Source organism: Monomorium pharaonis, chromosome 3 (genome assembly GCF_013373865.1).
Source record: "Monomorium pharaonis isolate MP-MQ-018 chromosome 3, ASM1337386v2, whole genome shotgun sequence".
Taxonomy (NCBI): domain Eukaryota; kingdom Metazoa; phylum Arthropoda; class Insecta; order Hymenoptera; family Formicidae; genus Monomorium; species Monomorium pharaonis.
The window spans coordinates 17190546-18050545 of record NC_050469.1 but is presented as its reverse complement, the minus strand read 5'-3'; the positions used below and the strand labels follow the sequence as shown (position 1 = coordinate 18050545).

Sequence of the window (860000 nt, the reverse complement as noted above, 5' to 3'; positions counted from 1 at the left end):
TTTTACATGAATATTTTTTAAACTTCTTTTGTTAATAATTCTTTAACGAACAATGACCGCCGATAAGTTATAAGGAAAAGTTAATCAGGGTCATGTCTTTGACAACATATGTCAAGATCAAGGTCATCGGCGCAGTGTCCCTTAATCTAAATAATTACCAACTTCCTCTATAATATAAATTCGACTTAATGTATCCATATACAGGTTATTTCATTTAAGGACCTACATTTCTTAAAGTTACGCCATTCTTTTATGAAACACCTTTCTGTATATGGAAAAATCCAAACCCATGGCAGCCTTACTCGTTAAATTTGGAATGAGACCATTTGCAAGAGATTTGGACTACAAATGACGATGTTGTTTGCGGTTATACAGACAAACGCTTATCCGTTACTAATCAACATATAGATAATTTTTGAAATACCCTGTATTTTGAAAAACCAAACCCATAGCAGCAATCCTTGTAAAATTTGGATTGAAATAAGATCTTTTTCATTAGAATCGGACTACAAATGACGGAGTAGTTCGCCGGCATACAGTCATTAATCATTCATACGTATATTTTGGCCTATCATTTTTGAAACACCCTGTTTTTGAAAAATTCGGGCCCATAGAAGCTTGAAAAATGACGGAGTGGTTCGCGAGCAAACAGACTTGAGTCATTCATACGTATTTTTAGGGAAATTTATAGCCCATAGTAGCTATCCCCAGATAAATTGCTAAATTTTGTCTTCATTTGCAAAATGGACCACATCGGACCACAAATAACGTAATTATTCGCAGCCATATAGACTTCAATCATTTAAACGTTTATTTAGGCCTATCATTTTAGAAACACTCTATTTTAGAAAAAATCGAGCCCATAGTGGCCTTCCCCGAAAAAATGACGGAGTAGTTTGTGGGCATACAGACTTCAATTATTCATGCGTATATCTTGGCCGTTTATTTTTGAAACACCCTGTTTTTGAAAAATTCGAGTCCATAGTAGCCATTCCCGGAAAAAATGTTAAATTTTGACACCAGTTGCAAAAGGATTGGACCACAAATGACAGAGTAATTCGCGGGAATACAGACTTCAGTCATTAAAACGTATATTTTTGCCCATTATTTTTGAAACATTCTGTTTTTGAAAAATCCGAGTCCATAGTAGCCATCCCCGGAAAAAATGCTAAATTTTGAGACCAGTTACAAGAGCCCGCTTCGCGCAAAATCTCTTACTTCACGCACACACACATATATGTATAAGTACCGTGTCTGTATGTCCGCGGACCCAAAATTCGCACAAAAATACAGGGTGTTTCTGAAATGATGGCAGTAACTTTGTAAAAAAATTTTTTTTTTAAACAACCTGTATTTCGAAATGCCGCTTTATACATCGTCGTTTTTCTTTTCTTCTTGAACATCAATCACTCTCTACCACTCTAATTAAATCCTCTAAATTTTCTTTTAAATCTTAAATTTATTTATAATAATAAGATATTTTTAATCTATTTCAAAATAACATGCAATATATGGAACTATCAACTTATATTTAAACTGATTTATTCATTTATTCATGTATTTATAACTCATTTTATTTTCCAAGTAATTGTCACACAATACGATTGAATAGATTCCCTCCGAAGATTTTTCATAAAAATACAATTTAAAATTAAAATGCCTGTAACTTTAAAACGAAAAAAATATTCTACAAAACGAGTTAAGGATTCACTAAATCCGCCATTCTTTTGATAGTACCACTTATATCATGCACTCCAACTTTCTCATGATTGGCAAATAACAACACCACAAGAATTCTACCAGTGGGCTTCTTGGTCAATTACTTGCCCAAAATAGAAGTTAGATTTTCTTTAAAAGAAAATTACGATTCGATGACAACCGAGTTACTTAATTGTTTGACAGTGCTAAACCGATACCAGAAACACAAAATTCATTGCGTTATAGTACGAATGGAACTATTAACGTTAAAAGATTTTTACAGTCAACTAATATAAAGACTCATAAAGTATAAAAAATAGAAGAACACAAAGAAATAGGAAACTAAAATAATTAGTTAATAAATGATTAAGTATTTATTTAGGTGAACTATGTAAAATAACAACAAAAAGTATTTTCATGTAATAATTTCGAATAAAATACGTTTGATTGCACTAACATTTTTTATTTAAAAAGTTATTTTTTTCTTAATTGGAATTGTCTAAACAACTAACAAACATTATTTTCGAAAAAAAGCAAAAAAGTCTTTAAAAAAATAAAATATTCGCTTTTTTTCCTGATCTTTAAACATTCGAAGTAAATGCCTATTAATTTTGTGTATACTTATTTTTTTAATTGGAATAGTGTAAAATACCAAAAAGTGCGATTTAAAAAAAATGCAAAAAGTGATCTTAAAAATCGAAATTTTTGAATCCCCTCTTCTCTTAAGTCTTAAAAATTTTGTTTTCAAGTCTAAAATATTATAAATTTTTTTAAATCAAAGGTGTTTCATTAAGAGGAAAACAATAATTTTAGTTAAAATTGACTAAAACACTATTAATTCTTTTTTCTTATAATAAAAAAATGGTAAAATATAAAGGGTGATGTGAGTCAATGCGGAAATTGATGCGCAATAAAACTAAAATTTTGGGCCATATGTCAGAATTTTAATTCCATTACACGAAACATTTACAGTTGAAATATAAAGTGACTATAATTGTCTTGCATATGAAAAGATCGACCGTACGCGTTTCGACTTAATATGAAGTCATTATTAACGGGTAGAATAGGATTAATTAAACAGAAACAATTTTAACTTAAATTAATTTGAAATCTTAGATGTGCAGACAGGAACAAAGAGTGAGATACTAAACAGTGTTCCATGAATGCAATTCACAATGTATAAAAGCGTCAATTCCAAATCGTCCATTAAAGTTCGCATATTGAATGGGGTTGCAATTGATGCTGTAACCACAGTTTTTTTTTTATTTAAATATAAATTTAAAGCCATTGAAAGGATTTTAAAAGATTTTTTGCTTTCCTTTTTTTCCTACAAAACTTTTTTCTAAATGTTTGACTTACCCATAGTTGCGTCCCATCTCACACTTTCACAAAACAATGATCAAAGTCACAAACGTAATCCTAAAATTATTCGACAAATAACAATTGTAAAATTCGTAGATTAAAAAATTAAAAGAGTCAAATGTACGTAGTCAAAGTAAAAAGTACGATGTTAACAGGGCGAAAGTCAGATAATAAGTGCGATAAACCGTTACAATTGTTTTGAGATCGACGAATAACAATAAATATTATAACTTTCCTATGCTTGAGGTATATGCATGATCTAATGGCGAATTCGGTTGGGTGCACCAGTGCGCACTAGTGCGCCCTCGTTCAGTGTTTCGTATTCGATTGCCTTGTATTTAGAATGGAAAAAACTAAACTGCACTAAACGAGGGCTCACTCAGTGCGCACTAGTGCGCACTGGTGCAATCCAATCAAATTCGCCATAAGAAATCCGTCGGCAAATTCAAACCTTGTTTTTATAAATTAATAAACAACATCTCAGAAGTCAATCTTTTATAAATATTTGTCTCAGCATCAAGAACTATTACATTGTCCCAATTGAAATCATGTCCATGCTGAATCCTATGATTCGTAATTACTGAACTTGTGGCGGAATTTCTATTTATATGATTACGATGTTCTGAAACGCGTTTTTAATTGACGTACTGTTTAGCCATATACGAAGCCTCACATTCCTTATAAGAAATCATACATATCACGTTTCTCCTGGACATGATTTCAAGAGAATCTTTATGTACTTTGATAAATCTCCGCAATTTATTCATACTATATGATGCTAATTTAGAATTATAATTTTTTACAATACTCATAAATTTATTAGAAACATTACTAACATACGGGATTGTGAAACTAATTTGTTTTTTCCTCTCCCAGAACTAACCTGGTATTATTATTATTTAAAACATAATTATTAGCCTTTTTTTTATTTTTTTCATTTATTGTTTTAAAAATAAAATCAATTGGGTAATTATTCGTTAGTAGTATTTCCACCACCGAAATGAAATTCTTTTCGTGGAATTCCGGATGCGAGAGACGAAAGAAGACTCTATCTACTAAACCCATGACTACTTCCTTCTTTTGAGAGAGAGAGTGTTGAGACAAAAAATTTAAATATCTATCTAAAAAGATTGGTTTTTGATAACAATCAAATATCAACATTCTGTTTTTAATTAAAATAGTAGTTTCTAAAAAATTAAAAATAATATGCTAAACAGGTGAATGTATCGAGCCAAGACAAATTTTCTTAATATATTATAATTAATTAGATAAACATTATATAATTATAAACGCGACTAATAACACTGTGTTAAAGAAACGTTTCGACTATACTTACAAGGAAACCTCGCGAACCCGAAAATTCTGATTTTAACGAAACTTGGCATAAATGTAGAGGGGGTAAATATATGAATTTAGAAATTTTTAGTTGATGCTTATAAACGGTTTAAAGGGTTGAAACCACCATTCAAAAATTGAGAGTTTTTGCCTTTTCTCGATATAGCTCGTAAACTAAACAAAATATTAAAAAATGTTTTATACAAAAGTTTTAGAGTATAAATACTTCTATTTAACTATGCTGTTTATTTTATGAAAAAAATTTTTTTTTTAATTTACCCTTTATATCTTCCCTATGTTGAATATTTATTGCATTAAAATTTCAATTTCAATAAAATTTGGTACAAATGTAGAGGGAAGAAATTATATAATTTACGAACTATATCGTAAACTTAACGAAACATCAAAAAATGTTTTATATAAAAGTTGTACAGTATAAATACCTTCATTTAATTACGCTGTTTTAATAAAAACAATTTTTCTAATTAAAAAAAATTTTTAATAAAATTGACTTTTATGTATCTAGCATTTATAAAGTAATTATAATATCTTATACTACGTATCGGCCTTTTTTCTCACTTCTCCAATATTCCGGTTTTTCTTTTCTTATAGTTACTATTTAAAATTTCGTTTTCTGGTTCATTTATCTCATTGTCCAAATTATTTTCATTGTCAGGTTTATAATTATCATTATCATTTTCTAGAAATTCTTCTTCTTTATTTGTTACAAATTCTATGTCACTTAAATCCACTTCTCAATAATTTTGAAATTCCAAAGCAGTATCGGTTTGTATAACAAATCCCCCCCTACATTATTTGTAATAATATCCTGTATCATTTCACATAATTGTATTTCTTTTCTATTTATAGGCGTTGGGGAAATATGTGTAATTTGAAATAAAACAATTAACATATTAAGAACATTTGCAACATTTATGTGTAACATTATGTTTTGTCTGATTAAAAATTTAAACAATTTAACAGAATAATCAAGTACACGTTAGACGTCACTTGATACTAATGTGAAAATGACGCGTAACGTCATTAATAAGAATACAAAACTATTATTAATAGGTGATTTCTATTTCGTATATGATGCCGTCACATGACGAATGTAAAACATGAATGTGAAATATGTGCCATAAACAGAATGAACACTGTGTGAAAACAACATGACTACTCTAATATTGCGCAACAGTCACATAAAAAATAATGCATACAGGAATGCAGTTAATATAAATATACATATAGTATTACAACATAGATAATATACACATAGATGATATAAATAATACGGAGTATACGATAATATAATTACTTTATAAATGCTAGATACATAAGAGTCAATTTTATTCAATTTTTTTTAATAATAAATTTTTTTTTTTTTTTTCAAGAAATGAACAGCGTAGTTAAACGAAGATATTTATACTGAAATACTTTTGTATAAAACATTTTTTGATGTTTTGTTAAGTTTACGAAATATATCAAAAAAGACAAAAATCTCTTAACCTTTGAAGGGTAGTTTTAACCCTTTAAACCGTTTTTGAGCACAAATTAGAATTTTCTAAATTCGTGTATTGCTCTCCTCTACATTTGTGCGGAATTTCACTGTAATTAAAATTTTGATGCAGTAAATATTCAACATAAGAAAGGTATAAAGAGTAAATTGTTAAAAAAAAATTTTTTTTTTTTTTAAATAAACAGAATAGTTAAACAGAAATATTTATGTTACAAAACTTTTGTACAAAATATTTTTTGATATTTTGTTTAGTTTACGAGATATATCGCGAGAAAAGATAAAAATCCTCACTCTTTGAAGGGTGGTTTCAATCCTTTAAATCGTTTATAAGCACCAACTAAAAATTTCTAAATTTATGTATTTACCCCCTCTACATTTATGCCAAGTTTCATTAAAATCAGAATTTTCGGGTTCGTGAGGTTCTCTTGTTAGTCCTCTACAGTCATAATACAATATGTATGAACTTAAAACATGAATTGAAATGATGGACACGAAAATATAATTAAACAATTAACAAGATGACCATTGAACAACCATAAAACAGCTCATTGCGTATCAAATTATGTCATAATAAATAAAAACGTAAACCAATCAATAATATAATTAAATGAATAATAAAATGAAAAATAATGAAATTTTTTCGTAAGTCGGTTTTCATATTAAAATAAATTTATAAGATTAAAAACAATGAAAACCGTGTTATGAATAATATAAACTGGTATGCGTATTGCAGAAAATTGTAAACTTATATATGTTAATCGCAGATCTAAAAACACAATATTAAAAAGAGCAACAACACACGGAGTATTTGACAAAGCGCTAGAGACAAGTGTAACGTTCGGTAGTCAGAAGCGGAAGCTAAAAAATTAATCTTATTTCCTCCAATTTCCATTGTAAATTTCAATCTCGGGTGAAAGGAATTAAAAATATCCAGAATCACTGATGTAGATGAATTAGAAACTGCTGTTAAAATATCGTCTACGGAAATATAAAGTAACCGGGAAATTAATTGTCTGAAGCACCACCACCAGTTTCTGCATTACAATATCCGCAATGATAGGAGAGAGGAGGAAACCCATTAAGGTTCCAAAATTTTGCTTATAGAATCTATTATTAAATTAAAAAACCGTTAAATTCAAGACGAACCTAACCGCTCAAAAACTCTTGTTGTGGGATCTGACAATGATTAGAAATAAAGTTTCATCTCTTAACAACACTTGCGATTGTTATATCAATGGGAATGTTTGTAAAAAGCGAAATTATATCTAAAGAAATTAAACAATAATTGTCCTCAATCGATGTGTTATTCAATTTCTTAATTAATTCGAATGAATTGTCGACATGACTACTGGCTTTCGAAATACTAGCCACAAACGTCTCATGCAAAAATAATGCAAGTGAATATAAAGGGCTGTCAATTGATGAAACTATGATTCTAAATGGGCAATCCGGCTTGTGTATTTTCGAGAGACCGAAAATACATATGCTCTAGGAATTATACCATCACAATATAATCTTCTATATAAGGTTTCCGAAATATATTCTATAGTCTTCCATCTTGTCAACATTTCTTTCAGTTTACTTGTTACGTTTCGAGTAGAATTCTTCCTAATACAAGAGTAAGTCTTACTTTCTTTAAGTAACTTCTCCACACTATCAATGTACATATCCCTATTAAGAGTTACGGTGATATTGCCTTTGTCGGCTTTAGTCAATAACAAATTAGGCTTCTCTTTCAAAAACTGTTTTGTATCACTGATCATATTATATAATTTTTTTTGGTAGTACAAAACCTATGGAGAATGTGAAAACAGGTTGTTTATAACCGGAATTGAGTGATTTCTAATTGAATCTTGTACTATAACAGAAAACATTTTTATGTTACGTCCACTGTTCTTAATAAATTCAAAAACGATCTTTCTTTTGTTTAATTCCGGAAGTGCAAAGTTTTCACCGTGTTGTATTAAACATTATACATTATAAGGATGGAGATCGATGTCAAATTTAAAAACCATTTGCTTCTTATCGAGCAAAAAGAAGGGACAGGTAAGTTATCTATAAAGGAAATAGGATTGATATTAACTGATTTCATGTTGGACTGTGACGGGGAAAGGGAAAAGGAAAATTGCAATTCTTTGGAATTAGGGCCCAACTCCATATTTTGTCTTGGGGGAAGAGGAATGGTCTCAATCCAATATTGGATATCGGAACGATATCCTGGTTGTTTTTTTCTTTCTGTTTGGACAATAACTAATTCATTTTTCTTTCAATTCTTTTTTTTTCCTTATTAAAAAGGAACCAAAAACTCCTCTCTTGATTATTATAAAGAGAATCACAAATCCCTACCGGTAGAAATCTTGAAATATGTTTCCCAAGATGAATTACGAGAAACACCATTACGAGAATATTGCAATTTTCTATAAGCATCATTAAGCTCTATTCAATAACTTATGAATTAATGTTGATTTGATTTTGTTTAGTTTAAACTTAGATTAGTGATGATGTAATTTTATCTCAAACTTAGAAATCCTGTACAAATGCGGCGGATGAATTTAAGAAACGTGGTACGAAGTCGGGTACGAATAATGACTTTACGAATTTTAATTCCTTCAACAGTGTCAGAGAATATGATCCAAAAATGTTATAAATAAAATTAAAAAAGGAAGAATATAGCTTGGAACGCATTACTTTCAACCTGCGCAATAACAAATTCTCAATGTAGAATAACACATAACTATTTAGGAGTCACTAAAATTATAATAAAAAAATGGATAAGCTTCCAAAAACGACAACCCTCCGATTTTGCTGAAATTTTGTATATAGCTTCTTTTTATTTAGTAAATAAGATTCCTAAATGTTTTTGGGCGACGCGGCCCCCTCGCCCCCCCCAGGTTCTTTTAAAGGTAAAACTGTTTTTGTTAATTATTTCATAAAATATTAATTGTACGGAACAAAAAATAAAGCTCGTAAAAAGTTCTACAAATAAGGTCGTATTTTACGTAATTACAACAGTTTAGTTGTTATTATCATAAAGCTGTTGTCAAATGAGTTGCTAAGTGTTAACACCGTTACCATACACATATCTATATATGCATAAATCATGAAAATGGCAGAAACCATGAAAAAACCATAGTTTTTTCCATTTATAAAGTCCCCATGTGATGCAGAGAATGCTTTGCACACGCACACGCACACGCACACACACACACACAGGGGGTGCAAGGGGGGCCTTCGGCCCCCCTCCCACACCCACCCCGTCCAAGTCGCTAACCCATGTACACATTGCAAGCAAAGTAAAGTTCACATGTGTTTGCTGATTTCCAATACAATGTATATGGGTTAGCGACTTGGACGGGGTGGGTGCGGGAGGGAGGCCAAAGGTCCCCCTTGCACCCCCCCATAGGTGTGTGTGTGTGTGTATTTATATTTGCCTTTCTGCAATGTTTACAATTTTTCTCGTGTTTATTTCTTATGTTCTGTATTTGTGAATTTTTATTTTGAGTTTTTTTTGATTTGTAAAAGTTTTATTATCAAGTTTTTGCACTGTTACACTACGTACAAATTTTAATTCTTACAAATTTCTTTTGTCAATAACGTTTTAATAAACAACGAGCGACGGCTAAAATTTGTTGTGAATTACTCAAGACAGTGACTTTGACAATATGTCAAGGTTAAGATGATTGAAGTTGAGTCTCCTTTTGTCAATATTTACCTTTTCTGAAATAATTAACAAAAACAGTTTTACCTTTGAAGGGGGCTGGCGGAGCGAGGGGGCCGCGTCGCCCAAAATCCATTTGGGAATCTTATTTACTAGATAAAAAGAAGCTATATACAAAATTTCAGCAAAATCGAAGGATTGTTGCTTTCGGAAGTACATCTAAAATTGGTAAAATATAAAGAGTAACGTGAATCAGCGGAAATTGATGCGCAATAAAACTAAAGTTTTTTCATGCCATACCTCAGAATTTTTATTCCATTACACGAAACATTTACAGTTGAAATATAAAATGGCAACTATAATCGTCTTGCATATGAAAAGATCGACCGTACGCGACCGTCTTTTTTTTTCATTTTTTCGATATTTTCTTTGAAAAGTACATTGAAAAACGAACAAAAATGGTTATCTCGTTTTTTACAATATCTTTTTTCGTTTTAAAGTTACAGGCATTTAAAATTTTAAACTGTATTTTTATTTAAAAATCCATAACTTAAGTAAGGGTACAGATAAAAATTTTAAAAAATCATGGAAGCTACTATTATTTAGTATAAAAACACAAAAAAATTTTAAATCAAATCAAAGCTAAATCAAAAATAATCCGAAAAAAGTCGTTGATTTAGTATGGAATGCCCATAATATATATATATATATATATATATATATATATATATATGACAGACGTGATAAACATAACGATGATAATAAATCACACAGTGCAAATGCAAGTGTAAAAAATACCTTATTCAAGTGTGTGTCTTAAAAGGAAATATAACCAAACGTTTGCTTTTAATTTTAGTAAGCTTTGGATATGTGATATGGATAAAAATAAAAGACACATATTTATTTATAAGTACGTTTTGTTAAAAAAATAAAACACTTCTCTGAAGAAGTCACTTATTTTTTTAAAACGAGTATCGTCAAAATTGTAAAAAACAAAAAAAAATTTTAAAGAAGAGTTGAATGGTTTCAAGAGCACTTTTTAATAGTAATTTAAAAAAATTTTAAATGATGGAGATACACAGAATAAAACAATTAAAAAAATTTTGACTATTATACTATTAAAAAGTACTCTTGAAATCATTCAACTTTTATTATTTTCTTTTTAAAAAATTTTTTAATTTTTTTTAGCTTCGACAATATTTATTTTGAAAAAAAAGAGGCGGAGTGTCACTTCCTTGATGTGCGAAAATACACTCATAAAGAAATACATGTCTTTCATTGCTGTCTATATTTTAACATATTCAAAACTTATTAAAATTGGAGGGAGATGCTTGTGTTCTCTTGTTAGTTTTCCATGTAATAATAACAGCAAAACGTATTAAACAATACGTTTAAATATATGAAATCGTCTTTTTATGCTGTGTAGTGAGTTATTTTTACACAGAAAACTAATCCCACACATGATTGAGGCATTTTTAGTAGACTTGGAGTTAAATTTAGATTAACAATTATAAAATTAGGTTATTTTATTTTATTTTTTATGCAAAATAAAGATTATATACACATTATATATAATTTTTATTTAAAAAATTATATTCAAATATGAAAATTGGATAATATAGCGTTGTAGTGCATTAAATTATATTTAGCAAATTAATTTGAAATATTTATGATTAATGAACATATATTTATATTTGTACAAAACAATAAAATGTAATTATGTTTCTTTGTTAGATAATTTGGACTATAGATATTTTTTGATAATTTTATTTTCTGGAATAAGAAAACAAACTTATGACGTAATATGAAAAAGTACATTATAAGTATTTATTTAATAACACAGGCACACAAAAAATAAAAAGTCTGAATAGAATGCTCCACTAGGCTGTCTTTATGTATTTTGACGTGCTGAACACAAATCTGGTGTCAGAATTGCTCCATCACCTACCTTTTTTTTTTAATCAAAAAGGTAGCCTAAAAACCTTAAAAATTGCAATAATTGCTCTGTACTCGAAAAATAGTGAGTGATGAAGCAATTCTGACACTGGATTTGTGTTCAACGGCTCAAAAGACATATAATAAAGATATCATGGTCTGATTCGTGATACAGATCAATTGAAGCATCAATGTTAATGTGAAGCATTATTACACGATTTTATGTATGTGATGTAGATAGTTTCAGTCATTCCGCTGTGGAATAGCAAACAATTACCTTAGCAAAAGGAAATAAATCAATTCGCGAAGAAATGTCACACATCACATCGTTAACGTTTGAGACTTCTGTCTCTAGAATCAGATTACAGTGATGAGACACCTTTAATGGCGTATCACGTGTCACAGAGCTGGTGGTGTACGAAACACACTTTCGCGCAAACATTTTCTCGGTAACAGTTAACTCTCTTTAGGAGCTCCGTCATTGATCTAGATAGATTGAGGACCACGTTCATGTTCCTTATCAAAACAGGAAGAAATGACGATTTCTTTGGGGTATTCAACGCTTCTTTGTGCACGCTCGGGTGATTAAGGATCAAGGGATAATACTGGGAGATACTGCCGTTATATGTGAAACGACGTGGGCGTGCGGATGAACGAAACCGCGAGAGAGAATTGAAGAGAGAAAGATCGAGAGGATGAGAAGAGAAGAGGGCAGAGTGAGTGAGTGAAGTGAGAAAGGGAGGGAGGGGGGAGGGAGGGAGAGAAAGAGGTGGAAGGGTGCGAGGACAAAGTTTGAAGATTGGGTCGCTTGTAGGTTTGAGCGCGCAGCTTATGTGCGAGGAGTGCACCCACCATCACCACTACCACCACCACCTCCAACACCAGCACTACCACTACCATCACCACTACCAGTACCACCGCCACCACCATCAGCACCACCTCCATTTCTGCCTCCTCGATCAGTCGACCCCGTGCAACGCGGCATGCCGGTTGCCGCGTGATATTGTGTCTACATATGTGGTGCGTTTGTCGTGAAAGCCCGCCGGAATCTTAGAGTCAAAATCGTAATTTTTAACGATTATTATCGGGAAGAAAGAGGAAAAAAGGAGTGCACCGCAAGGAGTGACACCAAGTCACTACTGGAAACAATATATTTTAAAGGGAGGAGGTAAAAAGATAGGCGAATAAATGCGGAAGCGATTTTGAGAGGTGAAGCTCTATATCCTGCGCGCGTGCGTGTAAATTGTGCATAAAAGTGTGTATGGAAGGGAAAGTAGGATGAGTTTAGAAAGTAACAAGAGGGAAAGAAGAAGGAAACGGAGAAAGAAGGGACGAAGGATCTTGATGGGGATGATTGAATTAGAGAGTGAAAATTGGTCATTTGAGAGCTCGTGGTGTGATGAGAAATAGCTTATCGCTAGTGACGTGACTTTATGGTGAAAAAGAGCAATGGTAGTTCTTTCGTTTTCTAAAGTAGCTCTAGAATTATTTTAGCTGATCAGGTTAGAGAATGTATCTCGCGCAGAGGAATTGTTCGTCGTTACACTCACAATGTAAAGAAGCTATAAAGTTTGCGTTTTACAAATTAATGGTGATCCATTATTCAGAAGGGAAAACGTGTCTTTATATTTGGAAAAATGTTCCTTGTGATATGAAAAATATGTGTTCTTAATTTTAAAATAGCAAATTCTAATTTTAAGATTCTCTCTCTCTCTCTCTCTCTCTCTCTCTCTCTTCCTTTCTTTTTCACATAACGTATAAATTAACGCGGTATCTTCATGTTTCTCTCACGTAATCTTTCCTATTCTTTTATAATTAATTTTTTTTGTTTAAGAAGAATATAACACATGTGTAAATTTTATTTGAAGAAAACAACAGTTGAATAATAGATTTCAATTTTTTTTCAATTTTTTTTCATAAAAGCAACAGTTACATATTTTACATTTTTGGAGAAATAAAATTAATTAAATAACAAAAGATTAAGTTATGACATAATTAATATAAATTTTATGTTTATATATACTAACAGTGACCGAATTTTAAAGTCATTTAATGTTAATGTGCTAAAATGCTTAAAAATGAAATCTAGTTATAAATTATTTATATTCAGCAAATTGAGACAGATTTCAGGGCCTATAATAAAGTAATTCTTTCGGAAAGGGAAAGTTTTTTTTTTGACGTTTTCGTGCTTTAAATTCTAGCCCTTTTCGAAATTTTTGATCGTAGTTATGAATACTTAATTTAGTGTTTTTAGTATAATATTATCGCGCATAGTGGATGTTTAGCCGCTTAATAGTATGCATACGACGTCGCGGAATTCAATGTTTAGTTCATGATGCTTTAATGATAATTCGTGGACTGCATTATTGCAATCGACACTGTGTGGTATTCCGGTGTTGCGGTTTACGGCGGATACTATAAAGTCGGAAGTAGAAACTGATTCATGAATTGTGAAATTATTATCGTGTTGCAAACGATCATGTAATATAATAATTGGTAGGGTGAAGCAGAATAATGTGTAATTTCTACAATGATTGAAATGCATATTTTTAGAAATTTTAGTTTATTTGTAGATATAATCTAAGCTTTTTGTTTCATTTTAATGTTTTAGTCCTCGTTTTATCTTTGTAAATTGAAAAGAGTAAAATAAAAATTAATTGTTTTGATAAAACTATAGAAATTTTAACGAATAATTATTTGTCGTGATAATAATATAATTATATATGAATATACATAAATAATAATTATTATTTTATATCAGAAAAAGTAACATAATTTATTATCGCATGTAATAACAATTATTATTCATTTGTGTATAATTATATAAATTATGGCGTTTACGTTAGGGAGTGCCTTTGAAATTTGATCGAGGTCGATAATGTAGAGTCATTCGTGTTGAGATTTCATATGTATTTCTTTTACAGATTTAGAAATTCTTTTCCAGAATTAAAGTACACATATTAATATCAATCTGTGAATTGGATTTTATTGAGAACAAAAAATTTTTTTTATACTGCTCTACTTATTGACTTTTTACGCGTATATAACTAAAATTTTCGTTTCTTCATTTTTCAATTAGCGGAATACGAATCTTTTTCTCTAGGCTTCTAATCTTATTTCTAATTACACGATGTTGTTCCTGAAAGTTTTTTTTTATAGTGCGACGGAACCATTTTATACGTATAAACTGTAGATTTTTCATATAAAGCAATTATTGTCACTAGGTGACTAATAAATAACTTTTTTAAATTTATCAGAATAAATCGTACGTTACCCCTTTCATTTCTGTGCGTACTTTAATCATGCAAAATAATTTTGCATTTTGTTATTCCAATTTGAAAATCCCAATTCGCAAAAAAAGTCGGTAACTCTGTCGCTCCAGGATCCCCTTAAGTATTTCAAAAGATTATGTAATTCTTTATCTTAATTTAAGACAGAAATTTCACATAATGGTATATTCAAAACATCTTAATTTTAAAGATACGTTTTCTAAAAAATTTAGGTAGGTTGATGAAACTTATGTTTGAAGAACTTGAAAATAATTCGAGTGATTTTCGAAACTTTTGGAAAGAACAAAATTTTTCTTTTAACTTTGACACTCTATATCTTTATTATATATACATACATATATATATATATATATATATATATATATATATATATATATAATTTTAGGCTGTTTCAGACATATGGTTGTATGAAGTTTGAATCTTGAATCAATATAAAAAATGATTCCATAAAATCTTTGATATTTAACTTTGATATTTTCCTATGTAACGATAACTATTTTCTTTACTATGAAAACATAAATTACATTAAATAATGTAAACAATTATCATTAAATAATATACAGAATAATTTCACATCATACGTGATAATAATTTTTTTTTAGTTATGATATACATATTTTTATTTTAAAAACTGGCTTTTTGTGAAAAGACTACTACAACTATAAATTATTCATTACATTACATTACAAGCTATTTCTCATCAAAAACTTTGAATCTTATATTAGTGAATTGATGTGTTTGACAATGTGTGTGTGTATAAATTTTTTAAGAGTAGGTTTGGGGAATTGAAAAAAGAAATTATTGCACAAATGCCAGTTTTCCACTCGCTGATTTGTTGAGTCTCTGTCTTGTTAGACATGCTCATGGGAAACACTTTATGATAATTCTAATCTTTTATGTGGATATTATTGTTCAATAACTTATAATAGTTTTATAATAAAAAAAATATCTAGTAAAATATATATAATGGCATTGCAGTATAGAATTTTATGTATGACTTGTGTTTCTACAAAGTATTTCGATTTCAACATTGATATTTCAAATAATCGAAAGTAATCTGTAATTCTTTGATAATTTTCAAAAAGGTTAGATATAAATAAGCAAATTAACTCTTGATTAAATTAATATTTTAATGCAAATTTAAATAATTAGTGTCATCGTACAAAAATAATTTTTTTTTAGAAGAATAAAGTGTTTTGAAGGAATAAAGTTTTCTGTGCAAGTTGCGTACTGCAAATTGCGATTGAAAAAATTAGTATATTTCTTTATAATAATAGAGAAAAGTCGCCAATTCGACATAGATCTTTTAAAGTAATTCGATACCAAAATCAAACACAAGAATTTGGAATAAGATTTGGAGAGGTTATTATTTTATATAAAATACATTTTCTGCCGAAATTTCAGTTTATGTTACCGACAAAATTTTGGAAAACAGGCTGTTTGAAAATTGTCTTTTTAGCTCATTGTCTTTATTGCTCTTATGGAAGTGTCTCAATATTTTATCGAAAGTCATATAATAACTTTTAGAAAAAACTGCAGTACAAATTAAAAAATTAATCACTTAAAATAAACTACATAAAATAACCACTAAAAATAAAGCTAAGAAAATTAAATTTAATAAAAAAAGAATTATATCCATCACTAAGATCCGTTGTAGACCGTTAGCCGATTTAAATTCATTGATATGTTTAATATATTACGGTCGAAATAATATACTAATTGTTAACCACTTAAACTTGAAATCACAAACTTTACAATGATATAACTTTGTCGACCAAACATCAAAGATATTGATGTCGCAAAAATGTAGATATTGAGGTTATGCATGCCTTTCTGCACGGCGCTAACGCATGCACAATGCTCGGCGTCCGATGCCGTTGCTCATCAACTGAGTGATAAATTAATTTCCAATTATTATAAAATAAATAATAAAAATCAACTGAAACATCGGGAAAATTAAACTTAAAGTATTAAATAAAAAAAATTATTTCTATGAATTTGAGAAAGTTTTGTGTTGGTTGTGCTATTGACTAGAGAGTCAGTATCAAACCATTTTAAAGTGACACTCTTTTATTTCTCAAAAACACTAAACATTGCACTTTATTAATATTTATAAAAACATAATTTGTTTAAATAATTAAGAAAGTAAAAATCTATAATTCATATACCTATGATTTATTTCTGTATAAAGACAAACACAATTTATTTCTGTATGAGATAAACACAAGTTTTTCAAAAAAATGTGAAAGTAACATTTTTACGATTTTTTTGCAAATTGTGTATCTACAAACAGCAGTGAGTATAATTATCAATAATATTAGATTATTTTACATATTTGTAGTGTTTTAAAATAATTATTTATATTTTGATGTCAAATTTTGGTTATTCCCTGACTATTATTGACGTCACTAATTGACGACTTAATAACGTTAAAATGACGGTGTAATGTCACAGATTATTGACGTTACAATAAAGACGACATTTTAACGTCATTTTTATGACTATTCCAGGCAATAAGCCGCCGTAACTTTGACGTTTTACAAATTATTTCGGGTACATGTCTTATCCAGCACTTGCTGCATCCATATTACAAAAATCTTTCACTATAATGGTGCACTACACATATCGCGATCACGTAAACTATAATTACACTCTATCGCACTGCTTATCTTATGCGATCAGAAAAACGGTCACCCATCCAACTGTGAACTTTGTTATAAATCATTAGATATCAGAAAGATGAAACATGTTAATTAAATAATATTAGTTAATTAAATAATATTTTTATAAATAAATATTACAGTTTTTTCACTGATTTTTACATATGCAAAATAACATGTGAGATAACTTATAAAAATATGTTTTTGCACTGACTTTCTGATAAAGATAAATTATGTAATTCTAAAATATTAATAGTATCAACTTAATGGTATAAATTACTTAATTGTATAATTAAGTAATAGTATAAAATATTACATTAATTATTATCAATAGTGTTGTCTAGTCAATTTTTAAATGTTTTAGTTTATATATGTTATGTTTTAATTACGTTTATATAAATTAAAACATAAAAACTTAAAATAAAAAATATTATATTTGTTAACCAAGAAGCAGGATCAAATTATGATGTCATAGAATGCGAGAAACAGGACCAAAATATCACGTCATAAAGACATCATTGAACATCAGTATACAGCCATATCATTTAACCCAGGTAGCGAACACAAGTCATTTTGACGTCAAATTTTGATCATTCCCTGACTATTATTGACGTCACTAATTGACGTCTTCATGACGTTAAAATGACGGCCTAATGTCACAGACTGTTGACGTCACAATAAAGACGACATTTTAACGTCAATTTTATGACTATCCCAGGTAATAAAAATCGCCGTTACTTTGACGTTTTACAAATTATTTCGGGTACATGTCCTATAAATGCAGCACTTGCATTGTGAAAATATTAAAATAACATAATTATAATGTAAAAAAAAAATAAATTTGAGTTGTTTCTCAACAAGCATCATTATCCCCACCACACCATAGTCACATCTGGCATTGCCTAACTTCTGCGGTTACTCATCCAACTCTAAGCCGCCGTCGACATTGCTTGACTTCGAAGATCGTACGCAACCTAGCTCTTCGCGATGATCCATGAACACTTGATGCTCATGAATACATATTTGTTATAGATTAGTTCAATAGATGTCAAACATGAAACGTATAATTAAATAATATTTATAAATAAATATAAATGTAGTTTTTTTACTGATTTTTATACATATATAAAATAACATGTGGAATAATTTATAAAAATATGTTTTTGTTCTGTTCTTTTGATAAAGCTAAATTATATCCCAGACAACACACAATATTTATAGAATATTTACAAAATATTTATAATATTTATTTGAATATTTTATAAATATTTATTCAAATATTTTATAAATATTTTTTGTGGTTTTACAAGGGAACCTCGCGAACTCGAAAATTCAGATTTTAATGACAACTTGGCATAAATGTAAAAGGGGTGAATACATGAATTTAGAAATTTTTAGTTGGTGCCCAAAAACGGTTTGAAGGGGTGAAACCACCCTTCAAAGTTGAGATGATTTTTGCGGTTTTTCGATATATCTCGTAAATTAAACAAAATATAAAAAAATGTTTCATACAAAAGTTTTACAGTATAAATATCTTTATTTAACTATGCTATTTATTAAAAAAAAATTTTTTTATAAAACAATTTTTTTTTTTTTTTTTTTTTTTTGAAAAATGAATAGCGTAGTTAAATGGAGGTATTTATGCTGTAAAACTTTTGTATAAAACATTTTTTAATTTTGTTTAGTTTATGAGATATATCGAAAAATCGCAAAAATGTCTCAACTTTGAAAGGTGGTTTTACCCCTTCAAACCGTTTTTGGGCACCAACTAAAAATTTCTAAATTCATGTATTCACCCCCCTCTACATTTATGCCAAGTTTCATTAAAATCAGAATTTACGGGTTTGCGAGGTTACCTTGTTAGATTTGACAGATCATAAAGATTTATCATAAATATTATAAAATTATTTACAAAATATTTATAAATATTATAAAATTATTTACGAAATATTTATAAATATTTACAAAATATTACTTGTACAAATATTTATTTTTTATTTACCACAAATATTGTATAAAATATTTAGCCTATATTTTAATAATATGTTGAATAAAATTTTTTTTCTTCATGTACTATATGTAAAATATGTATAAAATATTTATATATTTTTAAAAAATAAATATAAAAAATATTTATAAATATTTATAAATATTTATCATAAATATTGTGTGCTGTCTGGGATAATTCTATAGAGATTGATTAATATATATAGTCTTTGGAATTAATAGTTTTTTTATGTTTGTTTATATGTTTATATGTTTGATTATGTTTACACAAATTAATAAAAAATAAACGCATAAAATTCAATTTATTATATTTGCGAACCGAGAAGCAGGATCGAATTAATACGTCATAATAACGTCACGGAATGACGACGAGAAATAGAACCAAAATATTACGTTATAAAGACGTCATTAAATAACGTCAATATGCCGTCATTTAAATGTCATAGTCACATTTTGGTCATAGGACGTCATTTTTACCAATATGACCAAAATTTGACATCAAAATAACTTGTCTTTGCCATCTGGAAAATGTTATGGTCACATTTGCATCATAAGACGTCATTTGTACCAATATGACCAAAATTTGATGTCAAAATGACTTGTGTTTGTTATCTGGGAAGATTATAAAAGTTATATACCCAGAGAAACTTTTATAATTAAAAATTACTATGTATGACAGTAGTCACGGAGAAAAGAAAAGAATTATATCAAAAAATATTCTATAATTATAAAAAAAAGAATTATATCAAAAATAGTATAAATGTTATTGTTGTTTGATGAAAAGCATATCAAAAATGTTTATAATTCCTTCATTGGTCTGTTTACTGTTTATCATAGAAATTTTTGATATAAAATTTTCTCCATGTAGAATATAATAAAAGGCATATATCTCATGCATGAGATCTATCTATTAAGTTAGTAACCTAGTCTAATTGTTACATATCATTACGTTTACATATTGCATTTTGTAAAAAAACATAAAATATTTATATAATCGATTAAAAAATGTTTTACATTAAAGTAAAGGTTTTTAAGAATCATATGTATTAATTTGTAGTTGTGTAACCATAATTGTATTTAAACTTTATTTTTAGTTATTTTTAGTTGTAATTTAAGAAATGTAATCCAAAAATAAAATAGATTGTCGGTATGGGCGTAATATTTAAAATATATAAGATATATTTGTTTTAATCCTTTGTGGCATGGTGATCGATATATCGACCTCCTATCTTGAAGTCATTTTTTTAATTTTTCGAACATCAAATACTGTATTTTATTATTTTTTCTTGTAATTTTACTTATGTAAGAGTCTTAGTAGTATTTGGTAGGGTGTAATTTTTCTTTATTATTAGTTAATTTTGGTATATAAATAAATAGTGTAAAAAAAGTGTTTTTTCACAAAAAATTCATGTCGGAGTGAAGGAAAAATTATGAAGTCGCAAAAATTAGTATACGGGGGTTTTTCGAATAGCTGATTACGAATCCACCATTAGATTTCGAAAAATTTTTTTTAAAACGGCGGATTTTCAATATGGCGGCTCACGATTTTGAGTATTTTTTATCGGTTTTTAAATTTCGAGTAATACTGAGACAACAGTCGCATTAAAAATTTGACTGAAAAAAGCAACTAATTTCGAGTGCTGCACTAAACTAACACTACGTGTTCAAATTTCGTAAGATTCAATTTCCAGTTGTTTATTATTCGAAAGCATATATTTTCATTAACTTTTACAAAAAATAAATAAATATCTAACATAGCAAGATTGATTACTTTTTACTAAAAAAACGTCAGCAAGCAATACTGTAAATCAATTTCCATGAAATATCGATAAAAAATGCTCAAAATCGTGAGCCGCCATATTTAATCCGCAATTTTAAAAGAGAATCCTTGAAATTTAATTCGTGATCAATGTTCCGAAAAACCTCTGTATACTAATTTTCATAAAAAACCAATAAAAAGTACTCAAAATCGTGAGTCGCCATTTTGAAAAAGAATCATCAAAATCTCATGGCGGATCAGCAATCCAAAAAACTTCTATATACCAATTTTCATAAAAATTTGATTAATAGAAAAATGTGTGCCAAAGGGTTAAGTATTACAAAAAATTATGATGTAGCAGTTATATAAAGAATGAATCATTCAAATATATTTTTATCATATTTTTATTTTTACTGAGTTTGAAATTATTAAAAACTAAACATTAGATGGATGCGTAATTGATAGCAATTACAAGACTGTTTTATTATTTTAGTTCAATGCATAATGCATTAATGACAGTCTCTGGCCATCCAATAAGTACAAATTTATTAAATTGCAATTATTTGTACATGATAGCAGATTGTGAAGGTTATAATTAAGTTTTTTAAAAATCCGATATTAGATTTAAATATAGAGAGCGATAAAAATATGATGAATGCCTTTTTTATGGAGTGGCAAAATTTTCTTTCGCTAAAAAGCAACACGCAAAATGCATTGAGTGCAGCTTGAACAAGATGGACGATTCCTAAGGAAACTTTATCTTTCAAAATCGCTTTACTCTTCATTAAAGAATCATTTTCCTGAAGTATTTCCCGTCCGATATCGCGATCGTTCCGATGTATCGTATACATAAGAGAAAATTCTTTCTTAGACAGTGACGACGAAAACAAAGACAAAAACGAAAACGATAACAAAAAGAGGTATTTTTCTCTCTCTTTCTCTCTCTCTTTCTCGGAAATCGGACAGAACTGACGTGTGTCGAGTGAAAGCTCGACAAGTTAATTACCGCGTAAAGACGCTCGTGGGACTATCGCGTACGAATTCACCAATGGACAAATAGTTCTATTTCCATTATCCAGAAGACAAAGAACTGAGAGTTTTTGAAGGTAAAAAGAAACGAAGACGTCAATTTTGACTCGGAGCAAAATTTTCTTATTCCGAACTTACGCGGCTAGGATATCCGGTCTGATCATGAGTTCATGGATGAACTGTCCATCTTCGTTGCTGTTGTTGTTGCTAGGCTTGAGCCTGCACAGCGCGTGCATCACGCGAGCAAATGGTCAACACGGTGGCCAGGAAGGTGGTAATCATGATTCCTTAGTGGTAGAGACTACTAGCGGGTTGATGCGCGGTTTCTCTCGGACGGTGCTTGATCGTGAAGTTCACGTGTTCTACGGAGTGCCGTTTGCGAAGCCTCCGGTCGGGCCTTTGCGATTTCGCAAGCCGCTGCCGATCGAGCCCTGGCATGGGATTCTGAACGCTACCATCTTGCCCAATAGCTGCTATCAAGAACGCTACGAATACTTTCCTGGCTTCGAGGGTGAGGAGATGTGGAATCCAAACACCAACATCTCCGAGGACTGTCTCTACCTCAACATTTGGGTGCCGCAGAAGTTGCGTCTACGTCATAAAGAGTCGCCGGACAATGTCGGTAACAACGGCATGGCGATACTGGTGTGGGTCTACGGCGGTGGGTTCATGAGCGGTACTGCCACCTTGGACGTCTACGACGCTGACATTATGGCAGCGGCTAGTAACTCGATCATCGCTTCGATACAGTACCGAGTCGGCGCCTTCGGTTTCCTGTATCTCAATCAGCACTTTAGCAATAGCGAGGAGGCGCCGGGCAACATGGGTCTCTGGGACCAAGCCCTGGCTCTTAAGTGGCTCCGCGAGAACGCGCGTGTCTTCGGCGGTGATCCCGACTTGATCACGATATTCGGTGAGTCCGCGGGTGGTAGCTCGGTATCTCTGCATCTCATCTCGCCTGTCACGCAAGGTCTAGTGCGCCGAGGGATCCTTCAGAGTGGCACACTCAATGCACCGTGGAGTTATATGACCGGCGAGAAAGCGAACGAGGTGGCTCAAGTGCTAGTGGATGATTGCGGATGCAATTCGACGATGCTACAAGAGAATCCGGCACGAGTTATGGCCTGCATGAGGTCCGTGGATGCGAAAATTCTCTCCGTGCAGCAGTGGAATAGTTATTGGGGTATCCTCGGCTTCCCGTCGGCGCCTACTATCGACGGGGTCTTCCTGCCTAAGGATCCGTTGGACTTGGTCAGGGAGGCGGATTTTAAAGACACTGAGATCCTGATTGGAAATAACGAGAACGAAGGTAGGAATAAATGCTAAGCGAAGCGCGGGGCAAGAGTGTCGTGTCACAAGCACAAAACGCATTACTGCCTATGGCATTGTTTATGGTTGGCTAGCTGTTTAAGCCAAGTTATAGGCCGGCTGCCGCTTCGTAAATGAGAATATGTGTTGTTTTCTCTATTCTACCTAGAGCCGCGTGGCATTATGAAATGGCCTGGAATGGGATGACTAGTCTTTTTCGATTATTTCACGATGTGGATGAGAGAATTTAATTCAGTACATCTTACTATAACTCAGTCCATACAATGTAAAAATACAGGAATTTACATATGATTGCTTTTGAAGCTTTTAAAGATATATGGCTTTTTTACGCCACTGCCTTTTATGCCACACTCTTTTCACAGTCTATAGCTATATAATAAAAAATATATTACATATTTTCAGCCAAAAATTATCAAGAGACACGGTAGTGAATGCGCCAAGTGAAAGCGCAGCGCGAGACAGACCGTGTATATTTTTATATGTGTTCGCGGAAAATATACTGTCTTATAATTGTTACTAAATTTTACTTTTTAATACATTTGACATATTTGATTTTTTTATTTTAGAATAAAAATGTCTATTGTTTTTTTTATTTTTTAAACGTTAAAATTATTTAAAATTTTCAAGAAAAAGAGATAGCTTTGAAACTTTCTCGTATTAAAGCATTGGTTTCTTATTAAAATTTAATATGGAGCTGTGCATTAAACTGAGTTACGTTGTCTAGCTTTGTATAAATGCTAATTTATAAATATTGATATTTAAATCTACTTAACTTTCTGTGCATCCGTGTTTCTCGTGATAATCTTCGAATCGTAAAATAGAAAGGAAAATAAGAAGCAGAAGGTTTAGTAAAATGCATTTATATTTTTATTTTAATTTTAATAGTAAAATCATTTATGTTTGCTGTTGATTACATCAATAAAATCATTGACAAATTTTTGACACTTATAGATACCATTCCTTTTGTTTAATGAATAATCAAACTGGATTACTTCAAATAAGAGTTACATAATGATAAAGACCTGTTTATGTCGCGAACAACCGACATGGTTTTGGTGTATATTAATTAAATGCCCAATAATAAATTACACGTGAATACAATATTGCGCTTCAGGCTAATTTGGATGTATTTCGTCGATGAGAAGATTATTGAAATATTATCTTTAATACAATGCATGATATTCCACATAATAATGACGATTATGTAGCTTAAAGCTATGAACTTGTCTTATGAGAGTCATATATAGTGTATGCCATATTTTAATTTAAATATATAAGTTATATTTACAATTATAGAAGAAAATTTAATAAAGATGATGCTTATTGATTCAAGTAAACATTGGCGAACAAAATACAAAATTGGATTAAAATATAAAAATTTGTATTTAACCCCTTGGCTGTCGGAAGCAAATTTTACTTTGTAGGCCAAGTGTGCATTGACAAAATAACTCTGATGGTCATAAAACTGAATATCGTATGGTTTTTTGGATCGCTGAATCTGAATATGATATCAGAATTTAAAATGGCGGATCTAATATTGCAGATAATTTAAGAAATCAATATATTTTTATATATCTTGATACAGTAGAGTTTCGATAATTTTCGCGCATTCCGGGATTGTAAATAACACTATTTTTCTTGAAGTATTGACCAGCGTACTCACCAGCTAATGTCATGATATACATGCTAATCCATATTGTCTAAAAAGTTGTATAAATGTACTTAACGAATTATTTGTCAATTCTTTATTTTAAACTTTTAATATGTAGTGCCACTTTATATTTTCAAATTTTAATGTTTAGAGCGTCCTAAAAAAAATTCCGAGTTTTATGAAAATATTTTGTTGATTTTTAAAAATTGATGTCCGCCATAAATCCGCCATTTTCAATTTTGGAATTCTGATTGAATCATATTCGGATTCAACGACCAAAAAAACCATAGGATACTGAGTTTTATGAAAATTGAAATAGATTAAAGTCTATTTTTTCTGCAGTGCACACCTATAGGCGCCATTGATAGTCGTGGTCAACTTTTTTTCGGCGCCATATGACGTTAATGGCAGTCAAGGGATTAATATGCTACTATATTGAAGTAAATTTAAGAGAGTTTGTCTTGTATTTTTCTTAAGAGGTTATACCACTGAAATTTTCAAAAAATTGAAAAAAATTTTTTTGCTCAAATGATGCCGTAATGTCTTAAAAACAAATTTAAATTGGTTTTATAGCTTAAAACATTTTTATTATGTTTTTATGAACGTTCACTCGCAGCGTCGTTCTGAGCGTATCTCAGCACAGCCGCCGCACACTTAAATCTTTGAATTTTATAAGTAACAAGTAATTTACTTTCGAATAATAAACTTCCCTAAGTAATTGTAGATGGCATTAGTAATTGTTTAAAAAAGAAATAAGAGCTTCAATGCTACCGTTTGGAATATAGCACTCAAGAGTTTTTCAAGCGACAAGACAACACTTGACATAGTTACTGATATTGCAGTTTATGTGTTTAATGATGGTTTATGTAGCATTATGAAAATTATGGAGCTGCTAGGTATCATCATTGGACCAAATTGTTACAATTATTGTATAAAATTTAACAAGATGCGCCTATAGCAGACCAAACGCTCGCTCATAAACATCGCAAAAAAGGCGCGCTTGTTCTCTACATTGTCTCGCAAAGAGAAAGAGGAGGAAGATATCGCCGTAGAAGGACAATTATATGGTCTTGGCATCGCGGACTAAAGGTAAAAAAATTGAAACTTAAAAATTTTTACGTGTAAAAGGTAAGAAATCGGTTTTAAAACTTTAAACGCGTTTTTCTCGAAACTGTATTTTTCAAATTGGCTTACAGCATAACTTTAACAATTTTGGTTCAATTTATTTGAAATTTTAACAGTAGCTTTAAAACAACATTCCGCGAGGTACCACGTACGAATTTTTTGATTAGTTGAAAAATTTTTATGTTATTAACCGTTTTTTACATCAATTTTTACCTAAAAATACTATTTTGACTTTAAATGTTTGCCATTTTCTTAAAGAACAATATTTTTTAAATTCCCTTTGTGGTGCACTAGATAATTTAATGTAGATTAAAAAAAAATATTTTTTGTTTATAAGTCAATAATTAAAGTTGCTAGCCTGCAAGCCCCGAAGCTCTTAAAAAAAAAAAAAAAAATGTTTTCTTATACTAATTCCTGCGCCGCCATTTTTAAATAAAATTATTACAAAATTTTTTTTAAAGTTTAATATATTAAAAAGTACATGCACTTGTTTTAAGATAAAAAAATTTTTTGACATGAAAGAAAAATTGAATATGTACCTCATTTTCGTGCTGCTACAGTGGTATAACCCTTTAATAAGGCGGATTTTTATGTCATTTTATGTCATCAATTTTTGAATATCTTATTTTTTTTTAATATGCGTACAAAATGTTATCTTACAAAATGTTATTATACAAAATGTTAAAGTTTTCTATTTTAAAGAATTTTGAAATATGATTTTTATAATTAATTATTATGTATTTTTCATGGTTTATTTAATCAATTGAATAACAGAGAGATTAATAAATGTGGAGTACGTGCTTTTTCCTATTAATCATTTATTATGTCATCGTATAAGCTATATTCTAGCAATCTAATTGGAAGTTTACACTGATACACTGCTATAGTATATGTTTATTCTCGACAAGCCGTTACTATCGATTTAATAACCATATTGTTTCCCATGCAGAATCGTTGTCTTATGTTTGATTATCCTGGCATTCTTTGGTGTTGGTGCATCTATCCAACATGCAAATGTCGTCCCGTGATGATAAATCGGTATTGTCTACAGAGACTGCGTAAACGCACACATGTTACATGCGTGCGGAGTTTAATTTAAAATATAACTAAGCTTCCTCGCTAAATCGGTTAATCAAGCTTTGGTAATGATCGAGAGCTACAGGGCAATTTTGATGTTTTTTTTATTTATAGTCACTCTAGAGGGAAGAAAAGAAAGTTATCGAAATTTTTTGTCGTTTAAATTTATTCCCGTGCATCGAATTTATTATTGAATGGTAGTCATTTTTTATTTATTAAATACAGACAAAAATAAGTAAAATGGATTAAATAGTGTACACGTGGAACAAGGATAAAACGCCGGAGCTATTGCTGAAATTGGATTAAATTTCGCACGTATCATCAGATATTGGCAACAGGTTTCCAGTAATGGCAGACCGAGGATAGAGTACTACGTTGCTTAAAGAGTAATTTTTAGTGAGATCAAATTTTTTGTGTATATAGCTATAAAAAAGTTTAATTAAGAGTGTGTGTGTGTGTGTGTGTGTGTGTGTGTGTGTGTGTGTGTGTGTGTGTGTGTGTGTGTGTGTGTGTGTGTGTGTGTGTGTGTGTGTGTGTGTGTGTGAAAGAGATAGAAAGAGAGAGAAAGGGAGAGAAGGAAACAGAAATCAATAGGTTATTATTATTATTATTATTATTATATTATTATATTAAATAATAATAAAAATTTACTTTTTATGATGTATTACATTGACATAATTATGTTAGAGAAAAGTCGTCAAAACTGATATAAGTCTCTCTTTATTTCGTAGAAATTAAACATTTTATTTTATTAATAGTAATAAGAACATCTGCTTAACTAAAGAAGTAAAAAACCATAATTTATATATCTATGGAGAATTTTGTTCTTATATAAAATCTAATGACCAATTCTTTAAATAAAAAAATTATTTTTACAATCCTTTCTGCGTAAATTATATAATATAAGTATATTATTTATAATATTAGGTCATTTTACATGTTCGTAACTGGAACTATTTGTTTATTTATATTTTTCTACTCTTTATTTTTGTAATAGTTTTAAATATAAAATTTGGATATAACGTAAGGCACACTCGATAAAATAGATTTGTAAGATAGTACATACAGAGAAAGAATTAGCCAACAAAATTAAAATATAGTCATGAAAGTTAAGATGTGTCCTCTAAATAAAAATAACTAATGTTGGAGCCGGAGTTCAATTTATTAAAATGTATCACCTACAGCAAAAAATATTCATTATTAAAACTAATGTATGTGACCATCTCATAAACAATTGCGATTTAAATAAATGATTTTATGCACGTAAAATATTGAGAAATAAATGCAATTTTCTTTGCTATTTGTGTTAAACATGTCTTTAATTTTAACTGATATAGTTGAGTAGCAAATGTATTTCATCTTTTGTAGTGTTTAGAAATGGCAGAAAAAACAAACTAGCTACTAACGTTTAGATATTTTTAGCAATAAGTAATTCCTTTTCATATAAAAACTATGTATAGGATATTGTTGCGTCGCGTCACCAAAGGAACACACACACACACACACACACACACACACACACACACACACACACACACACACACACACACACACACACACTCGAGCCGAAGGAAAACTAAACCGTAATATGTATTTAAGTAACTTTATTGTAAAACAAACCCAAACAGGATGAGCGCTTGACACGTTCTCGGCAGGAATCCGACGCTAAACTGTCAAAGAAGTTTATTTACAAACATTTCCCGGCAACCAGCCGTTCAATTCATTTATTTATTACCGTTAGCTGATTGGCGCTTCAAGGATGTATCGGGCGACGCGCGGCGCGCAACACTGCCCCCCCCCTCTTCTGGATTGTCGTCCCGACAATCCAAAAAGCAGCTTGCGACACCTCTTCTAGAAAAGGATCTTCTCTGGTTCCAGGATGATTTCCTGCCCTGCCCTTGCTGCTGCAACGGGCCTCCGGGCTACGTCCACCAAAGTCCTCTACTTCCAGGGATGTTTTTCTCGGGCTCCCTTCTTCGTAAAGCTGGCCAGGCTCCCACAAAGAATTACCGGGTCCGAATTCCTCCAGTCGTCGAATCTTGCGCGCTTCCAGCCGTTCAATTCATTTATTTATTACAATCCTGATAGCACAGAAAAGTTTCTGCAATGTTGCAGAGACATAACACTGAAATATTGAAACTATTACAGTTACGTTACGTTATGTCTCTGCAATGTTTCTGTAAGGTTGCAGCAATGTTAAAATGTCCGCTTTAGTCCGCAAGAACGTTTCTGAAATATTACGGGAATATGACTATTCCAGATAGTAAAAGTCGCCGTTATTTTGACGTTTTAGAAAATATTTTAGATACATGTCCTATATATGCAGAACTTCCATTGTGAAAAATATTGAAATAACATAATTATAATATAAAAAAAATAGTCACCAGGGTCACATCTGGCATTGCCTAACTTCTGCGGTTACCCATCCAACTCTGAACCGCCGTCGACATTGCTTGACTTCGAAGATCGTACGCAACCTAGCACTTCGCGATGATCCATGAACACTTGATACTCATGAATACATATTTGTTATAGATCAGTTCAATAGATGTCAGAAACATGAAACGTATAGTTAAATAATATTTATAAATAAATATAAATCTATAGTTTTTTTACTGATTTTTACATATGCAAAATAACATGTGGAATAACTTATAAAAATATGTTTTTGTTCTGTTCTTTTGATAAAACTAAATTATATCCCAGACAACACACAATATTTATAAAATATTTACAAAATATTTATAATATTTATTTAAATATTTTATAAATATTTTTATCCAAATATTTTATAAATATTTTTATCCAAATATTTTATAAATATTTTTGTGGTCTTAGATTTGACAGATCATAAAGATTTATCATAAATATTATAAAAACATTTATAAAATATTTATAAATATTTACAAAATATTACTTGTACAAATTTTTATTTTTTATTTATCATAAATAAATTATATATAATTATATATTTATTTACCATAAACACACCTATAACCCATAAGCATATACATGAGGATGCCATGACATGAGACGTAACTTGCATAATGCTCTTTGGCGTTGTACCCGCGTTGCCGAGAATGTGCGCCAAACATATCATATGAAAGGTTTCAGAAATTTTGTATTTGTAATATTACAAAATACTACGTTGCAGGTATAACATTTCAAATGTAAAGTTTCAATCAAGATGATTGCAGAAATGTTGCAAATGTAATGTTTAAAAAAAAGGTAGTCTCAGAATTATTACAAATGTGATGATACACAATTGAAACATTGAAACGTCTCTGCAACATAACTGAAACTCTTTGTGCTATCAGGGAAATTTCTCCCGGCAACCGGCCGATCGATAATATCGATCGGTCCGTCAGCTGACTGGCGCTTCAGGGATGTATCGGGCGACGCACAGCGCGCAACAATATAATAGGTGTAAAGTATCTGTACCCAATATGACCATGTACCTTATTTAGCTCACCCCTAATTTTCAAATAATTACACAACAAATTTCACAGAAAGCGCTAATATATCGCGTAGGAAGTCGATACGATGTACATATTTATGTCAGTTAACTGATCAATATCTGCGTTCTATGGCTTGTAATTGCACTTTATTTAAATTTTGTTCTTTTGAATCTAAAATTTAATAGATAAGTTTTTGTTTTGTACAACTATCATGTAGCAATTATAAATATCCGCAATTCATATTATAGCTCTTTATGCTTTTTAACACTACATTTACTTTACATTTTTATTAAAACATCTTGTTTATAATTATAAAAAGAAAATTTTTTGTATTGTGAAACCCAAGCAACACATATTAGTCTTTTGATGTCAAAAAGACATCAAATTGACTCGAAATTCGTCATTGATTCAAAATGACTTTAACTTGATTCTATTTTGACCTCATGCTTTTTATTTGCTTCCATTATATCTGGTATATGGATGCATTATTTGCATAAATTTGTGTAGGAAAAGTGATATCTGTTAATAAATAAGCGATATTATGACATTAAATTATTTTAATTAGACTTTATCTTTTTATCTCTATACACAAGTCAGACTTCCAAAATATCTGAAAAAGTATAAGTTTTACAAAATAATAAGTTTTACAAAAAATGTTGCCAATAAAATTGTTATATAATGTTAAAAAAGATGTATTTATTAAACTTATCAATTTAACTCATAATATTATTACTGTGACGCATTAAGGTTTTCATAATTTATATATAAATGACAACGTTGTACACTAATATTTAAACAAGTGTAGTATGTAACGAAAATTAACATACTTTTAAATTAATATTTATTAATAAATAATAAATTAATATTTATATTAAGTTACAATAAATATGAACTTTACTTAATTTAATAAAATAATGTAATAAATATTAATTTATTAAATTAATATTAATTATAAATATTAATTAAATGTTAATATTCATTAATTAACAGATAATAAAGTTATACAATAGATTTCCTGGTCAGGTTTGAGTTATATTTACTAAAATCACTTAATTTTTTGTAACAAATTTTAATACAATCATTTTTCATGTATTGGAAATAATGCATTATTGAAAGCATTGTGTCGCGCAGCGGCTACCCTTCCCCTCTCCACCCTGCTGAGAAATAATGATTAAAAAGACGTCGATGTCGATTCGGCATCATTTCTCACGGTATTTATGACATAGTGACTGATTAACCCATTAATGCCCATGACTGGACCAACGGAAGGATTGGAAAAGTAACTATTGGAACCTTTATTTTAGGTCAAAAGAACATTTTAGGCGTAAAAAAATTGTTTTAATTTGTTTATAACAAAATTTGTTTAAACAAATTACGAAAATCGACTTTTTGAAAAAAAAAAGTGATTTAGTAGCCATTCGATTGTACAAGAAAAATTACATGGAAATCATGCATTACATTGCCAAAAATATTTTTTACTTTGCTGTAGTAATATTATAAACAATATTGTGCTGTCTGTACTCTGTACCCGTTACTACCCAATCGCATTTCTATTATAAATTGTGATTGGAATTTTCTTTATAACTATAATTAGCTATGCAAGTTTATGGATAAATTTTTATAAAATGGTCAATGTGATGTCATTTTGATGACCAAATGACATCAAAAATTGATCGATATCGAAGGACTGTTTGCCGTCAAAATGACTTCGTTTTATTTGACTTCAAATTGATATCAGTTTGATGTCATCTTGACTAATATGTGTTGCTTGGCCATTATGGTCACGGATACTACTACTAGAAACACAATATATCTTATTAATATGCAAAAGATGAATAATAAGTTTAATAATAAGTTTAATAATAAGTTAAATAATAAGTTTATTAAAAAAATGCATATAACCTTTCTTATAGGATTTTTTAGGACTTTCATTTTGTATCTAAAACTTTTTTCTAAAATTAATACCTTCAGAGATATACAATAAAAATGTTTGCAACTTTAGGAGTGGTAAAGGGCAAACAACGCTTTATCGGCGAAAATCCTTCTAAAGAATTTATATTTAATTCAAGGACAAGTTTTGGCAAAAATTTCAGCAAAATTGGGGGTTTCACTTTTTCGGAACTACATCTCTATCTTTTTTAAAAATCTTTATTATATCTACTTATATAAATAATTGAAAATGTTTCATATATTTTTTTAGTTTTAGAAATGTTTTTTACTTTAAATCTGACCCTTATTTTTTAATTTTGTATTCATCAAAAAATTAGAAAAATCTCAAAAGCTTAGGTGGAGCAAATTGGGTACAGGTACCATATTACCTCTCTCTATTAATAAGTTAGTAATTATATTAATATAATCCTTGAATATTGTCGCGGTAAATGTTGTGTCTAGCTAAACAGAAATATAAGATACTTGTATAAATTTAGAAAAAGTGTTTTAAATTAAAGTGTAAAAGGCTAATAAAAATTTTTATTTATTAAGGCATTAAACTTAGTTCTCGCCGCTTACAAGTGAACGGCTGTAGTTGTGAAAGTAGTGAACTTCGGTACCCAATGAGATAAAAAACATTTAAAAAACCATTTAAATAATGGGATAAGTCCCCTTTTTCTCATGAAAAAAATGTTTATTTTACATTAAAAAAAATATTCTGTTATTATTTAATAAACATTTATTTAACGTTTAAACAATTTTTTTTTTAATATTTACTGAACATTTGCTTAATGTTTTAAGAGCAAAAAATTGTTTGCATTATTCAATCATTTTGATAAATTCAACGTGACCTCACCAGTCCAGCATCGCTTAATTTCTACGATAATTTAGGGGAGAAGATTAGACATGTTTCAGCCAATTCACAGTCGTACCTGTTAGAACATATTTAATTTATACGCCCGAAAAAACGGTCACCTATCCAACTGTTAGCCACTTTCGATGTTGCTTGACTTCAAAGATCGTACGCAACCTAACACTTTGTGATGATTCATGAGTACTTCGTGTTTATTCATACATATTTGTTATAGATCATTTCAATAGCTTGTTAAAGGGATAAAACATGTATAGTTAACTCATATTTTTATAATTAAACATAAAGTTTTACAGTTTTTTACTAATTTTTACATATGCGAAATAGCTACATGTGGAATAACTTATGAAAAGATCTATTTTTGTCGTGTTCGTTAAAAAATGAAGGATAGATGTCATTTCTTATAATTTTTGAGTATTGTTAATATGCCATATTGTTTCGATAATGTATATTGTCTTAATCTCCACTTTCTTGAAGTTCCGATGTTTCAATTTGTCTCTTCGATGTTTCAATGTGTCTCTTAGAGGTTTCATTTATACGCTTTTAACACTCTTATTATATAGATTCACTGTTCCTTTCCACTTTTGATTTATGCCCCATAGTCGTAATGCTTCCTAACCAGAAGTCAAATATTTTTAAAATTATATTTTAAACTTTTTAAATGTGAAATAATTACTACATAAACATTAAATAAATGTTACGTAAATATTATCTTAAACAATTTATTAAAATGTCAAGTTAATGTTATAAAAACATCAATTAAATATTATATAAATATTTGTCCTAAATCATTATTTTTTTAAATATTATTTTAAACAATTTTTTAAATGTAAAATAAAAATTATATAAATATTAAATAAACATTACTTAAATAATTTTCTTAAATTATTATTTTTAATAAAAAATTAATAATTTATAAATATTAAATAAACGTTTTATAAATATTTTTTTTGATTATTTTCTATTTATTATTTGAAATAAATAATTAATGTAAAACAAATGTTTAATAAATATTATTAAATAAATATTATTTATACAATAAACGTTAATAATGTAAAAATAATAAAAAATAAATGTTTAAAAAACGTTAAAAAAATATTGTGTGTTCCTTGTGGATAGCTAAAATTGATTATCTGTTGAAGATGGGACATCTGTCAATTCAGTACACAAAAATTCATTTTTGTGAAAACAGACATTAGTAGCACAATACAATGATGGTACATTGATTAATATTGGTTAAATATTGATTGTATTGGGAGTGCATGGGTCAATTTTTTCTTAATATAACGCCAATAAAAATATTGGTTCCAAATTAGAATTTTAATTAACATTTAATTTTCAATTAATATTCTATATGAAAAAGTGAATTAGTATTGTTGACTAATTTGGCTTAATATTGACCCAATGTTAAATCAATATTGAACCAATATTGCTGTTTAAACAAATTAGCTGAATAAGCTGAAACGTCCATTTACAATATTGCATTTACATTACTTTATAATATTGTACTACTAGAAAAGTTTTGTGCTACTAGTTTTGTGCTACTAGGAAATATATTTTTTAAATTGATTTAAAATGAATTGTGATAAGTGCTTTTTTCAAGATGTATTTCTTCACTTTGATTTGAAGAAAACTGCAGCTGAAGCGTATTCAATATCAATTAATATATATATCAATTAATTTTTGAAACTTATGGCGAACAAACTTCATCGGAAAAAATATAAGATTAATTTAAACGATTCAAAAGTGGTGATTTCAGTGTAGAAGACAAAGATTGTTCCGAACAGCCAAAAAGTTTAAGGATGCCAAATTGCAAGCATTATTGGATGAAAATTCCTCCCAAATACTTGCAAATTTGTCAAAAATGTTGAATGTTATTCCTATGGCTGTTTCTAAACGTGCAAGGGGAGCCATTGGCCCCACTCCCACACCCACCCCGTCGGTAGGGGTGCCCTAAACAGAAGGGTATAGAAATGTACAGTGTACAACTTTGCGGTGTACAACTTTGCGGTGTACAACTTTATGGTGTACAAAATTTCTGTGTCCAAATAAACCGTGTCCATTTGAACCGTGTACATTAGTTCGTGTCCATTTGCAACGTGTCCATCTGCACTGTGTCCAAGTGAGCCACTCCCGTTCTATCCTATTCTCCATTAATTTATAAGTATATATATATATATATATATATATATATATATATATATATATATATATCCCTTGTACTTAAACGAAAGAATTTTTTTAAAATCATTTTTACAGAATAGCTAGTATTAAACAAAAGACCACGATTTTTTAATATGTATTTTCCGTTTTTTGTTAAAAATTAAGAAAAAATAATTTAAAATATTTTCGAACAAACAAGAATTTGGCTGAAAGCATGTCAAAATTTTAGATAAAAAACCGTCTTAACCTTCTAACGCTCAAATGCACAAGATTTTTTCGTAAACTTTGACGGCATGGACTTTGTATAAAACGGACAAACTTTTTATCAAATAGTACTTTTCTAGGAGGTTTCAAGTGTGCTCTTTTGAATGTCGCCGCGAAAAATTGATAAAAATGTCAACAACATCGAGTTTCTAAGCTTTTTTAAAAAAAGGCACGATTTTTTTCGAGTAAAATTTTTTAAAAAGTGGATTTTCTTTATCGTAACAGGTTTGGATTAGGATCGAAACTGCGTGCACTTTTTAGTTGTACTTGAAAACTATGCAACGCAAAAATTTTTTCTAACATGGCGGATCGAATATGGCCGCTTAAATGTCAGAAATTTCGGAAATTCTCATTTTTTACGATTTTTTCTATTCATACAATCGTAATTCGATTTACTATTGCTCATTAATCACTTAAAAATGTTTGATTATATTAGTTTGTACCATAAAAAGAAATCCAATATGGCGGTTCCAAAATAGCGGCTAGGATTGGCGGAAACACCAAAAAAAGTAGTATAATTTGTAGTTTTTTATATATTTCCATGTACTAATGTGACTGGAGCGTAAGCAACTATGTGCACTGTATGCGAGTGTGTACATACATCCAATTCAACAAATAATTATAAGTGAAAATTAATGACATTACTAACTTCTAAATCGTCCTTTGCCAATAACTTCCATGTCAGAGTTATCAATTTTCATCGTGTAGAGGTGGACAATTATTGAGAATCTTTTTCTTGTTTTTTTTTTATATTTTATTAATTTTTTAATAATTTTCCATATTTTTATTTTTTAGTTACACAAATTTTTTTTCTTTATAATTGAATCTAATGATTCTAGAAACATGTCTTACAAAAATATAAATGGCAATATTTACAAAATTTATTTGTTTTTACTTTATATTTTTTGTTGAACAGTATTTTTGAGAGCTAACTAATTTGGTTTCGTGTTTTTTTATAACTATAATCACATGGTATATAATAAATAAAGTACTATAACCACTATATATATAAGTATATATATAAGTATATATATAAGTATATATAAACACTAAAACGTTAGCTATCCATATTTTACAACCGATATTTAGTAACCACACGCAATGTTTAACTACGACAAGCCAGCGATGCCAATTCAGATGCTCACGCCAACAGGCTGCGCAAACGGTAGGAGATCTACTGCCTTTTTCCGTTTCTACAAGGTAATTTATATTTTTATAAGACATGTTTCGAGAGTAGTTAGATTTAATTACAAAGAAAAAAATTTTTTAATTGACAAATAAAAATATAAAAAATTATAAAAAAATAAATAAAATATAAAAAAATACAAAAAAAATTCTCAATAATCATCCACCTTCACGTCGTGAGAATTGGTAACTCTGACATGGTCATTGGCAAAGATTTAAAAGTCAGTAATATCATCAGTTTTCATTTATAATTATTTCCTGAATGTATGTTCACACACACAGTTGCTTTTGTACTCCACAGTTACATTAGTACATGGAAATATACAAAAAACTACGAATTATACTACTTTTTTCGGTGTTTTTGCTAATCCTAGCCACCATATAGGAAACGCCATATTAAATTTTATTTTTTAAGGTACAAACTAATATGGTCAAACGTTTCTAACAATAAATGATTACTGAGCATTAGTAAATCGAGTTATGATTGTTTGAACAGAAAGAATTGTAAAAAATTAAGATTTCCAAAATTTCGAACATTTCGGCGGCCATATTCGATACACTATATTAAAAAAAAAATTTTGCGCTGCATAGTCTTCAAGTACAATTAAAAAGTGCACGCTTTATGCAGTTCCGATCCTAATCCAAACCTGTTACGATAAAGAAAATGCACTTTTAAAAAAATTTTACTCGAAAAAAATCGTGCCTTTTTTGAAAAAAAGCTCAAAAACTCGATGTTGTTAACATATTTTTAATTTTTCGCGGCGGCATTTGAAAGAGCATACTCGAAACATCCTAAAAAAGTACTAATTGATAAAAAGTTTGTCCGTTTTATACAAAGTCTACGCCGTCAAAATTTACGAAAAAGTTTTGTGCATTTGAGCGTTAAAGGGTTTTAAAAAATTCATTTTTGAGATGCTACTTGTTAAACAACAAAAAATGAGCTTAAATAAGCAAAATGATAAAGAATTTCTATCAGAATCGTATTTACAGATCTTAAACACATTAGCGATAATATGTCTAATAATTGCGGAATTATAGCCTTAACTCTGATTAGATGTCAATTTTTTCATTCTTCAGTGCTTTTTCTTTTATTTTCTTATTTTATTCTCTTCGCTCTCCTTCTTCTTTATCACCTTACTCTTACCTATTTTTCCACCACAACTCTCATCACTCATGTTTTTGACACCAAAGAGCACGTTTGTTTTTCTAAAATCTTTGTTTCTTTTTCCACCTACTGAGTACATATTTTAACTACAGCATTAGCAAGCAAGTATTAATTTTATTTCTTGTTCTTCTATCTGGTTCTACAATGTATTATTTTAAACACATAATACTAAAAAATCGGTTTTTCACATCGCAAAGAATGGAATGTTTCATTTTACTGTCCTCGACACTCCTGATTTTAAACTCTGATATCCGTTATGGGCTTTATTTATAGATTTCCGCTAATTACACAGTTTGTTTTAACCCATTAACGCCCAAGCGGACGTATTTTTAATATAATTTTCAGCAACTTTATTTGTAATGTTAAAGGTCTATCAAAAATTTGAAAAGTATCATTTATTCATTTTTTACGTAAAATTTTATGCTCTTTCAGAATCTATTTGTCAATTTGTGTAAAATAAAGTCCAAAAAAATTATAGCGACTTTTACATAGAAAAATGCTAAAGAATCGCAAAAACTTTTTTTTCAATATTTTTTTTTACATTGAAATAGTATGGAATTCCAACTCTTTTCGCAACCATTGGTGCACAAAATAGATGTACTTTAAGGGTATATATTTCAAATTTGTCAAATCTGTTATTTTCATTGAAAAGTGGCGGCTAAATCGCACAAATTTACGAATTGTTGTATTTTTTTCTATAATAATTCATAAATTTTGGATAACTATCAGTTTATTATTATTGAAATTGACATTTGCATTATTTTCGACAAAGTACACAATTTTTAACATGGCGGATTCAATATGGTGACCAAAAAGTTGCGAAAATCATCGATTTTTCTACATTTTTCCTAAATTTCTCCATGAATCCTTTCTCGAAAATTGTTTTATGTACTATTATTAGTTTATGAATTTATTTATTAGTATATGTATATCGATGGATATAAAGGACCACGCACACACATAAGGGGAAAATTGGCTACCCGTCGAATTGGCTGAAAATGCAATATGTTGTAGTTGAAGACCTCCCGATCAAAAATCCCAATGGTCCAAGATCCAAAATCAACCGTTATCAAGATAGATGGCGTCAAAGGTCATATATAGGACGCTGTTCAATAAAGACCGCTACCCATAGGTATAGATAAGATTCCCAAGCAGTAGTCTTTCAACGGTAGCTACCGACGGCATTAGCGCTACCCAATGTGCACCGCGTGGAGATTGCCAAATCAGATTTTGCACGTCTTTTAGCCTTGATAAGGGCTGTTTTTTATGGTTTTTTCTTACATGTAAATAAGTATGTACATGTATGTCGAAGTTAACTTCTTAAGTCACTTTTTAAAATCTTTTTTTGCCATATTGAGTATGCCATTTTTAATTTTTTAATTCCGATTTCAGATTTGTAATCAGCGATTTTAAAACCTCTTAGATACTCAAATTGACATGCATTACAATATTATTTATTAATTTCGTCCATCATATTGAATCCGTCATCTTCAATTTAAAAAATTTTCCAATTTTCCAAGACTCCAAATTTGTAATCAGCGACCGCCGAAACACATACATACAGAGTTCCATAAAAAACGCATGTTTCAAAGAATTAATAGCCAACAATTTCTACTATTTTAAATTTACTGCTTTATAACTTCATAAATTTATGTCCATTGATATATACTAATAAATAAATTTATAAACTGATAATAAATCATGCATAAGACAGTTTTTGAGAAAAGATTCATAGAGAAATTTAGGAAAAATGTAGAAAAATCGACGATAGGTCCTTGACGATGCACCTTTTTAGTCGCCATATTGAATTCACCATATTAAAAATTGAGTATTTAATAAAAAATTAACTGCAAATATCAATCTCATTATTTCAATGATAATAAGCTGTTAGTTATCCGAAATTTATAAATTATTGTGGAAAAAATATGACAATTTGTAAATTTTTGCGATTTAACCGCCATTTTTAAATGAAAATGACAATTTTGACAAATTTGACAAATATACTCTTAAAGTACAATTATTTTGTGCACCAATGGTTGCGAAAAGAGTTGGAGTTTCATACTATTTTAATGTAAAAAGAAAATAAAAAAAAGCGATTTTTTTCGTCTTTTTTTACTTAAAAATCGCTCTAATTTTTTTGAATTTTATTTTACACAACTTTTAACAATAGATTCTAAAAGAGCGTAAAATTTTACCTAAGAAATGATATTTTTGAAATTTTTTATAGACCTTTAACATTGCAAATAAAATCGCTGAAGATTATGTTAAAAATGTCTCCGTTTGGGCGTTAATGGGTTAATTATTACTAAAAGAATAATGTCACACATTTAATCTGGCTTGACTTTAACTATGTATTATTAATTTGTGGTTTATTTTTGTATTTTGATAATAATCTGATTACTAATCGAAACGTTTATTTGTTTGAGTTGTCAATATGATACATTTAATAAAATAACATTCAGTATTGGCTCATTTGCCCGTTTCTCTATTAGTTGATTCTTATCATTGAGATATCTTACAGAATATATTTAATTAAAAAAAAAGATTGTTTAAGTCCCAATCAGCAAAACAATATTTAAAAAATGTTTTCAATAGTATTTAAAAAACATTTTAAAAAACATTTCTAAAAACGTTAAAAATAATGAGATAAGTTCCCTTTTTTAAATTAAGAAAACGTTTTTTTAAATGTTTGGACAATATTTTTTTAACATTTAATAAATATTTGTTTTAAAATTTAAGAAAATGTTTTTTTGACATTTGGTAAATAATTTTTTAAATATTTACTAAACATAATTACAACAAAAGCAAAAAATTGATTGCATTATTAAATTATTTTGATAAATTCAACGTAACCTCATCAATCTAATAAATTTCTGCAATAATTTTGTAAAGGGGAGAAGTCCATACATGTTTCAGCCAAGCCACAGTACCAGTTAGAACATATTTAATTTCTACGTCTGAAAAAACGGTCACCCATCCAAGTGTCAAACCATTCCTGACGTTGCTTGAAGATCGTACGCATTCTAATGCTTCGTGATGATCCATGAATACCTAATGTTAATGCATACATATTTGTTATACATTATTTCAATGGATGTTATCAGAAGAATGAAACATGTATAGTTAACTTATATTTTTATAAATAAATATAAAGTATTACAATTTTTTACTGATTTTCACATATGCGAAATAGTATGAGAAATATGAAAAGATCTATTTTTGCTCTGTTCGTAAAAAAATAAAAAATAAATGTCATTTCTTATAATTGTTAAGTATTGTTAATATGCCATATTATTTCAATAAGTGCAATGTTGTCTTAATCTCCACTTTTTTTATGTTCCGATGTTTTAATCTGTGCCTTAGAGGTTTTATTTATACGCTTTTGTGACTCTTTCATTACATAGATTCACTTCCTCTTTACACTTGATTTACGTTACATAATTAGTGAAGCTTTCCAACCACAATTTAAATATTTTTTAAAATATTATTCTAAACAACTTTTTAAATGCAAAATAATTATTACATAATTAGTGAAGTTTTCCAACCATAATTTAAATATTTTTTTAAATATTATTCTAAACAACTTTTTAAATGCAAAATAATTATTACATAAACATTAAATAAATGTTACGTAAATATTATTTTAAACAATTTATTAAAATATTAATTAATAATAAATAAACATTAATTAAATATTAGGTAATTATTTACATTAGCGATTCCTCACCGATTTTGATGACCTTTAAATATGTTGTCAAGGTCATCATTCTGAACAACTTTTTCCTATACATGTTATTGCCGCTCGGTCTTCGTTTTTGAGTTATACACAAAAAATTATTAATAAAAATATTTAATTAATGCGATACTTACAGGTAGCTCAGATAACTTTGACCATAACACATCATCAAGGTCACCCTCCTGGGTGACTTTGAAAAGATTTTAGCCGTTGCTCGTGATTTATTTAAAAGTTTACAACAAAAAAAGTTACACCAAAAAGTTACATCATTCCTGCCGGTGCGATAATATGTGCATGTATTTGTGAGGATCTTGTTTTGTGTGAATAGTTGAAAAATAATGTGATACAGCAGAAAACGCGTGGGCGGGGAGGGGCTCTGCCCCTCCCCCTGCACCTCCTCCCCGTAATTTTTTCTAACCTAACCCACACATTTTAAAGTCGATATTTGGTTAATGCAAAAATATTGGAAACGAACAGCGTGGAAAGTCGCAAACCTATGTGGTATTGTACAAGCGTGGATGTCGTTTACTTTACATAAGACACTGATATCATGTATCATGTTTATGAAACGTAAAGTAAACGACATTCACACTTGTACAGTACCACATAGGTTTGCGACTTTCCACGCTGTTCGTTTCCAATATTTTTGCATTAACCAAATATCGACTTTAAAATGTGTGGGTTAGGTTAGAAAAAATTAGGGGGAGAGGGTGCAGGGAGAAAGGCTCCCCGCGGAGCCCCTTCCCCGCCCACGCGTTTGTTTTCACATTGTTCTGTGCCATGAAGATAGGAGATCGGTGCTGTATCTGAAGCACCAATATTATGTATCAGACTTATAAAATTTTTTTTGTTGTAAACTTTTAAATAAATCACGAGCGACGGTTAAAATATTTTCAAGGTCACTCAGGAAGGTGACCTTAACAACATATTATGGTCAAGGTTATCAAAGCTACCTGTAAGTATCGTATTTATTTAATTCTTTTATTAATAATTTTTTGTGTATAACTCAAAAACGAAGACCGAGCGGCGATAACATGTATAGGGAAAAGTTGTTCAGAATGATGACCTTGACAACATATTTAAAGGTCATCAAAATCGATGAGGAATCGCTAATGTAAATAATTACCAAATATTATATAAATATTTGTCCTAAACTATTATAATTATTGTAACTTAAATATTAAATCAATATTAGATAAATAAATATAAAATATTATTTTAAATATTTTTTTAAAGGTAAAGTAAATGTATAACATAAAATAAAACATTAAATAAATGTTATATAAATATTATTTTAAACGATTTATTAAATTGTTAAATCAATATTAAATAAATATAAATTAAACATTATATAAATATTTTTCCTAAATTATTATTTCAAATAATTAATCATTGTAACATAAATATTATATTAATATTTAAAAAATAATTTTAAAGTATTATATATATATATATATATATATAATATATAGAGAGGATAGAAAAATGGCGCGGGTGAGTGAGGAAGTGTGAAAATGTGCTCCGGAAGAAAGAGAGAAAAAGTGAGAAGGGAGGAAGAAGGAGGACGAGGGACGTAGTGATTTGAATGGAGGAGAGGAAGAGGTGATCGAGACATTGAAGGGAAGACGGAAGATCTAAGAAGAAAGAAGTATAGCAAGATGAAAGAATCGGAGTGAAACAAAGGAGAGAAGTGAAAAATGGAGTGACAGGGAGGGTTTAATGAAGAAGAGGAGATGAAGAGCGCGCTGGAGCACGAGGGAAATGCGTAGGGAAAGAAGACAGAGGGAGTTAGTGGCAGGAGTGGAGACGACGCAAGCGCACGAGAAGTAGATGAAGGTGATTGGAGGCCGAGAGAGGGCACAAGAGAGAAGCGGATGCGGATATATCGATATATCGATAAAGGCTAGGAGAGCTGTGATTGGTGGAAGAGGAGAGCTGTGATCGAGACGAGTATCGACAGAGGAATCGAGAGAGACCGCAAGGCTGGTAGATGCAGTAATGGTGGCGAAAAAGGGAATTCATGCCGGGAGCGGATACAAAGAAAGAGGTGCAAGAACGGTGAAAGAAAAAGAGATGGATATGAGTAGGGAGATGAGAGAGGAGTTGGCAGGGATAAAAGAGGAGCTAAGAGGAATCAAGGAAGGGGTAGCAGAGCTTGTCAGGGTATGCAGGAATTGCCGCAAAGAAGAGGAGACGGTCAAGAAAAGAGAGGAACAGAGAAGGGGAGAATGGAGGGAAGAAGAAGTGGTCAGCAGAAAAAAGGGAGATAGAGACAGAGAAAGAGATGGAGAAGAGGACTGGTGGGACGTGGTGATAAGGGATGAAGAAAGAGAGAAAGAGGCTGTCAATGGGAAAGAAAGTGAGAAGGAACAGTGGTCAAAGAAGATTGTGTCAAGGGAGAATTGTAAGGAGAGAGAGAAGAAAAAGAGGGAGAGGCAGGATAAGAGAGAGGAGAAAAGAGAGGAAAGCAGAGAGTCGGGGGAAATCAGCAGTTCCGAAGGAGAGGAGCCGGCAGGTGAGGAGAGAGGAGAGAGAAGGAAGAGGGCCAAGGAGGAAGAGGTGCAATCCGGCAGGAAGAAAGCAGAAGAGGTTATAGTGAGAACGGAGAAAACAAGTAGACAGGAGCATGTGGAGAGGGAGACTAAAAGAGAAGACCGTGGAGTGCAAGAGAGAGAGAGGAGGAGAGTGCAAGAGAGAGAGAGGAGGAGAGAGGAGAGCGGTGAATCAAGGAAGAGCAGAGACAAGGATAGAGGGGAGTCAGTAGATAGAGATCCAGGGAAGAAAACGAGGCAGACAAAGGGAGAGATAAAGCAGACTAACGAAGAGAGAAGGGAGGAAGGTGGTACAGACACCAGGACGGAATTAGAGAAGATAGAGAGGAGGAGCGAGGGAGAGACAAGAAGAGAAGAGGGCGGAGAGATAAGAAAGGGAAGCAGTGTACGAAGAGAAGAAACAGATAGCGGATGGAGAAGACAGGAACCGAAGAGAGCAAGAAAAGAAGAACAGACAGGAGGAAGGAAAATAGGAGAAGAGGAAGCAGAGCGAGAAGACAGAACAAGTAGATGGATCAAGGAAAGAGAGGAGTACAGCAGAAAGAAGAGGGAGAGCAGAATAGTTTGGTGAGGAGTGGAGGGGGAGAGTAGGGAATTTAGAAGGGATTGTTTAAGGGTGATCATAAAATCGGAGTTAGGAAGGGAAGTTGAGATAAGAGGGATAGAAGAGAGGAAGGGGGATAAGGGAGGATGGGTAATCATAATGAAATTGGGAGAGGTAGAAGATAGGGAGGAGATATTAGCGAGGAGAGGGGAAATTTGGGAAAGATGGAACGTAGGAGTAGATGAGGATTTATCGATAGAAAAGAGAAAAATGAGGTGGAGAATCTTGGAAGCAGCAAGAAGGGAAAGGGCAAAAGGAAAAAGGGTAGGGTGTAGTAGTAGAGAGTTGTGGGTGGAAGGAAGGAAGTGGGAATGGGACGAGGTAAAAAAGGATTGGAGAGAATGAGAGATATAGATGGGTGAGATCTAGAGAGGTGGATGGGAGGGCTTGGGGCCGATGGGGGTCGGAGTGGCAGGGGTGGGGGAGAAGGGGGACGGAGAAGTGGGAGAGGGGGGAGGGAAGGGAGGGGGGTTGGAGTGGAGGCGGGGGTGGAATGGCAGGCAGAAGGAAAATAATGAATTAATTGATTTTATTAGGAGGAGAAGCAGGAGAGAAGGAGAGGCGGCGAGAATGCACGAGGAAAGGAGACAAAGAGGAGGAGAGAGAGGAGGAAGACAGGAGAGAAGAGAGAGGAGGAGAGGCCCCTTGACGAGAAGAAGGAAAGTGGAAATCAAGGAGGAGAATTGGAAAAAAATGAGAGCGGAGTTGAAGAGAGATGAATGGAGGGAGGACGACGAGGAGGAGGGGGCAAAGAGGGAGAAAGGGGGAACAGGGTTGGGGAGGGGGGAATAGGGGCGTGCGAGGGGAGGGGGGGTGTTAGAATGTAAGGGTCGCAAATGGCCAGGCGGTTCGGGAGTAGTAAGGGATACAAATGTAAACGGTTCGGGAACGCTCCGTAGAAAAAGCGCCTTGTAACCTCATATTGGGACACAATAAAGTCTATTATTATTATATATAATATATACTTTAAATATTATTTTAAAGATAAAATAAATATTACATAAACATTAAATAAATAATGTTATGTAAATATTATTTTAAACGATTTATTAAAATGTAAAGTCAATATATTAAATAAATATTAATTAAATATTGTATAAATATTTGTCCTAAATCATTATTTTAAATAATTAATGATTGAAATATAAATATTAAATTAATATTAAATAAATATTTTTTTAAGTTTTATTTTAGTAATTTTTTTAAATATAAAATAAATATTAAGTAAACATTAAATAAATATTATCGTAATATCACAAAATTTTCATGTAAGATACGTCGTCCTCGACTTCAGAAAATGTCACTTTCACACTTTTGATACTAGAGACGTTTGTGTGCTATGATTTAATAAACGCGCATTCAGGTTATTTAGGAACCTGTCATACCATCAAAAACCTGTTATATCGACGAAATATAGTGGCATGATGGCATGAGCAGCGGTCACATTCGCATGCTTCTTGGACGCTTCGTTTCACTCATAATAATGTATGTTAATCATGTGCATAATAAAACGGAACGCAGCCATTCACATTGTCACTACGGCGTTTGTATTTTTTTTTTTTTAGCTTTTTCTTCCTTGTGTGTGGAAGAGCGCCTTCAGCTAACTTGAGCTATATAGCGCAGATGTCCTTTTCCTTGCAGTCTTTAAATAATTCTGTTCGTTTTCTTGATAAACTGGTAGATAACTTGCATTTTTTGTCAATCCTCTCTTTGTAAAATTCTTACTATTGGTTCTCTATGTTCTAATCTTTTTTCTCGAAGTAGCGCCAACATATACAGTACCCTCCTCCATAAATTTGGAAACATCCTGTAAAAATGTTCAATATAAAGGAAGTACATAATAAAATTGATCTATTTTTGTTTATAAATGTTTATTTACTACAGAAAACAAAAAGGAATGTATATACATATGTATATGTATACACTATGCAACAAATTCTTAGAATAATGAATAAAAAATTAAATTTTATATTCTTTAAAGAAACCTTCTTTTGCCTTAATTACTGCGTTGCATATTCTTGGCATACGGTGAATCAATTTTCGCAAGGATTTTGTCGGGATATTTTTCCATTCTTGCTGGCGAACCTCCCAAAGATGTACCTCACTTGTAATGCGCTGTTTGCGAACTCTTCTGTCTAATTCATCCCATAATAATTCGATTGGATTACAATCTGAGGACTGGGGAGGCCATTCCATGTTTTGTAGAATTTTCTTTTTTTCTAATGACTGCAAATAGTTTTTACGAAAACGAGACGTATGTTTTGGGTCGTTATCTTGTTGTAATATGAACCCCTTGCCATTCAAACGTAAGTTAGATGTTTTGGTGTGTTGCTGCAGAATACTGTGATAATGTTCTTTTTTCATTGTTCCCGCTACTTTCACTAAATCTTTGATCTTATTATTTCCAAAACATCCCCAGACCATCACAGAGCCTCCTCCATGCTTCACAGTTAAAGCTATGCATTGAGACTTCATACGTTCTCCGGGCAGACGACGTACAAATTGACGACGCTTTCAAATATTTCAAACTTCAATTCGTCTGTAAATAAGACCTTTTCCCAGTCTTCTGTCTAATGTTTGTGTGTCTTAGCCCAATGAAGCCTTTTCTTCTTGTTAATGACTCTTAGTAGCGGTTTTTTGGCAGCTATGTACCTTTTGAGATTTTTAGCTGCCAGGCGGCGTCTCATTGTTGACTCACTCACTGAAGTTTCTCTGGATGTGTTGAGTTCAGCAGTCAAATCACGGACGGTTTTGAATCTGTCGCGTTTATTTGTCACTGTTAAAAACTTATCCTCACGTTTTGACGTTTTTCTGGGTGCTCCAGAGCGAGGGCGATCATTATACGAGCCTGTATCTTGATATCGATGAATACCCAGCAAACACAAAGTTACATGTAACATGCTTAGTAGTTGTAATTTCCCACTCAACAATGTAATTAATATAACACACGTGTTATATTACAATTACATTGTTGAGTAGGAAATTACAACTAACAAGAACGTTACATGTAACTTGGTGTTTGGTGGGTAATCTTTACAACTCCGCTGACGGACAACTTCAATTTTGTTTATATCTGCTGAATACTATAGCCTTCTTCTTTTAAGGTTATAATTTTGACATGAGATTCATACGAAATCTGGCGCGTCGAGGCCATTTTTAATAATTGTAATAAATTTTATTAATTTTATAAAAACTTAAACAAAATTGCACTCAAATGACTTTCTATCGATAGGATGTGTGTTTATAATTCGCGTACACATTACAGGCGTGCCACTACAACACCTAATAGGCCGTACTAGCTCTAGTTATAGCAAAATACGCGCAATAAATTAGCGCGCGAAATTCAACTTCGAGCGCTCCGGTGTTATGAAATAATCACCGATGTATTTTCGGTATGTATAAGCGTTGCAAGTGTCTTAGACGAAAATATTTATTGTTTTATGATATATTTATATCAAAAACCTGCAAAGATTACTGCTATACAACTGTTTATCTATAAAATATAGGGTGTTTCCAAACTTATGGAAGGTACTGTACCCCCTCTCCGTAGCGTATCTTGTACGGTCCTATATCAAATGGCCCACGTTTTCCTTGTACAGTCCGTTTCAGTAATAAATCCTTTTCTCTCAAGCGACTCATTCAAATTATAGTGATTAGCTCTAAGGCGATTTATTAGTGTGCAGAAATATCTGTCTTCGTTCTTTTTGAAGAACCAAGGTTTTTTATTATCTTTGTAAAAATTATTAAAGTAATTCACTTCTTTGTATGTACCTTGTGCTTTTATAGTTTCTTGAGTACTTTTCCATTCCTCCTCTTTAAACTTTTCTGTAAAATCAAAAATTGGGACTTATATGTTATGATTTGCCATTCCGATTGCACCTTGTTTTGCTAATTTATCTGCTATCTCGTTACCAGCAAAGCCTCTGTGTGCGGGTATCCAGGTAAGTATGATTTTTACTTTATGTTTTTTCCAGATTTTTATATATCTTTTTTTGATTTCTAGAATGTATTTATTTTTATATACCGTTAAGTTGTTATTTGCAATAGCAAATAACATTTGCTATTGCAAATGTTAAGAACATTCTGACTATCAGAGAATACAACCATCGAAGTATTGTTTGGGGGATCATTGTTATACCATTTCTCGACTAAGACAAGTGCTGTAAAGATGGCATATGTTTCCGCCAAAAAAAAACTACATACTTTGGACATACTAGCTTTGATTAGATGTTCTTGTATATCGCACAATTCCTATACCTGTTGACATGCTCTCTTGTGATTTTAAGCCATCCGTGTATATTACTATAGGTGTTTCTTCAATTTTATTCTTTTCGCAAACCCTTTCAATGATTTGAAAATCAATTTCCTGATATGTGTAGTCCTCTATTTTTCTGTTGTCGTCATCTTTCTTTTCTCTATGACTGAATTCTAATCCTATTTCTAGATCTATTTTTATTATCTTTGTAAGTGTTTCGTATTCTATATTCCATAGTTCATACTTTTCTTTCTTCTGTCCAATTTTGTTTCCTACCTTGCAGATCCTGTCCCATGCTTTTGTCAATATACTTTGCTTGTACATTGGATTTCTTATTTTCTGATTTTTTTTCTTAGGTTCGTTAACGAGTCCCTGATGTCCTGTGGTCCGAATTTTAGTATTTTGATGCAGAATCTTTTATCTAGTAGCATTGCCTTGTCTTCCATTGTCGTGATTTTTGTCTCCGCGATTATTATATTTGTTGGTGTAGAGTTCCATAGCTGTTTTTAGTCCTAGATATTGTCCCCTTTCTAGCTTAGTTTTGTAGTTCTGTGTGTTTAAGGAATAAATAAAGCATCCATATTCCGCTACCGACCTAACTAGGCTTTTATATAGCATTAGGGCCGTGTTTATTTCTATTCCTTTTGAGACTCTACTAACATATTTGAGCACTGAGTTGGCCTTTTCCATTCTGCTTTTAATATGAATGACGTGTTCGTTAAAATTTAACTGATTGTCAAGCCATATACCAAGAAACTTTACTTTCTTAACATTTTTAATCTCTATTCCCTCTATATTAATGTTCATATTGGGGTCAACGTAACCGCTTTTGTTGAATTCAATTAAATTAGTTTTCTTATGTTCTAAACTTAAACCTAGAATTTTTAAATTGTTTTTTATAGTTATAATTGCTTCTTTAATTTTTTCTCGGTTTCTATTTTTATCATTTCCTTTTACATAAATGGCAATATCATCTGCAAATTGTAATATAATTACTTCTCTGTTAAGGTTATTCGTTATATTTTCAGTATACAAATCGTATAGTATTGGGCTGAGAACCGCTCCTTGAGGGAGATTCTTTTTCACGTCATCTCTTACCTTATTTTCGGCGTTAATTATGAACTCCGAGTCTCTGCTTTGTAACCAGTTCTTAATGTATTCCGTAATTCTCTTGGGACAATCGAGCTCTATCAGTCTCTGCTCCATGGAGTTGACTCTCACGTTGTCATATGCTCCTGTTACATCCAAAAAAGCTGCTAGCACATATTGGTTTTTCAAATTTGTACATTTTACATCCGCAGTTATTTTGCTGAGGTTGTTGATACAGGATTTGCCTCTTCTAAATCTGTTCTGTGTCGGGTGTAGACGGTTTGCGTTTTCAGCCCACCATACCATTCTCTCATTCACCATTCTCTCCATAATTTTGCCTACGCATGAGGTCAGTGTTATTGGTCTTACCTTCTCTTTGCCTGGTTTGTCAATAAAAAAGATTTGGTATTTTCGCCATTCTGAAGAAGATAGAGAGAGATAGATGAGATAGATGAGATGTTATGTGATATATAGAATTGAGTCAGTTAAGTATTGCTGTAAATGTCAATCAATATTCACAACTATTAATTAGGTTGAATAAAACTTTAAATAAACGTTTTGATAATAATAATTTTTATTATTTGGTATACTAATAATATATATAATGCCGGTATTTTGGTGACAAAAGATGGTTCTGATCTTTACAACGTTATCAATATTTAACTAACGTACAACTCTACGTCACACTTCATTTATTTAATCATCAACATCAATGTAAAATTAATTAATCAGAGAGTAACATAACTCAGATTTTACACTGTTGTCTATGAGGTAGAAGAGATGTTGCGTGATATAGAATTGTAGATCAGTTAAATATTGCTGTAATTGTCAATCAATATTTACAATTAATTAGCTTGAGTAATACTTTAAATAAATGTTTTTAAAAATATTAATTTTTATTCTTTACTTTACTAGTAATATAAAAAAAATTACAAAATCCAAGATAATACTTTTGATCATATCAAATTCAACCTAAGTAATATATAATTTATAAATACTACAAAATGCATGATATCCAAACAAAATTACCTTTTTAAAAAAAATAAAAAAAGCGCGCCAAGTGTGTAGTTTTTCTTTAAGAAAAAAATCACAAAATCCATATACTTTTGATAAATTCAACTTAAGTGATATTCCTTTATAACGAAAAAAATCACAAATACAAATTATTCGGTTTAGCAGCGCCAAGTTTCTATAGTAAAATATTTATTGGAATTTGACCATTCAAAGCAAAGTTAAAGAATACTGGTTTTGTTTCTAATTAATTACATTTCAATTCAATCGCAATATCAATCTCTAATCTGATACAAGCTTAATGAAAAATCAAACTATGAATGTCAGCCAAAGAATAAACATCTATTTTTATAGATTGGCGCATATTTCTTCATATCATTATTTTTGTAGAGAAAAAACTTAACACTCATTTTGTAGTGTTCACTCCTAATTGGCGCAAAACATTTAATTGGCGCATATTATTTTTGTAGAAAAATTAATTTGTGTATGTAAATACAATAATTTTTTATTTAAAATAATTGTTACTTTAATAATCAAAGTTATACCATTTTAGGAATGTATATTACTTAGGTTGAATTTAATCAAAAGTTTTCTCTTAGATTTGTGATTTTTTTCGTTATAAAGAAATATCACTTAAGCTGAATTTATCAAAAGTATTCTTGGATTTTGTGATTTTTTCCTTAAAGAAAAACCACGCACTTGGCGCGCTTTTTTATCTTTTTTAAAAAAGTAATTTTGTTTGGTACCTTTTACAGTAATCAGGGACGGCCGGCTTCGCAGTCCTCACGTCTCAGGGAAAACGGTAATTATTAAATGAGATTAAAAGATTTTATAATAAATTATTTATTTCATTAGTGTAAATTATAATTGTTTACATGAATAAAATATTCTTTTTTACAAAATACATAATCTCTTTTTCTGCTTGACACTGTGCAACTTCATTTATCTTTGAAAAAACCTGACATGATACATTTTTACTTACATATATTCGGATTCAGCGCATTAAAACTATTGGAAACTACTCTTCTTTTTCGAACAGCAAAAATTTGGTATTAATGTCTTATTTTTTCTCTTCTTTAACTATGTATATTAGTTTTCGAAGATACATTGTTATATGCTTATTAACAAATATTCTACACATTATTTATATTGATTTATTATTTTGTAATCAGATTTGTAATCAATGTAAATTATTATTCGATATTATTGAGGACCCGGGAAAAAAGTTTATATCTAATTATGTATAATTATATCATATTATACATAATTATATATAATTACATATAATAAGATCAATTTATACATTAATTTATATATAATTATATCAAAATATTTATAACTTTATATAAAATTATGCAACATTATATTTTTGAGTGGATAATTATATATAATTGTATTAAAATATTTATAACTTTATATTGAATTATACAACATTTTATTAAAATTACTTTTTGAGTAAATAAACATATAAAATTATATCAAGATATTTATAAACCTATATTAAATTATACAGCATTATATTAGAATTCTTTTTTGATTAAATAATCATATATGATTATGTCAAAATATTTATAACTTCATATTATATTATTTAAAGTTATATTAGAATTTTTTCAATTTAAATTATATACAAATTTATATATAAATAATTTTATCAATTAGATACAATTATATATACATACTTTTATGTTTGATTAAAATATACATAATAATGTGTTTGTGTTCAATTTAAAGCGAATGTAATAAGCGGTAATAAGAAATATTTCGGCAAGCGATCCACCACGAAGATCAGACACAATGAATTAAACGTTGATTTTAAAATTAACAAGAATTTTATTTCTTTTATATTTAGGGTAATATTTTAATAAAATAATAATAGTAAATTATAATGAAATTAATTTCATGCATTAACATTTTGAGTAATAAACTAATTTCAATTAAATTCAATTATGTTTGTGTATTTAATAATATAATAAAACTTGTTTCGCGATAACTCGCTTCTCAAATCTTACTGATAATCAATTATTAGATATTTACAGTTTAATATTGTAAAGTTATTGCGCACGAACGTCCAGCAAATCTGTTTTAAGCGAGATAACAAATAATTGCTTTAAACGAAAACTTGCCCTGATTTGCGGACGGAAGTTAATTCTAATGTTGATATTTCATACAATAATAGCGGTAGAAGAGCGTATATTGTAAAACAACGAGAGATCAGCAAACCCGTCCTTTTGGCGAGAAAGAGTCAAATAATGCCAAAGGACGAGAGTAAACCTCGGATCCGCTGATTTAAGTGATCGAGTTTGAATTCAGTTCGATTTTCAAGGTTTGAGAATACCGACGTTACTGGTTGATTCGGATCGTAGTTTAAATAGGATGGGCTTCGGAGGATTCAGATGGTAGCTCGGCTGATAGGCGATTCGACGAGCATCGGATGATTATGATGGTAGCTCGGTTTGTGGGCGCTTCTTTCAAAACTTCGATAAAGTGATGCAGGATGAAAGTATCTAAGAAGTCGCTCGGTTGCCAGGTGTTCTTTTAAGAAGTAGCGAAGATCTTGTCCGGAAGAGGGTCAGGTCGGGAAGCCAGGGCAATAAAACAGCAGGAAGAGAGTCGTCGAAACAACGCGTTGCTAAGCTCGTACAGCGAGCGTAATCGCAGCGGTAGTAGAAACAGGCGAGCCGCTAAGGCAGTGACGCTCCAGCGCGCTGAAGTCGCCCTCCGTTACTCGCGTGATTTTAGGATAAAGAGTAGTGACGCTCCTTCTTTTCAAACAGTTTGCATTAAATTTGCATAAAAATACCATTTTTATATTATAGAATAAGTAATTTTATTTTCATATATGTATGCGCGCGTACACAGAGTTTATCGTTCACATAATTGAAGCACAGAGATAGCATAGAGATTCAAAAAGAACTCAATAATATGTCATCAATTATAAATTCTTTTTGAGATACAAAAAGAATTATTTTTATAAATAAGATCTCAAAAAGAATTCATAATTGGTGACATAATTGGCGACATACAATTGAATTCTTTCGAACTCTCTGTGCTATCTGGAAAGATTAATTTCTATTGCATATTATAAATTTTATAATTTATAATATTTTATAATTTCAAACAAATTCTAATTAAAAATTTTTTTTATTAATAATGTTGATTTATTTTATTGCAAAATCTGAGCAATATTTTTTTATATATGTATAAAATATTTTACATAAAATATTTTACATAAAAATGTTTATGTAAATGAATACAAGTATAAATAAATAATCTTCTATTCATAAAAATATATTTTAATTTACCATATTTACCACAAAAATGTGATCCATTAAATGGGACCCATTAAAAATTTGATTTAATTGTATTTGAAAACATATAATTATATCTAATTATGTGTGCATATACACTGAGAGAAAAGTGCCTAGTATTTACAATTATAATTGCATAGTAAAATAATTATAGTTGCAAATATCATTTTTATAGTTATTATTGCTATAATGTTAGTGTAAATAACCATATATATATAGTTGTGCCAAACAGGGTAAAAATTTTACTATAAACATTATAATAATTTAAAATAATAATATAGTAGAACATCGAATAGAAATAGTCAATCGAATTAACCATTATTATATAATAAATGCAATCACAATTATGGTAAATGTAATTAAATTCCTAACATTCTATATTATATAAATTTAAAAAGTATGTAGTTCGCGGATTGCCACTAGGCGACGCACGCGGCACCTTTCTCCTAATGCAATTTACACTCCAAAGGCTACATAAGCAGACCACCCACGGTGACAGAAATCGGATCAACCTATGCTACAGTAGTGAGCTTTCGGGACATGTATTTTTTATTACGTCTTAGCTGTCTTAGCATGGCTAAATTTTAGCTTCGGTAACAAATCCTCTTTTAAGAAAATTTATTAAATCCGAAAAAACTTTCTCTTTGCCTGGGAAAAAATGTATATATCTAATTATATATAATTTTGTATAACTTCGTAGATCTAATTAGATCTAATTAGATCAGGTCAAAATCCATACATAATTATATATAATTGGATACATACATTTTTTCCCGGGAAACCACGGTATTTTTAATATTTTCAACGCGAGAGTTCGTAGGCGTTAAATTGCCATTATGCAATTATGCAGTTTTAATTGTTTATAAAATTCATATTAAAATTTATATCAAATTTCATGTTGTTACCAAATAGATTCACATGTCTAGCGTGTGCCCCTGAGAAAAAATAGATATTAGTATGATCAGATGTAAAAATATATAATTAGATACGAAAATATATAATAATATATGATCATATATAATCTAATCTGAAATTTGGCGCGATATGATCATATGTAATCATTAAAATATATAATTAGATATTAAAAAATCTAATAATATGTTTTTTTATATAATTTTGTATATAATATAATAGGTATTGTATATATGATCATATAAAATACATATATTATTAGATCCTTTCATATCTAATTATGTATTTTTATGATTATATGTATATGATCATATTGCGCCAATTTTCGGATTTGATTATATATGATCATATATTATTAGATCTATTCGTATCTAATTATGTATATTTACATCTGATCATATTAATATCCATTTTTTTCTCGGACCATCACTTGCTAGTCAAATGTAATCTGTAAAGTTAATGTTTATTCCCTACATTAAAATAAGAAAATCTATTAATTTATTATTATCCTATTCTAAACCTAATTATTATATTATTATCCTAATCTAAATCCTATTTAAAGAAATATAGGTAAATCTTAACGAACGGGAACCTAGTCCCAATAAATAACAAATTTATTATCAAAATAAGGCATGCATTTATGCATGCTTTAAAATAAGAAACTCTTAATTTATTATTATCCTAATCTTTTATGTAAAGTCACAAACCTAGTAGCACGTATAAATTAATAAATTTTAATTTTAAAGCACGCAAAAATGCGTGCTTTATAAAAATTAATCCGGGAATGTAGGAAGGGGGCGAAGCCCTTTCCTTGAACCCTGCCCACGCGTTCTCTGCACATTGGTTTGCAACTTTAAATAAAGCAGAGATCTCATGTATCGTATTTATAAAACTTTTTTTGTTAATAACTTTAATAATGTTAATAACTCAGGAGGACAACATATGTTAACATATATCAAGTCACTGGGGCTGAGTCCCTTTTTGTTAAGATTCACCCATATTTTTTTTATTTATACATGGTATCAGAAAATTACGGTAAATTATAAAACTTTTTTTGTTTACAACTTTTTAACGAATCACGAGCGGCGGCTAAAATCTCTTGAACACTATTTAGGAGGGTGATCTTGATAACATATGGGGAACACATCGTAGCCGGTTCCCCTTTTAGAGATTTAAAGATTTACCATAAATTTTTACGTTTGAATAATATATGTTTATAAATACTAAAAAAAATTTATCGAAAATGTTATAAATTTGAATCTTTTCCACTTTCTCGCATGTCAAATTGCATGTCGCGTTATAGATTACAATGTGGGAAATATTATGCGAACTGTACCAAATCATTTTGTTTGACAAGCAATTTAAAGTATTAAATTTAAAAACAAACTAACATTAAAAATACAAATAGAAAGCAGTAAATGTATAGACATAAAAACACTATGTCTATACATTTGTATAGATATGTATGTAAAATGTAAACAAATAATTAATAGAATAAATTACAAATCAATGGGTCAATAAATTTTCTTTTGAAAATTTATCCACTGTTCAGTTTTCAATCATATTTTTCACTTCTCTTTTCTTTCTCTTATTAACACAGTTGATTCAAGTTAAATATAATTACTGAAAAGTGTTAAGTTCTTTTTAATTTCTTTCTTATCCGAAAAGTATTTTGCGATTAATTTAGTGTATCGAAAACTGACTTGAAATTTGAAAATATCAAACAATGGCAATGTTTGATTGTTTTCCTTTGTTGAGAGAATTTTTTGATAAATGAAAAAGAAATTACTAAATTTTTTTTATTATACCTCAATTTCTTTTACACTATAAGAATTTTAAAGAAATATATATATATATATATATATATATATATATATATATATATATGTATATAAGTGAATATTTATGAATACATAAGTTTTACAGAAATACGTATTTTTCTCTCTCGTTTTTGGAGGTTATTATCGTACTTTTCAACTACTTCTCTACTTGACACACAATAGGCATTAAATCTAACCTCTTACGTGCACTAAAAGTTTCAGTAGCCATATTGAACTCCAACATTTCTAGTCATTTCTGATTGGTCAGTATGTTGGGCTCACCTGTAAGTGGTAGCCCAGACAACCCAATGTCCAAAATCAAGACATAAGACGTCTTAAAGATGTCTTTTGGACGTCTCTTAGACGTCTTTTAAAAATGATAAGATGTTCCAATTTTGGACGTTGTGTTGTCTGGGAGAGCTCAAGCCCGCAAGTCGCGATTATTGCGACCAGCGATACACCAGTTTAGATCAATATTCAAATCAAAGTATAGTCTAAATTGTTGAAAATAATGGTTAGAAAGAAATCAGACAGCATGCACGTTCAAAAGAAGTCCATAAGACATTTTAAAAACATCTTTGAAACGATAAGACACCTGCTATCTAAATATGAAATTTTCTTAGATTTGTAAGAAAATGTTTTTACAAATTATTTTGATTAAATCGTTTATTAATTTGTAGTAATATTAAAAATATTAACCCTTTGCCTACACATGGGGTTACGGTAACTCCAGTCGATTTTGAAATGCCCGCTACTTAAAAGTATTTAGCAAAGGGACGCTGGGACTGGGAACGGGGGAGTTTGAACTGTGCTCTACTTATTCCTCTTTGGATGTTGTTAATGTTCTGAAAACAACAGAAATAGGAGTATCGAAAGTGTGTTGGGGTTACAGTTACCACGTGTGTAGGGAACGTAACAAAAAATGGAAAAGTTCCAAATTTGAAGGGTAAGTAAAAGTTATTTTTTTGTTCATTACACACACACGTATCATTTACGCATACAGTACTTATATATATTACCAATGCCGCAATCACTTTGCGAAAATATGCTGCAATTGTAGCATTACAAATTAAAAATCTTTTCTATAACAAATAAAATCTTTTGTAATAAATATTTTTTGTATTAATAATTATGTTTTTGTGTATTAATAATTATGTTTTTTAAATAAATATTACTATTTTCTTTTACTATTGTGTTTAAACTGCATTCATTTTTTACTAAATTCACATTACAAAATAAATATATTTTTTGATGAAGAATAAAAAAACTGACGATAGATTCTTAAAGTACAACTCTTTCCCTTTCCATTGATCACCATTTTAATTACTTTATCTATTTTTTTCTAATAAATACGGGTGTTTGAAAAAAAGGCAAATTTTTACAAAAATTTTTCGTTCCTTTTTCATTCTTTTCAAAAAATCTCTTTTCTTTTAATATCTTCGACTTTTCAGCCAAGACCATCATAATTCTGAGATTTTTTCCTTTCGATTAAAAAAAAAGAAGTAAAAATTGATTAAATACATTTAAAGATATATGTCAACGAAATTGTGGGGTTAGCGTAACCCCTGTGTGTAGGAATCGAGAGAAAAATAAGGTGTGTAGGCAGAGGGTTAACATTAAAGGCAATAGTCCGATTATTTAAGATCCTGTGATCTTAGATAAAATATTATTTAATTTTAATGCAAGTTTGAGTTAATTTGTTAGTAAAACTTATTGGATCATATTCATATATACATACCATATATACTTCAATCTTATATTTATTATATTAACATTGTCTTAAAATTTCTTTCAATTCAATAAGATAATGCTATGCAATTTTTTCATTGGTTTAATTGAATCTAAAGATCTGTGAAATAAAGATTGAACTATACACTAAGAAAAAAATTATAGTAATAGTAACAAAAAAATAAGATTATTCAGAAATAACTGTTTTTTATTAAATTATTTTGTTGCAAAATTTAATATTTTTTTGGTTAGACGAGCAAAATTGGATAAACTTCTTAAATTGACAAAACAAAATTATTTTGTTATTTGCATTTATTAAGTAATAATATAATGTTTGATTGCAGTTACAATGTTCTTTTAGTAAAATGGTTTATTAATTTAAAAAATGCATAGAAAAAAATTATAATAGTAGTAAAAAAAAATAAATATTTATTATTGAAACTAGCTTGTGCTATGCAAACGCAATACAAAATAACTAAAAACGGTCAATACGAGCAATAATTAATGTTGGAAATTATAATAAGTTAATACATTTTATTCTCGGTTTACACAATAAAATTTGAGAACAAATAAACGTACCGTTTCGGACTTACTTGTCCTTCCTCAGTGTAATAAAACAATATCAGAACGGAGGTATCATGAATCTAACCCAAACATAATAACGATTGACATGTCAATTTTTTCAATTTTTTCAATAGTAAGCTTAATACTAATCTTATTCTGGACGGGGATTGGCGATGCAACTCTTTGTTATGTGATTGATGTGCGCCTATGTGGTATTCCATTATAGCGACATAGGAGAATTAGAGCTGCGTTGAACATTCTTGTACATTTAGTAGCGAGTACTTAGTAAGCGAGGACAATAATCTTCCATCACATGCTTTCGTCTTATGTAGATGTTAACAGATTTTTCTTTTTTCACAAATCTTGTAGTTCGATTATGAGTTTAATATATTTCGTCGTTATTTTACCAGAACAATAGGTAGAAAAATTGATTTAAAATCAAGTCAATTCGCGTATTTTAACTTAAAGTGTGTCTATCTCGTGCAGAGGCGAACGTGAGACTGCGAAAAAGAATAAAATTATTCTATAGTAGGTGTTTCTTATTAGACAATTTTGTTAAAATAGCACACGGATGAATCCCAGATGCGCAGAGTAATAAACGGACACAGCAAGCTGAGTGAAACGGACACAGTGCGAAACGGACACAAGCGCAAACCCATGTGGTGCAGAGAATGCTTTGCACGGACGCGTGCACACACACACACACACACACACACACGCGCGCACGCACGCACGCACGCACGCACGCACGCACGCACGCACGCACGCACGCACGCACGCACGCACACACACACACACACACATACACACGCACACACACACACGCACACACACACACGCACACACACACACGCACACACACACGGGAGAGTGCAATGCTTCGGCCCCCCTTCCGCACTCACCCTGTTGGTAGGGGTGCCCTGGAAAGACGCAAACCTATGGTAAGTTGTTACTGTGTCCGTTTCGCACTGTGCCCGTTTCGTACTATGTTCGTTTCGTATTGTGTCTGTTTCGTACTGTGTCCATTTCGTACTGTATCCGTTTTGCACTGTGTCCGTTTCACTCAGCCTGCTGTGTTCGTTTATTACTGTGCGCATCTGGGACGCTTCCTAGCACACATGCATGCAGTATCCGCAACCGCACTGGCCGCGGCAGTCGCGAGTAGTTTGCAAGGTCACTGCTCGGTGAAGGCGCACTGTTTTTCTTCTCGTGAGATTTACATAAAAGGTTCATAAAAGAAGATCACCTACAACGACGAATTTTCTGCTACTGTGTGTAATGAGCTCACTATGCTCACCTAGCAGCAAAATGTAATGTAATTTTGGTCACTCAAAGAGAGTTTCTTGGGTCTCCGCAACTCAGTGAGAGCTTCCGAGAATTGAAAAAATATGAAAATAAATTTTTAATCCTCGATCTTCAGTTTTATGCAGTAGCTGGCAAAATTTCCACACGGGTAGTAATACGAAGTTTGGTTGCAATTATTCTACTTTTCAATATGAAAGATCTCGGTACATTGTACAAAATTATTTTATATTTTTAAATAAACAAAGTCCAACAAATTAATATCGGCGTCAAAACCAACGATTTTATTGGTAACATACCAACAAAGTTTTTTCTACAGTAACCAAATTTTGGTTGCTGATGCAAAACTTTTCTTAGTATATATAGATACCGTCGAATAATTTTCACTAACAAGTTAATTAATTTGCATTAATTTTGAATAATATTTAATCTATACCTGTCTATTTTAAAAAGTTCTTTTAATGTTTAAAACAGGTCCAATTTTGGTCTGTTTTTCCTTAAAGTCTACGTTTTTCGAGTGTCTAAGGCAGTAACACTGGACTTTTTAAAAATGTCTTTAAAATATCCACAGCTTTAATTTGAATATTTTAAATACGTCCGCATACGTCTAGTCAAGTCTAGTGTATACGTTTTTAGTAATTTTAAAAATGTCACTGTGCTGTCTGAGAAATAGCGTTGAGTATAAATATTTCTTGATTAAATGTATTATTTTATTTTTTATAAATATTATTTAAACATATAATTTTTCTTAAATAAAAGTTTTTATTTTGTTCTTCTCATTTTTATCAATCTTTTTTACAGACTGATATAGTTCATCAGTCTTGTACTATATTTCGATAGCGAAATCTTACTTCCTTTTGCGCTCTTGACCCCCTTTTATTCACCTAAAAAGTGCATTTTATTCACAAGAAACACATGCCACGTAGCGGTGGGCAATGAATTACAGAGCCTCGGTGGATGATTGACGTTTTGTGGATCATTAGTAGAGAAGCCTTGATTCCACGAAACGTCCGTCAGTCGTCCATCGAGGTTTTGTGAATCATCTACTAATGATCCATGAAACGTCCATCAGTCGTCATCGAGGCTCCGTAAAGCCTCTACCAATTATCCATAAAACATCCATCAGTCGTCCATTAAAGCTCCGTCAAACCTCTATTAATTATCCGCGTAACATATAATGGATATATCTTTTAAGATGTTGACAGAAATTTATTATAGAGGTAAAATGGATCATCTATCTGATTGCCACCATGGAAGTAAGTATCTTATAAAGCTATGGAAGTTTAGTGAATCTCTAATGGACGTCTATCTAACTTCCATCATGGAAGTAAACATCCAATGGAGCCATGGAAGTTTACTGGATCTCTAATGGGCCATCCATCTAACTTCTACCACGGACATGGACGTTCCAAGGATCTATGGAGGTTTAGTGGACGTCCACTAAACCTCCATAGATCCACGGGACGTCCATGTCAATTTCTATGCGTTATATATTTTATATATATATATATATATACTGGCGCAAAAAAAAACGAGACAAAAATTTTGACCATTTTTAGGCAATCTTCAAAGTAATGCAACTTTGCGAAAAATTATCCAAATTACACGTACTTTTCTTTAAATTAAAGGGCAAAGACTCTACTTTGAGAATCCTTAGGCGAAAGTTTTGTTAAGTGCGAGCCTTTTGTATAGCATGAAAACTAAACATGTTTTTTTTAATTGAAAAAAGTAAAAGTTTGTTATCATTTTTCACAAGTTTCTCGTTAAAATCTGGCTAATATTAAACCAGATTCTTAAAGCTCATTCTTTTCTAAGTAATTTAAAAAAAGAACATGTCGATACGATGTTTTCTGTTGATTGCACACGAATTTGAAATTTGCACTGCATTTTAGGGCATTTTAGCGAATAAATACGGTATTTTTTTAATATCATGAATTTTGAGTATCAATATGATATTGCACATTGATTTTATTCGTGTTTAACTCAATCATACCGCTGTCATCAAAGTGACCCGATGTGCACCACGTGGAGAATGACGGTCGGATTTTGTACATCATGTGTGTGTTTGTGTGTGTGTGTTATTTCTGTGAACTTAATATGTATATTGCTCCATGCGGTTCTATCTTATATTCTTCATTACAATATTTCTCTGAGTTCATCATATCATTATATATTGTCCATGTACCATGTATTCTTCTTATATATGCAATGTAATGTTGATTAGTATATGCTATTACACCAGCTAAAAATTTATATCAATATTAAACTATGAATTAATGTATATATGTAAATTACAAAATTTGCCATAAGTTTAAATAACAGAAGGGTATTTTCTTCTTTATAAAATGTATGTATATCTGTCTATGTTTTTATATATTAAAAATTTTTTATGAAAAAATTATATTACAAATAATGTGTATGGAATATAATTACTCTAAGAAAAAACAAAACTGACAGTTTTATTTAAAAGTGTGCAATTACAAGCATATTATTACATTAAAATGTCAACACTGACATAGTAGACTAAGTAGACAATAATAATCTCATAATAGAGGAGTTAAATATATACACCGTAAATTATGTAACAAAAAAAAATTCCGCAAATTTTATTTTCTTTTAAATAATTCATTTTGTTGAAGTTATAATATTGTTGCGCCCGAGTCGGAAGATCGTTCGGTGCATCAGGATTTCTCCGTGGAACATGAACGTTGTCCCTTGACTACGGATGTTGACGCGTTGTCAAGGGAGAGTTGAGCTTGAGATTTCGAGCCGAGCGGACGTGTACGGTTATAGTGTAACTTTACGAGAGAATAAAGTTGCAAGTTTAAACAAAACAGCCGGCTATTTCTTTTGCGTAACTGCGTCGCAAGTGGGAAAGAGTGCGTGAGCGCAACATTTTTAGGGGGCTCGTCCGGTCTTAACGGACTGGCGACACAAACGAGCTATGGTTATGAGAACCCCGTCTCACTCGGATTTGATTGCTGCTTCTTCCGCGGAGAAAATGCTTTTTACAAGGAAACGAGTACATGCATTGGAGTCAGCGGTAACCAATCCTGCTGCGGCTCAAATAGAAGTTCTTCAGGAACTGCTTGCGGAGATGCGTTCTTTGCGCGAGGAGCGGCTGCGCAGAGAAGAGGAATTCTCCGCACAACAGAGACAACGGGACGAGAAGCTATAGATTCTTCGTTCTCAATTACAGCTAAGTCTTTTTAATAATCGTGAAAGTGGTGACGCAGGTGACGCGGAGTCGTGCGAATTCGGCTCGCGTTTCCGCGGGCGAAAGAGGCGAACGCTTAGAGTCCGGTTTTAAGTTAAAGCCCGATACTTTCGATGGAACAGTTTTGCTACGGGAATTTCTCTTGCAGTTTGATTTAATTGCTCGTGCGAATCTTTGAAATGACTCTTTAAGCGCTCTCGCTTCTTGTCTGCGGGGTAAAGCACGTTCTGTTTTGGAGTCTGTTCAGAATCTCGAAAATTTAGAATTCTCGGAATTGAAATCCAGGTTAGAATTACGCTTTGGGGAGACGCGTTCCTCTCAAAGTTGTTATACGCCGGTTTGCAAACCGTAGACAAAAATTCGGGGAAGATTTTGCTATTCTAGGAGCAGAATTAGAGAGACTTTCTCACTTCGCTTACCTTGAATGTTCTTACGCGGTGCGCGAAAAGATAGCTTGCGCACAATTTATTTCGGCGCTTTCAGATGAAAATATTTAAAAAACTTTGCAATTGGAGGGGATTTCCTCTCTTTATGCTGCGATTGAAAGGGCAAAAACTTTAAAGATTATTTTTGGGGAGAAACGCGAAGGAGCAGATTCTTATTAAAAAGCGAAATTTTAATTTTAAAAAGAAAGCTGCTTCGGAGGAAACAAAAAAGAAAAAGATAGTGGGAAAGAAAAGAAACGTTTCGGGAACAAGGTTTCTAAAGAGTGTTGGATTTGTGGGAAAATCGGACATTTCCGGTTTAAATGCCCAATGAAAGGGGAAAATCGGGTTTAGTTGAACTTCCCGGAGCGAGTTCAATTTCCGCGAAAAATGCTCCGATGATTAGACGTATGAGAAGTTGTTTTTTTAATTTTGTAAGAGAGGAAAAATTTATTTATTATGGAAGATTGGAAGGAAAAACTTGTTCCTTTAAGATTGATACGGGTTCCGATGTTTCTATTGTGAATTGTAAGTTTGTAAAAAAAGAAAGTAAAAAGTTAAAAAAGAAATCTTATGTTCTTAAATATCCCACAGGGGAGACAGTCCCTGTAAATTACAGAGTTTTTGTAAAGATTGAATTGGCGAAATTTTCTTTGGAAGTTCCAACGCTTGTTGCTGATATTAAAAATAATTGTTTGTTGGGAGCGGATTTTCTTGAAATTGTCAATTTACAGAGAATTTTCGATGCTGCTTTTGGTTCAGAAAGTTTGAATAAAAGTGTTTCTTTTTGTTGTTCTCGAATTATTGAATCTGTAGAAAAGAATCCTCTTTTCTTGAAGGAACTTGTTGAGAAAAATTCTCATAATTTGAATGAGATGGAAAAAGCTGAATTTGCCAATTTCATAAATTAATTTCAGAATGTTTTCTCTGATTGTCGCGGGGAACTGTAATATAGGTATGCATGTTATTAATGTAAAAGATTCTCTTCCTATTAAGCAGGTTCCTCGGCGTATTCCCATTCAAATGCGCGGAGGTTAATAAAATTATTGAGGAGATGAGAGCTCAAGGCGTAATTGAGGAGGGATGTCTGCCGCAGTTTTAGTCCGGAAAAAAGATGGAAGTATAAGATTTTGTGTGGACTGTAGAAAATTGAATGGGGTTACTGAGAAGGATTCGTATCCTCTTCCCAGGATTGATGACATACTTGATCAGCTCTCAGGTAACATCTGGTTTTCCATCTTAGATTTAAAATGTGGTTATTGGCAAATAAAAATTTGTCCTGAAGATAGAGAAAAGACAGCTTTTTCCATCGGAAACAGGCTTTGGCAATTTACGGTGATGTCTTTTGGCTTATGTAATGCTCCTGCGACTTTTGAGCGTGTAATGGAGAAAGTTTTACACGGTTTACTCTATAAAATTTGTTTAGTTTATCTCGATGATGTTATCATTTATGGAAAAAGTTTCTCTGAGATGCTTGAAAATTTAAAAAAGGTTTTCTCGCGTTTACGAAAAGTCAATTTGAAAATTAACCCAAAGAAGTGTAATTTTCTAGAAAAAAATGTTAAATATTTAGGTCATATTGTTTCCGAACACGGTATTACAACTGATCCCGAAAAGATAGCTGCTGTAAAAGAATGGCCTGTTTCGCATAATAAAAAGCAATTAAGGAGCTTTCTCGAATTTTGCTCATATTACAGAAAATTTGTTAAAGGGTTTTCTACTTTGGCCAAACCCTTATATACGCGTACGGAAAATCGAATTTCTTTTGTCTGGGAAAAAAGTTGTCTTTCTGTGTTTAAGGAATTGAAACCTAAGTTATCTTCTTCTCCTATACTTGTGTTTCCAAAAGAGAAAGGGAAATTTATTTTAGAAACAGATGCTTCTAATCTTGGGATAGGAGCAGTTCTTTCTCAAAAACAGGAAAGAAAGGAAAAGGTCATTGCTTCATTTCAGTCGAGTTCTCAGCAAAACCGAGCGAAACTATTGTGTTACACGTCACGAATTGTTGGCAATTGTAGAATCTTTAAAGTCTTTCCGGCATTACTTTCTTGGGAGGAAATTTTTAATTCGGACAGATCATGTTTCTTTAAAGTGGTTGTTATCTTTTAAAGATTTGAACAGGCAATTGGCACGTTGGCTGGAGAAACTTCAACAATATGACTTCGAAATTCTGCACCGGAAAGGATTAATTCATAAAAATGCCGACGGATTTTCTAGACGTCTTTGCGAATCGAGCGGTTGTGATTAGTGCTCTAGGGTAGAGGAAAGGAACATTAGGGGAAAGGGAATTACTGTTGCTCAAATTTCTTTTTCAGGAGATCTTTTAGAGGAATAGCGTAAGGAACAGAAGGAAGATACGACCATTTCTATCTTTTACCGTACCAAGGAGGCAGGAGTGCGTTCTGCTCTGTCGGAGCTGGATGACGGAGACATTTCGGCTCAAATTTATTGGAATTATTGGGACGCCCTAAGTTTAAAGAATGGAATTTTATATAGAAGATGGACGGCTCCTGATCTTAAATCCAATGTTCTTCAACTTATAGTCCCTCGTAGGCGAGTAACTCAAATTTTGGAGGAAGCTCATGACTCTCCAACGGGAGGACATTTTGGCGTCAATAAAACTATATGATAGAATCTATCATATAGAAATAGATAGAATCCGGAAGCGATTTTTCTGGGCTACTTGCAAACAAGACGTTAAGGAGTGGTGTCAAATCTGCAAGGTCTGCATTTCCAAGAGAGGTCCTTCGGGAAAAGGGAGATCTCCCTTATAATGTGGGAGCTCCATTTGTTCGAGTTCAAATGGATATTTTGGGCCTTTTGCGTTCTTCTAAAGCCGGAAATAAATATTTGCTTGTTATCATCGATTGCTTCACTAAATGGGTGGAAGCTTTCCCTCTTAAGAACATTAGGGCAAAAACTGTAGCGGAAATTTTTGTCAATCAGGTGATTTCCAGACATGGAGTTCCCTTAGAGGTTAATACAGATCAGGGAAGGAATTTCGATTCAAAACTTTTCTTGGAACTTGTGGTTCTTTTAGGGAGCTGGAAGACGAGAACTACCTCTTATTATTATTATTATTATTATTATTATTATTATTATTATTATTATTATTATTATCATAACTCGTATCATTATTATTATTATCTTCACTTGTATTGTTTGTATTATTTATATTAGAAGTTACAATAGCAGCAGATGCTAATTTCTTAGTTCCGTCAATAGACTGTAAATGCATCTTGATAAACTTGTCTGCACGCATAGGAGTTTGCATATTTTTAAAAATATATTCACGTAAATCTTTAAAATACGTTTCACAATTTGATGTTGCACGTACATGTTTTGATTTAAATATAGGAGCTAAAACTCTAGACTATAATGGAAATTCTAAACATAATCTTGTTATTTGTTTATAAAACTCAGGTAAATAAAAAGCATTTAAACAAGAAGCTTTTTTATTACTATTTATTTCTGCTTGTATTTTTAGCTTCTCAATCCAACGATAAATATTGTCATCATAATTATTCTTTTCATTAATGATGTCAATTGGATTATTATTTTCTTCTCTTTCATTGTTGATTTCTATATGATCAACATCAACATTTGTATGATGAAATTCTGTTGTATGATGAAATTCTGTTGCAATATAATCTTTTTTTTTTTTCTTAGTTTCTTCTGCTAGTGAAGGCAATCCTGTATTATAGCATCCTTCATATTGTTGAATACTAACAGTTAATGTAAGTAATAAAATCAATTCAAATTTTTCGAATAATTGACAACTTACCATAAGTGCAACACAACTTACAAAAAATGATTTTATATCAGAATGTTTTTTATTAAAACAATTCTAACGACAAACGAATTTTATTAAATGGGCCACATCAACTCTTATATATGTATCGGCTGGTCGATTAATTTTGGTATTGTGACTATTAATGACGAAAAAGTATGCTGAAACATATTCTTTAATAGTCATTCGATTAAAAGCAGATGTCACTGCTCCTAAAAGTGCTCTCGAATAATCAGAAATTGCTTCTTCTGGTTTACTTGCACCCATACGTAACTATTCTTTAATCCAATATTCAATTGTATTAGTGGCATGCTTTTTAGAAAACATTTCATTAACTAGTATTATTAATCCTTCAATGTTTATAACTATGACATATAAAAATATGTGACCACTCTGTAAATCATCTGTAATTTTAATTTTTGAAATAAACTTTCCTGTTGCGTCCATAGCAATTCTTCTATATGTATTCTTTCGACAATATTCTTTATATACATGCATTTACGTTGGAGTTCTATAATGCACACAGACTTTATCTAACATAATTTCATGTATACCTTGATGAAAATGTAAAATCGGAGCGTAAGAGCGTAAGTCGAAGCGTTAACACTTCCTTTACATTTCATTGTTTCAATTTACGCTTCGTAGAAGGTTTGTTAACGCTTTTATTACTCTTCCTTTATATTCGACTTACGCTCCAATTTTACATTTTCACCAGGGTACTACCGCAGTACAGAGGTATGTTTCATATTTTTTATAGTATAAATTGGATCTTTGCCATCTTTTGGACCAACATCTAAAGTTTTGTCATGACATTCTTGTTTCACTTTACGAAGAACAGATGATTCATGTAAAAAAGGAGGTTCAATATCATCAATTTTCATTTCTTGCGTGGCTAATCTTCTCCGCCAATTTGAGACTCCTTTAAATAATAAATCTTTACCAACTATCTGTCGTTTATAGAAACGAAGTTGGCGTTTTACTTTTTCATGTGGAATTGTAAAAGTATCTTTTGTAATGATGCATTGCGATGCGCATTATCAAATGTTCTCCTCTCTTCGGTTCTGTGTCAACATAAGCAGTAAAAGGAGATCCACATCCTTCACTTTTGCATTTTCCATTAATTATTATAAAATGTGAACGTTTGTCGGAAAAAAACTTTAGCTCTTTTGAAGACATATGCACATGGTAATCTAAATTGTCGCCAGAATTCATCGGCCATAATTTCTTTTGAAGAATCCAATGCAATAGTTGATTCTTCAGTATCTAATGAGGACATCGCATCATTCGTATCATTGTACTTTTCAAGTCCTTTATCTTCAATTTCTAAGTTTAATTTCATTTATGAAAAAACTTTTCTTCTATCTTTACGGACATTTATATACGGAAATTCCATTTATTATTTAAACAATCACTAATATCTTGCCATACTTTTGAAGTATACTCTGGTAACTCTTTGTCTTTCAAAAAAAACATTACTATACATTTCGAAAGCTGCTACAGCTTCATTCACTGATACAATAGACGTACGTGACATCTGTCAAAGGAATGAAAAAATGGATTCTTAAAATATTGTAAACAAATATTAAGGGGACCGTCTACATTAGAGGGTAAAGAAACTCGATTTTTTTTCTTGCTTAAATCGATAGTATTTCATCCGTAGAACAGGCTCCTGAAGTCCCAAGTATAGATTCAAATTGTATCAGGCCAAAATGAGCACGTGCAGTGTGCATGTCCCGAGCGCTCCGAACGGGACAGCAAGTAAAAATCCCTAACGGTCTTTGAAAAGGTACATTGCCTGCTCGGAAAGAATTACTTGAGAGGTGTTTAGGTGGGTATACACAAAATGAAAGTTTTAATGCGACTGGCAAATGGCATTAATGCGATTTGGCAACTGGCCTCAAAACACTTCCATTGCGGTTGCAAAATCATTGAAATTGCTGCCTACATAGCTGCTGGAATTTTTAATGGAGCCTATTTGTCGGTTCTAAGAATCATGTCATGCGTGGAAATAATTATTGGACCAGTATGCACAGATGTTGCGGATAGAATAAACAAAAATCGCACGATTAGCCAAAATCGTCGTAGCAGATCTGTTGCACAGGAAACGCGTACTTACGACAAACAATGGCTGTTGGAGAAGAATGAATTGTATGAGGACATTTATATGGAGCAGGGATAGTAGATTAATCGAAAAGTACGGATAAACAATCATTAGCAAGCTTTTATCAACCTTTTTCTTTGATTGGAAACTTTAAACGCGATTTTCTCGAAACCACTTTTTTCGAAACTGCGTACACGATTAAAAAAAACTAATCGACGGATCCACTTCTATTTTTTTTTAAATTAAAGGTTTAAATTAAATTATCTTTTGTGTGAACCTAAAATATAAATTAAAAGTCATTAACAAAAACAAGTTATTTAAAAAAAAGTCAAAAATTTTTCACAAAAAATTAATTTTTTTTTTAAATGCCATTTTTATAATTTTTTTGTAATAAATGTATGGCTTTCTTAGGTTCACTTAGAAGCTATACTCATAAACTTTACAAAAAACTTCGGTTTTTTCCTTTCAGTCGATTCTACTGGATGTTATCGTGTACGCAGTGTGAAAGAAATTTTTTAAGGCAGTTGTACATTTTTGCTTACAACTTATAATTAAATAAATAAAATTTTATAATAAAAATTGTTTTGAGTATCTAAAGACATGCACAATAAGTGAAAAAAATCGCAAAAAGATCCATTGCTTAGTTTCATTAGAAAAAAATCATAAATAAGTGCTAAATTTTGGCCTCCTAATGTAGACGGCCCCCTTAATCAAAGTTTGGTACATTTTGTATGACTGTAAAAAATATTTATTCCTGAATATTATTTCTCCAAAAATTTATAAGAGAAAAAAAAACAGAAAAAAAGGAAACAAAAAAGTTAGTAAAGAAAGATTAGATTAAAAGAATCCAAAATTAATGATACAAAATAATAAAATATATAAGACAAATGAAAAAAATGAAATAAAAAAAGTTGATGTTTTCAATATTTTATTATAAAATCGGTTCAAATAATACTTATAAAATATTTTATCATTAGAAGTTATAGTTGTGTTCGCTTATTTAGATACACTTATTTGTACGCATATGAAGATTTTATAACAATATATATTTAAATATAAACATATTTTTAATATTAATAATTTCTTTTATTTGCCAATGTTGTTTAATCAAAAGATATCAATGTTGTTTTTGTTCTTCAAAGTGATATCTGGATGCATCTAAGCGATGTTTCTTTACACCTCAGTTTATTGACTGTGTATTTATATATTTAGTACTCCATACCTAAATATTAAATAAATAAATCCGTAAGTAATTACTAGAATTAAATTTACTTAATAATATTACAAAAATATTACGGGTGTTCATATCTACAAGAATCATATTATCGTCTTCGTCTCGAAATGTATACATATAACGTTGATTATTGAAATTTTCTAGAATTTTTATTTTTTACTCCTATAACTTTCTTATGTTCTTCTTCTCTTTGTTATTTTTCTTTCTTACAAATTTTTGAAAAAATAACAATATTCAAGAATAAATGATATTCCTTTAGAGTTACATAAAATGTTCCAAATTTTGAATAATATATACTTGCTCATGAGATATATCACAGATTGACTTCTCCAATTCTTCTTTTTACAGATGCTACAATGTTTCTATTGTAATGAACGCAGCTGCAGCAGCTCACGAAATGTAATGCTCTCTTAAAAAATGAAAGATTATTAGCATATACTTCAATAATATGACAAAATTAGCCCACATAGAACATAATATGTATTACATATCTAATGGATATTTCCTATATATTCATGGATATCCCTAATATCTGTCAAGGATATTCATTAGATATGTAATACATATTATGTTGTGTGTGGGAGGATGTCATAAAAATCATCAAAAATGGGTGAAGGCCCGTCGAGCATGCTCTGAGAGATTCTGTGTTACCACAGAAACACTCTTGTCGCTGGGGAAGTTTAATTTTAGACTTGTTTCTTGCACTGCGAGTGATCCTTATATAGCGTGGTTGTTGTATCTTACTTCCGAGTTGCACGGTCGCTCTATCGGCGACGCCGCGCACTACTCGGCTGGCAAGTGCGCGGCGGCCAAATATCTAATGGATATCTTTAGTAGTTGTTTGGTGGACGTGGATATGTGGACAACACGTAAATATCTAATGGATATCCTTGGTAGCTATTTGGTGGACGTGGATATGTGAACAATATGTAAATATCTAATAGATGTCCTTGGTAGCTATTTGGGGAACGTGGATATGTGGACAACACGTGGATATCTAATAGATACCCTTGGTAGCTATTTGGTGGACGTGGATATGTGGACAACGCATGGATATCTAATAGATATCCTTGGTAGCTATTTGGTGGACGTGGATATGTGGACAACGCATGAATATCTAACAGATATCCTTGGTAGCTATTTGGTGGACGTGGATATGTGGACAACGCGTGAATATCTAATAAATATCTTTGGTAGCTGTTTGGTGGACGTGGATATGTGGACAACGCATGGATATTTAATGGATAGCTGTTTGGTGGATATGGATATGTAGATAATGTGTGCGTATCCATTAGATATCCCTGCTAGTTATTCAGAAGCTATAGATATTTAAGACATCTAATAGATGTCTTTTTTCGCATTATTTATTGCAATTTTGACTATAATTTTAAATCCTATAAATATGAAAAAAATCGATGACCCATGACCCGTAAGGTCCCCTTGTTAGAAAATTTTCGAATTTGTATCTTCAACTAAAGAAATTTTTTATTCCGCAGCTTACAGCTTCGAGTGCTAATAATCATCGATAGAATTCTTCAGGCGGCTACCAGAACTGCCGATTAAAAATTAATTGTCAATATGAAGTAATTAGGCAATGATACAGATAACATTTAAAATGAAAAGACTAATTTACTATTTTTTTATATTATTTTAATAGACTTACTAAATAATATTTTTCGCATCTGTTCGTGTTTAATCAAGTATGATTGTGTTAATCAAGTGCGTATGTGTGTGCGTGTGTGCGTGCGTGCGTGCGTGCGTGCGTGCGTGCGTGCGTGCGTGCGTGCGTGCGTGCGTGCGTGCGTGCGTGCGTGCGTGTGTGTGTGTGTGTGTGTGTGTGTGTGTGTGTGTGTGTGTGTGTAACGATTATAGTTCTTTTTAATTGATATATAATCTTCATAATGAAAACTCTTACAATATTATAAGAAATATGTAAAAATTATTTTGAATAATGGCAGTCTAGTTTGTAGGTATATTTATTTAAAAAAAAACTTAAATTTAAAGGACAACTTAGTTTTCTTAATTAATTAAATAGAAAATTATGTAATCATCTATTGTTTTTTTGTGTTGGACATCATATTATATCGTATGCAAAGTAGAAGATACATAAATGCAATACGTGGTAATTATGCACAATAAAGGCGATTTCACAGATTTCAATGACCTTGATATATATTGTCAAGGATATTGTTCTGAGTAACGAACAAAAAGTTTTAATCTTCGCTCGTCATTTATTACAAAGTTTTTTACAATAAAAGTTCAATAAACATTCTTAAAGCGTAAAGCCACCCCCGATTTCAATGTCCTTCACCTATTTATCGAAGTCATCATCTTGAGTAATGTTGTGAAGGTTTTAGGCCGCGCTCGACATTTATTAAAAAGTAATTAACACAAATTCGTATGATAATAATAATACTAAACAGTGACAGTTAACATGATCGAGAAGTACACTTAACCGACACTTCTATGCTGTAGTCACACACACACACACACACACACACACACACGCGCGCGTGCGCGCGTACACGAGAAGGTGCAAGGGCCTTCGGCCTGCCTCCCACACCCGCCCCGTCGGTAGGGGTACCCTGGGCAGAAGTGCGCAAAAGTACGGTGCGTACTTTGTTGATGATAAATTACGACTTAAATGACATAGTTATTTCTCAACAAAATATGCACTTTTGTGCATTTCGGCCCAGGGCACCCCTACCGGCCCTCCTTGATTTTGCAAAAATCTGATGCTTTACTCTCTACTTTAAAACATGGTTATAGCATGTATGACGGAAACTTCGCACCCGTTACACGTCATTTTGTCTTGAATAATACTGTGCAAATGTGACACATTGTAAATATCACATTTGTCTTGTATAAAGAATTCAATGCTTACGAACAGTCAATTGTTTATGTATACGTACGCTACTTTTGTGCACTTCTACCTAGGGCACCTTTACCGACGGGGTGGCTACAGGAGGAGGGCAAAGGCCCCCTTTGCACTCCCCGTGTGTATGTGTATATGTGTGTATGTATCCCTGGGAGGACGAATTTCATTCTACATTAATCAGAAAACCATGGAAAAACATTTTTTAATCTTTTTTGTTTATAACTTTTTTTGGACTTCCCCGACTAAAAATTGTTATTTACATTACCTTTTAACCATAAGAAGCCACTACAAAAAATTTCAGCCCATTTGTGGGCTGTGGAGTTGTGGTTCAAAAGAATTACCGAAAAAGATTTCTTTAAAAAATTTATGTACAGAAGCAGTTGTCTTATAGTAGTAATATATAATTTTTTGAAAAGTACTTTGTAATATGTTTTTTTATAATTGATGTCATTCTGTATAAAAGTATTAAAATACAGTCAATATGTGAATTTAATGCTTGTGGGCATATAGGTGCGTAGTGGTGTAGTGTAATAATGTTTAATATGTCTGTATTTAAATAATAAAATACGCTGTAGGTAATGACAAAAGAAATGTTGATATTATCAAATACATAATAATCTGCAAATATTATTAACATCATAACATGATATAGGACGACCTATTTTGTGTATAACGTTAATTGTCTAATAAACATATATTTTTTTCGTTCGCATTATTCATTTTCGACATAACCTAATTATCATATGTTAACAATTATATTGATAATTATGATAGCTGTAATTAAATATAAATATATTTAATTACAGATAACTATTATAAATTAGGAACAGCGAAACTGTTAATAATTTAGTTTAATTGGTGTTTGAAGTTCTTCATTATTTTAACTTACTTATGATATATTTACGTTTTTGATGCAAATGATTCAAGTAATATAAATAAATTTGCTGAAATAATAAAAAATTACAAATTGTAACTTTAGTGGATGGAGATACCTTAGTAGCTAAATAAAAGTAACTATAACTAATGAAACTGCATTTCATATGGTTCTTAAAGTCATATTTCCATTTTTAGTTTGACAAATTATTTGTTTGAAAAGAAATGCGTATGTCTAGAAGAAATGATTACAGCAATATTGATACAGCAATATTGTTGGAAGAAAGTCGACTTGTCATATATTTTTGAAACAATAATTTTGCTATTACATTTATATTTTTATTATTATAAAAAATAAGCAGTGCAAAATTGAAAACTATTTATGAGACTTGAATTTTGCAACTTCATAATTTAAAACTTGTTATATTGAGTAAGAATTATTTTTTGAACTAACTAACAGTGAATCAACATTAATTTTACGTAAATGTCTATATTAATAGTTACTGGTGCGAAAAATTAATTTTTTTTATTACCAATCAACAAAACTACTATAGAAATGGAATGTAGAAATGTTTTTATGGAGGGACAATGGTTTAATAACAGTTATAGACTTCGCCCTCTCCCTACATCTCCGCATTAATTTTTATAAAGCACGCATTTTTGCGTGCTTTAAAATAAGAAAATTTATTAATTTATGCGTGCTTTACAAAAATTAATGCGCGGATGTAGGGGGAGAGCGAAGATCTGCCCTGGCATCTCGCCCACGCGTTCTCTGTACCATATAGGTTTGCAACTTTAAGTAAAGCAGAGATATCATGTAATTTCTTAAGAAAGACTTGCTCCTCCATAAAAACATTTCTACATTACATTTTTATAGTAATTTTGTAGATTGGTAATGAAAAAAATTGATTTTTTCGCACCAGTGCTATTAAGTGTAATAATTACACAATAAAAAATGGAAATGTATAAAATCATGCACTTTTACAAAAAATATTATTTTTACTTTTTTATTGTGTAAATAATCTTTTATATTTTATGGAAGATTACAAAGTTAAAAGTATTTTACAGATTGTATGTAAATATAAAATTTTTCTTGTAATATTACAAAACAATAATATTAGACAGAATATGATAATTTTACAAATTATTATTTTTTTTACGTAAGTATATATTCCTTAGAAAAGTGGAAGGGCTGTAATTAATCAACCAAGATATTAATATTTTTTAATGCATACGATAGTTTTTGTACAATTAGTAATTTGGCACTATACATAAGCTAAGCGTGTTCTCTTGAAACCAGGGAACGTTGACTGCACACATCAATGAGCGCGTTCAGCAAACAAATAGAGCGCTCTTGTAATATGATTAGCTCTTGTTCTAGAAGTAAAAAATTAATAATAATTAAGAAACAATTTCACACCAAATAAACGTGCAGCATAAAAAAGGTTTTTAAGAAAAAATACTCCCGACTGTAGCTAAAAGCTAGTCTAATAAAAAATTAACAAATATTTTAAAAAGTAAAATAAAGGATATATTTTAAAAATGCAGTTAAAAAATTACGATAAAAAATGAAATTAAAGATAATATGTAAAGAACCATAAAATTTAATCACAAAAAAAAAAGTTACAAAAAAGTTAAAAATAAAATAATTTTAACAAGTACAAATATTCTGAAAGAAATTAAAAATAAAATAATATAAAGAAAATGTTTTTAAATAAAAATGTAAATCACCCCGAAAAATAAAAAAGGTACAGAAATAAAAGCTTTAAAAAGTTTAAAATAATTAAAATATAACTAATTTAATTATTATATATCATAACATATAATAAACTATTATATTAACCAAAAATTATTATTAATATAGTAAATAAAATATAATTAATATTAATAAAAGGTATAATCAAAAGTACATAAAATACTTTAAAACTAAATTAAATTTATTTTTATTATGTAACTAGAACATTGAAATAAGTAAATTAGAAGCTTAAATCATAAAAATTATATTAATTAAACATTTTAAAAGGGCAATCGAGAGATGCTATATCGCGAAAGTATATGCTTTTTTATTGTATTCCTATTCTTGTGTATATATCTTCTTTATGCACACATGAAATTTTTAAATAGTTAATTTTTGATTGATAATTAATTTGGCATAGCGTTTTCTGACTGTCTTGTAAAATGTTCAATTAATATAATTTTTATAATTTAAGTTTCTAATTTACTTCTTTCAATGTTCTAATTACAATGTTCTAGTAACATAATAAAAATAAATGTAATTTAGTTTTAAAGTATTTTATGTACTTTTATACCTTTTATTAATATTAATTATATTTTATTTACTATACTTAGATACTACTTCATTAAACTGCGTTCCCTCGGGATTTGCAGTTTTATCATCAGGTATATGTTTTCAATATACAAAATATAGTTTTTTTAACCCTACCGCCCTGGCCATTATGCAATCTCACAAATATCACTACCCTCCCCTTCTCGGCTCTCTACTTCCTCTTTTTTTATCTCTTCCCCACTACCATCATCAACATATCTACAACAATCCACCAATCTTTTCGCCACCTGTTCTTATGCGACCTTACTAATAATATTTCTCTCCCCCTCCACGCCTATCCTTCTTACTTTCCTTCCTTTCCTCTTTCTTCTCCTCCTTCGCGGCCGCTCTAAACTCACCTCGCCTCCCTCCTCACCTTTCCTCCTCCTTTTCCCCCTTTTTCTTTTTTTCCTGTCATCCTTCTCTATTCCCCATTGCCCTCCCTTCATCTCCCCCTTTCTCCATCCTAACTCTATTTCCTTTCCTCTACCCATAACTCCTTATTTGAAACCTCCACCCTTTTACTGTTCGTCCTTTCCTTTGTTGCCGTCTCTAAAATCCTCCACCTCATCCTCCTCTCCTCTATTGTAAGATCCTTCCACCCCACATAATCTTGTCCTCCTCATCCGTCCTCTTCTCCAACTTCTTCCAACTCTTATATCTTGACAACTCCATTCTTGCCTTTGCCTGATTTCCCGATCACTGTTTCTGCCTTTTCCTCTCCCACCTTCTTTTCTTTTTCTCCTCTCCTTTTCTCTCTTCACTACCTCTACCTTCGTCTCCTCTTCTCCCTCTCTCATCTCCGCCTTCTCTCTCTTCTCTCTTCTTTCCACTAACCGGCTTGTTTTCAAAACCTTCACTATCTCCTCTACACACCTCCTTATCCTTGTTACCTCCCTTATCAAATCCTCCATTCTCTCTTCCTCCAGCTATTTATCTTCTCCACCTTTTTCTTTTCAACCTCTCTCACTCCTCCACCACTCACTAGTTTCTCCTTTTCGCCTCTCAGCAGTCAGTCTCAAATGTGTTCTGTCGATATCTCTCCGCCAATCACCTCTCACTGCTACCATTGCATCTGCTTCAAGCCATTTCCAACATAACGCCACCTGCCGGGATCCTTCATCCGTAGTCACCCATCCACTATTCTCTTCCGTCCATTCTTGCTCCCTCTCAACCTATCTCCTACTCCTCCAATTAGTCGACGTTGCTTCTTCAATCTTCTCATCCTCTTTAAAATAAAAAAAAACAAATTATATCCACTCCATAATTTTCCCCCTAAAAATGATAGGATGAAGTGATTGGTTTATTTTTTGTATTAGAAAGTATTCCGAGGAACATCTTGTACGGATACTTTCTAATACAAAAAATAAACCAATCACTTCATCCTATCATTTTTAAGGGAAAAATTATGGAGTGGATAAAATTTATTTTTTTTATTTTAAAGAACACTTTTACAAAAGATTTAAGAAAGAACAAGCCATTTGACGAGATTATCATATTATTATTATCATATCTATTATTTAAATTTTCAAGAGAAGCAGTAAAAAATTTTATTATGAAAAGTTGTTGGCTGTTACACCAAAATTCTCTTTTTTCTAAACCGGTGTATGCTACTGTTGATAAGTTCATGGAGGTTCATCCCAATTTAAATTCAGTGAACCATCATATAGAGAATTGGCAGTACAATTTATATCAAAATGATTATCTAAAGGTGTACTTTTAGTTTCTCAAGTATGCTACTATCTTATGGCAGGCCAAGTAAGAGAATAGTTACAAGGGTTATAATTTTATTTAAAAAAATACTATATTGCAACTGTGGCTCTTAAATTAAGATATTGTAAAACCATTTCTTTTTTAGATTATTAAAATAGATAAAAAGTGAGAAATCTTGTCTGAAACAACAAAATTACAACAAAGTTACAAATTATAAAGTCCGCTGGTCTGCCGATGACATGATCACAGGCTGTAATATCGGAAATAATATGGATGCCAAGAATGACCTCTACGTCTTAGTTTATTTAGTAACAGCTGTAACGTACCGTATTTCCTATGCGGACTTTTAGCTCGCCGGGATCAGGTGTAGAAAAGGTCCCTGAGACAGTAGACTCGATTCGATTGAGTTTAATAAAAACGTTATAATATATTTTATTCTTAAGAACGTATGTACAAGTATTTACAGTTAGATTCTATATACAAAGTGTCGCTTGGTTGGAACAGCTATTCGTCGGTCGCGTGAATATCTTGGTGGGAGTGCGGCGACGAGCCGACGGGCAATGCCCTGAAGCGGGAAGCCGAGTTTCGTGACGCGGTGAGGCGTGCGGTGCGGCGGGCGGTAATTGCCAGAGCCTCGAGATCGGTGGTGCGCGGTATGAGACGTGAAGCGCAGTGTGTTTTGACGTATCACGCGGTGATTTCGGATTTTATCGTAACTCAGGAACGCCGGCGTCAATCTCGAGAATTCTCGAGGGAGGCGGAGAACACTCTACCCCGCTGTATTCGAGCCAATTAGGTGTTAAGGAAGATCCGTAGCCGAGAACTCTCGGCGAAGGCGGAGACGCTCTACCCTCTACTACGGGATCGTAACTAGGAGTTTTAGATGCGAGCGGTACCAAAAGCTCTTGGTTAAGGCAGAGAACACTCTACCCTAATCACCGTGTCGCAGGAAGCTTCTCTTGGTCGTATTCTGGTCGAGAGCGGAGTACCAGTATATGGTCGGATCGAGAAGTCTCGCAGCCTCCACCGGAGCGGCCTTTTATACCCGCCCGGGTGGAGGATCGGAGATCCTCATGGATCTTCGGTTTTCCCCGTGCTCGTTCGCTCCCGTGGAGGCTGGGAGAGCACAGGGAAAAGCGCGGAGCGGAGACGATGATCGTCTCGACGCTCTTTTTATGCAGCGATTAGGACGGGCCGGTGCCCGTTTTGCGGCCCGGCGGGTGTTCGGCCGGGTCGTGCGCAGTGGGTGATGCCGGCGGACGGGAGGTTCATTACACAGCCATGCATTCTGTGCGAGCTGAATAAGGTACAGAAATGTACAGATAAAGCTTTTATTCAAATCAAAATCTAAAACGTAAGTATATAAATACTTTGTTTCCGAAACAATTTATTCTAATTAATACAATTCTTTTCATACATTTACAAAGATCACATTCAAAATTTTTTTATTAATATTTTTGATTTTCTAACTCATTTTTTTTTCATTGAGGCATACATGAGATGAAAGATTACAAAATGACTACGAGTCGACTTCTCAAATATAATACAACACGTCATCCCATATTTTTCTCTTAATTTTCTTTGCATCAATTTAATATAGCATTATATTTATTGCTATTTTACAGTTAAGATTTAATGGTACATTTATAATTATATTGATTGTTTTTATATAGTTATTGATAATAAACATATTGCCCGTGTTTTAATTAATGCTTTTGAAACATATAATCATGTGTCGGCTTGTAATGGGAAATAAAAGCATGGCTTTTATGGAAATATTTCAAGCTTGCCAACTTGGCAGGTGATAGCCTAGGTAACTTAAAGGCCGTAGACCACATTCACAATTTCCATAAGAGCCACGCGTTTATTTCCCATTACAAGCCGGCACATAAATGTATGTTCCAAGAGCATTAAGTGAAACACAGGCAAAATAGGTTTACTATCAATAATGTAATGTAAAAGAACAATAAACATAATAACATTACAATTACAATTTAACTATAAATAAACAATTTTTTAAATGTGATTTTTGTGAATGTATGAAGATAATTGTATTAATTATAATAAATTGTTTCGGAAACAACAAATTATTTAAATAATTACATTTTAGTTCTTTGATTTGACTAAGATTCTTATCGGTATATTTCTGTGTCTTATTCATATATTCGGTTTGCATAGAATACATGACAGTTACTAAATAGACTAACAAGGGGACCTTACGGGTCATGGAACACCGATTTTTTTTATACTTATAGGATTTGAAGATCAGTACCCGGACTTCAATTTCCTAAAGCAGTACGACGCGCTTCTCAAAAATACTCGAGAAAATCGATTTTGAAGATTTCCGATATCTGTAAGTACAGAAAATTTTAACCTATTGTCAGAGCCGCTCGTAGCCGAGCGCACAGAGCTCTAGTTTCGTAAGCGCGGAGTCGCTGGTTCGATTCTCGCTCTGGCCTCAATTTTTTTTTCATAACTTAATAAAGTTTTTTTTTTAATCCTATATCTTAACATTTATCAAATTGAAATGCTAATTAATTATTAAATATTTATTCGTTATTTTTTAAATAAAAATTAAATTGGCTCATGTAATACTGACGAGTAATGTCAAATGTATTTATTATTAATATATTTTATAACATACATGAATTAATAACTCATAAAAATTAAACAACCATTTTTATAAATATTATTTTTGTTTTTTATATTATTTTTGTATTTACTCGTAATCTCTTAAAAAGTATTTCATTTTCTTTAATGTTTTCCATTTTTTGTACCAAATTTTAATTTATTATAAATATTCGCATTTTCAATCAAGTAGTAATTAAAAATAAAAAAATGTTAATTTTTATTTAAAAAATAACAAATAAATATTTAATAATTAATTAGCATTTCAATTTGATAAATGTTAAGATATAGGATTAAAAAAAAAACTTTATTAACTTATGAAAAAAAAATTGAGGCCAGAGCGAGAATCGAACCAGCGACTCCGCGCTTACGAAACTAGAGCTCTGTGCGCTCGGCTACGAGCGGCTCTGACAATAGGTTAAAATTTTCTGTACTTACAGATATCGGAAATCTTCAAAATCGATTTTCTCGAGTATTTTTGAGAAGCGCGTCGTACTGCTTTAGGAAATTGAAGTCCGGGTACTGATCTTCAAATCCTATAAGTATAAAAAAAATCGGTGTTCCATGACCCGTAAGGTCCCCTTGTAAGACAAATAATCCTTAGGCAGCCATATAAACATATTTGCGATATTGCAGCCTGTGATTACGTCATCGGCAGGCCAGCTAGGTGATACAGCTTGTATACTTTGTTGTTATTGTTTCAGACAAGATTTCATTCTTTTTATCTATTTCAATACATTGCAAAAAAATAAACCGTTCACTTCATCGTTTCATTTTTTTGTAAAACTACGTTATATTTAATATAATCAAGACATATTCTATTAAACACACTGTTAATTTCGAGTTAATTATACTATATATATATATATAGTATTTAGAGAAGAGAATTACTTACACAAAAAGAGAGAAAGAGAAAGAGAGAGAGAGAGAGAGAGAGAGAAAGAAAGAAAGAGAGAAATAAAATAAACACACACTCATGCATATATACAGAGTGTCCTGCATAAGTGTGAAAGTCTTCATAGAAAAAGAGACGGAATGAAAATAAAAGTCTACCATAGTTTTTGGATATTTCCAATGACAGCCAAGATATTAATTTTTTAAATTGTATGAATGAGAGCGCGTCGAGGGAAGCGGCGAGCCGCTCGAGGTATAGGATGGCCCACTGTGTCAAGCATTGGCTGTCGGCGCTGGGGAGAGGGAAGAAAGAGAAGCGTGGCGAAGCACGAGCAATGGCGCGCTTCTTCTCCTTTTCCCCCCGCCGCCGGCAGCCAATGCTTGACATAGTGGACCGAGCTATAACTCGAGCGGCTATAACTCGGCACTTCCCTCGGCGCGTTCTCATTAGTACAATTTAAAAAATTATTATCTAAGCTATCATTGGAGATATCAAAAAATTAGACTTTTACATTCACCTTGATCCTGTCTATCTTTCCATGAAGACTTTCATACCTTATGCGGGACATCCTGTATACATATGTACATACAGGCTCATATGTGTATATGCACATACTATACGTATAGACATTACTAGACAATGTTATATCCTCCCTGCGTCTCTCTCTCTCTCTCTCTCTCTCTCTCTCTCTCTCTCTCTCTCTCTCTCTCTCTCCTTACTTGCTGCTTATTTGTCTTTTTCTATCCATCTACTTTAAGTTTAAATAAAGTGTTTCTTCTTCTCTTTCTTTTGATATAATAATTAAAAATAACACCAAAACTAAAACCATAACACAAAGTATTAACTTATCTCAAAATATTTATTTTCATAAAAAAATAAAAATTTTGTGTAATATACTTATTTGATTGTATAGCATAATGTTATACTAATCTTCAAATTAGGCAGAGCCGTTTTTTCTTCCACAATGTAATCCACGATGTAATAGGCATATTATGAAAATGAATTAAAATATAATCAGAAAAGAAAACAAAACTAATATAACTTTGTTTTGTCATTTTAATTCAATCATAGTCTCAATCTTTAATTTTATATGATATGGACTTTAAAATTGTTTTATGAATCTTCATGTATAGTCACTACAAAATGAGTGAAATCACAACAAAATTACATTTTTAAAAAAAGGTATAAAAAAGCGACAAATAATACGTGCGCAAGAAACGTCCTCAAAAATCTATTTTTTACACAATAATTGAATAGTTGAACGAACTTACCTAGTGAAGTTCAACTCTAATTATGCTGTCCCGTCCGGATGAATAACTTGTAGTAGCGCTTCGCTGCGGCAATCCCAACAGATAAATTTTAGAGTCCAAATTTAACGCATTGGCGCTGCTCGCGCGGCGTCTACGGTTACGTGTGCACGCCGCCCGGCCCTCATTGTTGTCAAAGTGCAAATCTGGTATTGAAAGAGGGTGCGAAGGGCGGGAGTATCCATTCGGACGGGACAGCATAATTGGAGTCGAACTTCAGTAGGTAAGTTCGTTCAACTATTCAATTATGCAACGTCTCGTCCGGATGGATAACTTGTAGACATTCAGAGTCCAGATTTGCTAGAACAATATCCGATCATCGAAATGTTTTTATTTCTCACGTGTACAAATAGTACGAGGAAAAATTGTTGTACTTGAAATCCGAGAATGCTTATGACATATTGAGAATAGCATTTTGAAAGTGTGGGTCGTTTATAATATGACAATTGTAGAAACGAGCAAAGACCTCTGAGGTCTTAGACCATCCTGCTGTCCTTCGGATCTCGTCTAGGTTGATGCCCTTGCTGGCTGTGAAGGACGTCGACGCAGTGGCGAGTTGAGTGGGCGGAAAATATTCCCACGTCTATTCCCAATCTATCCAGGACGGATTTAATCCATTTTCCTAAGGTCTGCGAGGAAACGGGATTATGGGGTGAACGTAGGGAAATGAAAAGAGCGTTATTATCTTCCTGTCTAAGATCTCGCGTAAAATCTAAATAAGCTACGGCTAGCGAGTAAATGCAAAGCTCCGGTTTTTCCCGAAATGGTTTAAAGGTAAGTAAGGGTTGGATTCTACCAATACCGGAGGTTTTAAGACTGGCCGGAATTTTAATAACCAATTGATCTGATATAGCAATGTTGGAGACCTGTATAGCTGCCAGAGTCTGCAATCTCTGCGCTGTTGTGAGTGCGAGGAGAGTCACTAACTTCTTGGATAAGTCCTATAAAGAGATCTTGGTGGGGATAAACCCCGGCAAGGTAAGAGATGACCGGAGTGGGGTCCCAAATAAACTCATACCGGGGACGAGGAGATTTTAGCGTCGCGACGCCTCGGAAGAATCTCTTCACTGCAGAATGTGAGCCAACTTCCTCTGACGTAAGCAGGGAGACTGCCGACCGATATGTGTTTATGGTCGAATATGAATTGGTGTTATTGAATGCCTGGGAGAGAAAATCGAGAAATCCTGAGATAGGGGGCGAGAAGCAGTTGATCCTCTCCTGTTGACAATAGTTCCACCATAACCTCAGTGGTTTTGAATACTGGGCCATTGTGGGTCCCGAAATTGATGCCAGAACCACCTCTACTGCTGTTGCCGGTATTCCCCTGGAAATAAACGCTTGCCGGATAGCCTCACGACTGTCAGGGAAATCTTATTCCATAATGGGTGTACATTCCTGAAAGGAGATGATAACATGTTAGGATCGGGATCAAAGAGGATCGGATGACCTACAATAAGATGGTTTAGCAGGGGAAACCATGGTTGGGCTGGCCACCAAGGGACCACCAGAATGCCTTCTGCCCTGTCAGTGATGACTTTCCGCAGGGTTCATAAAATCAAGCTAAACGGAGGGAAGGTATAGAAATAAAAGGTGTTCTAGTGTAAAGAAAAGGCGTCGATTGCGTATGTCAATGGGTCCGGGAGCCAGGAGACAAGACGAGTACATTTGGCATTAATTGCCGTTGCGAATAGATCAACGTCGAATTTCCCGAAATGGGATACGATTATGGAAAAATATCTCTGGGCTAGCGACCATTCCGTATCTTCCGAGATAACCCTAGATTCTGCGTCTGCCTCAAAGTTTTGACTCGACAGAATGTAAGAGGCGTAAATAAATAAATTACGCTCTACGCACCAGTTCCAGATGTCCCTAGTAAAATCTGATAGATGTGGGTATTTGACCGATCCCATCCGACTGATGTAGACAATGGCGGTAGAGTTATCTAATCTTAACAAGATCTCCGAATCTCTTAGGTGAGACGCGAAACATCGTAGCGCGTGAAATGCTGCCAATAATTCCAAATAATTTATATGATTCTTTTTATCCTGGTGAGACCAAAAACCATGCGTTCGCGAGTTCCCGCTTATCGCGCCCCAACTTGTTAGGAAGGCGTCCGAAAATATTTCTAAGCTAAAGTTACCGGATCTGATATAGTTACACAGCAAGGTGTCTGAAAGAATGTTCTTCCACCAGGTTAGATCATCTCGAATAGAAAACGGAAGACGCATTTGAGCGTTAAAGTTGTCTCCTGTCTCTATGAGAGCTAAAAATTTAGTTCTTTCCAATGTTTTCATATGCAAAATGCCGTATTGTACCGCTGGGCAGATGGATATAAGCGAACCAATGTAGCTAGCTAGTAAACGAATTTGACACGATCTCATGCTCAATAAATCGTTGGTGAATTGTAACAGATTAATTCTTTTAACTGCTGGGATCGAGATTGAGAAATCCAAGGAGTCGAAAATGAAACCCAGAAACTGACATTTCTGTGTCGGGATTAGACAGCTCTTGTGTCTATTAATACTAAATCCAAGGTAAGTAAGAAGTTTCGCCGTCGTAGAAACGTTATTGAGGCATTGCGAGTAAGAACGGCCAATAAGTAAAAAATCGTTTAGATATACAACCGAAGTGAGACCTCTCTCTCTTAGGGAATGTAGGACTGGTTTTAGTAACTTTGTAAAAACAAAGGGAGCCGAAGCCAAACCGAAGGGCAGAACATTAAACTGATAAAGCTGGCCTTGGAATCTGAAGCGGAGAAATCTCCTATCCTCTGGGTGTATGGGAATTAAGAGATATGCGTCCTCTAGATCTAGTGATGCTAGGAAATCTCCGGGCAATACCAGGCGGATAACCGTTTTCCAGTTCTCTAGCTTGAAATGCGGGATTAAGATATATTCATTAAGCCGCTTGAAGTTTAAAATAAACCTCCAACCTCCTGAGGATTTTTGGATTAAAAAGAATGAGGATATGAACTGTCCTTGGCAGTCGGAAACCGCCTCGATAGCTCCTCTATTCCGAAGTCTGATGATCTCCTGCAGATAGATATTCTCCTCAGATTTAGGTATGGAGACGGAAGGTTCACTGTACTGAGAAGGCAGGTTATGACGGAAGGGTAGTCTATAACCGGTAATCGACTTCTCCATCGTGCTGGCCTTCTTCATCTCCTCTCCGAAGGAAACACCAAAGAGAAAGTTATCCGTTGAAATCGTTTCAGCGGTGTTCTTAGCAATTTTGCTAAAGGCAGGGGTAATCTGCGCTCGCCTGTTGAGAGACAGACGGAAGAACAAGTCTGTGAGAATTGAGGCCCCCTCGTTAGCATGTACTACTGCGGAGCGGATCTCAAAGGTAAGTGAGGCCTGTGTCGCAGGTGTGAGAAATTCTCAGATATTCCCAGTGCGTATAGAGCGATACCCAGCTGGTCTTGAATCTTGCTGTTATATTCATCCCTCTTAATGATAGAGAGGCTTTTGAGACCGGATCTACATTCCAGATTCATCCTGGGTGCTCTGAGATAAGCCAACGTCTCGGGGGGAACGTGTTTTTTCAAAAGAGCTGAGCGCGTTTCCCTGTCGAGGCCCTGCCTAGTGAGGTTCAGCCACCTCTGAAAAAGGAGTTCATTCCACACAGATTCCTGTGTTATGACTCGATCTGGCCCAAATAGCTCAGTAGCGAGGGTGTCCGCCTCTTCCTCCTCGCAGGGCGCTACCCCAGGACCCGGAGACGCATGAGGTGGTTCACCCCCGATCGTCTGAATGTTAACCGGGCCTGTGAGGAAGAAGAATATCCGAAGAGTCAGGAGAGGAAATTAGTTATGCCTCAGTGCTGACTGTGTCTTACTACAGCCGGAAAGCTACAAGAACATACCTGGCGGCGGACCCCGCGACCCTTCCTGACTAGCAGGCGATGCCGCTAGACTGCCTCCTGAGCTGAGGATTTCTTCAAAAGGTTCACCGGGTGTGTCTTGATTTACTTTATCCTGCGAAGAAAGAGTTGTATCGGTGGGCGGCGATGAGTAATTCGTCCTAACCTCCCTAACCGATAAGACTTCGAGAAGACGAGAAACTTTAGCCTCGAGACTCGCTAAGCGATCTTCTGATGGCGAGGCTCTTCTCTTCCTGGATTTGTGCGAGGATTTGCCCATGACGCGTCCGGGAATACACGTAAATTATTGCATAATGATGAGCTCACTGTTGGGAATTGTACGCAACAGAAAATAAAATGAGGGCCGGGCGGCGCGCATACGTGACCGTAGACGCCGCGCGAGCAGCGCCGATGCGTTAAATTTGGAGTCTAAAATTTATCTGTTGGGATTGCCGCAGCGAAGCGCTACTACAAGCTATCCATCCGGACGGGACGTTGCATAATTTTAATTTAGCACTACAAATGTATGAAATTTTAGTAAAATAATCTTTTCCCCAAAAAGAACAAAAAAATTTTTTTTCTACAAAAGTAATGATATGAAGAGAATGGAGAAGGATTTTTAATTCTGTAAATGCAATTAAAAGATTAGTAAGAAATAAAATTATCGGTAAAGCAGGACAACTTTAGCATTCTCTTAGAATAAATTAGGATAAATCTAGAATAAATCTAGAATAAAATAGAATCGATATATAAAACCAATCATATTTAGTGTTTCAAAGAATATATTTTAATCTTAAATAGAAAATTCTTAAATCTAGAATAAAATAATCTTGATGTTATCCTTTTATAAAGATTTAAGGTACGATAGGAGATTCTTAAATCTAAAATAAAATAACCTTTATTCTATTTCTTTAATTTTCTTAAATAGATTCTAATATAAATTTCTGGCAATCTCATAGTATTCTTGCGGAAATGATGTCCGACGTTATATCCTTTACCAACGCTGTACGCTCAAGAAAAATAGGTTATAATGAGAAAGAAGACGTACCGATTTGCCGGTGTCCAATATCTGTTTCACTCGCACTCGATACTAATGCCGTCTCTCGCTCAAGTGCGAGTGAAACGAACACCGGCGAATCGGTATCACATCTTCTCTTTCATCATAACTACCTTTTTTGAGCCTGTGGCGTTGAAGAATGCAATATCAGACACCATTCCTGCCGATTAAGCGTGCACGACGCATTCTCTTGTTCGCGTCGCATGTTCCAAGCATGCCCCTACATGTTTCTACGCACTTCAATGAAGAGGCATGCTTAGGGCATGCTTAGTGCATGCGACGCAAATAAACTTTCTATTATGTTATTTACGGTAATTGTCCCGAAAAAACGAGTGAATCCCAGATGCGCACAGTAATAAACGGACACAGCAGGCTGAGTGAAACGGACACAGACTAAACGGACACAGTGCGAAACGGATACAGTAACAAATGGACACAGTGCAAAACGGACACAGTGCGAAACGGACACAGACTAAACGCGCACAGACCAAACGGACACAGTAACAAACAGATACAGTGCAAAACGGACACAGTTACAAACTCATGTGGTGCAGAGAATGCTTTGCACACACACACACACACACACACACACACACACACACACACACACACACACACACACACATTGGGGTGCGAGAGGGGCCCCCCCCTCCTCCCGCACCCACCCCGTCGGTAGGGGTGCCCAGAAAAGTCGCAACCCATATGGTAAGTCCGTTTGGTCTGTGTACATTTGATATGTGCGCATTTGGTCTGTGTCCGTTTTGCACTGTATCCGTTTGTTACTATGTCCGTTTTGCACTGTGTCCGTTTGGTCTGTGTCTGTATGTTAGGAAACATCTAAAATAGCCACGTTCGGAATGGCCACGGGAAATATTGCACGTGGTTCAATTTGCCCACGTTCAAAACGACCACATTCGGAATAGCCACAAGAAATATTGCACGGAGTTCAATTTGCCCACGTTCGAAACGGCCCCGTCCAAAACGGCCACGTCCGAAATGGCCACGTTCGGAATGGCCACGTTCGAAATGGCCACATTTAACATTATAAACGCACGCATGAGAGAAAAAGATAGAGAGAGAGAGAGAGAGAGAGAGAGAGAGAGAGAGAGAGAGAGAGAGAAAGAGAGAGAGAGAGAGAGAGAGAGAGAGGGAGAAGGAGAGATTGATTGATTGATTAATCTTTTATTAGCTTTCTCAGCTATTTTCAATACATTCACATACAATATTATGCTACCTAATTTACGAAAAACTCTTTCAATATTCGTTTAAACATTTTTAAACGATCATAATATTTTATTTCGGGTAGTAATATGTTATACATTAACCCTTATAAAATAGACCTTTTTGCGCGCTTTTTATGAAATTCAATAGCAATATCCCCCGTCTGCTTAGTTTCGCGTTCTTCCTCTACTATTCTAAGTTTATTACTAAATTGCTCCGCATCATATTATTTAAAATCTTAAAAATAAATGTGCACATATTGTCGTACAACCTTTGTCTTATGGTCATAAATTGCAACGCTTGGAGCATACATTTAACTTTGGTACGTCTGTCACATTGCAATATGACTCTTATTTTGCGCTTTTTGGAGCCTATTAGGTGTACAACTTTTTTTCAAAATTCGAGGCTTAATTGTGAAAAACTGATTATACATTTACGATTCAAAGTATTATCCGTCGCTGCCCACTACTTTCTCCCATCTTTCTGGCAGCATACGAATTTCGCGTCGAAAAAACTGGTCATTTTTTGAAACGACCCACAAATCGATCCAATTTTTCACTTCTTCATAACAACGGAAGTGCTGGTCAGCCAGGCCATGTGTCGAAATATTGATCGAAACAAGTGATAGTCAGAGGGAGCAATGTCCGGAGAATACGGCGGGTAGGGTAGGACTTCCAATTTCACATGGGGTCGAGCATTGTCATGTTGCAAAATCACTTTATCGTGTCTATCGTTGTATTGCGGCCGTTTGTCTTTCAGTGCTCGGCTCAAACGGATCAATTGCTTTCGATACCAATTGCCTGTGATTGTTTGAGTCGGTTTTAATAGCTCATAATACACTACGCCGAGCTGGTCCCACCAAGTGACCGTGGCAGGGCTTCGATGTCAAAATCACCGTTCTTGAAGTGTTGAAACCACTCTCGGCACTTCTTTCACTAATAACGGCCTCACCATATGTATTTGAGAGCATTCGATGAGCCTCAGTTGTAGATTTCTTCATATTCAAATCAAAAATTAAATCCTCCCACAAATGACGAGAATTTGGCTCGTAAGCTGACATTTTCAATCGAGAATAACTTTATGATGCGGACACAAATCGACTAATGTTTTGATGGCATTATGTTTACAATTGCCTAAGCTTATTGTATGATATCTACGATCTATTTATTTTGACCATCACTTACCGCTACAGCCATCTATTGAAAAACGGCAGAAGCAAAGTTGTACACCTAATACTTAGCTGTATATTTCTCATATCAATTAGTAGCGTCGCACAATACTCAAAGTGAGATGCTACCAAGTATGTAAATATAAAACCGGAATTTTTGTATAGAATATATACGTTTATTGTATGAAAATGATAAAAAATATTTTATTCGAAGTATTGCCCATCGCTAGCTATACATTTTTCCCATCTCTCTGACAATTTGTGGATGCCACGTCAAAAAAATTGTTCCTCTTTTGAAGCAAACCAGTCATCGAGCCATTTTCGTACATTTTTGTAAGATGTGAAACGCTGCTCAGCAAGTGCGTGTCCCATCGATGTAAATAAGTAATAATCGAATGGAACCAAATCTGGTGAGTAAGCCGCATGCAAAAATATTTCCCAATCAAACTCCTCAATCGTTTCCTTGATCGGTTTTGCTATGTATGATGGTGCATTATCATGAAGCAAATTATTTTGTGTTGCCTTTTTTGATATTTTGATCGTTTTTCACGCAAAGCTTGGTTCAAATCGAGCATTTGTGGTAGGTAGCGCTTAGTATGAACGGTTTCGCCAGGTTTAGCAGCTCATAATAGATCACATCTTTCTGATCCCACCAAACACAGAGCATTGTTTTCCGTCCATAGCGATTTGGCCTTGCAGTCGACGTTGATGGTTTGCCTGGAGTTGACCATGATCTTTTACGTTTAGGATTCTCAAAATATATCCACTTTTCATTGCCAGTCACAATTCAATGGAGAAAGGACTTTTTTTGTAGCTGGCGAGCAGCATTTCACAAGTGGTTTTTCGGTTTTCCTGCTGCCTTTCATTCAGTTCATGTGGAACCCATTTTCCCTTGGCTTTCAAATGTATGGAGACGGCTTCTCGTGTCACATTCAAGTGATCCGTTTCTTACGTCAAAGTCGCCACTTTTAAATTTTTTAAACCACTCAAAGCACTGTGATTTACCAAGAGCATGCTCACCGTAAACTTCGACAAGCATTTGATGCGATTCTGCAGCAGTTTTTTTCAAATGGTAACAGAAAATCAATGCTGTCCGCAAATTGTAGTTTCCAGGCACAAAATTCGACATGTTCAACGCTATTAAAAACTATGCTGTTGTATGAAAGTTGTATTGTTGTGAGTTGAAAATCTTTATCAGATGTCAAAACAAGAAAATGGCGCCAATGACGCGGTTTGACAGTAACTACATTGACAGCTAGCGCTATCTATGGGCAAATTCCGGTTTCATATTTACAGATCTGGTAATACCTCTCTGTAGATTTTATTATGACTTTAATACTCTGTATCAAGGATGGGAAAGTTACTTTTTAAAAGTAACTCGTTACCGTTACTCGTTACTAAGTCAAAAAAGTAACTCGTTACCGTTACTAATTCTCAAAAGTAACTCGTTAACATTACCGTTACTTAAGATGTAACGATTCGTTACTTTTTCCGTTACTTTTTTAATGCTAAAACGAGATAAAATAAAAAATTTGTAAAATATTTTTTTTATATCAATATTAATGTAAGCAACATATTTCTTAAATTAGAAAAAAAAGATTTTTAAACAAAGTTTCAAAATGCTTCACATGTAAATAAAAGTTTTACATTTATAAATAAAAGTTAATTACATTTATAAATATAGGTAAATTTATATTTTTACTCTCAATATAATTTTATTAAACTTACAATTATTTTCTTAAAATGTATAAAATTACAAGGCTTATTTGGATTAAGATATAGAATTATCAATTATTTTACAAAATATAAATTCTTTAAATTTTATTGATAATCTTTATTAATTTTTAGTAGAAGTTGGTATTCCATTATGTCATCGGTTAAATTACCTTTACAAGGCGACAAAACAGTATTAGCAATGCTAAACATTCTCTCAACAGCTGCGCTGCTTGGTAAAGTTGTTGTGAGTGTAATGCACAAGAAATGTCACAAGCGATATAAGGTGTCAAATGACAACTCGCGCGCGGACATCGCCCAGCCTACATACCGGGCGTCGCACCGGGCAATGCACCCGGTTGCAATAACAACACCCAAAATCTCTTGATTTTGGGGTGGAATCTGTATAGCTAGCAATTGCTGGCTAAGCAAGAACATTGACTAAAGGCCAGTGACCGGGAAGTACCCTCCCCGGTTATACATCAAAAATCGGTGTATATAAACACCGAGGTACAGACAACGAGCGGGCTTTGCTACACATTATACAGCGACGAACGTATGTCGCTCATTCTTTTATATTTGTCACGGGTATTAACGAATCAAATCAGTGTAACTCAGTGTAATTAAGATATTAAATATATATACATTATTATACGACAATCGGCTACAAATTCTCAAAAAACCTGACCCGAGGAGTATCGACGGACGATCCCAAATACCGGTGGCCCTCTATCTACCAAAGGGCCACAACAAAGTAGTATTGAATTTGATAAATAGTTTTTTAATTTCGGGAAGTCTTGCAATAATTCTATATCAGATCTTTTTGATTTTAAAAATCGCCGTAGTTCTTCTTCCCCAGACTCAGAATTTGATGTCGATTGTCGACAAAAAATGAAAAAATCGTCATCATCACTATTATTTGAGTTTGGAGAATTTTCACTTGAGCGAATATCTAATAAATCTTCTAAGTAGCTTTCAGCTAACTTTTTCTTTTCTTCAGGTAGGCAATTTAATTTAAACTTTGAGTAAAGGCAACTCGCAATGATTAATTCTTTTTTGTCGAATGTTGTACAAAATCTAAAATTTTTAATATTTTAAGATATTAAAATAGTCTTGTTCTTATACGAATACTATATGTATATATTTTTAGTCTTTAACTTCTAAATGAGATTACATAACAAAATCACCTTTGAATTAAACTTTGCTAAATGGCTGTAACTAATGATCGACAATCCGTCAATTTATTCATCATATTTTCGAGTTTTGTATGTAAACTAGTCAAGACAGTGTTCTAAATATCCCGTGTACATTCCTATGTCGCTTTGCAAGATATCTAATGTTTTTGCCAAAGGTTCCATTACCTAATCCAAAATATAAAAAAACATTTGTTAATGTTTATATGTAATTCTTATATTTTTCAATTATATATTTTGCATGTAGTTTACAGTACTCATCTAAAAATTTTATTTCGTCGTTTGTCAATCTTGATAAATTACAAAAATCCAAGCATTGATGTACTTTGTCCGGGCCATCTTTTAAAATCATTACCAGTTGGAATACAGCATCAAACATCGAATTCCATGTATCGTAACATAAATAAATGAGTTTTGATGTTATGAGATATACTTTATGAAGTATTCTCTCTTCCTCCCTCTCTCTCTCTCTCTCTCTCTCTCTTTCTCTCTCCCTGCCTCTCTGTTTTAAATTAAAATTATAAAGTTAAAAAAGACACATTGAAATTTCACGAGTGGCGTCATCACTTTTTCCTCTAACAAAAAATTCAGGAAATATTTTAAGTTGGATTATTTTAAAAATTATCAAGTTTTCCTTGAATCTCTCAAATAAACTTAATAAAAAATATGTTTCAGAAAATTTGAAAACTAGTTTACATATAAAACTAGAAAATTTAGTTTCATAAAAGATATAAAGAAATAATAAAAGATATATATTTCCAAAAAATTGATGTGATCTTGATCTGATTTTGGTGACGCCAACATTGAAATTCATATTGCCATTAAATGTATCTTTTTGAAACTTATAATTCTTTTCTAAAACATTTTTTCCTAAAATATAGTGTTTTCAAATTTTAGGGGTTTTCCATACACACACACACACACACACACACACACACACGCGCGCGCGCGCGCGCGCGCACACACAAAGAGAGAGAGAGAGAGAGACACGCACATACTTTTGATAAACTCTGCATATATTTCTTAAAAGACATTAAGATATTTATTAAAATAAAATAAATATAGATAAATAAAAACAGTAATATAAAAAAACTATTACCGAGTCATAACGAGTGTTTTTAAATAAACTCTACAAGGTTCTTTTATTTGGCAACTTGAGATGACTGATTTTGTTTATTCCATAATTTAACTAATTTAGTAAAGACTATTCTGTATTTTTTGTTATATGAGGCATTATCCAAAGCTTTATCAGAATCTTTAGCTGCTATAAGGTTTAGTGTATGACTAACGCATCTGTAATGGGGCGGAAGGGTAATAACATCTTCGTCTAAATCTCTTATTTCATCAGTGGTTAATAAATCACTTAAATTGTGCAATTCCGCGTCAATATCATCATTTTCTTCTTTTTCAAAATTTCTGAAAAAGTTATAAAATTTTATTTATAAAAAAAATCAATGTATATAAATAATGCAAAAAGATTGTATATAAAATGTTAATTTGCTGAAATGCTTTAATAAATTTTGAAACATTGTCTGTCATTGTACTACACACTTTATTTTATATGATATTTCGAAAATACGTTATCAATTGTTTTGCTAAAACATCAAAGGTATGTTTTCCCTTTATCCTACGGCACGCTAGTGCGACCGATTCTTTTTTTAAAGTGTCTTGATTGGAACAATGAGCTGTTGTTCCTAAATAACTTCTACAAAAAATGCTTTCTTAAATATTTTATTTTATTATAATAAAATATTTAAAAAATATCTTTAAAGAAATAAAATATTAATGTAAAAATTAAATCAAATATCACAATTATCTACCGTTTTGCTTTGCTCCACAAATCAGCAGTGGTTGAAATTATTTCTAGTTTAGCTATTTGGTTTTTAAGATTATTTTTCATGTTAACATATGACTGGATTTGTTTTTCTTTTAACGTTCTTTTATATATTATTCGAATTGATGACGGCAAACCCATCTTAATTAAGTCAAGAAATGTAGGACTTTCTACGATTGAGAGTGGTTGAACATTTTCAATGACAAATTGCAATATAGCAATATTTAATTTTTGCTGAGTAACGCCAATTGTTCTTGAACCCCCATTTGTTTAACATATTGTTTTTTTATAATATTAGTATCAGAGGTGTTTTCATTTTGACGTTTATTGTTATTCGAAAATTTAGATTTTATTTCCTCTAAAAAATCTTCAAATAATGTGGATGTTTCGCTTGTTAATTTAATATTTACAAATAAGAACAATAATAATATTTATGTAATATTATGTAATATTATGTAATATTTATGTGATATTATGTAGTATTATGTGTAAAACGTGAAGAAAAGGATCCCGCACAAAACAAATAGAAAAGGGGGTACAGTCAAATTGGCTGAAATTGACGTATGTTGTAGTTCATAACATCCTGATCAAAAGTTCTCATAGGAGCTTGAAAATATCGATTTCTGCATTTCTGCTAATCAAGCGATTAAGAGTACAAAGCAAAGCGTGATGTTGTTTAAAGTTGTTTTGAATATGTTTACACACACACACGCACACACACATACACACACACACACACACACACACACAGAGAAGCGCACGCACGCATCTACGCATTACTGTCGGCATTAGTGTAAAGGCCCCCGCACACAGTTGCATAACGCATAACATAAATGCATAAGAAATTCGATTGGTCGAACTTCTTATGCACTTTGCTTATGAACCAATCAATTTGCTTATATACATACGTTATGCGTTATGCAAAAGTGTGTGCGGGAGGCCTTTACACTAATGCCAATGGTAATGCGTGGATGCGTGCACGCTTCTCTCTCTCTCTGTGTGTGTGTGTGTGTGTGTGTGTGTGTGTGTGTGTGTGTGTGTGTGTGTGTGTGTGTGTGTGTGTGTGTGTAAACATACTCAAAACAACTTTAAACAACATCACGCTTTGCTTTGTACTCTTAATCGCTTGATTAGTAGAAATGCAGAAATCGATATTTTCAACCCATATAACATCGGATATTCTATGTATATGCATTTTTTTCCATAATGTGAAAAAAATATCTTGTATGTTAAACGTATATACATCTCACATACATGATTCGAATATACATTATAGTATATAAAGTGTATATCCATTAATGTATTTGATATGTATATACAGCGCACAATGTTAAATGTATATACATCTCACATACATGATTCGAATATACATTATAGTATATAAAGTGTATATCCATTAATGTATTTGATATGTATATACAGCGCACAATGTTAAATGTATATACATTTCACATACATGATTCGAATATACATTATAGTATATAAAGTGTATATCCATTAATGTATTTGATATGTATATACAGCGCACAATGTTAAATGTATATACATTTCACATACATGATTCGAATATACATTATAGTATATAAAGTGTATATCCATTAATGTATTTGATATGTATGTACAGCGCACAATGTTAAATGTATATACATCTTACATACATGATTCGAATATACATTATGGTATATAAAATGCATATCCATTAATGTATTTGATATGTATATACAGCGTACAATGTTAAATGTATATACATCTCACATACATGATTCGAATATACATTATAGTATATAAAGCGTATATCCATTAATGTATTTGATATGTATATACAGCGCACAATGTTAAATGTATATACATCTCACATACATGATTCGAATATACATTATGGTATATAAAGCGTATATCCATTAATGTATTTGATATGTATATACGGCGCACAATGTTAAATGTATATACATCTCACATACATGATTCGAATATACATTATGGTATATAAAGTGTATATCCATTAATGTATTTGATATGTATATACAGCGTACAATGTTAAATGTATATACATCTCACATACATGATTCGAATATACATTATGGTATATAAAGTGTATATCTATTAATGTATTTGATATGTATGTACAGCGTACAATGTTAAATGTATATACATCTCACATACATGATTCGAATATACATTATGGTATATAAAGTGTATATCTATTAATGTATTTGATATGTATGTACAGCGTACAATGTTAAATGTATATACATCTCACATACATGATTCGAATATACATTATGGTATATAAAGTGCATATCCATTAATGTATTTAGTATGTATATACAGCGCACAATGTTAAATGTATGTACATTTCATATGCAAGATATTTTTCCTTTATAACATGAACTTGTACGCTCACGTGTAAGGAGTAATTCTCGCAATCACCGCTAGACGGTGCAACTTAGCCCTTTCTCCGGAGTCAAGTGATTCTCTCTTGCATATATAAGGAGGTTACTTGCAACTCCGCAATCAGATCTCGAATCTGATTTTTATTAGCTACCGTGCCTCGAGTACGGTACCGTACCAACACACAATCTCCACAAATTTGTATCATGTATATTCTATGTACATCTTATGTATATATACTATGGACATATGTATAATATTATGCATGTATTATGTACATTCTATGTTCATGTTATGTATATAAAATGAATGATAAATGGACATACATTATGTATATACATGTAATATACGAATCATATACATGTGTATATACTTCCGATCTGCAATGGATATTTTCCTTGTAACATTTCATATGCAATGGATGTACCGTGTAATACAGAACCATAGTATATACAACACACATAAATGTATATACATAATATATACATTGTATATCAAATTGTTTTGTGGGGTATATTTAGATACACATCCGGTTTTATTTGCACATACATTTCACATTCAATGTATATACATTACATTAAGAAAGTATATACCTGGATTATGTAATATACATAAATGTATGTACAATGTATGTACTGAGTATATTTTTATGTATATACATAATATATACATATTACACATAAAAATGTATATACAGAATATACATACATACAATATACATATTATATACATATGTATATACTATGGATCTTTTATGTACATTAACCCGGTTTCATTTGCACATACTTTTCACATCCAATGTATATAAATTACATGAAGAAAGTATATACCTGGAATATGTAATATACATAAATGTATGTACAATGTATGTACTGAGTATATTTTTATGTTTTGTGGGAATCTTTGACCCTTCATAACGCGAAAACTGTCCATTTTCGGATCAGGCCTATGAGGACTTTTGATCAGATGTCATAAACTATAACATACATCAGTTTTAGCCAATTTGACTGTACCTCCTTTTCCATTTGTTTTGTGCGGGGTCCTTTTATAAAAATTATTATAATACGGCAGCAGCCACAGAACCTGTGTGAAGTTAGCCCCCAAGTTTAAAAAATTAAAAAATTTCTTTTTTTATACGTTTGCCCATCGTTTGCCCATGAATGCCCCGTTGGAATTTTCGTTTGCCCCCCTCTAGTTTAAAAGTTATAAACAAATTAATTTTCGGGGGGCTAACTTCACACTGGCCCCTCAAGTTTGAAAAATCAAAAATTTTCTTTTTTTATACGTTTGCCCATCGTTTGCCCATGAATGCCCCGTTGGAATTTTCGTTTGCCCCCCTCTAGTTTAAAAGTTATAAACAAATTAATTTTCGGGGGGCTAACTTCACACTGGCCCCCCCAAGTTTGAAAAATCAAAAATTTTCTTTTTTTATACGTTTGCCTATCGTTTGCTCATGAATGCCTCGTTGGAATTTTCGTTTGCCCCCCTCTAGTTTAAAAGTTATAAACAAATTAATTTTCGGGGGGCTAACTTCACACTAGCCCCCCAAGTTCGAAAAATCAAAAATTTTCTTTTTTTATTCGCTTGCCCATCGGTTGCTCATGAATGCCCCGTTGGAATTTTCGTTTGCCTTCCTCTAGTTTAAAAGTTATAAACAAATTAATTTTCGGGGGGCTAACTTCACACTGGCCCCATGGCCCAACTGGATGGAAGGATGAATGGATAGTTTTTTGTTTATTGTAAACCAAGTCCCCTTCTTGGCACTATGTAAATTGCTGAAGAGTAATAAATTATTATTATTATTAATACCGCCGGCATTAGCTTTACCCAAGGTGTACAACGTGGATGTTGCGCGGTCGGATTTACACCTCTTTTTTATGTGTGTGTGTGGGGGGGGGGGGAAGGTGCGTCCGTGCGTGCGTGCGTGTGTGCGTGCGCGTGTGTGCGTGCGCGTGTGTGCGTGCGTGTGTGCGGGCGTGTCGTGGCAGAGATAAGGACCCCACGGTTCGTCACTCCCGTAGTATTTTCTGACTCCAAACCCTCTCTGCCGTGTATGTGTGTGTATGTGTGTATGTGTTTGCGCGCGCGTGCGTGCGTGTGCGTGCGTGTGCGTGCATGCACGTAAATATCGTCCTATTTCTTACATTTTAATTCGCTTTTACGAATCCTATAATTGCTGGTCGAACAAGCGTGCTTGATAAGGATCCATTTGGAATTATATTGGGTTTAATTTTCAGATCATCATGCTTTCTCCATGATCCAGTTACTGTTTTACAAAAACTAATATAATGGCCAATACCATTTTCGATTACGGGTGGGATAAAATGTACTATGCCGATTAAAACATATTTAACTTTTTTTATCATAATAAAGTGCGGTATTTCAGACAAAGGTATTTCCGACGAAAATCCGAGGTCTACTTGATGCGCACTAATAAATGGATGTTCGGTATCAATTAACAGGTGTGGACCGGGATTTCTAGATTCACACCCGTAATCTTTGCAAGAATTACAATGAACTTTCTTATTCGTCGAAAAATATTTGTTAACACTTTTCTGTAAACCAGTTTGTAACCCTTCAGTCAATATCGACTGTGAATCAATTTGCAGAATTGGTTCAATAACCTTAGAGCTAGTTTGACATTTTTTACAGTTAAACTCGTTAATTGTACTTGGTATACCATGTAATAATTTTAAAATTAAACTTGATATATTATACGTACAGTCAAGTATGCTTAAGAGGGATTTGTCAAGAACTTTAGACAAGCAAAGTGCCCTTTTAATATACCATTTACTTGTAATTTTGTTCGTTGCATACTCAGTAACTAAATGAAAAAATTCGAAATCGGAAAATTCTGCATTTATCCGTCGTTGATATATAATATAATCCGAGTACCTATTGGCTATGAGTTCAATGAGGGAATCGAAAGAACAGGTATTTAGAACTTGTACTTTTGTCTTTTCTATTTTTACAGCAGCAAGTAAATTGCCATTTTGTATTACCATATCCTTTTGTTTGCGTAAGAGACGATTGTGCATTAAGCTAACATTTGGGCAAGCCTGTAAATATTTTCCTCTTTTAGACGGAGTATTTTTTTTATCATGTTCATTTATCTGTATTTTTCTTTTATTTTGTCCGCGCCAATTTTCTTCTTCTTGTAAATGTTGCTCTGAAAATTCTGAGGTATCACTCATATTTTTTGACAATTCGACCGCTTTTATCTCAGAAATAGAATAATCTGAACTTTTGGCGGCTTTAGATATTTCAGATAAAACTTCACGTGGATTTAAAATCGCATTATAAGCAGCACGTTGAATTTTACATGTGGCTATAATCGAACGAACATGTTTTATAATAAATTTATCAATCCTAATAGGTTTACTATCGTCACACAGTATAATGTTTTTGACTTCATTGAAATATGATTCTGATCTTGCTGAAGATGCTATAGTATAATTTGTTTTGCTGTATTCGGACATAACATTTGTCCACAAAACATAATAACGGCACAATCGCATGAAACATTTTGCAAATTCTGGAGCGTAATAGGGATTGGGTCGCATTAATGTACATAATTTTTCAGCTATTAATTTAGCGTTATCGTATATTTTTGTTAATTGTGGACAATCGTCATCAAATTTATCATCAAATTTTTCAATGGATTCTGTAGATGTATTTAAATCGGCATTACTTTCTTTTTCCAATTCTAACGAAAATGTTTGAATTGCATTTAAAAGAAAAGTTTCTTGTTTATCACACTCACTTCCTGTGTCATCACATTCACTTAAACAAACTATAAGAACGGCTGACATCATTTTTTCAAAATCTGATGTATATTTGCAAGTTGCCATAAAACCAATACATCGGACATAGAAATCTTTAATGCGCGGAAGCTTATTATTAAAACATTTCCACTTTGTGATCATTTTTATTGTATGAGCTACGTCCACACGAATGTAGCATTTTATTGCAGTCTGAATGCTTTTGCCAGAAAGATGATGTAGACAATAGTCAATGTATGTTTTCAAACTGCATTCATTAAAGGCTAAGAAAATCCCGTTTAATAAAGCAAACGAAAAATCAGTTACAGTTTCATAGGGCGCGGAAGCACCGGAACGTAGCCATTCTTTTATGAAATAAGATATTGTATTTACATCATGTTTCTCTGAAAGAGTCTGAAAAACAGAAAGTATTCCTTCCACAGTTGGAACAACAGCCTGATACAAGAAAATTGCATTGGATTGACCATTAGGTCTTTTTAATTTGCTGACTATTGATCCAGTGGCGTCGATTGATAAAGGTACTTTGCTTTTTATAATGTCTTTATACAAATCGAGCTGCATCGGCGACCAGTACATACAATAAAATTTGTCTAATGCTATTTCTCGTATTATGCTTGCAAATTCTACATTATATTTCATTTTTTGTAATGACATAAGGGAATCGGGAATCTTATATACCCCTAAATCTTTATCCTTTGCTTCTTGACGGGCTTTTCTAAGAACACTGCTAGTGTATAAATGGCTAGGTTCTGGATCTCCATAGGCCATATCCTTCGTTGCTTTACAACGCCGCCAATTAACAGCTTTTGTAGAAAGCAATTCTTGTTGAACTTCTTGCCTTTCTAATCCTTTAAGCATGCGTTTGCTAACGTGGGGATCCCCTCGAGTATCTATTGTTTTTACAGAAATTTTAATACCGTGACCGGGGATGGGCTCCTTTAAACAATGTCCTTTGAAAGTTGCGCCACATTCTTTGCATTTACCAATTATATTTAAATACACGCTATTTCCATAATCAAAAATCTTCGCTCTCTTAAAAACATATGCGCAAGGTAATTTACTTTTGTCCCAACATGCTTTTTGTATAACATCCGTCCAACCTTGTTTTAACACGGTATAACGACGCTTATTACCGTATTGGCTTTTCTCTTTGTAAACGACAGAAACAGGCGCAATCTTATTCCATGAAGCATTATCTATCTCTAAGTCAAATAGTAAATCCGGACAATTATAATTATCTTTGCAAATTCCACTAACATTACTACTTGCGATACTTTCAATAGATCGATCGACTGAATCATCTGATCTATTTACACTTACTTCATTTGTTGGTATATTCTTTTGCTGCTTGATTTTAAGTAATACATTATTTCTGTTTTTTTGTACATGCAGAAATAGAGTATCACGTTTAATTTTATTTTGCAATAATGCACAAACATCGTCCCAAACTTTGTTCGAGCGTGGCTTAAGTGTCCCTTCTGAATCTTGCAAAATCTCAGCTTGTGTGAGAGCATCAATAATCTCATTTCTGGATACTGCGGCTGCTCGTGGCATTTTTAAATACGAGAAATCAAATGTAATTGTCACTAAATCCAAACGAATAAATATGAATAAACGAAAAGACAAATACTCAAGAACATTTGCTCTTATAGCGTAAAATAAATTGTTTTATTATCGCAAGGTATAGCATAAAACGAAAAATCAAAAATTGACTGTACGATCAGTTCCGTCTTCATAGATCAGTCGACGAGAGCTGCTTAAAGACAACAAGTGACAAGTGATCAGACGATGTCGGATGCCAAACGCTGCGTTGCGACGTATGTGGAGGCGATAACGCGATCGGCGAGTAGCAAATAACAGAAGACAGAGCGAACTGTGTACACGCACGCTCAGGAATGGACCTGTGTGAAGTTAGCCCCCCAAGTTTAAAAAATCTAAAATTTTCTTTTTTTATACGTTTGCCCATCGTTTGCCCATGAATGCCCCGTTGGAATTTTTGTTTGCCCCCCCTCTAGATTAAAAGTTATAAACAAATTAATTTTTGGGGGGCTAACTTCACACTGGCCCCCCAAGTTTGAAAAATCAAAAATTTTCTTTTTTTATACGTTTGCTCATCGTTTGCTCATGAATGCCCCGTTGAAATTTTCGTTTGCCCCTCCTCTAGATTAAAAGTTATAAACAAATTAATTTTCGGGGGGCTAACTTCACACTGGCCCCCCAAGTTTGAAAAATCAAAAATTTTCTTTTTTTATACGTTTGCCCATCGTTTGCTCATGAATGCCCCGTTGGAATTTTCGTTTGCCCCCCTCTAGTTTAAAAGTTATAAACAAATTAATTTTCGGGGGGCTAACTTCACACTGGCCCCCCAAGTTCAAAAAATCAAAAATTTTCTTTTTTTATTCGTTTGCCTATCGTTTGCCCATGAATGCCCCGTTGGAATTTTCGTTTGCTCCCCTATAGTTTAAAAGTTATAAACAAATTAATTTTCGGGAGACTAATTTCACACTGGCTCCCCAAGTTCAAAAAATCAAAATTTTTCTTTTTTTATTCTTTTGCCTATCGTTTGCCTATGAATGCCCCGTTGGAATTTTTGTTTGCTCCCCTATAGTTTAAAAGTTATAAACAAATTAATTTTCGGGGGACTAATTTTACACTGGCTCCCCAAGTTCGAAAAATCAATAATTTCCTTTTTTTATACGTTTGCCCATGAATGCCCCGTTGGAATTTTCGTTTGCCCCCCTCTAGTTTAAAAGTTATAAACAAATTAATTTTTGGGGGGCTAACTTCACACTGGCCCCCCAAGTTTGAAAAATCAAAAATTTTTTTTTTATACGTTTGCTCATCGTTTGTCCATGAATGCTTTGTTGGAATATTTGTTTGCCCCCTCTACTTACCCTCTAAAGTTATAAACAAATTAATTTGAAAGGAGGGCAACTTCACACTTCAAAAATAAAAAAAAATTTTTTTTAATTTTTGATTTTTCAAACTTGGGGGGGCCAGTGTAAAGTCAGCCCCCCGAAAATTAATTTGTTTATAACTTTTAAACTATAGGGGAGCAAACAAAAATTCCAACGGGACATTCATGGGCAAACGATGGGCAAACGAATAAAAAAAGAAAATTTTTGATTTTTCAAACTTGAGGGGCCAGTGTGAAGTTAGCTCCCCGAAAATTATTTGTTTATAACTTTTAAACTAGAGGAGGGCAAATAAAAATTCCAACGGGGCATTCATGGGCAAACAATGGGCAAACGAATAAAAAAAGAAAATTTTTGATTTTTCAAACTTGAGGGGCCAGTGTGAAGTTAGCTCCCCGAAAATTATTTGTTTATAACTTTTAAACTAGAGGAGGGCAAATAAAAATTCCAACGGGGCATTCATGGGCAAACAATGGGCAAACGAATAAAAAAAGAAAATTTTTGATTTTTCAAACTTGGGGAGCCAGTGTGAAGTTAGCCCCCCGAAAATTAATTTGTTTATAACTTTTAAACTAGAGGGGGGTAAACGAAAATTCCAACGGGGCATTCATGAGCCAACGATGGGCAAACGTATAAAAAAAGAAAATTTTTGATTTTTCAAACTTGGGGGGCCAGTGTGAAGTTAGCCCCCCGAAAATTAATTTGTTTATAACTTTTAAACTAGAGGGGGGCAAACAAAAATTCCAACGGGGCATTCATGGGCAAACGATGAACAAACGTATAAAAAAAGAAATTTTTTGATTTTTTAAACTTGGGGGGCTAACTTCACACAGGTAGCCGCAGATCATAAAAAAGTTGTAAAGAAATACTTTCAAGAATTTAAGAAAAGAGTTAAAAAATAAAGATTTATTTGTAGCATGTAAACTACAACTTATGATTAAAAAAATTAAAAGAAAATTTATTGAATAAAAGATTAAGATTACCTGAGTTATTTTTTTAATATCAACCATACAATTTTTTTTATAATGTAAAGGATTAAGACAAATTTATTATCAAGAATGTCATTTTTATAGATGTTTTCTAGATTTTTTATTTGTCTTACACATGAACACATAACATTTATCGTAAGTATTTATAAGTTTTATTTATTTTATTAATATTTAACATAAAATTTGTACAATATTTTGTATAGTAATATAATATAACCTCCGACAGAGTTACATCTCTTTTTAATAATGGATATTTATGACAGATATTATGTATTTACACGTATCAGAGATCAAGAAAGCATCAATAAAAGTAATTCTTGATAGTGAACTGAATTTGTCTATGTACCCTATAATCTACTTTTAAAAAGAAGATGTTACTGATTGTATTGTTGCAATTTTACTCTCGCTTACTTAGTATTACGAGAGTAACTGTCATTGCGATTGAACTTTGACAGCTGTCAAATTTGTATAGATGATTATAGATGTATAGATTATCTATACAATTATCGTTGCAATTTATTTTTGAAGAAGTAAAAATAAAAAATGTATGGTACTATTTTAAAAATCTCAGGTAATCTTGACTTTTTATTAACATTTTATTTTAACTAGAGACTACAGACTATTTAACTTTTTCTTTTTTACTTTAAAAAAAAAAATTACAACAATAATTGTATAGATAATCATTTTACAAATTTGACAACAAAATTCATTCGCAATAATTCAATTGCAATGACAGCTTCTCTCGCAACACGAAGTAAGCGCAGCGAGAGAACCAATCAACGTCGCGGAAAAGTAGCAATACAATTGGTAGCATCTCCTTTTTAAAAGTGATTCTTTTACCGCAAGTTATAACTCATATACTGCAGATAAATAATCGCCTTTCGACTTCTTTCTTAAACTCTCTAAAGTGTCTCAAGAATCGTGACTGATCGTACGTTAAATACTCTAAAATAAAGATCTTCTTAATGATAAATTTTTTAAACGTAGATAAAAATAAAAAATAGAAACATAGACATAGGTAAAAATGAAATAAGTCGAAACTTAAGTAGAAATAAAAAAGCATATTTAAAAGTTATTAGGAAAGGATTTATAACGAGAACGATATAGATATATTAAAACTTGCAAATAGTATATATATTTGTATGTATTAAGAAGAAATTTTGACACAAATAACTTGCTCTTTTAGACAGATAAAAGATAAATAAATGTTTTTTGCGTCAAAAAGAAAATATATTAATTAATTAATTGAAGAATGTTAATCATGTTTTTTTGCATACATGTCCTGCTTTTTTTATACGTACTATTTCTATGCGTTTTATACGTATTATTCTATGCAGATTTGACTTAATGTAAGATGTATGGTAAAATTGTGTAAATTTCTTGTAATCTGAAAAAATATTAAAAAAAATTTTTCTTGCGTTTTTAATATCTTAATAATTAGTATTATATATATTTTAGTTATAATTATTTACTTAAGTACATAATTTAAAATAATAAACAATGTTATTATACGTTATATTTTAGTATGTTAAAATATTATTAAAAACATAAGATTATAAAAAATATAAGTTATGAAATATTTTATTATAACATATTTTAACACAATATAAAAAAAATCTCTAAAGTTTTTTATAAATGTCTTAAGACCTTTATTTCCGATTCATTATTAATTATAATTATTAATACTTTTATCCACAGAATAAGATAAATTGATTGTAAAGAAAAAATAACTTAAACTATTTTTAAACATATTAAAAAATTATATATTTGCATTTAATAATTTTCATCAAAATAAGTCTCCTTTGCACCAATTAATTCTTATTTTTTAATTAGCTTATAAAGTATTTTATATCTTATTTGTCAAAATATGTTACAATAAAATATAAAATTTTATTGTGCATAAAATATTTTTTAAGTAATTCTTTTCGAGATTTTTAAGATTTATTTTTATTATATTACATAAAACAAATACAATTATATTAAAAAATTACCAAATATCTTGAAAATCTAGAAAAAAATTACTTTAAAGAGAATATCCTGCTGCTAGTTATAATAAGACGCTTTAAAATCTTTTAAAAAAGCTAAGTAATTTTCAGACATTACATTTTATTCTCAAAAAAAAATAATAAATAAAAAAATGTAAAATATATTTAAGTATTAACTTATAACGGTTTACCTTTCTCGAACGCCTCGGATAGGCTCGCCGGGTGCCAGGATTCGAGAGAAGGGAGGAAACCAGCTTGCGTACATCGATGTCAAGTTAACAAACCTTTATTAGAGGTTCTTTACATATGAGCCTTATCCTATCTTACACTAAATACATTACTTAGCCTACGGGGAGGTATGTACAGTATATACAGCCTAGTTCTACGTCGGTCGGACGGGAGCGCGCTGATGCTCATCACCTTAGCACGCGGTCGCGGTCGCGGGGTTGCGCGGAAGTCAGAAAGCCGAAAGCCGGCGTGCGCCAGGCGGCAAAACGATCTGATGACCTGCTTCGTCATCGGGAACTAAGAAGTCGAATGCCGTTGCTTACCAGGCGGCAGAGTGTTCTAGTGACCAGCTCTGTCGACGGGGAATGGCGCCTGGTTCAGATCGCGCCCGGCTTTTATACCCGCCGGGGCGATCCCCACGCGCTCTCAGCAGCGTGGTGGGGACGGTTCCCCGACGGGGATATTAAACTCTCGGGAGGGGTGTCCGTAGACGCCGAGTCCCGTGTAGTGGGGCGGATGGTCGACCCCGGGACTAAGTGACTATCGTCACAAACTATTATAATAAATATGTTTGTATAATAAATTATTCTATATAAAGGTTTTAAATGTATGTACAAGAATGTTTAGATTCTGTAACTGTAACATAATGAAACAGATATATTGCTAATCAAAATTATTTTGAAGGCACCGATTTGATAATGAAAACAGAACATATAATAATAATTTAAAAATGATAATGTACACTGAGAAAAAATATGATATTTACGACTATAATTGCATAATAAAATAATTATAATGTGGAATATCATTCTTATAGTAATTATTACTATACTAAAATACAGTATTCAAAATACGGTATTTCAGTTTAAAAGGAAAGAAAAGTTTGTTTTCAAAATATGACTATATGGAATAAATTTTAGAAAACATTTTTAAAATAATATTGATGTATATTAAAAATAAAACTTATATTGATGTGTTTCTTCAAATTAGCAGTTGAACTTTTATTGGCATGAATAATTTTTTTTCACTAAGCATAATTTGCATTGAAATGCATAATTATTTTCATTGCTTAGTTTGGGCTGAAACACCAAAATTTCCGAATATGCTGGCCATGGTGATTTACAATCTTCACTTGTAGATTGAGTTGACTGTTCAGTCATTGTTTCAAAATAGAATAACTATAATCAACCACAAGAATTGATTCTTCTAATTCAGAGGAATATCATCTTATGTGACGTGGTAGTTCCGCTGTCACGACAAGCAGCGTCCCTCCCCCGTCACAGGCTGCGAGTTCGCGCCGGACGGAGAAGCGAGAACGAATCGGGAAATCTCCCGGGGAAATCGCGACGAATATGGAATAAATAGACTAAATATGTTAAATTCTTTTCGGTAATACGGCGAACGCCTCACCGCGCGAGCAATAAGGAGTTCGAAGGAGAAGAAGCGGCGAGTGCGGAAGGAGAGGCGCGCCAGCAGGATTTTGCGGAACTGCCTGGCAACGGCCGACAGCAGGGGGACCGTCGGAGAGGCGAGGCGAGCGGCGGGGCTCGAGCGAGCGCACCGAGCACCGGGAAAGCCCCGGCTGATAACGGAACGCCGAGCCCCCTGCAGACGGCGTGAAGGTCGAGGACGCAAGACTGTTCCCGCGGAATGCGGGACCCTCCCGCAAGAGCAGGAAGGCGGTAGGGATCGCCGAGAGGCGCCGGAGGTTGCCGACGGAAAAATTCTATCTTCGCGGGGGCCTGTAGGGCAACCGGAAGAATGAGAGCGCTCACGGTCCTGCGGGCGCAGAACTGCTCGCCCTGCAGTGATTAGAGCAACGTGATGCGCGAGAACTTAGTGGGGGTTCGCGGCATCGATCGCGGATCAACCACAATCCCCCGTGCTTTTGCGTGCATACGGTCGAGCGAGGTACAGGTGCGATCGGGGCGAGACCAAAGAAAGAGATATCGGCGAGCGTTCGCTTGTTGAATGCGAAGAATTTGATGCTCTGAGGACCGCGGCCAGTGAAGGAGGAGTGACGACGAGCCAGGACAAGTATCGGTGGCCCGTGTATTCGCGATCGCGTTATGTAAAACCACTGGCCGGCGAGCCACCCCATTTTCGTTCTGCATTCTGCACACCCGTTGGTATTAGTGTTGCGTCAGTCGCGGGGTGGCTTCGCGTTTTTGATAAATTGTCGGACTCAAGCGAGAGGGGCGGTATCGCGTCGGGTATCGTGACCGAGGAGAATTACGTGAGCGATTCCCCCGGGAAGTAGCGACCGCGTGCGCCGCAAAGCCCTCGCCCGTGCGAGCTGCGTAGCGCCGCATGGGAACAATAGTTCCCGCGGATATCATTTGCGGGTATCGCGTCGCGCGAGTAATTTTGTGCAGAAATCGGTTTTGAGAACGGGGAGTGTCGCGGGCCGGATATCGTGTTCGCGGTCTATTGTTGCCGGGATTGTCGGCACATCTCACCCGTCCGAAACAGTGTATTGCGCACGAGAAAGGTCGTGCCCGCGCGCTAACGGGTTAGCGAGGCTGATGAGCCAGCGTGCACGTGCGCACGTATCGTTTGGCGCGTGCTATTATCTTTCACGTTGTGGTTTATTAACTTTTATTTTCCGTTTGTACATTCATTTACTTCTCTTTAAATAAACTTCATTTTTGTTAATATTATCCGCTGTGTTAACATTTGCTTTCCTGTCGCGCTCTCGCGTAGCATGTGCCCCTTTCCTAGACCATGTCTCTCTGCCGTTAGGTAAGCTAGCCGTCTCCTCGCGCGTGAATTAAGGTCTTTTTTAGTGTATTTCGCGAGGTGACGTGCCGTCGAGCATGTCTGGCGCCCAATTCGGTTGTTCATGCGTGGCCGAGATTCGCGCGCGAAAAGTTAGGCACGCAGGTCGTTCCGGACGGCGGTATTTTATCGTCGTCTCGGTCTATCGTCGTTGTCGCTTTTTTGCTCGCAGCTTTCCCCCGCGCGGAGGAAAAAGTCGTGACAGTGAATAACGCAGGTATCTATTTGAATAAATAGTTCTTTTTTTGTGTTATTCAATTAATTCTTCTTAGATGAATTTAAAATGTAAAGAAAAAGGAGCAAAGATAAATGCAACCTTGGTAAAAATGTAAAATCGGAGCGTAAGTCGAATGTAAAGAGAGAGTAATAGAAGCGTTAACAAACCTTCTACGAAGCATAAATTGAAACAATAAAATGTAAAAGAAGTTAACGCTTTTTTTTTACATTTCATTGTTTCAATTTACGCTTCGTAGAAGATTTGTTAACGCTTCTATTATTCTACCTTTACATTCGACTTACGCTCCGATTTTACATTTTTACCAGGGAAGTTTAATTAAAAAGTCAAGCCTATCAAATGCTAAGTTAAAACGATATTATTTCAACTTGTGTTATTCAACGAATGTTTTTACAATTTGCATTCTTTATTTGTCAGAAGTTTACCTTATAATGCGGGAATAATAAGGATGTGACGATAGATAAGGGTATCGTCACGACGGTCTCAAGGCCGCTTCTAATTCGCGCCCCCGTTACCGCCGCCACCGTTCGCGCGACGCCCCACCTCTACGGCCCTGTAGTCATCCCCTCCACCGCCGCCATCTGTCCCGGCCCGCGGAGTGGGGATATTTGAGCGGGTATTTACGTCGGTCGTTCACCCGTGACGAAGCCCTTTCCTGTCCAGACTCCGGCTCCTACCTTGCTTCGCCGGGCGTGCTCGGCACTCCGTCCTCTCGGAGATGAGGGTATACTTTCTCTCCGCCGAGCGTCCTCGGTATTTTTACGTCGAGCGTTCTCAACGAAGGCTTTGGTCACCGGGAGACGGGGCGTGCCTCATCTCCGTCGGGAGTACCCGACCTAGGTCCGCTAGTGCGGACAACCGCCGGGATGGACGTACTTATCCCCTGCAGTGTCGCGTCGACCGTGTACGTTCCTGACCGCTCGACCGTGACCGTAGGACATTCACTGGAATGCTTCCTGTACCCTTGCGACCCGTCCTCGACGCGTCGTATTCACTTTATTTCTGTACAGACCAGACCAGATCGCACGCGTATATTCCGTTGCAAACAGACCGCGACGCGTCTTTCTCGAACCGTTGCGATCAGACCGAAACGCGTAAATTGCGTTTACCAGATGTAAATTCCCGCCGTGGAATTCCGATCCGTGCCTGTCCGGAGCCCGACGCGATTTCCGCCTCCGACCCTCACAGATACCGCTAGATTAAAAACCTTCGACTGATTCGTAACCCGTGATTACTGTGTACATTAATATTCCTGGTTCCGTTTTGTTTCAGAAATAATAAAATCGTTCCGCTTCTGCCCGGATCTCGTCCAGATTCTGTTTCCTTTCGGATCCGTCCCTAGTTAAGCGAGCGAGTAACTAATCTAAGGCAAATTGTAAATCTGTTGTCTATTTAATATTCTATTATATTTGTTATTTCGTAATAAAGTTATATCGTATTTTTAAAATCGGTGTTTCACAAACTTTCTCGAACCCAGCAATCCGACGAGCAAATCAGGCATACGCGAAAAAGTCCAATCGTCACAATGCGTACAAAAGATTGATGTTATTACTGCTAATCCGTCGAAGATTTTTATATCCAAATTCAAATAATTTCTTTTCTTGAAGTAGCGAATAGCATAAAATACTTTTAATAAAAAAAATACACATACAATGTAATACCCAATAAAATATGTAATAAAATTCATGCAAAGATTTTCTTTTAGATTTGACTTGAAGGTTATAAATGTCCTCGCCTTCTTGGATTTAGTAAAGCGTTTTAACCAATTTACAAACTTCTTTGTAGAATAATGAAATATGAAATGAAATTCAAAAATGAACAGTACGATAAAAGGGACTGTAAAAGTCGATTGCATCAGCAAAATTCGGTCGTTACGAAACACGTTCATACCCGATCACTGTTTTTTCTAAACTGCGCAATCTATGGTCTAGTTTACACCGTTAAATCGGTTGGTACGCGCATCAAATTAGTGCGGATTAAACATTTGATATGTCCCTGTTTACACTGTTTCATCCCTTTTTATATGACATTTGTACTGTCGATATAAAAACTTCTATTCTAACTTTCTAACTAAAGATTCTAACTTTTAATCTCAATCTAACAACAGCCAGCAGCGGCGGGATACACTTGATCCAATTTGAATCGAATTAAGGGTTTACAGCGCGCTGACATCTTTTGATAAGCTTATCAACTTGGTCTGATACTCGCGATTGAGGAGTATCAGACCAGAGCGCACTAAAGTAATCCGCGAGCGTTTATACCAAGCGAATCAAGCGATTTGATATAGATATAGTACTTGATACGCGTATCAAGTGCTCGGTGTAAACTAGGTCTATAACAAAGTGCAGCGCAGAATACGTTCAGTAACATCTCGGGTGTCACATGTTGAATCTGACAAACCTTTTGTTCAAACAAAGGTAAAATATTTAATCAAAGAAACAATTCTATTAATTACTAGCTCTTACAATATAATGTGAAAAAAGCATTTCATCCATACAAATAATTGTGGCGCAGTGAGTTGTGTGTCTGCTCTCTGCAAGAAACTTGAATTCAAAACCGCGTAATCAGAGAGCAGACACACAAGTCACTGTGCCACAATCACTACCTTTATTTTGGAAAAAAGTAGTGTAACTAAATTACTTTGAAATTATTTTGAAATTTTCTTGGAAATCAATCTGGCATAAAATGTTTGTAGGGTACGAGTTAAAAATACAATTTGCGTCCTTACTTGATCAGATAATTGCTTCCCTTGTGGTACGTCTACGTAGTTGTTAAAATGTTGCATTATTTGCATCACTCCTTGCAATGGTACAATAATATCTCCATATATCCTTTGTGTTAATACTCTGAAACTAGACAAAAGAAATCCGCAGTAAATTTTATAATTTTAAGACAATGTCTAAATAATATAATGTCTAAATATTTTTAATATGCGTACTTTAGATTACATATTCCTTCCACCAGCATATGCAAGTGGTTCAGCGCTGTTACCAAGGAAATAATATTTTTCTTGGCAAAATCCAGCTGCTTGATATTCCTCGTAATTTTCTTTACTATTTCCTTGGACTGCTCCGCTTTATACTTTATGTGTTTTATATAGACAAACAATTGCCTTATCACCTTTTGCGCATCTTCAATACTTTTTTACCATCTTGACCCACATTTGTCTGACCGTATCTCTCTGCCAATAGTATGTCTTATTTTCTATATTATTCACCACCTCATCGATATTTGACAGTGACTGCTTCATGGAAAATAAATTGTTTATATAGTCCATCACATTGAAGAAACTGTAAAACAATAACATGGACGTGATTGACTTGATTGACAATCAATTATACAAATAAATAAGAAAGCTTGATCAAATATCCAGAAAGTAAACAAAGTGGATTAGCATATTCAGAAAAAAACGTACCTGTCGATTAAGGAATTTCCATAAATATCGAAGTGTATGATACCAATAAGCACTGTTTTATTTGTATTATAGTTTCGTTATCGCTCGCATCACATTTTATATATTATATTATAATAATGTGGTAAGTCACATCGGCGATCATTTGGAGGTTATGTTTCCCTTGGTAAAGTGAGTAGTGTCACACAGTGACGCAGACTCCGGAGTAATTTATGAACCAATTGCCAAAAAAACACGTTTAAAAATTTGGTGTAAAATATATGTCTATAAGCACTTGCGCCCAAAAAAGACTTAAAATAATCACGCACTAAGATAGGGCTTGACTACGCCAGACCGGCCAGAACAGGTCAGACTACACCATAGATAGAACTAAGGCCTGTTCTTTTTAGCTGCACTGCTGCACTGGTGCAATAAGTTAGAACGAGAAAAAATATATTTGCCTCACTTTAACTTGTTGCACCAATGCACCAGTGCAGCTCAAAAGAACAGGCCATTAAACTTCCACTACACTTGCTTTCTCCTCAGATCACCAGGCACAAAGTACTCGGTAGATACAAACAAATCTTATCTTTATAAGCACATATGCACGATGGAATATTCTTGTAATTTTTTGAATGATTTTATTGTCAAATATAAATTTAAAATATAATAATATAAAATTATATATATATATATATATATATATATATATATACAGGGTGTTCCAGATTAACCGGAGGAGCCGGCATGTACGTATTCCTCATGAAAAACTGAGTCGAAAATGTCAGTAGCAAAATCTTGAGGGATCATTAGTTTTCAAATGGTAAGCCTTTGAAACCTTCCAACCACAGGCCGTGAAGCTCGCGCTGTCAGGCGCGACGCAACTAAGCGGCCGGCTAGTCGCTTTGACGAGTATCGCTAAACGGTACCGAACGAATATAAATCTGTGAAATCTCTATTAATATTTGTTGCTGTATTCTTAAATCGAGTCCAATTTAATTGACAAAAAATAATATCAATTGTAAATTCGATAAAACGCCATTTATATCAATAAAAATTATGTGTTTCTGAAATACGTTTTATGTATAAATAAATTAATAAATAAAATCAATATTAATTAAATTATTTAATCAAATAATATTAAAAACATCAGTCGACAACATTTCCAAAACTTTTTTTCAAAAAGTTCTGTCACAAACAGTATTAAAAAACATTTACATTTGAAATTCGCATTTGATGTAAATAAATATTTCATATTTAGGAAATGAAATGAACGAAATTCCGAACTATGATATAAGAGGAAAAGGAAGTAATACTGTGAAGGCATCGACGTAAGTAAATAATAAGTATTATTATTACAAATTACATTTTGAATAATATTTTAGAAAAATATTAAACTTTTAAACTTTTTAAACTTTTAATTGATGAGGCGCTTGCAACCATTACGCCTGAAATGATACAACGATCGAGAGAAAATTTGATTAGACGTGCTCAGCTTTGTATTGAAATGGGTGGTGGCCATTTCGAACACCTACTCTAAAAGTTTCTAAAATATTATTCAAAATGTAATTTGTAATAATAATACTTATTATTTACTTACGTCGATGCCTTCACAGTATTACTTCCTTTTCCTCTTATATCATAATTCGGAATTTCGTTCATTTCATTTCCTAAATATGAAATATTTATTTACATCAAATGCGAATTTCAAATGTAAATGTTTTTTAATACTGTTTGTGACAGAACTTTTTGAAAAAAAGTTTTGGAAATGTTGTCGACTGATGTTTTTAATATTATTTGATTAAATAATTTAATTAATATTGATTTTATTTATTAATTTATTTATACATAAAACGTATTTCAGAAACACATAATTTTTATTGATATAAATGGCGTTTTATCGAATTTACAATTGATATTACTTTTTGTCAATTAAATTGGACTCGATTTAAGAATAAAACAACAAATATTAATAGAGATTTCACAGATTTATATTCGTTCGGTACCGTTTAGCGATACTCGTCAAAGCGACTAGCCGGCCGCTTAGTTGCGCCGCGCCTGACAGCGCGAGCTTCACGGCCTGTGGTTGGAAGGTTTCAAAGGCTTACCATTTGAAAACTAATGATCCCTCAAGATTTTGCTACTGACATTTTCGACTCAGTTTTTCATGAGGAATACGTACATGCCGGCTCCTCCGGTTAATCTGGAACACCCTGTATATATATATATAACTATTTTGATTGATCAAAAAATTTTTTTTGGTCTGTGTGCATTTGGTCTGTGTCCGTTTCGTACTGTGTCCGTTTCGCAATGTGTCCGTTTGTTACTGTGTCCATTTATTACTGTGTCATTTGGTTTGTGTCCGTTTGTTACTGTGTCCGTTTCACTCAGCCTACTGTCTCCGTTTATTACTATGCGCATCTAGGACTCTCTTTCTCTGTATGCCTCATCTCTTTTAGTTGCTAACTTTTCTATTTCCTTTGAATACTATTTTTTCTCTTTTCATATTTTTGATATTCTAAAAATTTTCTTAGGTGCCGAGATATCTAGCGCATCTACCATACTATTAATTAATTTTCTTGCTCTTACATTACTCTCTAAATCTTGTCCTATTCTTAGGTCACTCCTAGCTTAACAAATTCATCCGCATTATATCTACTATAATATCTGCCGCTGAATTCTTTATATTTATTTACAATCTTGTTTGTATTTTTCACGACTTTTAGCCACGCATGGTCCGTTATCTTAGATTCAATTTACTTGTGCATTTATTTCCTTATTCGCAAAAACTAGATCTGTAATTGTATAACTATTTTCGGTAACTCTCGTTGGTTTATCAACATATTGCTTCATACCTAGATTTTGCATAGTCATTAGTAGTTTATTTGTATAAAAAGAGTGTCATAGAATCTATATTAAAGTCTTCTAATATTATACACTCTTCTTTTATTAATTCTTCTACTATCTCCTCTAAGAATACTATAAATTCTCCATGTGACGCACTCGATGAATGATATATTACCATTAATACTTCTTTAAACAATTTCTCTTTTACTTCTATTCAAACGCATCAAACGATTCTTTCTAATTTTTTCAATACTACTATCTCATACTTGATATCGTCTCTTACGTACAGAGTATTCCTCCCCCCGTATTTTTATTTTTTGCGTCGCATCTAACCACTGTACCCCGGTACACTTATTCCACTGTCTTCGATTTCAGCAATTAATCTAGACTCCGACAATACTATAACTGCAGGATTTAATTTCTTCATAATCTGGTGCTGTATCTTGTCCTTGTGTGCAATTAAACTTTTCGCATTTGTATACATTATTTGTTCCTCTTCCTTCAGTAGTTACTATTTTTTGGCTTCCCATTCACCTTTCCTCTTCTCCTTTTTGATAGCCCTCTTATATGTCGGACATTTCGGATCCAGAACATCATGTTCGTCCTTATTTTCAAATTATATGTTTTTATTTTAAACATACAATTTACACATTTGTTATGTTTCTCTCTACATTCACTTGCTTTGTGCTTTCCTGCATATTTAAGACGCGTTTCATCTCCCGTACAGTTTTTTGCAATGTGATAGAATCCCCAGTATTTGGAACATCTTTTATGCTGAAGTGATTGAACACAGGACATTTTCTCCAGCCTATATTCAATTTTTCTTTCTTTAACATCAATTCATATGTTACCTCATCTACTTCAATTATTATAGATCTACCTCCTTTCCCTTTACTTTTAGGCTGACTGTCATTCATATTTTTTTTTTCAAGATTTTCTTTATTATACTTATACGACATTCACCCAAACTATTCTGTTTCTTGAATGTATCTATTAGTTTATTATCATCCAATTCCATTCTTCCTCGCTAATATTGACAATTTTTATTTTCAGCTTCTTTTGTAGTGATTCTGTAATATTATAATTGTCACCTAGCTTGGACTGTACTACATCTTTTAATTTATCAATTTCTTCTCCGGTTTCACAGCCTAAAATTACTGTTCCTTCTCTTCCTTTTAGTATTTTTGTTATCCCCATTGGCATATTCTTAATATCAACCTTTTCTTTTATTATTTTTTTTAGTGGTTTCACTTTTCTGCTGAATCTTCGGTTTGATGATATGTTTTCCTTCTTTTTCTTCGTAGCCTAACTGTAACTGCCACGTTAATCAGCATTTTTATTTCTCTTTTGCATGCCATCTTTTTCATCTTTCATCTCTCTCATAATTTTTACTAGCCAACCAATTTTTGTATCCATGCCACGTTGATACCTATCGCTGTGCTTCCGCCGCTTCCTGCCGGTATTCGTGTTTTTTTCACATCAATATCTTTTTCACTGTCAATTGTAAACTTCTCAAATGGGCCAGGACATGACATATATTCTCGATTTCTACCGTACATCTTATGTTTATGTGCACATCCTGGATGAAAAAAAAGTTTATGTTTAACACATGTCTTACATGTCACAACTTGACTTTTTATTGCCTTCTTACATCTATATTCTGCATATTCATCGTTTATATTAGTAGATTTCGGCTGACGCCGATCCTATCAATACGCACGCCAATTCACGCACGTAACTGTAATTAACCCTCAATCCCTATTATTTTCGCCCTGCTTTTCAATACTACTATCTAAAAACTACTATTGTTAATTTCTCATACAACCGTGATGCTAGCGCCATCAAAGTTGTATTAAAAAAAACTTTGGAGGGGAAGGGTTTTTAGTGCAAAAGGCCAGCCCGGTCCGTTTGTTTTACTCCAAAATTACTCCAGCCAGATAAAATTCAAATAGGACGTTTTTGACCCATAGGGAAGGATTACGTAAGTAAAAATGACTTCTTTGAAAAAAAATTTTTTTTGTAAATTGAGTATTTTTGGACACGTACGTGCATTTTAGAACATAATTATGTATATATTTTAAGTTGAACATGTACAGTGCAAGTTAGAAATCCAAAATACTTTAAGCAGACCAATAAAATTTAGTATTCGGCCAATATTGGGAAGATTGGACATTAACTAATAAATTAAAAAAAAGATGTTTTTATTGTTTATATAAAAATAATAAAAAAACCAATCAATGTTGTGCTCGATGCAACAAACCCGTTTGCAATAATTATCGTTTAAATTGTTGTCGCGACTGCTTTTAAACTCTGTTCTCTTTATCAATTTTTATAACATAATTTTGTATTTTTACTGTGTATTAAATAATAATTTGTTAAAACTTTAAGCAGAAAAAATAATTGTAGATTTATTGATGTTTCCCTATTTTACAACACTATTCATCATACTCAAAAAATACCAATCTTTATACGTTGAAATTGGATATCTGCTTTTATTCTACGTTGAGCAGACATTTTTTTCATAAAGAGGAATTTTTTTCCTTCCAGAAACTGATTAAAAAAAATTTTTTTCAGAATTTTTATCGTCGCTATATATATTTTTTTAATCAACTTTTTACCAATTTTTCTCATTGTTTATTAAAAAATATACATTAAATTTAGAAGAGGAAGATAATGTAATGGTAATTTCTTAAAGAAAAACGTTTAAAGGGTATACATGATCTTTTTTTAGATTTTTTAAACCATTATTTTTATAGTTATAAGGGCGAAGACGAAAACGACCTATAGGGAGGGATAGAGGATGCCGAAAAACACGGTAGGGATTGAGGGCTAAGATACACGTCACTATCAATGGGAGAGGTTCAATGGCGCACAATACAATTGGACACGTTGCAACCCACCGTGCTATTAGACACGAAACATTGCGCACCGTTCAATTGCGCACCGTTCAATTGGACACAGTTTGATCGGACATCGTTCGATTGGACACAGTTCGATTGGACACTGTTTGATTAGACACCGTTCGATTGGACACAGTTCGATTGGACACAGTTCGATTGGACACAGTTCGATTGGACACAGTTCTATTGGACACAGTTCGATTGGACACAGTTCGATTGGACACAGTTCGATTGGACACAGTTTGATTTGACACAGTTCGATTGCGCACCGTTTGATTGGACACAGTTCGATTGCGCACCGTTCAATTGCGCATCGTTCAGTGGCACACCGTTCAATTGCACACTGTTCAATTGCACACTGTTCAATTGCGCATAGTTCAATTGCACACCGTCCAATCAAACGCATGGACTTGGACGGTGTAGGTGCGGGAAAGGGGGCCGAAAGCCCCCCTTGCATCCCCCCCGTTGTGTGTGTGTGTGTGTGTGTGTGTGTGTGTGTGTGTGTGTGTGTGTGTGTATGTGTAAAGCATTCACTGCACCACATGGGTTTGCGACTTAAATGGTGTGCAATTGAACGGTGCGCAATTGAACGGTGTGCAATTGGACAGTGTGCAATTGAACGGTGCGCCACTGAACAATGCGCAATTGAACGGTGCGCAATCAAACTGTGTCCAATCGAACTGTGTCCAATCGAACTGTGTCCAATCGAACTGTGTCCAATCGAACTGTGTCCAATCGAACTGTGTCCAATCGAACTGTGTCCAATCGAACTGTGCGCAATTGAGTGGTGCACAATTGAACAGTGTGCAATGTTTCGTGTCTAATAGCACAGTAGGCAATCGCAATGTGTCCAATTGTACTGTGCGCCAATGAAGGCCTTTCACTATCCATGTTTACTTGACGCGATATGTATAACCCGTATGGGAAATATACTGATTTTCCACATAGATCCACACATTCTCGTTAGAGAATTTTGGTCCTTACGTGTATTCTCACAGCCACGACATCCTTTTATAATTTTCTGTCACTCCTTGATCACTTTAAATGCACTGCAAATCGTGGAGCAATCTTCAACATGTCCATCTCCCAGAGAGAGAGAGAGAGAGAGAGAGAGAGAGAGAGAGAGAGAGAGAGAGAAAGAGAGAGAGAGAGAAATTGATTGATAATTTTATTAAGCCCTAGCATTGCTTTGGGGCAGGGGGGGGGGGGGCAAGTAGGATACATGCTTTACGTGAACTAGAAGAAAATTGCATAAACTAAATTATAACCTAATAAGCTCTAGAAAGAAAAATAACTGTATAACTGTAGAGAAAGATGACAGAACTATATGACAGAACTGTATTGAAACTAAATTGTAGGTGAGATATCGCAAGTCTATATAAATCCTCAAAAATAGTATAAAATATAAAATATTTAAATCAAATATGTAAAAATATAATATAATATAATATAATATAATATAATATAATATAATATAATATAATATAATTGCTCAGTAACAATCAAGCGACAAATTACAGCCAGGATGATCACACGGTTTACAATAACGTAACAAGAAAACTAACACTAATGCTCACAAACTCGTGTAATGAAGCAGTAATGGAGAGCGTCATCAGACCAATAATGTAACAGCAAAACTGTAACATGCAGCAAAAGTGATGTAACCAAAAGCAGTAAAGCTACAATATGCAGCAAAAGTAACACAGTACTTATAATTAGTATACTAAAAAAAAAAATTGAAAGCATGCACATTACTTAAGTCTAACTAACATCCCCATCACGTTCTACAAGAAAAAGGTGAAAGAATAACATATCTTTGAAAGTGAGAAGAGAAGACGTCTGAGTTATTGATACTGATAATGAGTGCCAGAAATACATGGTAATTAAAACAAAAGAATTTCTATAAGCTGCAGTAGAGTGTAAAGGAATATGTAAAAAAGGTATTAGGAGTAGGAAGTAGGATTAGGAAATCTCGGAAAACATCTAATTGACTCGTCGAACATCGTAAACAATTCAGAGAGATAAGCAGAACTAGATAAATTCAGGATTAGTAATAGTCAGTAATAGTCAGTAATAGAATCAGTAATAGTTTTGATGTTAACCAAGTGTCTGAAATAAGTGAGTGAAGCCACATTTCAGCAATAGAAATTATATGAGAAAAAAATTCTTGCAGGAACAGATCGACTTGAACAAAATAAGCAAGCAAGGACTAAACATTAAATTGTGCGATTTTTAAATAAGAAAGAGGAGGAGTGGCAGATAGAGTGATTAATTAAGCTGACGATTTGACAGAGGATTCGTAATGTAGTCACGTCAATTTGGCAAGATCCTTCGTAAATTCAATTGATATAGGAGGTTGCCCGTTTCCTCTTCTCACTTTAATAGAACCATGTTTGTGGCGAACATATTTATAAGACTTTTCTGTTGTATGTATTTCTGCTGCATATTGTATATGATCATATACAATACCAATTCTATAATTATATAAAAAAGATATATTATTAGATCTTTTTATATCTTATTATACATTTTTAGGATTATATATAATCATATTGCGCCAAGTTTTGGATTAGATTATATATGATCATATATTATTAGATATTTTCGTATCTAATTATATATTTTTACATCTGATCATACTAATATTCATTTTATCTCAAATCTTTTTTAAAAAATAAAAACCTAATATTAGGCGCTAGAGCGATGTCACCTTTTTTGTAGTTTATCTTACTGACAAGGACAAAAATGTTTTAGCATTAAAACTAAAAAAGTTGGCTAAAAAAGGGCTGAGCCTCTAAAGGTTTTTTTCTCAAAAATATCTTTTATACATATATCTTGAAGACCAGTTCTAGAATTGGTTTAAGATATCTATAACGTCTTTATATATTTATTACTCAACATTAAAAAAAAAATATTTTAAATCATAATTTAGTATTTAAATCATAATTTATTTCATGTGACGATGAAATATCCGCCACAATTCAATGTGCAGCATCCGCAGTCGCGGCAGCTGCGATATAGTTCGCGGAATCACCGTTATAGGCGGGTGGCACTCACCTGGACACAGTTCAAATGGACACGGTGCATTTGGACACAGTGCTTTTGGACATGATATCTTGCGCACGGTTCAAATGACCACGGTGCATTTGCACACGGTGCATTTGCACACTGTGCATTTGGACACAAAAGAAATTTTATTAAAAATGTATGCAGTTATATGCACACGTACAATTTGATCACTGGATATTTGCACACGAAAAAATGCCCACCGTTCACTTGGACACGTAAAAGTTGCACACCATTCATTTGCACACCGCTCACTTGCACACCGTTCATTTGCCCACCACTCATTTACACACTAAGAAATATGCACCGATTATTTACACATGGAAAGATGCACACCGATCATTTGCACACGGAAAGATGCGCACTGATCATTTGCACACGGAAAGATGCACACAGATCATTTACATACGGAAAGATGCGCACTGATCATTTGCATACGGAAAGATGTAAGACCGATCATTTACACACCGTTCATTTGGACACGGTGTTTTTAGACACCGTTTATTTGCACACCGCTCAGTTGCACACACTGTTCAATTGCACATCATTTAAGTTGCAAACCCATGTGGTGCAGTGAATGCTTTACACACACACACACACACACACACACACACACACACGGAGGGGGTGCCTTCGGCCCCCCTCTCGCACCCACCCCTTTCAAGTCGCTAACCCATGTACACATTGCAAACGCAGTCATAATGTATAAATATTTAATATGCGTTTGATTGAACTGTGTGCAATTGAACGGTGTGCAATTGGACGGTGTGCAACTGAACGGTGTGCAACTGAACAGTGTGCATCTTTCCGTGTGCAAATGATCAATGCGCATCTTTCCACGTGCAAATGATCAGTGTGCATTTTTCCGTGTGCAAATGATCGGTGCGTAACTTTCTGTGTGCAAATGATCGGTGTATATCTTTCCATGTGCAAATAATTGGTGCGCATTTTTTGGTGTGCAAATGAGTGGTGGGCAAGTGAACGGTGTGCAAGTGAATGGTGTGCAAGTGAGCGGTGTGCAAATGAATGGTGTGCAACTTTTACGTGTCCAAATGAACGGTGGGCATTTTTTTGTGTGCAAATATCCGGTGGTCAAATTTTACGTGTGCATATAACTGGTGTACATTTTTAATAAAATTTCTTTTGTGTTCAAATGCACAGTGTGCAAATGCACCGTGCGCAAATGCACCGTGGTCATTTGAACCGTGTGCAAATATATCGCTCCCTTATAAGCGACAACGCGATGCTGCCTTTCTCATGATATAATTTACATTCTAAGAGCTATATATGATCATCTATGGTGACGGATTAACTTACAATAACAATTGTAGTGAGCTCTCAACCCTCTCAAGAGATAAACTGGATCAAATTTTAAATACTTTCAATAAATATCATTCGAGTCTTCAATTCATTATAAAATAAAAATTAATAATTCTTTAAATTTCCTAACACATCTGTTTCAACACAATTTTTGTGTTGAAAAATGAAATAATCTGATAAAATATTCTTTAAAATCTTTTTGTTGATCTTTTTAGGAACCGACTTTAAAGTGATGTTTACTCTACGAAATAAAGTAAGAAAAGGGAAAAAAAGATTGCGATTATAGAACCTATAGGGAGATATAAAACAAATATTTTCAAAATCATTTTTATTTCTAAAAGTGAAAAATTAATGCCTTTGGCGGATTTTACATATCAGTATCCAAAAGTATCGATATTTTGTACATAGTATCACACAAAAGAATCGAAAGTATAAACGTAAAAATTTGACTCTTGCGACTTTACGTATTATAGAAATACTATAAAAGTATTATAACAAGCAATATTAGCAAAGTATCGTAAAAATATTGTAAAAAATATTACGAGAGAAGATATTATGAGACTCAGACTTGCGATATTCGCAAGGGTCCATAATCCTGAACGCAAGCAGTATAATTTTACATGTCAAATGCATCCATATATTGCGTAAGCATTAAATTCAATTACGTTATATAAAAGCTATATTAAAGTTCTTCAAATTACATTAATGTTAAAAAGTTAATACTTGGCATATTTCTCAAAATAAGTTAAAAAATAGACACTAATAGAACTTTTGGCTACTTGCAATACTGAAAAGCAGTTTTTATCACAACAAAATAAACACTAATGATCAGTGGCCACGTTATAACGTCTAAACAGTATGTAAAGAAGTAATTCGGACAGTTATCTTTAAAACTTAACACAAAATATACGAGATATTGCAAATTTCGTAACCCCACATTTAGTCCACAACCACTTTCTCTCCTCTAATATTTCATTTGTGTAATTGCATCATTTATATATCAATTATTGTAAAAAGTATTATTTATGCGTAATGTACGTTAATATATAAGTATATAAGTATAAATAAAGTTATTATTCTCAAATCTCATTCAAAGTTCATATTTTAATTGAACTAATTTATTATTTAATATTTTTCATAATTTTATATAAATAACTAAACTATGTATAATAACATAAAAACAAGATATTCAACTTTGTCTTAAAAAACATTCTTATTTATTTCTCAAAGCTTTTCATATTACGAGGGTGAATCAAATATAAACGGGATTTTTGTTCCTGAACATCTACAGTTAGAAGGATCACACTTCTAATATGCTTGGGTGGGGCCATTAGGAGTAGAGAGAGCCGACCGTTTCATACTTCCAACCATTCCGTCAGTAACGCTCACGATGTTGGAGCAATAGGTGCACTCCTCCACTGCGCAACGCATAATTATAAAATTTCTTGCTCGTGAAGGAATTCAAGCGACGGAAATTTTCCAGAGATTGACTGCACAGTTCGGTAATCGAACATCGTCAATGACGCGTGTGTTTGCCTGGCATAAAAAGTTCAAGGAAGGACAAGAACGTCGAAGAAAGCTAGCAAGATGCTTTCAACCGTTTTTTTTCGACCGGCGAAGCATTTTGCTCATTGATTTTTTGCATGAGCGACGCACAATCATGCTGCTTACTACTGCGAGGTGTTGAACGAGGTGAGAGATGCACATCGCCGCAAAAGACGAGATCAACCGATTCGAGAGGTCATCCTCCTCCACGATAATGCCAGGCCCCATATTGCAGCCCTAACGGTTTCCAAACTACAAGAAATGCACTGGACTTAACTTGATCATCCTCCTTACAGCCCGGACCTATCGCCCTGCGATTTCCATTTATTTGAACCGCTTAAAGAAGCTCTAGGAGGGCAACGATTTGAAGATGACGAGGGTGTGGAGGAATTCGTGCGCAATTGGCTCCTGACGCAACCAGCTTCATTCTACAATGCTGCGATAAAAAACCTTCCTTCTCGCTGGAAAAATGTATTTCTAAAGCGGGAAACTATGTGGAAAAATAAATTATAATTGTCTTTTGTTTTTCACTAAATAAATTAAAAAAAAATCCCGTTTATATTTGATTCACCCTCGAATATACATTGTAACATAATTAAAAATTTTAATTTTATAGATATTAAAAATATTTTATACAGTTACAGAATTTTTTATTTTATATATTTACAGAACATCTAACAATTATATTATCTCAATATAGCATTATTATTTCTGCAAAGTTAAACAAAAAATTAAATAACAAAATTATCTACTAATTTTCTGTTTTTTTTTTAACATTGGAATCAAGTTTGCATAAATACTAATACTACCCTTCCGTAAAAGTCGTATATGACAAAATCGTATGTGATCGTATACGATAATGGCATATGTGTTTTTAGGATACGATCGTATACGCCTGATATACGATTCATATATCAGTCATATATTACAAAATCGCATGTGATGCTGATGAGTCATATACGACGTTATAAAGGCGTGAGTATTTTATATAATTATATAAATTTTATTTTTATATTTTCTCAATTTTTTGAAGCTCTGAGTTATGAAGGCCCATGAACTCTCTTCGTGTAATAAAAACAATATACAAAGTCATTCAGAACAACTTTAGGTCCGTAAAATGACGTATTCCTGACGCAATTCTAAGACGATTTTTCCTTTACCAAAATTTTATTTAAAGCGCAGTTTTTGAGTTATAAGCCAAAATAGTTAACGAATTACGCGTCGAGTACAGAAGGCAAGCAAGGGCGGCGCGCCACGAGCGTAACGCGGGAACGGCTGACTATCCGCGTTCGCTGACAGGTGATTACCACCGCGTAAGTCGCTAACTACCCAGGTAGCAAGGTGACGTTAATACGACGTCAATAATTCGTCATTTAAGGTCGCGGACGTCATGTTACCAAATTAAAACGTAATAGTAACGTCATTTTTTGACCTATTAATTACGTCAATCATTTATCCATCTTACGACGTATTTCCGACGTCATATTCTTGACTAATTAATAACGTCAATTAATTGATCATTTTACGATGTATTAATAAGGTTTTATTAGTGACTAATTACTGACGTTAACTATAATTCTTTGTAATAATTGACGATTTGACCTCAAATGACGAATTATTGAGGTCTAGTGGACACCTTGCTACCTATAACTATTAATCATTATTTAAAGATTGCTTAATAAACAACATTATTAAAATTAATATAATATTTTATATAATTAATACTATCAATATTTTAGAATCATCCCAGACAGCACATAATATTTATGATAAATATTTATTAATATTTATTAATATTTATTTTTCAAAATATTATATAAATATTTTACACATATTTTATATATACGAAGAAAAAAATCTTTATTCAACATATTAAAATATAGACTAAATATTTTATATAATATTTATGGTAAATAAAAGATAAAGATTTGTATAAGTAATATTCTGTAAATATTTATAAATATTTCATGAATATTTTTATAATATTTATGATAAATCTTTATGATTTGTCAAATCTAAGACCACAAAAAAATATTTATAAAATATTTGGATATATAAATATTTATAAAATATTTGGATAAATATTTATAAAATATTTAAATAAATATTATAAATATTTTATATTTTATAAATATTGCGTTCTGTCTGGGATATAATTTAGCTTTATCAAAAGAACAGAGCAAAAACATATTTTTATAAGTTATTCCAAATGTTATTTCGCACATGTAAAAATCAGGAAAAAAACTGTAAATTTATATTTATTTATAAAAATATTGGTTAACTACAAGTTTCATGTTTCTCGCATCTATTGAACTGATCTATAACAAATCGTTTATTCATGAGCATTAAGTGTTCATGGATCATCACAAAGTGCTAGGTAGCGTACGATCTTCGAAGTCAAGCAACGTCGACGGCGGTTCAGAGTTGGATGGGTGACCGCGGAAGTTAAGCAATTCCAAATTTAACTATGGTGTGGTGAATCACGATGCTTGTTGAGAAACAACGTAAATTTTTTTTTTACATTATAATTATGTTATTTCGATATTTTCATAACGCAAGTACTGCATATATAGGACATGTACCCGAAATATTTTCAAAAACGTCAAAATAACGGCTTTTACTACCTGGGATAGTCATAAAAATGACGTTAAAATGTCGTCTTTATTAAATGTAATCTAAAAACCTATGTTTTGTCATAAAAATAACAATAAAATACCGTCAAATGTACGATACTAGCTTTTTGAAAATGACGTCAATAATATGAAAATAATGACGTATTTTTGACGTCAATATATGACGTCGTTAAGATCAGACAAATGTACGTCAGTTTTACGACATTTAGACGTCATTTTATCTCGACATTATGACGTCTGGTTCGTCATAAAATGACCAAAAAGTGCCGTCAATTAGACGACACCTTGCTACCTGGGTATTTTATCTTATAAGATAAAATTATGCTTTAAATAAAATTTTGGTAAAGAAAAGATTGTCTTGGAATTATGTTAGAAACACGTGTTCCTTAAAATCACTGTAATAACTAAAAGTTGTTCCGAATCGCCGGCCGTCTGACGCTGCAACCAGCTAATTGCTACACGCGATGTGTGTATGCTGTTTGTGTAAAAGAGAGAAAGAGAGAGAGAGAGAGAGAGAGAGAGAAAACGTATGCGTGCGTGTGTATGAACGTCTTTCCCACCCCACCCTCTCTCTCTCTCTCTCTCTCTCTCTCTCTCTCTCTCTCTCTCTTTCTCTCTTTTACACAAACAGGGCATACACACCCTACCGTAAAAGTCGTATATGACAAAATCGTATGTGATCATATACGATAATGGCATATGTGTTTTTGGGATACGATCATATACGCCTGATATACGATTCATATATCAGTCATATATGACAAAATCGCATGTGATGCTGATGAGTCATATACGATTTATATAGGCGTAAGTATTTTATATAATTGTATAAAATTTTATTTTTATATTTTCTCAATTTTCGGAAGCTCTCTCTGAGTTGGGAAGGCCCACGAACTCTCTTCGTGTAAAAAAAAAATATATACTACACTTTGCTGCTAGTAAAATACTAATTGCTAGGTAAGCCGTAAATGATGGTTTTCTTTTATAAGCCTTTTGGAGTAAATTTCTTACGAGAAGAAGGAGCACCCCCAGATAGTACAAGACGTCCTCAGGATCATCCTGAATATGTCCCGGAATGTCCTGGGATCTTGTCAGAATATAATAGTTGTATTATTGTAAATATTTTATATACATATTTTACATATAAATTTGATTTCTAAAGTAAGTTTAGAATGTTAGATTCTGTAATAGTATTAATATAAATTAAAATTCTACTCGTGTCTTAAACAGGTTATGGAATCAAAAGAGGGGAATACGAAGGTGATTATTGGGGGAAATTTTAATGCGAGAACTGGTAGAGAAGGAGGAGGATGGGGAGAAGATTCGGATAGTGGGGAGGGGGAAAAGCAGGTCAGGAGAAAATCCAAGGATGGTAAGGTAGATAAAGAGGATAGAAAGCTGTTAGAAATGATAGGAGAATGTGGATGGAAAATTTTAAATAGTAGGATGGTGGGAGATGAAGAAGGTCAGTATACGTATATAGGGGGCAGAGGGAGCACGGTAATCGACTATATTTTAGTAGATGAAAAGGCGAAGGAGAGAATAGAGAAAATGAAGGTAATAGATAAGGTAGATTCGGATCATTTTCCAGTAGTGGCAGAGGTGATGAGTGAGGATGGAGAAGTAAATAAAAAGGGGAAAGGTAAGGAGATAAGGGGGGTCTGGGATGAGGAGGGTAGAGAAATGTTAGGGGGGTATTGGAGGGAAGGATTGAACAGAAGGAAGAGTTTGAACAAGAGGTAAATGAGGAGTGGGATAGGATGTTGAGTAAAATCAAGGAGGCAATGGGAAAGACAGACAGGGAGAGAAAGGAAGGTAGGAGCAGAGGAAGGGGCTGGTGGGATAAGAAGTGTATGGAGTTGAAGAGACAGGTGAGGAAGGATCTAAGGAGGTGGAGGAGGGGGTTAGAGGATAGGTGTGAATACATAGAAAGGAAAAGGGAATTTAGGGAGATATGTGAAAGGAAGAAAAGGAGGAGAATAGGAGGTGGGAGAAAAAGGCAGAGGAAGCTAGAAATGAGAGTAAAGTATGGGAGATAGTAAATAAAGATAGGAAGAAGAAAAGGAGGGTGAACAAAGGAATAGGAATGGAGGAATGGAAAGAATATTTTATGTGTTTGTTAGGTGGAGTAGAGGCAAGAGTGGTTAGAGGAGAGGAGAGAATGGATAGAGAAAGTAGTGGGAGAGATGAAGAACAGGTAATTAGCAAGGAGGAAGTGAGAAGGATGGTAAATAATTTAAAAGTAGAAAAAGCAGGTGGATTAGATGGAATTCCGAATGAGGTGTGGAGGTGTGGGGGAGGAAGGCTTGAAGAGTGGATGGAAAAGTTTTTGAATAGAGTATGGAAGGAGAAAGAGTGGCCAGAAAAATGGAAGGAGGGGGTAGTGGTGCCGATAGTGAAGAAAGGGAAGGGGAAGCAGGTGAGTGAGTATAGGGGAATAACATTAATGCCTACGCTGTATAAGGTGTATGCAAAGATTTTAGCAGAAAAGTTGGAAAAGGAGATTGAGGAGAAGAAGATAATTCCAGAAAATCAAACGGGCTTTAGGAGTAAAAGAGAGAGAACATTTACACAACAGATAACATTTACTTATTGAACTACTTAGTAAATAGAAGTGTATGCAAGAAGGGCGGGAAATTAGTAGCGTTATTCGTAGATCTGAAGGCGGCCTTTGATTCGGTGGATAGAGGTATTTTGATAAAGACGATGAGAGAGAGAGGGATTAGAGAACGTTTAATAAAGGAAGTAGAAAGTTTATTAAGGGAAACGAAAAGTAGAGTTAGAGTGGGGTGAAGAGTTTTGGACGGGGAGGGGGTAAGACAGGGGTGTCCACTGAGCCTATTACTTTTTAATATATTAATCTCAGATTTAGAAGAAGTAATGGGGAGGGTCAAGTGGGGAGGAGTGAAGGTAAGAGGTGAGAGGGTGTATACGCTGATATATGCGGATGACTTAAATAGTAATAGCAGAAAATGAAGATCAGATGAGAAGTATGTTGGAAAGGTTAGAAAGGTACTTAGATGAAAAGAATTTAGTGTTAAATGCGGAGAAATCGAAAATAATGAGGTTCAGAAAGGGAGGAGGTAGGGAGAGTAGAAAAAGTTGGTGGTGGAAAGGGAATAGGATAGAGGAAGTGAAGGAGTACTGCTATCTAGGATATGTGTTACAAAAGAATAAGGGACAATAAGCGCAGATAAAGGGTAGAGTGAGAAGGGCGGCGGCAGTGATGGGTCAAATTTGGGGGATTGGGAAGAGAAGGTATGGGGGTGATTGGGGAAGGAGGTTATGATTGTTTGACAGGCTGGTATAAACGGTTATAGGGTACGAGGTGGAGATATGGGGATGGAAGGAGAGAGACAGTATAGAGAGGTTAGAGAGAGGTATCTGAGGTGGGTGATGGGCTTGGATTGGCACACGCCGGGATACATGGTAAGAGAAGAGATACTAAGGGATAAATTAAGAGAGAAAGCGGAAAGAAGGACGTGGAAGTATGAAAAGAGGTTAGAGGAGGGAGGAGGTAGTGAGCTAGCAAGAAAGTGTTTAGAAGAGATAAAGTTAAGGGATAGGTCAGGGAAGGTAGGAAGTGGCTGAAAAGAGGAGAGAAGGAGCTTTTAGGTGGACAGAGAAGGGAATTTGGAAGAGCTAAATGAGGAAAGAGGGGAGGATAGTGCTAAAGCGGTATTTAATAAGGAAAAACAGATGCAGAGAGAGAAAGAGGGGGGAGAATTCTAGGTTTGGAATATAATAAGTAGGATAAATTCGTGAGGGAGGAAGGCATACCAGGATACCTGAGAAAAGGGTGGGGAGAGAGTAGGTGGAAAAAAATTATAAGGTGTAGACTAGATAACGAGATGAGAGGCGATAGATATTGGAAGGATGAAGAAAAGAAGAGATGTAGATTATGTGGAAATAGCATAGAGACGTGGGAGCATGTATGGGAAGAGTGTAGAGATTGGGCTATGAAAAGAGACAGTTGGCAGGAGGTGGTAGGAAGCATTCTGGGGTCAGATGGGGAGGAAGAGAGTTGGATTAGTGTTCATGAGAAAGAGGAAGGGGATAGAGAGGGGCGATGGTGGTATAAATGTTGGAGATAGTGAATGATAGAAGGGCAGAGGAAATGGAAGTCCACAAAAAGGCGGTGTGTGTGTGTGTGTGTGTGTGTGTAGAAAGGCGGGGTGTGGAGGCAGTAGAGGATGCACCTAAGAGTATAGAATAAATTAGAGATAAGGTAGTTTTTAAAATAGTAATAAGTTCTTTTTTGTAGAGATTGTAAACCCTAAGGGGACACAATAAAATTTTCATCAATACTCGTGTCTTGAGGAAATCCTTAGGATATATCTACTCAGGATGTCCTGAGGATATATGTACTTTAGCTAAAAACATTATTCTTAAAATATTGTATAAAGAGTTTCATTAGCTACAAAATGTCTGAAGATAAACTTAAATATGATGACTGTATAAATACCAGACATTTTAGATAGCACAGAATGTTCTGAGAATATGATTTCTTAAAAGTCCTCAGGACGTCCTAAGACAGTCCTCAGGACGTTCTAAAATGACAGTCCTCAGGACGTCCTAAGACGACAGTCCTCAGGACGTCCTAAAACAGTATTCAGGACGTCCTAAAACATTATTCAGGGACATCCTGGATGTATATTAATTTTTGAAAAAGACGGTAAATTAGTATAGCAAGTGAGAAATCTTTGAATATTGTATGTATTTCTAGAATGTATTGCAAAATCAAATGTGTAAAAATGTCGACTTCGAAGTCAGATTAAATGTCTACACTTATTGAAACAATCTAGCATATTAACAATACTAAAAAATTATGAATGATAATATTAAATAATTTTTTTATTTTATTTTATACGAACGGAGCAAAAACAGTTTTTTTAATCAGTTATTCCACATGCTATTTCGCTCGCATATGTAAAAATGATTTTAAAAAACTGTAAAACTTTATATTTATTTATAAAAATATAAGTTAACTATATATGTTTCATCCTTCTGACAATATCTATTGTAATGACCTATAACAAATATGTATGCATAAACAAGAAGTACTCATAGATCATCATGAAGGGTATGGTCTTTGAAGTCAAGCAACGTCGGCGATGGTTGACACTTGGATGGGTGACCGTTTTCTCGGGTCAGAGATTAAACATGCTTTAACAGATACGACTATCGCTTGGCTGAATCATGTATAGTCTTCTTCCTCTTACAAAATTATCGTAGAAATAATTTGAACTTTTAATTTTTGTTAAAGTTTTTTTTTAATTTTCAAAAACTCTTAAAAATATTTAGAAATATTTAAAAATCTTCTAAGTTAATCAGAATTTTTTATTTTTTAAATTTTTTTGAGAAACATTTCAATTCTTATAAAAAATTGATATATTTATCAAAAATCCTAAAAAAAATCTAAAAAATCTGATAAAAAGTGGTCATTGTTTGCTATTCCTGAGGATGTCCTGAGGAAATTCTATGGTATCTTGAGGACGTCCGGTGGACTGTCCTCAGGATGTCCTGAGGACTAAAAAGTGGCGCTCGTTTGCTATTCCTCAGGATGTCCTGAGGATGTCCCAGGATAAAATCAGGACGTCCTTGGGATATCCACGAAGTCCGTCCTGGACGTCCTGAGGACATTCTAAGGATGTCCGTGTGCTATCTGGGCCGTGCCTTCGCCTAGTGGCGATCTTGCGAACTACTCGCGGCTATATGACTATATAAGTTTCTATTTGATTATTATATTTTCAATTAAAATTATAATGCTTGCTAAACGATATTCTTAATATGTTTGTCTATAGGAACAATATATAATATTTATTAAATATATATGTAATATACATATATTTATACATATACGATTTATATATGCATAATATACACAATATATTTTTGTCATATATGACTGCCGTATGAAGAGCATACGAGTAGACATTAATTTTTTGGTCGAAAAGTTTGCCTCGGATCCGATTTTTGTAAAGGATATACATACCGGTCATATATAACAAAATTATGAATTTTGTGTGTACACACGCGTGCGCGCATCGTAGATCGTACATAATAAATGTTCTTCGTAGAATCATATATGATTCTTACACGATAAATACGCAAATCAAACATGCATGACATATGTCATATATGTGATTCTGTTACCAATTTCCGACTGTCAAGTAATTCGTATGCGATCGTATACGATCGTATGTCTAATAATGCTATTGCCATGTGATCGCATACGAGCCGTATAAGAATTGCATGTACCGTGTATGCAATCTTATACGATTTGATTCGTATGTCAAACATGTCACATATGATTCCGACATAAATTTTGGGAGGTGATATGTAATTCGTATGCGGTCGTATACGTTCATGTCTAATATCACAATTGGCATATGATCGCGTACGATTCATATAAGAATCGCATATACTTCGTAGACGATCAGATATGATTCGTATGCCTTTCATATACTATTAATATATGAGTCATATATCGAATTTACGGTAGGGTAAGCTGCAATTGTAAAAAAGATTCTATAAATATGTAACATTTTTTAAATACATGTAAGTAAAATTTTAATAATATAATGCAATATGCTACGATAATATTATTAAAATGTAATATAATACCGGGAAAAAATACTTCTTATTTGTTCATTTTAAAAAATATATGTTTGTATATGTTTATATATCGATATATAAGAAATAAAAGTGCCATTATAAATGATCTCATACGGCCATATATAAGAATATATGATTAAATCATTTTTGTAAATCCTATTTAAGTATGGTCTATATTATATTATATATATATAAATATTATATAACCATATATGGTCTAATGTTCTTGTATATTATCATATGTGATCATGTGGAAGCATTTATATGATCAAATATAATCATATATAAACATATATACTCGGTCTATCCATAACTGGTTGGTGCTTATGAATAGATCTAAGTATATATGATTATACATGATCATTACAATTCTTTAAACTTTAAGGTTTTTAAATAATAAAATTAAAATGTTACAGAAGTAAAAAATTTATTATGTAATATATTTTTACTACGCAACATTAATTGTTTAAAAATCTTTTATATCTTAATAATTATGAACAAATCCGATTGTCAATAATTATGTTTAATTTTTTTTACAACCATATGTATATATATACACGTATATTACATGTATGTATATATATATATATATATATGTATATATATATATATATATATATATACAGGGTGTCCGAACGCACATGGGTCAATGCTCGTAAAAAGGTAGAAGGGATCAAAATGAACATAAAAGTCCCATATTGTCTTGACTTGTGTCGTTACGCACATTCGCAATTACTTGACAAAATTATTTAGCAAAGATAGGACAAATTAAAACCGTAATAAACTTCTGTGACTAAGAAAGTCAAAAGAGAAAAAGCGATAGGAACTTACGGAATCTTTAAATAATCTAATTTCTATAATAATTGTGAAAATAGTAAATTAATGAAAGTTTTCGGTACATTCACGATATATTCTTTTTTTTTCTTAAATATCTTATTTACAGTATCATACAATTCTAATTTTGTTTCTTATCGAATTGTATCGTACTATTAAATCCTTGATGAAAACATTGATAAAAATTCGTAAATTTATTCGTAAAATCATTATCGTAAATTCACGATTGATTCTCAAATTAATAGTTTTTTTTATTCGTTTATTATAATATTTGCCACTTCGAGTTCTCTCATCGTTATCTTTTTTCTCTTACACGATATATTGATAAATATTTCTTCATATTTAATCAAAATGATGCAACAGTGGAACAAACTTTTCTAACAGGAAATGCGAGAACGATAGAAAATGATATCATTTCTTTAAATTTGTTCTTTTTTATTTAGAGAAGTAATGGATTATGAAATAGAAATCAATTAGATTCTCGTGTTTTTATTTTAAACAAATCACTGAAAATCTATCATAATTAATAATGCAATTAAAGATAGAAGAAACTCTAAGTTTTCTATCGTTAAGGGAGGATTCTGATTTATAATGCTTAAGAAAGAGGGAGTTTTACAGATTTTTTAAATAAACAGGAGTGCAATTAATTTTTCCAAACCTTTGCGATACTTTACTACATATTTAAATAATACAAAAAAAAATTTTGAGTAGTAAATTGTTGCAAAATGGCGTCGTCATAGATTCGTAACTACAGTGCCTTTTCAATGTACGCCCAAATTTGCGGGAAATGTGGAGCTCGCAATTTTTATTTGAAACAAAGATACAAAAGGATTTTTAATTTTCATATATTTTTATCGTCGAACCTAAAAAATAAATAAATAATGTAAAATTATAAATTTTGCAGCACTTTAAACAAAAAAGTGACGATTTCGGGTAAAAAGTTTCTCTGTTTTTATGAAGTAACAATTGTTTATATTAATATTTTTACAAATGTTTTAGGTTCATTCAGGATAGTAGATAATACTTTAACTAAAACACTTTGGAAAAACTCGATTTATCAATTAGTTTTTTTGCTATCTTTCCCGCAAATTTGGAAAAAGTATGAAAATGACATTTCGAGGAAAACGGGTTTAAAGTTTGCGGTACAAAAAAATATCGTTTATTAGTAACTGACCGCTATTCTATGCTAATCAGCTATACCAGGGCCATATAGTAAACCTTCAGCTTCCTCGAAAAATTGATTATTCTCCATTTGCTGATGTCTCCGAGCCATTCGAACCTCTTTACTAGTACTGCTTCGGCGCCGCTCCTGCCTCGTAATTTGCTGCGCATCATAATTGTCCGCGAATATTTTGCACTGTTGGCCAATGTTGATTTCTAATAATTGTATCATCAACAAGACAGCAGTATAGCCTTTGTTGAAGATGCCTGCAGCTATGTAGATAGCGATTTGTACGATTTTGAAGCCCGAATTTAAATGTTTCCGAGCGATGCGCCACACCGTTGAATTAAAAGATTCGTTAGAATTTTGTGTGTGCCCGCCTAACCATCTAGTCAAGAGCTCTTTATTTGAAAGATGTTCATATATTGGAAGGTGTTTTTCGAGGTCAGATTTTATAATTGGAGTCGGATGGTTATAATTTAAGCACGACGCAGACTTTTTATTTTATAACTTCTGAAATACTTTGAGTTGGACTTTAAAATTTTACGAGTATATTCTTGAATATTTATACTATCGATTAAGGCAAAAACATTTTTTTTGAAAATTTTGACCTTATAAACCAGAATCCCCCCTTAAAGAAAACACTTCGTTGTATAGTATTAACAATACATGATATTGAACGTTATATAACATATATTCATATATACATATGAACATAATATATATAAGTGGAAAACGGTCGAAGACAAGCGTTAAAACGGTTAATAGGTTTAATTCATTGAGGATTTAATTTCAATTCAACATCGCTTGTTGATGAGAAAAAATGATGAGAATAAAACGTACAGTTTCAGACTTACTTGTCCTTCTTCAGCGTATAATGTATCCGTAAGAATTATTCAAATGTCCGTTAGTATACAAAATAATATCCGAAAGATCGACATATATACAATGTATGACATTATAACAAACATGAGAAAAATATATAAAACGCAACGTATGAGGCTCTTTGCCAATTACACTTAATTACACAGATCTGCGAGGTTTTGTTGTTGGGCAGCTGAGGGTCATTTCCGAAGTAATTTTTCGCGTAGAATCCGAACTTGAACTCAGAATTGGCCCATCAGGTCACGATTTTGAGATATTTGAGGTTATATACACGAAAAATGGCTATTTTGACTGTCTTTGAGGTTAAATACAGTCTACAAAATTTTTTGAATTTTTTCTATTAATTCCATTATTTAGTACTGTCCTTCCCCTTCAAAATGAGCTTTCAAATGGTGCCATACGATGTTTCTTTTAAAAATTATGGCCATTTTAAGATGACACAAATTCAAATTGCAAATATACGCGTCTGCCACATTAGAACAGTCACCTTCAATTTTTGAAATCTGACCTAATATTGTTGATCAGCGACCTCAAAACCCCCCCTATACCAAATTTAGTGCGGATTGATTGATTTTCAAAATCCTCGTACTACGAATTAAGTATGGCGGACGTGTCCAAATATTTTCGTATCGGTTCCTGTTGTTAATCAATGTTTTAATTCTTTCATTAATTTTATCAAATATCATGTCCAACGGAAAACCGTTGTGTATAAGAATGCTGATACATAACTCAATATTTTTCTGGTGGAAGGTCGAATGTGATAGTAAGATAGCTCTATCTACCAAATTGTATATTACTCCTATTTTATGACACATTGGGTGGTTAAAGTTAAAAGACAGCATTTGTCCCAAAAACAATTTCTTCTGATATCAATCAATAAGTATCTTATTATTCTGAACTGTCAGTAATAAATCCAAAAAACTGAGGCGGCAGTCATCCTCCATCTCAACGATAAATTTTAATCGATCATGATATTTGTTAAAACTTTCAAGAATAACAGGAATTCTGTCTCTCGTAGTGACAAGGAGAATATTATTTATATATCTATAATATACCGATAAATTGAATTTAAAAGATCTAAGGACAGTTCCTTCCATATCTTGCATCACAATATCCGCTATAATAGGTGATAATTGGAAAATTAATATCTCGATTATTTGCAGACCTAACCCAAGACAATATTGGACTTTTATGTTCATCTTGATCCCTTCTACCTTTTTACGAGCATTGACTCATGTGCGTTGGGACACCCTGTACATATATAATAAGTCTTTTTGATGACAGAAAAGACTTCTTTAAATTTATTTCTATAAAAGATCTTATTCGCAGTTTTAAAAAACGTCTTAAAAAGGAGTTCTTAAAAATATCTTTCAGAGTTTTGTGCTGTCTGACAAGGGGACCTTACGGGTCATGGGTCATCGATTTTTTTCATATTTATAGGATTTGAAGATCAGTACCCGGACTTCAATTTCGTAAAGCAGTACGATGCGCTTCTCAAAAGTATTCGAGGAAATCGATTTTGAAGATTTCCGATATCTTTAAGTACAGAAAATTTTGACCTATCGTCAGAGCCGCTTGTAACCGAGCGCACAGAGCTCTAGTTTCGTAAGCGCGGAGTTGCTGGTTCGATTCTCGCTCTGGCCTCAATTTTTTTTAAATAAATCAATGGAGTTTTTTATTAATCCTATATCTTAACATTTATCAAATTAAAATGTTAATTGATTATTAAATATTTATTCGTTATTTTTTAAATAAAAGTTAACATCTCTTTATTTTTATTTAACGGTAAAATACGAATAGCACAGCATCTGCTCTCTCGGAACCCTTACTTTTCCCACTTTTTGCAAGGCTGTTCTTTGTTCACGACTAGATGCGAGAGAATGGGGATCGATCAGGATCGACTTACAATAAACTCGACTTGTAAACTCCGACTAACGTGTTAAAGATACAGCGTAAAATGTAAGCGATAAAATAACTGAATATTATTTATTCATATTATTTTTGCATTTAACAATAAGACCTTTTCCATTTTTGTACCAAATTTTAATTTATTATAAATATTCGCATTTTCAAGCAAGTGGTAATTAAAAATAAAAAGATGTTAATTTTTATTTAAAAAATAACGAATAAATATTTAATAATTAATTAGCATTTCAATTTGATAAATGTTAAGATATAGGATTTAAAAAAAACTCCATTAACTTATTAAAAAAAAATTGGGGACAGAGCGAGAATCGAACCAGCGACTCCGCGCTTACGAAATTAGAGCTCTGTGCGCTCGGCTACGAGCGGCTCTGACGATAGGTCAAAATTTTCTGTACTTAAAGATATCTAAAATCTTCAAAATGATTTTCTCGAGTATTTTTGAGAAGCGCATCGTACTGCTTTAGGAAATTGAAGTCCAGTTACTGATCTTCAAATCCTATAAGTATGAAAAGAATCGATGACCCATGACCCGTAAGGTCCCCTTGTGAGATGGGTTCACCTTTATCCTCCATTTTGGTTAATATTGTTATAGATGATCTGGAAACATTGCTTGGAAATGTTGGATTTTAAGATATGTACTTATTGCAGATACGTCGATTGACATGATGACATTTTTAGTGTAATCCGAGCAAAAAACTGACAATGTAATAATTTGTATTTATAGCGATCCAGAGCTGAGTTTAATCAACAAGTCGGTTGTCAATTCTTTGTACTGAAGATGGCTCAAAGTATAGGCAAAAAAATTATGATAAATATTTATGAAAATATTTAAAATAAATACTTACACTATTATTATTAAAAAATATGGAAAATATTTCGAGTTAATTTACCATTAATATTTTTCAATAAATTTTAGAAATATATTCCATATATTGTTAATAATAATTTTTGTATCATTCCTAAGTGGTTTATTAAAAATAATTACATAATCTCTAAAAAGTATTTTTTAAAAGTAAATTTTTTAAATATTTAAAATATTTATGATAATATTTTGTGCTACCTCGGGGATATTATATTATTATATCATTATATTATATATACAAATTATATAATTTTGACGTCAGTGAACCTAGCACCTCCGCCACTAAAAAAAAAATTCGGATTAATCGTATAATTTTTTGCTAATTATCTGCTAATTTTTTGCCCTAGTCCCGAATTTTTTGCTCCTACCCGTTTACAGGAAATTAAAACCAAAAGTGGGGGTGATAGCTTCACGTGATGCTAGCACCACCACTAATAAAAAAAAACATAAACAAAAAATATGTCAAGTATATCAGAATTTTCTGTTTATCTTAGGCTTTAAAAAACTGTAAACAAATATCAAAAATATCAAACAGTTATTCAACTACTGGTACTCAGAAACATTATACCGCAACATTATAGGAGAAAATTGTTAAAAACAACAAGCTACCAGGACCATGCCACATCGGGATAATTTTAAAAGTTTTTCGTTATTCAAATACTCGTATAATATACAATTAAAAATATAATAAAATAATTTTAAAGTTTATTGAATATTTTGATATGAGCATAGTTTTTATTTCACAAACCGATGAGATTTTATATATTTTAATTCTATAATTATAAGTTATATATAATGATTATTTTGGAGAGAAAAATGGCGCGGGTGAGTGAGGAAGTGTGAAAATGTGCTCCGGAAGAAAGAGAGAAAAAGTGAGAAGGGAGGAAGAAGGAGGACGAGGGACGTAGTGATTTAAATGGAGGAGAGGAAGAGGTGATCGAGACATTGAAGGGAAGACGGAAGATCTAAGAAGAAAGAAGTATAGCAAGATGAAAGAATCGGAGTGAAACAAAGGAGAGAAGTGAAAAATGGAGTGACAGGGAGGGTACAATGAAGAAGAGGAGATGAAGAGCGCGTTGGAGCACGAGGGAAATGCGTAGGGAAAGAAGACAGAGGGAGTTAGTGGCAGGAGTGGAGACGACGCAAGCGCACGAGAAGTAGATGAAGGTGATTGGAGGCCGAGAGAGGGCACAAGAGAGAAGCGGATGCGGATATATCGGTATATCGATAAAGGCTAGGAGAGCTGTGATTGGTGGAAGAGGAGAGCTGTGATCGAGACGAGTATCGACAGAGGAATCGAGAGAGACCGCAAGGCTGGTAGATGCAGTAATGGTGGCGAAAAAGGGAATTCATGCCGGGAGCGGATACAAAGAAAGAGGTGCGAGAACGGTGAAAGAAAAAGAGATGGATATGAGTAGGGAGATGAGAGAGGAGTTGGCAGGGATAAAAGAGGAGCTAAGAGGAATCAAGGAAGGGGTAGCAGAGCTTGTCAGGGTATGCAGGAATTGGCGCAAAGAAGAGGAGACGGTCAAGAAAAGAGAGGAACAGAGAAGGGGAGAATGGAGGGAAGAAGAAGTGGTCAGCAGAAAAAAGGGAGATAGAGACAGAGAAAGAGATGGAGAAGAGGACTGGTGGGACGTGGTGATAAGGGATGAAGAAAGAGAGAAAGAGGCTGTCAATGGGAAAGAAAGTGAGAAGGAACAGTGGTCAAAGAAGATTGTGTCAAGGGAGAATTGTAAGGAGAGAGAGAAGAAAAGGAGGGAGAGGCAGGATAAGAGAGAGGAGAAAAGAGAGGAAAGCAGAGAGTCGGGGGAAATCAGCAGTTCCGAAGGAGAGGAGCCGGCAGGTGAGGAGAGAGGAGAGAGAAGGAAGAGGGCCAAGGAGGAAGAGGTGCAATCCGGCAGGAAGAAAGCAGAAGAGGTTATAGTGAGAACGGAGAAAACAAGTAGACAGGAGCATGTGGAGAGGGAGACAAAAAGAGAAGACCGTGGAGTGCAAGAGAGAGAGAGAGGAGGAGAGTGCAAGAGAGAGAGAGAGGAGGAGAGAGGAGAGCGGTGAATCAAGGAAGAGCAGAGACAAGGATAGAGGGGAGTCAGTAGATAGAGATCCAGGGAAGAAAACGAGGCAGACAAAGGGAGAGATAAAGCAGACTAGCGAAGAGAGAAGGGAGGAAGGTGGTACAGACACCAGGACGGAATTAGAGAAGATAGAGAGGAGGGGCGAGGGAGAGACAAGAAGAAAAGAGGGCGGAGAGATAAGAAAGGGAAGCAGTGTACGAAGAGAAGAAACAGATAGCGGATGGAGAAGACAGGAACCGAAGAGAGCAAGAAAAGAAGAACAGACAAGAGGAAGGAAAATAGGAGAAGAGGAAGCAGAGCGAGAAGACAGAACAAGTAGATGGATCAAGGAAAGAGAGGAGTACAGCAGGAAGAAGAGGGAGAGCAGAATAGTTTGGAGAGGAGTGGAGGGGGAGAGTGGGGAATTTAGAAGGGATTGTTTAAGGGTGATCATAAAATCGGAGTTAGGAAGGGAAGTTGAGATAAGAGGGATAGAAGAGAGGAAGGGGGATAAGGGAGGATGGGTAATCTCAATGGAATTGGGAGAGGTGGAAGATAGGGAGGAGATATTAGCGAGGAGAGGGGAAATTTGGGAAAGATGGAACGTAGGAGTAGATGAGGATTTATCGATAGAAGAGAGAAAAATGAGGTGGAGAATCTTGGAAGCAGCAAGAAGGGAAAGGGAAAAAGGAAAAAGGGTGGGGTGTAGTAGTAGAGAGTTGTGGGTGGAAGGAAGGAAGTGGGAATGGGACGAGGTAAAAAAGGATTGGAGAGAATGAGAGATATAGATGGGTGAGATCTAGAGAGGTGGATGGGAGGGCTTGGGGCCGATGGGGGTCGGAGTGGAAGGGGTGGGGGAGAAGGGGGACGGAGAAGTGGGAGAGGGGGGAGGGAAGGGAGGGGGGTTGGAGTGGAGGCGGGGGTGGAATGGCAGGCAAAAGGAAATAATGAATTAATTGATTTTATTAGGAGGAGAAGCAGGAGAGAAGGAGAGGCGGCGAGAATGCACGAGGAAAGGAGACAAAGAGGAGGAGAGAGAGGAGGAAGACAGGAGAGAAGAGAGAGGAGGAGAGGCCCCTTGACGAGGAGAAGGAAAGTGGAAATCAAGGAGGAGAATTGGAAAAAATGAGAGTTGAAGAGAGATGAATGGAGGGAGGACGACGAGGAGGAGGGGGCAAAGAGGGAGAAAGGGGGAACAGGGTTGGGGAGGGGGGGATAGGGGCGTGCGAGGGGAGGGGGGGTGTTAGAATGTAAGGGTCGCAAATGGCCAGGCGGTTCGGGAGTAGTAAGGGACACAAATGTAAACGGTTCGGGAACGCTCCGTAGAAAAAGTGCCTTGTAACCCCATATTGGGACACAATAAAGCCTATTATTATTATTATTATTATGATTATTTTAAAGACAATTTATAAACATAGTGATTATTTTGGGGACAACTAAATATATTATTGCATACATACATATAATTAATATATAGAAAATGGATTAATGTATAGAAATGGTCATTATTATATATATTTATGTACAGTAAGATAATAATTATTATATTAATTATATTAAAGTGTTATAAAATTATATATTAAGCAATATATTATCCTATTTCATGTGGACAATTTGTAAATGAATTTATTGTAAATATAATTATTTTGGGGACAATTAAATATATATATAGCTATGTAAAAGGTAAATTATTTTAGTATTTTCAACGTAATCTTAAACAAATACGTTGTAAATACCAAAAAATTAACCTTTTACTTAATTATATAACTATATATATTTAATTGTCCCCAAAATGCGTAATACGGAATTGGCGAAACGCTCGTGATTAATTCGATTTTTGTTACGTTTATTCTGCTAATTTCATTTCACACTGATTTATTTACATCAATACAGAATTTACTTTATTAACGTCGATTAATTTTATAAAACCAATTTTTCGAAGATACAGATTTTTTTTAATATTATTATAGAAAAACAAATATTGTTTACATTTTAAAAATAACTGCTTTCTCATTAATTAAAATAAATGTTTACATTGTAAACAAAATTATATAATCTCAAAGGATCTTTGATTAATAAAAATTGTTCATTAGAGTCGCGCGAGGACCACTTGGTCATGCGAGAGTTCATAAGCACTTACATATTTTTACTTTATTTCCGATAGAAACTGATTTTATTCTTATTTTGTTCAAAACTGAAACCAAAATAAAGCTACACTATAGTTAAAGTAACTTAAAATATAAAATACCCTGAAGTGATCAATATGTATTTATATATATATAAAGTCCCCGAAATAATCACTTTATATTTATTCGTACGTATATCCATTATTACGCATCATATATTGAGTACATATAAAATACGTTAATCAGCAGTTAATTACGCATCGAAATCAACTGTCACCTTAATCGGAAAAAAAGGTCCCCAAAATAACCGATCTGTGTATATATATATATATATATATATATATATATATATATATATATGTATATGTATGTATACATGCAATTTTAATATTAACAATGCGTATTATACCATATGAGTTACACATTATGAGATACAGAGCAATACCATTGCAGCCATTATGCCATATAGGAGTGATAATTTGCATTAAACAGAAATATTATTTTAAATTAATAGTTTATTACAATAAATAGCTTAGCTACAAGTTATCTACTTATTTAAGAAAATAATAATAATCTTAATTTCACATTTATTAATATTAATTTATTTTACGGGCAGAAACATTCTCTTTAACAGGTTTTAGATACTGTTCAATAGGCAATACAGAAATGTTAACGTCGTCATAAGCAAATGATGTACCAGCAGAAACATTCTCTTTTTAGTATTTTCCAGATACTGTTTAATAGGTAATATAATATTAACATGGTCACAAGCAGATGATGATGTACAGTGGAACCCCGCGTTAGCGGACTGTTCGGGGCTCTGGTCCGCTAACGCGGGGTTATCTCCTATTGCTTGGTTTCACTCCCACTCCGTGAAATTCAGGGACGTAACGGTATTGCCATGTAACCAGTTAATGTTTACGCTTAAGACTAAATGTATTCGATCATAAAATTGCAAGCAGAGCGTCTCAGATTAAGTCAATCGTATCTATAGCCGTCCGAAAAACTCACATCTCGTACCTCTAAATTATATTCCCGAATATTTTATATTCCCTACACTTCTAATTTATTATTATTTTCTAACATATAATTTATAAATAAAATATTATCAAATTAGAAATCCAGCTTTGATTGCAATCGGTGTTCCTTTTTTATGTGATTACATTTAAACAATTTATTTTAAATTAGTGTTGGCTATTTTATTTACATGTGCGTAAAATTTTCAAATAAAAATTTATATAAAAATATATTTTTATTTATATTACACGAATAATATTTTGAAACAATTTTTTGAGACAATTTTTAATGACCATGTAGACAAAATAATAAATTCTTAAATTTAAAAAAATATTAGCCATTTTTTAGTCTTAAATGAATTAATTACACATTAAAATCTTGCACAAATCTTTAAGAATACGTCGTAACTGCTTACATACTACGTGACTGCATTGCTATCCCCACACACGCTACTCATGTGGACCGAGTGCATATGGAGGGGATAGTTTCCGCTAACGCGGAGTACGCTAACGCGGGGTTCCACTGTACTGGCAAACAATGTGTCTATTGCTACTGTTGAATACTGCACCATAGATCCTAATGCATTGTCACAAAATTTTTGAAAATATATTTTTTTAATGTACACAATTATATATATTGCCAGGTTTATAACGGACTTACCGGTAGCATCTAAAGTTTCTTTAACAACATTTAAAATAAAGCTGTCAGACTGCTTTTCCAATATATACTCTATTAGATCGTCAGAGTCTATTTCAGTTTCATCTAAATCTTGAAATTTTATTTTTTTGTCTTTTATTTCTGCCATAAATTTGTACGTACTAGTAAAGAGAAAAATAATTTATTGTAAAATATTTTTCCAGTAAACACAGATACACAACTGCAATGAACATGTACGTACACTCACCGACAGAAACGGAGTCCCTCGGAGTCCAGCGCGGCGATCATCCACACACACGAAGCGCCGTACGTGCTACTAGGCGCGCGGTAAAGTGGAAACGAGGAGAAGCGAAAAAATTGGGGATCGTGTCGGTGTTGCATACTTCACCAACGCCGCACGCTCAAGAAAGATAGAGTTATGATGAGTGAAAAGACGTGATATCGATTCACCGGCGCAATCACCAATTTTTACGCCGAGAGACACCATTTCTGCTGATGCATGTACGTTAAATGCAAACTGATACATATCACGAGAAGATTCTGCTTGCCACGTTTCTGATATATTTGTTGCAACTTAAAACACATCTTTACCTCTGACAATAAATTCTTCGGTACGGCGCTCTGTACGGGCGCCCCCACGGATCCGCCTTGAGGGAGGCCGGTAGTTCTTCCCAGGCCCTGGCTTTCGCCGTCCTGATGGCCGCCCCTAGAGCGGCACGTGCGCGGCGGCATTCCACCTCTCCGAGCACCGCATTGGGTCCGCTGCGACGGCGGACCCTTTGCAGCGCTCTGCATCCGAAGCTGGGCGATCTCCCGGGACCACCAGTAGACCGCGCGGCGCCCGCGGCCAGCGGGAGGCTCCCGCGCGCGGGGCACCGCGTAGTCGCAGCCCCGCTGGAAATCCCCCCACAGTGATCGCGCCTCCTTCTCCACCCATTTGTGGGTGAGAGGACTCGGGGCGTCGTTGTCGTTCTCCAAAGTCCTCGTCCTCGTTGGCCCACTCGGAGGCAGCGATCGTGGCCGCCAAGGCGTCAGCGTCGAGCCGGGAGAGCGCCCATCTCGGAAAGCCCCGGTCTCGCCTTTCCGCTTTCTCGGGAGCGGGGGGGGGGGAGCGGGGCGACGTCGTCGGTCCGCGGAGTCGGGGCCGGCACGGGAGAGGATTGCCGGGAGACTCATCTCTATATACAGATGGTCTGAGAGAGTCTCCACCTTGGCCATCACCTTCCAGCCCCTCATTCTCCGGGCGGCTGCGAAGGACACCTACATTACGATAACTTTTTTTTTTGTTTTATGAGGTGGAAATGTATTTGCGCATACCCTCGCCGCTGATGAATTACGGGCGAAGGTTATGTGAGACTCACGGGTTTGTGAATGGGAGGCTAGTCCTTCCTGCTCATGTGCAATACCCGTATTACCCACTAAACCCACTTTGGTTGACCAGGTCTGCGTGTCTTGGAAGGCCTCCCGGGAATTGCTGTCCAGCATAATTTCCGGAGGACTCTCCCACGCCAGCGCGCCTTTACCTGGCGACGCGCGTCGCTCCGGGGGAGTGGGACGAGCATCTCCCGAGTAGGAAAGCCCCGCTTCTCCGGTCAGTCCGTTTGTATGGACCAGCCTGGCTTCTATGTCGGGGCGGGGGGAAAGACTCGTCACTAGTCTCCCCTGTCGCCGCCGCTCTCTCTCCCCCTCTCCGCGACGTGCGAGGGAGGAGGGAGACGGGGGACATGATGTTCGGTTCCCCGTAATGTCACTCTCGTCGAGGGAGCGGAGGACAAGGACGGATGATGTCCCGAGCAACCACCGCCCCCCCGACGGCCCGCGTTGCGATTGGATGGGGGGTCCTCGAGCCCTGACCACGGGGCCGGGCCCCCAGCGTGCAAGCGTTTCCGTGGTCCGTGGTCGCCTTATGCAAGCGACTCAGATCGTTTCCCCGGACCGACCTGCTCACTGGCGTCTACGCGGGCGCGCTTTTAGTCCACAGACAAAGAAACAAAGCACGTCCGTTCAGGTTGACAGCTCCGGATCAAATCTGACGAGCACGTCCGCGTAAACAGCGTGGTTGCTAAGGAGGATGCCGCACAGCCGAAAGTCGAAATGCATCGTGCGTCCAGCGCGATCGTAACACTGCCCCCCCTTCCCAGATTGTCGTCCCGACAATCGAGGAGGGCAGTTTTCAAGCGGTTAAACGTTTCCCTGTAGACATCAGGACTTTAGCGTGATTTCCTGCCCTTCCCTGAGCTGCTGCTTCAGGTTACCGGGCCACACTTTCATTCTCGTTCTTCTGCATCTACGGGATCTTAATTCCTTTTCCTCGAGTCCCCTTCTCGGAGGCAGCCAACTAGGCTCTCCCCCCAGCTTCGGGAAAACTCAGGAATTCCACTTCCAAGACTGCGTGAACCACCTCGCCGATGCTCTTCGTAACCGCTGCCGACGCCGCTCCTTTTCGAACAAGGGGGAGGTAATTTCCTGTGGACCCCTCTCGCCCTATAAGAGCACCCCCGTCTCGGCATTCGCCCAAAGTCTCACGGGAAACCATGGTTGAAAACCGTGAGCGAGACGGTCTTCTTAATTTTTTTTCTTATGAAAGATTACATTATCGACGTCTTCCAGACAATTTTCAAAGAATCCTCTCAGAAATATCTTCTCCAAGACGAAAGACCTCGCTTCTGAAAAAGGAAAACAAAAATTTCCCGCAATAAATTGTTAAAATTTAAAATTCAAGTTCCCCTTCCCTCCAAAAAAAAAAAGTAATTCTTTCTCAAGACGGGCTTCCGAACTCCGATTTGTCCCAACATTTCTAAAAATTTCTCCTCAAAAACGGAGCTAGCCTATTTGCACAAACCACTTTCTTTTTATGCTTGGAAGTTTTGTGAATACAATAAACAACATTACTTAACTTCTTGACCACCAAAAAGGGGCCTTTCTAGTCGCCTTGCAACTTTGGAGTTTTACCTTTAACCTTACGAGGATTATAGAACCAGACTCTTTCTTCCTCTTGAAAAAGAACTTCCCTAGTTTTTCGATCATAATATGCTTTCATTTGAGAAGATTTTAAATTCATCTTTTCTCTAACACAAGAATGGATTTCTTCCAACGTTGCTTGAAGATTTTCCACAAAATTTCCTTCCGAAGACGATTCCTCTTCTTGAAGTTTTGAAGGACCTCCTCGCAAAAGATCCAAAGGCAATCTAAGATCACGTGCGAAATAAAGTTCTGCAGGAGTCATATTGGTAGATTCATGCTTCGATGATCTATAAGCCAAAAGAAACATGGGAACCCAACGATCCCAATCTTTCTAATTTTCAGAAACAAATTTCGCCAAATAATTTGTTATTGTTTGATGTTGACGTTCGACCTGCCCATCAGATTGAGGTTGAAGTGGAGTAGTTCTTGTTTTTCTAATTCCGAGAAGTCTCATCAATTACGAGAAAAGCTTTGATTCAAAATTTTTTTCTTGATCCGTATGGACTTCCACAGGCACCCCGTGCCTAGAAACAAACTGGTTAACAAAAACATCAGCTACTGTCTTTGCCTTAAAATATTTCAGAGGGAAAGCTTCCACCTATTTGGTGAAGCAATCAACGATGACGAGCAAAAATCTATTCCTAATCTTAGTTACCGGAAGAGGACCAAGAATATCTATTTGAACCCTCTCCAAGAAAACTCCAACATTATAAATCTAAAGAGGAGATTTCCCTTTATCTAAGGGACCCTTCTTAGAAATAGAGATCTTGCAAGTTCTGCACCATTTTTCACAACGTCCTGTTTGCAGATAGCCCAGAAGAAACGCCTACGGATTTTTTCCAAAGTCTTATTTATTCCAAAATGTCCTCCGGAAGGAGAGTCGTGTGCTTCCTGCAAGACTTCCTTAACCCGTTTACGAGGTACAATAAGCTGAAGAAAGTTGGATTTAAGGTTTGGAGCTTTCTATTTCCTATAGAGAATCCCGTTTTTTAAAATTAAGTCACATCCCAGTATGACCAGTAAATCCGAGAAGAAATATCCCTCGAAGTAAACTCTGTGCGAGGTGGGCGAACTCCTTCCTCCTTGCCTCAAAGAAAAACCGAAATGCTTGGATCTTGTGTCTGATCTTTACGCCAGTCCTCTAAATTTTCCCCTTCGAAAACGATGCGAGCGACTGCCTTGCCATTTACTTCAGCATCTCTTCGCTCAACTTTAGCACAATACTCACAACCATGCGTTTCACATAACCGTCTGGACAATCCGTCAGCGTTACCGTGACACCGTTTTTTCCGATGAACAATATCAAACTCGTACTGCTGAAGCCTTTCCAGCCAGCGAGCCAATTGTCCTTCCAAATCTCTGAAAGACAAAAGCCAACGCTACGAAACATGATCCGTACGAATCAAAAATCTCCATCCCAAAAGATAATGACGGAAACTTTAATTGAATCCATTATCGCTAAAAGTTCACGGCGAGTTACACAATGATTACGCTCAGCTTTACTTAAAACACGACTAAAATACGCAATGACCTTCTTCTTCCCCTCCTGATTCTGAGATAAAACCGCGCCAATTTCAATATTGGAGGCATCGGTATCTAAAATAAATTCACTCTCCCCTTTCGGGAAAGAAAGTATCGGGGAAGAAGTTAACATACATTTTAATTTCTCCAAAGCTTCCTGGCACTTCCCTTTCCAAACAAATTTAGTTTGATTCTCCGTTAACGCAAAAAAAGGTTTAGCTATAGAAGAAAAATCTTTCACAAATTTACGAAATAATACAAAGCAAATCCAAGAAAACTACGTAATTGTTTCTTTGTGTGAGGAACGGGCCATTCTCTAACGGCAGCAACTTTTTCAGGATCCATAGAAATTCCCTCCGCGGAAATTACATGCCCCAGATATTTTACATTTTTTGAAAAAAAAAAATACATTTTTTTGGATTCAATTTTAAATTTATTTTTCGTAATCATACAAATATCTTTTTAAGATTTTCTATCATTTCAGCAAAACTTTTTCCATAAATTATTACGTCGTCTAAATAAACCAAACAAATTTGATGAAAAAATGAAATTAAATTTCGCAAAACCTCTTCCATGAAACGCTCAAACGTAGCAGGAGCATTACATAAACCAAAGGGCATTACCGTAAATTGCCAAAGCCCCTTGCCGATAGAGAAAGCCGTTTTTATTTTATTCTCCGAACGAATTTTAAGGGGTAAGACCACTGTAATAAGTTTTCAGAAAATCGATTTTTTTTTATTCGCTTAAAAGATGTTTTAAACCTTCTAGAATAAGGGGAAGAAAGTTTTATGCCAAATTTTTTATTTTTTCACGTCCATAACACATCTTAAAACTTTAAAGGCGTTTTTTTCGAAACACGATTTTTTAAAACGGCACGCAATATAATTCCAACAATTTTCATTCTATTCACTCCAAATTTTGACTATATCTTTAAAATAACATTCCGAAGAGAAGTACGTACGGGATTTTCAATAAGTTGATTTTAACATTATTTATTGACAAATAATTGTCCTTTTTTTTTGTCAAAAATTGAACTTGTTACTTTAAATGCTCGCCAATCACACAAAAATTAATATTTTCAAAATCCCCTACGTATTTCTCTAGTTATATTCGTGTAAATTAAGAGAAAATTTTTTGTTTTTTTCCAAATTCAAATTTGCATCAATTACACTGCGTGTCGCAAATTCAACATGCTTCACGAGAATGACTCCAGCGTGGCCATTTTGTACTATTTTTGAATAACTATTTTTTTTGAATACTTAAAGACATGATTAATGACACCCTTGAATATTATTATTCTCTTACTTTTCCTTCCATTAAAAAAAAATTGCAAAAAAACGCTTTATTTTAGATTTTTACAGTGGTAACACCACTGTAAAAATCTAAATGGTGTTGCCCCTTCAGTTGCCAATAACCACTCTTAAGATCTAAGGTAAAAAACCAAGAATTACCTGAGAGTTGATCCAAAATATCGTCAATTCTGGAGAGGGGATATGAATCTTTAATAGTTACTGCATTGAGCTTCCGAAAATCGACACAAAATCTAATTGAGCCATCCTTCTTTTTTATTAAAACTGCTGGAGAAACCCATAGACTTTGCGATTCCTCTATTACTCCTCGAGATTGCATTTTCTCAATAATTTTATCCACCTCTCCTCTCATTTGAATTGGAATTCGGCGAAGTACCTGTTTAATGGGAGAAGAGTCTTGCACATTTATGACATGTTCGACAACATTACAATTTCCCGCAACATTTTCAGAAAATACATTTTGAAATTCTGTCAGAAAATTAGCAAAGATTTCTTTCTCTAAATAATTCAAATTCTGAGAATTTTCCTCAAAGAGTTCTTTCAAGGAAATTGGGACTTTTTCACAAGAAACTTCAATTCGAGCTACTTCTTTAGTTAACTCAAGAGTATCAAAAACATTTTCAAAAGTTCGTTCCAAATTAACAATTTTTAAGAAATCTACCCCGAGAAGACAATCATCATTTATTTCCGCAACAAATATCGGAACTTGAACAACATATTTCCCTATTTCCACTTTTATTTCGACTTGATATTCAACAGGGACCTTCTCCCCAGTGGGATAGCTAAGATTTAAATGTTCCGACAAAATCTTTTCCTTTCCCTTTGTAACAAATTTACTATTTATAATTGTAACATCAGAGCCCGTATCGACTTTGAAAGAACACTTTTTTCCATCTGCTCTACCTTTAAACAAGAAATAATCAAAATTTCTCTTAATTCTATTAACTTTCATATTAAAAGGTTGCTTAACATTCGGGGAATAATTTCTACTAGCCGAACTCTCCCCGAAAAATTCGACTAAGCGGTGTTTCCCTTTTCGCTAGGACAATCAGAGCGGAAATGCTCAATCTTTCCGCAAGTCCAACATTCCCCGCGGTTGGCGCTAAACCTGCTGCCACGCGAATTCTTTTTTCGAATTTTTTCATCCCTTCCATTTTCTTTTCCTTTCTCCACATTCGTCTCTTCCTCGCGCACACCTCCCTTACCTCCCTTCCAAAAATTCCTATTAAAATTCCTTTTCCTTCGTTGGAAACCTTCCCCTTGAATAATTTTTAAAGTTTTCGCTCTTTCTACAGCCAAATTTAATGATGTTATATTTTTAATTTGGAGAGTCCGTTTAATAAATCCATCGGAAATTGCAGAAATAAATTGCGCACAGGCGATTTTATCAAGAACTGCGTACGGGCATTCGGGATAAGCGAGGCGCGAGAGTCTTTCAAGATCCAAACCAAGCGCGGCCAAATCATCCCCAAATTTCTGTTTTCGGTTCGTAAATTGCGTATAAAAATTCTGAGACAGATGCCCCTGTCCGAAACGTAACTCAAGCTTCGATTTTAATTCCGCGAATTTGAGATTATCTAAATTCTGCACTGTCTCGAGCACGGAACGTGCCTTTCCCCACAGGCAACATGCAAGTGCGATAGTTTTAACTGAGTCGCTCCACCGATTTGCAGACGCGATTAAATTAAATTGCGCAAAGAATTCTCGTAATGGGACCGACCCATCGTACGTATCCGGCTTTAACTTAAAACCGCAATCCGCGCGCACGCTCTCCTCCGTGAGACACGAGCCCGAATCCCCGCACGCTCTAACAACAGATTGACTTATCTGGTTTCTTTGGAGACGTATGAGCTCATCCTTGTGTTACTGTAGCTTTGCCCTGAGCTCCGTCTCCCTCCGAGCTTGCTCGTCGCGCTCCTGGCGTAACTGCCGGATCTCGAGGAGAACAGTTTGTAGCGTAGCGGCTTCCGCCGACACAAGCTCCGAAGCCTGCTTATTCCTAGTGACAGGCATCCTGGCTTCCTCTTCCGCAGGCGTGACACTAGGGCTGGTTCGAGTCGGCGTCCTCGATAACATTCCTTTCGACCAAAGTTTGTTGTCTATTGTTCGCGGCTCGGACGAGCCCCCAAAATGTTCCGTTCGCCCGGCAAAACTGCCTTTCGCTCTCTCACTCACGCACTCCCGCACGAAATAAGAAAAACGTTTTCTCTCTTTCAAAGCTCTTTAATGTAGCTTGAATATACAGAACGTTTTCGGACAAAGAAACAGAGCACGTCCGTTTAGGTTGACAGCTCCGGATCAAATCTGACAAGCACGTCCGCGTAAACAGCGTGGTTGCTAAGGAGGACGCCGCGCAGCCGAGAGTCGAAATGCATCGTGCGTCCAGCGCGATTGTAACAATATATATAAACTACAGGACAAAATTATAGGAACAAAAGTTTGAAGTAGCGCCATGTTCGTAAAAGTTGAGCAAAAAATATGAATTTTTTATATGATATAGCCCAAAGTGTTGACTTGACCCCTGCAAAATCTCCCCGCTGTGGATCCAGTAGTTTCAGAGTTATTCCCCTCGAAGCAACTTTCGGTCAAAAACAAAAGTTGCAAAATTGTAATTTGGAAAGTACAGGACAATTTGATGCGAAAAACGAACCAGAAAAATTCGGAAATGGGCTAAGCCGGTTCTGTAGGTGTCGCTCAGAATGTCCCTGATGCGCCCTGATACCCCTATCCCTTTTCAACCCTGATTTGCAACTCCTTAGGATTGACAATGGTGACAGCGTTTTGCGTCGCGTCCGTCCAACCGAGGACAATTCTCTAGCACCACTTGGCTTTAAAACTGTTAAATGTCAAAGGTCTCACTTTTCTATGACTCTTACCATCCCGCGAGGGTGGGTTGGGCAACCACTCCTAACACACCAATTTATTTGTTTTCCTTTAACAATGTTTGGCTGTCCCACAAACAACATAAAAAACAAAAAATATGAAAAAATGTGAGAGATTACATGGAAAAATAATGCGTTTTTAAGGGAAACGAAAAGAGCAATCAAGAATAAACAGAACGCAGATGAAGAGTCAGTTGGAAGAGGCATGAAAGCAAAGAAAGATGCATATAGGGAAAATCTTGGAAGAGAAGGAAATCTAATACAAAAAGAAAGGATGAAAAGAAAATGGCTGGAGAGAATAAGGATTTTTTAAATCTCGAATGCAAGTCGTGCCCTGAAGCGATTACCTGTAGCCTAGCGCAACCGCGACTCGCTGTCCGACTGATGCAGTAGCAGGTAGAGATTAAAAGGAGTGGATGTTGTGCGTGGTTAAAAAGGAGTGCTAGAGACCTCTACAGGTGCGATTCGGCCCATTTCCGAATTTTCCGGACGCATGGAGGCACCTGCGGGTGCTGATTAGTGTTAGGGGTGGTTGTCCAATTCACCCTCGCGGGGTGGTAAGGGTCATAGAAAGGTGAGATCTTCGACATGTAACAGTTTTAAAGCCGAGTCGTGCTAGAGAGTTGTCCTCGGTTGGACGGACGCGACGCAAAGCGCTGTCACCACTGTCAGTCCTAAGGGGTTGCGAATCAGGGTTGAAAAGGGATGGGGGTATCAGGGCGCACCAGGGACACTCTGAGCGACACCTACAGAACCGGCTTAGCCTATTTCCGAATTTTCCGGACGCATAAAGGCACCTGCGGGTGTTGATTAGTGTCAAGGGTGGTTGTCCAACTCACCCTCGCGGGGTGGTAAGGGTCATAGAAAGGTGAGACCTACGACATGTAATGGTTTTAAAGCCAAGCCGTGCTAGAGAATTGTCCTCGGTTGGACGGACGCGACGCAAAATGCTGTCACCACTGTCAGTCCTAAGGGGTTGCGAATCAGGGTTGAAAAGGGATGGGGGTATTAGGGCGCACCAGAAACACTCTGAGCGACATTTACAGATCCGGCTTAGCCCATTTCCGAATTTTTCTGGTTCGTTTTTCGCATCAGATTATCCTGTACTTTCCAAGTTACAACCTTGCCACTTTAGTTTTTGACCGGAAGTTGCTTCGAGGGGTATAACTCCGAAACTACTGGACCCACAGCGGAGAGATTTTGCAGGGGTCAAGTCAACACTTTGGGCTATATCATATAAAAAATTCAGATTTTTTGCTCAACTTTTACGAACATGGCGCTACTTCAAACTTCTGTTCCTCTAATTTTGTCCTGTAGTTTATATATTTAAGATATATTGAATAATATAAATTATGCTTTGTATTTTTATAAATATATGTGATTATTCTTTACTAGTATTATTTATAAGGCATAATTTATATTTTCTTTATAAATGTATAAATCAATAAAAATCCAATAACTGAATATAACTTTTCATACATAAATATATTTATGTATTTCAGAACTTTTAAAAGTCATATTGCTGTCTGGGATGGGACTGCCATAAATTTGCTCATAATATTGTCCATTAAATAAGGAATTCGTGGAACTCAAGACTATGTCAATTGCATATAGAAATTGTAATAAATTAAGTTTAGTATGTCTATAATAATATGTCATTTTATCTTTTTTCTATGCCTAATAAAACTTGTTTTTTAGGAATATTTGTAAATAAGGCTGACATTTAATAATACTATAATATTTCATTTGTTTTAATTTCGTTGTTTTATTGTGAGCGAGGCACTCACAACCGGTAACATAATATTGTATAATATAGAATATTGAAATTGAATTATAAAAGATTAGAATAGCTCGCCGAGGAAGGCTCATTATCGCGAGGTGTCAAGTGACACATGCCTCGTGCGCTGCCGGCCGGCCATCGCACCGGTCAACGCATCGGGCATCACATGGAATTTAGCGAAGTTCAGCTTAGCAACGATCATGCCATCGGAAATGCATACTTGCGTTTTGGCAATTGTTGCTAAGCTCGTGAATATTTCCCGCGCGCCGGATGCGCGCGGTTATGATCAAATATGGTCATGCGGAGGGCCCATTACCCCACTATTATGTCAAATCCGCGGCACTACTTAAGCCACTGCCGAACAGTGGGCCGCGGGATCAGTCATAGTCAATCAAGCTGATACATACGGCCCGCAAGATTAGCATACGAACTTAGAGTTCGGGACTTAGTCGCAAAGCATCTCGAGAGAGCGAATATACAGCGCGCTACTCAGAGCCGCGCGCCGTATCTTATCATCTCTGAGTAAAACGACACGGCACCTTCGCCGACCGCGAGTGAAAAGAACTGCATTGTAACTTATAGAGAATAAACATCTCTTTTTAATTATCAAAAACAAGTGTGTCAGTGACTCGAGGACCCTGCCAACGAAAGCCTCCTTTCGCGAGTTCCTACTCCTAAGGCGGCAACGAACCCAACAAGATTATTTGTCGCATCGCAAGGTACGGCAAAATTATTTGTTACACCGCAAGGTACAACAGTTTTTTATATAGTACAAAGGACAAACTGTCTTTCACATATGATTTTGGTTTATTTAAAGACGTGTTGAGAATATCGTGCAGAAATTTTGCTACATTAGGGGAGAGTGGGGAAAATACGGACATTTAAGGGAGATTTTAATTTAAAAGAAATCTACACATGGAATTCATTTTTGTTGATGAGAAATAAATCTTTGTATTCTTATATAAGAAAAACATAATATATTGTAAAAATTGTCATTAAACTTTGAAAATTTTAAACAAAAATAAAAATCTTACTTCCGTAATTATCCGAACCTATTAGGGTAATAGCGGACGGGCGTATGGATATTACAAACATTATGAAATTAATACAGGCATAAGGAATGAGTTTACTTATCACAAAAAACAATTGTCATAAACGCAGCCGCTTGAAGAATCATCAATGCAATCCTCTTGGGCCAATTTTCGGCATTTAATACACATTATCCAATGCACATTGTTGGTGCATTGTTAAAACAATACTTCTTATTGCAAATGGTGTAGAGTGTTTCCTTTTTTCACTTTTCTTTGTACTTCTTCGGCTTTCTTCCTCTCTTCTTCAAGTCTTTTCTTTCCATCTTTGGTTTCTTGTTTGATAGTCTTTTCGATAATTCTTGTTTACTTTCCTTATTTTCTATTGGTTTTTGTTTTTTCTTCTTACGTTTCTCCTTTTTTTTCTTTTACGTCCGTAAATGTCCGGCATTACCGCACAGCATATCTAACTTCAAAAAGTATTACAAAATACATATGAACATGCGCACATAAAAAATATATATACAGTATTATTTTTTAATCTAATAATTTTTAATCTAATATAATAGTAGTTTAATTTCTTTATAGTTTAAATTTATTTACAGTTCTTACTTTATAAATACTTTCTAAAAAAAAGTAATATGTCAGTATTTTGAAAATAAATAAAAGTAAATATTTGTGTACTTTTGTATCTCTGAAAGAACATTTTCAAAGGTGATTCAAAATTAGAAAAAAAATATTTACAACACACACAATCTTTTATGATAAAGTATTAACAAAATATAAAATACAGAAATTATTTATTATAATGCATTAATACATATTTCTAAAGAGAGGGATTTAAGATTTTAATATATAATAATTTTTTCCTCAATGCTTTCTTAATTTAATTAATGCAATTATTATAATAAAAAAATATATGATTATGTAAATTTCGCGCGCGCGCACGCGCGCGTGTGTGTGTGTGTGTGCGTGTGCGCGCGCGCTCGCGCGTGTAATACATAATAAGTTTTATAGACAAAAATATTTAAAATTAAAAATTTTACAGTTAAACTATTAACATCTATTGCGTTGATGATGAAATTATAATCATAATAGAAACAGTAAACTAAATGCTACTCTTCTAAAACGTTCTGTTGATGAAACAGAACACACGTGCAACACGTGTCAAACAAGACAATGGATAGTTTATAATGTTCCAGGTGACTTCCGTGACTTTAAAGTCATGAGAACTAGTTTGAGAATTTATTGATTGGTTGATTAAAACATGATAGTTGAGATATGTAGGGTATGCCGTACAACTATCGACCGCTTGACAGTTATTCGTTACTTGAACGTCTGACCAGCACAATGTCCTACGTTATAAAGTAACTGTACAAATAACTGTTCAGAAAAGCGCTAAGTATCCAAATCATCTTTTTTTATAAAAACTATAGTATAAGCAAGTTGCCAATTACCGACAAAATTTATTAAACCTTAAATTATCAACTGGAACTTATTATTTTTAACTTACAATTAATTATTATTCTAAAAGTAAAACAATAGAAATAACTTTGTGTTTTATTTTCTATTTTTATAAATGTATGGTAATTGTTATATTATACTACAATATATATATATATATATATATATATATATATATATATATATATATATATTTCATTTTATGTCCAATACTAACTTAAATGTATATTGCATTTTGTATAAACGTTATTATACATAAATGTTAATCCAAATAGTTTTACAAAAATAAAGAAATATAGTATCTTAAAATCATTAAAGGAGGAGGGTTTAAGAACTGGAAAAATAATGATATCTTTCGAAATTTTTTAAAAGAAAATAATACTGGTAAATAAAATTTGATTTATATAAAAATTGTAATATGTGTGTTAAAAAGAACCCCGATATTTTTTTGTGTTTTCCACAACTAACACAAGGCCTTTAAAAAAAGACCGACATGATTCCAACAAGAAGATTGATTTAATATAAAAAAACCGAAACAATTCTTAAAATATAGATCATTCTCTTCAGTTTCATCATTGAATGTTAAATTATTCGGCCATCTCAAATTATAAAGCTGTGAATGATAATTAAGTATTAACGTTGTTAAACTTTTATTTATATTAAATCAGCGTAATTTCTATATATTTATAGTTAACTTTTTGAAAAAAATTACTTAATAATAATACAAAAGCTACAACATGAAATCTACCATCCTAAATTTAACAATATGGTATTATATATTTTAAAAAAGGTAAAAAAAGGCGCCAAGTGTTTGGTTTTTCCTTTAAGCAAAAAAATTGTTGGATGGTTCAACCTAAGTAATATAAAGAAAAAATCACAAATTCAAGATAAAACTTTTAATCAAATTCAATCTAAGTGGTATATACTTTCGGATGGTTCAACCTAAATATTATATACTAAGTGTGCCAAATTCAACCAAGTAATATATACTAAGTGTAATATATACTAAGTCAAATTTAATTTAAGTAATATATATTCCTGAAATTAAAGTTTATACTCACCATACAAAATAACTTCTCTACAAAAATAGTGCTATCTGAATTTAAATTCAATCTAAGTGATATTTTCTTTTAAGGAAAAGATCAAATTCAAGATAAAACTTTTAATAAAATTCAACCTAAGTGGTATATATTTTTGGATGGTTAACTTAAGTATTATATACTAAGTGTGTCAAAGGTATTTTACGAAGTGTAGATAATGCAAGAAAGGACGTACTCGACACGACTCCCTAAGACACAGGCTCGAGGAAAAGTCAAGTGCCTCAGGGGCGAACGCACTTTTTACGGCTAGAAATGTGGGTCAGTGTGCCGGTAGGCTCGCTGTAACCCTGATCTCCGAGCCGTGCATCCGTTGGTCCTTATTTAGAGTCAACAAATTTAATTGTTTTAATTTGAGATCGGACCCAATGCAGTCTTTAGTCGGGGATGAGGGTAGGTCGATATTATGAACAAAATAAGGATTTAAACAAATATATATATATATATATATTTATTTATTTATTTATTTATTCTATCGTACATCATCTCATTATAGATACAAATGCAAATAAGAAGGCTGAGGTCGTGGTTCTGGAAAGTACCCAAATAGCACAAAAATATACAATGTATATACACTATATATATGTTCATGGATATTGAATGTCCATTGGATATCCACATGTACTTAAATTAGCATTCATAGTATATCCATTGTATCAGCAAATGCACTCCATATAAGATCCATTGTTTATCCATAAAACATATAGCTGCACGTTCCATGTATATCACATATATACACCCAGTGAACAATATGTTGTCAAAAAAATCTCTGAAAGATATCCTGTTTCTGAAAATAATAACATAAAGAGACTTCTAAAAGATAACATAATGATGTCAGAATGTTAAGCAATGCGCCGTTTTTTGAGAACCGAAAGATATCATGAAACCGATATCTAAAAGATTTCTTAAATTGGATATCTTTAAACTACAACTAGAGATAAAAAAATAAAATTTCTTTTTTTTTATAATTATTTTTATCAACAGTATATATTAAATTTAGGAAAAATTTTTATTAATTAATTAAATTTAAATTATTTTATTTTATTCTTACTAGCACTGGTTTTGAACCCGGGACCTTAGGATGACGAACCTTGTACTCTATCTGCTACGCCAATTTGACTCATCGACATGGGTACTTGTTATTGTCTACATATACCTATATGTTATAAACTGACGCAATTATATTATTTTTTATAAAAGTAATTCAATTTTGCAAAACATTACAAATAAATAGCATTAATTTTATTACTTCGCATTTCATTGTTAAATTTATCTTTTTCCATAACCTTAATAAATTGATGGAAATTGCGATCTATTTAGCACTAATACTTTGAAGCGTTTAAATGATTAATTAGTTAACTATATAGTTCATATATGTTCAGACTTCAAATGAGGTTTTTTGCAGCGCTAAGTTTCCAAACCCTTCACTGGCAGAAAAATAAATGACTGATCCACGAAAGTATATTCATCCAATGTACACAGAAAGTACATTTGTATACATTTCGATAAGTATATATATGCAATGTACATTCGAAGTGCATCAGAAAATATCCTAGACGGATCCATGAAAGTATATTCATCCAATGTAGGTAAAAATACATTTATGTTCATTTCGACACATACATACATGTATATACATACAATAGGTGTTTGATATATATATCGGAAAATATCCTAGACAGATCCACGAAAGTATATTTATCCGACGTACATTTATGTTTATTTCAACAGGTACATACACGTATATACATACAATAAACATTCGACATGCATCGAAAAACATCTTAAACTAATGCATGAAAATATGTTTGTCCGATGTACATGAAAGTACATCTATGTATATTTCAATACGTACCTGCATGTATATAAATACAATATACACACAATATACATGAGGATGTATAAGTAATAATTAATCCATCAAAGTATATTTGTATTATGTACATATGACGTACATACATTTATATCCATACATAAATATTCATTTTATATATGTATAATGTCCTGTATATACTTTATACTTTATGGATCAAGAATGGATATCCATAGAATATCGTGTGCTATTTGGGTATTTGTCCATATGTGTATTTGAGCTTTTAATTGAATACATTACTACGCGCTAGTAAAATAATATTACTAATATCTTTAGTAGATCTCGACGTTTAAAGAAATATTGATATCAGTTGTTCAATATATAATCTAAAAGTCTATTATACACCCTGATATCCGCAGAATACATAATGCACGAATTTGTTACACACTTAAATTTCCGTAGTTCAATATATCCTACTACTTCTTACAATGCAAAATTTATCGTACCGCGATTATAGATATATGTATGTATAAAGGTTTGACATTCTTTGGGGGGGGGGGGGCAGTCAGGGGTATTAATTGATATATACATATATATAGTAATTTAGAATACATATATTTAGGTATCGCAGATCGTTATGTATGTATGTGTGTATATAATTATATATTAATATCGGCATTTAGGAAATAAATCGACGGATGGGGAGGAGCTTAGGCTTTTTATTGGATTTCCTGAATGATAACTGAGGAGGGGGGGAAGAAATTGTAGAAGAAGTCGGCGGGGACGGAAAAAGGGTGGTAGTAATGAGGGGCAAAAACTAGGATTAAATCTGTGGGAACGAGCGCGGGTAGGATGTCTAATAATGTTTCCGGATCTATTGCTTCCGGGTTGACTGCAAGGTCGCGATAATGTTGGAATTGGAGGTCTGGTTTCATTGGAAATTGTTCTAGTATCTCTATTAGAGACGTTTGAGTTCCATCATAATGATAAAAGCGCGGTCGGAGTGGAACTCGATCGAATTTGTCTACTATTTTTAATGACGGTGTAGGAGACGGTGGGAATGGAACTTCTTTGGGTTCGGGGGAACTGATTGGGGAATAATGAAGTGAGGGAGTTCGAGGAACACGAAGTTCTTCGGTAATGGAAACTGGAGAATACGGTCGAGGAACACGAAGTTCTTCGGTAGTGGAAGCTGGAGAAGACGGTCGAGAAACACGAAGTTCTTCGGCAGTGGAAGCTGGAGAATACGGTCGAGGAACACGAAGTTCTTCGGTAGTGGAAGCTGGAGAAGACGGTCGAGGAACACGAAGTTCTTCAGCAGTGGAAGCTGGAGAAGACGGTCGAGGAACACGAAGTTCTTCGGTAGTGGAAGTTGGGGAAGACGATCGAGGAACACGAAGTTCTTTGGTAGTGGAAGCTAGGGAAGGCGGTCGAGGAACACGAAGTTCTTCAGTAGTGGAAGCTGGGGAAGACGGTCGAGGAACACGAAGTTCTTCGGTGACTGTAGTCGACGGTGGATGCAGCGACTCAAGATAGTCTTGGAAGGCGCGATTTAAATGTTCTCGAGCTCGCCGATTCAGATTTTGACGCCAACGCCAGGCTGCCCAGCGTCTCCGTTTTGGACGGATCGGTCGGTTATTCACTACGAGGGCGAATAAGATGATAGGTGACACGAAGATAACAAACGACAACAGAAAAAAGGGGGGTGTGTATCTCCTTTTAAGTTAATATTACTGACTTACTACTTGCTGAGGGTGGTTGGCTGAGTTGAGCTAATCCGTCTGAGCCGGGGCTGCTAAGACCAGAGAGGGATGAGGCACGGGAGAACTCCGGGTGCACTCACTTCACTTAGTGTTTAGCAGTTGAAATTAGGCACTGAATGTTCAGCACTGAAAGTCTATGGTCAAGTAGTAGGCACTGAGCGTTCGCGGAACGAACTTGTAACTCAGGGCGCGATATGAGAGTATAGTTTGAACAAGAAGTCGTAATGGACTGGTGCCGTGATCCTATGGATCGCGGTTTTTATAGAGTGTTCCTAAGGGGTAGGATGGGGATGTAGGTGACCAAACTAATTTCTTAGTTCTTGGATTGGTAGGTTTTTCTTCTAATACTTCCAAATTTGGAGGTTGCTCATTGGAAGATTCGTCTCATTATCCGTTTAGGTTTCTAGTCATTGGTTCATTTCTTCTAGTCTCCGCTTGAAAGGATTCTAAGTTGTGGTGGGAAAGAGAGGGGTTGGAATTTTCAGATGTCCTTATCTAGGAAAGGGGGAGGAAATTTATGTCTTCCGTCCCGTGCATTTTCTCAGGGTTGATAGACGCATCTGGTTTTGAAAGTGAAAATTTTATAGCCCTAGGACGCTTTTGAGGTGGTCAGGCCCTTTTTCGATAACACTCCATCCGTAATAAAAAAATGTTATTACCTTTGAAACCAAATGTGCCCTTGCCCCCTTTTTGAGAGATCTAGTTTTCATCTGGCGCTTATCTGCGGTCGTAAAAGAAATTCTAGAAGTGCTCTTAGTTTGTCAAGGGTAAATATTTAAATTTTACATTCGCCGGGCTCACTCCCGCCGAATTTTAATGACTTTTAGTGTCTTGGATTTTTCTGATTATGGAAACCAGACACCCTCACGGCGCGGAGATATTTATTTATTTCTTCCTCCGCAACCATTCGACCGCAGATAAGTTTCGTCTGGCTTACTTAATTCTAAGAGGTTAGCGGATAATAAAAGTGAAGTCCCCCGGATGTAACATTAAATAAAAGTTGTAAATATTTTATTTGGTTCATTTAACAATTACAGCAACATTTAACTGATGCACACATCTTATCTGTCTCATCGACGCCAGTGTAAAATTGAAAATTCATCAAAAACATAGCTCAGTTAAATGTTTCATTAATACGTCTGTGTGATAATAAAATAATAATATAAAAACATTTAGCACAAAAATCTCATATATTTCGTATATTTTCAATAAATTTGTTGTTGTATTATTACCTCATACTGTCACTTAACGCGAGCGTCGCGAGCAACTGGCAACCCACGTGACTCAACACGGTACGCGATGCGCGAGCAAGGCTGTCGTTTCAAGAGTGGGAAGTCAAGTATAAACACACGTTAGAAAAGGACGGACCTGATCTAGACGTTGGAAAGAGAGGGACTGGGTACATTTCCTCGTCTTGCTTCTCGCCCCTTACATGCCGACAAGATTGACGACAACGACGACGACGTATCTTAAACGAAATTTTTGACATTTGGACTTTGTGTCGTGATATCTCCTCCCATAGATTACGTAGAAGAAAAATAAAAACAGTTTTCTTATACAAATCGACCCCAAGCTTTCGATTGAGCCTAGTTAGAACTCGATCGATTTAGCCGTTTCTGAGATCCGATAATTTCTGGTGCTTGCAAGTCGCGTACTCGCGTAAAAAAGCACGGTCGGGCTCGCGCTGCGCTTTCACTTGACGCGAGCTACTACCGTGTCTCTTGATAATGTAGCATAATATATTGAGTCAAAATTTTTGTTCTACATTGTACATGAAAGTTTGGCAAAATTTAGATACTCAATGTAGACTTTCCATATGGCTCTCCCTTAATTCTGCAACTTGCCACTTATTGCCGTTTTCTCCACATGGAAGCTTAAAGAAGTACTAATTTAAAACCTTTAAAAGAGCTCCAAGATTCTGCGCTATAAATATTTTTAAGAAATAAATATATTTGCATTTATTTAATATTTTATTGTCTTATAAACTTTACTTGTATTAAATGTACATCTTGATTTCTATAAATAATATTATTAATTATGTAATTTGTTTACTAACTGTAGATATACTATATGTGCGACAAATATATTTAAAAAATGCAATATTTGCTTATTATACTTTATCCACAGTTGAGTAAATTACACAATTAATTACATATGGCCTATAAAAATTAAGAAGTTTATATTATAATACATGTAAGTAGAGTGAGACAGTAAAATATTAAAGAATTTTAATTTATAGTTAATGTGAGTAAATAAATGAGATAACAATGTATTCAATTATTCCAAATATCAATTGTTTTGTATAATTCTTTTAATAGTTTAATTACATTAATTTTTAGTTACATTAATAAGATAAACCTGTTTTTTAAGTATTATTCATATATTAATTACAATCCTGAAACTACATAAAATTCTCTAACGAAATCGATTTGGATACAAATTATGAAACATGCATTGTACAATATATCTATCAGAATAGTTAATAATGAAAAGTATGAAACTATTTAAATCTTAGTCGGATTTTTGACGTCGCATTTTTAATAAATACATTAACAAATAGTTGAAAAATACTTTAATTTCTAATGTTTAATTTTTAAAACTTTAATTTTTAACGTATTATAATTAAATTTTGTCATCACAAATGTTTTCTATATATCTTCTATTCAAGATTTATCTCGAGATAAAATTGCTTACATGCTTACATCGAATTAAAATAGACAACAGAAAATCAGGAGTGTGATTGGAAAAAACTTGTATGAGAAACTCTCCTAGAAATATACGGTGAGAGCATAGCTAATCATTCTGCGGCACTGATCATATTCTACACAAAATAATTGTACACGATCAGAATATTCTACACAAATATTATATGTCGTAAACAAACAAATTGTACGTGGAAAAACTATACACAAGAATTATTCTTGTCCACTAGACAGTTTTTCTACACACAATATATCCATGTGTAATTTTCAATTCATGGATAATTCTTGTGCACAGTTTTTCTACAATTTTTTTGTCTACAATATATTTGTGTAGAATATTCTGATCTGATCGTGTACAATTATTTTGTGTAAAATATGATCAATGCCTATTCTGCCACAGGAAAAAAAGGCGTTTAATCAGCAATTAGTTCTATACTTTTTAAAATTTTATTCACTACGTAATTTCTGTTATATGCCATTATAATCTTCATAATGAGTAGTAAATAGTATTTTTGTTACAAATTGGGCAACTCAGAAAGTTGGGAGACTGATTACTTAGAAAGCATATATACATTAATAAGTGTGAGTCGAATAGAAGTAAATATAGAAGACAGAAAAAAAAGTGCAAAGGACCGAAAAATATAAAATACAAATAAACATTAATCTTTATACCAAAGTATTCTTTTTAAGTAACATTATGTAACATCTTTTATTGAAAATTAAATTTTAAAATAAAAAAATATGTTGGACGCAGTGGCTGCAGAGTCTTTTTAAAACAGCATGCAAGACGAAAAGATAACGACGAGGAGTCGAGAACAAACAAACTTTATTATAATCACGCAGTACAAGAAGGACGTACAAGCAATGCAAGACCAGAAGGAATAATTAAATTAGATAGATTACACAACTCAGGGGTGCCGTAAGGCGAGCAGTTTTATAGCGCCACCGCGCGGTCACGAATTGCTGTGAACCGAGGTCTGTTTAGACCAAGTGCGTTTCAACACTCCCCCTCGAATCGTGCACCGAGATGGTTCCCGCGGATCAACTGACGCATCCCGGCTCTCCAAAAGCAGTCAGCATGCTTTTTTCTCGGTAGTCCCTTCGTCATGAAGTCCCCGACCATTTCAATGAACGGAACGTCCTTGATTTTAAAAAATCCGACACGAAGAGCATCCCGAACGTAGTGATACTTTACGTCAATGTGCTTGCTACGTTGATGGAATTTCGGCCAACTTGATAGCGCCGAGGTTGTCCCCGTACATACTGATATTACTCGGGTGGCACTCACTTAGACACAGTTCAAATAGACACGATGCTTTTAGACACAATATCTTGCGCACGGTTTAAATGGCCACAGTGCATTTGGACACGGTGCATTTGGACACTGTGCATTTGGACACAAAAGAAATTTTATTAAAAGTGTACACCAGTTATATGCACACATAAAATTTGACCACCGGATATTTGCACACGAAAAATACCCACCGTTCACTTGGACACGTAAAAGTTGCACACCATTCATTTGCACACCGCTCACTTGCACACCATTCTCTTGCACACCGTTCACTTGCCCACCACTCATATGCACACCAAAAAATGCGCATTGATTATTTGCACATGAGAAGATGCACACCGATCATTTGCACACGGAAAGATGCGCACCGTTTATTTGAACATGGTGCTTTTGGACATCGTTTATTTGCACACCGTTTAATTGCACACCGTTCAATTGCACACCATTTAAGTCGCAAACCCATGTGGTGCAGTGAATTGTTTTACACACACATACACACACACACACACGCGCGCGCGCAAGGAGAGTGCAAGGGGGGCCGAAGGCCTTCCTGCACCTACCCCGTCCAAGTCGCTAACCCATGTACAGAAGGCGTCAATAATGCCTTCCTACATAAAATAAGCCGCATTCGGGGCCAGTAACAACTAGGCGCATCTCATTTAGATATTCGTGCATCATGACTGTTAGTCTAAAAAGATATTATTTCCAAATGGTGTGCACGCACATTCTCAACAGTTTTAAATGCACTTTGCAAAATATTGTATCATGTAGTTAAAAGAAAAATAATAATTTATACTAATTTAGTATGTATAATCTAAGCTGTATATATTGTTAAAAAAATAAGTACATTAAAATAATACAAATTATAAAGAGACTCAATAAAAAATTTTTTGTACAAAATATGTGTAAATCTATATAATTATACATAAAATGTCCATATATTTCTATATTAATTTATTTTTTGTAAAATTTTTATTTAGTATAAAATAATAATCATACTGAAATGATGGATTAAAAAGATAATTTTTCTACTGTTCTTTTTACTAAAAGTTAAATATGAAAAATAAGAAAAAATTTCTCACGTATGATCATATGTATTTTCTTAAATCTTAAAATATAAATATAGGCAATTTTTTTCATTATTCCCATATTTAACTTTCTGTGAAAGAAACTGCAAAAATTATATTTTTAATTAATTCTTCGTCTTTTCTGTATGACTATCATATTTTTTTATACCAAACCAATTTTTCAAAAAAAAAAAAATAAATTAGTATAAGCATGTATGGACATATCTTGTGTATATTATAATTATATATACCCTGCATAAAACGTCGGATTGAAAAGAATTTAAAAATATAGACAGTTTAAATACTTTCTGAATTCTGCTTAAAATCCAGATAGCACAGGACGTCCTCAGGATCATCCTGAATATGTCCCGGGATGTCCTGGGATCTTGTCAGGATATAATAGTTGTATTATTGTAAATATTTTATGTATAAATTTGACTTCTAAAGTAAGTTTAGAATGTTAAATTCTGTAATAGTATTAATATAAATTGAAATTTTACTCATGTCTTGAGGACATCCTTGGGATGTCCTGAGGATATATGTATTCTAGCTGAAAACGTTATTCTTAAAATATTGTATAAAGAGTTTCATTAGCTACAAAATGTCTGAAGATAAACTTAAATATAATGACTGTATAAATACCAGACATTTTAGATAGCACAGAATGTTCTAAGAATGATATCCTGAAAGTCCTCAGGACATCCTAAGACAGTCCTCAAGACATTCTAAAACAATCCTCAGGACATCCCAAGACAGTCCTTAGGACGTCCTAAGAGAGTCCTCAGGACATCCTACAAAAGTCCTCAGGACATCCTAAAATAGTATTCAGGACATCCTGGACGTATAGTAATTTTTGAAAAAAACGTAAATTAATATAGCAAGTGAGAAATCTTTGAATATCATACGTATTTCTAGAATGTATTGCAAAATCAAATGTGTAAAAATGTTGACTTTAAAGTCAGATTGAATGTCTACACTTATTGAAACAATATGGCATATTAACAATACAAAAAAATTATAAAAGATGACATTAAATAATTTTTTAATTTTATTTTATACAAACGGCGCAAAAACAGTTTTTTAATAAGTTATTCCACATGCTATTTCGCGCGCATATGTAAAAATGACTTTAAAAAACTGTAAAACTTTATATTTATTTATAAAAATATAAGTTAACTATATATGTTTCATCCTTCTGACAACATCTATTGTAATGATCTATAACAAATATGTAAGCATAAACAAGAAGTACTCATGGATCATCACGAAGCGTTAGGATGCGTATGGTCTTCGAAGTCAAGCATCGTCGGCGATGGTTGATACTTGGATGGGTGACCGTTTTCTCGGGTACAGAGATTAAACATGCTTTAACAGGTACAACTGTCGCTAAAACATGTATAGTCTTCTTCCTCTTACAAAATTATCGTAGAAATAATTAGAACTTTTAATTTTTTGTTAAAGTTTTTTTCAATTCTCAAAAACTGTTAAAAATACTTAGAAATATTTAAAAAATTTTCTAAATTAATCGGAATTTTTTATTTTTTAAATTTTTCTGAGAAACGTTTCAAAAAATTTCTTATAAGTTTCTTATAAAAAATCGATACATTTATCAAAAATCCTAAAAAAAAAATCTAAAAAATCTGATAAAAAGTGGTCATTGTTTGCTATTCCTGAGGATGTCCTGAGGAAATCCTATGGTATCCTCAGGACGTCTGATGGACTGTCCTCAGGATGTCCGATAGACTGTCCTCAGGATGTCCTGAGGACTAAAAAGTGGCGCTCGTTTGCTATTCCTCAGGATGTCCTGAGGACGTCGCGGGATAAAATCAGGACTTCCTCAGGATATCCACGAAGTCCATCCTGGACGTCCTGAGGACGTCCTAAGGACGTCCGTGTGCTATCTGGGAAAGGATTCAATTTATTTCAAATCTTTTTATTTTATCGCATTCAATAACATTTTATCACATGCCAACTCTTGCATTCAAAAGAATTCACTTGAGTCTAAACAATTCTTCGCATTTAAACGCAATAAGAGGCATTGAAATAATTGCGAATCCTTGCATTAAAAAGATTCACTTCTGCTAATTGTTATCGGATTCAGAGGCATACCAGATTTCGTGATTCTATTCTCAATATCGCACTGAAAAGTATTGGCCCATAATCTAATCCAAAATTTTTGCAAAGCAGAATTCATGATAAAATCTCGTGAATGCGAAACATTATTATTGAATAAGACATTTTATGCAGAGTATTTATTATAAAAAATTTTTTTCTGTGAAAAAAAATAATAATAAATTATCAATTCATACAGAATATGCCTTAATCGGTCAAAGCTGGTCAAACTGTTCGCGCTAATATTTACTTGCGTGATTTTATATATCTTTTCAAGTTCATTGATAATAATGAATTATCATATTATTGATAATAATGAATTATTATATTATTGACATAATTTCTCTCTATATATATTACATAAAATATTAAATAAATACAACGGATTTTTATTTTTGTTTTTATTGTTATTTTTTTATAGCTAAAATTATCGGACTTTATGAATCGGGAGTAAACAGAAATAAAATCGCTCAAATGGTAGGATGTAGTGGACGCATAGTGAGTAGATGGATCATACAAAATATCGAACGAAAGACACGGAATCTCTAAAAGATTACCGAAAAAACAATGCAAGACCAACTACAGCACAACAAGATAACAATATTGTTGAATTAGTTAAAAATTCTTCCAATGCTGCTACAACAGTTTACGCAATAATAATTTTTCAATTTTGGAAAGCACGGTGAGACATCGGTTGAAATTGACTCGTTCGCATCCACCATCGGAAAAAGTTGCATTTACAGACAATCATAGAAATCAAAGAATTCAATTCGCACAAGAAACATTTAATTACACCATAGAAATAATGGAACGCAATAATGGTTGGACAAAAAAAAATGTTATCTTGGACTTAAGACGAGAGATCTAAAGTGTATCAATCAGAGAGCGTCTAAGTCCAAAATATGCTACTTCCTATAAACATAATGGAAGAAATATCTTAGGATTTTGAGGAAGCATGACATCCTCAAGATTAATTGATATAACTGATTAATTCTACAATATAAAAGATTGATTCTACAATATAAAAGATATTGTAGAAATATTATCACATATGGATGCTAAAATATATGTTAAGATTTTTGAAAGAATTAAAAAATTTAACGCTAGGTAAATATCCGAATAACAATTAATATCCAGTTATTAAAATCGCTCAAGACAACAGTACTGTACACATTAAAAAAATGGTTCAATTGTAGTTTAATTCTGATTTTTAACTAATACCATGGCCAAAGCACTCGATCTAAATCCAATAAAAAACGTATGGAACGTAATCGTCATGGATATTTAGTCAATTAAGAATTAAAGAACCATTAAGAAATCATGCTTACCAAGTATGGAATTAATTAGCGTTGACATCTAATTATACGCAAAATTTAGTTAATTTGGTGTCAAGACTATTATAATTAGCCCTCCAAATTGATGGTTCCATATTGGTAAGTATAAAATCAATTAAAAAAAAAAAACAAATAATGGTAACTATAAATATTAGCAATTACAATCTTCTTTAAAAATTTTTTTCTATTTTCTTCGGTCGACGAGATATGTAGAATCCGGTTACCAGATGATATTGTTTTAAAGTAAAGGTTAATTTTATTTTCTTCTTTCTGTAAATTTTCTGAAAAAAAGAAGATTGTAATTGTTATTCTACAATATATATAGTTACTATTATTTACTTTTTCAAATTGTTATTAAATTTATACCAATATGGAATCCAGAAACCATCATTTTGGAGTACTAATTCTAATCGTCTCGACATCGAATTAATTAAATTTTGCGTGTAATCGGGTGTCAACGCTAATTGATTCCAAACTTGGTAAACATGATCTCTTAACGCTTCTTTGGTTCTTAATTGACCTGATATTCATGATGATTTCATCTTGCCCCATACGTTTTCAATCGGATTTAGATCGGGTGACTTTGCTGGCCATGGTATTAGTTGAAAATCAGGATTTGCTTCAAACCATAACTGAACCATTCTTGAAGTGTGTACAGCACTGTTATCTTGAACGATTTTAATAACTGGGTATTCTTCAGGATATATTTGTCTAGCGCTAGGTTTTAAAATTACTTTCAAAATCTCCACATATTCTTCAGCATCCATATGTGGTGATATTTCTACAAACTTTAATTGTCTGTAAAAATAAAAAAAATTATTCACAGCGCAAGAGAATTTTTCAATCACGCGAATGGACTAGGCATATCTATCGTAGAACGCTCCTGAGACACAAGGCCACGCGCGTGATCGGCGGCTCGGCCGTCGAGCCTACAGCGGTAGTGGGGGCATAGCAGGCGGTGCCTCAGGAATCGAGGCGAAATGTGCAACTAATTCCGAGCACTGATCTACGGTGTCAAAAAATAGGTTAAAGTGTGTGCGCATGTCGCTATTATCTTGCATTTTGAGTGTGGTTAGTTGTCTCAAGAGGGCTGCTTTTCTCGCCGGTCCCTTCGACTGATACGTATCTTAAAGCTTCAGCCACACTTCACGAGATGCAACACACCCTTTAATCTACTTCAACTCGCTCGAGCTGATCGACAGTACGACCTTCGAATGCGCCTTCTGCTTCAGTGCTTGCGCCGCTGCTTCGGGCTTCACGGTCGTTCCATTGACGTACTGCCATAAATCGCTTTTCACTAGTAACGCTTCCATGAACATCTTCCACGTATCGTAGCCCGTAGAAAAAATTATGCAAAAATTACTACACAAAAAATTGCATATTTTTGTGCATGAATGTCTGCAGTTTTTATAGATTTTTGTACAAAGTTTTTGCCTTCAGAATTTTTCTGCAGAATATTTTGCAGAATTTTATGTAATGTTTTCTGAAGTTTTTGCCTTCATTGAAGGCATTGTACCACATTATAATATGTTATATAATATTATATTGTATAATATATAATACTCAAAAGCATTCGGTTTTTTTAAGGGAAAGAAAGGCAAATACATTTTCTTGCCTTCCCTACACACCACTATAGACCCTTTTGAGTGATCTGATCTTTGATTTGAGTGATCGTGCTTGTGAAAAACCATGATTTTTCAATGCTTATTTCCAGGGTTCTAAATAATGCATTACTTTTTGTAATGCATTACGGTTTCATTAAAAAATATTTTTTCAATAACTAATGCGAAGATCCTTAATTACGCATTACTTTCTTAATCAGTAATGCGATTTTTTTCATTACACATTACTTTTTTAATCAGTAATGCGATTTTTTTCATTACGCATTACTTTTTTAATAATTAATGAGTAAAAAAAAATTATTTATTAAAAAATTAATAAGTAATGCATTATTTTTTAATTTGCATTTTCATTACCCTGTTTATTTCTGCTTCTCTTTGGCTGCGAACATGCGTAATATTAGTAAAATTTTTTAAAATTCATTTTACCTGAAATTATTAATGTTGATGATAGTAGTCTTGTCCGCAGATATAATCCAACTTAACTTTTTAACCTTATTTTCAGTTGCTTAGCAACAAATAAATAAATTTTAGCAGCACAAAACGATTGAATGGCTGTGCAGGAACTGTAGTGCTGCCGCCTGGACTCGGAACCATAAGTTCGGCGAACTAATCGAGACGTGTCGCTCAAAAAACATGAGTTTCTACACCCTGAACCACACCCAGTGATTGGCCGCTCCGTTCGTTTCGCGCGCGCCGCAGCGTTAAGATAGGTTAACTTGTATCTGCGAACCACTATCCGTGATCGCGCGATCGGAGAGGAGCGAGCGTCCTTCTTAAAATATACTTTTCATGCGTGACAACCGCCACCGACGACGACGACGATGGCGATGGCGATGGCGACGAGGACGAGGATCTTTCGACGGCGTAACACGCGCGAACGGCACTGCTTCTCTGCGGAAAAAACTGCGGATTGCGCCTAGTAACACGCGCGCACGGCGCTTCGTGATCGTCGCAAGGAGATTAAAAGAAGACAAAAACAAGGCGTTAGCAGATCTGAAGTAGGACTTGCAGGCGAAGGAGCATTACTGGCGGGTCAAATGGCTCATAGTAGGTTCACAGTAGATTTTAAATTTCGACTCGGGATTATACGTGATGTAGCATAAAATGTCTTCCTTGAAACCCATTTGAGTACATAATAGTGCACATTTTTGGAAGCATTTTTACATAAAATGCCATAGAATATATTAACCAATACAACCGCCATATTAAATCCGCCATCTTAAATTTTGTAATTGCAAATCAATACTTTTCTGCGTTTACAAAAACTAATAAAAATACTAAATTATGCAAAATTTGTTTCTTTACTTCGTTTTTTTAGTAAAATTAATCCTTTTCCATAACAATGGCCACTATTGTGGATCAGTCATTTTGAATTTTATATTTCTACAGAGTTAAATTCAGCACTCTTAAAAATATAAATACGAGATAAAGTGAAATTTTTATCACGGTCAAAATTTTTATCGCTAAATAAAAACAAATTACCCAGTAAGCAAGAAACATTGTGTGTGTTTGTATGTGTGTGTGTGTGTGTGTGTGTGTGTGTGTGTGTGTGTGTGTGTGTGTGCGTGCGTGCGTACGTGCGTGAGTGCATGCATGCGTACGTGCGTGCGTACGTGCGCGAGTGCATGCATGCGTACGTGCGTGCGTGTGTGTGTGTGTGTGTGTGTAGTGTGTGTGATCAACGTTTTTAAAATGTTGATTTTAGATAAATTTTCTAAACATTGTAACTTAATGTTTCACAAATATTTTTAAAATGTTACTTAATAATATTGCTGTTTTAATATTATTGAAATATTTTTAAAACATTTACAAAGTGTTTTTAAAATGCTGTTAAATGTTATGTCATAATGTTTGATAAATATTTTTGAAATATTACATAATAATATTTTTGTCCTAACATTATTGAAATATTTTAAAAACATTTATTAATGTTTTTTAAATGTTGTTAAACGTTATAACGTAACGTCTGATAAATATTTTAAAAATACAGCGGTAAGCAAAGATTCACTGTTCGTGTCCCTGTAGGCAAAATAAAAGTAATCACGATTCAAAGATACCTTGTATCTAAAGGTTTTTTGGATTGTTGTATATGAATCCAAAGATAAATTTTAAATTTAAAATGATGGATTTAATATAACGGACCAAAAACTTTAATTTGATTTATTTGGATAAGAATTATAATACAAGGGTTTTCGGGGTTGCTGATTACGAATCTGATACCAGAATTTAAAAATTCAAAATGGCAGATCTAACATGGCGGACCAAAAAATTTTTAATTTGAATAATATTTTTAATTCAGGCGTGTTTGGGGCGATAACTACAAACCTTACATCACCTTACATTTTTAACTAATTAATTTCTATTATTATAAAAAAGTGTTCTATTATTATAAACAGTGAATTTTCGCTTACCGCTGTATTTTTAAAATATTTGTCAGACGTTATGTTATTATAATGTTTAATAACATTTAAAAAAGAGTCAATTTCTGCCAATCATGTAACCTAAACGAATCTAATTTTTCTATTCTATCAGTCACATGTGTTGTAAAAACAGTTATAAATGTTTTCCCAGAAACATATTCTGAGTATCACATTTTATAAAAATCGAAAAATTTTGATTATTTTTGACAGCCATTTTGTGTTCGCAATTGTGTATTTTGTAATTTTGATCTTTGATTTGTATTCAGTTATGCAAAAACCCCTAGATACCAAGTTTCATAACAATCGGAAAATTTTGATTACTTTTGACCGTCATTTTGGGTCTACAATTTTGAATTTTAGAGTTTTGACGTTGGATTTATATTTAGCGACACAAGAAACTTTTGGATATAAATTTTTATGCAAATCGATGCAACCGATTAAAAAATAAACAATGTGCGCCATATGACGTCAATGCCGCTGAAAAAATATTTCTTGGTTAATAATATAACTGACCTAATATTATAAAAATATTTTAAAAACGTGAGGGACACGTGTTTTAAATGTTATTAAACGTTATAACATAATTTTATAAATATTTTTAAAATATTTAATAACACCTAAATATTTCTAAACAATTTTCTAGACATATAAATTAAAATACTTTTCATGTGTTTATAATACGAATTATGTTATTATATAAATTATCCCACATAGAAATTGGCATCCAGTGGATGTCCAAGCTTGTTTCAGACAAGAGATTGATATTGGGATTGAATTGAAATTAACCAATTAGGAACAAAACCAATATTCTTTAACTTTGCTTTAAATGGTCAAATTCCAATTCAATTTCAATTTCAATATCTAGTCTGGCTTTAAGATTGTTTTAAGTTTGTCTTTAGATACAATTTTGTTAACTACAAAGGTTATTTAATTATAAATTTAAGAAAATCTTAAATACAAGATTAAACTATAAATATCAGCCTTTCATATAAAATTATATTGGCTGCTGTGCGCCGATGTGAGGATGCTACGCGCCTGTAAAAAACAATTGTCAGGCAGCATATTAGCAAAAAATAAAGGACATTGAGCTGACAAATATTAAAGTATTTTAATACAAATAAATTACAAATATTACAAATAAATATTTTAATACAAATAAATATTGTTGCGCCGAGTCACCGTAAGACACTCCCGCACACATACACACGCTCGCGTTGAAGGAAAACCAAATCATTTAATGAATCTCCAAGACTTTATTGCAAAACAAGCTCAAACAGAGAAAGCGCGTGGCACGTCCTCCTCGGCAGGAGTCCGACGCTAGACTGTCTACAAATCTTGTTTATGAATATTTCCCGGCAACTCCAGCCGTTCAATTCAATTATTTTATAACAAATCTTTCCCGGCAACCGGCTGATCAAAAATATCGATCGGTCCGTTAGCTGACTGGCGCTTCAGGGATGTAACGCGGAGCGCAACAATATTTTACTACAAAAACTTGGCGCCGCTAAACCAAATAATTTTCCAGCTCTTTTTCTTTTTTTTGTGCGTGCATCTGAATGTGTGGATATAATACATTTTGTATTTACAGATTATATATCATTTAAGTTGAATTTGATATGATCAAAAGTATTATCTTGGTAATTTTTTTCCTTAAAGAAACACCACACATTTGGCGCGTTTTTTAAATCTTTTTAAAAAAATAATTTTGTTTTTAGTTTTTTATTGGTGTTGATGATTAAATAGATGAGGTGTGATGTATAGAGTTGTGCATTGATTAAATATTGATAATGTTATAAGAATAAGAACCAGCTTTTGTCATCAAAATACTAGCAATTATATATGTCACTAGTAAATCAAAAAATAAAAATTAGTGTTATTAAAAACATTTCAAAAGTTTTATTCAAACTAATTAATAGTTAATAATGATTGACAATTACAGCAACATTTAACTGATCACAATTCTATATCACACAACAGCTTATCTATTTCATTGAAACCAGTGTAAAATCTGAGTTATATTATCCTTTGATTAATTCATTTTACATTCATTTGGTGTTGATAATTAAATAGATGAAGTTCTAGGCGGGGAGGGCGCGGGTGGCAACGGATTGCCCGGGGCTGACTCCGGCGATCGAAACGGATTATCCATCGATCGCCGGTGTCAGTCACCTGGTACTTGCGGCGCACCACGGCGGCGTGGAACGGTACCGGTACCACCCTCCCGTTCGGTAACGCCACGCGCACCGGGGGGGGGGTATACACCGGCCGGGCTGGTTCCGCTCGGGGAGGGCCGGACGGTGTGGTAGCCGTGGTGCGGCGGCGTTGGTGGTGGCGCGGTCGGTGGTTCCGGCCACGGTGCGGTCGGTGGCGCTGGTATGGCTGGTGGCGCTGGTAGCGGCGCGGTCGTCGGTGGCGCGACCGGCGGCGGCGCATGGTGGCGCCGGTGGCGGCGCGGTTGATCGCGCGAGTTGCGGCGCAATGGCCGCGACGGGCCTTGGCGGCGGAGCGTGTGGCGGTGCGGACGCGAAAGGGGGCGCGGGGGAGCCTTGGCGGCGTAGCCCTCGGGGGGCTTCCTCCTGGTCCGACGTCCCCTGGGTAGTAGTGGGGGGAGCTGGGCGAGGAAGCTCGCCTTCCGCTGCTGGTCGGCGTCGGACTTCTGGATTGAAGTCCCCCGATGAGGCACCTTTCGCTTCCTGGGTGGTGGTGGTGGCGTAGGCTCCTTCGGCCGCCTCTTCCACGCTGTCCCCTCGTCCCTCTCGTCCTCGGAGCTGGAGCTCGAGATGAGGCTCCAAAAGAGCTCACGTTCCTGTTGCTTCTGGGCTTCCATCTGGAAAAGAAGCGATGCCGGCGAGGGCGCGTATCGCGCTTATATAGTGGGGCGGCATGAGGTGGAGGTAATGCGGCGTGAGAGTGAGTATTAGGGTGGATTTTCGTGTGCCCCGGGTTTGTTCGGTATTAACAGGGTGGGTCAATACTTAACATTTTTGGGTGGGATGACCCTCCAACTCGTCGGTCGGTGTTTCTTCTTCTTCGGTGTCGGTATCCCCTTCGGCTCCCTCCTCCTCGTCCCTCGGATCCGGCTTTAGGTCCTGCACGTGAATTCGGCGGTGCCATTTCCCCAGGCGGTCTTTTAGGTCCATGATTATGGGCGAGATGATGCGCCGTACCTCCATCGGCCCGTCGTATTTTGGGGCTAGTTTTGCGTTGATGGCATCGCTTTTGCTTGACAATGTTCGATCGCGTTTTCACACTACATCCCCTATTTGAGGATGCCATGCGCGTCGGCGCAGGTTGTATTGTCGCTCCTGCTTCTGAAAGGCCTGTGCCAGGTGGATTCGGGCAAGTTCATAGGCCTCCTCTAATGTTTGCCTGCGTTCTTCCGGGGCCATCCCTTCCGTGGGTCGCCGATCCTCAGGGTGCTTTTAGCTACGCCTAGGTGTCCGGCGGATGGCTCGTCGTGGAGCACCTCCGCTCGTCGATTTCGCGGTAGACATTCCTTCCACTGTTCACTGGCCGGCGTCTCAGTGAATTCCAGATCATGGAGGAGGTGTCGATACAGCTTACCGTGCCGTATTTCATAGTCCGGGAACCTGTCTGGGTGTCTTCGGACGTTGGCCCTGGTGCGCTCGTGCCAGCGGTTGACGGTTGCAGTGACGGCTCTTACCTGTGGCTCTCGGGAGAGGGCGTCCGCCACCTGGTTCTGTTTTCCCCGGCGATATTGGATCTCAAAGTCATACTGCTGTTGGTCAAAGAGCCAGCGGCCCAGTCGCCCCGTAGGTGCTTCCAGCTGTTGTAGCCACTTGAGGACTTGGTGATCGGTCAGGACGGTGAATCGATAACCCTCCAGGTAATTTCGCATGCGTTTGATCCCCCAGACCACGGCCAGGCACTCGAGCTCTGTCGCACTATAGTCGCGCTCGGCTTTGTTGAGCGTCCGGCTGGCGTAAGCAATGATCTTCTCTCCTTGTCCGTGGTCCTGGGTTAACACGGCCCTCAGTCCCTGGGTGCTTGCGTCGGTTTGCAACAGGAAGGGTTGGCTGAAATCCGGGCATGCTAGTACCGGGGCGGAAGTCAGGGTTTCCTTTAGAAGCCTGAACGCCCGTTCCTCCGCTGTCCCCCATGTCCAGCGTGCGTTTTTCTTGGTGAGCGCCGTGAGCGGGGCCGCCAAGGTGAAAAAATCCGGGATGAATCTCGGGTACCAGGATGCCATCCCAAGGAATTGACGCACCTTGCAGAGGGTGGTTGGTGCTGGCCATCCGGTGATGGCGCTCACCTTCTCGGGATCTGTGTGCACTCCCCTTCGGTCTACGATGTGTCCCAGGTACCGTAGGCGGTCGCGGCAGAAGCATTATTAGTCGGGATTCAGCCGCAGCCTGGCCTCCCAAAGCCGGCGGAAGATTTTGGCCAGGTGCTGCAGGTATTCCTCGAAGGTCGCACTGGCGACGATAATGTCGTCGAGATAGACCAGAACGTTAGGTTCCAGCTCCGGCCCTAGCACAGTGTCCAATAGCCGTTGAAAGGTGGCGGGCGCAGAGTGTAGCCCGAACGGCATGATCTTAAACTGGAACAATCCCCTCCCGGGTACTGTGAACGCGGTCGCCGGGTGGCTTGCCGGGGTGAGCGGGATCTGCCAATATCCGCTCTTCAGATCCAGCGTCGAGAGGTATCTGGCTCCGCGCAGCTTATCCAGTGTGGCGGTGATATGAGGGAGGCGTCCTTTTCGGATACGGCATTAAGCCGTCGGAAGTCGATAGAGAACCGGTTCCCGTCCTTCTTTTTGACGAGCACCACGGGCGAGCTCCAAGAGCTGCGTGAGAGCTCGATGACCCCCTCCGCCAGCATCTTGGTTGATCACCTCCTGGTTGATCACGCTTTGCATGGCCGGGTTGCGTGGCCGGTACCGTTGTTTGATTGGGGCTCCGGGCTTGAGCCTGATATGGTGTTCCACTTTAGAGGTTGGTCCGCGTATCGTTTCAAAGCGGGGGAGCTCCGTGGCCAAAAAGTCGCGAAGTTGCGCCATCTCGTCATCAGTCCGCTGGCGGAGAGCTCCAGCGGTCAATCTCCTAGTCGTTTGTCCCGTCCTGGCGCCGGGCGGGGGCGGCGTAAGTGTCAGCCGTAGTTTGCCCCAGAGGTCGACTCCGATCAAGACCGGGTTTTCTAGGTGCGGTAGTATAGCAAACCGGTGCCGATAGGTCCTTCCCTAAACGCGTAGTGGTAGGTGGAAAATTCCGGTGATGGGCACCGTTGTTTCATCGGCCAAGTGTACATGCTCCTCTCCTGGTCCGGGACGAACCCGGTATCGGGAGAGCGGTTTGGCTGTTTCGTCGCTTATGTACATCTCCGAGCCTGAGTCCAGGAGCGTCTGCAAGGTGCGACCGGCGATGCGTACGGTTAGGTGCGGTCGAGGGTTGTATGTTACTGGGTGACGGGCTCGGTGACGGCCGCTACGTCGCCGGCCCTCCGCTCATTTCCCGGTGGGTGACAATTCCTGGTCAAGACTCCGTCTTTCCCGCACCGGGAGCAGAATTTTTTTGGCGGACGTTTACAGTCGAGCCGCGTGTGGCTGCGTTGTTTGCAGCGCCAGCAGCACTCTTCCCGGCTGTTCGCCGTTGTGGTGGCGGCGGTCCCCTGGGCGGGTCTAGACTCGGCGGAGCGGGCTTTACGTCGCTGGTTGATCTCGTATTGGGAGACCCGGGCGGTTAGTTCGGGTAGCGTAGTCTGATCGGTGAGCTGGATGTATAGTTGACACTCTGGGTCTATGTTTTCGTAGAGTTGCTCTAATCGTTCCCGCTCGAAGTATCCTCCGGCCCGGCGCATCAGGGTGATTAATGTGGTGGAGTAGACACGGAAGGTTTCGCCCGGTCGTTGGCGGCTGTCTTGTATCTCCGCTTTTATCCGGCGCTGGTATCCGGGCGGCAGGAAGGCCGTGCGTAGCCTCTCGCAGAATTCGTCCCACGTAGCCCATTGCCCGGTGTTGTTCCTATGCCATAGGAGGGCGTCACCTCGTAATAATTCTGGCAGTCCTAGTAGGAGGTGTTCCGCCTCGAGTCCGTAGCTGAGCCGTAGTTTTTCGGTCCGTTCCAGGAACGTGAGGGGGTCTTTCCCATCAAAGTAATGGCCCCACTTCCGGATTTGATTAATAATCTTGATTCGTTCTACTGGCCCGGGTGTCACCCTTGGGGTTTCCAGGTAGGCAGCTCCTTCCTGCCTCATCGCGTTAGTAACTGGTGTGGTGTCTGGTCGGTTTGGCATATTGTCGTCGGCTAGATCGATAGAGATCTCTGGAATGTCGGCGATCTGGAGGGCACCGGGGTTAGCGGTGTGAAATTGTCGCAGCTTCTTCCGGAGGATGTCTAGCGGAGCGGCGGTGTTTATTCCGTGTTGCTGGGCGAGCTGTAAGGCCTGCTTTTAGGAAAGGTTATTAATCCACGAACTCATTCGGTATGGGCGCAAGCTGGGTTCCCACTAGACTGGTCCCTGTTCGGGCGCCATATGACGGTTCATTTTTCCCGAACGCCTCGGACAGGCTCGCCGGGTACCAGGATTCGAGAGAAGGGGGGAAACCAACTTGCGCACACCGATGTTAAAGTAATAAGTCTTTATTAAAAGCCTTAGCCTAACTTACATATTGCTTATGCTACCTTATGTACTACTTAGTCTACTCGGGTATATACAGCAATGTACAGCTTAGCCTAGTGACGTCAGTCGGACGGGAGCGTGCTAGTGCGCAGCACTTTAGAACGCGGTCGCGACCCGTGGTCGCCGGCGAGAACCGGCGGGCAGGGCGGCCAGGTAACCTGCCCCGTTGGGGATGACAGGGACAGCTGAAGGTCGGCAAGAACCGGGCGGCAGAACGGCCAGGTGGCCTGCTCCGTCGGCGGATACAAGGATAGCCGAATGCCGGCAAGAACCGGGTGGCAGAACGGCCAGGTGGTCTGCTCCGTCGGCGGACACAAGGATGGCCGAATGCCGGTGAGAACCGGACGTCGGAGTGGTCCGGAGACCTACTCAGTCGACAGGACGGGACTGGTGTCAGGTCTAGATCGCGCCCGGCTTATATACCCGCCGGGGCGATCCCCATGCGCTCTCAGCTGCGTGGTGGGAATGATTTCCCGTGGGGGAAGTCTAGACTATCGGGGAGGGCGTCCGTAGACGCCGAGTCCCGTGGTGGGGCGGATGGTCGGCCCGGGACTCAGTGACGTATCGTCACAAAGTGTGACGTAGAGTTGTGCATTTGTTAAATATTAATAACACTGTAAGAATAAGTACTATCGTTTGTCACCAAGGTAGCAGCAATTATATACGTTACTAGTATACCAAAGAATAAAAATTAGTATTATTAAAAACATTGAAAGTTTTTTTAAGCTAATTAATATTTAATTTTACAGCAACATTTAACTGATCCACAATTCTACACACAACATCTCATCTATCTCATTGACACCGGTGCAAAATCTGAGCTTGTTATTTACTGATTAATTAATTTTTCATTGGAGTTGATGATTAAGTAAATGAAGTGTGACGTAGAGTTGTGCATCTGTTAAATATTGATAACGTTATAAGGACACTGACCACTCTCGCTGTCTTTCTCTCTCTACTTCAAACAATTATCGATAAAGAACAATTCGCGAAACTGTCTCCACAGAAAAAAACTTGAGGAGAAGTTTCTCTTTGGTCTTCAATTGTCTCACGTTGCGTATGTCACTTATAGTGAATCAGTATCATGCCTCTCGAAACTTTGACCTCTCTTAAAATGTAACAAATTATTGTTTCAATTAAAAGACACTTCAGTCATTATTATAGACATAAATAATAGGTATAATAACTACTTCACAAAACTCTCATAACAACATAACACTCACACTACACGTCACTTCACGCGAACCCCTGGCGACCCACATAACTCATTATATATGATGCAAACGCCGTAGTGACGCGAATGGCTGCGTTCCGTTTTACGCACCGATATTAGATCTGATATTTTTGGGTGCTCGCAAGTCGCGTACTCGAGTAAGAGAGCACGGTCGGGTCGTGCTGCGCTTTCACTTGGCGTGAGTCACTACCGTGTCTCTTGATTACATGCGTGTAGTAGTGTATTACACATTTTGTTGATTATACGTGTAACCACGTAGTACAAAAATTGCACACAGTTACATCCCACATAGCACGGAATATTACGGTAATATCACAGAAATATTGTTCTCCCATTACAATATTACAATGAAATATAGTATAAATATTGCAAAAATATTACAAAAATATTAGTACAATATTAAAGTGTCCGCCGAATGGATCACTGTAATGTAATGGTGATATATCACGAATGTATTACTGTAATATTTACGTAGTATTTTTGTAATATTGCGAAATTTAGGTCCGTCTGAGCACATATTTATCGCTAAATGTACTTTCAAATCAACCTAATGTAAGATGACATCTTATTGACTGCACATTTAGACGTACATTTAGTGATGAATGTGAGTTCAGAATACGGACCTTAGTGTTCTGAATACTCATTCGATATTTATTTAAAAAATGACCTCAAAGACGAGAAATTTACACTGAAAATTCTACACTATTTTCAAATAAAAACATCTAAATAAAAAAATTTTTTTACTAGATAGTTTTAACACATTTATAAAATATTTTGACAACTGTTTCATTGAATAAATAAACAGCAAAGAAATAAATGTATAGTATTAGAATCTAGTCATATTCGTTTACAACTATTAATTCATTAATTGTCAAGAAAAAAATTTAGTTTTTACAGTATTTTACAAGTGTTGAAACTGTCAAAGTGTTTTTTTACCCAGATATTTTTTATTTAAAAATAGCATGGATAAATTTACAGTACAATTTTTTCGCTTCTGAAGTCACATTTCCAAACTATGTTTAATTTTGTATTTATAGTTAATTTATAATATAACATGTAAACGTACTGATTAATAACATTTTAACATAGGTTGAGTTTAAAAATAGCTAGAGTAAGCTTTAAACTAAGCCGTAAGAAATTAATCAATCACAATCAATTATTTTTCTCATTTTTGTCTGTGATTTATCAATTTCTTACGGCTTAAAGCATACTAACACTTATTATAAACCCTTACTTAATTTAATGTAAATAATATCAATTCTAACTTATTGCTACTATGCTAAAATGTAATATCGTTACAATATAATCTAATATTTTAATATTATTTATAAACGTGTAACATGTCGATAATATTACTGTAATATTTTACTGTAATATGTAATATTGTTGATATATTGCAATTTTGCTGCGATATTACTGTAATATTCCGTGTTATGTGGTGGCAACAAGGTTGCAAAATTGTAGTAATATTGCTACAATGTAATTGCAATTTTTGTGCTATATGGGTAGTATATTACACATGCAGTGGATTACACGTGTCGTCTCACTTTGTGAGCTAGACATGTATTCCGTATTACAGGGATTTCACGCACTGTATATAGTAATAACAGCGTGTAATAACTACAGATTACTGTGATTCTTTCTGTGATAACTACAAAGAGTCCGGTAATAACTACACAACTGTAATATTTATTGGCTGTAGTTTCTTTCCGTAAGGGATTGAATGTTTACTCCCATGATGGAAATCAAATAGACGCCCATTAGAGATCCAGTAAATTTCCATGGCTCCATTAGATGTTTACTTCCACGGTGGAAGTTAGATAGACGTCCATTAGAGATCCACCAAACTTCCACAGCTCTATAGGATATTTACTTCCAGGCTGCAGTCAGATAAATAATCCATTTTACCTCTATAATAGATCTCTGTCAAACATCTTAAAAGGTATCCATCACACGTTACGCGGATAATTAATAGAGGCTTGACTGAACCTCGATGACGGACGGTTTGTGGATCATTAGTAAAGGCTTCACGGAGCCTCAATGGATGACTAACGGACGTTTTATGGAATCGAGGCTCCTTTACTAATAATCCATAAAACATCCGTCAATCTTCCACTGAGGAACCGTGAAACCTTCACTACCCACCACTATGTGGCGTGTGTTTCTTGTGAATAAAATGCACTTTCTAGATCAATAAAAGGGGCTCGTTTAAAGCGTAGAAGTAAGATTTCGCCATCGACATATAGTACAAGACTGATGAACTATATCAGTAAAACTATATCTGTAAAAAAGATTGATAAAAACGAGAAGGACAAAATAAAAACTTTTATTTAAGAAAAATAATATGTCTAAAGAAACATTTATAAGAAATGTAATAATACATTTAATCAAGAAATATTTATACTCAACACTATTTTAAGTATAAAATATTCTTGAATAAAGGCACTTTTGCATTTTGTTAAGAATACATTTTTTTATATGTAATGATCTACGAAACATTCGTCAGACGTCCATTGAGGCTCCATGAAGCTCCCACGATCCACACAACGCCCAATAGACATCCTTGATGACGTCCATTGAAGGTCCAATGGACGTACGCAATGCAGAACTGTGGATTTCCAATGATGGTTCTGTATTGGATCTCTAACGTTCATTGGAAGTTCCAAACTTCCATGACAGACGTCCAGTAGACGTCCATTGGTTTCGTTTCTATGTGGGATTAAATTTTTATATTTTGTTTGTACATATTTGTATTTATATTTATATTTATGTTATATACACATATATTAATCAAAATAGTTAACGTCTTTGCGCGTTTTTGTAAATATAATTTTGGTTCCTTGTCTTCGGTCTAAGAATCTGTTTTGTCTTTTAAATATCGCTTATTAATCATGTGTTTTTGTGTGAAATTATAAAATATTATAAATTATAAAATTTATAATATGCAATAGAAATTAATCTTCCCAGATAGCAGAGTTCAAAAAGAATTCAATTGTATGTCACCAATTATGAATTCTTTTTAAGATCTTTTTTATAAAAATAATTCTGTTTGCATCTTAAAAAGAATTCATAATTGATAATATATTATTGAGTTCTTTTTGTGCTATCTCTGTGCTATCTCTGTGCTATCTCTGTGCTTTAATTATGTGAACGATAAACTTTATGTACGCGCGCATACATACATAAAAATAAAATTACTTATTCTATAATATAAAAATTGTATTTTTATGCAAATTTAATGCAAACACATTATTATATATATTTTAATCAAACATAAAAGTATATATATAATTATATCTAATTTGATACAATTATATATAAATTTGTATATAATTTAAATTTAGAAAATTCTAATATAACTTTGAATAATATGATATGGAGTTATAAATTAATATTTTGATATAATTATATATAATTATTTAATCAAAAAAGAATTCTAATATAATGCTGTATAATTCAATATAAGTTTATAAATATCTTAATATAATTATACATATTTATTTATTCGAAAAGTAATTTTAATAAAATGTTGTATAATTCAATATGGGGTTATAAATATTTTGATACAATTATATATAATTGTTCACTCAAAAATATAATGTTGCATAATTTCATATAAAGTTATAAATATTTTGATATAATTATATATAAATTAATATATAAATTGATCTTATTATATGTAATTATATATAATATGATATAATTATACATAATTAGATATAAACTTTTTTTCCCGGGATGTGTTTTGTGTTGTAACGTTTATATAATTAATAATGTTACACTTTGTTATTAATTTAATGTAATGAATAACGTTCTGGCGGAAGAAATTTTTATGAATATCTAAAAATCTTTACCGAAAGTAAAAATTTGTAGGATTTTTTATTGTTTTATATAAATATTAATTTTTGTACCTCTTTTCAAAGAAAAAAAATAACGACCAATTACAATTTTCTATTAATATTTTATAATTATATAGTTTCAGCTTTATCAAAAGAACAGCAAAAACATAGTTTTATAAGTCATTCCACATGTTATGTAATATGCATATGTAAAAATCAGTCAAAAAAAACTGTGATTATATTTATTCATATTTATTTATAAATATATATATATATTTTTTTAATAAGGGATATAATCATTGAGAACTAGCATATTTGACAAAAAAATTAGTTAACTACGAGTTTCATCTTTCTGACATCTATTAAACTGATCTATAACAAATATGTATTCATGAGCATCAAGTGTTCATGGATCATCACGAAGCGTTAGGTTGTGTAGGATCTTCGAAGTCAAGCAATGTCGACGATAGTTCATAGTTGGATGTGTGACCGTTTTTCTAATTGCAGAAGTTAAGCAACGACAAATGCGACTATGATGGGATAACTGTGCTTGTTGAGAAACCATGCCAATTTAATTTTTTTTTTTACATTATAAATATGTTATTTCAACATTTTCACAATATTATTTTAACATTTTCGCAAAAATGTTAAAATGTTAAAAAAATATAAATGCAATATTATTTACAACAACATTGCAAATGTTATTTCAACATTACCTCCAAATTGAAACCAAAGTTTGTTCATGATGACGTTGTATACAACATTAAAAACTACGTACTTGGAAACGTTATTATGTTGGTGAATAACATCATAATAATGTTGCAGCAATGATTTTTTGCTTACTGGATATTACCTGCGAAAATGATATTATAATACTACCATTTTCAATTTTTGTTTAAATTAACCACATCTGGTTCTACATTTAAAAAGTTAAATTTAAGCCACGGCAAGTTTTAATACTCAAAAAATTTTGGGCAGAGCTGTTTGTATTGTGTGTGTGTGTGTGTGTATGTGTGTGCGTGCGCGCGCGCGCGCGCGTGTGTGTGTGTGTAAAACATTACATTAATTATAGAAGAAATACATCGAATTTGGAACAGTTTTCTAAATTGGAACCCCCTTATTTCTTGGAAACTAAACATTCTCGGAAACTAAACCGTACCAATAGTGATAAAAACATGATTCGCTTTGTTAATTAATGAAATAAAAATGAAATAAAATGTTTTTTACATTTATGCCCTTTTTTGCGTAAAATCTGTTAAAAACAAATTCGTTAGAAGCGAGAGTTTGCATAATGTTCTCTTCCAAATTGCACAGTTTAAACAATAGTAAATGTATTATCAATAACATTACATTATTTCACATATTTGTAGTTTCCCAAAATTCTTTCTTTTTACTTTTCTCTTTTATATTTTGTAGTGCATTTGTAAACATAAAGTTGTCGCATGTGCGTAAATTTTGAAACATTCCGTGAGATCAGAGGTCGAGCACTGATAACTGTTACTATGTCGTGACCGTAGTATAGCTAGGCCGCGATCGTAACTTTAACCCTCTGCCTACACATAGGGTTACGGTAACCCTAGTCGATTTTGAAATGCCCGCTACTTAAAAGTATTTAGCAAGGGGACACTGGGACTGGAGAAGGGGGGAGTTTGAACTGTGCTTAACAAAAATTTTTTTTTAATGTTGGTCCGGCAAACCAGACTACTTTATTCTTATGTATTTTGACCCGCTGAATCCAAATCCAAGGTCAGAATTGCTGAATTGGCTTATTTTTTCCTAACCTCAAAAAAAAATTTTTTTTTAATGTTGGTCCGGCGGACCAGACTAGTCTATCCTTATGTATTTTGACCCGCTGAATCCAAATCCAAGGTCAGAATTGCTGAATTAGCTCATTTTTTCCTAATCTCAAAAAAAATTTTTTTTAGGTTAGGAAATGCGAGCTAACTTTGCAATTCTGACCTTGGATTCGGATTCAGCAGATCAAAATACATAAGAATTGACTAGTCTAGTCCGCCAGACCAACCACTTTTTTTTTGTGTGCCTGTGTAATTATGTTTTTGTGTATTAATAATTATGTTTTTTAAATAAATATTATTATTTTCTTTTACTATTGTGTTTAAACTGCATTCATTTTTTACTAAATTCACATTACGAAATAAATATATTTTTTAAACAGAATCAAAAAACTGACGATAGATTCTTAAAGTACAACCCTTCCCCTTTCCATTGATCACTATTTTAATTACTTTATCTGTTTTTTTTTTCTAATAAATACAGGCGTTTGAAAAAAGGCAAATTTTTATAAAAATTTTTCGTTCTTTTTTCATTTGTAAAAAAAATCTCTTTTCTTTTAATATCTTCGACTTTTCAGCCAAGACCATCATAATTCTGAGATTTTTTCCTTTTGATTAAAAAAAAAAGTTAAAATCGATTAAATATATTTGGAGATATAAGTCAATGAAATTTTGGGGTTAACGTAACCCCTGTGTGTAGGAATCGGGAGAAAAATAAGGTGTGGCAGAGGGTTAATATATAACCTATATGTATAATAACCTAAATGTTTTGAGGCAAGACAATAGGCAAGTCAAAAAAAGCATGTTTGTTAAAAAATATGTTTCTTAGATGAACCTAACGGAATAAGATAGTGTATAGAACTACATTAGCCCTGGTGGAAAAATTTTTCTGAATTTTTTAGATTTTTCTCAGAATTTCTGATAATTTTTCCGATTTTTTGTAAAAATTGGAACGTTTCTTAGAAAAACTTAGATGAAAAATGAAAAATTCTGATTAATTCAGAGAATTTTTGAATATTTCTAAATATTTCTAAAAAAATTCTGAGAATTGATACATTTCGTGTATCATGATGATACATTATAACATAATTATAATTTAAAAAAATATATAAATTTGTGTTGTTTCTCAACAAGCATCGTTATCCCCACTACACCATAGTCACATCTGGCATTGCCTAACTTTTGTGGTCACCCATCTAACTCTGAACCGCCGTCGATATTGCTTGACTTCGAAGATCGTATGCAACCTAGCACTTCGCGATGACCCATGAACACTTGATGCTCATGAATACGTATTTGTTATAGATCAGCCTAACAAATGTCAGAAACATAAAACGTATAGTTAAATAATATTTATATATAAATATAAATCTACAGTTTTTTTACTGATTTTTACATATGCAAATAACATGTGGAATAACTTATAAAAATATGTTTTTGTTATGTTCTTTTGATAAAGCTAAATTATATCTCATACAGCACACAATATTTATAAAATATTCACAAAATATTTATAATATTTATTTGCATATTTTATAAATATTTATCCAAATATTTTATGAATATTTTTGTGATTTTAGATTTATCAGATCATAAAGATTTATCATAAATATTATAAAAATGTTTATGAAATATTTATAAATATTTACAAAATGTACTTGTACAAATCTTTATTTTTTATTTACCATAAATATTGTATAAAATATTTAGTTTATATTTTAATAATATGTTGAATACAGATTTTTTTCTTTATGTACTATATATAAAATATGTATAAAATATTTATATAACATTTTTTTAAAATAAATATTAAAAAATATTTATCATAAATTATTGTGTGCTATCTAGGATAATTCTAAATATTATAGTGTTTGATGATGATTAATATATAGTCTTTAGAATTAACAGTTTTTTTATGTTTGTTTATATGTTTATATGTTGAATTATGTTCATACAAATTAATAAAAAATAAACGCATAAAATTCAAATTAATATATTTGCTAACCGAAAAGCAGGATCGAATTAATACGTTATAATAACGTCACGGAATGACGGCGAGAAATAGGACCAAAATATTACGTCATAAAGACCTCATTAAATAACGTCAATATGCCGTCATTTAAATGTCATGGTCGCATTTTGATCATAAGATCATTCATACGAATATGACCAAGATTTGATGTCAAAATGACTTATCTTTGCTACCTAGGATATTTCTCAAAAATTTTTATATACACAGATTTTGAAATATTCTGAGATTTCTTGTTTGGTTATTTCTGAAAAAATCTTATTATTATTCAGAAATTTTCATTTGTAGAAATACTACAATATTATGAGAATTCTCATCTAATTATTTTTGAAAAAATCGGAAAAATTTTTTTATTTTCTTAGAAATTTTCATATATGCAGAAATTGAAATAATTTGAAAATTCTCATACGATCATTTTTAAAAAAATTTAAAAAATTCTTAGTATTATTCAGAAATTTTTTTCCACGGAATACTGCAATATTTTAAAAATTCTCATTCAATAATTTCTGAAAAAATTTGAAAAATTCTTTATATTTTTCATAAATTGTCACATAAAAAGATGTTGAAATATTCTGTGAATTCCCATTCAGTCATTTCTGAAAAAATTTGAAAAATTTTTAATATTTTTTTAGAATTTTTCAAAATTTTTCAAAAATATAAAAGATGAAAAATTCTGAAAAAATTTCTGAAAAAATATGAGAAATTTTTCCATCAGGGAGGTAAGATGTATAAATCAATAAAATATAACATTAATACTTCGATAGTATATAGGTTCCAAATCAGGCGCCCATTTTGTCAGATGACCTTTTTGACATGTATCACAAAAACAATAATTATTTAAAAAATACAAAAGTATTGTAAAAATTACTATATTATTTGATAGAAGATATATTTGATAGAAGATAATACTTCCCAATTTAAATTAGTATTTTCAAAAGTGTTTCTTTAACTATTATTTAAGAAATATAGTCCAAAAACGAAGTAGTGTTCCAAATTCGGTGCCTTTCCTCTAATATTTTTATAACATAACCAAAAATAAATATCTGAGGAATTGGATTTCAAAACAAACATAACAGGTATATTAACATACGATATTAACATTATGAATACAGTGCAATGTTTAGTTACCGAGAAATAAAGAAATTGTTCTAGGAAATCTATAAAGGCATTGATAACCTTTTTCTATCAAATTTTTTGAACAAATACATAAATATATCTTATAATCTTTTAAAGATGATCTTATAAAGATTTATATATAAGTATAATATATTTAAAAACTATTCTGTTTGAATAAAATAATTTTTATTGAATTTTTTTATAAATATTTCTTATTACAAAGTTTACAAACATTTATTTTTAAATTATATGTAAATGCAACTTACAAAATATTAATAAACGCAGAGACATTATTACTGTTTAAATTATTATTGATAATGTTACCAAATAATATCTTAATACTATCATATGATTGAATTAAGATTATATTCAGTTTCACTGATTTAATTTTGCTGGCCTCTAGGATAGATTAACAGAGGAATAGATAATATTATTTATTATTACTGTTTCTAATAACAATAACTTTTCGATTCCGCGTTATACATCCTCTACTTTTACCTAGTTGTTTTCTCGCTGTTGGACTATCTGCTTAAAAGTTTCATTACACACGTGTAGCGAGTGATCGTAAAGACACTTTGCGCAAAGGGAAATGCGACAGTCGATTTATTATGTACAACGTGAGTCATACTTTGATCGATACTTGCTCTGCTAGTACATTCCAGTTGTTATATTACAGCAACCTTAGTTTTTTCAACTATATAATGCTATTAAGTTATTCCAATTTGATAATATTTTGCTAACTTTTTCGTTGTAAGAACGGTTAAGTATTTTTCTATTCATATATTTTTCTAACATTTTATCTCAATATTTTAAAAATATATTTATATCATATATAAATATATGAGCATAATACTTATATTATCTATAAATATATATATATATATAATTAGATATAAATAGATCTAATAACATATACAATTATATATAATAATATCAAAATTTTGACCCGATATGATCTTATTGGTTTGTAATCATATTTGTTCAGATGTTTCCATATATAATCATATGTAACTGAATATAATGACATACAGATAAAATCATATCATTTTGTCATTTAAATATTACAGGCACACAAAAAAAAGTGGATGGTTCGACAGACCAGACTAGTCAATCCTTATGTATTTTGGGTAAAAATGCCGAATAGGGGACCTAGCCCCAATGACTTTGACCTTGACATATGTTGTCAAGATCATGACCCTGAGTAACGTATAAAAGATTTTAGCCGTCGCTCATTACTTATTAAAAAGTTATAAACACAAGAAGATTTATAAATTACATGTAATTTCCCAAAACTACATGTTTATAAAGATAATATTTTGTATGAAAAATTATATGGTATAGAGAACGCGTGGACGGGGGAGGAGCTCCGCCCGTATTTTTTTCTAACTTCAACCATCAATTTTATGTCATTTGGTTAATGCGAAAACATTGGAAACGAACAGTAGATCTTGTTTGACATGAAAAGTCGCAAATCCATGTGGTACTGTATAAGCGAGGACGTCGTTTATTTTACGTAAAGCACTGATATCATGTATCGTATTTATGAAACATAAAATAAACGACGTCCACGCTTGTACTGTACCACATGAGTTTGCGCCTTTCCGCGCCGGACAAGATCCACTGTTTGTTTCCAATGATTTCGTATTATACAAATAGCTACATAAAATTGGTTGGGTTAAAGTTAGGAAAAATTACGGGCAGGGGATGCAGGCGGAGGCCTTCCCCCGCCCACGCGTTTTCTGAAACTATATTAATTTTCTTTCAATTAAAAGCACAAATAGTCCAAAACATTGTATAGTTGTATTTCGTTTTTACATTTTGGACATGTTATTTTTTCATGAACTACCTTTTTTCACACAAATAATTCCACATAGATTTAAAGTTATGTGTTATATTAATAAACTAGTGCAAACGTTTTATGAAATCTTTCTCTATAATGTTCACTGACTAAAGTATCTCTGTGGACTAAGTACTCAATACGTATTGATGTAGTGTAACCAAATATAAACCTTTGTAGGTACAAACGTAAACATAAACCTGTGAAACGAGTTTGATTCAAGTTTTATAAATACGATACACGATCAGCTTTACGTAAAGTAAACGACATCCACGCTTGTACTATACAACATGGGTTCGCGACTTTCCGCGCCAAACAAGATCCACGCTGTTCGTTTCCAATGATTTCATATTATCCAAATAACGGCATAAAATTGGTTGGGTTAGAGTTAGGAAAAAATATATGTGGAGAGGATGTGCAAGCGGAACCCCTCCCGCGCCCATGCGTTCTCTATACCATATAACTTCACGATTCTTCAGGCAAAACGTCATCTTTATATGTAGTTTTGGAAAATTACATGTAATTCATAAAACTTCTTGTGTTTATAACTTTTTAATAAACAATGAGCGACGGCTAAAACCTTTTATTACATTACTCGGGGTCATAATCTTGACAATATATGTCAAGATCAAGGTCATTGGGGCTGGGTCTCTTATTTGACATTTTTACCGTATTTTGACCTGCTGAATCCAAATCCAAGGTCAGAATTGCTGAATTGGCTCATTTTTTCTTAACCTCAGAGAAAGTTTTTTTAATGTTGGTCCGGCGGACCAGACTAGTCTATCCTTATGTATTTTGACCCGCTAAATCCAAATTCGAGGTCAGAATTGCTGAATTGGCTTATTTTTCCTAACCCCCTAAACTTTTTTTTTTAATGTTGGTCCGGCAAACTAGACTAGTTTATTTATATGTATTTTGATCTGCTAAATGCAAATTCAAGGTCAAAATTGCTGAATTGGCTCATTTCTTCCTAACCTTAAAAAAACACTTTGTAAAGGCAGTTTGGGTCACAAATGTATAATCCAGAGCGTGCACCTTGTAAACATTAGATATACGTGGAATATTCATAAAATATTTCTAAAATCAAAAATTAACATTATAAGAATATTCCAGAACATCCCAGAATATTATAGTGAATGTTCAAATAAGCACAAAATATTCTATCTGTTTTGAATGTTTTAGGAATATTTTTAGGATGTACATAAAAACATTTAGAGAATATTCCATGTATATTCCACTATTTATTTTGAATAATACTGTATTTATATATATAGATTTATACAGTAAAATTATTTCTAAAAAAATGTTAAGTTTTAAAAATAATTTTAGAAATTACTTAAATATTTATTTATAAATATTTATTTCTTTACAGATATGTTATACAATATAGCTATTAAATAAAAAACACGTAAAATATGAAAGGAAAACATTATTACTTAAAATAAAAGCAAATTATATTACCTTCGTAATAATTTGAGATAATATTTTTAAAACAAACCTATGTACAGAATAAGTAGCCAATCCACTTGTAGTTTTTTGATATGGCAAACGGTCGACTGTATAACAGCTAACGGCTCATTGTAGAACTGACTTCAGATTGATCTAAAAACGTTCCATTAATATTTTATGAAATATTTTATACATATACCAAAATGTACACAGAATATTTCTTATTGCACATACAAGTAGTGTTTATAGAATATTTTGAATATTTCACGATTATTTGAAGATTCAATAAACATTCTTTTATTATTCTGAGATATACGGAACTTTTGGAATACAAAGGGAATATTTCAGGAATATCTAGTGTTTACTAAGCAAGCTTGCGTAACCACATTACCCGGTGAAAATTCAATAGGTATGACAAGTCTGAGCTTCTGTGAATAAATAGCGTAGAAAATTCACTCTTTTTTTCTATTGTATATAACTCTTATTCTCGAAGGTTTGGATTAATGAACAAACTGAAACCTAAATGTTACAAGTGTGATGAGTGGAGACTATTCAATTCTTTTTAGAGAAGCTTGAAAGCAGTGTTGCTGCACAATACTAATGTATATGCTTCCATTCTTGTAGCGCACTCGGTAGTGATAAAACAAGAGTACACAAACCTGAAAACAATTCTTAAAAAAATTAAATACACAGAACGTAGATGGCAAATTTGTGGGGATCTAAAATTTCTCCACCATATTATTGAGTTAACAATCAGGTTACCCCAAAAAACCGTGCTTCCTATGTGAATGGGATAATAGAGATCAAACGAACCATTACATAAGAAAAGAATGGCCGACAAGGACGTTTTTGCAACCTGGGTATAAAAACATCATAAATAAACCGTTAGTTAAGCCTTCAAAAGTTCTTCTTCCACCTCTTTATATCAAATTAGGACTCGTGAAACAATGGGTGAAAGCTCTAAATAAAAAAGGTGAATGCTACCAGTATTTACAAGAAAAATTTTCTAACATTTTTGATGAAAAATTGCGGGAAAAAATTTTCAATGAAAAAGGATGGAAGAAATTCGACCTCAAATACGTAAAATATTGAGAGACGACAGTTTTGTCATCAAAATAAATGAAGACGAAAGAGCAGCATGGTTGAGTTTCAAAGGTGTCACAGAAAATTTTCTAGGAACCACAAAAGTCAAGATTACAGAGAAAAGGGTGGCGGAAATGATGGAAAACTATAGAAAACTATGTTGCTTAATGAATCTTAAGTTGCATTTCTTGGATTTTCATATCGACTACTTCTCAGAAAATCTAGGTGATTATAGTGAAAAACAGGGACAAAGATTTCATCAGGACATCAAGGAGATGGAGAATCGATATCAAGGCAAGTAGAATGTAAACATGGCTGATTTCTGCTGGACGCTCAAACGTCTCCGTGAAAAGAAAAAAATCTAAGAGAAAGCCATTGCACAGAACCTTTGAGATTAAAAGAGTTAGATATAATAGAAAAAGGAAGTAAATTTTCCATTCATTCACAGAAGCCCAGACTTGTCATACGTATTTAATTTTTCCGATTATTATTCTCGGGTAATTTGTTTACGCAAGCCTGCACGCTCTGCATTATACATTTGTGACCCAAACTGCTTTTACAAGGTGTTTTTTTTTTTGAGATTAGAAAAAAATCAGCCAATTCAGCAATTCTGACCTTGAATTTCAATTCAGCGGATTAAAATACATAAAATAGACTGGTCTGATCAGCCGGATTAACGTTAAAAAAAATTTTTTTGGGGAGTTAGTAAAAAATGAGCCAATTCAGCAATTCTGACTTTGGATTTTGATTCAGCTGGTCAAAATACATAAGAGTAGAGTAGTCTGGTCCGCCGGACCAACCACTTTTTTGTGTGCCTGTGTAATTAGATACGAAAATATCTAATAATATATAATCATATATATATAAGCGACGCGGTAGCGGCGCGATGCCAAGTACATAAAGAACCCTGCTGCATGACGCAAATGACGCAAACTTCACTGCGCAAATGTCACGCCGCTACTAAGCTTTATCTGGAATTTAGCTGTTAAATTCACTTTCAGTTAAAGTATCTCAGAAACTAAAATCATAATAAAAAATCTAATGGTAATTGTATCGGCTTTTGGCCGTTTCGGGCTTGTGCCCCACACACTGAATTTCCCGGCGTGATTTCTCGGGAAGGTGTGTTCGAAGAAATTTAGAGTCTTCTTATTTTGTACTTTATTGAGGAGGTAGAAATACACAAAATAAACTGATTCCGACTGATCGACGCGTTTTTTGGTTATGTATGAGGTGAGCATGGCGAGAGCCGCTCACGATCTGCTGCAATGGAAGCGCGAGACGCCGAGCGGAAACGAAGACCGCCGAAAACGAACGACCGGTAGCGAAGTCGCATGGTAACACGAGCGTGAACGACCGGTCGCGGACGCGAACGAGCTCCCGATGGAATGATTTCGAGAGAAAAGGCGCAGGCGGAAATATCCTACAATGCCGCTCCCGTTGAAAGGATTCACTTTCAAAACGCATGAACGTAGCTGTTTATGTAGCATCTAAAACAAACGAATTCAATTACGAAGGTAAAAACTTAAAGCACAGAATGCGGAAATACAATAAAATCTGCTTAAAAGGGGTAACAAATGAGAAAATCTTCTGAATGTCGAGGTTACAAGACGGATAACTGACTCAATATAAAAATATACAGTCGACGCTTAAGTAGGCTAAAATACGGTTGGATATTAAATAACATGTCATGAATCTAGTGGCAAAATAGCAATTTTTGACAGGGGTCTAGTATATAAACCCCTTGCTGTACGGATAGTAGCAGTACGGACAACATTGTCGGCGCCCGGATGAATTTCTTCAACTCGGCCTAGTAGCCACTGGAGTGGTGCGAGGCCCTGTACTTGCAATAGTACCATTTGATTGAGCTTTAACTGCTCGCCCTTATTAATTTTCCATTTTGAACGTTCTTGGAGAGTATGTAGGTACTCTCGGCTCCATCTGTGCCAAAAATGTTGCCGCATTTGCTCGATTTGCTGCCAACGCACTAATCTGTTTTCATTAATATCGATTAGATTTTCGTAAGGAAAACTGTTCAGGGCGGTGCCAACCAAGAAATGACCCGGAGTTAAATAGGCTAAGTCGTTAGGATCAGCGCTTAGTGGCGTAATCGGACGCGAATTCAGAATCGCCTCTATTTCACAAAATATTGTCTGTAACTCTTCGAAGGTCAAAGGCGATTTTCCGACTATTCGATGTAAATGTAATTTTGCAGATTTTACTGCTGCCTCCCACAAACCGCCGAAGTGCGGAGAGTTGGGAGGTATAAATTTCCAGGAAGTTCCCTGGTCGCGTAAAAAGAATTGAACACTAGTTTGAGTTTGTTCATTGCTTAGAAAATCAAAAAATTCCTTTAATTGCCTTTGAGCTCCGACGAAGGTGGTTCCGTTGTCGGAATACATACAACTCGGTTTTCCTTTACGCGACACAAATCGTTTGAGTGCGCCAATAAAGGTATCGCTGGTAAGGTCGCTAACGAGTTCTAAGTGCACTCCCTTTGTCGCGAAGCACACGAAAATGGCCAGATAGGCCTTATGACTACGGGCATTGCGTCGTTTCGATTCGCGTAGCAGAAAGGGACCGGCATAGTCCACCCCACAGTGGGAGAACGGTTTTGAAATGGTCACGCGACCTGCGGGTAGTGAACCCATTATGGCCTCCGAATAAATAGGATTTGTTTTGAAACAAGTTACACAATTTTTGATAATTTTTCGCGTAATTGATCGCATCGAGATTGGCCAGAACCGTTGTCTCACTGCCGCCATGGTGGCTTGTGTGCCAGCGTGTGCATTGCGCAGATGCTCCTGCTCTATTATACGTTTGGTTAATATGTGATTGCGCGGTAGTAAAATCGGATGGCGGGTGTCAAAATTCAAATCTGAATTGTCTAGCCTTCCGCCCACTCGAATTAATCCATCTTTACCTATGAATGGAGAGAGGGACAAAATGCTGCTTGAAGAATTAATAACGTTGCCCTTGCATAGCGCCCTATGTTCCTCTGCGAACGCCTGAGCTTGTACTACCTTGCACATGATGCACAGAGCTGATTGAGTTTCTTGGTGAGATATGAAATTGGTCGATGCAAATTTGCGATAAGGCTTAGAGAACCTTAAGCAATATGATAGAATGCGACATGCTTTGTTGAGAGTTGAGTGTCTATTAAGCAATTCATCTACGATGTTATTTTCGAAAACGGTGGTGGCCGCATGGCATTGCCTTTGTTCCGGGTGGTTTTTTGTTGTGCGAACGAATTCACTGTTAGGCCAGAGCTCGTTGCTTTGTTGTAAAAAGGTGGGACCGTGCCACCATATTGATGAACTTGCTAGTTCACGCGGATTGAGTCCACGAGATAAAATGTCGGCAGGATTGTCCGAAGATTTGACGTGACGCCATCGTTCTGGATCCGTAATGCCTTGGATTTCGCCCACTCGATTAGCTACGAAAACGGACCATTGTCGCGACGGTGAGGATATCCAGTTCAGGACGATTGTAGAGTCTGACCATAAAAATGTTTGCAAGTTGGTCAGGTCAAATGACGCGCCGATTTTCTTGATTAGTCGCGCTAGCAACAATGCTGCCGAGAGTTCAAGGCGCGGCAGAGATACAGCCTTGAGCGGTGCAACGCGAGACTTAGAAGTCAACAATTCGGTACGATATTCATTTTTTTTGAATTGCGTACGCACATAGACGCACGCTCCATACGCCCGCTGACTTGCATCACAAAAGCCATGAAGCTGTATGGATAGCGGATCAGTAGTGAATTTAACGCAGCGCGGAATGGAGAGCTGATTGATAGTAGTCAATTGTGATTTGAGTTCCGACCAGCGCGAATGAAGGTGTTGCGGAACCGACTCATCCCAGTGAGAGCCCAATTGCCAGAGTTCTTGTAAGATTAGTTTGGTCAAAACAATTACCGGGCCTAATAGGCCTAGCGGGTCGAACAATCGAGCCACCTCAGATAGAATTGTTCGTTTGGAAACTGTATCATGAGTGTCGCTATTTTTGTAAGAAAAAAGGAGTGTGTCTTTAGTCTGATTCCAATGAACCCCCAAAAGAGATGATTCTGAGTCCTTATCGATTATAATAACATTGTTATTTTGATTGCTAAGGTCCGTCAACAAGTCAGGGCAATTGGATGCCCATTTGCTGAGCTCGAACCCTCCCAAGCGCAATAAATTAATGACCTCATCGCGAATTATTTTGGCTTGATCAATTGTATCGGCTCCCGTGAGCAGATCATCTACATAAAAATCGCGTCCCACGGATGTAGAGCCACTCGGATATTTGCTTGAGTATCGTTCGGCTAGCCATTTGAGACACCGAGTGGCCAAATAAGAAGCGGAAGACGTGCCGTATGTAACCGTAACGAGTTCGTAAACCTTGACGTCGGAATTCGGATCGTCCCGCCAAAGAATGCGTTGGTAGCGCGTTTGCGAGGGGTGCACCTTTATCTGCCGATACATTTTAATGATATCCGCCGCGAGAACATAACGAAAAATGCGGAATCGGAGTAATATAGATACTAGATCCTGTTGAACGGTTGGACCCACCATTAATACTTCATTCAGAGAGGTGCCAGTAGAGCTTTTGCTCGAAGCGTCGAAGACCACTCTAATTTTGTTGGAACCCAGAGTAGGCTTGAAGACGCAATGATGAGGTAAGTAGAAGGATTTCGAATTATCATCGGATTGTTCGTCAATTTGTATCATGTGGCCTAATGCCAAATATTCATTTAAGAATTGAGAGTATTGAATTTTTAATTCGGGATCGCGTCTAAAACGCCTTTCTAAACTATACAGCCTTTTCAGGGCAACGTCCCTTGACTCTCCGAGTTTGTCAAATCCTGGTTCCTTACACGGAAGCTTAACGACAAATCTACCCTGCGGAGTTCGAGATAAGTTTTGCAAAAAGTGTTGCTCACACTGAGCCTCCTCAATCGTATGATTATTTGGATTTTCAGCAACGTCCTCGATTTGCCAGAAAAGCGATAATTGATCGCGTAATTGCGTGTTGGTCACGGTCGCGTGAAATGATTGTATGCGTTGTCCGGAAGTCGGTGAGCCGCTCAGTCGTCCGGCTAAGATCCACCCGAATCGCGTTTTTTGTAACGTCGGATGTGTTGGGGAGGCCCTAATTTGACCGACACAGAGCAAGTTCCAGAAGTGTTCCGCGCCTATTAATATGTCGATTTCTGATGAGATGTGGAACTGCGGATCAGCCAATCTCAAATTTTGCGGTATCTCAAATGTACTTCTTTTCATGGTAAAGGCGGGAAGTTTATTCGTTACTTGATCTGTGATTATACAATCGCTCGAAATGCTAAAGGCATTGGTACGTGACTGTAAACATACTGTTGTGGATTTAGACGATCTCGTGACCGTTTTGTTTACACCCGAGATCGAGATGTCGATTGAATTTGTTGGAAGTCCGAGTGCATCTGAGAACCTTTTTGATATGAAATTGGCTTGAGAACCGCTGTCCAGTAAGACGCGACAAGATTTGCGAGAGCCCTTGCTATCATATGCATAAACGACGGCAGTAGAGAGCATAACGCATTTGCCATCAAGAGAATGTGTGGAGTGCGTGACTACGGCAGCCGAAGAGCTGGTCGAGCTCGTTTCGGCGCCGCTTTCGGTAGCGCGATCGCGTTTTTCCTTTTCCTTTGTTTCGGCAGTTGCAAGATGAAGCAATGTATTGTGTTTCGCCTTGCAAATTCTGCAATTGCTTGATGGGCATTTATTTGAAGAATGATCAATGGATCTTAGACAATTGGTGCACAGTTTGCGCTTACGAATTTCTAAAACTCTTTGGGAGACGGGCAATGCTAAAAAATTTTGACAATAATATATGAGATGCTCTCCATTACAAAAACCGCATTTAGATTTAATCGTCGCAGTACACGAAGACTGACGTTTCGTGTTGGATTGTGACTGCGTATTTTCATTTTTGGGAGAATTGACATCCGGTCTGCTAGCCGTCTCGAGAGTTTGACATCGATGTGTTATAAAGCCGAGAAACTGTTTTAAGGTGGGCAGTTCAGAACCCTTTAGCGACAATCGCCAATCGCGGAGAGTGCGCGCGTCAAGTTTGCGACTTAAAATTATAATTAATATATCATCCCATTCAGATGTAGGACGCTTTAGAGCCTGAAGGGCCTGAATGTGTGTCGTTGCGCCATCTGCGATTTGTCGCAGTTCGATAACATTTTCTCTTTTCATAGTTGCTAAATCTAAGATCGCGCTTATGTGATCCTGAACGATCACACGTTGGTTACAATAACGCTCTTGTAATAAGTTCCACGCCACCTCGTAATTTATGTCGGAAATTTCTAAGGAATTTATTAGCTTGAGCGCGCTGTCAAGAAGAGCGCTCTTTAGATAACGCAATTTTTGAACGTTACTGAGAGATTTGTTCTCATGCACCGTTGATTTGAAGGTATCGTAGAACGAAAACCATTCGTCATATTTTCCGGAAAATTTAGGAATGTCTAACTTCGGCAATTTTATTCTATCGGATTCCTGCGCTTGGTTCGCATCTAACGATGCCGGCGCGACCATGGCCGTACCGCGTGTCGAAATATTGAGCATTTCGCGAATTTTGGCCGACAAGGAATAGAACGCGTCTTCAAAGGTGACGCGGTGATTTGCTTCGGATTCGTCATGCATCTCTAATTTAGTTTGTACGATGTCATATTCGGTCCAATGATTCTCCAATTTAATCTTACGTTCCTCTAATTGAGCCGCTACGGACGGTGTAACGGATCCGGCTCGAAGGACCATATGTATCGGCTTTTGGCCGTTTCGGGCTTGTGCCCCACACACTGAATTTCCCGGCGTGATTTCTCGGGAAGGTGTGTTCGAAGAAATTTAGAGTCTTCTTATTTTGTACTTTATTGAGGAGGTAGAAATACACAAAATAAACTGATTCCGACTGATCGACGCGTTTTTTGGTTATGTATGAGGTGAGCATGGCGAGAGCCGCTCACGATCTGCTGCAATGGAAGCGCGAGACGCCGAGCGGAAACGAAGACCGCCGAAAACGAACGACCGGTAGCGAAGTCGCATGGTAACACGAGCGTGAACGACCGGTCGCGGACGCGAACGAGCTCCCGATGGAATGATTTCGAGAGAAAAGGCGCAGGCGGAAATATCCTACAGTAATTTTGTTATATAATATTGATGTGAGCTTTCGAATGCGACCACTCCGATTAAAATTGGTACACTCTGAAATCTCGTAATCTCTTGCGCAAAAAAGCTCACTTGGATTATTTTCCACAGATTTAGATGTACACACATACGCAAAGCCAGTTTGTCCATAAAGGGGCTTCACAATGTGTCCACATACAATTTTATAAAACTAAAATAAAATTACTTCGTAATGTAAGTGGTGAATATTGTATGCGAATATGGTACGCGAAAAAAATATAATAAACTTGATAATTCTGAAATCTCGAGATCTCTTGCACGAAAAAGTTCACTTGAGTTATTTTCACATAAACATGCACACATACACGCAAAGCCGGTTTGTCCTTCAAGGGGCTTCACGATATGCCTACATACAATTTTACAAAACCAAAATATAAAAAAAATTATTTTGTAATGTAAATGGTAAATATTAATACGTGAAAAAAATCTAATAAGTTAATAACAATAAAATAAATATATAACATAAACAAATACATGATATATATGTAAATGTCAAAAATATTAATAATAAAATATTAAAAATTAATAAAATTACAAGCTTCTAAATATTCAAGCTATAATTACAATTATAGATGTATAATATATGTATAATAGAGAGAATAAAAAGATGGTGAAAGAGAAACGAGAAAAAGAAAGAGGAAAAGAGAGTGCGAGAAAATGAAAGAAAGGAAAAAGGAACAAAGCAAATAATTTTATAATTTCAACTTAACTTTATCTCTCAATGCAAATAAATATAAAATTATTAGTGCAACCTTTCATCACAATGAAAATATAATTGATGTACATTATACAAACATGATATGTACTAAAAGCGCAAAATGGGTGTTAATAAATGATTTAAGTATAAAGAAATGCAATTGGCCTCGAAATGCTAAAAATGCATTCATATTTTTTGCAGAACAAATAAAATAAAATAAATTATTTAAAATATATACACATATACATACATACATATCAAATTAACACATTTAAAAGTATGTATAATGAAACTTAATGTAATTTAAAAAAGAAGTAATTCTTTAATCATTTTTCATGGGATTTCATTTTTTACAAAAAAAAAATGAAATCCCATAAAAAAACCTTAAAAAAATAAAAAAGATACACCAAGTACATAAACGCGTGCTTTCCAAAATAAATTTGAGATTAATATTGTTAGCCAAGTATATTTTAAAAGACTTAAAGAAATTTATTAAATATCTATTTAAAAATTGCTTAAACGGGCTTGATGATTAAATGATTAAAATCAACCAACGGGATTATAGTGAAGCAAAAACTTGACGTGCCCGGCTTAAAACGCCCGACTTAAAATGACTCATCAATGTTACACAATATGAAAATTATTTGTACGAATAAAATAATAAAAAAATAATAACTTATGGAAAACTTCACAAAGTTAAAAAAAAATGTCAAGTATATAAACGCATTCAAAAATGATTCTATTCAAAACTTATTTGAAAAATGGGAATATAAGTAATAACATATAATAAAGCAGAAACTGACAGATAGTAAAGTAATCAAAAAAAATAACTTATGAAAAACTTCACAAAGATAAAAAAGATATTTCAAGTATATAAACGCATTCAAAAATAGTTCTATTAAAAAATTATTTGAAAAATGGGAATGTAAGTAATAACATATAATAAAGCAGAAACTGACAGATAGTAAAGCAATATCCGAATCACATTAATTGCATTCTTATGTATATATTTATCAATATCAATAACATAGAGCCTTGGAAATTCAGTAAAATACGAGCCGGGCACGCCAAGTTTTTGCTTCATTATATTCCCGTTGGTCGATTTTAATCATTTAATCATCAAGCCGTTTAAGCAATTTTTAAACAAATATTTAATAAATTTCTTTAAGTCTTTTAAAATATACTTGGCTAACAGTATTGATCTCAAATTTATTTTGGAAAGCACGCGTTTATGTACTTAGCGTATCTTTTTTACCTTTTTAAGGTTTTTTTATGGGATAATCTAATCCGAAATTTGGTGCAATATAATCATATATAATCATAAAAATATATAATTAGATATGAAAAAATCTAATAATATATGTTTTTTATATGATTATATAATAGTTATTTTATGTGATCATATAAAATATGTACATATATTATTATAATAGATAGTTTCATATTTATTTATGTATTTTTATGATTGTACATGATCATATTGCGTCAATTTTCGGATTTGATTATATATGATCATATATTATTAGATCTTTTCGTATCTAATTATATATACTTACATCTGATCATACCCACACAGCATGGAATATTTCATGAATGTGCTGTGAATATTCTTTGGAATATTCGTGAATATTCTGTGAGTGTTCTATGAATGTGCAAAGAATGTGCGATGTCCTGCTTTGGATGTTCCTAGAAATTTCTATAATTATTCTTGAATAATCCTACAAATATTTTATAAATATTTTTGAATATTCCATATTTTTTATAAATATTTAGAAATATTCGTACAACATTTATAGATATTTCTAAAAACATTTAAAACAGAACAGTATACTCTATGTATATCTATATTTCCAGAATGTTTTAAAAACAATTGCGAATATTCTATAAAATATTTATAGAATATTCGCAATTGTTTTTAAAACATTCTGAAAAAAATATAAATATTTTTATTAATATATTCGGGAATATTCACAGAACATTTATAAATTTATTCGAAAATATTTATAGAACATTCAAAGCGAAACATTAAATGTTTTATGTACATTCTAAAAATAATCACAAATTATTCATGAATATTCTAAAACATATTTATAGGATGTTCTAAGTTGTATTTGTAAGTATTATTAATTTATAAATATCCTATAAATATTTTTTATAAATAATATTAAAGCACTGAAAAGGTACATGAAATTTAATAACTGAAATTTTAAGATACATATCCATAAATTTATTTAAAACTTCATTATATAATTTTCTTAATATTACAGTATATTAAAAAAAATAAAACTTACATACTTTTAATAAAATAACTTAAATATTTTTTTTTTTTAAACATACACATGTATTTCAAAAAACTTTTAATATTTTAACATTTTTTTTGTACTTCAAGGAATTTTTAACATTTTTCGTGTTCGCTATTACATGAACGATTGGCTTCGTTTTGCTGGGTTGGTTTTGTTTTTAATTTAGCTATTACTAACCATGTTTTAATGATGTTTATAATTTCATCATCTGTTATATGTACAACACTTTTCTTTGTAGTAAGTCTTACGGATTCTGAAATAATAAAGAATATTTGATTTTTTAAAAACAGATATTCTAGCAAATTTCTTTGAGAGCTAGTTGTTCCAACTTCTTGAACTTACCTACTAGGTAAGGATGTGTCTATCCTTATGTGTTTTCTTAAATAAATAAAGACAAACATATTATATTTACTTAATAGGTAAGTTTACCAAGAAACTGGAATAACCGATCCTGAAACTTCTTTTATTTTTTATTGCAATTTCAACATTTTTAAATAAATAAATTTGATTAAAATCTTGAATGTAGTTTAAATATTCCAATGTATTAATTAGTTTAAAACAAAAAATAAGGTATAATTTTTCTAAACATATCATAATGTAATTAAGATAAAATTTGTATTACTTACTAAGAACTAATTTTGCTAAAATTAAATCCTTAAAAATCAAGTTTCCCTTGTGCCCCTCCCAGCTGTATTTTTTTCCAATTTCCGGTGTTAAAATTCGGCACATCAATTTCTTTACAATGATTTGTAAATTACTACCGCCCATTTTCGACAATTCTGTAGCCTAAAAAATTATCATTTAAAATATTTTTTTTATTTATATACTATTATTATTATATTCTTATTATATTTATTACATTTATTTATATGTATTATTATATTTATTCATTTGTACACACACTACTATTATTTAGTATATTTATATTTATATTTATATTTTATATATATATATATATAATTATATTATATTTTATAATTTTAGTAATATAATAATCATTTTACCACATCATGGAATATTTATTTATCTTGTAAAGTTCTCTCAATTTTTTGAAGTTCTATTTTTTATTTTACTGGCAAACTTTCTATGCATTCTAATGAGACTTCATTTGTAATATTTTAATTAGCATTTTCTTGATCAGCAATAAAATTAGATTGTTTTAATGATTCTACGTGGTCATCTAATTCTCCTATGCGGCCATTAATGTTATGTAAGTGTCGTAGAACTTGGCGTTGAAATTCTGAAAAATTCCAAATACCATCATATATAATGAATACAAAACAGCCTTAACTTATTTTACGAATTACAAATGAATTAAAAAGTATACATAGCAATATGTGTTAAGACATTTTTTCCATTCATATAATATATTTTATTCACATTACCTTTCATTTCAATTGCGTGTTTTTGCGAAAATTAGTATGGATCTTAACTAAGATATCAGAATTTTGCTTTTTGTTTCCATCGATTTCGTAAATATTATTATTATTCGATTTATTAGTACGGATCTCAGCTTATTTATTATCAGAAATTTGCTTCTTATTGTTTTCACCAAATTTGCAAACATTATTCGATTTATTAATATGTGTTTTATTAACTGAATCTGGAAAGAAAAAAATTCTTAGAGAAACAACATCAAAGTTTTTCATAATTATTTTTACTTAATTGTACCTCTATTTGCCGAATTTGATGGAATTACGGTCTTATCTGCCATATACGTCGGAAAATCAATAGACAAATCTTCGCTACATTCATCGCTTCCCGTATCGGTGTCTGTATCACTGTTTTGTCTTTTACGTTTCGATACACGACATCCTTTTCCATATTCAGCAGATTCAGATAAAGATGAGAGATTATCTCTATCCAATGATGTTTTGCATTTTCTTTCAGCAGTTTTGTAATCGTCTAGAAAAAAATATTGTAATTAAATTATAGTAACTTAACCCTCAATCCCTCCCTATGGGTCGTTTTCGTTCTGCTTAAAACTACTATTGTTAATTTCTTCTACAACCGCGATGTTAGCGCCATCAAAGTTATACTAAAAAAAAACTTTGGGGGGAAAGGTCTTCAGTGCAAAAGGCCAGCCCGGTCCGTTTGTTCTACTCCAAACGCCAGCCAGATAAAATTCAAATAGGACGTTTTCGACCCATAAGGAGGGATTACGTAAGTAAAAATGACTTTTTCGAAAAAAAATTTTTTTTGTAAATTAAGTGTTTTCGGACACGTACATGCATTTAGAACATAATTATGTATATATGTTAAGTTGAACATCTACAATGGAAATTAGGAATCCAGAATACTTTGAGCAGACCAATAAAATTCAGCATTCGGCAAATATTAGGAAGATTGAACATTAACTAATAAATTAAAAAAAAGAAAAAGATGTTTTTATTGTTTATACAAAAATGATAAAAAGATCAATCATGTTGTGCTCGATGCAACAAAACCATTTGCGATGATCATCGTTTAAATTGCTGTCGCGACTGTTTTTAAACTGTTCTTTTTCTATTTTTATAACAAAATTTTGTATTTTTACTATGTTTTAAATAATAATTTGTTAAAATTTTAAGCAGAAAAAATAATTATAGATTTATTGATGTTTCCCTATTTTACGCTATTCATCATCCTAAAAAAATACCAAGTTTTATATGCTGAAATTGGATATCTGCTTTTATTCTACGTTGATCAGATATTTTTTTCGTAAAGAGGAACTTTTTTCCTTCTAGAAACTAATTAAAAAAATTTTTTTTCAAAATTTTTACTATCGCTATATATTTTTTAAAAAATTAACTTTTTTATTGATTTTTCTCATTGTTTATTAAAAAATACATGTTAAATTTGGGAATAATATAATAGTAGTTTCTTCTAAAAGAGAAATGTTTAAAGAGTATACATTTTTTTGAGAAAGATTTTTTCAGATTTTTTAAACCATTATTTATATGGTTATAAAGGCGAGGACGAAAACGACCCATAGGGAGGGATAGAAGGTGCCGAAAAACACGGGAGGGATTGAGGGTTAAATATAAATAAGATTTTTTTAATAAACATTTTTTATTAAAAAAAATCTTATTTATTATTAAAAAAATCTTTTTTTTTAAATCTTATTTATATAAACTTTTGCTACTTAATTAATTGAACAATTTTTAACAAATAAATTAAAAACAAGTTACAAAAAATATAGACAAAACAAATTTATTTATTATCTAATTGTATTATATATTTTAAGAGATCTTCTTCCATAACAAATTATACAAGATCTAAACTGTTGCAATTGTTTCAACTTTATTGTTACATTTATATTTTATGTACTACCATTTAAAGTATAAAAAATTGTATACAAATTTTTAAAAATAAACATAAAAAACTCTAATTCAAATATATATATGTATATTAAAGTATTTAAATATATTAAATATATTAACGTATAATAATATTTACTGTATCGTCCTAAAATTCTAACACTTATTGTTTTCCAATCATCTTTTGGATTTTCTTTTTTTTTAATAAGCTCAAATAATTTTGATGGTTTTGTTATTAATGGCCATACACACTGATTTTCATTAATTATCCAATTATTTGGGACAATTTCTACAGAGTCATCGACTTGAAAATGACAAACGCACCATTCCATATTTCTGAAAAATGCAAATAGCTTATTTAAACATAATATGAAGTTTACTGATCACACTAACAATAAGATAGATATAATTGCAATATTGCATATCAAAAATACAATAATACACACTTAATCAGATCAATGTCGGTATTTCGTTGAAATCAAAAAGATGATACGGCGGGTAGGGAAATTTAAACATGCACGAGTTGCACGAGTTTATTGTCTTTTCATTCTGTTTTCATTAAATCTATTTTATTTTATAAAATTATTTAATATTGAATTGAAAAAAAATATATAAATAAACATATATAAATTATCATTTATTAAAACTGCGACAGCAGAATCAATTGAAACTTAATATTTAAAAATAGATAGATAATAAATTAAAATCTCGTTTTAGATTTGTAATCGAATTAATAATAAAATATTATTTAACACATTAAAATGTTAATATTTTAGCAACATTCTGATAACTACGTAACAGTAACAGCAATCATTAAATCATTATTATCACGCCATTATTTAGCACTAATCAAGAATAAATAGATTTACTTTAATAAAATAACTGATACAAAATTTTAATAATTAATTAAATATTTAAATACAGTAATGTTTTTGCACTTCGAGGGAATTTATTACAAAATAGTATAAAAAATAGTACACGTTTATTTACATGTGTAATAAAGGAAAGATTACTGCATTATTATCTTTATGTGGGAACAACATTGTTTTGCATTTAATTTCTAATAATGAATATATTTTTAAACTACTAAGTTTGTCGAGATTAATAGTATAAATGCCTAGAATTGTAGAATCACAAGGTTTCATAAAAAATGTTTTTTTATGAAACCTTGTGATTCTACAAATCTAGGCAATGGTTTTTTCTTAAGAAATGTTTGCCCAATAATACAAATAATATTATTACAGTAAGTTATGTTGCATATCTGAACAATGTCATTATTCAACATTTGTACGTAACAATCAGCAGTGTTTAATTTAAAAGTACAAGATTTTAATTTTAATTCTTTATATTGATCTAAACAATTTGGTGATAAAGTCTGTTATAATGTTCTTTAGCAACAATTTCATTTTTAAAGTGATTTTCTAATCTTGGAATATTATTATATTCGGAAACACGACGTATTATTTGTTCAAGTGGTTTTTCTTTTTTTCTGATCTTTTTTTTAATTGCATCATATAATTCTCAAACGGAAAAGCTGAAAATTCATTTAAATTACCAAATCGTATGACATCTTCATGTACATGTAATAAATTATGTACGTTATAGGAAACAAAACCTTGACCATAAATGTTAATACTTGTTTCAACAAAGCATTTCATGAGATCTATGGCATAATTTATCATGTCTATTTTTTTTGCAGAATTCGTTACTACACATTATTAGAGTAGCAACATGTAATGTCAAGAAATGATAATAATTATTTTTCGAAAGAAATTGTTTGAAAATTATGGGTCCTGTATATAATGGTATAAGTTTAAATTCCGTTGCTTTGAAACGAGAGCATTCTTCAAGCAATCTACCTTTACGTGGAAATTCAATAGGAATATATTTATTTAAGCTTTTGATTTTATTTGAAATTAATTCTACTTGTCTATGTGAAAGCTTATATGGTGGTTTACCCAACACCTAACCATATTTTTTATGTGTAATCAATCTTTTCATCACCCCTAAACAAATAAGATGCATGTAATCTAATACGTCTTTAATTATATTAAAATGAAGTAAATTCGTCAAAATGGTAATCTCTTTGTGATAATCTTCATCATATTGTTGTTTAAATTCAGCATCTGTCCTTTTTATAAAATTTGTCTGCGGAAAACACAACACATTATTAACCATATAATCTTCCACCTTACATTTAGTGTAGCTGCAATAACCAGTATAGTTTTTTACATTTAGAATATATGATTTAGCAGGCGCGTTACATATTATAACTTTTATTTTAAAATCATATTTTTGATTGTTGATAAAAATTCCATTTGTAATCAAATAAATTGCTTCATTTACAAATTCTTCTAAATATTCATTCGGATTTTTCGGTTTACCATTACCATAATATAAAGCTATCATTGACATATTTTTTCAAAACTTTAATAGACTTTATTTACACTAATATTGGCCATAAACAAGTTGAACTTTTACTAATAGGCAAACCATCTATATTTACGGTTAATTCAATTAGGAAGAAATACATTACATTGATTAATTAATATATTAATAGACTGAGCCACCCCAAAGTAATAAAAAGAACCAGTGCTTATTTTTACAGAAGTAAGATTGCATGGAGTAGATAACATTGTTCTCGGATCTTTTAGCAAATTATGAAATGAAGTCAAGTCATTTTCATTTCGAAAAATTTCTAAAAGCTTTTTTAAACTATTTTGATTAATATTTTCTTCAATGGCCTATGATGCTAACTTTTTGCGTAGTGATGTCTTATCGTCCTTTTTTCTGCGCAAATAGATAAATTATTATTACTATTTATTAGACTTCCGTTTCCGGTGTCGTAGAGAGTGACAGGTGTGTATGTGGCGTATGAAAGATTGAATGCGTAAGGTGGTTAAGAAGCAGAGAATAATTGCGAGAGGAGTGGCAGTAAAAGAAGGTACGTTGGGTGGAGTGGGGAAGGAAGAGTAGGATCGGGGAGAATAGTAATTAGCTAATTTGAGAGCAAAAGAGAACTGAGTAGGTAAGTTAGAGAACATAGAGCAAGTAAGGGATATAGAGAGGTAAGCGAAGAAGAGTAGCGAGTAGGAGGGAGACACGAGCGGCGCGAGTAGACGGGCGGAGAGTTAGAGAGGGCGAGTGAGTTCGTAGAGGGCAGAATAGAAAGAAGTAAGTAAGTTAGGAGAACAATAGGGAGGGTATGGCGGAAATCGAAAATAGAGAGGAGAAGGGTTTAGGAGGAGAGGAACAGGTAAGGGAAGAGGGAGAAAAGGGGGGAGGGTTAAAAAATAAGGGAGAAGTAGCGAAGAAGAAGGGGAGGCCGACAAATTTAGAAAGGCTGACTAGGGAAAAAACAAAAAGCCTGAATAGTATAGAAGAGATGTTGACAAGGGGAAAAAGGAAGGAACGAAAGCAGGATGAGGAGGGGATGGATCTGATGGAGGAGCAAGAGATACTTAAAAGAAGTAGAATAGGAAAGAGGTCACCGGAGATAAATGAGTGTAAAGGGGGCAATATGGGTAAAATATTAGAGGAGTTAGGAAAGTTGGGAAAGAAAATGGACGAAGGAAAGGAGGAGCTGAAAAAACAGATAGTAGATTTAAAAAATAGGTGGGAGGAAGAAAGAAGAGAAATGAGGGATAGGATAGAGTTGATGGAGAAAAGAATATAATATTTAGAAGAGAAATTGGAGAAGAGTGGGGATAAAGGGGGGAATTTTTAAAAGAAGAGAAGAGGAAGGAAGGAAAGAAGGGGGTAAGGGGGATAACGAGAAGAATGAGAGAATTTGAAGTAAGGTTAGACAAAAGGGAGAGGGAAACAAGGAGAAATAACGTAATAGTCAAAGGAATTAAGATAGGAGAGGGAAAAGTGGAGGAGACAATAAAAGCATTATGGGGGAAAATGGGTATAGAAGAGAATCTAAGGGAGGTAAGGAGAGTAGGGGGGTAGATAGAGAGGGGAGAGGGATGATGTTAGTGAAGTTAGGAAGCTTAGAGAGTAAGAAGAGAGTGATGGAGGCAAAGAAGAGATTAAAAGGGAGAAGGGAGAGGATAGATGACGATTTAACGAGAGAAGAGAGGAGAGCTAGATGGAAAATAGAAAGGGAAGCAGATAGAGAGAGGGAAAAGAGGAAGAGAGTTAATGTAGGATATACGAGGATGTGGGTAGATGGGAAAATGAAGATGTGGGATGAGATAGGAGAAATGTGGTTTGGAGATGAGAAAAACGAGTAAGAAGAGATACAAGGAGAGGGGGAAAGGGGGGAAAAAGGAAGGGGGAGGGAGAAGGGAAAGGGAGAGGGAGTAGGAAAGGAAGGAGTATAAAATAGGATTTTGGAATATAGCAGGGGTAGAGAATAAGGACAAGGACTTCTGGGAAGGTTTGAAGGACTGGGATGTAATAGTAATTAGTGAGACATGGATGGATAAAGGAGGATGGGAAAAAGTGAAGGAAAGGTTTCCAAAGAGTGACGAGTGGGAAGCACAGTGGGCGGGTAGAAAAAAATTAAGGGGGAGGGCAAAAGGGGGGATGGTAATAGAAATAAGGAAGGGGATAAAGATAAATAGAAGCGGATAGGGGGGAGGAATGGAGGAGATGTTAGTAAGGAAAGTGTGTTTAGGAGATGAATGGTTGAGGGTGATAGGAGTATATGTAAATAAAGACCTAAAAGCTAAAATGGAGTCGTTGAAAGGGTGGATGGAGGGAAAGGAGGAGGGAGTGAGGTTGATTATAGGAGGAGATTTTAATGTAAGGACGGGTAGAGAGGGGGGAAGATATATAGAAGAAGAGGGGAAGAGAGAATCGAGAGATGTTATGGTGAATGGTGAAGGGAGGAAGTTCTGTAAGTTTATAGGAGAAACGGGATATGCGATTATAAATGGGGATGTGAAAGAGGATGAAAGAGGGGAATGGACGCATATGGGATAGAAAGGAGGATCGGTAATTGACTATGTGATCGGGAACGAGGAAATGAGAGAAAGGTTGATTAAAATGGAGGTAGAGGATAAAATAGATTCTGATCATCAGTCAGTGTCGGTGTGTGGTTAAAAGGAAAGAGGGGGAGGGGAAGGAATAAAGAGGAAGGACGAGGGAGAAAGAAAGTAGTATGGTCGGAAGAAGAGAGGAAAGTTTGCGGAGAAGTTTGGGGATATAAATTTGGGGGACATAGAGGTGGAGGAAGAATGGGGAAGGATGAAAATAAAAATAGAAGAGGCTATGGAGAGCATGGAAAAGAAAGGGGTTGGGGGGGAAGGGATGGTGGGATGAGGAATGTAGAAAAAGTAAGAGGAGAGTGAGAAGGGAACTGAGGAGGTGGAAAAGAAATGGAGGGGATGGGGAGGAGTATAGGAGGGAAAAGAGGAAATACAAGAGACTATGCGAAGGAAAGAAGGAGAGGGAAAGAGAAGAGTGGGAGAAGGAGGTAGGGAGGGCGAGGTCGGAGGGGCAGATATGGAAAATAGTAAATAGGGAGCGGAAAAAAAAAGGAAGGGTGGATGAGTCAATAGAAATAGAGGAATGGGATGGTTATTTTAGAAAGCTGTTGGGAAGAGTGAAAAAGAGGGTAAGGATGGAATGGGTAAGAGAAAGGATGGAGGATGAGGAGGCGGAAATAGGTAGGGAAGAGATAAAGAGGGTAGTGAAAAGTTTGAAGGATGGGAAGGCAACGGGAGAAGATGGGATACCGAATGAAGTGTGGAAATGTGGGGGGGAAGAGTGGAAAATTAGTTTATGAAGGTTATGTAATAGGGTATGGAAAGGAGAGGGATGGCCAAAAGGGTGGAAAGAAGGGATAGTAGTACCAATAGTGAAAAGGGGGGAAGGGGTAAAAGTGGAGGAATACAGAGGAGTAACGTTAACGCAAACGGCATATAAGGTGTACACGGCAGTATTGGCGGAAAGGTTAAGGATAGAGAGAAGAGTATTTTGCCGCCGAGTCAAGCAGGGTTCAGAAGGGGATGGGGTACAGTAAATAATGTGTATGTCTTGAACTATCTGATAAACAGGCAAATAGAAAAGAGGGAGGGAAAACTGATATTATTATTTGTAGACATGAAGGCGGCCTTTGACTCGGTAGATAGAGAGGTTTTAGTAACAGCAATGAGAAAGAGAGAAGTAAGAGAGGGGCTAGTCAAGAGATGTGGAGAGGTTTTAAAAGAGACAGGAAGCAGGGTGAAGGTAGGGAAAACGGAAGGAAAGAAATTTTGGACAGAAAGGGGTTTAAGACAGGGATGCCCGCTGAGCCCGTGCCTTTTTACCTTGCTTTTAGCGGATATAGATGAAGAATTAGAGAAAGGAGGATGGGGGGAATTGAATTGGGAGGAAAGAAAGTATATTCGCTGGCGTATGCAGATGATGTGGTATTAATAGCAAAGGATGAAGAGGGAATGAAAGGGATGATGGGTAAATTGGAGAGTTATCTGGATAGAAAAAAGTTGGAAGTAAACACGGAAAAAACAAAGATTATGAGATGTAAAAGAGGTGGGGGGAGAAAGAAGAAGGTAAATTGGAGATGGAAAGGAAAGAAGATAGAGGAGGTAAATAGGTTTAAATACTTGGGGTACACTTTGTTGGCAAACGGAAAGCAGGATGGACATGTAGAGGAAAGAGTAAAAAAGGGTTCGGCGATTTTAGGACAGATCTGGGGGATAGGGAAAAGGAGGTTTGGAATAGATTGGGGAAGAAGACTATGGTTATTTGATAGGTTGATGTGGTCAGTGGTAAGCTATGGGGTAGAGATTTGGGGATTGAAGATGAGAATAGGGGTAGAAAGACTGCAGGAGAGATACTTGAGATGGATGTTAGGAGTGGAGAAAAGTGTACCAGGATATATGATAAGAGAAGAATTGCAAAGAGATAGATTGGAGGGAATAGCGGGAATGAAAGCATGGGGGTATGAAAAGAAGTTAGAAGAGGGAGGAGGGGGAGAGTTGGCAAGGAGATGTTGGATGGAGATAAAGAAGAAAGCGAAGGAGGACATAGTCAGGGAAGAGGAAAGAATTTTTATAAAGAGAGGGGATGGGAGGTGGAGGAAGTGGAGAGGTTGAGAGAGGAAGGGAGATTAAGAGAAGAGGATTTGGTAAAGAGAGAAAGGGATAAACAAAGGAAGGAAAGATGGAAGGGGATTAGGGAGTCAAAGTACAATAGGTGGTATTGGAGAGTAAAAGGGGAGAGGATTCCGGAATATTTAAGGAAGAATTGGGAGGAGAAAAGATGGCAAAGGGTGACAAGGTATAGGTTAAGGGGAGTAATGAGAGGAGGAAGGTATTGGGAGGAGGAGACGGGGAGGACTTGTAGGTTGTATGGTTGGGGGGAGGAGACGTGGGAGCATGTATGGGAGGAATGTATAGATTGGGGGATACAAAAAGGATGACAGGAGATGGTGGAGGAAATATTGGGGGAGGAGGGGGAAGGAGAGTGATAGATGGAAAGATTGGATAGATTAATGGAGGATAGGAGGATGGAAGAGGAGGGAGAGGGGAAGGGAAGGGAAGAGAAGAAGGAAGAGTGCATGTGGATGGATGAATGTGAAAGAAATGGAATGGAAGAAGTGTACAGCGGAAGCGGAGGTCCACGTGTAAATGGGAATGGAGGTATGAGTGCTCTTTCTCTCTCTCAAGCGAATGCAAGTGTGAGTCAAGCGGCGAATTTTAGATTAAGTACAAAGAAAGCGAAGACTGATGTAAGCGGAGCGGAGGTCCGCTTGTACCCCGCATGGGATAAGCAATAAACATTTTATTCTATTACTATTTATTATGTCCTCATCATTATCAACGCTATGTAAGGATACCGTAGAATTATTTAAAAGAAATGTATTATTTCTAAAATTTTCTTAGATATTGTTGACATAAATATTTGATTCAGCGATATTTTCGCGACTTTCTTTATTTGATGATATATTGATTGACTGAAGATCATGATTTCGTGTATCAATTTGGATATTCATTTTATTTATATCTTTACTTATTATTTTATTACTTGAACAAGTAATTTCGGTCGATTCAATTGTGTTAATATAGCTTTGTAACTCGATTAAAGTTATCGATGCTTTTACATTATTGTTTATTTTTCGATTAAAATGTCTTTTACTAATTTTTGGCATATTTATAGATAAATTTTAATTAAAATTAAAGATTTTTGTCAATTTATAACTGTTACTTAAAAATTAATCAAAAATTTACAAGAAAAATTTATATATTATTTTATAGATATTATATTATATTTGTATATCAACAAATTTTTCATTTATGTGCGTCTTATAATATTATGTAGCTAAAACAAAAATTAAAAACAAACATTATAAACATAAATTTTACATTAATATATATATATATATATACAGGGTGTTTGGTAAAGATTTATGCAATTTTTATAAGCAGGTAGAGCGCATTAATCTGAACAGAAAAGTCCTCATCGTTTTTCCATTTTGGTAATAGTTAACGAGTTATACACTTGTACAATTTTCTGTATTAGCCCGGCCTACCGGCAAATGCAAGCGCGCCGAGCGCCCGGCCACGACGGCCGCCCCTCCCTAGCGCTTGAATCTTGAGATTGCTAGGCGCGCGGGGGGAATTGTTACAACAAGCGGCAATGGCTACACACAAGCGACGCGTAAAGCTGGATTCTCCCTTTGAGTTACGATAGTTCCTTACTTTTTTAATGAAAATAAAATTTTCTAACGACAAAAAGTATGTGTGTACGCGTACATACATGTGTACAAAAAAATATCAGTTCTAATGCTTAAAGAAGCAATTACTAAAGTTATTTCTTTAAATGAATAATGATTATTTTTAATAAAAAATATTTTTTTGGTGATAGTCTTAAACGTTGTAAACTGTCATTATAAATTTTAAAGAAGCTATTATCATGTGCTCAAAAAAAAATTTATACTTCTTTAAACAACATTAGAAAATTTTATCGATTAAAATGGAAATAACAACCAAATAAAATGTTTGTTTCAACTTTATATTCTTAATTAAAAATTAAATAACGAGGATATTTATATTTTTAATAAAATTAATCCTTGTGATAGACTTATAATACACGGAAAAACTTGTGGAAAAAATTACTATGGTAAGTAGTAAACGCGTGCTAAGAAGAAATTATGAAAATTTTTATTATGTTCTTCATCAAATTACGATAATATTTACACTTATATGATATAATTCTCTGAAATTTCTTCTTACAGTTTGTGGTTGCTATCATAAATAATAAATCATACATAATTTTACTATAAAATTTTCTCCGTGTAGATTTACGAATATATAAATTTATTAAATGTTTGAAAACTTATAAACAACATTTATTTAATTCAAGAAAATTTTAGTATGTAATTGTGTGTGACTGTGTGTGTGTATGTGTGTGTACATACACGAAAATGTTAAACATTTTTTTTATGTAAAGTGAGGTGTTTATTATCAACAGAATATTTTTTTCAACCATTAAAAATAAGATAATTATTAAAAAAGAATAAAATTAAAAGTGAATAATTCATTTTCTTAAAACTAGAATCATATTTTTTTACGTGTGCGTGTATTGTATATTATAGTAATCAGCATGAATTATAACAGTGATATAAAATCACGAAATGAAGAATAATCATTTTCCTGTCACAAAGTGATTATTCTTTTCTCGCGTAAGTACACACACACACACACACACACACACACACACACACACACACACACACACATTACATACTAAAATTTTCTTGAATTAAATAAATATTGTTTATAAGCTTTCGAACATTTAATAAATTCATATATTCGTAAATCTACACGGAGAAAATTTTATAGTAAAATTATGTATAATTTATTATTTATGGTGGTAACCACGAACTGTAAGAAGAAATTTCAAAGAATTATATCATATAAGTAATGTAAATATTATCGTAATTTGATGAAGAACATAATAAAAATTTTCATAATTCCTCCTTAGCACACGTTTACTACTTACCATAGTAATTTTTTACACAAAGTTTTTTCCGTGCATTATAAGTCTATCACAAAAATTAATTTTATTAAAAATATAAATATCCTCGTTATTTAATTTTTAATTAAGAATATAAAGTTGAAACAAAAATTTTATTTGGTTGTTATTTCCATTTTAATCGATAAAATTTTCTAATGTTGTTTAAAGAAGTACAAATTTTTTTTTGAACACATGATAATAGCTTCTCTAAAATTTATAATGACAGTTTACGACGTTTAAGACTATCATCAAAAAAATATTTTTTAATAAAAATAATCAATTTATTTAAAAAAATAAATTTAGTAATTGCTTCTTTAAGCATTAGAACTGATATTTTTTTGTACACATGTATGTACACGTACAAACATACTTTTTGTCGTTAGAAAATTTTATTTTCATTAAAAAAAGTAAGGAACTATCATAACTCAAAGAGAGAATCCAGCTTTACGCGTCGCTTGTGTGTAGCCATTGCCGCTTGTTGTAACAATTCCCCCCGCGCGCCTAGCAATCTCAAGGTTCAAGCGCTAGGGAGGGGCGGCCGTCGCGGCCGGGCGCTCGGCGCGCTTGCATTTGCCGGTAGGCCGGGCTAATACAGAAAATTTTACAAGTCTATAACTTGTTAACTATTGCCAAAATGGAAAAACGATGAGGACTTTTCTGTTCAGCTTAATGCGCTCTACCTGCTTGTAAAAATTGCATAAATCTTTACCAAACACCCTGTATACAGGGTGTCTGGTATTTTTTTATGGGATTTTTATGAGCAGGTAGAGCGCATGAAACTGAACAGAAAAGTTCTTACCGTTTTTCCATTTTCGCAATAGTTAACAAGTTAGTGACTTGTAAAATTTTCTGTATTAGCCCGGCCTACCGGCAAATGCAAGCGCGTCGAGCGCCCCGCCGTAGCGGCCGCCCCTCCCCAGCGCTTGAACCTTGAGATTGCTAGGCGCGCGGGAGGAATTGTTACCACAAGCGACAATGGCTACGCACAAGCGTAACGCTAAATTCTCCCTTCGAGTTATGATAGTTCCTTACCTTTTTTAATAAAAATAAAATTTTTTAACGACAAAAAGTATGTGTGTACGTGTACATACATGTGTACAAAAAATATCAGTTTTAATGCTTAAAGAAGTGATTACTAAATTTATTTTTTTAATAAATAACAATTATTTTTAATAAAAAATATTTTTTTGATGATAGTCTTAAACGTCGTAAACGGTCATTATAAATTTTAAAAGAAACTGTTATCATATGCTCGAAACAAAATTTATGCTTCTTCAAAAAACATTAGAAAATTTTATCGATTAAAATGAAAATGACAACCAAATAAAATGTTTGTTTCAACTTTATATTCTTAATTAAAAATTAAATAACTAGGATATTTATATTTTTAATAAAATTAATCCTTGTACATACATACGCGAGCTAAAGGATAATCACTTTGTGACAGGAAAATGATTATGCCTTAGTTCCGCGATTTTATATCATTATTACTATTTACGCTGATTACTATACACGTACACGTAAAAAAATATGATTCTAGTTAAAAAAAAATCAATTATTCACTTTTAATTTTATTTTTTTTAATAATTACTTTATCTTTAATGACTGAAAAGAGTATTCTGTTGATAATAAACACCACACTTTACATAAAACAAATAATGTTTAACATTTTCGCGTATGTACACACACACATACAAATTACACACAAACTACAAACCAATTCTTGAATTAAGGAATAATCATTTTCCTGTCACAAAGTGATTATTCTTTAGCTCGTGTATGTATGTATCCCTCCTTCCACACACACACACACACACACACACACACACACGCGCGCGCACACACACACACACACACACACACACACACACACACACATATTACATACTAAAATTTTCTTAAATTAAATAAATATTGTTTATAAGTTTTGAAACATTTAATAAATTCATATATTCGTAAATTTACACGGAGAAAATTTTATAGTAAAATTATGTATGATTTTATTATTTATGATAGTAACCACGAACTATAAGAAGAAATTTCAGAGAATTATATCATATAAGTAGTGTAAATATTGTCGTAATTTGATGAAAAACATAATAAAAATTTTCATAATTCCTTCTTGGCCCGCATTTACTATTTACCATAGTAATTTTTACCATGAAGTTTTTTCCGTGTATTATAAATCTATCACAAGAATTAATTTTATTAAAAATATAAATATCCTAGTTATTTAATTTTTAATTAAGAATATAAAGTTGAAACAAACATTTTATTTGCTTGTCATTTCCATTTTCATCGATAAAATTGTCTAATGTTTTTTGAAGAAGCATAAATTTTGTTTCGAGCATATGATAACAGCTTCTTTTAAAATTTATAATGACAGTTTACGACGTTTAAGACTATCATGAAAAAAATATTTTTTATTAAAAATAATCGTTATTTATTAAAAAATAAATTTAGTAATTACTTCTTTAAGCATTAGATCTGATATTTTTTGTACACATGTATGTACACGTACACACATACTTTTTGTCGTTAGAAAATTTTATTTTCATTAAAAAAGGTAAGGAACTATCATAATTCAAAGGGAGAATTTAGCGTTACGCGTCGCTTGTGCGTAGTCATTGTTGCTTGTTGTAACAACTCCCCCCGCGCGCCTAGCAATCTCAAGGTTCAAGCGCTAGGGAGGGGCGGCCGCCGCGGCCGGGCGCTCAGCGCGCTTGCATTTGCCGGTAGGCCGGGCTAATACAGAAAATTTTACAAGTCACTAACTTGTTAATTATTGCGAAAATGGAAAAACGGTAAGGACTTTTCTGTTCAGTTTCATGCGCTCTACCTGCTCATAAAAATCCCATAAAAAAATACCAGACACCCTGTATATATATTATAATTAAAATCTGCAATAAATATTCTAAATATTCTATAATTATCATAATATTTATAAAACACTTTATGAATTTTTTAAATATACTACATTTATTAAAATATTTATGAAATATTATATACACATTTCGTGGAATTGATAAAATTCCACAAAATATTCATAAAACTTCTATAGAATATTCTGAATGACGCATGGAATATTAGAATTTTTATACGATGTTTCAACACAATAATTAAACGTACTGCAATTTAAACCTAATGTAACATATTAAATTATTTTTTATAAATCTATATCCATAATATTTTACAATTAATTATAATTTCTATTTCCATACAGGTTATAAAACACATGCACACTTAATTGTATAACCTCTCAAATTATAGATCAAATTTATATCAAGGTATCGATCATGTAATTTTCAGAAGCGTGAAAAATAAATAGTTTCACATGAACTCCCCAGACAGCACAGGATATCCTATGGATATCCGTTTTATGTTCATTTCTTGTCCTGATGTCCATATCTTATGAAGATATCCATAGGATGTACATTTGTGAAGACTGAAGGGATATCCTAAAATGGATCACTTTGTATGTCCATATGCTATCCTTATTTGTACTCGGTCCGCCAACACCATCTGCATGCACAAGTGAACTAAAAAACAATATGGCCGTTTAAAATCAATATGACCGTAGTAGTGGTTAGGTTAGGTTTTCATTGGTTATCGGCATGTTTTACACAGACAGGTAAGAATCCTAAAAATTTTCAGAAATCATAAGTTATGAGAGCAGCAGAGAATCTTATTGTGTGCCATTAGCTTTGCCTCTGCCTGATTGATCAATTCGCCAATATATTCCACCACAAACTCTCCTTTAACGAGAATGATGATGCTCGGCCGACCGTTCTGTTTACATGTACACGGTATCATTGACGAATTCTAGACGTATAATTACAGATGGTAATAGACGACGACGGAGTGTACGGCGGAGTTACGACGATCTTGATAAAGAACAGCAACGGAATTAGAGATTGCAGCAACGGGAACAATCAGAGCCTACGAGCAAGCGAGCGTCGGCCGAGCACCATCATTTTCGTTAAAGGCGAGTTTGTGATGGAATATATTGGCAAATTGATCAACCAGGTAGAGACAAAGCCAATGGCACACAATAAGATTTTATACAGTACGTCTACTCTGTAGCCTATGTATATATGTAAACATAAAATTTAATTTCTGTTATAGTTGGTGAGTCACAATTATTTGTTGCTTAAACGAAATCACTCGCATGCTGCAGTCATTCAGCACGTTTACATTCGTGCGTTTAGTCCGTGACCTATACACTATATTCGACCCAACCCGATAGTTCACAACGGTGTAAATGCTCGCAGACTTGTTTGGGTCAGGTCACTTTTTGACGATCCTTGACCCATCTTAGGCCACACAACATAACGCATGTAAACAGTTTATTAGTAGCCTACTTTAGATCAGAGTATAGGTTAGACTAGGTGTAAACTAGGCCATTGTCTGCAATATAAAGAATATTCGTTCCACGGTAGTCGTTAAACAATGGATACACACTTATATATATTTGTGTGTGATAATTACAAAATACTTTAAGCTGATTGTTTAATTAATATTATACGTATGATACTTATTTAATTAAAATTGTTTAATGTATAATCTATCAAAAAAATAATATAATTTCTTAAATAAATATTTATATTTATATATTTTATTCTGTTTTTACCCTTTCATTTAATGTAAAATTTAATTTTAAATGGCGCTTTTTATTACGTCCATAGGACGTCCATAAAACGTCTATCGGACATATTTTAAGGATAAAGCATGTCCATCAATTTCATAAACCAATGGACGTCCATAAAATGTCCGAAGGATGTAAAACGGATGGCCTGTGGATATCCTCAATATCCGTAAAGGACGGCTTATGGATGTCTTAGGATATCCGTGTGCTGTCTGATCAATGATTGTAACCAATGGAATCGTTGTGTTCACGTGAAATTTTTCACTTTTCACGAAATTTTATTTTCTAAAAATTTTTTACGAACAAAATTATACATAAATATTTTCCTTTCTTCCTTCTTTCTTCGAGATTATTAACATTGGGTTGGCTCAAAGCCTGCTTATATTAGCCAAAACAGTGGTAGACTTCTATACGATCTTAACCTTCTTAAGTGGAAATCAGAACAGAACGGAACATAACACATTCAGACTTACTCACTGAACGATATACGACTCTTGATTCTTGATGCACACGCGACACGATGGCGGGAATGGCGAGACAACCAAGACGTTGCCAACCAAGATGCTAACGCAACAAGATTACGTCGAGCAATGGAAATCTGTTGTCTCTTTTCGTTTTGAGCTGTCTCTAAAGAAAGAAAAAAACAACAGATGCACCCACTTCTGCTTTATAGGTAAGCGAGGCGCAGAGCAGGCGTGCTGCTCGTACTGGCGTTAGCATCCGAGGTGACGGAACGAAATGTGAGATTTGGACATCGTTAGTCTCTATCGGATTGGGTGGCTTTCAAGATGACGGCATCAATAAGGAATTCTGTTCATCGGGCGCGACAAGCATAAAGTTTGAATATGTCTAATAGAAATATTCTCAGTGTGAAGTCCCATAGAGCGGATTACACGGAAGCGGAATGAGCGAATCACGAATCACAGGACCGTTTCGACGGAATCTTTGAAAAAGTTTTATCAGAATGATCCGTGATTGGTAATCCACTCGTTCCGCTTCCGCGTAATCCGCTCCCTAGAACTTCACCCTCACATTCCGAATTTAGAATGGTATGTACGTGATGGTGGTGTTCGTATGTGTATGTAGTGGTGTGTAAGTTCACGTATGTGTAACGCCATTTTGGAGACGTGGCCAGGCTTTCTTTTAGGGTCTCTATGAGACGAGTCCCTCAACAGATAAAAACAGTTGCGCAACAATAAAAACAATTAACTGGTAATATGTAACAGAGTATATGCGTAGAAAGTTTGGCGAGCTAAAAATATATAATATTATCTAAATGTATCAACTAATTAATAGTCATTCAACTTATTTTTAAAAGTTAAAAGTAAGGATAAAAAAATTAATAATTCATAAAATATAAAAACTTTTAAGGAAATCTTTACAAACAACCAGTGGCCTGTATAAATTATATTAGCTCTTGTGTGTATAGATACTTTGTGGAAACAATTATATTTTTTTCTAAAATTTTTTGTAATGTTGATTTCTATATATAGCAAGAAATTTTTTATAAATATACTCTCTATCTATAAACATTTTATAAATATTCTAATATTCTATGAATCTTTCAAAATATTTTATAGAAATCTTATAAATATTTCATGGAATTTTATATATTCGGAATGTGTATATAATATTTCAGAAATCTTCTAATGAATGTCGTATATTTAAAAAATGCATGGGATATTTTATAAACATTTTGATAAGTATAGAATATTTACAATATTCGTAAAACATTTTTTACATATTTTATAAATATTCCTTAGTTGTGCTATGAATATTTTAAAAAATTGCCTAGAACTTGTTATAAATATTTTAATAATATTCTGTAAACATTCCAATAAACACAAATATTCAAAATGTAATAAGATAATTTTTTTATATATTAATAGAATATTCTTAGAACATTCTATACACACTTTAGAAAAATATTGAAAATGTTTTGATTGTTCTATGAATATTTGAAAAATATTCTTAGAACTTTCTATAAATATTGTAGAATATAATAAATATTTATTGTCTTTTAATATATTTATAAAATGTTCCAGGAATTTTCTTCAAATATTCAAAGAACAATTTAAACGATTTCAAAATTTTTTAAAAATGTGTATAGAATGTTCTAGAAATATTCCACTAATATATAAAAAATTTTTTTTATTACATACTAAATATTCATAATTATCGGAATGTTCCTAGAATATTATTGAAATATTCATAACAACCTGGGAATAAAAGTATATATCTAATTATACATAATTTTGTATAACTTTGTAGATCTAATTATGCATGGATTTTGACCTGATCTAATTAGATCTACAAAGTTATACAAAATTATATATAATTAGATATATACATTTTTTTCCGGGCAGAGAGAAAAGTTTTTCGGATTTAATAAATTTTCTTAAAAAAGATTCGTTACCGAAGCTAAAATTTAGCCATGACAGATAAGATGTGTCTTTAAGACGTAATAAAAAATACATATGTCCCGAAAGCTCATTACAATGGCATAAGTTGATCCGGTTTCTGGCACCGTGCGTGGTCTGCTTATGTAGCCTTTGGAGTGTAAATTGTATTAGGAGAAATGTGTCGCCTAGTGGCAATCCGCGAACTACATACTTTTTAAATTTATATAATATAGAATGTTAGGAATTTAATTACATTTACCATAATTGTGATTGCATTTATTATATAAAAATGATTAATTCGATTGACTATTTCTATTTAATATTCTACTTTATTATTATTTTAGATTATTATAATTTTTATAGTAAAATTTTTACCCTGTTTGGCACAACTGTACATATATGGTTATTTACACTAACATTATAGCAATAATAACTATAAAAATGATATTTGCAACTATAATTATTTAACTATGCAATTATAATTGCAAGTACTAGACACTCTTCTTTCAATGTATATGCACACATAATTAGATATAATTATATGTTTTTTAATACAATTAGATCAAATTTTTAATGGGTCCCATTTAATGGATCACATTTTTGTGGTAAATATGGTAAATTAAAATATATTTTTATGAAGATTATTTATTTATACTTGTATTCATTTACATAAACATTCTTATATAAAATATTTTATATATATATAAAAAATTATTGCTTAAATGCAATAAAATAAATCAACATTATTAATAAAAAAAATTTTTTAATTAGGATTTGTCTGAAATTATAAAATATTGTAAATTATAAAATTTATAATATGCAATAGAAAATTATCTTCCTAGATAGCACAGAGAGTTCAAAAAAAATTTAATTGTATGTCACCAATTGTGTCACCAATTATGAATTCTTTTTGAGATCTTATTTATAAAAATAATTCTTTTTGCATCTCAAAAAAAATTCATAATTGATGACATATTATTGAGTTCTTTATCTTTTCAGTACGGCTATTATTTTTTTTATATCAAACAGAAATTTTATAAAGAAAGGAAATATGAACATATATGAACATATTTTATATAAATATATATAAAATATGTCCATACGTTTTCATATGAAACATTTTTTCTCGAGTTATTATATGAGTAATTGTATTTAGATGTTATGAAAATTATTATAAATTGTTTCGGAGTGGATTCACTAGGCGAGATGTTTCTAAAAAAAAAAAAATAGAGAATAGAGGAAAAGAGGGAATAAACGTGATAACTTTAATATTTTTGAATTTAATTGTCTTTATATGTACGGAAATCTTGCGGCTGGTTGTTTATTGCTACACGTGACCACAAATCTTTAGAAAGAACCCTGAACTCGAACTTGAGAAACGACGGAAATCTTGCTGCGATAACGAAAAGAAGTGTAAGGACTAGAGCGCTATGCGCAACCGCGGAAGCGCGCAAAGAATATCGGTTATATTGATACAATTTGGAGAGCCCTTGGAACGAGCGAGAAATAAATAAAGCAGAAGTGACGGCATGGTGCTTGAGACACTCACGGTTTTAAAATAAACACTCTCGTTACTTCAATCTTGCGAACCGACAGTACTGGCATTACGGATGGAAACTCGACGCGAATTCAAGGGAGAGGGGAGAGAATGCATTCTCGATTTTAAATAATCGTTTATACTTGCCAAACAATCGATTTTTCGCGAGTTGCAATCTTCAAATTTTGTCGCCAAGAAGTTTGTGAACGAAAGGAATACAATAAGTGGAATACTGTAGGTATATATTCTCAAGTTTCGATGACAAGATTCATGAATTTTTGTCAAATTTCGTTTCACATGATCTTCGTGTTGAGTATTGTCGGACGCAAAAACTCTAATTTTTTAACTGTAAATCTTAATCCTACTAGAAAAATAACTGAATTTAACACTTATTTCAGAACATAGATTGTAAGTACACACACACACACACACACACACACACACACACACACACACACACACACACACACACACACACACACATGTGTATATATATGTATATATATACATATATAAGTACCTGTACTTAAAATGACCATGTACCCAATTTGGCTAATAAAAAAATCTAGTAAAAAAATTATAAAAGATAGGTATATTAAACGAAGAACAAATATAAATAATTTAATCTAACATCTATTTACTTGAAATCTGCTCAATATTATAAACATTCCTTGTGTTAAATCATTGTGTTAAAATCCAGCCAAAAGAGAAAAACTTATTTGTGATTCTTCAACGTAATGTCAACCATGAACCACGCTAGAAGTTAATGCGATTTCCAAATGGGTAACATTGACTGATTCTTTTAAACTGAAAAATTTCCAGGAAACTTTTGTTTCGATGTAACTTTGTCTATAACATGTGAGAGATATCCGATAAGAATTTCAGTTGCTCGTAATGTGCTTCATTGCACGTGTAAGATTCTTTTTTTTCCGAGAGTAACTTGTGGAACTATATAACAGCAGATAAGAAACGTTACGTAAGATCGATGACACCGCCTGACCCTGGCACCAAGTTTTTATATGCACATGCGTAAGAAGGGATGCTTTAAGAATGAGCATTCTCCATGATACTCCTATACTTACGGATCAGACCAAAACTTAGTGGAAATGTATGCGGAACTAAGTGTAGGACGGTATGGCGATGAAGGAATCTTTAAAGGGGATAGAGTAGTTGCCAAGATGTCAGTGAAGAAGTCGACATTGTAACTTCAAGCTCACTTGTCAATAGAAGTCGATCGATTCAATTTAACTTCGTCGTAACGGTTTAACGGACTATCTATCGTAATTCATCATAACTTTTTCAAGTTCTTTCTTTTTTAATATCTTTTAAATAACCAATATAATAACAAATGGCAACAATCGGAATATTTAAATGTAAAAACAAATACAGTTTTATTATTATTTGCTTTTATTATTATTAATCAGTCATACTTTATATGCATTAATTGTGAATGTAAGAAAATTTTAATAATAAAATTTTCTTTTGCAACTATATAGATTATAAAAAGTGTCATATTCAAAAATTGTACTGTGCAATTGTGTTAATTGTACAATTGGGTTACACCAACCTAGACGGTCGAAAAACAGGCTTAACTTTGATATTTTATTCCTCCTAAACGGGTAGTGGGAATTAAATGAAATTTTGGGTGATTATTGACTTATGTTTTGACAATATAAAAAAAATTTTTTTATTAAACAATGGCGACGGTAAGCAGAAATATGGCCGTCGACACACATTGAGGTTTGGAAAAACGCATTTTGCGGTGACCACTGTCCCGTTTAAACGATCCATCTGAAACAAAAAAACAAAATGGTGTTTTTAAGTTAACAGTAGTGGTTTGTCGGACGATCGCCGATTGTCGATTTTATCGTTTGTTACAAAATGGCAATGAGTTGAAGTTAAAATTTAAAAAATAAAAACGAAAAATTTTTGTCTTTTTCATTTTTTTATTTTTTAATAAAGACCGATTAAAAAAAAATAGATCGTCACCGACAAAAGAATGTTTCTGAGAGTATTATGTAAAAATTTGAAAACGATCCATCTATTAGTTTTTGAGATCTGGTGGTCACCGACTTTGAAAACCATGTTTTGAGAAAAACGCGTTTAAAGTTTAAAGTTTAGTTCTACTATTGTTAATAGCCGAATTTTGCACTTTACCTCTAGTCGACAATTCCGGGGCCATATGAGATTCCTTCCACATCAATAACAGCAGTGCTTTGTGAAGACTTTTGTTGACAGCGAGCAATCTTTTCTTCGCGCGTCGCCTTCTGCGCTCGTACTTCGGCCACATTGATGCACGCTCGGTCTTGATTTTCGCAATATGCAGCACAATTCTTTTATTATCATTAATAAATATGCGGCAGCATCTTCATTAAATGTGTATGCAGCAATATTGGCAGCAATTTGCACAACGTGTGCACCGCTGTGCTGCACTTTTGGCGCTATGCGCCAAATCAGATTGTTCAAACTTTCGTTAACGTTTTGCGTAAATCCACCGACGCATTTCTCCAGTAAATTATTACTAGAAAGTTGTTTTCAAATATTGGACGAATGGCTTTAATCACATCATCGTCCAGTGGCGATTTATGTTGATATTGCTCCAATTCGAGCACTCGAACGCTCGATCCCATTTTACTCAACTCTCTGTAATTCCGGCATTTTTTCAGATATCAACATAAAACTTTCAGGATATATTCTCAAAACTTGAAGCTTCAAGAAAATGTAATAAAAAAAAATCGAATTTTTTCCGCTAGGTTGGTGTAACCCCTTAAGATTATAATAATGTGTTAAATTGAGTAAAATATTCTTAAATCAGCGGTAATAAATCACTTGTGCAAAAAGCTTTAAACAAGTTTGTAATTGTTCATAGTCTAATGAAAGGACGATGTTAAAAAAGGTTGATTTTCCGACTACAAAAGGAACCTAAAATTTGAGTTCCATGGATATCTATAAGCCGTATAAGAAGTGGAAATGACAGTCTTTTTTTTCTGGAGATCTGTGGAATGTGTCGAAAGTCTGTCAAATTGATTGAAAATTGAGTCTATCTGGAGACAAGTCGAGTCTGTGGCATGGAAGAATTTTCAGTCAAACCAGCTTCTGGTTAAATACTTATCCAATAGTTTTTGAGATCGCTAATAATGTTTCAATATCGGGATCCCGAAATTCAAAATGGCAGATTCAATATGGTGTAGCAGAATATCAAATATCGTCACGAATACCACACTCAGCCGAACCCAGAGACACAAAAGAAGACATAGTGATTAGTGTCTCTATTTTTTAAACTTTTTTTGTAAAAAAATTTTTTTTATTTTTTTTTATTTTTTTTGTTTTTATAATAATTACATGTTTTTATAATAATTATAAAAACAAAAAAATAAAAGGACAAAAATTTTTTTAACAAAAAAGTTAAAAAAATGGAGATAACCACTACGTTCCCAGGTAGCAAGGTGACGTTAATACGACGTCAATAATTCGTCATTTAAGGTCGCGGACGTCATGTTACCAAATTAAGACGTAATAGTAACGTCATTTTTTGAACTATTAATTACGTCAGTCATTTACCCATCCTACAACGTATTTTCGACGTATTCTTGACTAATTAATAACGTCAGTTAATTGGTCATTTTACGTATTAATAAGGTTTTATTAGTAACTAATTACTGACGCTAACTATAATTCTTTGTAATAATTGACGATTTGACCTCAAATGACGAATTATTGAGGTCCAGTGAATGATGCCTTGCTACCTATAACTATTAATCATTATTTCAAGATTGGTTAATAAACAACATTATTAATAATTAATATAATATTTTATATAATTAATACTATCAATATTTTAGAATTATCCCAGACAGCACATAATATTTATGATAAATATTTATTAATATTTATTAATATTTATTTTTTCACAATATTATATAAATATTTTACACATATTTTATATACACAAAAAAAAATTTTTATTCAACATATTATTAAGATATAAACTAAATATTTTATATAATATTTATGGTAAATAAAAAATAAAAATTTGTATAAGTAATATTTTGTAAATATTTATAAATATTTCATAAATATTTTTATAATATTTATGATAAATCTTTATGATTTGTCAAATCTAAGATCACAAAAATATTTATAAAATATTTGGACAAATATTTATAAAATATTTAAATAAATATTATAAATATTTTATCAATATTGCGTGCTGTCTGGGGTATAATTTAGCTTTATCAAAAGAACAAAGCAAAAACATATTTTTATAAGTTATTCCACATGTTATTTCGTGTTAAACTTCGATATGTAAAAATCAAGAAAAAAACTGTTAATTTATATTTATTTATAAAAATATTAGTTAACTACAAGTTTCACGTTTCTGACTATTGAACTAATCTATAACAATTATGTATTCATGAGCATCAAGTGTTCATGGATCATCACGAGGTGCCAGGTTGCGTACGATCTTCGAAGTCGTCGACGGCGGTTCAGAGTGGGATGGGTAACCGCGGAAGTTAGGCAATCCCAAATGTGGCTATGGTGTGGTGGGTAACGATGCTTGTTGAGAAACAACGTAAATTTTTTTTTTTTACATTTAATTATTTCAATATTTTCACAATGCAAGTATTGCATATATAGAACATATACCCAAAATATTTTCTAAAACGTCAAAATAACGGCTTTTACTACCTGGGATAGTCATAAAAATGACGTTAAAATGTCGTCTTTATTGTGACGTCAATGGTCTGTGACATTAAACCGTCATTTTAATGTCATTAAGACGTCAATTAGTGACGTCTGCTTCGTCATAAAATGACCAAAAAATGACGTCAATTAGACGACACTTTGCTACTTCGGATGGCGGACGTCGACATAAGAATTTCAAATTTAGGGATAAAAAAATATAGCCATATTCTACACAAAATTTGTAATAAAAAAGGTCTCTTTTGATTATCCGCTAAAATGCATAGTTTTCGAGAAAAAAATTCCTGAAATGATATTTTTTAAATTATTTCATTCGATATTTTGTATCATTTCGTCATTTCGAATTTTACATTTTTTGGGATCATTTTCAATAATCAGCAATCCAAATAACCATTAAGTGCAAATTCTATGCAACTTACTTATAAATTAAGTGAATAAATCATTTTTTATAACAAAAATATGCCAAATATTTGCAATATATTTTGTTAAATAAAAAATAATAACAATATACTTTTTGGAACATAATATAACTTATTGTTAGTGCGTCATCTCTAGAATCTAAAATTATGGTCTGGAAGTTTATTTACATTCAAAGGGTTTCTAGATCCAAATAGCACACGGACGTCCTCAGGACATCTTAAAGACAGTCCACCGGACGTCCTGAGAATACCATGGGATTTCCTGAAAACATCCTCAGGAATAGCAAACAATGACCATTTCTTGTGAGAATTTTTCAGATTTTTTTTTTAGGATCTCTAATAAATAGTCCGATTTCTTATAAGAATTCAAACGTTTTTCAGAAAAATTTAAAAAATAAGAAATTCTTATTAATTTAGAAAATTTTTGAATATTTTTAAGTATTTTTAAGAGTTTTTGAGAATTAAAAAAAATGTTAACAAAAAATAAAAAGTTTTAATTATTTCTACGGTAATTTTGTAAGAGGAAGCTATACGTGTTTCAGCCAAGCTACAGTCGTACCTGTTAACGTATGTTTAACCTCTGTACTCGAAAAAACGGTCACCCATCCAAGTATCAACCATCGTCGACGTTGCTTGACTTCGAAGACTGTATACGTATCGTAACGCTTCGTGATGATCCATGAGTACTTGTTTGCATACATGTTTGTTATAGATCATTACAATAGATGTTGTCAGAAGGATGAAACATATATAGTTAACTTATATTTTTATATAAGTTAACTATATATGTTTATATAAGTTAACTATATAAATAAATATAAAGTTTTACATTTTTTTACTCATTTTTACATATGCGCGCGAATAGCATATGGAATAACTTATTAAAAAACCTATTTTTGTTCCGTTCGTATAAATTAAAAAAAATTATTTTAATGTCATCTTTTATAATTTTTTAGTATTGTTAATATGCCACATTGTTTCAATAAGTGTAGACATTCAATCTGACTTTGAAGTCAACTTTAGACTACTTGTGCCGACTGATAGTCGACTAACAGTCAATTTGGTGCTGTGTGGAATTTTATTGTTATTTTTACACAGAGAAACAACCCACCAAACACCAAGTTACATGTAACACGTGTGTTATATTACAATTATATTATTGAGTGGGAAGTTACAACTAACAAGCATGTTACATGTAACTTTGTGTTTGCTGGGAAGTTATACATACATGAACGAGATACATTTTACACATTTCATTTTACAATGCATTCTAGAAATATGGTATTCAAAGATTGCTCATTTGCTATATTAATTTACCATCTTTTTCAAAAATTAATATACGTCCAGGATGTCCCTGAATACTGTCTTAGGATGTCTTGAGGATTTTCATAGGATGTCCTGAGGATTTTTCGTACGATGTCTTGAAGGATCTATTGTAACTTTTTTTTCTTTAATTAAAATAAAAAATCTCAGAATTATGATGGCCTTTTTTTGAAAACAATGAGAAAGGAATAAAAAATTTTTGTGAAAATCTCTTCTTCAAAAGCTTTTTCTTCAAACACCCGTATTTATTAAAACAGAAAAAGATAAAGTAATTAAAATGGGGGTTAATAAAAAAGTAAAGAGTTGTACTTTAAGAATCCATGATCAGTTTTTCGATTCTGTTAAAAAAATATATTTATTTTGTGATGTAAATTTGGTAAAAAATTAGTGAAGTCCAAATACATGTACTAATAAAGGAAAATAGTAATATTTATTAGAAAAACATAATTATTATGAAATTGTTTATACGAAAAATATTTATTACCAGAAAAAATTTATTAGAAAATAATTTTTTAATTTATTAAATTTAACCCATGCTTAACACAATCTTAATAACATAAAACTAACTACGAGATTTATAATAAGGATGAAAAAAAGTTACCAGTGTTTTTCCTTATTGCAAAATTTAATTGTTTAAATAAATTGTTAAAAAATGTTATATTTAAAATATTGAAACATGGAAACTTTTTAACAATTCGTTTATAACAATTTTTATATACGTTTAAAACATTTATAACGTTTATAACAATTTACGCGTAAATATAGCATCGAGTAAAAAAATTACAAATACAATAGCTTTTTATTTTTAACGTAGAATAGAATAGTACTTTCAATTTTTCAAAAGTAACATTTTTTAAACAATTTGTTTAAATAATTAAATTTTCCAAAAAGAAAAAACACGGATAATTTTTTCCATCCATGTTATGAATCCCGTAGTTAGTTTAGTGTTATCACGACTGTGTTAGGCATGGACTTCAATGGGTTAATTTGTAATGCTGTGATGAAGCATCGGTGAAGCGTCACGTCGCCTACGTGCTCTCTTGTATAGTTGGTTTATATTTTTATATATAAATTGTAATATATGTATATAAGTATTGTATGCGTAAATGATACTTAATGAACAAAAAAATAACTTTTATTTACACTTCAAATTTGGAACTTTTCCACTTCTTGTTACGTTCCCTGGGTTGTTACACACTGGGTAACTTTAACCCACACATACACATTCGATGCTCCTACTTCTGATATTTTCGGAACTGACAACACCCAAAGAGGAGTAAGCACAATTCTAACTTCTAGTTATAGAATATGTAGGATAGGTAGAATAGATAATAATATTGTCTCGGTAAGAATAGGAAATTTAGAACAGAGGAGAAAGTGAACTCACAACACATGCCCTGGATGATGAAAATGACAAGGATAAAGAGGAAGAGGAAAGGGAATGCAGAAAGGACAAGAATAAGAGAGGACAATTCACCTACAGAACGATCACGCTAGGAAAGAGTGGAATAGGCAAATGGATGGAAACTCTGGTTCTAGTAGGTTAACGGCTGTACACTAGAGATGGGGAAAGCAAGGTTCTATGAAGAGGCAAACAAAATGTAGGAGAGATGAATAAATTGAAAAAAGAAAATTAAAGGGTTTTTGGGTCCGAAAGCAAGAAAAGGATGGATCAGAGATGCAGTAGAGAGAAGAGGGTATAACAGGCCTAGGATAATGGCTGTATACATTAGAAAAGAGGAAAGATAAGTGCTATGAAGAGGTGAAAGAAAGGTAGGAGAGGAGTAAAATGAGAAGAGTAATTTAAAGGACTTTCTAGACCGGAAACCAGAAAAGGTTAGATCAGAGATGCAAGAGAGAGAGAGATAAGACAAGAGGAAATATTAAGGTAAAGGATTAAAAGGAAAGGAGCGAAGGATACAGTTTTATTGGTGATCCATATAGTACGGATTGCATGGAAAAAGTAAAGAAAAAAGGGTTGCGGTCTCCTTTGGATTATGGATCGGGACTTGAAAGTAGCTCACAATAGTACAAGAAGAGAAAATTCAGGAGGTACACGAGAAGAATGTAAGATATAGGAAGAAGTGAAGATGGAAAGAAGATTCGAGGACACAAGGGTGACAGGAAGGATGGAAGAATAAGGAGTAACAAGTACAACGAATTTAATATGACGAAGAGAGCAAGAGGCTGTGCAATGGGTTCATTGTCTTTCAGAGAGTAGATAGTAGATAGTGGAACAGGTTAGATGCACGTGGAGTAGAGGGATAGGAATTATAATTAGAGTAGGAGAGGATAGAATTATCAATGTATGTAGGGAAGAGGTATAGTAATTTAATTATCTTATTGTTATGTTATTGATATATTGGAAGTGTGTAGCGAGAAAAATGATTTAAATAAGATTATATTGTATTCTATGTAGGATTCTCTTCTTGGCAATGGATGCTGAAGAGAAAAAAGATTTATTGTATAAAAAGGATTCTTGCAATTATAGGGTAAGATAAGATACATTACATTAGGTTTATAGGTATATAGGTTTATTTGATAGTGAGAAGCCATGCGACTGGAGATTAGGATAGAAGGATAATTAAATGATTGGAGGAATACCTGTAAAAATGTAGAAGGTATAATGTATAAAATATAGTATAAGATATAGAAAAAGGTAAGGTGTCTGGAAAATAGAGGAACTGAATGTAAATAAACAGGTAAATGTCAAGAGAAATAATGATTAAGAAATTAGGAGTTTAGGTTAAACCAGTATAAGATAAGGTGTGGATGAATGCAAGGTTAAGATCTCGAATGTAAACCAAGTCCCTTCTTGGCATTGTATATGCTTGAAGTAATAAAGATTCATTTCACATAATTTTAACTTTCTTCGTGTAATCAATAATATTTTTCCAGAAAATTAATTGTTATTACATTTATTTAATTCATACGATAAATCTCTACGGCAGTAAAAATATATATGAATCAATTAAAATATTTCTTTAATCTTCACTAATTTTAAAGCAATACGCCTATTTTGATTTATTTCATATTATTTTCTTTTATTTTCATAGTAATTTCTTTTTTCTTTGAATTTTTCTATAATATTTAAGAAAAAAATTTCGATACAGTTTAATTAATGTATAACAAGATTAAATAAGTAATTGGTATAAATATTACTTTATTAATAAATTCAATCTTAATTATAAAAATGTTTTCATCGACTGTTGAAGAAACCGTTAAAACCAATTGTGTATAACAATATCGGATACAAATAAATTGTTTAATTTCCAAGTTTTTTTTCAAGATTAAAAATATTTTTTATAAGATAAGAAATATTGATATTGATACATAGTACATACATATTAAAGTTTTAATGAAAACTGATTTGTTCTCTTATAACAAATTTATTATAAATGAACAGAATTAGTTTCTTAATGAAACTTTTACAGCATATTTGTTCAATATATTGACAAAGATGTTATTGTTAAAGGCATTTAAAAGGTGCTTTGTCACCATCACTCCTGAGCGTGCAAAATTCTAGCCGTCATTTGTAAACTCTTCCCATTTAAAAATTATTATAGCCTCAACATTTTCATATTAGAATTTTCTTCTTAAAAAAAATGTCATAAAGAATTTGGTATTAAAAAATCTCGCGTCAGTTCCAAAATATCTTGAACGTATATAGGGTGTTTTGAAACATGTGAGTCAACGCTCGTAAAGAAGTAGAAGGGATCAAGATGGACACAAAAGTTTTTTACCATTTTGCGATATTTGCAAAAATTTGTTATTCATTAAATATTAAACTCATACTAATAAGAGCGCGCAGAGAGTAGTTAGGTAAGAGTAAAAAATTTTTGTAAATTTTGCAAAATGGCAGAAGACTTTTGTTTATCTCGATCCTTTCTACCTTTTTATAAGCGTTGACCCACATGTTTCGGACACCCTGTATATATATGTATAATATGTATATATGTGTATATATGTATATATATACACACACGCACGCACGCACGCATGCACGCACGCATGCACGCACACACACACACATATACATAATGTTACAAAAGCATCGGATTTGCTTAACACCATGCGATAGAGAATGAAAATCTAAGAAGAAATGTCTAATATTATTTTTCGATGCGGTAAATAGTTTCGCCTTAATTCATCATTGTAATAAATCAATAAGCGCGGAGGTACAAAAGACAGTCAGTGACGGAAAATGCGTGAAGTTGACTCCTTGTTATTAAAAATACCTACCGACGGGGTGGGTGCGGGAGGGGGGGCGAAGCGCCCCTTGCACCCCCTTTCCGTGTGTGTGTGTGTGTGTGTGTGTGTGTGTGTGTGTGTGTGTGTGTGTGTGTGTGTGTGTGTGTGTGTGTGTGTGTGTGTGTGTGTGTGTGTGTGTGTGTGTGTGTGTGTGTGTGTGGCGTGTTGAACGAATGAGAAAATATTGCCCGAAAAAAGTACATGTTTATACTTAATAATGTGTATTACCTTCTCTGAATGATTTTTTGAAGATTATTGTGCATATTGATGCAGAATTTAATAAATGCCTCCTGAGGAATTTCGTGCCATAGGCGCTATAGTGCTACTTCCAGTTGCTATTTCCGTGCAATACTTTCTTCCGTCCAACACATTGCACACACAGACACACACACACACACACACACACAATGCGTAAAATCTCACCAGCAACCTTCTCGTAGTGCGCATTGGGTAATGCTGTATATCTGATATATATGAAGAAATGAGATATATATATATATCTTTTAAATATCTTTCACATTTTAAAATTTTTTAGAAAAAGAGAAAAAGGGAAAAAAAGATAAATAGAGAGAGAGAGAGAGAGAGAGAGAGAGAGAGAGAGAGAGAGAAATAGAGAAGAAATAAAAAGGGAAAACTACGATTTTTGCATAAAGAAGGAACGGTAAGAGAGAGAAAAAGAGAGTATAAGAGATAAAAAAAATTAGGAGAAATATTAGATAATAATAAAATAGGAAATAACATTATAGTAAGGGAAGTGCGCCGGTTGTGGGCACAGTTTTGTTTTTAGCTCATAACTTTTGATCAAATGCATATTATGCAGACATACCCAGCTAGCAAAATGACGCAAACTTTGCGCGAAGTTTGCCGCAAACTCGAGCAAACCTTTGCAACAAAATTACGACAAGGTGTGTCCGCATTAAGCTTAGCTTTTGCTGGCAAGACTTGTTGTAAATAGTATGACGCATATTTTATGCAAATAACAGGGTAAAATTTACTAGTAAAGCATAACAACAAATTTGCAGCAAGAACAAGGCAAACCTTGCTGTACATAATATGATAGCAAATTTGTGGCAAGAATAGAGTAAACCTTGCTGTACATAGCATGATAGCAAATTTGTGGCAAAAACAAGGCAAACCTTGCTATGCACAATATGATAGTAAATTTGTGGCAAGAACAGGACAAATATTGTCGAAATTTAGATCAACAAAAATGATTATTAGACTGAAATATTAGACTGATTAGTCCAATATCAAATGTAAATGGTGCAATCGTACTTGGTTCTCTGTTCTCAACGAGCCCCTTTTATTAATCCAGTAGGTAAATCTTTTTCGCGAGAAATGCGCCATCTCGAGATAGATAGTAAAGTCAGAAATAAAGTTTAAAACCCGATAATGCAACCCTGTTATTTGCATAAAATGTGCGTCATACTATTTGCGACAAGCCTTGCCAGCAAAAACTAAGCTGTTTATGGACACACCTTGTCGCAATTTTGTTGCGAAAGCATGCTCGGCAAGTTTTATTTTGTTCTTGCTACTAATTTGCTGTTATTCTGTGCTTAACAAGATTTCCTGTTTCTGCCATAAATTTATTGTCATGTCGTGTAGCAAGGTTTGCTCTGTTATTTGCTTAAATTTTGCATTTTATCGTGTCGGAACAAATCTTGTAATTTCTATACGTAATATTTATGTACAAGTCTTTCTCTGTTATTTGCAGCATCGTGTGATGAAAACTTTTGCCGTAAATTTGCTCAAAACTTTTAGAAAACAAAGCAACAGACAATTACTTGTCATAAAATTGTTGTCAAAATTGAAACAATCCTTGCTGTAAAGCTTTCACGATATGTGATTTTAATAGGCCTGGCTAGCTGGATATGTGTACCAGTAGAAAGCTAGAGGCCTTAGCTAACTGTCAGTGAAGGAATTAAATTGATTTCTTCAACTAGAAAAATTTTATTAAAAATTTAGTGAAGTGACAATTTTTGGACAAAAAAAAATTTGTACCCGGTTGTGGGCACCCTTGAAAAATCCGCTAAAAATAGAAAAATATGAAGCAAAACCCACAAATAAAGGAAAAATAAAAATTTATTTATTTTAGAAGCCTTCACTGGCAAAAAGAGATGACACGTTTTCACATTACTCATCGCCTTCTTCATCTTCGAAATCAGAAGCACAATGCTTGCATGTGAAGTAGCTGGCACGCACATCAACGCACTTTAAATGCACCGGACGACTGCATTCATTACATTTAATGGAATTTGCGGCGGTCAATTTCCGTGGCAGTAGGTCCAGACAGATGAGACAGAAGTCCACATCATCGTCAGATGGTGGAGACTCCTTTGTCTTGATGCGCTTAGCCGATGGTCTAGATAGTGTTGCCTTGGTGCGCTTAGTTGATGGTTTATTGTCCGCTAAGCAACACTTAATGGCTTGCAACAGCGCATTAAAATCCATTTTTTTTATCAAATGATTTTTCCGAGGTTGACGTGGCTAAAAATGCGTAAAATGCATAAAAACAGTGATAAAATACGTGACGTCAACATAAAGAACAATATTACGCAATTTCTCAATCAAACACACGCATTAAATGAAAAAAAACAAGGGTGCCCACAACCGGTTACATGAAGGTGCTCATAACCGGGAATGGCAGCTATTTTTCCAAAAGACTAACAAATTATGTGGTGCAAAAATTTTGGTTGAATACGAAATCACAAAATACAATAACAACACTGCAAACACAATGAAACACTTACCTTTTTGAATGAATTCACACCGATTTATCGCACTTCGAAAAGAGTAGACAATCACTTTTCTATTTATTTATTGCAAATAATTTTTACTATGCTCACAGCTACTACGCAAATGCGTGTATTCGTTTCGGTATCAACACGAAAACTGTGTACCGTCAACATACACGTTTTTCAGTACTCAGATCAGTAGCGTATGCTTGCTGTCCAAATTTACGTAGGAGTGCCCACAACTAGAGCGTGCCCACAACCGGCGCACTTCCCCTATAATTAATAATTTAATTAAAAATTTAATTTAACCCTTTAAAGACTAAATGCTGACACTTTTTCTATATAATTTTCATCGCCATAATTTCTTACGTTAAAGCGAAAAAAAATTGTATGATTGTTCCATACAATTTGTTTCTGCTTTAATATAAGAAATTATAGCGGTGAAAATTGCGCGCAAAAAAATGTCTCTGCATTTGGTCCTTAAAGGGTTAAAATAATATAATATATTAAATATATAATATATTAAATATATTATATAATTCTTTTTTAATATAAAATTATAATTTTATTTTATCAATTTGTTTTTATCATAATTTGTTTTTTATTAAAGTTTAATAATATAGCAAATAATTAAGTAATATGGAGGAGAAGGTGGTAATATGGTCACCCATTTATATTTTATTTAATAACTTCGTTAATAATCAATGTTTTGAGTTGAAATATTATGATTATATTCATCAAAGTGTTGCTCATTAGATTTTCAATTCAAAGTTATAAAATATTTATCATATTATATATTATTCATAAAAATGTAACGATACTGCATAATAAGCTGAAGAGAAATAGGGAGAGTAATATGACCACCACAAAAATAAATGTAAAAAAATTGGTTTTGTTTAAAAATGTCACAGTATTTTGTTAGAAACATATATTTATGTAAAATAAGATGTTATATCGAAACAGATGATTTTTATTCACATTTAATAGAAGTTAAATGAAAATAATCTTAAATCTAAAGAACCTTATTTATATAAAAATTTTAAAAAAATTAACAGCCTTAAATTAAGCCTTTAATCGAGGAATTTTGTCGAAATGGAGATCTCAAAAGTGACTATTACTAGCTCACTTAGATGGCCATATTGACAACATCCTATGTCATCGTTTAATTTTGTATAACTCGAAATATATACAGCCGAATAAAACTATTGTTTGTTTTGTCTGTTCTGGGTCTACTTGGAGCAAACCCAAGCAGACCAACGCACTCTAATAGGTTGGCGTTATCGGAATCAACCTATTAGAGTGCGTTGGTCTGCTTGGGTTTGCTCCGCGTAGACCCAGAACAGACAAAACGAACAAAGCTAAAAAGTTAAATAATAAGAAAGTTTTCAAGTGTACATACATTTGGCTGATAATACGGTTAAGTTTAAAAAGAATAAGGAAGTATGTATAATTAAATGTTAAAATGTACTTTAAAAAATTTTTGAAATCCTTAAAAGTAAAAATGCCTTATGACATAATTTATATTTATAAAATAAAAATTAAAAAGTAAAAAGATAAATGACGCGCGCGAAGCGCGCGCAATGTCGTGTTCTAGTAAAAATAAACAATAAATGCTTAAACAAAAGAATAAATTGGAATAAATTATTTGAATAATAATTTAAATAAATTATCTGAGTGTCTAAAAACAAACTCCAGCAAAACGTCGTTTTACTACTAGAAATTTAAAGCAAACAATGAAACCTCGCTAATTGTTTATTTGACCCAATTCCGGCACTTGATGCCGCTCAGATGTGTTGCTCCGTTTGGAGAACTCATCTTCTGCAAAATCATAATTACTTTGTCCCTGTGCGAAGATATCGGCGGGATGAATTGATTACTTGTCGCCCTCCTGAGATAATATAAGAGAATTTTATTTGATGCAATATAAAAGATATAAACAGTGGTAAAACTGGAGACACAACTATATCAACAAATGTTGATGTGCCTGTGGAATACGATGCACAGGATCGAGAAACACTCAATTGTCTTTGAACAAAACCCGTTTTTAATGAAAAAAAAACGAGGAAAAAAGGAGAACAGAAAGACCCAGTTGACACTCACGTGATTCTAAAGTATTTCTTAGAAAAAAAGAAAAAAAAATATAACGGTAATAACAATTTTAGATAAAAAAGGGGAAAAGCTTTGAAATATATTTAATACAACATTTTTATTAACTTAAGAAAAATTATAAAGTAAAGCGCGTATACATGTGTAAAACAACTCATTAAGCAAATTATAATCATTATCTACTGCCTAAAAATGTGCGTACATACGAATAATCTAATTTAGAAATAAAAATAAAACATATACGTGTAAAGAAAGACGAAAGAACAAGAAGGGATTTTAGAGATTGCTTTTTCCTTCCTCTTTCTTAAAAGGCAAGCATTGATATAGATAAATACCTAAGCGAATAAGGAAAGATAGGATATTAATACGATATGAAATAGATATAATAATCCATGAAAAAGAGAAATCGTTGCTCAGTCTATTAATCTCTGCAAATGTTGTGTTTATACGCCCTCAACATTTGTTTAAGGCGGCGGGTGTTACGTCCGGCAGACTCCACAATTTCTCTTCTTTGGAGAAACAAATAAGATTACAAAAGGAATTCCGTTTCAACGGTCTCCGATAATTTTTTATGCGTCTAGGATTAGTCCATTAGAAACGTGACGACAAACATGGATGGACAAAACGACCGAGTTGATAATTTTAATTCCTTTTGAATATCGAGTCAACAAACAATAAATTTTGAAGGTAGAAATACAAAAAACAAACTCGGGATCAAAGCAAAGTTTCCTCACAAAAAAAGGAGCAATAAAGTATTTAAACATTAGCAAAAAATAAATAACCGTTTCTTCCATCTGCAAATCATACCGCAGCACGTCTAGCACGATAAAGAATTAATTTATCTTTTAAACTCAAAGGGAAGATAACTTACGCGATAGGTCGGATTCTTTCATCTACTCCCTTCCGTTTTAATTCTTTAAGACACGCTCCTATTATTTATAAATAATTCCCTCTAAGACTCTAAGAGTTTAATCGGCGAGCTCGCGCACTATTCGTCGCTGTCTATTCCGAGTACTTGGATTCTTTAAGAATACCGGCATCTCACAACCTTGAGGAACCTTCGTGCGATCCTCGAGATATCCCGACACCATCTCACAAACTTGAAGAACCTTTGTGCGATCCTCGAGATATCCCGACGTCATCTCACCAACTTGAGGAACCCTCGTGTAATTCTCGAGACATCCTCGCTCCTTCTGCTTCTCTTATTTATTTCTCGATCAGTTCCCCAAAACTCGAAGATGTTCCACTCCCACTCTCTCCCGCGCTATTCCTTATCCTCTTACAATTTCAAGCATCTGTTTTCCTCATGTAAGTCATTTAGTAAACACTTCGTCTATTTCTTTGCTCCACGTTTATCGTTATAACTATAGAAAAAAAAATCTTTTTGTTTCCCTTTCTCCGCCTATTACATACTTATATAATATTTGTACAACTATATACATACTCACTATGCGTTTTAAATTCGATTATACCGTTATTATAAAATTTCCAAATCACGACTTCAGTGTCTATTTATATTCTTATAACTTTTTGGGAAATTTAGAATAAATACTTTGTTATTTCTTTTGTTACATAAATTTCATTATTTATTTTAATTAATAACGACCTCCCATCATCCCGAATAAAGACTGCATCTGGTCCGATCCAGAGTTAAAGCAATTCAATTCATTGACTCGAAACTTGGACCGACGGACGTACAACTTGAAACAGATTATAGCGGGCTTATCGACATGTTGACCCATATTTTCGAGTCACAAAAAGTGCGTTTGACCCGAGGTAACTACCCTCTCTTAACTTGTGTGCCTACGGGAATTTCTACATGTTTGTTGCGTCTTCCCTGTTCCCCCTGAAATATACTTCCTACCAAATAAATAGAGTTAAACTCCCATAAGGCTGGACGTAACAATATGTATAAGAAAGAAAAATAGTTATAATAAATATTTTGTACGTATTTTTATGTTTGAGTTCGCCAAGTATAAAAAAATTATGATAAATATTTATGAAAATATTAAAAATAAATATTTATGCTATTATAATTTAAAAATATATAAAATATTTCGGGTTTATATACCATAAATATCTTTTAGTACATTTTAAAAACATATTTTATATATTGTTAACAATAATTTTTGTATTATTTTTAAATGGTTTATGAAAAATAATTATATGACTTTTAAAAAATATTTTTTAAAAATAAATTCGTAAAATATGAAAATTTATATTAAACTTTCTGTGCTATCTAGATTGTTTTTGCATTATTCTGCGATGCGAAATCGTATCGCGTGCAATCGGGTGCGGGCGGTGTACTTGCACACGGTTCAAATGACCACGGTGCATTTGCACACGGTTCATTTGCACACTGTGCATTTGGACACAAAAGAAATTTTATTAAAAATGTACACCAGTTACATGCACACGTAAAATTTGGCCACCAGATATTTGCACACGAAAAAATACCCACCGTTCACTTGGACATGTAAAAGTTGCACACTATTTGCACACCGCTCACTTGCGCATCATTCACTTGCACATCGTTTACTTGCCCACCACTCATTTGCACACTAAGAAATACGCACCGATTATTTACACATGGAAAGATGCACACCGATCATTTGCACACGGAAAGATGCGTATTGATCATTTGCACATTGAAAGATGTGCACCAATCATTTGCACACCGTTCATTTGCACACCGTTTAGTTGCACGCCGTTTATTTGCATATTGTTCAGTTGCACGCCGTTCAGTTGCACACCGTTCAGTTGCACACGTTCAATTGCACACCGTTCAATCAAACTCATGTTAAATACTCATACATTATGGCTGCGTTTGCAATGTGTACATGGATTAACGACTTGGGGTGTGGGAGGGGGCCGAAGATCCCCTTTACACCCCCCCGTGTGTGTGTGTGTGTGTGTGTGTGTGTGTGTGTGTGTGTGTGTGTGTGTGTATGTAAAGTATTCACTGCACCACATGGTTTTGCGACTCAAATGGTGTGCAATTGAACGGTGTGCAATTAAACGGTGTGCAACTGAGCGGTGTGCAAATAAACGGTGTCCAAAAGCACCGTGTCCAAATGATCGGTGTGCATCTTTTCGTGTGCAAATGATCAGTGTGCATCTTTCCGTTTGCCAATAATCAGTGCACATCTTTCCGTGTGCAAATCATCAGTGCGCATCTTTTCGTGTGCAAATAATCGGTGCGCATCTTTCCGTGTGCAAATTATCGGTGTGCATCTTTCCATGTGCAAATGATTGGTGCGCATTTCTTGGTGTGCAAATGAGTGGTGGGCAAGTGAACGGTGTGCAAGTGAATGGTGTGCAAGTGAGCGGTGTGCAAATGTATGGTGTGCAACTTTTACGTGTCCAAGTGAACGGTGGGCATTTTTTTCGTGTGCAAATATCCGGTGATCAAATTTTACGGGTGCATATAACTGGTGTACATTTTTAATAAAATTTCTTTTGTGTCCAAATGCACCGTGTCCAAATGCACCGTGTCCATTTGAACCGTATCCAAGTAAGTGCCACCTTTTTTACCATTTACATATATTATAATATTGAACTTAATCAATAGAATATTTTATTTTTGTCGATATTAATTTCAACAAAATTTGCCTTGTTTCTGTCACAAATTTATATAGTGTATGGCAAGATTTGCTTTGTTTTTGCCACAAATTTGCTATCATATTGTGTACGGCAAGGTTTGCCTTGTTCTTGCTACAAATTTGCTATTGTGCTTTACCAGCAAGTTTTACTCTGTTATTTATATAAAATATGCGTCAATGCATATTATTTACAACAAGCCTTGCCAGCAAAAGCTAAGCTTAATGCAGACATACCTTGTTGTAATTTCACTGCAAAGGCTTGCGCGAGTTTGCGACTAACTTCGCGCAAAGTTTGCATCATTTTGTTAGCTGGGTAAAAATTTTTTTTCTTTTTCGATATAAAGTACAATTCGCAAATTAATATTAATATGTGTACTTTAACTCTAAAAAAAAATTTTCAAACCTATAAAAGGAATACATACGAAATCTCATTAATTATGTGCACGAATAACTCTGCATTATCGACCCCGATCAAGTTTAAGAGGTAGTCCAGCGTCTCCTTAAGAAAGTAGGTTTTTTGTGATTTTACACATTAACATTTATTTTGTAAAAAAAAGAATATAAAATAAAAATTATCACTTTATATAACATAATGGCGTTTTCCATAGAAAAGTACGCGCGCGCGCACATGACGCAGGCACACACACATACACATACACGCACGCACGCACGCACACACACACACACACACACACACACATACACACACACACACACACACACACACACACATACACACTTAATGTCATTTTCATCCTTTTTTATGAACAAATATCATAATAACAATGATGCCGGTTTTTTACTTTTATTTATGTTTTAATACAATATTTTTCTAAATTTTTTTAATTCGTAACGCAGAAATTTTTTGTATGAATTAAAATCCATTAACCACGCAAAATATAAATTTAAAGATTATAACTTATAATCTTTAAATTTATATTTTACTTACCTTTTTTTACCGAATTTTTATCGACTGGAAGAGGTAAATGATTCTGACGCACGCCAATTCGCTACCGCGTGTTCGCCACAGACTTTCAGGATAAAATCAATTTTTTAACTTTTGTCCTTCTTCTTCTTATTGTACGTGCTTGTTCTGCGGCCTCCATTTTCATTTCGTCCAGCTCTCCTTTCGATATCATTTCGATCGGACTATTTCACTTCGATCACCCTTTAATTGATAATGGAAAGCTGTCGTGTCACTTTCGCGCTTGCCTGAACCACCTACCGAGCAAGCAGTTTTATTTATGCAAGGATTTTACTACGAAGATTATTTTGAATGTTTGTGCAGCATATATTTGTTTCATAATATAATTTAACAGAATTCTACCTTTACGGTATTAAATATTTAATTGATAATTTATTTAATTTATTTTAATATAGTTTGTAATTTTTATATTCCGTTCTTATTTAATTTTGCTAATTATAAAAAACAGTAATATAAGATTTTTTAGAGAGAATAAAATATTTTTATGACCTTTTGATCTTATTTATTAATGATTTTATTACAACGGTTGTTTAACATATTGTAACGTAATAAATTTAATGTTTTTGCATAAATAATTATAATAAGTAATAGTGTAATTAGCAAAAGATTAATAAGAGATGAATAAAGTTTTACGTATACACAACCATAGACACTACTTATATACTTATGTAGTAATTAAAAAATTATTTTGTTATTGAACTAAATAAATACAAATTATTACAGATATTTGTGTTTCGGACAAATAATTATAATGTAAAAAATATTTAAAGTTAAGATAAAGATTAAAACTATACGTTATACAATATAACATATACAATATAGCATAATTATATAAATTATCAGGAAAAGCCATATCGAATGGAATGTTTTGATTAATAGAATACAGAAAAGTAATGTAGATAATAAACATGCAATAAATTTGATTTGATTATTTTTCGGCCTTTTTATTGTTCTGAATGTACGGATTAATTTCAAGCTAATTCATTCACGCTATAACAGACATTCAATCTTTCCTACATTTCGAACATTCTATAGAAAGCTTTTGATGGAATTCTTATTTGAATAAGCATGCTATGATCTGGCTTAATCATCATTAGCTACAAGTGGACAATTATGCGCAGTACCTATGTAATTCTTTGGAAGTGATTATTTACTGTGTACCTAAATGTAGTACAAAAAGGAAAACATGGGTCTACGTGTATCGAGCAATTCGGACGGTATAATTAAATCATTATTCATGCTTTCTAATATTATGTGCACAATTTTCATTTATGAGATAATAAAGACATTTTAAATTACTTAAACAGTTGAAACGTAATTTATGATAAAAAATAAATATTTTAAATATAATGAAAACATTTTATACATAAAAGAATTTGGTATTTTGTTATAATTTAATATATATTAGCTATTAAATAAATGGGTCGCATTCATTTGACCGACAATTACTTGACCGACACCACTTGGTCGACAGTACATTTGACCGACAGTATCACTTAATCGACAATTGCATGACCGACAAGTTCACTTAACCTACACGATTATTTGACCGACAGTTCACTTAACCGACACCACTTGGCCAACATTACACTTGCCTTCTACCACCCCTACCGACAGGGTGAGTGCGGGAGAAGACGCGCGCGCGCGCCCGCGCGCGTGTGTGTGTGTGTGTGGCCACAACAAAAAGTGTCTTCGCTTCATACTGTACCATATGAGTTTGTGACTTTCTACGCGTAGCGTGGTCTATCCACACTCTCCCCTCCCGCTTACAGAGCGAAACGACGTCCACGCTTGTACTGTACCACATGAGTTTGCGACTTTAAATTTGAAATTGTGGCCAAATAATGACTTTAAATTATTTGGGTTAGGTTAGGTTAGGTTAGGTTAGGTTAAGTGAGGTTAAAAAATAAGGGGAGGAGTGCAGGGGGAGGGGCTTCGCCTTTCCCCCGCCCACGCGTTTTCAGCTGCAGAAACACAAAAAACACGTGGGCAAAAAAGAGACTTTGCTCCTCTTGATAGTAATTAATAAAATTTTTTTTTCTTTGTAAGTGGTAGAAGGGCAAGTATGTCGGCCAAGTGGTGTCGGTTAAGTGTACTTGTCAGTCATGTAATTGTCGATTAAGTGATACTGTCGGTCAAGGGTATTGTCGGTCAAATGGTGTCGGTCAAGTGTACTGGGCCCAAATAAATTTATATTTTTATCGTAATTTTTTAAAATAAAATAGAAAAACTAAAGAAAATAATAAATGCATAGCAAAAATAAACTTTTTTAGAATTAGATTATTTTCATTTTTTGGTCGTTGCAACTGTTAACATATATAGTAATCGCATTATTTGCTTTTAATTATAATTTATATGCAATTTGATGCTTTTATTATATTTTATCATAATTTTTTATCACTGTAAATTTATGATTTTAGACAGTGTAGTAGACATGTATAATTGATCCTAGCATTTCTTTGAATATTTTTCCATATATTTTATTTTATCTGAATAAAATAATTAAAAGTGGCAGAATTTGTTATCTCTGTTTTATTTCATATTATTTTTAAATACGTACGACACTAAAAATAATTTTTATAATTATAAGTCATTTTGTTCTTCTTCCACCAATGCGTCTTTTCTTGGATAGCGACCACAAAAATAGCCCACAATAGCCCATTTTTTCACCCTTAATTTTAGAGTTCTACTTGATACTAAATGATTGTTTATGATGAGGCATTAATCCCCAGGAAGTTTCAAATAAAGCCGGCTTTTTATTATCAAGATATGGAGAGTCAAATTTGCTAATTTTACCAATTTGCGTATTCGCTGTTTTAAGATATTGGAATGAAACGTTACTAACAATAGGTTAAATAAACGTATTCGTTCGCTGTTATGTGATTCTGTCCTGATAAATACGTGGGTTGTTCAAATCAAACCAGGACTTTTGAGTTTATAAAATAAAAGAACAAATATCAAGGAGCGGAAACTTGCATTTATCTTTCGACACACTCCCCTGCTATACCCACACATCCATCCCAGCGCCCAACCAATGCCTGGAAAGCCCCGACATAGAAAGATCCGCCATCACGTTTGAACTATTTTAGGACAGCCCGCTTCATTTCATCATCAGTGCTGAAATAGTGATCTCCGACGAACTCCTTTAGGGATCCAAACAGGTGGAAATCATTCGAAAAGTAGTTCTACCTTTTCAGCACCGATGACGAAGTGAAGCAGGCTGTCTCAGAACGGCTCAGACGCAATGACAAACCTTCATGTCAAAACCTTTCAGACACCAGCTAAACGTTGGGATAAATGTACAAATGAGTAGGGGAATATGTCGAAACACAAAATAGAAGCTGCATTTGTTCTTGGTCCCGTGTAGCTTAGACCTAATTAAGCTGTACTACAACTTACGTACTTAGGCGGACCAAGCCTCCCTCTCTGCGCGCTTTTATTAATATGAGTTTAACATTTAATGACTCAATAATTTTTGCAAATATTGCAAAATAGTAGAAGACTTTTTTGTTCATCTCGATCTTTTCTACCTCTTTACGAGCGCGCGCGCGTGTGTGTGTGTGTGTGTGTGTGTGTGTGTACAATATAACCATGTATACTTTTTCATATTTATATATAATTGTGTATAGAAATATATATCAACGAACGAATACGTTTATCAAACCTATTACCAAAATAATAATATGCAAGTTGGCAAAATTAGCAACTTTGGCTCACTATATCTCGGGAATAAAAAGCCTGCTCCATTTAAAACTTTCTGAGAATAAATACCTCATCAATGTTATTTATAAACATGTAATATGTCAATAATACTTTTGTAATATTTTACTGTAATATGTAATATTGTTGATATATTGCAATTTTGTTGCGATATTACTGTAATATTCTGTGCTATGTGGGTAGTAATATCAAAACAATAATAGAAAAAATATCAATTTGGTAATAACCAAACATAAGATCAGTCACAATCACGAATTCGGTTAAAATAATTTAGAAATGTTAGATAGCGATTCCTACATTGAGAGAGATTTCTTTACATTTATTATTTTGATTTGTTTGGATTACATTTGTTTCACTGAAACAAAATTTCTTTAACTCAAACATTATTTGGTTGGACACAAATTTTGTACATTTGGTTAAATTAAACCATATTGTTTAACAGAAATAACACAATTGTTTGAAGCAATATGTTTCGATGACACAACAATTTCTTTGATTATACTAAATATTACTCTATGAAATAAAACATATTTTTATCAGTTTATTACAATATACGTTCCTTTTCTCATATATCATAGAACTTTTTTTATACTTTTTACCGGATGGTTTACTTCAGAACTTTGAATCTACGAGTAATTTACCGCCTTTAAGATCAGATGAGACTCTGACTAACTCTAACAAAAGAACCTAACAAATTGTTTTTTGAAAAAAATTTTTTTTTAATAAATAGCATAGTTAAATAGACATATTCAGTGATGTGAAACTTTTATATAAAACATTTCTTTATATTTTGTTTGGTTTATGAGATATATCGAGAAAAGACAAAAATGTCTTTATCTTTGAGAAAGGTTTCACGCCTTCAAATCGTTTTTGAGTTCAAACGGAAAATTTCTAAATTCATGTATTTATTTGCTCGACATTTATGCCATACATTTAAATTTCATTAAAATCAGAATTTGAGGATTCACGAAATTCCTTTGTAAAACATGTTGAAAATGACTCTGAATGAGTCGAAAGTTCATTCTCCTTTATTTATTAAAATAAAAGTATATTTTAGAATTTAATTTGCGTTTTGTAAACCGCTCCGATTTACAAAATACTCCCATTAGCCTTTTTTTATTTTTTAATGTTATTTAATAACTGTGGTTTCTTGGCCGACTTTCTTAGCCATGAGTTATGTATACAGGGTGTTCCAGATTAACCGGAGGAGCCGGCATGTACGTATTTCTCATGAAAAACTGAGTCGAAAATGTCAGTAGCAAAATCTTGAGGGATCATTAGTTTTCAAATGGTAAGCCTTTGAAACCTTCCAACCACAGGCCGTGAAGCTCGCGCTGTCAGGCGCGACGCAACTAAGCGGCCGGCTAATCGTTTTGACGAGTATCGCTAAACGGTACCGAACGAATATAAATCTGTGAAATCTCTATTAATATTTGTTGCTGTATTCTTAAATCGAGTCCAATTTAATTGACAAAAAATATATTCAATTGTAAATTCGATAAAACGCCATTTATATCAATAAAAATTATGTGTTTCTGAAATACGTTTTATGTATAAATAAATTAATAAATAAAATCAATATTAATTAAATTATTTAATCAAATAATATTAAAAACATCAGTCGACAACATTTCCAAAACTTTTTTTCAAAAAGTTCTGTCACAAACAGTATTAAAAAACATTTACATTTGAAATTCGCATTTGATGTAAATAAATATTTCATATTTAGGAAATGAAATGAACGAAATTCCGAACTATGATATAAGAGGAAAAGGAAGTAATACTGTGAAGGCATCGACGTAAGTAAATAATAAGTATTATTATTACAAATTACATTTTGAATAATATTTTAGAAAAATATTAAACTTTTAAACTTTTTAAACTTTTAATTGATGAGGCGCTTGCAACCATTACGCCTGAAATGATACAACGATCGAGAGAAAATTTGATTAGACGTGCTCAGCTTTGTATTGAAATGGGTGGTGGCCATTTCGAACACCTACTCTAAAAGTTTCTAAAATATTATTCAAAATGTAATTTGTAATAATAATACTTATTATTTACTTACGTCGATGCCTTCACAGTATTACTTCCTTTTCCTCTTATATCATAATTCGGAATTTCGTTCATTTCATTTCCTAAATATGAAATATTTATTTACATCAAATGCGAATTTCAAATGTAAATGTTTTTTAATACTGTTTGTGACAGAACTTTTTGAAAAAAAGTTTTGGAAATGTTGTCGACTGATGTTTTTAATATTATTTGATTAAATAATTTAATTAATATTGATTTTATTTATTAATTTATTTATACATAAAACGTATTTCAGAAACACATAATTTTTATTGATATAAATGGCGTTTTATCGAATTTACAATTGAATATATTTTTTGTCAATTAAATTGGACTCGATTTAAGAATACAGCAATAAATATTAATAGAGATTTCACAGATTTATATTCGTTCGGTACCGTTTAGCGATACTCGTCAAAGCGACTAGCCGGCCGCTTAGTTGCGTCGCGCCTGACAGCGCGAGCTTCACGGCCTGTGGTTGGAAGGTTTCAAAGGCTTACCATTTGAAAACTAATGATCCCTCAAGATTTTGCTACTGACATTTTCGACTCAGTTTTTCATGAGGAATACGTACATGCCGGCTCCTCCGGTTAATCTGGAACACCCTGTATATATATATATATATATATATATTTGATGTATTATTTTAAAGTATATAATTTTTAGTTAACTTATAAATTATATTATATTTTTTATATTCCGTATTTTTCTTTCTCTTTCTATCTATCTATATATCTCTTTATCTATCTCTTTCCTGAAAAGTACGCGAAATGTTAAATTAATATTATGTCCTTACTTTATTTCCTAATCTTCTATAACAAACAATCTTTAAATTCCTTTCCTTACACAACAAATAATCTTACCTGATATTTTAGTTTCTTATTTTATCTTCTTCTCCCTCTCTCTTTCTCTTTCTCTCTCTAATCTCTTCTCTTTTTTTCTCTTTTTTAAATAAAATCCATGCTCTGTTAGATACGTAATTATAGAGATAATATGTATATAAATTTGACAGCTGTCAAAATTCAATCGCAATGACAACTACTCTTGGAACACGAAGTAAGCGCAATGAAAGAACCAATCGGCATTGCGGAAAAGAGGCAACAATAAATTTGTTGTTGTGGAGTGGGTTCTGAATCTAGTAAAGCTCGACAGATTACTCGCTGTCCATTGACGTCTCGAACGTAGACTTGTGCTGTGGAAAAAATTATCTGCGAACTGGTAGCCTTGTGTGTACTACTTAATATGCTCGATGCATCTGCACAATGAGTGACAACTGGTGTTGTCGATTCTTTATTTTCCGTTTCATTTTTCTGTTCATCTTGATGTAAGAGAGTGTTCTGTCTGCCTGAACATTTCTTGCACGTAGAAGCCCTACATTCTTTGGCTTGATGTCCGGTATTGAGGCAATTGATACAAAGCCTTTTCTCGAAAATGCGTTTTTTACGCTCTTCTGGAGTCAACTGCAATAATTCATTACATCTGTATATTTGATGCGCTTTGTTACACGTTTTGCATTTGAGTGCAGTTGCTACCAATACGACCTTTTTTTCCTGTTTTTTTTCCTGTGTGTCTTTAGAAGCCAACTGCTTTGGTTTTGCCAAGGTTATTTTATCCTGACTCATTATTCTCAATAGATGAGAGCGTTCTGTCAAAAATGTAATGAAGTCACTTAGCTTTGGCATATCCTGCGGAGTGTGACCTTTTGTGCGAATTTGCCAATGTTGCTTTTCTGTCTAATCTAGTTTTTTTTTAGCTAAGTGCAATATTACTGTATCCCAGTGATCCACAGGCTGATGCAAAAACTTTAACGATGACTTGTGTGTCTGAATGTGCCATATAAGCTTTCTCATTGAATCCCCTTTATTGTCCTTGGTAATAAACGGAAATTTGAATAATTCATCCAAGTGCGTTTCTATGATCATCATTTCGTTGTCGAACGTATCTTTGAAAAGCTGCCATGCATTCTCGTAGTTCTCAATGCTGAAACCTTCAATGACTTTGAGCGCTTCTCCTGTCAGCACTTCTGTGAGGTACTGAAATTTTTTTGGTCCTGACAAATCTTCATCTTTGTGTATTGTAGTTTCAAAGTTATTTTTAAAAAATAACCACTTGGTGTAATCTCCGCTGAATTTTGGGAGTCTGAGATCTTCAACTTCTTTCGCGTTCCTTCTTGTCTAGGCTCGCTGGATGCTGCTTGATTGCGATTAATTTGCTGTGTCGTTATCGACTTTTTTTCGTCGATTATTTTCTGTGCCTTTGCTGCTATGCTATAATATCTCTCTTCAAATCGAGCTTGTTTCCTTTCATTTTCCATTCTTAATACTTCCCTCTGCGCTTCATCACGAAATTCTATTCGGCTAAGCTATTCAATTTTTGCTGGACATCCTCAAATGACTTCCAAAGTTCTTCTAATTTTTTAAACCTAACCTGTGGGTCTGTTATTGAACATTCTGGATTAAAATCGAAAAACGTTTGTATTCGAGTGACTTGACCTTTAATTCGGGATCTTAACTGTTTTAATTCCACTAACTCTGACATCTTTTTAATTATCAAAATGTATTATGAGGGGAAGAAAATGGGGAGCGTCTCAGATGCGCACAGTAATAAACTGACACAGCAGGCTGAGTGAAACGGACACAGTACAAACGGACACAGATCAAACGGACACAGTAACAAACGGACACAATAATAAACGGACACAGTAACAAACGGACACAGTAACAAACGGACACAGTAATAAACGGACACAGTAACAAACGGGCACAGTAACAAAGGACATAGACCAAATGCGCACAGAACAAATGCACACGGACCAAATGCGCACGAACTTACCACATGGGTTGCGACTTCTCAGGGCACCCCTACCGACGGGGTGGATGCGGGAGGGGGGGGGACGAAGCCCCTTTCACCCCCTCTGTGTGTGTGTGTGTGTGTGCGCGCGCGTGCGCGCAAAGCATTCTCTGCACCACATGGGTTTGCGACTGTGTTCGTTTCGCACTGTGCGCATTTGGTCCGTGCGCATTTGGTCTGTGTCCGTTTGTTACTGTGTCCGTTTGTTACTGTGTCCGTTTATTACTGTGTCCGTTTGTTACTGTGTCCGTTTATTACTGTGTCCGTTTGTTACTGTGTCCGTTTATTATTGTGTCTGTTTGTTAGTGTGTCCGTTTATTACTGTGTCCGTTTGTTACTGTGTCCGTTTGTTAATGTGTCCGTTTATTACTGTGTCCGTTTGTTACTGTGTCAGTTTGTTACTGTGTCCGTTTATTACTGTGTTTTATGATATATTGCTATAATATTGTACTAATAATATAATATAATATGATATTGCACTAATTGAGTAAGTTCTCTCGAGTAAGACAAAGCGGCTATTAAAATTAACTGGAGGAAGTTCAAATATGAGGATCTTGCATCGATAACATGTGCGCGACATCTATTGGTTTGGACTTGAAAAAATGTCGAGTGAGACTCGACAAAGGAGCTCCTGAAATAAAAATTGATGTCGAGTCACACTCGACATAGGAGTGCAAAAGATTAATAACCCTTTGTTAAACTTTAAAACCTTTGTAAACTCAATCGAAATTTACGTTTATATCCCTTTGCGTATTTGAAAACTTTAATAATAATCCTTTGCGTATTTTTAAAACATTGTAAACTATTGCGAAATTTATTTAGAATCATTCTGGTAACTTAATCTTTGTAAACTCATAGCTAACAAATTATGTTAAACATCGACTTCAGCGCCCATTTGTATTCTCATAACATTTTGGAAAATTTAGAATAAATTTTATCTCTTGTCTATCTTGTTATTTCTTTTTTTTTATTACATAAGTTTCATCATTTATTTGAATTAATAACGATCTCCCCTCATCCCAAACAAAGACTGCACCTGGTCCGATCCCGAATTAAAGCGATTCAATTCGTTGACTCGAAACTTGGACCGACGGACGCACGACTTGAAACGGGTTATAGCGGGCTTATCGGCACGTTGACCTATATTTTTGAGTCACAAAAAGTGCGTTCGACCCGAGGCACCTACCCTCTCTTAATTTGTGTGCCTAGGGGAATTCTATGTTTTGTTACATCCTTCCCTGCCTTACCTGTTCTGCCTAAAATATCCTTTCCACCAAACAAATAAAGTTAAATCCCATAAAGCTGGACGTAACACCTACTTTTTTTTAGATGAAAAACAAACATATAGACTTGCCGGTATTACAGTTACGAATACATATTATTTTAGCTTCACAGATACAATTTGGATCCACAGATACAATCGAAAGATTAAGGTGATAGTAGATAAAATTCATTTTTACAGCACAAATGTATAAAGAGTATATTATCCCAATATTTGTATCTTATAATAACATTAATTATTTTAAAAAAATAACGATTTAATTTTACAAAAGTGTTTTTCTTCTATTCCAAGAACCAATTGTATTGACAAATTTTACAACAGTTGCAAAACTACTTTTTCTACTGAACGTAGCGATTGACTTACCTTTCGGTAGGTTACACGTTTGTGATCTGCGTTCTGTGTCTTACTGTTATAATAATAAAGTTGAGTTATACGGTTTAAATCTCTTTCTCTTTTATTTCCAAAAGTAGCCTATCTCGGTATTCTTACAATCAGTAAAAAGAGGAGCCAATTCTACCTGGCTTAAAAATTAAAAGAAATTTGATCATCTATGAAAAAACATTCTGTTTTCTGTGATATAGAGATATAGTTTCGTATAATATTTTGTTGTAACTATTCACTACGACTCATTGTGGATACAAGTTTCCTACGATTAACTTAAGACTTCCACTTTGTTAGATACCGATAGGTGTCTAGGGCAGAATCAATGGCACACTTATATAATTAAACGTAATTCAGTTTATTCAAGATGAACATAAACTGCTAGGTATACATAAACGCACGATAATAGAAATATAAGGGACGAACGTACAACAACGAGGCCCGCGCGCGCGTGACTGATAAAGAGAGTCAGCGGAACATAAAAAAGCAAAAGATAGAAAAGTGAGGAAAAGTAGAGAAAAAAATAACTAGCCCTCCACCTGGCGGAATTAGAGTGTATCAATTATAACTAAAAGAGTTAGGCGTTAACACACATAGATCCGCTACTCTAACATCCCCTCTATCGATGTGCTATGCATTCACATGTTTTTCTCTCTTAATCTAGCTGTAACATAGAAGTACATTTAAAGTGCTTATCTCGCAATAAAGATTTAGTTAGAATGTTAGCAATCATTATCTCTGTATTTAGATACCGAATTATTATCTCTTTATTTTTACAAGTTCTCTAGTGAAGTGAAAACTAATATCAATTTGCTTCGCTTGTGAAATACCGCATTTTTAGACAATTCAATTACGCTTTGATTATCACAATAGACGTTAATCGGGTTGGAAGCGTCTACAGTGGGAGCTGCGCACAGTTATAAACGGACACAGCAGACTGAGTGAAACGGACACAGTAACAAACGGACACAGACCAAACGGACACAGTAACAAACACAGTGTGAAACGGACACAGACCAAACAGACAGAATAACAAACGGACTTACCACATGGGTTGCGACTTTTCAGGGCACCCCTACCGACGGGGCGGATGCGGGAGGGGGGCGAGGCTCCCGTTGCACCGCCGTGTGTGTGTGCGCGCGCGCGCGCGCGCGAAGTATTCTTTGCACTATATGGGTTTGCGACTGTGTCCGTTTCGCACTGTGTCCGTTTGGTCTGTGTCCGTTTGTTACTGTGTTCGTTTCATTCAACCTCCTGTGTCCGTTTATTACTGTGCGCATCTGGGACTCTCTCATGGGATCTTTCACGAATTTTTCGAAATCCGTATGCGTTAAAAGTCTTTTTATGTATATTATTTCACGTCATATCTCTGCAAGCGCTGCATATTCTGCTTCCATCGTAGAAAGGACTATTGGAACCTGCTTTTTTTATTTCCAACTGACTGGACCGTTAGCTAACATTATGACGTTTCCTATACATGACGTTCTATCATCAATATCTTCTGCTCAATTCGAATCTGTATAACCTGCCTATAATCTGTATAAATCTGTATTCTGGTTCTTCACGTATTTGATGTTGTAATGTGATGTTCCTTTCACATATCGTAGTGTAGTACCCGCTTTGCTAAAGTTCAATACAGCTCTCCAGGATCGGTGTAGATCGGCTTAAGATGCTAGCAGCAAACGCTATATCTGGACGTGTTGCATTTGATAAATAAATGAGTCCGCCAACCAGTTCCCTATATGGTCGGTTTTGCATTTCTGTTCGTTTATCTTCTTGCTTCGGGCTCATCTGCTTTGTAATCTTCGTGCTTATTTCTATCGGCGTAGATACTACTTTTGCATCTTGCATATTAAATTTTGCCACTAATTTCTCAACATATTTTTTTGTGTAAGACAAATACTTCCAGTTAATCCTTGTCGTTCGACGCCTGTGCCAAGGATGTCGTGTATCGATCTAAGGTCTACCATTTTGAATGCTGATTTCAATTTAGATTTGGTGAACTCCAATTTCTCGATCTTCGATGCCAATATTAAGTCATCAATATAAATTAACATAATGACTCGATCTTCATCAAATACATACAAACATGGATCTGCTATCGTGCGTTTGCCTCCATTATTTATCACATATTTATCAAAGGTTTTATACCATTCATGACCTGACTGTTTTAGTCCATACAATGGTTCGATTAACTTACATACTTTGGATTCTTTATCCTTCTGTATGTATGCTTCGGGCTGCTCCATGTATACCTCATCTGACAGTTTGCTGTGGACATAAGCAGATACAATGTCCATTTAATGGTCATGCATTTCTTCGTACACGACTGGCGTAGCCAGAAGGGTCCTAATGGTTTCGTATCTTGAAACTGGTGCAAACCTTTCTTCGTAATCTATTCCTTTATGCCTTGTATGCCCTCGTACAACTAATCTAGCCCTAAATTTTTAAATTTCATCCTTTTGGTTAAACTTAGTTTTGAAGCCCCAGCGATTTGATAGAATCTTTTTATTCTTTGTTCTAGATAGTAAGATCCAAGTCTTATTTTTTATCAACGATTTATACTCACTGTCCATAGCAGCTAGTCATGCTTCACTGTAGTCACGTTCTAAGACGTCCGGAACAGACTCGGGATCTCGACTTTTCGTGTTGCGTGTCTGATATATTTTCTTTGGTCTGCCTGATTGACCCGGTTTTAACAATTTCGGACGTCCTCGTCCACGATGAACTTCACCTTCTTTGTTAGATGTATCTTGCAAATCAGTTTCGGTTGAATATTCTTCTAGATCTAAGTTCCTGTTCTTTCTCTGTATTCTTGATGTTCCTTATTTTAAGAATCTAGTTGCCCCAATGGAATGTCACTTGAATTTTTGGACGCGCTTGTTTTTGTACTATCTGAAGTAATTAACAGATCCCTCGATGAAGTATCAATTACTTCTTGTCTTGCAAAAACATATCTCGTGCTTTAATTACAGTTCTTGTCCCGGGTTTCCATAGCCTGTATGTCTTAGACTTTTTCGAATATCTGACTAAGATGTATTCATCACCTTTTGGTTGAAACTTTCTACGCCTTCGTGTCTTGTCTAATACAAACGTTTTGGATCCGATGACCTTAAGGAAACCGACGTAAGGTTTGTGTCCAGAGGCATGCTTTATAGGGCGTTTTCTTATTTAATGCTTCCGTTGCATATCTATTTCGAATGCAAATTGCCGCATTGACGGCTTCTGCTCATAGAGATTGAAGGAGGTTACCTTGTAGGTGTACACCTTGTAGGATGTACCATTATACATCTCGCTAGCTCAACAAGTGTGCGGTTCTTGCATTCTGTTATTCCGTTTTATTGCGGCGTGTATTCGACACTTAGCTGATGCAGAATTCCTTCATTCTTCAAAAGTCCTTAAAAATATTTGATAAATATTCTTTTCCATTGTCCGTTCTTAACTTCTTAATTTGTCGTCCTGTTTGTTTTTCTACCTTCAGTTTATAGTTCTTAAATGCTTCAAGAACATCTGATTGATTTCACAAAATTGCAGTTTTAGTGTAACGTGTGCAATCATCTGTGAAAGTTACAAAGTATTCAAAATCGCCTAAAGATTTTATATTTATCAGACCGCAAATATCCGAATAAACTAATCCTAATATTTCTGATTCGCGATGCTTAGAATTTTTTAATAGAAGAATATGTATTTTACACTTGTCACATATCACAATTAAGCTGTTTTAGATTTGTTGTAAAGTTCATGCTATCCACATTTTCTCGGCTTTCATCGTCTTGAGATTATCGATGTTTATGTGTCCATATCTTTTGTGCTATTTCATTAGGTTTTTTTCGCGTTTATTCTCCGCCAACATTGCTCGATTTACTTTCCCATCGACGACGTACAATTGATTCCGTTTTGTTGCTGTTAGGACTGTTGAACCAAAGATACTGACCGCTCTCGCTGTCTCTCTCTCTCTCTCTTTCTCTGCCTTCTACCCTTTCTCGAAGCTCTTCCATCTCACATTCTTATGCTTCTTGGCCACAAGCGCATGCTCTGTCTAGCATAAGCCATGCAAAAAATCCGCGAATTTTAAATATTTATAGTATACGTATTTTTACGAGCATTTCGTTTAGCGTGAAAAGTCGCAAACTCATGTAGTACAGAGAATGCTTTGTACACACACACACACACACACACACACACACACACACACACACACACACACACACACACACACACACACACACACACACACACACACACACACACACACACACACACACACACACACACACACACACACACAAGCGCGCTTGTGCAAGGGGGTCTTGCAATATTTTGCAAAGATGCAATATTTTGCAAAGTGCATTTAAAGTTGTTGAGAATGTGCGTGCACACCATTTGGAAATAATATCTTTTAGACTAGCAGTCATGATGCACAAATAGCTAGATGAGATGCGCCTAGTTGTTACTGACACCGAATGCGGCTTATTTCGTGTAGGAAGGCATTATTGACGCCTTCTGTACATTGTATTGGAAATCTGCAAACACATGTGAACTTTACTTTGTTTGCAATGTGTACATGGGTTATCGACTTGGACGGGATGGGTGCGGGAGGGGGGCCAAAGGCCCTGCTTGCACTCCCCCCCCCCGTGTGTGTGTGTGTGTGTGTGTGTGTGTGTGTGTGTGTGTAAAGCATTCTCTACACCACATAGGTTTGCGATTTTCCACGCTAAACGAAATGCTCGTAAAAATATGTATACTATACATATTTGAAATTTGCGCATTTTTTGCATGGCTTAGCTACTCTTCCGTTAAGTAATTAAACGCATGCGCATATGGTCACGGGACATACTTAACGTCGCTGCATTTTTCGTCGGTATGATAACCTCCCGTCGGTTTCATAATCTGTCAAGTAGTGGACTTTAAAAATTAACTAGTTTCACGGGGCAGAGCGACGCTTTTTTCTGCCAGATTCGTTCATTTCGTGCAAAAACACATCGAATTTGCATAGTTTTACCAATATTTGTACTGGCGTAGCTAAATTGAACAATTACCCTTCCATTAATGATTTCACAAGTACTTTAAACAATTATCAATGAAGAACAATTCGCGAAACAGAGAAAAACCTCGGAGAGGTTTCTCTCTGGTCTCCAACTGTCTCACGTTGCGTATAAACTTACAGCGAATCAGTATCATGCCTCTCGATGTTTCAAATAAAAGACACATCAGTCATTATTATATACATAACAATATAAATAACGATATAATAACTACTTCACAAAACTGTCATAGCAACATAACCTCACACTATATGCACATCACTTCGCGCAAATCCCTGGCAACCCACATAACTTATTATACATGATGCAAACGCCGTAATAACGATGCGAGTGGCTGCGTTCCGTTTTATTACACACATGATTATTAACGTTAAATATTATGCGTGAAACGGAACGTTACCCAAGAAGCATGCGAATGTGACCGCTGCTCATGCCATCTGCCATCATGCCACTGTATTTCACAAGCACCTCTTGTATCAAAAGTGTGAAAAGGATATTTTCTGATCTGAGAGGTCGATGACGATAACAACGTTTCTGACATGAAAATTTTGATATTTGGACTTTGCATCTCCTCTCATAGGGTACGTAGAAAAAAAAATAAAAATAGTTTTCTGATACAAATCGATTCCAAGCTTTCGATTGAGCCTAGTTAGAACTCGATCCGTTTAGTCGTTTCTGAGATCCGATAATCTCGGGTGCTCGCAAGTCGCGTAAAAATAGCACGGTCGGGCTCGCGTTACGCTTTCACTTGGCGCAAGCCACTACCGTGTCTCTTAATACGTAAGATCTACTAAAGAGCATTAATTTTTTATTTTTTAGAAATGAAAATAATTTTGAGAATATTCGTTAGTTACGTTCTATATCCCCCTACAGGTTTCATAATCGCAATATTTTTTCTATTTTCAGTAAATTGTTAATTATATATTTGTTATGTATATCCGAAGAACTTCTGCTTATAACATGATTAGCAGAACTCTATGGGTAACAAACTTATATCAACAAGAATTGTGTCACACAAATTTTTACTGACCCAGGGGAAAACGCGAGATCGGATAAACATCGAGCAGACGTCTATCAGACGCATCTAAGCTAGATCGATAGATGCATCTAGATAGACGTCGAAATAACCTTTTTTTGATGCGTATAATAGACGTCTAATAGACGTTCTGTGAAACCTTATTACAAACGTCTAATAGACGTTCTGCATAACTGTATTATAGATGTATAATAGATCTACCTCTACACGGAGAGAATTTTTTCTTAGAATTTACCTTCAAAATCAGTGATAGTCGTAGGACAACACGGACATCGAAGAATTTTTTACTATACTTTTAGTAAAATGTGATAAAATTTTACTAAAATTTAACCAAAACATTTTACATTGCAGAATAGTTTAATTAAATTTTACTAAAATTTTACTAAATTTCACTAAAGGCATAGAAAATTCTTCAAAGTCCATGTTGTTCCATGATTACCATAATTTTGAAGGTAAATTCTAAGAGAAAATTCTCAGCAAACATAGAACATTGCAAGTTTCCGACCGCAAAAAAAGGTTAGGGGACACAACAAGAGAACACAAATATTTTCACGAGCCTATATATCATACAGATATATTATATCTACAGGCTCGTGAAAATCGCACACCCGCAGAAAGGTTGGGCAGTCACAAGAGAACGCGCAGACGTCCTATTATGTCGTACGCTAGATCGAAATTCGATCAAGAATCAAGATCCCGGCCGCTCGAGCTAGCGGGAACATGTGTCCCGCTGGCTGATTTGTAATGCAAATATTATTATGTTCACGATTGAGCTTGATCACATACACAGATCTCGACGCACAACGATCGCGGAAAAAGACTAATCAGACACAATAAAAGAACGCAAGCAGCAAGCGATTTTCTATAATTTTTTAACTTAAATCATAAACAACTATAATAAAATTAATTATATTTACATAATCTAAGCATAAATTAAATTTAAATAAAAGAAAACTAGATGTCCTTTAAATTGACTAAAATATATTCTCTAATAAAATATTAATAATAATATTTTTACATTAATTATCATAATTTATTAGCTCTTTAAACTTCGAGAAAACTTAGCTATAAAATTATTATTTTAATAATCCCTGATACAAAAAGTACAATAATATAAATTTTCTTATTTAAATTAAAAAATAATCATCTACATTACATCAGTATAATTAAACTAATTAATTAATTTTATAAATTAATCCAACCATTAATTTTTATATAATTTTATTTACTCATAAATTATTTTATATTCAATCTTTACTAATTGATTAATCCTAAAGTCTACTTTACAATAAATATTAATAAATTTATAAAAATTTATTAATATTTATTGTAAAGTAAACACACACACTTTACGATTAATAAATTAGTAGTAGATAGGTTTGGGTGACCACACTTACTCAAGATTATCGTAGAAATTAAGCGATACTAGATTTGTGAATTGAAGTATTTGCACGGAAACAGTACGAATTTTTTCAATTTTTTTAACTGGATTTACTGTTCTGGAATTGAATAAATATTGTTTCTTAATATTGGTCCAATATTATTAAATCAATATTGGTGCAATCGCTTATTGATGCAATATTATTAGACCAATATTGGTCCAATATCATTAAACCAATATTGGCTAAATAAAATGAAGTGTCTACCTTACAATATTGGGAAAACAATTTACATCCGATATATTTCCAATAATTTGCCAATATTGCGCCAACATGCAGCAAATTTTTGGTATTTGTTTATTTATAGCAATTAAATAAATATAAATTTGTGGTCATATATATTTTTAAACGTACCTTAGAGTATCTCGAAGTATCAGAAAGCAAAAAACAGACTTTAAAAAGTTAAAAAATCGTTAATGTAATTAAAAATTAGAGCGGCTTTAGTAGGTCACTCAGTAACGCAAAGGATTAAGATCAATATTGAATGCATCAATTTTATTCAAATTGGTTGCAATTGAAAATATGTATTGACGTATGTAGGAAAAGTGTATTTTAACCTTTAACGGCCGAATTACTTCTGCCAATTCAAATTAGATCATTTTTTGGTATAAGGAGTTTTTGGGGTCGCTGATTACAAATCTGAAATCAAAATTGAAAAATTAAAAATGGCGGATCTAATATGGCCGACTCGAAATGTTAAAAATAAACAAACTGTCTTCAAACGCGATACAGAGGGGTTTTTGAGGTCGCCGATTATAAATCTGAGGTAAAAACTGAAAAACTTAAAATGGCGAATTTAATATGGCGAACATGAATTTCTAAAAGTGAGCTAATATATTAGTATACTCCAAACTCAATACTCAGGTCTTTAGAACCGCTGATAAAAAAGCACCCCGAATTGTGAGAGGCGAGGAGATTCACGATAACAAAAAGCACCGCGATTCGTAATATGCGAGAAGAAGGACGATAATAAAATGTATCCTGATTTATTATTGAAATTTTCTGTGTTTTTTTATTTCGGAGTCTACTTTTAGGCCTATCACCACTGCTAAGGATAGTTTTTGGCATTTTATTATAGTTAGGGGTGGTTTTTTTTAAGGAAATTTTTTGCACATATTTTTGACGCGTTACTCTAAAACATATGTATATATAAAATTGAAGTAAAAAAGTAAATTTGCCTATAATTAATGGTTATTTACCATTTTTCAGCAATTTTCGAGCTTTTTGACAGAGTGTGCAGCTGAAGGGGTGCGATTTGCATACTCGCCGAATTTTTCGTAAATAGATCCGTCCTTCCTCTTTAAAACGAGACTTGAACGATGTCGATAATTTCATTTTTGTAGAAGTTACGATTTTTTAAAGTAGGTGGGACGTATATGTTCCACTGGTTGTTAAAGTGTTAACTAAAAGTTTATTTAATATGAAAATTTCGAAAAAGCTTGATAGCGCCATGACATTTGCGCAATAACGTGTTTATATCAGTTTTTCTTAATGTACTTGATACAATGTCAACGCGTTCGTTTAATATAATCTATAATCTTTTTTTACATATTTATATGTCACGAAATAAAAAACTCACAAGGAAACCTCGCGAACTCGAAAATTCAGATTTTAATAAAACTTGGCATAAATGTAGAGGGAGTGAATACATGAATTTAGAAATTTTTAGTTGATGCTCAAGAACGATTTGAAGGGGTGAAACCACCCTTTAAAGTTGAGACGATTTTTGCGGTTTTTTGATATATCTCGTAAATTGAACAAAATATAAAAAAAGTTTCATACGAAAGTTTTACAGTATAAATACTTTATTTAACTATGCTATTTATTTAAAAAAATTTTTTTTATAAAAATTTACAAAAATTTTTTATAAAAAAAATTTTTTTTTTTTTAGAAAAATGAATAGCGTAGTTAAATAGAGGTATTTATGCTGTAAAACTTTTGTATGAAACATTTTTTTTTATTTTGTTTAATTTACGAGATATATCGAAAAACCGCAAAAATGTCTCAACTTTGAAGGGTGGTTTTACCCCTTCAAACCGTTTTTGGGCATCAACTAAAAATTTCTAAATTCATGTATTCACCCTCTCTACGTTTATGCTAAGTTTCATTAAAATCAAAATTTACGGGTTCGCGAGGTTCCCTTGTTAGTCCATTTTGAGCCATTTGTATCTAATAATAAATTGTACATTGATTGATAAAGAATGACTACTAAATATCTATTACTTATAAAAAGTCTGTCAGAGTAAATAAAAAAAAAGTTACTTATCATATTATTTAAATATACACTCACCGGCCACTTAATTTTTCGCAATTTTTTAAATATTTTTCAATAGCGACAACTTCAAAAATTATCGTATCGAAATGAACTGAAACTCAAATTAAAGCTTGAACTTTTCTCTTGAAAATCATATAAACCGTATTTGAGTTACGACAAACGTTTTACAAAATGATGAACGTTGAGGATGGTGTTTAAAAAATGAGAAAAAATTTCTTCTTTAAATTATTGCGTAGCTCAAAGAAGTCAATTTTCTGGTTAAAAAATGTATGAGCTTTTAAATTAATTCATTTCCTAACAAATCTATCTTTGGAACATTTTTCTACGATTTTTTTTAACCCTTTGCGGCACGGTGGTCGATATATCGACCACCTATCTTGAAGTCATTTCTTTAATTTTTCGAACACCAAATACTGTATTTTATTACTTTTTCTTGTAATTTTACTTTAGTAAGAGTCTTAGTAATATTTGGTAAGGTATAATTTTCCTTTATTATTAGTTAATTTTGTTATATAAATAAATAAAGTGAAAAAAAGTGTGTGTTTTTTACAAAAAATGTATGTCAGAAAGAAGGAAGAATCATGAAGCTGTGAAAATCAGTATACAGAGGTTTTTTGGGTCGCTGATTACGAATCCACTATCAGATTTCGATTTTTTTTCAAAATGGCGATCCAATATGACGATTTACGATTTTGAGTGTTTTTTATCGGTTTTTTATAAAAATTGGTATACGGGGATTTTTCAGAACGCTGATTACGAATCCACCATCAGATTTCGACGATTTTTTTTATGGCAAATCCAATATGGCGATTTTGAGTATTTTTTTATCGGTTTTTTATTGAAATATACAGGGATTTTTCAAAATGCTAATTACGAATATAAAAATTGATTTGCTGTGCTAACTGTAATAAAAAAAGTAAATTGTGGGAAAAAATAAAAAAGAAAAAAAATTGTAAAATACAAAAATACAAAAAAAAGAAAATGGAGACAATGACCGCCACGTCCACGTTCGTGTCTCTGAAGTAAACTAAGTGCGGTTTCTTTTATGAAAAAATTTTATGTTCTATGTATCATTGTCGAAAAAATGAAAAAATATATAATCTCAAAAAAACATTTTTTATCACTCATTATTTGAAATTTTCCATATTTAAATTTCAAAAATCTGATGACCTACTAATGACACATAATCAACCTAAAAAAGCTAGTTTTGTACATCTGTTCTTGTAAAAAAAAAGTAAGAAAGTCCGAAATTTTTCAACATTCCGACCCTAAAAAATTCAATATATCAATTTCCATAAAAAACCTATAAAAATACTCAAAATCGTAAATCGCCATATTAGATTCACCATTTTGAAGAAGAATCGTTGAAATCTGATGGTGAATTCGTAATCAGTATTTTGAAAAATCCCTGTATACCTATTTCCATAAAAAACCGATAAAAAATACTCAAAATCATGACTTGCCATATTGAATCCGCCATTTTGAAAAAGAATCGTTGAAATCTGATGGCAGATTCGTAATCAGCGACCCTAAAAACCTTTCTACACCAATTTTCATAAAAATCCGATTAATAGAAAAATGTGTGCCGCAAAGGGTTAACGGAGCTACATTGTTTTGAAGAAAATGTTACAAAAATGACAACTTTTTCATAATGTGGCTTGCTATAAGTCCGGATATAAATTTACAGCATTTATGGGATATTTTAAAACGAAGAGTTAGAAAACATAATGCTCAAACATTAGTAGCACTCCGCAACGCCTTGCAAAAAGAATGGAACAACTTAAGACAAGAAGAAATAAGAAATTTAATTAACAGTATTCCTCAACAAATATAAAAATTGTTAGATGTAAGGAGGCAATACACATTATTAAACACACACATATACACACACACACACATACATGCGTGCGCGAGATCAGATTCCTGCTACGTCCACGTCGTTGATCCTGGATAAAGAGCAGGATGTATACATGCACACACTCACGATATTTAAATCTGATCGCTTACTTAAAAATAACAAATTTTTTAATTTTGAAGTTTTGTTTCAATTTTCTTTTTAAAAAAATTTTTTTGTGATAATTTGTTTATCAATTGCTGATTTTAAATAAAAAGTCGTTCTTGTAGCATTTTCTTCAAAACGATGTAACTCTGTAAAAAAATCGTAGAAAAATGTTCCATAGATAGATTTGTTAGAAAATGAATAAGCTTAAAAATTTATACATTTTTAAACCAGGAGATTGACTTCCTTGAGCTACGCAACGATTAAAAAAAAATTTTTTTTCTCTATTTTTTAAGTACTATCTTCAATGTCTGCCATTTTGTAAAACGTTTGTCGTAACTCAGTTACGGTTTTCAAGAGGAATATTTAACCTTTAATTTGAGCTTTGGTTCATCTCGACACAATAATTTTTGGCGGAGTTGTCCTTATTGAAATATACTAAAAAATTTGAGAAAAATTAGGTGGTACGTTTTTTGCCAGTGAGTGTATTTTGTATTTTGTCGAAATATTTGCATTTAAGATGCTATGCATTTTGTATGATATTAAAAAATTGTAATTTTTTCCTCTGCCTTTTTATATAAACTACAGGATAAAATTAAAGGAAGAAAAGTTTGAAGTAGCGCCATGTTCGTAAAAGTTGAGCAAAAAATCTGAATTTTTTTATATGATATAGCCCAAAGTGTTGACTTGACCCCTGCAAAATCTCCCCGCTGTGGGTCCAGTAGTTTCAGAATTATGCCCCTCAAAGCAACTTCCGGTCAAAAACAAAAGTTGCAAGGTTGTAATTTGGAAAGTACAGGACAATTTGATGCGAAAAACGAACCAGAAAAATTCGGAAATGGGCTAAGCCGGTTCTGTAGGTGTCGCTTAGAGTGTTCCTGATGCGCCGTAATACCCCCATCTTTTTTCAACCCTGATTCACAACCCCTTAGGACTGACAATGGTGACCGCGTTTTGCATTGCGTCCGTCCAACCGAGGACAACTCTCTAGCACAGCTCGGTTTTAAAACCGTTAAATATCGAAGATCTCACCCTTCTTTGACTATTACCACCTTGCAAGGGTGTGTTGGACAACCACCCCTAACACTAATCAACACTCGCAGGTGCGTCCATGCGTCCGGAAAATTCAAAAATGGGCCGAATGGCACCCGTAGATGGCCCCGCACTCCTCCCTAACCACGCACGAAATTCACCCCTTTTAATATCTATCTGCTACTTCTTCAGTCGGACAGCGAGTCGCGGTTGCGTTAGGCTACAAGTGATTGCTTCAGGGCACGACTTGCATTCGAAATAAAAAAAATCTTTGTTCTCTCCAGCCATTTTCTTTTCATCCTCTCTCTTTGTGTTAGGTTTTTTCTTTTCCTAGATTTTCCCTATATGCATCTTTCTTTGTTTTCATGCTTTTCCAGCTGACTCTTCGTCTGTGTTCCGTTTGTTCCTGATTGCTCTTTTTGTTTCCCTTCAAAAACGCATTACTTTTCCATGTAATCTCTTACATTCCCTCCATATTTTTTGTTTTTTATGTTGCTTGTGAGACAGCAAAACATTGTCAAAGAAAAACAAAGAAATTGTGAACATAAATTTATTGTTTTAATACAGTGCTCGGAGATAGTTCTCCAACTATATCCGAGCACTGTATTAAAACAATAAATTTGTGTTCACAATTTCTTTGTTTTTCTTTGACAATGTTTTGCTGTCCCGCAAGCAACATAAAAAACAAAAAATATGGAGGGAATGTGAGAGATTACATGGAAGAGTAATGCATTTTTGAAGGGAAACAAAAAGAATCAAGAACAAACGGAACACAGACGAGTCAGCTGAAAAAGGCATGAAAGCAAAGAAAGATGCATATAGGAAAAATCTAGGAAGAGAAAAAACCTAACACAAAAAGAGAGGATGAAAAAAAAATGGCTGGAGAGAACAAGGATTTTTTTTAATTTCGAATGCAAGTCGTACCCTGAAGCGATCACCTGTAGCCTAGCGCAACCGCGACTCGCTGTCCGACTGAAGGAGTAGCAGGTAGAAATTAAAAGGGGTGAATTTCGTGCATAGTTAGGGAGAAGTGCGAGGCCATCTACGGGTGCCATTCGGCCCATTTTCGAATTTTCCGGACGCATAGACGCACTTGCGGGTGTTGATTAGTGTTAGGGGTGGTTGTCCAACACACCCTCGCGGGGTGGTAATGGTCATAGAAGGGTGAGACCTTCGATATGTAATAATTTTACAACCGAGCCGTGCTAGAGAGTTGTCCTCGGTTGGACGGACGCGACGCAAAACGCTGTCACCATTGTCAGTTCTAAGGGGTTGCGAATCAGGGTTAAAAAAAGATGGGGGTATTACGGCGCATCAGAGACACTCTGAGCGATACCTATAGAACCGGCTTAGCCCATTTCCGAATTTTTCTGGTTCGTTTTTCGCATCAAATTGTCCTGTACTTTTCAAATTACAACCTTGCAACTTTTGTTTTTGACCAGAAGTTGCTTCGAGGGGCATAATTCTGAAACTACTGGACCCACAGCGGGGAGATTTTGCAGGGGTCAAGTCAACACTTTGGGCTATATCATATAAAAAATTCAGATTTTTTGCTCAACTTTTACAAACATGGTGCTACTTTAAACTTTTGTTCCTTTAATTTTGTCCTGTAGTTTATTATACTTTTAAATATTTCTTTATAATGTAAATTTTGCTATATCTTATTTAATATACATATATTTCTGTTTCAGGAACGTATTTTATCCTATATGACTTTATTGACTTCTTTGAGAAAGATCAAGCCAGTTTTTTGGAGCGAGACAAGTTTCTCAACATCATCAATACTATCTTCAAGAATATGTCGCAAATTGAGCGCGAAGCCATTATTTTCCAAGTAAGTCTCGTTATAGGTATACACAAACATATATATATATATACGTACATACATATATATATATATATATAAATTATATATTATTATTCAATTAATCCCTCGATTTTTATGTTTAACGTAACAACTTTAAACTTACAGTTGTTCCTTATAACCTTATAGATCATATACCAATAAAAGAAACAGAAAATATAAAAATAAAATATTTTTGCACCGTTTCTGAAACCTTACTGCAACATTACTATTGGAAGTTAACAAATCCATGGCAATGTGACGTTTCTGCAACATTGCAATGCAATCTGCAAGACCGCAATGTTGCTACAATGCTGTTGAAATGTTTTGTGCTGTGTGGGAATTAAGTAAGACTTTAAGTATATAATTAGTATCAATTCAATGTGTTTTTGATATAATGTACTCATTGTTCACAAATGTTCCAGTCCAGGAACATCCTCTTTGAACATTATCAGGAAATCCGACAGAATTTCCACGAACCTCCTTCCATTAATAGAACACTGTTCGACGTCAACTTACTTTCAGTTCCAAGGAGAATTCTTTGAACAAACTTCTGGAGCAGCAGTGGGTTCTCCCGTCTCACCCATTATCGCAAATATTTGTATGGAACATTTTGAAAATCAAATTCTAAAAAATGCACTTTTCAAACCATTTATATGGTTCCGATATGTTGATGATACTTTTGTAATTTGGAGCCATGGTAGAGATACCCTTCCTCAATTTCTTGCCTTTCTCAACTCTCAGCATCCTAACATTCAGTTTACAATAGAAGTAGAACAAAACAACCAAATCCCTTTTCTAGATGTGTTGGTTAGAAGGAACGGAGATGGTACTTTAATCCATCAGGTCTATCAAAAACCAACACACACAGATCGATATCTTCACGCCATCTCTCACCATCATCCTTCGCAAAAGAATTCAGTTATTAGTTCACTGATATATAGAACCCTTAAAATTTCTGAACCAACTTTTTTAAATGAGGAATTAGAACATTTTAATCAAGTTCTAACAAAAAATGGATATAGTAGTGGAAACATCAGTCAAACAGTCCGAAGATTGAATAACAAAATTTCCAGTCTCAACAACATCGGGACGTCGAATGAAGAAAAAAAAAGGAAAGAGAACAAGATGGCTTTCCTTCCGTATCTTCAAGGTATAATAGAACGCATCAGCAAAATTTTGCGTAGACACAATATAAAAGTGATCTTCAAACCACAAAGGAAGATTTTCCAGTTACTTCCTAATCCAAAGGATCAGAAACCACGCTTAGAATCACTAAGTGTATACAAAATTCCCTGCTCTTGCGGAAAAATGTGGGAGAAACCGGGAGGAAGATTAGTACACGAATCAAAGAACATCAACGGTGTACCAAATACGGCCACTTTTCTCAATCAGCCACTGGATGGAGATCGGACACTCCGTGCAATACGAGAAAGCTACAATGCTAGCTCCTTCTCAAGGTTACTTTGCCAGAAAACATCATGAAACTCTAGAAATTCTGAAACACCCCGATAACCTTAACCGTGATAAAGGTTATCAGACAAGCCCAATTTGGCACACTGTTCTCCCGGTTTTTTAATTGATCAATTAAAAACATTTCCGAACAGCACATATTAATTGGCAAATAATAAGTCAATATTCTATTATGATTGGCCAACAGTTGACTAATAGTAGGCCCATGAACTGTGCTATTATTGGACGAACAACTCTGCCCCTCCCCTCACCCCCATCCCTACACCAGGACAAGCGGTATATAAGAACCGTTACAATCCAATAGAGCTCAGTATCGGAGCTCCTAGTCCTGATGATGCAAACTGCAACGTTTGCGAAACGTTGGCGCAATGCTGTATCAGAACGCGGCATGAATCCAGAAGCCCCTTCTATTAGAAGCAACGTCAAAGGCCGTGAAAACTTTGTCTATTTTCGACCTCTTCAAAAAAGCGATTTCTTCAGGTAGATACCTTACTTTTTATTTTCACTATCTTTTGTTCTACAAAAAAGGAGTGGACATAGGGATGATTGGCATCACACAGCTCTTATCTTATCCCAAATTTCACCAAAAAAATATAACAACAATAGAAACTTTATTGAAAAATCGATATCTATTGAAATATATTATTAATATCATTAACAATAAAATTAAATTCCATAAACACAATCTAAATCAAGATAATGGCAAAACAAATTTTGAAAAAATACATTATTTCACAATACCATACGTTAAAAATATTTCTGAAAAAGTCCTTTCTATCAAATCTATTAAAGAATGTAAATTAGCATATATTCTTAACAACAAGTTAAACAAATATATTAAAACAAGCCAAGACTCTTTAAATTCATTTGAAAATTGTGATGTAGTCTACAAAATTTCTTTCAATGATTGTGACGTGTCTTATGTGGGACAAACAAAACTTAAATTAATCTAGGGTAAAAGAACACAAAAATAAAATTAATAGAATTTGTAAATCTCTTATCTTAGGGCATAGATCTGAATTTCAACATAATTTCAAGGGGGACTCAGTAAAAATTTTAAAGAAGGAACCCAATTGGGTTCCTTCTTTAAAATTTTTACTGAGTCCCCCTTGAAACTGGGGAACACCAAAAGAGTTATATCGGAAATGCTTCATATAAAAAAACAAAAGAATGATCTTAATCAGGAATTAAAATAATAAGAAATATCTAGATAATATTTATCTTTCCATGCTTGACTCCTTCCCAAATACATAAACAGTTTGTCCTCAGTCTATACCAGACCTTGATAACATATACTTCGATGTTCAAAGTGACAGTGATTGAGAATGTCGTATTTGACTTCTTTTTTAGTGATATTTGCATGTCCACACAATCAGTTAGTTTAATTTTATTTATATTCATGATATCAAATGACTTTATTTTCATTTTTATGATATTAAACCTTTTACGTTTAATTTAATTTTATTTTTTATCTAATTTACATATTTATTTTATCTTAATAACAATAATAATAATTGGTATCGGGGGCGGTCCTCCTACGAAGCCCACTTTAGCACTCAGACCGAGTCCATTGTGCCACCCCGTTATCAGCTGCCCTAGCGGGGCCCCGCTTCTTTCTAGAAGCGGAGCAGATCCCCCACAGGCAGCTGTCTCACCTGGTCTGGTTCCAGAAAACCTGAGTCTAGCAAAACCTGTTCTTAATTCGACCAATGCTGGGTAGTTTCTAAGAATGTGGAGGTTGGTTTCCTCCTCTTCACCACACAACCTGCAGTCGGGCGTATCGCTACGACCTAATTTATGCAGGTGATAATTAAGGTTGCCATGGCCCGTAAGCAGTTGCGTCGCAAGCTTGGCGTCCCTCCTTCCTAGAGATCTTATGCTCCTGGCCAGGTTCCTGCTGGGGCACTCCTCCAGCAAGTCCCCAGCTTGTCTGCATTTGCTCTCTGTTTCTTTTCTCCAGTATTCAAGATGTTAGTCCCGGAGCCAGCTCCTGATCCTCTCCTTGCCCAGACAGAAAGAAATTCCAACAGTCGGCTCAGGTCCTAACAGCCTTGTTTCGGCCGCCTCCTTAGCAAGCAGGTCCGCCATTTCGTTGCCCTTGATCCTCGCGTGCCCGAGGACCCGTACTAGGTCAACATCGTTATTTTTTGCCAACTCATCCAGTACGCACTTGCAATCCCAAACTAGCCGCAAGTTAATCATTGGACCCTCAAACACCTTAAGCGCCGCCTGACTGTCCGAGCAGATCCTGATGTGCCTTCCCACCCTATCAGACTCTAATAGGTTCTGGGCACATCTCATAATGGCTAACACCTCTGCCTGGAAAACCGTAGCATATTCGCTAAGCGGACAATTCTTGCCCGGTCGCGCTGGCAGTAAAAACCAGCTCCAGAGCCCGTACTTGTTCTGGAGCCGTCCGTGAACCAGACGTCCCCGTCTCGAAAAACCGGTCCCTTAGAGCCGTTCCACTACCAGCGCCCGGGGAAGCTTATCCTGTACCTCTTTTCGAAGGTACGAATCACTGATCTCCTATCCTGTCCCATTGCAAAAATGGTGCCCGATAGGATTCCTTCAGGAAATCTCGTGTGGAAGACTCCTGCTTTCCACCTTGATTTCACCTCAAGCGGTAGGCTGCCGCAGCCGCCACTAGAACGCCAAGCAGCACCCCTACTGCCGCCACCGGCGTAGTCCGCATGGCTCCCAGAGTCCCTCTTAAGACTAGAGCTCTGACGTGCTCCAGTGTTGACTTAGAGGTCTTTCTCAGCACCTAGGCCACCATATGACAAACGCGTATAGCAGTCTAGGTTTGAGTATCGCTGTGTAAATCCAGTGGATCATTTTCGGTTTGAGATCCCAAGTCTGCCCGAATGTCCTTCTGCATATCCAGAAGTAAGAGCATACACTCTTATAGCGTTTCTCGAGATGTTCTTTCCATGTCAGCTTCTTATCTAGGATTACTCCCAGATATTAAGTCGACCTAGTTGAAACTAATCTTGTTCCCCCAAGAACCAGCCCTTTTACCGGGCCTACCTTGTACCTGCGAGTGAAGATTACGAGCTCGGTCTTCAGTGGATTCACCAACAAACCGGTCTCGCCGCACCACTCCTCAATCACTTCCAAGGCCCTTTGCGTGAGTTTCAGGAGAGTCTCCAAAAAGGGGCCTCGTATCAGGATAGCCAAGTCATCTGCATATCCCAATGTAAAGAAGTTCCTTTCGTTTAGCGTTCTGAGCTGTCTGTTTGCCACTAGACATCACAAGAGTGGAGAGAGAACTCCCCCCTGCGGGCAGCCTCTCTCCACCCATCCATTAAACTTCACTGTTCCCAATGAGGCCGTTACCTGCCGCCCGAGTATGCCTTTGATCCAATCTACGATCCTTTCCGCACCTCGTGCGGTGGTGTGTGAGGAAGCTACTCGCAGTGGCGTGCTGTTGTGTTATTAAAAGCCTCTTCTATGTCTAAAAAAGTGCCAACTACGTAGTTCTTTCTCTCCTCGATAAACGATACAACGGAGTGAAGCGCCGTTTCTGTAGAATATCCCGTACGATACGCGTGCTGATTCACATGCAGCGGTTGTTGCAGTAAAACCACGTATGTAGACATCCACCAGCCTTTCCAACGTCTTGAGAAGAAAAGACGTCGGGCTGATTAGACGAAAATCCTTGGCGAAGCTGTAGCCCGTTCTTCCCGCTTTGGGGATGAGCACCACTCTCGCCTGCCTCCAAGCCCTAGGTGTATAGCCAAGCAAGCCCTCAGCGTCCGCGTGAGCGGCCCTATGATCTGCTCCAGTAGGGTGTCCCTTATTTTTCAACTTGATTACTTTTAATGCATAGGGCCTAATTTTTTTCGTATTGCTATAAAACACCCGCACAGCAAATTTCAGTTCATTTGGAACACAATAACCCGTGCCGACTTGTATCGGAACATGTTCATACAAGTTACGCTAGACTCGCTAGAGCGGGCGGCACGCACTCACTTTGTCGTCACTCAAATGCAATTAGTCGCGATATCAACACGGTTTATTTAATTTGAATAAAATGTCGGTTAAATTACGAACTAAAGAAACTATATTCTTAGTCGGGGAGGCAAACCACCAAAAAACAGGTGCAAAATTACTGTCAAATCGACAAGTTCTTGCGGTGTTGTTTTTCAACATTCGTGAAAACTTAAGAATAATAAAACATTTTGAACTACCATCATATCTAGAAGAGGTGAATTTCTCTTATTTTGAAAAACTTTGGGGCCTCGTCGGCACGGGTTAAAATCATCGTACAGAGATAAAATTTCGTATCTGAATAGGCCATGGTAGTTATAAAAAAGATAAGGAATATGCGTTTTTAAAATCGAAAAAAAAATCTTTTTGGTCATATAAGGGACTTTGAAAGTGACCCGGTCCATCCCAAGGTGGGGCCTAAAGTCCAGCGCCTTAAGTCTATTGACGCTGGACTGGGAAATACCGAGAATAAGGTTCCTACCCTCCCAGGTAGCCCCCACATTCTCGGCATATACGCGCCAACCCGAAGTGACGATCTCCGGATTCTGCCGCTCCAACAACCCCAGGACCGCAGCCGCGCCCATGGGAGATCCCGGGATCCACACCGCAGCCCTGTACTGTTTTTGCAGCACCTCCAGTCCCATCATCCTGAGCCTGGCGCCCTCCAACGGTACGATGCCGCCGATCCAATTTTCCAGCCATTTCAGCGACTCCGTATCCGCATCTCACCACCGCAGCCCCCGCCGTCAGAGTGGTGCTGTCGAATCTGGGCAAGATATCCTCTCGGATCCCCTGAATCTCCTTAAAGACCGCATCCTTCAGCTGCAATAACTGCTCAGCAGTCATCACCACATCGGGGTACCTCTCCGCGACAATCACCCTCGTCAGGGGGTTTGCAGCGTCAGCGTAAGCATGGGTCTCCTGGACCCTCTGCTTCTTTTTCGCACCTTCCGCCAATTGGGGTTTTTCTAGCGTTTATTGCCGGAGTTCCCCTGAGCCCCCCCGACCGGCGTCCGGGGGATAGTCGAGGACGAAGAAGAAGATGTCCCCGGAACGACCGGTGAAGGTCCAGCCCGAGCCTCCCTTTTCCGCTCCCGAGCTCTTCTCCTTTTTGCGGTTCCGGAGAGTTTCTTCTTGCGAAGATCCTTCGCTGGTTCTTCCGTTGCAGTTTCAGTGCCTCCCGTGCTCCCAGGGGCCCGTTCGGCTCCAGATCCCGCTTCTTCTACCCTTTCGGAGTTCTCGGACGAAGCGTCCATCAGGGTGTCTTTCATGAGTTAAAAAAATTTTAAGTTTACAGTCTCCATCCAGTTCCCACGAGCAGCTAAGGAAATGTACGGCCCACCCACGCAGAGCCCCGCATGCGTGAGTAAGACTACTCTGGAGTTTCGCCTGGTTTCCCAGAGGCATCGTTCAAGACACTGCTCCCCCAGTGCCACGCAGCCCTTGCCACGATAGCTTCCAGCTTGGCTTGGGTTGAGTTGGTCCGCAGTATCAGCTTTCCCCATCCCTGGGCAGGATTTTACGCCCGCCGGACAGGTTATAACCGTTACTACCCGGACGGTCCGTTCCGGCACGCGGGAGTTTAGGCCCGGACCGGGGTTTCCCACCCGGGCGTCCTTCACCCGGAGACGCGCCCGATAGACACTCAACCCTCGGGTTATTTTATGCAAAAATTTAGTTCATTTTTGGTTATTTATTGATTTAATAATTTTTATTTTAATATAAATTTTATTAATTTATATAATAAAAGTTTTACGTCTGATTGTTTTACGATTCTTTCTCTTTCATTTGTTTCGTCTCTTTTTTTTTCTTTTTTCATCTATTGACACAATTTTAATTTTATATTTATATATCCATTTCAATTAGTTAAATCACTACTTACCGTCAATATAGTAAATCGTAAACGTGATATGTGACGGACTAGAGGACTTTATTCTTCCAATTTTAAAGGATGAGTACCATAGTCAAATCACAATGAGATATTACCTATTTTTATTAATTAATTTAATTATGAGTTTCTGACCTTAATGTGATTCCTTTGTCTGGGTTTAGTTTTCTAAAAAATAAAGAAAACTTGGAATCTTTTAACAACTATACTGTAATCTACAACATCATGTCCACTAGGAAATTATCTCTAACGACTATGTAACATACTCAACTTATTTAGATCATACACTGAAGATGGCCAAAAACAATGCGCCGAAACGTTTGTAATTAACATTTATAGATAATTGTATACTTTAAGCAACCAACATCTAGCTTTGGCTCTCGTTACACTTTTTTGTTTTTTATATTATTTTTAATTTCTTAATTAATTTCAACAAATTTTTTTTTTTATTAATTCAAGATGATTGATTTGAATACAATTGAAGATGGTTTAATTGATGAATATATTGTAGTTTATTCCGGATTTTCCTTGGGGTTGCCGGGATGTTTTCAAGGGAATCACCAAACTTTTCACATCTTCCGTTTCTTTCATCCATACTCATGAAATAAATACACATATATATAAATACATATATATATATATATATATCTTGTACGTCATCTTACGATTGGGTGATCTCCTTTTGGACATGTAACGATTGGACACCGCATTATTTGAGGGAGTGTTCCAGATGCGCATGTAATAAATGGATACAGCATGAGTGAAACGGACACAAGCAAAACGGACACAGTAACAAATGGACACAGTGCGAAACGGACACAGACCAAATGCGCGCAGACCAAATGCGCATAGATCAAACGGACACAGTAACAAATGCGCAAAGTGCGAAATGGATACAGTAACAAATGCGCACGGACCAAATGCACACGGATCAAATGCACACGAACCAAATGCGCACGGACCAAACGGACACAGTAACAAATGCGCACAAACTTACCACATAGGTTGCAACTTCTCAGGGCACCCCTAGCGACGGGGTGGATGCGGGAGGGGGGGCGAAGCCCCCGTTGCACTCCCCTGTGTGTGTTTGTGTGTGAAAACATTCTCTGCACCACATGGGTTTGCGAATGTGTCCGTTTCGCACTGTGCGCATTTGGTCTGTGCGCATTTGGTCCGTGTGCATTTGTTACAATGTCCGTTTGGCTGTGCGCATGTGGTCCGCGCGCATTTGGTCTGTGTGCATTTGGTCCGTGCGCATTTGGTCCGTGCGCATTTGTTACTGTGTCCGTTTCGCACCGTACGCCTTTGTTACTGTGTCTGTTTAGTCTGTGTCCGTTTTTTCTGTGCGCATTTGATCTGTGTCCGTTTCGCACTGTGTCCATTTGTTATTGTGTCCGTTCCGCATTGTGTCCGTTCGTTACTGTGTCCGTTTGGTCTGTGCGCATTTGGTCTGTGCGCATTTGGTCTGTGCGCATTTGGTCTGTGTCCGTTTCGTACTGTGTCCGTTTGGTCTGTGTTCGTTTATTACTGTGTCCGTTTCTCTCAGCCTGCTGTGTCCGTTTATTACGGTGCGCATCTGGGACTCACTCTTATTAGACACCGCATTATTGGACACCGCTCGATTAGACACCGTACGATTGAACACCGCATTATTGGATACCGCTCAATCTTCTAGTGAGAAACATTAATATATGACAGGTTATCTAACCTTAAAAATATCTGGCAGAAAAAAGCGTCGCTCTGCCAGAAAAAAAAAGTAAATTTTAAACGTCTATATACGTATTTTTACGAGCATCTCGTTTTGCGTCGGAAAGTCGCAAACCCATGTGGTGCAGAGAATGCTTTGCGCGCGCGCGCGCGCGCACACACACACACACACACACACATACACGGAGTTGCAAAGGAGGCCTTCGATCCTCCTCCAGCATCCACCCCGTTCAAGTCGCTAATCAATGTAAATTGTATTGCAAACACATGTGAATGTGTGTATGTGCTTGTGTGTGTGCCTGTGTGTCCCCAATCGTACAGTGTTCAATAGTGTGGTGTCCAATAATGCAGTGTCCAAACATGCGGTGTCCAATCGTGCTGTGTTTAACAATTACGTGCCCAAATGGGATACTCCCCTCGCGATCTGGCCATCGGGCAACCTTACAGACGGTTACCCTCCCTACTCTTTATGCTCACTTACGATCGCTTTTCATTCTCATACTCCTTTGTCTTCGCCCTTTTCTCCATCTCCCCCTGTCCTCTCCAGCTCTATCACTCCCTTCCCCCTTATTCTATTTATTCTAATTTTTCCTTATTTCCTCTTCCCTCTCCACTCCTCTTATTTCATTACATTTTCCTCTTCCTTACTCTCCCTCCTTCTCCCTCTATCTGTTTCCCTCCCTGTCTCGTCTTCACTTCCTATCTTCTACCCATAATCCTTTATTCGTTACCTCCATCTTTTTCCCCTTCGCTCTCTCCCTTTTTGCCGTCTCTACTATCCTCCACCTCATCCTCTTCTCCATTGAAAAGTCCTCATCTATCCCCACTCCCCAATATCTTCCAATTTCTCCTCCCTTTTCCAATATTTCCTCTTTATTCTCCACCCTTTTTATCTCTGTTATCAATACCCACCTTCTTATGTTCCCTCTCTTTTCCTCTATCCTATCTAATCTCACTATAACATACTCTATATATTATCGCGTGCATATATTTATATTAGATATTATCGTGTTTTAATAAAAAAAATAACAAAATAGAAATATATTGCAACTTGCAAATACTGAATATTTTTTTTTATAAAATATGTATATTCCTATATTTTTATATAATTGCTCTTCATATAATGCATTCTATATATCTTTTTCGCTTTTCCGAGTTGTTTCCCTCCACTCTTCTCCAAATGACATTCCTCTCTCTCTTCTTTCTTCTTCCTCCTCTCCCTCTCTTTCTTTTCTTATACTCTTCTCTCTCTTCAATTTTCTTCCTTATCTTCTCCATTCCCCTCCTTTGACTGTCCTTTTTTATCTGCTTTTTATGCCCCTTGTCCTTCTCTCTGCTCTCTCCTCGACTTCTTTCCTCTAACCATTTCGGCTCTTTTGTACTCCTCTCCACTATTTCATCTGCTTCAACCTCTCCTCCTTGTCTTTTTTCTTTAATTCCTCCTTACTCTCCTCACCACTCTCCTCTTCCTCCGTCACCTCCTTGCGCCCTTCCTGCCCTCTTTCGTCTTCCATTAATTTTTTCTCCCCTCTTCTGTCTTCTTTCCTCCCTTCCACTCTTCTCCCCCTCTTCTTCTACACTTTTCTTGTGCTCTTATTCAGTTCCTCCTCTCTTGCGTCCGAATCTCTCTTTATCTTTTTTCTATTTCCTCTTGCCCCCACTGCATTCTCTTCTTTCATTCTCTCCTCTTTATTCTTTCTCTCTGTTTCCTCCCTCCTTTCTTGCCTCTCTCTCTTCTTGCCCTCCTTATTCACTGTACTCCACCACTCCTTTCCAACTTATCTCTTCATCTATATCCTTAATCTTACCTGTTTATTTTCTTCTTCCTTGACTCCTTCGTGTCTTTTCTCCTTCACTTCTCTTTCCTCTTAACGTTCTCCTCATCCTCCTTCAAGCGCCGTCTTTTCTCTCCGCAATTCTTCTTCTCTGCCCCTTCGTCTCCTACTTCTCCTTCTTATCCTTTTGTAAAACCTTGCGTTTCACTTTCCCCCTTACCTCTTTCCTCTCTTCTTTTTTCCTTTTCTCCTTTCCTTTCTTTCATCTCCTTCTCCTTCCAATCCTGCTCCTCTTTTTACTTTCTAATTTTGACGCCTATCCTCTTCTTTTCTTTCTCTAACATCCTCTTGCTCTTCCGCTCCTCTGCGACTCTTTTCCTTCTCTCTTCTCTCCTTCACTTCCTCCCCAATAAAACAGTTACGTGACATCCACGTGGAATCCAAATGATTTACATGGATTACGTGGATTCAGGTTTTTCCACAAGTTATCCACGTGGATGCAACGTTTTTCTTTTTTCATCATTGCATTGAATTTTTTTATCTTCGAAATATTTATTAGATTTTCTGTGGATATATCTGTTAAGAAATATTTATAGCGAATTTACATGGATATTTCGAGAAACACCGCGCGCTCGTCCGCCAGTTTGTGCACGGCGCCGTCGACAGGCGGCGTAACTGGGAGAGCACTTTTCTCGAGAGTAAGGTGCACTCAACGCGCTATATAAAAACCACCCGCAGCACGATTAAGACAAACAATAATTAGCTTCTTACCCAATGTTTCGATGTGGAAAAGAACCGCCACATAATACTTTTATGATTTATTCATTTTAATTGAGTAAACGATTCGCTACAAGAAAAGTGATCTTCACTTCAGTCAAATGAAGAAATCACTTATCAAGCGAAAAATTCATTCTTATAAAAAGTGAGATGTCACTCCATTTCGAGTGGCTGTATTTCATTATCGCTTAGAGTAAAATTACATTTTTTTGAAATGATGTTTTACTCCAAGAAATTTAAAAAGTACGTGAATACTATGAGAATGTTTCTAAAGTTCGTAAAATTTTTATGTGGTTTCTACGTCAAATCTATCGCATCCACATAGATTCTAGTACCGTTTTTGAGCGGATGTCCACTCGCATATTCACATGGATTTCACGATGCCGATCCACGTAGCATTAACGTGAATATCACGTACTGTTTTATTGGGGTTTTCTCTCCTTTGTGCCTTTGCCTTCCGCTCTCTTTTCCCCAATCTCTCCTCCTTCTCTTCACCTTCTTTCTCTCTCTTTCATCTCCTTCCTTCGCGCAACTTCCTCTATCATCATCATCATCTCCTCCAGGCATTTCCTTATCTCTTTTAACTCTCCTATTACTTCCTCCATTTAATCTCTCTCAATTTACTAGTTCACACCTTTGTAATCCTCACTTTTTCTCACAATCTTCTTCCTCGCTACCATCTGATTACCATAACCTTATTTCCTAACCCCTCCATATGCTCACTCGACCATCGATTCTTCTCTTCTCGACATATCAATCTATTGCGCGTTTTTCATCTCTCACTTTTACCACTTACTGCTACTATCTCTCGGCCTTACCACTTTCCTCCTTGTTCTATTCTCTCCCTCGATTCGTCCATCATCGATGTATCGATACATTGTACATTCAACCAACTTACAGTTACACCGCCCTCTACCGCCATCCTTCTGCCTCGGCTTCTTATACCAGCCTTCTTTTGCCTCGTGCACCATCTCCGTTTTCCCCTTCCACTAATTTCTTCAATCCGTATCCTTATCTTCTCACCTACTGCTTTCACTCCACTTTTCATCTTCATTCTCTGACTTCCCTTTCGACCTACTTCCCTCCATCTCCCGATCACTTTTATCCATAATCTTCCCGTTGTTCCATATCTTCTCCCTCTCAAGTCTTTCTTATACTTACTTCTCATTTCTAAGACCGGAGCCGATCACCCCTCCTGCCATATCACCGTGGCGCCATTGCTTTCACGTCTAATTGATGAATGAATCCAGCAAAATTAATTGAAAATTGTTTAATTAAATAATAATTTGGGAAAATTTAATTAAAGATTGTTTAATTAACAATTGACTCGACCAAACTTAATTAACGATTAACTCGAACGAATGTAATCAAAGATCGTTTAATTAACGATTAATTTATGATTTTTAAGTAAGAAAACTAATTAAGTAATGAACTATAAATAAAAAACTAACAAATTTAATTGAATATTCTTTCAAATTAATGTTCTTTATTATATTAAGTAAAAAAGTTCATTAATATTATTATACTAGTATTTACTAAAAAAATAGAACGTGTGCGCGCGAGTGCGTTACCGACGACGGCGTACGCTCGCGCTGAATGCCGGAACCGCTCAGAGTTGAGCGTGGATCCAGGGCTTGTTGCGCGAATCCGGGGACTCGCTGGAGGAAAGGATGAGCACAAAAAATGTAGACCACTCAGAAGTTGTTTCGTTTAATTCACAGTCACTTTTTTTATTGGTAATAATACACAAAAAAATGTCAATGTACAGTAGTGCTATAATCTGAGTCACGGATCGCGATAACGCTCGGGAGCGACAGATCGTTCCGGATACCCGGAAATCTTCTAGTCAAACGCTCGGTTCCTGTTTATCGTCGTCGGCGGAAATCTTGCCGGGCGCGTGTCGAAACGCCCTGACTGGACGGAAATCTTAAGCGCGAACGAGACGGAAGGATTGATCACGAGGCAGACCCGAGCAGAAATTAAAATTGGGCATTGTTAAGGGCCGGATAGGCATGTCCTGGTACCTGTTCAGGAACTCATCGGGAAATCCCAATAGGCCCTGATCGTAAATGTAACGTCGAGAACGTTGCTTACCTGATCAGGCTATCCTTGTCAGAGCCGAATAAGACGCCCTATTTGTGCCTGATTATTTTTAAAACTAAATAGTTGTAAATTTGGTACTGATAGGGTCCTGAAAAAGTACCAAGAGTTAAAAATATTTTTTTATTTTTATGAGACTGTATACATACATGTACGTATTACATAAAAGTTAATTAATAATGATTAATTAATTAATTAATTTGCTTCGTCTGATGAGGCTTCATTATTAGATTTATTTTGTCTAATCAATCTGTGACCTTCCCAATCTTTGGCGTTGTTAAAGATGGATCCCAATTTTTTGAAAAATATTGGATCCGTAACTGCTAATTCTTTTTTTGAGTATTCAGAACGGATGACTTCTACAAAAAATAAAAATTGTAACTGTAAAATAAACTGACACTGCTATTTAATTTAGAAAAGGGGGGAGCAATTTTCATTAAAAATGTATGAAAATATAGGCTCTATTAATGTAAAAATGCCCAAAATTCGATTATAATATTCCTTCTTTCTAAATTAAATTGTATAATATATTTCATTATATATATATATATATATATATATATATATATATATGTATATGTATATATGTATATATATATATATATATACAGGGTGTTTGGTAAAGATTTATGCAATTTTTATAAGCAGGTAGAGCGCATTAAGCTGAACATAAAATCCTCATCGTTTTTCCATTTTCACAATAGTTAACGAGTTATAGACTTGTAAAATTTTCTGTATTAGCCCGGCCTACCGGCAAATGCAAGCACGCCGAGCGCCCGACCGCGGCGGCCGCCCGGGATTTTGTCTAATCAATCTGTGACCTTCCCAATCTTTGGCGTTGTTAAAGATGGATCCCAATTTTTTGAAAAATATTGGATCCGTAACTGCTAATTCTTTTTTTGAGTATTCAGAACGGATGACTTCTACAAAAAATAAAAATTGTAACTGTAAAATAAACTGACACTGCTATTTAATTTAGAAAAGGGGGGAGCAATTTTCATTAAAAATGTATGAAAATATAGGCTCTATTAATGTAAAAATGCCCAAAATTCGATTATAATATTCCTTCTTTCTAAATTAAATTGTATAATATATTTCATTATATATATATATATATATATATATATATATATATATATATATATGTATATGTATATATGTATATATATATATATATATATATATATATATACATATATACATATATGTATATATGTATATATATATATACAGGGTGTTTGGTAAAGATTTATGCAATTTTTATAAGCAGGTAGAGCGCATTAAGCTGAACATAAAATCCTCATCGTTTTTCCATTTTCACAATAGTTAACGAGTTATAGACTTGTAAAATTTTCTGTATTAGCCCGGCCTACCGGCAAATGCAAGCACGCCGAGCGCCCGACCGCGGCGGCCGCCCCTCCCTAGCGCTTGAACCTTGAGATTGCTAGGCGCGCGGAGGGAGTTGTTACAACAAGCGGCAATGGCTACGCACAATGTGTACGTGTACATACATGTGTACAAAAAAATATCAGTTCTAATGCTTAAAGAAGCAATTACTAAATTTATTTTTTTTTAATAGATAATGATTATTTTTAATAAAAAATTTTTTTTGGTGATAGTCTTAAATGTCGTAAACTGTCATAAATTTTAAAAGAAGCTATTATCATGTGCTCAAAAACAAATTTATCCTTCTTTAAACAACATTAGAAAATTTTATCGATTAAAATGGAAATAACAACCAAATAAAATGTTTGTTTCAATTTTATATTCTTAATTTGTTTCAACTTTATATTCTTAATTAAAAATTAAATAACGAGGATATTTATATTTTTAATAAAATTAATCCTTGTGATAGACTTATAATACACGGAAAAAACTTTATGGTAAAAATTACTCTGGTAAGTAATAAACGCATGACAAGGAGAAATTATGAAAATTTTTATTACGTTTTTCATCAAATTACGATAATATTTACATTACTTATATGATATAATTCTCTGAAATTTCTTCTTACAGTTCGTGGTTACTATCATAAATAATAAATCATACATAATTTTACTATGGGTGTTTACGATAATGGCTATCTGAGTAATTTTCTCTAGGACCGAAATATATGATAAGCACAACCATCTACTATCATCATGATTCGTGACAACTCAATGCTGTCCGGTATAGCCAAATCATCACGAGCAAGTTGCGAGTTGCGAGTTCCGTGAGTTTGTAGCAGGTAACCTAAAAAGTACGACATAAATAATTTGATTATTACAATTAAAAATAATCTGTTTTTAATGTATGGTAAGATTATTAACTTCATTAAAATAGTAATTATATAACACAATCATGTATTTTTAAAGTATTGTCTAAAGTAATATTAAAGAGATTATTTTATTTACAAATATTTTATTTATTAATTTGTCTATCAAGTTTCTATTATAACGTATATCTAACGCATATCTAACGTATATCTGTTTACAGTATCTTAATTTACTATGCACTTGTATTACAAATTTAAAAAATTTATTGTAAACATTATTATTAGTTTCACATTAGTGAAATATTCATGCATAATATTTATACATAAAGATATATGATTTTTTAAAATAATGATAACACCATGCAACTTATCATTAACAGTTGTTACAAGAAAGAAAAATATTTATACTTAAATTTTTATTTTACTTGTAATCTAAAAAATATTATTAATAATGATTTATTTAGTAATTTTACATAATTTATCTCATTTGTTTCAAAGTGTTAACACCATCCGTTTAATAAAAGATGACTTTTCTAATATATATGTTAGTTAATAATAAATAATAACATTTATTGAGAATCAATGTTTAATTAAAATATTATATTAGGTTTTGAAATAATACCGTTATGATAGAAACTTGATAGACAAAATAAATATTTGTAAATAAAATAATCTCTGATATTACTTTAGACAATACTTTAAAAATACATGATTGTGTTATATAATTACTATTTTAATGAAGTTAATAATCTTATCATACATTAAAAACAGATTATTTTTAATTGTAATAATCAAATTATTTATGTCGTACTTTTTAGGTTACCTGCTACAAACTCACGGAACTCGCAACTTGCTTGTGATGATTTGGCTATACCGGACAGCATTGAGTTGTCACGAATCATGATGATAGTAGATGGTTGTGCTTATCATATATTTCGGTCCTAGAGAAAATTACTCGGATACCCATTATCGTAAACACCCTATAAAATTTTCTCCGTGTAGATTTACGAATATATGAATTTATTAAATGTTTGAAAACTTATAAACAATATTTATTTAATTCAAGAAAATTTAGTATGTAATGTGTGTGTATTTGGTGTGCGTGTGCGTGTGCGTGTGTTTGTGTGCGTGTGTGTGTGTGTGTGTGTGTGTGTGTGTGTGTGTGTGTGTGTGTGTGTGTGTGTGTGTGTGTGTGTGTGTGTGTGTGTGTGTGTGTAGTATATGTACGTACATACGCGAGAAAAGAATAATCACTTTGTGACAGGAAAATGAATAATCATTCCTTAGTTCGCGATTTTATATCACTATTATTATTCATGCTGATTACTATACAATACACGCACACGTAGAAAAATATGATTCTAGTTTTAAGAAAATCAATTATTCATTTTTAATTTTATTCTTTTTTAATAATTATCTTATTTTTAATGGTTGAAAAGAATATTATATTGATAATAAACACCTCACTTTACACAAAACAAATAATGTTTAACATTTTCGTGTATGTATCACACACACACACACACACACACCAAATACACACACATTACATACTAAAATTTTCTTGAATGAAATAAATATTGTTTATAAGTTTTCAAACATTTAATAAATTCATATATTTGTAAATCTACACGGAGAAAATTTTATAGTAAAATTATGTATGATTTATTATTTATGATAGTAACCACGAATTGTAAGAAGAAATTTCAGAGAATTATATCATATAAGTAGTGTAAATATTATCGTAATTTGATGAAGAACATAATAAAAATTTTCATAATTCCTCCTTTCGCAATATGCAGCACAATTCTTTTATTATTATTAATAAATATGCGGCAGCATCTTCATTAAATGTGTATGCAGCAATATTGGCAGCAATTTGCACAACGTGTGCACCGCTGTGCTGCACTTTTGGCGCTATGCGCCAAATCAGATTGTTCAAACTTTCGTTAACGTTTTGCGTAAATCCACCGACGCATTTCTCCAGTAAATTATCACTAGAAAGTTGTTTTCAAATATTGGACGAATGGCTTTAATCACATCATCGTCCAGTGAGGATTTATGTTGATATTGCTCCAATTCGAGCACTCGAACGCTCGATCCCGTTTTACTCAACTCTCTGTAATTCCGGCATTTTTCAGATATCAACATAAAACTTTCAGGATATATTCTCGAAACTTGAAGCTTCAAGAAAATGTAATAAAAAAAAAATCGAATTTTTTTTTCCGTTAGGTTGGTGTAACCCCTTAAATAAATATTGTTTATAAGTTTTCAAACATTTAATAAATTCATATATTTGTAAATCTACACGGAGAAAATTTTATAGTAAAATTATGTATGATTTATTATTTATGATAGTAACCACGAACTGTAAGAAGAAATGTCAGAGAATTATATCATATAAGTAGTGTAAATATCGTAATTTGATGAAGAACATAATAAAAATTTTCATAATTCCTCCTTAGCACGCGTTTACTACTTACCATAGTAATTTTTACCACAAAGTTTTTTCCGTGTATTATAAGTCTATCACAAGGATTAATTTTATTAAAAATATAAATATCCTCGTTATTTAATTTTTAATTAAGAATATAAAGTTGAAACAAATTAAGAATATAAAGTTGAAACATTTTATTTGGTTGTTATTTCCATTTTAATCGATAAAATTTTCTAATGTTGTTTAAAGAAGGATAAATTTGTTTTTGAGCACATGATAATAGCTTCTTTTAAAATTTATGACAATTTACGACATTTAAGACTATCACCAAAAAAAATTTTTTATTAAAAATAATCATTTATTAAAAAAAAATAAATTTAGTAATTGCTTCTTTAAGCATTAGAACTGATATTTTTTTGTACACATGTATGTACACGTACACATTGTGCGTAGCCATTGCCGCTTGTTGTAACAACTCCCCCCGCGCGCCTAGCAATCTCAAGGTTCAAGCGCTACCCAGCGAGAAACGGTAATGAATTCGACATCAATTCGACGTCGAATCGACATCGAAATCATCATTTCGATGTCGATTCGATGTCGATTCGATGTACTATTTCTCACTGGGTAGGGAGGGGCGGCCGCCGCGGTGCGTGCTCGGCGTGCTTGCATTTGCCGGTAGGCCGGGCTAATACAGAAAATTTTACAAGTCTATAACTCGTTAACTATTGTGAAAATGGAAAAACGATGAGGATTGTATGTTCAGCTTAATGCGCTCTACCTGCTTATAAAAATTGCATAAATCTTTACCAAACACCCTGTATATATATATATATATACTTTTCGGGCAGAACACTTCACAGGTTAGATACGCATACTCATATATACTTAATGCATTTTAATTATAAAATGTTCATTTTTAACTTAATATAGGATATACATATGTATATCCTTCAGTATACTTACAAAATCTTTTCGACATTCATTACTTGATTTTAGTTCCGTATCAAATGCAAAGAAGTCATCCAATGTTTTAAGTGGAAAAGTAAACCCGTATTTGTCCGAAAAATTATGATCCGAAAGCATATTCTGTCCATCAGGACAATAAACATTTCGTGAATTCATCATGGTTTTGAGTTCAAGAATGTCACTTTTTATTTGGGTTAACTGAGTTACTACACTCCTAAACGCTGATATACTAAAACGTGCTAAATCTGAAAAAAAAAAATACAGCATTCAAGAGCAATTATCAACATTCAATATTACCTCATATTAACATATTACCTTCATTAGTATACTTTTTTCTTTCATCAAAAATGAAAGAATGGAAATTCTCGTTATCTAATCTCTTTATTTTGGATAAAACAGTCGGATGAGCATCGGATACTGACTTTTCCATTAATTCTTTATAAAATAAACAAGTCAATTTTGTATAAAAATTTGTATAAACTGTAAACTTTAAGAAGCCAGAAGTAATTTTCTTGTTTGTTCGATTTTTGGTCATTTTTTTTGTTTATTGTCTGTACTTATTAATTTGATAAAAAAATTAATAAATAACAGATATTTTTTAGTGTTAGCAGCTGATTGTACATAAAATATGTTCAGCAATATTATTTGACACTCTTGACCTGTTGTGTTTATTGCAGATCTCATCAATGAACCAATTTTGATGGTTAAGAATTAATTGTCTCTTCATATAAAGAGCCATTCGTAAAGAGTGGCAAACCACTTTTTTGACAAAATTATTTTAAAAATTATAATTGTTTAAAATTAATGACTAACAAAAATGTCATGAGAACAATATGCGTAAATTGTCTTAAATATTGTTGAAACTATTTTAAGTGTCATCAGCTGCTAACACATTGAAAAATATCTATTTCTTAGAATAAGCTTTATAAGTATGTATATAATTTTAAACAAATAAAATAAGAAAATAATTAAAAAAAATCGAAAGAAACTGATTCTAGCCTCTTATAAATATCTTAATTATTGGTATATTTCATTTTCTTAATTTTACCATAGTATATCTTCTGCACTAAGAATTGTTATCAATATTAATACCATATAACATATATATTAAATTTACCTTTATCTTTAGAGCTTGATTTATTTTTCTTCTTATTCTGTAGATATTGTTCATTATGAAGTGAACCCGTCCGTTCATTGCCTGAAGGCAATAAAAGACACGAAAAGGATTCATTTAAATCTAATCTAATTTTCTACTGTAATTGTTATAATATGTTCAATTTTGTTATTATTTTTTTATATACTTAATATCAACAAAGAGTTACGTAGACGAACAGATTAAGTATACCTTTTTCTTTAGTAAATGGGCGCAATTTATTCGTTTTCGGAAATTGTTTGTTACAAAGTAATGAACTTTTCGCCCGTTCACTGCCTGAATCCACTGAAAAACACGAAGAGAAATAATTTAAATCTAGTCTATTTTTTCTATTTTATAATTGTTATAATATTTATAATTTTATCATAATTTATTTATATTCAATATCAACGAACGAAGTTATGTAGAAGATCAAATATACCAACCTTTTTCTTTAGTAAACCGACATGAATTATTCGTTTTCGGAGATTGTTTTTTACAAAGTACTGTACAAAGAATTTTTCGCCTGTTTATTGCCTGAACTCACTGAAAGATACGAAAAGGAATGATTTAAATTATTATATGAACATAAAATAATAATTTTCTGTATTGTTTTCATTTCCATTATTATTTCTTTATATACTCAATATCAACAAATCTCTTTTTAAAACGAATAAAGAGAGCAGATCAAAATTTTTGCTAAAAAACCGTAATGGCTAGATCAAAATTCTATTCGAGCTTGTATTGATAATAAAAATAGATATCCAATTTTTTAAAGTAAAAATAAAAAAATAAAAAATTCTGACTCAAATTTGATCCTTAAGACAAATATGAAGAATACTTACATTCAGTACTTGTGTCAGAAATTGCTGAAGAAGATGAGATTTCCTTGCTTACATCTAATTGAGGAACATCTAGAAGCTCTTCTTCTAGTTTTTTGTCCTCTTTTACTATTCTTAATTTGTAACTTTTTTTAACAAGTTGTGACCGAGCTTTAGCGGAATATTCACAGTTTGTCGAATATGCATACTCTTTTGTTTCTAGAATTTTTAGTCGTTTTACAGCTGTGTCATAATTTTCTAAAACAATATAATATAATACAATTTATAATATAATACAATATTACACAACACATAAAAAAAAATGAAAAATTTAGTTTTCACATTATATTTGTCAATATTTGCGGGGGGTCAAAATCGTGGGGTCCTATAATTTTCAAATATGATTATTAGAAATTAATTAATTATTACATTAATTAAAGCGTAACTTACTGGCTTCACCCACAATAAAAATATCGTACGACGGCCAAGAGTCGGGCGGCTTTGTTTTATCCTTTACAAGACTGAAGAGAATATCTGCTGTCTCTCGAGTGTACGGTGGAGGCATAAACTTTGCTACCAATTCACCTCTCTGTACATCATAATAAATCTAGTCATGTGGAACGATATCGAAGCTTCTTCCTTTACATTTGTCATTCGTAAAGGAAATTAACTTATAGGCAGTAAAAGAGGTTTCTACATTCTGTGAAAACAAAAATGCTGATTAAATAACCTTCTCGACATAAATATATACTTCGAAGTTTTATAGCGTTTTCTATTGGGAAAACTGGTGCAGCACCAGCGCTGTGGTAGATTTCGATGAAAACTTCACTAGCGCAATAATAGTGCAGGTTTAGTGTGGTTCAGTGGAACACATCCATTAGACAGGTTTAAAAACTAAACAATTTCATTGTTATAAAGTTTACTAAAATAATGTAATAACATATACTTTAATGTAATACCTTAAAGCACGAATACATAACATCTATTTTAATTTGCACTGGCACCTTCCACTGTCTCGAAAGACGGTGGAGAAAAAGTTGCACTCAGTGTAATCTTTTGCACCAATTTTGTCAGTAGAACACTAAACACTGAAAATATGTGAACTGATTTTTACAGTGGAACAATAAAATTGCACTTAGTGTGCACCAGTGTTGCACTAGTTTTCCCAGTAGAAAACGCTATTAGGCTTCAGAAGTTTTAACTTCAAAAATGTAAAACTTTCAATACATTTTTCACGAATTACGATATCATAGTTTTCTTTCACAAAAACGCGGTTTTACATACCTCTTTTCTCGATGACTTGACCGATTTCGAAGACATAACCAATTATGATTTCGTCAAGTATCTCTCATAAAGCACACCACAAGGTGAAAGTGACCACAAGGTGAAAGCAAGCTGATAATAAATAATCTAATGTGTGTTCTCTTGTTTCATTGTTGCTATAAACTCGCTTAGGATGCAATCCATATTTTTGATGTCATCAGCAAGATGGATCAAGCTGTGCATATTTGTTATTAAATTTTTTTTTCCATAATATTGCTTTGTAAGCAACACAAAGCTTTTCAGATATGCTTTGGCTTGGAAATTGTATTGCAATGCCAATTCTTTTAAGCATAGTATTCTACATGCACAATGCAATAGAAGAAAATGTTTATAATACTTCGTTGGCAATATTTGTCGGAAAACAACCGGACCAACGTAAAGCAACAATAGACGGTATTCAGTTGCTTTCCATTTGGCAATTTCTGCCAGTGTCCTTGTCGTGCGTTGGAAATCGTTCGGTATTTGAGACTGTAACTCTACCAAGCATTGAGAAAGCCATTGCTTACGGGCTTGATTAAGTTTGGCAACTGAAAGTCCCTCTAAAAAAATCTTTGTTAACATTTTTTTCATGATGCCTAGACATGCAAGATGCATAAAGTCTAATACAAAACTTTTCACCATGTCAAGTTTTGGTTCTAACTGCAGTAGTGGTGATAAACCTGTGTGATGATCATGATTTTCTTGGTTTCTAAACGATATGTCGGTGCGATCTTCGCAGTTTGCAGACAGATACACCGTTCGCTTCTTATATCGTACTCCGCAAATAATACACCGTTCGCATGCATAATAGCCCCCATGGCCCTTAATGCACTTAATAAAAGAGCGTGCTGGTCTGTCACACACAAAGCACATGATGCGTACCGTAAATATTTGTTCATCAATTATAATTCCATCTTGTGACAATCTGTTCATTTCTTGAACAAATTCACGAAGATATTCTGATAAATTATTAGGTTTCTCGACTCCACAGAAAATTGCCACTAGGAATGGCTCATAAATATCCGGACTAATGTGGACTTTACACAATATAGGCCAAAATTGTTTAGAACTGGACAAAGGCAGACCATCACAATTAAACTGCAATTTAAGTTCGTTCGTTGGATGAAGATTTGTATTGATGCATCTTTGAAGGTCTATCGCAATACCGAAATATACAAATTTTTCAATCATTTTACCATCAGATGTTTGAAAATTCCTAATTTCATACTCCGACGATGATGACCTGAGAAATGTTTTCGAACCGGTAAATTTGGGATTGCTCGTCTTCTCAAGATTTTAAGCAAAGCATCCAAATGACAATGTTGTATGCCGAATTTTATTGCCCATTGTTGAAGATCTGCTATATCTCTTGATTCTCCGTCACTGTCACTGTTTACTTCATCGCTATTAACTGCTTGTTCGCTCTCACTCGTTTCTCCAATACTGTCTTTATCATTTGCTTCTTCGATACTGCTTGCTTCGATACTTGCTACTATTATCTTCATTTTTTTTACTACTTGTTTCATCTTCTGTGGTATTTGCATCTTTGATATTATTTATATCGCCTTCATTTTCTTCACTATTTGTATTATTTTCTGTGATATTTGCATCTCCAGTTTCGTTAATCTCATCGTACTCCATATTCATTACAAATGAATGATGGGATGTCGATGGCATTGCATAATTCGCAGTAGAATCATTTTCTACAAATAATTATCTAATTAAAATAAGTAATATTGCTAAAATTCAACGATATTGTAATATAATATAAAAAATAATAATATAAAAGATTGTTAATAAATTGACTGGTTATATTAATTACAACCAAGGTCAACTACATTAAAATGTAGCAAATCTTGTTAATGAAACCTAATAAGGAATAACAGATTTATTTCTAAACATATTTAAATATACATATCTTATTAATAATTGTAAAAATATAATTTATCCTTTATTAATATGTTATGAGTCATAATAAATTAATAGTTTTCCAGGATATATATAAAAAAGTATAATTATTTTATTACAATTATAATTATTTAATATCTATAGTTAAATATTTTATAATTTTTCTGTTATTATATTATATTTTAAATGAAATGTACCTATTATTCCGTTGTTAATATGTAACATTATTGTATAAAATGACTTAGCTCGTCAATCCTTCCTGTTAATTGTAAAAAATGTAAAAAATATCAGTCTCTACTATTAATTTAGTAAATTATTTATATAACTCTGCTAAGGTCACCGTGAAACTTTAAGTATTTAGTCGATTCTTCTTTTTTCGCATTTTGTACTTTGATTTCAACACATAAATAAAAAAAACCTGATTTTTTGACAAAATAAAAATACATTTTTAAGATTTTAGAGGTTAACTTTTCAGATTTTTTCTAATGCCAGATTATCTTAAAAGGCTTAACGGGACTCAAAGTTCCAGAATGTCTGAGTAGGCCAAAATCATGATATAAAAAAGCAGGATTAATAAACAAATAAAAATACTTACCATTATTTGATGAGTGTGATTCATCGCCGGTTTTTGAATATAGAGACGATAATGATCGTCGATGAATTTCACGAAATCGACGTACACGCATTCGTGTTATCAACAAATTCCTTTTGTTGTCCATAATGTTGTGTTAACTTTTGGTATCTATTTAACACTCAGTTGTTACGTTGCAAAACATCGATATTCAACACTACTTGGATAGTCCCACCGTATTTTGTTTATCGCAGTGTTGCCATCAAGTGTTGCCATTTAATTGTTTTATAAAACAAAATGCGTGATTGTTTTAATTTTAACCACACTTATTTTTTAATGTTATTAATCAATATACTTTTAATCAATATAATTTTTTGGTCTTATTTTTTATACCAAAAAGTAGCAGGAAATTATTCTTTTTTTATTAGAGTATAAATGAATAAAAATTGGATATGCAATATTATGTTAAATAAATACATAGTTTATAATTAACTAATTTATAATTTATACATTTATTATAAAAAAACGCAATTATTGGAGTTACGCTTCTTGAAAATTCAAGCAACTATAATGAAAGAAAGAATAGGAAAAAGGAAATTAGGCCCCTCTGAGGATTGTCTGACAAAAATTAAAAATTATTTTTTCAAGATCAGGCTAGACTCGAAAATTCCAGATTAGAGAAAATCCTACTGTTGCTCGGTCAGGCTAGAATGAGGAATTCCATATTAGGGCAAACCCTACTGTTTCCCGATCAGGCGCTAGTCACGCATCGGGTATGCCTGATGAAATTTCTACTCGGGGACGTTCGAACGCGAGATCAATGTCGACAAATCTAGCATAGCGGATGTGTTAGAGTTTTAGAGAATGCGAAAAGCCAAAAGAAAATTGTGAGTTGCTTGGCGGGCAAGAGCAGGCGCAAGACTGACGATCGGTGATCGCGCCGAAACCTAGTGCGATCCCTAAACGCGGAAAATCACGCGGTACTCAGATGACACGCACGGACTCACAGAATCTCGGTTCATGCCGAGAGCGAGTGATTGCCGTGTTATTGCTCGCCCGTCGCCGAAATCCGTCGACACGGCATGTCGACAATGGTGAGATGAAATAGCAAAATCTTGTGTTTAGAGCTCGAGCTTGGATCTTTCGATAACAGCTCGAACTCTAAATAGAACGGTAGTGATCTAGTGAATCATGACCCTCAACAATTTATTCTTATATACAATAATTTTACCATAATTTAGCACTACTGTATGAAATTTTAATAAAATTATCTTTTCCCCCCCAAAAAATAAAAATGTATTTTCTCTACAAAAGTAATGATATAAAGAAAATGCGCCAACTATAAAAATGGATGCTCATACGAACTAGAACATCTACTTTTACGAATAATTATTTGTACAAATATTACAAATAAATATTTTACCACAAAAACTTAGCGCCGCTAAACCGAATAATTTACCAGTTCTTCCTTTTTCTTTTAGGTGTGCATCTGAATGTGTGTATGTGTGTGTGTGTGCGTGCGTGCGTTTTTTATTCTTTTTGGGTATAATTAATATTTGCAAAAGTGGATATTCTAGTTCGTATAAACATCCATTTTTATAGTCGGCGCATATCCTTTATATCATTACTTTTTGTAAAAAAAATACATTTTTTATTCTTTTTAGGGGAAAAGATTATTTTATTAAAATTTCATACAGTAGTGCCAAATTAAAATTATTTTGTATAAGAATAAATTTTTGAGGGTGTTTCTTGCGCGCGTATACTTGGCGCTTTTTTATACCTTTTTTTAAGAAAGTAATTTTATTGTGATTTCACTTATTTTGTAGTGACAGGTATTTCTTTTTTTTTTTCATAATATACATGAAGGTTCATAAGACAATTTGTGGAAGTCCACATCATATCAAATTAAAGGTCGAAACTGAGATTGAATTAAAATGACGGAACAAAGTTATATTGGTTTTGTTTTTTTCTGATTATATTTTAATTTATTTTCATAATATGCCTATTACACCGTAGAGGAAAAAAACGGCTGTGATTTAATTTGTGTGAACTAATTTGAAGATTAGTATAACATTATGCGTTGTACAATCCAATAAGTATATAACACAAAGTTTTCATTTTTTTTAATGAAAATAAATATTCTGAGATAAGTTAATACTTTGTGTTATAGTTTATTTTTAGTTATTGTATTGAAAGAAAGAGAAGAAAAAACACTTTAATTGAACCTAAAATAGAAAGATAGGAACATAAAAGTGGACAAGTAAGAAAAGAGAAAGAAAGAGGGAGAGAATTAGAAGTAGTTAAGAAATAATAAGAAGAAAAAGTAAGAAAAGTAACATAAAGTAAGTTATTTACACTTGTAAATAAACTATAATTATTGTGCTAGAAAAAGTATTAGTATTAAATTGAGAGAGAAAGCGAGAGAGAGAGAGAGAGAGAGAGAGAGAGAGAGAGAGAGAGAGAGAGAGAGAGAGAGAGAGAGACGGCGCGAGAGAGGGAGAGGAAGAGAGGGGGGGACGGAGGGAGAGGGAGAGAGGGGGGACGGAGGGAGGAGAACAGCATTAGCAGTAATGTCTAAATATCAATCTCTAATCTGAAACAAGCTTAATGAAAAATCAAACTATGAATGCCAGCCAAAGAATAAACATCTATTTTTATAGACTGGCACATATTTCTTCATTATTTTTGTAAAGAAAAATCTTGACACTCATTTTGTAGTGTTCACTCTTAATTGGCGCAAAACATTTACATATTATTATTTTTGTAGAAAAATGCATTTGTGTGTGTAAATACAATAATTTTTTATTTAAAATAATTGTTACTTTAATAATCAAACTTATACCATTTTAGGAATGTATATTACTTAGGTTGAATTTAATCAAAAGTTTTATCTTGGATTTGTGATTTTTTTTGTTATAAAGAAATATCACTTAAGTTGAATTTATCAAAAGTATTCTTGGATTTTGTGATTTTTTTCTTAAAAAAAACCACACACTTGGCGCGCTTTTTTTACCTTTTTTAAAAAGGTAATTTTGTTTGCATATCATGCATTTTGTAGTATTTATAAATTATATATATATCACTTAGGTTGAATTCGATATGATCAAAAGTATTATCTTGGATTTTGTAATTTTTTTTATATATTACTAATAAAGTAAAGAATAAAAATTAGTGTTATTAAAAACATTTATTTAAAGTTTTATTCAAGCTAATTAATAATTGTAAATATTGGTTGACAATTACAGCAATATTTAATTGATCCACAATTCTATATCACGCAACATTTCTTCTATCTCGTGGACAACAGTGTAAAATCTGAGTTATGTACTCAGAGTTACTCTTTGATTAATTAATTTTACATTGATGTTGATGATTAAATAGATGAAGTGACGTAGAGTTATACGTTAGTTAAATATTGATAACGTTGTAAAGATAAGAACCATCATTTGTCACCAAAATACCGGCATTATATATGTTACTAGTAAACCAAAGAACAAAAATTAGTATTATTAAAAACGTTTATTTAAAGTTTTATTCAAGCTAATTAATAATTGTGAATATTGATTAACATTTACAGCAATATTTAACTGATTCTATATATCACACAACATCTCATCTATCTCATCACCAGTGTAAAATCTACCCTGTTTAAAATGACTGATACATATGTATGTGACTCTATGTATACAACTCTATTATATTCTATTTACGTGGGCATGTAACTCAATAATATTCTATTTATGTGCGTATGTAATTGTAATTACGAGTATGCGATTCTAAGGTATTTTTTCTACGTGTATATGCAGTGTTTGAGACTAGAACAGTTTCAATAGAATTTTAACATTTTTTCTTTTTGCTCTGTTTTATCCGCGAGTAGTGAGAGCTGCTGACAACCATCGCGCTCCTTGTAGTTCATTCCTTCGATGCATCCAGTCGCACGGTGCTGTCACTAGCTCATCACGCGCGCGTCTTTCGTTTCCTCGCATCGTGGTAACTATGCAAATAAACATGCCCCAAAAAAGGCACGTCAAAATCAATGCCCAAATAAGTCTCGAGATCCGTTCCCTTACCGCCCCTTTTTTCGCCTCCGCGATCGTAATTGTCTTAAGACAAAAAATTCGTCAGTCTCTCGCAGCCTGGCACCGACATTAGATCGTCCCGCAGATCTCTTGCGTCATCCGCCGATTCTAGCTGCGGGGATTCACTTCTTCCATCCCTAATTCGGCCACTTATGTTAATTCATTCTTAAGTTCGAATATTCGTGTGAATGTGTGAGTGCATCCCCTCAATGCACGGGTGACCGTATCTTTCCCGCGAACGTCCTCTGCCTCGTGCACAAGATCTCCGTCGCGCGCAAGATTTCTGGATTCGCGAGAGCTTCGATCTAGAGGCTCATCAAGATTTTCGCGTCGATTACAGGCAGCGTAATATCGGGACGTGTCAAGATTTCCGTAAGATTGTAAAAGGTACGGTTCGCCCTTCGCTCCGAACGTCCGTTTGTTATATTAATAAATAATTAAAGTGTGAGTGACACCAACGTCTCCTTTTTCTTCCTATCACCCCCCGTAAACCTACCGCATTCCTTATCACTCGCTTCGCGTCCCTATCGAGACGGAGCCCGGCATTCTCTCCGTGCGATCGCGTTTACCCTACGCACGCACAAACATGCAGCTTTATGGTATTTTATCTATGTGTATATGCGACTCTATGATATTCTATCCAAGTGTGTATATAATTCTATGGAAATCTATTTACATGTGTATTTGGTTCATTGGTATCCTATCTACGTGTGTATGGAACTCTATCATATTCTATCTGCATTGGCATATAACTTGTGACGTGGTAGCTCAGCTGCCACAAGTAGCAGCGTTCCTCCCCCGTCACAGGCTGCGAATTCGCGCCGTACGGGGAAAATAGGCGAGAGGCGAGAGGGGATCTCCATGGGGAACCGCGACAGACCTAGCGAGCGTAGTATTAATTTCTTATATTTTTGATTTCTTTGCGCGGCGGCCGTCTTCCGATGGAATGCGGCGAGAGAGCGAGAGGGGAGAAGAGAGAGCGACGACGATGCGGGGAAGGAGGAAGGACGCCACCGGTGCCCGGGAGAGACGAGCACGCGGCCCGCACGGGAATTCGGCGTGGCCCTGAGAGAGCCACGGCCGGAGCCTAAGGCGGCGGTGCCCGCCGACACCACGACGGGACGTCCCGGAGGGCTGTGGAGGAGCCCGGATGGGACCAAACGCGTCGAGGGAGGCGTCAAGTCCTCTCAAGAGGACCGGAGGTCCCCGCGTGCGCTGCCCCGGCTCGGGAAATGGCCCAGCGGGAGAAAGAATATTTTGCGGGGGCCTGCGAGGCCCCCGGAAGGATTACGGCGCGCACGTCCCTGCGTACGCAGGACTGCGTGCTTTGCAGCAATTGGGTCGCGGCGCGGAAACAATGCGCATGACTGGACGGGGGGTCGCGGCGTCGATCCGGGATCGACCGCGATCCACCCCGCTTTTGCGTGCGAGCGGTCTGAGAAGGAAAGTTGCGTGTCGTGTCCCTGGTGAAGTATCGGTGTGGCTGGTGCGAGGCCTCAACCAGGGCAAAAGGACGAGCCTGGAGACGAGGGAGGACGTCGCCAGGACATTATCGGTGAGGTGGCCTGTCAAGATAAGTTACTGTGAGCGGTTGCCGGCCGGCGAGGTGTTCCCGGGCCCGTTCTGCATCCGCTTTTGTGTTGGTGCGTGACTCGCGTGGACCGCAGGGCGGTCATACGTTCGTGTCATTAATTGGGAATATATCGGATGCAAGCGGGCGGGACGCCGAAGCGCCGAGCCACGGGGAGGACGATCGTGGAGACGCGTGGGTTCCGTCGGAGATTCCCCTCGACCGTGCGCGCCGCAAAGCCCTCGCGCGAGCGAGTATCGCGTCGCGAGTAGCGGGTGGACGGGACTTCCGGTTCCGCGACGGTGTGTAGTGCGGTAGCGGCCGGCGATTATTGTGTGACCCCCGCGAGACACGTGGTCGCGTTCTCTAGTTGCCGGGAGTGTCGGCACGTTCGAACGTCCGAAATTCATTGTGCGCGGGAAATTCCATCGTCTGTCCTTGTCGGCCGCGTGCCTACCGCGGGAGCTTCCCGCGTATCGTTCGCGTTTCTGTTCGGTTTGCCTCGCGCCGGGGCGCCGCATTGTCGGAACGCCGCATGCCGCGTCCCGCGATATTATTGTTTCTGTCTGACTATTAATCTCAATAAAGTTCGTTACTTGTTACGTTCGGAGTCTATTTTTCTAGTGTGTCGTCCACCACTTCGTGTCACCGCATTCGCCTGCTCCCTTACGATTCACCCCGCCCCTCTACCGTTAGGCAGAGCTGGTCGAGATTGTCGCGCGAGGATCGAGGACATCTTGGCGTAACGATTTTCGCGGATTGACGCGTCGTCGAGCGCATCTGGCGCCCAACAATTTTCGTGATAACGTGTGGCCGAGATTCGAGCGCGACAAACACGGCATCGGGGGTACCGGTTACCCTATCGGTCTCGCTGCTTTTTGCTCGCGGCTTTCCCGGTCAGGAAAAGTCGTGACAAACTTAATGACTGATATTTCATCTACATGCGTATGTAATTGTATATATAAATGTATACGACTCTATGGTATTCTAGTCCCCCCCATACACACACACACAACACACACACACACACACAGATAAAATACCATAGAATCATATACATTTATATGTAATTACATACACACGTAGATAGAATATCATTGAGTTACATGTCCACGTAGATAAAATACCATTGAGTTACATACCGACGCAGATAAAATATGATAGAGGTGCATACACACATAGAAAGGATATCATTGAGTTACATGTCAACGTAGATAAAATACCATTGAGTTACATGCCAATGCAGATAGAATATGATAGAAATGCATACACATGTAGATAGGATATCACTGAATTACGTACACACGTAGATAGGTTTTTATAGTATTATAATATACATAGATAGAATACTATAGAATCGCATATATACAGGGATAAAATACCATATAGTCGTATATATTTGTATATACAATTCCGTACGCACGTAGATAGAATATCATTGAGTTACATGTCCACTTAGATAAAATACCATTGAGTTACATACCGACGCAGATAAAATATGATAGAGGTGCATACACACATAGAAAGGATATCATTGAGTTACATGTCAACGTAGATAAAATACCATTGAGTTACATGCCAATGCAGATAGAATATGATAGAAATGCATACACACATAGAAAGGATATCACTGAACTGCATACACACGTAGATAGGTTTACATATAGTATTATATACATAAATAGAATACCATAGAATCGCATATACACGCGGATAAAATACCATAGAGTCGCATACATTTGTATATACAATTGCGTATGCATGTAGATAGAATATCATTGAGTCCACCCTGGTGGAAAAATTTTTCAGAATTTTTTTTTCAGAATTTCTGATAATTTTTCCGATTTTTTATAAGAATTGGAACGTTTCTCAGAAAAACTTAGATGAAAAATGAAAAATTCTGATTAATTCAGAGAATTTTTGAATATTTCTAAATATTTCTAAAAAAATTCTGAGAATTGATACATTTCATGTATCATGATGATACATTATAACATAATTATAATAAAAAAAATATATATATAAATTTACGTTGTTTCTCAACAAGCATCGTTATCCCCACTACACCATAGTCACATCTGGCATTGCCTAACTTCTGCAGTCACCCATCCAACTCTGAACCGCCGTCGATATTGCTTGACTTTGAAGATCGTACGCAACCGCGATGCACTTCGCGATGACCCATGAACACTTGATGCTCATGAATACATATTTGTTCTAAATCAGCCTAATAAATGTCGGAAACATGAAACGTATAGTTAAATAATATTTATAAATAAATATAAATCTACAGTTTTTTTACTGATTTTTACATATGCAAAATAACATGTGGAATAACTTATAAAAATATGTTTTTGTTATGTTCTTTTGATAAAGCTAAATTATATCTCAGACAGCACACAATATATATTTATAAAATATTTACTAAATATTTATAATATTCATTTGAATATTTTATGAATATTTATTCAAATATTTTATGAATATTTTTTTTGTGATCTTAGACTTATCAGATCATAAAGATTTGTCATAAATATTATAAAAATGTTTATGAAATATTTATAAATATTTACAAAATATTACTTGTACAAATCTTTATTTTTTATTTACTATAAATATTGTATAAAATATTTAGTCTATATTTTAATATGTTGAATACAGATTTTTTTTCTTTATGTACTATATATAAAATATGTATAAAATATTTATATAACATTTTTTGAAAATAAATATTAAAAAATATTTATCATAAATTATTGTGTGCTGTCTAGGATAATTCTAAATATTATAGAGATTGATGATGATTAATATAATATATAGTCTTTAGAATTAATAGTTTTTTTATGTTTGTTTATATGTTTATATGTTGGATTATGTTCATACAAATTAATAAAAAATAAACGCATAAAATTCAAATTAATATATTTGCTAACCGAGAAGCAGGATCGAATTAATACGTCATAATAACGTCACGGAATGACGGCGAGAAATAGGACCAAAATATTACGTCATAAAGATGTCATTAAATAACGTCAATATGCCATTATTTAAATGTCATGGTCGCATTTTGATCATAGGATCATTCATACCAATCCCATACAGCACACATCTTTCAGAAAGCTTTCTGAAAGATATCGGAAAGATATCTTCTATCAGATATCTTTCAGAATCTTCTGAAAGATGTTGTGTTGTATGGGATATGACCAAAATTTGACGTCAAAATGACTTATCTTTGCTACTTAGGATATTTCTCAAAAATTTTTATATACACAGATTTTGAAATATTCTGAGATTTCTTGTTTGGTTATTTTTGAAAAATTCTTATTATTATTCAGAAATTTTCATTTGTAGTGTTACGTGCAGGACGAGCACGCGGCCAATTATGAAATCGCGGCTACTGCCCTGCACTCTGATGTGATTATGACTCGTGAAACTGGACAAATTTACAAAATTAACAGACCGGATCTTCAGAGATCGCGACGATAGTAGCTTCGGTAAAGTCAGTTGGAAGATCGTTGCTCTGTTCAAGATAACGCAGGAATCCCTCAAATATGCTAATACAGACGCGACACTCGTGTAAGATACTGCGGGTGGCTAATAATACATTACAAACCGAGCAGTATTCTTGGCAGTCACCAAACCCGATATGTATGTAGTGGCGCAGTTTGTATGTGTAAAGCAAGTGGGTCTCGGGGGGAGCTTGGAGGTAGCAGTTATCGCACAAGTAATAAGTTTTATCAATTCGATGTTGATAAAACAATGACGCGGTGCAGTATGCAGTGCTTATCCAATCAAAATAGCCGCGCGTGATAGGCATCGGCTCGACCAATCCGGGAGAAGAATAGTTAATAGAATTAGTAGGGCACATTTTCACGGAACATTGCGAACGCGAATGGGAATTTATTATTATTAGAAAATGTGCGAGTTGTTATCCTACCTTTAGGTGGCTCTCTTGATTGGCTGTCAGCTTGGTCGGCTCAGGAGGCGTCGTGTTGTGGCTTCCTCTCGGTGTAGACCCTTCTGTGATTGGACGGTCGCCGGAAACGGTCTTCACAGTTATGGTGAACTCGCGTGATATACGTTGAACGTGATTTAAGGAATGTTGAAATTGAATAACGAATTCGAGTCACTGAATCTATCAGTTTATTATAAAAGTAAAATTATTGGTTACAAATTACACTTAAGGTTAAATTAGAATACAAAAGATTAAGTAGCTAAACAACTAAATTAATTATTTAAGATTTGGATTAGAATTAGAAGTAGAATTAGATTTGGAATGGAATTGGAAATTGAACTAAAAAAGTGAACCGCTCGCGAGAACTGACTACTTCTAACTGCTCGCCTTATTCTAAGACATGGCGTGGGGACGCCGCTTAAGATATCCCCACTCCCATACGCGGGGTCGCGTTACATTGGCCTATTCGAGGGTGGCGTCTGGCGTCATTGTGCGCGTCATGCCTGGCGCTTTTAAGTGATTTTACTTGTTAATGGGAGGAAAAGAAATGTCCATAAATTTGAACAAATAGTTAGGACGTGACAGTAGAAATACTATGATACTATACTATTATGAGAATTCTCATCTAATTATTTTTGAAAAAATCGGAAAAATTTTTTTAATTTCTCAGAAATTTTCATATATACAGAGATTGAAATAATCTAAAAATTTTCATTCGATCATTTCTAAAAAAATTTAAAAAATTCTTAGTATTATTCAGAAATTTTTGTCCACAAAATACTGCAATATTTTGAGAATTCTCATTCAATAATTTCTGAAAAAATTTGAAAAATTCTTTATATTTCTCAGAAATTGTCATACATAAAAATATTGAAATATTTTAAGAATTCTCATGTAGTTATTTCTGAAAAAATTTGAAAAATTTATTATATTTCTCAGAAATTGTCATATATAAAGATGTTGAAATATTCTGAGAATTCCTATTTAGTCATTTCTAAAAAAATTAAAAAATTTTTAAATATTTTTTTAGAATTTTTTAGAATTTTTCAGAAATATCGAAGATGAAAAATTCTGAAAAAATTTCTGAAAAGATATGAGAAATTTTTCCATTAGGGCACGTAGATAAAACCCAACAAAATTACCTTTTTAAAAAAGGTAAAAAAAGTCGCCAAGTGTTTGGTTTTTTCTTTAAGCAAAAAATTATTGGGTGGTTCAACCTAAGTAATATAAGAAGAAAATAACAAATTTAAGATAAAACTTTCAATCAAATTCAACCTAAGTGGTATATACTTTTGGATGGTTCAACCTAAGTATTACATACTAAGTGTGTCAAATTCAATCTAAGTAACATATATTCCTGAAATTTTTAAAGTTTATACTCACAAATTAACTTCTCTACAAAAACAGTGATAGCATTAATGTCAGATTCCAATGTGAATACGTGTTCTTCTTTTTCTAACCGTGCAAGTTTATCGAATGCTTCTTGATATGTCTCTGTTAGATATATATTTATTTGTAATATGTATTTTTAAAATTATGGAATATACATTTTATAAATAATACATAGATTATAACAAATAAATATACTTACTAGCACGCCCTTTTAAATGTACAGAATAGATAGGCCATTCTTCCAATGGACAAGATTTTGTATTAAATCATATAAATTATTTATATTTTCGGATGTATATGGTGGACTTAAAAATCGTGTGAAGCATTTTTTAGTTTGAGAATTATAATCCAACCAAAAGGAGAAACAATATCTATCTTTTTAATTAAAGGTCTTTTACCTCTTGTTATAAATTCGACTAACGTATACATATATAAATTTTCTGCATTGTCCATATCTAGAAGAGAACTATTATAACTATGTGAAAACAGTATTACTGTCTGCGAGAAATGATAATAAAATTGACAGTAATTCAACATTGATTTGTTGTCGATTTCACTATTATTTATCGCTAAGTAAATGTTATACAGAATGTTCTGAAGCATTGGATTTAATTTGATAATAAATTTATGATTGAGAATATAAATAATAATGGATAATTACTTACTTCTGCCAATGCCCCGCGACAAATAACGGAAACAAGAAACCAGATGTGTTTTCGTACGTGTAATTCGTACTTGATAAATGCTGGTGTTTGACAAAACAAAAGAGCGAAACTCGTAGTTATGTACGTACTTCAGAAATATGATTGAGCACTATATTCAGATCAATGCGATTGACGTAATTGCAATCACGTAAAAATCTTCACTTTTAAATAACTAAATGTAATAGTAGAAAATTTGCTGATAGCTATAAATTGAATTAAATGTTTATAACAACGGCATGACAAATATTTTTGTCACATCTATTTTTAAATTTATATCCATTCTTACTAATTTGTATTTGATTTGATTCACACATATATTAACACTTTGCCTTTCATTGTTCTGTTTAATTTCAAATGTGTATAATTGAGTAGAATCGCAAGGATATTTATATAAGACATTAATTTTATCATATTTTTTCGTATTCCAATGTGTAAAAGTATCATATTATTTTGATGTTAATAAATATTGTTTGTATTTTATTTGCAAAATGTCTTCATCAGAATTTTTACTTAAAATTTCTTGTTCTTTTGGCAGAGTGACAGCATGTTTTTTTTCAGCATGTAAGTTCTTTTCATACTCTCGGCGACAGAATTGTGAAATAGTATGATGAGGTGAACGTAAAATATTCTTAATTTTTCCAAGATGAGATTCAAACTGTATGCACTTATTAAATTTATAGAACAATTCATAATTTCAACATCATCTGTAATATGACATAAATTATGAACATTTATTGTAATAAATTATTTTCTGTATAAGTCTTTAGCAACAACAATAAAAGTTCTTAAATATTCTCTTGCATATGTAATAAATTTATTGCTTATTCTTGTAGATAATAAACAATATGCAACATGTAATAATAGAAAATGATTATATTTAAAATCATCAAGGATACATTTTAAAACAATTGGACCGCAATACAACAAGAAGAATTTGTATTCTGCTGCCTTATATTTCTCAAAATGTTTAGTGCTGCGGAATTTCCTATCAAATTCATATGGAATCCATTTTCTTATCAAATTAGTTCGTCGATCAAGTTCACTTCTTTCCATGACACTTAGTTTTATATTTTTATGGCATATCCAAAAATCTAATAATCTCTTCATAACTCCTTCATCAAACAAATGCATTGGATCTAACACGAAATGATTAATCATATTTATATTTGGTTCCACATAAATAAGTGCAGATACTCCAGTGTGATGATCTACATCAGTAAAATTGCGAAATTCTGTATCTGTACGTTTTTTACAATGAGTATCTAAAAATACAGTTGTGTTTTCATGTTTTTCACCTTTTACATGACATCTTTCACAACCATCAAATGACATATGTCCTTTCACACACTTTAAATACGAACGTGCTGGAGTGTCACAAATAAAGGCTTTTATCTTAATCGAAAAATTTATTTTTTCAATATTTGTGCCCTTGTAAAGTAATTCATTAATTTCGCATATAAATTTATACAAATATTCTTCAAGCTTTTTTGGTTTATGTATTCCTGAATATAAAACAACTGTAGAAGGCTTGTAAATATCAGATTCAGAATATACTTTACATAAAATTGGTCATAATGTTCTGTTACTACTTTTGTATGGTTTCATACCATCTATGTTAAATAGTAATTCTAATTCACGATTTTGATGTAAAAAAGGATTTACACAGTCTTGTAATCCCTGTTCAATACCTAAATATGTAAATTTGCCCATAGAATTATCTGAGTCTTTCATATCTTCTACCTCGTATACTGCAGATGTGGTATTCAAAAATGTTTTTGTACATTTTGGAAGTGTTGGCAATAATTTGTGTCTTAATATTTTTAATAATTTATCACTATGTACATGAGGTATTCTACATGATACTATCCATTTTTGTAACTCGTTTACTTCATTAAAGGGTTGGTTAAAATCAAAACTACTTTCCTCGCAGTTTTTATTTAAATCTGAGTTAATATCTTTATCAAAATCTTCTAAACTTTCTAAATCAAAGCTACTATTACAATTTCTTTCATTGATATTATTAGAATAATCTAAATAATTTTCTAACCAATCCTAACAAATACAATTAGTATTATTAGTATTAGTAGAAACAGAGGTAAAATTAATAAAATATAGTATAGTAATAAAATTTCTTCTTACTCACGTTTCTTTCATTTATGTATGTCACTTGTTCATTCTTTACATTAAATTTTTTACATTTATTGCTCTTAACCTCGCTTGACATTTTTGTGACAGAAATTTGAAGCTGTCTTAATTCTGCAAGTTTTCTTTTTTTTAGCTCTATATTTTTGTACGCGTTCACACATTTTTATTTAATTTTACACAATTTTAACCATTTACATATAATAAAAGTATATTTTGTACGTATTATTTATATAAATAATATTAACATGCACATTTATAAGTATACATAATTTAACTCGTAAAAAACTGGTTAGAAACTTTTTATTAACAAACCAAAAATCTTGTAAAGGTTTTATCCACATACTGTATAGTAAAACTGCTAAATAATTGGTATATAAATATTTAGTCAGTTTCTAGGCAGCATTTTTGTAAATCAGTAATACTAGATAGTAACGGATTAAGTAATCAGTTAAACTGTATGAATTTCTACCAGGGTAATGTAAAATTAAAATCAAAAAGTAAAACAGCTCTCAGATTTTACATTAGTGTCGATGAGATAGATGAGATGTTGTATGATGTAGAAGAATTGATTAAATGTTGCTGTAATTGTCAATCAATATTAATAATTATTAATTATATCTAACAAAATTTCAAATGGTTTTAAGAGGATGCTACAGCCGTCCGTTTTACCGGCATTTTGTTCAATCATTTAGTTTTGAATTGAATTTACAAAATTGATACCAAAAATGCAAAAAATTTTTTAAAGTTTATTTGTTTATAAAAATATTTGCTTCAAAATACGAGTTATGTAGCTTATGCGTACAAATGAATGGTGTTCCCGGGTTCGGAATAGATTGAGGAATAAGACTATAATCGTCAAATTACGATTACAAGCCGTAAAAAAAAGATATTTATATAATAAAAGCGCTTAAATGAATAAAATTTTTGATAACATAATTATGTTTTTTACGGCTTGTAATCGTAATTTGACAAATATAGTCTTATTCCTTCTATTCCAAACTGCGAGACATTTATTTGTAAGTATAAGTTATATAACTTGTATTTTAAAGCAAATTTTTTCATGAACAAAGATAAATAATGACTCTGCATTATCGACCTCAATCAAGTTTAATGGGCAGTTTAGCATCCTCTTAATAATACTATTTTTATTTTTTACTAGTAACATATAATGTTGATATCTTGGTGACAAAAGTAATACCTTGGTGATAGTTTTTATCCTTACAACATTATCATTGACAATTACAGCAATAATACACATTTTACATTACGCAACATCTCATCTACCTCATTGAGACCAATGTAAAATCTGAGCTATGTTATTCTCTAATTAATTAATTTTATATTGACTAATGGTGTCAATGATTAATTAGTTGACAATTACAGCAATAAACCAATACACAATTTTACATCACACAACATCTCATCTATCTTATCGACACAAGTGTAAAATCTTAATGTACTATGTTACTCTCTGATTAATTATTTCTTAATGTACTATGTTACTTTCTGATTAATTATTTCTTAATTTACTATGTTACTCTCTGATTAATTATTAATTTTACATGGGTGTCGATGATTAAATAGATGAGATGCTAAAAAGTAAACATAACCTCACACTACACATGTCACTTCGTGTGTGCTGGTACATGGCGCGAGCGAGCGACTGGCGACCCACGTGACTTATACATTTGCCATATACGGTGCTATAGTGACGATGCGAACGCCATATGGTGGCAGATAAGCGAGATGGAATTTCGTCCCTCATTTTCGGCACCCACACTACCCGCAAAGGTAGTGCGGGTGACGGGGAGACGCGGTAGACGGGGAGAGACCGGGAGAGACGGGGAGAGACGGGAAGAGACGGGAAGAGACCAGGAGAGACGGGGAGAGACCAGGAGAGACCGGGAAAGACCGGGAGAAACGGGCAGAGACGGAGAGAGACCGGGAGAGACGGGGAGAGACCGGAAGAGACGGAGAGAGACGGAGAGAGACGGGGGAGACGGAGAGAGACGGGAAGAGACCGGGAGAGACCGGGATTGATTGATTGATCTTTTATTAGCTTTCTCAGCAATTTTCAATACATATATATACAATTCTATGCTACATCATTAAAAACAAACTCTTTTAGCATTCGTTTAAACATTTCTAAACGATTACAATGTTTAACTTCGGGTAATGCGTTGTACATTAACACACCCTCATAAAATAAACTTTTTTGCGCGCTTCTTGTTTTTCAAAATTTAATAACAATATCCCCTATCTGCCTAGTTTTGCGTTCTCCCTCTAGTATTCTAAGTCTATTACTAAATTGCTCCGGCATCATATTATTTAAGATCTTAAAAATAAATATGCACACATTGTAATACAGCCTTTGTCTTATGGTCATAAATTGCAACGCTTGGTGCATACATTTAACTTTGGTACGTCTGTCACATTGCGATATGACTTTCATAGCTCTATTTTGCGCTATTTGGAGCCTACTTAACTGTGTATCTCCCATATCTATTAGTAGCGTCGCATAATACTCAAAGTAAGGTGCTATAATTGTATATCGTACATCTAGTGTAAGCCGAGATAAAGTTCCCTATTCTATTTAAAAAAACTTATTTTCTTCCCTATTTTCTTTAGCATGTAATCACAGTGACCGCTGAATCTAAGTCTATCATCAATAATTATGCCCAAGTACTTTATTATTTCTACGCGCTCAATCTCATTTCCATCCAAACATCTCACAATAGTATTGCCTCTCAATTCTTTTCTTATACCTCTAACTAACATATATTTTGTTTTCCCCGCATTCATCTTCAGTTTATTAATATTCATCCATTTCTCCACTACTTTAAATGCAATATTCAATTTCCTATCTACCTCCGCACTACTCTCACCTGTTACATATATTAAGGTATCGTCCGCAAACATTTTTATATTACACACATCCGAGCAAACGTTAACAATATCATTCATATATATTATAAACAACAATGGGCCCAATACCAAACCCTGTGGCACTGCGTATTCCGTAGTCAGTATCTTAGACCATCTATTATTAAATTGAACTTGTTGCATTCTATCTTTTAAGTACGACCTAAACCATTCTAGAACTGTTCCTATAATACCATACTGGTATAATTTCTCTAATACTCTTCCTCTATCAATTGTCTCGAAAGCCCGTTTAAGATCTACAAAAATAACTCCTACTATTTGTCTCTCACTAATAATCAATTTCCATTTATCTATAACTGTTTGAATTGCTGTTTCATACGAATAATTTTTTCTAAAGCCCGACTGATGTTCCGTTATAATATTATTACTTTCTAAGTAGACCTCAATTTGCTTTTTAACTGATATCTCTAATACTTTTTCATATATTGGTAATATATTAATAAGCCTATAATCACTTGCCCTCTTAGGTTTCTCTACTTTTGGTATTGGAATTATCGTGGACGTTTTCCACTCTTTCAAAAAACAACCCTCACTCAATGACTTATTTATTATATCACAATATTCCTCTTCTATGACACAAAACACCGTTTTTAATATATCGCTAGTTATTCCTTCTTCTGTACCTTTCTTTTTTGGTAATTTCCTAATGATTTTTCTTACTTGTTTTGTCGTAATTGACTCAAATTTTTCTAGCTCTCCCTTCTTTTCAATACAATAAATAGTTCTCTTATTTGTGCTCGTTGTATAATTCTTATCTATAGATTTTATTATGTCTTTAATACTTTGTGTATAATATAAGTTAAATTTATTAGCTATATCACACTCTATATTGTCTAATATTTCAAAATCTATTTTTCCTACAACTTTCGCGCCTATTGGTCCTCCTCTAATAATTTCTTTTAATGACATAGTTGTGGGATTGTTACTATTATGATTAATCATGTTTTCATAATATTCTTTTTTCTTTGTTCTAATTAAATTAACTACTGCATTTCTTTCTATTTTAAATTGTTGCCAGTTTTGTTCCGTGCTATCGTACAGTGCTTTTTATAAGCCTTTTTTATTTCCTTTGAATATCATTTTTTCCCTTCCCATATTTTCGGTATTCTAAAAATTTTCTTAGGTGCTGAGATGTCTAGCGCATCTACAATACTATTAATTAAATTCTTTGCCCTTATATTAATATCTAATTCATTAATATCTAAATCATATCCTTTTTCTAAGTTACTCTCCATTAGCTTAATAAACTCATCTGCATTATATCTACTACAATCCCTGCCACTGAATTCTTTATATTTATTTACAATCTTGTTCGTATTTATCACGACTTTTATCCACGCATGATCCGTTATCTTAGGTACGTACTTGACTTCTACATTTATATCTTTATTCGCAAAAACTAGATCTATAATTGTTTTACTATTTTCGGGAGAGACGGGGAGAGACCGGGAGAAACGAGCAGAGACGGAGAGAGACCGGAAGAGACCGGGAGAGACGGGGAGAGACCGGGAGAGACGGGGAGAGACCGAGAGAGACGGGAAGAGACCGGGAGAGACGGGGAGAGACGGGAGAGGACGGGAGAGACCGGGAGAGACCGGGACAGACCGGGAGAGATGGGGAGGGACCGAGAGAGACGGAGAGAGACCGGGAGAGACCGGGAGAGACGGAGAGAGAGAAAGAGAGAGAGAGGGGGGGGAAGTGCGTGCATTCGTGCGTCTGTACACTGTGGAGTATTTTACTCAAACGAAAGATTTTCAAAAGTTAGTTTTCTCTATTGATTAATTTTTTATTTAGTTATTTTTTAAATTTATTAATTTCTATATGTGCACGCGTACATGTGCATGCATATGTCACAATATTATTTTATAACTAGCAATAATAGTTAATTAATTAATGTATATAAAGTTCCAAAAAATGTTGATCTTATTTTATATAGAAAGATACATGTAATCCCGGGAAAAAAAGTATATATCTAATTATATATAATTTTGTATAACTTTGTAGATTTAATTATGTATGGATTTTGACCTGATCTAATTAGATCTACAAAGTTATACAAAATTATATATAATTAGATATGTACATTTTTTTCCGGGCAGAAAGAAAAGTTTTTTCAGATTTAATAAATTTTCTTAAAAAAGATTCGTTACCGAAAATTTAGCCATGACAGCTAAGATGTGTCTTTAAGACGTAATAAAAATGTACATGTGTCCCGAAAGCTCACTACGATAGCATAGGCTGATCCGGTTTCTGTCACCGTGGGTAATCTGCTTATGTAGCCTTTAGAGTGTAAATTACATTAGGAGAAAGGTGCCGCGTGCATCGCCTAGTGACAATCCGCGAACTACATACTTTTTAAATTTATATAATATAGAATGTTAGGAATTTAATTACATTTACCATAATTGTGATTGCATTTATTATATAAAAAAGGTTAATTATATAAATTTTTTTTTATATAAAAATGGATTATATATGTAAAAATGGAAATATGATATGGAATTATAAATTAAAAAAAAAATTTTGATATAATTATATATAATTATTTAACCAAAAAAGAATTATAATGCTGTATAATTCAATATGGGTTTATAAATATCTTGATATAATTATATATATTTATTTATTCGAAAAGTAATTTTAATAAAATGTTGTGTAGAAAGGTTTTTAGTATATTGTATTACACTTTTATTTAGAAAATACAGCGAGAGATGTTGCTGCCATGGGCCGCTGTTATCTACTACTTCCCCACCACCACTTCCGCTTCCTCGCCGCCCTCTCTCGGTATCGACCTAGGATCGCGATTCGCGCGCCACCCGCATCCGCGAGTATTCGCTTGCATACGATCGATATACCGACTAGGTTCGGATACCCGCTACCGATCCCACAGTTGTATAATTCAATATAGGGTTATAAATATTTTGATACAATTATATATAATTGTCCACTCAAAAATATAATCCACTCATAATTTGATATAAAGTTATAAATATTTTGCTATAATTATATATAAATTAATATATAAATTGGTCTTATTATATGTAATTATATATAATATGATATAATTATACATAATTAGATATCAATTTTTTTTCCTGGGATGTCAAAGTATTTAATAATTTATTAACAATTGTAACTTTTTTTTTGTACATTATGAAGTATCTTACTCGAACAAAAGATTTTCGAAAGTTAGTTTTCTGTATTGATTTTTGCAAAAGATGTTGATCTCATTTTATAAGGAAAGGTACACGTATAATGTCAAAGTATTTAATAATTTATTAACAATTGTAATTTTGTTTTTCAAACTATGTCGTCAATCTCTAATGCTAATTAAAGAAAAAAAAACAAGAAGAAGAAGAAGAGTCAGAGTTGACAACATTTCGTTACATTTCAGTGTCAATATCATATTACTTTAAAGAAGATTTATGTATGTTGTGTATATTGTATTGCTTTTTTCCTTTTTTTATGTGTATATTTTTAAAGAAGAAAGAAAATTAGATAATAAATTAATGTATGTAAGTATGCTTTCTCTCTCTCTCTCTCTCTCTCTCTCTCTCTCTTTCTCTTTCTCTCTCTCTCTATTTCTTTTTTCTTTCTTTTTGTATATAATTATTTATTTATATAATTATTATTGCAATTGTTATTTTTAAAAAGTAAAAAACTAAATAGCGCGCGCGTAGCGCGCGCCTGTGTTGTTCTAGTCAAATAAAAAAAATCGTTTTGTATTATAAAAACTAGCTAAAGAATAGTAATAATGTTTTAGTTTCTATAAAAATATTTGTTTTTATAATTGGCGCAAAATATTTAGATATCACTATTTTTGTAAAGAAATTAATTTGTGTGTGTAAGTATAAATTTAAAAAATTTCAGGAATATATATTACTTAAGTTGAATTTGACACTTAGTATGTAATACTTAGGTTGAACCATCCAAAAGTATGTACCACTTAGGTTGAATTTGATTAAAAGTTTTATCTTAAATTTGTTATTTTTTTCTTATATTACTTAGGTTGTAGATAGAATACCATAGAATCGCATATACACACGGATAAAATACCATAGAGTCGCATACATTTGTATATACAATACATACGCACGTAAATAGAATACCATTGAGTTACATGCCCACGTAGATAGAATACGATACATGTGCATGCACACGTAAATAGGATATCACTGAACCGCATATACACGTCGATAGGTTTACATAGAATTATATACGTACTTAGATTACAATAGAGTTATACACGCATATACACACAGATAAAATACCATAGTCATATACATACACGCTTTTATTCATATCGATAATAAATGTCATTTATGATAAGAACTTTTGTTTTATAACATATTCTTATTAAGTTTTTATAGAAAAACAACTTTTATTATTATTACATGTTATAAAGTATATAAGATGGGAAAGATTAGTTAAGAAAGATCATGCATAATAGATATGATAACATAAGATACAACTCGGTCTATGTAAAATTTCGCAAGTGTGATACGAAATATGTGATTCAAAATCACCATTGAAAATGATGACTAAAATTTTATATCATAATCTGTCTGTCATTTTAAGCAGGGTAAGCTTCTTACTCACTGATTATTTAATTTTACATTAGTTTTAATGATTAAATAGATGAAGTGTGACGTAGAGTTGTGCATGTGGTTAAATTATTGCGTTCGGTAAAGCAAATCTGAGACGTCGGAGTGCTGTCTTATCTCACTCTATCTTTGTTCGATGCCAACAAATAACAAAGACAGAATGTGTCAACAGACCCTCCAGACGCTTCAGATTTGCTTTGCCAAATGCATCCAATATTAAAAGATTTAAGTATAAGAAGCACCTTTTATGATCAATGTATGGGCAATTATTATCAATTAAAAACCGGGAGTAAACAAAATGGACAAACCTCATTTCATATTTCTTACTTCTTACTCCTATTCCATTACTCCTGCTGACATTGTAGACTTTGCATTAAACATAAACGATATAATATGCATTATTACTTCATGAACTGTCATAACAACATAACCTCACACTGCATGTCACTTCGCGCGAACTCCTGGCGACACACATAATCCATTACACACGATGCAAACGCCGTAGTGACGATGTGAATGGCTGCGTTCCGTTTTATTACGCACATGATTAACGTTAGACATTATTATGCGTGAAACAAAACGTCCAAGAAGCACGTGAATGTGACCGCTGCTCATGCCATCATCATTATGCCACTATATTTCGCCGGTATGACAGGTTTTCGTTGATATGACAGGTTTCTAAATAATCTGAATGCGCGTTCATTAAGTCATAGCACACAAATGCCTCTAGTATCAAAAATGTAAAAGTGACATTTTCTGAAGTCGACGACGACGTACCTTACATGAAAATTTTGACATTTGGACTTTGCGTCATGATATCTCCTCTCATAGGATACGTAGATGTAAAATAAAAATAGTTTTCTTATACAAATCGACTCCAAGCTTTCGATTGAGCCTAGTTAGAACTCGATCCGTTTAGCTGTTTCTGAGATCCGATAATCTCGGGTGCTCGCAAGTCGCATACTCGCGTAAAGAACACGGTCGAGCTTGCGCCACGGTTTCACTTGGCGCGAGCCACTACCGTGTCTCTTGATATATAGACGCGCGCGCGCGTGTATGTGTGTGTGTGTGTATGTGTATTCTCTCTCTCTCTCTCTCTCTCTCTCTCTCTCTCTCTCTCTCTCTCTCTCTCTCTCTCTCTCTCTCTCTCTCTCTCTCTCTCTCTCTCTCTCTCTCTCTCTCTCTCTCTCTCTCTCTCTCTCTCTCTCTCTCTCTCTCTCTCTCTCTCTCTCTCTCTCTCTCTCTCTCTCTCTTTCTCTTTCTCTCTCTCTCTCTCTCTCTCTCTCTTTCTCTCTCTCATTTTTATGCTTTTCGCTGACGACTTGCAGATTTATCTTTCCTGCTCCCCTAAAGATATTCTGTGTGGCCTTGAATTAATATCAAGGGATGCTGAGGCTATATCTGAATATGCTGTAGTAAATGGCCTTAAATTAAATCTTACCAAGTCCAAGTCGATCATCTTTGCTAGCCATGCTTACTCCAATTATATTGATACTTCCCTTCTTCCTCCAATCACTGTCGACTCTACACCTTTAAGTTTTGTTAGTGAAGTGAAGAATCTGGGTGTAATTTTTTCCTCCAACATGTCATGGAGTAAACATGTCAGACGAGTCTCTAGAAATGTTCATTTTGCCTTGAATAAGTTAAAGTTCAACAGGAACTCTCTTTCAACTGAGCTTCGAATTAAACTCGTGAACACCCTGGTACTGCCTCATATCGACTATTGCTGTTTGGTCTATCACGAACTGAGCAACGATTTAAATATCAAGTTGCAAAGACTTGTAAATTGCTGCATTAGATTCATCTTTAGTTTAAGGCGAGATGAACATATCACACCATTTAGACGTCGTCTTGAGTGGCTTTCCGTTCATAACAGGAGGCTGTTTTTCCTTGGCTGTCTAATTTACCGCATTCTCAATCATCAGTCTCCCTCTTATCTAAGCGAACTTTTCATTCCTCTTGATCCTTCATTAAGAAGATCTAATCGCACATTGACATCATCACATATTTTTCACATTCCCAGTCATAGAACTACTTCTTATCGTAATTCCTTTCATTTATCTGCGATTTATTTCTGGCATTCTCTTCCCGACAACATCGTTTCCGCTCCCTCACTGGCATCTTTCAGGACTCTCCTTCGATCATTTTTATTGTCATTGGAGTCAGCATGATCTCTGTTGTACCATTGAGGCACGCTCGTTTGCTGTTATTTTCATTTTTTATTTTTTATATCTTTTTTTTATGTTTATTTTCTATTTTTATTTTTATATTCATATCTACATTTATCTGTACTTTATTTACTTTTTTCCTTATTTTACGCTTACTCTTGAGCATGGTCTTGCTTATGACTTGTTCTTTTTTGCGTTATACTATTTCAGTCTTAGTTGTAAATTTAGTTTTAGTTAGATTAGGTTAGATTAAGTTAATACTTCTGTATTCTTTGTAGCGTTTCATTATTCTGCGATTTACCTACTTTTTGTTCTTGATGTTTATTTTTACTCCTTGTAACTTATACTTTAGCCTATGCTTGGGCATAATAAATATATCTATCTATCTATCTATCTCTCTCTAATAGGAGACTGTATTTCCTTGGCTGTCTTACATATCGCGTTCTCCTTACCCATACTCCTTCTTACTTTATGAACTCTTTTCACCCCTTGACCCTTCGGCCAGGAGATCGGCACGTACTGCTTCGTCTTCGTTAACATTCCATATTCCACTCCATAGAGCTTCTACCTATAGAAATTCATTTCATCTCTCTGCTATCTACTTCTGGCACTCCATCCCTGACAACATCGTTTCAGCTCCAACGTTTGGCACTTTTAAATCTCTTCTCCGTGCGTTTCTTCTGGCTTCTGAGTCTGAGTCTGCTTGAGGCTCCTCTCCCACGCTTAGTCACTCACTTTTTCCCACTTATTGACATTCATTTCCATTTCTTGTATATGTTGATTAGTTACTGATAGCGAGCATCAGTTTTCTGTATAGTTTATATTGTGACTTACTGTCATGCCGTATGTATATGATAAATTTTGTTTTGTTATCTTTTTTAAGTTACTGTACAGTTAGCATTAGTTATTAAGTCAGCTCACCGATTTGTTGCGATCTGCTATTTGCTTCTCTTTCGTTTCTGACGTTGTATCTTTACCTTTGTTATCACACTTTGCCCTTCAGCCTTAGCTTAGGCATATTAAATAAATAAATCAATCAATCAATCTCTCTCTCTCTCTCTCTATGTAATTCTTTCTCTAAATATTATATAATTAAAATCAAAGCTCGGATATAATCATATGCCGGCTTGTAATGGTGAACAATTTACACATATTTGTTATTTACACATATAAATAAATTATAATTATTGCGCCAGAAAGAGTATTATTGTTAAATTGAGAGAGAGAGAGAGAGAGAGAGAGAGAGAGAGAGAGAGAGGGGAGGAAGGGAGAATAATATTGTGTAGTAATATCTATCCCGAAACAATTTATTATAATTAATGCAATTCTCTTCATGCATTCAAAAAAGACCATACTAACAAAATTTTTTATTTGTAGTTAAATTATAATTGTACTTTTAAAATTATGTTTATTGTCCTTTACAATTATTGATAAACCTATTTTGTCTATGTTTCACTTAAAGCGCTTGCAACATATAATCATGTGCCGGCTTGCAATGGTGAACAAACTGTGGCTGTCACAGAAATTTCTCAAGTTTGCCAAGCCGACACATGATTATATGTTCCAAGAGCATTAATTAAACAATAACTAAAATTTTGAATGTGATTTTTGTGAATGTATGATGAAAATTTTTCTTATCATATAGAAATTTTGACTGGAATAAATTATTACTATCCAATACTAGTAGCTTTGTATATAACGTAGAACTAGTAGCTTTGTAAGTAAGGTTGTAGTATTAATGATTTTATACGCTTCTTGCTGCTCTTCCGTCAACTTCAGCTTCTTTGGAATTGGCTTATAAGATTTGTAATTCTTCCTCTTTCTTTTAAACTAAAAAAGAAAACATAACACAAAGTATCAATTTTATCTCAGAATAGTTTATTTATTCTAACAAAAATGAAAACTGTATAACTTATCTGATTATGCAAATTTCCCTCTACAATGTAATCCACGATGTACTCCACGATGTAATATGCATAATTATGCATAACTAATAAAAACTAACTCGCCGCTAACCTCGCACACGTCAACACGTCTCTAACCTCGAACTGTCACTCGATCGACACGCGGCGGCGCGGATTCGATTATCTTCACCAATCACGATACACATGGTGCGTTCCGTTTCATGACGCATGGTGCATCGTTCATCCTTGTTGTCAAATGTGTGAGCACAAAAGATAAAGGAGGATACAACAGTACAAATCCCCACCATTCGTCCTAGGCGCCGGGCGACGACGATAATAATGACGACGACGTTTCTTAAACCAAATTTACTCTTGAGCGAAAAATTCTAATCGCGATATCTCCGCTCGTAAGTCATATAGCAGAAAAATAAAAACACTTTTATTATATAAATCGGATGTAAGCTATCCATTAAGCCTATTTAGATGTAACGTACGCGGGAACATTTAAACTAAATTGTAATAATTACTTTAAAAACTGAATTTAAATAATAGAATACATGAGCATTGATTTCTTATTCGGTTGCTATATTGATTTCTTATTCGGTTGCTGGCATTATCAAGTGCAGGTCGATATCGGAATCAAAATCGATTGAGCATAGGGTTACACCCTGAGACAAAACCTTCCTCCTCCACAAGAAAATAAGTTTGCGTAGGGGAAAAAATGCGGCTTAAGTAGAGGGAAATTAAGTATAAATAAACGAGCTAAATGCTCAGCGTTAATCTTAAGTCTTTAGTAAGTCTGTAAGTCTGATAATTAGCCTTGTAAAAATCTAAGTCAATTGCGATACTACTCGGGTTAGTCCGACAGTTATTCAGTTAGTCTGGGATTGTCGTGATCTTTAACCTGAGCGATTTTAAATCAAAGTCCTTAGCGCACCAATCCTAGAATTCAGGCTCAGTTTGTTGTTTCGAAGTAGATTTTGGAATTAAAGGTAATTAAGTTAAATACTTCTCAAGTTCATTTAGTTTTCCTTTCAATCTCTGTCGCTGCCTTTGAGTGGCAACAGATTCAATTCAAACTCTGTCGCTGCCGAGAGCATCGAGGCAGATCTTTCGGGCCCTGTCGCTGACATTTGTGTGGCAACAGACCTGAATCCTGACTTTTCCTCAGGTGTGGCAACTGAGTGTAATTAATTTAAACCTAACTCTAATATTAAATGCCCAAAAAGGGTGGTAGGCGTGTAAGAATTAAAAAACTAAGATATCAAATTAATCAAGCGATAATCTTTAATCGCGATCCTCTGAAATTTATTTACGAATTAGATAAACTCTTGATTCAACCTTCCCGAAAGCCTAAAGAACTAAACAAATATAAACTTATCAGGATTGATTTTAAAATTAACTTTCCTCATTTTAAAAATATAAAGAAAAAAGATCCTAGATATCAAACTTATAAAATTCGCTATCTTTTCGGTGAAGATTAATATTTCTCACAAACTTGTCCATCCCCGGGTAAATTACTTAAATATATTGACCCAAAACGAACATAAAATCAGAACGTGACAGGAGTAAATTTTTGGTGACAGCGGTGGGATGCAAAACGTTTGTGAGGACCAATGAAATAAACTCAAATCCGTGATGTTTTAAGGGAAATGTACCCGCCTTATCGTGTTGCGCGAAATTCAATAGTGATACATCAAGAATCGTACGTTGAATGGAGAGAAACCGCGCTTTGTGCCGTAGCATTATTTTTCCGAGATCAAAATAATAAAATTATTTGTGACGAGTGCTACGAAGATTACCCGAAATCAAATTCTTTTAGTCGGGTATATCGGCACTATTTACATTTCGGAGATCGCGAACTATTCGAGGAGTGTGAAAATTGTTGCGTAATAATACCAATAACGCGTTCATATCAAGATTGTCAAACGTGTAATATTATCCGCGACGATTTTCTACAATACTTAGAAGACTCAGAGGAAGAGCCATATAATCATTTTGACTCAACAATAGTAGCAATCACTCAAATTGTAACACCGCCAACAGAATAATCATTAGCCGGTTAACGTAAATAATTTTGAGTTAAATAAATCGCGTTAAAGTACGGCGTAAAACTTTAAAATGATACGAACACCCCGGACACCACCTCCAGAACCAGCGGAATCTTCAGAAAGGAGTTTAGAAGAAATGGACCTACAAGAAATTCGAAGGATAGTAACACAACAACAACAAATGATTCAACAACTACAACAAAGTCAACGTTCTACCGTAATATCATCAAACCAAGGATCAGCGGGAATGGTAATAAATGAAGGAACATTAGGTAATTATCTACATTTTTCATTACGGGATGCCTTAGAAGCTGTGCCAAATTTTGATGGGGGAAATATTCCGTTCATATATTTTGTCGAGGGTTGTGAAGAAGCGCTCAGCATGATCACTCCCGTTCAAGAAATAAATTTAGTTCGAGTGGTACGAAATAAATTAAAAGGAGATGCACATAAAACCATTTTAGGAAAAACATTTAATTCAATGCAGGAATTTGTAGAATTTTTGAGAACAAAATACGGGTCAAGGAAAACAGTATATGAAGCTCAAGGACGTCTAGCGTATTTATGTCAAAAGAAAGATGAAAAAGTTGTAGCATATGCGAATCGAGTCCGCGAATTAGGTAAACGAATTTTAGACGCTCAAAAAAGAGAAACCAGACAAATAAGTTTTGAATTTCGAAATTCAATTGATAAACATTTAAAATCGAGTTTCACGCGAGGATTAAATAAACAGATAATAATAAATAAAGAAGGAACTTTTGAAAAGGTAGAAAGTCGTGTAATTGAAGCTGGAAGAGAATTAGAGACCGCTAATATGATAAGACGTGTAGTACTTGCAGAGAATATAACGACCGAAAAACGAGCTCCAGTGCGATATATGAAAGGTGAAACCGTGACATGCCAGTATTGTAATAAGAAGGGACATACGGCAGACAAATGTTGGCAAATTAAATCTCGAGAAAATAATCGGAGTCCAAATCAAAATAAATTTTATCCACAGTCCAAAAGCTTTAATAATATTAGTAATAATAACAATAATAACCCAAGACAGTTAACATTTTCCAGAAATACGCAAAATTCAAGAAATGAAAATTCAGGCGCAATAATAACTTGCAGATATTGTAAAAAGATTGGTCATTCTTTAGAAGAATGTCGAAAAAGAATATATAATAACAGTGTCCGTCAGAATGCACAGAGTCAGGGAAACGAAAAGCTTCCCGAGAGGACAGGGGCGACCCCGGGAAATGTCAAGACTCGCCCCACGCGAATAATTTCGGGGGAACCGGAATTAAATACCAAACAGTAAATATAGCTCAAATAGAGGAGGTCCCATCAGTAAAATTAAATAGCCAAAATTTTATTAATGATTTAAAATTTTTAATAGACAGCGGATCAGGACCAAATATTATAAAAAGAAATTTAATAACACCCGAAACCACAGTGGATAGGAAAGAAACTTTAAGACTGAGTGGAATTACGACGCACTTTGTGGACACCTTAGGGCAGGCACAGGTAGTCTTAGGATGTCCAGTCGTTTTTCATTTGGTTGAAGAAAATTTTCCGATTCCACAAGATGGAATTTTGGGAACAGACTTTTTCAAACAATTTCAAGCAAAAGTTAATTATGAGCGAAATCAATTAGAATGGGATAATATAAATATACCTTTTGAAGAAAAGGAAGAAATATTTGTAATTCCTCCTAGAGCTGTTTCAGTAATGCATATTAAAATCAGAAATCCGGAATTAAAGGTAGGATATGTTCCGCGATTAAATGTAACAGAAGGAATTTATTTAGGAGACGCTTTAGTCTCAGTTAAAGATAATAAGGCATACTTACGAGTTATTAATACAAATGAAGAAGAAGAAAAAGTTTATATTCCTGAAGTTAAAATATATGAGTTTGAAATCGATCAAATTCCTAATTCAAATACAAACTCGAATTACTTAGGTAATTCAAATCCAAAATCGAATTCAAACTCTGATACAAACTCGAATTACTTAGGTAATTCAAATTCAAAATCGAATTCTAATTCAAAACCTTGTTTTAATATTAAATCAGAAAGCAGAAAGGAGAAAATAATTAATGCGCTAAGACTAGAACATTTAAATTCAGAAGAGAGAGAGCATGTTGAAGATTTAATAGAAAAGTACGCAGATGGTTTCCATTTACCCGAAGAAAAACTTAAACATACAAATGTCCTAAAACACAGAATTCCAACAATTAATGACATTCCAATTAATACGCAACAATATAGATATCCAGTTGTTCATAAAGATAAAATTAATAAACAAGTTAATGACTTACTGGAACAAAATATAATTAAGCCATCGAAGTCACCGTATAATACGCCTGTATGGATAGTGCCCAAGAAAGCAGACTCAAAGAGGAATAAGAGATGGAGAATGGTATTAGATTTCCGTGACCTAAATGATAAGACAGTAGGTGACGCGTACCCACTACCAAATATAACGGAGATATTAGATCAGCTGGGAGGCGCGAAATATTTTTCGGTATTTGATCTTGCATCAGGTTTTCATCAGATTAAAATGCATCCGGAAGGTAGTCATAAAACAACAATTACAACCCCCCATGGTCATTACGAATTTGATAGAATGCCTTTTGGACTTAAAAATGCTCCTGCAACTTTTCAAAGATTAATGGATTTAGTTTTAACAGGAATTCAAGGAAATGAAATGTTTGTATATCTAGACGACATAGTATTATATTCAAGTTCTTTAACAGAACATGCAATTAAATTTGAAAAATTAATGTCTCGATTACGTGAAGCAAATTTAAAATTACAACCAGATAAATGAATTTTTGAGAAAGGAAGTAACTTATTTAGGACATGTAATAGGAGAAAATGGAGTCCGACCAGATCATAAAAAGATAGAAGCAGTGCAAAATTTTCCAATTCCTAAAACTCCAAAAAATGTTAAACAATTTCTGGGTTTAGCGGGATACTATCGTAGATTTATTAAAGGATTTTCAAAAATAGCCAAACCTTTAACTAATTTATTAAAAAAGGATTCTGCTTTTATTTGGGGAGAGAAAGAAAAAGAAAGTTTTGATATACTAAGAAATGCACTTTGTCAGGAACCAATATTACAATATCCAAATTTTACAAAACCTTTTCTTTTAACAACCGATGCATCCGGAACTGCAATCGGAGCAATTTTAAGTCAAGGACAGATAGGGAAGGATCAACCGATTAGTTATGCCTCGCGAGTATTAAATGACGCCGAGAAGAATTATTCAACAATAGAAAAGGAACTTTTAGCAATAGTATACGCTGTACAACATTTTAGACCTTATCTTTACGGAAAAAAGTTTCAATTAGTAACAGATCATAAACCGTTAATTTGGATTAATAAAATTAAAGACTCAACCTCACGTTTAGCAAGATGGAGAATAAAATTGGCAGAATACGATTATGAAATAATTTATAAGCCTGGAAAAATTAATGAAAATGCTGACGCTTTATCTAGAAACCCCACGACAAAAATATATCCAATAAATCCTTTTTATGACTTAATAGAAGAATGTCCAGAAGATGATGAAGCAAGACAAAGAAATGCAAATCCTAAACCTTTACCAGCTTCACCAAGAAAGGGAATTATGGTAGAAGAACCGGATCGTTTCAAGAATGCAAACTAGGAAATTTGAAAAATCACAAGGAGAAAGTGTACCTTTTACTCGCAGGGAGTTAGAAGAGCCATCTTCAATTGAACACACAATTCAAGCACAAATACATAATTATCCAACAAATCAAATAAACAACACCTTATCGATCATAGAAACAAATAACACTCATTCAAAAACAAATAATACTCATTCAGAAACAGAAAACATTGAGAACGAAATTCGAGAAACACTAGAAACAGAAACAATACCTTTAAGAAAGTAGCAACAATAATTTTAACACTTCACAAATAATAATACCACCTAATCTTTTACAAATAATAAACAATTTAACAGGAGACGAGGATGAAAAAATTGAGAGCGGGGAAATTAACGAAAGAGAAGAAGAAGGAATAGAAGAAGATAACAACGAGTCAGTGACCGTGACGAAAACAGTGACGACGACCTTAGTGATAAAGATATCGATGAAACATATAATGAAATCAATTTGGACGAGGGGACAAATAATATTGAAAGACAAATAATAACGCGTGGACAGAGACATAGTATAATAAACAGTCGTGATCAAATTTACATGAGAAAAGAAAATTATTTATACTTTTTAACCGCGGATGGAAAACCTTGTGATGAGGGCTCAAAACAACTTCAAAAACAAAATTTAATACCTAAAATAAAAGAAAAGAAAGTAGGTGATTTTGAAATTTTTAAAAAGGGAAATAAAATACATTTAATTTTTATTTGTAAAGAAAATAATAAAGAAAGGATAACAAAAGAAATCTTATTAGAATTTTCAAATAAACTTCGTCAAGTAATTAAAGAAAATTCAACCAAAATAGTAAATATAGCCAAAACAAAAGAGTTAGATAATTTCTTATGGGACGAAATCTTAAGTTTTATACGAGAATCAATTCTCGGAATTCAAATCAAAATAATAATTTGTCATGGCTTAGTAAAAGTACCAGAAATTAATGATAGGACCACTTGTAATAAACGTAAATCATATTATTAATGGATTAAAAGTAAATCAAACAACTTCACGACCAATAACTTTCGCGGGATCCGTAAATTCAAACGGATTATGTTATGGAACACAGTATTCAGATCCTTATGGAACTTGGCAAAATGTAGTCGTACAAGGAATAATAACAATTACTTTAAATTCCTATCAGGCATCAGTAAATATTGAAGCAAATAAAATTCATTTAAAGTCGGGAACAATTTGTCAATATTCGGATGGAAATTGCATAGATATTGAAGGTAGATATACATTTTGGGAAACCATAAAAAATGATCATTGTAAATTTAATCATTATGACGTTTTATTTGAAGGAAAAGCAAATAAAATGGTCAGTCAAGTAGATGAAAAATTAGAAATAATTTATTCCTTGTCAACGCAAGAAATAATATTTGCATTAAAACAAACAGGCGAAGAATTTCTTTGTGGATATACATTTGTTAAAACGGAACACCCAAAACTCTTAATCTTTGAAATTAAAAATGGAGAAATTGTAACAAATAAACGCCAAATTTCAGTAGAAAATTTAGACATCTTTGCATATGTAAATTCAAAATTTGTTTATGTTAAAAGACACATTCGTACACAAATAAATCAATTTATACACAGACATTTTAAAACAAAGTTGTAATTTGGAACGACAAATAATGAAAAATGCATTAAGCTTGGCAATACAATCACCGGATAATTTTGCATATCAAATTATGGAAGGACCAGGATATATGGCAGTAATCTCAGGAGAGGTAGTGCACATAATTAAGTGTACGCCAGTGGAAGTAAAAATTCGAGAAACAAAAGAGTGCTATCAACAATTACCAGTACTAAAAGGAAATGAAACATATTTCTGGGCCCCAAAAACTCATATACTCTTTAAAACTGGAACTCAGATTACTTGCAATAAAGTAATCCCAGCAACATATTATCTAAATGACGGATGGTATCAAATAACTCCAGCAATAGAATTCAGCAAGACACCACAAACTTTAAAACCAATGTCAAAACCAACATGGCAATATAACGATCCAGGAGCTCTAGCAGTAAGCGGCATTTATACTAATAATGAACTTGAAAATTTGAGAGATCACATTATGTTTTCGGCAGAAAAGAACAGTATATTAAATACAATGGCACGCGGCGGTAAAAGGAGAACCAACGTTATCTCAAGGAATATCACTGTCGCACCTTTCGGACGAAAATTCTTTAGAAAAAATAACAGAAAGTACATGGAAGAAAATCTTTTTGTCAGTCAGGGGAACATTTTTGTCAGTTGGAAACGCAAGCGCAGAAGTAATTGGTACATACTTCTTTATCAGAACAGTTAAACTTATCATAGACACTGTCATTCATGGATATGCATTACATACAATCTATGGATGGTCAATTCATTTTATTGGAGCATTATGGGACTCAGTGACAAATTTATTATTACATCTGGCCAAAATAGGAAATGAAGAAAAATCAAGAGGAAACAAGAATGAAGAATCAAAAGAAGAAAATCAAAACTCTGAAGAATTTAAAGAAGATCAAACACCTAAACTTGAAAAAGAAAACGCAAAAATAAACACTTACAACATTCAACATAAACAAATTGCAAGTTATCATATTGAAAATGAAAAAGAAAAGATAATCCACAACGAAGTACCAAAATTATATCCATCGTTATAATTATAAAATTTTGTAAAAGAACAATAAGTGGAAAAACCTTTTTAAAATAACATTTACTAAAAGATAAATTTTCAAATAGATCATTTAATACATTTTTAAATAACCGCTTATTGTACTTATTGAATTAATAAATGGAATTCAGGCCTCCACCTGAAAGAAGACACGCGAATTAAACAGGTAGGAATAAGGTGTCAATAGATAAGAGAATCGGAAAGAAACAATCGCGAAATAATTCAGTGTAAGTTCAACCGCACAATAAGACACGTCATTAAAAATTTAAATAGAGAAAATAATTTAATATAAAAAGGTAAATTCAATTAATAATTTTAAACAACAAAAGATTACGTGAATTTTGAATTTCAAGGATGGCTCCACCCGTTCCTGCGGAAATTGTCACCGATATTCAAGAAATTGACGGAGTAGACCCATTTGATTACCCGGTAAGGTACCATCATTTACTAAGAAGCACCTGCATAACACCTAGGGAAAGGTGCTTCGTCGAAGAGGAATTCCCATGGAGACGTGTATGCCTGAGATGCTACAGACCAACAAGACTAAGAATGCATCTGCGGAGTCAACGCTCTCATGGATTTAAATCAAGACTATCAGAAAATGAAAGCTTTGAAACAATTACGCAATGTTTTCGGTGCCCAAGACAAATAGTGGACACAAAACCAGCCGGCGAATGTAGAAGATGCATAGAAGTTTTCCTTGAAAATGAAATAGAGATAAATGATGCGGTATCAGTGGACATATTAAGTTTTGAAAAATTCGAATAATATGAACCATACTTATTAATTATTATTATACTACTAGTTATTATTACGTAGTTATAAAACCATTATTATCATTACCAGTATATACATATAAACCAAACAAGTATAATCATTTACGATGAAATTTAAAACCTCAGACTGTAATTAGCGAACGAAGAGAGATAGACGAAAACTAAAGTGTTGATAGATAAGAGAACAGAAGCAGAGAACCCTTGTGAACAGTTTCAGTGCAAAATCGTCCATAGAAACGTACAGACGACTCAATAAAGTTTTAATTTAATATTTAAGAAGAAGGAAAAAGGTAAAAAATATATATTTTAAAATCTAACATTAAGACATTAAATCTAACATAAATGAAAATTATAAATCTTAAAGATGAGACCACCAATCAATATAAAAATAGAAATCGATGGAGTGCGCCCCATCGACCATCCAACTGTTTACAAAAACTTGCTGCGGAGTATCTGTATGCGGACAGAAGAAAGATGCTACATAGAAGAAGAATATCCATGGCGACGACTGTGTTTGTGCTGTTACCATCCAGGGAGATTCGGATACAGTTTGAAAAGAAAGGACTGCCACGGCTATAGAACGCAATTAGTAGAAGAGGATGCATGGGAATCTGTGATGGAATGCTTTGAGTGTTCTAAAGAACTAATATATGTAAAACCAGCTAGAGAATGTAAGGAATGTATAGAAGTTTACATAAACAAAAAAGAAGAAATAGATGAGGCAGTAGCGTACGGATATGAACAATTTGATAATTAATTGACAAGTATTATTGTTATTATTATTATTATTATTATTATTATTATTACTAACCATTACTATTAATTATTCATTATCAACATTTATATAATAATAACCAATTTTTATACCATTATAATAATCTTGAATATAAATATATAAACAATTAAACTTATATCAAATGTAACTATTATTAATCCTAATATAAATATAAAACACTTATACGTGGTAATTTAAATACCACGTATGATTAAAAGGGGGAAGGTACATTAATACATTAACCATTTTAAAAACAAGCCTGATGTATTAAGCGGGCAAAGATAAGAAGTAGCATACCGGACAAGGTGTTAGATTGCACCTCGGGAGAATACCTTCTTCCTACGCGAAGAGTCCAATCACCCCTCCATGTCGCACGATGAAATAGCTAGGAAGTGTGTCTCTTTCTTTCTCCTCCTCATTCTCTCTCAGTGTTCGTCTCTCCATACAAAGAGAGATTAAGCGAACGTATACAAAACATCTAACTGGATAATCAATTCATTAATCTTGTTCTAATAATTAAAATAATTCGAATCAACATTAAATAAATAAAAATTAGTAGATAAATTAAAGAAAAAGATAACATGAAGCCGTTTTACAATTAACTTTAAATGATAAAATGTTTCCTAGCAACGAGACACCATGCGATATATCGAAATTCACTAACAAACAAGCGATACATATAAATCTTTCGACCAAAGTTATTATTATTATTATTATTATTTATTATGAATATCATGTTTTAAAGATAAAGCTCATACGTAGTAATAAAGATAAAGCTCATACGTAGTAATAAAGTACTACGTAAGACTTAAGGAGGAAGGTGTAACGTACGCGGGAACATTTAAACTAAATTGTAATAATTACTTTAAAAACTGAATTTAAATAATAGAATACATGAGCATTGATTTCTTATTCGGTTGCTGGCATTATCAAGTGCAGGTCGATATCGGAATCAAAATCGATTGAGCATAGGGTTACACCCTGAGACAAAACCTTCCTCCTCCACAAAAAAATAAGTTTGCGTAGGGGAAAAAATGCGGCTTAAGTAGAGGGAAATTAAGTATAAATAAACGAGCTAAATGCTCAGCGTTAGTCTTAAGTCTTTAGTAAGTCTGTAAGTCTGATAATTAGCCTTGTAAAAGTCTAAGTCAATTGCGATACTACTCGGGTTAGTCCGACAGTTATTCAGTTAGTCTGGGATTGTCGTGATCTTTAACTTGAGCGATTTTAAATCAAAGTCCTTAGCGGACCAATCCTAGAATTCAGGCTCAGTTTGTTGTTTCGAAGTAGATTTTGGAATTAAAGGTAATTAAGTTAAATACTTCTCAAGTTCATTTAGTTTTCCTTTCAATCTCTGTCGCTACCTTTGAGTGGCAACAGATTCAATTCAAACTCTGTCGCTGCCGAGAGCATCGAGGCAGATCTTTCGGGCCCTGTCGCTGACATTTGTGTGGCAACAGACCTGAATCCTGACTCTTCCTCAGGTGTGGCAACTGAGTGTAATTAATTTAAACCTAACTCTAATATTAAATGCCCAAAAAGGGTGGTAGGCGTGTAAGAATTAAAAAACTAAGATATCAAATTAATCAAGCGATAATCTTTAATCGCGGTCCTCTGAAATTTATTTACGAATTAGATAAACTCTTGATTCAACCTTCCCAAAAGCCTAAAGAACTAAACAAATATAAACTTATCAGGATTGATTTTGAAATTAACTTTCCTCATTTTAAAAATATAAAGAAAAAAGATCCTAGATATCAAACTTATAAAATTCGCTATCTTTTCGGTGAAGATTAATATTTCTCACAAACTTGTCCATCCCCGGGTAAATTACTTAAATGTATTGACCCAAAACGGACATAAAATCAGAACGTGACATAGAAATCAATCAATTAAGTCGTTATTGAGATCCGATAACTACGATCTTCTCGCAAACGACGTCTTGCGTAAAAGAAGCACGGTGGTGCCTCGCTGCGCATACACTTGGCGCGAGGCACTACCGTGCCTCTTGATTATGCCAAGTTATGTGTACAAGTAGCGACTGATTCAGCTGATGACGAAGGGTACTTTATTCTTGATACGTACAGGGGGCGAGGGTAGTTTCCAAACAAACGGCGGGGGTGCAAAATCGGAAACTTGATATTTTCGCGGTGCAAATTATGCCAAGTTATGTGTACAAGTAGCGAATGATTCGGCTCATGGGGAAGGGTACTTCATTCTTGTGTTTAAAATAACTGGATTCATTTGTTCAGCTCAGAATAGATTTTATAGAATTTAATATATTCAGTTTTTTTGGTTGGTGCAAATTAGTGCAAATTCAGCTTTTTAAGTTTCTGTATTCGTTTTTCTCCCTTTCTTTTTTTTTCTTATGGTCCTGCTAGTTGAATGTTAAGCTAGCAGCCTCACGACTTACTTCAATACCGCACGGAGTACACAATTTTTATTAGTGGTGCAAATTAGTGCAAAATGAGTCCTAAATAATCCAATAGATCAGATTTGATTTTGCTGATTTGGTCCTGCTAACTTAATAAAGCTGTCAATATCGTTATGTGCTGAGGTAATGTCACTCTTTAAAGAGCTTCAGTCTGCCAGCTGACCACTAATTATTTTCCGATTAGCAGAACGGGATGTCAAAGTTGCTTTGCCCAGAGTTGTTTCATAGTTGCGTTAAACCTCGAGTACATTTCAGTAAGTATCCGCGAACAATGCCAGAACGAGGATGCCTTTCGTTTACAATAATATGTATTGCGCGCGTAAAGGTCGCCAGGAACTTACGTCTTTGACAAATTTGTGCGGTCGCTGATTTTACCCACGCACGAGTGATCGAACAAAATGAATTCGTAAAAGCGCGCGCTTTACTGCCGTTTCGATTGGAAGAAACATGACAATACAAAGTAATTCAACGTAGCCACTATCAAGGCTCTAATAATCTCTTCTAACCTGTGGGCTACATACAAGCGTTACATATACGCTTTTTGATAAAAAAAACTTTCCTTTTAAAACGATTAATATACTACTAAAAAAAAATAGGGAACACTTTTTGTATACCGAAAATTTAAGCTATTTTCAAACTGCTGCAAGTCAGCGAAAAATCATCGTAGATACAAAATCCGAAAAGCGTTTTAAAGCTTGAAACTTCTTCTTTCAAACACTTTTTGACGATTTTAGTTATCTTTTTTTTACCAACGTGACACAATGATGAAGCTTGACCCGTTAAAATGAAAATTCTTAATGCAAATTTGCTGCGCTGCATCTTGCGTAAAAAAAAATCATAGAGTATTTTTGTTAATTGCATCTTAGAGCGGGATTTTTTTCCTTTATTTTGGGTGGTTGTTCATTGCTGTATGATTTTTTTTGACCAAGTTATTGAAATTTTAAGAAAAAATGGTCATTTTGACTTTTATCGCTTGTTACTGAACAAATCAACGTATAGCGCCCAGCAAAAAAGCGTTGAAAAGCTGAAAGTTTGCACTTTTAAATGCTGTTATTAATTTTTTCACAGATTTACTTTTTCTAACAACAAATCGCGTTCAAAGATTACGTAAAAAATCGCATATTTTACGGTTTTTATTTAGTTCAAGGTATTGTTATGAAGAAAGATCCAATCACATCGCTAAAGCAAAGCTTTATAATACGATTACTCCCCAGTAATAAACACTAACGTTCATGGAATAAAACATTTTTATTCCATGTATTTATCATTTTTGAAATTGCTGAAATTGCTTACAATGTTTTTTCAACAATTTTTTTACACCCTTTTGACCAAGTTACAAAGTCAACCTTACATTTCTTTTTAAATGACGCTTACCGCCGGCATTAGCGTTATCCAAAGTGCACCACGTGGAAGATGCCGGTCGGATTGTGCACATCACGCGCGCGCGCGTGTGCGTGTGTGTGTGTGTGTTTCACGACAAAGGTAAGGACCTCGCATTAACATTACATGTAAACATTACAAGTACGCACCTACTCACATACATACCGTAATGTTTACAAGTAATGTTTAATGTTTATGTATAGAAGTTTTAAAGCTTCAAAAGTGCAAACTTTCAGTTTTCCAACGCTTCTTTGCTGAGCGCTGTAGGTTTATTTGTTCATGAGTAACAAGCGATGAAATTCAAAATGATCATTTTTTCTTAAAATCTCAATAACTTGGTCAAAAAAAATTGTACAGCATTAAACAACCATTCAAAAGGGAAAAGGTCCCGCTCTAAGATGCAAGTAACAAAAATACTCTATGATTTTTTTTACGCGAGATGCAGCGTGGCAAATTTACATTAAAAATTTTCATTTTAACGGGTCAAGCTTTATCATTGTGCCACGTTGGTGAAAAAAAATATAACTAAAATCGCCAAAAAGCGTATAAAAGAAGAAGCTTTCAAGCTTTAAAACGCTTTTTGGATTTTGTTTCTACGATGATTTTTCGTTGAGTTGCAGCAGTTTGAAAATAACCTAAATTTTCGGTATACAAAAAGTGTTCCCTATTTTTTTTTTTAGTAGCGTATAAGATATGATAGAAGTAAAAAGACAATATGAATCAAACTCGCACATTACCAGAAGCAAATAATTTATTCTGAATACTTTATCTCTAATATTATTTTTTATTTTTGTTTTAAGAGATATTAAAAACAGATTTATATCATTGAAAAGTTCTTTAATTTTCAATCCTTTTTTCTTACTGACAAATCCTGTGTGTGATGCGCGTTTAAATTGGTAAGATCTCATACTATATGTACAAGTGAAAAAGTTAATATTTTTAAGAACGAATTTACTAACAGTATTGTTAACAAAATTCAATTGGAATAATATAATTAATGATAATTAACAAGTAATGGAAAAAGTTTCAGTAAACTTTTATTTCAAAATAAAAAATTGTGAATGAAAATAATAACGGTTTTTTCTTTGTAAAAGATTTTTGAGAATCTACTTGTCCGAAAATTATTGGAAATGTAATTATTTTTTTTTAGACTTAAAGCTTTCACGGCCAGACGTTGCTTCCAACAGAAAGGGCTTCCGGATACATGCCCCGTTCTGGTACAGTGTTGCGCCGACGTTTCGCAAACGTTGCAGTTTGTATCATCAGGGCTAGGAGCTCCGATACTGAGCTCTATTGGATTGTAACCATCCTTATACCCCTTGTCCTGATGGTAGGGATGGAGGTGAGGGGAAAGGGCAGAGTTGTTTGTCCAATAGTAACACAGTTCATTGGTCTACTATGCTCAACTGTTGGCCAATCTTAATATAATATTGGCCTATTATTTGCCAATTAATATGTGCTGTTCGGCAATGTTTTTAATTGATCAATTAAAAAACCGGGAGTACAGTGTGCCAAATCAGATTTATCTGATAACCTTTATCACGGTTAAGGTTATCAGGGTGTTTCAGAATTTCTAGACTTTCACGATGTTTCCTGGCAAAGTAACCTTGAGAAGGAGCTAGCATTGTAGCTTTCTCGTATTGCACGGAGTGTCCGATCTCCATCCAGTGACTGATTGAGAAAAGTGGCCGTATTTGGTACACCGTTGATGTTCTTTGATTCGTGTACTAATCTTCCTCCCGGTTTCTCCTACATTTTTCCGCAAGAGCAGGGAATTTTGTATACACCTACAATGATTCTAAGCGTGGTCTCTGATCCTTCGGATTAGGAAGTAACTGGAAAATCTTCCTTTGTGGTTTGAAGATCACTTTTATATTGGATCTACGCAAAATTTTGCTGATGCGTTCTATTATACCTTGAAGATACGGAAGGAAAGCCATCTTGTTCTCTTCTCTTTCTTTTTCTTCCTCTTCATTCGACGTCCCGATGTTGTTGAGACTGGAAATTTTGTTATTCAATCTTTGGACTGTTTGACTGATGTTTCCACTATTATATTCATTTTTTGTTAGAACTTGATTAAAATGTTCTAATTTCTCATTCAAAGAAGTTGGTTCAAAAATTTTAATGGCTCTATGTACCAGTGAACTAATGACTGAATTCTTTTGCGAAGGATGATGGTGATAGGTAGCATGAAGATATCGATCTGTGTGTGTTGATTTTCGATAGACTTGATAGGCTCGATAGACTTGATAGACTCGATAGGCTTAAAGTACTATCTCCGTTCCTTCTAAGGACACATCTAGAAAAGGGATATGGTTGTTTTGTTCTACTTCTATTGTAAACTGAATGTTAGGATGCTGACAGTTGAGAAAGGCAAAAAATTGAGGAAGGGTATCTCCGCCATGGCTCTAAATCACAAAACTGTCATCAACATATCGGAACCATAGAGATAATTTGAAAAGTGCGTTTTTAGAATTTGATTTTCAAAATGTTCTATAAAGACATTTGCGATGATGTAAGATGGGTGAAATGGGAGAGCCCATTGCTGATCCAGAAGTTTGTTCAAAGAATTTTTTTTGGAACTAAAAATAAGTTGACGTTAAACAGTATTCTATTAATGGAAGGAGGTTCGTAGAAATTCTGTCGGATTTCTTGATAATGTTCAAAGTGTCCTGGACTGGAACATTTGTGAACAATAAGACTATATCAAAGTTTACAAGGATATCATTAGATTTTGTTTTGATTTTAGTGATTTTGTTCACCAAATCTATTGAACTTTTAATATTACAATCGTTGAGTCCAGTAAATTCTTGGAGAGGTTTGATGACATAGCGGCCAAATTATAGGTGAGTCCCCCTATGTTGTTAACAATGGGGCGTAATGGCACTGATTCTTTATGAATCTTAGGAAGAGTCTAGGAGCCGAAGATTCTCTGGGAATTAAATTTCTAAGAGTTTGAGGAGGAAAATCTGCATTTTTCTAAGAAGAATGGATCGTTTTCTTTTCTATAGAATGTCGGGTTGCGTTTAAGTTTTTTATAAACTTTGTGATCCGAGAGCTGGTCTTGATTTTATTGCAGTAGTCTTCCTTATCCATAACCACCGTTGTGTTCTCTTTGTCTGCTGGAAGAATCAAAATATTGTTGTTTTGTTTCAGATTTCTGAGTGCTAAGTGTCTTTTTTGTTTATATTTTGGCTGGGGTGTTTTGCCTTGTGGAGGATATTGGCCGTCTTCTAATGTCGTTACTTTCTTCAGGAGAGAGGTGAAAAATAGCCGTTTCAATTTGGCTGATGATTTCTTCTTTAGAGATGCTAGTAGGGGTGACTGCAAAATTAAGTCCTTTGGAAAGACAGAAACTTCAGATGAAGATAGAGTTTGACTGTTAAGATTTTTTACTGTATGTGTAGCAACTGGCGTTTGGACCTGAGGACTGATCTTATTGTATTTACTTTTTTGTTTCCGTGTTCTTGTCTCAGCGGAACGGTTGGTTTGTTCGTATGTTATTTGATCCAGTATTTGCCACGATTCCGGGTCCAAAAAGTTGGAGAGAGAAAGATGTAATTCAAATAGCTTCTGAGAAGTTTCAGCTAGATCTTTTTTAGTTGCTGAAATTCTCTTGCTAACTAACTTCAACGATGCTTGTCGAAGAATGCCTTTCACCTGATTCGAAGATGGTACGGGGTTTTTTAATCGAAAGCATTTTGCTACCACTTGATGGTCACGGCACCGTTTTAGAAATGTTAATGAGCACAGTTGTAGGTGCAAGGACTTCCTGAATTTAATAAATTTATTAATCGATCCTAGGATAGCCTCTCCGTGGAGGCTATTTATTTTAGACTTAAAGCTTTCACGACCATTATCGTTGCCTCCAATAAAAAGGGCTTTCGGATACATTCCGCATTCTGGTATTGCGTTGCGCCGACGTTTCGCAAACGTTGCAGTTTGCATCATCAGGGCTAGGAACTCTGATGCTGAGCTCTCTTGTATTGTAACCATTCTTATATATCCCTTGTCCTGGTGGTAGAGATGAGGGAAGGGGGCGGAGTTGTTCGTCCAATAGTAGCACAGTTCATTGGCCTACTATTGGTCAACTGTTGGTCAATCTTAATACAATATTTGGCTTACTGTTTGCAAATTATTATGTGCTGTTCGGAAATATTTTTTAATTGATTAATGTAATTATTTTCTTTAAGAGGGTGCTGAACTGCCCGTCAAATTTGATCGAGGTCGATAATGTAGAGTCATTCGTTTATCCTTGTTTATAAAAATATTTGCTTTAAGATACAAATTTATGTAGCTTATACGTACAAATAAATGGCACACCTCACTTCAGAATAAATTAAAGAATAAGACTGTTCTATATTCGAACAGCCGAAAAAAAGTTTTTTGTATGATCAAATTTCCAAAAATCTGTAGTGAAAGCGTTTAGATAAATAAAATTTGATCACACAAATAACTTTTCCTCTGACTTCTAATCGTAATTTGACGAATATAATCTTATTCCTCAATCTATTCTGAACTGAGGTATGCCATTCATTTGTACGTATAATTTGTATTTTAAACCAAATATCTTTATGAACAAGAATAAACGAACAATTCTACGTTATCGACCTTGATCGAGTTTGATCGAACAGTTTAGCATCCTCTTAAGTGCTCAAGTTATTAAAAAAGTGTCGAATTGGATATATTATAGATGTGTATTTTAAAATTAAATTCTGGAACATTAATTAATATCCTTTAATGGAAATTTGCATGAATTTCTGTTTCAGTATACCGATTGGGATCGAGTAAACGATGGTTATCAAAATCAGAGAGCGATAGCAGACATCGTAGGCGATTATTTCTTTATCTGCCCATCTACACATTTTGCGCAATTATTTGCAGATCGCGGCATGAAAGTCTATTACTACTTTTTCACACAGGTAGGCAATTATTTGTATGTCATCACGTTAAGTGATCAAGTTTTTTGCTTGACGACAAGAATGTAATGTACTCTCTCTAAATTACAATCAGTGTATTATCACCGATTTGCAATAATACATTTAGAGCTATGATAATATAATTAGTGAGTATTCACTGTCTTTTGGTGATTTTTACTTTAGAATTATAATCATTGAAAGATTAGTGTATTTATTTTATTGATTGAAATTATAAGTATACCATTGAAAACCAGTGTTTTTTTACTGATTTTTCACTGATTATAATTTAGAACTGGATCATCCCAAGAAAGTTGTGCAGTTACTCACATCTGTGCAGATACCAATTTTAGTACAAGGAAATGAGACTTTTTCAAGAAAAAATTGTAAGAGGCACTTTTATTGCAGATTCTTATTCAGAAGAATCATATGAACATATTAACCCTTAATCTCTACCGTGTTTTTCGGTACACTCTAACCCTACCTATGAGTCGTTTTCGTCTTCGCTCTTATAACCATATAAATAATGGTTAAAAAATCTGAAAAAATTCATATGTACTCTTTAAACTTTTCTCTTCAAGAAACTACTATTACATTACTCCCCCTTCCAACAAAATTTAATATCTATTTTTTAGTGAACAGTGAGAAAAATCGGTAAAAATGTTAATTAAAAATATATATATAGCAATGGGGGGTAAAAATAAAAAAATTTTTTTTTTTAATTAGTTTCTGGAAAAAAGGTTTTTCTTTACAAAAAAAATGTTTGATCAACGTAGAATGAAAGCAGATATCCTATTTTTCAGCTTATAAAAATTAGTATTTTTCGAGAATAAATGGCATTGTAAAATAGGAAAACATTAATAAATCAACAATTTTTTTAAATTTATTTAGCTTAAAGTTCTTCCTATTCGGAACCTCCAAAGTACTGCACTTCTTCTCGAGGACGGAATGAATAAATGCTTTCTGGACTTCTAACCTCCATTGTAGATTTTCAACTTAAAATATATACATAATTATATTCTAAAATGCATGTACGTGTCCAAAAATAATTAACAAAAAAACCGTTTTTCGAAAAGTCATTTCTATTTACGTAATCTCTACCTATAAGTCAAAAACGTCCTATTCGAATTTTACCTGGCTAGCGTTTAAAGTAAAACTAATGAACCGGGCTGATTGTATGCACTAAAGACCCTTCCCAAAAATTTTTTTAGTACAATTTTGGTGGCGCTGGCATTGCGGTTGTATGAAAAATTAAGGACAGTAGTTTAAGCGGGACGAAAACGACTCATAGGTAGAGTTTAAGGGTTATACAAAAATGCAACTTGGAAAAAGTTAGAAATCATTGTGTAAACAATGAAAGAAAGTGAAAATTTTCATGTTTTGGCAATAAAAAGAAATTCGTTATTGTTAGCGAGAAACAAAAAAACATGAGCTTATAGGTATTAAAAATATCTATTAAATAAGCCGTCGAAGGTTGCAACTGGTTTATTTTTTTAAGGAGAAAAAAATTAAAAACAGCTAAAATTTGCCTTTTCTTCAATTGTTAATCAAGAGGCACAGTAGTGCCTCGTGCCAAGTGTACGCGCAACGCAAGGCACCACCGCTGCTTCTTTTGCGCAAGACGTCGTTTGCGAAAATCCGTAATTATCGTATTTTCACTAACAACTGAACCGATGGATTTCTTAATAAACTTAATGGATAACTTCCATCCGATTTATATAATAAAAGTATTTTTATTTTTCCATTACGTGATTTACGAGCGGAGATATCGCGATTAAAGTTTTTCGCTCAAGAGTAAATCTGATTAAGAAATGTCGTAGTTGTCATTATTATCGTCGTCGTCCGGCCAAGTGGTGGGAATTTGTACTCTTGCTTTTCGCGCCGTCAGATGGCTGTACGAGTTGACACTTGCATCGCTGATTGGCGGTTGAGTCCGCGTCGTCTTAAAGTCTGTTTGCGTCAAATGCCCCGACATGCTTCTATTCACCTCAACGCACTCCAATACGTTGATTTCGATGACGCCAACCTATTAGAGTGCGTTGAAATGAGTAGTAGCATATCGAGGCATGGCGACGCGAACAAACCATTAGTATAAGTTCTGTACCTGTCGAGGTTAAGGGCCGTCACACACAAAATGACACAAGCTGCATATGCATAGCATAAGAACGCTAGACAATGAGCATCTTATGTAAATCAATGGCGATTTTATGCTGGGAGCTGATTAGTTCAACAGTCTTGTGCTATGCATGTGCAGCTTATGTCATTTCGTGTGATGGCCCTTATATGGGGAGCAGTGCACTTGCACACGGTTTAAATGGACACGGTGCATTTGGACACGGTGCTTTTGGACACAATATGTTGCGCACGGTTTAAATGGCCACGGTGCATTTGCACACTGTGCATTTGGACACAAAAAAAAATGTTATTAAAAATGTACACCAGTTATATGCATACGTAAAATTTGACCATTGGATATTTGCACACGAAAAAATGCCCACCGTTCACTTGGACATGTAAAAGTTGCACACCATTCATTTCAACACCGCTCACTTGCACACCGTTCACTTGCCCACCACTCATTTGCACATAGAAAGATGTACACCGATCATTTGCACACGGAAAGATGCGCACTGATCATTAGCACACGGAAAGATGCACACCGATCATTTGGACACGGTGCTTTTGGACACCGTTTATTTGCACACCGCTCAATTGCACCGTTCAATCAAATGCATATTAAATATTCATACATTATGGCTGCGTTTGCAATGTGTACATGGGTTAGCGACTTGGACGGGATGGGTGCGGGAGGGAGGCCGAAGACCCCCTTGCACCCTCCCTAGTGTGTGTGTGTGTGTGTGTGTAAAGCATTCACTGCACCACATGGGTTTGCGACTTAATGGTATGCAATTGAACGGTGTGCAAATAAATAGTGTCCAAAAGCACCGTGTCCAAATGAACGGTGTGCAAATGATCGGTGTGCATCTTTCCGTGTGCAAATAATCAGTGCGCATCTTTCCGTGTGCAAATGATCAATGCGCATCTTTCCGTGTGAAAATGATCGGTGCGCATTTTTTGGTGTACAAATGAGTGGTGTGCAAATGAACGGTGTGCAAGTGAATGGTGTGCAAGTAAATGGTGTGCAACTTTTACGTGTCCAAGTGAACGATAGATATTTTTTCGTGTGCAAATATCCGGTGGCCAAATTTTACATGTGCATATAATTGGTGTACATTTTTAATAAAATTTCTTTTATGTCCAAATGCACAGTGTGCAAATGCACTGTGGCCATTTGAACCGTGCGCAAGATATTGTGTCCAAAAGCACCGTATCCATTTAAACCGTGTCCAAATGAGTGCCACCCCTTATATGTAGTATGGATCTAAGTTATTTTTTCGTAACGGTTATTACAGTTATCGTTACTCACAAATAACAGTCAATTTAAACAGTTATTCGATAACAGTTTATAAAATTTAATAACAGTTTATAAAATTTATAAGATTAATATAAAAAAATAAAACAAATAAAATTTCAACATGTACAACTATAAATTTTAAATTAAAATTTAATATTTAAAAAATTCTAAGACATATATTTAAATAAATTCTAATAAACATAAGTCTTTACAATATATTATTTATTATAATGTAAACATATTTTATTTACTTACATTTTTAATTACAATGACAGTTGAATTACAGAAATCATTTTATCATAGACTAAGTTTCCACCAACAGTTTGAATCGGGCTGAATTAGGCCAAATAGCCAATGGCTATGCTGGTCACAACAGAAATTAGGTTACTTCCGTTGTAACTAGCATAACTATTGACTAATTGGCCTTTTTTTTTTTGTTTACGAGGAAGTGGGAAATCTTCATAAAGGGCCATCCAGGAATACAAACCACTCGCGCGGTAAAGAAACCAGAAGGCCCAAGACACCCGGGTGCCCGTACACCCGCGTAGTGTGGGATTCTATGCGCGTACATCGTAATAGATACTACGCACATAACCTACCCACTCCCTAGACTTAACCTAAAACCCGGCGGTATAGAGGGCATCCCCGGTACAGCTTTTGGCTATTTCATCGATGGCTGCTCCCCCGCCCTCGGAAATCTTTATGAGGCCCCACACCATAAAAAATGGGTCTTACTGTATTCATTAACATTCAATAAACGCCTAAAGATTAGGTTAATACATACGAACCTAACATTAAACATCACAACTTAAATACAATGCAATAACGAAATTGCTTCCATACTACCCAGGTAGCAAGGTGACGTTAATACGACGTCAATAATTCGTCATTTAAGGTCGCAGACGTCATGTTATCAAATTAAGACGTAATAGTAACGTCATTTTTTGACCTATTAATTACGTCAGTCATTTATCCATCCTACAACGTATTTCCGACGTCATATTCTTGACTAATTAATAACGTCAGTTAATTGATCATTTTACGACGTATTAATAAGATTTTATTAGTGACTAATTACTGACGTTAACTATAATTCTTTGTAATAATTGACGATTTAACCTCAAATGACAAATTATTGAGGTCTAGTGGACGACACCTTGCTACCTATAACTATTAATCATTATTTAAAGATTGGTTAATAAACAACATTATTAAAATTAATATAATATTTTATATAATTAATACTATCAATATTTTAGAATCATCCCAGGCAGCACATAATATTTATGATAAATATTTATTAATATTTATTAATATTTATTTTTTCAAAATATTATAAAAATATTTTACACATATTTTATATATACGAAGAAAAAAATCTTTATTCAATATATTAAAATATAGATTAAATATTTTATATAATATTTATGGTAAAAAAAAGATAAAGATTTGTATAAGTAATATTTTGTAAATATATTTATAAATATTTCATAAATATTTTTATAATATTTATGATAAATCTTTATGATTTGTCAAATCTAAGACCACAAAAATATTTATAAAATATTTGGATAAATATGTATAAAATATTTAAATAAATTATATAAATATTTTATCAATATTTTATAAATATTGCGTTTTGTCTGAGGTATAATTTAGCTTTATCAAAAGAACAAAGCAAAAACATATTTCTATAAGTTATTCCACATATTATTTTGCATATGTAAAAATCAGAAAAAAAACTGTAAATTTATATTTATTTATAAAAATATTAGTTAAATACAAGTTTCATGTTTCTCGCATCTATTGAACTGATCTATAACAAATATGTACTCATGATCATCAAGTGTTCATGGATCATCACAAAGGGCTAGGTAGCGTACGATCTTCGAAGTCAAGCAACGTCGACGGCGGTTCAGAGTTGGATGGGTGACCGCGGAAGTTAGGCAATTCCAAATGTGACTATGGTGTAGTGGGTTGTGATGCTTGTTGAGAAATAACGTAGATTTCTTTTTTACATTATAATTATGTTATTTCGATATTTTCATAATGCAAGTACTGCATATATAGGACATGTACCCGAAATATTTTCTAAAACGTCAAAATAATGGCTTTTACTACCTAGGATAGTCATAAAAATGACGTTAAAATGTCGTCTTTATTAAATGTAATCTAAAAACCTATGTTTTGTCATAAAAATAACAATAAAATACCGTCAAATGTACGATACTAGCTTCTTGAAAATGACGTCAATAATATGAAAATAATGACGTATTTTTGACGTCAATATATGACGTCGTTAAGATGAGACAAATGTACGTCAGTTTTACGACATTTAGACGTCATTTTATCTCGACATTATGACGTCTGGTTCGTCATAAAATGACCAAAAAATGCCGTCAATTAGACGTCACCTTGCTACCTGGGATATTTATCTTTGACTCGGGAGCGGAGGTACGCCAAACCCCAGGTACTTATTATACCCCCCCTGCTCATATATAACTGTACAAACTATGTACATTTATTTTCTTAGATCTAAACTTAATACTAGTATAGGACTAGCCTAATATCAACGAAACAAAATAGATCGCCGGATGAAGAGACTATAAAGGCTCGTTCATCCGGTAAACCTTTTATCATACAAATAAAAAAAATAGAATACTTAAATACCTAAACGCACGATAAGCAATAAACAATAATACTAAATATTATATATTTAGTAATCTTATTTCTGCTACTGGCTCAGGTGCGGAGGTGCGCCAGACCCCAAGTACATTTTAATTTAATGTATCCCCTGCGCTTTGACTAAATAGCCTAACTCAACCCGATATAAACTTTCGGTGGAATAGGACTCATAGAAAGGATCTGTATTAAACATTATTATAATTAAGATTAATCTGTATTAAATAAAAAAAGATACATAGCTAGTAACTACGACTTTGTAATTCTTATTAATTAATCAAGTATTATCTTGTACGTGTGCAATGACGATTTATTTATATTTATAGACGTTCTTTGGTACGAGACGTATTTAAGATAACAAAAAAATACTTGCATGCGCATACGAAAAATATGTTTAAAATACAAATATGTTATATTATAAAAAATATATTAAATGCGCTTAAAAGCGAGACTTTAATTTATAACACACAGGATCAATTGTTCCAACTTCTTGGTAAACTTACCTAACAAGTAAATATATGTTTGTCTCTATTTATTTAAAAAAAGAAATGAAGATAAACACATGCTTACCTGGTAGGTAAGTTTACCAAGAAGTTGGAACAACCAGCTCACACACGTTTTCTTAACCATAACATACCTTTGCATAAATTTATATTTTAAACCAGGTATGTCGCCAGTTTGCCCATTTCGGCCGATTTTGTTTACTAGCATCCTCACTCCTTTTCATAGCAACTAGATAGGACTATAATAGGATAATTACCTAGTTGCTATGAAATAACAATTAGTAATCTAGTTACTATTTCATAGCAACTAGATTACTCGCTAAAACGTAAGACGCTCGAGATCAAGAACGATATTAGCTGTAAATTACATGAACGGCTATTGCCATGTGTACTTCTGTTTATAAACCTATATTCTTATATTATTATCCCAGATAGCAAGGTGTCATCTAATTGACATCATTTTTTGGTCATTTTATGACGAAGCAGACGTCATAAGATGATGTCCAAATGTCGTAAAACTGACGTACATTTGTCTCATCTTAACGACGTCATATATTGACATCAAAAATACGTCATTAATTTTATCAAGAGGCACGGTAGTGCCTCGCACCAAGTGTACGCGCAGCGAAACACCACCGTGCTTCTTTTATGCAAGACGTCGTTTGCGAGAAGACCGTAATTATCGGATCTCAGTAATGACTGAACCGATGGATTTCTCAATAAGGTTAATAGATAGCTCGTACCGAATTTATATAATAAAAGTTTTTTTAATTTTCCGCTACGTGATTTACGGGCGGAGATATCGCGATTAAAATTTTTCGCCCAAGAATAAATTTGATTAAGAAACGTCGTAGTCGTTATTATTATTATCGTCGTCGCCCAGCTAAGTGGTGGGGATTTGTATTTTAACTTTTTTTGCCATCTGATGGCTGTATGATCAGATGTTTAAACCTTGTACCATATATATTTCGAGAACGGTTAGAGATATGATCTTAAGATAAGCACTAGGATTATCAGAGGTCTTCGAATTAATTAATTAATTAATTCGATAACGTGTATATCTCGAGAACAGTTGGAGATACAAATTTAGGATAAGCACTAGTATTATCAGATGTTTTTGGATTAATTAATTAATTAATTAAATTTTAAAACATGCAAATCCCGAGAACGGTTAGAGATGCGAACTTGGGATAAGCAGTGATATTATCGGAACACTTTATAGACTATGCTTATTTATAATTAATTAATTAATTAATTAATTAAACCTTGTAGCATGTGTATCTCGTGAACGGTTGGAGATACGAACTTGGAATTAGCACTAGTATTATCAGATGTCTTCGAAGTAACTGATTAATTAATTAATTAATTGAATAATTAATTAATTAAATAATTAATTGAATAATTAATTAATTAAAGCTTGTATCATGTATATCTTGAGAACGGTTAAAGATTCGGCCTTGGAATAAGCACTTATTATCAGACGTTTTCGGATTAATTACTTAATTAAAATTTAATTAATTATTAAGTAATTATAAGCACTTATTATCAGACGTTTTCGGATTAATTACTTAATTAAAATTTAATTAATTATTAAGTAATTAATTAAATTTAAAACATGCAAATCTCGAGAACGGTTGCAGATACGAACTTGGAATTAGCACTAGTATTATTAGATGTCTTCGGATTAATTAATTAAAATTCAATTAATCAATGCCTTGTTTAAATATGTCGTAGTAAGTTAATCATAGTTTCATGGATTTAAGTTGCCTAACACCACAAACTATATAATATCCGCACAGAATTATCTTTCTTTAAAAAAAGGTAAAGAAAAGACGCCAAATGTGCGTGCGTGCGTGCATGTGTGTCTTAAAGGTTTTACTATGCTTATGTTGGGATACATGAGACAGTACAACCAATATGTCTGGGCAATTTTTATGTGACAGAATATTAGACTTCAATTGCATCGCATTATTTGATGTCTAAAAGAAATGTTTATTAGGTTATTTATAAAAAAAGAGTAAGAGAATGTTAGGTCGTACATTCCGCGTGTCGCAACGAAAAAAAAATACGCATACATACAAGTAGACATTTTCAATATGGAAGAGAAAGATAATATACATAATTTTAATACATATACACAAGCGGATAGAAATGATAGACATACTAACTGTACTAATTTGGATACGTATTTTTTTTCAACGTGGAAGCATGTGAAAAAGGAAATATCAATTTGAAATAGTGCAGTTAATATGTCTAGGCATTTCTATTTGCTTAAGTATGTGAGAGAATATTAAACTTTTTGTCGCGTAATTTAGTTTGTTAAGAACCTAATATTATAAGCAATAAAGTAAACTTGAGAAAATGTTAATTTTCGTATTGTCGCAACAAAAAAAACAAAGTTATATACATATATATTGTCACGACTTTTCCTGACCGGGAAAGCCGCGAGCAAAAAGCAGCGAGACCGATAGGGTAACCGGTACCCCCGATGCCGTGCTTGTCGCGCTCGAATCTCGGCCACACGTTATCACGAGAATTGTTGGGCGCCAGACGCGCTCGACGACGCGTCAATTCGCGAAAATCGTTACGCCAAGGTGTCCTCGATCCTTGCGCGACAATCTCGACCAGCTCTGCCTAACGGTAGAGGGGCGGGGTGAATCGTAAGGGAGCAGGCGAATGCGGTAACACGAAGTGGTGGACGACACACTAGAAAAATAGACTCCGAACGTAACAAGTAACGAACTTTATTGAGATTAATAGTCAGACAGAACAATAATATCGCGGGACGCGGCATGCGGCGTTCCGACAAGGCGGCGCCCCGGCGCGAATCAAACCAAACAGAGACGCTAACGATACGCGGGAAGCTCTCGCGGTAGGCACGCGGCCGACAAGGACAGACGATGGGATCTTCCGCGCACATGAATTTCGGACGTTCGAACGTGCCGACACTCCCGGCAACTAGAGAACGCGACCGCGTGTCTCGCGGGGGTCACACAATAATCGCCGGCCGCTACCGCACTACACACCGTCGCGAAACCGGAAGTCCCGTCCACCCGCTACTCGCGACGCGATACTCGCTCGCGCGAGGGCTTTGCGGCGTACGCGGTCGAGGGGAATCTCCGACGGAACCCACGCGTCCTTACAATCGTCCTCCCCGTGGCTCGGCGCTTCGGCGTCCCGCCCGCTTGCATCCGATATATCTCCCAATTACTTACGCGAACGGACGGCCGCCCTGCGGCCCGCGCGACTCACGCACCAACACCAAAACGGATGCAGAACGGGCCAGAGGACCCCTCGCCGGCCGACAACCGCTCACAATCACTTATCTCGGCAGACCACCTCACCGATAAGGTCCAAGGCGTCCTCCCTCGTCTCTCGGCTCGTCCTCGGCTCTCGCGATGGCCTCTCGCTCGCCACACCGATAACTCGCCCTCCGGGGCACGACACGCGACCTTCCTTCTCAGACCGCTCGCACGCAAAAGCGGGGTGGATCGCGGTCGATCCCGGATCGACGCCGCGACCCCCCGTTCAGTCATGCGCATTGTTTCCGCGCCGCGACCCAATTGCTGCAAGGCACGCAGTCCTGCGTACGCAGGGACGTGCGCGCCATAATCCTTCCGGGGGCCTCGCAGGCCCCCGCAAAATTTTCTTTCTCCCGCTGGGCCACTTCCCGAGCCGGGGCAGCGCACGCGGAGACCTCCGTTCCCCGTGAGAGGACTTGACGCTTCCCTCGACGCGCTTGATCCCATCCGGGCTCCTCCACAGCCCTCCGGGACGTTCCGTCGTGGTGTCGGCGGGCACCGCCGCCTTAGGCTCCGGCCGTGGCTCTCCCAGGGCCACGCCGAATTCCCGTGCGGGCCGCGTGCTCGTCTCTCCCGGGCACCGGTGGCGTCCTTCCTCCTTCCCCGCATCGTCGTCGCTCTCTCTCTCCTCCTCTCTCGCTCTCTCACCGTATTCCATCGGAAGACGGCCGCCGCGCAAAGAAATCAAAAATATAAGAAATTAATACTACGCTCGCTAGGTCTGTCGCGGTTCCCCATGGAGATCCCCTCTCGCCTCTCGCCTATTTTCCCCGTACGGCGCGAATTCGCAGCCTGTGACGGGGGAGGAACGCTGCTACTCGTGGCAGCTGAGCTACCACGTCACAATATATACAAACGGATAAAAATATTTAGACATACTGACTATATAAAGGAAGTGCGCCGGTTGTGGGCACCGTTTTGTTTTTAGCTCATAACTTTTGACTAAATGCATATTATGCAGACATATGTGTACCAGTGGAAAGCTAGAGGCCTTAGCTAACTGTTAATGAAGGAACTAAATTGATTTCTTCAACTAGAAAAATTTTATCAAAAATTTAGTAAAGTGACAATTTTTGGACAAAAAAAAATTTGTACCCGGTTGTGGGCATCCTTGAAAAATTCGCTAAAAATGGAAAAATATGAAGGAAAACCATCACAAATAAAGGAAAAATAAAAATTTATTTATTTTAGAAGCCTTCACTGGCAAAAAGAACAAAAAAAGATGACACGTTTTCACATTACTCATCGCCTTCTTCATCTTCAAAATCAAAAGCACAATGCTTGCATGTAAAGTAGCTGGCACGCATATCAGCGCACTTTAAGTGCACCGGACGACTGCATTCATTGCATTTAATGAAGTTTGCGGTCAATTTCCGTGGCAGTAGGTCCAGACGAATTCCAACAAAATACCATCTTCCACGGATGAAATGTCGTCAAATTGGGCTGCCACTTTCTTCAAATAGCGTTGAAGACTGCTCCGAGGAATGCCATATGCTTTAGCAGTCCCTTTGACAGGTTTATTGTCCGCTAAGCAACACTTAATGGCTTGCAACAGCGCATTAAAATCCATTTTTTCAATTAAATGATTTTTCCGAGGTTGACGTGGCTAAAAATGCGTGAAATGCATAAAAACAGTGATAAAATACGTTACGTCAACATAAAGAACGATATTACGCAGTTTCTCAACCAAACACACGCATTAAATGAAAAAAAACAAGGGTGCCCACAACCGGTTACATGAAGGTGCTCATAACCGGGAATGGCAGCTATTTTTCCAAAAGACTAACAAATTATGTGGTGCAAAAATTTTAGTTGAATACGAAATGAAATCACAAAATACAATAACACTGCAAACACAATGAAACACTTACCTTTTTGAAAGAATTCACACCGATTTATCGCACTTCGAAAAGAGTAGAAAATCACTTTTCTATTTATTTATTGCAAATAATTTTTTATATGCTCACAGCTACTACGCAAATGCGTGTATTCGTTTCGGTATCAACACGAAAACTGTGTACCGTCAACATACACGTTTTTCAGTACTCAGATCAGTAGCGTATGCTTGCTGTCCAAATTTACGTAGGGGTGCCCACAACTAGAGCGTGCCCACAACCGGCGCACTTCCCATACTATTGCAGAGTATCTTTTACAATGTAAAAGCATGTGAAAAACAGATACTCCGAATAATATAGTTAGTAAGTTTATGCTCCGTTTATATATGTGTATTAGACCTTATACGCATCGCATTATTTATAAAAATAATTGATAATTAATGAAATAAACATGTGAATATTACAGATAAAGAATATAACCAATATAACTTTGTTTTGTTATTTTAATTAAATCTGAGTCTCAATCTTTAATTAGATATAGACTTTAAAATTGTCTTGAAGACCTTCATATACATATATTATAAAAAGAAATGAGATATCTGGTACTATAAAATGAGTGAAATCCCAACAAAATTACCTTTTTTAAAAAGGGTATAAAAAGCGCCAAGTATACGCGCGCAAGAAACGCCCTCAAAAATCTATTTTTGTACAAAGTAATTTTTATTTAGCATTACAAATGTGCACTACAAAGGAAATTTTAATATCATTGTCTTTTCCCCAAAAAAGAAGAAAAAGTTCATTTTCTCTACAAAAATTATGATATGAAGAAAATGCGCCAACTATGAAAATGGATGTTCATACGAACTAAAACATCCACTTTTACAAATAATTATTTGTTCAAATATTACAAGTAAATATTTTAATACAAATTTTATTACAAAAACTTGGCGCCGCTTAACCGAATAATTTGCTTTAATACAAAAGAGCTTTCTTGTAATCTAACTTGCATAATAAAATAATTACTTAAAATTACAATTTCTTACAATAGAAATCGTAATGGCATTATATACGTGTAACATTATACACGTACGCGCGCACGCGTGAGAGAGAGAGAGAGAGAGAGAGAGATTTGAACGTACGCACGCATAAGAAACTGAGATATTAAAAATTGCTTTCTTACAAACAAAATTATATACTAACACACATACACGCACACGCAAGCACGCACGCAAGCACGCACTCACACATTTAGATGCACGCATAAAAGAAAATGAAAGAGAGCTGGTAAATTATTCGGTTTAGCGGCGCTAAGTTCTTGTATTAAAATTTGTATTAAAATATTTATTTGTAATATTTGAACAAATAATTATTTGTAAAAGTGGATGTTTTAGTTCGTATTAACATCCATTTTCATAGTTGGCGCATTTTCTTCATATCATAATTTTTGTAGAGAAAATGAACTTTTGTTTTTTTTTTGGATAAAGACAATTTTATTAAAATTTCCTTTGTAGTTCACATTTGTAATGCTAAATAAAAATTATTTTGTACAAATATTATTGACTTTATTTTTAAGAAGCTAGTGTCGTACATTTGACAGTATTTTATTGTTATTTTTATGACAAAACATAGGTTTTTAGTTTACATTTAATAAAGACGACATTTTAACGTCATTTTTATGACTATCCCAGGTTGTAAAAGCCGCCGTTATTTTGACGTTTTAGAAAATATTTCGGGTACATGTCCTATATATGCAGTACTTGTATTGTGAAAATATCGAAATAACATAATCATAATGTAAAAAAAAATTTACGTTGTTTCTCAACAATCATCGTTACTCACCACACCATAGTCACATCGGGGATTGCCTAACTTCCGCGGTCACCCATCCAACTCTGAACCGCCGTCGACGTTGCTTGACTTCGAAGATCGTACGCAACCTAGCACTTCGTGATGATCCATGAACACTTGATGCTCATGAATACATTTGTTATAGATCAGTTCAATAGATGTCAGAATCATGAAACTTGTAGTTAACTAATATTTTTATAAATAAATTTAAATTTACAGTTTCTTTCCTGATTTTTATATGTGCGAAATAACATGTGGAATAATTTATAAAAATGTTTTTGCTCTGTTCTTTTGATAAAGCTAAATTATACCCCAGACAGCACGCAATATTTATAAAATATTTATAAAATACTGGCGCAAAAAAAAACGAAACAAAATTTTTGACCGATTTTTAGGCAATATTTAAAGTGATGCAACTTTGCAAAAATTATTCAAATTACATGTACTTTTTTTTTTAATTAAAGGGCAAAGAGTCTACTTTAAGAATACCTACGCGAAAGTTTGATTTTTTACATGTAAATCTTTTGTATTGCATGAAAACCAAACATGTTTTTTTTAATTGAAAAAAGTAAAAGTTTGTTATCATTTTGCACAAGTTTCTCGTTAAAATCGCTAATATTAATTCTCGCATAAGTTTCTCGTTAAAATTGCTAATATTAATTCAGATTCTTAAAGTTTATTCTTTTCTAAGCAATTAAAAAAAAACATGTCGGTACGATGTTTCTTGTTGATGCACGCGAGTTTGAAATTTACACTGCATTTTAAGATATTTTAGTGAATAAATACTGTATTTTTTGAATATCATGAATTTTGAGTATCAATATGATATTGCACATTGATTTTATTAGTGTTTAACTCAATCATACCGCCATTATCAGAGTGACCCAATGTGCACCACGTAGAGGTTGACGGTCGGATATGTTATCCATCATATGGCCCTGAAAAGGCTGATTTTTTAAAATAAAATTTGAACTTTTATTTTTTATGTATGAGTATGTGTAAATTTATGTTTACGTGTAAGTGTGGGTTTATGAGTATAGATGATTGTGATCTTCTGTTGACTTCAGTGAAATTGGTGCGTCAACTATCCGTTATATTCAGAATAGTAAGTACAAATTTCCACCGATGAATTTCAGAGCCACATGATGTGCAAAATCCGATCGTCATTCTCCACGTGGTACACATCGGGTCACTTTGATGACGGCGGTATGATTGAATTAAACACAAATTAACTTAATGTGCAATATCATATCGATACTCAAAATTCATGATATTCAAAAAATACCGTATTTATTCGCTAAAATACCTTAAAATGCAGTGCAAATTTCAAACTTGGGTGCAATCAACAAAAAACATTGTACTTTATCGACATGTTTTTTTATGAAATTGCTTAGAAAAGAATAAACTTTAAGAATCTGAATTAATATTAGCAAGATTTTAACAAGAAACTTGTAAAAAGTGATAACAAACTTTTACTTCTTTCAATAAAAAAAAACATGTTTGGTTATCATACGATACAAAAGATTTACACTAAAAAAATCAAACTTTCGCGTAAGGATTTTCAAAGTAGAGTCTTTGCGCTTTAATTTAAAGAAAAGTACCTATAATTTCGCTGATTTTTCGCAAAGTTGCATCACTTTGAAGATTGCCTAAAAATTGGTCAAAAATTTTGTTTCGTTTTTTTGTATTTATAATATTTATTTAAAATTTATTTATAAATATTTATCTAAATATTTTATAAAAATCTTTTTGTGGTCTTAGATTTGACAAATCATAAAAATTTATCATAAATATTATAAAAATATTTATAAAATATTTACAAAATATTACTTATACAAATCTTTATTTTTTATTTACCATAAATATTATATGAAATGTTGTAAATCTATATTTTAATAATATGTTGAATAAAGATTTTTTTTCATGTATATAAAATATGTGTAAAATATTTATATATTTTGAAAAAATAAATATTAACAAATATTAATAAATATTTATCATAAATATTATGTGCTGTCTGGGATGATTCTAAAATTTTGATAGTATTAATTATATAAGATATTATATTAATTATTAATAATGTTGTTTATTAGCCAATCTTTAATCATGATTAATAGTAGTTATAGGTAGCAAGGTGTCATCCACTAGACCTCAATAATTCGTCATTTGAGGTCAAATCGTCAATTATTACAAAGAATTATAGTTTACGTCAGTAATTAGTCGCTAATAACCTTATTAATACGGCGTAAAATGATTAATTAACTCACGTTATTAATTAGCCAAGAATATGACGTCGGAAATACGTTGTAGAATGGATAAATGACTGACGTAATTAATAGGTCAAAAAATGACGTTACTATTACGTCTTAATTTAGTAACATGACGTCTGCGACCTTAAATGACGATCTATTGACGTTCAGTGGACGTCATCTTGCTACCTGGGATATTATAAAGTTATAAATATATATATGTACGTGTTTATTTTAGTTTTTCTTTTAACTTTATAAACAATATAAAGAAATTATGTAGAATACATTATAACATAAAGTTCCCCTTTTAACTTTATAAACAATGTAAAGAAATTATGTAGAATACATTGCAATTAAATATCAATTAAATATAATAAATTTCGCGTGAATAGGAAAAGTTTAATAACTAGTGGAGACATATATCTTTAATACATTAAAGTTTACTTTTTATGAAAAATAACAATTTCTTTATATTTTTTTGTTTGATAAAAAAGTGTGGCCAAAAAGTTGGCTAAGAGATTGCACCTAATGAGTATCTTAAAAATTTGTGTTATTAAGATTAATGACTATAATACGCATTATACGCCTTCATATTCCACATACCGATTGTTCGTACAGTCATATAAAACATTTCTAATATGCGTTAATAAAGAAAATAAATATCTAGGGCTATACCTCTGTACAACGTTTGATTATACAATAAAGGTTGCTTTCCCACGCTACTTGTCAAAGTCACGTTGTAAAGCCTACATCATATATCTGTGTAATACATGTTTGATGGTATTATTTCTCGTATATATCGCTTAAGTAGCTTATTATTTTCAAAACTTTAATAACATATTGTACTGCGTATACAATTTGAGAAAGCATCGTAACAGGAGGGCTACAAATGGTGTCAGGCACTATTCATTCATATACCTGCGTATTCCATTAATGTTAATTACAATCGTTTATCAAATACAACTCTCGAGAACGATTCTTCAGGATACATCCGGAGATTGTAAAACATACATTGAAACTATCTTGACACATATTCATCTTACTTATTTGGATTAATGGATTAATGGATTATTATTATAATGGATTAATGGATTAACATTAACTTTTCGATATCAGAAATGCGACCTTGTTGGCCAACATTTATGTAAAAAATTCAATTTAAAAGATATTTGGCAAAACAGGGTTGCAATTGTAAGGATACGATGTAGAATTACTTTCTTCTCGAAATAAGTAAGATGAATATGTGTCAAGATAGTTTCAATGTATGTTTTACAATCTCCGGATGTATCCTGAAGAATCGTTCTCGAGATTTGTATTTGATAAACGATTGTAATTAACATTAATGGAATACGCAGGTATATGAATGAATAGTGCCTGACACCATTTGTAGCCCTCCTGTTACGATGCTTTCTCAAATTGTATACGCAGTACAATATGTTATTAAAGTTTTGAAAATAATAAGCTACTTAAGCGATATATATATATATATATACATATATATATACAGGGTGAGTTTTAATGGATGTCCTGGCCTTTTACCATCAGAAATTTACCGACGATAACTTACCGACTGTATCTCTAAAGATTCGGACGGCCCATAGGTGGCAGTTCTGTGGGTCGGCGGTAAGTTAAGAAGTATTTTAATATTTTATATTAGAAAAAACTAATATCTATTCATATTTTTGCCAATAATATAAAACATTAACATGCCCAAGTTGTCGTCCTGTTAAAAAGCAATAAATGGGAGAAAAAAATGTATCTGTACAAGAATATCTAGCTGCAGACTTAATAGATCGAAGTTGTGCTTTGCTTTCTCGTTTCTTCTGCCGCCAGCCTCGCAAAAACCTTATAATGTGGCTTTCTTCTTAGTCATCGCACTTTCCGAAAATTATAATTATGTCGTATAATTTTTTTAAAACGCTGGGGATAAAAATTGAAAATCAACAGGTTCGCAGTCTCTGCAATCAATCAGGAGAACAGTTGGAAAGACTGCAAACTTGACGATTCTCAATTGTTTTTCCTAACGTTTTCTCTGCTCGTGTTATATCGTGTGTTTCGTGTGAGAGAATGTACAACGAAATGACGGAAAATTATACAAATAAAGAATTGTATGATATAATCATAGTTTTCGAAAAATGCGATGAACAATCGCGAAAAGCTGCAAGACTTTATGCTCGCCAATATCCTGATCGGAAAAAGCCATATCATAAGTTTTTTGCGAGATTGGCAGCAAGATTACAAAGCAAAGCACAACTGCGACCTATTAAGCCTGCAGGTAGATATTTATTTATAAGATTTTTTGACAATTAATATAATGTTAATTACACAGGCACACAAAAAAAAAAGTGGTTGGTCCGGCGGACTAGACTAGTCAATCCTTATGTATTTTGACCCGTTGAATTCGAATCCAAGGTCAGAATTGCAAAGTTAGCTCGCATTTCTTAACCTAAAAAAAAAAAAAAATTTTTTTTTAAATGTTGGTCCGGCAAACCAGACTAGTTTATTCTTATGTATTTTGACCCGCTGAATCCAAATCCAAGGTCAGAATTGCTGAATTGGCTCATTTTTTCCTAACCTCAAAAAAAATTATTTTTTAATGTTGGTCCGGCGGACCAGACTAGTCTATCCTTATGTATTTTGACCCGCTGAATCCAAAGCCAAGGTCAGAATTGCTGAATTAGCTCATTTTTTCCTAATCTCAAAAAATTTTTTTTAGGTTAAAAAATGCGAGCTAACTTTGCAATTCTGACCTTGGATTCGGATTCAGCAGGTCAAAATACATAAGGATTGACTAGTCTAGTCCGCCGGACCAACCACTTTTTTTTCGTTTGCCTGTGTAATTAAAAAAGAATTTTTTTTGTGGTTTGAAAATGTGAGCTAACTTTGCAATTCTGACCTTAGATTCGGATTCAGCGGGTCAAAATACATAAGGATTGACTAGTCTAGTCCGCCGGACCAACCACTTTTTTTTCGTTTGCCTGTGTAATTAAAAAATAATTTTTTTTGTGGTTTGAAAATGTGAGCTAACTTTGCAATTCTGACCTTGGCTTTGGATTCAGCGGGTCAAAATACATAAGGATTGACTAGTCTAGTCCGCCGGACCAACCACTTTTTTTTGTGTGCCTGTGTTATTTTCTTTTTTCTCTTTTCTTTCTTTTTTTTGTCTCTCTTTATTTTTCTTTTTTTTAAATTTTTTTTTACAGACTACGGCCCATTGATACCGCGCCTATACAAGAAATGGCTCTTAACGAACCAACTATTGATACACGAACTATAGCGCAGGTACATGGAGTTAGCCAGACAATGGTATGTAAGGCTCTAAAATCGGGTCACTTTCATCCCTGTAAAGCAATCTTGACTCAAGAACTGCATATTATTGATGAGACGCGCAGATTGAGATATTGTCGGTGGTTCCTTAATAAAATAGAGGAAAATTATTATTTTTTCAAATACATTTTATTTCGGATGAATGTATTTTTCATAATAATGGCAACGTCAACCGCCACAATATGCATTACTGGGCCAATGGCAATTTTTACCGAAATTTTCTTAGGAACGAGCTTGTCACTTTGTTAGATGAGGTGCCACTGGTATCACGTGTTAACATGTGGTTCCAGCAGGACGGCCGTCCTGCACACACCGCCAAAGAGACAAGATTATAGTTAAACAAGAAATTCAGTAGGCATTGGATACGTCTTTACGGTCGCCAAGAATGGCCAACGCGTTCACCAGATCTCACACCACTTGACTTTTTTTGTGGGGTCATCTTAAACAACAGGTATATGCAACGCGACCTACTAGCGCTGAAAATCTGAAGAATAAAATTGTACGAGCTTGCCGTGCAATAACTCCACAGATGTTGTGCCGGGTACGTAATGCAATCTTGGATAGGGCTCTACTTTGTGAAAGGATGGAGGGAGGTCACTTTGAACACATATTGAAGTGAAAACATAATAAGTTGTCATAATAAGCACGGTTACACATTGATGAAAATTTTTCATCTGCGTGCATTCTTACTTAATATGACTTCAACATATCTGTTTTGAGACTTACATATTGAATAGGTCGTTAACTTCGACGATATTTTTTTAATTTTCGTAAAAAAATGTGGTAAAATATGGCTACAAGTGAAGGTCCACTTTAAAAAACCTAACGCGCCTTTAGTGGAACCTCAAGGGTGGTGAAAGACCACTATTATTTTAATTTTAAATTTGTTACAATTAGCATTTGTAACATTGACATAATGTATTTTACAATTTTACAATTAAATTTTATAATAGATGTACACAAATTTATTCTTGGGCATGTTAATGTTTTACATTATTGGCAAAAATGTGACTAGATATTAGTTTTTTCTAATATAAAATATTGAAATACTTCTTAACTTACCGCTGACCCACAGAGCTGCCACCTATGGGTGGGTCCGAATCTTTAGAGATACAGTCGGTAAGTTATCGTCGGTAAATTTCTGATGGTAAAAGGCCGGGACATCCATTAAAACTCACCTTGTATATACAGAGTGTCCCAGAATGAATAATTTTTATTTTACAGAGTGAAAGAGAATAAAATTTTAAACTAAAAGTTCTTTTAAAAATTTTAGCTTAGACTATTATTTACTGAATTATTAATAAATAAAGTTGATCAATCAGATGGCGCGCGGCCGGCATATGCAGCAGCGTAGCGTACCGTGTAGCTCCACGGGCTCTCCATGCGCTTATTACACATTCTCTTAATTAAAACTTTATTTTTATTTTTTATATTAATAAATAATTAAATAAATAAATAAATTTAAATTAATAAATAAATAGAAAAATAAATAATTAAGTAAACTAATAAGTAAATAAATAAAAATAAATAAAATTAGAAATTATTTAAATTTCTTATTATTTTTTATTTTTAGTTGTTAATTATTTATTTGTGTACTTGTATTTATTTAATTATTTAAAATATTTATTTGATTCAATTACTTAATTCTTATAGTTGACTTAGCAGCGATAGACAAAATCAACTACGGAGAGTGTGTTATACAAAGATATAAAAAAAATTGTTGATAAAAAGTATTTAATAAATTGTTAATAAACAACACTAACTTACTTATACTTATACTTACTCACTTATACTTATACTTACTTACTTATACTTTTTATCAATAATTTTTTTTAGTTAAGGTAATAGATTTTTCTTGTCACCAAACGGGGCCTATAAAAGCCATCCACCAGTGACAAGGAGGCAGATTTCCACGGTTTAGCGAGATGAGCTGGCCGATTCTCCCGTGCGAGTTGAACCGGGCCTCCTGGAGCACACGTTGAGTGCCGCCATAACCTGAAACCCGACTCCTACATGAGCACAGGCCGAGTGCTTCCTTACGCCGTGAGCTAAACGGCACTACACCGCCCCGAGCACTACCCACTCCCGGCCTGCATGTTGAGCAGCCGCTTCCCGAAGCCGTCGGGGACCCCGAGCTGAAGGGAAACCGGCACCGCGACCATCCTTGTGGGATAATCGTCAACGAGAACAGCTGATCGCCGTGATAGCTGATCACCGCAGCAGCCGATCGGGGCTCCGCGCCGTAGCGCGCAGCCGCGTACCGCTGTGGCCAATCCGAGCGCCGCGACCGACCGACGCGACCAACGCGAACGCCGCGCCGCGACCGACCGACGCGACCAACGCAAACGCCGCGCCGCGCAGCCGCGACTGTATCACCGCGGCCAATACAAGCGCCGCGCGCACTGAGACCGACCGCTACCGCCAATCGGCGTACCAACCGACTGGCGCACGAATCGTGCGCCCAGCCGCGCGCCGCAGCCAACTCAAGTACCGAAATACTAGGTGCGCGCGCGCCGCGACAGACGTCGCCAGCACAGCGTTTTGCATACCTTGCATAGCGAGACGATACCTTTGTACATATTATTAGCATAAGGACTGATATAAATATTAATATAGGATTACTTTATAATAAATTGCCGTACTAGTTATATATACAGGGTGAATTTTAATGGCTGTCCCAGCTTTTTACCATGAGAGATAAGATTACCGACTGCAATCCTAGTACACACATGTACGGCATTTGCACATACATATGTCGTACATGTGTGTACTAAGATTGCAGTCGGTAATCCCATCTCTCATGGTAAAAAATTGGGACAGCCATTAAAATTCACCCTGTATAAACCTTGCCTTGTTACTCACTCAACCAGCCGCCCGAATCCTGAATCCCGCGGCTATCCGCAGCCAATCGAATTGAAAATTCACGGTTACAAAATAATTTAATGAAAAAATGTAGAGATGAAAAAGAAAAAGGTTATATTAAATTATAGTATGCATTTCAATACATACATATTTACATTATTGTTACAGTTTTTTGATAATAATTTTAAACTTATATACACTCACTCGAAAAAAAAGCGGTACACCTAAAATTTGTCAAAAAATCACTAAACTTCCAATGACGATAACTACGCGAGTAATAAAGATAGAAAGGTTTCTAAAAAAAGAAATTAAAGCTTCAAATGTCTACTTTAAGAATTTATTTAGTAAAATTTTGCGTAATAATTTTTTTCAAAATGGCGTATGACAAAGCGAGAGCATGCGAAATTGAAAAATATTGGTCCAAGTTTGCGACGATCCATGGCGTGAGGCAAGTATCGCAACTTAATGGGATAAAAAGCATGCGATAGTACAGAGTTTTCCCTTCAAAATGCTTTTTTACTCGTCTCGATACGATAATTTTTCGCTGAGATATGCGCATTTAAAGTAAAAAACTGCCTTTTTATTTAAATGCGCATATCTCAGCGAAAAATCATCGTATCGAGACGAGTAAAAAAGCATTTTGAAGAGAAAACTCTGTACTATCGCATGCTTTTTATCCCATTAAGTTGTGATACTTGCCTCATGCCATGGATCGTCGCAAAATTGGACCAATATTTTTCAATTTTGAGTGTTTTTGCTTTGTCATACGCCATTTTAAAAAAACGTATCACACATAACTGTGATATAAAATTTTTTTAAGTGGCAATCCGAATCTTGAAAATGCTTCTTGGAAAACTTTGCTAGCTGTATTAGGTGTTGAGATATTCAATTTTGAATTTTTAACAATGCCCAATTTTAACTATTGCAAGAATAAAAATTCCGGGTTTCGCTAACAACTATGGTTAATTTTTATTTTAAAATTCGAAACCATCCTCGGATTGTAAGCGTTCGACGTACATGTGCATGTGTGTTGCGTACCTGACTTCCCACGAATTTTTACTACTCCAGACTCACATTAACACAAGCAAATCTGAGTAGTTACGCGAACGAAGCTTCCCCATTAGGGAATTTTGATATTCGATTTTACCACGTAGAAAAAGTTCATTGGGCTGTATCAGTTTCAGGAACTGCAATATCTAATAAAAATAAACGATTTTTATCTGACTATTTCTTATTAAAAGGTTTTACCGTCGTCATTAGCGTTACCCAATGTGCACCACGGAGAGGTTGCGCGATCGGAATTTGTACATCATGGAGTTCTGAAGAGTGCCGTTTTGTGTGTGTTAAGGGGGGGGGGGGTGTTTACCTCAAGGATAAAGACCCCGTGACTCGTCAGTTCCACGGTATTTTGCGACTCCAAATCTTCCTTGGGTGTGCGCGCGCGCGTGTGTGTGTGTTGTAAGCGCGAAAGTGTGTAAGCGTGAGTCTATGCGTTAGAAAGAGAGAAAGAGAGAGAGAGAGAGAGAGAGAGAGAGAGAGAGAGAGAGAGAGAGCGAGAGATGAATGGATGAACATTATGCAAGCTGAAATTCAAACTCTTATAAGGAGTATGCCTCGTCGCATGGAGGAAGTTATTCGTGCAAGAGGTGGTCATACACACTATTAATGCAATATTATGTCTCGCCCCCTCTCTCTCTCTCTCTCTCTCTCTCTCTCTCTCTCTCTCTCTCTCTTTCTCTCTCTCTCTCTTCGGTGAGTATAGTGTGCGGACGTGCTGTTCTTCGCTCCGTATTTTTTGTGCATTTACTGGTGGTCACTGCCCCTCGGGGCCCCCTTTTTGCAGTTACATGGTCAGAGGCGCACTTTTCTGACACTTTCCCTCTACGGTGAGTGTCCACTTGGCTTTTGTTTGGCTCATTTTGGCAATTCTTTGATTGGATGCGTCGACGGACTCTGGATCGTTCCTTCTATCTTACCATCTTCATTGGCTGTCTCACTCTTGCGCACGCGCTACCTCCGTCAGCCGTCTTCTTCTCCAGTGCTTCGTCTCGTCGCGTGGCCCGAGTCCCATCTTTGCTGCGTGAACTCCGCGTGACTCTTGCGCCTAACGGGTGTTCAGTTGGAACCTCGCTATAAATTGTGAAGTGTTGACTGTATTTTGACAGTGTGCGTACAAAACTTATAATAGTTCCGTCGAACACTGTCTTCTAAGTATGCCACCTTCACGTTGTACTGCGAGTGTTACTGTGGAGTCACTTTATTCGGACATTTTTACTAGTTGTTCTGACTTCTCCACATACTAATGCAGCCAACGTGCGCCAGGTGTAAAAATCAGATTGCTACCGCATCGATTGTGTGTGACTGTCGGAGAGCGTTTCACCCCGGGTGTGTAAAATCATATTCCGTTAATAAGTACGCAGATACCTGCTGTAAGGCGCTTGCAATGTCATTAAGCGCGCCTTCTACTCCAGTTGCAGAGGGGACTGCGCAACCGCCAGACTTGGCTTGCACAACTGATTCTGTGTGCCCCCTTGCTGAGTCACTTGTGCCGTCGCGATCGCAGCCGAAATTAGAATCTAATTCTACCACAGACGCATTGTTACTGCAGCTGGTTGAGCAACTGAGAGAGTGCAATGAGCGGTTCTCTGCATTCGTCGATGAACAACGCAAAACTAACAGCGAAATGCGTGAGAAACTAGACCGGCTGAGTGACATTGCGGGCGTGGTGGAGCGTAACAGTCAGCGCATTGCTTCACTCAAGCAACGCTGCACTGACCTCGTGCGTGATGTGGGTGTTTTGAGGCACGATCGGGGGTCATCAAGTCCTGCTTCTAATTCGCAAACGGATAACATGCTTATTATATCGGGCATACCTGACTCTTTACCTACAACTCCGCCGATATTTGTTCGAAACGTGTTCGAATCGCTCGGTGTCTCCGACCTTGCCTGTCACATCTTAGATATTAGGGCTGCTGGTCGCCGCCAGCCGCCTGTAGTGTCCCATGCATCGCCTTCGCATATTTCTGCGAAGCGTGTGCGACGAGCGCTGATGTTAAGGGAGGTGAGTGACTCCGACTCCGATCGCAACATTTATGTTAATGAACTGCTCCCTAAAGATGTCTATGATCTGCTGAAACTCACCAGGCGTGTGGCTCGTGAGCAGTCGTATCGTTATGTCTAAGTTAGCGGCGGGCATATTTATGTCCGACATTCCGATGGTAAGCCTAGTACTCCCATCGCCTCTCAAGCTGACCTGGAGGCTCTTGTCTGACTAAATCTTCCTTCGAACTCGTCTTCCTCTGTTAAACCATGCACTTCTGACCTTCTATCCTCCTGTTTTAACATCGCACAACTCAACGCGAACTCGTTGCGTGGCCACATAGACCTTATCAGACTTCAGTTCCACAATGCTTTCCACCATGTAATATCCATATCCGAAACATGGCTTCACGAGAGCGTCTCTGATGCTCTGGTTGGCATGGATGAATACTTCCTAATCAAGAATGACCGCTTGAGTCGCGCTGGTGGTGGTGTTGCATGCTATATACACAAGTCACTCAGGGCTACAGTCATTGCTGCGTCCAGTAGTAACGGTAACGATAACGATATCAACAGCCCTGAATTTCTTATCATTGAAATTCGCTTACCTCTTCGCGAAGTTGTACTATTTGCGTCCATCTACAGAAGACCTAAAGGACACCTTTTTCATGACTTCGTAGAAAAGCTTACTGCCGTCTCTCATCGTTATAAGAATATTGTCATTGGCGGCGACTTAAACGGCAACTTGTTAATGAATAACTTTGAAGCCAACTACGTGCGAGAACTTGCATCAAGTTTGTCTCTACACATAGTTCCCTCGGATGCTACGCATCACACCTCCATCTCTGACTCGTGGTTGGACGTTTTAATTGTCGACGATTCTGACAAGATCCTCTCCTTCACCAAGTCCTCCATTCATAGCCGGTCATGATCTCCTTCATCTTTCTCTTTCCTTCCATTCCAAACCAAATATTACGCAATGGTGCGGCGCTGCTTCAGGGACATCAATGAAGACGAGTTTCTCAGTTTTATCCTTGAGAAGGTGACTGAGGTCCAGTCCGAGCTTGAATTTCTGTCCGATAGAGCAGATCCTCGATTGTGTAAACTCCTGTCTAGTACCCTACATGAAGCATTAGATGTTTTTGCACTCGCTCGTGAGACCGTGATCAAGCGCCTCCCCATCAAGTGGCTTTCAGTACAACTTAAAGCCCGTCTAAAATACCGTAATCTATAATTTATAAACAAGCCAAGCGGTCGGGCAGCCTCCTCGGGTTTGCTAGGTACAGACTTTTTAGGATCCAATTCAACGCCGATATCAAGCGGGCAAAGGCTGAATTTCTTTTCACCTCTCTTAACAATATTACTGACCCGGCGAAGCTCTGGAAGGAGCTCGACTTGGTCTCACAAAATCTAATTTCGTGTCTCCTCTTTATTTATTCAAGTCCGATGAACTGAATTCCTACTATGCTTCTGTTTTCGGTGCTTCGCCGGTGTCTTATCACGATTTTTCCTCAGCCATTACACTATTTTCTTACCCTACTAGTCGACCTCAGCTCTCTTTTTCCACTGTTTCGTCTAGCGTAGTGTACAAACTTATTGCCTCTTGACCGCTTCATTCGTATGCTTCCGGTTTCGACGGTATCCCTCTTCCTATTATACGAATGACCTGGTCCGGCATTGCTTCGTTGCTCACTACTTTGTTTAACCACTCACTAAATTCTTCGGTGTTCCCGTCGGATTGGAAGCGAGCCCTTGTTCGCCCGCTCTCGAAGATTCGAGCTCCTATATCTTCATCAGACACCAGATCCATAGCAAATCTACCGGAAATTTCTAAAATCCTGGAAAGGATAGTGATCAAACAAATTACAGACTACATTGAAGAGTACAGTCTTCTAGATCATAGACAATCCGCCTATCGTTTGGGTTACAACACCCAATCTGCCCTTCTACGTGTCTGTGATGACATCAGGTTGGCGATCGATAACAGACTAGCAACCATCCTTGTTTTATTCGACTTTAGCAAGGCATTTGACACCGTCCCTTACCTTCTTTTGCTTACCAAACTCAAAAGTCTTGGTTTCTCCGAGACTGTTCTTACCTGACTCTTCTCATATCTGACTGGCAGAACTCAGGCTGTTGTTGATGATTCTGAGATTCGTTCGGAATGGTGGATCGCTCCCCATCTCTAGGCGTTCCGCAGGGTTCTGTTCTTGGCCCACTACTGTTCTCTCTCTTCGTCAACGACATAAGTAAGGTTTTGTCATTCTCCAATCATATGCTCTTCGCCGATGACCTCCAAATATATCTTTCCTGCTCACCCGCAGAGATAGTTCATGGCCTTGAATGGATCACCAGGGATGCGACTGCTATCTCCGAATACGCGAGAGCAAATGGGCTTAAACTTAATCTAGCCAAATCTAAAGTGATAGTTTTTGCCAGCCAGGGGTACTCTAGAAGCATCGACTTAGACCTATTGCCACCTGTCACTGTCGACCAGACCCTTTGTCAGTGAGGTTCATAATTTAGGTGTCACATTGACCTCAAGCCTCTCTTGGAGGAAACACGTTGTGCACATCTCTCAGGCTGTACATTATGCTTTATACAAACTTAAATTCAATAAAAATGCTCTCTTTACCAAACTCAGGATCAAACTTGTTAATAGCCTTATTCTTCCGCACACTGACTACTGTTGCCTAGTATATCATGGCTTAAGTTCCGAACTTAATACTAAATTGCAACGTTTAGTCAATTGCTGCATAAGATTTATTTTCAATCTCAGACGGGATGAGCATATTACGCCGTACCGACGCGGTTTGGGATGGCTTTCGGTTGAGAGCAGAAGGCTTTACTTTCTTGGCTGTTTGACCTACCGCATTCTACATTTACCCTCCCCTTCGTATCTAAGCGAACTCCCCCCTTCCTGACCCTCTGATCAGGAAATCAGATCGTTCCACGTCTCAGTTTTCCACCTTACACATCCCCTCTCATCGTACTATCATCTATAGAAACTCTTTTTGCCTTTCCGCCATTTATTTTTGGCACTCACTCCCAGACCACATTGTCTCCGCGTCCTCTCTGGATTTCTTTAAGGTTCTCCTTCGCACGTTCTTGAGTGAGTCTGAGCCTGTGATTACCGTCTGATCGTCGTACTATATCGCTTTTTAAGCGAATTCTTGGTATTAGTATTTTAGAATAGGTGCATGCATACAACGTAAAATTATGATTTAGTCTTATATTATCTCTCAGCTATTTCTGTTTGGCTTCAAAGTTTTTCAAAGTTTTTCATCCTATATGTTTTTCACTTCATCAGTCTTTCATCTTCCATGTTTTCATCTCATCATCACCTGTCCTTTTACTTTACATTTCTACTTTGCCTCTACTTCAAATTTTACACTCAGCGCATTTAGTTCTTCTGTTGACTCTGAGCTGATTTTTCATGTCTCTCGCTCTCCATGATGTCATTGTCCCCCTATTCTCACCTCACCTATCTCATTATTTTCCATTTAGGCTTAGGTTCATGTATACCTTAGTGTTTAACTTTTTGCGAATCTTGTATGTAAATCTAGCAACTTAAGCTTCCTTCTACATATGCTCTACTTTTACTTCAATACGGTTACTATTCTTAATAGTTCTGCTTCCCTAGCTTATACTATGCTTGTGCTGATTTACGCTTTAGTTCATTTTCTTGTATTTTTAGCATCCTTATACCTTTGCTGTTCTCAATTATTATAACTCACATCTGTACTTATTATATCTTTTGCCCTTCAGCTTATGCTTGGGCATAATAAAGTGTATCATCGTCGTCATCATCATCTCTCTCTCTCTCTCTCTCTCTCTCTCTCTCAATCTCGTCCTCTCTCTCTCTCTCCTCTCTCTCTCCTCTCTCTCTCGCCTCGCTCTCCTCTCTCTCTCTCTCTCATCTCTCTCTCTCTCTCTCTCTCTCTCCTCTCTCCCAGCCCTTCCCTCCCCCTCCTCCTCTCTCCCTTACCTCCCATCCCCCCCCCCCTTCCTCCCCCCTCCCTTTCTCCTCCCCACCTTCTCCTCCCTCCTCCTCTCCCTCCCTCCCTCCCTCCCTCTCTCCTCTCTCCGCTCTCTCCGTCTCGCATAGACTCACGCTTACACACCCTCGCACACACACACACACACACACACACACACACAAGGAAGGTTTGGAGTCGCAAAATATCGTGGAACTGACGAGCCACGGGGTCCTCATCCTTGAGGTAAACACCCCCCCCCCTACACACACACACAAAACGGCACTTTCAGAGGTCCATGATGTGCAAATTCCGATCGCGCAATCTCCCCATGATGCACATTGGGTAACGCTAATGCCGACGGTAAAACCTGTTAATAAGAAATAGTCAGATGAAAGTCGTCTATTTTTATTAGATATCGCAATTCCTGGAACTAATAGAGCCCAATGAACTTTTTCTACGTGGTAAAATTGAATATCATAATTCCCTAATAAGGAAGCTTCGTTCGCGTAACTACTCAAATTTGCTTGTGTTAATGTGAGTCTAGAGTAATAAAATTCCGTGGGAAGTCAGCTACGCAACACACATGCACATGTACGTCGAACGCTCACAATCCGAGGACGGTTTCGAGCTTTAAAATTATGACTAACCATAATTGTTAGCGAAATCCGAAATTTTTATTCTTGCAATAGTTAAAATTGGGCATTGTTAAAAATTCAAAATTGAATATCTCAGCACCTAATACAGCTAGCAAAGTTTTCCAAGAAGCATTTTCAAGATTGCCACTTAAAAAAATTTTATATCACAATTATGTGTGATACGTTTTTTCAAAATGGCGTATGACAAAGCGAAAACACGCGAAATTGAAAAATATTGGTCCGAGTTTGCGACGATCCATGGCAAGAGGCAAGTGTCGCAACTTAATGGGATAAAGAGCATGCGATAGTATAAAGTCTTCCCTTCAAAATGCTTTTTTACTCGTCTCGATACGATTTTTCGCTGAAATATGCGCATTTGAATAAAAAGGCAGTTTTTTGTTTTAAATGCGCATATCTCAGTGAAAAATCATCGTATCGAGACGAGTAAAAAAGCATTTTGAAGGGAAAACTCTGTACTATCGCATGCTTTTTATCCCATTAAGTTGCGATACTTGCCTCACGCCATGGATCGTCGCAAACTCGGACGAATATTTTTCAATTTCACATGCTCTCGCTTTGTCATACGCCATTTTGAAAAAAATTATTACGCAAAATTTTACTAAATCAATTCTTAAAGTAGACATTTGAAGCTTTAATTTTTCTTTTTTTAGAAACCTTTCTATCTTTATTACTCGCGTAGTTATCGTCATTGAAAGTTTAGTGATTTTTTGACAAATTTTAGATGTACCGTTTTTTTTTGACTGAGTGTATATACATTTCAATTATTATAAAATTAAATAGATATTATTATCTTATTTTGATTGCATAGAGATGAATTAATTGATTTATTTATAGACGGTAAGGCTATTGATAGATGTTTTGATAAAATATGTTTTTTTAAATTGTTTGTCGTACTTTTATACGATAATTTATGTTTGCACATATTGCAAGATGCAATCTCAGTGTCAATAACAGTAAAAAAGGTCTATATTCTACTGGTTTTTCTTTTTATTTTTTTTTTAGGCATCTTGTTGAAAACATAACAAACAGAATAGGTAATATAGTAAAGTATTAAATGTCACATATGTATAAGAAATATAATAAGAAATACATTAACTAAAAAATCCAGAAATGGTCTAATTTTTATTTACATATTACAATTTTGTAAGATGACTTTGAAGTTGATTCGTTTGCACTTGAAATAGTTGAGATACTTGTTCGTAATTGAAACATAGACTTATACTCAGTATTATGAGTGACGACGCTTTCGTTACCCCCCAAAAATGGAAGTGAGAGTGTCTAAACAGCTTCTCGTGACCTTGATGCGGATGTGGCATGTAACGCAACCTCAGTCTCTCGAACATTCGTGGATTACGTCACCAGGACCGTTCGGCCGGGATGAAATCGCGATTGTGATATCGCGTGGTAGATTCCGCGCAAGTCTCCGTTAGTCACATCAAATCTCCAATATCATGATCCCGGCGTTGCCAAGGATTCTACGCGCGGTTTCCTCGCGACGAACACGACGTACACTTTCGGCGAAAGAGGGGCGTCACGACGTCGAGGATCGCGACCGATAGTAGTGGTATTGCATAAAGCACTGGTTCGTGCCTGTGTATACGTAATACGTGCAAACTCGGAAAAATAACACACCGAGGAAAAATGTTTTTCTCTTTCCGTTCACTCCCGTCTCAGTATAAGGGCCTCCCGCCTCTCACACCTTCATTTCTGTACTATCAACAACTATCGGTGTCTTGCGCAGATATTTTATGTTACAAAAAAACCTACGCAACGACACTGACAATCTTCGATAGCCGGTACAGAATAGATTAATAGAGCGCCTGATCCCAAACCAATGAAACCATGGACTTGAAATTACTTGTAGATTTTTGAGCCACACGGATTAACACGATTGAGTTATAATCGACTCGATTATAGCCAATCATAGTCATTCCATCCTTCTGAGAAATAGCTGTGATTGGCTATGGTCTAGTGGTATGATAAATGACGAAATAAATGGGTTGCGGTCGAGATGTCGCTCTGATTCCGACCGTAGCCATAAACAGATAACTTATACAGGAGAAATTGATAACTACGTTACAACAGTTTTCCTTCAATAACAGTTACAAAATACTAACAAGGGAACCCCGCGAACTCGAAAATTCTGATTTTAATGAAACTTGGCATAAATATAAAGGGGGTAAATACATGAATTTAGAAATTTATCGTAGCTGCCCATAAACGGTTTAAAGGGGTGAAACCACCCTTCAAAGAGTGAGACATTTTTTGTTTTCTCTATATATCTCGTAAACTAAACAAAATATTAAAAAATGTTTTATACGAAAGTTTTACAATAAAAGTACTTCTATCTAACTACAGTAATTAAATTTAAAAAATTTTTTTTTTTCAAAAATTAAAAAAATGTTTAAAAAAATTTTTTTTTAAATTTAATTACTGTAGTTAGATAGAAGTACTTTTATTGTAAAACTTTTGTATAAAATATTTTTTAATATTTTGTCTAGTTTACGAGATATATCGAGAAAACGAAAAATGTCTCAATCTTTAAAGGGTGATTTCACCCCTTTAAACCGTTTATGAGCAGCTACGATAAATTTCTAAATTCATGTATTTACCCCCTCTACATTTATGCCAAGTTTCATTAAAATCAGAATTTTCGAGTTTGCGAGGTTTCCTTGTAAGTACGAAAATATCTCCTATCACTACTTATATGACAGTTCGAGGTTAGTGACGTGTGACTTTTGTGAGATTAGCGTCGAGTTAGTTTTCACTTTATGTATAATGTGCATATTATATCGTGAAGGGAAATACTTTGCATATTACATCGTGCAGGAAATTACGGCTGTCTAATTTGAATCATATAAGTTACATAAAATTCTCATTTTGGAATAAGTATTCTGACATAAGAGTGATACTTTGTGTTGTTTTATTTTTTATTAAAGGAAAGAGAGGAAGAAACACTTTATTTAAACCGGAACTAAAATAGGAGAAGAAAAGAGTGGACGAGTAAGGAAAGGAAGATTATAATTATCAAAGCTTGGAATTTACAGTGTGTCAGTGTGCTGCTGTTGATAAGAAGTTCACCGAGGTTCATCCCTCCCCTTTTAAATTGAGTGAACTATAGAGAATTGGCAGGGCAGTTCATAAAATCAAAAGGATATCAAAATAATACCAAAAAGATTATTTGAAAGTGCACTTTCTAGTTTTTCAAGTATGTCGTTATCTTATGGCAAGCCAGATAAGAGAATAGTTACAGGTGTTATATTTTTATTTAAAAAAATATCGTACTGCAACTATGTGGCTTTTAAAGATATCGTACAACCATCTTTTTTAGATTTTGAAATAGGTGAAATATGTGAAATCTTGTCTTAAATTATTACAACAAATTATATAGGATAGTGTCACCCAGCTGGCTTGTCGATGATGTGGCCACAAGCTATAATATTGGAGATGGATGCCAAAGATTATTTCTACGTCTGTCTATTTAGTAATTGTCATGCACTCTATGCGAGCTGGATATACGGATAAGACACAAAAATATACAGATAAGGTTTTTAGTCAAATCGAAAACTAAAAAGTAAGTACTTAAATACTTTGTTCCCGAAACAATTTATTCTAATTAATACAATTCTTTTCATACATTTACAAAGATCACATTACAAATTTTTATTTATATTTTTGATTCTCTAACTTATTTTTTTGTAAATCAAAGTATACATGAGATAAAAGATTTCAAAATAATTGTAAGTTGACTTTTCAAATATGGAGCGACACGTCATCTTCCTATATTTTACTTTTCATTCTCTTTGCATCAATTTAATATAGCATTATATTTATTGCTATTTTACAGTTAAGATTGTAGTTAAATGATAATGCTATATTTATAATTATATTGATTGTTCTTTTAAAGTTATTGATAATAAACCTATTTTGTCCATGTTTTAATTAATGTTCTTGGAACATATAATCATGTGCCGGCTTGTAATAAGAAATAAACGTGTGGCTTTTCCGGGAATTTCTCAAGTTTGTTAACTTTGCATGTGACAGCCTATGTTAGTTAAAGGCCATAGACGACATTCACAATAAGAGCCACGCTTTTGTTTCCCATTACAAGCTGACACATGAATGTATGTTCCAAGAGCTTTAACTCTTGAGGATGCTGGACTGCCTCTCAAACTTGATCGAGGTCGATAATGTAGTCATTCGTGCACATCATAAATGAGATTTCGTATATATATATTTTTATAGATTTAGAAATTCTTTTCCAGAATTAAAATACATATATTAATATTAAGGGGATGCTGGACTGCCTCTCAAACTTGATCAAGGTCGATAATGTAGAGTCATTCGTGCACATTATTAATGAGATTTCGTATATATTTCTTTTATAGATTTAAAAATTCTTTTCCAGAATTAAAATACACGTATTAATATTAATCTGTGAATTAAACTAGTGCTCTGTTTCTATCCTCGGACCGCCTCGTATCGATTCCTTACTCACACATATATACGAAATTTTCTCTGAGGCTTCTAACTCATTTCTGCAAGCATTTTATTAATCTTTGATATAATAAGATTAGTGCGTACTAGTTATTTGTACTTACAAAGTTTTTAAAACTTATGTGTTGCAAATAAAAGATACGAGACGACTGCACAAAAGTATAATTTACTAACTTTTTTTGTTTTTTACATGAAATTATAGGGAGGCACTATTTGTTATTGTCTATACTTTAATTCTAGAGAAGAATTTTTAATTCTATAAAATCAGTAAAAAAATAGGCCTAATTAAAAATAATAACGTTCAATCGGTAAAACAGACGACTCCAGCATCCCCTTAATCTGTGAATTAAACTAGTGCTCTGTTCTATCCTCGGACCACCTCGGACCGATTCCTCACTCACACATATATATGAAATTTTCTTTGAGGCTTTTTTCTTATACCAAAGCTTCTAGCTCATTTCTGCAAGCATTTTATTATTCTTTCATATAATAAGATTAGTGCGTACATAGTTATTCGTACGTACAGAGTCTTTAAAACTTATGTATTACAGATGAAAGACACGAGACGACTGCACAAAAGTATAATATTTTAACTTTTTTTATTTTTTACATGAAATTGTAGCCAGGCACTATTTGTTATTGTCTATACTTTAATTCTAGAGAAGGATTTTTAACTCTACAAAATCAGTAAAAAAAATAGGCCTAATTAAAAATAATAACGTTCAATCGGTAAAACAGACGACTCCAGCATCCCCTTAAGTGAAACACGGACAAAATAGATTTACTATCAATAACTGTAAAAGAACAATAAACATAATTATAAACGTACAATTATAATTTAGCTACAAATAACAAATTTATAAAATGTCATCTTTATGAATGTATGGAGAGAATTGTATTAATTATAATAAATTGTTTCGAAAACAACAAAGTATTTAAATACTTACTTTTTAGTTTTTTAATTTGACTAAAAGCCTTATCAGTATATTCCTATGCCTTATCCATATATCCGGCTTGCATAGAATGCATGAGTTACTAAATAGACTAACAACGTTGTTGTATGACGTACAGATGATCTTTCGGCATCCATATAAACATATTACCGACATTGCAGGCTGTGACCATGTCATTGGCAGGCCAGCTGGGTGGTATAGTCTATATTGTTTCATACAATAAGTTTTCATGCTTTTTACCTATTTCAATACATTGCAAAAGAATACACCATTCACTTTATTCTATCTCTTTTTTTAACTACGTAATATTTGGTACCTTCAAGTAAACATATTCTATTGGCCACACTGTTAATTCCGAGTTTTAATTTTAATTATATTATATAATATTTAGAGAAAGAATTACTTATACAAAGAAAGAGAGAGAGATAAAATACACATGCATATATATGTACATACATGCACATATATATGTATATATGTACATATGTATATGTATAGACATTATTACACAATGTTATTTCTCCCCCCCTCTCTCTCAATTAAACAATAATACTTTTTTTAACAGAATAATTATAATTTATTTACATGTTAAATAACTTACTTTATATTACTTTTCTTACTTTTTCTTATTATTTCTTAACTACTAATTCTCTCTCTCTCTCTTTCTCTCTCTCTCTCTCTCTCTCTTTTTCTCCCTCCTCCCTCTCTCTTTCTCTTTCCTTACTCGTTCACTCATTTTTCTTTTTCTATTCTTCTAATTTAAGTTTAAATAAAGTATTTTTCTTCTCTTTCTTTTAATATAATAACTAAAAATAAACCATAACACAAAGTATTAATTTATCTCTGAATACTTATTTCTTATAAAAAATGAAAATTTTGTGTAACATACTTATCTGATTGTACTACACATAGTGTTATACTAATCGTCAAATTGGACACAGCCGTATTTTTATCTATAATGTAATAGGCATATTATAAAAATGATTTAAAATGTAATCAGAAAAAAAATAAAACCAATATAACATCCCTAAGAGCACAGTTGACAGGAAGTCGACTAAATGTTGACTTCTAAATAGTCGACTTCTAGAAGTTGACAGAAAGTAAACTAAATGTCGACTTCTAGAAGTTGAGGAAAAGTCATGACTAGGACTGCGTTCGGGAAGCGCATATATCCTGTGTGTTATCAGTGCTATTGCTCAATCTGCGTCATTCATTAAACGTAAAAGATTTCGTGCTTGGGCCGACAAAAAAAAGAGGATCGGCGTAGTTACTAATGCATCGGAAAACGAAACGTCTGCCAAATTATTTATTGAGTTATCATAAATCGCAGATGACTTAGGAATAAGAATATCACCACCATAATGATTTGTTTGAAACAGAAGGTTCAGAATCACAATAATAAAGCAGCCCATACAGCACAAAAGCTTGCAGCAACATTGCTGCAACGTTGCAACATTGCATATTGCGATGTAATGTTTCAAAGATATTGCAAAGACATTATTTTACAATATTACTTCAGCAATGATGCAGCAACATTTTAAAATATTATTAAAATAGTGAAAATAGATAAAATTAATATTCAATACAGTTTGAATAAATTAATATATTACAGTAACTTTTCAAAAATAATGTAAAAGCGATCGTTCTATATTATTTAAAATTTTTCATCTATAGAGATACATGCATTCTGGAGTAGTTTTAATTTGTGTGTAAAACTATTATTATGTAGATTTGTGTATAACAGAGTACAAGGTTATTCAAAATTATTTTAAATAACTGTATTTTTTAATTTAACAAATACAGAGTGATTAATCGTTTAGTGACATTAACTAAACGATCATCCAATTAATTCATTCGGTTTTAAATAACTATATTTTGAATTTAACAACAGAGTGATTACGTCAACTAAAAGATAAATTTTGTAAGTTTTGTCTCACATCTTATAATGTACTTATATAAGATAAAAGACAAAACTTGCAAAGTTTATCTTTTGGTTGAAGTTTCACTAATCACTCTGTATTTGTTAAATTCAAAATAGTTATTTAAAATCAGATAAATTATTTTGAATAATCTTTTTCTGAATAATATTGCATACATATTTTACTGCAATATTGCTACAATATTACGTAACAATATTTCTAAAAGCGGACATTTTACCATTGCTGCAATCTTGCAGCAACCTTGCAGCAACATTTCACAACGTTTATGCAATATTTCAATCTTGCGTTGAAATGTTGCCACAATGTTGCTGCAATCTTTCTGTGCTGTATGGGAGCAAATTACGTCTATTTTTTTGATGTTTTGGGAATTATCCTGAAAACTTTTCCTTATATTTGACAGAACGTGTTAAACATCTACTCATAACCTTAAAAATATACTTCCGTCCATAATTTCCGCGTTTTCGATCTGGGGCCCTATCCTGTACCGGCTACTGACAACTATCGGCGTCGTTGTGCAAGCTTTTTGCCATATAAAATATCTGTGCAACGACACCGATAGTTGTCGGTAGGCAGTACAGATCCCCTGCATAGAAAGTGACTGAAATCTGACGTTTAAAGTTGACGGAAAGTCAACTTTTCGTTATGACGGGAAGTCGACTTTTAGTCGACGTTTTTTGGGTCATGCGCCGACTATAAGCCGACTTAAAGTCGACTTTCGTCTTTAAAAAAGTCGACTTCAGGCCAAGTCAAATTTCGATGAAGTCGACTTTAAGTCGACTTAAAGTCGACTTTTTGCTCTTAGGGTTTGTTTTGTTATTTTAATTTAATCTAAACCTTGATCTTTAATTAGACACTCAGTAAACACTAGATATTCCTGAAATATTTCCTTTGTATTCTAAAAATTCCGTATATCTCGGAATAATAAAAGAATCCCAGCAAACACCAATATATAACCATTACATTGCTGCAATAAAACAGAATGTAAGAGGTAATATTACATGAACGTTACATGTAACATTCCTGTTAGTTATAATTTCCCACTTATGTGATGTTGTAGTTATATAACACAAATGTAACATAGAACTAAACTGTTAGATAACCATAACCGAGATGTTTTGTAATGGCAATATAAACTATTATATTGCTGTTATAAAAAATAATTACAGTGTTGTTATATATGTACATGTATATATTTTAGCACATAATTCCCAGGAGTTCAAGTACTTAAATTAATTTCACATAAAACAAAAAATACTCTTTGAATGCAATTTCGTTGTTTTATGTAAAATTAATTTAAGAATTTGAATTTCTGGAAATTATAAGTGCTAAAATTATAAAGAATAAATATAATTATGAAGGAAAAAGATAACATTAAAAATAGTCTTTTTAATAAACTTTTTAATATATTTAACACATATTTATCAACAAAATAAGCTTATATCTAAATAAATATATACATATTATACTTTATGATTATTAGTAAAATATTTAAAAATAATTTTTAAAAACAAAAAACGAGGGAAAATAAGAGAAAAAACATTAAATAAACTTCACGTAATGTTGAACTAAATTATAGCTCTGCTCCACATGTCAATCACAATCTCAACGTCAATCACAACATCTCCTATAGTTTTATAAAATCCGAAATTGTCAGGACATGATAGTGACATGAGTGCAAGCGCTTCCATTTGAGTTCAGTTTTCTGTAAAAAGAAAGTAATAAATAATATTATATAATGCTCACCAATACACTAATACATATATAGAATATTAAATACGTATTTAGAATATTCGAGGATTGGTACGAATGAACTCATGCGCATGTACGCATCTCGCTATTTTGCACGCCAGTGCACGCGTCTGCACGCGCAACGCCGCAACATGATGACGTGCGCGAGGTTAGTAGCGAGTCAGTTTTTAGTTTTATGCATAATTTGCATATTTTATATCGTGAAGGGAAATACGGCTGTGCTTAATTTGAAGTTTAGTCTAACACCATGGGTTGTATAATCAGATAAGTCTCACAAAATTTTTATTTTTTTGTTTGGAGTAAGTATTCTGAGATAAGATGAATACTTTGTGTTATGTTTTATTTTTAGTTATATTAAAAGCAAAAGAGGAAGAAACACTTTATTTGAGCGTAAAGTAGAAGAAAGAATAGACGAGTAAGGAAAGAAAGATATAAAAGAGAGATCAATCTCACAGCTTGAAATTTACAGTGTGCCGAACAGAATATATGGACCTTGAAGGTATCAAATAACATAATTTTACTAAAAAAGTTATAGGATGAAGTGAACAATTTATTTTTTGTGTGAGAAAGTATCTATTACAATCTAACTTGTTCCGATTGCAAATCCTTTGCAAAAGATTTAATAATAAAGAACAAGCAATTTGATGAGATTATCATATCATTATTATCATATTGATTATTCAAATTTTAAAGAGAAACAGTAAGAAATTTTATTAATACATTATTAAAAAATTGTTGGCTGTTACACCAAAATTCTCTTTCTTGTAAGCTGGTGTATGCTATTGATAAAAAATTCACCGAAATTCATCCCTGTTTTAGCTCAACAAACTATTATATGTATAGAGAATTGGCAGAGCAATTCATATCAAAAGGATTATCCAAAGATGTACTTCCTAGTTCTTCAAGTATGTCATTATCTTATGGCAGGCTAGGTAAGAGAATAATGACAAATGTTATAATTTTATTTTAATATTGTATTGCAACTGTGTGGCTCTTAAAGGTATCGTACAACTATCTTTTTTAGATTACTGAAATAAATAAAAAGCGTGAAATCTGATCTGAAACAATTACAACAAAGTATGCAGACTAATGTCACTCAACTAACCTGCCGATGATGTGGTCGCAGGCTGTAATATAGGAAATATGTTTATGAATGTCAAGGATCATCTGTATGTCTTAGTCATTTAATAACTGTCATGTTTTGTGCCAGCCAGATATACGCCTCAGAAATATACTGATAAAGCTCTTGGTTCCGTCAAAAACTAAAAAGTATTTAAATACTCTGTTGTTCCCGAAATAATTTATTCTAATTAATACAATTCTCTTCATACATTCACAATAATCACATTCAGAATTTTTATTTATATTTTTGATTCTCTAACTTAATTGTTTGTAAATTGAGACATATATGAGACGAAAGATTACAAAATAGGCATATATGAAACGAAAGACAAAATAAGATATTTTTATTTATAGAATAATTTAAGAATGACCAGTAAATGTGCGTATGATTATTCTGGAAATGTGCACAAAAGTGGAATTTGAAAGGGAACATTTGATTATTCCTATCTCTAATTTGCTGGGTTTTATTTTAAAAACATATAATGGCTATAATTTATTCTTACCTGTTCTAATCCTTGTGAAAATTTCTTCAGCTTTTATAAACTTATATTATCCTTCAGTTATTCTTTACGTTTTTTTAAATTTTAAGAAGAACAGTTGTCCGAATGATGTAAAAATAATTGGCAGAATCCTGTAATATAAAATTAGTTTTAATATGATACGTCTTTATAAATTATATTTATAAGTTTATAACTGCCTTTATATATTGCGTGATTTACACATATGCTATGTGACTTTTGCAACTAAGAAATGTATGTAGAACTAGCAGCCCAAATAATAAATTATCTTTAAATTTACTTAAGAAATACATTATTTAAGTTATATAATAGATATAAAAATATGCAGTTGTGCGGACCAAAACAGGGAACATATGGCTATGCATTTTGTCAATAATAGGTTTGATAATATATCTGTTAGTTTTAACTTTAACGATAAATTTATTGCTTCGCAAGATAGAGTGGCACTTTTATCTGCTATACTTTTTTGTTCATTTTGTGAAAAAATGCATCGAATAAGCAGCGTATACAATTTTGTCGAAGATGTATGATGGATCTAAATTGTATAATTATCAATGTACCGTCAATTCCACAATACATATATTGTATCAAATTAACATGTAATATCAAAAATAAAAAATATATAAAGGCGGTTATAACTTGTGAATTTATATTGTTGTCGCTGACTAAACATAACCTACAAAACATGTAGGAAATAAGATTATAATACGTTACCTACGATGTATATTATACATAAGAGAAATAATATATGCTAATTAAATGCAGCAATATTTTCTACACCTTTTTTTATATAATGTTTAATAAATGTTAACTTAAAAAACATAAAGGATTACCTGATTAAAGTCAAGTTGCAAGAAAAAACCGTCTCTTTTACGTCATTATAGCATCCACTAGCGAAAAGCGCGCCTAATAGCACGAGATGTACGTTGTGCGATTGAGGTTAGAGTCTTACAAAATTCAAATTTTATAATATCCATATAACATAAATAAAACAATTATTGTGTAACCACGCAACATTGTGGTTACATCACTGTTCGGTTATTGTAACATACAAATAACGGAGTAATATCAATAATAGCTTCATAACTTTGTTACCTTACATATATGAAGTAAAGTTTTGTAACTATAATATAAATAGAGTGTAACATCTGTTATATTACATGTTACTCCCACGTTCTTATATTGCATTTATATTTAGTGTTTGCTGGGATGTTTATAGAATCTTTAAATAATCGTGAAATATTCAGAATATTCTATAAACACTACTTGTATGTGCAATAAGAAATATTCTATGTACATTTTGGTATATGTATAGAATATTCATAAAATATTCCATAAAATATTAATGGAACATTTTTAAATCAATCTGAAGTCAGTTCTACAATGAGCCGTTAGTTGTTATACAGTCGACTGCTAGTCATATCGAAAAACTACAAGTGAATTGGCTACCTATTTCTTTACATATGTTACGTCCAACCTTATGGGATTTAACTCTTTATTCGGTAGGAAGGATATCTCAGGGAGAACAGGTAAGGCAGGGAAGAACGTAACAAAACGTGTAAAATTCCCGTAGGCACACAGTTTAAGAGAGGGTATGTGCCTCGGGTCGAACGCACTTTTTATGACTCAAAAATATAGGTCAACGTGCCGATAGGCCCGCTATAACCCGTTTCGAGTCGTACGTCCGTCGGTCCAAGTTTCGAGTCAACGAATTGAATCGCTTTAACTCGGGATCGGACCAGATGCAGTCTTTGTTCGGGGTAGGCGAGGTCGTTATTAATTAAAATAAAGTGATAAAGTTTCACATAAAATTAACAAAAGTATTTATTCTAATAACAAATAAAAATAAAAATAAAAGAAAATACAAATAAACGCTGAAGTCGTGGTTTGACAATTTTGGAATAACGGTATAATTAAATTTAAGACGCATAGTGAATATGAATATAGTTGTACAAATATTAAATAAGTATATAGTGGGCGGAGAAAGGGAAACAAAGAGATTTTTTGTTTTTTAATTCTACAGTATTAACGGTAAACGCGGAGTAAAGAAATAGACGAAAGGTTTATTAAATGATTGCATGGAGAAAACAGAGATGCTTGAAATTGTAAGAGGATAAAGAATAACGTAGGAGAGAGTGGGGGTGGAACATCTTCGGGTTTTAGAGAACTGATCTAGAAATAAGTAAGAGAAACAGGAGGAGCGGGGATGTTTCGAGGATCACACGGGGGTTCCTCGAGATTGAGGCATGGTGTCGGGATATCTGAGGATCACACAAAGGTTCCTCAGGGTCGTAGTATGGTGACGGGATATCCTGAGATTCGCACACGGGAGCCTCGGGGTTGTGGTATGGTGACGGGATATCTGAGATTCGCACACGGGAGCCTCAGGTTCGTGTGAGTGTGAGGGAATTATTTATAAATAATAGGAGGGTGTCTTAAAGAATTAAAATAGAAGGGAGCTGTTACCATGAGTAACGTAAAAACCAAAGAAATTATGATTGTGGGACTTACTCATTGTTGGTTCTCGAGCAAATTTGTCGGAATCGAATAGATTTCTTGACCGGATGGAACGGCACTAAAGTTTACTTGCGCACTGATTCTACATGATTACTAACTAACTAACTAACTCTAAAACTTTAAACTGAACTCACAACTAACTACTCTCAACTGACTATTACTGACCATTACTACTGACTATTACTGACTACTGCTAAACTCTTATTACTGCTACTCTCATTACTATCTGCTGCTCTTACTACATGACTACTACTGCCTACTATTACTAACTATCTCTTCAAGATTTGATATTATATATACAGAGTCTTACAAGGGGAGGATCCAGATGTAAGTGGTTTAAATATTCTAATTGGTAGGATTCTTTTTCAGGATTGTGTGGTGGGTGAATTCTACGTTTTCTTATTGGAAAAATAGTTTTTTCTTTTTGACCAATCATACGTTGAGTACTCTGTCGAAAGTTTCTCTGTTTCCTCCCACATTCTTTCAATTTTATCAAAGGGATCCAACCTATCGCGTAGGTTATCTTCCCTTTGGGTTTAAGAGATAAATAATTTTTTCTATCGTGCTAGACGTGCTACGGTATGGGTTGCAGATGGAGGAAACGGTTATTTATTTTTTGCTTATGTTTAGATACTTTATTGCTCATTTTTTGTGAGGAAACGTGAAACTTTGCTTAGATCCCATGTTTGTTTTTGAATTTCTATCTTCAGAATTTATTATTTGTTGACTCAATATTCAAAAGGAGTCGGAATTATCTACTTGGTCGTTTCGTCCATCTATGTTTGTCATTACGTTTCTAACAGATTAATTCTAGATGCATAAAAAATTATCGGAGACCGTTGAAACGGAATTTCTTTTGTAAATTATTAGTTTTTCTGACAAAGGGAAATCGTGGAGTCTGCCGGACGTAACACATAGGTTTGTTTAAAAAATATTATCTCAAATTATTATGAAGGTAATATAATTAAATTTGCTTTTATCTTAAGTAATAATGTTTTCCTTTCATATTTTACGCGTTTCTTATTTAATAGCCTTATTGTATAATATATCTGTAAAGAAATAAATATTTATAAATAAATATTTAAGTAATTTCTAAAATTATTTTTAAAACCCAACATTTTTTAGAAATAATTTTACTGTAAAAATCTGAGTGTATATAATTTGCCCACGTTCAAAATGGCCACGCGTAAATTTGACCATGTTCGAAATGGCCACGTTCGAAATGGTCACGTTTGGAATGGCCACGTTCGGAACGGCCACGTTCGAAATGGCCACGTTCAGAATGGCCACAAGAAATATTGCACAGAGTTCAATTTGCCCACGTTTGAAACAACCATGTCCAAAACGGTTACGTCCGAAATAGCCACGTTCGGAATGGCCACGTTAAAGATTACCACGTTCGTAATGGCCACGTTCGAAATGGCCACGCGTAAATTTGACCACGTTCGAAATGGCCACGTTCGGAACGGCCATATTTTTGGAATGATTTTTTCTTGTTTGCGTGGAAAATTGCAAACCGATGTGATGCAGAGAATGCTTCGCGCGCGCGCGCGCGCGCGCACACACACACACACACACGCACGCACACACACACACACACACACACACACACACACACACACACACACACACACACACACACACACACACACGGGGGGGGGATGCAAGGGAAGTCCCCCTCTCGCACTCCCTCCGTCTAATTCGCTAACCCATGTGCATTGTATTAGAAATTATGTAAAACATACGTGGCCGTTCCGAACGTGGCCGTTTCGAACGTGGGCAAATTGAACTCCGTGCAATATTTCACGTGGCCATTCCGAACGTGGCCATTTCGAACGTGGGCAAATTATATCCACTCACCTTGAATATATCCGTTATTTTATCCATATGGAACTAGAGAGTGGCATCGTAATTTAATGAAATTAAATAGCAATGAAACAATAACTAGAGGGCAATATATTAAATATCGTATGGCTGTTCGTAATGATTTTAATATTTTCTTAATGGGATGTCGTTTATTTCAACAATGGCTTGTAGATAATTACGTAAAAATTGAAAAAGATAGAATAGAGTATTGTAAAGCTCATCAGAAAGAATTACGTATTGAAACATATCAGGGTTTAATGGATTATATACAAAATATGGCAAATAATGTAAATGGCCGTGTAGGAAAAATGGTTATACTTCCTTTTACGTTTATTGGATCACCACGTAATATATTAAAAATTATCAAGATGTAATGGCAATTGCTAGTGAATTTGGTAAACCTGATTTTTTTATCACAATGACATGTAATCCAAAATGGCGTGAGATTGAAGGAAATCTTTTTCATGGTCAACAAGCTTCTGATAGACCTAATATTTGTGCTCGAGTTTTTAATATTAAAAAAAAATTACTTAATTGATGTAATTGTTAAACAACAATTTTTTGGTGAGGTAGCAGTATTTGTGTACGTTATTGAATTTCAAAAAGGTGGTTTGCCTCATGTTTACATGTTGATTACTCTAAAGCAAAATTTTAAAATAACAACTCTACAAATTATAGATAAATATATTTCTGCTGAAATTCCTGATCCAAATGAGAATCGCGTATTACATGATATAATTATGAAACATATGATTCATGGACCTTGTGGTAACTGGTAGTTAGGTAATGGTAAATGTTCAAAACATTATCCTAAATTATTTCTTGAAAAAACTAGAATGGATCAGATGCTTATCCTTATCATCGTAGACGAGATGTTGGTAAGACTTTTGAACGTCATCGTGGATATATAGTGGATAATCGTTATGTTGTTCCTATATTATCGATTTTATTTAATTGTCATATAAATGTTGAGATAGTTTCAAGTATCAAATCAGTTAAATATCTTTATAAGTATATTTTTAAAGGTTATGATGCTGCCGCTGTAACAATTGAATCAATGACAGAAAATACAGTTTTGGATCATTATGAGATACCTGATTATATCAAAGCTCGTTATGTAGGATCTGTGGAAGCTAGCTGGCGTATACTTGGTAAGAAATTACAAGATAAAAGTTATTCTGTGATACGATTGCCCGTTCATTTACCTAATGAACAAAACATAACTATTGAAAATGAATTCGATGAAGATGTAATTTCTTCTGTTTTAAATCAAGTTATTATGTTGATAAATTATTTTGCTCTAAATGTGCGTGATGAAGAAGCAAGAAATTACTTATATACAGAAATTCCATATTACTGTAGATTTAAAAAAGAAAAGTTAATGGTTGAAATATTTCACGTTGGGTTAAACGTATTAATTAATCATTATAATTGTATAGGACGGATGTATTCTGTTAGTCCTACTAAAATAGAATTATTTCACTTACGATTATTGTTATTTACTATTAAGGGAGCTACAAATTTTAAACAACTAAGAACTATTAATGGACAATTTTATGAAACATTTACAGCTACATGTTTAGCTTTAGGTTTAATTGAAGATGATGATGAATGGGTACGAGCTATGGACAAAGCTTAAAATGAATGATGCCACATCAACTTCGTAGATTATTTGCACGAATTTTAATACATTGTCAACCATTATATCCAGAAAAACTTTGGGAAAGATTTAAAATAGCGATGTCAAAAGATTACTCACGACATATCAGTATATTACAAAAACAACGAAAAGCATGTATTATAATTAACTCTATGCTTTGCGCTGAAGGTAAAAGTTTTGCTCACTTTCCACAAATGGAACAATTGACAGGCAATGTTGAAGAGGAAGATTATATGTCACTTGATCAAATTACAGAAATTGGTACGAGACAATATAATTAACTAAATGATAAGAAAAAAGAAATAGTTAATATTGTGTTAAAAAGATTAAATAATAATAATGGTAATAATAATTGTTTTTATATCGATGGTCCTGGCGGTACCGGCAAAACATTTATATATACAACTATTTATTATTTAGACAACATTAGAAGTAAACGTGTATGTACTATGGCCTTTACAGGAATTGCAGCAACATTACTCCCTGAAGGAAAAACAGTTCATAAGATATTTGGCTTGCCAGTTCCGTTACTTAATGATTCGTCATTCGGTATTAAAATTCAATCGAAGGAAGCTAAATATTTAAAAGAAATAGATATTTTTATTTGGGATGAAGCACCTATGGCACCTCAATACGCTTTAGAGATAATAGATCGAACATTACGTGATATTACAAATAACGATTTACCTTTTGGTGAAAAATTATCGTATTAAATGATGATTTTAAACAACTTCTCCCGATCAAGATACGAAGTATTCGAAGTGAAATTGTGAATCTTTCTATTAAGTTTAGTTATACTTGGAAACATTTTTCAAATTTTTCTTTAACGCAAAATATGCGAGTTCTTGCAGAAGAAATTAACTTTGCAAAATTTTTATTGAACATGAGTAATGAAGCATTAAATAATTCTGAAGATAATATAAAAGTTCCGGAATGTTGTGTAGCACCAATTGGTTCAGATATTATAACAGATATATATGGCGATGTAATTCGTAAAAAAGAATTTGACAAAGTAGCAAAAAGAGCGATATTTTCTGCAAGAAATGTTGATGTGGACGAAATTAATAAACAAGTCGTTGAATTATTAGATATAAGGCAAACGAATTTATACGAGTGTAGATAGTGCTGTAAATTGTGATGATAATGATGATATTGTTAAGTCTTTATTACCTGAATACTTAAATAGCTCTTTTCCAATGTGTCTTCCTCCCCACGAATTACGTTAAAGGCCAAATTGTATTGTTATGTTGATTAGAAATCTTAGCATTAATGAAGGTTTTTGTAATGGTACTAGATTAATAATTCTTGAACTGGCAAATTGTAATTTAATAAAATGCAAAATTTTGACAGGTGATAAAATAGGAGATATTGTTTTTTTGAATCGTATAACACTATATTGTGAAGACGTATATTCTTTCATAAATATAAAGCCGTTATTAAAATTTACAAAAACTTCGCTTAATGAGACTGATACGGGTTCACTGACATCGATTTTACTTGAGTCGTACTTGCTTAAATTTGTTACTATAATATTATTCATACAAAAATAAAGAGAGTTTTTGACAACAACAAAGATATGAAAAATAAATGTACATGTTTTGAAAAAAAAATTCTTTTAAATTCTTTACACGAGTAGTAAAGACTGTTTATAATTTCTTCCTTTTTTTCTCTCTTTGTATTTTTTTTCTCTCTCTTTCTCTCTCTCTCTCTTTCTCTCTCTCTCTCTCTCTCTCTCTCTCTCTCTCTCTCTCTCTCTCTCTCTCTCTCTCTCTCTTTTTCTCTGCTGCGAGATGGACGGTCAAAGATCGCTCCGCGAATGCAGTGCATTTAAAATGATCTAGAAGTAAAAGAAAATTATAAAAGGGTGTCGTGGCTGTGAGAATACACGTAAGGACCAAATAAGACCAAAGTTCTCTAACGAAAGTGTGTGGATCTATGTGGAAAATCAGTGTATTTCCCATGCGGATCATACATATCGCGACAGGTAGACATTGACAGTGACGTGTATCTTAATTACAGTTACGTGCGTGAGTGGGCGCCCGTATCGATAGGATCGGCGTCAGCCGATCTATACTACTAATATGGACGATGAATATGCAGAATATAAATGTGCCGCATGTAAGAAGGCAATAAAAAGTCAGGTCGTGACATGTAAGTCATGTGTTAAACTTTTTTTTCATCCAGGTTGTGCAAGTAAACATAAGGTGTACGACAGAAATCGAGAATATGTGTCATGTCTGGGCCTATATGAGAAGTTTACAGTTGTCAGTGAAAAAGATACGGATGTAAAAAAAAAACACCAATACAAACGGTAAACGGAAGAGAAGAACTGAGTTTTACAGGATCGACAGGAAGTGGCGGAAGCAGAGCGATAGGTGTCAACGTGCACATGGATACGAAAATTGATTGGCTAGTAAAAACTATGAGAGAGATAAAAGATAAAATGGCATGCAAACGAGAAATAAAAATGCTGATTAAGGAGACAGTGCAAAAGGAAATAAAAGTTATTAAACAAGAAATGGAAGACTTACGAATAGTAATACGAGAAGAAATGCAGGCGTCAGCGGAAAATGCGCGCGGCAGTTACAGTGAGGCTACAAAAAAAAGAAGGAAAACATCATAATCATCAAACCGAAGATTCAGCAAGAAAGTGAGACCACAAAAAAAATAATGGAAGAAAAGGTTGATATTAAGAATATGTCAATGGGGATAACAAAGGTACAAAAAGGAAGAGAAGGAACAGTCATTCTAGGCTGTGAAACCGGAGAAGAAATAGATAAATTAAAAGATGTAGTCTAAGCTAGATGACAATTATAATGTTACAGAATTACTACAAAAGAAGCCGGAAATAAAAATTGTTAATATTAGCGAGAAAGAAATAGAGTTGGATGATGATGAACTGATAGATTCAATCAAGAAACAGAATAGTATTGACGAATCTCGTATGAGCATAGTTAAGAAAATCCTGAAAAGAAAAATATGGATGATAGTCAGCCTAAAAAGAAATAGAAAAAAGGTAGATCTATAATAATCGAAGTAGATGAAGTAACACATGAATTGATGATAAAAAAAGAAAAGTTGAATATATGCTGGAGAAAATGTCCTGTGTTCAATCACTTCAGCATAAAGAGATGTTTCAAGTGCTGGGGATTCTATTACACTGCAAAAAACTGTACGAGAGATGAAACGTGTCATAAATGTGCAGGAAAGCATAAAGCAAGTAAATGTAGAGAGAAGCATAACAAATGAATGAGTCCCAGATGCGCACAGTAATAAACGGACACAGCAAGCTGAGTGAAACGGACACAGACCAAACGGACACAGTAATAAACGGACACAATGCGAAACGGATACAGTAACAAACGGACACAGTGCGAAACGGACACAGACCAAATGCGCACAGAGCGAAACGGACACAGACCAAATGCGCACAGAGCGAAACGGACACAGACCAAATGCGCACAGAGCAAAACGGACACAGACTAAATGCGCACACTGCACATGCGCACGGACCAAATGCATACACGGAAAGTCGCAAACCCATGTGATGCAATGAATGCTTTGCACGCACACACACACACACACACGGGGGGGGGGGTGCAAAAGGGGCCTTCGGCCCCCCTCCCGCACCCACCCCGTCCAAGTCGCTAACCTATGTGGACTTTACTCTGCTTGCAATGTACATGGATTGCATTTGGTCCGTGCGCACGTGTAATGTGCGCATGTGCAGTGTGCGCATTTGGTCCGTGTGCATTTGGTCCGTGCACATTTGGTCTGTGTCCGTTTCGCACTGTGTCCGTTTCGCTCTGTGCGCATTTGGTCTGTGTCCGTTTGTTACTGTGTCCGTTTCGCACTGTGTCCGTTTCGCTCTGTGCGCATTTGGTCTGTGTCCGTTTGTTACTGTGTCCGTTTGGTCTGTGTCCGTTTGTTACTGTGTCCGTTTCACTTAGCCTGCTGTGTCCGTTTATTACTGTGCGCATCTGGGACGCTCTCTAACAAATATGTAAATTGTATGTTTAAAATAAAAACATATAATTTAAAAATGAAAGACGATCATGATGCTCTCTCTGGAATGTCCGACATATAAGAGGGCTATCGAAGAGGAGAAGAGGAGAGGTGGATGGGAAGCCAAAAAATAGTAATTACAGAAAGAAGAGGGACAAATAATATATATAAGTGCGCAAAGTTTAATGGCACACAAGGACGAGATACAGCAACAGATTATGAAGAAATTAAATCCTGCAGTCATAGCATTGCCGGAGTCGAGGCTGATTGCGGAAATCGAAGACATTGAAATAAGTGTACCGGGGTACAGTGTGGTTAGATGCAACGCGGAAAATAGAAATACAGGGAGGGTTACTCTGTATGTAAGAGATGATATCAAGTATAAAATAATAGTATCGAAAAAATTAGAAAGGACTGTTTGATGTGTTGTAATAGAAGTAAAAGAGAAATTGTTTAAAGGAGTGTTAGTGGTAATATATCATTCACCGAGTGCGTCACAGTTTATAGGATTCTTAGAGGGGATAGTAGAAGAATTAACAATAAAAAAAGAGTGTAATATTAGGAGACTTTAATATAGATTGTATGACAGATCTTATTATACAAATAAACTACTAACAACTATGCAAAGTCTAGTTATGAAGCAATATGTTGATAAACCAACGAGAGTTACCGAAAATAGTAAAACAATTATAAACCTAGTTTTTGCAAATAAAGAAATAAATGTAAAAGTCAATTACGAACCTAAGATAATGGATCACGTGTGGATAAAAGTCGATAAATACGAAAATTGTAAATAAATATAAAGAATTCAGTGGCAGGGATTATAGTAGATATAATGCAGATGAGTTTGTTGAGCTAGTGGAGAGTAACCTAGAAAAAGAATATAATTTAGATATTAATGTAAGAGCAAAGAAATTAATTAATAGTATAGTAGATGTGCTAGACATCACGGCATCTAAAAAAATTTTTAAAATACCAAAAATATGGAAAGGGAAAAAATGGTATTCAAAGGAAATAGAAAAGCTAGCGACTAGAAGACATAAGGCATATAGAAAAGCACTGTACAATAGCACGGAACAAAACTGGCAACAATTTAAAATAGAAAGAAATGCAGTAGTTAATTTAATTAGAACAAAGAAAAAAGAATATTATGAAAACATGATTGATCATAATAGTAACAATCCCACAACTATGTTGAAAACATTAAAAGAAATTATCAGAGGAAGACCAATAGGTGCGAAATTTGTAGAAAATATAGATTTTGAGTTATTAGACAATAATATAGAGTGCGGTATAGCTGATAAATTTAACTTATATTATATACAGAGTATTATTAAAGACATAATAAAATCTAGATATGAATTATACAACGAGCACAAATAAGAAAACTATTTATTGTATTGAAAAGAAGGGAGAGTTAGAAAAATTTGAGTCAATTATGACAGAACCGTTAAAAATAATCATTAAGGAATTAACAAAAAAGAAACGTACAGAAGAAGAAATAACTAGCGATATATTAAAAACGGTATTTTGTGTCATAGGAGAAGAATATTGTAATATAATAAATACGTCATTGAGTGAAGGTTGCTTTTTAAAAAAGTGGAAACATCCACGATAATTTCAATAGTAGAGAAACCTAAGAAAAAAGTTTATGGGCCTATTAATATATTCCCAATAAATGAGAAGGTATTAGAGATAATAGTTAAAAAACAAGTTGAAGTTTACCTAGAAAGTAATAAAATCATAACGGAACATCGATCGGGCTTCAGAAAACATTACTCGTGTAAAACAGCAATTTAAACAGTTATAGATGAATGAAAGTTGACTATTAGTAAGAGAGAAATAGTAGGAGTTATCTTTGTAGATCTTAAACGAGCATTCGAGGCAATTGATACGGGAAGATTATTAGAGAAATTATATCAGTACGGTATTACAGGAACAGTTCTAGAATGGTTAGGTCGTACTTAAAAGATAGAATACAACAAGTTCAGTTTAATGATGGATGGTCTAAGATATTGATTACGGAATACGGAGTGTTACAGGGTTCAGTATTGCGCCCATTGTTGTTTATAATACATATGAATGATATTGTTAATGTTTGCTTGGATGTGTGTCATATAAAAATGTTTGCAGACGATACTTTAATATATGTAACAGGTGAGAGTAGTGAGGAGGTAGAAAGAAAATTGAATATTGCATTTAACGTAGTGGAGGAATGGATGAATACTAATAAACTAAAGATGAATGCGGAAAAAACGAAACATATTGTTGCGCGCCGCGCGTCGCCCGTATACTCCGCGTCGCCAGTCAGCTGAGAAATCGATTAAAATTTTCGATCGGCCGGTTGCCGGGGAAATGTTTATAAACATTTACTGATAGTCAGTTTTGTGCCGGACTCCTGCCGAGGAGGACGCCTCGTTGTTTTTCTGTTTTCCTTAGAATTCAATAAAGTTGGTGTTAAGCCCTAAAAGCCCGTCTCGTTTATTTCCCGCGAGTGTGTGTGCGTGTGTTTCGACGCAACATTTTTGGGGGCTCGTCTGGGATCGGACGAGCGAACGAGCCAACGGACATATCTTGTCGACGAGAGGAATTCACATGTCGACGACTCACTCGCCGAGGAAGACTCGCTCCCAGCAGCAGGCGGCGAGCCCAGCAGAGACGAGCGCGATGGAGGCTGTCCTCCTCGAGTTGCAGCAGATGCGCGAGGAGCGGAGACGGGAGCGGCAGGAACAGTAGAATTTTCGCGCTGGAGGCCCGTTTCGTCGAGCGCGAGGCAACTTTCCGTCGGATGGAGGAGCGACTCACCGACACCCAGCTAAGTCGTTTAAATAACGAAGCTTCCGCTGGAAGTTCGGGCGACGTGTCGAGATTCGCGGGCGCAGGGGAGGCCGCGGGCGCGGGGCGGGCGGCTCTTTCGCTTAAATTAAAGCCCGATATGTACAATGGGGAGGCGCCTTTGCGCGAATTTCTGTCCCAATTTTCTTTTATCGCGCGTGCGAATAATTGGGGTGAGACGGAGAGGGCGGTTGTGTTTGCGCGGAAAAGCGCGTTTCCTGTTAGATTCCTATGGAGATGAGGACGAACCTCCCACCTTCGCGGAATTAAAAGCAAAATTAGAATTGCGCTTTGGTGAGAGCGAGCTCGCGCAGAGTTTTTATCTCCAGTTCACCAATCGTAGACAGCGCTCGGAAGAGGATTACGCGACATTGGGGGCGGATCTCGAGCGGCTTTCTTATAAGGCCTACTCTGAATGCTCCCACGCCGTGCGCGATAAAATCGCGTGCTCGCAGTTCGTCGCGGCGTTGAACGACTGTTACGTCAAACGCTCCTTACAAGCCGAAGGGATAACTTCTCTTAAGGTGGCTATTGAACGGGCGAAAATATTAAAATTTGTTAATGAAAATAGTTTTTCCGAGAAAAAGGAGAACTCGTCATGGGCGTTTCAGGAAACGTGTACGGAGCCTCAAAAGGACGACTAAGCCTGAGTCCGTACAATCTTTTTTTTTTTAAAGGGAGATATTGTAATTTCTTAAAATACGTTTGTTTTTCTTAGTTCAGAAATTTGCGTTTTGTTTTTGTGTACTTCTGTTGCAGCCTTCCTTTTCCATCGGAGTGGAGGAGGGGAGTGCTCCAGAGTTCGAGGAGGATATTCCGTAGGATTCAAGAATACTCTGTCGGATTGCCTCTCCCACGGTTTTTGACCGTGATTTTCCCGTGGGACTTTGGGCAAATGCCGAGACAAGGGACGGGGAGCTCTGAGAGCGTAGGGTCCACGAAAGTTAATTCCCCCCCCCCCCCCGATCCCGAAGAAAGAAGTAAGAAGCGCACAAGACCTGGCACGGAGAAGAAAGAAGATTTGGTGAGGAAGGAGCACGGGGACGGAAAAGGATTCGGACGTCGGAAATTTCTCGTTGGAACCTGGCCAGTTCTGCGGGGGAGGAAGTCCGTGCAAGTCCTTTCTGGAAGGGAGAGCTTAGGTGGACGTGGCCCGGAAGCCCACGCAGCAGCACGGGCAGGGCAAGAAATCGTCCTGGAATCTTCGGACATTATTAAATAATTTTGATAAATTCGACGTAACTTCATCAATCTAGCATCATAAATTTTTGCGATAATTTTGTAAGGGGAAGAAGACTATACATGTTTCAGCCAAGCCACAGTACCTGTTAGAACATGTTTAATTTCTGCGCCTGAAAAAACGGTCACCTATCCAAGTGCCAACCACCCCCGACGTTGCTTGACTTCGAAGATCGTACGCATCCTAATGCTTCGTGATGATCCATGAATATTTTATGTTAATGCATACATATTTGTTATAGATTATTTCAATAACTGTTGTTAGAAGAATGAAACATGTATAGTTAACTTGTATTCTTATAAATAAATATAAAGTATTACAATTTTTTACTGATTTTCACATATGCGAAATAATATGTGAAATATGAAAAAATCTATTTTTGCTTTGTTCGTAAAAAAATAAAAAATAGATGTCATTTCTTATAATTTTTGAGTATTGTTAATATGCCTTATTGTTTTGATAAGTGCAATGTTGTCTCAATCTTCACTTTCTTTATGTTCCGATGTTTCAGTCTGTACCTCAAAAGTTTTATTTATACGCTTTTGTGACTCTTTCATTACATCTAATAGATTCACGTCCTCTTTGCACATAACTTACGCTACATAATTAGTGAAGCTTCCCAACCATAATTCAAATATATTTAAAATTTTATTCTAAACAACTTTCTAAATGTGAAATAATTATTACAAAAACATAAAATAAGTGTTACAAAAACGTAAATATTATTTTAAACAATTTATTAAAATGATAAATTAATATTAAATAAATATTAATTAAATATTATATAAATATTTACTCTAAATCATTATTTCAAATAATTAATTATCGTAACATAAATATTAAATGAATATTAAATAAGCATTTTTGGAATATTTTTTAAAATATTTTTTTAAAGGTTTAAATAAATATTACTCAAATATTGAATAAATGTTATGTAAATAATGTTTTAAACGTTTCATTAAAATGTTAAATTAATATTAAAAAATTTTAATTAAATATTATATAAATATTTACCCTAAATCATTATTTCAAATAATTAATTATCGTAACATAAATATTAAATGAATATTAAATAAGCATTTTTGGAATATTTTTTAAAATATTTTTTTAAAGGTTTAAATAAATATTACTCAAATATTGAATAAATGTTATGTAAATAATGTTTTAAACGTTTCATTAAAATGTTAAATTAATATTAAAAAATTTTAATTAAATATTATATAAATGTTTGCCCTAAATCATTATTTTAAATAATTTATTATTGAAATATAAATATTAAATTAATAATAAATTAATATTTTTTAAATATGGTGTATGGAAGTGAGCTCCAAAGTGAGAAGGAGAATAGTGAAGAATGAGGACGAAGAGAGAGTTGAGAGTCAGATAATTGGGAAGAGGAGATCGAGAAGAACGGAAGGGAATGGAGGGAAGAGAAGGAATGAAGAATTAAAGAAGCAGTGGAGAAGTGAAAATCGGAATAAAAACAAGGATGAGTAGGCGAAACACAAGCAACAGCAGAAGAGATCAAGAAGAGGGGGTAAGAAGAAGAGATGGAAGACGGTGGAGCGAAGCTGGTGAGATACGGGATATCGAGATATCGGGAGAGGACCAATAGGAAGAGAAAGGGAGAGTCGTTCGAGAGTCGAAAGTCGAGCTGGCAGTACTGGGAAAAAGACGGTGGTAGCGTGTTTTGCGAACGCTTTGTATACGAGCACCGGCAATGGCAACAAGTAAGGCAGCAATAAGTGAGAAGTGACAAGAAGAGGAGGCTGCGGAGTGTGGGAGAGAGAGAGGAAAGAGGAGAGCAGAGTGTCAAGGGAGAGCAGAGGTGAGGAAAGTGGGAAGTCAGTTAGCAGAGATCAAGGAAAGAAGACGAAGTGGACAAAAGAAGAGGTGGAGCAGACCAGCAGAAAGAAAATGGAGAAGGAAGGTATAGCCAGAGCGGAGAGATTCGAGGAAATATAAAGAAGCGGAATAAGAAGAAGACAAGAAGAGAGGATGGCGGAGAGAAGAGAAAGGGCAGCGGATCAGAAAGAGAAGAACGGTCAAGCAAATGGAAGAGAGAGGAGCCGAGGAGAACAGAGAAGAAGAAAGAGTGACAAGGAGAGTTTACGAAGAGCAGGAGAGAGAGAAGAGCAGAGAAGAGCGTAAAGAGTCGGGGAGGCTCAACAGCACGGAAAGTGGAGAGATGACGGAGAGACGGCAAGTTTGGTGAGAGGAATAAAGGATAAAGAAGGAGGAAGAAGACCAGAAGAGAGGATGAAAAGAGGAAGCAGAGAAGACGCCAAAGACGGAGAGATAAAGAAGGCTGAATGGAAACAAACGGTGGAGCAGGAGGTGGAGTACGGGGATGGCAGGTCGGAGAAGAAGGAAGGAGAAGATATAGCGAGGACAAAAGGATGGCTGATGATCTGATAAGAGAGAAGAGAGAGGACCGTGAGATGGAGGAGATGTAGAGGAGGCCTGGAAGAAGAAGGGGCAGAGGAGGAAGGGCTGCAGGAACGGGGAAAAAAAGGGTGTGCGAGCAGGGGTAGGGAGACTATAGGATGTAATGGTCGCTGATGGCCAGGTAAAGTTGGAGGTTGGGGTTATGATGCAGATGTAAACGGTTTGGGAACGCTCCGTGTCAAAAGCGCCTTGCAACTCCTAAGGGAACACAATAAAGTCTATTCTATTTTATTCTATATTTTTTAAATATTATTTTAAATATTCTTCTAAATTAAAAAAATAAATTTTAAATAAACATTAAATAAATGTTACACAAATAATTTTCTTAAATTATTATTTTTAATAAAAATTTAATAATTTTTAAATATTAAATAAACGTTAAATAAACGTTAAATAAATATTATTTTTTTATCATTATTTAAAATAAATAATTAATATAAACTAAATGTTTAATAAATATTAAATAAATATTATTTGTACAATAAACGCTAATAATGTAAAAATAATCAAAAATAAATATTTAAAAAACATTTATAAAATATTGCTTGCTGATTGGGGCGATACGCGCGCATTATTTAGCTTTTTACTTTTTGAAAATAGTAATAATTGAGGAGTGTCCGAAATGGCCACGTTCGGAATGGTCACGTTTGGAATGGCTACAAGAAATATTGCACGGAGTTCAATTTGACCACGTTCGAAACAACCACGTCCGAAACGGCCACGTCCAAAATGATTACGTTCGGAACGGCTACGTTCGAAACGGCCACGTTCGGAACGGCCACGTTCGAAATGCCCACGTATGTTTTACATAATTTCCAGTACAATGCACATGGTTAACGATTTAGACGGGGTGAGGTGTGGGACGAGGGGCCGAAGGCCCCCCTTGCACCACCCTGTGTGTGTGTGTGTGTGTGTGTGTGTGTGTGTGTGTGTGTGTGTGTGTGTGTGTGTGTGTGTGTGTGCGTGTGGGCGCAAAGCATTCTCTGCACCACATGGGTTTGCAGCTTTCCACGCAAACAAGAAAAAAATCATTCCACACATGGCCGTTCCGAACGTGGTCAATTTTGAACGTGGCCATTCCGAACGTGGCCATTCCGAACGTGGCCATTCCGAACGTGGCCATTTCGAACGTGGCCATTCCGAACATGGCCATTTCGAACGTGACCATTTCGAACGTAGCCATTTCAAATTTACGCGTAGCCATTTCGAACGTGGGCAAATTATATCCACTTTAATAATTGCAATAATAATTATTAGATTGAACGAACTTACTTGTGAAGTTCGATTCTAATTATGCCATTTGTCTCGTTCGGATTGAAATAACTATGTAGTCATGCTCCTGCACGCCAATCCGACAACAGATTTCAAATCTCCGCTAAACAAATATAGCGCGCCTAGGGTCCCGCGCAAAGGTCCTAGCGCCGCTCGCGCGCTCTTACCACATGCGCGGCTGTGTACACCTCATAAGTTCAAAGTAAAAGCGACGGCTAATCGCAAACTCTGAAGGAGGGGAAGAAAAAAGGAACAAAAAAGAACATAAGTACGGGTGGGAGTCTATCCGGACGAGACAAATGGCATAATTAGTATCGAACTTCACAGGTAAGTTCGTTCAATCTAACAATTATGCCTATTGCCTCGTCCGAATGGAAATAACTATGTAGTTGTTAAAAGCCCAGCGATTAGCCGGAAATAACAACATCTAGAAGGCAAAAGAGAAGAAAACTGGTTGTGATTATAATATTTATCATTATAATAAAAAATGGAATTACAGAATACATGCAGAATAAGCCGTATGTTGCATAGGGCGTAACAAAAAGAGATTCTAGAGTAAGAATTTGTCCTAATTATATTAAATGCAAAACTTAAAATTAAGAAGATACTGGTAGTCTTAATAATAGACTGTTTGGATTTTACTAGTAAACCGTCCTTCTCTTTCTTCTTTCTCCGTTTCTATCGAGTCTTCTCCAAAAAAGGAGAAAAAAGGGCAAAACACAGCAAACAACAAAAAAAAAGGAAAATATATATGTGTTCAGGATAAAAAAAACCGCGTTGGCAAAATCTTCCGGATTTACAATCGGTATGTTGTAAAAATTTGCAAATACACGGGATTCGCCAGACCAACCAGATGCGCGCTTGATGAGGTCAAGCGTGATTCCCTTGTATGCGGCTCGAAAGGTTGAGGCGTAGCAAAGGGTGGCACTCACTTGGACACGGTTCAAATGGACACGGTGCATTTGGACACGGTGCTTTTGGACACGATATCTTGCGCACGGTTCAAATGACCACGGTGCATTTGCACACTGTGCATTTGGACACAAAAGAAATTTTATTAAAAATATACGTCAGTTTTATGCACACGTCAAATTTGACCACTGGATATTTGCACACGAAGAAATGCCCACCGTTCACTTGGACACGTAAAAGTTGCACACTATTCATTTGCACACCGCTCACTTGCACACCATTCACTTGCCCACCACTCATTTGCCACACCAAGAAATGCACACCGATCGTTTGCACACGGAAAGATGCGCACTAATCATTTGCACACAAAAAGATGCGCACCGATCTTTTGCACACGGAAAGATGCGCACTGATCATTTGCACACGGAAAGATGCGCACTGATTATTTGCACACGCAAAGATGCACACCGTTCATTTGGACACGGTTCTTTTGGACACCGTTTATTTGCACACCGTTCAGTTGCACACCGTTCAATTGCCCCCCCTCCCGCATCCACCCCGTCCAAGTCGCTAACCTATGTACACATTGCAAACGCAGCCACAATGTATGAATATTTAATATGCGTTTGATTAAACGGTGTACAATTGAACGGTGTGCAATTGAACGGTGTGCAACTGAACGGTGTGCAAAAAAACGGTGTGCATCTTTCCGTGTACAAATGATCAGTGCGCATCTTTCCGTGTGCAAATTATCGGTGCGCATTTCTTGGTGTGCAAATGACTGGTGGACAAATGAACGGTGTGCAAGTGAATGGTGTGCAAGTGAGCGGTGTGCAAATAAATGGTGTGCAACTTTTACGTGTCCAATTGAACGGTGGGCATTTTTTCGTGCACAAATATCGGTGGTACAATTTTACGTGTGCATATAACTGGTGTACATTTTTAATAAAATTTCTTTTGTGTCCAAATGCACAGTGTGCAAATGTACCGTGTGCAAATGCACCGTGTGCAAATGCACCGTGGTCATTTGAACCGTGCGCAAGATATCGTGTCCAAAAGCACCGTGTCCAAATGCACCGTAGCCATTTGAACCGTGTGCAAGTGCACCGCTCCCGTGGCGAGTACTCTGGGCGGAAGAAATTGGGTATCTATTCCGCATTCCTCGAGGCCCTGCTTTATCCAGCGACTAATTGATTGAACTGTGACCGATTTATGCGGTTTGGTTATGGAGATAAAATCACATGAACTAGAACACAGAGAACTGGTCTTCCTGAGATAATATTCCATTAGCCGGAAAATACAGAGATTTTCATGCTCCACGAAACGTGAGAAAGAAAAGAACGGTTGGGGACGGCCTGCCGCCAATGTCTTCCGATCCGGGATACGAATGATCAGCTTATCCGTTAGAGTGATATGAGATATTCTCAACAAGGAGAGCGTTTGTACACGCTGACCCGTTCCCAGGGCGAGAAGGAGTACTAATTTCCTGATAAGGACACTCAACGAACATGAGTCGTACGGACAGATAGAGGCGAGCTTGGAGATAACGCGCTGGATCCCAGATGTAGTCATATCTAGGCCGGGGCGGTTTAAGTGATGCAACGCCTTTAAAAAACCGCTTGATCATAGGATGGTTGCCGATATCATTTTGACTAATAAGCGACACAGCCGATCTTATAGTGTTGAGGCTTGAGTAGGAAGTCTTAGATAGCTTCTGGGCCAAAAATTCGAGCATCTGGACCACGGTAGGGGAGTAGAAAGATATGCCATGCAGCTTGCAGAAATCTCACCAGCACCGAAGGAGGGGGAGAGAATATTGCTTAATAGTCGATTCCGTTAGAGAGGCTTTTAATGCTGGAATTGCTGCGGGCGGAGCGAGCTTGGCCTCAAACGCTTTTCTGATAATCTCCCAGCCCCCAGGGAAAGTGTCTTGCATTCTGGGTGTCAATTTCTGAAAGGAGAAGAAAGTAGAGAATGATTGGGAGCACGAATTAATGGCTCTGAGATCAGAAAATGTTGAAACAACGGAAACCAAGGCTGAAAGGGCCACTAGGGCACGACCAATGTTCCCGTTGCTCCCTCGTCGAACCACTTTCCTAAGAACTTGTGGAAGCAAAATAAAGTTAGGAAATGCGTAAAAATTGAGTTCTACCCAGGAAAGGGTAAAATCCACTGCGATTGATTCTGGGTCTGGGAGCCAGGAAACATAATTTTCGCAGTTATTATTGATGGCGGAGGCGAATAAATCTATGTTAAAAGGGCCGAAAGACTTGGCCACCCGCCGAAATGCTAGCTTCGACAAAGACCACTCTGTATTTGGGTCCGGAGCTTGAGATTCCGCATCGGCAACATAGTTATCTAATGAGGAAGTATACGAAGCAAAAAGAAAAATATTTCTGTTTTCGTATCAGTGTCATATTTGTCTCGAGATGTCGGAAAGATGCGGATACTGGATTGATCCGAATCGATTGATGTATGATGGCGTCGTATTATCTATGCGGAGAAGAATATTACAGTCTTGCAAGTACCCTGCAAAACAACGAAGGGCGTTGAAGGATGCTTTGAATTCCAAGGCATTTATGTGGAGGGACTGTTCCGATTGCGACCACCATCCGTGAGTACGTTGTTCTCCGCAGGAGGCAACCCCACCCAGTCATGGAAGCGTCCGAGAAGATCTCCATGCGAAAGGTGCTCTTACGGATTTTGTGAGCCTGGTGCCGATTCGAGAAAACTTTAGTCTATCTGGTAAAATCCTGTTGAAGCGACGATGGAATATCCATGATTGCTGAAAAGTTTTCGTTTGAGTTTATCAGAGACAAGAATTTTCCCTCTCAAAATTCTTTGTATAAAGAAATCCGTATTGGACAGCTGGGCATACAGAGACAAGAGAACCAATGAAACTGGCAAATTCTCTTATAGAGCACGAAGATTTGATTTTATAAATCTTCGTGCTCTATAAGAGAATTTGCCAGTTTCATTGGTTCTCTTGTCTCTGTATGCCCAGCTGTCCAATACGGATTTCTTTATACAAAGAATTTTGAGAGGGAAAATTCTTGTCTCTGATAAACTCAAACGAAAACTTTTCAGCAATCATGGATATTCCATCGTCGCTTCAACAGGATTTTACCAGATAGACTAAAGTTTTCTCGAATCGGCACCAGGCTCACAAAATCCGTAAGAGCACCTTTCGCATGGAGATCTTCTCGGACGCTTCCATGACTGGGTGGGGTTGCCTCCTGCGGAGAACAACGTACTCACGGATGGTGGTTGCAATCGGAACAGTCCCTCCACATAAATGCCTTGGAATTCAAAGCATCCTTCAACGGCATAAGCTATGCCGACCGTCAGGTTGAGTAAATTTGCTCGACATTGGGGAGGAATTGAGATGGATTGATCGCGAGAGTCAAAAATAAATTTCAAATATTTACGTCTAGAAGAGGGTTCCAGAATAGATTTCTTGTAATTGATTAAGAAACCCAGAGACTCCAGCACCCTTATAGTGATAGAAACGTTAGCCTCGATGGTGAGTGACACCTGTTTGCCCACGTCAATATTGGCCACGCGTCAATATTGCCCACGTCACTATTGGCCACGCGTCAATATTGCCCACGTGTCATTATTGCCCACGCGTTATTATTGCCTACGTCATTATTACCTACGTCAATATTAATCTATTTTTTTTGTTTAGCGTGGAAAGTCGCAAACCCATGTGGTGCAGAGAAATGCTTTGCACACACACACACACACACACACACACACACACACACACACACACACACACACACACACACACACACACACACACACACACACACACGGAGGGTGCAAGGAGGGCCTTCGGCCTTTTTTTCCGCACCCACCCCGTCCAAGTCGCAAACCCATATACAGTAATGACGTGGCCAATAGTGACGCGTGGGCAATAATGACGCCTGGCAATAATGACGCGTGGCCAATATTGACGCGTGGGCAATAATAACGTGGTCAATATTGACGCGTGGCCAATATTGACGTGGCCATTATTAACGTGGGCAATATCACGCGTGGCCAATATTGACGTGGTCAATATTGATGCGTAGCAAATAATGACGCGTGGCCAATATTGACGTGGCCAATAATGACGTGATCATTATTGACGTGGCGAATATTGACGCGTGGCCATTATTGACGTGGGCAATATTGACGTGGCCAATATTAACTTGGCCAATCCACCCCGTGGTCAATCGGGGTCGTGGTCAATATTGACGTGGCCAATATTAACGTGATCAATATTGACGTGGCCAATATTGACGTGGTCAATCGGGACCGTGGTCAATATTGACGTGGCCAAATGGGACGCTCCCCTCGATGGTTGAGCCCAGGAAGAGAAAGTCGTCTGGATATACAACCGATTGGAAACCTTTCTTACATAGCTATGTGATAACTGGGCGAATGATCTTTGTAAAAATAAATGGAGCTGCAGATAGGCCAAATGGTAAAGCCGTAAATTGGTAAGTTGTCTGACGCCACCTAAAACAAAGAAATTTTCGATAATCTTGGGCAATTGGAATTAATAGATACGCATCTTCTAGATCGAGGGTCACCATTAGCAAACCTTGCAGCATGAGGCGGGCAACAGTTCGCCAATCTTCGAGCTTGAAATGTGGGGGTACAATGTATGTATTCAACTCCTTCAAATTTAGAATGAATCGTTTACCACCTGACGATTTGTCTATAAGAAAAAAAGGATATAAGAATTGTTCCTCCGATGGTTCAACCGCCTCAATAGTTCTTGGATCGAAGACGTTCTATTTCCACATTGCATAAAAATGAGTCGCGTTCAGAAAACTCTATTTCCTGTAAGACGGGTTTCGGTGGAGGGAGTGAAGCAAACGGAATGCGGTAACCCCGTACTGCGTTTAAAACCATTGAATCTGAAGTGATGCTAAGCCATTGTTCAAGGAAAAGGCCCAGGCGACCTGCTGACTGTATCTCGTTTAGTTGCGATGCCGGAAGCGGGATCTGGACTGGGAGCAGTGATGACGGCTCTTGTATTGTAAAGCTCCCGTCCTGCAAGCCGTCGATGGGCGAGCGGGAGCTCTCTAGTTTCTTGATCCCTGGCGGACGCTGGAAGCTGAAGGCGTCGTGGTTGGGTCTACTGACGCACAGGCTATAGAGATTTTTTCCCGAGGAGCAGGGTCGTTTTGACCGCCTCCCGACCCGCTTTTTTACAAGCTTGAGCTGCCTTCCAGAGTTTAAGAGTAGTCTTGACCGAATAAGTATTCGTCAATCGGGGCTGATTCTGCAGCGTTCTTGCCAATAATGTTTAACGAAGATTTGGTAAAAACCCTTCGAGCGAGAGATAAGCGGAAATAATGGTCCGCGAGTAGATGGATGTTGTCCGAGAAGAGGACTAGAGCTGGCTTAGCCTCGTGCAGAGATTGCGATACATCCTTCTTAAGGGGTTATACTACCCAGGCGTGCTAAAAAATGAGGCTTTTTTTATGAATTTTTTTCTCCACTACTAATAAAGCAATCAAACTAAAGTTTACAGGGTTTATTATATAAGTTTTAAGATATACAAAAAAAATTTTTTTTTTATTTAAAGTAAAAAATGGCGTCGTGGCAATAAGTTACTTAAGAACGCTTTTTTTTCGAAGAGATAAACGGCGTGCAGAGTAGCAATGTTCATACAGCATCTACAGAGATAAAAAAAATTTTTTTATATTCTATATTAGTGTTTCTTTGGAAGTACCAACGATTATTAAAAAATATTGATTTTTACAAATTTGGCATCCATTTAAAAACAAAAATTACTTTTTTCGATGAAAAATTGATTTCAAATCGTTTATAAAAAATGTAATTATTTATTGATCGTAAAAATCATTGGTACTTCGATAGATAATTTATCTAAGAAACTACAGTTCAAATTTCAAGTCAATCGAATATAAATTGCTTGAGTTATGCTGCACGGCAATTTGAAAAACATGGTTCTGAGATAATTGCGTTTAAAGTTTCAAAACATGTTTACTATATGAAAAATTGAAAATATCGGCTTGCTGATTTTTTTACCTTCACTCTGCTATCCCAGGACCGCAAAAAATTTCTTCCAAGCCTAAATATTGTTCTTCAGCCTCCTTTCTGAGCAATGTAAGGTCCTTCCGCGCGTTTTTCTGTTTATTGATGCTGAGCAGTTTGCAGCTTGAACGCGCCGTTCATCGATTTCCATACAATAATTATAAAATTCGTGGCTAATCTTCAGTTCAAGTGTACTCATTATAGCAAGTAATTCTTGAAAACTATCATTATAAGTGATTGCAGCAACGTTAGTCGCTATATCAATAACAGTTTTGCTGCTTGATACCGATTTCGGCGCTACTATCCAAACGACGGCGTTTAAATTTTCATTCGCATTTAATTAACATTTAATTTGAGAAAGTATAACTTACTTCTACCTATATAAAAATACTGACTTGACTACAACGCTTCAAAATGCTGCGCGTGACGGAGTGACATTTTTAAACATTTCAAAGCGCTCGGCGGCGCTTCGGAAAATAAGTTGTAAAAATTTTTTTTAATGTTTCCCACTTATAATTATGCTGGAATATCATTTTTAGATAGTTTATGCATCATTTAAGCCAATAAAAAAAAAACGAAAAAAAAATTTTTTGCTGAGTAGTATAACCCCTTAAGAAGAATTGACATACCTGAAGCAATGACTCGCAAACATGATTCAACCTGCGACTGAGAATGCGAATTCGTCGCGTTTAATTACGGAGGGAGTCAGAACAGCGATAAATTCTTTGTTTAGTTTAGGTGGTGCTAACCCTGCAAATTCCTCTCTGGTGTCATATTTCGTAAGCAGGTCGTTGTGAACTTTCTCAGCAAGGCCCTTTACGCCGTAAAGGACTACTTGAATAATGATAACAGCAAAAGAACTCAAATAATAGTAAAAAATGTAGAAGTCAATCGCGTAGAAACCCAGACAACACCAAGTCATCTAAAAGAATCACTATAACTGGTCATATTTTAGTTCAAGACATCTTTCAGTTAGAGCGTATAGTCAATTAAAAAACGACTAAAAGTTGGCTTTTGTGCCTTGTCCAAAAGATGACTTTAAGGTGACTAATTTTAGACATCTTTTAGTCATCTTTAAGACAAATGAAAGATGTCTAAAATTAGTCAACCTTAAGTCATCTTTTAGTAAGTGTTTTTAGACAGGCTTCTAATTGTAGATTAGGTTAGGTTAAGTTAGATTTTAATAAACATCTCAGACAACACAGAGAGTTAAAAAAAAATTCAATTCTATGTCATCAATTTTGAATTCTTTTTGAGATGCAAAAAAAATTATTTTTATAAAAATTTTATAAAAATACTTTTTATTCTCAAAAAGAATTCATAATTGGTGACATACAATTAAGTTCTTTTTGAACTCTCAATCTGGGATAGCACACATTAAATATAATAATAATATTTATTTTTACATCAATTACATATTTATTTTTGTAATACAATACATGTAATAAATTTTTATATAAATACAAAACGCAGTCTAAATAAAAGTACAGCAATAATTTAATGTCTATTTCGTTACGTCTCTTGTTCGTTAACTTAGTAAGTGTTAACACGTAATATGTCAGAATTGTACAGCTATTCGCTCAGAAATCTCCCAATCTTGGGAAAAGATTGCACCAAATTTTGTCTCAAAATCAAGCAGATGTTTCTTAATCCACGTATATCTTCGATTTATCTTATCCTAGGCAAATTCTGATTCTCATCGAACAAATGTGCGTATTCTTCTAATTGAATTCTTACAAACCAAACGAGCAGATCTTTCCTATAAAAAAAAGATGTTTCAAATATAATCGTACGTTTGTTGTTGTTTATACTAAATGTACAAAAATTTCTATGATGTACATACTTCACTTTAGGATGCAATTCTGATAATACTAAACATTCCTCCGTTAACTGATTGAAATGCTTCGGATTTTGACCTGAAAAGGCCTGTTTGAAATCCGTTGTAATCTGCTAGGCCAACTTATGCTAAATCTGATGAACTCTTTGTTCAAACAAATATAAAATACTTAATCAAAGAAACAATTCTATTAATTATTAGCGCTTATAATATAATGTGAAAAAAGCACTTTATCCATACAATTGTGGCGCAGTGAGTTGTGTATCTGCTCTCTGCCCGAGACTTGGATTCAAAACCGCGTAATCAGAAAGCAGACACACAAGTCACTGTGCCACAATCACTACCTTTATTTTAAGAAAAAAGTAGTATAACTAAATTACTTTTGAAATTTTTTTAGAAATCAATCTGACATAAAACGTTTGTAGGGCACAAGTTAAAAATACCATTTGCGTCCTTACTTGATCAGATAATTGCTTCACTTGTGGTATGTTCATGTAGCTGTTAAAATGTTGCATCATCTGCATCACTCCTTGCAATGGTACAATAATTTCTCCATATTGTTTCCTTTGTGTTAATACTCTGAAACCAGACCAAAGAAATCTGCTGTAGATTTTATAATTTTAAGACAATGTCTAAATATTTTTAATAAACGTACTTTAGATTATCTACTCCTTCCACTAGCACATGCAAATGATCAAAAGTGAAGTGCCAATAGCTTCACGGTCTTCACTTTAATTCGATCGTCATGGTAACACAGGCTTCAGTTGATCACATTAGGCATGGAATTCAAACTTTGGTAGGCAGATAAGCGGTACACATATCATCCTAACAAATAAATATGTACCATTCTTGGAAAAAATAAAATAAAAAAGTTGCATATAAAACATCGCATATATAAATTAATATTGCAAAATCTTAACTAAGTTAGACTAAATCAGAATTGACACACAATCACTTACTGAAATTTCTCGGATGACTGCTTGTTGTCCAGCGAGCACAGGATTGTCACAAGTCCTATCAATAGTGTTTTATTTTCTATATTATTCACCATCTCATCGATATTTGACAGTGACTGCTCCATGGGAAATAAATTGTTTATATAGTCCAGCACATTGAGGAAACTGTAAAATAAGATCATGGACATGATCGACTTGATTGACAATCAATCATAAAAATAAATAAAAAGGCTTGCCATCCAATATTAATCCAATGATCCAATATTAAGAAAGTAAACAAAGTGGATTAGCGTATTGAGAAAAAAATGTACCTGTCATTTGGAGGTTATGTTTCCCATGGTAGAGTGAGCAAACACATAGCGACACAAACTCCGGAATAATTTACACCATTACCAATTGCCAAAAAAGCACGTTTAAAAATTTGTTCGACTTTAAATATGTCCGTAAACGAGTGAGTTTCAGATGCGCACAGTAATAAACAGACACAGCAAGCTGAGTGAAACGGACACAGTAACAAACGGACACAGACCAAACGGACACAGTAATAAACGGACACAGTGCGAAACGGACACAGTAACAAACGGACACAGTGCGAAACGGACACAGTAACAAACGGACACAGACCAAATGCGCACAGAGCGAAACGGACACAGCGCGAAACGGACACAGACCAAATGCGCACAGAGCGAAACGGACACAGTGCGAAACGGACACAGACCAAATGCGCAATGAGCGAAACGGATACAGTGCGAAACGGACACAGACCAAATGCGCACACTGCACATGCGTACGGACCAAATGCATACACGGAAAGTCGCAAACCCATGTGATGCAGTGAATGCTTTGCACGCACACACACCACACACACACACACACACACACACACACACACACACACACACACATACACGGGGGGGTGCAAGGGGGGCCTTCGGCTCCCCTCCCGCACCCACCCCGTCCAAGTCGCTAACCTATGTGGACTTTACTCTGCTTGCAATGTACATGGATTGCATTTGGTCCGTGCGCACGTGCAGTGTGCGCATGTGCAGTGTGCACATTTGGTCCGTGTGCATTTGGTCTGTGTCCGTTTCGCTCTGTGCGCATTTGGTCTGTGTCCGTTTCGCTCTGTGCGCATTTGGTCTGTGTCCGTTTGTTACTGTGTCCCTTTATTACTGCGTCCGTTTGGTCTGTGTCCGTTTGTTACTGTGTCCGTTTCACTCAGCCTGCTGTGTCCGTTTATTACTGTGCGCATCTGGGACGCTTCCCCGTAAACACTCGCGCGCCCGAAAGACTTCAATTAACCACGCACTAAGACAAGGCTTAACTCCGCTATACTACACCATGGATAGAACTAATATTTTCGCTACACTTGCTTTCTCCTCAGATCGTCAGGCACAAAGTACTCGGTCGATACAAGTGAATTCTACTTATCTTTGTAACCACATGCACGATGGAATATTCTTGTAATTTTTTGAATGATTTTATTGTCAAATATAAAGGGCATAGCGGAATAAGCAGGTGAAATCTGCCCCCGCACTAATCGAGCTCAAATTGATATCATTAGTTGGCACCCTTGAGATGTAAAACTTCCCCAAATATTAGCTACAAAATTGCATTTTTGGGGAAATTATGAAAAGGGAAAGAAAAATAAAGAAAATGGTTTTTTTCGAAAATGGTTGGACCGATTTTAATGAAAAAAATATATGTTGTAAACATCGTTTAGACAAGTTTAAGAAAATTTTAAGTAATTTTTGTGGTAAAAAAAACTCGATAAAAAAATTTTTGATTTTATGAATTTTTGTGGGGGTGATAGTTCTGAGATACCACTTTTATATTTTCACAAAAACATCTCTAGATTTTCTTCTTTAACACATATTTTTTTCAAATCAATCGGGGTGGAACATGGTTAAAAATAATAATTCACACCGCGCCGCCGTGCCGCGCCGCGCCGGCTGGGCGACCGGGCCGCGGCGCACGGCGATTGTTGTCATGTTGAACTTACATACTAGTTGCAGTGTTGCAATGTTTAGTTGCCAAGAAAAATTGATATAATAATATAAAATATAATAACACATATAATATTTTCAGGACGTCTGCAATGGGAGCATCCCAAATGCGCACAGTAATAAACGAACACAGCAGGCTGAGTAAAACGGACACAGATCAAATGCGCACAGACCAAATGCGCACGGACCAGATGCACACGGACCAAATGTGCACGGACCAAATGCGCACAGACCAAACGGACACAGTAACCAACAAACTTACCACATGGGTTGCGACTTTTCGGGCACCTCTACCGACGGGGTGAATGCGGGAGGGGGGACGCAGCCCCCCTTGCACCTCCGCGCGCGCGCGCGCGCGCGCGCGTGTGTGTGTGTGTGTGTGTGTGTGTGTGTGCAAAGCATTCTCTGCACCACATAGGTTTGCGACTGTGCGCATTTGGTCCGTGCGCATTTGATCCATGCGCATTTGGTCTGTGTGCATCTAGTCCGTGCGCATTTGATCTGTGTCCGTTTCACTCCGCCTGCTGTGTCCGTTTATTACTGTACGCATCTGGGACTCATTCCTTAAAAATGTCAACCTTTTGTCACCTTTTAGTCTTACGTGCTGTCTGGGAACCTTTTATATTGTCTAAATATGTAAATTTTAATTCTTTAATCTATTTTAATATTGATTAAGAGACACAGTAGTAGCTCGCGCCAAGTGAAGTATCGGATTTCAGAAACGGCTAAACGGATCAGGTTCTAACTAGGCTCAATCGAAAGCTTGGGGTCGATTTGTATTGGAAAACTATTTTTATTTTTTTTTCTACGTACCTTATGAGAGGAGATATCACGATGCAAAGTTCAAATGTCAAAATTTTCATGTAAAAAACGTTATCATCATCGATCTCTCAGATCAGAAAATGTCACTTTCACACTTTTGATACAAGAGGCGCTTGTGTGCTATAAATGCGCCTCAGGTTATTTAAGAATCTGTCATACCGACGAAATATAGTGGCATGATGGCATGAATAGCGGTCACATTCGCATGCTTTTTGGGTAACATTCCGTTTCACCCATAATAATATTTAATGTTAATAATTATGTGCGTAATAAATCGGAACGCAGCCATTCACATCATCACTACGTTTGCATCGTGTGTCATGAATTATGTGGGTCGCCAGTGGTTCGCGTGAAGTGACGTGCAGTGTCATGTTGTTATGACAGTTCGTGAAGTAACAATGCATATTATGCCATTATGTTTAATGTAAGGTCTACAATGTCAGCAGAAATAATGGAGTAGGAGTAAGAAGTAAAAAATATGAAATAAGGTTTGCCTATTTCGTTTACTCCCGATTTTTAATTGATAATAATTGCCCATACATTGGTGACAAAAGATGCTTTTTATTTACTTAAACCTTTTAATATTTAACCACATGCACAACTCTACGTTACACTTCATCTATTTAATCATCAACACCAATGTAAAATTAAATAATCAGTGAGTAAGAAGCTCAGATTTTACACTGATGTTGATGAGATAGATGAGATATTGTGTAATATATAGAATTGTAAGTCAGTATTGCTGTAAATGTCAGTCAATATTCACAACTATTAATTAGCTTGAATAAAGCTTTAAATAAACGTTTTTAATAATACTAATTTTTATTCTTTGGTTTACTAGTGACATATATAATGCTGGTATCTTGGTGACGAAAGATGTAACGATACGAATGAAATTCACACAGATGACACGCCTTTTTTAGAAAGGGACATATATTTGTATACAGGGTGTTACAAAAGCATCGGATTTGCTTAGCACCATGCGATAGAGAATGAAAATCTAAGAAGAAATGTCTAATACTATTTTTCGATACGGTAAATAGTTTCGCCATAATTCATCATTGTAATAAGTCAATAAGCGCGGAGGTACAAGAGAAAGTCAGTGACGGAGAATGCGTGAAGTTGACTCCTTGTTATTAAAAATTGAAAAATGCTTCTAATGCTAATAATGATCGATAAAATTCTTTGAAAGGCTACCAAAATTTTCAATGGAACTGTCGGTTATCGAGAAATATTCCCATTTTGACGGGACTTAGAAAATTTTCGAATTTGTATCTTCAACTAAAGAAATTTTTTATTCCGCAGTTTACAGCTTCGAGTGCTAATAATCATTGATAGAATTCTTCAGGCGGCTACCAGAACTGTCGATTACCGAAAAAAAATTTTACCGCTATAGGTCTTACAAAGATTTGTCAGACAAGATAAGAAAAAATGTAATGGTAATTAAATTTATTTATTATAAAACGATAAAACATTATAACAAGTGCTTCTTATAACAAGTGCTCAGAGTGTCCACCATTAGCTTCTAAACATTTATTTGCTCTATTTATGACACTTTCCGTCAAAATGAAAATATTTCTCGGTAATTGACAGTTCTATTGAAAATTTTGGTAGCCTTTCAAACAATTTTATCGATAATTATTAGCATTAGAAGCATTTTTCAATTTTTAATATCAACTTCACGCATTCTCCGTCACTGACTTTCTCCTGTACCTCCGCACTTATTGACTTATTATAATGATAAATTAAGGCAAAACTATTTACCGTATTGAAAAATAGTATTAGACATTTTTCCTTCGATTTTCATTCTCTATCGCACGGTGCTAAGCAAATCCGATGCTTTTGTAATACCCTGTATATATATTTATATGTATATAAAATGTAAAATTAATAGTACGATAGAAAAGAAAAAGAGATTATAAATCTTTATTTTGTTTTATTTAAATAATTTAGTAAATATTTATTTGACACAATTCTTGTTGGTACAAGTTTGTTACCCATAAAATTCTGTTAATCATGCTATAAGCAGAAGTTCTTCGGATATACATAACAAACATAATTAACAATTTTATGAAAAAAACAATTTACTAATTTTCTAGAAAATAAGAAGTTAACGCTCTTTGGCGAATCTTGCACATCACTATCACAAAAGTATCAATATTTTGTATTACACAAAAGAATAAAAAATGTGTATGTAAAAAATCTTTGGTTTTTGCAACTTTGCGTATACATTGTAAAAGTACTATAAAAGTATTATAACTAACAATATTAGTTAAATATCGTAAAAATATTGTAAAAAATATGTGCAAAGAGATTATGAGACTCGGATTTGTGAAGTTGGACTCGCAAGTGGTCCACAACTCTGAATGCAGCTAATAAAATTCTACACGTCAAATGTATGCATACATTAGGCCAAATATTAAATTCAAATACGTTATTTAAAAGCCATATTCAAGTTCTTCAAGTTACATTAAAGTTAAAAAATTAATACCCAACATATTTTTAAAAATATATAATGTAAAAAATATACATTTAAAAAACTTTCGGTTACTTTGTAATACTGAAATACAGCTTTCACAACAAAACAAACGTTAATACTGAATGACTATGATATAGAATCACTATATGATAATGTCTAAACAGCTTGAGAAAAAATGGACATTAATATGATCAGATGTAAATATACATAATTAGATACGAAAAGATCTAATATATGATCATATACATATAATCAAATCCGAAAATTGGCGCGATATGATCATAGATGATTATATATGTATAATCATAAAAATATAATACATAATTAGAATATAAAAAGATCTAATAATATATGTATTTTATATGATTATATACAATACTTATTATATAATCCTATAAAAAATATATATTATTAGACCTTTTCATATCTAATTATATATTTTTATGATTATATATTATCATATTGCGCCAAATTTCGGATTAGATTATATATGATCATATATTATTAGATATTTTTATATCTAATTATATATTTTTACATCTGATCATACTATCCATTTTTTCTCGGGAGTATTAACGTTTAAAGAAGTAATTTAAATGATTATCCCCAGAATTCAACACAAAGTATACGGGGTATTGTGAATTTTATAATCCCACATCTAGTCCATAATTACTTTCTTTCCTCTAAATATTTTATATTTTTGTATTAAGTTTAAAAAGTTGTAATAAATGTGTTTACATTAATGTAATAATGTTCAAATTAATAAAATAACAATGACGTATATATTATGTTACAGAGAACAAGTACGAATGTATGGGGCGAATGGATGGGCGTGATGCATGGTGATGAAGTGGAATACGTCTTTGGGCATCCCTTGAATAAGTCTTTGGAATACACTGACGAAGAACGGGATCTGTCTTTGAGAATGATTCACTACTTTTCGCGATTTGCATATACAGGGTAGGTATTATGAGTACGTATTACGTGTTATGTGTCACGCAGCATTAATAAGTATTAATATTATTGCATAAAATCCCAATATTAAATTTTAGTTTGTATTATTTCGTTACAATCTGATAAAACTTGTTGTCAAAAGAATGGCAATAAATTAAATTAAGTTTCATTTGAATAGCTAATTCTTGAAATAGAAAAAAAACTCTAGAATAATGCAAAAGATATTTATAATAATAAAGATACCTTTTATTTACTTTAAAATTTGGAAATTTAAATAAACCTAGCCACCAAAAGTATAAAATTCAAAAGATGAATACATGAATGTTAAGTCTGGAATAATTGTTACTAATTTTTTAATGAAAAAACATTTTTACATTATTTCGTTACAATCTGATAAAACTTGTTGTCAAAAGAATGGCAACAAATTAAATTAAGTTTCATTTGAATAGCTAATTCTTGAAATAGAAAAAAAACTCTAGAATAATGCAAAAGATATTTATAATAATAAAGATACCTTTTATTTACTTTAAAATTTGGAAATTTAAATAAACCTAGCCACCAAAAGTATAAAATTCAAAAGATGAATACATGAATGTTAAGTCTGGAATAATTGTTACTAATTTTTTAATGAAAAAATCGAGTTACATGAAAATGTATGCCATGCAAATATGTATACCATATTTATTACTATTTTACAAGGAAAAATAATCAAAGAAACAATTTTGTAAAAAAGGGAAGAGATAGAATTTCAATTTGAAAATAAAGTTCCAAAAATTTTTCTCTTATTATAGAAATCTGTAATATACATATATGTATATGTAAACAAAGAATACAAAAGATAAACACTTTGTTACATTTCGTCCTTTACTGTTTCTCTAAACAGTCTAAACATATGTATTGTGAAATAATTATTAAGCCTTTTGTACTACAGTAATCATTTTATATAGGTCGTAATACAGGGTCGCGCTACTTACTGCATTGCGAAATCGATTCTATTCATCGTGGTTTTATTAATATTAACTGTAAAAACACAATTTGAATGAAATTACAACACAATACTAATATAACATAAGAGCATGTAACAAAATAATTGGGAGTAAATTATTACCACTTCTTCTACATTTGTTTTACTTTTGTGGTGTAAATTCTTGCGCAGCGTAAATATCGAAGTTACTTTAAAAAGATAATTGACGTAAATTTAAAAAAAAATTGTTAACTTTTTTATTTGCAGCAAAATTTCCAAGAATTACTAGATTACTATTTGTTTGGAATAAACTTCCGAAAAGGTGAAACCTCCGATCACGCTGAAATTTTAACCAAAGCTTACCCTTGATTAGAGAAAAAAGTCCCTAAAAGGATTTTCGCCGACAAAGCTTTGTTTGCCCTTTATCACTTCCTAAAGTTGCAAATATTTTTACTGTATATCTCTGAAAATATTGATTTTAGAGAAAAAAGTTTTAAACAAAAAATGAAGCTCATAAAAAGCTCTACAAAAAAGGTTATATACATTTTTTACGTAAACCTATTATTTTGGCTATCATGAAGAAAAAAAGCTTTTTTTCCCTCAACATTTTAAAAGCTTTCATTATGTATCTCAGAAAAGATTAGCGTAAAAAATAGGTATAGAAAATGCGTACTGTAAAGAACACACACACACACACACACACACACACACACACACACACGTGCGCGCGCGGGGGTGCAAAAAGAGCCTTTGGCTCTCTCCCTTCCGTACCCCGCTAATAGAGATACCCTGAATAGAAATGCGCAAAATTCAAATGAATACGTATATAATAAGAATCTCGTTTCAAATGCGCACAGACCAAATACGCACAGTGCGAAACGGACACAGTCGCAAACCCATGTGGTGCAGAGAATGCTTTGCACACACACACACACACACACACACACACACACACGCGCGCGCGCACGCGCACACACACACACACACACACACACACACACACGCACGCACGCACACGCACACACACACACACACACGGGGGTGCAGGGGGGGCTTCGCCCCCCCCCCCTTCCGCACCCACCCCGTCGGTAGGGGTGCCATGAAAAGTTGCAACCCATGTGGTAAGTTCGTGCGCATTTGATCCGTATGCATTTGGTCCGTGCGCATTTGTTACTGTAATCCTAACTCTAACCCAATCAATTTTAAGTCATTATTTAAGTTTATGAATATCCAATTGACCATGTTACAATGTCAATTGGATATTCATAAACCAGGAGAGTGCCTACAATAGACCCATCCACGCGCGTGTGTTTATACGAGTAAAATCCTGTTAATCCAAAATTAAAATTATTTTATTTCATAACAGTTATTATAACTGCCAAAATAATAGGGGTACGTAAAAAATGTATATAACCTTTTTTGTAGAGCCTTTTATGAGCTTCATTTTTTGTTTGAAACTTTTTTCTCTAAAATTAATACTTTCAGAGATATACAGTAAAAATGTTTGCACTTTTAGGAAGTGATAAAGGGCAAATAAAGCTTTGTCGGTGAAAATCCTTTTAGGGACTTTCTTCTCTAATCAAGGGTAAGCTTTGGTTGAAATTTCAGCGCGATCGGAGGTTTCACCTTTTTGGAAGTACACCCTTTGTTTGTTCTGAAATATACAATATAATTCACTAGTGACGTAGCCATCTTTATAATTTTTTAATTTGTCTTTCAGGATGCCAACAGTAACCGAATCTGAATGGCCACCTTATACAAGAGATCATCCAAAGTATTTTATTTGGAATGCAGAAAAAAATGACTTTGGTAGAGGTCCTCGCACAACAGCTTGTGCATTTTGGAACGAGTTTCTACCACGCCTAAAAGGGGTTCCTGGCAAGTAACAAAATAACACAAAAATAAGATACTCTTTTCTGACTAATTAAAGTTAGATACATTGACAAGTTGTATGTTTAATTACAGTATGGGGGGGGGGGGGGGTGGAGAGGGAAGGAACAAGAGAGAGATGCATTTTCAGTCTTTATTAACTTTATATTCTTTTTTTTATTACTTTGCAGATCCTACTCCCGAAGCATGTAAGAGCGCAATGGCATCAAGCGTTTCTGCGGGTGTCGGCGAATTGCGTGGTTCACCAATCGCATCCATTCTGTTACTTCCGTTGCTAACAGTATATAGATTCATATAAGCGGTTACTCATTCATGTCGACAAATCTTTTTCATGACTGGCAGGTACCTGACTGGGCAGAAAAGTTCAATCAGTGCTACCGTCCGACGAACAGGTCTACAATGAGCGTTGTTTACGCTTCAAGGATGGATTAGCGGTTGTCAACTATTCGTAGATCGATAGGTCGCCGTAGGACATATGCTATCGTATAGCAATAGTCCGTTTTTGCTGTGTCGTTATGTCACCGACACTGATAGCATACCGCGATGTTTGCGAATGATAATCAGATGTTCCATGTCTTAACGTGGTACATTCGTTGTTCCGAGATAGCCGTAGATTTATGTGCCGCAATCTGCAATTTGCGATCCGCAACTGAAGATAAAAGATACTCGGCAAGAGCTTAAAATGGATCCCGACGATCGGCTCCGGTAGGAGTCAAAGTTTAATTTCGATAATTCGCATTTGTGCACACTCCATGTAGCTTTATCAATTTTGCCCTGGCTTAGATTTTAATTTTTTCTTCATTTTCGTTATCTTCTAAAATTCGCTCTTATCGATTTTCATCTTTCGATTCGATCGATTCTATTTTTACATCTGATTGATAATCTAAGATATGTCTCGTGACATATACATAGTTATCGATAAACACGTGTGAATTTATTTTGCAATCTCGTTACAAATATTTCCGAAATAATGAAAAAATTTGAAAGCTGTTTTACAAACAATAGTCTAAACTACTTGTGGTGATCAACTTAAAAGTCGTTGCTCGATTGATCGTAAAAATGGCAATTGCAAGTGACAAAAATACAACGCAAATAAGTGAAAGGAACGATATAAATTTTGTATGCGTTCGAAAAGAGAATTATATCACAGCGATGATTAAATGGATAACCCTTATTTGTTATTCAACAGATATGAGAAAAGTAAATGGCGACCTATCTCGATCTTGCGGTTAATTTTATGTAACTTTTGATGAATTGTGTAATTGACGATTAAGCGTGATATACACTTTCAAGATTTGCCAAGTCCTCATGAATCGGATTAAACGCAAAGATCCAATTTCGATCACATGTGGACGGCAATAAACTCGATAATATATTTATAACAGATTCATGAAATAATCTGTAACAGTGACGCGATCAATCTGATTATAAATTGTAAGAAACCAGCTGCAATCGGTGCAACATCTTGTAATTGATCTCTTATAATTAGTTTACCATGTAATCAGTCAAGATTTATATATGGAATATCAGGGCAGAAAATAAAATATGAGAGAGAACAAGGACAGTAAATAAATGTAGCATGTATAGATTGACTGGTATGGGAGACGCGGTTATTAATTTTGAATTTAGTAAGCTAGAAAGCAAATAACACAAGCACACAAAAAAGTGTGCGGCGGACCAGACTAGTCAATCCTTATGTACTTTGACCCGGTGAATTCGAATCCAAGGTTAGAAAGTTAGCTCATATTTCCTAACTTCAAAAAAAAAAATTTTTTTAACATTGGTCCGGCGGATCAGACTAGTCTATCTTTATGTATTTTGACCTGCTGAATCCAAATCCAAGGTCAGAATTGTTGAATTGGATCATTTTTTTCTAACCTCAAAAAAAAAAACACCTCGTAAAAGCAGTTTGAGTCACAAATGTATAATCCGGAACGTGCAGGCTTGCGTAACCACATTACCCGGAGAAAATTCAATACGTATGACAAGTTTGAGCTTCTGTGAATAGCGTAGAAAATTCACTCCCTTTTTCTATTATATCTCTTTTATTCTTGAAGGTTCTGTACAATGGCTTTCTCTTACGTTTTTTTCCTTTCCCAGAGACATCACGTTTGAGCGTCTAGTAAAAATCAGCCATCATATTCACATCCCACTTGCCTTGATATCGATACTTCATCTCCTTGATGTCCTGATGAAATCTTTCTTCCTGTTCTTCACTATAATCACCTAGATTTTCTGGGAAATAGTCGATATAAGAATCTAAGAAATACAACTTACGATTCATTAAGCAACCTAGTTTTCTATAGTTCTCCATCATTTCCGCTACCTTTTTTTGTAATCTTCACTTTTGTTGTTTCCTAGAAAATTTTCCCGGTTAATGTGGTTACGCAAGCCTGCACGTTCCGGATTATACATTTGTGATCCAAACTGCTTTTACAAAGTGTTTTTGAGGTTAGGAAAAAATGAGCTAATTCAGCAATTCTGACCTTGGATTTGGATTCAGCGGGTCAAAATACATAAGGATAGACTAGTCTGGTCCGTTGGACCAACATTAAAAAAAAATTTTTTTAGGGGTTAAGAAATGCGAGCTAACTTTGCATTCTGACCTTGGATTCGAATTCAGTGGATCGAAATACATAAGGATTGGCTAGTCTAGTCCGCCGGATCACTTTTTTGTGTGCCTGTGTAATTAACGTAATTAACTTTTTAAACACTACAAAGAATGGATGGTGTATCATTATTAATTAAAACTTTGTTTTCAATAATTATTTTAGGAAGAATGACAGTATTATTTCAACAAATTAACAATAAATTATTTTTAAAACTTTTAAAAAATTACTTGAAAACCTAATAGATAATAATAATAATAATTAATAATAATATTAATAATGATAATCTGATCGTAACTGATTGCATAAATTATCGGATTTAAAAATTGTTTCTTGGCAATTTAAATTTGTAATTTAATTTAGTTTATTATATTTATTTTTTAATTTAATTAATTTTAAGCTTAATAAAATTAATAACAATAGATTAAGGCTATTCTTCCGAAAGCGGCCATGTTCCAATTTTGTTCAAATTTTATATATAGCTTCCATTTGGATAGAAAAGAGGTACTAGGATTTTTGGCCACTCAAAAGTTAAGCCACCTTTTAAACTATTTTTTATATTTTCTTTATATTTTAATATACAACGTTTGGTGATGTTTATTTTTACACATATTAATATAAATATAGTGCAAAGAATGCGTGGGGAAAAAGGCGGAGCCCCCTTTCCCATATTATTTGCTAACTCTAACCCAACTAATTTTAAGCTGCTATTTAGCCACAATTTCAAATCTGAAATTGCAAACGCATGTAGTATAGTACAAGCGTGAACGTTATTTTGCTCTGTAAATGGGAGGGGAAGGGAGTGTGGGTGGACTTTGCTACGCGTAGAAAGTCACAAACTGATGTGGTATAGGAGTGAGTCCCAGATGCGCACAGTAATAAACGGACACAGCAGGCTGAGTGAAACGGACACAGGAACAAATGCGCACAGACCAAATGCGCACGGACCAAATGCGCACAATCGCAAATCCATGTGGTGCAGAGAATGCTTTGCACACACACCACACACACACACACACACACACACACACACACACACACACACACACACACGGCGGTGCAAGGGGGGCTTAGCCCTCCCTCTCGCACCCACCCTGTCGGTAGGGGTACCCTGACAAGTCGTAACCCATGTGGTAAGTCTGTTGGTTACTGTGTCCGTTTGGTCTGTGCGCATTCGGTCCATGCGCATTTGGTCCGTGCGCATTTGGTCCGTGCGCATTTGGTCCGTGTGCATTTGGTCCGTGCGCATTTGTTACTGGCTTAGTTTACATCGTCAAAACCTTAGTACGCGTATTAAGTTTGGTGCGCACGAAAGCCTTAGTACGGGCGCGTTTACATCGAATGTACTAAGCATGTACTGTGAAAAATATAATACAAATTTAATTCATGTTGATGTCTCCTACTAAGACATTTTCACACCGGTTTTTAGATTTTAGCACTGAGGTTATGCTCAATTGCTAAATTCTCTCTAAAATGCGTTTTATGCGTTTACATCGACATTTGCATCACTTGGTACGCGTATCAGTTTAGTACAATACTCCTACTTGATACGCTCGTACCAAATTGATCCGGCAGCGTTTACATCGTGCGTACTAAATATTTAGTACGAATTTGATACGAATATGGTACCTGATACGCGTATCAAATGCACGATGTAAACTAAGCCACTATGTCCGTATGGCCTGTGTCCGTTTCACTCAGCCTGCTGTGTCCATTTATTACTGCGCATCTGAGACGCTCCCTGGTATAGTACGAAGCGTGGACACTTCTTCACTGTGGCTACACACACACACACACACACACACACACACACACACGCGCGCGCGCGCGCGCGCGCGCACGCACGCACGCACGCACGCACGCACGCACGCACGCACGCACGCACATACACACACGCGCGCGCGCGTGCCCCCAGCCCCTATCGGGGAACTACTCTTTCTCAACCTCCGTCAACATATGTCAAAATAAACATCATCAAAACGTATATTAAAATATATAGAAAATATAAAAAGTAATTTAAAAAGTGGCTTAACTTTTGAGTCGACAATAATCCTTTTAGTATACTTTTTTTTCTATCCAAATGAAAGCTATTTATAAAATTTTGACAAAATTGGAGCATGGCCGTTTTCGAATAAACAGTCTAGATTGGTAAGGTCAAGTCAATTGATATATTTTACATGAAAAACTGTGTTTTTATCCAATTATTTAACGATTTTGTAAAAAATTTCATTTTGCTCTCTAGAAATTATTACACAATGAGTTACTGTAAAGTTTCATACCGCGTACGTGCGTATGGGTACACGAAAGACTTTTCTCTGCAAGAATAAAAGAATAATACAATCCAAAATTAAGCAAATAAAATATGTATATATAATGCAATAAAAATGAAATTGCAAAATTGTCAATTTCTAAATAATCATCATCATCATTATCATCACACTAATGTAAACCATTGTTATAATAAGTATATCTTGTATGAAAGATGAGAAAATCATCCGACTCTTTGAGACTTTGTAAAGATTTTCATATTTCATTCTTCATAAATCATGAATCATATAATGCATCACCATTATAAGTCGCTATAAAATTATAAATCGTTTACCACATTAAAATATATTTTAAAACTGAATAAAAAAATTATGAAAAATAATGCTAACATAAGAACGTTGTTTATAAACGTAATGTATGTTTAAGAGCAAAATCAATATTTATCGTATAAAACTTTCAATTACTCAATAATTATAACAATTTAGTATCAATCTGATATTAATTTAATCAGTTCGCATGATTGAATCAGTGAAGATATCCAATCTCTTGGTGGATCATTTGGAATATATGATATAGCTATCATAAGAAGAAACGAACAATGTCTACAATACTGTCTACTACCCTTATCAAAACAAATTACAATGTCGTATCTGACCGTTAGTTTCCCGGAGTTGATCGTTTTGATTTCAATAAGCGCTCTTGCCCAAGATAATCTCGATAAAATATTAAAAATTGTGTAATTCAACACTGAAGTAGCTCCATGCTCCGTAAAATTAAAGAGTATCTCTTGAAAAAAGCAAACAAGACCTACGTGCACTTTGCTTAATTTTCAGTTGAAAAATAATATGAACAAAGATATATCTCTGCAAATCTCTTTAAATGTTGATTTTTGAAAAATACATATATGTTACTTGTTGTGCAGAATTGGGCAAATTTATCTATTGTGTATCATTATGTTGAAATAGTCTGAAAATTCTATAATAAATACTGAAGTGGAACTTGACTCCAGATTATAAGGTAAATTTGGTTTTTGGTATCATTTTTCAGTTTTATGCAGATCGAAAATTTTAACTTTGCGCATTTGTTGTCGAGAACTATTTCAAATTGCATGTTTGGGTGTGTGATTAAGTAGTTCGATCGATGTGATTCTACTTATGAATCATGACTCATCGAGAGTGTCGAAAGAAGATCCGGAATTAATCACCTAATTTATTCGTTTTATTGCAGATGACGTCTCAAACTATTTTTTGGATAAAATATTGGAGGTAAGTGCGATGCGGCGTGGCGTGATAGTTTCTGATACAAATGCGCTAAAGTTTAAAAGTCATGAGCGTGAAGGAGCATTATATTTTTAATGTTTTCCTTCTTAATAATTTTTTGTGTTAAAAATAATTGATTTGCATGAATCATTAATAAATTAGCAATATATATATATATATGCTTATATTAGGTTTATTGTTCAAATTATGTTATTAATACACGGTACATAAAAAAAAGGCACCGAATTTGGAACACTTCGGTTTTCAATTATATTTCTTAAATAATGGTTAAAAAAACACTTTTAAAAATACTAATTTAAATTAGAAAGTATCTTCTATCAAATAATATAATAATTTTTATAATACTTTTGTATTTTTTAAAATAATTATTGTTTTTGTGATACATGTCAAAAAGAGCATTTGCTCTAATGGGCGCCTAATTTGGAATCCATATACGATTGAAATATCAAATTACATTTTATTGATTTATACATCTCACTACCTGAATTACGTAGTTCTATAGACTCTATGTTATTCCGTTAAGTTCGTCTAAAATGCATATTTTTTAACAAGTACTATTTTTCGATACGTCTATTAATTGTCTCTTGTAAAATCTCGCCTCGAAACATTTAGATTATTATACATATAGGTTATATATTAAAGTTACGATCACGGTCTAGCTATACTACGGTCACGATATAGTAATAGTTATTTAACATTACTAGACCTCTTATCTCACGGAGTGTTCCAATTTACGCATACACAACAATTTTATGTTTACATTTGCACTACAAGATGAATATAAAAAAGAAAAATAAAAAGAAACAGTTTTAGGAAATTACAAACATGTGAAATAATGGTAATCTTATTGATAATAGATTCACTATTGTTTAAACTGTGTAATTTGCAAGAGAACATTGTCCAAATAAAACTCTCGCTTTTGACGAATTCGTTTTTAGCAGATTTTACGCAGAAAACGGCATGGATTTATAAAATATGGATTTTTATTTCTTTTTCTTAATTAACCTTTCTTTTTCTTAATTAATCTTTCTAATTCTTAATTAACCGAGCTAATCATGTTTTTATCGGTATTTGTACGGTGCGATGTTTAGTTTTCAAGAAATAAGGGGTTGCAATTTAGGAAACTGTTCCACATTCGGTGCTTTTCTGCTAATATGTGAATATTATCGTAAATACGTGCATTTTATAACTCATACGAAATAATCGATACACAAAATATCAAGGATAAATTTGAAATTTGAGGTAATCCATTAATTACCTTTTTGAAAAAATAGGTACATAGCATTATAAATATTCATGGAAATATAATAATTCTTACAAATATAATGAGATTATTTACGTATGAAAGATGAAAGTTTAAAATTTATGCTGTTACGAATGCTAATTCTTTTAATGAAAATTAAAAGAGACATTTGCAAAAAATGATCTCTGAGAAAAACGATTATTTCGCGCGAGAAATTGAAAAAGAGAAAAAACAAAATAACTCGTGAAATAAAAAAAAAATATTTGCACGTTTTACACTCGGGATTTTAGTTAATAAAAATTAGTAGGACAAAGTGGGAAGAATTTGAAATGTTATTAGAATGACAATTTAAAAAAAGAAAAATTATAGCTGCCGAATTGTTGTTTGAATGGTATGAACGATAGAAAAAAAGATATCGTTCTATGACATAAAAAAAAAGCAAAACTACAAGAAAAAGATACGTATATGTATAATGTTGCAGATATGTATGACAGCTGAAGATGTAGCATGATTATATGTAAAATGTGTGTATGTGTGTGTGTGTGTGTGTGTGTGCGTGTGCGTGTGCGTGTGCGTGTGCGTGTGCGTGTGCGTGGCGCGTGCGCGTGTACATCTATATATATAAGTCATCTATATATAATATCTGTATGTCCGTATGTCCGCGGACTACTTCGTCATTTGTGGTCCGATCTTAAGGGGTTATACCACTGTAGCAGCACGAAAATGAGATACATATTCAATTCTTTTTTCATGTTAAAAAAATTTCTTTATCTTAAAATAAGTGCATGTACTTTTTAATATGCATATTAAATACAAAAAAATTTTTTTGTAATAATATTTTATTTAAAAATGGCAGCGCAGGAATTATTATAAGAAAACATTTTTTTTTTAAGGGACTTCGGGGCTTGCAGGTTAACAACTTTAATTGTTGACTTATGAACAAAAAAAATTTTTTATAATCTACATTAAATTGCCTAGTGCACCACGTAGGGAATTTAAAAAATATTGTTTAAAAAAATGGCAAACAGTTAAAGTCAAAATAATGTTTTTAGATAAAAATTGACGTAAAAAACGTTTCATAACATAAAAAGTTTTGAACTAATTAAAAAATCCGTACGTGGTACCTCGCGGAACGTTTTAAAGCTACTGTTAAAATTTCAAATAAATTGAACCAAAATTGTTAAAGTTATGCTGCAAGCCAGTTTGAAAAATACAGTTTCGAGAAAAACGCGTTAAAAATTTCAAAACCGATTTTTTACCTTTAGTCCGCAATGCCAGATCATTAGTAATTGCCTTTCTACGGCGATATCTTTCTCCTCTTTCTCTTTGCGAGACGATATAGAGGACGAGTGCACCTTTTTTGCGACGTCCGTGAGCGAGCGTTCAGCCTGCTGTACGCGCATCTCGTTAACTTCTACACAATAATTATAACAATTTGGTCCAACGACGATACTTAGCAGCTCTATAATTTTCATAATGCTGCATAAACCATCATTAAACACATAAACTGCAATATCAGTAGCTATGTCAAGTGTTGTCTTATCGCTTGAAAAACTCTTGAGTGCTACATTCCAAACTGTAGCATTGGAGCTCTCATTCTTTTTTAAACAATTATTAATGTCATCTACAATTACTTGGGGAAGCTCATTATTCAAAAGTATGTTACTCGTATCTATGAAATTCAAAGACCTAAATGTGCGCGGCGGCCATGCTGAGATACGCTCAGATTAGCGCTGCGACTGTACGTTCATAAAAACATCATAAAAATGTTTTAAGCTATAAAACTAATTGGAACTTGTTTTTAAGACATTAAGGCATTATTTAAGCAAAAAAAATTTTTTTCGATTTTTTGAAAATTTTACAGTGGTATAACCCATTAATGTCACTGGTGTCAAAATTTAGCAAATTTTCCGGGCTCGAATTTTTCAAAAACAGGTTGTTTCAAAAAGGATGGGTAAAAATATACGTTTTTATGAATAAAGTTTGTATTCCCGCGAACTCCTCCGTCATTCGTGGTCCGATCTTCTTGCAACTGGTCTCAAAATTTAACATTTTTTCCGGGGATGGTTACTATGGACTCGGATTTTTCAAAAACAGGGTGTTTCAAAAATGATAGACCAAAATATACGTATGAATGATTGAAGTCTGTATACCCGCGAACTACTCCGTCATTTTTCTGGGGAAGGCTTCTATGGGCTCGAATTTTTCAAAAACAGGGTGTTTTAAAAATAATAGGCCAAAATATACGTATGAATAATTGAAGACTCTATGCCCGCGAACTACTCCGTCATTTGTAGTCCGATTCTAATGCAAAAGATTTTATTTTATTCCAAATTTTACGAGGATTGCTGCTATGGGTTTGATTTTTTGAAATAAGGGTTTTTCAAAAATTATCTATATATTGATTAGTAACGGATAAGCGTTTGTTTGTATAACCGCGAATCCATAATCCGGTATAATCCGGTATAATCCGAGTCCATAGTAGCCATCCCCGAACAACATCGTCATTTGTAGCCCGAATCTCTTCCAAATGGTTTTATTTTATTCCAAATTTAACGAGTAAGGCTGCCATGGGATTGGATTTTCCATACAAGGTATTTTATTTAAGGACTTACATTCCTTAAAGTTACGCCAAACATTTATATAACAACCTGTATGTGGAAATGAATAAATAAATAATCAATGTAAAAAAGTGTTATTTACATATACACGGTTTTTCAAAAATATACATATATATGTTGAGTTGTCTGTATGTCTGTATGTCCGCGATAATTTTCGTCATTTGATGTCCGATCCTCATGCAATTGGTCTCATTTTGTTTTAAATTTCTTCCGGATTAAAATTAGGGGTTTGTTTGTTACATAAACAGTGTTTTTCCAAAATTTTCTTTACATAAATTAGTAACGGATATGCGTTTATCTGTATGACCGCGAACTACACCGTCATTTGTGGCCAAACTACTTGCAAATGATCTCATTTAATTCCAAATTCTTTGAGGATGGCAGCCATGGGTTTGGATTTTCTATATACAGAAGGGTGTTTCATAAATGAATGGCGTAACTTTAAGAAATGTAGGTCCTTAAATGAAACAACTTGTATATGGATATATTGAGTCGAATTTTTATCATACAGAAAGTTTTATAACATGATCTTCATTATGAAAAGCTTTGTAAAAACATGTATTGGATAAGATTACGCTTGAGTTCGGCACCTGATGTAAACGGCACCACAAATGATTCTGTATTATACGATATGCAAATGGTCTCATTTTATTCCAAAATAATCGAGGATGGTTGCCATGGGTTTGGATTTTCTATATACAGAGTGTTTTATAAATAAATGGCGTAACTTTAAGAAATGTAGGTCCTTAAACGAAACAACCTGTATGTGGATCCATTGAATCGGATTTTTATTATAGAGGGGGTTATATAACAAAATCTTCATTGGTAATTATTCACCTATACAGAGCCACCCCCGATTTCAATGTCCTTCACATATGTTATCAGGGACATGACCCTGAGTAACTTTTTCTTATAACTTAATCGTCGGTCATTGTTCGTTAAAGAGTTATTAACAAAAGAAATTTAAAAAATATCCATAATAAAACCACATACATACACATACACACGCATACACATACACACACACACGCACACAGAGGAAGTACACGTGGGGGAGCCTTCGAGCTCTTCCTCCTGCACCCACTCCGTTGGTAAGGGTGCTTTATACAGAAATACGCAAAAGTATGATATTTTGTTGAGAAATAATTGTCACACAAAATTTCCACACAAAATTTGGTGGAAAGAGAATGTATTCTCAGAAAACGCGTGGGCAGGTGAGGGACTCTGCCCCTGCACCGCCTCCCCGTAATTTTTCCTAACTTTAACCTACCAATTTTACGTTGCTATTTGGTTAATGTGAAAACATTGGAAACAAACAGCGTGGAAAGTCACAAACCCATGTAGTACAGTACAAGCGTGGACGTCGTTTACTTTATGTTCAAGTTTATTAATATTACAGTAAAAGTGCTGAATGGGTTTGCTTCGTGTAGAAAGTCAATGAAAGGACAAAAATCAAGAAAAATGCTGAGCTCCAGGATATTCAATTTTTCAGTTGTATTTGATTAAACGTCCGCGCTTGTACTGTACCACATGAGTTTGCGACTTTCTACGTTTCCAATGTTTCCAATGTTTTCAGATTAACCAAATAGGGACGTAAAATTGGTGGATTAGAGTTAGGAAAAATTACGGGGAGAGGATGCAGGGGAGGAGGAGCAGTGCCCTGCCCCTCCCCCGCCCACGCATTTCTAAGAATATATTTTCTTTCCACACAAAATTTTGTGTGACATAGTTATTTCTCGACAAAGTACCGTACTTTTGCGCATTTCTGTATAGGGCATCCTTACCAACGGAGTGGGTGCGAGAGGAGGAGAAGGCTGAAGGCCCCTCCACTTGCACCTCCCTGTATGTGTGTGTGTGTGTGCGCGCGCGTGTGTGTGTGTGTGTGTGTGTTTGTGTGTTGTTCTATTTTACATAGATATTTTTCAAACTTCTTTTGTTAATAACTCTTTAACGAACAATGATTAACTGACGATTAAGTTATAAGGAAAAGTTACTCAGGGTCATGTCTCTGATAATATATGTGAAGGACATTGAAATCGGGGGTGGCTCCGTATAGGTGAATAATTACCGTAAACGGCACCACTAACGATTTTGTGTTATACAATAAGTACGCATGTTCGTTAATTTGTATTTCCGCGAACTACTTACACGGGTGTGTATTTTTGATCAAAAAATGTAAAATTTGAGTACCAAAAGCAAATGGATGGACATAGAAATGATTAGGCTTACATTTCAGTGTTATATATATAGATAAAAAATTCAAAAACAACTAATTATGCATACATACACAAGCGTGACTTAATGGTGATTAGAGTTGAAAATTTAAATCTTTAATCGTATTCTGTGACAATTACTTGAAAAATGAAATGAGTTATAAATATGTGAATAAATGACTAAAAAAGTTTAAATATAAGTTGATAGTTTCATATATTGTATGTTATTTTGAAATAGATTAAAAATATCTTATTATAATAAATAAATTTAAGATTTAAAAGAAGGTTCAGAGGATTTAACTAGAAAGGTAGAGAGTAATTGATGTTATAAAAAAAGAAAAACATTTTGACGGTGTAAAAAGCGGTATTTCGAAATACAGGTTGTTTGAAAAAAGAATTTTTTAACAAAGTTATTGCTATCATTTCGGAAACACCCTGTATTTTTGTGCGAGTTTTAGGGTCCGCGGACAAACAGACGCGGTACTTATATACGCGCTTCGCGCGGGCAAAGAAGCTAGTACATTGTATACGAACTAACAAGTTCTAGTTACAGGCTTAAGTCCTGACAGTGCGACTTCAGCTTTATTTTAAAGATTAACAAAACAAAATAAAGATAAGGAAAGTGATCTCTTGATAGCATAATTCGGAAAAATCTTTGATGATTTTTATATCAACTTAAGCATTCGATTTGTTTTTTTTGTGTCTGTTAAAATTATGGAAATCTAATGGTCGATTGAGCGATGCATGAATACGCAAGTAGAATATTGTTCGATCCCATAATTGATTAATTGTCATAAATCCAATTTTGTCTGTAGGAATTAGATGAAAATATGTTAGTTTCGTTCATAAACTTTTAAAAATGTATATATTTTTTTGAATGAAATGAGAGCATATTGCGTTATTATTGCACGCAATAGAGCTATCACAATAGCTATAAGATTTTGAATGTAAGCTTATATTTTGGAGAGTTAGTAGTACAGATTTGCTCATAATTCTTACAACATTATATTTAGATTTGCATACATGTGGCATATGTACAGGGTGTTCTGCATATGAATTAATGTATCAAAATGTGTGATATGTTGTACAAATCAAGAAAATTAGGTAAGAAGTAAAAATGACTAGAGAAGCACAATTATAATATGCATTTTTAAGCATTTTGTATTGATATTTAATTTTGAATTAATTCACATATTTATTTAAAATTTCTTATAAATATGATTCTCTCACAAGTTTGCGTATGTTCAGTAATATAATAATTTCATAACAAAATTGTATAGTAATTTTGGCAAGACGTTACATACTTACAAGTAAAATTTATCCTGAAATATTTCAGAAAATATAAGCTCGTTGATTTAATTCAACGCGTGCGTATGAGTATAATATACAAGATATATATATATATATATATATAATATATATATGCTTCTGGTAGCGAGACACTAGAATTTATGTTGCTTATTATTCGTTAGTTTGTATATTGCAATCATATTCAAATACTTTCCATATGTGTGCGCGTATTGTGCGCGAGCGTTTGTGTAAATGAATGAATTAAATTTCTCTGTTTTGATCTGAAAGCAATATCTCTCTTACAAATATCTTGAGTGAAAAAAATGTCATTTGAGGCAAGTATCTTTTGAAAATGTCTTGCTTTGAAATTTGTGTTATAAGCTACTCAATATATTCTCTCTCTCTCTCTCTCTCTCTCTCTCTCTGCACATTTTGTTTATAAAATTTCTGAAATACTTTTTATAAAAATATCATTACATTAACATTATTTAATATAACTTATTACGTATGAAATACTTTAGAGAATATAATAATAAACGTAAAAATTGCGCAATATATCGCATAGTTGTTTTTGTAATATAATGTAAATATATTTTTTGAAAAAACATAGAGAGATATGTTTTTAATTATTATTATAAATTTATAAAGGAATTACATTTTACATACACGAAGAAAATTTTATAGTAAATGTTACTATGCATGATAGTAGGTACAGACTAAGGATGAGCAATCTTGAATCGATATTTTGAAAAATCGATTTCTTTGTATCCGAATATCGATCTCTTTTGACCGATCTCACAGCTTCGATCAATCCAGTGAATCGATTCTTGAAATCCGAAATCGATCCTGTTCACTGAATGTTAAATTAGGTTAAAATAATGCATAGAAGCATTAGGGTGCTGTACTATGGGCCTCGGAAAACGGAATCGGAAAGGCGGAATGGAGGGGATCAACCAATTGCAAGCTTTTCGTTCCGATTTCCAACACTGGGGTTCCCCATGGAATGATTTTTGACGGAATTGGAAGGCTATGGCTAACTTTATAACCTAACATAACATAGGTATTTATACTTTGACCAAAAGAAGGGAATAGTAATCATATGTAATTATAAATTATAATGCGACAACAATATTTATTACAGTACGTTGTAATATTATAACCCTCACCTTATCAATTGTGTTACGCAAAATCATGTAAGTTCAGGTTCAGGTTCCGTTTTCCGATTTTCCATAGCCTTCCAATTCCGTCAAAAATCACTCCATGGGGAGCCCCATGATTGAAAATCGGAACGGAAAGCTTGCAATTGGTTGCAAGCTTGGGATAGCACCCTAAGTCTTTCGTTTATGATACAGTTTATGATAAAAAAATTGCAATGATGGATATAAAATATATGTAATGGCAATACTATAATGCAATATATATGTATATGTATATATATATATATATATGTACTATATATGTACAAATAAATATTTATAAAACATAAGATATAAACATATATATTAACTAACAATAGTTATTAGTTTTTTATTTATACAAAATTTTGCTGTCATTATAAAAAATTATCTCGTTATCTCAAATTCAAATAATATTTAATATTTTGTTAAATTAGATAAAAAGATCGATTTCTGACAGATCAAATCTTTGAAAGTCGATTTTTTGGCGAATCGATTTTCAAGTCTCCGATCTAAATCAATTTAAAAAATCGATCTGTTTGACAAGATCGCCCATCCCTAGTACAGACCATAAGAAGAAATTTCAGAGAATTATGTAATAAGTGTAAATACTATGATAATTTGATGAAAAACATAGTTTTCAACAAAAAAATTTTTCATAATTCTTTTCTTGATCCGCGCTTACTATTTATCATAATAATTTTTACTATAATTTTTTCTCTGTGCAGTAATCTTTTTTTTAGTGATTGGATCTTTTTTCTTATTATTTTCTTTATTATTAATTTTAACTATGTTTAGCATGTATAACTGTTAGTATTGAAAATCTTAAGTATTTTAATAAAATCTAAATAAGTATATGAGACAAGAGTAATAGGCATAAAATTTTTCCAGCAATGTATATTTATGTTTGATATCGTTATTTACTGTTATTGCCACATAAAAATATATCTATTATATTTTACAAATTGTTTTATGGTTAATCAATATTTGCATTGTATTATTTTCCATTATTAATGTAATGTAGTTAAATTTTGGCAAGAAAATTTTGTTTTTACATTTAATCATATTTTAAATAGTTTTTGAAATTAAGCTTTAAAGTATTATAAAACGCACTTGTTTTTGTAAAAAAGAAAATAAAAGGCATATTAATCGTATAAATTAATAGTATATTGTAAAAAACTGTATTGCGAAAAATAAGTTAAAAGTTTTAAGTGCTATTCTTCACTATTAATTCTGTCGAGGGAAAAGATATAGCATAAAATTTATTATAAAAATATTTGCAAGAAAAAGATTTGTTCGTTATTAAGTCAGTAGAAAGCTAAGTGATGATAGAATTGATATAGAGTTCACAGTATTGTTTATAAGATTCTAATTTATTGTCAGATTAATTATAAAAATTAATCTGTTAAGACGGCAAATTGACAGAAAAAATAACGCATTATACACATCAAAATATAATGATCGTGTCTGCAATCTCTATCGACAGAATAAAAGATTAATGTTGACGTAACTGATGTCAATATGCAACAGAACTTATGCTAAATAAAGCGTCCAAACTTTACTATTAGCATATTATATCTACTACGTTATTTAGATAATAATAATAATGATACGTGTATTTTACGTTATTTTTAATATTGCAATATTTATAAATGCACAATTCGTTGTTGGTAATATACAAATGTCAACTTTAATCATATATGATTTTTAATGACCCTAATATTTGTATCATATATTCGTATATTTGAATATACATATATTTAAACTTTGTTTTTGACAAAATATTTAACTAGGTTTTTAATGTAAAATATATGTAATCAGTTGTTTATCAATCGGTTGTCGACATCTTATTGATATAACTTACATGTAAATAAATGTATGCAATTTGAAATATTTCAGACTTCATTCGACATGCATTTCTTATAGATACATACACGTGAAATTGTTCGTTGATAGTTCATGAACACATGACATAATTGTTAAAGCACCTCATTAATGCTCAGTCTAAATTTTGCTATGACTCACAAACAATAAAGCATATCGAAAATACGAATCTTCCATTTTTTACATATCATCTGCGCAGAATTCTATACAAAATATATAAGTGCGTGCATCAGTTTGAATATATATGTGTGCACATATATTTTTGTGTGTGTGTATGGGGAGAGCGATGTAAATATTTTTTTAGTTTGTACAATAATAGAGAAGAAAGTGGTATTAAGATCACTGTAAACATGGTCACTCGTATTATCTCCGTTATTAGCTGACGAATTCTAATAATTACACAGGCACACAAAAAAAATGGTCCGCCGATCCGGCGGACCAGACTAGCCAATCCTTATGTATTTCGACCCGCTGAATCCGAATCCAAGGTCAGAATGCAAAGTTAGCTCGTATTTCTTAACGTCAAAAAAAATTTTTTTTAAATGTTGGTTCGGCGAACAAGACTAGTTAATTTTTATGTATTTTGACCTGCTGAATTCAAATCCAATGTCATAATTGCTGAATTGGATCAATTTTTTTCTAATTTCAAAAAAAATTTTTTTTTAATGTTGATCCGGTGGACCAGACTGGTCTATTTTTATGTATTTTGCCGCTGAATCTAAATTTAAGGTCAGAATTATTGAATTGGCTCATTTTTTCCTAACCTCAAAAAAACATTTTGTAAAAGCAGTTTGGGTCACAAATGTATAATCCAGCAAACAAATATTTCAACAGTTATATAACATTGAAGCATTAATTTATTGTAACATGTATTATATTTTATTATATAACTGTTATGTATTATTTGTTTAATCTTGTTACATAATGCATGTTACACTCCCATAATGTAATATTTATATAACGCAAAATTATTAATATTATATCCAGCAAACATCAAGTAACATGTAACATGTAACATATATATATATATATATATATATATATATATGTCAAAAGTATATTTTGGGACACCCTATTTTTTCAATTGTAAATTGTGTTAAATAAACTCCCTAACTTAGGACAATTGCGTTTTTTATTTATAAGGCAATATTTCGAGTGTTATAGCATTTTTTATACTCAACGTTTACTATGAGGACTCATGCATGCATTGTATTTTTCGAGGACATGTCCTCAAATTATATATTAAACATATTAAAATTGGACCTAGAAAAGTCCTCAATAAGTGTCCTCAAATAATACGTTCAAATTTTACGTACTTCATATATCACGAGCTTACTTCGAGGTCATCTTTTATATAACTTATGTATATTTTGAGAACGTAAAAAATATATTTAATGTATAATTTAAGGACAAAATATTATAATCAAAATATACTGCGAAGATTGTTTCTAACTGGGTTAACATGTTTTTGCGTATAATTTGAAATAGTAAAAGAACATTTATAGAGAGAAATTTTGGTTCATATAAATATAGAAGCAAATTATATAATTTATATAATTTGCTTCTATATTTATACAAATCAAATTTTCTCATTGTAAATATTTTTTCACTATTTCAAAAGATACATAGAAACATATAAACCTAGTTAAAAATAATTTTTGCGATATATTTTAATTATAATATTGTGTCTTTAAATTATACATTAAATATATTTTTTATGTCCTCAAAGTATACATAAGTTATATAAAAAGACCTCAAAGTAAGCTTAAGATATATGAACTACGTAAAATTTAACGTATTATTTCGGGACACTTTAATATGTTCAACATATAATTTGAGGACATAAAAAATATATTTAATGTATAATTTAAAGACAAAATATTATAATCAAAATATACTGCGAAGATTGTTTCTAACTGGGTTAACATGTTTTTGCGTATAATTTGAAATAGTAAAAGAACATTTATAGAGAGAAATTTCGGTTCATATAAATATAGAAGCAAATTATATAATTTATATAATTTGCTTCTATATTTATACAAACCAAATTTTCTCCTTGTAAATATTTTTTCACTATTTCAAAAGATACATAGAAACATATAAACCTAGTTAAAAATAATTTTTGCGATATATTTTAACTATAATATTGTGTCTTTAAATTATACATTAAATATATTTTTTATGTCCTCAAAGTATACATAAGTTATATAAAAAGACCTCAAAGTAAGCTTAAGATATATGAACTACGTAAAATTTAACGTATTATTTCGGGACACTTTAATATGTTCAACATATAATTTGAGGACATAAAAAATATATTTAATGTATAATTTAAAGACAAAGTATTATAATCAAAATATACTGCGAAGATTGTTTCTAACTGGGTTAACATGTTTTTGCGTATAATTTGAAATAGTAAAAGAACATTTATAGAGAGAAATTTCGGTTCATATAAATATAGAAGCAAATTATATAATTTATATAATTTGCTTCTATATTTATACAAACCAAATTTTCTCCTTGTAAATATTTTTTCACTATTTCAAAAGATACATAGAAACATATAAACCTAGTTAAAAATAATCTTTGCGATATATTTTAACTATAATATTGTGTCTTTAAATTATACATTAAATATATTTTTTATGTCCTCAAAGTATACATAAGTTATATAAAAAGACCTCAAAGTAAGCTTAAGATATATGAACTACATAAAATTTAACGTATTATTTCGGGACACTTTAATATGTTCAACGTATAATTTGAGGACATAAAAAATATATTTAATGTATAATTTAAAGACAAAATATTATAATCAAAATATACTGCGAAGATTGTTTTTAACTGGGTTAACATGCTTCTGCGTATAATTTGAAATAGTAAAAGGACATTTATAGAGAGAAATTTTGGTTCATATAAATATAGAAGCAAATTATACAATTTATATAATTTGCTTCTATATTTATACAAACCAAATTTTCTCCTTGTAAATATTTTTTCACTATTTCAAAAGATACATAGAAACATATAAACCTAGTTAAAAATAATTTTTGCGATATATTTTAACTATAATATTGTGTCTTTAAATTATACATTAAATATATTTTTTATGTCCTCAAAGTATACATAAGTTATATAAAAAGACCTCAAAGTAAGCTTAAGATATATGAACTACGTAAAATTTAACGTATTATTTCGGGACACTTTAATATGTTCAACATATAATTTGAGGACATAAAAAATATATTTAATGTATAATTTAAAGACAAAATATTATAATTAAAATATACTGCGAAGATTGTTTCTAACTGGGTTAACATGTTTTTGCGTATAATTTGAAATAGTAAAAGAACATTTATAGAGAGAAATTTCGGTTCATATAAATATAGAAGCAAATTATATAATTTATATAATTTGCTTCTATATTTATACAAACCAAATTTTCTCCTTGTAAATATTTTTTTACTATTTCAAAAGATACATAGAAACATATAAACCTAGTTAAAAATAATTTTTGCGATATATTTTAACTATAATATTGTGTCTTTAAATTATACATTAAATATATTTTTTATGTCCTCAAAGTATACATAAGTTATATAAAAAGACCTCAAAGTAAGCTTAAGATATATGAACTACGTAAAATTTAACGTATTATTTCGGGACACTTCACTTTAATATGTTCAGTATATAACTTGAGGACATGTTGTTCTTAAAAAATACATTGCATGTACAAGTTCTTGTAGTAAACTTTGAGTATAAAAACTGCTACACTTACCCTCGAAATATTGCCTTATAAATAAAAAACGCGATTATCTAAAGTTAGAGTTTATTTAACACAATTTACAATTAAAAAAATGGGGTATTAAAAAAGTTTTTGTATAAAAGTATGTAACTTATGTATACTTTGAGGACATGAAAAATGTATTTAATAAAGTCTAAATTAATATAATTTAGACATAGAATATTGAATATTATAGCAAAACTTCGAAGATTATTTCTAACTAAATTTACATATTTCTACATATTTTTATAGCATGAAGTTCTTACATTCAATAAAAAAATTTTTGAAAAACAAATAAATCAGAAATATAAAAAAATAGTTCTCCCGTTTAAACAAAATATCAAAACGTTGTATAATTGAAAAGTGTAATATTTGCTTTGAAAATTTGATATTTTGGATATTTTGGTCATATAAATATAGAAACAAGCTAAATATATATTATTTATTTTATTTATAAACATTTATATTAAAACTTAACAGATTACAAAAATATATAAACTACGTATACTTTGAGGATATACAAAATATTTAAAACATAGTTTGAAAACAGAATTCCGGTTAAAAGAGTTAAAATTTTACTTTTACTTTAATATTCTTAGTGGTTATACGAACCAACTTTTACAAAAATAAAACTTAGAACACTTACCTTGAAGCTCAAATTCTTATAAATTGATGTCAAAATGCTATTTTGACGCTATAAAATTTAGTATTATACTTATATCAAATGCTAATTATAAATCGTTTTAATGTTTTTTAAAGGACTAAGTATTTTGTGATTATTTTTTTAAATAAAAAGAAATTAGAGAAAAAAATAGAAAAAAAGTTTGCAAAAAACAAAGAGAAAATAAAGATAGAAAACAGCAAAAAAGAAATAATAGAGAATGTAGAGGTAATAATTACAGTATTAAGTATTTATTTGGATTGGTTTATTTAAAACACGTCAATTTTAGTGAAATGGGTTTTCTACGCATATTTCTGAAATAGTGAGAGGACATTTATTAAAAGATATTGTAATTTATATAAATATAGAATCAAGTCAGATGTATTATTTATTTTATTTAAAAACATTTATATTATATATATTAATACGTAACAGGTTACATTATATATAAAAATTTATATATATACTTTTTATTTTAAAAAATTAGAAAATAACATCGTAATTGTGTTACATTATTGCAAAAAAATTGATATTTGGATCATACATAAAATGAACTGCCTGCAAACTTAAAATAGATTTCATTTGTGAACATAAATTTTTACATAATTAAATGTAAAGATATTTCAAAATCTACTCTGGTAGAATTGTTACTTTAGCTTAAGTCTAACAAAAACATTCTTTTGATTTGATAACAAATTCCAAATAATTTTATAACATATAATTATTTTCTTGTTAAAACATACATTTTATCTAAAAAATTATGAATGGGTTGTATATTCAAACAATAGAACAGTCTTTATAATAATTTCACAAATTAATTTTTAAGAATTACAAAAAATTAGTACGCAGCTTGTGTATATCTTACACAATGTTAAGAAACTTAAGAAACTTAACTATATTTAAAATACTTTCGTAATACTTTAAGGAGTACTTCAATGTACTCTCTAAATTTTTTAGAGTAAAAATCCTGCCACTACAATTTTTCGAGTGATTTTCCACTCTAATAAAAGTTAAAAATTCACTCTATTAGAATTAATTTTAACTCTTATTGAGCTAAAATTACTGGAAAAATAACCCTTATTGGAATGTAAAATTATTGTGCGAAAAATTGTAGTGGCAGTATTTTCACTCTAAGTTTGAGAAATTAATTTTTATGTCATACACTTATGCTTCAAGTGCATGTGTGAAATCTTCTTTAAAAATGTGTAAAAAGCGCACATTTACTGTATAAATTTAGTCAAACAACCAATAGTGGAAAAAAGTCATACACTATATAAGAATAACACATTTTATGAGTTCACACATGCACTCAGCTTCTATAGCCTACAATAACCTGTCTATCGATCGTCGCGGCGTCGATCGTCAGTTCGTCTGTTAATAGCATTTGTGCCATTTCGAGCATGAGTAGTGTAAGAGCAAAATACAATTAACGTTTTACAAATCTAAGACCCTATTAATTTAAGATTCTTATTTATTAGAATAGGGTCTTAGATTTGTAAAACGTTAATGTAATGTTGAAAGAAAGGTTCGATAATATTATTATTTCGATATTTTCTTCAATATGGCTTCATGGATGGCGATTATTTAAATACGTAACGGTCGACTTAAAAAGACACTTTCGACAAAAGTGCAGTTTAACAGCGTGGTGTAATATATTTAATATCACAGTCAAATTGGTACAGATCGGCAAGTTTGACACGACTAGAACACGACTACAACAGAAGCGATTTTATACGACAGAAGCAATTCACGACAAAAGAAATTCACGACAAAAGTTATTCGACGTACCCGTCTCGACAGAGAGTGAATATTGCTTGTAACAGTGTAATGTTAGAACGTTTTCGCGTGTGATGTGTGTCCCCCTTTCAAAGACATCTGTAAGTGTGTAAATTTTTCACACATGAATAGGTGTTTGATTCTACTAGCACTATTAATACACACATCCGAATCAAACATGTGATATACACAAATTTTTTCTAACAGTGTAGGCCTGTTTACGATCTTTGGCTCGTCTTTGATTATCTATCCACGTTTTAACTTGCTGGGGTGTTCTTGCATTCAACTCTTTGTATTTAAGAGTGGCTTTTCTGCATTCTTCTAAAGACGGCAATCTTGATAGTTTTTCTAGGTTTCCAAAATATGCAATTATAGCCTTCCTTTCTTGATTAGTCCATTTAGTTCTCTTTGTTTTTCCAAAGGGCGAGGCTGAAATTGTAAATAATAATAGTACAGATATTAACACAGATCAAATATTAGTATTTTTATTATGGTAAAATTTAGTATTTTACTATAATAAAAATAAAATGTTAAAATACACACATCCAAATCAAACATGTGATATACACAAATTTTTTCTAACAGTGTAGGCCTGTTTACGATCTTTGGCTCGTCTTTGATTATCTATCCACGTTTTAACTTGCTGGGGTGTTCTTGCATTCAACTCTTTGTATTTAAGAGTGGCTTTTCTGCATTCTTCTAAAGACGGCAATCTTGATAGTTTTTCTAGGTTTCCAAAATATGCAATTATAGCCTTCCTTTCTTGATTAGTCCATTTAGTTCTCTTTGTTTTTCCAAAGGGCGAGGCTAATTGTAAATAATAATAGTATAGATATTAACACAGATCAAATATTAGTATTTTTATTATGGTAAAATTTAGTATTTTACTATAATAAAAATAAAATGTTAAAATAATAGCTAAGCTTTTCTTAATCTTACTATTGCGACATTTAAGATTTGCAGAATTATTTAAGGATGAAGAAGCCGAACTGCTTCTACTGTCAAATGTAGATGTGTGATCAGTATAATCCATATTAGTATTAGTACGTTCTATTATTGCTGAAGTAACATGATTGTTTTCTTCATCGCTGCTATCACTGTTTTCATCAGATTCTTCATCATCCTCTTTATTATTATCACCAATGGCTGCCATCAATAATCGTGAAACGTCAGTCATTTCAGCTACTGATATCGGTATTCTGTATATATTTTTATGAATATCCTTATGATGACCCATAAAATTAGCGAGACGATCAATTTGACATTCTTCGACATTTAACATTGAAGTATATGTTGCGATGTGCTTTCTTAACGTAGTACCACGTAATGTACTTGGAATAAGTGCACCGCATTCATTAGCAAACCGACGCATTAAAGGACATGCTCTCAGATATTTTTTAGATAAACTGTTAGTATGAGGTACACTGAATATATACTCGTTATCAGAACTTACTCCTGCACGTTTTCGAAATTTAAGAATAGTCTCAATACATTGAACTACAAATGGACTAAGCAATACAGAAACAGTTCTACCCAACTTTCCTCGAAGTATTAATCGAACAAATTGCTTAGCAAATTCTTTTGTAGAATCGGATAATTTTTTATAAATTTCTTGATCGACATTTTCATCCAATGCCTCCTTATTCTGAAAATTAATCAATGTCAATCGCTCAATCTCGCCAGCTCGACGACGATTAAAGATTTGAATAAAAGTGAGCGTACATTGAGTTAAAAGAATCCATGCATTTAAATTGAATCTACTATTTAAAATTTTAAGACAAGTACTACACTCATTTTTCAAATAATCATACAACAATTTGATATCTTGTTTAGACGGAAGAATTATTTTTTTCTGGCGTTTCTGATTTATTTGATCTTCAAGAGCTTTTTTGTTGATAAGCGTAGGAACTTCTTCTTCCCATAATAATAAAAAATCTTCGACGGACTTTTTCCTCTCATAATCTTGATTCTTGATACATTCAGATCTGAGCTTATACGCACATTTCTTAATTAAAGTTGTTAGATTTTGAGCAACAGCTGGTGTTCGAAACCACATAATATTTAAATCCCAATGAGCTACTTTTCTTAAGCTATCTATAGCTTTATCAAAATTTTGTGGTTTAAATATATCTTTAAATTCACAGATTTCATTGTCAAGTGCCATTATTTCTAGTTTAAAGCGTCCCAATAAACGGAGTTGTGCTCTAATCATATCGTGTTGATGATTCAGAGTGTATTTATCACATAATTTATTACCAAACTGTATAATAAGTTCGTCATATCTGATACATCTTGAAACTTCATCATTTCTTAGAATTGGAAAGATACATCGACGCAATGTATTATTAGCACAAGGGTGAATGTATCCACTTACACGTCGACCTGAAGTAAGAATGTTACGAGCTCCTTTTTTATGAAATTTATTACATTTTGTGAAATGAATACGAATAGTGTTTTTTGCAAAAAATCCTTTACATGTTTTGCAACACACATAATCTTCTACAGAGTTTCTTGATTTTTTTTGACGCCGTCTTGGTACTATTAAAATACCAGAATTTAATTCAGGTCTTGTATTATGAAAAAAGTCCCCCTTTTTACGTAAAGTGTCAATAATTTTAATTCGTTCTTTATTGTTTTTTGGTAAGTAAGTAAATTTTTTCACTTCTTCTTCATTCTTATGTTTTAGCTGGAGATGTCTTGCAAATTTTGTTTGCAAAGTTTTACAAAATGGACAGAAGTGTTTTTTTACCTTTCCTTTTTCAGAAGTAGTTACCGGAATTTTTAATTCACGAATATCAAGTGGGCAGCCATTATCCAATGAAGAAGACTTTTCTTTTACTGAACATTCTTCAAAAGACTTAGATATAATATGACTTGGATCATTTTCATCATAATTATCACAAGTTAAATCATTTTCATCATTATTATTATTATAACTTGGATCATTTTCATCGTTATTATTATAACTTGAATTATTTTCATTATTATCATTTTGACTCATATTTTCATTGACTTCACTCGAATTATTATGTATAATTTTAGAATTATAATTTTTATCATTACAATTGACATCTTGAAGGTTTTTTTCACTATATATATCAGGCCAGTTCGGTTCGAGTAATTCCAATTCATCCGTGAATCCACTAGGAGGTGGAGTACTATTTTCTAATATTACATTATTAATTGAAACAGTGGATGAATTATTTGGAGAAATATTTGAGATTTCTAAATTCGAAATATTTGATAAGTTATTATTTATCGGCGTAGAAAATCCTCTTTTATTTATCCGCTGACTCTCTAAAGAATCAGATAGCAGACTATTTTTCCCATTTGAGAAGTGAGGTGAAATAGAATTATCTTCTGCAATCAAGATCTCGTTTTTTTTCAGTTTTGTTTTTAGAATAATTAAATTATTCTTAACATCTAAAAAAACATTTTCTTATCAGTACTAAATTAAAATCAGTACTAAAATAAAAATAACACAAAAAATTAAACAATCGTAATTAAAACAATATATCAATAAGGGTCAAAAAAACGAGTAAATTAAAATGTAGCGAGAAAATAGTAGTTTTATTCTAAACACATTAATGTAAATTAGATTTGAAATCGCGAAACGTTTCGACTTCACTCAGTCATCTTCAGTCGCTTATAAAAACATTTTGAATTGAATCCATTTCGAAAAAGAACATGTCATCGATACTCGAATCTATCGAAGTGTATTGTTGTCGCTTTTCCGCGATGCTGATTGGTTCTATCGTTGCGTTTATTTCGTGTTGAAAGAGTAGCTGTCATTGCGATTGAATTTTGACAGCTGTCAAATTTGTATAAATAAAAAAGTAAGAAAGGAAAAAGATAGGTGGATAAATAGATCAAGAAATAGAGAGATAGAGAGAAAGATTACGAAAAACAAGAAATTAGAAGGAGAAACAGCAATTTTTGAAGAAAAAAGAAACGGAGAGAGAAAGAGAGTTTAAAAGAAAAGATATTATGAGAAATATCAGGTAATAATAAAATAGGAAATAACGTTGCACAATAATGTCTGTATATGTACGTTCTTTTGTAGAAAGAAGATGGACTAAGAGTTAAAAAAGAGAAGGAGAGAGAGAAAAAGTGAGAGGGTAATTATAAGAAAAAAATAAATAAATAGATAAATAGATAGAGACAGAGAAATAGGGAACAACATTAAAATATAATATATAATTTATAATTTAATTAAACATTTTACTTTAAAGTAGTATATAAAATATATTGTATGACAATATGTTTAAAATTTTTTAATCTTTCAGAAAAAAAAAGAAGGAAAAAAAAGAAATAGGTAAATAGATAAAGAGATAGAAAAAGAGAGATAGAAAGAGAAATTACGGAAGACAAGAAATTAGAAAGACAAACAGTGACTTATGCAGAAAAAAGGAATGGAAAGAGAAAGAGAGTTTAAAAGAGAAAAATAAAGGAAAAATATCAGGTAATAAAATAAAGAAATAACATTGCACAGTGACGTTTCTAATATATGTTTATATATACATTTCTCTTTTAAATATATCTTTAAAATTTTTTAATTATAAAATTTTTAGTTGTAAATTTTTGTAGAAAAAAAAGAAGATAAATAGATGGATATATAGATAAATAGATAGATAAAGGGAGAGAGAAATAGGGAAGAACACATTAAAATATGACATAATTAGGAGAAACAATTTTTGTACATAGAAGGAATAGTAAGAGAGTGCAAAAGAGAAAGCGTAAGGGATAGATAGAGTGTTAAAAAGAAGTAATAAGAAAAAATAGCAAGTAATATTTAAGCTTTTAATAACATTATTCAATATTATTTGTATATGTACGCTTATATATGGAGTTTTAAATAAATTAACATTTCGCGTACTTCTCAGGAAAGAGATATTGTTAAATAGATATATAAATAGAAAAAGAGATAGAAATTTGGAACAACATGAAAATATAATATAATTTATAATTTAATTAAAAATTTTAAAATATCTCATAATATATTACATAATGATAATATCTTTTAAATTTTAAAATCTTTTAGAAAGAAAGAAGTAGAAAAGGAAAGAAATAGATAGATAGATTGATTTAAAGATAAAGAGAGAGAGAGGGGGGGGGGGAGAGAGAGAGAGAGAGAGAGAGAGAGAGAGAGAGAGAGAGAGAGAGAGAGAGAGAGAGAAAGAGAGAGATTAAACATGGTAAAATGTGTGAGACTAATATTGAACAACATGAAAATATAGAGCAAGAGAGTTTGGCAAGTAATTAAGAGGCACAGCGAGTGAGAAAGAGTTTTAGAGACGTCTATTAAGCTGGCACAGCCACTTTAGCACAATCGAATAAAACTTACACAGAAATTTAGTGCTCTTTAATTGCTAATTTGTTACTTAAGTCTCAATTTTTTTGCTCCAGCCGTTTGGGAGAAAATGGTGGCTGTGTTAACTCAAGATTAAAGTTAGCACAGCCACAGAAAAAAATTTTTTTTTTTTTGTTTAAAAAACGGTAGTTTTTTATAGAACTAATTTTTTGCTAATTATTTACTTTAATGCCAATTTATTTGTTCTATTTTTAAACTCCAAAAACCACCCCTAAAGTTACTCTCTAGTAAAAAAACATTCTAAAATTTAAAATAATAAGATTTTTCAATTAATGACGCTTCTGAGATTTTGTTGCTCACCGTTTATAATAAATTTAATTTTGTTGCTCCAGCCTTAACCCTTAAAAACCACCCCTAGTCACTGTACATTAGCACAATACTTAAAAATGGTAAATTAATGAGACGTATTGATGGACAGCGTTTCTTAGAATTTATTTCTTGCAAAATGCACCAAATAAAAATTTATTGTTAATTGTTTATTGCAAAATTCCGTGGCTGTGCTAGACTCGACTCAAGAGTAAAGTACCCTCAAAAAATTTGTTACCCAACGGATTTCTTCTCCAAAGTGTTTCTAGATTTTGTTGCTCGCGAAATACACCGAACAAAAATTTATTGCTAATTGTTTATTGCAAAATTCTATGGCTGTGCTAGATTCGATTGAAGGGTAAAGTACCCTTAAAAAATTTGTTACTCAGCGGATTTCTTCTCCAAAGTGTTTCTAGATTTTATTGCTCGCGAAATACACCTAATAAAAATTTATTGCTAATTGTTTATTGCAAAATTCTATGGCTGTGCTAGATTCGATTGAAGAGTAAAGTACCCTTAAAAAATTTGTTACTCAGCGGATTTCTTCTCCAAAGTGTTTCTAGATTTTGTTGCTTGCAAAATATGCCGGTTAAGAAGTTGCTAAGTGAGCTTTGTTTCATCCCGATTCGTTGGTTTTTGGCTGAGTTATTACTGTTCAAAAATGTTAAAAAATTGTATTTAATTTTGATGATCCGTTTTTTTAAGGGTACTTTACTCTTGAGTGGAATCTAGCACAGCCACGGAATTTTACAATAAACAATTGGCAATAAATTTTTATTTGGTGTATTTCGCGAGCAACAAAATCTAGAAACACTTTGGAGAAGAAATCCGCTGAGTAACAAATTTTTTAAGGGTACTTTACTCTTCAATCGAATCTAGCACAGCCATAGAATTTTGCAATAAACAATTAGCAATTAATTTTTATTCGATGTATTTTGTGAGCAACAAAATCTAGAAACACTTTGGAGAAGAAATCTGCTGAGTAACAAATTTTTTAAGGGTACTTTACTCTTGAGTAGAATCTAGCACAGCCACGGAATTTTACAATAAACAATTAGCAATAAATTTTTGTTCGGTGTATTTCGCGAGCAACAAAATCTAGAAACACTTTGGAGAAGAAATCCGCTGAGTAACAAATTTTTTAAGGGTACTTTACTCTTCAATCGAATCTAGCACAGCCATAGAATTTTGCAATAAACAATTAGCAATTAATTTTTATTCGATGTATTTTGTGAGCAACAAAATCTAGAAACACTTTGGAGAAGAAATCTGCTGAGTAACAAATTTTTTAAGGGTACTTTACTCTTGAGTAGAATCTAGCACAGCCACGGAATTTTACAATAAACAATTAGCAATAAATTTTTGTTCGGTGTATTTCGCGAGCAACAAAATCTAGAAACACTTTGGAGAAGAAATCTGCTGAGTAACAAATTTTTTAAGGGTACTTTACTCTTGAGTGGAATCTAGCACAGCCACGGAATTTTACAATAAACAATTAGCAATAAATTTTTGTTTGGTCTATTTTGCGAGCAACAAAATCTAGAAACACTTTGGAGAAGAAATCCGTTGGGTAACAAATTTTTTGAGGGTACTTTACTCTTGAGTCGAGTCTAGCACAGCCACGGAATTTTGCAATAAACAATTAGCAATAAATTTTTATTTGGTGTATTTTGCAAGAAATAAATTCTAAGAAACGCTGTCCATCGATACGTCTCATTAGTTTATCATTTTTAAGTATTGTGCTAATATACAGTGACTAGGGGTGGTTTTTAAGGGTTAAGGCTGGAGCAACAAAATTAAATTTATTATAAACGGTGAGCAACAAAATCTCAGAAGCGTCATTAATCGAAAAATCTTATTATTTTAATTTTAGAATGTTTTTTTACTAGAGAGTAACTTTAGGGGTGGTTTTTGGAGTTTAAAAATAGAACAAATAAATTGGCATTAGGGTAAATAATTAGCAAAAAATTAGTTCTATAAAAAACTACCGTTTTTTAAATAAAAAAAAAATTTTTTTTTCTGTGGCTGTGCTAACTTTAATCTTGAGTTAACACAGCCACCATTTTCTCCCAAACGGCTGGAGCAAAAAAATTGAGACTTAAGTAACAAATTAGCAATTAAAGAGCACTAAATTTCTGTGTAAGTTTTATTCGATTGTGCTAAAGTGGCTGTGCCAGCTTAATAGACGTGTTTTGAGAGAAGAAATAAAAAATGAAAATAAATAAAAAATAAGTAAAAAAATGTAATTAAATTATGTAATGAATTATCCATAAAATGATCTGTTAAATTCTTTATTTTATTATTTGATAGATTACATATTTATTGCGACTGATTATTTAATTAATATATTTTTGATCAGTTATGTTATTTATTTATATTAATTTTGTTCATAAAATATAATTTACTGTGCGTTTGATATATATATGCGTTTTGGGCGGTTACTAAAGTTCAAGTGAAGTATAAACTACATTTTCACTTTAAACTTGCACTTGAACAACTACGTAAATTTTGTATTTCATTTGTCTCACATTAAAGATGACCCGAAGAATCAGTCAAAACGTTCATTATTTTAAATTTTAAGTATAATAAAAAACAAACGTCATCTGCGCACAATTCTTATTGCCTTTATTTTTTAGTTATTTAATTTTATAAATACTTTTAAACAAATTAATTAATTTCACGTGATATTATCAAATAATAATATTAAGTTAAGCAAAAGTATTAACAAACTTCTTGTTGCCTGTTGTATTCAAAAATTTAAAAAAGTTTTACAATTATTCAAAATCATGTAAATTTAACTCACCAGAAGAATCTATTAAATGAGCATTGTACATTCCACCACCAGTATACTTGACAATGCAATTCTTTTCTTCAACGACTTTGACTCGTTTCGATGGTAGAATATAATATTCACCATTGCCATCAAATTGTACAAGAGAAAACATGCTATAAAATCAATAAATTACATAAGTAAGAAAAAATTTGAAACAATGATTTGAACAAATATAAATTAGAACAAGTTACAATACAAAAAAAAATTAATGATTTAATAGCGATAGCGCACAGTGATCCAGAGACCCCTAAAATGTGGCCAAAAGTCACCTATCACATTCAGTTTGTAATACTACGTTTTTATTATCAGAATAAATAAATGTAGATATGCACAAATTTTTAAAGCGATTATTATTTTTGACTTTACGAGACGCTGAAACCTGTAAATTAGATAAAAATTATGACCAGTCACTTAAGTTAAATTATTTTTCTTGTGCTATATATTTCCATACCCCAATATTTTAACTACGTATTCTTCAAGATAAAAGTGTGTAGAATTTAAGTCATAAGTTATAATTCACTTAGAAAACGCACAAGACTTTAAACAAAAGGTTTTGTTCTATATTTTTTTCGATTTTCGCAAATATGGCAATATTTCAATTCAAATCTCCCCGAAGCTCCACTTCAGATTTAAATTCTACGGATACCATTCTTGTATATTAGTAAACTTTTAGATTTGCTGCCACTTTTGATTCCAAGAAGATATATCAATTCAAAGTTTACACGAGTCCGCGCGTGACTTATTTGACTGTGATTCCAGATTAACCCATTGGCTGTGTAAGAGAATTTTACTATTTGGGCCAAAAGTGTGTTGAAAAAAAAGTTCATTGGATTATTATGAAACTGAGTACCCTTATGTTTTTTGGGTTTCTAAATCTGAATGATGTCAGATTTACAAAATTCAAAATGGCGGGTCCAATACAGCAGATCAAAATTACAAAAAATAGATGGAACTTTATTATTATTATTTCAAAGTTATTTAGATCTGAATCTAAATTTAACATTAGAATTAATATATTCAAAATAATTAATAAGAAAGAAATTTTACATTTGATTTCACATTTGATCAAAATAAATCAGTAAGTACATTCTGACACTAGAGCTTCTATAATTGCAGCCGCCATTTTTTAATTTTGATGTCATATTCGGATTCAGAGACCCAAAAAACATAAGGGTACCAAATTTCATAAAAATCAGACCATTTTTTGTAACTTTGATCCGCCATATTGGATCCGCCACTTTGAATTTTTAGATTTTGACATCATATTTGTTGTTAGCGACCTCCAAAACCGCCATATATCCAGATTTATTAAAACAAACCAATTTTTATTAATTTTAGTCGCCATATTGTATCCGCCATTTTTAATTTTTTAATTTTGACATTATAGGTGATTTTTGGCGATTGTTTGGTACATGTACCAAAGCATACCAAACCAGAACCAATGGGATATAAGTAAACTTTTATCTTATTGGTTCTGGTACAGTTTGATACATGTATCAAACGATCGCCAAAAATCGCCTTATATTTGCTATTAGCGATCTCAAAAATTCCTATATATAAAGTTTTATTAAAATCCGACAAAATCTTGACTTTTGGCCACATTTTAGGGGTCTCTGGACCACTGTGCAGTGGTGTTAAAAAATACTCGGAAAAAGCAAAAATTCAACAATCCAAATTCTTTGAAAACGTTTAAATTAGATTTTATTATAATTTACAACATTATGATTATTGTTAAAGTTATTACTATTATTATAAATCTTTATTTAGTAACATTGAAAAGTTCACATTAATGTAAATATTTAAACACACCAGAAACATATATTTAAATTAAAATATAAAAAAATACTCAAAACAATATATAAATATATATAATTGTATACATTGTATATATATATATATAAATTACATAAATTACATTTAAATAAATAAACATTTAAAAAATAAACGCAATGTATAGACATTTCTTATCACCACAGACATATTCAAGAAAATTTAACAAGTAGTTTATAACTTTAATTAAAAAAATATTAAAAACAAAATATTACGAAATTTAAATGTTGCAAAAAAGTTTAGATTAGATTCTGTGATGATTACAAAATTATTATTATTATTGATATTATTACTATTATAAAGAATATACATATATTTAAGAATATAAAAAAATTAATTAAACTGGATACTCAAGTGCATGAGAAAGACTTATTTAAATAAATAAATAAATAAATAAATAAAAAATTATCCAAAAAAATAATGATTTGTATTATGTATTACACAAATTAAATGAAAAGAAAGTTTTATTAAAAATTGCTTACACATATGTTATGCATATTAAATTTAAATAAATAGATATTTCACAAATAAATGTATAAATACATAAAAAAATAGAACATTCTACTTCACTACCCAGATAGCCAGTATAAACACAAATTATTTTTATGTTGCTAGTAAAAATGTGTTAGCATCTTGCTACACATTTATGTCGTCCTTTGCGCTGTTTTTTGCTAGCATTTGACACTGATCTTATAAGAGTCAGTGATGTAACTAAGCATTTAATGTTAGCATAATGTTTGAAACATGCAAATATTTTATTTCCCACGTCGAATGCTAGTAAACAACAGCACAAGAGACATAAATGCATAGCAAGATGCTAAAATCTTTCTCGTATCATACTGAAATGAGTTCTGAGGCTCCCCTCAAGGCCCAAGCAAGGAAAAATATGTACATGTCAAAACCCACATTGTGTTATATCGGTCCTCTAACGTTCATTTCGACCAACGTAGATTAACTTTAATCTCGGATTAACTTATTCTTTATCTTTTTCTAATTTTTGGAACTAGAATGAGATAACAAATAAATTAAATCAAAATTAAAGTTAATCTACGTTGGTAGAAATGGACCTAAGAGTTAAAAACATAATGAATTAATCTTACATACCTTGCAATGATGATGACCGTTAATTTCACGATTAATAATTTATATAAAATGTATATTATATACATATTCACAACCTTTAACAAAAAGCGAGAAACGTTCTGAATGAGAGCCAAGCCATAGTACAACTGTGACCAAGCGAAGACTGCAAAGAATGCTCCCTGACTGCGTAGGCTTTTGTTACATGCATAGCATAACTATAATGTAAAAGAATATATCATTATATATATATATATATATATAAAATTGTATACATTGTATATATATAGATAAATTACACATTAAATTTAAATAAATTTTAAAAAAATAAATGCAATGCATATGATAAAAAAACATTTTATATCACCATATATTTAAAAAAAATTACCAAGTATTTTATAACTTTAATTTAAAAATTATTAAGAACAAAATATAAAATTCAAATGCTGCAAAAAAATTTAGATTAAATTCTTTGATAATTTACGTAATTATTACTATTATTGATATTGTTACTATTATCAAAAATATACATATGTTTAAGAATATCAAAAAATTTATTAAACTAAATACTTAAGTACATGAAAAAGATATATTTAAATAAATAAATAAATAAAAAATTATCAAAAAAATTAACGATTTGTATTATGTATTACATAAATTAAATGAAAAGAAAGTTTTATTAAAAATTGCTTACACATATGTTATGCATATTAAATTTAAATAGATATTTCACAAATAAATGTATAAATACATAAAAATAGAACATTCTACTTCACTACCCAGATAGCCAGTATGAACACAAATTGTTTTCATGTTGCTAGTAAAAATGTGTTAGCATCTTGTTATACATTTGTCGTCCTTTGTGCTGTTATTTGCTAGCATGACACTGATCTTATAAGAGTCAATGATAGCTAAGCATTTAATGCTAGCATAATGTTTGAAACATGCAAACATTTTATTTCTCACATCGAATGCTAGTAAACAACAGCACAAGGAACATAAATGTAGAGCAAGATGCTAAAATCTTTCTTGTATCTCATACTGGCTATCTGCATACATAGGTTAAAAAACGTAGATTAATTTTAATCTCGGATTAACTTATTCTTTATCTCTTTCTAATTTTTGGAACTAGAATGAGATAACAAGTAAATTAAACCGAGATTAAAGTTAATCTACGTTGGTAGAAACGGGCCTAAGGGTTAAAAGCATAATGTGAATTAATATTACATACCTTGCAATAATGATGTGTTGATTGTTAATCCCACAATTAATATTTTATATAAAATATATATGCTACACATATACAATGTAACCACTAACAAAACGCGAAAAACGAGTGAGAGCCAAGCCACAATGTAACTGTGGCCAAGCGAAGATCGCGAGTCGCGAGGTACCGTCGTACCGCGAGGCGCGAAGAACACTCACTGACTGCGTAGGCTCGGTACTCGGTACCGGTAGGGGCGGTAGGCTTTTCTAGAGGCGTAGTAATACAAGTTATACTATGGGGTTACACGCAGGCCTGCAAGATTGCATGAGCGTGGAGCGGAACAAACCGCTCGTTTTGTTATTTTGGCTCTTACTTTAAAAATCAAAGAATCAATGTCGAGTATTAATAAAATATTGTTTTGCTGAACGCGGCCGTTTAAGAAGTGCGCAGCGATGCAGTTCAGATCTGCTGTTTCTTTCCGTTTCGAGTTGTCACTAGAGAGTAAAAGAGGCAGCAGATCTCTCACCGTTCGCGCAGCCGTACTAGCGTGAGCATCTGAAGGATCGCTTGTCAGGCGGTCTATTCTCCTAGCTCAGCTGCAATATAGCGTTTTATCGAAAATCAAATATCATGCATGTTCTGCAACTTTTGTTACAGACATTCGCTAAATGTATAAAAAATATGTTAAATTGACATTATCGTATATTAACTTTTTAATAATAAAACGTTTAGTATGTCTGACATAATTATATATAATATAAAATTATTTTCTTCTTGAAATTTTTATTATTTTATTCTCAAGTGGTTTTTCCTTTTTAGCCCCCCGCTCTCCTCTTTCTCTTTCTCTCTTTCTTTCTTTCTTTCTTTCTTTCTTTCTTTCTTTCTTTCTTTGTCTCTCGATACTATCTCTAAAGTCTCACTAATAGCGTGTTAGATTTCTTCAAGTGGATCCTTTTGTCTTTTTTTAAAACCCTTTTAAATTACATTTTACTTTATATGCTGAGCAATAAAATTAGCGCAACAAAAATTTATATCAAAATTTCATTCAACTTCAAAAAATCGTAATTTTACAAAAACTTATTGTATTGGAAAGTTTTTTTTTTTTTTATTTTAAAACTTGAAGTCTCTACTTTAAAAAGGATTATTTATCAAATTTTGATTCTCTCTTTTTCCTTTTTTGGCATCTCTTCGAAATTAAGAACGTGTTTGTTTTAAAAAACTGATATTTTTACGCGTTCCACGGGGTGCTCCAAGGAATTTTTTTCGTAAACTTTATAAAAATTATCGTAAAATATAAATTTTTCCCTACAAATTGAAAAAAAATTGAAGTCTGTATGATTTTTTTGCCGGAGTTATGATATATCAAAGTTACCTATGCATTTTAGTCTGTTTATGGCTATCGTCAGCATTTCTCGATGCGCACTACGAAGAGATTGCATAAAATTTCTTAGGATGCCCTTAGATTCTGCATCCTACATCTTCAAAAAGTCATTCAAAGACGAAGAAGTAAAACACATGTATTTCTTCCGGGCAATATTGTACTATTTTGTTCATTCAACACGCCACACACACACACACACACGTACACACAATGCGCAAAATCTGACCAGCAACCTTCTTGTGGTGCGCATCGGATAATTCTAATGCCAGCGGTAGCAGGCATAAACAGACTAAAATGCATAGGTGACTTTGATATGTTATAATTCCGCCCAAAAAATCGTACAATGTTTAATTGTTTCTAATTTATAGGAAAAAATCCATATTTTACGATAATTCTTATAAAGTTTACGAGAAAAATTCATTGCACACCGTGGAGCGCATCAAAGTATGACAATTTTTTAAGACAAAACATCTCACTTTTGAAGAGATGGGTAAAGGGAAAAGAAAATCAAAATCTGACAAATAATTTTTAAAGTAGAGATTTCGAGCTTTAAAATAAAAAAAAACTTTTCAATACGACATTGCGAAGTTACGATTATTTAAAGTTGAGTAAAATTTTGGTATAAATTTTTTTTGCACTAATTTTATTGCTCAGTGTATATTTGCAATGAAAAAATATAATGTATAAATATATGTCTCATGTATTTTGTTGACAATTTAAATAAACAAATATAAAAATTAAAAACCAAAAAATGAAATTTAGCAATTGTAGAATATAATAATAAAAAAGACACGGCCGTGCCTCGCGCCAAGTTCATGTGTAGTAAAGCCGACCGTGTATTTTATAATTATAACAGAATACAATAATCATCTATGCAATTGATCATATTATATAAATCGCAATACCATTTTTTTCAATTTTTTGATTTCTTCATATCTTTTTAACTAGCTCAGTGCTAAAATTTAAGTTGCATACAAAAAAATGAAAAAAAAGCACTTAAGAATAAAATTGGCTTTAAAAAAAGCCATGTTATTGATTTTTGTCATCTAATTTGTTACCCTATTCTAAATTTTGTTGCTCGAACCGTTTAGCAAAAAACGGCGATTGAAATGGATGGAAGCTTGGCATCAAGTTAGCTCACCCATAATAAAAAAGAATAAATTCAGAGTGCTCAAACCGAAAAAATAAATACACGAAAATTTTTGCTACTTTGTTGCTCTAAGGTGGTGCAAAAACATTTTGAAATTATACTATTGTTTAAGATATACTCATATATACGAAGTATTGGTATACAGATATCTTCCAAAAAACGTTGCATTTCTAAAATACTTTCGCGTCATCTTAGAGCAACAAATTAGTAACAAATTCAGATATATACATTTTTTTAACAGTCTGAATATATTTTTTTATATTCAGGGGAGCCCAGTTTAAAACAAATAAGGTTCTGGCCCCACCGCACTAGAAAACCAATAAAGAATGCCACGATAGAAAAATTGATTATGCTTGAATTTGTTGCTCTAATATAGAATTAACAAGTTTCGATAATACAAAATTGTTTAAATAATACCATTTTAACAGACACCATGTATGTGACATAAGTAACTATAGGTATGATAAAAAATATTTTGTTACTCGAAAGATCGCGGTTTTATAATGTACTGTGGACAATGCTCTTACAAAATATGCAATGCTCGATTTTGTTGCGCGTAAAGGCAAGAAAATAAACAATTTGTCTACGCGGCCGCTGCGCGCGGCGATATCTCAGCTATCTTTCCCCAACATATAGTTATAAGATTTTGTTACTCGAATGATCGTGGTTTCAATGCCGCGCAGCGGCCGCGTAAGCAAATTGTTTATTTACTTGCGCTTAGAGACGAGCAACAAAATCGGACGCGTGTTTCGCTGAGCGGTCTTATTATCTCGCTGCACGCTTGTCGGTATTTGGCGATAGGCCAGGCGAATCAGCTATTTATTTAAAATTAATAACTCGTTAACTATTGCAGAAATCGTAAAGTGGTAAAGGACTTTTCTACTCACAAGTCATCAGTTTAGTCCGTTCTACCTCTGTACAAGTGCTGCGTTAAAAATTTTCAGCCATTCTGTATATATTGTGTAATGCAATCACAATATGATAAAGTATTCATACTGTCATAGAATTCATATTAAATATAAAATTTTGAGGAAAATTTCTGAGCACTAGATAGTTCGACGTGAAGGATCACGCCCGCATTCGACGGAAGAACGCACGAAATAGAAAGAGAGCAAACTCGCCGAAGTAAATATTGCTGTGCAAGTGGTGTTTTACATCGAGCAGTCTAGCGCCAAAAAATTTGACCTAAAATTTATACTTGGTTATGACAATGTGATATCCTTTTGATTGCTTTGTTATTAACCAACATTACAATAAACAAATAATTTATGAATGTTATTTAAAAATCGTATAATACTAAAATATATATATCAAATACTTCCACATTATGTATACATAAAGTAATAATTTTTCTCGTTAATTTCTATAATAACAAAAATTATATAAATAAATTAATAATATATACATTAATATATTAAATATTTGTAATTATTCTAAAAGTTTACTTTTGTTGTACATTAATATTGATATTAACTCATTCAAATACATTGTATGTATTTGAATGAGTTAATATCAATATTAATGTACAACAAAAGTAAACTTTTAGAATAATTACAAATATTCAATATATTGTTGCGCCGAAGCTCCGGAAAGCACACACGCACTCATTCTCACTCGCGCCGAGTCGTCCCGAAAGAAAGACAAACTGTAATCTGGTTTTAACAACTTTATTAATGGAAACGGGCTCAAACAGAGAACACGCGTGTTTTCTAAACTGTTAAAGAAGTTTATTTACAAACATTTCCCGGCAACCAGCCGTTTAATTCATTTATTTATTACGATTTTCTCCCGGCAACCGGCCGATCGATAATATCGATCGGTCGGTCAGCTGACTGGCGCTTCAGGGATGTATCGGGCAACGCGCGGCGCGCAACAATATTAATGTATATATTATTAATTTATTTATATAGTTTTTGTTATAGAAATTAACGTGAAAAATTATTACTTTATATGTACATAATGTGAAAGTTTGATATATATATGTTAGTATTATACGTTTTTTAAATAACATTTATAAATTATTTGTTTATTTGTTAAACTCATTGTTTAATCGCATTTGTAAATTATTTGTTATTATTTAACCAAGCACAAAAAGTGTGATTAATATAAATAGTAACTTAAAAATTAATTAAATAGAAGCAAAATCAATGCTATTTTTATAACATTTATTATACAATTCATTATTATTATTATATTATTATATCATATTATATATTATTATTATGATCGGCTGCAAAAATGAGAATCCGATATTTACTTCCGACGCGCGGTCTATGCTCCCCGCTTGCTCGCGCGTCAAGGTCAAGCAGTCGGCACGTCTCACCGATCAGCTGACAATATAGCGTTTTATCGGAAATCGAAAATCATGCATTTTCTGTAAATCTTGTCACAAATTGTTGCTAGATGCATTACATAAATATATAAAAAATATGATAATTAACATTATTATACATTAAATTTTTTAATAATAAAAATTTGTTTAATATGCTCGACATAATTATATATATAAAACAAAGTTTTTTTCTGGAATTTTTATTATTTTAATCTTTAGCAGTTTCTCTTCACCTCTTATGTCTATTTAAATTTTAGCAGATAAATAGACATACAGAAATAAAAAATTAAAAAATGGAATTGCGATTTTAATTATATGATCAATTGCATTATTATTGTTTTTTGTTATATTTATTTTACAATATACCATAATTACTGGATTTTATTTTTTTATTTTTTCATTTCTGCATATCTGTCTATCTAAATTGTCTACGAAAGATATGAGATATATATGTATAGCTCCCTATTGCAAATATATAAAGTTAATATAATGTAGTGTAAAGAGTTAAAGGCAAAAAGGTCCACATGAAGAAATTTAACGCGCTATTAATGGCACTTTATGAGTTGCATCGAGAAGAGAAAGAGAGAGAGAGAGAGAGACAGACAGACAAACAAAAGTGTTTATTTTAGTTCTAGGGCGAGGCCCTCTAAGAACTTACATGGATAATATTACAAGAGTGAATGCGCGATGAATTAAAAAGAACAATGAATTACAGTAGAGTAAGCAGCAGTAGAGCATATATTCAAAAGCGAATGTTAACGCAAAGAGTTCGCAGTTGACAGTGTGAGGGTATATTGAGGGAGATAAATTACAAACTTCTTGTGAGCCGTTCATAAAGTAAAGTATTTAACAAAAATAACGACGTAAGCAATATAACGATAAAAGCAAAGACGAATAATAGCAAGATAACAATAGTAAGAAAGCATACAGTAATCGTTATCAAATTTGTAAATATGAGCTGTAGGAGAAGAGAGTGATGTGTGAAGAAATTATCGTCGCGACTCTCGGGAAGGGGTGACTCAGGCATAGTTCACGCTGTCGATGTAGAAGAGAGAGAGAGAGAGAGAGAGAGAGAGAGAGAGAGAGAAAAAGAGAGAAGGGGGGGGAGAGGGATAAGAAGGAAAAATCACGTAGAAATAAAATAATAAAAGTTTCAGAAATAAAATGAGTATATTATATATAATTACGTCGGACATATTAAACATTTTATTATTAAAATGTTTAATATATCGTACTCTTAATTTAACATATGTTTTATACATTTAGCGAAAGTCTACGACGAGAGTTACAATGCTTGATATTTGATTTCCGATAAAACGGTATATTGTCAGCTGATTCAGTGAGCTATCCCTTTCAAGTTAGCCCCCTCTCTTCACCAATGCAAATAAAACCCGTACCTATTTTAAAATTTAGTGTTATTTATGTGCTAATTTGTTACCCTATTCTAAATTTTGTTGCTCAAGCCGTTTAGCAAGAAACAAGGATTGAAAGGGATAGGGCTTGGCATCAAGTTGGCTCACCCCATAATAAAAAAATAAATTCAGAGTGCTCAAACCAAAAAAGTAATTACACAAAAAATTTTTTTGCTTTGTTGCTCTAAGATAGCGCAAAAACATTTTGAAATTATACTATTGTTTAAGATATATCCATATCTAGGAAGTATTGGTATACAGGTTGCACGTCTCTAAAGGCAAGAAAATAAACAATTTGTCTATGTGACCGCCGCGCGCGGCATTATCTCAGATATCTCTCCCCAACACATAGTTATAAGATTTTGTAATCGCGGTCTCAATGCTGCGCGGCGGCCGCGTAGACAAATTGTTTATTTACTTGCGTTTAGAGACGTGCAACAGAATCGAACGTTGCAAGTTTTGAAAGAGCACAGAACATCAATTGTCCACAGAACATTTTAAGACCGCGATTATTCGCGTAATAAAATATTTTTTATAGTACCATAGTTACTTATGTCACATATATGGTGTTCGTTAATATAAAATGGTATTATTTAAACAATTTTGTATTATAAAAATTTGTTAACGTTATATTAGAGCAACGAAATAGCAACAAATTTAAACATAATCGGTTTTTCAATTGTGGCGTTTTTTATTTTTTAATGTGTGGTGAGATCAGAATCTTATTTGTTAAGCTGAGCTTTCCAATATATAAGAAAAGATTTAAAAATATATATATATAAAAATATGAACTAATAATTATCGTATTACACATTACATATTTGTGTATATAGGTAGAACGAATTAAACTGAGTAGAAAAATCCTCTATCATTTTGCAATTTTTGAAGTAATTAACAAGTTACTAATTAAAAGAGAAATAGCCGATTTGCCCGGCCTACCGCCAAATGCCAGTAAGCATGCGGCAAGTTAATATCATCCAGTGAGATGTGCATCCGCGGTCGCTAGGCACGCAGAGTTGTTATTTACAAACGGCAATGCTACGCCGAATTTGTAAACAACTCCCTACATGTCTAGCGATCGCGGACGCGTGTCTCGCTGAGCGGTGTTATTATCTCGCTGCCCGCTTGTCGGCATTTAGCGATAGGCCGGACGAATCAACTACTTATTCAAAATTAATAACTCGTTAACTATTGCAGAAATCGCAAAGTAGTAGAGGACTTTTTTACTCACAATCAGTTTAGTCCATTCTACCTCTGTGCAAGCGATGCGTTAAAAATTTCCAGTCATTCTGTATATATTGTGTAATGTAATCACAATATGATAAAGTATTCATACTGTCATAGAATTCATATTACATAAATATAAAATTTTAAAGAAAGTTTCTGAGCACTAGATAGTTCGACGTGAAAGATCACGCCCGCATTCGACGAAGAACGCACGAAATAGAAAGAGAGCAAACTCGCCGAAGTAAATATTGCTGTGCAAGTGGTGTTTTACATCAAACAGTCCAGCGCCCAAAAATTTGACCTAAAATTTATACTTGGTTATGACAATGTGAATTCCTTTTGATTGCTTTGTTATTAACCAACATTATACAATGTATTTGAATGAGTTAATATCAATATTAATGTACAACAAAAGTAAGCTTTTAGAATAATTACAAATATTTAATATATTAATGTATGTATTATTAATTTATTTATATAGTTTTTGTTATTATAGAAATTAACGAGAAAAATTATTACTTTATATGTATATAATGTGGAAGTATTTGATATATATATTTTAGTATTATACGATTTTTAAATAACATTTATATATTATTTGTTTATTTGTTAAACTCATTGATTAATCGCATTTGTAAATTATTTGTTATTATTTAACCAAGCACAAAAAGTGTGATTAACATAAATAGTAACTTAAAAATTAATTAAATAGAAGCAAAATCAATGCTATTTTTATTACATTTATTATATGATTTATTATTATTATATTATTATATTATATTATATATTATTATTATGATCGGCTGCAAAAATGAGAATCCGATATATACTTTCTACGCGCGGTCTATGCTCCTCGCTTGCTCACGCGTCAAGGTCAAGCAGTCTCAAGGTCAATGCATCGGCATGTCTCACCGATCAGCTGACAATATAGCGTTTTATCGAAAATCGAAAATCATGCATTTTCTGTAAATCTTGTCACAAATTGTTGCTAGGTGCATTAAATAAATATATAATAAATATGTTAATTAACATTATTATACATTAAATTTTTTAATAATAAAAATTTGTTTAATACGCTCGACATAATTATATATATAAAACAAAGTTTTTTTCTGGAATTTTTATTATTTTAATCTTTAGCAGTTTCTCTTCACCTCTTATGTCTATTTAAATTTTAGCAGATAAATAGACATACAGAAATAAAAAATTAAAAAATGGAATTGCAATTTTAATTATATGATCAATTTTATTATTATTTTAATCTGTTATAATTATGTTACTATATGCCATAATTAAAAGATTTTATTTATTTATAAACTACAAGAATATTTATTGAAAAATTATAATGTTCCATTCACGGTTTTTAACCTTGAGCCTTCAAGCTCACCGAAAATTCAAGTCATTATCACGAATTAATGAATTTTTTAAAGACTTATAACTTTTGTTTCAAACATTTTTCAATTAAATTAATATTTTCTGAAATAATTTGTAATTTTAAAACTTTTACACCACATGTATATGAAACGCATATATTGAGGTCACCTTATATATAAGTATATGAAATTTCTTTAAAATCAATATTTTTATTGTTTAGAACTTATTTAATTACAACAAATTTACGTATGTACATTTATCTAAAAATGACATATTGTTGAAGGTATGAAATCTCAATCCGACCTCAGAATATTCTTAAAACGGTTATAGTGGCGCCATCTCTTAGTGACTGATTTCAATTTAGCCTGGGCTCAAACTATGCATTTGACATATAAATAAAATTGTCCCCGAATTATACATATAATATGTATTATTTTGAGGCCTGTCTCCAAAGTATACAAATGTCCCCAAAGTATACATACGCTAGAAATTGTGTCCCCATTATACGCTCCTGACATATATATATATATATATATATATATATATATATATATTATATATATATATTATATATATATATATATATATTATATATATATATTATATATATATATATATTATATATATATATATAATTGTTGCAAGATATATTGATTTCCTAGGTAGCAGGATGATGTCCACTGGACGTCAATAATTCGTCATTTAAGATCGCCGACGTCACGTTACCAATTATTAAGACGTAATAGTAACGTCATTTTTGACTTATTAATTACGTCAGTCATTTATCCATCCTATATTTCCGGTTCTTGACTAATTAATAACGTCAGTTAATTGATCATTTTACGACATATTAATAAGGTTTTATTAGTGATTAATTACTGATGTTATATAATTCTTTGTAATAATTGACGATTTGACCTCAAATGACGAATTATTGAGGTCTAGTGGATGACACCTTGCTACCTATAACTACTATTAATTATTATTTAAAGATTGGCTAATAAACAACATTATTAATAATAAATATAATATTTTATTTAATTAATACTATCAATATTTTAGAATCATCCCAGACAGCACATAATATTTATGATAAATATTTATTAATATTTATTAATATTTATTTTTTCAAAATATTATATAAATATTTTACACATATCAAGAGGCAAATGCCTCGCGCCAAGTGTACGCGCAGCGAAACACCACTGTGCTTCTTTTACGCGAGACGTCATTTGTCAGAAGACCGTAGTTATCGGATCTCAATAACGACTGAATTGATTGATTTCTAAATAGGCTTAATGGATAGCTTACATACGATTCATATAATAAAAGTGTTTTTATTTTTCCGCTATATGACTTACGAGCGGAGATATCGCGATTAGAATTTTTCGCTCAAGAGTAAATTTGGTTTAAGAAACGTCGTAGTCATTATTATCATCATCGTCGTCGCCCGGCGCCTAGGACGAATGGTGGGGACTTGTACTGTTGTATCCTCCTTTATCTTTTGTGCTCAAATATTTGACAACAAGAATGAACGATGCACCATGCGCCATGAAACGAAACGCACCCTGTGTATCGTGATTGGTGATGATCGAGTCCGCGCCGTCGCGTGTCGATCGAGTGACAGTTCGAGGTTACAGACGTGTTGACGTGTGCGAGGTTAGCGGCGAGTTAGTTTTTATTAGTGTTATACATAATTATGCATATTACATCGTGGAGTACATTGTGGATTACATTGTAGAGGGAAATATACCTTGCATAATCAGATAAGTTATACAGAATTTTCATTTTTGTATAGAATAAACTATTCTGAGATAAAATTGATACTTTGTGTTGTTTCCTTTTTAAGTTTTAAAAGAAAGAGGAAGAATTACAAATCTTACACTGTCAAGGTGTATTTTAGACAATTCCAAAGAAGCTGAAGTTGACGGAATAGCAGCAAGAAACGTATAAAATCATTAATACTAACCTTACTTACAAAGCTACTAGTTCTACGTTATTTACAAAGCTACTAGTATTGGATAGTAATGATTTGTTCCAGTCAAAATTTCTATATGGTAAGAAAAATTTTCATCATACATTCACAAAGATCACATTCAAAATTTTAGTTATTGTTTAATTAATGCTCTTGAAACATATAATCATATGCTGGCTTGGCAAACTTGAGAAGTTTCCGTGACAGCCACTTTTGTTCACCATTACATAAGATCAATACTTTGTGTTATTTTTCTTTTTTTAGTTTTAAAAGAAAGAAGAAGAATTACAAATCTTACACTATCAAGGTGTATCTTAGACTTGAGCCAATTTTAAAGAAGCTGAAGTTGACGGAAGATTAGCAGGAAGCGTACAAAATCACTAATTCTACAACATTACTTACAAAGCTACTAGTTCTACAATGTTATTGACAAAGCTACTAGTACTGGATAGTAATAATTTGTTCCTGTTAATACTACAATGTAGGAATGGGCGATATTGAATCGATATTTTGAAAAATCGATTTCTTTGTATCCGAATATCGATCTTTTTTAACCGATCTCACAGCTTCGATCAATCCAGTGAATCGATTCTTGAAATCCGAGATCGATCCTGTTCACTGAATGTTAAACTATATTAAAATAATGTATAGGGGCATTAGGGTGCTGTCCCATGGGTCTCGGAAAACGGAATCGGAAAGACGCAATGGAGGGGATCAACCAATTGGAAGCTTTCCGTTCCGATTTTCAATCATGGGGCTCCCCGTGGAGTGATTTTTGACGGAATCGGAAGGCTATGGAAAATCGGAAAACGGAACCTGAACCTGAACTTACATGATTTTATGTAACACAATTGATAAGGTGAGTGTTATAATATTACAACGTACTGTAATAAATATTGTTGTCGCATTATAATTACTTATAATTTATAACTACATATGATTACTATTCCCTTTTTTTGGTCAAAGTATAAATACGTATGTTATGTTAAGTTATAAAGTTAGCCATAGCCTTCCGATTCCGTCAAAAATCATTCCATGGGGAGCCCCAGTGTTTAAAATCGGAACGAAAAGTTTGCAATTGACTAATCCCCTCCATTCCGCCTTTCAGATTCCGTTTTGCGAAGCCATGGGACAGCACCCTAAGTCTTTCGTTTATGATACAGTTTATGATAAAAAAATTGCAATGATGGATATAAAATATATGTAATGAAATACTGCAATATATATGTATATGTATATATATGTACTATATATGTACAAATAAATATTTATAAAACATAAGATATAAACATATATATTAACTAACAATAGTTATTAGTTCTTTATTTATACAAAATTTGCTGTCATTATAAAAAATTATCTCGTTATCACAAATTCAAATAATATTTAATATTTTGTTGAATTAGATAAAAAGATCGATTTCTGATCAGAGATGGGCGAATTTGTAATTGACTATTACCAAATTAAAAATGCTCAAAACAACGAATAATTAAATGTGATTTAATTACACATTATTTTGAACATTTGTAATTAAACACCATTGAATTACTAATTTGTTTGAGCATTTGTAATGAATGTCCAAAGTAATTAAATTACACTATTGTTATGTAATTACATTTGTGTAATTTAGTAGGAATAGGAGGGTGATTTTGACTACGGAGCTCCGAGGGGGAGGGGGTGAGGGGCGGGGGGGGGGGGGTATTTGTGGGGAGGGGTATGACGTCACAGGGGGTATGGCGTCACGCGGTGGAGGGGGGATGACGTTACACAAACGGGTGCCGCCGCTTATCAGTATAAACATTTATGTAAACAACATGCTAGTTGTAACCTGATATAAACAAATACCAGTCGATCGCCGCTTATCAGTATAAACATTTATGTAAACTACAAGTCAGTTGTAACTTGATATAAACAAATACCAGTCGGTAGCTGTTTATCAGTATAAACTTTTATGTACCCTGTTCAAAAAGTACGATAGAAACTGATAGAAACATATAGAAATTTGATAGAAATTTAATATAATTTTATCTGAATCTATCGTTTCTATCGGACACTAGATTTCCTGCCAGATAGAAAAGTTATAAAATTCTATCGTTTCTTATCGTATCTGAAATAAACGATTAAAACTTTATCTGAATACGACTACTTTTCTATATGATCCTATCTACTTATCGTACTGAATATGAAAATTACGATTCAAGGTCTATAAGACTCTATATGAATTAATCTGAAATTATTCCTATACGTTTCTATCAGATGTATTCCAATTTCGGCGGACATAAAGTACTATCGTTTCTTATCGTATCTGAAATAAACGATTAAAACTTTATCTGAATACGACTACTTTTATATATGATCCTATCTACTTATCGTTCTGAATATGAAAATTACGATTCAAGGTCTATAAGACTCTATATGAATTAATCTGGAATTGTTCCTATACGTTTCTATCAGATGTATTCCAATTTCGGCGGACATAAAGTACTATCGTTTCTTATCGTATCTGAAATAAACGATTAAAACTTTATCTGAATACGACTACTTTTATATATGATCCTATCTACTTATCGTTCTGAATATAAAAATTACGATTCAAGGTCTATAAGACTCTATATGAATTAATCTGGAATTGTTCCTATACGTTTCTATCAGATGTATTCCAATTTCGGCGGACATAAAGTACTATCGTTTCTTATTGTATCTGAAATAAACGATTAAAACTTTATCTGAATACGACTACTTTTATATATGATCCTATCTACTTATCGTTCTGAATATGAAATTTACGATTCAAGATCTATAAGACTCTATATGAATTAATCTGAAATTGTCCCTATACGTTTTTATCAAAAATATGTTATATACTATAATAGTTTTCTATCATTGTCTATATAATTGGAGATATTTTAAACAGGAAAAAATTATTTCGCAATTTTGCCGAACATAACATTTTATCATTCTTTATCGTGTCTGAATCAAACGATTAAAACTTTATCTGAATATAGAATTATCTGAATAATTTATATAGATTTTAAGTCGTAATTTGTTTATTCAATAAGATAACCAGATAAGATAATATAGGAAAGTATCCATATTCAGATAAAGTTTTAATCGTTTAATTCGGATACCATAAAGAACAACAGAATGTTCTGTCCGGCGGAATTATAAAATAACATAGACACACAAAAAAAAGGTTGGTCCGGCGGACTAGACTAGTCAATCCTTATGTATTTTGACCCGCTGAATACGAATCCAAAGTCAAAATTGCAAAGTTAGCTCGCATTTCCTAACCTCAAAAAAAATTTTTTTAAAATGTTGGTCTGGCGGACCAGACTATATAATCAGTCAATCCTTATGTATTTTGACCCGCTGAATCCAAATCCAAGGTCCAGAATGAAAGAGTTAAATATAATAGGAAAAGAGAGTAAATTTTCTACGCTATTCATTCACAGAAGCTCAGACTTGTTATAAGTATAATTTCCCCCTCGGCATTTTGTAACCGTGAATTTTTGATTATGATGTGCTACGGATAGCCGCGGGTAATTCAGGGTTCGGGCGGCGGGCTGGTTGAATGAATAACGGAGGCAAGCGGTATATATTTACAACTATGATTTATTCTAATATATGCCTATCTAATATATACAGGTTCCCTGCTCTAATAACTTACAACTAAGATCTCGCTATGCGAGTCGCGGGCGATTGGTTATGGCGACGTGTGTCGCGTAGCGCATGTGCGCGTTGGGTATTCGGTGCCGGATTGGCTGCGGCGGGCGTACGGCCCGTGTATCGGTCAGTGCGTCGATCGGCGGTAGCGGCCGGTCTTACGGACTACAATGCTCGTGGCGGTGTAATCGCGGCGGTGTAATGTGTGGCGGCGTTCGTGTCAGTCGCGGCGGTAGTCGGATTGTCTGCGGTGTTACGGTCGCGGCTGCGCGGTACGGTGCGGCGTTCGCATTCGCCGAGTCGGTCGGTGCGGCGTTATGACTGGTCGCGGCGGTGCGCGACTGCGCGGTGCGGCGCGGAGCTCGGCTCGACAGCCACGGTGATCAGCTGTTCGACGATCAGCTGTTATTATCGTCGAGGATCATCCCGCGTGGATGGTCCTCCGCGTCGGCGGTTTCCCCTCAGTACGGGGTCCCCCGTGTGCGGTCGGGATTGGTAGCTCAATACGCGTACCGGGATCCGGGTGTCGAGCGGGGCGGTGTTTTGCCACTCACAGCGTGGCGCGAGGAAGCGCTCAGTGCGCGCTAGTTAGGAAGCCGGTTTGAGGTTAAGTTTGGCACTCAGTGCGTGCTTTGGATACTCAGCTCAATTCGCTGAGAGGATTGGTCGGCTCAGTACGCTAGACCGGGGAGATCTGATTCCTTATCACCAGCGGAGGGCTTTTATAGCCCCCGTTTGGTGACAAGAGGAGCGGAGATGTGCGGGGAGACCGAGATAAGCGGAGGGGACTACACGAGGTAGGAGGGTAACGGCCTCGTATCTATATGCCTTAACGTGGCGGAGGAACGGCTCGTTACACCTCCCCCTCGGCAGACCCCGTCCCTATGTACAATGAAAAAAATTCTCTTTATTAGCGGATATACCAGGACCCGTCGAGCTGGTGTTTCACCACGATGCGGTGCCCGAGGGCCTGGTGACGGTAGCGGCGGCCTGGCAGTATGCGCTCCCACGGTATGGTCCGCAGGACTTCGCTGGGAATAGCGGATGGTCCGGGGGCTGGCGGCGATGGTGACGGCGCGGGTGATGATGGTGGCGGCGCTGGCTGGGTAAAGTACCCGGTCGGAGGCGGTGTCGGTGCCGGCGTTGGTTGCGGCCGGGTGAAGTACCCGGGTGAGGCGGTTCGGCGTCGGCGGCGGCGACTGCGCCAGCTCAGCGGTGGCGGTCTCGGCAGCGGCAGATGGTGGTCGGGCCGGTGGCGGTGGTGCGACGACCTGTCGATGCATCTCGACGACGGAGGGTGGCGGCGCGGGCTCTGGTATTGCCGCTGGTGGTGGCGCGGCAGGTCCCGTGATGTGCAAGGACGCGATGTCCGGCATCGGTGCAGGCGTCGGACGTTCCTCCGGCGTTGCGGTTATTCCACCGTTGTTGTCGTCGTCGTCGTCGTCCAGGTCCAGGACAATGTGGACCCGAACGTGGCGAGCAATACGCTCCGCCCGTTGTCGGCGGCTGGCGAAGCCTCGGCGTACAGCCGTTCCTGGCGGGAGCGCGTCGTCCTCTGGCGTGCCACTGCGGGCCGACGGGGTCCGGATGGCGGCGCCGGAGCTGGTGTTGAAGCTGGCGCGGCGGTGCTAGGCGGCTCGTTCTCGCGCCGTTGGCTGCGCCCTGGTGTCCGGACGGAGGCCTCGAAGGGTTGGCTGCTTGTTGGGATCCGTGGAGGTCCGGCGATGGCACGGGCGAGGCGGTCTCGAAGAGAGCTCTTGGACTTTGGCATCCTGCTGCTGCTATCGCTCACTTTCTGATCTGGTGGGCTCATCGTGCCTTTTTATACCCTTCGTTTCTGTTGTTATTCGGTGTCCGGACTCTCCTTCAAGTCCTTCACGTGTACGGTTCCCATGATCTTGTTGTTGTTGTCGCGGAGTCGTACGATGACAGGCGACATGTGGCGGTCGACTGTATATGGCCCGGTGTATCAAGGCGCCAGTTTTCCCGCGAAGTTTTTCTGCGCGTTGGAGAGCGGATGTTCGCGGCGGTAGACCTGTTGGCCGATCTCGGGTCTCCAGTCGCGCCTTCGCAGGTCGTAATATTTGGCTTGCTTTGCGGTTGCTTCTTCCTGGCGGCGCGTGGCAATTTCAAATCGTTCGCGCAGTTTTTGAATCTTCTGCGCCCGCGCTGTGGGCCGGCCGGCTGGTATGGCCACATCCAAGGTTTGTTCGGTTCTCCCTCGTAGTGTGCCAGGTGCGGTGAGTTCGTGGCCATACGTGAGCATCGCTGGCGTATACCCGGTACTTTCGTGAACGGCGGTGTTGGCGGCGAACGTTAGTTGCGGTAGATGGCGGTCCCAGTGGCGGTGATCTCGGTCGATGAATTGCGAAACCATGGTCTTGAGCGTCCTATTGGCTCGTTCGACCGGATTGCATTGCGGCGAGTATGGCGGCGTTTTCCGATGGTCGATGCCGGCCTGCGCAAGTAACTCGGTGAATTCGCGGCTGATAAATTGGCGGCCGTTGTCGGTGATGATCCGGCGAGGGCATCCGTGCTGGAGGATGATTTTTTCTTCGACCGCCCTTGTCACGGCGGTGGCGGTGGCTTGTCGTAGCGGTTTCGTTGTTAGCCATTTCGTGAAGGCATCCTGACATACCAGGATCCAGGTGTGCCCCTCGGAGGATCTCGGCAGTGGTCCTATGAGGTCGATTGCTATGACCATGTTAGGCGCGTCCACACTGGCGTGATGCATTCGTCCGGCCGTTTGCTGTTGCGACGGTTTGTGTTCCCGGCAGTTCGTACAGCGACGGACATATTTGGTTGCCTGTCGGAACATCCCTGGCCAATAATATTTTTGTGCCAGTCGGGCCAGTGTCTTGGCGATTCCGAGGTGGCTGGCGGTGGGGGCGTCGTGGCACTCCTTTAGTACTTCCTGTCTCTGCTGTAGTGGTACACACAGCTTCCATGCAGATGGATCGTCGTTATCGTCGGTAGAATGGCGCTCGTGGAAGTGGCGGTATAAGTGGCCATTCTGTATTGTATAGTCCGGTAGCTTGCGGTTGTTCTTGGACGGTTTGCGTTGTGCGCTGGTGCCACTTGCACGTCGGTGTAATGACCGCTAGATCCTGTCCCGCCGTGTCGGTATCTTCTTCATCCTCCCCCTCCTCCAGGCTGACGTGACAGGGCGTCGGGCACATAATTCAGAGCGCCTTTCCGGTATTCCACCTCGAAATCGTGCTGCTGCAGGGCCACTGCCCAACGCGCTAGACGGCCGGTTGGGTTGTCCAAGGAGCGGAGCCAGCGGAGAGAGAAGTGGTCGGTGATGACGCGGAATCGGTATCCCTCCAAGTATGGCCGCATCTTCTCTATGCCCCATACGACCGCGAGGCACTCCTTTTCCGTTGCGGAATAATGTCGTTCGGGTTGCCGTAGTGCTCTGCTTGCGTATGCAATTACGCGTTCTTGTCCCTCGATCGTTTGGGTTAGGACTGCCCCTAGTCCGGCGTCGCTGGCATCTGTCTGTAAGACGAAGGTGGCCGAAAAGTCTGGACAGTGCAGTACTGGTGCGGAGGCAAGGCTGTTCCGAATACTTTCGAAAGCCTGCTGCTGGCTGGCAGTCCACTCCCATCGTCTGTTCTTCCGTAGGAGTTCATTCAGCGGTGCGGCCAGTGTTGCTATCCCGGGTATAAATCTGCGGTACCATGACGTCATTCCAAGAAATCGTCGGAGGGCCGGCAGGGAGGTGGGTGGCGGGATCTCCATAATGGCCTTGACTTTGTCCGGGTCGGTCCTCAGTCCTTCCCGATCGACGACGTGTCCGAAGTATTTTAGACTGGATCGTGCGAAGTGACACTTGTCTGGGTTGATTTTTAGGTTCGCGTCTAGTAACCGTTGTAATACCTCTCGGAGATTGCGGAGGTGTTCGTCGAACGTTCTCCCGAGCACCACGATGTCATCGAGGTAGGCGAAGGCTCGCGGCTCCATGTCTGGCCCGATGACGCGGTCCAGTAACCGTTGGAACGTGGCTGGCGCGGCGTGTAGCCCAAAGGGCATCACGGTGAACCGGAATTGTCCTCTTCCCGGTATGGCAAAGGCGGTCATCGGTCGGCTATCTGGATGCAAGGCGACTTGTCAGTACCCGTTTTTAAGGTCGATAGTGGATAAAAAACGGGCTTCCCGCAGCTGGTCGAGGATGTGTTGCACTGGTGGTAGTGGGTATGCATCTCGTACGATAACCTCGTTAATCTTGCGGAAGTCGATGCAAAAACGGTATCGTCCGTCCTTCTTCTTGGCCAGGACCACGCCGGAATTCCATGGGCTGCTGGTGGGCTCGATGTGGCCCTCGCGGAGCATATCATCGATTTCCTTGTCGATGATCCCCTGTAGAGCGGGGTTGAATGTTCGGTACCGCTGCCGTATCGGTTCTCGGTCGTCCTTCCGGCGGATGCGATGTTCGGTAAGCGGAGTGATACCTCGGAGTTGCGTGAATCTGGGCAGGAACTCGTCCAGTAGCGCTTGTAGTTTTGTGTTTTGTTCCTTGGAGCAGGCGGTGAGTCCGGCGGTTGGTTCAGCGGTAGGTGTTTCGGTGGGCCGCAAGGTGGCGATCGTCGGAAGGCTCCAGCGGAAACCGGCTTTGCGCAGCAGGTGGACGCCGGCGATTACGGTGGAGGTCAGCCCTGGCAGCACGTGAAAGGTCTGTAGTCCGCGGTAGTGCCCCAGGCGTATTTGGACGCGCATCTCCTCGTCGATTCGGCCGGTTCGTCCATCGGCCAGTTGTACGGCGGCGGTGATGCGGCGGACTTGGGCGTACGGTCGTATGCGTTCGGCGGTATCCTCGGCCACGTATGAAAGGATGGCGCCGCAATCCAGCAGGGCGTCGTGTTGCTGCCCGGCGATCTCGATCGTCCCCCATGGTCGCGGATCGGTCGTTTCGTTTCGGGGGCTGATGCTCGGCAGCTGGGCTCTTACGCGCCGGTGTCCGGGCTGGCGGTAGACCGGGAGGCCCCCTGGTTCTCCTCGGCCTGCTTGGCGTTTCCCGGCGTGCCGTGGCAGTTCCGGGTGAGTACCCCCTCCTTCCCGCACTGTGAGAAGAATAATTTCGGGGGTCTCTTACAGAAGCGGCGGGTATGTCCTCGTTGCCCGCACCCCCAGCAGCACTCGCGGGAGTCGTATGCAGGGATGATGGCGGCGGCGGCGGTCTTCGGCTTCTCCTTGCCCTTCGGTGGTTGGTAGTCCCGTTCATAGCGCCTGGCGCGCTCGTAGTCATCGGTGAGCTGCAGTAGTCCCGGGAGGTCGAGGAAATCATTGCGGCGCGCATATAGGTGGTATTCCGGCCGCAAGTTATGATAGATGCGCTCCAGGCGGTCCTCCGTGGTTATTCCTCCGTGGCGGCGCATCAAGGTCTGGAGTGCTGTCACGTACTCCCGTGCGGTCTCGTTCGGCCCCTGAGTCCTGCGGGCGATTTCGGCCTCTAGTTCGAAGCGGGTCTTGGTGGGCACGAAGTATCGCCGGAAATCTTTTTCGAAGTCCGCCCAGCTCCTCTAGTCGTCCCGGTTGTTCCGATACCAGAGTAGCGCCTGGTCTTTAAAAAGCAGCGGGAGGCACCGTTGTAATTGAGCCTGTGTCAGCCCGTAACTAAGGCGTAGATCCTCAAGGCGCTCTAGGAAGGCGACGCCGTCCTTCCCGTCAAACTGGCAACCCCACTTGCGGACGGTATCTAGTAGTGCGGCGGTGTCCGAAAAGGTACCCCGGCGTCGTGTTCGGGGGGTCCCTCGGACAGTCTCTATCTTGTCCGCGCTGCTGTCGTCGGCCGTGGTCCCTCCGTCCATCATCTCCCGTTTGGCTGGTCCGTCGGTGCGGAATTTATCGCTCGTGGTCGGCATTATCGCGGTATTTTGCCTATTCATTCAACCAGTCCCTGTTCGGGCGCCATTTTGTAACCGTGAACTTTTGATTATGATGTGCTACGGATAGCCGCGGGTAATTCAGGGTTCGGGCGGCGGGCTGGTTGAATGAATAACGGAGGCAAGCGGTATATATTTACAACTATGATTTATTCTAATATATGCCTATCTAATATATACAGGTTCCCTGCTCTAATAACTTACAACTAAGATCTCGCTATGCGAGTCGCGGGCGATTGGTTATGGCGACGTGTGTCGCGTAGCGCATGTGCGCGTTGGGTATTCGGTGCCGGATTGGCTGCGGCGGGCGTACGGCCCGTGTATCGGTCGGTGCGTCGATCGGCGGTAGCGGCCGGTCTTACGGACTACAATGCTCGTGGCGGTGTAATCGCGGCGGTGTAATGTATGGCGGCGTTCGTGTCAGTCGCGGCGGTAGTCGGATTGTCTGCGGTGTTACGGTCGCGGCTGCGCGGTACGGTGCGGCGTTCGCATTCGCCGAGTCGGTCGGTGCGGCGTTATGACTGGTCGCGGCGGTGCGCGACTGCGCGGTGCGGCGCGGAGCTCGGCTCGACAGCCACGGTGATCAGCTGTTCGACGATCAGCTGTTATTATCGTCGAGGATCATCCCGCGTGGATGGTCCTCCGCGTCGGCGGTTTCCCCTCAGTACGGGGTCCCCCGTGTGCGGTCGGGATTGGTAGCTCAATACGCGTACCGGGATCCGGGTGTCGAGCGGGGCGGTGTTTTGCCACTCACAGCGTGGCGCGAGGAAGCGCTCAGTGCGCGCTAGTTAGGAAGCCGGTTTGAGGTTAAGTTTGGCACTCAGTGCGTGCTTTGGATACTCAGCTCAATTCGCTGAGAGGATTGGTCGGCTCAGTACGCTAGACCGGGGAGATCTGATTCCTTATCACCAGCGGAGGGCTTTTATAGCCCCCGTTTGGTGACAAGAGGAGCGGAGATGTGCGGGGAGACCGAGATAAGCGGAGGGGACTACACGAGGTAGGAGGGTAACGGCCTCGTATCTATATGCCTTAACGTGGCGGAGGAACGGCTCGTTACAAGTATTGAATTTTCCCCGGATAATGTGCTTACGCAAGCTTGCACGCTCCGAATTATACATTTAAGATCCAAGCTGCTTTTACAAGGTGTTTTTTTGAGGTTAGAATAAAATAAGCCATTTCAGCAAATCTGACCTTGAATTTCGATTCAGCGGGTCAAAATACATAAGGATAGACTACTCTGGTCCGCCGGACCAACATTTAAAAAAATTTTTTTTAAGGTTAGAAAAAATGAGCAAATTTAATAATTCTGACCTTGGATTTGGATTCAGCGGGTCAAAATACATAAGGATAGACTACTTTGGTTCGCCGGACCAACATTAAAAAAAATTTTTTTGAGGTTAGAAAAAATGAGCAAATTTAGTAATTCTGACCTTGGATTTGGATTCAGCGGGTCAAAATACATAAGGATTGACTGATCCCACACAGCACACTTTATCCTGAGGATATCCTAAATTATCCCAGACAGACGAAGGCGATCCCACGGATATCTCAATGAGTAGCTCCCGGGATATCCTACAAAAATATCTTAAAATATCGTAAAATATCTTAAGATATCATATAATGTCCCATTAATATATTTCGATATCCCAAAAAAATATTTTAAAATATTATAAGATATTGTAAGATATGCTATAATATCTTACGATATCCTATTACATCCAAATAATATTCCATCATATCTTTTATCTCTACAATTAATTAATAGAGCGTAAATCAAGTGTAAAAGGAAAAGTGAATTATAATGTAATAAAAAAGTGACAAAAGCGTTAATTAAATCTTTAAGAAACGTAAATTAAAACAGAACATAAAGAAAGCACACTTATCGAAACAATGTGGTATATATTAATAATACTAAAAAATTATAAAAAATGACATTAAAAATTTTTTTTAATTTTATACAAACAGAGCAAAAACAAACTTTTTAATAAGTTATTCCACATGTTATTTTGCACTCATATGTAAAAATGAATAAAAAACTAAAACTTTATATTTATTCATAAAAATATAAATTAACTATACATAATTTCATCCTTCTGATAACATATATTGTAATGATATGTATGCATAACAAATATGTATGCATAGACAAGAAGTGTTCATGGATTATCACGTGGCGTTAGAATGTGTACGGTCTTCGAAGTCAAGCAACGTCGGCGATGGTTGACACTTGGATGGGTGACCGTTTTTTCAGATATAGAGATTAAACATGCTTTAACGGGTACGACTGCAGTGACTTGGCTGAAACATGTTGTTATAGTCTTCTTCCTCTTACAAGATTACCGTAAAAATAATTAGAATTTTTTATATTTTGCCAAGTTTTTTTCAATTCTTAGAAACTCCTAAAAATACTTAAAAATATTCAAAAATTTTCTAAATTAATCAAAATTTTTCATTTTTAAAGTTTTTCCGAAAAACGTTTTAATTCTTATAAAAAATCGGAATATTTATCAGAAATCCTGAAAAAAATTTTTTTAATCCTGACAAATTTTTTCACTAGGGTATATTACGATATCTCAGGAAATCCCTTGGATATCCTCTGGATATCGTTTGAGACATCTACAGGATGTCAAATCGGTGGACATTTGTGCATCCCTTGGATATCCCTTGGATATCGCAGACGGTCCATGGATATCTAACGATATTGCGATATCCCAAAATGACATCCCAGGGACATCCCTAAGATAAAGTGTGCTGTGTGGGATATAGTCTGGTCCGCCAGACCAACATTAAAAAAAAATTTTTTTTGAGGTTAGAAAATGCTAACTTTACAATTCTGACCTTGAATTTGGATTCAGTTAGTCAAAATACATAAGGATTGACTAGTCTGGTCCGCCGGATCACTTTTTTGTGTGCCTGTAATAATTGTTCCTCCTTGAAATATCTCCTATTATAAAGACAATGATAGAAAACGATTATTGTTCCATAACATATATTTGATAGAAACATCCCAGGTAGCAAGGTGACGTTAATACGACGTCAATAATTCGTCATTTAAGGTCGCAGACGTCATGTTACCAAATTAAGACGTAATAGTAACGTCATTTTTTGACCTATTAATTACGTCAGTCATTTATCCATCCTACAACGTATTTCCGACGTCATATTCTTGACTAATTAATAACGTCAGTTAATTGATCATTTTACGACGTATTAATAAGATTTTATTAGTGACTAATTACTGACGTTAACTATAATTCTTTGTAATAATTGACGATTTGACCTCAAATGACAAATTATTGAGGTCTAGTGGACGACATCTTGCTACCTATAACTATCATCATTTAAAGATTGGTTAATAAACAACATTATTAAAATTAATATAATATTTTATATAATTAATACTATCAATATTTTAGAATCATCCCAGGCAGCACATAATATTTATGATAAATATTTATTAATATTTATTAATATTTATTTTTTCAAAATATTATATAAATATTTTACACATATTTTATATATACGAAAAAAAAATCTTTATTCAACATATTAAAATATAAATTAAATATTTTATATAATATTTATGATAAATAAAAGATAAAGATTTGTATAAGAAATATTTTGTAAATATTTATAAATATTTCATAAATGTTTTTATAATATTTATGATAGATCTTTATGATTTGTCAAATCTAAGACCACAAAAATATTTATAAAATATTTAAATAAATATTGTAAATATTGCGTGCCGTCTGAGGTATAATTTAGCTTTATCAAAAGAACAGAGCAAAAACATATTTTTATAAGTTATTCCACATGTTATTTCGCATATGTAAAAATCAAGAAAAAAAACTGTAAATTTATATTTATTTATAAAAATATTAGTTAACTACAAGTTTCATGTTTCTCGCATCTATTGAACTGATCTATAACAAATATGTATTCATGATCATCAAGTGTTCATGGATCATCACAAAGGGCTAAGTAGCGTACGATCTTCGAAGTCAAGCAACGTTGACGGCGGTTCAGAGTTGGATGGGTGACCGCGGAAGTTAGGGAATTCCAAACGTGACTATGGTGTGGTGGGTCGTGATGCTTGTTGAGAAACAACGTAGATTTTTTTTTACATTATAATTATGTTATTTCGATATTTTCATAATGCAAGTACTGCATATATAAGACATGTACCCGAAATATTTTCTAAAACGTCAAAATAACGGCTTTTACTACCTGGGATAGTCATAAAAATGACGTTAAAATGTCGTCTTTATTAAATGTAACCTAAAAACCCATGTTTTTTCATAAAAATAACAATAAAATACCGTCAAATGTACGATACTAGCTTCTTGAAAATGACGTCAATAATATAAAAATAATGACGTATTTTTTCAATATATGACGTCGTTAAGATGAGACAAATGTACGTCAGTTTTACGACATTTAGACGTCATTTTATCTCGACATTATGACGTCTGGTTCGTCATAAAATGACCAAAAAATGCCGTCAATTAGACGTCACCTTGCTACCTGGGATAGGGACAATTTCAGATTAATTTGTATAGACTTTAAATCGTAATTTTTCTATTCAGTAAGATAATTAGGTAAGATCATATAGGAAATTATCCATATTCAGATAAAGTTTTAATCGTTTAATTGAGATACGATAAAGAACAATAGAATTTTATAAATTTTCTATCAAATTTCTATATGTTTCTATCATTTTCTATCCAACTTTTTAGTTAGTACGCGGCGCCGCCGATAGGCTGGTAGACGATTACTCTCTCGTGAGTCAAATGCAGCCGACCCGCTATATAAAGACCACCCGCAACACGATTAAGACAAGCAATAATCTGTTTCTTTCGCTACGAGAGGACGATGTGGAAGACAACTGCCACATTACTTTTATAATTTACTCATTTTAATTGAGTAAACGATTCTGTACAAGAAAAGTAAAACGTTTACATTTTTTGAACTAGATTTACGATAGGTAATCTATACGAAAAATATGATACAGAAAGATAAAAAGTCTATCATAAGTTTCAGATAAGCAATCTAATATTTGCAAACCAAAAACACGATAGAATGCGATTAATTTATATAAAACATGACGATAGAAATTGATTAAAAACGATAGGTAATCTATACGAAAAATACGATACAGAAATATAGAAAGCCTATCGTATATTTCAGATAACCAATCTAATATTTACGAACCAAAAACACGATAGAATACGATTAATTTATATAAAACATGACGATAGAAATTGATTAAAACCGATAGGTAACTATATGAAAAATACGATACAGAAATATAGAAAGCCTATCGTATATTTCAGATAACCGATCTAATATTTACGAACCAAAAACACGATAGAACACGATTAATTTATATAAAAAATGACGATAGAAATTGATTAAAAACGATAGGTAACTATATGAAAAATACGATACAGAAATATAGAAAGCCTATCGTATATTTCAGATAACCGATCTAATATTTACGAACCAAAGACACGATAGAACACGATTAATTTATATAAAAAATGACGATAGAAATTGATTAAAAACGATAGGTAACTATATGAAAAATACGATACAGAAATATAGAAAGCCTATCATATATTTCAGATAACCGATCTAATATTTACGAACCAAAAACACGATAGAACACGATTAATTTATATAAAAAATGACGATAGAAATTGATTAAAAACGATAGGTAACTATATGAAAAATACGATACAGAAATATAGAAAGCCTATCGTATATTTCAGATAACCGATCTAATATTTACGAACCATAAACACGATTCAATTAGATAGAACTTTTTCTTATCTGATTCTATCGGATTTTTTGAGCAGGGTAATCTCAGTTGTAACCCGATATAAACAATTACTTGCCGGTCACTGCTTATCAGTATAAACATTTCTAAGTAAAACTATATGCGAGTTACAACGTGATATAAACAATTAGGCCCTGCGGCTAGAAGTAGTAATTAGGTATAAACAATTTTTATCTATGGGTATGAGTCTTTCTGTTGCTTATCTGTATAAACATTTCTAACAAGGGAACGGACAGAACTGTCCCTCACCGATTTTAATGAGCTTTGGGTATGTTGTAGAACATAAGAAATTATTAGACCCATATCTTTTTTTATCTGCGTATCTTGACGTTTAGGGGTTGAAACCACCCCTCGAAAATAACGCATTTTTTCGTTTTTTGCGAATATCTTTGAAAATATAAGATTTATAAAAAAATGTTCTATACAAAAGTTTTATGGTATTTTATACTCTTTACAATAGTATATTTATATTTTTAAAAAATTTTAAATTTTTTAATTTATCCCACCCCCCACCCTTTTTTTTCAACATTTTAAAAATTTTGTAAGGACAAAAATTAAAGAGCATTAAAAGCCGAATCTACCCATATATAATAACATATGGGTTCCATCATTCTCAATTATTAGCAAAACGAGATAGTAATCTCGCGCTGTAGGTGCCGCGCTAGAAGTAGTGTTGCGTTATTTCTTTAGTCGCGTCACACTCAATAACTGTCTCTTCTGCGTATATTTTTATATTAAAACATAAAAATGGATTAATCTTAATTATATAATACGCAACGTATTACACGATATAAAGCATAAATGCATATATATAACAAAAGTAGCATATATATACGTATGTGCCTACGTACATTTTCATTGTTACAAATGCGAATATAAATTAATATGAAGCAAAATATTTTTTAACATTTAAAACTGCAAATACAATATAACGAAATATATAATATCAAGAGAAAAATATAAAACATAAACTGTAATAACTATTTGCATAATTATATTATTTACACTATATGCACGTAGCACGCTCTGATAATAAAGATAATATAAGTATATAAGTATATAATTTAATTTTTAATTTGAAGTTTGAAAATACATTTATACGGATGTATATATACATTTTGCATATGACACGGACAAATAACTTTAATATCAGTGTTGATAGAGGGACCGATTGTTTTCGCGCAAGCGCATTACGTGAGGCTTCAATAAAATATCCATTAGTAATAGGAAGGAGATGTTTGGTCCCCATACAATTTTGCAAAAAATCTTACCAGTATTTATCAAATAAAATACAATATTTATAAATTATTCTATTTAATACGAGAAAATATACATGCGTGTTTAATATGTGAAATGTGTTCACATTTTTATAAATTTGCAAAAAAATTGTATGGGGATCAAATATTTCCTTCCTATTACTAATAAATACTTTATTGAAGCCTCACGCCTGCGCGAGAACAACCGATCCGTCTATCACTGTTACTATATTTATACGTTGGTGTCGTGTGCAAGATGTACGATCAAAGATCTTCTTCCTATTACTAATGGATATTTTATTGAAGCCTCATGATGCGCTTGCGCGAAAACAACCGGTCCCTCTATCAACACTGATATTAAAGTTATTTGTCCGTGTCATATGCAAAATGTATATATACATCCGTATAAATGTATTTTCAAACTTCAAATTAAAAATTAAATTATATACTTATATACTTATATTATCTTTATTATCAGAGCGTGCTACGTGCATATAGTGTAAATAATATAATTATGCAAATAGTTATTGCAGTTTATGTTTTATATTTTTCTCTTGATATTATATATTTCGTTATATTGTATTTGCAGTTTTAAATGTTAAAAAATATTTTGCTTCATATTAATTTATATTCGCATTTGTAACAATGAAAATGTACGTAGGCACATACGTATATGTATACTACTTTTGTTATATATATGCATTTATATTACAGAACTATATTACTTTTTACAGAACATTATCACAGCCACGCTATACTCCTCGCATCCTGGGAAGGCGATTCGCTTTAACCGCCACTGCCTAGAAATATTTGGATATCGGTGTCAGTGTGGGACGTGAACCTTTTGTGGAGATGATTCTTGGCGACAACAAAAGCAATCAGATACAGCTGTCACGTGATACCTGGGTAATAATGATCGAGAAACGCATGGATATCGAGCGACTCCTGCAGTCAACCATCGCTACATCGTTGTGGATTAATGATCTTTTCATCGAACTCGTCAAATTACGTAATGAAATTGTCATAAAATTTACATTAAATAACAAAGCTTTGTATATGAAACCTTTGACCGTGCAATTTTTATTAAATCTTGAAGATGTTATCAATAATGTCTACTTTAAGTTGTGGGATGATATGCACGTAGTAAAAGAAAAATATAATCGATTTGTAAACTGCTTGCAGCGAAATAACATTAATAATAAGTGCGATGCTGTAAAGCTATTAGATGAAATATGTGTAAAAACTTCGCTCATAGATTGCGAACTGATGGTTTATGCATCAGACAATATTGTATATAATGCTTTGAATAATAAATAAATATGTATTTGTATAAACGTTTTAGAAATATTTTTTCCTACTAATTATCCTAACTTAAAAACTATTTTAATTAATAAACGGGGAAGAGGAAATATAAACGGGTAATGGAAATATAAAAAATACACAACACATAAAAAATTATTTTTTATTGCTAGACCACCAGTTAAACAGTTTAAATACATTCTGTAAAGCGCAATTGTTCACATGATTCCGACAACGTAAGGTGTACGTAATGTCTAACTTGTTTAGAGGTTTTATGTCTTCGTAATGCACCTCGATATTTTCGACATTAGCTTCCTCTTTCGCCTTGTCCAGGAGTAAGTCCTGCAGCCATTCTCGTTTCTCGCATCCCTTTACGTACACGATAATTTCATCATTGGTTGCAGTTGTACCCATCACGGCCTTTGTAATTAAATCTCTAGCCATGCTGTGCGGAATCAATCCATCCTCCCATGATATTCCGTGATGATTCACTTTCAACCACACCACCTGACGTTTTTCTGCCTTGGTAAGGTATTCCCATGGATAGGTGGGTGTAAACATGTAGTGGGTGAGTTCAAATCCATCTTTGAGAGAGGCAAATTCCTTAACGATAAATTCTCCACCAACGATGAAACCTTGCAGATCCACGAACGTTGGTACAGACATGACAGCTGTCGTTGAGAATACTGTGATCCGTCTCGACGCGTTATAAATTTTTATATCATCTTGATATTGTTTTGGAGAAAAAGTGGCGCCGCACTTAGGTAATTTTGCGCACAACGTTGGTCAACGGGTTGTACTGAATCACACGATCGTGTATAATGAGACAGTACGCGGTAGTGTTCGCGGACACGTTTTCTCTGCATTCAAATTCTAAGCGTACGTCCACGGTTGCGCTCTTGATCGATTCGTTTTGTCGAGAGCAATCGATAATCACGAATGGACCATTATGTCGAAACATGACGGATTGATTCGGTTCGAGATAATCATATCCGTAATAGTTTTTACAGAAATGTGCGTACGTGTCGTACAGAATCGACCATTTATTTTTATCAAAATCTAGATTCAAATCATCGTACGGATAACATTCCGAGTTTAAATAGAGTTTTGCGTTGATTAATTTGCAATGATCGAATCGACTCATGTTTTCAGACATGTTATTCTTCCGACCAGCCTGCAGAGCGAAAACGACGTATCGAGGCTTCTCGAGCTGAGTAGCGGTCTTGATGGCCCACGAATGTTTGGTTGTGCTTTGCAATAAAGGATACTCATATAGATCCCAAGAACGAAATGCCATGCTGAGGTATCGCCCGCTTTCCAGAGCACGCAGCATCGACAGTTTATTTATCTCGTTCAGTAACACATGTGGCATTCGCCACTGAACTTTGAGTAATTCAATCTTCGGCTCCAATTCTGAACTTCCCATCAGACAATTGTTATCGTTACGCGCGCGTATTAAAATCAGCTCATGGCGAGCGTTGATCACCACGCGTCTGTAATCTTCACAAAATCCCAACAGCATGTTGAGCGGTACGCAAAAATTAAAGTATCCGTTCGGAGGATTCCACGGATCCCAGCCGGCGTTTCTCGCGATTACGCTTCTGGCAGCTGACATAGTTACATAGTTCTTGAGGGTGCTGGTTATTCCGACGTTTTTGTTTCGATCAATCTCCACACCGTCGAGCTCGTATCGAATCTCATCGAACGTGAACGCGATGCAATTATTTGCCAATGTCACATCAGATCCCGCAACTGGTTTCTTTATTATAAGTTTTCCTTCAATGTATAAAAAACTTTCGTACGGTAACGTGTAAAGATTCTGCTGTTGTATAGGAATTCTTATCTCATCGTTGTATTCAAACGTCGTGTTGGCGAACGGATTGTACGTGTGAGTCTCGATCTTGACGATGCGATCGTCAAAGATCGGCTCGTCCTCGATATTTAAAATATCCGTCATTGTCGCACAGCAAATCCCAGAGATTGTAGATATTCAACGTTCGACGCGGTGAGCCTCTTTTTCTTGGAACAGTCGGATGATCGAATATTATCGAATGTCGTCGCAAAAGTATCTGATGACTGCTGTAACGTTGGTGTTTTCGTCGTAAAGATGTTTATTTTTCTAGCGCGTTCCGACGCGTTTAGTACGAGCATCTCACGTTCGCGTTATCGTTGCAGCCGTCGTCGCACATGCAATCTGACGGTAATTTCTTCTCCTCGAAAATCGAGCAATCGTCCGTTCTGGTCAACCACGCGTATCGTCAGATTCGTAACGCTCCGCACGATGATCGGCAGGTAAATGATCTGCGACGGCCTTTCCGAGATCTTATATCCAGGTGGCACGTTCGGTGAAAACTCGTGTATCGCGTGCACGCTTTTGTCGTTGCTGTACGCGCCCGCGGTCACGTTGCACTCTACGCGGATAATGTTTACGTTCATTATGTTGATCGACACGTCCGATTCATGCCATATTCGCGGTTCTAGTATACGCTTCGATGTGAATCCCAGGAGCGAGCCGATGTTGTTTGGTTTGCCAAAATTTATTTTGTGTGCGCATTTGATCTCGCATCTCATCGTATTATAGTTTGCGCGGATCGTTATCGGATCTTTATCCCCGCCATTACTGCTTTCAGTCGTGACATCACGTCGCGGACGTATTTGCGAAATTTCACGTTTCAAAAACTCATTAATGGCATGCAACTCGTACGATCCCTCGGGAATCGTAATCTCCGCGTTGTCTTTGCCAAAGTAAAACTTATTGTTTGAAGCATTCACTTTCGGTATCGTGTTATATGTTTCAAAGATCGCTAGACCGAGCTCGTAATCGTCATCGCTCAAATCTATAGCCGGAGAGTAGCTTGCCGCGAGAATGCTGCTCTTACCGCTCAGCGTAAGTGTCAGCGACATGTTTGAACGAATACTGAGATTAAACAGCGCAACGTCGGTCTTTAAATCGAGTGTAAAAATAGCAGACAAAGTTGTCCGCAATTTCTTTGATCGTAAGTTTGATACGACGTTCGATTGTACTCTATCTTTGTCACATCGTCCCCAAAATATCGTATGAGTTCTCTGGGTGGCCGCAGATTGCCGAAACTGTCGAAATACGCTACGTGATTTTTCCTCTTTGCGTACGCTACCCAGTGAGTACCGAGACCCTCCATCGTCCAAATTTACGATACAGCTTTCATTTTGACGCGCACCGCTCGTCGGTAGCGCGTTACGCATAAACACTCCTCTAAAATACGGGATACACAATCGTCTTGTCAATTGATGTAGTTGCATGTTCGTCGTCACACCCGCGGGTATTCTTAACGCCTCTTTGACATATTTTTTCGTTTCGCTTTTACACCTTTTCCGTACTTGAACGGGGCGAGATACAACCCTCGTCCGCCTCTGTACGGGGCGAGATACATCGGGGCAAGATACTCCGCGCCCTTCCATCGCGCGATTGTGACGTTGCAGCTCCTCGAGCTGACGTCGCGCAGCTTTGCTGTCGTTTACCACCTTTGTCACACCGGCCGCGCCGCCGATCAATGATCCGAGCGCGCCCAACATCGATAAAATTGGTAACATATTGCCTTGTCTCACTGTTGGAAATATACGTTTTTTTTTTCGTTACCTTTTTTTTCTTCTTCATATCCATACCTATCTTTGCCTTGGCTCTCATGACTGCCCAGACGACAGCAGCGGCTGCTCTTTCTCCGAGAGCCGAGTCTTTCGCGATTACGCGTTTTCATGCTTTCGCGGCGAGAATCTCGTCCGCCGCGTGTGTCAGCGTTGCTCCGAGAATACACAATGTCGTGTTCGCGGCACGCTGCATCCAGCGGATTTTTATCTCTATCGCCTTTAGCTAATCGTTTTTCCAAGTGGGTTCCCAGTCCGTAAAATTGATAACCGGGGATATGTAGCTCGAAGGGAAGCGCGTTTATCACGCGATTCAAAATGACCGCAGCCCCTTTTTACTTTTGCGACAACTGGCATTCGCTACAATTCTTGATCAACGGCGCGGGTCCGTCGATGTGCGTTTGCTGCTACGGCTGATTATAATGTTCGTTGCAGCGACGGTATTGCTGAATTTCGAAATCAACTTTTATATGGTCCGGAAGCTTGTCCCACGTGTTCGATATAGTTGCCGCACTCGTGTAACAGAACGATCTTTGGTACGAATTGTAACTGCTCAACACTCAAATTTATAATGTCAGATGGATGTGACAGTATAAGATACATGTTTGTTACTAAGCGATGCGCAATTTTACATGCCTATAAATAGTTTCGCGGGGTTTTTGTTGCCTAGTAATTTTTTATTACTTACTTTAAAAAACAGTGCGAGTACTATTATGAAAAATAGTTTTCAAGCCACGAGTGAAACGTCAAAGGGCAATAGTTTACTTGAGCATCGATGATAAGCTCAAGTGGCATCTCTACAGCTTGGGGATAAGTACCAAAATCATAAACAATGCCTTCGAAGCCGGACTGCACCGTCAGTTTGAGTTTCAACTGTGAAGCATTCACTCGTAGACACTGGTTAAAAAATTAAAAATGTGGACGTCAAATAAAACGGCACGGATTGTAAGTATTTTTATATCATTTTGATTTTTATATTATATATATAATTTTGTACTAATTTATATTAATATATTTTTTTACAGTGTTTATCTAAACCAGAGACAAGATTAATGCTGCCCAACATGCCAGCGTTGGGCTTTATTCATATAAGAAGCCGGCAGGCGCTGCGCACAGCGCAGCACTACCCCGATACATTTCCACGCCTCAACAGAAATGCCTACGTGCCCTTATCAGCAAACATCGTAAGTACCTCTTTTTCTACAAATACATTGTGGTTTTTTATAATTGATAATTTTATATTTATATATGTATTTTTCAGTGTTTTTATATATGTAATTATATGTTATTATATATGTAATTTTTTGAATCATTATTTGTTTCAGTGTTACCGTTGCGGAATCATAATCACACGCACGATCGTCCACGTCCGCGGTTACGTGGACCTGGCATATCATAAATTTAAAATACAGAGCAAGCGAGGCATGAATCAACTTTATAATAATTGGTTATGGCGCGAAAATGGAAAAAATGAGAACGAAGAGGACGATTTGTTCGATCTGTTCGATCTGCGACATCTCTTTGGAGAAGAGAGGGTTGAAGAAATAGAGATGGAACGCGACTGGGAATACGATATGTTCGCGAAAAGTTTAGTAAAATGGATTGATATGATTTACGATAAAGATTAAGAATTATATTTTTATAGATTAGCTTTATATTTTATATTTTATATTTTATATTTTTTTACATTTTTTTACTTTTTTTATTTTGGATATATATCATTGTATAATTTTATTAATATTTTAAAATATATAAAATAGATATATATATCACATATATTTTTATTTATTCATCCCTCAATCATTTTATTCATCCTGCATGCTATTCTCTTTGGTCTCACTCGCGCGACCGTCGATATATTCCTTTTCTCACTGCGTTTACACACACACACGCACGCACGCACGCACACACACACCTTCTCTAGCATACAACCGTCGATACGCTTCTTTCTCTACACGCTGTGTTCACACATAGGCGCACATACTCACGCTTTCTCTAGCATGCACACGCGTGTAAGCACCTTCTCGCATAACCGTCTTCTCTATTACGTATACACATGCGCAAGCGCCTTCTCTAGCACGCACGCACGCAGGCACGCATACGTTTCTTTCTCCGTACGCTGCGTTTCCACACACACATCTTTCTCTAGCAAGCACCTTTTCTAGCATGCACAGGGGGCACGCATACGTTTCTTTCTCCGTGCGCTGCGTTCACAAACACACACCTTCTCTATCACGCACGTGCACATGTACAAAGGCGCATTCCCATAGAGCGCACACTGCACTCACACACCTATAAATAGGACGTTCGATTCCGCTACGTAGTCAGATTCAGAAAACATGAGATTCGTGCGGCAAACTTTGACGATTTGCGTTACGAATTACGACGATAAATTACAATCGATGGGAGACGGCGGGGTGAGGCGTAAGCATGGTGCGATGCTGCCGAATATTATACGCGCCATCATTTGCGGTCCGTCAAATTGCGGTAAAACCAACGTTCTGATAAATTTGTTGGAATGTCAGCACGGTGTACATTTCGAGAACGTGTACGTGTACTCGAAATCGCTACAACAGCCGAAATATCGGTATCTGGAGAATTTGTTGTCGTCGATGGACGAGATCGGTTACTTTACGTTTTCCAATAACAGTGACGTCATTCCACCGAGCAAGGCGCGTCCAAACTCGATTTTCGTCTTCGATGACGTTGCGTGCGATAAGCACGTGGATGTCGTGAGAGAATATTTTTCAATGGGTAGACACTCGAACGTCGACTGCTTTTATCTCTGTCAGTCGTACGCGAGAATACCTAAACATCTTATACGCGACAACGCCAACCTGCTGATCCTGTTTAAGCAAGACAGTATCAACTTGAAACATGTGTACAACGATCACGTAAACACCGACATGTCGTATGATGATTTTAGTGAATTATGTCGCGATTGTTGGCAGCGTGATTATGGATTTTTGATGATAGACAAGGACAGTGCATTTGCTAACGGGCGATACAGAAGAGGATTTAACGAGTTTGCAATACCGCGGAACGGTTAGTCGTTATTGATACCTTGTCGGGGTGAAACGTGCGATCAACACTCTCTGTTAACATGGCTGAGAACAAAGATATGCGTGAGCGCGAGAAAATCGCGAAGGAGATTGAAAAAACGAGCGAATCAATTCGAAAGAAACATCGTGCTCTAAAAACCAGCAGGATCGAAGAGGATATCGCGACTAAGGGACACTTTGAACCGTTGATCGAACCGCTGCAAAAGATTATTGACAATTCCGGCGTACGCGCGATAAAAGAGGAGCCGATTGATAACGTTTCGTTCACCCGTAAACGTGAGAAAGAAGAGGGGGAAGAATATGCCAGTAAGAGAAAACGGTCGAACGTCTCGTTCGATATCTCCGCGACACCGCAAAAATCTAATCATTTACAAATTTCAAACGACGTACCAATGATAACCTCCACACCGCGTCCCACAACCGTACAACCGATAGAATCGCTTGAGAATGTTTTCGAAACGACGGATGACTCGCTTGCGACGATTGTTCGAAATCAGTTACAGACGTCGCAAGGACGAAAAGCGTTGCAAGCTCAATTTGGTCCGCTGGGTCAAAAATATGTCGTGACTGTTCTGAGCGGTAACTGAGAGAGCGATGTAGACAATATATACAGTGTTCGTCTTGAGAATAATGGAATGATGCTCGGTAATAAACATTTCGATGTGGACAACGAGAATAACATAATTATCGACAATGTACGTTACGCTGGTACACCTGGTCTTTACGAATTGATCTTCAAGAAAATCCCCGCCGATGACATCTACACAGATGATGATTTACAAAAGTACAAAAGCATATTGTTTGCTACAAACGTGCATAGACGCAATTACACCAAGGACAGTCAATTACGGAGCAACAGAGGATACAAGTACAAACACCTGATCGCACCGTTGATGTCGATCGAACCTACGCCGAAAAAGAAGAAATCTGGAAAGGGATTACCTCACGCTATGACGTTAAATGATAACGCGATCGATTACGTGCACTGGGACAATTCCAATGAACTGGTAGATCGTCTGCAATTACTCGAAGCATCGCGTCGAGCCGGTCACAACGCACACGACAACGAGATTCTGTCCATCATCGAGGAACTTCGCGAAGCGGGTCTTATTATAAATTAACCTGCGTAATCGCGAAACGTGTCAGTCGATTGATCGATGTCACCCATATCGTATCAAAATTAAAAACAATGAGTAATAACGAACGGCGAAAAGACGGTTACGAACGTTTAACGAACAATTTTGAGCGGTTCCTGAATCAACAGCGGACGGTTCAGGAACGGTTGTCGGATAGCTATCGAACGATGCAGGATCGCTATCAAACGACTCGGGAACGATTGTCGGACGGTTATCGAACGGTTGTAAATCAAGTCAGGAATAGTTACGAACGATTGTCTGATCGATCGGTACCGGAAGACAAAGAATCACTGCTGAAAGACGATAGAAAGCAGTAATAAAAGATAATTCAAACGTGAAACGAATGCGGAAGAACGGGTGCAGAACAGAAACGGAAGAGAAAAAAACAGGAAAAGAACAGAAAAAACAGGAATGGAACAGGGAAAGAACAGAAACGGAATACAAAAAACAGGAACAGAACGGGTACAGAACGGAAACAAAACGAAAAAAAAACAGGATTAAAACGGGAAAAGAACAAACGGAACAGAACAGAACAGAAAAAAACAAGAACGGAACGGGTACAGAACGGAAACGGAACAGAAAAAAACAGTATCAGAAAGGGAAAAGAACAGAAACGGAACAGAACTGAACAGAAAAAAACGGGAACAGAACAGACAAAGAACGGAAACGGAATAGAAAAAACAGGAACGATCCATGAAACCGTTAAAATCCAATATTAGTTCCGAAAGGCGACGACTCGTCGAGGAACTGCATGCTCCGACGAGAAGAAATTTTCAACGAAGACACGTCATAGTTCGAGGCTACGACGATCTATGGCAGGCTGATATCGTCGAGATGATTCCGTACTCACGTTTCAACGGAGGCTACCACTACATACTCACCGTCATCGATGTGTTAAGCAAGCACGCGTGGGCCGTTCCGCTCAAGAACAAAGGACACAGCTGATACTATCGTCGAGATAATTCGAGAGAGCGCAAGATGCCCGAAAAATTTACCGACTGATAAAGGAAAAGAGTTTTACAATGCCGATGTGCAGAAAATATTGAAAAAACATGATATCAATCATTATTCCACGTACTCGGTAATGAAGGCATTGGTCGTCGAACGGTTTAACCGTACGCTGAAAAACGACATGTGGAAGAAGTTTACACTCAATAGCAATTACAAGTGGATTGACCTGTTACCGGATCTCGTGTCAAATTACAACTCTCAGAAACATCGGTATGCGACCCGTCGACGTAACCCCTGCTGTGGCTGAAAGACTCTTGAATATGGTGTACAGCTCGATAAAGATTGCTGGCCGAGCGAAATTTAAAGTCGGTGATTCTGTACGCGTGAGCAAATTCAAGACAGTATTTGAAAAGGGTTACACACCGAATTGGACAATCGAGATGTTTAAAATTATTAAAGTACAGCATACCAATCCCGTAACTTATTTACTAGAGGATTATCGCGGAACATCTATAGTTGGAGTGTTATACGAGTACGAGTTGCATCGTGCGATTCACCCGGACGTGTATCTCGTGGAGAAAGTATTGTGCAGAAAGGGTGACAAGGTTTACGTCAAGTGGTTGGGATTCGATGGATCACATAATTCGTGGATTCACAAAGACAAAGTCATCTAAGAATATTTTCTTTATTATAATCATATAAAAGTGTAATGTAAACTTATAAAAATAAAAATACAGTTTTTTTATAAGTATATACGAGACTTCTTTATTACCTATCCATCCATTCATCATCCTTAATACATTTTCTTATTAATACGTATTATAAAATGTATAATGTAATCAACTTTAATTAATTTTTAATAGAAAATTAACATATAAAATGCATACTATAAAATACAAATTACAATAGTATAAAAAGACTCACAAAAATACATAAAATGTAATATATGTGTATAATATAAAATACATGAAGCGCTAAATGTAAAATTATAAAATAAGTATAAAATGTAAAAAATAAAAAATATAAACTATAAAATATATGAAACGCTAGATGTAAAATTAACAAATATATGTAAAATATACCATAAAATACATGGAATATAAATTACAAGTACATCAGGCGCAAAATATATACAAATATATTATAGGGATATCCGATAATGTCCCCACGGTAACGTTTCGATCGAATCGGGTATGAGATATCTCTTGTCGTCGTACGGACTTAGAGCAATTTTCGTTTCGGACACCGTGTATACTTCGTGTAACTTGGATCGTATACACGACTGGCGACGCGTCATCTCGATCTCATCTCTCAAACAGCGGGTGTAATCTTCGAACGTTATGGCTCGCGCTATTACGTTATTCTTGACACCTTTCGCTTTTTTGGTGTCCTTTTTCCCGTTCACCTTCAACGCGTACATTTTTGCTCTAAGTCCGACGAATTCAGTCCTTATCGCACCATTGTTTTCATCTTTCATTAGACCTGGTATTTTTTTATTTTTAAGAGGCATACCGTTGTCGACTGGATAATCGCTCGTGTCGAACCTAGCAATATCGCGTTTCATCGTCTCATAAACATCATCGCACTCGATCGTCGTATACAAGACTGTCGGTGTCAGTGTACATGACTTTACATTTGTCGCGATACAAAGGTACCATATACTCATGATGAAATTCGTACAGTCTTAGAAATATCTAAAATGCACATGCCTACATATATCGGTTTGTTGAATTTCACCTTGAGTTTTTTTAGTTCGACGGCAATAAGATTCTCTGAAAAAAAGCTACGACTATGAAAATTTGGTTTCGCGATCATTGCCTCCGCACCGTACTGACCCTTCCATTTCGTCAATAATTTAACGTCAACGTGATTACGCACATTCTCCATGGTTTTCCGGAATACCGCGTTGTTCATTAATTTATACAAGTTTTTTTCAAAATCATTTTTGGCGCGAGTTCGGAATTGCGTGTTTAATTCTATGTATTTACAGAGCCATGGAGATTGTGCGAATTTTAATACGCGGTGTATCTTCGCGATACAAAGACTGTGACGCATACACTGCTGTAGGTTTCGGTAATGTATGATGTAACGCTCTTTATCGTAGAGCGTGGCGAGAAGTTTACATTCTCGCTTGCCGGGTGGTTTATCGCGCGTCGGGCAGAAAGGTAGGTCAGTGTGCCGATCATGAAGGTCTCGAGGATATTTGAGATCGACCTCCAGAATGTATCCCGTGGTTGAATCCGGAGCGATAGCGTTCACATCGAAATTTGAAACGTACTCGACCTATTGAAATTCAGTGTAGGGTAACGGCTGACACATCGCCCAGCCGTACAAATTATTAACGTCAAAGTATATAAGGTACGACGATGGTTTCGATGGGTCGTACGTCTGCATGTACTTGTTGTTAACCTGTGCGTATCTGCCTGAACATTGACTCAGACCACCGCGTATACTGCGTTCGATAAACATTACCATGTCTATGTCCGTAAGCAATTCAAAAGTAATGTCGGTATATTTTAACATAGCGTCCCACGTGTATCCAGGGAGAGTGTAATAATGCGCGGGATCGAGACCGTAACTTTCTAAACATTTATCACGGAAATTTTCAAAAATCTCGGCTAACAACAAGACATCCGTTTTCAAATATAGATCGCTGTATTCACCCAACGTTCGAATTGAGAACCGATGCCAGACGTTGACGGCGTGTGCGTAATCGCTCTCGGATACTGTGTCGGAGGTCAGAAAACTATAAAAGGATTTGAGTCGTGGTAAACATGTGTCTTCCAATTTTTCGACGCGGTCAACGTACTCGTATGGAAATACGCCTTTTCGTGTCAATAAATCAAATTCTGCGTCGGATAAGTGTGAAAATTCGGAACGTACAATTTTTAGATTTTCTTTACCCAGAAATGATACTAATTTTTCGAGACTAGTATTAAAAAATTTATATGAATCTATAAATCGTAACTTTATGTGATTGTGTGGGTCTAATTTATCGGCGGTACTAATGACATGTTTTGTAAAAGAAATATATTTTTCTTTCTTGATGAGTAATAAGTCAATTTTCCCTTTGAACGCTGTGGCTATTTCCTTGATAATAAAATGAGAATCGTATCCGGATAAATTATGGAAGACTACCGGTATGTACAACACATTTTGATAATATAAGTTACAAAGCGAATGCGCGGTAACGACCGGTCAGATGGCAATGATCGCGCACCCGCTTATCATCCGGCGCGAACGGTTTTTCGCAAATATGACAATGTGTCGCGCTACGGTATGCCTCTAATTATTCTTTCGATAACGTCCCCATGGGGACATTGGCGCATAATCGAATCTTAACGTTATGTGCTAAATGTTCGAGTTGCTTAGCGAACCACGTGACACAATCTTTATCGCGACGAAACCGATACATGGATAACGCATTATCATATGAGCATCGCACATAATACGCTATGCTAAATACCTCGTGTTGTTGGTAGGCGTATGTCGTCGGCTCCGTGTCAGGTTGCATCTTCCGCAGCACACACTCGAGATCGGCGTATACGACGAAGGGCACTCGTTCCTTGTTGTGTAAGTTGCGGAAGCTCAGCCACTTATTCTTTTCATTTGGTAGTTCGTCAGCACAGTCATTTAACTTTTGGCAGTCTACATTGTGCAATTGTAACTTTTCATCGGAACTGAAGTAATGTAGACATCTGTAAATAACAAAAAAAACATATATGTTTACTGCTATTTGAAACAATTTATAAACACATTCATGAAGAATTATTACTTACCGATCGCAAATGTATTTCTTGCATACATGTTTGCTCAATTGCGATCCCACCAGGCGGGACAGATTTTTGATCCATGTAAAGTGACCCACGTTGTTATTCCCTGGATCTTGCACATACAAAAGATTGACATGCTTCTCCCTTTTGTTATCCTCTTCAATCCCGTACACGTTGACCGACACGTCGTTGAGTCTCTCAAATTTCCCAATGTCTTTTAATGTAACGGGAAACTTGATGTCGTCGAACTTTAAGACCGTCGTATAATGAGGGTACGACGACTCCAGCCCTGTGTTTCTTTCTACAGGATGCAGAGCGGCGACCACTGACCATGCAAAGCATGCATTGTCCTTTGATTTAACGTTCACAACTGTTTTTTTCAACATTATTTCTCGCGGCAATGTCACGTAACATCCCGCGTGTACAGGATTAAACTTGTTCACATTTACAGTTAAATTGAGAATTCGTGAAAGCGCCCACCCGCTATCGCGTTCTTGGAACTCTTCAAGCGACGCTAACGTGGGCTCGATGACACGCCGCTTGTACCATTCGTCTAAATCCGACGTTTGAAAGAGTTCACAATTTTTTGTGGTGATACTCTTATTAGCGCTTTTTTCACCAGTCACAAATACACCGTTGAACGCGGTGTACACTTTTACACAGTTGTGTCTTTGTAGAGCGTCTCGCACACTCTCGAGCACTATACCTCCGGCGTCTTCGAGAAACTGTCGCGGCTCGATATAGTTAGTATTAATAACCGCACCGGTCAGAACGCGATTCTCGAACGCGGTATCTATCTCGCGCCACACGAGTCTTTCCGCGTTATCATTCGCGTAATCACCGCCGACGGGCACGAAACGTCTTTGTAATCTTGTCTTTTCACCCTCGAGTCGCGCAATTCTCGCCACTAACGATTGTTTATACCCGACGGCGAGCCGAGGACGCTTGACGCGGCTATGTTCCTCGAGCCGTTGTATACACTTATCACATCGCTGCAACCACGTAAAACACTCGCCCAAAGTAGCGACTCTGTTCGCTTGCTCCAAGAGCTCGCGTTCCTCTAAATCGAATTGTTCCATGTTTTAGCGTCTTCTCGCACTTTTTAAATCACGTTACATTCTTCAACGAAGCACTTGCACGTGACACGTCTACATGATTTGCAGTGTTGCACCGAATCTTGCACTTCATAGTGCATTTTCTTGCATTCTTTTTCACGCAGAATGAAAACACACGCTCTCATTATATGCTCAAAATTATCATTATTCTCATCGTCTTTATAATCATAACGATTGCAAGCATTTAGAAAATCCTTGTATATGTGCAACATATTTGTTATATTAGGATTTTTTAAGAACACTTTAACCATATTATTTATCAACAATTTGATACACTTTCCAATACCAGCAGGAATTTTAATGTACATAGTATCGTATACACGTAGCATCTTTTTAGCGATTTCATCATTCGGACACTGATTCAATATCATGGTATATATTTCCTGTCTCACGTGATAAGGCCAGGGATAAATAGATTCATTCTTTATACACATTCTATGTATCGCAACGCGTTCAAGCGTTCCACGTATACCAAGTTCTCGATCGCGTATAAATTGCACTGGTGATATTCGTTTATTGTTAAGAACATATTTGATATCTTCAATATCCTTCTCATCCATGTTGTACGGTTATGTATTTAAAGTCTTTACAAGCCGCACACTGGGCACATGTTGCGTGGAATTATCACGTACATGGATTGACGGCAATTCGAGCAAGCCCGATGATCCAAATTTTCCAGCCAATCCGTTTGATGCTCCCTAACAGCACTCATCCCTTCTCTAACGTCCCACATGTCAATCATACACTCGGCACAGAAAGCTAGAGCACCACCCGTAGAACAAAAGAAAAATATCGCAATGTTCGGAACATTCGTTCAAGTTGAGAAAATCTTCGTGTGAAACAAATTTTTCCACGCGATCGACAACGTCAATGGAATAGCTCGTAGAATCACTAACATCGGAAGACTAAACTGTCTTCATCATCCTCGTAGGAATTTTTGAAATCATCAACTATCATGTCTTCATCGTTGGAGTTTTCGTAATCACTGCCTGCGATATCAATATCTTCTTTATCGTCCGCGATATTCACAATTTCTATATCGTCCGCGATATTCACAATTTCTATATCGTCCGCGATATCCACAATTTCTGTATCGTCTACGATATCAACAATTTGTTCATCGTCCGCGATATTCACAATTTCTATATCGTCCGCGACATCTATAATGTCCACTTCATTTAACTGATTAGCCATTGTTCAAGTTATAATTCATGATACTTAGGAATTAATTCACTTTGACTCGGTCGGGTTGGAGACTTTACGCTTACTGTGGCACCGTGCTCTTCCGGACCAATTATATTTCACTCTTAGCCCTTTGTCTCGTGCATTTGTTTATAGTTATGCATAGTTTCCCGCTTAGAGCTGCCGGGCGATAAATGTCGATCAAATGTTTAGATATTTTAGCTGCCGGTGTTCACTACCGATTTATTATCTAGAAATTTAAGCTGCCGACGGTTCGGCGCTCCGTACGATAAACATTCGCTAATTTGTTTATAACGAGCCGCTACCTCTAACAAGAGCGCTAAGCAGGGAAATAACACCGCGACAGGAAGAAACGTGTCGAATTATTAGCTGCCGACGGTTCGGCGCTCCTTATCGCGATAAAAAATTTGTTTATAACAAACCGCTACCGGATATGGTCAGCGATTTTTGTTTATAGCTATTCTAAGAGCTGTCGAATAAATTTATCAGCTACCGACGATTCGGCGCTCCGTACGATAAATATTCTTAGAAATTTGTTTATATCAGGTTGCAACTCGCATATTATTTTATTTAGAAATGTTTATACAAGTAAGCGACAGAAAGACCCATACCCATAAATAAAAATTGTTTATACCTTATTACTACTTCTAGCCGCAGGGCCTAATTGTTTATATCACGTTGCAATTCGCATATAGTTTTACTTAGAAATGTTTATACTGATAAGCAGTGACCGGCAAGTAATTGTTTATATCTGGTTACAACTGAGATTACATAAAAGTTTATACTGATAAACGGCTACCGACTGGTATTTGTTTATATCAAGTTACAACTGACTTGTAGTTTACATAAATGTTTATACTGATAAGCTGCGATCGACTGGTATTTGTTTATATCAAGTTACAACTAGTATGTCGTTTACACAAATGTTTATACTGATAAGCGGCCGCACCCGTTTGTGTGATGTCATCCCCCTCCCCCGCGTGACGTCATACCCCCCGTGACGTCATACCCCTCCCCGCAAATACCCCCCGCCCCTCACCCCCCTCGGAGCCCCGTAGTCAGAACCACCCTCCTATTCCTACTCAATTTAATTACATTTGTGTGTAATTTAAATACATTTTAATTTTTATTCGAATTGTGTTAATGACAAAGAGAACGTAAGAGTATATATACTGTACATACTGCAAGAATAATATATTGTGTATCTAGCGGCGAAAGCGACATTTTTTAAACGAGCGTGAAGTTTGCCTTCTGCTTGGGCGGCAAATATATTTAACATTTTATTTGTAAATTAAATTTACATGTATGGAATAACAAAGAAATATTTGTCGTTTATGTAAAAACGTATCTTTTTTAATAATTGTTTCTTTTATAGAATTTTTTCTTTTACACAGATAAATTTTTAAAAGTTTGGAAAAAAGTTAACAAGTTAAAGTTTATGTATTTCAAAAATGTCTAGTTAAAATTAAGAATTAAAATTTAAAATTAAAAGAGTTAAAAATGTTGTCTACAAAATAAAGAAACAAATACGTTGGCTTATTAAAAAATAATTTTTTTAATTAAATGCAATAAAATTGTGAAACTTGTTCCGCAGCATACAACACAAGTATAAAATGTAATATAAATATCCAATAAAAATTAAAACATTAATTTAAATTAACGTTTAATTGAAAAAAATCAAGCATTAAAATTCTCTAATCTGTATTTTTAGTTGAAAATTAAAATCTGTATTTTCTCAATCAACTAAAAAACTTTAACATCCAATTTTTTATTGTACTAGAACAAGACAGGCGCGCGCTACGCGCGCGCCATTTGTTCAATTTATATGTATACGTACACTGAAAGAAAAATAACATATTCAATAAGATATGTTATTGCGGGCTGCCAACTACAGATATACTCTATACAATAATATATGCTATTGCAGTATCAACATTGTACTTGCATTAATAGTAAATATTATTGTATTGAGTATTTTATGTAGTTCGTAGCTCGCAATCACTTATGTTATTGGCTATATTACATTTTTTTCTGTGTGTATACATATATGCTTATATACATTATATGTATATAAGTATGCATATATATTTATATGTATACGAGATATATAAATAAATATATATTTCTATTTCTATTTCTATTTATTTATTTTATTTTTTTATTTATTTTTATCTATTTATTAATTTTCTAACTACCCATCTGTTTATTATTTGTTTATCAGTTTTCCAGCCATCTAGGTTTTTTTTTTTTTTGATATCGGGGGGGAAATCCTCATGGATAACCTACGACTTTCAGTGAAGGTTATGCCGGACTCTTACCGACTAAAACCCCCTCGGGTGTCTTTGTTTTAACGCTTGGGAATACCTTGGAAATCATAATGGGTTATTTCCAGGGTATCTTTTTGTATAGAACTATTCTGTTAGAAGTTCTGTCACCAAGTATGTGGAAGAAAATCTGGTTTTTTCTTGAATGATTTTCAAGAAAAAGGAAATTCTTATATGTAGTAAAGTAGGGACACCATCCTACTAAACTTTTAAGTTGCACAGAACTATTCTATTGATAGTTCCGTCACCAGGAATGTGGAAAAAAACCTGGTTGAAGAAAAGGAACCAGTGAATCACTTTCCCGTTCATTATCGTTGTATACATCTCAAGAGAAACGAAGTCGACAATGATGTCAATTTTTATCCCCGTTAAGTACTTCGCGTTATAAATATCTATTCAATTATCGTCTATCTACTTAATCTATGTTATTGATTTATTTTTAATCTATTTATTTTTCTTATTTCCCATGTATCTATCTTTATTAATCAGTTTATTTCTTATGTATCTATAGTTTTTATCTACGTTCTTAATAATACAAATAGTTAAAAACGAAAAAATAATAAATGTTATAAATATATTTCTTTATATACATAATTTTTAACATTATTATTATCTCGTTGTTTACCTAGATAAATTTTTAATGCTTGCCAAGAACGAACTCGCGAAAAAGCAACATAAAGTTGTCCATGATTAAAAACATCTTTGCGAAGATCTATTCCTACTCTATCAAATGTTTGTCCTTGAGATTTATTAATTGTCATAGCAAAGGCTATTTTTATCGGAAATTGTCTTCTTTTAAATGTAAAAGGATATACATTTTCACAGTATAATGTTATACGATTTAAAAAAACAATATCTCCTGTTTTATCACCAGTTAAAATCTTGCATTTCAATAAATGATCGCCAAGTTCTATGATCATTAATCTAGTACCATTACAAAGTCCTTCATTGATGTTAAGGTTTCTTATTAACATAATAATACAATTTAATCTTAAGATTAAATATTTAAACGTAATTCATGAGGAGAAAGACATGATGGAGACAAACTATTTAAATATTCTGGTAATAAAGATTCACCAATATCACCATTATCACCGCAGTTTACAGCACTATCTACACTTGTATAAATTCGTTCTTCTGTTACATTTAGTAATTCAACAACTCGTTTATTAATTTCGTCTACATCAATATTTCTCGCTGAAAGTATCGCACATTTAGCTATCTTATTAAAATCTCTTTTTTGTATTAAATCACCATATATATCTGTAACAATATCTGCATCAGATGGAGCTATGCAACATTCAGGAATTTGAATATTGTCATTAGAATCATTCAATTTCCCATCACCCATTTCTATTAAAAATTTTGCAAATTCAATTTCATTTAGAGAAACTCGCATGTTTTGTATTAAAGAAAACTTTTTAAAATATTTCCATATGTTACTAAATTTAATAGAAAGATTTATAATTTCACTTCGAGTACCTCGTACTTTAATTGGAAGAAGTTGTCTAAAATCACCACCCAATATAACAATTTTTCCACCAAATGGTAAATCATTATTCATAATATCACGGAGTGTTCGATCCATAATATCTAGAGCATATCGTGGTGCCATGGGAGCTTCATCCCAAATAAAGACATCTATTTTTTTTAAATACTGAGCTTCTTTAGATTGAATTTTAATGGCAGATGATGAATCGGCAAATAATGGAACTGGTAATCCAAAAGTTTTATGAATGGTTTTTCCAGCAGGAAGTAACGTTGCTGCAATGCCTGTGAAAGCCATTGTACATACACGTTTATTTTTAATTTGAGCTAAATAATAAATGGTTGTATATATAAATGTTTTACCAGTTCCTCCTGGACCATCAATATAATAACAATTATCATTATTATAACTATAATTATCTAATTTGTTTAAAATTAAGTCAACTATATCTTTTTGCTTTTCATTTAATTGATTATATTGTCTAGTACCAATTTCCATAGCTTGTTCTAATGTCACGTAATCCTCCTCTTCGTTATTTTCTGCTAATTGTTCCATTTGTGGAAAATCAGCAAAGCTTTTTCCTTCAGCTAAAAGCATAGCATTAATTTGTTCGTAAGCTTTTCTTTGTCCTTGTAGTGTACCGAGATGTCTTATATAATCTTCCGATATTGCTACCTTAAAACTTTTCCAAAGTTGTTCAGGATGTAATGGTTGACAATGTAATAAAATGCGTACAAATAATTTACGTAATTGTCGTGGCATCATCCACTCAACAGCTTCATTCATAGCTCGTATCCATTCATCATCATCTTCAATTAAACCTAAAGCTAAACATGTCTCTGAAAATGTTTGATAAGTTTCTCCATTTACAGTTCTTAAATTATTAAAACTTGTAGCTCCTTTAATAGTTAGTAATAATAATCGTAAATGAAATAATTCTATTTGTGTTGGACTCACAGAATACATACGACCTATGCAATTAAAATAATTATGCCGTTTTACCCAGTGTGATACATTTTTGCCGTTAATTTTTTCTTTTTTGAAAGTATAATAGTGTGGAATTTCTGTATATAAATATTTTCTTGCTTCTGTGTCACGTAAATTTAGTGCGAAATAATCAATTAACATAGTGACTTGATTTACAGCAGTAGTCATTGCTTCTTCAATGGAATCATTTTCAATAATTACATTTTGTTCATTTGGCAAATGAACTGGTAAACGAATTATAGAATGACTTTTATCTTGTAACTTTTTACCGAGTATACGCCAGCTAGCTTCTACAGGTCCTACGTAACGAGCTTCGATGTAATCATGTATTTCATCATGATTAATAACTGTATTATTTGTTATTGGTTCAATTGTTATAGCAGCAGCATCATGACCTTTATATATATACTTATATAAATATTTAACCGACTTAATGCTGGAAACTATTTCAACATTAATATGGCAATTGAATATAATCGACAAAATAGGACAATATGGAACAACGTTACGATTATCAACTGTATATCCGCCGGGACGTTCAAAAGTTGTACCAGTATTTCGTCGACGATAGTAAGGATAACCATCTTCATCCATCTTGGTTTCCTCCAGAAAATTTCTCGGATAACGCTTTGAGCATTGTCCATTTACTAAACACCAATTGGCACAAGGTCCGTGTATCATATGTTTCATAACTATATTATGTAAATTACAATTTTCTGTTGGATCAGGAATTTCTGCAGATATATATTTATCGACAATTTGTGGAGTTGTTATTTTAAAATTATGTTTTAAAGTTATTAACATATGCATATGAGGCAAACCTCGTTTCTGGAATTCAATGACATATACATATGCTGCTACTTCACCAAAAAAATTTTGTTTAGTAATCAAGTTTATTAAATAATCTTTTTTAATATTAAAAACACGTGTACAAATATCAGGTCTATCAGAAGCTTGTTGATCATACAAGAGATTTTCTTCAATTTCACGCCATTTTGGATTACAAGTCATTGTGATAAAAAGATCTGGTTTACCAAATTTAGCAACAATTGCCATTGCATCTTGATAATTTTGTAACATATTACGTGGTAAACCGATAAATGTAGAAGGAAGTATAACCATTTTCCCAATATGCCCATTTAAATTATTTGCCATATTTTGCATATAATCAATTAAACCCTGATATGTTTCAGAGCGTAATTCTTTTTGATGAGCTCTACAAAAATTCATTCTATCTTTTTCAATTTTTACATAATTATCTACAAGCCATTGTTGGAATAAACGTCGTCCTAATAAGAAAACATTAAAGTCATCACGAATAGCCATGCGATGCTTAATATATTGTCCTCTAGTTATTCGTCTATTACTGTTTAATTTTTTTAAATGACAATGCCATCCTTGAGTACCATATGGATAAAACAATGGATATATCCATGGTTCAACATTTGGATCCATAGTACTAACGCTTTGTAAAGTTTTAGTATTTTTATTGCGTATTGTAACATATGATTCTGGGATTTCTCCATCTGCAGTTGTAGAAAAAACGGCAGCAACTTCATTTATTCTTTGGATATTATATCGACGTCGATCCATTTCAGGTTTTAAAGTAAATATTAATTGTAATTCTGGTATCGACTCATTAGATAGTAAATGTTGTTGATTTTCTAATTCTTCACTCATCATTTGATATGATTTAGCAAAAATGTTACATTCTCTCATTACATGCTCAAGATTTTGTAAGATTTCGAAATCTAAATTCGAATTTTCATTAAAACGGTGATTTATAGCTTCATTTGGATCGACAATAAAAAGTTGCCCATAAGTTGGACTTTCATTTTGTGCAGCGTATAATGCTGTATTAATTTGATAATATATTTGCCCCTGTATTTTAAAACAATATGGACCAGGTCGGTCATTTTGAAAATTAATCAAATTAGCATTAAATGACGCAAATGAAAATGAAGAATTATAACTACGAATATGTTGAAAGAAGTTATTAGATTTTGCGTGATGTCCATCGAATAAAGCACGTAAAAAATGAGGGAATGTAGGTAAAGGTTCAAGATCTACTGCTCCATGATTGCAACAATCATGAAACGAATTACCTTTATTAGAAACTTTTTCAACAGCAAAATGTTTAGCATTGCAATGAACACATAATACATTCATAGGACCAATATAATGTTGAACTAAATCATTGTTTAATACCATATTATTAATAATTAAAGGGTATGTTTTTTTACGTAACCGATAACGAGATTGATATTCCGCACATGTAGTACGTTGTGTTACATAATTAGTAGACGATGTACTGGCAATACAAATAGTATCAGACATTTCATTTATTATTACATTATTTTTATTAACTGCTGTTTTTATAATTTGTCGCCGTTTATATTGAGCTTGTGCTTTATTTTCACGACGTTGTTGTTGCAATTTCTTTTGTTCTTCTATACTATATTTTATTGTTCGTCTAGGCATTTTATTAAAATATTAACAAATGTGTAAGAATATATAGTAAATAATTATTAAATAAATATTAAAAATTGTTTCTTTTAATCAATCTTTTAAACTAATTTTTTTAATTAAAAATGATTGTTATCATCATCATTATTATTATCATCATCATCATCATCATCATCATCATCATCATCATCATCATCATCATCATCACTATCATTATCATTATCATTATCATTATCATTATCATCATCATCATCATTATTATTATTATTGGTACTAATCGGTAATAAAAGTAATAGTTTATTGTTAAGTTTAGAGATAAATAAAATATAATAAAATAAAATAAAAGAATATATGTATTTATGCTCTATATTATGTAATATATTGTGTAATATATTATTAAGATTAATCCGTTTTTATGTTTTAATATAAGAACATATGAAAAAGAGAATCATTGAAAGTGACTAAAGAAATAACATTACTTTCAGCGCAGCTCTTATAGCAGAAATTATTATTTTGTTTTCCCCAAAATTGAATGGTGGAACCTATATTTAATTATATATAAGTAATTTTGGCTTTTAATGCTTTTTAATTTTTTGAAACATATATAAAATATATGTATATAATTACAGTTATGCTGTCGCGATAAACGTTACCCTCGTAACAAAAATATGTTAATTGTAACTATGGTCATCTTACCCAAGTTTACCCTATTCGAATTCTGGCTGAAATGTCTTTTTCTCGTAACAAATTTATTTACAGTTAGGGAAAACAAGGGAACAGATGCTTGTTAGTATCACACAAGTAAATATTAGCATGAAGATTTAGATTTAATCAAATAGACATATTCTACATGAATTGTGTTTTCATATATTCAAAATATATTCTCTTATTTTATATTTATGTTAAAATTGGTCCTTAAAATTTTTTAATTAAAATTCAATATGTTTACTTGTTATTTTAATATATTACTGCGTTGTGTTAATTCAAATGAAAATTTATCTGTTAAATTTGATAAAAAAAGAATATTGAGTTTGTACTATAATATAAGAGTGACTATTATTTCTTGACATGATCTCTCTCTTTGGTTCTTTGAATATACACGAAAAATACATTATTTTCAAATCAACAATGTTATTCTTATATATAGGCAAGAATGTAAAGTATTATTTATAGAATTTGATAATCTTAAACGGATAACTGCTTAAAACATCTACATAAAAAATCAATGTTTCTGAATGTTTAGAAGAATATCAAATTCTTTAAAATATTCTTGCTTATACATAAGAATAATATTGTTAATTTAAAACTAACGTTTTTTTTTAATTGGAAAAAAAGATTGCGGTTATGCAACCTAAAAGACATATGGAACATTACCAAAGAATCTTTTTAAAACTAATGCTTTTTGGCAAATATTACATTTTAACATTTAATTACATATTCTTTTTAAGCTTAAATGCATTATCACCCAAATGTATGCATACTTGAATATTTTCTTACTATTTAACTCTTTATTCATATATTATTCATATTTGTACATATTTTATGTTATACAAAATTAAACAATGATATAAAATTTTACTAATATATAATCATCTAAGCGTGTTGATAACATGGTCATTTTCGAAATCTCCATATTATTTTATATTCATATTATATTATATACATATTATTGTGGTAGCCATATTACCCCCGTTTTTCTTCAACTCATTATGCATTAGAGGGGGAAAGGAGGTTCCGTTTGTCTACGTTCTCAATTGCCTACATTTGCTTCATTTGCAAAAAAATTTTGCAAAAATTCCCGATTGCCGATACACAAAAATAAAACCTCCAATTGACGTCCATTGGACGTCTGTCATGGAAGTTTGAAACTTCCAGTGGACGTCCATTGGACATCCAAAACAGAGCCATTGAAAATCCATAGTTCCACATTACGTACGTCCACTGGACTTCCACTGGACGTCGTCGTAGGAATTTGGACAGTTATCTTCAAAATTAAACACAAAGTATGTGAGATATCGCGAAATCCATTATTCCACATTTAATTCATAACCGCTTTCTTTTTTCAACAATAATATTATTTTACTTACACACACATATACACACACACGTAATTGTATATAATTCTATATATATGTAATTTAAATGTAATGTAATGTATATATAATTTGAAACAAATATTAAAAAAAATATTTAAACAAAATATTTAACGCAAATCTTAGTATTATAATATAAAATTATATTTATTAAAATATAATTGTATGTTATTATAGTGAAATAATAGGTTATGTTGACGGAATGGAGTCACCGCGCATTGTTGGAAATAACCAACAATACAAAATATTCAAATTTTTTTTAAATAATGGCAGCGGTAGAAGGATTCAAATCGTAGTCTGGAATGATGATATAGATAAAATTATACATCACATCAATTTAAATAATGTAAATATTTTTTATTTAAATATAAAAATAATGTATAAAAATGACATAAATAATATAAATATATGTATATATAAATGTAATTAAATATATAAATAACATAAAGATTATGATATTATAAATGAAACTGGATATATTATAATAATAACAATATTTAAAATATAATATAATATGTATGTAATAATATTTTATGGTAATATTAAAAAAATATATATTTTACTAAAAATAATTTTAATTTAAGATTATTCATTTGGATGGTGTACAAGCTCGAAGCCCCAAAGTAGCTTCTTTTAATAATGGAAACACACCATTCGAACTATTAATTCGTAAAAACACTATTGTATCAAATTTAGGAAAATACGAACCAACTTCAAATTTAGAAATAGAACCAATGGCTATTAAACTAAACGAAATAATAAATGCAACGCAACGAATCAGTAAGTTCTATTAATTACACACACACACACACACACACACACACACACACACACACACACACACACACACACACACAATATATAAAATATTAAAACTATAAAAAATTTAAATTAATTATATAATTTAAATACATTTACATGATATAAAAATTTTTCTAATATTTTAAAATCTTAGAAATTAATTTTTACATATTATATAATTCATATTATATATTCCACTTTTACAAATAAATATATTACTTTAGTTTTAGAAGCTTATGTAAAAACAAATTTTGCTGAGGCACATAATATTAAAAAAGATCAAACGATTGGATACGGTTCAATCACGGATGGCATATATAAAGTGGAAGTACATATTTTAAGTTTTACAAATGAAGAGTACTTTAAACTTGGAATACGTAAAGGAGATAAAGTTCAAATAATTGGACTTGCACAAACACAAAGTATTTAATATTTGATAATATTAAATAAAATTTAACAATTGGATTAAATAGTAAATAAAATTAATTAATTAAGTGAAATAATCATTTTATTATTATCTTATATTTTTGCAGATGATTCTATATATTTAATAGTAAATAATTTAAAAGATATACGTAGACTAAATGGTCGAATGGAATTATCTTCATTGTTAAAAGGAGTAATAAATTTAAAAAAAAGAAAATTAGAAGAAAATTCACGCGAAGTAATTAAATTATTTTAACATATGTAATATGTTACTTTAATAACTATTAAAATATTAGTGTGATATATGTTACGAGATCATGGCGAGAAAGGACCAAATTTAACATAAATACAAAATGTCTTTTACTGTGTAGCAATTAAATTTAAATTTATTATTATAGACAGAAAAGAAGAGACATTCTATATAATAACAACACAAGCGTAAAAACTATGAAAAACTACGATGAAAACAACGATCTTCGGTCATGAAGAACCGAAATAAAACGTAAAATAATTCAGAAATCCAAGAATTGCTACTGTTTATGTTAATTGTTTATGTTTATAAACAAAACTGTTTTGTAAATTGTTTATGTTTATGTTTATGTTTTAATGTTTAATTAACGTTTAATTGTATCAATAATTAATCCTTTTTTCTTATTATATTAATTGTTTAAAATTTTTTGGACTTTTCTTCATTTTTATTAGATTGGTTCTGTATCTTTTAAATGATATTGTAGACTATTGTAGACATCATTCATGCATTATAACTCTTCTCTATCGTAAAATTGCAACATGTAAACTAAATAAACAAATATATATATATAAGTTTGTCTTACCGGGCCCCACCACCCCCGGAGAGGTCATTATTTCCGGATCTCGCGTATCGGCCGCCGAGAGAAGGGAACCGTCACGGACGGACGACGGTTCATGTTTAATGTAAAGCGCGTTACATGTTTAATGTAAAATTAAATGTAATAAAAGTATATCTAAAAAAGATGTATTTAATTAGATTTTTAAATTAGAAAGAATAAGAGAATTGATAGACTATATAATTGATAGACTATAAATAGAAAGAGGAAAAACAGAAAAAGGGAAGGAAAGAGAAAAAGAGAAAGAGAGAGAGAGAGAGAGAGAAAGAGAGAAGATAAAAGATAAGTATGTATGATTTGATAAACTAAATAGAAAAAGTAAAAAAGTAATAAAAATAAGTAAGCAATAAAAGTAAAAAAGTAAATAAAAGTATATCTAAACTTTTTATACCGATTGATAAAACATGTATTTGATTTAGATTTTAATTAATATATTAAAAGAGAGAGAGAGAGAGACAAACAGAAAATAAAAAATTTAAAAAGACAGAAAATAAAAAATAAGTATGTATAATTAATTTAAAATTTTAATGCAATTTTTAATGTAACTAAATCAATTTTATAAGTTATTAACTTTAATTCAATTTAGTTTTTAATTTTATTTAGTTTAAAAGAATAATTAACTTTTTATGTTTTTCTGTTCCACAACATATATTACATGTTATAAATAAAAAAATTAATATACATACATAAGTTACATGTTTAATGTAATGTTGTTGTAAAAAGATGTATTTAATTCGATTTTTTAATTAGAAAAAATAAGAGAATTGATAGATAGAAAAAGGAAGTACAGAAAAAGGGAAGAAAGAGAGAAAGAGAGAGAGAAAGAGAAAGAAAATAAAAGATAAGTATAATTATATTTTAATATAATTATATTTTAATTAATATAGGTTACATTTAAAAGGATAAGAGAATTGAAAAATGAGAATTGATTTTTTGTGTCTTTACAAAAGACACTTTTAATCATAAAAATTAAGTCATAAGTATGTAACAAAAAGACACTTATTAAGACTAAATAGAGACACTTAAGAGACTAAATAAGACACTTTACAAAAAGACACTTTTAATCATAAAAATTAAGTCATTTTGCGTAGCTATTTATTCATCATAATCATAAAAATTAAGTCATAAGTATGTAACAAAAAGTATGTAACAAAAAGACACTTATTAAAACTAAATAGAAACACTTAAGACACTAAATAAGACACTTTACAAAAAGACACTTTTATTAAGTCATTTTGCGTAGCTATTTATTTATCATAAATTTGACAGCTGTCAAAACTAAAAACTATCACGAAGTAAGCCAAGCGAAAGAACCAATCCGCATCGCGGAAAAGAGGCAACAATAAATTCGATTCGATTTAACATCTCCTTTTTAATATAGGACTAGAACATGCACGCGCTTCGCGCGCGCCAACTGTTATTTTTTTATTTGTTATTACTCTGCATAATAAAATTACTACCGCATATAATATATACACAACTTGTTTATTTCTTGTACTTCTCAAACTTTGGAAGGGGGTTACATGGCATGATTACATATTTACATAGAATTTTTAACAACTATTTACGCTCATTTCTCGTCTCTAATACATTTTTCATTCATTTTGTACCTATATCAATCTCTGATAATATTTTACTAATAGAGAAATTTTGTTAGCATTTCTGTAAATAATTTTTATACGGTTGTAAAATTCATCGTTTTAAGATAGATTTTCCAGAGAAATAACCATCAAATCGACATCAATTTGATTTAATCAATGCAATTTATATCAATTCTCTCTTAATTTGATATCAATTCGATGGGTTATTTTTCACCGAGTTATGCGTGTTACTGTAAAATTGGCACCGCAAGTTTTCATAAGAGTTCTACTTGCACCCCAAGTAGTTCTAGAGTTTCTGATAAATTTCAGAAATAGTTCCGTTGATTTAGTTAAAAAAAAATGAAATTTTAAAAAATGAGGTGCTAACTTCCCGTGGCACCTCATTAATAAAAATTGAACGTTTTAACAGCAGTTCTACTTGCACCCGCAATAGTTCTAGAGTTCCTGATAGATTTTAACAATAGTTCTGTACATTAAATATATTTAAGCAATTTTCTAATTTGGCTGTTGGCACCGCACCACAAGAGTAAAGTACCACTGTCTGGCGAGTTCCAGCCAACTTTATGGCATTTTCTAACAATTTTGCAATAATGTTCCAAAGCTTTTTGTAGGTTTTGTCGACAGTTCCGGTCTTTAAGCATTCTTAAACAATTTTTTTATTAGACGGCTGGCACCGTATTAAAAGAGTAAACTCTTTTTTTATAGCGAGTTCCAGACGAGTACATAGCATTCTCCATAGCAATATATTTCTACAATAGTTCCAAAGCTTTTTGCAAGTTTTGTCCACAGTTCAGGCCTTTATGCATTTTTAAACAATTTTTTATTTGATTCTGGCTCGTACTATTAGATATGAATACTACGTTATTGTATTTAAACTTCAGCCAATTTTATGGTATCTAATATGTATGTGTTAGTAATGTAATTGACATTTTTTAAATTTTAGAGTTGGGTTAATTAATCTATTTTTTAACTAACAAAGGAACCTCGCAAACCCGAAAATTCTGATTTTAATGAAACTTGGCGTAAATGTAGAGGGGGTAAATACATGAATTTAGGAATTTTTAGTTGGTGCTTATAAACGGTTTGAAGGGGTGAAACCACCTTTCAAAGTTGAGACGTTTTTGCGTTTTCTCGATATATCTCGCAAACTAAACAAAATATAAAAAAATGTTTCATACAAAAGTCTTACAGTATAAATATTTCTATTTAACTGTGTTATTTATTTTTTCAGAAAAAATTTATTTTTCAAAGTTTTTTTTTTGAAAAAAAATTTTTTTTAAATAATAAATAGAACAGTTAAATAGAGATATTTATACTGTAAGACTTTTGTATGAAATATTTTTTTATATTTTGTTTAGTTTGCGAGATATATCGAGAAAACGCAAAAATGTCTCATCTTTGAAGGGTGGTTTCACTCCTTTAAACTGTTTATAAGCACCAACTAAAAATTTTTAAATTCATGTATTTACCCTCTCTACATTTATGCCAAGTTTCATTAAAATCAAAATTTTTGGGTTCGCGAGGTTCCCTTGTAAGTTAATGAAATTTAATTGATTATGAAATTAATTCTATTATGTTAAAAGTTACGTAAATATATACTAATTCTATTAAATTTACGTTAAGATTAATTTGTTTGTAGTTAAAATAAAAGTTAATTTTGAGAAACTTTTTTATATTAAATTAAAAGGCCATATGATTTGTTTAAGTTAAATTACCAACATAATTACAGTATTGAGCGTCAAATATATTTAATTTTAATATAATATTTTATTTGTAAATTAACTTACAATGTCGCTCTATTGTTAACCAGTAATTCATGACATGTATAAATACTTATCGTGAGAGGTTTAGAAAGAGGTTACGTATAAATACAATTGTTAGTCAAATGAACTGTCGACAAAACCTACAAAAAGCTTTGGAACTATTGCAGAACTATTGAAAAATACTATGTACTCGTCTGGAACTTGCTATAAAATGGTAGTTTACTCTTGTAGTGCTGTGCCAGCCGTCTAATAAAAAAATTATTAAAAAATGCTTAAAGACGGAAACTGTCGACGAAATCTACAAAAGCTTTGGAATTATTGCAGAACTGTTAGAGAAGGCCACAAAGTTGGCCGAAATTCGCTAAACAAGAGTACTTTACTCTTGTGAAGCGGTGCCAACAGCCAAATTAAAAGATTGTTTAAATATATTTAATGTACGGAACTATTGCTAAAATTTATCGGAAACTTTAGAACTATTACGGGTGCAAGTAGAACACTACAGGTGCTGTTAAAACGTTCAATTTTTATTAATAAGGTGCCAGGAAAAATAGCAGCTCATTTTTTAAATTTCATTTTTTTTAACTACATCAACGGAACTATTTCTGAAACTTATCAGGACCTCTAGGACTATTTGGGGTGCAAGTAGAACTGTCATGAAAACTTGCGGTGCCAACTTCACAGTGACTAACACAGTGGGTCGTGCTGTAGCTAAAGCGGCTCACCGCTTCTTTTAGTGCGCTCTCTTTCGTACAAATTGAAAAATTTGTATTTCGTTTATCCACTCGAGATATCCAAAAACTATAATAGACTTTATTTCACCTTTATTTTACTGTTCTTTTAAATTTTATTTTTTTTATATTAAATAATTTTTTTCATCTTTTTGTGCATATAAATATTTAGTACACAATATCATGTTTTTTGGTAAAAAAAAAAGTTATATGATCTTTTTATATTAATAGATCCTTTTTATTATTTTGTGCATAATATTATTAACATAAAACTACTTTTTCTATTTTTTTTTAGATCTTTACTGTCTTTTAATTTTTTTTTCCTTATATAATAAATAAATTCCTTCATTATTTTGTGCAAAAAAGTATTGAGATAAAGTAATCAAAAAGTAAATATTTTATAAAATATTTTATAGCTTAGTTTTTTGTATAATAAGAAATATTTTGGAACATACAAATTACAAAATATTTTCTAAAATATTCATTTTTTATTATTTTATTTTAATAATTTATATTATGCACAAAATAAGAAAGAAATCAATTGATATAAAAAAACCACATAGCTGTTTTTACAAAAAACTATGACATTTTGTGCATATAAATATTTGTTGAAATATTACGTTTTTTTTTTTTTGTAAAAACAGTTATGTAGTCTTTTTATGCCAATAGATTCTTATTATTTTATGTATAATATTATTACAATAAAACGATAAAAAATGAATATTTTACGAAATATTTTATAATTTGTGTAAAACATTTCTTGTTATGCAAAAAACTAAACTATAAAATATTTCGTAAAATATTCATTTTTTATTATTTTATTTTAATAATATTATGTATAAAACAATAAGAACAATCTATTTTTATAAAAAGACCACATAACTGTTTTTTATAAAAAAGTATGATATTCTAACAAATATTTATATGCACAAAATGTCATGGTTTTTTATTTTTTTCCTATTTTGTGCATATTATTAAAATAAAATGATAAAAAATAAATATTTTACAAAATATTTTATAATTTATTTATAAAATTTTCTCTATTATACAGAAAACGATGTTGTTTTTTTTTAAATATATAAATGGAGAAAAAGAGAGAGAGAGAAAAAGAAGAAAAACAAATATAAAACCAGGTAATAATGTCAAAAATATACATAGTTATTTTTTAAAAATTATATTTATATAAAAAACAATTATTAATATCATGTTTTTTGTAAAAACAGTTTTGTGATTTTTTGTATCAATTGATTTTTTTTCTTATTTTATGCATAATATTATTAAAATAAAATGAATATTTTACAAAATATTTTATAGTTTTTTCATAGTTTTTTTTTTGCATAACAGAAAATATTTCATACAAATTATAAAGTGTTTTGTAAAATATTTATTTTTTATCATTTTATTTTAAAAATATTATGCACAAAATAAGAGAAAGGATTAATTGGTATAAAAAAACTACATAACTGTTTTTACAAAAAAACATAATATTATGTAATATTTATATGCACAAAACATCATGGTTTTTTTCTTGTTAGAACACTTACGTGGTTTTCTTATACCAATTGATTCTTTCTCTTATTTTGTGCACATTATTAAAATAAAATCATAAAAAGTGAACATTTTGCAAAATATTTCATAGTTTCATTTTTTGCAAAAAGGAAACATTTTATACAAATTATTAAGTATTTCGTAAAATATTTATTTTTCATCATTTTATTTTAATATTATAAAAAACCACATAACTGTTTTTACAAAAAAACATGATGTGTATTAAGTATTATATTATAAATATATTTTTTATATAAATGACTTTTTTGTAAAAACAGCTATGCATTTTTTTATATCATTACCTGATTTTGTATTTGTTTTTTTTTCTTCTTTCTTTTCCTTTCTCTCTCTTTATTTCTCTCTGTATTTATCTCTGAAAAAACTTAGTATTGTGTAATAAATATTATTTCATAAATAATTATGTTTTTCATATAAATAATATTAAAAGATAAGTATGTATTTTCTTCATATCATTACCTGGATTTATATTTCTTTTCTTCTTTCCTTTCCCGCCCCTCTCTCCTCTCTCTCGCTCTCTATTTATCAATCTATTTCCGTCTTTTTCTTGTCTATTTTTCGATTACAAATATATAATCCTAGAATTTACACACACACACACACACACACACACACACACACACACACACACATGTTATATAAATTGTTAAGAAATAGTTAAATATCATAATTGGATTATATAAATTACAACTTACTTGATCGACTCTTTTCACCAAATTTGACAGCTGTCAAAATTCAATCGCAATGACAGCTACTCTCGACTAAACTGTCAAACCACGACTCTCGCACACGAAGCGAGTCAAGCGCGAGACAGCCAATCGCGATCGGAATAAAGCGGCAACAATGCAATCGCGATTAGCAGGCAACTTTAGGGTTACATGGCTATTTTATAAGAGGACTAGAGCAATACAGGCGCGCGCTACGCACGCGCCTTTGTTCAATTCTGTTTCGAAAATTTATTTATCATGTTAAAAAATAAAAAATGTCTAGCCTAACTGTTCCAATTTCTGCCGTTTCAACGCAAAATAACTTAATAAAAATATTTGTTTTTGCTGTTTTTTTAAAAATGTATGACAAACACATGATTAGTAGACGGTAATATATGACACGTTCAGTTCGCCTTTCTTAAATTGCAAAACCTTTTAATGTTTAAATTAAACTATTTTTATTAGTTTATTATTTTATTTAATTACATTAAATATAATAAAACATTGATATGTTGAACAATTTTTAACTTAATTTATTTAAATCTTGTTTATTTTAGTTTATGCTTCCTTTATCTTAACATTTATATTTTTTTTCTTTAATATCTGTAAAAATAAAAATTTATATATTTAATTTGAAACAAGTTTTGCTTTTCATAATTTTTAAAATTGTTAACCCTCCGACTGCGCATTTATAGATCTTAAACGTCCAAGCAATAATAATGTATGTTTATAACTTTAAAATTGGTTATTTTGTTTGGTTGTTTTCTATATGCCCTGATTGCGACGTACTTTTTTGCGTTATACCATGTTTCAAAATTTAATACAAAAGGAAAACTTATTGGATTAACCCGACATACTATGCGTTTAATTATTTTGTGTTAAAAAAATGTTATAACATTTTTCTGCTTTATGTTTTACAAAGTGCGATATAATTATTTTTTGTTTATATTTTTTAACACATTTTTAATACAAATGATCACTTATTTTTTCCGGAGCGGTAGCCTTTAATAGTAGGCGCTAGAGTGGTGACATCTTTTGTAGTTAAATTCACTGACAAAGACAAAAATGTTCTAGTATTAAATCTAAAAAAGTTGTTCGAAAAGGATTGGTTTTCTAAAAATTAATATTATTAAAGGTTTTTAAAAACCGATACAGTTAAAGGGTTAATTTTATAAATTTTTTTAGGATAAATTTCTGAAAGCAACATACCTCCGATATTTTTGAAACTGCGTATTCTTATGTATTTTGGCACGCTGCTTACGAATATAATAGTGAAAATTGGCACAAATTTGATTTTCATGACGAAAACCATAAAAAACCATAAAAAACACGGGTTTTCCATTTATTTCCGTAAATAATGGAAATTTCAAAAATTATTTCAGATAAAAGTTGTAGATCTTATTAAAATACACATTTTATGTTCTATTGATTTTTGCCATAAAGACAATAGAAAAATGACTTTATGTTCAAAACTAAAATGTTTAAAACTTTATAAAACTCTACGTAAGAATACACAGTTTCAAAAAAATCGGAGGTATGTTGCTTTTGGAAGTATGGCCTTTTTTTATAATACAAATTGTAAAAAAATTATATCTTGATATGCATAATATATATATATATATATATATATATATATATTTATATTTCCACGTACTTGTGGTTCTTCGTTATTTTCAATCATTCTTTTTTTTAAACTTTTTGTTCCTTTTAAAAGGGATGATATTGACATGAATCCCTCTATTTTTTTAATGTCATTTGTAGTGTTAACCATTAAATATGGAAGATCTAGTATAAAATTAAATATAAAATATGTTATTTTGGGATAAACACATAGAGTAAGTACATTATATGCTACAATTCATAACTCGTAAAGTACTTAAAAAGTACATTGTATGTTACAATTCATAATTTGTAAAAAGTAGTCAACAAACTTTGGTGGAAAAATTTCTACAAAATTCTAAATAGACTACAAAAATTTACAAAAGTGTTCCAATTCTAGAACTTTTCTAATAAAAATGATAAAATTGGAACACGTAAATTTTAGTAATTTTTTTTTTAATTTTGTAGAAATTTTTCCCCCAGAAAAACGTGTCTTTTTAAGGTTAATTATATGAAAGTATTAGTGATTTGAACATCTAAATAACTGACGGTGCCACTTTTGCTGAAGCCATCTTAGTGACTTACTTGGACTTATGTGTCACAACAACACGTCATATGTACACAAGGTTTACGCATATAATAGCACTGGTTCAAGTAGTTCACTAAGATGGTGAATCCTCACTAAAAGTGACGCCATTTAGTTATCCAGATATTGAAATCAGTGGAAAGTATACAATATAATATTCGATATCTATATATTATACGAAAATTCTAATCATTTGATTGCCGTTCATATTGTATTTATTAATTTTCCTAATTTAAATAGTTATCTACCTGTGTTCTGTATTATTCCAGTCAATTCTATTTTATTCCCTTTTTGTATGAGTTCTTTGTGATAATTATCCTCATTAAAATCAATAATGTGTACTTCAAGTTTATATACACCATCTGTGATAGATCCACAGCCAATCGTCTTATTTAATTTACTATTATGTATACTTGCAAAATTTGATTTTACATAACCTTCCAGTTCTAAAAAATTTAAATATACAATGCCAATTTTATTTAGCAATTTTTGCAATAATATAATAAATGAGATATTAATTTTTATGTTATATGTTTCATTTACACACACACACACACACACACACACACACACACACACACACACACACACACACACACACACACACACACACACACACCTATATGTAAAACAAAAATAACTCGCATGCATATTCTATGTAAATAGTGTATGTATATAAACATAAATTTTTAAGTATAACTTACTGACAAGTTTAGTTGTATTTAATACATCACTTAATTGAACTCGATTTGGTTTAGTGTTATTAGAAGACATTATTTGAAATTTTCCTAAATTGGAAACCAGGGTGTTATTTTGAATTTGTAGTTCGAATGAAACGTTTCCATTATTAAACTGTGACATTTTGGGCACTCTGGCTTGTACCCCATCTAAATAAATAATCTATCCAAATATACAATTTAAAATTAAAATGTTATAAATATGTAAAACAAGTATAGTTCTTATAATTAAAATTAAGAGACATAATAAAAATAAATTTACAATTAAACTAAATAAATTAACTGTTAAGAAAATAGAATAAATTAAATTATTGATAAATAAGTGAAACGTTGATATTGGATTATGCTAGATTTTTTTGTTAAATAATCTTGATGTGAATAATTTTTATTTAACGAAATAAACTACACGACAATTACTCTGTCTGAGAAATGCCTATTATATGACAAACAAAATTTTAATAATTTAATCTTTAAGTAAATAACATATTAATAAAAAGTAAATTAATTTACATTATTTGATTGTATGTGGCATTCAACTTTATTAATAAACTCGTTCCATGCCACCACCTGTATGCGTCTTCCATCATTATTATTCAAATAAAATTTAAAAAATTTATATTGTTTGTTACTACCAACAAATCTTGGTGCTTCAATGCCATCTACGTATCCAATTATTTCTCTGTAAAGATGTTCAAATATTAATATCGTTTATTAACTTTTAGAGGATCGACATTTTTTGGACGACTTATTTAGTTTTAATATTAGAATATCTTTGTCTTTGTTAATGAGTTGTACTACGAAAAAGATATCGCTTCGGTGGCTAATATTAGGCTTCCGGTCCGGAAAAAATAAGTGATTATTTTTTGTTGTATTTAAACTTTATATTAATATTTATTATTAAAATAATTGTTTGACGTCATTTGCAATAAAAATGTTTTAAAAAATATGTATAAAAACATAATTATGTCACATTTTGTGAGGTATGAGACAATAAAAGGTTATTATATAAAGTAACATCAATTTATAACATCGAAATAAATACACACATTATAATGAAAGAATTAATTTTAGCTAACTGAATAGTGTTTTCAATAAATCTAATAAGCCTAATATTAGGCTTCCTAGAGAGAAATATCGGATAAAAATATAATATGATGAAAAAAAACAATATCTTTATATTTTTAAATATTCTACTTTGTAGTTTTATAGATTTTAAAATACAATGTATTTATACATATATATTCATATTTTTTTTGTATATTTGGTATATAATTACTTACATTGTAGAATCATATATTTTGATAGCATCAATTTCCTCTGTTTTTGTGAACATTTCGATGGGATTTAAATTATTAAATTCATTAATATGTTCTTCAGACATCATGTTTTTAAAATTATTTAAAAATTCAGATTTTTATTCCTTTTGAATCTTTCTTAAAAATATATTATAATATATACAATATACAATATACAATATACAATATATACAATATACAATATACAACGTCGTCTGTTAAAATTAAAAACTAAAAATAAAAACTCTAAAAAATGTTTAACTGAAAAGTATTTGTAGTTCAAAAAATTTTCTAAAAAGTTTTTTTCTTAAAGTAACATATTTCCAATGTTCAATAAACAATAAATTTTATTATTCAAATTCTTTTTAAATTTAAATATTTCTTTTAAAACAAAATTTTTCTTTTACTCTTACTTTTCTCTTACTTGGATTTGATTATTTTTCATGAAATAAATGATTCAATCATTATTTCCATTATTTACAACAATATAAAAAATGACTATTATTATTATCATTACCATCATCATATTATAATCATTATTGGAAAATAAATTAAGTAAAATGTATGTATGTATTTTATAACAATATTTTTATAACAAACAAAATTGACATAAAACTATTCATGCATATCTCATGCACTTCTCATATAAATTTTATGTATATTAAAATTACAATTATAAAAACAAATTTCAAAAGTCAATTATTTTATCCAAGTACTTCTTTATAAACATAATTTTTTACATTATTAGATAATCTATTAACATTTAAATATATTTTTAAAGAATCCCAGGAACGAACTCGTGAAAATGCAACATATAATTGTCCATGACTAAACACATTTTTACGAAGATCTACTGCAATTTTTTCAAAAGTTTGTCCTTATGACTTATTAATAGTCATAGCAAATGCTAATTTTACTGGAAATTGTCTTCTCTTGAAAGTAAACGGGTAAACATTTTCACAATATAAAGTAATACGATTAAGAAAAACAATTTCACCAGTTTTGCTACCAGATAAAATTTCACATCGTAATAAATTATTGTCCAAATCTAAAACCATTAATCTAGTACCATTACACAATCCTTCACTGATACTAAGATTTCTAATAAGTATAATAACAGTATATTTTCTCAAACGTAATTTATGCGGAGGGAGACATGTTGGATTTAAAGTATTAAGATATTCTGTTAAAATCATTTCATATATACTTTCATTATCATTAGTAGTTTCAACAGTATCTACACTTGTATAAAGTCTCTCTGTTGATTCATCTAACAAATTTACCACTCTTTCATTTATATCAATAACATCGACATTTCTTCCAGATAATATAACATAATTTGCAAGAGATCTATATTGCCTACATGTTATGATATCTCTATACATATCTTTTACCATATCTGCGTTATCATCTGCTATACATTTTTCTGGAATTTGTACATTATCTAATTGATCATTTAAAGAACCATTACCCAAATCTAATAAAAATTGTGCGAATTCCTTTTCTTGTGACAAAACTCTTAGATTTTCTGTTAATGAAAATATTTGAAATTGTTTCCACAAAAAACTAAATTTAATAGATAAATTTACAATTTCACAACGTGTACTTCGTTCTTTTACAGGCAACAACTGTCTAAAATCTCCACCCAAAAGAATTATTTTACCACCAAAATATAAATTATTTTGCATAAACTCACGTAACGTTCGATCCATTATTTCTAGTACATAACGCGGAGCCATAGGTGCTTCATCTAAAATAAACACGTCTACACACTTTAAATAGTCAGCATCTTTAGATTGATTTTTAATGTTTGATGTAGAATCAGCAAAAAGAGGTACAGGTAATCCGAATACTTTATGTACCATTTTTCCGTTTGGAAGTAATGTTGCTGCAATACCAGTGAAAGCCATAGTACATACAGTCTTTTTTCTATGTTTAAGTAAATAGTATAGAGTTGTATAAATAAAAGTTTTTCCAGAACCACCTGGACCATCAATATAAAAACAGGTATTGGAATTGTTCTTGCCATCTATTATTGCTAAAATAATATCAACAATTTCCTTTTGTTTTACATTTAATTGTTCATATTGTTGTATACCTATTAACATTTCTCTATTAATCTCTTCTCGATTATCATTTTCAAAATTTTCAACTATTTGTTCCATTTCAGAAAAATTACAAATATCCCAACCTTCAATACGTAATAAATTAACAATATGATTATAAGCTTTCTTAATTCCCTCTTTAGATCCATATCGTCTTATATAATCTTCTGACATGTCTATTTTAAATTCATCCCAAAGTTTTTTAGGGTGAACTGGTTGACAATGAATTAAAATTCGTACAAATAATCTACGAAAACGTTTAGGCATCATCCAAGCTTTTGCTTCATTCATTGCACGGTACCATTCTTCATCATCTTCTATAAGTCCTAATGCTAAACATGCAGCAGTAAAGGTTGGATATATTTCATTGTTAACAGTTTTTAATTCTTGAAAACTTGTTGCTCCTTTAACGTTTAATAAAAGTATACGTAAATGGAATAATTCTATTTGCGATGGATTGACAGAATACATACGTCCAATACAATTAAAGTATCGTTGACGTTTTTCCCAACGATAAACAATTTTACCATTAATTATAACTTTTTTAAATACATAATAAGATGGAATATCAGTATACAAATATTGCTTTGCTTCATTATCTCGAGCATTTAATTCAAAATAATCTATTAACATAGTTACTCGTTGTGAAGCAGATCTCATTGCATCATCATTAAAATTGTCATCAATTATTATACTATGCTCATTTAATAAATGTACCGGTAAACGTACAATAGCATGACTTTTTTCTTGTAAAGGTTTACTTAAAATACGCCAGCATGCTTCTACAGGTCCAACATAACGAGCTTCAATAAAATCTCGAATTTCATCATGAGTTATTACATTATTATCTAAGTTTTCACCAATAACTACAGATGCAGCATCGTGACCTTTGTAAATATATTTATATAAATACTTTACAGATCGTATACTCGATACTATTTCGATGTTGATATGACTGTTAAATAAAAGTAAAAGCATTGGACAATACGGGACAACATAACGGTTATCAACAACGTATCTTCCAGGTCTTTCGTACAACATTCCATCATTTCTTCGACGATATTGTGGATATCCGTCTTCATCCATAGTTGTTTCAGGATGAAATGACTTTGGGAAATGTTTTGAACATTTGTTATTAATGATACACCAATCTCCACATGGCCCATGAATCATATGTTTCATAACAATGTTATGTAAATTTTGATTTTTATTAGGATCAGATATTTCAGCCGAGATAAATTTGTCAACTGTTTCAGAGTTTGTAATTTTGTAATTTTGTTTTAACATAATTAACATACCGAACAAAATTACTTTTTTTAAAAAAAGGTAAAAAAAAGGCGCCAAGTGTGTGTATGTGCGCCCCTAAGAAAAAACCTATTATATTAGGTAAATTGTCTTATTGTCTTCTCTACGCAAATAATGATATAAAATAAATGCGCCAATTATAAGAATATTTATACAAAATTTATTTATTAAAATTTTTTATTAAAATATTTAATAATAAACGGGCTTGATAATCAAATAATTGAATGATTAAAATCAACTAACGGGATTATAGTGAAGCAAAAACTTGGCGTGCCCGGGTCGCATTTTTTCAATATTTCCAAGACTATGTTATTGATATCAATAAGTATATATACAAGAATGCGATTAATGTGGCTTGGGTTTTGTTTTACTATCTATCAGTTTTTGCTTGATTATCAGTTATTATTGATAACATTTCCATTTGTTAAATAACTTTTAGATAGATTTTATAAAACTTTTTTAAGTCTTTTTACCAAATATATTTGGCTAATTAATCTCATCCGATTTTTAAATGTGTTTATGTTTTTGATGGGTTATCATTTTTATTATTTTATTTGTACAAATAATTTAAATAATTTTTTAATAGATTGTATAAGATTTTTCTAAGTCTTTTTTTAAATATACTTGTCTGATTGTATTGATCTTGTCCCATTTTCGAATGCGTTTATGTACTTGACATATTTTCTTTGTAAAATTTTTGATGGGTTATCATTTTTTCATTATTTTATTTGTACAAATAATTTCCATATTTTTATTGTTTAACATTAATGGTTTATTGCGATTTAACGACCCGGGCACGCCAAGTTTTTGCTTCACTATAATCCCGTTAGTTGATTTTAATCATTTAATTATTTGATTATCAAGCCCGTTTATTATTAAATATTTTAATAAAAAATTTTAATAAATAAATTTTGTATAAATATTCTTATAATTGGCGCATTTATTTTATATCATTATTTGCGTAGAGAAGACAATAAGACAATTTACCTAATATAATAGGTTTTTTCTTAGGGGCGCACATACACACACTTGGCGCCTTTTTTTTACCTTTTTTTAAAAAAGGTAATTTTGTTCGGATATCACGCATTTTGTAGTATTAAGCATCTTATTTAGAGTATATATATTTTTGCAATAAAAAATTTTATATATGACTTAAATTGATTTACATTACACAATTTTTTATATTATAATTCCCAGGCTTTGTATATGAAAGTATTAACATGTGAGATTAATCAATCAATGAACTAAAAAACTTGCTTGTAATTCTTTCAACTCAATTTATAATTACACTTTGTTAAATATTTATTAAAATTAACGTTTATATTTTAATAATATATTAATTAATAAATACGTATTATTTATTACTAACTTTTTCTAAAAATAGTATATAAATATCTTTAGCACCTCTAGGCCACTGTTTTTTTGTAATTTGCACATCATCAATTTCAATCTAAATATTAGATGATGCTTCTCTACACATATTTGTGAAATGACCGTTTTCAATACATAAACCGTGATGAAATATAGCATTCATAACTTTATATGTCTCTCCAGCTATTAATATTTTACTTGTCGGTACAGCGCATAAATTAAACTTTTGTGGTACTTTTACTAATATGTCATTTTGTAATAAAAACAAATTTAAATGTATAATAACTATCTGTTTTGTTAGATTTATCTCATTCTTACACAATAACTCATTTCCTTCACAACGTTCACATAATTTATCATATAATTCAAACCAATGTGAGAATGAAATATTTAATAAATCATTAAGATTAAAACTTTTTTTCTTTAAATTATCAATAGAAATTGAAAGAATAACATTGTTAGTAGTAGTAACTTTTGTATTACCACATAATTTGCATCGACTAGTAGAAATAACTTGATGCTCCACCAAATTTTTTATAAAATCATATTTTATACAAAGAGATGTAAGAAAATCAAATGCATCTCGTTTAATACTATTTGAAAAATATTCCCCTAAATATTCCCGTATTCTATAAGTATTCAAATTATGTATTCCATTTTCATATTGATGCGCTAATATACTTAAAACATCTAATTTATCAGATTTAAATAATTGTTTTCTAATAATATTTAAATTAAATAAACACTGCAATGCAGTATTTGCATAGCATGAAACATTGTCAATATTTTGAAAACCATGTAATACCCAACAAGCTCTTTGTCGAATTTTTTGAGCTGATTGTTGAACGGAAGTAATTATCTTCGATAATGTCCATGGCACATCTTTAACTTTACAAAAATGCTCTTTTGAAATTGCAATAACTTGTTCTTCTGGTTTATGTATTCGTTTTAGCCGATTATATTCAATAATTGCCTCTTCACTAGCTACTACAGATGAAGGGTCAAAATTAATCAAATACAATCCATCCAGAGACGTTACTCGAGATAATGCCACATAAATCTGACCGCAACTAAACACAGAATTACCTATATCCGCAACAACATTTTGCAAACTTAATCCTTGGGCTTTATGTATAGTGATACCATAACTTAAAGATATTGAAAATTGTTTTCTAATAACAAATGCTTTATCCATGACTTGGAACTTAACATTTATTCTTTCAATAAAATATTCTAAATTCGATGGTAAAAGAAGTTTGATCTTTTCTATATAATTAGTAGATGGATCTTGCACAACTGAAATAACTGTAGCAATTGCACCATTTACAAGACCTAAACTAGCATCAATATTACGTCTTATCATAACTTTCGCTCCAATTTTAATTGTAATTTGTTTTGAAAGCCCAGCTGTTCTACTATTATCATCATCATTATCCGTCAATACTTTTGTTACTTTTTTCTTGATATATGGAATACATTCAACCTCATCTTCAGCAATTAATAATATTTCCTTTGAAACAATACGCTTTAACATTGCAGTGTTAAGAACATTGCACATATGACAAGTAGGCAATAAACAAACGGTATCAGAAGGTAAATTACTAATAAAATTACATAATTTATCTAATCTTGCGTCAAAAGATTCACCTTTTAAGGATATTTTTCTTTTTTCGAGAATGTCACAATCAGATCTTGTCAGTAAACCAATACGAATTCTCGAGAGTAATTGACGAAAAAATCCATCCCCTTGTTGGCGCATATTAATCGTTAATTCATCATAATTAAATAAAGTAGTCCATAAATTAACAGCATTTAAAGATCCAAGAAATTTTTGAATTTTTTCATTTGATAAATCTACAAAGGCAGGATCTTCACGTACCGGAGGTAATTGAAGTAAATCTCCAAATAGAAGAATATGCTTTTGACCAAACCAGCCATCATCACAATCAATAGTATCAAATATTTCAGATAATCGCAAATGTATATACAATAAAGTTAAATTAGATATCATTGATACTTCATCTATTATAAAGAGAATAACATCTTTGAGATCTGTTCGTAAAACTTTTAATACATGATCAGCTAATTGTTTATACTTGGGAGTAGAACCATGTTCAACGGGTAATTGAAGTAATCTATGTATTGTCAAACCATTTATATTAAACGCTGCTATACCAGTAGGTGCCGCTATAGCAGTATCCTTATGAAGATTTTGTTTTATCCAATATTTAATAGTTTTAATCAAATAACTTTTTCCAGTTCCTCCTTCTCCGCTAACGTATAATCGTAGCAATGAATTTTTATTTGATACAGTGCTAATAACGTTATCAAATACTCTTTTTTGGTCTGCATTTAGTTTTGAAATCATTTCAGATATATCAATTTCTTCATGAATTTTATCACCAAGATCTTTAAAATCTTGCATTGCTTCGCCAGCTTGAATATTTTGAATACCTATTGGATTATCAGGATCATCTTGAGACATATGCTGTTTTTCGTCAATATGCTGTTGAACCAATTGCTTCGCAGTTTCGTATGCTTTTTGCAATTCTTCCATTTTTTCATGATACTCTAATGCTTTGACGAGATGTAATTCTACCATGTGAAATGATTCTGCATAAGTATCACAATTGTTTTTAAGCTCATCTATTTTTCGCCATGGTTGAAACATAAGAAGTAATGAAAAAAAATAATTTTCTGGCCGCGTATTAACGTTATGTTTATAATGATTAATAAGATGTCCACGCTGTCGCCGTTTGAGATAATAACCATTATTCATCTTGTAATATTTAATATTTTTACTTTGTGGTTTGATTTTCGTAATATCATGCCATTGTACAAATTCATATAAAGACATCGATTCAAGTTCTTCCGGTCTATGCGGATAATGATCATCTATTACAGAAGAACAAAATATGTCTGTAGAATTTCCATCAAGAGCTTCAATTTCTTTATAGTTTTTAACTTTTCTGTATCGTATCTGATTCGTATCCAGCCATTTTATTGTCGTACTTTGATCAGTGCCAAATAAAGGAATACCTAACAATGTATCAGCAGCTTCAAGAGCTCCACATTCTCTATTATTTAAAAATCTTAATCCAATATTCCAAAGACAGCTTGCAATTGATTTATTATTTTGATTTTTGCAATCCAGAATATTTTCAGATAATTCACATTTTCCTTCTTTGTTTATGTATTTAGTAATGTATATAGTAAGCAACGTTGATTTTTCACCAATAAATTGTATGTCCATATTTCCTTCCCATGCAGTAAGAATAATAGGATTATAGTCATTTATATTTACCTCCAAATTTGTCCGAGGCAGGTCATAAAGCCTACTTTTAGATTTTAATTGTTTTCTACCTGCTATTGAACTTGGAACATCTCTTATAGTAAACGTATCTGTAACAGGTCGAGGAAATCCGAAACGACATAAACGAATAACTTTACGTCCTACTTTCTTAGAACGGAGACAATAATTGTTATGTTTGTGTTGTTGATACCTATTAACTCGTTCATATAATAACGGAGAAATATTTTTGTCTGGCATTTTACAACTTACATGTTGTAAAATAAATTTAGAAACTTCTTCGATAGAAGATTCACCAATAATTGGCGCATTTTTAATCCAAATTAACAAATGAAAATGTTGTATCCCTCTACCTTGATATTCTCGTCGCCAGAAATAATGTGTAACTTCTCCAATCGGATGATCGTCAGAACAAATAAAATCAAGCATTGCCCGAAACTTATTATCAAGATATCTCGATGTTGATACAGAATCTCTAGCAACGAGAACACTAATGGAAGATGAATCATTATACCAACCATTTACTTCACGAATGTATTAACCTAAATCATCCCACATCCATTCACCAGGACTCAATGTTAAAAACCATGTTGCAGGACCGTAATTTTGTATCATACAATTTAAATCATTTCTTGGTCTACGCCAATATTGCTCTGTATTTCTTAAAGTAGAAAATATTGTGCTTAAGTCAGACTCTAATAATTCTTTTTGCATTGCTTGTAAATATTCTGAAGCCGTATAACGATCTCGTAAATTAGTTATATTTAACTTATGATAAATACCACGCTTTAATTGACGATTATTCGCATCATTTAATAAATAAAATAAATATTGTTGATTTAATCTATATTGCGGATGTTTAGAAGTCAAACGACATTTAATATATTCATGGTCATGAAGTTTAATCTGTCTACTTTCATGTTGTCCATTAACACCAAAGGGGTATAAATCTGGAAAACATAACAGATCTAAAGATTTTTCACGATTATCCAATGGTAATTCTTGAACTTTTAACATTTGATATAAAGCGGTAGCACTTTCACGTGATTTTTTTTCATATAAAGGATAAATAGTATACTGTTCGTAATAACTATCATTGCCATCAGTAACTTGAGTTATCATAGCCTCACCCTGATGTTTTAAAATTGCTTCTGAATTATGTTTTGTTTTTCGCATTTCAATTTTAGAATTCACTAATGTATCATCGTCATCCGATACAAATTCAGTATCACTGTTTGTCTCTTTTATTTCAAAAAATGGTATATTCTTTTTCAAATATAATCCATTGTAGGTCTCTGGCAGTATAATATGTTTGTAAAGATGATTGTTATGTTTTAGCCATATTAAAGCATCGAATACTTTTTTAAGATTAATCATTTCTTCCCAAATAAATTTAGATTTTGTCGGAATACCTCTAACTAAAATATACAACTCTATATTTTTATTTATCGCATCAGTATTTGAACATATTTTGTTCATTGTTTGTTCTAATGGTAAAGGTAAATGAAATGTTCTACCTTTTACCTTTTGTACCATCTGTCTTTGAGGCAACTTTTTATTTATCACAGTTCCCATTTTAACAATAGTTTGAAATGCTTTAGCTCTTTGTATAAACATTTTTTCGAATGAATTTAGAGACGATATTACTTCAGGAACATCTTGTATAAATAAATTATTTAAAACACAATAAGCAGGCATTAAACCGTTACGAAATTTTCTTAGGCAATAAAGACATATGTATTGCGGATTAATATTCTGATTTTTTATATGCGTCATTAAATCTCTCCAAATTGATATATCTAATTGTGTTTTAACCTTACTAATTTCAGACACATTTCTTTTGTAACAAAGTCTTTCACATGAAACACAAATGTGTCGAGGTGTATCCAAACAACGTTTAGTAAACGCTTTAAATGCTTTATTATATTTAGATATAATATCATCATCACTCAAGTTAATCAAAATTTGATGATGTTTATACATATTTAATTGTTCTTTTGCTAAAGTTATAATATTATTTAATGTATCGACGTCACTAGAAGTTAAAGCCTTTTCTAGATTTATCAACTTTTGATAGTCTGCTTTTATTTGATAAATGAAACGTTTAATATTTCTTACCTTTGGAAAATGAGGTGATAATAACTGAATAGGAAGAAACATCGTTTTACAAAAATTTGGATTAATATAACAAGCATGTGTATGACCCAATTTGTTAGTCAAATTATTTACTGTACATCTCTGATGAACTTTACGTAATAGTTCTGGTATTTTTTTTAAAGTACATGTACTTATTACTTCAAGAAATTTTTCATAACGATCAATTATAAATGAATCAATTTTACATAAAGTATTACTACATAACCATGCATTTTTGGCTTGTGCTTCTATTAAAGGTAATACATTTGTAACTTGACCTTTTACATTCATTACCAAAGGTTGCGATATAGTAAGTTCACATTTGGAATCAACAAAATAATTTTCCGATGAAGCTGTATGTCTCGATAAACCACATAATGCACGTAATTTATCATCAATTGTTACACAATCAGTAACAAGAGTTAAATGTACTTCTGATCTCTTTTTCAATATAGCTAATATTTTGTACATATTACGAATATAATTATTCCTTATTTTCATAGACCAACGTAAAATTTTTTCAGCTTCTAATCGTTTTTTAATATTATCTTTAATGTCAAGTTTCTTCATGATATCTGTAATTATTACAGGATTACGTATATGAATATAATTTTTAGACCAAAATTTCATATATTTTTTAATAATATTTTGACCAATATTTTTTTTACAAGATTGGATTTTATTTATTTTTGTTTTTTTGTAATATTGTTTATTGTAAATCCACTTATGATTAGAATATTGTGTTTGTCTATTTCGTTCATGCTGAGAATGTTTAATATAATGTAATCGCTTATTAAGACGATTATTTTCTATGTTCTTTTTATATCGAAGCCGTTGTTTAGAACAATCCTTTTCTTTATTTTGTGCATATCGACATCGCTTTTTAGCACGATTATTTTCTACATCTTGTGCATATTCAAATCGCATTTTAGCACGATAATTCTCTAAATCCTGTTCATTTAAACTACGTTTTTTTGCGTAATCACGATGATTTTGTAATCGAGATAATTTCTGTTGCTCCGTCTCACATTGACGCTCTACATATTTAGCAAGTGCTGCAATTTCTCTTGCTCTTATTACTGCTAAAGGAAATACTTTTTGAGGACTACCATATTGTAGATCTTGTGGAAAATGCTCAATTATATTCGTTTCAAGAATTTTTAACAAATGCAAACGCATTAACCTATGATCATAGTTTACTCTTTCAGGTTTAATATTAAATAATAATGAAGTTGCAAAAGCTATAGCAAAAACACCACAATCATTAGAATTTGGTTGGTGTTGCACAGTAGGAAATTTGACAGGATTTTTTTCAAAGTCATATGTTGGAAATAATCTTTCCAAGAATTGCTTATGTTGTTTATGTAATGTTTTATTATTTAACGAATCATATATAAAAATATTTTTTTTGTCGTAAAAGCTACATACCCAATGTCCATCTAATAAATTTGAAGAACTGTGCAATATTTGTATATGTTTTGTATCTTTTGGCATAGCTAATATTGTATCTGGTAACTGTATTCGCCATGTTTCAACAGGTCTATAATTTGAATAGTTTATTAAAAGCCATTGAAAATGATCCATGTGTATATCTGTTAGCCATTCGCCTTGAATTATTATATTTTTCTCTGCAGGCATTAAAGTTATATGTCTTTTTGTGTATACAGACATATTGTCTCTCAAAAATTTCAACTTTTTATAAATTTTTTTAATATGTGTCTTAAATTATATAATATGCCTATAAATTGATTTTTGAATGTATATGTAAACTGGAATCTTAAGGCAACAGATTTTATTAAATAACTCAATTTAAGAAAATAAAAATTTAATTTTAATGACAGTCTAATTGTCAGCGCACCTGGCAGCCGTACAGCGCTAATAAGCAGCCAATATATATAGCAGCCGATTTGTCAGCGCTATGGCAACTTTATACAGTGCCAATAAATTGTCAATAATTTTACAATTTGCTTTTGACAATCGTACAGCGCTAATAAGCAGCCTGTGTGTTTATTATATATCCACACGCCTTCTCGAAGTAATCTGTAAAAGAAAAATGTACATTTATACAATCTATAATAATAATAATTAATCTATAATTATCTATAATTATCTATAATTCGTTCTTTCATTTTAAAGGTTTTTATTTAATTTTTGTTAACCATAAAAAAAAATTATCTGTTTTAATATAACAATTTATTTTACATAAACATATAATTTTTTAATAAAATACTTTTACTTTTTTAAACAAAATCAATTTTTTACATTTATTTTTGTGGTGGTTATATTATTCTCCCTGTTTCTCTTTAGCCTATTTTGGAGTGTAGCTACATTTTTAGAGAGAATCACTTGACTACGGAGAAAGGGCTAAGTTGCACCGTTTAGCGGTGATTGCGAGAATTACTCCTTACGCGTGAGCGTACAAGTTCATGTTATAAAGGAAAAATATCTTGCATATGAAATGTACATACATTTAACATTGTGCGCTGTATATACATACTAAATACATTAATGGATATGCACTTTATATACTATAATGTATATTCAAATCATGTATGTGAGATGTATATACATTTAATATTGTACGCTATATATAGATATCAAATACATTAATGGATATACACTTTATATACCATAATGTATATTTGAATCATGTATGTGAGATGTATATACATTTAACATTGTACGCTGTACATACATATCAAATACATTAATAGATATACACTTTATATACCATAATGTATATTCGAATCATGTATGTGAGATGTATGTGTATACATTTAACATTGTGCGCTGTACATACATATCAAATACATTAATGAATATACACTTTATATACCATAATGTATATTCGAATCATGTATGTGAGATGTATATACATTTAACATTGTACGCTGTACATACATATCAAATACATTAATAGATATACACTTTATATACTATAATGCATATTCGAATCATGTATGTGAGATGTATATACATTTAATATTGTGCGCTGTATATACATATCAAATATATTAATGGATATACACTTTATATACTATAATGCATATTGGAATCCTGTATGTGAGATGTATATACATTTAACATTGTGCGCTGTATATACATATCAAATACATTAATGGATATACACTTTATATACCATAATGTATATACGAATCATGTATGTGAGATGTATATACGTTTAACATACAAGATATTTTTTTCACATTGTGGAAAAAAATGCATATACATAGAATATCCGATGTTATATGGGATGCTTCCGACCTCTTTTAATTCTTTTGATTTTGTTTCCTTTTCTTCTGTTTTCCTTTTCTTTTTATTTTCTTTTCTTTTAAATTCTGAAATAATAAAATACATTGACAATTAATCATTAAATAAGTGCTTTAGATATTGTTTAATTATATATAACATTATTATAAGTCTAATTTTTTAAATTAATTTTTTTTCTTCTTTTTTCTTTAAAAAAGTTTTTCAAAAATTCTTATCTGGATGTATGGTATACTTATTTAATTAACTTATAAAATTACTCATTTACATCAAATATAAAAGGAAGAATTAATTTTTTTGCGTCAATCGTTATTGTATGGAAAGAAAATTTTTTTTTTATATCTTTACCTTGTATTATAATAAGCAGTAAATTAACGCTTCAAACTCTTTCAATTCTTTTAATTTGTTTTTTTTCTTTTTATTTCTTTCCTGAAAAAATAAAATTTGTTGACAATTAATCATTGAATAATTGCCTGTAGATATAATATAATTATATATAACATATTATTATAAGCCTAATTTTAGAAATTAATTCTAAACTAAATAATGCTTAAAATATATATGCCTAGAGCATGATAAACCTGAATTTTTTGGATTTAAATACATATAAGTACATGTGTGTGTGTGTGTGTGTGTGTGTGTGTGTGTGTAATATTAATAATAAAATAATTAATTAATTAATAAAGTCACTTACCACAATTATTACAAAGATCTTTGAATAAAAAAACCTTTGACACGCAATTTGCAATAAGATCTTCGCAAAATTCTTTGATGTCAAAATCGAGAACTGTCACACCACGTGAACTGTCAAGATATATGTATACTGATAGTGGAAGTTACTCTTGCAATACGAAGTAAGCGCAGCGAGATATTAATCAGCATCGCAGAAAGTCGATATGTTGACAAGAAAAAGAAGAAGAAGAAGAAGTGACAAACGGCCATTAAAGATAAACATGGGAGAAAATTCATCAGACGTAAGTAAATTATTTGTAATTCTTTTTAATTCTCAATATTTGATTAAGAAATATTTATATAATAATAATTGTTTTATTAAAAATTTCAGATTGATATCGATATGGAAGACGACGACGTATTTTCAGTTGAAAAAGATAAAAACGAACGTCCAAAACTATCTGCTGCAACACGCATTCGACCGGAACACGCGGAGAGGTCTTACTCCAAACGGACCGATCGCGTTGTTATCAATGATGGACAACCTAATAAAACAGCCGGTCCTCAAACCGAAGGAACCAATGTTCCTCTCGCGGACCGTCTTCAGCGGGCAGATCTTCGCGCTGATGCCGCCGGACAATGTGATCCTCCGCGAGCGAATTCTCGTGCCGAACCTCAAAATAATCATGACGCTGATTATCACGAAAATCCTCAACTGCCTGATATTCCAAGTAATATATTTTTAATATATTTTTATTAATCTCTTAACCAATTTACAATAATTAAATTTGAGAAATTAATTATTTTTTTTAATTTTTATATTTAATTTTATTTGCTTTAATTATACTTATAATTATATTATTATTATTATTATTATTACAGATCGAAGACGTAGAGGAACCCGAGCGGGCGCATATCGACAGCAGCAACGCTTTATGCGTTTTTTGTTTCAACTAAGTCACGCTCATGTGAACTGGGGACGGCCAAGACAGTATTCGGCTCGACGATAAATTAAATTATTTAATCATCAATCAATTAATTATATTATTCTAATAAATTAAATTATTCAATTATCAGTTCAATTAATATTATTCTAATGTTCAATATTTTTGTTTAATAAAACGTTTTTTAATTTTTAATAAAAATTAAATACATTATTATATTGTATTATGTAAAAATTAAAAAATAAAAACAAAAATGTAATAATTTATAAATTTGTTGTTCTTGTTCTTTTATATATGAAACTATATTTGACTTTATATGATTATATATATATCTACATATGATCACTCAACTTCAATAGATACAATCAGATATAACCAGATATTATTATATATAATCTTATAAAGCATTTGCAGTTCTTCAGATATAACTCGGCAGGAACAATGGAATCTACATATAAAAATATATACATATAAATATATATAAATTATATATAAATTATATATGATGCCCATATATAATTTATATATAATTATATATGCTAGTATATATAAATCATATATAATATATATAATTGTATATGACGTCATATATAATAATTATATTTAATAATTTTTTTATGGGTTATCAGTGTATTTATTTCACTGACAATCAGTGAAATAAATACACTGATCTTTCAGTGATTATACACTAATAAAGTGAAAATTACTGAAAGACAGTGAATATTCACTGATTATCACAGTTAAAAAGTTTTTTATGGCTGTGTTTATTATTCCCTTTTTCTCTCTTTTTTCTTCTCTTTCAGCAGATAATCGAGAAACAGCCACCATGAATTGAAGGTTCTTTTCTACTAAAAAAAATACATATACATATATACATATTATATTTCTACATACTAATTTATGGAAAAAATAATGTCTTAGATTGTTTAGATTATATGCATAAGTATGTTTATGTATACATATAAGTATTTTCATATGATCGTACATAAAAAGATGTATGTATCTAAATATGTGTGTGTATGTGTGTCTGTGTGTGTGTGTTATTTGTAAATTTTATTTATCTCTCCCTCACTTTTTTCTTTGTGTAAGTAATGCTTTTCTTCTTTTTTTTCCGTACATTATACAAAGTTCTAATAATTTAAATAATTACTCATAATAAATATAGTATACGAGTAATAACGAATAATTTACTAGAACTATGTATAACATAAGAAAAAAGAGAAGGAAAGCATTATTTATATAAAGAAAAAAGAGAGAACACACACACGCACGCACATGTAAATACATACATTTTTATATGTACATACATAACATATAAAAATAAATACATACATATAAACACATTATTAGCAACGTTATTGTCTATTTTGTTGTTACCTAATATTCTTCATTATTTCTTCTCTGTTTCTCTCTCTCTCTCTCTTTCTCCTTTTTCGGTTTTTCTTTTATCTATTTACTGTATCAATTCTTTAATTTCTTTCTCTCTCTTTTCTTCACTCGGTATCTCTAGTCAGTCCAATTAAATAAATTTATCTTTAGAATATTTTTCGTTTTCACTATCAGAAGACAAAAATTATATTATATAATATTCAGAAGAAAACATTACTTACACAAAGAAAAAGAAAGAGGGATAACATACACACATACATATATATGTATATATATGTACATACATACTTATATATTTATATATGTACATACATACATCTAAGAATACACACACACACACACACACACACACACACACACACACACACACATATATATATATTATTACACAATGTTATTCACTTCTCTCTTTTTCTCTCTCAATTTGGCAATAACACACTTTTTAACATACATTAATAATAATTTATTTAAGAAAAAAAGAGAGATACTCATATGTATATACGTACATACATATATATATTATATATGTAAATATAAGTACATACACAATAAATATTACACGATATTCTCTTCTCTTCCTCTCTCTCTCTCTCTCTCTCTCTCTCTCTCTCTCTCTCTCTCTCTCTCTCTCTCTTTCTCTCTCTCTCTTTCTTTCTCTCTCTCTCTTTCTCTCAATTTGGCAATAACGCTCTTTCTAGCATACATAATTAATTATAATTTACATGTGTAACATAACTTACTTTATTTTTACTTTTTCTTACACTTTCTTCTTATTTTTCCCTTTGGTGATTATTTTTTTCTCTGGTGAACGAAGGCGGGCGGTATGTTTAATAAATTGCCGCGTTTTCGGAAAAGTCTCTATGTTCTCCTCGCAGATGCTCTTTAATTCTCTCTCTTTCTTTTTATTTGCCCAAACTATTCTTCCTTTAACTCAACTTCAAGTAAAATATTTCTTTCTCTTTTTATTTAATAACTAAAAATAAAACATGACACAAAGTACTAACTTATCTCAAAAAACTTATTTTCTTTAAAAAATGAAATTTTATGTAATATACTTATCTGATTCTATAACGCACGGTATGTTAACCAATTTCCAAATTCGGCACAGCCGTATTTTCTTTTGCAATATAATACACGTACACAAATAATTCGCTATTAACCTCGCGCACGTCATTAACTACGAACTGTCATATCATCGCCGTGAAACTCGTAGCGGATTCGACCGTCAATCATTTACGTGGAAAAGCGATAACAAAACGTGCACTTCTCGGATCTACACGACTTTTCTTATAAGAGATTATTATTATTAATCGTACGATTTATAGACATATTACTTAATATTTATTTATTTTTTACTCTCGCAAAGCGAATAACAGCGATTTATCATCATATCAATATACTTATAGTATATATCAACACTTTATAAGAGACCTGTCACAGGTAAATCTTAATGCCCTCTAGTGTTAAATTCATGTACTGGACATCAACGACGATGACGTATCTTAAATGAAAAATTTAAAATTCGGTATTTGCGTCAAAATATCTCCACTCGTAGGACACGTAGAGTAAAAATAAAAATAGTTTTCTTATAGAAATCAAACCCAAACTTTCGATTGAGCTTAGTTAGAACTCGATCGGTTTAATCGTTATTGAGATCTGGTAATCTCAGGTGCTCGCAAGTCGCGTACTCGCGTATAATACACGGGGCGGTCTCGCGCTGCGCGTTCACTTGGCGCGAGACACTACCGTGTCTCTTGATGTATATGTGGTAAACCACGTTTCTGAAATTCAATTACATAAACATATGCCATAACTTCTCCAAAAAATTGTTGTCTAACTATAACGTCAACTAAATAATCTTTCTTTATGTTAAATACACGAGCACATATATCTGGTCTATCTGCAGGTTGCTGATTTGAAAGTAAATTTTCTCGTATTTCACGCCAATTTGGATTACATGTCATCGTAATAAAAATATCTGGTTTTCCATATTTTCGAACTATAGCCATTGCATCTTGATAATGTTGCATCATATTACGAGGTGAACCAACAAATGTTGATGGAAGAATAATCATTTTTCCAACCCGAGTACCAGCATTATTAGCAGCACTTTCTAAATAATCGATCAATCCTTGATACGTTTCAACTCTTAACTGTTTCTGATTTTGTTTACAGTAGTTTATTCTATCTTTTTCTATTTTAACATAATTATCTACAACCCATTGTTGAAATAATCGTCTTCCCATAATAAAAATATTAAAATTATCACGTATAGCCATTTGATACTTTACATACGCAGCTCTACTTACTCTTTTATTACTGTTTTTATGTCGTAAATCATTATGCCAACCTTGATTACCATAGGGATAATATAATGGATAAATCCATGGTTCTACATTTGGATCCATAGTGCTAACTTGTCGTAATATTTTATTGTTCTTATTACGAATAGTGACATATGTTTCGGGTATTTCTCCATCTGCTGTAGTTGTAAAAATGGCTGCAACTTCATTTACCCTTTGCACATTATATCGACCACGCTCAATACCTGTTTTAGATAAAAATCCTAATTGTAGTTCATGTACAGTTTGATTTTCAATTTGCTGCTGATTTTGAATTTCTTCATGCATCATTTGATAAGATTGTGCAAAGATGTTATTTATACGCATTACATTATCTATTGTATATAAAATTTCTTCATCAAGATTTGAATTTTGTTGTAAACGATAGTCCCCAGATAGCACAGGACGTCCTCAGGATCATCCTGAATATGTCCCGGGATGTCCTGGGATCTTGTCAGGATATAATAGTTGTATTATTGTAAATATTTTATGTATAAATTTGACTTTTAAAGTAAGTTTAGAATGTTAAATTCTGTAATAGTATTAATATAAATTGAAATTTTACTCATGTCTTGAGGACATCCTTGGGATGTCCTGAGGATATATGTATTCTAGCTAAAAACGTTATTCTTAAAATATTGTATAAAGAGTTTGACTAGCTACAAAATGTCTGAAAATAAACTAAATATAATGACTGTATAAATACCAGACATTTTAGATTGCCCAGAATGTTCTAAGAATATGATATTCTGAAAGTCCTTACGACGTCCTAAGAGAGTCCTCAGGACATTCTACGAAAGTCCTCAGGACATCCTAAAATAGTATTCAGGGACATCCTGGACGTATAGTAATTTTTGAAAAAGACGGGTAAATTAATATAGCAAGTGAGAAATCTTTGAATATCGTACGTATTTCTAAAATGTATTGCAAAATCAAATGTGTAAAAATGTTGACTTCAAAGTCAGATTGAATGTCTACATTTATTGAAACAATATGGCATATTAGCAATACTAAAAAATTATAAAAGATGACATTAAATAATTTTTTTATTTTATTTTATACAAACGGCGCAAAAACAGTTTTTTAAATAAGTTATTCCACATGCTATTTTGCGCGCATATGTAAAAATGATTTTAAAAAATTGTAAAACTTTATATTTATTTATAAAAATATAAGTTAACTATATATGTTTCATCCTTCTGACAACATCTACTGTAATGATCTATAACAAATATGTATGCATAAACAAGAAATACTCATGGATCATCACGAAGCGTTAGGAAGCGTATGGTCTTCGAAGTCAAGCATCGTCGGCGATGGTTGATACTTGGATGGGTGACCGTTTTCTCGGGTACAGAGATTAAACATGCTTTAACAGGTACAACTGTCGCTGAAACATGTATAGTCTCTTCTTCCTCTTACAAAATTATCGTAGAGATAATTTGAACTTTTAATTTTTTGTTAAAGTTTTTTTTCAATTCTCAAAAACTGTTAAAAATACTTAGAAATATTTAAAAAATTTTCTAAATTAATCGGAATTCTTTATTTTTTAAATTTTTCTGAGAAACGTTTCAATTCTTATAAAAAATTGATACATTTATCAAAAATCCTAAAAAAAAAATCTAAAAAATCTGACAAAAAATGGTCATTGTTTGCTATTCCTGAGGATGTCCTGAGGAAATCCTATGGTATCCTCAGAACATCCGATGGACTGTCCTCAGGATGTCCTGAGGACTAAAAAGTGGCGCTCGTTTGCTATTCCTCAGGATGTCCTGAGGACGTCCCGGGATAAAATCAGGATGTCCTCAGGATATCCACGAAGTCCGTCCTGGACGTCCTGAGGACGTCCTAAGGACGTCCGTGTCTGTTGCTTCATTATTATCTATAATAAAAAGTTGTCCATAACTTGGCATTTCGTTTGGTGCAGGATATAAAGCAGTATTAATTTGATAATAAATTTGCCCTTGAATTTTAAAACAATATGGTCCACGTCTTTGTGCACTAAGATTAGCCATATTTGCATTAAACGACGCGAATGAAAATATATTATTATATCCTCGAATATGATTGTAAAAATGTTTAGATTTTGAATGAATTCCAGTATATAATTCATAAAGTTCTTTTGGAGGTTGGGGTAAAGGATATAACTCAATAGATCCATGATTACAACAATCATTGTATGAATTACCTTTATTAATTGTCTTTTCCGAAATAAAATGTTTTGCACCACAATGTTCGCAATATAAATTCATCTCTCCTATATAATGTTCTATAATATTTTCTAGTTGCATATTGTGAGACGTATCAATATTCGTATATTCCTTTCTTGAAGCTCGAATTTTCTCTTGCCATTTTACTCGTTTGTTTTTTTCAGTTACATTAGGAAACACTGATGTTACTATTTCGTTGCTAGTCATAGTAATTTGCGATGACATTTTACGTAAAACAGTTAATTCCCTACATCTATTATTTTCTAAATTTATTACACTATTTGATGTGCTAGCAATAGGAGAAATAACGTGGTTGTTTGATACAGTTTCTATAATTGTATCATGTGATATTTCATTATTTTCTTTAACATTCAATAATTTTATATCATTTGTTGTTTCATTACTCTTTTTTAATGTAGAAAAATTATTAGTAATTGACGTCTCAATCACTTGTGATACAATTTCTATTTCACGTATTGTGTGTAATGAATTAGTATTTACTAAATTAGTATTTAACGATAATAAACTATCTTTTTTAGCTATCATTCGTTTTTTTTCTCGTCTCTCATTTTGAGATTTTGCTTTTCTTTCTCGTTTATTACGTTGATATTTCTCTTCTTCTTCAAGTGTTCGAATTATTTTTCTTCGGGGCATTATTTAAACAATTTTAATTTAATTATAATAAATTCAGCTATACTAAAATACAGTTTTAAATAAAGTTATAATTTTAATTTGGTTTAATATTAATTCTATAATCAATATAAGTCAAAGCCAATTTTAATTAAACAATTCAAACCAAGTCAATTTCAATTCAGCTTTTAAAATCAATTTCAATTTAATAGACACTTTCAACAATTCAAGTGAATATTTCACCAATTAAAGTAATCAATTTCAATTGAACAGTCACTTTTAAATTAACAATTCAAGTAAACATCTCAAGTAAATAATTCATCAATTAAAGTAATCAATTTCAATTGAACAGTCACTTTTAAACCAACAATTCAAGTAAACATCTTTTCATAAATCAAAGTAAAAATTATTTAATAATTTTACCATTGAAATAAAAATAAATTTTATTTAAATAATTAGTGCAAATTTATTTTAAAAAATCCAAATCAATTTTTATTTTTAAAAAAGTTAATTTTAATTTAATAATCCAAAATAAAATCAATTTTAATCAAATTTAATAATTTAATAATTTAATAATTAAAATAAAATAAATTAAATTATAATTTAATTATCTAAATATAAATAAATTTTATTTTAATAATAATTTTAATAAAAAATGTAATTTAATAATTCTATTATTTTATTATTTTAAAATAAAATTCAATGTTAAATGTAATTTTATTATAATACTAATTTTATTTAAAATAAGAAAAATTTAATTTAGTTTAATAATAAAAATCCGTAATTATAATTTAACATTCAAAATCAAAATAAATTTTAATTTGACAATACAAATTAACATAAATGTTAATTTAGCAATAAAATAATATATATACGTGTATATATATATATATATGTGTGTACAATATATACATATATGTTTATTTATTTATTTCCCAAAAATCTAAACAAAAAAGAAACTTACCTTATGTTGTTTTTAAATTGTAGTTTAATAAAATGCAAAGAGCAAAACAAACTTGAACCAGAAACCAGCCGATATTGTGATTACGTATGAATCTTCTGGTGTGGAAATGGTTCTATAATCATTTAATAAGAACTTAATTTGCTTTTGATATTTATTAAAATTTTAGACAAAAAAATACAAATTAAAAATGAATAATAGTTTAAAAAAAATATTTTCTCTCATATTATTAGAGAAGAAAGTGGTATTATGGCCACTGTAGACAATATGGCCACTCGTATTATCTCCATTATTAGTTGATGAATTCTAGTAATTACTTATCCCGATAGGAAAAGATTTATAAAATTGTATAACAAAAGAATTGTAAAAAATTTATAATTCGTCATTATGAGGGGATAGTTCAGAAAATAAATGTAGAAACATTAACCTTTTATAAAACATTAATAAATATTTGCGCAATTAAATTTTAAAATAATATGTTGGAATGATTTAAGAGTTTCTGACCGCTATTACTATCAATGAGATACTTAACTCTCCAACAGACGCAACTAATCTATCAGACAAAATGTCTCTTTTTTTAATCTTTATTAAATGTCTAGTGAATAAGCGATATTTATTAAATTCATTGTAATACCTTTTGATAATAATTTTAAATTAAATATTGAAGATTAAATGCTGTAAATATTGCACATTATTATTGCTGCATTATATTGTGAAAATATTGAAGATTATAATGTAATAGTTTTAACTGCTGAAATAATTGCAAAATATTTGTGTTTCAATATTTGTCTAATCTTTAACAAATATTATTTAAGAATTATATTCTGATAAAACTGTTGCGTTATGGCGAATTATCTTAGCACAATCTTTAATGCCATTATTGTGCAATATGTTTGCAAAATCTTCCTATCAGGGTATGAAATCATCTATTTAGCTTGTTATAAAGTGGCATATGACAATACACAATAGCCAACGGTCTATCTACCTTTATTTCTCTTCAAAATTATGCTACAGTTTTTTTCTAACCTAACAACTTATTTTATATAAATATATCATATAATTATACAATATACAAAATATTGTAATTTTTTTTAAACAAAATCTATTTTTTACATTCATTATTCCACCAAGTTAATTATCACACTTGATAAGGGTCAAAAATCATGACCAAAATGTCGTAAATTGGTTCAATAAAGTACTGCCAGTTGTCGACCATTATTCCTGTTTTTTGTTTATTTATTAATTCACTGTCGAATTTGAAATTTTTTTTGGAGTTTAAAATATTAATTATTAACAAAATTATTATATAGAATGTAAATGGGTGGTCATATATTATCACTTCCTCTAATATTATACAATATAGTATTTTATGTAACATTACTAATTCTACACTGGCGCAAAAGAAAAAACGAAACAATTTTTGACCGATTTTTAGGCGGTCTTCAAAGTGATGCAACTTTGCTAAAAATCATCTAAGTTACATGTACTTTTTTTTAAATTAAAGGGCAAAGACTTTACTTTGAGAATCCCTACTCGAAAGTTTGATTTTTTAAGTATAAACTTTTTGTATCGCATGAAAACCAAACATGTTTTTTTAATTGAAAAAAGTAAAAGTTTGTTATCATTTTGCACAAGTTCTCGTTAAAATCTTGCTAATGTTAATTTAGATTCTTAAAGTTTATTCTTTTCTAAGTAATTAAAAAAAAACATGCCGATACGAGGTTTTTTGTTGATTGCACGCGAGTTTGAAATTTGCATTGCATTTTAAGGTATTTTAGCGAATAAATACGGTATTTTACGGAATATTATGAATTTTGAGTATCAATATAATATTGCACATTAATTTTATTTGTGTTTAACTCAATCATACCGCCGTCATCAGAACGACCCGATGTGCACCACGTGGAGAATGACGATTGAATTTTGTACATCATGTGGGTCTGAAATTCATCGGTGGAAATTTGTACTTACTGATCTGAATATAATGGATAGCTGACACACTAATTTCACTGAAGTCGACAGAAGATCACATTCATCTATACTCATAAACCCACACGTACACGTAAACATACATATACACATACTCATACATAAAAAAGAAAAGTTTAAATTTTATTTTAAAACATCAGCCTTTTCAGGGCCACATTATGTACAAAACCGAGTCATTCTCCATGTGGCGCACATCGGGTCACTTTAATGACGGTGGTATGATTGAGTTAAACACGAATAAAATCAATGTGCAATATCATATTAATGCTCAAAATTCATTATATTCAAAAAATACCGTATTTATTCGCTAAAATACCCTAAAATGCAGTGCAAATTTCAAACTCGTGTGCAATCAACAAAAAACATCGTATTTAAGAATCTGAATTAATATTAGCAAGATTTTAACGAGAAATTTGTGCAAAATGATAACAAACTTTTACTTTTTTTAATTAAAAAAAAACATGTTTGGTTTTCATGCGACACAAAAGGTTTACACTTAAAAAATCAAACTTTTGCGTAGGCATTCTCAAAATAGAGTCTTTGCCCTTTAATTCTAAAAAAAGTACATGTAATTTGGATGATTTTTCGCAAAGTTGCATCACTTTGAAGATTGTCTAAAAATCGGTCAAAAATTTTGTTTCGTTTTTTTTTGCGCCAGTGTATTTTGTTTACATTATATTACTATATTACTTTCAGATTTATTGACATTACAAAATTAAAAGTATACAATTAAAAAATTTAAATCTTTACATTATTACAAAGTATTTTTAAACAAATGATAAATATTTTAATGACAAATTTTTTTAAATTTTAATTTTCATTAATTTTGTTTTACACTTTAGTTAATTATAAAAAATTGTTTTTTAGAACTTAAAAAGTAAGAAAAGTAAATAAAAATGCAGGAAACATTAATTTTTTAAAGGTTACATCAAGTTTCTTTTTGAAAGTCATATATTCAAATATTACGCTAAAATTTTTTGGATGTATTGCGAATGTTTTTTTTGTAATTATTTAAAGCATATTGCCAAAAAAAGAAAAATAAAAAAATAAATAATAAAAAATTGGTTTAGTTGGTAAAATTAACGCCACTTGATCACTTTTAGTTAAAAACAATGGCAAAAGCATGATCGTTATTGACTCCATTACTTTTAAATTGCTAGTTATTAAAAAAATTTGTTTACTTTTATTTTTTTGTCTAAAATTTTAATAAATATTGAAAACAAATTAAGTTTAAAGTAAACAATTATAGAGTTAGTTACACACTTCTGTTTAAAACTACCAATTAACTATAAATTGTATAATTAGTTAATTTTGATTGGATCTACTATATATATTATTAGATTTTTTATTTAATAAATTTGTAATTAACTTTTTCTTTTTTTTTTTTTTTTTTTTTAAAAAGATCAAATTAATGTTTCCCATTTTTGAGACGTTAGAATATTTTTTTGTTTAGACAATTTCTATGTAATAACTTTTTACCCTAAAATAAAATTCTGCAAATGAGCCAAAAATCGAACTTTTTTAACTCATTAAGGGGGAAAATATCTTTAGGTGAGTTAAAATAAGTTAATTTCTATGAATTTTATTAAAAGAGAACGGTTTGTCTTATATTTTTGAAACTTTTTGAAACTTTAGGTATTATTTATTGATACTTTTAACTATCACGACGTTTTTTATTATTATAAAAATATTAAAACATGGTGGAGATATAACATTGTTTGTCAGGAAAGTTGTGACACGAATTGTTAAACGGCGTAATTTCTAGCCTCTGCTTTATTAGTCTGAAACAAAAGACGTAAAAGTTTTTCGATTATTAACACTTATACGATTTGTGTAAACTTACAAAAAATAAAAAATAAAAATAAAAAATCGCACGTTTTTAATAAAAAATTTAAATTTTACACTAAATTTTTAAATCAATTTAAAAAAAAAACGTGCGATTTATTCAATTTTCAATTTTTTTACTTTTTTAAAATTTACACACACCGTATGAATGTTAACAATAAAAAATTTTTCACGTTTTTTGTTTCAGACCAACACAGTAAAGGCTAGAAATTACATCACTTGAGGACTTGCGTCATAAAACCTTGTTGACAAACAGTGTCATATTTCTGTTATTTTTCAATATTTTCTAATAAAAACACGTGATAGTTAAAAATAACAATAAATAATATTTAAAATATTAAAAATGTAAGACAAACCATTCCTTAAAAAAAAAATGCTTAATTCTGTTAAATTTTACGCTTTTTCAGAATTCATTGTCATTTGTATAAAATAAAGTGAAAAAAGTTATAGCGGCTTTTAGGTCGAAAAATGTTAAAAAAATATAAAAATGTTTTTTTCAATATTTTTTTAACATAAAACAGTATGAAATTTTAATTCTTTTTGCAACAAAGTTTTAGTGTATTTGTACAACTAAAAAATTAATCAATACCAGCTTTAGTATTTAAAAAATGTTTTAAGGACCGAATTATATACATTAAAGCATAAGAAAGAAAAACAATCTAGCAAAATTCTACATATATATCAAATAATATATTTACATAAAATTCACTTTTTTTAATTCAGCCAACTATACAGAGCCATATTAAGTTGCATAGTTTTAAGGTAGACATAAAACAGTATCATTGTTGTCGTATGAAGATCACCTTAAGAGTTTTCCAAAACACTACAATTAAGTATATCTTTTGTCAATTTTTTGAGATATTTTAAATTTTGTTATAATATTGTTTAATATAAAATATGAGATATGTCATAAAGTATTCACTTATTATCGACTTTACTTTAATATGTTAACAGAGATAAGTATTTTAATTAATTCGATCATTCCAATAATCTATGGTAATGTTTATCGTAATAATAAAAGATAATGTAAAAACGATTCTCTAGTATAATAATAGAAAATTAATACAAAAAATAAATTTTTATAATATATATTATATTATTAATAAATATCTAAATTGATTAATGTAAATTAACCCAACACTACGTTTTAAAGACCATTAATAACAGCGCATAGTTGGCTAAGCTAAAAAAACCTTAAATTTTACGCAAATATATTATTTGGAATCTGCTATTGAATTCACCAATTTTAATTCTTTCAGACCGTTTGCAGCTTTATTTTTCTCATTTAAATGATTCAAGATATGGTCAACGACTCAAAATTACTATAAACTTATAAAAAGTATTCTAATTTTGTATTATCCAAAGAAATGACAAAATAAGTAACAATAAAAAAGTTTTATAAATAAAATATATAACGTTAAATAATTATTACATAACAATAAAAAATTTGATTAAAAATTTTATTTAATTAAAATATGCATTAGCAGTATAAAAGATATTCTTTACAAACATAAATTTACAAACTTATGTAAATTTAACTTTACTACTTTTGTAAATTTTACATACAGAAAATGTTAACATATTAATAATAAGTTACCACAAATAAATAATATAAATAAATGATATAAACCCAGATAGCACAGAGAGTTCAAAAAGAACTCAATTGTATGTCACCAATTGTGAATTCTTTTTGAGATGCAAAAAGAATTATTTTTATAAAAAATAAACAATTAAACAATTATAAAATTATTATAAAATTATTTATTAATCTATTCTCTTTAAAGTTTAAAGTTTCCCACAAATAAATGATATTAAAAAATATAGCTATAAAATTGGATATTTATACAAATCAAAAAGTTTTTTACTTTACTAATACTTTGCAATATTATCATTTGACGATTAACTTATTATAGTTTAACAGAAGGTAAAGAAATGTAATAAAAATAAATATTTAAATATATAATATATACACAACATTACAAGCAATAATATGAATATTATTTAATTTATTATAAAATATAAAAATATTGTGTATTGAGTGCTTTCATATTAAATTTTATATTACAATAAATTAATGTGCTTTATTTATATTGTTATTTAATGTTATATTTTTAAAATATTTTCTAAAAAATTATTTATTTTAATAAAAATTTTATAAATAAAATATATAACGTTAAATAATTATTACATAACAATGAAAATTTTAATCAAAAATAGTATACAATTAAAATACATAGGCAGTATAAAAGACATTCTTTACAAACATTATTTTATAAACTTATGTAAATGCAACTTTTAAAAAATATAACTTTACTACTTTTGCAACTTTTACATACAGAAAACGTTAGCATATTAACAATAAATTACCACAAATAAATGATATAAAAAATTTATTTATACATTCTTATACTCCCTATCTTGATCTTAAAAAACCTAAACAATTATAAAATTATTATAAAATTATTTATTAATCTATTCTCTTTAAAGTTTAAAGTTTCCCACAAATAAATGATATTAAAAAATATAGCTGTAAAATTGGATATTTATACAAATCAAAGTTTTTTACTTTACTAATACTTTGCAATATTATCATTTGACGATTAACTTATTATAGTTTAACAGAAGGTAAAGAAATGTAATAAAAATAAATGTTTAAATATATAATATATACACAACATTACAAGCAATAATATGAATATTATTTAATTTATTATAAAATATAAAAATATTGTGTATTGAGTGTTTTTATATTAAATTTTATATTACAATAAATTAATGTGCTTTATTTATATTGTTATTTAATGTTATATTTTTAAAATATTTTCTAAAAAATTATTTATTTTTATCTTTTACAAATTAATTATAGATAAACATTATGTGATTTACTTTGTAATATTACATTAAATTTTTCAACAATAAATATTCATACGGTTTTAATGTACTGTAATGTACATAAAGAAAAGAGATTCTTTCTTACTTTTGACTCTTCTGTAATTCTTCTCTATTAGAGGCTCCTCCTTCGCTTTATTTTTTTTCTCAAGTGAAAGATTTCTTTCTTATTTGCTTTCTTTTTTTTAATGAAATTTTTCTTTATAGTATTCTTTGTTTTCTCTATAAAAGAAGTTGATATTATATTTTATAGTATTAAGCTTTCTCAGATATTTTAAACATGTAAATAATTTACTTTATTTTACTCACACACACACACACACACACACACACACACACACACACACACGCACGCACGCACGCACGCACGCACACACGCATGATATAAAAAAATAGTAATTGAAATTAATTTATTTAAACACACGCACGCACGCACACACACACACACACACACACACGCATAATATAAAAAAATAGTAATTAAAATTAATTTATTTAAACACACGCATACACGCGCGCAGACACACGCCCATACACGCATAATAAAAAAATAGTAATTAAAATTAATTAATTTATACACACGCATGCACGCGCAGCACACAAATTAAAATTAATTACCTTTTTTACAAACTGCTATTATGCAAAATGTTTATTTCACTCACAAACAGTTATCGTCACGTTAGCACAACTTTTCAAGTAATACTACTAATTCCGTTTTATTTACATCACGTTACTATGTTACATTGCTATGTTACCCATAAGTTTGTTTATATTTTATAATAAAAATTGAATTACTATATTATTATACAAGGTGTCAAATAGCGCGTCTGTGATATCTAATAATATATATAAAATAATAAATATAAAATACAATTGAATCATGCACATACACAGGCACAGCCACGCGCGCACGAACACACCCACGCACGAATGCACGCACGCACGTACGCACAAATAATTTTTTTCACAGACATACTTTGTCACGCAAACACATAAACAAAATTATAAATATTTTTTAATAAAAAAAAAAATTAAAATTAATTTATTTACACACGCATGCACGCGCTTGCACGCGCTTAGACACACACGCACGCGCAGACACACGCATACACACGCATACACACATAATAAATAAATAATAATTAAAATTTCATTATGTATACACACGCATGCACGCGACGCGCACCCGTGAATACACACACACACACACACACACACGCATAATATTTTTCACTCAAGCACGCACGCTCGCACGCATAACTCATTGACAGCGGACGCACACGCACACGCATAACGTTTTTCACTCCTCTCCTATATATTCTCTCGGAAATCTTACCTTTTAAACTCTATCGATGAAAAGGAGATTTCATTTAAATAGTAATTGTTAAAATTATTATTACAATTATTTAAAAATAATTGTTAAAAATTTATTTTTCTTTAATTAATATTATTTAATTATTATTTATATATACATATATAACGTAAATAGTTTGTTCGTAAGATTAATAAATATGTAAATTGTAAATAATTTATTTTATTTTACTCATGTGCACAGGCATACCCACACAATTAAAGTACAAGAAAAACAATCTTGAAAAATTCTATATCAAATAATATATTTACATAAAATTCACTTTTTTTTTAATTTAGCCAACCATATCGAGCCATATTAAGTTGCACAGTTTTAAGGTAGACATAAAATAGTATCATTGTTGTTGTATGAAAATCACCTTAAGAGTTTTCCAAAGCACTACAATTAAGTATATCTTTTGTCAAGTTTCTTGAGATATTTTAAAATTATAATATTGTTTAATATAAATAGTGATTGTTAAAATTATTACTATTATTATTATTTAAAAGAAATTATTAAAAATTTATTTTTCTTTAATTAATATTTAATTTTTATTTATATATACATATATAATATAGTTTGTTCGTAAGATTAATAAGTATGTAAGTTGTGTTGATATTCAAAAATTAAGATTTGCCTGGAATCTCTCAATTCTTTCAGAAATGGATATTTTAACTAATTTGAACATTGCAATAATCTATGGTAATGTTTATCATAATAATAAAAGATAATTAATGTTTATCATAATAATAAAAGATAATGTAAAAGCGATTCTCTAGTAGAATAATAGAAAATTAATACGAGGGATGAATTTTTATAATACATATTATATTGTTAATAAATATCTAAATTCATTAATGTAAATTAACCCAAGACTACGTTTTAAAGACCGTTAATAACAGTGCGTAGCTAGTTAAGCTAAAAAAAACCTTAAATTTTATGCAAATATATTATTTGGAATCTGCTATTGAATTCACCAATTTTGATTTTTTTAGACCGTTTGCAGTTTTACTTTTCTCATTTAAATGATTCAAGATATGGTAAACAATTCATAATTATTATAAACTTATAAAAATTATTATAAATTTGTATTATTTAAAAAAAAGACAAAATAAGTAATAATAAAAGTTTTATAAATAAAATATATAACGTTAAATAATTATTACATAACAATGAAAATTTTAATCAAAAATAGTATACAATTAAAATACATAGGCAGTATAAAAGACATTCTTTACAAACATTATTTTATAAACTTATGTAAATGCAACTTTTAAAAAATATAACTTTACTACTTTTGCAACTTTTACATACAGAAAACGTTAGCATATTAACAATAAATTACCACAAATAAATGATATAAAAAATTTATTTATACATTCTTATACTCTCTATCTTGATCTTAAAAAACCTAAACAATTATAAAATTATTATAAAATTATTTATTAATCTATTCTCATTAAAGTTTAAAGTTTCCCACAAATAAATGATATTAAAAAATATAGCTATAAAATTGGATATTTATACAAATCAAAAAGTTTTTTACTTTACTAATACTTTGCAATATTATCATTTGACGATTAACTTATTATAGTTTAACAGAAGGTAAAGAAATGTAATAAAAATAAATGTTTAAATATATAATATATACACAATATTACAAGCAATAATATGAATATTATTTAATTTATTATAAAATATAAAAATATTGTATATTGAGTGTTTTTATATTGAACTTTATATTACAATAAATTAATGTGCTTTATTTATATTGTTATTTAATGTTATATTTTTAAAATATTTTCTAAAAAATTATTTATTTTTATCTTTTACAAATTAATTATAGATAAACATTATGTGATTTACTTTGTAATATTACATTAAATTTTTCAACAATAAATATTCATACGATTTTAATGTACTGTAATGTACATAAAGAAAAGAGATTCTTTCTTACTTTTGACTCTTCTGTAATTCTTCTCTATTAAAGGCTCCTCCCTCGCTTTATTTTTTTTCTCAAGTGAAAGATTTCTTTCTTATTTGCTTTCTTTTTTTTAATGAAATTTTAATTTATAGTATCCTGTTTTCTCTATAAAAGAAGTTGATATTGTATTTTATAGTATTAAGCTTTATCAGATATTTTAAACATGTAAATAATTTATTTTATTTTACTCACACACACACACACACACACACACACACACACACACGCATAATATAAAAAAATAGTAATTAAAATTAATTTATTTAAACACACGCATACACGCGCGCAGACACACGCCCATACACGCATAATAAAGAAATAGTAATTAAAATTAATTAATTTATACACACGCATGCACGCGCAGACACACAAATTAAAATTAATTACCTTTTTTACAAACTGCTATTATGCAAAATGTTTACTCCACTCACAAACAGTTATCGTCACGTTAGCACAACTTTTCAAGTAATACTGCTAATTCCGTTTTATTTACATCACGTTACTATGTTACATTGCTATGTTACCCATAAGTTTGTTTATATTTTATAATAAAAATTGAATTACTGTATTATTATACAAGGTGTCAAATAGCGCGTCTGTGGTCTAATAATATATATAAAATAATAAATATAAAATACAATTGCACAGGCACAGCCATGTGCGCACGAACACACCCACGCACGAACTCACGCACACACGTACGCACAAATAATTTTTTTCACAGACATACTTTGTCACGCAAACACATAAACAAAATTATAATTAATTACTTTTTAATAAAAAAAAAAAAATTAAAATTAATTTATTTACACACGCATGCACGCGCTTGCACGCGCTTAGACACACACGCACGCGCAGACACACGCATACACACGCATACACACATAATAAAAAAATAATAATTAAAAATTAAAATTTCATTATGTATACACACGCATACACACACACACACACACACACACGCATAATATTTTTCACTCAAGCACGCACGCTCGCACGCATAACTCATAACTCATTGACAGCGGACGCACACGCACACGCATAACGTTTTTCACTCCTCTCCTATATATTCTCTCTCGGAAATCTTACCTTTTAAACTCTATCGATGCACACGCACACGCATAACGAACTATTAGTTACGAATTGTTAGCTGTCAAAATCAATCGCGCTGTCAGCTCTCTCTCGCAACACGAAGCGATCTCGCAACACGAAGCGAGACGACCAATCGGCGTCGCGGAAAAGCGGCAACAATACCGCTCGACCACGAGCGAACTTCTCGCGTCTTCACGGCCTTTTTTATTACTAGAACATGCGCGCGCTTCGCGCGCGCCAAATGTTATTTTTTTATTTGTTATTACACCCTGCATAAAATTACTATTACATATAACATATATACAACTCGTTTATTTCTTAAACATTTCGGCCTTTGAAAAAAGGTTACATAGCTTAATTACATAATAACATAGGATTCTTAATGACTATTTATGCTTTTCTTTGTCATTTCTTTTGTTTAATACATTTTTCATCCATTTTGTACCTATATTTACCTCTGATAACATTTTCCTAACAGAGAAATTTTGTCTTCGCAATTCTGTAAATTCTTCTAATAAGTGTACTAAAGTCTCTACTTTTAAATTGTATAGCTTACACTTTTTCTTTTTTCCAATATCTATTCCCTGATGCCTTGTTTCCGCACTTAAATCTCGCTATCATTGACTGACTCCCTACTCTTATACCCCACTAAAATATACAAAGACTTCTCATCTATTTTTATTTCTTTGTATACTCTATTATATTTTGCTCATATTATTTTTTCATATCTTTCTTGTTTTTGTTTGTATCTGTTTATCTTTCTAACTCAGTGAGAAATAACCATCAAATCGACATCAATTTGATTTAATAAATGCAATTTATATCAATTTTCCCTTAATTTGATATCAATTTGACATCACTGAGTTATTTTTCACTGAGAGGCCTTCATTTGCGCACAGTACAATTGGACACGTTGCAATTGCCCACTGTGCTATTAGACACGAAATATTACACATCGTTCAATTGCGCACAGTTTGTTTGGACACAGTTCAATTGGACACAGTTCAATTGGACACAGTTCGATTGGACACCGTTCGATTGGACACAGTTCAATTGCGCACCGTTCAATTGCGCACCGTTCAATGGCACACCGTTCAATTGCGCACATGTCAATTGCACACCGTCTAATCGTACACCATTTAAGTCGCAAACCCATGTGGTGCAGTGAATGCTTTACACACACACACACACACACACACACACACACACACACACACACACACGCGCGCGCGCGCGCGCGCGCGCGGGGGGAGGGTGATGCAAGGGGAGGCCTTCGGCCCCCCTCCTGCACCCGCCCCGTCCAAGTCGCTAACCTATGCACACATTGCAAACGTAGCCATAATATATGAATATTTAATATACGTTTGATTGAACTGTGTGCAATTGACATGTGCGCAATTGACATGTGTTCAATTGAACTGTGTGCAATTGAACAGTGTGCAATTTAACGGTGTGCAACTGAACGGGGTGTAATTGAACGGTGTGCCATTAAATGGTGTGCCATTGAATGGTGCGCAATTGAACAGTGCGCAATCAAACGGTGAGCAATCGAACGGTGAGCAATCGAACTGTGTCCAATCAAACTGTGTCCAATCGAACTGTGTCCAATCAAATTGTGTCCAATCGAACTGTGTCCAATCGAACGAAGTTCAATCGAACGGTGTCCAAAGGAACTGTGTCCAAGGGAACTGTGTCCAAATGAACTGTTTCCAAACAAACTGTGCGCAATTGAACAATGCACAATGTTTCGTGTCTAATAGCACGGTGAGCAATTGCAACGTGTCTAATTGTACTGTGCGCCATTGAACCTCTCTCTTTTTCACTGAGTTATGTGTATATACATAAAGTTTTTTCATTATAGTATTCATGTAAAATATTAAATTGTAATTTATTACTTTGAAATGTTGCAAAATTTTAACATTTTAATTTTTTGTTATTATAAAAAATAATTGTTTTTATTTTTCACGACAAATGATCTTATTGCAGATAGTACATCCTCAAAGTCATGTTAATATGGTCATATTGAATAATCCATTCTCAAAATATATTGTTCATCACAGGATGCTATCAAACAATAAATATATTAAAAAATATTACTTTATAAAGTATTAATTTAAATTTATTTTTATTTGTATTTATTTTAAATATATTTATATAAAATTTATTAGTATAATAGCAATTATGTTTTATATTGTAAAATCAATTAAAGACATTCTTATTGAAACATTTCTGTATATACATAATTTTTTATTAATCTATTTTGTCTTTTTTGTCCTAAATCAATTTTCAATGATTTCCAAGATCTAACTCGTGAAAATGCCATATAAAGTTGATCATGATTAAAAATATCTTCTTAAATCAATTGCAATTTTGTCAAATGTTTGTCCTTGTGATTTATTTATTGTCATAGCAAAAGCTATTTTTATCGGAAATTGTCTTCTTTTCATCACAAATGAATAAACGTTTTCACAATATAAAGTTATGCGATTTAAAAAAACTATTTCCCCTTTTTTATCACCAGTTAAAATTTCGCATTTTAACAAATTGTTTCTTAACTCTAAAATTAACAATGTTGTTCCATTATATAAACCTTCGCTGATGTTTAGATTTCTAATCAACATGATAATCGTGTATTTTTTTAATCGAAGTTTATGAGGTGGAAGAATCGCTGGATTTAAAGTACTCAAATATTCTGTTAAAATAGTTTTATTAATATCATGAATATCGTTAATAGTTTCTGTAGTGTCTATACTTGTATACACTCTTTCTGTTGATTCGTCAAGTAAATTTACAACTTGTTTGTTTAGTTCCTCCACATCAACATTTCGTGCAGAAAGTATAGCACGTTTTGCTGTAAGTCTATACTGATAGTGTTTAAATATTTCTTCGTATGTATCTTTTACTATATTTGCGTTCAAATCTGTTACACATCTCAGTAGAACTTCAATATTATTAAATTGATCATTCAAAGTACCATTTCCCAAATCTAATAAAAAATTAGCAAATTCTTGTTCATGTCGTAAAATACGCATATTTTCCGTTAATGAAAAGATTTTGAAATGTTGCCATAATGAGCTAAATTTAATTGACAAATTTACAATTTCAGACCGTGTAACGTTTTGTTGTACTGGCAATAATTGTCTGAAATCCCCACCAAGAATAACAATTTTATCACCAAATTTTAGATTATTTTGCATTAAATCTTGCAAAAGGTGATCCATCACTTCAAGAGCATATCGCGGTGCCATTGGTGCTTCATCCCAAATAAAAACATCTGTTTTCTTCAAACATTCAGCTTCTTTTGATTGAATTTTTATATTCGATGTTGAGTCAGCAAAAAGAGGCATGGGCAAACCTAAAGTTTTATGTGTTGTTTTTCCATTCGGTAGTAACGTTGCAGCGAAACCAGTGAAAGCCATTGTACTAACAACTTTGTTTTGAGACTTGAGTAAATAGTAATATAATATAATGTTGTATAAACAAAAATTTTACCTGAATCTCCAGGTAATGTATAAACCGTCAATGTATAAACCGTCAATGTATAAACATTTTAATTGTTGACCATCAGTTTTTTCTAAAAGAGTTAAAACATAATCAACAATTATTTTTTGGTCATGATTTAACCGACTGTATTGTTGTTGACCAAGTAAGACTTCTTTTTCCAATTGTTTGGCATGTTCTTTTTCATATTCAATCGTTATTTGTTCCATTTCTGGAAATTGTGAAAGTTCCCAATCTTCTTTGCAAAGTAATTGACCAATTTGAATATAAGCTTTTCTTATCCCAGTGACTCGTCCAAATTGTCGTATGTAATCTTCTGACATTGCAACTTGAAATTCATCCCACAATTCTTTTGAATGCCCTGGTTGGCAATGTATTAATATTCGAACAAAAAGTAACCTAAGTTGTCTTGGCATCATCCAAATAGAAGCTTCGTTCATTGCACATTTCTATTCTTCATTATCTTCAATTAAGCCTAAAGCTAAACATGAAGAAGTAAACGTTTGATGTAATTCACCATTGTTGACTGTTTTTAAGTCATTATAGCATGTTGCTCCTTTGACATTCAATAAAAGAATACGTAAATAAAATAATTCGATTTCAGTTGGGCTAACTGAGTACATGCGTCCAATATAGTTAAAATGACATTGACGTTTTTTCCAACGATAAATTTGTTTTCCGTTAAATGTTACCTTTTTAAATACAAAATATAAAGGTATATCTGTATATACATACTGACGTGCATCAACATTTCGTTTATTTTATTTAAAATAATCCATTAACATTGTTATACGATCTAAAGCAGATTGTAAATCTTGTTAATTTGATTTATTAGATATAATAACATTCTGTTCATTTGGCAAATGTACAGATAGACGAATAATAGCATGACTCTTCTCTTGTAATGTTTTACCTACAAACGCCAGTAAGCTTCAACTGGTCCTACATAGCGTGCTTCAATAAAATCTTTGATTTCGTCATGAACAATTTCTACATTATTCACATCTTGTTCTATAACTACAGATGCTGCATCGTGACCTTTGTAAATATATTTGTATAATCTGTTCATTTGGCAAATGTACAGATAGACGAATAATAGCATGACTCTTCTCTTGTAATGTTTTACCTACAAACGCCAGTAAGCTTCAACTGGTCCTACATAGCGTGCTTCAATAAAATCTTTGATTTCGTCATAAACAATTTCTACATTATTCACATCTTGTTCTATAACTACAGATGCTGCATCGTGACCTTTGTAAATATATTTGTATAAATACTTTACTGACTTAATACTTGAAACAACTTCAACATTAATATGACAATTAAAAATTTGTGATAATATGGGACAATAAGGAACAAACCGATTATCTACTACAAATTCTTCGGGTTTCTCATACAAAATGCCAGTGTCTCTTCGACGATATTGTGGATAACCATTTTCATCCATAGTTGTTTCTTCGTGAAAGGATTTTGGAAAATGTTTTGAACATTTTCCACTTATCATACACCAATCACCATATGGTCCATGAATCACATTCTTCTTGACAATTTCATGTAAATTTTTATCAATAGCAGGATCGGGAATTTCAGCAGAAATATATTTATCAACAGTTTCCAAATTAGTAATTTTGCAATTTTGTTTCATAGTTATTAACATATGTATGTGCGGCAAACCGCGTTTCTGAAATTCGATTACATAAACAAATGCTTTTACTTCACCAAAAAATTTCTGTCGAACAATCAAATCTATCAAATTATTTTTTTTATATCAAAAATTCTAGCGCAAATATCAGGTCTATCATTAGGTTGTTGATTTGGAAGCAAATTTTCTTTAATTTCAAGCCAATTTGGATTACAAGTCATTGTAATAAAAATATCTGGTTTACCATATTTGCGAACAATAGTCATCGCATCTTGATAATTTTGCATCATATTTCTAGGTGAACCAATAAATGTAGAAGGAAGTATTATTACACGTCCAATATAAACATTAGTATCAGCCACTTTTTTTCTAAATAGTCAATCAGTCCTTGGTGCTTTTCCACTCTCAAATGTTTTTGATTTTCTTTACACCAATTAATTCTATCTTTTTCTGTTTTTACATAGCTATCAACAAGCCATTGTTGAAATAGCCGTTTACCTATTAAAAAAACATTGACATTATTACATACAGCCATTCGGTATTGAATATACATGGATCTAGTTACACGTTTTCCATCCGATTTGTTTAATATTATCATGCCAACCTTGTGTACCATATGGATAATACATTGGATAAATCCAAGGTTCGACGTTTGGATCCATACTAACGTATTTTAAAGTTTTATCACATTTGTTTCTAATTGTAACATAATAATCAGGAATATTTCCATCTGCAGTAGTTGAAAATATTGCAGCAACTTTATTAATTTTTTGAACATTATATCTTCCACGATCAATGCCTGTTTTTTTATTTAAAAATCCTATTTTTTAATTAGGTATATTTAAACCTAAACTTTTTTGATTAAGTACTTCTTCGTGCATCATTTGATATGATTGAACAAATATATTATTATTACGAATAATGTCATCTAATGTACGCAATAACTCTTCATGAAGATTTGTATTTACATTTAAACGGCATTCTGTAGCTTCGTTAGCGTCAAGAATAAAAAGCTGTCCATAACTTGATTGCTCATTTATAGCAGGATATAATGCAGTATTAATTTGGTAATAAATTTAACCTTGAATTTTGAAACAATAAGGTCCTCGTTTTTATGCATTAAAATTAACCAAATTAGCATTAAAAGATGCAAAAGAAAATGCACCATTGTAACTTCTTAGGTTTTTAAAAAAACTCATTAGATTTTTTATGATTTCCCAAAAATAATTGTTGTAGTTCATTAAAAAATGTTGGTAAAGGTTCCAATATAACTTTTGCATGATTACAACTATCTTTGAATGAGTTATCTTTATTGTGAACTTTTTCAGCGTGAAAATGTTTCCCTCTACAATATTGACACTCGACTTCCATTTTTTCTACATAATGTTGACTTAAATTATGATAATCTGTATTTTAAAACCCTTTGTAGTTAGCTCGAAAATTTCTAATTTTTAAATTTGTAATATTACAGTGGCGTGCAAAAGTTTCCGGCCAGTAACATTTTGTACTCTAATTTATTCTAAAAAAAGACTAACGATTTTTAATTATTATGAGATATGATTATGAGATATAGGAAACAAAATAATATTGTAAAACAATATTATTTATGTTTGTAAATACATTTATTATTATAATTGTTATATTTGCATGTGCAAAAGTTTCCGGCCACATAATATATTTGACGTAGTAGGACTTCAAAAATTTATTTACGAATAGAGTATAGCGTTGAATATTTACATTTAGTTCATAGAAGGTCGTGGAAGCATAAACATGGCTCGGCATACGCAAATTCAAATTCGTGAAAGAATAATAAAATTTTCAAAAGAAGGAAAGTCTTCTCGTGAGATTGCTTCATTATTATCGATAGGTAAATCAACCGTGAATGATATTATTGTAAAATACAGTTGTGGGTATGGTTTAAAAGATCGTCCGCGTAGTGGAAGACCAAGAAAGACATCTAAAAAGGTAGATCGTATCATTAAACGCAAATCAACTGCAGATGTTAAGAAAACTGCTGCCGAAATTGCACGCGAGCTAAAGGATGAAAACTTAGCTAATGTTAGTCGTAGTACTGTGACACGAAGACTACATGATGTGGGACTTTTTGGCCGTATAGGTATTAAAAAACCATTAATTAGTAAAAAGAATAAGAAGGCCCGATTACAATTTGCCAAAGATCATCTAAATTGGACAGTCGAAGATTGGAAAAAAGTAGCTTTCTCAGACGAATCTAAATTTAATCTTTTTGGAAGCGATGGTAGACAACATATACGACGTCCTGTTGGTACCAGAAATGACGTTCGGTATCAAATTCCTACTGTGAAGCACGGTGGAGGAAGTGTGATGGTTTGGGGAATTTTTTCTGCACAAGGAGTTGGTCCATTGGTCGAGATCAACGGAAATATGAACGCTGCTATTTACAAAGACATTTTAGAAAAAAATTTATTAACATATGCTAAAGAAACAATGCCGCATAATTGGATATTTCAGCAGGATAATGATCCCAAACACACATCCAAGTTATTAAAACAGTGGTTTTCCTCTTCAAATGTGAGAGTTTTAAGTTGGCCATCTCAATCACCGGACTTGAACCCCATAGAACATTTATGGGAAACGTTAGACCGTCAAGTTCGAAAGCATACATATTCAAATAAAGCCGCATTATTCAAATCGTTGAAGGAAGAATGGGCTAAAATTTCACCTGTTTGTATTAATCGATTAATTGAGTCGATGCCACATCGTTGTGCGGCTGTTATCGCTGCAAATGGTATGGCTACAAAATATTAATACTAAAATATAATTTAAGTGTATTACAGAACATGTAGACTAATAATTTTTCTCGTAATACAAAGTGGCCGGAAACTTTTGCACATCCAAATATAACAATTATAATAATAAATATATTTACAAACATAAATAATATTGTTTTACTATATTATTTTGTTTCCTATATCTCATACTCACATCTCATAATAATTAAAAATCATTAATCTTTTTTTAAAATAAATTAGAGTACAAAATGTCACTGGCCGGAAACTTTTGCACGCCACTGTATATGTTTGCAATAATTGTTCATCAGCTCCGAACAAATTATTATTAGATAGTCCAGCCATATTATTTGTTACATTTTCTTTTTGTGTATTTTTTTAATACAAATGATTGTTGATTACCAGTTGTAGACACATTACTATTAGATTGTTCAGCTATATTATAATCTATATTTTGAAACCCTTTGTAGTTAGCTCGAAAATTTCTGATTTTTAAATTTGTAATATTATACGTTTGCAATAATTGTTCATCAGTTTCGAACAAATTATAACTAAAATCAGTGAGTTACACGCAGAATATTCGATCGAAGTATCAAAAAATAATATTTTAACTAAAATGAGTATCTAGAAATTTTCAGCTACTCTGAAAACGCATTGTTACGTCCAGGGTTGCAGGAATGTTGGGTAGGATCGGGTGATTCTCTGGATATCTTAAGATACAAGGAAGGGCGTAACGAACCTTACTCCCGAAGGCACCCGTTCGAGGGAAGGTCAAGTGCCTTAGGGGCGAGCGCACTTTTTATGGCTAGAAATGTGGGTCAGTGTGCCGATAGGCTCACTGTAACCTGATCTCCGAGCCGTGCGTCCGTTGGTCCTAATTTTTAGTCAGCAAATTTAATTGCTTTAACTAGGGATTGGACCCGATGCAGTCTTAATCAAGAATGAGGAGGGGTCGACTAATCAATAAATCAAGAGATTTATATTATAATCATATTTATTCTAATGTTGGTGGTTTCATACAGAAAAAAAAAAACTGAGGTTAATATTTATTATTGTTTTAACCATGTAGACTTAATTCCTAATGGAATACATTATTGATAATACTATATTCGCTATATATATATATATATATATATATATATATATATATATGTGTGTGTGTGTGTATATAGATTACTAGTTCTGAATTTTACAATAGTTTGTTACATATATTAACACCAAATTCTTGAGGTGAATCGACGGGTGAGGGAGAAGTTAGGAGTTTCATGTTATCTCTCGGATGATTACTGAGGAAGGAGGAAAGAAATTGTAAAAGAAATCTACTGGGACTGCGAAGGGATCATGGTACTGAGGGGTAAAGGTGAGGATAAAGTCTGAGGGATCGAGTGTAGAAACTACATTAAATAAAACATCTAGGTCTATTGCTTCTGAGGTAAGAGTAAATTCGCGATAGTTTTGGAGAGAGAGATCTGTCTTTACTGGGAATTGTTCTAATAATTCTATCAACGAGTTTTGGGTACCATTATAATAATAATGGCGCGGCCTGGGTGGTACTCGATCGAATTCGTCTAAGAATTCAATAGAAGGTGTAGGGGAAGGTGGGGGTGGAATTTCCTCCGGTTCTGGTGAGGTGATCGGAGAGTAGAATGGAGGAGGGACTTGAAGAAAGGAGGACGGAGGTGAGGGAGGTACTTTGTTTCGCGGGGGTAAATTCGCTGATTGAATTCGGGGTTCGCGAGTTCCAGGGGCAGTATCCGCGGAGTTGGGCGGGTGACCGGTCCCTCTAGTAGTTGGGTTAGAACCCGTTAGCCGAGACGCCTGGTCGGACTCCTGAAGGTCCACCGCGGAATCCGCGTACCGGGGCCCTTGGCCGGACTCTCGAGCGGCTGGCTCGGAATCCGCGAACCGGGACACTCGGCCGGACTCCTGGATGGTGGGGTCGGGATCCGCTAGCCCGGACGCGTGGTCGGATTCTCGCAGATCGGGATCGGTGAACCGGTCTCGCCCCGGAAGCGATGAACGCAATGTCTCGTTTAATGCCTGCGCGAGAGCCCGTCTGATTGCCCTCCTCCGAGACCGTTTATAATTCGACCGGTTCCGATGAAAGAAATTTCTTTCCACTATAAGTAGTAATTATTTGTCTAGTAAAAAAAAAAAAAAAGGGGAACCGAGACCCGAAAGAAATTTGAGTTTGAAGACTTACTACTTGTTGAGTTAGCGATAACCTTGAGTGAGTAGGCCGGGGTGGTCGGTTGAATTGCCAATCTCGAGGTGGTCGGGCTCTCTGGGTGACTTGTCGGCTCGAATGTGATTCCACTGGATTTAAGTTCTGAGTCAATCTTGAGCACTGTCACTCTATTACTTGTACACTCAACACGACGTTAGGACTGATCTAAAACTTTAGATGGGGGTCCGAAAGAAGGTACGGAAAACAGTAAGTGTTTTCCTTTCGGGCTGTGGATTTTTATAGTGAATTTCCCACGACAGGAATTTGGGCGTGGGTGGTTCAAAGGACTTTATTGGTAGGATTACTTCTCTTAGAATTGCGTGGGGGTATCTCTTAATTCCTTACTAGACGGGTAGTAGGGTTTTTGGGAAAGGATGTTAATTTTAGGCGCCTAATTATTGGCCGGTTCCTCCTTGTCTCCGCCCCGAAAAGATTTCAAGCTCTGACGGAAAAGAGGGGGTTAGGATTTTCGAATGTTCTTTATCTAAAACGAGGGAGGAATTTTTATGTTTCCCGGCCCGCGCATTTCCCAGGGGTGGCAGGCACATCTGGGTTTCAAAGGAAAATTTTATAGTTCCTTTGACATTTGAGGTGGTCTGGCTCTCTTTCGATAACATTTTGCCCGTAAATAAAAAGTGTTTTACCCTTAAAACCAAATGTGCCCTTGCCCCTTTTCAAGTAATCTAACTTTACATCTGGCACTTATCTGCGGTCGTAAAAGAATTCTGACAGTGCCCTTAGTCCGCTAAGGGTAAATATTTGAATCTTAACTTCGTTGGGGCCTAACCCCCACCGAATTCTATGGGCTTTTAATGTATTGGGTCCCTCTGATTATAGGAACCAGATGCCCTCGCGGTGCAGAGATATTTAGTTTTCTCTCCCGCGACACTTGACCGCAGATAAGTCTCAGAATTTCGTTTAGCTTGCTTATCTCTGGAAAGGTCAGCGGGCAATAAAAAGGTGAAGTCCTCTGGACGTAACAGCATTTTAAAGTCTATATATTGTGTCTTGATATTTTGTTCAAATATTCTGTTCATAAATGAGGGAAAATAGTCTCAATTTGACACCATATTGGTATCTTGTACTAAATTTTTCAAAAAATACCAAACGGCATTTAAAAATAGACGTTTTTAGCTATAATTTGCGCACTTGCTGCTTTTTTAATATTGAAGTATATTCTGGGCAGAAAGAGGTCTCCATTTACAGAAAACGCCCTATATACACGGTGTCTCGTATAATGTATGCAATACTTAATAGAAAGATAGACAAGATTAAGGTGAACATAAAAATCTACTATAGTTTTTGGATATCTCCAATAATAGCCAAAATAATAATTTTTTAAATTTAACAAATAAGAGCGCACCGAAAGCAGCGCTAAGCCGCTCGAACCGGCAGCCAATGCTTGACACAATGAGCCGTGCTATAGCTGAAGTGGCTCAGAGGCTCGATTCTTGAATTTATTCGCAAGAGAAACGTATGCGCAAATACCCTTTCAAACAGAAAAGTTGCAAGTTTATTGGTTAAAAGCCATACAACAGCCAATAAATTTCTAACTTTTCTATAAGTTCAGAATTTGTAAATACGTTTCTTTTGCGAATGAATTCAAGAATCGAGCTCCTGCACTTCTTTCGGTGCGCTCTCATTCGTACAAATTAAAAAATTCATATCTCGCTTATTATTGGAGATGTCCAAAAACTATAATAGACTTTTATGTTCACCTTTATTTTACTGTTCTTTTAGATTTTATTTTCTTTATAAAAAATAATTTTTCTCATCTTTTTGTGCATATAGGTATTTAGTACACAATATCATGTTTTTTTAGTAAAAAAACAGTTATGTAATCTTTTTATACCAATAGATTCTTTTTATTATTTTGTGCATAATATTATTAACATAAAACTACTTTCTTTATTTTTTAAAATTTTTTTTACTATCTTTTAATTTTCTTTTCTTTATATAATAAATAATTTCCTTCATTATTTTGTGCATAAAAATATTGAGATAAAATAATCAAAAAGTAAATATTTTACAAAATATTTCATAGCTTAGTTCTGTATAATAAGAAACATTTTGCAACATACAAATTATAAAATATTTTCTAAAATATTCATTTTTTATCATTTTATTTTTATAATTTATATTATGCACAAAATAAAAAAAAATTAATTAATATAAGAAAACCATATAGCTGTTTTCACAAAAAATTATTTTGTGCATATAAATATTTGTTGAAATATTATGCTTTTTTGTAAAAAACAGTTATGTTGTCAATAGATTCTTCTTATTATTTTATGCATAATATTATTACAATAAAACGAGAAAAAATGAATAATTTACGAAATATTTTATAATTTTTATAAAATATTTCTTGTTATGCAAAAAACTAAACTATAAAATATTTCGTAAAATATTCATTTTTTATCATTTTATTGTAATAATATTATGTATAAAATAATATAAGAACAATCTATTGGTATAAAAAGACCACATAACTGTTTTTTATAAAAAAGCATGCTATTCTAACAAATATTTATATGCACAAAATGTCATGGTTTTTAAATTCTTTTTCTTATTTTGTGCATATTATTAAAATAAAATAATAAAAAATGAATATTTCACAAAATATTTCATAATTTATATAAAATGTTCTGTATTATACAGTAAACAATGTCGTGCTTTTTAAAAAATATATAGATAAAGAGAGAGAGAGAGAGAGAGAAAGAGGAAGGGAGAAAAAGAAGAAAAACAAATATAAAACCAGGTAATAATGTCAAAAATATACATAGTTATTTTTAAAAAATCATATTTATATAAAAAATATAATTATTAATATCATGTTTATTGTAAAAACAGTTTTGTGGTTTTTTGTATCAATTGATTCTTTTTCTTATTTTATGCATAATATTATTAAAATAAAATAAATATTTTACAAAATATTTCATAGATTTTTTCATAATTTTTTCAGTTTTTTTGCATGCATCATAGTCTCATTAAGATATAGTTCAATTTTCAAAAAATTTCTAAGAAAATAATTTTTTTTGAGAACCACCTTAAATATATATTATACTATATTATTAAATTTTTAATAAAAAACAAATTTATAAAATAAAATAATAATTATAATTTTATATTTTATATTGGAATAATATTTACTATATTTCTAAACTTAAAAAACATAAATTACATTAATAAAATAAAATAATTATAATTTTATATTGGAAAAGACTTTTACAATATATATAATGTATTAGATACACATTTAATATAGTAGAGGAGAAAATGGTAATATAGCCAACGTGGACATAATATGGCTACCCATATTAACTCCATTATTAGCTGACGAATTTTAATAATTATTCATGATATCATTTGTTTAGTAGCCTACTGTTATATAAAGATGCTAATATGACAAAGCACAACAGTCAACATTTATTATAAAGTATTTTTACTTTTAAAGATTTCGAAAATTTTTTAAGGTACATTTTAACATTTAATTACACATACTTTCTCATTCTTTTTAAACTTAACCGCATTATCATCCAAATGTATGTACACTTGGGAACTTTTTTATTATTTAACTCTTTATTCGGCTGTATATATTTCGAGTTATACAAAATTGAACGATGATATAGGATGTTGTCAATATGGCCATCTAAGTGTGCTAGTAATAGTCACTTTCGAGATCTCCATTTCAACAAAATTTCTCGATAAATCGATTAAAGGTTTAATTTAAGGCTGTTCATTTTTTCAAATTTTTTATATAATAGAGTTCTTTAGATTTAAAATTATTTTTATTTAATTTCCATTAAATGTGAATAAAAATCATCTGTTTCGATATAACATCTTATTTTATATAAATATATGTTTCTAACAAAATACTGTGGCATTTTTAAACAAAACCAATTTTTTTACATTTATTTTTGTGGTAGCCATATTTATCCTCCCATTTCTTTTCGGCCTATTTTGCAGTATCGTTACATTTTTATAAATAATATATAATATGATAAATATTTTATAACTTTGAATTGAAAATCTAATGAGCAATATTTTGATAAATATAATCATAAAATTTCAACTCAAAATATTAATTATTAACAAAGTTATTAAATAAAATATAAATGGATGGCCATATTACCACCTTCTCCCCTATATTATTAATTATTTGCTATATTATTAAACTTTATTAAAAAACAAATTATGATAAAAACATATTGATAAAATAAAATTATAATTTTATATTGAAAAAGAATTATATAATATATTTAATATATTATATTATTTTAACCCTTTAAAAACCAAATGCGGACACTTTTTCTATGCGCGCAATTTTGCTCATTGCACATCATGTCTGTATAATTATGTTTATAAATATATTTCTTTTAAATTTATCTTTAAACTTTTAAATCTTTTTTAACATAAAATTTTTATTTTTTAATTTTTATAAAAGTAAATGAAAGATATGGGTAAATAGATAGACAGATAAATAGATAGATGGGGTGTGTAAAATATATAAGCAAAATAGGCAAATTATATTAAAATATAATTAGGTGAAACAATGACTTCTGTAGATAGAGGGAACAAATATAGAGTGCAAAAGAGAATGAGAAAGGGAAGAAAAGATTGTAAGAAAAAAAGTAATGAGGGGAAATATCAGATAACATGCTATTTTATAAAAAAAAATAACGCAACAGCTTTTTAAATAATTATTATATACCTCGTCTTTCTTCCTTTTTTCTCTCTCCATTTTTTAAATGTAAATACCTTTATCTTTATCTTTCTTTATCTTTTTCCCTTTCTTTAATCTATCCTTTATCTTCTGCAATTTTGAATAAAAAACGTGTAAGTGTAATTTTATAAATAATTGCATAATATCATATAAAAGCATATTTTATTAAAAATTATTATTTACTTAATTTTTTTAAACTTAATTTTTTATAAACACACACACACATATGTATGTATGTATTTATTAAAAAAGTTAAAAAAATTAAGTAAATAATAATTTTTAATAAAATATTTTATATAATACTATGTAATTATTTATAAATTTACATAATTTTACACACGCACGCGCGCGCAAAAAAATAATAAGCCAAAAAAGTAATATAGCCAAAAAAATAATATAAAAAAAATAGCCAATAACATATATAATTGCGGGCTGCCAACTACATTAAATAAATAATATTCAAACGATTAATAATTTAACCTGATATTTTACCTTCTTATTTTTTCCTTTTCACTCCCATTTTCTTTTTCTCTCTAATCTCTTTCCTTTCCATCCCTTTTTCTGAAAAAATTCATGCTCTGTCATATGCAAACTGTTAAAATATATTATTTTAAATTAAATTTTTATTTAAATTATTAATTATATCATATTTTAATGTTATTTTTTATTTTACTATTACTTGATGTTTCTCCTTTCTTACACTCTTTTTTCTCTTTGTCTTCCTTTTTTTCACTCTCTTTCTGTTCCTTCTTTCTACGAATATTGCTGCTTCTCTTTTTAAATTCTTTCTCCCTTACTCTCTCTCTCTCTCTCTCTCTCTCTCTCTCTCTCTCTCTCTCTCTTTCTCCCTTCATTCTTTTTAATCTCTTTCCTTTTCTGATAAAATTTATGCTCTGTTAGATACGTAAAGTATACGAACTGTTAAATGTATTATTTTAAATTAAATTTTTATTTATATTAGGCGATTTTTGGCGATCGTTTGATACATGTACCAAAGTGTACCAATATGTACCAGAGCGTTTTCGCGTGTTTGGTACTTTTTGGTTAAGGCGTGGCTAACCATTTTGATACATTTCTGGTTGATACCAGCTATACCTTGCAACGAAGTAAAATAGTTTTTTCCAAATCTGCGGTATGAAAAAAGAGAAAAGAACCAGTCCGTTTTAGCGTTCATAGTGGTATATGGTAGTGGTACATCGTATCAAGATAAGCTCCACCCCTACCAATATCAACCTTGGTACATGTACCAAACAATCGCCAAAAATTGCCTATTATAAATTATCTATATTTTAACGTTATTCCTTATTTTATTATCACCTGATATTTTCTTTCTCATTTCTTTCTTTTGCCTGTCTCTTTTTCTCTTTCTCCTTTTCTCTCTCTCTCTCTCTCTCATCTCTTTCTTGCTCTCTTTCTGAAAACTGTAAAATACGAAAAGTACGCAAAATATCAAATTAATAATATTCCTTATTCTATTTCCCTTTTTTTTATAACAAACAATTAATAATTTTACCCGATATTTTACCTTCTTATTTCTTTCCTCTCTCCATTTCTCTCTCTCTCTCTCTCTCTCTCTCTCTCTCTCTCTCTCTCTCTCTTTCTCTCACTTTTTTCCTCTCTCTAATACATAAAATACGCAAACGGTTAAAATATATTATTTCAAATTAAATTATTACTTAAATTATTAATTATATTACATTTTAATGTTACTTTCTATTTCATTATTACCTGATTTTTCTCTTATTTCTTTGTTCTTTTTTTTGTTTTTTTTTTAACTCTTTCTGTTCCTTCTTTTCAATATCGCTGTTTCTTCACAAAATCGCTGTTTCATTTTCTAAGTTATTTAATTCTCCCTTACTCTCTCTCTCTCTCTCTCTCTCTCTCTCTCTCTTTCTTTGTCTGTAATATGGTTCCTTTCCTTTTCTATTTCTAATAAAATGTATGTTCTGTCAGATACGTAAAACACGCGAACTGTTAAAATATATTTTAAATAATAAGTTATATTAAATTTTAATGTTATTCTTTATTTTACTATTACCTGATGTAATTATAAGTTATATTAAATTTTAATGTTATTCTTTATTTTACTATATTACCTGATGTTTTTCTTCTTATTTCTTCTTTCTCCTCATCTCTCTCTCTCACCTCTTTTCTTTCCTTCTTTCTTTCCAAAAAAAATTCATGCTCTGTCAAATATGTAGAGAAGACGCTGACTGTTAGAATGTAATATTTTAAATTAAATTTTTATTTTAATTATAAATTATATTTGATGTTATTTCTTTTTTTATTATTACCTGAAAGTTTTTTTATTTCTTCCCTCTCCCTCTCTCATTAATCTCTTTTAAAAGAAATGTGCAATAATATGCACATAACCGATTTGTTACGTGCACATCAATATGCATATTCACATGATAGCTGTCAAAATTCAATGACAGCTACTCTCGACTAAACTGTCAAACCACGACTCTCGCACACGAAGCGAGTCAAGCGCGAGACAGCCAATCGCGATCGGAATAAAGCGGCAACATTGCAATCGCGATTAGCAGGCAACTTTAGGGTTACATGGCTATTTTATAAGAGGATGGATGGATTTTTATTTTCAATTAAGAATTAACATCTTAATTCTATATTTTATTAAAAAATATTCGAGAAATTTAATAAGATACTTTTGTGAGCTTGAAAATTACTACAATAGTTTTGTATCTTATAAAAACTTCAATTTATTCTTCATGACACTAATACTGAAACAATGTAATTATCACATTTATGTCTCTGCTTTTTGACTTGCAATAATGCTGATATGTTTTGAAGAAAATGTTTTGTGGAGTAGCAGTATACTGTTTATTCGCGGAAAGAAGTCTACTACACGTAGGAAACAGTCCTCCCTTATGGCAAATTCAGACAGAACATAATTCGAATGATAAAGCCAAATTTCTATCACTCCATCGCGCAATGTCTAAATTTACCTTTAAAATTGTTGAAATAAACTGATCCGAATCTTCAAGAATATTTAATTTAATTGTAAATAAGTAATTAAAATTACACAAATGTTACTAAATTACACAAATGTAATTAAATTACATGAATGTAATTAAATGACACAAATGTAATTAAATTACACAAATGTAATTAAATTATACAAATATAATTACATTACAATAGTGTAATTCAATTACTTTGGACATCCATTACAAATGCTCAAAATAATGAGTAATTAAATAGAACTTAATTCCAAATGCTGAAAATAATGGATAATTAAATGGATTTCAATTACAAATTATAAAAGTAATATGTAATTGAATATGTAATTTGGAGACAAAAGTATTTGCTGCCACCCAACTCTGTTTCTGAAAGATCGAATCTTTGAAAATCGATTTTTTGGCGAATCGATTTTCAAGTCTCCGATCTAAATCAATTAAAAAAATCGATCTGTTTGACAAAATCGCCCATCCCTACTACAATGCTCACTATTCGGATTAAAAATTTCTATATGGTAAGAAAAATTTTCATACATTCACAGATCATATTCAAAATTTTACAATTATTGTTAATGAATCTATTTTGTTTTTAATTAATGCTCTTGGAACATATAATCATGTGTCGGCTTGGCAAACTTGAGAAGTTTCTGTGACAGCCACGCTTTGTTCACCATTACAATCCGGCACATAATTATATGTTGCAAGCACTTTAAGTGAAACATGGACAAAATAGGTTTATTATCAATAATTGTAAAGGACAATAAACATAATTTTAAAAGTACAATTATAATTTAACTACAAATGAAAATTTTTTTTAGTATGATCTTTTTTGAATGCATGAAGAGAATTGCATTAATTATAATAAATTGTTTCGGGATAGACATTACTGCACAATATTATTTTCTCTTCCTCCCCTCTCTTTCTCTCTCGCTCTCTCTCTCTCTCTCTCTCTCTCTCTCTCTCTCTCTCTCTTAATTTAACAATAATACTCTTTCTAGCACAATACTTATAATTTATTTATACATGTAAATAACAAATATGTGTAAATTGTTCACCATTACGAGCCGGCATATGATTATATCCGAGCTTTGATTTTAATTATATAATATTCAGAGAAAGAATTACTTACACAAAAAGAGAAAGAGAGAGAGAATACAGACACATGCATATATATGTACACACATGCACATATGTATATATGTACATATGTATAATGTATAGACATTACTACACAATGTTATTTGCCCTCTCTCTCTCTCTTTCAATTTAACAATAATACTCTTTTTAGCACAATACTTATAATTTATTTATACATGTAAATAACAAATATGTGTAAATTGTTCACCATTACGAGCCGGCATATGATTATATCCGAGCTTTGATTTTAATTATATAATATTCAGAGAAAGAATTACTTACACAAAAAGAGAAAGAGAGAGAGAATACAGACACATGCACATGTACACACATGCACATATGTATATATGTACATATGTATAATGTATAGACATTACTACACAATGTTATTTGCCCTCTCTCTCTCTCTTTCAATTTAACAATAATACTCTTTTTAGCACAATAATTATAATTTATTTACATGTTAAATAATTTACTTTATATTGCTTTTCTTACTTCTTTTTATTATTTCTTAACTACTAATTTTCTCTTTCTCTTTTTCTTCCCCTCCCTCTCTCTTTCTCTTTTCTTACCCGTCCACTCATTTTTCTTTTTCTATTCTTCTAATTTAGATTCAGATAAAGTATTTTTTTTATTTTTTTTCTTTCTTTTAATATAATAACTAACAATAAACCATAACACAAAGTATTAACTTATCTCTGACAACTTATTTTCAATAAAAAATAAAAATATTGTGTAATATACTTATCTGATTGTAACACACATAGTGTTATACTAATCTTCAAATTGGACACAGCCGTATTTCTATCTGTCATGTAATAGGCATATTATGAAAATCCATTAAAATGTAATCAGAAAAAAAATTAAAACCGATATAACTTTGTTTTGTTATTTCAATTCAATCTGAATCTTTATCTTTAATTAGATATGGACTTTAAAATTGTCTTAAAAAGCTTCATATATATTATAAAAAGAAATGAGATATCTGACACTACAAAATGATTGAAATCCCAACAAAATTACCTTTTTAAAAAAAGGTATAAAAAAGCGCCAAGAATACGCGCGCATGAAACGCCCTCAAAAATTTTTGTAGAAAATAATTTTAATTTGGCACTACAAATGTACAAAATTTTAATAAAATTTTCTTTTCCCCCAAAAACAACAAATAATTTATTTTTTCTACAAAAGTAATGATATGAAGAAAATGCGCCAACTATGAAAATGGATGTTCATACAAACTAAAACATCCACTTTTACAAATAATTATTTGTACAACTATTATAAATAAATATTTTAATACAAATTTTACTACAAAAACTTGGCGCCGCTAAACCGAATAATTTGCCAGCTCTCTTTCTTTTCCTTTTGTGCGTGCATTTGATTTGAGTGCGTGCATGTGTGTATATGTGGTTAGTATATAATTTTGTTTTTAAGGAAGCGATTTTTAATATCTCAGTCTCTTAGGGCCGGTTATTACAACTTCTTGATAAACTTATCCACCAGGTAGATGTCTTTCTTCATTTCTTTTCTTAAATAAATAGACAAACATATATTGATAGGTAAGTTTACAAAGAAGTTGGAACAATCGAGCCTTATGCGTATGTTCGAATATGTCTCTCTCTCTCTCTCTCTCCCTCTCTTTCTCATGTGTACGTGTATAATGTTACGTGTATGTAATGCCATTGTGATTTCTATTGTAAAAAATTGTAATTTTAAGTAATTGTTATTTTATTATGTAAGTTAAATTGTAAAAAAGCGATTTTGTATTAAAGCAAATTATTCGGTTTAGCGGCGCCAAGTTTTTGTAGTAAAATTTGTATTAAAATATTTATTTGTAATATTTGTACAATTAATTATTTGTAAAAGTGGATGTTTTGTTTGTATGAACATCTATTTTCATGGTTGGCGCATTTTCTTCATATCATTACTTTTGTAGAGAAAATTAATTATTTGTTGTTTTTGGGGGAAAAGAAAATTTTATTAAAATTTTGTACGTTTGTAGTACCAAATTAAAATTATTTTGTACAAAAATAGATTTTTTAGGGCGTTTCATGCTTGCGTATACTTGGCGCTTTTTTATACCTTTTTTTAAAAAGGTAATTTTGTTGGGATTTTATATACACGAAGAAAAAAATCTTTATTCAATTTATTCATATTATTAAATAAATTCATATTATTAAAATATAGACTAAATATTTTATATAATATTTATGGTAAATAAAAAATAAAAATTTGTAAAAGTAATATTTTGTAAATATTTATAAATATTTTATAAATATTTTTGATAAATCTTTATGATTTGTCACATCTAAAACCACAAAAATATTTATAAAATATTTTATAAATATTGCGTGCTGTCTGGGGTATAATTTAGCTTTATCAAAAGAACAGAGCAAAAACATATTTTTATAAGTTATCCCACATGTTATTTCGCATATGTAAAAATCAGTAAATAATTGTAAATTTATATTTATTTATAAAAATATTAGTTAACTGCAAGTTTCATGTTTCTGACATCTATTGAACTGATCTATCGAACTGATTTATTAAACTGATCTATAACAAATATGTGTTTATGAGCATCAAGTGTTCATGGATCATCACGAAGTATTAGGTTGCGTACGATCTTCGAAGTCAAGCAACGTCGAGCAACGGCGGTTCAGAGTTGGATGGGTGACCGCGGAAGTAAGCAGTCCCAAATGTGTGACTATGGTGTAATGGGTAACGATGCTTATTAAGAAATAACGTAAATTTATTTTTTTTTTACATTATAATTATATTATTTCAATATTTTTACAATGCAACATGTTATACATTTATTTCATTATAGTTATGTTTTTAATGTGTCAATAATATTACATATACGTAACTGTTACAATTAAATATATAGCTGTTATATAACATTGTTGCTTCCTTGAGTGGGAAATTACAAGGAATAAGTATATTACAAGTTACAACTCCATTATATAACTTGTTATATTCGATTATACTGAATTATGTAATTGTTGTAGTTATAAAAGTGTGTTTGTTGGGCAGAGTGTGCGGACTTACGTAACCACATTATCCGGGAAAAATTCAATATGTATGACAAGTCTGAGGTTCTGTGAATAAATAGCGTAGAAAATTCACTCCCTTTTTCTATTATATACAACTCCCCAGGTAGCAAGGTGACGTCCACTGTACGTCAATAATTCGTCATTTAAAGTCGCGGACGTCATGTTACCAAATTAAGACGTAATAGTAATTTTTTGACCTATTAATTACGTCAGTCATTTATCCATCCTATATTTCCGACGTCATATTCTTGACTAATTAATAACGTCAGTTAATTGATCATTTTATGACATATTAATAAGGTTTTATTAGTGATTAATTACTGACGTTAACTATGATTCTTTATAATAATTGACAATTTGATCTCAAATGACGAATTATTGAAGTCTAGTGGACGACATCTTGCTACCTATAACTACCCAGCTAACCATTTGCTGCCAAATTGTCAGCAGACTGCTAAAAATTTCTTGCGGAATCAGGCTGCCAAAACCATGGCCTACTGTGTCCACGAGTGCGCCCCAATTGCAAGCAAAAATTGTTATCAAATCCTTGTTATCAAATTGGGTGCAACACCAGAGCATATCTGTCAGTAGCAATATAACGACAAAATTCACGCAGCAAATTGAAAACAGATGTTGCAACGTAAACTCACAGCAGATTTGCGCCAAATATACAGCAGATCTGTATTCATAAATGACGACAGATTGGCGACAGATTTGTCGAATCTTTTCATTTTCACAGTTATAATTTTACTTGAGAATCGATGTAAGCAGTCTTCTGGGAAGATTTATTAATTCAGGAGTAGGAACAGATTGAATAATTTATCCTACCCTCTCCTTAGCATTTAATGTTTCCTATAGGGGGGTCTCAATTGACCTATCTATTTCCTTTCTTTATATCGCAGGTATATCATTTATTCTAGGTGCAATTAATTTCATTAAATTTCTTGTAGTTAAATGTCACTCCAAAAAAATGAAAATATTACCAATTCTGTATCATAAAAGTATAATGTGGCGGTCCTCCGCCACATCGGACTAGTCCGCAGGCGCAGCGAAGAAAGGTAATTTTTGCTTACCTTAGTCACGCTGCGAATGGTTTTTATGTAACGAGTTGACTGCATTTTACTCCCGAGAGAGTAGGCCGTCTATCGACGGTGCCGTACTTTTTATTGCCAATTTGACATTTCGACAGATCTGTTGCATTTCTGGTATCAATCTGTCGCGTACTTTGACACACAAATGTTGTTGCATTTCTACAGGCAATTTACTGACATTGTTTGCACTTTGGTGTTTGTCGTCAATCTGTTATCAATACTTTCAATAAATTTGCTCGCAGTTCACTATTATTTTGTTATATATTCTGATGACAGACGTTGCTGAATATTTGCTAAATATCTGCTAACAGTGTTTGCAATGACAAGATATGTTTCTCATTTGTCGCCTTTTTGGCAACAGAATCTGTTGCCAACATTTGTCACAGCAAAAATGGTTATTGGGATATTAATCGTTATTTAAAAATTGGCTAATAAATAACATTATTAACCCTTTAAGGTTACACTGGGTGGTTACCACCCTGCTTAAATTCAACACATTATATCTTTCCAATTTAAGAAAAAATGATACTAGTCACGCCATTTAATGGTAATTCAAGGTTTCATCTATGCTCTTGTCCTATTCTGTAACTGAAAGTCGCATTGGTTTGTTTTTGACAGTCGTCCAAAGACAAAGTAAGGTGGTAGCCACCCCATGTGTGACCTCCGTGTAAATTTTTTGTGTTTTTTAGTGGTTCGAATCTTTGTGTTTTTTGTGATCTAAGAAGTGTAAAAATATAATATAATACAAATTCTTATGCCTAGAATTTTTAAAAAATCTTTATGTTAATTTATTCTTCAAAAATATGCAGCCTAATGGCCTATAATTTACGGCAGCGATCGATGTAAGATATTTAACAAAATAATGGACGTAATGATTTCAGCAATATTAATTCGGATGTCGAGGAAAATCATATTCAAAGAATCATATTCAAGCAATTCAGAGCAATTTGTGGACGAGATGGACAGTGATCTTGAAAATGTTAGATCAACGCATTCTAACGCGGTAGACCGCAATCTATTTTGCGAGGAAAAAATGGTTTGCAAGGCATACAAAAAAGTGACGCTCAAGTAAATACTATCATAACATGACTTTTCTATGAAAATACCCGTTTTTCAATATATTAAAATACTCCATGTTCAGTATGCAAAATAAATACTCTTTTTGAAAAAATGGTCAAAGACATATTGTTTTCCTTGAAGTACAAGACTTGAACAATAAAAGTCTAAATTTTTTGCTAAAAATATTGAATTAAAAAAGTAATAATTTATTTTGCAAAAACTTCTTTTTTTCAAATATTGGAAGATTCAAGAATTTTTTAGGTACTAACGTTTTTAGATTTTTGCTTAAATAATATCGGAATACATTTTCCAAACATCAGAATACATTTTCTAAACAATTTATCCATGAATTTTTTTGTTACCATATCTTTGATAATTTCATAAATGCAGCACTTTAAAAATGACGATGGGTGGTAACCATCCAGTGTGACCTCGACGTTAGAAAAAAAAGTGTGACCTCGAAGGGTTAATAACACAGGCACACAAAAAAAAAAGTGGTTGGTCCGGCGGACTAGACTAGTCAATCCTTATGTATTTTGACCCGCTGAATCCGAGGTCTAAGGTCAGAATTGCAAAGTTAGCTCGCATTTTCTAACCTCAAAAAAATTTTTTTTTTAAATATTGGTCCGGTAGGCCAGACTAGTCAATCCTTATGTATTTTGACCCGTTGAATCCGAATCCAAGGTCAGAATTGCAAAGTTAGCTCGCATTTCTTAACCTAAAAAAAAAAAAAAAAAATTTTTTTTTAATGTTGGTCCGGCAAACCAGACTAGTTTATTCTTATGTATTTTGACCCGCTGAATCCAAATCCAAGGTCAGAATTGCTGAATTGGCTCATTTTTTCCTAACCTCAAAAAAAATTTTTTTTTAATGTTGGTTCGGCGGACCAGACTAGTCTATCCTTATGTAGTTTGACCCGCTGAATCCAAATCCAAGGTCAGAATTGCTGAATTAGCTCATTTTTTCCTAATCTCAAAAAAAAATTTTTTTAGGTTAGGAAATGCGAGCTAACTTTGCAATTCTGACCTTGGATTCGGATTCAGCAGGTCAAAATACATAAGAATTGACTAGTCTGGCTCACCGGACCAATATTAAAAAAAAAATTTTTTTTGAGGTTAGAAAATGCGAGCTAATTTTGCAATTCTGATCTTAGATTCGGATTCAGCGGATCGAAATACATAAGGATTGACTAGTCTAGTCCGCCGGACCAACCACTTTTTTTTCGTTTGCCTGTGTAATTAAAAAAGAATTTTTTTTGTGGTTTGAAAATGTGAGCTAACTTTGCAATTCTGACCTTAGATTCGGATTCAGCGGGTCGAAATACATAAGGATTGACTAGTCTAGTCCGCCGGACCAACCACTTTTTTTTTTGTGTGCCTGTATAATTAATATAATATTTTATATAATTAATACTATCAATATTTTAGAATCATCCCAGACAGCACATAATATTTATGATAAATATTTATTAATTTTTATTAATATTTATTTTTTCAAAATATTATATAAATATTTTACACATATTTTATATACACGAAGAAAAAAATCTTTATTTAACATATTATTAAAATATAGACTAAATATTTTATACAGGGTGAGTTTTAATGGATGTCCTGGCCTTTTACCATCAGAAATGTACCGACGATAACTTACCGACTGTATCTCTAAAGATTCGGACGGCCCATAGGTGGCAGCTCTGTGGGTCGGCGGTAAGTTAAGAAGTATTGACGATTCTCAATTGTTTTTCCTAACGTTTTCTCTGCTCGTGTTATATCGTGTGTTTCGTGTGAGAGAATGTACAACGAAATGACGGAAAATTATACAAATAAAGAATTGTATGATATAATCATAGTTTCCGAAAAATGCGATGAACAATCGCGAAAAGCTGCAAGACTTAATGCTCGCAAATATCCTGATCGGAGAAAGCCATATCATAAGTTTTTTGCGAGACTGGCAGCAAGATTACAAAGCAAAGCACAACTGCGACCTATTAAGCCTGCAGGTAGATATTTATTTATAAGATTTTTTGACAATTAATATAATGTTAATTATTTTCTTTTTTCTTTTTTCTTTCTTTTTTTGTCTCTATATTTTTTTCTTTTTTTAATTTTTTTTTACAGACTACGGCCCATTGATACCGCGCCTATACAAGAAATGGCTCTTAACAAACCAACTATTGATACACGAACTATAGCGCAGGTACATGGAGTTAGCCAGACAATGGTATGTAAGGCTCTAAAATCGGGTCACTTTCATCCCTGTAAAGCAATCTTGACTCAAGAACTGCATATTATTGATGAGACGCGCAGATTGAGATATTGTCGGTGGTTCCTTAATAAAATAGAGGAAAATTATTATTTTTTCAAATACATTTTATTTCGGATGAATGTATTTTTCATAATAATGGCAACGTCAACCGCCACAATATGCATTACTGGGCCACCGAGAATCCTTACTGGATGCTGCAAGCGCACAGCCAAGTCAAGTGGTTAGTGAATGTTTGGGCGGGTATTCTCGGGGACCACATCATTGGGCCATATTTTATTGATGGCAAGGTCAATGGCAATTTTTACCGAAATTTTCTTAGGAACGAGCTTGTCACTTTGTTAGATAAGGTGCCACTGGTATCACGTGTTAACATGTGGTTCCAGCAGGACGGCCGTCCTGCACACACCGCTAAAGAGACAAGATTATAGTTAAACGAGAAATTCAGTAGGCATTGGATACGTCTTTACGGTCCCCAAGAATGGCCAACGCGTTCACCAGATCTCACACCACTTGACTTTTTTTTGTGGGGTCATCTTAAACAACAGGTATATGCAACGCGACCTACTAGCGCTGAAAATCTGAAGGATAAAATTGTACGAGCTTGCCGTGCAATAACTCCACAGATGTTGTGCCGGGTACGTAATGCAATCTTGGATAGGGCTCTACTTTATGAAAGGATGGAGGAAGGTCACTTCGAACACATATTGAATTAAAAACATAATAAGTTGTCATAATAAGCACGGTTACACATTGATGAAAATTTTTCATCTGCGTGCATTCTTACTTAATATGACTTCAACATATCTGTTTTGAGACTTACATATTGAATAGGTCGTTAACTTCGACGATATTTTTTTAATTTTCGTAAAAAAATGTGGTAAAATATGACTACAAGTGAAGGTCCACTTTAAAAAACCTAACGCGCCTTTAGTGGAACCTCAAGGGTGGTGAAAGACCACTATTATTTTAATTTTAAATTTGTTATAATTAGCATTTGTAACATTGACATAATGTATTTTACAATTTTACAATTAAATTTTATAATAGATGTACACAAATTTATTCTTGGGCATGTTAATGTTTTACATTATTGGCAAAAATGTGACTAGATATTAGTTTTTTCTAATATAAAATATTGAAATACTTCTTAACTTACCGTTGACCCACAGAGCTGCCACCTATGGGTGGGTCCAAATCTTTAGAGATACAGTCGGTAAGTTATCGTCGGTAAATTTCTGATGGTAAAAGGCCGGGACATCCATTAAAACTCACCTTGTATATGCTACTTTTGTTATATATATGCATTTATGCTTTATATTGTGTAATACGTTGCGTATTATATAATTAAGATTAATCCATTTTTATGTTTTAATATAAAAATATATGCAAAAGAGGCAGTTATTGAGTGTGACGCGACTAAAGAAATAACCCAACACTACTTCTAGCGCAACACTTACAGCGCGAGATTACTATCTCGTTTTGCTAATAATTGAGAATGATGGAACCCATATGTTATTATATATGGGTGGATTCGGCTTTTAATGCTCTTTAATTTTTGTCCTTACAAAATTTTTAAAATGTTTAAAAAAAGGGTGGGGGTGGGATAAATTTAAAAATTAAAAATTTTTTAAAAATATACATATACTATTGTAAAGAGTATAAAATGCCATAAAACTTTCGTATAGAACATTTTTTCATAAACTTTATATTTTCAAAGATATTCGCAAAAAACGAAAAAATGCGTTATTTTCGAGGGGTGGTTTCAACCCATAAACGTCGAGATACGCAGATAAAAAAAATATGGGTCTAATATTGTTTTATGTTCTACAACATATCCAAAACTCATTAAAATCGGTGAGGGACAGTTCTGTCCGTTCCCTTGTAAGTGCCATCCGGTCAGACTACACTCTAAGCTTATAGAAATTAAATTTAAATAAAATTTTATATTTTTTTACGGATTTTATATAATTGTGATCCACATACAATAAGCGTAAGATATTAGAAAACATATATTTAATATTAAGAAAATAATGGAAATAAGAAGAAAGAAATATTCTATAATCTGCTGCTGCAGTTCTAACATTTTATTAACTAAACTTCTATGCTATTGAGCGAAATAATTTTTATCTTTGGTAATGAAAGGTAACTAAACTTGTGATTTGGCATTGGTATCGTCGATATACATTTATAACTCTCGACTTTTCGTCTTTTACATATTAATAAGGATATTAAGTTATTTGGTAAAATATTTATGTTGGTTAGACTACATATGTTTGTACTTATTTCTAGGTATATGCACTAAAAAATTATTGACTAGTATATGTGTATATAGAATAAAATAATAAAAGGGTAAACAAAAACTTAAATTAACATAGGTTTTACACGCGCTATTCGCGCTTCGGAACAGTGACTGTTATCGGTTAGGTTTTTATATCACCGCGAAGTTTACCCCGCGTTTGTGTTTTGTATTCGCGACGCGACGAGTCAGCGGCTGGCGTTCTTTAGATCTTTGCTCGTCTCGGGTCTTCTCACGTGTCCCTCGGGAGCTCGCTGGAGTCTTACACTGAGGACATTCTTCCCGCCGACTCTTCTTTTCTCCATTTTAGTTGCCGTAAACACCTTTACTTCACTGTTTGGCGCTGTTTGAGCTGGCCGCTTTAGGGTGATGCTCGTCTCCTGTGGCCGTTCGCAAGATGCATTATTCAAAATAAACGCACGCTGCCCCAATTCTCTAAAATAACTCATGTCAGGGAGCCTTTCCTGAAAAAGCTTCAAAAGGAGTTCTTCTGTCTAGCGATTTCAATGGGCATCGGTTGCGAATGTGATTTGCAGTGTTCACCGCTTCCGCCCAGAAACGTGGAGAGAGGTCGGATTGTAACAGGAGACATCTCGCCTTCTCCACCGGAGTGCAATTTCTTCCCTTCGCTATATCGTTCTGTTACGGGCAATACGGGACGGTTAACCTCCTGAGAATCCCACGTTCCTTGAGGAAATCGTCGATGGCGGCAATCACGAACTCCTTCCCGTTGTCAGACAGATGACGTTTATTCTTTTCCACTCTGATTTTTCATCATCGTGACAAAATCCTGGAACGCCTGAAAAACATCCCATTTATGTATAAGGAAATAGACCTGCTCCATCTATAGCTATCGTCAATAAATACTTGCAAAAAATACTTAGCTCCGCCCACAGACGCCATCCTCATCAGGCCGCATAAGTCAGTGTGTATTAAATCGAGTATGTCTGTCGATCTGTCAGATTTCACCGGAAACGGTCTTCTCGTTATCTTGCTTTTAAGGCAAATACTGCAGTCGTTGTCTAAAGAATCCTCTGGCGTAGCTCCTTTTATTCGCCCTTGTCGTATGGCTTCTTGGAGATCCCTCGCATTTAAGTGGCCGAATCTCCGATGCTATTCTGCTGTCGGCTGCACCATGCTGCTGGTACACTTTACTTCGGCGACTGCGACTTTGCTGATTGACTCCTCGACAACGTACAGGTTGTTAGTTTTGTTTGCGACTAACTTTATATACCATCTTGATCAAGCACGAGCTTTCTGTTCTTGTTAAATATAACTTCATAACCATTGTCAGTGATTTTTGGGATGGAGAGAAGGTTCATGCGTAGATCGGGAACCAGTCCCCTGTCCTCGAGACGAATGACTCTAGGTTCTCCGTGGACATTAGTATTGAGTCGGGCCGTACCTTTTCCTTTGATTTGAACCGAATCTTTGCTAGCAAGGTTCAATCTTTCGTTTTCGATGCTCATGTTTGCGTCGAATTTGTGTGCATCAAGGCAGAAATGTGACGTAGCTCCGCTGTTTAAGCATCCAAGCACCACTTACCGGCTTTATCTACTCCAGCTAAGTAAACCTCCGACGTAAGCATCATTGCGTCAGCCTTACTGTTTGTTGATTGCAAGCCTTTTTGTTCGGGCTGCGTATCCTTTCTTTGCTTCTTGCAGTCGATGGCCATGTGTCCGACTGTGTGGCACTTGTGGCATTTGTATTGAAACATGCCGGCGTTAGAATCTGCGGTTGCGTCCTTTGGTTTGTTTCTCGGATTCTTCTTCAGTAGTAAGGCTATGAGAGCTCTAATCCAAGTTGGAGTGGTGATAAAAGGAGGGTAATTAATTGAGGGGAGGGTAATTAATTGAGGGGGAGAGTGTATTTAATCGAAGAGGAGAGAGTAATTAATAGAAGGGAGGGTAATTAATTGAGGGGAGAGGGTATTTAATTGTAGGAGAAAGGGTAATTAATGGGGGGGGTAATTAATTGAGGGGAGGGTAATTAATTGAAGGTGGAGAGGGTATTTAATTGTAGGGGAGAGGGTAATTAACAGAGGGGAGGGAATATTAATTTATTAATCGGGGAAAGGAAATTAATCGAAGGGATTAATTAATCTATCGCAAAAGGAGGGGTATTAATTAATTTATTGGGGAGGAGTGGGGTTAACCTGTCACCTAAATTTCAAGTTAATAAATTTTTCTTTTCTTTATTGTTTCTTTTTAACAAATTACCCTGTCATAAATTTCAAACTTTCTTTTTTCTTTTATTGTTTCTTTTTAACAAATTACCCTGTCATAAATTTCAAACTTTCTTTTTTCATTTGTTTATTGTTTCTTTTTAACAAAGTACCCTTCATAAATTTCAAACCTTTTTTTTCTTTTGTTTGTTGTTTCTCTGTAACAATTGACCCTGTTATAAATTTCAAACTTCCTTTTCTTTATTATTTCTCTATAGCAAATGACACTGTCATTAATTTCAAACTTTCTTTTTTTCTTTTGTTTATTGTTTCTCTGTAACAATTGAACCTGTCATTAATTTCAAACTTCCTTTTCTTTATTGTTTTTCTAACAAATAAGAAACTTGTCTCAACATGTTTTCGAAAGTCCTTTGTGCTCACCACCACCACCGCTCAGGTACATAGGTTAAGAGACTTTATTATTATTTCATATATGTAATGTAATTTTTATTTGATTATAATTTATTTATTTATATTTTTTTATTTATTTATAATTTAAGTTAGATTACATATGCATATGTATTCTAATTTAAATTGTAAATAATTAAATAATCAAAATTATATTACGTATATTTCACCCTAGTTACGTTTTGCTCTCTATCTCTCTCCCTACACTATTCGTATAAACAGCGCCGTTATCTTGGCTGCCAGCGGGCGCCGATATCAGGCTGCTAGATTTTATAAACATTAAAAAAATATATTTTTTAAATATACAAAATATGTAACATGCGGATACTATAGTCTGCGTTTAATATTATCCCCCTCCTAAAAAAAAATTTCTTTCAAACAATTGAACGTGCAGCAATATGTTTAAGTCTAGTATGACTTTTTCCCTTCTTCTAAAATTCTTTTCATCAAAATCACGTGACCATTGGCATGGGTATATATTGAGTAGCCCTTTGAGCATCCCCTAAACGTTTTCAAGTCTGTTTGCCCAAAAGTCTGTGTGCAATAGCAAATATTTCAAGTGTGATTCAGTGTATGAATAAATAGTTTTTTTTCCCAAATGGAGTACTTCGAACGAGTGGAACGCGAACTCTTAGAACAAGCAAACGGAGTCGCTACATTGAGTGAATTCTTTGCATGGTTGCAATTATGTGAGGAGAGCATCGAACAACTCGAGGAATATAATCGTGCGAAGCGTTTTCAGCTTGCCATTGGACAGAGACAATGTATGGTGGCGAGAATTGCGCGACTCACAGGTGAAAAAGTACGACTGGAAAGACGTTTTATACACGTTGGTAGTAACTATGCAAGCACTAGTGACAATAGTAATAACGCGAGACTTGAGTGGCGTGAAATAGATACCGCATTCAAGTACCGTATCATAACCAGTGCAGTGATTAATGTGCGTCACATTGAACCTCATCATTTTTTAGAAGATACTAAAGACATTGTGCTAGAGCGAGTGCGGGATGCTCTAGAAAGACACGGTAGTGTAAAAGTTAACATCGCATTTAATGAAACTCAAACGAATTTGTAGCGGGGGATAAACGTGCTAATAAGAGTATTACCACGAGAAACATCGATCTTTTTAAAACATCGGACTTGGATGAATGGTACAAGCGGTACGTTATTGAGCCTACGTTAGCGTTGCTCGATGAATTTCAAGAACGTGATAGTGGGTGGGCGTTATCACGTATACTAAATTTAACTGTTAATATAAATAAGTATATGTGTGCGGGATGTCATTTCACATAACCACGACCTATTATGTTGAAAAGAGCGATAATCAACGTGCAGTCAAAAGACAATACATGCTTTTTGTGGTCAGTGGTCGCCGCTCTACATCCTGCAGAAAGGCATAGTGACAGAGTGTTATCCTACCCACATTATTCAACAGTTTTAAATTTTGACATAGAGTTTCCAGTTGCGCTAAAAGACATTAAAAAATTTGAGCGACTTAATAACAACATTTCAATCAACGTATACGGCATCGAAGACAATAAATTTATCCCCCTTTGACTTTCCGATGACAAGAAGGAGAAACACGTAAATTTATTGTACATTCTAGAACCGCGCAACGATAACATAGGCCATTTCACGTGGATAAAAAATTTGTCTCGCCTCGTGAGCTCGCAAGTGAGCAAACACAATGGAAAAGTATACATTTGTGATCGGTAAGTAATAATTCTTTTATAAATATGTTTATAAATTTTTTATAAAATAATAATAAATTAAATTTTTTTTTTTTTTGTTATTTACAGATGTCTACATTACTTTTATTCCGAGGAAAAGTTGAATATCCAGCAAACACTGTAATCGGATGAATGACTGCGCCATTCTATTACCCAATGAAAAAGACAAATGGCTGAAATTCCATAATTCGACGAACAAGAAGCGACTTCCATTTGTTGTATACGCTGACTTGGAGTGCGTATTACAGAAGACACAACTGAACATGGAGCAAGGGTCGTATACGTACTAACACCATCAGGTATTTAACATTGGATATTACGTGCAATGCTCGTACGATGATACATTATCCATTTATCGATTTCGTCCCGATACTGATTGCGTGTCATGGTTCACAAAAGAACTAAAAGAATTGTCACATAACGTTAAGACGCGTTTATCCGCTAATGTTCCCATGTTTCTATTGTCAAAAGAACAGTGGGAGGCATACCGTAACGCGACGCGTTGTCATATTTATAATAATTCGTTCACGCCGGATGATACGCGGGTACGCGATCATTGTTATTTAACCAGTAAATACCGAGGTCCTGCACATTCAAATTGTAACTTAAATTATAAAAATTCATATTACATTCCAATAGTTTTTCACAATTTATCAGGCTATGATTCACATTTTATAATTAAAGAAATAGCAACCGCGTTCGAAGGTGAAGTTAGTTTACTACCAATAACAAAGGAAAAGTACATTTCTTTTACCAAAACCGTTAAAGATACCACCGAAAAAGATTCACGAAAACATATCCAGTTACGATTCATTGATTCATATAGATTCCTTAACACTAGTCTCGATAAATTAGCGTCATATTTCAATACCGATAAATTAAAAATTGTACGTTCAGAAATTTCAAGTTTATCTAACAAAAAATTCAATTTATTAACTCGAAAGGGTGTATTTCCTTATGAATATGTGGATTGCGCGAACAAGTTGCAGGACACATGTTTACCGCCGCGCGAATCATTTTTCAGTAGCCTGACCGGTAATACGGTGTCCGAGAGCGATTACACGCACGCTGAGAATGCCTGGAAGCGATTCTCCATTCAAACGCTAGGTGAATACAGTGACTTATATTTAAAAACAGATGTTTTGTTATTAGCAGATGTTTTTGAAAATTTTCGCGACACATGTATTAAAAGTTACGGTCTCGATCTTGCATATTATTACACACTCCCCGGATATACGTGGAACGCTACGCTAAAATATACTAAAATTACATGCATTTGAACTACTCACAGACATTGATATGGTATTGTTCATTGAGCGTGGTATACGTGGAGGCCTAAGTCAATGTTCAGGTAGATATGCGCGAGCGAATAATTATAAGTACATGCAGTCGTACGACTCATCGAAACCATCGTCGTACCTGATGTACTTTGACGTCAATAATTTATACGGATGGGCAATGTGTCAACCTTTGCCCTATGCTAAATTTCAATGGGTTGAAGATATCTCAAATTTTGATGTAAACGCAATCGCTCCGGATTCACCCACAGGTTACATTCTCGAGATTGATCTCGAGTATCCTCAAAATCTTCACGACGCGCACGCCGATCTACCGTTCTGTCCGACGCGCGATAAACCGCCCGGTACGCGAGAAGAGAAATTGCTTGCAACTGTTTACGATAAGAAGCGTTACATCATTCATTACCAAAATCTGCAGCAATGTATGCGTCATGGTCTCCGGGTAACACAAATGCACCGCGTGTTAAAATTTGCAATCTCCATGGCTCCGCAAGTAGATAGAATTAAACACACAATTCCGAACCCTTGCAAAAAATGATTTCAAAAAAAATTTATATAAACTTCTGAATAATGCGGTATTCGGGAAAACTATGGAGAATGTGCGCAATCACGTTGACGTAAAACATTTAACGAAATAGGACGGACGGTACGGCGCGGAGGCAATGATCGCAAAACCTAATTTTTACAGCAGAAGCGTATTTTCAGAGAACTTAATCGCTATCGAACTGCGTAATCTCGAAGTGAAATTCAACAAGCCGATCTATGTAGGAATGTGTATACTCGACATTTCAAAAATCTGTTTGTATGAATTTCCCCACGAGTACATGCTACCACTGTATCGCGACAAAAGCAAAGTAATGTATACCGACATCGACAGTCTCGTATACCATGTCGAGTGCGAGAATATTTATGAAAATATGAAGCGTGATATTGCAAGATTCGACACAAGCGATTATCCGATCAACAACGCGTACGGTATGCCTCCCAAAAATAAAAAAGTACCGAATTTAATGAAGGACGAGAACAACAGTGCGATAATGACAGAGTTTGTTGGACTCAAGGCGAAAATGCATGCAATGAGGGATGGAAAGAAGGATACCAAAAAGGCTAAAGGTGTTAAGAGCAGCGTCGTCGCGCGAACTATAACATTCGACGATTATACACGCTGTCTCCGCGAAGAAATCGAAATGACACGTCGTCAATCATGTATACGATCAAAGTTACATGAAGTAAACACGATATCCGAAAAGAAAATCGCCCTGAGCCCGTACGATGACAAACGATATCTCGTGTCGGATTCGATTTAGACATTGCCGTGGGGACATTGGCGGATACCTTTGTAATAAATTGTATTAAATACGTATTTCATATTTGTATATTTTATATCATGTATTTTACATTTTACATGTATTTTTGTAGGTTTACATTTTGTACTGTATATATTATACATTTTACGCATATTTTATGTATTTTATATTTCTGCGTCTTTGTATTTCATACTTCACATGTATTTTTTATATATCTAAAACTCGTACGAAAAAAGATTTTTATACCTATTATATATATATTAAGAATAAGGAAGAAGGGATAATAAAGATACTCTTTGTTATGTATCATAAAAATTTATTTGTATATTTTATACATTGCACTTTTATATGTTTTTAATAAATAAACGTTTATTTTTTTTCTGTATGAATCAAATGATATTGTCTTTGTGTATCCATGAATTGTGCGATCCATCGAATCCCAACCACTTTACATAGACCTCGTCACCCTTCCTGCGTAATATTTTTTCCACAAGAAATACATCCGGATAAATCGCGCGATGCAATTCGTACTCGTAGAACGCTCCAGATATAGACTTTCCACGATAATCCTCGAGTAGATATGGGATTGGTATGCTGGACTTTAATGATCTTAAACACCTCAGTCGTCCAATTTGGTGTATAATCTTTTTCAAAGACAGTTTTGTACTTGCTTACGCGTACAGAGTCACCCACTTTAAATTTCGCCGGACCGGTAATCTTTATAGCGTTGTATACTGCAGCCAAGAGACTTTCAGCTACCTCGAGCGTTACATCAATGGGTCGCATGCCAATTGTTCGATGCTTTCGGGTATTATAATTAAACACGAGACGTGGTAACATATCGATCCATTTGTAATTGCCGTTGAACGTAAATTGCTTCCACATGTCGTTTTTCAGCATGCAATTGAATCGCTCGACAACTGACGCTTTCATTACAGAGTATGTAGAATAATGATTGATATTATGTTTTTTCAAGCGTTTCTGCACATCAGCGTTGTGAAACTCCTTTCCCATATTGGTTTGCAAGTTTTTCGGATGTCTACTGCTCTTTCGAATTATTTTTGCAAAAGCGTTAGCCGTCTCGCTTCCGCCCTTGCTCTTGAATGGTACAGCCCACGCATACTTGCTCAACACATCGATGACAGTGAATATGTAGTGATAGCCTTTGTTGAAACGCGAATACGGATGCATCTCGATGATATCAGCCTTTTTTTTGTTTTACGAGGTAAGAATGCATTTGATGGTCGATGACTCACGGGCGGGGGTTATGTGGGATTCACGGGTTTGCAAGCGGGGAGGCTAGTCCTTCCCGCTCGCGTGCAATACCCGCACTACCCACTAAATCCACCTCGGATGGCCTATACAGCGCGATTTGGGGAACCCACCGGGAATCGCTACCCAGCATCATGCCGGTGCCTTCCCCACCCGCGCTGGCGTGCCATATGGCGGGGCGCGCATTCCTCCGGAGGAGCAGGGCGGACGTTTCCAGTTAAGGGGAGAGCCCCGCTCCCCCGGACGGTCCATGTGGTTCGGACCGGCCCGTATGCGGGGGCGGGAGAGACTTGACGTTTCTCCCCCGTCGCCACCACTCTCTTTCTCTCTCTCACTCCGCGGTGTGCGGAAAAAGAGAGACGGGGGGGCTGATGTTGTGCCCCCCGAGGTTTTTTTTCTCCGGTCGAAGGGGCGGAGAGCAGGGATCAAACGTTGTCCTAGGCAGCCTCCGCCCCCCCCCCCCGACCGCCGCTCTATATAGTGGGGTGGCCCATGCCCAGGCCATAGGCCATGAGGCCGAGCCCCCCAACGGGCAAAGGATTTTAGGACCCAAGGGGAGGGCCGGGCCGCGTTACGCTGGCGACCCCGACCATCCCTCCGGGCCCGCCTCCTCGCTTGCGTTGTTTTGGCGAGTCGTGCCAACGTCTCCTCTTTTTCCCCCGTCGTTATTCGGGGGGCGTCTCCGTCTGTTCCCTACCGCCACCCACCGTCGGCCCGGGCGGGACCGCGGCGGTGGCGGCCGGGGGGGGGGGGCATCAAAGCCCAGTCGCGGTCCTCCGCTCCCCGATCCGGAGGACGACCGCGACGTCGGCGACGGGGTGAGCCTTCCGCGCCGGGGTCACCCAAGTCGGGTGGGGGGACCCGCGAGGGCCCCCCTCGCCCCTCTTTACTCTCTCGGCCTCCTCCTTCCGCGACATGACTGTCTTGCAGAAGGAGAAGACCGCCTTCCAGGCGGACTCGTCTCTCAGCATCGCCTTTACGAGCGTGCCGAGGGACAAATCCTCGCCGGACCTCAACTTGGCCCTTAGGACACCGCGCTCCCGTTCCCACACCGGGCAGACCGCCAGCGTGTGGAGCGCGGTGTCCCCCTTTTCGTCCGTCTTCACCGAGCAATGGTGGCAGCAAGTCGTGTTTTCCTTCCAGATTTGGCACAGAAAATCACTGAAACATCCGTGTCCGATGAACATCTATGCCATCCGGAAGGACACTCTGCCCCAACCCCGGTCCAGCCAATCCGCCAGCACCGGGGCCAGGGCCCCGACGGTCCATTGGCCTGCGCAGCTTGGACTGCTCAGGCGCGCGCGCCACTCTTCGATAAGGGACCGCCAGGCCTGGAGCCTCAGTAGGCGACGGACCCTGTCCGTCACCATCCCGCCCCCCTCCCGGATCTGCCGCGTCCGCTCGTAGATTCGGGCCTGAGTCCTCGCGACTAGATCCAAGGGGGCATGCCCGACAAGGCCGTCGCCGCCGCGTGGGAAGTAGTATGGTACGCTTTTGCAGCCCTGATGGCCATGTGCCGCTGCACAGAGGGCAGCAGCGACACACTTCTTCGATTCTTTTTGGCCATCAGGGCGTCGGCCCAGACTGGCGCACCGTACAGTGCCATCGCTTGCACTACCCCCCCCGTACAGGCGACGCACTCCTGCCCCGGGGCCCCCGACGTTGGAGAGCAGGCGACCAACCGCGGTCGCCGCCCTCTCCAAACGCGAGGCCAACCGACGAAAGTGTTCTCCAAAGGTCCAGGAGCCGTCCAAGATCAGGCCCAGGTATTTGACGTAGGGCCCGATACGGACGGGGGTGTCGCCAACGAGGACCCAGGGCCTTCCGGTTGGCGGGGGACCACCCCTGACAAAGGCCCTGTGGAAGTACAGGGCCTCCGTCTTTCTCCGCGCCACCTCGAGGCCTAGACCCTCGATGGCGCGCACGATTCGCTGCACAGCCTGCTCGGCTGTTTTTCTCGCTTTCCCCCAAGTCGAACCCTCCGGCCACCACGATAGTGTCGTCGGCGTAGCAGACGACATCACAGCCGGGGGGAGAGCAATTTGCGGGACCGTATCGTACCCGAGGTTCCACAACAGGGGTCCCAACACGGACCCCTATGGGATACTCCGGTGCACGGCCCTTTGCACCAGGACCCCGTCCTAGTCTCGATAGGCCAATTGCCTGCCGCGGAGATAGTCCGCTACAACCCGTCTCAAATACGCGGGCACCTCGCGTCTTATCAGCACCCCGCGTATCCGGTCGTAGGGCAGGGTATTGAACGCGTTACTAATATCCAACGCGACACCCATCCGTGTGCATGACACCCGTCCTCCCGCGAGGGCCCGGACGCGCAAGATCGCGTCAATCGTCGATCTGCCTTCGCGGAAGCCGAACTGTTCCCGGTGGAGCTGCGGACCATCCCCGCTCAGATGGCGGTTGACGCGGCCGGCAACTACCCGTTCAAATAACTTGCCGGCCTCGTCGAGCAGGCAAATTGGCCTATTCGTCCCGCCCTCCTTGCCCTCTTTGGGAAGAAGCACTAACTTGGCTTCCTTCCAGACTGGAGGGAAGCGGCCGACCAGCAAGCACGTGAAGTACAGCCGCGCCACGCGACGGCCCCACCCGGACCGAATGGCCAGGCCCAGGTCCCGTCCGGGGACCCCGTCCAGGCCGGGAGGCCTACCGGCGCCCATTTTCCTCAATCCCCGGCGTCGACGTCCCTAACCTTCCCGCTGTCCCCGGCATCGCTCTCGCTCTTCGGGGCATAGCGGGGGTGAGCCGGTCGGGGGGGGGGCGTCCCTTCCCCGGCCTGGAAGAGAAAGCCCACCACCCAACTCACAAAATCTGGCTCTAGTCTCCGTCAACGGGGGAGTCCGCGGCCTGAGCTTCCTCATGGCCGCTCTGTACGGACGCCCCCACGAATCCATCTCGAGGGAGGCCAGTAACTCCTCCCAGGCCCTGGCCTTCGCCGTCCTGATAGCCGCCCCGAGGGCAGCGCGCGCGCGGCGGCACTCCGCTTGTGCGGTGGCCTCTCCGAGCACTGCATCGGGTCCGCGGCAACGACGGACCCTCTGCAGCGCTCTACGCACGGCGATCGCGACCGTCCGAAGCTGAGCGATCTCCCGGGACCACCAATAGGCCGCGCGGCGCCCGCGGCCAGCGGGAGTCTCCAGGGCGCGAGGCATTGCGCAGTCGCACACTTGCTGGAAATCCTTCCGCAAGGATCGCGCCTTCTCCTCCACCCATTCGTGGGTGAGGGGGCCCGGGGGGTCGTTATTGTTGCCCCCGTCCTCGTCCTCATTGGCTCACTCGGAGGCAGCGATCGCGGCCGCCAGGGCGTCCGCATCGAGCCGAGAAAGCGCCCATTTCGGAAAGCCTCGATCCCGCCTCACCGCTCTCTCCGGAGCGAGGGGGGCGGGGCAACGTCTTCGTTCGGCGGAGTCGAGGCCGGCACGGTAGGGGACGGCCGGGAGACTCATCTCTATGTAGAGATGATCGGAGAGAGTCTTCACCTCGGCCATACCCTTCAGCCCCTCATTCTCTGTGCGGCCGCTGGGGATACCGACGAGAGGTCCACCACGGACTCCCCCTGCGGCCGACGCACGCACTTATCCCGCCCCGATTGGCGAAGATGAGACCCATGGAAGCGGCCCAATCCTCCAGGATCTCGCCCCTCATGTTTCGTCGCGAGGGATCCCAAGTTCTAGATCTGGCGTTGAAATCTTCCGCGACCAGGACTAGCTCGCGGGTGTGTCGGAGAAGGTGGTCGCCTATCTCCGCGAGCCGGTCCTCAAACCCGAAACCACGCTCCGCCATCGTGTGCACAAACAAGTCCTGTGCACGGCGGGCGTAGTTCAGGTTGGCCTGTATTATGCGCCCGGAGCGGGGAAACTCTACGGCGTGGGGGGCTCACCGCCGGCAGTCCTCTCTCCCTCCGTCTCCATCGGGGCCTCCTTGCTCCGAGGAGTCGGCTCGAGACCCCCAAGCTTGCGGCGGGGCCTGTTCTCCTTTGACGCTGCCACGTCGTTCGCGACGTGGGGGGCTGCGCCCAGTACGGATGGAGGGGAGCAACATCGATGCTACAGCCGGGAACCCCTGCGGTCCGCCCCTCGTTACTCCCACGTTTCTCCTCCTAGACGCGAAAGCTCTGCACGCAGGCCCGCCCACTCGGTGGTTCGCCTTCTGGCCACGGTCGGCACATAACGGGCACTTGAATCGCTCGGCGTAGTTTGCCGTCTTGTGTCCCGATTGGCCGCACCGGTAGCAAAGTCCGGTGCGGTCCACGTCCCGGTTGGGACAGCGCGACCCCACGTGCCCCCGCTTCATGCACTTGAAGCATTGCAGTGGCCGCGCGGCGAGCAACTGTCCAGCCGATCGTTAGCCGGGCCGCAGCGGCGATCCTATTGACCGCGGCCACCGGGCAGCGGACCCAGGCGGTGCCGAGGCCGTCAAAGGCCCCCCTAACGGCACCGACCCTGACTTCCTCCTCGGTGCATCCCCCGCCTTGTAGACAGCGTCCGCGATCTCTTCGGGCGCGGCGGAATTGTCCAGATCACGGACCCTGATCTCCGCCATCTTAACCGGCAAAGCGACCTTCACGTCGCTCCGTCCAGTCAGCGCTTCTCGCAGTCGGGTGGCCAGAAGTTTGGTTTTATCTCGGCCGCCCTTGCCAGGAACCTCCAGGACCAGGGCCCCGGTTTGGGCCCTTCTAGTCCTGAGTCCCTGAATCCCCAGGTCTGAAAGCCTGACAGACCTCTTGGCTTCGGCCATGGCTTCGGCTATGGCTTCGGCGTACCCGCCCTCCCGACAGGTGATGTAACTGCCGGCGACCTGGGGACCCTCCTTCTGCTGCCGGGAGGCTTGGCGCCTCCCGGAGCTCCACCGCTTCCCGACTGAGGCGGTTGTCCCCCCGATCCTCTTGGCGGTGGGGGAGGGGGCGGAGCGACACTCCCCGCCCCGGTCTCTCTATCCCTCTCTTGTCTCGCCCGCCTCCCAATCACCTCCGTCCAGAGGGGCGGGCCCCTCGGTGGTAAGGCAGGTCGTCGCGCGCTTGGCATCGGCGTTGCTTGCGCGCCAGTCGTCGGCGCAGGTCGTTCCCGATTCGCCGCAGAGGCGGGCGCAGGGAGCCCGCGACGGAACGAACACCCATGACCCCTGAGACCCCCGCCGCAGCTACGCAAGCCGCTCTCTTCCTCCTCATCCTCCTCTTTGCGCTCCGGCCGATCCCCCGGACCTCGGAGGCTCCCCCTCCTTCCTTCTCAGGGTCGGGTCTCTGAACCCGTGTACTGGGGGGAGGATCGGGCGGGTGTCTACGCCGGGAGCCTCAACAATATCAGCCTGCCACAAGTCGTCGTATCCTCGAACTATAACACGTCTTCGTAGAAAATTTCTTCTTGCTGGAGCGTGCAGTTTCTCGACGAATCGCAGTCTCTCAGAACTAACGCGTCTATTGAATTTCGATGATTTCATGTTTCGCAAACTATCGATCAAGTGATAACGCGCGCGATGAAATTACACTACGATTTATTTCATTCATTCACGTTCTTTCACGTTTGTTTCATGTTCTTTCATGTTCTTTCGCATTTATTTCACGTTCTTTCACGTTCTTTTATGTTCTTTTACGTTCGTTTCACGTTCTTTCACGTTCTTTCACGTTCTTTCACGTCCTTTCACGTTCGTTTCATGTTCATTTCATGTTCGTTTAACGTTAATTTATAATAAGACCAGCCTCGCGAAGTTCCTCAATTATTAATGACATCTCATTATCATGTGCATTGTGACCAGCTTGACGCGAAGCTTCAAGCAAACGTAAGCGATCCACTAGCTCGTTGGGATCATCCCAGTGCACGTAATCAATTGCGTTATCATTTAATGTCGCAACGTTAGGTAATTCTTTTCCAATCGTAAATTTATTATTTAATAACGGTGCAATTATATATTTATACTTATATCCCTTGTTGCTCAATAATCGACCGTGTGAAACGTGTTTTCGTTTATGCGCGTTTGTAACCAACAATATGTTTTTATACCTTCGTTTATCGTTTTCCGTGTAGAGGGAATCATCGGGATATCTGTTAAAGATCAGTTCGTAAAGACCCGGTGTGCCAACGTATCGCATACCGTCAACAATTATGTTATCTTCGTTGTTCACGTCAAACTTTTTACTACCAAGCATCATTCCATCCTTGCCCAGATAAACACCGTAAACGATATCTATAATTTTCTCTTTTTCACCATGACCGCTAAGGAAATCTCCGATGTACTCTTGACCTAGCGGATCAAAGTGCTGCGACAACGCTTTTCGACCCTCTGGTGTTTGCAAACGATTTCGAACGATTGCTGCAAATGAATCGTCTGTCGTTTCGAAAACATCTTCGTTCTCGAGCGACTTGGATATCTTAGGTTGTACAACTACCGTACGCGGCGTGGACGCTATCGCTGACGAATCCATCGCTGTTGAATCCATTGCATCGTTTGACGTATGCTGCTGCTGCTCATGCTGTATCGATGGTAAATCTACCGCGTCGTTTAATGTATGCCGCATAAGTTTGTACGATTCGTTTAAGGCGTGATCCATCAAAGTGCTTTTTCATTTCCTCTTTATCTTACTCTCTGTCGTATCCTTCTGAACAAACGACGTTTCAACATCATCGTCACGAGGCTCCTCTTTTATTGCGTGTGTACTAGAATTGTCAACAATTTTTTGCAGCGGTTCAATGAGAGGTTCAAAGTGTCTCTTGATCACGATATCCTCTTCGATCCTACCGGTCTTCAAGGCGCGATGTTTTTTTCGGATTGATTCACTCATTTTCTCAATCTCCCTTGTGATTTTTTCACGCTCGCGTATATCTTTGTTTTCAGCCATGTTGACGTTTGTTTAACGTTGACGTATCGATAACGACTAACCGTTCCGTGGTATCGCAAATTCGTTAAATCCTTTTCTATATCGTCCGCTAGCAAGTTCACTGTCCTTGTCTATCACTAGAAATCCATAATCACGCTGCCAACAATCGCGACACAATGTACAAAAATCATCATACGTCATATCGGTATTCACCTAATCGTTGTATACATGCTTCAGATCGGTATTATCCTGCTTGAACAGGATCAGTAGGTTCGCGTTGTCACGTATAAGATATTTAGGTATTCTAGCATACGTCTGACAGAGATAAAAATGATCGACATTTGAGTGTCTACCCATTGAAAATATTCTCTTATCGTATCTTGCTTGTCATACGCCATGTCATCAAAGATGAAGATTGAGTTTGAACGCGCCTCGCTCGGAGGAATGACGTCACTATTATAAGAGAATGTAAAGTAACCGATTTCATTGATCAATGTTAACAAATTCTCCAATTAATATTTCGGCTGTTGCAACGATTTCGAGTACACGTACACGTTCTTGAAACGTACGCCGTGCGGACTTTCCAACAAGCTTATGATGACGTTGGTTTTACCACAATTCGAGGGTCCGCAAATAATCGCACGTATAGTACTCGGCAGCATTTCACCATGCTTACGCTTCTCACCACTGCCACCCATCAGTGACAATTTGTCGTCGTAATTTGTAACGCGTATCGCCAACGGTTGTCGTACGAACTTCATTTTCTACTAAGTAAAAAGGTAGGATCGAACGCCTATTTATATGCGTGCAAAACCGCGAATCGTTCAGTAGCAAAGATATTCGCGCTGTTACCACATCCCTCTGATATTCCTGATTTCAACGGTCCCGCACCATTGATAAAGAATTGTAGCGAATGCCATCGGGTTGTGGTTTGTTAAATCGCTTGATAAACGCGCTTTCTTTCGAGCAACATATCCCTGGATATCAGTTTTGCGGCCCGGGAACACACTTGAAAAAACGATTAGCCAGAGGCGATCAGAGTGTAAATCCATTGGACGCAGCGTGCCGCGAACACGATATTGCTTATTCTCAAAACAATCTCGCTAAACGACACGCAACGGACAAGGTACTCGTCACGAAAGCGTTAGGACGCATAATCGCAAAAGATTCGGCTCTAAAAGAGAAAGCTGCTGCTGCTGCCGTTTGGGCAGCTATGAAAGCTAAAACAAAGATTGGCATGGGCATGAAGAAGACGACGATGAAAAAAAAAAACAACAAAAAAGAAACGAGTACTTCCAACAGCGAAACGAGGCGGCATGTTACCGATTCTACCGTTATTGGGCGCATTCGGATCCATGATCGGTGGAGCAGCTAGCGTAGCAAAAGCAGTGAATGATAGTAAAGTCGCGCAAACTGAGCTCGAAGAGTTACAACGTCACAATCACACGATGGAAGGTCGGGGGTGTATCTTGGTCCATACACAGGTGGAAAGGAACTGTACCTCGCGCCATACAAATACGGAAAAAGTGTAACAGCGAAAGGGAAAAAAAACACGTCGAAAAAACGTTAAAAATGCCTGCGAGTGCAATGACAAATGTGCAACTGCAGCAATTGGCTATTCGTATGCGTATTCCATACTTTAGAGATGTTTTCATGCGTAATGCATTACCGATAAACGATCCACGACAAACGAGAGCGGTATTGTAAACCTGGATGATGTGACGGGTCCCGGTACTCATTGGGTAGCGTACGCAAAGAGAGACAACCACGTGATATATTTTGATACTTTTGGTAATCTTGGGCTAAAGAACTTGTACGATATTTCGGAGACGGTGAGACAAAGATAGAGTACAATCGAACGTCCTATCAAATCTACAGTCAGAGCATTTGTGGGCAATTGTGTTTATAGTTTCTCCGAACAGTTAATGCGTATGAATTTAAAGCTCGACAGCATGCGAATTAACTCAGTATTCGTTGGACGGTTTTTCAATCATGTCGTTGATACTTACGCGAATTGGGAAGAGCAGCATCCTCACTACAACGTACTTTCCAATTATAGATTTGAGCGATGACAATTACGAGCTCGGTCTAATGAACTTTGAGACTTACAACATGATTCCGAACGTAAATGTTTCGAATAATAAGTTTTACTTTGATGAAGAAGACGTGGAAATTACGATTCCCGAGGGATCGTACGAACTGCAAACCATAAACGAGTTTTTGAAACACAAAATGCTGAAACGTCTGAAAAATGCAGCTAACAATGATAATGAAAAACGAGACGATGGTAGCGTCACACACATATCACACGGTGACATTCCAATTGAAGACAACGATGTCGATAAAGACAGTGGCGATAACGATTTCCTGATAGTACTTCGCGCGAATAACAATACGATGAAAAGCGAGATAATATGCGCCTATAAAATAAATTTTAGCAAGCCCAACAATATTGGATCGTTGCTAGGATTTTCTTCAGATCGTATATTAAAGCCGCGAAAATGGTACAAATCAGATTTATCAATTAACATTATCAACGTAAATATTATCCGCATAGAATGTAACGTGACCTCAAGCGCATGCAGTAACGACAAGCGCGTGTATACGATACACGAATTTTCTCCGAACGTGGCACCAGGATATAAGATCTCGGAAACACCGAGGCAGATCATTTATCTGCCGATCACCGCACGGAGCATTTCGGATTTGACGATACGCGTCGCCGATCAGCACGGACGATTGCTTAATTTTCGAGGGAAAGAAATCACCGTCAGATTGCACGTACGACGACTACGACGATAACGCTTGTGCAGACGTAGCGTGTTGAACGCGCACGTAAAAGATAACACATCGTTTACAAAACCGACATTTAGTAGTAAATTTCAATTATCAAGAAAAGAAGTTTGCACTGAGAAAAAGAAACTTACCGCATCGAACGTTGCATTTCTTCAATCTTCGGGATTCATAGTACGACAATGACGGACATCTTAAACATTGAGAATGAGCCGATCTTCGATGATCGCATCATCAAGATCGAGACTCATACGTACAATCCGTTTGCCAATACAACGTTTGATCACACCGATGAGATAAGAATACCTATACAACATTAGGATTTATACACGTCTGAAAGTTTTCTATAGATTGAGGGAAAAGTTACGATAAAAAAAACAGTTACGGGATCTAGTATGACATTGGGGAATAATTGCATCGCGTTTATGTTTGATGAGATTCGATATGAACTTGACGGTGTAGAGATTGATTGCAACAGAAACGTTGGAATAACCAGCACGCTCAAGAATTATATAACCATGTTATCCAACAGAACCAAAATTGTGGATAACGCTGGTTGGGATCCGTGGCATCCTGCGAATGGATACTTTAATTTTTGCGTACCACTTAACATGCTACTGGGATTTTGCGAAGATTACAAACGCGTGGTGATTAACGCTCGTCACGAGTTGATCTTGATACGCGCGCGCAACGATAATAATTGTCTAGTCGGCGATTCAGCGCAGGAACCGGAAATTGAATTATTCAAAGTACAGTGGCGAATGCCGCATGTGCTGTTGAATGAGAAAAATAAACTATCGATGCTGCGTGCTCTGGAAAGCGGGCGATACCTTAGCATGGCTTTTCGCTCGTGGGATCTGTATGAGTTTCCATTATTGCAACGCACAACCAAACATACATGGGCTATCAAGATCGCTACTCAGCTCGAGAAGCCACGTTACGTTGTCTTCGCTCTGCAGGCTGGTAGACATTCAGAAAAACGTCATGCTTGAGGACGCGAGTCGATTCAATGATTGCAAACTGACAAATGTAAAACTGTATCTGAACTCGGAATGTTATCCGTACGACGATATGAATCTGGATTTCGATAAAAACAGATGGTCAATTCTGTACGATATGTACACACGTTTCTGTAAGGGTATGATAATCTTGAGCCGAATCTATCTGTTGCCAATTTTCGACAAAAAGTCCGTTTGTGATTATCGATTGCTCTCGACAAAACGAATCGATCAAAAGTGCATCTGTAGATGTGCGCATAGAATTTGACTGTAAGGAGAATGTGCCCGCGAGCACCACCGCATACTGTCTCATCATACACGATCGCGTAGTTCAGTACAATCCGTTGACCAATGTTGTGCGCAAAATTACCTAAGACGACGACGACATCGCCACACTTTTCTCCAGAAAAATACATTTGAGACAATATAAGAATCTACAACGCATCGATGTGGACCACAGTCTTCTCAATGATAACAGTCATGTCTGTACCAATGTGGATCTACAAGGCTTCATCGTCAGGGGAAGGTTTGTCGTGAAGGAATTTGCCTCTCTCAAAAATGGCGTCGAACACTCACATTACATTTTTCAACATCCCATGCCGTGGCATCAACTTAGCAACGCTGACAAGCGCTTAGCATCGTGGTTGCTTACGCATCATCATGGAATATTATGGGAAGGTGGAATGATTCCGTACAGTATGGCTAAAAACTTGATTACAGCGGCGCTGATGAGGAATGAAACAACACCCGTCATATACGTTAAGGGGTGTTAGAAACGAGAATGGTTGTTCGATTTGCTTCTGGGCGAGGAAGCTAATGTCGAAAATATCAAGGTGCATTACAAAGATATAAAACCTTTAAATAAAAATTGATGTTGCGCATACTTTACGTTGTCGAAATCATGTGAACAATTGCGCTTTACAGAATGTATTTAAACTGTATAATTGGTGGTCTAATAATAAAAAATAAAAAATAAAATATATACAATCTTTTACTTTATTTTTACCCATCATATTTCCCTTTTTTTTCTCTCTTTAATAAAAACTACAATTAACAAATTAAATTAATTTTATATGTTAGGATAATTGGTAGGAGATAGGAATAATTCTTAAATAATTTTTAACTTTTATACAAATACATATTTATTTATTAATTACGTAAAGCATCATGTACAATATTGTCGGATGCATAAGTCACTAGTTCGCAATCTATTATACAAGTTTTATCATAACTTTTAAATAATAATTTTAGAGCATCACACTTATTAGTAATATAATTTTGACGTAAAAGATTTACAAAATGTTTATATTTATCACTTACACTATAATTATTTTTATATAATTGATTATACATAGATTCAACGCAGTGTTCAAGATTAAGTAAAAATAATATTGTTAATGGTTTCATATATATATATATATATATATAGATATTACATAGTATTAATTTTACGATATTTTTATCGTGTACGTTTACAATTTCCATTACTAAATCACAAATAAAAAGTCTCGAAGATGGTATAGTTGCCCGTACGAGTTCCTCAACATCCACACGTCTCTCGATAAATTTTTGCCATGTTGTGTATGGTAAAATTATGTGGTTACCCTTGTTGTCGCCAAGCAGTATTTCTACAAAAGGCTCAGACCCTATGCTGATTCCCATTTCCAAGTACTTATAAGATGTAGCCGTAAGGGGAAATCTCCTTTTCAGGATGCGGGGTGTATGGCGCGGCTGTGATACTGTTCTATAAAGAAAAAATATTGCGAGTTAGAAATAAAATCTAAATAAATATGTAATAAATATGTAATACAATTTGATTTAATTAAGAAATACTTACGGTTTATCACGAGTTTCGTTTTCCTGAATTGGAACGTAGTAGTTCATCTTCGGGAAGTACGTTTTTTTTTCAAAAAATCTTCCACCGATCGACTTCAGCAGCCAACGTTGTCCTGTGTTGTTCGTCCGGTAATAAGCGACTGTAGTGAGGATGTTCGTAATGAGCGAATCTATGATTATTAGTTCTCGAAGCTGTAAGATGCGGAATAAAACATTTCTTTAATTAAAGATACAAATTCGAAAATTTTCTAAGTCCCGTCAAAATGGAAATATTTCTCGGTAACCGACAGTTCTATTGAAAATTTTGGTAGCCTTCCAAAGAATTTTATTGATAATTATTAGCATTAGAAGCATTTTTTAATTTTTAATAACCAGGAGTCAACTTCACGCATTCTCCGTCACTGACTTTCTCTTGTACCTTCGCGCTTATTGACTTATTACAATGATGAATTAAGACGAAACTATTTACCGCATCGAAAAATAGTATTAGACATTTCTTCTTAGATTTTCATTCTCTATCGCATGGTGCTAAACAAATCCGATGCTTTTGTAACTCCCTGTATATATATATATATATATATATATATATATATATATAATATATATAATATATATATAATAAATCTTGTTATTTTACATTTTACTTTAATAAACAAAAATAATCTACAATTATACTTGCCAATAATACATTTGGTGATTTTCAGTTCGGATAAAGCCTTCTTTTTCCGTTTTCCATAATAACTATACTGTGTAGCGAAACTGTTTGTGAATACCTTTGCTAAAATGTTGTTTATAAGTTCATTTGCATTTCGCCCTCCTCTTTTGGCTAACAATGTCATCTGTAAACATAATTGCAAGTTATAACTATAATATTTGACTATTTTAAGGTGCTTTTGAATTAACAAATACTTTTCAGTATTACTGTCAATTCAACATATTAATATAGTCAATCTTCCACGCATTGCAAAAATTTTTTAAACAATAATACTTATGACGCTACATAAATTGTAATAATTTCAAATAATTTTTTTATATATTATATATGCACATTTCTAAAAAATATTTTCTAAAAAGTATATTGAGCTAAAATATAATATTTAGCATACATCACGTAAGCAAAAGTAAGCATAACTTGCAAAAAGTATGCAATATATGTATATGTAATACAAAACACAACTTATATAAACATTACACAATTTACAGAGTATTTATTTCTTTAAGAATATTTTATAAAATATTTTATAAATTTCATGACTTATAAAACAATATACATACTAGTGTTTTAAAAACTTTAATCAAAATATTGTAAATTTGTACAGGTTTCAAACAAGATGGATGATTGTAGAGAAAAGTTTATTTAGAATAGTAGAATGTGCATTGTCAAAATTTACGTTAAATAAAACATAATTTTATAGTATTTTTTGTACTCACTATAAATTTTATAATTTTCCAGAGTAATTTTATTACTTGTATATAAATAATAAAATTACTAACAATAAAAAATAGTAATTTATTACTGGTCAATTTATTACAGACAGCATCAACGGTGCAATTCTATTTTAATATAAACAACTATATTAATCATTTGCTTGCCATGCGGCACATGGTTGCCAAAATCGTTAGAAATATTTTAACATTTTATATTATATAAAATTCCTGATTAGTATTTCATTAAGAATATTAATTAAATTGATTACAAATTGCATTCTCTGTGTTTATTATTTTTATTGTAATTTCTTTAATAAAACAAGATTTGGCGTCTTTATTGCTTTGGTGTTACAAAACAAAAAGAAGAGAAATCTTAATATAATCAAATTATACGAAAACGTTAATGTACCACATCCTTCTGGAATATTCGATTTTTCAATTTTTCTTCCAGTGCCTCTAGTGCATTATGGTCATCAAGCGGAAAAAAATTATTCAAATTTGTTTCTTTATTTATAGATTCTTCTACAGCCTGTACTGTAGGGTCATTATATGTTTTCGTACGGAAATTAATCATTACTTTTCGAATTTCTTTTATTTCCTGCAATATAGCATTATTTTTCTTGACATTTTCTTCTTCTAAACCTGCAATAGAAATAATTACAATTTCGTAAATAATAACGTACATGTTATTTTACATTTACAATAACAAACAATATAATTTACCAATTATATAATTGAGTTTTTCGCTAATGTCATTGTTTGGTATTTTACTTATATCATGAGTTTTAGCAACACGAACACTTTTTTCAAATGTTTTTCCAACATCGCTGGTATTTTGCCTAGGAATGAGGATGTTATTGTTTGTATCATCTGTAGACGAATTTTGGATGTTACAAATTGATTATATTATGTAATAGAAATAGAAAATGCAATACAAAATATACAGTAAAACAAATTGATATTACACACATTACTGTTTACACATGCATATCGTACACGTACACATTAGTATTTTATATTGGTAAGGGAAGTGCGCCGGTTGTGGGCACCGTTTTGTTTTTAGCTCATAACTTTTGACTAAATGCATATTATGCAGACATATGTGTACCAGTGGAAAGCTAGTGGCCTTAGCTAACTGTCAGTGAAGGAACTAAATTGATTTCTTCAACTAGAAAAATTTTATCAAAAATTTAGTGAAGTGACAATTTTTGGACAAAAAATAATTTGTACCCGGTTGTGGGCACCCTTGAAAAATCCTAAAATGGAAAAATATGAAGGAAAACCACCACAAATAAAGAGAAAATAAAAATTTATTTATTTTAGAAGCCTTCACTGGCAAAAAGAACAAAAAAAGATGACACATCTTCACATCACTCATTGCCTTCTTCATCTTCGAAATCAGAAGCACAATGCTTGCGTGTGAAGTAGCTGGCACGCATATCAGCGCACTTTAAATGCACCGGACGACTGCATTTATTGCATGTTTGATGGTCTACGTTGGCTGCAATCACGGACGAATTCCAACAAAACACCATCTTCCACGAATGAAATGTCGTCAAATTGGGCTGCCACTTTCTTCACATAGCGTTGCAGACTGCTCCGAGGAATGCCATATGCTTTAGCAATCCCTTTGACAGGTTTATTGTCCGCTAAGCAACGCTTGCAACAGCGCATTAAAATTCATTTTTTTTTATCAAACGATTTTTCCGGGGTTGACGTGGCTAAAAATGCGTAAAAGGCATAAAAACTGATAAAATACGTTACGTCAACATAAAGAACGATATTACGCAGTTTCTCAACCAAACACACGCATTAAATGAAAAAAAATAAGGGTGCCCACAACCGGTTACATGAAGGTGCTCATAACCGGGAATGGCAGCTATTTTTTCAAAAAACTAACAAATTATGTGGTGCAAAAATTTTGGTTGAATACGAAATGAAATCACAAAATACCATAACAACACTGCAAACACAATGAAACACTTACCATTTTGAAAGAATTCACACCGATTTATCGCACTTTGAAAAGAATAGAAAATCACTTTTCTGTTTATTTATTGCAAATAATTTTTATTATGCTCACAGCTACTACGCAAATGCGTGTATTCGTTTTGGTATCAACACGAAAACTGCGTACCGTCAACATACACGTTTTTCAGTACTCAGATCAGTAACGTATGCTTGCTGTCCAAATTTACGTAGGGGTGCCCATAACCGGCACACTTCCCTTACACATATTTCCTATATATACAAACATTTTTAATTATAGAAAATTCTTTGTATAGAACCATTATTAATTAAAAATTATACTTTTTATTGATTTTTATATCTTTATGTGATTAAAATTATTTTATTAATTATCTTATCATTTTTATCTTTTAGTTTTAAGTTGTAATATGGCCATTTTAATAAAATAGGATTTTAAGACCGATCCTGAGATAATGTGGAATACGAGGTCCGAATATGAATATTGAAAATGCTATATTATTAACTCTCATATTAGAACACTTATCAAAATCATCGATAAGAACATTAATATCGCAATAAAAAAATAAACTTCGTGGCAAAATGAAAGTCTTCAATGTAGAAGAAATTTTTTTCTTATTTTTTTTGTACAGTCGTTTGATTGTTCATATGTTTCTTCTAAATAAAAAATATTGATTATTTTGTGTTCATGTTAATTATAACCAAAAGTTATTACCAAAATGCAATGTCTTTACCATCACTTATACCATAGTATTAAAAGTTTTTTGTTAAAAACATTTTGTCTAGCATTCAATGACAATAAAGTTGATGGTATTTTTGACTTATATAAAGATTTATTTTTGCTTTTTTTTTGCCTTGTAAATTCTCGTCACTGTCTTCATTTGTAGAATCAACTGTTTTTTTCTTTTTCTCTCGTGTCTACTTTTTTTAAAAACTTCTTCGTCGTTGCAATCGAATACCATTTGAGCCAGTCGCGCTTTTTCTTTCGCACCCTGGTGAAAATGTAAAATCGGAGCGTAAGTCGAATGTAAAGGGAGAGTAAGAGCGTAAGTCGAATGTAAAGGGAGAGTAATAGAAGCGTTAAAAAACCTTTTACGAAGCGTAAATTGAAACAATGAAATGTAAAAGAAGCATTAACACTTCTTTTACATTTCATTGTTTCAATTTACACTCCGTAGAAGGTTTGTTAACGCTTTTATTACTTTCCCTTTATATTCGACTTACGCTCCGATTTTACATTTTCACCAGGGCAGTTTCCAAATTACTTTCAATAAGTATCATATTAAAAAAGTGTCAACGTAATACGATGCCGTAGTACTTGCTTCGTAAGAAAGAAAAACAGGAAGCTACTTACGAACTGATTTTCCAAATACTCTAATAATAGACAACGTGTCCCAGTTTTCGGCAACTTCATCAATATCAATAATGGCTTTCTTAATGTCAGCATTTGAATATGGAGGCCATTTGCATATAAGCTCTTTAGTATCAACCCATGCACTTGGCACTGCCATAATACCGTCCACAAACTCGATAACTGTATACATTTTTTGATGTATCTATCTATGTATCTATTTGGTCGTTGTTGTAATGTACACTACAAAATACTAATTGTATTAAAAACAGTTGTAAACACTTTTTACACACACACACACACACACACACACACACACACACACACACACACACACACACACACACACACACACACACACACACACACACACACACACATATATATATATATATATATATATATATATATTTTATTCTGAGCATTTATTGAGGACATTGTTTACGGCGCACGCATACTTTGAGGACATTTCGATACTTTGGGGACTGGTCTCAAAGTTTTCTGAGGTTGATTGCATACTTTGGGGACTTATATGATCTTATTTTCTTCGTATATTTTGGGGCAAAAAGTTTATATGATTCTGACCGTACGGTGGTGCCACCTAGAGTATGTCCTCAAATTATACGTTGATTACCTTCCATTTATATAATGAAAGTGTCCCCAAACTATACTCTGATTACCTTTCATTTATATAATAAAAATGTCCCCAAACTATATGTTGAGTACATTTCAAATATAATGGATTTGTACTAGAACTATTCAAAAACTCATGTCCTCAAACAATACATTGGCATTTTTTTACTTATGTAATAGATTTATTAAATGTGATTTATTTTAAAAAAAGTGACACCTCTCTCTCTCTCTCTCTCTCTCTCTCTCGCTCTTTCATAATTTTTATATCTATCTATTTAAATATTTAACTATCTCATTAAGAAAATTGTAACTATTATATATCTATATATATATTATATATACATACACGTTATATGGATTCTACACACATAATGCATTAATAAAAAACACTAACTGCGGTATAATATTTAATAAATTACAAAAGTAAAAATTATATATAGAGGTGAACAAAAACCGTCAAAAGATTGCATAAAATTGCATCTAAATAATGCCGCTCGTAAACAACTTGTTGCGTGACTATAATGATGGCAACCGCTTCCCTCGCTTGACTGTATTGTTTTGTCGCGCGTCAGTATTTAGCGGTAGGCCGAGCAAATTCGGTTTTATCAAAATTAATATTTCGTTAAATATCGCATAAAACAAAAGGTTAAAACACTTTTTATATAATGCACTAAATAGAAAATATTGTTCACGAGTGTCGAATACAATTTTACATGTAACCATGTAAAAAAAAGTGTCAACGGACTTAAAGATTTGCTTAAAACAAAGAAATGAATACATAATTCCTTGAACTATTTAAACGCGTCCAATGGGCATCTGAATAAGACGGGGCATGAGATGTGTTTTAAAAATGAATGGATAGAATATTTAACTTGAGGACGCATATATTATAAGGTACCTATTGTATAACTTGAGGACTGTCTCCAATGAATACCCTTGTACAAAGAACTTTGTACAAGAGCGGCGTTTAATTGTATTTTATTATTCGTCGGAAATGTTTCCCAACACATCTCACTGCGTCTTTGCAATCATAACGCGTATAAAGTTAAAATGTGTCTTTGCACCAAAACACGACAGATCTATAATAATTATTAATGAGTTATCAGTCAGTCTAACTAATTGCAAAAGCAATGAAAAACTATAATATATTTTAAATCGTTCTATGTACATAACTACTGTTTCAGTCTCTATAAAAATTTTTATGCATGAGTTTTTATTATACAGAATGAGAAAAATTGCATGTAAACAATTCTCTTTAGTTTATTTTTCAACAAAAAAAACACAATTTAACTAAACATTAGTTAAACGTGAATGATATAATATACATACCAGATGTAGAAATAAGCGAAAAGAGAATAAGAAAAGCGACAGCAAAATAGAGAAAGAGAGAGAGAGAGAAAGAAAGAGAGAGAGAGAGAGAGAGAGAGAGAGAGAGAGAGAGAGAGAGAGAAAGAGAGAGAGAATGGATGAACACAAAACTAGAGTGAGTAGTCATTCAAAAGAAATTTTTCATTAATTATGAACAATTGAAAACAAATAAAAACAGATACGATTCTCGTAACGCAGTACAGTTATTAAATTGAACAAAAAAGTCTTCTAAACGTCGCGGAAAATTAGGTGTAAACATTCCCATTCGTAAACAAGTCGCCGCGTGTCTACCGATAGCAGTCGCTCGCCTCACTTGGCGGTAATATTGTCTTGCCGCGCGTCTGTTTTTGGCAGTAGGCTGAGCAAATCGGTTACTTCCCAAAATTGATATTTCGTTATATCGCATAAATTACAAAATGTTAAAATACTGTTTATTTAATGCACTAATTTACTGCATTGAATAAATGTTTTAACATTTTGTAATTTATGCGATATTTAACGAAGTATTAATTTTGAGAAATAACCGAATTTTCTCGGCCTACCGCCAAATACAGACGCATGGCGTGACAATACCGCCAAGCAAGGCGATCGATTACTATCGGTAGACCCACGGCGACTTGTTTACGAATGGCAATGTTTACACCTAATTTTCCGTGACGTTTAGATGACTTTTTTATTCAATTTAATAATCCGTACTGCATTACGAGAATCGTGTCTCTGTTTTCATCTGTCTTCATTCGTCCATAATTAATGAAACATTTCTTTTGAATGTCCACTCACTCTCAGTTTTGTTTTCACCCATTCCCCCCTCTCCCTCTCTCTCTCTCTCTCTCTCTCTATTTCGCTGTCGCTTTTCTTATTCTCTTTTCGCTTATTCCTATATCTGGTATGTATGTTACATTATTCGCGTTTAAGTAAAGTTCAGTTAAATCTTGTTTTTTTTTTTTGTTGAAAATAAACTAAAAAGGAATGCTTAGTTTTAATTTTTTTCAGTCTTTACAATAAAAACTCATGCATAGAAGTTTTTATAGAGACTGATACAGTAGTTATGTACATAGAACGAGTTAAAATGTATTAAAGTTTTTCATTGTTTTTGCGATTAATTGAACTGACTAATAACTTATTAATAGTTAATATAGATCTGTTGTATTTTGGTGCAAAGACACAGTTTAACTTCATACGCAGTATGATTACAAAGACGCAGTGAGATGTGTTGGGAAACGTTTCTGACGAATAACCCAATATAATTAATCGCCGCTTTTGTACGAAATTCTTTGTATAAGGGTATTAATTGGAGACTGTCCTCAAGTTATACAATAGGTAACTTATAATGTGAAAAATGTGTCCTCAAATTAAATACTCTATCCAATTATTTTTTAAACATATCTCATGCCCCGTCTTACTCAAATGCCTCTTGGGCGCGTTTTATATAGTTTAAACTTTAATGACTAAATGACTAAATAGAAAATATTCCTCACGAGTGTCGAATACATTTTCACATGTAACCGTGAAAAAAGTATCAACAGATTAAATAATTTACTTAAAACAAAGAAATGACTACATAATTCCTTGAACAATATAAAACGCGTATAAGAAGCATCTGGATAAGATGGGACATGAGATATGCTTAAAAAAATGATTGGATAGAATATTTAATTTCAGGAGTTATTTTTTACATTATAAGGTACCTATTATATAACTTAAGGACAGTCTCCAATTAATGCCTTTGAACAAAGTACTTGGTACAAGAACGGCGTTGAATTGTATTGGATTATTCGTCAGAAACGTTTCCCAACATATCTCACTGCGTCTTTGCAATCATTACGCGTGTATAGTTAAACTGTGTCTTTGCACCAAAACGCGACAGATCTACAATAACTGTTAATGAGTTATTAGTCAATCTAATTAATTGCAAAAGCAATGAAAAACTTTAATATACTTTAACTCGTTCGGGAGCGTCCCAGATGCGCACAGTAATAAACGGACACAGCAAGCTGAGTGAAATGGACACAGTAACAAACGGACACAGACCAAACGGACACAGTAATAAACGGGCACAGTAACAAACGGACACAGTAACAAACGGACACAGACCAAATGCGCACAGAGCGAAACGGATACAGTGCGAAACGGACACAGTAACAAACGGACACAGACCAAATGCGCACAGAGCGAAACGGACACAGACCAAATGCGCACGGACCAAATGCACACGGACCAAATGCAATCCATGTACATTGCAAGCAGAGTAAAGTCCACATAGGTTAGCGACTTGGACGGGGTGGGTGCGGGAGGGGGGCCGAAGGCCCTGTGTGTGTGTGTGTGCGTGCGTGCAAAGCATTCACTGCATCACATGGGTTTGCGACTTTCCGTGTATGCATTTGGTCTGTGCGCATGTGCAGTGTGTGTCCGTTTCGCATTGTGTCCGTTTCGCTCTGTGCGCATTTGGTCTGTGTCCGTTTCGCACTGTGTCCGTTTCGCTCTGTGCGCATTTGGTCTGTGTCCGTTTGTTACTGTGTCCGTTTGTTACTGTGTCCGTTTCGCACTGTGTCCGTTTATTACTGTGTCCGTTTGGTCTGTGTCCGTTTGTTACTGTGTCTGTTTCACTCAGCTTGCTGTGTCCGTTTATTACTGTGCGCATCTGAGACTCACTCACTCGTTCCATGTACATAACTATTGATTCGGTCTATATGAAAATTTCTATGCATGAGTTTTTATCGTACAGAATGAAAAAATTGCATCTAAATAATTCTCTTTAGTTTATTTTTCAACAAAAAAAAATTTAACTAATCATAAGTTAAACGTGAATGATAAAACATACATACCAGAAATAAGAATAAGCGAAAGAATAAGAAAGGCTACAACGAGAGATTGATTGACTGATTGATTGCGTTTATTATGCCCGAGCAATAGCTGTAGGGCAAAGAAGATTGAGCAAAAACATAGATTTTACAATTAGTCAAGCAACAATGAAAGTAACAATAAACTTATAATCAAAACTAAGCATATAAAATAAGGTCAGTCACAAACTACAAGCAAAGAGGTGAAACAATCGCAAGCGCCGTACAAAGTACATAAGTAAAAATTAGCAGATTCAAGACCATCGGAACGCTGATAAGAAGTGGAAACTGCAGTCTAACATTACAAATAGTGCAATGGTCAAATTAACAAAGTAGAAATGACAAAATGTAATAAGCAAGTATAAGGTAGGATGAGTACAGAAGTAGCAAAGTTAGCAGACTTAGTGTAATCGAACGCAGTAGTGCAATAATTTCTTATATATCTTAAATTAATATGTAAAGTATAGAACCTAGATTACAAGCTACATACAAAAGTTGAGCAAACGCAGATACGAGCAGGATGATTATGGTAAGGGAAGGGAAGAAAACTTATAAGCAATCAAGCGCTGATAAAAGCAAGTATAACTAATTACGTATCTAACTTAATAAAGAAAGGTCGAATCTAGCTTAACTGCAAATGTAATGAAACAGGCAATTTTGGTGTGAGCCATGTAATCCCAGAACCAGCAACACAAGCAAACTCTGAGCGAATAAGAACAAGCGAAGAATATCCTTAAGCTAAGCTAACCAAGAAAGGTGCCAAGGTAATATAAACGATGAAGGAACAGGAAGAGTATGTTAAGCCAACTTATCAAGGTCAGCCACCGAGTCCACTCGAATCACAGGTTCGCCATCCGAGCGTCTAACGTTAACACGACCCCTGCTGACCCATACATATTGATATGATTTCTTCTTGGCCGTATGCTTTGTTTGCTTCAGCAGTTCATATATGTTTTTGGGAAGCAGCTCATTCACGTAAATATTTCCGCCTGAATCGTTCTTGCAAACCTCACTTTGCACTAGCACACGACGCGCACGCTTCTTCGAAATGACGATATCACGAACAGCAACAGAAGCTAAAGTGACAAAGAGTGAAACGGAGGTAGAGACCGGCAAAGGACGATCATGAGACACTGCGCGACCTGATTCACGAGCAACGGTCCTAATCTCCAAAATATGGCACGACAGTTCAGGGATACCAAGCTTCGTAAACACATTGCGAACAAGAGTCAAAGGGGTAATAGACAACGTGGATGGCACGCCAGATATGATAAGCATATTGTGTGTTCGGCTATGCGAGTCTAATTCAGACGATCTCTGATGACTCTTTAAGTCACCCACGTCACGCGCAATGGTAGCACAGCTTTGCTCCAACGAAGTGATACGCTGACTATTTCTCTCCACATTTCCAGCAACAACATTTAATTGATTTAGCTTAGCGTTAAGCTCCTGATTAGTACGTCGCTGTTCCTCGATAAAAGCAGAGAATTTGGCGTCAGACGCCCTGTGTTGTTCAAGCAACTTCAGCAAAAGTTCATTGGTTGAGACATCAACACTAGCCAGTGACTGCGACTGCGACCGCGACGAAGAATCGGTACCCACAGGGGTGGTCATATTTGCTAAATCGAATGGTTACAACGCGCCTACTACTTCCGGTGTCAAAGGCGTGCTTAACGAAGCAGACAACGATTTACAGCACTCTTCAGCGTACCTAGTGCTGGAATAGGACTTTACGCAACCAGGGTGAAACACCCTCCCGCACTCACACCCAACCGACGCAGTAGCAATCGGTTTGTTACACCAAGCACACACAGGTTTCATAAGTAGTGTAACCGCCGCTCGCGAGCGACGGCCAACTTCGCCTCCGTCTCTGGTCGCGGCCCTGAGCCGCCCGGGTGTCGGAGCGACTATCTTCACGAGGTTTCCCGACGCAACACTAAGTTGGGCGCCAGGTACGTTAAGCGTACCACTCTGTGTACACCAACTCGCAAACGAATGTTACGATACTTGAATCTCGGGAAAAACGGGCGCACGCCAGACGACCGGGGCGTTAGCGGCTCCGAGATCCAGCTGCTCAGCCCTCCAATGGCAGAGGGGGAGGTTCGGTGCGGGCGGATGGAATCGGGAAGGCGAGAGAATTACGTACACGACACAAATGTAACAGAAAAATTAACAGTTGTATTTGACCGTAAGAATTACAGTAGATGACGACTCTGCGGAGCGGTGGTGGCTCGCGCGCGTTACCAGCTGGCATCCGCTGGATATCAAATGGTGTGAGAACGGTATGTTGAACGAGCGGGTTATGATGCGTACGCGGGAACTCTCCGACTTGTCTTACGCTTAACCCGGCGTCGTTGGAGGACGCCGACTCCCGCCAAGATGACCTCGCCAAGGGCGAACGGGACGGATCGCAACTCCGAGCCCGCGCGGCACGCGACGGACTCGTGTTCTCCCGTGCTCTAACAATTCTCGCGAAAGATAAGCGCAATAATTATGAGTTATTCGACAGTCCGACGGTATACGACGATTGCGTCGATAACTATCAGAGTACACTCCCCGAAGGGGTCGCAATAACGGTGCGATCGACCAAATTATACAAAAGTAACAACTAAATTTTTTCCACGATGCGACAAGATACAGCGCGGGAATAACCCGCGACACGACGACCGGACGAAACGACAATTGACTCGGCTGCGGATCGGAACGCACACGCAACGCGAAACTATCACGAAATAAACAGCACGTAGCGAAATCACGCGGACGGGCGCGATCGGGCGAGACGACGATGCTCCATGGAATCCGCGAGCTTGGGATTCTCATAAACACGCCGAACGATGTTGCGATAACTACGCGATTTCCCCGCGGCTCGCCCAACCCGCGAAATCGGTGGCTTTACAATTGGCGGGACGTTCGTCTCACCACTTTGCCTCTCCTCTCGTGGCCTCCTCCGGGTCGGGATGACTCTCGTCCCTACGTCCTTCCTCACAACTCGGCTCGGGAACTCGGGACACACACACAGTCTTATCTCTACGTCCGCAGCACGAGTGAGGAATCCTGGATCTCGCGGGGGCCGCTCGGCGGCGCGCCCCACCTTGCCCCCGGCGTTCCTGGCCCTTATTGGTTGATTTCGCGAAAATCGATTTTCGCGCAGAGCGCGGTGCGGCTGATCGATCCACGCACGGCGGTCGATGATTACGGGCCCCGGGCACAGGAATCCTGGCGCTTTCTCGCGCGTCCGACTCTTTTCTCCTCGCCCGGCGTATCCTCCGCCATCGGGGCGTCATTTCCTCCTCGACGGGGCGTCGGCGCATCTTAAGTTGTCGTGATCCTTCCGCCGGACTTCCCGCGGTATCGGGTCTGCAATCGCCCCGTCGGGATGTCGGCCTCGCACGGCGTCGCTGGGTCCTGAAAGCGTGATTCAGCGGCAGTATCGGAATTCTTACATGGCAGAAACGGTAGGCAAGATAAGGGCGGCATTACCTGCGGACCCCCGCTTAGAAAGGGTTTTCGTTGACTCCCTCGTTGTCCATTCCTCTGTAATCTCCGGGAAGATTTTCCGTTGAGACGAGACGTCCGACAACTACAACGAGATCTTCATAGCCACCGACCTCCGCCGCACCCGCGGTATAACGCTCGCAAAAATCTTAACAAGTAATTAGATGGACAGCACGTGGGACGTCACACACACAAAGTACAAAAGAATACGCTTTTGCGTCCGCTCCCGAGCGGGAGGACGCAGGGCCCGCGGGATGTTATTGCGTAAGGGCCCTCAGGGCCTTGTGACGGACAGCAGCCTGCGGCTGTCACGTCACAGTAGATATGAACACACTAATTAACTAAATCAGTATATGGATATACAATTAGCTCGCAAAGAATGTACGCATCAGTTCACGCAGGCGATTTCCATCAAAACTTCACACTTAGTCGTTGGGAGCCAACTTGAACACCCGATAGATGCAGAAATCACGTGAAGCACACGCCGCCGATATGGCGGGAACCCAGGCAGCCAGATGAAGCACAGAGAGATGTGGCCGGTGGAAGTGGCGCTTGCGCAGAAGAGAAACGGCCAATGGAAACTTCAAGACAGGAAAGAATGCTCCAGCAAAGTCCGCGTGTCCAAACCAAAAAACGATCAAAAGACACCAATTAAAGGCTAAGTGGACACCACCAATAAAGGAAAGTGTCAAAAAAGTGCACCCTTGACCGTGAGACTGCAAAAAGAAAGCTCCGAAGGGCAGCAACCAGCAATAACAAGCACAGAAATACAGAGCAAGAAAAGTGCGTCCGCACGTAGTACTCACCCGAAGAGAGAGACAGAGAGAGAGACAGAGAGAGAGAGAGAGAGAGAGAGAGAGAGAGAGAGAGAGAGAGAGAGAGAGAGAGAGAGAGAGAGAGGGTGGGTGAACACATATTGAGAGCGAGTGGATATTCAAAAAAAATTTCTCATTAATAATGGACAATTCAAGACAAATAAAAACAGATACGATTCTCGTAACGCAGTACAGATTGTTAAATTGAACAAAAAAGTCTTCTAAACGTCGCGGAAAATTGGGTGTAAACATTGCCATTCGTAAGCAAGTCGCCGTGGGTCTACCGATAGCAATCGCTCGCCTGTTTGGCAGTATTGTCTTGCCGCGCGTCTGTATTTGGCGGCAGGCCAAGCAAATTTGGTTATTTCACAAAATTAATATTTAAATATTGCGCAAATTATAAAATGTTAAAATAAGTTTTTATTTAATGCACTAAATTTGCTCTCGAGTGTTGAATACTTTTTCACATGTAATTCTGTAAAAAAATGTCAACGCCGTCAACGGTCTTAACGATTTACTTAAAACAAAGAAATGACTACATAATTCTTTAAACCAGTGCTTAGTTGCACATTTCGAGCCGAGGCACGCCAGCTATACCCCCACTACCCTCTTAGGTTCGACAGCCGAGCAGCCGATTGCGCGGCTAACGCTGTCTCAGGAGCGTCCTTTGACAAATATAACTGGACCCATCCGCGTGATTAAAAATTTTATTGCGTAGTGAATAATTTTTATTTTTACTGATAATTAAAGTTATTGATATTATGTTTACATTTATAAATATCTTTGTATGTGTACATGTATATATACACTCACTCGAAAAAAAAGCGGTACACCTAAAATTTGTCAAAAAATCACTAAACTTCCAATGACGATAACTACGCGAGTAATAAAGATAGGAAGGTTTCTAAAAAAAGAAATTAAAGCTTCAAATGTCTACTTTAAGAATTGATTTAGTAAAATTTTGCGTAATAATTTTTTTCAAAATGGCGTATGACAAAGCGAGAGCATGCGAAATTGAAAAATATTGGTCTGAGTTTGCGACGATCCATGGCGTGAGGCAAGTATCGCAACTTAATGGGATAAAAAGCATGCGATAGTACAGAGTTTTCCCTTCAAAATGCTTTTTTATTCGTCTCGATGCGATGATTTTTCGCTGAGATATGCGCATTTAAAATAAAAAACTGCCTTTTTATTCAAATGGGCATATCTCAGCGAAAAATCATCGTATCGAGATGAGTAAAAAAGCATTTTGAAGGGAAAACTTTGTACTGTCGCATGCTTTTTATCCCATTAAGTTGCGATACTTGTTTTATGCCATGGATCGTCGCAAAATTAGACCAATATTTTTCAATTTCGCGTGTTTTCACTTTGTCATACGCCATTTTGAAAAAACCTATCACACATAACTGTAATATAAAATTTTTTTAAGTGGCAATCCGAATCTTGAAAATGCTTCTTGGAAAACTTTGCTAGCTGTATTAGATGCTGAGATATTCAATTTTGAATTTTTAACAATGCCCAATTTTAACTATTGCAAGAATAAAAATTCCGGGTTTCGCTAACAACTATGGTTAGTCTTTATTTTAAAACTCGAAACCGTTCTCGGATTGTAAGCGTTCGACGTACATGTGCATGTGTGTTGCATAGCTGACTTCCCACGAAATTTTACTACTCCAGACTCACATTGGCCGGAATTCATAGTCGAATCTTGTTCAAGTTCTAGCTTAAGCACGATCTTGAGACGTCAATGCTGTTATTTCATTGGTTAAGTAAGTCTCAAGTCGGCTCGAAGCTAGACTTAAGACAATGCTTGAGCTTAAGTTCGGTCTATGAATCCCGTCCATTAACACAAGCAAATCTAAGTAGTTATGCGAACGAAGCTTCCCCATTAGGGAATTTTGATATTTGATTTTACCATGTAGAAAAAGTTCATTGGACTGTATCAGTTTCAAGAATTGCGATATCTAATAAAAATAGACGAGTTTCATCTGACTATTTCTTATTAAAAGGTTTTACGATCGAAATTTGCACATCATGGGGCTCTGAAAAGTGCCGTTTTGTGTGTGTGTGGGGGGGGGGTGGGGGTGTTTAACTCAAGGATGACCCCGTGGCTCATCAGTTCCACGGTATTTTGCGAATCCAAACCTTCCTTGGGTGTGTGCGCGCGTGTGTGTGCGTGTGTGTGAGCGCGAAGGTGTGTAAGCGTAAGTCTATGCGTGAGAGAGAGAGAGAGAGAGAGAGAGAGAGAGAGAGAGAGAGAGAGAGAGAGGGAGAGGGAGAGGGAGAGGGTGAGGGAGAGGGAGAGGGAGAGGGGAGAGGGAGAGGGAGAGGGAGGGGGGGGCAGATGAATCGACGAACATTACGCAAGCTGAAATTCAAACTCTTATAAAGGGTATGCCTCGTCGCATGGAGGAAGTTATTCGTGCAAGAGGTGGTCATACACACTATTAATGCAATATTATCTCTCGCCCTCTCTCTCTCTCTCTCTCTCTCTCTCTCTCTCTCTCTCTCTCTCTCTCTCTCTCTCTCTCTCTCTCTCTCTCTCTCACGCATAGACTTACGCTTACACACCTTCGCGCTCACACACACGCACACACACGCACACACACGCGCGCACACACCCAAGGAAGGTTTGGAGTCACAAAATACCGTGGAACTGACGAGCCACGGGGTCCTTATCCTTGAGATAAACACCTCCCCGCACACACGCACACACACACAAAACGGCACTTTTCAGAGCCCCATAATGTGCAAATTCCGATCGCGCAACCTCCCCGTGGTGCACATTGGGCAATGCTAATGCCGACGATAAAACCTTTTAATAAGAAATAGTCAGATGAAAGTCGTCTATTTTTATTAGATATCGCAATTCCTAAAACTGATACAGCTTAATGATTTTTTCTACGTGGTAAAATCGAATATCAAAATTCCCTAATAAGGAAGCTTCGTTCGCGTAACTACTCAGATTTGCTTGTGTTAATGTAAGTCTGGAGTAGTAAAATTTCGTGGGAAGTCAGGTACACAACACACATGCACATGTACGTCGAACGCTGACAATCCGAGGACGGTTTCGAGTTTTAAAATAAAGACTAACCATAGTTGTTAGCGAAACCCGGAATTTTTGTTCTTGCAATAGTTAAAATTGGGCGTTGTTAAAAATTCAAAATTGAATATCTCAGCACCTAATACAGCTAGCAAAGTTTTTCAAGAAGCATTTTCAAGATTCGGATTGCCACTTAAAAAAATTTTCTATCACAGTTATGTGTGATACGTTTTTTCAAAATGGCGTATGACAAAGCAAAAACACTCAAAATTGAAAAATATTGGTCCAATTTTGCGACGATCCATGGCATGAGGCAAGTATCGCAACTTAATGGGATAAAAAGCATGCGATAGTACAAAGTTTTCCCTTCAAAATGCTTTTTTACTCATCTCGATACGATGATTTTTCGCTGAGATATGCCCATTTGAATAAAAAGGCAGTTTTTTACTTTAAATGCGCATATCTCAGCGAAAAATCATCGCATCGAGACGAGTAAAAAAGCATTTTGAAGGGAAAACTCTTTACTATCACATGCTTTTTATCCCATTAAGTTGCGATACTTGCCTCACGCCATGGATCGTCGCAAACTCAGACCAATATTTTTCAATTTTGCATGCTCTCGCTTTGTCATACGCCATTTTGAAAAAAATTATTGCGCAAAATTTTACTAAATCAATTCTTAAAGTAGACATTTGAAGCTTTAATTTCTTTTTTTAGAAACTTTTCTATCTTTATTACTTGCGTAGTTATCGTCATTGGAAGTTTAGTGATTTTTTGACAAATTTTAGGTGTACCGCTTTTTTTTCGAGTGAGTGTATATATTTAAAAATAATATAATGTGAAAATTGCAATTTTGTCAATAGTTCTCCACATTACTTAGAAGGTACTATTGTTGACGCGGTTGTTTTATATTAACAACTTTAATTATCCGTGAAATAAAAATTATTCACAGCGCAAGGGATTTTTTAATCACGTGGATGGATCCAGGCATATTTGTCACAGGACACCCCTGAGATACAAGGTCATGCGCGGGATCGGCGGCTCGAGCCTAGAACGGTAGTGGCGGTATAGCATGCGGTGCCTCAGAATCGAAATGTACAACTAATTTCGAGCACTGCACTAAACTTGCTAACGAGTGTCGAATACATTTTCACATGTAACCCTGTAAAAAAAAATATCAATGATTTACTTAAAACAAAGAAATGATTACATAATTCCTTAAACTATATAAAACGCGTCCAAGGGGCATTTGAATAAGACATGAGATATGTTTAAAATAATTGGATAGAATATTTAATTTGAGGACACATTATAAGGTACCTATTGTATAACTTGAGGGCAGTCTCCAATTAATACCTTTGTACAAAGAACTTTGTACAAGAGCGGCGTTTAATTTTTCATTAATTATGGACGAATGGAAACAGATGAAAACAGAGACACGATTCTCGTAATGCAGTACGGTTTAGTAAATTGAATAAAAAAGTCTTCTAAACGTCACGGAAAATTAGGTGTAAACATTGCCATTCGTAAACAAGTCGCCGCGTGTCTACCGATAGCGATCGCTCGCCTTGTTTGGCGGTACTCTCTTGCCGCGCGTCTGTTTTTGGCGGTAGGCTGAGTAAGTTCGGTTATTTCCCAAATATAATATTTCGTTAAATATCGCACAAATTACAAAATTTTAAAATACTTTTTATTTAATACACTAAACTTGCTAACGAATGTCGAATACATTTTCACATGTAACCCTGTAAAAAAATGTCAACGATTTACTGAGAACAAAGAACTGACTACATAATTCCTTAAACTATATAAAACGCGTCCAAGGGACATCTGAATAAGACATGAGATATGTTTAAAAAATAATTGAATAGAATATTTCATTTGAGGAGTTATTTTTCACATTTTAAGGTACCTATCGTATAACTTGGAGACAGTCTCCAATTAATACCTTTGTACAAAGAACGTTGTATAAGAGCGACGTTTAATTGTATTGGATTATTCGTCAGAAACGTTTCCCAACACATCTCACTGCGTCTTTGTAATCATATTGCGTATAAAGTTAAACTGTGCCCTTGCACAAAAACAGGACAGATCTATATTAGCTATTAATGAATTATTAGTCAGTCTAATTAATCGCAAAAGTAATGAAAAACTTTAATATATTTTCACTCGTTCTATGTACTGTTTCGGTCTCTATGAAAATTTCTGAGCATGAATTTTTATTGTAAAGACCTAGAGAAATTGCAACTAAGCATTTCTCTTTAGTTTATTTCTCAACAAAAAAAACAAGATTTAAATGAACTTTAGTTAAACGTGAATGATGTAATGTGCATACCAGAAATAAGAATAAGCGAAAGGAGAATAAGAAAGGCGAAAGCGAGATAGAAAGAGAGAGAGAGAAAGAGAGAGAGAGAGAGAGAGAGAGAGAGAGAGAGAGAGAGAGAGAGAGAGAGAAAGAAAGAAAGAGTGAGAGAGAGTGAGAGAGAGGGAGGAAGAAATAGAGGATGGGTGAACACATACTGAGAGCGAGTAGACTTTCATTAATTATGGACGAATCAAGACATGAAAACAGGGACACGATTCTCATAATGTAGTACAGATTATTAAATTGAACAAAAAGTCTTCTAAACGTCGCCGAAAATTGGGTGTAAACATTGTCGTTCATAAGCAACTTGCTGCGTGCTTAGTGATAGCAACCTCACGCCTTGCGACGATATTGTCTTGCCGCGCGTTTCTATTTGGCGGTAGGTCGAGCATTCGATTATATGTCAACATTAATATTTTGTTAAATATTGCAAAAATTACAAAATGTTAAAACACTTTTTTGTTTAATGCATTCAACTTGCTCACGAGCGTCGAATACATCTTCACATTCCATACTGCACAACATTTTCTGCCAGATATCTTTCCGAAAGCTTTCTAAAAGATATATGCTGTGTGGGATATAATTATATAAAAAAGTGTCAACGGATTTAACAATGTATTTAAAACAAAAAATAACTACATAATTCCTTGAACTATATAAAACGTATTTAAAATGTATCTGAATGAGACGAGACATGAGATATGTCTTAAAAATGATTTGATAGAATATTTAATTTGAGAACATTTTCGTCACATTATAAGATATCTATCGTACTATATAACTTAAAGGCAATCTCCAATTAATGCCTTCAGACAAAAAACGTTGTACAAGTTTAAAATTGCCATTTCTATTTGTTTATTGTTTTATAAATAAAATTTCCAATTTTATATTGTATGTGAAATGGTATAACACAAATTGTTTATAAACTAAAGAACTTTATATTAATAATACTAAAGCAAAATGTATAATAATTACGTCCCCAAAATATGTGTTGTATATCAATGTTTATCATGTGTATTGTATTGTTTCAGTTATAATTTCTTTTGTTGAACGTATACATACCCACATAACATCAGATCTTCTATTTATATACATTTTTTTCCATAATGTGAAAAAATATCTTGTATTTTAAATGTATATACATCTCATATACATGATTCGAATATACATTATGATATGTAACATGTATATCCATTAATATGTATGGGATGTATATACAGTGTACAATGTTAAATGTACATACACCTCATATACATGATTCGAATATACATTACGGTACATGATGTGTATATCCATTAATATGTTTGGGATGTTTATACAGCGTACAATGTTAAATGTATATACATCTCATATATATGATTTGAATGTACATTATGGTATATAATGTGTATATCCATTAATGTATTTGGAATATATATACAGCATACAATATTGAATGTACATACATCTCATATATATGATTCGAATATACATTACGGTACATAATGTGTATATCCATTAATATGTTTGGGATGTATATACAGCGTACAATGTTAAATGTGTATATCGCTCATATATACGATTTAAATGTACATTACGGTATATAATGTGTATATCCATTAATGTATTTGGAATATATATACAGCATACAATGTTAAATGTACATACATACATCTCATATATATGATTCGAATATACATTACGGTACATAATGTGTATATCCATTAATATGTTTGGGATGTATATACAGCGTACAATGTTAAATGTGTATATCGCTCATATATACGATTTGAATGTACATTATGGTATATAATGTGTATATCCATTAATGTATTTGGAATATATATACAGCATACAATGTTAAATGTACATACATCTCATATACATGATTCGAATATACATTACGCTACATAATGTGTATATCCATTAATATGTTTGTGATGTATATACAGCGTACAACGTTAAATGTATATACATCTCATATATATGATTTGAATGTACATTATGGTATATAATGTGTATATCCATTAATGTATTTGGAATATATATACAACATACAATGTTAAATGTATATACCCAGTTAGCAAAATGACGCAAACTTTGTGCGAAGTTTGCCGCAAACTCGAGCAAACCTTTGCAGCAAAATTACGACAAGGTGTGTCCGCATTAAGTTTAGCTTTTGCTGGCAAGGCTTGTTGTAAATAGTATGACGCATATTTTATGCAAATAACAGGGTAAAATTTTCTAGTAAAGCATAACAACAAATTTGCAGCAAGAACAAGGCAAACCTTGCTGTACACAATATGATAGCAAATTTGTGGTAAAAACAAGGCAAACCTTGCCATGCACAATATGATAGCAAATTTGTGGCAAGAACAGAACAAATCTTGTCGAAATTAAGATCAACAAAAATAAAATATTGGACTGATTAGTCCAATATCATATGTGAATGGTGCAATCGTACTTGGTTCTTTATTCTCGACGAACTCCTTTTATTAATTCAGTAGGTAAATCTTTTTCACGAAAAATGCGCCATCTCGAGATAGATAGTAAAGTCACCCAGAAATAAAGTTTAAAATCCGATAATGCAACCCTGTTATTTGCATAAAATGTGCGTCATACTATTTGCGACAAGCCTTGCCAGCAAAAACTAAGCTGTTTACGGACACACCTTGTTGCAATTTTGTTGCAAAAGTGTGCTCGGCAAGTTTTATTTTGTTCTTGCTACTAATTTGCCGTCATTCTGTGCCTAACAAGATTTCCTGTTCCTGCTATAAATTTATTGTCATGTCGTGTAGCAAGGTTTGCTCTGTTATTTGCTTAAATTTTACTGTGTCGGAGCAAATCTTGTAATTTCTCTACGTAATGTTTACGTACAAGTCTTTCTTTGTTATTTGCAGTATCGTGTGATGAAAACTTTTGCCGTAAATTTGCTCGAAAATTTTAGAAGACAAAGCAACAGACAATTACTTGTCATAAAATTGTTGTCAAAATTGAAACAATCCTTGCTGTAAAGCTTTTATGATATGTGATTTTAACAGGCCTGGCTAGCTGGGTACATCTCATATATATGATTCGATTATACATTATGGTATATAATTGTATATCTATTAATGTGTTTGGTATGTATATACAGCGCACAATGTTAAATGCATGTACATTTCATATGCAAAATATTTTTCCTCTATAACGTGAACTTGCACGACCACACGCAAGAAGTAATCCTCGCAATCATCACTAAGTGATGCAACTTAGCATTTCTCCGGAGTCAAGTGATGCTCCCTTGCATATATAAGGAGGTCACTTGCAATTCCGAAATCAGATCTCGAATCTCATTTTTATTAGCCACCGTGTCTCGAGTACGGCGGCACAACCGTCGCGGTTCTCTCCGACGCACGGAAGGACCGACACACAGGACAGCCGCTAGATCATGGGATTACAAATTACAAATATAATTACACACTGCCGTTATTCCATCTGTATTGTTCTGATCTTTTGGCATTGAATACACAAAAGCAGCGCTTAATATTGTGTTATTCGACGAAAACATCTGCCAACATATCTCGTCTTTACAATTATAAACGCGTCTAACATTAAACTGTACAGAAACAAAACCACAGCAGTTGATGTTTATTAATTATTAATATATTATTAATCAGTATAATTAATTGTAAAGTGATAAAAAAACTTTAATATACTTTAACCCTTTGTACAAAAGTACTGTTTCAGTAGATATGAAAATCTCTGTATGCATTACTTTTCAATGTAAAGATTGAAAAAAGTGCAATTAAACATTTCTGTTTAGTTTGTTTTTCAACAAGGAGAATACAAGAGTTAACTGAAAGTTAAATGATATAACATACATTACAGGAATAAAAATAAACGAAAGGGAAATAGAGAGAGAGAGAGAGAGAGAGAGAGAGAGAGAGAGAGAGAGAGAGAGAGAGAGAGAGAGAGAGAGATGGGGGGAAAACGAAACTGTGAGTGAGCAGATGCTAAAAAATAATTTCTTACTATGGAAAATTGATGACAGATAAAGGTATACATAATTCTCGCAAGACAGTACAGCGTATTAAATTAAACAAAAGAATCTTCTAGACATTGGGATAAATTGGGTGTAAACAGTTTTGTTTGTAAACAACTCATCGTGTGCCTAGCGATAGCAATCCTTTGGCTCGCTTGGCGGTATTGTCCTACCACGGGTTTGTATTTGGCGGTAGGTCGGACAAATTTGGCTATTTTTCCAAATTAATCACTTATTGCAAAAAATGTAAAATGATAGAGTTCTATTTAATACGCTCAACTTGCTTACGAGTTACATCTTCACATGTAACAGTGTAAACAAGTATCAACGGACTTAACGATTTACTTACAACAAAGAAATGACTACATAATTCCTTAAACTACATAAGACGCGCACGTCAGTGAACCTAGCACCCCCACCACTAAAAAAAAATTCGGATCTACCGTATAATTTTCTGCTAATTATCTGCTCATTTTCTGCCCTAGTCCCGAATTTTTTGCTCCTACCCGTTTGCAGGAAATTAAGATTAAAAGTGGGGGTTCTAGCTACACGTGACGCTAGCTAATAAAAAAACAAACGGAAAATCAAATATATCAAAATTTTCTGCTCATTTTAGACTTTAAGAAACTATAAACAAATATCAAAAATATCGAACGGTTATCCAAGTACCGGTACTCAGAAACATTATACCGCAACATTATAGGAGGAAATGGTTAGAAACAACAAGCTGCCAAGACAATACCATACCAGGACAACTTTAAAAGTTTTTCTTCAATCAAATACTCGTATAAAATACAATTTTAAAACTTTTAATTTGTAAAATAAATTTAAAAAGTATAAAATTCATAAAAAGACAAGAGTAAAGTACTATTAAAAAATTATTTGTTGCATCGACTGTGGTATGAAAATGTTTCTCTACTTTTTTGCTCTTAAAATATCAAGGTCCCGAATTTTTTTGTCAACATATAACTTGTGCAACTCAATTGTTATTCCGCGCACGCAAAAGTAAACTACGGGACTAAATGCTGCTTAAAATTGGGGACTTGATATTTTGAGAGCAGATAAATAGAGGAACATTTTGATATCACAGTCGATGCAACAAATAATTTTTTTAAGATAGTTTACTCTTGTGTGCGTGGAATAACAATTGAGTTGCACAAGTTATATGTTGACCAAAAAATTCGGGACCTTGATATTTTAAGAGCAAAAAAGTAGGGAAACATTTTGATACCACCGTCGATGCAGCAAATAATTTTTTTAAGGTAGTTTACTCTTGCGTGTACGGAATAACAATTGAGTTGCACAAGTGGTATGTAGAGCAAAAAATTCGGGACCTTGATATTTTAAGAGCAGAAAAGTAGGGGAACATTTTGATACCCCAGTCGATGCAGCAAATAATTTTTTAAATGTAGTTTACTCTTGCGTGCGCGGAATAACAATTGAGTTACACAAGTTGAATGTTGAGCAAAAAATTCGGGACTTGATATTTTGAGCGCAGAAAAGTAGGGAAAAATTTTGACACCACAGTCGATGCAAAAAATAATTTTTTAATAGTACTTTACTCTTGTATTTTTGTGAATTTTAGACTTTTTAAATTTATTTTGCAAATTAAAAATTTTAAAATTGTATATTATACGAGTATTTGATTAAAGAAGAACTTTCAAAGTTGTCCTGGTATGGTATTGTCCTGGTAGCTTGTTGTTTCTAACCATTTTCTTCTATAATGTTGCGGTATAATGTTTCTGAGTACCGGTACTTGGATAACTGTTCGATATTTTTGATATTTGTTTACAGTTTCTTAAAGCCTAAAATGAGCAGAAAATTTTGATATATTTGATTTTTTGTTTGTTTTTTTTTTATTAGTAGGTGTGCTAGCGTCACGTGTAGCTAGAATCCCCACTTTTGATCTTAATTTCCTGCAAACGGGTAGGAGCAAAACATTCGGGACTACGGCAGAAAATTAGCAGGTAATTAGCTGGTAATTGGCAGTAAATTATACGGTAGGTCGGAATTTTTTTTTAGTGGTGAGGGTGCTAGGTTCACTGACGTAAAACAAGGGCATCTAAGTAAGACGAGACATGAGATATGTTTGAAAAATGATTGGAAAGAATATTTAATTTGAGAATATCTGTTGTGAGGTGGTAAGGCATATTAAACCGAACAAAAGTTCTCTAGACATTGTGGGAAACATTCCCGCCAGTAAAGATCAACTCGTCGCGTGTCTAGCAGTCTAGCAATTGCAATCGCTTGTTTTGTTGGGTGGTTTTATTTTGCCGCACGTTTGTATTAGCGGTAGATCGAATTTAAAGAACTTTGATAAAAAAACAAAGAATAAATAGAAGTTATAATTCTATTCTATACTGTAGAATTCTTTGTACAAAAGCATTAATTGCGGATTGTCCTTAAATTATATAATCAACATTTTATAATATAATACAAATTAAACAATCTATCTTAAAATATTTTCTGAATATATCTAAATAATTTTCTAAAAATAAGATTTTTTCTAATGTCATTATCAAAATCGTTAATGATATAGTATATAACATAATTTTAATTATAAAGGCAAAGTAATACAGAAATTTTTTTAATCCAGTTTAGTCCGTTCTTTCTGCACACACGTATTGTGTCAACTATTCATTAAATATTCTGTATGCGTAACTTTGATATTAGAAAAACTTAAAAAAAGTAAAGTAAACAAGACTGTAACAAGACTGTAACAAGAAGAAAGCAAGAACTGAATAAACGATAATAATCAAAGTGAATGGTAATATACAATATAGGAATAAAAACGAGCAAGAAAGGAGCGAGTAAAGGTAAGAGAGAGGGAAAAAAGCAAAAGAAAAAACGAGGAAGAGAGGAAAAGAGAAAGAGGGAGGAAGATGATAAGAGGGAGGGAGGGAAGGGAGAGAGAGAGAGAGAGAGAGAGAGAGAGAGAGAGAGAGAGAGAATGAGAGAGACGTCAGGGAGAGGTAAATAGGAGAGAAAATATTAGTAAACAAATGTTTTTAAAAACTTCATTAGTTATAAAAAGCGAAAAGATGTTATTAGACTTAATTATTTAACACGTTCTTCTTATAAGAAATATTGTTACACCTATTATCGTATAATATGTCATTATTAAAATAATAATCATTAAGAATTTAATGCATTCTATACACTCTAAATAATACATTATTCTTCACTTTGTTAAAACAATAAAGCACTTTGTACAAAAAATATTACTAGTTGAACTGTATAAAGCATGAAATATGTTTCAAAATTATTAAGATAGAGTATTTAATTTGGGAATATATTCGACATATTATGAGATGTCGATTGTATAATTTAAGGACAATCTCCAATTAAGTCCATTGTACAAAGAATTATATTCAAATATAGATTTGCTATTGCTATTTGTTTATTGTTCCGTAGACAAAATCTGCAATTGTATATTGTATGTGAAATGCTATAACACCCAATTTAAAGCAAAAGAAATGATTTTAATTATGTCGGGGTTACACACACACACACACACACACACACACACACACACACACACACACACACACACACACACACACACACACACACGCACACACACACACACACACACACACACACACACACGCGCGCGCACACACACACACACACACACACACACCTTAAAAATATTACGATAAAACTCATACTTTGAGGACCTAATATTATACATTTTGCATTAAAAACATTTATGTAGAATGTATATAATAGGTATACACATTTTAAGTAATGATTTCTTTTGTTGGTTATTTTTTATTATATTTTGTGATTACTAACTTAAGACCGCTCGATCAATTTATATTTCTTGACAAAAAAATTAAGTTTTGTACCGTATAACAATAAGAAGTGGTCGGAGCGGTTTGTACTCTCTATATTATTTCTTATGTCATCTAGATAAAGAGTCTTTCTGTCCCGCTATAGTTTATGGATTTAATAATCTGAAATTATATACACATATACACATACACACACATATGTATATGTCCAGAGCATATCTTCGGACATCACGTTTTAATTCAGTCAATTGGTGCTTTACAAACAGTAAACAATTGCAAACTTTTTTATAAAGCAATAAACAAAAAATACTGACAATCTTATAATTATTGTATACTTTGAACCATTTTGAGCGGAAAGCATTAATTGGAGACTGTCCTCAATTTATACACTCAACATATAAAATGTCTTCAAATTATACGTTTGACATACATGACGGAAATGTCCTCAAACTACACACTCGACATTTTTAGTAGAAATATGATGTCCTCAAATTAAACATTCTATCTCAATATTTTTAGAAAATATGTTTTATGTCCCGCACTTACACACACACACACACACACGCACGCACGCACGCACGCACGCACGCACTATATATATATATATAGTGTGTGTGTGTGTGCGTGCGTGCGTGCGTGCGTGCGTGCGTGCGTGCGTGCGTGCGTGCGTGTGTGTGTAAGTGCGCGTAACATACATAGTTTGTTCTTCATTATTTGTTACATTTCTTGTATACAAAACACTTGTTAAGTTTTAGTATGAAAAATGGGTAACACATTTATTATCATTATATGGTATTTTTATAGGTTTCATTTTTGCACTAGAACACAGCTATGATTTAATTTCATGTTGTCTCTTGACTATTTCAATTCTAACATCTACTGAATCTGTTGGAACAGAATAAAAATTGCCACAGGGAAGTAATTGCCTCTTAATAATGGCTGCGTTTCAATATTCACTGTCAGTACTGAAATTCTACAGTGTATGTAACGTAAACTATAGATTTTCAGTACTGGCAATGAATATCGAAACGCAGCCTATGTAAGATGTATTTTGATGTTTAACAAAATTAACCGATTCAACAAATAACCCATTATTCAACAGTAAGCAACAGTTATTAGCATTACCATTACAATTAATAAAAAATGTATCGGTATGTATAATTTTATATTGCTTTACATAACATGTTATAATATGCATCTAAAGGACTATAATGACGTTTTTCAAGTAAATATGAACATTTTATTTTTGCATTTTTAACAGGCAAATCATATTTAACTATCCGTCGTGCAATTTGTTGCAAAGGCTTTTCTCCTTTTCTAATATATTTCATTAACATACCAATATAATTTTCGAACCGAAAAGAATTAAAATTATCCAACGGTCCATGTTCTCTAACATCTGCTGCAAGATGTAATAAATTATGCACATTGTGGCTAATGTATTCTACTCTATATAATATCTCAAACTGTTCAGTAAAATTCTGCAGCAAATCTTCTGAGTACGTGATATTTAACGGATCTGAAGACAAAGTTGGACTTGCTAACTGTGATTGCAACATGCAAGATTAAAAAGTGTTCATACAAGTTTTTTTGTAATATATTTTTTAAAATTACTAGTCCTAAATATAAAAAAAAAAGGCGTAACCCTGTTGCCTTCCATAATTTTATGTACTTTAGTGTGTTCTTGGTTTTTTATTGAAATCAAATGGTATAATTTTCTTTAACTTGATTAATCCATTGGATATTTTGTTTATATCATTTGCGGAAAATCTTACAGTAAGTGATCCATTCAGCCACAATAATAATAATCTTCTCATGATTTCTAAACATACCAGATGCATATAATTAAGAGGAATATTTTTAATAAAACCAAAACGTGGAATTCTTGTTAAAATAGTTTCACCTAATTGATAATCAAAACTATTTGCATAATCTCGAAACTGTTTATTTGTGCTTAAAATATTATTTGCACCTCCAAGAAAAGTCACTTTATTGTTAATAAATTCACCTTGAACAACGCATTTTGTGCAACTATTAAAACCAGTATGATTTTTTACTTGCAACACATATGCTTTAGCAGGAGCATCACATATTGCTTTTAATTTAATACTATAATGATTATTATTGACAATAATATCACTATTAATTAAATCTGTTGCTTCGTGTACAAATTTATCAAGAAATTCATTACAATCGTAGGTTTTCCTTCTCCATAAAATATGCCAACTACAGCAACTTTTTTTGAAACAGTATTAGAGCACAAAATTGGCCATATGTTTTTCGCTGTATTTTTTCCCAATGTTACCCCGTCAATATTTACCAAAAGATCAATGTGTCTGAATAATCAGTTTCCTCACAATTTATTAACAGACGTATAATTGCTTTTCCTAACCCGTATTGCCAATATTGGCCTTTGTCAATAACAGTCACTTCTGTATATGTAGGCGTTTTAAGAAGAGTTCTATAATCTTTCAGAAAAGTTACACTTATATGTTTTCTTAAAATTTGCACTTAAAACAGAAGGGAATTAACCGTATTTCCTGGAGGTTTACATTGTTTCACTTATGTGATAATATCTGTTATACATCTTGTAACGGTTCTCCTTTCCCGAACGCCTCGGACAGGCTCGTCGGATGCCAAGATTCGGGAGAAGAGGGGAAACCAGTTTGCGTACACCGTTGTCAAATTAACAAGTCTTTATTATCAACCTTATCCTAGGTACATTACTTAACCTACGGGTAACCTTATGTTAGACGCATACCTTAGCCTACGGAGAGATATTCACAATATATACAGACTAGTCTAACGGTATCCGGACGGGAGCGCGCTGATGCGTAGCACCGTAGTACGCGGTCGCGAGGTTTGCGGGTGTCAGGAAGTCGAAAGCCGGCGTGCGCCAGGCGGCAGAGCGGTCTGATGACCAGCCCTGTCGACGAGGAATGGTGCTCGATTCCGATCGAGCTCGGCTTTTATACCCGTCGGGACGATCCCCACGCGCTCCCAGCAGCGTGGTGGGATCGGTTCCCGGCGGGGATACTAGACTCTCGGGAGGGGCGTCCGTGGACGCCGAGTCCCGTATGGTGAGGCGGATGGTCGGCCCCGGGACGTAGTGACTTTTCGTCACAATCTATCATTATGTTCAAATTGTTCATCTTCACTTGAAAATGTGTTATCCGTTGATGAAATATATTTACATATATTCATCATTATTTGAAGCAACATCAACGCTATTTTATCAACGGTCTAAATAGTTATACCAAATCTTGAGAACAAATTTTTTCTTTTTGCGCAACATTTATTTCTTCGCTATCATTGCATACTTGACGAAGACAAACTTCTCTTTCCGATATTGTTTTATTAAAAATTCGTTACAAATCTAAAGTCGTTCTTTTTTCAACAAGACGACGAATATGTCTATCCGGTTATAATCGATTTTTATTATATTCCATAATCTAAAAATAGATTTCTACTATTGTAATGCCTTCTACAAGTACGACTGAGATCTACAGAAAAATTTATATAATAACTAGAAATACTTACATATGTTATGTACAACTTGTCCTCCAAAAGCTATTTCTTAATCGAAATTCTTCAACTTCGGCCAGTGAAACGTTTCGTCAAAGAAAATATACTATAAGCCTTTCGTTGTTGTAAACACGTTGATACACATTTCATCTATATACACTGAAGTGCTGCCACATATCACGTGCTAACTTGCGCTGACATGCGCATGATGATACACTGACTTTTGTCATCCCGTTCTATATTGGGTGCATCCAGTAATGCAACCGCTCACTCAGCGTACAAAATAGCAATTGAAGATGATTGGATCTTACCTTTGGATCCAACAAATCGCCTTCAATTGCTACTTAAGGCCATCACACAATGCCAGGCAACAAGCAATAGGAATAGGAAATAAAGAAAGAGAAAGAGAGAAGAAGATCCTTTCTCTCTTTCTCTCTGTCATTATTTCTGAATGCACCCATTAATCGCGAGCAGCCAGTTGCGACTTGCGACACCCAATAAGTGCATAGTTTCTAGTTAAAGCTTGATAGTCATTGAGTGTTGCAAATTGCAAGTCGTATCAGAGTAAAGATTATGAGATCGAGACTTAATGGAAATTTGATCAATTAAAGCAGAATACTGATTTCCTTTTTACTGATTGATTGTGTTTCAATTTAAACTTAATTAAATTTTAATATCTATTATTATATATTTAGATACGAGCTTATAATAATTTAAGGATCACCAACGGTTTTATTAATGTGTGATATATTTCCATATTAATTATTGAGAAATATTCAATGTCAATAAAGGGAGTTTTCCAGCAAGAGACACAAATCGACACAACAGTAATTTTGTCCTTGTCTGTCACTGAATATCAAACAAAGACAGAAATACTGTTGATATATCAATTTGTGTCATTTGCTGAAAAGCTCCCAAAGTAGTAGCTATTGCTAAAATACTGTAGTATCAATATAATACGTTATTCAAATACATCACAAAAAATTGTGGTGTATGTATTACATTATAATACTTCTACAATATTATAATAATATTACTATAATATTACTATTATAGTAATATTAATAATAGTATGTGTAAGATATTGCATAATATTATAATGATTAACAATGCAATAATGGAGCGATACTATTAAAATATATCGCAAAGCAATATTTCAGCAATATTTCTGTAACATTATATTGTGATATATCGCAATGCAATAATTCTATAATATTACACTGTGCTATATCGTAATGCAATATGTCAACTGTCTGTTTTTTTTTACTCTGTGTTGTTTCCTCTGGTCGGAAATGAAGCGGGAGGAAGGGTGGATCTCGGCTCCGATCGGAGCCTCGAGGAGCGTGACGGGAGAGCGATACCGAAAAGGCACTATTTTTGGGTCTTGAAGTGTCTTTATTTGCCTTTGAACAGTTCACAGTTGAGATGCGTCAAATTTGGCGCGCGAGAATCCCATGCGCCTGATGGATTATCCGCCGCACTTCACCAAAGGTCCCTCGCGATGGGTCCGCGCTTGCGGCAGAGATCCGATCGCAACGGGATCGTTGTTCGCACCCCGCTGCGTCACTTCTTTTCGCGAACACCGAGATCGTGGATCGAGCACAGCGGAAAATGTTCGCACTTATCGTAAACGATCGACCGTGTTCTGCGTCAGGTCAACGAATTCTGCTCTTCTTCTCGGCTCTTTTCCGGTGCTCGATTCTCTCAATCACGCTACAACGGCGTGAACAGAATCGCCTGCCCGGATTGGCCGATCTTGCCCGACGCGATGAGAAACGCGAGAATTCCGCGCGCACCTCGGAAGACCCGGGCCGCGCGGATCACGCACGCACTGGCATCGTGCTCCGTCTCGAGTCGGGCGCTAACGCCAATGAACCAGCTGATCGCTTGCGGGACACAAAGGCCGACGACCGACGCTCGATCCGCGACACAACAATATGTCTATAATATTACATTGTGATGTATCGCAATGCAATATTTCTGTAATATTACACTGTGCTACATCGTAATGCAATATGCTTATAATATTACATTGTGATATATCGCAATGCAATTGTTTAGTGAAACACGACTAAGTTATGCTCGGATCATTTGTGACTCGTGTCACGTGTGTATGTGGACGCTATTTACTTCCTCGGGATAAATGATTGCACTAAAACCTTGCGTAATATAAAATTTATTCGCTCTCTTTTAGACGGCCTTCCTCGTCGAGACTGACTGTTGCCAACTGAACTGAGTATCGGCAGCCTCCGAATAGGCAATGATCATACTTACAATAGATGTCATACTCGGTACAAGGAACTTACTTAAGGGGATATTAAACTGCTCTGTTTTATCACTAATTTTTCGGATACCGAAATCTTTTTATTGATTGCATGGAATTGAAAATCCTTCTCCAAAATTAAAGTACAGATAGTAACACGGTGCGCTGTGATCAATTTCATACGAAAAACGAAAGAAAGTTAGAAAAAAATTATAGCTTTGTTATCGACTTCTGTAGTCGACTCGTGAAAACATTTGCTACGTATAAAAGTTTGAGATTTTTTACGTATAAAACAAGCATGAGACGCACTTGGCATTTCAGCAAAAAACAATACTGTGCTTTTAGATTTTTAGAATGAGCCTAGGAATTTTAGAAAAAAATTCAATTGCGACCCACTATCCAACAATACTCTACAGTCATGCGTTTCTGCCTTGTAATCATATACATCTATTACGGCTGGTGAAAGAAACACCTTGGATGCATTGCTAAGCTGACTACACTGAGTGACCACGCGTGCTGTCGAATCCGATGAGGATGCGATCGTATGTTTGGACTGACTAGCGACTGACTGATGGGAGAGGTTCAATGGCGTACAGTACAATTGGACACGTTGCAATTGCCTACCGTGCTATTAGACACGAAACATTGCGCACCGTTCAATTGCGCACCGTTCAATTGCACACCATTTAAGTCGCAAACCCATGTGGTGCAGTGAATGCTTTACACACACACATACGGGGGGGGAGTGCAAAGGGGGCCTTCGGCCCCCCTCCCACACCCACCCCGTCCAAGTCTCTAACCTATGTACACATTGCAAATGCAGCCATAATGTACGAATATTTAATATGCGTTTGATTGGACGGTGTGCAATTGAGTTGTGCGCAATTGTACGGTGTGCAATTGAGCAGTGTGCAATTGAACGGTGCGCAATTGCAACGTGTCCAATTGTACTGTGCGCCAATGAAGGCCTTTCCCGACTGATCGTCTTGTTTTCTTTCGTCTGTCTTTACCGATTTAAAATGCAGCAACGTATTATGCTGTTTCCCACACTTGCGACAGGAGTTCGACGTACAACCCTTCGCTTGATGTTGCTCTGACTTTAGACAGTTAATGCACAAATGAGCGTTCTTAACTACCTCGAAGCGTTTTTCGGGAGTAAGCTTACGAAACGATTCACACTGAAAAAGAATTGTTTGTTTTTACAATGTACACAAAATTAATTTGATGTAGTTACGTGTGTACTAGGACTTTTGGCCTTCTGTGAGCTATTTAATGCATCCGTAACCGCGCGATTCAATAATGACTTGCTAGGGAATATTTCCAAAGCCTGATACTTATTTGGCAAGAAATCGATAAGTTGTTTAAATGTAGGTATGACTGAGTCCGTACGACTCGTTTCCCAATCTTTTGCTGTAATGAAATCAATCTTAGCTAACGTCAGATGAATCATCACGTCATCCCAAGTCTCTAATATTGGCTTTTGTAGAGCCTTGAGGGCTCTATAATGTTTGAAAATATTATCGAGTAGATTACGCAATGGCATGTAATTTTCTTTGTGAATTGGAACAATCTCGAATATAGCCTTAACATGCGCTTGAACTATACGCGCTTTATTAGCAAATCGTTCGTTTAATAATGGCCATGCTTCTTCGTAATCATCCGTTGTGGTCTGAAACGATTTGATAACTTCCGCGGCTTTGCCCTTTAATGACGAGCGTAAGTAGTGAAATTTTTAAATGGGAGATAACTTATCGTTCCACTGAATAAGCTTTTCAAATGAATCACAAAATGTATACCAGTCATCAAATGATCCCGAAAAGTTGGGCAATTCAATTTTTTGTAAACAAACCTGAGGGTCTTCTACGCTGTCTCGACTCGTTTGACGATAATCATTGTTATTCGATTGAGACGCGGCACGCGATTGCCGCTCGATCACGTCGATAAGCTGTTCATAAAAGGACATGACATAAAAATACGCTTCTTCGAACCGCGCGCGTTCTTCATCGTAATTTTCTGCATTTGCTTCTGTATCTGGCATTAAACATTCGATTCGCGATTGAATCTCGTCGAATTGATCGAATAAACTCGCTAGTTTATTTTTACGCTCCATTAACTCGAACTTCGTATCGCATTCAGATTGCGGCGACTTTATATAATTCTTAAGCCTTGTGGCCGAGACCTTGATAGTCTTTCGTTTCGTTTTTGTTTCGCTCTCCGATATGCTCATTTTGCTAGGTTATACGGATGCTAGGTTGTACGGATGATAAGTTATACTAGATGATAAAGTTACTAACTTACGTGCGATCGAAGACTAACAAAAATACAATACGACAGAATTTTATCGCGTGGCGCCGGTCTCGATAATTCGATGCATAAAATGTCCCAATGATCTTTGGCTGCGATGATCGATATTCTCCGTGCCTTCTCGAACGTGTGACGTCCTTCGCTTCCGATATGGCAGTCCAGATACGCCGGGTAACCCGCACACGCGCATGCAAGATATCGTCTTGTATGTCGATCTTCCCAATATTATCCGGCTCGAAGAATCAATGTTTAGTGATACGCGACTAAGTTATGCTCGGATCACTTGTGACTCGCGTCACGTGCGTATGTGGACGCTATTTACTTTCTCGGGATAAATGATTGCATCAAAACCTTGCGTAATATAAAATTTATTCGCTCTCTCTCAGACGGCCTTCCTCGTGAGACTGACTGTTACCAACTGAACTGAGTATCGACAGCCTCCGAATAGGCAATGACTATACTTACAATAGATGTCATACTCGGTACAAAGAACTTACTTAATGACTAGGTCTTAAACTACATGATACAGAAGCTCGGTTCGTTTAAATTTACATAAGTACGTAACAGCAATATTTTAGTAATATGTCTATAATATTAAATTGTGATATATCGCAATGTAATATTTTTATAATATTATACTCTAATATATCGTAATGCAATATATCAGCAATATGTCTATAATATTACATTGTAATATATTGCAATGCAATATGTCAGCAATATTTATATATATATATTATATATATATATTGTTTATATTATATATATAATATAATATATATATATATTATATTATATATATAATATAAACAATATTTCTGTAATATTACATTTCCATCGTAATATTACTGCAATATTATAATATTACTGTAACATTACGGCAATATTACATGCTGTGTGGGAAATGTATTTACTCAACAGTTTTACAAGAAACGTGATACGCGACGCCGACTTTTCTAGAGAGAGCGCAAGAAGAGAGGCGCGTGATCTCGTAATTAATGAACGAGCGTAATAAATAACGCGCGTAACTCGTGTCCATGAGCGCCGCCATGAATCGGAAAATAACTAGCGCCGCAAACGCCTCGCATTCACAAACACCGTCACAAAAGTCTCTAGCGCGCGGATGTCAAAACGGTCGGAACATTTGCGATTCTAACACAACTAATTTTTATGTTATAAAAAACTTGTTTCATGAATTTTTATGAAGTCATGATCTACGACTGTTTAAGAGCGACAAGTTTGTCATCATGCACAAAAAGCTTTTCTTTGCTTTTTAATAATTTATCATGCTATCGAAAAGACACATAATGCAGAAGATGTAGATGCTTAAATTTAACTTTAATGAATACTTAAAAAAAATAACATTTATATTTAGTAAGATATTTGTACCCTAGATTTTTTGTATGTAAAAAAGCATTTCTTAAAAAATTTCTTACACCTGAAAATTTATTAGTGCTTTAATATTTGTATTAAAGAAACGTGTCAAATTATAAGATGTTAACAAAATGTGATTTAAAAATAGCATTCCCTTATTTGATACTTAAAAAATTTTTTTAAATTTCTAGCGACCATCTACTTACAGATATAAAGTGCAAAGTATATTTATTTCTACTTACAAACTTGATTAATATTTATACTTGTATAAACGATTTGTAAATCTTCAAATAAATAAAAAATACGTTTAATTAATTCCAGTTAATATGGGGCAAAACTTTTTTGATAGGATGCGGATATTCATTCTATCATGATCCGACTCGTGGCTACACCAAGAATTACGTGTGCAATTATAGCCCAAAGTAAGAATTTTATGTTGGAATACTATTTCTATTTCTTTTATATTTTATTTTTACATTTTGCATTTTTTTAGTATTAAAATGAAAATGTAAGCAATTGGGTCGACTGGTGTATTATAGGAAGATTTTTATTCGGATCCATCAAAAGTGTAAATAATAAGTAAATAATTTTATTTGGTATTAGTTAATGTTTAGTATGAGAGAGGTTCAGTGGCGCATAGTACAATATACATTGCAAACGCAGCCATAATGTATAAATATTTAATATACGTTTGATTGAACGGTGCGCAATATTTCGTGTCTAACACGGTGGGCAATTGCAACGTGTCCAATTGTACTGTCCGCAAATGAAAACCTCTCGTTTAGTATTATATAATAAATATTTCTTTAATCTTGTTATTTCTCCAGTTATTTCAAATATACAATTTTTATCATTGGTAATCATTCTTGAATTCGTTTATATTTAAAATTTTATGACTCTTATAAAATAAGAATTTCATGACTTTATAAAATTTAAGATTGAAAATATAATCTCTGATTACTTTTATTATATATGTATAAATATATATAAATTTTATATATGTATATTAAATATTTTTTGAAATTTTTATCATATAATATAGACTGCCATCTCCCTCTTTCTTTTACATTTTGTTAGAATTGATGGTAAATCATAGATAATCAATTTCAACACTTTAAAAAATGATTTTCGATCTTTATATAAAAAATACATGTGCATTCAAAAAGACTTATGTGCATTTAATTTAATAAAAAATACTACATTGTGTAACAAGGGCGGAAAGTTGGCCTCTTTAGCACGAGTGCAAAAGATCCATCCGTGTTGCACATCATATTTTTTAGCTGCGTTCCGTTTCATGCATGATGCACATAATGCATCGTTCATCTTTGTTGTTTGTCTGTTAAACGAAGATGAACGATGTGCGCATCATACGTAAAACGGAACGCAGCTTTCGTTACCTGTGCGTCGAAGTGTGGTCCCTTGAGTGTTTTCGGTCCTCATAAAATGACAAATTAATCAAGGTTAGGTTTAGGTTTGCGAAAGCGACGAAACGTCGGTAATTCTGCGAGATGACGTGCACGTGAGTGTGGGCGTGATCAAATGTCGCTGAAATAGTCGTTGAAATGTTTTCTGCTACAACTTTACGCGACGAAACCGGCGACTTTACGCACGAAAAAAGTGACATAAAAGGGATCACTTTTGAGGCACATGTAATACGAAAGTTATTAATTAACAGGATTTTATATCGTTTCAGTGGAAATATACTCGGTTTTCAACCTTATGAATCAGGCCAACCTGCATGTGGTAATTATGGCATGTCTTATAGTAATAGATATGCCGGATTATGTTGTTAGTACCCATAATTTGCCTTATAAAATAATTATATCAATGTTCAATACATATATTTTTCTGAAGATATAAAAATGATGATTCTGATAATACTAATTTTTTTAAATTTCTTATTTCACACACACAAACCAAATTTTTAATATTTTATTACATCTTTTTATAATATTTTATATTTATTATTTAGACAATTTTATTTTTATTTTTTTATTAAATTACAATCTTTGATTTTTATATGAAATGACATAAAGACAAAGAATTTTGCATTCACTTCTTTAACGGCACATTACTCTCATGTTAATGAATATTATATGATTACAGCTCGTGGAACTTATTATTACCTTTATGTGTATATGGATCACATAAAAAATATAGATACTTTTAAAAAACGTAAGTAAGAACTTTTTAAGATGTATGTAATATTTTTTTAAGTTTGTCCGTCGTTTACAAATTATTCTTCAAAAACGGAGGACTGTGATAAATACTAAAGAATATTTTTTCTAATTTAATGTATACTAATAGATTTGACTACGTTATATAAATTATAATTTATAACTTTCATTAGTTATAAAACATAAGCTGATCTTCCAGGTATCATTTTGTATATATGGCGCGGTAAGTTATGGTAAATAAATATAATAAATATACATCCACAGAAAAGATTTCTGGATGCGAAGCTATTAACCTTCAATCTAGAATAAAATAGGATCGATATAGAGCCAATTATATTAGTGTTACAAAGGGAATATTTTATTCTTAAATAGAAAATTCTTAAATCTAGAATAAAATAATCTTGATGTTATCTCTTTAACTTTCTCAGATGAATTCAAATAGAAATTTGTGTCAATCTTATAATATTCTTGCAGGAATAATGTCCGATGATGTATTCTTCACCAACGCCGTACTCTCAAGAAAGATAGATTATGATGAGAGACAAGACGTGATACCGATTCGCCGGTGTCTAATATGCGTTTCATACGCACTCGATCATATGCCGTCTCTCGCTCGAGTGCGAGTGAAACAGATATTTGACACCGGCGAATCGGTATCATGTCTTCTCTCTCATCATAACCTATCTTTTTTGGGTAATTATCGAGGAGAGGGGCTTTCTCACCGATTTGGCTGTAATATTACTATTTTATATATTTTGGTATGTAGAACACGAATTTGGCAGAAAAAGTGTCGCTTTGCCCCGCGAGAGAAGATATTAATCGTTAAAGTTCACTATTTGACAGGTTATGAAATCTGTCATACCGATGAAATGTTGCGACTGAACATGGTCTTGTGGCCATAAATGCGCATACTTTTGATTGAAAGAAAATTAATACATTCTTACCCTGGCAAAAATAGGAAGTTTCATAAGCGTTTGTTAAGCGTTTACATGAGCGTTTGTGGGAGTTTGTTGTACGTTTAGAAACGGTCAGTAAAACGTTTAAAAAGCAGAAATTGCAACGTTTTAGCGTTTAAAAGACGTTTGTGTTAAGTGTTTTGAAAGTTTGTACAGCATTTTCACAGCATTTGCACAGCGTTGACGGGAGTTTGTTGAGCGTTTGAAAACGGCCAGTAAAGCTTTTGAAAAGCGTTTGAAAGCGTTTTTTGAGAATTTGCACAGCGTTGACGGGAGTTTGTTGAACGTTTGAAAACGGCCAGTAAAGCATTTGAAAAATGTTTTTTGAGAGTTTGCACGGCGTTTACATGAGCGTTTACGGAAGTTTGTTGAGCATTTACAAACGGTCAGTAAAAAGTTTAAAAAGCGGAAATCACATCGCTTCAGCGTTTGGAAGATGTCTTTTGAGAGTTTGCACAACGTTTACATGAGCGTTTGCGGAAGTTTGTTGAACGTTTACAAACGATCAGTAAAGCGTTTATGAAGCGAAAATTATATACATATATATATATATATATATATATATATATATATATATATATATATAATTTCGTATCGTTAATAAAATGCTTGCGAGATCTTTATTAAAAATACTGACTGGAATATATGCAATTTTTACCGTTGCAGTACCGCTGAATATTGGTTTTTGGAGTAAAGGACCAAATAGGATTATTCAAACTTTGTTTTAATATAAAATGTATTGTATACATATATACATATATACATATACATATATATATATATATATATATATATATATATATATATATATACATAATAATGTATAAATGTGTATATACATGTATACAAATATACATTTTGTTATAACGAAAATCTAAATAATCTTACTTGGTCCTTTGCGCCAAAAACAATATTCACCGATACCGCAACGGTAAAAATTGCATATATTTCAGTATTTTTAATAAAGATTCCACAAGCATTTTATTAACGATACAAAATGATATATATATGTATATATATTTCGCTTTACAAACACTTTACTAACCGTTTGTAAACGTTCAACAAACTCCCGCAAACGCTCATGTAAACGCTGTGCAAAACTATATTCTAGCTAGTATTTTCAATAAAAGTTATACAAGCATTTTATTAATGATACAAACAATTAATATTATAATTGAGCCGACCGCAGTTACTTTGTGCAAAAATCTCAGTCGGGGAGCGAATTTTGTGCGTCGCAACAGAAGATCATCGTGCGAGATGAGTCTGAAGAGGATCAGATTGCTCGTAGATTTGTGAGCAGCTGCATATAGAAGAGATGGATTTGAAGTAGAGGGTCCAATATACAAAGCAAAGATGTCAGATTAGCAGTAAGTAAGAAAAATTCGTTTTTTTCAAAATAACACTTTTCTAAACAATGTATTTTGTTAAACGGATAACTTTGTTATTAAATTTTTTAAGAATTAATGGATTTGCCGTTACAGTAATCTCACCCGTTAAGCATTTCACGATCGTGAACTGTTGTTATTCAAATTAACGGTGTAAGGAGTGTTTGCTATGGATTTGTGAACGTCCAATAAATACAATTATTATATTAAAAAATATCATTTATTATAAAAAAAATTAAGTTACTCACTATGTTATAATCTTATGTTATAATATCTTATATCAAAGATTTATGAACGTAGTTGCAGTAGTCCTGAAAACAAAAGAAAAATGTTAAGGACAATTTAATAATATATTTAACAATATTATATTCAAATTTAATATACATACTCAATATGTTGAAATTCCGTTGATTCTACAACTGATGTTGGTGGCGGAATAAAATAAGTTTGTAAATTTTTTACGTCTTGGGATTGTAATAATAGGTCTGATAAAATCGGATCGTGGTGTGATGACTGCGGTAGTTGTTGCTGTACATTTTCGACATCTTGGGACTGCTGCAATGATGACGACTCTAATGAGATCGGGTCATGGTGTAGCGATGGCTGCGATAATTGCTCCAATGACAGTGGCTATCCTCTTTTTTTATAACTTCGTTTCGTGGTGGATCCATTTTGCTTGCGCTCAGTGGCATTTCTCACGCTGGCGCCTCGAGGACCTTGCATATCATAAGCCCGATCCGCAAGATAAGCAGGGAGTGCATTTACGTATTTTTCTACTTCTGCAGGTGAGTATTTTGAATGCATCTGCCCACTGTTATCCCGAATTTTTTGATTCGAAAGCCAATTGCGGTGCAAGACTGTAAAAACAAAAAACTATTTATTATACTTTAAAATTATCGTTTGATTTTAAATATTCTATGTCAAACACTCACTTACACTTGGCCACCATGAGGAAGTTTTCAGAAAACTTCTCGTTCTCAGTATATTTGCTGCTAACTCGCACCCTCATACGATGTGCTTTCTCTCCAAAGACTTCTTTGAGCAGAGCATATGCCCAGTCAGCGTGATTGTTTTCTATATTTATTAACTTATTGTAAGCAGCTTTGGAGCAGAAAATTCCATGTCCAAGAGGTACCTAGTTGGAAAGAACGCATCAGTGTTAATAAAATTAGTTAATAAAATTAGAATAATTAGATGAATAAGAAGCAAATCAAAAGTTTGTCACAGACGAACTCCTTTAACCTCATCACGAAGTGGCAATTTACTCACCTTTTCCTCTGATGAAACACCACTGCTGGAAACTGAAGTAACAGAAGATACTAACGATGGCTGCATTCCTATATAGAATGTTATTTGATATATAATTAACATATGGAGCATTATATTGTACAACCTTTACATGTTGAAATGAATTGCGTTGTTCACATCAACTTTTCCCAGCCCTGTTACTTTCGATGTCTGAGGCAATCATGTATCGTTTTTTGCGTCATACATTATAATTTTAACAGTTGTCACACCCTTTCAGGGAAATATCACAACCAGTACTCAAACTTTGTATTTATAAAAAATATTAATATATACTATGTTATATAATATGTTTATACTTGTTGTAAAGTAAATTTTGATCAAATTTTTATTATATTAAATTAAAATAAAATTATGTAAATAGTTTTGTTATAATTATTAAAATTATATGTTATGATTATTAAACTTATAAACATTCAGCTAAATTTATATCATTCGGTACAAGAAGTTATAGAAACTATGTTCATATTTGTTTATATTCATATATTTTAAAGTATGAAATTATTGTTACATATTTATAGTTAAATACTATACTAATATTTATAAATTAATTGTTACATATTTATTATAGTTAAGTACGCAAATATTTATAAATTAATTGTTACATATATTTATTATAGTTATATATGCAAATATTTATAAAACTATTAGTAGTAATAATTACATTCATTTTACTGTACTGTGTTTTATTTTTAATGTACAATTTATTTTTTGCCTTTTTTGTCATCTTTGATATTGACACTAACACATGAGATATAAGACAGTTATTGTGCGTTAATTGCTTAAAGACATAAGAACATAATATTAACATGGTATATATTCAATATTTTCATTTTCTGGTAAACTGTTCAACCAATGTTCCACATATTGTGAATAAGGTTGTGAGAACTTACTCATCAAGTTTTCTATTTTTTTTTCTAATTCCGTTAATTTCTCCATGTTCGCCTCCAATTGCTTTTGAAATTGGTCTTGCATTTTTCCTACTGCAGCTTCAATTCTTTGCAAACATTCTGCAAAAACAATGTTCTGATCCTCCCTCACTTCTCCTGATGATATACTTTTCTCCTTTTCTGCTTGCAATGCAGATTTTAATTCTGCATTTTCTCGCAGCAAACGTGTAATATCGTCATCTGCAGTGACTGGTGCACGAGTTGTACAACTTTGATACAGATTCCTCGATGCTAATAATTGGGCATGGATTGCATCGGTAGCTTGTTTTTTTGTCATTTTTTTATTTTTCTAAAAGAAAAAAAACTTGATACAGCATTGTCTTATATTTGCAAAAATTATACTTACATTTAAATCACGATTGCTGGTGACAGTTAGATTACCTCCTTCTAACACAACATTATCAGTATCAGTACTGTTCGGTTCTGATTGATCTTCATTCAATACATTGGGCCAGCTTATTCTTTTCATATCCATAGCACTTTCCAATGCCTCTCGAGTTTCTGTAAAATAAAAAGTAAAAACTAAATTGAAATAAATATTTTTTCAAATAGTACCATGCAGACGTTTTGTAAAAATAAAATAATATTTATTTTAAATAAGATAATAGTTTCTATAATTTAAAAAATTTATTATACATATTTATTTAAATTTAGTAATTATTTTTTCAATGTAGCTGAGTAGATATAATCATTTTTGCACAATTTATCATTATTTTTAGGTTGTGGTTTTATAGGCTTCCCGGGAAACAATGATTCATATAAAGTTAAAAGATAATATTACTTACCAGCAAGCAAGCCGATGTGGGCATACCACTTGTGTTCTCTCTCGTCCTTGCTGCCGTGTGTGGTGTGAACGGTATAAAATTTTATTCTATCGAAGTCCGTTAAGGACTTTGGATTAAATAATACTCGTTCACCTTTTCTGATTTTTAATGTTATATTCTGTATTGGCAGTACCTCTCCCAGCAAACGAAAAAGGATTCAAAGGTATTAAAAATTTTTAATACCTTTGAATTCCTTTTTTGACGGAATTAGATGGAATTAGATGGGATTCGAAATGAGATGATCTAATCCCATGGAATCCAAAAAAGAAATTTTCAATCCCATTCAATCCTATGGAATCCGTAGAGGTTATGGAATTGTATGGCATTAGATGGTTTAGAAAATTATTGTTTTAAATTCCAATGAATCCCGTAATGACCAAACTCACTCACACACACACACACAATTTTATGAAAATAGGAAAGGATAATAAATTTCAATGGTTATAGATAAACGTTTTTTTATTTACTATATAATTACTATACTTTTTATTTACCATACATATAATTGTTACTATAACTTTTATTAATATTACAAATAAAAATACCAATTAAAATTTATAAAAAAACAAAAAATAACATTAATATTAATAATCAAGTATCTAACATAAAGTATTAATAAAAAACTTTCGATTAAAAATTATAATCAAACAAAACATAAAAAATCAGATAAAGTTAAACAAAAGATACTTGTAAAAATAAAAAATGTAAAAATAAAATGTTAAATAAAAACACTTAATATTTATAATAGATATAAATATAATCTTGACTCTTGACACTAAAATGTCCCAAAACCTTCACGGTTTAATCAGAATCTGGAAAAAAGAAATTGTGATAAGTATAAGTGGTTTCGAAAAATAAGTATTATATTTATTTGTACCCACCACTGTCTGATGACTCGGCTGGGATAAGGACAGCAAAGTCCGGATCGTTGTCATTTTCATTCGATGTAGATGTCTCCTCATTAGGCACTTGTGCAGCTTCTTCCATTCTTAACGAGTCGATGTTCGATTCATCAGTGTCCCGTTGAATATTCGATTCAACATTTTGCTCAATGTTTTGTTCGATGTCCAATTCTTCTTCTGAATTGAGAACCTCATCCATTGCATGAGTTTCTTTTTCTGTAGTACATGTATGCGCTGAAAAATGTTTATATTATAAATATGTCGGTACAAAAACATCTCAATAAAGAAGTTGTAACTGTAATAGTCGCATTTTGAAACAAAATTGCTTACAATCTTTTAAGGAAGATATAAATTTAGCTAAAATATTTCTAGTTTTTTCCACCAATTTGTCCGCCTCTGCTGGTGGAATTTGTTTTTCAACCGTTAAATAATGATAGTATATAGCTAAAGAAAAGAAGAGTACTTAATAGTATATTATCAAAGAGAATTAGAAAATAAAATGTTATTGTATTGTTAGGCAAAGAATAAAATTTACTCTTAAACAATCAGCCCTTTACTTTTTTTACAATAATATTGAAATTTCAATGTTTTATTAAAGTTACAATCGGTATTATACAAAGTATCCATATTTATCTGTGGAAATAATTTTAATTCTCTTGAATATTAATTAGAAATTGGTGCTTTCAAATGTTTGCTCCATTACAATTTGTCAAAAATAAAAGATACACTGAATGTTTTTTAATTTTGTTGAAGACATTCGTTTTAGAACAAAGGGCCTCGTCAACACAACTAAAGCTGCAACTCAACTCAATTCAACTCTAACTTTTGCAAAAAATAAAACGTAGGTACATATTACAAATGTTTACTAATTTTATTGTGTATTTTGCAATATTTTGTAAATTACATGAGAAATTTTAATTGTTTGTTAAAATTGTTATTGGTCTTCAAATAACATGTCTTATGTTACCCTTAAACAATGACATGTTATTTTGAAGACTAATAGCGACTTTAACAAACAAAATTTCTAAATAAATTGTAAAATAATGCAAAATATGCAACAATAAAATTAGAAAACTTTGTTTTCATTTATTTGAGTTGCAGCCTTTGCTCTAAAACAAATGTTTCCAGCAAAAATGTTTAGACCAGTGTTTTCTTCTATTATCGCAAATATAATTAGATACATATATTTAAAAGCATTAATATAGTTTCTAATGTTAAAGAGAATTAAATTTATCTTCGTAGATATAAATATGATTACTTTGTACACCACCGGTTGCAATTTCAGCAAAAAATTAAAATCTCAATATCGTTGTGGTTGTAAAAAATGTTAAGGGTTGACTGTTTTATGATATATTTTATTCGTCGTCTAATAATAAGAAAAGCGATTATACAAAGAAAAACAATAATAAAAGAGAAAGAAATCATTGATGAGATAATACGAAATTACATATTACACATGATTACCTTTAATCGCTAAAATTTTGTTGCAATCTAAGGCATTTTCCGGCTTTTTAGAATTTCTATTTCGGTTACTTCCTTTGCCTGTTACAGTGCTGTTTAAAAGCGTCTCCAAAGAAAACAGACAAATCGCGATTTGCCGAACAAAAATTGCAGGCCTTCTGCAATCGCAAGCAGCTGCAACATATGCAGTTTTGGGCAAGTATTCGCCATATCCAAGATGAATCTGCAAGATTTAATTGTTATATTACATTCGTAGATATGACATATAAAGAAAATATTGTAATAAAAAACTTGGGCAGATTTCCAAAGGTTATTATTGCGGGGAGCAATAACAAAAGTTAAAATTGTTTAGATAACAATCTTTTATAAATATTAGTTTGCTTCATTATGTAAAATTCTGTGGTACTGTTTGCAAAACTATCCAATCAGTTGATGTTTTTTTTAATCTATATTTTTAATTAATAATTTATTTTTACATTGAAAATTTAAATTTAACTTATTAAAATTTTTTCAATAATTTGCGTAACATATATCTGAAAAAGACTATTGTAATTTATTATTGTATATTACATAAAAATGGTCAAAACAAATAAATATTATAGTTATAAATAAAAATTCAATTTATAATAACGCAAACTTAAAGACATTTTTTCATATCTGTTTAATTACTATTTGATGTTGTTAAATATATAAATATTTATTAAAAAGAAAATTAAAAAATAATTTTTTACATGGAAGTTACGAATGACTAAATGTACAATAATAAATATATGAAATAAATTTTAAAAAGTGTTTTCCCACGCGAATGTTATAAATTTTAGAAAATATTCAGGAAATTTGGAAAACTTGAAGATAAGTACAGATATCCCTCTACTTGTGACTATCTCAATTTATAAATTTTCGGATTTATGTACAACCGGTATGCTATTGACTAAAAATAAACAAGTAGATTAATTATAATTAATCTAACAAAACACTCGTTAATCAATGATTTAAATTAAATATTATTTTTATAATATTAAATGTTATATTAAGTTTTATTTTTAAGAAAAAAATCTTATTTTTTAATCACTTGGTGAAATTAATCTGTGTTTAAGCTAAATATTAATTTTATAATAATAATTAAATGTATTAAAAATAATTTAGAAAAACATTTTGTTTCGTTATTTTCTAAATAGATCTGTAATCGTTTTTAGTTATAATTATTTTGCTTAAATAAAGTTTCATTTATCATATAAACTACATAAAATATAAATGCTATTCATTCAACTTACAAATAAATTCGATTTACAAACAAAGTATTACGAACGTAATCCTGTTGTAAGTAGAGAAATATCTGTAAATTAATCTTGCAAACATTGAAATCACTTACGCTTTTATTATCAGGCGTTATATAACCAACTGCCGGATGTTTATTTAACACTGTTAGGTTGTTTCCTGTAACCACATTTAAATTGTTGCCTTCATTGAAATCTGTAAAAAAGTGATCAATTACATAATAATAATTGTATTATTATTTCATATTATACAATATAGCTGCTATGTTGTGTATATTAAACATATATATATCTATATATACGAACTTTGGATTTCTTTTCCTTTTAAGATTGCAGCTTCCTGCAATTCAATATTCAATCGGCGTAATGTTTGTACTTCTTTCTGTAATGCCGCAATAGTTACTTCCATATCTTTTTGTTTAACAATCCATTCCTCCTTTTCCGCAATTATTTTTTCTTTTCTCTGGAGACTGTCTTTTAAAAAATCACATTGGGCTTTATATGCGTTTATAGTATGTTTTAAATCTTCTATTTCAATATTGGAAGTCGGCGAGCTGCTGTTGCGGCAAGTGCTATGTTCCTATTTAATAATGTGTTTGTCATAATTCCATAAATCACTTTATATCAAGTTTATAAAAATTTGTGTCAAATTTTCATACCTGGTATTCTTCAACAGACTGTGCATTAATTGCACACAAAGCCTGACGTTCTTTTAATTGCTTTAGCCTATGTTGTTTTATATGTTCTAAATTTTCACCTTTCCTCTATAAAAAAAACATAATAAATTTACTGTAGAGTCATTAGCCTTGTTCGTTTTGTCTGTCCTGGGTCTACTCGGAGCAAACCCAAGCAGATCAACGCACTCTAATTGATTCCGATGACGCCAACCTATTAAAGTATGCATTGGTCTGCTTGGGTTTGCTCCGAGTAGACCCAGAATAGACAAAACGAACAAGGCTATTGTTTCTTAGTATATTAACGTACCTTAGCAGACTTTGGTGAGTTTTCAATATCAGTGCTAAAGCTGTCAGATGGTGACAGTAGATGTTGTGACGGTGGGACATTCATCCTTTTTCCTGCCACCATTGCTTCCAATTCGCTCTTGGTATCTACAAATAATGATAATAAATTAATAATAAAAATATTTAACAATAAATTTATATAAAAAATCTGTTGCATTAAATGTTTTTTTAAAGGAATTTTTTCAGGAAATTTTTGATAATCTGGTACAATAAAAAATTTAAATATATAAGACAATATAATTTTTTTACTTACTTGCAGTACGTAGAACGTGACCTACGATGATATCTCCATTGTGCTTAATTTTATACAATTGTCGCGGATTAAGTGGATTTTGTGAATTGAACCTTTTAATATCTTTCACCGGCACAACTTTCCGAAACTCGTGGACATTTTTTGTTGGCGGAATCCGCACGTACGCATACATGTTTCGGCCCACGCAATGTGGACGGTCAACACACACACGTCGCGTGAACACGAAAATGCCGGTTTGGGCAGAAATCGAACACGAGAAATCGCTCAGATTTAAACGACGCGAGAATCGATTAATGCTATGCAGGCAAGAGAACCGAACGCGAATACACAGCTCAAGAAATGATATCAGGACTAAGGACGTCGAAATTACCGAGCACGCGAAAGCAGAGAAAATCACATTCGCCAGGCACCGAGAATCGAGAACGATATTGCCTGCCGGCTACCAATACCGTGCGCCCAATCATTGACTGCACGTCACGTGCAGCCGGGACGCACGTGTTCGTAGTTCGTACCGAAAACGAAAGCCATAAGGTACAATTGGTCTGTTCTTTTTCGCTGCACTGCTGCACTGGTGTAACAAGTTAGAATGAGAAAAAATATATTTGTCTCACTTTAACTTGTTGCACCAGTGCATCAGTGCAGCTAAAAAGAACAGGTCTAATATCATGACGCCACGAGGCGGCCGTTGATATTTATACCTGACTCAGGTTATATTGTGTAATACGTAATTTATAATACGTAACTACGTGATTTACGTCTTGTGCAGTGCATTCGCGGAAAGAAGTCACATATTTCTGTGACTTTCGAATATTTGCGTTTGAAGTATGTGACATTCAGATTTTGAAAGACTGCATTGCTAACCTGTATGTACATCTTACCTTGAAAATACCCCCCTTCCATTAAAATTATACGCAGTCATTGGAAGCAGATAGCAGAGATCATTTTACGGTATTCAAGGTAAGATTTTTTATCATTTTAATAAGTATCAACGTTATTGTATATATGTACATAACTTTACAATAGGTCTGACGAAATGTTGCTCGCGAGTAATTCTTTCTCTCTTTCATTCGAATAAGGTAGAAGAAAGAGAAAAAGAGGAAAGCTCGTGAGCAACACACTTTATCAATCCTGCTTTACAATAAAAATCAACTTGTTTTGCATAGTGAGGCCTTTGCACATATGTAACAAATATATGCTTTTGCACTTTTTATAGAGGCTTTATTTCTTTATGTTTTATTTCAAGCGAATAAATAAACCTAATCAATCTCTTTCATATGCCATAAACATGCATTATTTTTTCACTTTACTTGAACGTAACAATGTGTTGAAATGTATGCAAATTAATTCAAAACATTTGTAGTCTTTTATAGTTTTGTCATAAAATTAATTAATATTTTTATCTGTGTTTTTGTTGTAAAATTGATGTAGTAAAATACTGTTGTATATTGCTAATTTTGTTTGTTGCATTGAATTGCAGTGAATATTGAAACACTGAATACAACATGGAAAGAAAAAGATACAAACTATGGTTACAAAGAAACTTCAACAAGGACATGGTATCGAAAGCTACATATAAGAAATGGAAACAGAAATACGACGCAATGTTACGTCGTGTAGATGAACGCACAGGTTTAATATTATTTCAACTTATTTCAATTTTATTATAATAAGTAATGAACTTCTAACTTTTGGGCACTTGTTTATTATCACCTTTTCTTTATCGCGTTCTTCATAAATACCTTTTATCTGCTGTATGATGACTTTTTATTCCAAGACATTACAATGTTTTTTGTGTTTGTTGATCAAGTTATTATTTTTTTAAGTAAAAAGAAAATTTGTATAATATTATATATGAAAATATATATAGGACAGTATGACATTCTCAATTTGGGAACAAGGAAATATTTATTATTAGAGCCAATGCTGGATAAGAATCAAACTTAGTGACAATATCTAGTATTCAAACAAGGATATATAGAAATACCTATGTTGGTCTGCAGAAAATCTATGGTGGTTCTTAGTGCCTATTAATTATTTGTGTGAATTTATATACGAAACATAGCTCACGCGAACTGAGCGCCGCATATTTGTTGGTCTTAAAACACTGTCCTTACATAAAGCTGGAACGTAATGTCACAAAATAAATTGACAAGCAATTTAATATTTTTGATGCTAACTAGCATCTATATTCCTCCTCTCCTCGAAAAACTGTAAAGAAAGTTTATTGAGAAAAATAATACTTTAGCCAGGATTTTAGTATTCAATTCTATGCTGTGCCTTGACAATAAAATTTATTTTTTCATATTAATATATGAAGTTAGTATCATAGTTTTGTTCACAAACTCTAAATACTATGACAAGAATTTATTAATTTTACTTTACTACAGTATATTTTCACGTGTATCATATAAAGTACATAAATTAAAAAATTGTAATACTTTGGGCTGTAATTATAAATATTTTTGTAATAATAAATATTTTCCAGGTGCAAAATGTGATACTGTCTTGTATTATCATAAAATAAAAAAAGGAGGTTTATGAGCAGTTATTTTTATCATATTTAAATTGTTATTGTAGCCGACTAATTAATTTTTGTAATATTTTTTATGCGGTACCTTAAAGAGCTATTTTTCATTTTTATAAAGCATTTTTATTTGCGTACAATTTTTTTACCGGGTTGTAAAAGTTTTATTGCAAAATTTAATTTAAAAAAAATCAAAATTATGTTCTAGGAAAAAATTATAAAAAAATTACATATATAAGTACAAGTTCAAAAAAAGAATTTTGCAATAACTTGTTTAAAGAAATTGTTTAAACAAATAATTTATAACAATTTGCTTAAACAAATTAATTTTGCAAATCTGATTCAAAATCAGTCACTTCAAAAACTCCTTAAAATATATACAGTTTATGTGAGCACTAGCCCAGTTCTTTGTGTACACTACAGGATTTACCTTAAAAAGTTTCCTTCTTAAAACTCTTACAGTTCGGCGAAAAAAATAAACGTAAATAAAGAAGAACGCTATATAAAAATAAAAGATAACTCTTTAAGATACTGCAGAGAAAATATTGAAGAGATTAATTAGTCAGCTATAGTAACGGTTAATATTGCAAAAATCAATTGTAACAAAAAATAGATTTTTTTATAATTATTGCGAAAAAAAGATTAGAAGAAAGATTTCAGACAAATCAAAAATACTTTATTTTGGATTTTACATGAAATAAATTTCAATCAATTTAGAACGATGTTTATCGTAATCATGTTTTTGTGAATTTTGGAGATCTACAAATTTATTTAAAATTTAATGAAATATATACGTTTTGATTTGTTAAACCATAGCTGTTTACTCCGAATTAATTACGCAATTAGTTATTATTATAAATTAATATCATTATATCATTAATTTTGAAACAAAAATATTTCTTGTTTAATTTGATGAATTGCAATGAAATATATATCTTTATTTTAGTAATTTTTCAATATCTTTTGTGTGTCATATTAATGGCTTTTCAAGAGTATAATAATACATATCTTGTGTTCCTCGTAGGGATTACTGATTGTGAACCATCGTGTTCGAATCAGCTTTGTAACGCTGGAATATTTGAACAAGAAGTCATTGGCAGTGCTGGTGTTAGTCACGAAAATACAATACCACAATCTGCACAATGTGTGCAAGAGAATATCTCATTTGAAGATCAAAAATGGGTACATGCATCTTACGAAGAAATGGCATTTGATGAAAATACGTCGGATGCAGGAAGTGTCACTGGGAGTGTTGATGACATTGAAGAAGAAAATGAAGATGATTTAGACGTGCGAAATGAAGAATTTCATACACGCACAGGTAGTGCAATAATGTTTCCGGCGGCGGGTTTAAGTGTAGATGATGTTGTCTCGATGGTAGCTGGGCACTGTTTGCGATATCGTGCGTCAAATGAAGCGCGCAAATCTATAATGGAACTTCTTCATATATGTGCTGGACCAGCTTTTCGTAATATTAATATATCAAATCATAGATTCGCGAAGCAAATCGACCCACCGGATAATATAATAACTTATCATTATTATTGCACTAATTGTTACAGCAAATTATATTCTACAACAAAGAAACATTTTGAGGCGAATCAAATATTGTGCGAGTTTTGCAATCATAAACACAATATAAGTTTGTCAAGCACAAATATGTTTTTATCTATAGATTTACGGTACCAATTAGATTTACTTATGCAGGATAAAAATGTTCGGAATGCTTTGATTGAAAAAATTAATGCTCGGCGCGTTACACAAGAAAGTAGAGATATTAGTGATATAAGCGACGGGGAATTATATCGTAAAATGATTATGGACTATCCCACTTCTTTAACATGTAATATTAATACTGATGGAGCGCCATTATTTCATAAGTCAAAACGAAGTTTTTGGCCTCTTCAACTCATTTTCAATGATTTACCACCAACAATGCGCTTTAAATATGTATTGATGGTAGGTATCATGATTGTTGAACATGAGCCGACTCCTCGACTTATGAATACATACATTACGGAGTTCATTAAACAAATTAATCGTTTACGTAAAGACGGTGTCGATCTTGGCATAACGGTTGATAATGTTTGTATCTCATATGCGCCGACTGTTTTATGTTGTTCAATGGATTCTGTAGCTCGACCAGTAGTCCAAAATAGAATACAATATAATGGATATTTTGGGTGTAGCTACTGTTATCATCCTGGGCTATATATTTCTGCTATGCGTTATCCTTTCAAGTACCAAGAATCCGAGTTAAGAACTCATAAAACTCATTTATATGATGTGCAAGTATCGGCTAAAACTGGATTACAAAGTCGAGGAGTGAAGGGAGCTTCGGTACTTGCATCATTATCAAATTTTGATATGGTGTGGGGTTTTCCGCTTGATTGCATGCATACAGTCATTTTAGGCGTAACAAAACACATATGGGACTTATTTACAAAAATTCTAAGTCGCGATGCAAGGAAAATCATTAACGAAAGATTATGTAGAATTCAACCTCCTCGCGATTTGCGGAAGTTGCCGCAATCAATGACTAATTATAGTAATTTTAAAGCAAAAGATTGGAAGTCATGGTTGTTATATTACTCTATACCTGTTTGTATGGATTTAGTGCCAAAGAAAAATCTCGAACATTACGTACTATTTGTCAAAAGCGTGTATATTTTACAAAAGACCTCAATCTCGCATTCTGAACTGGATCAGTGCGAAGTAGATCTCTTGAAGTTTGTAGCAGATTTTGAAAATTTGTATGGAACGATTGCAATGCGATATAATGTTCATTCTATTCTTCATTGCGTTCAATCTGTTAGAAAATCAGGACCTCTTTGGGCGACATCGGTTTTCCCGTATGAAAGTAACATTTTTGTTTTGAAGCAACTAGTCAACGGGCCAAAGGGAGTAGAGCAACAAATGGCCAAAAAATCATTGCAAGTTATGTCATATCGAGTAGGCGTAGCTACTAATTCTTTACCGAATAATGTAAAAATTTATTGTGATAAACTATTTTGTGGCAATCGGTCAACTGTAAACGTAGAAGTTACAGAGGGTGTAACTTTTTTTGGATCGGGCAAATATTTTGCAGATGTATACACAGCTGGAGGCGTAAAATATGAGAAATGTGTGTATAATAACCAATTATACCAAACTAAAAATTACACGCGGTCCAAAAGATGGAATAATAGTATTATTCAGCTAAAATCAAAGAAAATTGCACAAATTTTAGAAATAATCAGTTTTCCCGATACTGGATGTTATTTCAATGTCAGTGAATTGCTTTTAGAGAAGGTAATTCTTGGAGAAATTGAAATACCACATATGTGGAAGATAAGATCGCTAACAAGTAATCAATTTTTAGTGTCAATAGTCGAGGTTGCTTCAAAGATGGTTCTAGTAGACATTGGAGAACAAATGTATGTTTGTTCAATGCCTAATGTATTCGAGGCTGATTAATTAAAACTTTTTATTTTTTTAAATTATCTTAAATCAATAATTTTATGTAAAATTGATAATGTTATTTATTGTAAGAATGTGTATTATAATACTTAATATTATTTTAAAAAACACTATGTCTTATATGACTTTACATGCTTTGGTTACTCGGAGTAGGTAAAAATACAATTCTCATCGAGGTCACGCTGTACGCTAAAAAACGAAAGATAATATAATTTATTTTATTGTCAACTTAATTGTACATATAATTGTATATATAATTGCAATAAAAATATTTTAATATAATTTTTGTAAATAAAACGTTTTATTTTAATGTAACAATATCCATTATTTAGTATTTAAAAAAAAGTGTTTTACATTAGTCTGTTTATCCCAAAAATATCAAAAATTTAACTAATATGGAACTTTGAAATTATAATTAATTTATAAGAATGACTTTCAATTTTATAAGTGATAGGGGATGACAATATATAATATAGATTTAAATAATGATGGGATAGAACTAGGAATTTAACGTATACTTGTTTTTTATTCTTAATTAGAATAAAATGGAATTTGTTCTGTTGTAAACATCGCCGGAATTCAATGGAATTCGATATATACATTTTGATTTCCAAATTTGGCATTCAATGGTATTCATTTTATTGTCAGAATAGACGGAAATCAATGGAATTCAATACGGAAATTTTTAATTCCTAACTTGACATTCAATGGTATTCATTTCATTGTCAGAATAGACGGAATTCAATACGGAAATTTTTAATTCTTAATTTGGCATTCAATGGTATTCATTTCATTGTCAGAATAGATGGAATTCAATACGAAAATTTTTAATTCTTAATTTGGCATTCAATGGTATTCATTTCGTTCACGGAATCAATGGTATTCAATGGAATTCATGATGAAACTTTCCAATCCCTAACTTGGCATTCAGTGGTATTCATTCCGTTATGTTTTTTGTGTCGTAATTGGATGGGATTCAAGAAAGACAAATTCTTTCCGAAATAAAGAATTCCATGGTATTAAAAACCATTTCAATCCCTTTTTTTGACAAAATGGAATTCGGAAAGTTCTTAATTGAATTTCTGGCAATCCCATTCCAATTCTTTTCAATCTTTTTTCGTTTGCTGGGCTGTTTCATTACCACTTTTATATTTAACCAGCGCGTACCACCCAGAATTGTCAATTAGAGTCATTACTTTACTGGGAACTGTAAAGGTAATTATAACGCAAACGAAACGTGGTACCACACGTGTTCAATGGCATTGATGCCGATACAATCAACGACTGCCGACCGGTCAGGTCAGGCCGGTGCCGGTCTCAGTGGCGTTGTCATGTTGATCCGCCAATCACCGCACACGTCGCATCGATGCACAGAACACTGAAAAGCGTTGCCTCAGCGTTGCAGAATTTTAACAAAACGTTTTATATAGTATTTGATAAACGTTCCAAAAGCGTTTATAACCCAAAAGCGTTGTGTAAGTGTTCTTACAACGTTTGAAAGCGCTTTGAGAGCGTTTATAAACGCTCAGAAAACTTTTACCAAATGTTTGCCAACGCTTTATAAATCGCAAGTCAAGCGACAAATCACAAACGTAGCTGCCGTAACGCACGCATTTATTATCGATCAATTAAAGAAGAATCGTTGTCAATCAAGGCAATTGCGCGAAAATGAAACGCTACAAACGTTTTTTGTTTACTGATGAAAATATCCCTCGCTCCACCGCTTGTCGTCGGCGACAACGAGCTGTTGGACGAATGGTACAACACGTGTTGTCAGAACATCAAAACTGTGACAATCTTGAACAGGTCCCGGTAAAAAATTCTTCATTTATCATTATTATAGCTATAATTATGTACAATTAAGTATAAATTTATTTAATTACATACGATTATATATATGCAATTTTTTCGAGCTAAAAAAGTATGTGTAATCTATGGAATTTTATTAGAATTATATATAAAATTATGTAAAATTATATAAAATTATATAGAAATATACAATGTAAAACCATGTATGGATATTTTTGATACATATATACTAAGTAAAGTAATATAAATAGACTAATTTTTTGTGTAAAAGTTCCAAAGTCTAACATTTTTTTTTACTGCAAATGTTATTTCGTTTCAGAATATATCATTTACAACAGTTTCATCTTCACAGAATGACATAAAAGGGATAGGTGAATCTGTAAATAGAGTTGCAGATGCAGCCTCACGTGCATCATATTTATTGCAGGTATGCAATAATTTTTGGCAATTATTGTGAATTTTACATTGTAGTAGAATAAGAATCCCCGTTTTTTAAATTACTGTTTTCATTTTGTATTTTATTACTTTTTTTAGAGCTACTCTAATGGAATAAACAAAGTAATCTCTAATGTGATAGAAACAACTACAATTGATATTCCATCTGACAGTAATAAAGAAATTAGAGAGATTAACTGTGATTCATCAACGACAGATGTAGAGTATGCTTCATCATCAGAGAGGGACTCAAAGTCTACGTCATCATTAGAAGAAAATTCTTTGGCCAATGATACCTCAACAGATCCTATTGATCACATCAGTGTGGAGACAGAAAAGAAGAAACTGTCAGAGAAATTGTGCGACTGCACAAACACCACAGTTGGTGATGTTATTTTCATGTGCCTTGTGTTAGGAATGAGGCATAATTTGTCATGGGAGGCACAACTTGATATTCTGCGAATGGTCAACTCAATTTACGGCAAGAAGGATCTTCCAGAAACAAAATACAAGTACTTTCAGCACATAGAAAAAGAAAAGAAGAGCATATTTTATCACATCTATTGCCCAACATGTGAGGTGTACTTAGGGGAAAAAAGTGATTTGCCAGAATGTGTGCAATGTTCTTATTGTGCTAGTAATGTAGATGAATCTAAACCGTTAAACTTTTTCTTGTCCATATCATTAGAATCGCAATTAAAAAAATTAGTAAGTGATTCACGTATAGCATCCTTATTGCTAAACTACAGATTTAATCGCAAGAAAGAGCATTCTGATGCTTTTGAGGATATATACGACGGGGAGCAGTACAAAAAGCATTGTATTCCTGGAGGAATACTCTCTTCTCCTCTCAATTTTTCATTTTCATTTTTTACGGACGGTGTACAAACTGGGAAGTCGACCGGTAAATCATTGTGGCCTATTTATGTAACGATCAATGAATTCCCATTTAAAGACCGTAGCAGATATATGCTTCTTGCTGGGCTGTATGTTGGATCTAAAGATCCTAATCAAATGGTTTTTCTACAACCTTTTGTTAAAGAAGCAAACAAACTCTCCTCCGAGAGTTTCTTTTGGAATCACGAGGAAAAATAGGTAATCAGTAAGGTCATCCCTTTATGTGCGGTAACTGATTCTGTTGCACGGTGGCAGCTTCTCAACATGCAGTCTTTCCATGCATTTTATGGTTGCACATTCTGTAATGAGAAGCAGGAGAAAACAGGCCCAAGATCGAGGTGTTTTAATGTCCTCTCTGAAAGGGCAGATGACAGAACGGCAGAATCCACTTATCAGGATGCAAGTAGAGCTCATGAAAGGAGAAATGAAACACGTATAGACAAGCGGCATTACAAAGGTGTCAAGGGCCCATCTATTTTGATGAATCTTCTCTATTTTGATTTGATTTGCGGTTTTGTCGTAGATTACATGCATGCCATCCTGTTAGGTGTAATAAAATCTCATATGGAATATTTGTTTGATTCTACTAAAAAGAAATGTTGGATAGGTATGACAGACGGTACAGCTTTAAAGAATTTGACAGACACAATAGATGGCCGTCTTCTCAGCATACAACCTCCAACAGGAATAACTAGAAGTCCTCGTTCAATCGAACATTGTGGTAAGTGGAAAGCGTCAGAATGGAGGTCGTGGCTTTTGTTTTATTGCATACCATGTTTGCAAGGTCTTCTTAAAGACAAATACTTGGCCCATCTCGCTATGCTCTCCTAAGCAACTAATACTCTCCTTCAACATTCTGTATCTCGCACTGAAATTGAGGAAGCGCACAACCTGTTCCTTCGGTATTGCTATTACTTTCAAAAATATTTTAAACCTAAACACACAATCTACAACCTTCATCTTCTTACTCACGTGTGCAAATGTGTTATTAACTGGGGTCCCTTGTGGATACACAATGCATTTTGCTATAAAGGACAAAATAGACATTTATTACAATTATATCAGAGTCCGTTTCAAGTTACTTCACAGATAGCTCGTAAGTTTCTTATGTTCAATTCACTATATACTCTATGTGAGGAGATTGTGTCATCTAAAAGTACTATTGATTTCTCAGAAAGAATTTTGAATAAGAAGCTTAGATATTTTGTGCGTTCTGATGGAGCACTTCTCCTAGGAAAGGGACAGCATGTTTCGATTTTGTGTGAAGAAGAGCAACAGTGCTTTCTTCGTTTTGATGCTAATTTTGATGCTAAGAATTTAATTTTTTTAAATAGATTATTATATAATGGAATTAGGTACACCTCCTCTCAATATGTTGATAAGAAGAAGAACAACGATTCTTATGCTATCCTAAGAGATGGGAAAATTGTAGAAATAAAATACATTGCCATGTCGCCGTTGGGTGAAATTTTACTTCTTGTGCAAACAATTAAATGCTTTAAGCGTTTATTGGTTCAAAACGATTACGTAGCTCTAAAACATATCCTCAAAATGAAAAGAATTAGGAAAATGTTATGCATCAAACTGTCACTCATCAAACAACCCTGTATTGTGATGAATTTACCCACTAATACCTATCTGTGTGGTCTGCCTTTTGGCTGTCATGGAGATTGAAAATAAAACTTTAATTGATGCGTATTTTGCAATATATAAGTTTTACACTTTATTTGGCAAATAAAGTATTGTATTTAATTTTAGAATAAATGATCTCTTTCTTTTACCTTGACTTTGTCTCCTCCCCTCTCTATATGAGTAAAAATTAGAAAGAGGTTTACTACATAAAAAACGAAAAGAGAATGTTATTATAATTTAAATATGTATATAGTATATGTTTAAGCTGTACTGGCAGAAAAACGTTTTTTAAGCGATCTCAAACCGTTTGCACAAACGCCCTATACTACAATTCGCCGCAAATTAGAAGAGCGTTTGTTGAGCAAAGGGAAAACGTTTGTCTTACAGCGTTGAGAAAAACGTTTGATAAACGTTTTTAACGTCTGACAGCAAACTCTCTATACAACGTTGTATCAGCGTTCACTAAGCATTCTCTGAAAAGCGTTGACTTAGCATTACAGAACTTTCACGAAACGTTTTATACAGCGTTTGATACAGCAGGAAAAACGCTCGTGTTCAGCGCTGGATAAAGCGTTTCTTAAGCGTTCTCAAACCGTTTGCACAAACGCCCTACGATTCGTCACGAATTAGAAAAGCGTTTGCTGAGGAAAGGGAAAACGTTTGTCTTACGGTGTTGGGAAAAGCGTTTGATAAACGTTTTAAAGTCTGACAACAAACTCTCTATACAACGTTGTATCAGCGTTCACTAAGCAATCTCTGAAAAGCATTAACTTAGCATTACAGAACTTTATCGAAACGTTTTATACAGCGTTTGATAAGCGTTCCAAAAACGTTTACAACCCAAGAGCGTTGTATAAGCGTTCTTACAACGTTTGAAAATATATAAACGCTCAGAAAACCCTCACCAAACGTTTGTCAACGCTCTATAAAGCGTCTTATTTTCGTCAGGGTAGAAAACGTGTGGGCGGGGGAGGGGTTGAGCTTCTCCCCGTAATTTTTTCTAACTTAACCCACACATTTTAAAGTCGATATTTGGTTAATGTGAAAATATTGGAAATGAACAGCGTGGAAAGTTGCAAACCTATGTGGTACTGTAGCGTGAATGTCGTTTATTTTACGTTTCATAGATACGATACACGATATCAGTGCTTTATGTAAAGTAAACGACGTCCACGCTTATACAGTACCACATAGGTTTGCGACTTTCCACGCTATTTGTTTCCAATATTTTCGCATTAACCAAATATCGACTTTAAAATGTGTGAGTTAGGTTAAAAAAATTTACGAGCAGGAGGTGCAGGGGGAGAGGCGGAGCCCCTCCCTCGCCCACGCGTTTTCTATAATATATTAGGATAATATATTAAGATAATACTGAAGAAGACGGTCTTGTTTCATGCGAAACAAAGTATTCTCTTCTTTAACAGAAAAAAATTTGTTAAAGCAGAAGATACCCACATAGAAATGAAACCTCCAGTAGACGTCTAATGGACGTCTGCCATGGAAGTTTAAACTTCCAGTGGACGTCCATTAGACGTCCAATATAGAGCTATTAGAAATCCACAGTTCCGCACTGTGGACGTCTATTAGACCTTCAATAGAGGTCGTCAAAGAGGTCTATTAGACGTTGTGTGGATCATTAACAGAGGCTTCACGGAGCCTCGATGGATGATTGACAAAATAAAAATTTAAAATAAAAATTTCATTTTTTTTAAATTATTTTTATCAACAGTACATACTAAATTTAGGACAAATTTTTATTAATTAATTAAATTTAAATTATATTATTTTATTTTATTCTTACTTGCCTCTGGTTTTGAACCCGGGACCTTAGGATTACAAACCTTGTACTCTATCTGCTATGCCAATTTGACTCATCGATATGAGTACTTGTTATTGTCTACATATATTACATATATGTTATAAACTGACGCAATTATATTATTTTTTATAAAAGCAATTAAATTTTGCAAAACATATTAAAAATAAATAGCATTAATTTATTTACTTATTAATTTCATTGTTAAATTTATCTTTTTCCATAACCTTAATAATTTGATGGAAATTGCGATCTATTTAGCATTAATACTTTGAAGCGTTCAAATGGTTAATTAGATAATTTTAACTATATAGATCATATATTCTAAGAAAAATTGAATAGTACATTTATTATTCTGTTTTTGTATTCAGTACATGATAAATTTAGATTTTGTGCATTTTTTTGTGCGCAGTAATTGTAGACAAACCGTTATTTTTGAAAACATCTTTATGATAATTTTTTTAAATATTAAATGGATCTCTCATTCAGGATGCTATAGTGTTGTCTGATTTCTGAGTCAACTACGACGCGCATGGACGGCTCAAAAATCGGACAGCATTGGGATATCTTTTATGAGATATTAAGCTGATATCATTTAACTGTGATATCATAAGGATAACATTTTTAAGAAACTTAAATGAAACTTCCATGAGATATCTCAAAGACCTCTCTTAGTAGACGTCTCTGATAAATATTACCATTTGGACATCATTTCCAAGATATCTAAATGTTTTCTTAAAAAAGTTCTCTTAAAGTTTTCATTCTGATAAGCGTGTTGTCTGGGTAACTTCTATTATAAAAATAAATGTTCCATACAGCTACGGAAATTTAATGGATACCTAATGGACGTCTATCTAACTTCCATCATGGAAGTAAATGTTCCATAGAGCTATGGAAGTTTAATGGATCCTTAATGGACGTCTGTCTAACTTCCATCATGGAAATAATGTTCCATAGAACTATGGAAGTTTAGTGGATCCCTAATAGACGTCCATCTAACTTCCACTGTGGAAGAAAACATCCAATGGAGCTATGGATGTTTAATGGATCCCTAATGGATGTCTATCTAACTTCCACCATGGAGGTAAACCTCCAATGGAGCAATGGACGTTTACTGGATTTTTAATGAACGTCTGTCTAACTTCCGCCATGGAGGTAAATCTTCAATGGAGCTATGGAAGTTTACTGGATCCCTAATGGACGTCTACCTAACTTCCGCCATGGAGGTAAATCTCCAATGGAGTTAAGGAAGTTTACTAGACCTCTAATGGACGTCCATCTGACTTCCACTATGGACATAGACGTCCCATGGATCTATGGAGGTTTAATGGACGTCCATTGGACATCCACTGGATGCCAATTTCTATGTGGGTACCTTGCTTTGAGTGCATGTAATTGAACGCATTGAAGTGTTTGCACATGTAGCCACGGAGCATGCGCATATATGGCCACGAGACCATGTTCAGTCGCAACATTTCGTCGATATGACAGGTTTCATAACCTGTAAAATAGTGAACTTTAACAATTATTATCTCGTCTCACGGGGCAGAGCGACACTTTTTCTGCCAGATTCGTGTTCTACGCACCGAAATATACAAAATAGTAAAATTACAGCCAAATCGGTGAGAAAGCCCCTCTCCTCGATAATTACCTTTTCTTGAGCGTACAGCGTTGGTGAAGAATACATCATCGGACATCATTTCCTCGATAAGATCACTGTCTCGATAAGACGCGGCACTTTGCACTACACTGCTGATGTTGCACTACGCACACTTTTACACGCGAAAAATTATGCGGGACGACTCAATGTCTCAATACGCGAAATCGCGCTGCGATCCGCGATACTTAACCACGCGACGTTGGGTGATTGCCAAATATAGCACTAACATCGCGCGCTCTAATATCGAGTAAAGAATTATTCTACATACAAGAATATATAAGCTTAAATTTATATACAGGGTGTCCCAACGAACATGGGTCAATGCTCGTAAAAAGGTAAAAGTGATCGAGATAAACATAAAAGTCTAATATTGTCTTGGGTTAGGTCTGCAAATAATCGAGATATTAACGTATGGAATCTGCAAATAATCTAATTAATTTCTATCGTAATTGTGAACAGTAAATAATAAAATCTTATCATACATTCACGATAGATTTTTTCCGTATTATGGCTCGAGCGGATCGAGCTCTTTCCTCGGCACGCTCTCATTCGCATAATTCGAAAGATTAATATCTCGATTATTGGTGGACCTAACCCGAGACCTAACCAAAGACAATATTGGATTTTTATGTTCATCTCGATCCCCCTTTTACCTTTTTACGAGCATTGACCCATGTGCGTTGGGACACCCGTATATTGCTCTTGTTTTAAGATAATAAGTCAATTTTATTTTATTCGCGAGAGGAAAATAGGAATTATTGATTTAATCTAAATATTGTTTTATTTTTATGTTACTTCAGGTGTAATGAGAATAAATGTGTCAAGAATATTTTTTGTCTAGTTATTAGAAATCTTTTCTGAGGGTATAGTAAATATATTTGCGTGAAAAAATATGGTATTGAATTATGACTGCTTTCCTTTTACACAGTTGACACTTTTGACAATAATCGATACACGCTCTCCATTTAGAATTTGATGCAAACCCAAACAACACATTTTGACTCTGCTTGGTAAAAAAATCGAAATGTGTTTTGATCGTATTTGCTTCTATAATAGTATTCTATAAGTATTTCGATAAAATCTTTGAGTATAGTCCTATATATAATATTAAGATTTGAATTGTTCGTGTATAAAAATTTACAATGTTAAACATTATGTACTCTATAATTATAAATCACAATTATATTTATATTTTACATTAAAATAAAAAAAATTTATTGGAACATTTATAAAATTTGAAAACACATTGTTTGTATTTTTAGTTACAAGTGTACTAGAATCAATCAAAACAAACAATAAATAAAATTTGTATCCGATCGATACATGCAAGATTAATAAGAAAGTTCTTGTCCGAAAAATATCATACAAATTTTAAACACTTTAAAAAAGTTTATTAAATCAGATCTACTATGGTAAACAATGATTTTTATTAATATTTCCAATTCACCTAAGATTCATTTTTTGCAAAAATACATGTATATAACAAAAGAAAGTTTCTATATACATTCAAGAAATTTTATATTTATTTTATAGATCGGAATCCTTCTAAAAAGTTTTTTTACTGTTAGTTTATTTATATATGAATATTACTGTCAGAGTTATTTACATATGTATGCAATAAAAAAAGAAAAAATAAATACGGAAAAATGCATATTTTTAATAATAAACATTTGTCTGTATTCATTCATATAATTGCAGAATTAATGTTTGCATATCAATAAATTTATGTTACGTAAAATGTCAATTTCAACAACATTATTTATTTATAATTTCTTCATTAATCTAAAATATTGCAAAATTGGTTATATTTTATTTAATTATATAAGAAATAAAATTCGTTTAATGTTTACATTTTGCTGCAATAAGGAAATTATTAATTTAATTTAGCAAGCCATTAATTTATTACATTATATTACAATGCTAAACAAACAATATTAATATCAAACAATAAAATATTTTTTATATTTTTTTAAATACATATATACAAATATTATTCAGTAACAATTTTGCAGTTTTGTGACGAGCAAAAGATAAAAACAATTGACCTTTTATTTACCAGTTATAAGAACTGTAACTAGGTATTTTGGGTAAATAATAAATGTAATTATAGAGACCTAATGTATTATTACTCTGAGCATCATAAATATACATTGTACATACCATCGCGAATTATAACCCTCGCTAAAATCTCACGCTCATCATATTCGTCAATTCATTCATGATTTAATGAACACACATTTGATTACTATACGCGTATCGGCAAAAATATTTCAAGTTAACAATAATAAATTGTCGATAAATGTCATTCTCTCTCGTTTTGTAAATTAATAATATACAGATGGCATTAATTTTCAATGTAATATATTTATATAGTATGAAAATAAATAATTTCAATGCCATCGGCTTTGTTTCTGTATCAACCGTGACTGCATCAACTCAGTTATCACGTCCTTGGACATTTCGCAATAATGGATTTTGTACTTCTTCCCGATCGATTATGTTATAACGACACTCTACATCATCATATCTACAGTACATGTTGTACGCATCAAATTAGTATCAATTGATGATCATTCCATCTTATGCCGATTTCACGTAGTATGTATGAAATGGCCAGATAATTATTGAAAAGATGAAACGCGGAGAATTTGTAGATTGTAAAGATCACATGCATCACATCAGCTTCACAGTCAGTGATGTAAACACAGTATATTTCCAATACTCATATTTATAGAAACTGCTACAAGTTTGTTTTTTTGCAGCTGTTAACGATATTGTTACTTTCCGATAACAGCTTGGAACTTGGGTAGACAAAGACCGAACTTGGTTTCTATACCCGTAAAGATGGGTAAAGCTACTTGGTAGCCACCTATATGATCTGGGTTCGTGGATCGAATTTCATCTGCAACTCCCATGGTAGGTACCTTTTGTTCTGAACCAGTAGGTCGGCTGTAAATAATATAAACAGTATTTTATAATTATAAATTAAAACGTAAATATTTCATAATAATAAACAAATTTTACACATTTAAAATTTGTATCAAATGTTTGATAATTAGTTATATCATCAATCTCCATCCTAAATTTTCATAACAATTAGAAATTCTAATTGAAATTCTAATTAAAATTCCTGATCACTGATTGAAGACACATTAGTTTGTAAATATAATTTTGTGATAAAAGCAAAAAATAAAAATTTTTCTTTTTTTTTATTAATGTAAGTTATATGTTTTTTTGTATAATTTGTAGTCAATAGTTTAGCAGAATATATCAGAATTTTCCATCAACTTTATTTCATGAATTAAAAGAGACAGCTGTAAATGTTAATTATAAGATTTTTGCTTAAGATTCTGCCAAACCTATTTCTGCAAAAGATATGTAGAACATATAATACATAGAAGAAATTTAAATTACATAAATTCATATAAAATAAGTCACGTAAATTAAATTACACATTTATTAATTTACCAAGAGGCTAAAATTATCATCATATTTTACTCTACATATATATATGTTTATTTATATATCATTGATAATCAAGTTTAAGGAACACATTCCGTGAAAAGTTATAAAAATTATTATAATATTATAATATATAAAGTTTACGTCAACTTAATCAATGTAATTATTTTTTAAATTCATTCCTAATAAACACCAACTAACACAGTACATAGGGGAGAGTTGCTGAATGCATACCGGTTACCTAAAGCGGTCACCTCTTCAATATTTTATAGTTTTACAATATAAACAATATTTAGAGGAAAGACACCGAATTTGAAACAGTTTCCTAAATTGTAACCCTCTTATTTCTTGGAAACTAAACATCATACCGTATGAATGCCGATAAAAACATGATCCGCTTGGTTAATTAAAGAAATAAAATACATATTTCATACATTCATGCTGTTTTCTACTAGTCCAGGAAAATTGGATTAAAAAAGGACCGTTTAAAAAAAAAATTAATAACTTACGTTTGACTGTGCATAAAGCACAATTAATATGCGTAGATTACGATAGATATGTTTACCACTCGCAAAAAACTGGGGGTTGCAAAATTACAGGTTGAAGTTATGAAAAAAGTTTTTTGCTCGCGCCTAGTAAACAAAAACGGAATCCGAAAAAGTTTCAAATAAAAGTTGTAGGTATTAAATAGACATCCAATAATAAATCTGGTTCATTAAGATCGGTCGATTAGTTTATAGTTAGGTTGTAAAGTAGAAAAAAACCATAAAAAATGCCGTTTCTTAAAAGTTATAAATTGTTTATAACTTTCTTAAAAATTAACTCAAACATTTGAAATTATAGGAAAATATAGCTTTTGTTACGAAAAAAGGGTACCAAATTTCATAAAAAAATATTAATAACTTTTTGAGTAATGTCAATCGTTTATCCAAAACGCGCTCCATCAAAATTTAATTTCTACATTTTTGAGACCATGCACAAACCCGAACAAAAGTTTGTTTTCTTCTTAAAAAGTTGCAGCATCATATATCGGTATTACGAAATGTGTGCAATGCAATTAAGTGCCTCAAATAAACGTGTAAAAAATAAGCCTAATTAACAATTAAATAACTTTTAAAATATTAACGCTATCAAAATGGGTTAAAGGCATTTGAATGGTGCGACTTTTCTTTAAATTTAAAAAAAAGAACATTGTCCTAGGTTGCTTAGAAGTCGAGATAATTTTTTTTCTTTGAAAAATCACTGTTGCTACAGTTATGAATATTAAGAGCTGAAATTTAGACAGCGTCTTATTAAAAAGTTATAGTCTTTCCCAAAAGTTCGAAGCAATTCATGAAGATTGATCACTGTAAACGTGTTAACAAAAGCAGTTAACAAAAGCATCAACTCGAGAGCGGCGACCGGTAGCGCCGCGTACCGCGTCGTCTGCTAGCGCGCGGTCAGACGTGCGTGTACAAAAGTGAATTGGCGCGTTCAAATTACTTCAATTGTCATTATCTCGGGAACCAAGCGTCCTAGAAAAACGATTTTTTAAAATCTGGGCTATCTCGACGAGACAAGATTAATGAATTAAACTATTTTTTTATATTTCCTCAAATAAATGTAATAATTTATTTTTTTAATTATTTATTTGACGCATTAAATACGTATAAATAATTTATTTATCTATGCGGCGTATGCATATGCTATGTGTTAATACAATTTTATTTTTTTATTATTTACATTGCAAGGAATGTATATGTTTTATATTTTTTTCGCATAATTTAGTGCAATTAACAAACATTTAAGTTAAAAAAGAACTTAAAGTTTTAATTAAATTACTATTAATTGTACTAAAGTTCTTTTTTTTTGCACAATTTAAACAATAGTGAGTGTATTATCAATAACATTACCATCATTTCACATGTCTGTAGTTTCGTAAAACTGCTTCTTTTTAATTTTTTTTAAATATTTATTTTATAATGCAGTTGTAAACATAAAGTTGTCGTGTGTGCGTAAATTGGAACACTCCGTGAGATCAGAGGTCTAGTAATGATAATTGTTTCTATGCCGTGATAATAGTAGAGCTAACCCGTGATTGTAACTTTAATATATAACCTATATGTATAATAACTTAAATGTTTCAAGGTGAGATTTCACGAGAGACAATAGACGAGTTGTCTGTTAACAAATATGCTTCTTAAGCGAATCTAACAAAATAACATAGAGTCTATAGAATCACGTAATTTAGGTTAGATGTATAATTAAACAAAATGTAACGTTAGTACTTCAATCGTATACGGGTTTCAAATTAAGCGCCCATTTCGTCAGATGTGTCCTTTTTGACATGTATTACAATAAAACAATAATTATTAAAAAAATACGAAACGATATTATAAAAATTACTATATTATTTGATAAAAAATACTTTCTAACTTAAATTAGTATTTTCAAAAGTGTTTTTTTAACCATTATTTAAGAAATATAATCCAAAAACGAAGTAGTGTTCCAAATTCGGTGCCTTTCCTCTATTAATCAAAATATGAAGTAAATGAGAAATGAGTAATGTAGACAAAAAATTAACAGATTATGTGTCGTTTTACACATGCTAGCAACATTAAAAAAAATTAAGTACAACTAGTGTTAACTTCCCAGCTAGCAGAATGACGCAAACTCTGCGCAAAATTTGCCGCAAACTCCAGCAAACCTTTGAGCAAAATTACGACAAGGTGTGTCCACATTAAGCTTAGCTTTCGCTGCCAAGACTTATCGTAAATATTACGACGCATATTTTATGCAAATAACAGGGTAAAACTTGCTAGTAAAACATAACAACAAATTTGTAGCAAGAACAAGGCAAATCTTGCCATACACAAAGTGATAGCAAATTTGGGGCAAGAACAGGGCAAATCTTGTCGAAATTAAGATCGATAAAAATGAAATATTGAACTGATCAATTCAATTGAATATGTAAATAGTACAATTGTACTTGGTTTTCTGTTCTCGATAAGTCCCTTTTATTCACCCAGTAGGTAACTTTTTTTCACGAGGAATGCACCGTCTCGGAAGAGATACTAAAGTCACCCAGAAATAAAGTTTAAAATCCGATAATGCAACCCTGTTATTTGCATAAAATATACGTCATACTATTTGCGACAATCTTTGCCAGCAAAAACTAAGCTGTTTACGGACACACCTTGTCGTAATTTTGCTGCGAAAGTGTGCTCGACAAGTTTTACTTTGTTTTTGCTACTGATTTGTTATTATTCCGTTTTAGCTAGCCAGGCCTGCTAAAATCACATATCATGAAAGCTTTACAGCAAGGATTGTTTTAATTTTAACAACAATTTTATGACAAGTAATTGTCTTTTGCTTTTTCTTCTAAAAGTTTCGAGCCAATTTACGACAAAAGTTTTTATCACACGATGCTGTAAATAACACAGAAAGATTTGTACTAAGTATTACGTAAGTATTACGTAGAGAAACATATAATTTGCTCCGGCACGATAAAATTTACGCAAATAACAGAGCAAACTTTGCTACACGACATGACAATAAATTTCTGGCAAGAACAGAAAAAATCTTGCTAAGCATGGAATAACGGCAAATTAGTAGCAAGAATAAGGACTTCCGTTTCCGTTTCCAGAGTAAGTTAGACGTGTGTAGTTGTATGCAGTGAATTGAGTGAGATAAGCGGTAAAAGAGAGCGTCGGAGAGGGTAGGATAGCGGGGTGTGGTTGAAGGAGAGCGCAAAGAGTGTGTGGGTGGATAAGTGAAGTGTAGGAAGAAAGGATAGGAGTAAATTAGCGTATTAATTAGGTGAGCCGGGTAATAACAGAATTGAAGCAGGAGTAGGCAGAGACAAGACGGGTGTACGGGAACGTGGGGAGCAGCCACGCCGCCTAATGACAGAGTGGGGAGGTAGAGGATAGTTAAGGCAGATTCAGTAGCAGCGACAAACATGATAGGAGGTACGGATAGAGGTAGAAGCGACAGCTGTACTTCAATTAATGGTATTAGAGGAAGTAAGAGAGTAGCTAGATCGCCGGTGGGAGAAGATGGAGATGAATGGGATAGAAAATTAAGAGATTAGAAAGAGGATATTGTAGGAAGCTTAAAGATAGTTAGATTAGAGATGAAAAAGGAGTTGAAGGAGATTATGGAGGAGCAGGGGAGAAAGATGAGACAAGAATTAGAGGCGTTAAAAAAGGAAATTAAGGATTTTAAGAAGAGAGAATTTAGATAGGAAAGAGAAAGAAAAGAGTTATTAGATGCGCAGGAAGAGTTAAGTAGAAAGACAGAGAAAATAGAGGTAGGAGGAGATAACGTAGTTGACAGAAAGGTCAAGGAGATAGAGAGGAGAATAGAGATGAAGAAAAGAGAAGATAAAAGGAAGAATTTATTAATTAATTAAGGGTGTAGAGATTAAGAAAGGGAATAGGAAGGAGGCGGTGGAGAGGGTGTTTAAGGAGATAGGAGCGGAAGTTATCGTGAAGGGAGTTAGGAGAATAGGTATGGGTGAAGTTAGAGAATGAGGAACAGAGGAAAGAAGTGTGGAGTAGAAGAAAAAGATTCTGAAAGGGAGAGAAGAAAGAATTATGGAAGACTGAACTTGGAAGGAAAGGAAGATGAGATAGAGGTTAGAAAAGATAGCAAGAGTAGAAGAAGAGAAGGGAAAGACGGTATGGTTAGGATATGGGAGGATTAGGAAAGGAGATTGTTAGTGGAAGTGGGATGAAGAGGAGGAAGTCTTGAGGAATGAAAAAAGTGAGTTGAGGATAGAGGATGGGGAGGAAGGGAATATAGGAAGATTGTGAAGGGTAAGTCAGGAGAGGAAAGGTCGTGGGAGGGGAAGGAAGTGAAAATAGCTTTCTGGAATGTGGCAGGGATGGGGAATAAAGATAAAGATTTTTGGGATGGTTTAAAAGAATGGGACGTGATGTTCTTGTCAGAGACATGGGCGGACGTAAGAGGATGGGAAAAGATAAGAAACATAGTACCAAAGGGTTATGAGTGGGGGGTGCAAAAGGCTAGTAGAAGAAATAGAAGAGGTAGGGCGATGGGGGAATGGTTGTAGGAGTAAGAAAGGAGTTAGGTGATAGAGGAAGTGAAATCGTAGAATTGGGCGAAGGATTATTGTAGGTTGGAATTAAGATAGGGAGAAAAAGGTAGTAGGGGTCTATATAAAGGAGGAAGGAAGAGAAAGAGCAATGCAATTACTAACAAGGGAACGGACAGAACTGTCCCTCACCGATTTTAATGAGCTTTGGATATGTTGTAGAACATAAGAAATTATTAGACCCATATTTTTTTTTATCTGCGTATCTCGACGTTTAGGGGTTGAAACCACCCCTCGAAAATAACGCATTTTTTTGTTTTTTGTGAATATCTTTGAAAATATAAGGTTTATGCAAAAATTTTCTATACGAAAGTTTTATGGTATTTTATACTCTTTACAATAGTATATTTAAATTTTTTTTAAATTTCAAATTTTTTAATTTATCCCACTCCCACCCCTTTTTTTCAACATTTAAAAAATTTTGTAAGGACATAATTAAAGAGCATTAAAAGCCGAATCCACCCATATATAATAACATATGGGTTCCATCATTCTCAATTATTAGCAAAACGAGATAGTAATCTCGCGCTGTAGGTGCCGCGCTAGAAGTAGTGTTGCGTTATTTCTTTAGTCGCGTCACACTCAATAACTGCCTCTTTTGCGTATATTTTGATATTAAAACAAAAATGGATTAATCTTAATTATATAATACGCAATAATACGTATTACACGATATAAAGCATAAATGCATATATATAACAAAAGTACCATATATATACGTATGTTCCTACGTACATTTTCATTGTTACAAATGCGAATATAAATTAATATGAAGCAAAATATTTTTTAACATTTAAAACTGCAAATACAATATAACAAAATATATAATATTAAGAGAAAAATATAAAACATAAACTGCAATAACTATTTGCATAATTATATTATTTACACTATATGCACGTAGCATGCTCTGATAATAAAGATAATATAAGTATATAAGTATATAATTTAATTTAATTTGAAGTTTGAAAATACATTTATACGGATGTATATATACATTTTGCATATGACACGGACAAATAACTTTAATATCAGTGTTGATAGAGGAACCGGTTGTTTTAGCGCAAGCGCTTCACGTGAGGCTTCAATAAAATATCCATTAGTAATAGCAAGGAGATCTTTGATCGTACATCTTGCACACGACACCAACGTATAAATATAGTAACAGTGATAGACGGATCGGTTGTCCTCGCGCAGGCGTGAGGCTTCAATAAAGTATCTATTAGTAATAGGAAGGAGATGTTTGGTCCCCATACAATTTTGTAAAAAATCTTACCAGTATTTATCAAATAAAATACAATATTTATAAATTATTCTATTTAATACGAGAAAATATACATGCGTGTTTAATATGTGAAATGTGTTCACGTTTTTATAAATTTGCAAAAAAATTATATGGGGATCAAATATTTCCTTCCTATTACTAATAAATACTTTATTGAAGTTTCACGCCTGCGCGAGAACAACCGATCCGTCTATCACTGTTACTATATTTATACGTTGGTGTCGTGTACAAGATGTACGATCAAAGATCTCCTTCCTATTACTAATGGATATTTTATTGAAGCCTCACGTGATGCGCTTGCGCGAAAACAACCGGTCCCTCTATCAACACTGATATTAAAGTATTTGTCCGTGTCATATGCAAAATGTATATATACATCCGTATAAATGTATCTTCAAACTTCAAATTAAATTAAATTATATACTTATATACTTATATTATCTTTATTATCAGAGCGTGCTACGTGCATATAGTGTAAATAATATAATTATGCAAATAGTTATTGCAGTTTATGTTTTATATTTTTCTCTTGATATTATATATTTCGTTATATGGTATTTGCAATTTTAAATGTTAAAAAATATTTTGCTTTATATTAATTTATATTCGCATTTGTAACAATGAAAATGTACGTAGGCACATACGTATATATATGCTACTTTTGTTATATATATGCATTTATGTTTTATATCGTGTAATACGTTGCGTATTATATAATTAAGATTAATCCATTTTTATGTTTTAATATAAAAATATACGCAGAAGAGGCAGTTATTGAGTGTGACGCGATTAAAGAAATAACGCAACACTACTTCTAGCGCGGCACTTATAGCGCGAGATTACTATTTCGTTTTGCTAATAATTGAGAATGATGGAACCCATATGTTATTATATATGGGTAGATTCGGCTTTTAATGCTTTTTAATTTTTGTCCTTACAAAATTTTTAAAATGTTGAAAAAAAGGGGTAAGGATGGGATAAATTAAAAAATTTGAAATTTTTAAAAAATATAAATATACTATTGTAAAGAGTATAAAATTCCATAAAACTTTCGTATAGAACATTTTTTAATAAATCTTATATTTTCAAAGATATTCGCAAAAAACGAAAAAATACGTTATTTTCGAGGGGTGGTTTCAACCCCTAAACGTCGAGATACGCAGATAAAAAAAAATATGGGTCTAATATTTTTTTATGTTCTACAACATATCCAAAGCTCATTAAAATCGGTGAGGGACAGTTCTGTCCGTTCCCTTGTAAAACAGGTTATAGAATCAAAAGAGAGAGAAACAAAGGTGATTATTGGGGAGAATTTTAATGCTAGAACGGGTAGAAAAGAAGGAAGATGAGGAGAGGATTCGGATAGTGGTGAGGGGGAAGATCAAGTTAGGAGAAAGTCCAAAGATGGTAAGATAGATGAAGAAGGAATAAAGCTGCTGGAATTGATAGGAGAATGTAGATGGGAAATTTTAAATGGAAGGTGGGAGATGAGGAAGGTGAGTATACGTATGTAGGAGACAGAGGGAACACGGTAATCGACTATATTTTAATAGATAGAGAGGCGAAGGAAAGAATAGAAAAAATGAAAGTAATAGATAAGGTAGATTCGGATCATTTTCCAGTGGTGGCAGAGGTGAGGAGTGAAGATGGAGGGGTAAATAAGAAGGGGAGAGGTAGAGAGATAAGGGGGGTTTGGGATGTACAGGGTAGAAAAATGTTCAGAAGAGAATCGGAGGGAAGGATGGAGGAAGAATGTGAGCAGGAGGTAAATGAGGATTGGGATAGGATGTTGAGTAAAATCAAGGAGGCAATGGGAAAGACGGAGAGAGAGAGTGAAGGAAAGGTAGGAAGGGAGGAAGAGGCTGATGGGATGAAGAGTGTATGGAGTTGAAAAGACAGGTGAAGAGGGATTTAAGGCAGTGGAGGAAGGGGTTAGAGGATAGGAGTAAATATATAGGGCTAAAAAGAGAATTCAAAGATCTATGTGAGAGGAAGAAAGAGGAGGAGAATAGGAAATGGGAGAAAAAGGCAGAAAAAGCTAGGAATGAGAGTGAAGTATGGGAGATAGTAAATAAAGACAGGAAAAAGAAAAGGAGGGTGGACGAAGGAATAGGAATGGAGGAATGGAAAAAGTATTTTATGTGTTTGTTAGGTGGAGTAGAGGCAAGAGTGGTTAGAGGAGAGGTGAGAAAGGATGGAGAAGGTAGTAGGAGGAAGGAAGAACAGGTTATTAGCAAGGAGGAAGTGAGAAAGGTGGTGAATAAATTAAAATTAGGAAAAACGGGTGGATTAGATAGAATTCCGAATGAGGTGTGGAGGTGGAAGAGGAAGGCTTGAGGAGTGGATGGAGGATTTTTTGAATAGGGTATGGAAAGGAGAAGAGTAGCCAGAAAAATTGAAGGAGGGTGTAGTGGTGCCGATAGTGAAGAAAGGAGAGGGGAAGCATGTGAGGGAGTACAGGGGAATAACATTAATACTAACACTGTACAAGGTGTACGCAAAGATTTTAGCAGAGAGGTTAAAAGAAGAGATTGAGAAGAAGAGAATAATCCCAGAAAATCAAGCAGGCTTTAGGAGTAAGAGAGGGACAATAGATAACGTATACATATTGAACTACTTAATAAATAGAAGTGTATGCAAAAAAGACGGAAAATTAGTAGCGTAGATTTGAAGGCAGCCTTTGATTCGGTGGATAGAGGTATTTTGATAAAGACGATGAGAGAGAGGGGGATTAGAGAAGGTTTAATAGAGAGAGTGGAAAGTTAATTAAGAGAAACGAAAAGTAGGGTTAGAGTAAGGGGGAGAAGACGGGTAAGGAGTTTTGGACCAGGAGGGGGGTAAGACAGAAGTGTCCACTGAGTCCGTTGCTTTTTAATATATTGATCTCAGACTTAGAATAAGTAATGGGGAGGGTCAAGTGGGGATGAAGATAAGAGGAGAAAGGGTGTGTACATATGCGGATGACTTAGTAATAATAGCAGAAGACGAAGACCAGAAGAGAAGTATGTTGGAAAAGTTAAAAAGATACTTGGATAAAAAGAATTTAGTTTTAAATGCAGAGAAATGATAAGGTTCAAAAAGAGAGGAGGTAGGGAGAGTAGGAAAAGTTGGTGGTGGAAAGGGAATAGGATAGAGGAAGTGAAGGAGTACTGCTATCTAGGTTATGTGTTACAAAAAAATGAGGGAGCAAGAAACGCAGATAAAGGATAGAGTGAGAAGGGCGACGGCAGTGATGGGTCAAATTTGAGAAGAGAAAGTACGAGGGTGATTGGGGAAAGAGGTTGTGGTTATTTGATAGATTAGTAAGGACGGTTATGGGGTACGGAGTTGAAATATGGGGATGGAAGGAGGGAGACAGTATGGAGAGGTTAGAGGAGAGGTACCTGAGATGGGTGCTGGGCTTGGATGGAATCCCACACGCTGGGATATATGATGAGAGAAGAGATACTAACGTATAAATTGAGAGGGAAAGCGGGAAGAAGGGCGTGGAAATATAAAAAGAGGAGGGAGGAGGTAGTGAGCTAACAAGAAAGTATTTAAAAGAAATAAAGTTGAGGGGTAGGTCGGGAAAAGTAGGTAGTGGCTGGAAAGAGGAAAGAAGGAGTTTTTGGGAGGACAGGGAAGGGAATTTGGAGAAGCTAGAGGAAAAAGCGGAGGATAGTATTGAAGCGATATTTAATAAGGATAAACAGATGCAAAGAGAGGAAAGATGGGAGAGAATTCTAGGATCGGAATATAATAAGTGTTATAAATTTGTGAAGGAGGAAGGCATACCAAGATATCTGAGAAAAGGATGGGGAGAAAGTAGATGAAGGAGAATTATAAGGTGTAGATTAAGTAACGAGATGAGAGGCAATAGATATTAGGAGAATGAGGAAAAGAAAAGGTGTAGATTATGTGGAAGTAGCGTAGAGACGTGGGAGGCACGTATGGGGGGAGTGTAGAGATTGGGGTTTGGACAGAGACAGTTGGCAGGAGGTAGTAGGAAGGATTTTGATGGCAGATGGGGAAGAAGAGAGTTGGATTAGGGAGTTGATGAGAGAGAGGGAGAGGATAAAGAGGGACGATGATGGTATGGAAGTTAGAAAAAGTTGTTGATAGAAGAGCAAAGGAAACGGAACTGCACAGAAAGGCGGTGTGTGTGTGTGTGTGTGTGTGTGTGTGTGTGTGTGTTGTGTGTAGAAAGACAGAGTGTGGAGGCAGTAGCGACTGCCGAAACACCTAGGAGTATAGATGTAGGATAGAGATAAGGTAGTTTTTAAGATAGTGATAAGTTTATGTAGAGATTGTAAACCTCAAGAGGACACAATAAAGTTCATTATATATAGTAGCAAGAATAAAGTAAAACTCGCCGAGCATACTTTCATAGCAAAATTGCGACAAGGTGTGTGCGCAAACAGCTTAACTTTTGCTGGCAAGGCTTGTCGCAAATAGTACAACGCATATTTTATGCAAATGACAGGGTTGCATTATGGAGTTTTAACAAGAACCACTATATTTCTGAGTGACTTCACTATTTACTCCAAGATGGCGCATTTCTCGTGAAAAAGATTCACCTATTGAGTGAATAAGAAGAGCTCGTCGAGAACAGAAAACCAAGTACGATTGCACCATTCACATATGATATTGAACTAATCAGTTCAATATTTCATTTTTGTCGATCTTAATTTCGACAAGATTTGCCTTGTTCTTGTCGCAAATTTGCTATCATATTGTATATGGCAAGGTTTGCCTTGTTCTTGCCACAAATTTGCTATCATACTATGTACAGCAAGGTTTCCTCTGTTCTTGACACAAATTTGCTATCATATTTTGTACGGCAAGGTTTGCCTTAGTGTTGTTACAAATTTACTTTATTAGCAAGTTTTACCTTGTTATTTGCATAAAATATGCGTCTTACTATTTACAAGAAGCCTTGCCAGCAAAAGCTAAGCTTAATGCGGACACACCTTGTAATTATGCTGCAAAGATTTGCTCGAATTTGCGGCAAACTTCGCGCAAAGTTTGCGTCACTTTGCTAGCTTGGCAAGATTTTTCTGTTCCTGCCATAAAATTGTCATGTCGTGTGGCAAGGTTTGTTTTGTTATTTTTGTAAATTTTGCATTTTACCGCTCCGAAGCATTCTTGTGATTTCTCTACGTAATGTTTATGTACAAGTTTTTCTCTGTAATTTACAGCATTGTGTGATGAAAACTTTTGTCGTAAATTTGCTCGAAACTTTTAGAAGACAAAGCAAAAGACAATTAATTGTCAAAATTATAATATTGTTGTAATGTTTTCACCATATGTGATTTTAGCAGGTCTGACTAGCTGGATTTTTATCTATTTATATACCTGATAATAATGTAATCACATAATTTTTCACTAAAGTTTTATATTTTTTTAAAAGAAAGGTTTATTATAATATATTTTACATATATAGTACATACATATTTACAATTATTACAAAAATTACATCCATATTTGTATAAAACCTATTAAGTTTCCTAAATCATTTCAAGGATTTCTATATTTCTATTCCTATATGCATATCAATAAAAAAAAGTTAGTTCAAGCTACTTTGATTTCAAGGTCATCTTCTTAATTCTTTTATTGTTAATAATTTATTTTTAAATGTTTGGTATTCCCTTCATTTGATAAATAATAAATAAAATAACACTAGTTTATTATTTTTTTTATTATTCTTAAATTTTTAATTATTTTTACTCATAAATTCAATATTTTCGAAATAGATACGATGTAGGGGACACACAGGTACAATTTACGCGATCGGTTTTTTAAATCGCATCTTTTCCAGCATGTTACAAAAAAGTTTATAATATATTAATTTGTTATTAATAAAAAATTTAATATGTATAATAGGTGCCTTAAAATCGAGTTGCAATTTTAAATGTTTATTTGCATCCCAAATAGTATTAAATGCAAATATAACCAAAAATATTTTAAGTGATACGCATATGGCAAATCTCCCCTAATATATATGCTGTAACTTCACACTTAATATAACTGTTAGGTGCAACATGTGTTATAATATATTTATATTGTTAAGTATGAAAGTATAATATTGATTATGTTACTATTAATTGGTGTTTATTGGGTTTATATTTCTTGAGTTATTGTATATACTTACGATCCTCCAAAATCGACAACAAACAGCCTTTGCAACAATTCATACGTGAAAAGGGTGACGCCAAATTGAGGTGACGATCTGAACACTCGAGCTGTAAGAAAAGAAAATTAAGCAATATTGGATACAAACTACTGGACAAAATTAAAGGAACAAAAGTTTGAAATAGCTCTAAGTTCGTAAAAGTTGAGCAAAAAATCTGACTTTTTTATGTGATGTAGTCTGAAGTGTCGAATTGATCCCTACACAGTCTCCCCGCTATGGGTCCAATAGTTTCGGAGTTACGCCTCTTGAAACAACTTGCTGTCAAAAACAAAAGTTACAAAGTTGCAGTTTGGAAGATACATAGTAACCTGATGCGAAAAACTGCCAGGAAAAATTCAGAAATGAGCTAAATCGGTTCTGTAAGTGTCCCGTAGAGTGTCCCTAGTGCGCCCTGACATCCGCATCCCTTTTCAATCCCGATTTGCCTCCTCTTTGTTCTAACAGTGGAGACAATGTTTTGCACGCGTTTGTTTGAGGACAACTCTCTAACACCGCTCGGTTTTAAAACCGTTAAATGTCGAAGGTGCCATCCGTCTATGATTCCTACTACCCCGTGAAAGTAGATTGAACAACCACCCCTAACACAAATTAACTTCCGCTGGTGCCTCCATGCGTCCGAAAAAATCGGAAATAGGCCAAACCTATAGAGGTTTTTGGTATTACTCTCTGACCATGCACCACATCCAGCTCTTTTAATCTTTACCTGCTACTTCTTTAATCGGCCAACGAGTCGCAATTGCGCCAAGCTACAGGTGATCGCTTCAGGGCACGACTTGCATTCGAGACCAAAAAAATTTTTGTTCTCTCTCCAGCCATCTTGTTTTCATCCCTTCTTTGTGTTACATTTTCTTTCCTCTCTAGATTCCAACCAAAAACCTCTACAGATGCGGTTCAACCTATTTCTGAATTTTCCGGACACACTCTGGACGGACATGGAGGCACTAGCAAAAGTTGATTGGTATTAGGGGTGGTTCAATCCACTTTCGCGAGGTAGTAGGGATCATAGAAGGATGGGACCTTCGACATTTAACGGTTTTAAAACCTAGCGGTGTTAGAGAGTTGTCCTCGGATAGATAAACGCGTGCAAAACACTGTCTCCACTGTTGGAACGAAGAAGTGGCGAATAAGGATTGAAAAGGGATGTCAGGGCGCACTAGGGACACTTTAAGAGATACTTACAGAACCATTTCCGAATTTTTCCTGGCTGTTTTCCGCATCAGATTGCCCTGTATTTTTTAAACTGCAACCTTGTAACTTTTGTTTTTGACAGAGAGTTGCTTCGAGAGGCGTAACTCCGAAACTACTGGACCCACAGCGGGAAGACTTTGTAGGGGTCAAGTCGACACTTCGGACTACATCATATAAAGGTCAGATTTTTTGCTCAACTTTTACGAACTTGACGCTATTTCAAACTTTTGTTCCTTTAATTTTGTCCAGTAGTTTATATATACATATCAGAGATGGGCGAATTTGTGATTGACTATTACCAAATTAAAAATGCTCAAAACAACGAATAATTAAATGTGATTTAATTACACATTATTTTGAACATTTGTAATTAAACACCATTGAATTACTAATTTGTTTGAGCATTTGTAATGAATGTATAAGTAAATAAATTACACTATTGTAATGTAATTACATTTGTGTAATTTAATTACATTTTAATTTTTATTCGAATTGTGTTAATGACAAAGAGAACGTGAGAGTGTACATACTGTACATACTGCAAGAATAATATGTTGTGTATCTAGCGGAGAAAGCGACATTTTTTAGACGAGCGTGAAGTTTGCCTTCTGCTTGGGCGGCAAATATATTTAACATTTTATTTGTAAATTAAATTTACATGTATGGAATAACAAAGAAATATTGTCGTTTATGTGAAAACGTATCTTTTTTAATAATTGTTTCTTTTATAGAATTTATTCTTTTACACAGATAAATTTTTAAAAGTTTGGAAAAAAGTTAAGTTTATGTATTTCAAAAATGTCTAGTTAAAATTAAGAATTAAAATTTAAAATTAAAAGAGTTAAAAATGTTGTCTACAAAATAAAGAAACGAATACGTTGGCTTATTAAAAAATAATTTCTTTTTATTAAATGCAATAAAATTGTGAAACTTGTTCTGCAGCATACAACACAAGTATAAAATATAATATAAATATCCAATAAAAATTAAAACATTAATTTAAATTAACGTTTAATTGAAAAAATTCAAGCATTAAAATTCTCTAATTTGTATTTTTAGTTGAGAATTAAAATCTGTATTTTCTCAATGAACTAAAAAACTTTAACATCCAATTTTTTATTGTATTTTTATTTTCAATTAAGAATTAACATCTTAATTCCATATTTTATAAAAAAATATTCGAGAAACTTAATAAGATACTTTTGTGAGCTTGAAAATTACTACAATAGTTTTGTATCTTATAAAAACTTCTTCATGACACTTATACTTAAACAATGTAATTATCACATTTATGACTCTGCTTTTTGGCTTGCAATAATGCTGATATGTTTTGAAGAAAATGTTTTGTGGAGTAGCAGTATACTGTTTATTCGCGGAAAGAAGTCTACTACATATAGGAAACAGTCATACCTCTCTTATGGCAAATTCAGACAGAACATAATTCGAATGATAAAGCCAAATTTCTATCACTCCATCGCGCAATGTCTGAATTTACCTTTAAAATTGTTGAAATAAACTGATCCGAATCTTTAAGAATATTTAATTTAATTGTAAATAAGTAATTAAAATTACACAAATGTTATTAAATTACACAAATGTAATTACATTACAATAGTGTAATTTAATTACTTTGGACATTCATTACAAATGCTCAAAATAATGAGTAATTAAATGAAACTTAATTCCAAATGCTGAAAATAATGGATAATTAAATGGATTTCAATTACAAATTATAAAAGTAATATGTAATTGAATGTGTAATTTGGAGACAAAAGTATTTGCTGCCACCCAACTCTGATACATATATACATACATACATATATATATATATATATATATATATATATATATATATGTATATATATAGGTTTGAACATGCATTATTTCAAATTCTTTGTCCAAATAAAGATTTAAGACGTTTTAATGGCAAGCATGTTAATATAATAGCTATTTTTCAAGATTATGTATGTGTATGTATGGGTGTATAGGGTAATTCCGGTATTTATACCGTGTTTCTTCATTGTATTATAGAAGAGAAAGACTGAAATTAACTTACGCAATCATCCTGTTATACATCTTTATGTATTATAATAGTATTGTATTAGAGGATAGAAAGCGTCGTAGTGTGTGGAGGTGTGGCATTGTATCGCTATATAGATTTTAGAATTTTGGTTATACGAAATTAGTAACCCGAGATACCACATCATTGCATTCAAATCAATTCTTGTCGAGACTTCGAGTTTGATCCTTCTGAGCGATACACGTCACTCTTTGTATTCTGATTACTAAATAGTAGTGTTGAGTTAACCCGGTAAATTCATTATCCTTACACTCATCCGCTACAGAGGTGAGATTGTGGGCTTCAGTTTTGAGATCGAAAGTGGAGGATGGAGGAATGGAAAAGAGTTGGGAGGTGAATAATTATGGAGAATGTGTCGAGGGATACAGGTCCCACATAGAAATGAAACCTCCAATAGACGTCCATTAGACGTCTGCCATGGAAGTTTGAACTTTCAGTGGATGTCCATTAGACATCCAATATAGAGTCATTAGAAATCCACAGTTCCGCATTGCGTACTTCTATTAGACCTCCATTGGACGTCGTCAAACAGGTCTATTAGACGTTGTGTGGATTATTAATAGAGGCTTCACAGAACCTCAATAGATGACTCACGGATATTTTGTGGATCATTAGTAAAGGCTTCATGGAGTCTTGATGGACGATTGACGGATGTATCGTAGATTATTAGTAGAGACTTTACAGAGCCTCGATGGACGACTAATGGACGTTGCGTGGATTATTAGTAGAGGTTTCAGAGAGTCTTGATGGACGATTGATGGACGTTTCGTGGATCATTAGTAGAGGCTTCACGGAGTCTCGATGGACGACTTAACCGACGTTTCGTAGATCATTGGTAGAGGCTTTACGGAGCCTCGATGGACGACTGACGGACGTTTCGTGGATCATTAGTAGAGAATTCGTGGAGCCTTGGTAAATGATTAATGAACGTTACGTTATGGATCAACAGTAGGGGATTCATAGAAGGATAGATGAGATGTATTGTAAATAATAATATTAAAAGATGCAAACAATATATTTATATTTAATAAAAGCATCACCAAATACAGGACAAAAATATAGGAACTCCACTATACTTCGCAGCAACTAATAACGACAATATACACATCTGTGCCAATGTTAAGTTTCAGGCAATTTTAACTAGAAATTTATATTTATATACATTCATATTTGAATATAATCAGCCGCGGCTATCCTCATGAGCATAGCTAGAATTACTACACTATTCTATATAAAATATGGAAAATAACATATTATAATACATATAGTATATATTTTTTTATAAATGTTATAACATTTTGTAATCGATACTCATAGTCTGGTCTTACTTAAACCGTTTTACAAGTACATACGGTCTTCGTACGTTATTTGCCCATAAGATGGCTGTGTAAGTACAGTCTTAAGACTGTGCTCACAATCTTAAGTTGAGAACAAACTATGAATATTGGTCTTATTAATCCAGATTGTTAACACAGATATCTGAAACATATTTAAAATTTATTATAATATCGAATTATCACAATGGCTTAGACACGATAAACAGAATAAAAAATAGAAAATGAGAATAAGGAATTGTTATTCAATATATTGAATAAGAAGCGTTTCCTATTCTACATACTGATGTTTGTTATTGGGCGCGTTTAGCAAACGGAGCGGATCAGAGAGTGCTCATGTAATTCTTTACTATGATTGATTTCTCTTTCTAAATCCAACAAATCCAACTAAAGCAAGAACCAATCGTATTAGAGAATCAGTGAGCGCTCACTGATCCGATCTGTCTGCTAAAGCGCCCAATAACAAACATAAATATATAGAATAGGAAACGCTTCTTATTTAATATATTGAAAAACAATTCCTTATTCCCATTTTCTATTTTTTATCGTGTCTGAACCATTACAATAATACAATATTATAATAAATTTTAAATATGTTTCAGATATTCGTGTCAACAATCTGGATTAATAAGGCCGATATTCATAGTTTTTTGTCAATTTAAGATTGTAAGCACAGTCTTAAGACTGTACTTACACAGTCATCTTATGGGCCAATAACGTACGAAGACTATATGTACTTGTAAAACGGTTTAAGGGGGATTCTGCTTTAAAAGGTTCAAAAAATCGATTTTTTTTTATTGCTTAAATTTATACCTAATATATCTAAGAATATGTACCCAAAGTTATAGAGGCTAATTCGCAGTATTTTCGAAGATACAGCACTGAAAGCGGTGGGGCGTCGAGCAGGTATGCGAGCGCTCGGGCAGACTGGAGCGCGCATGCCTTTTCCCTCGATCTACTACTCCGAATTTTATACTTGAAAAAGTTCAACGGTCGTTCGGAACAATATTTTGAGTTCGTAGCAGTGCCGTGTCGAGTAATAGTACGGATTATAAAGGTATATAATACCTCTCTGTGTACGTGCTTCTACTGAGCTGCTTCTAGCGTCAACTTCTAGCTAACAATCTATTATGGTTTGACAATTAGAAGAAATATTAATTCTGTCCAAGACATGAAAAAAGCTATAATGGCAACGCTGGATCATTATTGTTCAAGTGATAAATCTCCTCGCCAGGAGAATTGTCCGACAGGCGCCGACAGGTGTAAATGGCGCAAAGCTGAAGCCACGAATCAACTTGCATCTTTGAAGCATCCTGCTAGATTAATTGATGAAAACGTCGAGGAACACATTTGCCCAATCTACAAAGACCTTTTAAATGACGAACTTTTAACGCGATGCTTAGGCGGGCACACGCAACATTCAAACGAATCTTTTAACTCGACTGTCTGGCGCATGAGCCCGAAACATCTAAATTCTGGCTAAAAAGTCATTGAAATAGTTGTGTACATGGCTGCAGGAATGTTTGACGAAGGATATTTTGCAGTTCTGAGTACAATGCAGTTGCTCGACTTGAAAGTCGGCCAGACATGCAAGATGTTTGCGGATAACGGATCAAGAGGCAAAACAGGCGTCAGTCTTTTTCCAGCAAGGAAGCTCGTACGGCCCGTAGACTTGAGCAAATTCATCAGAACGAGTTTTTTGAGGAAGCTGAAGGTCTGCTTTATGGAGCAGGAATAGCTGATTAGCGTATTATTACTGTAAGTAATCGAAAATTAATATTTTTTCTGATCGAAAACTTTGAAGCGCGTTTTCTCTAGTTTTCATTTTTTACGATTATTACAAACTGGTGGGCGTGATTGCAAGAAAAGCAGACGATTAATCAAAACAAACCAAAGTTTGTCAGCTTCAGTTTTGTATCCTTTTCTATTTGAACTAAAAGATTCGTGAAAAAAAAATTTTAACAACTTTTATAGCATGTTAAAGTGATTTTTTTCCCCCCAAAAAGCACATTTTTTTCTCAAACTTAGAATAATTTTAAATTTCACAATTATTTCGGGTTTTTCTTAGTTCACTTAGAAGAAAAATGTATGAAAATTAAAATTTTACTTGATTTTTCTGTTTCAGACAAAAATTACGATCTGCATCTTTCCCACCGATAGGAGATTTCAATTGCGAGGTGTTCTACAAATGTGCTCCTAAATCGACTGCATTGGATTATTTCTTATTGAAAAAATTTTTTTATAATGTTCTAATATATATGAAAATATCCCAAAAAGTTCGCTAGACTTGGATATTTTTTTCCACTCTAAAAAAATTCCCCAAAAAACGCTTTTTTTAGACCTCCTAAAGCAGGATCCCTCCTTAAGTAAGACCAGACTATGAGTATCGATTACAATATGTTATAACATTTATAAAAAAATATATATGTAATATAATATATTATTTTCTATATTTTATATAAAATAGTGTAGTAATTCTATACACATAAGGATAGCCGCGGCTGATTATACTCAAATATGCATCTGTGTAAATATAAATTTCTAGTTAAAATTGCCTGAAATTTAACATTGGCACAGATGCGTATATTGTCGTTATTAGTTGCTGCGAAGTATAAAGGAGCTCCTATATTTTTGTCCTGTATTTGGTGATGCTTTTTATAAATATAAAATTTTTTTGCAACTTCTAATGTTATTATTTACAATACATCTCATACATCTTTCCCTTCTATAAATCCTCTGCTGTTGATCCATAACGTAACGTTCATTAATCGTCTACCAAGGCTCCATGAATTCTCTACCAATGATCCACGAAACGTCGGTTAAGTCGTCCATCGAGACTCCGTAAAACCTTTATTAATTATGCGCGTAATTTATAATGGACATCTTAGACAGAGGTTCTTTATGGTAAGATAAATTGTCTGACTGTCACTATAAAAGTAAATATAACCATTGACGTTTAATAGATCCTTAATGGACGTCTATCTGACTTCTACCACGGAAGTAAATATTCCATAGAGCTATGGAAGTTTAATGGATTCCTAATGGACGTCCATTTAACTTCCATTATGGAAGTAAATGTTCCATAGAACTATAGAAGTTTAGTGGATCCCTAATAGACATCTATCTGACTTATACCATGGAAGTAAATGTTCCATACAGATATGAAAATTTAATGAACCCCTAATGAATGTCTGTTTAATTTCCATCATGGAAATAAATGTTCCATAGAGCTATGGAAGTTTAATGGATCCTTAATGGACGTCTGTTTAACTTTCATCATGGAAGTAAATGTTCCATAGAGCTATGGAAGTTTACTGGATACCTAATGGACGTCTATCTAACTTCCGCCATGGAGATAAATTTCCAATGGAGCTAAGAAAGTTTACTAGACTTTTAATGGACGTCCATTTGCCTTCCACCATAAACATAGACGTCCCATGGATCTATGGAGGTTTAATGGACGTCCATCGGACATCCACTGGATGCCAATTTCTATGTGGGAAGGTAATTATACTATCTTATACTACGGTCTCTTTTTCCCACTTTTCCAATATTTCACGGTTTTTTTCTTATAGTTACTACTTGAAATTTTGTTTTCTGGTTCACAATTATTCTCATTATCAGGTTCATAATTATCATTAGCATTTTCTAGAAATTCTTTTTCTTTATCTTGTTGTAAGCCAATTACAACCATATCTATTATAATTGCGACACGCATCTTTCGAAAGAAGTTGCAAGAAGCACCTTTTTCGAAAGACGCACAAGAATCCGCTGCGCTCACGGAAGTCCCGAGTAACTTCCGTGAGATTACAACAGCGCGTTCGGAAGCAGTTCGTGTCGCCCTAGAAATAGGCCCTACGCTGCAATATCAAATCGCAAGGCTACCGCGTTCCGATGTCGAAACGCTTAGCCTCGCGGAAGCTACCGACGCCCAGTCATTGGCCCCCGAAATTGCGCCAGATATCATAATATATAAACGCGACCACGCCGTGACCGAGCGGAGAGTATCATAACAACGACCGAGCATCGTCGCATACCGTAAACCTTATCGCGAGTGTTACGTGACATCAACACAGCTGATTGTAAGCGCAAGAGAAGGAAATAAAAGACAACGAACAAGCAAGCAAGAAGCGTCTTCTTTTCTCTCATACACCGAGCCGAACCTTCACCCTTTGGGTCCTAACTCTTCAGGCAGGACGAATCCCAACTACCGACGGGAAAGAATTCCCAAAACGAGCAAACGCTCACAACAAAATTGGTGGCAGCGGTGGGATTCAAGAAGCCGTCAAGGACAAGACATAGAAAAACGGATAGAAGAAGCTGAAACTAACAAAGGACCAGCAAATCCAAAAACTCGAAGAAAGCACAATCCTGCGAGAAGAAGACCAGCCGACAGTAAGACGAGCTGAGACAGCACCATCGTGTTATTCAGTGCGTGAGTGCAAAGATCTGTGCCAACGCATCACTACACGTTGCTAAGAGACCTTGAAGAACGAGCTTCTCTGCCGGGGGACGGAACGGCCGATTAGCCAACGAGAGGTGGACAACAACAAGGGGCGACGACTAGACAACTGTAGACTACGAGGAAAAGCAACACATCCTACTACAACGCCGTACGCGCCAGTCCATCCAGCGAGCTGACCTACGACAACCGCCATGCGCGCCGTTCTACTAATGTAAGTCAGAATTGTAACAAATATTTGTGCACTCATTGTAATGTCCTGTGCAAAGGGCAACGCGACCGAGAAATACAGCAGAAAATTGACACCGCGCGAGAAAAAAACGAGGCAACGCGAAGTTTATCCGCAAAAGAAAACGCCTGTCAAAAAAAAAAGATTTTTTTTTACGCGCCAATCAATAATACAGTATCAGCGAATAAAACTTTGATTCAAGTACAACGCTCTAGCACGTACACACGCGACCGCGATAAGACGCTTAGCCGTGCGTAATCCGACTCCACCGATAATACTCGGGAGACGACCGCAGAGACATACAGTATGCGAGCTGCACACTGTCTCGAATAATTCAAACAAATAATTAATGTCCCATAACGGAGACAGCCCGCGAAACGAAGGCCAGCAGCCCTCGGGAGATACAATAGATTCTCCAGAACACGAGGCAGTAGGCATAGCGGAAACCGCGTTACGCGATATACGAGACGCGACGCAACACGCGCTACGTGTTATAAGCGACCGCGGAAGACACGTCGTCACCGAACGGGGAACCACAGCAAACGCACGCGAGTTTAGTTTGATAAGCGCCGAACCTAATACGACGCGTGACTTAAACGGACGAAATCGGACCGACAATCGACTGACATCCAGTCCCACGACAATGGCTCACTCTCCCGCCGAAGCGTCCGGAAATATACCACGAAATGAAGTCGATGCAGAAATATTACGACTTCATAATTCCCTGCATGAGGAAAATGACCATGCAGAAGAACGACCGGCACAGAGGATAAATCCGAACCTCCCGCCACGAGAAACAATGTTATTGCATGATGTTATCCATGAACTACGCGACCTGAAATTCCAATTAGGTCTAAGTAGAAGAGATCCGGGTTATCAGAGAAAGACGGAAGCACCCCTGAGACCCCAAAATTTTCACGATCACGCCTTAGATTTGTCGTACGGACGATCGAATAACGACATTAGAAATCAGCGCGGATCGACAGTAAATTTCTTGAGTGTGAAAGAAGCGCGAAATATGATACCGGACATCGACGGCACACAGCGAAACCGCGTCCGCGAATTTATTAGCGCCGGTACATACGCGATGAAAAACATACACCCAGCCGACGGACATACCCTGCTAGAAGCCATCCTATGCACGAAATTTAAAAGTAAGGCCATGATGAACTTTTACACGCGCGATGTATACAGCTTCGAACAACTGAAAAGAGAGCTCGAAAATGAGTACCTTTCCAAACGGAGCACCGCACACCTGCAACAAGAGTTTAACTCGCTCAAGCAGAAACCAGCGGAAAGCGCGCAGGAATTCGGACGGCGAGTGGACCTTCTTGCCATGGAACTATATGAGTCCATGGAGGAGGGCAAGAACCACACTATCGAACAACAGCGAGCCATCCTGGACAATATTAAGGAGCAGGCCCTGTACAACTACCAGTTCGGTTTGCACGAAGACATCAAACTCCTGGTACGCGCCCAGCGATACAGAACGCTGCAGGACGCGATATCCGGCGCCAGTGCCGAAGAAAAAGTAAGGGAACCTAATCGAAATCGGAAGGAAAACCCTCGCACCGTCCCCAAGTACGTACGGAATACTCTGCGATGCGGAAAGTGCGGCAAGAATGGGCATGACGGGCGAGAATGCCGCAGCAGCCGATACGCTAACCGATTCGAGTTACCGCAACCGGAGGGACGGCATCGCGTAAACACAGTGGAACTCTGTGACCATTGCAAAAAGGCAGGCCACACCCGAAAAGAGTGTTGGTCCCTTCACGGTCGACCCAAGAAAAAGGACAATGACCGCCGGAGCGAAAAGCCTAAAATTATGAAAGGGATAGAAAACGGCAAGCGAGCGAGCAAGGAAATAAAAATGATTAAGCATACCGAGACAGCGAGCAGCGACGAGAGCTCGAGCGGTGACGCAAGCTCCTCGCGCACAGCTGATGCATATCGTGTGACACACGTGAAGCATGCACGGGGCAGCGACACTGGCCTCGACATGATTACACTGCCCGTACGCGAAGCAGAGCGGGGCAAGATCGAATTCCTATTTGACACCGGCTCAACCGTGTCATTAATAAAATTAAAAACACTGAAGGGACAAACCAAAATCCGTAATGAACACATCAAATTGACCGGAATAACCGGGCATTTTATTATGACACTAGGAAGAACGTCCGTGAACGTGGTAATGCACGACAAGAAAATCAAGCATCCCATGTACGTCATACGAGACGATGCCCCAATAGAATATGAGGGCATACTAGGAGCTGATTTTACAAGAAAAAATAATGTCACATGCAACTATGGGACTAAAACAATAAGATTAGGCGATACCGAATTCAAACTGTACCCGTACCGCCGAGTCACTCTGCAGCCACGGAGCGAGACGATAGTGCAAGTCACAGCGAGTGTAAACACTCTAGGAGTCATCAACTCCGAGGAGATGGCATCGGGAGTATTCTTAGGCAGCTGCCTAGTAGAACCCCAAAATCACACGTGCCTAATAAGTATTATAAATACAAACGACAAAAAAGTCGATTTACAATTACCTCGTGTTGAAATTGAAAAAATAAATATAAACAACACACCGGATATCTACACGGCAAATGTAATCCGAGATGCATGGAAACATGAGATACCGATACCTCGCGCAGAGCGCATAATCAAACTACTTCAATTAAAACATTTAAACGAAGAGGAAAAGAAAGCGATTCAAGCACTATGCGAAGAGTTCAGCGACGTCTTCTATCTAGAAGGAGATAAGCTCACATACACAACTCTCGTGGAACACGAGATACACACCAGGACAGAATCTGCGAGCGTGAATGTACGACCATACAGACTGCCCGAAAAACAAAAAACGGAAGTAGATAAACAAATCCGTGAAATGCTAGAACAAGGAATAATCCGCTAAAGCAAAAGCCAATGGAACGCACCATTACTGGTCGTCCCGAAAAAACCTGACGCTACAGGAAAACTGAAATTCCGAGTAGTGGTAGATTTCCGAAAACTCAACGAAATTACGATCGGAGACTCTTTCCCGATCCCGAACATAACAGATATATTGGATCAACTCGGAAATGCAAAGTATTTCACCACACTCGATCTCGCTGCCGGATATCACCAGATATCAGTAGCAGAAAAAGATAAGGGGAAGACGGCATTCTCCACACCGTACGGGCATTACGAGTTCAATCGAATGCCGTTCGGATTAAGGAATGCCCCCGCGACGTTCCAACGCCTAATGAACTCAGTCTTAACGGGTTTACAAGGTTTTAAATGTCTAGTACATTTAGACGATATTGTCCTAACCCTTCAGGCAGGACGAATCCTACTCAGGACAACTACCGACGGGAAAAAATTCCCAAAACGAGCAAACGCTCACAACAATCTGTTACAAATTCTATGTCAGTTAAATCCAATTCCCAATAATTTTGAAATTTCAAAGCAGTATCGGTTCGTATAACAAATGCTACATTATTTATTATAATATCCCGTATCACTTTATATAATTGTATTTCTTTTCCACTTATAGGCGTTGGGGAAATATGTGTAATTTAAAATAAAACAGTTAACATATTAGGAACATTTGCAACATTTATGCGTAACATTATGCTTTGTTTGATTAAAAATTTAAACAATTTAACAGAATAATCAAGCACACGTTAGACGTCACTTGATACTGATGTGAAAATGACGCGTAACATCATTAATAAACATACAAAATTTTTATTAATACGTGATTTCTATTTCATATATGATGCATACCGTGACATGACGAATATAAAACATGAATGAAATATGTGACATAGACAGAATGAACAATGTGTGAAAACAACGTGTCTCTAATATTGCGCAGCAACTGTCACATAAAAAATAATACATACAAGAATGCAGTTAATATAAATATATACCCAGATAGCCACGAATGCTAAAATCATGTTTTGAATAATCTTGCCAGCAAGATTTGTTTCAATTTTTGCAGCAATTGTCTGGTAAGTATTTGTCTTGCTTTGTCTTGTTACAAAATTTCGAGCAAATTTATGACAAAATGTTTTCATCACATGATGCTGTAAATAACAGAGAAAAAATTGTCCCTAAATTTTATGCAAAGAAGAGCACATAATAATGCTATTAACGATGTAATGTAAACTTTACGTCAAATGTAGCAAAATTCGTTTATACACAGCATATTAGCAAATTTGGTGTAAAAACAAAGTAAATTTTACTATATACGGTAAGATAGCAAATTTGCGGCAAAAACAGAGCAAGCTTTGCCGTACACGATATGACAGCAAATTTGCGGCAAGAACAAAGCACAAACCTTGCCATGCATAACGTGATAGCAAATTTGTGATAAAAACAGAGCAATTAAACCTTGTCGTGCACCGTACAACAGTAAATTGGTGGCAAGAGCAGGCAGTTTGTTTTATATATTGTGCATTGCATATAGCATGCATAATTAATTTAAAATTTTATTTTAATTATACAGGGTGTCCCAAAACATACTGGTCAACGCTCGTAAAAAGGTAGAAGAGATTGAGATGAACATAAAAGTCCAATATTGTCTTGGGTTAGGTCCATCAATAATCGAGATATTAACATATGGAATTGGCAAATAATTTAATTAATTTCTATTGTAATCAGGTTTGTCACTTTTCTTTGAATAAAAATCGGGACTTTTCAATTAGCGGGAGGGGGGGGGGGGTAAATTTACAAGTTTATTTACATGATACATTTTTCTTTTTTATTAGTCTATTTTCATGTCATTACACAATCATAGAAATGATTTAAACATTAAAATAAAGACTTTAAAATAAAATTAAATAAAACAAAATTAACAACTTTAATTCTATCAGTTAAACAATATAAGTTTATAATATCAGTTAAACAAAAGCATGTCATAACTTTAAAATAATAATAAAGTAATAAAAATTAAAAAAAAATTATTTTTGCTTCCACACGTATTTTTTGTTATTTTGAGTAGCATTAATAAGCTTCTTGTCATTTTTAAATTGTTGTATGAATTCATTACAAGATAAATCTAAATTTATTGATATTAGAAGTTCAGATTTAATTAATTCTACTGAATATCGATTTCTAACATCTGTCCACTTTAATGTCATGTACGAAAACACACGCTCTACAAATGCGTTGGATGGTGGAATGCTCAATGCATAAGATACAATAATTGATCATTCGTTTAGTTTTTCATCCTTTATATTTACCTACTTTTCATCTACATTGACATTTTCGGTAAGAGAATTCATTATCAATGGTTTTGCTACAGAATAATCATTAAATAATTTGTCCATTGATATTTTATTATCAAGTCCTAATGCTATAGCAGCTTTAACGATATCATCATAACAAAGATTTTGTTTTAAGAACAAAGGCTGAATCTGTTTAAGTGGATTTGTATCATTAAAATTAAAATAATCAATAAGATAATTACATGCATTTTTATAAAAAATTTTAAAATCAAGTTCTGCTTGTTTTAAAATTGCTTCGTCTGCATGATTTTTTGATATTTGCATATGTAAGCCAAAATATTGTTCGATTCTTAATTGAACACATTTAAGTAAGTTTTCTATAATATTAAATAGTTCTGTTGACGTAGTGGTCCTATTTTGTAATTTTAAGCTAGTCTTCTGAAACTCACAGCATATATTTGCGCAAAAGTGTAAGTACAGTGATGTTTTGTTGTATTAAAGTTTTTCTATATCATTTTAACTTCATTTATTGACAGAAGTATCTTGAGAACATTTGGACAATCTTCTTGAAAAGGTAAAAAATAATGCATTAAAGCGGGATAAAATTTTAATATCTTTTCAATGACTGGCTCGAGAGATAGCCATCTTGTAGGTACATGTTTGTTCAGTTCCTGCCATTTAAAATCCGCAAATTCTACGCAAACTCTTTCAAGTTTTCTCATCTTAAAGATGATGATGAGAAATGAGAATAAATCTTGAGAACTACACTTTCTACATCTAAATCTAACTTATTTAAAGCATATTTGAATGTGCTATTAATAATATGAGCAAGACAATTAGCTTTTAATAAATTTTTTTCCTTTAATAGTGTATAGGCTGATCTATGTTTACAAAAATTAACATCTGTGTCATCTGCACTCAATGCAGAAGTATAATTTATATCCAAATTAAATTTACGTAGTACATCTAATATAGGTATTATTAGTTATTGCATCAGATGTTTCAGAAGCACGTTCAAAAAAATCTAGTAACTTATTTTGACATCCTTTCTCAAATGGAAAGTACTGCACACAAATCGGATACATTTTTCTATTTCCTTTGTTTGAAGTATCTGTTATAATATTAAATAAACTTTATCACAATGTATTGGAATTTCTGAAACCGTTTTAGGATTTTTTAACGCTGTTATAATTATTTCTTCAGCTTTAGAGCTAACTACTTTCTTGACAATACTTTCAGCTTTTGTTCTTTCACATGAAATTTTTTTGCAATAACAGAATCAGAAAAAAGCTGTGGTAGTAGTTTAATCCTACAGTTTAGTGAATTATAAGATATATTATGTTTAACACAGTAAAAAACGTTAATTAATTCAGCAAAAGAAATTTTTTCTGATTCAGAGGAGTTCGGCTTCATAAAAAAATTACTCATTTTATATGAAGTTTTATTCTTAATCATAAAGGTCATACATCTGCAAGCCCACCCACATAGAAATGAAACCTCCAATAGACGTCCGTTAGACGTCTGCCATGGAAGATTGAACTTCCAGTGGACGTCCATTAGACGTCCAATATAGAGCCATTAGAAATCCACAGTTCCGCATTGCGTACGTCTATTAGACCTCCATCAGACGTCGTCAAAGAGGTCTATTAGACGTTGTGTGGATTATTAATAGAGGCTTCACGGAACCTCGATGGATGACTGACGAATGTTTTGTGGATCATTAATAGAGGCTTGATGGAGCCTCGATAGATGATTGACAAAATAAAAATTTAAAATAAAAATTTCATTATTTAAAAATTATTTTTATTAACAGTACATACTAAATTTAGGACAAATTTTTATTAATTAATTAAATTTAAATTATATTATGTTATTTTATTCTTACTTGCCGCTGGTAGGTTTTGAACCCGGGACCTTAGGATTACGAACCTTGTACTCTATCTGCTATGCCAATTTGATTAATCGATATGGGTACTTGTTATTGTCTACATATACCTATATGTTATAAACTGACGCAATTATATTATTTTTTATAAAAGCAATTAAATTTTGCAAAACATTAAAAATAAGTAGCATTAATTTATTTACTTATTAATCTCATTGTTAAATTTATCTTTTTCCATAACCTTAATAATTTGATGGAAATTGCGATCTATTTAGCATTAATACTTTGAAGCGTTTAAATGGTTAATTAGATGATTAACTATATAGATCATATATATATTCTAAGAAAAATTGAATAGTACATTTATTATCCTGTTTTTGTTCAGTACATGATGAATTTAGATTTTGTGCATTTTTTTGTACGCAATAATTGTAGACGTTATTTTTGAAAACATTATCTTTATGATAATTTTTTTTAATATCAAATGGATCTCTCATTCAAAATGTTGTAGTGTTGTCTGATTTCTGTGTCAACTACGACGCGCATGGATGGCTCAAAAATCGGACAGCATTGTGATATCTTTTATGAGACATTAAGCTGATATCATTTAGCTAATGTCATAAGGATAACATTTTCAAGGAACTTAAATGAAACTCTTCAATGAGATATCTCAAAGACCTCTCTTAGTAGACGTCTCTGATAAATGTTACCATTTTGACATCATTTTCAAGATATCTAAATGTTTTCTTAATAAGTTCTCTTAAAGTTTTCATTCTAACAAGCGTGTTGTTTGGGTAACTTCCACCATGGAAGTAAATGTTCCATAGAACTATGGAAGTTTAGTGAATCTCTAATGGACGTCTATCTGACTTCTACTATTGAAGTAAATGTTCCATACAGCTATGGAAGTTTAATGGATCCTTAATAGACGTCTGTCTAACTTCCATCATGAAAGTAAATGTTCCATAGAGCTATGGAAGTTTAGTGGATCCCTAATAGACGTCTATCTAACTTCCACCATGGAAGAAAACATTCAATGGAGCTATGGATGTTTAATGGATCCTTAATGGATGTCTATCTAATTTCCACAATGAAAGTAAACTTCCAATGGAGCCATAGAAGTTTACTGGATCTTTAATGGACATCTATTTAACTTCCGCCATGGACGTAAACCTCCAATGAAGCCATGGAAGTTTACTAGATCTTCAATGGACGTTTATGTAACTTCCGCCATGGAGGTAAACTTTTAATGGAGCCATGGAAGTTTACTGGATCCTTAATGGATGTCTATCTAACTTCCGCAATGGAGGTAAGCCTCCAATGGAGCTAAGGAAGTTTACTAGACCTCTAATGAACGTCCATCTGACTTCCACCATGGACATAGACGTCCCATGGATCTATGAAGGTTTAATGGACGTCCATTAGACATCCACTGGATACCAATTTCTATGTGGGCATGTTCAAAATGTAAAGTTTCTGGTGTACGATGTGATAGCAGATATACGTTTGGTGGTGTTTATCATCCTCTTCGAACTAATGAAGAATATTTCAGATGTATAGATGAGGATCATCATAAACATGGCAGAAGTCCACTGTCAATGTTACCTATGGGTATGATCTCACAAATTTCTTTTAAATATATGCATCTAGTATGCTTAGGAGCGATGAAAAAATTCTTATCTACATGGATAAGTGGAACATATTCACGTCTCTCGAAATTGTCAGCAAGATCCATTTCTATAATATCTCAAAGATTAGAGCATCTTAAAACATATTGTCCAGTAGAATTTGTAAGACATCCTAGAGCAATTTATACGTTTCTTAAATACAAGGCAACTAAATTTCGTCAATTTTTGTTGTATACAGGTCCAGTTGTAACGCACGGTATCTTAAATCTACAAATATATACTCATTTTTTGTTTTTGCATACTGTCATGAGAATATTAGTTTCTTCATCACCATCAGAAGCACATTTAAACTTTGCTGAACTTGCTTTACAAAAATTTGTTACTCGATATGAAAATCTTTATGGCTTATCATTTATTTCATATAATGTGCACGGTCTTCTGCATCTTACAAATGATGTGCGACAGCTAGGTCCTCTTGACACATTTTCTGCTTTCCCATATGAAAATAATATGTCATTTTTTAGAAAATATTGTAGAAAACCTTATTTTCCCCTTCAACAGTTTGCTAATAGAATGACAGAGTTAAAAGGTCGTGAAACAAATTCAAATCGTGGCCAAACTCATTTTCCGTCTACACAAGTATTTACAGCGTACAACGGAGGTCCTCTTCCGTCTAACGTTAATCTCAACAGCTGTTAGTATCGCAAAATCATATATAACGAAATTTTACTAACAAGGGAACCTCGCGAACTCGAAAATTCTGATTTTAATGAAACTTGGCATAAATGTAGAGGGGGTAAATACATGAATTTAGAAATTTATTGTAACTGCCCATAAACGGTTTAAAGGGGTGAAATCACCCTTCAAAGATTGAGACATTTTTCGTTTTCTCGATATATCTCGTAAACTAAACAAAATATTAAAAAATATTTTATACAAAAGTTTTACAATAAAAGTACTTTTATCTAACTATAGTAATTAAATTAAAAAAAAATTTTTTTTTAACAATTTTTTTTTATTAAAAAGAATTTTTTTTCAAAATTTTATTAATGTAGTTAGATAGAGATATTGTTACTATAAAACTTTTGTATAAAACATTTTTTGATATCTCCAATACTTTTCGAGATATATCGGAAAAAGCAAAAATCTGCTCTACATTATGCACTGAAAAAAGCATGAGAGAATGCGATAGCACCGCGACGGAGAGCGTTAAAAAATATTAAAAAAAAATTTTTTATTAAGGTTTATTTATGATATTGAATATAATATGAGATACTAAAAATATAATAAAATAAAATAATATAAAATAATAATATTTTGTATAATGTAATAATATATAATAATATAATATAATAATGTCGCACGTAAATGCATGCTGATGTGAGTGAGAGAGAAAGAGTAAATAATATTAATATAATATAGTAATATAATAATATAATATAATATAAAATATTTATATCCAGACTTCTTGGTCCGGATCCATTAGCGGTGATATGCCAAAGAGTTCCTGATAGGAGTATGATTTCCATCCCTAAAATCTGCGGTGGTGTACTTTCAGCATGCTCTGGAAGGACTTTGGATATATTGTATAATATTCTGGAAAAATTATTTTGTCCTTCCGTCTTACGATTTATACATAGAGTTTGTCTATAATGTATAAAAAAACATTTAAATTATTACAAACATTACTAATAAACATTATAATTATCTAAATAAGAAATTTGTTACTTACGAACAATTCTTATATTTCGTAGTGTTTACAATTATGGTATTCTTCATAAAAATGATACATGCAGAAATACTTCATGCACCAGGAGCAACGTATTACAGCAGGTTCACCACATGTGGAACAACGTGGAATTTCATGTATATCTTTTCCGGAGAAACAAAAATCGACTGGATTTTCAAACCTTGACGGCCGTTCTTCGATGTAGCCACTTTTAAACCAGGCGTATTTGAAAAAATTATGGAATCGTGGAGAGGACAGCTGTATATGAGTTAACGATTGTAATTTAATGATATTATTTCTTAAATGTAAATTAATATCATAATTTAACAATGTAACTCGATCACTAAATGTCCTCACAAAGTTTTTCCATATTCTAAATCCATACACGTCAAGGGGTTGAATCATTCCTGTGGTTTTTTTTTGGTATTGTTAAAATCCGTACATCTTTATCTTTAGATGGCATAAATTCTTGTAGACTAACGGGATAATGACCGCTCCAAGAATCTAATAATAATACTCTAAAGCTTCCAGTTGAAGGTAAAAATACATTTTTGAACCAAGATTGAAAGTGTTGTGTGGTTAATTTTCCTGATTTTGATATAAACATTTGCTGCTACGATATAAACATTTGCAGGTCTAAACAAAGTTTCTCCTACGCGTGGTCCAAAACTTCCACTGGCTTCTTTTAATACCAAATAAAGAGGTGATTGTAATTGCCCGCTTGCAGAAATTGTGGGCATAATAGTGTAGCTGTGTGTAATTGCTGATTGTGATTGAACTATGGTTTCGACTGTTTTAACACCTTGGTTTGTTAACGTTCTGCCTGAATGTATCTCCAAATTGAAACCACTTTCATCTGCATTATATATATTTTGTAATTCAAAAAGATCTATAAATGATTTCACAGAACTTATGAATTCTTGGCATGCAATTTGTAATTGTTCTTGATTTGTTTTTGATAAACGGTTTATAAATTTTGTTATTTTTCTTGACACTATCCCATGCTTTCTTTTAAAATTTAATATCCACGTTGCTCCTGCTTTAAAATGAAGAAGATTAATTTTTTCTTTTGCTTCTAACGCCCATCGTCGCAAATCTAAATTATGAATAATACTGTTTTCTTCGTTAGCGTATTTGAATTTTTTGAAGATGTATTCAGAAATAATTTTTCTCTATGAGTACCCCCTTTTTGTAGAGATTGTTCTCACTGGTATAGCTGCGGTAATGACTTTACCTTTCTAAAACGGTGCTGCACTGTTGATAAAGTGAAACGTCCTTTTTTTCCACTTTTCCAGAATTCGACAGCTTTCCTTTTATAGTGAATATTTATAATTTTGCCTTCTTTCGATGTACAACCCAGGTAGCAAACTCACGTCATTTTGACGTCCCAAAATGGTCATTTACTGACTATTCTTGACGTCAAGCAATGACGCCCTTATGACATTAAAATGACGGTCGAATGTCACAAATTCCTGACGTCATGAAATGTATTTTGACGTCATAGAATGACGTGAACAATATGTTGTCAAAAAGATCTCTAAAAGATATCCTGTTTCTGAAAATGATAACATAAAAAGACTTCTAAAAGATAACATATAATGTCAGAATGTTAACCAATGCGTCGTTTTTTGAGAACAGAAAGATATCATGAAACTAATATCTAAAAGATTTCTTAAATCGGATATCTTTAAACTGCAACTAAAAATAAAAGAATAAAATAAAAATTTCATTTTTTTTTAATTATTCTTATCAACAATACGTACTAAATTCGGGACAAATTTTTATTAATTAATTAAATTTAAATTATATTATTTTATTTTACTCTTACTTGCCGCTGGTAGGTTTTGAACCCTGGACCTTAGGATTACAAACCTTGTACTCTATCTGCTACGCCAGTTTGAATCATCGATATGGGTACTTGTTATTGTCTACATATACCTATATGTTATAAACTGTCGCAATTATATTATTTTTTATAAAAGCAATTAAATTTTGCAAAACATTAAAAATAAATAGCACTAACTTATTTACTTATTAATTTCATTGTTAAATTTAACTTTTTCCATAACCTTTATAATTTGATGGAAATTGCGATCTATTTAGCACTAACAAGGGAATGGACAGAACTGTCCCTCACCGATTTTAATGAGCTTCGGATATGTTATAGAACATAAGAAAATATTAGACCCATATTTTTTTTTATCTGCGTATCTCGACATTTAGGGGTTAAAACTACCCCTCGAAAATAACGCATTTTTTCGTTTTTTGCGAATATCTTTAAAAATATAAGGTTTATGAAAAAATGTTCTATACGAAAGTTTTATGGCATTTTATACTCTTTACAACAGTATATTTATATTTTTTAAAAATTTCAAATTTTTTAATTTAACCCACCCTTCATCCCTTTTTTTCAACATTTTAAAAATTTTGTAAGGACAAAAATTAAAGAGCATTAAAAGCCGAATCCACCCATATATAATAACATATGGGTTCCATCATTCTCAATTATTAGCAAAACGAGATAGTAATCTCGCGCTATAGGTGCTGCGCTAGAAGTAGTGTTGCGTTATTTCTTTAGTCGCGTCACACTCAATAACTGCCTCTTCTGCGTATATTTTTATATTAAAACATAAAAATGGATTAATCTTAATTATATAATACGCAACGTATTACACGATATAAAGCATAAATGCATATATATAACAAAAGTAGCATATATATACGTATGTGCCTACGTACATTTTCATTGTTACAAATGCGAATATAAATTAATATTAAGCAAAATATTTTTTAACATTTAAAACTGCAAATACAATATAACAAAATATATAATATCAAGAGAAAAATATAAAACATAAACTGCAATAACTATTTGCATAATTATATTATTTACACTATATGCACGCAGCACGCTCTGATAATAAAGATAATGTAAGTATATAAGTATATAATTTAATTTAATTTGAAGTTTGAAAATACATTTATACGGATGTATATATACATTTTGCATACGACACGGACAAATAACTTTAATATCAGTGTTGATAGAGGGACCGGTTGTTTTCGCGCAAGCACATCACGTGAGGCTTCAATAAAATATCCATTAGTAATAGGAAGGAGATCTTTGATCGTACATCTTGCACACGACGTATAAATATAGTAACAGTGATAGACGGATCGGTTGTTCTCGCGCAGGCGAGAGGCTTCAATAAAGTATCTATTAGTAATAGGAAGGAGATGATGCTTTATTGAAGCCTCACGCCTGCGCGAGAACAACCGATCCGTCTATCACTGTTACTATATTTATACGTTGTCGTGTGCAAGATGTACGATCAAAGATCTCCTTCCTATTACTAATGGATATTTTTTTGAAGCCTCACGTGATGCACTTGCGCCAAAACAACCGGTCCCTCTATCAACACTGATATTAAAGTTATTTGTCCGTGTCGTATGCAAAATGTATATATACATCCGTATAAATATATTTTCAAACTTCAAATTAAATTAAATTATATACTTATATACTTATATTATCTTTATTATCAGAGCGTGCTACGTGCATATAGTGTAAATAATATAATTATGCAAATAGTTATTGCAGTTTATGTTTTATATTTTTCTCTTGATATTATATATTTTGTTATATTGTATTTGCAGTTTTAAATGTTAAAAAATATTTTGCTTAATATTAATTTATATTTGTAACAATGAAAATGTACGTAGGCACATACGTATATATATGCTACTTTTGTTATATATATGCATTTATGCTTTATATCGTGTAATACGTTGCGTATTATATAATTAAGATTAATCCATTTTTATGTTTTAATATAAAAATATACGCAGAAGAGGCAGTTATTGAGTGTGACGCGACTAAAGAAATAACGCAACACTACTTCTAGCGCAGCACCTATAGCGCGAGATTACTATCTCGTTTTGCTAATAATTGAGAATGATGGAACCCATATGTTATTATATATGGGTGGATTCGGCTTTTAATGCTCTTTAATTTTTGTCCTTACAAAATTTTTAAAATGTTGAAAAAAAGGGATGGGGGGTGGGTTAAATTAAAAAATTTGAAATTTTTAAAAAATATAAATATACTGTTGTAAAGAGTATAAAATTCCATAAAACTTTCGTATAGAACATTTTTTCATAAACCTTATAGTTTCAAAGATATTCGCAAAAAACGAAAAAATGCGTTATTTTCGAGGGGTGGTTTCAACCCCTAAATGTCGAGATACGCAGATAAAAAAAAATATGGGTCTAATATTTTCTTATGTTCTACAACATATCCGAAGCTCATTAAAATCGGTGAGGGACAGTTCTGTCCGTTCCCTTGTAAGACTTTAAAGCGTTCAAATGGTTAATTTGAACATTTTGAAATTATTTCCAAGATATCTAAATGTTTTCTTAAAAAAGTTCTCTTAAAGTTGAATATAATATGCTTATATAATATGCTTATGCCTTACGCCTTAAATCTCATTGTATAGACACCGCTTTAGACCGTGTCTAAAATACGTCTTAATGACGTCTTTATGTCCCGATTTTGGATGTGTGCTGTCTGGGAAAATAATCGTCAGATCATGACTGAAATATGACTTCGAAATGACGTCATCATGACGTCAATTTTAGGTCATATAAAAAAATGGTCATTTTGACGACATATGACCAGATATGACCATTTTGGGACGTCAAAATGACGTGGGCTTGCTACCTGGGAACTATCTTCTTTTTCATATTCATCATTGTCTTCAAGTTCTTCTATTTCGTCATCCGCGACAAATTCTGCTTCGGATAAGTTTGAGTCCCAATAATTTTCAAATTCTAATGTAGTATCGGTTTGTACCATAAATGATATATCATCCATTGAATTTTGTATAATATCCTTTATAGTATCGTGTAATTCTATTTTTTTGTTATTTACAGGTGTTTGTGGAATATTTGAAATTTGGAATGAAAGAATTAACATATTAAGAACATTTGTAGGATTCACGTGTACCATTTTGCTTTGTTATATTATAGATACAAATACTTTCAGTGCAAACTAAACTTTGGAAATTTTTAACACTAGAATCGTTAAACTTGTTGGTACAAGTAACATTTCTTTTATATACAGAGCCTTATCATTTATATAACCTTGTTTATATCTTTCTTTATATCTTAATTAGAATCTTTCGAATAGAGAAGATTACTGAAAAATATCGTCATGTTTACAATACGTGACTAATCTAAATTTAATAAACGATACATCACGTATTTATTTTGACAGTTTTAATCGCAATTTAGATTACTTATCTTTTATTAAAGAACAAAATTGCTAATTGTGATTGAACTATAAGAAAGTCTACCTTTTTTTCTTTAATGAAAGATAAATAATCTAAATTGCGATCTTCAATATATTATAATGAGGTCTGATCTTCAACGTTAATCTTAATTCGAAGTGTGCATTTGTTATACCGTGAAGATGCAGCATATAAGAATCAAATACCCTGTTGATGGCGTAAGTAGTGCAAGTTGTATGTGCAAGTTTTATGTGCAGTGGTGTAAAAATAATTATAATGTTAATAATGTTAATAATATAATTTCAGTATGTATTTGTGGGTGAAGAACCGATGCAGCGTCTGTCATTCCTTAATAATACTATAGTGGAAATACCAACAAATGACCCTACAATCATCCCTCTACGGGAGGGTCTGGTGTCCGTGCGTGGACCGATTAATCAACGAATAAGTTTTTTATTAGATATTCAAAGCAGGGTTCTAAATAATGCATTACTTTTTGTAATGCATTACGGTTTTATTAAAAAATATTTTTTTAATAACCAATACGAAGATTCTCAATTATGCATTACTTTTGAAATAAGTAATGCGACTTTTTTTATTACGCATTATTGTTTTATTAATTAATAAGTAAAGAAATAATTATTTATTAAAAAATTATAAGTAATGCATTATTTTTTAATTTGCATTTTCATTACCCTGATTCAAAGTATATTGTTGTTCAATGTATAATGCCACACTAAAATATGTTAATTTTGTATCTAGACATGGATATATCTCTATAACATCCACGTACATGGATTTATTAATATAAGAAAAAGATTTTGGACGCGATACTTTCGCAAGATCGACAGAGAGCAAAATAATGCCTTAATTGACGAATCATATGGCGATTTGGATTGCCAGATGTCGTCGATCTGCGTCGACTTTTTGGCATGTCACCGCTAATGGATCCGGACCAAGAAGTCTGGATATAAATATTTTATATTATATTATATTATTATATTACTATATTATATTAATATTATTTACTCTTTCTCTCTCACTCACATCAGCATGCATTTACGGTGCGACATTATTATATTATATTATTACATATTATTATATTATACAAAATATTATTATTTTATATTATTTTATTTTATTATATTTTTAGTATCTCATATTATATTCAATATCATAAATAAACCTTAATAAAAAATTTTTTTTTAATATTTTTTAACGCTCTCCGTCGCGGTGCTATCGCATTCTCTCATGCTTTTTTCAATGCATAGTGTAGAGCAGATTTTTGCTTTTTCCGATATATCTCAAAAAGTATTGGAGATATAAAAAAATGTTTTATACAAAAGTTTTATGGTAACAATATCTCTATCTAACTACATTAATAAAATTAAAAAAAAAAAATTTTTTTTTAATTAAAAAAAATTGTTAAAAAATTTTTTTTTTAAATTTAATTACTGTAGTTAGAAACGTACTTTTATTGTAAAACTTTTGTATAAAACATTTTTTATTATTTTGTTTAGTTTACGAGATATATCGAGAAAACGAAAAATGTCTCACTCTTTGAAGGGTAGTTTCACCCCTTTAAACCGTTTATGGGCAGCTACGATAAATTTCGAAATTCATGTATTTACCCCCTCTACATTTATGCCAAGTTTCATTAAAATCAGAATTTTCGAGTTCGCGAGGTTCTCTTGTAAGTTTAGATATACGAAATAATTGTTGTATTTTACACGACGGATCAATTTGCCTCATTGTAAATATCTTAGTAGATAAAATCACACATTATCTAGTTGTGAAGAAAGAAAAAGTAGATTCATTCTACAATGCTGGTATTTTATCTACAGGATGTCAAATATTTAAATGTTCCACATTAAGTAGTGAAATTTTTGGTATTCAATTAAATCAATTTCGCGTCAAATGTTATAAAATGTCTTATTGGGGTGATTTGTCGATATATGATAATAATAATGAAGGTGAGCCCGAAATTAGCGAATATGTAGTTGCTGCAATTATACATGCATATGTATAAATTTATAGTTTTATTTAGCTAATTATGTAGATATAAGCCGTATGCGCTTACAAAAATGTTAGCGCTTTGTTATCCAATAGAAGTGTTTGTATTATATAAAACAAATTTTTTTATGGGATAACAACGCGCTAACATCTTTGTAAGTGTCTGAATACAGCCTATAATGTATAAAAAAGGAATAGAATCCAGGATGATTAAACACAGGTTAGTATATTAATTTATCATCTCGTTTAGCTTAATAAAATAGTACCTAAATTTTCTTAAAACATTTTAGATGTTATCACATTTCTGCGCTTATTAAAGTAGAAATTATTCTTAAAATATATATAACAATATATATACGTAAGTATACGAAATATTATAACTTTCTCTCTCTCTCTCTCTCTCTCTCTCTCTCTCTCTCTCTCTCTCTCTCTCTCTTTCTCAATTAATTTACTATTTTATATAAATATTTTTTCACAAAATAGTCCATACAATCCAAATTAATTAAAAAAAAATTGTATGTTGTAATTTTGTTGAAGATTCTATCTCTTTGTATATATAATATGATTTTATCGAATGCTGTGCTCAAAAAACTGTATTAACTTCTCTTTTTTGACCCTGATATTTTAATATATATATATATATTTCTTTTCTTCCACTTTATAATTAATAGAATACCTCAAGAAGAGAAAATTGCCAATATATAGTAAGTTGCCATTCCGTAATCGCGGCTGCCATAAGAATAATACGATTAATTTTATTTTATCTATTTATAAATGATTGCCTTCAATTCACCATCTTTATCATATAAATAAATATCTATTTAAATGGCTATCTAGTATATATATAGAAATCTAAATAATACATTACGTGTCATCTCTGTTCTGTATTTGTCCTGCATTGGCATTGCAATAATGTCCACTTAATATTATATGTTAGCCAATGACAGAATGATTATGATATAACTTTTATTAGCAATTTTCTTCCCTTGAGATGTAATTAATGCTATAAATATGTAAATTATATACACAACACCCATATATATATATATATATATGTGTGTGTGTGTGTGTGTGTGTGTGTGTGTGTGTGTGTGTGTGTGTGTGTGTGTGGTGTGTGTTTATATGATATATATATATATTATAGGAAAAATGAAAGAAACGAGCAGTCATCCCAAACGGCAAAACATCACCAAACCGCGACGATATCAGACAACATCATCAGATGAAGGGGAAGCAGAAAAAAATTTAGGAAGAAAAACTCCGATGGAACAACCAAACAGCCCATTAAACGACGATGTCGCTGAATTAAGGGGAGTTTTGGAGAATGATTCCTCTAGAGATAATATGCATGTTCATCCCGATCCACTTATTAATTATATACAATCAACTACACCACATGTCAATAACACAAACACTTACACACAACCTTTTACTCAGACAAGATTCAGTCTCAGTATCACATCCCATGCACCAACCTACACACAATTATTGAATGTTAATCACACGACACATTCTAACAATAGTTTACAACCAATTAACTATGTACCACAAAATTATAATTTAGCACAAACAACCACGTACGCTCCACATACATCTACTCATAAACAATATATTAATAGTGGATTGAATACATTAACATATGATCCTAAGTTTCATGATTCAAACATCTGGCAAAATGAGAGTCATCGCCAAAGTTTTATACCACCATCATAAACTTCAGAAGAGTTTTACAACGTTAAGCCGGAAATTCAGTAAGTATAATAGAATTAAGCAGAAAATATTTCATAAATATGTAAATATACATATAAATATACTGTACTAAGTATACCTAATTTACACTTATATTTGCAAATAAATATTTTCAGAGCAATACATGGAAGAATTGATCAATTGGCTTTGGAAATGAAGTAAGTTTTGAAATACATTATACATATATATATATACATATATAAGCACTAAATATTATTTATTTTTTATTTAAATATGATATACTATTTAGATGTATTATAGTCAGTATTCAGAATGCACAAAGATATTAACACGTTGTTAGCTAATAGAAGAATCTGTATAACATAATACAAATTCTTTTATTGAATAATAACGCGCTAATATCTTTGTAAGTGCGTTCTGAATACTGACCTATGTGTATATTATTTAAATTTATTATTCTAATTATTTATATATATTATTTTTACAGTGCGACATTAATTTCTCTTCGCGTCTACAACTTCGCCGTGCTTCTCAACAAAAGGTTGGGCGCCAGGCGCGTAATCCGCGCCGCACAAAACTCGCAATACTCTCGGTACTTCGCACGACGGCCGAATGCCGGCTAGCCCGCCTCCACACGAAATGGCAGAGGGGCGAGGTTCTTTCTCGGTACGCGGAATAAGAGAGGAGAGGTCTCGCGTGAATAACTAGATCGACTGAATAAATATAATAAGCATGTATTGAAGTTAGAATGGCAACAGCGTTGTCATCGATTACAATCTAATCGTTATACAGAACTGCCTGGTACGGCTATAGCGTACTTAACTCAACATTCGCAATAGCTCAAAGCTTACTCTACACAGACTACAATCTACGTTCAATATGACGGCACACGACGTTAACAATACTTAATAGGCGATGAACGGGATAGGCCGCTACGTAACTGGCGCCTTCCGTACAGAAATTCTCATCTGCGGAAGCCCGCCTCGGTACTGCGCAACCGGCTCACACTCTCGGTATGCGGCAGATGAATCCCGGCGAATATTACTTTACGCGCTATCCCGTCGCGAGACTTTACTTCTTACGCAAATACAAAGATCGACTGTCGGCTCGACATACCCCCCCGAGGGAGGAGACACTAGGCGCAATAACTAATCTATACGAGGCGAAGATCGACACGGCCCTGCTACGCGGTGACTCGACTCTCGGTATCCCGAGAATAATAGATTCGCCCACCGAACGCTCGGTAGGGTAATTAATTCTCACTAAAGGCCGGGCCGGCCGTCTTCGCTCTTACCGCGTGGTCGAAGTGGTGGCTTACAAGCAGGGTAGCGTCGTCGATGGCCGTGGAACCGCTCTCGTTGCTATCTCGCCGAACAGTGACGAACCGTGAGCGGTCGGGGGCGCCGCGGACGCCGGCAGCGGCCCGCGCATCGATCGCGCTTCGATTTGCGCACACCGATCGCTAGTCGATGGGGGTTCTACGCCCGTCCTGCAGGATCTCAGCGTCCGAGGGCGCCTCTGGTCGTGACGCCGCGTAATTCGAAAGCCGCGGATTGCACGCCACCATGTCCTTTGCCGTGTCGGCTGCCGCTGGGCCGGCTCGGGGTTGATCGGGCCCCGTCCGGCCTATTCCTTGGAGCCGTGGCTACCGCGCCGGCTGGGGCTTTCTCCACCCTGGTTGTCGGGTGTAAGGGCGCATGCTTTCTCCCCGGCGTCGCCTCCGGCTGCACCGGACTGCTGCTCCTTTCTCTACAATACAGTATAACGGCAGTGTTTGTCCCCTGACTTTTCCAACGTACCTCGGTACTGTACACAATTACTTGCCCTTGCTCGCTGTCCTCCGGCTGTCCGGGGCCCCGCCGCTCGGTCGTCGATGCTTCTTACTCATCTTCCCTCGATGGCTGCTCCGTTGATCACAAATGGTCATCTTGGCGCACCACTTCTCCCGCGGGTCGCGACTTCCGCTTGGCGGATACCTACGTGTCTTAAGAACTACAGAAATCTTATTTAGAAAAGGAGAGGCCGCTCCTCCCCCGCTCGGGGTAATGAGCGGCCCCAAATGACCTTTTCCCGGTCGGGCACTCCGGCCCTTGTGACTGACGAAAAACGTCACGTCACAACAGAACATCATTTCCAAAAATACATCAGAAATTGGACAAAATCTTAAAGCAGACGAGTAAAAATAGCCAAGGACATACACTTGAGAAACCGACATTTTTATCAGTGTCATCAGTAGCGGATGTCGAAAGATTTGAAACTGCTACCGATAAAGAATATGACACTGGTATGTAAAACAAATAAGTTTATCATATATATTTTTGTATAATTAAAAAAAAATACACTTTAGTAAATTAGATGTAAAGACACATATATAAATAGAAATATAAATGTAACAAAATTTTTCTTATAGGTGAATTATCTGATTTTTATTAGTGGCTTTAATGCCAAAGAAAGCATTAATTTATGCACAAAGGAAGTATTCCAAGATCGCTTGATGACTTCATATCTCTCGGTTTAGTCGTGAAACTTGTTGTGAGCGAAACACTCACAACCAATAAAATTATAAATAAAGAATATAGAGTATTAAAATTATCATATAGCTCGCCGAGGAAGGCTCGCTATCACAAGGTGTCAGGTGACATATGCCTCGTGCGCTGCCGGCCGATCATCGCACAGGGCAACGCACCAGCCACCTTAAGGGGTTACACCAACCTAGCGAGAAAAAAAATTCAATTTTTTTTTTATTACATTTTCTTGAAGCTTCAAGTTTCGAGAATATATCCTGAAAGTTTTATGTTGATATCTGAAAAAATGCCGGAATTACAGAGAGTTGAGTCGGGATCGAGCGTTCGAGTACTCGAATTGGAGCAATATCAACATAAATCGCCACTGGACGATGATGTGATTAAAGCCATTCGTCCAATATTTGAAAACAACTTTCTAGTGATAATTTACTGAAGAAATGCGTCGGTGGATTTACACAAAACATTAACGAAAGTTTGAACAATCTGATTTGGCGCATAGCGCCAAAAGTGCAGCACAGCGGTGCATACGTTGTGCAAATTGCTGCCAATATTGCTGCATACACACTTAATGAAGGTACTGCCGCACATTTATTAATGATAATAAAAGAATTGTGCTGTATATTGCGAAAATCAAGACCGAGCGCGCATCGATGTGGCCGAAGTACGAGCGCAGAAGGTGACGCGCAAAGGAAGGATTGCTCGCCATCAACAGAAGTCTTCACAGAACGCTGCTGCTATTGATGTGGAAGGAATCTCATATGGCCCCGGAATTGCTGACTAGAGGTAAAGTGCAAAATTCGGCTGTTAACAATAGTACAACTAAACTTGAAACTTTAAACTTGAACTTTAAACGCGTTTTTCTCGAAACATGGTTTTCAAAGTCGGTGACCACCAGATCTCAAAAACTAATCGATGGATCGTTTTCAAATTTTTACACAATACTCTCAGAAACATTCTTTTGTCGGTGACGATCTGTTTTTTTTTATCGATCTTCATTAAAAATTAAAAAAATGAAAAAGACGAAAATTTTTCGTTTTTTTTTAATTTTAACTTCAACTCATCGCCATTTTGTAACAAACGATAAAATCGACAATCGGCGATCGTCACCGACAAACCACTACTGTTAGCTTAAAAACACCATTTTGTTTTTTTGTTTCAAATGGATCGTTTAGACGGGACAGTGGTCACCGCAAAATGCGTTTTTCCAAACCTTAATGTGTGTCGACGGCCATATTTCTGCTTTCCATCGCCATTGTTTAATAAAAAAATTTTTTTTTATTGTCGAAACATAAGTCAATAATCAGACAAAATTTTATTTAATTCCCACTACCCGTTTAGGAGGAATAAAATATCAAAGTTAGGCCTGTTTTTCGACCGTCTAGGTTGGTGTAACCCCTTAAGGAATTAGCGAAGCCAGCTTAGCAACAATCATGCCACCGGAAATGCATACCTGCATTTTGGCAATTGTTGCTAAGCTCGCAAATATTTCCCGCGCGCCGGATGCGCGCGGGAATGACCATATATGGTCATGCGGAGGGCCCGATGCCCCCACTAATAATCAAATCTACGACACTATTTAAGCTGCTGCCGAACAGCGGCCCGTGGGATCAGTGATAAGCTATCAAGCCGATACGTACGGCCCGCACGAGTAAATTACGCACGAGTTCGGGACGAGCCGCAAGCAAACCTCGAGCGAGCGAAGAGACGACGCGTTAACTCCGAGTCACGCGCCGTATCTAATCAAGTGTAACCCGACGCGGCACCTTCGCCGACCACCGCTATTGTACATTACAAGCAGAATAAATCTTTTCTATTAAATTAACTTAGAATTAGTGAGTGAGTGATTTGAGGACCCTACCAACCAAAGCCGCCTCTTTCCGCGAGTTCCTACTCCTTGGGCAGCAACGAATCCCTAAAGATCTTTTGTCGCACCGCACGGTACGGCAAAAATCATTTGTTGTACCGCAAGGCGCAACAAACGACCATTATTTAATACCCGCTTAGTTAAAGCTATTTACGGTATGATTATTATACTGATACTAAATTTAAGTTATTCGATGATATTTTAATACAATGTTTTGCAGATACTGTATGTGAAAATAAAAACTTCGAAAAACCAATGCGGGCTACATTCCAAATGATTATGAGGGATGCTGTGCGAACAGCCAAGCAAAGGTATAGGAATAAACTTCGCAACAACTTGGAACGTGCACAAAGAGGTCACCAAAATAAAAGAGGACACGATCTGTGGAACAACGAACACGACGAACCCATTGCACGCGACGAACACGACGAACCCATTGCACGCAGCAAACATGAGGACGAGGACGAGATGACACTATCGGAAGGGATAGAAGAAAATTAGGTCAGTTTTGTGAAAATATACATATATCTTTCATAATACATTTTATTTAACATTTAGTCCCGCATTTTGTTCACTGATTGACAATAATTAGTTTTATACTTTTAAGGAATTTATATATAGTATATATATATTTTACATATACAAATTTGTTAAAAGATTTGAACATATTGTTAAACAGTTTATTTTTCAATAAATTATTTACATTTTGCAATATTAATAATCAATTTATTTTTTCAACTCTGTTACAGGCATTGCAGGAAAAACGTTTATTGCACAGTGCTGCTGAACGGGCCAGATTTTTTTGCGCATGCGTATGTGCAGAAATACTCGGCCTGTTCAGCAACACCATAATATTGCAGGTTGAAGAAAGAAGAAGAAGCGGAAGCGAAGTAACCCGATTGAGGACATCAAAAAACCAATCGGCACTTTTCAGTGCCAATTAGCACTTTTCATTGGCGTTCAAACCCAGTGAGAAATGACTTATTAAAACGACATCAAATTGACGTCGAATTGATGAAAATTTCATCAATTTGATGTCAATTTGATGTCGATTAGATGGTCATTTTTTGACTGGGAAGAAGCACTAAAAAGTGCCATTTTTAATAATTTTAGAACGATGGAATACCTCCTAATTCGCTTATATCGGCACTTTTCAGAGCCACTAACATGAAAATCACTTTTCCTTACATCGGCACTTTTTAGAGCCATGTGTGAATAAATAATGCATGTAGCGCGTTATTTATTTCTGCAGCATATATAAATAAAATGCATTTTTTATTTATGGCTCTATTAATATATTATTTAATATTACAGGCGAAAAATATCTTGGATTACGGAGTAACGATTTGAAACATGGCAATGGTTTAATTGTGACACTTGATGGCATTTATTACAAAGGAGCTTTTACGCAAAATGTCCTAACGGTGACTATACACTCACGATTCTCTTCTTAATATAAGAAACCGTGTGAATAAATATGAATTATTTCAATATAATTAAAATATATATATTGACATTGTCTGTTGAAGGATCATGGAGTAATGGTATTCGAAGATGCTGGCACATTATGAATGAGGTGAATTCAAATCTGCAGGGATATTTTGTGGAAATGGTATCTTAACATTCCGAAGTGGTGACAGACTAGAAGGTAATATGAATGGCGTGTGGAATGAGGGTGTGTCAAAGTTATCGCCACATTGCATATGAATAATGTTAGTGGAACTGCACAAATCAATTCGAAATCAGCATAAGTATTTCTTCTTGTTCCATTGTTAGATCTTGCTCTTTTTCTTTTTAGTATTAGAGGTTTTTAATTATATATTAGAGGTTTTTAATTATATATTTATATTATATTAATACATAATTTTGATAATATTTATATATGTGTTATTTTAATATATAATATATATATATAATTGTTTATATATTCATATATAATTTACATATAATTTACATTATATTTGTATTAGGTCTTTCGATAAACTATATTTTATTAGAAAAGGTTTTTGTCAATGTAAAATGTATATAAGTTACTATTAAAAAATGTTTGTCGTTAGCTAACTCAATGTTCTGCAACTAAGAAACGTTTGTATATGAGTTGCATATTAAAAGGTTAAAGTTCGGTTACTTCTAGTTATCTTTTATCAAAAAATATTGTGCATTGCAAACAGTATGAAGTACATAGCTCTATATTGTGATAAAAAAAGAAAAGTTACCTTTTCTTTTCCACATATCTGAATTAGATTAGCTGTACAAAAGCGATTGTTATTCACATATATCTTTTATTTTTTCTTGCAATACTAAAACACAAATTCGCAAATTTTTTTAAATATATTATTATTGTTGCCTTCCACATAATACAATTTGTTCTTAGGATGTAAATATGTTACTTTATGGAAAATATCTGTTTTATATAACCTACACTGCGTGCAAATCACTTTCTTTAGAATTTATTTATTAATTGTGATTTAAAGATGAGATGTATTATTCTTATACTATATATTGTAACATAAAAAAAGAAATATGCTGTTTATTAAATAATAATAAATTTGTTTATAATAATACTTAATATGGTATCTTTAAATTATATTTACTTTTTGTAATATGCTCTTTTTAAATATAATATTCTTCAAATAGCATTGTATATTTGTATGTGTATAGACATATGTTTACCTATGATACATATACACACATAGTATGTTTGAAAAGTATATATATTTATTTTTATCAATAAAATATAATTCTTATCAATATATAAAACAGCAAATTTTGCCATACATGGCGTGTGATAGCAAATTTGTGGCAGAAATAGATAAAAGCTTATTGTAATAATGCGAATCGTATAATTAATGACAGAGGTTTTAATAAAATTAATTAAATTTTACATTAACAAATATAAATAATAATTTAATTAAAAAACAAAAAATCATCTTATTTAATTATAATTAATAAATAAAAATAATTATTTTTATTTATTTCTTAATATAAAATTTAATTAATTTTATTAAAATCTGTTTAATGGAACTCATTAATTTATACGATCCGCATTATTACGATAAGCTTTGCCTATTTTTGCTACAAATTTGCTATCATGCCGTGTACGGCAAGGCTTGCTCCGTTCTTGCAGCAAATTTGCTGTCATATCGTATACGGCAAGGTTTCCTCTGTTCTTGCCGCAAATTTGCTGTCACATCGTGTACAACAAGGCTTGCTCTGTTTTTGCCGCAAATTTGCTGTCATATCGTGTACGGTAAGGCTTGCTCTGTTTTTGCCGCAAATTTGCTGTCATGTCGTGTACAGCAAAACTTGCTCTGTTTTTGCCGCAAATAAAATATGCGTCATGCTATTGTGACAAGCATTGCCAGCAAACGATAAGCTTTTTGCGGATACACCTTGTTGTAATTTTGCTGCAAAGGCATGTTCGAATTTGCTGCAAAGTTTGCATCATTTTGCTATCTGAGTAGTATTATGACCCAGCTAGCCAGGTCTGTTAAAATCACATATCGTGAAAGCTTTACAGCAAGGATTGTTTCAATTTTGACAACAATTTTATGACAAGTAATTGTCTGTTGCTTTGTCTTCTAAAAGTTTAGAGCAAATTTATACCAAAAGTTTTCATCACACGATACTGCAAATAACAGAGAAAGACTTGTACATAAATATTACGTAGATAAATTACAAGATTTGCCCTGACACGTTAAAATGCAAAATTTAAGCAAATAACAGAGCAAACCTTGCTACACGACATGACAATAAATTTATTGCAAAAACAGGAAATCTTGTTAGGTACTGAATAACGGCAAATTAGTAGCAAGAACAAAATAAAACTTGCCGAGCACACTTTTGCAACAAAATTGCGACAAGGTGTGTCCGTAAACAGCTTAGTTTTTGCTGGCAAAGATTGTCGCAAATAGTATGACGTATATTTTATGCAAATAACAGGGTTGCATTATCGGATTTTAAACTTTATTTCTGGGTGACTTTACTATCTATCTCGAGATGGTGCATTTCTCGTGAAAAAGATTTACCTACTGAATTAATAAAAGGAGCTCGTCGAGATTGTCGAGAACAGAGAACCAAGTACGATTGCACCATTCACATATGATATTGGACTAATCAGTCCAATATTTCTGTTGATCTTAATTTCGACAAGATTTGTCCTGTTCTTGCCACAAATTTGCTATCATATTGTGCATGGCAAGGTTTGCCTTGTTTTTGCCACAAATTTGCTATCATACTGTGTAAAGCAAGGTTTGCTCTATTCTTGCCACAAATTTGCTATTATATTGTGTACAGCAAGGTTTGCCTTGTTCTTGTTTCCAATTTGTTGTTATGCTTTACTAGAAAATTTTACCCTGTTATTTGCATAAAATATGCGTCATACTATTTACAACAAGCCTTGCCAGCAAAAGCTAAGCTTAATGCGGACACACCTTGTCGTAATTTTGCTGCAAAGGTTTGCTCAAGTTTGCGGCAAACTTCGCGCAAAGTTTACGTCATTTTGCTAGCTGGGTAAATGATATAAATAATACGTAGTATACGATAATATAATTACTTTAAAAATGCTAGATACTGTTACGTCCGGAAGACTTTACGTTTTTATTCCTCGCTGACCTCTAAAGGAATAAATATATTAAGGAAATGCATCTGGCACTCATCGGGAATCAAAACGAGTATAGAATTAAACACCGCGTCGCGCACCGTGGGAAAAAGCGGGTACGGTCATAGAAATTCCAGAGAGCCCGCGCTTTCCGGGTTGAACATCGAACATGCTGACGAAGTCTTCCTGTACATCGATAATTTACAGATCCTTCTTTTTACCATTACCAATGAGGAGCCGGATGTAATCTAAATCGTTGAGAAAAGCGTGAGAGCGTGTAGAGCTTCGAAGGTAAAACAAATGAAAATCCGGTCGTTTTGAACACGGGAAGCAATAAATTCATCTTACTTTCGAAGCAAGACACGACTTTCAATCCTAGAAAAGTATTAACGACAGGGCCACAGGAAACAGAAATCTCATTTTTACTGCTCTTAGATAAGAACATCCGAGAATATCAATTCCTCCCCCCCCCCAGAACTTGAACTATCGCGGGTGGAGATAAAGAGGAATAAACCAATGATTAGAGACTAACAGTAGTTTATTCCAAAATCAAATAAGGTCCTATCCAATTAAAAACTACCTCCGTGGAACCCCGAAAAGAGGTCAACCAGTCGAAATCCTTAAACCTTTCCCACACCCAAACCTACCTTTCTGGGAAGTCACTATAAAGCCGCGACCCAACTGTCATCGTCTACCACTTTCTCCTTTCATTTTTCTCGCGACGCTTTCGAATATTTTCCGCCAGTGACTCAACTCCAAGTTCGGCGCGAGAATTTAAGTTCATACTCTCCTCGTGAGTTATTCGAGTTGGTGAATCATCGACAATCGAGTGCGGAGTTTCATCCAAGATCCTCATGGAAGCCACCCCCCCTGCTACCCCCGACAAACACTCAGCAACCCAAGGGGGAATATCCAGCCACATTTTCACTCGCCCGCACATTCCACAGCGGACAGCAAGTAGTAAGTCATTCACTTAGATTTTTCTCTCCAGTTTTCTTTTTTTATTGTTCTCTTATATAATATTGTTACGTCCGAGGGACTGCATTTTTATTATCCGCTGACCTCTTAGAATTAAGTAAGACGAAACTTATCTGCGGTCAAAGGATTGCGGAGGAAGAAATAAATAAATATCTCCGCGTCGTAAGGGTATCTGGTTCCCATAATCAGAAAAACCCAAGACACTAAAAGTCATTAAAATTCGGCGGGATCAGACCCTGGCAAATGTAAAATTTAAATATTTACTTTTGACGAACTAAGAGCACTTCTAGAATTTCTTTTACGACCGCAGATAAGCGCCAGATGGAAACTAGATCTCTCAAAAAGGGGGCAAAGGCACATTTGGTTTCAAGGGTAATAACATTTTTTTATTACGGATGGGGTGTTATCGAAAAAGGACCTGACCACCTCAAAAACGTCCAAAGGCCATAAAATTTTCACTTTCAAAACCAGATGCGTCTATCAACCCTGAGAAAATGCACAGGGCGGAAGACATAAAATTCCTCCCCCTATTTTAGATAAGAACATCTGAAAATTCCAGATCCCCTCTCCCCTACCAGATTTGAAAATGCTAGGCGGAGACAACCAACGGACCAATAGCCAGAGAGCTTAACGAACACCATCCCAAGATCAAACAGCCACTTATCCAATGAAAACCTTAAAAATTAATTCCCACGCATTCCCGCCAATTAACATCCCCGAAACACCCACACCCAAAATTTTACTTTTCAGGAGATTACTATATAAACCGACACTCCAAAAATCGGAGTCAGTCACTGTCTCAGTCACTGTCTCAGTCGCTGTTTCACTCGCTGTCTCAGTCACTGTCTCAGTCGCTCTTTTACTCGCTGTCTTAGTCGCCGTCACAGTAGCTGTCGTGGTCGGTTAACGCTGTTCCTATTTAAAACTTTACGTTTCTCCGCAACGAGTGAGTGTTGGAAGGTGCCGAACTTAGAACCTAGTGTCGGGTGCGGAACTCGTGGTTTGACTCAGTGTTAACCCGCTTAGCCGACACTTAACACCGACCCTGACTGTTGGACCCAACGCCAAGCCTAACCACTGGATTTTTCTTCTTTCTGTCAAACCCGGAACACCTGACCGGATTACTACAACCTTAAAGAAAACCAGCAAGTAGTAAGTTTGAGCAATTCAACCTTTTATTTTGAGTCTCCCCATTGTTTTAACCCCAATTACAATTGTAGTGTTTAATCTATCCATCCGCAAAATAAACCGGTCGAACGAAAGACGGAATCGTCGGAGAAGGGCCAGGCGAGCACAGCTTTCCCTAGACATAGGCTCACTGCAACTTAACTCACATCTACACAAATCTGAGGCTTCCGTGTGCGAACCTCAGACACACACACAGCTACACGAATCTGAGGCTCCCGTGTGCGAACCTCACACACACATACGGCTACACGAATCTGAGGCTCCCGTGTGCGAACCTTACATACACACACGGCTACACGAATCTGAGGTTCCCGTGTGCGAATCTCACACACACACACACACACACACACAGCTACACGAAACGATACACGAATATCAAACTCCCTCTTCACCCCCTCACATTTTTCCGTCGTACTCCCCAATCAGCTTCCCCGAGCCTGAATATATTCCACCCCCACCTTCTCCTGCATCATCAGTAGAACTAATAGACGAATTCGATCGAGTCCCACCCCGGCCGCGCTACTATTATTACAATGGTAGCCAAAATTCATTAATAGATATACTAGAACAATTTCCTGTAAAATCAGACCCCTCCCTCCAACACTATCGCGAATATACTCTCACTCCGGAAGCAATAGATCCAGACATACTATTTTATGTAGTCTCTGCACTTGACCCCACAGATTCCATCCTTACATTTACCCCTTTCTACTATGATCTCTTCGCGGTCCCTGTAGACTTTTTCTATAATTTCTTCCCCCCTTCTTCAGCAATTATCCAAGAAATAATGTAAAAATCCTAACTCCCTCTCCATCCGTCAAACTACTCCCAGAAATTTGATATTAATGTACACATACATGTTTGTACATACATAACGGCCTTTGTATTTAATATATAATAAACTATTGCCGTAATAATAGCCGTAAGACATATTTAATTGCAAATACCAAATATTTTTCTAACTATTAAGACATTGTAAACGTTAATACTTCTCAACTATCGATAATGTACTCCATCGAAGAATTAAATACATATATAGAGATAAGTGTGAATATCAACCTCAGGCTTTTTCTTGTATAAAACAATGACCACTAGAATAAATATAACTATAAGTTAAAGCTCTTAATTCGTTTACGAACCGACCTACTCTCATCCTCAATTAAGGACTGCATCGGGTCCGATCCCGAGTTATAGCAATTTTCGATACGTTCGCCGAGAACTCACCTTTCTTCCCTCCTCCCTCTCATTCTCCGATCACCAAGGACTGATCCCGAGTCCCTCCTCCCTCTCATTCTCCGATTCCCGAGAACTCACCCCGAGTCCCTCCTACCACGTATTCCCCCGTTAGTTCCCCAGCACTCAAAAATTAATCGCCACCACTCTTCCCTGCATCCTCGACTTCCAGCGTAGAATTCATAAAAAAGGTTCCACCTACCCCACTGCGTTACTACTATTATAATAGAACCCAAAAATCACTTTTCGACTTAATAACCCAATTTTCATTCAAAACGGACCCCATACTCCCCCCCTCCCCTACCATGACTACGCCCTTACGTCCGACACGATAGACCTCGATGTTTTATTTTCCGTAGTGTCGTCCTTCCGACAGATCACGTCCCTGTTTTCGTCCCTTGTTACTTTGATCCTTTTATCGTCCCCAACAATTTTTTTAATAATTTCTTCCCACCGTCCACGGCGACTCTACAGGAAATCGAATAAAATGTTAATCTCCCCGACCTGCTATGCGACAATTTGTTAACAATACTTATACATTTTATGTACATACATATATGAATAATTACATAAGAGCTTCGAATGTTAATCAGTTCCGAACTAATGTTAAAAAATTTTCAAATACGCATATTTTATTTAAATTTATTACGACCTCCTGTAGTTCTATTTTAAAACCTGTATTCGTTTTTCTCTCAGACAAAAATGTATTAATAAAATAAATATTATTGTTATTTTTAAGTAATTATATTGCTCATTTAATTACAACCCCCTACCCTCATTTCGAACAAAGATAGCACCTAGATCGATCCCGAGTTAAAGCGATTTAATTCGCTGACTCAAAATAGGACCAACGACCGCACGTCCAGAAAAAGAGAGTTATAGCGGGCCTATTGGCACGCTAACCCACATTTCCTGGGCATTACGAGTGCGTTTTCCCCTGAGATGCTTCCCTTCCCTAGACCGTGCGCCTTTGGGAGTCGTATCACGTTACGTCCTTCCGTGCCTTATCTCCATCTCTCATAAATACCTTCCTAACACTCGATTTGATCCTAATTTTGTAAGGCTGGACGTAACAATACATAAGAGTCAATTTTATTTAATATCTTTTTTAATAAAAAAAAAATGTTTTCACTTAAACTTTTTTTTTTGAAAAATGAACAGCGTAGTTAAACGAAGGTATTTATATTGAAATATTTTTGTATAAAACATTTTTTGATGTTTCGTTAAGTTTACGAGATATATTGAAAAAAGGCAAAAATGTTTCAACTTTTGAAGAATGATTTTAACTCTTTAAACCGTTTTGAGTACCAATTAAAATTTTCTAAATTCCTGTATTACTCCCCTCTACATTTGTGCCGAATTTCATTGAAATTGAAATTTTGATGCAATAAATATTCAACATAGGGAAGGTATAAAGGGTAAATTGTTGAGAAAAATGTTTTTTCAAAAAATAAACGGAATAGTTAAATAGAAGTATTTATGCTGTAAAATTTTTGTATAAAACATTTTTTGATATTTTGTTTAGTTCACGAGATATATCAAGAAAAGGCAAAAACCCTCAATTTTTGAAGAGTGGTTTCAACCCTTTAAACCGTTTATAAGTACTAACTAAAAATTTCTAAATTCATGTATTTATCCCCTCTACATTTATGCCAAGTTTCATTAAAATCAGAATTTTCAGGTTTGTGAGGTTCCCTTGTTAGAAATATTCAAAAATTTTCTAAATTAATCAGATTTTTTCATTTTTTACATTTTTCTGAGAAATGTTTCAATTCTTATAAAAACTCGGAACATTTATTAGAAATCCTGAAAAAAATTTAAAAGATTCTGACAAATTTTTTCACCAGGGTATATTACGATATCTCAGGAAATTCCTTGGACATCCTTTGAATATCGCTTGAGATATCTATAGGACGTCAAATTGGTGGACATTTGTACATCCCTTGGATATCCCTTGGATATTTAAGACAATCCACGGATATTCAAAGGATATTGCGCTATCCCAAAGAATGTCCAAGGAATTTTCTGAGATATTGTAATGGACCCTGGTGAAAAAATTTGTCAGAATTTTTTAATTTGTCAAGATTTCTGATAAATGTTCCGTTTTTTTATAAGAATTGCAACGTTTCTCAGAAAAATTCAAAAAATGAAAAATTCTGATTAATTAAAAAATTTTTTGAATATTTCTAAGTATTTTTAAGTTTCTGAGAATTGAAAAAAACTTGAACAAAAAATAAAAAATTCTAATTGTTTCTACGGTAATTTTGTAAGAGGAAGAAGACTATACATGTTTCAGCCAAGCCATAGTCGTACCTGTTAAAGCATGTATAATCTCTGTATCCGAAAAAACGGTCACCCATCCAAAAGTCAACCATCGCCGACGTTGCTTGATTTTGAAGACCGTACGCATCCTAACACTGATGATCCATGAACACTTCTTGATATTATTTGGATATAATAGGATATCACAAGATATTAATAGAATTCTTATGATATCTAGAAATATTTTAAGATATCTTCTTAGAATATCAAAATATATTATGATATATAATATCTTAAGATATTTTACGATATCCTAAGATATTCTTGTAAGATATCCCGGGTGCTATTCATTGGGATATCCGGGGGATCACCTTCGTCTGTTTGGGACAATTTAGGATATCCTCAGCATAAAGTGTGCTGTGTGGGAAGTCTGCAACTTACAATTTTTTCTGCAGTATATTCAAAATGATACACTGAGCAATTTTCTAATAGTTTTAAATTAGTTCAAGTGTAATAACGAATTAATCGACATCGACTTATGCGTTTACTTTTCACATTCGTGAGAAATAACCGACTTTTTGCACTCGTTACACAATGTACTATGTTAAATATAATAAAATAAATATTTTGTATTTCTAATTTTTTATAGTAATAAATATAAAATTTTTATTGGTGTAATTTATTTATTGTTAACACAGTATCTAATGAATTAAATTTTAGATAGGCGCCCGAGAAACAGATGTAATACATAATTAGACACGAAAAGATCTAATAATATGTGTATTTTACGCGATCATATATAATCAAATCCGAAATTTGGCGCGATATGATCATGTATAATCATAAAAATACATAATTAGATATAAAAATATCTAATAATATATGTATTTTATATATAATATCTTTTATATAATTATATATCTTTATGATTATATATGATCACATATCGCGCCAAATTTCGGATTTGATTATATATGATCGTTTAAAATACACATATTATTAGATCTTTTCGTATCTAATTCTGTATTTTTACATTTGTTCATATTAATATTTATTTTTCTTGGGTGCAGTATATTTACCGGATTTATCCTTATACGTATGCGCATGTACGCACATGCATACACAGGCACACACATATAAAACACATAGAGACTTTTAAAAAAATAATGATAATTATGACAATAATTGTAAATCATAATTACACAGTTTTTGTTTACGTTTATTTTATATTAAATGTGTTTATATTTTTATTCAAAGTGTAATTAATTTCATGGAATATATATAAATAAATATTAATCGCAGTTAAGGAAATGCTAATCAATAAAGGATCTAGAATTAATTTAATGTGAGATTGAGCTTAAAAAATTACATGCGTTATATGTTTACATAAATATAATATAAATTTATATAAATTTATACCAATTCTACGTTATTAAATTGTAAATCATATTGCAACATAATAAATCATGGAAAATTATATTTCTCTCTCTCTCTCTCTCTCTCTCTCACTTTCACTCACTCATTCACTCACTCACTCACTCTCTTTTAATTAACTTATCTGTGTGGAGAAAGATTATAGCAACATTATTTTATTTTTGTAAATAATCTCTTCGATATAGGAGCGTAAAATTGTGAAGAATAATTAGCTCTTTTTTGAAAAAAAAATTAACAAACATTATTAATAAAACTATATTACCACTAAATTTTTTAAATGAAGATATAAAAATGTTTTTCAATAATTCGATAATATATCGTATATGCATATTCCCAAAAATATGCTTTATTGACCTGCATTTTCCAAGTTATAAGTGAAAATATGAGCAAATACAAGATATCGTGAGAAACACGCGAGATTTGATATTCTACATATAAAGAGTAAGTATGTTTATTGCAAATTGAGAAATAGGGAGTGTCCCAGATGCGCACAGTAATAAACGAACACAGCAGGCTGAGTGAAACGGACACAGTAACAAACGGACACAGTGCAAAACGGACACAGTACGAAACGAATACAGTACGAAACGGACACAGTACAAAACGGACATAGTACGAAACGGACACAGTGCGAAACGGAGACAGTAACAAACGCACTTACCACATGGGTTTGCGATTCTCTAGGGCACCTCTATCGATGGGGTGGGTGCGAAAGGGGAGCCAAAGACTCCACCTTGCACACCCTCGTGTGTGTGTGTGTGTGTGTGTGTGTGTGTGTGTGTGTGTGTGTGTGTATGTGCGCGCGCGCGCGCAAAGCATTCTCTGCACCACATAGGTTTGCGACTGTGTCCGTTTGTTACTGTGTCCGTTTCGCACTGTGTCCGTTTGTTACTGTATCCATTTCGCACTGTGTCCGTTTCACTTAACCTGCTGTGTCCGTTTATTACTGTGCGTATCTGGGACTCACTCAGGAAATAAAGAATAATGACACAAACATAAAATTATGAAGGAAAACGAAAAGAACAAGTACTTACTGATAAGTGTATCGCCGGATCATGAGGGAGGAAATAAGGTTGAAAGATGCAGCAGGGTTGATCCCCCCGCGCATGCAATCGACCAAAGCAAAATATATTACTAATGATACTTTAAAAATTGTAATGAAAGAACCATGAGAATCTGTTTATTTTTACTTTTTACAAAAATAGATTATAATTGATTTGATCACTTGTTTCATAGAGATAATTATGTTTAATTTATACACTGAGAAGAAAGTTTTGTATTAGCAACCAAAATTTAATTACTGTAGCAAAACCTATTTGTTGGAATGTCACTAATAAAATCGTTGATTTTGACATCAGAACCGACAGTTTCATTTGACATATTAACTGTAGTATCTCTGTAGCGAGTAGCGGTAGTCGGTGCGTGTGCGCGACTGCTGCGTGGGTATTCGTGTGAGTGTGTGTGCGTACTAAGCAGATGTCGAGCAGTCGTCACCGAACGGTCTGGCTGTACGTACTCTTGCTTGTATCTCACCGGCAGAATAAAGGCGCATTAATAAGACATAATTGTGTCCTTCCCTGAAATCTCACAAGTGGCGACGAGAATGGGATCGCGTTTTCGGATAAATTAAACGGAAAATTTAAGGGTACAAATGCAGTAGGAAGGTCACGCAGACTGCGAAACTATCGAAAACGCGGTGTACAGTGGAAAAATCACGTGGATTTACTCGTTGTCCAAGGTTGAATTGATAAAAATCTGTGAAGGTGATTGACAAAGCGGTCGTATCAATAGACGTTCTCCGAAAAAAACTTTTGGGCTTCGTAAAAAAACAAGGACTATTCGTCGAATTATTAAATAAACTCCAAGTATAAGAAGAACCGGAAGTGTCCGTCATGGCGACGGCATCGTGGTTTAGTCATACAGAGCCTTACCTTAAAGAGGGCAATTGGAGTGCGTTTGTGCAATAGTTGGAAGCGTTTATCACATTGAATAACATTGCCGCAGACAAGAAAGCAGTATTACTGTTAACACAAGTGTCTCAAGAAGTGTTCGTCGAAATCCCGACGATCTGCGAAATAGAAACACCGTTGTCCTCGACGTACGAGACATTGAAAGAAAGATTCGAAAACCATTATCAACCGAAGCCAAATCTACAGTTACAGCGGTTCACGTTTCGAGTACGGAAACAAGGTAGTAAAGGGACAATACGAGATTTTATGACAGCATTGAGATCCCTCACATTGAAATGCCAATTCAAGGTCAATGAAATAAATAGGCAACTAAAAGATCAACTGATAACGGATGTATATAATCAACGCATCAAGTACAAATTGCTAGAGGCACCGGCGGTCGAAACTCTCGAAAAGTCTAGTACAGCTGGCAAAAACGGTCGAAATTGCAGATGCCAAAGCAGCGGGTTTAGAAACGCCAAACGCTGTAAAAACGGAAACGAACTCGGATACTAACACAGCGGCCATACCATACTTAGATGTGCACGCGATACAACCGGGAAGTTATAGAACAGCAAAAAATCTCGAAAAAAGAAAAGCCTACGGCCAAACACAACGGAGAGGATGGCCCCATGGAACGGAGGCAGGGAGATGCAACGATCACAACAAGACTACGCAGTCGAGCGAACAACCGGGAACAAAACAACCTGTTATTGCTGTGGGTGAAATAATCACAGAAAAGCGAGTTTCTCGTTGAAAAATAAATATTGCAGCAAGTGCGGCACTCAGGGACACATTTTCAAAATGTGCAGACGTGGCGGCGTCGGACGAGGTGGCCAACTCGAAACCCAAACTACGTCGGAGACGAGAACCCAGGCGAGGCGGAAGAGCACGCACACGAAGAATCTTTTGACAAAGAAGATCGGTTTGCGACCGATTTTTGGCTCGTTAGAAAGATCGGTAACGTAGATAGGGAATTAGGAAAAAGAGTTGATCCCTAGTTCAAAACAGTTAAAATCAATAGTATACCTTTGAAGATGGAGATTGATTTGGACGCGGAAGTATTGGCGTTATCAAAAAATTATTATACAAAATTGTTCGCGGGAATACCGATACTGCCATCGAAAATTCATTGCGCACATATGATAAATAGGAACTGCCCACTCTGGGGTATATTCAAGTTGAAGTAGAGAGAAACGACATTAAAAGTAAGGAACTGCTGTATGTAGTTAGCGAAGGTAGTTAGCCGATTATGGGCAGAACTTGGCTGTAGGCATTCGGTATGTGGCCGTTGACGTTTTAAAACAAATCACGGGAACAGATAAATAACACTGCGACTCAAGCGGGGGGGGGGGGGGAGATCGGGAAGAAAGCAAATAACGCTTAAACTGCAGAGAGAGTTTCGCGGCGTTTTCGAGCCCAGTATCGGAACAAAAAAAGCAAATTGAAACTAACTCTGAGCGCTGGAGCCCGGCCGAAATTCCTGCAGCCAAGAAAAATACCTTGGGCATTGCGCTACAAAGTAGGAAACGAACTAGTTAGGTTACAGCAGCTTGAAATTATATCACCAGTAGAATTTTTGGAGTGGGGTACGCCAATCGTGCCAGTTTTGAAAAGAGACGATATATTACTTATGCGGTGACTATAAGGTAACTTTAAATAAATATCTCGAGATCGATCGTTATCCCCTATCGCGAGTCAAAAAAGTTTTAGAGACATTGTAAGGCGGAAAAATATCCACAAAGTTGGATCTCTTGGAAGCATACCAACAGTTACCGTTAACCGAAGAATCTCAAAAATTAGTCGTAATTAGTACTCACGTCGGACTGTTCAAATATCACAGACTACCGTACGGCGCACAGTGATGCCAAACGCTCGATTGCTGGACATTGGGTCGAAAATCAAAAAATTAAATTTAAACATTTTAGATAGAAAAATGTTAGGTCAAGTATTTATATTTTCCTTTTCTAAAAGTAATTTTGCATATAACAACAAATACAGCTGTAACTGCGACATGATGTATGTTCTTTTAAATTCATAAGTCTGATATCGTTACGTTTGGTAACAAATTATTAATTAAAAAACAATTTTTATTAATTGTGTCATACACCGTTTTTTTTATTTTCTTAAATACTATCTATTTACAATATTATTTAATTTAAAAAAAATACAAAAGGCTTTTACAAGATTATGTTTATTTGATTACCAAAATATAAGAAAATTTAATTTTTAAATTTGATTTTTAAAAAACGCTAAATGATGCTAAAGAAGAGACAAAATGGAAATTAAAGTACACATCCTAAAGAACGAAATTTCACTTGAAACAACTGCAGCCGAGTGCAATTTTTAAAAAAATTGACATTAGAATGTTCCCGGTCGTTAAAAGCGCCCTATCCATGTGCGAGTTTGACTCGCGAGTCCAGCTCGACAAGCTTAACAATGTTTATACCTAAGCAATTTTTTAGAAAAACTAGTTTTACATATACCAAATAATCATTCTAAACTACACCCTACTTACCTAGATCTATTATTTAATTATTTACTTTTTAACCGAGCTTAGTTAGATTAAGTTACATGACAATTTCTATTAGAATTATTATACTATTTTCCATGAGACTGATTAAAATATTACTTAAAAAACTTACAAATAGAAGTCAATATTCATGTACGAATACTTTTTAAACTTTTGTCCGCTATATTCAATTTGCCATTTCGTTTTTTAAAATTTTGATACCAAATTCAAAATTAGCAATCCCGAAAACTTTGTATACCAAATTGTATGCGTATCAGTAGAGTCTTTGAGATTTTTCAAACAATGTCCAAGAATTTAGGCGTTTGGCATCACTATGCGGCGTAGCCACGGGACCAGGATCATTTCAGAGAGTCATGGCGTCTCTATTATTAGGAGTACCGGGAACGATCATTTTTATCGATGATATTCTGATTACCGGCGCGACAATCACAATATACACAGCTCGAGTACGCGAAGTGTTAAAGCGCTTAAACGAGGCGGGATTGTGTTTAAAATTCGAGAAATGCAAATTTTTAAAAAATGAAATGTGTTATTTAGGATTGCAAATAAACGAAGAAGGAATCTGACCTTTAGAAACAAAAATTAAGAGCGTAAAAGATGCACCAAAACCAAAAGACGTAACGGAATTGAGAAGCTTCCTGGGGGTCAATAAATTATTACAGTCGACTTATTGAAAACATGGCTCAGAAATGACGATCATTGTACGCATGCCTAAAGAAAAACAAATTTGTGTGGACCGAGAGCTGTGATAAAACGTTCAAAAAAATGGGAGCGTCCGAAATGGCCACGTTCGAAATGGCCACGCGTAAATTTAACCACGTTTGAAATAGCCACGTCCGAAACGGCCACGTTCAAAATGGCCACGTTCGGAATGGCCACGTTCCAAACGGCCACGTTCGGAATGGCCACGTTCAAAACGGCCACGTTCGGAACGGCCACGTACGTTTTACTTAATTTCTAATAAAATGCACATGGGTTAGTGACGGGGTGGGTGCGGGAGGGGGACCGAAAGCCCCCCCCCGTGTGTGTGTGTGTGTGTGTGTGTGCGCGCGCGCGTGTGTGTGCGCGCACAAAGCATTCTCTGCACCACATGGGTTTGCGACTTTTCACGCAAAACAAGATGCTCGTTAAAATACGTATGTAGGTATTTAAATATCTGTAGTGAGAAATAGTATATCAAATCGACATCGATTCGACATCGAAATCATCATTTCGATATCGATTCGACATCGAATTGATGTCGAAATCATTATTGTTTCTTGCTGGCTTTCTCAATTGATATTTACGCGTTTTTTGCACGGCTTGCGCTAGACAGAGCATGCGCTTGTGACTAAAGTATGAGGATATAATCGCTGCGCATGTCAAGTAAAACATACGTGGCCATTTCGAACGTGGCCATTTCGAACCTGACCGTTTCGAACGTGGCCGTTTAGGACGTGGCCATTACGAACATGGTCGTTTCGAACGTGGGCAAATTGAACTCCGTGCAATATTTCCCGTGGCCATTCCGAGCGTGGCCATTTTGGACGTGGTCGTTTCAAAAGTGGGCAAATTGAACTCCGTGCAATATTTCTCGTGGCCATTCCGAACATGGCCATTTCGAATGTGGCCATTTCGGACGTGGCCGTTTCGAACGTGGGCAAATTGAATTCCGTGTAATATTTCCCGTGGCCATTCCGACGTGGCCATTTCGAACGTGGGCAAATTATATCCGCTTGAAAAAATTAAACTGGAACTGGTGTCTGAAAAAATTTTAGCACATTTTGATCCCTAAAAGCAAACGATTCTCACTTGCGATGTGTCCCCGTACGGAATAAGTGCAGTGATAGCGCACAGAGACGAGGATGGAAATGATAGACCAGTATGTTTTGCAAGTCATTCTTTAACAACCAGCGAACGAAATTACACCCATTTAGATAAAGAAGGTTTGGCGATTATTTTTGGGGTGCGTAAATATTTGGAGTACCTATATGGACATAAATTCATATTACAGACGGACTCAACATCTTTAGCGCGAATATTTGATTCGGATAAAGCAATTCCAGAGATTGCGGCGGCGCGATTGCAGCGATGGGCACTATTCTTAGTGCCATTTGAGTATAAAATTAAACATATCTAAGACAAAAAAATTATGCCGACTGGTTAAATAGATTACTGTTACCAGAAAAAATGGACGACAATGTAAAAGAATTTACGATTCTACAGAACACAATGTACACACATGTAAACCGCGTAAAAGATTACGACTTTGCGACCCTCGATTGGAAAACAGTAAAAAAATGCACACGTGAGGAGTGGAATTTTGAGTAAAGTAATACGATATTGCATGGACGATTGGGAAGAAAAACCACCGATCGAGAAAACCCTGAAAACTTTTTGGAACAAACGCGAAGCGTTGACAATTGATCAAGGTTGCGTCTTATGAGGGTACCGAGTGGTGATCCCGAGTGATCTCAGAAAAATAGTACTAAAAGAATTACATCACAGTCATTTCGGCATTACGAGAATGAAAGCGCTCGCGCGATCTTTTGTGTGGTGGCCGGGAATAGATAAACAAATCGAGTCAGTGCGAGCCGCCAAAAATCTCTTTGACCCCATGGGCGTGGCCGACATAGAATACACGCGGATTTTTTGGAACCTTTTAATGGTAAAACAATTCTCGTGATTGTGGACAGCCATTCAAAATGGCCAGAAGCAATAATTATGCAATCTATGAGCGAAAATCACACGATAGAAGCATTCGAGAAAATGTTCGCTAGACACGGTTACCCGGCTCACTTAGTTACGGACAATTATTCTACTTTTGTGGGAAAAGCATTTCAAGCATTGTTGAAAAAGGGGAGTGTCAGACATAGCATCACGCCGGCATATTGCCCAGCCACAAACGGAGTGGCGGAAAATTTCGTTGGGACTTTTAAACGCAAAGTCACATGTATTATGGCGAACGGCAGTAGCCTCCAAGACACAATAACAACATTTTTGTTTGATTACTGTAGCACCTTCCACGCCGCCACACAAAGGACTCCAGCGAGTTTAGCACTCGGCAGAGAACTCAAAAACTCGTTTTTCATGACTACGATCAGCGCTGGTCAGCGATCTCATAGTCAAGCATCAATCACGTCAAATTCAAAATTATGCGGGGAACAGACAAATGATCCTGAAGATCGAAAACTCCGTGATGGCTTGAAAATATAAATAGGAGGGAAAAGAGTCGTGGAGGCCTGGAATCATAGAGAAAGAATTAATTGCGAGCGTTATATCTGATTTGTATTGACTACGAGACAATTTAAAAAAGACACGCGAACCAGTTAGTCAGATGTGATGATTCGGTGGTAGTCGAACTAAACAAGGAAAAGAAAAAGAGTGCGTTACCCGAGAAATTGTTAACGGTTCATTGATCGGAGCGGCTAAGAAGTAAGAAGGGGGAGATGTAGTATCTCCGTAGCGAGTAACGATAATCGGTACGTGTGCGCGAGTGTTGCATGGGTATGCATGTGAGTGTGTGTGCATACCGAGCGATATCGAACAGTCGTCGTGCGCTCGGTAGCGGTCTGGCTGTACGTACCTGCTTGTATCTCACTAGCAGAATAAAGGCGCATTAATAAGACATAATTGTATCCTTCTCTGAGATCTCACACTAACAAATAATTTTTGTTACAATAACCAAATTTTGGTTGCTAATACAAAACTTTTTTTTCAGTGTATAGAGGAAATACCATTCAATTATTTTTTATAAAAAGAAAAACATTCATAAAAATTTTTTATTAATATTTTTCTTTTTATTAAAAAATATTCTTCTGCGTCGTTTACTTATTTCTTTCACAATAGCATTAGCCATTTTATTGATACATATAAAATATAATGTATTTGTGTTTTTAAATTTATAGAAAATCTTCCCAATGTGCATTAAGGAAATATTAATTGTTTCAAAAGCCTTATTTGTATCAAATGCATAGTAAAATAAAATAATTTACCTGTTGCGCCTTTCCAGAATGCCCTAGCACCTTCTTCTTTGTATATTTTCTTCGCGCAATCCAATAGTCCGTTGTACGTAGTTTGACCTTCTCTAGCTACAACCTAGAACACATGCATGATAATCAAAACATAAAATAATGGCAGTTTTTTATGTTCGGATATTATAATAAAGAAAGTACCTGCAATCTCGTTTTTATTACATCTGCGGGAGTGACTAACGCTGCTGCAGGTACACCGGCAATCGCGCCAGAAACAAGAAGTGACAATGGCGTATTGTAACCCCCTTCGTCGGCCAATCGCGCTTTCGTATGAGCGTACATGGGGAAGTAAATTGCACTAAATGGCACGTCTCGCAAAAAACAAGCTCTAGCACCCTGTAAAAAACATTCGATTAACGATCGCTGACAGTATCGCTTAGTTTGTAAGGAAAAATGACGTAAAATTCATTAGTTTATCCATTATAAGTAGTATAAGTACGATTATTATTATTACCCACTTTGTACAATCCAAAAAGACCTAATTCTTTGACAACGGTCCATGCTCTAACCTTTGACCCTCCTGCAATTTCGCCAGCTACTTGCAGCCGAATTTTAACTATTTCTAGAGGATTAGTGAATATGACTTGCGATCCTCCTGCCTACAAAAGAATCAGACTTCTTACGTATTATTTGTTTTTTAATTAGTAAAATGTATATGTGATAAGAATATACGCATTATTATGAATTTGAATTATTGCGTTATCTTTTTATTTGTCTTTTTATTGAAAGAATATCAATAATGCTATACTTGTTATTCCAATTTAACACTTAGTCCTGCTTATTCAGTCTATTTTGTATTTTGTTTAAAAAATCAAATATTTAATTATGTTTTTAAATTAAAACCTTTAAATTAAAATATAGAAGTATCAAGTACTCACACAGCCGCCAGATATAATTTCTCCATACAGTTGTAAATTTCCATTTTTATCCATAAACTTATCCCTAACAAAATCATTAACTGTAAGTTTAATAGCTTTTTCTGGGGCTACTCCCATTAATTGAGGCATTAAGCCTCGATAAAGACCGAAAAAACCTTCGTGACGGATCACCTGTCAAACGTAAAATACCGGCTTCATGATTAACAATGCAGAGAGTGTTACATTGTAAGATTTTTCAATTCTAACCTTTTTACAACAATCAAAACTATTTCTATACATCAGCTCGCCTATGAAAGATCCAGTCCTTTGATTTTGCATTCTGGTCTTTACTAAATCGATAGGATATACAGCTGTAGCACCAACAGCTAAAAAAGATTAATAATTTTTTAAATAAGTTATTGTTATTTTACTGTGCTTTTATCTTAATTTTAAAGGGACCCTAAAGTTGTATATTTTACCGACGTTTTTTATTTTAACTAATCTTTTAACCCTCTGCCTATACACTAGATTACGGTAATCAAGGCTGATTTTGAAATGCTCGCTACTTAAAAGTATTTAGCAAGGAGGCCCTGGGATTGGAGGAAGAAAAAAGTTAGAATTGTGCTCTACTTACTCCTCTTTAGGCGTTGTCAGTGTTCCGAAAACATCAAAAGTAGGAGCATCGAAAATGTATGTGTGGGTAGAGTTACCCAGTGTGTAGGTAATGTAACAAAAAGTAAAAAAGTTCCAAATTTGAAGTGGAAGTAATAGTTTTTTTTGTGTTCATTAAGTATCATTTACGCATACAATACTTATATGTATTACAATTTATACATAAAAATATTGTTGCGCCTGAGTCGGGAGATAGTTCGATGTATCGGGATTTCTCCGTGGAACATGAACGTTGTCCCTTGACTACGGATGTTGACGCATTGTCAAGGGAGAGTTGAGCTTGAGATTTCGAGCCGAGCGGACGTGTACGGTTATAGTGTATCTCTACGAGAGAATAAAATTTCAAGTTTAAACGAAACAGCCGGCTATTTCTTTTGCGTAACTGCGTCGCGAGTGAGAGAGAGTGTATGAGCGCAACAATATAAACCAACTATACAGGAGAGCACTTACACGACATGATGCTTTACCGACGCTTCATCGCAGCATTACAACTTAACTCATTAAGGAGATCCTAAAGTCGTCTTTTTACCGATAACTTTTGCAGTGCTCCAACTTTGAATTGCATTTACAGAATTAAAAATCCTTTTCCACAATTAAAGTGTAGATGATAACAATATGCAGACGTAACATCAAGCCAAATCCGCACTCGAGTAAACATTAAGGAACAATATCACGCTTTCTGATTGAGCGTAGGCGTCTTAATAAAAAATTTGCAGCACTGCGAAAATTTCGTATCTGAAAAGAGCAATCTAAAAAAAATTTTTTTATTCTCGGTATGAAATTCAATTCATAAGCTGATATTAATATATAAACTTTAATTCTGAAAAAGAATTTTCAAATTTGTAAAAGAAATATACACAAAATTTAGTTAATGATGTGCACGAATGATTCTACATTAAGTTTGAGCAGTTTAGTATCCTCTTAAGGGGGTGCCTCTCAAACTTGATCGGGATCGATAATGTAGATTCGTGCACATCATTAATGAGATTTTGTATGTATTTCTTTTATAGATTTGGAAATTCTTTTCTAGAATTAGAGTACACATATTAATATTAATGTGTGAATTGGATTTTACATCGAGACTAAAATTTTTTTTTATTTACTCTACTTATCAACGTCTTCCGAATCCGCACTCACACATCATACAAAATTTTTATTGAAAGAAATCATTACAGTATAATTTATACTGAAGCGTCTAGGCTCATTTCTAAAAGTACAAAATTGTTCTTTCTTGTAATGTAATGTGCGAGGCACGCTTGTTTTGTATGTACAAAGTCTAAAACTTTTATACGCAGCAAATGTTTTCACGAGTTGACCGCAGGAGTCAATCACAAAACTGTAATATTTTAATTTTTGTTTGTTTTTTATATAAACTTGTATACAGCGCACTCCATTTGTCTATATTTTAATTAATGGAGAAGGATTTTTAATTCTGTGTAATCAGCAAAAAGATTTTCTTACTAAAACAATAATTGCGAACATAATGCGCACGTAAGAATTTTATACAAAAAACGAAAAAAAAAATTTAATATAATTTACGAATTAAATTTTTTTTTCGTTTTTTATATAAAATCCTTACACGGAGAGAATTTTCTCTTAAAAATTACCTTGAAAATCGTGGTAATTGTGAGACAACGTAAACCTTGGAAAATTTTACCATACTTTTAATAAAATTTACAAAAATTTAGTAAAGTTTAGTAAAATTTTAAGAAAATTTGGCTAAGTTTTAGTAAATTTTACTATACTTCTAACAAAATTTACTAAAACTTAGCCAAATTTTCTTAAAATTTTACTAAACTTTACTAAATTTTTGTAAATTTTATTAAAAGTATGGTAAAATTTTCCAAGGTTTACGTTGTCTCACAATTACCACGATTTTCAGGGTAATTTTTAAGAGAAAATTCTCTCCGTGTACATGCGCATTATCCCACTAAACACAGTAATGTAACATATATCTCATATACATAATATTAAGTATCACGAGATAATGCGTAGCGTGTAACATACATGTACGTTACATGTACTACAGAATACGTCAGCAACAAAATTACATCTTTGATCTATTTAAGATATGTAACAGTATGCTTTAAATATTATATTTATGATATGTAAATGTGCTAATATAGCGATGTAATATATATGTTTCAAATATATATAACCCTGCATAAAATATCTTATTCAAAAATAGTGTTTCGTATTCTAAGATTTTATCGTGAATTCTGCTTTGCAAAAATCTCAGATTGGATCGTGGCCAATACGTATCAGTGCGATATTGAGAATAGAACCATGAAATCTTGTATGCCTCTGAATCCGATAACAATTCGCAGAAGAAGTGAATCTTTTTTAATGCGAAAGTTCGGATTTATTGGAATGCTTCTTGTTGCGATTGAATGCGAAGAATTCAAAAGATATTCAGAAGATATTCAATTGAATATCTTCTGAATTCTACGCATTCAATCGCAATAAGAAGCATTCTAATATCTTTTTAATATCTTCTGAATTCTACTTTTTGACAAAATGTCAATATTTTTAAAATTTTTTTCAATCCGACGTTCTATGCAGGAAAGATGTGTAGACTTCGAATTCGTTATATGCAATGTTGCCAGATTTAATAATTCGATACCGAGCCGCGGCTGTAGAGGGAAAGAAGATCTAAAAGCAAAAACGATGTTGCAGACTCAGTGAGCGCTTATATATAATTCTTACCTTTTATTTTTCTTCCCCTTCATACCTGCGGCTCAGTGTCGAATCCTCAAATCTATCGATACTGATTACATGTACATTTTAAATACGTAATAAGTAATGTTTATTTATTATTAATTTATGTTTATTTATTTTTGTTTAACTTATAGATTTTTTAGTATCAGCAGTATTCGAAGCATATAACCATAGCAATATAATTAAACTCATACTGAAAGCTTTATACGTATATGTATGTTACTTGCTACATAACGTTATCTTGTGATACTTTTAATATTATGTACATAAGATGTATATTTAATATTACTGTGTTTGCTGCGAATATTATTTAAAGCACGTTAATACATTAACGTCCATTGAAAATATACATATGATATACATAGGATGTATGGATGTATATTCTATGGATGTGAAATAGATCTCTGCTGGAGTCAATTCAAAGATACATTAAATATACATTGGATATTAACTTAAATTTTCATGGATATCCAATGGACATTCAATATCCATAGATGTATATACATTGTGTATGTAATATATATTTATGTGCTATCTGGGTAGCTCTGATGATGCAAACTGCAACGTTTGCGAAACGTCGGCGCAACGCTAAACAATTATTGTTTAAACAATTAAATTTTGCAATAAAAAACACGATAACTTTTTCACCCATGCTAAATTTTGTAGTTAATTTTGTATTATCACGATTGTGTTAGACGTGAGGTTTAATTGATTACACAAGTATTTTCTAATAAATTTTTTTTAAGTAATAAATATTTTTTGTATTAAACAATTTCATAATAAATGTTTTTTTAATAAATATTACTATTTTTATTTAGTATTACATGTGTTTGGACTACATTCATTTTTTCATCAAATTTACATCAAATTTCATCAAATTTGCACCGCAAAAAAAATTATTTGAACAAAATTGAAAAACTGACCATAGATCTTAAAATACAACTTTTCACCCTTTCATTGATCACCATTTAAAATTTTTTTTTTTTTCTAACAAACGGGCGTTTTAAAAAAGACAAATTTTTACAAAACTTATTTTTTTCTTTCTCATTCTTTTAAAAAAATACTTTTTCTTTTAATATCTTCAACTTTTTAATCAAGACCATCATAATTCTGAGATTTTTTACTTATATTAAAAAAAAAGAAGTTAAAATTGATTAAATACGTTTGTAAATATTAGTCAACCAAATTTGTGGGTTAGCGTAATCCATGTGTGCAGGAATTGGGAGAAAAATATAGTGTGTAGGCAAAGAGTTAATTGGCTTTATATGTAGAATCACAAAACTCTTTTACAGAATTAAAGTACGCAAAATCTAGGGAAATACGATCGACTTAATATCAAAACCAAAAATTCTTTATTTTTGGTACGTAGAGCTGTCACTTGATGCTAATATTTGCTTAGTATACAAAATCTACGATATATATGTACAAAATGGAATCGTATTTTTCTACGGAGAACATATATGAATAATATCGTGCAATTAAAACTAACAAGGGGACCTTACGGGTCATGGGTCATCGATTTTTTTCATACTTATAAGATTTAAAGATCAGTACCCGGACATCAATTTCCTAAAGCAGTACGATGCGCTTCTCAAAAATACTCGAGAAAATCGATTTTGAAGATTTCCGATATCTTTAAGTACAGAAAATTTTGACCTATCGTCAGAGCCACTCGTAGCCGAGCGCACAGAGCTCTAGTTTAATAAGCGCGAAGTCGCTGGTTCGATTCTTGCTCTGCCCCCAATTTTTTTTTAATAAGTCAATGGAGTTTTTTTTAAATCCTATATCTTAACATTTATCAAATTGAAATGCTAATTAATTATTAAATATTTATTCGTTATTTTTTAAATAAAAATTAACAACTTTGTATTTTTAATTGCCACTTGCTTGAAAATGCGAATATTTATAATAAATTAAAATTTGGTACAAAAATGGAAAACGTCTTATTGTTAAATGCAAAAATAATATGTACAAATAATATTTAGTTATTTTATCGCTTACATTTTACGCTGTATCTTTAACACGTTAGTCGGAGTTTACAAGTCGAGTTTATTGTAAGTCGATTCTGGTCGATCCCCATTCTTTCGCATCTAGTCGTGAACAAAGAACAGCCTTGCAAAAAATGGGAGAAGTAAGGGTTCCGAGAGAGCAGATGCTGTGTTATTCGTACTTTACCGTTAAATAAAAATAAAGGGATGTTAATTTTTATTTAAAAAATAACAAATAAATATTTAATAATTAATTAGCATTTCAATTTGATAAATGTTAAGATATACAATTTAAAAAAAACTGCATTGACTTATTAAAAAAAAATTGGGACTAGCGAGAATCGAACCAGCTACTCCGGGCTTACGAAACTAAAGCTCTGTGCGCTCGGCTACGAACTGCTCTAACAATACGTCAAAATTTTCTGTACTTAAAGATATCGGAAATCTTCAAAATCGATTTTCTCGAGTATTTTTGAGAAGCGCATCGTACTGCTTTAGGAAATTGAAGTCCGGGTACTGATCTTCAAATCCTATAAGTATAAAAAAAATCGATGACCCATGACCCGTAAGGTCCCCTTGTAAGATTAAAAGTCTAGAAAAAAAAGATTAGTTTTAATAACTTTTTGTAACCGCAAATCCAGATATAGATTAGAAGAAGAGCAGTCTGAAAGACATTTTGCTTATCCTCGTATAAAATCCAGTTCGTATGGTGATATTAATGCACGTAGTTTAATTTTAGAAAATAATTTCTGAATCTATAAAAGAAATAAATACGTAATCTTCTTAATAATATGCACAGATGACTCTACCCACATAGAAATTGACATTCAGTGGATGTCCAGTGGACGTCCACTAAACTTCTATAGATCCATAGGACGTCTATGTCCATGGTGGAAGTCAGATGGACTCACATCAATTAGAGATCCAGTAAACTTCCATGGCTTCATTGGATGTTTACTTCCATGGTGGAAATCAGATAGACATCCATTAGAGATCCATTAAACTTTCATATGGGATATTTACTTCCATAGTGGCAGTCAGATAAATGATCCATTTTACCTCTATAATAGATCTCTGTCAAACATCTTAAAAGATATCCATTATATGTTACACGGATAATTAATAGAGGCTTGACGGAGTCTCGATGAACAACTGATGAACGTTTCCTGGATCATTGATAGAGGCTTCACAGAACCTCGATCGACGACTGACGTTTCGTAGATCATTAGTAGAGACTTCACGGGGTCTCAATAGATGACTGACGTTTTGTGGATCATTAGTAGAGGCTTCACGGATCCTCGATAGACGAATGACGGACGTTTTGTAAAATCGAGGCTCCTCTACTAATGACTCACAAAACGTCCGTCAATCATCCACCGAGGCTCAGTGAAACCTTCACTACCCACCACTACGTGGCGTGTGTTTCTTGTGAATAAAATGCACTTTCTAGGTAAATAAAAAGGACTCGTCAAAAGCGCAGAAGGAAGTAAGATTTTACCATCGACTGATGAACTACGTCAGCTTGACGTAGAAAAAAATTAATAAAAATGAGAAATACAAAATAAAAACTTTTCTTTAAAAAAAATAATATGTTTAAAAAAATATTTATAAAAAATATTGTAATATATTTAATAAAGGAATATTTATACTCAACGCTATTTTACGTATAAAATATTCTTGAATAAAGGTACTTTTGCATTTTGTTAAGAGTACATTTTTTTATATGTAATGATCCACAAAATATCCGCCAGACGTCCATCGAGGCTCCATGAAGCCCACCAACGATCCACACAACGTCCAATAAACATCCTTGACGACGTCCAATGAAGGTCCAATGGACGTACGCAATGCGGAACTGATTTCCAATGGCTCTGTATTGGTTGTCCAATGGACGTCCACTGAAAGTTCCAAACTTATATGATTGACGTCCATTAAACGTCCATTAGAGGTTTCGTTTCTATGTGGGTACATTATCGATCCTGATCAAGTTTGACGGGCACTTGAGCATTTCCTTAATATTAAATAAATATTCACCTCAAATGGCACCTATAAAAATATCTATAATTTTCTTAATAAACCCAACGTTAAATCTATATTACCATTACGTGTCTCTCTTCAAACCATGCAAATAATGTTTAAAACATTTTTTATCTACGGGATTTAGTTTTTGAAATAATTAGATGGCTCTTTTAAAATGTAACTCTGTATATATATGTATACACAATATTTATAGAGTGGCTTTGAATTCCCCCCTACCGTAGTCAGATTTTGAGATTTTATACAAAAAAATTAATTCTGAACCAATAATATCCAATAATACAAAACGAAACTGTTAAAATACGCGTGTTCAAGACGCTCATTCATTAGAGAGTAGCAACCAATCATACAATGCACCCTAGTTATAAACTCTCTTTTAAATTTAGTTGGTTAGACTCTAGACCTAACATTTTGCACAAAGAAAAACACAAAAGAAAGAAGGAAATCGCGAAAATGGTCTTTATAAAGAAATTTAGAAATAATATCAATTTACAAACAGATACCAACGAATTGAATACAATATACAACAAAACGACAGATATTATTTAAAATTGCATTTAGCCAACAAAGGACTCTTATATTTTCAACAGCATAATGCATAACTAATGATTTCACTTGTAGCAACCGAGTATCATAGTTTTTAAAAACTGACCTGTAAAGAGTCTTACAATTTTATTTTCAATATTTTAACTCTCGTTTCTCCGAACTGCCTCTCACTCTGTTGTCAGATTGTGCTAAGTGTAGACGTGCTTTCGAACATGGATTCAAAACAACTCCATAACGGTTCATAGTCACAGTGTATTAAAATCACGTATGTAAATTCATATATTTATAATTTATAACGATACCACATTGAATATTTTCAATCATTTTGTAACAATTTGTAAAAATTCACAGCGTACTTGAGAAGAGCGGAAAGCGTTCGGTCGAAACGTTGTACCTTGCCAGAAATAAAGGATATTGCCAGTTTCGTCAAATTAAAAAAATAATTTTAAGTATTTCTTCGCACGCTGGCAACATATTAATTGGAATTTAGACTACTAGTTATTATCCCTTCTTTTTATCAATATACATAAAGTTGGGTGCTTCCATTCAGTCTCACATATGTGTCTCACATATTGTAACACTTACTGTGATTAAATGTATGCGCTCTCTAACCAGTAATTTCAGACGTATTTATTTTTCCAACAAAAAGTTTAAAGAATTATTAATTAGCTTTCAAATGAAATCAAAATGATTGTAATATATTTTACAAGTTTTGGGATAACCAATTTCAAATACAAAAAGTGTATTCTTTAACTATCAATGGTTTTAAAAAAAAATTCTTATATATGCTATTATGCTCTTAATTAATTTTTAATATTTATCTTATTTATTGATTACTTAAATAAAAAAAAACATATTTTTGTTCAGAATTAAATTTTTTGTAAAATCTCAAAGTCTAACCGCGAAAATTCGGAATTATATAGAGTAAACTCTATAATTATACATTATAAGCAAAAAATATGTTTATAGACAAACCTCCACCAATGGAACCAAGCACAAATCGATATCCACTTTCGAGTATTTGTACAATAATACCACGTTCATCTGGACTCTATAAAATATTTTTACATAAATTATATATGTTCATAATTAAAATAAATTAAGCATGTTTAATATTTTCTTAACCCATTAAGTCCCAAGCGAACAGTTTTCCGTGACTTTTTTCAGTGACATTTTACTATGAACCTATTTATCAAAAAATTTCGACCCGACTTTTTCTTATGTAAAATTTTCTGAACTTTCGATATTCGTCGTTAGAATTTTTCAAAAATGCGATCTGAACAATTTATGTTAATTTATTCAATCAGCGACCTAAAAAACCCTCATATAGTGATTTTCAGTAAATTTGATTGACTTCAAACACTTTCGACCGCCATATTAGATCCGCCATCTTAAATTTGTCTGATAACAGAATCCCAATCAGTGATCCAAATCTCTAAAAACCAATTTAGATGATAAAGCAATTGAAAAAAATATTTACATACGGAGAAATCGAAGATTTCACATATTTTTTCTCTTTTAACCGCCATATTGGATGTCGCCATGTTGAATTAAAATATACTTACACTTACCCTAGTAGCATAAAACATTGGCGCAATAAACGTTAGTTAACGTAAAAACAATATTTTCAATATTCTATTGTCGATGCTCTATCTTATTTAACTAATTATCTAAGCAGCAATATTGGTTCAGTATTGAGCAAATCAATCGATTTTTATATTGGAAATTAATTGCGTTCCAATTTGGAGTCAATATTTTATGACCAATATTGGCGTTACATTGGAAAAACATTGGCCAATGCATTCCCAATATAATTAATATTTAGCCAATATTAGCTAATATTAGCCAATATACTACAAATGTATTTTGCTACTAGGAGTACATTTGAAAATTCATGGTCCATGGACGCAAGATTTTTACTTAAAGATTTTTCCATCCGTTTTCTAAGTGTTTTTGCAAATAAATTAACATAAATTGTGCAGATTGAATTTTTGAGAAATTCTGACGACAGATATTTAAAGTTCAGGAAATGACCCCGCACAAAACAAATGGAAATGGGGGTACAGTCAAATTGGCTAAAACTGATGTATATTGTAGTTCATGACATCTAATTAAAAGTCCTCATAGGCGCTAGATCTGAAAATAGCCAGTTTTTTCGAGATATGAAGGGTCAAAGGTTAGAAATATCGATTTCTGCTAATCAAGCGATTAGCAGAGTACAAAGAAAAGCGTGATGTTATTTAATGTTGTTATCCAAGTATGTTTTACACGCACGCCCTCACGCACGCACGTATTACCGTCGGCATTAGTGTTACCCAACGTGCACCATGGGGATGTTGCGCGATCGAATTTGCACATTATTTTGGCCCTAAAAAGGTCGTTTATTTGGTTAATACTAATACCGACGGTAATACGTGGGTGCGTGCTCGCATGCACCGTTTGTGTGTGTGTGTGTGTGTGTGTGTGTGTGTGTGTGTGTGTGTGTGTGTGTGTGTGTGTGTGTGTGTGTGTGTGTGTGTGTGTGTGTGTGTGTGTGTGTGTGTGTGTGTAATATACTCAAATAACAACGTTAAATAACATCATGCTGTGCTTCGTACTCTTAATCGGTTGATTAGCAGAAATCAATATTTCCAACCTTTGACCCCCTTCATAACTCGAAAACTCGATAATTGACCATTTTCAGACTTAGTGCTTATGAGCGCTTGACTTGATCAGAATGTCATGAACTACAACGTACATCAGTTTCAGCCAATTTGACTGTACCCCCTTTTCCATTTTGTGCGGGATCCTTTGAGATTTTACATATAAAAAAGTTGGTTAGAAATTTTTTGAAAATTAGATTCTTAGTATAAAATACCACGGAAAACTGTCCGCTTAAGACTTAATGGGTTAAGTGTTTTGTATACGTCTTTTAGTTCGTGCGTTTTAAATTTCAAGTAAAGTTTTATTTATAATTATATGTCATTTTATATATATTTTTATATACATATAAAGGGTGAATTTTTATGGATGTCCCGGCCTTTTATCATCAGAGACTTACCGACGATAACTTAACTACTGCATCTCTAAAGATTCGGACGACCCATAAGTGACAGTGAGTGGGTACTATTAGTTTTCTTTAATATAAAATATTTAAATACTTTTTAACTTGTCGTTGACTCAAGGAGTTGTCACCAAGATGCAGCCTTTAAAGATACAGTCGGTAAGTTATCGACGGTAAATCTCTGAAGGTAAAAGGCCGGGACATCCATTAAAATTCACCCTGTATGTGTATCTTAATAAATAAATGTATATAAATTATTTTTTTCAAATATATTACATATTGTACATAAAATTATAAATAAATTTCAAAAATTTATTAATTCTGAGTTATAAATTGACTAAAATAGATTTTGAACATTGTTTTCGAAGATATTGACTAATCATAAGTTTTAAAATTCTTCCATTATACATACCGATACCGCTTTAATTTCGGCAACACGTTTTGTAATCTGTTTAAAATATTGCTCAGGTGTAATGGCCACAAGATCATTGTATACTATTTTCCTGAAATAAGAAACGATGCAAGTTCAATATGTACATATAACAAAATTATATAAGTGAGTCCCAGATGCGCACAGCAACAAACGGACACCACCAATCAAATTATATAAATTCATCCTAACCCTAACCAACCCAGCAATCTGATTGGTGGTGTCCGTTTGTTACTGTGCGCATCTGGGACGCTCCCAATTATACAATCATATAATATGACGAAAAGAAAAATATAAGTTGTACAAAAGAAGACAAGGCAATAACATTGTCTGTCTAACAAGGAAACACCAGAGTGTGATAATCGATTTGGATGAAACTTATTTTATCGATATATTATTATGTCAAGTATTACTGGGTAAAAAAGGATAATCGGCAATACTCAATCGTTCGCGAGAAAATCGCGAGCAAAAATTACAAGCGCCATATCAATTCAAAGAAGAGAATTTTTCAGTCAGAAGCGCGTAGCACAGCGGCAGCGTGCTAGACTCATGATTTTGACATTGCGGGTTCAAATCTCGATGAGCAACTTTTTGTTCTTGAGTAAAAAAAGTTTTTTTTAATGACATACAATTTTTTAACATATAATTAATATAATACGTTCTAATTATTTATTTCATAAAAGTACATTTCTTTCTTTGTCTGATAAATTCGTTACATATTCTATAGAATGACTGAAAATTAATATTATGTCAAGAGTACAAGTTGCAGGATAATATTTATCATAAAAATAAACAAAACAGTAATTTGCACGACATCGCGAGCATCGTATAAAACGTTTCAAATTTATTTGTGTTGTATATATTTTATTGCTGTCATTACTGTTAAAAAATAAAATTACATTTATTAATTTCCAGTCATTTTATAGAATATATAACGAATTACCAGGCAAAGAAAAAAATGTATTTTAATAAAATAAATAATTAAATCGTATTATATTAATTTTATGTTAAAAAATTGTATATTATTAAAAAAATTTTTTACTGAAGAAAAAAGTTCTCTCATTGAGACTTGAACAATGTCAAAATTAGTATCAAAGTTTAGCACGCTGCCGCTGTGCTACGTGCTTCTTGCTGAAAAGTTCTCTTCTTTGGGTTGACATGGTAATTTTTACTCGCGATTTTCTTGCGAACGGTTAAATATTGTCGATTATTCTTTTACCCAGTAATATTTGACATAATATGTCGATAGAATGAATTTCATCCAAATCGATTATTATCACATTCTGGTGTTTCCTTGTAAGTATAATTCACTATCTTTAAATATTTTATATTTGCCTTAAGGAGTCTTTTCACTATAAAATTTAAAAAAATGAATATTTTTATAAAAATAGTGTCACGATTCCTATTTATCCGCCGACCCCTAGAAAATAAGTAAATAAAAGAAATCTTATCCTGATGGTCATCAAAAACTATAAAATTATTTTGGAAAACGCTCTATTGTCACGATCATGTTCGTGAGATATAGCGACGGATTGGGATCCTACATTAAAGAAGGAACTCATAAACTGAAAAATGCAACTAGCAAACTAAGGCCTCCAAATTTTCTTTCTTAAAGTATTATCAAAGGAAAACCGTCAGATTGGATTTTTCTTAAGGTCTGGGATAATGTTGAGTATAAATACGAAACAAACACCTTTTTATTAACTGCAATATAAACCACGATTTTTCCGTGCTCAAGGAATGCCCAAGACCCCTTCAAATAGCCTGTATAAAGTCCCTTCAAATACGATGTTTACAAATAATTCGGATTCAAAGCCGAAGAAGAAGAAAGGAGAAAATATCAAAGACTAAACTCGACCGAACAAGATATCCGAAAATATTAAAAATATTGCCTCGTGCCCAAATAATAACCGAGGGCGCGATCCTCTGCAAATAAATGCGTAAGAAACATAAAATTCCCTTTTTTCTTCATTCTTAGATGAGAATTTTTAAGATTTGAACTCCCCTCTCTTATATTCATACCTAAAGTAATTCGGGCGGAGACAAGAAAGGATGAATCAATAGCTAGTCATCCAAATAAAATAATAATTTCGCTAAGTTCAATAGACGAGCTCAGAATTTAATAGCGTTGGAAGGACTTACCAATCCCAGAGCGAGAAAAATCGCTCGTCCCACTACATCACGATCCTCCCTTTTGGAAATCTGATATAAAAACTGCGATCCGAAAGATCGCAACAACAACTTTATTCCTGATCGAGTACGAGTCCGGATAAATTTCATCGCGAGTTCGCAAATCAAATCGCGCCATTTGTTTCGGAGTGTTCAATCCTTTCCGCCTAAGTGCGCGAGACTATTTATTCGGATTCCGACAAGTCTCCGATTTTTGGGGATAACATTAATTCGGCGAAGTGACTGTGGTGACTGTTGATGAAGTGAGCCTCAAGGGTTTACTCAAGGCCGAATCTGACTGTTTCACCCAACGCCGAGGCTAATCACTGGATTTTTTCTTTCAAACCTAGACCACCTGACCGGCTTGCCGCAACTCTTAAGAAAACAGCAAGTAGTAGGTCAACTATTTTACTCAAAATCGCTTTACACCCTTGTCTTTTGTCTCACGTATCATTTAACTCACTTCATAGTGAATAACCAACTGATCCGTCCAAAACGGAAACACTGGGCAGCCCGACATTGGCGTCAGAATCAAAATCGGCGGGCTCGGGAACAATTAAATCGCGTTTTTCAAGAATACCTGCATTCGCCATCAATCACCGTCATCGAAGAACCTAGTTTCCTCGACCCTCCTCTCCTCCTACCACTTTCGAGGAATTTGGTGTTCTTCGACCTTTCCCTCTAACTACTTCACATCCTCCTTCTTCAAGTTACTCCCCCATAAGTGCCCCTGAACTTGAAGACATTCTATCCCCACCTTTTTCTGCACATTCAATAGAAATCATAAATGAATTTGATCCAGTTCCACCCCGGCCGCGTTATTACCATTATGATGGCATTCAAACATCATTAATTGAAATATTAGAACAGTTTCCAATGAAAACAGAACCTCTATTTCAATCCTACCGCGATTTCATTATTAACCCGGACGCGATAGATCGTGACGGAAGTTTTACTAGATATCCTACCTACACTCACTTCCACAGATCCAATCCTTGTCTTTACTTCTCATTACTACAACCCTTTTGCCGTCCCCACCGACTTTTTTTGTAATTTCTTCCCCCCTTCCGCCGTCATTATAGAAGAAATAACATAACATATCAAATTTTATAGTCATGTTGTCTGAATTACATTAGCTCTATCAAATAATTATTGTTACCTTACCCTAAATTAATATCGTGCATAAATATCCAGACCGCGTAATCTCTAGCGTTTAATTGTATAGAACCAGATATTTTACCAAAATTTTGCTATAATCCTATAACTAATATTACTAAAACAAATTTGATACATTCAGACCACATAACCTTAAGACAAAACCGACCTTAGCGTTTAATTGTATAGGCTCAGATATTTGCTGAAATTTATTTGTAAAATTTATTGTAAATTCTATTATCTCATGGCTAATATTATTAAATATAAATATGTTGTCAAGTTTTAAATAAGGTGTTTATTATTTATCTAAATTAATAAACCACCTGTACTCCATTCCCGATCGAAGTAAGCACCTGGTCCAGTCCCGAGTTAAAGTGATTAAATTCGCTAATTCGAAATTTGGACCTACGGGGGCACGACCTGAAAACGGGTTATAGCGAGCATATCGGCACGTTGACCCGCCTTTTTCACGTTATAAAAGTGCGTCCGACCGAGGCACCCTCAGTTTATTGCGTGATTACGGAACATTTACGGAAGTGAACGAAATTTTAGAAGAAATAAAGAATCAAGGAGTAATAGAAGAGTCACATAGTCCCTGGGTTTCTCCAGTGGTTCTGGTAAGGAAAAAGGATGGGTCAATAAGATTCTGCGTTGATTATCGTAAGTTGAATTCCGTCACGGTAAAAGATTGTTTTTCTCTTCCTAGGATTGACGATATATAAGATCAATTATCTGGAAATAGTTGGTTTACAACACTCGATCTTAAAAGTGGGTATTGGCAAATTAAAATTCGCGAGGAAGATAAGGAGAAGACAGCGTTCTCCATAGGAAGAGGTCTTTGGCAATTTACTGTGATGCCTTTTGGGTTATGTAACGCTCTTGCAACTTTTAAGCGAATGACGGAGAAGGTTCTTGAGGGAATTTTAAATAAAATCTGTTTAGTTTATTTAGATGACGTTATTATTTTTGGAAAAGATTTTAATGAAATGTTAAAGAATTTATGTTTGGTGTTTCAGAGGCCGAAATTGTCGAATCTTAAAGTTAATCCAAAGAAGTGTGTTTTCTTTGATAGAAAGATAAAATATTTGGGCCATGTAATTTCAGCGGAAGGTGTTTCTACTGATCCTGAGAAGATTTCGGCGGTTAGAGATTGGTCAGTTCCTCATAATAAGAAACAATTGCGAAGCTTTTTGGGTTTTTGTTCCTATTATCGGAGATACGTTAAAGGATTTTCTTCTTTAGCAAAACCTTTCTTTGTTCTTACGGAAAAACAGGTTAAATTTACTTGGGATGAGAAATGTCAAGCTGCTTTTGAGAAATTAAAACTAGTTTTATTTTTTTCACCTATTCTCTCTTTTCCTAAGGGGGAGGGGGAATTTATTTTGGACACCGACGCGTCAAAAATCGGTATAGGTTCAATCCTTTCCCAGAGACAGTAAGGAAAAAGTTATAGCTTATTTCAGCCGTGTTCTCAGTAAAGCCGAGAAGAATTATTGCATCACCCGTCAAGAACTTTTGGCTATAGTGGACTCTTTAAAATCTTTTCGTCATTATTTGTTAGGTCGGATCATATTTCCCTTAGACGGTTGATGTCGTTTAAAGACCTTGAGGGGCAATTAGCTCGTTGGCTTGAGAAACTTCAGGAATATAATTTTGAGGTAGTGCATCGCAAAGGGATAGTTCATAAAAATGCTGATGGCCTCTCAAGACGAGAGTGTGAGGCCGAAGGCTGTATTTATTGTGAGAAGGTTGAGAAAAAATTTGCTGAAGAAACGGTAAATACTGTAGCTAGAATTATTTTAACTGAGGAAACTCTTGAGGAATTCTTTACGCAATAGTATTTCTTTGATCTTGCAGAGCAAAGAAATGGGAATACGTCCTTCTCGTACGGAGTTAGTTCCAGAGGATGTTTCGGCACAGCTTTATTGGTTTTATTGGGAAGCCTTAGTAAAGATGGAGTGTTATATAAAAGATAGGATGCACCTAATTTGAGGTCGAGGATATTTCAATTAATTGTCCCACGTAAACGAATTAAAGAAATTCTTAAGCAGGCTCATGATGGAGCTTCTAGTGGTCATTTTGGAGTAAATAAGACTTTGGAAAAAATCTGCAGGCGTTTTTATTAGGCTACTTGCAAACAAAATGTTGAGAACTGGTGTAAAACTTGTGAGTTTTGCGAAGAAAGGTCCTTCAGGTAAAGGAAAATCCCCTTTACAAATTTACAATGTGGGTTCACCTTTTGAAAAATTACAGATGGACATTCTGGGTCCACTTCCTAAATCTTCTTCTGGTAATAGATTTCTTTTGGTTGTGGTAGACTGTTTTACAAAATGGGTAGAAGCTTTTCCTCTTAGAAACATGAGAGCTAAAACGATAGCTGAAGTTTTTGTTAATGAAGTAAATTCTCGTCATGGGGTTCCTCAGGAGGTCCATACGGACCAAGGAAGAAATTTTGAGTCGAAGTTATTTAGGGAGTTGATGATTCTTCTTGGAATTAGAAAAACAAGGACCACGGCTTTACATCCTCAGTCCGATGATAAAGTTGAGCGTCAACATCGTACGATCATCAATTACCTTGCCAAATATATTTTGGAAAGTCAAAGAGATTGGGATCGTTGGATTCCTATGTTCCTTTTGGCGTATAGGTCTTCGAGGCATGAGTCTACCAGAGTAACTCCAGCAGAGCTTTATTTGGGATCTAAGACAACCGCTGGATTTATCAATAGGAAATCTTTCGAATACAGATCTTAGGACTGTTGATGAGTACATAGATAGTTTAAAAGAAAGTTTAAAGAAAATTCATGCAGGAGCTAAGAATCTTATGAAGATTAGGTCTTCTCGGATGAAAGCCTGGCATAATCGGAAAGCTAGAGATCTTCTTTTTCAAGAAGGGCAGAAAGTCTGGTTATTTAACCCTCGAAGGAAGCTCGGAAGAGCTCCTAAGCTTCAAAATGATTGGGAAAGACCCTATCTGATTGTTAAGAAAATGAGTGATGTTGTTTTCTGTATCCGTAGGTCGCCGAGGCATAGGAAAAAAGTTGTTCGTGCAGACAGGTCGGCTCCTTTCTTGAAAAGAAAATAGGCTTGTAGAGCGGTCGGAGCCCAAACCCTTACACGTTCTTACTTCCGCACACGTTGACACACTTACAAAAGGGAAACTTTTTTTCAATCACTCACAAAAGGGAAAAGTTTTAATGTTAATGTTTTTATTCTGCTTTAAAAATATTTCGTTGTCAGAATTAATTAATTTTGGACACGAAGTTGTACGTCCGTTCGAGAAGCGACTCAAATTTGATTTCTTGGAGATTTAAAATTGAAGTCCGTCTCGCTCACGGCTTTTGAGCGTGGTTTTTCCGTGAGACGAAGGGCAAATGCCGAGACGGGGACTTGGGAGTCCTTTGGGACTAAAGGGGTTTACGTGGTTTAATCCCCCCCCCCTTGTCCGTAGAGCAAGAGAGATGGGCGCAAGACTCTTCAAGAGGAAGAGAAACGCGTACAATTTCGTCAACAAGAAGGTCTCAGCGAAAAAATGCAGAATGGTAGTCACCATTCGGAAAGCCTTTCACTTCCTGAAAGAGTGACAGGATATTCAAGAGTAGAAAAAAGTTCGGGTTGAATGCAGCTCCTAAACCCTTGGCATCAGTTGAGGAAGAGCAGGAAGAATCAGGAAACCTGAAACTACAAACTGAGCTTTATTCAGAAAGGGCCCCTCAATTGTCGGGACGACAATTTTGAAAAGAAGGGGAAGTGTTACGAGCTCGCGTGTGTAAATGACAGAATGACAGAAAGTGTGAATGACAGAAAAATCAATATATCGATTTCCCTTGTCAGCTGACGGATGTCACTTCGTTTCGAAGTTGTTTGTTTGTTTTGTTTTGGTTTTCAGTTTTGAGCTGTCAAGCCGAGAGTTACCGCTTTCTTGTGCTTTTAATAAACCACTTTCTTAAATGAAGTCATCTCAAAACGAGTTGCCTTATTTCGTGTGCGGGCGAGTGCTCGGGAGTGCGCGAGCGTGTGCTGTGCAAGCGTGTGCGAGTGCGCGGCGCGGAAAGCGTTACAATATATACTATATATATATATATATATATGTCATTTCACGGAATCCACATATGAAATTTGAGGTCATAGTCACCGATTTCGTTTAAACTGCAGAAAAATATTCGTCAAGATAAGTTAAAACAACCTGAATTTTTTTAGATTTTTAAACTCACGGAATTAGTGGGGGTGCTACTGTCATTTCTTTGACATGTCGTGTTCCGACAACGCTTTGAAGTGTTGCGCCTTGCGGTACAACAAATGATTTTTGCCGTACCTTGCGGTGCGACAAAAGATCTTTAGGGATTCGTTGCTGCCAAAGAGTAGGAACTCGCGGAAAGAGGCGGCTTTTGTTGCCAGGGTCCTCAAATCACTCACTCACTGATTTTACGTGAATTTAATAAAAAGGTTTATTCTGCTTGTAATGTACAATAGCGGCGATCGGCGAAGGTGCCGCGTCGGGTTACACTTGATTAGATACGGCGCGTGACTCGGAGTTAACGCGTCGTCTCTTCGCTCGCTCGAGGTTTGCTTGCGGCTAAGTCCCGAACTCGTGCGTAATTTACTCGTGCAAGCCGTATGTATCGGCTTGATTGCTAATCACTGATCCCACGGGCCGCTGTTCGGCAGCAGCTTAAATAGTGTCGCGGATTTGATTATTAGTGGGGGCATCGGGCCCTCCGCATGACCATATATGGTCATTCCCGCGCGCATCCGGCGCGCAGGAAATATTTGCGAGCTTAGCAACAATTGCTAAAATGCAGATATGCATTTCCGGTGGCATGATTGTTGCTAAGCTGGCTTCGCTATTTCCTTAAGGTGGCTGGTGCGTTGCCCAGTGCGATGACCGGCCGGCAGCGCACGAGGCATGTCACCTGACACCTTGTGATAGCGAGCCTTCCTCGGCGAGCTATGATAATTTTAATACTCTATATTCTTTATTTATAATATAATTTTATTGGTTGTGAGTGTTTCGCTCACAACAGAAGTAAATTTTCACAAACTTCTTCTTTTCTGTTTTTTTTTCAAACGTGTACATTTTTATGTAAAATTTGTTCTTTCCAATAAAAATATTTCCAATTCCCTCAAAATTAAAGAAAGTATTAAAAATAATTATTTTGAGACAAATTCTGTTTTTTTATATCTTCCCCAAAGTTTCTTTTAAAATGAATATTTTCATTGGAAAGAGCGGATTTTTTTACATAATATGTGTAGTTTATAACTTTTGCTCTCAATGGTTAGAATCAAAATTAAATAAATAAACAAATTATATTTACTATTTCTAATTATATTTTTGTCTTTAATAATTATTTTTTATTAAGTCGTACAGCTGTCAATTTATTTTCATTTTTATAAGTTCAAAGATGATAAAATTCTTTTTGCATGAGCATATCCTACCATATCATTCAGAGATATTATTGCGTGATAACTTTGATACTGTTTTGATTGTAGCATATCATAACTCTAAAAATATTTTTGTTTGCATTGCTTACGATTTGAATCCAAATTGAAAGGATGGAAACATTTTTTTAGTTTCCTTTGTGAGCACTTTGATACCATTTCAAAACGAAAGTGATGCAAAAAAGTTATAAAAAGTTATGCTCTCTATATCGATACACTTTAACGATTCTTACGTGAAGCACTCGGCACATTTAATGGCAGCATGCTCTATTGACTCCTAACGCCAACTCCAAAAACGTACCCATAGACAACAGGAGTTGAAGAAAACAATATATTTTATATTTAAATAAAGTAATATTATCTTACAAGAATTGTAAGCAAATAAAAATATTTTTAGAATAACGGTATGTTACACACAATACAGTGAAAGGGACTCAGAGTTATTATGCAATAATTCCTCTGAATTATATGGTATGATATGCTTATGCAAAAGTAATTCCAACATCTTTGAACTTTATAAAAATAAAAATGAATTGATGGCTGTACAACGACTTAATAAAAAATCATTAATAAGAACGAAAATATTGTTATGAGCGCGGTGTTCTCACGCTTATTGTGAACGGCAGCTGTAGTCGGCTGTCGTGGAAATCAATATATCGATCGCCTCGGTCAGCTGTGACAAACGAAGTTGGTTGCCATGTGAATGTTGTTAAAAGTCGCGTGGTTGTTGTTCTTGGCACGTCTCTGCGTTCGGACGTGTTTCAAGCTCGTTCTTGTAAACGTTTGGTTAATAAACCTTTCTTGAGAGAAACAGTGTCTTCTCTTTTTCGAGCGCGAGCGCGAGTGTGTGCTAGAGCAGTGAAAGAGTGCAACAATATAATTAGAAATAGTAAAAAATTTGTTTATTTATTTAATTTTGGTTCTAACCATTGAGAGCAAAAGCTATAAACTACATATATTATGTAAAAAAATCCGCTCTTTCCAATGAAAATATTCATTTTAGAATTTGGGGAAGATATAAAAAAACAGAATTTTTCTTAAAAATCATCATTTTTAATGCTTTCTTTAATTTTGAGGGAATTGGAAATATTTTTATTGGAAAGAGCAGGAAATTTTACATAAAAATGTATACATTTAAAAAAAAACAAAAAAGAAGAAATTGGTGAAAATTTACTTCAAAGCGTTGTCGGAACGCGACATGTCAAAGAAATGACAGCAGCGCCCCCACTAATCCCGTGGGTTTAAAAATCTAAAAAAATTTAGGTTGTTTTAACTCACCTTGACGAATATTTTTCTGCAGTTTAAACGAAATCGTGACTATGATCTCAAATTTCATATGCGGATTCCGTGAAATGACTCATATACATACATATATATATATATATATATATATATATATATATGTATTAAAATTACAAATTGTTGCTTATTGGTAATTTTTCACAAATTTTGTATATTTAAAACTGTATTTTGTTTGTTTTAAAACTGCATTATTTATGTATAAAATAAAACTTAACAAAATTTGTGAAAAATTACCAATAAGCAACAATTTGTAATTTTAATACAGCAATTGCGTTAAAAATGTTATTGCAAAAAATACATTTTGTTGCATTTTTAAATTTTAATTCTAAACCCTACAATTATAAGATTTTTAATGCTTTTCGTTAATATAAAAAATATGTACTATCAAAAAACTTAGAGAAATGAAAAAATTAACAATACCTTTTATTTATTGCTAATTAATTTACAAAGTTTAATATTAATAAAAATTTTAAAAACTATATTGTTATTCTTAATTTTATACAAATATTTATATAATATATTCATGCTCATATACATATATACGAAATATTTTAGGATAAAGTTCCGAAAACGACTTACCTCCGATTTTTTTGAAACTACGTATTCTTACGTATTTTGGGGCGCTAATTACGAATATGATAGTGAATATTGGCGCAAATTTGATTTTCATGGCGAAAACCATGAAAAAACCATAAAAATCATGGTTTTTTCCAGTTATTTCCGTAAATAATGGGAATTTCTAAAAATACTTCAAACAAAAGTTGTAGATTTAATCGAAATACATATTTTATGTCCTATTTATTTTTGCCATAAAAACAATTGTTTTTGAGAAAAACGACGTTAAATGTTCAAAACTTTATACAACATCTAACACACGTCGAGTTTTATTAAATAATTTTAATGCTTAATCAAACTAAACTACTCCAAAAAACTAAAATATTGAAGAGGATAATGAAGACAGTGAGTGACCCTCGCTACGCGCGGGGGGGGGGCTCCGCCCCTCCCCCTGCATTCCCCCTTCCCGTTTTTTTTCTTAACTCTAACCCAACCAGTTTTATATTGCTATTTTAGCCACAATTTCAAATCTAAAGTCGCAAATCCATTTGGTACAGTACAAGCGTGGATATTGTTTTGCTCTGTAAACATCGAGATGGGGTAAACCTCGCAACACGTGGAAAGTCACAAACCCATATGGTGTAAAGAACGCATTGGCAAAGTGAAAAGGGAGGGACTTACTTCCAATATCAATAAAATTTACAAGTAAACCTACAGAAGTGTCACTCTTCGATTTTAATGAAACTTTACACATTTGTAGAACTATGAAAATATTTCACACGTATTTTTTTTTTATCGGTCAAAGTTTACTTTGAAGGGTGAAAACTACTCCTTAACCCATTACTTCCCAAGCGGACATTTTATAGTCGATTGGTTTTCGGCTCAGAAAAGTGATGAGATCACATGAAAACTTAAAACAAAATATGCTCTTCTACGTAAAAAGAGTTGCTCTTTCAGATTCCGGGTTCAAAATTTCAAAATTTTCTATTGGAAATTAAATATGGCGGCTCAAAGTTGATATAAATTTTTTCATCGACTATTGACTTTTTATAGTAGAAAACTTCGAAAAATTTTGTCCATGACTGTTGTAAACGATTGAAGTGACGGAGTTTGCCTTTTTAAATTATAAACTATGATTATTAATTGATTTTTTTAACTAGTTCAAGTAGTTCAAGATGGTGGATGCAGTATGGCGTCCAAAACATGGAAATCATATTTTATTGCGATATATGTGTGTGAATAGTCATTTCTCACATTTTCGAGGTCGCTGAGTACGAATCTTTGGTCAATTAGTCATTTTTCAAAATGGCGGATACAATATGGCGTCAGAATGCACGAAAATTAGATTTGGTTGCGAACTATGTGTATCATATTACATCTGCCTTTTGAAAGATATAAATCAAACTCAAGATTCGTATTCAGCGACCTCAAAAACATATACAATTAATACCCACGCACATAGTTCACAGTAAAATATAATTTTTGTGTATTCTGACGCCATATTGTATCCGCTATTTTGGAAAATAAAAAACACCCAAAATTTGTTCTCAGCGATCTCACAAATACATAAAATAAGTATTCGGAGGCATAGTTTTTAATAAAGTATGATTTTTATGGTATATTGTATCCGCCATTTTGAAAAATGAGTAATTGACTAAAGATTCGTACTCAGCGACCTCGAAAATGTGAGAAATGGCTATTCACACACATATATCGTAATAAAATATGATTTCCATGTATTTGGACGCTATATTGCATCCACCATCTTGAACTACTTGAACTACTTAAAAAAATCAATTAATAATCATAGTTTATACTTTAAAGAGGCAAACTTCGTCACTTCAATCGTTTACAACAGTCATGGACAAAATTTTTCAAAATTTTTTACTATAAAAAGTCAATAGTCAATGAAAAAATTTATATCAACTTTGAGTCGCCATATTTAATTTCCAATAAAAAATTTTGAAATTTTGACCCCGGAATCTGAAAGAGCAACTCTTTTTACGTAGAAGAGCATATTTTGTTTTAAGTTTTCATGTGATCTCATCACTTTTCTGAGCCAAAAACCAATCGACTATAAAATGTCCGCTTGGGAAGTAATGGGTTAAGGAGGGCGTTTACATTAGGAGGTCAAAATTAAGCATTTTTTATGATTTTTTTTCTAATAAAACTAAGCAATGAATCTTTTTGCGATTTTTATCTTATTATGCATGAATATTATCTTATTATGCACTTATTGTGCATGTTTTTAGGTACTCAAAACAATTTTTATTACAAAATTTTATTCGTTTAATTATAAGTTGTAAGCAAAAATGCACAACTGCCTTGAAAAATTCCTTCCACACTGCGTACATGATAACCAGTAAAATCGGCTGAAAAAACCAAAGTTTTTTGTAAAGTTTATAAGTATAGCTTCTGTGTGAACATAAAATATAAATTAAAGGTTATGTAAAAAAAAGTTATTAAAAAAAATGTCAAAAATTTTTCACAAAAAACCGACTTTTTTTTCAAAGCGCCATTTTATAAATTTTTTGTAATAAATGTATGGCTTTCTTAGGTTCACTTAGAAATTGTACTCATAAACTTTACAAAAAACTTTGGTTTTTTCCTTTCAGTTGAGTCTATTGGACGTTATCATTTACGCAGTGTGGAAGGAATTTTTGAAGACAGTTGTGCATTTTTGCTTACAACTTATAATTAAATGAATGAAATTTTGTAATAGAAATTGTTTTGAGTACCTAAAGACATGCACAATAAGTGATAAAAATCGCAAAAAGATTCATTGCTTAGTTTCATTAAAAAAAAATCATAAAAAAGTGCCTAATTTTGGCCTACTAATGTAGACGCCCCCCTTAAAGGTAAAAGCTATATTTGATATATCAGGTAGAATAAGTTTAAAAAGTAAGTTTAGGAAGTTTAGAAAGTAAAATGTTTACTGGGTGTCGCTGAAGAAAAATTTTATGTTAAAAATGTGAAATTCAAAATGGCCGATCCAATATGGCATCCAGATTCATCAAAATTTTTATTATTTTTCGTGAAAATGAGTAAATTAGAAATTTTTGTAGGACAGGCTTAATATTATTAAGTAATAATATTAGGACAGACTTCATCAAGTTCGGCTCCGGAGACGCAGTGGGACTCCTTTCTCCCACTCTCAAACGCTAATACTCCCTCTACATCGGTAGAAGACGCGTGCTAATAATAAAGCGCTTAACGATACTTTGTGTTTCCGATCCTGGAGGGGGAAGCATTGCGTCTCCGGAGCCGAAGTTGATGAAGCCTATCTTAATATTATTACTTAATAATATTAAGTCTGTCCTACAAGAATTTCTAATTTACTCGAAAAATAATAAAAATTTTGATGAATCTGGACGCCATATTAGATCGGCCATTTTGAATTTCACATTTTTAACATAAGATTTTTCTTCAGCGACACCGAATAAACATTTTACTTTCTAAAACTTTCCACTTATTCTACCTGATATATCAAATACAGTTTTTACCTTTAAGGGGTAGTTTCATCCTCAGGATGAACCTTGGCCGATAAAAAAAAAATACGTGTGAAATATTTTTCATAGTTCTACAAATATGTAAAGTTTCATTAAAATCGGAGAGTGACACTTTCGTAGGTTTACTTGTGAGTAAAATCTCAAAAACTACTGTTTTTATGGCAAAAATAAATAAGACATAAAATATGTATTTTGATGAGATCTACAACTTTGTTTGAAGTATTTTTAGAAATTCTTGTTATTTACGGAAATAAATAAAAAAAAACATGATTTTTATTTTTGCCATGAAAATCAAATTTGCGCCAATATTCACTATCATATTCGTAATCAGCGCCCCAAAATACATAAGAATACATAGTTTCAAAAAAATCGGAGGTAAATCGTTTTCAGAACTGTACCCATATTTTATTTTATAACATTATAAACAATCGTAATAATATTATCAAGTAGCTACTGTTAGAAAAATCTGCTGTACAAGAGTCCACTAAATAATACTGTATGCAGTCACGTAAAAAGTAAAGGACTATCTCCTGTTGTTTTAACCTTATACATCTTATTAGAATAATACAGTAAAATTCACTAGAACCTTCCATACAATTAACCAAACGTTTTTCTCAGTATGTGCTTACTGCAGATCACTGAATGTTCACTCTTATTCTTTTTTATGTCGCTCATATATTCTTTTGTTCGTGTCTCTAAATGGCGTTTAGTTTGCCCAATGTAGGATGTATTGCAACTATTGCATTTTAAGTGACAGGCAACATCAGTTTTTTTTATAGTGTTTAATTTGTCTTTGCCTTTTTTAATGATAATGTTGAGCTTTTTTGGACCAGTGAAAAGAGTGTCAAAGCCAATTTTTTTCAGACGTTGACTAATACTATCGGTGATGTCATTAATGTAAGATAACGTTAAACATCTTTTTGTATAAAAACCATCGTTTTCAGTTGTCCAACTATAGTTGTAAGAATGCGTTTAATTTTTTAATTCTTTAATACGTCTATTAATGTGCTTTTTAATGACATCGTCAGGAAAACAATTATTTTAAAAATTTTTTTACCAACTTAATATTTGCATAATGAAATTTTTTGTCAGATAATAAAATTGCTCTGTGAACTAAATTAATTATAGTGTTTGTTTTATATCATATTGGGTGGTTAGAAAAATAGTTTATATAACGGCGGGAAAATATAGTTTTCCGGTAAAATTATTATCAAATAGTTTTCATCACAAATAACAATAGTGTCCAAAAAAGCAACTGATCCGTTCTTTTCAAGCTCATGTGTGAATTTTAATTTAAGTTGGTAATTGTTGAAAATTGAAAGAACGAAATCAACCTTGTTCTCTGGAAAAATAGTGATTATATCGACTACGTATCGACAAAATATTGGGATGACGAAATTTAATTTCTGCAAGTAACTGGTTTCAAGATTATCAATTACTAAACCCGTCACAATGGAAGATAACGGAGACCCCATAGGATTACCATACATCTGTTCATAAAATTGTTCATGAAAACTGAAGCTCATAAAACTTAAAACTAAATCAACCGCGTATATAAATTGAGATAATTGTAATTTAGTATAAATCGAGATCTCATTCCATCGCTTTCTTATCGCATCAAATATAAGCTCTTTTGTAATATTCATGAACAGGGATGTTACATCTAGTGAGACTAGCTTTTATCAATTACGTTTCTGATGGAATTCACAAAAGAACAGCTATTATTAATGTAAGATCTATCGGTTTCTTAATAGAAATCTGCAAAACATCGTGTAACAAGTGATATTATACAACGGACTTCCAATAGTTGAAACAATAATGCGCGTATAATAAAAATGTTTGCTTAAACATGACTTTCTGTGATTAAAAATATTAGAAGATACTTGTTTTGAGAACCTATGGGACTTCTATAAATTTTTGATCATAATATTGTACATTAAGTGAGAAATTCGTGAAACTTAAGACCATGTCAATTGCATATAAAAATTGTGATAAATTAAGTTTAGTATTTTTGGTAATGTCATTCCATCTTTTTTCTATGCCTGATAAAACTAGTTCTTTAGAAATATTCGTAAACAAGGTCGTGACATCTAATGATATTAATATTTCATTCGTCCCAATTTCGTTATTTTTTATATAGTTGACAAAGGACCAACTGTCTTTCACATATGATTTTGATTTATTTAAAAACGTGTTGTGAATATCATGCAAGAATTTTGTTACATTATACAAGGGGCTACCAAGGACTGATACTATAATGCGCAAAAGAAAACCTGGTTTATAGATTTTCGGCAATCCACATCTAGGTAGATTACCATTGGTGCAATTCAAAATCTTGTATGTATTCTCTTCAATAATATCATAGGCGACGCAAGTCTTAATCATATTATTCAATTTTCGAAATAAGAGTTTTAATAGGATCCTTTTTCACTAGTAAGTATTGCGGTCATTTAAAATCTCAGTCATTTGGTTGATGTACATATGTTTGTTCAGGGTAACCGTTATATGACCTTTGTCAGCTTTAGTAGTAACTATGTCATTATCATTTTTTAAATACTATTTACATTTTTTTCATTTGCTTTAAAATATGTGTGTCTAAATAACTGAGATGTCTGTTTGTGCATAGAAGCTTATTTAACAATTAGCAATGAATGAAGTTGTTGTTATTGATTTCCAACCTTAATAAAATCGTGCCAGAATGGTCATCTTAAAAATCAAGTGTAAAATAATTCTTATTATTCTACTGGCAAAGCTACGCTAATTATAGTATTATATTGAAGCAAGTTTACAGCTTCAGCGCGGAACCATTTTTTACGCTGCGGGTTCATTTGGTGCGAGATTGTTTCTTAACTACGATTAGTTTTTACTTCTAGATCTAGCAAAGAGCTAAAAGCAAAAGCTAATCATATTACAGAGCTCTCTATTTGTTTGCTGAACGCGCTTATTGACATATACAGCCAATGTTTCCTGGTTTCAAGAAAGCGTTTAGCTGATGCATAGTACCGAAATAATATTTGAACAAAAACTATCATATACGTTAAAAAATATTAATTTATAGGCTGATTAATTAAAGCCATTCTATTTTTCTGAGTAATATACTTACGTAAAAAAAATTATAATTTATAAAATTATATTCTGTGTAATATTATGAACGTTTTGTAATATTACAAGAAAAATTTTCCATTTACATAAAATCTGTAAGTTATACTTTTAATGTTATAATTTTCTATAAAATATAAAAAATTATTTATACAACAAAGAGTAAAAATATAAATTTTGTAATATAAAAGTACATGATTTTGTACATGTGGCTGCACGCCACAGCGCGACGCGGGCCTGTGGCTTCAACGACAGCGAGTAATACGCGCAGCCGCCACTAAACGAGAGCGTGGTGCCTCTTCTCAAAAGTCAAGTGACAGCGCCTGGATTACATAAGAAGACCCACGGCGATAAATCACTCCTTCTACACCTCGTGTAGTAAACTCACAGAGCCTACACAAGTAGCAGTTTTTTAAGAAGCACCTTCGGGCTCTCGCACGTGATATTTAGTCGAAGAAAGGCTCCAGGTCTTCCAAAGTCTCCCTCGGTGGACACAACCAGCATCCTGCTTCGCAAGAAGAAGTCGGACCACCGAGGTCCTTGTATCAACTCGATACAACCGGGACCTAAGGAGGAGATACGGGGAGCCACCACAAAGGCAACTAACCAGTGGAGACTCATCCAGATCAAATTCTCTCCGGGGAAACCAAAGGATCCTCGACTGCAACCACAGGATCCTCGACACTTCCTTTTGGTCAACAGGGCTATGTAGACGATCGGACGCGGAACAGTCACCAGGTCTACGCAGACCACAACTTCCGAACCGCAGATAACGGTCAATCGGCTTACGCAGACCTCAACTTCCGGTCCGCAAATAGTATCAGACATAACGACACGGGGCACGCAGTTGACTCCGGAGACTACAACTGAGTCCCTCGTCGCACCAACGACGTCGAATTCGTTTCCCTGCACACCTATGAAGCGCATTCCGCGCTCTACGCTTAAGAGAAAAAGAAAAATTCTCAAGGACCTCTTCAGGAGCGACAAAGACGAGGACTAAAGAGTCCTAATCACCTTCAGGCACCTACGGGTGCCGCGTAATCCTTCCACCACTACGGCAAAGCCACCGAGATTTTTAAGTCTAGGAAAGACGACAGCGTTATCGGTGATCCCTTCGGACTACCTCAAGTTTTAATAACGTACACACTGACATAACCACATTTGTATATGAAGTACTAAATATACGGATACGTATTAATTAAATTGTAGGACCTTTTTGAACGCACCTAAACTGTCTGCATCCCCAAATTGGTGATTCCACATGATTTATACACACAATTTTCTGGAGGAAGTCGCAGCACAGGTTGACTGAGTCTTCGAAATTACGGGGAGGTCCGGCACAGTCGCAAGTCTACAACCCGCCACGACGACACCACTTACGATGGAGCAGCAAATAAAGGAATTGGTCCAGCAAGTAGCCAGCCTTGCTGGTTATCGTTTCTCACGTTAGTAAGTCGTTTTTCACGTAGTGCCAATAAAAACAGGCAACGTGAGAAATTTCAGGAAACGATGAGACTTTACATGGCGATTTGTGGTAGCAAACGTGACCACGCCAATCATCGGATCCGACTTCCTGGCTCACTACCACTTTCTCTCGGATGTGACGAGCGGACAATTAATAAATGCGAGGACGGGGATTAAAATAGGCGGAACCACACGAAGATATGAACTACTGTCAATTAAGGCCGTGATAGGGAACCATATCACCAGCTACTGGAGAAATCTCCGGCATAACCAGGACTACGGAGACCATCAGAAGCAGGCGCATAACACTACACATCATATAAAAACAACGTCGGGACCCAGAAGCTGCGGGCCGCGAAGACTAGCATCCGAAAAATTAAAAGCTGCACGAGCTAAATTTGATCTCCTCTTAAAAAAGGGAATCATACAACCACTTAAAAGTCCATGGGCCTCGCTTCTACACATGGCTCCAAAGAAAATAGACACCTGGAGACCCTGCGGTGACTACAGAAAAAGTGACTGAACCAGGACTGTACCAGAGGGAGCGTCCCAGATGCGCACAGATCGAAACGGACACCATCAATCAAATTGCTGAATTAGAGTTAGGATAAATTTATAGAATTTGATTGATGGTGTCCGTTTCGATCTATGCGCATCTGGGACTCACTCGTACCAGACCGATACCCAATTCCACACATAAAAGATTTCACTCATTCACTAAATGGAAAAATCATATTTTCAACATTGGATCTGGTACAAGCCTATATCCAGATTCCAGTTAACCCAAAGGACCCAAAAACAACCATTACCACGCCATTCGGATTATTCGAGTTCCAATACATGCCATTCGGCCTATGGAATGCAGCGCAGACCTTCCAGAGGTTCATCAAAGAGACCTTGCACGGATTAGACTTCAGTTACGCCTACATCGACGACATTTTCGTGGCATCCAGCTCCGAAGAACATCTACACTATTTGGAGAAATTGTTCAGCCGTCTCGACAAATTCGGCATACAATTAAACCCAGTGAAATGCGTGTTCGAAACCAATAGAATAAAATTCCTGGGATACTCCGTTTCCGCACATGAGACTCAGCCACTGCCCGAAAAAGTACAAACAATCCAAGACTTCAAAAAGCTTGGAACCATAAAGCAACTAAGACAGTTTCTAGGCACACTAAATTTCTACAGATGATTCATACCGAAAGCAACTCAAGACCAAGCACACTTACATGATGCTCTACGGGGATCAAAAACAAAAGGCAAAACCCCTGTACAGTGGACCAAAAACAAAGGCAAAACTCTTCCACAGCTTGAACAAACATTTCAGAACTGCAAGAATAGTTTGGCAAGAGACACTCCTGGCACACCCAAAAAATGGAAACGATCACGCTAACAACAGACGCTTCCGACATGGCAATGGGAGCAGTGATACAGCAAGAAGCAAACGGAGAATGGCAACCTCTAGCATTCATGAGTAAGAAACTCAACAGGCGCAAACCAAGTACAGTCCATACGATAGAGAACTATTAGCAATCTACACCGCAGTGAGATACTTCCGACATCTCCTAGAGGGTAGAAATTTACCATTTTTACGGCCCGGGAAAAAAGTTTATATCTAATTATGTATAATTATATCATATTATATATAATTACATATAATAAGATCAATTTATATATTAATTTATATATAATTATATCAAAATATTTATAACTTTATATCAAATTATGCAACATTATATTTTTGAGTGGACAATTATATATAATTGTATCAAAATATTTATAACCTCATATTGAATTATACAACATTTTATTAAAATTACTTTTCGAATAAATAAATATATATAATTATATCAAGATATTTATAAACCCATATTGAATTATATAGCATTATATTAGAATTCTTTTTTGGTTAAATAATTATATATAATTATATCAAAATATTTTTTAATTTATAATTCCATATCATATTTCCATTTTTACATATATAATCCATTTTTATATATATAATCCATTTTTATATTAAAAATTTTTTATATAATTAACCTTTTTTATATAATAAATGCAATCACAATTATGGTAAATGTAATTAAATTCCTAACATTCTATATTATATAAATTTAAAAAGTATGTAGTTCGCGGATTGTCGCTAGGCGACGCACGCGGCACTTTTCTCCTAATGCAATTTACACTCTAAAGGCTACATAAGCAGATTACCCACGGTTACAGAAACCGGATCAGCCTATGCTATCGTAGTGAGCTTTCGGGACATATGTACTTTTTATTACGTCTTAAAGACACATCTTAGCTGTCATGGCTAAATTTTCGGTAACGAATCTTTTTTAAGAAAGTTTATTAAATCTGAAAAAACTTTTCTTTCTGCCCGGAAAAAAATGTTTATATCTAATTATATATAATTTTGAATAACTTCGTAGATCTAATTAGATCAGGTCAAAATCCATACATAATTAGATCTACAAAGTTATACAAAATTATATATAATTAGATATATACTTTTTTCCCAGGGAATCATATACGCCTTTCAACAAGATGTACTTCTCAGCTCACCAAGACAAGCTCGCCATTTGGATTTCATTAGCTGATTTATGACGAACATCCGGCATATGACCGGCAAGGACAATATAGTTGCTGACACACTGTCACGAATAGAAGTCGCCCAACAAGCACCGAACTTCGAGGAGTTAGCAAGATCCCAGCAAGAAGACGCCGAATTAACGGGAATTCTTGACGGCAGCACATAATATTGTGCACTAAGATTAACAAAAGTACAAACACCAGGCTCTACAACAAAAATTGTTTGCGACACCACCAAATCAGTCAAACGCTCTTTTGTCACAAAATCATTTAGACGGCAGGTTTTTCAAGCCCTACATGGTTTGGCACACCCAGATATAAAGGCTACCACAAAACTGATTCAACAAAGGTACGTATGGCCAGACATCCAACAAGATTGCCGCAAATAGGCACAAGCTCGTGTACCGTGTCAAAAGACGAAAGTATGCAAACATACAACCACACCTGCCGGAGACGTCCTGGGACCCACCAAAAGATTCAAACACATACACATGGACATTATCGGACAGATACCAACGTCTCGAGGATACAAATACTGCCTGACAATCATTAACAGGTTTACGAGATGGCCTGAGGCGGTACCTATTTCAGACATCACGGCGGAAACAGTAGCAAGACAGCTATTAATAAAATGGATAGTGAAATACGGAACTCCAGTTTTAATAACAACCGACCAAAGCCGACAATTGGAGTCCGATCTACTCAAGAATCTCACACAATTAACCGGGTCAGCACACCTAAGAAAAACAGCTTACCATCCAGCAGCCAATAGGATGATAGAGAGGTTCTATCGACAACTTAAAGCAACCATCAAAAGCCATCAAACGGAAAATTGGGTAGATGTATTCTCAATCATCCTGATGGGCATAAAAGTAGCATGGAAAGAGGACTTACAGGCGACACCGGCAGAAATGGTCTTCGAAGAATTAATCCGGTTACCCGGACAATTCTCGGAAAAACAAACACATCGGACAACACAGAAGGCTTTGCAACACAACTTGGGAAGATTATGAGAAGCCTACAACCAAAGTTAAAAATACACGGAAAAACTGACCTTTGTATACAAGGACTTGAGCACAGCCCAGCAAGCTTTTGTACGACACGACACGCCGAGCGGTGTACTACAGCCAACATACGACGATCCGTACCATGTTCTCAACAGAAGAGAGAAAACATTCAAATTTCGCATTAACGGGCGAGCAGTAAACGTGTCGATCGATAGGCTCAAGCCAGCATACATCCTGCAACGAAAAAAATCAGAAACAAGACAAGCGAAACGACCTCCAGAGAAACCAGAACTATAAATCAACCGAGGGGGTCATGTGGCGGCACGCCACAGCGCGACGCGCGCGCGCGCGCAACGTCCGCGCTCGGGCCCGCGGCCTCAGCGATAGCGAGTAATACGCGTAGCCGCCACTAGGTGAGAGCGCAGCGCTCCTTCTCAGAAGTCAAGTGATAGCGCCTGGATTACATAAGGATACCACGGCGATAAATCACTAATCCTACGCTTCGTGTAGTGAGCTCACTGGGCCTACACAAGTTGCAGTTGTTTAACAAGCACCTCCGGGCCTTTCCCACCCGATATTCGGTTCAAGAGCTCCAGGTCTTCCGAAGTCTCCCTTGGGGGACACAACCAGTTCCAGCATCCTGCCTCGCAAGAGGAAATTAGACCACCAAGACTCTTGTATCAATCCGATACAACCGGGACCTAAGGAGGAGATATGGGGAGCCATCACAAAGGTAACTAACCAGTGCAGGCTCATCCGGATTAAATTCTCTCCGGAGAAACCAAAGGAACTTCAACTCCAATCACGGGATCCTGGACGCTTCTCCCCGGCCAACAGGGCTACGCAGACGATCGGACGCGGAACGGTCACCAGCTCTACGCAGACCGCAACTTCTGGACCGCAGATAACGGTCAACCGGCCTACGCAGATCACAATTTCCGACCTGCAAATAGTGTCAGACATAGCGACACGGGGCATGCAGACAACTTCGGAGACTACAGCTGAGTTCTCCGTCGCACCAACGACGCCGAATTCACTTTCCCGCACACCCGGGAAGCGCATTCCGCGCTCTGCGCTTAAGAGGAAGAGAAAAATCTTCAAGGACCTCTTCGGGAGTGACAGCGATGAGGACTAAGGAATTCTAACCATCTTCAGGCACCTACGGGTGCCGCCTAATCCTTCCACCACTACAGCAGGGCCACCGAGATAGCCAGGTCTACGGAAGACGACAGCGTTATCGGCAACGCCTCTGGACAACCTCAAGATCTAATAACGTACATACTGACACAACCACATTTGTATACGAAGTACTAAATATACGTATTAATTAAATTGTGGAATCTTTCGGAACGGACCTAATCTACCTGCATACCCACAGTACATTTTTATTATTTATTGTATAATTGTTACACTTATTATTTGTGTAACTTTACATATATTTTTTACAGTGCAGCTGGATTTTGGTGCCAATTATAATTTTTATAATATGTTAATTTAATAATCTTAACCCATATGAACTGCGCGCTGACAAAGAACCCCGCACAATTTATATGAAAAAAAAAACTCGTTCAATTTCCTTGAAGTTTTTATATATTGTAGTACTTATAACCCTAATGAAAAATTACAATTTGTGCGACCTTTCTATGTTTAATTTCGGAGATAAAAATTTTTGAAAATTGCTATTTTAAGGTTTATTACGTAAATTTGCACTTGTCAACTTGCTCGCATATGTATATATACATATATATCTGCATGTACAAATGTTGATACTGTGCGCGCGCGCGCGCGTGTGTGTGTGTATGTGTTACAGCAGAGATAAACACAATCCAAACGATCTAATACTCATAAATAAATAATAACGTTGTAATATTAATTAACACCCCCTTTACACACACACACACACACACACACACACACACACACACACACACACACACACACACACACACACACACACACACAACGCGCGCGCGCGCGCGCAGAATCACGAACATTTGTACATGCAGATATATATGTATATATACATATGCGAGCAAGTTGACAAGTGCAAATTTACGTAATAAACCTTAAAATAGCAATTTTCAAAAATTTTTATCTCCGAAATTTTTACATGCAGATATATATGTATATATACATATGCGAGCAAGTTGACAAGTGCAAACTCACGCAGTAAACCTTAAAATGGCAATTTTTTAAAGTTTTTATTTTTGAAACGGCATAGAAAGGTCGCACAAATTGTAATTTTTCATTAGAGCTATAAGTACTTCAATATATAAAAAATTCAAGAAAATTGACCGAGCTTTTTTTTTTTATATAAATTGTGCGGGGTCCTTTGTCAGTCTTGAAACACAGTTATAATAAGTTGAACGTCGATGCTTACTGCCATCTTAGAATCTCCCCTTACTAAAAATCCGAAAATAACTTATTGTGAAAAATAATTTTAGGTAAATATTTCGATCAGGGAGCCCGATGACCTTGAACTTGACATACGACCCTCCTGAGTGACCTTCAAAAAGTTTTAGCCGTCGCTAGTAATTCGTTAAAAAGTTATTAACAAAAAAAGTTTTATAAATACGATACATGATATCTCTGCTTTACTTAAAGTCGCAAACCCATGAGGTGCAGAAAACGCGTGGGTGGGGTACAAGGGGCCTCGCCCTTCCCTTACATCCTCCCATTAATTTCTATAAAACACGCATTTTTGTGTGCTTTAAAATAAGAAAATATATTAATTTATTATTATCCCAATCTAAATCCTATAAAGAAATATGGATAAATCTTAACAGAACATGGTAATTATGGAGTTATACGGACCACCTCCGATTTCAATATCCTTTACTCAAGGTTATCATCTTGAGTAATGTTGTGAAGGTTTTAAGTCGCGCTAAGCATTTATTGAAAAGTTATAGGGCTCTGCCCCTCCCCCGTCCACGCGTTTCCTAAGAATATATTAATTCTTTTTCAATCAAAAGCACAAATATTTCAATGCAAAATATTATCTGTTTCAAACAAAAGTACTTATAAAATTTTTTTGTTAATGACTTTTTAAGGAATCACGGCTAAAATATTTTGAAAGTTACTCAAGAGGGTAACCTTCATAACATATGTCAAGGTCAAAGTCATCGGGCGGGCTCCCCTGATCAAAATATTTACCTAATTTTATATTATGTTATAAAATTCTTTTGAATCTTTTGTGCTTTTCAAAATGTTTATCAAAACTTTAGAAACTTCTTTGGAACTAAATAATTCGATTGATTATCTTTGATAGGAATTTCTAAAAAGATTATAATGCATTAAAATTTTTGTCAATATGTTCACTTATTTATTTAAAATAAACTTTTTAATTTTATTATTTAAGGCTAATATCTTTTCCAAAATCAAACTCTTTTCCACAATTCTCAATAAAATAAAAAAATTACTTTTATTCTTTTAGGAAAATTTACTTTAAATTAAGTTAAAGTTTTTGAGAGTAATCTTACAAATCTAAAAGTTCTAAAGAAATTTTTAGGTAATCTAATGTATGTAAAAAGTTAATGTAAAGTAATTTAAAAAATTATAAAGTATATAAAGGCTGATTTTAAAACAATTTTCAAAAAACCGAAAACTTTAAAAACTGACTTTCAAAGAAACCAAAAGATGGAAAAGTATTTTTAAAGTAATCACACACATACACACACACACACAAATAAATCTGAAATAATCCTTAGATAACTTTAAACTTTAATGATTTTCAATAATGACCTTTAGTTTAAAGTTCTGTTGATCGATACGAGAATGCGTGAGCATCAGTTTCTTTTCGGACGCGAGAGGGTACAGTCGTATTTCGCCTTTAGGAAAATTTGCCTTAAATGAAGTTAAAGTTTTCAAAATTACCTTACAAATCTAAAAGTTTACTAAAGAAATTTTTAGATAATTTTTATATAATTAAAGTACATAAAAGGGTAATCTAAAGTAATTCAAGCCTTTTCCTAATGGATCGCACCGACAAAATTTTTAAATTGCTGATGCAATCGACCGCGTACGTACTCTTATCGCGTTAAAACATTGTTTATTTTTGCATTCCTTTTCATTGTTTATTTTTGCATTCCTTTTTAAATACTTAATAGAATTTTGTAGACCCAAGGGGGCGAGAACCATAACCTTTAAGTCAAGTGTGAACATCAGTGAACATGTGTATTTCAATAGAATAATAATTTTTAAAAAAGGGGAAAAAATAATATTACTAAAAATTATTTGTTTTTAATGAGCAAGACAACGATGCATGAAATACCAGACATTTCGAAGTAAGTTAAGTGATTTTTAATCTAATCGAACCTAATCTCATTTTTGTAAGAGTCCCAAGAACAAAAAATCACTATAATATCACAATAACATCATAATGATATCATAATCATTATCAGAAGTCATATTTGGATTATGATCGAAAAGTGATCAAATCATAATTTTAAAATTTAGATTTACTGTTTGAATAGTTCACGTTAATTTAATTCTACTTCTGACATTCCTACTTGAATGTTAGGACTTAAATATGGTAATATATAAATTCAAAATAATCATTTTAAAAAAATGATACTATGATGATAAAAATATGACTTGCATATTGCGGAGCGTCTTTCGTGTAGACTTCTAGGACGGAATTCATAGACCGATTTTATTTAAGATCCATCTTAAGTACGATCTTAAAACGTCAATACTGTTATTTCATTGGTTAAGTAAGTCTTAAGTCTGCTCGTGACTTAAGACGATTCTTTAATTTAAGATCGGTCTATGAATTCCGTCCCTAAAAGCAAGAAAAAAGTGGGTGTCGCGGCGTCGTCGTTATTCAAGTGTCGTGTCTGTTCACGTACGAGTGTTTATGAACCAAGTTGAGCAAAATTACGTTTAATGTGCAAATTTATAACGGAGATCAAACAGTCTTTCTTGTGCGATATAGAATTTTTCCTCAATATATGTGCATCCGAATACATATGTGAATGCAAATATAAATGTGTATAAACATTCATAACCTCACATCGCAATTAATTGCATCGCTTAAGTAAAGCCGTTACATCATGAAATCGATAAAAATTGTTTACAATACACAAAATTTTAATCATTTTGTATACATAAGCAATTTGCGTTTTTTCGGTGAAAGTCATTAAAAGGTCAAAATATAGTCATATAAAAGTCATATTATTATTCTATAAAAGAATTAAATGATATCATCTCAATTTTTTAGAAATGACTACATTTTGATGTCAATTTGACTTTTAAATGACTTTTTTCTACTTGGGGTTAAGCTCGTTGATTGAGATTTATTTATTTGAGTGGCCTTCACTTGGACACAGTGCAAATGGACACAAAATAATGTATATCGTACATTTTTACACCGTAAAGTTGTACACAGCAAAGTTATACACTGTACATTTCTACACGTAGCTACACACTACACACACCACACACACACACACACACACACACACACACACACACACACACACACACACACACAAGATACAAGGGGGGCCGAAGGCCCCCCTGCTCCCGCACCCACACCATCGGTAGGAGTGTCTTAACATAAAAGTATAGAAATGTACGGTGTATAACTTTACGGTGTACAACTTGGCGGTGTACAACTTCACGGTATACAAAATTCCTGTTAACCGTGTTATCTACAAAATTCCATTTAAACCGTGTACATTATTTTGTGTCCATTTGCAACGTATCCGTCTGCACTGTGTTCAATTGTACTGTATTCAAGTGGGCCACTTCCATTTAATTCTAGAACGTCATACCAGGGTAGTTTTATAGCCCAATTTAATTTTAATATCTCCTAACTTAGCAGATGAAGAGATCGACTCGGGACATCAAACAATAATTCGATCAATACATAGTCTTAAGAATCGAGAGACATGTACTAGCTGGTATCAGAACGTTATTAGTTCCCGAGCAGTACAAATATGAAAATGAAGCACGTTTATTCTACACTTTGATGTTTGTTTATGTATTTTGTTCGGATACCGCCATAGGAAACACTGTTTTTTGTTCAGATGAGCCTTCACTATAGAAAGATTGATACTACGGCTGCGTTTGTGCGAGTTACAATGTTCCTGTGTGTGAAAACCACAGGACAGTACAGTGGTGCGAGTGCCGCTTGGAGTCAATAAAATATTTTTTAAATTTCTTTTATTTTAATAATATATTCCATATTTTTAAAAAATAAACATTTTTTACAATTTCATAATATAATAATAAAAAATTAATTGTCTTTCTTTATTTCCTCTTATTTTTTAAGCTATCGATTTTTTAACTTTTATTTGTTTAAATAATGATACATTTTAAACGATATCTGAGATTTATTTTCCCGGTTTTTTCTTTTATCTTTCCAAAACTATTAATTTATATTAATTATTAACGTGTTTAATGTTAATTAATATTATTATGGATTATACCATTGTTTTTTGTCATGAATAGAAAAAATTCATATACCACAATATTGACTTCAGCCATCTGTTTAATGTTTGGAAAAGAATGGAGTACATTTATAATCCAATTTAAGGTGAAAAAAAATATAATAGGTACATTGTTCTAGGGTTAAAATTAACATGTGCAGGAAAATCGAATCAGAATCGGAAATAAAGTAAAGGCGCCAAGTTTCTATAGTAAAATATTTATTGGAATTTGACCATTCAAAGCAAAGTTAAAAAATATTGGTTTTGTTCCTAATTAATTACATTTCAATTCAATCTCAATATAAATCTCTAATCTGATACAAGCTTAATGAAAAATCAAACTATGAATGCCAGCCAAAGAATAAACATCTATTTTTATAGATTGGCGCATATTTATTTATATCATTATTTTTGTAGAGAAAAAACTTAACACTCATTTTGTAGTGTTCACTCTTAATTGGCGCAAAATATTTACGTATCATTATTTTTGTAGAAAAATTTTTCTACAAAATTAAAAAGTGTATGTGAATACAATAATTTTTTATTTAAAATAATTGTTACTTTAATAATCAAAGTTATACCATTTTAGGAATGTACATTACTTAGGTTGAATTTAATCAAAAGTTTTATCTTGGATTTGTAATTTTTTTCGTTAAAAAATATCACTTAAGTTGAATTTATCAAAACTATTCTTAGATTTTGTGATTTATTCCTTAAAGAAAAACCACACACTTGGTGCGCTTTTTTTACCTTTTTTAAAAAGGTAATTTTGTTTGGATATCATGCATTTTGTAGTATTTATAAATTATATATCACTTAGATTAAACTTGATATGATCAAAAGTATTATCTTAGATTTTGTAATTTTTTTTATATATTACTAGTAAAGTAAAGAATAAAAATTAGTATTATTAAAAACATTTATTTCAAGTTTTATTTAAGCTAATTAATAATAGTAAATATTGATTGACAATTACGGTAATATTTAACTGATCCACAATTCTATATCACACAACATCTTATCTATTTCATCGATACCAGTGTAAAATCTGAGTTATGTTGCTCTCTGATTAATTAATTTTACATTGATGTTGATTAAATAAATGAGGTGTAACGTAGAGTTGTGCGTTAGTTAAATATTGATAACGTTGTAAGGATAAAAACCATCTTTTGTCACCAAGGTACAGGCATTATATATGTTACTAGAATACCAAAGAATAAAAATTAGTATTATTAAAAACGTTTATTTAAAGTTTTATTCAAGCTAATTACTAGTTGTGAATATTGATTGACATTTACAGCAATATTTAACTGATTCACAATTCTATATATATATCACACAATATCTCATCTATCTCATCAACACCATTGTAAAATCTATGCTTCTTACTCACTGATTATTTAATTTTACATTGGTGTTGATGATTAAATAGATGAAGTGTGATGTAGAGTTGTGCATGTGGTTAAATTACTGCGTTCGGTAAAGCAAATCTGAGACGTCGAAGTGTTCTCTTACCTCACTCTATCTTTGTTCGATGCCAATAAATAACAAAGACAGAATGTGTCAACAGACCCTCCAGACGCTTCAGATTTGCTTTGTCAAACCCACCCAATATTAAAACCCAGCAAACACAGAATATAGACGCAACATTACACAGAAGTAACATGTGAGATAACAGATGTTGCCTTACAATCATGTTAATGCAATCTAGATTGTTATCCGAGTACAATATAACGGTTTTATATTAATTTTTACATTTTTTTGTTATTTACTCGCAATATTGAAATAATAGTAACATAACAACACTTATGTAACGGATTTTATATTGAAGTTATATTGATATTATATAATATTTTATATATTATTTGTATTGCGCAATACAGATCTATTATATTGATATTATATCAAAAGGCACGGTAGTGTCTCGCGCCAAGTGTACGCGCGCGAGGCACTGCCGTGCCTCTATTTACGCGAGACGCCGTTTGCGACATTCCGTAGATTATCGGATCTCAATAATGGCTGAATCGATCGATTTCTAAATAAGCTTAATGGATAGCTCGCATCCGATTTATATAACAAAAGTGTTTTTATTTTTCCGCTACGTGACTTATGAGCGAAGATATCGCGATTTAAAGTTTCGCATCAAGAGTAAAATTTTTAAGAAACGTCGTAATCATTTTTATTATCGTCGTCGTCGCCCGGGACAGATGGTGGGGATTTGTACTTTTGCTTTTCGCGCGATAGATGGCGGTCGAATCCGCCTGTCGATGTAATGGTTAATCCGCGGCGAAATTCACGGCGGTGATGTGACAGTTCGTGGTCAGTGACGTGTTGACGTGCGTACAGTGAAAGGCATAATTATTACATTTCCAAAAGTATCCCAGCCACGGATCTCATAGTTCACCCTGATTTGCATTCAATAGAAGTACTAAAAATAAATGTATCTTAAAAATTCTGCAAATATAAATTAAAACAATATTGCGTAGTTTAAAATAACTTATTAAATTGTGTGTGTGTGTGTGTGTGTGTGTGTGTGTGTGTGTGTGTGTGTGTGTGTGTTACAAATTATTATAATTTTAATTCTGACAGATTCTCATCCTTGACGAACCTACATACAGTATCGATCCTGAACACAAAAGGCAGATATGCGATTTACTTATGCTAACTGACTTTCTTTAAGTAGATAGTTTTAATATAAAATATGTAATAAAATATAATAAAGAAATTGTGTGAAATACGCAATATCGTTTTACAGGATATAAGAAAAGACAAGACAATACTAATGGCAACAAATTCCATGAAAGCTGCAGATTTTCTTGCTGATAGAATCGCTATTATTGCAAACGGAAGAATTGAATGTTATGGGTCGAAAATGTATCTAAATCGTCGATACAGTAAAATTTATCTATTGCTTTCTCTCTCTCTCTCTCTCTCTCTACGCGACAGTGTGGCTTGGACTCACCGAGTAGGGTCAATTTCTTAAGTATAAATGTTTATTTCCAACGTTTATCTTTAATTTGAAATTATTAACAATAAACTCCCACATGTATACAGGGTGATTCAAAATAACTATATGTCCTTACATAGACGTATTCTTAGTAATATTCTGAGTCAATTTTTTCTTTCGCAAAAAATTATCCAGAGCTTAGATTTCTAGATATAATAAGAAATAGTTTACGTATCCTGAATCAGATACAAGAGGTAAGCAGGGGTGGCACAACTCACCGCTGCTCGCAGGCACCACGAGCACCGCGAGGCATCTGCTGCGCTCAATAATCGATAATCATCTCAATTATCTTTAACGATGGTATTTAGTATTTTGAATCACCCGAATATTATGTAATAAAGGAAGAAATGAATAGGTGACAGAGAGAGAGAGAGAGAGAGAGAGAGAGAGAGAGAGAGTGAGAGAAAGAGAGAGAGAGGGAGGAGAGAGAGGAGGGAGAGAACTTGTTTGAACCTGTTTACGCACGTACCATCCTGCAATCAATTGATTGTTCTCACGATCCATCCTTTAATTTATCGGATTAAAAGTCTTTTTTTCTTTCTTCTAACATTTTATCACTTACACTCATTTACACACACACACACACACACACACACACACACACACACACACACACACACACACACACACACACACACACACACACACATTCACACACACACACACACACACATTTACACACACACACACATTCACACACACACACAACGCGTGTTTACTAGTTACTCGATGTCAGCTGACATCGAGCTCAGCTAAGCAAGCAGACAACTGACTTTATTGGTTATTGTGTGGTAACACTGTCGAATATGTGTCTGGAAACGCGGCAACTTAAAAATAAAAATATTGATTAATATGATTTACTATTATAATTTGTTGAAGAAAATGTTGGAAATGCATACACGGAGACCCGGAGAGTAAAAAATTTGACATTCTAGCAATCAATTTGAATATTCTACGTAATTATTTAGATGATAGAAAATTAATTTTAAATCTGTATTAAAGATCTGTGTTAAAGATAATTGAGATGATTATCGATTATTGAGCGCAGCAGACGCCTCGCAATGCTCGTGGTGCCCGCGAGCAGCGGTGAGTTGTGCCACCCCTGCTTACCTCTTGTATCCGATTCAGGATACGTAAACTATTTCTTATTATATCTAGAAATCTAAGCTCTGGATAATTTTTTGCGAAAGAAAAAATTGACTCAGAATATTACTAAGAATACGTCTATGCAAGGACATATAGTTATTTATCACCCTGTATATATATATATATATATATATATATATATATATATATATTTATATATATTTAACTAAAATGTAATATTTTAATTTATAAAATTATTTACAAACCGTAATTATATTATTTTATTTTTTAATTGTCAATAATATCGGCAAAATTCGCTTTAACATCTGACAACAAGTTCCGATTGACTTGAAATTTTATATACAAGCTTTCTAATGATGTAGAAGAAAAATCCAATACGAGCAACCGCGACACAATTGCAAATATTAAGTTAAATAAACAATTAAAGCAGTTTCATTAGGAAGCTTGTATATGAAATTTTAAGTCGATCGCAACTTACTGTCAGATGCTACAGCAAATTTTGCCGAAATACTCATAATTAAAATTTAAAATTGTCTTAAGAATATCTATATATTGCAAAAAGAAATGAGATACTTGTCACTACAAAATAAGTGAAATTCCCACAAAAATTATCTTTTTTTAAAAAAGGTAAAAAAAGCGCCAAGTATACGCGCGCAAAAAATTCCCTCAAAAATGTATTTTTATACAAAACGTTCTCAAAAATATATTCTTGTAAAAGAACAAAAAATATATCAAGAGGCACGGTAGTGCCTCGCGCCGCCAAGTGTATGCGCAGCGAGGCACCACCGTGCTTCTTTTACGCGAGACGTCGTTTGCGAGAAGACCGTAGTTATCGGATCTCAATAACGACTTAATTGATTGATTTCTAAATAGGCTTAATGGATAGCTTACATCCGATTTATATAATAAAAGTGTTTTTATTTTTCCGCTATATGACTTACGAGCGGAGGTATCGCGATTAGAATTTTTCGCTCAAGAGTAAATTTGGTTTAAGAAACGTCGTAGTCATCATCATTATTATCGTCGTCGCCCGGCGCCTAGGACGAATGGTGGGGATTTGTACTGTTGTATCCTCCTTTATCTTTTGTGCTCACACATTTGACAACAAGGATGAACGATGCACCATGCGCCATGAAACGGAACGCACCATGTGTATCGTGATTGGTGAAGATAATCGAATCCGCGTGTCGCCGCCGCGTGTCGATCGAGTGACAGTTCGAGGTTAGAGACGTGTTGACGTGTGCGAGGTTAGCGGCAAGTTAGTTTTTATTAGTGTTATGCATAATTATGCATATTACATCGTGGAGTACATTGTGGATTACATTGTAGAGGGAAATTTGCATAATCAGATAAGTTATACAGTTTTCATTTTTGTTAGAATAAATAAACTATTCTGAGATAAAATTGATACTTTGTGTTATGTTTCCTTTTTTAGTTTAAAAGAAAGAGGAAGAATTACAAATCTTATAAGCCAATTCCAAAGAAGCTGAAGTTGACGGAAGAGCAGCAAGAAGCGTATAAAATCATTAAGGGGTTACACCAACCTAGACGGTCGAAAAACAGGCCTAACTTTGATATTTTATTCCTCCTAAACGGGTAGTGAGAATTAAATGAAATTTTGGGTGATTATTGACTTATGTTTCGACAATAAAAAAAAAATTTTTTTATTAAACAATGGCGACGGAAAGCAGAAATATGGCCGCCGACACACATTGAGGTTTGGAAAAACGCATTTTGCGGTGACCACTGTCCCGTCTAAACAATCCATCTGAAACAAAAAAACAAAATGGTGTTTTTAAATTAACAGTAGTGGTTTGTCGGTGACGATCGCCGATTGTCGATTTTATCGTTTGTTACAAAATGGCGATGAGTTGAAGTTAAAATTAAAAAAAAAAACGAAAAATTTTTGTCCTTTTCATTTTTTTAATTTTTAATGAAGACCGATTAAAAAAAAAATAGATCGTCACCGACAAAAGAATGTTTCTGAGAGTATTGTGTAAAAATTTGAAAACGATCCATCGATTAGTTTTTGAGATCTGGTGGTCACCGACTTTGAAAACCATGTTTTGAGAAAAAGGCGTTTAAAGTTTCAAGTTTAGTTCTACTATTGTTAATAGCCGAATTTTGCACTTTACCTCTAGTCGACAATTCTGGAGCCATATGAGATTCCTTCCACATCAATAACAGCAGCGCTCTGTGAAGACTTTTGTTGACAGCGACCAATCCTTTCTTCGCGCGTTGCTTTCTGCGCTCGTATTTTGGCCACATCGATGCGCGCTCGGTCTTGATTTTCGCAATATGCAGCACAATTCTTTTATTATCATTAATAAATATGCGGCAGCATCTTCATTAAATGTGTATGCAGCAATTTGCACAACATGTGCACGGCTGTGCTGCACTTTTGGCGCTATGCGCCAAATCAGATTGTTCAAACTTTTGTTAACGTTTTGCGTAAATCCACCGACGCATTTCTCCAGTAAATTATCACTAGAAAGTTGTTTTCAAATATTGGACAAATGGCTTTAATCACATCATCGTCCAGTGGCGATTTATGTTGATATTGCTCCAATTCGAGCACTCGAACGCTCGATCCCGTTTTACTCAACTCTCTGTAATTCCGGCATTTTTTCAGATATCAACATAAAACTTTCAGGATATATTCTCGAAACTTGAAGCTTCAAGAAAATGTAATAAAAAAAAATCGAATTTTTTTTTCCGCTAGGTTGGTGTAACCCTTTAATACTACAACCTTACTGACAAAGCTACTAGTTCTACGTTATTTATAAAGCTACTAGTATTGGATAGTAATGATTTGTTCCAGTCAAAATTTCTATATGGTAAGAAAAATTTTCTTTATACATTCACAAAGATCACATTCAAAAATTTTAGTTATTGTTTAATTAATGCTCTTAAAACATATAATCATATGCCGACTTGGCAAACTTGAGAAGTTTCCGTGACAGCCACGCTTTTGTTCACTTACGTAAGATCAATACTTTGTGTTATTTTTTTTTTTAAAGAAAGAGGAAGAATTACAAATCTTACACTGTCAAAGTGTATCTTAAACTTAAACCAATTTTAAAGAAGCTGAAGTTGACGAAAGAGCAGCAGGAAGTGTACAAATTCACTAATTCTACAACATTACTTACAAAGCTACTAGTTCCACAATGTTACTGACAAAGCTACTAGTACTGGATAGTAATAATTTGTTCCTGTTAATACTACAATGCTCACTATTTAGTTTGGATTTAAAATTTCTATATGGTAAGAAAAATTTTCATACATTCACAGATCATATTCAAAATTTTATGGTTATTGTTAATGAATCTATTTTGTTTTTATTATGCTCTTGGAACATAATCATGTGTCAGCTTGGCAAACTTGAGAAGTTTCTGTGACAGCCACGCTTTGTTCATTATTACAAGCCGGCACATGATTATATGTTGCAAGCGCTTTAAGTGAAACATGGACAAAATAGGTTTATCAATAATTGTAAAGGACAATAAACATAATTTTAAAAGTACAATTATAATTTAACTACAAATAAAAAATTTGGTTAGTATGATCTTTTTTGAATGCATGAAGAGAATTGCATTAATTATAATAAATTGTTTCGGGATAGATATTACTACACAATATTATTCTCTCTTACTCCCCTCTCTTTCTCTCTTTCCCTTAATTTAACAATAATACTCTTTCTAGCACAATAATTATAATTTATACGTGTAAATAACAAATATGTGTAAATTGTTTACCATTACAATGGCCGGCATATGATTATATATATGTTCCAAAAGCATTAAGTGAAACAGAAACAAAACAGGTTTATTACCAATAATTGTAAAAGAACAACATAATTATAAAAGTACAATTATAATTTAACTACAAATGAAAAAAAATTTTAATGTGATTTTTGTAAATGCATAAAAAGAATTGTATTAATTATAATAAAGTGTTTCGGGATAGACATTACTACGCAATATTATTCTCCCTCCCTCCCTCTCTCTTTCTCAAATCCTTCTAGCACACTTATTATACATTTATATTTAAGAAATTAGAGTATATTTAATATTCCAATATTATTTAAATTGACGTTAACTTTTAAATTGATAGTATATGTAATATTTGATTTGAGCACGTTATTACTTGTTTACAATTAGTACATTAAATGTTTTAATTCTTTAACACGTTAAGTCTCACACAAATTGATTAGTGCATTAATTTTACAGAAAAATTTACTTAAAAAATACATAAGTTCTTCTTAAATCTTAAAAAATAGATCTCTCTATATATAAAAAATTTATTTGTTTTACATGCAACAGTAATTCATACATTCACAGATCACATTCAAAATCAAAATTTTACAGTTATTGTTAATGAATCTATTTTGTTTTTAATTAATGCTCTTGGAACATATAATCATGTGTCGGCTTGGCAAACTTGAGAAGTTTCTGTGACAGCCACGCTTAGTTCACCATTACAAGTCGGTACATGATTATATGTTGCAAGCGCTTTAAGTGAAACATGGACAAATAGGTTTATTATCAATAATTGTAAAGGACAATAAACATAATTTTAAAAGTACAATTATAATTTAACTACAAATGAAAATTTTTTTTAGTATGATCTTTTTTGAATGCATGAAGAGAATTGCATTAATTATAATAAATTGTTTCGGGATAGACATTACTGCACAATATTATTCTCCCTTCCTCCTCTCTCTCTCTCTCTCTCTCTCTCTTTCTCTCTCTCTCTCTCTTAATTTAACAATAATACTCTTTCTAGCGCAATAATTATAATTTATTTATATGTGTAAATAACAAATATGTGTAAATTGTTCACCATTACAAGCCGGCATATGATTATATCTGAGCTTTGATTTTAATTATATAATATTTAGAGAAAGAATTACATAAAAAGAGAGAGAGAGAGAGAGAGAGAGAGAGAGAGAGAGAGAGAGAATACAGACACATGCATATATATGTACATATATGCACATATGTATATATGTACATATGTATATGTATAAACATTACTACACAATGTTATTTGCCTTCTCCTCTCTCTCTCTTTCAATTTAACAATAATACTCTTTCTAGCACAATAATTATAATTTATTTACATGTTAAATAATTTACTTTATGTTACCTTTTTTTACTTTTTCTTATTATTTCTTAACTACTAATTTTCTCTCTCTCTTTTTCTCCCCCTCCCTCTCTCTTTCTCTTTTCTTATTCGTCCACTCATTTTTCTTTTTATATTCTTCTAATTTAGATTTAAATAAAGTATTTTTTTTCTCTTTCTTTTAATATAATAACTATATAATTTTTTAATATAATAAAAATAAACCATAACACAAAATATTAACTTATCTCTGAATACTTATTTTCAATAAAAAATGAAAATTTTGTATAATATACTTATCTGATTGTATCACACGTAGTGTTATACTAATCTTCAAATTGGACACAGCCGTATTTCTATCTGTGATGTAATAGGCATATTATGAAAATGAATTAAAATGTAGTCAGAAAAAAATGAAACCGATATAACTTTGTTTTGTTATTTCAATTTAATCTGAATCTTGATCTTTAATTAGATATGGACTTTAAAATTGTCTTAAAGATCTTTATATATATATTATAAAAAGAAATGAGATATCTGACACTACAAAATGAGTGAAATCCCAACAAAATTACCTTTTTAAAAAAAGGTATAAAAAAGCGCCAAGTATACGCGCGCATGAAACGCCCTCAAAAATCTATTTTTGTACAAAATAATTTTAATTTGGCACTAAAAATGTACAAAATTTTAATAAAATTTTCTTTCTCCCCCCCAAAACAACAAATAATTTATTTTCTCTACAAAAGTAATGATATGAAGAAAATGCGCCAACCATGAAAATGGATGTTCATACAAACTAAAACATCCACTTTTACAAATAATTATTTGTACAAATATTACAAATAAATATTTTAATACAAATTTTACTACAAAAACTTGGCGCCGCTAAACCGAATAATTTGCTTTAATACTAAATTGCTTTCTTACAATTTAACTTACATAATAAAATAATAATTATTTAAAATTACAATTTTTTACAATCACAATGGCATTATATACGCGTAACATTATACACGTACACATGAAAGAGAGAGAGAGAGAAGGAGAGAGAGAGAGAGAGAGAGAGAGAGAGAGAGAGAGAAAGAGAGACATATTCGAACATACGCACGCATAAGGCTCGATTGTTCCAACTTCTTTGTAAACTTATCTATCAATATATGTTTGTCTATTTATTTAAGAAAATAAATGAGGATAGACACCTACCTGGTAGATAAGTTTATCAAGAAGTTGGAATAACCAGCCCTAAGAGACTCAGATATTAAAAATCGCTTCCTCATGAACAAAATTATATACTAACACACATATACACACACGCACGCACTCAAATCAGATGCACGCACAAAAGAAAAAGAAAGAGAGCTGGCAAATTATTCGGTTTATTTTTTCTACAAAAGTAATGATATAAAGAAAATGCGCCAACTATGAAAATAGATGTTCATATAAATTAGAACATCTACTTTTACAAATACTTATTTGTACAAATATTACAAATAAATATTTTACTACAAAAACTTGGCGCCGCTAAACCAAATAATTTACTAGCTCTCTTTCTATTTCTTTTGTGCGTGCATCTGAATGTGTGTGTGTGTGTGTGTGTGTGTGTGTGTGTATGTGTGTGTGTGTGTATGTGTTTAGTATATAACTTCATTTATAACAATTTTTAATATCTCAATCTCTTATGCGTGCATGCGTTCATTCTCTCTCTCTCTCTCTCTCTCTCTCTCTCTCTCTCTCTCTCTCCCTCTCTCACGTGCGTGTATAATGTTATACGTATATAACGCTATTACGATTTCGATTGCAAAAAAATTGTAATACATATAATTAAAATATAATTGTTGCATAACATTTATGTTTTATCTCAGTTACATGTTATATTTATATAATATAACTATAACATTGTATGAGTGGGAAATTACAATTAACATAGACGTTACATGTAACGCACATATTATATTGCGTGTTACTTCCCGTTTTATTGTGCCAACATTGATATTATGTAACTGTATTTGCTGGGAAGGTTTAAGTATAAGAAGCATTTTTCATCACCAATGTATGGGCAATTATTATCAATTAAAAACCGGGAGTAAACGCGAAATGATCAAATCTCATTTTATATTTCTTACTTTTTACTCCTACTCCTACTCCCATTACTCCTGCTGACATTGTAGACCTTGCATTAAACATAATGGTATAATATGCATTATTATTACTTCACGAACTGTCATAACAACATAACCTCATATTGCACATCACTTCACGCGAATCCCTGGCGACCCACATACCCATTACACACGATGCAAACGCCGTAGTGACGATACGAATGGCTGCGTTCCGTTTTATTACACGCATGATTATTAACATTAAATATTATGCGTGAAACGGAACGTTACCCAAGAAGCATGCAAAAGTGATCGCTGCTAATGCCATTATGCCACTATATTTCGTCGGTATGACAGGTTCCTAAATAACCCGATGCGCGTTTATAGCACACAAGCGCCTCTTGTATCAAAAGTGTGAAAGTGACATTTTCTGATCTGAGAGGTCGATGACGATGATGTTTCTTACATGAAAATTTTGATATTTGGACTTTGCGTCGTGATATCCCGTGGCCCAAAACATGTCCTAGATGTTCTTCGATGTCCTAAGGATATTTTTATCAACTTGGATGTCCTGACTGCTGTCGTATCTAAGGACACCTGCTCTAACTAACTTTCATAAAAGGGGCACATGTCCCGGGTGATTTCGATGGTTTAAGACATCTTCCTCCTGACCTATCTGCGCATATTCTATTTAAAGATACCAAACCTTTTTGGCCTTTATAAGCAAAGACATATGTCCTCTTGACTTACCTGCCCCTAGATCATCTGTCTTTATATCCTAAGCCTTAGGATATGGGCAGGTAAGTCAAGAGGACATATGTCTTATGATATCAAGGACATCAAAAACATATGTCCTTGCTTATAAAGGCCAAAAAGGTTTGGTATCTTTAAATAGAATATGCGTAGATAGGTCAGGAGAAAGATGTCTTAAACCATCGAAATCATCCAGGACATGTGCCCCTTTTATGAAAGTTAGTTAGAGCAGGTGTCCTTAGATACGACAGCAGTCAGGACATCCAAGTTGATAAAAAGCATATGTCTTACAGACAAAAGGGCAGATAAGGCATTTATAGTATTTAGGGAACATGGTTAGGAGAAGCGTTGGTGTGTGAACGTGTGGCGTAGCGTGAGCGTATGATAAGTTGATATTAACGGTTGTAAGCGAGTTTAAAGAGATAGTATAGAGACGAGAATGTAAAGTGAGATAAATTTTTGGCGAGTAATTAGAGGGAAGCTAAGAGAAGCAGGAATAAGGTCTAAAAGCAGGGAAAAGAGACTCAAGGTAGGAGGTTAGTTTTAGAAGCTTCGAGAACAAGCGCGGGAATATGCTAAGAGAGGGAAAGGAGAAAAGTGCAAGAGGAAGTAGGAACGGGATAGAAGAGGGGCAAAGGAAGTTGACGTTAGAAAGAAGCAAACAAGGGAAAAAGGTAAGCTTTAAAGAGAAAGTGGAGATAAGAGAAATAGGGGGAAATGGAGGAATTGGAAAAAGAGCGCTAGTAACAGAATTTAGAAATTTTAAAGAGATGTTAGGAAAGAGTTAGCAGAACTGAAGGCGGAGAGGAAAAAATATGAGAATAGGGCGAATGAGTTAGAAAGGAAATTATTAGAGGTAAAAGGATCGGTGTTAGAAGGAATTGCATTTATAGTATTTATATGCCCATAAGACATGGCAGGATCAAAAGCTGCTGTACACTTGACGCTACAAATGTTTCAAAATATTCTTCTCCTTTTATCTTTATTAAAAGCAAAGGAAAGAAAAATACTTCGAAGCATTTGTAGCGTCAAGTGGACCACAGCTTAATACATAGTTGTGATATCAGCTTTTGTAATTATAGTAGTATTTATTTAATTTAATATTATATTAGTTATTAATTAGGGTCATGTAGCATTCCTATACTCTTAGGTTGTATGCCTTTTTTACTAAGGTCTTACGTCTTTCTAATATAAGGCCATCTAGTAGTCCTAAGAGCATGTCCTAAGAGTAGGTATCCTAAGGTTGTCTATTTCTAACCTTAGGAAACCTGCCCTTAAGACTTATGTAAGGATATTTGTTGGACCAGGGTCTCCTCTCATAGTACATAGAGGAAAAATATAAATAGTTTTCTAATACAAATCGACCCCAAGCTTTCGATTAAGCCTAGTTAGAACTCGATCCGTTTAGCCATTTCTGAGATCCGATAATCTCGGGTGCTCGCAACTCGCGTAAGGAGCACGGTCACGCTCGCGCTACGCTTTCACTTGGCGCGAGCCACTACCGTGTCTCTTGATGAAGTAAAAGCTTTACATTACAATGATGACCATTTGAATGTTAAAATTATATTTAATATAATATTATTAATATTAATTAACATAAGTAATGCATACATATTCATTTTTTCATAATTGTATTCTAGAAAAAAAAGTACTGCACAATATATGTAACTACATACATGCAACATTATTTTTAATCAACTTTTTAAATAAATTGACTACTTATTAAATAATCTGTTTATTTTCACTTTTTCGTCTTTAAATTAATTACTTTTATTATTAAATACTTTATAAAAAATTTTGTAATTGAAGACGCAACTTTAATATAATTTTAATACTCACTTTATAAAAAACCTACGAATTATAAAAAGTAAATTTAAAAAATTTTTTGATTTTATTATTTTTAAATTATTTGTTAAAAAATTTTTTAATTATCGAAATTTACTTTTTACAACTCTTAGGTTTTTCCAAATTTGTTAAAAGATAAGTTTTCTTTCTGAATATAATTTTTCTTAAAATAATTTTTCAGATCACTTTAAATTAAAATTTAAAGTGTTCAAATTTATGTATTTTTTATGTTTCTTTAAAGTAGAGTATTAAGTTTTTTTTAAAGGTTTTCTAAAGTAAATTTTTCTAAGGATTATACTTATTATATCTGTTCACAAGAAAATATGTATTTTACTTTTCAGATTTCAGATCATCCTTGTCTCCGAAAATATACCATTTGTTCGATTCTACAGAAAAGCTTTGCTGGAATTGTTCCACAGCTTACATTTTTTATTTAATCTTTTAAAAAATTAACAAATTGAAGTTTAAATATTGTATAATGTTATTTTAATATAAAAATTAATTTATAGAGTAAATAATTTTTTATAAATCTTAAATTTGTACTTATTTTTTAGATTCAGTAATTATTTATCTATATGGAGCCACCTCCGATTTCAATGTCCTTCACATATGTTATCAGGGACACGACCCTGAGTAACTTTTCCTTATAACTTAATCGTCGGTCATTGTTCGTTAAAGAGTTATTAACAAAAGAAGTTTGAAAAATATTCATGTAAAATAGAACAACACACACGCACGCACGCACACAGGGGGAGTGCAAGTGAAGGAGCCTTCGACCTCCTCCTCCTGCACCCACTCCGTTGGCAAGGGTGCCTTATACAGAAATACGCAAAAGTATAATACTTTGTTGAGAAATAACTATGTCACACAAACTTTTCACACAAAATTTGGTGTGGAAAGAGAATGTATTCTCAGAAAACGCATGGGCGGAGGAGGGGCTCCGCCCCTTCTCCTGCACCTTCTCCCCGTAACTTTTTCTAACTCTAATCCACTAATTTTATGTCGCTATTTGGTTAATGTGAAAACATTGGAAACGAACAGCGTGGAAAGTCGCAAACACATGTGGTACAGTACAAGCGTGAACGTCGTTTACGTTTAAGTTTATTAATACTGCAGTAAAAATGCCGAATGGGTTTGCTTCGTGTAGAAAGTCAATAAAAGGGCAAAAACCAAGAAAAATGTTGAGCTCGAATATTTAATTTTTCAATTACATTTGATTAAACTATGTCCACGCTTATACTGTACCACATGGGTTGCGACTTTCCACGCTGTTTGTTACCAATGTTTTCACATTAACCAAATAGCGACGTAAAATAGGTGGGTTAGAGTTAGGAAAAATAAAAATATAAATAAATAAATATAAATTAATAAATTCAGTATTGTTCTTACATCCATTTCTTGTCTATTAAAATATTATAATCAAAATTTCAACTTCAAAAATTACATATAATTCACGAAAACTTTCCGTGTTAATAATTTTTTAATAAATGCCGAGCGCGGCCTAAAATCTTTACAACATTACTCAGAATAATGACAGGATTGATAATAGGACTTGCGATTCCCCCCCCCCCTCCGCAACCACCTGTGTGTGTGTATTGTTTTATTCTACATAGATATTTTTCAAACTTCTTTTGTTAATAACTCTTTAACGAACAATGACCAACGATTAAGTTATAAGGAAAAGTTATTCAGGGTCATGTCCCTGATAACATATGTGAAGGACATTGAAATCGGAGGTGGCTCCGTATAAGTAAATAATTACCCACATAGAAATTGGCATCCAGTGGATGTCCAATGGACGTCCATTAAACCTCCATAGATCTAAGAGACGTCCATGGGAAGTTAGATGGACGTCCATTAGAGGTTTAGTAAACTTCCTTAGCTCCATTGGAGATTTACCTCCATTGCGGAAGTTAGATAGACGTCCATTAGGGATCCAGTAAACTTCCATGGCTCCATTGAAGGTTTACCTCCATGGCGGAAGTTACATAAACGTCCATTGAAGATCCAGTAAGCTTCCATGGCTCCATTGAAGGTTTACCTCCATGGTTAGATAGACATCCATTAAGGATCCATTAAACATCCATAGCTTCATTGGATGTTATCTTTCATGGTGGAAGTTAGATAGACGTCTATTAGGGATCCACTAAACTTCCATAGCTCTATAGAACATTTACTTCCATGATGGAAGTTAGACAGACGTCTATTAAGGATCCATTAAACTTCCATAGTTCTATGGAACATTTACTTCCATGGTGGAAGTTACCCAAACAATACGCTTGTCAGAATGAAAACTTTAAGAGAACTTTCTTAAGAAAACATTTAGATATCTTGGAAATGATATAAAAATGGTAACATTTATCAGAGACGTCTACTAAGAGAGATCTTTGAGATATCTCATTGAAGAGATTCATTTAAGTTTCTTGAAAATGTTATCCTTATGCCATCAGCTAAATGATATCAGCTTAATGTTTCATGAAAGATATCACAATGCTGTCCGATTTTTGAGCCGTCCATGCGCGTCGTAGTTGACTCAAAAATCAGACAACACTATAACTGAAAGAGAGATCCATGTGATATTTAAAAAAATTATCATAAAGATAATGTTTTCAAAAATAACGGTTTGTCTACAATTACTGTGCACAAAAAAATGCACAAAATTTAATTCATCATGTACTGAACAAAAACAGGATAATAAATGTACTATTCAATTTTTCTTAGAATATATGATCTACAGGATGTCCCATTTTAACTTGGACAGCAAAATGTCTCATTATAATGTTTTGAAAAGCTCTCGAGATAAGCTACAAGAATATGTAATGAGAAAACGTACGTTCCATTTAAGAAATTGAAAGTAACCTTCACGTGACCTTCAATAAACTCTTCAAGGTCAAACCAATGGTACCATCTTATGTCCCCTTTGAAACCATACAACTTTTGTCTGAAATATTTTTGTATAGGGGGCTAGTTTTTGAGATATTTTGCTGTCCAAGTTAAAGGCGTAAGGCATAAGCATATTATAATAAGCATATTATATTCAACTTTAAGAAAACTTTTTTAAGAAAACATTTAGATATCTTGGAAATAATTTCAAAATGGTCAAATTAACCATTTGAGCGCTTCAAAGTATTAGTGCTAAATAGATCGCAATTTTCATCAAATTATTAAGGTTATGGAAAAAGTTAAATTTAACAATGAAATTAATAAGTAAATAAGTTAATGCTATTTATTTTTAATATGTTTTGCAAAATTTAATTGCTTTCATAAAAAATAATATAATTGCGTCAGTTTATAACATATAGGTATATGTAGACAATAACAAGTACCCATATCGATGAGTCAAATTGGCGTAGCAGATAGAGTACAAGGTTCGTAATCTTAAGGTCCCGGGTTCAAAACCCTCCAGCGGCAAGTAAGAATAAAATAAAATAATTTAATTTAAATTTAATTAATTAATAAAAATTTGTCCTAAATTTAGTATGTACTGTTGATAAAAATAATTTTAAGAAAATGAAATTTTTATTTTAAATTTTTATTTCGTCAATTATCTATCAAGGCTCCATAAAGTCTCTGCTAATGATCCACAAAACATCCGCCAGTCATCCACCGAGGTTTCGTGAAGCCTCTATCCATAATCCACACAACGTCTAATAGACCTCTTTAACGACATTTAATGGAGGTCTAATAGACGTACGCATTGCGGAACTGTGGATTTCTAATAGCTCTATATTGGACGTCTAATGGACGTCCACTGGAAGTTCAAACTTCCATGGCAGACGTCTAATGGACGTCTATTGGAGGTTTCTATGTGGGTACCTTAGATTCTATCAGGATGAACAAATCTCTTAATATAGTATGAAGAATTTGTTAGTACTATATGTATATAAATTGCAAATATTTGTACATACTGTCGTTTTAACATAAATGTTGTAAAAACATGAAAATAAATATATGTTATGATACGCATGTGTACATAAAATATTTGACAACTGATAAGAAAAAATTTAATGAATAATTCTAGAAAATCAAAGATAACAAGAATCTCAGAAAACTAAAAATAACAAAATTACGAGTAAAATTTTTTTCTTAATTATAAATGTAAATATTTACAAAAAGTGGCTCAAGCTATACAATGAATATTTAGACATTACAATTGAAAGACAAAGTTTTCACTAAAATTTTGTTACTCTTTATTTTACAATTAAAATATTCATTATATAATATCTAAAACACGGAAAAGCATTCATCTCTCAATTCACGTGGAGTTCTACGCAGCCACATTTCTTTTATATTAAAACGTTAAAACACGTTTAAATGAAGTCTGCTAGTATAAAAAAAGCACGTAAAAAAAAATTCTGTAGCTATTGTAAAAATGTTTGTTTTTATATATTTATATTAATTACATATTTATATTAAAACTAATATTATAATGAAAGTTAAGAAAAACAAATTTAAATTTAATTCATTATAATTATCATTATTTAAATCAATAAAAAATGAAATTGATATAATTAATACAGGTCTGGCCCATAAACTCGAGCTTCTCTGTTTTCCTTACTACTTGTACGGAGTATGTGCACGCACTGTAGCACGCTAATGGTTATGTAGAGGAGATAGGTGATACATGAATCAGAAAGGAAAGAGATGGAAAAAACGAGGCAATTGGAAAAAAGGGGCATGTAAATTAAAAGGGGTATTTTTATTAATGCTATACATTTATTATTTATTAATTAATTATTTATTAATAGTACAAAAAGATTTCTTAAAGAAGAAGAAAATTTATTGCATCTTTGTTATTAAAAGTTAAGATAAATCTTTTAAATAAGAAATATCGATCGAGGCAAATGCAGCTATCAAAAATCGGAGTAAAATGGACCCCTTCTATTTTGCGTTTTTTGCATTTTTTGACATATAGGAAATATTTTTTTCATTGTTTACAAATTTTTGCAGTTGATTCTCATATTACGCGACGAAGCACGACCGCAGCTATTGTATACCGCAAAAAAGATGAAGATATAGATGAAGAATAATTTTTTGTTTTGTATTCCTCTACATTTCAACAATTATATTCTGGAAAAAATTATTGTTTTGCAACACGTTTATTTTTTGTATTTGTTAGATAAATCTGTTTAATTTCTTAATGTTAATCTCTTCTATTTTGTTAATTGTGCTCGAATTTAAAAGTTCGAATAAAGAATAAGTTTGTACCACAAATAACCTGATTTTCATTTCACATTAAAAAATCCTAAAATAACGAAATAATTTAAAAAATTAGAGTTAAATAATGAGAGGTCGGGTTTACCCCGACCAGATATCGGATTTACCCTGGCGCGGTGGTCGGATTTACTCAGGCGGTCAAACTTACCGGGTTTTGAAGAGATCGGCAGTTTTATTATATCTCTGAACTAATAAGTACTATACCGCCAATTATTTTGTAAAAAGTTACGTCGAGCAATAAACTATCCAATAGTACTGTATTGCAATCCATTTTATTTTAAACGAGATATGACCTAAAAATCTTAGGGGGATCGTATTAGCCCCAATTTTTCCCATATAATATTTAATATTTATAATTAAAACAAAGTTTGTGTGTGTGTGTGTGTGTGTGTGTGTATTCTTAATGAGTATACACATACACACGCACATGATAGTGTGTAATATAAAGACGCACCCAAGCGGCAAATCTGCTTCGTCATCTTCCATAGGTCTGATCCAGGCAGCGTAAACACGTAAATAAATGTTTTCAGTGTACAAAATATATTTTAATATTATTCAATTATTGGAAAATAATATACGGTTAAACATTGTAGATATAGTAAACTTAGAATTACTCCGTATAATAGTGTCAATGTTCATTGCCAAGAACGAGACATTTGATATTTGGATGATGACGATGTGCTTGATGGTGCAACAATAGTTTTACGTGACTTGTTCTCTATTTATTTTGTTGACAGCGTGGATAGTTTTAAATTTAACAAATATATTTAACGAATATTTTATTAGAATTAATATTAAAATGCTCTATTTTAGGGTAATATACCCTCAATTAACCAACAAAAGTAAAAATATTCGATAATTGTTTAGAATCGTGGCTTTTCCCAATTTTGAAGTTTCTTTACAGGTTTCTTTGTAAAAATCTTTGTTGCAACTCAGACCATGATAATCAATCGGGGGAACCCGAAAAATATGTAACTTACTAATTTTTTGGGCCATTTTGGTAATTATGCACAATAAGGGGCTATACAAGAAATTAATTAAAAGGTAGTAGATCTTATGTATTTTTGCTCCCTGAATCCAAAACTGTTGTTAGAATTAGGGGGTCGCTTGTATTTTCTAAGATATCGTCATGAAAATAACAAAAAACGGTAAATATTGCGTTTAACGAAGTACAACACACACACAACACAATATAGAAAACGCGTGGGCGGAAAGAGCTTCGCCTCTCTCCCTGCACCCCCACTCTGTAATTTTTTTTAACTCTAACCCAACCAATTTTATGTCGCTATATGGATAATGCGAAAACATTGGAAACGAACAGCGTGGATATTGTTTAGCGTGAAAAGTCGCAGACCCATGTGATACAGTACAAGCGTGGACGTCGTTTACTTTACGTCCAAGTTTATTAATATTACAGTAAAAGTGTCGAATAGGATGGCTTCGTGTAGAAAATCAATGAAAGAGCAAAAACCAAGAGAAATTGCTCGAATATTCAATTTTTCAATTGTATTTGATTAAATGACGTCCATGTTTGTGCTGTATCACATGGGTTTGCAATTTTTCACGCGAAACAAGATTCACGCTGTTCGTTTTCAATGTTTTCGCATTATTCAAATAACGATATAAAATTTGGTTGGGTTAAGAGGATGCTAAACTGCCCATCAAACTAGATTGTGGTCGATAATGCAGAGTCATTATTTATCCTTGTTCATGAAAAAATTTGCTTTAAAATACGAGTTATATAGCTTATACTTACAAATAAATGGTGTCTCGCAGTTTGAAATAGAAGGAATAAGACTATATTTGTCAAATTACGATTACAAGCCGTAAAAAAACATATTTATGTGATCAAAAATTTTATTTATTTAAGCGCCTTTATGATAAAAATATCTTTTTTTACGACTTATAATCGTAATTTGACGATTATAAAATCTTATTCCTCAATCTATTCCAAACCCGGGAACACCATTCATTTGTACGTATAAGCTACATAACTTGTATTTTGAAGCAAATATTTTTATGAACAAATAAACTTTAAAAAATTTTTTGCATTTTTGGTCTTTATCTAATCGTCCCTGAGTTTATTTGTGTACGTACGCGGAGGGTGTGCTCCGCCCCTTCCCCGTCCACCCATTTTCTGACAATATATATATTTTGTGTGTGTGTGTGTGTGTGTGTGTGTGTGCGTGCGTGCGTGCGTGCGTGCGTGCGTGCGTGCGTGCGTGCGTGCATGCGCGCGCGCATTGTAATTCGTTAAACGTAATATTTACCGTTTTTTGTTATTTTCATGACAATATCTTAAAAAATACAAGCGACCCCCTAATTCTAACAACAATTTTGAATTTAGGGAGCAAAAATAAGATTTACTACCTTTTAATTGATTTTTCGTATAGGCTCTTATTTACCATTGTAAAAAATTACTTAAAAAAAATGGAAACAAAAATTATTAGGTTACATATTTTTCGGGCTCTCCTGGTTGATCATCACTGTCAAAGTCATAACAAAAATTTTTACAAAAAAACCTGTCAAAAATTTTCAAAATTGAGAAAAGCCACGATTCTAAATAATTACCAAATTTTCTAATGTCAATTTTAATGTTAAATCAAAAATACTTACCCAGTTTGATGAAGTAAGTCGCAAAGTTGAAACAAGATGTCTACTTCCAATGGTGTTATTTGGGACATCATTTGTGCAGAATAAAGAAATTCCTCTGACAAAAAAAGTGAAAATTCGAATATATTATACTACACTAAAATTAATATTTATAAAATTAGTAACATTAGATAGAGTAGTTATACTAGGCGGGTTCTGACTCAAACAATAGATTGGGGGGAAAAGGGGGAAGAGGGAAGAGGAGATAACCATCACCGGGGAGGAGTAGGTGTAATTATCCATCATAAATTTTTTTTGTTATTTGTTCTTTATAACAAATGACCTTGTCATAAATTTCAAAATTCCTTAGTTTATTATTTTTTTTTAACGAATGATCCAGTCATAAATTTCAAAATTTCTTTGTTTATTGTTTCTCTGTAACAAATGACCCTGTCATAAATTTCAAATTTCGTTTGTTTGTTTTCTTTAAAGGGAGCGTCTACATTAGAAAGTCAAGAAAATCAACTTTTTTGCTTAAATCGATAGTATTTCATCCGTAGAACATGCTCCTGAAGTCCCAAATATAGATTCAAATTGTATCAGGCCGAAATAAGCACGTGCAGTGCTCCCGAGCGCTCCGAGCAGGACGGCAGGTAAGAATCCCTAACGGTCTTTGAAAAGGTACATTGCCTGTTGTAAACTCTGTCAAGAAAAGAATTACTTGAGAGGTGTTTAGATGGGTATATACAAAATTCTAATGAAAGTTTTAATGCGACGATTTGGCGACTTGCTCCAAAACAACTCCATTGCGGCCGCAAAATCATTGAAATTGCTGCCTACATAGCTGCTGGAATTTTCAATAAAGGCAATTTGTCGGTTCTAAGAATCTTGCATGGAAATAATTATTAAACCGGTATGCGGAGATGTTGCAGATAGAATAAACGAAAATCGCACGACTAGCCAAAATTGTCGTAGCAGATCTGTTGCGCAGGAAACGCATATTTACGACAAACAACGGCTGTTGGAGAAGAATGAATTGTATGAGGACACTGAGGACACTTTTTCTCGAGACCACCTTTTTCGAATCTGCGTGCATGGTTAAAAAAACTAATCGACGGATCCACTTCTTTTTTTTTTAATTAAAGGTTATTAAATTATCTTCTGTGTGAACCTAAAATATAAATTAAAAGTCATGTTAAAAAAGTTATTAAAAAAGACAAAAATTTTTTACAAAAAATCGATTTTTTTTCAAAGCGCCATTTTATTTAAAAAATTTATTATAAATTTTTTATAATAAATATATGGCTTCCTTAGGTTCATTTAGAAGCTATAATCATAAACTTTCCAAAAAGTTTGGTCTTTTCTTTTCAGCCGATTCTATTAGATATTATTATGCACACAGTGTGGAAGGAATTTTTTAATACAGTTGTGCATTTTTGCTTACAACTTATAATTAAATGAATAAAATTTTTTAATAAAATTTGTTTTTGGTACCTAAAGACATGCACAATGATAAAAATCGCAAAAAGATTCATTGCTTAGTTTTATTTAAAAAGAAATTATAAAAAGTGCTTAATTTTGGCCTCCTAATGTAGACGCCCTCCTTAACAATTGACCCTGTCATAAATTTTAAAATTTCTTTTGTTTATTGTTTCTCTGTAACAATTGACCCTGTCATAAATTTCAAAATTCCTTTGTTTATTGTTTCTTTTTAACAAATAACCTAATCATAAATTTTAAAATTTTTTTTGTTTATTTGTTCTATAATAATTGATCCTGTCATAAATTTCAAAATTTTTTTTGTTTATTGTTTCTGTGTAACAATTGACCCTGTTATAAATTTTAAAACTTCTTTTGTTTATTGTTTCTCTGTAACAATTGACCCTGTCATAAATTTCAAAATTCCTTTGTTCATTGTTTCTTATTAACAATTGACCCTGTCATAGATTTCAAAATTGTTTTGTTTATTTGTTCTATAACAATTGACCATGTCATAAATTTCAAATTTTCTTTTGTTTATTGTTTCTCCGTAACAAATGATCCTGTCATAAATTTCAAAATTCTTTTGTTTATTATTTTTTTTAACAATTGAAAAATTTCTCTCAACATATTTTCGAAAGTCGTTTGTGCTCAGGGGGGATCGCCGCTCAGGTACATTGATAAAGAAATTTTATTATTATTTTATACATATATTGTAATTTTTACTTGATTATTTATAATTAAAGTTAGATTATATATTTATACATATTCTAAGTTAAATTATAAATAATTAAATAATAAAAATTATATTATGTACATTTCACTCCAGTTACAGTTTGTTCTCTCTCTTTCTCTCTCTCTCTCTCTCTCTCTCTCTCTCTCTCTCTCTCTCTCTCTCTCTCTCTGCTGCAAGATGGACGTGTCAAAGATCGCTCCGCGAATGCAGTACATTTAAAGTGATAAAAAAGTGAAAGAAAATTATAAAAGGATGTCGTAGCTGTGAGAATACACGTAAGGACCAAATAGAACCAAAGTTTTCTAACGAGAGTGTGTAGATCTATGTGGCAAATCAGTATATTTTCCATGCGAGTCATATATATCGCGACAGGTAGATATTCATAGTGACGTATATCTTAATTACAGTTACGTGCATGAGTGGGCGCTCGTATCAATAGGATCGGCGTCAGCCGATGCCTACTAATATGGACGATGAATATGCAGAATATAGATGTGCCGCATGTAAGAAGGCAATAAAAAGTCAGGTCGTGACATGTAAGTCATGTGTTAAACTTTTTTTCATCCAGGATGTGCAATTAAACATAAGGTGTACGATAGAAATCAAGAATATGTGTTATGTCCTGGCCCATATGAGAAGTTTACAGTTGACAGTGAAAAAGATATGGATGTAAAAAAAAACACCAATATAGACGGGAAGCGAAAGAGAAAGACTGAGTTTTACAGAATCGACAGGAAGTAGAGCGATAGGTGTCAACGTGGGCATGAATACGAAAATTGATTGGCTAGTAAAAACCATGAGAAAGATGAAAGATGAAATGGCATGCAAACGAGAAATAAAAGTGCTGATTAAGGAGACAGTGCAGGAAATAAAAGCTATTAAACAAGAAATGGAAGACTTACGAAAAGTAATACGAGGAGGAATGCAGGCGTCAGCGGAAAATGTGCGCGGCAGTTACAGTGAGGCTACGAAGAAAAAGAAGGAAAACATCATAATCATTAAACCGAAGATTCAGCAAAAAAGTGAGTCCACTAAAAAAATAATTTAAAAAAAAGGTTGATAATAAGAATATGTCAATGGAGATAACAAAGGTACGAAAAGGAAAAAAGGAACAGTAATTTTAGGCTGTGAGACCGGAGAAGAAATAGATAAATTAAAAGAGGTAATACAGTCTAAGCTAAGTGACAATTATAATGTTACAGAATTACTACAAAAAAAGCCGAAAATAAAAATTGTTAATATTAGCGAGGAAGAAATAGAGTTGGATGATGTTGAACTAATAGATACAATCAAGAAACAGAATAGTATTGTTGCGCTTCCCGAAGCACTCATACTTCCACTAACACACTCTCTTCCGCTCGCGAGCGCAGCGGAATAAAAACACGCTTTTGGCGAACAAGAACCTTTATTAACAGCTGCGAACAACTCCGAGCACGTCCGCACGAGTTATCTCAGGAAGTTCTAAACAAAACCATTTGTTTATACATAAGCAACGCCGGGGCCGTTAGATTCAGCTGACTGAGGCAATCGATATATTGATTTTTCGCGTTAAGCTTGCGCTCACAACGCGCGCAAAGCTCACGCTCGCGAAGCTCGCGTTCGCAACAGTATTGAAGAATTTCGTATAAGCATAGTTAAGAAAATCCCGAAAAGAAAAAATATGAATAATAGTCAGCCTAGAAGAAAAGAGAAAGAAGGTAGATCTATAATAATCGAAGTAGATGAAATAACACATGAATTGATGTTTAAAAAAAAAGTTGAATATAGGCTGGAGAAAATGTCCTGTGTTCAATCAGCATAACGAGATGTTTCAAGTGCTGGGGATTCTACCACATTGCAAAAAATTGTACAAGAGATGAAACGTGTCATAATTGTGCAAGAAAGCATAAAGCAAGTAAATGTAGAGAGAAGCATGACAAATGTGTAAATTGTATGTTTAAAATAAAAACATATAATTTAAAAATAAAAGACGATCATGATGCTCTAGATCCGGAATGTCCTTCTTACATGTCCGACATATAAGAGGGCTATCGAAGAGGAGAAGAGGAGAGGTGGATGGGAAGCCAAAAAATAGCAATTACAGAAAGAAAAGGAACAAATAATGTATACAAATATTTAATGGCACACAAGGACGAGATACAGCACCAGATTATGAAGAAATTAAATCCTGCAGTCATAGCGTTGTCGGAGTCGAGATTGATTGCGGAAATCAGAGACAGTGAAATAAGTGTACCGAGGTAAAGTGTGGTTAGATGCGACGCGAAAAATAGAAATATAGAGGGGGTTGCTCTGTATGTAAGAGATGATATCAAGTATGAAATAGTAGTATCGAAAAAATTAGAAAAGATTGTTTGGTGCGTTGCAATAGAAGTAAAAGAGAAATTATTTAAGGGAGTATTAGTGGTAACATATCATTCACCAAGTGCGTCACATGGAGAGTTTATAGGATTCTTAGAGGAGATAGTAGAAGAATTAACGATAAAAGAAGAGTGTACAATATTAGGAGACTTTAATATAGATTGTATGACAAACTCTTATTATATAAATAAACTACTAACGACTATGCAAAGTCTAGGTATGAAGCAATATGTTGATAAACCAACGAGAGTTACCGAAAATAGTAAAATAATTATAGATTTAGTTTTTGCGAATAAAAAAATAAATGTAGAAGTCAATTACGAACCTAAGATAACGGATCATGCGTGGATAAAAGTCGAGATAAATACGAACAAAATTGTAAATAAATATAAAGAATTCAGTGGCAGGGATTATAATAGATATAATGCAGATGAATGTGTTAAGCTAGGGGAGAGTAACCTAGAAAAAGAATATGACTTAAATATTAACGTAAGAGCAAGGAAATTAATTAATAGTATGATAGATGCGCTAGAAATCACGGCACCTAAGAAAATTTTTAGAGTACCAAAAATATGGAAAGGAAAAAAATAGTATTCAAAGGAAATAGAAGAGTTAGCGACTAGAAGAGATGAGGCATATAGAAAAGGACTACAATAGCACGGAACAAAACTGACAACAATTTAAAATTGAAACAAATGCAGTAGTTAATTTAATTAGAACCAAGAAAAAAGAATATTATGAAAACATGATTGATCATAATAGTAACAATCCCACAACTGTGGAAAACATTTAAAAAAATTATTAGAGGAGGACCAATAGAGCGCGAAAGTTGTAGAAAATATAGACTTTGAGATATTAGACAATAATATAGAGTGCGGTACAGCCCATAAATTAGCAGTGCTTCACTTGGACACGGTACAATTGGACACAGTGCAAATGGACACGGTGCAAATGAACACAAAATAATGTACACATTTTAAATGGACACGGTTTAATTCGACACAGGAATATTGGACACAGTAATTTTGTGCATGGGAAAAATAAATTCTGAACAAATTACAATTTGAACACGATAAAAATGTACACCGTGCAATTGGACACGTAAAATTTGTACACCGCAAAGTTGTACACCGCAAACTTGTACACCACAAACTTGTACACCACAACGTTGTACACCGCAAACTTGTACACCGCAAACTTGTATACTGCAAACTTGTACACCGCAAACTTGTACACCGCAAAGTTGTACACCACAAAGTTTTGCGTGGAAAGTCGCAAACCCATGTGGTGCAGAGAATGGTTTGCACACACATACACACAAGAGTGCAAGGGGGAGCCTTCGGCCCCCCTTCCGCACCCACTCCGTCGAAGTCGCTAAACCAAGTTGCAAACAAAGTAAAGTTTATGTGTATTAGCAGATTTCCAATACAATATACGATGAGTACAACTTTGCGGTCTACAAGTTTGCGGCGTACAAGTTTGCGGTGTACAACTTTGCGGTGTACAAATTTTATGTGTCCAATTGCACAGTGTACATTTTTATCGTGTTTAAATTGTAATTTGTCCAAATTTATTTTTCCTGTGTACAAAATTACTTTGTCGAAATGAACCGTGTCCATTTGAAACGTGTACATTATTTTGTGTCCATTTGCACTGTGTCCAATTTTACTCTGTCCAAGTGAACCACTCCCATATACTCAGGGTAGCCAATCAAGGCTCTGGGCAGCCATGGGGTGCCAATCAAAACGCTCCCTTTAAAAACGGCAATGCCCACGCGTCAGCCAATCAGAACGCTCCATTCCATCCCCTCTCTGTGACGTCACACCGTCTAGACACGCCTACCTGGCGCCAGTCGGGGGAAAAATGGGGGTTTGTTTTGACGCCCCATGGCTGCCCATATACTATTTGCGTCGCACTCGTTACAAATATTATTTCTTTGCAAGCAGTTTACAAATTTCTCTTTTTTTTTCTATGTACATAACATGCCACAACTTAAAGTATACATTATTAATAACATTTTCAAATTTTAATAAAACTTGTACAGTTGAAGGTTTAATATATATGTATAATTTTGTTATTTAAGGTAAACTTTATAACACTCTCGTTATGTATATTTACAAGTTAGTTTAAAAGATTATTAATCTACAGCAGTGTAGTGATGGTTGACTGCAGGAGCCGTTCGATATCCGTATGTTTCTTAATCATTATTACCCAGGTATCACGTGAAAGTGGTATCTCATTGCCCTTGTTGTCGTTAGGAATCATCTCCACAATAGGTTTAGGCCCCACGCTGATTCCTATTTTCTAAATGTTTGTATGATGTAGCCGTAAGTAGAAATCTTCTTAAGATGCGGGGAGTATGGCGCGATATTGTTCTGCAAAAAAAATATATAAAAGAATACAGGGAGTTAGAAGTAAAAGTCCAAATAAATATGTAACAAATTTAGATTTAATTAAAAAATACTTACGGTTTATCGCACGCTTCGTTTTTCTGGATTGGAACGTAATAGATCATAGTCGAGAAATCCGTCTTTCACCGATTGACTCCAGCAGTCAACGTTGTCGGGAACCTTTGCTGTCCGTAATGAGAGACTGTAGTGAGGATATTGAAGCTTTTGTAATAAGCGACTGATATGGGGCGATGTTGGAGGTCTTCTTATACAATGCGCCCCTCCAAGTCTTGATAGTAGTAGTAGTAATGGGCATGGTGACTATGGTTGTAACTATTGTTGTAACTGCGAATGTGACTTATGAGTCTTGATTTAATAAATAATTTATTGCGTGCAAGATGGAGACAATTTGCATAATCAAAATAAGTAACGATCTTCTGCAATTAGAGCAGTATTTGTCGCTAATTGCATTAAACATGTTCATTAAATGTTCATGCACGACGTACAATTTGTTAACGTCTGCGTCCGCCACTCCAATCATGCATTCGGTACACACACCAAGTATGGGCCGGATGAATATTCTTCAGTCTTATAATAGGAGTAGATAGCACAATGTTTAATTTTTGTGTTTAATGCTCGCACTTGTGTAATGGGTTTTTCTATGGAGTTGAAGAAATCATCATCACAGTCACTTATATAATTACTATCTTTAGATAGCACGCTTTCGTGATCCTCTTCTTCCTCAAAATTGAGATCAGGCACATTTTCATCTAATTCATATATGACATGCATAGCATCCATTTCGTGGTGGAAAATATTAGCAGTGCTTATTTGATGATTATATACAGCCATATTTACAATATTTACATTGTTATCAATCATATTTGCAATATTTACATTATCGTTATTTATCATTTCTATATAATCGAAGTCGTCCGCGATGTCGATGATTTCTATTTCATTGTTTGCATTGGCCATTTTGTAACACTTCACTCGATAAACTTAACTTAAAAAAAAAATTAACATGCGCTTTCTAACGAACTGACTAGTTGCGATCTTGATACCTTGCCCTTTAGGTCTAAGGGATGCTCTAAGAGTCTCACCTATATATACTTATCAGAGATGGGCAAATTTGTAATTGACTATTACCAAATTAAAAATGCTCAAAACAATGAATAATTAAATGTGATTTAATTACACATTATTTTGAACATTTGTAATTAAACACCATTGAATTACTAACTTGTTTGAGCATTTGTAATAAATGTCCAAAGTAATTAAATTACACTATCGTAATGTAATTACATTTGTGTAATTTAATTATACATTTGTGTAATTTAATTACATTTGTGTAATTTAATTACATTTTAATTTTTATTCGAATTGTGTTAATGACAAAGAGAACGTGAGAGTGTACATGCTGTACATACTGCAAGAATAATATATTGTGTACCCAGCGAAGAAAGCGACATTTTTTAGACGAGCGTGAAATTTGCCTTCTGCTTGGGCGGCAATCATACGAGTCTGAAAAAAAAGCTTTCTCCAATGCACAAGATATTTTTCATAAGTGAGTACTTTCTACCCGCTACATCAACGTGGCATGAAAGGTCACTTTCGCCCTGCTCTACTGGCATCGGAAGTAAGGCTTTCCATGGAGGTGTGAAAAACTTATTTTGTTCGCGTCGAACAAAGATCAATTTCTTTTCTGAAAAATCACGTGATTTTACAAATAGCATAAGTATCAGAGTTGGGTGGCAGCAAATACTTTTGTCTCCAAATTATACATTCAATTACACATTACTTTTATAATTTGTAATTGAAATCCATTTAATTATCCATTATTTTCAGCATTTAGAATTAAATTCCATTTAATTACTCATTATTTTGAGCATTTGTAATGGATGTCCAAAGTAATTAAATTACACTATTGTAATATAATTACATTTGTGTAATTTAATAACATTTGTGTAATTTTAATTACTTATTACTACAATTTATTACTACAATTAAATTAAATATTCTTGAAGATTCGGATCAGTTTATTTCAACAATTTTAAAGGTAAATTCAGACATTGCGCGATGGAGTGATAGAAATTTGGCTTTATCATTCGAATTATGTTCTATCTGAATTTGCCATAAGGGAGGTATGACTATTTCCTATATGTAGTAGACTTCTTTCCGCGAATAAACAGTATACTGCTACTCCACAAAACATTTTCTTCAAAACATATCAGCATTATTGGAAGCCAAAAAGCAGAGATATAAATGTGATGATTACATTGTTTAAGTATTAGTGTCATGAAGAATAAATTGAAGTTTTTATAAGATACAAAACTATTGTAGTAATTTTCAAGCTCACAAAAGTATCTTATTAAATTTCTCGAATATTTTTTTATAAAATATAGAATTAAGATGTTAATTTTTAATTGAAAATAAAAATACAATAAAAAATTGGATGTTAAAGTTTTTTAGTTGATTGAGAAAATACAGATTTTAATTCTCAACTAAAAATACAGATTAGAGAATTTTAATGCTTGAATTTTTTCAATTAAACGTTAATTTAAATTAATGTTTTGATTTTTATTGAATATTTATATTACATTTTATACTTGTGTTGTATGCTGTAGAACAAGTTTCACAATTTTATTGCATTTAATAAAAAAAAAATTATTTTTAATAAGCCAACGTATTCGTTTCTTTATTTTTGTAGACAACATTTTTAACTCTTTTAATTTTAAATTTTAATTCTTAATTTTAACTAGACATTTTTGAAATACATAAACTTTAACTTGTTAACTTTTTTCCAAACTTTTAAAAATTTATCTGTGTAAAAGAAAAAATTCTATAAAAGAAACAATTATTAAAAAAGATACGTTTTCACGACAATATTTCTTTGTTATTCCATACATGTAAATTTAATTTACAAATAAAATGTTAAATATATTTGCCAAGCAGAAGGCAAACTTCACGCTCGTCTAAAAAATGTCGCTTTCTCCGCTAGATACACAATGTATTATTCATTGTGTACAGTATGTACACTCTCACGTTCTCTTTGTCATTAATTCGACACAATTCGAAAAAAATTAAAATGTAATTAAATTACACAAATGTAATTACATTACGATAGTATAATTTAATTACTTTGGACATTCATTACAAATGCTCAAACAAATTAGTAATTCAATGGTGTTTAATTACAAATGTTCAAAATAATGTGTAATTAAATCACATTTAATTATTCATTGTTTTGAGCATTTTTAATTTGGTAATAGTCAATTACAAATTCGCTCATCTCTGATTCAAATAAATCTTTTTGATTTAACAAGAACATTCTTTTTTTCTGTGTATGTTTCCAGAGAAGTGAATACACGGAAAGGTGGATAGTTGAACTTTTATTTTTTTATATTTGAGTTAAATAAACAATAAATAATCATAAAAACAATAATCATTGTCGTTTTATTCACAAATATTCCGATGATTTTGATTTTACGGTATTAACCGTTAGATCGAAAAATAGTGAATATTCATATTTCTAAAAAAATATACTTTTTGGAACAAATCAAAAAATTGATAACAGATTCTTAAAATATAACTATTCAACTTTCAAATTACCATATTTTGAAGTATTTTTTCTTTTTTTTCTACAAAATGCAGCCGTTTGAAAAAAAAACAAATTTTTATGCAAAATTTTTTGATTTATTGTCTGTCTATCGAATATATCTCTTTCCACTTTATACATACGACTTTCTAACCTATTTTATCACAATTCTGAGAAATTTTCTATAGGAATAAAAAATGGATTAAAATTCATCGATTTTTGCCCGAAATACAAATCGTCAAAGTTTCCCGGGTGTCGTACACCCATGTGTGCGGTGAACGTGACTTTTTGATAGCATGCGGTCAGAGGGTTAAGAGACAGAATCGTGCCAATATAACTCTCGCTTTTGAGGAATTCGTTTTTAGCAGATTTTATATAAAAAAAGGATACGAATGTTGAAATATAGGTTTTTATTTCTTTAATTAACTAAGCAGATCATATTTTTATCGATATATGTATGATGCACTGTTTAGTCTTAAGAAATAAGAGAGTTCCAATTTAGAAAACTGTTCCAAATTCGGTGTCTTTCCTCTATTCTACTAAAATAATAATAAAATTTCTTTACCTATGTACCTAAGCGGCAACCCCCCTGAGCACAAAGGACTTTCAAAAACATGTTGAGAAGTTTCTCAATTGTTATAAAAATAATAAACAAAAGAATTTTGAAATTTATGATAGGATCATTTGTTACAGAGAAACAATAAACAAAAAAAATTTTGAAATTTATGACAGGGTCAATTGTTATAGAATAAATAAACAAAACGATTTTGAAATTTATGATAGGGTCATTTGTTACAGAGAATAATAAACAAAGGAATTTTGAAATTTATGATGGGTAATTACCTCCATTCCTTCCGGGTGACGTCATCCGTCCTTCCTTCTTCCACTTTTCCCCCCAATCTATTGTTTGAGTCAGAACCCGCCTAGTATAACTACTAGATAGAAATTAATTTAAAAATTTTAGAAAGTTAATAATAAAATTAAAAAATTAATTTAAAATTTTTAACATAATTTAATTAATTGTAAATAATTAAATTTTCAAAATTCATTTTTTTTAATAAGATTTTTAGATCAATAGGAAGAAAAAAATTGAGTTTTAATATAGATTTATTTATACATTTTTCTTTAAAATAGATTACCTTTGGTAACTTCCTGGTATCTATGACCGTTGGTCGCATTTAAGTAGATACGTTTAATAAGTTCCATATTGTTTAGGAGAGAATTGAATGCCATAAAGTATGGAAAACTGACTTTCCGTCCGCTTTGGCCGGCACCAACTGCCTACAAAGTGAAAAAATAAAGTTTATTATGTAGCATTGTGTGTTAAGTGCTCAAATAAATTTTAATACTTTGAAATAATTTTCAAAGGATTATTATTAATTTGCAATTAGCAAATATTTCACACATGTTTAAACACATGCGACTTAAATAATTTGTTTTTGTATTTGTGACACAAAATTGTGATTATAAAAAAAACATCATTTATTAATTAAAAAAGTCTTCTATTTTAGATAATATTTTAGATAATACTTACAGCAATTAGATTATCCTTCACATCTTTAGTGAGTAAATGACTCTTAATACTGAGCATGATGTCTTGAAAGTCTAACGCTGATATGAAACCTGCGCCATCCTTATCAAATTTTTTAAAGGCTTCTGTCGCATATTCTTCATGAAAGTCCTAAGAATAAGCATTTTTAGAAATCTTATCCTGAATTTATCTTTATATTACAATTCGCAATTGCTTCCTTAAAATTGTGGCTTTTCCTTTCTCAAAAGACAATTTTCTTCATAAAATATATATAAAACATTTCGAAACAAAAAACATTGCTGCACGATACTTTAAAATATCTCAGTCAACTTATACACATATACATTATATGTTATGTTAAAAGACAAAATAAACATGTAGTGTTATAAACATATTTCATAATCATTGTCACTTATTACGTTTTGTATATATAATACTTGGGTTATTTCCCGAATAAAAATAACAAACAAATTTCTCATTTAATATGTAACAGAATAAGATACTCACATGCAAAAACTGACTAAACTCTGCATAGCTAATCAGTCTTTTCTTATCTTTTCCAAAATAAAGTTTGATAAAACTACTATCCATATTAAAGGGCATTTTTTGATGAAGTACAGTTTTTCGCATTACCTCAACGAATTCTTCTGCAAATTAGCAATAATATTCATCCTTATAAACAACATATAAATTAAAGAGTGAGAGAAAGAGACAAATTTTTGTGATAGTTTTTACCAAATGCAACCATTCCATTTCCATTAGTATCAAAGAGTCGAAAAGCTGTTTTATACAGAGCATCTGGTACACAGAGAAGTCCTTCAAATGCTTGAAATTCGGCAAATGATATGAGTCTAAAACAATACAGAACAATGCCAATTAGAAAATTATAATAATTCTTTTATTCTAAGAAATGTTTGCTACTTAAAAAAAACAGATTATAAAAAATTATAAAAATAATAAATTAGCTATAATTTCTGATGCATATTAGTTGTTGATACACTCAACAATCCGCTAAAGTTAAGAACATATTGTAAAGTTCAGATGGCACTATTGTAGTGATTTGCATTTCATGAAAATGATCATGAGATCAAGCGAGTTCCGCTTCTTGTACTTTTCGGTGCAACCCATGCGTCTGAGATTGTCGTGTGCGCTTACTGCCATGTAAGACGTACATACATATAATATACCATTCAATTTAAGAAAAAAGTATTCTTTTAATCACCTCACGAGTCCATTGCGGAAACTAATAGGCCATTATTAACAATTTCTATTCTATGTGTATACATTACATGTATATATACATATATATATGTATACATTAATATAGTAGTTAATAATATTAAAGAAATATTTTTAAATTATTAAAGCTATATCCTATTATTTATGTAATTTACATCAATTTACAAATACACGCACGCACACACACACACAAATAATATAAAAATTTTTTTACAACTTACAGTATCTTGAAGAAAAATATTTATATGTATTTCTTTCCACTAGTAATTAATAATATAATAGATATATCTTATATATAAATTAATTCGGTGCAATTTTTTATCAAATTTAAAGTTTATTCGCGAAACATCAGGTAAAGGTTTAATATTTAAAATAATTTCCATTATTTTCTATAACTTCATCCCATTTATTGAATAGCTGACGTATATAAAATATAAAAAAAAAATTGATTTTGAGTTTAAGGCACCTAGCCTCTCGCCCAGCCATACTAAATTCATGAAGTCAGAGAGGTCCGTGAAGTTGGCACCCGACTGTTATCAAATAAAATTTTCCTAAGTGTTTCTGGTAGATTTTAGCGTGTAGAGGATTGTAGTAAACGTTATTTCGTTTGTAGTAAAAAAATATCGTTTGTAGTAAAAGAAAAAGAAAGAATCTTTCGTGAATGTACGAAAAACTTTTATTAATTTACTTATTCACAATTACGATAGAAATTAGATTATTTGTAGATTCCATAAGTATCTATCGCTTTCGCTTTTTCGACTTTCTTAATCACAGCAGTTTATTACGGATTTAATTTGTCATATCTTTGCTAACTCTTAATTTGTCAAGTAATCGCAAAATGTGCATAGCTGCCATCGCCACGAGTGTTGGCGCGGTGCGGTGAGATGCGAGGGCGGCGAAGCTCAGGCAGCGGCACCGCTTCTCCTTCTTCCCTACGCCGCTGGCAGCCAATGCTCGACACAGTGGGCCGCGCTACAGCTCGAGCGTTTCGGCTCTTCACACGGCGCGCTCTCATTCGTACAATTTAAAAAATTTATATTTCGATTATTGATAGACCTAACCCAAGACAATATTGGACTTTTAAGTTCATTTCGATCCCGTCTATCTTTCCATTACGAAATGGCTTCCGATTACATTACACCTTGTATGAACATGAGATTCTTATTTGGAATTGTTCGTAGTTGTTTGTAGTACTTTTCGTTTTGTTTGTAATCGAACCGTAAAAAAGTTTTCGATTTTTTAAAAACTGTTAGGAATTTTTTTAAAACCAGGCCTATGTAGATATCAGATTCTTATTTGGAATCGCTTGTAGTTCTTTGTAATGCTTTTCGTTTCGTTTGTAGTCGAACCGTTTTAAAGTTATCAATTTTTGAAAAACCGTTAGGAATTTTTTTAAAGCCAGGCCTATGTAGACATCAGATTCTTATTTGGAATCGTTTGTAGTTGTTTGTAGTGCTTTTCGTTTCGTTTGTAGTCGAACCGTTTAAAAGTTTTCGATTTTTTAAAAACCGTTAGGAATTTTTTAAAGCCAGGCCTATGTAGACATCAGATTCTTATTTGAAATCGTTTGTAGTTGTTTGTGGTGCTTTTCGTTTCGTTTTTAGTCGAACCGTTTAAAAGTCATTGAGTTTTTAAAAACCGTTAGGAATTTTTTAAAAACAAAAATTTTTTTAAGGTTAAGCCTATATAGAAATGAGATTCTTATTTTGAATTGTTTGTAGTTGTTTGTAATGCAAGAATTTTTGTTTGTAGTTGAAAAATGAACAAATTATCGATTCGTAATGATCACTTGAAAAATGAAAGTCAATTCTCCATGTATGCGTTAATTGCGACGATTCCCATGCGGTAACCAATCAGAATTCACTCGCATGTCGGATTTTGGCAAACTTTTGACTCCTGATTGGTAACCGTGATTGGTAACCATTAGCCGCAATTCAACCGCAAATATGGTGTCTTTATGAAATTTTTACGGAATGCAAAACGATGATTGGTCACCGCGTCGCCGCGTTACCGTGTTGCCGCGTCTTGTGTGTCAAAGCCATTAGCTTAACGTTTCGCTGGCCCAGTCATTGGGCGATTTCAAGCCGGCCAAGCAGCTAAGCCTGCTCGCCAAGCAGTTGAACATGATTGGTTGAATCTAAAAGTAAAAACCAATCATGTTTAATCGCTTGGTAAGCAGACCTAATCGTTTTGCCGGCTTCAACTCGTCCATTAATTGGCTATTGCGGTATTCCCTTATCAACTTCTGCCGTGCGGCATGCGTGCCATCAGCGGGCAGAAGCCGTTAATTTGTGTTGCTGCGTCTTGTGTGAAGGAATTGCTATCTAAAAATCCTTTCTTCCATTGGATATCGGATCATCGGTACTTCGGATGTCGGACGCAGTGTGAATCCTGCCTAAGTTCCTTCACCGAATATTTCTAGTGAGAATTCCCCACTACAATCTTACGTTGCCGATGCCGATCCTCTTTCGCCGATTTACTTCCTAGGGTCTGGGGCTCAATTCTGTAGAGTTCCTTTAATTCTGCATCGTCTACCGACAACTATCGGTGTCGTTGCTCAGATATTTTATATGGTTAAATATCTGCGCAACGACACCGATAGTTGTCGGTATGCGGTACAAAATTGAGCCTGGCCTTCTAGCGGGCAGCGACTTCCTTTCGTCCGGTCACCGACGTAATTTGACAAGGTCTGTTGTTAAAGAATAGCAATAAATTAGTTTGCAGATGACTACTACAATGTTTAATACTAACATTTAATATTAACAGATTTTTCTTGTTGCAATACATTTTTTAACTAATTTTTTTATTTTATCCTTCCTTCAAAAGTCGAAGTCATACTTGTGTTACAAAAATTGTATGTGTTATGGAGGAAGGACTTTTTGTGGTTCCTGTGTTGTTTTCAGCACTCGTCTTCGCCTTGCACGCACCTTTGGCACATGCACGCTGAGACTCATGCTGAAAATACTCGCCTAAACGGTCTCACATCTCTCGCTCGACGCTTATTATATTATTATATGACGCCGTTTATTAAGACTTAAACAAGAAAAAAATATTTTGTGAACATTCAAACTCAGGTAATAATTTATCTGCGACTCATCATTAACTTTATTTTTTATTATTTATCTTTTATTTTATAGTACACTTTCTAAACTTTTATTATTGGATGCGTTGCATTTATCTTTCTCTGAATTATTCATTAGTCGAAGAATTACTGACTGAAGTTATTGATTAAGGCAAGAGTATTTTCTGCCATACTAAGGAGTACAAATGTTTCTTGTAAAAACAATTTATTTTCTAGTAAGAGAATGTTAAATGTATCGATAAAATGCATTGATTCCTTAGATACTTTCTTGAATGAAATTCATTTCTTTGGTAAAAATTTTTTTTATCAGACCTTAATAGTGTATTAATTAAAAATTATTTATTGAGAAATCATCGTTGCAATCTTTTCATTAATTTTTTCAGGAAAGAATGAAAGAACCATTTCTACGCATTAATCGAATGGAATTGATGGATGAGTTCATTGTCGAATTAGTTTTTTTCCACCCTCTTTAAAAATGTAGCGACTTCAAAAGACTCAACATGTTCAATTAGTTATGTATATTTCGCTCATTTGCTACAACAAAACATAATTTGAAATTTTTGAATTGTCTGCAAGAGAAAGACTATTATGATGTGAATTAAATACATTGAGTGAAGAGCTAATGATATTTCGATCCATTCCTCTGTTATCAGTAGATTAAATTCTAACACCAAAATTGCATTTAAAATAATTTTACAAAATTTTAATGATTCAAAACGTTTAAATTGGATATTTTTGTTTTTGAGTTATGTCATCGTAGCAAATGAGTGATTTGTAAATATTTAACATGTAAGATATAGGATATTTTATCTATATAATTCAGTAAAATGTCGATCTATACTTCAGAGAGAGATTGGGCACGCTCGGATGAAAACTCTTTAACCCTGTCTCCGCCGCCGCAGACCCAAATGGGCCAGCGAAACGTTAAACTAATGGCTCTGGCACACACGACGCGGCAACACAGTAACGCGGCGACGCGGTGACCAATCATCGTTTTGCATTCCGTAAAAATTCCATAAAGACACCATATTTGCGGTTGAATTGCGGCTAATGCTACGGTTACCAATCAGGAGCCAAGAGTTTGCCGAAATCAGACATGCGAGTGAATTCTGATTGGTTACCGCATGGGAATCGTCGTAATTATCGCACGGAGAAGTGACTTTCATTTTTCAGCTGATCATTAAGAATCGATAATTTGTTCATTTTTCAACTACAAACAAAAATTCTTGCATTACAAACAACTACAAACAATTCAAAATATAAATCTCATTTCTATATAGGCCTAACCTTAAAAAAATTTCTGTTTTTAAAAAATTCTTAACGGTTTTTAAAAACTTAATGATTTTTAAACGGTTCGACTAGAAACGAAACGAAAAGCACTACAAACAACTACAAACGATTTCAAATAAAAATCTGATGTCTATATAGGCCTAGCCTTAAAAAAATTTATAAAACGGTTTTTAAAAAATCGATAACTTTAAAACGGCTCGACTACAAACAAAACGAAAAGCACTACAAACAACTACAAACGATTCCAAACAAGAATCGGATGTTTATATAGACCTGGCTTAAAAAAAATTCCTATCGGTTTTTCAAAAATGGTAACTTCAAAACGGTTCGACTACAAATCAAACGAAAAGCACTACAAACAACTACAAACGATTTCAAATAAAAATCTGATGTCTACATAGGCCTGGCTTTTAAAAAATTTCTAACGGTTTTTAAAAAATCGAAAACTTTTTAACGGTTCGATTACAAACGAAACGAAAAGTACTGCAAACAACTACAAACGATTCCAAATAAGAATCTCATGTCTATGTAGGACTAACCTTAAAAAAATTCCTGTTTTTAAAAAATTCCTAACGATTTTTAAAAACTCAATGACTTTTAAACGGTTCGACTACAAACGAAACGAAAACCACTACAAACAACTACAAACGATTCCAAATAAGAATCTGATGTCTAAATAGGACTGGCTTTAAAAAAATTCCTAACGGTTTTTCAAAAATTGATAACTTTAAAACGGTTCGACTACAAACGAAACGAAAAGCACTACAAACAACTACAAGCAATTCCAAATAAGAATCTGATATCTACATAGGCCTGGCTTTAAAAAAATTCCTAACGGTTTAAAAAAAATCGTTATCAAGCTTATTTTTTTACTACAAACGAAATAACGTTTACTACAATCCTCTACACGCTAAAATCTACCAGAAACACTTGGGAAAATTTTATTTGATAAAAGTCGGGTGCCAACTTCACGGACCTAAGTCAGAGGCACAAAATATGCTGAGAATTCTTGCATTCTATTTTTTAATAAAAAGTTATTTCAACAAAATTACACTTCATATCACTTTAACACACTTTTAAGAGTATTTCGAAAACTACGCTTTCGAATGCTCCATTGACAATTAATAAACCCCCGTAAAATGAATGTCATACGAAATCTATATGACAAAACAGGCAGTTTCACGACTGTCGAAAGGAGCGAAAAATGTACTTTCTACATACTGTTTTCTTAATTAATGTTAATTTTTGGACAATTTTAGAAGTTTTACTAATACATGATATGGTTACAGCACCAACCAAAGCATAGTAACGTAATAATAAATTGGATTATTAACACGAAAATCCATCAAGTCTTCATATTTCTAATAAAATATGTAATATATTGTTGCGCCCGAGTCGGGAGATCGTCCGTGGAACGTAAATGTTGTCCCTTGACTACGGATGTTGACGCGTTCTCAAGGGTGAGTTGAGCTTGAGATTTCGAGCCGAGCGGACGTGTACGGTTATAGTGTAACTCTACGAGAGAATAAAGTTTCAAGTTTAAACTAAACAGCCGGCTATTTTTTTGCGTAACTGCGTCGCGAGAGGAGAGAATGCGTGAGCGCAAAATTTATGGGGGCTCGTCCGGTCTTAACGGACTGGCGACACAAACGAGTTATGGTTACGAGGACCCCGTCTCACTCGGATTTGATTGCTGCTTCTTCCGCGGAGGAAATGCCTTTTACAAGGAAGCGAGCACGTGCATTAAAGTCAGCGGTAACTAATCCTGCTGCGGCTAAAATGAAAGTTTTTCAGGAACTGCTTGCGGAGAGGCGCTCTTTGCGCGAAGAGCGGCTGCGCAGAGAAGAGGAATTCTTCGCACAACAGAGACAGCGGGACAAGGAGCTACAGATTCTTCGTTCTCAATTACAGCTAAGTCTTTCCAATAATCGTGAAAGTGGTGACGCGGGTGACACGGGGTCGGGTCGTGCGAATTCGGCTCGCGTTTCCGCGGGCGAAAGAGGCGAAGGCTTAGAGCCCGGTTTTAAGTTAAAGCCCGATACTTTCGATGGAACAGTTTCGCTACGGGAATTTCTCTTGCAGTTTGATTAAGTTGCTCGTGCCAATCTTTGGAATGACTCTTTTAAAGCCATCTCTCTCGCTTCTTGTCTGCAGGGTAAAGCACGTTCTGTTTTGGAGTCTGTTCAGAATCTCGAAAATTTAGAATTCTCGGAATTGAAATCCAGGTTAGAATTACGCTTTGAGGAAACGCGTTCCTCTCAAAGTTGTTACACGCAGTTTGCAAACCGTAGACAAAAATTCGGGGAAGATTTTGCTACTCTAGGAGCAGAATTAGAGAGACTCTTTTAATTCGCTTACCTTGAATGTTCTTACGCGGTGCGCGAGAAGATAGCTTGTGCACAATTTATTTCGGTGCTTTCAAATAAAAATATTAAAAAAACTTTGCAGTTGGAGGGGATTTCCTCTTTTTATGCTACGATTAAAAGGGCAAAAACTTTGAAGATTATCCTTAGGGAGAAACGCGAAGGAGCAAGTTCTTATTTTAAAAAGCAAAATTTTAATTTTGAAAAGAAAGCTGCTTCGGAGGAAACAGAAAAGAAAAAGGAAGATAGTGGGGAAGGAAAGAAACGTTTCGGGAACAAGGTTTCCAAAAAGTATTGGACTTGTGGGAAAATCAGGTATTTCCGGTCTAAATGCCCAGTGAAAGGGGAAAACCGGGTTTAGTTGAACTTCCCGGAGCGAGTTCAACTTCCGCGAGAAATGCTCCGATGATTAGACGTATGGGAAGTTGTTTTTTTAATTCTGTAAGAGAAGAAAATTTTATTTATTATGGAAGATTGGAAGGAAAAACTTGTTCCTTCAAGATTGATACGGGTTCCGATGTTTCTATTGTGTATTGTAAGTTTGTAAAAAAAGAAAGTAAAAAGTTAAAAAGGAAAGTTTAAAGAATGGAATTTTATATAGAAGGTGGACGGCTCCTGATATTAAATCCAATGTTCTTCAATTTATAGTCCCTCGTAGGCGAGTAACTCAAATTTTGGAGGAAGCTCATGACTCTCCAACGAGAGGACATTTTGGCGTCAATAAAACTCTAAATAGAATCCGGAAGCGATTTTTCTGGGCTACTTGCAAACGTTGAGGAGTGATATCAAACCTGCAAGGTTTGGTATGCATTTCCAAGAGAGGTCCTTCGGGAAAGGGGAGATCTCCCTTACGTTCATAATGCAGGAGCTCCATTTGTTCGAGTTCAAATGGATATTTTGGGCCCTTTGTCTTCTTTTAAAGCCGGAAATAAATATTTGCTCGTTATCGTCGATTGCTTCACTAAATGGGTGAAAGCCTTTCCTCTTAAGAATATTAAAGTAAAAACTGTAGCGGAAATTTTTGTCAGTCAGATGATTTCCAGGCATGGAGTTCCCTTAGAGATTCATACAGATCAGGGAAGGAATTTCGAGTCAAAACTTTTCTTGAAACTTGTGGTTCTTTTAGGGAGCTGGAAGACGAGAACTATCTCTCTCCACCCTCAGTCTGACGGTCAGGTGGAGCGTCAGCATCAAACAATTATTAATTACCTTGCAAAATTTGTTTCAGAAAATCAATAGGAATGGGATCGTTAGATTCCTATGTTTCTTCTCGCTTATAGATCTTCAAGACATGAAACTACTGGAGTCTCTCCTGCGGAGATGTATTTGGCGCGAAATCTAAAATTGCCCTTGGATTTTTTACGAGGGAGCCCACCGGAATTTAATGAGGATGCACAGTGTCCGATAGGATATGTAGAAAATTTAAAACGGAATTTAAAAGAGTTCTATTGTACATTCTATTGTTAGGGAGCATATGGACATCATATCTTCTCGCGTTAAAGCTTGGTACGATCGAAATGCTGGACTTGTTTTCTTTCATGAGGAGCAGAAGGTTTGGTTGTTTAATCCTCAAAGAAGTAAGGGGAAAACTCCCAAATTGCAAAACAATTGGTAGGGCCCTTACATTGTAATTAAGAAGCTTGGATGTAGTTTATTGTATCTAGAAATCTTCTAGGCAAAGAAAGAAAGTAGTACATAATAGACTCGCTCCTTTTTCTGAAAGATGTATTTAGGTATTTTAAATTTCGAAAGTCGGAACCTTTTCTTAGGATTAGAATATAGTTAAGAAATTTAATTTTTCAGTTTTTTTGTGTTGAAATATTTTTTGTAGATTTCTTCAAGAGAAAAAGAAAACTCAAGACTTGGATGGAGTTCTGATGCTGACGGAGAGGACCGATGCAGGGGATCTTTTAGGCGGAAGCATGGACCTCTTGTTTATTTTCTTGGGCCCGTACCGAGTTGGCTGTTGGAAGTCTATATTTTTAAAAGAAGACCGTTTTGCCCACGGTTTTCTCCCCGTGGTTTTCCGTGGGACGTAGGGCAAATGCCAAAGCGGGGACTAGGGGAGTCCTTCGGGACGGCAGGGCCACGGAAAGCTATTTTCCCCCCCTTGTCCGAAGTTTCTCAAGTTTCAGCAGCAGCGCCCAGGAAAAAGGGAGGAAGAGGAAAGTGTCTGGGAGCAGAGGAGGAAGAATCCGGTCACGAGATAGCCGTAGAATTTCCAAGGAAAAGACTAAAGCTCAAGAGTTCGCAGCAGCAACTCGGGCTGAGCGAGAAGAAGGCCTTGGATAACTTCAGTCTTTGAGAAAGAATCGGAGAAATTTTCTTATAAAGAAACCCGGACTTGCGGATTGACGGGACGTCAATCCAAAAGAGGGAGAGCAGTGTTGCACCCAAGTCGGGAGATCGTTCGGTGCATCGGGATTTCTCCTGGTGCATGAGAGTTCTCAAGTCAGAATCTTAAAGTTTTTACAACTTTCTCGTATTTCTTCACACTGTCTTAAAATATGTATTAACCAGGTGATGTTGAGGCGAAAAAGATGATAACTCAACGAGACTAGGAAAAAATCCGAATAAAGGAGAATTTTGTAATCATAAATGATCTTTTGTCTTCGTCATAACATGTAGCTAAATGTATATTGTCGTTGTACAAAATCTCCACTCCAAAATATTTAATATCACTTTTCATACATTTGATGAACCAGCACCTTTATCCAGAGCAAAACAAATTTGTGATTTTAGCAGAATTATTTTTTAACAAAATGCGAATAAATGCAATACCTCAAACGTTGCTTTTCGGACACCTATCATATTTACTGCTATTTCGTGAAAATATGTTGTTTGTAAGGTATAGAGGAGTATGTAATAAGCATATATGTTCTGAAAACGTAGACATTTGTACTTGCAAACCAAAGGGCAGAAAAATATTTAATTTTAATTCGCAATTTAAAGATGAAGTTATGAGACACCGAATTAATTTGTATACCTAATACAATAACGTAATGTCATTCTTTTTAATGTGCTGTCAAACGACTTATAGTACGACTTACCCATCTTTACTAGTGTCGACAATACCAGCCAGTAAATTGACAGAATCAGGATTATAATCAGCATCCGTATAAAGACCAAGATAACTGCGTACAAAGTCAGACGCAGTCATGAATCTCTCGCCATTCTTCTCTTGTGATGCATACTATAATTTTATTGAAAAATTACTAACTTATTCTGTGTACGTGCACATGTGCGTAGGAACATACGTACATACGCATGTGTACATATAAATACATATACAGGGTGTTTCGTAAAGATTTCTGCAATCTTTATAAGTAAGTAGAGCGCATTAAGCTGAACAGAAAAGTCCTTTACCGTTTTTCCATTTTCGCAATAATTAACGAATATTGACTTGTAAAATTTGCTGTATTAACCCGGCCTACCGGAAAATGCAAGCGCGCCGAGCGCCCGGTCACGGCGCCCCCTCCCCCTCAAAGCTTGAGCCTTGAGATTGCTGGGCGCGCGGGGGGAGTTGTTACAACAAACGGCAATAGCTACGCACAAGCGACGCGTAACGCTGCACAGAAAAAAAATGTAATACAGCCAATAACATATGTGATTGCGGGCTGCCAACTACATAAAATACTCAATACAATAATATTTGCTATTAATGCAAGTACAATGTTGATACTGCAATAGCATATATTATTGTATTGAGTATATCTGTAATTGGCAACCCGCAATAACACATCTTATTGAATATATTACTTTTTTTTTCAGTGTGGATTCTTCCTTTAAGTTATGATAGTTCCTTATCTTTTTTAATAAAAATACAATTTTCTAACGACAAAAATATGTGTGTACGTGTACATACTGTGACGTGATGTTTTTTGTCCGTCACAAGGGCCTGAATGGCCCGGCCAGGAAAGGTCATTTAGGGTCGCGGCCTACCTCGAGGGGGGCGGCGGCCTCTTCCTTTTTCCGGCTAATTTAATTTTGAATTTAGATCTTAACAGCGAGCGAGTGGAGTGGTGTGCCAAGATGATCATTTTGTAATTTGCGGAGCAGCCGTCGAGAGATTATCGTCAGGAATCCTAGACAACCGGGCGGCGGGGTCTCGGATAGCCGAAGGACCACAAATCAGGTCAGGTATCCAGGTTATTACCGAGATACGTAAGGAAAGTCGTGGGGCGGTCACTGCCGCTATGTCTTGTTGTAGAGAAGGAGAGAAAGGAGCAACAACCAGGTGCAGCCGGAGACGACGTCGGGGAAAAAGAGTACTCCCTTACGCCCGTCGGCCAGGGTGGAGGAAACCCCAGCAGGAGCGGTAGTTACGGTCTCGAGGAATAAGCCGGACGGGGCCTGATCAACGTCGAGCCGACCCACAGTGTTCGGAAATCGAATATTTCGGGACAAATTACTCTAGAGCCGTCAATTTTCAATCAATCTTAATAAATTTTTTTTTAAATAAAGCTATTTGAATTTCTAAGAGATTCCTCGAGGCCGATTTTTAATTTTTTTGCCAATTAAAACGTGCAAGCCTAAAACTCGAAAACCAAATAACTTAATAATCTCTTAATAACCTTACATCCATAATATCAAAACTTTTATGCTGATATCTGGTATATAACAGTAAATGTACATTTGTAAACTTTAATAATAAACCACCACTAATGTAATTAAAGATATTTAGTTGCTGATTTTCAGTTAATATTAATAAAAGCGAGGGTGTAATAAAAAACGTCTAAGATTAGTTGTTTGTAAAACACCCAGGGCGCCACGGGAAGACTCTTAGTATGATTTTACATCCTGTTTCTTTTTTGTTTTTTTTTTATTTTTTAAATATTAAAAAAAATTTTTTTATTTATAAAAAATTTAAAAAAGTATTTAAAAAATAAAAACAAAAAAGAAACAGGATGTAAAATCGTACTAAGAGCCTCCCCGTGGCGCATCCTGGGTGTTTTATAAACAGCTAATCTTACAATTAGGCGTTTTATTACACCCTTGTTTTTATTAATATTAACTTAGAATCAGTAACTCAATATCTTTAATTACATTAGTGGTGCTTTATTATTAAAGTTCACAGATGTACATTTATTGTTATATACCAGATATCAACATAAAAGTTTTGATATTAACGGATGTAAGATTATTAAGAGATTATTAAGTCATTTAGTTTTCGAGTTTTAGGCTTGCACGTTTTAATTGGCAAAAATATTAAAAAATCGGCCTCGTGAGATCTCTTAGAAATTCAAAAAGCTTTATTTAAAAAAAATTTATTAAGATTGGTTGAAAATTGACGGCTCTAAAGTAATTTGTCTCGAAATACTCGATTTCCGAACATTGTGCGGCCCAGCGAAAGCCAGAACGGCGAGAAAGGCCATCGAGGCGTGCAAACCGCAGCCTTCGACTGTGCGACGTCAAGACTAGAGGCGCCCTCGGACGCTGAGATCCTGCAGGACGAGCAGACGCCCTCATCGACTAGCGATCCGTGTGCGCGGATCGAAGCGCGATCGATGCGCAAGCCGCTACCGGCGTCCGCGGCGCCCCCGACCTCTCACGGTTCGTCACTGTTCGGCAAGTCCACTAAGGGTGCGGACCAACGGCCACCAGCGATGTCCTCGATTCTTGTAAGGCCACCACTTCGACCACGCGGTAAGGACGGAGACAACACGGTCACCCCGCGGTTCGCGAGATAGTAGAGAAGTGCATTGAAGCCGTAAAAGAATATTGCGGCCAGTAAATTCCGTTAATACCGAGCATATCCGGGGCCTGTGTCGAACTCCGTCTCATAAGTTCTTCTTCTTCTTCTTTAACCCAATGGATTTCTGTCTCTTCCGAAACAAAGTACTACGCTTCCAAAATGTTTAATGAGCGTCTCATAAGTTAAGTGCCCCTTTCTTGTAATTCCCCCCCCCCCCCCCGAAAGCCGCCGAGTCAACAGTCGTGTGTAATTCTATTAATTGTAATCTGCGGAACGCCGGAACGACGCGATAGAGTGAGACTTCCGAGATTCGTGTCCCGAGATTAAACATACCGAGAGCCCCGAGTGGCGGGCCTATTGCCGAGACGAGATCTCGAGAAATCCGCCTCCCGGACAAAGATACCGAGTACCCGGGGACGATGTCGTTGTATCGAGGCGTAGTGATCGCCTCGCGGATATTCGCCTAGGCCCGCGACGGGCAGAGCCATATCTCGGCGTAGATATTTGAGCTTTTGCGTGATATATGAAGTCACGAGTAGAATCACAAGCAAGATGCGTGCGTGTCCCGAACGTCGACGAGAATCGCGTGAACCGTTCGCGTAATATCGAGACATGTCGTTATTTATATTTTTTCTAATTCTCTGACCGTATTGTTACCGTATAGATTATTAATCGTATTGTTACCGTGTAGATTATCAATCGTGGTGTAAATTCGGATATGATTGTTAAAAATACGTGAGCCGTAATTGGGTCACCGATACGTTATTAGAATCTTCGAGCTGCGAATTACAAATATATTCCTTACTTGCTCTACACAGTTTATTAATATATGATCTATTATATTATTAAAGTCGTCAGTGATTATCAACCTCCTCTTCCACTCTACGAGAAAGAACATCTTGCTATAAGAACTCCGCCCCTCTACCATTTCGTGTAGGCGGGCTATCGGGCCATCGCGGTTAATTAATTTTTGAATTTTGTACGGCGCGAAGTATCGCGCCTGGCGCCCAGCAATTGAAAGAAATCAAGTAACGTAGAGTGAGATCACAATGAAGTTGCAGACGAGTCAAAGAAAATATCGTCGCAATACATGTGTACAAAAAATATCAGTTTTAATGCTTCAAGAAGCGATTTTTAAATTTACTTTTTTAATAAATAACGATTATTTTTAATAAAAAATATTTTTTTGATGATAGTCTCAAACGTCGTAAACTGTCATTATAAATTTTAAAAGAAGCTGTTATCATATGCTTGAAACAAAATTTATACTCCTTCAAAAAACATTAGAAAATTTTATCGATTAAAATGGAAATAACAACCAAATAAAATGTTTGTTTCAACTTTATATTCTTAATTAAAAATTAAATAACTAGGATATTTATATTTTTAATAAAATTAATCCTTGTGATAGATTTATAATACATGGAAAAAACTATATGGTAAAAATTACTATGGTAAGTAGTAAACGTGGGCCAAGGAAGAATTATGAAAATTTTTATTATGTTTTTCATCAAATTACGGTAATATTTACACTACTTATGACATAATTCTCTGAAATTTCTTCTTACAGTTTATGGTTACGATCATAAATAATAAATCATACATAAGTTTACTATAAAATTTTCTTCATGTAGATTTACGAATATATGAATTTATTAAATGTTTGAAAACTTATAAACAATATTTATTTAATTCAAGAAAATGTTAGTATGTAATGTGTGTGTGTGGGGGGGGGGGGTGTCATACATACGCGAGCTAAAAAATAATCACTTTGTGACAGGAAAATGATTATTTCTTAGTTCGCGATTTTATATCACTATTATGCTAGCGCCACACTATGCGCGTATTCGCGGTTCGTACGATTCGTAATTCGTAATTCGCGATTTATCTGACGTTCATGAATAGTGTGGAGAAAAAATTCGTTGATTCATCATGCGCGATTCGTCATTCGCACTGATTCGCTGGTCGAGTGGTCAGATAAATCGAGAATTATGAATTACGAATCGCGAATACGCGTATAGTGTGGCGCTAGCATTACTATTCATGCTGATTTCTATACACGCACACGTAGAAAAATATGATTCTAGTTTTAAGAAAATCAATTATTCACTTTTAATTTTATTTTTTTTTATAATTATCTTATCTTTAATGGTTGAAAAGAATATTCTGTTGATAATAAATACCTCACTTTACATAAAACAAATAATGTTTAACATTGTCGTGCATGTACACACACACACACACACACACATACACACACACACACACACACACACACACACATTACATACTAAAATTTTCTTGAATTAAATAAATATTGTTTATAAATTTTCAAACATTTAATAAATTCATATATTCGTAAGTCTACACGGAAAAAATTTTATAGTAAAATTAAATATAATTTATTATTTATGATAACCGCGAACTGTAAGAAGGAATTTCAGAAAATTATATCATATAAGTAGTGTAAATATTGTCGTAATTTGATGAAAAATATAATAAATATTTTCATAATTCCTCCTTGGCCCGCGTTTACTACATTTACTACCATAGTAATTTTTACCATAAAGTTTTTTCCGTGTATTATAAATACACGTAAATACATTGAAAAAATATAAATTTGTTTCGAGTATATGATAACAGCTTCTTTAAAAATTTATATTTACAGTTTACGACGTTTAAGACTATCATCAAAAAAATATTTTTTATTAAAAATAATCGTTATTTATTAAAAAAATAAATTTAGTAATTGCTTCTTTAAGCATTAGAACTGATATTTTTTGTACACATGTGTTGTATATGAAGATTGAGGAATGGAGCTGGATAGGTTCGAGTTAACTAGCACGCAAAGACAGAACTAAACTGATGTAATGCAAAAATGTATTTAGTTAAAACGTACAAAACTCCGATGAGATGTCGATCGTACTGATGCCGGCACATACACTACTTGGCTTTCTTTTCGCGCTCGCCACGCATCTCTCACGCGCCACCCTCGTCTCGCGCTGTACTCTCGCTCACACACACACATGCAGTAACGTATAAGACACTACACATGTATGTACATGTACACACATACCTTTGTCGTTAGAAAATTTTATTTTTATTAAAAAAAGTAAGGAACTATCATAATTCGAAGGAAGAATCCAGCGTTACGCGCCGCTTGTGCGTAGCCATTGCCGCTTGTTGTAACAACTTCCCCCGCGCTCCTAGCAATCTCACGGCTTAAGTGCTGGGGGGAGGGCGGCCGCCGCGACCGGGCGCTCGGCGCGCTTTGCCGGTAGGCCGGCTAATACAACAAATTTTACAAGTCAATAACTCGTTAACTATTGCGAAAATGGAAAAACGGTAAAGGACTTTTCTGTTCAGCTTAATGCGCTCTACCTGCTTATAAAGATTGCATAAATCTTTACGAAACATCCTGTACACACACACACACACACACACACACACACACATATATATATATATATATATATACAGGATGTTTCAGATCAACCAGGGGCCGGCATGTAGTCCTCATGAAAAACTGATTTGAAAATGTTAATAGCAAAATGTTGAGGGGTTAATAGTTTAATAAATCATGAATTTTTGAAGCCAATTACAGGTGGTAAAGTTCTCGCCGTCAGTTGCGGCGCAACCAAACGGCCGCCCGGGCGCTTTGACGAGTACCGCTAAACGGCACTGTGCCGAACGAGCATTGCACCGTACAAATCTCTGAAATTTCTATTAAGGGTGTATCGGACATCACGAGGCACGGTAGTGTCTCGCGCCAAGTGTTACGCGCAGCGCGAGACCGCCCGTGTATCTTTACGCGAAAAGACGACTTGCGTGCATCCGAGATATCAGATTCTCAATAACGGCTGAACTGATCATGTTCTACCTAGGCTCAATTGAAAGTTTGGATTTGATTTGTATAAGAAAACTGTTTTTATTTTTACTCTACATGCCCTATACGAGTGGAAGTATTGTCACGCAAAGACCGAATTTTAAATTTTTCATTTAAGATACGTCGTCGTCACTCTTTATTCTTTGTCCAGTACATGAAATGAACACTAGAGCATTAATATTTATCTGTGACAGGTCTCTTATAAAGTATTGATGTACATTATATTGATATGATAAATCGCTGTCATTCGTGATATGATCGTTTTTGACAGAATAAAGAATAAATATTAAGTGATATATCTGTAAATCGTACGGTTAATAATTTCTTATAAGAAGAAAAGTCTCGTAGATCCGATGTTTTTGTAACACATATCAAAAAGGGCATTTGACGAAATGGTTACCTAATTTGGAATTTCTATACGATCGAACCCAGGTAGAACACAAAAAGTCATAATGATATCATTAAAAGATGTCATTATGAGTTTATTTATCTTTTAAAAGTCACTAATAACACTGGTCAACAAATTTGGACTCATTTTCTGCTTCGGAAACGAAATCAGTCAATTTTTACTAATTTGGGTGCGCTGAATCCGAATATGTTCGTGAAAATTGTTTATTGGCTCTAGTTTCAAAGATATATGCAGTTAAAACTTCCAAAAAGCTATTTTGGCTGTTTTTGGTCGAGTGTAACTTTTCAACGGAACATGATAAATGATTCGCAAACGTTTCAAAAGAAAGCTTATATCTTCTACTTTGTCAAGAATGGATTCAATATTTTGCAAATATAATATTTGCATTCCTGGAGTGATTTTAAACTTTATTGGCAAAGGTTTGTATATACTTGTCTATTTGTCTATATCCATTGTAAGTTGCATATCAAACACGACGCTATAGAACGTTAGCAACATATATTCGTACGGGAAGGAAATGAGCAGTAAGGCTCGTAGGCAGGACTATCTTTGGACAAATCTTAAAACATCAAGTATCAGTATATATTCTTGATAACGTGAAGAGAAACGCGTTCTGAGAAGAACGGAGTAGTGCCACAATCAGCGGTGAACCAAGCGAAAAAGGCTCTGAGCAGCTCGGCGCGTGCCTTTATATAACATGGTCGATGAGATTTTAATCGCGCGAGAGCCGGCACCACAATGTGGCGCCTAGCAGCGTAGCGCGCCGACTCACAAAAATTGAAGTAAAAAATCCTAAACAGAAATGTCAAAATATTGAATCCATTCTTGATAAAGTAAAAGATATAAGCTTTCTTTTGAGACGTTTGCGAATCATTTATCTTGTTCCGTTGAAAAGTTACGCTAGACAAAAAACAACCAAAATAGCGTTTTTGGAAGTTTTAACTGCTTATATCTTTGAAACTAGAGCCAATGAACAACTTTCACGAACATATTCGGATTCAGCGCATCCAAATTAGTAAAAATTGACTGATTCCGTTGCCGAAGCATTTTCGTTGTTGACCAGTGTAATAAGTGACATAAAGATGACCTAAAAATGAAAAGACATATTATGAACTTATATTATGAATAAAAGCGTTTTTTAGATTTCTAAAATATTATGTAGTAAATTGTTAGAATGTTATAAATAATAGAATACATACAATTATATACGATAATAAAAGAATTTGATTTCATTGTGACTAAATGAGATTTTGATCGAAAAAAAAGCGGTACACCTAAAATTTGTCAAAAAATCACTAAACTTCCAATGACGATAACTACGCGAGTAATAAAGATAGAAAGGTTTCTAAAAAAAAAAAAATTAAAGCTTCAAATGTCTACTTTAAGAATAGATTCAGTAAAATTTTGCGTAATAATTTTTTTCAAAATGGCGTATGACAAAGCGAGAGCATGAGAAATTGAAAAATATTGGTCCGAGTTTGCGACGATCCATGGCGTGAGGCAAATATTGCAACTTAATGGGATAAAAAGCATGCGATAGTACAGAGTTTCCCCTTCAAAATGGTTTTATACTCGTCTCGATACGATGATTTTTCGCTGAGATATGCGCATTTAAAGTAGAAAACTGCCTTTTTATTCAAATGCGCATATCTCAGCGAAAAATCATCGTATCGAGACGAGTAAAAAGCATTTTAAAAGGAAGACTCTGTACTATCGCATGCTTTTTATCTCATTAAGTTGCGACACTTGCCTCTTGCCATGGATCGTCGCAAACTCGAACCAATATTTTTCAATTTCGCGTGTTTTCGCTTTGTCATACGCCATTTTGAAAAAACGTATCACACATAACTGTGATATAAATTTTTTTTAAGTGGCAATCCGAATCTTGAAAATGCTGTTTGGAAAACCTTGCTAACTATATTAGGTGCCGAGATATTCAATTTCAATTTTTAACAATGCCCAATTTTAACTATTGCAAGAATAAAAATTCCGGGTTTTGCTAACAACTATGGTTAGTCTTTATTTTAAAGCTCGAAACCGACCTCGGATTGTGAGCTTTCGACATATATGTGTATGTGTGTTGCGTAACTGACGAACCACGAAATTTTACTACTCCAGACTCACATTAACACAAGCAAATTTGAGTAATTACGTGAACGAAGCTTCCCCATTAGGGAATTTTGATATTCGATTTTACCACGTAGAAAAAGTTCATTGGGGTGTATCAGCTCCGGGAACTGCGATATCTAATAAAAATAGACGACTTTCCTCTGACTATTTCTTATTAAAAGGTTTTGCACTCACTCTCTCTCTCTCTCTCTCTCTCTCTCTCTCTCTCTCTCTCGCTCTCTCTCACGCATAAACTCACGCTTACACACTCACTACACACACACACACACACACACTCTCTCTCTTAATAATTAATTTCTCTTTATCACTCTAAATCATTTTCTCTCACTCTCTTTCTCTCTCTCTCTCTCTCTCTCTCTTTCTCTCTCTCACTCTCATATTTAATTAAAACACACACACTCACACACTCTCTTTAAATGTCATTAAAAAAATATTGTTTAAAATTAACAAAATTAAATTATGACCATCATTTTTGAAACACACGGTATTTCCAAAATTAAACCACATAAAAACACTCCCGATTACGAATACAACGGTGTTTCAAAATTTCCAAAAAATATAATTTTAAAAATATTGTTTTAAATTTAAAAAATTTAATTATGACCATCATTTTTTAAACACACGGTATTTCATTAATCAGACACCATAAAAACACTCCCGGTTACGAATACAACATTGTGTCAAAATTACAAAGAAATATCATTTAAAAAATATTGTTTACAATTAACAAAATAATATTATAACCATCACTTTTGTAACACACAGTATTTAAAAAATCAGACCCCATAAAAACACTCCCGGTTACGAATACAACGTTGTGTCAAAATTACAAATAAATATCATTTGAAAAATATTGTTTAAAACTAAATTATGACCATCATTTTTGAAACAACCGGTATAACCAAAAACTGACTCCATAAGAAAACTCGCGTATACGAATACAACGTTGTGTCAAAATTTCAAAAAAATATCGTTAAAAAAATATTGTTTAAAATTAAATTATGTCCAGCATTTTTGAAACACACGGTATTTCCATAAACAGACCCCATAAGAACACGACCGGTAACGAAAGCAACGTTGTGTCAAAATTTAAGCAATCGGTGAATAACTTACGGAGATTTTAGATGAGTAACAAACATTTTACATTTTTATTTATATAGATAATTAGTGATTGATAAGCATCATTTGCAGCGTGATATCATGTCATACGATAACAATAAAAAGGTAAGTTAAAAATATATAAATTGTTTACAAAGTATGTAACGGTAATAACTAACCTAAGAATTAATCACCAAAATTTAACATTTTGTGTGTACATTTCTTCACATATAATATAGATATATGTGTAATAATTATTTCCTTTTCAAAAATTAATAAAAAAAATTTATCGATTATTCATAAGGATCAAAAGTTTTTTTTTCCAATACAATATAGTTAATTTTTTTTATTGTAAAATTTACACTTCTTTTTTTTTTAATATGACTTTTATCTAAACATTATATACATTACAAAAGTTTAATAAAATGTTGAATATTTCTAAACAAAAAGAACCGATTAACTTCTATTGCATACATGCATATGTCAATATTTTTAATATTAATCCTGAATTTCTTCCGTATTTAATATCTCATATTTACAGACATCGTCTTCATACAAGCGAAAAGTACCATTAAAATATAGAATTAGTGCTATAAAACGGATCAAATTGAATCAACTTAAAGCTACAGCTGAGAGTTCTGTCGAATTTAATAGTATTAATGATAATAATATTCAAAGGCATGAAAGAAATATTAATTTTGATGATACACGTGTGGACCCTTTTCTTCAAAGGCAGATCACTTTACAAGAAAGTGGCAATTATGTTCATGAAAACTCAAATCTTTTTTCAGATTGTAATTCTTGTAATTCTCTTACAATTAGTAGTACAAATAATAGTAGTATTCAAAACAATGATACTATACATTATGACATACATAATAAGTTAAATATTGAAAATTATAATCAAAATGATAAAAATCAAACATCAAATTTTTAAAACGATAAAGAAGAAAAAAAACAAGTATTTATTAAATGCATTAAAGGAATTTTGTTTGCAAGGAATTTAAAAAAAAAGTAAATGCATTATTAGCTTTGTTAAGACCATTATTTCCATTTCTGCCTAAGAGTTATAAGACTCTGTTGCATACTCCGAGAAAAACTTCTGTCAGTGACCTCGGTTTTGGTACAAAGGAATTGAAAAAAATATTCGACAATTACTTTCAGATGAATATATCCAGCAACATGGTGAAATAGTGACAGACATCAATATAGATGGCATCCCTTTGAGTAAAAGTTCTGAGAAACATTTTTGGCCCATTCTTGGAAAATTTCGATATTTAAAATATCCTTTTCTAATTGGTGTTTATTTGGGTTCTGGAAAACTTAATAACGTTAACGAATATTTGAAGGAGTTTGTTATTGAAGTAGCAAATTTAAAAGAAAATGGAATTCAATGGAGCAATGGTATAAAATATAAATTTAGAATTGATAATTTTGTATTGGATGCCGAAGCCCATTCGTTTGTTAAACAATGCGTTTCACATAATGGTTTCTATGCGTGTGAGAAATGCATAGTAAAAGGAACACATTGCAGAAATAGAATGTTTTTTTGAACAAAATTGTCCACGTACAGACGAGCTTTTCGTAACAGAGATACTCCCCACCATATCAGTAACTCAATATTGGAAGATATTGGAATTGGCATGGTTTCCCAATTTTGTCTTGATCCACTACATCTTGTATATCTGGGTGTTGTGAAAAGAATGCTTAATTTTCTTATAAGTGTTCGTTCTCAATGTACGTTGCCGGATGCCATTGTAATTGAAATTAATAATACGTTACAAAATATTACGCTCTGTTTTCCAATAGAGTTTAATCGAAAACCAAGGAGCTTAGGTGTTCGTAATAAAAGAGAGAAGTGGAAAGGTTCTAAGTTTTAAAGATTTATTTTATATGATAGCATTTATATTTTAGAGGACTATGTACCTACTAATATCTATCAGTGTTTCCTTCTTCTCCATTGTGCAATTTATATCTTGTGTAGACCGGATTCTTTTTCAAGAAATGAACAGAGTTGCTGATTACATATTAAAGCAGCAAAAAAAAGCACATATTTTAACAGTCATGTAACATTGAAGTATTAATTTATTATAACATGTGTTATATTTTATTATATAACTGTTATGTATTATTTGTTTACTCTTGTTACATAATGCATGTTATACTCACATAATGTAATATTTATACAACGCAAAATTATTAATATTATATCCAGCAAACATCAAGTAACATGTAACATGTAACATATATATATATATATAATTGTTGCAACATATATTGATTTTTCAGGTAGCAAGATGACGTCCACTGGACGTCAATAATTTGTCATTTAAGGTCGCCGACGTCATGTTACCAATTATTAAGACGTAATAGTAATGTCATTTTTTGACCTATTAATTACGTCAGTCATTTATCCATCCTATAATGTATTTCTGACGTCATATTCTTGACTAATTAATAACGTTAAATAATTGATTATTTTACGACGTATTATTTATTAATGATTAATTACTGACGTTAACTATAATTCTTTGTAATAATTGACGATTTGACCTCAAATGACGAATTATTGATGTCTAGTGGAGGACATCTTGCTACCTATAACTATTAATCATTATTTACAGATTGGCTAATAAACAACATTATTAATAATAAATATAATATTTTATATAATTAATACTATCAATATTTTAGAATCATCCCAGACAGCACATAATATTTATGATAAATATTTATTAATATTTATTAATATTTATTTTTTCAAAATATTATATAAATATTTTACACATATTTTATATACACGAAGAAAAAAATCTTTATTCAACATATTATTAAAATATAGACTAAATATTTTATATAATATTTATGGTAAATAAAAAATAAAGATTTGTATAAGTAATATTTTGTAAATATTTATAAATATTTTTATAATATTTATGATAAATCTCTATGATTTGTCAAATCTAAGACCACAAAAATATTTATAAAATATTTGGATAAATATTTATAAAATATTTAAATAAATATTATAAATATTTTATAAATATTTTATAAATATTTTATAAATATTGCGTTCTGTCTGAGGTATAATTTAGCTTTATCAAAAGAGCAGAGCAAAAACATATTTTTATAAGTTATTCCACATGTTATTTCGCATATGTAAAAATTAGGAAAAAAAACTGTAAATTTATATTTATTTATAAAAATATTAGTTAACTACAAATTTTATGTTTCTTGCATTTATTGAACTGATCTATAACAAATATGTATTCATGAGCATCAAGCGTTCATGGATCATCACAAAGTACTAGGTAGCGTACGATCTTCGAAGTCAAGCAACGTCGACGGCGGTTCAGAGTTGGATGGGTGATCGCGGAAGTAGGCAGTCCCAAATGTGTGACTATGGTGTGATGGGTAACGATGTTTGTTGAGAAACAACGTAAATTTATTTTTTTTTTTTACATTATAATTATGTTATTTCAATATTTTCACAAAGCAACATGTTATATATTTATTTCATTACAGTTATGTTTTTAATGTGTCAACAATATTACATATACGTAACTGTTACAAATAAATATATAGCTGTTATATAACATTGTTGCTTTTTTGAGTGGGAAAATACAAGGAATGAGTATATTACAAGTTACAACTCCATTATATAACTTGTTATATTCGATTATACTAAATTATGTAATTGTTATAGCATAGTTATAAAAGTGTGTTTGCTGGGAAAAGAATTTGTAAACCGATCAGTTCATTCATTCGGACGTGAGTTTGTGGTTTACAATGTCCACTCATTAATTCATTTAACTGAAGAATGTAATAATAGAGATACTTTGGAATCATGGAGTGCATTTTGTTACGAAAATTTTTTGGGCATTATAAAAAATCAATTGCGTAGCATTTATCGACTATTGCAACAGTTAGCTAACAGAGACATGGAATTACACTAATAAAATGTTTTCGTGCAAAATTTTAATGTAAAATTGAAAAAACCATTCAATGGTTATGATTTGGAGATTGAAGGTCAACAATATATATGCCACTATAGTAATTAAAAACTTTACGCTAAGAACTAAAAAATAAAGCAGATTGATACTTTCAAATCATGAATGGTGAAGTTGTGCGTTTGTATTCTGTGATTGATTCTGTTGAAGGTGTCATTATTGCAGGAAAAAAATTTACATGTCTGGAAAATTATTATGATTTTCCGATAGAATCTTCAGAGTTAGGTATTTTTAAAATATCTAAACTTAAAGAAAATATGTGTTTTTGGAAAATTAAAGAAATTTAAAAAAAATTGGTTATTGTACCTAATAATGATGGCACTTTTCTCTAAATTCCACTTATCCCATTTTTTGATTAAAGTACATTTATCCTTTTATTAAATTTAATATTCCGAATTCATAGTTGTTTCCCAAATTCTAAGACGTTAGAATTTCTGAAATCTTAAATTATCTCTTTAAATTATCCATATTTTAAAAATGCATATAAAATTGATTGCTCGCATCTCTCGAAATTTATTGTTAATTATCTATACAATTATCATTGTAATTTATTTTTAAAAAGTAAAAAATAAAAAGTAAAGTAGCGCGTGTGCAAATCGCGCGTCTGTGGTATCGTAATTTAAATTATAAGAACTGATCTTGTTTGCTTTATAGTCTACGGTTAAAAAAAGAGCACAAAAAAGACGGAAGATAACCTTAAAATAAACAAAATTAAAACTTTACAATTTAAGATTTAAGACATTCTTAAGACCTAAGAAACGATTATAAATTTATATCTTTGTATTAATATGTTATATCTTTATGATTTGTGTTCACAAAAGTATCTTATTAAATTTCTCGAATATTTTTTTATAAAATATAGAATTAAGATGTTAATTTTTAATTGAAAATAAAAATACAATAAAAAATTGGATGTTAAAGTTTTTTAGTTGATTGAGAAAATACAGATTTTAATTCTCAACTAAAAATACAGATTAGAGAATTTTAATGCTTGAATTTTTTCAATTAAACGTTAATTTAAATTAATGTTTTAATTTTTATTGAATATTTATATTACATTTTATACTTGTGTTGTATGCTGTAGAACAAGTTTCACAATTTTATTGCATTTAATAAAAAAAAAATTATTTTTAATAAGCCAACGTATTCGTTTCTTTATTTTTGTAGACAACATTTTTAACTCTTTTAATTTTAAATTTTAATTCTTAATTTTAACTAGACATTTTTGAAATACATAAACTTTAACTTGTTAACTTTTTTCCAAACTTTTAAAAATTTATCTGTGTAAAAGAAAAAATTCTATAAAAGAAACAATTATTAAAAAAGATACGTTTTCACGACAATATTTCTTTGTTATTCCATACATGTAAATTTAATTTACAAATAAAATGTTAAATATATTTGCCAAGCAGAAGGCAAACTTCACGCTCGTCTAAAAAATGTCGCTTTCTCCGCTAGATACACAATGTATTATTCTTGCAGTATGTACAGTATGTACACTCTCACGTTCTCTTTGTCATTAATTCGACACAATTCGAAAAAAATTAAAATGTAATTAAATTACACAAATGTAATTACATTACGATAGTATAATTTAATTACTTTGGACATTCATTACAAATGCTCAAACAAATTAGTAATTCAATGGTGTTTAATTACAAATGTTCAAAATAATGTGTAATTAAATCACATTTAATTATTCATTGTTTTGAGCATTTTTAATTTGGTAATAGTCAATTACAAATTCGCTCATCTCTGATTCAAATAAATCTTTTTGATTTAACAAGAACATTCTTTTTTTCTGTGTATGTTTCCAGAAAAGTGAATACACGGAAAGGTGGATAGTTGAACTTTTATTTTTTTATATTTGAGTTAAATAAACAATAAATAATCATAAAAACAATAATCATTGTCGTTTTATTCACAAATATTCCGATGATTTTGATTTTACGGTATTAACCGTTAGATCGAAAAATAGTGAATATTCATATTTCTAAAAAAATATACTTTTTGGAACAAATCAAAAAATTGATAACAGATTCTTAAAATATAACTATTCAACTTTCAAATTACCATATTTTGAAGTATTTTTTCTTTTTTTTCTACAAAATGCAGCCGTTTGAAAAAAAAACAAATTTTTATGCAAAATTTTTTGATTTATTGTCTGTCTATCGAATATATCTCTTTCCACTTTATACATACGACTTTCTAACCTATTTTATCACAATTCTGAGAAATTTTCTATAGGAATAAAAAATGGATTAAAATTCATCGATTTTTGCCCGAAATACAAATCGTCAAAGTTTCCCGGGTGTCGTACACCCATGTGTGCGGTGAACGTGACTTTTTGATAGCATGCGGTCAGAGGGTTAAGAGACAGAATCGTGCCAATATAACTCTCGCTTTTGAGGAATTTGTTTTTAGCAGATTTTATATAAAAAAAGGATACGAATGTTGAAATATGGGTTTTTATTTCTTTAATTAACTAAGCAGATCATATTTTTATCGATATATGTATGATGCACTGTTTAGTCTTAAGAAATAAGAGAGTTCCAATTTAGAAAACTGTTCCAAATTCGATGTCTTTCCTCTATTCTTTTATTAATTTATTTATACATAAAACGTATTTCATAAACACATACTTTTTATTGACATAAATGATGTTTTATCGAATTTGCAACTGCTATTATCTTGTCAATGAAATTGGACTCAATTTAAGAATAGATGTTAATAGAGATTTCACAAATTTGTACTGTGCAATACTCGTTCAACACTGTGCCGTTTAGTGGTACTCGTCAAAGCGCACAGCTGCTTGGTTGCGCCGCGCTTGACGGGACGAGCTTCACGATCTGTAGTTGGAAAGATTCAAAGGCTCACCATTTAAAAACTATTAACCCCTCAACATTTTGCTATTGACATTTTCGATTCAGTTTTTCACGAGGAATACGTACATACCGACTCCTGCGGTTGATCTAGAACACCCTGTATATAAAATGAATAAAAGAAAATATATTGAATTTTAATAAGTTTAATTTATTTTTTCATAACTTTAATTTTTATTAACAATAAAATATACGTATTACCGAAGAAATGGCATACAAACTAACCGGGAGAAATGGAAGAAAAATTTGATATAACCAATAAAAAATAATTTTATTACATATGCGTGAAAAATTTTTTACGCGCCCCTTTTTTATTCGGAAAGTCGCCGATTTCCCGCGGAAGCTTTTTCATACAAATAATTCATTATTTTGTTTTTGTTCTCATAATAGATGGCGATAATTGTGCAGTAGTATTTTTCTGCACGCTTATCTCGTTTTTCGAACACTTGTTTTTATTGTTACATTCGCGCGTCATTTCGTGGCACTCATGCGTTAAGGTACACGAACTCTCGCAAAATTACTGATGCTTTGTCGCTTTTGCGGACCTAATCTTTGCCTGTCAAGTTGTGTTATTCAAAGACATCAGATTGCGTAAAAGAAGTCGATATGTAGGATCATATGATATTAGTGTCAATAATAAAACCAAAGATGAATAACAAAAACCCGAATACCGTCATAATATCCGAATATGACAGCAAACTCCTACGTCCAAAAAGCATTCAAATTAAGAAAAGGACTACAAAGAGAATCATTTGCCATAAAAGTAAAAAAATTAAAATATACACAATAAATATAAAATATAAAAATGTATTTCTTACAAAACTATTTAAAGTCCTTTTCATTTACTTTTTCGGAGCTTTGCGCCTTTAACAAATCCCTCCTTCCCGCTTTTGCCTTTGACACTTTCTACGCTTGTAACAAAAAAGTAGTATACGCAATGTGTGCGGTTATGCGATAATAGTATGTCCATTCGTCTTCGATTCGTGTCTCTACTTCTCGCATTCGTGGACAATAACCGACTTTCCGCATTAATTACACAATGTAATTCAAAACTATTAAACTTTTATGAAAGTCGCTGGAAGTTTAAGTGCATTCTTAATAACATATTCAAGTACTTTATGTTTCTTTACCTGATTAAAAATTTCATGGAGACGTTCAGTATTTGCACGCTTTAAATAGCCGGAACCCTGTAATAAAATACACAAAAATATTAATAATATATTCATTGTCGTCAATATTTAATTAATCATCACTTAAAAATACCAATCAAACAAATATAAAGGGCTCGTTAATGCTAAGCAAAAATAATGCGATAAATCGGTCAATATATTGAGCCAAGACAAATTTTCCTAATACATTATAATTTATTAAACAACTATTATACACTGGCGCAAAAAAAACGAAACAAAATTTTTGACCGATTTTTAGGCAATATTCAAAGTGATGCAATTTTGCGAAAAATCATCCAAATTACATGTACTTTTTTTTTAATTGAAGGGCAAAGACTATACTTTAAGAATCCCTAGGCGAAAGTTTGATTTTTTAAGTGCGAATCTTTTGTATCGCATGAAAACCAAACATGTTTTTTTTAATTGAAAAAAGTAAAAGTTTGTTATCATTTTTCACAAGTTTCTCGTTAAAATCTGGCTAATATTAATCCAGATTCTTAAAGTTCATTCTTTTCTAAGCAATTTAAAAAAAAACATGTCGATACAATGTTTTTTGTCGATTGCACACGAATTTGAAATTTGCACTGCATTTTAAGGTATTTTAACGAATAAATACGATATTTTTTTAATATCATGAATTTTGAGTATCAATATGATATTGCATATTAATTTTATTCGTATTTAACTCAATCATACCGCCGTCATCAAAGTGTCCTGATATGCACCACGTGGAGAATGACGATCGGATTTTGTACATCATGTGGCCCTGAAAAGGCTGATTTTTTAAAATAAAATTTGAACTTTTATTTTTTTATGTATGAGTATGTGTATATGTATGTCTACGTGTATGTGTGGGCTTATGAGTATAGATGAATGTGATCTTCTGTTGACTTCAGTGAAATTGGTATGTCAGCTTCCGTTATATTCAGATCAGTAAGTACAAATTTCCACCGATGAATTTCAGAGCTACATAGTCAGATTTTAACGAGAAACTTGTGAAAAATGATAACACACTTTTACTTTTTTTAATTATAGAAAACATGTTTGGTTTTCATGCAATACAAAAGATTTACACTTAAAAATCAAACTTTCGCGTAGGGATTCTCAAAGTAGAGTCTTTGCCCCTTAATTAAAAAAAAGTACATGTAATTTGGATGATTTTTTGCAAAGTTGCATTACTTTGAAGATTGCCTAAAAATCGGTCAAAAATTTTGTTTAGTTTTTTTTTGCGCCAGTGTATAATTATAAACGCGACTAATAACACTGTGTTGAAAAATGTTCAATTTCGAAACGGTTCAACTATACTTAGTCCTTTTCAGTCATAATAAATTACCAATATGTATGAACTTAAACATAAATGAAATAATGGACACGAAAATATAATTAAACAGTTAAAAAAGATGACCATAAAACAGCATTTCGTATTAAATGTGTCATAATAAGTAAAAACGTGAATCAACAAATAATACAATTAAATGAATAATAAAATAAAAAATAATGAAATTTTTTCGTGAGTCGGTTTTCATCTTAAAATAAATCTATAAGATCAAAAACGATGAAAAACGTGTTATGAATAACATAAACTGATATGCGTATTGTAAAAAACTGTAAACTTATATATGTTGATCACAGATCTTAAAAACACAATATTAAGACGAGCAACAACACGCAGGGTATTTGATAAAGCGCTAAAGACAAGTGTAATGTTCGGTAGTCAGAGGCAGAGAGCGCTTATTTTCCGTTAGTCATTTTTGACAAAATTTCAAATAAACAATAATACCATAAGAATTGTCAAGACACTCCTTCTGTAAATTGATGCCATTAACTTTCTCCTTAATATGGATCATTTCTGAAATTAACCTTTTTTGGTATCTTGATTCAGAATTTAATATCTTAACGTTATTCCAATCAAACACGTAGTTGTTTTTTAGCATGTGTTCTGTTATCACGGAGTGTCTCAATGATTCCAATTTAAAATTATCTGCATGTTCTTTAATTCTGGTACTTAAATGTCTCTTTGTCTGTCCTACATATGACGCGTTACAATTTTTACAGCATGTTTTGTAGACAATTTATTCATTAAGTTTATGTCGGTTATGTCTTTCTGCACCCTAATAAACATGTTTAATTTGTTGAGGCAACAAAAGTCAACCATGAACAAATCTTTATTAACAAAAGATAAGGCGGTTTCAGAGAGTGAGTCCCAGATGCGCACAGTAATAAATGGACACCACCAATCAAATTCTATAAATTCATCCTAACCCTAACCCTACCCAACTCAGCAATCTGATTGGTGGTGTTCATTTGATACTGTGCGCATCTGGGACGCTCCCGTTTCAGATATGTGTCTAATATAAGGTAACACAAAATATTTTTTCTTTATGTGCTGACTTTCAGTTTTACCTTAATTAGTTTGAGAATCTGTGAGTTCCACTTGATTATTGAAATGTTTCTTAAATCTGTTATTAATTTCATGAAAAACAAGATCTAATGGATAATCGTTGTCCAGTAATATATTGATGCAAAATTCTAGATTTTTTTGCCAAAAAGATGGATCTGACAACAAAATTGCTCTATCTATTAGAATTAGACTATAGATTGTTCCTATTTTGTGATAACGAGGGTGATGCGAGAAAAACGACAAATATTTTCCCGAAACTCTCAACAAAAGGTCCAAAAAGCTGAGACAACGGTCTTTTTTACGTTCTAAAGTGAACTGAAGTCTCAAATGGAAGCTGTTAAACATATTGACAATTTTGATGATTTTTGTCAGGGGTACAGATAATAGGATATCATCTACATATTGATAATAAATCAGAATTTCGAATTTTAATGCTTTCAACGCTTTGCCCTCGGGATCCTGCAACACTAGATCAGCCATAATAGATGACAGAGGTGAGCCCATCGGAGTTCCAAATGATTGCTTATATATTTTATTGTTAAATGTGAAAAAAATTGACGAAAAAATAAAGTTAATGGCATGTATAAAATTGTCTAACGGAATGGAGGTATTATTTTCTATAAATGTTCACCTATTTTTAATGCTCTGTATCGCAAGATTTAGAGGTACATTTGTAAATAGTGAAGTTGCATCCAACAATATTAGGATATGTGTTGACGGTATAGTTTTACCCGAGAGAGCGTCGTACAATCTGAAACTGTCCATGGTGTGTCTATTGTAAATCGATAGGCTTTCTTTAATAATTTTGTGTATGTAATTTGCAAGTGGGTATAGGGCAGTGTTTACCAAAGAAACAATAATTCTTAAAAGTGTGTTCGGTTTGTGAATTTTAGGAAGGCCATAAGCCCTAGGTAAATTGGAGTCACTTGAATGAAGCGCCCAATAGGTTTCTTTCTGAACAAACCCTTTACGTAACTACTCCTTTAACATATTATTTCTCTCCAATATGCAACTCAGATCTTTTTTAATCACCGTGTAAGTGTTTTTATCTTGCAGAATTTCTTTATCCTTTATAATATATTCCTGTTTATCCAGACCGACAGTGATGTTACTTTTGTCCGCTCTAGTAAAAATAACATTAGAATTCTCCTTACAAAATTCAAAGGTTGTTTTACGTAATTTCAAAAGTTTTATCAATGTTGTTAACCATATGATCCTTTGTTAAAAACATGTGTAATTGTGGAATTTCTCATTCTAGTTATTGTTTCAAGGTCCATATATCTGTTAAAATTTTCCATCTCTTTTATGACCTCATGGATGGTACTTTTTTTATTGAATCGAGGAAGAAGGCAAAAATTACTACCCAATTTTAATAGATTCGAAACTGTTTCAGGGATGTGTCTCCTAGATAGATTCATAAACCACTTCTTGTTTGTCTCTGATATGGGGGATCCTCGTCTTTACCTCCTGTAAAAATTGTAACGCGTCAAATGTAGGACAGACAAAGAGACATTTAAGTACCAGAATTAAATAACATGCGAATAATTTTAAATTGGAATCATCGAGACACTCCGTGGTAGCAGAACACATGCTAAAAAACAACCATGTGTTTGTTGGAATAACGTTAAGATATTAGATTCTAAATCAAGATATCAAAAAAGGTTAATTTCAGAAATAATCCATTAAGGAGCAAGTTAATGGCATCAATTTACAGAAGGACACGGAGTGTCCTGACAATTCTTATTATTGCTTATTTGACATTTTGTCGAAAATGACTAACGAAAAATAAGTCTCGCTCATTGTGCCCTTGACTACCGAACGTTATACTGGTCTTTAGCGCTTTGTCAAATACTCTGTGTGTTGTTACTCGTCTTAATATTGTGTTTTTAAGATCTGTGATCAACATATATAAGTTTACAGTTTTCTACAATACGCATATCAGTTTATGTTATTCATAACACGTTTTCCATCGTTTTTGATCTTATAGACTTATTTTAAGATGAAAACCGACTCACGAAAAAATTTTATTATTTTTCATTTTATTATTTATTTAATTGTATTATTTGTTGGTTCACGTTTTTACTTATTATGACACATTTAATACGAAATTGCGCTGTTTTATGGTCATTTTTTTTAACTGTTTAATTATATTTTGGTGTCCATTATTTCATTTATGTTTAAGTTCATACATATTGGTAATTTATTATGACTGAAGAGGACTAAGCATAGTCGAAACGTTTCGAAATTGAACATTTTTCAACAAAATGTTATTAGTCGCATTTATAATTATATAATGGTTATTTAATAAATTATAATGTATTAGGAAAATTTGTCTTGGCTCAATATATTGACCGATTTATCGTATTATTTTTACTTAAATATATATTTTTAAAATACCAAAGTAAACATAAAAATATTAATATATATATTATATTTATAAGTTTGAGATATTACAATGATTGTTTTTGTATTTAAAAAGAAATTAGCAGTAAAATCTTTAATTTTGTAGTAGCTTTACTTTGTAAATAGAAAGTAAAAGTATAAAATTATGTAATAGTTTTTATTAATCTGTCTCATATTCCAGCTACGTGCATATAAAATATATTTTCGCACGTACGGTCTAGATATATAAACTATTAATAATTGTAATGTAAATGCAAAAATATTTTTATAAATTCAAAATATTTATTTATACAAATTTATTTATTTATTACATATTACTTTGTTTAGTAGAACGTCAAGTTCTTATATGAAATACTTTAAAGTTAAAACAAAAAAATACTATTGACTTAAAATTGAGTTATTATTGAGTGAGAATCTGAGAACGTATATCACATTAGATTAAGTTAGAAAACATGTATAAATTTTAATTACCAAAATTTTGTAATATTTTTTAAGAAAAATTAACGCCAAATACCTATGGGTTTTAGTCCTTTTAATTATAATACTTTGGTTGTAACAACTTCTTATGTAGAAAAAAGAAGGAGGGAGTAAGATGACGAAGTGAATAATATGACGAATCACTAATTTTTCTAAACTAATAACATCGATCCGATATTGAACTCATTAAAGGCTTTAGATGGGCTAGGAAATAGTAGATTATCTGTTGTAGTTTGATTTCAGTCAGTCAACAAAAATGGATAATATAATAAGAAATGTGTTTTAAGTACATCCATGCGTAACTTTTTGGCACTTGTTTATAGGGAATGACGTTATTGTAATAAATACTTTCGATTTTTAAATAAAGTCATGATATAGTATAGTTAAAACCGCACATACTAATGCATTCATATTTTTTATTTTGCGTTAATGTTATGCAAATTAAGTTTATAATTTGTGATACTGGTTATACTGGTAAATCTGTAAGTAAATTTTATCATATGCAATTTATTGATTTGGTTATTTGTAAAAAATAAAATAGTTATATTATTAATATAATATATTGTTAAATACGAGTAAATAATAAAATTGGTGTTTATACAGATAAACAATAGATTACAATGTCACTTAATTTGACTCCTTTGAAAGTCATCTTACCCACGTAGGGGAGCAAGATGATGAAATTGGCACGTTCTTAGAAAATCAAAATTTCTTAAAATTCTAATTTATTTAACAGTTTTTAATTTTTATAATAGATACAAAAGACTTTAGTGAATCTATAAAAATATTATTTTACACCATCACAAAAATTAAGAAAAATCGAAAAACCTCAAGGTCATCATCTTATCCTCTTTTCCCTACATATTGCATGGGTATTTTTGCACGTCTCTTTTTAATTTATCTTAAAACGGTAGTTTTTTTAAATAACTTGAGATAGAATTCTATTTATAATTTTATGCATAAAATTACACAAAAAAATTTGAACATTTAGAATTGTAACTATAATGTACTATTTTTATTTTTATATTTAAAACAGACGCATTAAATATATGTAGTACATAAAAACCTGTAATTAGTCAATTGTACCTCGTTTAAAGACCTTAAATACTGATCACTGTCAATAGTATAATTGCATATAGTCAAATAGGTAAAATGGACTTTACATATATTTATATTAGATATATAATATGTACCTTTCAATTTATATATGTATATAAATATGTATGGGACGTTTCACGTCAACTGGATCACTTCTCGGCCCAAAATTTATAGCAACCTACAAAGACTTTCGATAGTTCAAAAAATTAGTCTTTACTAGTACTTTCGAAAATCATATGCCTCGTTTTAGAATTCAAAGTGGCTGATTCAATATAGCGCCTGAATGGGTAAAAATTTGTGAAAAATCCACATAATTCAACGTAATCATGTTTTTAAATATTGTTTCGGTTTGAAATGACTTGGTAAGGAGTTTTCAATGTCTTTGGTCACGGAGTTGGATAACTGAAATCTATGACAAATCCAATATGGCGATTAAAAATGAAAAAATTAGTAAAAAGCTTAACTTAAGAGTTACATTATTGAAATTTAAGACGGCGTGTTCAATATAATATGATTGCAGAAATCGTAAAAAAGACTACTTAATTTATAAATCAAATTGTTACTGTGGTTACTACCCTGGTCCCTGGCGGTTTTTTTCGAGTAGTTAGTTAGCAATTCCATCGGTAACTCACAAGGAAACCTCACGAACCCAAAAATTCTGATTTTAATGAAACTTTGCATAAATGTAGAAAAGGTAAGTACAAGAATTTAGAAATTTGCAGTTGGTGCTTATAAACGGTTTAAAGGGTTGAAACCACCCTTCAAAAATTGAGGGTTTTTGCCGTTTCTTGACATATCTCGTAAACTAAACAAAATATCAAAAAATGTTTTATATAAAAGGTTTACAGCATAAATACTTATATTTAACTATGCTGTTCATTTTTTGAAAAAAAATTTTTTTTTTAATTTATCCTTTATACCTTCCCTATGTTGAATATTTATTGCATCAAAAGTTTAATTTCATTGGAATTCGGCACAAATGTAGGAACAATACACAAATTTAAAAAATTTTAGTTGGTGCTCAAAAACGGTTTAAAGGGTTAAAACCACCCTTCAAAGGTTGAAGCATTTTTGCCTTTTTCCGATATATCTCTCGTAAATTTAACGAAACATCAAAAAATGTTTTGTACAAAGTTGTACAGTATAAATATCTCCATTTAACTGCGCTGTTTATTTTTCGGAAACAAAAAATTTAATTAAAAACATTTTTTTATTAAAAAAAATATTAAATAAAATTGACTCTTATGCATCTAGCATTTATAAAGTAATTATATTATCGTATACTACGTATCATTTATATCATTTATAATGTGTATATTATCTATTTTTTGATACTATATATTTATATTAACTGCATTCCTGTATGTATTATTTTTTATATGACAGTTGCGCAATATTAGAGTAGTCACGTTGTTTTCACACATTGTTCATTCTGTCTATGTCATATATTTCACATTCGTGTTTTATATTCGTCATGTCACGGTATGCATCATATATGAAATAGAAATCACATATTAACAAAAATTGTGTATCTTTATTAATAATCTTACGCGTCATTTTCACATCAGTATCAAGTGACGTCTAACGTGCTTGATTATTCTGTTAAATTGTTTAAATTTTTAATTAAACAAAGCATAATGTTACACATAAATGTTGCAAATATTCTTAAAATGTTAACTATTTTATTTCAAATTACACATATTTCCCCAACGCCTATAAATAGAAAAGAAGTACAATTATATGAAGTGATACAGGATATTGTAACAAATAATGTAGCATTTGTTGTACACACCGATACTGCTTTGGAATTTCAAAATTATTGGGAAGTGGATTTAACTGACATAGAATTTGTAATAAATAAAGAATTTGTAGAAAATGATAATGATAATTATGAACTTGATAATAAGAATAATTGTGAACCAGAAAATGAAATTTCAAATAGTAACTATAAGAAAAGAAAAACCGTGAAATATTGGAAAAGTGGAAAAATGGCCGATACGTATCTCTTTAATATTACTTTAGACAATACTTAAAAAATACATGATTGTGTTACATATAATTACTATTTTAATAAAGTTAATAATCTTATCATACATTAAAAACTGAGTATTTTTAATTGTAATAATCAATCAAATTATTTATAATATTTATATCGTACTTTTTAGATTACCTGCTACAAACTCATGGAACTCGCAACTCGCAACTTACTCGTGATGTTGATTTGGCTATACCAGACAGCACTGAGTTGTCACGAATCATGATGGTAGTAGATGGCTGTGCTTATCATATATTTCGGTTCTAGAGAAAATTACTCGGATAGCCATTATCGTAAACACCCAGTATAATTACTTTATAAATGCTAGATACATAAAAGTCAATTTTATTGAAAAATTTTATTAGAAAATATTTATTAAAAAAATTTTTTTTAATAAACAGTATAATTAAATAGAGATATTTATACATCTTTTATACAAAACATTTTTTGATGTTTCGTTAAGTTTACGAGATATATCGAAAAAAGACAAAATGTCTCAACGTTTGAAGGGTGGTTTTAACTTTTAAACCGTTTTTTAGTACCAACTAAAATTTTCTAAATTTCTGTATTGCCCTCCTCTACATTCGTGCCGAATTTCACTAAAATTGAAATTTTGATGCAATATTCAAGATAGGAAAGGTATAAAGAGTAAATTTTTGAAAAAAAATTGTTTTTCAAAAAATATACATCATAGTTAAATAGAAGTAATTATGCTGTAAAACATTTTTGTATAACATATTTTTTTATATTTTGTTTAGTTTATGAGATATATCGAGAAAATACAAAACTCTCAATTTTTGAAGGGTGGTTTTAACCCTTTAAACTGTTTATAAGCACCAACTAAAAATTCATGTATTTACCTTCTTTACATTTATGTCAAGTTTCATTAAAATCAGAATTTTCGGGTTCGCGAGGTTCCCTTGTCAGTGAGTTGTTAATATATATTCTGTAGCAATCTTTTAAGAAAGTTGGTAAAAGTTTCCCAACTTTCTTAAAATTAAGTGTCGCTTCTCCAACAGTCCTTTTCAAGATGCAATAGATTCTCGATAAGACGCTTCAGCACGGGGTTATAGACTTCAAATTAAGTAGTTTTTTTACGGTTTCTGGAACCATATTGGATACACCGTCTTAGATTTCAGTTATTTAACTCCAGGATCGTGATCAGGGACACTGAAAACTCCTTACCCAGCCATTTCAAAACCGAGTCAACATTAAAAAATAAAATTACGTTGAATTATGTGGATTTTTCACAAATTTTCACTCAGCTGCCATATTAAATCAGCCATTTCATTTAAAATTTTTTTAACGGAGCATATGATTTTCGAAAGTAATAGTAAAGACTAATTTTTTGAGCTATTGAACGTCTTTGTAGGTCATTTCAAATTTTGAGCAGAGAAGTGATCAGGTTGATATGAAACACCCCATATATCTATATAAATAATTATTGTTTGTTAAAATTATATTAAGGTTATAATTAGCGAATAACATGTTTAGTAAGCGACTGATTATTTTAAAACAACGTTGAAAAATTGAACAAACTATTTCGTATATTTTTTAAATAAATATTTTTACAAATAACCCGGGAAAAAAAGTTTATATCTAATTATGTATAATTGTATCATATTATATATAATTACATATAATAAGATTAATTTATATATTAATTTATATACAATTATATCAAGATATTTATAACTTTATATCAAATTATGCAACAGTATATTTTTGAGTGGACAATTATATATAATTGTATTAAAATATTTATAACCCCATATTGAATTATACAACATTTTATTAAAATTACTTTTCGAATAAATAAATATATATAATTATATCAAGATATTTATAAACTCACACACACATATTGAATTATACAGCATTATATTAGAATTCTTTTTTGATTAAATAATTATATATAATTATATCAAAATATTAATTTATAACTCCATATCATATTATTCAAAGTTATATTAGAATTTTTTCAATTTAAATTATATACAAATTTATATATAATTGTATCAAATTAGATATAATTATATATATACTTTTATGTTTGATTAAAATATATAATAATGTGTTTGCATTAAATTTGCATAAAAATACCATTTTTATATTATAGAATAAGTAATTTTATTTTCATATATGTATGCGCGCGTACATAGAGTTTATCGTTCACATAATTGAAGCACAGAGATAGCACAGAGATAGCACAGAGATTCAAAAAGAACTCAATAATATGTCATCAATTATGAATTCTTTTTGATATGCAAACAGAATTATTTTTATAAAAAAGATCTCAAAAAGAATTCATAATTAGTGACATACAATTGAATTCTTTTTGAACTCTGTGTGCTATCTGGGAAGATTAATTTCTATTACATATTATAAATTTTATAATTTATAATATTTTATAATTTCACACCAATTCTAATTAAAAAACTTTTTTTATTAATAATGTTGATTTATTTTATTGCAAAATTTGAGCAATATTTTTTTATATATGTATAAAATATTTTATATAAGAATGTTTATGTAAATAAATACAAGTATAAATAAATAATCTTCTATTAATAAAAATATATTTTAATTTACCATATTTACCACAAAAATGGGATCCATTAAATGGGACCCATAAAAAATTTGATCTAATTGTATTTAAAAACATATAATTATATCTAATTATGTGTGCATATACACTGAGAGAAAAGTGTTTAGTATTTGCAATTATAATTGCATAGTAAAATAATTATAGTTGCAAATATCATTTTTATTATTGCTATAATGTTAATGTAAATAACCATAGTTGTGCCAAACAGGGTAAAAATTTTACTATAAATTATAATAGAAATAATGTACTAATATTGTTAAATTTAATATTGTTAAATTACAATAATTTAAAATAATAATATATGTAGTAGAATATCAAACGGTGACAGAAACCGAATCAGTCTATGCTATCGTAGTAAGCTTTCGGGACATATGTATTTTTTATTACGTTTTAAAGACACATCTTAGCTGTCATGGCTAAATTTTAGCTTTGGTAACGAATCCTTTTTAAAAAAATTTATTAAATCCGAAAAAACTTTTCTCTCTGCCCGGGAAAAAATGTATATATCTAATTATATATAATTTTGTATAACTTTGTAGATCTAATTAGATCTAATTAGATCAGGTCAAAATCCATAATTAGATCTACAAAGTTATACAAAATTATATATAATTATATATATACTTTTTTTCCCGGGAAGAACAATTTTATTATGAAACATTATTTTACATGTATACAAAACAAATTATTATTGTATGTAAATTTTTTATTAAATAATTTTTCAAGTTTAATGCAAAGATATGTAGTAAAGTAAAAGTTTTTGACCAGAGACTTTAAAACCGGGTTAGATTCTGTCCATCGGACAATCCAACATTTGTCGTTATTATGCGCCTAGCTGCACCGCTTCATTTTAAGTAGTGTATTTTTAATATTAAATTGAGAGAGACGTGTCGCTTTTAACGTTTCTTCCACTTGAGACTAAACTTTTAGTTCCCACAACATACATATTAAATGCATAAATAAATAAATCATTATTTATTATAAAATTAAGTATTTTTTGTCGAAACATATAATTCAGTCAAGAAAATAATTCTTATTATTTTTCAATTCTTAAAAATCTTTTTCCTACTCCCTTCTCGGGATAAGTTATAAATCCGACACGATAGACTGACCTTTTCTTTCAATAATTCAAGCCAATTTTTTTCTTTATTCAACTTTTATAAATTTATTGTTAAACAAAAAATGTTACACACACAGAAAGAAACAAAAATGATAATTTACCTATTTACTAAAGAACACTATGTATGGTACGCTGAGTGAAGTAAACATCCAAGACAAGTTGCAATAGTATATCTTTCTCTCTAATCTTACCACACAAGATCGACGACTATTATGGTTTCTGCACACTGCTGTGTGGCAAGTGTTACCACGCTCAATGTGCAGGAGCCATTAGGTGACGACCTTTTCTTATCATCGCTTTATCATCGTTGTAGATACGCTTCGACTTGACTATAATGATATATCATACTTGGTGTTCTTCTGGAATGTAGGTCCTTCATATTATTATTTGTTTTGTTCGATGTAATATCCTTTCTCCGACAAAAAATTTAAAATTCGAAGAAATAAAAAAAAAGATTTAAATTTGAAAAGAAGAATTAGTTTTAATATCAACCTGGAATCCGTAACTTGCTTGACAGATAGATTAAAATATTGAAAAATAATGGAGATTATTTTGATCATTAAATTATGTAAGTAAATTTCGACAACGCAAAAACAAAATTTTATTAAAAACTACATGTGTAACAATTTACGTCAAGATTTGAGAATCTGTGATATAGAAAAAGATAATGAATGACCAAGGCAGGAGTTGCGTCAGCATCAGTGTGTCACGCGTGCTTATGAACGTAATGAAAGCGATAACCTGTCTGCACACGAGGTCAATTGCCTTCTCCTGTCTTTTTTTATGATTCGGAAATAGTATACAAAATAGAAGATTGATAAAAGAAACGAGTAAAATCATTCCTACATAAAATCGTGATAAAATGAAAAAACATTGCTTAGAATACCCCCCCCCCCTCTCTCTCTCTCTCTCTCTCTCTCTCTCTCTCTCTCTCTCTCTCTCTCTCTCTCTCTCTCTCTCTCTCTCTCTCTCTCTCTGTGTGTGTGTGTGTGTGTGTGTGTGTGTGTGTGTGTGTGTGTGTGTGTGTGTGTGTGTGTGTGTGGAGGGGGGGGGTGAATTGCGCACGCAAATTTAATAATAATTGATCAATTAGAATGAATCAATAATCGTAATTGATTTAATTTAGATCAATTACGATTATTGACACAACGATCGTATGAGCGTAGGTCTCGATCCTATTCAAATGGTATTCACATAAGATTTATTCACATGTACTTAAAACGTAAATGTCCATCGTAACTCTGTATGTTAAAGCTTGAATTGTCGAGATTGTTTTTTGAGATTAGAAAAATGAAAATTTGCTGCCAAAGACAGCATATTACACATATTTAGAAATTTAAAATAATACGTTAATAAAGGTATGGAGGAACTAACCATATGGAAGAACTAAAACAAAAAATCTAAAAAAGATCTTTTCTTCGCTTTATACTTCATTCGACACTACTCAATTCTATTTTTTAAATTTGAGATTACACTCAGGTTCTATGCACAAGTACACATACTCTCGTAGTTGGCATGCTGTTGCTGCTGATGCTGTTAATCTAAAATCAAGTTCCACTTTTTATCGATGATAGTCGGCCAGAGATGATATCGAGCGAGGTTAGAGAAGTTAACACGCAACGTGCACCACACACTTGTTTACTGCAGGCTCTAATACTTTAATATGCGTAAAACGCACATGTGCCATGCAGAAGCGATGAGTAACGAAAATGCGACAATACTGAGCGATGCGATTACCACGCAAACGTCACGAGTAGTCACGAGGTGACTGAATGTAAAACTGTTGTGATACGCTTGAGAAGAGAGGAATACTACTATCCCCTCTTGTTCGTTAATTTTGTCTCTTTTATCTTGCTCTCGCTCCTTGTTCCATGTCGGACATCTCTTACTGTTCTTATTATACTCGTCTTCTTTTATTGTAATATCTTATTTCTTTTTTCTGTATCAATTCTAAAAAAAGCATCGTAATGCGTTATTTTTATACAGAGCGTCTATAAAATCTGTTCCCATTCCCTATATTGTTAGAACAGCTATTTGCCAAGTAAGATCCAAATTCGATCTCTACAATCATTATCCATATACATACAGAAATTCTATATATATATATATATATATATATGCCGTAATAAATATTTATAGGATCATTTACTATGTTTAACACATTCATCGTCCAGCATAAATTGAATATATTTCCCACGAGTGTGCGAAAAACTATCAAATACCTTTGCTATTATTAAAATCTCTTGCAAATTACTTGTAAAATTTTGCTAATTAAGTAAAGAAAATTGTTACCTATACCTGCGTGATAGGGTTTTTCTTATAACTTATCTGTCATTCACATGTGTGGGTGATGTGACGTTCAACATGTTAAAAGAAAAATGGATTTTTTTCTATAAAAATTGACTGCAATGAAACTAATAAAAAAACCAAGGTCACATATAATTATAATGATGATAATTTTAAATAACACACACATTTATATTCACGTTATTTTTTTCTAATAATTGGTTGAAAATTTTAATTAAATAATAAAATATAGGATTAATAAAAATTTGTGCAGACCTCGTTAGGTTCTCCATTCCTCTTGTTCGGCATCATTTTTTCCCTTCATATATATAAAATTGAATTATTGCCTTTCCGAAAATATTGTTATAAAAAACAATTTGTACCTTACTGATGGAATCCGTATTTCTATATACATATACGTATGTCATTAAAAATTAATTTTTTATACGCGCCTTTCGCTTTACATTTGTTTAAAATACTAAAATTATAAAAAATAACTGTAGAAACAGTAACTTTTCTTAAATAAAAAAAATATTAATTTAGAACTATTTTAGTATAATAAATTATATTATAACATAATACACACAAAAAAAGAACATATACATTAACTTTTTTTCCAATTTGAAAAATAAGGTGTATAACATTGCGCTTAATAATAAAGTTATAAATTTTTATTATATTATCAAAGATGGATAACATGTTTCTCTTTAAAGAATAAACTGTCTGGAATGTCAACTAAAATAATGTTCAGCAAATTTTATATAGCTTTAGTAATTTGTGTGAAGAACACCCATGCGAGTATCATGTGTGCTAATTCATTTTATCAAACATACTTGAAAGAAAGCCCCAAATATTGTTATCAAGTTTTAATCTTTTACCTACTTTTTAAAATTATTATTAGGTAATTATTACTAAACAAATGTAAGGCTGGAAATTTCAAAATTATTGTTATGCTCATATGATCATATATCAGGATGATAGAAATATAGATATTTTGGAAATTGCACAAAATCTATTCACTTTTGGAAGATACACGTAATCAAGTAGCTCAGAACCACACCGATACGCAATAATTACTGTCTTAAAGCAGTTCAATATTTTGTTACATATTATAATTCATGACAAAAATAACATTATAGATTTAAATTTGAATTACTGAAACAGTATCTAAAAGCACCAGATTGTTGTATTATTGTTTTTTCCATCACTAGTCGTACTACAGTGTATAATAAAGAAAAGGCAATTAATCTCGAATTAGTCAAGTTACTTGAACCACTGTCTAGATCTTACTGACGCATTAATTCAAAAACGGTCACCACGAAAAGCTCGCGATGCAACTATTGCGGGAGAGGTGGTCTGTGGCATCATCCGTAGGATTGCCGACCTGCTTAAATGTGAAGACAAAACTGTTACAGGAAGAGTATATATAACAATAAATTGCTACATGATAGTACACATGATGGTATCTATCGACAACTGTAAAGTGAGATCAAATAATCGGTAAACGTCATTCATAAATTTTCTTTAATAATATTTTGATTTTTTAATAAACATTTATTTTCATAAGATCATAGAAAATATGAATCATTTAACAGTATTTGGTAGATTTTTCATAGCTTTAGTAATTTGTGTGAAGAATGTTTATGCGAGTTTTATGTATACTCATTTATTTTATCAAATACATTTAAAATAAAATTTAAAATTTTGT

General features: G+C 33.7%; 21 protein-coding genes and 7 long non-coding RNA genes across 64 annotated transcripts in view; 11 read left to right on the top strand and 17 right to left on the bottom strand.

Annotated features, from left to right (window-relative positions):
• Positions 1 to 12379: 12379 nt before the first annotated feature.
• LOC105831072 (acetylcholinesterase) lies at positions 12380 to 486978 on the top strand. Of its 10 annotated transcripts, none has more exons than XM_036283858.1 (9): positions 12382 to 12675; positions 22095 to 23561; positions 276137 to 276279; positions 345376 to 345528; positions 419705 to 419868; positions 422547 to 422704; positions 422887 to 422996; positions 428821 to 428858; positions 486379 to 486978. In XM_036283858.1, the coding sequence occupies exons 2-9, from the start codon at positions 22415 to 22417 to the stop codon at positions 486446 to 486448; spliced, it is 1983 nt and encodes a 660-aa protein (XP_036139751.1). In that variant the 5' UTR covers positions 12382 to 12675; positions 22095 to 22414; the 3' UTR covers positions 486449 to 486978. The 10 variants fall into 10 exon arrangements, with proteins under 10 accessions (XP_036139754.1, XP_036139751.1, XP_036139752.1 ...); XM_036283859.1 differs by having other exon boundaries at positions 22030 to 23561; XM_036283857.1 differs by having other exon boundaries at positions 22014 to 23561.
• LOC118644720 lies at positions 77853 to 84432 on the top strand. The gene is made up of 2 exons (XR_004962459.1): positions 77853 to 81176; positions 83115 to 84432. It is a non-coding gene; the product is annotated as an uncharacterized LOC118644720 (long non-coding RNA).
• LOC118644717 lies at positions 384123 to 387582 on the bottom strand. The gene is made up of 2 exons (XR_004962456.1): positions 385985 to 387582; positions 384123 to 384312 (listed from the first exon to the last, which is right to left on the bottom strand). It is a non-coding gene; the product is annotated as an uncharacterized LOC118644717 (long non-coding RNA).
• On the bottom strand, positions 384653 to 385978 carry LOC118644719. The gene is made up of 2 exons (XR_004962458.1): positions 385465 to 385978; positions 384653 to 385287 (listed from the first exon to the last, which is right to left on the bottom strand). It is a non-coding gene; the product is annotated as an uncharacterized LOC118644719 (long non-coding RNA).
• LOC118644718 lies at positions 385177 to 385628 on the top strand. The gene is made up of 2 exons (XR_004962457.1): positions 385177 to 385291; positions 385384 to 385628. It is a non-coding gene; the product is annotated as an uncharacterized LOC118644718 (long non-coding RNA).
• On the bottom strand, positions 443996 to 449708 carry LOC118644711. Of its 3 annotated transcripts, none has more exons than XM_036283852.1 (3): positions 446460 to 449708; positions 446079 to 446327; positions 443996 to 445700 (listed from the first exon to the last, which is right to left on the bottom strand). In XM_036283852.1, the coding sequence occupies exons 1-3, from the start codon at positions 448519 to 448521 to the stop codon at positions 445693 to 445695; spliced, it is 2319 nt and encodes a 772-aa protein (XP_036139745.1). In that variant the 5' UTR covers positions 448522 to 449708; the 3' UTR covers positions 443996 to 445692. The 3 variants fall into 3 exon arrangements, with proteins under 3 accessions (XP_036139745.1, XP_036139744.1, XP_036139743.1); XM_036283850.1 differs by lacking the exon at positions 443996 to 445700 and adding an exon at positions 445808 to 445949 and having other exon boundaries at positions 446064 to 446327; XM_036283851.1 differs by lacking the exon at positions 446079 to 446327 and having other exon boundaries at positions 443996 to 445949.
• A 725-nt stretch (positions 486979 to 487703) lies between the features above and the next one.
• Positions 487704 to 488900, bottom strand: LOC118644646. The gene has a single exon (XM_036283636.1). The coding sequence runs from the start codon at positions 488898 to 488900 to the stop codon at positions 487704 to 487706; it is 1197 nt and encodes a 398-aa protein (XP_036139529.1).
• A 675-nt stretch (positions 488901 to 489575) lies between these two features.
• Positions 489576 to 495181, top strand: LOC118644713. 2 transcript variants are annotated; one of them, XM_036283876.1, is made up of 2 exons: positions 489576 to 491748; positions 491890 to 495181. In XM_036283876.1, the coding sequence occupies exon 2, from the start codon at positions 494262 to 494264 to the stop codon at positions 494745 to 494747; it is 486 nt and encodes a 161-aa protein (XP_036139769.1). In that variant the 5' UTR covers positions 489576 to 491748; positions 491890 to 494261; the 3' UTR covers positions 494748 to 495181. The 2 variants fall into 2 exon arrangements, with proteins under 2 accessions (XP_036139769.1, XP_036139768.1); XM_036283875.1 differs by having other exon boundaries at positions 491610 to 491748.
• LOC118644645 lies at positions 494816 to 496387 on the top strand. The gene is made up of 2 exons (XM_036283635.1): positions 494816 to 495075; positions 495976 to 496387. Exons 1-2 carry the CDS (start codon positions 494816 to 494818, stop codon positions 496385 to 496387), a joined length of 672 nt encoding a protein of 223 aa, XP_036139528.1.
• Positions 496388 to 496836: 449 nt separating this feature from the next.
• On the bottom strand, positions 496837 to 497404 carry LOC118644715. The gene has a single exon (XM_036283878.1). It carries the CDS (start codon positions 497377 to 497379, stop codon positions 496855 to 496857), a length of 525 nt encoding a protein of 174 aa, XP_036139771.1. The 5' UTR covers positions 497380 to 497404; the 3' UTR covers positions 496837 to 496854.
• A 7721-nt stretch (positions 497405 to 505125) lies between these two features.
• Positions 505126 to 508284, bottom strand: LOC118644644. The gene is made up of 4 exons (XM_036283634.1): positions 507537 to 508284; positions 506106 to 507296; positions 505611 to 505769; positions 505126 to 505481 (listed from the first exon to the last, which is right to left on the bottom strand). The coding sequence occupies exons 1-4, from the start codon at positions 508282 to 508284 to the stop codon at positions 505126 to 505128; spliced, it is 2454 nt and encodes an 817-aa protein (XP_036139527.1).
• A 2638-nt stretch (positions 508285 to 510922) lies between these two features.
• LOC118644643 lies at positions 510923 to 524002 on the bottom strand. Its single transcript, XM_036283633.1, has 4 exons — positions 522511 to 524002; positions 522055 to 522252; positions 521276 to 521406; positions 510923 to 511054 (listed from the first exon to the last, which is right to left on the bottom strand). Exons 1-4 carry the CDS (start codon positions 522665 to 522667, stop codon positions 510923 to 510925), a joined length of 618 nt encoding a protein of 205 aa, XP_036139526.1. The 5' UTR covers positions 522668 to 524002.
• Positions 524003 to 537598: 13596 nt separating this feature from the next.
• Positions 537599 to 539077, top strand: LOC118644714. The gene is made up of 3 exons (XM_036283877.1): positions 537599 to 538306; positions 538396 to 538735; positions 538887 to 539077. The coding sequence occupies exons 1-3, from the start codon at positions 538229 to 538231 to the stop codon at positions 539012 to 539014; spliced, it is 546 nt and encodes a 181-aa protein (XP_036139770.1). The 5' UTR covers positions 537599 to 538228; the 3' UTR covers positions 539015 to 539077.
• A 3002-nt stretch (positions 539078 to 542079) lies between these two features.
• LOC118644642 lies at positions 542080 to 542967 on the bottom strand. The gene has a single exon (XM_036283632.1). It carries the CDS (start codon positions 542965 to 542967, stop codon positions 542080 to 542082), a length of 888 nt encoding a protein of 295 aa, XP_036139525.1.
• Positions 542968 to 559895: 16928 nt separating this feature from the next.
• On the bottom strand, positions 559896 to 563319 carry LOC118644712 (ATP-dependent DNA helicase PIF1-like). The gene is made up of 2 exons (XM_036283874.1): positions 563018 to 563319; positions 559896 to 562812 (listed from the first exon to the last, which is right to left on the bottom strand). The coding sequence occupies exon 2, from the start codon at positions 561047 to 561049 to the stop codon at positions 559970 to 559972; it is 1080 nt and encodes a 359-aa protein (XP_036139767.1). The 5' UTR covers positions 561050 to 562812; positions 563018 to 563319; the 3' UTR covers positions 559896 to 559969.
• A 30416-nt stretch (positions 563320 to 593735) lies between these two features.
• On the bottom strand, positions 593736 to 595805 carry LOC118644641. Its single transcript, XM_036283631.1, has 3 exons — positions 595509 to 595805; positions 594022 to 594552; positions 593736 to 593945 (listed from the first exon to the last, which is right to left on the bottom strand). The coding sequence occupies exons 1-3, from the start codon at positions 595803 to 595805 to the stop codon at positions 593736 to 593738; spliced, it is 1038 nt and encodes a 345-aa protein (XP_036139524.1).
• An 8827-nt stretch (positions 595806 to 604632) lies between these two features.
• On the top strand, positions 604633 to 605229 carry LOC118644640. The gene has a single exon (XM_036283630.1). The coding sequence runs from the start codon at positions 604633 to 604635 to the stop codon at positions 605227 to 605229; it is 597 nt and encodes a 198-aa protein (XP_036139523.1).
• A 1122-nt stretch (positions 605230 to 606351) lies between these two features.
• Positions 606352 to 642916, bottom strand: LOC105832204. 11 transcript variants are annotated; one of them, XM_036283863.1, is made up of 8 exons: positions 642282 to 642916; positions 640994 to 641161; positions 611840 to 612079; positions 609223 to 609369; positions 608909 to 609141; positions 607751 to 607910; positions 607073 to 607211; positions 606352 to 606979 (listed from the first exon to the last, which is right to left on the bottom strand). In XM_036283863.1, the coding sequence occupies exons 3-8, from the start codon at positions 612027 to 612029 to the stop codon at positions 606385 to 606387; spliced, it is 1464 nt and encodes a 487-aa protein (XP_036139756.1). In that variant the 5' UTR covers positions 612030 to 612079; positions 640994 to 641161; positions 642282 to 642916; the 3' UTR covers positions 606352 to 606384. The 11 variants fall into 11 exon arrangements, with proteins under 11 accessions (XP_036139756.1, XP_036139761.1, XP_036139762.1 ...); XM_036283868.1 differs by lacking the exon at positions 642282 to 642916 and adding an exon at positions 610487 to 610740 and having other exon boundaries at positions 640994 to 641103; XM_036283869.1 differs by lacking the exon at positions 642282 to 642916 and adding an exon at positions 610487 to 610740 and having other exon boundaries at positions 609223 to 609338; positions 640994 to 641103.
• LOC118644639 lies at positions 617476 to 618291 on the bottom strand. The gene has a single exon (XM_036283629.1). It carries the CDS (start codon positions 618289 to 618291, stop codon positions 617476 to 617478), a length of 816 nt encoding a protein of 271 aa, XP_036139522.1.
• Positions 642917 to 643147: 231 nt separating the features above from the next.
• LOC118644888 lies at positions 643148 to 647307 on the top strand. 3 transcript variants are annotated; one of them, XM_036284645.1, is made up of 4 exons: positions 643148 to 645449; positions 645768 to 645836; positions 646313 to 646596; positions 646682 to 647307. In XM_036284645.1, exons 1-4 carry the CDS (start codon positions 645224 to 645226, stop codon positions 646718 to 646720), a joined length of 618 nt encoding a protein of 205 aa, XP_036140538.1. In that variant the 5' UTR covers positions 643148 to 645223; the 3' UTR covers positions 646721 to 647307. The 3 variants fall into 3 exon arrangements, with proteins under 3 accessions (XP_036140538.1, XP_036140537.1, XP_036140536.1); XM_036284644.1 differs by having other exon boundaries at positions 643148 to 645404; positions 646313 to 647307; XM_036284643.1 differs by having other exon boundaries at positions 646313 to 647307.
• A 1073-nt stretch (positions 647308 to 648380) lies between these two features.
• On the bottom strand, positions 648381 to 650056 carry LOC105829675. 2 transcript variants are annotated; one of them, XM_028193519.2, is made up of 4 exons: positions 649449 to 650050; positions 649116 to 649314; positions 648568 to 649036; positions 648381 to 648490 (listed from the first exon to the last, which is right to left on the bottom strand). In XM_028193519.2, exons 1-3 carry the CDS (start codon positions 649557 to 649559, stop codon positions 648810 to 648812), a joined length of 537 nt encoding a protein of 178 aa, XP_028049320.1. In that variant the 5' UTR covers positions 649560 to 650050; the 3' UTR covers positions 648381 to 648490; positions 648568 to 648809. The 2 variants fall into 2 exon arrangements, with proteins under 2 accessions (XP_028049320.1, XP_028049321.1); XM_028193520.1 differs by lacking the exon at positions 648381 to 648490 and having other exon boundaries at positions 648854 to 649036; positions 649112 to 649314; positions 649449 to 650056.
• Positions 650057 to 650187: 131 nt separating this feature from the next.
• On the bottom strand, positions 650188 to 664076 carry LOC114255254. Its single transcript, XM_036284224.1, has 4 exons — positions 663286 to 664076; positions 651220 to 651393; positions 650781 to 650935; positions 650188 to 650723 (listed from the first exon to the last, which is right to left on the bottom strand). Exons 1-4 carry the CDS (start codon positions 663347 to 663349, stop codon positions 650289 to 650291), a joined length of 828 nt encoding a protein of 275 aa, XP_036140117.1. The 5' UTR covers positions 663350 to 664076; the 3' UTR covers positions 650188 to 650288.
• On the bottom strand, positions 651919 to 656673 carry LOC118644770. Of its 2 annotated transcripts, XM_036284222.1 has the most exons (9): positions 656174 to 656673; positions 655883 to 656007; positions 655558 to 655662; positions 655205 to 655478; positions 654994 to 655094; positions 653625 to 653844; positions 652491 to 652604; positions 652140 to 652394; positions 651919 to 652070 (listed from the first exon to the last, which is right to left on the bottom strand). In XM_036284222.1, exons 1-9 carry the CDS (start codon positions 656343 to 656345, stop codon positions 652060 to 652062), a joined length of 1377 nt encoding a protein of 458 aa, XP_036140115.1. In that variant the 5' UTR covers positions 656346 to 656673; the 3' UTR covers positions 651919 to 652059. The 2 variants fall into 2 exon arrangements, with proteins under 2 accessions (XP_036140115.1, XP_036140116.1); XM_036284223.1 differs by lacking the exon at positions 652491 to 652604 and having other exon boundaries at positions 651920 to 652070; positions 656174 to 656666.
• Positions 656826 to 662435, top strand: LOC118644769. The gene is made up of 3 exons (XM_036284210.1): positions 656826 to 657130; positions 657651 to 657802; positions 659722 to 662435. The coding sequence occupies exons 2-3, from the start codon at positions 657676 to 657678 to the stop codon at positions 662151 to 662153; spliced, it is 2559 nt and encodes an 852-aa protein (XP_036140103.1). The 5' UTR covers positions 656826 to 657130; positions 657651 to 657675; the 3' UTR covers positions 662154 to 662435.
• An 8206-nt stretch (positions 664077 to 672282) lies between the features above and the next one.
• The window catches only part of LOC105832211 (calcium-binding mitochondrial carrier protein Aralar1), a 261123-nt gene continuing 73405 nt past the window's right edge, over positions 672283 to 860000 (bottom strand). The window contains exons 1-19 of one of the 11 annotated variants that reach the window (XM_036284212.1): positions 859313 to 859661; positions 858569 to 858697; positions 843826 to 843882; positions 825636 to 825778; positions 815347 to 815462; positions 815119 to 815258; positions 814615 to 814761; positions 814220 to 814361; positions 802544 to 802637; positions 800382 to 800417; positions 752037 to 752127; positions 749557 to 749632; positions 740888 to 741006; positions 740642 to 740812; positions 740222 to 740362; positions 739905 to 740099; positions 739725 to 739827; positions 686381 to 686471; positions 673183 to 673354 (exon numbers count right to left, since the gene is read on the bottom strand). In XM_036284212.1, the coding sequence (XP_036140105.1) occupies positions 673183 to 673354; positions 686381 to 686471; positions 739725 to 739827; positions 739905 to 740099; positions 740222 to 740362; positions 740642 to 740812; positions 740888 to 741006; positions 749557 to 749632; positions 752037 to 752127; positions 800382 to 800417; positions 802544 to 802637; positions 814220 to 814361; positions 814615 to 814761; positions 815119 to 815258; positions 815347 to 815462; positions 825636 to 825778; positions 843826 to 843882; positions 858569 to 858604 (2070 nt within the window). In that variant the 5' untranslated portion in view covers positions 858605 to 858697; positions 859313 to 859661. Of the gene's footprint in view, positions 673355 to 686380; positions 686472 to 719612; positions 720048 to 739724; positions 739828 to 739904; positions 740100 to 740221; positions 740363 to 740641; positions 740813 to 740887; positions 741007 to 749556; positions 749633 to 752036; positions 752128 to 800381; positions 800418 to 802543; positions 802638 to 814219; positions 814362 to 814614; positions 814762 to 815118; positions 815259 to 815346; positions 815463 to 825635; positions 825779 to 843825; positions 843883 to 847628; positions 847733 to 857380; positions 857487 to 857508; positions 858394 to 858568; positions 858698 to 859312; positions 859662 to 860000 lie in introns of those variants that run through there. The other 10 variants (XM_036284213.1, XM_036284214.1, XM_036284221.1 and 7 more) reach the window with 10 other exon arrangements.
• LOC118644775 lies at positions 673372 to 678128 on the top strand. Its single transcript, XR_004962546.1, has 2 exons — positions 673372 to 676575; positions 677080 to 678128. It is a non-coding gene; the product is annotated as an uncharacterized LOC118644775 (long non-coding RNA).
• Positions 782033 to 784117, bottom strand: LOC118644776. Its single transcript, XR_004962547.1, has 2 exons — positions 782380 to 784117; positions 782033 to 782265 (listed from the first exon to the last, which is right to left on the bottom strand). It is a non-coding gene; the product is annotated as an uncharacterized LOC118644776 (long non-coding RNA).
• On the top strand, positions 804310 to 806811 carry LOC118644774. Its single transcript, XR_004962545.1, has 2 exons — positions 804310 to 805009; positions 805142 to 806811. It is a non-coding gene; the product is annotated as an uncharacterized LOC118644774 (long non-coding RNA).

Bases quoted from the DNA above. Each gene is read 5' to 3' on its own strand.
- LOC118644646 (XM_036283636.1), bottom strand. From the start codon at position 488,900: ATGACGGATATTTTAAATATCGAGGACGAGCCGATCTTTGACGATCGC.
- LOC118644714 (XM_036283877.1), top strand. From the start codon at position 538,229: ATGTTGACAAGAAAAAGAAGAAGAAGAAGAAGTGACAAACGGCCATTA. The intron at 538,307-538,395 runs GTAAGTAAATTA...TAAAAATTTCAG, and splicing joins TGGGAGAAAATTCATCAGAC to ATTGATATCGATATGGAAGA. The intron at 538,736-538,886 runs GTAATATATTTT...TTATTATTACAG, and splicing joins TCAACTGCCTGATATTCCAA to ATCGAAGACGTAGAGGAACC.
- LOC114255254 (XM_036284224.1), bottom strand. From the start codon at position 663,349: ATGACTCTAATTGACAATTCTGGGTGGTACGCGCTGGTTAAATATAAA. The intron at 651,394-663,285 runs CCCAGCAAACGA...GTTTGCTGGGAG, and splicing joins TAAAAGTGGTAATGAAACAG to AGGTACTGCCAATACAGAAT. The intron at 650,936-651,219 runs GTAAGTAATATT...TTTATTTTACAG, and splicing joins CCACATCGGCTTGCTTGCTG to AAACTCGAGAGGCATTGGAA.
- LOC118644770 (XM_036284222.1), bottom strand. From the start codon at position 656,345: ATGTATGCGTACGTGCGGATTCCGCCAACAAAAAATGTCCACGAGTTT. The intron at 653,845-654,993 runs GTAAGTGATTTC...TAAATCTTGCAG, and splicing joins TAACGCCTGATAATAAAAGC to ATTCATCTTGGATATGGCGA. The intron at 652,395-652,490 runs GTAAGCAATTTT...AACATTTTTCAG, and splicing joins TATATCTTCCTTAAAAGATT to CGCATACATGTACTACAGAA.
- LOC118644769 (XM_036284210.1), top strand. From the start codon at position 657,676: ATGGAAAGAAAAAGATACAAACTATGGTTACAAAGAAACTTCAACAAG. The intron at 657,803-659,721 runs GTTTAATATTAT...TGTTCCTCGTAG, and splicing joins TCGTGTAGATGAACGCACAG to GGATTACTGATTGTGAACCA.
- LOC118644643 (XM_036283633.1), bottom strand. From the start codon at position 522,667: ATGTCACAGTTTAATAATGGAAACGTTTCATTCGAACTACAAATTCAA. The intron at 521,407-522,054 runs GTAGATAACTAT...ATTTTATACTAG, and splicing joins TGGAATAATACAGAACACAG to ATCTTCCATATTTAATGGTT. The intron at 511,055-521,275 runs GTACGTGGAAAT...TTAATTTTGAAG, and splicing joins AAAATAACGAAGAACCACAA to ATAACTGTCCAAATTCCTAC.
- LOC105832204 (XM_036283863.1), bottom strand. From the start codon at position 612,029: ATGTATACAGTTATCGAGTTTGTGGACGGTATTATGGCAGTGCCAAGT. The intron at 609,142-609,222 runs GTAAATTATATT...TTTCTATTGCAG, and splicing joins AAAACTCAATTATATAATTG to GTTTAGAAGAAGAAAATGTC. The intron at 607,911-608,908 runs GTACATTAACGT...TTATGTTTACAG, and splicing joins GAATATTCCAGAAGGATGTG to ATGACATTGTTAGCCAAAAG.
- LOC118644639 (XM_036283629.1), bottom strand. From the start codon at position 618,291: ATGACCACCCCTGTGGGTACCGATTCTTCGTCGCGGTCGCAGTCGCAG.
- LOC118644645 (XM_036283635.1), top strand. From the start codon at position 494,816: ATGAGTAATAACGAACGGCGAAAAGACGGTTACGAACGTTTAACGAAC. The intron at 495,076-495,975 runs GTAATAAAAGAT...TACAACTCTCAG, and splicing joins CTGAAAGACGATAGAAAGCA to AAACATCGGTATGCGACCCG.
- LOC118644644 (XM_036283634.1), bottom strand. From the start codon at position 508,284: ATGAGTGAAGAATTAGAAAATCAACAACATTTACTATCTAATGAGTCG. The intron at 507,297-507,536 runs GTACACGTGTTT...TACATAATATAG, and splicing joins TTCTGATAGACCTGATATTT to TTATGAAACATATGATACAC. The intron at 505,770-506,105 runs GTACTAGACAAT...TAAAAAAAATAG, and splicing joins AGAACAAGCTATGGAAATTG to ATGTCTTTATTTGGGATGAA.
- LOC118644713 (XM_036283875.1), top strand. From the start codon at position 492,904: ATGAGATTCGTGCGGCAAACTTTGACGATTTGCGTTACGAATTACGAC.
- LOC118644715 (XM_036283878.1), bottom strand. From the start codon at position 497,379: ATGAGTATATGGTACCTTTGTATCGCGACAAATGTAAAGTCATGTACA.
- LOC105831072 (XM_036283858.1), top strand. From the start codon at position 22,415: ATGAGTTCATGGATGAACTGTCCATCTTCGTTGCTGTTGTTGTTGCTA. The intron at 345,529-419,704 runs GTAGGCAATTAT...ATTATGTTACAG, and splicing joins ATTACTACTTTTTCACACAG to AGAACAAGTACGAATGTATG. The intron at 419,869-422,546 runs GTAGGTATTATG...TTTGTCTTTCAG, and splicing joins TCGCGATTTGCATATACAGG to GATGCCAACAGTAACCGAAT.
- LOC118644642 (XM_036283632.1), bottom strand. From the start codon at position 542,967: ATGCATGAAGAAATTCAAAATCAGCAGCAAATTGAAAATCAAACTGTA.
- LOC118644888 (XM_036284643.1), top strand. From the start codon at position 645,224: ATGTTTTCTGCTACAACTTTACGCGACGAAACCGGCGACTTTACGCAC. The intron at 645,450-645,767 runs GTTAGTACCCAT...ATATGATTACAG, and splicing joins TAGATATGCCGGATTATGTT to CTCGTGGAACTTATTATTAC. The intron at 645,837-646,312 runs GTAAGTAAGAAC...ATATTCTTGCAG, and splicing joins TATAGATACTTTTAAAAAAC to GAATAATGTCCGATGATGTA.
- LOC118644712 (XM_036283874.1), bottom strand. From the start codon at position 561,049: ATGGCTTTCACTGGTTTCGCTGCAACGTTACTACCGAATGGAAAAACA.
- LOC118644641 (XM_036283631.1), bottom strand. From the start codon at position 595,805: ATGTTCATCGGACACGGATGTTTCAGTGATTTTCTGTGCCAAATCTGG. The intron at 594,553-595,508 runs GTAAAGAGGGGC...AACAAAAAAAAG, and splicing joins GGAAGGAGGAGGCCGAGAGA to GCTGATATCATCGAGATGCA. The intron at 593,946-594,021 runs GTAAGCAAGTAC...AGATCATTAAAG, and splicing joins AAGTGGGTGACTCTGTACGC to TCCAGCATACCAATCCCATA.
- LOC118644711 (XM_036283852.1), bottom strand. From the start codon at position 448,521: ATGAGTCAAAATGATAATAATGAAAATAATTCAAGTTATAATAATAAC. The intron at 446,328-446,459 runs GTAAGATTAAGA...ATTTACAATTAG, and splicing joins AAATCTTAAATGTCGCAATA to CCTCGCCCTTTGGAAAAACA.
- LOC118644640 (XM_036283630.1), top strand. From the start codon at position 604,633: ATGACATTGGGGAATAATTGCATCGCGTTTATGTTTGATGAGATTCGA.
- LOC105829675 (XM_028193519.2), bottom strand. From the start codon at position 649,559: ATGCTCCATATGTTAATTATATATCAAATAACATTCTATATAGGAATG. The intron at 649,315-649,448 runs GTGAGTAAATTG...CTTTCCAACTAG, and splicing joins GTGTTTCATCAGAGGAAAAG to GTACCTCTTGGACATGGAAT. The intron at 649,037-649,115 runs GTAAGTGAGTGT...TTGTTTTTACAG, and splicing joins CTTCCTCATGGTGGCCAAGT to TCTTGCACCGCAATTGGCTT.